The sequence below is a fragment of the Miniopterus schreibersii genome, assembly GCF_964146895.1.
Source record: "Miniopterus schreibersii genome assembly, chromosome: 7".
NCBI lineage: Eukaryota > Metazoa > Chordata > Mammalia > Chiroptera > Miniopteridae > Miniopterus > Miniopterus schreibersii.
In genome coordinates, this window is record NC_138108.1 from 50,598,730 (window position 1) to 51,638,211 (window position 1,039,482).

Consider the following 1,039,482-nt stretch of genomic DNA (forward strand, 5'->3'; position numbering starts at 1 on the left):
GCAAATATTATCAAACTGAGGAGTTAGGGCTTCAGCATACGAATTGGGAAGAGGAGCGCACAATTCAGTCTATAGCAAACAGTGTTACTCAAAAAAATTAGTTTGGTCTTGGCCAATAGGCAGCTGAGAAAAGCAAATCCTCCAAGATCCCACCACTTTACCTTTTTTTTTAAAGCTCTCTTTGCTTTCTCCTTTGTATGTTTTAATCACTAATGTCAAAGTCCTGTTAGGAAAGGTCTCATGAACATCAAGTGTTTCTCATTTTCTGCTGGTTATTTGAAAGACTACAGTTAAAAGGACTACAATCCAGTCAGGGTTTTCCTACTTACTAGTTTTAGGAGTAACTTTTGCTAGATTAAGGAGTATCATAGAGCAAATTACTTTGCCTTCCTGGATGCGTTTTCTCAGCGATAAAATGGGATAACAGGATAACAGCCTTAAAGTGGGATAACCCAGCTGTTTTGCTGGACTGGGGGATCCAAGGAATGGAAGAGGGAGGTTATTTTTAAAAGAATGGAAGAACCTTGGGGTACTCTGCAGTGAGGAGGGCGGAGACCCGGTGCGCTGCACCCCGGGCATCGCCAGTTGTCCGCATTCCAGAGGAGGGGGGTCCAGCGCGTTCCTCAAGAGCCCGAGTTCACAGAGCAGCTTGGTTTACTGCAAGCTGCCTGCTGCCAGACCCGCAGTGTTTACCAGAAACCAGGTGGTTTGCAAACCCAGATGTCAGACTTCCTGTCCCAGAGATCCTCAACTCTTCCCCCCTCAACGCTGGAGCGAGAGGAGCGTGCACAGGACAGCCTCACGCCTCCCCTCTCCCCACCCCAAAGGCAGGAATTTCTGGGATGGGCAGAGAGTTTACCGCTCCTCCTCCTCGTTTTCCAAGCCCGAGGGGGTAGGGCGGTGAAAACGTCCGCGGCTTTCCAGTCGCCCAGCCCGGAGCCCGCGGTGTCTGCGCACTGGGGCGCCTGAGTGAGTCTCGGGGCGCAGCGGCAGCGAGACCCTCGCGCGCGGCAGAGCGCCAAGGGCGCCGCAGGGCCGGGCGCCGGGGCTGTGGCGCTGGCCGAGGCGGGAGAAACACCGGGGCCCGGTGAGCCCAGTGGTTAGCGATGCTGCTGCTGCTGTTGCTGCTGTTGCTGGGAGCGCCGCTGGGTTGTGCCGAGGATGCAGAGGCGGCTCTCACCCCCGAAGGGGTCCCCGAGTGGCAGAGTGAGTGTCCCCAGGGCCGGAGGGACCAGATGGGGACGTCGGGGCTGGGGTGGTCAAGGGAGTGCAGAAAGGGCGCAGCTGGGGCGGGCGTGTGGGGGGGGGAGGGACGGCTAGGGCGGCGGAGTTTTCCTGGTGGCCGCATCTCTGCAGTCCTGGGAAAGCCCTGCACCCCCTCCCTCGGCCCCCCCATCCCCCAGGCTTGTGCCGCGGGCGCGAGGAAGGGCGGGGCCCGGGCTTGCGGGCAACTCCCCTCAGCTCCCACGGCCAGGCACAGGGGTGGGAGACGGTCCACCACGTGAGCTACAGGGTTGTTTATTTGGGAGGAGCGTCTCTCGGATAAACGCCCGCAAAAGACGTTCCATCCCGTCCCCTCCCACGGTAAGTGCCCTGCGGGTGCGCGGCCACCTGTGGAGTGGCTCCCAGCCGGCCTCCCCTCTCCGCCCTTTCAGGGGAAGAAAACTTAACCTTCTCTATGTACGCCTCTCCGACCGGCCGGGGAGAGGCGCTGCTCTGGCCCTGATCGGCTGCGTGGACTGGAGCAAGTTACCACTCTGCTCCTTAGTCTCGCGCGTTAAGGAAAACGGGGTCTGTGACATCCGCGGGACGCTGGGGGTTAAATGAGCCCCTTGGTGAGGCGCGGGCACCTCAGGGAGCCGGAGCCGCCCCCACCCACCCGCAACACGTGTGCGCGCGGACCAGTTCACCAAACGTTTGCTGAGCACCTACTATGCATAAGATTCGGAAAGGGATGTGCAGAGGCCCGCGAGGCCGTCCTGCCGGGGCCCACGCTAGCGAACAACTGCCTCGGAGTTGGGTGGCCTCGGAGGCGCAGGCGACAACGTCCCCGAGTGGAAGGTCGGAGCGAGGCGGGGCAGGGCCGGCTCAGTCCGCGGGAGGAGCCCGCAGGCTCCCTCCATCTGCCTTTCGGGATAAGTTTGGGGAGGGGTCAAACAAGGTGTCATCAATGTCTGCGTTCATTTTTCTCCCTCTCAACATATTGTGTGTACATTTTTGAGGTGTCTTTTCTGGACTGTATTCTCTAGCACTCCCAGGAGGCTTTATCAGGAACAGGTTGGCAATTCTTATTCTAAAGTGGCCAAAGGTCAGGGGCCTCTTACCTCCTCGGTCAGTTCAGTAAAAATGCTACGTGGATGCACATCTGACCCGCCGTGTGATCCGTCTCCACTAAGCGCTTCCTGGGCAGCGCCAATTCCTTTTAAAATGGGGGCTTAGCTTGAGCACTCGGTGTCCAGAATAGGGCAGCAGCCGGCCCAGGACCGACGCTGGAGCCGGGCCACACTGGGAGGAGTGCTGCTGATCTTCTGTCCAGGGTTCACACTCATGGGTTAATCCCTTCTACATGCAGCAGACCCAAATCCTGGCCTGAGATGGTTTCTAATCAGTGCCTTCTCTTTAGTACTCAAGGGCACTCTGAAGCCAGAACCACCTGCGACCTCCTGTATGCTCCAGGTGACAGTGTGCATATGACATAGTTGGCACAGGGGTTCTTCAGAAATGAAAATGCTGCTACTGATGTTCTAAAGAACGCAGAGATCATGTGGCATTGAGTGTACCAGTCCTCAAAAGGCTCCCTTCCTTGACTCCAATCGCCCACATCGATGAAATTTTAAGTATAATCTAGACAGGTTTGAAATCAAGTTTCTCCTGTCTATACAAAGATGGAAAAAACAAAATCTTAGCAATGGAAGGGAACTGACACATTGTCTACTCTAGGCACCCATTTTTCAGATGTGAAAGCTGAGGTATAGCTGTCTTTGGGGGTGTCTCGGTTATCATTGTGTTCAATGTACCATACTGACTTGCTTTTAACCATGCTGGCATCCACAGAGTAACCAGGAAAACATGTACCTATTTCAGTTTCATATCCACTAATACATGATATGTAATAATGCAAGACAGATTATACACATAGTATTTTTTTATCGGAATTGTTTGATATGTATTATTGATTGTTCTGATATGTATTATAAATATCCCAGCCTTGGGAGGTAGATAATTGATGGTATTGTGCTGACTTTTCAATCATTTATCAATAATTTTGTAGTCAAAAATCAGTAGATGCAGTGTCATGTAGCAGTTAAATTCATGGGCTCTGGGAACCAGACTGCTTGTGTTCAAATCCTGGCTCTACCGTTTACCCGCTGTGTGACCTTGGACAAGTTACTTAACCTCTCAGTTTCCTCATATATAAAAATGAACCTAATAATAATAATACTTAAGTGTTGTTCTTTTGTTTCAGTATCAACATAGCACCCTCTTCCTATGGCCAGTCCAGACCATTTTGGCAGGTTGACAGCCTATAACCATTATTTACTACCCTGTGCACAGCACCATACTTGGCATGTCTGCAGTCTGTCTTCCTGCCTCTAATTGGTTATACCAAGGGACCCCATTGTGGTTCTGGAACCAGAGCATTTCTTCTAACTAGTGCTGACACTGGATATTAGTTACTCAAGTACCCCAGATCCTGGGAGGGCAGTAGAGAGAATGAAGAAGGAAGTGTAGCAACCTGGGGAAAGGTGGGCATAGTCTCTGTGGAGGTTGCTAAAGGAAATGAATTGGGGGGGGGGGTAAGTAAAAGGATTTTGATGCTGTATTGATGGCTGAAATTATATATGTGAAATGGCCCGAACCAACATAGGAGAGTTTCCTCTATGGCACTCAGCTTCCCAGAGGCCTCCTGAGTGGAGGGAGCCCATGGCTGAATCAGTTGTTGGGGATGGTCAAGTAGGCTCCTTCGGAATGACTGTTAACCAAGGGAAGGGAAGTGCTGATGAGCCTGAGGTCCAAGGGCTTGACCATGGAGTCCTATCTAGAGAGAAGAGTGTGAACTGGGTGGAGAGGGTAGGGGTGTCTCAACATCTTGTGCCAACAGGAAGAGAGGCAAGGAGCTGGATGCCTCCGTTGTTCATTCACTGCCTGTCAGGCACTATGTGCTTCATTTCCCTTTCTTGGTTTTGGTTCACTGGAAAGCAATCACTGAGACATATATTTATTTTGATGCAAGTAATTTATTCTAGAAGGCACAGTGAAGGAATGAGGAAATGAGACAGGGAAGAGACAGAAAACAGCCATTACAAGCAACTGGGGTTCAATTTCACAAAGGTCCTTCTGAGGGACCCAGTGAGGAGCAGGAAGCACAGACATTCATCTACCACTCCACCCATCACTCCTGGGGCACTAATCTCCTGGCCCTCTGGTCTACACAGAACTCTGTCAGGCAGGGAGACACAGAAGTCAGTGGGAGTAGATAAGAACTGTACCAGGTGAGTGACCTCCAGGTTCAGCAGTGAGTGTAGGGAGCCAGCAGAATCTTCCACTCACCTGCAGACTGAGGAGACAAAAATATGAGCAGGATAAGATACTGTTCCTAAGAGACTGAGAGTCCAGAGACAAATTCAGAAACACAAAATTTCAAAACAGTAGAGTAGGTGTTTTGATAATAAGGAATGATGTAAGTGCTAAAGAGAAGCAGAGGAGGGACTGGCCTGAGGGGCTGGGGACTCAGAATAAGTGAATAGTTGTCACATGCAAAAGAGGAGCTAGAACATGCCCAGGAAAGCATAGAGTATGTGCAAAGGTACAGAATCACATGTTGGGCAACAGTAGTTCAACGGGCTGAAAGTTCTTGTCTGGGCTCTTTTGGATGGAAGAAAGTGGGCCCTGAAGGTCACTCGGGCAGGGTCTGGATGTAAGGGTACCGGGATCTCAAGGGGACCCAAGGACAGGTTCTCTGGTGCAACCAGACCTTCTCAGAACCAAGAACAAGCCACTGACATGAAGCAAAGACTTTCTTTCCCTCTCTCTGGCTGCTTTGTGGTCCCTGTTTAGTTCTGTTTTATGGACTGGTTTCTTCTGCTTCAATTTGCAGGACCTTTCATGTGTAGTTCCCACAGCATCCTTGGAAGAGTTTCTTAATTTCCTAGGTAAGGAATCTGGCCACACTGGTAACAGCAAACTGGCCAGTCCCTATGCTCTGCCCTTGAATCAGAGGCCTTCCCATGGCTAGTAGGCCATGGTAGGGGTGTGAGATGCACACAGGGATGCTTCCCCACCAGCTCCTGTGGATGAGTAGACCCTCAAAATAGGGTCATAGCAGGACAAGAAGCTGTGACGTGTCTATACGTGGAAGCATGCAAGAGATGAGGAATGAAGAGGTTGGTTGGAGGCACTATGCTTGGGGGGGGAGGGGGATCTGATTGGGTGACTGGATACTGCTGAGAAGGGTCTTGTGAGTTTGGACAAAGGAGAACCAGATCACATTTTTAAGTTTAGGAATGCCATGGGCAGTCTGGGACATGAAAAGGGTAAGTTGAAGGGTAGCAAAGAAGCCACATGGAAAGTTAAAGCAATTGCTCATGAAGAAAGACTCTGATGACCCAAGCTAAAAGTCAGTTCCAGTAGGAATATTGAGAAGCAGAAAGTTTGGATTCAGAAATATGGGGTAAAGAGGAAGAAAATAAAAAATAATAGACGGTGAAAGTTAAAAGATGGGAGAAATGGCACAATCAGAGGGGTAGATTATGCAATGGAAATAAGGAGCTTTGGAAGTCAATCCAGTAGTGATCAGATGCAAGGTTTGGTTGTAGGGGTGATCACTAACGTGGAGAGCAGGTGCAAGAAGGTCCTTGGAGCAGAGGAGGTTGAGGAACCAAGCATCCAAAGCAATACAGACATACATGTCTGAACAAAGTTTCATCAACAAATTTCCTTAGTTAATGTGATGTGCTACTACTTTTCTACTCTCTTCCATTCTATTTTGTTTTGTAATGCTGGCCGTTAAATTGATCTCATGACCCATTAAATGGGCCACAACCTGCAGCTGAGAAAACACTGAGACAGAGTGTGGGATCATCTGTGCGCAAGTTAAAGGCTCTTGAGTGGGAAGGACAATGGAGAATCTGTCGGTGTCACATAGTGAATGTGAGGAAGAGGTTCAGGGTGGGGCAACCCAGCGTTGAGGAGGTTAAGATAGGCTGCCACCTGGGAGAGGTTTCTGAAGGAGGGTGATGAGAGCCACCACCTGAAGGCAGCAGTGGGGAGAAGTCGTGACCTTGAGATCTTCCCCATAGCTTCCATTCCTAATACAAAGGTAACAAGGCCCCTCTCGACTGCTCCTAACAGTATCTAATGTTTGGGGAGTGGTTAATACTTGCCCCTTTACATACATTAATACATAGAATCTTCACCAAAGTCAGGTAGGTACTATGAATGCACATCCTTCTTTTACAGATCTAGAAGGGACAAGCAACTAGTCTACAAGAACTTGTAGAGTAGGGATTCGAACCAGCCACTTAAGCACTAATGCAAAGAACCCCTCCATAGTCTTGTGACTCCATTAAATAGTTCATTCTGTATCCTGCTGTTTGATGGCAGCGTGTGATTTGATTTTGTAGCAAGAGGAAGGCAAGCCTCTTACTCTCTACAACTCCTCCTTTTCCAAACCAGTACTTCCCACAGGTAGGAGTGAATATTTCATAAAGCAGAAATGCGCAAAGCTAGTGATTGTTTTACATATATATTTTCTAGGTAATTCCTAAACTCTGGAGACTTGGAATTTAATTGAAAGCATATCAGATACTGGTCTAATTGCCCTTCCTGGCCGTAAATCACTCCAATCATATGACTCTGTTTCTCCCATCTCTATTGGTCATCTCTCAGAATCTTTTCTACTTCGTACAGTTCTTATCTCAGCTTCTCTGACAGGCTCCTTTCCTCTGAGCTTTGAGTCAGCATGGACTTCTAGTTTCCCTAGCTCTTTTTACTCTTTCTCACTAAGCTCCTAGTCTCTTTTCCTATTGTTGGTTGGTGCAGTAACTGATACCACACAATGGGGATTCCAAGCCAATGACTGGAAAGGTTGAGCCACACAGAGAGCTCAGTTGTCCCCTCAGGTCCCTTTTCTTGACCTAACAACTTACTTATTTATATCAGGTTTTCTGAAGAAATGATTCCTTTGTTTTGCCTCTTTTGAACTCAGTCTTATGTGATGAATCTTCATATGATTTATCAAAGTAATGTACTTGAGCATTTACAGACCTTTGCTCCCATTTTCTTTTAGAAATTATCCTTAGAAGGCTTTGAGGACATTTTCCAATACAAACCTAGGAACATAAATTATATTCTTTAATTGATCAAAGGGAAAATAAATATTACAGTTCCTAAAAGAAACAAAACAACACCTTATAAACACTTGGAGAAGAATTTTTCATAAAGTCACTCAATAAAAATGGAGGAATATTATTAGAATTTCTATAAATTGGGTTCTAATGAAACAGAGCTAAACAAAACACCAAGAGGTTTCTGCATTCATGTGTGGCCACATGACTTTGTAATTTGTGATGCTTTCCAGACTGTAGTTCCAAACAAATATGCTAATAAAAAATGTTTATTGTTTCTGGGTTTTGGTATTCTGCTCTTGAGAACTTTCTTTTTTTTTCTTTTCTTTTTTTAAATTTATTTTGTATTAGTTTCAGGTGTACAACATAGTGGTTAGACAATCATAGACTTTACAAAGTGATCCCCCCAATATTTCAAGTACCCACCTAGCACCGTACATAGTTATTACAACACTATTGACTATATTCCCTGTGCTGTACTTCACATCCTCATGACTATTCAGTAACTACCTATTTAAACTTCTTAATCCCTTCACCCTTTTCACCCAGTCCCCCAAACCCCCTCCCCTCTGGCAGCCATCAGTCCAATCTCTGTATCTGTGAGTCTGAGAACTTTCCTTTTCAAATATGAAAATATAAACAGGAAATTCTAAGTGATTATCTAACTATAATTGTTGTCTTATTTTGCTGCTATTTTGCATTATCCATATTCAAAGTTAAGATTTGCTTTTCTCTTAGCATTTATAAAGTGGCCATAGGGACTGAGGTAATCATTATCAGGATCCGATGAGGCCAGCACTAATTTTAAACCCACTATGCAGATGGGGAAAACAAGGCAGATGTTCTTTACCTCCAAGCAGCTCTACCCTAAAAGAAATGCTCTGCAGTTTTCCACAGACTTTTCCCTACTGTGTTAGCCTTGTACAAATAAGAACAGGGCAGGCTTTATGGGCATGTGACCCGGGCAGTCTCATAGAGACCCATGCTCACAAGGACCTCAAACTTGGGGTTTAATCCTCTGTGGTTTGGGGTCTTGGCATTCTTAAACATTTTTATCTTTGAATTTGTGTCTTGTGCATGAAGTCCCATGGGACAGTGGAGCACGAGCCAGGGGCTAAAAGCTTTACCTCAAGCTCAGTCCCATCTCTTGTCACCTCCCCACTTCCCCTGGATGGGTTTTCAGCCTCCTTCTTCAGACTCCTGTCCTCCACCCCTGTGGCAACCAGGTTGCATTAGGGTTGGGGACTGGAGGCCCAGGTCTGGGAGAGGATGACCAGTGGCATCTAAGAGCAGAGCAAAGCAGCGGCTGTACCCGCTGGGCTGACAGCACCTCTGTAGGTTCACCGGGGGATCTGAGTGGGAACCTATTGCCTGTTCCCAATCCAGGCACTGAATGTGCTCCCAGCTCTTTCTGGCATGGAAGTTGCAGTCACTCACAGGCCATGGGAAGTGGAGATTGACTCAACCTCCCTGCCCCAGCCAGGGCCCTGAATTTTCATTTTACTCTGGGCCCTGCAAATTAGGTAGCCAGCCTGAGTAAGAAGCATGGGGACAGTTATGGGCTGAATTGTGTACTCCTCAAAATTTCTATGTTCAAGTCCTAATTCCTCAGTACCTCATAATGAGACATTATCTGGAGATAGGGTCTTCACAGATGTACTCAAGTTACAAGAAGGTGATTAGGGTGGGTTCTAATTTGATAAGATGGCTGTTCTCATAAGAAGGGGAAATTGGATCTAGAAACACGCATAGAGGGGAGATGATCTAAAGAAACACAGGGAGAAGGTAGCCGTCTGTAAACCAGGGAGGGAGGCCTGGAACAGACCCTTCCCTCATAGGCCCCAACGCTGCCAGCACCTTGAGTTTTGACTTGTAGCCTCCAAACCTATGAGACAGTCGTTCTGTTGTTTAAGCCAGTTAGTGAGTGGTGCTTTGTTATGGCAGCCGTGCAAACGGACACAGGGGCTGACGATATTTTTACCATTAAAAGATTGTTTTGTTTTCATTTCAATTTCTATCTCCCACTTAAGGAAATGTATTTTTTTCTTAAATGGGTATATTCTCAAGGCAGTTAAAACGGGTAGTTCTTGTAAACACTTTGCTTTCAGTGACTTCACATCTTTCCCAGGGTTGGTTCGCTGGTGGCGGAGTTCTTTTCTGTGTTTGTTTTGCTGACCAGGACTATGGGTCATATTCCCCCAGGGTTTCAAGGCGCCAGCGTTTGCGAGGGCAGTGTGGCAGGGTTCTGTCTCACGGTGTCTTGCCGTAGCTTGCTCTTTACAACGAACCAGGCTCCCTGGCTACTGAAACGGTGTACTTTCAACATAGCCACTGTCAATAATGATTTTTACGCCAGCAATGTCTGTTAGATACTTTAGAGTTAAATAAAAGCAAAAGGATGGAGAAATAAAGAAAAAGCTAAAAGGAAGAAACACGTTTTCAACTCAGCTTAAAATTTCACTGGTAAGATACAGAGCTATAGCAAAGGACTTCTAAAGAGGTAAGATTTTCTGCAAGGGTCTCTTGCTAAATGAGGTGGACAGAGACAGAGGGACAGGGGAGGGAAGGAGAATGGCGGGGAGGACAGTCGGAAAGGGTTAATCCACTTCACACAGGGGTTGGTAAGAGGCAATTTGAATCCTGGTGGAGCTGATTAAGTTGGGTTTCATTCCCCCCCCCCCTTCCGTGAGCAAGAGTATTGTATGCCTCATGGAACTCGAAGGGACAATTTGGGGAGATTAGAGAGAAAGGGGAAAAGAGCACATAAAGAGATTTAGCAAGAGGGGTCCACGGCCTGTGGAGCTGGTGATTATCCAGGTTCAGAAGCTGCAGGGGAATAAAGAAGGCTCAATGTCAAGGACAATGCTCGGGCAGGGAAAGAGAAGGAAGTTCTGAGGCAGGGCGAGGAGATATTTTAAAAGGTGCTGAACTTTTTAGTTGATTAATGGAAGGCAATTCATAGGAAGCCACAGGCTTTGTTAGGAGCTGTCAGACTGTTAAGAGACAAACACCAAATCTCAGACTATCTGGGGTAAATGCCGATGTTCATTCAGAGAGGACAGGAAGGGCAGGCACACTTTTCACTTTGTTCTTTCAAGTACGATATATGTGCTGCAAGCATCAGAAATGCCTTGCTTATTGGTTTGGAAAGTCACGTTAAGAATCCAGATTTTCTGCATCGTTCAGCCATGAATGGGAATTGATTCAGCCAATTACAACATCCCTTCCTGCTACCGGGTAATCTAAGGAACACGATCAGATCTGAAGCCATTCTTCACCGGAGGGCACAGACCCAAATTTGTGTAGCTGAGAAAGGTCAGTCCACCTCAAGAGAGAAGCTGCTCACCTTTAGATTGGTTACAGATTGGACCCCTTCCATTCTGAAACTGAAATACTGTCAGGACAGCAAGGCACTGGGCAGACTCGAGACATGATAACGGGGCGCAAAGTGCATGAGCCCTGCACCAGCTGTGTGAGGGGATGGAGTAGAAGAGGCTTATTTAAACCCAGGGGAATGTGTAGGAGATTGAAATTGGATTGCAGTTGGCGAGCTGTGGCTTCCTAATAGCTTGTCTTAAACATTGTACTTGGTGTGAACCGTGCATTTGAACTTTCCCTTCCAGTTCCCTTAACATGGAGCAGCAAAGAGGCTGACTTTAGGTGGGTATTGGATTAGGTGCCACTGTCATAGTGTAACTTGTAGAAGAAAGCCTTTTGCTTGCCTAAAATCCACCATAAAAGAAGAGTATGTCTTTAGGAATTGTTGTTTTGTTTGTTTCAAGTGTTTTTTGGTTAAATGTACAGAAACCTCATCAAGGCTTAATACTTCATAGCTTATTTACTTAACACTTCAAACTTTCAGCCAGTTCCAAAAGAGCTGTTTAAAGCAGAGGACACCAAAAGGAGACAGGGGTGATCAGAAGGGATGCTGAGAGTGAAGTGGGGGGACCTCAAGAGAAACCTCCCCCAGGTGCCCGTTGGCACTGTTTAAATAGATGGATCAGGCTATAACAGTAGCCGCAGGCTTTAGATTCCAACCTCGTCGTATCCTAGGGATTGGCAGGCATCTGGCAGCCAATCGAATCTCTGAAGCCAGAAAACAAGTCATTGCAACTACTTTTTCCAGAATCCTCACATTCCACTGATCACTGAGTCCTGTCCTTTCTTCCCCCTCTGAATTCTCTCTCTAATGGCCGGAGTCTAACCACTCCCTCCCTTCCTTTCTCATCACCTCCAGCTGAGTTGATACTTTTCTCTCCCTTGCTGGATCATAGCAATAGTCCTCAGACTGTTCTCCAGTTCCACTCATGGACTGACCCATCACGCCTGCATGCAAACTCCTCTGGGACAAAAGCTTGGAATTTGCCTTTACCCCTATATTCTCTGCTCCTAAAACAAGGTGAGGCACACAGTAGGCGCTCAATAAATGTTTTCATTGAATGATTCACCACCCCAATTTGTCTTCCACACCACAGCCTCAGTCATGCCTTTTCTTGTTACAAAATTTGTCTTTCATCTGCAGAGTAACATACTAATTTCTGAATAAAATTCAAGTTATTTGTAAAATTACCCCAGACCATCTCTTTCTAACTGCATAATTCTATGACTACCAAAGTCTGTATATAGCTAGGTTCTCGACACCCTACAGCTGATTCTTTTTGTCACCTCTGAACTTTGGTGGCATTTGTTCTGTCCAGAATGCCCCCTTACCTGACTCGTCACCCTTTCATCCATAGACCCCTTCTTCTATCCTGAACTCTCTTTCTGTAGTGAAGACAGGCATCATGCTAGTCTAGTTCACCAATGTACTTCCATGTGTGACAAATATTAGGTTCCTAATAAATAATATTTGTTGAATGAAAATGTGTGTGTATGTGTGTGTGAGAGAGAGAGAGAGAGAAAGAAAGAGAAAGAGAGATTTTGATTTATTTGATCTTCTTAGTCAAACAGACCCTTCCTTCTACCCCTGGCTTCTACCTCATTGCACTTACACCTGTTACATCAAAATATACTTTAGTAGTAAGTTATAGTTCTTTCTGTACATTTCATGAAATCCCAGGGAGAACATCAGCTCCCTGAGGGCAAACACTATGACATATATGCTCTTTTATCTGCAAGGTTCCTAACACATGCCATATTAGGCATTCAATAAATGTTTACTTGAAATTACAAATCTCTTACTTTAAATTGCAATAACCTACAGCAGTTCATTGTCTTCTTTCTGGGTTATAAATGAATGTGTGTAAGTAAAGCTAGACATAGACCAATATGGTCCTCACTGAGTATACAGCTATAAAACTTCTATGACAAAATGAATTTGGAAAAAAGATGTAAAGGAATGATTCAATTAAATGAGCTTTACAGTCCCATCCAGTTCTGAAGTTCATGGTTCTGCATTTATGGGTAAATTCAATCTTCTCTGCCATGTCCATATTCCTTCCAACACTGTTTTGCTGTTTCTTCCCTGGAAAATGGTCAAGTGTCAAGTGCGTGTGTGCACACACACACACACCCCCACTCAGAAGAGTCTAATGACGCTGATAAGTTGTGTCCACCTCCCACATGACATCTCTTGAGAATCCGGTCAAATGCCTTAAATTTTGGTCTATTTTCTTTTCCCTTTTTATAAATCACTTGTTTTTAAGTGTTTCTTTTAATTATCATGTTTTCTTTGGGAAAGATAGAACTCTCTTTCTTATCATAAACTAAAAGAATTCTCATCATTCCAGAACAAATAGATACAGTTTTTCTGTTTGTTTGTTTATTTTCATTTTTTTTAAGAGGATTCACCCGAGCTATAGTCTACACATCTAGAATTATGTTTGGTAAAAGGAGAAGAAATTGGATTTTTTTTTTTGGCATTTTATATTTTTATTTTTCGATTACAGTTTACTTTCAGTATTGTTTTGCATTGGTTTCAGGTGTACAACATAACATAGTGGTTAGATAATCATACAAATAAACACAGCTTTAAGAGACAAATAGATATTATGACAAATAATTTTTCTATCTATCTCTAGCACTCTACCCAGTGCCTATCACATAGCCAGCACCCAGTAAATGCTTGTTGAGTGAATGAATGAATGAGTGAATGAATGAATGAATATTCTACATGCAGTCATGAAAGGACAACCCTAAACTTAAGTTCAACACTTGATCAAGGAATCATTCTCCTCCCACTCCTTAGAAAAGTACATGTTATCCTGTGGGGCTCAAAGGTGAGTGTAAAATTCTCTTTTCCCAAAAAAGATCTGAGAAGTAGAGAACAGAACCACTGTCTTCCATGGTTTTTATTTAGGAAAAGGATGAAATTTAGTTTATAAGTTTCTTCTAGTAATTCAACCCTTTTCTCCTCCTACTTATAATTATGAAGGGAAGAATAATAACATTTAATGCAGAGAGATTTAGTAGTCCTGGCAGTACTTCATTAATCACTTAATCAGTGTTCAAGCAGAACTGATGTCCTTGACATATACAATCAATCTTGGTTCCTCCCACATTTGATTTTCATACTTTTTGAAATGTGGCTACAGACACTAACTACAGTGGCTTATTTTCACATTATGTTTTTGTTACAACCAATATATGCATATAATAATCAGAATATTGATACCTATGTTGGGTCTCCTCATAGTCCATTTGAAAACTATTGTTTTCTCTTCACTGAATTTACGGAGAGTAATGCTGCTAGGACCAGATTCTATTATAGCTTAATGGGAAAGTGAGCTTGGGTCATTTTTTTAGCCTTGTATGGCATAGTATTCTTTTGGAGATGACAGGGTTATTATTATTGGTTAAGTCAGAGCCACTTGTTTTGATACATTCTGAAGAACTTTTCCAGCTACATTCTGAAGGCAGCTGGGCATGGAAGGTAATAGCAGTTCAAAACTGAGTAACATGGGGTTAAGTTTGTCTAACATCTTCTGCTTTGGAAACGTATTGTTATGATCACTGGAGTGACTACAGAAGTCCTGATTCTACCACTCCTTTTCTCTTAACACTTCGTAATTTGGATGTTTAAAAACATCATGCACCTCAAATTTTAGTGATATTTAATTTCCATGTCCACTTCCTCACAGACCATCCATACACTGCTTGTTGACATCACGTATTTCTCTCTTTCTTACAAAAGAGCTGCAATATAGACTTTACAAATAGATAGTGTAAAAGATGAACAAAGATTTAATTCATACATATTGGACATATATTTGAACAAACACGACAATAATTTTGTTATCTGTGTGTTTGAAGAATATTGCTTTCACCATGAAAGGTGATATCATGGTATTCAAGGTTTGTTTAAAACTAATAAGTCAGCACCCAGTGTGTGCTGCAGAAGCTAAAGTAAAAATGAGCTTTTGTTCTAATGATGGAAGAAGAGAAGTCTTTGGAGGATGCTCTGGTTAGCACTCTACAGACAGAGAATCAGGAAGCCGGAGGGGTCATGATAACAATAAGAACAACTCGCATTTACTGAAGTCTTCCCACACCAAGGCAGTGTATGGTGTGCTTTGCGTGGATTATTTAATGGAATACTCTCCTTTTCTTTTTAATTAAATTTATTGGGGTGACATTGGTTAATAAAATTATATAGGTTTCATGTGTGCAATTCTATGATACATCACCTGTATATTGCATTGTGTGCCACCATCCAAAGTCAAATCTTCTTCCATCACCACATATTTAACCCTTTACCCTCATTACTCCCCCAGCCCCTTATATCCCACATATGAGTGAAATCATATGGTTCTTGACTTTTTCTGCCTGACTTACTTCGCTTAGCATGGTGTTCTCAAGATCTACCCATGTTGTTGCAAATGGCAGTGTTTCATCCTTTCTTTTGGCTGAGTAGTGTTCCATTGTGTACATGTATCGCCTCTTCTTCATTCAGCCCGCTATTGAAGGACACCGGGGTTGTTTCCATGTCTTGACCTCCGTGAACAATGCCACATTGAACATAGGGGTGCATATATCTTTGTGAATAAGTGTTTTCAAAATTTTGGGGTAGAGACCCAGAAGAGGATTTTTGGGGTCACATGGAAACTCTATTCTTTTTTTTATTTAATACTCACCCAAGGATATGTTTATTGATTTTTAGAGAGAGAGAGAAAACATTGATGTGAGAGAGAAACATTGATTGGTTTCGTCCCTTATGTGCCCCAACCAGGGATTGAACCTGCAACCATTTTGGTGCACGGGACCGCGCTCCAACCAACTGAGCCACCGGGCCTGGTGGTAACTCTATTATTTTTAATTTTTTTAGGAAACCCCATATTGTTTCCCATAGTGGCTGTACCAATTTACATTGCCACCAGCAGTGAATGAGGCTTCCTTTGTCTCGTTAATAATAGCCATTCTAGCAGGTGGCATGTCATTGTAGTTTTGATTTGCATTTCCCTAATAGCTAGTGAAGTTGAACATCTTTTCATATATCTATTGGCTATTTGTATGTCTTCATGGGAGAAGTGTCTGTTCAGATCCTCTGCCCATTCTTTTATTTGGATTGTTTGTTTGGTGTTGAGTTGTATGTGTTCTTTATATTTTTTTTTATATTAACCCCTTGTTGGAGCTGTTGTTTGCAAATATCTTCTCCCATTCAATTGGTTGCTTTTATGTTTTGTTGATGAATTTTTTTTTCACTGTGCAGAAGATTTTCAGTTCGATGTAGTCCCATTCATTATTTTTGCCTTTACTTCCCTCACCTTTGGGGTCAAATTAATAAAATCCTCTCTAAGACCAAGGTCCATAAGTTTAGTACCTATGTTTTCTTCTATGTAATTTATTGTTTCAGGTCTTATATTCAGGTCTTTGATCCATTTTGAGTTAATTTTTGTATATGGGGTCAAACAATAGTCTATTTTTATTCTTTTGCATGTAGCTTTAATGGAATACTCTTAACATACTTATGAGACCAGTGTCATACATATTTCCAGTTCATAGGAGAAAGGCGAGGCTCACAGAGATCAAGAAATCTGTCCAAAGTTACAACACTAGTCTGTGGCAGGTCTGACTGATTCCAGAGTTCTTAACAACTAACAAAGTAGTCTAGCCACCTATCTTAAGTACATAAAGCTCAGAGGGCTAAAGTTCAGCCAGTTAGTTGCAGGGCTGGGTATATTTGAACATATATATTAGATAGAAGATAAACTACAGAACAATTTATGGTAAAATAATTATCCTATAGTAAAAAGTAAATGGAACTCTGGGCAAGCTAGAAAGTAATTAGTAGATTACAACAGAAATTAAGGTGAACAATCTATCCAGTCATGAAAAGGTGAAAAGGAGAGCTGCAGAGAAGGTTAATTATCAGAATCCACATCACACTGGCATGAGGTGGATTTGAACTTGAGTGACTATTACTAATAACCATACAGACGTGGGCTTCATTAGGAAAACAAATTTCCTGATCTAAATGAAATCTCCTTAAACCATTCATTCTCTCCCCTGGACTGCACTACACACTCCCTCCTCTTTTGCTCTGATGTCTGTGATCAAAGCAATTTTCTGACAACTAATTCAACTCCTCAAATAAATGTTTATAAGTAAGGTTATCAATTATTAAACGAAGTATAACTTTCACTTATACATTAACAATCTTTTTTTAACAATGTGTTAAGTGATTTTGGTTATTGTAAATCACCTTCTCTCAGCCTCAGTAACTTTGGAAAAACCAAAAGAACTTTAACCAAAAGAAGCATAATTCCTATGCACTGATATGTAATTTTGGTTATTGTAAGTCACCTCTCAGCCTCAGTAACTTTGGAAAAACCAAAAGAACTTTTACCAAGAGAAGCATAATTCCTATGCACTGATATGTGAGGAAGCTCATTCTGTACTGTTCCAAATCGCTAGAGAGCCTCTGCCTGTCCCTGCTATCCCAGAGCTACATGGCACGACTTGCCTTAAACTGCAGCTATTTTAAGGGAACCTGATCATGTCCCTTCAGATGAAGATTGGACAGGAAGTAAAATATAAGAGAATAACCTAGTTAATGGGAAAACAAAAGAGCTCTTGGACCTGACCAGACATTCTGGGCTGAGTAACCTCAGCAACCAGGGCCTAAGCAGCACCTGCCAGCATGTTTAATCAATGTGCTCAGGACCTTCCATGCTTAGCCTAAAAAAGTTAGATGTGATTTCCACCTTCAGGAGGATGAGTTCATAATTGTATAATAGGTGTTTTCCAGGCCAGTGACTTGAGGTGGAGTCGGGTTGCAGGCAGGTAACTAGAATGTATTCCCTGGGTGGGCCCAGCCAGCTTTTCCCCAGGGAACTCGCCCAAAACCCTCCTTCTGCTCCAGCAAGCGGAAGCTCAAGGCTGTATCACAGAATGCTCACTTTCTCCACATCTCCGTGTGGCCTGTGAGCTTTTGCTGCCAGTGTAGTGCTCTTACACCTCTCACATATCTAGGTGTGCAGCCTCAACTGGTGTCCTGGCATCTATCTGCTCCTGCTGGTCCCACCCAACAAGGCTGCTCCTGCAAAGAAGCCATCCCCATATCAGAGGTCCCCACTGTTCGACTCCTAATGGATCAAGCACAGAAAGCAAACACAGAGAAGCATTTATTTCTCACCAGCATGGCATCTTGTATCAAGACACAAAGCAGTACTTCATGTCTGTTCTTTGGATTTTTAGCAGAAATTTCATGGTAGAAATTTCTGTTTCGGTGGCTCTTGATTCAGCTGCCATGTTCCTAGCATTCAGGCACTTGTCTGGAGAAAACCAGTGTCACCATACCTTTAGGCACCCAGTGTCCCTCTCCTCTATCCCTGAGTGTTATTCTCAATATTTGCTCTCTATCATGTTGTGGAGAGCTCCTTCTCTATCAGTAACATTTTTGAGTGGACTGACAGGTAGCCTTCATTACTGTAGGGCCATGGAGTTCTTAGATCAGAGGTCTCCTATGAGCTCCAATGAGCCCATTTATGCTTCCCAAGAAACTCCTGTTTTGAGCAAATAAACTTTCTTGGTGGACCCCACCCATCAACTCCAAATCTAGTCAAATGGCTGCCAATTGTGACATTTCACAACTTACACATCTACACTGTGCTCCTCATGACACTAGATAATTATATATGAAAGTCCCATACCATTATCTTCTGTTTTGCTGTTTCAGACAAAGGAATATTCATCATCCAAAGTGAGAGCCTCAAGAAATGCATTCAAGCAGGCAAATCTGCCCTGACCCTGGAGAACTGCAAACCACCAAACAAGTACATGATGTGGAAATGGGTTTCCAACCACCACCTCTTTAACATAGGTGGCAGCGGTTGCCTGGGCCTGAATTTATCTGATCCAGAGCAGCCGCTGAGCATCCATGAGTGTGATTCCACCCAGGTTTCCTTGAGGTGGCGCTGTAACAGGAAGACGATCACCGGCCCGCTGCAGTACATGGTGCAGGTGAAGCACGACACGCTGGTGGCCTCCGGGAAATACCTTCACAAGTGGATTTCCTACATGTCAGGTGGCGGAGGCATTTGTGAATATCTGCACCAAGGTAAAAAATAAATAAATAAATAAAAATTTAAACCAAAGTATACTCATGAAATGTATTTAGACCCTCACGTGTACTTAGACTTCTGCTAAATACTTTTCAGTAGCTTACTCGCTTAATGTAAAAGGGTGACCAGAGTCTTGTAATGGGCTTTCTAAATTCTCCTAAAGAAGCAGAATTTCTCAGAAGTTAAAGGCATCAGAGGAGAAAACACTGACCTTTGGGAATCAATGGAAACAGGAGACAGTACAAGGGTACAAGAGGAAAAGAGAATATGAAGGTGAAAGAGAAAGATCTTTGAAGTTAAAGGCTTGGCAGGATGAATATAAGAACATCTCCTGCCACCATTTCTCGTATTGTAGAGGCTCAGTCCCGGGATGGACTGTGTCTGCGGCCACCTCGATGCCTCCAGTGCCTTGCTGGCCTCTGTGTGAGGTCACCGTACAAGGCATTTAAAACAGACTGTTGTCAGGGGTCGTTTGGTGTGTGCCAAGGAATGGAAAAGAGTGGTGTGTGGTTTTTTTTGAAGGGGCTTTCATTTTTCACAGTTCTATAAGATTTGGCATTTTTAAACAGAAAAAAACACACACAATAAAAGAAAGAAAGCAGCATAGTTAAATTCTGACACCCCAAACCTGTTCCTCACGTTTTGTTTGGTAGTGCTCTTCACTCATTCACCCGTCCATTCATCACCTATCACACACTTATTTTCTCAGGCACAGTGCCAGGCATTTGCTTCACAAAGGCCAAGACAGCTGTGGCCCCTGCCCTCAGGGTGTTCAGTAGAATTATGCCTTAATAAGAACATGCCTATCTAAAAACTCTGTACCAGTCCTAGGAAGCAGAGCAAGGAACTCCAAAGATCCAACGCAAGACTTTCTCCTGTACCTGCAACAAATAAGTAAAGAGATGGAGCTAAAAGCAAGCTATTTTCAGGACTCACTACAGTGAAACAAGTGCTGCAACCCAGCTCTCCAAATAATTACAATTCCGAGGAAGAGCATGACATTTTGCTTTATATTAACATTTTAGCCATATGCCCACACAACGCATGCAGGGGAATAGTGAGTGGAAGGCAAGGACTGAAACAAGAGGATGTGTCCTGAAATACCAGTAGTTCCTAAACAGCCTTAGTCTCTAGGGCTGATGGTGCTGGGTGAGTTCAGTCCAGCCCCTGCCAGTTGTGGGAATGGGGTGGGTATCTCCACAGACAGCCCTTTCCCTCCAGGGCCTAGTGACTCGAGGGTGGCCCTGATCCTCCTCACCACAGAAAGCCCCGGGTGAGTCATGAAGAGTTGTTGTTTCTTGCTTAAGGCCAAGGATGACGGATCACAGAAATACTCTGAAAAAGCAGCCAGCAGGCCACCTTGGCACTGTCGTGTCTCTGTCTCCAAGACGACTGTAGAGGCCTCCCAGCTCTTCCTCCCTCTTTGCCCCCCTCCCTGTGTGGGTCCCGTTTGCCACCCTGCACCCCAGTGAGTCTTTAAAAATGGAAACCTGATCATGTGATTTTCTCATTCAAAACTCACTAGTGACTTTCCATCATGGTCAGAGAAAAGGCCACAGTCCATAACGTGGCAGAGAGGGCCTCTGTGAGCTGACCCTCTGTACTTCCCTGACTCCACCTCCCATCGCTCCTGCGTGCTCCTCTGCATTCATCCCACACATCTTGTTGCAAGTTCTTCATATTTGCTGTTCCCTCTGCCAGATGACCCTTTTCCAAATATTTGTACCCTTGCTTCTCCCAGTTCCTATTCAGAGAGGACTTCACTAACCACTGGGTCCAAAATAGTGCCCCTTCTCTCTCTCTCTCTCTTTCTCTCTCTCTCTCTCTCTCTTTCACACACACACACACACACACACACACACACACACACACACACACACATTCTGTCTTCCTACCCTATTTTGTTTTTCATCATGGTACTTATCACCACCTGAAATGATGTGTTTCCTTGTGTATTTGTTTTCTTTTTGTCTCTCCCCACTAGAACAGATGCTCCATTTGAAAGGGAACTTTTACCACTTTGTTCACTGTTATATCCCCAGTGCTCAGCTCATTAAATGCTCAATAAATGTTTGTTGGATGAATAAATTAATGAAGGCCCATGAAGCTCTTGAGGCTCAGATGCTGATCAGTGACATAGGTGATATTTTAAAGTAAAATCCTCATTAAATTTTCCTTCCCATCCTTTCACAAATGTGTATGCACTGTAGCAGTGCACCATCATGAATAAACAAGGAGATAAATATATACAAACACCATTTGTGAGCACGTCCTCTGAACCCAGCACTAGCCTTGCACATTTACATTCACGAGACAGTGGGGTCCTGAGGTTCTCTGTGGTATAGCAAGAGCTTTGCCCACTCTAGGTTCTCAGTCATTAAAAAAATGCATTCTCCGTGTGACAGTTTCCAAAGATCAAGCTGGCATAATATTAATTTGACTTTGTCTTTTCCTCTCCTAGACTTGTATACCCTCAAAGGGAACGCCCACGGGACACCATGCATGTTTCCCTTCCAGTTTAACCACCAGTGGCATCACGAATGCACCCGGGAAGGGCGGGAAGACAACCTACTGTGGTGCGCCACGACTAGCCGATACGAAAGAGACGAGAAGTGGGGATTTTGCCCAGATCCCAGTAAGAATGAATCTTCTCTTCCCCCTATGTCATGAATGAATCAAGGACAATTGGGAAGTTATCTGTACCTAAAGAAAAGCACTGGGATGGATATATTGAAGTCTGAATAAGCACTCTGATTCCAGTTATCCAAACTTGATTTTGTGTTTGTTTTTGCCTTGAAAGGACAATTCTAATGTGTATTCCTTTTTTTCCTTATATTCAAAAGATGTTAATTAGCCATTCTTCAGTAAGCTTAGTCTACACGGGTGCTTTAACCAGAATCAAATGATCATACTCTGTGATCTCATTAATCCCAGCTCCCGGCAACATACTTAAAAACTCAGTTATCCCTTCAATCCACTTTCTCTTATGAGTTGCCTTGATTTCTCCAAGTTCAGACTCCCTGTCATGCCGTTGTCACATCCAGGCATCAGCTGGGTCCTTGACGATCTTTCTACAATGGCAGACAATGAGTTCTCAGTCTTGATTCCCTTTTCTTATTACTCGATTCCTAGGTATTTAAACCTCAAAATATTTTCCTTTCTTAACCTGCCTTTCAAGGTCCAGTGACAACTGCAATATCCTAACTATTTTTTCAGTTAGTACTTTGCTACTTTATTTTATTTACATAAAATGTTTACAATGGTTCCTAAACATTGGGGAATATTTATATATACCTTCCACTCTCTATACTCAATTTCCTTCACCTTGGTTCCTGTGAGTGAGAGAATATAGCTTTTATAACCTCATCTTCTATGCCTACCTTCCGCTCCACATAAGTAATAAAATACAGCAAATAAATTTGAAACAAAAGCAAATTGAAGAGATTAACTCCAAATAATCTTCTGACTGATAAGTTACCTGTAGATTGTTTTCTAATTTAGGAGCCACTATGGCTTAGTGAATATGAATGAGCAGAGGCTTTGAAATCAGATAGACCACTATTGGAGTCCTTCCTCCCAATGATGAGATCTTAAGGCTCATTTTTCTGCCATAAAATGGAGAGAATAGCAGTATGATTAAGGTAATTGAGAGGAACCAATTAATTAGATGATGCATTTAAGGCACCTATAGTACCTGGCACATGATAAGCATATCATCATCATCATCATCATCATCATCATCATCATCAGCTCTAACTTACTCTTTCAGCATGCACTTGTGAATCAATGATCCTGCCTCTTTATTGTCTGTCAGGGGCACTAAGCTAGGTAGGCACAGTGGTGAATACCAAGAATGTTAACACTTAAGACTCTCCCTTCAAAGAACTTGGCATCTAGATGGAATACAGGACAGACAGAATTTGCTCTGTGCTAGAAAATGCAGTCTATATTTGATAAGATGCTCTAGAATCACCTGGGGGGGGGGAGTTAAAAATGCACATCCTACTCCCCTCCCAGAGACACAGTGGGACCGGTGTGTGGGACCCAAGCATTGGCATTGTTGACAAGTGCCCAAGGTGATCCTGCTGCAGATAATTCTTCATCAGACAATTCCTAATATGGAGGGAATTCTATGCAACATACAGCAATATACAGGAATGGTATTAAGACACTAAACAACCAATATGGTATGGGCTATTGACCAGAGTGGAGACCTTAATGTGGCAGTTAGGAGTCCCATACTCCCACTGCTGGTATTAACCCCTTAGCTGCCAAATTGTCAGGAAAATGTGGAGGGAGTGCAAAGGAGACTAAGGCAGCAAAGGGCACTCAAGGAGCCCAGGACAGTAGCTCACCAACCAGCATGAAAGTATTTTTTATTGAAAGTACTGCCAGATCATCAGCCTTCTCTATCTGAATCTGAATGCATGTATGTAGGTATTTGTGCATGCAATCCCTACACTCCTTGGATCCTTTCATTAGATGTCATATTATTTGCATTAGCTTCTCTTTCCATTTCCATCTCTAATAAATGTCCTTATTGAAAATAAATAAACCAATACCAAAAAATTAACATGTATTTCACATGACCAATTTTTTTTTAAGCTACAATATTCTCCTTGAGGTTCTGCAAAGATCACTGTCACCATCCTTTGTCCCTTTTAGCCAATTATGGTTTCCCTGGTGGAAGCCTGGGTTTAGTGGTGCTCTGGGCTTCTCACTCTCAAGACTATCTATTTGTTAGCTTTCTACAGCTCAAAAGCTTCCTCTGCTTTACAGCCTGCTGGATTCCAGCTTTCCTGACCTTTACCACAACCAACAGAGAGCATGTTTATTTGTACAGTGCTAAATTATAGTACCAGTTTTCTTCCTTTCTTGTTACTTTTGGTTCCTGTGCAGGGTTTGGTTTCTGACATAATATTTCTGACCAACATAACTCAAAATGATGTGTCAGAGACTGAAATTTAAGTGAGCTGATATGTATTTCAACAAGTAGATAAGGCAGAGAGGAGTGAGTAGAATAAAGATTTGTACTTGTATATCTCATCTTTCTTACATGGATTTTTTTTTTAGTATCTCAATGTAAAATGATGCTGTCTTTTTTAAGAAGTTGATTGAAAGTGAACAAAGTTTAACTTTAGCATTAATGAACACATACACAAACACACTAGCAGTGAAGGATGCCATAAATCATCAGTCACTGTAGATCTTTAGGACAAGAATGGCATATAGGAATCTGAGTTTGTTTCAAGGCAACTCTGAGCCATGCTAGGTCCCTCTTGGTTGCATATCATACACAGCTGGAGAGTCAAGCACATTTAGTTTGAGATATTTTTAGGATGTCAATCTCAGGAATTATCTGATTGCGCTTGAACTTGGCTATGTATGAAGGCTGGTGTGGGGAGGGCAGCTTTCCCCCGTGAGGCCTGCCAGGTAAAGCCTTTGTAATTGCTTATGGTCAGGCTTAAAAATTTACATATAGGTTTTTAACCAGGAGTTGGACCCCTCACTGGTAAGGATAGACTTGGAGGAGAAAGTGGGGTGTTAATTAGGACCCCAGCTTTTTTATATGCATAGATAAGTTAATTGCAGAATACAGATTTGGAAGAAGAAACCAAGCATTCAGGTTGGGACATATCATATGTGAATCAAGCATGTGAAAATGTGGACTAGACAGTTAGACATAAAGGTCTCTATATAGTTGAAAGTTATAGAAAAGGGATTTATGAGAATGGGTTAAATAGTCTAGAGTGTGTGTAAAATAAAAAGGAAGGGAACTCAAGGCCAAGTCTTAAGACCTCAACATTTAGTTTGAGTAGAACCAGCAAAGGAGATGGAGACGGGGTAGCCATAGAGATAAAGGGTGGCCAGGCATGTGAAGTCAAGAAAATAGGGTATATTGGCAAGGAGAAGGAGGGTGCTCAACTTGCTAAATGCTGCTGAAGGGCCTGACTTGACAAGGTCTAAAAGTAAGTGTTTGTTGTATTTGGCAATATGGAAGTCATTGGTGGTCTTAACAAGATACCCATCAGTTGCCAGATTGAGTGGGTTAAAGAGTAAATGGAAAAATAGAAGGGGAGGGAACACACTTCCCAATTCATTTTATGAGGCCACTATTACCCTGATACCAAAACCAAAGACATTACATGGAAAGAAAGCTACAGACCAATATTTCTTATGAATATAGATCCAAAAATCCTCAACAAAGTACTAGCAAACAAAACTCAGCAACATATAGAAAGAATTGTTGTACACCATGACCAAGAGGAATTTATCCTAAGACTGCAAGATTGGTTTAAAATCTGAAATCAGTTAATGCAATACCCAGATCAATAAGATAAAGGACAAAAACAACATGATCATCTACTGATACAGAAAACATTTGACAAAATTTCACATCCCTTCATGAAAAAAAAAAAGAAGGAAAAAACACAGGAACAGAAGGAAAAAAACTAGGAACACAAGGGAATGTCCTTAACTGATAAAGAAAATCTATTAAAAAATAACAACACCCACAACCAACATACTTAATGATAAAAAACTGAATGCTTTCCCCCTAAGATCAGGAACAAGACAATACACCTGGGACAATGGCAAAGCTATGTCCTTCAGGAAGAAAAATAAGACACATTAACAGACCAGGAGGAGTGGCTGCAAGTCAGTCATAATCCATGATAAAATCCAGTACTGACAGAAATGTACCTAGTTCATTAAAAAAAGAAATATACTTTGGGAGGGGGAAAATCACCTATTTATAACATCATGCAAAAGATTTGGGTAATTTTTCACCAAATAATAGGAGATTCAAAGATATTTACAACCCAGTTGCTTCCCTCAAGGAGTTCATAATTTAGCAACAGAAGGGAGCATATAATTACAACCAAAGGTGCCAAGAAATATAACATTATTTTAGCCCTTATATTAGAATTTTTCAAGATAATTAAATGTACGTGAGACGCCAGCCTTTGATCTTCCATTTTCAGTGGCTTGGGAAGAGAGATTATATATGAATAGTAAAAGAACTAATAGGTGCACAGACCTCAGGCCAACATGGAAACCCGTGCCAAGTGGATTCCCAGGGAGCAGTCTCTGAGACAAAGATGAACCTGCAGGAGTTTTCTTGGGGGAGAGTGGGGTGCTCTCAGGAGCAATACACGTGGAAAGGAAGGGAAAGAGAGCAAGATTGGCAGGACTGGAATGCAGGCCACTAACCCTCTGAGGTGTTCTCAAGCTGGATTTGCCCCCTGTTGGGAAGACAGGGGCCTTATTGCCCTGCACTGATCAATCATGGTTTGCCGGCTGCCTTTGGGAAGGGAGACTGACATGGGGCAAAATGTCTCGTCAGCCAAGGCAATCCTTGAAGAAGGCTTAACATTGAGAAGTATCTCCTGGCAGCTGAGGAAATAAGGCCTTCAATCCTGAAGGGAGATCAGTATAGCATATTGCAGCACCCTGGCCCAGGGAGGCATTTCCATTCCACTTGTTACCGTACAAACTTCCAGAAAGAATCCTGGAGTGACTGGCATGCGGCCCACCTAGGGAAACAGAGAGAGGACTTGTGTCTGCCTGCACAGAAGTACAAATTCTTATATTTTAGTTAAAACCAAATTTCAATGACAAATGTACTTGTTAGGAGAATATGGGCACCTGTTTCAAACATTGGACTGGACGTTTCCTTTTGATCAACCTTAACAATTAGCACAGATAATCCAAAACCAAGGGAAATCGAAGAAAACTGGGCTATGTAATTTGCAGTACAGATAGGATCACCAGCAAGCCTCTCACTTAACTGTTGAAGGTATAGAATTCAGTCAGTTTCCTGCGAAAAGCTGTGTCTACGTAGCTCCATCTATGTCTTGCTGAAAGGACAAGACCAAATCTTGGCAAAAATGGGAATGAGGTCAATTGAAGTGTTCTCCAGACCTTTTCTAATCATGATATGGCTGTGGCTTGGAGGCTTACAATTAGGACTTATTGTCGAATCTTTCCCCAGAGCAGGAGATGTCTCAGTCCTATCCCCAGGACTTCTGACATCCTCTCCCTACAATTCCCCTTCTTACATCTTACTCCACTTCTAGTGTGGAAGGCTATTCAGAACCTGCCTTCCTGGGAAGTGCTTTGAATGTTTCCTTTTAAGCTGGTGTTTCCCAGTGTTTGCTTCATGGACCATCTGCCTGAAAATCAGGAATGTGTTTAATGCAAATTCCTGAATCCCACTCCAGACCTCCTAATTCAGAATCTCTGAGACCTAAGACAAGGAATCTACAATTTTTTTTACAAGCTGGTAAATGATTGTTAGGCACATTCTCATTGTAAATACCCCCCTGCTCCTCCCTCATGGCCTCAGCTGTCACCCAGGATGAACTCATGTCTGATATCGCTGAGTGTGCTGTCCATCTTGGGGATGGCCTAGTATTTTAACTGAAGATAATCTCTAAGGATTCAGTCTCAGAGGGGAAATCTCAGCCACCAGGGCAAGATGGTGCCTGAAAATGTCCTTCCTTTCTCTTCCCTTTCCTCAGATTTATTTGGTGATAGCCTTGTTTGCTACCCTCCTACAATCTTGCATCTGTCTATAAATACATGTATCAGTCAGGAAACTACAGACAACCTTGGATTTATATGTGGTTTAATAACATCTGGTTAACTAATGCAGTTCTGGGGAAAGCATGTTACAAACAGACATGAAAACAAACTGTCCACATTTGAAAGGATACCTAACGAAGTATTATGGGAAAAGGAAAACAAATAAAAAAGAATTCATTATCAAATGCATTTGAAGTATCCCGAGTTACAGTTAAACTGTTTCTTTACCACAGAACTTCTCAGAGCCTTTAAGATGTTAATGTACATTATAAATTTCTCACAGGAGTCATTATGTCCCGGATTTTCCTGGGGAGTTCTTGAAGTTGTATTATTCTGTGGATCACAGTTGGGGAAAGGCTGTTCTAGATTTTAGCAGGTTGCCATCCATCACTTACTCTCATGCTGTGGCATGGGTCACATTTTCTACATTGTAAAATTCTTTGGCTGAGTTTGATTTCAGGTAATTATCTTAGCTGCTTAGTTCACCTTGGGTTTTGACTGAAACTTTTAGCAAAAGCTTCCATATTAGGCCTTCATTTTCAATAAACTTCAGATTTCAGATCCACATTTCATACTTTATTAAATTTACTTTTAAACATACTATGCAATCGTTGGTCAATGTTTTACAAGTAGATTTTGCTTCCCTTCCTTTTAGCTGAAAGAACTTTATTGAACCAAATTCAGTTTTCCTGTTCTCAATGTTTATTTGAAAACTGTGTTCTCTATAAAGTCACATTTCAACTGTATCCCTTTAACTTCCTCTACCATTTTGATTTTGGTGGGGAAAGCCTTTTGAAACACTTGTGTCTACCTCAAATAAACCTTTAAATTCATACAGTTTTCAGTATAAAGTTCTAAATGACTGCTTTTTAAAGAATCAGATGTTATTTTCATAAATCCTTCATTTCTCTTTCCTTCTCTTGAAAATGGCTTCTATTATTTTCCCAGAAAGTATCAGAGCTTCTTTGTTGATAATTTCTAGAATTTTCTTTAAATCTTGAAAGAGTTTAACCATAAAGTACCAATAGGATAACACTGCCAAGTTCATCCTAGAGACCTAATCAAGAATCAAGAAGGCACTGAAGTTTTAGAGACTGCAATTTGGAATCATTCCATTCAAATTCCTCTTAGATTATATTGCTGTATAAGATTACAGTTAACGTTTTGATGGCTTTTGTTTCCAGCATCTGCAGAGGTGGGTTGCGATGCAGTCTGGGAGAAGGATCTCAATTCACACATTTGCTACCAATTCAACCTGCTTTCTTCTCTCTCCTGGAGTGAGGCACATTCATCATGCCAGATGCAAGGAGGTGCTTTACTAAGTATTGCAGATGAGACTGAAGAAAGTTTCATAAGGAGTAAGTATGGGGACATTGATTGATACAATTAAAATGACTCTTAACAATTACGTCCACATATGCAAAGGTATATTCTGGAGGGAAAAAACTTCCTTGGAAAATATTTTTCTTTATTAATATGGTCCAAACTCACACTCAGAATTTTGACCTGAGCCCCAGGCCATTCCATTTGGCACCCAGTGTTTCTTATTTTCTCCCCCTTGGAGAAGAGAAGCTAAGGCCCCAGCAAGTTTGCAGCTCAAGCAAGTGAATCTGGGAGACTTTGAAACTTAGGTACAAATTCCTGCTCTGCTAGAGACCTTAGCCATTGAGTTCCCATTAATAAATAATCAAGTCATTCATTAAGTAAAATCTTTACTATCACTCACTGTGTGCAGGTACGTAGTAGGCCTTCTGGTGGATTCCAAAGAACTTAAAATTAAGTTGGAAAAGCAAAAGCACACACATGGTAACTAACAGTATAAGAATAATGTAAGATGTCAAAAGAGTTGTGATAATGGGCTGGGTCTTGTGTTTCACCTATCACCTAAACTATCTCTTACTTCTTCTTTAAAGATTAAATGTTTGTGTGTGTGTACATACAACTTTAAAAAAAAAAATTGGAAACATCTGAAAGCATCACAAAATTAGTCACTTTCATTAAAAGTTTTGACACTTCTTTCAAATTTTATTGCATATGTAGTACATGTTTATTCTAGAATAATTTTAAATTTTCATGTATACAGAAAGAAAAACAAGTCTTCCATAATTCCACAATCCAGATAGAACCATGTTTTGCAGCTAAAACACAAATGCATGCGTACATACATAGAATTTCTCGAAAATGGTATTGAATAAAAATACGCAGCAGTTTCACAGTGGTTAGGAGCCGGGACAAGAGAGCTACCTGCCTGGGTTTGAATCCCACCTCTACCACTTACTACCACTTACTACCCAAGCAAGTGACTTAATCTCTCTGTGCCTCAACTTCCTCTCCCTATCAAATGGAAATAATAATCATGCTTACCTCTTGGCAGTGTGGATTACATGTTATAATGCATGTGAAGTCTTAGAAAAGTGCCTGATACACAAAACAAACATTCACTGTGTTAACCATTTAACAACCATGCATGCAGTTTGGTAAAAACACTTATTTATCTTCATATAATGAATATCTGTCCTTGCCTACAAATACAGGTATATATAGTAGGAATAGATAGATACAATTATTTATTTTGTTTTATTTAATTTGTTGGTATTATAAACCACACCTGCACATACCTTTGTACATAGATCTCCAATTGTTTTTCTATAAGTTTGTAGTAGATTCACTGAGTGGAAGTAGAAACACATTTTAAGGTTTTTGAAAGTCATTAATATCTTCCAGAAAGACTGTAACAAATGCATGAACGGTGCATGCCTGCTCCTTTCCCCACAGACATTCCAAAGTGGAAAATTATCATATTGAAACTGATTTGAGTGAATCATATTTCAGAAAAACACTCATTTCCAAAGCTATTGTTAGCCTGTAATGATTTTTATAGAAAATTCTGTGCACCACTTAAGAATTACAATTTTTATCTATCTTTACTGTTGGTATTTCTAATAATAAGGTTTGGACTTACTCTTCAAACTTAAATAACAATTAAAAAATAAGATATGTCAGAGATTTTTATTGAAATACCACAGTTCTTTAGTTAGAATGGGTATTGTTTAGGAAAACAGAAGTCTGTTCATAAATAAGAAAGCCTCCTCTGATCAAGGTACTTTTTTTATAAGACTAGGCTAATCACCGATGAACATTAACTATGGTATAAGGAATTATCTAAGTTGTCACAAATGCCAAGAAATATCCAAAGGAATTTAAATTTGAGTTTTAAGTAAAATAGACTGTTTGGGTACCTTTGAACACAGATTATAAATTGCACAATGATTTTTTTATGTGTATTAAAACAATTTCACAGAGGGTATTCAAAGTTAAGTCTAAGATAAGAATTACTAATATTTAAATATTTTAAGTAGATTATTTAAAAATATCACTTGGCACTTACCCCCATAGGAAATGTGAAAATTTTTCTATCTTGTCGATCCATTTTCCATTCCTCCTCTTGCCACCAGGATATGATCTAATCAAATGATGCCGCTGAAAAGTTTAATCAACATTAGGAAGAGGCTCTATGTTAATGCCACAGGAATTTGGAAGATCAGAGTACATGACTGTTATGCTGTTTCTGTTTAGTGATTTCTGGGCTCTCAAAATTATAAAGCACCTTTCCTCTTTCCTTATTGTGTTACATTCTTCCAGTTGTTCACTATGGTATTGAAATGTCCAAGCACAGAGGATGCTGCAGCCTTGTTAAGTGAATTCGCTGACCTCTGTAACCTGAGTGACCATACAATGGATCATCCAAGCAGACTCTTTTGAGAGTAAAAGCAGCTGTGATTCATCATTATTCTGGAACTACCAACATAACATAAACCATGAGTCTTCCAGGCAAACTGGGACATATAGTCACCTTATTTATAACTCTTATCTGCCAGGGTCTCAGTCTCAGGCAAAATAAATTGGGTTCCAAAGCAGATGAACCATGAGAGAGCAAGGCTCTCTTCTTTAGATGAAAAGATTAAATGGGTAAAGAAGATCAAATATATGATGATGGATGGAAACTAGACTTTTGGTGATGAGCATTCAGTAACATAGACAGATATCAAATTATAATGTTGTACACCTAAAATTTATATGCTGCATCAACCAATGTTACCTAAATAACAAATAAATAAATAAGATTAAATGGCAATATTTGAAAGTGTCACAAAATTAGCCACTTTCACTGGAAGTTGTTGACACTCTTTTCCCCCCAAATTTTATAGTACAAGCAGCACATGTTTATTCTAGAATAATATTTTAAATTCAGGTCCACAAAAAGAAAAAAACAAGAAAGATTTCCCTTAATTCTTCAATTTTGATATTCCTGTTCTTCTGCACAAGCATGTCAATGCACGTGTTTGCACATAGCATTTATAACCAAAATGGCATTGAATTAAAACATGAGGAGCTGTGGCGCAGCGGTTGGGAGTAGGAGCCACAGAGCCAGCCCGACAGAAAAACTTCTCAGCCCAAGCTGAAGAATCATTCGCGTCGTGCATGGCCCTTACGGTCCAACCTGCTATGGCTCCCTCTGGGTCCCCTGGTCACTTGGATCCAGACTCCTCAGCTGGAGTCCTGTGTCTCCAGGCTGAAGTCACCAGTCCCATGTGGCGAGAGTGGCCCTGGACACTGCGTCCTCCACCTTCTAGAACCCTGAGAGCACAGTGCACACAAACGAGCTGGTCTCACAGCCTCGCGCTCCTGGATGGATGAACAGCCCTTGAGAGGCAGCCCTGAGACGCTTACCCGCTTCACAGCTGCTGTCAGCGAGCCTTAGGGGACTGCCAGCTTCCCCAAGATAGGAGAGGCTGGCTTCTTTACTCTGAAGCACCAGGTAGGGGCTCGCAGCACTTAAACCCTTTTCTGTCATTGACAGGAGTTAATTTATGACTCCGTGCTCCAGGCATAGAAAAACAAGAAAGAAGTGTAACATTGATTTTTTTTTTTTTACACTCTAATTTCTCTTCATCTCAGAGCACTTAAGCAGTGAGGCCGTGGAGGTGTGGATGGGCCTGAACCAGCTGGATGAAAATGCTGGCTGGCAGTGGTCTGACAGAGCGCCGCTCAGCTACCTGAACTGGAGCCCAGGTACCCGCAGCATCCTGTTTCCCCTCAACAGGGGCATCGTCCCGCAGCCTAAAACAGCAGCATTTCCCGTGTAGAGACAAGGCATATTATTTTGAAAGTGTTTTTCAAAAAATGTTAAGCCTGACTTAATGACTGTAAAGCTTTTTCCAGACTAAAAAAAAAAAAAAAATGGAGGCCAAGAAAGTAAGCTGTGTATTTTGCCAAGGTTTTGAGAGGATCTTGGTCAGAGCCAAGATTCTAGTCAGCTGTTTTAAAAATAGCCACAGATAGCAAAATATTTCTCTACTTCAAAACAATAAAGCCAGCTGTTGCCAACTTTGGGAAATCATTTCATTGTCATGCCTGGATTTCAACTGCAAAATCATAAATATAATAAAACATCTTAAAGGATTTACTGTATATGCCAAAGAGAAGGGTTGTCTCCTTGATGTTAAAGCTACATTTTAATATATATTAAACAAACTGCTTTTGCTTCTAACATTAAATACACACACACTGTATTTTCAGACATAACATTTGAGCCATTTGTTGAATATCACTGTGGAACATTTAATTCATTTATGCCAAATGCCTGGAGAAGTCGGGACTGTGAGGTCACCTTACCTTATGTATGTAAAAAATACCTAAACCACACTGATCAAGGAGTAGTTGGTAAGTGTTTTCATTTTAAGTTGTTTTTATGAGTTGCTTATGTGTCCTTTCAGTATATTCAAAGTCCTCCGTTTTTGCTAATAATTCATAATTTAAACTTAGCTAAGGCTAGTTTTGTATTTGTAGTAATAAAAATGTAACAAGATAATATCTGTTATTCCAAAAGCACCATGAATTTAACAAATGCATTTAGGTTGTTAACAAACTAAAGCAAAGTAACCTAACCATATGAAAATATTTTCTTCCTCTCTTTTTAAAAAAATTTGCATTCTTAGTCATTCTGTATTAGAAAAACAAAAGATGCTTCCTTTTCTATTCTAGTTTTGAGTTTTATTGATAGTTGCCCTAGAAATTAAATATAAATTAGAAAACAGTTTTACAGAATTCTTTACTTCATTGATTTCCTATCACACTTATATCTCTTAATAGTAAGACATCCTCCTCTTGGAATAGCATACAAAACTTTTAGGCGTGACTTAAATACTACCTAATTACAATCTAGTACCTGGAAACCCAATTATTTCTGTTTTTAAGGTCTATTACCTCTTTTTAGTTTCTGTGGGAATTAACTTCTTAACTAAAAAAAACAGAGATTAAACATAACCATCATTAAAAGAATCACTACCAGCATAATCAGAAACAACTCTAGGTTTAAAATAGTAAGCTGAGTTATCATTTTAAAATATTATTCCTTACAACCAGGCTTTAACTTTTTTATTTTCCTTTAAGTAGCTAAAACCTATGGCTATCCTAGATTCCACAATGTAGAATATGGGGGCTGGGGGCAGAAGAAGCATGGTGCCCTTTTTTTTTTTTTTAGAGATTTCTTTCATTGTTTCAATAATGTGTTGAAATTACTGTAATTGCTCTTACCCTCCCCCTCTCCCTGTCATTTTCCTTTCTCCATTTTTTCCTTCTTTATTTGGTCTTTCTTACACCATCTTGCACTCCCTTTTTTTCCTTCTGTTTTATTTACTCCCCCGGATGTACTACTAACTGAGCCAGAGACCAGACGTGAGGGCAGTTAAGCTAAGTTTGTTTGGATTAGTTGCTGTTGCTTCACGTTCGACAAATCCCTTTGATGATCTAGTCCAGTGTTTCAAACTAGGTTTACAGGATTCCCAGGTTCTTTGCTTGACTCCACCTTTGCTTCAATCAGAGAAGCTCCTGTTTTATCTTTTTATCTTTAGAGTGAAGTTTAAGGTCCTATTTTTAAAAAGGGTTCTGTGACTCATTTTTTAGGTTGAAAACCACTTGGGTAGATGCTATCTAAATGTTCTACATTCTTCAGCTGTGATGCTAATTGCTGTCAGAGCCCTAAAAGCAATTTTAAAAGAATGTCTTGTTTCCCAAATAGCAGTGGAATTATAACTAATTAAATTAGCGCTTAAGGGAGGCACTCAGTTGTGGTTAATAAAATAAAGTAAAAATGCTATCACCAGGTTGGGGGTAAGCTCCTGGAAGAAGAAAGCCAAAACTTGCCATGCACACCACTGCCTTCCCCCCCAACCTCAAAGAATCATGACAGTTTTCCTTTAAATCTCACCCAGAGTTCATATGAATCCAGAGGACACCACAGGCACTCAGCCTGGCCCTCAAGATGAAATCTATTTGTCACCTCTACTCTAGAGGAAATGTCCAGAATTTCAGACTCTTTTCAGCTGAGGATAAATATCTACCCCCACCCACATACTGTACATGAAATATCATTTAAATTGTGGTTCACAGTACTCCTTTTTCAGTGTGAAAACATTTTAGAAATGGAGAACCTTAACTGGTTAATTTTTATCTAGCTTTGACTCTCAGTTTTAGCTACATGACCTTTACCAAGTCTCCTTACCTCTTTGTGCCTTGGATATCTCATCTGGAAAAATGAAATATGGGATCTCATCTGAGATTCATTAGATCCTAGATCTAGATCTGGGTCATAGATTGTATCCTTCTCAACTCTGAAGATCTAGAATCCTATAATTTGTGTTATTGTTTCATATGTTTTCTGTTTTTCAAAAATTTAAAGCAATCATATTTTGATGACTATATTTATTTTTATATTAAGATTAATATTTATATCAAGAGTAATGAGTAATGTTTTTTAAATGTGGGAAATGACATTGGTGTTTTTTGTTGTTGTTGGTTTAAAAAGAAAAAGATACTTGGAAATATTATCCTACCCAGTGTGAGCCTGGCTGGAATCCCCACAATCAGAATTGCTATAAACTTCAGAAAGAAGGAAGGACCTGGAATGAGGCTTTGCATTATTGCCAGTCTGATAACAGTACATTAATAGACATAACTTCGTTAGCAGAGGTGGAATTTTTTATAACCCTCCTTGGAAATGGTGAGTGCCAAATGTCTTTGATTTAATGCAATATAATGTAGTAACAGTCTTTATTAGCAGAGTAGAAAACGAAATTAAGCTATTTAAAAGTGATTATTTATGGCACATATATCTAAAGTTTCTAAATAATACCCAGGAGTGCAAATTTATTGAATTTTTACAAAATATATGCTCAGAAACTCTGTAACAGCTCACATATGCCAGATGTATTAGATGTTTTTATATTTTTTTAAAGGGGCAAATGTCATTTCCTGAAACTTCTAACAGAAAAACCTAAACCTTTAATTTAGTTACATGGCTACTAGATAGCAGTAATGTACTGTGGTTATATAATTTAAGCAATAAAGGGGATTGCTTAGACAAATAATTGTATTTAAATAACTTTAGCCAGTGCAAATAGATCATTTATTTGGTGCAGTGGTTTTCAAACTTTGTGACATGTTCAGGAGTTCCAAGTTTCTAGGCCTCCACCCAGCTTTAGTGCATCAGAGCAGGTACGCCTCTACCTATGTTATATATATAATATAGAATTCTGCCAGGAAATACTGAAATCACTGGCTTAGAGTAAATTTTTAAAATGAAAAAAATCTCCAGACTCTATTATGATGACCTTCTCAAGTTAGGTTTTAGTTTAGAATGAAAACAAAATCTGTCTCTGTCATCTCTCCTCACCCTTCCCATTTGGGATTAAAAGAACCCAGTGGCTGCCTCTGTTTCAATAGGGCACTTGGACATCTCTCAGCCACTTGGGGTCTTTGCACCCTACCTGGCTGTCTAACTTTATTTATATTTCAGGCAACCCTATTGTTCCCATGCTTTTAAGAGTTTCTGTTCCTTTTTCCTTTGGCAAAAAAAAAAGGGGGGGGGGGAGGGAATGTATCATGAAGCTAGACTCTCATTAAAAGTTATTTTGTGTGTGGGCCCTTTTCCTAGTCCAATAGACATTCCTGTTTTTCCTTTATTTAGGCAGAAACAAAACAGACATTTCAGATCTACTTTCCACCCAGCATCAAGGACCAGAGTCCCGCAACCTGCCCTGCGTTTAAGCACTTTCCGAGCCTTGGCCTTAGCTCCCCCTCCTCCTCACCTATGAGGCCTATATCTGCAGGTCAGATGGTACAGTGTAGGAGGAAAGGTGTAAGTAGGTATTTCTGCCAAGGCTTAAAGCAGGTTTCATCACATGAAGAAATCACTTGTAAAGTGGTATATTTTGGAAATAGCCCCAGTGCAATATCTCCTTTGGGTAACATAGAATTCCTGTAAGTAACTTATATTTATCTCTTACAGAAAATGCATCAGAAACATGGATTGGTTTGAGCAGCAATAAAACTCCAGTTTCCTTTGAGTGGTCTAATGGCTCCTCAGTCACCTTTACTAATTGGCATACACTTGAACCCCAAATTTTTCCAAATAGAAGCCAGTTATGTGTCTCAGCAGAGAAATCTGTAAGTTTGTTTGTTTGTTCAATGCTCCCTTTGCTAGATTTGTATTGAGGGCCACCTGCACCAGGCCTCGGGCTGTGGCAGAGACCGAGACAGGCACACCTGCTCCTCGTGGGGCTTCCCTGCTAGGCAGTAAACATGCACCCACAGGAAAAAACAGGGTGATTATCGTTGTCATGATAGCTCTGAGGAGATAGTGACATGATGGTTGGGGCAGCTACTTCAGACAGAACTGTCAGGGAAGGGTCTCTGAAGAGGTGACATTTAAGCTGGGATTTAAAGAACAAAAAACATCTTGAAGAGCAGGGAGAATAGCATTCCAGACAGGGTGCAGTTTGTAGAAAAGCCCAAAGGCAAGCTAAGGCTCGACATGTCTGATAACCAAAAAGACCAGTGTGGTGAAGAAGGGGTGAATGGTGAGGGCGTGGCACGAGGAATGCAAAAATGTGAGGTTTATGAGTCCAGTATAGGAGCCACTCTGAAGCTTCAAGGAGATGAAGTAACTGTGGCTGCTACACAGAGAGCAGGGTGGAGAGGGAGAAGGTGGGAAGCAGAGAAGCCAGCTTGGAGGCGACTCCAGCGGTTGAATTAGTGTAGCGAGTATAGAGACAAGCAGACAGATCCGCAGACTCTGGAAGACAGGAGCTATTGCTAAATGAGATGTGGGCGTGAGAGAGGTAAGCCTTTAGCTTGAGCAACCACCATCTTGGCGGAGGTGCCCTTGTCTAAGATGACGAAGATAAGAGACAGACTGAGATGTTGAGAGATTATTCTGGAAAGCGATGGCTTTTAAGCTCCATTATCTTCTTAACATGAAAGGTTTTCCACACTGTGTGCAACCTCTGAAAATTGTGAATCAATGGAAAATCCTGCTCCTTTCCTCCCAGTGGCCTTAACATCACACTTATCCCAATTCTCTAGTTTCTCGTTTATCTAAAACATCTGACTATACAGAATTAGTTTAATCCCAAGCCATTTGAAGGGTTTATTATATGTTTAAAATAGACTTACTCTCTTTGATCAGCTGGCTGAACTTGCTGGCTGGGTTTTAGGTTATTGGGATTGGGTGGGTGTCCTCACTCTTTGAAACACCAGGATACCAGATCAAGTTCCTCCAAAAAGCAATTTATTCATGTTCCTTAAATAGCTTGACAAAGGGATGGTGCCAGCCAAACATGGGAAGTTTCTCAGCGTGTGTTTTTATTGTTTTGTCTTTTAAGGCTGTCACGGAGCTGTGCGGTTACAGTCGTAGAGGAGAGGCAGTGTCGGGGAGTCACATGACCTCTCGAAATGTTTGTCCTGGGTCTAACTCTGCTCCAAGTCACCACGATTTATTCTATAATATTTGATGCTTTGTTGGTTCATTAGTTTTGATATAACAGAGATGACCTTCATTTTCTACTGACATTCTCCTGTTTTATTTGACAAACATGGGCACTGCACTTAGCATGTTCACAGAACAGGGGCCAACATTTGGACAGAGAAATTATTTTTAAGAGAGTAAGGATAGGTGCTAATATCACTGAGTGTGGCAAGTCAGTGCTGCTGTCGGTGTGATATTTTGTGGTCCCCTTTTTGTGAGCTCAGTAGCTCCTCAAATAGTAGATGAGTAAAAAGCAACATTTATTCCCTTGAAGTAGAACTCAATGTGAATATAATTATTATAATTAACAAGTCACCTAAGCATGGTTGAAGCCTAAATTTGGATATGAGAACCTAGAAAGCTATTTACCCATCCATCCATCCATCCATCCATCCATCCATCTATCCGATAGTTATTAAACAACTACTGTGTACCTTACACTAACCTGTAACTGAAGACTCCACAGGGGAGGCTACAGAGCTGCTCTTGCAGGTGACAGGGTCAGCCTCCTACACAGTATGTCCCTTAGGGTCCTGGAAGGGCTCCTTATTCCCCTAAAACTCTGCCTGCCTGAGATACTGCCTAAAATGTGAATTGTGTGGTTTTAGCCTATCAATCTGAGTTGTGTTAAAATAAAAAATTATTTGGAAAGGAAGATAAAGTCTCAATCTGTTAGCAGTTGTATTTCCCACTTAGAAGCGGGTAGAGAGGAAGTAGCACGCTCACCAGGGCAGCAGAATGGCTCCAAACACGTGGCTGGCCTCCAGACCAACAGCACCAGCATCACCGGAAAATCTGTTAGAAATGTAAATGCTCAGGTCCCACCTGACTTAATGAATGAGACACATGGGGCCCAGTCATCTGTGTTTTAGTAACCCCTCCAGGCAACTGTGGTACACTCTAAAAATTGAGAATTACTGCTCCAACCCATCTTTTTAAAAAGAAAAATTGAGAACAGCTTGATGTAAAGCTAGCTGAGCCAGGTACTAAATCCTAGCTCCCAATTTTTACTGCCTACAGGTCCTTATGCAAGGTATTAAACCTAATCTTTTACATGGGAGTAATAATGCATACCTCACAGGAACGCTGAGATAATATATGAAAGTCACTCGACATTAAGCCTGGCACGCGTCTAGAAATATTTGTTGCTGCTCCCCTCCTGCCCACTAATCTAGGGTTGCATGTTGTGCAATTGTTTACGTGCTGGAGAGAGAGTGGGGCCTCCCACTCAGGTACAGAGAGAAACAACTCTTCCTAATGACGACATGAGGTCCTAACACATTAGTGCATCCTGAAACACTTATTATTAGTCATATTTTTATTCAAAGTAATTGGTGTTGCTTATCAGCATCAGTAATGGGATGTATTCATTCATCTGGTGATGTTTTCCCCTTAGGAGGGACACTGGAAGGTGAAAAACTGTGGAGAAGCACTTCCTTACGTCTGCGAGAAGCCAGGCCATGTCCTTTCCCACGCTGGGTCAGGCTGTCAGGAGGTGAGTGCCTTTACCCTCGTGATTTAGGGGCAGGCACTTCATAACTAGAAAAATTTATTCACCATCGATTTAAAGTGAACCTCTCCCCCCTCTCTCCTGCCTTTGCTGCCTCTTCCCTTTCTTTCCCCTCCCTCCCTTCCTTCTGTCCTTCCCTCCTCCGTTTTTTTCTGAGTGTGGGCTACTTTTAACAAACCAAACAGTCATCAGCTAGAGTCACCTGAAGGATTAACAGCTCTGCGAGGACTTTCTTGCCACCCTCTTCAACATAAGACTACTTTTGAGATAAAATAAAAGTAAATGTGAAAGCAAATGCCTTCCTTTAAGTCAGAAAGCGAACTGCTGCATCCAAACGCCTGCTTGCCGGTTCACTTTCCTTAAACTTAAATATTTGACTAGATACAATCATGCAGAGAAGTACCGTTCAAAATATATTTATTATTTGGTAAAGAGATAATAAAAAAGTAATGCTTTAAGTAATAAAGCTTTTTCAGTACTTTAAGTAATAAAAAAAAACACTTAATACTTTAGGTTTAAAATACATTTAATATCCTGCAGTAAAATTACCAAAAAAATCTACCTATCAGTATCCTCAACACATGCCTTCTCTCTCTCTCTCTCTCTCTCTCTCTCTCTCTCTCTCCCTCTCCCTCCCTCCCTCTCTCTCTCTCTCTCTCTCTCTCTCTCTCTCTCACACACACACACACACACACACACACAAAAGAATTTGGATTTAAATATTGCAGATTTTTAGATTGTATGAATATCAAAATTTTCCCAAACTGGGCTTTTATGCAATCCTGCTTGAATTATTTTTCCTTCTAATTCAATTATTTATGTACCAATTAAACAATAATCCATCTCTCCAGAAACTACATTTTATTTATTAATCAGTGCATAAACATATGAATCTTCATACTCTAGCTGCACAATACACATGCCATAGCTGACATGTTGCTGAACATTTTATTCCATGATTATAATTCCTGAATTAGTGATAACTGATCACTAATCTAATCTCTATCTAAACAGAAAAATTTTTTTTTAATTTTTCTCACTGTGTCTTTCAAGGCAACTCAACATGCTTTGTGTTGAAAGGGTGATTAGCTTCTTACACAGCAGGAACAGAGCTGATGTTCTCTTTGAACTTTGCAGACTGCTTCCCCTTGCTGGCCAGCACCACCAGTATTTAAAGATTCTCAGTTCAGACCCAAGTCTCAACTTTATGGCAAAATTCCCATTAATTTCTTTATGCATCATCAGTCTATGGGTATGGTTTCAAAAGGTTCCTTTCTTTTAGCCAGTTGCTTCAATGTAATTCTCTAATCAGTCTGCACATACAAAATTAATGTATAAAATAAATCTTGATCATTTCAAAGCAAAGGAAAAAAATTATTTTTTCCTCTGAGTCACTTTTTTGGGGATTGCACAATACGAGCAATTATTTCAGCACTGTCATCATCACCATTTCATTTAAAATGAAATGGCACCTCATGTACAAAGGACATTCATGGATACAATCAATTCTTCCCGCTTTCCTTACGTGCACAAAAGCTTATAGTAAAGAGTCTTTGTTTCCCTGGTTATTGCTGTGCCACTTTTTTTGAACCTGTTCAGTTCTTGGATTTTTTGTTTTGCTAAGCAGCCTGTGATCTAAAAACTACTAATGAAGAAAGAATACTTTGTCAGAAAGGTCAAATTGTCAGGCTTCCTCCACCTGTCCCTGCAAATACAAAAGCAGCCTAAGCTCCCTGCCCTGCTTGGCATGACCCACGGGGGGCTCGGGCTGGAGCTGTCAGTGACACACAGGTAAGGTTGGTGGGCTGGCTGGAGGTGGAACTCCTGTAATTCACACCTCATTGAACAATATGTTTTGAACTAAAATAGCTGATTTCTAAAAAAAAGGTTGTACTTAATTTACTGCAAGACCGAGAATATAGCAGAAATCCTTTTATAGCTGATCAAATTCTGGCAAGCATTTTCATGGCACAGAATTAAGTGTATTTTAAAACTGGTGAATATGTGAAAATAGATAGAAGTGATGTGATTTTATAATGTTGAAGGAAAAAGAACTAAAATAACTCAGTTGAAATATGGAAGACTGCCTGGCCAGTCCTGGCTCAGCGGTTGAGCATCGACCTGGGATCCAGGCAATTGAGGTTCAATTCCTGGTCGGGGCACATGCCCAGGTTGCGGGCTCGATCAGTGACTCTCTCATCATTGGTGTTTCTATCTCTCTCTCTCCCTCTCCTTTCCTCTCTTTGAAATCAATAAAGATATATTAAAAAAAAAAAAAGAAATATGGAAGACTAATGATACCATATGATTTTCAAGAATAGAGCACCCTTCATTGCTTGTAGGACTGAGCCGCAAAACACACGTTTGTCATTTTTGTCTGGGTGCCAACACTTGCTTTCTTTCTTTAAAAGGCTAGCCAATTGATTTAGGAATAATCTTTACTAAATATATATCTATATCCATATCCATATAGATAGATAGAAGACAGAAGATAGATTATATAGATAGATTGATAGATAGATGATAGATGATAGATAGGTGATAGATGATAGATGATGATAGATAGATGATAGATATAGATAGATAGATAGATAGATAGATGATAGATAGATAGATAGATAGATAGATAGATAGATAGATAGATAGATAGATAGATATAGACAGATAGATGATAGATGATAGATAGATAGATAGATAGATAGATAGATAGATAGATAGATAGATAGATAGATAGATAGATAGATGATAGATAGATGATAGATAGATAGATAGATAGATAGATAGATAGATAGATAGATAGATAGAAGATAGATAGATTCTGGCCAATCTCTATTTGGATGCATTATGATCCAGCCAAGACCATCCTAGGTTGCACCAGAATTGGGTTCCAGGTCAGCTTTTCCATGAGTCTGTGACTTTACCCAGGTCCCTAACCTCAGTGATCTCAGTGGGATAGCATGAAATAGCAGTATAGTATGAAAGAAAGTTGGAAAAATACACACTGTGATCTAGACACATGTGTCTTCTTTGCTCATACTGAGTCCCTGTCTCTATTCTGAGTTCCCTGCCTGCGTTGTCTCCTTTGATTCTCACCACAGCCCCACGGATACTATGATTACCAAGTTTTACAGAGGAGAACACTAAGACATGGAGAGATCAAATAAGGTCTCGTGAGGGTGGAGCCAGGGTTCAAACCCATGCATTTTGTCTTTAAAGGCAATACTCTTAACTTCTACCAGCCTGCAGGAACAATTTGTATGAACTTCTATATGCAAGAACATGCCCCCTCCCCCCCCCCAGCGCGCGTATGAGTGTGGGTGTGTGGGTGTGTAAGAGAGAGAGATCTTGAGAAAGTGTTTCTTTATTTTCACTTGCTTTTAAGGTTTTAGGTTTTAAGTTAATTAAAACTTTTAAGTTTTAAAATTAAATAAATGTAGAAGTGGCTGTAGCTAATAGCATTACCAGATAGAATAAATACAAAGATGTCAAGAAAAAATTCAAGTTTTGAGTTTTGAGTGGGTCAGTGAGGAAAGTAAGGTAAGTAGTAAATGATAACATACCAAAAGATCTTTTTCTATTTAACTAAATCAGACTATGTCTTTAATTTTCTTTTTTCTCTTTTAAGGGATGGGAGAGACATGGTGGGTTCTGTTACAAAATCGACACAGTCCTTCGAAACTTTGACCACGCCTCCAGTGGCTATTACTGTCCTCCTTCACTTGTGACCATTACAAACAGGTAAAATAGAAACTTTCTTTCAGAAACAGGACTGTGCTTTGACATGAGGGCTCTTGAAATGATAAAATCTAGCCATACTCAATAACTCATCAATATCTAAAGTGTACTATACATTAGAATATTAAGTTATTTAAATTATCAATTGAGATGAATTTAAATCATGCAATGTTATTCCTAAATTGATTTTTGAGTAACAAATAGTAAAATTTAAGGTGACCTTTACTTCCCAAAGAGATTTACTAATTATCTAGCTTTGCCAATGTATTCTGTTGCATTTAGATTTTATCTTCTAAGTCTCTGTAAGAGAAAAGAAATGTACAATTTAGCATTAAATTTTTAAAATTTAATGTGTGTGAGTCACATTGTGCTTTTTTTTAGAACAAAAGTAAGTGTAACTAAGCTGTGGAGGTTTCAAATATTTAAATGCTTGCCTATTGCATCTTAGGTCTATGTGTGTTTAGAGTTAGACCTCTCAGTGCACAGGTGTCTTCTGGATGCTAACAGTGAAACTGTGCCCTTTTGACACTCCATACAATTCACAGCATGCTACCAATGTGTAGTGGAGGACCAATGCCCCAAAGGCAGAAGTGACCTCAATGTCACTATCATATCAGGAAGACAGTGAGGGCTGTGAGACTGGCTCCTCCCTGCTGAAGACAGAAGCCTTCCGCGGTTCCATGGTGCAACTATATGGCAAAGCAAATCACTTGCTTTTTTACCGAGGCCATTGCCTTTGAAAACATCCACGAATACTTGGAAACAGGACAACTGGTGCTGCGGTTTCATCTAGTGACCCTTCACATGTAGGTCCAACCTGCAGGAGAGACTCCTGTGTGCTTCCTCTGTTCCCCTCACATAGAGGTCAATATTCAAAGCCACAGGTATTTCCTTCCTCTTTACCTGCCAGATTTCTTACCTTCTTTCCCAGTCTCTTCTCCATAAAATGACAGAAATTCACACATGTATGTGAACACAGGCACACCCCGAAAAAATGGACAGCATTTGGCAAAATAAATTGCCCTGTGAAACATTTTATGCTCAGGAGACCCTTCCTTCAGAGTATAGCTCTACCTTTGAAGTAGCTAGTGTTGTTTTTAGTTCTGCCTTTCTCCTTCCCAGAATAGCTGCTAGGTGGGGAAAAGCCTTTATCCTCAATTTTTAATTTTCTCAAAGGTTTCAAGAGTAACTCAGGTTGGAAGTCTTCCAGTCAGTGAGTCAACATAGGACTTCATTCAGGGGCCTGACCAATGAAACTATGTTCTTTTGTTAAGTATTTTTTAATTAATTATGTTTTCACTGAAGAAAATAAGTCTAATTGTTTTACCTTTTTAATGTCTTAGTCTTTCTGTGTGTGTGTGATGTTCATTGAGTGCCTGTCACATACCTCGCACTGTGTTAATTACTTTTCATGTGTTATCTGACTTTGTAAAAATTCAATACTCAAGAGTTCATTAGAAAATTATTTATTGAATACCTAATTTGAGAGAGGCACCATATTGGCATGCTGTACAAAAGAAATAAAAGCCATGGTGTAATCGTCTGGTGCTACTTACAGGCCAGCGGCTAAAGAGATAGAAAATAGATGCATAAAACAAGTAAAGAAGGTAGAATAACAATAAATGGGTAAACTCAAAGTGACATTACAGATAACCCACAATGTCAAAGTGACCAAAGGTAAGGCAGAAATCTGTTAGAGTCCAAATGCTTCCTTTTCTAAACACCTTTGGGGACCTCATGCAAATGATAGAAATTATTGAGGAAAAAACACTGTTTTATTTCCCCTAGAACTAGATGCAAGAGTATACTGTGAATATTTAAACATTTTTCTTTCATTAACTATATTCAGCAGCCAATACTAATGTGGGGTCCAACTCTAAAGCAGAACTATGGCACAGATAAGTTTGTTTTTGTCCCAGCCTCGACTTCCTGGGCCCACCCAGGTGACCTTGTGCTGGTGCTCAGTCACCAGCCAAGCCCCCACCGCGCCACACATTGGCCCCAGTGAGGCATCTGTCCCAGACAGGTAACATACATGTGCACCGCTCTGCCAACATGTCTACATCCAAAGCAGCGACTTCAACATGAGGCATGCAGGGTGAGGGAAGGAAGGGCCTCATATTCCTGGTCTTTATTCACTCAGACCCCAAGAGGTAAGAAATAAAGACCTGCACTGTACTGCTCTTCGAGCGACAGTACACGTTTGAATATTTTTCAACAGCATCTTTTGTCTGAGAAGGTTGGGCAGTAGATGGAAAGTCCCCAGATCCAGGAGTGTCCACTGGCAGCCCTGGTAATCATCCTCTTCCATTACTGATTTCCCTTTGAGTTAAGGCACTCCTGTCACTCACCAGTACCCAAGCTTGTAGTTGCTAATTGATTTTCCACTCTTCTGCACAAGTGAGCGACAGGTTTGATAGACACAATTAGAGCCACCTGCTACAAATTACTTATTTTTTTTTGTTATCTGGTAACTGCTCCTGGTCTAGAACTTTTAACACTTTGTGGAATAAGAGGGGAAAAAAAACAGACCCTATTGCTGAGTAACAGCATTTTATTTGCTTGCTGTTACCAAATCTTTATAAGCCTGGCCACTTGCAGACAGAGCATGAATGCAGAGCTTGAGTTCCAAAGTTACCATGGACCATTGACTAAATGCATGTATATCTAAATCTTGAATCAATCGGTCACGGAATATTTGCTACGAAATAATCCAAATGCCATTCAATTTTGTGTGAATTTTGCCAAAAGTGAGAAATCCTGCAATATCTCATTTTCTTCTAGGTTTAAATGTGCATTATTTTCAAGCATATTGACAGCTCTGCTATTTTTCTACAACCACCATATCTCTCAAACATGTTTGCAGTTAACTTTTTTTTATTGTGGTAAAATATACCTACCATAAAATTTATAATTTTAACAATTTATAAGTGCCCAGTTCAGTGGCATTAAGTACTTTCACATTATTGTGCACCCATCACCACCTTCCATCTCCGGAAAATTTTTATCTTCCCAAACTGAAATTCTGTACCCATTAAACAGTAACTCCCTGTTCCCACTTGCCCCCAGCCCCTGGCTACCACCATCCTACTTTCTGTTTCTATGAGGTTGACCACTCTAGTTACCTCATAAGTGGAATCATCCAGTAGTTGTCCTTTCGTGCCTGGCTTATTGCATTTGGCCTAGTGTCCTGTAGGTCAACCCATTTTGTAGCATGTGCAGAATTTCCTTCCTTTTCAAGGCTGAATAATATTCTATAGTATGTATATATCACATTTGGTGTATCCATTCATCCATCAATAGACACAGGATGCTTCCACCTTTTGGCTATTGTGGATAATGTTGCTATAAATATGAATGTACAAATACCTTTGAATCTCTGCTTTCAATTCTTTGGGGTAATGTACCCAGAAATTGAATTTGGAATCATATGATAAATCTATTTTTAATTTTTTTAAGAACAGCTATACTTGTTTTCAGCTGCACTATTTTACATTCCCACCAGCAGTGCACAAGGGTTCCAGTTCCTTCACATCCTGGCCACACTTCTTTTCTGTTTTTGTTTTTGTGTTGGGGTGTGTGTGTGTGTGTGTGTGTGTGTGTGTGTGTATGATAGACATCATAATGGGCGTGAAATGGTATCTCATTGTGACTTTGATTTGCACTCATGTCATAATTAGTGATATTGAGCAACTTTTATGTGCTTATTGGCATCTGTATATCTTCTTTAGAGAAATGTCTATTCAAGTCCTTTGCCCATTTTTTAACTGGAGTGTTTGTTCTCTGTTACTGAGTTGTAGGATTTCTTTAAATATTCTGGATAGTAATTTCTCATCAGATACATAATTTGCAAATATTTTTCCTATTCTGTGGGTTGCCTTTTCACTCTGTTGATAGAGTCCTTAGATGTGCAAAAGTTTTTAATTTTGATTAAGTCCCATTTATCTATTTCTTATATGTTGCCTCGGCATTTGGTGTCATATCCAAAAAAATCATTGCCAAATGCAGCGTCATGACATTTTTTTCTATGTTTTTTTCTAAGAGTTTTATAGTTTTAGCTCTTAAATTTAGGGCTTTGATTCACTTGGAATTAATTTTTGTAAATGGTGTAAGGTAAGAGTCCAACTCCATTCTTTCTCAAGTGGAAATCCAGTTTCCCCTGCATCCTTGCTGCAAATACTGCCCTTCCCACTGCTGTCTCGGCACCCTTGTCAAAAATCACTCGACCATACATATGACGGTTTATTTGTGGGTTCTGTATTCTGCTTCATTGGTCTATATGTCTTTATGCGAGTACAACACCATTTTAATTACTGTACTTTTTAGTAAATTTTGAAATCAGGAAGTATGAGACCTCCAACTTGATTCTTTTTTATCTTTGTTTTTGCTATTTCAGGATCCCCTGAAATTCTACTTCTGCAAAAAGAAAAAATCATTGGGATCTTGATAGAGATTACATTCAATGTGTAGATTGCTTTGGGGAGTATGGCCATTTTAAGAACGGGTCTTCCAATTAATGAACATGGGGTGACTTTCCATTTATTTGTGTCTTCATTAATTTCCTTTAGCAGTATTTTGTAGTTTTCAATGTATAAGTCTTCCACCTCTTAGTTAAGATTGTTCCCAAGTTTTTTATTCTTTTCGATGCTATTATAAATAGATTTGTTTTTGTAGTTTTCTTTTCAGATTGTTTAATGCAACTGATTTCTGTGTGTTGACTTTGTGTCCTGCAACTTTACGGAATTTATTAGTTCTAACTGGGTTTTTTGGTACAAGGCAGTTAATGTTCTTTTTAAAAAGTATTTTAATTACTCTTTTTAAACTTATACAATAAAAACGTTCTCACTGATACAAATTCAAGCAAACCAGAAGAATGTAGACTGAAAAGAGAAAGTGCACCCTCACCTCCACTGTTCTCCCCCCAACCAACCCCACTCCGCACCCCAAAGGAAACTGCCATTAACACTTTGGTGTTTGCTCTTCCAGGTTTAGTTCTGTGTATTTCCTAAGTCTGTATTTCCCTTATAGCCTTTTGTAAGAAACAATATTCAAAAACTTTACATTTCTAGTTCTTGAGGAATGCCACCAGAAACTTCTTGCAATAATGATCATGATGCGTTTCTCCCATTTTAAAACTATTGGTAGTCTATTTCTATTTTTTATTTAAAAGAAAGAGAAAGAAATTTGTCATTTTATATTAGTTCAGCAACAGAGTAATTTACTTTAAAATGGCATTAAAAATGTTAACATTTGTGTTACTGGGAAAAATCCAATTGCAATTACTCAGTTCAAAACGGAGTCCCTTCTAACCAGATCATTATATATAAAAACTAACACTGTGGTGTTTTGTTTTTTTATTTTAATTGAAATAGCTCTCTAGTGAAGTTACTTCCAATGTATTACTTTTTCAGTCTCTTTTTTCAGGTAATACAAACACAATCACAGTATTGTTTTCTGCTAAGTACTGTGTTGTTCCCAGACAAGAAACATCCCCCCCCCCCAACTATATATGTCACTGGCTAAACTGATGAAAAAATATAATATTCAATTAGAGGTTTAAGTATAAAATACCTCCTTTTGAAGTATATGCGCTTTTTTTATTTTTAGAAAGCGAGGAAGGAAGAGGGAAAGAGAAATAGAAACATCAGTGCTGAGAGAGAAATATCAACAGTCGGCTGCCTCCTGCACGCCCCCTACTGGGGATCTAGCCTGCAACCTGGGCATGTGCCCTGACCAGGAATCAAACCATGACCTCTTGGTTCCTGGGTCGACACTCAACCACTGAGCCACTCTGGCCAGGCTGAAGTATATACTTTTGAAATGCGAAATGTTTATTTTGAAATAAAAATATTTGTCAATGTATGCCCAACACATGTACTGCTATCTTCAAATTGCATTTTTAAATTAAAATTTAATGTTTAGCACCATGAGCAACAATTTCCTGTCAAGCTGATGGAAGTTCAAGATATATTTTTCTTGTGTACACTAAAAACGCACATTTGACTTCTTAACTTTTTAAAGAATCTGATTGGAAAAATTAATTTCTTTCTGATTCTAACAATTATCATTTGTGGGTATTTTTTGTTAAGATTAACAAAAAATGTTTACTGAATTCCTTCGAGATAACATTTTATCTTGCTTTAAGTAATAATATTAAACCATGTACATATGGTTATTTTTTGTTCCTTAAATCATAACATTTGAATTAAACAACCTCAGTGAAAACAAACAAAAAGGCCAGATGTCATAAAGCTCTGGAGTGTTCGCAAATGAGGAATTCTAAACACAAGGCCAGGAAAGACTTTAAAAGGTTGTCTGCTCTATTACTGTAAAGCCAGAGGTTTTGCAATCCTTTTAGTGTTTGAAACCAAATAGAGTGGTAAAGAATATAAAGTGTTCTCTTGGTTTTTTTTAATCAGATGGAAAATAGACATTCAAGAGATTGCCTGCTCTTATCCAGAGTTAATTTCTTAAGAGTATATGGTTTAGAAGAAAGATATATTTGCTGAATTTCTTTATTAACAATGCCATCTTCTTTCTAAACTGGACTGAGAAAACTAGCATCCTGTTTTGATTCGAAGGTTTTAAGATTTAATGTATGAGTATTCTATGCACCTACTTAACAAATATACTTGCCAGTTAAAAAGCGGAAGGTTTCTATTGTTTTAAGCAATGATAAATGGAGATAAAGTAGCAAATCAGGGTGGACTAAATAAACCTAAAATCAACAAAGGACAAAAGCAAAATGTCATGAATAATGATACTAAAGTCCAAGTTCACAGACAACGTTATTCACTCTCCATTATCCGACTGATGCCACAGTACAAAGTAATGGGAGAGCCAGCAACGCCCTTTGGGGTTCTAGAACCAGCCCAGTGAGTGGTGGTCCCGGTCATAGCCGCATGGTGCAGGGCCTTGCTGGCCTCGCGCAGCAGTCTCAGGCTCTGGGCATGTTAACAATGCAACTCTGCCTCAGGGGGGGAAGGTTATGAGAGCATGAACCAATGAAGTATAAGGAAAATTACAACAGCATCTAGACAATATTTAGCTTTATCTACCTTCCTTTTGAAGCACATTTACATAAGGTTCTGCCACTGCAATCTGGCTAAGAAGAACTTTTCTAATTTCAAATGTGAGCTAGTCAGATTATTAACAGAGGTACCTGCAGACGATTATAAAGCAGGATGAAAATCCATATGCTCCGCCAAGATGAGTGTCATGGATGCCTAAGACCTCTAACTGCCACTCGTGGTGTTCATAGGCAGTTTAAGAGTTCACTCCTTTGTGTTTGTTTCCCTTTCTCCCCTGTTTCCTCTATTCTTGAATGACCCCATTGCTTTTGCTTCCCTTTGCAAGTTAAGGATGCATGGTCATAAAAATCCAAAATCGAATGAAAAAGTCTAATTTGCTTTCTTGTTAGGTTTCCTGGGTAATTTCATAAGGCCTTTCCTTTCCCACTGACTCAGCAAGCCTGGCCCAAAATCACCTCTGTTTGAAATGTTTCTTCAAAACTTTATATGTACTGAAAATAAATTTTACAAGATAAGTCTCCAACTTAGCTTAACATTTCAATGCTAGTTAAATTTTAATACTCACATTTTTCTTTTAGGAGTCATGGGAAAGTTTATGTACAAGTTTTCTAGATTCTGCTTCTGATGTATTTGTGTTGGGAAGGGAGCATTTCCACCAATCAGTAAACTCTAACTCATTCAGCTGTTTGGAGAAAATATTACTGGCTGTACTTCTTTGGGTTTATTCCTAGGATTTTAAATTTATCTTCAGTGAATTTGCACATCTGAACACATTTGAATAAGCCAAGAACTCATGTGCCTGTGCATAAACTGATGTAGGAGACATGAAATTGCTTCTCCAATCTCTGTTTTGTTCTCACCAGGCAAGTGTGCAGGGTGGGCACATGTGAACTCTGTTGGCAGATGCTCATTCGGAAAAGCACAATATCCTTCCTTCTCCCCTCTGCCAACCCCTCATCTCATGCACATTATGAGGTGGTATGTGCTGTGTGCCCTGATTGGAAAATAGGGCACATTGTGCCAAAAAGTGTATTATTGCTGGCTTTGTAGACTTCACCACCTACACTTTGAAACTGGAGCTAAACTCTATGCCATGAAAGAATTAGGTCCTGTCTGTAAGAGTCAAATTCTCCACACTTGTATGTTTCTGGGGAATTGCACTGACATTTCGCATTTATTAATAAATAAAATTAATAAGTGTTCAGGGTCTTTGGGTATTTTTCTACTCTGTGTTCTAAAGAATTCATGAGAAAGGTTTATCCTGGTGCCATTCTGTGCACCTTATTATGTTTTAATGACAGTTTTTATTGCCCGGAAACTTACTATAACCATTTCCTTTTTCCCTTTTTAAGGTTTGAACAGGCCTTTATTACCAGTTTGATCAGTAGTGTGGTAAAAACGAAGGACAGTTATTTTTGGATAGCTCTCCAAGACCAGAATGACACAGGAGAATATACCTGGAAGACAGTGGGGCAGAAGTCTGAGCCGGTGCAGTACACACACTGGAATGCACACCAGCCCCGTGAGTAGAGGGAACCGTGACACCACCATTCCCTCCTCTTTTCTTTGCTCCAAATTCCTACCCCTTGGCCCACCTCCTTTGGTCCTTCCTTAATGTTTTCTTAATGTATAAGTAAGCTAAAATAATTACCACAGGTTCTCAGGGGCTGACAGATGGCTGGTTGTTTTTAAAACGACCACACAGGTTATTTGACATGTGCAAGGTGTAATTCATTGCGCAGGGCCTCACATGCCTTTATTAGCAGAAGCCCAATTTCTCCCTTTTAAATTCTTTCCAAGAATCCCAGGGGATTACTCAGTCAAGACTAGTTCCTGATACTTCACAGTGAATGAGCACAGTAAATGGGCACATGTGGGCACATTTCATCAGTGCACAGTCACTGCCATGTGACTTGCTGAGGAATGTTGGCCTAGTACTTAGGTAACATTCTTCTTAGTCTGTCTCTTCTATGGGCTTTTGTGGTATCTTAGCAAGATTCCAGAGTTACAGCTCTACTAGTTCACCCTTTGTACTCAGCTCTGGATCCCAAAGCATGAAACTGTGCCAGGATAGCCAGTTCCAGAGAAGCTAACGGCTTTAGCCACAACCTGCACTCGAACCAGCCCCTGTGGAGCAAGCCTTAAGCCGTTGTATTAAGCTTAAGTCACCAACCTAGGCTCAACACCCCTTTACCTCAGCGTGAATTCCCATTTGAATGACTTGGTCCCTCTGTTACCTATGGATCTCCATCAGGGCTATTCCAATAGATAATAGGCCATAGGTTGCCTCTAAATTTGTATCTGGAGTAAATGGGTTAGGGGCCTCAGGCTCTTCCCCGAGGAAACAAAATATCATTGTAACATAATAATAACTATCATGCACCAAATATTGATCAAAGGGCTAAATAAACAAATTAAAAGACAGATTATCAGAACAAGACACAACTATATGTTGTCTACAAGAAACCCACTTTAAATATAAAGAGACATGTAGATTGAAAGTAAAAGGATCAAGAAATACTAACATTAATCAAAAGACGCAGAAACAGCTGTATTAATTTCATGCAGAACAGACTTCAGAGCAAGGAAAGTTTTCAGTGATAAAAGGGACATCACATAATGATAAAAGAGTCGGTACTCTAAGACACAACAATCCTTAATGTGTATCCACCTAACAACAAAGTGACAAAATACAAGAAGGAAAACTGATAGAACTGCAAGGAGTAGATAATCTACTATTGTAGTCGGAGACTTTAACACTCCTCTACGAGAAATGGACAGACCCAGCAGGCAGAAAATCACTAAGGACAAAGTTGAACCCAACAGCACCATCAATCAACTAGACGTAATTGACATCTATAGATTATGTCATCCAGCAACAGCAGATTACACATCCTCCTCAAGCTCACATGGAACATTCACCAAGACAGACCACATTCTGGGCCATAAAACACATCTTCCCAAATATAAAAGAATAGAAATCATATACGCTCTGCTCTCAGACCACAGTGGAATTAAACTAGAAATCAATAACAGAAAGATAGCCAGAAAATCACAACGTACTTGGAGATTAAACAATACACTTCTAAATAACACATGGGTCAAAAAACAAATCTCACAAGAAATTTTAACATATTTTAAGCTAAGTGAAAATACAATTTATCAAAATTTGTGAAATGCAGAAAAAACAGTGTTTAGAAAGAAGTTTTTAGCATTGAATGCATACATTAGAAAAGAAATACCTAAAAGCAATAATCTAAACTTTCACTTTAGGAAACTAGAAAAAGAAGAGCCAATTAAATGCAAAGTAAGCAGAAAAAAAAAATAAGAAGAATTAGAGCTTAAATCAATGAAATTGAAATTTAAAAAATCAATAAAACCAAAAGCTGATTCTTTGAAAATATTAATGAAATTGATAAGCCTCTACTCAGCCTCCCTAAGTAAAAGGAGAGAAGAGACAAATATTATAAATGAAAGAGGGGACATCAGTATGGATTCCATGGATATTTAAAAGATAATAAAGAGCCCTGGCCAAGCATGGCTCAATGGGTCTCCGGTTTGATTCCTGGTAAAGGGAGGCAACCAATCAATGTGTCTCTTTCACATCAGTGTTTCTCTCTCTTTCCACTCTCTCTAAAAATCAATGGAAAAATATCCTCTGGTGAGGATTAACAAAAAAAGATATATATATAAAATAAAGAAATATTACATACAACTCAGACCTTATACCCTTTACAAAAATTAACTCAAAATGGATCATAGACCTAAATATAAAATGTAAAGCTATAATACTCCCAGAGGAAATCATAATAAAAAATCTAGAAGACTTTGGGTATGAAAAGGACATGAAATTCACAATCCACAAAATAAATAATTGATGAACTGGACTTCATTAAAACCAGAAACTTCTGCTCTAAGAAAAACAGTATCAAGAGAATGAGAAGACAAGCCACAGACTGGGAGAAAATATTTGCCAAAACCACATCTGATAAAAGACTGTTATCCAAAATATACAAAGAACTCTTAAAACTCAGCAAGAACATAAAGAACCCAACTTAAAAATGGACAAAGGCCTAAAACAAAGAAGATATATAGATAGCAAGTAAGCATATGAAAATGTGTTTAGCATCATATGTCATTAGGAAATTGCAAATCAAAACAACAATGAGATACCACTATACACCTATTAGAATGACCAAAATCCAAAACACTGACACCACCACATGCTTATGAGGCTGTGTAACAACAGGAAGACCTCACACATCGCTGGTAGGAATGCAAAATGGCAGAGCCACTTTCGAAGACAGTTTGTCAGTTTCTTCCAGAACTAAACATTCTCTTATTATATAATCCAGCAATCACACTCCTTGGTATTTACCCAAATGAACTGGAAACTCGTTCACACAAAAACCCATACATGGACTTTTATAAAGGTTTTACTCATAGTTGCCAAAACTGGTAAGCAATCAAGAAATCCTTCAGTAAGTGAGTGGATAAATGAACTGTAGCACATCCAGACAATGGCATGTTATTCAGCGCTGAAAAAGAAATGAGCTCTCGAGCCGTGAAAAGACATGAAGGAAAATTAAATGCATACTGCTAAGTGAAAGAAGCCAGTCTGAAAAGGCTGCACACTGTATGATTTCAACCATATCACATCCTGGAAAAGGCAAAACTATGAGGACAGTAAAGAGATGAGCGGCTGTCGGGTTAGTGGGGAGGGACAGGTGAGTAGGCAGAGCACAGAGGATTTTCCAGATACTACAATGGTGGCTATATGTCTTTATACATTTGTCCAAACCTGTAGAATGTTCAACACCAAGAGTGAACCTTAATTTAAACCGTGGACTTTGGGTGATAATGATGTGTCAACACAGGCTTATAGATTTTAACAGAGGAACCGTTGTGGTATGGGATGCCAACCGTGGGGGAGGTTTTGTATATGTGGGGGCGGGGCTTATAAATAAAGTCTGCACTTGCCACGCAATTTTCCTGTGAACCTAAAATGCTCTAAAATATATAGTTTGTTGTTGTTTTATAAAACTACTTTTTAAAGATGTATGCCAGATGATGAAGTTAAGACAAAATTTTTTTGTATGTATAAGCAGCACTTTAGAAAATTTATATAGTAACTGGTGACTTTGCATAGCTCTAAACAAGAAACATCCCAGTTCACTTAATACACAACCTTTCATTCTACAGATCTATGAATACTATTAAAATGCAGAGAATAGTAAAGTCCCATGTCACAGTTTTACTGGAAAAAAAAAAGCTCAGGTATCATTTCTAATATACTTTAGAATTTGGTTAAGAATGTCTATACCTGTCAAAATAAATTAATACATTTTGAGTAGACAAAAGTCTTGGTTTTTAATGTTACCTTCCTTGGGGCATATTTGGATGTCTAAAAGCCGGAATTGAAGCAGAGCTCCTTGTCATTCATAAGTTTCTGCTGTAATTTGAGTGGCATTACTCTCTTTCTCTTTTCCCTGAAGCAAAAATAATACCATGATGTTCGGTGTGGCGGCTCATGCTGACTGACATTGAGTAAATTGTCTCTGACTAAGATGAAAATGTAAATCCTTTTGGGGAGAAAATAGCAATGTAAGAGCCCCTGTGTTTCCTTTTTCTTTTAAATTACTGCTTGCAGAAACATCATCCTAAATCACTATTTTTTCCTGCCTGTCACACACGCACACACACACACACACACACACACACTCAAATTACTTAGCTTAGTTCCCATGTCAAAATCTTAATCCAGCCCAGACTGACTATGTCAATTGACCCCTGAATAGGAAGCCTGCGGTTTTTTAATAAACTCAGCCAAAACTCTCTCCTATGCCAGATTATCAAAATAGTCAATCTGTAGTGGAATCATAGTCCTGCCATTTGTTTCAATGTTGTCTTATGTTCTCCAAATAGTATAATGAACTACCGTACACCCATCACCAGATGTCATCAATTATCAACTCATGGTCCATTTTGTTTCATTTATACCCCCACTTTCCATGTTGTTTCATGGCAAATCTCAGGCATTATAGTGTTTTATTCATAAATATTTTTGTATTATCTTTAAAAGATAAGGACTTCTTTTTAAAAAACCTGAATATAATACAATTATCATACCTAAAAGTAATTAACTATAATTCATAACAAATCTTCAGTTAGTGCTCAAAGTTCAAAATGACTCGTAAATATTATATAATGTAATTTGTTTGAACTGAGATCCCAAAAAGTTTCATGCATTGCAATTGGTTGGTAAATCTCCTAAAACCTGTTTTAATCTCTAGGTTTCCCTCTTCCTTGGCCCTGCCTTTTACTTTTTTATTTGTTGATGCAAGAGGGTTGTTTGTCCCGTAGAGTATCCTACAGTCTGGACTTTTTGGTTGTATCTCCATATCTTGTTTAATGTGCTACTCTACCTCTTTATTTTCCATAAAATTAGCATTTTTATTTTTAAAAGTTAGAATCAGAGGTTTAATCCAATTCAGATTTTCTTATCTTTTTTAGAAAAACCATTTTATAGGTGGCTGTGTGTTCTATCTCCGGGTTCATAACATCCAACTTTCTCACTTTTTGTAATGTTAGCAGTCATTAATGATCAATGCCTAGACCCATTGATTCATGAAGGGTTTTTTCATTCATAGCTGGGGGGTAGTGTATATTTTTATAAAAGTGTAGTTTCTTTCAATCAACTTTTTGTTCCTTTGTGACACAGTTTTCATAGGAAAAACTGAATAAATACTTAATTCTTTCCCTTTACTAGTTTTTTAAATGGTTATTTGTTTATAAGCATCCTACAACAGTGACCAGTTTTTTTAGCATTACTGTGAAGTAAGGGTCTTAAACATATTTGATATATTTTAATCCACTACTATTATTATCTTTTTTTAATGAAAATGAAAATCTCAAGCACTACCTCCCAAGTCCTATTATAATACTAATAATAGCTTCCTTGCTATATGGTATTACAAGATGTATATTTCGGCTCTGGACCTAGAAACATCCATTTCATCAAGGAACCCTGGTTCATCTGAATGGGAAATAGTATTATTTCAATATCACAATCCACCCATAGAAGTGCTCATTGCTTGTTGGTTTGTATTGTTTCTGTGAACATAGCTGGAAAGCGTGTATGTGTGCACGCATGTGTGTGTGTATGAAGAAATACTTCTCAAGTTCAAACTGATACTTTCCATTTGAATTCAGGACTACACGGTTTTTGCCTAACCTATTTTATGCCTGTATTTCTTTTCTTTCATGCCAAAATCCCCTGTTCTCAAAACACTAGAAAGTTCTGATGCTTTTATTAAAACAAACAACAACAACAAAGAAACTCTATGGAACTTGGTATTTTGAGAGAAATAACTATTCAGGTGATATAGGAAAAACAGTTTTGATCCCTGTTAACTAGTGTCACTGATTAAAGGGAAAATGGCAAGTAGGGCCTTTCTCACTTAGGAGGACACTAACACATAGAAACTAAAATACATTTTGTACCTTAGACTAGAGATTCAATATAAATGGAGGCTGCTCAATGGTGAAAGAAAACAGATGAGCCCGTACTAGCTCGGACATTCAAAAAAGCTTTTCCAAGTTATATTAGAGTTTCATAGAGGTCTGCACAGTGAAAAAGAAACACTTTGAAATGACTGTCTTGCATCCATCCCAAACCCAGCCTCTGTGACAAAAGTTTTGTGTTTCTAGATCTAGATACCACTGCAGAACAGACATCTTTCACTCACTTGGGATAACTCCAGTGCACATTTATCCCACCTGTCCCAAGTCAGTGGAAATCTGCCAGTGACAAGGAAAATGGGGTCCCAGTAAAGCAAGTCCGATGTGTTTTCTTGGGAGTGTCCTGCTCAGAGCGAGGAGAAGTAAGAAGCCTGTCCAGCCAGTGGACAGACGGGTCCGCCCACCGTAGGCTCATCAGAGTTCTGAAAGGGCCACCACACAAACGCGGGCAAACAATCTGAGCACCCTTTGGTGCTTCATATAATCCTAGGAGTAACTGTCATACAAGGTAAAGATGTGATCATAGATCTTCAAGGGAATGCTGTAGCCATGCAAAGGAGAGAACACCACCAGGGAATGAGAGGGAGCTCCATGGAAATGGAGGCAAATTATTTGAGGGCAAGATTCCATCATTCATTCAATCAACTGTATTGAATGGCCGCCTACTCTGTACCTTAACATTGTCTCATAGTAGATTCAGATAAATCTGCTTTCAAATTCTAGATCAAGTCTTCACTATGTGGACTTAGGCAAGTCGCTAAGCCTCTGTGCCTCTGTTTTTCCATTTGCAAACTGCAAATACTAATCTCTGCCCCAAATAGTTTTGAAGTTCAACAGGGAACGGACCATATAAAACGCATAGCACAGTATCAGGTGGATAGACAGAACTCCAGGAACGCTCACCGTCCCTGCCCCAATAGCTTCACTTTTCTCCATGGAGAAGGCCCAGCTACGGTTCCCTCCTGGCCCTGAGGCCACAAGTAGATCTCGTTTGTTTTCAGGTATTTGGCCAGAGAGGAGGAAGGTGGAGGCTTTCCCAGCTCAGTTCGTCTTATATGGTTAGATAGCTTAGCCAAATGGAAGAGGCTAGACTAGTGAATTGGAATTTCTTAATTGACTGAAAGTTTTCCCATTCGTGTTTGAGGAAAGAGCTGGGGGGGGGGGATAAAGGGAGGGTGAGACAGGTAAGGAGAATCAGTTTAAATGTGAGCTTCACGGCTGTGGTAGAGGATGGTAGTGTTTCTTCTCCAATGGGAAAAGAGTTATCGAATTTGAGAACCATTTCTCTGGGAGAAACACCACCTCTGCTCTTTCCCACACCCTACCCTTATCAGTTGGCTTTGCAAGCACCCCCACAATATATGATTATAAATTCCGTTTATATCTCCCTTAGCCCAGTCTCCCTTTATTATACCACTTTACTGCTTCTTTGGGGCTGAGATTCTAAAATTTGGGTCAAATGTTCCATTAAGTTAACCACTTTAGGAGAGCAATAACACTCCTGCAGCACTTCTCATCTTCACAGCAGTTCCCACACATCTTCTTTTCCACTAATGAAGATGAGTTGAATATCTATAGTATCCAAAACCAAAGCTATTTAATCATTGTCTGGTGTGGAAAAGTGAGGCAAAAATGCAAGACCAACAAAAAAGTACATTACATTTTAAACTTGCTGATTCAAGCTTTATAAAAATTCTTTGAACCTGCAGGCAGAATTCATGCCACAAAATCCCAGCTTTTGTAATAAAAACAGCCAAAATAAGAATAGAAGCAACATCTTAAGGGTGGTTGTAGCCCTTTATATCTTTCCGGGTGCCTTTTAATACATCATTTCGTTTGATTTTCATCCAAACCCATGAGAAGAAAAGGGATTATTATGCCCATATTTTAGATAAGCTTTTTGTGGTGAATATAACCTGTTCAAGTTTTGAGATACTAAATGTTTGTGCTGGGACTAGAACCCCAGACCTCCAGCTCCAAGTCAAAGGCTGCTGGGAAAGGAAGGGGGAGGAACCAGGTGGGAGGGCACGGTTTCCTTCCTCTGCCACTAGAGCAGCCCTATTAGTAGACGACATGTGGATTTCCACAGTTCAGTTTCATTAGAATTTCATCACACAGAGCATGCAGCATCTTCTCTGTTGTTCATGACCCTGCTAGACTGTGGGCTGCATTTCAACAGGACTGCAAAGCTCCATACGTGGGAGGCTGTGGTTGCAATGCTGTATTCTCTCCTTGTCGGGCCCCCAGCCCTCCACCTTTAACACTAAATAGCTGTTCTGGTCAATGGAACTGACTAATGGGCTTTCTATGGACCAACTGTCTCTCGCCTGGCTTTTCTTCTCTGTGAGTCACACTAATTATGTTTCCTTGTTTACAACAAGGCATTTTCACCTTTGCATGTCTCTTTGATGTATCAGTGCACATGCACAGACACACACACACACACACACACACACACACAGGACTGTGAGCTTCTTGCGGATGGGGACTGTATCGTCACTGCGCTACCCAGTGTGCACCCAGGGTTGTTAAAGGCATGAGCAGTCATTGTTCAGCTCCTTTATTCTTTCTCTGTTTTACATTCTTCCATTCCTTTAGGAGAGGTTCTTTGTACAGATTATCTGTCTTTTTTCTTCCCTCACTCTTCATTTTCTCTTTCTTTAGTCTTTCTGTCAGGATAAAACAACCAAACCATGGCTGACAAGGATAATGCCAGTTTCCCTGTATCTAAAAAAAATTAAAACCATTACTTCCGAAGGGAAATTAAGCAAGACAAATATCTAGTACCAAATGACTACATTTTTAAAAGCGCCTTGAGGTCCAGAATTATCACAAGTCTTCAGATCCTTCATCTATAATCACTTGCTTTTTTAGAAGCACCCCTTGAAAACTCTTTTCTCTTTCCCATCCTTCAAAGCTCAGCTCAGACTTTACTTCCTGCAGATCCTTTACTGATACCCCGAGGCAGACTCCATCATCCTTCTGAAGTCTCCCCCAGAAATCTGAGCACACACGGTTCCTATAGCACTTCACACATTATGTTGACTGCAATTAAGCGTCTATGAGTCTGTGCCTCACACTAAATTAAGAGTTGGGTTTTGTTTGTTTTGTGCTGTGTTGTCCTTCTGTCTCTAACAGCTCATATACAGCCTAGCCTGGTTATGTAGATGTAGATGCACCATTTCCTTGTTGTTGAATGTTGATTTAATTAATTAAATGATTACTCTGGATTCAAGAAAAAAGCTCATTCTTTCTCAGTTTTTATTCTGTTTTTGGAATGGGATTATTTTCTACTATGCACTGAAATTTGAAGTGTGCTTTTCAGCTGTCTTATGAGTTGTGTAGATTTGATGACAGACTTGAGGCTCTTACCTTAGAAATTGTTTCTAGGGAAAAAAGTTTTATTTTTCACTATGTTCAAAAAGAATAAAATGGAGTTTGTCCATAACTAGAAGGTCTTCCCCTTTTCCCGAAGTCTGTCCCTACTCCTGCCACCAGAGTTTCACCCCATTTTAGAATTCATCTCATTCTCTCCACTCTATCATGGTTTACAGTTTGGTTTTCTGTTGTGTGCCTTGCAAGTACCTCGAGTCCATCACACATATATTTTTTCCTGCTTCTCAGAGGATACACACTATGTGCTTTTCGTTGTTGATTTTTTCACAATGGAATCTCAAAGTGCAGCATACATACATACTCAAAAATGGTGAGTTAAACTTTTTTCTGCACAGTTAAAAAGCTCAACAATTCAAAGAAGAGGGATGTTGGTGTTTAATGAGATATGGGAGATATTTCAGTTTCAAGTTGGAACAGCTTCTACTTTTTCATCATTTGCGAACTGAGCTCAAAATGTCCAAATTTCAAGCTTCACAGTCTCTCTTCTCTTCTCTCACTTTTCCATCTTCTATTCTTTTCTCCAGAGAGGATGAGAAATGAGATAATTATGCCAATAAAGCATCCTTTTTCACCTTTACTGTTCTTGTCTGGGTGCTTCATTTTAAGATGTCAGTTATTCTACACTCTAAAGAGGTCTTCCAAGCACAAAATGTTCTAGTCGACTGATGTTAAAAGTGTTGTTTTCTGCTTTTAGGCTACAGTGGTGGCTGTGTTGTCATGGGAGGGAGGAGGAGTCCACCTGGCCGCTGGGAAGTGAAGGACTGTACACACTTTAAAGCAATGTCGCTGTGCAAGCAACCAGTGGAAAACTGGGAGAAAACTGAACATGAAGAGGGATGGCCCTTTCACCCCTGCTATTTGGACTGGGAGTCAGAACCGGGCCTGGCCAGCTGCTTCAAGGTGATGCCAAGTTTACATGGGCATTCTCAATTGGACCAACATTATTTCAGTTTTGTCCATGCATCCCAAATTCTTTATTCCAGAACAGTGCCTGCACACAGAGGTGTTTAATTAATGTTTGTTAACTGTCTCTATCATTTCAGTTATACTTCAAAATAATTTTTAAGTAAAAAGAATGACATATCCCTGATGACACTGAAGTCTTTCTCATGAGTATAGATATTGGGGTCCCACTCAGTATTGTTCTGGGTATGAAAATGATGTAATTCCATATCATGTGTGAACAAATGAATAAAGTCCTTGTTATGGAATACTGTCCTACCATTCGGCTGCTAAGGATAGCCTTTGCAGCTTGCCAGACACCTGAAGATCAAACAGTTTAATACATATGGTTGATGTGTGTGTGTGTGTGTGTGTGTGTGTGTGTGTGTGTGTGTGTGTAAACAAATGCCTTTTTGCAAAGCAGCTTTCTATCTTAGATTTAAATCAGTACCTACAATCTTCTTGTCAGAAATAAGTATTTTTGAAATATAATTTTTTTGTTTGATGGTTTTGCCTTTGGTTCATTTTACAAATAAAGGTTTCCAAAATCATGGGAGAAGGTTCTTCTCTGGTATGTGGGCACCTGCAAAGCAGAATGGACATGACTTCTATCTCTAGAGATGTTGCATATCTATGGATGGTGTGAAAGGCCTGTGAATGCACTCAATTTAAATATCCATGTGTATAACCCTACATTCAATTCATGGAATAATCGGCCCAGAAGTGACCTCACAGAGCAATAAATTATACCTTAGAAATTAGTAATCTGAGGCTAGCGAGACAAAGTGATTTACCCAAGGTCACAACTATTTATTGACAGAGTTGGAATAAATCCCTGATCTTGGGACTCCTAGTCCAGGGTATTTTTCTACTATATATCACCCTAATATGTCAACAAATGTATGGAGTGTCTGATGGGCATGGTGGTAGGATTTATTAATTTAAAGTGATTTGAGAAAAGGTTCCCAAAGGAGTCGAGTTTTGACATATAATTTAAAAGATGGAAAGGCTGTGCTATGGTCCACAGGGCTGGGAAACCTATTCCTTCTGGTCTCAGCAAATCAGAGCCTGGTGAAGGCTGGCAAGAGAGGCTCAGGCTTAGTGTTGGGCAGTTAGAAATGAGGAGACTGCAGAGGCACCGGATCCAGAGCTCTGGGTCTTGGGTCCCTCATCCTTGATCTTAAATACAGTCAAAAGCAGATCCTCCATTTGACTGACTGCTGCTTGCTACTGTGAGGACTGCTGCAAAGCAGTACAGCTAAGAAAAAGCAGAGAATTTAGGCACAGCTAAGACTCAAAGACCCTAGAAATATACCTGCCCTAGGTCTCAGGTCTCATTTTTCATTTCTTGCCATGGGTTAGCCAGATTCAAGTCCATTCAGCCATTTCTAATTTGTCAGAAGGCAATCTGGTGGGACAGAAATTCATGGATTCTGGAAGCAAGGAGTATTGGGTCTAATCCTGGCTCTGCCCGTTTGTAGCTATGTGACCTGAAATTTGTAACCTGTCTTAGTCTGACTCTCCTCATCTCTTGAAAAACATTTATTAAGGGACAAGTCACAGGAACTTTAGGAGAAAAAAAAGAATCCTCAAGGAGCTCATTGATAAAACAGTTTATTATATCCTCATAAAGTTGTTATGAGAATAAAATGAGATAATAGTTTTATGTTAAACACTGTAAGTTCAATAAGTGTTATTTCTCCTACTGGGTCAATCTTTTAATAAAAAATAATGACAACAATTATATTACTATTATTTTCTTGTCCAGAATCAAACAGCCTTACTTTATCTGTGACAGTGCCAACTTTTTCTTTCTCTTACTATACAGGTATTTCATAGTGAAAAAGTATTGATGAAAAGAACATGGAGAGAAGCTGAAGCATTTTGTGAAGAATTTGGAGCTCATCTTGCAAGCTTTGCTCATATTGAGGAAGAGAATTTTGTGAATGAGCTTTTACATTCAAAATTTAATCGGTAAATACTTGTTAATTTTGGAAAACTACAGTGAAATATTCTGTCTCCCAGTAATGGCTACTTAGGGATGAGTATCCCTAATATTTGTTTAAAATCTCAAGTATTTGTTTTAAGCCTAAAACCCACTAGCCACTCATTGTGAAAGAAAAATATATACATATATTTTATATTTATATTGCACCAAGTTCTCATTCCACAAAGCGAAGAACAAAGTGACATTGTTTTGATATTTGAAATCCTTTTTGTGTATCTAAAATCAGAATTTTAGAGCCTTTCTGCCAAACCCAGAAATTATCTAGCCCAGTGGTTTTCAAAGTGCTGACTAAGGAGCAGGAAGAGGCCAAGTAGGCAGAGCTCCTGGTTCCTTGCTCACTGACTCATCAGAGCAGCTCCAACCAGCTCCACTTCTAGTTATTTTGTATATAATCAAAGTCCATGTAAGATTCTGTTTGAAAAAATCAAAGTCCCACTGGTTATAAAAAATTCTAATCCAATCCCCTTATTTTACTTTTGGGGAAACGTGTTCACTTATCTGTGCAAATTTACAGAATCTTGAATTCCATAAAATTATAAAATCAATTAAATTTAAATTGGATCTTGAGCTACCTTCCACCCACACGGGGAATTCCTTCTACTCCATTCCTGTGGCCATCCACTGGGTGATTCCTTTCAGTTTCAGAGTGTTCCTTACTTGGGAGAAAGAAAACCCATTCCATTGTTAAAGGCTGGTTTCTTTCTTTTCTTTTTTTTAATTAAATTTATTGGGTGACATTGGTTAATAAAATTCTGTAGGTTTCAGGTATGTAATTCTAACTATATATCATCTGTATATTGTATTGTGTGTCACCACCCCACACCAAGCCTCCTTTCATCACCATTTATTCCCAACCCTGCCCCATCCCCCTGCAAAGGCTAATTTCAAAGATCAACTTACTAGTAAGCCAGAGCAATACAGATCAAGTCTAATCTATTTTCAAATATTTGAAGACAGTCACCATGTCCTCTTATAGCAAGTCTTCCCAGCCCTTGGCCTCTTTCTCTAGAAGGCTCTTGTAGGTCAGCATACATTTTGGGTATATCTTCTAAGAAAGGGGCACTATTATATGCACAGCAGACTAGAGAGTCCCATATGCATGACAGACAAAATCCTGCCTTCGAGGATGTTATGGACTAAGGCGGGGTGGTGTCACACCTTCACGGCTCCATACATTTATTTAACAAAAACAAATGTAACACCAGCTACTCTGCTCTAAGCTCTGGAAACCTGGAGTTTCTATGAAACACTTGCCTGAAACTCAGAGAAAATCTAGAACTGTTTTTTGAGGAAAATCCTAGCCTTTCTCATAAGTTTCCTTTGGGACAATCCCATAAGACAGTGATTTTCAACTGTGGCACACTGGTGTGCCACAAAAATTTTAAAACATGCAATACCTGACCATTTAGTCAGGGGCATTGATCTCTTTTCCCTTAGATTATCAAATAAAAAAATGACAACAGAGAACACAATAATAGCCTTCTAGTGTGAATGAATGAAAAGTATACCTATTTTTTGTCAGATCAGCAAAAAAGATAGTATACTTTTTGGTACACTGCAGAATTTTAGTAATTAGTTTCTGTGTTCCATGAGATGAAAAAGGTTGAAAACGCTGCCATAGGAAGGTTAATATGTTACGTCTATCAAAAATATTCATCTCCAAAATCTACAAAAATGACCTTAAAAGAGGGAGTCTGACACCATCTCCTCGATGTGTGTCTTATAGAGTACTCTGTGGGGGAAAAAAGCAGCTCTTGGTCAAATATGTTTGCAAAGCAATGTACAATCTTGGAAATTTGCCATATACGTTAGTATTATAAAGGCTTCTAGACGGAAGCACTTCCTCTGACCACAAAACTCTTTTTTTGAGAACACTTATCAATATCCCATAGAATTCCTAGTCTCTGCAGGAAACGCTGAACGGAGACAAGGATTCCCAAACCTGCTGATAAACACTCTCTTGGGACAACTTTTAGCACAGATCCCTTTGGCCTCACACCAGAGCTGCTGAGTCAGATTCTCTGAGGTTGGAGAAAAGTTCAAGAAGCTTCCTGGTTAACTGTATTGTTAGCCAGAGGTAGGGCCACAGATCCAAAGGACATGAGATAGTCTCCATTGTTCTAAGTTGTAACTTGGCTTCATGACTTTAGCCACTTGCAAAATACACGTGCATATTTACACACAGTGAAACAACCACATGCAAGCTGCTTCCATGTTTGCTGTACGATCAAATACTATTTCTATTTACATAACTTTTCACACTTGGAATTTCTAGGTGAATTTAGTGTCAAGTATCTATCAAGTTATTGATTTTTCAGCTCCTAATCACAAAAGCTATATAATGTATGTTTTACTTTTGCCCTGAGTGCCAGGGAGTTCAGCCAAACCTGATGCTTAGTTATAGCAAATAAACCAGTTCCCATAGTTAGCATATGTCCTTCTCCTTCCCATGGCTCTGCTTTTCTAGTTCTGTTTTATTGTTACATTTTATATGACATTATTAGAAATTGAACAATTTTAGGAAATTGATGGAGAGAAGATAAATACCAGTTCTTCCAGAAGCCAGCATATAGCAGGAAAACTGTAGATCACTGACTTCAGTGAGGAAAGGAATAAAGTTCTCCACACAGGGAGAGGAGCGTGGATTTCCAGCCAGGACACAGATTAGCGTGACCGGCGTAACTGTGAGGCAGCCCCAGTATTGTCACCTTTCCACAGCCTTCAATGTAAGACATAATCATGGCAGTGACCAGCCGAGCTCCGGTGCTCTGCGGTTTCCCAAGTCACATTTTACTTTCTTTGTGTCGTTCAGGCAGAGGAGCCACAGTATCTGAGAACGAGGCGCCCCAGAAGAGGCTCACGTGTCTGCATATTGCAAAGAAAGCACCTGCGTGACCTCTGAATTTATAAATCTTTAATTCTCCAGAACTGTTCTGGGAACAGGACCTTAGTGAGATGGCTCGTTGTACAATCAGGCTTTACTGCTCGGTTGATTGAGTCCTCTGAGGCGTGACCTCTGTCCTCTGCCTTACAGGAGGGACGATGGTTCTCTGTGCGGCTTCTCGCCAAGTCCAAGGCGGTGGTGACGGCTGGAGCCCACCTACCGTGCCTGAGACGGATCCACTGTGCAAACACTCATGGCAGGATCTGAGCAAAACCCCCAGACCTGCCGTGTGCCTTTTATTAAATGGGGGGTGGTGGTGATTAATCTTCAGAGAATCCCTGAGTATGTGACAAAACAACCACAAACCAAAGCATTGTAAAGAAGTATAAACAGTAAAGCACAGGGAAGGGAAGTCCAAGATCTCTTACCAACTTGCTCTCGTGTGTTCGGTCCTGATTGAAGGGTGTTGCCATTCCTGACACACATGAGAAAACCATGTTCTCAGCGGGGGCTGACCTCTCCCCCTGCTGCACACCATAGAAACCAAGAGAAGCGGGAAGCGAGGCCGACCCTCCTCTAGTTCCCTGCAGACCTCAGGCTTTGCACGCAGGAGATGGTCAACCCATGTTTGTTTAACCTGATCAACCCCGCCGGTAGCATGGGCTGTTTCCTGAACACGTAAATACTTAACTTGAGCTTTTTTCATAATGTGAATTCAGTGGGGAAGGTCAAGCTTTTGTTTCTTCTCTTCACAGGACAGAAGAAAGGCAGTTCTGGATCGGATTTAATAAAAGAAACCCCCTGAACTCTGGCTCTTGGGAGTGGTCTGATGGAACTCCCGTAAGTCTTTCCAAACCAGAGAGAAGGAAATGAATTCGAAACGGGTGGCCCTGGAGCCACTTGGTAAACCAGCCAAATGAACCTGGAAATAATGGCCCCATTTCCCATGACTCAGACCCAAACCAGAAACTACACCAGGCCTTGGTGCCAGTCCTCCTTTACCCCACCCTCCCTCTCCTGCCCAGCACCTTATTGTGGGAGGGTGGGACTCTCGTCCATGTCATAACAAAAAGAACCAGTTTCCATTTATCTCACTCTATAAGGATGGAAATGCCAGTCCTAAAAACACCTCCTCCTTCTCAGCCAGAGCAAGTTGTTTGGAAGGAAAAAGAAAGACTTGTTTTTCTTTCAGCCTCACACTTGTAAACACCTGTGTGAAGGAACAAGGGAACGCACCACTGCATATCTCTTCAGGTGCAATGAGGAATTCTCACATTTTTCTCAAGATAGGGAAGAAAACAGAAGCAGTATCCCAGATTGAAATGGGATCCACTCGCGGGCACAGGCAGAATCATGTTGTTCGGCTGCACCTGTGAAATGGGGAGACTAGAACAGCCCGCAGTGAGCATTTACTGCAGCCCCTGTTGATTGAGCTCGAATTCTGTTCTAAGTTCTGAGCTGAGTACACTGCTGTATGCTCCCATTCCATCCTTACAATAATTCGATGCAGTGAGTACTAAAATATTAAATAGTTTGCCTACAATAGGAGAACCAGGACTGGTACACAGATTGTCTGCCTCCAAAGCCACAAGATTATAATGTCTCTTAGTTGGCAAAATACCAGTAGCTAAACTTTGAAACAGTAAAGATCAATAGAGAAATGCAAACTCTGGGCCCTCAACATAGATAGCATTCAAATTTGTGTAAACGAAGAGATTAGTGGAAAACCTATATGCTTATAGTGAGAAGACAATAATAAGGGCATGCTAGTTAAAAAAAATAAAGTTTCCACCCATGCATTGCTTCTTTGAAAAGGGCATCAGGACTAGAGAGTGGGAAGAGACCTTAAAGATCACTCAGCCCCACCCATCTATTTTGCTGATGCAGAAACAAAGGCCCGGAAAGCAGACGGGGCATAATAGGGTGGGCCTGCCCCCGCATGGCATAGTTAACGTCAATATGACACTTAAAAATGGCTTGTGGTACATGGAGATCGAGAACGCTCCCTTTCACATTAGTACAACAAACTCGTTAGTAATAGGAGAGGAATAGACAGCTTGGTTCAGAATAAAGGAGATAAAGCCATGAAGCGGGGCACCGAGTTCCTCCCCACTCTCCACTAGATAAAATGAATATTCAAACTCTCACTGTTCTCTGAGTGGGCGCTTACATGTATTGAAGTTAGATGAATTGTTGCATGACTGTGTACATGTTTGAAGAGGAGTACAAATTATTTCAAAACATCCTATTTTTCCCCAAATTTTTACGCTAATTTTACTTGTGGTCCATCCACTCTTCCATCAGATAACCATTAAATCACTGAGAAAGTTGAATCTTTATTGAATGCCCCTGTTGTGTGATAATTCATGGAAAGTGTTGGATAGTTTCCTGATTAAAGCTAGTGGTGACTTAGAATTTAGCGATTAGAAACTAAAAGCTCAGTGTCTGTACAGAAGAATCTACATCAAAGGCGAGACCCAAGTCTGACAGGCCCCTGAGCCCCTAAGAAGTTTACTGAGGATCCCAGGGCTCACTAGCCTAATCCTGCCAGTGAGGAAACGGTGCGGGTTCAGAAGGAAGCGTGCATCTGCTTTGCTCCTCTGGAGAAAGGGGTAGCATGCCTCTTCTTAAGAAAAAAGCATCTTTAAGAAAAAATGCTAAAATGTGATTCTCTTGTTCTTCGCGAATGGAGAACAACCTTTAACTAGAATCATAGCCAACCTTCCCGAAGCTTCCTCCAGAAACCTATCACGGTTTATTTACAAGGATGCCTGTTAAGATCTTTTGAAACTTTTTGTGGGGGAATCGTCATTAAGGAATAATGAACTTCATCTGCTGCAGGTTATCTCTTCATTTTTAGACAATACTTATTTTGGAGATGATAAAAGAAATTGCGCGGTATATAAAGCAAATAAAATCCTGCTGCCCTCGCACTGTGGTTCCAAGCGTGAATGGATATGCAAAATCCCAAGAGGTAAAAATATTAATAAGATCTTTACTAAATGTTTGCTCTCTAGTAATCTATAGCATTTTCCCATATGAAGAGTTACAGGGATCTAAAGTGCAAGCACCTTGGGTCACAACCAGTAACCTTCCTGATGAACCAAACTACTATTTTAGCAAAGAATGCATCCTAGGGGAATGAATAAAGGTGATGCTAGTGCAGTGCCCTAAGTTAATTAAAAGGAAATGAGGATATCTGACTATATTGTATGGTATTTTGCGAGTACAATGTGGAAGAAATGTCATGGTGACATTACAAATAAACAAAATTACTTGTCGAATGAGTAAGTGAAAGCACCAAGCAGAGTGTGTGACACAATAGGCCCTCAACAAGTGTTTACATGCTTCCTTCTTTAATCAGAGCCTCTTCCTCAAGTAGGACAACTAACCATATTTCAAACACCACAAAATACTTGTTTTTTATTTTTTATTTTTATATATATCTTTATTGATTTCAGAGAGAGGAAGGGAGAGGAAGAGAGAGAGATAGAAACATCAATGATGAGAGAGTCATTGATCAGCTGCCTCCTGCAGGCCCGCCACTGGGGATCCAGCCCGCAACCCGGGCATGGGCCCTGACCGGGAATCGAGCCCCAATCGCCTGGATCCTAGGTCGATGCTCAACTGCTGAGCCATGCTGGCCAGGCAAAATATTTGGTTTTTAAATGGTCTTTTAAAAGGCAAAGTACAAAATATTGTGTTTAGAGCTGAAGTAATTCAGAGATAGCACATCTGTGAAGAAAGTTTACTAAAAGTGGTTTGCCTTCACTTTGCAGATGTGAGACCCAAGATTCCACCCTGGTACCAGTACGGTAAGAACTATCCTGGCAGTTCTTGAACTTCTAATTATATGCTAGTATATACCATTACTGTATAATTATAGTTCTCCAGTTGAGCCTCTTTTCTGATTTCAATCTAGAACTAATTTGTTGAAATTAACAAATAATTAATAAATAATCAAATTGATAAATGTCATTAAATTAGATTAAAGATCAGTATCATAGCTTAACTCCATTTTTGTGACACAATTTTGAAATATGCATCTACCCCAGACCTTTGAATACAAATGGAGGTTTCTTATATGAGACAGGCAAAAGAAAATGAACAAGTTATATATTTATTTGTGTATGTTTAAATATACTTATTTATATACACACACACAAATTTTTTTTAATGCTGAGTGACCAAATTATGAATTTGGGATCCATCATAGTCTATCTTATTTAAATCTGCACTATACTGGTCAGTACTTTTTGCATTATTTGCGTTGTTTATTTTTCTTTCAGATGCACCGTGGCTCTTCTATCAGGATACAGAGTACCTTTTTCATACCCATGCCTCAGAATGGTCCACCTTTGAGTTTGTCTGTGGCTGGCTGCGTGGTGATCTCCTCACCATTCATTCTGCACATGAGCAAGAATTCATCCTCAGCAAAATAAGAGCGGTATTTGACTACAATTAACCATGAGAACTTTAGAGCTAGCTCCTTCTTCTGTCCTTGGGGGATTTTTTTAAAATTTGACTTCTTACATTTATTTAAGTTTCATTAAAAGCCATAGATTTTTGAGAATTGGTTTTTTTCTGTTATAGGGATTAAGAGAAAATAATGGAAACACAAGTTTACTATGTTGGTCAATCATTTCATTTCTTTCATTCTTTACTAGCAACAATGGTGAATAAGTTGACTTTTATTGCTTTTAGAAGGTTCATTCATCAAACATTCAACACATATTTATTCAGTGTCTACTCTTCTAGGGACTGAGGCTCTATCAGTGATTAAAATAGACCAAAACTCCTGCCCTCTTGGAGATTACAGTCTAGCCTGGGAAGAAAGACCATAATCAATACAACTAAATAGAATGACATAGTGTTATAGAAAAAGATGAGTGGATAAGTGGCATGGAGGAAAATAAAGCACAAACGAGGGACAAGGAGTCTCTGGGGGATGCGTGGCTGTTTTAAAGTTACAAGAGTGCAATATTTTTACTTACAAGAATACGATATTTTTAAATCTGTAAAGATTCAGTATACAGAAAATGGTAAGGAACAGTTTTCATTTCAACTTAAGATAGAAAAAGACTAAACTTACTCTTTGAGGAGCTGGCTAGTTAGAAATAAGCATGTAGAACCTGGTAAGTAATGAAATAGACTGCCAGGGAGTAGAGTACATTTTCACTGCACTTCTTTAACAAGCATTTATTGAGCATTAGGTATGTGTCAGACACTGTGATATTTGTCAAAGACACAAAAATGTGAAGGACACAAAAGTGAGATAGAGCATTTAAAAAAAAAAAAAGCTGGAGATCATACAATGTAGTAAGTAAATAAGGAGCAGTATGTACAAATCACCAGGGGGCTCTAAGGGCCGAAAACCTCACTCCCAATTTTCCCTAGGAAATCCTTGAAAGTAAAAGAAGGCCTTGTTTCTTTTTCTATAATTTAACATTATTTCATGATCTCCAGGAATCCTTTCTCATTCGATCATCCTTTCATGTTTGTAAATTGACTTTTAAAATGAAGCATTCTTCACCTGTAAGAGAAATGTCCTTCTCTCAGCTCATGGAGCTTTCCCATTTCTGCCACCCTGTTTGATGCCAATATAGCCTGTGAGGTGCAGGCAGGTCAGGACTACTACTGAGTTTTGACGGAAAACCGAGAAACAGTGTTAAGTGACAACCCCACCATCCCATAGAGACTCAGTGGCAGACCACCCCCAAAGCCAGATGTTCCCTTCTCCTGGCTGGTTTTGTGAGCTATTTTACCACCCTTCCACTCTTACAAATGGAACACTCAAGACAGACCATAATGTTAAGTATCAACAAATTACATATCATGATGTCAGAAAATACGTTTATTTTTGGCAAGTGGTCTTCCCATATGATGCTATCTAGAATGGCTGTTTGTAACAAAACATAACTGATATTATGAAATTCATAGTCATATCACATTTTTAATATTCTTTTACATATAAAGAATATTAATGTCTTCTATTGTTGTGGTTTTTACACCTGTGCTAAAATTTAAAACAGCTATTTTTTGCATTGGATTTTTTTATCTGGTTATCTTCTGGCTTGTCCTATGAAGTTCTGTTCCCTATCGCAACAGGTTATAGTATGCCCTGTGGAGGACACCGTGCTATAATTGAGGTGGTACTAAATATGCCACTTAAGATGCAATAGTTATAATTTCTCTTTAAAGATCCTTAATTAGGGCAGTGAACAACCGGGCCTTGATTTCCACTGTTGTTGCACATGAGACCTCTTTAGATTGAATGAAATTGTTGTGCTTCTCCCACCGAGTTCACAGCCAGTCCCAGTGGAGTCATTCCAAAGTCTGACAATGGGAATCTAAATTCAGCATGTAAGCACACGTCCATGAAACAACACCTCAGGGAGACAAAATTATAGTTACTCCATCTTGCATTGTTCTCAAATCGCTGATATGGCAGACAGCCACACTGTTTAAGGAGTAAGAATACCTGTTTATAAATTAGAATGTTAGAGAGCGATGAGGTTTTGTTTTATAATGACATGAAATTCATATGAAATATATTTATCTCGACATGTATTCTCAAGTCTTTACAGAAGAAATGGAAGTGCACATTTAAATATATGCCTTCAAAATAAGTTTTTAGCATAAAAAATTGAGTTACATTTTACACACACAGCACACAAACAGTAAAGTATGTTGATTTAGACGTCTAAGAGAAATCCTTACTGCCTCTTCTGCTTTTATAGTTGTGGAGGGAACTTCAATTTCCTGGTCATAAGTCCAGGATTACACCTGTTCTAACGTGTTTGTGTGCTTGTGTGCACGTGTGTGTGTGCGTTTAGATTTTATACTTTATTGTACTGAGATCTGTATGATAAATAACAGTGCAAAATTAATAAAACATATAAAGGATGATTTTTTACTTGTCAAACACTGGAAATTCTGTAGTATTCTTTCGTCCTATATCGTGTCTCGCTATTTGATTAGAGAGTGGAGGGTGCTAATACTCAGCTTAAAAGCTCACCAGACTAACCCCTAAAGTTCAGAATCTTTCTACTGTTGATGTCTTTGTGCCTTAAATTGAGTGACGTATACAATGAGCTTCTATGAATCACAGAGAAGATAAACCACTAATTTCTTAGTCAGAAAAAGGAATCCACATCACATTTTACTTTACCATATTACTTTTTAAATCCCTATTCTGAGAGAAAATTTACTTTTAAATACATAGGAAAAGTTGCAATTAAGATACTGCGTGTTGTATGAAATTAAAATTATTTTCGATATTTGATTCCAATTTCCTTTGTAATGAGGAGGGAATATCTTAGAATAATGAAGTTCCGGGTTTTCTCAAGACGCTAGTAGGCCTTAGTGTACTCTTCTTTAGATAATTGGGTAAAATACTGAAGAATAGAAAGCTATTAACAGCAACCCCATTAATCTTAATAATGAAAAAGGAAAACAAGTAAAATATGTGCTGACATTTTCTTTTTTCTTTTTTTTAATAGCTATCAAAGTTTGGTGTAAATTGGTGGATTGGACTTCAAGAAGAAAGAGCCAATGGTGAATTTCGGTATGGGCTTAGATTAATTAGCATTTAATATTGTTTGACAGGCTTTATTTGCAGAAGGACTGGACTAGATCTTAGTGATCAATTTGTCGAGTAGCCTTCAAACATTATCTTCAGCTTATGAATTTTCATTTCCCTAACCCAAGACATAAGTATTTTTATTCATTTAAGACAACATTATGCCTTCAGCCCTGGCCAGGTGGCTCAGCTGGTGCACCAAAAGGTTGTGGGTTCAATTCCCAGTCAGGACACATACCCAGGTTGCAGGTTCAATCCCCAGTCAGGGCGCATATGAGAGGCAACCAATGTTTCTCTCTCACATTGATGTTTCCTTCTCTGTATCCCCCTTCTTCTCTCTTAAAATCAATAAAAACACATCCTCAAGTGAGGATTAATATATATATAATTATGCCTTCAATCCATACCCCAGTACTCCAGTGTTGAAGACTGAACATGCAGAATGAGAGAAGACCTTAAAATTTTTAATTGTCCTACAGCTGGAGAGATGGAGCCCCAGTAATATACCAGAACTGGGACAAAGGAAGAGAAGGATCTATGAATAATCAGAGCCAGAGATGTGGCTTCATTTCATCCATAACAGGTTATTTTATTCAACCATTTTTGGGTTTATAATACAAATTGATAATTTTCAGGAGGCTTGAAATCTCCTTTTAATTGCATCAACTCGGTGAGAACGTTTTGTTTGGTTATTTTGCTTTTGAATTGAATGTGTCAATTTCATCCGTCTTAAGGCTTAAGAATGGCCATTTCTAGTTTATTCCGTGAATTCATGTTCTTGAAATTAATTTACATCCAGATAAGTCCTTCCTCATGAACTAAAAACAGCATCAAAAATGGGTCCTTTGAAACTGGTCAAAAATTTGTCTGCCAAAATACTATTCTCTATGAAATTTGGGTATGAGCCCATTTTTTATCTTTTCCTAGTAACCAGATCTTTAACCTCTGAAAAATTTACTTTTAACTTCCTATTTAAGAAAAAATGTTATTGAATTCCATGTTTTTTAAAAAAATACCTGGCATTAATTGCTGCTTGCCTTATAACACCAACTGTTTGCCAGTGGGATGTAGGAGTACATGTATGTTGAAGACCATTGTTTTTTTAAATTCTACTCATCAGTACAATGTTATTTGGGTTGGTTGTTATATCCACCCCACTCTTTCTATCCAATAAAAAGTAATGATGTTCCCAGCTCTAACAAATTCATAAGAAACCTGTGCCCCAAGTCAGGAGCAGGATAAACATGGAAAGCGATCCTTGATGCAAGGGCATCTTCAGAGAAAGTCAGGAAATGAAAAACCATGTGGTTAATCAGCTCGCTTTTGCCAGCAGGTGTCACAACAGCCTACAGAAAGGCTGTTTTGTGATTCTGGAGGAATGGCAGCTAATCTGCATTAAAAATAGCATTCCAGCCCCTCCTTCAAAATGCCAACATCTTTTTGGCTTATATTCTCAGACTAGAAAACTGAATCTGCCCTTGAAGTTTACATGCATCCTTGTTGTGTTCTGGAATTATAACTTGAATGCTAATGAAATACATTCTATAATCTTCCCTGAAAATATAGCTCTTCTAAATTCAAAAACATCTTCCAGTAGGCTAAGGACTTCGGGATATATTTCCTGCGGGTATGTCTACATGTGTACCTGTTCTGTTTAAGGGTCAGTGGTTAAGAAGTGCTCCTTTCTCAGAAGTTCATGAGTTATTTTTCTAAATTATTATATTTTCAAGCAAATTATAAAATAAAAATGATCATCTATTGTTTTAAAATCTTTTTTCTCTCTTTACATGGAAGTTGAATAATTTAAAACAAAAACATTACTCTACAAAATATTCTTTTCCTAACCAAGAATTTAATCAGTTCTATGATTTCAAATGGAGTATTTGTTTAGGTATTTTTTGCATTCGCATTATTGAGTTAGAATTACTTATTTTGCACCTTGCCCAGTTGCTTTTGTGACTAGAGAACTCTATCATCATAGTTAAATTTAGTTCAATTTCTAGATTTTAAAAACAACTTTTGATAAACCGTGGCAGTCATAACAATAGTGATCAATAGAGAATGCCTACAAACAATGCCACCATTGTTTCTGATCATTTCTAACCCATTCTCCTCTCCAGGACTCTGGGCTAGTGAAGAGTGTTCAGTTTCTATGCCCAGCATCTGTAAGCGAAAGAAGATTTGGCTCATAGAGAAAGAGAAAGATACACCAAAACAGCATGGAAAGTGTCCCAAAGGATGGCTCTATTTCAACTATAAGGTAAACTTGTTTTCAAAAAGCTGCCTTTGTTTCTCTTTTGTGGATGTCAATTCTAGAAAGTAATAAAAAATGGGTGTGGCTTTGAAAAATCTGATTTGTTCACTGGACCTGGAAATTTTTTGTCACAACTTTCAAGAGATATGAGAAATTTTCAATTTAGGGACAACCTTCTTGGAATAAGAAGTGTCTGGGAGAAACAGCCTTGACAACACCCTTCGCCTGTGTATTCAGTTTTATAAATCCGGTCATTTATTTTGCTCTATGCCTACGTGATGCTTGCATGTGTGTGCCTGTGTGCAAGCGTATCTAGGTCCTGCTCTCAATGAGTTGTCAGCTCCAGAGGGGCCAGACTCCACCGTGTGTTTCTTGTGTCTTCTCTGCCTGGACGCTTCCCCGAATAGAGCTCTGCCTGCCTCATGAATTGACCAACTAATAACATAGCTCAGTCAATGTGGTCTTGGGTCTCAGAAAGCGGGTGCTTCCATGCAGAATTGAATTTTTTTTAATTGCTAATAGGGATATTGTAAACCAGATTTATTATTTCTGATACAGCCTCTAATTAAGGCTGAGACTTCCTCTCCACTCCTTCCATTTTATAATAAAATAACTTTATAGGCCTTAGGTGAATGTAATTAAAATACGTCCCAAATTATAAATGTTTGCTCTTTGCTCATCGACAGCCAATCGTTAATCTGTATGTTTGGTTGCATCAGCAGGGCATTCTCTCCTTTGTGATCTTCCTCTCATTGATAATTTGTGAAATGGGGCCATTTGGATTTTAGACACACTTATTGAGCACTCATTGCAGATTTGGCACTGATTTTTTTAATTGGGGTAAAATTCATGTAATATAGAACTTACCCTCTTCACCATTTTTAAGTGCATATTGCAGTGGTGTAAAATATATTCACGTTCTTGTGCAGTGAATCAATCTGCAGACCATTTTCATCTTGTAAAACTAAAACTAAACACATCAAACAACAGCCCCTCATTCTCCCTCCCCCAGCCCCTGGCAACCACCATTCTATTTTCTGTGTCTATTAGTTTGGTTACTTCAGATATTGCATGTGACTGGAGTCTTATAGTATTTGTCCTTTGATGACTGGCTTATTTCACTTAGCGTATGTCCTCCAGAGTCCTCCGTATTGCAGCACGTGTCCAGTTTCCTTTCTTTTTAAGATTGAGTAATGTTCCCATATATATATTCCCACATTTTGTTCCCGCTCATCTATCAATGGACATTTGGGTTTCTTCCACCTCGTGGCTGTTTTTGCTGGATGATTTCATCTATATTTCCTACTTTGTTGAATTTTTTAAATACACTAAATTGTTAGCCCATCTTACATAGGAGAAAACTGAGGTTAACAAAACTGTGTGGTTTTTCTGAAATTTCACAGTGAATAAGTGTCAGGCTGAGAATAACCTCAGGCTTTCTGAGTCTGGTGGTCGTGTCCATTCCCTACAGCTGCCACTTCATATAAGAACTTAGGAATTGCCACATCAGCTTAGTCCCGTGACATAATCAGTCCAGTGACACTGAGATTTCTAAAATAATATAGTAGCTCTCTAAAACTTTATATAGTATTGAGAGACACACTATTTTAATATTTATACTTTCTGTCTGCTTCCTATTTTCTCAAGTATAAAATCCTTCTACTAGTTTTAAATTATTTACACACTTCAATATGAGAAACTTATAAGTAATATTCAATAGGACACTGAATATTATTAAGTCTTTTATTTAAAAAAGCATTAAAAGTAGGGGAAGCAGCATGTGCTAAGGTCCTGTGGTGAGAATGTGACATAGTTAAGAAACTGAAGAAAGCATAGAGACCTAGAATATGAGAGGTAAGACGAAAGAAGTAGGCAAGAGTTATATTCTCTTAGAGTTTCTGGTTTTTATCCTAAGAGCAAAGGAAAGCCCTTCAAGGGTTTTAACTAAAGAGAGACTGAATTTTGAGAAGACTCACTAAAGCTGCAGTGCCAATGTAGAGTGGAAGAGGGCAGGTTGAGAATGGTAAGAGCAGTTAAGAAGCTATTGCAATAGTCCAGGCAAGAAGATTATTAGTAGCTTAAGCCAAGATGATGGTGAAAGAGAATGTGGGGCAGTGGGAATGGTGGGGACTCTGAGAAATGGGATTTCCAAGTGGTAGGATTGAAGGGGTGATGGAATGGGAGAGTGAGGAGGACTCCAGGTTTTGGTTTGTATAAATGCAGCACTGACTGCACCATTCACTCTCAGGAAGAACGCTGGGAAAGGACAAGGTTTGGGGGATAGAGCATGGATTCTATTTTCAGATTTTAAGTTGGAAATGACTTTGAAGCAAAAAAAGAATTTAATGTTCAAAACTTGTTTGGAATACAGGAGGATATCCTTAATTCACAGTCATAATCAGAGATGCATTAAACTTGATCACATTTTGTAAATTAGTAAGTAAATAAACAATTTAAAATTAAGGATGCTGTGCTTCATCTTACTGCTCTGTTTTAATTATTAATAAAACCATTTTGAAGTGTGTTAGTAAATGTTATATTTTTAGAAACAATGAAGTCCTGGTAATGGGAGGTACACTGCCACAGTCAAGCTGGTAAATCTTGACTAAAGCAAATATTAGGGGGAGAGATGGAAAAAGAGGGAAGCGTGTGTGTGTGTTTTCTTCAGAGATTTATTAAGCTGAATGAACCGATGAGGCTCATTGGTATTTATGAATGGTTCATTAGTGTGACTATCTGAACACAAGGTGAATTCACATTAACTGATAAGACTTCCTAATAATTAGTATGTGCCACTCTTTGGAATTTGTAATTAGAGGAACGAGGGAAAATGAAGGAAATAGATAAAAGGGTAGTTGTTGTAAAATTAAAATCTTTTACAGCCAATTCTATTTCTTTGTGAAGCAAACAAGGTAAAGGGGACCAGAATTGAAAATGTACTTCCTCTCTTAGTTGGTAACTCAACTTCAGGCTAGATCAGGGTTTCTAGTTTTTATGCTAAGAACAGTGGAAAATCACTGAAGGGTTTAAACTAAAGAGTGGCATGATCAGAACTGAGTTCTGAAAAGAATTACCTAGGTGCTATTGACATTTGGGGCTGGAGAAGTCTATGTTCTGGGGGACTGACCCGTGCATTGTAGAATGTTTAGCAGCATTCCTGGTCTCAACTCACTAGATGCCAATAGCAATTCCCCCACCTCCAGATGAGACACCGAAAACGTCTCCACACATTATCAAAATATCCCCTGAGGGGCAAAATGGCCCCATTTGAGAACCACTGGACTAAATCTAGAATATCTGACAATATCACTTGACAACCATTTCAAAGTCTATTGGGCTTTATCTCACTCCATACATGTTTATTGGTGACTGTTGTTGTGATGCTCAAAGAGGGACAACACTGCGTCTCTACGCTTTTTAAGGAATTTGTGATGGGGAGGGGAAGAATAGGGGACAGACAAATTTAGAGATTAAGGAAGGATGGGGAAGGATGCCATTCCAGAGGAGGGTGGAGAAAGAAGATCTCTCAAGGGTAGGCTTCCACACTAGCCTAGAATTAATCTTGTAGCTGGGGTTTTCTCAATGGCAAGATTTTGAGAGCTGACCTATTGATGACCAGAGTTGTTTATGTTCATTGATGAGAGAATATTCCTATGGAGTATCCTTTGCAAAAAGTCTTTCCTGACTTCTCTGGAACTTAGCCTGATCTGTTATAGTCTCTCTCTCTCTCCCTCTCTCTCTCTCCCTCTCTCCTCTGATTCCATCTGGCCCTACTAACATGTTTAAATTTTACTGAGCTTTGGGAGTGGGGGGCTTTTCTTCAACTCTGCCTGTCCTGCCTGTTAGTTGCTGTTCCATTTCTCTTCCCATAATGAGTAACCCCTGCTATGCCACAGACATGATTCTCTCATGAGTAACACTCAACTCTCACTGCCAAATCCCAAGGAACACAGCTTTCCTTTTGTGTTCCATTTGGCAGTGTTGACCACCCTCCCCTTGGTGTCTTCTTCCTAGGTTTCCTTGGTCCTGCCCTAGCTTTCCTTCCCACTGGACTCATGGTTTCTTTTCTGGCTCTTCCTCATGGCCTTGCTGACCACACGGCTGATCCCAAGTTCTTAGTGAATTTAAATACCCGATGTGGTTTTGACGCCCTCTCTCACTTCAAGTGAGGAAGTGTATTTGCAATTGAAACTGAACTAAACAGTTATTAGTTAGATTTAGGTTAAATCTGCAATCAGACTGGTTTCTTTTTAGAAGAAATGCTATTTTTCATTGAGCAGAAGACACCATTCTGATATCCTGCAGGACAAAACACATCCTAGGCATTTACTCACCCTGAAAGCTGGGCCTCCTGGTTTTCCTGTCACACTTTGGAACAGCGCAAAGGAAAAAAGAAGAGACATTTCTGAGCAAAAAAATTTATAAAGAGTTTTCAAGGCTGATCCTCAGTGACTTTGGGAGAGTTTTAATTCATTATAAAAATACAAAAGTGAACTGGTTTGTGGGGGGTTTTTTTGTCATTTTTTATAGTGCCTTTTGGTGAAAATCCCCAAAGACCCGAGTGATTGGAAGAACTGGATGTCTGCTCAAGATTTCTGTTTTGAAGAAGAGGGGACACTAGTCACCATTGAAAGTGAGGTGGAGCAAGGTAGTCATTGTCCATCAGGCAAAAATAATCATTTTATTCAAATATTTATTAAAGTATTTCCCCAAAATATTAACATTTCCAAATCAATATTTTCATGAATTTTCAGTTTTACCTGTAAGGCTGATATCATGACACCGTAAAGGTTTAGTACACTGTGTTGCTTATAAACTGTTGGTTTTTTGAGCCTTTTGTCTCACCAGTAGTAGTGGAAAGAATAAAAAATATCTGATCTGTGTTTCAAAATGGCTAAGACAATCTGAGGTAAAGTCTTTTATAATTGCATGGCATAATTTTTAGACCCCTTTAGATTCACCTGTACACTTTTATTAGATATTTAAGCATTATATACTTTAGTTTAAACATAGCAAATAAATCCTCTTTTGTTAGGAAAGGCAGTGAATGAACCCTGGAAATTGTTTTGTTCATGATATGATGAAATCCCAGGCTTAGCCAGCTAATGTCTGTCAGTTTAAACTGAAACAAAAGTGAAAGAGACCGCATCACCTTAATAAGGACAGAGTAACAAGTTCCAACCGTTGATTGGTAATTAAGTTTTGCTGTCATTTAAATAAAATCATAGCTATAAACAGAATTGGCTGATTACCCAAATGGTTTATATCGTGTTGAATTTTATAATGTATTCTTATTTTTCAGCTTTCATTACTATGAATCTTTTTGGGCAGACCACTGACGTGTGGATAGGGTTACGAAATGATGATAATGAAAAATGGTTAAATGGAAACCCTGTGGCATATTCTAACTGGTCTCCATTTGATGTAACAAATGTAAGTTTTAAGATTTACTTTTTAGAAATTGGCAAGAGGTTCTACTCAAGACTTGTTTACTAAAGTTTTTTTGTACGTCCTATATTTTATAGGCATAAATTTTCATTAGTCAGTTATTAGTATATTAATTTTTAATAATATAATTTTATATAATTTCCACATGTTCCATAAATATAATTACTTTACTCATCACAAGAATTACTTATGTTTTAGGTTACAAAATGAAGTGTGAATAGGTTTATTAAATACAAACAAAAGAATAATGGTGTTTGAATTTTTTAAATTATGTTTTTAATAAAAATGTCAGTGTTATAATAATATTATATGTTACCTTTAAAAAAAAATCTATTCTTTTAAAGATTCCAAGTCAAAACGCCACTGAAGTTCAAAAACACATTCCTCTCTGTGCCTTGCTATCAAGTAATCCAAATTTTCATTTCACTGGAAAATGGTATTTTGAAGACTGTGGAAAAGAAGGTTATGGGTTTGTTTGTGAGAAAATTCAAGGTAAGTAATGCTTGCTTTTTTATTCCTTTCGTTTCCATAGCCCACTCTTCCCTTCCTTTTTGTTTTACATGCTGTATAACTGACAGTTTCATAGCTAACAGTGCCAGGCACTGATGATTTGAGCTTTACACGCATATGGTCCTGTAATTTCCGCTACCGCAGGATTATGCCCTCTGGTGGGGTTCTAAGCACTGCAGAGACCACATAGTGATGGCCACGTTTATGAATCCATTTGGGCATATTAAAAGGTTTTATTGCTTTGTTCTGGGATTATGTGTCTGTTCGGGCAATAAAAAAGACATTGTGAAATGCTGGAAAAGAGTCAAGGAAATAAACCAACTTGATACTTGCCCTTTCCTGAAACACTAAAAATGGTTTCTGTGGCTAAACGTAGCATACAGCAGGTTTCCAGGTCTAATGGGAAGAACACCCAGTGAATCCTGGTGTGAAGCCCCAAAACCATGCTGCTGCAAGCAGCCGATGGGGTCGATGAGCAGTGGGAATGCCCTGAAAGAGGCCTTGAGTAGTAAAAATAAAAACAGCAATAGCTCATAGCTCATGCTTTCACTGAGTGCTAGGCTTCCCTGTACCAAGCCACCCTAGGAGGCCAGGGTTTGTGTCTGGAGCCGCGTGGATCTCTGCGCAACCTGGTCTACATGCTTACTTGTAATGTGAATTGTAGCTCTTACTGTTGCATGCATGTGAACCCTTAATGATGCTAAGAATCAACCCATCCTCAGAAAAGCAGTTCCAGGGAGCCCTGTTTCCTAGTTCACAAGTATCACTTAATCCCAATAGTGGTTTGGAACCAAAAGAAAATACCAGATCAGTTATAGCAAGAGTATTCTAAGAAGAACAGAATCTTATAGGGAAAGAAATAATATCAATATGCCATGTGTTTGCATACTTGTGACGTTCCTGGCGCTGCGCCCTGGCTTTATAAGCATTATGCCGTAAATCCTCACGACAAAGCTAGGAAGCAGGAAAAAGTCTCCCCGTTTTACAAATGAGGAACTTGAGGATTAGAAAAAATAAATGACGCACTCAAGTTAAATGCAATGATTTTATTCTACGACCTTGATGTTGATCTCTTCTTGAGCTGTACTCCTGACCACTTTCTCTCTCTGGTATCTTTGGGACTAACAGCGTATATGTTCTTTTGGAGACAGTATAGAGAAGTGGTGGTTGGGAGCATGGGCACGGAGGTCATGCCACTCCTGGGTCCCTAATCCACCTCTGTGAGTAAACTGTGGTTTCTTATCTTCTCTGAACCTTGATTTCTGCATCTGTAAAAGGCAATCACTATCTCACAGACTCTGTATATACAGTGCTTAGCAAGTTCCCAACATATGTCTAGCGAATGATAATTTATACTATTCAACTACAGAAATTCTTGTAGTTTACAATGATCACTCAAACTTTGCTTCTCCTCTTTATGTGCCATATAAATGCATTTATATTGGGCATATAGCCTAAAGTCTCTAATCGGCATCAAAGAATAAAATGTTTGATTCAAAAGAGCAACAAGGGCAAAGTCAACACCCCCAATTTGGAACTTGGTTTCCAATGGTTCTTTCTTTTTCACAGAAATGAGAGGCAAAATCATATTGCTCAGGGTCACTTATGTTTTGAAGCTTGATGGAATCAACTACATAAGGAGAAATTTATATATGTGAAAATACAGATGTATAACTTAAGAGGGGAACAGTTAAATTGGTATTTGGGTCACATATACAAAGAATTTTAGTTACTCTTACTTTACTAATTGTTAACATGTTTAAATAGCTATTTGGTATAATATAATAGCTATTTGGTTTTATATAAATAACCTTACACTTTGTACATAGACTGGCAAACAGACTTCTAGCAAAAAAATAAACAGATGATAAGTGTGGCCCGTCACAATTTACTTGGTAAATAGATTAATCTCACTTTGTATTTACAACATGTATTGAGGTAACATTTTCAGGTAAAAGTCAAATTCACACTTTTCATTTTTATTTGGGAGAGAGTGACAAGAGGAGGAAAGGGGAGCAAGAAGCAGCATTTATTGAGTGCCTACTATATCCCAGGTACCATAGTAAGAACCCTTTGTAGAGATCTCATTGAATTCTACCCACATCCCTCTAAGGAAGGCCTGCTAACCTTATAGATCATAAATGTGAGGTTTTGAGAGATTAGCTAATTACCCAAGCTTTCTTAGCCATTTAGGGTCTGGACTAGAGTAGAGTCACAGGTCTTCTGACCTATCCACACCTCACTATGCTCCTTTTCAAGCCCAAATGTAATAAACCAGGATACAGAAAGAAATCCCAGCCACTTTGGATCAGACACTTAAGAAACCCTTACCTTGTTTTCAAAGTTTAAGCTTTCAAAGTTTAGCCTATGCAAGTGCATAATATAATACAGAATAAAAAGGCAAGCGCACATATTAAAGAGGAAACATCTGTATGTAAAACACGGACTGGGTTTTTACATGATCACAGCTGCTCATGAACAAGAAAGCACCAATAGTCACATGTGGGAAAACCTTGCCTTTTATTTTCTAAATCTCAACTCTGACAAGTGACCTTAATAGTAACTGTTTATAAGAACTGTGTGTATTTCTAAGTGTTTATTAATTTTTAAACTTCTTTATAGAATGTATACATGTAAACATTAAACATGATAGTAACTATCATACTGTCTCAGAAGTTTAATAAAGTGTTGTATTTGAGAATGCTCACTTGTAAACTATGTCTGCAGCACAGTATGACTACATGACATGTCAACGATCTCTTATAAGTATTAAGTTCTGCCAGAGCAGCGTGTGCTAGGCCGAGGATAGCTAGCAGAATGAAGCCTACCTAAGAGGCCACAGGAATTCCACCAGCGTGGTCAGTTTGACAAAGGAAGGTCAAAATGGGAAACCTAGAAATGTTTAATATGTATTTGTATTTTTTAAAGAAACCCATTCATTAAATTTCTTAAGGGTTTTAATTCTTTAGCACCCCCTACACTTTCAGGTAGTGTCCTCATTTTAAAGCAGTCAGTTCTGGGAACAAAGCGCTGATGTTAACAGTATGAATCACCAAGACAGGTTTCCATGCTAAGCTTTGCCTCCCGCTTGCTCATCTAGATGCTACAAATGATTTTTTTTTGTTGTTCTTGTTCTAGATACTTCTGGACATGGTGTAAATATATCTGATATGTATCCAATCCCCAATACCTTAGACTATGGAAACAGAACTTACAAAATAATTAGTGCAAACATGACTTGGTACACAGCGATAAAAACCTGCCTGATGCATGGGGCAGAGCTGGTCAGCGTCGCGGATCAGTTCCACCAGTCCTTCCTCACCGTCATCCTCAGCCGGCTGGGACATGCCCACTGGATCGGACTGTTCACTGCAGATGTAGGTGTCCGCAAATCTCTTGGCCAAGCCTCGCCTCATTAAGTTTCACATCTACTTCCTCAGTAAGGTAGCCACTGAAATTAACACAGAAAAAAAATTCCCAAAAATAATAGTAAATGTAACATTTAGGTAATTGGTTTATATGGTAACTACCAACCAACCTTACGAGCAGCCTATGACCACAAAATAAAGGTGTGTAGCTTTTTAGAATAAACCTTCACTTGCTTAACTCCTGGAAACTGATGCCATTCAAAGGTTCTTTGAAACTTCCTGAGAAATTTTCGGATACTTCCTCATGTACTGGAACACATCCTAAACCCAAGCACTTTCATTTGGGTCATTTGTTACATTTAAGAAATCCCCAAGAAAAACCAATCATGCTTCTTACCTAGAAATTTGGTTATGAGTTCAGTACCCTGACATTTAGCATGTAGGTTATTTTTCTCCTAGGGATGTAGTTTGGAGAATAAGACTTTTTTTTAGTTTTCTTTTTTCTTTAATAAAAATATCACACAATCAAATGAGTGAGGAGTCAATCATTTCTATCCTGACCTCTAGTGCTACTCTCCAGAGTCAATCACTGTTAACAGTTTCTTGTGTGTCATTTAGAAATTTTCTGTATAGGCACATATCTATAAATGTAATGAGAAATATATTGTTTTTTAAATACAAATGAGAGCTTAGTATATATGCTGTCTTTAAACTTGCTCTTTTATTTAATATACCCTGTACAGCTTTCAATGCCAGCACATAAAAGTCTAACACATGTAAGAATATACCTCAATTTATTAAACAATTCTCCTAAGAATGGATATTTGGGTTTTTCCCAGTTTTCACAATTACTAACAACACACAACAAATATCCTTGTGCAAGTAGGAGTGAAGTTACACTTTAAATTTTAACATGTAGTGCCATATTGCCCTCCAAAAGCTTGCACCAGTTCACATGCCAACAACAGTGAATGATAACATATAGTTTTTTCACATCTTTGCCAACACTAGATGTCAAAATTTTAATCCTTGCCAGTGGGATAGGTGAAAGGCTGGTATTTCATTGTTGTTTATTGTATTTTCGTGTTACCGAATGTTTTAACTTATGTAGTCAATTTTTATTTTATGGCTTCTGGATTTTCTATCAGACTTGGAAAGATTTTTCTCCACACTAAGAGTATAAAATATTTAGTCAATTTTTCTTTAGCACTCTTATGTGTTCAATTTTATGTTTGAATCTTTGATCAATCTGAAATTTATTTTGGTGTAAAGAACAAGGTATTGATCCAACTTCACTCTGATCTCTTGCTGGCAAATTATGGCGGCAGGGAGCCAAGGATTCCCCAAAACTGAAAAAGATACCTCTTGTGACATGTTCCTTTTGGTCAGGCTCTATTCACAAGCTGTCCTAAACCCCCTGAAATAGAAATCTAAGATGTGGAAATATAAATCTATGTGGGGAGTGGGGGGTGGTCAGACAGCATTGGGTGATGCCACCAGTGGTCTTGGCAAGGAAATGACGGCTCAATTTGCCTCCACAGAATGGTCTCAACTTTGACTGGTCAGATGGCACCAAATCCTCCTTCACTTTTTGGAAAGATGATGAGTCGCCCTTGCTGGGTGACTGTGTTTTTGCTGACACCAATGGGCGCTGGAGTAGCACAGCCTGCGAGACATTTCTTCAAGGAGCCATTTGTCGTGTACCTACCGGTAGGTTCAATTCTATTCAACTCAAAAATTATGTGCCCTGCACCTACTGTATTCAAGGCACTGTGCTAAGCAGGAGCTATGGGGAAGAGCAGTGAGGAGCATCTGCCCTCAAGAAGCTTCTGGTCTGCTAGGTGATGTACAGACAACTAACTATTATACAAGGCAGGGCTGCCAAACAATATGAGAGGTAGCAAGAGTAGTGGAGGTTAGCAAGAACAAGAACACATCATATCCACTTGGAGAAATGTAGGAAGACTTCTTGGAGGACTTGACTGTAGAGATTGTCCTTGGAGAATGGGTGGGATGTAAGAGGGGCGATGGTGGGACCTGGAGAGGCATTCTGAGCAGAAAAGGTTGGGCGAACACATGGGAGGAAGAAAGGACTGGGCATGTATAAGGCTAATCTGGTGTTGAGATTTTCCTGCATCGGAGGTTATGGCTAAGGGAGAGGTGGGAAATCAGGTTAGAAATGTGAGTTAGGGGCGTGGACGACCTTAAATGCCAGACTGGGGGTTTGTTGTTTAAGTCAAGGACGAGTAAGATTCCAGTCATAATAACAATAATGGTAATAACATTTATACCTACATCACATATATATTCAAATGTTAAAATTATAATAACATCTCATTACAAGTAAAGTTCACCTGGTTAGGCCATGTGAACTTTATTTTAAAGGTGAAATAAATTCAGAGCATTAAATAGCTTCTTGAAGATCTCATAGATGTCCATCAACAGCCCCAGGGATAGAAGCCAACTTTCCTTGCTTTCTGATGTGATGTTTAGCCTGTTCCCTGATTGCTGTGGTGTACATAGAGTTCCTTAACACTAGTTGGTCTCTTTTAGAATCTCCCATTTAAATAAAGTGCATTTAATTTTTACATTCTGGATACTTAAGTCAAATAGCATGTACATTATGCAGCTTCAGATCAAAATAATTTGGGATAAAAATATAAGCGATAGCCATATACTTTGGAAAAGCCAGTTCTGCTCCTAAGATACCATAAAAGTTAGCCTTCCTTTTCAACACCACTGCGTTTATTGGGTGCTTAGGAAGCATCAGATACTAGCTCACTTAAACTTCTCAAGTTGTAAGAAAGATGTTGTTAGCTCTCTTTTGTAGGTAAAGAAACCAAAGTGTGGGGAGGTGTGTGGCCCATAGCCACACACCTAGGATCTTAGCATGGATGTGTCTGGTTCTCATGCTTGCCCTCTGAAGCAAAGTCTACCCCAAATCTCCCTGTTATTTTATGTTATTATATATGTTATTGAATGCATTATTTTCTCTAATAGGTTGATTAGCAGGTAAGGGTTTGCTAAATCTGTAATATTCAGCACTGCATGTAACACATGCTGTACATTTGGAATTGTCTTTTGCCAGCTTCGTTCAGCCGCCAGTATTTCTAAGAATCAGATCCCTCAATATGATACTGACTATAAATATGAAAGTCAGCCACCTCACCCAAGCAGCACCACACTAAGCCTCTGACGCTATGCATTAATATGCCCTGTTATGTGTAGGTAAAGATTATTTCTGCCAGAAATGCTATAAACCAGTCCTAGTTTTGTAATCATTTATATTAAACCCACTTTTCAGAGTATTACCGTGAAAATCTTGTTACACATATTTATCTTGGTCTTTCACAGAATGTAATGCAATGTTTATCTCAACTCAGTCACCACACTGAAATCATAACTGATTTTTGTTTGTAGAAACAAAACCATTTGGACACCAAGAGCTTTGCTCTGAAACATCTATTCCCTGGATAAAATTCAAAAATAATTGCTACAGTTTTTCTACAGTCCTAGACAGTAAAAGTTTTGAGGCTGCTCATGAATTTTGCAAAAAGGAAGGTAATTCTTTTGTGATGGTAAAATGCTTTCAATGTTCTCCTTTTTAAAAAAATTTATTTTTATTGTTGAGAGTACTACAGATGTCCCGCATTTTCCTCGCATTGTCCCCCTCCACCCAGCTCCCACTGTACCCCAGGCCTTTACCGCACCATTGTCTGTATCCATGGGCTATGTCAATGTGTTTCTTCTTGATATTTTTTTAGTAAACGATCTAATTTTTTGTCTGATTATTTAGTGATTTTTAGCAGCAATTTTAAAAAGTGAAAAAATAAATACTATTGAATTTGCTTATTTGGGGGATGGTTAATACATGAAACTAAATGTCCATTATAAAACTTTAAAATGTAAGGTGATGTCTCAGAATACTGTGCTTTCCCCCCAAAATGTTCTTTTTGAATGCATCTGAATTATAAACTTTTTATGTTCCCTAAAATTAATATTCTGTGCTTTCACTTCTGTAGTACAAGCTTGTATCTCTTAATAAATGTGGTTTTACTTTAACATTCTTAATCAAAAATCGCTTACACACAACAGAAATTTTTTACTTTTCAAAGCCTGAACTTTACAAATTATGGTCTGGGAGACATTTTTTAAATTGTATTTACATGTGAACACAAATACTTGTTCATTTGCTGTTTGTCTCTTTTATAGGATCTAATCTTTTAACAATCAAGGACCAGGCTGAAAATGCCTTTCTCCTGGAAGAGCTCTTTGTGTTTGCTTCTTCTGTCCCGATGGTTTGGCTGAATGCTCAGTTTGACGGTGACGGTAAGTGATTTGAGCAGAAAAGAGGAGAGGGCGTAAGTAAATACACTGTGGCCCAGGTTATGAAAATGGCCTGTACAAACCAGAGGACTCTCTTTGGATCCATTTGCTGTGAAAAATAGCGTGAGCCTTAAAGCTATTTCTTCCAAAGACAACATTGCCAACCTGTTTCTCTATACCCTCTTTTCATGTGAAATAACCCCAGCATACCCCAAAGGAAAACAAACAAACAAGTTTACCGACGTGAAGAAGCTTGACTGGAACTTTATGTTCACTGACTCCGTCACAGACACCAAAACCATATGCACCTGAAAAAAACCCAGGTCTCTAAATGTTAAAAAAAAAGTGCAATAGAGTTATGGGCATGTTGCAGTGATGAATTATGCTATTAGAATTATTTGCTACTCGTAACAACCAGACTTTGTATTCAAACGAGAGCATGGTATTTTTTCCCTTATTTGTTTATTTTTTAAAATATTTTTATTGATTTCTAGAGAGAGAAGAAGGGAGAGGGGGAGAGAGAAACATCGACAGGCTGACTCCTGCACTCCCTCCACCAGGAATTGAACCAGCAAGCTTCTGGTCGCACGGGACAGTGCCCAACCAGCTGAGCTATACTGGCCAGGGCTCTTTCCTTTACTTAAATGATGGTTATAAAAATGCTTGTGAAGAAAATTCTTTGAATTGGCATGGGCAGCTTGTTACCGTGGTGTGCTGAAATAGCCGGAGGGTCTGACCTGGCAAGGAGGAGTATTTCAAACACTGATATTGTTTAGAATTTCTAGCACACGGTGATAAAAAGCCGACTGACTTTTAGTTTTGAAATCCTTTTCAGACAGTGCGCCCCGTTATTGCCTACACGTGGAGGGACTCTCAGATGGTCCCCAGCCCCTGCTACACCACTGACTTGTTAGTTAAAGAAATTCACTGTAAATTCTTTTAGAAAGTGAGCTATTTTGTAATGATATAGATGTTAAGATTTCAAAGGATTTTTCTCTGTGTTGATTAGTTTATTAAATGATTTCTTTAAGTTGCTTATAATGATAAAAACTATTTCAAAATTCAAACTTACATTAACAAACATGATACCCTCAGTGAACTAAAATGAGACTAAATTAAAATAGAGTTGTTCACAAGGCAACTTTACCAATACCTACCTTTTGAAGTCGAGTTCTTTGTAACTGTACTTACTGAGGCAAAATCATCAGATAAGAGTCTCATTAAATTTAGGGGCTGCTTTTTATAGTTCACTCCAATCTTAGTATGTCTGATAACCATACACATAATCTGTAAGTCAGCAATTTTTCCACAGATAAAACCATGAAGTGGTTTGATGGGACTCCCACAGACCTGTCAAACTGGGGCATTCGGAAGCCAGAGACGGACCCCCCCGGATCCCATCTGTGTGTTGCCCTGAAGATCCCCGAAGGAGTCTGGCAGCTATCCCCGTGTCAAGAAAAAAAAGGGTTTATATGTAAAATGGAAGCAGGTGGGTCAAGTCATAGGGTGATTCTTCATTCTGATTCCACCCTGACTAATGTTAACCCACCTCTTTAGTGTTGAAAGCCTTTAAAATCCAAGTATTCTGATAGATTCTAACATTATCATCTTGTTCTACATCAGATAAGTCATAGACCGTTTCAGCTCCTCCTTTTTTCTGCTATGAGGAAAAAATCATTATAAATCAACTCAAAGACTATGACTGTCTTGTGTCACCCCAGCTGTTAATCTCATGGGTAAAAAAGCAGTTTACTTCAAGCAAATAGAGCTAGAAATGTAAACCAACAGCTCTCATTCTGACAACTGCTACCCAGAATTTTAAGGTTCATCTTTGAGCCCAAGAAATATAACCAAGGCTTTAGGTATCCTCGTGGATAAGTAGATGTGATTCTCTGTCACCAACTATAACATTATAAAAGTCGTATTTTAACTTTATCTTGAACTACATAGTCTGTAGTGATAAAAAGATAATCTTAGAAATCTAAGCCAGAAAGCTCTAGTCTGCTGCAAACAGTAGCAGAGATTTCTAAGATAGGGCATTAATAAGGATCATATACAGTGGGAAGGGGTTTATAATAATCACAACAGTTTCCAGGCGCCAGTAATACAAGGACGGAGGGCTGTTGTGGCCTGGGTGGCTGGAGAAGACGTCACAGAGATGAGAAGAGATGAAATCACAGAGAAGAGAAGAGAGGAGGGGAGGGTATTGGACAAATGACCAAAGGCAGCAACTGGGAATGAGCTCAGACTGGAGCGGAGGGCTCACATTAGGTGGTGATGGGAATAAGTGGACAGTAATGTAGGATCTACGGGGAGCTGAGCTTCGTGGTAAAGGAGACAGGGACCCCCTGTGTGCTCCGTGGACACCTGCATTCATCCGGGTGTAAAGAGAGGCAGTTGTAATTTGAGCAATGGGACTAGGAACAAAAAGGGAGGTGACGTGGGAAAAAGCATCATCAGGCCCTGGAGACTGGCTGTATCCTGGGAATGAAGAGGAAAACACTCTTTCTTTTAACAGCCTTTCTTAGTGTATCTTCACACACACACTAATACATGTTTTCAACTGTATTGTGCAAAATTATACAATACTATTTTTAACTTGCAAAAACAAGGTGTGTGTTTTAAACATGTGATTTTGCTCTTGGTAACAATGTTGACCTTTCTTTTAAATCCACAAGAGTGAATGGGCATAAGTAGTGTACCAAGCACTTCCTCTACTCACAAGTCCTTTACTAATCTTTTTCTGGATCACTCTCTACATCTTCTCTAGATCTCAAAAGTAACAGAGTTCAAATTTTGAGATAAAGTCTACTTGAAAGAGATACATTTTCACAGTAGAAAACCCTCAAACAGGAACCCTTTAACTTTTTGAATGGAGGAGCTATTATTCATTTCTCAAGGTGCCTGAATCACAAATACGACAATATGTTGATTTTTAAGTCCTTGCATAAAGGCAGGGAGGTTATCATTGCTGGACAAACTCCATAGCAGGTCCCAGCAAAACTGAGCTCCCTGCCTGCAAGGACTATATTTTACTCACATTTTTATTGCAGCACAGTGCTGAGACTAGGTGGGAATTCCTTGACTTAAAAAAGGAAGTGTATGTGTGTATAAGCACTAATAATAATGATTGCTGTAAATCAGGGGTCAGCAGACATTTCCTGTAAAGGGCCAGATATAACTATTTTTGGCTCTGGGGGCTATACGGCCTCTGTCCTGGTGCTATTGTAGCATGAAAGCAGCCATGCCCAATGCAGAAACCACAGTGTGGCCGAGTCCCAGTGAAACATTATTTGTAAAAACAGAAGCCCAGCTTTAGTCCATGGGCCATAGTTTGCTGAGTCCTGCTCTAAGTAATGATATCACTTTGCTGAATTAAAAGAAAAACACCCTCTCATTTTTTTTTTTTTTGTACTTGATTTTAGATATTCACATGATAAAGGAACATCTAGGAAAAGGTATGTTTGGAGCAGCAGAGGACATTTTTATTTTTTTTAGAGATAACAGACTAGAAAGCAACTATGCGACGGTGTCTATCGTACTGCCTTGTCAATAAAGTTTTCCTCTTTTTCATCTCCTTTCAGGACCAAGTCACAGCATTGTGCCACTTGCAGTGGCGCTGACCCTGGTCACAGCTCTGGCCATTGCCACACTTTCCTGCTGCGTATACAAGCACAGCAGCGGGGCCTTCCGGAGGCTGGTGGGGTTTCGGAATCCTTACTATCCTACAACCAACTTCAGTGCAGTACATTTGGAGGAAAACATTCTCATTTCTGATTTTGAGAAGAATGACCAATAGTAATAGTCAGAATGGCGCAGCCACGAGGAGAGCAAAGACTTCAAGGGGCGCCTCCCCTGTATCACCTTTACAGACCAGGTTCCATTGTAATGGGAATTGCGTCACTATTTTAACTTAAAGTGATCACTGGTTTTGAATTATAACCAAATTAGATGGGTGTTGGTTTGTTCATTTCCCCAACTGTGATCTAGTCTTAAAAGGGGGAGATGACACAGTGGTTATTATTCTGAAAACAAGAGCTATTAAAAGAAACTCCCTATTGAAAACTCTCTAATCAATGTGAACAATAGTTTTTGCATTACTATGTTTCTGCCAAAATTTGGGGGGATTTTAAAACTAAACTATTTAGACATTTATCGACTCTCATTCCATGAAAAGAGAGGAAGTAACACAAAATTTAAAACCCTACACCTCTATATGATAGGAAAGGAAAAGTCTTCTGAAAGGTTTCTTGTTTGTTTCAAATGCAATCTTTTTAAACTCAGTTTTAATAGCAGAGTTTGGAAAATACTGATTTCTAAGCTTAAAAGTCACAGGTTCTGGGCTCTAAACTGATGTTTAAGGTGACTCATATTTATTAGTTCTGGCTTCCCAAACTAAAGGGGAAGAAAAGTTACTTTTCTTTAAATAGTAAAATCTTGGTTAGCAGCATCGTCTCATAAGCAACCACACAACGTGGCCCAAAACCTTCAATTATTAAATGATGACTAAGTTCGATAGTTAAAAATATCTTAGAGATATGCTTAAAGCAATTTATTGAGCTCTTAATACTGTTAAAACCCATGAGTTTTATTAAAAACTAAAGATAAAAAAATAACATATAACACTCCTAACCACCAAAAAATATAGAATGTAACTTGAATTTAAAGGGGGAAAACTGAAGATCTGAATTACAGTCCCATTGGAAGCAGCCTCGAGAATATGTTGAGACGCACTAAATGAATTACTCCCCAGTAGTACTCGAGATACCTTTGCTACACAAATCAGCTTGTTTGGGATGTTCTGTTTAGTGAACTGCAGTTCTGGGAAACAATCTCCATTTGTGTTGGACTAGTATATGCAGTTGGTAAATAATCATGAAAAGCACGATCCTGTGCATAAATTTAAAATCACTGATTTTATCTTCATTAATTTCTTATAGAGAAAAATGACTCCATCATCAATATTTAAAGGTTTGCTCATTACATAAATGTTTATTGAGTTCCTACTGAGAACGAAGTGCCATTCCAGAAACTGGAGGCACTGGGGTGAGCAAGTCAGTGAGACCTTTGTTGTCATGGCCCCTCTTTTCTAATGAAGGAAAACTGACAGTAAACCAGTAGAGAAATGTAGGAACAGAAAATGTCAGGTGGTTATGAAAATTAAGTAAGGTCCTGTGAGAGAGAAAATCTGGGGAGGTCTCAGGGCCTCTGTAGAGTGCGCGTTTCAGTTATTACAAACAACTGCCTCAAAACTGGTGGCCTCTGGTCACAAGGTGGATTCTGGGAGAAGGTATGAATGCATTTCTTGGTGGAAAACCATCATTATTAGAAATACAATGTGAGAGCATGCCCTAGAATGAAGTCCCCATGGCTTGAAACAGTTAATACAGCTGTCCAAAGCAGCTCTCTGCCACTGTGTGTGTGTGGTTTACTGGAACAATCAGCTTCCATAATTGTTTTTAAGTTTGGGGGCTTTATTTTTAAAAGATATTATATTATGTGACAATTGTATATTTATGAATCAAAAGGATGATTGGCTTGAAGTAACCAGATGGTATAAAGGTCCAATTTAACAATGTGTCAAGTGAAATTAAAATTCTTTTCTTTTCAGTGACTTGGTAAAAAAACAAAACAACAACAACAAAATCCGCTAATCAATTATCCTTCTAGCCAAGGTATGTTGAAGTGGAATAGTCATTTTCATAACAATTTGACCAAGTATGTCATTTGTAATGTGGTTCTGCAGAAAGAAACTGTGCTGCTTGTCAGTGCTCTGTACTTCGACGTTTAGAATTGAGCCACATCCCCAGAGACTCTGTCCCCATGGACAGATCATGCAGTTCCTCACATTACTGAAAGCTCAGAAAGTACTGAAATACTCTGTTTTACTCATATGTGCACTTTAAAAAATATTTTTCCATATCTATTTTTAATCTGAACTTGATTTTATAGCTACAGCATGAAAAAATATATCAGAGTCACAAACTCATTCATGCATAATTAATGTGCCCCCCTCCAAAAAAAATCATGACTCTGAGTCATGGAAAATCTTGGATTTTTCTCGTTAAACCCAATGGCTCTTCCAACTCCAACAGTATTCTTGCAGTTTAAGTGTTTTTTCTATTGAACGGTCCACTCCCTATCAAGCGTGGATTAGATGGTCTCTTCTGGATAAACGTTCAGTCTTTTGGAGTTTCCTTTCCCTCCTCAAAACGATGGTTGGATATATGAGAACTTGTTGCGCCCTTGTGATACTGAGGGGAGAAGGAGATAACTGACTGTGGGTATGTGTTACCTGGTGTCCATTGAAGGTAGTTGTCTGGCCCTACTCCTGGAAATTCTGCTGGTATCTGCTATGAAGTCTGTAGGTGGTGCAACCTGGAGTCTGTTCTCTTTGATTTGGCCCCATCCTTGCTCTCCCTGCACCACCTAATCCCCAGAGAATTGGCTGTGAGTTCCATTCAATTCCCTGCCTGGCCACTGCAGTTCTTGGCTACAAGGCCACTTCACCCCTGCAGTAGTGAGACCCTACCCAGCACCATCCCCTACTCTGTTGGTCAGGGAAGGCTACATGCTGTAGAAAAAAAATCCCAAAATCTTGGTGGTTTAACCCAGCAAAGATTCATTTCTCATCCACATCAACATGGGCTTGCAGGAGGATTGGTTCTATCAGTCATTTGTAGGTCCCAGTTCTTCCCTATAGTCAGGCCTCCATCTCCTAAAACCTTGGAGTCCTCCAGTGGGTCTCCTGCTTCTAAAGAAGTTAATTTGAGATCCATGTTTGATTAATTACATAACTTCCATTGGCTATTGAAATATTCTCTAAGTTAAGACTTCAGACTGAGGATACATATCCTGAAGGTGCATAAAGATTTCCAAGGAACACAGGGGCACGATATTTTTAAGGAGCTGTTTACAGAATCTTTAACCTTCATAGATAGTCTTTCTTAGGATTGATTTAAATGAGAACACCCCTGAGGTCATGGTGTCATACTAATTCTTATTTCCTAGCTCTCTTTGCACAAACACTTGTCTCTACCTTTAAAAAAAAAAAGACATGACTTTCACTCTAAATCTTACTGTCATCCTTTATCTGGTAAAAAGCCTCCAAAGAAAAAATTTCAAAGTAATGATGTCAGCAAAGCTTCTTATAATAAAGGAATTATAAACCCAGTGCACAGCCTCCTGTCTTTCCCTGTGTTCACACATTTTTCTGTTAGAGATGAATTAGAAATCCCATGTTGGGATATTCTAAATTAATATGTATTGTATAGTGGAACAGCAGGGGTGATAACCACTTTGTTGAAGACTTTATTTCATCCAGCCCCTGGAGAAGAAATCTGGTGAAAGCAAAGAGAGTGTAGATAGTGATAAGAACCTAATGTCTTAACTTCATCCTGGTAAAAAGCTCATGGCAAAGTTCTTAGATTTATATATCTTAGATTTCTAAGTGAGGGTGAGTACTAGCATACTTATTGAATTGAAAAATATAATTAGACTTTTTCTGAACACTGTCTTATTTGGTTCATGAGTTTGACACTGAGGATTGGCCTTACCAATTAAATTCTATGATGAATATTTTTCATTAATTGAAAAAACTAAATTGGCAACTCTAGTGTTCTGATTAAAGCACTTATTAAGATAAAAACATTTTAATAGAAAAATAGTATTGACAGAAGTATAATGAAATTAACAATATTTCATTTTCCCCAACCTTACCTTGTATATCAGGTAAAATAAAGTGTCTATAAATGAAAGAGTAGCAGACATAATTAATAGTCATTTGAAAAGTATTAGTAAAGCCTTTTAATTTTATTTCTAGGAAATTGACAAAGTAAATCATTCTAATGACTGGGTAGCAAATTCTTTTGCAAATTGAGTGTTTCCAGTTCCTTAAGCAAAACTCAAGGAGAACATAATCAAATTGTCAGTTGATAGATGATGAAAATAATTTTTAAGGTGGTTTTTGATACATATGAGAAAATAATTCAAATAATAGATTTATATAGCTATAACAAATTTCCTTTCATTCCCATCTATTTATTTACATGAACGAAGTTTCTGTATTAGTCAGGATAGGTTAGGGTATGCTGTGGAAGCAAACAAATCCTCTAGTGTCAGTGGTTCAAAACAAAACTCAGAAGTTAATTTCTTGGTCATGCAAAGCCTGCTACGGGTCCATTGGCTCCCCAGGGCAGCTCACTTACAAGCAGTAACTCATAGATCTAGGTTGCATGTTATGCAGTGATGCTATTGCAGGGAAAAGGAGTGGAGAACTCTTAAATCCCTAGGTCCTGAAGCAATAGATGGCACTTCCACTCACATACCATTGGCCAGAACTAGTCACATAGTCCACCCTAACTAAGGAAGACTGGAAGGTCTCCCAGTGTACTCAGAAAGAGAAGGGTAACTGAAGATGGTGAACACCAGCAATTTCAACCTGAGTTTCTCAACACATATGACTACCAAAAAAAATCCATGTTGAGTACTGACTTATTCTAAAAATTTTAAATTAATCTTAATTTATCTATGACACATCTGTTTCATTAATATGTGCGTTACCTATAACACGATAGTTTGATATATACTATTTAAAGCTTGTAATATGTTTATGTTGTTCTGATCAATTGCGTACTAATGATAATTGAAATGGCAACTCAATATGGAAAAAAATGTATAACAGGCTATGTTCACAGGGAAAATTTTTTAATAATTTTAATTTATATGCATACTTTTTACTGCAGGCAAATATGGCAAAGTTATGAATAAAATATTTTCAAGAGTAAAAATATATTAGGAAAAATTCTGTCAGGAGATTGGACTAGAAATAAAAGACTAAGAAGGAAAAGAAAGTAAAATATCTGAATGCTAAAGAGTTGTGTGTGTGTTTTTCTATTTTTAAATAAATTAAGATAAAATAAAATTTGTTGTTGGTATCTCCAATCAAAGGAACTAGGGCTCCTTGGAAAAGTGGCTGATTCCAGGTTTGGGGCAGGAAAAATACAAGATGAAAATGGAATGTCCTGTGGTGCCAGGAAATAAGAAAGTGCTCACAGAAAGATGAGGCCATGTCCAAAAGACACAGGAATCAAACTGAGAGAGCTCTCAATAGCCAAAGGTGGAACAATTTGAGCAAAAAAAATGATTGTATTGGATTATAAACCATAGAATAAGTGTAAATTCATATTGATATAAATAAGTAAATTGGGAGAAGCAATAGTTCTTGACAAAAGAATTCCAAGTAATAAATGTAGAAGTAATAAGAGAAACAAAAAGCACCTTTAGGTATACACAACAGTAATGTTGCAGGCAAGATCCATCAGTAGGTGCTAAAATTAGTGGGTGAACAAGGAGAAATAGGACATTTGCATAGCCTTGAAGTAACTGTACAGGTAAAAAACCTCTCTAATCAAGTGATCAAGGTTAACATAAGCAGTAAACAGCCATATCAGCCTCCCGTACCCCTAGTTGGATGCCCTGAGATGAGCACATGACATCTTTGGTATCCTCCCCAATAATGCATAATCTCGATTTAATCATCAAAAACGTCAGACAAATTCAAATTGAGGAACATTCTACAAAATACTCAACTATTCCAAGTGTCCAGGTCATGAAAGATAAGGAAAGAGTGAGGAAATGTCACAGATAGGGAAATAGGGAGACATGGCAACTAGATGCAAGGTAGACCCTGGACTGGATCCTGAGATAGAAAGGACATTATGGAAAATTGGGAATTACAGTAAAGTTTGTAGTTTAGTTAGTAGTATTATACCAGTGTTAATTTCTTAGTTTTGATGATTGTTCTATGGTTATGTGAAATGTGCCATGAGAGGAAGCGGGGTGAATGAATGGTGTACAAGAATTCTCTGTACTATATCGGTAACTTTTCTGTAAACTTAAAATCATTTCAAAATAAAAAAGTTTAAAATCTGCTATATGATATTAGAGTCCATTGGATATATTAAAAGAGAGACATGACACTTTTATTTTAAAATGTCATATTTATAATATGCAGAAAATTGCATATTCATTATAACAAATTTCAGATGTCAGTTTAGAAATGTGTGAAGGGATATACATTTTTTCAAAATTTTTTTAGGAAGTATGCAAGCAGAAATGTGTGAGGACCACTGCTCTATGACATTCTTTCTCTCTTGTCATAAGTGAGAAATAAGCAAAATCCAGCTTTTCTCCACTCTGCCTATCAGCCCAACCGCTGAAGGATTTAGGCCAACATGTGTCTTGCTGTCGGCCACATTTACTCTAACTCTCCACTCTGTTTCCTCCACACTCTTCTTCCATCTCACCTCTCTGTCTTGTCAGCACTTCTAATTCTCTTATTCCTGTTTATCCACTACAGTCTTGTGGCTTAGTCTTCATGGCAGACAGGGTAGAGAGAAAAAAACAAACCTCAGATTCCTCTTTGTCCTTAGGGAACAAAAATTGGGAGATATTTCAAAAACGTTACAGCCATCATAATTCCCATTGCTACCATTAAGAAATTTTTACTGTAGTGATTATTATGATTTGTGGTTGGAATCTCTATTCCCTCTTCCTCCACACCTCAAAACAATGATTTAGAGCAGGAATTGGCAGGGCCAAATCCAGCCTGTGGCCTGTCTTAGTAAATAGCTACTGAAACACAGCCCCCCTCATTCATTTCCTCATTGTATATGACAGCTTCCAGGCTGCCACTGCAGAGCCGAGTGGCTGGGACACAGGCTGAAGGCCTACAAGGCCTATGGTACCTCACCTGACCTTTTTTAGAGAGTAAAAACCTAAATGGGAAGTCTAACAAACTACAACATGTCATAACAAATATATATATATATGTGTGTGTGTGTGTGTGTATATGACCCACACTTTCAGTGTATTGATCAGCAATTCTGATCAGAAAGCATTTATTGAGAGCCTACTATGGCCTAGAGAGGGGCTGGAACTATGAAGAAAACCCCATCTTCAATGGGGTGTGTGTGAGAAATATGTAAATAAGTGCAATACAGTGTGATACAAATAATAACAGAAGGAACAGAATCAGAAAAAAAGGGGTACTGATTAATTCTGTCAGAAAAAGAGGCTTAATAGGGAGGGCAATGGCTATTAAATAGCGGGAAATTTTAGATAAACTGCTTTCTTTGATATCTTTTTGAGTTAGAAAGAAAATTTTTAGTTTTGGGCTAACAACAAAGAAAAGATGGAACAAAGTTATGTACAGCTAACTTTTGTATCGTCAGAAAAAAGGTGATCATAAGAATGGCATACATTATTACCTTAATACTGTGGCTAAACCCATTTAAAGCCAACTTGTTTATAGCGATTCCTAGTTATTACTGTGAGTGGGTTGGAAGAGGCAAGTCAATGTGCACTGCTGGTCACAGCCATGGCATTCGAATATTAACTTCCGTAACAATTTCAGTCTAAAATCTGTATTATAGCATATGTTATAGGAGCAAAATAATTAACATATACATTGGCTCTCTTATAATTCTTAGGCTTACTCTCAGAGAAATGACAGGTTTTATAATTGAACATTAGAAATAAAAATTTTTAAGTTATATTCATTTTAGAAATAATGATTTAGCCGTTTATGGTTCTCTAGAGCCTGATGAAACTTTTGGTATCTTGGACTATTTACAAGAATTTACAGCATTTAGAATTTTATCTCTGATGTTTACAATTTGATATAAAATAACTGAAAATTAAATTTGTTCCTTCTTTATGTTCTAAAATTTGAAGTGCAATAGTGTATGCAGTTTAAAAAATTCAGCTATAATATTCAGGCTTAGATAAAAGGTAAACATTTTAAGTATACTTATAAAATGTGAAACGTTTTATTTCTTAAGTCAATTCCATTATTATTATTACATTTTAAATTTTTTAGAGAAAAATTAACAAGTGTGCCTAAACCTGAAATGCTGGATAAAAAAGTGAAAATCCGCATGTGTTTATAACGCCTAAGGAAGAACTCTAATTGCAGGAAAAAAAATCTATAACTAAAACCACAAAGTGAGTCCTATGTATACCAGTGACCTTCTTTACTCAGAGTTAATTAACACAAGCACTTGCTTCTTGCAGAGCACTTCGCTGTAATTTAGAACAAATTAAGGGAAAAATTATTCAAGTGCTGTTTTCTTCACACCATGAAGTGAGCATGATGGGCCAAAGTTAACTCATTTAAAATATTGTCATCCATTTCTTGTAATTATGAGTAGCAATACCATTTTTTTTTTTTTTGCAAAAAAAAAGACATCCTGATGTATGCTATTTTCAATTTGTTTCCTGTGCTTCTATTTAATAATGGAAATTGATTTTTAAAACTAATATAAAATGCCCTTTTCACTTTTCCCATTAAGTCTTTCATTTACATTAAACTCAAGCACAGCATATTTCCTGGGTATTTTTCAAATAAAAATATTTTGAATTTAATATGGCAAATTATTAAAGGTCTCCCCCAACTCAGAAATTGTGACTTTATTATTGTTTCCATGTGGTGGTTTGGGAATTAACTTGAGCTTCTTCAGCATCAAGTTAGGAGGTCACGTCCCCAGGAGGTTATTTAAACTTTACTCTTTCCCTTCTTAGACGGTAGAACTTGGTAGGAGCTGGAAACCCAACTCAAAGATGTAGGAATCATCAGCTGTCTTGGCCCTATAGGCTTTGGGGAGAGGGGGGACCCAGAGCCACAAGGCAGAACCGGGGAAACACTTAGAGGAACAGGGAGAGGTGAGCACTCAACAGGAAGTGTTCACCTCAGTTGTCACCAAGGACTCTGGAGTTCCTGATGCAAAATGTGGTTCTGTGGAGACTGGTGAGAAACCTGTTCCAGGCTGAGCATGCCTGAACAAACGCAGTGCTCACCCAGGCCATCGGCCACTGCAGTCCCCAACAAGGGCTCCTCCGGTCAGACAAGAAATGTTTTACTCCCATTTCCTCCAGATGACACCTAAAGGTGCGCAGGAAAACCAGTGTCTCTGCACACTGCCCAGCAGGGGGCGATCCGAAGGAAGGATCAGAAGGCTTGGTGACGCTCCTACTCACTGTAGAAACTGCCTGTAGCTTACACGGCAACTTACACCCCCAGAGAGATTAGTGAGGAAAGAGATATATGGAGAAAGGCCTCTTTTGTTTATATACTGCTTTAGGAGATCATCAGTAACTGCATGTTAATAAGTAAATTTAACGTTACACTTTAATAATAAACTGGTTTTGTTTTAAAAATGTAGCTCCATGGGTGGTAGCCATTATCATATTGTGTATTTTTATTATCCTTACGCATACCCTTTGAAGCACACCGATCTTACTTACTCAGTCGGGACCTCTAGTCAAGGAACCAAAATTATCAATTCAAGTGAGAAATCATAAAAAGTGATAGATGTATACTTAGCTTAAACATTTTATTTTCTATTAGAACACATAAATACACATTTATCCACAAATTTTTTGGTGTAGGGACTGTGTCATTCATTTAATATTGCTTTCTATTGTTCTCATGCATAAAGTATACCCATAAGGTTTTGTTCACAGTCATCAGTTTCAGTGTCTTTAGAGGAATGAAAATTTAAAGGTAGCTGTGGACCAATCTGGCTGCAAAACCCTAAAATTTTAATAATTTTCCCCAATATTTATAATTGTCTTGTTCAACAATAGAATTTTTAGCTATGCACCTTTATCAATTCTTTGCAAAGCTTTAAGTTTTCATAAAGAATTCTCTTTCATACTCATATTTTTAATATAATTTAAATGATAAAATTACAATAGCTAGTACAATTGACATAAATGGATTTGGGGACCAACGTAATCAACTCACATTAAGCATATGAACGAAGTGAAGGAGCAGCAGCCCTGCCCTCGCATATTTCACAGAGGGCTTGGCTGATCAGCAGAGCAGCGAAATCTCAAGCTTCTTCAGCTGTTAGTGTTTAAGGCTTACTCCAAACTTGAAGGGAAAATCTCCCCCAGAACTTAACTCTAAAATCCACACAGATTGGATCTGAGAGTAAATAAGCAAGTCATCAACAACAGAGAAAATAGCTCCCCAGGAGACTGTAACTTGATTAACCATGTCTAAGAAAAGAAAGCAAGAAGGTGCTGAGGAAGGGGATGGTGAGGGGATCTGTCCCCAGTAGAAGCAGGCTCAGAGACAGACATCCTCAGCAATTTTGGTGGGAAGGAGGACTTGGATATTGGGCAGCCAATATTTCCACTTCAGATAGCAAAGCTTCTAGAAATATGACCAAAGAATTATAGGGTTCCAAGGACATCCCTGGGTGACATGGGTGCCTTATTAGACCATCTTTCCTTGTGCTATCAAACAGAATTTCCTTTGTTCCATTTCTATACTCACCAAAAATCTCTAGTTAGGATTTGGGTTCTCAGTGTAGGTCTGCTAGTGTTGAAAGAATGTCTGATCTCCCAGCCTTTGTGTACATTAGGCTCCTAGGAGAGGGATCGCATATGACAAAGGAAATGGCTTGTGATTGCAGTTAAATTTCCCATGCAGCTTGAGAGAAGGTGCTGCTTGTGTAAGTGCTCTTAAATTTCTAAATGTAAATTAATACATCGGCATTGTGACTGCTACCTCAGTCTCCTGTGTGATTTGGGTGGGGCAGTAGGGACTCCAGGACATTGTTAGGAGGTGCCCAGGTGGGAGTAATCTCATTGGAAAGGGGCTCTAGACCCAAAGAGCCTCTCCTGGAGCAGGGACTAAAGAACAAGTGCATGGTGCTTAAATAGCAGAACAACCGTAAATGGGCATTATAGTCTCTATCCTCAGCTTCTGTGGGTTTTAATTAAGGTGAGGCAAGGCATGGCATCCCCTGGTCCCAAACAAGAGTGAGTTTCTGTAGCTTAAAACCAAGAACCAGGTCCTGGGACACAATTGTGATCTTCAAGGTCCAACCCATATCTACTTAGCCTCCATTCCCTGTGAAGACAACTAGACCTCTTCTACCACTCTTATTCTGTTTATTTAAAGGCAGTATTTGAGGAATCACACATCGATTTCATGCATCCTGTTTTCCAGATGACAAAAGCTATTCTAGGAAACATTATTTGATTTGACCAATGATACATGGTTCATTTGTGGCAAAGCTGGAATCAGAACCTAATTTTGTGATGCCCAGGTCTGAGCTCTTGTCAGTAGTCTATGGTGCCTGTGGTGCAACTGACCCCAGAGAACTGCAAGACAGGTGGAGGCTCAGAGGGATGGGGAGTGTGGCAGACCAGGGACAATGAAAGAGGCCATAGAATTGGAGAAGGGCAAATAGGCTTCTCAGCTAACTCAGACACCTGGGAATGTGAGAACATAGTTGCAGTTCTGTTTTGGAATCCAAACAGATGTTGGAGCAGGGAAGGAGCCCCAAGGAGAGAGCTCTGAAAGTGGGAGCTGAAGGAAGGAGGTGCAAGAGGAGGAGGCTGGAACCCCAGGAAAGCTATACAGAATATCAGATAAATAAAAGTAAAATTACCTATTGGCTTTTATATATATGTATGTATATATATTATTGATTTCAGAGAGAGAAAAGGAGAGAAAAAAAAAAAATCAAGGAGGAGAGAGCCACTGATGAGCTGCCTTCTGCACGACCCCTGCTGGGGATCGAGCCCCAGTCGGAATCCAACTGCAACCTCCTGGTTCATAGATCGACACTCAACCACTGAGCCATGCCAGCCAGGCTTGGCTTTTTTTTTTTTTATGGAGCTTGTGAATGGCAAAATTTCCTCCTGCAGTCCTGGCCAGTAGCAGGAATTGGGTTGTTTCTTTTTGGTCTGTGTTCCTAGAGACCGATGCATTCCTGCTAAAAGCTAGTGAGTTGTATTCCAACCTGATAAAAGATATAAAACAAACAGCTCTGAAAAATTACATAACCCCGGAAGGAAAGAAGAGAGCACTTTAAAAGAGCCTTTTTTATTAGTAATGGCCAGAGAGCAGAAAAATGGGAACCGGAAAATCATTGAGTTTGGATCCTCACTGGTCGCTGCGGGGTCAGTGGTGTCTGTTTTGCTTGTCACCCCCGCTTCCAGCCTCGGGCGCGTGCTGGATACCCCTCCAAACCCACGCTCCCCCGCCTTCGCCCTGCTCCGTGCCTCAGACTGTATCACTTGGACTCCCTTCCTCTCCAGCTCCGGTTGGGTCCAGACTCCGAAAGGAGACTCAAAAGTGAGATACAAAAAAGAAAGGTTGGGGATTTTAACCTTCTTGGCTCCCTCCTTGCCTTGCTGCCCACTTTCTTCCACTGAGACCACAGCCCCTGTCACCTGCCCCTGTCCCACTGCTACAGCGTCTTCCAGATCCAGGAGCAGCAACCCTGCTTGGCTCTTCGGGCCCGAGGTGGCTCCGGCTGCCTGCTGCACGCGCCCCTGGGTGCCCCACTGTGCCTTGTTGCTTCCCTTAGCATTCCCACATCTTTATAAATAGTTTCTCCATTAAACTCTCTTCAATTGCTACTTCTCACGAGCCGTCCACTTCCTGGAGGCCCCTGCTGAAGCAGCAGCTTCCAAACATGGGCCATGCTTTTGGTGTCAGAATGGCTCGCTCCTCAGCAGTCTTTATCATCCAGCTTTCAATTCCATTCTTGTGTGGAGTTTTTCCAAAACGACAACAGAAAATTCCAACTGAACACTTGTTCAGCCCTACTAGACTCTAAAGGCAAGTGTAGTAACCATTCCCAAGTAAGCCCTTCTTGGGCTTAAATAAGAGTGGACACTGTCAAGGGAAAAAAGGTTATTATAAGCCCAAATGTTAAATTATACTTTCATGACTGAACACAACTGTAATCCATATTATTATTTTAAATTACTCTATAAAATGCAGTCATTTATTGCCTTTCCAAAACATGGTGATAATATATTACCAAATTCTCGAAGGTCTTTTATTAAAGCTCCTGAATTTGATTCATAATGTATGATGTAGCTTATCCTTGAGGAAGATCTACTAAAAGGTCTACTTAGTCAGAAAGCCAGTGATATAAAATCTCCCTCTAATCAGCCACCAGAAAGCTTCCGCTTCAGTGCTTTGTTGATACTGGTGTCAGCAGGACATTAAGAGCTTGAAGCTTTTTATGTTTGATCAAATACCAACATTATGCTGAAGCCGAAGTATTAATTCATAGAGTGAAGCTTCCAAAAATCTCTACAACTCTCCTTCATCCTTCCTCCCCGCCACCAAAGAGGTCACATCAAATCAGGGGGTTTGGGGACAAAAAAGAGGTGGACATTTTGTGAACATTCAACATGCACAAAACCACTCTATAACCTAAGGGAGAGACAAGCACTAAAATATACTTTTCTTAAAATGCCAGTAATATCTAAGAAAGGGGAAGGTAACTGGTGCAGGGAAGTAAGACACAGTTATTATTCTCATCCTATAATGAGAAACAGTGTCACAAAGGGTCGGGAATTTGCCCCCAACTTTTCAGCTAGTGTTTGGGGAAGCTGGGATCATTGTCAATCAGATCATAATATCTGCCAGATTCACACACACATATACACACACACAAAACACTCAAGGGAGTGAATTGAATTTTAAGTGCTTCTTATAAACCTACAGCAAAGTGTCAACAATAAAAACAATGTTCTCAGAAGATTATTTACACAAAAGAGCTTAAGATGTATTTACACTGGTGTCTACGTAGTTGCTGTAAATGCTAGTCTCTATACCTTTGCATGGTTCTCCCCGGAATGTAGAATTATTGCAGCCACAGCAATGTGGACACTGTGCAACCTGTAGGATGCCTACCATCACTATAACTCTTTTAAAACACGGCATATCCTAACAGATAATTTGATATTTTTTTTTACAAACTGATTAGGAAAATAAGAGTTGACACCATTATTTCTAGCATGAGAGGAGCTGGGAAAATTAACTGCTGACATGAAGGTACACATATGCACTGAGGAAAAGGGGAGAGGTACAACAGTGGGCTTTTGGTTTGTTTGAAAATCACATATCAGGGAGTTGAAGAAACAGAAGTTGTCCATATCTTATTGCCCAAGTCCTTATAGCCATAAGTGTATTGGACAATGCTGGACACCACAGGAGTAATATATACATCAGATCAGCTAGGAAATGGAATTTACCAGGACATTATAACAAAAAATAATTTTAAATGAAATATAGGACCTAATTAAATTGTCCACATTAAGGTCCTAGGGCAAATTTTTCCAGTGATCAAAAAGGCACAGAGGAAGAGAAGGAGGCCTTCCTGACTGAGTTTGGCTACAGAAACAAGAAAGCCAATTGGTTTAAAATATTCTGTGAAACACAGGACATAGATTGGTCTTATAAGTTCTTCCCAAAGCCATGGCTGATGTTTTTATTTTGTTTTCTTTTTACCACCTCAACCCCTCAAGTCAAAGAAAATGTTTTTCTAAATTGATGGTTTTCCTTGTCAATAGTTGCAGGGCTTGAAATTTGGTGACTAAAACATTCGGCCATAAATAGCTTCTCTCGGTTTAAAGATTCCAGCACTAAGTTCATTTTTATGAAGCTTTGGAGACTATTTTAGTTGATATTTGACATATATTTTGGCCACCTATCATCTCTGAACAAGCTCACTTCCCAGCTTCCTTTGCAGCTCAGGAGCAGGCATGTGACTTAGGCTCCGCCGCTAAGAAAACACAGTGAGACTTTAATTCAGAAGCAAATACCAGTGTAGTAGACTGAATAATTGCCCCAAAAACATCAGGCTTTAATACCTGGAACCTGTGATTGTTACTTTATATGGTTAAGACTTTGCAGGTGTGATTAAATTAAGGCTTTTGAGTCAGGGAGATTAACCTGCATTGTCCTGGTGGGTCCTATAGGAAATCACATGTATCCTTTTAAGAGGTGGGCAGAGGCAGGCTCGACACACACAAGGAGAAGGCAATGTGATGAAAGGGCAGAGAGGGATCTGAGGATGCCGGCCTTAAAAATAGGAGTTATGCAGCCACAAGCCAAGTAATGCCAGAGCCACCAGAAGCTGGAAGAAGCAAGGAACGAATTCTCCTTTAAAGCCTCAAGAAAGAACATAGCTATGCCAACGCCTTCTTGAATCCCACCCAATGATACTGATTTTGAACTTCTGGCCTCCAGCATTGTGAGAGAATAAATTTCTTTCGTTTTAAGTCACTCAGTTTGTGGTAATTTGTTTCATACTGGAAACTAACACAAACATGAAAAAGGAAGCCAGAATCAAACATGAAAAAGGAAGCACATTGTGGCAAGGGTGGTGGCAGACACATACAGCTTTCAGAAGCAGTAGTGGCCCAAGTCCTAGGACTTCAAGTGCATGGTGAGCTGCAGAGTCAATGCCCCGAGGGTGTGGCTATGGAGTCCTCTATATAATAATATATGCATTGCTTTTGCTGTGCACTCTCTGACCCTCTCGACAATTCTATGTGCTGCCTAATATACTTTTCATAAATGACTTTTCTGCCTGAGCTAGAGTGGGTTCTGTTTTTTATATTTAAGAACCCTAGCTGTAAACAATAATAGCTATTATCTTAACAAAATTAGCATTATCTTAAACAGGTTGGGCCACCCTAACCTACAGCAGATCCCCTTCTTCCCATATATTTATCCATATGAAATCCAATTAAACTATAAAGAGAGGATAGCCAGGGTATGGAAAAGAAAAGGAGGTACCCAGCCAGTGTGGCTAAGTGGTTGAGCGTAGACCCATGGATCAATCCCTGGTCAGAGCACATGCCCAGGTTGCAGGCTGGATCCCCAGTGGGGGGCATGCAGGAGGTAGCCGATCAATCTCTATCTAATCTATGTTTCTATATCTCTCTCCATCTCCCTTCCTCTCATTCTAAAATCAATAAAAACATATTTTTTTAAAAAGAAAAGAAGCTGATACCAGAAGCATATTCAATTCCATTAAAATAAATCCATCAAGTCACTGCATTTAACCAAAATAGCAATGAGCCAAGTTCAATCCCATTTTTGAGGAGACAAAATGGGTACTTTAAAGATTGTAGAATATTGTAAATGAATAATATAAAATTCCTGCCCTGGAATCTTGCCCTATGGTTTAGTGAAAGAACATGCTTTTCTCTAGGGCCTTGCTACTTCAAGTATGGCCCAGGGACCTTCAGCATCAACAAAGAACTTGTTAGAAATGTAGAATCCTACCTGGCCGGGCGTGGCTCAGCGGCTGAGCATTGACCTAGGATTCAGGCATTCGGGGTTCGATTCCCGGTCAGGGCACATGCCCGGGTTGCAGGCTCGATCCCCAGTTGGGGGCGTGCAGGAGGCGGCGGATCAATGACTCTCTCACCATTGATGTTTCTATCTCTCTCTCTCCTCCTCCTTTCCTCTCTGAAATCAGTATACATTTTTTCTTAAAAAATGTAGAATCCCAGAGACTTACCAAAATTGCATTCTAACAAGATGCCCACGTGATTCATATGCATATTAAAAGTTAAGAAGCACTTTAAGAGGGGAGCAGGAGGAGGACCTCATAGAGGAGACAGCATTTGATCTGGCACTTGAGTTGAGCTGCAGAGAAAGACACACCATGAAAACACCCTAAGCAAAGCTTGAGGGTGGGAGAGTATGGAACAAGATCACATTCTAAAGTGTTAAGAAAAGATATGCCACATATAGAATAAATAAGGGAAAAGTAGGCTAGGATCAGGTTGTGGATTGCTGGAGAGTCAGGCTCTCGACTTTTTACTTTCGCCAGGAGAAACTGAAGGATTTAAAGAGGCAAGGGAGAGGGTGATATGACCAGAGCTGTGTTTTAGGAACTTTAGTCTGACTATATGTGTCAGGTTGATTCAGGGGGACAACTAGAGGTAAGAGGTCAGTAAGGAGCCTATGACAATTGTTCAAGTAACAACAAGATAATGACAGTATGAAGGAAAGAAAGGACATGAGAGGTACTGGTCAGGAAAAAATAAAAATAACTTGGTACTGTTTGGGGCTGTGAGAGACGGCATAGACAAAAATCCAGATCAGGGTGTTCAGCAAGAAAGAGAGCAACTGGAGGAGATGAAACGCTGCTGAGTTTGAGTTCTAGTCTTGTTGATTTTGATGTATCAGAAGGGCATGCAGGGGTGTGCATTTGGAAACATGAAATTAGATTACAGCTCAGGAGGGAGGTGAAACCTGGAAAAAGCTTTGGGAGAAATTGGCATAAAGGTAATAACTGAAACCTGGCAAACAGATGAGCTTGCCAGTGGAAAAAGTGTGGATGGTGAAAAAGGCAAGGCAAGAGCCGTGAGTAGTAACTTCGCTTGGGGGGTGGAAGGGGGAAGAAAAGAAAATGTAACAGCTGGAGATCTTGGGAGCGAACCATAGAACCTGACTGGCTCACCTGCGCAGAAAAGGAATTTACTCAGAGGACATGGGCCCTCTCACAGTGAGCGCCGAGGGAGAGCCAGGCTCAGGCAGCAAGAAGGAACCCAGTGTGCCGGCAGCTAGGAGCCGCGACAAGCTCACGCAGGCCACAGGGGTTGGTGAGCAAGCCGCCGCCGCAGCGCGGTCTGCCGGGCGCCCAGCCCTCGCCTGGGGCAGGAGGTGCGCGCAACTTCCACCCGCAGAAATCCTTCCCGACCCGTCGGGCAGGGGCCTCTGATTGGCGGGGCGCGGGCCACGTGTCAGCAGGCCGGCAGCCGGAGGAGGGTGGGGAGGGGGAGGGGGAGGGGGAGGGGGAAGGGGAGGGGGAGGGGGAAGGGGAGGGGGAGGGGGAAGCTGTCAGCAGGTCTGCAGCGAGAGGGGGGAGGAGAGGGGAGGGGAGGGTGTCAGCAAGCCCGCAGCGGGAGGGGAGAGGGGAGGGGAGGGGAGGGGAGGGGAGGGGAGGGGAGGGGAGGGGAGGGGAGGGGAGGGGAGGGGAGGGGAGGGGAGGGGAGGGGAGGGGAGGAAGTACAGCCCTCACAACCCACCCACCCCCACCCCCCCGTGGGTTGTGCCGGCCTCCCCAGCCCTGCCCCCGCGACTTTCCCTAACAGACAGGGATCCGGGTGAAGCAGCCAAAAACGCACAGAAGGGACAGGGAGGGCACGCAGCCGAGGAATCGCGTGCAGTTTCATCAAGGAGAGGGGAGGGGGGAGAAGGGGCTGGATGACTGGCACACGGTCGCCGGTGGCAAACAACGGGGAGGCCAAAGAGGATGTGGGCAGAGATTTCTGGATCAGGCCACAGCAGCCACCTGGTACCTTTAACAGGAAATGAAACAGACTTCAAGAAAAAGGAGAGTGGGAGTGAGGTGACAGCAAGGAGGCTGTGAACTATTCTTTTTTAAAAGTTTTTAAAAAGATAGGATAGCCATAAAAGGGTGTTTTTGAACAGGTGACGTTTGAGCATATTTCAGGCCACTGGGACTCTGGAAAGAGGGTGGTTGAAAATTCAGAAGAAAAGGAATGAGTGACATAAGATCCTAGAGGCTGTGGGGAGGGGTTGGGATCAAAGGCCGGAGGTGGCCGAGGGAGGGGGGTGGGAGAGAGGATGGCAATGGGGACAAGCAAGTCTTGGAACTTTAGTTCAATGTAACTAATATTTGTGACATCTGCCATGAGCAAGCTCTGTGCGGGGAACTGTGGGATATAGAAACATTTGTAAGGCAAGCGTGTCCTCAAGGAGCTGATGAGCTAGCCACATTAAATGGCCTCTAATGTTCATTCGACCTTAACTATGCTATAACTTCAATATTTTTAACTGCAAGTATTCATAGAAACAAGTTAGAATAAGTCAAGCATACAAATTGCTCTGGGGATTCGGGACAGGTAGCAGACACTTCCAAGCTGGGAAGGCTTCAAGGGCGAAGCTGCATCTTAAAGGACGAGTACAGGTAGTGGGGACAAGAGCTTCTAGGGAGAAAACAAGCGGTACACACTGTAGCGCACGCGCACACACACACACACACACACACACACACAAAACATTAGAGTAGACATCTATCGATTATGAGGCTTCCCAGCATCTGAATTTCTTGTTTGAGGTCCCCCCCTCATAATTATGAGGCAGAGCTGTCACTCTAAAAGCTGAAAGGTCGGACCCTCGTTTTCCCTGCTGCCTTTCCGTCTAGGGTGGAGGGGCGGAGATTAGACTCATCAGTTAGGCACACCCGCCCCGGAGGTCAGCAGTGGCAGTCAGGGTCTCTCGCATGATTTCATCTGTGTCCCATCTACTGCCTTAGGTTCATTCTCGGAGCCTGGTTTGCCAGCCCTCCTAGCAATTCCATAAGCTGTCTAAAATCCTTTCAATAAATTTCTTTTTAAGTTAGCTATATTTTCTTTATATTGCTTGCAACTAAGAATCCTGACAAACAGATATGATGATCCTGACCAATTCTGATGTGATCATGGAAAAGCTCATAACCCCACATAAATGAATAATTGGGGGGATATATTAGCCAAGGTTATGCAGAAAAACAGAAAGCTCTCTAAGCAACTCAGTAAATGGATTTAATACAGAAAATTAGAGGATTACTCAGTCTCTGGAAAGTCCTAGGGAGCAAAGGCCAGCGAAGCCACTGTTGGAATTCAATAGATGGTACAAACCACTACTGAGCATTTCTGCCCTCGGTAGCTCCAAAGTAGGCGATTCTCAGGAGGAGGCCTGGGAATCTTGGCACGTCTGCCCAGATGTCAGCCATCTGCCAATGCTCGTGTACTTGCCCATAGCTGCAGCTGGAGGATTCTAAACTGAAACTCCGTTGGCAAAGGCATCTGAGAAATGTAATTTTCAAATTTCCAGTCCTGCCATAAAGGACAGCATTTAGAAGGACGGCCATGGTGAGGGTGGACGATAACTGTTCCCACCCTGAAGGCTCAAATGCCTGGGTCCAGCTCTCTTCTCTCCTTCAGCATTCTCACTCTCCTACTCCCCCTACATCTGCCAAACCAATGACCTCATTGAGACTTCCAGCACTTTGATACCTCAGTTTTCTCCAGTTTATCAGCTCCCTTCACCTCTCTTATTATAACTCCCTTGACACCGTGTCTTGCAACCATTGCCTCTCTATACAGTGTAAAATCCCAGCTCATTGTGCCACTCCAGCTGTCTGGTTCTTATGTCCAAGCTGGCAGACTTCATTAGGGGGAAAAATCCTACCCCATGCCGATTGGTGTCATAGTAGTTTATAGCCTCTGGCAGGCGCTAAGTGAGCTACAGCTTTCATTCCCCATAGCTACTGGTTAAAGCTTAATAACACTCCTATCAAGTCTGATGACTACTCATTTCCCCCTCACTCCACACACACTCTAAGTGACGGCCTTGCCTCATACTCTAGAGAGAAAATAAATAACATGGACTTTGACGTCCCCGTGTCTTCTCCCTTCTCCCCACATAAAACCTTCATATTTCTCTGTTTCCAGATCTTACCACTGTCTTCCCCTTAGTGGAGGAGGCAACCTTCTCCTGCTCAAGGCTGAACCTCCCTCCTATGTGCTAGACTTTTAGAGACTTTGTAAACAGTTGTAATCTCTTGCCTAATTGTCTCAAATTCTCTTTTTCCTGCCTCATTCCTTTCACCATATAAAAACACTCAATTCTTACTCATCTTTGAAAAAAAAAAAAAAAAGCCCTTGTTTAACCCTACACTTGGCCATTTCCCTTCCTGTCTGCTCTTGTCCTCTTGTCCATAGGCAAGCTACCTGGCTACCTGGAAGAGGAGTTGTCTGCGCTCAGTCTCAGTCTCCACTAACTAACCTTACACTAGGAGACTTCACTGCACATTATGTAGGAGTTCAGCTTTTGAGATGGTCAACATAGGTTTACATTTTGCTGAAACCACTTACTGTGACCTAGTGTAGGTCACTTAGATTCTGCAAGTCTCTGATTATCTTACATCAGAGATAATCATAACTTCTTCTCAGGGTTGTATCAAAGTGCTTAATTAGCACTGTGTCGGGCATGTAGTGAGTGTGCATTGAAGATAATCTGTTATTGCTTACTCCATGAACCTCCACTATCTGGCTGCCCCTCTTCCACTGTAGACACTGCCCCCACCAAGTCCTCTGATGACTTGAGTTGTTAAAGGTAGTTAATGTTTTTCCATTTTTTTAAAGATACTATTTAATTTCTTCAAGGTATTCCACACTGTTGAGCCCTCTTGATTTAAACCCAGTCTCCAAAGTGGGCCACACAAGGTGATTCACTTGGGTGGGGCAATAAGTACATTGCAACTTTTATTGATTGTAAAATGCACCATTATTTTATGTATCACTAAGAAAGAAAAACACTGCCAATTCTTGTCCTTTACAAGTTTAGCTAATATTTATTACAAGAACTCTTTTAGATTTAAACTTATAAGTAAGATTATTTAAACTTACAAATAATGACAGTATGATTCATTGTGACTAAGTTCATATATATGTGGATATGATATCATTTCAGCTCCTAGGTGTATAGTCATTAAAATGAGGAAATATGCATCTTATGCTAAGTAAAATATATTTACTTTATATCTAAAACTCTAATAAATTATTTTCTTATAGTTACTATATGGATTAAAATACTATATGTACATAATTCATAAATAAGTATACATATATGGGGATTGTTCAAAAAGTATTGCTTGGATACACAATTTAATAGGTTTGGGGGCCACTGATTTAAATCATTTCCCTATAAGTAATAGTCTCTCATGGTTTTCTTCTACCTTTTCTTCTTTTTTAAAAATTTTTTTTAATTTTTTATTTTTCTGAGCTGGAGATGTGATTTGGGGAGTCATTGCTTTATTGATAATTCAGCTGAGAGACAACCCACCATGGCAGGGGTGAACTTGCTCAGGGAAAGGATGAGAAGGAAAAGGGCCTTCAGCTGAACCTTCCAGAATCTCTGCCATTTAATCACCTGGTAGGTAGGATAACCGGGCCAGGGAGAGTGGCAATAGGCCAGCAGCGAGGAGAAGCCCCAGGGGAGGGTGGAGTCGCTGTGTCAAATGCCACTGAGACTAGGTGAGAATCAACACCCAAGGGATGGTGTCACGTGGGGTTCACACTGGTAACTTTTGAGAGGCATTTCAGGGGAGGCATGAGAACTGAAGCTGGATCAGAGTGGGTGGAGGCATGTGGGAGGTGAGGAAGTGGTGGCAGAGGGAAGGGGTAAAGGAAGACGGACTGTAGCCGAGTGCACAGGAGAGGGTGAGGGAAGCCCAGGGCCTTTTCTAGATCTGAAGCTGAATCACACAGAGATGAGCGGGAGACATGGGCCTGTGGAGACGCTGTGGCTACCTTTTCTCCTTGACTTCTTTCTGCCTCCTCTCTCTTCTTCCTCTCTCCTTTCTTCCCCATGTTTTCTCTAGAATTCTTCATTATTTAGATACTCCTATCACTTTATCTACTCCCTTTACACTGATGACCCTCAAATCTGTCTCCAACATAAATTCCTCCTGATTCCTGACTTACTGGATTAGTGAATTTCTCCACATTCATACCACAGATACCTCAAATTCATCAAATCTATAACCGATTTTGTCTTCTCCTTAAGTCTTCCCCTTCCTCCTCTCTCCCTTTTCATAGCAAATGGTAGCATCATTTGCCTGTAGCCCACTTCAGAAGCCTGGAACTTATTCTTTCCACTCTCACTTTCCACTTCCAGATATCATACCTTTCAAATAGCTCCAGAATATGTCACCTGCTCTCCTTCTCCACTGTTACTGTTCTAATTTAGGCCCTGGCTGCAACAGATAATACATTACATTCAAGGCCAAGAGCTCCATCTACAATGTGAAATTAAAATGAAAAAAATAATTTGCATCATTAGTTTATCATGCTAGAGTTACTGAGATCATCAAAATGGTCCAAAACAAAGACATCTGCCGTTAGAGGGTATATATGCCAGGACTCAACACAATATTGTTTTAAGCTGATAATTACCTGGGATGCTGAATTGATTTTTTTATCCCCTAATTTGGTGTCTAGTGACTTAAGTATCTGGCTGTTAGAGAAAATCCCATTACTATTTGGCAAACAATTCCAGACTGGATTGATTAGCCATGAAATGAATGCAAGTGATTTGCACAGTTTAAATATGCACTTAATAGTTTAAATATGAGATGACATTGACAGCTTTGCAAATAGAGCAATTCACTAACATCTAGCAATATAATCTTTATATATTACCATAACCATTCCATTTTTTTCCTTTATACCTCCAGAATTTCCCATTTCATTTTTATCTTGACTATATTCCTAAACTCTTTATTCTGACACCTTTCAGGGATGAAGGACTATGGCAAATACAAGTTAAGCTACAATGACCATTGCAGCTGTATTGCTGACTCCATTCTTCTATTCCAATATCTGCAAGTTAAATGGAGACAAGAAGTTTGGTTGAAAAGTCCAAAACCCGCCCAACTGGGCGTGGCTCTGTGGTTGAGCGTCCACCCAGGATCCATGTGCTCACAGGTTCGATTCCCAGTCAGGGCACATGCCCAGGTTGCAGGCTCGATCCCCGGCAGGGGGCACACAGGAAGCGGCCGATCAATGACTTTCTCTCATCATTGATGTTTCTATCTCTCTCCTTCTCCCTTCCTCTCTCTCTAAAAAATCAATAGAATCATGTTAAAAAGAAAAAGTATAAAACCCAAGACCACAAAATACAATTCGAAAAGAAACATAGCCCTAGCAGGTGTGGCTCAGTTGGTTGGATGTCATCCTGTGCACTGAAAGGTTGCTGGTTTGATTCTGGGTCAGGGCACATGCCCAGGTTAGGGGCTCAGTTCCCAGTGGGGGGCGTGCAGGAGGCAGCCGATCAATGTTTCACTCTCACATCGATGTTTCCCTCTCTCTCGTCCTCTCTCTTCCTCTCTCTCTCAAAAAAGAAAAGAAAGAAAAAAGAAGAGAAATGCAAAGAACCTCAATTGTACATGGATTGAGAGTTATTAAAATGAGAAGTTTTTTTAGGATAATTTGGAGGGCCTAATTACACTATAAATAACAATTATATCTCTAACTCTTTCAATTGCAGCATATTATAGTCTATATCCCTATATAATCTCCCTTATTTCTTACCTACTCTCTGTTCCCATTGTTACTCTCCTAGTTAACAATCTCTTATCTCTTGTCTGGACTTTCCTAACAGCTCTCACAGTGTAACAACTTTAAATGTACCCATAGCTGCCAAAGTCATCTTGTCATCTTCCTAAACTATAAATCTGATTGTATCTTTTTGTTTTTGTTGTTTTTGGTTGAATTCTTTCAATGGCCTGCGGTGCACAGAGGGTAAAGCCCAAGTTCCTAAGTGTTGCACACAGAACCTTTTTTGACATGGCTCCCCCTTACCCTCCAGCGTCACCTTTGGTAGCTTCTGCACAGACAGACCTTGCTCCACACTTGGGTATCCAAATGCGCTGTACCGGGCTATGTCTTTAGGACACTATGCACACAAGTCCCACTACTAGAAGGCCCTTCGCCCCATTCCCATAAAGCAACCTCTCTCAGCCTCCAGAGTCAAATGTTACCCAGTGGCCTCCTGCTCTGGAAAATCTCCTATTCCCTATCCAAGCAAAATTAGCCACTCCCTCTTTTAAGCCAGGACCCTGGCTTTAACATGTCTCTATTGTTGCACTGAATCCTACCAAATTGTAAATACTCCTTCACATGTCTCATTTTCCACTAAGCTCAGAGCCACTTGAAGAGAGGGACCATATCTTGTCCATTTTTAAATCTCTAATACTGACTTTAGTACCTAACAATAATAATAATAAATACCAGTTACTCTACAATAGAACAACTCTAAATGCTTTCAGGTGCTAATCTAACTGCTTCCCTCATTTAACTCTCACAATACCTTTATAAAGTGGGTAATATTATTAGCCCCATTTTATAGAGAAGAAAAATAAGGCACAAAGTAGGTGCTCAGTAGATGTTAGTTAATGAATATTGTTGGTTTTTAAAAATATAATATAGTCTTATCACCATAACTCCTAAGGGCTCCCAGATACTGTTTCAACTGGAGGGTGAGGCCTTGGTGCGGGTCAGGTGTATGCAATGGCATAGGTACAGCTACAGGGTATTTGGTTTGGGAAGACCTAGGCTATCTGCCAATCAGAACTCAACTCCACATAGCCTGGGTTTCCAGGTTAATTGCTTTGTGTTGTGGTATGTTAGTTATCACGTGCTACACTGGCTTTGTAAATCATTTCCTCCTTCCCTGATCTCATTTATACCTAACCATTACCTACATGAACGGTTAGTACTAGTATTACTTGAATGTTTCCTGAAAATGTCAGATACAGAGATAAAGTTGCCAGGCCGGGGAAGAAAAAAATGTCCAGTGAGCAGTTCTTGTTCTAATTTAATATTTATCTGGTTTAAGTCCTGTCTCCAGCAAGTCTCACTGCTAAGACAGATTCAAGAGTTAGCCTAGATTGTGAGAAATAGTTGTTCTGTGGAAGTATAGTTTTGTAATTCTTTAGCTACATCATTGCACATGAACACATACACTTAGATTGTTAAGTGATATGGGTTATTTCCAGAAAACATTTTCATTTTAACAACTCTAATATGCTGAGCTCAAATGCATAATAAATGGGAGAACTGGGGGCTGGGTGGAGACAAGGGGATGAGGTATGTATAGTCCAAGGACTGGTGTCAAATCACACAGTTTATAGCAAATACCTACTGCCCACCAAGAAGTTGGCCCTGAGATAGAGCAGAGTTACAAACAACACCTTCAGTTTCTGGACTAATTCATTAGAGACACCCACAACTCCCAAGCAATACAGTCAGCCTCCCAAGAAGAATCCACTGCTCACCTGACATAGATGGGTGGGGGGAAAAGAAAAGAGAAGGAAGCAGAATAATAAAGTAAGGGGACCCAAGGATTTGAATATCTGGTTCTTTTTGGAGGAGGAAGGTCATGCCTATTATACTAACTTTATATGTAAAGCATTCTGTCAATATTTAAGGTATTCTGTCATTACAAAGGCAGTAATAGAAAAGTGAAAGACCCTTTCCCTAGGGGAATGAGAAAGTACAGCTGAGTGAAACCAGGGCACATGCCCACACACGAACAGTATGACTTCTGTACAACTCTGCTTCTGTTCTTTTCAGTTCTCTCAGTATCTCTTGCTCCTGGATCCTCCTGCCTCTTAAATTCTTGCTGACTCTCTGTGTATGTCAGACCCAGATCCCTAAGAGAGAAGATCTCATTGTTCCATGAATCACAGTCATCCCTGTAGAACCCATGACGGTTTCCTGATGGCTGTGCTATGTTAGTGGACTTCAGTCCTGAGGGCTTGCTCTCCCAGCAGCCAGCGCCCACATCGCTTTGTCAGAGGGCTGCACTCAGGCTGCATGAGGCCAGCTTTTTCTGCATGTATGGAGAACAGTCACTGCCTGGGAATTTATATGCCCCCAGGTCAGCCCTTAGCCGATGGCTGACAAATACGGGAGCATAAATACCCCAGCTCCCTCACCCCTGTTGGGATTGTCTGTGATGTGGCCTACTTGTCTGCAAACCTCTCTACAGAATTGTGCTGCGTTACCTCTGCAGTGCTTTGTTTGACATCCCAAACTTGATGTCTTGCTTTCCTTCCCTGCCGCATGTCCCCACTACTCTAGTTTTTTTTCTGGGACTACTTCTTATTTCAAAAGTCCTGTGGCAGCCAAACTCTAGATTGTATTTGCATATTGTTTTCACCAGGGCACTTTCACACAAATCACCTAGGGCCTATTTTGGGGGAACCCATCTCAGAAAAGGCCATTTCAGATTCTGTTATGCCACATGGCGACTGGCAGTCTTTGAGACAGGAGCCCATCCTAGGTCTAGTCAGGTGTGATCAGGGTTGCAGGGTCATGTGGAACAGAGCAGCAGCATCTGGGCAGACCCTTTATCAGGGGCTCTGACCATGAGCCATGGTAGCTGCTCTGCCTGAGAAGCAGAAGCCCAGCGCCAGAGAGCTCCCCTGAGACTGTACTCACATTCATAGCTGCTAGGCATAGAGACAGCAACATCATAACAAGTGAAGGCAACAACTGCAAACTATATATGCTATATCCAAGAAGCTAAGGTGCTCTCTGTGCCCTGTGTGAAAATTATGGTGTCATTTGCAATTATTAAAGCAACACCTTAAAATATGGAAGACAAAGATGTAAGAAAAAAAAAAGAGAGCACATATTAATAGGGAAAACACACCTGCAGATATGTATGTACACACACACACAGAGACTCCAGAAATCAACCCTTCTCACTCAGTGCTAAGTGAGGTTGAACCACGTTTAAGAACCTTAACAGTATCTCCTTAGGTTTTCCATTAACTCAATCACAGAGGAAGTCTGACCACCCATGGGGCAGAAAGATTAAAGCTATTTACAAGGTAGCAAGGGTACATTTTTATTTATGGCCGCATTATGTTTTTAACTTTTGAATTGTTAGGTACCTTTTACTCTGTAAATTGCACACAGTGACCTGGTAGGTGATTTACAGATTAAATTATTTTACTGTAAGAATAATAAAACACTAAAAAAATCCTTTAAACTCAATAACTACTTACCTTAACTCACACACAGATGTCAAAATATAATAGTAACGTTATACCAAAAAGCCATACAATGAATGAAATCACAAAACATACAAGGAACCTTTGAAGGAATTGAGAAGAGAAAGGTCCATAACTATTCTACCCAATTTTGTTTGTGATTATTTCATGTAGCACAGTGGTCCAAACTCTACCCACAAAAGAGGGTGGGGGGAGCAGTGTCCTTTATGCAAAAAGTGTGGGCTTAAATTTTTATTACTGAATTATCATCCATTGTTCCTTTCTTTGCAGTAAAAGGAATTGTGCTAGAAAGTAGGGAATAAAGATCACTAGACTTGGTGCCTGCTCCTGAGGGGATATTGAGCATGCACAGAATTATGATGCAAAGAAAATCCTGTTGAGAATTCTCATTCCAGCTGATGGAATCAGGGTTGGCTTCAAGGAAGAGGTCTATTTGAACTGGACTTCAGCTAGAATGAGAATGTTTGACAGGGTTTTCTTTGCATTATAGTTATGCATTGCTATCTATTCTTTTTCCAAATGAGGAAACTGATCCTCAAATTAAGAGTCTTGCCTAAGAACACAGCTAGCAAATGGTGGGGTGAAGACTCAAACCCAAATGACTGATTTCAAAACCCATGATGGAAATGAGGGTCAACCTATCAGCAATGAGTACTCCTAGTACCCAGCTGTGGTCTCTGAATACTATTTCCTATGAAAAGGAAGCAACGATCTTTAGAGAAATGGTTGATTCCAGATCTGGGACAGGATCTATACAGGTCGGGGCAGAAACATTGAATCATTCCAGATCACAAGGAAACAAATGGAAGACGCCTATGGCCGTGTCTCCCCTGACGAAAGTGAAACAGCAATAAATATAATAACTGCAAGGAATTGAAACACATCAAATATTTCTAAATGGGCATTTAAAAAAATCTCATTGGTCATCTTTATCTATCAGGGAACCTGATAAATAAAGGGAATGAATCAAGCATTTTCCTGCCCTTTCTAAGTGATCTGTAGTTGTGGGTGACCAAATAGTTAATAAGGGAAAAGTGTCTCTCTACAGAAGCATCCAGCTGGTAAATGAAGGAAAAAATGATAGAATTAGAGTAGCTCTATTTTCTCATTCTTAGTGAACTAAAGGATCCGTGTAATGATCATCAATGGCTGATAATATCATCAAACAACAAGAAAAAAATGAAATATGTGCCTCCTGATGGAAAAGCACAGCATATATGAAATAGTTCTGTCAAGAACAAATTGAATCTGAGTCTCATAAAGTCTCCACTAATTTATAAGAAACATAAGGGATATGGAATTGCTACACAATGATGCAAAATCCAGACTGGGGGAAATTCTACAAATGAGCCAACTTTTTCTCAGACAACTACAAGGGAAAGAGAATAAAAAGACAGGGTGTCTAGAGATTAAAAGATACTTAAGAGACATGTCAACCAGTGTCAATGTAAAAACCTTACTTGAATTCTGAGTGAAACACCACAAAACCAAAACAAGAACATCTATAAGATAATTGGGGAAATGGACACACCAATTAGAAACATAACAGTATTAAGGAAATACTATAAATGTTTTCAGGTGAGATAACGTACAGGGGAGGGCAAAAGCAGGTTTACAGTTATTCATATGGAAAATAATACAATAATTAATAAATAATAATACAAGAATAAACTGTGTTTTGTGTATGCACAACTGTAAACCTACGTTTCCCCACCACTGTACTGTGGTCAGTCTTTCATGAGATCCTATCTTTTAGAGATGCATACTGACATACTTACAAATGAAATATTTGACACCTGAGATTTGAATTAAAATAATCTGTGAGGAGTAGAGAGTGGGTTGGAGTAAAGGTGAAACAAAACTGGTCATATGTTGATAACAGTTAAAGGAGAGTGATGGGAACAGCAAGTTCATTACACTATTGTCTCTACTTTGGGTGCAGTTTCTGTAATCTATAGTAAAAAGTTAAAAATAAAAACAAAATGTTTAAAACATACTCAGAGTCTCTATTCCTGTGATTCATGGAGAGGGAGAGATGAAAACTACTAGAGAGGAAGGAGTATCAATGAGAGCAGTTATGTTAAGAAAAGGGGGCCTGTTTTTCCTCCAACACTGAGAAAAAGATAAATTTACAGAGAGAAAAACAGAGACGCAGTGAACACACATCAGGTGGCCTCCAGCCAGTCAGCAAAGAGGCACCTTCCTCTCCCTGGAGGAAGCCCCTGGGGAGAGGCAACTGGGACTTGAAGAGGAAAAGGTCTGGACTGTGGAGATACTACTAGTCAGTTGACAAAAGGCAAATAAATAGTGAAATAGGTAAATACAGTATGTCATAGTGGTATACCTCTCAGTAGTAAAAATTTCTTCATAGGATTCTCACTGTCACACTTTGTAAATGTTTCTAAAACTCAGTAAGCCAGCATTCTCATCTTTATTCTTAACTAACAGGTTAGGTGGTCCTGAACTTTGGCCCTGCGTTACAAGTCAGCTTTGATATAGGGTTATGTCACACTCTAATTTCCAAAGCTGGAAAAACTTCTCTATCTTCTGCTAACGTTGGGAAAATAATTGTTCTAGAGTGTAAACCTGATCAGTTTCCCTGAGGAGCAAGGACTCCTGGGCTTTGGTTATTTATCATTCGAACTGTTGTTTTCTTGGAACAGATTTTGGCGATGGATTTAGTTAATCTGAAAAAAGAGCCTCTGACGACATGAGTCAAAAGCCAAACACATCACTCCAGGTCCTGCCTCTTTGCCAAAACATGGTGAACATGTGTTCCTGCTCAAGTAAAAAAACTTACACCTTTATCACATTTCCCACCTCCAGAAAGTCACCCGTATCACTATTATTTCCTTATTCCCTAAATATGCACTTTTGATGAAAATGTTTCCTAGAGAGTTCCCACCATACTTGAGAAATTGAACTCCTTCCAAAAGTACCTTATTGACCTTTGCAACACACTCCTACCCACTACACAACTCTTACCAACACCGGCATCCTCTTGACCTGTGACCCACCCTGGCATCATCCCTCATGCCCAGATTTCACCACTGCTCCCAGTCAGAAACAGGTAGCTAACCCTGAGGTGCGCCTGTTGATGCTTCTGTACTCTTCTCATGAATCTCAAGGGTCTACATCTAACCCTTCTAATGTGTCTCATAGCCACAGTGGTCACTCTGAGCCTCGTTTGCCTTGTCTGTAAAGCGAGGAAGCAGATAATGGATCCAGTTACAGAGTGCATTCCTCCAGCTCTGTAATTCCACAGTTCCTTGGCAACTGTACATGAGATTAAGTTGAGTTAGTGAATAAATCTACCCCGTGGCTCCTTGTCCAGTCTCTTGGGTCAATGTTCTATAGACATGCTGGCGGAACATTTCCTTGTCTGAGAATTCTACAGTTTAAAAGCTGTGGAGAAAGTTCTGTTTAACAAGATGAGCCGCTTAATTTGGGGGAGGGTTGTTGTTATTTAGGTGGATGAATTACAACCTTATATTTGCCTTTGGGGGTCTATGTTCATGACTATAGTCCTCATTAGTTATGACCAGGAATAAATGCAGATCTTTATTATCACAGTGTAGTGGGAATTGTTTAAAATTTATTCTTAGACCAAGCCCTTGCCTGGGCCTCCTGGGTAATTGTTACTACACCTGGGCCATCTGTGGGCATCATCAAAATGGCAGTTTAAATGCACCCCACACTGGCTCTTCTTATACCACAACTCCCCATGAGTTGAATATAATTCCATTTATAGTTTTTTTTGTTCATAGCTTACTCAATTTTGAATGCTATCTCAGGTACAATTTTTTTGGTATGTTGAATCAATATCATCAAGGTCCAGTAAAGAGAACAAAACCCATGCTAGATAATTCAACAGAAAAAATTTAACATAGGGAAATAGCAAGTTACAGAGGCGTTGTAAGAGCTAAAAATAAGTGCTAATGAGGCTACCCAAAATGTAACAACTACAAGAAGCTACTACTTCCCAGGGGGCTTGAGGGACAGAGAAGAGATGGTATTATCTGAATAGCAGCCAGAACTACCCTGTGGGGGCTAGAACCTTGGGAAAGGAACCATTCAGAAGGAGCTGGAAACTTGGCAGGAATTGTATGGTGGGAACTGAACCACAAAGGGTGAAGCTTCCAGGTAGGAGCTGGAACCACAGAAGAGACACAGCCACTGCTTGACATACTCCCAAAGCAGAGAAGAGAGAAACACTTTGGGTTCTCCCCTTCCCAAACTTCCATCTCCTGCAAGGAATTTCCATTGGCTGAACCTAACCAGAAGGTAGTAGGTGAGGGAGCCTGGGAAATGCAGAGTAGCTCCTTGGGATTCAAAGCAAAGAAGGGCAGGGAATGGATCTAAGAGAAAAGAGGCAAATAACCTGTACAAGAATTGGAAAAGGAAATAAAAATAAACATTGAGAAGTATGGTCAACCTCATTAGTGATCAGGGAAATGCAATTTGAAACCAAAATGAGATACCATTTTACCCCGCACCAAAATTTTAAAATGCCAAATGTTGATGAAAATGTTCAGCAGTGTGAATGCTTGTCTACACCACTAGGAATGCAAACTGGAACGCACATTGGTGTTGTCTAGTAATGTTGATGCTAAACATACCTGATGCTCCAGGAACTCCAACATTTCTAAGAACATACCCTCAGGAACATTTAGCAGTGTGCACCAGGAGACGTGAACAAAAATGGTCACAGAGGCATTGCTGAGGACAGCAACCACCCAGCTGGAACCTACCCAAATGTCCACCAACAAGAGAATGAATAAAGTGTGCTTTATTCTTATAACGGAATATCACGTAAAAATGAACGAACTATAGGAACACACACCAACACAAATGGATGTCATAGGCATGATCTGGAGCTAAAAAGGTAAGTGGCAAAAAACAACAAGTTGAAATGATTCTATTTCCGTAAAATTCAAAAATATGCAAATTATATGTACTGTGTAAGGAATGAATCATATATGGGAAAACTGTAAAGAAAAGAATGATAGCCCACCCCGTGTGGCACAGTGGTTGAGCGTCAACCCATGTACCAAGAGATTGCTGATTCAATTCCCAGTCAGGGCACATGCCCAGGTGGTGGGCTCAATCCCCACTAGGGGGCATGCAGGGGGCAGCCGATCCATGTTTCTCTCTCATCGATGTTTCTATCTCTTTCTCCCTCTCCCTTCCTCTCTCTCTCAAAAAAAAAAAAAATATATATATATTTTTTAAAAAGAATGATAAGAAATTCAGAGGAGTGCTTCCTTCTGTGTAGGGACCACTGTGTAAGGTACATATGATCAGGAAGAGTCTTACAGGCATAGCTACTCTGTTTTAGATATATTTTATAATTAAAAACATGACTTTAGAGGTCCTAAAAACTCATTTTCCTTCTCCCTAATTGTAACCGAGAAAAAAAATAATAGTTAACACTCTCACACATTCATGCAAATTCCATAAATTAGGTTTCCATCTTGGTATCTTCACTTATGGCTATTGACCTTGGCCAAGTTATATTTCCTGTTTGTCTTGTCTGTATTTGTAAAATGAGGATAATAGTAGTACCTTCATAACATGATTGTTAGATAGGAGAGCACATGGGAAATGCTCAGCACAGTGGCCAGGCACCCAGTGGGTGGCCGATATCTGTTATTTTGCTCACACCATTGCCACAGCTTGGAGTTTCTTCCCCATCACTTCTATCTACTGAATGTTATTCATTCAAGGATTTGAGAAAATCAAAGGTGCCATGTTCCAAAAAGTGTTTAGAAAGGTTCATTTGCCTGAGAGGATAACAACTGTGTGCAGTGAGGTCAGTTGAGAAACTATTGCAATATAATGTAAGCAGGAACTTATATGTCCTAGCTAGGCTAAGGCAGGGGCTCTTAGAATTCATAAAGTAACATTTATTGAGAGCTTACTCTGGGGCAGGCCTGGCACTCAGTGCTCACCACATGCTAATAAAGATGAGGCTGATGCCTTCAAGGAGCTTCAGGCTGGGCAGGATCAGAAAGGCAAGCAGCGATAGATGCAAAGGAATCAGAGTGGTAGCAGGGTCTCTTACTCAGAACTTTCCACTGCCCATTCCCTAGAGAATCAAGTCAAAGTCTTTACATCATATTTAAGGCACTTCAAAAAACAGGCACAACTCACCTTTCTGCTTAGAGCCCCACCACAACTACTTTCAACACCCACACACACATGTTCCCCACAGAGCAGCCACAATGAACTTAATTAACTGTCTTCCAACAGAGCATTACATCTTCCCACCAGCTGTGCCTGGCCAAACTCCTACCCATTCTTCAAGGCCCAACTGAGAAGTTTCCTTCCTTGAAGCCTGTCCAGCCTCCCCCTCCATTCAGCCCTGAGTTACTGCGTGTGTGCCTCAGTCTTCCCCAGTACTCAGCAAGCTGAGACAGGGATGTGGTCTTTTTTAACTTATCCTGGGAGGGGCCCAGCTCCTGTGATGGCAAGAGCTCAATGTTGCTACCTAACTGAAAGGTGGGAGCCTGGAGGGAGAACAGAGCCAAGGTAGGTTTGGAGCCATCAGCAAAGCCTTGGCAGCTGGAATCAGGAAAGACAACCTTGACATTCACCTCTTGGTGGAAGAATTCACTTTTGCCGGGTAGGGATGGAAGCCATCCTGAGAACATACCAGGTGCTCAGTAAACATGGGGTTTAAAAATATAGACCGTCATTTCCAGGCAACTCAAGTCCCCTTATTCATAATCATAACAGGGAGAGGATGACTCTTACTCTCACAGTTGCCTGTTTTGGACGCAGACTTCCACACTTCTAATGGATTATCATTAGTTATTATCAAAAAAATTTTTTTAAAGAGCTTACTTGCAAAGATCAAATAGTTATAAAGTCTAAATCATCCTTGGAAGTGTTGTAAGGTCACTCGAATAGCCTTTGCTTTTAATTCTTTAACGACTGCGGGTCAACTGTAGCGTGAATTACCCACCTTACCTTTGTTTGCTCTATCAAAATACGCAAAACGTTGCCAAGGACGGCTGAATTATGTGACCTGACCACAGCTGCGTCAAGACGCATGCACATTTCCTCCTCGAGAGAACCGGAGGATGCGGTGACTTTCCAGCCCGTCCGTGGCTGGAGCGTCGGCGCAGAACAAGGTCCTAAATTCACAGCACCCACCCAGCCGGGTGGCGTCTCCCGGGCTTGACCCATAAGAGGCGGGCCCGGGACCCCCAGCGCGCGGGGCTCTGCGGGGCTCAGCTTCCCGCCTCCCCGGGGTGCGGCCCGCAGCAGGTGGGCAGAGCTCCCCGCGCGTCACCTTCCCGCCCCGCCCGCCCCGCCGGGCCAGGGAACCCAAGACCCGGTGATCTGATTGGCTGAGGGCAGCGGGGCGGGGGCGGGGCGCCCCGAGCCTAGGGGCCAGGGCGCGGGTGGGGCGAGGTTGGGCGCACCCGAAGGGCCGGTGCCACCTGCGCCGCGGGACCCACAGGGCGGGCTCAGGATGGGGACCCGCCGGGACGCCGCTCGCCTGGCGGCCGGGCTCCTCGTGCTGCTCCTCCAGGGCTTCGCGCGGGCGGAGCCCTTCGGCCACGCAGGTAACCGGGGTCGCGCGCCCGCGCCGCCTGGGGGCCTGGACGCGGCGGGTCGGCCGCCTTCCGTCGGTTCGGGCTCGGGCTGAGTTCCAGGGTCACGTCCTCTCTGTGTTGCCCGGGGGTTTGGAGCCGGACAAGTGAGCCGGAGAGGTCTGGGGACAAGGGGCTCCGCTGCCCTCGGTGGAGGCGGGTGGGGGTGGGGGTCCAGGGGGTGGCGGGGTGGGGCGCGGAGGCAGGGCCTTTCCGAGGCCGAGGGCCAGGACCCCAGGGTGGGGGCGCGCCGAGTCCTCTCTGGGCCCTCCCCGCCCTGCCCCCTCCCCGTCCCCTCTCCCCAGCTTGCCTCTCAGTACGCCCCGCGCCCCGTCCCGCCGGCCTCGCCCCTCCTTCCCCCTGGGTCACTTTTGCAACTTAGTGTCCAGAGGCGCTTTCCACCGACAGCACGCGGGACGAGTAACGATGCCCCGACTTCGCTGTGCCCGCGGATGCTCGTGAATGAAGTCGGGTTAAGCCCGTCTTCTGAAGTGAGCCTGATCATGACTGTTACGGTGTCTGGAGCACCGGCCCTTTTTTTCTAACTGGTTTATCACCTGCAAACGATCGCCTCGGTCGTGATCGCGTGGGAGGCAGGCCGTGGGAGAGCAGGTCGCCCCCCTGCGATTTCCTGCCCGTCACCGCGGAAGCGGGACCGGGAACCGCCGCCCTGGGCTGATGCTCTGGGTGGTGCCAGCCTCGCCGCCCCCCGGGCAGCGCCGGGAGATCGCTTTTACTTTCTCTTTTTGCCTTGGCAAAGTTGCGTCTTGAAGACTTTCTTTCTTGGCACTGTGGGCAACGTGCAGTCAGTAGGCAGCCCTCGCCCGCCGCTCGTTATCTTTGCTGCAGGAGGAAGTGGAATGGTCTAGGGGGTTTTTGAAAAACTTCACATGGCTTGTGGCTCCGGTTTTCTTTGGAGTGACAGACACTAAGTTACTCTCTGAGTTAGACTTTTTTCAGTGTTGGGAAGCGGTTTCTCAGAGTGTCAGCGGCGTCACCCTGTCATGACCTTGCTCTGAGTCACACTTCTCCAATCTTTTTTGACCCTCTGTATTGGAAACTACCTAATTCCTTTATTGCTGCGAGAATTCCACTCTGTCTGCCCCACACTCCAGGGAGAAAATGTTTACTGCAGCAACTAACCTATAGTCGAACACACTAACCTTTCGATCACTACACTCTTGGTTTCCATCTGCATCTATGGTAGCCTTATCTGTTTTGTCTCCCGCCCAGAATTCAAGATTTGCTGAATTTTTGCAATCTCTACAATCCCTCGCCTTTCTCATCAACCCAAAGCAAACAGCAAAGGGTTAACTCCATTCTCCCTGCACTAGGTCCTCATATTTGATTTCCTGCAGCCTTTCTCCCTCATAGCAGCTGCTCTGGTTGGCATTCTCACAACCTCTGACCAAATCTGTGGTCCTATTAAAGAAAGCACTGGACACCCTCGCCGCTGGTTAGAGCATGGGCCACAGACTGAAGGGTCCCAGGTTTGATTCCGGTCAAGGGCATGTACCATAGTTGCAGGCTCGATTTGGGGCACACACAGGAGGCAACCAATCTGTGTGTCTCTCTTACATCGATATTTCTCTCTCTCTCCCTCTCTCTCTATCTCTCTTCCTCCCACTCTCTCTGAAAAAGCAAAGGAAAAAATATCCTCAGGTGAGAATTAAAAATTAAAAAAAAGAAAAGAAAACACTGGAATTTTTGAAACCCCAGCCATCTGGGTAGCTTGTTTGGCAGTTTTTCAGCTTCATGATGCTGGTAATGGCATGCATCTCATCACATGTACGCGGCTAGGTTTGTGCAGGTGGTCTTGGTTGCTCAGATGCTGGAGGAGTACCTCTGTGTTCTTGGGGAAATGCCAGGTGCCTAGTTTGCTTTTTTGCCTCATTGGAGAGCTAACAACTTGAAGTAAACCAATCCTTCAGGAACTCACCAGCCCACACCACTCGATCTGAACTCCATGACTTTCTGACCTAATAGACTGTCATGGACCCAACAGTCACTTCAGCACCTGTTTTTGAGCGGGCAAACCCAGACTTACTGTCTCCTGCTGCACCTGTACAGTCTGCACACATGGTAGTGACTCCACAAAACGCTCAACAGTGTGGGCTGTGGAAGTTCCCCTGAAATTAAAAGTGCTGCAGTCTTCACCCTTCTGGCCCTCCCAGGTATCTCCCTCTTCATGTGTCTGTGGTTAAAAAATGATGTCCAGCTTCTCTTTGGAATGTTCAAAGCTCTTTGGTTTAGGACTTGTAAGAAATTACTTAATGATCAGACAATAAGAGATAATTTTCCTTAGGTGGATGTGGAAATACTAAAAATTCATTGTCAATTTATGATGTTACTTAGCCATTTTCTCTCAAACATCACTAGAATGTTTATGTAAAATGAAGCATACAAAAAGGGTTATGAGGGGGGATGAGGCTTCTTCTATCAACCTCTACCTTTTAGACTTGTCCCAATATTATATTTGGAAATAAACATTAAAATTCCATTTAGGACCAGTGTAAAATTGTTAAGTGAACAAGATGCAATATTAAGCTATTAATAAAGGATCTTTTTTATAAATTGCTGTAGCTAGAAACAGAGGTGTTGCAATTAGGTAAGAAGCTTGGCAACTCCTCTTTAACATAGCGACTCCATGCTACTGTCATCTGTCTTGTGGTCTTTCAGGCTTCCCACAAGCTTATCGAGTCCCAGGATCTCAGAAGTAAAACATAGTAAATGGAAAAGGGTACATATTTTTTCTCTTCCAAAGAGTATTTATAAAGCAGCAGTATCACCCAAGTGCACATGCTCAAAACAAATGCAATTAGAACGACCTAAAATGCTGCTAACATGAATATGACATAGTAAAGTTGTGGACATCTGTTCAAGAACAATATGCAGTGTGCACCCCTATGCTCATTGCAGCTTTATTTACTATAGTCAAGATTTGGAAGCTGCCCTAGTGCCCATCAGTAGATGAGTGGATAAAAAAGCTGTGGTACATTTACACATGGAATACTACTCAGCCATAAAAAAGAAGTAAACCTTACCTTTTGCAACACCATGGATGGACCTGGAGAGTATTATGCTAAGTGAAATAAGTAAGTCAGAGAAAGACAAGTACCATATGATTTCACTAATATGTGGGATCTAATGAACAAAATAAACAAACAAAATAGAAACAGACTCATAGATACAGAAAATAGACTGACAGCTGTCAGAGGGGAGAGGAGTTGGAAGCTAGGTGGAAAAGGTGAAAGGGTTAAGCAAAAAAAACCACCTCATTAACACAGATAATAAATAATACAGTGATTACAAGAGGTAAAGAGGGTTGGGGGAGGCAGAAGGGGGTAAAGGGTGGATAAATGGTGATGGAAGGAGACTTGACTTTGGATGCTGATCACACAATACAACATACAGATGATGTGCTATAGAACTGTACACTTGAAATCTAAATAATTTTATTAACCAGTGTCACCCCAATAAATTCAATAAAAAATTTTTTAAAAGGAGCAATATGCAGTGAACTTAGCAAAAACCAACAAAACCTGCAAGACTAGGAAAACTGTTATCCTCTGGAAGCATATGATGTTAGAATTGTAAGTGGCTTAGATATCTTATGCTCCACCACTTTCATCTTAAGTTTGGAGATATGAAGACCCTGGGGAGATTAAGTGACTTCCCTGAGGTCTCCCAGCTAACTGGTAGCAGAGATAAGTCTTTAATCTAGGATCCCTAATTCCTTATTCCACTGCCACTATACTAAGAGCCATAGCTAATCCTTTGGATTCTGCAAAGGCAACCTGAAAAATCTAGATCTCCAAACCGCAAAGGTAGGCAAAGTTGCTGCTTGCCCAGTTCACCTGTTTAGGGTTAAGGGGCACAGAGCTGAGTGGCCAGGAAAGAGAGGAGTAAGGCTACAGCAGAGAGGAAGTTTGCAGCAAGGGTGGCAGCCACCCATTTTCTGTAGGAGCCGACTTCTTTTTTCCTGCAGAAATCCCTGGTACCTAGGAACACAAGGTTTATTTTGGAGAGGTGAGAGAAAATAGTTTGAGAAAGAGGTACGTCCCAGGGCTGAGCAGCTGTTGGATATATGGGAGAACATTAGAGAAAATGTGAGCAATAATCTTCTATGATAGTACTTTTGTTGTTGTTGTTGACTATCTTCCCAAACTGCTTCCACAAAGTAGTCAGTGGCAGAGTGATGTCAAGGGAGAAAGAGTGAGGGAGGGAAGCTGCTATGCCAAACACAGATCACTGCCACCCTATGTGATGTTTTAAAGTACAGATTTGAAAGCAGAAATAACAAAGTTTTAAGGGATTTTGTTCCTGTCGTTTCTCTTGTCACTGCTTTTGCTACTGCTATTTAAAACAAGAAGTTTTGTCCAAAGTTCAAACTGGAGTTGGAGTTAATTTTATAGTTGTTATTTACATAGTTAAATTTCCCCTCAAGTCGTTGGTATGAAAATTTTTAACTCTGAAAGCCTGTGAGTTATTATTATTATTAGAGAAGGTGTTTAGTGTTAGTCAAACCAGTGACTGTGAAACTGCCATAAAAATGAAAGTGCCTTTTGGGAACTAAAATTGTACAGGTCCTTCTGCTGAATACTTTGGTTCATTGATCATGATTATTTAAGTTTGTCTGAAATGTTTCAGCTTTACTTTCATCAACATGAAGTGCTTGCTTATAACTTCAAAATTTTTTCTATGTAAAATCACTGACTAAATTGTTCAGTTGTAGTTTGTTGTAACAGATGTGAATCTTGCCCAACAGACAGCTATGCAAGCAACAACACATTACTTTATTTTCATAATATCACATTAAATTTTATTCTGAGGTCCCATTACACAGGTTAACAGAACTTCAGTTTCAGTCATTACTGACATCCTCCCCAGCTCATGCAAAACTTTCAGGGAAACATTCAGGGAGGTTCCTCCTTTTAGCCTTCACTGGTTACTTCTGAGTTTTCTGTTCTTACTTACTGGGTCTTGAATCCTGTGGCTCAGGTGATTGCTGGAGCTTAGAGTTGGGCTCCCTGGGTGATCCACACAGTAAGCCTCCTACCTTCAGCCCCTGCCCAGGGGTTTCCCTTCACCTTCCTGGAGGTGCTACAGTGGAGTTGGCCACAGATTCCCCCCTGCACTCAGAACCCAGACCTTCACTTCCTCTCAACCCTCAGACGTCTCCCCGTCTTCTCTGAGACACGTCTATGTCAGGTAATTACCCTGCCATAGTAAAGTGTGAGCAAGACAGAACTGTGATCCTGAATAGACTCCGGGTGTTTTTCATTAACTACAGACCACCAGTCTAAAGGAGATGAAAACAAAGGAATTTCTTTATCTTGTTAAACAAAGGGGGAGAACCGTTTCATGGAATAGCAATAACAAATATTCGTACTATTCTAAGTGTTTTGCGTGTATGAGCTCATCTTATCCTCACATCTACTGTATAAAGTACTGTTTTACAAAGGAAGAAACTGAGGTACAGCAGTTAAGTAACTTGCCCGGATCATATGGCTAGCAAGTAGCCGAGGCAGACTGTAAACCCAAGCCAACGGGCTCCAGAGCCCAGGCTCATGCCCCACTGTGCTGCCTCGCTGGCCGCTGCTGGCCTCTGACCTTGTGGTACATTACAGTTTACACAGCGTGGGGGGTAGGAACAGTCCCACAGTGCTCACCCTGTTCCCAGCTGGCAGGGGCCAAGGCATATTAGCCACATAATTCAGAATCCTGAAGTGCCTTCTTTGACTGTCTTGACTCAGGTAACGATCCATTCACCATCGTCAATGAAAACACAGGCCAGTGCATCAAGCCAGTGAACGACTGGATAGTAGCCATGGATTGTGACAAAACCGAGGGCCTGTTGTGGAAGTGGGTGTCAAAGCATAAGCTCTTTCATTTGCAATCCCAGAAGTGCCTTGGCCTCAATATCACCAAACCCACGGATTCCTTGAGAATGTTCAGATGTGACGCCAGTGTCATTCTGTGGTGGAAATGCGATCAGCACTCCCTGTACGGAGCTGCCCAATCCAAGCTGGCTCTGAAGGATGGACACGCCATAGCAAGTACAAATTCATCTGACAGCTGGAGGAAAGGAGGCTCCGGGGAAAGCCTCTGCGACCAGCCTTACCATGGTAAGTACTGGAGAGGGACTTTGACTCATTTGCTGCTGTGTTTGTTAAATGTGACATTAAACATTCACAACTGACCACAGAGCTGTACACAGGCAAGGGCAGTGAGCTAGGCTTCAGTTCCAGGCACTGGGCAGTCACTCTGAACTCTCCCCGGGGGGTCGGTGCTGGGAAAGGTACAGGCCTTGTGAGGTCACACAGCCATTCTGTGGCACCCTGGAATTGAAAATATCCCTGATGACTGAGCACATGTTTACAAACTTTTTATGATTACATCCTGAACTCCAATGTAAAGAAAAAGTTAGGGTGATGGGAAACCCATCGTACAGGATAAAAGTCAAATGATGTAGTTAAGTCGAACCTATTCTAAGTTACAGAAGAAAAAGAAAGAAAAAGGAAATCTATTTTTTCTTATCTGCAGATTTTGATGTAATGGAAAAGTTTAAGAGCCTCATGTGGGTTCCTGTACTTATTTTATTTTTGCTGTGGCTCTTACACTTTGATAGTAGACTTTTTCTCAGTTGCTTCCAAAAATGAGTACATGATCCTTGCCCTTGGGGAGTTGATTGTGAATTTTGTTCTGAGTCTAGAGACTGGAAGATAAGGAATTTCCAAGTTTAAAGAGAACGAGTAGGTTTCTTTTTAAAACCTAAATGTAAATAGCTCTCACGCAAGCAAATCTTTTTTCAGTATGTTGCTCTAAAATTACATCAGATGTTGATATATATATATATATATATATATATATATATATATATATTTTAATTATCTTATGTCTTAACTAGTATCTGACCTTTGCTCTTCTATGTGAACTTACACAGCTTTACAGAGATGTTTTTTTCTCTTCTTTTGAAGCTCATTTAAGCACATACAATTTGGCCTCCACACGAGGTTCTGTCCTGAGGGAACCCCTTTCTATTTTCTAGTGCAGATGCAGCTGCCTCTGAGATGTCTGGTTCTACTGTTATGGGGACATATGAGAGAATTTAGGGTTTTCTTTTCTTCAGTCCTCAACCCTAGAGTAGTTGAACAGGCCTGTTTCTGCTAGCCAGCTTCCTCTGTACCTTAGAAAGCAACTGCTTTCTGGATGCCACTTGATGGCAAGTTTAAATGTTGTGCTGTAAAGCCTTTCTCCAACTTGGCTGCTGAGAGAAAACAGGGAACCAAACAAAATGGCTTTTGAACTGGATTTGATTTGTTCCATTGTATTTGCTCAAGGATCAGAAAGCATCATTTTCTTGGCAGGGCTCTTTCTGTCTCTTGCCCCTAATTCTTTCTAGGGATATATTTGTAACTGTAAGTTACTTCAGCCCCCAAAATGTCTAACAGGTTTTCTTCATAATCCTATGTGTTTTATTTCATGCATTTATAATATTCTGAGAGGGGGGCCCGCTGCCAAAGTGATTGGTGTCCCCAAAAAGGTTAAGAACGCATCTAGGTCACCACCCCAGAGAGAGTCAAACAGGCATAAAGTGTTTCTTGACCTTACCAAATATAGTATTTGGAACACTGATGAATCTCAGAGGGGAGGGGGCAAGAAGAAATTAACCAAAGAACTTATACTCATATATGCATAACAGATGGACATGACAATAGTGCAGTGAAGGTTGGTGTGGGGCAGGGTGGAGGGGGTCAAAGCAAGGGAAAAAGGAGGGACATCTGTAATACTTTCAACAATAAAAATAAATTTTTTGAAAAAGAAATAAGAAATTTAGAAATTTCTAAATGTAGTTCTGACTTGTCAACACATACCTCAGGATTTAATTTGCGCAGAGGTCAGGACCAAATCTGCCTCCTCTTTTTCCATTCCTCTCCTGGTGAGCGGTTCCTTCCAAGTCGCATATGTCAGAAATCTGTAAGTCTCCCTAGAGTTGTCCTCATTTCCTCTCCCACCATTCAAATTTAATCCAATATTAAGTCCTTGCAATTTTACTCTTTTAAATTTATGTAGTCCCTCATTGTTCTCAGGTTGGAAACTGCTGTCTTAAGTCAGGGACTTTCTCTAGGACTGCTCTCTCAGACTCCTCATATTGGTTCCTGTCCCTCTTCTTATCTAACTTTATAGAGGAAAGAAAGATAAGATACCTAAATTGCAACAAAGTGAAGTCCAAAGTTACCAAGCTTGTTACAGCAAAGCTGCAGCTCAAAACCAAGATCTTGTTCCCCAAATATAGCTGCTTTATTTCTCCCTTGGCTTTTGCTGTATAAATTATTTTACTTCTAATATAAGAACATTTGTCACTGTGTCCTTGGTTGCCTCTCTTGCCAACCCCCATCCTGTGTGAGTCATGTCCATCAGAGAAAACTTTATTTTTTAAAAATTTATCTTTATTGATGAAAGTATTACAAATGTCTCCTTTTTCCCCCTATTGAGCCCCTCTACCCTGCCCCCAACCCCTCCCCAAGCCTTCATCGAATTATTGTCTGTGTCCATGGGTTATGCATATGTGCATATCAGTTCTTTGGTTAATCTTTTTTTTTTTTTTTAATATATCTTTATTGATTTCAGAGAAAGGAAAGGAGAGGGAAAGAGAGACAGAAACATCAATGATGAGAGAGTCATTGATCAAGCCCACAACCGGGCATGTGCCCAGACCAGGAATCGAACCCCAATCGCCTGGATCCTAAGTCAATGCTCAACCGCTGAGCCACGCTTGGCCGGGCTCTTTGGTTAATCTTTTCCCGCCCCCAACCCTCTTCCCTCTGAAATATATCAGTCTGCTGCATGCTTCAATGTCTCTGGGGAAAAAACTTTAGTTATATACATTTTATGAATAAACTGCTTTGGCTACCATCCAGATATGCGTTTACGTCATTAAGATATCATGGCCTTGCTAGCACTCTTCAAATGGTGAACTATGCAGAGGAAATGGGCTGTTATTGGAGCCGCGGTTGTAGAGCTCTCTGAATTTCGAGCAGCTCTTAAAAGCCTGTCAACTTCTTTTAACCATTGAAGATATTTTGTCTAACAGTAGCAAAAATTTTTATATTAGTTTTCCATGTAAGTGCCTCATCTTTTTAAAGACTGCTATCCCCATAAATCCACATTTGCAGAGAAGATTCTTCCCAGAAAGGCCTGTTTCTCTAAAGAAACCCATGGGATTTAAGAGGTCCAGAAGCAGCGAAGAAATGTGTGAGAATAAAACTCTTGGTGAATAGTTAGCGTAACTTAGCTGCTGCTGTTGTGGTGGTTATATGCTTGTTCTGCAGAACATATTGTGAGTAGGAGAGCTTTTTAATGGGACCCCAGCTTTGAGCTATGAAACATAACTTGAAACCTGAGAAGGCAGCCATAGCTGTCACAAGTTGTCCTTATATGTCAGGGACTCTAATCAAAGAGCCTGTTCCTGTCATTTACAACTGAGTGACTGACTGATTCGTTTAACTACTCTGCAAATGGGAATTTCACAAACAGGTGTAATACTGACTTCAGGGGCTTATGGTAAAAAGCAAGTGAAGGAAATGTGTGTGAAAGCACTTTGTATGAGAAACACAGCATTTAGAAAAATAACCTGATGTTTCTATAAGTAATAGTCACTGTGCACAGGGACTCTCCTGTTAAGTGTTGTAATACGGGAAGAGAAAGTGGTCATGAGATCTTGGGAGTTTGGGTATGGTTAAAAACAAAACTTGGGTAATAAGCAGGATCCTTATAAAATATAAGGACAAATTACTCTCTTTAACAGAAATACCCTGTTCATAACCATTTATATGTCAGAGGAAAACAAAACCAATGTTCCTTAAAAGATTTTTTGCAAATAAAAACATTTAAATTATTCTTACCTTTTGCTGTATTGCTGCTTAATATTAAGTTAAGTCTTACTGCTACCAGATGTGGTTGGTCCCACAACAGGTATGATTTGGACCTGCAGATAGTGTGTGGGTTCTTGACTTTGTGCAAGAAAGATTTCACAACACAAGTCCAGGTGTTTTTGAGAGTATGTTTATTAAAGCTGGAGATAGTGAAACAAAAGAAGGTCTTAAGGTAGAAGAAGCAACAGAAGAGAGAAAGTCAGAAAAAGGGGACCTTCAACACAGGTTCACAGGTTAAGCCCAGGATGAGCTGCCACTGCCCACTGCTCCCCTGGTTGCAAGTCTAGTGGGGACCCTTAGAGTTTAGGAGAAAAACAGCAGAGATACAAGGCATGGGTGTGCTCTAGTGAGAGCATGCCATGAGCAGAATATGTTTATTAAAGCTGGGGACAGTGAAACAAAAGAAGGGCTTAAGGTAGAAGAAGCAATCGGAGAGAGAGAAAAAGGGGACCTTGCAGACAGGTTCAGGAAGTCAGTCCGGGATGAGCTGTTGCTGCCCATTGCTCCCCTGGTTGCGAGTCTTGTGGGAACCAATAGAGTTTGAGAGAGAGAGAGCAGACATACAAGGTATGGGTGTGCTCTAGCAAGAGAGCACGCCAGAGGGTCCTTTGTCTTGAGGCTTCTTATCTTTCTTTAGCTGGTGGAAATCCTAGGGGAGGTCTCAGGAGAGGGTCCTAACAGAATATTTATTAGCTTTTCAGCTGTGTCTTTCAATATGTTGATTCATCAAAAAGTGTGTATATAGGGGTCAGGGTTATATTCTGGTTAGTTTTCTTTTTAAAGAACATTATTGAGAGGGACCAGGACCGAGGCCAGTCTGCCCCTGCATGGTCTGGAATGTATAAACTATTTGCTCCTAAGTGTCCTTGGTTAGGGAAGATAAAACCTTGTTGATTCAATAGCTGTCTGTAAATTGCTCAAATTGTTTGGCCTTGCTTAATTATTCTGTCTCAGTTTATTCCACTTGTCAAGGAATTTCCCTAGCTTCTTACTATCCTTCCACATCACACTGCCGTTAAGTGAACATTTGAGAATAATAAAGGATGTGGAATCAAATACTATCTTAAGTACACTTTTATGCAAACATATGAGACATTCTGAGGGACCCTACTAGCCTGTAAAGGGTGATTGAATCTGGTTCCTATGCTTTACCTAGCCATAATTTAATCTGGTAATGAGCATAGTTTTAAACAAATTACAGATGTGGAAAAAAGTGACCAAAATAGTTATAGGGTTAGCTGTTCTATAAAAACACCTTTCCAAGAGATGTTATTAACATATGTATTGAGCACTTCTTCTAGTATTTCTAGGAATATTTGAAGTTAAAATAATTTTTCGGTTCCTCTCCATGCATGTACCAGGGGAAATTACTAAAAGGGAAAATGCTAGTTCTGCTGCTTCCCTGGTCACCAGCTGGTCCTATGACTGCCCAGTTGAAGCTGTTTTTTCTTTCATAACCTGAATTACCAGGTCCTGCCCCTCTCCAAAAACCCACTCTGAGATCCAGCAGCTCTTCTTCCCACTTCCTTGAAACCCATAGGCTCAATTCTACCACCAGTCTGTGAAGAACAGGGCTGTTTGTCCATCTTTCAAACTCTACAGTAGTTTCCAAAGTCCACACCCACCTTCAGTGATTCCAAGGTATTTTACTGGCCCCACTAAAGAAAAGAAGATAAAGTGTATGTTTAAGTGGCAGGGCACCGCTTCTGGTGAAATACTCTGCTAATCACAGTAGTTAGTTGATCCTCACTTGATCAAGCCATGGTCTTTTAGCTCACCATCGTATCACAATTAATATAAGTTTTGCATGGCTTATCTCATTAAATCCTCATGGACAAACCTATGAGCTAGGTACTATTATTCCTAATTTGCAAATGCAGAAACTGAAGCTCATAGAGGTTGGAGAGCTTGCCCACACCCACACAGTTGGTCAGTGGGGGAGCCAGCATTCAAGTCCAGACCTGAGCAGTCAGCATTTGTGCTCTGAATTTCTACACCACACAGCCTACACAAATACAGTATTCTCATAAGTGAAAACAACCATCTTTCTTTCAGAGCAGTTTTGGAAATTAGTTAGCTGAAGCAGATTATCTGCTTGTTAACTCTTCTTTCCTCTGCTTCCCCCTCAACCCACAGAGATATATACCAGAGATGGAAACTCCTACGGGAGACCTTGTGAATTTCCATTCTTATATGATGGGACCTGGCATCATGAGTGCATCCATGATGGAGATGACAATGGGCCGTGGTGTGCAACCACCTTAAGTTATGATTATGATCAAAAGTGGGGTATCTGCTTAAACCCAGGTATGTATGGGCTAGTAAACGTTGTATATAGAAAGAAAAGGCACATTTCCAAGAGGCAAAAGGGAGAAGGAAGAGTCCAAGATAATTCAGAAATGACTGCAACAGATATTATCCTAGGTAAGGAGTATATATTTGAGGGAAAAGGGAGAATTAATGTGTAGCCATGAACGTCCTTTCAGAAGTAGGCCAGGAAGAGAACAAAGATAGGATGGCGTCACAGATCACACATGATGAGGGGGTGGTCTTCAGCACAAACACCGCTGGGAGAGAAAGTGGAAGAGGCACGGGCTGTGGGGAAATTGCTGCTGACCTTTAGCAGAGCAGTCTGGAAGACTAGCGGTCATAGAAGCTGGGCTATAATGGACTGAAGCGTGAACAGAAGGGGGGTAAGCCTCCCAAGTTTTATGGAAAAGGAAAAGAGAGGGGAGGGGTAGTTCAGAGGGAGATAGGTTGAAGAAACAATTTTAGGATGGTGGACGCTTAAGTGTGTTTATGGCCTGAAGCAAAGAGGGGGGTGTGTCAAAAGAGACATATCCCTGACTCTCTCAAAATTGGTGAATGGTTCCCTCTGCCATTCCTATATATTGATCAGAGCATTTTTTCTAATTGCTTCTTACTTGAAGCAAACAATTCAGGATGTGCAAAAGAACTGACTGTTCCTTAGAGAGAGAGAAAGACCAAAGTAGGAGTTGCATCATTATCAGGTATACAATAGATTTTCTTGCCAATCAGGTAAAAGTAACAGGGGATCATGGTACCGGACATGTGGTAAGTACTCAAGAAATATTTTTAATGGGCAATAGGTTGGAAGAATCTGTAGTAAAGGAAAAGGGAACAGCTCCAGACCTAAGTAATAATACTTAATACTTATAGGGCCCTGCAAGTGTCAGTTACTAGTCTAAGCACTCAACCTGTATTAACTCCTGCAATCCTCACACAACTCCATTTTACAGGTGAGCAAACTGAGGCACAGGGGAGTTAAATTACTTGCCTAAGGTCACACAGCTAATAAGTTTCAGAACTAAGATTTAAAGCCAGGAAATGCAGCCCTGAAGTCCTTGTCCTAAATAGTTATACTATCCTGCCTTATTCAGCAGCCAACCTAGTGATATAGCAAAGTTGATCCCTCCGTGAGGGAAGCTGAGCTTCAAAATGCAGTTCTTGACAAAATGCAGAGTCCTGTGTTCCAACAAATAAAGAACTGCGGTTATACTGAGCCACTGGTTCTCAAACTGTAGGATGCAACAGAATCACTTGGAGAGTTTGTTAGAACACTCTGGGGCCCTGCTTCAGAAATTATAATTCTGTAGATTTAGAGTAGGGCCCAAGAATTTGCAGTTTAATGAGTTCCCAGATAATGCTAATGATGGTGGTCTGGAACCACACTTTGATAATCACTCTTCTAGGTAGAGGCACAGGCTTTTAAACACCTGGAACCCATTGAAAAGTAAAAAGCCAGTACTTGCTTCAGCTCTAATAGATAAGCAGAGTTCGGTCAACCAGGCACCAATTTCATTTAAATGTCACAATAGTTTGGATCGGAAATATTAGATGTGACTGGGAGTTTAGAGGTTATCCAGTGCAAACCCTCACGTCTCAGGTGTGGAGCAACAAACCCAATTGATAAAGTGACCTGTCAGGGTCAAACCCCATTTGTGTAGAGCCTGGTGGAGATCCCAGGCTTCCTGACCCTTATTCCCCGATATATTTAGCCAACTCTGCCTCACTGCCTTGATTGGCATGTGTCTCAATACCTTTAGTCTCCACTGCATGGCTGGGGGATGGATTTTTAATGCATTCATATGTCTCCCAGAGTTATTTTTATGGAAGAAGCAAGACTGTGAGCTTTTAAAACCCAAGAACTGCTAATCCATGAGATTTCATTTTATAGTAATAAACACACTGCTAGTCCACTGGAGCTTCTGGATTTATAAGCATTGGGCCTCAGTGGTAATAAGGAACCTTTAGGCAGTGTACGTACAAATCCACCTATTTTGTTTTCACCACATGTCACAGTAACCTCTGTTGCTATTTAGGCCATTCATGTGGCTGAGGGAGCAGTGTTAGTCATTCAGACAATCAGTAGACCAGATGGAGAGACTGGAGCTCTGATGACAACTCTGCTGCAAACATGTCTAGACCTTTGTTCCCATATGTGAAAGGAGGACATTAGCCACAATGATATCTAAGGGCCCTTCCAGCTTGGGAGAGCCAGGATGGTGGCGGACTGAGTGGAAGCTGCACTGGCACTCTCCCGGGGCCAATCTGGATTTACAACTAAAACATAGAAAAACCATCCTGAAAACCAGCTTGAAAGGCCATGTGATATGTGACTGATTATGGAAGGCCCTTTGGAAACCTCGAGTGAAGCCTGGGACACACCTGATGTAGCCTACATTGGGTTTTCCCTCTTGTAGAGAGCACATGGAAGTCTCTGAGTATATTTTTGAATGAGCTGTATCAAGACCTAGATGCCTTGTCCAGGAAATAGCTCGAAGGTTTTTTCTGAAATGATACATGCTTTTAAAATATTTGTTAAAGAAAATAATACGTACATTATACAGTGAACATATATGTATGTACATATATGCATATAATAATTTTGTAATATTAATTATATATCATATATTGAATTATCTATTCAAATATTAAGAAGAAACTTGGACTGAGTTTCCCAAATCATGTAGTCACCTAGGCTCTAAATCTTGAGCATTTAAACAGTATGTCAGCACACAGACATACACATGCAATGGTTTCACTGCAGACACTTCACATGACCTTGTTTTCCATTAACTCAGAGGTTCAACATTGAGCACAGTTGAAGTCTCCTACCCTTAGTGAGAGGGCAGGCATGGGCTAAACTATGGCATTGTAATTGATAGGGCATAAAGGGCGGGTGGGCAATAGGAGAGTGGAAGCTTTAATCAGCCTGAGTCATTGGGTGCCCTAGAACTTCAAATACTTCATGTAACCAAAGAATAAAATTGTGGTCTAGTTGAGCAATAAGCTCCCATGTAAGCTTATCCTAAGAGCACGCAAATTGAATTGCAGTGTTTATAAGCATTGTGTGCAATAGAAAACATTATGCCCTTACTTTAGCATCCCTAACGTATCTTTTGATCAACAGAAAATGGCTGTGAAGGTAACTGGGAAAAGAATGAGCAGACTGGAAGTTGCTACCAATTTAATACTCAGACAGCTCTTTCTTGGAAAGAAGCTTATGTTTCATGTCAGAATCAAGGAGCTGACTTACTGAGCATCAACAGTGTTGCTGAATTAACTTATCTTAAAGGTAGGTTTAACCTGCACATGGTAGAATAAACTGCCGAAATTTTAAAGGTGCTATGTGTCTTCCTCTATGTTCTTATCCAGGTGTGTTGTTCTGTGTATACATTTCTCTATCTTCTCTTGGGATTTAAACTTCAGCACTGAAACCCACATGCAAAAATGTGCTGAATATAATCCTATTCCATCCATTGAACCTGCATCTTGTGATGGAGTCTAAAAATAAGTTAATGTTCAGAAAATGGGGTGAGGTTACAAGATTAAACTGCTACCCTAAGCCTAAGTGAAAGGACCTTTAAAAAGGCAAACATTAAACTCTTTGAACATTGAGAAGTGGGAACTGGAGGAAGGTAAAGAAGACAGCTGAGTCATACTAGATGCCTCAGTAAAAAGTCTCACGTGAGAGTAAACAAGTGCAGTCCTCCGGGGCAGGGAGAGTTTTAGGAAACCTGAAAGTGGATTTAATGATGTGGACACATGGAGTGGGTAGGGTTTTGTTTTGTTTGTGGGATGGTGATGCTAATTTTTAAATTTTTAATTATGAAAAACATTGTATAGACAAGATTAGAAAATAAGCTAATAGAGACCTGAGCAACCACCACCGTGACAAAAACACACTAACATTTTGTCATACTGCTTACATGGATTGATTCACTTTCTCTCTCCCTCGTTACCCTCTCTCTCCCTGCTTCCCTCCCTTTAAAGAATAAAATGTTGGCTGAGTTCAAGCCCCACTCCCACTTCTCAAAATAACCATCCCTGGAGTGCTCTTATAACATACATATGTATAAACCCTATATCTGTTTTCATTATACTATTGTTCTATGTTTTAAAGTAATGCAAATCCTATCTCATTTGTTACCTGCTGCTGTACAGTGTTACACTGTATGAATAAACCACAGTTTATATCTTCTCCTACCAAAAAACAGGTTGTTTTCAGCTTTTGCTATTACAAACACTTCTTCAAGGAACATCCTTATATGTGCCCTGTCAAGCAGACATGTATGATTTTCTCTAGAGTAGAAATTGCTGACACATGGAGTGCACATCTCTCCACCTCAAATTAAATTTCCAAATTGCTTTCCAAAATGATTGTATTACTTTACACCTCCACTAGTGCTTGATGTTAACAGACTTATTAATTGGCTGTTTTGATGAATGTGAAATGGTATTTCATTTTTGATTTACATTCCCCTGATAGTTAATGTGGTTTTGCATCTCGTGTTTACTAAGCATTGAGGTTTTCCCCTTGTAATTTGCCAGTTCATTTCCTTTGCTTATTTTCTATTGACTTGTTGACCTTTTTCTTATTGATTTGTTATAGTTCTTTATATATTCTGGATACTAATCTTTTGTTGTAGGATTACAAATATCCTTTTCTAGTCTTTGGCCTTTCATTTTATTTTTGTTGCCTCATCATAAAAAAATGTCAGTTTTAATTTGATTAAACTTACCAATCTTTTCTTTAATGTTTTGTACTTATTTATATTATTTAGCAAAGCCTTCCTTAGCCCTCAAATGATAAAGATATCCTCTCATGTTTTCTTCTAAAAGTTTATACTTTTGTTTTTCACATTTACATTTTTAATCCATGTGTAATGTAGTTTGTAGAGCTAGGAATCTAATTTGTCTTTCCCCACATGCATGGTCAAGTTTACCAAACACTATTTATTTTACATTTTTCCCTCTGATTTGTTATGCCACCTCTAAAAATATAAAACCTATCATACGTGGGTTGTTTCTAGGCTCTCAATTCTATTCCTTTGGTTCATTTATCTGTCTCTGTATCTGTTGTACACTGTTTAAGTTAGTCCTGCCTCACAGAGTAAAACTTATTTTTCTAGGTGAGAAAATTCTCTCTTATTCATTTTTTTCTTGATGGCAAAGATAGGGGTAAGTGGAGTCTCAAATTGGTCAACTTCTTGCTTGGACTATATATAGAAAGAAGTTCAGCTCCATATTGTCCAGGTCATATGAGAAATTCTTGCCCTTTATAATTTATCCATTTTCCATTAACATCCAGCTGGCAGAAGACACACAAAGACCATTCCTGTTTGCTAGCCCAGTCACAATGTTAAAATCCTGGGATTATAGTGAATAAGTCACCAATAGAGATCACAAATAGGACAGTGTAATGAGACAAGGTAGGAGCCTGACAGCTTCCAAAGGTCATCTTGCTCTGTCATAAATGTGTCCTTGCCATGTACAGATAAGCAATAAGATAATTTAGAAGGAGCAATAGGATTATTTAGACTTCCTGCTGGGGGGGGGGGAGATACCTGAAAAGACTTCAGTGGAGGGAGGGCATTGAACTTGGGATGGATGAGAAGGATTGACCCTCCATGGTATCCTCGGTTAGCAATGAGTGAAAGGACTTCTGAATGTCAGGGTGTGGGCGCGTCTGGAGTACCATAAATATGTCGTAGTTTCTAGGACTCCGTTAGGAATGCTGGAAAATTAATTGCTTTTACTAATGGGAAGAAATTTATACTATATTAAATCCTCAAGGTCTTTGTATCCTAGTGTTGGCAGCCCTTGCTTGTGCTAACAGGTCAAAGAAAAGGGTGAATCCAAAATTCCCTCAAATACCCACCTTCTTCCTTAGCAGAGTTTCCTCACCAACTATTTCCTTGAGAAAAGTGAGGCAAACTCTTATTTCTCCTCACGCTCATACTGACAAATTTATCTCTATCTGCACTGTCAGTTGTCCAGCTTGTTCAAGGTTAGCTCCTTCCTCATAGCTCTTTGCTGCCACACCAGCTGTTACTTCTCTCTCTTATATTTTCATCTACTCTCTGATTCTTCCCCGAAAGGCTATAAACTTGCTTAAACTTCTACCTGCAGCCCTGTCTCTTTCTTTCACAGCCAAGCGTCTGGAAAGCACAGTGTATCTTTGCAATTCACTCTTAACCTCACTTTTGCTCCTTGGTGGAGCGATAATTGGACCTTGGCCCTACCACCCTCTTTCCAGACCCCTGTCCATTCCTTGAGCATTGGTGTTTCTGTTATTGCTCTTGGCTCCTTTTGTCTTTGCTGTTGCTATTTCTGCTCTACCCAGGGGAACTCTTCCATTCCCTGGGTGTCAGTTCCAGTGGAATTACCTGTTTTAGGCATTGAGCTCTTAAGTCTGCCGTAAGACAAAAATTGTGTATGGTCAGAATTACCCTCTTTTAAAAAGCCCTTCATGTATGGACATGGTTTTATATATGCAAATCACATAGATAGATGATAGATAGATGATAGATGATAGATAGATGATGATAGATGATAGATAGATAGATAGATAGATAGATAGATAGATAGATAGATAGATAGATAGAAAAATGTGGTTATGGTTTTCTCTGTACAAATCACATAGATATATGTCTATATAAAAAGTAAAGTATGGATACGGTTTTCTACATGCAAATCACAAAGATATATCTGATATATGTAATGGAACAAAATGATATATATCAGATATATCTGTGTCATTTGCATGTAGAAAACATATCCATACTTTAAGAACCATTCGTGTGTATATAATTTAATGTACATATAAATTATATAAAATGTAACTATATTTTAATGTATATATACAGATGATTATATATAATACAAAAATACATCACATATAATTCCCTGGGAGGAATTAAGAAATATTATTAAGTGTTTATTGCCGAGAATATTTTAACAAATTTTTAGATGTTCCAACCTGTGAGCTCTTCCTGTTGGTCGACGTCATCCCTGTCTTCCATAGACCATTTCATCAGTTGCTCTCTCTCCTACCTGCCCTGAGCATCTTCATATTTTTCCTTCATGATGTTGGTGAAGCCTTACCAGGTTCTTGAATAATTCTGTTGACTTCCTTGACAGCATTGTGAAAATCCTTACAAGAATTCACAGTTATTTACATGTTTTTCGAACACACATGGACCCATCCAAGCATGATTGGATCCATTGCTTATGAGCATATGCATATTGTGTGGCTTTTCTGCAATTAGCCTCACTATTTAAATTATTCATGCTTCTCTGTCTTTCTCTTTTTTGCATCTTGTTGTCAAATAATAAATTAGAATAACACCTCTTCACTGTTGTGTGTGTGTGTGTTTGTGTGTGTGTGTGTGTGTGTGTGTGTGTGTGTGTCTCCCATTCTGTATCTTCAGTTTAAATGTCTCCTTTGGACTCTAGATGGATATTCCATTGCCTACCAAACAGCTCCTGTACATATTTCTGAAACAGGACTGGTAACACTTTACCATTTGGGGGATCCACATCTGTTTCTATTAGATTCAAATCTTCATAAATGCAGGACTATCATTTTGGTTTTTGTATCTTCAGTACCTGCCAAATAATATGTGCTTAATGATTTTAAACTGTCAGTCTGGAATACAATCAGATCTTCAGAATCTAGATCTGCATTGGAAACTACTTTTTATATATAATTGCCTTCTTTTTAAATTTATTTTCAATTACAATTGACATACAATATTATATCAGTTTCAATTGTACAACGTAGTTATTAGACATTACAAAGTGATCACCCCGATAAGTCTAGCAGCCATCTGACACCATACATAGTTACTACAAAACTATTGACTGTATTTCCTACATTGTATTTTATATCCCCCGGCTATATAACTGCTTTCTGACAAGAGGGTTTAAAGTAGTGAAACAGCTATTCTGAGAAGAGTCTGTTCTTACCTTAGAAGAAAGGGAATTGCACACGCTAATGGGAAAGCAGAATTGAATTAACTGGTCACCCAGGGCTTCTCAGTCTGAAGTTTTGTCGTCTCTCAACCTCACTTGTCTTTATGAGATAGATTGCCTCCTAGATAGTCTGACTTAGATAATAACTTGGGTAATTTTGTCACCTGTTAAAATTATGAAATTGTTACAGAAAAAGAAGGCATTGCAAGAATTTTCTGGATTGGCTTAAATCAGTTGTACTCTTCCAGAGGCTGGGAATGGTCCGACCACAAGCCATTAAACTTTCTCAACTGGGACCCAGGTAACTGCTCTCTCCTCTACCTATTATGCATAGAGCAAAAACCTCAAAATAACTAACTAAATAAATAAATAAACAAACAAACAGAGATTCCCACTCACTGAAATCTTATAAAAATTTCAAGTCCTGACAATTCTTATAATTGCTACCTCTCAAAAGAATTTTTTTCCTAAGGCCTTCTTAGGCTTAGTCATCACAGCCGTTATGCCATTAGAGCAAAGTTGATACCATTATAGCCACGTTGAACCATAACATGGGTAACTGAGCATTTGTCTCTAACCTTTAGAGCAACCTATATCTTTAAGTAAGAGCAGAATGAGCCCCATCACATGGCCCAGGAGCCATTCTGTGTCCCTTAGGGGACTTGATATGTCCATGACTAACCCACTTGTATTTCATCTGCAGCGTCACTCTAATATGGAAATATTCCCTCATTTTAAAACTCTTGGGGTCTCCCGCTGTAGAACCCAATTACTGACAACATAATGGTTATATTTTAGTACACAAATAAATACCTTAAAGAAAAGTTTATAGTAAATAAAACCTTAGCTAGCCAAAAGATATTTCCCCCAAAAGGAAGGTTTAGATACCTTTTTAAGAAATAAAATCATAAGCTTCTGACAAATGTAGAACCTAAAAGCTAACGCTTAACTTCAGCACAAAAGTATTCTGCACACGTATAAGAGAAATGAATTAAATACAATAAAATACCAATAAGTCATTTTAATTCAAGAAATTTTATTAGTAGTAATTCAAGACCTTAAAGGCAATACAGAATCATAAGTTAGGATATTTATTATATAGAGTAGCAGATTAAGAGCTACTGACCACAGGATATGACATTAAAGTTGATTGGGACAGAGGTTTGGTTTTTGGTTTTTGTTTTTAAATTAACTACAGTATATCAGAGTCTTTCTATATTTTAGGCGAAAGACATATTTAGGCACATGATTGTTCATTGAGGCTTATACATTTCAACTTAGTAGAAGGTTTTAACTATTTCATGAATTCCCATAAAAGCAGAAAATTGAAAATACAAACCATCCCTCTAGTCTTCTCCTTTTAACTGTTTGAAAATTTTGTTATTTAAGAGATGCCCAGTGCACCTGTGATAGGTGGGTCAAGCTGTGCGAGCATGGATGCCATATCTGGTCTGTGGCAGAGGTTTTCCTGTGAAGCTAAACTGCCCTACGTCTGCAGAAAATCATTAAACAACACAGTGGAGTTAACAGGTATATTCCCACTTCCTTGGACAAATAGGTCTTAAAATTACAGTTTTGTGAAGTCAAGTCAATCCGTTTCGGGTATCTATTTCCACCATTCTTTTATCTGGTACTGCCAATGCTGAAAAGCATTGACTTTGACCCTGTGGTTAGATATTATCAGCTATGGATATATGAATAAAGCTTTGGTTTGGTGTATCTTCATAGGAAGAAAGAGGCATTCTAGGGAAGAAATACATTTCTGTTCGCATGTGGCTCTTTTTTCTCTGGACAATGGTTCTCAAAGTGTGGTCCCCAGACACAGAGTATCAGCATCACCTGTACTTGCTGGAAATGCAGATTCTCAGGACCTACCCCAGATTTCCTGAATCAGAAACTCTTAGGGTGGGACCCAGCAATCTGTGTTTTATGAAGCTTTCCTGATGCTGCTGCTGCACACTTGGGTCTTACCTATTATTTATTATCTACCTCTGTGAAAAGTCGAAAATGACAGACACAGAACACTCCTGGGCTTTCCCACCTCCTGCTCCACAACACCCACCTCTCCTCTAGCCTTCACCAGGCTGGTTCTTTAGGTCTTAGTGTCAATAAACTGGGTAGGAAAGGAGAGGTGCAGAAGACAAAACGGGTACAAGGAGGGGTTTTTTTAGGGACTTTGTAAGTAAGTGGGACCCCGGGTGTTTGAATTTTTTGAGGGGCAGGGAAGTTTGAGGAGTCCTTGACAGAATGGAGAAGAGGAGTGCCCTTTCTGCCTCCCACGGTGCCTACCGTACCCCTGGTGTTTGATTAAATCCGGAATAAGAAAAACTAATACTCAAAACTGGGAGGAAAAACAGAGATTTTAAAACGTCATGCTTTAAGCGATGTTGGGGGAAAGGAATAAAGCATACATTTTCTTATCCACATAGATGCATAAAGCTATCTTTTTAAGATTAAAAATAAGGGAGATGTTTTAAATATAGGGGGATGTTTTAAAGTAATAGGGGAAAATGAACATTTATCATCCAAGTTGATTCACACCAAAGTTAGTTTCTATAACAAAGGGCATAATAGAAAAGACAGCACAAATTAAAATAAACCAGGGGGGCTAATGATAGATCAAATAAGTATCCTGTAGTAGTAATTATTAGCTAAATCGTGATGTTTTCACATGATTGAATAATATGCATTTATTCAAATAACTCTGCCAGCAGGAAAATGAAAAGAGCAGAACCAAATGATATGCCTACTTATCATTTTAATCTTGCAAAAATATGAATTCATAGAGACAAAGACAGGAATAGGGAAAATGATTGTTTTAAGTTCAATTATGGGTGACTTTTCCCCTCTGCTTCTTTATCGTAATTGTAAAATACAGTGATAACAAGCACTGTTTCAGAACCGTGTGGGTAATTGAGTTATCTTGCAAGTGTGGGAAGCTAGCTGAACCTGAATTTTATCTTTGGTAAAAAACAAACTGTCCACATTTTTAAGATGCTGTGTTTCATACAACAAACATTCCAAACAGTTCTGCGTCCGTGAAGTCTGCGTAACCGAGCTACTTTCTAGTTCTGCCGAGAGAGGTAGAAGTATTCTGTATGGCTTTAGGCCCCACTCGTTTTCTCTAATCTTTTTGACCATCATTTGGATGAGTTTCCTCCTGGTCACAATGAAGACTCACTCACTCCGTGAGGGCTAGAGGCTGAGCAGAGGGGAGGAGGGAGGAGGTCCAGGCTCTGCCCTTCCCCGCTGCCGCCCTTCCTTGGTGTGGAGTGTCTACATTTCTGACTCTCTTCCTTAACTCCCTGCCTGTCCTTCTGAACAAAAGGAGCATTGATTTGAACAGTGAGCATTAAGGCACAGCCCCTGCTATGCTGACTGTACATGAAAAGGAGGCTCGACCTCATCATCTCTCAGAGGGTGAGACTAGAGGGGAACCTAACAAATGCCAAGCCGAGGAAGAGATTTGTGAGCAACTGGCTTACCCCACACCTCTCCTCTGCCTACGAGGACTAAGTCTGAGCCCAGCCACGGAGCACATTTGCATGGCATCCAAGTCTAATCATTATCTGAACCCCTGCAGTCACTCTTATGTTGCTATGTAGACATTGGGCACCCCATCAATTCATGTCACTGTACTCTCTGACATCACATCCCTCCGTTCTTCAGAAGCTTTATGATTCAAGAAAGAAGAATTTGTAATGTTATTGATTCAAAATAGACCTATCTTTACTGGAATATAAATAGCTGCTTTTCTCCCAGATGTTTGGACGTATTCAGATACCCGCTGTGATGCAGACTGGCTGCCAAATAATGGGTTTTGCTATCTGCTGGTAAATGAAAGGGATTCCTGGGATTCAGCACATATGAAATGCAGAGCCCTCAGCAGTGACCTCATCAGCATTCATTCTTTAGCAGATGTGGAAGTGGTTGTGACAAAACTCCATAATGGGGGTAAGTTTTTAAAATATCCTACTTGAGAGCTTTAAAACATTTTAAAGTATTCCTATTTTCAGACTCTTCGTGGGAGTGAAAAGCTTACAGTTTGATCCTTGTAGCTCAGCACTGTCCCATAGAATGTTCTGCGATGATGAAACTGTTCTGTAATCAGCGCTGTCCAGTATAGTAGCCTCCAGCCACTTGTGGCTTTGGAGCACTTGAAATGCAGCTAGAGCAACTGAGGAACTGAATTTTTACTTTTATTTGATCTTAATTAATTTACAAATTTAAATAGCCACATTGGTAGCTAATTGATTGAATAATGTATCTCTTCTCATAAGCTAAATTCTATTTAAGTTCTCCAAACACCTAAGTGATAATTATTTCACTTTTGTAATTATTTGAAAACTAAAGACTGAAGAACAAAAATATACTACACTGCCAGAATTATAACCTTCTCCTAGGATTCACTAATAATATCTAAGAGTAGGTACCTATTCTGTTGTCAGCATGGTGTCAATTGTTTTACCAGGGTGGTGATGGACAGTATTCTTATACTAGTTGGAATATCCAGGAGTGTATTTATATAATTTTATTATTCCCCATAAAGCAAGGATTATCTAACTCAGATATCAGGAACAGCCAGCCTATCGGTCATATAGTATAGCTGCTCCACCTGTGTGCTCTACTTGCATGAGTGACCTGAAAAGCCTTCATCACTCAGCCTGCCTAACATGTCAACATTTTAACAGGTTATTAAGAATACCAAAGGGGTGGTTACCAGAGGAACAGGGTGGGGGGAATGGGTAAAAAGAGGAAGGAAAATATAGTCAATAATATTGTGGTAAGTTTACACAGTGAAAGGTGATTACTAGAACTAGCGGGGAGAACACATTGTAAGGTATAAAAATGTCAAATCGCTGCATTACACCTGAAACTAATATAACCAATATAAGGTGGTATAGCAACTATACTTAAATTAAAAATAAGTAAATAAAAAAGAATACCATCTTCTGAATTAAATCTTTAAAAGAAAAAATAAAGAATACTGTCAAGGTTCTTAAAACCCCGTATTAGAATGTAAAAATCAGTAGCAATGTACACATTGAAGTATGTAATTGAGTAAAACCAAACTTGTAAAACATTTTTTTTTTAGATGCCAAAGAAGAAACATGGACAGGTCTTAAGAACATAAATACACCAGCTTTATTTCAATGGTCAGATAGTACTGAAGTTACTCTAACATATTGGGATGAGAATGAGCCAAATGTTCCCCACAATAAGACTCCCAACTGTGTTTCCTATCTAGGAAAGGTAGGCAACCTTCTGGGGTTTATTTATAGTCTAATAATAATATCTGGTGGGGATGTTTGTGTTTAAGCTGGAAAATAAAAGGTAAGAGCCTTGTAGATTGTCTTTCCAGTAGCTACTGAAAAAAGGTAAATACAATAATGACGAAGCAATTCACTTTATGCTTGAGAGTATCTGCTCTGGTGTGAAACAGAGCAAGAGGATCCCTTTAGAACTCAGATTCTTGTGCCAGGTTGGTTCTAATAAGATGCTTTCTCTCAGGACCCTCAGTGTGATATTTAACATGTCGCCATCTGAAAAGTCTCATCTTCTGAATTTACATTCAGATTAATCCTACTTTAAGAAATAAAAAAGCCCTGGCTGGTGTGATTCAGTTGCTTGGAGCATCTTCCTGTACACCAACAGGTGACAGGTTTGATTTCTGGTCAGGGCACATACCCGGGTTGTGGGCTCGATCCCAGGGTTGGGGTGTGTACAGAAGGCAACTGATTGATGTTACTCTCTCTTATGTTGATGTTTCTCTCCCCTCTCTCTTTCTCTTTCTCCCTTCCTCTCTCTAAAATCAATTTTAAAAAATTTTTTTAAAGAAATAAAAAAATATATTAAAATTTAGGTCTATCTTGTTCAGAGACCATCTCACTCCTGTAAAATGCTTAAACATTTCTTGAACATGCTCTAGTTCAGAGTTCAAAATAAGTTGTATCTTGAGCAGAAAGGACATGTATACCTCTATATTTTGTTTGTATCACTTTCCTGTGGATTCCTAATTATTTAGGATTGTGTTGCCTAAGCTTCTAGAGAGACTTCAGTGGAAGCAATAGTGGTATGTGTATTTAGAAGTGTTTCAAGGGTAAAGGTGTAGTTAGAAACTTGTCAAAGATTAATTTAGAGGGTTGTCACATTTGATGTTCTATTTTAAAAGGATATCTAAGATGTCCTTAGAACAGTGTCAAAGGTAAAAATGACTTTCCATAGGCAAGAGTGAACCGATAGTGTACCTAGGCAGCATTCCAATGTCCAACTAGAACACTCTGTTTTCAGAAACCTTATCACAATTCACTTATTAAAATTTAATTGGAAGAAAACAGGATGGGTTAGTCAATTAAGCAAAATAAATATTAACTATATTTGAAAGAGAGAACTTTGAAGTCGAAGCTGAAGTAGCACTGGAAGAAACTTTTGATTCTAGAATTCTTGGAGAGTAGCTATTCTAACCATAATCATCTTAAACATGAGGAAACAGGAAGGTTAGTTGACATGCCCAAAAGTTTTCAACCTGTGGATCAACTTTGGCCATGTCTAGGAAGACGATTAGAACACAGGCAACTGTTTGTGGGCTGAGTTCTTCTCTCTTCAACTTCTATTGACAGTTTTATTTTTGCTTTTATAAGAAAATGAAAATCATCCCACTTGTGACCTTGAGAAGATTCTGAAATAATATGGGCTGGTTGACTAGCATTTTCTAGGAGTGTGTTCTCAGATTTCATCATTCATTTATATTCTCTCCCTATCTCTTTCTACCCCTTGCCCTCAGTTTCATGAAAAGAAGCTATCTTGACTTAAAATAAGTTAGAGTTCAATTCTAAATATATGGCAAATACTATCTCTTGTGAGAAAATGTTTTCCTATTTTTTAAAAGCTAGGTCAATGGAAAGTCCAATCATGCGAAGAGAAACTTAAATATGTGTGTAAGAAAAAGGGAGAAAAAGTGAGTGATGCAAGAGCTGATAAGATGTGTCCTCCAGATGAGGTATGTAAAACTTATGCATAAATTTTTCTAAGCAGTATTACACCTTCTTGGTAAGGGATGGTAATTGAGACTTTAACCAGTCAGACTTGGAAACTAGAAGAATTACTAGCTTCTATTCATTTTCATTAGAGCAAGCCAGAGTGCAGTGAATCATAGCATATCAGTGTTCCTACAGAAGAAAAAAGAGTTACTTATTCATGAATTTCTATAAAAATGTATATGGTTACTATCCTCAATGCTGATAGCTTTACTTCCTTTATTTACATTATTCCTATTAAAAAATGATTCAACCAACAACATTATCCTTTTATGATGAACTAGGAACTAAGGGTAAAGAGAACTGACATGCCTTCTGCCTGACACAGGCTCAGACTTGAGGTTATCTATGAAATTCTACCCCACCCTCATCATGGGTATGAATTCACTGCCCACATCCTTAGTTTCCATATGTTGGGAGATATTAGCCAAACCTTGCTTGTCAGAGGAGGGCTACATCAAGTCTGGAAGACAGTGTGACTGTATTTCTCTGATTTAGGGTTGGAAGAGACATGGAGAAACCTGTTACAAGATTTACAAGGATGAGGTCCCTTTTGGAACCAACTGCAATCTGACTATAACTAGCAGGTGCGACCATCAGTAAACATGTGCTAGTGAACTTTTAACTCTGGGTTCCTTTGCTAAGTAATCGTCCTAAGGAAAAGGTGCATCTTCGCCTGGCCGGTGTAGCTCAGTGGTTGAGCATTGACCTATGATCAGGAGATCAAGGTTCGATTCCCTGTCAGAGCACATGCCTGGGTTGCAGGCTCCATCCCCAGTAGGGGGCGTGCAGAAGGCAGCCAATCAATAACTTTCATCACTGATGTTTCTATCTCTCTTCCTCTCCCTTCCTTTCTCTGAAATCAATAAAAATATATTTTTTTTAAAAAGGAAGAAAAAGGTGCATCTTCCATTTATATAGTAATTCACCCATTATAAAAACACCTGCTAATTTGACTCTTGTTTTGTAGATTTGAGCAAGAATACCTGAATGATATGATTAAAAGGTACACTAAATCTGCAGAAAAATACTTCTGGACTGGCCTGAGAGATGTAGATTCAAATGGAGAGTATAGCTGGGCAAGTGTTGGTGGAGAAAAGCGGTCTGTAACCTTTTCCAACTGGAATTTTCTTGAGCCAGGTGAGTGTCTTAGTGATCTGTGAAATGAAGCATCCCTCCCAAATATGTTCTTTACTTCCCATTAAAATGTGAGGGAAATTACCATCTTCAAGACTAGAATCTAACTATGGGACCATAAATAGAAGCGTGGACTCTATCTTCCCTATTAAATCCTTGGGAGTAATAATCCAATAAAAGAAGCTAGAAAACTCAGCTCTCAGAAGCCACCATCTAAAGACATAGAGCTGGAACCCTCAGTGTCAGTTGTGTTTTTTTTCTCTTTTCCATGTTAGTCTCAAGCATAATCTAGAAGCGTTATTGTGAAGCACTTTATATTTTCATCTCTCTGCTTCTTAACTTCTTTCTCTAAAATTGAATGGGTTTGCTTCTATTAACCTCAATGAGTGGAAATTAAGGAGGCAATATATTGTAGGTATTATTTATTCTGAAACTAGCCTAAAGCACTGACTGTAATTAGCCTTAGAATCAGAACTTTTGAGCCCAAAGGACCTCAGAAGTCCCTTCTGTTTTCAGAGTTGAGAAAACACAGGCTTTAAAAGGTAATTTACTTGACAAAGGTGATCTGGTTATTGAATTGCTGAAATCCAGCTCTCCTGGTTTCTAATCCAATGCTTTGTAGAGGATTTTGACTTTGTGTAAAAACAGCAATTATTAAGGGGTCAACTTTTTTCCCTTTCAATTATTTATATTTTCTTGTGTTTGTACAATCTGGTTATGAAGACCAACTTTCACAACAGAAATTAAAACATGCGCGTGTATAAACACAATATTTGAAATAGAGAATGCCCACAACATTTGTAACACATAGTCCTCATTATAAATGTGAGTGATGTTGATAACAAAGCCATCTTTTTACCTCTATAAGACGGAGAATACAGATGTTAATCCTGATTAAATGTCATCTTAAATTAAAATGTTCTAATATGTAAAACACATGTGGTTTCTTTTATAGATATTCAGGCATCTTAGAATCAATGTCGATTCTTCATAGATAAGCCCCAGTCGTGGGAGAGGTGCTCAGGAAGTAACTACAATGTCTGTGCTCTCAGTCCTATAGGCAGAAAGCCCGGCATTAAGCTTTTTTCTTACCATTATTACTCCCAGCCTCAGCCAGCTTGGTCTATCATGGGCAAGCCATGGGTAGGAGGCAGAACCGGAGAAGAACAGCCCTTTCGTCCAGGGTGACACAGCACTTTTCCCCCAGGTCCTTGTTCCTCTCGCTGTCCGTGTGTAAGTGTGAGATGTGGGCCACACAGCTTCTCCGTTTGGTGGAATAAATTTGTCTTCATTACTTCCAATGTATGCTCTTGTCTTCTGCCCGCTTCAGGCAGCGCGGTGTCACGGAAAAGGGAGCCTGGCGCTATGCCAGACAAACCCGAGTCTGAGTCTTGACTCCACCACTCCCTGACTGTGCTTGTGGGAAAATCACTTATTCTTATCTGGAAAATGGATCTGACCATAGAAACTACCTTTTAATATTTTATGAATAAATAAAATTCTGGCTGCCGTAAAATAAATAGTAAACATATATATACCTCCTCTACCTTTATTGTACTAGCCTTCCTTTGGATCTGAATCCAGAAGAGTTTTGTTTTGAGGTTTACTATGTTGCTTAAAAACTGCTCAAAAGCCCTGGCTGGTTTGGCTCAGTGGTTAGAGCGTCGGCCTGCAGACTGAAGGGCCTCAGGTTCGATTACCGGCCAAGGGCACGTACCTCTGTTGCAGGCTCGGTCCCCAGCCCTGGTTGGAGCATGTGTGGGGAGCAACAAATCGATGTGCCTCTCTCACATCAATGTTTCTCTCTCTCTCTCTCTCTCTCTCCTTCTACTCTCTCTTGAAAAGCAATGGAAAAAAATATCCTTGGGTGAGAATTAAAAAAAAAACACCTGTTCAAAGTAGTTCAAAGTTAGTATGAACCACTTAGGCCATGCTGAGCAGCTCTACACACACACCACCTGGATTCTAGTCCTGGGTCAACCACTTAGTAACAGGTGACCTTGGGCAAGTCCTTAATCCTCACCGTACCTTGGTGTGACAACGGAATCCACTCTATAGGTTTTTGTGAGGATTCAATTCATTTAATCCTCTTAGAATAGTTAGCAAACACTTCTCTGTCTTACTGTTGTCATCACGTCGTCATTGTTATTGTAAATGACACATTTCTTTCCTATTCTCTCTCCCCACCTTGGCTCAGATAAAGAGTAAGGACACTGGAAAATGTTTGGACTTTAATTTTAAAACGTAATTTTTAATGAAATGTTCCCATTCAACCCCAGCTTCTCCAGGCAGGTGCGTGGCTATGACTAGTGGAGAGTCTCTTGGGAAATGGGAGGTAAAAGACTGCAGAAGCTTCAGAGCACTTTCAATTTGCAAGAAAACCAGTGGGCCTGTGGAGCCTGAAGAAGCAGTTCCCAAGCCTGAAGACCCCTGTTCCGAAGGCTGGGAGAGTTTCCCCTCAAGTCTTTCTTGTTATAAGGTAATGTAACATTCTCACTCAATCCCTCAATAAGATAATTCATCTACAATCCAAGTCCATGTCCTTGTACAAATTATGCTTCTCCTGAGACATATATGTAACCTACCCAAGTATTTGAGAGCACAGCATCCTTGTCAGGGAGGGCATCACTGCATCTCTGGCGTCAGACATCTCTTCCCACATAAACTCATGCCCTACCCAAAAGAGTGGGCCAGAATCCAACCTGGCTCTTCCCTAGGGTTCTTTTGTTCTGGGAATTTGGGGAGCTTCATGCCATGCTGAAACTTTGCTTATGATTCCCGATTCCCTCTAATTCTTGTTATCAAATGAAGAGTTCTGTCACTCTTTACAATGCAAAAGAAATTATTTTAGGATCTGTGTCAGTTAACTGCTTCCACAAAGAATTCATTACATACCACCCCCAAATTCAGGGGCTATGACAACAAACATTTAGTCTCATGTTCACAGACCCCCAGGTCTGATAGGGTTCACACACCCAAAGTATACTTCACACACCCGGAGGCCGTGGCAAGAATATATAATTACATCACAGGGAACTGATTGTGTCATCTGCTCTTCTTTTGCAATGACTGTCGTTCTTTTGGTATAAAATTAGTCATCACAAACCAAAGAAATGGTCTAAAGTCGAAAGTTTTGTTGCCACCTTCTGTCAAAATTCACACATCAGTGCAGCCTGCCCTTTGATTCTTCATTAGAAAATAGTTCTGCACTTGTGCAGATCTCGGTGTGTTATGTTCAGAATTATATTGTTAGCACATTTCTTTGCAGAAGTCTCCCAGCCCATTCACATGTATCCTTTACAGCCTTATCTGCTAGCTCAATTGATCTCTCCAGGGCCTAGGAATGCAGGAGAACATAGTATCTTATTGGAACAGTTTCCCAGCCTGACTGAGGAAGGTCATCGCTCTGACAACAGTGGCTGGCACCTGTGTTGGCCTTTAGTGACACTTGCAGCAGGGCCTGTCTGTGACACAGTATATGCACATTTACCTACATCTTCATTGCACCATTAAGAATCCATTACCTACAGCCCACACATTTGACTGTAATTGATTTTTAAATTATGAATATTTTATGATTATACCAGAAAACAATTTAACATTATATTTTGTTAAGATATTTCCTGTAGAAAGAATTGTAAGAAAGAGGAACTGGGAAGAAGCTGAGAGATTCTGCCAAGCACTTGGAGGACACCTTCTTAGCTTCCATCATGTGAATGAAATAAAGGAATTCCTTCACTTTTTAACAGACCAGTTCAGGTAATTCTTTTAGAAGGAGATCTTCTATGCTAAATTGAATGTCCTCTAGGTATTCATAATTGACATGTTTTATTATCTAAAAGGGTCATTCAGTGCTTAGCAGTCATTGGACATCAAGTATTTTTTTGTGTAAGACACTATGAGGGATTCAAAGATGAGGGAGACCGAGGCCCCACCCTTTGCACAGCATAATAAAGTTTAACTGTGGGGATAAAAGAATTAATAGTGGAAAATCTAGCACATAGGTAAGGAGGGGCCATGGGAATTCAGAGGAGGGAGAAAGTGTTTCTGGGAGGATTTCGTAATTGGGAAAAATGTTATGAAGAAGGATGTTCTTGGAAAATAAGATAATGTTTTGAAAGGTAAAATAGGAGAAGGAGCCGGGGAAAATAATGTAAGCAAAGGTACGGAGACCAGAATGTACAGGGGGGAAAATCTGATAATTATATATATTACATATTAACATATTTAATTAATATATTTAACATACAAATTATAATTAAATTAAGAATAGAAGCACCCTGACACGTGTGGCTCAGTTAGTTGGAGCATCATCTCATGCACCGAAAGGTTGCCAGTTCGATTCTCAGCACAAATACCTAGGTTGCAGCTTCAGTCCTTGGCTGAGGCAGGTATGGAAGGCAACTGATCGATGTTTCTCTCTCCTCCTCTCTCTCAAACTAAAAATAGCTAAACCAATAGCCATTTTATACTTAATGAATAAACATTAAATGCATTTCCATGAAAGTCAGAAAAAGGTAAAGATCCCTATTATTATCACTATTGTTGATCTTTGAAATTATCTCCTGTGCATTAAGATTTTTTTCATATTTTTTTATTGAATTTATTGAGGTGACATTGATTAATAAAATTATGTAAGTTTCAGATATACAATTCTCCAGTACATAATCTGTGTATTGTATTGTGTTCACCTCCTTCCATCACCATTTATCCCTCGTTTACCTTCTTCTACCTGTCCCCAGCCCCTGTGCACTAAGATTTTTTTTTTTTAAATATATCTTTATTGATTTCAGAGAGAGGAAAGGAGAGGGAGAGGGAGAGATGGAAACATCAATGATGAGAGAGTCACTGATCGGCTGCCTCCCGCACGCCCCCGACTGGGGATCGAGCCGGCAACCCGGGCATGTGCCCGGACCGGGAATCGAACCCTGATCGCCTGGATCCTAGGTCGACGCTCAACCTCTGAGCCACGCCCAGCTGGGCTGTGCAGTAAGATTTAAAAAAATAATATTATAACATGTAAATATTTATAATATATTAAGCAGTTGAAAAAGCAAATTATAAAACAGTTAAATATACTATTTACATTAAAAAGTAGACTGCAAAAATGCATCAGAAAAGATAATCGTTACCTCTGGGAGATAAGATTTTGAGTGATTTTCTAAATGTGTGAATATTTTCCATACAAACCTTCTAGATGTGTATTAGCATACCCACAATTGTATTTTTCTCATTAAAGAAAGTAAAGTTTCACTACTGTGTGCTGGGAACCTGATGGAAAATAAAATACCTGTGTTCCATAAGTATTTATTTATTAAGCATCTGCTATAGAATGTCAGGTATTTTAGAGTTTATTGTCTAGCATTAGATATTAATATACAGCCCTGGCTGGGTAGCTCAGTGGGTGAGAGTGTCAACCCACACCAAGGTTGTGGGTTTGATTCCCAGTCAAGGCACATGAAAGAATCAACCAATGAATGCATAAATAAGTGGAACAACAAACTAATATTTCTCTCTCCCTTCCTCTCTTTCTCTAAAATCAATAAAAATAAAAATAAAGAAATGGGTATGCAAAATTTTATTGCAGAGCAGCCCTTCAGCTCATTTGGATATACTAACTCTTAGGTTCTTTTTGAGGTGAGTCTTTCTTAGCTACTCCCTACAACCTTGAGGAGTAGATTATAGTGAATGCAAAACTCAGACCAAATCTTCCCACACATAAAGACATTTATTAAACAAACCTTCACTGAAGGAGGCACAAAATGTTTCATACAACCTGTCTGGTAAGCTTGACAATATCCCAGCAGTCTGTCTTTCTAGGTGTTCCAACCACCATCTTGAGTGGAAGGTTCATTTGAGGTAAATGTGACAACATTCCATAGGTAGGACTCTGTTCCCATTATTGTCAGAATCATGTAGTCCCAATCACCTGACCCAGAGACAGGACGTGGGGCCATTTGGAGCTCAAGCCCCAGGTCCACTTCTGATGGTGCAGGCTATGGGCCTCACCAGATTCTAATGCCCTTTCATGAAGGGTAAGAGTCTCTAAATACTTTAGCCATCCCTCATATCTTGAATAACTTCAGTTTCACCAATGGGAATCCATTTCTAATATTATGTTGATTAACAAGCTTCTAATTTCACTAATGTAAACCCATTTCTGACATTCACTCTGCTAATTACCAAAGCGTCAGCTATGGCTTTAGATGACAGATGTCCTTGTGGTTACTGCCTCTGGCAATGGCCTTTCTAACACCCTGTTGATCCTCTCTGAAGTAAGAGTTTCAAGCAGGGTAACTTTTGGGCCCCCAGATCACAAGCTTAACACACACAATGTCATGCTGTCTTGGCTAGAGTATTTTTAAGTAAAATACTGACCTAAACTGGACTTTGAATAGCACCAACCAAGAGGTTAAGAACCTTTAACTGAAAACAGGAAGCCATGGATAAGTACAAGGAGGTTGTAGATATTTGTGGTAATCAGTTGATGGGAAATAGAGTGTCATATATGATATAAATGATCCATAAGAGCTTCTATATACAAAATAGATTACATTAGAAGACAAAACTAAACTCTGAGAGGTAATTAAGGAATCTTTCTTGGTTTGTTTCTTAGTTTCTGATCACACTTGCTGAGGTTCCCCCCACCCCAATTTAAAAAGTAATGCAAGTTCATTATGTAAAATTTATGAAATAATAAAAAATGATAATGAAGAAAATAAAAATCACCGTAAATCCTAGCTCCAAGTTATAAACAGTTAACATTTAGTGTGACACAGAATGTACAATGTTTAATTTTTTTCTGATCACAAAAGTGATGTATATTGAATTTAGAAAACAGAAAAGCACACACACAAAAAAACACATCACCATAATCCTTTCACTCTTAGGGACTATATTTTATTATCCTCTTATCCCAGCAGCTAACACAATGCCATATTAAGCAGACTGGGTTGTCTGCTTATGTACTCCATTAATAAAGAGATCCTTTGCCCACCCTATACGTGGCACACAGTGCAATATACAGATCTTATAACATAGAAACCCACACCTGAAACCTATATGATCATGTCACCCCAATAAATTTAGTTTTTTTAAAAAGAAAGAAAGACAGCGTATTCTAAAAGCAATATTGTGACCATGGCTTGAAGGGAAGGAAGGAAGCAAACCTATTTATATCAGAAAAATGATTCTAAAGCTTACTCCTTGAACACCTTAACTTTTTATTGCAGGAAATGACCTTTCTCAGCAAGATGTCCATTGCCCAAATTGTGTATTGCATGCCAAGGAGTTAAATCAGATTACTGCTGTACTTCTCACAATCTACATTCCACATCTCTATTTGTATTTCAATGAAAAGGATTCATGGTGTACCAAGGCATTAAGGCTTTAAGATCATTGTAACTCCTAATGACAGCCCTCCAGGGAAAGCCATTGTAGAGCAAAAATAGTCATAGGATTAGAGAAGAAAAGCCTTGTTTGCAGTGCCATTGCTGCTGTGTGCACTACCTCCCTCGATGTGGCATGAATGGATTTAGATATAAATCTAGGGTTTTGCAGACTAAGTCCCCTCATCAAATAGTATTTATTGGAGGTTATGGCTGAGATACTGTTTTCCTTAGAACCAGATGTAGCAGGAAATTTGACTGAGAGTGGGAATTTTAACACAAATACATATATTAACCTTTTATGCAATGCCTTCTTAACCTAACAGCCTTAAACCATATACTTAGTGCTTGGGTTAGAAGAAATTTATAGAGAGATAAAATTTCAGTTGATTTGATTTCCTAGCTATGATCAATTTTTTTCTCAAATTTTCTAAAATTCACATTACAAGTGTGCAATCATTAATGTGATTTCCAATTTCTTCTCTTTATCTGCCTACAGATAAATCAGGTCAAACCAGAAATAAGCTATAATTGAAGAAATATTTTCCACCTCTTACCACACAGAAAGAAAACACAAGTAGCTACTATTTTCTGTATTTATAACACATGAATGTATCTCTTGAAATGGAAGCTGAAAACTATAAATGTCTAGGTTGAAATGAAGTTCAATCTCAGAAAGTAGTGATTACTAGAAATTTTGGACAATAGGGTAAACTCAGCTCTCTAGGAAACTGTTCTTGAGATATAGCAGAGGAGGCAGAAATGGGCCTGAAAGCAGAGGTTTCTAAGGGAAAAAGGTGGAACCAAGAGAAAACTTGGTAGGTAGGATGGGGACAGATCTCTAAAGAGTCTTTGACAAATGGTCTAATCATCTTTGTGGTTGTACTGTTGATTGTTGAAAGAAGATAAACTACTTAATGATTATTTTAGGGCAACACAAAATTCCCTCAAACTTAACCTCCTTTTTATTTTAGCCACCTAATTTTAATTATATTGTATACGGCAATTATCTTGACCCTGTGGTTTAGATATCCAATAATCGGGAAGTATGATAAACTTGGAAGCCTGTAAGAAAGCTCTGTTAGCTGCAGACACAAACTGTAAATTCTTCTTACAGCCTCTAAATTCAAACTGGACTTAATTATCTGCACTGGAATTATTTTAAGTGTGCAAATTGATGATCTTGCTGTATGGAACAATACAATATAACAATCAAAACTGAAAGGGAGCAGTCCTTGTATTCCACTGCAGGAAATTGAAAAGTTTCAAACTGAAGAGATGAAAAGGTGCTTTTTGATATTAAAATACAATGGAATGTAGAGTAAAGAAATAAAAGCAATTATTTTATTAAAAAGTAAGGAATTAAATTAAAACTAAGTTTAGCATTTGATTTACTAGCAAATTTTTTCAAAATATGTTTATTGATTTCAGAGAGAGGAAGGGAGAAGGAAAGGGAGAGAGATAGAAACATCAATGATGAGAGAGTCATTGATTGGCTGGCTCTTGCACTCTCCTTACTGGGGATCGAGCCCACAACCCGGACATGTGCCCTGACTAGGAGTTGAACCGTGACCTCCTGGTTCATAGATCAATGGTCAACCACAGAGCCATGCCATCCAGGCATTAGCAAATTTTTAAAATGCAGACTTCTTGCATTTCCCAGTGGTCTTGTAGCTGTACCTTTCATATTCTACTGAGCTTGAGAGTGAAGATTAATTTTAGATTTTAGTCCTACCCCTTCTCTAATATGTGTTATATTTATATACATATAATACTTATATATACATATATATTGTTATGCAATATATATGCACTCACATGTACTGATCATATATACCATACGTAATCAGAAGGTTAAATTACATAGAAACAAACAAGCATCACCAAAATAAAAAATTGTATGGAAAATGGCCTACTTATTAAGGCCTAGAAAGTGTAATACATTTTACAGGATATTTTCAAGTTGGGTTAGAGGTGGAGAACATTTTTGTATGGTTTATCACTTTTATTTATTTATATTGGCAATATCTCTGTGTAGAGCATAAATTTTACTGAGGGGAAGGGATCACTTATTATGTGTGTCCTTGCCTCTATGTGTCATGTATCTTCTTCCTTGGAGTACCTTTCCTTTCTCTTCTCAGCCAGTCTGAATACTGGCACATGGTAAACACTCAGATCATGGCCTGAAAGAAACATTAGCCATTCTTCGAAGACTGTCTTTTGTCCTACCAACCTCACAAATTGTTTTCTGACTTCCTGCAGTCAACAATGACCTCTACTTTCACTGAACTTTGGTAGTGTTTAAAATGTATGCAAATTTCATATGATTTGCTCTCTTTCAAAAATGCTCTTATATGTTCTTTGTCTATATATATCTTGTCCCTCTGACTAGTTTATATGCCACTTGAGAGTAGGTATTAGGTCTTGTACTTCTCTGTATCATCATTGCACCTTGCTCAGTACCTTGTACATAAAAGTATATTAGTTATGTTAAATAGAATCACTTCAGTGATTGCCTAATTATATTGCTGTGCTGTAGCCCATGGAGTTTGGCATTGAGAAAATACTTGTTTATTTTCAATTTAATGGGCATGAGAATTAAAACAGTTTTTTATATCTTGTTTAATAAAAATTTAGCCAAATGGCTTGTTCTGCATTTTAAAGGGACGATATTTGGCAGTGCTATAGACAGGTGCTTTAAAGAAATGCCGTTGTCATATTTAACTGTATCCGACAGCATTGTCTAATATTGAAGCTCTGCAGTAAAAGTTTTAGAATAATCATGTACTTTTTTTCCTCTTAAGTTCAAAGCAGAATAGTTTCTGCCTTTCATGTGAAGGAAATAGCTTAAAATTTAGTTTTAAAAACGATGATACTTTTCCATAGCTACCCCATGTGTAGGGCTTGGTTTCATTTCAGAAGACTTCTTTATATAGCTTGAAACTGTGCTTTTCAGTTAGGGCTTCTGAATAAACTTACATGTCCTAAGCATTTTAGACATGTGAACGCTAAATATTTTTGCCAAAGGCTGTGCTTGATTTTTTTAAACACTTCCTTTTTACACAGTGGCGAGCGTTGGCTGTGGATAGGTTTGAATAAAAGGAGCCCTGATTTACAAGGATCCTGGCAGTGGAGTGATCGCACACCAGTAAGTTTAAACTTTCTTGTTTGGGGTAATATTGAAAGAGTATTTGTTTCAATAACAAGTAAGTTGATTATTAAATAATGCACCCACATACCATACAACCATTAAATTAATTTTGTAGATATATCTTTATTGAAATGGAAATAGATTCACAAATGTGAAGTATGGATAAAACAAGCTACTAACCTCATTTTTATTTAAAAAAATAAAATACGGCCATAGCCAGTTTGGTTCAGTAGTTCAAGTGTCGGTCCACAGACTGAAGAGTCCTGGGTTCAATTCCAGCCAAAGGCACCTACCTCAGTTCCAGGCTCGATTGCTGACCCCAGTCAGCACTTGAGCAGGAGGTGACCAATTGATGTTTCTCTCTCTCTCTCCCCACCCCCCACTCTCTCTGAAAAGCAATGGAAAAAATATCCTCAGGTGAGGATTAAAAATAAAATGAATAAATAAATAAATAAATTAATTAATTAAATAAATATGTTCAGGCTTTCTCTACATAATCCAAAATATAAAAATATAGCAATATAAATGCAGTGGTCATCTTTGGTTACTACAACTGATACCTTTCTTTTTCTTTGTAATTTTTTTCTTTTATCATAATAGGAAGTTTTACTTTTATTCTCCAAGAATATAGAAGTTATGTAAAAAAAGAAAGCACCTTTATTGAGGGAAATAATTTGTTTGGGGGAACCCTAAAAAGTCCTTAAGTATTATATCAAATGTTTACATTATCTTAAAGAGAGGTTTTAGGTAACCCTTATAGGAGCAGATACTTCTCAAATATTAAATATTCACTCCACATCACCATTGTGTGAATTCATTGTGTATTCTTTCTAAATATGAAATTGCTTGACTTTCATTTTCAAATTTTGGAGCATATCTGAGAATATTTCATCAAATAACTAGCATTTCAACACATGCAAAAAAAAAAGTATTTTGCAAGTTCCCGATTCTGTGACTCCAACTGTGAGCTTAATATACCATTAACCTCCACTTCCAAAACTGTTATCTTCCTTTGTTTGGAAACTGATGGCATTATGACATTTTCTAAGTCCTCTCATGATTTAGCATCCTCATACAAAAAAGGAAATGAAAGAATTTTCCTCCCATAGCATAGGAACACACTTGAGTTATTAAAGGTGCCTAAATTGCATCTAAATTGCAAATATTTATACATCAGTCTTAAATTCTCAAGCCTGTCTTGTCTTTGAAGGTGTCTACTTTTATCATGGAAAATGAGTTCCAGCAGGATTACGACGTCAGAGACTGTGCCGCTGTCAAGGTCAGTACGATGCTGGGAAATCTGCATGTTTTAACAATAAATCTGGTATCGTGTGCAGCCAGGTGCAGATCCATGGGGTGCCTTTTGTGTGTCGAGCATGGTATTAGGTGTGATGGGAGGTAAGAAATATACCCATGGCCCAGCCCTCAAGAAACCTAACTTATACTTAATTTGAGACAATAAAATCCATATTCAAGAAAGACAGCTCTTATTGCTATGCAGTAATAATAAGCTCCAAATGAGTGGGCTAAAGAGGGCTAATGAAACTCAAATAGAGGAAACTATTCCTGTTGCGTATTTCCAGAAAGAGGTGGGACTTGAATTGGGCCGTTAAAGAGGGATAGGGTTTGGTCAGGTAGGGCAGGGTAAAGCTTTCTAATGGGAAATGGTATGAGGAAGTGGCATAAGTAAGGTCGTAGTGGGAGAGGCCAAGGCAGCGAGGGGAACAGAATGCAGATCAAGAAGTCTTCGTTGGTGTTGTTTGGTGTTGAAAACAAAGTTGGGAAATAGGATTGCTGCCTGGGTAAGGAGTTTGTGCATGTTGGGGGGGGGGGGGCAACAGTATTTTTCAAGGTTTTTGATATGAACTAAAGAGGGTGTGAGAAGATTCATCTTGAGACAGATTTCAAGATGCAACAGATAGGACCAAAAGACATAAAAAATCAGTTAGGCATCTTTCTTTGCAGAATTGATTCATTTATTCATTCCATAAGTAATATAAGCAATCTGTGATGCTCTGGGGATACAGTTATGACAAGGTATAAAATAGTCATTGTTTCCACAGAACTTACAGTCTAGTTGGAGATAAACACAAGCAAACAAGCAATTACAAGGGTTCTAGCAGGCAAAATATAAGTTTTATGGGAGAATAAAGATGATGATGCAGCTGTTAACACTTGACTCATGAGCCTGGCACAGTGTTAAGCATGTCACATATATTATTTCACTTAATACTTAAGCAACCTTATGACATAGGTACTGTTATTGTATTCATCTTACAAGGAAGAAATTTGAACTCTGAGTAACTTACGTGGTTACAAAACTAAAAGTTAAATCCACATGTCTGGGTCCACTATGCTAAGTCCACTATGACGAGGCATTTATAGAAACAATCAGAAGGGGCATTGGTTTGTGGAGAAAATAGTGCGTTTTAGTTTGGATATTTTGGATCTAAGGTAGCAGTAAGAAATATCCTATAGTAAGTAGAAATCAAGAGACTGGAATTGGAGTGAAAATGTATATAAAATGAAAGCTCAAAGGGTCAAGAAGTAGATGTGGGGGAATCACCAACACAAAGATGAGGGGAAAAGAGACATCTAGATATCTTTGCTAAGTAAGCTCAAGAAAGAGAGTCAAGAAGGCACTTGACCAGAAATGTTACAGGAGGATTGAGACAAAGAACTGAGAAGGCCATTGGAAGCACTATTTTCAAGGTAACTGTTCTAGCAAAAAAAAACTGTATAGTATATGCCATTTTTATAGAATTCCCAATTTAACACATGAAAAAGTGAAAACTTCAGAGAAGCTTGTGAAGTTTCCAGAACACTGATGCAATAGAATATGTTCTGTGTGAGTCCCCATGTATGAAAAGATTGAAAAATCTACCAAAAAACTAAATAAAAGAGACAGTGATGCTGCTTACATCAGGAATAAGGCCAGCCAGAACAGTATTGTAGAAGGAGAATCTTAAGTCACTTGCCACTGTACCCATGAGAATCTTGGCTATAAGAGAAAATAGTCCAAAAGTGATGGATGCTACTCCCAGGCTTTGCCCTCCCCTTTCCTTTCTTCCTTGTTTGCTGGCTGGAATTTGTAGAGCGTCATCTTGGATCATGTGGAGAAGAACATCATCCTACAAAAGCAGAGCAACACCAAAGAAGGAGCCTGGGCCCCTAATGCCAGATTTTTATGTCACTGTTCACAGATCTGCTTTAATATAGCCTGGTGTTTGGAAACCACTGAACCAAATGTTCTTTTCTAGCTTGATCTATCCCAAATTTAATGGTACAATGGTACAAGATTCTACAATTTCATATCAACAAAAACAGAAATAACCAATAATTTCATTTTAGATATAAACATGATATTATAATATACCCCTTTATCAGCCTCTTGCTTAGGCTGTTACTGTTTGAACACTGGATTCATTCATGTGTTCATTCATTAAACGAATATTCTGTGTGCTAGAGCTAAAATAGAGTTAAAAACAGTTTAGTATTTTATAAGGGTTGCATCGACTTCAAAATAACATGCAATGCTCTTCCTCTTTCAGGTCATGCAGAGGTCATGGCGAAGAGGCTGGCATTTCTATAATGACAGAGAATTTCTTTATTTAAGGCCTTTTGCTTGTGATGCAAAACTTGAATGGGTGTGTCAGATTCCAAAAGGTAAGTGGTAGTTATTCCTTTTCACTGTTTTTTCATGTGGACCTTATGAATGCTGAGCCAAAAGAGAGCATTTTAGTCTATAATTATAATTTTAAAAAGCCTTTGAAGATGCAACTAATATATTAAGCTCCATCCTGCCTTACTACTAACCCTCATAGAAGACTGGATTGTTAAAATTTGTTAGTACCTTCCTCTTTTATCATGAAAGAATTTGTATGGAAGATAAAATTTAAGGCTAACTTAGGGTGATTAGATCTTGGAATGAAAGATTATTTTAAGTAAAAGAAGCAATGTGGCAGAGGGGATCATTTTTATTTTGATGCAAAATGAAGATAAGTGTCAGAAGAATGAAGTACGAATCAGGAAATCAAATTTTGGTGCTTCCCTGAAAAATTTGGAAACAGTTTTCAGTGAACTCAAAAGCTGCTAATAGTTTATGTGATTCAAGTTCAGGGAACAGCTTGACTAGTAGAGCCTTTGGTGACAAAAGGGAGAAAGGAGAATAAATAGCTATCCTTTTATTTAGCTTTTTTACTAGGAAAAATGTCAAGGACTATTAAGGAAAATCTCAAGAAGATTTTAACTCCCAAATTATTTTAAGCAGATACTACATATATGAAATTCTTAGTGGTAAATGTATAGAAAGTTCTAAAATGAATTTCTGAATTGAATAGAAACAAATTATACCAAAGGTATACCTTCCTACAAGTTCTCAAAGAACCCAAAGATTACAGCATTGGACCGCCTATGAGAAGATTGTTCTTCTTCCTTAAGAAAAGGCCACCATACTGTCTTTAAGAGAGATGAAGAAGTGACTTTTGGTACAGTAACTATAAAGTCTTTCACAAAGGCAAACTGGCCGTCCAATAATAAGAGGGGAAGGGTGTGTGTGTGTGTGTGTGTGTGTGTGTGTGTGTGTGTTGATGGGGTTTTTCCAAAGGAGACATTTTACCTGACTTATTCCTGATTATTGATTAAACCTGAAAGACAGACAAAGGAAAACCAGTTTGGATACCCTTTAAAGAAGTAGAAGAGTAACTAATATATATAATTAATTTGACTAATGTCTCTTGTTTGAATCATTGGTGGTGATGCTCCCATTACTCTGGCAGCTTGCTAACATGCCACAGAGTGTCACTGCTTCCTCCAAAGTGTGCCTTCACGGCTAGCCGCAACCCTGCCTCCTGCTTGAGTGATGGCGCAAACCCTAGAGTTTACACCAGGGCAACCTTAGAAATGACAAACCAATAACCACAGGAAAAATTTACAAAGAGCACATGTTTTTTTCTTTTCTTCTTTATTATATACATATATTTTTTTATCTTAAACAAAACAGAAGGGAATTAACTAACTTAGCAAGCATACATCATTTAACCAAATAAATAAAGCTTCTAAATGATTGCACCCCTGTTGTCCCCATGCAGAAACAAAATTAAAAACTAAAGAACTTCCTGTCTCAGCCCATTCCCAATCATTTGAAGCAATCAATGATTGCTTGATCCAAGGTTTAAATGTTAACTCCCATTTGACAGTTTCTAAATTTCTAAGTTGCAATGTGTCACATTCCCTTGTTTGGGTATTTTCTTGGTTATTAGAGCAATCAAAGTTTGCTCAGCTAGATACTTCTGTATTAATCTGTATTTTCTGGTTTTCTTAAAGCAGCTCACCTCTTTAGTAGCCTAAATCACCAGACCTTTTCTCTAGCTCTTGCCTTTTTTATTGCATGTTCAGCCACTTCTAATAAGTCCCCTCTTCTCTAAAAAAAGGTATTTGACAACCTAAAAACATTTTTTTGTTTGTTTTTTATTGAATTCATTCGGGTGACATTGGTTAATAAAATTATATAGGTTTCAAGTGTACAATTCTATAATACATCATCTGTATATTGTATTGTGTTCACCACCCAAAGTCAAGTTTCCTTCCATCACCATTTATCCCCCATTTACCCTCTTCTACCTTCCCCCGCCCCACCCTTCACTCTTGTAATCACCATAGTGTTGTCTGTGGACAACCAAAAACTCTTAAATACCCATAACCAATGTAGAGATATATATAGACATAGATATAGGTAGACATAGACATAGACATAGACATAGACATAGACATAGACATAGACATAGACATAGACATAGACATAGACATAGACATAGACATAGATATATACTTCTTATATCCTCACCTAAGGATATGTTTTTATTGATTTAAGAGAGAGAGGAAGAGCGAGGTAGAGAGAAAAAAACATCAATGTGAGAGAGAAACATCAATTGGTTGCCTCCTGTATGTACCCCGACTGGGATCGAACCGGCAACCTGGGTATGTGCCCTGATCAGGAACTGAACCCACGATCTTATGGTGTATTGTATGACACTCCAACCAATGGAGCCACGCCAGCCAGGGCTACATGTGCTCTTTAAATATTCTTTTTTTAATTGAGAAAACAATATCAAAAATAAGAGTCATAGAAAAGTTTTTAGGAAAATTACCTGTAATGCCACTACCCAAATATTTTTTATACCTTGTAATGCCACTACCCAAATATTTTTTATACCTTGTAAACATATACATATTTTTAATCTTTTGTAAAAAAAAAAAAAAATACCTTGCATTCTGCTTTTCTCACTAACTTAAGAAATTTAAAGTTTAGACATAGCATCCCCCAACATATGATTACAAATGAGAAACTATGTATATTTTAAACTGGTTAGCAGCATTGTTCATAAAAATAATTAAAATAAATAAAATAAATCATCCAACATGCAAAAAAGTAACTCCAAGAGAAAAACCGAAGACGCCGGATATATAGGCAACCTTTTGTATTAGGCCTTGATACAACAGCAATATTAGGAACAGCTGTTTTACCCTGTAATTTCTAAGATTCATAAAATTATATCTTTGACTGGAAACCAGTGCGACCTATGCACAGAATGGAAAGAGAAGAAAGCGAGCCCCCATCCTGGGAAGAACTGCTCTGTGCCTGGAACTGTGGGGTGCTTCCACGGGGTGGGCCCCCTGGTCTTCACACAGACTTTGTGAGTTAGGTGGTCGAGCCTCACTTTCCATAGGGTAGAACTTTGAGGCACAGGGAGTTGAACAACTGGTCCACAGTCCTCAGCGCAGGGTCTGGGGGCATTTGGGCATCAGCCCTTCCAACTTCAATATTTCCTCTGTTTCCATCCAGGAAGCTTGGGTGATTCTTATTCTTTTCCTCCCAGTTTTGTCTTTCACCTTCTTGAAAGGTTCAGTACTGGATCATTGTACATTGTTTCCAAGGATATCCTAGGAAACAATAAACTCTACCCACCCAGGTTTACAGAACAATTACTCAAATTTCATTAGAAGAATTGGGTTCCTGAATAACCTTGCCCTACAATGATGATTATCTTGGTTCATATTTCTATTTCTTAGTGCTTCTATGTGATGTATACAGTATATTCATTTACTTATTTGTGCTCTCTAATTATTAGCTATGTTTATCCATCTGGTCTTCCTTTGTGACCTCCATGGTATAAGGTAGAGAACTACTAGCAATACTTTATTAATGTTTAACGGATCTGGTTTTTCATTGCTGCTAAAACAGCTTTAGCATAGGCCCCACAGAATTCAAATTTAAGTGATCATAACATGAAAGGAAATGGTTTGGTCAGAAATGGACAAACCTCAGCAATACTACAGGTCCTCTTGAAGTAGATTAAAGGCCCTTACTTATAGTATGCAATGATCTGTAATTGGGCACTAAACTTAAGCCACCTGCTTTCTTCCTTATGCAGGTCGCACTCCGAAAACACCAGACTGGTACAATCCAGGTGAGTTAAGAAAACTGAAATTTAGCCAAAGCTGCTTTTACTTTTTGAACAATGCATTTAGTTTATTTAAACCCAGACCTAAGTGCCAGTTTCTTCTCTATCACATCTTCAACTGAGACAAACTATCTCCAGGCAGGGAGGGTGACTGGCTGGGGTGAGATGAGGCTATGAGGGTGGATTTGACTTTCTCTGTGACTCTGGGTGGCAGAGTCACTCACTGGCTCAGGAGTCTTTGGTTCCTTTCAGGAAGCACTGCCCTGGCCAGAGAGACCCAGAAATCTAAATGGATTATAATTTATGAAAGTTTTAAACATTAATCCATGCTTAGCGGGTACAGTTTGGTTTACACAGCCCTAACTCTGATATTCCTCTTTAGAGCGTGCCGGAATTCATGGGCCTCCAGTTGTAATAGACGGGAGTGAATATTGGTTTGTTGCTGATCCTCGCTTAAACTATGAAGAAGCTGTCCTGTATTGTGCCAGCAATCACAGCTCCCTGGCTACCTTAACATCTTTTGTAGGATTAAAAGCCATCAGAAACAAAATAGCAAATGTAATTCAAAATAATGTATTTTTAAATATTTTTATTTTCATATTTATTCCATTAAAAATTTTTCAAAAATCTTGCCAAAATCTACAAGAGATAAATGCTCCTCTCAAGTAAAATTTGCCTAACAACATTCAAATTTATCGTTTTTGTTAGAAATGTTAAATATGGTTGCTTAATGTTTTAAAATATTCAAGATTAATTATAAATATCAATTTATAAAATGAGCATCAATAGATAATATAAATTTTTCTAGTTCCTTATCACATTTTTTTACTAAAAGTTAACTTTATAGTTAACTAGAGTTTCTGTTTCTACTAATGATGAACTTTGCAAAATAGCTTTTTGGAGGAAAAATACTTTGTACATCTTTAAATTTATAATTAGTTGCAATAGGACACTATATGTCCAATTAATGGATGCCCATAATTACAGCAACCATATTTTCTGTATGCAAAATAGGGCCTGTGAATATTCAGAGAATTTTCAAACTACCCTTTTGGTGAAAAGACCTAGTTTGTGTAATTAGATAGCAAAGTAATGGAATGTCTGGAAATCTTAGTATTTTGTGGTTATGGTGGGACAGGGTTAAATCAAAACTCTCCTAGAAAACTCAGCCTATGTAAGGATGGGTGTTTGGTTTGTTTTTCAGATAACTGATGAGGAACAGAAGTGGTGGCTGAGAGCTACTGAGCAGCCAATGATAGATCATCGCCCTGTACAGTATGTCGTAATCATTGATGCAGCCTTACAAAGTGATTTAAAAGAAGCAGTCCCAATATCCTTTTCACTAAATGGATTACTCTTTATAATTAGTTTTGAACATTAATCTATAAACTGCCTAGACTAGAAACCAAGTCCTTTTGCATATTAGTATCAAGAATAAAATGGTATAAAATAATGGCATAACATTAATTTTAGAATTAAAAAACTTACAGTAAACACCAGAATGGAACATGTAACTATCTCCTGAGTTGTCATCTCTCTCATTTTCTTTCAGCTCACGACATCCATGGCATCACTTTCCTATAACATTTGGACAGGAATGTTTATACATATCTGCCAAGACTTGGCTTAGCGGTAACACTAATTCCAAATTCTTTATTGTTGATTATTTAATATGTGAAATTCAAGTTCAATTACTAGTTTAATTTTGTTTTCCCTTTGATTATGTGTTTGGTAGTTTCATCTTAGTCTGATTTATTGCAAATGACAATAGCTCATATTACAAATGCAAATAAAGGTGCTTTTTCACTGTGAATATTTTCACTTCCTTTTTCCTAAAGTAATTACTTAGAAATAAATTTACCACTTTCATAACTAATAAGCATATAGACAAGTTTGCAAAGGGAAACAGGCAGCAGTTCTAAAATAGAGTTTAGGTCCCATTCCCCTTCATTAGCCTTCTTCAGCTCTGTTCCTGCCATCGGGAACTGTGGTAACTGGTCGTTACACCATATGTGCGCATTTTTATAGACAATATTGGTATGCTGTAACCTACTGATTTGAGTAGTAGTAGAAGACATAAATGGCTAGAGAAGAAAAGGAATATATTTTAACCATTTGGGAATTAATTTAAAGAGGCTTTTTAATTATTGGATTGCTTTTAAAGTGCTCTGAATGGAAAATCTCACCACAGTAATCCTGCTTTTCATTTCTCAGACTTACGTAAACCAGCAGACTGTAGTACCAAGTTGCCCTTCATCTGTGAAAAATATAATGTATCTTCATTGGAGAAATATAGTCCAGATTCTGCAGCTAAAATACAATGCTCTGGGGATTGGATTGCTTTTCAGAATAAGGTATAAAGATAATTGCTACATTGTGCTAACGATGATTGCTTTCATGACGGTTGTATGACCTGTGACAGAATGGCAGCCCATCAAATAACTTCATTAAGACAGCCTCTGCATGTTTCAGCCTCTCACCTGATCCTCTACATTGGCAGAAACTAAGTTAACTCTCCAATTAGTCATACCTACGGGTCTTTCAAAATAGTGTGTTCCTATTCTGCTGCTGCTAACACTTAAATTGCCGAAGTTGATGCATCAGCGGATAATAACACACTGAAGTCAAGACTGTCTCTATGGCATGTTGGAAACTGACACAATTTCTAGCTGATAAATTTTCCCCCTTGAAAATATCCAACCAGCATCTACCAATCAAATTAGACCAGCATTTCCCAAACTACTTTTTGGGAACTATACATATGCTAACCAAATGTTAATCACTGACCTTGCCTCCAAAGTGCAGTGTATGATTAAATAGGCTTGGGAAATGCTGCATTCTATACTTACTTCTTTGAGATGCACAATCCATATTAGTATGTGTATCTCTTAGGGGATGTATTTGGCTGCTAAAAAGAGAGATCGGTACAGTATGTTAAAACTGTACCAATGTTGAATTCTTCAAAACCAGGCTCCCTTTGTCTTTCTCCTCTGCCATCCTTAACATAAGGGTTCCAAGCTCAGGCTCAGTGTGTTTTCTCTAGAGTCTTCTAGAAGCCAGTCAATGACTTATATCCCCTTGGCCACTTCATTCTGTATGAAAGCTGAAATAAATGCATTTTGTAGAATTTTTTAAGTAACACAATTTAGAACATACTACTCCACAATAACATAATCATAACATCAAAAAGAAAACAGAAGAGATGTGTCTGACAGCTGAAAACATCTGTAGTAAAGAATATTAGAGGTATATTTTGATTTTTTAAAATTAGGACAGTCTTTTTTCCCCCGTGGTACTGGGACTAAATTTACACAGTTGATGTAAATTGAATTAAAATATTCTTCCAAGGGACAGGGAGATGATTTCTTCTTTAAATGTATTTTTTTATATAAGGGGGTGATGATTAAGAATACAGACTTTGAAATCAGATATAACAGAGTCCAAATGCTGACCATACCATTTTATGGCTATTTTTCGTAAGGGTAAAGTTGCTGAACATACCTGTGCCTCAGTTTCCCCAGTTCCAAGAATTAAATGAGATAACACTATGCAAACTGTTTAGCACAGAAGAAGCACTCAATAAATGGGAAATATAAAAAAATTAGTTTGAAGACTGCTCTTCAGTTGTTTTAATTGAAAGTGCAGATCTGAACTTTTATGGGACTACTTTATAAATTTCTGAATCTCACAGACCAAAAACTAGCAACCTTCTAAAAGATGAGGCATTTATTTCCTATGTGAGCGTTCCCATGTCTGAAATCTTATGCTTCATATATGTTGTTTGTTTGCAGTGTTTTCTAAAGATTAAACAACCCAAGTCTCTCACATTTTCCGAAGCAAGCAATACTTGTCACACCTACGGCGGCACCCTTCCTACGGTGTTGAGCCAAAGAGAACAAGGTACAGAATTGTTTGGGAAACATATTTTATTCTGATCTGGGGGCCAAGTTAGCTTTGGGAGGCTGAAGGGAATCAACATATTTTTAAAATCTTATTAAACTATTTTTTTAGAGTAGGTGAAAGACTATCTTGGTAGATAAGCAAGAGGTATTCATTGACATTTTTAGTATGTTTTTAATTTGAGCAAGTCAAATGCTTTTTTTAAAAAAAAATCTCTTTTTGACAGATTTCATTACAGCCTTGCTTCCGGAAATGGAAGATGCTCTGTGGATCGGTCTGCGCTGGACAGCCTATGAGAGGATAACTAAGTGGATAGATAACAGAGAGCTGACGTACAGTAACTTTCACCCATTCTTGGTCGGCCGGAGGCTCACAATACCAAGAGATGTAAGTTTTTTGGAATTGGTAACCTATGTAGCTCTATGAAATTCTTGAGTCTTCCATAAATTATTGGATTAAGAACAAGCGCCTCTTATTTGATTCCATTTATATGAAATGCCCAGAATAGGCAAATCTATAAGGACGGAAAGTAGGTTAGAGGTTGCCAGAGGCTGAAGAGGGTGGAAGGACTGGAGGCGATGGTAAAAGGGAATGGGGTTTCTTTGGGGGGAGGTGAAATGTTCTAAAATTGATTGGGGGCTAATGGTTGCACAACCCTCTGGATATACCAAAACCTATGGAATTTATGCTTTAAATGTGTGAATTATATCGTATATGAGTTGTACCTCAATAAGGCTGTCACAGAAGAACAGGAGCTTCCCTAGCCTTTGTGTGTGTGCTCTGGGTTTTCATAATAGGGTCAGAGCCACAGCCCTTATTTCACGATGGTGTAAAACCATCAAGTAGTGAGTTGCAAACAGAAGCAATTATAAATGCTTTACTTAACATTTTGACATTCGGAGCTGTCAGCCTCAGTCTCCTGAGGCAAAAAGTACAAAATTGGTGATTAGTGATCATTTTTCCCTAAGAGCTAAATGTAAAGAGACTACAAAAGGAAATTAGAGATTATATTAACAATAGTTACACTATACCATGAGATTGCTGCCCACGGCTTCTGTCTTCCCTGTGTTGGATACAAACCACCTTTTGCACAAAGGGCAAAGATTAAGAAATTAATTTTAAAATCGAATTCCAAAAATGCATCCTAGACAATAATCACCTGATGTTCCTGATGCAATATAACTTTGCTCAAGGTTGATGGTCTTGGCAAGGGGACCTCTGAATCATATGTAATTAGGTAAAAAGTAAATATCAAAATAATCCTTAGTTATTATAGAAAATTTTGCAGTTATAGAAAAGTAAACACAATAAAGAAAAATATCAAGTGTGAGTCTTCTTATTCTTTGCCAATTTATCTATCAAAACCTTCATGTATTTCTTACTGATTTTATGACTATGTAAATATTAAATGTGCTGTCCCTGTTTTTCTTGTGTTTATTGCAAATATTTCCCTACGTCTTTTTCTTTATGTCTGAATACCAAAAATATTACAGAAATGAGTTTTGATTTTTTATGTGTGTGTATGTTCAAATCTGTTTATTTCCTTTTTCCTCCATTGCTTGTTGGTCAGAAAGTTCATCATGTTAATGGTAGTTAAATGTTTGCCTGTATTTTTGTTTGTTTTTATAGGTCACCTTTTTTTCTGACAGCATGACATATCCATGGTATATGGTCTGTGTTGTCAATGCCTATTTAATCCGTCTCCCTAATTCTAGCTAATTATCTAGCATCATTTATTGCATTTATTTCCATTTGTTAAAAGCAATATAGGATGCCTCCTTTATCATATATGAATTGTGTGTATATATAAGATATACTCTTATATAGCTATCACATTGAGCTAAATACTTTAATTTTGCCATATTTTTAAAAATCTAATAGGAGTAGTTATCTTTTATTATATGCCTTTAAGATATTTTAGCTATTCTTGCCCATTCTTCCAGACAAACTGGAATTATTTACTCAATTTCCAATCAAAACAATTAAATAAAAAATTCTAATGAGAATCTGATAACATTTTAGGGAGAATTCACATCTTTCTATTACTCTTCTAAATCAAGAATATGGTATAATATAGCTCTCCATTTATTCAAGTCTCCCTTTAGATTTCTCAGTGAAGTTTTTATAGCAGTTGTCTTTCTTACTGCCATTAAGATGGCAGCTTTTACTTGATTTTTTTACTGATATGTAGGAAAGCTACTGTTTTGGGATTTTTTATATATTTATGTCATAGGTATCCATCTTACTAAAAGCTCTTTTTACTTCTCAGAGTTTTTCACTAGATTTTCTTATGTTTCCTAATGAGACGATCATAATTTGCAAATAACAGTTCATGCTTCACTACATATGGTAGAACCACTAGAACCAGGGTAAATACCAGGAGTACAAAACACCATCCTAGACTTGATCTACACTTCAGTGGGCCTGTCTGCAGCCTTTCATTGTTATACTATGTATATGATGTTGTCTCTTTGTTTAAGATATATCATTGTATAACTAGCTTTTTTAGAATTTTTATTCAGGAATAAATACTGGATTTTCTAAAACTTGTTTCCAGCATCTTTTGAAATTGTAATATAGCTTTTCGCATTCAGCCTATTGGCAGGTGGTATAATACATTAATAGATGTTCTAGTAAACCATCTTTATCTTCTCATAAAAATCTAGTTGCTCAGAGTGGAATATTATTTTACTATTCTACTAAACTGGATTTGTTTGAATTTTATTTGGGAATATTTTCACCTCTGTTCATAGAGTTAATTTTTTTATGCCATCGTGTCAGATTTTTTTTTTTTTTTAATCATCTGAGCTTCATAAGATAAACTCAGTAGCTTTCTGCCTTTGTGTTTTAAAATTAAAACTCAGTTTGGGAAATCCTCTTTCCCTGAAAGTTTGAAGGAACTACCCACAAAACCATGTGATGTTAGAACCCTTTTCAGAGAGCATTCTTGCTGGGTCTTCACACTTAGTTTCATGACTGCTTGTATCTATTTGCCTTTTTGTTTAGATTTTTGAGGAAGATTCCAGCTACCATTGTGCCCTGATGCTCAACCACCGAAAGTCACCTTTAACTGGAACGTGGAATTTCACCTCCTGCAGTGAACACCACCCTCTGTCTCTCTGTCAGAAATACTCAGGTACAGATTATTATCTAGCTAAATATGGTGCTTTATGATGTTAGATATGTACCATACTTTTTTATAAAAATCTTATAAATGAATTAATATTAGTTTGTAATCATATAGCTTTCTGAAAATTTCGACATGACTAAATTCATATTAGCTCAATGAGTCAGATAATCTCAAATGAAATGTGATTTTTTTCAAGTATTATTGCCATACTTAGTTAAATATCAAAATTAAGTATCAGGTAGAATTTGTTAATAAGAATTATCTAATGATGATAAGTTATGGTTGAACTTTATTCTGCTTCCTACTCTGACATTTTTCAGACTTTACTTTCTGTCATGGGAAAAGGAGGAGAAAAACTTAATATTTTTAATTTAGTTCAGTATAAACATTTGCAGTTAAATTTAGCATTTAAAAAAAGATGTGAAGCATTTATAAATAAATCACTATGATTTCCTATAATCCAAATAAAACTAAAATGTATACTTAAAAATAGGAATCATCCATACTTTCAAAAAGATATTTTTAAGAGGAATTAGATTATTTTCATTAGTCACAGTAAGTTGGGGTTTTTTTGTTTTATTTTTGTTTTGTTTTTTTAATGTATCTTTATTGATTTCAGAGAGAGGAAGGAGGAGGGAGAGGGAGATGGAAACATCAATGATGAGAAAGTTGTTGGTCAGCTGCCTCCTTCACGCCCCCTGCTGGGGTGGAGCCCTCAACCTGGGCATGTGCCCTGACCAGGAATCGAACCCCGATCACCTGGATCCTAGGTGGATGCTCAACCACTGAGCCACACTCGGCTGGGCACACAATAAGTTTTTAATCATTTTTTTTAATGATTTTTTTTTTAATTCTGTTACGTAGTGAGAATCTCAATTAGATAATCTACGTACTTCTGAAGAACTTTTTGCTAAACTAATCTTTGCTCATTTGTAACGGCCCTATTCAGAAAAGCACCACAAAGCAATAATTTAAATAATTTAAATTATTTAAAAATAATTTAAATATATTATGGGTAGTTTCATACATTTCTTCATGGGAACTCTCCCAGGTGAACAGTTGGTAATGGAACTCTTCTTGTTGAAGCAGTTCACACAAACTAGGTATTTGACACCAACCTGCAGTGGAAATCTTTTCATAAGCTACTTTTATTTATAGATTTTCTCCTTCCTAAATCAGATCAACTAACACAGAATTTTCTTCAGATTTTAGAAAACAAATGTTGGGGCTCATACATTTTACTTAAGGTACACAGGAAGACATGCCTAATTCTCCCACCCAAAATGTAACATAAAGGAATAGATAAGTAATATCTAAAGTACAGTATTATGGGAGGGAGGGGTTAAATATCCTATGACTATCAGAGTGGGTAGGGGTTTTTTGTTGTTGTTGTTGTTTCTTAATTTATCTTTATTATTGAAAGTACTACAGATATTCCCCCTTTTTTTCCCCATTGATCCCCTCCACCCCGCATCTGCTCCCACCTAGGCCTTTACACACTGTTGTCTCTGTCCAGGGGTTATGCATATATGCATGTAAGTTCTTTGATTAATCTCTCCCCACCCACTCCCCAACCCCTCTTCCCACTGAGATTCATCAGTCTATTCCATGCTTCTATGTCTCTGGATCTGTTTTGTTCCTCAGTCTATTTTGTTTATTAGATTCCACATATGAGTGAGATCATGTAAAACAGAATCAGGAAAAATCAGAAAACCTAAATAGGCTAATAACAACTGATGAAATTGAAGCAGTAATTTAAAAAAAAGCTCCCAACAAACAAAAGCCCTGGTCTGGACTGCTTCATAGGGGAGCTTTCTAATTCTTTAAGTTGTAAGGTTAGTTTACTAACAATTTTTCCAGCTTTTTGAGGTAGGCCTGCAGTGCTATGAACTTCCCTCTTAGGACTACTTTTGCTGTATCCCATAGATTTTGGGTTGTTGTGTGTTCATTTTCATTTGTTTCCAGGAAGTTTTTTATTTCTTTCTTGATCTTATTGGTAACCCATTCATTGTTTAATAACCTGTTATTTAGACACCATGTGTTTGAATGTTTTTGAGTGTTTTTACTACAGTTGATTTCTAATTTCAGGCCCTTGTGATCTGAGATGCTTGATATGATTTCAATCTTCTTGAACTTGTAGAGACTGGTTTTGTGTCCTAATGTGATCTTTGAGCATAACCCATGTGCACTTGAGAGAAATGTATATTCTGCAGCTTTGGGGTGAAATGTTCTGTAACTGTCAATTAATTCCATCTGATCTAGTGAGCCACTTAGTCACTGTTTCTGTGTTGACTTTTTGTCTAGAAGATTTATCCAGTGAAGTCAGTGGGGTGTTAGTCCACGACTATGACTGTATTGCTATTGATCTCTCCCTGAAAGTCCTTAAGGTTATTATTGATAGTTCCTTATTTATTGCCATTTTAACTCTTTATGCCTATGTTTCTCTCTATATTTCTTATTATTATTACAGCAGTCCCTTTAACATTTCTTGCAATGATTCTATTTCTACTTCTAATTATAGCAGTCCCTTTAACATTTCCTGCAATGCTGATTTAGTGGTGATAAACTCCTTTAGCCTTTTTTGTCTGGGAAGCTCTTTATTTCACCATGTATTTTGAATGATAGCCTTGCTGGATAGAGTAGTATTGGTTCCAGATCTTTGTTTTGCATTACTTTAAATACTTCATGCCATTCCCTTCTGGCCTGTACAGTTTCTGATGAAAAGTCAGCTGACAGCCCTATGGGAACTCCTTTATAAGTAACAGATTTCTTTTCTCTTATTGTCTTTAATATTCTCTCTTTGTCTTGAATTTTTGGCATTTTAAATTATTATGTGCCTGGGCATGGGCCTATTTGGATTCTTCAGCACAGGAATCCAGAGAGGTGCCCTCTGAGCTCTATCTCCAGAGCCCACAACCCTAGATTCTCCTCACACTGCTTTATTCCACTCTGCTCTTCCCCTGCAGGAGCCCAAGGTGAGTGGCTGCACACGAAACTTTGTGCATTGGCTCTTTAAGAGGATACCTGCATTTCCAGCTGTCTCTCTCTGGCAGACAGAAACCTGGCTGCTTTTCACAGCCAGATGTTATGTGGGCACCTTTCTCAGTTCTGGTGCTCTTGGCTGGGAAGCCCAGCCTAGGGTTTAGGCCCCAGAGTCCTCAGTGGGAACCTTCCACAGCAGAGATATCCCTCTAGACCTTCAGCTGCCGCCTGTGGGAGCCCAGCCAGCCCTCTCGTGCCTCTGCACTTCCTACCAGTCTCTTTGTGGTCTCCATTTTTCTTCCTTCGTTATGAGGGTGCTCTCCAGCTCGTCTTCAGTTGCAGTTGATTATTCAGGATGGTTTTTCTATATTTTAGTTGTAATTCCAGTTTGGTCCTGGGAGAGTGTCATTGTAGCTTCCACTCAGTCCGCCATCATCTTTAATCTCTGAGTGGGTGGTTTTTGTGTTTTGTTTTTTCTTTTCAATACAGATATTAATGGCACACCAACAAAGAATACTTCAGAAACTGTAAAGTACCTAAATAATCTGTACAAAATAATCCTAAAGACTCTGACGTGGTCTGATGCCCTAAGGGAATGCCAGAAAGATAACATGCGCCTGGTGAGCATCACAGACCCGTACCAGCAGGCGTTCCTGACTGTGCAGGCGGTCCTGTACAACTCTTCCCTGTGGATTGGACTTTCCAGTCAAGATGTAAGTTTTCAGTCCCAACTGCCAGGATTGGGTGGTGGAATGTGACATTTTTTATTGTGCACAGCGTCTCTCATATCAAACTAAAACAAAAAACAAAAAAAACCCAGAAATCATAAAACCTCACTCCAGTGAATGAATTTCATGAAGTATGTAATTTTTGTGGCAGTCATCTTTCCACAGTTGGAAGATCTGGTGCTTTACTGTTTAGATTAAAAAAAAGTGCTAGCCTGGCTGGCATGGCTCAGCAGTTGAGCATAGACCTGTGTCCAGGAGATCGCTATTCAATTCCCGGTCAGGGCACATGCCCCAGTTGTGGGCTCAATCCCCAGAAGGGGGTGTGCAGGAGGCAGCTGGTTAATGACTCTCTCTCATCATTGATGTTTCTATTTCCTTCTCTCCTTCTTCTCTCTGAAATCAATAAAGACTTTTTTTTTAAAAAAAGTAAAAGAAAAAGTTCTAGTAGACATATGTAGCTGATCACTTCTTTTATTTATTCCAACCAAAGACTGAGCTGGAATCAGGAGCTGCCATGTCTCCTCAGCCAACAAAGAGAAGAAAGGAAGGGAAGGGTTAAAAAATCAAATGAGGTTGGGTGTGTAGAAGGACTATGGATGGGGTTGAAGACGCCTTCCTATCCCTTTCAGAATCAGCAGAGTGAAAATCAGCCACTCTAAGAGGTGATTAGAATAGTGTTTCCCACATCTCAAGCCCTGATCCTGGGTAGATGTCTTGGGTACTTCTCATTCATTTCATGGCTCAGCAAGGAATGCTAGTCTCCTATCAATTCCCAACACTAAATCACATACAGGTAGCACAAATGGGAATATTTATGGTACTGAAGCTTTTGCTTATAATTAGTAGTGATTTTAAAAATAAAGCCGTAGTATTCCTCTCAGTATGACAGGCCATTTTGCCTCTTTTCTAGCCCTTCTACGCAATACTTTGATATTCTGCCCACTGAGATGTATTGAAGGGTAAGATACAGGGCTGGGGTATAAGGCTGCATACATTAGGCAGATGACAGAGGGTGCCATTTACAAAGACTGTGATGTGAACTTCGCCCCCTGCATCTGCACAGTGCACAACTGGTGAAGCCCTAGTTAGGTAAATGTCACCTAGACCAGTATTCCTAATTCACTCTCAGAGAGAGGGTAATTGGCAGAGCAGGAGGGAGAGGGAGTCCATTTCCTTATGAAGCAACCCTAAGCTATGTACACCTTAGGGTAACCCTCAGCATACCAAGATGATTTTAGGGCTGCATGGAGAAAATGTGATCGAAGACAATTCAGCCCTAGCACTAACCCAGAGCTGAGCTGGAGAACAGACTCAGAAGTAGCCATCATCTTTGACAAACTTTGGACTCATTACCACCAGCAGTTTCCAGAATCTCAATTAAAAGAAGCAATACATAGAAATTGCTTGAAAACTAGTTTCTCCAAGACTGGATTTTTTTTTTTTTAATATATCTTTATTGATTTCAGAGAGAGGAAGAGAGAGGGAGAGAGAGAGAAACATCAATGAAGAGAGAGTTGTCATTAATCGGCTACCCCCGACTGGGGATCGAGCCCGCAACCCAGGCATGTGCCCTGACTGGGAATCGGAAGGCGATCTCCTGGATTCCACGTCAATGCTCAACCGCCGAGCCACGCCCCACTGGGCAAGACTGGATATTTTTTAATGTAGCCCCAAGTCAAGCCATATCATTGGCTCGAACTGCTTCCCTGACCCTCACAGCACCAAGTTTTTCATAACAGTGCGTTTATTTACTTTCTCTTTGATGTTTATTATCATGGGAAACCCATTACTGTGTCTCTTGTGAGGGTAGTAATAAGTTATTATATTTTCTAGTTTTAATCACCTTAAGCCTTTTGAAACAAAAGCATACTGTCACTGTAGAAAATCTGTAAAGTTATAGTAAGTTAAAAGAAAATATTAAAATCAGCTGTAATCCCAATACCCTGTGATATGTATGATTTAATCATTGGGTATATATCCTTCAAGTTGTTTTTCTATGTACACATATTTATTTGTAAGATAATTGGAATCATACTGTTTTGTAGCTTTTTTCCCCATGTAATGATTTGGGTCTTGTTTTTTATCCTGTTTTTCAATCGTTAGTTATGTTTCTCTTTTTTCCTGTTACTCTTTATTTTAACAAATTCTATGTAGCTGTTTAGTAAGTATCTTCATAAGCTGCCTTAAGTCTTTGGGACATTGACAGGGTATAAATAAATAAAACTTTACATTGACAGCAATGTGAAGGTATTGGAAGATTTTAAACATGGTAACAACAGTATCAGATTTTTAGTTAAGAAAAATTATACTGGAGAGAAGGTTGGGAAAGAAGCGAGTAATCTAGAGATAGGAGACCTGTTAGTGTTTCTTGTAGAAATTCATGCAGAAAATGATGTTGGCCTGAACTAAGGCATGTTTACAGTGTCTGCAGTGCAGCAGCTCTGGGGTACATAAAGTCCAGCGTGTGACTGTGGCAGTAGGTCACTCAAGTACATAGAAGTAAAAGCATATAGAAGTAGGGAATGTCAAGAAAGCTTGGGAACTGGGTGAATCCCCATGTTTAGGGATGTCCATGTGAACATAGACAGCCCTAAATCAGTGGGAGGGCCAGGGGATGGAGCAGGACCTGGGGCATCTCCTTCGTGAATGTCAGGGAAGAGCAAGTGGGCCAGATCCGCAGTGAATGTCAGAGAGAGGCAAGGAATCTGAGAGTCTGCCGTGGTAAGAGGGCCATACCTCAAAGGAAATGACTAAAGGAGGTAAAAATACCTACTAGCCCATTCTCGTAGCCCTATGGGATTTGAGAATGGAAAAACAAACAGCCGTCCCTGTGGGTGCTGGAAGGAAATTATTCTCTTGGAAAAAACAGATTTTAAATAACATCACGAATTTAGTAAACATATATGTATAGTCTTAACAAAGAGATTTAGTATTCAGTAAAGAGATGGAGGGTGTGGGATGATTAATCTATGAGGAATACAAGTTCCAGAGGCCCAGGGACTGGGTTAGCTGGGGGTGCAGCAAAGGGGCCGAATCCAGGGTAATATGGAGGGCAGGCGGCATTGCATGGCCAGAGAGCCACATTTGAAACCATGTGGCCTGGGGCTTAACTGCACACAAGTTACAACTGGAACTCTGGTGGAGAACAGCCCAGAATGAAGCACTGGTGGTGCTGAGGCCTGACCATGCTTGCTGTTTATGGTTCTCTAAGGAGACTGTGTGTGGCCTTTGCCCAATATTCCAAATGAGCCAGTGATACGAAATTACCTTGGGCCTCAGGAAAACTTAGCTCCATGAGCCACCGTGTAAGGCCTGGGGCTCTGGCAGGACTATGGGGAAACTCAGACAGAACTGTACTCCACACTCCATCTCCCAGACTCCTGTCCCTCCTCTGAAAGCCTCCCTCAAGATAGGTGGCTGGTCAGGCCCTTGTCAGGATGTAACGACAGACGTTCACAGACTTTGAGTGCACAATAGAATGTAGTAATAAGGAAGCATGTCCCCAAACACAAGTGTGGAAACAATGGTGTGACATCCACATGGTCACATGGGGTTAGGAGGAAGGGAACTGACATTTATGTAGCTTTCTCTGTGTGTACCAGCTGGCCACTGAGTTATGAGTTTTACACGAGTTATGCCATTAATTCCAGCCATGAGATTCAGTGTCACATCCATTTAGTAGCTGAGGGGTTGGAAATTTGGCAAGGTAAACTCACAGTCAAGAACTCATAAGTGACCGAACCAGAATTAAAAACCAGGTGTGCTGAGCTCCGAAGCCCATATTCTGTCCATGACCACATGCTGTGTCTAAGTCTATCGGTGCTTACAGGGGTCCTCACTCCACTGTAGCTTGCTGACTTCCAACAACCAACCATGGCAATAATGTGTGAGGCAACATAGTGTAATAATTCAGACCCTGGACACCAGGGCAGCTTATATTCTACATGACCTTATGCACGCTACTTGCCTTCAGCTTCCTCATCTGTGAAATGGGTATGATAGTACCTATCTCATATGGTTGTTATGAGGATTAAATAAGTTAATATGTGTCAAGCACTTAGAACAGTCCCGGGCAGATAATAAGTGCTATGTCAGTGTGCGTTAAATATAAGGGAAAATTAAGTCGTTAGATTGACCATGAGGGCCAAAGTAATACAAAAGGGATCACATGAAGTAGTGCTACTTGCAATGTATTTCTTTTCCCTGCAGGATGAACTCAACTTTATTTGGTCAGATGGGAAACATCTTCAGTTTAGTCGCTGGGCTGAAAATAATGAGCAACTGGAGGACTGCGTGTTTTTAGACACTGATGGATTCTGGAGAACGTCCGATTGCGATGCTAACCAACCGGGTGCCATTTGCTACTACCCAGGAAGTATGCCAAATTCAAATATTTTATTTCTTAAATTACTGTCAGTCTTGTGAGTAGTGAAATTTGAGGGGAGTGGTTTTGTGAAATCTAGTTTTGAAATCATAAGGAAATTACAGTCATGTTCTTTTAAGAACAAATTTTGTTGTGAATATTTGCATTCAAGAGTTATTATATATTAAATAGTTTGTCATTAATTTGTTAATTTTGACTGTTTTATCTTTATCAGCTGGCAATGGTAATTGACCTTTTAGTTTTAAGTCCTCATTAGTCTCATTTTGCATATATTTTCTGTTTATATTCTTACAGAAAATCTTCTTTTTGTGGGAATTCTTTTATAATTCTTAGAATCCACTAACATTTTTCTGTTAAGATTCATTTGGTTGTAAGTAACAGCAACCAGCTCAAGCTAGCTTAAACCAAGAAAGAATTTTCGATCCTCAGAAATGGGGCTAGAGCTAAGCCTCATGAGGAATGGGAATCAGAAACTGATAGTCTTCTGTCTGTCCTTCCTGCTTCTCTCTGTGGGCCTGCGCTCCTCTCTTTACATACTTTCTGCTTCTCCCTGCACGTGACACATGGCGGCTCTGTGGCTCCCACCTATACCCATCACTGGAGGAGAACCGACTGTCTCTGATCCCACTTTTCAGTTTCTTAGAGAGAATCTGAAGGACTCAGCTAAGTCAGGTATGCAGTCTCCAGCTCACTCAGAGGAAAGTGGTTTTACAACAGTCAGGGGCCCACATGTGTGGGTTTGGGTAAGAAGAAGACACGACTTCACAGATGGAGGGGCTGGCTGTGAGCTGGGGGAGACACTGGATGGTCTCTACTGCACAGTAAAGCAGTTCAGTGGGCTTTGAGTGGAGCATGTCTATACTCGCACCTTCTTGAATATATGGCCTTTTCGCAAAATGAAAAAATGGGGGGAAGAGCCATAATCAGGTTTTCTAGATGTCAGATTTTAAACTATTTCTGTTTGCTTTGGTTAAAGCAATAACTTACTTGGTACATCACATATTTCATTAAAACGTTCCTTTAAGATTAGAGATGATATCAGTAACGAGACACTTGAAGATGAACTCTCAAAGTTATAGTAGGTGCTAGGTGCCTTTTATTATGTTTGTATAGTTTTTCTGAGTACAGAAATTGCATTTAACCCAATAGCACCTCATTTTTTACATCCTTGCACTCACTCCACAGCAGGGGAAAGAAAATTACTGTGTTAAATAACTCCTTTCCTGAAGAAAGCCAGTTAAGAGGTCACACTATATTGAGTATAAACAGAACAAGCATCACCAGGTTATCATTTCTTGGCTTCCTGAATATTTCCTACTAATGAAGTCTAATTACCATAAACAGGATTTAACATTTATATCTCAGATTAGTATTCATACCTTTTCTTTTTTCCTAGATGAGACTGAAAGAGAAGCCAAACCAGCCTACAGTGTCCGATGTCCATCTCCTGTCTTAAATACTCCATGGATACCCTTTCAGAATTATTGCTACAATTTCATGATAGCAAAGAATAGATATATGGCAGTAACACATGATGATATTCATTCTAGATGCCAAAAACTGAGTAAGTATATTAAATGCCATTATATATTGCATTATGCTCATATTTTTAAATCTCACCTGAGTGTGTTATAAATATTTCTACTTAGCACTAGTAACAAGATCTCAAAAATATTCATCTAATTTCCACATTATCAACAAGTATTAAAACTTGTGTTTATTTAAAATGGAAGGTATAGGAGCTACCTCTTTCTTTACCCATTCATCAGAGAACTAGTCTGTCTTTACAGCTGTAAACAAAACGGGTTCTTACTTAACAAGGGAAAGGAGTGACACTAGGTAGCAGAGAACTAGATGTTAAATCAAGCTAAGCTGTGGGCAAAATGAAAATAAGTTAATTTAAATGGCCAAAAGCTTAGATAAGCCACAAAGAAGCAGCTCTGCTTTTTAAAAAATATATGTATTTCCCACTTTGAAGACTCTTCAGATATTTCCTATGAGATTCACTGAGGACTTGGAACTTCTGAACAGTGGACCTTTGAATTTTGTGGAAAGTTCCCATGGGAAATATCAAGCCATTATCCCCCAAAGAGTGCTCTGTAGAATGCTAGTCATGAGAGATGCTCTAAAAAAGGATCCTTAGAAAAAGAACAAGATTTAAAAACACTATATACCATCACTTCCTGTTAAGTGATGATCGAAAGTTCTTTTGCATATACTGTAAGAAGTGTTGGCATGGCCCAGCTCGGCGTGGCTCAGCGGTTGAGCGTCGACCTAGGATCCAGGCGATCGGGGTTCGATTCCCAGTCAGGGCACATGCCCGGGTTGCGGGCTGCAGCCGATCAATGAGTCTCTCATCATTGATGTTTCCATCTCTCTCTCTCCCTCTCCTTTCCTCTCTCTGAAATCAATAAAGATATATTAAAATAATAATAATAATAATACAATGTTGGCATGAATGAACTAGTTGATTTGTTTAACCAATATTTGCAAAGTTTTTATCCATGTTGCTGTTTTCTGAGGAACTCGTATTAATTCTCCAAGGAACACACTGTGGGAACTATCAAACTTTTTTACCCTAATAAAACAGTGGTCACTAAGACAAAAGAAGATCTGTCTTAGAGCCCATCCAAGAGGTTTTATTTATTATAGTCTGACAATGTATCATTAATATAGGTGGATTTGTACCAACTCAAAATAAGCTTTAAGGAGAAAAAGTGAGGCAAATCAGTGTTAAATTCTCTACTCAACTACTAGCTTGTCACTAGTCTGTAAGACCTAATTTAACCTCAACATGTTAAAAACTTCTTAACCTATTCCTTTTAGTACAATGAGCCAGTTTTAATAGGCATGTCTTTCTTATTTTCTGCTATTATTTAAATTTGGGAGTATATTAAACTAGAAAATAGTATTTTCTAAATCAAAATACAGTGTTCTAGATAAATAAGTGTTAAAATTATTGACTATTTTTTATTTCACAGATCCAAAATCACATATTCTGAGTATTCGTGATGAAAAAGAGAACAACTTTGTCCAAGAGCAACTTCTGCACTTTCATTATATGGCGTCGTGGGTCATGTTAGGTATAATTTATGAAAGTAAGTTGTAAATCTGCTGATTTTCTCTTTATATTCATGCTTTTTTATAAACTACTTGTTTATCAAGCTATAAAAGTATAGTTCTTCAAAGCATATGTTTATCAATATACATTATAATTATGTACTTAGCATAACATGTAAATACAAAGACAGTTTTTGTGTCTCTGCTCTGCTATTAAAATGTCTTTTCCACCAAGCTTAGACTTAAATGGTGGGAAATAGTTTTCTTTCTCTACTCTCTCTCCTAGCAGTTCAGGACTAACTAAATACGATCACACTCCCATATAAATCTCCAATACTTACTTTGTATCTGTACTGTGTATGTGGAATGAGTGAGAACAGAATTACACTTCTACTCATGTTGCACTTTCCTAATGTATACATTAGGAAAATCAGACATAGTCTGACAATGGGATAGAATATTTGAAATTGGGACTAAATACCACAAATCCAAGATATAATCTCTATACATTTTTTTAAACACAGATTCTGATAATAAGGCAAATAAGATCAATTTAGATAGAGATATCCTGAAAATCATAGAAGTCTGGAATTAGAGAAAATGAAAATCACTTTGTGGGCATAAAGCATTAAAAGTATGCATTTTCCCCAAGAACAGGGCTTAATAAGGGGCACAGGACAATGACAGCCAGAGGTAGGACAGGAAAAGAAGCAGAATTACTCAAATCTGGCCTTCTCTTTGTTCTCTAACTTGCCTTTCTCAGAGCTGCAAAGGCTTTTCTTAAATGTTTGTAGCTTGCAAATGAGTAAAAATTAAACTATCAAGCAATAGGTAAGACTTAGGTTGCCAGTAGAAGGTGAGTTCATCACAGTAGGACTTAGTTGCCCAAGTTTTTATTCCAGTGACACTTGAATACCCTTAAATTTAGAAATTACCAAAAAAAAGGAAACTAGGTGGAAAGTTCTCAGGCTTTACCTGAAAGTGACTGAGGAAACAGTGGTCTCATATGGAGCAGTGGAGACCACACCCAGGATATAGTTAGAGATTCCAGTGGTACCTCTGATGACATTCTTAATTATATTATCACAAACAACTGAAAATATATTCTGTATTCTGAAAAGCACTTTCAGATCCTTAGACTTTCTTTTAATCATCCTGAATTTTTAAATAAAATGTCTGAGTAACAAATTTCCTATTAAAATAGACATATGAGCAACATACAGAAAGATGTTTCAAGCAAATTTGGTTTAAATCTAATTCTTTCTGGCTTGATTTATATCCGTAAGTCTTTTTATCACTTTCATATACTTAAATAATATTTAACTGTATATACCACCTATACAAAGAATTTCATTTTTTTAAAGTTCTTACTTTTCAAAATTAAGGCCATGAATAGAAATTACTAGGAGAAGCCACGTGTCAACTGAAAGATACTTCAAGTCAAGTAAAAAAGTGACCCTTTGTATAGCAACCTCAGAAATACACCTTTGCCCATTATATTAGCCAGAAAATGGTAACTTGAACGTTTGGGGAGCAGGAAAGGAGGACTGGGAGACATGAGGTGGTACAAAGCTGCAAGAAAGAACCAAATTATACATACAGCACTTCTAGTGTTACATTGCTGCAGGCAGGTGTTTAGGATAATGCTTTGGGGGATGGCGATCAGTGAAAGGCACAGATAGCCAGGACGACAAGGGTTATGTGTGGGTAAGAATGACATCACTCTTCACACCAATTCATTAATTTTTAAAATATATTTTATTGACTTCAGAGAGAGAAAGGGAGAGGGAGAGAGAGATAGAAACATCGATGATGAGTCATTGATCGGCTGCCTCCTGCACCCCCCTGCTGGGGATGGAGCCCCAACCCGGGCATGTGCCCTGACTGGGAATCAAACCTCAACCTCCTGGATCCTAGGTCGATGCTCAAACTCTGCGCCAGGCGGGCCAGGCCCAATTCATAATTTTAATAGGCCTAGCAGTTTGTTTTTCCAAAAACTTTATTGAGATACAGTCAGACCCATACAATTTAGCCACGTAAGGTGTGTAATTTTTTCTTTTATCATGTGTGCATATCTAAGAAGACTGTGCCTACCCCAGGGACATGAAAAGGTACCCCTATGTTTTCTTCTAAGAGTTTTATAGTTTTAGCTCTTACATTTAGAGCTATGATCTATTTTGAGTTAATTTTGCATATGGTGAAAGGAAAGGGTCCAGCTTCAGTTTTGTTTTGTTTTTTAAATCCTCACCTGAGGATATTTTTTCCATTGCTTTCCAGCAGAGTAGAAGGGGGAGAGAGAGAGAGAGAAATATCCTTGTGAGAGAGACACATCAATTGGTTGCCTCCCACACTCGCCCCGACCAGGGCCAGGGGTGGAGCCTGCTCGGACCGGGGACCCTTCAGTCTGCAGGCTGACACTCTAACTGCTAAGCCAAACTGGCTAGGGCTTTTTTCTTTTCTTTTTTTTTTTTTTTGGTGTGTAGATACCCTGTTCTCCCAGGAACTATTCTTTCACCATTGAATTGTCTTGGCACCCTTGTCAAAAATCATTTGCTATAAATGTGCACAACTGTATATGGTTTAGGTCCAGGGAAGAGATTTCTATCACTAGTTTTATAATATTTTTTTTTACAAAATAGTTACAGTCATTTTCATTGCAATTAAACATATATGTAGGAGAAATGAATATTTGATGAAAGATAAAATGTAAAGTTATTGCAGGATGGTGGAATTATAAGTAAAATTTGACTTTCATGTTTATAATTTGTGCTTTCAAAATTGAAAATAAGCATGATTTACTGTTATAATTATTTTAGAAGGATACATATAATCATACAACCTTTTAGGAAGTGGAGAAAGAAGAGAGAAAAGTTGAAATTTAAATATTAACCTCATAACTGTAATTCAAGTATTGATTTAATCTCTAAGCATAGAAAATGTTTCTTCTCTAGATAATTCTCTCCTGTGGTCTGATAAGACAATGCTGTCCTACACGCACTGGAGAGCAGGGAGGCCAGCGGTGAAGAACGGCCAGTTTTTTGCTGGCTTGAGCACTGATGGCTTCTGGGATATTCAGACCTTTAACGCTATTGAAGAAATACTTTCTTTTCATCAGCACAGCATTCTTGCTTGTAAAATTGAAATGGGTAAGTATGCTAATGTAAAGTTTCCACTCCAGGGAAAGAGAATATATTCTCCGCTATGAGAGGTGCTATAAGAGGTCACAGAGGAAGGAAAAGACAATGTCCCTGGCATTGTAGTCTTGACCTCAACAACTAAAATGTAGTCAGGGAGACAGCATTAAATTCTTTATCATTGTTTTATGTAGATTAGTCTTAGTTTATTCGGTATGGCTTAAATTTATCCGAAAGTAAAAATAGATCAACGAAAGCAAGGAATCCATGGAGCAGGTAAAGCTTGGCTGCGCCTTGAAGGATGAATACAGTTTTTCTGAATAAGAAAGTGTGTTTAGGTAGAGTTTTGACATTCCAGGCTGAAAATGAATGTCTCTCAACCTTGCCTAATTCCTTTTAAAAAATCTATTTTTAAATGCATGTCAGTTTTAAATTTTTCACAGCTTAAAAACTGTTATTTTACTGCCACTCTGCTGTAAGGGCTGTGCTGACGTGGAGCCCAGCAGGGACACATTCAGGCCGGTCTTCTTCACAGAGCTGCAGGAGAACTTCCCGAAGCACTGTTTCCATCAACACTCTCCAGAAATTTTTTGTTATCAATTACTTTGAGTCCATGTAAACTTTTGAGGCTTTCTAGAATTCACTGTCTATTCTAAAATTCTAGGCTCTCTTCCAGCCCCCACTTTCCCCCCATTCTTGGCCCAGTGAAGACTTTTTCTGCCTGGCTGATCTCTCTCTCTTTTTATCCCATCACATTTATCCCCTCTATTCCTTCTTCCACCTCACCCACCCCCTCTCCACCCCCAAAGGCTGAGCTCTTAATTGTCCCATGTACAGTGTCTTCCCATCCTCATTTTTCCTGCCAAGAAGTCTTTCAAGAAGTCTTACTATTTTTTTATATATTTAATAAACTTTTCATTTTAAAATAGTTTTAGATTTACAGAAAAGTTGCAAAGATAGTAGAGTTCCCATAAATTACCATAACCAGTTTTCCCTATTGTTGACATCTTACATTAGTATGGTACATTTGTCACAACTAATAAACCAATATTGATAAATTATTATTAACTAAATCCACACCTTATTCATATGTTCTTAGTTTTTGCTTGATGTCATTTTTCTGTTTGGGATTTCATTCAAGATACCATGTCACATTTATGGTGACATGGCTGTGACAATTTCTCAGCCTTTTCTTGCTTTTGGTGACCTTGACAGCTTTGAGGAGCACTGGTCATGTGTCATGTAGAATGTCCCTCATTGTTTTCTCGTGATTAATTTGGGGTTATGGGTTTGGAGTTTAGGGGAAAACCATAGTAGTGTCATTCTCATCACATCATATAAAGGGTATGATATCAACATGATTATCACTATTGATTTTAACCTCGGTCACCAGGCTCTAGGTAATACTTGTCAGATTTTCCCACTGCTAAGTTACTCTTTCCCCCTTTTCCATACCACACTCTTTGTAAGGAAGTCACTACTCAGTCCACACTTAGATAGTGGGCACTTACCTCTGCCTTCCTGAAGGGGGCAGTATCTACATCACTATTTGGAATTCTCCCCATTTAAAAACATATTCCATCATTGAATTAGTCAGTCAAAGACAGATACCATATGATTTCACTGGTATATGTGGAATCTAGACAACAATATAAACAAAAACAGACTCATAGATACAGAGAACAGACTGATGGTTGCCAGAGGGGAGCTGGGTGAAAAAGGTAAAGGGATTAAGAATAGTCACAGGGATGTAAAGTACAGCGTAGGGAATATAGTCAATAATATTGTAATGACTATGTATAGTGCCAGGTGGGTACTTGAAATATTGGGGGGATCACTTTGTAAACTATATGACCACTGTGCTATGCACCTAAAACTAATTCAAAATAATATTGAATGTAAACTGTAATTGGAAAAAATATTGTTCAGTCATTTATCAACACCAGAATGGGCTCATGGTTAGTTATTTCATACTTGGAATATAATCCTTTATACTATATTATTTAATATTTTGCTCAAATTGTTCCAGCTCTCGCCATTGGGAGCTCTTTCACTTGGCTTCTGTGTCCCTTTGAAATATCCTCATCATTGTGGTTTTGTTATTATTATTAGTTTGTTTGTTTTCAGCTTACTTTCTGGTTACCTTATTTCTTTTTAGTCCTAAGTTCACCTACCCTACCCTCTGGAGACCTAATTTTTCAAGCAAGGTGCTGACTGCCTTAATTCAGAGGACTCTCTCTTTCTCAGTCAGTTACACATATTCTAGTGGGGAATTGTTTCGCCCTCATTGCAGGTATTGCTGTTCTATCCACAAGAAATAGGTGAACTCCTTAAGTGAAAGACAATGTTTATGCCTTTTTCTTAATCAACCAGACTACTGTAGTATTTAGGAGCCTGTTAAATGTGCTGTGGCAGTAAGAAAAACGAATTATGTATTTGACCTCCCTTCGTAATAACAAACACAGCTTTATTTAATTTTTGAAGTGATTATATGACCGGTCTTACCCCAAATATGTATTTCAAACAATTCAAATTTAATCACAAACACTTTTCATTTAAATATTATAGTTGACTACAAGGAAGAATATAATACTACTCTGCCTCAGTTCATTCCCTATGAAGATGGCATTTACAGTGTTATTCAAAAAACAGTGACATGGTATGAAGCAATAAACATATGTTCTCAGAGTGGAGGTCACTTGGCAAGTGTTCATAACCAAAATGGCCAGCTCTTCCTAGAAGATATTGCAAAGCGTGATGGATTTCCACTGTGGGTGGGGCTATCAAGTCACGATGTGAGTATTCTTGTTTTCCAGAAATTTTCCAAATGTGTTAGTGGCTTGGAAATGTGAACATAAAATATCAATTCAAAGTATAACATCAGATTAAGTTCTGGGACTCAATTTGCATGGCATAGTACTTTCTTACCTTTTCACAGCAGAGAACAAATAGAAAATTATATTTGTCGAGTGCACTGCAGCACACAGCTGGGACCGGCACTGCCCTAACACTGCCAGGGCCCAGCAGATGGGTAGCTCAGCAAGGCCTCTGTGGTCTGTTTGGGGGAGACCAGTTGGAAAGCTGGTGAAAAAGAAACAGCACAGAATCAGAAAAGCCCGAGCTTCAGTACTAGTGGCAGATCTTCCATTTACATGCTGAGTGATCATGGGCACATTACTTGACATTTAGAAGCTTATTTCCTCATCTGTAATATTTTGGAGTGATAATATTTTCCTTAATCTACGATTATAGTGAAGATTAACACAAAACGGTGCCAAGTGGAATTCTTAACATTAGGACTTGTAAATGTATATTTTCTTCCCACTTCTCCACCCCCCCCCCCGAAATTAGCACTATTTGAGAGTAATCCTCTCCTGGTAAACACGTCCTTTGTGCCACTATTTGAGTCCCATTAATTAGTATAGTCAGGTACTTATAATAATAATGTCTAGTATACAAAAAGTAGACATCTATTGAGATTAGAATTGAAGGCCTAATTTAAATAATCTCTAGAACAATGTAGAGAAAATGAAATAAAGAACGGCAAATTAAGATTATAGAATCAAGGAAAAATCAAAAGTAATCTTCACGGATGAGTTTCTTGGGAAGTATTTTCCTCTTCTAGCTCCCTGCACATTGCTGGCTTCTGTAATATGGGGTGGGGGGAATGTAACCAGAGACACAAACCATAAAACTCTATAACATAAAAAACAGTATTTAGAATAATATCAATGTGGAATTGTAAACCTCTAACTGTGACAAGTGGAAGCCATTTGCATGTCATTTAATTTCAAGTGTTATATAAACTCATCCTTAAACAGAATAAATCTAGAGACAGAGTGTAGTAAATCTGTAGTAATTCTAGATTTAAAATCCTACTTAAATTGTGCCAGAGCAAATGTCAAATCACTGCATCAACAGTAAATCCCTGATTTTACAAACAGGTCCATACCTGCAACACTTGCGAGCAAATAATTAACGCTCCATTCCAACACTTCTTAAAGTATATATGTTTTTGCTTATGATCTTTTTTGAAGTCACTCATCTAGATTCAGGTTGTCTCTCTAATTCTTAAAACAGGGAACAGAATCGAATTTCGAGTGGTCTGATGGCAGTGCGTTTGACTACGTCCCATGGGAAGATAAGCAGTCTTCTGGAAATTGTGTTCTCTTGGATCCAAAAGGAATTTGGAAACATGAAAAATGCAAGTCTCATACGGATGGCGCTATTTGCTATAAACCTACAAAATGTAAGACGTGATTTCAAATAACTGTATATTTACTAAAATATTATGTTTGTTTTATGCATTTGATTAAGTAAAAAGGAATTTTTATAGATTTTAAGTAAGGTTTATTCACAAGTCCTCCAAAAATAATTCTGATACTTTGTGAAGAGAAATAAACACATGATACCCATTCAAGGAATTTGTTCTCAAAGATATTCAGTTGTTCTATGACTAGGTAAGTTTTAACTCTAGAATTTGTGGATTTGCAGCATTTTCAAAGGCTGAGATGCTTCTTTTAAACAAGTGTTCCAGAGCATGTAAATGTGGGAAATGTCTCAATGGTCTACCGTATTGATGGCTATGAGAGTTTCTATAGTAAAGACGTCTGTTGCACTTTATGTAACTAAGCATTTTCCAAACATATATGATCCTTAAAATCTGAGGAAAGAGCCCCTTCCATCAGGGGCTGGAATTGGGGTCACTTCTGGTGGGCAGAGCGTGAACCTTGGGGAAGAGCACAAGCACCCAGACCACCCAGGAGCTGCAGAGGCATGCTGGGCAGGCCAGGGCCTGGTGCAGCTGGTGGTCTCTGAAGCTTCTGGTTCTCAGTGCTGGCCCTTGCAGGGGAAAAAAAAAGCAAGATTTGGAAGTAAAACTCCATGAATAGCAATAAAGAAAGAAAATATATGCAGCCTAAGACAGCCCAGGTGCAGACTGGACTAGAAATAAGTAGACTTTGAAGATAAGGTATCTCCATATGTTCCTAGTATAAGAAGAATTTATTTATTTATTTTTAATATATCTTTATTGATTTTAGAGAGAGGAAAGGAGAGGGAGAGAGAGAGATGGAAACATCAATGATGAGAGAGTCATGGATCGGCTGCCTCCTGCACGCCCCCTGCTGGGGATCAAGACAGCAACCTGGGCATGTGCCCTGACTGGGAATCGAACCTCAATCTTCTGGATTATTGGTCGATGCTCAACCGCTGAGCCATGCCGGCCAGACAAGAAGAATTTATTTTCAAAGCCAAGCCATTCAGAAAGGTCCAACAGTCCTAGCCATGCACTGGTGGCCAGTGTTCAGTATGTTTTTCATCCAATGAAGCAACACACATCATTGCTTGTGCAACAGTGGAGTCATTAGCAGTACAGTTTTGAGAAAGCAACTATTTCACAAGGTGGTAAAAGGAGGAACTTGCTAGTAACTTCTCCCTCCATCAGCAGTGTTCATGTAGAGCTGTCACAAGTCCTACAGGCTTCACAGATGCATTTGGCGAGGAACTTTTATCATCAGTCACTAGGAAACTTGCCTGGGAATTATCAACTGTCAAACTGAAGGAAGACTTAGAGCTCAAAGCAAGGGCATTAATGGAAAGAATGGAGGCAAAAGCCAGTCAAATAACTAGAGTTCAAAGAAGATCAGGCCCAGCTGGAGAAACAGAAGACAGTGAAGCTGAGAAGGAATTAAGAGCCGTCAGAACATCTCTCCATGAAGGAGGAAACGGCAGCAGCCTTCCTTCCGGAATCACAGGGGCCACAAATAAGAAGAACTGTACCCAGATGAGACATGGGGAAAGGCAGGAGGCGCCTTCCATTGCTGAAGGGCGTGCCCACCACACAGTGCGTCCAGAGGGATGGCTCAGGCCGAGACGACTGACCGTCCCGGGCCAGGGCTCTGACTCCGATCGTCTCTGCCTCACAAGTAGCTTGTGGACAGTTTACTTTCCAGTTCCCATACTCTCTTCTGTGGAAATTAATAACAAGTGTTAAGAGGCACAGGCTTTGTTACCCAGGCTTCCTGTGGTATACAGCACAGTTAAAATTAAACATGTTAAATGGAAACCAGGGAGATATTTTAAAACTAAGAAGCCACACCTCCTCTTTTTTGGTTTGAGACAAATTTTTCTTTGCTGATATATGGCCTTTTGTAAACACATTACCAGATTTTCACTTGTGGTTGTGATTTTTATGGCAAGGTAAAACTGGGTTTATATTATCAAAATAAAAAGGAATCCAAAGAAAGGAAGAATTTTAATTATTATTTCAAAGTAGTTACAGGCCTGCCTAGCCTGTCTTTGCTCCTTTCCTATTCTGTCTTTCTAATTGTTTTTAATTTAGTCTAAATCCATTTTAGAGAGCAAGTACTTTATCATCTAAGTTTTTAAAATAGTATTCCAAAAAGCTAATTAGAATGTATACTCAAAAGTCAGTCATTTTTTTCTGTGCATTTTTACAACTGTCTCACATTTCTATAGCTCAGGAGGTATCCTCTCCTACATACTCACCGAGGTGCCCAGCAGTGAAAGAGAACGGATCCCAGTGGATCCAGTACAGGGACCACTGTTACGCATATGACCAGGCATTGCGCAATTTCTCAGAAGCCAAACAATTTTGTTCGGAACTTGGTGAGTTAAAATTCGTTGATTTTCTTTGACTCTATAATTGAATCATTGGAATTTTTTAAAGAAATAATTTGAAATGATGATTATATTTTTGAAAATATTTTTAAAGCACTTGCTATTTATAATAGCATTATAATCTAATTGCCCAGTGGTGGGAGGGGTTAAGTATTTTATGATATATGACCCCAATGGAATATTGGAATAACCATTAAAAATGATCAACCTAAGAATAAGTACATGGAAAATAAACATAAGTGGGAGGAAGTAGAATGGAAAATGGCTAAGTGAATTGTTATGTGAAAATACTGACAAATGAAATGGTGTTAAGTATAGCTAGATATGCTTAAGTGGAGGGGATAAGAGGTAAATTTTGTATAAAGTTGGTTAAGTAATAAATACAAAATTGTAGATTTTTCCATGACTTAGTTATTAATAAATAAGCTTATCTGACCAGGGTAACTAAAAACATGGGCTGATCATCCATTCTGTAGTAACAGTGACTCGCATCAGCTGAACACCATAAGGAACAGGACTTTTCATCTTCAGATATAACTATTTTAGAAAGAACAGCAATGATTGACTCTCTCCCATGATAAATTTAGCCAGTAGTCAAACTGTGAAATGACTTCTAGAGGACCTGTATCCTTGGGTAGCAATTCAGCTAGGCAGATGGCATTTATCTCATTTATTTTGCTAGCTGTTGTAGAAACATTGGACAGATTTAAAATCTCCTTATTACTGCTTAACTACATGATAGGAACTGTTCTGCATTATACATATGTAACACAGATACACACACACACATGTATAGCAGATACATAGGTAGGTAGACACACACACACACACACACACACACACACACACACACACCCTGATGGGAACTATTGGGAGCTATTAGGTTCTGAAAGTCAGAAGTCACCTCAAGAAGAAAATTGAAAGGTTTACTCTCATTGAAGTGTGAAGGTTAAACACTTAAGCCTTGGAGGCAGACAGGTCTGGGTTTAAATCTCAGCTCTCTTACTTACTAGCTGAGTGATAGTGTAGAAGTTACATAATTGTTTCTCTTTTCTCACCTGAAAAGAGAATAAAATTATAGTTGACCCTTAAACAAGGAGTGGGTTAGGGACACTGACCCCCATGCAGTGGAAAATCTATGTATAACTTTTGACTCCCTCAAAATTTACAGTCGTTTCTCAGTATCCACCAGGAATTGGTTTTAGGACCATACTCCCACCCCACGCAGATACCAAAATCCACAGATCCTCAAGTCCCTTATATAAAATGGCTTAGATCAATGCATACAGTTGGCCTGCACCAGCAGATTCCCATCTTCGGATGGAAAGTACTGCTTTTTATCCAAGATTGGTTGAATCTGAAGATGCAAAACCCAGAGTTACGGAGGGCTGACTGTATTTTATTGGGAAAAAAAAATTGTAAGTGGACCCTCGTAGTTCAAACCCATTGTTGAAGGGTTAACTGTAGTACTTGCTTCAAAGTTTGGGTAAAGATTGGGTTGTTGTAATAATGAATGAAATGAGATAATATGTTTACAAATGTAGAACAGTGCCCTGCAAGTAGTGAGCATTTAAAACTATTCTTATTATTAGAAAGATTGAGATTTACTTTCTAATTCTATAATTGACTGCCTAAACCTAACCAACTTACTTCCTCTCCTTGAGCCTCAGTTTCCTCATCTGTAAGACAGTGATAATACCTTCCTCTATAGGATTATGTGATATTAAACAAGGTAACATATAAAGTTCCTGCACACTGTGGGATCTATAACAGAGTAAAGGCTTTCCTTTGCCCCTCTTTAAATATGCCCCACCACAAAAGTTCAAGTGTGGATAGGCTTGTCACTGTTGAAGAATATTCAACACCATTTAAAACTGATTTCCAAGTCTAGTTATTATTTTGTTTCCATCCCTTGCCTGATGCTGATGATAGCACTGTGTTCTCTATGGGTCTGGGGTGACCTATCAAACTTCAAGAATACTCATTCTTTCAATTCTATACTATATTTAGAAACTTACAATGGGCATGACCAAATGCACGTATGTATAAAATAATATTAAAAGGAAGGCTAATGCTCCCCAATATCCCAAACCTATTTGCTTTCATTTTCATTTTAACAGAAGCAAATATGTGCAGAAATTGTTGTTGAAGAGAGTGCTGAAAATCTATAGGGAAACATATCTTTCTACTATCACACACTTCACTTTTTATGATGAACTGTTCATACACATGTCTCACTGGTTAGCCAGTTCCAAGATCAAAAAAGGTTGCCAGGTAAACATTGTGAAAAAAAATAATAATAATATTTCTTTATACAGTTTCAATCTAGAAATATTTTTAACTTTTTTAGGAAGCTATTAATGCTATGCTTTTGAACATCTGACCCATATCAGGTTTTAAAAACATTCTTTGCAAAGTTTGAATTCCTCAGTGATCTTGATCATGATAGTTTCTGTGTTTTTTTCAAATGGCTGGTTGATAATAAACCACTAACCTAAACTAATTAGTTTGGGGGTTGTTTTCCTTCAACAGCTCATTCTGCAACTCTTGTTACTGTGGAAGATGACAATGAGAATAAATTTGTGAGCAGACTGATGAGGGAAAATAATAATATTACCATGAGAGTTTGGCTTGGATTATCTCAACATCCGACTGGTAAGAGACATCTTTGTGTGTGCAGTATGCAAAGAGAGTTCTAACTTGTCCTAAATACCAGCTCAGCCTTGCTAAAGAATGTCCAGTGGTATCTAATTCAAATGCTTCTTATTGATGAATAAACTTGGTCTGCTGGCTGTTTTCGAGGCTTATAAATTCCTAATGAATAAGTGAATGACTTATTAGTAATGATGGAAAACACTAATGAAATAGAAAATCAGTTGAAACCAACTGGAATTGTTAGAGGTTTAAGATACATGGACCAACAGGATATATTTTCCTTCTAAGCAATTATCTGTCACCCCCGTCCCCCTGCAAGGATCCTATCACTTACCTCCCCTAGAGTTCTCAGGTCTATCACTCCAAGGTTTTCCAGCTTATAACTCTGTAATTCAGAAAGTTCTTTTCTTGTTGTTTCCTTCCCTCTTGGAACATTTTTACCACAGAGCAAAATTAAATCTTCATAGTGATTTTTTTTTTCAAACTAGCTTAGTAAAATTGCAAAGCATTGATTCAGAAGGCTCTGTGGGAGAATACGTCAATAAGAAATAACAGATACAGAGTTTGAGTGAACTTGAAATCGAGAAAGAATGAATTCAATAAAATAATAGGAAATCTGTTTCACATTTTATGCAAAGTGTAATTCTAAATATTCAAAATAAATGTGAATCCCAAAATGTTAAGTACTTCTCAGAAAGAAACTTTGTTTGGGGCAGTGTGCAGTGGATGTTTTATTGAGTTGTACACTTGAAACCTGTATGATTTTATAAACCAATGTCATACCAATAAATTCAATTAAAAACTCATTCATTAATTAATTAAAAAATAAAAACTCAAGCTCTTTGTTGTATTTACTGCGAGGATGAAGATCATTCTCAGCAATCAGACTGTTGACATCCCAGAAAATGTCAAAAGGGACCCACAGTGATTGTGAAGGGCCCCAGAAGCACCCTGCAGAGGGACTTCAGTCACATCAGTGCAGAACTCAGTCTCCCTGGGAATAAAAAGAAGGGGCTCTGGGTTGGCAAATGGTGGGGAAGTAGAAAAGAACTGGCCACCATTCGCACTATCTCAGTCATGTACAGAACATGATCAAAGCTGTTACACTGGGCCTCCGTTACAGATGAGGTCTGTGTACACTCACTTCCCCATCAACGCCATTATTCAGGAGATCAGTTCTCTTGTTGAAATCAATAAATTTCTTGGGCAAAAAATAACCTACAGGGGTCAGATGAGGTCAGGCATTGCTTGTTCAGTATCTCAAGCCCAGAAAGATGAATTGATTCTTGAAGGAAATGACAGTGAATTTGTATCAAATTCAGCTGCTTTGATTCAGCAAGCCACAACAGTTAAAAACACGGATATCATAAAAATTTTGGATGGTATCTGTTTCTGAAAAAAGAAGAGCTCAGCAGGCTGATGAATAAAATCTAAGTTGTCCAGCTATAGAAACAGCAAGATGCCGAATGATTCCTCAGACTTATTTGGGGTATTTTAAAGATGCAATAAAAGCCATGTATTGATTTGGGGGGGAAATTAATAAAAATTTTAAAAATTAAAATTTTAAAAACAAAGAAAATGGTCAAAGTTGACCATCTAAATGAATTGTAAGTTGTGTTTATACTATCGCCACAAGGTGGCGTTACCTCAGCTGGAAAATAAAGATAGAGTCATGGTGGGAAGACCGTCCTTGGGGCTAGAGAGGAAGGGAGATAAAGGTCTTTAGAAATCTCTCTCTCACACAATAAATGTGCAAGAATTCTACCCTTTAATCAAACACTACCTTCTATATCAGTGTTGTCTAATAGAACTTTCTACATATCTGCGCTGTCCAATACAGTAGTCACTAGCCACATATAGCTATTGAGCACTTAAAATGTGACAAGTGCAACTGATGGACTGATTTTTAAATTTTTTCACTTTTAATGAATTTCATTTTAAATAGTGGCATAACACTGTATGAGCCACAAAGCATTTTTACCTTGGTAAATGAATGACAATAAACATAGTTGTATTTATTTCTTTAGATAAATCTTGGAACTGGATAGATGGATCAAAATTGAAATTTGTCAAATGGGCAAATAAACGTAAAAGTGATGGTGAAAAATGTAGCATTTTGTTAGCCTCAAATGAAACTTGGATAAAAGTTGAATGTTCACATGGCTATGGAAGAGTGGTCTGCAAAGTTCCTCTGGGTAAGTATGTAACCTGTCCTTAAGAAACATTTTTGCAGAACAGGCTAGGAAATAAATGAACAATTTTGTATTTGGTCCTAAAGTATTTAGTCCTTAAAACTATATATATATATATATATAAATTTTAAGTCATGGAGATTCTTTCCCTCAGAAAAAAATAGATTACAAGAGACAATAAATGCACCAGATGCCCAGAACTTCCAGAAGAAATGACTTAAAGTCTAAATGTTGTACAATTCTTTCCTGAGAAAACTGGAAGCTGCCAGCGTATTAGACAGGTCATTTCTTTGAATATGTTTTTAACATATTTTATTCTATGGTTTAAATATGTAAAAGCTCAGAGGTTTAATTCCGCAGTGTGCCTTCTTTCTCCCCATTCCCTTAAAACTCAACAATATTGCAAAACTTGCTTAATTAATTAAAATTACCTCGGTATCTGTAGGAAATCACAGTTTGAACTTATCTTTCATCATGAGTTGATATATAATATAGCCATAAAAATCTTAACTTCATTTCTAGCGAAAGAACTCTAAATTTTTTCCCAGCAACACTTTTAAAGATCTAGCATAAAAGCGCCCATCAGCATCTATGTAATCGTTCACCGATCCAGGGAATATCCCGAGTCTACTCAATGTGCTGGGGTGCACCTGCGAACACGACAAAGGAGATGCATACCTTTTCCTCCTCCACAACCTGGTAGAGGAAGACAGATGATAGGTAACCAAGCAGGTCCATATTTAGAAGAGAGGAAAATATCAAATAGTTCTGAATTCTATGTGATCGAGACCAGGGGGATGGGTACTCTCGGTTGGGCTATCGGGGAAGACGTCTAAGAGCAGCTGAGGCCTGACTTTGAAGCTGAGACCTGAAAGACCAGCCAGCAACCATCAGGGGCAGAGGCTCGCCAGGCAGAGATTCCGTTTGTAGCAGAGAGCCTAAGGCAGAACAACCTTGGTGATGCTCAGGGAGGAGCTCGAGGGCAGGCTGCTCCCCGAGGCTCAGGGCTCCGGAAACAAGGGTCTGGAGTTCAGGTCTGTCCTGAATGGAATGGAAAACGACTGGAATGTTTTGGGGGGGAGGGGGAGGGGGGACAGGATTAGGGTGATGTAAACCAAGAGTTCTAATTTGGCCATTTTCAACTATCCATAGGGAGATGAGATATCCATATGGAATGTAGAGTATATTGTTGGACACATGAGGGGGAAGGGAGGTCAGCACAGAGATGATAGTAATGTCATGGGACAGAACATGTCCATCTCAGCAGCATGCGGAGAAGGGGCCGGGGACAGCATTTGAGTGGCTAGGAACTATGAGGTCATCCTAAAGGCTTACATCATTTTAAAGCAAATAATACTTTATTTCGCTCTAGGTGAGTCAGACACAAAAATGTACAGCTTTTAGCAATTTGCTGTCAAAGTAAGGTACTATACTGGGAGTGATACTCTCAAAAGAGTGGTGAGAAGGGAGCGTGAGAATAATGATAGTGCTTTAATTTCTTTGGAAGAAAATTACTGCACCCATGCAGAGGATTTGAATGAAGAGGAAAACAGTTAAATTTGGGGAGGGAAAGCACTTAAGTGTTTGACGGTGATTTTGAATTCTGTGTTCATGCTATGAAACAATCAGGCACTCACCGTATCTAATTTGTGCAGGTTTACTTATGTGACACGCAGCCGAATGCATAAAACAATAGTAACCGCTTTCGCACCCCCTCCTGCACTGTGACCCCTGTCCCCTCCAGGCCCTGATTACCGAGGAATAGCCGTCGCGCTCTCTGTGCTGTGCGTCGTGGCTCTCATCGGCGGGCTGATCTGGGTCCTCTTCCAGAGGAACCGTTCGTCCTGGGCCGGCTTCTCTTCGGTTCGATATGAACAAGGCGTGAATGAAGATGAGATTATGCTCCCTTCTTTCCATGACTAAATCCTTCTAAAAGTTTGCTAATTTGCACTAAGGTGTTAGGGAAAATGAGCCATTTTAAATGTTTTCAGTGTCAGTATTTACTCTGTTCCAAAGTACAAGTCTCAAGTACTTTTTCAGTTTAGTTGCTATTCTGGTATCTACATTTAATTACTCAGAAATGCCATGCTTATAACTCTACTTGATAGAATGGAAAGGAACTGAAGCTAAAACTGAAACTAAAGTCCAAATTGTTCATAGGGCAATAATTTTAATGTGCATTTATTCTAGTTACCAACCACATTGTCCATGACATTGTTAATGACATTTTAACACAATGTCTCAGAAAATTTAAATTGGCATATTACTAGGTCACACATATCCCTTTTAAATTTTATGAACATCTGGCCAAATGCAAAATTAGTACCTCAAGGTGAAAACAGAACTGTAAGTAATATCCACATTGTCTTAAAATGTCATTTGTAGCATTTGAGGGAAATTATTAAACAAGAGGCATACTTATTTTTTACACAGCAAAATAGTACCCCCTGACAAGATGTTTCTTATACTATGCCAAATATATTTTATACCAGAATTATTTAAATGTGAAAGTTTTGTTCTGTTCATACTTATTCATAAAACAGTGGCTTTTAAAGAAGATTTAGTACTTAATATTTTTCTAAAGTGTGAGAACATTGTTGCTAGATGGATTAGATACCCTGTAGCGATGTGGTTTTTTGGTTGTTTTTTATTTTTATTTTTTTTTAACGGGAATCAGAGTTTTGAAAATTTTACAATTTATATACTTTACAGGGCATGCCAACTTTTGACTAACAGATTTTTATTACTTTATTGACTTTTTTACGTGAGCTAAAGATAAGTGGTCTGTGAAGGAAATTGTATATCTTATATTTGTAAAAATGCAAATTATACAATGAAACTCTAAACTTTGTGATTACTACTAAAATATTTAAAATTATAAATGATTAAGGAAACACTGTTTTGTGGTTATAGCTTTACATTTTACCACCTAGAATATATTCTTAATGATAACTTCCACTGGACCTGGTAAATGTTTTATTCAGTGTTTAACTTATATTTGTACTTTAGAATATTTTTGTATAAAATCCATAAATTTATTTTAAGATTTAGAGTTTTTATACTATGATAAAGTTGTAAATAATTATCTAAGACAGTTTTAGTATAATCTAAAACTGTAGTATAATTGTTCTTAAATATTTTTTATTAAATTTGTTGGACTAGTTCTCTTGCCCAATTATCTGTACAGTTTTAGTCATTAAGCCTTTCTTCAAAGAACTAAACCAACTTGATGTGAAAAATTCAGCCATATAGAGTAGTGATGTGCAACAAAGTTGTCTTATTTTTTAAGTAAAAGCGTTGTTGATCCTTGTTTGGAAAAAAATATCTCTGGATGGGGCTTTCCTATGTTAGGTATACAGTGAGACAAGAAATAAAGAGACCGGCTGTTGTAAAGCAAGGCCTCCCAGAGACTCTGTGTGCATTTTTTAAAGAATAAATATAATCATTCGTACATTTCTGAATGTTTGATTTTAGTCTCTTTTTCAGATTTCATCTGAATCGTCCTGTCTTTTAACTGTCGGATGAGCAGAAATTCCATTGATGATCCAGGAGCTTCTCATTCTTTGTGCTCCCCGTAGGAGATCCTGCCCAGTGCCTCCCACCCCAAGGCGTTTGTCAGCCACGTTAAGTCAGTAGTTCAGAGATCTAGTTCCACGTTCATATTCCCAACTCCCAGTGGACAGTCCACGTGACAGTCCTCCTCAGCATGGCCACACCTGCCCATCTGGTGGTCCCCTCCTGCTTCCTCTGTTCAGAGGTCCCAGGAGCATGGAAGGCAGCCTTCTCCAGCCTTCCCTAGCTAATCCAGTGCCCACAAGCGGTCTGACAAAATTAATCTCCCAATGCCAGGCACCTAAAAGAAGTAAGCAAATAGACCTAAGCATCGGGTGTAGGAGACGAATTCAGAAGTGATACCAGTGATGGCCCTCTTGCATCGCCCCTCACGTCTCCCCACCCCACACAGCGCGTTCCCCTCCCGGACCCCGGGGCGGGACACTTGCACTCTGGGAATTCTCCCCTGCGTGTGACCCCCAATCCTGACCCCACAGGGGGGTTACGCTAGGGAAAGTCGGAGATTCAGGTTCCTTTATCTTAGGTCCCTTCAGTCCTAAAACCTTCTTGGAGAAATGAAGATCTAATTGTTATAAGTTCACCTCTTTTATCTTGCTTAAGACAAATTTTAACTAGATCTCAAAGACATTTTTTTTCTACGAGACCTCATGATCTGAACAAAGTTTATCTAATTCCCTGTATATTCTATATTAAAACAGTCTCCCAATATCTACAGCTCGACAAATTTACTGCACATGTATTTCTCTTTTTTCCAAACTAAACCACAAGCAGAATGTTAGAAACGTTTTTCCTATTTCCCCAACCAGTTTTCTCCTTATATTCTCTCTGCATTAATATGAAGACACCATACCCCTGTCTACCAAGCGAGAAGCGCAGGAGCCACCCTCAAGCCCTCTCCCTCTCCCTCTCCCTCCGATCATCCTGCTGGTTCTACTCAGACTTCCCACAGCGGCCGTCTCCATCGGTAACTGTCTTAGTTCGGGCCTCTGTCATTTTTTCCCCCCCTGGACTATCTGCACCAGCCTCGATGCTGGTCCTCCTGGACAGCCGTTCCTCTTCATCCCATTTTCCCCACCCGGGTCCCAGGGGAGGTGAAGTGCACAGAGGAGGACTCTTCCTCCGATTTTGCTCTAAAGTTATCTAGGCCTTGCTATCTCAGGCCAAAGGGTAGCTCAGCAATGCCCAGCCCAGGGACCCTCCCCAGGGACCTCGCACGGACTGACGACCCATCCTGAGAAGTCCTAAGGTTTTGGTTCCTTGGCCAAACACCCCTTTAATACAATGTAAGATCAAGTCAATATTGCTCTAATTGCTAAACCAAGAGAGGAAACGGATAAAACTGACTCTAAGAATTATGAAAACGTTGGCGAGCTTAGCCAATGGAAATGCAGCAGAGTGGCAAGGCCAGAACCCAGATGGGACTGAGCTAAAAAGTGAAGGGAAATCAGGATATGGGGACCGTGAAGTCTTGAGAAGTATGATGGGGACAGGAAGGAGAGGGATCGGGCCACAGCTAGAGGGAGCAGGAGGGTGAGTTTTCTTTCCAAAGGAGAGGGGAAAGGAGTTTACAACTTTAGAAGCTGAAGGGAACAAACAAAACAAAAACAGTGAGCAGAGAAAAGGTGCAGGGGAGAGAGCAGGAGTCACTAATGCAGGAAGGTCTTGGAGACGATGGGACGAGAGGGACAGTTCTAAGCCCACAGGAAGCGGAGCTAGGTTTGGGTGGGAGGGAGGAAGAATGCCTGCCTCTCTGAGGTCCCCACAGGAAGGCTGCGTGAAAGAGGGGGGAGAGCAGGTGAGTATTGGAAAATGTTTGTCTACACCTGAGAAAGGTGAGTAGCAAGTGGGGTCTCAGCCTGAGGAGAGCAATAAAAAATTGAAATACCCAATAAGGGGAATGGGAGAGGACAGTGGCCAAGACAAAATAGAAGGGCTGTAGAAAAGGCATGCAGGGCCCAGGTGCAATTAAAGGCCATATATTTGTAGTGACAACTATCAGGAGAAATGATAGATTACCTGTGCTCAGTTACTTCAGTCAAGTTGAGAAAAAGAGATGTGAAGAAGAGAATTCATCGTCAAAAAATTAAAAATAGAACTACCATATGATCCAGCAATCCCACTTCTGGAGCCAAAAGAAATGGAAATAAGATCTCCAAGAGTCAACCACACTCCTGAGTTCATTGCAGGATTATTTATAACAGCCAAGATATGGAAACAACCTGTGTCCTGTGTCTGTTAAGGGATGAACAGATAAAGAAGATGTGGTACATATATACAACTGAATATTATTCAGCCACTAGAAAGTAGGAAACTCTGCCATTTGTGACAACATAGGTGAACCAAGGGCATTGTGCTAAGTGAGATAATTCAGACAGAGGAAGACAAACACCACATGATCTCACTTATACGCGGAATCTAAAAGAGCTGAACTCAGAAACAGAGTAGAGTGGTGGTTACCAGTGGCTGGGGGTGGAGGAAATGGAGAGATGTTGGACAAAGGATACAAACTTCCAGTGATAAGATGAATACGTTCTGGGGATTTAATATACAGTCTGGTGATTATAGCTAACAATACTTCACTATGTGCTTGAAAGTTGCTAAGAGAGAAAATCTTAAATGTTTTCACCACAAAAAGAAATAGTAATTATGTGACAGGATAGAAGTGTTAGCTAACGGTCCCAGTCATTTTATGATAGATAAGTGTATCAAATAAACATGTTGTACATCTTAAACTTACACAATGGTATGCCAATTATACCTCAATAGAGCTGGAAAAACAATTTTCTTTTTAAAAAGAAAAAGAAAGAAGAGACCCCAGGTTCAGAATTGACAAGGTAGATCTCACAGAGAAATAGGAGAGGGCATGGTATCCAAGCCGGGTGGAGAAGAGAGAAATAAATGCCTGGGGAAAATGAAGTTAAGGGACTGGAATCTGGAATGTGGTCAAAGAAGAGAGAAGCTGGAGAGAAAGAAACAGAAAAGTAAAAGGTATGTGGTGTGGTTGGAAAGTAGGACATCATATTGAGAGATTTTCATAAAATACCACATTATTCCATGCAGTAGCAGTAAGTAGACTATTTGGTCATGTTAGCCTAAAAAATGAAGTCTGCACCATGGCTAACAGTGGAAAAAATACCTTTTTTCAGTTCAAGTGAGTTAGAAACAAAATACTGTTGAAATGGGTTATTTGCTTAAAGTAAATTGATTTATTAGGATGCCAATTCTTTGTAAACCTAGCCATTATTTGAAAATTAATGCAAAGTAATCCACATAGATAAAAGTATACTTTGGTGCCTACGGTGGGGGAGGAAGAGAATTTTTCGTCACACAATCACATAGAACTGTTCATTTTACTTGTGTACTTAGCAAGACAGAAGAATCCAGAATAGGATGTTTGAATATATAAACATAGTGTAACTTTGGAAAGATTCACTTCAGATATGGATCTAGTATATAAACCCCTTATAGATAGCCTGAGAGGAAGAATGAAAATAAATAAATTGAGCAAGATCTTGATACTTTGGCAAAGGGGCTGAACCTGACGTGGGTGGGAGAGTTCAGCAGAAGGTGTGGGCTCTGGTTCATTTTTGGCATTCCCTGTGTGCCCATGGCTCAATCATGTCCCTTCTTTGGGCCTCAGTTTCTTTATCAGTAAATGAAAATGGTCCCTATCATTTCTGACACTCTATGACTCACCTTACAGACCCCACTGGTCAGACTTCCTTCGTGTAATCACTCCATTTCAGACTGGACTGCACAGGCATAGAAAGGGTTAGACTTGATTTTTTTAGAATATACTTTAACTTTTTATAAAATCAGTGGGGTTTTTTGTTGTTGTTGTTTTTAATATATCTTTATTGATTTCAGGAAGAGGAAGGGACAGAGAGAGAGAGAGAGAAACGTCAGTGATGAGAGAGTCATTGATCGGCTGCCTCCTGCACGCCCCCACTGGGGATCGAGCCCACAACCCGGGCATGTGCCCTGACGGGAATCGAACCAAGATCTCCTGGATCATAGATCAGTGCTCAAACGCTGAGCCACACCAGCTGGGCAGTTTTTGGTTTATAAAAATTTTGAGCAGGAAATGTAGCGAGATCCTATATACTTCCTTACCTCTCCCCTCTTTTCCTCTGTTATTAGCATCCTGCACTGGTATACTACCATTTGATTGATGGTTAAAATTGATGACCCAATATTGATACAGTATTAACGAAAATCCACAGATTACATTAGGGTTCATCTTTGTGTTGCACAGCCAATGGGTTTTGACAAATGCGTAATGATATGCATCAACCATCACAGTATCATACAGAATAGTGTTCCTGCCCTAGACATCCTCTGTGTCCACCCTTCCTGTCCTGCTCTCCCATCCCCAACCCCACCAACCCCTGACAACCACTGATCTTTTTACTGTTGCCATAGTTTGGCCTTGTTCCAAAATATCATATAGTTGGAATCATACAGTATGTAGCCTTTTAAGAGTGGCCTCTTTCACTTAGCAATACATATTTAAGGTTCCTCCATGTCTTTTCATGACCTAGTAGCTTATTCCTTTTAAGCACTGAACAGTTACGTTGTATGGATGTACCACAGTTTCTTTATTCATTCACTTGCTGAAGGGCCTCTCGGTTGCTTTCTAGTTTGGCAATTATGAATAAAGCTGCTATAAATTTCTTTGTGTAGGCTTTTGTGTATATGTAAGTTTTCAACCTGTTTATGTAAATACTAAGGAGCACAATTGCTGGATCCACGGTAAGAGTATATTTAGTTTTGTAAGAAGCTGCAAAACTGTCTTCCAAAGCTGCTGTACTACTTTGCATTCCCACCAGCAAAGAATGGGAGCTCCTCTCGCTCCACATCTTCACGCCATTTCGTGTTGTCAGAGTTCCAGATTTTGGTCATTGTAATAGGTGTGTAGCGGTATCTCATTTTTGTTTTAATTCGCAACTCTCTGGTGATATAGGATGTTGAGTGTCTTTTCAGATGCTTATTTATGTCTGTACATCTTCTTCTGTGAGGTGACTGTTCATATCATTTGTACATTTTTAATCAAGTTGTACTTTTATTGTTGAGTTCAGACTCAATTTTGGAGGACTCTTTTGCTAATGACATGAGGCTCCGTCAGTGTGGCCTCGGCTTGTGCATTGTGCTGTCTAGTTCCAGAGTCCCTCACCATTCAAGTTATAGTTGAGTGGTTTATACAGACATCATAGCAAGCATAGTTTTATTGTTGTTGTTGGTGGTGGTGGTTGGTTTTGACTTAAACAACAGAAAGTTATTGTCCTGTGGTTCTGGAAGCTAGAAGTTCAAGATAAGGTGTCCGCAGGGTTGGTTTCTTCCAAGGACTGTGCAAACCAAGTTTAAAGAACTTTAATCCAGACTCTGGTGGCACAGAAAAGTTATCTGAGGGACATAGTCCACTGGGAGGAGCCTTTGAAAGGTTTCGGGGCATTAGATCCTAAAGAGAAACTTGGCAGACACCACCTAAACCAAGTGATCAAAGTTAACAGCAGTGATGTGAGACATTAACATCCAGTCCCTCCTGGGCCGGGCACTCCGATGGTACCCTTACCCAAAAGAAAACAACCTGAATCCCATCCTTCCAATCTCCCTCGAGAGGGAACATCAGGCAAACCAGACCTGACAGATATTCTACAAAACATCTGGCCAGTACTCTGCATACTTGTGGACATCGTGACACACAAAGAATAAAGAGGAGGACTCTCAGTCACTGAGCAGCTCGGACTCTTCTCGTTCAAACCTTGCTCAGCTTCCTCTCCAACCATGTCTGACAAACCCGATGTGGCTGAGATTAAGAAATTTGATACAGAAACGCTATGGAGTTTCCTCAAAAAATTTAAAAATGGAACTGCCATTTGTCCCAGTGATCCCACTTCTAGGAATATATCCTAAGAAACCCAAAACACCAACCAGAAAGAACTTATGCACCCCTGTGTTCATAGCAGCGCAATTTACAATAGCTAAGATCTGGAAACAGCCCAAGTGCCCATCAGTAGCTGAGTGGATAAAAAAGCCGTGGGACATTCACACCATGGAATACTATGCAGCTGTAAAAAGGAGGGATCTCTTATCCTTTGGGACAGCAAGGACTTACCTGGAGAGGATTATGCTAAGTGAAATGAGCCAGTCAGAGAAAGACAAGTACCACATGATCTCACTCATATGTGGAATCTAATGAACAAAATAAACTGATGAACAAGATGGATCCAGAGACATAGAAGCATGGAGCAGTCGGATGGATTTCAGAGGGAAGAGGGGTGGGGAGTGGGGTGGGGGGAGAGTAATCAAGAACTTGGGTGCCTATATACATGACCTATGGACACAGACAATAGCGTGGAGAACGCCTGGGGAGGGGCGGGGGTGGATGCGGGGGGAGGGGATCCATGGGGGGGAGAGGACATCTGCAATACTTTCAACAATAATAAATAAATAAAGAAGACAGAAACAAGAGAAAAATCCACTGCCTTCCAAAGAAACGGCTGCGCAGGAGAAGCAAGCAGGTGAGTGGTGATGAGGCGCCGCCGATGCGCGCCGCGGCAGCCACGAGCGTCGCCCCCTGGTTTCCCTTCTTTCAGCTGTGTAAGTGTGTAAGGTGCAAAGCGGCTGTGTGCCTTTTCCCGCCCGGGAGCTGAAGGCAGGGCCTCCCGACCCCGCCCGGCTGCTGGCGGGGAAGGCGGGGCTGGCTTGCTGCTGGTGCTGGGAAGGGAGGGAGCTGGGGGGGACGGCAGCGAGATCCAGAGTAAACTGAGCTGGTCCAAGGTGTCCTCAGGCTGCAAAATGCAGCTTAATCAGAGTGCCATTTTTTAAAGTGATTTTAAGTATTGGAAAGCACAATGTTTTAAGTATGCAAATAAAATGTTTTGACCCCGGGGGGGGGGGTAACAGAGGAACTGTTCCACATTAAAGGAGACCAAGGGAGCGTGACATTTCAGTGCCGTGTATGATCCTGGACTGGATTTGAGAGCAGAAGAAGAACATTAGAGGGACGACTGGCGGAATTCGGCCTGCGCTCCTCCCTGGCTTGGCGCGCGGCACTGGAATTACAGACGATGCTAATACTTAGGGAAGTGGCTGCAGGGTGACGGAGATTTTTCGTACGACTTCTGCCACATTTTTGAGCAGACGGGGAGCTCGCGGCCGGTTGGGCGGCCCGGCCCCCGCCTCCGGGGCGCGGGGTGGGAGGGGCCGGGCGGCGCAGCCCCGCGCAGTTCCCCCGCACGCCGCCGGGCGCCGCACCCGCAGCCATGCCCGGGGCCGCGCTGCCCGCCGTCCTGCTGCCGCTGCTGGGCCTCGCCGCCGCCGCCGCCGCAGGTACACTCACCCCCGCCGCGCCCCCTCCTCGGCCCGCGCGCCCCGAGACTCTCCACCCCCTGCACCCCCCGTCCGCGGGCTGCACCCCGACTGGGCCGCCCTCCCTCCCCGCGCGCCCACCCCGCGCGCCCACGTGGGGCCCTGCCGTCGGGTCGTCCCCCATCCCCTCCGGGCTCGGTGGGTTCCCGGAGAGCGCGCGGGGCCAGGGGGCCGCCGAGCTTCCCAGAGACCCTCTCCCCAGCATGAGGTCCGAGCCTCCACGCAGACCCCGCCCAGAGGTAGGGGGCCCCCAGGGGGCTCACTGACCGGGGAGCAGAGGGACGCTGAGCGCCCCTCGGGCTGCCCGGAGCAGCGGGGGCTGTGCGGAGACCGCCCCGGCGCGGCGCGGGCGCGGGGGGGGGAAGCTGGCCCACTTTTGCTCCGCGTTGTTTGTCCAGTTGGTTCGCATTCAAGTTGCTGAAATAGGAAGACTGTTCCGCCAAATAGCCTTTGGATCGAAGTGGGACGTGAACAGGCTAAGCTTGGATTTTACTTAAATCATGTGATTTAAAAATCTTTAGTCTGGTCTGCTGTTGTACAAGGGACATCTGAAAAATGACACACGATCCGTCAGCCGTTTCCCAAATGACCCCTGAGGAGAACAGACAATGCTGTTGAAGATGTGGGTTTTTTTAAAAAAACACAGAAAAAACAAAATTTCCTGTACGAGCATGTCAAAAATGCGGATGGGCTGAACTCTGGGGAAAGACTACCATCCCAAAGCACTATTGAATGAACAATTCCAGGAATTAAAGAGCAAAATAAACAAGAGCTAAGTGAATACTTGTGTTGGTTTGGATAAAATGATTATGCAAGAGTTTGATGTTTTTTCCTGCCCTGAATTTCATTGACATTTTGTAAGTTCTTGCTGGAAGCCTGCTGACAGGCAGGAATATTTTAAAGAACCCCGTGATGAAGGCAGCTCAGCAGAGTCAGCAGCTCAGAACCTGCTTGCAAACCCAAACTCCTTGCCTGAAACTTTCGCCCACCGGCATTTATGACCAGTTATGTCATCTGATGCCCGTGGAGGAGCAGAAGCAAGACGTGCCAGTCTTCATACTGCTCAGACCGAGCACATTAGTTTTGTCTAAGACAAGGCTGGAGTGGAGATTGTGGAAGATGCGACTGCTTTGCCCTCTCTGTGCATGCCCTCGTCGCGTTTGCCAGGGACATCTAAATGCCCCTTTAACCCATCCTCTGGGTGGCCGGGCCTTCATTCTTCAGGCTAGTCAAAAAATACTTTTCTTGTCAAAGTTTTAAAAAAATCAACTTCTAGATTTGGATATCTCTTTGAGAAAAGCTGTTTTGATCAGCAATAGAGGACAAGATATTTTAAGAAAGTTTTCTTTTTTATAAGCCCAATATGGTTAAATAGGCTTTTCTTTCTTTTTCTTTTTTAATTTTTATTGAATTTATTGGGGTGACATTGGTTCATAAAATTATATAGATTTCAAGTGTACAGTTCTATAATACACCATCTGATTATTGTATTGTGTGTTCACCACCCAAAATCAATAAATAGGCTTTTCAAGAGCTTAAGAAAAAGTTCTTGTTGAATAAATTAATGCTATTAATTAATCCGCTTCCCTCAGTCAGGAGGCTTTAACGATTTAGAAAGAGCATGAGCTTTGGAGTTAGGTACAAACTGTGTGGCCTTGATTAAGTTACCCAACTCACTTCACTTTAGTAAAATGGAGATAATACTCACAGGGCTAACTGAGCATTAAGTGAAAACCCTCTGTCTAGTACCCGGTACAGGCATGGAAAATCTTGGTTTCCTTCCTTTGTTCTCTTCATACAAAATGAAGGGTAATTGCAACTAGAAAACATCATGAGTGCCACTTTATGTGGATGTGTGTTGGATATTTGTGGTTCTGAAACACATTCACATGTTGATGATACAGGGCTAACGCCTATATATGTTTTTCATCATAATACTTCACAAACCTCCCATCCAGACAAGATCAGGAATCATATTCGGCTTAGAACTAAGTCAAGAATGAGCTTTTCAGGGCTTTCACAGATTTAGGTGAATGGCAAGATCTTAACAGAAAAGTTCCTGTGGCATTGTTGCGTAAAGTATGAATTTAATGTGAAAATGGAAATCATTGTTATTGTTCTGGTATTTTTGGAGTTTATTATATGATCTTATGTTCTCAGTTATTGGTTATAATTTTGAAAATGACAATGAACAGAACATTCGTTAAATTCCTGAGTAAGATTCTATGGTATCCCTTTAAAGAAGTTCTGTAATGGTGCTTTCTGCACATAGTAGGTAGTCAGTATATGTTTACTGGGTCAGTGATTTCCCTCGGGTGGCGTAAGATGAGTGAATATAAGCATGTTCAGAGTAAACCCTCATTCTGTTCTTACCACATGGGTCAGAATCTAGGTCACTAAGTTTCTTTTGTTGTTGTTAATTATTTGTGGAAGCAGTCCTCTTTGTATTTCTTAATTACTTAAAATTAAATTCATTGAGGTAGCATTGGTTAATAACATTATATAAATTTCAGGTGTATAACATCGTAATTTGATGTCTGTACACTCTATTGCGTGCTCACCACCTAAAGTCTAGTTTCCTTCCATTACCAGATATTTGCCCTCATTTACCCAATTTGCCTTCCCCCCATCCCTTACCCTTCTGGTAATCACCATTCTGTGGTCTGTGTCTGTGAATCTGTTCTTTTGTTGTTGTTAGTTTGGTTTTGGTTTTGGGGGTTTTTGCTGTTACTTTTTTGTTTTATGTTCCACGTATGAGGGAAATCATATGGTGCTTTTCCTTCACCGTCGGACTTGGTTCACTTAGCATGATACCCTCAAGATCCATCCGTGTTGTCGCAAATGGCAGTATTTCATCTTTTTTATGGCTGAGTAGTATTCCATTGTATATATATACCACATCTTCTTGGTTCATTCATCTATCAGTGGACACTTAGGTTGTTTCCACATCTTGGTTATTGTAAATAATGCTGCAAAGAACTCATACAGCTCAATAACAACAAAAACAATTAGATTAAAAAGTGGGGAGAAGATCTGAAGAGACATTTTTCCAGACCTATAGATGGCTCACAGGCCTATGAAAAGAGGTTCAGCATCACTAGTTAATAGGGAGATGCAAATCAAAACCACAAATCAAAAGCCATTCTTACCTGTTTGGTGGTTATCAAAAAGACAAAAATAACACCTGTTGGTGTAGATGTGGAGAAAAGGGAACCCTGTTGCACTGCTGGTGGGGATGGAAACTGGTGCAGCCACTATGGAAAAGAGTATGGAGTTTCCTTTAAAAATTAAGAATAGAACTACCATACGGTCCAGCAACTTCTCTTCTGGGTATTTATGAAACACCCAAAATATGAAAACACTGGTTTGTAAAGATGTAGGTTACTAATTTTGGATTGCCATAGTGCGCAAGCCCTAGGTGAGGCACCCTTGCCTCCTGATGTAACCTCTTCCCATCCTTCCTGCCGTTGTGTATCCACACTGACTCCTGGGGCTCGGGGCACCTGCTGGTTCTTCCACCCAGACCACCCTCCCCTTTCCCAGGCTTTGGCGTGTCGGCCCTCACCCACATCATTCCGATCTCTCTTCATATGTCACCTCCTCAGGTCTTCCCTGAACACCCCACATTCTCTGTCACATCCCCACGTTTATTTTCTTCAAAACACTTACTACTACCTGAACGCATCTTTATTCATTTTTCTTGCTTGTCACTCCCCTTACCAGGAGGAGGCACCATAATAGCAGAGACTGGACTACCTTGTGGAGTTTTTTTGTTTTGTTTTGTTTTGATTTGTGTCTCTGTACTTTATTCCACTTTATAATAAAAGAACAAAATGTTTTTAGATAAATGATTTTAAAAGTAGGGGGGATGATGGGACTGTAATTTCTTTCAAATTATTTTACTCTGCTATGAACTCATCGTTGAATTCAAAGCATTAAATCATCTTAATCTATTTTTTTAAAATATATCTTTATTGATTTCAGAGTAAGGAAGGGAGAGGAAGAGAGAAAGAGAGAAACATCGATGATGAGAGAGGCATTGATGGGCTGCCTCCTGCACGCCCCCCACTGGGGATGGAGCCCGCAACCCAGGTGTGTGCCCTGACCAGGGATCGAAGGACGATCTCCTGGATCCTGGGTTGATGCTCAACTGCTGAGCCACACCAGCCCAGCTCATCTTAATCTATTGATGTGACTTTTTCTGACCCTGTGGATGGCACAGTTATGTTTCATAGGAAATTATTTCACTATAGTTTTTATAAATTTTTAAATGTTAATAAATGTTTATTTTTCTTCCAATGAAAAAGTGAAATTGCAATTAGGTATTATTTCAGGATTTCTTTCATTCTTGAGAAGCTTTTAAAAAATGTGCTCATGTTTATAACATATTTTACAAGTGTTATTGACAATTTTTATAATACATATCAAGTATTTCATTCCTTTTGTGGGTCATTTTAAATTTCGAGGGTAAACCTTGCGACTGACTCTCTAAGAAAATGGACCAGTGATGCCCTATGAAACAGGTGCAGAGTAACACTGACTGATACCCCCATTCTATGAATAAATATCATGACAGCTCTTCTGAGAAGGCTCATGAGGGGCCACGGTGGATGTGGACATCTTGGAAGCTGGGTAGGGAGGGTGATGTGGAGAGGAGATGGAGTGTCAGAGCAGCTAGATTTCCTCGAGATTCAAGGAGTCCTTGCGTCCCAGCACTCTGGGCTCTGGATTAGTCAGGGACTTCGAACAGCCACTCCCTCGTCCGTACATAAATAAATGTGATAATTGGCTCCTGTTCTTCCTCTGGCACCACCACAGTTGCTCTTGTTGGAAGGTAAGTGGCTGCAGCTCATATCTTAATGGGACAGGCACAAAGGTCTTATTATTGACAAAGGAAAAAAGTTACAATCTTTGTCTCTCCTTTGTTAACATTCAGAACAAGTATGTCCCAGGGATCACTTCCTCTTATTCTGTGTGGTTGTTTAAAAAAAGAAATAATAAGAGAACAGAGAGTCCTGTGACACTGGCCAGTAATGCAAAATACTTCTGTGAAAGATTTTATTCTTTCAGTACAAGGTAATTTTAGGCAGAGGAACTATATGGAAACTTTTGGAGTTATGTTAAGTACAAGCTTTTAAAATTTTCATCAGGCTCCTAAATTTCTGTACTAATTAAATCAATAGAGTTATAAAATCCATAAAGACTTTTTTAGGTGCATTATGATGGTGATGATGTTTGTTTTTTGGTTAATCCTCACTCAAGGATATTTATTTTCCATTGATTTTTAGAGAAAGTGGAAGGAAGGGGGATAGAAAGAGAGAGAAACACATAAATGTGAGATAGAATTGTTTGCCTCACATACACATCCCAAGGAGCCAGGGATCCAACCTGCAGCCAAGGTATGTGCCCTTGACTGGGAATCGAACCCACAACCCTTCAGTTCACCAATGCTGAGCCAAACCTGCCTGGGCTAAGTGTATTATTAACAGCAATCTATCTTTTAGGGAGTGCTGCAAAGAAGTAAGAGTAACAGAAAGCACTTTGCAGAGAGCTTTGTGGACATGGTATTTTTTTTCTTTAGCAAACTACTATATATTTGTTGAAATATATTTTATAGAAAATATTTACAGAACCTGTAATTGAAAACTTATGGCCATATTTTGGGGAGGCAGGATTATAGCAAGGATAGTGAGCACTGAGAAGTCTTCGTTTAGCCTTCCTCTCACGAAGTGTACGAACCTCACGGCTTTCCTCTCAGGAGGCATCCAGCCTCTACTCGAACATTGTTCTCCACGTAAAACTGCATCTCTCGAGTAGCGCCTAAGGCCTGCTCCCGGCAGACGCTCGGACCCGCGGCACGGCCGAGGGGCTCAGGGCTGAACCAGCTGACTGGAGTGCCCGCCGAGGCTGAAATGAGCCCAAGGAGAGGGAAGTGGAAAGGTTTGAGGAAGTGAATCAACAGTTTTTATATCTTTCTGCCTTTAGCTTTTTCTCCTTTTTTTGGCCTTATCATGTATTGCTTATTTAATTGTTCAACAATGATCTTTGATTCGCTATAATTACCATTATCGTCATTGTCATCATATCCACTCCCGTCTCAGAGGGAACCTTTGCTGTTCCCTCTCTCTGACCTAGGTGTCCACATGGCTTTTTTCCTTCAGCTCACTCAGGTCATTTTTTCTGTGTCATCTTTATTATGAGACCTTTCTTAGCCACCTAGGACTGTAACCCTAACCCTCTCCCACACTAAGGATCTTGCTTCTCTGTTTTAACTTTTCTCCTTAGTGTTTATCAGTGTCTGTGGTTGCTCGCCTCCAAGATGCCCAAGTGATTCTCACCTCCTAGTATTCAGACTCGATGTAGCTCACCCCCACGCTGATAAGGGCTGACCTGTATGACCAACAGGATGTTGTGGAAATAACGGAGTGTGAGTCCCAAAGCTGGATCATAAGACATTGCACTTTTACCTTGTTCTATTCGAATCACTTGACCCTTGGGCAGCCCAGTGGAGAAGTCATGTGGTGAGGAACTGAGGCTTCCTGCCCACAGCCAGCACCAGCTCACCATCGGCATGAGTGAGCCTTCTTGGAGGCTGATCCTCCAGCCCCAGCTCCCTTTTCAGGTGGCTGTGGCCCTGGCCAACATCTGGACTGCAACTTAACGAGACACCCTAAGCCAGAACCACCCAGCTAAGCAGCTGCTTCCGAATTCCTGACTCAGAGAAACTGTGTGAAATAATAAAGGTTTTTTGTTGATTTAAGCAGCTAATTTGCTACCTAGCAATAGATTGCTAATATACCATTTAAATATAAAAAACCTCCTCCTGCCTGGGTAGCTCTGTTGGTTAGAGCGTCATCCTGATATATACCAAGTTTGCAGGTTCAATCCCCTGTCAGGGCAGATACAAGAATCAACCAATGAATGCATAAAAGTGGAACAACAAATCAGTGTCTCTGTCTCCCCCTCACCCCTTCCTCTATCTCAAATCAATAAAATAAATTTTTTATAAGTTTAATTTCTGTTTTAAAAATGGGAAAAAAAAAACACTTTCTAACATATTATTTTGCTTACTTACTCTTTGTGTATCTGCCTCAACTAGAATATGAGTTCCAGGAGAGCAGGAATTTTCTCCTTTTTGTTCACTGTGGAATCCGTAGCCCCTACAGCAATTTTTTCACAACACCCCTGAGATAGGTACTGCTAGCATCCCCATTTTACAAATAAGGAACTTAGGGAACAGGAAGTTTACATTACATAGCCAAGATCATGTAGTCAGAACCAGACTTTTCTCCACAGCCTAATATGCTTAGTCAGAGCCCTGCACTGTCCACTTCTCTGCATGCTATCTCGGGTTACATACAAGACACTGTGATAGTTATTATTGGGGGAAAAGTTAAATTTAAGAGATGGTCTCTTGTCATGCAGTTAACAGTCCAATTGGGAAAATAGGATAAATATCAGATAACAGGTATACAGAGCAGGATTTGATCAGTGCTGTTTGAGTGTGTGTAGGTCACCAAAAGGTAACATAACTTACCCTTTTTAAAAAATATGTTTTTAATTAATTTTAGAGATAGAGGAAGAGAGAGAAGCATTGATTTGTTGTTCCACTTATTTATGCACTCATTGGTTGATTCCAGTATGTGCCCTGACTGTCAAACCCACAACCTTGGCACATTGGGACGATGCTCTAACCAAGTGAGCTACCCGGCCAGGGCACATAAACTCTTTTTCAAGAAGGGCTACCTATGGTTCTTAGGCATAGGTTCTCATGGTTTGTGTCATATGCTCACCACCCTAACCACAACTAACCGAAATAGGGAGAATTTCCTAAATCCAAAGCTGACTGCTCTCGGCTGGGCAGCAGCCCAAAGCAGGGACCTGGTATGAGAACCCTAGGAGGCCCATTTGAGTGCTGGGACAGAAGCTTCAGCTTTATCATTACCCTGTGTGTCTTCACAATTGATCTCTGTCATGAGGGGTAACCTGAGCAGGTCTGTAAACCTTGTAACAGAGAGGGCCTCTCACACATAGTCTAGTGCAAAGTCCTGTGGAAGTTCCGAGGAGTCAGAGGCTACAGGAAGGGGAGGGTTGGGCACTTCATGAAGAATTGACACATGAGCTGCCACTGAAATAGGACTGTACTTTAATCAGTACATGCTTTACATCACAGCTCATTATAATTTACAAAGCATAAAACTACAAATGTACAAAAGTAATTTGTAAAATTTATCTCACTTGGTGTCAAATATTTTTTGTGCACTTAATAGTCATGCTTTATTCCATTTAAACGGTATTTTTAAATTTATTTATTTTTAAAATATTTTATTTCTTTTGACATTTTAAAATATTCTTATTTATTACCAATAGAAATACTACGTGTAGCTTTGACTAGAAGTAGTGCAAGAGAGCATTTCTCAGTCCATGGTTCAGGAACTTCCAGTGATTTATAAAGGCGTTTCAATGTCATTAAATGTTTCCATTTCAGTGTTGTTGTTTTTTGTGGGTTTTTTTTTTTTTTTAATTCCATAAGGCTAAAGAAAATATAACAAAAGGAACCAGGGAGAAATAGAAGAAGAATAAATATCAAAGTTTGCAATTCAGAATATCTGCCCTGTGACTTTTGACTTGAGTTTCATTCTGGAAATGACCGTTTTCTCTATTATGTTTTCATACAGAAAACATTACCTGGTGGGAGAAGGGGGAGGAGGGAGAGACCTGCCTAATTTACTCAGTCAACAAGTATTTGATTCCTTACTAGGTGCTTGTCATTGTGCTGGATTTTTTTTTTACTTTTTACTTTTTTTACATGGCAAACTCATTTATCCTGAGAGTTGCAGCTCCAATATTGCCTCCTTTCTGAACTGTCCTTTACTCTGTCGGTTATTTGTTCTTTCTTCAATAGTTTTATAGCATTTTGCCTATCATACATTTGTAATAATATATGTCATGCTTACACGTCTGACTCTCCCCGTCAGACTGAACACTAAGTGTGGGACTCGTTCCTCCTTGTAGCCCTTTCTGACCCCTTAGCTCTACCCGTTCCAGCTGGCGCAGAGGAGTTCCTCAGCAAATGCTAGTTGGGTGGGTGCTGGCTAGATGGACAGTTACCGACAGCTTCTTCAGAAGTATGAAACTGGGAACTCTGCTCCCGACTGTGAAGGAGTGGGAGGCTAGTGCTGCCACTAAGGACAACTAGAAACCTAGATAAAATCCCATAAGAATTATATTTGCAGCTCTAAGGCTGTTTGTTGAGGTGAGCCCACTACTGTGTGTTACTTTTCTCTGCGGGAGAATTGCCAACATTTAAAGCAGCTAAAAGTAGAGCAGAGTTTTGGGCAGCCTCATGGTGTCTAAGGGGACAAAATTTTGAGTTTTAACTTGCCAAAGACCCAGGCTTTCAGCTGAGACCCATGGATACTGGGCCTCCAACTAGAAACTACCCAAATATTCATCAACAGAAGAATGAATAAGTTCATACAATACTGTATAGCAATGGGAAAGAACCACCTAGGACAACACCCTACAACACGAATGAATCTCTTAAAAGTAATGTTTATCATAGAAGCCAGACACAAAAGAGTACATACTGCATGCTTTATTAATGTTCTATTTCTTTATCTCGGTGATATATTATATGGGTATGTCCAGTTTATGAAAATTCACCAAGCTGTATATTTATGACTTATACACTGTATGGTGTATTTCAATAAAAGTTTACTTTTTAAAAAGTATATCAATAAGAGTATTAGAATTGGCAGCATGTTCAATTCATTTATATTATAGGATATAAGAAACTTACGCTTCTAGAAATAAAAGATGAATACCCTGGAAAGAGAGTGTATGAGTTGCTGAAAAGATGATAAATTTAAGCTATTTAAGGATGAAGAAGAGAGGATTCATTCATTCTGTAAAATATTTTAAATTCTTATGATAGTCCAAGAGCTTTATGAGGTGTTGGTGATCCAAAGTTTAATAAGTCCCTATTGTCAGAAGGGTCACTGTCTAGTGGGAAAGGGTAACATTCTTTTTCATTTTATTTTATTATTTTTAAATTGACTTTTAGAGAGAGGAAGGAGCGAGAGAGAGAGAGAGAGGAACATCTACGTGAGAGAGAAACATCGGTAAGTTCCCTCCCGTATGAGCCCTGATGGAATCAAACCCGCCACCTTTCGGTGCACAGGACAGAGCTCCCACTGAGCCCCACCAGCCAGGGTGGAAGGGTACCATTCTTAGACATAACAATGAAAGCTCTGTTTTGAGCGCCTTCCTTGAATTAGGCACCATGCTGTGCAGTTTTGTAGCTTCCTACCTAAAGTTGACAACAGCAATCCAATGAGGTGTTGTTTTTTTCCTTGAGGACACACAGGAAATAAGTTGGCCAAGGTCTCACCACCAAGATTAAAACCTTAATCTATCCAACTTCAAAGCCCTGTACTTTACCCAGCCATTGGACAGTGTTTTAGAAGAGCAAAAACTGTGTGATGAGATTGTAGGTGGAAGTCAACATAAATTCCAGTGGTGATGTCTTGGAGAAGGTGGGGTACAGGGTTGGCCTGGGCCTCAAAGGATGAGCAGACAGAGAATAACGTTCGATGGTCTGGAAGTGGCTTTGGAGAAATAAGTTTTTGTTCTGAGGAAGGGCCAGACTTTTGAAGAAGGCAGCAGAGATGTGCAGCGAAAGTGAGACGGCTGAGTGGTGTTTCTCAGGAAGGGGCTAGCTGCTCCTCATACCACCTTTCAGCCGAGGGCCTTGTTTTCAAGCCGTCCCGGAACCCTCCTCCTGTAAAGGTGTCTGGTCTCTCCAGTTCCTGAATCTTTCTGGGTTTCCTTGCTTTCTCAATGTCGGGATCATAGTGTACACATAATTTTATAGCCAGAGTTTGGGGTGGTTGTTTTTTTTTACTTAATATTTTATTAAGAGCATTTTCCTAAAGGAAAGTGCTTGTTGCTAAAACATACCTAATCAACTACCTTCAGCCCACCATCATGGGAAAGGTCTAGATTCCCACGAGTTCAAGCTAACGTGGTCATGTGTATAATGCAAGTATTTCCAAAACAGCAGGAAAGAAAGAACCTGTACATAGAATACACTGTGCCTTGGAACACCTGCCCTCATGCTAACGCACCTTGCGTGGTTTAACTACTAAGTGAAGCAAGCAGGAGGCAGCCAGGGAAAAACTCAGGTCTCGTACATCGGCATGATTTTAAGTAGCCCACTGTACTAAGTAGGCTGTTTAGCCAGCTGCTATGACAGTGACCTGAATTAACAGTGGATTCAACCAAATATAAGTTTATTTTCTTTCTTGTTACCACCTGAGTGTGATGTGCTGGTTCCGCCTTGGATCCTTCGCCTTGTTGCTCTGTAATGCCTGGGCCGCCTCCAGTGTTTACGGATTAGAGATGGCTAACTGTATTCTAGCGTGGGAAAGGGGAAATGTGGTCCAGGGAGCACACTTCTTCCTTTCAAAGATGTATTTTACACATTTCACTTCTGCTCACACCTCATCATCCAGAAGTTACTAGAAGACTGGGAAATAATCTAGCTTGGGGGTCATGTACTCTGTGCTATATGAGAAGCTGAGGTCTAGTACTGGGGACAACTCATGGTTCCTGCCGTATTTTGAGCTTAGTAAAATCAAAGTTATTGAATTTAGACTAGCATCGCTGAGTGTTAAGTTCTGATCGTTGTAGTGGGGCATTCTTCGACTTGTGTTAAAATTATAATACATACAGAACTTAAAACTATGTAAAATCTTAGTGGTTTTCCCTATATAGACCCGAAAGAATATGAAGATTAATGCCTTATACTCCTTTATTCACTGGAATTCAGTAAATTTCTCCTATCCTTTGTCCATTCTGGCCAGTGAAACCAAGCTCTTACAGGCCTACTTTTACTTCTAATGCTGATAAAGAAATTCTAGAACCAAGGCTTAACAATGTACACCTTTATAATGAACAACAACAGGAGAGACCAAGATAGAAACGAAGGAGATGCACTCTACTCACAGCAGTAGAGGAGAGACGGTTCTGTTTCCTAGAACCATTCTAAGAATCTGCTTTGATGAGGTGCTAAATTAAGAACATTCAGAAGAACATCAATCTCGTTTTCCGGTGCAATGTGAAAACTTGTCTGAACATTCATGACCTAGCAACTTGTTTTCTTCTCTGTTCTTGGAAGCATAATTTTAACAAAAAGATTTTATACAACTAAGACTTTTGGAATTGTTACTGCATGCTACAAAGATAACCTTAAGAAGAGCTTGTAATTCTGATTGTCTTCCTGGATAGTTTGTTGCCTTGGCAATAATACTATAATTTACTTCTGAATTCTTAAGCAACCCAAAGACTTAGAACTTTGCTCTGAGAATCATTTGCTCAGTTCACTTTTCCCACATGTGCAATGGAGAAAAATAAATTACTATCACATCACACTCTTATTATCGTCAATTTCTTATTTTAACAAAGACTGGAAGCCTTTTTGCTAAATTAACGAGGGCAATTGCCTTTTTTTCTGTGAAAACCTGATATCTATTATCCTTTAGGAATTCTTGAAATTGTTATTTTCAAGTTATTTGACTGTGTTTCTCTTTTTCCACATAGACTGTCCTTCATCCACCTGGATTCAGTTCCAAGACAGTTGTTACATTTTTCTTCAAGAAACCATCAAAGTAGAAAGCATAGAGGATGTCAGGAATCAGTGCACTGACCATGGTAAGGAGTTTGTTCTTTTTTCGTTTCTTTCTTTCAGAAATCAGTAGTGTTCACTAATTTCTTTTAAAATAATGCTTTTGTTGTATCTCACTTTGACCTGGGTCTTTACAATAATTTTATTCGAAAATCCACAAGCCACAGGCGGTGGGATTGGGTGGAAGACAGTTGTTACACAATGCTGTCCCAGCAGAGTGACAGAACCTTAACGATAGCAGTGTCTAGTTAACGTGCCTGCTCTGTGCCAGGCACTGTACTTAAGCACATCGTATATTTTAACTGGCTTCAGTTATTATAACAAACCTATTAAGTAGTTTATTATTAACCTCCTTTTATTAAGAAGAAATTTAGTTCAGTTATTTGTTCAAGGTCACACAGGTCATAACTGGCAGAGCCCGGATTCAAACCAGGGTCCATCTGACTTTAGGACCAGAGTTCTCAATCACTGTCATTCTGCCCTGAAAGTGCTGTTTCAGGCATGTGTGTGGCAGAAGTCAGGTGACATGGGCCATGAAGTAAGACTGTGGTAAAGAAGTGTACATTAAAGAAAAATGAGAATAAGGCTGTTTGCTAGACGATATGCTCAGTGTTCTCTGGGAAATACATTTGTATCTTCAACATTGTGAAATATTGCAAAAACAAGTTATTTTTAAAAAGGTGTGCTTGGATGCTCTTCAGATATTTGACTGTCTAGCCCAAAGTGCATCCTGTTGTTAAGCCTCTAGTTGTGATCGTCATCAACTCAAAATTAAGCTTTGATGGGAACTTCCAGTTGAGATGGTGCTGTAAGTAATGCGGTACTAGAATCCCCACGACCACATCAAAATTACAGCTGAACTACTGAACAACCATCATTCAAAACCCCCTCAAATCTGGCTGAACAGAAATTCTACTACTAGGGAATTAAAGAAGCAGCCATATCAAGACTGGTAGAAGGGGTGGAGACGCAGAATGGGGCTGGTCGAACACCCACATGTGGTAGATAAAAATCAGGAGGCTTATCTTAACTGCAGAGGGCCCCCCTGAGAAGCGAAGGGATTTGGGGGGCTGGGTGAAAAAGGTGAAGGGATTAAGAAGTACAAATTGGTTGTTACAGAACAGTCATGGGGATGTAAAGTACAGCATAGGGAATAAAGTCAATATTCTAATAACTATGTATGGTGTCAGATGGGTACCAGATTTATTGAGATGATCACTTAGTAAGTTATACAATGTCTAATCACTGGGTTGTATACCTAAAACTGGTATTTTATGTTATCTGTAATTGAAAAATAATGATTTAAAAAAACTATGATGATGTGAATTAGCATCTTTTTCAACTGATATGTCTATGATGGTGAGATGAGAGTTAATGATTCTTTAAAGGTGCTTTTTATTATTGTTTGAGATACAAAGATCTGTTGATCATTTCATTAAATTTTGACTTAGGCATGTTCATCACTCCAGCATTTAGAAATGCACTTTACCTAAAAAATACAATTTCTGACAACCTACCAGTATAACATTTTGGAAGACTATCAAATTGTATTAGGGATACTTTAATTAAAATCATATATACAAAACAAGTGACTTGTTACCTTTTGGGCTGCAGAGAGCTATATTTAGAAATATTCCCTGTGCTTTGTTCTGATTTACTTGGTGTTACCTCTCTTTATTCTTGATACTATCATTCATTTAGGAAAATAATTGTGAGGGGCTAAAATTTTTCTTATTTTGCAACATTTACCCTAAATTTATATATCATCATTATAATCAAAAAATTTAACATTTTCAATCTTTCCTTTTTGTGATTTAGGAGCTATGTCACTAACCATAAAAAGAATTAAAGACCCAAATTACATCTCAGCAGGTAGTGTCATTGGTAATGCATTGTCAAAAAAAAATTTGCTTGTGCACGTGTATTCTTCAGGGTCTTAACGCTGTCATGTGTTAAAGAAAATGAACGTGTGACTTATTTGCCTGACATAGTAATTTCAGTGTATACGACATTTAATTAGATTATGATGTTAAAAATCATTCCACTGGCTGCCGCAAGGTCAGAGAGAAGGAAGGAGAACTCCTCTCTGGACACTTACGCCTAGAGTGTAACGCAGTAAAATAAAGTCTCTCCCTTGAGGGTTTTTCTAGTCTGGCATCTTGTTCACATTTCAATATACAAGTAAGTACTAGGGAAAAACAGATTAAAAGTCTATATGACATTTAACAGGCAGGAGGTGACAGCAAAGCTGGAACTGGTAAGAAAACCACAGAGTTTTAAAAAATGGAGATACGACTCAGAGAATCTTGCTGAATCTTGACTTCGGATTAATTAAAATATTACTTTAATGTTCAGTCTTATTTTTCTTTTCTCTTCAAAGTACTTTCTTAATTATACAACTAATGCACGATCACTGTAGAAAACTTAGAAAAACACATATGCAAATATTTTAAAAAGAACCCAAAATCACCCTAAGGAAATGTAATGACTATTAACATTTTAGTTAAGTATCCTTCTAGACTCCCTGCCCCCAAGTAAATATATTTTAATAAATGTTTGCTTTAAAATATATATATATTTTATATATATGTAAAGGGATATTAGGCAAACTGTTCTGTAATCCGCATTTTCTCTTATGTCTTTCCATGGCAGAAATATAGAATATAATTTCCTAATAACTGTACATTTTCCCACTGTATAGATATACCATAATTTAATTAATCCTCAAATATTGGTTAATGATTTCGAGTCTTTCAGCGACATAGGCAACATGTGGTGAATATTAGTGAGTGTGCCTCTTTGATTTCAGCAGAGCTAATGATTACCTTAGCATAATTGTTAGGGATCGCCAGGTCAGAGAATATGTACTTTTTAAGGGCTTTTGATACATCTTGTCAAATTGTCTCCAAAAAGGTTGTACTAATTTTTACTCCGACTAACCGCTTAGGAGTTCGTTTTTCTACACCCAAGGCCAACACTGTTTATTCTGAAAGTCTGCTTATTTTAATTTTCATTTCTTTACCAGTAAGATTGCATTTTCCGCATATTTCCGGTTATATTTCCTTTTGTGGGGGTGAATTGCCTTTTGCAGTTTGAGGTAAATTTTTTCTTTTATTAAGGTGTTTGCCTTTTTATTTTTTATTTATAATAGAGCTTTCGTCTGCCCAGTTTAAGAGTTTCTTCAACAGTATGGTATGTTCTGGGGGGAGATTTTTGGCCCTATAGTTCTTTCCCTTTGTAGTTAAATTTCTTGGTTCTCTTTTATCAGATGTGAAAGTAATAACATACATATTTTTACCATCAGGACATAATAGCTCTTTCTCTTCCCCATTTAACTGTTAACTTATTACAAAAAATGTTATCGATTTTAGAGAGATGTCAAGTATAATAGTATAGCTATTATTTAAGCCTCCTATAATTCTGTGTAGTCTCTTGTATCAGCAGCAGTAGCATCACTTGGGAACTTGTTCCGAATATAAATACTCAGGCCCCACCTCACTTCCACTGACTCGGGAACTCTGGGTTAAGGCCCAGCGCAGTGGTTTAGCAAGGTCTCCAGGTGATTCTGGTGCACACTGAAGCTGACCTAAGAGTGCAGGTCGTTCTGTTGGGCTTCACAGATGTTGGGTTTCTAACAAATTGAAGGCAAGACCCTCCATGACTCGCTGTATTGAAATACTTGCTTTATTGTGGTGATTTGGAACCCAACCTGCAAGAGGTCCATGGTATGCCTGTGTTCTGAGGCTTTCTGGAGCCTTTGTCATCAGGATGATTTTGGAAGAATGTAATTCAGTAGTAGAAAGGACTTCCTCTTCGTGTACTTGAATTCGTTGTACTTTTATAATTTCTGGGGCTGGAAGGTCACTTTTCTTCGGAACCTGGTGTTACATTCCTCATTTAGCTGAGTACAGCTGCAAGGATGTTACTTGTTACTTCTGTCTCTAACAAGGAGGGGTTTGATGTCCCCTCCCCACCAGGTTTCATTGCTACAAGCTTTGATGTCATCATTCATTGTTTTATCTTGCAAAAACATAAAATATCACGAGAGAAACAAACTCCACTAGTGCTTTCTCGTATGTATTAGCCAATTAAGACAGCGGAATTATTTTTTTCATTTATAAGAGAATCTCTGGGTTAAGAAACAACGCTAGGAAGCAGGTGGGTGGAGGGGGAGACTGACCAAGGAATTTATATGCATATATGCACAACCCAAGGACACAGACAGTGGTGTGGAGAGGGACTGGGGAGGGGGGTGGGACGGGGTGGAATGGGTCATTGGGGAGAAAAAGGGACATCTGTAATATTTTGAACAAAAAAAATGTCACACAATAAAAGGTTAAATATCTTGGGAAAGTGAAGTTCTGCTAATATTTATAGGGTGCCATGTAGCTTATGGATTGTAAGAATAAAAATTTTAATGTATGTGAAACAAAAGTATACGTGGCTGCTGTGCCTTACTCCTGAACCAGGCGAGAGTCCCAGGAAAGTCTGTTAACTACCCGCGGAGAATGAGGACCTCCTTTGTCATTAACCAGGAGTTAGTTCTAAGGATGACCTGAAGGAAAGATGGAAATAGGCTTTGGGCAGCAGGAGCAAGGCGGCCAGTTAAGTGAAGTGGGTCAGCGACGCTGCTTGTTACTTGACCTTGACTACATCTTGGGACTGTTCCGGCGAGTTGCCCCCTTACTCTGCAGTTCTCCGGAGTGTGGTCAGAGCTACCACTCTCTACACTTGTGAAATGAGGGCAGGTGGGTCTACGATTGCTGGAAAAAGTGGATAGTGGGGAAAAGGTGAGAGATGCATGAAGTGTGTTTTACTGCTCAAGCCTCATGATGTTTGTTTTCCTATAAATGAGATAACCAACTGTAAGTGAAAGAGTATAAAATGATTCTGTTCAATTTACATCACATTTTACTTTTCCCAAGAGTGATTGTACTCTCTTCAGATGTGCATATTTTCAAGCTAAATTTTAAAAAGTAAAAGTATAATATATGTATTTTAAGAATATATAATTGTATATACTTCATGGGATTTTCATTGTTTCTGGGAAGATGCTGACCTTTTTTCTTCCTAAAATAATTTCAGGAGCAGACATGATAAGCATACACAATGAAGAAGAAAATGCTTTTATCCTGGATACCCTGAAAAAGCAATGGAAAAGCCCGGATGATATCCTACTAGGCATGTTTTTTGACACAGATGGTAAGTGATGTTTATCTTTAGAGAGATTTTTTCTTTTTCCTTAACATTAGTAAAATGTATTACTTTCTTTTAGATTCAATTCTCTAGTTCAAATTGATGTTTCCTCTGGTGTCCAGGTACTGAAGTTTCAGTATGCACCCGACTTGTACCACAGCTTTTCCCTGAGCAGCTCAATGTGTTTCACATGTGAAATTAAGTCAATTCTTCTGTCTGGATTAAAATGTGGTTCTAGGTTCAGTAATTTTGTAATATGGTAGGGTTATAAAAATCAGTTATCAGTGTTAAATGATTAATAGGATACAGATGGACAGCTATCAAGGTTATATCACTGTATTTACTGTCACTGCAGAAAATAGAAAATACACGTATAGTTATTTTCAAAATATTAACTACTAAGGTTACTATTAATTTAACTATTTTCTTGGCTATTTCCCATAAAAAATGTTATATTTGTATATATGAGATCTTCGGAACATTCTTGAACCAATGCCTTTGATTTACGTGTACACAGAATATGTTCCTCTTCTAATTTAAATCCTACAACCAAATGTTTACACTAGACATACCTTAGGAATTTCCAACCCTTAATCCTAGACCATTTGGCTTTTATTCTGATAATGGTGAAAATGTTCTTAACTGACAGATCAGAGTTTCAAGTGGTTCGATAAGTCAAATATGACATTTCACAAGTGGACAGACGATGATGATGAAGAGGACCTAGTTGACACCTGTGCCTTTTTGCACACCACGACCGGGGAATGGAAAAAAGGAAATTGTGAAGTTTCTTCTGTACACGGAACCCTCTGTAAAGCAGCTAGTAAGTATAATTGAGACCTTTTTCCAATCTAAGACGGGTAGAAAAGTAGGGCTGGTTTTAAGTAATTTTGAGGTAAGTATGCCTCAAGAGGGAAGTAAGACTTCAGCATATACACACACTTTGAATAATTATAAAGGCAGTATTTATTAAAATACATTTCATTTTCAAAATTGAGCTATCAGCTGTTAAAGTGTGAATACATTTTTGGGGGACACCCTGTATTAGGATGGTTTGTTCTCTAGTCTCTTGGAAGTCAAATATTCTCTTAACATTTCAGAGGTAGGGCCGGATCAGGTGAACCACACATACCTTTATTCTTTCTGCTTGCTTTAGAGCTTGCAAGAGGTCAAAATTCTTTCTGTTGTTCAGAGGATTTATCATCACCCCTTTGCATGTGATCTGATTGAACAGTGGAAGTGGTGAATGATCATGTCTGATTCCAGATGCCTAAGGATTCCAGGATTCTAATGTTTACAAAGAATTTGATTCTGTACAAGAACTAGTATCTTTTCTTTCAGCAAAGAAAAATTGTGTTGTAGTTTATAATTTATTCTGGATTAAAATATGTTTTCTTCTGACCCATCAAAATATTTTCTAGTGAACAAAATTATTCTGACCCACAACAGTAAAAAAAAATTTTTTAATCCTCACCCGTGGATATGTTTTTTATTGATTTTAGAGAGAGGAAAGGGGGAGAAAAACATTGATTGGCTGCCTCCCACATGCACCCCGACTGGGAATTAAACCTCCAAGCTGGGTATGTGCCCTGGCCGGGAATCAAACCCGTGACCCTTTGGTGCATAGAACGGCACTCCAAACGACTGAGCCACACCAGCCAGGGCCTGACCCACAACATTTTGGTATTATTAAACATTGTACAAAGTTTGTTCTAAGTTTTCGAAAGAATTGTTTTCTCATTAAAAACACAACATGTCAAAATACAATTTTGGAGTTCCTTGAAACATGACACAGTCATTTTCTCTTTGCACCTTTTAGTATTACCCCCTTCTACTTGAACTGTAAACCAAAACTATACACCTGTCTTGGATTATTTCCTTTGTTTACAACTGAAAATTAGCTTTTTATTACTTGCTTCAGCAGAGTTCTTGACTACAATCAATTTTATAGTGATCATATAAAATTTGTCCTAGTTTTGTAATAGCATTCAACTTCCATTATTTACTGGATTTTTAAAAAATTGGCTCATTTACTGTACCGCAGGGAATCATTATATAAAACCAAATTTTTAATTAAACTGTAACTTTGAAACATCAGCTATCATGAGTAAATCCATACTGAGGTAAGGTCACAATTGTGTACTCTAATTTTACTGTTTGTTTTCTCCAGACTCTCCAACAAAAATCCTCATTTCCCTAACTTGCTCATAGTCTTCCGAGTTTCCTTTTTTTTCCACCAAACAAGCTAATGCATTTTGTCAAGCCTCTACATCTTTTTTTAAAAACCTAAGTTCAGAACAGATAGCACAGACAATACCAAGTAATAGAAATATGGATACTATTAAGCTAGTCAAGGGTTCATTTTTAACTGCTTTGAAAGTGTTTAAAGGCAATGTTAAAGCTTAAATTTTAATTTTTATTTTCTTTTGTATTTTAGTTCCATATGAAAAGAAATATTTATCAGGTAAGTAATGGTCTTTTGCTAAAAAATTTTCCAATTCTAGCATGTTAAAATACTACTTAAAGACCCCCTTTAAAAAATTACTTAACATTATATAAAATGGAACTACTTTTATACAAAGGTAGAATGGTCTCTTAACTTAGTAATAAGATTTGACATTTTAAATATGATTAACTGCACGTTGTATATGAAATGAACATTTTCTAGAACACCAAATTGCATTCTCATTGAACTCCACTATCTGTTTTTGTGGGAAATGATTGCATCTTTTGTTCAAAAAACTTTCACCTCAATTTTAATTACAACTCATAGAGCATCTGTCTTAAGTGCTTACTAAATGCATTTTTTAAAAGTTACAGATAATGTAAGTATTTAACATGTTTCAAAAGCAAAACTATACAAGGCAAACACTGAAAAATCTGTGTCCCATCTTTTCCCCATCCTACGTTTACCTTTACCAGGCACCACTTCCATCTCTTCAACTGCCTAGTGTCTTTTTTGCCATTAAGCAAATTGAGTATTTGACTTATTTTGCCCCTTTTATTCACTAATATATTTTAGATCTCTCTGCATACCGTTACCTATAGATTGAACTTCCTTTACAACTGCACACTTCCACTGAATGGATATACAGTTATTTAACCAGCTCCAGACTATTGGGTTTTTCCAGACATTTTCTGTTATAAAGAATGAATCCAATTGCAGAAGTAATTTTCACCTTAAACAAATATGCTTATCTGAATTACCTGAAGTATACCTAAATTGAAAGCGAACATATGTTGATATTGATAAACCATTTTGCATTTCCAAAGGCAATGTGCCTGTTATGAAACTTGGATTTTTGCCAATTGGGTAAGATAGTGGTTTTTGTTTGTTAAATATATCATTGATTTCAGAGAGGAAGGGAGAGGGAGAGGAACATCAGTGAGGAGAGTCCGGCTGCTTCCTGCACACCCCCCACTGGGATTGAGCCCGCCACCTGGGCGTGTGCCCGCCTGGGAACCGAACCACCATCTCCCGGTCCTAGGTTGATGCTCAACCGCTGAGCCACGCACGGCCAGGCTTAACCCCTATGCTATCACCATATATTATAGTTGCTTTTCTTGAACGTCACATAAATATAACCCTAGTGGTCTCACTCAGGAACTTTTATTCATCCATGTAATGCATTTATATTGTACTTTTTCTATTATTGCATAGTATTTATAAATATACCAGCTTTGTTGATTCTATTTGTTATTGATGTTTGGATCATTTCTAGTTTAGCACCAATATGACAGAGCTGCCTATGAAATTTCTCATATTTCTTTCGGCCTATAGTCTCATTTTCCTTGAGTGGAATTGAGTAGAATGGAGACAAAGTGGGAGACAGATTTATGTGTTTGCCTTGTATAGTTTTGCTTCTGAACCATGTAAATATATTACTGTAGCTTACAAAAAAATGCACTTAGTAAATCCTTAAGACAGATGCTTCATGAATTGTAACTGAGGTGAAATTTCTTTAAACAAGATTGCAGTCATTTCCCACAAAAACAGATAATGAAGTTCAATGAAAAAATACCATTTGGTGTTTAAAAACATTTCAGAGTGGAACTGCAGGGTCGTAGGGTAGCTAATATGCTTAGCTCTATCAGAAACCACTGAGTAATTTTTCAAAGTGGTGAACCACATTACATTCCTACTGCCAGTGTATGCAAGTTCCACTTGCTCCTCCATTCCGGGATAGTATTGTCAACCTACTTAATTTTTGCCATTCCAGTGGGTAATTATTGTAAATTTTTCATATCCCTGATGAAGAATGATGCTGAGCACCTTTACACTTATCAGCCATTTGGATATCTTTTGTGAAATGTCTGTTCAAGTCTTTTGCCCTTATTTTTGTTGGGTTCACTTTCTTGTTGGTTTTTTCTTATAATTTCTTATAAATTCATGTGTATCATGAATATTTTGTTTGGGGCTTTGCCATGATGTAACTATGATGAAAGAGGTACTCCTCTTAAGAGTTCATATGTATTTTTCTTCTATAGGAGCAATGTATAACATTTAAAAAATTCAAGCAGAGCACAACTTCACACCCGTTAGGTTGGCTATCTGAAAAACAGAAAAGAACAAGTTTTGACAAGGATGTGAAGAAAATAGAAACCTTGTGCCCTATTGGTGGTAGTGTAAAATTGCAGCCACTGTGGAAAAAATATGGTAGCTCAAAAAATCAAAAATTACCTTATGATCCAGCAATTCCATTTGAGTATATACCCAAAAGTGAAAGGGGGCATAAAAAAAATATTTGGACACCCATGTTTATAGCAGTATTACTTACAGTAGCCAAAAGGTGGAACCAACTCAAGTGTCCATCAACAGATGGATGAGCAAAATGCGGTATATATATCACTACTGTGGAACATTATTCAACCATAAAAAGGCAATTCTGACACATGCAAAACATGCATGAACCTGGAGGACATTAAGCCAAGTAAAATAAGCTAGTTACAAAAGGACAAACATCGTATGATTCCAATTATGAGTTACTTGAAGTCCACCTCATAGAGCATGAGTGGGGAACGTCCAGCCCGCAGGCTGTATACAGCCCGTGAAATCATTTGGTCTGGCCCTTCCAAGGCAACTGCAGGCAGGACTCGAAATTCAATGAATCTAGGAGCTTTTTTCATGGCTAATTTTTGATAATTTTGTATGGCCCGCAAATGATGCTATAAATACCCAAAAGGCCCTTGGCAGAAAAAAGGTTCCCCACCCATCATAGAGACAGAAGGTAGAATGGTTGCCAGGGCCTTAGGGTAAGGGGGTAGTGGGGAGTTACTGTTCAATACATAGTTTTAGGTTTGCAAAAGTTCTATGGATGAATGGTGGTAACAGCACAATGTGAATGTAGGAATGCTACTGAACTATAAAGTTGGTTATTCAAGATGGTAAATTTTGTTGTGCATTTTACCATAACTTAAAAAATTAAATAAAGAAAAGCAGTGTGAGCATGTTACTTAGAAGCACAGAAGAGCAGTAACAGGAGTGGTTGCCTTTGAGGAACAAATTAAGGGTGAGGAATAGTGGGGCAAGAGCACCATTTTTAATTGCATACCTTGTAGAACCATGAATTTTAAGCTTTGTACCTGTATACTTAGGATAAAAAAGATATATGCAAATAGAAACATGAGTAGAAAATATCAGGTAGGTCTATGATGGGTCTCAAAATCACTTCAGGAAGTTAAAAGATCTGGCAATGTTTGGTCTTTAGACTCCAGTAATGTTTGAATTCATTAAAAAAATATATCCCATGAATGTGTGACTGTGTGAGGATTTCTTGTATTAGACATTGAAGACAGAGCAGTGAACACACACAGACTCTGCTCTAAGCTTCTATTAGTGAGGTTAAATATATGTAAGTATACGGTATGTCAGATGGTGACATGTACTATAGAAAAAAAGATGTGAAGGGAGAAAGGGAGGTTTTTGGTTTTTTCTTCTAAATAGGGTTGCCAATGGTTTTTTGAGCAGAACGAAGACCTAAAGGAAATGAAACGATGTTTGGAAGTCTGTCATAAAGGGATTGTTTAGTCTGCAACTTTGAGTAACAACAGTACAAGCTGAAGCAACCAGGAGGCAGTTGAGTGGCACTCTTAGCAAACAGGAAGTTCCCTTTCATACAAGTGCAGGCTACAAGACCTCCTGGGAAAGAATGCTGTCAAGAGAAAGTGGCTGCACTTGGTGTAGGAAGCACACAGGAAAGGGGAAGTTAGCCAAAGCTGAATTCAGTAATGGCTTATTGAAGGTGATGGAGGAGTTAAATCTTGAACAAGCAGGTAATATTAAGCAGGAAAGAGAGGAAAGGTTACCCAAGATGGATCAGCATAAACCAAGGTGAATGGACTGAATTTTTGTTCTGCCACTTACTAAAAGGACTTGGGCGAGTCATTTAAATCCTGTACCTGTTTCTTGTGTACAAAGGAGTTAAAAATCTGGGGTTTGTATGTACACAGTAGGTACTCAAATTGGCCTGTAATTATCAGAGTCCAACAAATTCATATTTTTAAAAGGTGGATTATGTAGTTTGGGCCTCAATCAGTGTTAGAACTAGGGTATGATGGTGACAAGAAGAGGAATGTCAGACATGATTAGTAAAGTCTAGGATAATTCCTATCCTGAATGATTGTACGGTGGCTACTGGTGTCATCATTTAAGAGAATTCGAGGTAGAAACAGACTTGGGAGAGGCATCAGTTACACACAATACTTACCTGTATTTACACAAAACACTCAAATGACTTAGATCAACCTGGAAGAATTTTGAGTCCACAATTAGTAAGTTTGAAAAATGTAGAGCATGTCAGGGAATCTAAGGAGAACCTGTCAAGACTGAGTGGCTAACAGTACAGCTGCAGTAGACACAAGAATCGCATAATGTACATGTGTTTCTGCATTTAGTAAGAGAGATTAGAGACATTTGGTAGAGAAGTCGTATTGTTTGGGTTTGAGAAATGTGGAGAGCTTGTTTTAATGTTTGTTATAGCTTTCCTAAACTTCCTTTTATTAGGCTAAGGGAGTCATCTTCCTAGCTAAAAGCTGTTTTTAATTAGTTTTAAAAATCAGTTTTAGATAATAGCAATTATTTAGTCAGTAAAGTGGACAATGAATTTTTCCTATATTAGTAGATAACAGATTTTCTAACGTAGAACTATCCTCTATTCCAGACAGAAAACCTTACATAGTTTTAAGACACCACTTAGTAGTTGCCTCAAGACTAGCCTTCCTCCACATCTCAATAGTACTGAAGCTAGCCAAACAAAGGCCCTGGAGCAGCTTGGCCACAGATTACTTGCAGAATGTAAAAACAAAAGGAGCATAGATACTATGCGCCCCCCCTCCCCCCCCCATGTAGGATGCTGGCTGGTGAGTTCTTAGGATACTAGATATTACAATTTTTTCACTTAAATGTCTCTAAAGAATCCTGTCAATATTTTTTAAAGTATCAATGGCTTTCCGTCACCTTAACATAACTCTTGGCCAGATTTTTCTTGCTAAGCTTTACATTTCCAAATGTCACTTTAATAAGCACCAACTGAAAGGAACACTATGAGAATATTTAAGTAATCTCAATGCAAAAATATATCTGTAAAGAAAACACAATTCCGGGATTTCTCTTCATATACTTTTACTAAGAAATACAAATACCTTCCTCCAAGCACTGTGCTCCTCCCGACTCCTAACTAAAGTAATTCCGCTTGATTTAGTCATCTGAATTCCCCTGGGTTTTGAATAGCCAGAACTGTAAGGTTGTTTGTACATACTTCAGGAATACAAAAATAGTTATTTGAATAAATTATTCAAGACAAAAAGGAATTTGGGGATCTTAGAGTGGAGAATTGCAAAATATACTTGGAAAATTTTAAGTATGGCAATTGTTCAAGATAAAAAACATAAATCTTGATAGCAATAAATGTGTAATTTTTCTGTGAAATTTTCAAAATAGCCAGATATTTACATGATGAAACTATATTAGTGCCCCCCAAATACAATACTAGCAATTTATGTACCCTGATTTCCCATATTTTTTGTCTCTTCCATTTCAGATAACCACATTTTAATATCAGCTTTGGTCATTGCTAGCACAGTAATTTTGGCAGCTTTGGGAGCAATCGTTTGGTTCCTGTACAAAAGAAATTTGCATTCTGGTTTCACCACAGTTTTTTCAACGGCACCCCAATCACCTTATAACGATGACTGTGTTTTGGTAGTTGCAGAAGAAAACGAACATGCTGTTCAATTTGACTGAAACTTTGGAAATCTCGGATTAGGACATCGAATACATTGAAAGTGATTCATTGGCAATGAGTGTTTATGGTATATATCCTTATTTCAGTAACATTCCTCATCTCATATGAAAAAGGAATGATCTTAGATGTTAGTGGTTTTAACACCTCTCCACCAACTGTTAACTTTTCACTTGAAGGAAAGCTTAACGCCCAAGCAGAAAAAAATAAAAACCCACTTTACTTGTCTTACCTGCTCTATCTTCCCTCCCCTTCCATTTAGTTGAAACATCTGAGTTTACAGTTGGAAAAAAATTATACCTACCAAGTTTCACCAATCACATCTTGCTCTTAAATTAATAAATATAATACAGGGAATAAACCTGACTTTATACTATGTTTAGATATATTAGTGCATGCTGGTTACTATAGCAGATAATTCCTGTCACTTAGCATTTAATATTAAAAAAGTATAAAATACAAAATTGTACAATGGAATTAAATGGGTTTTTTACCATTTAATTTTTTAAATAAAAAATTCTGTGGGTTAAAGCAGAAGACACTTAATTTTCATACCAAGTTCTATTGAAAGTATAAATGTTTCCAATTCAAAGCATCCCCCAAAACCCATAGAATAGAAACTGAAGCCAGCATCCTTCAATTTAGTATTTTTTGCTTTAAATAAGGTAATGAATGTAAAATTAAAAGGTAAAAGTTAAGCAAATATTTTAGAAACATTTATATTTTTCTATGAAATGGAATTTGAAACTTTAATAAAATTCTTGCCTATACGGTTTGAAGTCTACTTTGAGCACCAGTTTAAAAGGAAACATTTCAACTATAAAATAAAAATCAATCAGTATACACTTTATTTCAAGCCAAGGTTTTACATTAAGACCAACAAACTAAGTGTGGGTAAACTGTCAACTCACATCTGAGAAATTACATGGTTTCTACTTAGGTTCTGAAAAAGAAGTTCGTTGCCATGGCCTAAGACTTTATTTAACCTAAAACCACCTGAAGGTGTTTTTAAGTGTATCCTAAGGGTGCTGACAAAAAAAACATACTGTTCTGGAACTATACACAACTCATGACCACAGTGTAGATCTATTCATGCTGAATAGGTAAAGTTCTTCTGTTTCCAAAGTTAGTAAAAAATAGTAAACCACCAAATAAATGCTCAGATTAACAATAACAGTTAAAAACGACCAGGATCCAAACAGGTTTTTATTTACGAAGAAGTGACAACACTAAAAAACATATTGAAAACCAGTGTTTTAAACTTTGAATGTGGGATTTAAAAATATTCCATTAACTTGAGATTGCAATTTTTTTTCTTTTTTTCTTTTTTTTTACCAAATAGCATTTGACTGGCAATTCTGGTATAATTTATAGCTGTAATATTCCTAAAGGAATACCTACATACTATGGCCTATCAAATATAGTCGGCATTTTTCAAATCAATACAAAAATCTATCCATCATTTATACATTTTAAATTTATATACTTTTTTTAAAAATTAGATTTTATCACTGAATTTAGAATTTAAAGTAAATTTGGACACCTAATATAATGCTCTTCATAACTTACTCCCCATTCTTTTTTTTTTTTAAACACCGGAAGCAAATGATTATGAAAATGAGACTGCAACTTAAGGCATTTTAAAAGGAAAAATAATTAGGTGCCATTTGGCATTTTATTTTGAAAGCATAGTTTTGTCTCACTTTTTTTTCACTAGCAAAAGACTAAAACACGAACCATTTTCATAAATATGACTACAATAATCAACAAAAAAAGGGTTGTAGGCATTGTTCAGATATTTAAAAGAATGTAACACTTTCCCACTCACCTAAAAGAAAAATATTTTTGATTACCAGTTTATAAACATCAGTGTCACTGGCCATGTTAAAAGGTCCAGCAAGCAGAATTTTAATTCAGCAACACTCGAGAGTGAATATATATACACATGCATACATGTGTGTATATATATTCATTTTATATATAGATTGTATTTACTAGGCATTTCCCCACAAAATTAACTCATACTTAATTGCCAGTTTTAATAAACACTTGTTAACAGATCATCCATTATATGAAGTTAGGCAATATCAAATGTTCTGTTATGGTCTCCATCTTCTTCAGAATCATCCTCTGAAGCTGTTGAAAGAAGAGAGGATGATCAAGAATGATTTTAAGGGGGATGAGGATGGAAGTGAAAATACGAAGCCAGAACAGCAATGATGTGCAAAATACAATCCCCATGTAGGACACTGCCTGGTCAAGAGGACAAGTTATGACAGGGTCAGGGGTGGTTCGACTGGGTAATGCCATTCCACAACGCCCCCACCCCAAATCTTTTAATGTTAATTTTTATAGAATCAAAAATGAGGTTCAAGAACATCTTCTAAAACGTTTCTGAGATCAGTTTGTGTTCATAGAGCCAATTTCAATAGAGAAAAAGTGAACTTAAAGCAAGCACTCATACACACCTGAGTGGAATCTGGCATATTACCCCCTTCATGTTTTGATGTATACAGTGAGAATGGAAAAAAATATACATATAGTAATAGGTTATGGGTGTTCTTGCAAATCACACCAAAGCTCTGTCTATACAATGCCAAGAAAAAGCTCTATTTAGTTATTTAAAATAGCTTTATATAGACACAGACTAAATTAAATTGGATTCAGTAAAAAGGTTTTGTTGAGATTATTCCTATGACTCCACATTGTTATAAACTTATCACTTTTGTAACATTTTTTACCTTAATTTATTTTAGAGTCATTACTGGCTCAAGAGTTTAATATAGAGCACCTTGAAATGTCTTTAGGAAGAACATAAGTATTCTGTAAACTGCTCTGCATGTCAAGGAAAGTGGAAGTTAAAATAAACATTGAACTAGCATTTCCCCTATTATCAAGGCAGAAAGGTTAAATGTATACTCTTCTTGTGTTAATATTGGACAATTTAAGAGCACCCAGCAAATGGAATCAACAAGAAAACTATGCTACATGTACAGAGGAAGCTTTACTAGTTGATCTTGCAGAAAACTTAAATTCATTTAGTAAATGATATCAAGCATAAGGCTTATGAGTAAATCCAAGGGTTAAGTTTTATGCTATATCATGGAGCAGTATCAAACTAAATAGCTTTGCAAAGAACTTATGGTCCACAGAAGAAAATTCGGTCAGAACCCATGTTCAAAACAGGTTAATACACTGGTATTAACTTGGTAATTAACTTGTAGTACCTACAACATCTTTCATTCTCAGCTGAGTTTGGATATATTTCACCTCCAGCTTTTTCCTTTCTCTCACATGTTGGGAGTAGACACTGACATGTTTAGGAAACTAAATTATAAAAGAAAATGTTTAAAAAAAAAAGAATCTGGGGAAAATGCACACTGAAAAAAATTACTATACTCATATCTGACAAAGTATAAATTATAATTTACCAAAAAAAGGATCTGAACTAAGATGGTATAAAGGAAAAAAAAGATTAACACCAAATGAATTCCCATTTTACATACCATTTGACTCTTTTATTATATAATTTTTACACATACTAAATGCAGCATCTGGTTGTACTTCACTACTTTTAAAACTTAAAAATTGTACAGAATTAGTGACAAAAATCCACATTTTAGCGTAATCAAGGAATTAAAAGGTTCTAATGAGGACTAAGTCCTTTTCAAACCTTGTTTCAAAGGATGGTGACATTCGCTGAAGATGAAAATGTTATGCACACTACAGACAACACTTTCAAATACTTTAAAGATGATAAAGAAGGTAATCAATTGGGGAATACATATTTTAAAACACTTCAAAGAGTGTATTCAAATTTAATCATGGGGAGCCACTTGCTTTGGGTGAAAAAGTACTAAACGGTAATTTTGGAGTCCCAGGAACTATTCCAGAGCCACCAATATGTGTGCGCACCTGGTATGAAGCACCATGGAGGTTGTAGGACTTGAGGGTTAAGTTGTACAGATGCCTGTAAAGATTTGGGCAATAAATGCCTTCATATAGGAGCCCAGGCAGAAGTCCTAACGCTGGAACGTGATCTTAAAAGACTGGATCTGGCTGCCTATTAAAGGTCCATGAGGACCTGGAAAAGGAGCAAAAAGAACCACCAAATGAAAAAAGAAACCAATCCACCACTATGGCTTCTGTTATGGACTCAGAATTAAGGCTCTTTTAACCCCTATTTTCCAAGAATTATACATAAGCCCAGGAAAAACTTTATCATCTAACAAAGCTGAATAATAAGTAAAATTTCATCCACACACACAAAAATCTAACAGATTAAAAAGTGTGGTTTGATTAGTAGCCAAACATGTCTTTTTGAGTGTGAAATTAAAGTGATCAAGAACAAAATTTTATTTAAAATAAAATATACTAATGGTTAAAAGTAGATCCTTCTGTACCTTAAAATTAATACTATTTTTTTTAATGTTTTTAAAAAACTGATGTCAGTTGCCCAGCCGATCTTTCCCAAATCAATGGTATTATTAAGCCTATAAATGAAGCTCTAATTTGACAGTATATACTTAGGTTTTGCTCTGTGGGTTTAATTTGCAAAAGTAAATTCAACGAGTCTGGGGAGGGGAAATTCCACCTACTTTCGAGATCTTCCATATGTGCCTGAAGAGTTCTTGCAAGGTTAATAAACTAGAAACAATGCAGAAAAAAATACAGTAGTTGAAATGTTGCAAATGGATCTAAAGAGAGAATCAGTATAGGAGTTTCATTTCTACTTAAAAAGTCAAACACCATTTTAAGCCTTTAAATAGGGGTTTTTCCACCCACATCAAAAATTACAAAACTTAAGGATATTGTTTTAATTTTTTTATAAATTATTAGTCATGTAGAAATCATGTAGAAATTGGGATCAAATGCAGTATTTTTATCAAATAACATTTCGCTTGCATAAATATAACAACAATTATGAAGAAAAATAACTAAAAGCTTTAGAATTTGGACTCAAATGAATTCAATTTTAGTGGTCAGTTTAAAAAACTAAAACAAGAATCAATATTTTCCTGCCTAAATTTGATAGTTCTAGAAGTACTACATTTAATTCTGTGGTGTTTTTTTTTTTAATCATACAAATGACTTGTACTTTAAGATTAATTTGACTACAACTTTTACAAAGGCATGAATTCAACATACCTTACTACATGCTTTATATAGTTTATTCATTCTTAAGAGAGAAGCCACTTTATAGCATTAACTAAATTTAGGTACTATGGTTTCTAAGTACTCAGAAGTCAAGAGATCTTTGTTCAAATTCTAAATGGTCTTAAGACAGTTCATTCTCTTTTCCTCAATGATGATAATCTGTCAATTGGCTCAAAGGTATAATAATGTCCACATGATAGTTACAGAAAAATGTTTTACCAATTAAGAAGTAAAATATACAATGAATTTTGATAATTTGAAAAATACTATAAATATTTATAAAAAAAAGTTTGAAGGATATGAACACATTTAAAGATATGAAGTGTTCAGACTATTACAGTAATGAGATATAGCAGCCCTAGCCTCTGCTACACAAAATGGGCAAGGCAGCAGCATACAAATCTCCTCTGGTACACTGAGGTAAACCATATCATTTATGACTGCCTAACAAAAAACAGCTAGCTTAAGTGTTAAATTAAGGTAATAGTGCACAGAGCAAACACCAAACAGTCCATATCTTAGTTTGTATTATGGATACACTTAAAAATTTGTACACTGGTAAGCTTTTACATGACAGTAACATATAAATTGAAGTTAATTTCCCATACTCTCTTGGTTTTTGGAGTTCAATTTCAGGTTTCTAAGTTATATTACTAAGTTCCCTGCCACTCCCCCCAAGCTTTTTTCCCTTGGTGTTTCCAATTCTGTTTTTCACTGAAATATATTCCAATTACCTTTAAGAGGTAGAAAATTACTTCTCTAAAATACCTTTATGAGAAAATTAGGCTGCTTGATATAGAAGACAGCAATTTATATTAAGTCTACAATATACTTTTAAGACACATTTTAATACAAGAGCTCCTCAAAGGAAACAGAATGAGCATATAAAACAATCTGCTTTCCAAAGTAAACACCTGGTGCATCACGCCCTCCCTTCTCCCCCACTCCAATACTACTTACTCGGACTCGTGTGCTTGGTTCACTTGTATTTCCCATCATATCAGAAAAGCTTTGTTCGCACAAGTGCAGTAACACAACTAGGTAGAGACCAGAGCTGATAAACTCATATTCAGCCTTAAATAGAGAAGCAAACGAGAAAAATATGGAGAACAAAAAATTAGTACACTGGAGATTGATAGTCATAGCACAGTGATAGAAGGAATATACTCATGTCTAACTCCTAGTAAGAGATACGGTGCCATCTATTAAAAGAGGAAATAAAAGGCCACCCTTTATAGCTTCATAAATTTTTACTAATGCCAAATAATAAGTTTAAATAGGTGTGTGAATATTCTCTTTAGTCTCATATAGTCTTCCTTTATGTAATGGTTTACATAAAAGTGGGACTTTAAAATCATTTGATGGGAGAATGAATGCTCTGGTTTTCTGTAAAGCTCGTAAGAGATTTCACTGCACAAATGACTATAAATGTTTACTTAAAAATTACCATTTCATCTATAGCTAACTCAATAAAATATATAACTAAAACCTATTCCGATAGATCAAATGTTTCTTATGTGAGAGACTTAATTTAAAGGCAACAGTAATTTAAAAAATAAACTAAAAAAGGAAATAGAGTAACTGTTCATCAAATAATTCTTTGATTCCAACTGTTCTATTGTTTTGAAAAGACTACAAATCAAATAGTACTTTTAAAATCTAAACCATCCTGTAGTTTTTATATAGCAAACTATCTACAAGCTAAGAACTATACGTTCTTAGTACCAATTTCAGCAAGTTATCAGATTCTGGAGTATTTAAAAAATTTAAAATTGATTAAAAGTTTGTTGCCCAGCCGGCGTGGCTCAGCGGTTGAGCATCGACCTGGGATCCAGGCGGTCAGGGTTCGATCCCGGTCAGGGCACATGCCTGGGTTGTGGGCTCAATCAATGACTCTCTCATCATTGATGTTTCTATCTCTCTCTCTCCCTTTCCTTTCCTCTCTCTGGAATCAATAAAGATATTTAAAAAAAAAAAAGTTTCTTTATTTCCCTTAATTACTTTTATTTTTAACTTAAAAAGAAACTGTATATCCTTACAGTTAAAAAAATGTAATGGTTATCACCTTGAAAAAGATGAAGCCGCTAGATAATGAAATACTGAACTGTATTAAACTAATCACTTAAAATGGGGGTAATTGTCAGGCCACTAGAATCCATGAGGAACAAAGAAGTTAAAGCCAGGAAGCTTAATCAAACTGTCTTTTTTTTTTTTTTTACGATGACTCTACTTAATATTTCCTAACTCTTCTAGAGTATTTAAGATATGGACATTAAAATCCTTAGAGAAGAGTAATAACATTCCTGTTTGAATTGAAAAGCCAACAACACCTTTAAGAGACACAATGGAGTGCCTAGAGAAGGAAGAATGGCAGGAGAAAATCATCCTTTGAAACTGACTCATTTTGAGAATTAAACAATATTTCTTTTCATTATTCCATCTTTCCATACTCTTTCCCCCATTCTTTAAAGTACCAATGCTCAGTTGTCAAGAGAGATTCCTTGGGGATTTAAGAAAATTCCTTGCTTAAATGGTATTCTTTTTGGACAACTGACTCAAGAGAATAGCACAATGATTACTATTGGAGTAGCACCTGTACTACATGAACTGCCTGTTTCATTCACTAGATCAGTGATTTTTAACCTGGATCTAAACAATCAGCTTCAAGAAATCTGGGAATCCCTTAACTTATATACAGGTTTTGTGCCTTTGTATATTTTGCAAGAACTGTTCACGGTTTTAATCAGATTTTCAAGGGGCATCATTTATTCCCACATTTAAAAGTAATAAATGTCCACATCAGACCATATACTGCATTATTCCATTTATATGATATATTCAGAACAGATAACTTCATAGAGACAGAACTCAGACTGGTAGTTTCCAGAGTATATAGGGAGGAGGGTAATGGGAAGAAACTGCTTAATGGGTATGAGGATTTTCAGAGAAATGAAAATGTGTTGGAACTAGACAGAGGTGGTGGTTGCACAACATCGCAAATGTACTGATACCACTGAAATGTTCACTTTAAATTGTTTTTATGTTATCTGAACTTCATGTCAATAAAAAAGGGGGGTACATTACCCCTTCATTTAAAAAGTGTTTTTTAAGGACTCGCATTCTCTCACCATCAAATATCTCTTTTTATAACAAATATGCTAAGCTCACTTGGATAACATGACTCTAGGATCATCCTAGTTAATATCCTTTAACATCTTTTCTCCACTCCCACCCCCCCAATTTTCCTTTAAGAAGTGAACTTTTCATTCTATATAATTTAAGCATCTCAATATTTTTTTAAAAATTTAAAACTTTCAAGAAACAAAAGTCAGTGATGAAAATTATTGGGAAACAAGAGTTATCAATACATACCAAAATATCAGAGAAATGAGAAGAAAACGTGAAAAATTTATTATGATCAGAGAAACCCTGGCATTATTCATTATATAAGTAACAGCTAGACTGTAATGATATAAATACTAAAGAGGAAAAACCACACAATGTGAACGTGGAATAAAAGATTTCATAAAATAACTTGTTCAAAAAGCTGGAGGCAGAAATGGCAAAGGTGGAGGGAACAAGGATAGTAAGAACATGTGGTCAGATATGCACATAAAAATTATTCCTAACCTAAAAAATAGGAAGAAAATCCAGGGCTTGGTGTTTTCATCATGTTCCGGCAATCATAGGCATTCGTAACTGAGACATCTCTGAGGAGCTATGGTTGGCATGCCTATTTTGAAACCACTTTCCTAAGCCTTTATTTTATAAATAATAAATGATGTATCTTATCTAAATAAATTTAAAACCTGTGACTTGGTTATTTGCCTTTCAGTTACAAAGAGTTATGAAAAAGATAATAATTATAAAATTATAATACCTAATGCAGTAACAGAGAATTATGTTAAAATTATTACTTTTTTATTATTTTAATGCCGGTTTTCTGACCATGTTTTAATCTTTTCTTCAAGAGTTGTCCTTTAAGCATAGAATAGACACTTACCAAATTAGGCAAAATATACTAACTTGTTCATTTGCATGAGCTCTATGTAGTTCATGAATATCAAAATCCTCCAGGTTAAGCTGCAACTTCTCTTTACAGAGTTCACAGGTGGTTACAGCCTCTAATGAAGAACCTGATAAAAATAATTACAAGTGAAGCTTAGTTTTGCTATGTCTCCACAAAACATTATTCCTTATAAGTGTTAAGCTTTGGATAAAGAAAACTGAAAGGAAGGGAAGGAAGGAGGTAGATTGGATTACTGCCATAAACCAGTAATGTCTCTTAAAATAGCAATCATAGTATGCATGTCAGGTCATAGTCTATGGTATTTAAGCCTCCACCCATTATTTGGAAATCTGTTGTTTTTTTCCTCCCAGATATTCATACCTTACTGATCCTGGGAAGCTGATAATGGAATGTCATCTGTACTTCCTACTTCCTCCTTAAGTAGGTTGGCAAGATGGCATTAAAACAATCTTTAATAACATAGTATCTCAAACAACTAGTTGCCAGTATCTTTGATTTGACAATATATACCTAAGACTATATTCCTGGTTAAAGGAATGTGCTGTCCCTAGGCTAGGAGGAAAAAAAGAAATCCACTTTGTCCATATCAAAACAGCTCCTTTCTGCCATAAAAGGAATGAAGTCCTGATACATGCCACAACATATATGAATCTTGAAAACATTATGCTAACCAAAATAAGGTAGGTACAAAAAGGACAAATACCTCGTTATTCCATTTATATGAAATACGTAGTATATGCAAATTTGGGGGGGAGCATTACTGCATAATGGACAGAGGTTTTGTCTGGGGTGATAAAAAAGTTTTGCAAACGGATAATGTTGATGGTCGCACAACATTCTGGATGTACACAATGTAAATGAACTGTACACTTAATGACAGGTAAAAGAGCAAATTTTATATTATATATATTTTACCAGAAATTTTTTTAAAAAGTTCCCCTTCTGTCTCATATGCATTTAACATTTGGTTATTCCTTAGCTTCTGGTTTCTATTAAGCAGGTAGCAGTCTTGTCTAATTAAACATAAAGCCATTTTCCCCCACTGTATTTACTTTAAGATAGGGCTTTAAATTTAAAAACTGTTCTAAAAATTAAAAGAAGTCACATGAGATTCAATTCAACTAACATCTGCTAAGTGCTTGTTATGTGCCAAGCAAATGTTACAGGTTTTGGAGATTCAGAGAGAAAAGAGTAAGTAGTAACCCCTGTCTTCAAAGAGCTCATTAAACTTAGAATGTAGTGCTATTTAATAACAACAATTCTTTAAATAATAAAATTTGGCATAAAGTCCAAGACAGTAGTAATAACTTACACACATTCTCTAGAAAATGGCTAAAAGGAAAATGAATGCTATTCTGATGTAATATGTTGTCTACATGGTCTCAAAATCTGCTTCAGTCAAATTATGTAAGATAGTCACTATAATTGTACCACGGAACTAAAATCAGGTTAAGTTCACAATATCACCTGATGGAGAACATAATATGGATCTCAGAGATCATTCAATACAAATTACTTTACATCTTAGGGCTTCATTTCTCTCTTCTATGGAATAAGTAACTTAAAGAAGTTCAAAAGACCATACTCAACTAGGAGGAACCCATTTATCCCTACATTCTTTTTTTTCTTTTTTTAAATATATCTTTATTGATTTTAGAGAGAGGAAGGGAGAGGGAGGGAGGGAGAGAGAGAAACATCAATGATCAGAGTCACTGACCGACTGCCTCCTGCAACGTCCCCAACTGGGGATTGAGCCTGCAGCCTGGGCATGTGCCCTGACCGGGAATCGAACTGTGATCTCCTGGATTCTAGGTCGATGCTCAACTGCTGAGCCACGCCCGGCCAAACATTCTTAATCCATTCTTTTACCATTATTTCCCACCTCATTCCAGGAAGCCCTGACTACATTTGCCTAAACTTCATTTATTCATCTCTGTACATACTGTAGAGTTTGTCGATATATGGCAACTGCTTAATACATGTTTATATCACTCTACCAGAATGAATATTCTATCATATGGGGTCTTTATGATAACTATGAGAGAGGCTTGAGAAAATTTATCAGAAGAGTTCAGTTCTTGAGATCCTTACATTCCTCTGGTCATTTCTTAAAAGTATTTATCTTAGAAAGTACTTATTATAACCTTATAAAACCCATTTGAGTACTTACCCTGTGCCCAGTACTGTGAGGAACTATTTATAAACATCATTTCATTTGACCTTCAAAATAATCCTATGAGGTAAGTATAACTCACTTTTAGTCATGATGGAACTATAGACCCACCCCAGACCTACTACTTACATTCAGGAGTGGATCTGAGGCTTCTGTATTTTATAAAACTTCAATGGGTAATTTTGTTCAGTAGCCAGGGTTGAGAACCAATATTAAGAAACAAGATGCTATAGTTAAGTGTTGGAGCCATTATTCCAATCTAGGCTTATCTAACTACAAAAAACCAATGTTCTTTAACAGTACACTGTACTGTATATGTTTTCCTACGTAACACACTAACAATCCAAGTGCAATTATATCAGAGGTGAGTCAAACTGTTCTTCATCTTGGTAATAGCTAACATTTCTGGGCCCTCAACTAAGTGCCAAGAATCATTGCTGAGCACTCATTTAATCTTAGTAACACTCCAGGGCAGTGACTAATAAAGCCTGTAAGGCTGTCATAAAACTACATAGCCAAGAAGGGGCTATAGGTGAAATGGCCCATCCCACAGCTTTGGGATCAAGCTAGCTTAAAAGAAAAAAATAACTCCCCTACTCCAAGGAGACCTTTGCTACCTGGCTGCAGGAAAAAAGTTTTCCAGTAGTTTCATAATCTCCAGCTTGAACAGGTTACCTGAATCCTCCAACAAATTACAATTAAAGCCATCATACCTCAAAACCTATTTGCATATGTCTCCAAGGTATCACCATCAGACCTTCAATAGCACACAATTATGTACATTTATTAATCTGACCCCATTTCCCATCTTTCTCACCCTACTAGTCACTTCACTATGTCCTCAGGTATTCATGGTCTAAATAAGTAAATTCTTCTAATAACTAATCTCTTTTTGAATAATCTCGTCAACTCTATGCCTGAATCACTGTGCTCCAACCCCCAGACTGATACATATTCCTCTGCAGCTTTCCCTCCCCCCTCACACAGTTCCTTGTATCTCAAAACCAGGAAGCGGGAAAAGAGGCCCCCCACACCTATTGCTGTTTTGAAACTCCAAGTCCCTTCTCATTCATTAACGACTTGTAACAAATGGCTCTCTCTCATCTTTACCAACTTATTCCTGGCTATTTCAACATCCACACAGACTATTCATTTCTGACTCTGACTTCAGCATCCTTGCTTCCAATATTACCCTTCCCCACCACGATGTCATACTCTACGGTCATACCTTTGACTGTGTCTTAACAGTTTACTGCACTACCCCCTAAACCAATATTTTAAGCATCCTCTCCGGTGTACCTACAATTTCTCATCATTCTAACTCACCTACTCTAGCAATTATCTTCAATGTCAATGAGACTCAAAAGACTGACCCTACCACTTTCTCACTATCCACTTTTTGATGTACTTATTCCCTCCTCATTTTAATTACCATGAACACAATTATGTCCTTACAAATACCCATGACCCCCTTCATATTTGTCTAGTAAAGACCCCAAACCCACTCTGGCCTGTGTGGCTCAGTTGGTTAGGCATCGTCCCAAGCACCAAAAAGGTCGCCAGTTCTTCCTGGTTAGGGCACATGCCCAGGTTGTTGGCTTGATCCCCAGTATGGGAGAGTGCAGGAGGCAGCCAATCGATGTTTCTCTCTCCCATCAATGTTTCTCTCTTTCTCCCTCTCCCTGCCTCTCTCTCTAGAAACAATGAAAACATATTTTAAAAGAGATCCCAACCCCAAATCTGTGGCTGCATCTAAGCATCTAAAAACTACTCCTAAAAAATGTACATGTATCTCACGTGTGAATCATATTTATAGCCACTGATTTTTATGAAACTGATACTTCCTGAAAACATCTTAGGATATTTTCCCCACACATCAAAATCTCTTAAACTGTCCCTTCATCAGCTAAAGACCTTACCTCCCTTAACTAAAAAAACAGAAGCAATTATATAGGAACCCAAGCATCTTCTCACCAAAGCAGCTGATCAATACCCCTATCCATACAAGCCTTCTTGTGATAAAGTACCTTCTTTACTATTAAAGGCCAACTACTCGACAAGTGCTCTGGATCCCACCTTTCCCTTTCTCTCTCCTCAGTCCAATCCAATCATGCTTATGACCTCACCACTCCACAGAGACAAGCTACGATGGACATTTATGCTACCAAATCCAACTGTCATTTCTTTATTCTTATCTCTTTGTAGTATATTTGACAGGGCTGATTATACCCTCATTAAAACTCTTTTTTTGGCATCCACAACACTCCATTTTCTTAGTTTTCTTCTTACTATTTCCAAAACAGAACTCTTGATTTCCTGACTCAAGTTTATTCCATTCCCAGTCTTCTTTATTTCACTAAATGACCCTACCATTTACTCAGCTGCTCATGGCAAAAATATGGGCCTCCCTAATTGTCCCTTCTCCTTCACTCCACCACACCCAATCCACTGGAAAGTCTTATAGACGCTACCCCCAAAACATAACAAAAAGCCCACCCATTTCTACCACCTCCATTACCACCTCTTATAGGACAGATTTCTGGTTGGTTACCATAATAGATCACTACTAGTTGGCTTCCCTGCTTATACTCTTGTCCCCCTAAAATCCACTCTCCACAAAGCAGCCAAAATAGAAATAAGATAATTTCACTCCCTTGCCCTTCAGTGGCTTCCCCTCATACTGAGATAAAAATCTAACTTCAGACATTAGCTTTGAAAGTCTTGAGTGCACTAGCCCCTGCTAATCTCTCTTATTTCAATTGTATCACCCCTCTCCTTGCCCTCTAATTATACTCCAGACACACCAAGCAAGCTTCATTCAGTTCTAAATCATTGCCAGCTTCAAGTCTTTGCATTAGTCATTTCCTCTGCTGGAATGCTCTTGCCCTCATTCTGGATTAGCTAGCTCCTCTTTATTCAGTTTAAATGTCCTCACCTCAAGGCATTCCTTTAACACCCAATATTACCACCACAAGAGGAAGTGCCTTCTCTGTACTGTTTATCACTCTATAGCTCACATCTAGAACTGTGCCTGGTTTCACAACAGGCACTTAATAAACAAATGCTTCTTGTTTCTACAGTAACCTTATTATTACTGCACAACATTAGACAACAGCATAAGAAACAATAAATCTTTTTCAAGAACACATAGCTGGTAAATAATAAGTACTTTTCTTTGATCCAAAGGGATCTTACATGATATAATGGTTACCCAACAGTAACACATTATAGTTGTATTATACCTATGAAGTAAATTGTCTATTGAGTAAATGAAATATAAAAAACACTACTATAAAGTTAAGATACAAGACTAATGCTCTTGAACGTTTTTGCTTCAAAAATTGATCAAGACACTTTTGGTAAGTATAAATTTAACAATAAGTTGTAATGATTTTTTAATCAAAATACATGCATGCATCTCTTGGAAAATTTGTGAAAACAAAATATACAAAATGGTAAAAGCTTACCAGAGTTAATTTTCGCCTGTAACCACTTCTTCATACACTCTTGGTGGACATACTGCAAACTTCCTGTGCACTTGCATGGCTCTATTAGCAAGTTAGACGATGATGCAGCTGCCATCTGACAAATTCTACATAAGTCACCTTCTTCTTCTTCAGAGTCCTCTAAAAGGAGGCTGGAAAAGAAGGCACATTTCCTAAACAGAGCTATCAAAACTGATCCTGGTTGATCATTTCCAGTTATACATAATCCCAAACAATATCTTTTTTTGTTATTTCTACTTACTCTGTCTCTGGTTAGGGGGAAAAAACCAACAACAATAATAAACTACTACTACCTACCATGAAAAACCATAAACAATTAAAATTAAAAGTATAATAAATATTTTAAAGTTAAATAAAATAAGCTATCCTATTACTTACCTTCAAATGACTTAAGTAATTTTGTCTTTGGTACTACAGTTTTAAGTTACATATTTTTCACAATCACAAGTATCCCTGAGAGATTTTAATTTCTGCAATATCATAGACTACTTCAATCCCACCCAATCCCCATCTCCCAAAAAACTTTTAAAACAACTTGAATGACTTAAACAAATATCGACTAGTGACTTCTCATTTACATGCTGTGAGAGCAATATATATGTTCAAACTGATAAGCTTTTTGTATTAAATCACAGTAAAAAACAAAAGATTTTAAAATTCTCCATTTCCCCCATCTCCAGCAATGTTATTAAATCATCTTGATTTATAAAAGAGTAGGCTTTTAAGTGTGAAGCAGTTTCCATTAACCTATGTACTCAATAGGTCAACATGTAGAATAACAGCTATATAAGAAATTAATTTTTTGTTAAAATCCCTATTGGCTTAGCATGAAAGAGGTATTCAGTATATTGGTTACACTGAATGCTAAATGTTACTGAAATAAAATCTGGATTATATGGGTCCCCAATAAATTTAGCAATAGATGTGTGGAGAGAGGAATAGGTATACAGCTGTTAGGTAACGTCCATGCCCTGGCTTGAAGTATGACCTCAACCATAAATCTGTTTTACCTTTAGATTTAACTTTCTACAGTTTACTGTTTCTGTTATTCCTAACTTGGGAGATTCAATTTTTTACATTATTATAGTACTCCTCCCCTTATCTGCGGGGGATACATTCCAAGATCCCCAGTAAATGCTTCAAACCACAGATAGTACCAAACCCTATATTTATTATGTTTTTCCTATACATACATATCTATGATAGTTTAATTTATAAATTAAGCACAATAAGAGATTAACAACTAAAATAAAGTTTATGAATTATTTACTTCTGGAATTTTCCATTTAATATTTTTGGAACATAGTTGACTACAGGTAACTAAAACCATGAAAAGCGAACTGCATGTAAGAGGGAACTACTCTAATTTAAATGTACAGTATCTTAAAATCCTTGTGAGCAAAAAATATAATAAAGGAATACACACACACAAACTCTTGGAAAACCACCAACAAATGCCTCTTTTTAAAATAGACAGGGTGGTGCTGGCTTAATTTGTTTCTGTCTGGAAACCACTAACTGTAATGCTTTGCCCGCTGCTTACACCACTGTACTCAAATTAACCTAACTTGAGCACAGGAAATAGTTGTAATAGTTATAACTATATTACTCAGTAGACAGCTTGCAATCAGAGAAAGTTGCTACAATAATGTTAAAATTAATACTATCAGGGCGGAGAGTAAATCTTTCTCCAAGCAAGGAAAAACCAGAAATTTCAAAAGCAGGAAGAGAACAGTAACATGGAACAATTTGTCCTATATAAGGAAAAATGGGAATATCATAGCCCAGTGCCCAACATCTCAGAAAGCGTGTGAAGATCCCTTTATCCTCAGAATTAGATTTGAATGTATTTCTTCTTAAAAGTACCAAAAAAAATCTAAAATGAGATTGAACCTCAGTCTCCTGGATCCTAGGTCGATGCTCAACCACTGAGCCACACCAGCTGGCAGGAACAAATTTTAGATATCAATGTTATAAAAAGCCTAAAAATGATAGTACAGCTATGCTCCCCCCAAATTCCATTACATCAGGCCTTTATGAACAAGCAAAAACAAAACACTCTACAACCTCAGATTTACATTAGTCTATTCTTCCTACAAGTATATTTTACATGTACTAACCTATCCCATTTTCTCATTAAGTTACTAAATGGAAAAACTAAGTAACTATACTAAGATGACAAAATAATCAAGTTGGTTCTAAAATCTCTGATCTTTCATCTTTTCACTTTTACCTGAGATTTTTAAGCCAACTTCAACTATAAAAAGTGTTTCATTTGTATAGAGGTTTTTAGAAGTCTGAAATTTGCCCAGCCAGTGTTGCTCAGTGGTTGAACCTTGACCTAGGAACCAAGAGGTCATGGTTTGATTTCCAGTCAGGGTACGTGGCCAGGTCTCGGGCTCAATCCCCAGTAAGGGGCATGCAGGACGCAGCTGATCAATGATATTTCTCTCACTGATGTTTGTATCTCTCTCTCCCTTCCTCTCTCTCTAAAAATGGATAAAAATGTATCTTTTTAAAAAGCCTGAAATTTAAGCTGGTCTATCAAATAGTCACAATATATAAAGAATATTCAGTATATACTTGGGACTTCCAAAAACAAAAATGTGTACAAATAATTTTACGTTCAAAAGATGTGAGGTGAGAATTACAAATAAATAGTACATAAATCATCATCTCAATAATCCATAACCACTTGGGCCTCCTTAGGAATCCAATTTCCCACTAGTTTACCAAGGCAAGAGATTAAGATTTTTATCTCTGTGTGAATCTGTATCCAAAGCTTTTTAAAAATAATCTTTAGATTATCTCTTAATGTAGTAGACACCCTACCTGTCTACCTCCATTATTAATTCTCATCCGTTTTACCTCTAAGTAAAAGGAAACATCAATGCTAACGTCTTACTGTAAATTTCAAGGGAACAAATTTTACTTTATTTTAATATATCTTTATTGATTTCAGAGAGAGGAAGGGAGAGGGGGAGAGAGAGAGGGAAACATTAATGATGAGTCATCATTGATCAGCTGCCTCGTGCACACCCAACTGGGGATCGAGCCCTCAACCCGGGCATGTGCCCTGACCAGGAATCGAACCTCAATCTCCTGGATCCTAGGTTGATGCTCAACTGCTGAGCCACACTTGGCCAGCGGGAACAAATTCTAGATATCAATGTTATAAGAACCCTGAAATTTTAAAAATACTTTTTTTTCTAATCTGCTCTTGCTTTATGGGCTTAAGACAGGTATTCAAATTTACCTCTCTTTTATTTTCTGTAGTTTTTCTGGGTCTCTTGAAGGTGCACTTTTAGTTTTATCACTTTTTCCATCAGATGAACTCCAACCTGAAGGAATAATATCTACAGTGATCATGACATTATCGGTCAAATTATTTCCAAGTGTTGGGGGGACTGCAAATCGAAATAAGGAACCAGGAAGGATCCCTGTCATTCCTGTGTTTCTTCCACTGTGAACAGATTCTGATGTGGAGCCACCTATAGCAGCACTGCTTGATGCTGCAGGTGCTTGTGATCTGTTGGCAGCAGCCCCAAGGGGATCACTTTGTGCTTCCAGGTGAACTACTTCATTTGATTCTCTTCTAAAAATACGGTGAGATCGAGATGGTATATCAGGAGTGGGTATCCTTGAAGATTCATCTCGTCCTTCTCGCCTCCTTCTAGAGAACAAAGGTGTGCATCTATTTCTAAGTGAGGAAGATAACCATGGTCCTGTATTTCTACCTTCAGATTCTTGGATAAAATTTTCTGAATCTTGTTCAGAGCTATGATTTTGGCTAAGAGATGACAAACCCCATCTTCGCCTAAGAAATCGAAATCCCTGAGAAGCTTCCGATGCCCTATTATCAGGATCAGAAGCTGATGCTGCATTACGAGACTGTGAAGCTGTCGAGGTTCTTGGAGAAACGTAAGAATTTTCAGAACTCAATGATCTTGTATTTAAGGACTCCTGACTAGACCTTCGCGAAAAAAAAGTAGATGACATACTAGAAGCTATACGTGACAGCAATCTCCTGGTCGTACGTCTACCTTCATTGTCAGAAGATTCTTGAAATGATCTTTGAGATGAACCAACCCTATCTGAATTGCTTATGGTTGAGGTTTCACCTCTATTTGAAATATAAGAAAATCCAGGCTGTGTATTGCTTTGGGGAGACTCCAATTCTCTTGGAGAAAAATTTGATCTTAAAGAATTTCTACTAGAGTCCCTAGAACACGGCATGATCTGACGTTCAGAAGGCATTTGGTGGTTTGTGGATGATGTATTCAATTGGAAAGTGCTCATTGAGTTCTCTTTTGGTCTTGCTCCCTGTGAATATGAAGAAGGAACTCTGTCTTGAACATCTGTTTTTGAAAGAAAGAAAAAATAACCAATTACATGAAATAATTTGACTATTACTAAAATTTGCATTTATTAACGACTGATTACTGTCAAAATGAAACACTGGTTTCAAACTGAATACTGCTACATTATAACTACACAGCTTAACTATTATTATAGGGGAAAAAACATAAATGTGCTTCTCTTTCTATACCTTTGGTGAAACCCAGCACTTCTGTATAAACTAAACATTACAAACTAAAAAGAAATGACAGCTTATGAGAGGCAAACATCAATCTACCAACTTGATGAAGGTAAAACTGTTGAATCTGTTGATCAGAAATCGATGTGGTAGAATATCTAACATTTAAACAAATAAGGAATTTTAAATGTGCCAAATAATTCAATGTAAATGACTCTTATAAAAATAAAAGCAAAATAATCCTAGGGAGACAGTGTTTGGCACATTTTTCTTACTGTGAAGTACAAAGGTTATGGCAAACTCTGCTAACAGCTAAAAGTTTCTCCAATTTTTTTCCCCCTTCAAAGTAACAGCAGTGGTTCTTATCCCTGGTTACTCATCTAATAAACCTTTGCTTTTTAATACTGTCTGGGAGCTATGAGTCAGAACAAAGTCCTGAAATCTAAAATTTTAAAAGTACACCACTGGTGGTTCTAAACTTCAAAGGGAAGAGAAATACTATGTCATTCCTTTATAAAGAATACTTCTCCATACACCTAGTTTAAAAGCTAGATTACTACTGTGTTAATACATGCAGCCTCATGAAAGGATAAACTATTAGGGGCTAAATCTATTCTACCCTGTACTTTTATACTCCCAAATCTAGAAGCTATTGATACTATCCACTAATGGCCATCCATTAAAAGCCAAGCAAACAAAAAGATACTTTCATTTGTCTTAAATAAACCAAAGACTTGCCCCAATACGATTATTTAAAGTAAATTAAACTTTAAAAACAAATTTATCTTCTATGTAAATCAAACTCCACTTTTGCCTGCTATATTTGTCTACTTTAATTAGCACTTTTTATTTTCAGTTACTTAGTACTATTGTTCTAATGGTATTTATGTTTGAAAAGCTTAAGCTTATGTGCACTGACAAACAGTGTGGGTATTTCAACTAAATGAAAACAAAGGCACATTCATGTTATATTAAGGTAATTCTAAACTGTCTTAAAATGGTGATATCAAGCTCTAGTTGGCTCAAAATTTAAATATAATTAGTTACACATTACACTACATAAGACAAATTATACTGGAATATACAAGAATTATTTAGTATACTCCATGACATATACATTCTTAAAAGGAAAGAGCAAGTAAAAAATTTACTGGCAGACAGAATCTGGACAGTCATGTACATTTATTTTAAATTGTTTTCATTTTTAAAAGCAAAACAACAAATAAAGTATACTAGGAAACATTAAACTACCTTGAACATAAGATTCACTTCATTTATTCTTTCGTACTGTAATTTTAGTAATATAAAGAGGAAAATATAACATTATTAGATAAGTTATATATAACAATACAGTTTATACATACATGATGAAGTTGTGAAATCACCACTTCGGTGACTATAATCCATAAGATTACTAATGGAGGAATCTGCTCTCCTCTCTAAATCTCTCCTCTCTCTCATTAATTCATTTCCAAATGATCCAAGTACCACTGATGAAGATCTGGGAACTTGACTATGCCTCCAAGAAGAATCTTAAAATAATCAAAGAAGTTTTAATTCAGAGAAAGCTTTTAAGGTTTCTGATGACAAAAAATCTTTCATATTACACAGGGAGGCTGGATTTATTACAGAAATCCTTATAGTTACACAGTTGTAATCAGAAAAAAAATTTAGCAAAACATAAAATTATTCACTAAAAGAACTCATCACTTATAAAATTATTTCCTACTAAAACACATTCTTCTCTAACACTAAACTCTATTCCTATCCATGATACCAATGTCTCAATGGTTCTCTAGCAGATCATACAATATAGACATGATGTAAAATGATTACAGAACAAAAATGCAAAAGCTTGCCAAAGAATGCAGAATTTCATGAGACATAATGAAAGTGATGAAACAGCCAAAATCACAATCAAAGTCATCTTGTAACATAAGGCTATGTAATATTTATCAGAACTATCACTGCCACCACACCTGGTTCATTCCTATTCAAGAAGTAATGCATGAATGCAATTATAATCTAAATTTTGTTAGATATGATTTCATTTAAAAATAAATTAAAAATTAAGTCTCGCCTGGCCGGGCGTGGCTCAGCAGTTAAGCATCGACCTAGGATCCAGGCGATCAGGGTTTGATTCCCGGTCAGGGCACATGCCCGGGTTGCGGGCTGCGGCCGATCAATGACTCTCTCATCATTGATGTTTCTAGCTCTCTCTCTCCCTCTCCTTCCCTCTCTCTGAAATCAATAAAGATATATTAAAAAAAAAAAATTAAGTCTCAAAACCTTTCCCCTTTACTATTTACCTTGAAATTTTGGTTCTTCCTCGCCTAGTCCCAATAGCCTTAATAATTCCTCTTCATTAAGGAAAACGGCCCAGAGTATTTAATGCTACGCCTTCACAGAGCAGAGGAGAACAAAAATATCTGCACAGTGGTGTTTGTCTACAAAGTTAAGGTCTGCTCTTACCCACCACACTATTTTTAATATCCTTCAGATGGGTAGTGTCTTTCCCAATGGCGGTCCTGCCTATTAAAATAAAAAGGAATCGCTTACACTAATTCAATTGATAATACATATGCACTTCAAGAATTTTATCTCCTATTGTGTCATCACCAATTCTGTCTCAAAACTATTTCAAGCATTGGACAGTGTTTCATTTGAAGAGGAGTAAAGTGGGGAGGGAGCCTCCTGCCCTCTCAACAAAAGATCTTTTCAACTTAGGCAACAAATATGTCTGTCAGTACAAAATACCAAGCATAAAGCTTTATGGATAAGCCATCTAAATCCCAGAATGATTAAGTGACTTATTCAATGCCATACATCTAATTAGAGGGCTAAGATCATGGCTTTTTAATTCCTAGTATAAAACTCCTAGTAGAATACCACCAACTATTTTTTAAATAATTTTTATATTTTCTGAAAATAAATATATACCACAATGTTTCTCATTTACAAAAGATATGCTTTGAAAATATTTAAAGCCTACTTTAGAAAAATAGGCTTTCCTAGTAACAAAAAATTTACCTCCTATAACATGTCACTTTTACCAATTTGATCACCATACATTTTCAGCTATTCTAATTAAAATCTGTTAATATCCTGTTTGTGTAAAACATTTGTACCAAATTTAGAACAAAAATTCAAAATGAAGAGTTAATTTCAATTCTAGCACTAACTTAAGGTAAGATGTTGGAAACTCCACTACATTTCTGACCCCACTGTCTTACATGTGCTCTATTTGCTTAATATATTATGTCTTGGGAAAAGGGCTTTAGTCCAAAATACATATAGTGTAACTCTTACATAAATTTAATTCTTACCTGATACTGCATTTAAACCATGTCCAACATTTCTCCCAGCTGAGGTAGATGTACAGTTTGTACAGGAAAGTTTAGGTCTTTTTGAATCATGATCCCGTTGCTGGTTTTGTGATCTTGAGCGTGCGCCCTGAGTTACCTCAGATTCACTATACCATGTAGACTGAAATGGAGATGCAGATGCTGATGCAGATGTAGACTGTTAAGTTTAAAAAAAAAAAAATTTTTTTAAAGAAACAACAAAATGCTTGCATTCAATATTAAACTTAATAAATCTGAATTAGATTAATTCTTCTACGTAACAACTGGCAAGGAAATACTTAAGAGCAAAACTTTATCCACTTTGCTTTCCTGTTGTAATATTTCAACTTTCTGAGGAACCTGTTTCCTGTTCATAGAGGTGAATGGAATGCCACGACAGACATTAATATATACATTTATTGTGAACATTCTACTATGAAAATAAGATTTTTCAAGTAATAAAAAAATGTATCCTGAATCTACTGCTCACTGTTAGGAATACAGTCATACAATGGAATCTCTTCATCAGTGAAGCAAGAAATAGGTTAAAAAAAAAAAAAAAAAAAAAAAGCACATATTTTAAAACTCTTAGCTCAAGGTTTTCTCTATTAACATAAACATAAGAGCACAAAATAAAACAACCCTAAACACAAAAGTCATTCACAATGTACAAACTATTTTACTTCTTCCTAATTCCTTAATTGGTTAGGCAGTATATCCAGTATAATGCCTAAAAAGAGAAAAGATTAGCTTGTCTCCTTAAAATATAGGTTTAAATAACATAATATTCCAACCACAATTACAGAAATTGTCCTTTTATTTTACAAGTTTTCCTTCATTGTAAAGTTGAGAAAGACACACAGTCTAAGGAAGTACAATTGGCATACAATCCTAAATTCCTTGGAGACACGTAAGACTAAAATAAAAGTGAGTTCTAAGGAAAAGAAAGGAAAAAACATTTTATAATAATTTTAACATGTACGTGGCAAATAGTTCATTTTATTAAAGAATCTTAAAAAAGAAAAACAATGTTCTTTTAAGTGTTACAGTTTGAGCCATAAATTCAGTCTGTTAATCTAACATTCACATGATAAACATAAGACCCCAAATAATGTGCACCATCAAAGAGTTCTAGAGTACAGATAACAAACAATAAATAATTATAATATAAATAAGGCTACAATAGGAGGTATGTTGAAAGTTTTACAGAAAAGAGAAAGCCTAACTATGCCTGAGGGAAAGCAGGAGAGACCAAGAAAACCCAAAACCTAAGTCCACACAGAAACTTGCACATAAATGTTAATAGCAACATTATTCCTAATAGTTAAAAGGTGGAAACCACCTGCATGTCCATCAGTGGATGAATGGATAAAAATGCACAATTATCCATACAAATATTATTCATCCATAAAAGGAATGAAGTACTGATGATATATACTACAACACAGAATAACCCTAAAAACATGCTAAGTAAAAGAATCTAGTCACAAAAGACCTTATAGCCTGTTTTCCACTCATGTATATGAAACTCAAAACAAGAAAGTAGATTAAAGGTTGCTTACTGCTGAGGTGTAGTGATAGCTAAAGGATCTGGGTTATTTTTTTTCCTGAGGTGATAAAAAGGTTCTAAAACTGACTGTGGTGATGGTTTGCACAAGTCTGTAAGTATACAAAAACCACTGAATTGTACACTTTAAATGGGCAAATCATATGGTATGCGACATAACTTGTTAAAGATGTTCTTTTAAAGAAAGAACTTTAACAAGTGCTACAAATACAAACCAATGTTACCCACTAAACAGTGCTTAGTCCTGAAAAATTATATCATTTACAATAATGGAACAGAGTCCAGAATAAAATGCTCATCCTTGACTCCTCACTTCTATCAATCAATGCCTTGACTATGATGACTAAGTCCTGCTTTAAATTCTCCAGACCAAAATTACTTTAGCCACACGTAAACACCCAGAACTTTGATTTCTTCTGTTTTAAATGTTCATGTGCTGGAGAGTATCCATTACCACACTAAGGTGGAAGTCTTACCTAGTTTCTATTAAGAGTAAGATTCTAGTTCTCAATTTTCTTAAAAAAGACATTAGCTGATTTTTAAGAATTTATATCTCAACCCCCCTTTCCCCAAGGTTTGATATCCCTGGATCACAACAGACTACCAGAAAGTTAGTATTTAGTACCAGAAAGTTAATATTTAGATCACTCTGCTGCTGCTTTACAAAACTGCTTTCATTAAACTGTACACTTTTGTATCATGTCCTTTGCTTTCACTGAGGTTTACCAAGAAACAGTTTCACTAAACTAGGTATATACACTTATAGGATAAATACTACATGGAGACAGTCCACTATATCCCTTTCAGACCAGAGTGTCAAGTGTTGCTTCCTTTGAGAAATTATTTCTTTTCCTTATGAACAAAAGACCTTATAAAGCTGGTCCTGTTTCCCTGTGATCTTCCTGGAGCCCAAACCAAGAGTCCATGTTTAACTTTAAAACACTGCAGGGCTTATGAAGCCTATCGATGTGATAACCTTGACCCACTCAGTATTTGATCTGTGTTTTTCCTGATTCCATTTTTAAAAATTATTTTCATTTACTTATCTGTGTACACATGTATTTATTTCCATGGGAGGTAGTCTTGTAGTAGATAAGGACACACACATAAAAAGTTAAACACTACTAGTTCTTTTAATTCTTTAGAAAACATAACTATTCAAATATGCCATGGTATTGAGTTCTGCAATAGTTGATCTACAAACTAGAAAAGATGTCAACAACTGAAAAAAGTACCTAGAACCTCATAAAAAGCCTACTACTTTATTATTTCACATTGAAAGTAATCACTCTCAACAAAGCAAAACGAGAAAATAAAATGGAATTAGTTGCTTAAATTACAGAAAATACAGAAAAGTAACAAACAATTCCACATTCACAGAATACTCCCAAATGTTTTACTTTCAACAGTTTCATAGGAAATAATATTTTCTTAATCCTCACCTAAGAATATTTTTTCCATTGCTTTTTCAGAGAGAGTGGGAGGGAGGGAGTGCGAGGAGGGGAGAGAGAAAGAGAAACATCAATTTGAGAGAAACACATTGATTGGTTGCTTCCTGCTTGTGCTCTGACCTGGGCCAGAGATTGAGCCCGAAACCATGGTAGTACCCTTGTCCAGAATTGAACCTGGGGCCCGGCCTTTCAGTCCATGGGATGAACCTCTAACTACTGAGCCAAACTGGCTAGGGCAGAAATAAATTTCCTATTTAAAATATCTAAAATTCTACTTACTGTTACCAAAGAAATGAGATGATCATAGTTTTCAACCATTCAAATTGTAACAAAAATTCAAACATGGACTAACAGAAATATCAGCAAGATTAACAACAGAGGCAACCCAGCTTACAAATGGCTAAGAAACAAAAGATATTTAGCAAATCAATTGTTCGGAACTTAGAACCTCGATTTCCCCAAAGAAGAAACAATGCTATCCAGAAGTCTTACAGATTCTTAAGCTCAGGCACATTATTTACTAATCATGTGATTTTCTGAGGAAAATCACTCTTCTTTCCAGACTTCAGATCCTTATTTTATGAAATGACACAGGTATGTGTCCTATTTAAGTAAAATTCAAAGTGGAAAATGTTTATAAAATGTCAAGCACTATATAAATATAAGGTGCTTCCGTATTATTTAATCTATAACTCAAATTATAATTTAAAAATGTAAACAACCTGACTAAATATGGAAAATGAAAGATATAAAGTAACTTGCCCAGGTTCACATAGCTATTAGTGGAGCAATACTCCAGTCGAGGCTATATATAGTCTGGTTTCAGAGTCTTGTTGTTCCTAAGAAGCTGTATGAAAACTCAGACAAACACAAGAAAACATATTTCTATAAATAGAGGGGGGGGGAAATACTTCTGTGCTCTTAATAAGTCACATCATTTAATCCACAACATTTCCATAGGATACAAAAGATGTGTACCTCTGACAAACATACACTTGTCTACCAACAAAATTAAAAAAACAACACACACAATATCAATTAACATTGAAAATGAGAACAAGTAAACAGTTCATGTAAAGTTTATGAGCGTGTATGTAGATATGGACATTTTAGAGAATTATTTTTTACTTCAGTCTTTCTCTGAATATTTTACAAAATGCTTATTACTGTGCTGAAATATTTTTATATAACTGCTACACACTACATCACGGGATATATAAATACTTAGACAGAAATTTTCACTAAAGGATTCTCTTAAGATTTAGTTATGTAAAAACCCAGACTTTAGCAAATCACACGTGATTTAATTAGGTGTTCAGCCAATAATGCAATAAATTTAAATTTAAAACACAAGATAAATTGCTCTAAACTTAAACCATGCCATCTGAGATTTATAGCTTTATACTACAACTACTGTGCTATAATCCTAATAAACCTTTCCAAAAACCAAAGTGCTGCAGTCTTAAGGAAAATTAGCTATTAAGAGTAGCATGTGTAGCTTTATGTAAATTATGAATCAGTGCAGTCATTACAAACCATAAAAAAACCCAAAAGTCGTCTAAAAGCAAAATATTTAGATGTCATATTGCAAAAAAACAAAACAAAAACCACTTAACAACAATAATTATTCCACTGCTGCCTTGTATACTCACAGAGAAAAGTCAGATAAATGAATGTAACATTAAAAAAAAGATGCAATTTTTGGTTCTTTGACAAAGTCACCCACACTGATTAACTTAAATTCATACTTAGAGTAATACCTATTTTTTAAGTAAAAAGGTTTCCAAGTCTTTGGAAAGTATGATCATTTTATATAAGATCACAATCCCTCATTCATAATTCTAAAGTCCAAGAAGTTTGAAAAACATAAGTTTTTGCTACTTGCTATGAACAATCATTCATTTTGCTGCAGACATAGTAAGTTTTGATGCCTCAAATTCAGCTGAGCGTTTTCTAAACATACTCTGTTACCTAAAATCTAAAAGACAAACATGGCCCCAAGGATTTTGAAAAAGAGACTGTACATATATTCCAAATTAAGATGTTACCTGATATTCAGAATCCAGTCTAAACGAAGAGTCTCTCGAGTGATAGGTATCATTTAAACTACTTCCTCTGCTTCCAGACATCATCCTAGCACTTAAAGAGCTGGGGGATTGAACAGAAATTCTTCTTGGAATCCTTGAAGGTTTAGACTCCATTCTTAAGGTTTCCTGTGAAAAGCAAATTTTGATTAATTGCCTTTGGGAAAACATGCAGCTCAAATAAAAAATTACCCATGCAAATTATCATGTATCTACCATGATAAAATATAAAACTATCATCACCCTTCTTCTACAAGGCAGAAGTCTAAAGTGTATCAAGGTTCCCTACTGTCCATAAAACGAAGCACACATAGTAAAAGTGAGATGAGGAACTAAGGTTTGTTGTTTCCAGAGCCTCGGCTCTTTTCCTTACTAAATTTTGTCTCCATAAAAAAATTCCTACACGAAGTTGCCCTTGATTTTCTTGCTATTCCTATCTATTATTGGTGTTCAATATTCATACCATGAACATTAGCTATATTGTACTATTTGTACACTCCTTAACACAATATGCTCTCACAGGCCTTTGTATGTGCCTGAAAAATCTACACATTCCCCATTTGATTACTGGTCATGGTCTAAAAATGAGCACTTTTCTTTTTGTGCCCCTACTTTATACATAGTTTTATGTATCATACTACCTTATGCTACAGTAATTTGTTTTCCTATATATCTCCCCTTCTCAAAGTGAAAATCATTTCTAGGATTTCTTCATTAGACATTCCTCTCAACCTATGCCAAGAGACACCATAGCTACACCTAACTTTTAACTATATATAAATGAAAGCATACAATATGTACTCTTTTATGTCTGGTTTTATTTGCTCAACATTGTATTTGTGAGATTCATTCGTGTTGTTTCATGCAGTTTTAAGTTCACTCCAATTGGTTTATATAATATTCCACTGTATCAATACACAGAATTTATTTGGCCATTCTACTGTGGATGGACACTGGATTGTTTCCAGTTTTAAGCTATTACAATAATGCTGTTATCAAGAGAACTTTTATAACTTAAAACACACACACGTTTAAGTTTCATAGGGAAAAGATTTACAATGAGGCCCCTGGTTAACTGAGATGCCACCAGTCTTGAGAGTAGAAGTAAAATGAGGACAAAAGCAGCAAATAAAAAGAAATCACAATAATCTCTTCAACTTCTCCCAGTTACCAACTTTCAAGGTCAAAAATCATTCCTTTATTATTCTGGAAGTGGAAACAGAAGCACTTCACTTACCTGATGTGCAACTTAGATAAGGTATATTTGCTTTACTAAAATATTCAAATTTAGCCCAGCCAGTATGGCTCACTGGTTGAGAGTCAACCCATGAACCAGAAGGTCACAGTTCAATTCTGGTCAGGGCACATGCCCGGGTTACAGGCTTGATCCCCAGTAGGGGTCATGAATGATTCTCTCTCCTCATCGATGTTTCTATCGCTCTCTCCCTCTCCCTCCCCCTCTCTGAAATTAATAAAAACAAAACAAAATTCAAATTTAAACATTTAAGTTAAAAACACCTCATTCATTTTCAGCATGTAACCTCATTATCAACTAATTCTTGGATCACTCACATCTTTCTACTTGAAAAATTACTACAAAAGAATTTCCTTTTTCAATAATATTAGTCTAAAAACATGGTATCAGGAATGAAAGAGGATAAAGAGGGCAAACAAAACATATGCTCTATATATTGCAGTAGGAGACATACAACAAATATAAAAAAGATACAACACAAGCTCAATAGCAATTAAAATTATTCACTAAGAATAACTAATGAGAAACCAAAGTAAAAGTTACACTATGAGATATGATTAAATCAAAAAAAGTTTATCAGAAAAAAGGTCAGTTAAAAATACTAGTTAAACATGACAGGTTATCCTTATGCACCTCTTTTAGCCCCTCTTTCCAAAATCCCTCTAAAATGACAGTAAATTAATTCAAAGCTTTAACCATGAAAACAACAAGAATGGGTCCACTGCAAGCAAGAGATTTTGACGTATACTTGGAAAATCCAAAGTAGGAGTAGAATAATTCAGCAGAGAGAATGAAACTATACCCTATGTATTTAAAAAGAGGTGGAACTAGAAAGAATCAAGACTTGGAGGTAAAAAGTACCATAAAAAGGGTTGAAAAATGAACTGCTAAATTAAAATCTGTAGTTGAAGCAGTAACCCCAAGTTCTTCCTCTAGCTTCATTCATCCAAAAATATATTTTCTCTCTGGAAACAAAGATCTCACAAGCAATAGTTTTCCCTAAGTATGTGGGAGTTAAGTATAAGGAATAAAAGAAAATATACATACTCATTTTGTTGACACCCAAAGACTCTTTCCCGGATTTGTTTCTACAAGGCTGTTGGAAGACAGAGATTTTGGAATGCTCCCAATTACATACAAAGCCAGCTAGCCACTGATGATCCTACCCCACAACAAAGTCACAAAGAGTTTCTAATCAGCTTTTTTAGTGCTTCCCTCTAATACGCAAACATCAAGGATCACTAGGCATCCAAGGAAGGCCTCCAATATGAAAGACCAAAGTACGAAACAACAAAAATTCAGAAAAATTTTGAGGAAAGGAGCTAATTACTATCCTCAAAGGGACAGACATTCATTCATAAAACAACAACAGAATGCTTGAGAAAGCAATCAGAGTAAAATGAGCTTGTGGATATTCAAAATGTGGTACACTTTTTAAAAAGTGTGATACAGTGAAATAATCAACGTTAAGACTAGGAGTAAACTGAGTAAACATCCCTGAAGTAGAAAATGTAAATTGAAAATAGGAGAACTGTCGAGGGGAGTTATATTAAACTATAACATGGTTATAGAAAGAGAGAAGAAAATGAAGAAAAAGTTATCAAAGAAATAAAAGAACCTTACTAGAATTAAAGAATACAAATCTTCACAATGAAAAGACTCGAGTACTCAGCAGATTAAAGGAGACCAACACTAAGCACAATTTATCATCTTGAAATTTCAGAACACCAGAAATAAAAGAAAGTTACCAGAGTGAAAAAGCAGGTCACATACAAAAGAAAAGTAATTAAGATACCTTCCTAATTGCGACTTTAAAAACTTTTAATACAATGAAGCAATAACTGTAATACTGAGAAAAATGTTTAGCCTTGAATTCCAATTTGACAACCAAATGAGAGATGGAGAACAGGACACATTTTGAGACATGGGAGATCTTTAAAAAAAAATCAGTCACAAACAGAACAAAAACCAAAGGAAGCTAAAAGAAGAGCATGTCCTAGGAAAATAGGAATGTAAGGAATTAAGAACCAGACATAATGCCCAGGAAAGTTTATAAAGGTATGAAGAAAGCATAGGGAGCAACTTGCTGAGATTGGAGAAGGACCACAGATAATGGAAGCAAAGTTCTAATAAGAAGAAAAAAGCATCAAATAGAAACCATTCTGGCAAAGATGATACAATTAGAAAAATGCTGAACAAATGGCAAGTTAATAAATTAATTTTCTAACTTGAGAAAACAGCTATTGTTCAAGAAAGGAGGTATGGTGTTTGGGTGAACTCTTAATATTTAGTTATGATTATATAAATAGTCTACTGATTTTGCTACATACACGCTGTGGGACGAAGGTGGGTAGGGGAAATAAAGACAGTGGTGAATAAGGATAACACATACAATACTGAAAAATCATCAACAGTATAAATACATCATTTAGAAATATGGAAGTAAATCCTAGAAGAGCTAAAAAGTTGAGGGTTGCTGCCTTTGGAAAGTGGGACTGGGAAAGAGGTTAAGGGTTGGGCAAAGAACTACTGTTTTCCTTTTAAGTAGGATGACCATATTTCCTGGTTTGCCTAGAACAGTCCCAGTTTATGGCCAGAAAAGTCCTAATTTGTGCTCATTACCTCAGGACAATTATTAATAGTACTTGAGCTGTCTCTTAAAAGTGGCCTCGTTTGGATGACACGATCACTTCAGCTTTTTATAAGCTATATACGTATGTCCGCACAATTTATTTTTTTTTTATTAAAAAAAGGTATATTATAAATTGGACTTTTAAAGAAAGCACACATTAGTAGAAAGAGTATTAAATGGTTAAACACTGACATGCAAAAAGCTCATAAATGATTTAACAAGTAGCAGATTTGTAATTTTATCAAGAAGTCTATGAAAATACTGAACAAGGAACTATATTTATGACCTGAGGATTTTAAATGGGTAGACGAAATGCTTTTTAAGAGATACAGGCCTATAGATGATTATTCAATAACAATAATGCTTCTTAATCATACCTCTCATAGTTTACTTTGACTATTATTTATAACCAATACTTACTTGCATACTTGTAGAATGAAACTAACCTAATAGGAACTCTGCTTAAAACAAACCTCTTGAGAGAAGACAAAGAGGCAGAGTCCTCTGAGAGATATAATTTATACTGTATGAAACTATTTTTGGCAACTCCTCTACATAAACTGATTTCAAAAATGTAGGTGTTACCAGAGAACTTATATAATATGATTGCATAAGTTGTAGGTCAAAAGCACAAAATATAGCAAAAAATTCAAAACGCACAGTCCTTGAAAAACTTGTACCAGACCACTTACAAGGTACTATGAGGCATCTTTTTTAGTTCTTTCTTGTTTCAACAGATATTTTTTTAGATGGTTAGTATGTGCTAGACACATTAAAATTAATACTAAACAAGGGGATGAGGTGAGGGGACAACATTGAACACACTGGGATAGTGATTGTCAAGAAGTTATAGTCTAGTAGAGAAAAAACAAGCTATACAAATAACCACATAACTTAGTTATAAGTGCTATAAAGGAAAAGGTATAAGCAAAAATAACACAACAGCAGGAAAAAGGTACTTGAAGCTTAACACTTTTAACCAAGACTTAAAAGAGTACAGCACAAAAAAAGTTCATATATACAACCTTTCCTCAATGGTCAATATAATGGTATCTTAGTTTCCTTCTGTTACTATACAATGCTTGTTTTCTAAATTTCTTTAGATTTGACTTCACAGTTGGACAATCAAGCTCCCTGGATAGTGATAAGACAAAAACCACACCAGGGCTGACCCATGTAGACAATACAAGATATGTGCCTGTCTGCCCTGTCTTGCTACTCAATTTGCATTCAGCAGCCACCACTGCTATGAAATTCCTGTAACACGATTTGTACTCTTTGAGACTTACTGAAGTCCTACTGGAATTATATGCTCAAGTTCCTTATCAAATCAATGACTAAGGTGAGGCACTGACAGCATCAAGAGGCCACATTTTCCATTCTCCAGAACTTGCTTTGAATGCAGAAAGATGAGACACAAAGCCACAACTATCTTATGATCAATATTTGAGACTGTTACTTTATAGAACTTTTCAGCTTAGGAAATAAAGTATTTTGGGTAAAGCTGACATATATATATTTTAATCCTCACCAGAGGATATTTTTTCCATTGATTTTTACAGGAGGAGGGGGGGAAGAGGGGAGGGGGGAAGGGCCAGAGGGAGGGAGGGGGAGAGAAACATCAAATCTCAACCAAGGTACATGCCTCTGACTGAGAATCAAACCCGAGACCACCTTTCAGTACACAGGACAACACTCTAACCACTCAAACAGGCCAGGGATAAACCTGATACTTAACTGCTAGTTTTTTACTTCAATGTTAAGTGAGCCCTCACTCTGAGGAATTTTAATAGAGATTCAAAAGCAACTGCAGTGGAAAACAAGTATTCATATCAACTCCACAATTTATGTACTCTGTCCATCTCATAAACCTATGGCTTGTTAGCTACTAAAAATTTTGACTCCCTGTTTTGTAGATAATTTCATTCTGCGGGGCTTCCTAAGAAATTCTCTGAAGAGCTCCTTAAAGCAAGTTCATGTTTTTGGTGACCTGCTGAACACTATAAAGGATCTTTAGACCAAAAGAAAGGTTTTCCTACCTATAAACAGCACAATTCAAATCTATTCTGTGGATAAAATCTTACCTTAAACTTTCTTAGTCTAGGTAAAAAGCCTAAAGGAATTCTATGTCATTACCTGACATGTAAAACTTGGTAACTGGTTCTCTGCCTGATACTATCTGCAAGTTACCAAGATCTCACAATAACATGTTAAATACAATTGAAAAACTCTCCCACAACTTATACTAGAATACAGACAAATTTAAATTAATTTTTACAACAAGGCTTCACTTGGATTATCAGGCCTACTCTGGGTAAATTAACAAAGTTTGTCTCCAATACAACTGCTAGGCTTTGTTTAAAGCATGGGTGGGGAACCTTTTTTCTGCCAAGGGACATTTGGATATTTATAACATCATTTGCTGCCATACAAAATTATCACCTTAAAAATTAATCCGCTATATTTGGTAAAACATTTAATAAACTCACCCCTAATGTGATGGCTGCAGTTGTCTTGGCGGGGCCAGACCAAATATGGCCCGAGGGCTGGACAGCCCCCAGCCTGGGTTTAAAGGGAACTCAACTTCCCCTACTTAATTTCCAACTACCACCTGAAAAAAAACCCTAGTTCAGCTCAATTTTTGAGTTAGTTACTGAGTATCTTCAATATACCAGACAGGGTGCTAAACTCTAGAAATGTAGTATCAAAGCTTATCTCCTGAACTCATATTTCAGAGATAAGAGAAGTGAATGGAATTAAATAAATATATAAATAACTACAAGAGAATTAACAGCAGATACACATATACACAAAATGCTACAGAAGAGAATATTCCCCCCAAACAATGAAAAATGTTAGATAAAATATAAAGAACATCCTCTAAAAGCAATGAAAGGTGGGCAAGATAAGGAATTACTAGGTCAATGAAGGAAAAATGGGAAATCCAAAAGTTATGGAAGTACAAAAGTCACTTCTGCCCTTAGGGTATTTATAAATTCCAGAAAATCTAAGTTTTGTCACTCTCATGGAAGGAAATCAAAGCCCAGTACATGCACAAGATCCATAATCTAATAAGCCACGCACCTCATCATAGTCAGCTGAACTCCGAAAGTACCCAACAGGTTAAAAGTTAAAGCAAAGGTAAACCAGTTCTTGTGCAGATTCGCAGCTAAGATTATTTCCTGGATGGTAAATACAAGTTCAAACCTTGAATTTGGTTTAAGGTGGTCCCAACCTAGTAAGCAACCAAGAACCAGACAGAAGCAAACACAAATCCTCCTAGAGGAATGTGCCTTCATGCTAGGCTTCAGATTATTTCTACAACCTTTCAAGTATAATGAACAGGGTATAACTAAGCATACAATGAAATAAGGCACCAAAACACAATATACAAGACACAATATACTTGAGACACAATATACAAGAGAAAAAAATATCAAATCGAGTAGTATTTCAGGTAGATTATATAAAACTAAAAGGTGTCCCCAAAAAATGTATACACACTTGGAATGATTATCAAGTCAGTGTTTATTAACATACAGTTCATTTTCAACATTTAAAAGAATCTACAGAAATGAACTATTTTTTTTGGGTCAATTCCTGTTTTCAAACTGATGACCATTCTAGTCCAGGCACTGCTGAGAAAGCAAAGCAATGGAATCTCAAACATCAAGAATCATTTTGTTCACTATTTGTGCACCCTCAAAGTTCATCGACTATGGCCATTTTTGTACTATAAACTTTATCTTTTATGTATCCCTATAAAAAAAGTCTACTGGCACTTTAGGATAAATTTTCTTTGTTCAAAGCTTAGTCTGGCTTCATTCATTATTTCAAATCAGGTAAACCTGAACAAGAGTGAAAATTAAGTGAGTTATCTGTTGAAGTGTATATACACTTTTTGGGGGCACCCTACATATATTATGTACAAAGTTTAAATAAAATATGTGCAGTAAAGGGGACAATGCAAAAAGCTCACGTGAAGTCCTATCTGGGTAGCTCAGTTGGTTGGAGCACCATCCCTTACACCAAAAGGTTGCGGGTTCGATTCCTTGTTGTAACGCATATGAGAAGCAACCATCCATGTTTCTCTCTCATATTAATGTTTTTCTCTCCCTTCCTCTCCCCTCCCCTCTCTCTAAAATCAATAAAAACATATCCTTGGGTGAGGGGGGAAAAAAGCACACGTGGAAAAAAGACTAAATTTTTAGAACTAAAAAAAAAAATACAATAAACATAATTAAATATAAATGATACCACGAGGATAAGACATCCCCAAAATGGAGGACATTCTGTAAGATAATTGGCCTGGACTCTTCAAAAAGTCAGCATCACAAAGAAAAAACTATGAAAGTACTATACTCTTAGTTTGAGATTAAAGAAACAAAACCCAATGTAATGCATGAACCTTGGCTGGATCCTGTTTCATAAAACAACAGAAAGTTTGAATGTAGACTGAATTTTAGTAGTGTCACGATGCCTGGAACTTAGTATAAAATAATTCAAAATAACATTACATATTTTAGAAAGTATTATGTGTATGATTACATATAACCTATATAGATACAGAGCAACTATGGGAAATTATTAACTACTGGATGTAGGTGGGGTTATACAAATATTAATTTTACTATTCTTCCAACTGTTCTCTACTTGAATATTTTCAAGCAAAATAAATCAAAATTGGGGGAGAAGTGTTCCATCTCTGCTTAGTATTTAGACTGCCACAAGAAAACATCATTCCTACTGTAACATAATAAGGGTAAGCCAGATAACCTATTAAATCACTTTTCTTTTTTTAAAAAAATATATCTTTATTGATTTCAGAGAGAGGAAAGGAGAGGGAGAGAGAGAGATAGAAACATCAATGATGAGAGAGTCATTGATTGGCCACCTCCTGCACACCCCCAACTGGGGATCGAGCCCACAACCCGAGCATGTGCCCTGACCGGGAATCGAACCCTGATCGCCAGGATCCTAGGTCGACGCTCAACCGCTGAGCCACGCCCGGCCGGGCTAAATAACTTTTCTTGAGTCCATCAGAACTGAGGTTGCAAGGCAACCAGATGAATTGAACTACAAAGAATGGTAAGCCCCTCTGACAAGAAATGGGACAAAGGTGGCCACCATAAAAGCTGCTAAAAAAGTCAAATTTTAACAAATTCTTAAATTCCTGAAGGCAAACAGTTGCTAGTGTGACAGTTTAGAAACTCTGGAAGCCTCAACATAAGGCATTTTTTCCACAGGTCTCCACGATTGCACTTAAAGAATGAGGACAGATAAGAAACCTGAAGTCTCACTTTCTGTAGTATGGCCACATTGGGCCTGCCTATGTTTAAGAGTAGAACCTGAAGAAGCTCATCCATGCTCCAGACCCTGGGTGAATACAAGGTGGGGTAATCTGTTGCTAGGAAGGGGGTAGGAAAGCCACTTTCTGCAAGGACTCTGTACTAATACAAGGCAGCTATCTTTCAAACTTGAAGAGCTATGAAACCTGCCTGCCCAAGACTTTCCACCAATACAAGGCAGAAATCAGCTGGAAGGGACAGTGGCAGGGGTATGTCTGCACTCTAGATTCTAGGAAGCAGGGAGAAGGGCAGAAATTTGGGGACAGCCCCACCTCTGAGAATAAAGGTACACAGAGCCTGCCTAAAACTGGAGGATGCACAGAACTAAGAACACCTCCATTCACCATGAGCTTTGCTCCAAATAAGAAGCAACAGCAGTCTATTGCTGAAGGCCTTAGAACAGTCTGACCCCACTAAGATGCAGATGTGCAGGGCCTGCAGGAAGCTGAGGATAGTGTAAGAATACTAAAAGAAATATTCCAGCACTGTGGCCTCATATTAAGCATCACAGAGTGGCAGTCCACTATTGGAGTAGTTTGAAGGTAGGTAAAGCAATAATGAAGCTCAAACCCAGCTCAACTAGACTAAACCAACTCAACCCACCACACTAACAGTCTGACAGAAGTAGAGTATGTCTATATGCAAGCATAAATAATAAACAGTCTGTACTCAAATACCATGTATCCTCTCATCACTCTACAGATTGTTGTGTCCCATTTCTACAGTAACAGTCTTGTTCAGGATCTGTCAAGAATCACCTAGTCATAAACCAAATAACCAGAGTAACAAAAGGGCCCTTGTCCTATCCATTTTAACAAATATTATGGCCCATACCTAAGACTTTTCCTTTATTTTAAATGCATGTATTAATAAAGGTAATTTTTCCAAAACAGGAAACTGAGGCTAGGCAAGATAAATTAAGCACTGCCCAAAATTTAGCACATAAGCCAATTTCTAACTATTTGTAGAAATATGACAGTTATGAGTGCAAGCTTTGAAGTCTGCCTTTACTTGGTGTTGACTCTAGATTTAATCTCTATAATGCTTAATTTCTTCACCCACAAAAGGGGAATGATAATAGTATCAACTTCACAGGTGTATTATGAACTCTGCTGGAACACAGTATGTATTCAGCAAACACTAGCTATTATTAAGCAATACCACCGGTGTTAAAAATGATTTTGATATAAACAGCTTAGTAGACATTCTGTTGGCTTTTTCATTATTTGAGTTTTGTTTTTAACACATAGTAAAAAAAAAAAAAAAAAGACTTTTAAAGTCATTTTTAAATGACTTTTAAAAGCACATCAGATTTATGTACAGGAAGATAATCACTAAAAAGGAAAGAAACTTACAGGCCTTACTTATATAAGTACATGCATAAAAATTTGGAAAGAAATATAAACATGCTACTGTGTCTCTGGGTGGGTTTTGTTTTCTCCTTTATACTTAGTTTTTCAAAATTTCTTTAATGTGCTTGGTCTTACTTTGATAAATAAGGGACAGTTATTTGGAAATTAAAAGACATGGGTTTTTTTTACAACTTATATTACAAAATCTATAAAGAACTCCTAAGTAAAATTCTGTTTCTAAATTGCTATACCACTAGTTTATACTCCTTAGTGTCTATATACCACAAAGGAAGTACAAAATATTAATAAACAATAAACTACTATTCTAGTAAATACTTAGAGGAAGATAAGATTACAATCACTTCACTAAATGAAGTTTAGATTATCTGAGTATGCCTTGATATTTTTTTTACTATGAAAAAATTTCATACACAGAAGTAGAGACAATAATGAACCTCCATGTACCAATCAATAGTCTTCAACAATTAACCTATCTTATTTTTATCATCCTCTCTTTTAAAGCAATCCCAATCATGATATCATTAAGGATGTCGGGTCTCAAGATGTTGCAAGCAACTTGTGGTAAATTACAAATCCCTACCATCTGAGTATACATACCCCTTTTATTGTGATGTTGCTGGTCTGCCCAGAAAGATGTGAAATCTTAATTCCTCACCCCTTGAATGGGGGCTAGTCTTGTGAGATTTAACTAAAAAATATGTGCAGTGTTAAGTGACATTATTTGATTTGCCAAGCTGTAAGAAGTCTTACAGCTTCCACTTTCCCACTCTCAGATTGCTGTCTTGAAACCCCCATATCTTAAAAGACCACATGGAGCAAAGCCTAAATATTAAGCAACACCAACTGCCAGTCATGTGAGTGATGCCATCTTGGACCTTCCAGCCTGAGAAATCCTCCAGCTGAAGGATGAACATGAATGAACCTAGGCAAAACCAGTATACCAACAGGCACAAAGAAGTGTAAAAAAATAGTCAATAGTAGCTTTAATCCATTAGATTTTGAAGTGGTTTGCTATGTAGCAATAAAGCTTCAAAACTTCACTTTCCTACAATTTTCATATCAGTTTCTAGAAAAACCTGGTTCTACTTCAGGGTGTAACTTAGAATTTGTCTTAAATATCCAAGTGAGTTGCAATTGCTGAATCACCAAAAGCACATTACTATACAATAAATACATGTCATGAAGGCCAGAGTTATCACAAAAATAACAATGTATTCTAATTGCCAATTGCCTTCCAGAACTACAAACATAGTTACAATTCCATTATTTACCTCTACTTGGTACATTCTTTTGTTTTAAAAAATATCCTTCTGGGGGGAAAATTTTTCCCAAGAAATTCTAGTGTTTTATTGATCCTAGTGAACGAACATTGAGATATGGAAGCTAACTAAAGGTGGTCATGTGAGGAAAGCAAACTTTTTGGGTCTTTAAAAAAATTTTAGTTAAATATTTAAGACACAAAGACAGGCCATCTTTAAAAAAAATAACTAGAAGTTTAATATCTCCATGAGAAAATATGTCTATGATGTCTACACTACAGTGCTTTGAAATAATCGTTCTCCTTTAGGGGTATTTAAAATCCTTAAGTCTCAAGTTTCAACCTTCATTCAGTAAGTGGGAACCATTTTAAGGTTTTTTTCTGGAAAGTGAGAAATACATTACATTCAAGTTCAATGATCATAATTGAAAGATGAGAACTAGCTTTTAAGATTAAAAATTTGCCCCTTTTTAAAGCTGTTGACAAAAGTGGGTGTACATACACCAGTAGGTGATTTGAAAACCAGGTGTTCAACTTATCTAGTCTAACCGGTAGAGCCACACAGAGAGCAAGAAAAACCAGCTTTTACCACGAGTTCAGATCATAGTCGAAAAGTTAAAAATTAAGGTCAATAAAAATTAAACTTCAGCCAAATAACTCTCAAATTAAAATTTATGCCCCCACTTCTGAGTTCATTTTAAGATTAGCAACTGTATTAAAGATAGATTTTCTTGTAAAATAATGATTTGAGAGAAGGTAAATTTTTTCACTGTAATAGAATTCTGAGTTAGTGAACTCAAGCAGGTCTTAGTCATTTCTTACTCAAAATCTTACTCATTTTCAATTGTAATCATCTTAATGTGTTCAGTTGTTGATTCTGTTATTTACATTTGTTAGTTCTTAAGCTTAATTTGTTGGTTAAAAATGAGGTTTGATGCAAGCCTGTGCATTTCCCACTGTTTATTACTGACACTGGCACTTAATTATCTGTATTAACGGAAGTATGTATCAGCAAAGATAACCTAAAAATCATTTTTATTTGGTTTAGGGATGTAATAGCTCTCTCCAAGAGCAAAGAGCACTAACTTTGTAAAACAATACAGAAGATCTTCTATGTCTTGCTCTAACTTTCCATTCAATTTGTTTCAGCTACAGGGAACAAACTGTCCATTCCTAAAACCAAGATACCATGACTTTGCAGTTTCCTTATCAAACTCTTATATCATCATCCTTCACTTCTGTTAAAGCAATACTTCCTGTAAAATCTTCCCCAGATTAAACGACCCCTCCTCTGTGCTCCCAAGGTACTACTAAGTACTACACTAAGATAATAGCAGTTGTTTATATATTAGTCTAATGACTACATTGTGAGTTGCAGAGGGTAGATGCAGTGCCAAGTCCATTCTTGAAATGTGAAGCCCTAATCTAGAAGCCAAGATATACAACAAATAACAAATTATCAAAAAATGTTTTACATTATTTGGTAATTTTGCACTATTACTTTTTTATTTTCTTAAAATATAGTAATAATTTAGGAAAAATTATTTTCCTAAAATATAATAGTAAAATGTGGGTAACTCTTGAACACATACCAGATGAAGAGTTTTGTGAAGCAGAGACAGGGAGGATTAAAAATTGGCTGCATGATAATTTTTTACATCCAAGTTGACTGTATGAGAACTTCAAGTAAAATACATGTGCTTGTCTATATAGGGGCATCTTTGTGCTTTATCTAGGAAAACAGATAATTTTTCTTGCTAATGTGGCAGAAAGATGAATCACTCATACTTAAATAAATAGGAATTTTAAATTTTAATCAAAATATGCAAGAGTTTGGCAAAAACCCAAGACTATGAATACCCCAAATGCTTACATCTGTGATATAATTTAGGGCAAAATAAGAGGTGTAAAAAGTTCTTATCTAAATACATATGTAGTAGAGAACGTATATAAATATATGTTGTCTGAAGCTGTCAGCAATCTGTGGGGGACACTACAGGCAGAGTAGAATTTCAAAGAATTTGTGAATATAAACAATTGGATTTCAGGTACCAATTCAAATTGTTTGTATCCGTTAAAAATCCACTCTGCAAGTATTAGGTAGGTCCCCCAGTACTGTTGACTGCTACACACTGCCTCATCTAATTTAACACACACCTCAAGTCTAGGAATTAACTGCTATGTTTCTAAGGAAATATGAAGAGGTTAAATAATTTAAGGCAAAATCAAGACTCAAACTCAGATCTTCCGACTTTAAAGTCTCATACACCACTGATGTTTCACAAAATGCTGTAGAGCTGTAAATAAAATACTGACCCCCTCTTATGGAAATAAACCTACACTGTGTGTCTGCCTTAACAAACAGTACACTGTTTTGATTTTTAATCAGAAATTCACCTTTAACCTTACCTCTTAGAGATATACAGAAAACGGATGGATGGGAGTAAGGGGAGATTTAAAATGATAATAATAACCTAGAAAGTCCTACAAAAATGAAAAAAAAAAAAATCTTACTATACTCAACTTCACGGGGCACGTTTACTTTTAAAATTGCCAAACGACACTAGTCGTGACGAATTTATTACCAAGACAGATTTCCCGTATATATATTTACATCTGTACGTAGGAAAAAAATTTTAATAGTACTTTTTGGTCTGTGTGTGTACACGTTCGTAAGTCTTCACTACGCAGTTTTATCAAAATGAGGGAGTGTTCTGTGGCTTCCATATTTTTACTTCTTGCGCCATTAGGTCCGTTTTTTATACCTATTTCAATCTGAAATACACATAATTTACCACAATACAAAAGGAACTCCCCAAGTATCACGATACTCAAGAACGGGAACAATCACTGAGCAAATCTTCACCACATCCGAGGGGCTGGGAAGGCCCCTTCAGTTCGAGGCTGGGTTGGCAGAGCCCCAACCCTCCGGCTTTAAACATCCTGTGAATACCTCTCTCGTGACCCTTCCGGCCCGTAGGGCTCGGGAGGACCCTCCTTACCCCAGTCGAAAAGGCCACCGCCAAAGGCCAAAGAAGGGCTCCAGCCCCTTGCCCTCAGCCACCACGCGTCTAAAAGACGTACAATTTGCTCCCGTCCACCCGTCATAAACTCCACCACCCGACTGAAGGACACCGGCAGAGGAGGCCGGCAACCGGCATCCCTCCGTACCCGCAGTGCCGAACCAAGCTCCTCCGTCCCATCCTGCTTAGGAGGAAGCGGCCTCCGCGGCCTCGGGCCTGCACTTCGTTCCCTCCCCTCCCCCACCCGCGGCCTTGACCAGAACCACCTCCTGCAGTGGAAGCCCCAGTTCCGCAGCTTCTTACCTCTGCTGCGGAGCAGGCACTGACCAGGGCGCGTCCCGCTCACTGCGACTACACCGCCGCCTTCCTCCTCGGAGCTTTAGGACTCTGAGGCTGAGCAGTCGGCAGCGAAGCACAATGGCGCCCGCCCCTCTCCCAGACCCGGCGCAGAACCGGCTGCCACCGTTAAATGCCCCTCCCTTCTCCTCCTCCTCCTAGTTCGCGGACTTCGCCGGCTTCTCGCGAGAGTGGCGAGGCTGCGGGAATCTGAGAGCTCTCGGCGGACTCGACGTACCCCACCGCCGGGTGGTGCTCTGACTGCGGCAACCGTTGAAGGGCTGCCCCGGAAGAGGCGGCGAGGCGCCACCGGTAAGCGGCTGCGGCTGGTCGTCTGGTGGGCTGGCGGCTGGGCCAGCGAATGTGCCGGCGTCAGGAGCCTGGCGCTGGAGGCCTGGCCCTGGTTGGCCGCCTTCGCCTAGGTGGCGAAGGGGCTCTGATCCAGCCCTGCCGCTCCCTGGCACCCGAGCCCCGGCTGCAGGCTGTTACCCCTCCCGCAAACCTGCAGGGCCCTACTGCTCGAAACACTGTCCGGCTTTTTTTTTTCTTTTCTTTCTTGCTTTTTTTTTCTTTTTCTTGTTTTTTTAATTTTTGTGGGGTTTTTTTGCGCTTGGTAAGTGGCGCAGGGAATGTTTCGCTGTGACTTGAACCAAACACTGCCTTTTCCGACCTCTCCTCCCACTCCCTGCCCTCCCCGCTTGATGCCCGCGAGCCCTCCGCTTTCGGGATGGCCCATCCGACCTTGTGTTGTGGTTTTGTGCCCTCCCCCGCCCCGGTAATTCAGTTTTGGTGGTGGTGTCCTTTTACAATCATGCCTTTAAATAGTGGTACTAATGCTTGGCAGTGTAGCAACAGATTTTACAGTAAAAATTGCATCCACTTAGAAAGAGGAAGGAAAACTGTGAGACAAATGGTCTGGTGAAATTATTTTTTAATGGTCTGATGAAATTAGACGAAACTTTCAAAACACGAAATAGTAAACTATGATGTAAATAAATACGAATACATAAAAGGGAGTAGGTTAGAGGAAAAGCCACAATTTATGTGGACTTGATAATATCATGTGGATTTAGGTGCTGTTTTGTGGATTTTGAAGAATGTATCAAACATACACATTCTTTGCCAGTAAATATATTGAAACTTGCATATATACTGACAGCACTTGATTTTTAAAGTGACCTGTTTTATTAGGTTGTTTTAAGCAATTCATTGAATTCAATTCCAGTAAATGAAGTATGAGGTTTATATGTATTTGTCCTTTGATCTGAAGGGAATGCACTATTGCTATCCCCATTTTTCACTGTCTTGGAGATTAGGAGACTGTCCATTCTTCATTATTGTAAATTGTAAAATACTATAAATGTTAAAGATTTAAAGTTGGATTATTATTATTTAAAGTTGACACATAAGTGCCAGTCTAACATTTTGGAATGTGACTTGAAGATTAAGCATCTGGTATAAAATAAACACAGATTACTTTTGAGGAAATCAGTTTGCCCTTTTTAGAAAACTGATTTCCCCCCCAGCCTGTTTGAGTATACTTGTAGCATTGTGGTTATGAATATACACACCCTGAAGCACCAGACTGCATGGGCTCAAATCCCAGCTTCTGCTTCTTACTTTACTATCTTTGTTATCTTTCTTGAGCAATTCCTTAACCTTGCTAAGCCTAGGTTTCCTGTAAAATGGTATTAATAACAATATACCCCACAGGGTTGTCAAAGGGTTAAGTAAGATAATGCATCAGTTCCTGAAACAGTAAGCATTCCACAATTGTTAGCTCTTACATTCCATGTCCAAACTACCACTAATTCTGTCTTTCTGGGGCTTAATATTACATAGGTCCCTTAAACTTCTTCTCCAGTGTATTCTACACTAAGAGGAATGACTGCGTCATTTTCCTGAGCTATGACAGTCAGACCTGCTAGCAGTAACTTCTCTACAGAAACCCCAGACCTGGCAAGGATGATTCAGATGTTGGCAGATTATGGTTTCATCCCCACCCAGCACTGATGTTATCAGCAGAGGTGAGTGTGGCACCAGTTTTCTAAGCTACACAGACCTTCCAGACTCTAGTTTCCTACTGATATTAGTAAATAAGTAAAAACTACTGATAGGTATATATTTATTCTTTAACAATAGTTATTGTTTTTTAATGCACTTTTTCTGATTTGAATTTCCATCATCTCCAACAAATAATTGAGATTTAAAGACAATTTTATAGGAATTGTGGATACAAATAAGCACTATAGTGACTATATTTTCTGACCTAAAAATCAGGACAAAATGATTTGACAGGCACAATGTTTGAAATCAGAATTGTTTTGACCAACTTAGATTCCATGATTACATTTTTTACATAGAATTCCCCCAGTAAACACAAAATAAACCATCGAAGTCTGTGAGTGCTTTCACCCTACAATGGCAGAGTTGAATAGTGATGACAGAGACAATATGGCCCAAAAAGCCTAAAATATTTATTACTTGTTTTTTTTACATAAGTTTTGCTGACCACTGGAGTAAACTGTAAAACCAGATTGAACTGACCCAGTGTTCCTTCAATACAGTCAAGCTAAACTCAAACACACAACTTCAGAATCATAATAATCCATGGCCACTTCAGACTACGTTTTATGACAGTGCAAGCAGAAGAGCATCCAAATACTGATATAAAGTCTGGGTATTTCCTTTGGCAAGTTTGATTGCGCTTTTATCTTAAATATTTTTCATGTCCTCATATGTGTACAATTTTATAACAATGTATGTTGATTACATCATACATAATAGCTATTTCAGTATAGTCCTTTTCTTTCACTTTTTCTTTTTGGCTTTATCCCCCATTTTCCCCCTTTTCTTTTCCTTTTTCATTTGGCTTTCCCATCTCTATTTACTACTTTGCTTTACTTTTTCAGCATTCTTGAAAAATTAGTGAGCATCCTTTGCATTTTTTTCTGTGTGGTGGTACATTCTTAAAAGAATACAGTGGTACCTCGGTTTTCGAATGTAATCCGTTCCGGAAGACTGAGTTCTGAAACGTTTGAAAATCGAGAGATCAACAACCCATAGCTAGGCCTCAGGATCTTGCACTCAGCGGAAGCTGTGTGGCATGTTCGACTTCTGAGGCATGTTAGAAAACCGAAGCATTTACTTCCATGTTTACGGCATTCATAAACCCAAATGTTCATCAACAGAGACATTCAAAAACCGAGGTACCACTTGAGTTCTATCACACACACAGAGAAATACTCATGTATAAATTATTTTTTTGCTAGTTATAAAACCATCAAATTTCAATATGCATATTCATATTTTTTCAATCAAAATTACCTCTTCTTTAAATAACTATTTAATTGATTTATCTTTTCTTTTCAGTTTGTAATGGATATTACCTCCTGTTTTCACAGATTTTCAACTCTCATTTGTCTGTCGATGTGCCGTTTAATATCTTTTGCCATAGGTACATTCATATAGTAAAATGTGTCTATGATTTCTTTCATAACTTTTGGATTTCTAGCTTAGCTTAAAAAGTCTTACCTATCCCTGGATTGTATCATGTAGATTTTTTAGAATTCAAATTAATTTTTTTAAATATGTTTTTTTGATTTTAGAGAGAGAGGAAGGGAGAGGGAGAGAGAAAAACATTGATCCATTTAATCGGCTGCCTCCTGGATCCACCCCCCCACGTGGATCAAGCCCAAAACCTGGGCATGTGCCCTATCAGGAATTAAACCAGTGACCTTTCAGTGCATGGGACAATGCTCTATCAGCTGAGCCACATTGGCCAGGGCTCAAATTAATTTTTCTATATGGAGTATGATAATAGAATCCAATTTGTTTTCTTCTCAATGCATACTCAGTTGTGACAGTAACATTTCTTAAATAATTTATTATTTGCAATTAGAAAAGCTACCTTTGTCATTGAATTTTCAAATTTATACTGCATTTATTTCTGGATTTTTTTATTTTGAAAACTAAACTATTCAGAACTATAAACTATATAGAAAACTAAATATTATTTTAATAATATTTTTAATCTTATTTGTGTATTATTAATACTGTTCTGCATTTCTGTCATCTACCTATTCAATTATAGGAATGTTAACAATTTCCTCCAGGATCACCAAACACTTTATTGGCTTTGCATTATACACTGCATGTTACATTACCAGCCTGCCTAGGATTTAGCTTAATTTCTTGTTTCCCCCACTATTTTTGTTTTCCTTTCTCCAAAGTTTGCTACAGTCATTGAATATACTTCAGTTATTTAAAAACACATCAATACTTTATATATCATAACAATTTAAACAAAACTATACACATACACACATACATACTACTTAGTTGTTTTTTAAAAAAATGTCTTTATTGATTTTAGAGAGAGAGGAAGGGAGAGGAAGAGAGAGAAAAACATCAATTTGGGAGAGAAACATCGATTGACTGCCTCCTGCATGCCCCCTACTGGGGATCGAGCCCACAACCCAGGCATGCGCCCTGACCAGGAATCGAACTGGTGACCCTTTGGTGCATGGGACGAAGCTCTACCGACTGTGCCACACCGGCCAGGGATTTTTTGTTGTTGTTGTTAATCCTCACTGGAGGATATTTTTTCCATTGATTTTTAGAGAGAGTGAAAGGGAGGGGGAGAGAGATAGAGAAATATTGATGTGAGAGAGACACATCATCGGCTGCCTCCCACATGCACCCCATCTGGGGCAAGGGATTGAACCTGCAACCCACGTATGTGCTCTTGACCAGGAATTCAACTCACGACCCTTTGGTGCTCCAGATGATGTTCTCAACATTGGGACACACCGGCCAGGGCCTTAGTTTCTTAAATAACCATGTTTGCTATCCTAAGGCCCAGTGTAAGTTTTTCACCATGGAACCTTAGCCACTCTTGACAAGTTGACCATTTCTACAATGGACATTATAAATAGCAATCCTGCATTTTCCCTATTGTGTCATCATAAATAACATGAGAGTGGTGACATGCTTTAAATATTTCATTTATATTTAACGTTTATAATTCTTAGCGTTAGCAGAGCACATAAACATGTTGTTGCTGGTTGTTGATTTTGTTGTGGTTTGAATATTTGTCTCTTCCAAGCTAAGAACTGCACCTTAAAAAATTATATTTTAATTCAGTTTTTACAGTATAGTAATTCAGTACTTTTGTTTGTTTGATTGTATACAGTTAATTATGCCTAAATTTGTGGGAAGGCTTTTCTGAGAAAAGTGATTATTTCATTGTATTCAAGTCCATTTCTTAAGGCATTTTTTAATCATATGAACTTTATCTCAAATAGTAACTTGAGTTGAAAGTTTTGAGTATGTTTAGATATTAGGATCCTAGGATATGAATGAAAATATGATACATAGTTTTAATGAATATTTGTTTTCCTCATGTCTTTCAACAGTTTTATAAATATATTGATATGACTGTTTTGTGTTAGACTTCCTTGGGTTGCTAACCAAATGTTTTCCTGATACATCGGTTGTGCTATTACTCATAGTAAAACAGATAACTAGAGTACTCCTAAAATACAATTATTTTTGTAAAATTGTATATCAGGATTTTAATAAACCTTATAGTATTTTTAAATCTGAATAAATATGACAATCAAATTATAGCATTAAAAAGTTAATTTGGTAGATGAAAATTTGTATCTAAAACATTTGGGTAAAGGGTGGATGCTGAGTGAAGGGGATCAATTGGGGGGTGGGGGGGACATCTGTAATACTTTCAACAATAAAGATAAATTTTTAAAAAGAATAAAATATAATATTTGGGTAAAGAATTTAAAGTTAAAATTTAATAATTCTGCTTGATAATGTCCAGAAATAAAAACTGTTGGTCATGTAGTCTTACCTATACTTGGAAAAAAAGCCACATAGAAACTATTAGTATTCCCTATATTGAAAGAAAAATGTATGGAAAGAACTATAAACTACAACACTTTGCTTCCAAATCAATCAAAATGAAAAAAGAAAACAAAACCCCAACCAAAAAAACAAAAATAAATCAACAAAATCAGAGAAAAGCAACTCTTAGACATTGAATAAACATTTCTTCATCCTATTGAGAAGACTTGTTTTGTTGCTGGCAGAACCACATGTGGAATTTTTTGCTTTGTTCACAGCAAAATTGGCACAGACTATCTTTGCAATATTCCTATTTTATGCAGTAAAATAATGTGTAGTGGAAAAGAAATGAACAAAAATTAATATAAAGTAGATGAATAAGAACAATACTTTTAAGAAGAATAGAATGTAAAATTCATTTTTAAAATAGACACAACTATTAAAAATTACATTGTAATTTTTAAAGTAGTAGGAAGAGAACCTTTCCCTTTTTGCCTGAAGTTTTAAAAAATACTTTGAATTTGGCTTACCATCAATTCAAACAGATGAATGAGTAAATTACCTTTATTTATGAAAAAGTAAATGATACAGGTCCTCAGTCCTTAAGAAAGTAAATGATACAGGTCCTCAGACCATATATTCTTGTCAAAAATCCAGTTTCTGGTTTTACATGTAAGTCGTTTGGAAGCCTCCACTCCACCCTAACAGCAAATGAAAAGCTGAATAGACTGAAAAATCAATAACTCTTCTTGGAGCCATAAGAGAGGGGAGGATACAAGGCAAATTACTACCCCCAAGAATGGAGACAGGCAAATACAGGGAGTTGCCGCTTACAGGAGCAGAGACTTAAGAGCAGAAACCAACACAGGAAACAGTGCCTGGGGAGGAAAACCTGGAGTATAATTGATGAATTGCTGGAGCCTCAGTGTGGACAACTCAGAGTTAAAAACTATAGGGAGACCCAGTCATAAGGAGACCACACAATATTGTGAGATTCACCTCCAGGAGCGCCTCCATTTTCCCACAGTACATATTAGAGAAAAGTCCCATTGGACTTCTGCAAAAGGAGGGGAAAAGGAACCATTTTGAAATACATCCAAGCCCTCAGGGGAAACTAGTTAACCAGAACCTAACTTGTTGAGGTTTTTTCAGAGCCTGGGGAAGAGAAGTACCCTAGTATTTCTACTAGGGTAACTCTAGTAGCTCTAGCCTTCCATATAGAAGAAGGGACATAGCCACCTCCATCCAACTCTAGCCATTTTGTTCCTAAGCAGATAGAAAATCACTGAAAACCTCTTGTAATGATCATAGTCCAGAGGCTTTGGCTCACTGAGAGGCCTAATCATAGGACTATAACCACCCCATATCCCACCTTCACCTCATCACTATATTACTAAAAGCCTCTTTATAGCAGTTCCTTTTACCCAGTATATTGTATCCATTTTGGGACATAAAACAATCCTTAACAGGTTTAAAATAATAGAAATCATACAATGTCTGCTCTCAGACCATACTAGAATTAAAATTGGAATCAATCATAGAAAGATAGCTGGAAAGTCCTCAAATACATGGAGATTGAACAACACACTTCTAAATAACATATGGGTTGAAGTAGAAATCTCAAAAGAAATTTAGAAATTTTTTAAAAATATATATTTTTATTAATTTTAGAGAGCGGTGGAAAGGGAGAGAGAGAGAGAAAGAAACACAGATGTGAGGGTAAAGCATCAATCTCCTGCCTCCCCTCCCCCCCCCCCAGATAGAGCTTGCAACCAGGGCATATGCCCAGACCAGGAATTGAACTAGCGACCTCTTGGTGCACGGGCCAACACTCAATCAACCAAGCCACACCAGCCAGGGCAGAAATACAGAAATTTTTTTGAGCTTAATGAAAGTAAAAACACAACTTAGCAAAATGTATGAGATATATAGCAAAAGCAGTGATTAGAGAGACATGTATAGTGTTAAATACATATGTTAGGAAATAAGAAAGATAAAGAATCAGTATGTTTCCACCTTAGGAAACTAGAAAAAGAACAAATCCAAAGTAAGTAGAAGAAAAGAAATAATATGAATCAAGACAAATCAATGAAATTTTAAAAGCAAGAAAAATCAATAGAGGAAATCAACAAAACCAAAAGTTGGTTATTTGAAAAGATCAATAAAATGGTTAAGTGTCTAGCCAAGGTAAGTAAGAAAAAAGAGAACAAATTATTAATATCAGAAATGAGAGGACGTACTACATAGTTCACGGAAATTAAAAGGATAATAAAGGAATACTATGAACAACTCTATACCCATATACTTGATAACCTAGATGAAATAGACCAATTCCTTTATAAACAATCTGTCAAAACACACACAAATAAATAGGTGATGTTAATAGGCCTGTATCTATTAAATAAATTGAATCAATAATTTATAAACTTCCAAAACAGAAAGCATGAGGCCCACCTCATTTAAGGAAGAAATTATACGAACTCTCTACAATCTCTTTTGGAGGAGAGAAGCAGAGGGAATACTTCTTATTTTGTGAGGCCAGCATTACCCTAATACCAAGACCAGACAAAGATATTATAAGAAAATAAAACTAAAGACCAATATCTCTTATGAACATAGCTGCAAAAATCCTCAACAAAATATTAGCAGATCAAATCCACAAAGGTATCGAAGTAATTATATATCATGACCAAGTGGGATTTATCTCAGGTGTAATAAGCCTGTTTCAACATTAAAAAATTAATGTATTCCATTATATTAACACACTAAAAAAGAAAAACTACATCATATCAATAGATGTGGGGGAAACATTTGACAATCCAACATACATTCATGAGAAAAACTCTCAGCTAACTAGGAAACCAGGGGAATATTCTCAACTTGATAAAGACTCTACAAAAAACCTACAGCTAATGTGATACTTAATGATGAGAAACTTGAAGCTTTCATATCAGTTACAAGGCAAGGATGTCTCCTCTCACCAGTCCTTTTCAACAGTGTCATGGAACTTCTTGCTAATGCAATAAGGCAATAAAAAGATACACAGAATGGTTCACAATGCATATGTATATCAGATCACCATGATGTACTGAAAAAGGAATTCAAAGCAAATGGCAAGATAACTTCTGACAGCAGCATAAAAATTGTGAAAGTGAAGAAGGAATAATCTACACTCACTAACGCTTGAAATGCTTCATTTTCAAGGTGAAGATGTATGAACACATATTATGGAAGTTTGAAAACGATCTCACATCATGGGGGGAAAGAATTCCTGTCTTGTTGATAGACTGACAATGCCAATAAATTGAAGTATGATTTTGAAAAAAAAAAGATGCTCAGTGTCAGTCATTGGGGAAATGCAAATAAAAAATACAATGAGATGCTATTTCACCCACAATAGGATGGCTGTTCAAAAGACGATGGCCCTGGTCCAGTGTGGCTCAGTTGGTTGGAACATCATCCCATACACCAAAAGGTGGCAGGTTTGACTCCCTGTCAGGGCACATGCCCAGGTTGCAGATTCAATCCCCAGTTGGGGTGCCTGTGGCATGCACGTGCAGGAGGCAACCAATGGATGTTTCTCACATTGATGTTTCTCTCAATCTCTCTTTCTCATTCCCTGCCCCTTCCTGACTCTGAAATCAATAAAAGACAAAAAACGATGGATGAGAACAAGTGTTGGTGAAGATGTGGAAAATTAGAACCCTCATACATTGCTAGTGGGAATCTAATATAATTCACCTGCTTTGGAAAATAATTTGGTAGTTCTTCAGAAAGTTAGATATTTGTCATCATATGACTCAGCAATTTCATTCTTAGGTATATACCAAAAAGAATTGAAAACAGCCCTGGCCAGTGTGGCTCAGTTAGTTGGGCATTATCCTGTGTACCAACGGGTTTCTGGTTCAATTCCCAGTCAGGGCACATGCCCCAGTTTGGGGCTCAATCCCTGATAGGGGGGTAGGGGGTGCAGGAGGTAGCCAATGGATGTTATACATCAATGTTTTCCTCTCCCTTCCTCTCTCTAAAACTCAATTTTTTTTTTAAACATTGAAAACAATGTCACACAAAAACGTGTACATGAATGTTCATAGTATCATTATTCATAATAGCCAAAATATGGAAATAACCTAAATGTGTACCAATGCATGAATGTGTAAATGTACTATATCCATTCAATGGACTATTATTCAGCCATAAAAAGTAGTCAAATTCTGCTACATACAACAACATGTATGAACCTTGAAAACATCATGCTAAGTTAAAGAAGCTGGACACAAAAGGTCACATATTATATGATTCCATTTACATTAAATATGCAGAATAAACAAATCCACAGATCTAGAAAATAGATTAGTGGTCACCAGGGACTGAGGAAAGCAGGAATTGGGTGTGACAGCTAATGGGTACAGGGTTTCTTTTTGGAGTGATGAAAGTGTTCTGTAATTAGCTTATGATGATGGTTGCATAAACTTGTGAATATACTAAAAACCACTGAATTGTACATTTTATTAGTTTTCTAGGACTGCCATAGCAAATACCATAGACTGGGTGACTGGAACAATAGCATTTCTGTCCTGGCCAGATAGCTTAGTTTGTTGGAGTATCATCCCGATATGCCAAGGTTGCAAGTTCGATCTCTGGTCAAGGCACATGCAAGCATCAACCAATGAATGCATAAAAAATAAGTGGAATAATAAATCAATGTTTCTGTCTCTGTCTCACTCTCCTTTTCTCTCTCATCAATCAAATAATTTTTTTTTTTAAATAGCATTTCTTTCACACAGTTCTAGAGGCTAGAAGTCTGAGATCAAGGTGTTGGCTGGGTTGATTTCATTCTAAAGCCTGTATTCTTGAGGCTTTAGGTTGCCATGTTCTCCCTGTGTTTTTTCATAGTTGCCCTTTGGTTTGTGTGTTGTCTATTTATGCTCTTCTTGATAAGGACAACAGTAATAATCAGGGCCCATCCAAATGTCTTCATTTTACCTTAATTCTTTTTAAAAAAAATGTTTTTATTGATTTTGAGAGAGAGAAACATCAATGTGAGAGAGAAACATCAATGTGAGAGAGAAACATAGATTGACTGCCTCCCACATGCACCTTGACCAGAGATGGAGCCCACAACCTGAGCATGTGCCCTGACCGGGAATTGAACTGGTGTCCTTTCAGTGCACAATGCACGCTTAACCAACTGAGCCACACCAGCCAGGGCACCTTAATTACTTCTTTATAGGCCTTGTCTCTCAATACAGTGACATTCTGTGGAACTGGGGGTCAGAACTTCAGCATATGAACTTGAGAGAGGGATACAGTTCAGTCCATAAACTGTAAAAAGGTGAATTGGATAGTATTTGAATTATATCTCAATTTATGAAAATCATGTAAGACCCTACTTTGCAAATTTCTCTGCAAAAACATTGAAAAACTAAGTGAAAAAGATATTTCTGAGGCAAATTTAGTTTATCAAAATTAACTACATTTGAGATAGTCCATTTCTGTACAAGAAATAGAGAAACAATATTAAGAAACTATAAAAAAGCACCAGATAGTCTGAACACTTTATAAAATTGTTTCAGAGCATTGAAAATGGGTAACATCATCGCCCAGCCGGGCGTGGCTCAGCGGTTGAGCATCGGCCTACGATCCAGGAGATCGGGGTTTGATTCCTGGTCAGGGCACATGCCCAAGTTGCGGGCTGCAGCCGATCAATGACTCTCTCATCACTGATGTTTCTATCTCTCTCTCCCTCTCACTTCCTCTCTGAAATCAATAAAGATATATTTCAAAAAAAAAAGAAAATGGGTAACATCAATTCCTAAAGGCAGTACAAAAAAGAAATTACATACAAATATCAATTATACTGATGCAAAGTACTAAGCAAATATTAACTAACAAATTCCAATGCCATATTATTAAGAAAATAATGCACTATGACCACGTGGGATTTATTTTAAGAACACACTATTTGGCAACCCATTAACATATATCATATTAGTGAATATAAGGAGACAAATCATATATTGATGCTGAAATGACCTTCAGCAAAATTCAATACCTAATAAAAAATTTAACAAACTATTAACAGATACATGTTTTTAACATCATGTTACCTAATGGGAAACACTAGGGACATTTTCACTACTACTATAAGGAGCAAGGCTAGGATACCCAGGAACTCCACTACTATTCAACATTTGATTGAAATATGTGGCAATCCAATAAAACAAGAGAAATTAGTAGAGGTATAACAATTAGAAAATAAAAAAAAATTATTTCTATTTGCAGATGACAGTAGTATACCTGGAAAACTCTAGAACAGGGATCAGCAAAGTAGCCAGGAGCCAAATCTGGTCACATTATTTTGTTTGTGTATTTTCTGTAGCTACTTTTGCCCTACAAAGGGAGAGTTGGATAGTTGTGATAGAAATGGTTTGTCCCACAAAACTGAAAATATTCTATCTGACATTTTACAGAAAATGTTTGTGGATTCCTGCCCTAGAAAATCAATACTAAAACTAACTTAGGAAATAAAATAGTTCAGTAGTAACTGGTAGGCTATACATTTTAGCATTCAGATCTCAATACCCTTTACATATACAAACATTTACCAGTTGGAGGATATAATGGTAAGGCAAACCCCAATAACAACAAAGAAGATAAAATACTTAGGAGTAAATGTAACAAGAAGTATACAAAAACTATTTAAGAAAAACTTTGAAAACTTCTGAAATACAAAACTAGATTTGAACCAGTGAAAAGACAGTTCTCCCTTAATTTATGATTTTAGCATAATAAAATCTCAATAAAAATACACACATGCTTTTTAATAGAACTAGACAAGTTGATACAGACTTCATTTGGAAATGCAAATATGTAAGAATGGCTAGGAATTGTTTCATACAGAAATTATTAATGTATCCTAAAACTAATGCATGAAGAGTTGATGACAAAAAAATGTTTTTGCATCCTCAAAATACCTACCCAGAACATACTCATCACTAATGGAAGAAATCAGCAATTTTACAGTGGACCCACTACCTTATCAAGCTGCCAAAGTTAATGTTATTAGTAACGGGACAAATGAACATCATGCATCCTGATAGGAGCACTGAAGAGCTTACCATCACTTCTGTGGTATTCCTTCACAAATATATAACCAAAATTTACGCATGAAGAAACATGAGTCAAACCCAAATTGAGGGACATTTTGCAAAATAAATGGCCTATATGCTTTACAAATGTCAAGGTCAAAATCACAAAGAAAAATTTGCTCCACATCAAAGAGGACTAAAGAGAATGGACAATTAAATGCAATGTATGACCCTGGGATGGATCATGGGCCAAGACAGAAACAATTATTTTATTTTTATTTTTTTATTTTATTCTATTTTTGTTATAAAGGACATTAGTGGAACAATTTTCATAATGTGAGGATTTCTAGATTGTACTGTATTAATGGTAATTTATTTTGATAAACATACTTTTTAAGGGCATATATTAAAATATTTAAGAGTAAAGGGGAATGATGTATGTAGCTTGTTTTCAAATTCAGAAAAGATCTGAAGAGATTCCAAGATGGTGGTGGATTAAGTGGAAGCTATGCTGAAACTCTCCCAGGACCAAACTAGAATTACAAGTAAAATATAGAAAAACCATCCTGAATAATCAACTGACGACTAGCTGAAGAGAACCCTAATAACAAAGGACGAAAATTGGAGACCACATAGAGACTGGTAGGAAGTGCAGAGGTGCAAGAGGGCTGGCCAGGCTCCCACAGACAGCAGCTGAAGGTCTGGAGGAATATCTTAGCTGTGGGAGGTTCCCACTGAGAACTCTGGGGCCTAAACCCCACACTGCATTCCCCAGCCCAGAGCATCAGAACTGAGAAAGGTGCCCATATTACATCGGGTTGAGAAAAACAGCGGGGGTTTCTGTCTGCCAGGGAGAGACGGGTGGAAATGTAGGCACTCTCTTAAAGGGCCAACACACAAAATTTCGTGTCCAACCACTCACCGTGGGCCCAAGCAAAGGGGGAGAGCAGAATGGACTACTTCTGTATGACGAGAATCTAGTGTTGGGGGCTTTGAGGATAGAGCTTGGATTCCTGTGCTGAGCCATTTCCCCAAACTGCAGAGGACATCTTTTTCAGGCAGACCTTTACCATCCAGACAGCTTTTGCCTGTGGGGGAAGCAGTTGCCTCACCCTGTTGGAAAACCTCTTGCCGCAAGCTGTGGAGTTTACACCTTGTTGTGGTCTACACCTGAGGCTCATTAAGAGACTGCAGGCAAAGGTGGATCTGTGGTTGCTTTGAGTCTTTTCCTGATCTGTTTCTGGACACAGGCTAGGAAAAGCAGACCTTGGTGTTTATCTTGGTCCTTTCCAAATGCACCCAGCCCCAGCAAAGGGAGCCACAACTGTGGGTCACTGAAAGCTCCAAACGGTACTCAAGGCCAGTCACAGACAGCATCTAACATTGGCATGCACCAGAGACCATCCAAAAGACTGGGAGTCCTAGAAGATCTACCTAATATATAGAAACAAACTCAAACAGGCAGCCAAAATTGGGAGACAATAAAAAACAAGCCCGAAATGAAAGAATAAGAGAATACTCCAGAAGAAGAGCTAAATGAAATGGAGATAAGCAATCTATCAGATATAGAGTTCAGAATGCTGATCATAAGGATGCTCAACAGCATGAGAAAAGATATGGAAACTATACAGGAAATTAAGAATGACATAGTGGAAATAAAAAATACTTTGGAAGGAATAAACAGCAGATTACAGGAAGCTGAGGATCGGATCAGTCAATTAGAAGATGGTAGGGGAAAAATCAGGGAACTAAAAACAAAAAACTAAAAACAGGAGGTCAGCCCTAGCGGGTTTTGCTCAATGGTTAGAGCATTGGCCCACATACTGAAGGGTCCTGGGTTCAGTTCCAGTCAAGGGCACGTACAAAAGTAAACAAGGGAACAGTAGAAAGTAAACAGAAGAAGAAAGTAAACAGTAACCTGTTTGAATAAATAATAGCAGAAAATTCCCTAACCTGGTCAAGGAAAATGTCACACAAGTTCAGGAGGCACAGAGTGCCAAGCAAGAAGGACCCAAAGATGCCGACACCCAGACACATCATAATTAAAATGCCAGAAATTCATGACAAAGAGAGAATTTTAACAGGTAGCAAGAGAAAAGCAATCTGTTACGTACAAAGGAGTTCCCATAAGGCTCTCAGCTAATTCTTTACCAGGAATTCTATAGGCCAGAAGGGAATGGCATGAAGTAGTCAAGGTAATGAAAACCATGGATCTGAAACCAAGACTATCCAGCAAGGCTATCATTCAAAAAGATGGTGAAATAAAGAGCTTCCCAGACCAAAAAAAAAAAAAAGGATAAAGGAGTTTATCATCACCAAGCCAGCATTGCAAGAGATGTAGAGGGACTGCAGTAATAAGAAGTAGAATGCTTGGTAGAGTTTGCCTGTAAAGCTGTCAGGCTAGGGCTTTTGTTTGCTGGAAGTTTTTTTATTGCTGCTTTGATTTCATCAGTTCTTGTTGGCCAATTCAGGTTTTCTGGTTCGTCCTGATTTAGTTTTACATGATCTCACTCATATGTGGAATCTAATGAACAAAATGAACTGACAAGCAAAAAATCCAGAGACACAGAAGCATGGAAAAGACTGACAGATCTTAGAGAGGGAAGGCAGGGGTGGGTGGGGAGAGATTAATCAAAAAAGGTATATGCATATATGCATAACCCATGGACACAGATAATAATGTGGTGAAGGCCTGGGTGAGGGGGGTTTTGGATGGAGAGGATCAATAGGGGGAAAAAGAGGGACATCTGTAATACTTTCAACAATAAAGATAAATTTTAAAAAAGGAAATGATGCAAGTTGAAATGAGGGAGGGAGGGAGGGAGGGAGGGAGGGAGGGAGGGAGGGAGGGAGGGAGGGAGGGAGGGAGGGAGGGAGGATGAAAAAGAGACTAATAAAGCAAATATGGTAAATTGTTAAGTTTTGGGACTCTGAGTGAAGTGTGTGTGGACATTCTTTATACTCACCCAATTTTAGTTTCCTTGGATGTTGTCTATTTAAATTACTGTGGTATATTTTTCAAAACTAAGATACCAACATTGGTACATTATTATTACCTAAACCTCAGACTTTATTCAGATTTCACCCATTTTCTGTGAATGTTCCTCTAAAGTACAGGCTTTAATTGAATTTTACTAATTTTTTCCTTAATGTCCATTTTCTGCTCCAAGATCCAAACCAGAGGGTACCCGATCATATTTGTATTCATAATCTCTCTCCAATCTCCTGTGGTCTGTGATAGTTTCTCAGTATTTCCTTACTTTTCATGACTTTGACAGTTTTTGAGGAGTACTGGTGAAATATTTCTAGGATGACCCTCAATTTTGATTTGTTTTATATATTTCTCATGATTAGACTGTGGTAATGGGTTTTTTGGAAATAATACTACAGAGGTGAAGTACTTTCTCATCACATTATATCAGGGAGTAGATGCTATCAACAGGATTATCTCTGAGGATGCCAAACTCGGTATCTTGTTGAAGGTGGTATCTGTCAAGTTTGTTCTCTTTAAAGTTCCAGTCTTTCCCACTCTATTTGGAAGGGAGTCACTAAGTTCAGCCCCCACTCAAAGGCATGATGGGAGGGGCAGGTTAAAGGTTAAGCTTTACCTTCTGGGTGGGATAGTTTCTACATACCTTATTTGGATTCCTCTGGAGGTAAGATTTGTCCCATCTCCCCCCTTTATTTATATATCGTCTATTAATATTTATATGGACTCATTGTACATTTATTTTATTCTTTGGGTTATAATCTAATAAATTTTTTATTTTGTCACTCAAATAATTCCAAGTTTGACCAATGGGAGACTCCTGTGGCCTTTTGACATGTCTCCATCTTTTTGCTTTCTGAGCACTTTCTTTCTTTCCAGTACTATAGTTCCTTGCTTTCTGCCTTGTCTGTATTTTTTCTGCCCTAGCCCTACAATAGATTATTTTTCCACAGCCCTTACTCCTTTTGGACAATGATATTTAGAAACCAGGATTTTGTCACTGAGTGGTTTGTACTGTATAATTTTTCTGTAAGTCTAAAATCATCTTTTTTCACATAAAAGTTCTTAGTTTATTAATCCTCTCATGAAAAATCTCCACAATCACCAAAGATAAAGTCACTGAAGAATCTTTACTCCTCCTTTTTACCAGCACCAACATTGACCTTTGCAGTCCCCCTGACCTCCTTCATCCTGTTCTTGCATTCCTTTCTCTGTTTTCTTGAGGTCGTCTTCTTCATATAGAGGCCATGTCTTGTAAGTCTGTGTTTGGGTTCATTTTTCTTTGCGTAATCCAAGGAATCATAAATCATGCCAAAACCACTTGTCTTGCCTCCACCAAAATGGGTTCTGAATCCAAATACAAAGATGACATCTGGTGTAGTCTTATACATTTTAGCCAGTTTTTCCCAAATTTCTGCCTTGGGTACTGTTGCCTTCCCAGAGTGAAGGACATTAATGAACATTTGTTTCCACTGAAGTAGTCTATTTGTCATGAACTTCCTGGACCAGATAGTTATGTGTCATTCATGATGAAGGTTGATCTTCAAGCTGCCAGAGAGAAAAAGAGCAAGTCTGAAATAATTTTAAAATAAAAAGTTAAAAGTTGTAAGATACATATCCTATTTGTTCTTCTTAAGTGTTCTACCTTAGTTAAACTATTATGTCAGTTACCAAATGTTACATTTTTTAATTCACAGATGCTTTTTTTTTTTAATTATGTTTGTTTTACTTCCAATCTGGAAATTATTAATAAAATTATACTATAACCTCAGAACATTTTTGTATATTTTATTTGCATCTTTTAAATAGAGTGGAAGCACTTTGTCATATTTTCCTCTTGTGAAAAGCATAGAGGTCTATGATTAAATTCATAAAACTTTATATAACAAAACTAATAAGTAAGCAGTCCAGTTCAACAAGCTTACATAAAAGGGCATAGCATGAGCAAAAAGGAAGCAGATCTTGACATTACTCACAACTCTTTCAAGCAATGATACCTCCACCCTCAAATGCCACTTTAGTGAATAAGTCCGACATGGACAGCTTGGCCTGTTTGACAGGAAATTCTGTATATGACAATGTAGCAATTCTTAGGGACGGTTTTAAAAATACCTCTTTGATCTGTGACCTCTAAGAAGGTTACTACTACAGATTATTCTATTATATAGTTTAGAAAATCATTCTAGAAAGTAAATTATTTTTTCTAGAATAAAAGAATGAATTAGGAAAGTGTGCAAATTAAATATAGCTATGCTTCAACTCTTAGTGACACTATGAGTATTAACAAATAATGTAAAAAGAAATAAAATAGTTACAATGTAACAAAGATATAATTTATATGGTCTAATTTCATACAGAAAAAGGATATGTATACCTGTTTATACATGCACAGAAATTTTCTAGATCATTGTGAGTTTGCTGGTTGATACCAATTGGTGTGTTATGAAATCAGTTGAGTAAGTCACAATGAGCATTTTTTCAAGTTAAATAGAAAATGTCAGTGTTTGGCATATAATAATGTAATTACTATTACTGAAACATTTATTTCAGATATTTATGTGTGTGAGTGAGTGATTTCTGGGTTGTAAAATACATTTCTTATCTTGAGTATGGGTCAAATTTGAAAAATGCTGTTCTAAAATTATAGACCAAAAACACTTAAGAGTAGACCTTGGGGAGTAGAAGAGGGATTGTTGCTGGAGTTTTATGAGAAAAGATCTGGAAACTAACTTCTTTATCTGGAAACTGTTTCATACTTTTTTATAAACAGTACATAGAAACAAGCTAAAATCACGTAAAGTGGTGATCTAACTTGCAGCTTCCAAAGTACAGTTCTGTCAGGTCTTCTCTACCATGATGTCCCAATCTCCTCATTTTTCTGTGGAAGCTTCTGGAGCCTAACATCAGCTCCCTTCTTCTTCCTTCACTACATAAGCCTTATTCCTCAGAGTTGGCTAACTGTGCTATTGGGGTGCTATGTAATATGAACCATATTAATTTTCTAACTTCCTTCATGCCCCCATAAAATCTGAATTCTGAAATATTTTTATCCCAATATTTAATATAAAAAGTTGTAATCTTTTTATTATTATTGTCTGGCCTCTGATAGTGTTGGTGAAATGCCTGCTCTCAGTCTTAATTTTCATTTTCTTAAGTAATCTGTTTATTATTTCTGATTTAAGATTTTATCGTTAATATCCCACATTTTCATCATGATGTATCTAGGTGTGACTGTTTATTCTACTTACGCATTATCAATCTGTGGATTTAAATATCTCCTTAATTCTGGGAATTTTTCAGCTATTATCTATTCAATATTGCTTCTCCATTATTTACTAATTTCTAGAATTATTAGATATATGTAGGAGCCTATAAAACTATGTGGACTCTTAAATGTGCTTTTCTATTTTTATTTCTATGTCTTTCTCTATTGATAACTTATCCTATCATTTTGGTAAACAGTGTTGTCTAACCCAAAACTATCTCTTCCACTTTTTTTTTTTTTTGGTAGTTTTGAATCTAGAGAAAATAGTATTTCTTTTTCATTGGGTCATATCGTACATACTTCAATTTGCTTTTCTCGTTGTCTTCTTTTTTTAATTGATTTTAGAGATAGGAATGGGGAGAGAGGGAGGGAGAAGGGAGGGTGAGAGAGAAACATTGATTGGTTACCTCCAGTACACACCCTGACCAGAGATCAAACTTGAAACCTGGTCAAGGAATTGAACTTGCCACCTTTTGGTGTACAGGACAATGCTCCAACCAACTGAACAACACTGGCCAGGGCTCTTCCACTTTCTCTTTATGAGCCCTTTTTCCTTGTTTATGCAGTGGGTAACTATGTGCTTCAGAAAGGACATAAGGAATACAGGCACATTGGAACACAATTTGGCAGTTTCTTAGAAAGTTAAATATATACTACCATGCAACCTAGCTATCCTAGTTCTATTTTTTTACCCAAGAGAAATCAAGTGAAAACTATATTCACACACACAAAAAAAGAAAACTGTACATCAGTCCTGGCCAGTGTGGCTCAGTTGGTTTGGCATCATGGCGTGCACCAAAAGGTTGCTGGTTCAATTCCCCGTAGGGGGAGTGAAAGAGGCAGCCAATCAATGTTCAGCTCTCACATCGATGTTTCTTTCTCTCCCTCTCCCTTCCTCTCTCTAAAAATCAATTTAAAAATATTTTAAAATGACAACAACAATGAAGCTGTACCTTAATGTTTATAGCAGTGGTAGACTATATAATAGGAAGGTAGACTGAATACTGTCCCCCACCCAAGATTCCCACATCCTAGTTCCTAAAACCTAAAAATGTTACTGTATATGGCAAAAGGGACTTGCAGATGAGATTAAGTTAAAGATTTTGAGATCGGGCAATTTTTATGGATTATATGGGTGATCCCTAAATTAATCACAAGAATTTTTATAAGAGGGAAACAGGAGGGTTAAGAGAGAAGAGGGTGGCAATGAGACAGCAAACCAGAGATTGGAGTATTATGGTCAGGAACCAGAGAATACTGGCAGTCTTTAGAAACTAGAAGAAGCAAGAAACAGATTCCTCTTTGAAGCCCCAGAAGGAAACAGACCTGTTAATACCTTGATTTTAGCCCATACAACTCTTTTAAAGCTTCTGACATGCAGAACTATAAGTTTGTGTTTTTAAGGCACCAAGTTGTCCTGTCTTGGCTATTGTGAGTAATGCTACAATGAACCAACTGAGCTGCCTGGCCAGGGCTGCATCCTATAGGTTTTGATATGGTTCCATTATTGCTTGTTTCAAGATATTTCTTTCTTTTTTTGAAAAAAAAAGTATAAATTTACAAAATGTGTATATTCTGTCATGAAAACTCAACACCAACATTATACACTTAGAAAAAAATGCAAACAGAATATATTACAAATTTATGTAAGCAATAAACTTAGTTCACACCATGCAGTGAAAAGTACATTCATCAAGATACCCAAGCTTTTATAGGTTCTAAACTGAAGGTCTTTTTTTTCCTGCAGAATCCTTAAAACCTGTGGCACTTTAAATTTGCTAGCTTTTCTCTGAGAGGTAAATTATACACAACAGTGATGAAAAAGATTAACAGACCATTTGTCTATTATGAATCATTCCAGCCTTGTTCAACTAGGTCTGAAACTCTTCTCATATTCTCGTTCGTTTTCCTGATAAAGTTGTGCTGCCTGGCTATTGGCTGGACTGTTTGGATTGGGTTCATCCAGTGGAGACTGAACTGATGTTAAAATAGAAGATACATCATATGTTGTACTCCATTGATTCTAAAGTATATCTAAACATATGCTAACATCAGCATACACATTTGGATGAAACATTTTGGATAAAAAACTAACGGTAGTTTATTTGGATATTCTTCAGAGAATTCTTTTACTAGTTTAACAGTACCAACTTCGAAGTGTGTCTTCTGGTCCAAATATAACTGCATTCCACTGCATGGTGTTTGCAGATGGTGTGCCATTGGCACCCGCAGGTGGGTTCTCTCTCAATCGCTTGAAACCCCGCAGTAGCCTCCTCCGGGAGACGGGTTGATACGCTCCACAGCTGCCCCAAAGTCAGTCTGAATGAAAAGAGTCACGCGCTGGGCCTCCCCCCACTCCCCTAGCCCCCCACCCCCACCCCTCTAGCCCCCCATCCCCCCATCGTCTTCTCGTGGTGACCAATTCACTGCGGGCCCTTCCACTGAGGCTGCACAAACACCCCTGCTCTGTTTTAAGATATTTCATGATTTGCCTTTTGATTTCTTCTTTGACCCATTGGTTATTCAAGAACATATTATTTTACCTTTACATATTTGTGAATTTTTTAGCTTTCTTTCCATTATTGATTTCTAGTTTCCTACCGTTGTGGCCCAGTGTGGCTCAGTTGTTTGGAGCATTTTCCCCTACGTTGAAAGGTGGCCGGTTGGATTCCCGGTCAGATGATTGGGCTTCCTCCCAGGCACCAAAAGGTTGCTGGCTCAGTTCCTGGTCAGGGCACATTGGGGGGTGTGTGTGTGCGTGTCACGCTCTATCCCTGGTAGGGGGCATGCAGGAGGCAGCAGATCAGTCTGTCTCTTTTGGGATGTTCCTCTCTCTCCCTCTCTCTTCCTCTCTATAAATCAATAAAAATATATGTATATATATTGTCAAGTAAACTACATTTGAAAAGAAACCTATATTGATAGAAAGTGGATCAGTGGTTGTCAGGGTCTAGGGACTGTGGGAATATGTGACAACAATGGTATAGTACAGGGGATTTTGGGGGTGGTAGTAGAAGTGTTCTGTATCCTGATTGTGGTGGAAGCAAAATGAATCTGTAGGTGTGTTAAAATGTATGTAACTATTGTCAAGAAAGTCAGTTTAATATTATATTTTAAACAAATGTTATTTAAAAATGTAAAATAGGATTTTGAGTTAACTTCAGGTTGTAAACCTGATATGATATGAAGTGAAAGTAAAATTCTGAGGATTAAAATAAAAGATCTAAGAAATTCTCTATGTATACAAAAAAAAAAAAAAGCCACCCTACTGCATAACAGTTTGGCAGTTGGGTTAGTATTTTGTGTTTTATTAACTTGGTTTGTATTTTGTAATGAAAAGGGTATAAAACGTCTGCGGTATTGATACCTTTCTATCACTGCTTGAGTGAACTCATGCAAGTCATTTAATTGCTCAGGTCATCAGCTTCATTTTCTATAGAACGAGAGGTTTGAATCCTGTGCTTTTCAAACTGAAATACTCTTTATAAGCATTTTACTCCAGAAGTGTGTTTGACTTAATATATAGCATTAAGTAAAATAGATGCTCTAGGAAAATGCTCCATGTTTTTTGTGTGTGTTTTTCTTCTGTTGGCTTCACATAGTTCCTGATATAACATTACATTCTCTAGTTGGAATAGCATGAAACTAGATAATCGAATAATAATGCTAGATAATCGAATAATCTCTCTCTTAGCTATAAAGTTTTAGATTGTTTTAATTTTGCCAGATAACCCTTTTGAGTTTTTCTATTTTAAGTATTCATTTTTTAGTACTATGCAGAACAGAAATTTTAGACCACTAGGTGGGGGTGTAAACAATACAGCATTTGTTGTTCCTCTTGTACTTGGAAGTAACTTGATACAGCCTTAAGCATAATTCCCATGAAGGAGGGGAGAAAACGAAGAACAAATTCACAAAAGTACTTGTTTTTGTCGTTGTAAATATTGTGGTAATCTAAATGTGGTAAAAATTAAGCTTCTGATTTAAGAATGAGGTCATCTGTGCTCAAATAGCATATTTTGACACAATTCATTTGAATGACTCTGTTGTCACAATATGTGATATTCATTGTTTTATGGGTTTATTTTGTCCTGATATATGTTTAACGATAGATGTAAAATTGGAAATAATATTTAACAACAAAAAGTGAAATAAAAATGAACAGTGAAGATACATTGTAATTTCTGTTGGGTTTTTTCCATCCTATTTTTGATACTGTGAAAAAGAGTGATCATTTGCCTCTTTTTTAAAGATATATTTTATGTTAATTTTGTGGTTTCTTAGTAATTTTTAGACTTCTACATATAATTAGCAAAAACATAACTACACAGAAAATTAAGAATATCTTTAAGGAATTGCTTTATTACAAAATACCGTTGTGCTGTGTTGCAAAGTCTTTGAAAGAGTACTTAAAATTAGGGAAGGAGTTTTATTTTTCTTATCTCTAAAATGAGGGGAGCTGTATATATTCAGGAGTTAAAATTGTCTTTTCATTTCTTGAGAACTTTCTTATCTCATATTTTATGTTTTAGTACTTTTCAGGCAAATGCACATGGTTGTTGATAATTATATGAGCTTTTGGTTCTATACATCATATCACTATTGAAGATTTCCTTGCAGCACAGTGAAGGACTTCTATCCAATAAGGACTGACACCCATTTTCTTTCGGGAATCTGTCTTGGGTTTTTAGTTGTTCAGTGCTTCATCCTCATTTTGACTCAGCTAAAATTAAAAGGCTTTACCACATTTATTATAGTTTAAATGATTTATCTAGCATAATTGGGATGAATTATAGATTATTACATATCTGAAATTCTTAGGTAAAATCTAGCTCAGAAATGGAGATCTGAGGCTATCAGATATTTTGTATTTACATCTTAGTTAACTAAATGTAACAATTTTCAACTGAGTAACCCTTCTTGTTAAGTGAATGACCACTTTTGTAAGACTGTGTTTAAAATATATGTAGCATGAAATTTATCATTCTGACCATTTTATAAAATTGGGGTAATATATCTATAACATAAATTTTATAATTTTCACCATTTTTAAGTTTCAGTGGTATTAATTACATTCACACTGTTGGGCAATCATCTGCAGTTTCCAAAATTATCACCACAAACAGAGACTCTGTTACCATTAAGCAGTAACTTCCCACTCCCCCAGCCACTGGTAACCTCTAATCTACTTTCTGTCTCTATGGATTTGCCTTGAATGACTCGATTTTAATGGTTGTGTATTTTTAATTTTTCCATTTGGATGAAAAACATTTAAGGTCTACTATTGTCACTTAGAAGAAATAAAACACTGAACAAGACTGTGTACATATATACACAAATAGCTACAAAGTGTCTCAAAGAAACAAGTCACTAGTATCAGTAAGTTTACTAAACATATTTTCATTCTTCATGTTTCCTAAGTATTTGCAGGAAGAAGAAAGCTTACAATTCTTTTGTATGATGTATCTTAGAACAAAAATCAATGAATATACATACATCCATAATCAAGGTCCTCATTTTATTTGCACCCTGATGACAATGTAATAAAATTGTGTAATGGAAAATAGAGGTATATTAATTAGAAGGAAAAAAGATTTTAAAACTTGTTTCATTTAAAATGTTTGATTTGTTTAACAGTTTCAGGCCATACACAAGACACATTCTTTTAAAAATATCAACAGAAGCAGCAAATAAGTATTATAAAACTATTTTTACTGGTCTTAAAGACTGCCTCTCAGAAAATGCAATTTTTAAAGAAAGGGCTTTGCTCTGTAAGCCAAACATAGGCACTGGGGTTTTTTGAACAAGAGTAAATAGAGAATTTCAAAAACTGGTTGTCAACCGTTAACTGTCCACACCCAGAATTTTCTGAAGAGGAAATTTAGGCATGATTCAATAATAAAAAATAAAAAAAAATGCAGCAAAAAATATCTAGGCATAAACTTAATACAAAATGCCTAAAACCGTGAGATAAAATATAAAACCCCCAGAAAGATTTCGAAGACAACATGGACCAATAGAAAGGCATATTATTTTTTTTTGGATATAAACCTTATCATCAAAAAGTCAATTATTCTTAACTTATAAATTGAAATTTAAACCTCAATACAGGTACCCTTTGGGTGTTTTGTTTGTTGATAGCAAGAAAAAGTAGATTATAAAGTTTATTAGGCAACACTAAAAAAGCAAGAAAAACCATGAATGTTCTGAAAAAGAAGAGCAATGAGGGGAGGCTAACATTTCCAGATATTAAAATACATAATACACCTACTATAATTAAAATAGTAGTTCCAGCCCACTAGAACACAATTTTAAAAATCCATAATTAGACCCAAGCATATTTGTAAAAACAGCATTTAAAGTCAATGGGGAGCCCGGCAGCTTGGCTTAGTGGTTGAGCATCAACCTAGGATCCAGGAGACTGAGGTTCAATTTCCAGTCAGGACACATGCCCGGGTTTCAGGCTTGATCCCCAGTAGGACTCTTATTGATGTTTCTATCTCTCCCTCTCCCTTCCTCTCTCTAAAATCAATAAAAACATTTTTTTAAAAAATCAATGGGGAAAGAAAGACTTTTAAACAACTGTTTTTGGGATAAACTAGACAGACATATCGGGAAAGCTATAAATGAAATGTTTCTCACACCATCAACCAGAATAAGTTCCAAATTGAACTGTAAAAATGGAAATGTATGAAATGAAACCATGTAGGTACTAGAAAAAACATGGAAGAATTCCTGTACTATTAGTAGTGGGGAAATCTTTTTAACCATGTTAATAAAATAAACTTGATAAAATTGACTGTAGAAAAAGTTAACTTTTTAGTTTTTAAATAGTAAGTATTTGATTTTTTAAAAGTAAAAAGTTCAACTTATGGAAGAATTTTCTCTTCTATACCTTTTACCTCAGCTCATAACTGTTAGCATTTTCCACATTTGCTTTATTTCTCTCTCTATACACACATATATTATGACTGTTATCATTATTATTATTATTTATTTTGCTGGACTATTTAAGAATATTTGCAGGCATCATGATCTTTTACCTTTATTTCAATGTTTATCTTGTAAAAACAAGGATATTCTCATATATTTCTACAGTACAGTTATGAAAGTCAGGAAATTCATTATTGACATAATACTACTATATAACAATTTGCAGCCCTCTTTAAATATTTGTCACTTTTGTCCCAGTTTTTTTTATAACAATTATTTTTCTCATGTATAGTCATACATTCCATTAATTGTAATATTTTGTTAGTCTTTTAAAATATGGACTACTTCTTCAGACTTTCTTTGTCTTTAGTGAAAGCAACATTTTCTAAGTGTATAATCCAGTTCTATAGAATTTCTTTAAAATTGGATTTGTCTTGTTTTCTCATTAAATTTGGGTTATGCATTTTTTCATAGCTTTATTGAAATATATTTCAAACTTTATAAAATTGACTCAATATTTACAGCTTGGTGGTATTTAGTATATTTAGTATATCACTACTATCTAATTTCAGAAGTTTTCAAACCCAAAAATGAAATTACCAGTCGTCCCAATTCCTGCTTCTTTCCTCACCTCCACCATTCCAGTGTTAGGCAATTATTGATTTCTGTCTCCAGGGATTTGCCTGTTCTAGACATTGCATGTAAATGGGATCAGAAGTATTTGGGTTTTTAAAAAAACAGTTTGATTTTTTTAGAAAGAGGAAGGAGGAAAAAGAGAGAGAGAGAAGAGAAACATCAATGTGAGAGTGAAACATCAATGGGCTGCCTCTTGCATGCCAACTACCAGCAACCGGAGCATGTGCTCTGACCAGGAATCAAACCGGCAATCTTTTTGTGCATGGGTTGATGGCCAACCAACTGAGCCACACTGGCCAGGCAGTATATATTGTTTGTTTGTATGTTTGTTTGTTTGTTTTTACTGGTTTTTTTTGCTTAATGTTTTCAAAGTTCATCCTTGTTGAAACATGTATTGGTATGTCATTATTCTTTATTCCCAAATAATATCCCATTGTATGGATAATACCACATTTTGTTTAACAATTCATCAGTTGATGAACAAGTTGTTTCCATGTCTTGGCTATTGTGATTAGTGTTTCTGTAAACATTCATGCACAAGATTTTGTGTGAGCATATGTTTTTAATTCTTCGGGGTATATACCCAGGAGTGGAAATTCTGGGTCACATGGTAACTTTATGTTTAGCATTTTGATGAACTGCCAAACTGGTTTTTAAAGCAGCTCTACCATTTTACCTTCTCACCAGCAATGTATGAGGGTTCCCATTTTTCCACATCTTCACCAAAACTTATTTGTCTATCATTTTTATTTTAGCTATCCTAGTGGGTGTGAAGTGGTATCTTACTGGTTTTGATTTGGATTTCTCTAATAACTTATGATACTAAGCATCTTTTCATGTGCTTATTGGTTATTTGTATATGTTCTTTGGAGAAATGTCTATTTAGATTCTTTGCCTATTTTTAATTTTTTGTTTCAATAGTTATTTCTTTATATATTCTGGACAAAAGTCCCTTGTTAGATAAATGATTTACAAATATTTTATTCCATTTTGTAAGTTGTCTTTTCATTTTCTTGTTTGTTTCCTTTGAAACAAAAGTTTTTTATTTTAATGAGGTTTAATTAATTTATTTTTTTCTTTAATTGCTTGTGCTTTTTGGTGTTGTATCTAAGAGGATTTACTCTTATGTTTTCTTTTAGGAGTTTTATAGTTTCAGCTATTATATTTAGGTCTATGATCCATTTTGAGTTAATTTTTATGTATGTGTGAGGTAGAGGTCCAACAAATTCTTTTGCATGTGGATATCCAGTTTTTTCAGTACCATTTCTTCTTTTCCCATTGAATTCTCTTGGTACTTTTGTCAAAAATCAATTTACCGTAGATGACAGTTTATTTTCAGTCTCTCAATTCCTTTGCATTGATCTGTATGTCTTTCCTTAGGCCGGTACCACACTGCCTTGATTACTGTTGCTTTGTTGTAAGTTTCAAATTTGGAAGTGTTAGTCCCCCAACCTTGTTCTTTTTTAACCGAATGGTTTTGGTTTTCTCAGGTCCCTTGTGGGTTCCATATGGATACTAGAATCAGCTTTCTGGGTGAGCAGTTCAAATTTGAATGGGGATTGTGCTAAATCTATCAATTTGTGGACCTTTGCCATTTTATTAATGTTAAACATTTGAAGCCATGAGCATGGGATATCTTGCTATTTACTTAGAGCTGCTTTAATTTCTTTCCATGATAATTTGTTGTTTCAAGTATACAAGTTTCACACTTCTTTTGTTAAATTTGTTTTTTGGTATCTCATATTTCCATTACAAGATATTTTATGCTTGTCTTGTACATTTTCTTTCCCAGCCTTAAAATGAACAATTTCTCCAAGGAGCCCTGGGTGCTCAGTGTGATCTAAAATACTCATTTTAGAAAGGAAACTAAAGTCATCTGAGTTTAAATATCTTGTGTGTTGGCTTTCTGTAAATACTATTGTCCACTGAAATGGGCCAGAATTCTTTGGAGAAAACTGCTTTCATGTTTGCAGTCAGGAAAAATTATAGTGCTCTGGAATGTATTATTGTGAGAAAGCAAGAATACTTTCCAAGATGTCTGAGAGTACTAACAAAGATGCCAACTTCAATCACCTTTTATTGGCTAAATTTTGATAAGTCAAACATGAAAAAGAAGACCATGATTATAATAACTGGAACCAGTTGAATTTGTAAAAAGCCCTAAGTTCATGGTGATGTTCAAAATGAACAAATTGTGCTCAGTAAAGTCATACCTTATATATGAATGGGAATCTATGATTTCCAATTGCAAAACAATACAAAAGCAAATACCTCATAGTTATTGGCTAAATGATAACTCACTAAGGATCAAGGAATGGATTGGGGAGAAATGGATTTGTGATTGTAGTCCTTAGACTGTGTTTAATGTAATAACTTCCCAAATGCAAATGTGGTTGCAGGTATATTGAGGGAAGCTTCAAGGAAGTCTAGGGCCTGGCTTTAAACAAAACTTGGGATTTGACCTGTAACTCATCTTCCTCCCAATAAACTCTCAGAAATGTGCTAGGTGTATGCTGTATACTTATACCAGGTTAGCTAACAAAACCTCCCCGGAATCTTAAGTAGTAGGAGGAGTCAGAAAGCTTTTAACACTCCCCTTCCTCCAGACAAATAAAGTAGGTGCTTCTTATCCATGGAAAACCTTCACTCAGGTATCACTGGCACCTGTATATTTCCACGAGGATTCTAGGGACACAGGATGCTGTACAGGATGCAGTGTTATCTAATTTCTCTCTTTTATATTTTAATGAAAACCATACAATTCTATTTAACGTGTTTATCTTTCCCAATTGAAAGGATTATAAGAAAGGAAAAGTAGACAGTAATGACAGTGATTGAAGATTGTTTATGTAGAATGCTATCCCTTGGAACTAATGATTAGAAGGTTACAATTTGTGTATTTAACTAGTAGGGTAGCATAAATTAGTTAAATTATAACCCTTAAGTGTATTCACATTTATTATACCATTTCATTTTATTTTTGAAGTGTATACCGTAAATCTTGATTTTTTTTTTATTATGAGCAGTCTTGTATTTTTAAGCAAAATTACTAATTTTTTTTTGCCACTAGAGAACTATTCTTATATATAAAAGTATAGAACGTTTACTTATATGGAAAATGAAATAGTAATGCTGACTATACCATGATAACAATATATACAAAAAGGAAAAAACAGACAAAAAGGGTTCCCGATGAACATGAGTTGAAGAACTTCCAGTTCATTCTAAAGTCTGACAGCATGGCTATATCCCTGGGCAGCTACCAAGAGAACCATTGTAAGAGCAGTTTAACAATATTATAAATATTAGGATCAGTCATTTTATAAAAGAACTTACTCATATGATTACAAACTGTATATCCATGAGAAGTGGCCATTAGCAGGGAAAATACATGCAGAAAGGCAATTAGCATAAGCATTTCTGGTCTTTGATCTCAGTGACTTAAGTATATCAAATTATTTACTAAGAATATGTGAACACTTTGTTTCTACTACTTTGACCAATATCTTGAGTATCCCTGAGAAAAAGAGTTCATGTTCACTGAATCGGTAGGCCTCTGATAACTTCAGAAAGGCTGGACAATTCTCTTTTGTTTAATTGGTGAAATCACCCCTTAAATTGTAACTGTCCTATCTGATCTGTTCTCTACCTTTAAAAATCGAAACTTTTACTTTTGAACTTATTTAGAAATATTATATTATTAACTTTAAAAACAATTTGACATAGCACCTTCTAGAAGGAGGCTAGTTTTTAATATCTTGTGTAGTTAGTTACTATTTTCTCTCTTAATGTGTATCTCTCCTTCATGCATACTTTTACTTGGAATGGTCCTCTGAGAAAATTAATGTTGTTGAGGAACTCTGATGTCTCAATTGAACTATAAAACATAAACTTGTAAATCAGTAGTTCTGGCCATTCCAGTATTGAGAGCTTATGTGTGAAGAAAGTAGGTAGTAAGGGAAGGCCAGAATTAGAGGACTGATATATTGGATATAACAGGAAATTAAGGGATGAAGCATGTTGAAGTGAGGTTTACCATGAGGGTTATTCTAGGAAAACTGTGCCTAGAGACATTATAATATGAAACCTTAAAATAAAGAGAAAATCATTAACGCAGACAGGAGAAAAGTAATGCTTTACATACAAAAGGACAACGATTCAAATGCCAGCAGACTTTTCATCAGAAACCACAGCAGCCAGATTTTAAAGCTAAAACAATAAATCAGCTCAAAATTCTGTGTCCAGTGAAAATGTTCTTCATAAATGATGCCAAAATTAAGGCAATTTTATAAATGGAAAACTGAGACATTTGTCTCCATCAGAACTGTACTAAAAAGAAATGGTGATGATAGTTCTTCAAAGGGAAAAGACATAATATTAACAGAAAAATTGGGTCTTCAGGAGCAACTGAAGAGCATAAGAAATCATCTGGATAAAAATTAGAAAGTGTTTTTATCCTCTTAAGTTCTTTAAAAGGACATATGGATGCTTAAGTAAAATTATAACATTGTCCTTTGAGGTTTTCAATGTATGTAGATATAATACATAAATATATAATAAAATAAATGTATAAAACTACTAGGAAATATATAAAACTATAACAAAGTATGATGTGTATGTGGGGGTGATTAAAGGGATCTATATACTTGTGAGGTGTTTATATTTTACATGGAAAGGTATTCTGGTTGAATTCTGAAAAATTAAGAGATGTATATTATGTTCCTTGCAGAAATCACTAAAAAATAAAATGCAAAGAGATATAGCTTAAAACACAATAGAAATATTAAAATGGGATATTAATAATTATTTAAATTATACTTTTAAAAGACACAAAAGAAGGAACAGCAGCAACACAACAGCAGGGAGAAAAAAAGCAGAAAAAAAAAATAAATGGTTGAATGAAATCCAGTGATGATAATTATATTAAATGTTAAAAGTCTAAACACTGTAATTAAAAGGCAGAGATTATCTGAGTGGATAAAAGGGAAGACCAAACTATACACTGCTTACAAGAGGTACCCTTTATATATAAAGACACACAGATATGTTGAAAGTAAATGAATGGACAAAACTATACCAAACAGTAAGTATAAAAACCAAGTTATAGCTATATTAATATCAAAAATATAACATTCAAGATAGAGAGTATTATCAGAGATAAACAAGAATATGCCATAATGATTAAAGGACATTTCAGGAAGACATAATTAGAAATGGTTATATATTTAACAGCAACTTTAAAATACAAAATTTGAGAGAAGCAACAATTAAGAGAATTCAAGGAAGAAATAGATGTTTCCATGATGATAGATTTTAACAACCCCTTCTCAGTAATAGAACACCTAGAAAAAAAAGATATAGATTTAAACAACACTATGAATTACCTTAATGTAATGAATATTTGTAGAACACTACATCCCCCAAAATTGCAACACATATTTTTATGTGTGCATGGTATGTTCCCAAATATAGATCATATGATGGAAAATAAAGCAAATCCACAAATTTAAAAGGAATAAAATTATACAAAATATATTCTCTTAACCCCCCAAATTAAAATAAACTCAGTAACAATAAGATAGGAAAATGCCAAATATTTTGAAATTTGACAAGCTACTTTTAAACAAATAATAGGGCAAAAAATAAATCACTAGGAAAATTAGAAAATACTTTAAAGTGAATAATAGTAAAAATACAGCATATCAAAATTTGGGGCAAACAGATGAAGCAGTGCTTACAAGGAAACACAGATTTAATTCATTAAATTGGAGAGTAAGAAAGTTCTAAAATCAGTGACCTAAGATTCCACGCTAAGAAGGTAGAAAAAGAAGAGAGAAGTAAACCCAAAGTAAGTCGAGATAGGAAAGAATAAAGATAAAAGAAATTAACCACAGAAACACAGAACAAAAAAGAAAAAATTGACAAAATCAAAAGCTGATTTTTAAAAAAGAAACAAAATTGATACATCCCTATGTAGATAATCAGAAGAAAACAAATAAAAACTACCAATATAAAGAATGAAAAGGGATTTTCACTATGAATCATATGGACATAAAAGGGTAGTAAGAGAATATTTTCGACTTAATGTATCAAATCCAGCAATTTATGTAAGATGGATGCATTTCTTTAGAAATTAGCTTACCGAAATTGATACAAGAGAAACAGAAAATCTTGTAAATCTTTTTTTAAATGTTTTTATTGATTTTTAGGGAGAGGGAGAAAGAAATGTTGATGTGAGAGAAACATAGATCAGCTGCCTCCTGCAACCCCTCTACCAGAGATCAAACCCACAACCCAGGCTGGGAATCCAACCAGCAACCTTTGGGTGCATGGGATGATGCTCCAACTGAGCTGCACTGGGCAGGGTGGCAAAGCAATTTTTAAAATGATAAAGTAGGAGGTCTTACTCTAAATGATTACAAGACTTTGGATAAAGTTACTGTAATCAAGATAAATTATTTGTGGAATAATAGGGCTAAGATCAAAGGAACTGAATTGAGTCTTAAATAAACCTAAACATGCAAAATTAACTATTTTCAGTAAGGGCATCAAGGTAGTTCAGTGAGGAAATGGAGAATGTTTTCAATAAATTATGTTGCTACAACTGCCTATTTACATGGGAGAAAATTATTAGATCATACTTCACAATATATGGAAAAATTAATTTGAACCATAGACTTAAATGTAAACTTAACACTATAAAATTTTTGAGATAAACATAGGAGAAAACTATTTGCTAACTTGGGAGTGGAAAAATGATTCTTAATAAGACTCAAAAAACATGACCCATAAGAGAAAATATAATAAATTACTTTTAAAACATCAAACTGTAAAAATTTTGCTCTTTGAAAACACCATTAAGAAAATGAAAACACAATCCAGGATATAAAAAGTACTCTTACAACTCTTTAATAAGAAGACAAATAATCTATGTTTATTTTTATTTATTTATTTATTTATTCATTTATTTTTAAATATATCCTTATTCACCTCAGAGAGAGGAAGGGAGAGTGAGAGATAGAGACATCAATGATGAGAGAGTCATTGATCAGCTGCTTCCTTCACGGCCCTGACTGGGGATAGAACTACAATCTCCTGGATCCTAGGTCGAGGCTCAACTGCTAAGCCACACCCAGCTGGGCCCAATAATCTATTTTTAAAATGGGTAAAAGTTTTACACTGGCACATTTCAAAAAAGATGTATGACTATGTAAATCAGTACATGAAAATATGCTCAACATCATTTGTCAACATGGAAATGCAAATAAATCAAAATGAGACCCCTTTTACACTCATTAATCTTGTTAAGGTTAAAAAGATGTCAATACTAAATTTTGCTTAGGATTTGCAAAACTAGAACTCTCAAATACTGCTGGTGGATATGTAAAATGGTACAGCCACTTTTATTTTTTATTTTTGTTAATCCTCACCCAAGGATGTTTTTTTCCATTGATTTTTAGAGTGGAAGGGAGGGAGGGAAGTGGAGAGAGAGAGAGAGAGAGAGAGAGAGAGAGAGAGAGAGAGAGAGAGAGACATCGTTGTGTCTCACATTGATTAGTTGCCTCTGGCACGGGCCCTGATTGGGGCCAGGGATTGAACTTGCAATCTAGGTACATGCCCTTGACCAGGAATCGAACCCATCACCCTGGCCAGGGCAGTATAGTTTTGAAAATGGTTTAACAGCCTCAGTGGTTAGTGTTAGCCCGTGGACTAAAAGGTCTCATGTTCAATTCCCAGTCAAGGGCAGGTTCCCCATCCCAGGGAGTGCGCAGGAGGCAACCAATTGATATGTCTCTTTTACATTGATGTTTCTCTCTCTCTCTCTCTCTCTCTCTCTCTCTCTCTCTCTCTCTCTCTCTCTCTCTCTCTGTCTCTCCCCCACACACACACACTTACTTCTCCCTCCCTTCCACTCTCTCTAGAAATTGATGGAGAAAATGTCCTGGAGTGAGGATTAAAAAAAATACATGAAATAAAAGAAAATGGAATACTTAGCCTTAAACTTAAATGCTGATGTGTTCTTGCCTAACAATCTTAAAAGCAAGACCTGAAAGGATCAAACTGTTTCCAAGTAACTTAATTGCATGCCAGGGAAAACACACACACACACAAAACCTCAAGAATATTTATGGTAATACAAAAATGTCTAGCACCTAATAAAGGAAAATTTACAATTTATTACACCCAATAGAAAATTACTAGGCATGCAACAAAGCAAGAAAATATGACCAATAATGAGGAAATAAATCAGTTAATTGTAACTGATTCATGATTAACACAGATGGTAGAATTAGATAAGGATATAAAAAGTTATGTGTATTTCATTTATAAAACAAAGCTAGAGGAAAGATTGAACATGAAAATGATAAATCTTCCTTAGAAAAGTGGAAGATATAGAAATGACCTCAAATGAATTTCTAGTGCTGATAACTTTAATATCTCATTAGAAAAACACACTGGATGGGATTACTAGCAGATTATATATTGCAGAAGAAAAGATTAATGAACATGAAGACACATTTAGAAAGTTTCAAATGAATCACAAAGGAAAAATGAATTTTTAAAAACAAATAGCACAACATAAGCTGTGGGACAACATAAGGCAGGTAGCCTAAAATATTTGTAATTGGACTTCTCTAAAGGGAGAGATGGCAGGAAGAAATATTTGAAGAAACAATGGCTGAAATTTTCCTGAATTTGATGAAAGCTATAAACCCCAAAGTTCAAGAAGCTCAATGAAACCCAAAACCAAGTGACATGAAGAAAACTACAAGATAGGTCATCATGAAGTTGTTCAAAACCAGTGATAAAGAGAAAGTCTTGAAAGCAGTTTGAGAAAAAGAGATACAGCCCTGGCTGGGTAGCTCCACTGATTGGAGCATCGTCCCGATATGCCAAGGTTGCCCAAGCCAGGGCACATACAAGAGTCAACCAATGGGTGCATAAATAAGTGAAACAACAAATTGAGGTTTCTTTCTCTGTGTTTCTTTCTCTCCCTCTTTCCCCCTTCCTCTCTCTATAAAATCAACAAATAAAATTTTATAAAAAAGAATAGTTATTCTTAAAAAAAGTTACATGATCTACAGAGCAAAAAATACAAGAATTTCAGCAGATTTATCATAAGAAACAATGTAAGCAAGAAGACCATAGACAGCCATCTTTAAAATCCTTAGAGAGAAAAAAACTATAAACATAGAATTCTGTACCCAGCAAAAATCTTTAAAATATGAAATTGAAGTCTTTTGTAGGTGTACAAAACCTGGAAGACAAGTGTTTGTTTTTATTTTTAATAAAGGTGCAAAGTTAATTTAATGGAAAAAGGATAGTCTTTTTAATCGAGCTGGAAAGATTGAAAATCCATATGCCAAAATAAATTTTAATCCACATTTTGCATTATATGTAAAAAAATAACTCAAAAATGGATTACAGACCTATGTGTAAAACCTCAACTATAAAATATATAGAAGAAAACATATGAAAAGAAGAAAATTTTCATGATTTTCCACAATGATTTTCAAACGCTGAATCTATAAAACTAAAAATTGACAAATCAGTTTCCATCAATATGAAAAATAAACTCTGCTCTCCAAAATATACTCTTAAGGTAATGAAAAGACCAACCACAGTCTGGGATAAAATATTTGCAAATCACAGCTGATAAATAGATTTGTTTCCAGAATGTGTAAAGAACTCAAAACTCAGTAATAATAACACTTACAACCCAATAAAAAAAAAAGGGGGGGGGCAAATAATTTTAACAAATACTTCACCAAAGAAGATATAAGGATGGAAAATAGCATATGAAAATATAACACCATCATTAGTCATAGGGAAATTCAAATTATCAGACACCACTATATATCTGTTAGAATGACTAATATTGAAAATATATACACCAAATTTTGGCTAGAATGTAGAAGATCTGGAGTATTCATTTACTGCTGGTGGGAATATCAAGTGGTATAGTCACTTTGGAAAATAGTTTAGCAGTTTCTTTAAAAATTAAATATATACCTTCTATATTATCTAGCCATTCCCTTCCACGGTATACACTCAAAAGAAGTTTTTAAAAAAGTGGTAACATACCTCCACATAAAATTTTGTGCATGAGCATTTTAAACAGCATTATTTATAATAGCCAAAAAGCAGCCATTACAATCCAAATATCAACGCATAAATAAAATCTGGTATATGTACAATGGAATATAACTTAGCAATAAAAGGGAATGAACAATTGATACATGTAACAAAATGGATGAATGTCAAAATAACTACACTGAATGGAAGAAATTAGACAAAAGAGAAAACACACACACACACACACACACACACACACAGAATGCTTTAGGTTTTTTTATCAAACTTGTGTTTGTAGCCCTACCTGCAGCCAACCTATAGTTGCAATTGTTGAAGAATGCAGTTTTGAGATAGTCACTGATATTTTTGTTTAAGTAAATGAATAAGATGAAAATGAAATGACAAGTTTTTCACCATTGATCTGAGTGACTTCTTGCTAATTTGTTAATGGCTTTCAAAAATTGGAAGATTTTTCTTCCCCCATTTTTGTGCTATTTCTATTTGCATTAACATTTTTTCCATCACTTTCTTAAGTCTAGACTGTCAACAAAACATTAAGTTATGCCTTGATGCGTAGTATTTGCAAATTTCCAATATGTAAACATTCCCACTGTGGTCTTTCAAGCTACCATTATGACATCACTGATCACAGTGTTGGGAAGAAACGGGAGTCGCACACTACTGTATAGTTTTGTTTGCAATACTACAGTTGGACATAACTTCAAGCACATAGATGATAGTAAAGCATAATAAAATGTATGATGAGTTTTGCATATTTATTTGTTTTTACTATAATTTATTTAAATTTGAAAATATTTATGGTAATGACTGTGTTTAACAACCGGCTTATAAAATTCCTGAAAATTTAACTTTTGACTTTCAGGAACTTGTATGACCTGGATTCGGCACATTGTTTTCCATGGGGTGGGGCTGTGTATAATCTAATCATCCTTATAAGACTGACTTGGATGAGCAACAGTCTGTTAATTGAGTTAACTCAATCAACTTAATTATATTCATCATTATTGCCCCTCGTTTTCATGGAGGATTGCTATGCAAAAGACCATAAAAATGGTTATATATTTGCTATACAATTGCTTCAAAAACTTTGATATGTTACTGTAATGTTTTAAGTTCGTCTTAATGAATTGGTACCTTTCTTATTTACTAGATAAGGAGAATGGTATCATATTCCTTTGTTTTGTTGTCTGCCTTGAAACTCACAGGGAAATTGTATGTTTGATCACAGTAACTGTTAGTACAGACCAGTAACATTTTTAAAATTATTTTTTAAAAAATGAAATCTTAAGTTAAAATTTTAATATGTGTGTATATATATGCATGTGTACATATATACTACATATAATACACACATACATATATATATAGATACAAAAACAATTTCAAATTAGGTACCCTAAAATACACTTGATAGGAAATGTTGAATAAATTCTTAATTTGTTTCCTTTATTTACCAATTTTCAAAATAATAAGATTGTTTCCTAGTATCCCTCAGAGGTGATCAGTGAATTTTTTGTAAGTCTTATTATGAACTCATATATTAAGATATATTTATTATGTTTCAAGCCATTGTAGTTATTCATCTTTGACCAGTGGGAGCCACTTCAAGTTGACCTCTTCAAATTGGTTCTCAAGACTTTTAACATGATCCCAATAATCTTTGATAGTTTTCATGCTTAATGGTATGATAGGGTATTTTAGGCTTATTTTGGACATTTCCTATCCTAAACCTGGACTCAACCTTTGCTTTAAGGAATTCTTTTCAGAGGCAAATGGTGTTTAGAGACCATAATCTGGGTACACAGGTGTCTGCTTCTTGCTACTGCAATGGTCCCTTTTAAAAAATTTTTTTAGGAATTTACAGTAGGTTAAATTAAGAAATGTATTTTTAAATATAAAATATGTAATAAGTTCATTTTATTATACCCAGTTCCAATTCAGGATCACAGTGTTCTTATGTAACTCATTGATTTTATATCTGTTTCTTTTTTGTCCCATAACAAACATTAATTTCCAAAAACATGACTTTTTTTGTTTGTTTTTTCTCAGACTATGCATGCAACAAAATTACAACCCCAATTAATAGCAAAAAAATTTGGTTAGTGATAATTTCAGTTACTGTTTTTTTGTTGCTGCTTTAAATTTCTTTTTCTTTGTGTATATATACTATGAGGGATATACTGTTGAAATTAGTGTTTGTGTATTCTTTTTAAAAATTGTGTTAAATGTCACTTGGAATATTCTTCTTTGTATGGTTATGCCACCAACTCCATATGTAATTCAATTCATTTATTTTATTTAGCTTTCATTTTGATGGCATTGATTTTTATATTAAATTTGTTTTATAATTATGTAAATTATTTTATATGGTTCCAAAATCACATCTACAAACGAGTTTCCTGAGAAATCTTCCTACTATTGTATCTTTACTACCGTGCTCCCTTCCTCCTCACAGGTAATGGGTGGTTTTTTTTAAAGATTTTTTTATTGATTTTTAGAGAGGGAGGAGAGAGGAACATTAATGTGAAAGCTACACATTGATCAGCTGCCTTCTACACACTCCCCACCTCCCGGGATAGAGCCCACAACCCTGGCTTGTGCCCTGACCAGGAATTGAACTGGCAACCCTTAGGTGCACGGGACCACACCCAACCAACTGAGCCAAACCAGCCAGGGCTTTTTTTTTAAGGTTGTGATTTTTCCTTTGATTTAAAAAATTAGGTAAGTATGTAGATGAGTAATAGCATACTATTGATGTTTTTCTCCACCTTTTTAAAATTAACAGTCTATACTGACTTGACTGTGAAATACTTTATACTACTTACATTCTTCATTCCTTGTTAATAATTGCATAATACTCCACTGTGTATGTGTACTATAATTAATTCAACCATTTTCCTATAAAGGATACTTGGAATATTTCCAGACTTTTCTATGACAAACAACAATTCAGTGAATAACTTTTTATATACCTATTTTATATATTTTTTAGTGTTGGTCAGATTGTTGGAAGTGAGCTTTGCTAGTTGAAAAATGAATGCATGCGTAACTTTACTACATACTGTCAAATTCTCTCTTGTTGGGGTTTTCCATTTTTCACTCCAACAAGCGATATTTGAGAGTGTCACTTTTTCCCACAAGTGCCTCAATCACAGGCTGTGTTGTGAAACTTTTGGATTTTTGCCAATTTGTTCGGTGAGAAATAGTATCTCAGTGACTCTTAATTTGCATTTCTCTTATGAGCAAGATTGAGAATGTTTGTATTTAAAAAGCATTTGCATTTCTTTTTCTGTAAAATATCCGTTCATCTTTCTTGCCGTTTTCCTATCACGGTGTTTGTTTTATTCATTTTTAGATACTCTTTATGTATAGGGTTATTCCACTGTCTCCTATATAAGTTACAAATATTTTTTCACAGTTTCTCATTTGACTTCATATTTTGCTTGTGGTATGTTTTATAACCGTATTACACTACTGGCCATACAACAGCCTTTTATTTTCATGTATTGAGATTTACCAATATTTCACTTTATTGCATCTAGTTTTGATCACTGCTAGAAAAATTTTCCCTACTCTCCAATTATAGAGAAATTGACCCATAATTTCTCCTAATACTTGTGTTATTCAAATTTTTATATTTAAATATCTGGTCTTTTTGAAATTTATTCTTGGAACAGATTAAAATTAATCTTTTTCTTTATGACTACCCAGTTATACCACCACTTATTAAAAAGTCCATCTCTTCCTCACTTCTTGAAATTTAGCTTTTATTTATGTTAAATTTCCATATGCTCGTGGATCAGTTTCTCAGTCTACTGGTCTTTTTTTCACATGCCAATGCCAACTGTTAAATTATAAAGAATTTAGAGCATATTTTAATACCTGACATGACACACACCCACCATTCCCAATGCTCTTCTTTTTCAGGGTTTTCAGGCCTTTTCTTGTTTTTAAATTCCAAATGAATTTTATAATGAGTTTGTGCTTAGAATAGTGTTCTTAATCAGGAGTGTTTATCAAAGCACTGTCAGAGTTTTTTAAAAAAAATAGATTAACTAGGTCCCACCCCAGACCTAGTGAATCTCTGGATATTGGGCCTGGGTATGTTCTGCCTGGCTGGGTGTGGCTCAGCGGTTGAGCGTCGACCTAGGATCCAGGTGATCGGGGTACATACAATTCCCGGTCAGGGAACATGCCCGGGTTGCGGCCTGATCCCCAGTTGGGGGCGTGCAGGAGGCAGCCGATCAATGACTCTCTCATCATTGATGTTTCTATCTCTCTCTCCCTCTCCTTTCCTCTCTCTGAAATCAATAAAGATATATTAAAAAAGAAAAGAAAAGAAAAAGAAAAAGTTCTTTTAGTTGATTCTGAGATTCTGATACTCCCATCAAAATGACCTGTAAAGTTCTAATTCCAGACTACTTCAGGATTTGTTTTCCCGTATGTATTCTGGAGCTTATTTAATGACTCTAGTATTTACCCAATTCCCTAAGTCAGAAATCTCGGTATTCTTCCTTCAGTTCTTCCTCCCCCTTTTCTGTTTTCAGTTGATTGCCAAATCCACATTTTACCTAAAAAATATTTGTCTTTAAATTTCCAATGCCACTGTCTATTACCATCTTTCTCAGGGACTGTTAAGCAATCTCTTCACACTACAGTCTATCGTCTGCACTGGCTTCACAGTTATTGTTCCCTAAAAACAAGGTCGATCATGTCACTCCTTTGCTGACCTTAGTTGGCTCTCAGGATGAATCCAACCACTTCACCGTCAGCGGTACATCGAGCCTTTCACTCTCAGGTCCAGCCTCTGGCCTCCTTTTCCTCCTTCTTCCCTAGTACTCCACACCTTACACTGAATATTACTGTTACACCGAATTTTTCACAAGTGGATGGATACCAGACCTAGGAGCACTTTGTATTTTAAACTTAGGTTTTCTTTCACTTAGAAGCCAGCCCCTCCTCCTTCTGCCCGGTAAGCTCTAAGTACTTGAGATGCTGTTCAAAAGGCATCTCTTTGATAAAGCTTTTTTTTAGACTGTGTCAGAATTAGTTGCCCCAACCTCTGTATTCTAGCAAAACTTTATCATTTGTATCTTTATAACATGATTTATGTGAGTCTCTAATCTCCCAGGAATTCACACTTTCAACATCAACCAGAATGTGAGCTTTTCATGTTTTCCAGCCCCTAGCAGAGTGCATAGGATATAGCAAGCACTCAAATGTTTGTTCAGTGAATAAAAACAAATAAAGCTTCATTAGACTGTACTGATGAAACCAAAATAAAACAGGACAGTGGCCAGCTTGTTCTACTATTTAGAACTCTCGTTCTTTGGTTTTTTTGGAGTCAGACTTCCTAGACTTTGTTCTCTGTACATGGCAATTCCTTACTCTTTGAAGATTCATGTGCAATACCTATAGTAGTAAATGAGGTATCTATCTTTATATCTCCTTATTTATGAAGTTCTGTCTTGGTTCTAAAATAGCTGCTGCTTTAAAAGAAGAAAGTGCAACAACTGAGTCTATAGTGGTGGCATAATTAGTCTATGGGATAGGTATATATCATATATAGAAATAAACCAGTAATATTGGAAAAGATCTGTTTGATCATTTAATTCTTTACAATTCTGTACATGATGAAGTACTAATTTAGATGATGACCTTAGGCAGAAGACTAAATGCTATGGGAGCCAAGTTGTTTTATAACGATAGAAATTATTTTCTTTTTTCCCCCCTCAACTCTATGACTATGTTGTAATCTCTGAGATGATCAAATGTGATAACATGAAAAAGGGGAAGGTATCCTACTAAAATATAATTAAGTACAACTTCTTAGTAAGAGGGTATTAAATATTGGAGTAATCCAGTTTTAAATTTCTAGTGTACCATTATTTTTAAAAGTCGGTTTTAAAAGTATAGATTAAATTAGAAAATTATTTGAATCAACAATTCCAAATTATTTTAGATAGATTTTAGTATAAAATTGAAGCTTTTATTTTATTGAAACATAGAAATTCATCTTGTGAATTTTAGATGGCAATCTGCGTGACTTTTTCACTTACCAATTATTTTATTAATTGATTTACATTTAACTGCATTTCATCTTTGAGAATGTTGCAAAAATATTTTCCAAACTATATAAATAGCCCTTGATGATGATAAAAATATATTTTAAAAATATTTTAAAGACACTAAAATCAAGTTATTCATCATCACCACTTTTATCTTTAATACCATCATTTGGAAATCACTCTTATTTTAAGTTACCTCGTCATTTAACCAAGGAAAAGACAAGTTTGTTTTGTATGTGGCTTCAACTTGAAAATTTATATATACTCTTTTAAAAAATTTTTGAACTGTGGTCTAAAATTAACCAGGAGAATGGTAGGAATTTTTAAAATATAAGTTTTTATATAAGTTAATCACTTTCATTACATGTGTACCCTTTTTTTGTTTGTTAGGCATATATCTAAACTTTAATAAGTGAATTTTATTATGTCAAATATTTTCCCCACAGGTTTCTTCTTTAGAAACAATGCAATGTAAGTTAAATATCCTCCTGAAACCTACTGTTTGGAAAACCAATGTGCCATCTTTAAATCCAATATTATTTCAAAATATTATTCTAACCAAAAATTGAACCATGCTTTGCAGTGTATCTTAAAAAATATTTAAGTAAAGGATATATCCTTAGTGAAAGAGGGCAAAGGGAGTATAAATGGCGGAGGAGAGACTTGACTTTGGGTGGCGAGTGCACAATGCAGCATGCAGATGATGTGTTATATAGTTGTACACTTGAAACCTGTATGATTTTATTAACCAATGTGACCCCAATAGATTCAATTAAAAAAATATATCCTTAGTTATTCAAGTGTGCCATTTAACTTATTTCAAGAAAAATGTTTTAGAGGAATTTATTATGAAAATTGAGAATTGAATGTAGCCCCTTTTTATCCTTTCAAAAGTGAATGTTTTTAACAGTTATGCTAGTGGGATTACACAAACTGTCAGGAATGGATCGTTGAAATGTTATAATACTTCACTCATATATAGAAATATCAGCGAACGGCCTTGTTTACTTCCAGTTGTTTTAAAATTCTATTTGAGCAATGACCTCTATTATATAAACATGCATGAACTTTTTTGCACGTTAGTTTGGATGGAATATCTAAATGCTAGCATTTACACTTATATTTTAATCTATATTTTTCTTCTGAAACATTAGTAAATTTTGAAATTGTAGAACTGTTGACCCAGTCATACATGTACAGAGCTTGGCCTCTGAGTTAATTAAATATGAGTTAATAATATATTAAAGGAAATTATTGTCCTTATTACAGTTATTAGGTAGTTACTCAAATTATAGCTTCAAAGGAATGCAGAGCATGGAAAACTCAGGATTAAATTATGCATTTGAACCTTAGGCCAGCTTTTACTGTACAGACAGTTTTCTGCTAAGAGAGAAATTGTATGTCATTGAAATTAAATGCTTTTCTGGGATGGAAGGTTCCAGTTTTTAATGAAATTACTGAGTGTGGTGTAGTGAAATGATTAAAATCTGTATTCCGGGAATGTGGCAGGGAAAAAAATCAATAAGTGCTAGCACAGCTTTGCTGCTCAATGTGAATCCTGAGAATGAAATAAACTACTACAAAAATAATAATTAAAAACATATCAGCACATTAATTTATTTAGCATCAGTCTCCTGAGACATCATCTTTACTAATTTTTAGCATATATTTTACTATGTAATGAGCAGCCTTCTTTTCAGATATCCCTATTAGACAGGCAGTATTTTCGCCCTTCCCCCAGTGCTTCAGCATTGCAATCATTGTACTTGCACTTATTATGTTACAAATGACCGAGGTAAGGCTGACATTCTCAGTGCATGCAAAAAGACCTAGTCTGCCAAGCTTTCTTTTTTTTCCCCCTAATGAAGCAGCTTTGTGAAATCTCCCCATGTGTTAATACTAATGAAGATCCTCCAGCACAATTAAACTCACAGCCAGTGGCTAAAGAGGAAACATAAAACAATAGCATCTTTTAAGATACATTTGTCCACATACATATGTACAAATATATATGGTCAAATTATTCTTCTAAAGCTTGCCTTTCCCTTGCTCTTCATCCTGAAAATTAAATTATGCCGTTTTTAATTATATGAACTTTGAGACTTTGTGTTGTGGGGGGAAAAACACTACCTCAATGAAAAATTTAAAAATTATGTATTTTTTCGGGTAATAAAGCATTACCAAGGTAAAGACTTCTTTTAAAATCATTTTTAGTAAGCTATAGTGTGTGTGCCGAAGAAGGGAATGTGCTGTACTTTACCTTTAGTTTAACTTTACTGTTTTCAGGATGTTGGAATTGGTAAAAATAGGTAAAAAACAAAGTTGGAAGAGATTCTGGGGGTAGACAAACAGCATACCTCGTGTGTAGTTTAAAGATGGAGCGATGGGCTACCATTCTTACTTTGCTTGATATTTTTACAAGTTTTCAATTTCTACAATTAGCTATCCCCCCCAACCTCTCAGAAATTGGGGGAAGGGGACTACTACTGGGATTATCTTTTACAGTATTAATTTACAAATTTAAGACGGTTTACTATTTTCAAGTGTTTTATTTAAATTTTAACTCCGTGCATAAACATTACAGCCAGTTTAACTTGCCCGTGTTAGGATAGTAGCGTTTAATCCAGGAACAGCCTTGCGTCCTTCCTTTTATTTTCTTTTGATTTCCAAACATCCACGAATTCTTGGCATATTTAGTTGGCTTGTGGACTTCGACCGAATTCTGAGTTTACGGACAAAAAAGTTTAGGTGGAAATGGTTAATCTATGCTCCCTATTCTCCAGTTTACGTTTTTGAAAAATTCCGTTTTCGATCTCAGTTTCTGTCCTCTCTACTTTTAAAAGCAAAGCAAAACAAAACATTTAAGTTTCCTAACTTTTTCCTGGGACCAGGAACGGTGCAAACTTAAAGCTACAGTATTCTTGGGAGGAAGAAGCAACCCCCTCCCTCCCTTGGCTCCTTTAGGAGCTGATAGGTCATTTATTATTGGAAGTGAAATGGTATAAACAATTCTCTCTCTTTTTTCCCTTGTTAACAGCAACTTTCATTGTTAGAGAGAGGAGAGAGAGAGAAGCCTTGTTGGTTGACGTCACTTGGTTCATGAAGCCTTCGCCTAGAAGTGAAGCTGCTGAACAAACCTTGAGAAGAATCATCTCCTGCTTCAATCTGCTGCTGGATAGGAACTAATCAGAGGGAGAGAGGCGGAAGACGGAGCAGGAGGCGTCCAGGCTTTCCCGATCACAAATCTCACCTCCACTCCAACTCTAGACTTTTCTTGCAAAAATAATAATAGGAATAAGGAGGTGTTGGGCTTTCCAAAAACAAAAATCTTAACCTTCAGCCATCTGGGGAAGACAAAAATCCCACCCACCGCAACTCTCAGTTCGAAAGTAAAGGTGAGTTACAAATCCTCGGGTGTGAAGGGTGCGGGTGAAACGAGAATTCCGAGTGTTCTAGGGCTGGTGGGAACCGAGGAGGAGAAGCTGCGCTCCGGCGAGCTGAAGACTCCGGAGTTGCTACCGCGGCGCCCGCCCGCCCTGCTCGCCCGCCGCGGCTGTTTACTCTCGCCGGTCGGTGTGTCTCTTTGTTGTGCTGGCTGCGAGGCTGGGGTGGTGGTTGGGGTCCCGAGTGGAGTTTGGGGGAGCGGGACGCGGAGCCGCGCGGCCCGGGGTGGGAGGTGGGGGGTGCGGTCTCGGGAGAACGTAAACTTTATTCCTAGCTGCGGGTGCGGGACTTCGGCCGAGCAGGGCCGCGGGGCCGCGCTCCCGGCGGGGCCGCCGCGGCCGCGAGCCCGCCTCCTTTGTGCCGGCCGCCCGGCTCGGCCTCCGGCTCGGCCTCCCTTTCTTCCTCAGGCTCCCGGCGCTCGGGTCGCCGCCAACAGTTTCGCCTCGTAAAAAAATCTCTGGCACTGTTGAGATCGCTGTTCCGAACCGGGAATATCCGCTGCTGCCCCCTCCTCGTCGGGGTAGTTGCGAGATTACCCCCCCACCCCCACCCCCACCCCGTCCGCCTACTGCTGCCCTTTTTTGCCTCCGCCCCCTCTTTCCTCCAGGACTGATTAGCTGCGCTGCCACCCCCCAATTCGGGCCTCCTTTGCTCTTTCGCGGGGTAGCCTGGAGCTGTGGAGTTTGGAGGAGAGGAGCTGGGGTGGGGGCAGGTGGGACGGGGGAGCTACCTGGGAAGAGGTGCTTGTCGGTACACACAAGGGTGGAGGAGCGGGGCCGCTCCTGCAGCAATGTCTGTCTCGGAGCAGCTCTTCCCGGGAACCACCGCCGGCTCGCAACTCTTCTTCGCTCTTTCAATCCCTGGTCTCTCCCCCTCCCCCCTTTCCTTTCGCGGCTCCTCTCCCCTTAAAGTAGTTCCACGAACCCCAGAATTGGGACGTGGGGGAGGAAGGTAGTGTGTTTCGGAGAGTCAGAGCTGGCTCTGCTGTTTGGGCGGTTTTCTCCTCTTTTCTCGCTCCGTGTATTTATCTTTTGTGTGTTGCTTCCTTATAAAGGGAGAAGCAGCTGCAGTCCTTGGCCGAGTTGTTGAAATTTATCCCTTTGTGTATATTACAATATCCTCCATTTTTTTCCCTCTGCCCTCTAAACAACAAGCGTTTCGCCATCTTGGGCAATTTTTATTCCCAAGTCTCTCTCTTTATTTTTGAGGAAGGGAAAGAAGCCTTAGAAAGGCAAAAAGTGTGTCTGGATAAGACTCAAAGTTTAGGGAATGTTCAGGGGGCTCAGTGACGTCATGTAAACTTTATCGAGTATTTGTCTGTCCCAAGAGTTAAATTTTTCTCTTAAAATTTTCCCTGCTTTAAAGGACCGTGTAACTTACTGGTTAACGATAAGTTATACTGTTTATTTTTGTGTTCTGTTTTCAAAATGAACTCTCAATGTCTACACATTTTATGCTTTGGTAACAGGTGGAAAATTATGTGGAAAAAAAAAAATGGAATAAACTTTTATAGTGCCTTGGTCTTCACCTAGCTCTTGTCTACGTGCTTTTTATTCTTTGAGTGTTTCAAGTAGTATTTTTAATCATCGTATTCCTTTTTTTGTTTACTTGGTTTTTCTTTTATCAGCTTGGTTAATATTTAGGTATACTTAGATTACCTAGATCCCCTTTTATAATTAAATATTCCATTTTATACATACGTGTTTACATTTTGAAAATATGTAACTATTGAAAATACTTGGAGATAGTGGATACTTTTAAAATTTAGTAGCAGATACTAAGTCAAACGACCGGCGAAAACGTGGCTAGTATTTAAAAGGCAGAATTGATTTAAAAATATATTTTATAACCTCAAGCCATAAGCTTTGTCAGCCATTATGAAAAGATAAACAATAAAAACTAGTGTTTAAATTTCTTGTCTAAAACAGTTTTTCACCTCACAAAAGTTCAGTTGGTCACATGATCAAACTTAATGATACACTGACTGGTATATAAATAAGAGGCACTGTAAATTGAATGGGAAAGTGCAATTCTGTCTCCTGTAGTCATTTGCAGTCAGCATATTTACTTCTAACAGGGACATGAAACTGTCTGTATTTAATTTGCATTCTCTTTGTCTTCTGGGTTGGGGAAAAGCATTGACTACAATTAACAAAAAATAATAGAAACAATTCTGAATACACTGAAAAGGTTTCTCTAAGGCATGAAAACTTGTTGTATGTGGTAGGTTTTTATCTCTGTAGCAGTCTTGTTTGGTGTTATCTGCTATGCTTTTTATCTAGGAATTTGCTTTATGTAAAATGCTATATAGAAAGCTTGACCGAATTGAATGTCTGCCATTTATGTGAATTGTAGGTAGGTAAAAAATGTTTAAATAGTTAAAAGCACATAGAACAGATGGTTCTAAATTATACATGCAACAAAGGACTAGAAGATTTGGCAGATTACAAATGGCAAGCAACAGAGGATAAGCAGTTTAAGAAAATGGTAGTTAAGTATATTTGATGTCTCACACCTATTGTAAACACTGTACACATTGTCACTGTGCTGCATAATCAATAATTTGTACCACATTGAGGCACTTATAAGTTTCAGATAGAAAAAAGTAAGATTTACAAATGTTTGAAATGAATGGTTGAATGTAGAATTATTTTAAGCCTCTGATGACAAGTTGTGTTTTTTTTTTAGGAAATCAAATTGTATGCTTTTAAAATAGGAAGTTATTTATGAGAACTTAATGCTATTGCATTCATATAATGCTTTGGAGAGAAGTAGATCCATATTTTGAAATCCAGAGAATAGTGTCTTCACTGTTCTCATATGTTAAACTAGTGTTGAAGTATAACACATTTACTCTTTCAAACACTACTGAAAAATATTTTTAGACTACTCAGCCTTGGAAATGCATTTATTAGATTTACTGTTGACATAATTTATTAAATACTTATTAAATGAAGGGTATATTTTAGTATTTTTGAGTTTTGTGCATAACATAATGATTTTTACTTGGTGAATATAGTTTACTCTCAGTTTTAAAAATGTAGTTTTTTAATGTAGTTTTTGCCTTTCTAGAAGAATCTGAATAATTATAGTTACTATTTTCAAAAGATATGGGATAATATAAAGTATTCAACTTGGCAGAAATTTGTTTTTATTTTTATAAGCCATTTATTTAAAATGCATATAAGATGCTTATATGCATAACTATGGACACAGACATTGGTTTGGGGAAAGCCTGGGGTGGGGTGGATGCAGGGTGGAGGGGATCAATGGAAAAAAGGGGACATCTGTAATACTTTCAACAATAAAGATAAATTAAAAAAAAAATGCATATAAGACTGTAATGGAAACCTTGGAATTTTAGTGTGTTGTCCTTTCTCCTATTTCTTTGTTTGCATGTTTATTAGAACTGTACTGTAAAGGAGCAGATGTTTTGCCAAACATCCTGATGTGTTGCTTTTTCTTATGGGAGTGCATAACTGTTCCTTCTGATGCATCAACTTGACAGCTGGTTGATTTCATGGAGCTGCTAAGAAGCCATTAGTGGTGTCATTGAATTGAAACAGAACAGTCACTCCCAGCTTGAACTGCAATTGTTAATGTCTTTGTTGCTACTTTTGTGTTACTATACAAGATGTAGGATATTACAGTTGCATGAAAGTTCATGTTTTCTGTCTTATCTCCTTGAATTAGTGAAAGTATTTGTTAGAACTTGATTACTTTTAGGTTTAAAGATTTCTTAAAGAAAGATTTTAAGTTGTAGTTTCTGAGTTGTTTTTTACCTAGTCCTAGCTAGAACTACCAAAAGAAGATACGATTTGTCACAAACTGAGTAATGTGGTGATTTTGACTCCCATATAAAATTGTATCATCAAGGTTTAATGATATTTAATATACTTGATATCCTGAGGTATTAATTAAATTACCTAGTTAGGTAATTTAAGAATTTTTTTAAATTATAAAGTTAAATATTTCATACCATGAGGTTTTAAAAATATTGTGCTTTATTTAATAAATATTTACTAATTTGATTAAATATTTGTTTAAACTTTTGTTGCAGAAGATAATCAGAAAAGAAATATTGAGGAAACACAGCTTTGTGTTTAAATTTCTTTTTAAGATGATGAAGATATTATTAAAGAATCATCAATTATTTTAAAAATTGAAATCATATTTATTGCACTAATAACTTTTATTGATAGTTTCAACTGTCAAACTGTGGTACTAAAATGTGTCAGATCATTCCATTGGTGCTTACGTGTGTTCTACTTTTTCTGATTATTTGCTCCCTTTCTTCTTGGTGGGAGAAGAGATAATGAAAGAGGAAAGAGGAAGAACAATGATAATCCCAATAGAAAAGACACATTTAAAAAAAAAAAAAATCTGTAAGAAAACTTTAGGATGATAAGTTTAAGGATGTAATGTAGTTTACCATTCTGGTAAGAGATTTTTCTAGTTCTGATATTTATTGATTTTTAATTTTTAAATCTTTATGCATTTAAACAATTTTCCAAAGAGCAAAAAATTTATAATATTTCAAATAAAATAGTTTGCCTTTAAAATACTTAAAATGTGAAATTGTTGATTAGAATATGTAATTTGCTGAGTTAAATCCCATTAAAAGGACTTTTACTATACAATATAAATAAAATTTGAACACTTATAATACACTGTTGAGTGATTCCAGGATTCTAACTTCCTAAAATCGTAAGTTTATAGATCATACATTACTGAGACTAAAGCTAAGATTTATATGCTTTCTCCACCCTTTATGTAATAGCCATACAGTTTCTTAAAAAGAAAATCATTACTTTAGCCTATGATAAAATTTTTAAGAAATACATTTACTCATAACACATTTGTGTCAAGGCAGATAGTCATATAAACTAAATTGTGGTCAACTGAGTTGTATATTAAATGAAAACTTTTTAAAAAAAAAATGCTTAGCTTACTTTTAGAGATAATATGTAGTCTTAATTGTAATGCAAATAAGTATCCCATAATTTTAGTAGAAATTTTTTTCCTCATTGAGTTTCTTAAAGGAGGGCAGTTCTAATCACAAGAGTCATAACAAGTTTAAACTTTAATTCATAAGTATTTAATTCATATTAACTTTGACTTTTTGGGCAATGAATATATTTAATTAATTTACAGTCACATATGGAGTTATAAAATATTGACAACATCCTTGCTGAAGGAAAAATTAAATGAATTTACATGACTTTTAAATCAGTTTTGACTGTTGTGTGATTTGTGGTAAGTCAATACAGTTTGAGATATAAAACTTTTAATAGTCCTGATTTTGTAAGTTTAAACATTGAGTTTTTAAAATGAATAGGCTTTTATAAGAATATGAGGTGAAAATGCAGTTTTATCTCACATATTTAAAAATTTACTGCAGAAGATAGGGTGTTTTCAATTTGTTTTTTAAAATAAACACTTTTAAAATAGTTGTTTTTATAACATGGAATTTGGCTTGTACTTAGGTTTTCGAATGCCTTTCATTCAAAATAAAAATTGTGTTGGTGATGATACTAATATTGAAGGAAATATATAGACAAGAACCTTCACTAATTTTGTGTGATCACATGTATGCATGTGTGTATAAGGAAAAAGGAGCATTTGGTTTGACAATAGTTATTGCATTGGTACTTAAGCTATGTGTAGACATAATTGTGTGTTTTTCGTCTGTTTTCTCCTCTTAACACTTTTCCACAAGCATGCACTCATTAATCAAAGACGGTGCACTCCTGCTGAGGGCAGAGAGGTTCATCAAATTGGCAGTCAGTTTGGTGTAAAGAACGGTGTACTGAAGCTCTTAACTCACTGGGACATAAATAAATCTAAGGTCTTTGTATGCAAACCCTGGAGGTTAATACTGTATAATTCAATGTCCTGTCTTTGTTTTTATGATTGATGTTTTTAAATGTTTCAAGCTTGATGCAAGTCTTCTAGTAGGTCAGGTCTGACAATCTGATTGGCTGAAGTAAGAAAGCATTAGGTTGTCAGGACTTTGAGTATGCTGCAGAGATTTTGATTTTTCCCCCCCTACAAGATCATTGTCATATTGCCTGAGCTGTTATAGGAATGTACCAATGATTGACATCCCCTGCTGTGATAATGGACCCAGTGCATGAAATGCCAATAGTTTGGTCCTATTTGTTCCGAAGCTTACTGCTATTTGTATCCTTAACAGAGCTAACATGTAGAACAAGCAAAACTACTGGGATTTCTCTGTAGAAATAGTGCTGGGATTTGGCTTTAACATGAATTGGTTGCATATTCATAATTTAAGAACAGCTGGTTACAGCAAGCACATAGTCATTTGCAAGCTATTATAAACCATTCCACTCACACATGGAGTCTGTGCTTGGTGGATTTTTTTTTTTTTATTGATCTACCTGCATTTAAAATCTGGTCACTGCTGCCACAGAAGCTCTTCATTTTAGCTGTGTTTGCAACATAGAACAGCTTCAATTTTAAATATTTAATTTAAACTAAATGCTGAATAAAATGAAGAAGCTCTGAAGGAATGAAGTGTAAAAGGTCGATAATATATTACTCATCATGTATCTCATCTTGGCCAAAACCAAATAAACCTAGATTATACAACCATTGTAAGTTTTGGAAAATATGTTTTATGATTTTGTCCTTAGATAATAACTGAGTTATCTTTGATTAGAAAATATTGTCAATTATATTTTACTAGTTATGTATAGTTTTAGGAAACAACACAAGCAATAGATTGATTAATCTGTAAAACAATTTTATCTAATATGCAGAAAAGTGACTACTTCTAGCTTATGAGTACTGTAAGGCAAAATAGGAAGGAAAATCAACAAGACATTTTAATTGGATTAGAATAATGCTAAACCTAAAACTAGAAAGATAGCTCTAATTTTTTAGAAGGAATCTAATGAGAAGTCTCTTCAGATTTTTGGGTCATTTCTGGAATATTAAGCACAGCTGTGCTCTTACAGTATTTAAATGATAATGTGTAAACTAGTCCATCTATGATAGTTTCCTGCGTGTTGTGCTGCATAGTAGAGATCAAAAGGAGAGAGAAAAAAACCTCTATATCCCAGGCTGTCAGTGAGAAGAGTGGGAGCAGAAAAAGTTAAATGTGATTTCACATATCCTTGTAGGAATCACAGGGAGCTCTAGCTCTGCCTTGATTTGTGTATGTTAAAATAAGTGGATACCTGAGTGATTTACAATGATGCTGATTATGCTGAGCTTTCCACACAAAATAGCATTAGGTGGACGTGCATGCATGTGTTTGTCCCCACGCTGGATGATGGAGTAGCTTTCAGCACTTCAAGGTTGAGTACCAGGCCTAAGAGTACATTTCACTCTTTCTTGGCTTCACAAATGGCTGGATATGTTAGTAATATAACAGAATATATGGCCAAATTTAATCTAGCTGATAGTAGGCTGTACTTTTTTTCTAAATAGTAAATTCAAAGGTTATTAAAGGACGATGCTTACATTTGAGTTTTGAGTTGTGTCGGATAATAACTTTGTATATACAGTTAACGTGCCGCTATTGGAGGTTAAATTAGTCATTTTGTGAACTACTCTATGCCCTTTCCCCCTCTCCCTTTGATTGTTGTCCCTTCAGCTGTTTCCCTGCGCTTTAGCATCTCCTCACAGAATAAGCTGTGGAAATAAAAGGAAGTAAAATTCAAATCTACATTCATTTTATTTCCCACTTCTTGATAAATCAGAGGGAGAGAAGACCTTGTATTTTCTCCAAAATGAAGGTTTGGGATTTTGTTTCAGATTATTTTATTTAGATTAAAGAGAAATATGAGGTAATGGACTCAATTTTAAAAATTCTGATAACCCAACGAAACAGTAGACAGTTTAGCCATTACTTGAAAAATGAATTGACTCACGACAACCACAGGAGAATCACAGGTATTGGATACACTCGTTCTTCCAGTACTAATAACGGGAAGGAGGGGCAGCTACCTTCATTCATCACGTTAATACTGAGTGCTGCCTTGAAGCACACTCGTGGAGAGCTGTGGATAAAGGTTTGTGAAAGCTCAGAGCAGGGCCGAGGTGACCACGGTTTGGAATCATTAGGAAAGACTTTGGTTTCAGCAGCATTGAGCTAGGCCGAGGAGAATGAGTCAACTGAGTGTTCCGAGATCAGGAGAAGAGCCGACAGAGGACACCCTGGGTCCCCTGCAGGACAAGTAATTTAAAGCTAGGTTGAATGGACACTGGGAGTGCTTGTGGTTCTGCAGCCTTTCTGAGGTCACCCCGTTCCACACTTCTCCTAGAAGGGAAAGAAATGTTATGGAATCCTTTCTTTCTTTCTCGAGAGTTTCAAAATGGGCTGCTTGGCTTTCTCTGGAGAAGGTGGGTTAATCAGCTTCAGATCATTCATTTCAATGATAGGCTTGTTGTTTGTGAAGGCCGGGTTAAAATAGACAAAACTGCCCTTTCTGGTCAGTTACTCAAAGTACTGTGTTTCATGTGGGATTAACCAGAACCACTCCCTTCGTTCTTTTCCTGAGCTTTTATAAATTAGGTTTTTCCTTGAAACCTAATGCATGGTCATACCTGCTAACAACATTGAGCAGGGAGAATATCACCTCTCTTTCCCTCTTCTCAATTTCCAAGGGGATTTGATGACTGACTCAAAAAACTTTTTTTTTGTTCCTTTGGATGAATGAAGAAGACAGACAATAACTTTTAATTATGTTAGTCCTGAATTTCACTAATAATAGAAATCCCACTAAAAATAGAGAGTATGAAACGGAGAGATTCAAAAAAAATTCAAACACAGATGTGCAAGGCCTTAATTTTCAGTGGTTAGACTTTTCCTAACTTTATTATTGCTGCACTAAGATAATTAAATTGGTTTTATTTTCCTTATTTACAGTATTGTGACGAACATTTACTTACAAGAGATATTCAGAAAGAAACCTTAAACTTTTACCTTACTCATTTTACACGATCACTTTTTGGTATCTTGTTTGATAATGAGTTGAGGTAAATGAAAGGTGGAAATGAGTGGAAATAGAAGGCTATCTTGTGCCTGAGTTTACATAGAAGCCATACTTACATCTTTTCCGGTTTCTGTGATGACATGGTGGTTGAAACACACTTTTGCACTTCCTTGAAGAAAGATTATTGTTAATATAAACCATTATGGTGACATAAGAAGCAGAAAAAGCCCATCTTGAGGATCTGAAACAAATCAGGGATCAGCCTGTAAATCTCAGGATGATGTGTTTCGCCTTTTATGGGTGGTTAGTGTAGCATACTGAAAGCAATAGGGTCTGTGAGGCGACAGTAACTGACAGAGGTTGTAGGTTAAATCTCTTATTTTATTTATTTATTTATTTATTTATTTATTTATTTATTTATTTATTTATTTATTTTAAAATATATCTTTATTGATTTCAGAGAGAGGAAAGGAGAGGGAGAGAGAGAGAGAGAAATATCAACGATGAGAGTCATTGGCAGGCTGCCTCCTGCACGCCCCCGACTGGGGATCGAGCCCGCAACCCGGGCATGTGCCCTGACCGGGAATCGAACCCTGATGGCCTGGATCCTAGGTCGGCGCTCAACCACTGAGCCACGCCCGGCTGGGCCAAATCTCTTATTTTAAAAGGGGCTAGTGCAGAGCTAATGGGAGTGTTGTTAGGAGGTGGGTAGAAATAACAAAAAAGGTAAACAGTTTTAAGGAAGGCTTTTAAATGAGGTTAAATACAATGGAGCATTGTTATATAATTGAGTATCAAGATTTTCTCCATTGCTCTGGCAAGTGTGGCTCAGTTGATTGGAGCACCGTCCAGGGCATTGGAAGTTCATGGGTTCGATTCCCGGTCAGGGCATGTACCTAAGGTTGGGGGTTTGATTCCCGGTGGGGGAATGTACCAGAGGCAACCTATTGATGTACCTCTCTCTCACATTGATATTTCTCTCTCTCCCCCCCACACACTTCCTCCCTCTCTCCCTTCCTCCTCCTCTCCCTCTCTAAAATCAATAATAATAATAATAATAAAAATTTTCTCCACTGTGGTCTTAAGTATCTTAACATTGAATTCCTTTGCATTTTCATTAATATTTTCTTCAAGTTTCTTGAGAAAATAACTCTTAGCTATAATGATAACCTTGGGGATTTGAAGTCGGAAGTTAAAGGGTTAGGGAGGGCTGTGTAAACAGTAAACAGTTGGTTCAGGAAGAGAGCATGTAGTAACTTTGGCAGCTTAGGTAAAAGCTCTCCTTCCCCTTCCCTCTCCAGAAAGTCTGTTCATAGGTGTACTTGCCAAAACTCATAAAAGGAAAGAATTTGTTTAAAGAATGTGTAAGTGCTTTTGGACTATGTGTGAAATGGGAGGGTAGGAGCAAGGCAAGCTCAGAAAGAAAAAAAAAGCTAAATCGAATGTGACCAGAATTTCCCGGTTTTGTTTGTTGTTTGCTTGTTTTTAATGAAGTATGCTATAACATATAGTACCTTGAATTTGACCTTTTTCATCTTAATGTGAGACACCTTTTGAACTAGGTCATTTTTTACAACTCATTGGAAAGATTTTATTCTTAGTAGGTAGCATTTGATATGTTGCAGCTGAAATCCAGAGGTACCAACTAAATTAATTACATGTATCTGGCATGTTTGCTTCTGTATTTGTAATCTCAGCACTTCACAAGTGAGCTAAAAATAATCCTTTAGTTACCCATGGAAACAAATAAAAAGCACTTATTAGTTTCTCGTGTTTAGTACTGTTGTAATGTGCTAATAGTCTTATATTAGGCAGTAGTGTTTAGTTAAATAAATTGATCATTAAATTGAGAACAAGAATCAGGTCAGCATCTAAATAACTGGAAACAGTTCAGGGCGCCCAGAATAAAATGCATGGCCTTGTAATATGCTCAAGGAGTTCATAATTTACTTAGAAAGGGCGTACATAGAATGAAGTCTCTTCTTTTGTGAGTTTAACTTATGGAAGTTCAATTATTTATGTTAGGAAAATAACTGAGTGTGGGGAAGGAAGAACAATTTTAGTAGCCATCATTTGCTTAGTGAACTTCTGGTCTAGGTGGGTTATGTGAGTCAGGTGCTTTCTATTCCTTGGTAGCTCTCGCAGTGTGAGCATCTTACACTAAGTGTGGCTGTTAGGTCTTAATATAAATTTTTTGTGTGTGTATCACAGCTTTTAATTGCAAGCCAGCTATGGGTACCTGGAGCTCAATAAATTATATCTGCTTTAATGGTGGTAGTCAGACTGGCTGTGTTGGACTTACTGAGAAACAATATATTCATCTCCAGTGTGGTCTATGTCAAAGATAATACTTACTATATTTTAATACAACCTACTGACTACATGTTACCAACACTTCCCATCTCCCAATAATATGGTTTTTTACTGTATGTGAAGGTAGCATGGTTCAGGATAGTTCATATGCTTAAAGATTGCTATTGATATCCCCAAATGTAAAGAAAAAAAAGGTTTGGAATTAAAGGGGTTCAAGAAGTTGGTGAAATTTCAGTTGGGCTTTAAAGGAAGTTGTAGATACTTTATCTTAGAACTGCAACCTGAACAAAGAAACAGATGGAGGGAAACCTACCTAAAATGTGTTTGAAAATAATGAGATAAAGTTAGGGGGATTTGGGTTAGCTAATCAATTTTTAAGCAGAGGTGTGACATGATTAAAAAGTTGTTTCAGAAAGATAGAGTTGGAAGAAATCTGTTAAATGGTAAGACCAGTGTTTATTGCAGAAATTTGTGCCATGTGTTAATGACTAGACTAGTTCCAATGTGAATGGGAAGAAGGATAAGTATGTGGTACATAATAATTTAAAGGAATGAGGTAGAGCTACTTTGGGGAGGTAGGAGATTACCTGATATTCAAATCTATTTCACATGACTATAACAATAATTTGAGGTAGTTGAACACTTATTTTCTCCTTTTAAGGTGATGCAAGCAAGAATTAGAGAGATTGGCTGTGGCTTACCACTTGCCAGTAGTTAGATATTCTTTCTAATACATCATACAGTCTCATGATGAGTTGAGCTTAAGACAGACTCTCTGTTTTTTAAAACCCTTCTACATGCCTCCTGGTAAATCAAATTATATATAGATGAATAATCATCAAATTATATATAGATGAATAATCCTAATATTTTGTATTTGTGTTTATTGATCTGTATGTGTTTATACCACTGCCAAACATCAGTTTCTGAAAACCACTGGGAGACAGGAGGCAGCATGTTCTAAACATATTACAGATGTGCCGTACCTGAATATAGAATTTCATCACTCCATGATTTTGTACCCAATGTACCCTGTATGCAATTCTCATTTCTTCTCTTTTTGCTTATTTTCTAACACCCTTGTAAAGAGTTACTTTTGCGAAATCTTCCCAACCCTCTACCTCACCACAGGGTTATCAGGTTCTTCTCTGTGTCCCAGTAGAATGCTAATAGTGGAACTCATGGTTGTGGGTATAGATAGATTGATTGATTCCTACTTTTATAAATATGCTTCAGTGAACATTTTTATGCATAATGCTTTTATTCGCTGTTGTTTGACATTATTTCATGGGGTAAATTCCCAGAAATGCAATTACTGGGTCAAGGGCTTGGGATACTTTAAGGCTCTTAATATATGTATTATGAACTTGACTTTTGAAAGAATTGTATGAGTTTATATCTCACTGGCAATACATAACTGCACCTATTTTACCATGCCTTCATTGCATGGGGTATATTCATCATTTTTAGTTCTCACCAGTTCCATTGCAAAAAATTGTACCTTATTTAATCTATATTTCTGTGCCTAATTAGAGGGATCATTTTTTCAGTATCTTAACCTGTTGTAGTTCTCTCTGGTCATTTGTCTTTGACATTTGCCTGTTATTGCACTGAAATCTTAGTATATATCTGCTACTTATAAATTCTTCTAAGTATTGATTATATTATGCTTTTATTGCATTTACTGTAATTATTTTGCATTTTAATACTGTTTTTTATTAAGAGAAACATGAAAATTAACTTCTCAGTTATTTAGATTTTAAAAAACATTTTTTGACGTGATTTTATTCTTTTTTGCTAGTAAAACTGTTCTTTAATGCCTTTTTGCTAGTAAAATTATTCTTTAATGCCTTTTCGCTAGTAAAATTATTCCTTAACGCCCAACTTCTATCAACATTTGTTATCTATATCACATTTCTATTTTTATATTATAAAATCTTTATTATATGGAATGTTGAACTAGATAACTAATGGCCAACTTTTTAAAGTATTGTCAATTCGTTGTTTTATTTGTACCTCTTGTAACATAAAATACTTAGATATTGATAGTTTTTAATATTTGAGGTAAACAATATGGTGAATTGGGCAACATGAAATAAAGATCGAATATGTTTTCTCCTAGTACTTTTACTCTGAATCCCTTGAGATCTGTGTTATGGGTGTACTTGTGGTCCTATGTTTGAGGGTCAGCCTTTGATTTTAGCAGTTCCCCTGCTTCAGGGAGAGCTTGGCGTGCCTGCAGATATGTTTGTGTGTGGGCGGGGAGTGGTGGTGGTGGTGGTGGAGAAATGGCAACCCTGTAATACTATGGATTATGAGTTCTGTATGGTGAGTCAGTGCTTACTTATGTCTGCTTAGTCACATTTGATCATCACCTGCAAAGCTGGCTCCTTTTCAACCCTAATGATAGGTTGAAGGAAATTAAAATAATGAGGCCAAAGGTAGCCCTTGATGTTTTTTTGCTATGTGAACATGTGTCCCAAGTTCTGTGATCCCCACTTCTAAGCCTTCCATGTCCCTAAACTTTAATTCTGCAAGTCATGGGCTGGGACATAACAGAATATTCTCATTTATTTCCTAAAATCTGCATCTTTTAGCCTTGGCCAGTGTGGCTAATGGTTAGAGCATCAGCCTGCACACAGAAGGGCTCAGGTTCGATTCCCAGTCAAGGGTACATACGTGGGCTGCTGGTTCGCTCCCCACCCCTGGTCAGGGCATGTGTGGGGGGCAGCCAGTCGATGTGTCTCTCTCACATCAATGTTTCTCTCTCTACCCCCCTCTTCCCTCCCTCTGGCTTCTATTTTTTCTGAAAAAGCAATGGAAAAAATATCCTCAGGGGAGGATTAACAAAAAAGTAAAATAAAAATCTGCACCTTTTAGTACCTTGGGGTATATGTTTACAGAATCAGTCTTGTTATAATATTGTTCTTTTCCCTGGCTTCATTGATGGTGGCATTTCTCTCTCTAGTTTTGGTTCTTTTTGGTGGATTTTTGGGAGTGATGATGGGGATAGATGCTATCTTATTCAGATTTTAAGGCTTTTTTCACATATCGTTCAGAAGACGATGTACCATTTTATATTTCTGCCAATGGACTTTGACAACGGTTTTTCTTAACTGTTCTTCTTTTTTTTTTTTAATCCTCACCCGAGGATATTTTTTCCATTTCTTTTCAGAGAGAGTGGAAGGGAGAGAGAAAGAGAAAAAAAACATAAATGTGAGAGAGGCACATCGATTAGTTGCCTCCTGCTCGCACCCTGACTGGGGCCCAGGATTGAGCCTGCAACTAGGTGCCTGCCCTTGGTGGGAACTGAGCCTAGGTCCCTTCAGTCCAGGGGCTGACGCTCTAACCACTGAGCCAGACTGGCTGGGGCTTAACTGTATTCTTAATGGGAATAATTTTAATTTGTTTATTTTCATTTTCTTATTTATTGATTTTAGAGAAAGAGAGGAAGGGAGAAAGAGGAACATCAATTTGTTGTTCCACTTATTTATGCATTTATTGGTGGTTTCTTGTATGTGTCCTGACTCGGGATGGAACCTGCAACCTTGGTGTATCGGGACGGCACTCTTAACTGACAGAGCTACCCGGCCAAGGCCTTAATTTGTATATTTTTAATTGCTGCAGATAACCATATGTTCCTAAGTTTATTGGGGAATTATATTTATGTTTGAATTGTTTAGAAGAAATGATTTTGGTAAGATTTTTGGAGGGTTGTGATCATAACAATCTTAAAGATTTTTCACGATCCTCACAAAAGGCTGGTCTCATTGTGAGGTAGGGCTGATTATTTTCATAGATGCAGCAAGAGTGGTAACCTCACAGGGCTCCTTGAGTTTGTTTTTGCATGCCTGTAACCTATAGACAATTGTATAACTACTGAGCCTACACGATTAACTGTCACTGTAACTTTTCATAAGAATCTCAGCTAGGCCGTTTTTTTTTTTAAAAAAAATATATCTTTATTGATTTCAGAGAGAGGAAGGGAGAGGGAGAGGGAGAGATAGAAACATCAATGATGAGAGAGGCGTCATTGATTGGCTGCCTCCTGCACGCCCCCCACTGGGGATCGAGCCCGCAACCCGGGCATGTGCCCTGACCGGGAATCGAACCTCGATCTCCTGGATCCTAGGTCAATGCTCAATGGCTGAGCCACGCCCAGCCGGGCTCAGCTAGGACATTTAAAAGCTACTGTTACTTGTTTTTCTTAGGCTATGAAAGCAAACCCAGGACACTATCAGATTTTACCTGTAGTAGTATCTTTAAAAATCCCTCAAATTTCTTAAGATTCCCGGCCTTCCAGGAAGTGATCTTCCTTATCACTGGTCAGGCTGAGCCCCTGTAAGCCAGGGACCAGGCCAGTTTTCCTGGTAGGGCTTTGTAGGCGTTGGATCTATAAGTAAAGTCTACATTAGTTCCTTACAAGTACCTTGTTATACCTGTTTAAATGGGCATTGTTCTTAAATGTGACACTCCAGGTAAAACTTGTTGCTCAGTAGGTTTGTCCAATTATATCCTGATGAAAAGGAGGGTGAACTATTATTGAATCTATGCAAGTATTTCTATTGCTGTGAAAGGAGATTATCTAAAGAGTGTCTGAATTCTGAAAGTTAATTCAAGTTAGGTAGTATTTAAATGCTTCATTTTGGTTTACAGAAGCAGAGTTTACTAAATTGTTGTGGTTATAGATAGCTTAAGAAGAAAGAAAATAAAACATTAAAACAATATCAACAATATTCCAATCAAATAAACTTTCTGTGGTCAGTTCATTCAGTACTATGTAGTTTTTGTTGTTTCTCTGGAGATTGGGTTAGCTGTCCACTGTTATCAAGATGTTTGCTTATAAACTAAAAAGAGTCCTGGAAATCTTGACTTAAAGATGGTCGAGAGTTGTTTGAGGGATATCACCTTAGGAGCTTGTACTGATATTCTAATCTTCGGAGTTAATAGTTTGAAGCACCTGGTACATTCCTTTCCCCAGACTTGCATGAAATTCTCTTTTGTTGAAGACACAAGCTCTGGCCTGTAGCTTGTGGCAGAGCTTTCAAGAAAACATCAGAGTAAAATAAAGGCTGTATGTGGAAAACAGAGACTCAATGGCTGTGGTGAATTTGTTACTGGAATTCATAATATCAGGATGGAAGAGTGTAAAATTCCCCATTGGAGCATAGTATCTATTTCATGAAAATGTTGATCATTATTTCCTGAGGGTAAAAACATCATGGACAGTAAGGACACTGACACATCTCTATGGACCTTCTCACAAAACAACATTTTTGAAATATTTATTAATAAAACTTTACCTATACAAAACTTTAACCTAGGAAAGATTTTCGTGGTTTGGCAACTTTTCTGATGTACTCTTACAATAGTAAGATATTAAACAAACCTAAATCTTTCTAGCAGCTGTAATCTAGCAGAAGTAACAAATCTTTTTGGTTTTCTTGAGGCACACTGGGAAATTGCAAAGATAGCTTTAGTGTAAAATATTGTAAAAAGTTTTAATTTTTTTAATATTTAGGATATGATTAGGAGGATGCAAAATTGAGAGTTGTTAGACATTTGTGGCTTGATTGAAATAGAATCATGGGAAGGGGTGATAAATGGTGATGGAAGGAAACTAGACTTGGGGTGATGAACACACTGCAATATACAGATGATATATTATAGAATTATACATCTCAAACTTATATAATTTTATTAACCAATGTCACCCCAATAAGTTCAATTTAAACATAAAAATTCAAATAAAAAAATAAAATAGAATCAGGGATCCCTGAGAAACAATACGGTTACCTATTTAGTCAAAGTAACAATGAAAGTAAACATAGAAGATAATAGTTTTGCTGTGTTAAAGAACAAAAATGTAGTTAATTTGAAGATCTAATTGGCGCTATTGAGTAAGTCAGGAATCTGGCAACATCCCATCTAGCAAGTAGAGAGGTGCTCTGAGAGGCTATACAAGTTGAAGGCTTTTATAGGCAGAAACTGGACAGGATAAGAAAGTTATCAGCAAAAGAAAAAGGGTTGTTTCAGAGAAGGTTATCTTCCCTTAGTGCAAGGTAGTGGTCTTATCCTGCAGATAGTCTCAGCTTCCTTTGGGGAGGACGGGGAGGACCCATGTGACAGATTATCTTATTGGTACTGACCAGAAAATTCCAGACTGATTAAATTAAGTTCCTGGAGAATTACTGGGCAGTTAGGTCGGTTATACAACCTAGGTTCAGTATTATGGGTGTTAGTATCATGGACATTAGCACAAGTGACTCCATTTTGGGCCTGTGGTTTTCTCATGAACAGCTGGTTCATAAGTGAGAGAAACCTATATTCCTTTTTTCTTTAGATTATTAAGGATATAATAAAGTTAGCATAAAGCACAGAAAATTATTCTGGTAGGACACAGCATTTCTACTATTAAGGCACATTATGTAGAAGGTATAGAATAGACTTTCATAGAAGATGAAGGTATTAATCAGTACCCCAAGGAAGCAAGCCCATCAACATTGAATGAAATTGCTAAAATTGAAAGTGTTTCATAGCTTCTTTTTAGAATTGGCTATTATAAATCAAAACATACAATATTTACTTTCCAAGTTAGGGTCTTCTTTATTAGTCTTTCATATTCCCGAACAAATGGGTACTTTACATGAGGTCAGTGGTTCTCTAAGGGGACCTATGAGGTCAAAAGTATTTTCATAACACTAGTAAGATGTTATTTGTGTTAATATACAGTGCATTCATCATTGCTGTCTTCAAATGGGTTAATGTTTAAAATAATAGCTAAGTTTTAATTTCCAATGTAGTAAATATCAATAGCTATAATCCACGTAAAATAAAGGATCCTTGGAGTTATTTAGGTCTCAAGAGTAGAAAGGGGTCAAGGGACCAAAAAGCCCTACAATCCCACCTTTAGGACAAAACCCTTTAAAAAAATGCGTATACTAAGTTGTACTTCTGTCACGATTCTTCCTAATGTATTCTCAACTACTCATATTGATTGTAACTTAGCCAAACTGATTGCTGTTTCAGAGAGAGTTGTTTGGGGCGGATAATGGGAGAACTGTCTGCCATACCACCAACATTTTAGCAGACTAGCAGAGCTCATAAGCACACATAACACAACTTTTTACAGCCACATATATTCTTTTTATACCTTAAAGTGGCAAAAATTAACACTTTCATTAACATTACCCTGGGCTACAGCTTGTTAATATTAAAATAAAAAGCAAAGGTATATAAGCTTAAAACTATGCTTAGTAATTAATGTTTCAGTATTTTATCTTAAAAATTGTCTATGTATCTAATAATCATTATTTAATTAACTCACTTTAATATCAGTCCAAAGTATAAGTTACCTAAAGATCTTGAAAATTATCTTCAGCCCAGCTGGCTTTGCTCAGTGGTTGAGTGTTGACCTATGAACCAGGAGGTCAGGGAACATGTCTGGGTTGGGGGCTTGATCCCCAGTGGGGTTGTGCAGGAGGCAGCCAATCAGTGACTCTCTCTCATCACTGATGTTTCTATCTCTCCCTCTTCCTCTTCCTTGCTCTCTCTGAAATCAATAAAAACATATTTTTTTAAAAACAGAATATTAGCTTCAAACTCTCTACTACAAAACATAGTGTTGAAATAAAAACTTGCCAGAGCAATCATTTAGTTTAGTTGAACATAGGAACTTATATTTTTCAAAATTGTAAACGTTGTATGGGATTAATGTTAGCTTGTTTGATTAAAGCCATTACTTTTTAAAAACCAAATATAGTAAATTAGTCTAATTTACCAAAGATTTGCTTTAATTATACAAACTTGAGTTTTTAAAAGGTCTTGACTTTGTTTTTATGAGGTTTTTTTGGTTTGTTTTCTAATGAACATTTAAAATATTACATATTACAAGTTTAATTGATTTTTGGGGAATTTCAGTTTAACGACAATGAAAGGCCTGGAAATGGATGGTGGTGATGGCTGCCTAACATTGTGAATGTACTTAATACCACTGAAATGTACACTTTACAATGGTTAAAAGGGTAAATGTTATGTCATATATTTTACTACCAAAAAAAATATATTTTACTACCAAAAAAAATAGTAAAAAATGAAAGGCACAGGTAACTTGGGAAGATGTCATAGATAAGACATCAGTAATGTTTTTTGGTGTTGTTTTTTGTTTAAAGATTTTTCATTGATTTTTAGAGGGAGAGGAAGGGAGAGGGAGGGGCACATCTTTGTGAGAGCCAATCATCTGTTGGCTGCCTCCTGCACAGCATCCCCTACTGGGTATTGAACCCGAAACCTGGGCGTGTGCACTGACCAGGAATTGAACTGGCAACCTTTTGGTGCACAGGACAATGCCCAAACCACTGAGCAACACCGGCCAGGGCAGTAATTGTTTTTGCCTTTGCTAAATTCTTCCACAATTTTTCCTCTTATGAACTTTCTTATGAAGAGGAGTAAGATTTGGATGCATAGAATTAAATAGAGGTACATTCCAGATTGTCTGTAGACAGAGATAGTGTTACAGGAGGAATGAATGGGCCAGGTTTCCCAGACATGAGTGGGAATGAGGTTCTTAGAATGAATTTTCTAAGATTAGCACAGGAGGATGGGATATGGAAAAAGATTTTATTGGCGTGGAGTTACATTTCCCCCAAGCCAGTCCTGAAAAAGGGGCAACTGGGAGTTCAGTAAAGCCAGAAGGAAGGCCAGTGTCCAGAGTTTCTGTTCCATGTTGCAGCCGGATGTAGTTCAATATTCAAGTTAATTAAAGTGCATTAGTCCATGTGTGGAGTCCAGCATGGCTGTGTACCATGTGGGCCCTGCCACAGGAGAGCCAGGAACCCAGAGTGCCAGAGAGAAGAGCGCAGGAGAGCTTCCGTTGTTTGGAACTTGAAATAGTCAGGTTTTGGGCGCTTGCAGTGGCCACACTTATTCTGGCCACTGACTTGCTTTCAGGTGTGATCGACGGGCAGAGAGGCACCTTCCCCGTCACTCTGACCGTGTTGGGCATGCATGAACTGCCTCTGTCCACTTCCTCCCCCATTGATCAGCGGGGAACAGGCCTGGAGAATGTTAAATGCAGCTTTTGGCAAAGCTGTATAAATGGCATGCCTATATTATCAGGTCTCCCCTTTCACTCCTTTCCTGTTAAATAATAACTGGGTTATTACAACGGCATCAATAGGATGCAAAAATTTGGCCAAGGTTTGCATGTTTACTTGAAAATTGTGGTAGATGGGATTAAAATGTAGATTTTGGACATATTCTTTGTTTTCTGATGTTTACAAGTTAGCACATCATATGTTTTATAAATGAACATTTATTTTCATTATTTCAGTTGTCACATGGAGGTGGAAGCTTAAATTTTTCTGTTTCCCTTAGCAGTAGAGTAAGCCCTTTGGTATGCGTTTTGTCCACACTTCATTACATTTTAATGCTTTACTTTGTCATTAAGTATTTGCTCTAGGCAAGGAACTCTTAATTAAGAGTTGGGGTGTGAGGAAATAAAAGGTGAGTAAGATACTTTATCGATTATCTAGTTCCGTTTAGCAAAATACCTTAAAGTTTAGCAGTTTGAAACAACCAGTAGTTACTATTTCAGTTTCTGTAGGTCTGAGATTGACTTAGGTGGTTTTAACTCACCTTTCATGAGGTGTCTGTCAAACTTCTAGTTGGGACAGCACTCATGTCAATACTCAACTAGGACTGGAGGATGCGCTGCCCAGCTCACGTGGTTATTGGCAGTCCTTAGTTTCTTTCTTTTTTTTTTTAAACATATCTTTATTGATTTCAGAGAGAGGAAAGGAGGGGGAGAGAAAGAGGTAGAAACATCAATGATGAGAGAGTCATTGATTGACTACCTAGCCCGCAACCCAGGCATGTGCCCTGACCGGGAATCGAACCCTGATCGCCTGGATCCTAGGTCGATGCTCAACCGCTGAGCCATGCCCGGCCCAGCAGTCCTTAGTTTCTTGTTGGATATTGGCAGGGGGTCTCAGATCTTTGTCACATGGTCATTTACATAATGCTGCTTCTGATTTGGTAGCTTGCTTCCCCCAGAGACAGTGATGTGAGACAGAGACTGTGTAGACTTTTTGGAGTGACACTGTTGTGAGAGAAAGAAGAAAATTTTGAACATAAAGCAACATGGAAAAGAATAAATAACTTAAAGGATCTAATAAAGTCATGATTTTGTATACTCATAAACTTAAGATGACTCCAGAAATACTTAAACATCTACTGAAGAAATTTCCATTCCATACATGTTATTATATACTATGTGATACACACACACACACATATCCATATATGTAAAAGTTATCAGTATTAACAAAAGGTTTATATTTATTTTTAAATGTAGCTGCTTTGCTTGACTTAAAAGGTCATATTAGAATCATTATTTCAAAGAAAATCTAAATGAAGTCCTAATTAGCATCACAAAATATGCTATCATAGTTAAAAGCCTTAATTCTAATACTGTGATTTTTGCATCAGAAAGTGAATCTGGGCACTTGGTGATTTTAGGTTTTTGTTTTGTTTTGGATTTTGGCCACCCTTAGTGAGACTGGAATGAAATTTTCGGAAAAGTTATAAGTAAAATGAAATACTTCTCCATGAAAATAATCAAGGGAAAAATATAGTACTGGCATGCTTTTCTCTTTGAATATCTTTAAGATTGTATGAATTGTGATTCCTTTCTTTCTACATTTTAGATTATTTTATTAAAATTAAATTACTGTATATGCCATTCAGTATTTGACTCTCCCCACTTAACTCTTACCTTAAAGTATATGTTTCTGCTTCCTGATTCTACCTGTTTTACCATAGAAACAGAGTGGACCAAGAAGCTGGCAAGATAGCCAGCAACTGAAATTAATGAGCATTCTCTTTACCTGTAGTTAGTTTTGTGTCCCATTACAACTCCTGTTTTAATAGAAACAAGAAATCAACTTAAGGCCTTTTTTCTAGTGGGGGTAACCCTGGAATTTAACAGTCATTTGCTTCAGACTTGTTCATTTGCCTAGAAAGCTATTGGGAAAGAGGTTTTCTGATAGGTTGGAAACGAGTTTTACATTGCTGTAAATGGTTAGACTACTATACATTTCATACTCATATATCTTTAAATTACATAGGAATTAAAATAATACATATTTTTTGGGGAATGAGATTTGATATTATTTGATGTAAGCCTAATGTGGTCAAAATATTTTCACATTAAGTAAACCCTGAAAAATAGATGAAGATCTTAAACTCTGAGAAGAAAACATTAAACATATTAGTAAATGTAATCAGACTGTTACTTGTTGATCATGTTAAAAACTGATATTTTAAATAATTAAATTTTAAAATGTAAAATGTTATTTTTATAGAATGCTTCTTTGCATTTTTTATTTTTCTCTTGAAATGTATATTAATCTGATAATGTTGTTGACCTTAAACAAGTAAGACAGCCAGATATTTGTCCCCAAAATTGGGTTTATCTGGGAACAACAAAGAATTGCAATTTGGGACATGTGCTTTAGTGGTGAACTTCGCACAAGGCCAGAGATCAAAGGAGAGGAAGCTTTTTTATGGACTAGGAAGGGGCTGTTGTAAAGGAAGAGGCCCTTGGAGGAAACTGAAAGTTCCATGTATAGTGACTTCTAATTAGCTAGTTATGGCAGCCTCCTATTGGCTCAGCTGTTACTGGGCAAGGAGGAATCTTTTCTTCCTCCTAGGAGGTAGTAATATAATATCGCTTCCTCTTGGAGATGGAAGGTACTTCTTTTTCTACTGAGTGTGTGTTGAGTGACCACGCATATTAGAGTTCTCTTAGCCTCCCAACTCTATTTTAAATGAGGCTTCTGTTTATTAATTTTTACTTTATGAATATATGAACTATTAGAGATTGCTAGAAGTTTGCTTCCTTCAGTTTTTTTCCCTTTAAAAATTTTAATTCCTATGTTATGTCTGTTCCCTAAAAGGCATTATTTTTGTTTGTTTTTGAAGGACTTTTAGTTTCCTTTTGAGTAGTTGATTAACAATAGTTGCTTCTTTTGATGGGTGTCTTCTTTTAGTATTGTCTTTAAATCTGGTTTACTCTAAGGTCTTGGAAATTCTTTCTACACTGCATGACATTTAGGTTCCAGTCTTCTATAATAATGGCCTATGAACTATTTTGACTCTGCTTCCCTATGGGTAAAAATGTTTTGGAGCAAAGATCATCAATATATGTATATTTGTTATGAATTATATAAGTGTACTTATATTCTAGTATATTATGTAGGATATATAATATACCAATAAATATAAATGAAAATAAGATGAGATAAAGATGATATAAATAGTTATCTTAAAATATTTTGCTAGTGATGAAGGCTTTATATTATTAGCCAATTTTTTAAAGTGCATTGGATACATAAGGTGATGGTTGTTAACAATAGTGGATATCTATATTCCAAATAATTCATTATTAAATATATTTTTGGCTGAGATCATACTTGTTTTCTCCTCATAATGTGGCTGATAAGTAGCAGCAGAAGCATCAGCTTTGGCATTTTTGTGTTGTTTTTTGTGATTCTATTACTAGTATGTTCTTAGTGTGTTTGGACTGCTATAATAGAATACCATAGACTGGGTGGTTTATAAACAGCAGAAATTTATTCTCAGAGTTCTGGAGGCTGGGAAGTCTACCATCAAGGCGCTGGCAGATTCTGAGTCTGGTGAGAGCGTGCTTCTTGGTTCATAGCCGTAGCCGTAGCCGTAGCCGTAGCCTTTTCTGTTTCCTCACAAGGTGGAGGGAGCCAGGGAGCTCTCTGGGGCCTCTTTTATAAGGGCACTAAACCCATTCATGAGGGCTCTTCTCTCATGATCTAATCACCTCCCCAAAACCCTCCCTCCTAATACTATCACATTGGGGGTTAGGGTTTCACCATAAATTTGGGGAAGACACAAATATTCAAATCACAACAAATTCAATCCATGGTTTTTTGGAAGGAATCTTTTAAAGCCACCCTTATTGTGTGAAAGTTGGTTTAAAATAGTTAATATAATTTGTAAATCCAGTTTATCATAGACCTGTGCAGTCTTATTCTGGACAAGATATTGACTAAATGAGTAAGGATACCACTGTTAGCTGTTCTACAGCGTGGAATTAACTCTTCCCACAGGATAGCTTGGGTACCATATGTGATGCATAACTGCCTAACATCCAATTCCATAGGTGGTGCCAGTTTTAATCTGCATATTAAATATTACTGTTAGTAAACAAAATTTTTTTATTTTCCCCCCAATAAAAACAGAACTCTCTATTCTTTCTTTCTACAGGTAAATGGATTGCATAGTATTTTGCTTATGTATATCTCCCTAAGGTAGAGTGTCTAAATATATTGAATCTGTACCTCATATTTGAAGAAATGATTTCACATTAAATTTTTAATTTTATATATATATTTTAATTTTTAGTTTTAGTTTTAGAGATCCACAGCAACTATTCTCTATGGAGTAGGTGACTTATTTGCCAGTAAAGTTGAACAGAGTCACAAAAGTAAGCAGGATTTCTCATCTCCGGAGAATTGTTCACCTAGGGGGCATTTTTAAATAGGTAGGATGCTTTGATTCGTCACTGTCTGAAGGGAGCTACTGACGCTGAGAAGGTAGAGACAGCAATGCTAACCATCTGCAAGGTTTGGAGCAGTCTCACCCCAGTGAAGAATTGTCCCATTTTAGATATTAGTAGCACTGTGAAACACTGGGCTAAAGTCATATTTTGTAGTTATTGTTTGCTAAGATGACTCACAATGTCTAGATATATCTAGTATTTTTTATGCTATAGATTAAAATTAAATCTTATTTAAATATGTTTGTAAAATAACAAGGTATGGCTATAAAAGACATTTTCCTTTCATTGGCAATTTTTTCTTCTCATGCTATACTGAATGCGACTCATTGCAGCATTGCACAACTACTATTGGTAATTTGGCGAAGTGCTGACACTATAGAGATGAATAACACAGTCACTTGTCTCCCTGTTCACAGGCTAGTAGGGGAAAACAGTCATGCAAATCATCACAATAGAGTATGATAAGTACATCAGAAGAATTAGATTTAATGTAAAGAGGTAGGTCTGTGAGGAGTAAGGTTTTAGGGAGAAAGTCACCGTATTGTCAAATTCTTTGAGGGCAAGGACTGCATCTTTTCATCCAAAAGTTACATATTTATATAGCACTAGACCTTAAACTTGGTAATATAGTCATAGTCAATAACTATTAGTGGTTAAACAAATGGATATCTTAGCAAATTTTTAAAGAATGAGCTGAAGTATGTCCAGGTGGGCGAAACAGGAAAGGACAGGCAGGCTTAAGGTACCCAGGTATTGCAGGAAGTGCTAGCAAATGTTGGAAGACGAAGCTTAGACAAGCAATGAAGAGACTTGCAGGTGATGGGACATCATTAGAGTTGTGGTTTCTTTTTATTAAATTTTTAGAAAGAGGGAGAGACACAATTAGAGTTAGATTTAGGTTTTAGAACAGGTATCTCTGTTAGCATTGTGGAAAATGTGTTTGAGGGAGAAGAGATGTTATTATTTCTTAGCAGTGAACTTCACGTGTGTAAGACCTTGTAGGATAAAAATGTTAACTGAAAAGCTAAATTCTAGCTTTTATATATTATTTATATAATTTAGTTTTAGAGTTTCTAATACCAGTTTTAAAATATTTTATATTGAATTCTTTTAATTTTTCAATACATTTTTAGTTATTCTTTATATTAAGTTTTCTGATGATCAAAATGACCATCATTTTGACCTTCTTTTATACCAGTGGTGTTTGGATACAGAAGAGGGAGAATAATTAGTAAATCTTGCTCAATTTTTTTTTTTTTTTAGTAAGAAATTTATGAGCCAAAAGTTGATAAATTTGTTCAACTGAAAATTAGATAACATTTTTAATGGAGGTACATCAAAAGCTTACTGGTAATTTGCAAGAAAAATTCTGACTTTTATGTAGAATTAGGTCATTTGATTACTTCTACTCAGCAGATTTGTATTTATAGCTTTGTCCCTTCCATGTACACACACACACAAAACAAAAAAAACAAAGCTATTTGGGTCTCAAAATGAAAGATTACTTTCGAGGATTAAATAATAATAATAACTTTTAGTTTTGAGATTCTCTCAAATCATTTTTTGCTGTGCCACATGTAAACTTCTAATCATAATCACTGCAAACTCTAGATCTTCAATAAAGTAACAATTATATAACAATCAGTTTTCAGATTTATTGTGATATTTTAATGTTAAGGCTGAAATAGTGAAGTAAATAATTATATTAGTGTCAAAACAATAATCTGCATCTTTACCACACAAATGACTTATTAATATATTTAAATTCTAAGTATTAAATCTGCCTTACTCATACTTAAAGTTCCTGAGTAAGCAATGTCAAGTGACTTTTGATAAAAATATGGAATAAGTAGGCATGTGAAGAAAAAATCATTTATACCACTAAATGTTGAAAAGATTATTTTTAAGCAAGCATTCAGGCAGCAAACAGGTCACAGCTGAAAAACCTTGTGATAAGATAGAGAACTGGAAGAGTTGAAAGCAGTTGGGCTGGCGCCATTTAGCGTAGGAACAAAGTTCCAGTCATTTAATGAGGGCTTCACTGAATTATAGCTGTAAAACTAACACATTGCAAATATCTTGTTGATTATCTAGTTAGATGATTCTGAGTATCAGAAAAAAAGACTCTTATTTAAGGAGGAAGGGCAAATATGGTAACCATTTTATTTAGAATATTTCTAATATGGATACTTACATTTTATTTATTTTTTTAAATATATCTTTACTGATTTCAGAGAGAGGAAGGGAGAGGGATAGAGAGATAGAAACATCAATGATGAGAGAATCATTGATTGGCTGCCTTCCGCACACTCCTGACTGGGGATCGATCCTGCAACCTGGGCATGTGCCCTAACAGGAATCAACCGTGATCGCCTGGATCCTAGGTCGATGCTCAACCGCTGAGCCACGCCTGGCCGGGTGATACTTATATTTAAAAAAATGGCTTGTAACCATCCTTTGCATAACTTACAGGAACAAAAACTTATTAAGAACAAATAATAAAAAAAAAAGAACAAATAAGACTTAGGCATGCAAATCAAATATTGGGAACAAAAATATAAGGGCCTACTGGAAAGAGAAAGAAATAATTGTCATTAAGATTTTCCCTTTGTAGGACTTCTTTGTTCCATGTGTCTAATATTACACACACCAAGTCATCATCTTTGTGAGATATCTCAAAGAAATCTGGTCTGAGCTAGTTTTGGGAGGTCAGCCCTGATATAGTCAGTCACCTTTCCACTCCCCCAAGCCTCAATCTGAGGTTTTATTAGATGGATAATAACCACTTCTGTTTTTCTATAATCCCTTCAGATTAGTCAAATATCTCCCTCCTGCATCACCATTTTTCCCTTCCTTGGATTATTACCATCGACATACTAGGGGGGGAAAATCCTCTTGACCTTTTCATTCCTCTTATTGCCCTCACTCTCTGCTTTCACTTGGCAGAACTGTATTTGCTACCTGTAATGCTCTCCTACCGTTCTTTCTTGATTGGGCTTCATATCATCTCTGCTGAACCTGTTCTTACCAGTGTCCCTGGTGACCTTTGTGAATTTAATCAGTTCTCAGTTCTCATCTTTCTTGACAAAACTTATAACTTTATTTGCCTTGAAACATTTTTTTTTCCTTTCAGAATTTCATATTTTGTTTTTCCTTCTAGTTTTCTATTTTCCCTGGTTTCTCTTCATCTCTCCACACATGTCCCAGGCCTCAGTCCTTCGGCAACTTCTGTTCTTTCACTATAATTACTCTCTCGGTGAAATAATTCAACTCTCTAGACTAAGATAGCATCTAAATGGTAATGACCCCCGAATTTGCTTATTCCTTTCTAAGGGGATTTTTTTTAAATTGAGATATAATTCACATATAGCGTTATATTAGTTTGAGGTATATTCGATATTTGTATATATCGTGGAAAGACCACCACAATAAATGTGGTTAACATCTCTCACCATACATAGTTACTATTTTTTTTTCTTGTGATGAGAATTTTTTTAAAGATTTTACTCCCGTAGCAACTTTCAAATATACAATATAATATTATTAACTGTAGTTACCATGCTGTTCATTCCATAACAGTGGGTACTTTTGATATCATTCCTTTATTGACAGATATTTAATTTGTCTCTAATTATGAGAAACAGGGTTATACAAAGTTAAACATTTTCTTTTCTGCTGTACAGTGCATTATGATTCTCTAAAAAGGGTAGGTAAATGCTGTACAGAATTTCCCAAACTTATTTCAGCAATAGAATTTTTTTTTCAGAGCACGTAATTGTTTCAAAAAGCATGTTATATCGCCCGGCCAGCATGGCTCAGGGGTTGAGCATTGACCTATGATCCGGGAGATTTTGGTTCGATTCCCAGTCAGGGCACATGCCCGGATTGCAGGCTCGATCCCTAGTCGGAGGCGTGCAGGAGGCAGCTGATCAGTGACTCTCTCATCGTTAAAGTTTCCATCTCTCCCCCTCTCCCTTCCTCTCTCTGAAATCAATAAAAACATATATATATATATTTTTTTTTTTTACAAAAAAGCATGTTATGTCTCTGATACTTTATTAAATGTATTTGGAGCTCTTGTCACTCATTTTATGAGGGAACTGAGACTGAGTAAATGAAAAATTGGAACCATACACTCATTTACTTGACCCTTGTTTCATGTTGCTCTTGTTGCTTTGAATTTATTCTTTATTTAGTATTTTCCTGATTTCAAATAGGAAAGTTAAGCACTAGAATTTTTTATAAGGGAGAAATAGTTTTCATGTATTGATACTAGGAAATATAACATTTGTATGTTTTTAGGTTTTTTTCTTATATCAACATATGACAAGTTAAAACAGTTTAGGTTTCAGTCAGCTTAAGTCACTTAAGTCCTCTGATGTAAGTGAATTAGTTCCTTTTTCATGTTGAATAATTTTTTCAATTACTTTAAGAATCATTTGAGAAAGGGACTCTTAGACATAGAGAACTGGTGGTTGCTGGGGGAGGGGGGAGTTAGGGGACTAGGTGAAAGGTGAAGGGACTAAGAAGCACAAATTGGTTGTTACAAATAGTCATGGGGGAAGTATGTAAAGCATATGAAATATAGTCAATAATATTGCGATAACTATGGTGCCGTTGGGGTACTGGAAATATTGAGAGGTACACTATGTAAAGTATATGATAGTCTAACCGCTAATTTGTATACCTGAAACCAATAAAAAATAAAATTGAAAGAAAAAAAAGTCATTGGAAAAGCCATATTAAGAATGTGACTAGTACATTTCTTAGCTATTTCTTTTGTCTTTCTCTTCCTCATTCAGGTTCCTATTTCTATATCTTGTAGTGTGTAGGAAGACTCTAGTCAATCTAGATTAATTCTAGATATGTTTTAAAATAGAGATATTGTTGAATCTTGTCACCATAATTGGTCTTACTTTTGCTTTTCCCTGAGCTGTCAGGTTCATCTGTTCTTAGGATACATTTGAAGTATGTTTTCCCTCCACACAGTGTTTGCTTGGATTGGTAGTTTTATGCAGTGAAAATAATCATTGGAGGAGGAATTCGTATTCCTCTTTAGTTCTGTAATTGTTTTTAGAATTTATTTAAATGAAAGTTTTTTTCAGTTTTTATCATAAAGATAATGTATCATATAGAAAGTTTAAGCAATGCAGAAAGAGTTATATGAGAGAGTGAAATCACTCAAATTCTACTATCTGGAGGTAACCACTTAAATGTTGTAGTACCATTGAACTTTCTCTTTCTTCTCTGTAAATATACACATTTATAAATACATGGTCATACTCTGTTTTGAATTGAATTTTCTTGTATTTTCCATTTTTATTTTATTCTCTCTTGAACATTTAAAATGTGTTTTCTGTGACACTTTCTTTAGGCTATATGGTGATCAGTCTTTTCATTTCACAGTGAATAAGTACTTGTATAATGAACAAGAATGTGGGTATTCTTCCTGAGTCCAGCACCCTTCTGAAATTCAATGCTAAATTTATAAATGCAGGTGATAAGTCAAATAGTATGGCATCAAATCAAAAACATAGATTTTTAGAATCTGAACTTAGATGCTATTTAAAGTTCTCATATAACAGCACAGTTTAGAAATGATAAAATGGTAGAAATGTGTCAATTTGTTAAGATTAACTTGGCAATAATGATAATAGCTTCATAGCTGAATGAAGCCTCTGAGAGCTCTGTTGGTTTAGGCGGCCTTCAAAAAGGAGGAAGGTGTTTTATAATTTCTAGAAATATGCCGGTTCAGAACATTTTTTATAAAGATCAGTGCCGCTAGTTCAGGTACTTGAAATAATCATAGTCTAGAGTAAAACATATTAAAATCAAGTCAGATGGTTTTCTGTAGTTTACTTATTCTCAAGATTCAAGAATAGATGGGTGACAAAGTCTCTAAACCACATTCTGGTGATCACTCATGGTTAGTTTTGTCACTTCGTTGCCTAGTCATGCATACTATTAATTGAATTTTTAAAACTAAACAAAATCGTGAAATGCTCACAGCACATCATGGAAGTTGATTATCCATGTGCAGATTATCCTGAAATAAGAAAATAAAGCCATAGGAAAACCCAGTCATCCCTTGCTTAGTCCTTCTATAGTCACGCTCCGAACTTTTTCTTTAATTTGGTTTTAGGAGAGGTTCATATTTAGCACAGTGATTTAGAATCTTTTTAACTAAATTCAAAGTCGTACACCCTGGCTGGTGTGGCTCACTCGGTTGAGTGTCCTCACTTGCGTTGGATTCCAGGTCAGGTCACATGCCCAGCTTGTGGGTTTGGTCTGTGGTCGGGGTGCGTTTGGGAGGCAACCGATCCATGTTTCTCTCTCATCAATGTTTCTGTCTTTCAAATCAATAAAAAAAAAGTTATACATTGATAGTAATTACTAACAGTTGGACTATATGGAAAACCCCAAAGAACAAGTATAATGTCCAATATCATTAGCAGACAGGTAAAGAAAATCAAACAATTGTTTTTTTAGTTCACCATCAATCCATAGGCATACAGGACTTGCTGATGTCTTGAGATAGCTGTCTGCCCTTCATGGTCAGGGCTTCCCGTCCTGGAGGAGTCTTTGGTGTCCATTGTAGGTGGAGGCCAGAGTCAGAGAGGTTGGAGAGTGTCTTTTATTTGATATCCTTTTCAATAAACAAAATCTCCATGTGGCAGTCCATGATCTTTAAAGTCTGTTTCCTGGGAGCTCACTGTCAAAGGAAGTGGTTACCTATTTGGCATTTTCTTAAAGTGACTTTACCAAACCTTGGCAATAGTGTAAGATGTCTTCATTCAATAATGTCAGCTCATAACTTCATTCAATTTAAGTTCATCTTAAATGCACTATGATACGTGAGTAAAAACTGAAAAAGGTATTTCCCAGAGAGCTGAAAGAACCTTGCTGCCCTCTTGGGTTTTCCCTAAACCTGATTACTCATTTAATTTACACCCATTGTTTACCCATACAATATACCTTAGTTTTTCACCACTTATTCTACAATGCTTCCCATGCAATCTAACATTAAAAAAGAACAAGCCTGCCTGGCCAGTGTGGCTCAGTTGGTTGGGCATCGTCCCATGCACCAGGAGGTTGCCCATTTGATTCCCGGTCAGGGCACATGCCTGCACTGGGGGCTCATTCCCCAGTAGGGGTGGTGCAGGAGGCAGCCAATGGATGTGTCTCCCTCATCCATGTATCCTTCTCCCTCCCTTTCCCTTCCTCTCTTTGAAATCAATAAAAACATATTTTTTAAAAAAGAACAAGCCTGATTAGTTTAAATTTTTTCTTTTTTAAGGAGAGGAAACATATCTTTTTGAGGTGTTCCAGGGGCCCTTCTGGAATACCATAAAGTTATTCCTAGTAGTTTTAATTATGTATATTAAGATTTTTATCCCTAAAACCCTCAATAGCTAATGAAAACTAGGGAGTCAAATGTATTAATACATTTATAACCTCTAGAAACATATTTCATAGATATCAAATTCAGTTATTAACTTGTACTTTTTATTTTGAAAGGCTTTTTTATTTTGTAATATAATTTTTACAAATATTTTCAAAAAAATATAAGATAAATTTGTAATCACTTTCCTGGTGGGAAAAATTAATGTATGTGTTTTTGCTTCCTTCGTTTACAATTTAATCACCAAACTGTTTTTAAAGTTTTTATTTTTTTCCATCACCATTTATCCCCCTTTATACCCTCTTCCACCTCTACCACCACCACCCCTGGCAATCACCACACTGTTGTCCATGTCAGTCAGTTCTTTGTCTTTATTTTTCTTTTTTGCTTAATCTTCCCCGCCCCCCCCCCCCCCCCATGCTCTCAAAGATTGAGGAATGATTAACACCCATTTGAAAGAATAGGCGATTACTATAAAGCTTAGACTCCAAAGATCAGAGAGATGAAATATAGGTTCTAGTTCTGTTACTTAAGTGTAGGGCCATTACAAAAAAGTGAATTTTTGTTTTTTAATAAATTCTAACTATTTTCAATAAAGCCTAAAGTTATCCAATAATTTTGAAGTTTAGATATTGGAAGACTTAAGAGGGTTTAAATAGGTCCCCTTTACACTGTGTCAGTTAATTAATAAAATCAAAGCATTTTCCATTGAAATATCAGTATTTAGAATTTATTGCACTTTAATAACTGTATCCTTGAAAAGAGATATGTCTTCTAGAATACAGGTAACTTCAAAAGTTGCTACTACAAATAAAATATTCTTTTGCGTAAATTTATATTATCATTTCAGAGATTTGTCTTTATTATGCAGTTGTCCAAATCAGAATCTTAATTTGAACTTGAAACCTCATGTATAACCTACCCAACCCTATTTTTTCTCTTCCCTTTCTTCACTGAAGAGGGATTTATGTTGATTGCTCCTATGAAAGTGTTGTACATTTTTTGTATCAGACATGTATATGATATGTAGTTTTCTTTGGCATATTTTAAAACCCTCTATAGCATTATACTGTCTGTTTCATTTTCCAACCTCCTTTTTTTTTTTTTTTTACTAATCTTTGTTTTTCAGATGTATCAGTGTTTATTCATGTAACATAAGTCATTCAGTCTGATTACTAAATAGCATTTCATTGAGTGTAACAATTAATTTATCTGTTCTAATAATAGATATGTAGGGTATTTATAATTTTTCACTATAAGTGTCACAAGGAATATTCTTGTACTTGTTTTTTTATGCATAACTGTGGGAGTTACTGAAGGGCATGTATCTACAACTGAATTGGCACCTTGAAATGATTAGCATTGAACAGTGCTCTCTCTGATGGTGGTACAATTAACATTTCACAGATCATAGGTCTGTGCTGTGACTTGGGACAGCTCTCACCTCATGGCTGTCGGCAGACCACACCTGCCCGACCTTCAGGGTGTCCCCTCCAGTGTTCTCAAGTGAATCCCCAAACTCCTGCCATCCACACCCCCCGAGGGGGTGTCTGGGAGTCTGGGGGCCATTGCTGCCTGCTGTAAGTCCCTGGTTTTTCTGAACCATATCATCATGCAAGGGGTAGATGCAAGTTTCCATTTCTTTTGATTCTGAATGAATTTGATATTATCACACTTAAAAATTTTACCAGTCTGACTGGTTATTAAATGATAGCTGATTGCTATTTTTATTTCTTGATTGTTTGGCTGAAATCTTAGTCATCTAAATTTCCTTTGTGAATTGTCTGTTCATATTCTTGGCCCCTGTTTCAAAATTAGGTTGTGTCTTTTTATTCTACATATATGCTACACAGTTATGTGTATTGAAGATGACTTCTTGGTGCCTTTTCTTTTCACTTTGATTAAAGTGTGTTTGTTGTATTGAAGTTGAAAAGTTGTTAATTCATTAGTTTTTTACTTTGTGATTAGGCTTTAAAAAAACTCCTTACTGTTGTATTGTTACAGTGAGTAACCCAAAACTCATAGGCTTATAACAACAATAATTTGATTACATCTCATGCTGTCCAGAATTCAAATGGTATAGCAGGGTTGCGTTTTCTCTGCTCCACATGCTGTAGATGCTCTGGGCTGGGATAATCTGGAGGTATCTTTGCTGTGTTGAAGTTAATGCTGGCTGTTGACTGGGACTTCAGTTTGGCTGCCGGCCTGAAATCCTACACACTTATTCATTATTAAATACAAGTGGTAACAACAAACATTTAGTTTTTTTCTTGACTCTGTTGGGAATGTTTCTTTATTTTAATGAATATTTGTGACTGTTAATCTGTTGTCATGTTAAAGACCTTTCCTACTGTTCCACTGAGTTGCATAAGAGTTTTTAATCATAACTTAGAGTTAGAATTTATTGAATGTTTTTTGCATTTTTGAGAAGATGTTATATAATTCATTGATGACTGTTAACTAACATTAATAACTTTTTAGAAACAGACCCGTTCTTGCACTCTATATAAAACCTGCTTAATCATGATTTGTTAATAGTATTTTACTGTATTGCTGGATTTTACTTACCAGTTTATTTAGGATTTTGCAACTGAAATTGGTTTGGTTTTGCTTTCAAAATTAAACTAGCTCCATAAAATGTCTTCTTGTATTTGTCTGTCTTTTTCAAAATAAATAAATAATAAATATTTAATCCAAAAGAAGGTAAGAAAAGAAGAAAAAGGGACAAAAAATATAGGACTAATAGAAAACGACTAGCAGGGTGATAGATTTAAATCCAGTCATATCAATAATTATATTAAATATGCCAATTTAGTGGAAAAAAATTGCCAAATTGGATAAAAATGTAAGACCCTACTATATGCTGTTGAAGAGAAACTCATTTTAAATATAAAAACTAGCCCTGGCTAGTGTGGCTCAGTTGGTTGGCGCATCATCCCATCCTGTACCTCAAAAGGTTATGGGTTCATTTCCCGGGTAGGGCACATACTCAGGTTTCAGGTTCATTCCGGGTTGGGGTGTGTACAGAGGCAACCCATCGATGTTTGTCTTTCACATCGATGTTTCTCTCTTCCTTTCTCTCTCTCCTCTCTCTCTCTCTAAAGAAATCAATAAGAAATATATCCTTGGGTGAGGATTAAAAAATTTATAAAGACATAGGTAAGTTAAAAGTAAAATGGTATAAATGATATACTCTGCAAATACTAATCAAAAGAAATTGGATTAATTATATTAATTTCAAGCAAAGTAATATCAAAGTAAGGAATTTTATTTGGGATGAGAGAAATTAATAAGGGGTTGCTTTCATCAGGAATTATCAAGATATAAAAATCTTTAAATTGCATGCACCTATAAAGTAATGAAATAAAGTGAACAGCTATATCTCTAATAAAATTGAAATCATATTAAATGGGAAATTTCCTGGAAAAACATAATGTTGTTTCAGGATTTTTAGAAGTCTGAGTAAATCAATAGGCAGTAAATAAACAGTATCAATATTAAAATTATCATCCCCCAAAATAAGAAAAAATAAACCAATCTTTAAGGAACAGATGATCATATTTTATATAAAATTTCTCACTTTGAAGCTATTACTTCATTGTGTTTTGGTTTCTATTGCTGAGGAATTGTCTGTCATTATTCCTTATGAGATAATGACATCTTTTATGACATCCTTTTTATCCTTAATGTTCTGCAATTTTATCTTGATGTGTCTAAATGTGGATATATTTTTCTTATCCTTCTTGGGACACAAAATATACTTTCAATCTGAGAAACTGATTCCTTCCTTAATTCTAACAAACACTGGTTAACCCTTCAAATATTGCTTCTTTATCACATCCTCCATTTCTTTTTTATGGCCCTCCTGTTTGTTATATGTTGGAGCCTCTCAGTATCTACTGTGTGTCTCTTAACTGTTTTTTAAAAAACAGGTTTATTGAGATATAGGTTGCATACCATAAAATTCACCCTTTTAAATAAGTATGTAATTCATTTGTTTTTAATTTATTCACAGAGTTGTGTAATCATCACTACTATATAAGAACATCACTCCATGAAAAATCTCATATAACCCAGAAGTCACTCCCTATTTCCTACTCCCCCAGACCCTAGTAACCAGTAATTTACTTTCTTTATGAATTTTTCAATTCTGGACATTTCATATAAAGGGAGTCTTTCTTTTGTTTTTTAATCCTCACCCAAGGACATTTTCTCCGTCGATTTCTAGAGAGTGGATGGGAGGGAGGGAGGAGAGAGAAAGAGAGAGACATCGATGTAGGAGAGACACATCTATTGGTTGCCTCCCACACATAGTGAACCTGCAACTGAGGTACATGCCCTTGACCTGGAATCGGAATCCATGACCTTTCTATCCACCACTGGTGCTCCAACCACTGAGTAAAACCGGCCAGGGCAAAAGGAGACTTTCTTAAAATACCAACAGCATATTTCACAGACCTAGAACAAACATTTTGAAAATTTATGTGGAACCAAAAAAGACCCCGAATAGCTGCAGCCATCTTGAGAAAAAAGAACAGAGTGGGAGGGATCACATTACCAGACTTCAAACTGTATTACAAAGCCACTGTAATCAAAACAGCCTGGTATTGGTAGAACAACAGGCATATAGATCAATGGAACAGAACAGAGACCCCAGAAATAGACCCACGCCATTATGGTCAGTTAATATTTGACAAAGGAGGCAAGAGTATCCAATGGAGTAAAGACAGTCTCTTCATTAAGTGGTGCTGGGAAAATTGGACAGATACATGCAAAAGAAAGAAACTAGACCGCCAACTTTTACCATACACAAAAAGGAGACTTTCAAGGATGTGGTCTTTGTGACTGGCTTCTTTCACGTAACAATATTTTCTAGGTTCATTTATGTCATAGCATGTGATCAGTACTTGCATTTCGTTACCATAGAATCTTTTATTATGGGAATATACCACAATTTGTTTTTCGATTTATCAGTGATGGACTTTGAATACTTATGAATATTAAACAGTTATAAATAATGCTGCCAATGAACATTCTGTGCATATGTAGATTTTTATGTGGATATATGTTTTCAGTTCTCTTGGTTATATACCTAGGAATGGAATTGCTGGATTATGATAACTCTGTTTAAGTTATTGAGAAACTGCCAAATATTTACCAAGTTGCTGCAACATTTTGTAATCCCACCAACAATCTTTGAAGGTTTTTCACCAACACTTCTTATTTTCTGTTTTTTTTTTTCATTTTAGTCATTAAAGTGGGTATGAAGTAGTATCTCATTGTGGTTTTGATTTGCAGTTCTCCGATGGTGTCAACATCTAATGATGTTCAGCGTGTTTTCATGTGCTTATTGATCATTTACATTTCTTCTTTGGATAAATATTTCTTAAAATCTTTTGCTCATTTAAAAATTGCCATTTGTTTTTAATTACTGAGTTTTAAAGAGTTTTAAATATATATTTTGGATACAGTTCCCATATTAGGTATCTGATTTGCAAATATGTTCTCCCATTCTGGTGCTTATCTTCTCACTTTCTTGATAGTGTCCTTTGAAGCACAAAAGTTTTACATTTAGATAAAGTTCAGTTTATCTGTTTTCCTTTGACTTCTTGTGCTTGGGCTTTGATTTATTTTGCTTTTGATGTCATATATAAGAAACTATTGCATAATTCAAGGTCACTTATATTTTCTTCTGAAAGTTTTATAATTTTAGCTTTTATGTTTGGGTCATTGATCCATTTTGAGTTAATTTTTATGTATGGTGTGAGGTAGGGGTTCAGCTTTATTCTTTTGCATGTGGCTATTCAGTTGTCCCAGTGCTTTTTGTTGAAAAGACATTCTATCCCCACTGAATTGTTTTGGCAGTCTTGTCAAATATTAATTGACCATAAAAGATTTATTTTTTGATTCTCAATTCCTTTTCATTGATCTAAATATCTAGTACTAAGCCAATACTACCCTGCTTTGATTGCTGTAGCTTTGAAGTAAATTTTGAAAGTAGGAATTGTGAGCCCTCTAACTTGATTTTTCTTTTACAAGATTTTTTTTTTGGCAGTTTTGGGTCCCTTATTACCAGATTTCTTGCAATAGGTTCTCCTTACCTCTGTGTGGTCTTGTTATCCGTTCATGATTTTTTATCTGAAATTAGTTTCTTGAAGATCACTCAAAATATTCTTTGGCCAAATTCAGTATTCTCCTTTCCTATTCTGTATTCCTTTTTTTTTTTTTCTTCTGTTTTCTCGTAAGTTTTTTTACCCCTCTTCTAATTTCCAGTTGTTTACCTGACATTTTTTTCTCACAGTATTTCTTTTTCTCTTCCAGCTAGGTAATGAGTACCTATCATGTCTTAAGTACTCTGTTAATCTCTGGACAATAAAATTCTAATTAAAAATAATCCTTATTCTAAAGTTGTTTATGATAAATAATATGAGATAGGTAAGTTTATGCTAAATTCTGTCTTTCATAAAGGAGACCAGATTTTTGTTTTTGATTTGATTTTGATAATACACTTGTTTTAAGTTTTGGTAAACTTGAAAGTAATACTAAGTTTCAAAGAGTGCTTAAGGTAAAATAATTATAAAAGATAAAAGGAAGCATTGCCTATATATAGAAAATTTGAATATAAAAGAATAGCAAGAAAGTAAAAACAGAAGCTAAAAAGTGATAAAAGAATGATTGACTATACATGGTAATAAATAAAATCATGTATTTTTTAGAAGTTCACTTTTCACTTATTAATTTTTCCAGAATAAAGGTATTGAGGTTTCTTTTTCAGTACTCAATAGAACTCAGTAAAATGTTATACTTACTATTATAATTTATTATAAAGGATACAGATGAACAGCCTGGTGAAGAGGTACATAAAGTAAGGTCCAGAATGTCCTGACTGTAGGAGCCTTTGTTTCCAGAGTCAGTGTACACTACTCTTACAGCGTGAGGATCCATCTGTTCACTAACTCAGAGGCTCCCTGACCCTATTGTTTAGGGTTTTTATGGACGTTTCCTTATGTAGACATGACTGGTTAAATCATTGTCCATTGATGTTGGACTTAATCTCAATCCCTTCTTCTCTCTCTGGGGTAGAACTCAAAGTTCTAACCCTCTAATTGAGTAGTTGATTTTTCTGATGACCAGCCCCTATTCTGAAGCTGTTTACACACCCCTTCCCCTTGAGTAATCTCACCATCATTCAAAGACAGTAAAATTAAATTCTAGAGCTTTTTGGAACACTGTTCCAGGAACCAGGGACAGAGACCAAATATTTAATTTTTATTATATCACAAGCATCTACTATATCTTAGACATAACCATTGCTTTTATGGAACTTGGAATCTAGTGAAAGGAGACAAATTAATAAAAAATATCCTAACAATATGAGATAAATTATTTAGAAATAGAGATATTCACACCATCTTTAAGATTACCTCACTTATCCAGGCTGCAAGGAGTGCTGAGAGCTGGAATTGGGGTTGGAGGGCAGATGACAGATTAGAAAGTTCCTTTTTGCCTGACAAAAGGAAAGAAGGTTGAGAAAGGGTAAGAAATGTCCTGGTGCTATAAATGACAGGAAAAGGTGTAGTCACTCTCAGTTCAGGGTGACATATAGGGAAGATTTCCATAGATGTTCCTGACTTAGGATGGTTTGACTTAGTGATTTAAAAAAAATTTTTTTTTTTAACTTTTTACAGTGGTGTGAGAGCTATATGCATTCAGTACAAACTATACTTCAAATTTTGAATTTGAATTTTTTTTTTCCTGGCCTAGCAATATGAGAAACAATACTTTTTTTTTTTTTAAGTTTGTCTTGATCGATTTCTGAGAGAGGAAGGGAGAGGGAGAGAGAGAGAGAAACATCAATGATGAGAAGCATCAATGATGATCCGCTGCCTCCTGCATGCCCCCCACTGGGGATGTAGCCTGCAACCCGGTCATGTGTCCTGACCGGGAATCGAACCTCGATCTCCTGGATCACGGGTTGATGCTCAAACACTGAGCCACGCAGGCTTTGGCAGGAAACAATACTCTTGATGCTGGGCAGTTGCAGCCAACCGCAGCTTCTAGTCATCCACAGGATCACAGGGATAATCATAAGGTATACAACTTAGTCTAACAGATGTATTTTAAAAACCTACTGTGTGTCAGAAACTACACAGGTTTTTTATTTTGTCATGAAACATTTTCTGTATCTTAATTCATTGACCTAGCTTCTTTGGATTAAAGTAGACTACAGCAGAAAAAAATATTCGACAGTGTATTCATTGTGTTAGACAATTTTGCCCAACTGTAGGCTAAAGTAAGTGTTCTGAACACAGGTAAGGCATGCTAGGCTAAGCTATGAGGTTTGCTAGGTTAGATGTATTAAATGCATTTTTGATTTAGGATATCTTCAATTTACAGTGGGTTTATTGAGACATACTCCCACATAAGTTGAGGAGCATCCGTACTATTCTACTTTTTTTTTTTTTTTTTAATCTCTTGCCCTTTTCTACACAGTGAAATCCCCCAAAAATAACTAGAGTGAAATTGTCTTTCCATAGTCAAATGGATTTCTAAGTAAGAACATTTTAAGTTTGAAATTTTAAACCAAAGATCAGAATCTTTTATTTTCCACTTACTGGCATTGCACCTAAGGGGAAGCTGAGGCACAGATAAGATATACAACTTAGTTTAACAGCTGTGTATTGAAAACTTAATGTGTGCTGTGTATCAGAAACTCCACAAGCTCATTATTATACCATGAAAAGTTTCTGTATCTTGGTGCTTTGACTTAGCTTCTTTGGATTAAGGTAGACCACCACAACAAATCTCCCAGAATTAATTGGTGAAAATGATGAAATTTCTACTTATAGAGATTTTCTAATATGAAAATAAAGCAATTAAAAAAGTAAAATCATTTTTAAATTTTGAATCAAAAACATTTTATCATGAGAATTTTAAATATATTTTATTATATATTTTTGTTTTTAAAAATCCTAAATCTACCAACTTTTAAATATAGCAAACATTATATTCACATTTTTATAGAATTTCTGCTTAATATTAGAAAACTTGCTGAAGTGAGTAATTACAGAAGTACAGATTAAATCTATATAGATTTTTATGGAAACTTCTTTGCTTATATTGTTTAGGTATATGATAGGAAAAGGAAGAACACAGTCTGAACATTTTGCAGTATGTTGGTTATTTGGATTGCTTCAAAAACATTGTTTCATTCTGAATAACTCACTTCACAATGTTTTTAGAAACTGAGGGCAGCTGTTTTTTTGCAATATTCCAATTTTTATGCTTGTTTAACTCACTGGCAGTTTGAGAACAAGAACCTATTTTTTATTTAAATGATTTTTGTGTTTAAAATAAGGCTGGGTGGCATTAATATGTAATGCTTATGTATCATTGATAATATCACAAATATATGTTGAAATTATAAATCAAGACATAATTAGTTAGGAACAGAAGGCATATATTGTTATTGGTAAATGCTGCCTGTTCATCATTAGGTAGAACAGAGATCATGCCAAGTAATGTTAGGGGGCAGGTCATGGAAACCCTCATATAAGGAAAAAAATAGTAATGGTATAATAAAACTCATTTATTATAACAGTAATGAATTAAAGTTATATTGAATAAAACTTAGATATTCAGGTGATTAAGCTAAGCAACTTTTCATGATTTTCTCTCTTCTCCCAGCAAATTCAGTGTTATCTTTGTTTCAAATTCTAGCTCTTAAGAATCACAACCAGGAAACTGAGAAGTGTTCTTTTCACATCATTTTTACCATAAATTTCATCTGCTGATTGAATCTGATTAACTAGCTTGATAATCAGTACTTCTATTCCTAGAACTTTAAAGAAAAATGTTGCCTGTTCAGACAGAGTAATCCAGGCATTGGCATATCATTGGCCACTGCTGAAAGAATCAAACTGGCATTGCCTTTAAAGCTCCAAATAGAAGAGCTTTTAGTTTTTTTAACGCTGTTCATTCTGTATGAAGAACTCAGTAAACATGCAAATATTATATACTTTTATTTTCTTAAGGTTTAATCCATTTATTTTGTTAGTCTCTTTTGCAGTGCTGCGAGCTGTTTTAAATATCTACCTCTTTTTCTGATTACTTGACAACTGCCAGTTTTTGCTGAATGTTAAAACAGTATGCCTCTTTATAGATATCAACTGTTCTTTTACTAGGCAATACATCTCATGGTGAGGAGGAAGAGATTTCAAAGACAGTGCAAGGATTTAGTATTGCTATTAGTATACAACAGAATGGAGATGTGTTTTCTGCCTCAGAGTAGTTTTGATCTGCCATCTTCATTTGCACAAATTATAATCTATTCTATTTTGTCACTCTTATTCTGAAAACTGGTAACGAAACATCACAACAAAACAATAAATAACCCAATTAAAGAATGGGCAGAGATTTGAATATTTCTCCAAAGAAGATATTCAAATGGCAATAAATACATGAAAATCTGCTCAACATCATATAGCCATAAGGAAATGCAAATCAAAACTACAGTGAGATAGTATTTCATATCTACTAGGATAAGTATAAAAAAACAAAACAATGGAAAATAACAGTGTTGGCAAGAATGTGAAAAATTGGATATTTTGTGGGAATGTAATTTGAAGCCACTTTGAAAAAGTTTGGACTTAAACATAGAGCCCCATATGACCCAAAACTTCTGTCTTCTATTCCTAGTATGTATCTGAGAGAACTGAAAATTTATGTCCACACATAAACCACAGCCAAATGGTATAAACAAGTGAAATGTCTATTAATTGATGAATGGATAAATAAAATGTGCATACAACTGAATATTATTCAGACAAAAAAAAAAGAAGTATTGATACATGCTATGATATGGATGAATTTTGAAAACATTAAGTTGAAGAAAGCACACACAAAAGGTCACATATTATATGATTCCATTTGTATGAAATGTCCAGAATAGACAAATTCAGAGAGACAAAAAGTAGATTAGTGGTTGCCAGGGGCTGGAAGGAAGAGTGGGGAGGACAATGGATGATGACTGCTTAATTGCTATGGTGTTTCTTGTTAGAGTGATGAAAATGTTCTGGAATTAGATAGTGGTGTGGTGGTTGCACAGCATTGTGAATATACTAAAACCACTGAATTGTATACTTTAATATGGTGAATTTTATGGGAGGTTTACCTCAATTAAAAAAAATTATAGTACTTTTTAAAAAAAATATGTTTTTATTGATTTTAGAGAGAGGAGGGGAGAAGGAGATAGAAGCATCAATGATGAATCATTGATCGGCTGCCTCCTGCACACTCCCCTACTGGGAATCGAGCCCAAAACCCGGGCTTGTGCCCTGACTGGGAATTGAACCGTGACCTCCTGGTTCATGGATCAATGCTCAACCACTGAGCCAATCCGGCTGGGCAGATTTTTTAAATTATAATATCGTGGGGAGTAATATCTAAAACACATAGAATACTGCTTTGGATATTTCATATCTTATCCTTGAATTAAAGTTATGTGTGACATACTCTAACCATATTATTCTAGCAACTGAAATGCTCTTAAGTACTACACCATTGACCAGTCTCTGAGGGAGATTAAATAAATAGTTCTTCAAAACTCATTATTTTGTTTATTGCTGGAATATTTTTGACCATTCAATAGGATGACTTTCCTCAGGTCTCAGTAACAAATAGATCAGTGCTTCCATTAAGAAAATGATTTATTATCACCTTATGAATACTGTCAATATTATAAACAAACGAAAGCTGCAAACAACAGTCATTTCTTGGCTGTCAGGAAACTCGAAGCTATATATTTGGTCCCCCGGTAACAGACTACAGGGCCTTGTGGCATGCATTTTTTAAATGAACTTTATTCTTGGTTGATATTATTTTCCTCACTCTCAATTTCTTACTGTTTTGTATATTATGTACCTTAGTATATTACCTTATATCGTATTTTAGAACAGGACAGAGTATAAGGATATACAGGGGCTAAAGTATCTTATAATTTAAAAAGCTTAAAATGCATATGTGCTCGAGTAACTTATATAAATTAATTTACACTAATGTCTAATTAGCCAGTTGTCTTTATGACTTTCAAATTCTTTTTTAACTAACTTAACTTTTTTAAGGAGGCAAGGGAACATGATGGAAAGTAATAAGCAGAGAGAAGGGAACTCTGGAAATGATGAAGATTTGTGTAAATGATTGGTATGTGAGTTGCTTTCTGTTTTGAGTAGAGTGATGAGTTATAGAAGAGTGGGGTTCTGGAAATCCAGAAGTGAAAATGAGTCAATACAGAGGAGGGAAATGGGGAAGTTCAGTAGAGATGTTTTGTAAAATTGCTGGCTTTACTCTTTGTCTAATGTTGATCCTATTTAAGCCCCACTGTGCATAGTGAATTAAAAGCTGTTTATGGCATTTTTACATTGTGCAGCTGTAGCTTAGAAGGACATTGCCGTCACGTCGTAAAATACGTCAACATTGTTTTGCATACTATTTTAACATGGCAGCCTCTATTTAAAAATAATATTGTTTCTAAATGACTTTTAATTTAATTATCTACATGTGGCATTTCCACCTCTGATTTTCAATATAGTTTTCATATAATCCTTAAATTAGTTACATCTCTTATATTTATTATCTTTGCATTTCTAGCAGCAAGGTTGGATTTATGCACTTATTAGATGCTTAGTAATAATTGATTTTGCTTCTGTTATTTTCCCCATAATTTTTTTCCTTTTCTAGATCATCTTATCAGCATAGAAACATGCTGTACAATTCCCTATTTTAATACAAAAACCTTGCAAGGCCCCACATTCCCCTCCAGTTACAGTACCATTTCTCTACAATCCTTTATAGCGAAACGCCTTCACAGAGTTGTTCATATATACGGCTTCTATATCCTCATTGCACTTCCTTTTGTTTACTTATCCTATTCATGCTTTTGTCTTTAGCACTCCACTAACAATATTCTTGTCTTGGGCACCAGTGGAATTTATCTTGATAAATCCAATGGTCATTTTTCAGCCCTAAGGTTAAGTGTTTTCCCAGCAGCAACTGTCAGAGTTGATCATGTCATCTTTCCTGAAACTTTTCACTTGGGTACTTAACTGCCCAAACCAAATTCTTGACTTCTTAATACAATCACTACCCCTACCACCAAGCCTTTTCCTTCTGCAGTGTCTCCGTCTCAGTCTTTAGCAGCATTAGTCACCCAATTGATCTGTCCAAAATCTTGTCGTCATCCTTAACTATGATGCTTTTTTCTCTTATGTAGTCCATCAGCAACCAAATAGCCATCCACTTGTTATCACCAGCATGGTTACCATGACAGTAATCCCTCATTTCCACCTGAATTACTAGAGTTGTTTTCTAAACTGATTTCTGTATTCTGTTTTGTTTCCTCGTTCCCTATTCCCAAGATTATTCTGCGTACAGTGATGAGAGTGTCCTTTTTAATCAGATCACATCACTGCCTTAGAAAAAGCATCACATTGCTTTCAATAGTTTGGAATAACATCCGAACTATTACTGTTACTTTCCAGGCCCTTCATGATCTGTGCCTATTAGCTCTTCTGTCTTCTAACTTACTGTGCAATAGCCCTGTGCATTCCTGTCATTTTTTAAAACACTAAGCCTTTCCACCTCAGGGCATTGGCACTTGCCTTTATTCTCTGTGCCTGAAGTGTTCCTTCTTACTTCATTCTTGGTCTCAGGACAACAGTCTTCTCTGGGAGGCCTTTGTTGCCATCATTCCATCTCTTTACCCTTCTTTGTAGTGCTTAACACTATGAAAAAGAGTAACATTTTTTACTTTTTTATGTTTTTTTAGGCCTCTACTATTTCTGCATAATTTCTGTGAAACAGAGACTGTCCTTTTTACCACCGTACTTCCAGATCTAGCATGGTGCCTGCCACATAGAAGACACTTCATAGTTAATGAATGAACAAATGAATTGTTTGATTTGATTAATGTTTTATGAGTGAATTAATGAATGAGAAAAATTTAATGTTGGTTTGTGATTTATATTCTGATTTTCACACTTGTTAATTTTTTTTATTATCGTGATAAGATATACATAATATTAAATTTGATATTTTAACCATTTTAAAGTATACAGTTAAATGGCATTAAGTACATTCACATTGTTGTGCAACCATCACCACCATCTATCTCCAGAACATTTTTCATCTTCTAAAATTGAAACTGTACCCATTAAACAATAATTCCTCATTTCCCCCGCCCTAGCCCCTGGCAATCACTGTTTTACTTTCTGTCTTATGAATTTGACTACTCAAAGGTCCCCCATATAACTACCTCATATCATAATGTACGAATCATATTGTATTTGTCCTCTTGAGCCTTGCTATCTTAGTTCATTTGGCTGCTATAACAAAATATCACAGACTAGGTGGCTTATAAACAACAGAACTTTATTTCTCACAGTTCTGGAGGCTGGGAAGTCCAAGGTCAAGGAGTTGACAAATTTGTTGTGTGGATAGAGCCCGCTTTCTGGTTCATAGGTGGCTGCCTTTTTGCCATAACCTCGCATGATGGAAAGGGCAAGAAGCTCTCTGGGATCTCTTTTATAAAGGCACTAATCCCATTCAAGAGGGCTCTGCCCTCATTACCTACTCATCCCCAAAGGCCCTCCCTCCAAATATCATCACATTGGGGATTAGATTTCAACATATGAATTATGGGGCGCGAGGACACAGTCTATAGCACATATTTATTTCACTTAGCATAGTATCCTTAAGATTCATCCATGTTGCTTTAAATGTTTTTTAAGTGCCATTTTTTCATCAGGTACATAACATTTAATTGTATCTGTGCCTTGCACCCGTCTTTCATCTGTGCACCTTAAAAATTTTTATAAGCATAGTTAACTAAACTTCACAACATCCCTGTGAAATAGATAATTATGGTATGGTGAACTGAAGTACTAAGAGATTATTGCCTAAGGTACATAATGAATATATGCCAACATTCTGAATGAGGACCAGGGTTATGTAGTCCCTTGTTGAAAGTATTAGACTAGATTTCTTCTTTATAATGAAATAATTCTAAGAATTCTAAGAAAAACAAAATAGCAATAGTAATATTTAATATCCCTAAATTTTCATAACAAAGTTCTTTTAATAGAAAATAGTAAAATATATATTATCTGAAACCTAATATTTGATGGCAACTTTAGTTATTGGATCTAACTAAATATTTTTTTCACTGTGTATTGTTAGATTGCGTAATTGCCTCACCAGTCTTCGGCTAATAGCCATAGTCTGAAGTTTGGATTGGAATAGTTTCATTTCAGTCTTTTAGCTATGGTACATGAAACCTTTATAAAACTATGAGCTTATGTTTCTTCTGATTGCTGGCTTACTCAAGTGAGGTGGTTTTTTTTTTAAAAAGACAGTTTCGTAAGAGGCAAATTATCGATTGATGTGGCATTTGTTGACAGCACTAAGATGGACTCTAATTTTGATTAAAAACAAAAATTTCCTCTTAATTTATATTCAGATATGTTTTAACTTAGTTAATAATAATTCCTAAATGCTGCAATTTAGGTTGAATTCCTTAAAGATTTTATAGTTGGAGATGTTATATGCAGCTCAAACAGCATATAATTTTTCTCAAATGGAGCTCTTTATTATATTACCTCACCCAAAAGATTAGTTCATTTTTGGATATTGTGTATACATTAACCTCAAGATTGCTTCAACACAGGTTGATTGTGCTACCACCTTCTTCCTCTACTGTATGCCCATTTATGGCTCTAAAGCAGAAATCTATGAACTTAGTAAAGATTTTGAGAAGTGCTAATTTGTGTAGAAAGAATCGGGTGATAAAGTTTGGAAAAACCCACAGCTTATAGATACTTAAATTATTAAAACAATTCACCAATTCTGATAGCCATTTGTGCTTTGTTTGCATGGTTTTTATTATCAGCGGAATATGAAGTTAACCATCTGAATTCTAGCTAAATTTGATGTTATAAGGCTTATGTTATTTGTCTTAAATTTTTGTGAGTTTACCTATGGGAACTATCTCTTGTAGAGAAGTTTCAATCACCCAGAACAATAAGGACAAGTGGTGCAAATGAAGAATATAATACACTTTGAGGGTATGGCATTTTTTTGCAGTAAGGATAGTGAAATTTTGTAAGAAATGTGAAACCATTGACAATACAAGAAGTGCTTTTTAAATGCCATCTGTTTATATTTGGTTTTACCTGAAGTAGTACTACTGACAATGAATTGTTTGAAGAGAGTAGTAGTGTGGTGAGGGTGACAGAAAGTTAGGATCCTGGTAAATCATCTCTTTGAGGTTTTAAAAGATTGTTCTTTCTTTTTTTGCTTTTGGTTTTGTTTAGTACTTACGGCAAGCACTCTTATGGGAAGCCTCACTTTGTTTCATTTTGTGATATGACAAATTAGTGATTTTAAAATGAGAAACTATCATTTGCTTTATTTCTAGACTTCTTTGGGGAGGCTGTCGAGTCATCAGTTTCTAATTTACTGAGTATCTCTGGTGTAGATAATGGGCTTCTGATTATTAATTCTAACAGCAGGTATTGAATTAATCAACAGCAGGGAGTATTGAATTAGAAGTCTACTTAACCTACAGAAAGCCTGGTGAGGTCTCCAAAGCTAAATAGTGCCAGTGTATAGAACCTTGGCATTGATAATCTTTCTTTTGTTGATCAAAAAATTACAGTCAGAATAAAAATTGAAGGCTTTGAATTGGTAAATCTATAAAACTCTCTTTCTTCCAGTTCTGTAAGTATATGAGCACTTTATTTCAGAAGTAAGTTGTCCATTTTTTAGGGTTAAAGGCTCTAACCTTTTTTATTAATTTCAGTGTAGTTAGCATGGGTTAATGTGGCAGGGATCATTGCTACTACTGCCTTCACAGCCCCTGTGAACATTAAGGAAAGAAGCACATGTGATATTTTACCACATACCCTAGTTGGTTCTACAGTTTAACCTGAGGAAACATTCAATGAATATGATGCACCAAAAATACTGCTTGGAATTGCAACCCATACCTATTCAAGCTGTCTATTTTACTTTCTTTTTTACCTTGGATATCTCCCTCCGTGAAATCAGAAAACAACTTTTAACCTGGATAACAACATAGTCCATGTCTGTCACTTTAAAGCTTTGTTGCATGTAGATTAAGTATCTAAATTGATTGGTGCTTGACAAAACTGCTTAACAAAGCTTCTATTAATGTTATATAATGTCTTTTATTTGTATGCCCACTTTAGACTATGATGGCAGTCTTCTTTCATATGTACCATGTTACATTCTTAGTTAAAACTTGCTGTTAAAGCTTGCTCATGTTTTTTCCTTATAATAAGAAAAGAAAATAATGGATAGCTAAAGAGGTTACCAAGGATCAGGACTGTTAAAATTATTAATAAAGTAAAATTGTTTTCCTATGTTTCTTGAGGTTTTAGTCATAAGAGTACATGAATAAATGAAGGTTTATAAACCACTTCTACCCACCTGAACAAAGTAAAACAATTGAAAAATTTAAATACCAGGCAGTATTGATGCAACCTAAAGAGGTATAAAACTGAATTCTCCAAAATCCAACACTATTTTCTCTTATAAGCACTATGATGCATTAAGGATTCAATGATAATATAAACTTTTCCCCCCACCAAACATAAACATGAAAGTTATGTGAGGATAAAATGATTTCTCTCCAAATTTGGAGCAGTTTTTCTGAAATGAACATATCCTACCCAACACAGTTGAGGTGTTTTTTCCCATTTCTAAAAAAGAGAGGAAATAATATTTCAAATATTTAGTAGGATCATTTACAGTTCAATCCTTTTCTGGTTTCAGAAATGCCTAATTGCACTGTCTAACATGGTAGCCACTAGCTACATGTGACTATTTAAATTTAAGTTAAAGTAACTAAAATTAATATTTAAAAGTCAGTTCCTTAGTCACACTAACCATATTACAAGTGCTCAGAAGCCACATTTGGCTATGGGCTGGGTATCAGACAGCACAGATACTGAACATTTACTTCTGTCATTGCGGAAGGTTTCATCGCGCAGCACTGGAGAGTGTATTACACTAGTTGCAGGTCACTTGTTCACCAGTTTTCCCAGTACTTTCCTATTATTTACAAGTATTCTCCTACCTCCCGAAGAAGTATGGCTTATCAAAGCCTGTGCCTTTTCCTACCGAATTTCCCCAAGTAATAATAATAATAAAATAATGGTCAGGATTTGAAATAAGTAGATGATGATACAAGCATGTTTAGATTTTTATAAAGCCTTAAAAGTATGTGCCAAATTATGCATAGTTTTGGTACTTTCAAAAGAGACTGGTAGACACTGACTTTCCATTGTACAGTCCAAGATTGCAACACTGAAGCAGCCGTTGAGTAGCATCTGATTTATGAGATTATTTTTCATATGTAAAGTTTAGAAATAACTTGAATTGTACAACCACACCTTGGAAAAAGCATAGAACACAGAGAAAACATGAAACTGATATATGAATGAATGATTCACTATTTTAGTGTCTATTATTTTAAATGAATTTTAGAGGTGATCAGCATATCTTTCTATGTTCAGATTGAATAAAGTGAGAAAAAGCAGGTAGGTTTATTTTTCTGTTCATTTGTATTTTTTGAATCTTTTTCAATAAGCTAGATAGGGATAAATATCCTTACTTTGTATATATTGCAACTTACGTGGTGTTGTCAAGTGTAGGTTGTGATTTTTCTTTAAGATTTTTTATTGATTTTTAGAGAGAGAGGAAGGGGGAAGGAGAGAGAAACGGATTGGCCGAACCCGCAGCCCGGCATGTGCCCTGACCAGGCATCGAACCAGCGGCCTTTTGGGATATGGGATGACACCCAGCCAACTGAGCCACACTGGCCAGGGTGAAGGTTAAGATTTGCGTGCTAAAATTGATTACATGAGGAAAGACCTCTTCTTTTTTGTGTCAGAGGAGGAAGAAACATAAAGATAGTTATATGCTAATTACTGGAAGAATACTCATGTAATTGTATATCATGACTTAAGATTATTTCCCCCCACAGTTTAACATTGGCCATGTCTTCTGAGACTAAATATAGTTGAGATTTTCTCTGTGCATATTTACTAAAATGGTGACTTGTAGAGAAATAGCACGTAAGGAATATATTAGTTGAATTATATTTTCATAAAATGTAGTATTGCTTTTTGTTTGTGTAATTGGAATATATTCCCTAGTTTCAAGATGGTTTTAAAGAATTACCTTTTCCTTGTAAAAGCCACTTAAGGCTTTTATGAGAAGCCTTAAGATTTGTCTGCTTTTAACTTCTAGTGTGATTTTAATTTCATGTACTTTTTTTTCCTCCTGCATTTGCAAGTACCCAACAAGCCATCTGCAAAAATTGCTACCATGATGATGGACTGCCTTTACCAGTTTTTTATACTATAAGCTTTAAATAAAGTATGTATTTTTAAATTTTAGATTGTCTTAATTATCTTGTTTTTCCCCCCAAATAAAATATAAAATGGAACATTTACTTTTATCTGTTTATTCAGTTGCAGTTGTTTTATTTCATTACAAATGTTTGAATGTAATTATTTAAAAAAATTAACACCTATTTGAATTACAGAATTTTAGAGAAAGTATAATTGCTTCTTTCACAAAACTTTCTGTATTAACGCTTTACCATCACAGACTTTTTGTGTGTTGATTAAAATTGAGAGCATAATGCTAGGAAGTAGTTCCTTGAAGGCAGGTCTTTGGATATAGAGAGTTATGTGTTTTATCTATGTAGCCTTCTGATCTGATTTGATACAGTGGTGGGGGAAGGGATGGGTAATTTAGAGAAAGTTTCCAGGCTTATCTTCTCTGACCCCTCCGCACATCATTTAAAGCCAGCACGTTCTTCTCCATACAAATCTTTCCTGTTTTGCCTTCAGTCAGTATATTTTCTGTTTCTCTATTTCTTGGACTTAAACAAAACACCCCCACACTTCTCTTGCTTCCCATGAGCCTTATTTATGGATATCCCCCAATTCCTGCTCGATAAGTATTTCCCCCCTGCTCCATTCCCTTGTGAATTCATCCACATTCTTAGCCTGAATTGTACTTTTTTTAATGACTGATTTACAAATCTTGAACTATTCTAAACTGCAATTTCTGCCTGTTGTTGGGAAACATCTCCATTTGAGTAACCTATAGTAACCTTTGTGGTAATCTTTCATTCTCTGCTGTCCTTGTTCCTATACTTAATTTAGCATCAAGTCCTCTTGTTCTCCATTTAAGCTGTATCTTGCGTTTCCCATTCCCTCTGCATTAGCTCGTCTTCACTATCCAAATCCTCATCTCACACCTGTAATTCACCCACTTTTATAACACCCCCACCTTGCTTTAAAAAATGACTTATTTTAATGTATAAGTTGTTATGGCATATTTTCCTTAATAATAACTGTCAGAAGTTTTACTTAACTTCTCTTTGGGCATAGTGCTAGATGCAGGAGGAAATCACTAAGTAATTATTTACTCTTTCAGTCGCTATTTACTGCATAGTTTACTGGGTTCTAAGTACTATACTAGTGCTCCAGTTATCTTCTCTTATGGAGCTTGCAGCTGAAAATATTCTCTGGTGGTACAGGAAGGCTTCTCATGGGTAGGTACTGTGGATTTTATCCTAAGTGATGGGTAAGCCATTGAACAGTTTTGGATTAGAGAGTGATGTGAGCTGATATATTTGTCACAGAGTTAAGAATAGAAGAAGGGAAACCATAATGGAATATAGGAGAGCAATATCTTGAGTTATTGAGGTAACAAGCAGTAATAAGTGCTTTTGAGTTCAGGACAGAGTGAGGGAAACTCATTGGCAGGATGGATTGCATGGAAGGTGTGTGATATAAAAAAGGAACCAAGGAAAACTCAGTTCTTTGTGCTTGGACAAGTCACGTATCCATTCTCTCTATCATCTATTTTCCCTGAGTATATAATAAGAAATATCTCTTTCTGCTTATTTGAAGGAATTGTTATGAGCATCTGATGAAATAATACATGACAGCTCATTGTGAATCCTAAAACATTGTAATATTGTATTACTTTTTAACACTAAACAGTTTAAAACTTACCTTAAATCGTGTCTTGTTCATTAAGAAGTTTCTAAAAGCTTAGGTTTTACAGGGATAAGAACTATAAATCATATATAGCTTGGGAAGTACTTTCACTTTTAACTTCCCTTGGGTTTATAGTGTATAGTTTCTTTCCCATTATATTTTCAATTTTTAAAAGTTTTGTCACTATTCATAAGGATTCCAGGAGGCAGTTTTTCCTATTAATTTATAATAAGTAGATCACATTCCGGCCACAAACTGAACTGCTAATTTAATAATAGAGGAAAAAGTATAAACAATAGCTGTCCTTTATTTGGAGTATATTTAAGACACTGTAATTCTCTTCTTGTAAATATTTGAAAACAAATAAAACTAACCCAAATGCCCTATTGTTCATTTACAAACACTTTGAATAATTATAAAGGCAGTGTTTATTTATTTATTTTATTTATTTTTAAAAATATGTCTATTGATTTCAGAGAGAGGAAGGGAGAGGGAGAGGGAGAGACAGAAACATCAGTGATGAGAGTCATTGCTCGGCTGCCTCCTGCACGCCCCCTGCTGGGGATCAAGCCCCCAACCAGGGCACGTGACCTGACTGGGAATGGAAGCGAGATCCTAGGTCGATGCTCAACTACTGAGCCATGCTGGCCGGGTGGCAGTGTTTATTAAAATACATTTTATTTTAGAAACTGAGCTATCAGCTGTTAAAGTGTGTATATAGTTTTTTTGGGACACCCTGTATATTATATTATGCTAACCCTGGGTGTTGCTGATTATAAGCAAAACATAATTTACCATAATCCAATAAATAATGGCCTATAAACTTCAAGTGTTTTATGTTTATTTGTATTGTGCTAATTGTACTTTTCCTCACAACTTTATATTCGTTTAAATATGACTTATGGCATAAAGAAAGACAGATTCTAAACAAACTTCTTAGTTTATGAAATTACTGACTCAAGTATGATGCAGCTGAATTCTGTTTCTGCTTTTCTATTGCAGATTTCTCAACAGTGATGTCACAAGATTGACTACATTGATCACAGTAAGACCAAAATGATAATTAAGCTTTTAATGATGTTTTGTTTTCTCTGAAAATGAGAATTGAGTTAGAAAATATTTATAATTTTAAATTATGATTATTTTTTTCAATAGCCAGTTGAATGTTTGCAGTTTAAATGAATCACAACTCACACTTCTAGTTATTAAATACTTTAAAAATATTGTTTTAAATGATTTAAAAACATTTAAAATGAAAATTACTTTTAATTTATAACTGAAATTATATTAACATATTTTAGTGTGAATCATAATCTGAACATCATTTTTTTTAGTTTTTGCTTTTCCTAAAATATGGCAAAACATTTACGGTGATTTCACACTAGGAAAAAAGTATAAAAATAAGGTTAATTGTTACTGTAATCACTTATTAAGGCAAGACTGAAAACAGCCTTGAAAGGATTCTTTGGATTCTTACTTAATCATTGACACTTAAATGATTTATAAAGAGTCCTCCAAATATGGAGAGTTGGTGAAAAAGGATAGTTCTCTTAAGTAACTAATACTTTTCTCTTAAATTTTAAAGTGTTCATTTCTACTCTGTATAAGGAAATGTGTTAAAGAAAAACTTTAAGGCTTTGATCTACCTTATTATAAAATTCTAACTAGTAAATTCTCAATTACAGTAATGAAGTTTTATAGCATTTTTGAGAAATCCTTTTAAATAGCAGAGACATAAATTTTGAGTAAATTATTTACTCAATAAATCTGCTTCTTTAATCATGTTTTAGTTGTTCATTAAGTACAGCAGCAGTAATTATTCAGAAATGTAAATTTATATATAGATAATTTTTGTATGTATGTTTTAACATTTTTTGGAAAACCAGTTCATTTGCTAAGTTTAACATTTTTTAGAGGCCAAAGAGAAATTTTATTGTATTTTTGAAAGCTTTTTCGTCATCATTGAGTCTATAGATGTTTATGGCATGCTCATTTTCCTAAGGGAGCATTTTAGCTATTTCTTATTTGTAGCTCTTTGCTTGTTTGTTTTTTCTTAATCAGTGCTTATTGCCCTAACTGATAGTTTACAACAAAATATTAATGTGTTTATGTAGCCTCATTTTGTTTAGCATCTAGTGCTTTTACAATCAAGGATGAAAAAAGTGTGTGTTGTTGTTTTTTAAATTAAAAAATGCTGACTCTCACAGTCCAGTTTTAGGGTAATTGTTACAGAGTAATTGCAGCTGTTCTAAATTCAAGAATTTCAGAAAGAGAGGTGGTCATTTGAGAGGTTCGTAAGTGACTGAGAATTGAAACTCTTACTTTGTAATAATGTCAGGGTCATGAGGCTTTCTTCATTCTCCTGAGTGAAGAAGAGAGGGTGGATGTCCACACTGACTTAAGTTGAGGGTGCTATTGAGAGAGTATTTCAAGTGTTGACCATGGGGCTGGAATAAAGTGAGGTCAGGGAAAGCCTTAAGTATTCAGACAAAATGAGAAGGTTAAGGGACTAGTCAGAGGTAGAGAAACTGATGGAATGAGATGATAAAGTAAGGGCTAAAAGAGTAGAATGGTGTGGTTAAGAGAGGGGGATACTATAGATTGTTTCAGTGCTGAAGCTATAGTGACTGCATTTTTTATAATGTACGTCATATATTTTTTTCTCTCAGAAATTTTCAGAACTCAAGAGAGTTTCTGTTTTCCCCCTCCTATGTTACAATCCACTGAAATGTCAAAATATTTTAAATGATCTTCCTTCTTCCTGGCTATCATTAATTCCATTGAATTCTATATATGATCCTCAGTTTAATCTTATTAAAGCATTTAAATTGGTGAACACTTTTTATTTTTCTCCTTGAAGATGTTTAGTGACTTCATTTTCTACATGATCAAATACAGACTATCTAACTTGGTATTCAAAATCCCTAGTCAGTTTAGCTGTAGCAGTAATTTCCAGTCCAAATATCCTACTATCAAGAAAAAGAATCCTAAACTGTATCCAATGTGGACTACATATTCCACCTTGAATATACATTTTGGCTCCATACTTGCATTCATGTCATTCCCTTTTTCTAGAATATTATTTTTTCTTTTTAGGTTTTTATTTCTTCTGATGAAATCAGACCTCCTCTCTAAATGCCCTGTCCACATGTAATCATCTCTCTGAGGCCTTCCCTAATCATCCTAATTTAAAGTGATTCTCTCTCCCTAGTAGTTTGGTAATGCTTAATTTTTATTATTCCTATGTTATTGATAACATGTATGCTCTTGTATTTTGCATATTTTAATAATATTTTCCAATTGTACTTAGCAAATGAGTATTAAGCAAATGTTTTCTAATAATCATAAATATCCCAGAAAGAGCTAAATTAATTAGTATCTTTAGTTTTCTTATATTAAAATTGAAATAAGAATATTAATACTTGAAGATCCAAAATTGAACCATTGGGAAACAGGGTGGATAGGAAAACAGGGTGGGTATGTTTTAGAACCAAAGAGAGTTCAAATATTGGTGCCACTGATCACTAAGTATGTGATCTTCAGTCAGCCTCTTTGTGCCTCAGTATCTTCACCTGTAAAATGATGTATTATGTATATTTAAAAGGATTGACTGTATAAGTTTCAGCAAGGAGGTTGATTAGATCTATTCATTTAATGAGCTTTTATTTGGAGGAACAGAGTCCCAGACCTCACTAGAATGCGAATATCTTAAAAGGCCAGAATGAACTTTAGAATAGTTGAGGCTGTGCTATAGTTCCCTTATATAACAGGTGAGAGAACCAAGGTCCAGGGAATTTGAAAGGAAATAATATGCTTAATGGTAAAGAACTTGAATTGGGGTCAGAAAAACCTTTTAAGTTTGTGCACTGATATTTATATAACTGTTGTGATCTTGAGTAAATTACATAGTCTAAGACCCTGTCTTCTCCTTTCTAAAAAGAGATAATATTTATATCTCAGGAGTGTTGTGAATATTAGATGAAATAATGCTTATAAAGCACAGCACAGAGGTTGGTACATACTAAATTCTTTGACCCTTCATCATAATCATCATCATCATAGTGTGAGATCTTGGCCTAAACCTGGTTTTGCATTATCCCATTATAAACATTTTTACTGTTCTGTTTTGTTATCACCTCTTACTTGATTAAAAATCTCTGAACACCTCTGTCAATCCATCTTTAATCTATGATGGCATTTTAATTATTTTTAAAAGACATTTTATACTTTGATTTAGAACAAAAAAGTGGAAGTGAAAATAAACTCTACCACATATTATCTACTCAACAACAAAAATATTAGAAGCATAATCTGTTATGATCTTAAGAAGCTGTACTTGACAGAGTGTCCTGGCAAAGGAATCTTAAATTATCTTTAAAAACACAGGTTCTGGGTGAATATTGCTTTAAAGCCATGGCTAATTCAGTCATGAAATAAATTGCATGGGGGGAAAAAATCTCTAAACAGCACTTTATAGGAAGTATAAAGTAATAAATTTCTTTCTTCTTAAATCTCCTCAAATCCTGCCTTCCCCGAGAGTATTCATGCAATTTCACTTACATGCAGTTTTGTTTATATGTAATTTTATTAACACAGTATCTATATTTTATTTTTATTTATTTTTAAAAAATATATCTTTATTGATGTCAGAGAGAGGAAAGGAGAGGGAGAGAGAGAGATAGAAACATCAATGTGAGAGAATCATTGATCAAGCCCAGAACCCGGGCATGTGCCCTGACCGGGAATCGAACCCCGATCGCCTGGATCCTAGGTTGACACTCAACTGCTGAGCCACGCCCGGCCAGGCTATATTTTATTTTTAAATATTCTTATTTAATATTTTACTATACATGTAATAATCTGTTACTAAGCAACTTTTAAAATAACTAAAGTGTTTTTCCCCATTTTTATTAAAATTCCTTTTTTCCTTTTGGTAATTTTATTATGAATATTACTTAAGTTTTATAGCGATTAATCTCTACCAATTTGAAATATTGAACTTAAAACTTGAAATTTAGAAGGAATTACTATTTAATTTTGCAACGTGTACGCTAGTGGAAATATTAGTGTTATATAGTAACTTTAAAATGTCAGTTAGGTACCTACAACAGATAAGATATAATCAAGCGTGGCAATGACTGATTATTGTCCCCTACTGCCAATTTTCCTCCATTTACTAATATTTTCTTCAGCATATCATTACCTGGAATAAAAATATCATTTCCCAGCTTCCCTTGCAGCTAGATGTGGTCATGTGACTAAGTTTTGGCCTGAGATACCTAACCAGAAGTACTGTGTTCAACTTGCAGAAAGTATACTTAATGGAAAGGGGTATACTCCCTCTTTTCTCCCACTTTCTCCTTGCTGGCTGAAATGTGGACATGATAATTGGACAGTGAGTGGAAATCACAAACTATGAATGGGCAAGGCTAAGATTGAAAGCCCCTAATAATTTTAGGATATCACTCTGCCCACACTGGCCTGTCTACATCTGTACTTCGTTTTTAAAATGTTTATTTAGTGATTTTAGAGACAGAGGGAGGAAGGGGGGAGGAAGGAGAGAGATTTGTTATTTCACCTATTTATTAATTCATTGGTTGCTTCTTGTATGTTCCCTGACCGACTGGAGATTGAACCCACAACCTTGGAATATTGGGACGACACTCCAACCAACTGAGCTACCTGGCCAGGGCAACATCTGGACTTCTTTAATGTGACAGAGATAAACTTCTGTCTTGTAAGCCACTGAGTCTTGGGCTTTCTATCACTCATGGCCAAAATGCATCCTGATACACCAAGATAATTTAACAAAGACAGTTTATGTCATTGTTAAAATGTTTTTTGTTTCCATTTTATTTTAGTTTAGTTTATTTTTTGAGTTTTCTGTTACCTTTGATGGCTTGAATTTTAGGAGAAGAATAGAAAAGGGAATGATTCACTCTTATCTATGAGAGGAGATTAGGGGAACCTTTATAGAGGAGACATCTGGGCTATATTTTTGAATATAGAAGAGAATGAATTAGAAGAGAATTCAGAAAGAGGAAATAGGCATATACATCAGAAAGAACATATGTTCAAGGATGTAAATATTTTAGTCCAATATTATTGAAATGTAAAATTTGAGAAAGTAAATGAGCCAGAGGGTCAGATGTTATAGGAACTTATGAACCAAGAAGTTTAGTAAGTTCTAGGTACCTAGAAAGTTTAGTAAGTTCTTTGAAATTAAACATTTTGTTATTATTTATGTTTTTTAATTAAATATTTAAAAATATTTTTATACAAGTGTTGAGTAAGGAAGAACAAAACTAATATTTATTCACTGCTTTTTAGGATGTTTAGTGCTTCCTGTTTGAGCCTTTAACAATTTTAGAAGTCATATTATTGTATTTTACAGATGACTAAACTGAGACTCAGAAAGGTCAAGTGTCTTCCCAGTGTTAGTTAAGTCATTATTTGGAAAGTACAAAAATCAACCATTTTCAGAATAAGTCTGCTATTATCTGACCTCTATTTTTCTACTTTTTTAATACCAAAAGTAGTTATAGTCAAATTTAAAAATATATTCAGGAAATATAATAACAGTGATCAAGCCAGAAATATAGGCATACCTTGGAGATGTTGCGGTCTGCTTCCAAACCACTTAAATAAAGTGAGTCCTGTGAGATTTTTAGTTTCCCAGTGCATAGAAAAGTTAATTTTACATTATACTGTATACTGTTAAGTGTGCAATAGCGTTATGTCTAAAAAAACCAATGAACATACCTTCATTAAAAATACTTTATTGGCCCGGCTGGGCGTGGCTCAGCGGTTGAGCGTTGACCTAGGATCCAGGCGATCAGGGTTCGATTCCCGGTCAGGGCACATGCCCGGATTTTGGGCTGCAGCCAATCAATGACTCTCTTGTCGTTGATGTTTCTGTCTTTCTCTTTCCCTCTCCTTTCCTCTCTCTGAAATCAATAAAGATATATTTAAAAAAAAAAATTAAAAAAAAAATACTTTATTGCCCTGGCTGGTTGCTCAGTGGTTAGAGCATCGACCTGCAGACCGAAGGGTCTCTGGTTCAATTCTTGGTCAAGGGCACATACCTGGGTTGTGGGTTAATTCCCCACCTGGGGTGGGTGCAGGGGGCAGCCAGTTGACATGTCCCTCTCACATCGATGTTTCTCTCTCTCCCACCTCCTCCTTCCCTTCCACTGTCTCTAAAAAAAAATCAATGGAGAAAATATCATTGGGTGAACAAACAAACAAATACTTTATTGCTAAAAAAGGCTAACCATTATCTGAGCCTTCATCAGGAAATCATAATTTTTTTCTGGTGGAGAGTCTTGACTTGGTTACATTAAAGATCACTAATCACAGGTCACCATAAACAAATATGATAATAATAGAAAAGTTTGAAATATTGCAAGAATTACCAGAATGTGACACAGAAACATGAGGTGAGCAAATGATCTTGGAAAAATGGTTCTGATAGACTTGCTCAGCACAGGGTTGCCACAAACCTTCAATTTGTAAATATGTAGTAGCTGCAAAACTCAATAAAATGAGGTAAAAGTCTACATAGGAACTTTCAACTACTACATCTAAAATATTACATTAAAGAAATTTTAATACAGTCAATTTATAAACTATGTCTTAAACATTTTGTTTTCTAGAGTCCGAATTGTGAACAGTGTCTTCCAAATTAGCATGTGGCAGTTATTTAAGTTACTTCATACAGATCAATTTTCCATTGCTATTCCTAAGTGTATATTTGCATAAAGAAACTTCTACTCACCCCTACTGCATCTCCCCCAAAAGCTGTACTATGTTAACACTAATGGAGCTAAAAACATGCATGGTGTTCTCTGTAGGAGTGACTGCAGATATAAATGACACCATGCTGCAGAGATCCAACTAAACTTTAAGTAAGTGAAAGTGTGCAATTTTACATACCCATTAGGTTTAAAGATTAGTTTTTACCTGAAACTTCTAAATGAGCAGCTATTTAATAAATCCACCTGAAAAAGAAAAAAAGATAGTAACCTTAACATAGCCTAGAAGTAATTATAGAAGCATGAGAGAATATAAAAGAAAAATTAGTTTTCTAACTTGGTGTGTTTTTTTTTGTTTTGAATTTATTTTAGAGAGAGTAAGGGAGAGAGAAAGAGAGAGAAGCACTGATTTGTTGTTTCACTTATTTATGCATTCATTGGTTGATTCTTGCATGTGTCCTGACTGGGGATTGAACCTGCAACCTTAGCATATCGGATCAGTGCTCTAAACAACTGAGCTATCTGGCTGGCCAAGGCTGGTATTTTGTGTTTTTTTTTTTTTTAAAATTGTGATCAGCAAGGATTCTAACACCTAGACTAAGTAAATATTTTGTGAATTAAAGTGACTTGAAATTTAACCTTGTTAGACATCATTCTATTCCTCTCACACTTTCTATAAAACACCAGTGCGCACTTCTGTAAGATGTACCTTGCAGAGATGTTAGTCAAGTAGCAGATAAGATACAAGTATGTTCGCAGAAACTGTTTAGAGATGAGGAGCGGGGTATTATAGACTGAGTTATGGGATTACAATACTTGACTCATTCTTTTTCTGTACATACACCAAGGAAAACTAGGGAGGAGAAAAGATTTTGATAAAAATGGAAAAAATCTTATTGTATAGCATCAAAAGGATACCTAAGTTAGCATGTCATAGGTCCTAAAAACTCTAATACAAATATTCCTGATGCTGTCCTTATCTGAATGCATTAAAAAACATTATATCAATAGGGACATTTCCATCATAATATAAGACAGTACATGTAAACTTTTCCACGTCCCAAGTATGCCATTTATTTTGTGAATATCACATCTGATGATTGCAGTTTTATTCTGATTTTCTTTCCTCTCATAAAAAAACTCTTCAGTATTTGTTGATAAAATTCATGATTCCCCCCCTTTATTGCCCTTATCACTGAATATTCCTATGTCTTTCTAAATTCTGGTTGTTTTATAGTTTCAGTGTCAGTCTTATGGAAAGGAAATTTTAGAAAATGTACACGCTTGACACTAAACTCAAATGTCACAGCTCTCCTCAAATGCTACCTCCCCCATAAAAGCTCTGGATCCCCTTTGCAGTTGGAATTAATCTTCCCATCATTTCTGCTTTTCTAGCATCTGTTGTTTTTATTATAGCATTGTTCCTCAACATTTGAGTCTTTGGACCTGAGTATGTAGATACATTTTCTGTGGGGAGACAGTTTGCTATAAGAATTTACAAATTTTTATGTTAATATAAAAGAAATTAATGTCAGCATATTCTTGTATCATCTGGGATGCTTATAACCAATTACTATCATGTACTTTCAGGGCTATGATTGTGTTTAATTATGTTAGTCTAATGAGTAAAGAACAAAACTAGACTTGATACGTACAAATGCTTCATTTGTACCAAGTGAAGGCCAGATGACATCAGAGTGAACTAAATGAAAGCTTTATAGTAGTTTGAGTAGAAGGAAATGGTGGGAATATTAAATTGCTCAGGGAATACGGGAGTGTAAGATAGACATGCCAACTCAAATAGAATTGGAGACTAATGGGAAGTAGCATCAGTACCATATTCACGTTGAATATGATTTCATTTTAGCAAAAACATCATGTGATAGTTTGAAATCTGAGTTTTGTGGCTTTTATGTCCATATTTTGTAAATTTGTTTTTAGTACTGTGTGTAAATTAGATCTGAAGCCATGAGAAGAGTTTATTCTGCTCCATAGTTTTACTTCTCTTGTTGTTAATCCTTACCTGAGGATATCTTTTCCATTGCTTTTTCAGAGAGTGGGAGGGAGGGGGAGAGAAAAAAAACATCGATATGAAACTCATTAGGACTTTATATATTTTCCACCTGTGGGTCTCTTATATTTCTTTTTTTTTTGCTATTTTTTCTTTTTTATTAAATTTATTGGGGTGACACTGGTTAATAAAATTATATAGGTTTCAGGTGCACGGTTCTATAATACATCATCTGTGTATTGTACTGTGTCTTTACCACCCCAAGTCAAGTCTCCTTCCATCACCATTTGTCCCGCTTACACCCTCTTCCACCTCCCCCATGCTCCTCAGAAATACACTTATAGAACCCTTATCTGCCTTATAGGATGAGTTGTGTGTTTTGCTGTTTCACCTATTAGTTTGTGAAGTCCTTACCATCTAGTAAAAGCATAGATTATATTTTATTCATTCTTGTAATCCCCTTAGGTTCTGGTAAATCTCTTGTACCCAGTAGTGGCACAGAAGATATTTATGCAATAAAATGGCCTGTGCTGGTGTGCCTCTTAGTGTATTGATAATCTGTCAGATTGAACTAGAATGGATAAATATATAAAAAACATATAGGGACTATACATTTAACAATTTTAAATTCATGCAAGTTAGCAAATCCTCTTTTAAAATGAAATTCCTCTAGGATTTTGATTATTTTAAAGTGTTTAATGAATTACCTTAATTTGATAATCAAAGGATATATAAGGTGACAAGGGGAGAATGAAAGATTTCATGGCAGGTTAGAACTGAATGTGGAGATGTAGCCAGAGTGCCTCAGGGAATAAGACCACTAGTGACCCACTGCAAAAAAATGTAGTTTTATATAGTTATGGCAGCTTTAGAGTGCTGGTTTCCCAAGTAGAGACACAAGAGAAGAAGGGAAGGGAAAATGGATTTGGAAAGATACTAAAGATACCATCTCCTACCTTTGGGATATTGCCTACAGCCACAGTGCCTAGGGAGCATTCTCTTAGCTTAGATGGAAGTAAAACTGGCATAAATTTAAATCTAGAAGAATAGAGCAAGTAAATTTTCTAATTCTGTTGTGGCATATTTTTGTATGATGTTGCCATTACATAGTCAGCTGTCTTGATGTCTTCCGGTTTTCTACTTAAATTGAATTACCTATTTGTAAATATCAAAGCCATTCAAAATTAGCCATGTCTTATCTACATAACTTCATTTCCCTGTACTTTCCAACATGGAGATTATTTTTAGTTATAGTACTCCTTTAGCCAACATTGGTACCTGCCTATGCTACAGGCACTAAATTCAGCATGTCTAAACTTGAACTCATTGCCTTCCAATTTCCTAGAAACCTTACTCTCTTTATTTTTTTCCTGTATTGGTTAGTGAAATCAACATCTTTGGAGCAATGTCTGTTCATATTCTTTGACCATTTTTTATGTGGGTTGTCTTTATATTGTTGAATTGTAAGAGTTTTTTATATATTCTGTATACTAGACCTGACCAAATGTATGATTTGCAAATATTTTCTCCCATTCTGTAGATTACTTTCTGAATAATATTCTTTAATGTGCCCCAAATTTTAATTCTTTGAAATCCAATTTTTAATTTTTTTTTTTTTTAGTTGCTTGTGCTTTTGGTCTCATATCTGAGAATCAATTGCCAAATCCAAGTTCATGAAGATTTACTACTATGTTTCTTCTAAGAGTTTTATGATTTTACTTATGTTTAGGTCATTGATCCTTTTAAAATTAATTTTTATATATGATGTGAGGTAGAGTCCAGCTTCATTCTTTTGCACATATTAAATTTTCCCAGCATAATTTTTGAAGAGACACTTTCTCTCTCTCATTGAATGGTCTTGGCACCCTTGTCAAAAATCAGTTGGCCATAGATGTATGGGTTTAACTTCTGTACACTCAGTTCAGTGACATCGGTCTATCTGATTGCCTTTACACCAGTGCCACATTGTTTTGATTGCTGTGTTTTGAAATTGGGAGGTATAAGTCCCCCAACTGGGTTTTTCTTTTTCAGTATTATTGTAAATGGAATTGTTAATTTCCTTTTTTGGATTGTTCAGTGTTGGTGTATAGAAACAGCTGATTTTATATGTGTGCTAATCTTGTACTGTCAACCTAACAAATACGCTGGTTATGTTTTATACTTTTTGTTTTAATTCAGGAAAGGGATCATTGCATCTAGTTTGGTTTTTCATATAAAAAGAATTATCATTACAGTTTCTTTTCTTTACATTGGTTTTCAAAATAATAAAGATTTCTTGATATGCTATATAAGAACTTTGACCAGATGAATGTAACTGAAGGATTTGGTAAAGATCTTGGTGAAGATTTGGTGAAGATCATTTTATGTCTTCATTAGCTTTCGATTTCCTGTCAATTCACCTGTTTCTATTCTTTAGCAAATTAAATACTATAAAAAAGCAACAAAACCATCATGGGATTTGTGCTTGCATTCTGTTGTGTCATATAGCTATTGAGTATCATGAGCACTATCTGATTGTCACTCACTACCACAAATGATATATTTTTGTGCTTAGCCTATTCTTTGTGCTTATTGAGAAATTTTATTTTATTTAATATTAAAAGTAGATTTTTAAACATGTTATCTCATTTAAAAATACAAACACGGGAGGAGAAACAAGATGGCGGTGTAGGTAACCGCTGCACCCGCCGCCTCCCGCAACCACATCAAAATTACAACTTAAATCAGAACCACCAGCACTCAGAGCCTCCTGAGATCTGTCTGAACGGAAGCCCCACAACCAGGGAGCTGAAGGAGCATCCAGAGTGGGAGGAGGGGCGGAGACGCGGGTGGGGTGGGGCTGGATCTGGAGACGCGGCCGTGGGCCCACACCTGGTGCTGCGGGTTAAACCCGGGAGGGAATCTTGGCGGTGGGGGTTTCCCGGAGGAGTGAGGGGGTTTCAGCCCCACAGCAGGCCCCGAGCTCAGGGCTCCAGGCCGGGAAGAGACGTCCCCACAACTCCGGGCTATGAAACCAGGGGGACTGTGGCTGAGGAACTTGGAGGCTGCGGGAGTCCCAGGCTTTCCTCTTAAAGTGCCCTAAATGGACTCATTTAGACTCTCTCGCTCTGAGCCCAGCGCCGGGCAGCAGCCTGAAAGGACCTGGGACACTAGGGGAGGAACTAACCTGTCTGAAATCCGGGCGAGAGGTGGAGGGGCGGCTTCCTCCCGGGCAGAAGGGCTGGCAGAGGCCACTGCTCCAGTGGTGAGTCCTCCCCGCACACAGCCCGCAGGCAGGCGCCATATTTGAATCGCCAGCACCTGACTCACACCTTTGGCCCCGCCCCGTGATTCCCAGAGGCCCCGCCCCTCCCCACCTGCAAGCTCATCCAGGCCACTTCCAGTGGCCTCTCCAGCCTTATGCTTAGGACTTTCCTAAAATCTCTCAAACAAGCAGCTGGACACCGCCAAGCCCAGCACAAGTAGCAGCCAACTATGGTTTTCTGTGTAGCTCATGCTGGCTGGCCCTGGGCAAGGCACTGGCAAAGGCTGACTTTGCACCTCCCGGGAGGCCCCAGAGACAGTGCACCTGGTGCTCAGACTCGACCACACTGGATTACAACCCTACCACATCCACAAGTGACACTCAAGGGGTGCACTTGGTGAACACCAAAGCCCCACTGAAGTAAATCCTGCTCCATAGGGGTGTCTCCAGCACAGAAGCTCTTTGGCTGTAGTTGCAGCTGGTCCTCACAGCCGATTGGCCTGGGTGTCAGTTCCTCCCAGTGATGCCAACAGCAGCCAAGGCTCAACTACAACAGGACAGTGCACACAGCCCACACAGGGGAGCACCTAGAAGGCCCAGCTCAGGTGACTGGGGAGGCTGAGCCACTGGACCCTACAGGACACCTACTACACAAAGCCACTCTACAAATTCTAGGAGACATAGCAGCTCTACCTAATACACAGAAACAAACACCTTAAATGTAGAGGCAAAGAAACATGTCACAAACGAAGAACAGAAGAAATCTCCAGAAAAGGAACTAAATGAAATAGAACCAAGCAAGTCACTAGATACAGAGTTCAGAATTATGGTTATAAGGATGCTCAAGGATATTAGTAAGACTATTATAAAAACAAGTGAGACCATTGATGACATAATAAAGTACCAATTTGAGATGAAGGCTACAAATAACTGAAATGAAGAATAATTTACAGAGAATCAACAGTAGAGTAGAGGATGCTGAGAATCAAATCAGCAATTTGGAACATGAAGAAACAAAAACCCAACCAGAAGAGCAAAAGGAAAAAAGAATTCAGAAATATGAAGATAGGGTAAGGAGTCTCTGGGACAACTTCAAGCGACCCAACATTCATATTATTCGGGTGCAAGAAGAAAGAGAGCAAGAAATTGAACATCCGTTTGAAAAAATAGTGACAGGAAACCCCTACCTGGGAAAAGAAGTAGACTTATAAGTCCAGAAGCACAGAGAGTCCTAAACAAGAGGAACCCAAAGAGGCCCACACCAAGACACATCATACACATCATAATTAAATTGGCAAAGGTTAAAGACAAAGAGAGCATCTTAAAAGCAGCAAGAGAAAAGCAGTGTAGTTACCTACAAGGGAGCACCCATCCGACTGTCAGCTGATTTCTCAACAGAAACTTTGCAGGGCCAGAAGGGAGTGGCAAGAAATATTCAAAGTGATGAAAAGTAAGGACCTACAACCAAGATTGCTCTACCCAGCAAAGGTATCATTAGGAATTGAAGGTCAGATAAAGAGCTTCACAGATAAGAGAAAGCTAAAGGAGTTCATCACCACCAGACCGGCACTACAGGAAATGTTGAAGGGTCTTCTTTAAGAAGAAGCTAATGAACAAAAGAATCTGACGAACCAAATAGATCCAGAGACATTGACACATGCAACAGACGATCATATTTCAGAGGGAAGAGTGAAGGGGGATGTAGGATGGAAAGAGATTAACCAAAGAAGTTATATGCATATATGCATAACCCGTGGACACAGACAATAACAGGGCGAAGGTCTGTGGAGGGGGTGGGAGTGAAGTGGAGGGTTCAATTGGGAAAAAAATGGGACACCTGTAATACTTTCAACAATAAAGATAAATTTAAATAAATAAGTAAGTAAAAATGCAAACATTTTAAAGCATTTTATGAAACTCCTTGAGAAGTTTCAACCGTATTGTATTCAGTTGTAAGCTCTTTGTGGAGATAGCTGTCTTATTCACATATGTCTGTTCACAGTGCTGGAAATTAAACCCTTGATCTTGTCTCCAATAAGTATTTGTTCAATTGAGTAGGTTTTTAATGTTTTTGTGTATTTGCTGCTCATGTGTTCAGCAAATATGTGTGTGCGTGTGTGTGTGTGTAATTTTTCCCCATAGTGTAAATCAGTTACTTTGTATTAATTGTTCTTTCTAAAGCACCACTTAAAGAGGGATTAATATATGAGGACTTGGGGACCAAAGCAATGATCAAATCACTATAGCAGCAATAACTCATTTATACCTTTGCCACTCAGATATGGTCAGCATTGGCTAAAGAATCCACTGGACAATTACAGATCATTTCTTAATGTGGATTTCACTTGGTGAGATGGAAAGAAAAATGATTGATTTTGTTTTAGTTAAGTGGTAATAATGAAAAGATAATAGCCTACATATTCCTACAGCTTCTCAGAGTCCTGTCAACAATGACTTGGGAGACAAACCATGCATGGAACATCTAGAAAACAAGAAAAGAGAATATTCATATCTTCGAAGAGAGCTGGGCTTACCATTATCTGAATTTGTACTTGCATTTTCATAGGTGACACTATTTCTAATCCATTTTCGTTGTCTTATTTGAAGTAATTAATCATTTTTACATACTGATTATTGGACTTATTAGGCAAAATAAGAAAGTTTACCATTAGTCACCTTAGTCTTCAAATAAAATAAAGGTGTGTTTTAATAAGTCATCTTGGAGCCCTGGCTGGTGTGGCTCAGTTGGTTGGGTGTTGTCCCATGCACAGAAAGGTTGCCTGTTTGATTCCCGGTCAGGGCACAATGCCAGGGTTGTGGACTTGACCCCCAGTAAGGGCGTGCAGGAGGCAGCTGATAGATGTTTCCCTTTCACATGGATGTTTTGCTCTCACAATGATGTTTTTTGCTCTCTCTCTCCCTCTCCTATCCTCTCTCAAAATAAGTGAAAAATCTTTTAAAATAAGTTATCTCAGAGATCAAAAGTCCACAGTTGCATAGAAATATTTTTTTCAAAGAATAAAAATTTACCGCACTGTAACGTGCAGCACTTAACAATTTAATTATAACTTTGAGTATAATGTTAATATTAAGTACTTAAAAAATTAAGAGTAATAAGCCCCGTTGTACTGTTTTAATTATGTATTATAAGCATACTTAATGGAAGAAATGAAGAAAATTACTAGACGTTGACTTTCCTGTTTTGTATGTTTATTAAATTTAACTAATTTCCTGAAAAAAATTAAGTTATTACTTAATTTTAAAATTATTTTTGGAGTACAAGTTATTTCAGAATATGGTTTAAATTATAATTTAATGTTTAGAAAAAAATTGTTTTATTTTATTTGTTTGATACATCCCTCTAGAAACACACTTTATAAATTCTCCATATATTTTGAATCATAACATCAGAATAAAAATGAGATTTAAAAAAAATTATGAATAATCATGTGCAAAAATAACTATGAAATATAAACAAAATTTTAATTTGATTATAGGCTCTCACTAAAAAGTGCCTTGTCTTTTTAGATATTTTTCATGAGTGCATTTATTTCTTCTACAGGAGGCCAAGAATCTCGTTTTAAATCTTTTTTGTACTTCCCTTAATGTTTTGCGTGTAATAGGCCTTAATTCATTATTTTGTAGAGGATTACTTTCAAATAAAAGTAATATTTTAAATAAGATATTTCTGTTTTAATAAATATTAATGACGAAGGATTATACTGTTTTTATTTAAAAGGGATTGGAGAAGAGTTTTTGAATGTTCGCAATCTATTTCCAAGGCTTTACTAAACAAAATAGGAAATAACAAAATAGAATTGAAAAATTGTCTGGGTTTCTTATTGCTAGGTAAATGGGTTTCACTTGTTTACAATGTTAAGAACACTGATTCAAATACAAAACTAGAACTTTTATCAACGTTTCTTCACTGCTTTAATGTCTTCCATTTTTAAGGAAATAAAATGTTTTATATGCAATAATTTTATAGCAGATTGTATTGAGTAGATGTACGATTAGTTCTGTTGTCTTAGTCACTAAGCCATTATTGAAAACTAGCTAGTACAGTCTTTTCAGGTTTTAAAGTTTTACAAATATATCTGATTTAAAGCATGTAAGTAAAGCAACAAGAATTATAGCAAATATATACATTTTAAAATTCCTTTACAGCTCAGCATGAATAAAAATGGTACATTAGAGGGCAGCTTAAATACCTATCAGGTGAATAAAGCATGGGCTTCATGCATATAGTCAGGGATATATGTATCATCTGCTTTAGATGTATTACAGAGGTGATGTCAAGGTGAAAGCAGGCTTGCAGAATGGTTGGAAATCATTGATATTCTGACTTGGAGGCTGTAAATGGCTCAGTGGCAGATGGAGTCTTTGTCAAGGAAGAAAAATGGCAGCTTTGGAGCATCATAGATGTTTTGCTAGCAGCTCAGCACACAGGCTGTGTGACCTTCTAGTACTCAGGACTCTTTCTTATGCTCTAATAAATTGAGCTTTTATTCGCCTAAAGTAGATAAACAGTGCTTATCATATTTCAGTACAAATTGAGGTGTTTCATTAAAGAGAAACATAAATATGTTTTATTACCTGGTTTTTAAACAAGTAAGCTTTTAAGGGAACATGCATTTCTTGGTATCAGAAATATTTCTCAGTTTGCGAGAGTAAAAACAATAGAGTTTAATTAAAATATCTTCATAGAATCACATATCATTAAAGCTAGACAGTGTTAAACATTCTAGACAAGCCCACTCATTTTACAGATGAAGAGGCCGAGTCTCAGAGACTATGATTTAACCAAGGTCACTAAAATAGTTCATGAAAAACACTACCAGGTGACTCTAGATTATTACTTGTTATACATATAAAATATCTTTAGTTATGAAGGTAAAGGAGACTATTCTCTTCGAATAAAACTTAGAATACCACAGAATACACCTGCTTATTCATGACAGCTGCATAATGATAGTACATAATTTTAGAGACTTTTATTTACTATTCAACTTCACATATTTTTATTGAAAAAAATTCAAGGTTTTCATTTTAGTCTGCTATCATTACACTGCTGTATACAAAAATATTTGTTGAATGGAGAGTTTATACCTGGGTTGCAAATATATATATGAATGAGCTGTGTTCTGATTTCTTAATAAGAATATAATTAAACAATATATTTTGTTTAAATCAGGACCAGTTCAAGTATATATCTTGTGCTGACTTATTTCAGTATTTTAAAAAGCTTTCTTTTAGAAATACTGCATTTTGTATTTAAATATTTAAAGGTTTTGTAGGCTTTATACTGAGATGTTTTGAAAAATTCTTACATATATCAGTGAGAACGTTTTCCATTTATTAGAGGAGTATGTGTCTCCAGGAGTATGTTCACTTGGACAGCTGACTTGCATTGAAGAGTAATAAGTCATGGCTAAAAGTAAAAGTGGAAGCAGTACACACCTAAAACCTGCTAAAGTGTTTGACAATTGCTCAAGTTATGCAATGGAAGTACTATATATCATAGAGGAAAACAACCCTTTGCTCTAGATAGTCAAGGTTGCTGTAATTTTGCAAGCCAGTGTCTAAAGCAGTGCAATTAAAGAGATATTTAACAACAGTTATATAAAATGATGTCTGTGCATTTTTTTAAGATAAAATTATAAAACAATTTTACAGTTGCTTTGGATTAGGGGATAAAAGTGGTTAGACTTTTTGGTAGAATGTGGGCATGAAAAATATTAACCACAATATCATAAAAGAGAATACTGTATCTGTGAATGGATATGTTAACTTGTAGCTGTTTCACCTATTATCTACTTTAATATGAAGCAAATACACTCAGATAAAATGATGATTACTAAATTATTCAACAACTAATTATTGGGTGCCTAGTACGTGCAAATGCTGAGGATAAGGCAGTTCACAAAACAGACTCTGGACTCATGGGGCTTACAGCCTGTGAGTGAAAGAGATAATAGTTAACAAATTAATATTCAGTATGTTGGATGGCAACCAACACTATGAAGAAAGATAAGACAAATTCGGGATCACGAGTGCCAGGGTTGTGGAGTTAGTGTTTGTTATATTGTGGTCAGCGAAGGCTTCTTAAATAACATGACAGTTTAACAGAGATCTTAAGAAAGTGAGGGAAGGAGTCATGCATTTCTGGGTGAGGACCATTCCAAAGAAAACAGTAAATGCCAAGACACTGAGGGAGATCGTGCTTGGTATATTCCAGGAACAATAATGAAACACATGGCTGGGGCGGCCTGAGTGATGCAGGACAGTAATAGATGAAGCCACAAAGATTTCACATAAACCTATATTTAAGATTTAAGCCTTCTTATTTTTAAGAGTAGATTGAAAAAAATTATGCTCCAAGCTTAACCAAAGCCCATACTGTGGCTAAACCAGCATTCCCTGGAGTAGTTTCGGTGGAGCCTTGGTTGTAGAGTATTGCATGAAAAAAAGGGTTCCATGGTCAAATAAGTTTGAAAAACATAGGGTTAAATTAAACAAAGTTAAACAGGTTTGGTTTGGTTTAACAGCTGTTTCTGTGCCTTTTTTAATGTGCTGAAGTGTTTTGTGAATCCCCGACTTACGTGATTCTTCAGTGAGCATCGTATGGAACTAGTGTTTTCATGCTTTGTTAAATGCCACGTTATACAGTCCTGCAGGTTCACTATAAGTTAACAAGAGGATTTTCCAAGATTGCTGTTTCATAACTTCTCTACTCTCCTTAAGCCAACACCTCTCCCTGCCTTTTTCCACTAAAGACTACCTTTTGTCCTAAATATTTCTCAAATCCATTATTTGTTCTTTATTCATAATGCCTAAATCTTTATGTACATTTGAATTATGACTCACCTGGGCTGTTACTATGTACCCTCTTAACTGGAGCTCTGCCCTAGTCTTGCTGTGTCTAAATTCATCATCCTTTTAGTCACAATTTAATTGACACCATAAACTTAACTATGTTATTCACCTACTTAAAAACCTTTACTAGCTTCCCATCACTACAAAATAAAACTTAATCTCATTTGCAGGTCAAATGAAATCTTCCTCAATCTGTCTCCTGCCTACATTTAGAATTTTGCATAAATCACCCTTACTGAGTGCTTTCCAATGTTGAAGCCATTTATACTTCTTTAAAGCAGACAGTGGGTGTATAGTCCTTTTGCCTTTGTTTATTTAATACTATTATCTCTCTCTGTCACAGCTATCCACCCCCCTGTGAGTAGCCTAATTTCTCCATTCCTAAAGGTTTAGAACAGATGTAATTTTCTCCAACACTCTCAGGCTCTTCGTGGGTAGTCAGGTACACTGATGTGTAATTCTGCCAAAGCACTTAAAACAGTTAAATAAAAATATATATTTGTATTTACTCTCTACATCCAATAGCTTGTACCTATTTTAAGTGCTTCATACTTTAAGTGGATACCCACTAAATGATGAAATCAGGGGTTAGGAATGGAGGAAAGGAGTTTGGTATGACTAAAGGAGTAGCAGAGAGAGATCTTTGTAGTTACATAAATCTACACAGGTGATAAAATGACTTAGAACTATACATACACTTTATGTTTTTTAAAAACAATTTAATTATTTAATTAAATAATTTAATTTTATCTTTATTGTTGAAAGTATTACAAATGTCCCCTTTCCCCCCCATTGATCCCCTTCACCCTGTACCCTTCCCCCAGGCCTTCACTCCACTATTGTCTGTGTCCATGGGTTATGCATACACGCATATAAATTCTTATGTTAATCTCTCCACACCCACCCACCCACCCCCACCTTCTCCCTGAGATTCGTCAGTCTTTTCCATGCTTCTGTGTCTCTGGATCTGTTTTGTTCATTGGTTTATTTTGTTCATTAGATTCCACATATGAGTAAGATCATGTGACACTTGTCTTTCTCTGACTGGCTTATTTCACTTAGCATAATACTTTCCAGGTTCCACCATGCTGTCTCAAAGGATAAGGGATCCTTCATTTTTATAGCTGCATAGTATTCCATGGTATAAATGTCCGAGAAGATGCTTGACATCATTTCAGTCTTCTTGAACTTGTAGAGACTTGTTTTGTGTCCTAACATGTGGTCTATCTTTGAGAATGTCCTGTGTGGACTTGAGGAGAATGCCTATTCTGCAGCTTTGGAGTGGAATGTTCTGTAAATGTCAATTATACCCATTTGAGCCAGTGTTTCATTTAGAGTTACTGTTTCCTTGTTGATTTTTTTGTCTGGAAGATCTATCTAGTATGGGGTGTTAAAGTTCCCTACTATGACTGTATTGCTGTTGATCTCTCCTTTTAAGTCCTCCAGAAGTTTTGTTTTTTTTTCCAGCCTGTGTGTCCTTTGTTCTGAGGTGGGTCTCCTGTAGACAGCATATATTTGGGTCTTGTTTTTTTATCCATTCAGCTACCCTATGTTTTTTGATTGGGACATTTAATCCATTTATATATAAGGTTATTATTGATAGGGACTCATCTATTGCCATTTTATTTCTTTATGCCTATGTTTCTCATTCTCTCTATTTCAACTTCTTAGCAGCCCCTTTAACATTTCTTGCAGTGCTGGTTTGGTGGTGATGAATTCCTTTAGCCTTTGTTTTTGTCTGGAAAGCTCTTTATTTCACCATCTATTTGAATGGTAGCCTTGCTGGATAGAGTATTCTTGGTTTCAGATCCTTGTTTTGCATTACCTTGAATTCTTCATGCCATTCCTTTCTGGCCTGTACAATTTCTGATGAGAAATCAGCTGACAGCCTTATGGGAGCTCCTTTGTAAGTAACAGCTTTTCTCTTGCTGTCTTTACAATTCTTTGTCTTGAGTTTTTGGCATTTTAATTATGATGTGTCTGGGAGTGGGCCTCTGGATTCTTCTTGCTTGGAACTCTCTGTGCCTCCTGGACTTGTATGACTTTTTCCTTAGCCAGGTTAGGGAAGTTTTCTGCCATTCTTTCTTCAAACAGGTTTTCTAGCCCTTGCTTACTTTTGACCTCTCCCGGTACTCCTATAATGTGAATATTGTTACATTTCATGTTGTCTCACAGCTCCCTTAGACTGTCCTTCTGTTTTTTAATTGTTTTTTCTTTTTGGACTCCTGATTGAGTGATTTTTTTCCACCCTGTCTTCTAATTCGCCGATCCAATCCTTAGCTTTCCCTAATCTGCTGTTCATTCCTTCCATTTTTTTTTTTTTATTTCTACTATGTCATTCTTAATTTCCTTCATAGATTCTATATCTTTCTTCATTCTTTTGAGCATCTTTATGATCAATATCCTGAACTCTATACCTGATAGATTGCTTATCTCCATTTAATTTAGCTCTTCTTCTGGAGAATTCTTTTGTTCTTTCATTTGGGGCTTGTCTTTTTGTCTCCCCATTTTGGCTGCCTTTTTAAATTTGTTTTTATATATTAGGTAGATCTGCTAGGACTCCCAGTCTTTTGGATGGTCTCTGGTGCAGCCGATGTCAGATGCTGTTTGTGACTGGCCTTGAGTACCCTGTTTGAAGTTTTCCACACTCTTGCTTCTGGTTTCCTCTGCTGGGGCTGGGTGTATTTGGACAGGACCAAGATGTGCACCAGGTCTGTTTTTCCAATCTCTGGGTCCAGAAGCAAATTAATCAAAGCACCCAGAGGCTGTTATTCAGTCTCTTAATGAGCCTCAGGCTGTAGAAACCCACAGGGTGGGGTGGATGATTATTATCAGTCTCTTAAGGAGCCTCAGGCTATAGAAACTCCACAGGTTTGGGCCAGAGGTTTTGCAGCAGGGTGAGGCAATTGCTCCCCCCCCCCCCCAGGCAAAAGCTTCCTGGGTAAATATCTGCCTGAGAAAGATGTGCTCTGCATTATGGGGGATTGACTCAGCACCAGGGTACAGATGGGTACTCTCAGAGATCTATTCCTCCAGCCAGCCCCCAGGATTCTCCTCACACTGCTCTAGTCCACTCTGCCTCCACCAGAGCCCAAGGTGAGTGACTGCACACAAAACTTTGTGTGTTGGCCCTTTAAGAGGGTGCCTGCATTTCCAGCTCTCTCTTCCTGACAGACAGAAACCCTGCTGCTTTTCACAGCCAGATGTTATGTGGGGATCTTTCTCAGTTCTGGTGCTCTGGGCTGGGGAGCCCAGCTTGGGGTTTAGACCCCAGAGTTCTCAATGGGAGCCCCCATAACTGAGATATCCCGCTGGACCTTCAGCTGCTGCCCGTGGGATCCTGGCCAGCCCTCTTGTGCCTCCGCACTTCCTACCATTCTCTGTGTGGTCTCCACTTTTCGTCTTTGGTTGTGAGGGTGCCCCCCAGCTAGCCTTCAGTTGCAGTTGATTATTTAGGATGGTTTTTCTGTATTTTAGTTATAATTCCAGTTTGGTCCTGAGAGAGTGTCAGTGTAGCTTCCACTTAATCCACCGCCATCTTGGATCCCTATATACATATACTTTGTAGTTTGTTTCCTGATTTTTATATTGCACTATAGTTATGTAAGATGTAAACACTGGTGGAAAGTGGGTGATGAATACATGGGACCTCACTGTACTATTTTTCAACTTTATTTAAATATATAGTCATTTCAAATTAAAAAGTTTAAAATTTTGTTTTTTCCTTCTATCTCCAAGACATGGAAACAATGTGTGTCCACTGATGGATGAATGGGTAAAGAAAATGTGGTGTGTGTATGTATGTATGTATATATGTGTTTATATTCACAGTGGAATATTATTCAGCCATAAAAAGGAAATCCTGCCATTTGCAACAACATGGATGGACCTTGAAGACATTACTAAGTGAAATAAGTCAGACAGAGAAAGGCAAAAACCATAATATATCACTCATACATGGAATCTTTAAAAAAACAAAATTCAATTCATAAATCAAAGAACAGATTGGTGGTTTTCATAAGCTAGGGTAGTGGGGGATGGGCAAAATGGAGTAAGGTAGTCAAAAGGCATAAACTTCCAGTTATAAAATAAGTAAGTCCTGGTAAAAACAAACAAAAATCTTTTTTACCTCCTCACTAACCCTTCCATGCCTTTTGATTTTTATTCTCTTCTGTCTTCTCCAGAGACTTGTTTCATTGATCATTCATCAAACATATACATCTCCTTCCTTGATTTACTTAGGATTGTCCTATTTTATAAACAAAATGATAACTAGAAGTAAATGAACAAACAAAACCTTTACTTCCCTCAAGTGGTCGTGTTTGTATATTAAAGATATATATATCTATGTTAACAATGTGTAGCTCTTATTTATTCGTTGTAACTGCTGTATACAGTTATATATATTTCATTACATAAACATTCTACAATATTTTAATTTATTCATTTTCCCGTATTTCACTATACAAATAGTGCTGCAGTTTACATATCTGTGTATGACACGTTATGTACCTGTTTGAGAACTTTTCTGGGTTACATATCTAAAAGTGGAATTGCTGCAACATAGACTACATACAGCTTCAATTTTACTATGTATTGCTTAATTTCTTTCCACAATGCCAGTTTACACCACCAGTGCATAGGACATTTCTTGCTCTACATTTTTGCCAACCTTTGGGATTTTCTTAATTTTTGCCTTACCATTCCCTTTATATTGAACCTACTGTGAATCCCAACAGGTTTTACGTTTACAATAAAAATTTTTATTTCTTGCTCTACTCTGACCAGCCACGAAGTAAACAATTTTTTGAATTATCTTTAATATTTGTACTTATCTCCATATTTCTGGCTCTGCCACCTTAGTTCAACCCCTTAGTTCTTGCCTAAACTGCTGCAACAGACCGAATACTGCATTATCCTTATTGGAAGTCTCTTTCTGCTCCAACTTATTTTATTTAAAACTGCTAGATCAATATTTCTAATGCAAGCAGTTTACCGTTGTTTGCCATGTTAAATGAAAACACTTAATATTTTATTCAAGGTTGTCTCAATAAGGTCCTGATCCTTATTTTAGCCATATCTCCTATGATTCTCTACATATGCCCTACATACTAGCCAGGCTAAATTACATTCATTTATTTATTAGTTCATTCAAATAGTAGATAGTTAATGATCTTACTATGTGCTACAGATATATTAACACTTAAGTTTTATAGGTTTTATAGTTTTGTAGTTTTATAGCTAGTGATATAAAATGAACAACTCCTGATTCCTGGGGAGCTTGCAAGCTACCTCAAACTATTTTCTGAATATACCCAATGCTTTTCATTCTCTGGGCCTCAGCATATATTTTCCCTCCACTTGGGATGCCTTTTTTCCTGGTTCCTCTGCTTAGCCACCTTTGCCTTTCAAAATCCAACACACTTTTCAAGACTCATCTAAGATGTCGCTTTTCTGTGAAGCCTCTCTGACATCCTCAGTTAATATTTCTCCCATAGTACAATATTTACAGTTGACCCTTAACAACGCAGGGGTTAGGGGCATGTATAAATTTTGACTCCTTGAAAACTTAACTACTAATAGCCTACTGTTAACTGAAAGCCTTACAGATAACCTAAACAGTGGATGAACACACATTTTGAATGTATATGTACTATATAGTGTATTCTTACAATAAAGTAAGCTAGTGAAAAGAAAATGTTAATAAGAAAATCACAAGGAAAATACATTTACAGTAGTGTTTATTGGAAAAAATCCATGTGTAAGGACACCCTCTCAGTTCAAAACTGTTCAAGGGTCAACTGTATATTGCTTTTATGGCACTTATGTTCTGTGTATTGTCTTATCCTTCCAAGGTGATAAGTAGAATACTTTATCAGTTCATCTGTATTGCCCTTGTTGCACATAACATAATGCCTTGTGTATGGTATGCATACTATTAACTAAAATAATTTAATTAAAGGTAACAATAAGATCCAGCTTCACCAGTTAGACCTATTTGGGGAAAGATCAATTTGAATTAAAAAAAGATGCTTAATTAAATAATTTTATGTAGTGTTCTTTAAAACGCTATAGGATAAATTAAACTAAATTAAACAGTAGGTTTCTCAGTAGTAGTCTTTAGGACTTGCTCTGATGAATAGTAAACTTTATTTGTGATTAGCATAACAGTTGTTTAGTTTGTTTTTAGACTTTTAAGAAGTTCCCTTAAGTCAGAGTCTTTCAAACTGTACTCTGATGAATCATATGAATTGTTTCTGTTGAGATGAGTTGGTTATTGCTGGGTGCCTCCCCTCCCCCAAAGAATAGCCCTTCACTTATTTTTTTACTGTACTGGGCTTTTCCACATGATTTCATTTAAGAAAGAACCCTTTTGCTAATATGATTTGAAAGAATTGTTAAGAGAGTGTAAATACTTAAATTTTATCCATTTATTGAAATATTTGCCAAGATCTTACAAAAAGATATTATTCCTTCCCCTTTATTCCTTTTATTACCACAAATTTAAAATCAGTATCCTTATGAATATTAGACTTCAAATAATTAAGCAAATGGTAGGTAATTGGCTTTGAGTAGGACAAATAAATTGTGCTCTGAATATTCTGCATTTTGATATGGATTTCTGAGCACTTAGAATATCAGAAGTTACTGGAATTGGTATGGGAATTGTTAGGTAGGCTGAGGAATTTTCTCGATCGTGGCTTCTTAAAATTTAATGTGCATAAGATTCTGATTCAGTAGGTCTGGGTTGGGGCTTGAGATTCTTTGTATCTGACAAACAAATGTTGCTGGTCTGTGGACCACAGTTTGAGTAGCAAGAAGCTAGATGACTTTCCAAAGCCTATCACCACATTTTAGTATTACATTGTTTGCCCTAGAGAAAGTAGGTTTTCAGTGTTGCCACAGACATTTGTTTAGACTGTTTCTCTACAGTCTGATTTATATTTTGCCATTTTAATAGAAATTTCTGGGTGCTTTTTTTAAAGGAAATACTCTGTGTGTGGATTCATTAATCATTGGTCTGTGATTATCTTTCAAGATTTTAAAAAATAGTCTTGAGAACTATTAGACTGTCAGCGGCAACTTTCAGAGAGTTTAAGCTTAATAAGAAATTTCTACTGGGTTTACCTTCCCAACAGAATTTTACAGCTGATTGACTTTTGTTATTTTATAGGATATTGTTTGAGGTTAGATATTAAAGTATTATAAAAATAAAAATGGGGACCAATTTTTTTGGGCTAATGCTGTTTTAGTTGGTATAAGTACTGCTTTTTTTAAAAAGCTGTTATTATCATGATTTAGTAGCAATTATATACAACAGCAGGTTAGGCTCTTAATGTTATGTGTAGCACACGTGAATTGAAAGCTATTTTGTGTAAACAACCAACCAATAGGGCAGAAAGTGACTTAGTTAAATAGCTTATACTCAAAAATTTAAATCATTTCTGAGGGACATTAATACTTTTCCTTAAGGTATATAGTATCAAATACTTTCATAGTCTGGGCTTTTATAGAAAATTGTAATAACTAAATCATAAATCTTTAAGAAAATTCTCAGAATTCCTCATTTTTGGTAATGGAAACTGGTAATTAACTTTGTAGACCAGGACAACAGAGCATTTTTAGGGGGGAAATTATGATTTTTATCTAAAAATATTAGAATAATCTTCATGTTGATATTTATATCAACCCTACATTATTTTACTTGTCAGTAGTAGAAATTGGTGGAGGAATTATATTATTACTAAAGTATATTATTTTCTTATTACATATTAGTAAGCACTAACTGCTATAAAAGTTTTCATATGGAATTTATATCAAATGTTGATAAAAGTTTGTTTTGGACCTGATCCAAAAATTTTTATAGAAATAAACTTTCTTTGTTTCTTCTGGTAGCATCCATTGATATCCCTCCTGCCCCACAGGTGCATTTATAGTGCTTATAGAAGCAGAACAGTTGGAATTTACATTACAAATAACTGTGATGAGATCATGTGGTACTTGTCTTTCTCTGACTGGCTTATTTCACTTAGCATAATACTCTCCAGTTCCATCAATGTTGCCCCAAAGGGTAAGAGATCCTTCTTCTTTACAGCTGCGTAGTATTCCATGGTATAAATGTGCCACAGCTTTTTTATCCACTCAGCTACTGATGGGCACTTGGGCTGTTTCCAGATCTTAGCTGTTGTAACTTGTGCTGCTATGAACACAGGGGTGCATAAGTTCTTTCTGACTGGTGTTTTGGGTTTCTTAGGATATATTCCTAGAAGTGGGATCACTGGGTCAAATGGCAGGTCAAGTTTTAATTTTTTGAGGAAACTCCATACTGTTTTCCATGGTGGCTGCACCAGTCTGCATTCCCACCAGCAGTGTACTAGGATTCCCTTTTCTCCACATCTTCTCTAGCACTTGTTGTTTGTTGATGGCAGCCATTCTGACAGGTGTGAAGTGATACCTCATTGTGGTTTTAATTTGCATCTCTCTGATGATTAGTGACTTTGAGCATTTTTTTCATAAGTCTCTTGGCCATCTGTATGTCCTCTTTGGAGAAGTGCCTATTTAGGTCCTTTGCCCATTTTTTAAATTGGACTGTTTGTACCACATGATCTCACTCATATGTGGAATGTAATAAACAAAATAAACTGATGAACAAAATAGATCCAGAGACATAGAAGCATGGAACAGACTGAGGGATCTCAGAGGGAAAGCAGGGGTTGGGGGAGTGGATAGGGAGAGATTAATCAAAGAACTTACATGCTTATAAGCATCACCTATGGACACAGACATTGGTATGGGGAAGGCCTGGGTGGGGTCGAGGGGATCAATGGATGAAAAAAGGGGACATCTGTAATACTTTCAACAACAAAGATAAAAAAAAATTAAATGTGATGAATAAAAAGTAGCACACTATAATATTATAGTCTTGATTTTGTTTTACCAAAGTTCCAAAATCTAAGGGACAATAATACTGACAAGGTCAAGAAAAAATGAAAGAAACAACAAACGATGCAAAAAGAAAATGACACTGAGGTCTTGGTTTAATACATATGTATTCCAAGCCGATGGTTGATTTCATTAGCACATCTCATTGTTATGCAATGTCTGTTCTTCTGCAGCAAAATGAATATTGTATTCTCACAGGCTCTATGTGTATCTATTATGTTGAAATAAATGAAAAAATGTATATTTGTACCTGTCTTTGGTTTACTCTTTTCAGTTTATCTTTTAGGAAAAGAAAGAAAATTGAATTATATATTTTTCTTTTGTTGTTAAATTTGTCCAAAAGCTTTTCAATTTATATAAGTGGTATGTTTCCTAGTTTTGTTCCCTGAAGTAAACAATGATAAGGTGGCTAACAGTGTAACCATTTAAATCATCCTATAACTTTTAAAATAAACAAAAATATAATGTTGAATTAATTTAAGCTGATATTAATGAGTTTCTTAAGCATATACTTTCTAACATTTTTCTTTTCTTTTCTTTTTATTATTATTTTTAATCCTCACCTGAAGATATTTTTCCATTGTTTTTCAGAAAGAGTGGAAGGGAAGGAGAGAGAGAGGGTGAAATATCAACGCGCGAGAGAGACATCGATTGGTTGCCTCCTGCTCGCACCCCAACTGGGGTGGAGCCGGCAACCAAGGTGTGGCCCTTGGTCAGAATGAACCCAGGACCCTTCAGTCCTGGGGACGACGCTCTAACCACGGAGCCAAACCGGCTAGGTCTCTAACATATATTTTTAAATGTTAGGAGTGGTTTTTCTTATTGGAAGAAAAATATTGAGCAAGTGTATTATGCCAAATGTAAATACCATTACCTTTTGCAATAGCAAAAATTGAATGTTAAGATTACTATACATAGATTTGAATGTTTGTAAAGTAGGAAATTCAGCAATAACAGGTTTCAGTGGCTACCCTTTGGAAGAGTTTATTTAATAAGAGTAGATGGCATGATTCTTTGGGCTATGTATATGAGTTCAAATATGGATCAAACCATTGTCATTAATTTTATCATTTTGAGTCTGGGCAATAATTTGGGAGTATTCTTAAAAGTTTTCCTCATAACTAAAGTTCTTTTGACAAACTTGAAAATAGAAAAGCTGAAAGTTTTATTACCATGGGTTGATTATATACCACTTAGAAAATTGGCCTCTGGCTCACCTGATGCAGTCCTAGTAAATATCTTGGTCATGTTGGAAAAACACGAGCTGTTATGAATTGGTACAGCAGTTTATTAATGCGTCATATCAGGTTAATTTGTATTTTGAGTGTTTGCATTCTCTTCTTCACAGTTTGTAATAGGAAACAAGGAACTTTAAAATCTAGTAGGGAGATCTCTAAAAGAATTAGACTGTACTATAGAGCTAAATCAGGTAAAGAAGTTATAATGGGTCCAGATATCAGCTCTGAGAATGGAGGAACATCCAGAAAGTGATGAGATTTAAACTGACAATGAAGTGGGGGAGCAAGGAAAAATAGCATAAACATAATTTGGGAGGTGGGAGAATATAATCTGGCATCCTTGGGAGTCAAAGAAGAGACTGACCCAACTGTAATAGAAGATATGATTTGCCTCTACCTGCTTACCTCACATGAAAATCAAATTGTAGCATTGTTAATTTTAGTAGTAGTTAGTTGAGATACTACCATTGTGGACCTTGATTTTTCTTGTACAGTATAATAAAATGGGTGATAGGAAATTACCTATATATTAATATTGCTGTGTATTTCCCCCCACCAGTAACATAATAAATAAGTAAATGCTGTAAAAGTATGTGAAGATTCATGCTCTGAAATGAATCTAAATTGATGCAGACTGAATGGGGAATATAGAAACTCTAAGTCAGATTTCTCTACTTAGAAATACCAAACTGAGGAGGAATAAAAATCATCATAGATTAGGCTCCCAGGCTATTGAATTGAGCAGTATCATAGAAAGTCACCAATGAAGAAGAGAGGGACTGTTTTAAGTTTAAAAAAGAGGTCCTTTTCACGTATCTGCACCTACCCACCAGTGTCCTTTCCTTCATCCCATCTGGAACCACAGTTACCGCTTACATGCCCTTTTTACTAACTCATCCAGCAGTAGAACCTGAATTTAAAAAATGAAATATGAATTTGGTATATGAAAATGGACTGTGAATTTAACAAGATCCTGGAGATTATTATTTTTTTGTTTAAAGATCCATATTAGACAAATTGCATAATCCTTCCTAGCAAAATGGTTTATTTTCTGGGTAACCTTACATTGTTATGACTCTGGCTTGCATTGAGGAAATGTTAAAAGAAACTTGCATGTCACATTTGTTACTGAATTTTTGTAAAGATGCTATTGAGAAAGTTATTGTATTGTTCAGTGTTGTTTTATTGAAAAGTATACAAGAAATTTCTCTCAATTCTGAGTGCTAGGAAGAGCTTACTTGTTTGTAAAATACATCCACTGAGAGTGAGTATTTTCTGATTTGATTTTGTTTTCCACTTTATTGCTAGGAAGCTCCAAGCTGAACCACCTACATCTTATAATTGTGCAAGGCCTTATGATAGATGTTTCTTTGTTCCAGCTTTATCTTGTGTTTCATCTTTCTTGTTTTCTGTTATTTTCCTTTTATTCATATTAATTTATATTTTGAGAGCATTCTGTTGTATTTCTCATATTTCTGTAAGTCACCCTAAAATTATTTTGGAATAACCACGTAAAGCCCATTTATTGCCCACAGAAGGCAAGCAAATAAAAGTCAGAGACTTTCTTCCTTCTGTGTACCTTCCTCTGCCTCCCTCTTCGTTTTGTACAAATTTGGTTTTTTTATTGATTTGCGAGACAGGGAGAAACATCAATTTGTTGTTCCGCTTATTTATGCATTCATCGGTTGCTTCTTGAACCTACAACCGTGGCATATAAGGACAACGCTCTAACCAACTGAGCTACCCGGCCAGGTTTATTGTAGGGATTTCTTAATCTCCTCTATGAGTTCTTAGACTTGCTGGGGGGCAGGGGAATCCTTTCTGAAGTTTTTGCCTTTACAGAGTTACCAAGTGTAGTTTGTGCTGAGTGTGGCCTACATAAGAGTGCCTGACTGAGAACAAGTGGGGCTGAAATACATCCTAGAGGAGAAAAAAGTGCCTTTTTCTCGTATGTCAGCTCAGTAAGTTTTCCCCTCCTAACTCATAGGGTACCATATATATCACCCTGGTTTTTTCCCTGCTCTTTGAATTGTAAATTTATATATATATCTATTTATTGATTGCAGAGAGAGAGGAAGGGAGAGGGAGAGAGAGAAGCATCAGTGATGAGAGAGAGTCATTGATCGGCTGCCTCCTGCACCCCCCCGACTGGGGATCGAGTCTGCAACCGGGGCTTGTGCCCTGACCAGGAACTGAACCTCGATCTCCTGGATCCTAGGTTCATGTGCAAATGCTGAGCCACACCGGCCAGGCTGAATTGTAAATTTTGAATACCAAACTTGCTGACTCTTGATAAGAGCTACCTTAAATGAAACAAAATTTCAAATTTATTTTCTTTACGTCTGTATTTTTATTTTATTGTTCTCTAAATTTGACCCATTATGGGAAAGTAAGATAATCAGGGATAACTGAAATAATTTTCTAATTTAATATTTTGTTTTGTTTTGGTATTTGAATTACATAGTCAAAACTACCTATTTCATAGGAATTAGATCTTAAATTTTCTATAAAGGAACTAAAGGATTATGTTTTGCATTCCAGGTAACTATAGATATTTGAATTATTTAATTTGATAAATTCAGCTGGAAGTAACTCCTTAGTCATAGTTTTCTGAAAATTTGCTATTCCATGTGTCATCTTAGCACAGGTGGTGATTAGTGACTTACATTAATGTTGTTCCCTACTGAATACATACCCCTTTCAAATGACACATAAATATTTGTAATGAGACCTGTTCTGAGATTCTGCACTCTTGGCAGTTATCTACTTGGGTCTTCTTTTTGTTTTTTATTTTATCGTCACTTCGTTTTGTTTTCTATTTAAGTATATTAGAATTTTATTTTGCAAACAGGAAACACAAGCCTGCAGTAGTGTAATTTAATTTCTTGATATGGTTATATTGTTGTAAAAGGGCTGCTAAGAGCTCTCTGCATTAAAATCAAAGTGTGCATGTTTATAATAGGACACAGATGCATGGCTTTAGTATGTAAAACATTTTTAGGATAAATGCAATTTTGTAGATTAAAAAAAAATCTCCTAAATATTTTTAAAGTTGTGACAAAGAAACTTCGTTTTCAAACTAACAATATATGTAGTTTTAAAAAATGCTCACAGGTAAATATTTTGTTTCATTTTTTTGTTTTTTAAATATGAATTTAAAATGGTAACGGAAATAGCTTTAAGTTATGTAATCTTTTTTATTCATATAATTAAAAAAATTTTTTCAAAGACTGCCACGTAAGTTATAAAGTCGTATTATTTTGCAGGAGCTTGTCCTAATAAGAATAGGCTTATGCTTTGACTAAAAATTTAATTTGCTCTTTAATTAACTCAGAGACTTCTTTTATCTATTTTCCTGAAGCAGTTAAAAGACTTTCCCTGATATTTAGTAGGTGTTTGGTTTTTAAGTAGTTACTCTTAGGTTGGTTTTTTTTTTTTTTTTTAAACCTTGTTAGCATTGCCTTGATTTTACAGTTTAGTTGCTAGAAGTAATTTTTAAAACCTGCTTATTAAACAAATTTTTTCATGCATTCCTTATTGTAAACTGGGTACCTCTGCATGTCAGGACTAAACCCTCCTTAAAAAAAAGAAGACAGAACTCTTGATTGTGTGTTTCGACGTTAATAAAATTAAGAAGGAAATCTTGAGACGCCTCCCTCACCTGGCTCAGTTCTGTCACGTGAGCTCTCACGGTTACTGGTGATCTGAGTGCTCCACCTGCCTTGCAGTTTGTTTACCAGGAAATCAAGATGTGTAAACTGCAGGAAGTACTATTTGACCCTCTCCGACAGTATCTCATTACAATAATTGCTAATCTCTGAATAAGACAGCCATGTTTTGTGAGTAACAGAGAGAGAGGTTGTGCTAGGTAGATTTTAGGTGTTTCATCAAATAAAGCATTGTAAATGCTTCCTTGAATTATGCTTTCATGAGAGCTTTAGATAAAAGACATATGGTGACCTCTGGGGTCAGCAGAGCTAGGGCACAATAGTAGGTATTCTTCCATGCCTTTTAACTGAGCATTTTCTCGGCTTGTTGTTTTGGAGCGCTGTCACTGCTCTGAATCGAAAGGATAATGGCTACTTCCTGATTAAACCCTCTCCACAGTAAGCTCTGAATGTTAGCCTGTGTGTCTTTTTCTCCTGTAAATGCAATTATAGTCTTTGGTGTTTCCGTTTTATCATTGCCTTTTCACAGATATGTCTGTTATAAATATATCCTGAAGTTGAAGTTTACAATTAGAGTAGAAACTACTGTTTTAAGTTTTGGGGGATTTTTTTTTTTTTTTTTAAATGAAGAAGTATTTCTGTTTGGTATCAGATCCAACCATCTCATGTACTTATTGTAGATTTTGGTTAAAGAAATTAGCTTTTTAAAAAGACAATGAAATGATCAATTATATTAAGCTTTCACTTTCTTGGGACTCTAAGCAAAATCTTAAAAATAACTTAAGTAGTAAATCAAATTTATTTATTCAGGGAATATTTGGATAAGATAATTGTAATTTTTATTTAATGAATTTCCTAAATGGATTTTTATATGTTGTCATAATTGTTGATAATTGTTTTGATTATTAAATTATTGTTCTTAAATTAGTTCAGAAATCCTTATGATGTAAAAACAATATTAAGTACTCAGAATATAAGCAGGAAATAATGAGCTTCTTAGTTTTAATCCTAAAGCTGGCAGTCACTCCATCTGTGGTCTTGGGACAATCATTTAAACTGCTTAGCTAAGTTTTCTTGTCTGCTGTCTATATGCATGCTAAGTAAAATACGTATATTTGTTTATTTCTTTATGATAGTACAAACTATAAAACATGAGTTTTCAGAAATACTTTCTAAAATGAAGAACTGCCTCTGTAGATTGGGAAAACATTTAGGAGTCACAGTAGACAGGGAAATAACAGAAAAATTATTTCTATTATAAAATAATAGAAAATAAGGTTAAAAATAAATATCATATAACTGGCCTTTTACTTTGAACAGAACTGTTAGTTATGCTCACTAATTAATATATCATTACCAAAGATTATGCCTATTGTTGGATACTCGACTGAAGTGAGAGGTAGGAAGCTAGATACTTAAATTATTTAACTTGTTCTCAAAAGCCTTATTCCTGGAAATGAGATTATTCAGAGTAGAGGGAAGAATGTTTATACCTATTTTAGGCATATAACTATAGTTCGTCTAAGTAGTAAGATGTTTAATTTTTAAGCTCTAGTATTAGGTGTCCTGATCATGTTAAAGGAAACAGGAAATTATTAAACATTGAAGGCTATTATGGAATGGTTAGAGAACCAAACATCCAGAAGTATTTAAAAATATTCTGGGATAATGTAAATAGATTCTTATTTTTGTTGAGTGTTAAGATACTTGTTTTTTTTTTTTTTGCAAATGCTTATTAATCAGTTATTTTAGGTAACTCATTAACTTTTAATGAAAATTATTGGCACATTCTAAGGAGATTCTAAAGATTGATTAGTGAATATTCAGCTTAGTTACTGAAGTAGGACTTATAGTAGTTCCTCTATTTAGTGTGTAATAACAAATAATAGATGTCATTTAATGCCTGATATGTATGAAAACAGCTAATTCTCTTGTTGGAGAGACAAACTTTTACCTTTACCCTCTTTAGAGTTCTTTTTAGATGGCCTGGAAATTAAATTGACATAAGACAGATCAACAGGAGAAAGGCATACAAATTTATTTAATACAAGTTTTGTGTGACATGGGAGTGTGTATAAGGAATGAATACCCAAGGAAATGGTGAAACCTACTTGTTTTTTATTCGGTTGAACAGAGAGACTAAACTATGAGGGGAGGCTAAAGGAAGACAGGATTTAACAAGGTCTTTTTGTGCGGAACTCTCCTGGTTTCAACTTTCTGTCCTTGGTGATTAGAACGTTACTTTCCTTTTGGTATAGGGAGTACAGCTTAAATATAGGAATTTCATTTCCTGCTTTTAAGAAGAAGAAGAAGAAGGAAGGTCAGAGCATTTTCAGTCAGTGCCAGAGCCAGACCAATTCTAACAGAATCTAGAATCCACAACTCAGGCTTCAGTGTCCTGCTTTAAGCATCATGTTTATATTCTGGAGATGATAAAGATGCTTACATCTTTGACTTTGACAGTGTTCTTTTTCTTTTTATCAATTTCTCAAATGTTATAGAGTGCTTACTAAGTGTCAGGCACTGTAAGGAAGTACTGGTTGGTGGAAAGGAAAATCTCTTGTTTCAAGAAACTTACACTTTAGTGGAAGAAGCAGAAAATTAACAAGACTATTACCATACAGTTTGTTAACTGATATAATAGGAGTAAGCACAGGATGCTAAAAGAGACACAAAGAAGTATCTAATGTATCTTATTTACATATTTAATTTGTGCTTATTGAGTCCTGTTCTAGGTACATGGGATATATCAGTAAAGAAACTCAAAGGTCTCTGCTCTTATGGATCATAATGGGGTGGAGATAAACAATAAGCATAATAAATAAGTAAAGTATATAGTTTGTTAGAAGGTGACTAGTGTTATGGAGGAAAGAAAAAGCAGAACAGGATAAGAGGCTGTGGTGGTGGTGGGTTGCAAGAACAAGCAAGTTAGCTACGTATTTATCTTTGGGAAGAGCCTTTCAAGCAGAGGGCTTGAGACAAGAAGCATACCTAGTGTGTTTAGAGTTATGAACAGAGGCCAGTGTGATTGGAGCAGAGTTTGGGAGGAGGGGGAGAGTAGGAGGAGGTAGTGACAGAGGTAATGGGTAGGAGGAACGTAGAGGAACCATTGCAGGCCTTTCAGTAAATTTGGCTTGTATTTTTAAAGTATCACTCCAGTTGCAATGTTGAGAATACAGTTGATCCTTGAACAATGTAGGGGTTAGGGGCACCGACCCCTTGCGTAATCAGAAATTCATGTAAAACACTAACTACCCCAAAACTTAACTAGTAATAACCTGTTTGCCGGCAGGCTTACCAATAACATAAACAATTGATTAGCACATAGTTTGTATATTATATATATTATATACTGTATTTACAGTAAAATAAGCCAGAGAAAAGACTATTTTAAGAAAACCACAAGGAAAAGGAAATACTTTTACAGTACTATATGTATTTATTGAAAAAAATCTGCATATAAGTGGACCGTAGTTCAAACCCACATTGTTCAAGGGTCAACTGTAGATTATAATGAGGCTTTGACCATTGGTAAGAAGGCTCTTAGACTAAGCTAAGTAATTGAAGGCGGTAGCTTAGAGAAGGGTGATAGCATGTTATAAGGTACAATCAAAAACTTTTTCTGGTGGATTGGATGTGGGATATGAGACAGAGAAGACGAGATGACTCCAAGGTTTTTGCTGAGCAACTAGAAGGATATTTCCATCAGCTGTGAGATAGGGAAGGTCTTTAGATGAAGCCGGTTTGGGATGAGAATTGGGGATCAGGAGTTTTGTTTTGAATAAGGTAGATTTTTAAGTGTCTCTTAGATATGCATGTAGAGGTTTTGAGAAGGCGTCCAGAGGAGATGCCATCTGTGTTGAGGCTGAAGAATGAATTGGACTTATCCAGTCAAAGAGGTGGTTTACGATGAGATTTGGAGAACATTCTTTATACACTTAAATGAATCTTGGCATTTTTTTGCTTTACGTATTTATGAACTCCAGAGTAACATCTGAAAAGTAATAAAATTTAAAAAGTAATAAAATTGTTTACCTCAAAGAACAAATTATTTTGAGTAGTTAAGTTTGCGTAGTATTTCAGTGGATGCTGTATTCATGAAGTGTACTGGGTGCTTTTACATACGCTGATTCTCAGTGTGGTGCTGTAAGGTAAATATCCCATTTTACATTTGGAGAAACTGAGTCTGAGGGAGATAAAAATTGCTTAAGGTCATTGATATATTAGGTGATGGGTTTGGATTCAAATTTAGGTTTTTAGATTCTGTTGCCCGTGCTCCTTATTTTAAAAATGTCTGACATTTTTAGCTTTGTAAAACTTTCAGCTTTTGTTTAAGGCCTCAAGAAGTTGTCGTTTTGAACATTAGTCTGTACTGTAACCTACTGATAGCCTTGTGACGTGAGGTTTGTAGATTCTTGATCATGGAGTCAAGCCTTGGTTCTCGGATTCCTGTACCACTTTCAGCGCGGTCACCTATCACAGACACTCCCCCGTTCCCAGTGTAGTGCTTAATCCGTGCTTGGGCAGCTACGGCTGCTGTCATCACCTTCATCCCTCTGCTAATATGCTCTGACCCTGGGAGTCACAGCCCAAACTTTTTGGAATCATGCCAGTTATAAAACCTCAGAGATTAAGGACATGAGGGTTTAATGAAGAATGCGTTTTAACTCATGTACATACTTTGTCTGATGGAAACCATTTTTGTTTGCTTCCTTTATCAGCTGTTTTCTAGGGAAGCGAATTTGATAAATAGTTGTGTTTCTGGCTGGAAAAGCAGTACTTATCCTCTGAGATGCCAGTGGGTATTTTCACTTTGGAAAAAAAGACATAGGTCATTCTACGTAGGTCATTCTACTTCGGGAGGGAATAGAAATATAGGTGTTCATTGAAACAGACTTAGGTAATGATGCCATATTCCAAAAACTTAAAACTTTTACCTTTAGGTTAAAGTATAAGTAGTTATTTCTTAAATTTCATGTGAGTTAATACTGTTTACGTTTATGATATGTTTTTAAAGACTCCCTTAAGAGCAAGTTATTCAAACTTTGTGCGGGAAAGAAATATTTTAGCAAACACATGTTACACAATTTAAAAAGAACTAATTTTGTAAAAGAACAACCTGCTGTGGATTAAAATAGTCGATTAGCCTAAAAGGTTGTTTTAAGCATATGTTAATGACATGGTAAGAAATTTACGTGCCCTTTATATTTCTGTTCTAGAAATATATGACTGTATTTCAAATGTGCTGTTTTATTTATTTCTCAAGATTTTAGACTATTTTTTTAAAGAAACAAATATACATATGTATGTATATATATATATATAGTCTTTCCTATTCCTTTCTCTAAAGTCTTCTATTTTCGTTACACCTCAAATACATATGTAGAATTTATTTTAAGATCACTGTAATCATTAAATAAGCTTAAAAATTTTTTTCAATTACATTTTACCTTCAGTATTATTTTGTATTGGCCTCAGGTGTACAGCATAGTGATCTGACAATCATATACTTTATAAAGTGGTCCCCCCTGATATTTCCAGTACCCACCTGGCACCATATATAGTTAATGCAACATTATTGACTATATTCCCTATGCTGTAGTTTATCTCCTTGGGACTCCTCTGTAACTTCCAATATGTACTTCTTAATTCCTTCACCTCTCTTACCCAGTCCCCCAAACCACTTAAATGAGCTTTTTAAGTAAACAGAAATTCTGGTTGTCCCCCAAACACCCTTTTTTATTGTAAATTATCTGTGTAATTTCGTATTTTAGTTGTGTTCAGGATTTAGAAGTATATATCCTGAACATTTCTCCTGAAGCATAAAAAATAGCCATACAGTAGTCCCCCCCCTTGCCCTCAGTTTCACTTTTCAATTTCTGTTACCCATGGGTAACCGCAGTCTGAAAATATTAAATGGAAAATTCTAGAAATGAACAGTTTTAAATTGTGTGCCATTGTGAATTGTGTGTTAAAATCTGTTGCCACTCTGTTCAGGACTTGAATCATCCCTGTGTCCAGCATGTCCTTGCTCTATATGCCACTCACCTGTTAATCACTTTGTAACCATCTCGGTTCTCAGATCGACTGTCACAGTGCTTGTGTTCATCTCCTAGTGCTCAAAGAACCCTTATGTTACTTAATAATGGCCCAAAGCCCAAGAGCGGTGATGCTGGCAATTCCAATAGGCCAAGGAGAAGACGTAAAGTGCTTCCTTTAAGTGGAAAGGTGAAAGTTCTTGACTTAATGAGGAAAGAAATCATATGCTAAGGTTGCTAAGATCTATAGTAAGAACGAATCTTCTATCTGAAATTGTGAAGAAGGAAGAAGAAATTTGTGCTATTTTGCTGTGAGAAAAACCATGTTCACCTAACTTTTATTACAGTATATTGTTATAGTTGCCCTATTTTATACTTAGTTATTGTTAATCTCTTACTGGACCTAATTTACAAACTTTACCATAGCTATGTATGTATAAGAAAAACAATATATATATAGGGTTTGGTACTATACACACTTTCAGGCATCCACAGGGGTCTTGGACTGTATCCCCCATGGATACTATGGTATGTTAAGTGTTAGTGTATTTCTCTCCTATTTTGTTTTATTTTTTTATTTTGACAGTGTCTTGTCTTTGATTGAACTGAGGAAAAAGAAAAATGGCTGGCCAATCAAAATTTCCTGTTAGAAATATTTTATTATTACATATTTTTAATAATTGTACTGAGCTAATTATATTATATCGTGATTAATTGGAGTGTCTGGGAAATTAGTATTCTCATTATTTTCCCCCAGAATGCTTTCTCTTAACATTTGTATAGAAACTTTTACTTAATGTAGTTGTGCAAGTATAAAATTGAATTTAGTTTAATGATTTGAAGATAGTAGAAGGCTAGGTCCTGATTTGACAATTTGAGTTACTGCTAATCTTGTTTGGTAAACAAAATACAAATATTAAATATGGGTCTTGCTTTGATAATTTGAGCAACTAATCTAGCTTTGTAAACAAAGCATAATCAAATATTAATTGTAACAGTAACTTAAAAACACCCGAGATGTCAAAAGGAGGCTAAATTAATTGCTAAGTGAAAGACATAACAAGTCAGACACATGGGTTGGTGATTAGAGAAGGGCCACTAAAATGATCAGGAAAGGCTCCTTTAAGGAAAAGGAGCCTGAGCCTCAAGCATTGAGGAAAGGCTTCAACCATTAATTGATCTATATAAGATCTTTATTAACATGAAGTTAACATACCATACAATCCGCCCATTTGAAGTGTAAAATCCAATGGATTTTAGTATATTACATTATTAAGTTTTTTGGGGTTGTTTTAAATGTCTTCAGTTTCAAATTTTTTTTTAATGTTTTTATTGATTTTTTTTTTAGACAGAAAGGAAGGGAGAGGAAGAGAGAGAAACTTCAATGATGAGAGAGTCATTGATCGGCTGCCTCCTGCATGCCCCCGACTGGGGATCGAGCCCGCAACCCGGGCAAGTGCCCCGACCAGGAATCAAACCGTGATCTCCTGGATCCTAGGTTGATGCTCAACCACTGAGCCACACTGGCTGGCCATTATTAAGTTTTTTAAATTGTGGAAATAACGTATCATAAAAGTTGCGATTTTATCAATTTTTAAGTGTACAATTCATTGTCTTTAATTACATTTACAGTGTTGAGCAACCATCATCACTATTTCCAAAATTTTTCATCACCCCAAACAAAAACTCTGTAACTGTTAAGCACTAGCTATTCATTTCCTTTGCCTCCCAGACTCTGGTAAACTTGAATCTACATACTTTTTATCCCCAAGAATTTGCCTCATCTAGATATTTCCTGTAAGTGAAATCATATAGTAGTTGTCCTTAGTGTCAGGTTTATTTCATTTAGTATAATGTTTGCTTTCAAGGTTCATCCATGTTATAGCATGTATTAGAACTTCACTACTCTTTAGGGCTCAGAAACCTAAATAAGTTGTACAAATTGCACATATCTATTTATTTGTTGATGGACATTTAGATGTACAAATATTTGTTCAAGTCTCAGCTTGCAATTCTTTTGAGTATGTGTGTGCCTTGGAATGGAATTGCTAGGTCATGTGGTAATTTTATGTTTAACTTTTTTAAGAACTGTCAAACTTCTCCATAGTGACTGCATCAAGCATTACTTTTTTTCTATTATAGTTTAGAGTATGTAAAAGATTAGATTAAATGAACACTGGCTTCAGCATATACCATATACTTTTCTTAAAAGGAAAAAATGAAAGGAAACAGAAAGCCATGTGTTATGCATGAGAACATGTGTATGTCTAAAGAGCCACCTCTTTTTTAAAAAAATATTGATTTCAGAGAGAGGAAGGGAGAGGGAAAGAGAGAGATAGAAACATCAATGATGAGAGAATCATTGATCTGCTGCCTCCTGCAGGCCCCTGACTGGGGATTGAGCCCGCAACCCAGGCATGTGCCCTGACCGGGAATCGAACCTTGATCTCCTGGGTCCTAGGTCGATCCTCAGCCGCTGAGCCATGCCCGGCCGGGCTAAAGAGCCACCTCTTAAAGTAAATTTTAGTAAAATAATTAAGCCCTCTGGTTGTACATGGTCATCAAATTTCTATTTCTCACTCTCTAGGAATTTGTTTTAAAATGATAAGTATGGATGTTTCCACAAGTAATTAGTGTAACTTAGTATATTTCTGCCCAATTTTAAAATACTAATTTTTAGTTTCCCTTTTGAATTATAAAGTAAAATCACTCTTAATTATATCTAACTTGAAAAATATTCTCAATATATGCTGTTTGTCATTTTATATTAATTTATTTTACTTCATATATGTTAACATTTTATACTTTATAAGTCTGAGAGAAGACTAGCGGCATTTTACTTGAGATTTTTAAGATGACTTTTAAAAGTGTAAGTTCTGGAATTCAGTGTGAGTTAGGGGAACAATGTTTCCTTTATTTTCATAGATCAGTGAAGGGACCACTAAGCCAAAAGGCAGCCTTATTTCATTGGCTTGATAAAGTCATATGTCCCAGGAAGTGGGTAGCAATACTGGAATAGGGAAATGTTTTGACCTAATTGCAAATTTCTGTAGGAGGGATATATAATATCACAAGCACACAAACTAATGAATTATACTGTAGATTCAGTATGGAAATAGTAATAGCAAATATTATAGGTCATCCTGAGAAGAATATTGTTCAGGAATCAGGAAAGTAATTTCTGGAAATAAAAAGGAAGACGACTAATCAGAAACTTCCTTTAAATTTCTCATCAAAGGGTATGTATACATGAGAGTACTTGATGCATAGGGAGTTTGAAATAGCCAGCAATTTTAAGAAATTGACAGAGGATATTTCATGAAACCATCTTGTTCTCTTTGTTCAAGCCTCTGAGGCAAGTTGCCTTAATATTGATTTGAACCTAGTGAGTCTTTCCACACCTGAGTAGGAACTGAGAACGAGATATGGGGTTTCTAAGTCATCAACAAAGGTTAGACTTGGGAAAAACTTTGGGGAAATAGGTTTTCACTTGGTTAAAAGCAAAACAAAAATTTAAAAAAATGCAACAATAATCACTTGAACACAGGATTATGATAGACTTAAATACTTTGAATAATCTACTGAAAAATTAAAATATTTGAAGTGTTTTTATGTGGTATTGCTGAGCTGATAAGAAAGTAAAAATTTAAAGAGATAAAAAACTAAGTGAAATAGAAAATTTAAAGAGGGAGATCAGCAGACAATGTTAAAATGTTTAGTACTCAAAGTGATCTGCAGATTCAGTGCAATCCCTATCAATGTCAAATGGCATTTTTTTACAGAGAGAAAGAACAATTATAAAATTTATATGGAACCACAAAAGATCACAAATAGTCGAATCAGTTTTTAGAAAGAAGAACAAGGCCCAAGGCATCAAACTTTCTGATTTCAAAATTTTCAAGCTACAGTAATCAAAACAGTATAGTGCTGGCATAAAGACAGACTTACAGACCAATGAAACAGAATGGAGAACCTAGAAATAAATCCATGTATATGCAGTCAGCTGATCTTCAGAAAGGGTGCCAAGAATATACACAATAAGAAAAGACTATGCTGTTCAACAAGCGGTGTTGAGAAAACTGCGTGTCCACATGCAAAACAATGAAGTTGGACCCTTATTTTACACCATACACAAAAATCACTCAAAATGAATTAAAGATTTCTGTGTAAGACCAGAAACTGTAAAACTCCTGGAAGAAAACTTAGGGGAAAAGCTTCACGACCTTGGTCTTGACAGTGATATCATGGATAGGACACCAAAAGCACAGGCAACAAAAAACAGATGTACATGAGCAAGGTTACATCTGCACCGCGAAGGAAGCGGTCAGTAGAATGAAAAGGCAGCCTGTGGAATGAGAGAAAGTGTTTGCAATATTTTACACAGGGTTAATTTCCAAAATACGTATATGAGAAACTTCTACAATTCAATAGTAAAAAAACTAGTAACCTGATTTAAAAAGTGGGATAAGGATTTTAACAGACGTTATTCCAAAGAAGACATACAAACAGCTAATAAGTATCTGAAAAAATGCTCAATGTTGCTAATCATCAGAGAAATGCAAGTCAATGCACAACGAGATATCACCTCACACCTTCCAGGATGGCTCTCATCAAAAAACAAAAGACAACAAGTGTTGGCTAGGGTGTGGAGAAATTGGAAACCTTGCACACCGTGGAAATGTAAAATGGTGCAGCCACTGTAGAAAATAGCATAGAGGTTACTCAAGAATTACCATATGATCCAGAAATTGCACTTCTGGGTAATTATTCAGGAGAATTCAGATCAGGGTCTTGAAGACATATTACCTCTCCCATGTTCATTGCAGCACTATTCACAGTAGCCAGGATGTGAAAACAACCTAAATGTCCATCAACAGATGTGTGAGAAAGAAATGTGGTTATATGAATGCAATGGAATACTATTCAGCATTAAAAAAAGAAGGAAATTCTGCAATATGGGTGACAACGTGGGTGAACCTTGAACACATTATGCTAAGTGAAATAGGCCAGTCACAAAAAAGACAAATATTGAATGATTCCACTTATATAAGTTATCTACAATAGTCAAACTTTCCCCAAATTAAATTATTCCCTGATACATAACCAGACACATATAGAACCAAAGAGTGGAATGATGATTGCCAGGGAAGGGGGGAGAGGGATAAATGAGTTACAATCAGTGGGCATAAAGCTTCCGTTAAGCAAGATGAATAAGCTCGAGAGAGAGCTGCTGTGCAACATTGTACCTGTGGGTGACAATAGCGTGTGGTATGCTTAAAAATGGAAGAAGGTACATTTCACGTTGTGTTCTTACGACAATAAAATTAATTTTTTTAGAAAAATAAAATTTAAAGAGGGTAAAACAATACCAAAGTCAATGTTCATTTCAAGATACCTGCTGAACCTTGGTGATTGTATTATTTCTTTATTAGGCTGTTTAATAGTAGAAATCAAATATATCTTGCTGTTATTTGTATTTCAAAATATCTCTACTTATAGTTAGAAACAATATGATCCCTTTCAAACCTCAATTTTTCAAACTTAAGTTTCTTCTTTTTAAAAGTATTTGTACCTTTCATGTAACTAAGTCTTATCTCCTCTGTCCCTTCTCAGTTTTCGTCTTTTAAGTATTCTTTTATCATTTAATTTAGAAGATTAGTTGTCACGTGGTGGGAAGCTTCAAATGAATCCTGGATCTAATTTGATTCCTAGTATCTTAGTGCACTGATTAAAAACCACATCTAATTTCCCCAAATTAAATTAATCCCTGATACATAACCAGACACATGTTCAAATAGACTTAATGCTTTTGAACGTTCTGGAGCTAGTATACAGGGGCAGGCAAAAGTAGGTTTACAGCTGTGAGTCCATGAAAGTTTTTTCTTTTATTATTATTTATTATTGTATTATTTATTTGTATTATTTGTCATCTTATTATTATTAGTGTTATTATTTTGTATCCTTACTTGTTATTTATCTTGTTAGGTAATGATGGCTGGTAATTTAACCTACTTTTCCCCACCCCTATATGTGAAATTCAAATGAAAACTTTTTAGAGATACTACTGTTGTTTTTCTGGGAAGAATATATTTCCAAGTTTTAGTTTTCACCCAGTACTTAGAATTAATTAGTGTTCTTTTTAGATATTAATTTTGTCATTTGCCTGGTTAATTTCTTTATTGCCATGTCTTGATAGGATCTATTCTAGAGTATGGTTCTTCCACACAGTTTACATATAACAACAACAAAAAACCCACAACAAAAGAGAAAAAAAACTGTCTATATAGATTTATAGGTTAATGTTCTAATTTGTGGAATCCTCCCCTTTACTGGTTGATGTAATGTTTCCATTTGCTTTGAAAGCTTTTCCAAGTCCACTAAGAAGATAGGGTTAGTGTTAGGTCTCTGTGTGTGTCTGACATTCTCCACATCTCCCGCATCTGTCGTCATTCTAGAATGATGCAGACCAACATTGTTGCCAGTAACCCTGTTAGACTGAATGGAATGGTGTTCAAGGTATGTTGGTGGCTACTATGCAAACACTGGCCTTTATTAGTCTTAACACCAAATGTGGATGGATTGACAGCCAGGGGTGTCTTTGTTTCCCTGTCGCTCTTCCCAGGTCATCTGTTTATCTTTCTTCTTTCTTCCAAGATTGTCCAGAGTTCCTTTGCCTCCTTTCTCTCTTGTAGTAATTTAATGCCTGGATTTTATTTTTGAGTCAGCTAGTCATCTGTTGCCTAATAAACTTTTTCTAGAGTTCTTAAAATATTTCTCCAGATTTTGTACTTCTTTAATATATGAGGCTACATTTTAGAAGGAAACCTCAGGTGTTTGTGTTTATTTTTTTGTCCACATCGCCTCTGCTGCCACCAGCTTTTCTTTGATGACCATCTAGCATCTTTCAGAAGGCCCTGTTTTCTTATCACTGCAAACTGTATTTGGGGGCCCCATGAATCTATAATTTCATTACCTAGTTTAGATATCTCATTAGGGGTACCACTATTTTTCTGTTGGCTTATCCTGCAAAGTATTATACCTGATGTTGAACAGGAGGCATGTATGTGAGTGATGGATTATTTATCAGTCCTATTTAATAATGCCAACTTTCGGACTCTTACCTCTTTGGATATTTTATCTTAGATTATTTCACTTATCTTTTCCCTTTTTCTTACTCACACCCTAGGACACAACGTACTGGGGGTGGAAATGGACTTAGTACTTTCAATTATTCATCTCTAAACCCCAAAAGAAATTTTTAGAATGTCACAAATTGTGAAGAGGAGAGCACACAGGTGGTAATGATGATTTCCTTGCTGGCCGGGTATTTTAATAGATATACAGTTTCTGAAAGACAGGCCCTCTCTCTAAGCTGTAGCCTGAGTATTTACAGTATCCTTCCTCAAAGTTTGGGGTGTTTTCTGAACCAGGCCTACCTGGTTCTTTGTGGAATGACTGCCCAAGTACCAGTAGATATTCTTCCACCCACTACGCAGCTAATGGAAGTCTACATCATCTCTCTCTGGAAGCTTTTCTAAAATCCTTATTGCCTAGGAAGGATAGGTTTGTTCTAATCTGTTTATTTCAGTAATCATTCCTTAAACATGATATTGAAACTGAACTTTTTAGATATTCAGTTATCCTGGTGTAATATGGCAACTCAACTCTTATGAACAGCTGGGACAGTAGTTTTCATTGCTAGGTCCAGTTTTCCTCCCATCATCCTGGATCCCTATGTGTGTGGGTGAGATGGAGCTTCAAGAAGTGATAGTCCATGGTAAGGGTTACCTGGTAAGGGTTTCATGGGTGGCTGGAGAGCCTTACCTATTCATATGTAATCTCATGTCCTCATAGAAACTTTTTTGGAGGAGTGGCAGCCCTGTTTCCCCTACTTCTTTTCAGTATGCCTAATGCATATGTAAACCTCGGTTTGTGTCGACTTATCACCCAGCCCTTATAAGAGTTCTTTGGGAAAAGGAATAAAACTGTTGGAAAGGAGAGATCCTTGGTTCAGATTTATATGTCCTCGTTAATAGTAACTGTTTGAAAACCTAGTAGGTGAAGGTACTATGCTGGAATTCTCTTCTACTGTGAAGTAAGTCATACACTCCTTCTTTGTTCCACTAAATTCTTTTTTTTTTTTTAAACAGCAAAAAATACTTTATTTTTAAATTTTTTTAAATAATATTTTATTTTTTAAAAATGTATTGGGGTGACAGTGGTTAATATGAACATATAGGTTTCAGGTGTGGGTTTCTATGTTACAAGATCTGTATATTGCTCTGTGTGCCTACCACCCAAAGTCATATCTTCTCCCTTCACCATATATTAAGACCCTCTTCACCCCCCACCCCTTCCCCTCTGTCAACCACCACACGGCTGTTTGTGTCCATGAGTTTAGTTTTATATCCCACATATGAGTGAAATCATATGGTTCCTAGCTTTTTCTGTCTGACTTATTTTACATACCATAATATTCTCAAGGTCCACCCATGTTGTTGCAAATGGCAGTGTTTCATCCTGTCTCATGGCTGAGCAGTGCTCCATTGTACATGCACCACATCTTCTGTACCCCATACTCTATTGCAGGACACGTGTTTCCATATCTTGGCCACCATGAATAATGCTACATTGAACATAGGGGTGCTTATATTTTTGTGAATATATGTTTTCAAGTTTTTCGGGTATATACCCAAAAAAGGAATTGCTAGGTCGTATGGTAGCTCTATTCTTAATTTTTTGAGGAATTGCCAGACTGCTTTCCATAGTGGTTGAATCGGTCTATATTCCCACCAGCAGTGAATGAGGGTTCCCTTTTCTCCACAACCTCTCCAACACTTGTTATTGCTTGTCTTCTTGATACTAGCCACTCTAGCAGGTGTGAGGTGGTATCTCATTGTAGTTTTGATTTGCATTTCTCTGACTGCTAGTGAGGTTGAACATCTTTTCATATCTCTATTGGCTGTTCGTATGTCTTCTTGGGAGAGGTCACTAAATTCTAAATTAAGATTTTTATTGGCCATATTTTCTCTAAGTGGATGAGTCTCTCCATTTGTAGTGGGCTTATTTTATCTGAGGATATTGTGTAAGTCATATTCATAATGTTACTCCTGTCTATCAAGACATAAAATAAATTGATTCTGTTTGTAAGTCAGGTTGTATTTACTAAGGCAGATTTTGAAATATAATTGCTCTCTGCACCTTTGTTTAAAATATAACCCATATATATGGATCGAACAGCATAACCAAATAAATCCATGTGAAATGTTGTTAGAGGAATGTTCTGGACCTCTGCTTTTATATGTTTGTATATAATATTTCATGTTTATGTAAGAATTATCTTGCTGTATAAGTTAAGTGGCATCTCATTTAGATATATGTCTTGAGAGAGATGTTCAATATGAAATTCATAAACCAAGTGTGACTCAACTGATCCCAGGGTATTGCTATGTTTTAAGTACAATAAAATTAGCTAACACAAATGAACTAGTAGACTAGTAGTCTTTACCTGTAATGAATTTGAGAAGCTTGGTATAAATATGGAAAAGAGTTTATGGCACAAATAGATAACTTAAATGGCAAGTTAAATCTTTAGGTTTCAACAGTTTGTTAAAATGAGAAGAGGGCTTAGCGTCAACAGAAGAATCTGTATTGTGTGCTTTATAAGTCAGGCTTACTACTGCATGATAGGATAAATGTACTAATCAAGAGTGATGCTTTTGCTTTAATTATCAAGTTTATAGTATATTTAGAAAAAGTTGAAGCAAAGTAGAGACATTGGTTTATTTTATTTGGTTTACTTGACTAATTTGTAGAAACTTTTTCAAGAGGTTTTCTGATTTACTTTCTCAGGTCAATGATTTTTTGGAATTAAAGAATTCCTCAAATTGTTAATCCTCTTGGATGGCCATTCATTCATTCATTCATTCATTCAATAAATATTCATTGAGCACATTTTTTGTGCCAGGACTGTTTTAGGTTTCTGAAGATACTGTAGTGAACAAAATAGATATATTAATCAACAGTTTTGTGGGAAAGTTAGACAATAAATAAGAAAAATAAATATATAGTAATTTAGATGATCTAAGGGAGAAATGGTGTTGGTGATGTGGTGATGATTTTTAAATAATGCAGGCAGGAAGGGCCTCATGGAGAAGGCAACGTGATATGAGAGTGGAGCATTCTGAACTAAACTTGTGATTGACACGTGCATGTGCCTCTTACAGATTCTTAATACTTGTCTTTGAATTTGGAGTGATAGATTAAAGGAAATGTGTAGATCTCATTGGCCAACATTTTTCCACTTCAGAAATTGAAAATTGATAAGCAGTTCAAGTTCCATATAAATTTTTATGATTATCATGCATTTTCATTCAAAGCCTTTTATTAAGATCTTGTAGTCTAGGTTATAAACCTCTAAAGATGACAAGCAATAGTCCCTGCTTCTTAAGGATCTCACAGTGTGATAGAAAGCCAGGTATGAAAATAGAAACTTGCTACGTAGCATACTATTTTATGTGCTTTAATTAAGGATATACAAGAACAACAAGAAAGGAGTACCTAAGACCTTGTCAGTGAGTCAGAATGGTTCCCCAGAGTAGGTAATGCATGAGGTGAGACCTCGAACATGCCTAGGAATTTGGCAGGGTATAAGAGAAGGCCATTGAGGGAGATTGAACATCACGTACTAAATACTTGGCATGAATGCAGGGGAGACCATAGTATGCTGAGGAATGGCTAGCAGTTTGGGAAGAGAGTGAGACCAGTGAGGAAGTCAGAGGCCTCAGTTAGAAGAGGTTTCTATGCCAAATGAGGACCTGGGGTTTTGCTATACCTGTGATGTAGAGATTCTGAGAGATTTAAGTAGGGGAGTGGCAGGGACAGACTTTTATATTAAAAGGATTACCATTTTAGAAAAGTAGGATTACTGTGGCTGTGTGAGGAGGACTGGAGGAAAAGAGAAGCAGAGAGACCCCTTAGAAGGCTGTTGCTGTATTTCCAGTAAGAACTAATGTAGGATTATGCTAAGATGACGGTACAAATAGAGAAAAGATATTTAGAAAGCAGAACCAGCAGAAGAGAGTGAATAGTTGGTGTGGTTTAGAATCTCAGGCTTATTTATCTCTGTTAAATCCCTCTATTATAATTAGAATGGAGCTGTGGAACAAGTCTGCTAAGTACTTAGGAATTTATAATGTTCGATAAACCTGTTCGTTCCCAAACTGAATTAATACAGCTTTAGCAAGTTTAACGTGTGTGTGTGTGCGCGTGTGAGTGTGTGCCTGAGAGCGTTTAAGTGACACGTGAAAGACCACACTAGGGACACTCTACATTTAGTCTTGGATGTGGAGGCTAGAATTGAGGATACTGACTTCAGAATTTCAATTGAGAATGGATTAAATCAAATAACATTTTATCAACACAAGATCCAAATATTCTTTTTTTGTTGTTTACATATGACAGCTTTATAAACATAGAATTCACATACCATACAATTCGCCCACTTAAAGTATACAATTCAGTGTTTAGTATATTCACAGAATTGTGCAACCATTATCTCTGTCAGTTAAATACAGCGGTGCCTCGGTTTCCGAATGTCACCCGTTTGGGAGACCCTTCGAGCTCTGAAACGCTGGAAAACCGAGGGGTCCACAGCCCACAGCTGGGCCTCGGGGTCTCGCCCTCAGCGGGAGCCGCGGGGCGTGTTTGACAACCGAAGCATTTCCTTGCGGGTTTGTGGCGTTAGTAAACCGAAATGTTCCTCAACGGAGACGTTTGAAAGCCAAGGCACCACTGTATTTCCCTAATCCCCCTCAAATCCCCAGTACCCATTAACAGTACCCATTTTTCTCCTACCTTTCCACAGCCAAAGGCAACCACTAATCTTTCTGTCTCTATAGATTTGCCTTTTCTGGACATTTACTATAAATGAATTATGCAGTATGTGGTCATTTGTGACAGACTTCTCCATTTAGCATAATGTTTTCAAGGTTCTTCAGTGTTGGAGCATGAATCAATGCTTCATTTCTTTTTATTGACAAGTAATATTTCATTGTATGGATATACCACATTTTATTTATCAGCTGAGAGTCATTTGGATTATTTTCACATCTGTGTACAAGTTTTTGAGAGGACATATGTTTTCATTTCTCCTTACTCAGGAAAAGATTTGCTAGGTCATATAGTAATACTATGTCTAGCCTTTGAGGGATCCAAATATTCTTAACTTAGGAATATTTGAAGTGGAATATTTAGATGGGCATTTAAAGTACAGACAGTTTTATAGTTCGAATAGGTATATATGGCTCTATCTTTAGACTACATGTATTTTAGTAATCAGTAAGCTATTTATAGAGAATATTAAAATTTTCTTTATTATCTCAATACTCATTTTTAGAATGATTTTATTATTGAGTTGATACATACTTTGTTTTACTTTATAGAAATACTTTAAAAACTGGCTCACAGTTATGTCACTGTATTTAACTATTAATTGTTTTCATGTATTTAGCCCAGATCATGTTAAGACACATTTGGGAGTGTGCTTAGGGATTTGTATTATGAGGGTAGGCAGTTAAATTCTCTCTAAGCAGTGTTATGGAGGGCCTTGAATCTGCCAAGTAAAAATTAGGAGTATTATATTAATATTTGAGCCTGTCAGTACAGTAAGACATGTACAGATTATATGCAATTCAGAAAATAATAAGTCAGGAGGAAAGTGGAAGAGGCATATTTGAAAGGATGTGAGTAAATAATTTGACTAATTTTATAGTGAAGAGAATGGTAGAGAGCATTATTGTAACTTTGGGAATTTTTGGAGATTGTGGATGTAATAAAGGAGAAGACTTGGTTTCTAAATTACTAAAAAAGGAAGTTATAGTCTGAACAAAATTAATTTTTTGAGTAATGGAAGTTATAAAATTATGTTAACATCTCAGGAAAAAACAGTTTTACTATTTTGGTTATCTAAAAACTAAACTGAAACTGTCACTGTTAATCTAAAACAAAGCTTTCAATTATCCTACTATCTACAGTTAAACTAATGGTAACACTCTTTGAAAGGCAGGTTGACAGGGGATATTCTAATGTATTTCTTGAACATCTTATTGAGGTTTACCTGTGAAAGCAGTATGCTTCGAAGTGAAAAGGCTATTGACATTTTTAACTTACCTTTGCTCACATTAACTTATGAAAGAAACTGTGTTGACTTTCAATGAGCTGTTTTCCCACTCTTGTATATTTAATTTGAAGAAATTAAAGAGATTTTCTTCTGAATTCTGGCCAACCACGTAAAGACAAAACACCTAGCATGAAGTGTGCTATGCACTCTTTTTACAATGGCTTTTTGAAGTAAGTGTAATTAATCCTATTTTACTCATTTAGAAACTAAGACTCAATAGACATACTGGCTATATGCTGAATGATACAGTGAACTCATAAACACAGAGCAGTAAAAAGTCAATGTGATTAGCAGCTTTCTGGGTAGAAGCTAAAGTGCTTTTATGGTTCAAAGATGGGAAGTTGTGGCCTAATATTAGACAGATACAGTTTTATTGATGAAGTGACTCTTGGGCCTATATTTGGTTGTTAAAAGGGAAAAACAGAATATGGCTCAGTGGTGTAAATAGCACAAACAAAGAGGAGAAGAAAAAAGATTAAACATGACATTTGTTAGGAAGTTTACTGCCATTCTCTTTCAGTGCAGGAAACAGTAACCCACTAAAACTCAATTAAAGGGATAGATATTTGAAAGGCTTGCAAGAAGTCTCAGGGAATATAAAAAATTGAAAAGGCACGTCTAAGGAAGAGAACCTGAGATTGGCCACACTCTCATCTTCTCCTGCTCAGAACCTCTCAGCTTCTCTGTACATTTGCTCTTCCAACATTTTTTTCCAGCCCACTTTTTTCAGCTTTGATATTCTTAGGACCACAGCCTTTATGACCTCCCACTTAGCAACAAGTTCCCCTTAGTTTCTATTAGTTAAAATGTCTATGTCAGAATTTGCTTAGATCATAGTATCTTTTAGAGGCAGCAGATACATGTGCTAGATTGCTGGCCAGCCATTGTGTCCTGGGTCATTCCTGGCTCAGACAGCTTTGACCGCGGCAGTAGGATCATGTGGCCCACTGTTGAGGGTCAAGGATTGCCTCGGTAGCAGGAAGTCCTGTCTGGCAAATTAGATGGTCTATGAGGAAGCTTGAGTCAGCACAGTGGGCTTGACTATCTCCTGGATGGGGGTGAAGGGTGGAATTTTACTTTCATGAAAACTGTCACCATTTAAAAATTACTTCAAAACAAGGATCGGTTTTCTTTCTGGTACTCTAGTCTCTCAGTGATGCTGTTTCTCTCCAAAATCTCTCCCTCCCCACTCCTCTTATCCCCCTAGCTCTTTTTCCCACTATTTCTTCTATCATCTGGCCCTAACGATGGGGGGAGTTGGGGGGGAAAAGTCTTCAGTTTTCTTAAAATTAAGAGAAAACAACAATAACAAGACCGGTTTGAAACTTAGACATTATATATGGTATGTGAGGAGGTGGATTTAAAAAAATATTTCTCCTGTGTTTTAAAAGTATTTTCTGAATTTAGTAGAGAGAGCACATACATTTCTACTTACTAGAAAAATAAAATTCTGTAGTAATTTAAATTTGGGTTAACTTATGATGAGAATTATACAAAATGAAAAATGTTGAGAACATTTTTAAATGAAAATTATTAGATGAACTTTTATAAGGCAAAGGCTGTGACTTATTTATCTTTATAATCTAACAACTAAGCCATTATATAATTTTGTAGTAGATGATCAATAATAGTTGTTACTAAATTAGTAATAGACCAGCTATTTCAATACAGGAGGCAGAGAGAGAATAAGTACTTCATATATAATAAGTATTTTTCTTGATACCATCAGAATTCTCAAATTTCTCATTGTCTAACTTCAGTATTAATTTTTTTAAAAATGGTTCTTCGTTGATTGAATTTTATGTATAGTTTTGGACACTCATCTGTGGTTCTCCTACTTTACTGCAATAGGAGATACTACTATTTGGAGTCTATAGATATTAAAATTTTAAGTGTAGTTCAGTCATAAATGTAGTCATTAGAAAATAACTAAAATTATATAATTTTGAGTATTATAAAACAATTATAACTGTGTACTTAGAATTTGAATCGAAGGTGGCAATTTATTTTCAGCATTTCACTTTTTTACATGAAATGTTTTTATATTTTTCTGAGTATGAGAAAATGTGTAACTTTTAATATAGATATTCCTAATCATTAAAAAAGTAAAGAATAATTGAGATATCCTCCCATTGCATATATAACTATTTCCTACTTCTCTGCTCATCTACATATATGGCCCCCCAAAGGCCACCCCAATTCCTGGATATATACCAACCTCCAATACCTTATACCACCATGTCACTTAGCTCAACGTCTTGCAAGCAAGCATCTGCTTAGCTCAGCTTTGATCAGGTTTCCATCATTGCTCCAACCTACTAGACTATAAACCCTTGAGGCAGACTGCTTAACCTAATTGACTTACTCGTTATATCCCAAACACCTAGCGTGCTTCATGATTTAATAAATGACTTCTGAAAGGCTGAACATGTGATGTTTCCATAAATGGTATAATTGGTGTCATTTGTAGCATGTGGCGAAAGAACTTTGATCTATCCTTATTTAGCTGAGCATGCAGAGGAGAAGACTCTGGCATTAGATGGCATAACAAGTGACCAGCTATTATGTCCCAGACTTCTTACGCAGACTGGAAAGTTAACAGCATAACTCTGAGCCCTAGAGGATTCCTGAGAATTTTGTACAGCCACTCTCACTTTAATGAACTATAGGCAAATAGCATGGATTTTACTACGGTACCGGTATACACACATTAGAAATCTTTCTTTTTCAAATAATTTATTTAACTGTTAGTGATACTTGCACATGGCAAATCATTCAAGTGGTGGAAGATATATAGTGAAAAAGAATTTCCCTCTCCTAGATTTCAATTCTCCACTTTATGTAGAAGTAAACACAGTTATCAGTTTCGTATATACTTTTCCAGAAATATTCTGAGCATACAGACATAAGATTATGTCTCCTTTTTTTCTTTATTACACATAAGATCTTGCTATTTTACTCTCTCACTTTACTTTTTTAACAGACTACCTAGTACACACCTACCTCATTCTTTTAAGAAAGGTACCACAATTTAACAGTTTCTTACTGATGTAATATTTTGTTTTTAAAAGTCTTTTGCAATTAATATGTTTCATAAGTATCCTTTCCATATATCTTTACCCATAGGTATAAATATATTTCTTGGGTAAATTGAAGACTTTTGAACAGGAGAGTGATACTATTAGGAAGACAAACCTAGCGTTACAGTGACCAGGACAAAAATATTTTCTGCGTGGTATTCACAAGCGCTTACCCTCATTTTGCTCCTTAAGAAGTGCCTTGCTTTCCCTGTTAGGGAAGCTCTGCCTTTTCCCCGTTGAAAGGGAGATTTTACCCTAGTTCAGCAGATGCAGTTCCTGGCATCCTCTCTTGAATGGGGGATCTTACAGAGTAAGTGTCACCCTGCTTTCTGTTATTCATTGGCCTTAGTTACGATCCAGAAGTGTCTCAGAAATTTCGTTGTGTGGTCTTTCTGCTGGTTCTTTGGGACCCCTTGCGTTTGTAGGTGGAGGGATCAATTAACCAGACGTTGTCTCTCTATTTATCCTTCTGATCGTTGTATCCTTATTAGAAAAATCTAATTCTAGTCAATATTTAAATCTGTAGGTTCTACCTATGCTTTAGTTGATTCATACATGTTAAATCCTGCTCAAATCTTCCTTTAATATTCTTTTATACCTTTTCTTACATCTTTAGGATAACCTTTTCCTCACAGATAGCTCATTGCAGGAGAATACTTAATGTTTTGGATGGAAAAGAATTCTCCCTGAATAGATATTTACTGAGCAGTATGAAATCAGTGCTTTACTCTTGGATAATTTTCTCATCATAAAGTCTCTTGAGGTATAAATGCGACGACAGTAAATCTTTAAAAGATTTAACAGAAATCTGTAATTCAGTATGATACACATTTAGAGGTAGAACTAAGGCAGTGGAAAGGAGGAAAAGGAAAAGATAGAATCAAATTGTTAAATATTTTAATGTAATGTGAAGTGTTTTGTTAATCACCAGCTTGATAAAACTAAGTTACTTGAAGGCCAGTTTAATTCAACTCTATCGTTTTTCAGAGAAGGAAACTAGTATTTAGAGGTGTCTAAGCCTTGCTCCAGATCACAGGCTGCAACAGAGCACCTGATTTTTGGGGGGGGGGCGACATAATTTTTTGATTGCTTACAGAGGTGGTTAAAATTTATCAAGCAGCGCCCTGGCCAGCTTGCTGAGTGGTTAGAACGTCAGCCCGCAGACTGAAGGGTCCTCCGAGGCTTGATTCCGGCCAAGGGCCCGCGCCTCAGCCCTGGGGCTCGATCCTGGCCCCCGGGCGCATGCGGGAGGCAGCCGGGCAGTGTGTCGCTCTCACATCAGTGTTTCTCTCTCTCTCCCTCCCTCCCTCTCTCTCTCCCTCCCTCCCTCCCTCCCTCTCTCTCTCTCTCTCTCTCTCAAAAGCAACGGGAAAATATCCTCACGTGAGGATAAAAGAAATTATCAAGCACCAAAGGAAATCGATCAATTTTACATGTTCAGATTTTAAACCACAATGTACTATATTACTGACTTGAAATAACTATTTCTGAAAATGTATGCAAATATAAATTATATAAAAAGAATCATTTCCCTTCAATCATACTAATTTGGAGAAGAATTTTGTTGTTTAATAAGCTATTTCTGCCTCATCATCTCCTATTTCTCAAAATCTGTTAACAGAATAACTTTGGTTGTTGCTTGGTTTTTTGGTTTTGTTTTGCTTAATACCTCGAAGTATTATTTGTCCAAGTGTTCAGTTGCCTGGAAATTATCTAAAGAAATAGTTGCATAAAGGCCTTTGTCAGGACTTTTAAGAAGTAATGGACTTGTAAATCTCTGTTGTTAGTGGTCGTGTTAAACCAAAAGAAGCGGTGTTGTGACTGATATTCTTCCTAATCATTGTTTTTCACTTGAGGTTTCATTGTAAGGAAAAGTAAGGGTCCACCAGCTCTTCTTGTGTGCTTTGAACTCTCACGGGGAACTGTTGGTGTTATTAACAAAGATAAAGACACTCTTTAAGAAAACTTCCAGGAGAAATATCTTAGCCTGTTTTTATGCTTACTTTCTGAATTTTCCCTCTATTCTATAGCTATATTTTCAATAGTGAAGGAATCATGCAACTGAAGCACAGGACAGCTGACCACGTTTCTATTTCTTAGCCAACACGCCTTGCCCTTCTTTATCTGCACCTGTTCAGGTTTACATTTAGCAGATGTCAGTCTTCATAAACCCTGATTACACAAAAAAGAACATTTGATATGCATGAATTCGAACAGTATTATTATTAACAACTGATCATTGAATCTTTTTGGAGTATAGAAAATTATCTGGCAGGGAAGCAGTTGTTTGTGGTAATTGTGATTTTTGTCTGTTATAGGTAGATATCATCTTAGTAAAATGCAGTAAATTGATGTTACACAGCGTGAGTGAGCATTACAATAGGTATTAACTGTATATCATACATTATCAGATTTAAACAATTAGGACAAAGTATAAAAATAATAGATTGTAGAGGAATGCTGACATAAAAGATAGGTTGAATACAATTTTCTCGTTATATTGCAGTGATACTAAATCAGCTTGAATCATTTTATTATAATAATTATATAGAGTTACTACTTATCAAAGTTTTGGTTAACTGAATTCCAAGTAATGCAGTTTTTGATACTTTAAATCAGAATTTTGTCAACCTTAGCACTACTAACATTCTGGGCCAGGTGTTTTGGGGCGGGGGTCCTGTGCATTTTTAGCTTAGCAGCATCCCTGGACCCTTATCTGCACAGTGCCAGTAGTACCCTGTCCATTGTAGCAATCAAAAATGTCACCAGACATTGCCAAATGTTTCCTAGTGGAAAGTCACCCCTGGTTGCCAACTACGGCTTTAGAACATGGGAAAGATCTATGATGAATTAAATCACTTATAATCCCCCTTCATCATCTTCTGAATGTTTTTTTCTTGTTCACATTAGCCGATTTATTTTCTAGTGTAGTGCTGTATGTTAATTTTTAGTTGTAGTAATCTTTATCCTATCCAGTTGACTTTGCAAATAAATTATTCTGAAGTTATACATTAGAAAAATATACTCTCATAAATAGCCTAAACTAAAAGATGTACCTACTAGTTGATATTCTTCCATAGATGAGTGTGTGGTCAGAGGGGAGTCATATTATTATATTTTGTTCCTTTTGATCTTGTGGTATATGGGCTGTTTTTGGCCAGAAAGACTCAGTTAGTTAGTGGTGATTTGCAACCTAGAAGAAAGTGATATTTCATCTAGGTATTTCATTAACACATAGCCTCAGAATGAGAGGCTATCACAAGAGTGCAAGTATCAGATCCGGATGCTCTGGCCATAACAGAAATCTGGGAATTAATGGTTTTTGGATACCTGAACTGTTTTTATTTTAATGAACACAGTTTGATTAAATAATCTGAATAAGTGGGTTTTACTAATTTTTATGTAGTATGCTTCAATAATGAATAACTCATTTGATCATAGAGTAATTGTTTTTTCAACTGAAAATGAATGTATTGGTTTTATTTATATTTGTGTTCCAGCTTATTTTGAAAGTTTCGCAGTAAAACATGCTACCATTGGTACTTATACAGTTGTAAGGCATTTATTTTTAACACAAAATTTATCTGGGTAAAAAATATGATAACATGCCAAACATATACATAATCTATAAATAGATCCAACTTTGAAATATTTACTTGAAGTGAATAATCTAAAAATACCTTAAGGTTTCTTTTACTGCCACACATGCTCATGGCTCATTATACACACAGACCAGACGTTCACTTATTAAAACCAATAGCTGACAGTTAATTGAGTGCTAGGTACTCAGCACTTTACCTGCATTATCTCCTTTAACCCTTTCAACTACATCTTCATAGTACTCATGAAGAAATGGAAAGTTCTCTGAAGTTACATAATTTATACAAGATCATAGCTAATAAGCTCCAGACATGGCTTTGGAACCCAAATAACACATATTTTCAAACGCAATCTGTATCTTCATTGCTTTCACGTTTAGGTTTACACTCTTCCACCCCAATACATATGTATTTTTTGAGTGTTTACTGTGTGTGAGACTTTGTGTTTTTGGATTTTTTTACTTTTTATTTTGAAATAATTTAAATTTAATAAAACAGTTACAAAACAAATACAGAGCATACATACATATTTTTACCCAGCTTCCCCTAATTTTAATAATTTATATAATTGTGGTACATTTATCAAAGTTATAAAAATCAGAAAATTAACATTGGTACAGTACTATTACCCAAACTGTAGATAGACCTTCCGTGAATTCCCTTAGTTTTTCCATTAATATCCTTTTTCTGTTCCCAAATCCAAGCTAGGATCCCACATCACATTCAGTTGTTTTATCTCCTTAAACCTTCAACCCGTTGTAGTTCTGCAGTCTTTATTTTTCTCTCAAGATCTTGACATTCCATGAGTACTAGTCAGTTTTCTCAATTTGGATTTGTTGGGTATTTTCTCCTGCTTTGACTGAGGTTCTGTGTGATTGGAAAGAATGCCACAGACGGGATATGCCCTTCTGAGAGCGTCAGAGGACACATGATGTTAACTTGTTGGATTACAGGTTATATAGTTTCTGCACTGTGAAGTTCTCTTTTGCCCTTTTTAATTAGTAAATATTTTAGATATGATACTTTGATTCTATGCAAATATCTTGTTTCTCCTCATACTTTTAGCTACTGCTTTTAGCATCCCTTGGTGCATATGTATTTTAAAACTTCTTACAATATGGTAAACCAGTGATTGTTCTGTGGCTCTTTCGCAATTAGATTGACTAGGGTTCCTTCCAGTGCTATGCTTGTGCTTTATTTAGCAGGGCACAATAGTAAATGAAATGTGAATTCAATAATATTTAGCTCAAAAAGAAAAATTTGAAAGGCAAATCCTTGTTAATTTAAGCATAAACAATCTTCATTCCAGAGTAACAAAGGCTAGAGTAGATTTGTTGGTGGTTTTTTTTTAATGGAAAGGATATGTATAAGGTGAACATGGAGTAACTGACCAAATTTGGGGTTACTAGCAGTAAGAAATGGCTATTAAAACATGAAAAAAAATTTAAAACTTAGAGCCAGTTTTAAAAAGAGAACTTCACATACAAGGAGACTACTCAGCCACCTAAGAGATTATATGACTAAAATATATATAAGATCAAAATAGTTGGAATAAAATAATATATGAATAACATATATAGTAGAACTTCTAAGGAAAATGGTTGCATATGAATTTTTTTTAAAAAAGCTAAGACCCTTCCCACTTAAATGAACAAAATGAACCAAGAATAAAAGAGAAAATTACACTTTTACTGAAACTAAAAGAGGCCCCCATTCCTTATACTACTAGTTCTAGTTCCACTTTTTCTTATTGTCAGGTTTAAATTTTATTTTATTTTTAAACACTGTTATAATAAAGACCTTACTGGTACTTTATTTCTACAGAATAGATCCTCAAAAGATTGCAAGATCCAAATGTATGTATATTTTTAATAAATATTTCTAGGAAAAGTAATCTTCAATGAGCAATACGTAGAGACTGTTCATTTTGCCTTCTGGATTTTCCTTACTTTTGTCTTGAATCAAGTTATATCAACAGAAAGAAATATACCTAGAGTTTATAACTTGCCTATAAAAAAGTAGTGACTATTATTTTTTAGCTCTTATATGCCAAGTACTCAGCTAAAATGCTTATCTATATTACATTACCAAGTTACTTTTGCTGTGCAATGCAAAGGCAATTTTAAAAAACCACAGTTTATTATTTTTAAATAATATATTTAAATAACAAATTTTTGAATTTTTGGACAATGAGGTTACCAGCTATAAATTTTTAAAAAGTCTTTTTATGTAAAATCCATCTCGATAAAGAATCCACATTGTTTTAATGTTTGGTGAAATGGGACGTTGGTGAAAATAGTTCTTAAAGACTTCACCTACAAAGCTCATTAGTTAGTGTTTGATGACCCAAAACCTGCCCTTTAGCATTAGTTCCATATAACCATCAGTACTGACTGTGCCTTTCCATGATGAATGCTGATAAGCAGTAAGAAAAGTTCTGTAAGATTAAGCCCACACTCATTACAGCAGTGCCATCACCTATGGAGAGGATTGATAGCAGTGCCAGAGTATGAAGTTTTTAAATTGTATATGACTGGGAAACTCATTGAAATGGTCTTACTAATGATGCTATTCTTCAGCCTGAGATTATCTTTACCATATGTATTTATCTTATGAGAAAAATCATGTAAATATCATATGGATTCAATCAATATTTAAACATCAACCCTGCATTATTTTAATTGGTCAATATTTAAAAATGAAATCAAATTATTTTTCTTAGAAAATATATAGTAATTATGTGAATTGGCTACAGAATTCCCTACAGAAATCTTTTTATGGTTAGATTATTTAAATGATGAAAGTTTACTTGTGGTTGATTATAAGTTTATAGGTGAACAGTATCTTTTTTTGTTTCTTCCCATAAATTGTGTACTCCTTAAACTTAAAGCAACTGTGAACTTCACGATTGCCTTGCTTAATTGCGGGATCAGTGTATGCAGAGAGTATTAAAATGATCGTAACCTAATCCAGATTAAAAAACATTTTATTGAGGTATAATTGACAATGTAACATTATATGAGGTGCACAATATGATGATTCAATATTTGTATATATTGAGAAATAATCATCACATCAAGCCCAGTTAACATCTATTACCACACATACCTATAATTTATTTCCTTGTAATGAGAACTTTTAAGATCTTCTTTCTTAGCAACTTTCAAATATATAGTACAGTAATATTAACAATAGTCACAGTGCAGTGCTATACATTACATCCCCATCACTTAATCTAAATTATAACTGGAAATTTGTACCTTTGACCCTCTTCACCCATTTCTATTCTGGATTTTTTTTATATCACCATAAACTATTACAATAAAACCAATGTAAAAGTGTACCCAAAATAGCTAAGCAAATTAATAAAGATGCTTAGAAGTGGGTCAGTCATTATAAACCAGTGATATGAAGGCCATTTTGAGACCATAGTTCACACCTGACTCTAGTAAAAACTATAATGTAATTTGTCTTTTGGGGGGAGGGGCTCACTGTATTGGGGGTTACCAGGTCAGGTTCTTGGATTCTTAAGACCAACAAGCATATTTCTATCTGGATTTAAAACCGCAGGGTTACAGTCCATTCAGATGCGGTGGTATTTTCTTGTTTTATTGAGCCAATATGGGTATTACACTGTGAGTGAATAGGTAACGAGGTGATATAGGAAGGATAAGAAGCTGATATGTTACTTTTCCTAAGGTGGTAGCAACACCTCTTTGTGTAGAATTGCTATATTCACAGCACTATTAATTTTTTTATATAAAGAAACTGCAAGTCTATTAGAAGAGGATTTGGTGTTCTTAACATTAAAATTATTTCATAAATTGGTATTTTTAAATTATATTTGTTTTATTTGTTCCACATTTTATCTTTCTGAAGAACATGTGTTCTAAACTTACTTCATATCTTTAAAAACTATGCCTAAGTGTTTGACTTATTTTAAGTATGTTTAACTGTTTCGAATAATTCCAGTAGTATTGAGAATTAACACTTTTCTTCCTCTCAAAGATATGGAGTCTGGAGAACGGTTACCATCCTCAACAGCCTCCTCTACTGTACCAACTTCATCTTCTATACCTTCTGTGGCTTCATCGGTTTCAAAAGGCGGCCTTTCCACTGGAGCTGCTTCGCTTAGCTCTGCAGTCAACCCATGTGGTGAGTATCCTTATTAACTCAATTTTAGAATGCCATTCGTGTACTGATTTGGTTCCCAGTGTTTTATTCAACTCTGAATACATTGTTGTCAATGCCTCCATTGACCTGTTGAACAATGGTGAGGTTAAACACCTAGTCTTGCTTTTTCTGAATTCTATCAGGCTCTCCGGTCGCACTGGTTATTCCATGTGTTACATGCTTATGGGAAGCTCTCTTTGTGAGTTTCATATTAATGTCACCATTTCAATAAATAAATTAGTACATGCAAAGTCTTTCTAAAACAATAGGCCTATGAGGGGAGTGAAGAAATACAAAGGAGGCCTTGGTGATAAGAGTAGGTACCAGTGCTGTGAACACTTTGCCCTAAATTTGCTTCCAGTATTTGACATGACCTTTACCAAACTCCAACTATCTCAGTTCACAGGCATACACTAAAGGCAGGTCATTCACTTGAAGGAAAGTATTTTAGAAGTTTTAAGTATGGCAAGTTTCTCTTAAACATGAACAAAGTTTATATTGCTTAAAAAAAGAGCTTTATTTCAGAAGTGAAAATATCCCTAATTTTCATTAATTATGTAGGAATTGTTTTTAATTAGCATCCAAAATCATTTATTGCCCAAGCACAGGTTTGATAGAATACATCCTTTAAAATATATATATATATTAGAGAGGAAGGGAGAGAAAGAGAGAGAGAAATAGCAGTGTGGAGAAACATCAATTGGTTGCCTCCCATATGCACCCCTACTGGGGATGGAACCCACAACCTGGATATGTGCCCTGACCAGGAATCGAACCAGTGACCTCTCAGTACATGGGACAACACTCAACCAACAGAGCCACCCTGCCATGGCAATACAGCCTTTTTTTAAAAACACCTGAACTTGATTAATTCATTCCTTTATCAATAGGAAGGTTTTTAATCTTAAATATTTTTAATTTTATAGATTATTTCATATCTTTATAAGCAGTAGAACTAAATGGTTATTCACTTTTTCAAGATTAGATTTGTAATTTTGGGTAAGTAAAATGCATAAATATGGAATGTTTGCTAACCCTAGCAATTTGCCAAATATATATTTGTTTAATTATTTTGATCTAATCAATGGAACAATAACAAGAAGGATGTCATTTTGTCATTGTTTTACCAGAGTAATTTTCTAAAATACTCGTAGGTGATTACAAAATAACGAAAATAAAATAGCATTACATTAAAATAAATAAATGAAATCTCTGTTCTCCTGCACCCTGTACAATCTTGGTTAACATTTAACAACTTCATCCACACTTCCCTTATATATAAAATGATAGCTATATATATAAATGATGAGTGCCTTTGATGATGTGTGTTCAAAAAAAGGTGATGCCACAGTTGGCATTTAACTCAAGTTACTTTGTCTAAATGATTGGACGGTTGTACTTTTGTAATTTTTCTTTTCTGCTTCTTATAACTATTCTTCTGAATTAGTCTTTCATATGTTTCTATAGAAATGTCCTTTTTTATGTTGAAGGCTTCAATAGTATGTTTGAATACAGAGCCTTGAGTTTTCTGGACACTTTGCTGTCGCCTATTTCTCACTTAGTTTTTGAATGAGTGACACTTGAGTTGCTTGTGATTCTGATTAGTCAAATTAGGGCACTATTTTTCCGTTAGTGATAGTTGGGAATTGCGGAAGAGAGAGGGTAGCTAAGTTGCTGAGTAACATTAGAACTTTCCTTGTCTAGAAAGGAATAAATTTTTATCATTTATTTGCCAATTTAAAAGGTTACAGAGTTTTTATGTTGGTTCTTTCATTGAATGACATATAGTTTTTATTTCTATATTCAGAAATATATCACTCTAAATACCAAGAAATATATACCTTGAATACTGAGATCACAAGGTTGTTCACTCTCTAGGAAAATGACTTTTAGTGTATAACTTTCATAGTATTGTAGATTATGTTTAAAGTCAAGCCTGATCTTAACTTCCAGCACATAATTTACTTAAGAGAATTTTTAAAAAAAGAGAATGCTTAGTTGTCCTGCAAACTCAGTTTATCACATTTTCCTGTCTTGTTTGATAAAATACTTTGGGCCTGTTCATTATCTGATAATTCTCTCCACTTTAAAATAAAATCATAGAGTGATAATAGACTTGGCCTCTTTATCTTAAACAATTTGAATATCTTCAATTTTTTTTTGCCTGATATATAGAGACAACAAACAGAATTTTCATCTTTAAAATGTCAAAACTTCAACAGTTTTTTAATGGTCCCTTGGAAGACATTCTGTTTTTTTAAACAGTAATTTTAATTGACCATTTTCTGTCATCTTCATTAATGATATGTCTATAGGAATTCCACTGAGTTACAAAGGATGTCATTCAAACCAGCTTTCAAACTTTGAATGATTAATTTCTTTTGAATCAATACCTTGTTAGGATTTGAGATTATACCTACCTACAAGTTATCCCGTTACTATTATGGATATGACAGAAGACATGAGTCTCCTGGGTCAGAGATTTTATTATTTATGGCACAGCAAATAGCATGAGCATCATGTTGGCATTGGTTTCCCATTCCTCCCAAATCCCTCAGCGGTGACACAGAGCAGCCCACTTGGATCTTATACATGCTATGGGTTTGTGTCACAGCTTAGGAATACTGAGCCTGAGGAATCCACTGCTTTTATTGTAAATGAAAAAAAACCCTTTTTCTGGAGGATGTTACCTCATCCTTCAAGGTTGACCACTGCAAATGCAGTCCTGAGAAATGGCTTGGTTGAAGAGTAGTCAAGGCCTTGCATTCTTGGCATACCCACCAATAATAACATGTAGGGACCTTGAAGAACTGCCTTTCACAAAACACCTTTCATTTTTATTACAGTAACTTGGATAAAAAATAACCCTGCAATAAAGATTAATTAATCTTCTCTGGTTGGTGTGGCTCAGTTGGTTGGGTGTTGTCCCATGGATGCTGGCTCGATTCCCGGTCAGGGCACATAACCAGATTGTGGGTTCCATCCCCAGTAGGAGGCATGTAGGAGGCAGCTGATCACAGCCCATTGACTTTTTGTTCTCACATCCATGTTTCCCTCCCTCCCTCTCCCTTCCTCTCTCTCTAAAAATCAGTGAAAATATTGAAAAAAAGATTAATTAATCTAAGGCCATCTGCATATATGTGTTTTGTTAGTCTTATCAAAATATAAGAAATACAATATTTCTTTTCTCTTTAAAGTATGATTAAAAAGCAACTTCCCTACTTCTAAAAAATAATTTGGGACAGCTTTCAATAAATGTATTAGTATAGTAAACAAAACAGTTAACTACATATTGAAAAATAGGCTCTAAAAAGGTGTTAGCTAAAGAAAGCCACCAATATTGAACAAAAAAACTTAACAAACTAGCTGCTAAGAAGAAAAGGAGAACATAAGGGGATACATGGCTTACATACTAGTGCTAGTAAGCATATCAGTTCCTCAGGAAAAAGTGAACTTTTTTCCCCTGGCCCTGAGTGGTATAGGGAATATGCTTCCAGAACCTTTGTGTGAAAGGGCAAGTGATGCACAATATCTTACTTGCCAGTTTCACAGACATTCAGACTGTTGCACATATTGGCTCTGGGTGAAAGCCGAGGTAGTGGTATTTAAGTCTAGCTGCATAATTAAACTTTACAGAGTGGATTTGCTTAAGAATTGCGGTCATTTGACCTAATACAAAGATAGAAGTTGGGAAATTGCAGTTGTAGTTAAGCTATGCCATAGACCAGTGGTTTTCAATCCATTTTTTTAAAGGTAGATTCCTTCAAACAAAAGCTTATAAAATTGCCGAATATATGAAACAGGTACATTGTTTGAAACTTCTCTAGTTAAAGCTGGAGTATCCTTGCTTTTCTTCTTAAAGAGATTGATTTACATACGTATCTTATAATTGCAAGATACCTCTACACAAGTTGATCAGTGAGGCCACAACTCAGGGTATGTGTCAGTTACGATAGTGGTTAACTATGAATAGGAAAATATAAACACACCAGCCCATAGATAGGCGGTGCTGTGTGGGTTATGCCATCACATACCTGAACTCCTAATTCTAAATTCCTTCTTTGAAGTGGGGACTTTGATGCTCATGTGCGTATCTCATGGCTGTAACAGGGCTGATTCACCTACGGCACTGTTTTCCAGCAAGGAAGTGGGGGAAGGGGGATGCAGCAGCAAAAGTGGCCAGCTTACTTTGACCCCTTTTAAAGAACTTTCTCAGAAACACCATCCAGAGTTTCCCACTTACATCTCTTTTGTCAGAACTGTGCTTCAGGAGAGGCCAGGAAAAATACTTTTTCTGTGAACACATTGCTGTTCTGAATAAAATAGAAGTTATTAGAGGAAAAAGAAGAAATGGAGAGGTAATATCTGCTATGGCTAAGTGGAACAGAGGGACAGAGGACAGGTCTACCTGGGGAGTAGGCTAAGGTTATGTCATGTATAACTTCTTATGCCATGCGTAGGAATTTAGGCAGAATAATGCGTTGATTAAGAGCAAGTACTTTTCATTGTAAAGCCCTGAAATTTGAGTCTTGGCTTGTTCACTTATTAGCCATGTGAATTTGGGTAAATTACCCCTTTCTGAGCTTCGGTTGCCTCATCTATAAAACAGATGTAACAACACCCATTTTGCAGCATTATAAGAATAAATGAGATAATGCCTCACATATAGTAGGTGCCTAGTAAGTTATAAGCATTATTTTTATTTGTATGTCATCCAAGTGCAGGGATTTATATGATCACAGCACTTTGAAATTTATAGCTCTAGCACCACATAGTGCACCAGTTTGCAATGGGAATGGGACTAGAGACAAACAAGACTTTTAGGGGGGTACTTATACTTAGCTGGGTGAGAAATGATGAGGGCCCAGACTAAGGAGTTATTGGAGGTGGAGAAAGAAACAAGACTCCAGAAATATTTAGTGAGTAGATTCTTATGGAATATAATGACTGAATTTGGGTAAGGCGGTGTTGAGAGGGAGATTGAAGCCATGGCATGGGCTTGGACAGCTGGGTGAGGAGTGATGTAATGAGAAATGTGGAGGAAAAAAATAACTTTTAAAGGTTAAAAGGCTCATTTATCTTTTTGCTTGTTGCATTTGAATGGAATATGCATCCATTTTTATATCCACACTATTGGTGATGGATATTTGAATTGTTTCCAACTTTTGCCATTTACAAACAATGTTACAACCACCATTATACATGGGCCCTAATGCATATAAGCATACTTTTCTGAAGATGTCTTCAACTTTACCAGTAGTACTAGTTTATTTTTCCACTGGCTATGTATCACAATTTTGATCCCTATCATCCATGCTAACACTTGTCATTGTCAGACTTTTTGATTTTTGTCAATAATGAATATGAAGTAGTGTTTCATTAAGGTGCCTTTTTATAAGTTTGGATTTCCTTTGTTGAGGTGTGTGTTTAGGGCTTTGGTGCATATATGTATTGGGTTGTATGTATTTTTCTTAGTGGATTTATGAGTTCTTTTTATATTTTCGATGCTGATCTATTTTCAGTTACGTTTGTGGGTAATATCTTTCCTCAGTCTTTGGTGTCTTTTTTTTATTCTACATTGTCTTCTGATGACTAGAACTTCCAATTTTAGCGTAGTCAGATTTATCAATTTTTAAAGTTATGGTTATGCTTTTTGCCTTAAGAAATCCTCCTTTACCTCTAAGGTTATGCATATTATTTTTAAGCTTTCACTTACCTCTCATTTAGTATTACCTTGAAAAGTATATGGTTATCAGGTATCAGGCCAGTTGTGACACCATGAATTATCCTCTTGGTTTGGGACCTATCAGGCAGTTCAACTAGAAATAACATAAATTAGTAAAGATGTTTTAGCAGAAAGTGATTTAATACAGGGAATTAGGCACTTAGAAAATTATTGAGGAGCTGGCCCCTGGCCCCCATGAATGATTTCAGAGCATTACTGTTGAATTGGTCTGCTTAGTGAAACTGCCTCTGGTTCGATCAGGATGCCACTGTTCCAACTGATGGCTCCATGGATCGTACCACTTCAGCTGTAATCCAGTGATCAATAGCCACTGACATAACTCGCTCCAGGGCTGTTCTGTGCTGCCTGCTTGATCTGTACCACCTAAAAGGATACTTCATGTACTACCAGTCTGCCAGCTTAACTTAGTTTTTCTTTCCAAATGCATCTGATTGGCGGAATCTAAATTATATACGGAATCCTGGCTGCAAGAAGAACTGGTAAATGTAGTTTTTAACTGTCCAGCTTCTACATCACTGGAAGGTACACTAAAAGAAGGGTGGAACAAATGTTAAGTGAGTCAGTTATCTACCCTTTGAGCTCAACTGGTGATAGCCCCCCACCATATCTCCCCACTTGTGTATTGTAATAAACTTCTGATACATATATATGAGCTTTATTTCAATTTTAACAGTTCTTTTCTTCAGAAAAATAGTATTACATTAGTGCATCTAATAGTTCATATATATTTACTATATATATCATTTGATAACCATTCTATGTAGCAATATAAATTAAACCAAATAGAATAAATGCTTAACTCAAGACAATAGAGCTCTTATTTGTCACAGACAATAGCAAATCTCTATTGTTTCCTTTTTAAAGACTTTTCAAGGACTTCATTCTTTCTATATAGTATCACTAATTTTTCTCCATTTACTGGATCATATCCATCAGTATAAAACCATGTTCTTAGTATCTTCCATTCTAAAACACAATACAATACCTTTTTTCACCTCAAATGCTCTCTAGCTTTTGCCCTATTTTCTGCCTTGTTTTATAGCCAAACTTCTCAAAAGATATAGTTGCATATGCTTTCCCCTTTCTCGTCTTTCATGTATATTCTAACCCACACCAAAGTCACGCCTGTCCTCATCTCACTTAACCTTTTGGCAGATTGACGTCCTTGCAAACCTTTTTTGAAAAATGTTTATATAGAATTGGCTTATTTCTTCCCTAAATGTGTGGTAGACTCCCCCAGGAAGTCATCTGGGCTTCAAAGGTGTGTTTTTAATTGTTGTTGTTGTAAGATATTAAACCATGAGTCCATCTTTTTAAATATAAATTTTAAACTATTCAGGTTATCTTTTTCTTCTTGAGTTAGCCTTGGCAGTTGATGTCTTTCAAGGAATTTATCCGTTTTCTCTAAGTCATTGAATAAACGGACATAAAGTTGTTACAAATAGTACCTTTTCCTTTGAACGTCTGCAGGATTAGTAGTGATGTCTTCTCTTCCATTGTTGATATTAATAATTTGTGCCTTTTTTCTTTTTTTCCTTGTGACTAGAGATTTATCAGTTGTATTGATCTTTTTGGCAAATTGGCTTCTGGTTTCATTGATTTTTCTCAATTTTCTGTTTCATTGATATTGGCCCTTTATTATTTCCTTCTGTTTTTCTGTGGGTGTGATTTCTTCTTTTTTCCTAATTTCTTAAAGGGAAAGCTTAGGTAATTTATTTAAGACCTTTCTCTTTTTCTCATATATCCATTTAATGCTAAAAATTTCCCTTCTAAATACTGTTATGTCTGTATACCACAATTTTTGATATGTGTTCATTTCATTATCATTCTAGTGAAAATATTATTTTCCTTTGTGAATTCTTTGATGGGTTGTTTAGAAGTCAGTAATTTAGCATTTAAATTTTTTTATTGATGCCCATTTTAGTTACATTGTGGTCAAAAACATACTGATGATAATCTATACTCTGTTTTCGCTTCTCACTGCAGCTTTTTTAGGCTGGCCTCCTGTGGGTCTCCTTTGTGCCTGTGAAAATTGTTGGGTCAGCCAAGAACTTAGGCAGGGATGAGTCTCCTTCCCTCTGTGGTTTCCTTGCTGCTAAGATTACCCTCTAATTTCCAGCTGCCCTGCCAGCTTTGACTCTGCACTCTGACACTTCAGGCTTTCTGCTGTCTAAGCCAATCATGGTGAAGGAATTCATTCATTTAAGAAATACATCAAACTCAGCAGATCTGCTGTCTGTAGCCTTCTCTTTCAAGAGCGGATTTCCCTATGTTCCCTGCTGGCTATTTGCCATGCCCCTGGAGTCCTTCCCCATTCATGCACGGTGTGCTTATAGCTAGCCATTTGGGTGGGTTAAGCTCTGAATTTGGGTCTCATTCTTTTTGTGATTTTTGTGATTTGCTCACTGCCAGGATTTCCCCTTTAAATTTTCTGATGTTTCCTCAGTCCTGGATTCTGACCTCTGGCACCTCTAGTTGATAAGCCTGCTTTTTCTTCTTCCACCGTTTTCTGTGGTTATAGTTGTGAGATGTAGGCAGCATTATCAGACCAAAACACTACAAAGTCATAGTTTTTACCCCTTCTCATTACCATTTTTCCAGATTAAACTTTCCCCTGGCTTTTCTCTACTTTTGGAGGTCTTCCCGTATCTTTAGTTTTGTTGTTTTAAATTCAGTTTTTATCATTACCTCTGTGAGTGATTCATGCAACCACTTACCTACTACCTCACCATTATCCGAAGTTGTCCCCCCAAAACAAAGAACTTTCTTTAAAAATTTTTCATCTAGGACTCCATGGGCGGCATGTGACCCAATCTGGCCAATCCAAACATTTTATTTCCCAGACAATAGTGATTGGTTAAGGAATGGGCACATGATGCAAATCAGACTATTCAAAGACAAAGAGATTCCATTCTGGAATTTTTATTGGAACTGGTAAGGAAGGGGATACCCTTTATTCCCACAATCCTGGGAGAAATGGCCTATCTGAGGATGAAGAGCCAAAGGAAGAAAGAGAAATTTGGTTCTGGTAAACTTTCAATCAGTCTTTTCCAAAAGCTTTTGCATTATGTGAGCCAATACAGTCACCTTCTGCTAATTTTGAATTGGGTGTTTTTTACTTTTCAACCTGATATACCCTCCATGATCTAATCACTGTCTACTTCACATTTATGTGGTACTGTTCTCACTCTCTTCTATTATCTTTTAGCCTCCCTGACCTTTCACTTCTTTAGATACAGATATTCTTTCCCAACTAAGGATCTCAAACATGCTCTCCTCTGCAAGGTCTTCCTAAGCTGATTCTTTCTTATGCTTCATCTCAGATTAAATGTCCCAGACATTTAGAGAAGTCTCCTTTGTTCATAGTGTCCAAGTCATTGTTCCACTGTTACCTGTTTTTGCACCTAATCGTTTCATTCATAGTACTCTTCACAATTTATAATTAGCATCTGGTGGTGGTTTGCATATTTGTCTATTCCTCCACATTTAAATGGCAGGAGCCATATCTGTTTCATTTTATCATTATATCTCCAGCAAGTGCCTGGCACAGAACTATATGCTCAAGAAACAATTGAAGAAAGGAAAGGAAGGAGAGATGAAATTGCAGGACTAGGACTTGAAAATTTGATGATAAATTAACTCTAATTTTTCTAGGTTATAATATGCTTTGCTCTGGTACTACTAAATGACAACTTCCTGTTTGGATTAAAGGCCGTTGGAATCAGTCCCAGGGATGTGCCTCTTCTGCTATTAATGAGTAGTGAATTGATTCATTCATCAGATATTTATTGTGTATCTATTATGTATGAGACACTCTTTTAGGTATTTGGAATCTATTACTTAGTCCTGTATATGACAGCACTGGTTTATAATATTGAAATATTAACTAACTTGTTTTATACATTGTGGTGTAAAAAACAGTCATTTAAATTATGGTCAAACCATGTGTCCCTTGAGGTCAAGGATTATACCTTATTCATCTTCATATGCCAATTACTAAACATAGCACCTGAAACGTAATAGGTATGTTCATGAAATGTCTGAATTACTGAACCTGGTGAATAAATAATGATAATTATGGAAGATTTTTACATGGAATTAGTATCTGTGTTTTTTTAAAAGGTGGTAGAAAAACAGTATTAAAATTACATATAATGTTTCAGAGCCTTTTAATAAGAAAGATTTTTTTTTATCATTGACTATAGATTCTTGCTGTAAAGGCAAAATATAGTAAAAATTGTGAGATGTATTATGAAATTATTTCCCTTCTGTGTTACAGCTCTATCCCTATATAGCAGAGAAAGTCTCTAATGTGTATTTTTCATAATGATGGTATCACTATAATTGTTATGTGTCCTCATCTTAGAGACAAAAGTGAATCTTTTCTCACCAATAAGGAATAAGCCCTGTAGGTTCCATTGTCTCTTGGGTACTTTCTATGCTTTAACTGTCTTCACCATGAATTTTATAAGAAAGAATAATAAAATAGAGTAAGGTAGCCTCTTCATAATGTTGTCAGCCATAGATATAATTCTGTGACCAGGACTATACTTTTTTTTTTTCCATTTGAACCTATGGTGAATAAACATTTTATTCAAATTTCCTATTCAGTTCCTTCTAGATATCTCTCTTTTAAGTGTTAAAAAAAGAACATTTTTGTTATCAAATTGTGTGTGACTAGTTCTTAATTATTGTTGCAACAGTGACAACTTCATTTAGATATTGCTCATATTTTCTCTCCACGAGTCTCCAAGGCTTAGCTCATTTACTTCTTCACAATACAATTAACGTTTTAACTAGACACCTAAGGGTGTTGCTTGCTACCAATTTTATAGAAGAATTTCTCTGAGTTTCTGACCCTTTATAATTTCAGTCTGTTATGAATTTTTATATTTTGTGTAGCTTTGACTTTACTCTTCAGTTTTTTTTTTGTATTAAATCACTGCTCTCTCTATATAGCAAATATAATTTTAGAATTATTAATTTTGTAAAATATAAATGACAAATGATTCTAAAATCCCCAAACTAAAATGTTCAGTTTAACTTCCTTATCAAGAAACTGATATAGAAGGAAATGTAACTGATCACACAGGAATTTATATGCAGTCACATGTCAAACTAAATACTGGTTATAGGCCTTTTTTTTCTTTTTAGAGACTCTAGCTGGATTTTTTGAGAATTTGCTGAACACACACACACTTGAGGCATATCACTGGTCTTAAAGATAATGACATTTGAGTAACCCTTTTTCCCAGTGGCATTCCCTGTTTTGTTCTAACTCAACTTCAATACAATCTTGAACTCTGATTACACAGAAGTATCAAATTCACAAATTTTCTGTTTATGCTTTGATGAACAAAAACAAAGATTGACTGAGTTAGAAAAGATACCCAAGTTTGTGTCCTTTTCTTGTCCTCCCCTCCGACGGTTTCTTTGTGGGCCTTCATCATAAAGACACTTGGAGAATCTTTCCTGTGAGGTCTGGATTGCTTTGTTATACTGGAACCTTAACCCTAAATCATAACTTTTTATCTTATAGGCTGATACGAGACATACTTGTGACTTGATGCAATTTATTTAAATCTTACTGCATCAATAAAAATATAGTGTTATTTCAGTAAAGAATATAGTCTCTCAGGGAACATTGCACCCTTTTGATGGCTTCCTCTTGGTTTTGAGGGAATCAAAAAAGCAAAGAGGAGAGGTATCTTTAATAACTAAAAGATAAAAAGTATTTATTTTTAACTTACATTTTTAAATTTACTTCAAACATATTGTGTTAAAACTAATTAAATGCAACTCCTGATATAAACAGGAGATAGTAAGAGCCTATTCTTATTTTAACACAGAGTACAATACCTTTCACACAGTAAATTCTTAAAATAGCCTGTGGGATTTGATATTGTTTTCATAGTATCAAGCCAGGGAGAGTTAATTATTTCCTGCAAGTAAAAGGAAGGTTTCCAAGTATTAACAGATTTCCTGCCAAATCTCTACAAAGTATGAAAAACAGGTCGTGTGTTTGATTGTATAACTCTCCAACCTGGGATTATAAACTTACTACTAGATTCTCTTTAGGGTAAGAGTGGAGATTGAAAAGTCTCACATTTGAATCGAGTGTGATATTTCTATCACAAAGTTTAAAAAATGATTTTTTTATTGATAGACACCCTTGGATACATATAGAAATAATCTTAGGAAGTTTATTCATTAAATCTTTGTGATGTATTATACTTTGCTTTATCAGGCTAGAATATAATCCCTTTTTGGTATCAGCTCTCTTCACTTAAGAGGTATTGGATAGAGAACGGGCTTCACTTCTGGCACATGGAAACTGGACACTCTTCGCCTAGTTGTATAATTTGAGTAATGACTTGGTGACAGATTCTGAACTTATTTCTTTGGTTTTGAACCTTATGTTAATAAGGTGTTTTTATTTTCCTTATGAGTGAAAAAATTTAATAATATATTAATGTGCATTTATTAACAGAAAATTCACTCATTTCTGCAGGTCAAACTACTATAACTAATAAAAATTATTTACTTAAAACATAATTTCTCAAATTCAAAGTAAATAAGATTATACCATTCATTTTAATTATATTTGCTGGAGTACTGTCATGTTGTAGAACATCTTATTCTGTAGGGTTTGAAGAGTAGAAATGCAAAAGAAAAAATGTAAGATGAAAATTTAATAAATAAGAAATTATAAAATTTTATCTATTTTATGAATGCTGAAATCAGATAACTCTCATCTGTTTTTATAGTACAACTTTAAGTGTGTTCTTTTCCCTCCCAGGACATTTATTCAGAGCAGCTGGGGATCAACCGTTTAACCTGTCCACAGTGTCGAGTGCCTTCCCAATGGTCAGCCACCCAGTCTTTGGTCTACATTCAGCCAGCTCAGGGCATTCAGAATTTGGTGGTTTGGGGACACTTGGTACACCCACAGCCTTAGCCGCACATCCCCAACTAGCATCTTTTCCAGGTAAACATCTGTTACAAACAGTGTTCAAGGAAAGGAGGAAAGCTTGAAAATGTTCAAGCTGTAATTTGTTTATTAAATTGAACAAAAGAATAGTCTAGTGCCTGGTATATTAAAACTCTTGTACAAGAATTTGGTTAATCCTGTTTATCATGCGCAAAGAAACCCACACTGAGTGTTCTAGGTGGCAGCGCAGTTCTTTAGTTATTCAAGTATTTAGCTAGAGAAATAAGCATCTGCACCAAAAGTGAATAATTAGACCAAGTTTTCCTCCTGCTTTTTATTGACGTATGATATATATGCAGAAAGGTGTACGTATTGTAAGGGTAGAGTTTGATGGGGTTTTTTACAGCTTTTATTTTTTTTTAAATAACTTTGGAAAACTAACGTCTAGTTCTTATAATAAATATCTCTGTACTTTTATTTTGAGTTCTCACTTCTCTGCACTTTGTCAGAAAGATAAGCTTGGCTCTTAGATTCCATATTTTTTTAATAATCAATCAAACAACTCTAGATTTGCAACACATACATAGCAGAAAGACCAGAATTACCGCAGATTTTACAGATTGAGAGAATTCAGGAGTTCAGTAAGACACCAATTAAAGTTTAACTTACACAAACATGCTATAATTTGTCTTGTTATATTACTTTGAAAGACTAAACTTTAAGTGTTTCCAGTGAGTAATTTCACTTTAATAAATTTTAGTAAGGGATGTTTAAAAATTAGAGCTTAAATGTAGACACAAACAAACCTGAATTTAAATCTGGCTTTGCTGCATTTTAGTTGTGTGACCTTGAACAAGTAACTTGACCTCTCAACCACAGTTGCCTCACCTGAGAAATGAGGATAACAATAGTAGTACCTGTGAAGATTCAAGGAGATAAGCCATGTTTAGTGCTGAATGCAGCATTTTCACACACAATCAGTGCGTAATTGTAACTATTATTACTGTTATTTTCTCTTGCCCACTTTATGGTAAAGAACTGTGAAGTGCTTTTTATACATATGCATACAGAATGGAAAAGTTGACTATATTACAAGTACTGGTTTTGAATCATATTATTCCTTTATTTCAGTTTCTAGAGGAGAGGGGGTGGTGGGGAGGGGTAGTGTGAATACAAAGGTAAAATAGAGTCTTAAAATGAGTCTTAATATTGGTTTTAAAAATACTAATAGAAATTTAATTCAGTCAGTTTCTAGAATAATTTAGCAAGATGAGCATTCAATAGATATTTTCTGAAATATAGGATTGCTGAATAAAAATCAAAATAGGTGCTAATATAGTTACTAGTATCTTAAATTTTTTGTTTCATGGTTTATTATATTACTGCCTTTGAGCATTTCTAAACAACAGTGTAATTACTGTATTATTAAAATCCAATACCTTCTGCACTGGAATGGTGGTTAACAAGTATAAAGAATTATTTATCTGCATTTCAACAATATTGATACTTCCACTGTATAGAAAAAAAATTAGTTCCCCAATCTACATAAACTTTTCACTCACTCATATATTGTACATAATTCTTTGAGCATTTACGGTGTTCTGTGCACTAGGCCAGGCACTGAGAAATACACTAATATATGTTATGTTGTTTATAGTTTTTAGGAGATGGATTAACAAACAGTTACAAGATAGTCTTTAGTGATAAAAGTATGACTGTAGAAGAATACTATTTTGCCAAATGATCAGAGTGTGTGCCTAGTTATAAAGGACTTATTTAAGTTGTAGGTTTGGTATAATATCAAATTTAAATTCTCAATAGTTGGCTTTATTCAAAAGGTTAATCAAAATGCCAAATTTTTGAAATCACATAATAAATAAATGAAGACACACAGGGAAGAAATTGCTAGGAATTTTAAATGATTAATAATTTATTTTTAAATTTTTTGGACATGTGAATTATTCTACATTCCAAATGATTTAATCAACAGATGCAGCATTTAATGGTCACTGGTATAATAAAATTATTTTTATTTAATATTGAAATTGTATTTCATGGTAATTTCTTTAAAACTATACCATGTTTGATTATTGTATTTTTATATTATATTACCATGAATTTTGTGAAGTGTCTGGCTCTATCAAGTATGAAATTTTAAAATTCTCTATCTTCTAGGTTCAAAATGAAATTTAGTATGGCCTCTGAAATATTAGAATTGTTCAGTTGAATATGATTAATGTTGCTCTATGCTGTTATCTTCTTTTTTAAAAAAATATTCATTTAAAAATATATATATGCTTTTTAATTGATTTTGGAGAGCGGGAGAGAGAGATAGAAACATCGATGCCTCCTGCACGCCCCCTACTGGGGACTGAGCCCACAACCGTGGCATGTGCCCCTACTGGGACTCAAACTGGCGACCTCTTGGTGCATGAGAGGATGCTCAACCACTGAGCCACACCGCCAGGGCTGCCACATCCTTTGAATACATTTAGAAATTCATCATGTGCTGGACTATGTAATCCTTATTTTGTCCCTATCATGCTATAAACAAGGTAGTTTGTGAGTGACTAAATTTTTTAATTTTCTTCAGTTTGGAAGATAAATAAGCCCTCACTTAACAAAAATTATAGTACTTCCTATGAAATATTAGACATTTGTAAAGTTTGTAGTTAGAAACCCTATCTTTTTTATCTTTTTATTTGATTGACCTTCTATACTTGTTTTTGTTTGTTTGTTTTTTACTTGTGGGGTCAGCTAATTTATCACACACTTTCCCCAGTTGTTTTTTCTCACCCCTGTTGTGCACTATTGACATTCTAAAGTACATTTTTGTGTTTTTTTCTGAGTTTATGTCTAAAATATTTCAATCCTACTACGCTTTGATTGCCTTACCAATTTGCTGGTTGTTTACAAAGTCTATACATTCAACTGTAATGCTTTAATTATAGACTCTGTATTAAATAATATAAATATCTTTGGAAAACCTCTGTCCCTTTTTTGTCAGCTATGTGGAACCTAGTTTTCAAACCTATAAATAACAATAGATTCCAACTGTGCTGATATAAGCTCAAAATGCACAGTTTTCCTCCCTATCTAAATACACTTCTTTCATCTAAGCAGTGGATAAATGATTAATGCTTCTGTGTAGGTATTCTCGGTTGAGTTCCCGTCATTCAGGCACTGCTGAATATACATGGGTGTCATTTCACTAGCAGCGCCTTCCTGCCGTGCAGAAGAATAGCTTTTGCAGTTTTCTGCTTATACTGGTTTTTTAGACCTTTCAGAATGGCAGCCACCATGAACATGTCACTTTAAAAAAAAAAAAAAGCGAGTTTTGCCATTAGATAATAAAGGTGTGTATCACTTTACATCCTTTTTAATGGAGAGTGATATTTCTAGAAAAGCTTTAAAGACCATGTAATATAGTATATCGAAAATATTGAAATTTTCCCAGGCTATATTATTGGGAGCTTTCCCCCTCTAATTTCCTTATGGTTGTTACAGTCAATGAAAAAATATTGCATATATCTTGGAAGATTAGCCTCAAAGGTTATAACTAATATGGTAATCTAGCAGGTTAGTCTGTTGGAAAAGATTGTTTCTGAGATTTTAGAAAGGGCAACACCAGGCTTTCCTTTGGATTATTTTCAGATCTTTTCTTAATCCTCACTCTTCCTTCAAAAATGTATTCTATAAAATTTGGCTTCTCTCCTTTTCTAAAAGTTTTAGCTGAAAGCCACAGTTTGAACATCTAAATTGCACTTGGTGATTTTCTATATTTAGTCATTTCGCAGTGATAAAGCAATCACTGTTATTTGTAATTTATGAGAGGAGGTACGACCAAAGTTTAAGCTTTTTTCATTAATTTGAAGGGGTGAATCTTTATAAATCTTTCATATTTTAATGTGATTTACTTGTTTTGAAATCTTCTTTGAGCCCTTTTCATTCTTAGTCCCCCCAAAAAAGAAATGAAAAACAAAGGCTTACTGATTTGCTGTCTTTATGTTTTTATTTGAGTGTAGAACGTTTTCTTTCATAAACGCATTTGAAGTATAATAGATTACAGTATTCTTTGTATTGTTATTTAAACAGCCTGATTTTTCAGAGCCAGATCTATATTTTATGTAATATGAGGAAATTTTTATCACTGATTGTAGATGGTAACCTTAAATTCTAAGGCATTAAAATAGATTGGTATAGTCTTACATATATTGTTTCTTTCCTATTTTAGAAAATTATGGTATAAGTCATCAGAGTCAAATAAATCTTTAATATTCCAAGTTTTCCATTTTATTTTTATAATTATAGACGGCCCTTGTCCTTTATAAACTTGAACTCAGGAGGCTGCTGAGTGAAGGTTCTTGGATGCCACCTTAATGAGAGGAATGACGAGAGTATAACTTCTAATTAGCAACCTTGCAATTAGAAAGATGGTCAGAACTGTGGAATTCAGCAATTGTGTTCCAAGTTGTAACGTGAACTTTTTTTCCCAGGAATAAAATATAAAAAGCTTTGCTACTTTAACTAAAAAGTTAATTCAGATATTTCTGCTTGTTTGTTTGGTGTTTGGTTTTGAGGTGCAGAATGGTGGCGAACAGCAGATGTTCACACTCGTACGGGGGCAGCCTTCTTTCCACCGTTGCTGGGAATCCCACCACTGTTTGCTCCTCCAGCCCAGAATCATGATTCTTCTTCATTCCATTCAAGGACTTCAGGAAAAAGTAATCGAAACGGTCCTGAAAAAGGTACCATATTAACTTCAACCAAGTATTAAAAAGCCCCTATTTCAAACCTATTATCAGTAGAGTTCAAGTTTAATAACATTTATATAGCATTGTGCTAGACACTTCCACACTGTCTTGCTTAATTCTTATAATAACTCTTCGAGATTGGAAGTATTCCCATTTGCAACCAATGTTAAATACCATTTAGTATTTTTTTGCAACCAAGGTTAAATAAGTTAGACAAGGAAATATTGCTTACAGATTCATGTAGCACAGTCAGGATTTGAACCCAGGCCTTCTAACTCCAGAGGCTGCCGCTTTTTCCTCTGTATCTCACTAGCTTTTTTATTAATATTTTACTTATTCTGTAATTAAGATTAAGTTTATTAAAACTAATGTCCTAGTATTCCTCTTTTCTTTTAAATGATCATTAATATTTCTCCTGTTAATGGTTGTTAGACTATCATTTGCAAATTCTAATAGCATTTTAGATGGTTTATTATTATCTTTCTTTTCGCTTGAGGTAGTATTTGGGGGAGTTTAATCCAAAAGGATGAGTATTTGCATTTAATTACCCTTCTAAACGTTTTAAAAAATTGAAGTGAAAATCACATAAATGTAAAATGCACCATTTTAAAGCGAATAATTCAGTGGCACTTTATGTGTTCACGTTGTTGTGCGGCCATCACCTTCATGTAGCTTCAAAACATTTTCACCACCCCAAAAGGGTTGATGTGTTGTGAATATCTCATGGATCGAATCATACAATTTGGGACCTTTTGTGTCTGGTTTCTTTCACTTTGCATTATGTTTTTGAGAATCATCACATTGTAGAATAGTATATCATTACTTCATTCTTTTATGTGGTTGAATAAATTCTATTGTATAAACATCTTGATTTTTGTTTCAAGGTGTAAATGGGTCAATAAATGGAAACAGTACATCTTCCGTATCTGGTATCAACACATCTGTACTGTCCACTACTGCTTCTAGCTCCGTGGGACAAACTAAAAGTATAAGCTCAGGTGGAGGAAATCGGAAATGTAATCAGGATCAAAACAAAAACCAGCCTTTGGATGCTAGAGCTGACAAAATCAAGGATAAGGTAAGTTATTCTTTGAAGGACAAATGTATATCAGACCTATGTGTAGCATTCTAAAGGTCAAACCACATGAATCTATGGAATAATTTTTTGTGAATTACCAAGTTCTGTTTTTACCAAGTGGGTGTTTATTTTTATGGTGTGGTACTAATATTATGTATCTTAAAAATTAAAACTGTCAGCACCAATAAATATTACAAATAGTAATAATAGCTAAGATTTATTGAGAACATACCAGCTCTGCACTAATTGCTTTACATGTAATATCCATTTCAATCCTCCCTGTACCCCTAATGAGGTAGGTACTGTTATTAAAATGGGGAAACAGAGCCCTAAAACAGTTAGGCAGTTAGTGCTCAGGATTTGAAGTCAGGCAGGTTAACTCCAGAGCCCATGCTTTTGGAAACCTAAAACAAAAAAACTTTTCATTATGAAAGTTTTCAAATATACAGTGTAGGCAGAACAAGCATAGTAATCTTGTATACCCTTTATTCAGGCTCAGTAGTTATTGGCGCGTGGACAACTTCATTTTGTTATATCCCCAACTGTACAGGTCATCAATTTAATGCCTCTCAGTTCTAAATTCACCCTTTTCCTTTTTTGCCAGTTGGCACTACGTTAGGTCTTGGAGAAACACTGGAATGGAAGGGGTTTCTGTTCCTGGTTCGTGTTTTCTTCTCGCCTCATGCTGTGGCTGCCAGTTGTGTGTAGGAGACTCAGTAATGCACATGATGTAGTGAGTTTCATGGCATCCCAGCTTATTACAGTAGTTCCCCCCTTGTCCGCCTGTGGTTTCACTTTCTGTGGTTTCATTTACTTGTGGTCAACAGCCATCTGAAAATATTAAATGGAAAATCCCAGGAATAAACCATTCATAAGCTTTAAATTGCGTGCTGTTCTGAGTAGTATGATAAAATCTTGCACCGTCTCACTGCATCCCACCTGGGATGTGAATTATTCCCTTGCTCAGCGTATCCAGGCTGCGTACACTACCTGCCTGTTGGTCACCAGCTATCTGTCTTGGTTATCAAATCGACTGTCATGGTGTCGCAGTGCTTGTGTTCAAGTAGCCCTTGTTTTACCTAATAATGGTCCCAGAGTGCAAGAGTAGAGATGGTGGCAATTCAGATGTGCCAAAGAGAAGTTGCAAAGTGCTTCCTTTAAGTGGAAAGCTGAAAGTTCTTGACAAAGAAATGAAAAAAAAAAAATCATCCTGAGGTTGCTAAGATCCACAGTAAAATGAATCGTTCATTCTTGAAATTGTGAAGAAGGAAAAAGAAATTTGTGGTAGTTTTGCTATTGCACCTTAAACTGCAAAAGTTACGGCCACAGTGTGTGATAAGTGCTTAGCTAAGATGGAAAAGACATTAAATTAGTGGGTGGAAGACCTGAACAGAAAACATGTTTTAGACAGCAATGTGTTGTCCCAGATATTGAGCCTATATGGAGACTTCAGCAAGGGATCCTGAAATGAGTGACACCAAGCCATTTATTGTAAGTAAGGGATGGTTTGGACTGAAAAATATAAAAATTACTGGAGAGAGGGAGGGAGAGACACCACATTCACATTTTATAATTCTACTTTATTATTAGTTATTGTTGTTAATCTCTTACTGTGCCTAACTTATAAATTAAACTTCATCATATGTATGTAGGTATAGGAAAAAACATACTACATATAGGGTTCAGTACCATCTGCACTTTTAGTCATGCACTGGGGAACGGAACACATCCCCTGTGGATAAGGGGGGACCACTGTAGTAAGTTTTGCTGGAATGCCACTAGGTGGCTTTCTAACTGATTTTACTGGTGCCCCAGCTAGCAGGTTCCCAGCAAGTTTTTCTGACATTCTGACCTTGACCGGTGATACCTCAGTGAGCTTCTCTGCCATCCAGTGGGCAACAGCCACATCGTCTCCAACAAAGTTTAAAGCTAAGTCTTAGGTAATGAGGGGTTGGAAAAGAGAGGCCCTCCTCCAAGTTTATCTTAGTGTGCCTCAGCCCACAGGAAGTGGCTATTCCATTCACTTTTTTATCCCAGTATATTTTTAATTGTTGTTTTTCTACTGATTTGAGAGAGAGAGAGAGAGAGAAACATTGATTTGCTGTTATATTTATTCATGTGTTCATTGGTTGCTTCTTTTATGTGCCCTGACCAGGGATCAAACCTGCAATCTTGATATTTCAGGATGACCCTCTAACCAACTGAGCTACCTGACTAGGGCTTATTCCAGTATTCTTTAGAGGTTTCTTTTTTCCCCTCTTAGTAGTTCATCTTCTGTTACTAGTTAATTTTTTATGATAAAATTTCTCTATTCAAGTTGCTAATGTGGCTCTGCCTCCTGACTAGACCCCATTTGTTGTAGAAGCCATATGAGGATTAGGGTGGGTATGAAGATCACATGTGGTAAATCCACCTCAATATTTTTGTCACTCTAAATAAGCCTTTGGATTTCCTCTTCCACATCATGCCAGAGAATGTGACATTTCAGCTTTGTTAAATGTAGGTCATCACTGAGTCTTGGTTTCATTCATTCAACCAATTAAGCTGAGGTATCTCCACCTACATGAACTAACACATTATGTCCAGAATTTTCAGTAAGTGCACTTTTGTCAGTGAATTTGGTCTCATTTGTAATTTCTTCTTGATTGAGAAATCTTGGTTTATTCTCAGTTAAATCCTTAGCATCAACTGCAAGCTTTCTGGGAACAAAGGTAATAAATAGAGCAATGTCTTCTCATCTACATTTTATGAAAACCACTTTTAGGGAATGGTTTTCTGGGAAAAGAGCATCAAAAGTTTGTGACCCTGCACAGATCTCTTTCTCTACCATCTCAGCTATAATATCAAGGGGGCTGGGAAGCTTCTGACACAAGAGCAAGATATCGCTAGCCACTGACTACAGGTAGCATTTATCTGAACTTTAAATCTGAAAAACATGCCTCATAAGCTCTAATTTTTAATCCTAAGGAACTATTTTATCAAATTTTCCTTGCCCTTCAAGACAGCACAAGCTCCATATTTTTTCTAGGATCAACAGAACAAATAAAAATTTGTTTTTTCCTTTTATCAAGCATATTTCATAGAAATGCTTCCTCTAAATATTTCAGTTTCCTTCTCAACAGAAGAAAAATGTTTTCCAGAATACAGGAAGGCATTTGAGGATCTGGGGGAAGGTCATCTGATAAAGCCAAGAAAAGCCCCATGGTACCCAATCACAAAAACTGAACAAGACTGTTCCTAGGCTCCAAGACAAACATTCCCTTTCCCCTGTAACAAATATGATAAAAGATTCTTGGTTATTTCCTTCCAAGGACTCAGGTTTCAGGGTTACACTCTCTACTTGTTTCTCTTTTTTTCCCTCTTGTTCCCTGCTTTTATTTTATTTTTTATTTCAAATCATTTTTTATTTTTCAATTACAGTTGACATACAATATTATATTAGTTTCAGGTATATACCCCAGTGATTAGACATTATATGACTAAGTGATCATCCTGATAAATTTCATATCCATCTGATACCATACATAGTTTTAGGATATTATTGACTATATTCCCCATGCTGTACTTTACATCCCCATGACTGTTCTGTAACAACCAATTTGTACTTCTCAATCCTTTGGCTTTTTTCAGCCATCCCCCCAAATCCTCTCCCATCTCACAAATGTCAAAATTTTCTCTGTATCTATGAGTCTGTTTCTGTTCTGCTTATTTGTTTTGTTTTTTAGATTCAATTTTTGTAGATATGTATTTATTGCCATTTTATTGTTCATGTTTTTTGTCTTTTTTTAAAAAAATTTTTCTTCTTGAAGAACCTTTACTATTTCATGTAGTACAGGTTTAGTGGTGATAAACACCTTTAGCTTTTTCTTGTCTGATTCTAAATGATAGCTTTTCTGGGTAGTATAGTAATCATGGTTGTACAAGTCCTTACTTTTTATTGGTTTGAATATTTCTTGCCATTCAAACTTATGGCCTGCAGAGTTTCTGTTGAGAAATCAGCTGACAGTCTTATGGGACCTCTTTTGTAGGTAACTAACTGCTTTTCTCTTTCTGCTTTTAAGATTTTTCTGTTTGTGTTTAACCTTTTGCATTTTAATTATGATGTGTCTTGGTGTGGGCCTTTTTGGGTTGATCTTTTTTGGGACTCTCTGCACTTCCTGGACTTGTATGTCTATTTCCTTCACCAGGTTAGGGATGTTTTTTGTCATTTTTTCCAATAGTTTTTCAGTTTCATTCTCTCTTCTCCTACTGGTACCCCCATGATGCAAATGTTGGCACACTTGAAGTTGTCCCCTTTTGTTGTTCTGACTGGGTGTTTTTTGCTTCCTTATATTCCAAATCCCTGATTTGATTCTTGATTTCATCTACTCCTCTGTTGATTTCCCATAAATTCTTCTTCATTTCAGTTAGTGTATCCTTCATTTCTAACTTGTTCTTTTTTATGGTTTCCATGTCCTTTTTTTATGCTCTTTAAGTTCCCTCTAAGTTCATCTGCTCTTCTGCTAAGTTTGTTGAGCATCCTTATAATCAGTGTTTTGAACTCTGCATCTAGGAGATTGCTTGTCTCCACTTTGTTTAGTTCTTTTATTCTGTTGTTTTATTCTGTTGTTTCATTTGGGACATGTTTCTTTATCTCCTCATTTTGGCAGCCTCCCTGTGTTTGTTTCTAGGTATTAGGTAGTGCTGCCATGTCTCCCAGGCTTGGTAGAGTGGCCTAATGTGGTAGGTGTCCTGTAGGTTCCCGTGGTGCAGCCTCTCCAGTCACCTGAGCTGGGCACTCCAGGTGCATGTGCATGTGCCCCACTCCCAATGTGGGCCTTGTACACTCTTCTGTTGTAGTTGAGCCTTTATTGCTGTTGGCACATCAGTGGGAGGGATTTACCCCCAGGCTGATCAGCTGCAAAGACTGGCTGCAATCACTGTGGAGAATCAGCTGTGCAGGGGCCCACCCCACAGAGCAGGACTTACTTCAGTGGGGCTTTGGTACCTGCTGAGTCCACCCCTTGAGTGTTGTTCATTGTGGAGGTGGTTGGGTGGTGTTCCTATGTGGTCTAAAGCTGTTCACTGGGTGTGCTGGCTCTTGGACCTCTCAGGAGGTACAGACCAAGGTGACCTGCCACCTGTCTTCTGCTGGGACCACCCAGCATAAGCTACAAAGTGATCTGCAGATGGCTGCTACTTGTGCTGGGGGTTGAGGCACCTAGGAGAGGCCAAGCTGCAAACCAAGGCCAGCTGCCACTAGTGCTGGTACTGGGGCCACTTAGTAAGTGGTATGGGGCATGCTTAGGCCAAATGCTGCTTGTTTGAAAGATTTTAGTAAAGTCTGAAGCATGAGCCAAGATAAGCCATTCCTGTGGAAAAGACACTGGAAACAGCTTGGGTGGGACCAAATGTTAGTTGAGGTGGGATCTCAGGGAATCATCAGGGTGGGTCGAACAATGATAGTTAGATTAATGGAGACTAAGAAATGGTGCCTGCCTACCTGCAGGGTCTGGGGCGGGGTTGGGGGTGGGGGAGTGTATTTTGTCAAAGGAAAAATGGCCTCTGCCAGCACTTCTGTCTGGCAGAAGGCTGCTGTCGTAGCCCTGGAACTCAGGTGGAGTGAGTCTGAGTAAGTTCATGCATGGGCTCCTTAGGAGGAATGCCTGGGACTCTTGCAGCCTCTGTCTTATTGAGCCAAACTTCCCACTGGTTTTTACAGTGATAAGTTACGGGAACTTCTCTTTCTGGCACTGGAATCCTGGGACAGAGGGTCTGGTGTGGGGCTGGGACCCCTCGCTCCTCAGTGGGGACCTCTGTAGCTGAGATATCTGTCCTTATTTTTATGTGCCACACGTAGGTGTAGGATCATCCTGTTCCTCATCTCCACTCCTCCTACCAGTCTCGATGCGGCTTCTTTATGTCTTTAGTTGTAGGACTTTTGTTCAGCTAGATTTCAGGCGTTTCTGAATGATGGTGATTCTATATTTTAGTTGTAATTTTGGTGTGGTTGTGGGAGGATTTGAGTATCACTTTTACCTACACCACCATCTTGAGTGGAAGTTCTCTACCTGTTGCTCTTCAAGTGTTCTTTACTCTCCTCCCTTATCATGTGTTTCAAGGGCATTTCAATCATGTGAGCTCCAAGGGCCGATCTGTGCTGCTGCTAGCTTCTTTGCATGCCAGGCACTAGCTGAAACACTACCTATTCCTTACTCCCATAGTATTTTGAAACAAATCCCACACCTCATGCCCTAAATATATTTCCATTTATATTTCTACAAGTTGAACATCCATATTTTTAAAACTTACACTATCCTACCTCTTAGAAGTAGTGCTAAAATCTAGTAAAATCTAAAATCTTCAGTACCTCCACTATGTACAGGGCATTGAGCAAGACTTTGGAGGCATGGATATGAAAAGTCCCTGTCCTTAGTTCTTATAAGGACTCTACATTGACATTCCTAAACAAGATCAGTGTTGTTAAAGAAAAAAGTGTTCCCAGTAATAGGTACTAAAAACTTTGAGAGGCACTTCTCTAATGATATAAAGGGACAGATTCGGAGGTAGCATAGGAATAACACTAGAGAGACCTGGGCTATCAAGTGAGGAATACTAGAACTTAGAATTTCCGAAAAAGAGCCCGTTTGGATAATACATGGTTTGGCATGAGTTTATGGTAGTAGGTTGTTCAAGGAAAATGGAGATGAAGGGCATTGGCACTAAAGAAGATCCTATTCTCTTTTACCCAGTAATATTCAATTTTAAAAGCTTTCTAAAAATATATTGCTGCATTAGCCCTCTGTGTTGTTTGAAAAAATGTTCTTCAGCTAATTTTGATAATCCTTTCTGGAGGTATGGTTACATAGCTTTGTACTGCTCATTAGAAATCCTTAAGTCCAATTCCCTCATTTAGTCTGCATGTTTATTTAGAATAAAGATATTTTAAATTAAACAAAGTAAGTCACAAACTAAAATCTATGTTTGTAATACAGCCTGTTGAGAAAAAAATAAATTCAAGGTTGAATAAGTTCCACTCCTGCTGCCATAAAAATGATTGATACCACAGCAGCCAAAACAGTCTTTTTAAAACATAAGTGGTTTTATGACTTTAAAACATATGTGATCACTCCCTCCAATAGTTTCCTATCCCACTTAGAATTAATCCCTCCATGGCCTTAGCCTACAAGACCCTGTATCATAAGACCCCTGCCAGTCTGTCCTGCCATATTTTCTATGTCCCTGCATCCCTGTGCCACAGCTAATCTAGTTGGCTTCCCCAGTCTGTGAACACAACAAACTCATTTCCTTTGCTGTTTCCTGTCTTGAATGTCCTTCTCTTGTTCTTTATTTAGGTCTCAGCTCAGAAAGGTCTTACCTGATAACTGCATCTAAATCTTGACCCCACCCCACTCCCAACACATACTGTCTATCCAGTTATCCTGTTTTAATCATGGTATTTATCTCTAAAAACCCTTATTTATATTGTTTGTTGATTCTCTGCACCCAGATCCCACTAGGGCAGAGTTGCTGTCTCTTTGTGACACCCCTTTGTCCCCAGAGACTAAAGCATGCCTGGTACATAATATCCTTGAATAGGTATTTGTTTTTTATTAGAAGAAATAACTATACAGTAAAATGAAAGTTCAAGGAGAGGGTTCTGCAATGCTTTTCCAGATTGAATGGGGCAGAGGTGGATTAATAAGCTCTTCTTTGATCATTGTTTGATAAACCTAAGAAGACTCATTTTTAAAATGTTTAAACGGCATATCAGAGACATACTACCTAATTATGTGTGAACAGAAATGAAGTACCTACATACACACACTAATAGCAATTAAGGAGATGAAATTGGTGATGTTGACACTCATTTTCTTTTTTCTAATATCTGGATGTGTCTGTTCACATTTCCCCTCCTTTTTAAATGGGGTCTAAATTTGTTGCCTTATAAAAGCACAGACTCTTTGCACGTGGTCAGAGTATGCTATGCAAAACCACCTGCATCAGAATCACGTTATGGGCTTGTTAATGCAGATCCCTGTGTGCTGTTTGGAAATTGTACCCAGGAATCTGCTGCTTGCAACAAGTTTTGCAAGTGAATATTACATACCACAAAGCTTCAGGATCTACACCTCTAGACCCCACTCTTGAGGAGTGCAGGCCCCATTTCTCGTGCCATCTTCAAAAAAACCCTACAAAGACTACTTAGGCATTGGAATAGGAGTTTATTTCTCCCTGCTAAGTCACTGTAGCTCCCTTATTTCTTTCCTTTTGTAGCTAGCCCTTGTTGAAACCAAAAGTGATAACTTCATTTTAGATTCCTATGATGTTTATAGTCTTGCTATAGGTGCTTAGAAATACAACAGATTTTGGTTGTAAGAAAGGAGGTGTTTCTCCAACAAATGTTAGGCTTAATATTACTATATTACTATTGTTTCCCTTTCACCTCTACTTTGGTTCCTTGTCACTGTTACTGTAAGAGAAGATAGCTCAGGGAATGATGGTAAATATTAGTTGGCTTATTGAAGGTGTGTATGTCGAGGAAGCATTACCGTTGCTAGTTTGGAGTAGTTAAAACAGTACCATTGAAAGTGGAATAAAACAGCAGGGGTGACTCCCTTCACTTATATGCATTTTATTCAATTTAAATCAAATTTCAGAAGGTACAAAGGAGACAGTATAGATTTGCAATCTGTGACTATGGCTTAAATTTGGCTTCCTAGTAAAGAAGTATATGATTGTCTCTCATTCCCCAAGCCCCGTAGTCATGAAGGGCCCTATCTGTTAAGACCATAGCTTTCGTGATTTATTGCTTTTGTAATTTATTACTTTTCTATGTTTTATTCTTTATTTTATCTATCAGCAAACAGTATTGAAATGTTCTAAAGTAACTTTGGATTGTACTCAATCTTAATGCTCTATCATTTCAATATTTCTCCTTTTCAGTCTTTCTATTGGCAGAATTTTAACTTTTCTATTGTTATATAGCTTTTTAATTATAATTCATCTCAAGATTTTTTTCTTTTTATCCACTACTATTGTCTATTCTTTAAACCCCCAACTTTCCTTTTATGCGACCTAATGTCCCTTTCTTCCAGCTTTGGATTTCCTTTTTCCTGTAGAATCTTAAATGTTCCAAAAATTAATCTCTTTATCATATTTTTCATTTTTGATGTGAAGTATAAAAAATTAAATTTTTGAGCTTAATTAAAGCAGCCTGTATGTCCTTTTCTACCTATCTTCTCTTCCCTATAGCACTTATTACTATATGGAATTACTTGCTTTTATATTAATCATCTGTCTACTCTACCACTACCACCACCACCACTAGAATGCAACTTTCTTGAAGACAAGGACTCTATCTTAGGCATCATTGTAGTCCAGCACCTAGAAAAGTGTATTTGGCATGTTATATGTACATATTTGGCTACTGATTCACTATGTGCATAAAGAAAGAAGACTAAAGCTAAATATAGAACTTCCATATATGTAACCCTTATAATTGGAATTATTATTTTATAAATTACTCTTTGTGTTTTGAATATACTGTATTGAGGTTTCCAGTCAGAGCTTGTATATTTTATTGGAAAAGTCTTGTCACATAAGTAAATTTGATTAGTTTGTTGAATAATTACCCTTCTAACATGTGACTTTTCCCTGTTTCCTAAAGTGATGTTTTGAGATTGAAAATATCATTGGAAAATTAAAAGAGCATTCCTCTTACTGAAAGTTGAATTTTTTTCAAAAAATAGTGTCTTACTAAAAATCTTGTCTTTACCCAGAAACCAAGGAAGAAAGCTATGGAAAGTTCTAGCAACAGTGACAGTGATTCCGGCACATCATCGGACACCTCAAGTGAAGGCATTAGTAGTAGTGATTCAGATGATCTAGAGGAAGATGAAGAAGATCAAAGTATTGAAGAAAGTGAAGATGATGATTCTGACTCAGAGAGTGAAGCACAACATACAAGTAACAACCAGGTACAAAGATTTCCCTTGGCAGTATCCACACACTGTGCATATTAAGGGATTAACTTGTTTATCCTGACTTTCAAAGTCTGTGAAGTTTAAACTTAAACTGGCCTTTAGTTTTTACTTTTTTAAAAAATTGATTTGAGAGAGAGAGAAAGAGAGAGACATGGATTTGTAGTTCCACCCATTCATTTATCCATTGGTTGATTCTTGTATGTGCCCTGCCTGGGGGTCAAATCCACAACCTTGGCTTATCAGGAGGATGCTCTCTCTAACCAAATGAGCTACCTGCCAGGGCAAGTTCTCATTTTTGCAAAACACAGAATGGGAGACAGAGAAATATTTTTAAAAGGACATTTACTGTATTTCTTATGAGCTATATATGTCTATCATAAATTACTAGGAATACTTCTTAAAGTTCCTTTTTTTTCTGCTTGGTGTTCCTTGTTGTAATAAATGTAAAGCTGTTGCCTTTTAACTTTTATTTACAGGTGCTATTACATGGTATTTCAGACCCAAAAGCAGATGGACAGAAAGCAACTGAAAAAGCCCAGGAAAAAAGAATACACCAGCCATTACCTCTTGTGTCTGAATCCCAGACTCACTCATCATTCCAATCCCAGCAGAAGCAGCCTCAGGTTTTGTCACAGCAGCTTCCATTTATTTTCCCAAGCTCTCAGGCAAAGGAGGAATCTGTGACCAAACACACAAGTGTAATACAGTCTACGGGATTGGTGTCCAATGTGAAACCTTTGTCTTTGGTAAATCAAGCCAAAAAGGAAACTTACATGAAACTCATAGTTCCTTCTCCTGATGTACTTAAAGCAGGGAATAAAAATACCTCTGAAGAATCTAGTCTTTTGACCAGTGAATTGCGATCTAAACGGGTGAGTTAAAAATTATTTATAGAAGAATTTTATTATTAAAAAAGAGTTTTTATATGAAGGTTTAAATTAAATTCTACTCTTATTTTTATACTTCGTTTTAGTCACCAGGAATCAAATATGCACATCAGCAAACTAAGTTTCTCTGATTTTATATTTACATGTACATCTGCTTAATATATTTTTGGCAACACAATCATGTCATTTTCCCCCTGGTTTAATTATTTAACCAGGAGAGAAATATGTTTGAATAAGACATACTTCACACTCACTTTTGTATAAAATTCAATGTCCTTTTTTTCTAATATCAATGTATTTTTTAAAGAAATGAATTCTTGAGTAATTTACCTCTAGAGTTCTATAATCTATCAATTTTAAGTGTAAAAATCCTTTATAAAGACTTTCCATTCTTAGTGAATTATATGAAATACAAAATATTTTTAGTAATTTTTGTTTACACAAACACCAGAACCACCTATCAGAGAAATTTTTTCAACTTGATTTTCTTGCTATTGATTTTATATTACTATATAGTCTACATCCATATGTCCAGTAGAATTCCAGTAATTAAATGATCATTTCTTTTTATTTTAGAACCAGCCCAGAATAGAGAAAAAAAAAAGTATTATGTTTGAACACAGTATCCTGTCTTTTGGTTACAAAAATTATCATTAACCACCCTAAATATTAGCTAACACTCCTAGAGCACTTACTGTTTGCCAGCCATTGTTTTAAGTGCTGAACGTGCATTTACTCATTGGATACTAACATTGAGACACAAAACTTAACTCTCCCAGTGTCACACTGCTAATTAGTGATAAAGCTAGAATTTAAACCTAGGCGTATGGTACTAGAGTTCTTTTTCTTAACCACTATGATTTTTTGCCTTTCTTTAAAAAGTCACAATGTTATAGTTCATTGACTCTTATTTTACTGTGAAGACTTTAAGAACAGGGTCAAAGAAAAATGACTTGAACAAATCAGGCTTTTTGGGGAATCTAAATGAGTAGTTTTCAAGTGTAAGTATACATTAGAATCACCTGGGAAATTTTAAAAAGGAAATACCACCCCAGAACAATTAAATCAGGATCTCTTGTGTTGAGACTAAGGTATTGCATGACTAAAATGCTTCCCTGGTGATTCAAGTGTGCAGCCAGATTTGAGTACCACCGATCTAAAGGGAATGGCCAATGACATAATATCATGCATGTGATCATTTGTAATGTACCCTTCAATCATAACAAGGTATTATTATTGGCATTACATTATTGACTCTCCAGGAATATATTAAGCAAATTAAAAATTACATTTTTGGGGTTATGTTAATTTTCATTAGTGTATATTTCACTTAAGATGAATAAATTTACCGAGTGACATCAAGAAGTATTTGCATTATGAAAGGTTGCTTAATTTTTTCAAAGAGCTCTTATTTAAAGAATTTATATGACTGCCTATTAGAAAGTCACTTATTAAATATTTGCTTAATAAATGTAGTGAAGCTAGGCCTTTTGCACATACGATTTTATGTAATCCTTGTAAAACTGTGTGAGATAAAGAAATTAAGGTTCAGAGAGGTTAAGCCACTTGCAAACATCACATAGCAATTTAAGAGCAGAAGTGTTTTAAACCAAGGTCATCATTTTGATCTCAAAACCCATGATTTAGATGAAATAAATTTGGTGTTTCTGAAATAATGGTAAGTTAATGGGAAATCTTTTATGTGAGTGGGTATTCACATTAGATTCAATTCTAAGTGACTTTATCTACTTGTTATTGGTACCTAGTGTTGTCTTAAAAGGTATTTTATAAATACCTCTCTTATATCAGCTATTTTTATTTATATGTAATCTAATATAAATAATTTTGCTTTATTTCTTATGATACTCTCAATTATTTCATGATATCTACTATGTATCTGCCTCCCTCACTAGTCTATGTTTTTCTTGATTGTTTATTTAATCATTGGGTCCTTCTATACTCTTATCCTGGAGACATTTAATTCAAATCAGTATACATTAATTGGATCTATAGACCAGGAGTGAATTTTGTTTATCAAGTTTTGCCTAGAGGATTTTTTTGTGGTCTTCAGAGGCTCAGGTAGAGGCTAGGGAGCAAGAGCTTGGACATAGAAGAGAGCTTCAAACCTGTCTCTTCCTATGCTCCTGTTGTTCAAGTGGATATCTTAAAGCAGCAAGACTTGCTACTATACAGGTCCCAGTTTTCTCCCCTGCTTTTTATTTTCCACCCCTCAGATAAAAAATGACAATATGTTTGCTGTAAAAGAGTAACTGATATTAGTCTTAGCTATAAAATACAGATATCTGGTTATTTTTTTTAATTTTCAGATGTCAATATGTGGGAAGAGATTTTTCAGAACTATAGAGTGAAGATCAATTTCAGAAAATTAAAATATAAAACTAAAGGGAAAGTTTTTGTTTTTATGACTGCTTTGATTCTGTGTATTTAGAGGGAAGATTTATTACCTATAAAAAAAGGTACAAAATGATTATGTGACATAATTGTCCTCTAGGAAATGAAAATACACTAAGTTTTTCTGCTGATAATTTAAGTCAGTATATGTAAATATGTAGTTTAAATACATTTTATATATATATATACTTATCCAATATACTATAATATGCAATATTTATGTCATATAAATATTAACTAAAATTAAGTGTATTAAAGTATTTTAATATTAAGAACTTTGCTATAAAATTATTTTTAAAAGGTAAATGCAACTATTTGCTATAATTTTCCATATTTTATTCACTGATTAAATATTGATTAAGCACTTTCTTTTTGTGGGGCATTGACTTAGGTATGAATATTATGTGACAGTCTTTGTTTACAAAGAATTATCTTAATAATTTAATTTTCTAACTAATACTATGAAGATGTTAATAAACTAAAGAAGTTTATTAGGAATTGCATGCTGCTAATTAGTCCTGGTGCTTTAAAATATTTAATAAGTCATTTTATATGACATTCCATCTGCCTTTATTCTTGTGAAATGCCCACCACAAATCTTTGCTGCCTTGATTGTTAAGAGCCTGCGTCCAATGCTGACAGCATTGCTGATTTTCATTTTAAGGGAACCATTTTCATTACAGAATTTTACCTTCTGTATCTATAACTTAAAATGTTTTAATCATTTCTATTTCAGTTCATTTTTGCATATCATTTCAATTTATTTTAATAAAATCCATATTATTTTATTCTGTTCAAGAAAATTTCGATTGCCAAATAGTTTTTTTGTTTCTTTTTTACAGATGTAAATTTTAAGACTTAATGGCTTATAAATTAACTTTTCCCAAGGATAATTTTTCTAAACTTTTGTTGTACTCTTTCCAACGCTGGTTTGCTGAAGGCGCTCTGAAGCCGTTCCCACAGAATGCTTAGCCAGCATTTCCATCAGCTTCGTGTCATGTAGACTGTAGGCTGTACAGGATAGAATATAGGAGGTAAAGGTGCTCAAAGAGTAGAGGCATATGTGCTTCTGGCTGTTACAAACATGGAAAACTTCTTGTTTGGATTTTGAAGAATGAGCAGCATTTCATCAGCTTAAAATTTATAAAAGGAGGACGTTTCATGCAGAGAAAATAGTTATAACAGAATGTGGGGGTAGTGAAGGAATGACACTTATAGGGCATGACAGGTTAGAGTAGAGGAATGTTAGTGCCTACTTGAAAAGTAATCTGATTATCAAAGTTAAGTATTTAGGCTTTATAAAGTTGGCAATGGTGGAGGAGGCACTAAAGCTTTTGACTGAGGAGCTAATATATAATATTAGACATATTAAGACTTAATTGGCATTGGTGTATAGCATATATTGAGTTGGGCGGGAAGAAATAATGGTATGGCTTAAATTTGAGCAGTGTTTTAATGAAAGAATCCAAAGACATAGTAATATGGCTGACTTGGAGAAAAGTAAAGATGATTTTAGAGTTTCAAGCTTGGATTATTGAGAAAATGGGAGCAATAGTAAAGAGAGGACAGTCAAGAAACGTATCTGATGAGGGAAAGACTAACTGAATTTAAATATATTATGTCTGGCTGAGGTTCAGCAATCAGCTGGTCATCAGGGCCACTACTTTTATAGTACTCGTAATCATGATTTAAATTTCTGTATAAGCAGTTGTCAGATACTGAAGGCAAATAAAAGTAACCTTTGTTCTTATAGTACACGGTTGACTTGCTCTTTTAACTTATGTTTCAACAGGAACAATATAAACAGACATTTCCAGCACAGTTAAAGAAACCAGAGTCCTCTAAGAGCCTGAAGAAGGTTATTGCAGCTTTGTCAAATCCAAAAGGAACCTCTAGTTCACCAGCACATCCAAAACAAACACTAGAAAACAACCACCCTAATCCTTTCTTGACAAATGCACTTTTAGGTAATCACCAACCAAACGGAGTTATTCAAAGTGTCATTCAAGAAGCTCCTCTAGCACTTACTACCAAAACTAAAATGCAGAGTAAGATTAATGAAAACATTGCTACTGCAAGTACCCCCTTTTCCTCACCTGTAAATCTGAGTACAGGTGGGAGAAGGACCCCTGGCAGTCAAACAGCTGTAATGCCCTCCGCCTCTCCCATACTCCATGGTCAAGGGAAAGAGAAAGCAGTTAGCAATAGCGCAAACCCAGTCAAAACACAACAGCACTCTCACCCTGCAAAATCGCTAGTGGAACAGTTTAGAGGAACAGATTCAGACATTCCCAGTAGTAAAGACTCTGAAGATTCAAATGAAGATGAAGAGGAAGATGATGAGGAAGAAGATGAGGAAGATGATGAAGATGATGAATCTGATGACAGCCAATCAGGTTATTTTCTATTTTACAATTTAAAGTATTTCAGTAAATGCTACATGTGCCAAAGCATCTTAAAGAGGCTCTTAAGTCACTTATAGTTATGTCATTCACTGTTTCACACAGCTATGTGTGTTTCTGTAGTGAGCTGGTAAAATACAGGAGCAACTGAAATTGGAAATCTGAAGTAAAATTCTCAGCTTTCTTATTCATTTAACAAATAATACTTTAAAGTGAATATAAATGATGCATGAATTTCATGAAGTTGCTAAATTTTTCACTTAATTCAGGGCCACTCATTTGTCCCTTTTTGCATCTCCTCTCCTACTTGTTAAAACATGTCACAGTCATTCAGAAAGTACCAAAAACCTAATCCCCATGAATGTCTGTTAGCAACACAGAATTTATTTTACTAACATATAGAGTACTTTCTGATTTTATTTTGATTCACTTTCTGGTGGTTTGTTGTTGTTGTTGTTGCTGTTGTTAGCTTCCTTTTATTTTTCTTTCCCTTTCCTTCCTGTTCCACAGAAAATTGAAAATATAAGAGAGCTTAAATTTTAAATACAAAGATGAAATACATATTATCAAAGCTTTTGGATTTGTTACTGGTCACCCACAAATCCAATTGTAAATTTTCTAGCCTCCAATATGAATAGGAAAATATAATCAGTTAAGCAAATTAAAGTGTCTATAAGGTAAAAACAACCTACTTGCTCAGGGTAAAAACAACTTCTCCTGTAATATTTCTTCCTGGTGTTCCCATAAGCACAGCTTTGCATAAAAGATAATGAATGTCAATGTTAACATCTTTCAAAGACAGCTTTTATAATGAACTTTAATGTAGACAGATAATACTGCATAAAACACAGTTGCAGAAAAGCTGTTCTGGAAACCATTAAGATACAGTACAGATACAGCCCTATGTTTATCAAGTTTAATCCAGGAATAGGCTTTGTATATCTGTAGGAGTGGATGCATTTATAGGACTACATTGCTAGAACAAACTTTAATTATTAAATCATTAAATTATCCCACACGGTTGTTTCAGTAATCCTAGTCTCATGAAGCCTGAGAAGCCTGATGGAGTCTTACACCTACATAGAATAACTGCTGCCAAAAAGCCAAGAATCTCCTGCAGAAGATTGCTTTCTGTTATCTCAAAGTCCAGATGAAAGGGTGATGGTAGCCCCAACCTTCCCATCCTCATAGTGAACTATAGTTCTTAAGCTATTGGGATCTATTAATTTAAATAATTAATTTGATTCCCTCTGCACTTTAGTTTCTCCGTTAAATTAAAAGTAATTTAAAGCCACTAAGCAGAGCTCAGAATGTGAATAGTGTCATATGAGAGGAACAGTTTTATGAGTAAAGTTTTGAGTAAAATGGATACTTTTAATGAAGAATTTTGAGGATTTATAGCCTGCATACATTGTACTCAGATAGCTTGCAAGATAGTCATTTTTACGTTTACGCTCCAGGAAGATTGCTCATTCGAGTTCTCATTCACAGATGCCGGTTCCCGAACTATTCCATTTAGGTACAAACTGCAAATTGTTGGTGATTATCTAGTTATAATATACAAATGCTTCTTTTACTTCCCAGAATCAGATAGTAATTCAGAATCAGATACAGAAGGATCAGAAGAAGATGATGATGATGATAAAGACCAAGATGAATCAGATAGTGATACTGAAGGAGAGAAAACTTCAATGAAACTGAATAAAACAGCTTCCTCTGTCAAAAGCCCTTCCACCAGTCTCACAGCTCACTCAACACCTCGTAACCTCCACATAGCAAAAGCCCCAGGCTCTGCTCCTGCTGCCTTATGTTCTGAATCCCAGTCACCTGCTTTTCTTGGCACACCTTCTTCCACACTTACTTCAAGTCCACACTCTGGTACCTACACTTTATTTTTATTATTGTAAAGTAGAAGGCAAACCATAGCAAGAATTCTTACTTATGCAGTGTTCTGAGGATGATCTCATTGGAATCAGGTGTTGCAGCTAGGCTTAGGCTGGCTAAGAAAGGTCAGCGTGTGTTTTCAGAGGCTATGACCCATTTCCATTTTTATTCTGTGCTCGCAGTTTTAGAACCTGCTTAATGACAGCTCTTGATTTTGAATACTTTCCTGCTTCTGTGTTTAGTTTATGCTTCTAGAATTTAGTATTTGATTGACAGCGGACTTTTTTGTACTTTATAATAATGAGCTCACTTGGTTACTTATGATACAGTTGCATCTCTGCCCAACACATAGCCAGTCGTTTGCATTAGTGAGTAGCATTATTACCCCATTAACACACCATGTCTTTATTTTTCTATTTGACCTTTTATAAACTTCTAGAGGTCTTCATTAAAAGGTTTTACATTAATATTCCAAAACTATTCTCTATTCTCATTTCAATGGCTAGGAAAATACAGAGGCGTATAGTGAAATACTGTATTGTTTTACCTATTTCACTTTTTCCTTGGAAATTTCTAGTTTTGCTTTCATTTGCCACAAGCCAGTATGATATCCAGCTAATGAAAATGTATGTATTTGTATTTGTGAAACTTGACTGTCATCTATGAAAAAATTTACATGTAATCCTAATCTGGTTTTTTGGACTTTAATTAAAAGATCTAGTAGTGTTTTTGACTATGGATTTATATGAACATAAACATTATGTATTTTTTCCTGCTATATTATTTTTAAATATATGAGCCAGCGGTTGAAATTTTTCAGCATCTTAAAATTCATTTTCAAAGAAAACAACTCTATACTTTTCTGAAACTTCTATTTCCCTCCTACTACTTTAGCCATTTTTAAATAACAAAATGAGAGAAAAGCTATGTCTTCTTACCTTGCCTGTATTCTCTTTGGAGAGAAAGACTAGTTTTTGTCATGCCGACCAAAGGAAGAAAAAGAAACCCTCTACTTTATACAGTGTGTTTTGTTGAACTATCTAAAAATAATGTACAAGTTGCAGAACAACACTAATAATCCAAGTCATTAAGATATTTAAAGAGAAGCTTCAAAACTATCAAAAAATTGTCATCTGTGTAAACCAGTCTTTTATGTTAACTGGCTAAATTTTCTTGAAGGCACTTCCAAAAGAAGAAGAGTAACAGATGAGCGTGAACTGCGTATTCCGCTGGAATATGGGTATGGAAAACGAGATTTCCCTTCTGCTTTTCCCACACGTATTTATGCATGTTTGATTCCTCGTTCTCTGCTATTAATAAAGTGAATGTACCGCATAGTAATTATTAGAGCAGAAGAGTTAGAATGAAGGGCAGAGAAGACGATATATCAGACCACTGAAATGAGGGCTCACTGCTGTTGGGGTGTGGGGAGCTGGGGTGGGCATGCATCCGGGTGGGAGTGTGACCCAGAGAAGCTGGAGCAAATGGCTTGGCAAAGGGCGGGGGCGCAGTTAAGAGTGTCAGAGATTTTGTGAAGATGGAATTAAAGGACAGGGAAAATCATTGTGGGCAAGACTGAGGGACTTGACCAGAGTTTGGCTACAGTGGTTGACTGGCACTGGGAAGCTTCACACTGGAAGTACGGGAATCTCCAAGAGCAGGGAGCCAGGTTTGCTGTGCTCTCACTTAAAGCTTTTTAGATGTAAAGAGTCAGTACACACATGTTATTGAATATGTCTCAAAGTAATTCCAGTTATGATTTGTAAAAAATTTAATGGAGTTTAATATTTATAACTTGAGTCTTTGATTAATTTTAATTGAATTGCTTAGCTAAAAATTGAAATAATTTTAATAGTAAATGCATCTGAGTTGTATAATCAGGGGGGTTAATATTTGTGTTCTTTGCATTTTTCATGTTTTCTAAAGAGCATGTATTCTTTAAAAACGTGGGTTTTTTTAGTTTTTAGAAGTTTTTTAAAAATTAAGTATGTTATAATTCTCATTTCTGTTATGCGTAGCTGGCAGAGAGAGACAAGAATAAGAAACTTTGGAGGGCGCCTTCAAGGAGAAGTAGCATATTATGCTCCATGTGGAAAGAAACTTAGGCAGTACCCTGAAGTAATAAAGGTACATACTTTTCACCAAATAACATATATTTGGTGCCTATTATGCATGCTTATGGAAAAAAAAAGTACACTCCTTTCTCAGATAAGTTCCTTGATGCAAAATGTTCTCTGTATGGGACTATTGTACTTAACCTAGATTGAACTCCTATAAATCCATAGCCCCTTGATAGAATATGCAAAGCATTAGTGTCCTGAAGATAGCTATACATCAAAGCTGGGTTGTCATTATTAAAACCTGAAGTGGAAAAATATGTGATTTTTTCAGTATCTCAGCAGAAATGGAATAATGGATATCTCAAGGGACAATTTCAGCTTCAGTGCAAAAATAAGAGTGGGTGACTTCTATGAAGCCAGAGATGGACCGCAGGTATCCACTTTTTAAAAAGTACAGTCTTTGAACCAAAAAAGTAGTACCATAACCTAAATGAGTTAAATTTCACTACACTCTGTTAGTTGATTGATATAGCTATACATATACCTTTGTGGTAAACACTCACGGAGTCCTTAATTTACTGTTTCAGTAACAAGGAGCTTTGACATAATAGATGTCTTTTTCAAATTTTTAAGTAAGCCTTTTCCTGTTTGTTAATTCTGTCAATAATTTTACAGTTTATACAGGTATAAAAGTATCTGCATGTTGATGTGAAATATAGGAAAGCACTAGTTCCCTGAAAGGTAAACAGTTTTTAAAAAATCAATTTGAATAGGAAAAACATGTTATAAGTCAGACCAAAAGAGAACAAATATGTCTTAGTTTCTTGGAAGGATCTTATTATTTGATTATGACATGCTACGTGACCCATTTTCACAAGTTTGGTCATTTTGTGGGGGAAGGGGTTCAGATTTGCTTAATATTAGGTAAGTAAAATTTCTGCTTTTTGCAGAAATTGCATTTCTAAATTAATTTTACACAGTTCTGAAAAGATCACCACAGCTTCCTTTGAGCTTGAGGGTTAAGTATACAACTTTATTAATCACAACAAAGAACCTACCACGAAGAGACCTCATTTCCTTTATTTTCCCTTTAATGTTTTGCCTTTGTTTCTTACTTGGATTCAGCTGCATATACTTAGGATTCCCTTTAACTGTATCAGCTCCATTGAAAGAAGTCCTGGTTAAGGAGTGAGAAGACCTAAATTCTTGTTAATCCATGAAATGGTTTTGTGATTTCAAGCAGCAACAAATAGTGCCCCCTTTTCCCCTGTTTCTTTATCTGCAAAATAGAGACAAAAATAATTTTACTTCTGCTTCATAGGATTATGTGAGGTTAAAATGAGATCATACACATGAAAATGTTTCAAAAGGTTAAAATGCTCAGCCATCTGAAGTTGATATTTTCTTTCCTGGTTGAACCTCTCTTCCTTTTGTCCCATTATAGCGCACAGAAAGAATTTTTTTCTGGCAATTAATATTTTATATTGTGGATAGGAAGGCTTTTCCATTCTACCTTACCCTCTAGTTTTATAGTTATAGAAAATAGAAAAGACATTCCTCATTCTGCAAGAGGTGTATTTTGAGAGCTCAAAAAAGCAGGACATAACTAGAACTCGAGGTTTCTAACAGCTCTTTTGCGTCCGTTGTATAACCTATTTTTCATTGTTCAGTAGTTTTGAAGGAACAAGTTATGTCCAAATCTAGTTGTCTCTTTGCTGGTAATTTTAAAATGCCAAACTGTATTTATCTGAAGTTTATCTTCTTTATGGAAATATATTCTATATTTTTCTATTTTTTTAAATTAAAATTTAAAAAATTTTAAATTTCAGACTAACTCTGTCATCAGACCAATTCTCAGAATTTTAGAACCACAGTGGTATTTTATACACTCCCTATCTACTGAATCAGTTTTTTAGTCACAAAGCATATTAGAAGGCAGTAATAATTTTACTTACACATTCTTTACATTTTTAATCTTTTGCTTTGTGTTATCAAATCCTTACTTGTTTATGCCAAAGATCGCTTCATGTTTTTCAGATCAATAGATTTTTGTTCCGAGAGCAAAGCTAATTGCTGTTCAATACATAACGGATTTTTAGTTTTGTATCAGTGATAATTAGACTTAATCTCTAAAGCCTCATTAGGCAGAGCAGACTGTTCTTTGACATCCATTCACTTTTTATTAAGCATAATCAGTGTTTTCAAATGCATATTGTCTTGCTGAGAGATCAATTCCAATCAAGGAAATATGATGAATTACTAAATCCAGAATATGTTAAGCTGCCAACATTTCAGCAGACTGCAGAGGGAAAATAATAGCAGTTTTGAGAGCACTTCTCTCAGTTAAAAAAAAATTAGCTGGAACCCTAGCCGGGAAGTTCAGTTGGTCAGAGTATCGCCCTGACACGCTAAGGTTTCGGGGTTGATCCCCGTCGGGGCACATGCAGGGATCAGCCAGTGAATGCATAAGCAAGTGGAACAACAAATCCATGTTTCTCTCTTTCTCTCTCTCTCTCTCCCTCCCTTCTTCTCTCTCTCTAAAGTCAATCAATCAATAAAATTTTTTTAAAAAGTTGGATTCATTTTAGGATACTTTTAGAGAACAACAATAAAGGTAAGTAATCCAAAAAATGTAAGTTGATTAGGGGTGCATACTGTTGTAGAGCCATACATATTTCTATATGTGGTATGATCAATCTATATAAGCATATAGTTAATTAGAAATGTATGTAAATATACAGTATTCTATGAAAATGAACAAGAATTGTATATTTTTGTTAGAGTAGCTATGATATAATTTTGATTGGCCTACATTTTGTAGAAGATTTAAAACATAGTTTGGGACAAAGACAATATTACCACGCAGTGATGATCTGTATCTGTTTACAGTATGTTGGCCTTAATACAAATTCTATAAATGGTACAATGGCTGTGTACAGGGTGGGGCGACCGTAAGTTTATAGTTGGATAGTGAGTATGTGAAACACAGTTTTTTCTTGAATTATTTATTATTATTATTTTTTTTATATGAACAGCTGTAAACTTACTTTTGCCACACCCTATATATATTGAAAACTGAAACTATGCATATTGAAAGACTGGAAGAAACTGCCTCAAAAGTTTAATGGTGATTGTAATGGCTGGTGGTAAAATGGATCTTTTTTCCCCTTATGTTCTTACATGTTTCATACTTTCTAAAATTTGCTGTGAAAAACAGTTTTTTATTTAAAAAAAATAAATGCTTATATCCCTTATAATCCAATAAAGGCTAATCTTTCAGTTTTCCAAATTCATGGAGATTGTAAACAATGATTTTAAATGCTACTGCTACAGTTTTCCAAGCTTCCTATATATTTTTGGGGTGTTTGATAGCAAATGAAATGCTGTATTTGGAGATTCATTAGTATTCTTAATCAGTCTTCTTACAAAACATTTGCATTGGAAAATATAATTTGTCCATCATATTTTTTTTCTTTTAAAACATACCAAAAAACCCCACCAATATTAGTCCTATAAGTTCTAATTTTTTTAAGGCATTTAAAAAAATTGCAACAGTGATATTTCAGAACTCTGTATCTTACCATTGAATTTTAGCAGATGATAATTTCTGCTAGATGATAATATCTGCATTAGGGAACCATGGTTACTTTGTATAAGTTAATCATTTTTGACTCAATATATTTATGAGTTTAAGAGAGTAATTATACATATATTAACAGCAAAAATTTGTTGAAAATATGGACTTAGTGTGTATTACAGTAATATTAGAGGTGTAGATATGAGAGGTCATATTTATTGAAATCTAAGTAAAGTTATCATTAACTAAAGGATAACAATCTAATGATTACATTTAAAAATAATTTAAAAAAGAAAACCCCTTAATTCAAGTAAATAGATATGGATGACCTAATAAATGGGGGTGTGACCTTAATCTAGTTATTATTACTTTTATTTATTTCAGTCTACAAATGTGGTAAGAGATTTGTAGAATCAGCTCCTTGCCACTATCTACTTAGACAGCAAACACTTCCTACCAGCTTCTGTAGAAACCAAGATTTTGGGACTGGTAGACTTCATGGAACAAAATGAACTATAACTATACTCTTCGTAAGTCCATGCTATTCTGGCCAGCTACCTGCTAACGAAATTCTGTTAATTATTTTAGCCACTGAAAGGGTGTAAGATCAGTCTGTTTCTTACAGATTTCTCCATCACATTATAATGAACTTGTTGAACCTAGTTTTCATCTTTGTTTTCATTTTATTTTGTTTTTGAGTGTCAGAATAATGGAAAGTAAGGTTGAGCTAGACATATTTTGGTAAATATAAGGTTGTTTTTAATTACATAAATATGATACTTAGGTAAAAAGGTAAAAGGTATTTACACTTTTATTATGAATAAAATATGAAGGCTTCAAAATAAATTGTTAGTGACAAAGGTTATCTTGAAATATATGATAATCTACTAAAAAGGCATTTTTTTGTAAATTGTGGAGAAGAAAACATTTAAGCATAAATATAACAATTATGTTCATTTTTTTCAACCAGGAAGTTCACAAGCATAGAGTAGTGAATATCTAATGTGTTCAGGCTAAAAAGCAAGGAAAGGGAAGGTGCAAAGAAAGAAGTTAAAAGTGACTAAGAAAATGTTGCTTTTTCTATTCAAGAAGTATTTTTTTATAAAAGGTATTTCTTTTTAATGGCATAAGGCCATGAGAATAGAAAAATGTCTATAAGTCTTACTGAAAGAGCCCCTTTTCTTAGCTACTTAATCAATATTTGTGGCAAATACTTAATGTGTCAGACATTCTTTTTTTCCAAAATAAATTTTTCCTAAAGGCATTTTCCATAAAGAAAATTGTAAATGCACTTCACTACAGAATAAACTTGAAAGCCTGGCTTTGAGGAGAAATTAGTCTTCACACAGAAACTGAAGAGTACAAAAGAAAGAGAAATTCTGATCACTGGCTTAGAGGAGCTCGTTGCTTGGGGAAGTAAAACACTAAGCACAATGCCGTCCAGCTAAAACTAGGGTTTTATTAATGAGGAATAAAGGAAGACTTCACAATACAGCAGGCAACACATGATTTTTGGCAAAATTGTAATGCTGGTAATTACTTCATTAAGTAAAGTACAAAAGATTGGAAGTCAGCAACCAGGGTTCTAATTCAACTCTGCTGTTAACTGTCACACCTAATGCAACATAGCCGTGGGCACACAGGGGCTCTGACAACATGAGAGATCACTACCAGGGATCTAAAAATCTGGAGATTCATGTCACTAATCTACCAGGTAGGATTTTTGATGGCTAGGCACAGGCCTGTGCTAGGAGGCCAAATGTATGAATCCAAGTCTGGAGCTAAGGAGGTATTTTTTAAAGTCATGACTCTTAGAAGGTAACCTACTGTGAGTAACCGGAAAGCATAGTCAGCAATGTGGAAATAATTTCCCCACTGTTTTTAATAGTTGACACCCATCTCTCAGCATAGATGACTGTTCTTACTGTTTCACTTCTTTAAAGTGCTATTCAGTGCATGATATTAATAAACTATCTGATTAGAGTATATTAAGAATACCTAATGCTGTCAAGTTTATGGTGTATAAAACTCTCACTACTTGTCTTAGGCACGGTAAAGTAGCTAAAAATGGACATAATGCTAAACTGTGAAATAGATGTAAGGAAATCCCAACAAAATTTTTATTTTTCTCAGGATATTAACTTTAATGTTTTTCTTAAAATATGAAATGTCAGGTTCTGTCAAAAATACCTGATGCCCTTGCTTTGTTTGTGCCCCAAGATTTTTCTTGGATTCCTAGCAGGGTAATTCTGTATCCTGTATTACTTTGAAAAACTGAAGCCTACTTTTCTAGGTCTTAATTCCCTCCTCGGTGATTTGAAGCGTAGATATTAGAAGAGGTCTTTAAGATCACTTTCCTTTTAGGTATAACATTATAAAAGTTTTTTAAAATAAACTAATTATTAGGAAGTAAAGGATTCTTAAAGTATACTTTCAAAGAAAAGAGTAGTGAAAAATACTTACGTCGTTCCCTTGTGTCATGGTTAAAGTTACTGAATATTAATTAGCCAAAAACGATTTTGTAAAAATGATCAGTTCACTGAGTGACTAACAGACCTAAAATTGTCAGACCAGATACCTTATCCCAGATTTAAAACATTCACCAGAGCTGTTTTACTGGGATATATATGGGTCCCAACCCAGAAAGCTATGAGTAAAGTTCATCCATTCACTTATGTAACATTGAGCATATGAGAAGCACTAGGCATCTCAAATGTTAACATGAGAAACTGATGCTTAGAGCCCCAGAACTACAAATCCAAGGGAAATTGCTGCAGCAAAGCCTTGGTGATACAAATACTTAAAAAATAAAAATCGTCAGTAACTTAGCAAATAGATCATTCAGTAAACTGGCTTTTGGTGGACTTCATTTACCTACGTAGTGCTTTATCCCCAAAATAAATTCACCAACAAGTATATAAAATCTAATAAAATGGGAGCAACAAAAGAAAAAGACAAGCTAGGATATAAAATTGAAGCAGGAATGAGATTTGAGAATACGTATCGTTAAGATCTAAGATGTTGTTTGTAAACCACAAATTCACTTTAGCTTTTGGTGAAATGTAAGAAACCCAATTATTTAGACAATTCAGTGTCCGTAAGATAAGGTGAAAACAGGCCAATTGCTCATGAGTTGTTCAGTCATACTTTGGAGTATCAGTTATGAAGAATAATAGAAATGTTGAAATAGAAAGTTTTATTTAAATTTCATAATATCGCATCTCTTAGATTTTCTGAATACAGAAAACATTTACAAATTAATTCATTTAAAATAAACATTTTCTTTAAAGCTTTATTTACTTTTTAAAGCATAAAAGACTAAGAGTAGTAAATGTATTTGCCAGTTCTCTCAAGGATTTCTCCGTCTTGGATCTTGTTCGGGAAGGAAACCTTGCTGTCATATTCTTTTCCCGTGTTAGTTGCTTAGAGACTACTCCAGACCCTTGGCCTCCCTTCAGGCTTTCCTCCTCCACACCCTGGCAGTGGTCTCTCTGTGAAGACTGATGCATCCGCCTTCCCCTCTAACTCTAGTTCCCAGGCCCTAGTCCAGACCACCATTACTGTGAAAGTGGGCAGTTGAGACAGCTTTCTGTTCCAGCCCCTAAACTTCTCCTCAGGCTCATTATGACTCAGGTGTGACCCTTGAATCGCCTGCTTTAGAGTAGCTTGAGCCTAAGGTCCTAGCTAAAAATGTCAGTCCTTTTGGGGAGAGGACTCGCTCTAGTTTACTTTTAGAAAATGTTATGCCTTATACTGAGTAGGTGCTTCAACAAATGCTTAAGTAGTGGAAACTACTTTTATAATATATTAGTCTTATAGTGTACTTTTATAATGCATTACTGTGTGCAGTATATAGTATACTTATATAATTATTTACCTTAATTATTTTTAATCTTCTGAAATAAAACATAAACCCTTTTTTCCTTCTCTCTCTTTGTAGTATTTATAGAAGTGAGTGTGTTTTGCTAAATATTTAAATTAGTAACTCTTGAAAGCAGAATTATAATGGTATAATAGATTTAATCTGTCACTCTCTCCAGAGTGTTGATCGATTTCTCTTTATCCGTATCTTTTAAATCTTAGTCAAGAAAGATCATTTTCAGGGATTGTTTGCTATCTTATTCTTAGAAATTAAGGAAAAAATTAACTTTTTATGCATAATTTTTGACTGACAGAATGCTTATAGCAAATAAATCAAGTGATATAAATTGTATTTGCTTTTTTCAGGGAAAGTTTATTGAGAAAAATACCTTTTTTTATATACCCACAATTATTTTGACTACGCAGTGAATTAAAGCTGTAATATAACTTCTGATTTTTTTAACAATCCATTTCTCATTTTCTAAAATCTGGGAGTCAGAAGACATTACTGTAGCCCAATATATGCAATAATACCCTTAGAAAATGTTTACTTCATAAAAGCCAAGGGCAAAATGTAAATGACAATGTTACTGTATTTCTCTAGTAAGTTTTGGGCCCCAAATATTCGACTCCTTTTTCTTTTAACACAGGCATGTTTTCCTTGATGAATAAAAGCATAACTAAAAATTGTAACTGGATAAAAAAAGATAAATAGATTAAATCCTTTAAATCTTGGCTAAAAGTTGATTTTATTATTAATAAGATACTTTAAAAATGAGTGCAGATTCCTTGACAGACTCTCCTACTCCAAGTGCCACAGATGTTACTTTTATATTTTTCAATTTATGTGATGCATGCTGCCTTGGTGCCTAAGAGCATAATAGAAAAATGAAAACCTAAATTAATCAAAAGCTTCCCATACTGGTGAACATCAAATTGTTTTGATGGCTTCCTTAGGGGTTTATGGCCTAAAAGTACAGTTAGTACAACTATTGTTCCTCTTGACTTCATTTGAAATTTCAGCAAAAAACTCTTATTTGCCTCAGAATTAGTTTTAAAAATTATTTTTGACATGAGAATTACTGAAAAGAATTAGTATAGTGCTATTTTTACCGTGTGGATATGGACTGAATGCCTGCATGTTTTTTTCTGACACAGTTCCATCTTGATGTGATCTCGGCCGTGCTTGCATGGCTGAATGTCATGGTCAGTCACTTAGCAAGTGTAAGAACATGTTTGTAGCATCAGTGAGGTGCACATAGTGGCTAAGGGCACAGGTTTTAGAGTGAGATGGTCTTGGGTTTGAATCACAGTTATGTTCCTTATTGCCTCTGTTCCTCAGGAAATTATTTAACCTCACTGGGCCTGAATTCCCTCAGGTGCACTGTTGGAACAACCCAAACCACTGCAGTAGGTAGAGCTGTTGTGAAGATTCAAGTATGTTACGTATTCACGATGCCTGAAATAAAGGCGCCCTGCCTGGAATGTGGGATGTAGCTGTCCTCGGTTATGGTAGCCAGGAATATTATTTGTATTTTTAGTACCCATTGAATGAGATATTCATTGACTCTTTGCCCCAGGTTAGGAATCCAAGAACTTTTTATTGATTTTAGTTGTAGAATTACCCACAGTGGTTCAAGCTAAATTTTGAGTTTTAGATTCTTTTAAGAAAAATGTATAGTTATAAAATTTCTTTAAACTTCACACGAAATGAATTATCTCTTTGGGGAAAAAAATACAAGTAAGAAATAGAATAATAAAACAGTTTCTTCAGAAGGATTATTTTTAAAGGATGGCTTTTTTATATATGAGTACATTACTTTGGACATAATACTATAAGTAGGGTAACATGACATTGTATTTGTTTTGATTGACCTATGGAGGGTAATGAGAACCAGTCACAGATTGTATCTGTGCACCGAGCGGGATTATTCCTGTAGTACACTAGCACTGCTATTGTATGTGTTTCTGTCAGGAAACTTAACTCTCAAATAGACACAAAAGTAGACAGAATAATATACACCATGTACCCATCATCAGCTTTAGAAATTGTCACATGGCTGGTATTGTTTTACGTATACCCTCATCTTCTCTTCCATAATTTATTGAAGCAAATCTTACATGTCTTATTTCATCTATAAATATTTCAATTTCTTTCTCTAAAAGTTAAGGACTCTTGTTTTCTACAAGAGAACCACAGTACCATTATCACACTTTAAAGTTTCTTAATATCCTCAATTGTCAGCCCCTATTCACATTTTCACTTGTCCCATGGTTGTTAAAATTTTCTGACCACTTTGTCTGTTTGAATCAGTATCTAGATAAGGTCCACACTTATCTTTGGGATTGTTTAATACATAATGTAAGGTTCCTTACAGTCTATTTACTTCTAGAAATTTGTCTAAGAAATGGGTAATTTGTAGAATTTCCTATAGATTGGATTTTGCTGTGTAATTTAACATACATTTCTCACCCTATTTTCCTATGAAATTACAGTAATTAAATCTAGAGACTTAATCAAATCCAGTTTTGACTTTTTCTAAGGCAAGACTAATTGAGAGGGGTAAGGGAGTGAACCTCCATCCAGAAGCTAATGTCTCTCTCATTGTCTCTCTTTTTGATGATTGGCAGCCGTGCAAGTTCAAAGCTTAGATTAATTCATCAGATAATGCAAAATGCTGATATTTTAACTATTATATTTCTTCTTGATTTATTAGCTATAATGTTTCTCTAAAGAGAAACTTTCACCTATTGTTGAAACAGCCTAATGTTTGGCTGTACTGATAACTCATGAGAACAATCCATAGGGTGTTATCACACAACTACTATTTTCAATTATCTGCCAACATTATGGTCATTATAGTTCAGAAATGGTGATTAAGGTACATATCTCTATTTATATGTTTATAGATGTAGATATAATTCTCTATGTATTTAAAGTTGAAGTCATTAAAGTAAGAATACAAAAGATATGCCAAAGGTCATAAACAAATATAGACATAAATTTAATTTAAAAAATAAAATTCTTAATGTTTGTCCCTGCTTTATAAATTTCAAAAGGTCTGTAAATTTACCTAGAGTTTTCTGACATCGTAATCATTTGTGCTTATTTTGTAACATATTATTTCTCTAAAATGTTGATTAAAAGGGAATGCAGTGGTGTCTTTTGAAAGAAGAGGATGTCATTCCTCGCATCAGAGCAATGGAAGGCCGTAGAGGAAGACCCCCAAATCCAGACAGACAGCGGGCAAGAGAGGAATCCAGGATGCGACGCCGGAAGGGTCGGCCTCCAAATGTTGGCAGTGCGGAATTTCTAGATAACACAGATGCCAAATTGCTAAGAAAGCTGCAAGCTCAAGGTAAAAAGCACAATGTATTTGACACTGCAATAGTCATACTAAAAAGTATATTATGTTTTTGATCTATGAATGACTGGCACTGCTCTCAATTTCTAAAATGTAGATATTTATGTTAAAATTAAAATGAGAAAATAAGGAGTCCCACTGGTAACTGGAGTTCTTTGATTAGGTAAGCTCCTTTCATGAGCCACACTCATAACCTCATCCTGCCCTTTGTGTTTAGAGTTACAAAGGTGGGTGATCAGCTTTTAAGGCTCACACAGAAAGGGAATTAACCAGCACTTGGCACACACCTGCAGGTTGTGCCAACCTTCTGGAGATTCTCATTTTAACAGCTCCCAATTCCTTGAGGAGGTAGTACAAGGGAATAACTCCAAAATATGTCGATCTGTGAAGTGAATTTTCAGTCAGAGAACTCCAATTACTGGTAAGTAACCTTAGTCTTTTATTTGGGTGCATCTGTAGTTTGGAAATATTACATACATTGTCAAAGAGCTGAAGTGATTCAGGTGTTATCCAATCTAATCATATTCATTACCGATGAATATAATCTATAGGTGTGTTTTTTCCATGTCCGTGAGTCTTTCTCTTTTTTTTCTTTTTGGCTCAATCCCTCCACTCTCCTCTCTGCCCCCAACCCAGCTGTCAGCCTGCTCTCTATCTATGAGTATGTCTCTATTTTGCTTGTTAGTTCAGTTCATTAAATTCCACATGAGTGAAATCATATGGTGCTTTTCTTTCTCTGGCTGGCTTATTTCACTTAGCATAATGGTTTCCAGGTCCATCCATGCTGTTGCAAAGTGTAAAATTTTCTTCCTTTTTACAGCTAAGTAGTATTCCACTGTGTTAAATGTACCATAGCTATATTATCCACTCATCTACTGATGGGCACTTGGGCTGTTTTCCAAATCTTGGCTGTTGTAAATAATGCTGCAGTGAACATAGGGGTACATATATTCTTTTGAATCAGTGTTTTGGGTTTCTTTGCATAAATTCCCAGAATTGGAACCACTGGGTCATAAGGCAGTTCCATTTAAAAATTTTTGAGGTAATTCCATGCTGCTTTGCACAGTGGCTGCACCAATCTGCATTCCCACCAACAGTGCCCAAGCAACAGTGATCTTGAGGAAGAAGAACAAAGTTGGAGGCATCACGCTACATGATAACAGACTACACTACAAGGCCATAGTGATCAAACAGCATGGTACAGGCATAAAAACAGACATGTAGATCAGTGGAGCAGAATAGAGAGCCCAGAAATAAATCCATGCCTTTATAGTCAATTAATATTTGACAAAGGGGGCAAAAACATACAATGGGCTAAATTAGTCTATTCAATAAATGGTGTTGGAAAAATATATGGGTTTCTTAAAACTTCATTTGCTACATAGTTAAAACAATGTCTGTGTAAAGTGGTATTTTCTGAAATGATTTTATAAGTGGTATTATGATAGACCACTTTTAATAGTTATAAGTATTCCAGCCAAGTTTGCTAGCAGAGAAAACATGACATTACATGTTTTCTGTATCAGTTACCTGTTGCCACAGTGCTGGAAACAACCAACCACAGAACCTCAGCGGGTGTACCCCACTAAGCATTAATTGTACAGATGGAATCAGCTGGAGGAAAGTTAGGCAGCGCTGCTGGTCTTGCCTGTTCTTGTTCACAGTGGGCAGTCAACTGGCTCCATGTGTCTCAACCCCCAGAAGCCTAGCCCCAAATTTTCCTCGTAGTAAAGGCCAAGGCACAAGAATAAAAGTAGAAAGAGTACAAGTACACTTTTCAAACTTCTCTTGCATCACAACTGCTAACATCCTATTGGCCAAAAGATGCTCACATGATTGAGCTCAGAATCAAGGGACAAGAAAATATATTCCTCTTCTTGATGAGAGGAGCTGCAGAGTCACATTGCAAATGACATGGATAGGAGGAATGAAGAACTGGGATCATTAATTATGTCCATCTATTCCAGTCATACATTTGTCCCTTAGAAATTATGAGAACTAAGTTGTCCTTTACTCTGTACTCTTTTTTTTGGAGATTTAGTCTCTCTCCTTCATAAATGAAAATTTCCCTGGATTCAGAAACTTTACCATTTATATAGCTGATTGAAGTATTGTTTGGGATGGCTTTATATTTGTGTTATTTTGGGTTCTTTTTTTTTTTTAGACATTTTGTTGTTTTTAAGACTGTAGCTAAATCACTTTTTTGCACATTAGTAACTACTTTCCTGGCACATGGCGATTACATGAAATGTGAAAAAAATGTGCTTAGATTTTCTCTTTGATGAGAATTAAGAGAAGCATCATTTTGGGGTAGTTTCATGTATAGGATCATATTTGATGAAATAGATTGGCAGTGTCTAGGGGAAATGAACATGACATTTTCTGCCACACCATTCTCCTATTTGGTATCTAACCTTAGGCAGTTTTCTTAAAAATTATGTTCTTCATGATGATACCAGTTTCACAGAGTTTGTAGGTTGTTTTTAGATTGGCAGTCATGTAAAGTTGTTAATTATATTCTTTGAAATTTTGTATTTTTCAGAAATAGCCAGGCAAGCAGCACAAATAAAGCTTTTGAGAAAACTCCAAAAGCAGGAACAGGCTCGGGTTGCCAAAGAAGCTAAAAAACAGCAAGGTGGGTGATTTAAATGATAACATAAACTTGAAGTGTAAGTATTGGGGGGGTTCATAAAAGGCTTCTCCTCTTCATTCCTTTTCTGATAATATCTGTGCTTTGGTTTTTCATCATAGCAATAATGGCTGCTGAGGAGAAGCGAAAGCAAAAGGAACAGATAAAGATTATGAAACAACAGGTAAGTTTACACATTGGAACTGATTTTTAAAACCCAGGTGTTATTTTGGGGATCTGTCTGTATATGTAATACATTATTTTCACTTCAATTTCTAAAATAACTGTATTTCACATTAATGTTATGCATCTTATTTAGAAAGTTTTAATTTTCCATTAGTTGAAATTCACCTCATTTTTAAATCAAGTCTCCTACTTTCAAGTTGTCTAAGAAATGATTAGAAAACATAAATTTGCATAAGTAGTTTTAACATCCTGATAGAGTTTGAATGTACGTTGACATCTTGAACAACTATGAAACTTTTTAAATTAATGTATTAATAATGAAGGATAGTGCTTAAATGTTCAATTATTATTATTTTTGGTTAATCCTCACCTGAGGGTATTTTTTAGAGAGAGTGGAAGGGAGGGAGGGGACAGAGAGAGAGGGAGAGAAACATCGATGTGAGAGAGACACATCAATTGATTGCCTCCTGAATGCACCCCAGTAGGGGCCAGAGATCAAACCTGCAACTCAGGCACGTGCCCTTAACCAGGAATCGACCCTGTTACCTTTAATGTGTGGGTTGATGCTCCAATCATTGAGCCACTCTGGCCAGGGCTTAAATGTTCAAATTTTAATAAGAAAAACTTGTTCTAAAATAATGTAAAGTACTAGTAAAAAATTAAATTCAAGTTATATAGCATAAGATTTGCCCCATTGCTTTTGAATGCTGAGTTAAAAATTAAATTATAAATTACTACTGCAAAAAAATGAAGAAAGCATTATTTCATCATATCTAGCATTCTGTTGTATATCCACAATGTCCTTTTCTTATGTGGTTTTCAGAATTAAGTATCAGTAGATGAAGGAATTTTTAAATTCATATAGGAAAAGCATTACATGGTAAGATATTCAACTTCATTTAAGATGGGAATATGTGAACTACTCTCCCATCTCCCACATAGTCATGTAACCACTAAGGCAGAAAGGAACTTTGGGGAAACTAATATTCCTTAAAAAATTTTAAACAGCAAGTAGTTATTTCTGAGTATGAAATGAAGTGAGTTGTGTTATAAATAGCTGCTAAAGAAATGTCTTGTGTTGGATCTGATGTGCTTATCTCTAAGTTTCCTTCTATTATTGACTAAAATAGTCTGATTAGAGAGAGTTGATATAGAATTGGGATTCCAAATTTAGAGTTTGTAGTCAGGCGGCCTAGAGTTGAATATGGGCTTTGCTACTTAAGAATTTTGTGAGCTTAGATGAAGTACTTAACCTCTAAGTCTATCTCCTCCATTGTGAGAGAAAATAACTGCATTATCTAAAGATCAAATGATATAATGAGTGTAAAGTGCCTACCACAGTGCCTGGCACAAAGCAAACGCTCACTTTTTAAAAGATAGATATAAAACACCAAACTATATGGTACATTCTTGTACTGTAATTTAGTCAGTTGTAAACTTGAATCCCTTCCTTAGTTTGTTAATTGTTTCTGCCAAAGATACTATAAGTTTTGACTTAAAACTATGTAGCCTAATGAATGCCTTTATTAAAATATAAATATTTACTGCATATTACACATATATGTAAAAATAAGTTCATATCTCATTTAGAGTGAAATACTGTTGTTTGTTACATTTTTTATAGCTTATCCTATTTCCTAATGGCTAGAGACCCATCAAATCCCATCAGGACTTTAAATTGAGCTTTGTAATCCTAAAGTCTTGAAATGGTTACAGCCTATGTATGCATCATTTTTGCTTTCATCAAAAAAGCATTGACGTTCCAAGTTTCCAGAAACATTAATACAAATGAGCTAATTTTAGATAGGCATCAAGATATTTATCTGAGGCCAGTTTCAGAACACCATCTGACTCCTTATTGCCAACAAAGTAAATCAAAGTATAGCATAGGCTTACTTACACAGTCAGTTACATATTGCCTATTTTAAAGTCGGCATTAGATCTAGAGTAAATTAATGGCATGTGCTGGGTTATTTTTTTCTACCCATTAGGCCAAAAGTATCACCAGACAGTCCTTGAGGCAATTTTGTGGAAGCTTGCAGAAGCAGTATTAGGAAGCAGAAGGGGCAAAGGCATTGGAATCTGACCATGGCTCTGTACTTATTTGAGTTTAGGGAGAATATTTACTCTCTAGGAACTTCCATTTATTCTTAGGTAAAAAGAATATAATTTCAACTCCTATGTTGTTGTTTTTATGATCAATAAGATATTTTATGTAAAGTGCCCAGTTCAGTGGTTGGGCACTCAATTATTATAGTATAATAATTTATGAAAATAATGCTTCTCCCTGCTAATGATAATAACAGCAACACCAAATATATGTACATATATATAAATCACTAGGACAGCTAAGGTAAAGCTCTAGACTGAGTGTACTCACCCCAAGATTCTATACCTATCTCTGTATATAAGAGACCAATGAATGACTTTCCTGTCATGAGAACACATCACCTTTATAACCTAATGATTGACAAAAACAATTAAATCAAGTGTATGCTTTACTTAGGTCTCAAGTTCTAGTCTAAATAAGTACTTCAGCCCAGCCGGCATGGCTCAGTGGTTGAACATCAGCCTATGAACCGGGGGGTCACAGTTCGATTCCTGGTCAGGGCACATGCCCAGGTTGCAGGCCCGATCCCCAATAGGGGGCATGCAGGAGGCAGCTGATCTGTGTTTCTCCCATCAATGTATCTATCCCTCTCTCCTTCTTCCTTCCTCTCTCTAAAATCAATAAAAACATATTTTAAAAAAAATACTTCAGATACTGATCAAGTACAACCTTGTCTCCAATTTGGAAATGAAACAAAAAATACATGGGTTTTTATTTTTGGCAAGCTATAATTAATATTCAAAACCAAGATAGGATCCCCAACAGCAAAATCATAGAATGTGATCAGTCTTGTAATATCAGAACAGCAATTCCAGAAGTTTCATCATCCTGTTGTAGACCCCTATAGAGAATCAATAGCATCAGTGTGCAGAAAGGAAATGTTTAAAAACATAATAGCTTCAGAAGGTAAACCAGCATCTGAAAATTGGAGCAGTATAAAATATGTTGGCTTGGGAAATCCTAGGACAAATGCAATTTGCAAGTAGGAAAATTTGGGTTTTTAATAAAACTATATTCTCATCAGTGCCAATTTGGGGTCTTCAAAGGAGTTTATGAACATGAAATTGTTCACAATGTACTTATAGCATATGAGATCCATTTTTTAATTCAAAATGTAAAGTTCTTCTGAAAATTTCAGTAATCACTAAATTCTAAACCAATAACTAATACATAAAGTTTAGATACTGTGACTACCAATTATTTCATATAAAATTGTAATTAGTCCATTTTTAAATAATGTTACAGATTACTTTTGCATTTGGCTTATTGTAATCATTAAAGGCAATGTTATCATGGTATTCACCGTGTGAAATAAGAGATTATACTATGGAAATGGTAAAGCATTTTAATTATGACACTGAGAAAGAGCAAGCAACTCTCCTTATTTCGCACAAGAGTAGTTATTTGCTCTAGATCATGCGATGAATGACAGTAACAGAACTAGCTTTGGTTTTCTGATTCCTGATACACTGCTTTTTCTATCATTGTGTCCTGTATTTATTTCAAAATAAGCATTATTTATAATTGCAAATATTTTTAAAGATATGAATGAGTTTAATCAACTTGGTTTACCTGGTTTCTATATACTTATTTAGCACTTGTATTTTATAAATTATTTTGAGAAATTTTATAGTATTGCATTAATTTGACATGAACATATATATAATGTTAAAGTAAATAATTAAATGCTATACCCTCCTTGGTAACCTTTGGTAATTCTGTACTTTATCTTAAATTGTTTTATCCCACTTAAATACTTTTCACTTAGATATTTAGTTTACTTTATTATATTTAATTATTATAATTTTTCCTACAGGAAAAAATTAAGAGAATACAACAAATCAGAATGGAAAAAGAACTTCGAGCCCAGCAAATTCTAGAGGTAGAATTCTTAAATTTGATATAATTCCAATAATATAGTCATATAGTTTAAAGTCTGCAAAAAAAATTTACATAAAAGTTCTCTTACTCATATAAATTATGTCCATCAGAAATTCTCTTTAAATATAATGTATGTAGTAAGACCTTATCTGAACCTTATTTAGCAAGCTCATTTTACCCTAGCAGTGAAAACCAAGGAAATGAGACAAAAGAGAAAACAGAAAAGTGGAAAACCTCTGGACAGCCAGTATGGTTGTCATAAAGATCATGTGTGAAAACTCATGTCCTTTACTTTTAGAAAAGTCTTCAGGACTTATAGCCGGATATTTTCTTTTAATTTAGAAATAAAACATTACAAAAGTAAAAGTAAATTTTAAATGTTTAACCAGCTTAGTTCTCTGGTTTCTAATATACCCTCTTCCCAACAAGCTGCCAGGGCTAGAGGACATATTTGGCATCAGCAAAAACCACAGCCAAAAGACAGAAGGGAAAACACAGAAAAACTCCATCCAGCATGTCTAGGAATGTAAAGCCTAGCAACAGTCTATAATCTTTTCGTTGAATAGCCAGCAATTTTCAACAACTTGCTAGTCGAAAGGCATTACTCTATCAAACTGTGTGTGTAATAACTGATGCTTACAATAATTGCCCCAAGTCGTCAAGAAAAAGCCAAATTTTTAGTGTACTTTGTCTAAGAATGCATGTTTCAAAAGTGTTTCCATCCAAAATAGTGAAGATAAACTTTTAATGTTAAAGTTATTAATTATCACCTCTCACCTATTCAGGAAATGATTGCTATATAGAACCATTTATTCCCTAGAGCTGAAGTTTTCCATGTTACAGGTTTTTTTCTTCTAGAAATATATACATATTTCTTTTCTCATTTCAAATTAATTTAAACCCCTCCAATAGAAAATGTTCCTATCTTAAAGTAAATTGAGAATAACTACTAGATAGTTTTGAAGCTACTAGATGACTTGATTGTGAAACTCGGATTTTGATAGCATGTTCTTGATATTCAAAGTGTGCTTCATGAAAGATTATGTTTTCTTTCTATTGTTTTTATAAAAACAAAAACGCCTTGAATTTAACCACAATACACAACTAGGAAAAATCAAATTTACTCTGTTTCATTTAAATATTACTGAGTAATGGCTTTCTTTATCTCATACTCAAGTATTAAAAAAAATCTCAAATAAAGTGGACATGCAGATTTTTTAATGTTACCGATTTATTCTTTAAATAACCCTTATTTATCAGTTAAAATTTATCCTATTTTCTAAATATCTATTGTGATCCTGTTTTACTTTTAAAAATCAGAAAAAATAAGTGACATAGAATAATTTTTTCTGTGATTAAATTTTAAAGTAACATAACACTCCATTATTTCATACTTTTAACAAAGAAGATAAGAAAAGCTGACGTACTCTTACAAATGTAGAATTTTTTGTATATCTTAATGTTTACGTATTAGAAGTAAAAGTAGCACGTGAAATAGAATGTTGTTGACCGTGGGAACTCTGTTATGTCTACATACATGTTGCACATTGTTTTGTACCTTGTAAGGCATGTAGTTCCGTTTTCAAGCCTGAGATTATGTTGATGTTGTGGTGCTGTTGCATGACTTTGAGACCTGTTTTGCATGCACAGGCGAAAAAGAAAAAGAAGGAAGAAGCGGCAAATGCCAAGTTATTGGAGGCTGAGAAACGAATAAAGGTTAGTTTAGATGAGAATCAGAGTTTTTGTTTCTCAAAAATAAAAATGATATGATGTTATACCAGTATCAGTTATATGAAAAAAAAAATAGCTGTTCTCAAAATGACTAAAAAGATGTTTAGCAGAGATACAACCTGTGTATAATATGTGCTTTTAGTGTATGTATAGTGTATGTTTTTATATTTTTACTTCATTATACAGGTTTTATGTGATGCTTTGAGCCCTTTAAATAGCAGACATCAAGTCAGAAATGCAAACTTGCATAATACCTGTATATAGTTTTGCTGGTTAAGAATGATCCTCCCCAAAGCTATTTTGTGTCATTTATGTTTATGTTTCAAATTGTGTCCCAAATCTGATTCTCTCCTTAGAGTATAACTTTCTCTTTGTTACTGTCCTGTTTTAACTATTAAAAAGTGAAAAGGCTACAGAGACAAAAACCTAACTTTTATCAGCTGTTATTTACCAATAATGAAATTAGCCATTGTTAATTATTGTAACTTCAGATGTTGTTTTGGGATGTTTTGGTTTTGATTTTCTGGCATGAAGTGTAAGAGTCTTGGACACCTGTACCATACACACTCCACTCCTTGCCTTCTAATTTTTCAGTAATTGAATACTGAAATATAGGATAGCTGAGTGATCCCATGGCTCTGGTAACAGCCACCACAATGTATCTTATAAAGCCAGGGACCTATTTGGTACCTTTTCCACATAGGCTCTACTTTCCTACTTTTTAATTTAGATTTCTATCCCCTTTCATGGCTGTCTTTAATATTAATTTTATCCATATCTTACCTTTATAAAAATATTTAAGTTGGTGACATTCATAGAATTGTTTGTATTAAGTCCCATCTCCTTGAGATGGTGCCTTGAATCATATAAGTCTCTTGTCACTCTGATTTATATAGAGTATATGGAAATGATATAGCTGCTGTTAATTATAGGGTATATTTGGGAATTTACATTCAGAGCTGAGAGAGTTCTATTCAGCTAGATTTTAGGGTTGCGCCATAATGTATTAAAATAAAAAAATACATGTGCCAGTGTATCCCATATGCTCTGACCATCCACCTAGTCAGTTCAGTGAATGTGCCATTGAAGCGTGCTCTTAGGTCACTGAATTTTAAGTTGAAATGACTACTGAATAAAGATCCTTGCTACTGTCATACCGTTTTTATGTATTAGGTAGAAGCACGTGAAATTACCATTTTATAATTTAAAAATTATTGAATATTTGCAGTTTTATGTGTTTCAACTTAATGGAAGACTATAGAATCTCAGAAAAGGAATTTTTAATACTTGTAGCCTGTTCTAATCTTCCCTCAAAATCATATATTAAAAGTTTCTTATCTTTAAGGAAAAAGAAATGAGAAGACAACAAGCTGTTCTTCTGAAGCATCAGGTCTGTATACATACAGTTATATAATTGTTGAAATGTACATTTTATAATTTTTCTTAAATCTATTTTGGAAAAAAAAAAAATCTTCAAAATATTTCCTTAAGTATTTCCAATATAATTCCTGCTTAAGTTTTTCTTTCATCTTACAGTTTATTGCCTTGCTTTGGTATTGGTGTCTTTTGGGGGGTTAAAATTGGTTTCGTGACTCTGTGATTTCTGTTTCATAATGTTGTGCCAACTCTTTCTACCAGGAGTTGGAGAGGCATAGACTAGATATGGTATGGGTATGTTTATTTTTGTACATCTAACACCGCATTGTGATTTGGTTGTGATATATGGTTGTCATAGCAATGCATAAAGTGTAGCACTGGCTGCTGTCATATTACATACTGCTGCATGGCTTTACAGCACAGTGCATTGCATACATCTGCTTGCCTGTCTATAAACAAGTGTGATACATCTCCAAGATTTTTAATTGAATTGTACAGCCTTCTATAAGGCTGCTGTCTAAAAATTTACATTACTGATGTCATAGTGAAAGTTAGATCACTATACCATTTGAGACAATTGTGACCCATATTCTCCCATCATTCTAGACACAAAACTGCCATTGAATACAATGGGAATTTTGAGTTAGGTTGATGAGAGAATATGAAATATATTCTTGTTTTACAGACAAATTTTAGAATTAATTTTAGGAATGCCCCTTTAGGGGAACCACATTTATTTAAATACAAAATTGATTAAATATTATAACTGTGATTTTTATTTTTATTTTAAAGAAAATGAGATTATCAAAGTAAGCTAGTGCTTACCTTATTTTTATATACTGTGCCTTTTAGATGCCACTTACTAGCCCATGGTGCAGCTTTTGTGGCTTTAAATAGTGCATCAAGTGGCAGACATCAGTAAATAGGACTATCCCATTTCATTGGTGTTGGTGTATGAACCACAACTAGTTTAAATTGGTATAAAAGCTTTTAAAAAAACTTTAATTTGTTGGTGGCTCATTGGATTTACAAAATGATAGCGTACTTGAAATAAAAATAATTCTAAAATCATGAAGTTAAAGTGATTATAAATCACTTTCTGCCTGACCTAAAAATTTAAGAACAACACAACCTGCAGTGTAATTGGCTATAGTACATATTTGTGGTTTTTCTAATAGCAGATGTAAGGTAACTGGCCTGTTCCAGCCAACCATTATGCTTTTTGTTCTGCCAGCTTTTGAAGGAGCATCACAACTGACCATAAGTAAATCTTGTATGCTTCTGTTTACACTGTCTCCATGTTCATTGCTTTACCTTTTTGCTTTCGATTGTTCTTGTATTTGCTTTCTAAACCTGAACTAAAACATGCACAGACTGGCCATTCTTGTCTTATATTTAGTATTTACTGTGACTTGTCTATAAATGCTAAACATGCTATACTGAGTTGTTTTTTTTTTTCTGTTTTGTTTTTTCCATTTGAAAAGTCAAACTATGAATGTTAACAGTGGTTGAGTTATTTTCCTAATTTTATCTGGCCTAATAGGAACGAGAGAGAAGGAGACAACATATGATGCTTATGAAAGCTATGGAAGCTCGTAAGAAAGCAGAAGTAAGTATATATTTCTAGAAAAATATTACCTTGTCATAAATTAATATTTTTTCCTAAAGCAGTGGCTCTTCTAAATATAAATCTTTCAGAGTATGGGTTTGCCATGATTTACTGGCTTTCATAAGCAAACCAAAGGGATAGTAACCAAGTGTTAGAACATAAAAGAATGCAAGGAGGATTCCAGTGTATGTGTTAATTTTTTGGACTGAGATTTTAATTATCTTTGTTTAATGTAGAGAATGGCATTTGTTCAGACAAATGTAGCTATTTATTACTGTAATCAGAGTTTCACAAAATTATTACAGCATGCCTAGATAAGTTCTGTGTGTCCCAATTCAAACACTAGTCAGTCCAACTATGAACTTCTGCTCTGTAAATTACTGTTAATGTCCTACATGTAAAATTAGACCTAATGCCCAGCCGGGCGTGGCTCAGTGGTTGAGCGTTGACCTAGGATCCAGGCGATCCGGGTTTGATTCCCGGTCAGGGCACATGCCCGGTTGCGGGCTTGATCAATGACTCTCTCATCATTGATGTTTCTATCTCTTTCTCTCTCCCTCTCCTTTCCTCTCTCTGAAATCAATAAAGATATATTAAAAAAAATAAGATAAAATTAGACCTAAGTGCTTTCTTTAAAATAGACTTTTAACAGATAATTCAGAATAAGAAAATTATTGAAATAAGTCAAAATGAAATTATTTGGAATTTAATAGAAATCAGTTAAAGGTTAACATAGATGTTACAAAGGAATACATTCTGCACTGAAACAGTTGTCCATTATAACTAGAGTTCTGGAGTTTGAGAATCTCAGATTCCCATCTTTGCTCTGAACCAACTTGCTTTACTCTTCAGGCTATTTCTTTTTTAAAATTAAGATGAGGATAGCTATTTCCTAGCATTGTACGATTATCCAGTGATATAAATATTTAGCAAGTTAGCATTCATGAAGGGCTTCTGGTCAAGATGGTGGCAGAGTTAAATGCGGTGCTCGCATCCTCCCACAACTGCATCAAAATTGTAACTAAACTACAGAACAATTCATTCAGAACTGCCTGAAATCTGGCCGGATGGAATTCCTACAACTAAAGATAAAAAAAAGAAGCCACATCGAGACTTGTAGGAGGGGTGGAGACGCTGAACAGCCTGGTTCAACACCCACATATGGTGAATAAAAATCGGGAGGGGATCTCAGCTGCGGAGGTCCCCCCTGAGAAGCAAGGGGTCTCAGCACCCCCAACCCCCCAACGCCACATCAGGCTCCCCAGCCCAGGGTTATAGTGCTGGGAAGAGAAGTCCCCATAACTTCTGGCTGTAAAAACGGATTTTGGCTGAATGAGACGGAGGGCTGCTGGAGTCCCAGGCGTTCCTCTTATAGGGCCGGCACACAGACTTCCTCAGACTCACTCCATCTCAGTTCCAGGGCTGGGACAGCACATGAAAGGCTCCAGGTACTTACAGGAGGAACTGAACTGTCTGGCATCAGGGCATCTCTGCCCGTCCTACCAGTCTCCATGTGGCTTCTTCTTCTTCTTCTTTTTTTTTTTTTTAATATATCTTTATTGATTTCAGAGAGAGGAAAGGAGAGGGAGAGAGAGAGAGAGATAGAAACATCAATGATGAGAGAGTCATTGATCGAGCCCACAACCCGGGCATGTGCCCTGACCAGGAATCGAATCCGGATCGCCTGGATCCTAGGTCGATGCTCAACCACTGAACCATGCCCGGCGGGGCATGGCTTCTTCTTTAATTCCCTAGTTGTAAGACTTCCATTCAGCCAGGTTTCAGGCAGTTCTGAATGATGATTGTTCTATTCTTTTTTTTTAATTTATTTTTTATTGTTGAAAATATTACAGGCATCCCCATTGCCCCCTCCACTCTGCTCCTGCCCCCTCCCTAGGCCGTCACTGCAGTATTGTCTGTCCATGGGTTATGCATATATGCATATAAGTTCCTTGGTTAAACTCTTCTCACACCACCCCCTTCCCACTGAAACTTGCCAGTCTGTTGCATGCTGGAAGTCTTCCTAAGCCTTTTCTTGACAAATTAAGTTGCCATGCTTGATCTTACATCTAATTTCTAACATATCATATATTTTGTTGATATGTCAAATATTAGGATTTCACAATGGAACTCTCTGATTTTGCAAGATCAGTTCACAAAAGACCTTTGACCTATCAGAGATAAGACTTATTAAACCTACAGTAATATAAAAGGAATATTAAAACATATTTTACACAATTAATATTGGTTAAATTTTGGAGCAGTAACCTAAGACTGCCTACAAATGACTGTAAATAGTATGCTTCCTACTAATTTTGTTTAAGCTTTCATTCCCCTACACCCCCAGCCCCTAGTTTTCTAGATGCAAAAATTCTTGAAATAAATGGGATTCTTGTATTATGAGTCATTTATAATAAGCACCTTTTTCATCATCTTAATCATAGTAATGTAATTTTCTGTACCAAAATATTACTAATGTCTTAGTTAAGAGGTTATTTAAATTTTATTTCAAAGTTGAAACACCCTTTGATAGCAAATGTATTAAATTTAGAATATTCTAAACCTCCCTAAATACATAGGGTAAACATTTTTGAATCAGTGTTTTTACTCACATAAAAATATTATTTGGGACTCTGAAAGCATAAATGAAAATATTTCTGGAAGTCTATAGCATAATAACAAATGTATGAAGTTTAAAACCCAAACAATGAATGTGGTAGAATGACCAGTTATTGTAAAATTTTACAACTTATCAGATTGCAAAACAGGCCATTTCTAAGAGACCGTGTTGCAAAGATGCCTATGTCTTTTGCATTTTATGATTCTACTGGGTCTCTTAGGTGTTTGTTCTGGGCATAATTAGGAGAATACATTTCTTTTGACAGCAACTTGTACTCAAAATTTCAAAGACATAAACATAATTTAAGAGACACAGGTTTACTTCAGGGTCCAGGAAGAATAAAAGTGTAAATAAGATTAATAATAAAAGCCATTTATAGAAGACAAATATAAAGAATAAAAATGATATTATTTTATGGTCACATATTGAGTATGAGTAGATCAGGGCAAGTTTTTTAAAGGAGCCTATTTTTACATTTAAAATATTATTAATATTATGCAAATTAAGTTTAAACAAATGAAAATGTTACAAATCACATGATTGAAGAAATGCTTATATTTTACATTTTATATTATACATTATTTTATTTATATTATAATTTGTAGGTATAAAATAATATTTAAAAAGAATACCTATCAATTATCACATTTTCTTAAAATACACCAAAGTATTACACAAAAGTCTCTACTTACTTTTGATTAAATATCTTTAAATACTTTGTAGTTACTGTTATACAAATGTCTCCTAAAGTCAAAATTGTCTATAATTCTTGAGTAAGATAATTAAACATTTTAATTTATCTAAATTAAATTATTAAAAATTCTTTCAAAAACCCACTTTCTTATATGCCATATAACTTTCTATTGTATAGTTCATATAAAATATTTTTACATTTGTTTTTAAATACAATTATACAAGTACAAGTACAATATACAGTATGTCATATAAATACACTTACTCTGTTTTCAACTGAAAAGCATGTTTGCTTAAATAAAACTGTACTTTATGTTTTTATTTTTCACTGAGTAATGACTAGTATAAATATAGGATTATAAAACATTCTCTTGACTTGAATCATTGTGGAGGGGGATGTTACACATTTTTTCTGCTTTCAAGTTGTTTATTAGATGACTTCTAACACCTGAACTACTCTTTTATTTTATGATTTTGTCTCCTAAAGTGCTGACACACTCATTCTGTGATAGATGCATGTTTAACAACCTTTTGTAGATTATTGATCCTTGGGGAGACATACAGAAGACTCTGTTACAATTACTATGGTTGTTTATTCAGTTAATATGAATAGCGATTATAAATGTGTGACTGGTACAGTTTTAAGTTTTTATAAAGGAAATAGATTTTGAGCTACTCTGTCACGTCGCTAAACAAACCTAAGTTTCTGGTGATTTGTGATAATAAAAGCAGGTGTATTTTATATTACTTGAATTATACTTGGAAATAAGCCTGTTTTATTTATGAGGCTAAAGACTGTTTGTTCTCACATAATGTTATGAAACTATTTATAAACTATTATAACTAATGACATTTAAAATTGATATAATAGTAACACAATTATTTTTTGAGTTTTAAAAAAAATTTTTAATTTCATTTTGAAGATTTTTCTTTTTTTAAGTCCTCCATGCCTATTGATTTTAACAGAGGGGAAGAGCGAGAGAGAGAGAGAAAGTGAGAGGGGGAGAGGAGAGAATGAGAGAGAAACATCAACCGGTTGCCTTCTGGCACGCACCCCAGCGGGGGCCAACCCGAAACCTTTGGTGTACAAGATGACACTCCAACCAGCTGAGCAACACTGCCCGGGCCAAGATAATTTACATGTCTAAATAGTCTTACTAATTATAGATTTATATAAAGGAAAACTATAGAAATTAGATTTCTAACTTAGAGAAACAATAAAATTTGGAATTATTTTTAGTGAAGAATATATTGAGTTGAACTAGAACAAGATGGCAGCGTAGGTAACCACTGTACCCGCCGCCTCCCACAACGACATCAAATTTACAACTAAAATACAGACCAACCATCAGGCAGAGCCTCCTGAGATCTACCTGAACAAAAGCCCCACAACCAGGGAACTGAAGGAGGGGCGGGGACGCGGGCGGATCGGGGCTGAATCCTGGAGACTCGGCTGCAGGCCCACACCCGGTGCCACAGTTTAAACCCGGGAGGGAATCTCGGTGGTGGAGCTTTTCCAGAGAGGTGAGGGGTCCCAGCCCCACAGCAGGCCCCAGCCCAGGGCTGGGGAGGAGGTGTGTGAGAGGTGGAGGGGGTCAGTTGGAGAGAAAACTGGGACACCTGTAGTACATTCAACAATAAAGATAAATGAAAAAATATATATAGATATCTATATCTATCTATCTGTATTGAGTTAATACTTAAGTCAGATCAGTGTAATGTACACAAAGAAATATAAAAGTGGTATTTGTATTACCTTCTTTGATGGATATGGGAAAGTTTCTTAGAATAATTTCCAATGTTACAGGAGATCTTTATTTAACAACGTGCATACAATTTATTTTTATAACCTCATAATTCTTTAAACATTACTTATAACATGCATTTTGTTTATTCTCTTTTTCTCTTTTTCATGATATAATAATTAAATGTCTAAATGTATTAAGCTTTAGAATCAAGGGTTACACATTGGCCAATTCAGAATTTTTAGTTGGCCCTGCCTAAGTATCATACCGCCTTAACTTTACAGTCAAGTTTGTTCTTTTAATGCTTAATAACAGAAAAATATACAGATGGGGCTATTAGGAAGTAATAGGAGGCAGAATATGAAACCAAAATATACCCTTGACGGTTACAGTAGTTACATTTCATGCATGTTAAGTAATATGAGGAAATGGACAAGTACATATAGGAATGGTTTGCTAATATTCACTGAGGTGCAAGTTTACATAAAAGATTTGGTGAAAGTTTAGATTTTCAGTAAGAACATATGTCTAGTTACTGCTTAAATATTTATACTGTAAAGTTTTCTCTATCTGATATGATAAAAAATATCTTTAATATTCTTCTTTCCCACAGTATAATATTCTTTTCCACAGTATCTAATTTAATGCTGTACACACAATTGTAGTTTTAAAAGTTTAAAAAATACTTATTGGTGACAGATCTGTAGGTACCAATTAAGAGAGGAACACAATTTCAATTGAGAATAACTGGTAAAATCATCTAGTCCTGTTCACATGTCTGTAGTTATCAGAACATAACAACTTCTTAATAACTCAGTTTTACTTACAGGATTCTCTCAAACGTTCTGATAAAAGATTATTTATGACATGTTATATTGTGTTTTAAAATAACAATTCCTTGAAAGTTAAACTTAAAAAACAACACCTAGAGTAAAATAAAAAGATTTAATTTTTTCTTTATTTTTCTCATCACCATTTATCCCCCATACCCTTTTTCACCTCCTCCTCCTCCTCCCTGCAATCACCACAATGTCCATGTCTAACCTATCTTTCTCCTTTTTTTCTTTTTTGTTCAATTTATTATAAAGAGAATTATATGCAGAAAACATAATGATGTACTCATTCTTTAATAATTTTGTTTATCCTCAGTTTGTTTGCTTAGCACTTTTAGCTGTCACTTTCATTTTAACTCATTCAACTAAAATTTTATCACCCAATATATACTTGGCTCTAATCAAGGCACTGGCAGTACAGTGGTGGACAAGGTAGACAAAATCCCTCTCCTCATAGATCTTACTTTGTGGGTGGAAGTAGGCCATAAACAAATATAAAATAAATAAGATGTTGAAATGGAGTTCCAGAGGTGGAGCATAAGAAAAGGCAAAATTAGTTGTTCTGGGAAGGCCTCTTTGACAAGTTAACATTTAATCTATCAATGGACAACAAGTAAGAACCACAAAAACCTTTTGTTTAGGAATAATAAAAAGACAAAAATGACTGGAATGTAGCACATAAGGGACAAATTATATGAGGTAAAGTTGGAGTGGTAGACAGAAATCAGAGCAGATGGGACTAGAATGTTGTGAGGAATTTGGACTTTATTATAATTGCAATGAGAAGCCACTGGATAGTGTTAAGATGTAATCTGGTTTACTTTCTGAAAAGTCAACTCTGGCTGTTCTGTGGAGAATGCACAGGAGTGCTGAGGAAAGCAAAAATGAAAGCAGGGAGCCAGCTTCTTTAGGTTATTATGCTTGAAGTTTTTTCTTTATGTACATATTTACTTTTTATTGTTTCATATTTTGGTATAGTTGCCTTGATATTCCTTTTCTAATACTTTTGCCTGATGTGGCAGCCCCATCAAGAACTTGTATTGCTCCAATATAGATGGGTTAATTTTTGTTTAATTCCTTTTCACTTTATCTGATACTTTTTTTTATACTTCTAAGTACTTCAGATTCAAGGGTGTATATTCTGTATGCTCTTCGCGTGTGTGTGTGTGTGTGTGTGTGTGTGTGTGTGTCCCCGAGGACAAAGGTAGCTAGGAGAGGGAGAGCTGTACCTGGTTTCTCTTATCCCTTTCCAAGTTTTATTGTAAACACTGTACCTGATTCACCCCGTCTAGTCGGGAGGGGCGGGGCGCACCTGGGGTGCCCAGCTCCATTGAAGGGGAGGCTGGGCCACTGGACCCAACAGGACATCTACTGCATTAGGCCACTGTACCAGGCCCCGGAGATGTAGCAGCTCTGCTTAATGCACTTAATACATAGAAACAAGCACAGAGAGGCTGCCAGAATGAGGAGACAAAGAAACATGTCCCCAATGAAAGACCAGAACAAAATAGAAAAGAACAAGCAGAATGGAGGCACGCAAACTACCAGCTGCGAAGTTCAAAACACTGGTTATAAGGATGCTCAGCGAGCTTAGGGGAAGAGGAGATGAACTTAGAACTTCAACACCGTAAAAAAAAAGGACAGGGGAACCATAAAAAAGAACCATTCAGAAATGAAGGCTATGGCTACACTAACTGAAACAAAGAGTAATTTACAGGGAATCAGCAGTAGAGTAGATAAAGCCAAGAATAAAATTCTTAAATATCAATTTCCTAAATATCACCTGAATATTATTACATGTGTAGAACTCTACTTTGGATACAAAGTTTGTGTATAATTGAAAATAGAAGACATCCATATGTTTGTCCACAGAATGAAATGTGTAAGGTAGAGAAAAAATTGGCTATTGAATATGTATAATGACGTACTAGTACAAATGTTAACCTATATTAATGTAGCATTTGTAGAATTAATCAGCAAGTTAATAAATGATTTAAAAATTTTATGGTGAGGCACACAGAATAGGCCTATTAGAGATATATGATAACTATTATATTTGGGAATAAGAACAATAGTTAGACTAATTGGAGAGGAAGTTTGAACTGATACAGCCTTGAGAGTCAGAGAAAAAGACAAATCATTAAACACTTTTTTGAGGTGTCTGGCAAATTGTATTGCTGGGAATTAAGTAGGTCCGTAAAGGAGCGGGTGAATAAATTTGTTCCTTCAACAACTAGAATTTCACACTAAAGTGGAGAGGTCAGCTTTAAACAAATAATTGCCACACATACAGTAAATACTGTAATGTTTTGTGGAAGCTCAAGAAAGAGATGTTAAAATGCTTGAAGTAGTTGTGGGAAAAACAAAAGAACAAACTTCATTTCTGTGAAAAGGAACAGGAGCTATGCAGAGTGGATGACATACCTCAAAGTACAGTGTTGTAACTAACAGGACCTTTAGGGGAGGGGGGGGACGGTGCAAAGAGGGGGCCAGTTTTAACCTTGACTTCACACCTGCCTTGGCTTTGTTGCTTCTGCCTCTCTGCCTGTGGCCTCCTCCCCCTCCCCCTCCTCCCCCTTCTCTCCCTCCCCCTCCTCTTCTCCCCTTCCTTCTCCTTCATCACCGTCTGCCCCATCCAAGCAGTGCCTCAACCTGGATCCGCTGTCTTCTCAACACAGGTGTATCAGAGCGTGTATGACTGGAGTGCGGGAAATGCCCTGAGAATCATGAGATTCAAGGCTAGAGCTGTGTGGGGCTAGGTTGTGACTGCTGTGTATGCCCTTTGAAATAGGCCTTGGCTGTGGAAGGAACTCTAGAAGCTCTGGTTCTTTTCGAGGGTCATCTTTTACCAGAACCACAGGGTTTATGTTAGTCCTATAAAATTTATTAAAATTCACTCAATTTCGAGACTCCATGTTTCTTTGAAGTATCTCTAATAGTAGACAAGAATGGATGCTTTTCTTTATTTTACTTTTTAAAAAATGTACTTATTGATTTTTAGAGAGAGAGAAGAAGGGAGAGGGAGAGAGTAAGAGAAACATTGATGTGAAAGTGGAATATCAGTTGGTTGTCTCCTGCATGCCATCTACCGGGGATGAAGCCGGCAACCCCGACATGTGCCCTGACTGGGAAGCAAACCAGCAACCTTTTGCTGCACTGAATGATGCCCAACCGAGCCACACCAGCCAGGGCTGGATGCTTGTCTTTAAGTAATAAATGCCCTACAGATTTCTAAGATTTCTTAGAAATCTCCATTTTATCCTAAAATCTGATGTCACTTTTACATTCTACTTCATATCATAGCCACACTTTTTTAATTGGATAAAATATTGTATATCATTAGGTAAAAATAATATGCAAGAACATAAGCCATACTTATCTCATGGAATTAAATGCATTCTAACTCCTTGTCTATGTATCATTGAAGTCTGAAGTACTGCCAGATTGCCAACAATGTGAAGTTAGCACAGTGAAAAGAGCATTAGTGTCACATGGGCCCTTACTCCTTTTTGAAAAGAAATGGTAGCCATTTTCAGCAGTTTCTTGTGAATAACAGAGTATTCTCATTTATGTTTATAATTACTATTATGAACATAATTAAGAATTACGGGTTAGTCCTGTATAGTAGAAAACTGTACACCAGCTACTTTAAAGCCTATGAGACATTTCATAAGACTGATGAGTTTAATTCATTATTCTGGTGAGTGACTAAAAAGTTCTTCTCTTCTTTCAAAAAGTTCTTAGAGCAACATTTCATGTGTTTAAAAACTGAAAATCTAATTCTGGGAAAAAATTGTTCTGCCAATGATAATTTGATGTGAAAATCTATATTTACTGTATTGTGGGAATATCACGTTAATTGTGTGTATCTTATGTCATTAGACCCTCGGAAACTGCTCCTAGTTTATAATTGCTAAGATTAAGTGTAGAACTATTTTGTTGTCAATAATCTCATAGTTTAGCTTCCTTATCATTTTCCTCCCACGTGTCTGCACAAATGAAACCCAGAAACTCAGAGGCAGTATAAAGACAAACATTTCACCCTGAGCCTAGTGTGTGAAAAGGCTCCCATTACCTGGCCTCTGACTCTGTACCGTAATATTCCACAACTGCTCGATCTGCAGCCGATGCTGCAGTCTTGAAACTCAGCAGTTTTTCAGACACACTGCGCTGCCTCAGCTCTCAACTCCCTGAATACCCTTCTCCAGGCTTCTCTGCGCCCCCCCCCTTGGCACGGCTCCCCCAGCAGCTAGTGTGCCGCCTTCAGTGCTCATTGACACGGAGATAGGGACAAAGATGGGGACAAATTGTGAATATAGTACAGGAAGCAATGGAAACGTTAAAAAAATTTAAATATTAAAAACAGTAAAAATGTTAACATTATAAGGAAGAACAATAAGAATGAAAAAGAAATTGGTGATAGGGATGAGGTCCCGCTTAATTAAGATTTAGATATGCAAGATGGGGATAGTGACCTTTCTGATTGGAGTGCACCCATAAAAGGAGGCAAGGGAACAAGAGATGTTCATCAGGAATAGCAAATAGTTTCATTAAACCGACATAGAATATAAAACTGGGTGATAATTTGGAAAAGAAGAGAGTAGTGAATTCCAAAGAAAGGAGTTGGACTTTATTTTGATAAACATAAAGAAAATAGAAAGATTTTTAATCAAGAAAAGACCTTACTGGCTTTAGGAAAGTAAGCCCATCATTAATATGTGAGATGTGTGAGGTAGGTTAGAATTGCCTGATGATTCTACTGTTATTTCTCCCCTAAATAATTGTATTTGAGGTATGACAATAAAGTAATGACACTGATATTATTATATTAAGTCTCTTGACTTTTCCCCAAAGAATGTCATTCCTACAACAGGGGGAAAGGACTATTATTTCTATATTGTTGCTATTACCCAAAATATTTTTTGAAATCTTTTGGATTTGCCTTCAGAACCCATTTTGCATTCTCTTAGTGTGTTGTTTATAGTGGTAAATAACATTTTTATTTCATCACAGGTGCTATCTTAAGACTAGCTAGTTCACTTTGAAAGAACTGCTTTTGCAAATTCACACATGTTGCCCCCCCTTTCCTGCTGTAAATCCCCCTTGCTTCCTGGAGCTACAAAAAAATTGTGTTAATACTAGTTAACTTTATGCTAGAGCTTTTTAATTGCCCATGTATATTTTATATGTCTGTGTATAGTCATAAGTATTTTATTTTCATATTATATCCTGGGAAAGGATTGAATAATTTTGCATAATGGAATAATCTGTGTTGAATCTAATATTTATATTTTGTATTTATAAGATTGTATCATAAGATTGTATCATAAGATTATTTTGAGATTCAATGGGTGAATACACTGAAAAGCAATGTCATTGTTTCTGTGTAATCCCAAGTCTATTCCTAAATCTCCTAAGAAGATTCTGTTCATGGAAATAATAACACTTTGATCACTTTTTAAATTTTAACTGGAAGTTTTCAAACACAATGATTAAAGAGAATTTCTGGACATGCTTTTTGTTTTTGTTTTTAAGGAAAAAGAACGGTTGAAGCAAGAAAAACGTGATGAGAAAAGATTAAATAAAGAGCGTAAACTAGAGCAACGAAGATTAGAATTAGAAATTGCAAAGGAACTAAAGAAACCTAATGAAGACATGTGCTTAGCAGATCAAAAGGTAATTTATTATGTAAGCCATTTTATTAATAAATTCAATTTTTCCTGTGTTCTTACCTGATTCCTTTGCCAGAGCTGCCATTATGAAAGCCTTTTGTTTTTAACTAGAGCAGTGGATTTCCAAGTGTAAGTCAACCTACCTTTCCTGGATGGTCACCAGTTAACCTCTCTAGAGCTTTTGTGCTGATAATGACAGTTCTTAATATATAAGTGGAGTACTGTAAACCTTTTCAAGAAATCAAATTAGAAATATTGCAGAAATCTAAAAAGATGGGTTATAAAAGTTGATAGGATTTCTGTTTCATTTGGTCATGGAGGCATTTAGGTACAGAAAGATCTAACTCCCCCCTACACCCCACAGATACTTAATTTAGGATTTATAATGTATAATCTCCTTCAATGCTTTAGTAATGGTAGCTAACTTTTACTGAGTATGTTTACTACATGCTGAGCACCATACTAAGTTCCTTGTATGAATTCTCATCAAAAACTTATGGAGCTGGCATTTATGCCCATTTACAAATGAGAAAAGTGTGATACAAAGAGGTTAAGGAACTTGCCCAAGTTTACACAGCTAATGAATGGTAACTTGGATTCAAGCCCCAGTGTGTTAAACTCCAGAGTCCATACTGTTTATCATCTTTAAAGCCAAGAAATGCATGCAACCAAAGTACCTCATATGTGTCTTCTCTTCCATCGTGTTTCATAAACTCGTAATGTTGCGAAGTGCATAAAGGTAGAAACTTAGAAAGAGCAAAATAATCTTGGTTACTGGCATGATTTTACACACTTAAAAGTAGAAATCAATTATGTTTGTCTACAGATAATAAGGTGGTATTTCTAGATAATTATATCAGCACTGCATATCATCTCTATAATACTGTCTCAGTAATATATTATTATATTTGATCAATATCATCTGTATTTACTAGTATGCCATATTTATCTGATATACAAATAATGATTGTCTCTTGATTTATGTAAGCTCTTTTTTAAAATGCTTAAAGCAAACTTTTAATACTCTACTGTGGATTTAATTATATTAATATTCTATTTATTTACTTAGAATAAATGCTTTTAAATAAAAATGAAAGTATACCTATTAATTTTAGTCAGTTAGATGCATTAAATTTCCTAAGCACAGAGTGACTATATAGATAGATTAGTTAACACATTTAAATAAGCTCAGAGTGAGCAATTTTTTTGATCCTAAGTGAGCTTTATTTTCTTGCATCTTTTATTTTTATGTAGATTCATATGCACTATATCAAATATATAAGTCCATTTTAAACTGTTAGCTTTGTTATATAAATTTTAAGAACCATATGGATATGTGTATGTCTGATATAATTTACAATAAAAGAAATCTCAGAATTAAATGGTTTTTAATTGGAATAAAAGAGTTGTGTAGTATCAGCTAGATCTGTGCTTTCACACAATATTAGTAGACAAAGTTTTTGGTTAGTTAATTTAAGTAAGTGCAGGGCAGAGGAACATTTTTGAACAAGGACCAATTTAGATAAAAAGAAACAAGTCACATTTTTTTCTAATCAAAATTTAAAGTACTGTATTGAATCCCATTCATGGATAAAAATGTTTTTAATTTAGATTGCCTATTTATTTTTTAAATGTCCATGAGAATTGATACTATAAGTTAGTCATTAAAATGTTAATATGTGAGCATATTTGAGAAGTAGCAGAAGAGGCAGGTTTCTAATCTTAGTACTGAAATTCAGTACAGTATTAATATTTCACTACATACAGGAAACCTAAAGACTTAATTGCAGTATAAAGCAATTATTGAGAGGGTCATCGGTTCTGGTCCTGTGGACCTAGTAATTTATTAGCTTTCATTAGCCAAAGATGGTACCAGTCTTTCCAACCATACAGCCCGCATATGCACACTGTTCATTTGAGCTACCCAAAAAGTGTGACTTATAAATCATTAGAAGAAATCAGTGCATGTGCTCTACTGAGTATGTCCTTGGTACCTTTGAAATATTTATTTTTTTAATATATATATTAAATATATTGAAGTGACATTGGTTAATAAAATTATATAGGTTCCAGGGGTACAATTCTGTAATACATCATCTGTACATGGCATGTTTACCACCCCAAGTCTTCTTCTATCATCATTTATCCCCCCTTTCCCTCTCCTACCTTTCCACCCCCCTTTCCCTCTGGTAATCACCATGCTGTTGCCTGTGTATATGGAAATATTTATTTCTTAATGTTATCTAAATTTTGATTCAGCTATATAACCCATGCTTTATCAATATGTAAGTTAATTAAAATTAGTGTTCTCTTTTGCAGATCTAAGTTTATATTGTGTTCAACCAAAATTTATTGATGGTTACTTGAATTCTACATCCTATGCTTAGTACCCTGGGGTTGCAGAAATGCACCCAGGGAACTTACAATCCAGAGGGAAAAATTACTGGTACAATACAAGAGAAAGAAAGATAGCAACTTAAGAAGATATCAGATCGTGGCTTTTAAAATTTATTTCATTGTACTTTATTTTCAGCCTTTGCCAGAGTTGCCTCGTATTCCAGGACTTGTTCTCTCTGGAAGTACATTTTCAGACTGTCTCATGGTGGTGCAGTTCTTACGAAACTTTGGTAAAGTTTTGGGCTTTGATGTGAATATTGACGTTCCAAACCTGAGTGTTCTTCAAGAGGGATTGCTAAATATAGGGGACAGCATGGGTGAAGTGCAAGACTTGCTTGTGAGGCTCCTCTCAGCTGCTGTATGTGATCCAGGTCTAATTACGGGATACAAGGTAAAAATAAAACAAAATACAAAAGTTTTTTAAAATTTGTACTATCAGTGTATTGATAGCTGGCTGTAACATATTAACAGAAGATTGTATAGACTGTTCCAGTTTTTTCTATGTAACGTTAAATAGAGATTTGCTTCAGGTTACAATTGGTACAAACCTAGACAAACCTGCTTCATAAAGCCTCAGGCATGGAGCTCATTCCCAAATTATTTTTTTTACCTCTAACTTATCACAAAAAACAAAATGATTTAAGGAAATACCAAGTGATATTCAGCAAAACAGAATTCATAATTCATAAAACAGAACTTCTGTGTGCCTTCTGAAGTTATACTGTGTTCTCTCTAAATCACTGAGTAACTGAGACTAAGCAAGGCTCCTAGAGAGCAGCATGTTAAGGCTCTACTGCTCAGTGGATGATACTCAGTTAAGTTCAAAGTTATCTTCATTCCAATTAAGGTACATATTTCAGTCAGCTTTGCTATAGGTAATATTGTAGAGAGAGAAGCTTCCAGGTGCACCTGTTACATTTTCCTTCATCTCCCTATCACTCAGTCTGCCAGGCATAAAACCCATGATGCCACAGAGCCAGACAACACAGTAATAGTGCTTTTCAACCTCCTATCCCCTCCTCTCTCTAATGTCTACATAAAGCCTGAAAACCTTGGGACAGTTTCTGTAGTCAAAGACGGTATGGTAGAAAATTTCTACCCATGAGTTTATATACCTGACTTTTAACCAAGAGTCTGAAGGAGGAATAGAAATATTATAAGTATTTGAATTGTCTATCATCTCACCTGTTTTATCTCCACTTTATCATATGAATAAAGCTGTTGTCAGTAATATCTAGATTATATAATACCAACATTTAAGAATTATATTGTTTTATATTATGAATGGTTGTGACCAATACTGATAAAAATGCCAAAATTTTATAGGCCAAAACAGCTCTTGGAGAACATTTGCTGAATGTTGGTGTGAATCGAGACAATGTTTCCGAGATTTTGCAGATTTTTATGGAATCCCACTGTGGACAGACTGAGCTTACTGAAAGCCTGAAGACCAAAGCTTTTCAGGCTCACACTCCAGCACAGAAAGCCTCAGTCCTGGCTTTCCTGATCAATGAGCTGGCATGCAGCAAGAGTGTGGTGAGGTAAGCGTATGTCCAGACTCTTCTGCTCATTCTTTTCTGTTTTGAATTTGTCGTTTCACAAAGCAAGGTAGATTGCTTACAGAAAATTTCAGTTATAGTCTAGCACAAAGAAAAAAATAAAATTACACTTAATCTCCCCATTCAGAGATGACTAATAATAAATTTTAATGTATTTCTATTGAAAAGAAAATTTGGATCAGACTGTATATAATATTTATAACCTGTTTTATTGATTTAATACTTTTTAATTTATATAGTGAAATGTAAAAATATTTTTTCTTGCTGTGGTCCCAGCATCCAGTACTGTTGGAAGAATCCAGGATTTTAATTTTCTTCACATCTTGTGATGATAGATGACAACCTGATTTTCTTTAGGATCCATTCATAGAATTATCTAGCTACTTATTTTATTATGTTATAATGCAACCTTAATATTTTTAGTTTATTGATGTATTAATTTGTACTTAAAAAAAATACTTAATTTCATTTAAGAGTCAAAGTCAGTCAGTCCCCCAGTCTAGTATTTCAGGATTTGGTGAAAAAGTCCATGTACATTTTGTTCTTGCTGTTAATTATTTTACAGATTTTAATCATGTTACTTCTAGTTCTTTACCTTTTTTACAAAAAGAATCAATCCAAATATTTCAGAGCCATGCATTTTTATTGTTAGCAGACATTTTAAGTTTTCTGTACATCTCTTAACTATGCTACTGTGTTCTTATAATTTTAGCTTGTTTTTGTTATTCATGGAAATCATCATTTGTACTTACCAAAAACCGCATCAGTTTGCTTACCATACTAGTGTATTGCATAATGGATTAATTTATGTTTTCTAATCAATTTTTGCATTGGCAGTGAAATTGACAAGAACATTGATTATATGTCAAACTTGAGGAGAGATAAATGGGTGGTAGAAGGTAAACTTCGCAAGTAAGTCCTTTTTTATTAAAATTAATATGCTGCTTTCCCTTTGTACAAGTTCCCCAGTAAAACATACAAGATACAAAGATAGAATTTAAACTTTATTTTGCCTAAGAACTAGAAAAGGTAGAGTTTAAAATTAAGATGAGATATGAAATTAATAAAACTTAGGACCAGAATTTACAATGAACAAAAGATATGAGATTTATTGAGCTCAGATACGTCAGATTTAGAAGAAAGGCCATTTGTCTTTTTTCTTTCAAAGAATTCAAGCAATCACATTTTCTAAGATTGTTGTTGCTATCAGGTTACTTTTGTCATAAATAGAATCTGTTTGGAACTACCACCCTTTTATTTAATTGCTTTCTAATTAAAGTTTGCTTTTACAGAGAGTCTAATGTATCCAAATATATTCAGCTTTAAAACTTAATTAGCTTTCTTCCAGGAAATATGCTGAAATTATTCCACTTCTATGTAAAGAGGGTAGTTCTTTGTGGTAATTTGAATTGAAATTTATTCCGTCAGATAGTATGGGACCAGGAATTACCACTTGGCCACTGCTAGACTCAGTCCTTTCAGCTTTCTAGCATTCTTTTTTTTCCCTCTTAATGTGTCCTAATTCCGAAGATGCCTAGAATTGTTCCTGAAAGTTAATATAGTCTGTAATTTCTGGAAACATATTTATTTCTTTAATTCTAATTTTTATTGTCACTGGTTTATTGCTTACTGTGAGAGAAGCACCATTAGGCTTTTTTGCTGAAAACTCACCTATGCTCCTTAGAAAGTATAGAAAGGCGCCTTTCCTTTCATATCACCTTTTTATATTTAAAGGCTCAGAATCATTCATGCGAAGAAAACAGGCAAAAGGGACAGTGCCGGCGGCGTTGACCTTGGAGAAGAGCAGCACCCGCTGGGGACGCCCACCCCGGGCCGCAAGCGACGGCGGAAGGGGGGCGACAGCGACGACGAGGACGACGAGGACGACGACAGCGACGACCAGGCGGAGGACGACGAGGACGACGAGGACGACAAGGAGGACAAGAAGGGGAAGAAAGCCGAGGCCTGCGAGGAGGAGGTAATGGCGGCGGGGGGCCGCCGGTGTTTTACTGAGACCACGTGACCCTGAAAAACAGCACCGAGGCGGGGGGGGGGGCCGCGGGTTTGCGTCTTCATTGCCTTCAGACGCTCACCCCCCTCGGCTCCGTCAGCTGGAAACGATCCGGTAACGGCCTTAGGGTCCCCGTGACGGGCCAGCTACGGAGCAGGGCGCCCCCAGCGGCGGGCGCGCCGGCAGAGGGAGCCGCGTCTTCTTCGCAGCGACCTCGGAGCTCTCGCGAGACGCGCGCCGGCCCCTGACTCCAGGTTCTCCCTTCCGTCCACGACGCACGGCCTCGCGTCCGCACCCTGCTGCCGTCTTCCTAGCGTGGCCGGGGTTTGCGGAGCCGCTGTGTTTCTCGAACACCAGTTTGTTAGGCGTTGCCTGGCTGTAGACACTTTTGATCAAAGATGCATAAGGCGCTCGAAGGCCCCCCTCAGTTTACAGTCTCACTGGGGAAGGTTTGCAACGAGGAGCCGTAACGCGCTGCGTGTTCACCGCTTTGGCGTGGTGTGTGCAGTGCGCCGGGCAGGTCAAAGGAAGGGCGCCGAACCTTTCCGAGGAGTAAGTTCTCAGGGCTTTCGGTGCCGGCTGGCCGGCGCTGCGAGCCGGGCCGCGTGTTGCCGCGGGAGGGAGGCAGGAGACCGGCGTGAGCAAGGGCGCCGAGGCCGGAGACCGCCGTGTCCAGCGAGGACTTGCAGGCGCTCCAGCTGCGAACCAGGGTTTCATACTTCGTTGGCGATAGGAAGCGGTCAAAGGGTTTTAAGTAAGGGGACGACATGGTCAGCTGGACTTTTAAGTGGCTCACTGTGTAGCTCCGTGGAAGACAGGAATCGGTCTGGGAGGGCAAGACGGGAGACGGGAGGCTGGTCAGGAGACACTGCAGTGGCTGAGGTAGTTGTGAGGGGCCGACACTCGGCGGCGGCCGTTGAGATGAAGGGAGGGGAAAGGACTCGGTGAGCATTTGGGAGGAGGAGCGCGCAGGGCTTGAGATGGACTGTGTAGGCTGGCGGGGAGGCGGGGTGGTTCCCAGCTGTCTGGCGTGGGGGCGATGGCTGCCTCTACCCGAGGCAGAGATAGCAGGAGGAGCGGAGGGAATAGATGACGGGGGTGCGGGGAGGACGGGTCACTGAAGACAGGAAGTGATGGTGGCTTTATTTTCACATGTTGCGTTTGAGGTGCCTGTGCAGGAGTTCAACATGTAGTTGGATTTCAGAATCTGGAAACTGAAGAAGAATTCAGTCTTGAAAATATAGATGTGGAAGTTATTAGCACACAGACACTAGTTTAAAATCACGAGGTGGATAAGTTTGCACAAGGGAATTGCTTCAGTGAATAGAGCAGTGGACTGAGGTTGGAACCCTAGGAACATCACTATTTAAGAAGAGCCCAGAACACTTACTGTTGCAAATGAAACAGTCAGACAGGTGGGAGATTTCTGTAGGGGGCCAGGGGTCTCCCAAGTCCACTTCTAGAGTTACTGATTCACTACAAGGGCAAACAGAGCTCAGCATGTGGTCATGCTATGGCTGTGAATCATCATAGCAATGGGAAACAGAGCAAAACCAGCAGAGAGAAAAGGCATATGAGTCGAAGTTCAGAGGAAACCAGGGCTAAGCTTCCATGAGTCTTTTTCCGGTGAAATCGCACAGCAGTTCTCCTAGCTGTGACTTGTGATACATTTGAAATGTTGTGTACTGGTGCAGCTCATTAGGCTCGGTGCTCAGAGCTTTTGCTGAGGACTGGTCACAAAGGCACCCTTTGTATACAGCATGTGCCAAAATTCCAGGCTCCCAGAAGAAAAGCATTGTTAGCACAGTTTAGGTCCAGCGTGCCAGTTTTATTAGTTAGGGTCAGGGAACCCTCAAATCCAAGTTCCCAGACACCAGCCAAGTGCCAACCTTGTAAGCAGGCCTTTCAAAAGGCAGTAGTCAGGCCTGCAGTGTTAACTGTTTTCTATACATATAGTAATAACAAAAATCAAGAAAATTGAACTTTTCAAAAATGAGGGAGCAATAAACAAGCATTAAGGCAGCAGGAGTCTCTTGAGGTGAGGACTGAAAATTTTCAGTGGATTTGGCAATCTAGAGGCCAGCACAGTTTCATTAGAGGCGTGAGAGCGGAAACCAGGCTGTGATTGACTGAGAGCAATAGAAAGTGAGAAAGTGAAGATGACTGTTTCAGGCCTTGCGCCTCAGAGGAAAGGGTAGGTCCTAGAGGGGGACAAAGACCAAGGATTTTTCAGATGTGGAGGACTTGAGATGAATTTTATTGGAAGGGAGAGTCAATAACATGAGAGAGGGGGGTTGAAGATTAAAGAGATGAAGAGAATAATTAATGGTATAAGGTCCTTAAAGATGCTGGAAGGTATTCAGTCATGGCGAAGGGGCTAGCTTTGAACACTAGGCTAAAGGGAAGAAGGCAAGGCTATAGAGGCAGGCATATCTGTGTGTGTCTGAGGGAAGCTACCATAAGCCATGGAAATGCACATGTGTAAAAAGAGAGATAAAAGTTGAAGTTCACCTTCTACCCTAAAAGAATTCTAGAAATATTGATAGGGCTATACAGAATGGTACTAAAAAAACAATGTACAGCCAACTATTCCTTCTGCCCCCAATGCCAGGAGTATTCAGCTAAGGAAATCTGGAAACAACTCTTGTCCTTTCTTGCGTCAACTCAGTAGTGCTAGAGAAATAAAGAAAGAAGACCTAGAGGGATAACTTTATTGATGGAATATGTGAAAATATCTAATCAAGACCAGTGATAGGTTACTGAATCAAATTTTTTACTGAATCCGGATAATAACGTAGAGGTACTTATAAGATCATGTACTACTCAGTTCTCTTAAGTAAAAATAGCATAAATGTAAACTGTTCATAAATCCCTCCCCAATGTTATATTTTAAACCAGAATGACAAAAAAATCACTTTACTGAGCTTTATACACACTGAAAAGGAGACTACAATGAGATTCCTTGCAGAAATTATTTCATAATTGTACTTTTGAAACCACTTGATCATATAATTTTATGCTGTGGCAAATATAGTGAAGTATATATAATTTGGGTATTAGAATTGTAATTACCCAAACAAAAGATACCATTTATAACCAATCTGCTTCATTTGGCAAGTGGAGCTATTTCCATAGCAGGAATTAAGCATTTCTGATCAATATTAATCAGCTTTTCACAGAATTGGCATCCTTTTTCAGCACTTAATATTACAAATTGTTTTAAAGTGTTGACTCATAAATTCACAAACCTCTACTGAGATTTCAGTGTATTTTACTGGGTAGTTATCTCACTAAATTAGAATTTATTTACAGATATTACCTATTTCACCTGGAGGGAGATAAAAACTATTAAAAATTGTTATTAATGATTTAAAAATTATTAATTTTCCTTAGACCAGATACGTCATTTAATGTAGTATTTTGGTTTTTTTTAATGTGTTGAATTATAGAGTTAGATTATAGGATTTCATTGATGAATATGCTAGCAAATGTATATGTTGTTATTAATGTGAGAACACAGTTTAAAAACTTTTAAAAATAACAAATATTTTAGGATCTAAGAAGCAAAATTAGCATTTCCTTTAAATGAATTGAGAGTTAATCTTTATAAAGAAGAACTGGTAGCCCCTTATTTATGTCCTAATAAAATAAAATATTAACTGTTTAATCAACTTGATTAATAAGATAGGCACATTACTCCTTCAAAAATATGTTTGTCCTTTTGATTAAAGTATGGGTACAGTGTCTGTTGTTATACTTCTTAAAAAACTAATTGCAGTTCATCTCCCCATTGAGAGTCATGTGATCCCTTTCAATCAAAAGATACTGCCCTTGACTAATTCATAGCCCTTTGTCTCAAAGATAGAATCTCTCTTCTCCTCACTCTTTATTCCTTCAACACATGGATTCTTTCCCTTATACTTAGATTTGTGTGGAAACCTATGTGAGCTTTAACCTTGCGAGTTAGCATGTAAGAATTTATGTACACAATTAATTCTGACATATAGGGGTATGTAATGGCCTTCACTTTGGGTTGGGAAACTATGGAGACCACGGCTTGAATGGATTCTGTGTTCTTAGTTTTGTTGTTGCTTTTCTCTCTGGTCTTTCAAATTCCTCCATGTCTCTTAAAACTGTAAGAACTATTAGCTAAAACTTCATTAGATAAAACTTTAATAGACATTTAGTTTCTTTTGCATCATAGGAAGAGGCTTAGAAATGGCAGTTAGTTAATTTGGCTGATACATAGCAACTTTGATGTCTTATTTCAAATATTTGTAGATCATTTAGATATGAAAATAGATATCTATCTGAGATTCAGGATTCAAGGGTCATTGAGCCTGTTTTCTTTTCAGGTTTCATTTAATCTCCAATAGAAATCATGTCCCTGTTAGCACAAATAATATGCCTAAATGCCTTTGTAACATGGTCCCCTAAATTTGGATAAGGAATGGATAAATGAGAGATAATGGTAATACTATTGAGGTTTTCCTTTCATTTCCTTTTATTGGGGAGAGAATTATACTGATGTAGAAATATCTGTTCATGATTAGTTGGTGGCAAGTGTGGCTTTTGAGAAATGCTTATAGAAAATAAACATTAAAAACAAGTTCTTATTTTTTTAAACCTAGGATGTACCTGCATCTTCTCATTAAAGTACAATCTTGAGAAAGAATACTTACCCATGATACACCAGCAACTCTGCTCGTTGATTTCAGATCTGTTCTTATTTAGTTTTCACAAAAATCCCATGTTACAGATAATGTTATCACCAATTTACAGTTAAGGAAACAGTCTTAGAAGAGTTAAGTAATTTGCCCATGAAATAGTGCAGCTAAAATCCAAAGGTGCACCTATACCTTCTATTACTTCATGCTTTTCCTCTAAAACATATAATTTGGGGGTAGTTTTCTTATATTCATTGTCTAGAATGAAAAATTTCATTTAATCACATGTACACATTTATTAAATCAGTACTACATATCGTAGGGGTTATTTTTCTTTTAAAAGCTCAATGTGTTCAAAATATAACTTAACCTTCTTTGCTCTAAAAGTGACTCAGTTTATGGTACCAATATTTTTGCAGCCTCCCAGATTTAAACCCTTAACATCATAATTTACTCCTTCCTTCATCTCCCTCACCCCTCTCTGCTTCATATCCATTAGTTGCCAGGACTTAATAGTTCTAACTATTTAATATTTCTTATATCTATTTGCTTTTTAAATTTTCTTTTTCCCTAGTAAGGCCCACATCCTCCTTCCCTCTTTAATCATGGCAGCAGTCTAACTAGATTTGGCAATTCTAGTCCTTTCCCTGCTCCAGGCCATCTTACATCTATTACCATATTATCTTTGTAAAGCATAGTTCTGATGTTTAACCTTCCTCAAAGGATCATATCAGTGTTCATTGCCAAGCATTTACAGCACTAGACAGGTCACTCCTGAACTCCTCTTTGCCTTATCTCCCACCTTACCTTTTCATCTACCTTTCATGTCAGGATATGTCAGACTTTTTCTAGTATGCTCTGCCCTCTTTTGTCTGATTAATCAATTCCTAACCATTCTTCAGTAGCTAATTAAAACACAACTTCTTCCACGTACCCTCTCTCGGTATAGATTCCCAGTAGAAGTCATCTCACCCTCCCTTGAACTCTATGATTCTTAATCTCTACCTCTCTGAGGTCCTTATAGCATCCTAATGTTGTGTGGTTTTTACTTTTAGTGGAACGTTTTATGTGTCTCCCTACCATATTATTAGTTTATGGAAAGCAGTATCTTACTCATTTCCATAGGGCCTGTCCTAGTGCTTTGCATATAGGAGGCTTTCATTAAATATTTTTTGATCAATTGAATAAATACATCTTAAAAACAGGTAAATGATACTGTATTTTGTTATGTATAGGATGAAGGTGACCAAGCAGCAAGTGTTGAAGAGCTAGAAAAACAGATTGAAAAACTGAGTAAAGTAAGCACTTTCAGATTACAATTTTTATCTTTTTTGCAGCATTTTAAAAATCTGCCTTGACAGAGATTAGTTTTCCGGCTGCTAACAAGCTTTTTATAAGTAATTAAAATGTGGAGCTCTAGAAACATTCTCAGTTAAACCTTAAAAGTTTAATGCCAAGGTTAAAAGCCTGCTTCTTTAAGACGTGGTGCTAAACTTAATCCCGCCCTGTATTATTCAGCTCATCATTTAAATATGAAATCTTATCTCTTGGAATTGATAACTTTAAAAGTTAAGTCATATTTTATGGTAATAGTTTCATCATCTTATGTTTTATTTTACAATAATACATTTGAATTTTACTTGAATTGAATTTATAAAATATTTATGTACTTCTCATTAAAACTTGAATTTCAGTAACATTAATGAAGTTTTGGATGAACTTCTTGTTAAAAAATGAGTTTTTTAAAGTATTATGAGGTACCTGTATATTATACCAGTATTAGCTTCATCACAAATTTATCTCAAAATTTTGTCATATGTTGCCTAGCTTTCAACATGAGTATAAAAATAGGCAAATACAGATATGGTCAATTACATAGACGAGTATTAGTTGTTATACTCTGTAATCAATAGAATTGGTCAGTTTGCTTTGGCTCAATAAAATACCTGATAACATTGCTTATTATCAAGTATAAGACATGCTCCATAAGATACCTGATAAAATAAAACTTAACCTTTTTTAATCCATGGCATCAAAAATATTCCAATTATCTTCAAGATAATTTCGATCTTTATAAATGTTACTGAAATTGAAGCCAGATTTGTAATACTTAGTTCGTTTGCTATCTTTTCCCAGTAGTGAAATTTATCTGCTCTAAAGGCATGATAAGTGTAAAGTTGCATATATTAATTTTTGAAGTACTTAACACCCATGACTTAACTGTATGCATCATTTTTTAACAGCAACAGAGTCAGTACAGAAGGAAGCTCTTTGACGCTTCTCACTCTTTACGTTCGATGATGTTTGGCCAGGATCGTTACAGACGTCGGTACTGGATTCTTCCCCAGTGTGGGGGGATTTTTGTAGAAGGCATGGAGAGTGGTGAAGGTAGGAACTGTTATAAAATAAGAAATCAAGATAATATAAGAAATCCTTACTTTTTCAATATATTTTGTGCTTCCAATTTGTTTTATGGATAAACATCGTAAAACTGATTCACATTCCTTTTGAACTCATAATGTCCCTCTTATTCACAAATATTCCTTCTCTGTTTATGATTTGTCTTCTTCTGCTCTTTCTGACACCATACATAAACTATTCTTTTTCTTATTTAGTGGACAGAGATCTTCACCTGTATTATCCTTTAGAGTTTTTGCTCCATTTCTCTTCTTTCCCATTGTCAAATTTTTAACTTGTGGTTTATTCTTTTCTTTTTTTTTTTAATCCTCATTAGAGGATATTGTTTCCATTGCTTTTTAGAGAGAGTGGAAGGGGGAGAGAGAGAGGGAGAGAGAAGCATTGATGTGAGAGAGACATATCAATTGGTTGCCTCCCGCACATGCCCCGACTGGGGCCAGGGATCCAGCCTGCAGCCAAGGTACGTGCCCTTGGCCAGAATCAAACCCGGGACCCTTCAGTCCAAGGGCTGACGCTCTGTCCACTGAAGCAGACTGGCTAGGGCAGTGGTTTATTTTTTAACCTATGCAACAAGCATCCATCTGACAGTATCTCTGGAGGTATTTTGCCCAAATCTAAGACTCTCTTTTTTTGAAGGGGTTCCATTCTTTTATTAGTTGAGGCTTGATTGAATATAGTTTGATCATTATTAGCTAATATTTGTTGAGTATCTGCTGAATACATGAAGATGTTGGAGGTCTGATAAAGTATGATCAGAGATGAAAAGTGGATGGCTATTGCCTGACAGGCATACTCAGCAGCTGAGCATCGACCTAGGATCCAGGAGATAGCGGTTCGATTCCTGGTGGGGCACATGCCCGGGTTGTGGGCTCAATCCCCAGTTGGGGGCTTGCTGGAGGCAGCCGATCAGTGACTCTCTCATCATTGATGTTTCTCTCTCTCTCTTCCCTCTCCCTTCCTCTCTCTGAAATCAATAAAGATATATTTAAGGAAAAGAAAAGGAAAAAAAATGTGGATGGCTATTGGTGCTTCACACAGATCATCTGGGAATTCTTTTAACAGTTTGGTTGCTGTGCCTATCTCACATCTGATACAGGCTCAGTAAGCTTATGACTCACTTTTATAACTTTCCACCTGTGCCCTGCCTGGGGATTGAACCTGCAGCCCAGGTATGTGCCCTGACCAGGAAGCAAACCTGCAACCCTTCAGTGTACGGGATGATGCTCCAGCCAACTGAGCCACACCAGCTAGGGCTAAACTTCCTTTTTTGAGTTTTCTGTTACCACACATTTAAAGTCCAAAGATACAGATAAAAGATCATTTATCATTTAAAGCATTGTTTATATTAATGAATAACTGGGGCCTACTTACAGGCATCAATAGAAGGTTGATTATATAAATTAATGATATGTTCTATTGAATACTCTGTAGCCATTAACATTTATAGCATAGTTATATATTTATTGACACATCAGGATCTTTAACAGAGTATTATTAGGTAAAACATGTAGATTAGAATGTCATGTATATATAATAGGATTTCCTTTTTAAAATTTGTAGGTTTAAGTGTGTATATGTGTACACAGAGAAATTCTGGAAGGATTTATACAAAAATGTTAATAGTAATTTTTGCTATGTATTAGAGCTTTTAATATTTTTTATATTTTAATTTTTTGTAATGATTAATTATAAAATTACATTAATGTTCCAATGTTCAAAAAATCTAGTCTATAAAAAAGGAAAAAATGGAGAGTATTAAGTATCTTAAAAAGTTTCTTAAAATGCGTATGCATAGCCCTAGCTAATTTTGTCCAGTGGTTAGAGCATCAGCCTGTGGATTGAAGGTCCCAAGCCAAGGGCACATACTTCAGCTCAATCCCAGGCCCTGGTCAGGGCGCATGCTGGAGTCAACCAATTAATGTGTCCATCACATCAATGTCTCTCTCTCTCTTTTTCTCTCTTCCTCCGTTCCACTCTCTCTGAAAAGCAATGGAAAAAATATCCTCAGGTGAGAAAAAAAAAAAGTAAGAATATAACTTGAAAAATTGTACTAAAATATAATTATAGTATTGTTTGATCTGGAATAACTGATCTTCATAAGACTTTTCAATTTTTGTAGGACTAGAAGAAATCGCAAAGGAAAGAGAAAAACTAAAAAAGGCAGAAATTATTCAGATTAAAGAAGAAATATTTGAGACTTCTGAGGATACTTTAAATTGTTCAAATCCAGATCATTTGGAACAAAAGCAAGATCCTAAAGAAAAAGACAACACAAATCTATTTCTTCAGAAACCTGGCTCTTTTTCAAAATTAAGCAAGCTTTTAGAAGTAGCCAAGATGCCTCCTGAGTCAGATGTAATGACCCCCAAACCAAATAGTAGTGCAAATGGGTGCACATTGTCTTATCAAAACAGTGGAAAACACTCAGTGGGTAGCATTCAGTCAACAGCAGCACAAAGTAACGTGGAAAAGACAGACTCTAATAATCTGTTCAGTACTGGTTCAGGCGGTCCAGGGAAGTTCTACAGTCCTCTCCCCAATGACCAGTTGTTAAAAACACTGACTGAAAAGAATAGACAGTGGTTTAGCCTTTTGCCCAGAACACCTTGTGATGACACTTCGCTTACCCATGCCGATATGCCAGCTGCTTCTGCAGCAACTCCTCAGTCACAGCCACCATCTAAGTCACCTTCGCCTGCCCCAGCTCCTCTTCTTGGATCCTCTTCTGCCCAGAATCCCGTTGGCCTAAATCCATTTGCTTTATCACCTCTCCAGGTTAGTACTGCTAAATGTAGCTCATTTTCATGTTGCTTTATTTGGTCTTTGACCTCATTAAGATTTTCACTCAAGAGGAATCAGTTGAATATTTGTAATATTATCCCTGCAACACAGACTGAAAACTGAAGAGAGTCAGAATTGGTACCACCAAACTTCATCAGAATTACTGATTTCTAGTCTAAGTCTAAGACAAAGGCTTTTTAATTACTTTTTAACTTATTACCGTTATAGTATATCTAAAAGGAAATTACTTTGCAGAACTAGTAAGAACATGGAATTTAACATTGCTGCTATTATATTTAGTTTTCCTGTAATTGTGATAAGTGAAAGAATAGGTGTGTTTTTTCAGAATTAAAAAAAAAATTCAGATTCTAAATTCATTTTTTTCGAACTTCTTAGATTGTTCTACTTTTAAATTGTTTTTTTTTTGCAGATGAAAAGTGGAGTATCTATGATGGGACTCCAGTTTTGTGGGTGGCCCACTGGCATGCTTACTTCCAATAGTCCATTTACATCACCTATACCTAGCCTGGGATCAGGGTTGGCATTATCTGAAGGAAATGGTAATTCATTCTTGACTCCCAATGTTGCTTCAAGTAAAAGTGAATCGCCAGTGCCACAGAATGAAAAAGTCTCTTCAACTCAACCTGCAGCTGTTGAAGTAGCAAAACCAGTAGATTTTCCTAGCCCAAAACCTATTCCAGAAGGTAGGTACATTGAGATGGTAGGTACATTGACTTCATGTCATTGTTATAGATGTCTATAACTGAATCTTTCTTTGATGATTTTATACATAGTTATAAAATCTTTTCATTTGCATTGTACCATTAATTCGTATTCAAAATATTTGTAAAAGATCTGTATATTTATCTTGACTTAGAAATGCAGTTTGGTTGGTGGAGAATTATTGACCCAGAAGACCTGAAAGCTTTGCTCAAAGTGCTGCATCTCAGAGGAATAAGGGAAAAGGCATTACAAAAACAAATTCAGAAACACTTGGATTATATTACTCAAGCCTGCATCAAAAATAAGGATGGTATGTACCTAAAAGAGATTTCTGCAATCTTGCTTAATTATGAGAATTAATTTTTTTATCTTTAAGACATAATTTTGTATGTTTTGACTCTTAATTTATTACTAATAGGCATTTTTTTTCTATTTTGCTCAAACAAACAGTAGCTATTTACATTTATTAAATTGGTATTACTTTCTTGTGATTTTTTATAACCTGCAGGCATACTGTTTTGTCCTTAGAAAAGTATTCCTACTTTGAAGGGTGAGCTGCGTGCATATGCTCAAGTAACATTTGTGTGTATTGAGTTACATGTACCTACCTGTTCACTCTGGAATTTTAGTCACATTCTGGAAGAACTCGTAGAGGGGTAAAGTAGATTTTAAAATTCATTTCTTTTCAAATGTAGTTGCTATTATTGAATTAAATGAAAATGAAGAAAACCAGGTAACTCGAGATATTGTGGAGAACTGGTCAGTGGAAGAACAAGCACTGGAAATGGACTTGAGTGTTCTTCAGCAGGTAGAAGATCTAGAAAGGAGAGTTGCATCAGCAAGTTTGCAAGTGAAGGTAAAATTGACTTGGAATAAAATCTGTCTTTAGGATAATGGAAGGTAACTAATATTTATTACATGCCCTATATGTGCCAGTTACTGTGCTACACGTTTTCACTTTATCTCATTTAATTCTCAAAACAATCCTGAATAAATGTTCCCCATCTGACAGGTAAGGAACAAGGCTCAGAGTAAGTAACCTGCCAGTGGTCATGCAGAAAGTGACTAAACGTGGATTCAAACTAAGTCTGTCTGACTCCAAAGCCCATGTTCTTTTTACTAGATCTTGCTGCCTCCTTTATGGTATTCAGAAATATCGTTTCCAGTACACAGTTCTTAACCACAAGTGGAATGTCACAGTTTATCCAGTGATAAATGTCATGCTCTATCAGCTCCTACTATAGTGTTGCATATAGGACCAGGAACCTCCTTGTGTACAAGCTATATTATGTGTAAGTTTCACTTACGTAATTTAAAATTGGATTATATAGCTATATCCAAATGTGTGTTATATTACGATACACACACACCCTACATATATATGTAAAGTTTTAATTAATTTACTCATCTGATGAGCATTACCAAGTCACAAAGCAGTGATCAGAACTAGCTTCCAATGGACGGGCAACAGGAAACTACCTTTGTGCAAGAATTTTTAGTTTTCTAGAGAGAAGTGTAAAAGTCTTTCCTGTCAATTGATAATGTGGGGATGTCTCTGAGAATAAATGGATGGATGATGAATGAGGGTGAGGCAGACACCTGAAAAAGTTTAGAAAATGTAGTAACCATGTAATTGGATTTGATATATTTTCAAATAAATATATCAAATAAACATTTGATATATTTATTCAGAATGAGAGACATATGTCACAAAACTATTTTATCCAGTGATTAAAATTTTGCTGCATAATTAATGCTGGCAGTTGGAAACATTTGAATATCTACAAAGAAACGTCATTTTCCAGAACAATAAAATATCCCTTTTTTGACACAAATGTAATTACGAACTTTGGGAAGCAAAAATCTATCACTTGCTGAAACTGTTTTGCTAGCAAACTATATGTATCTTCCTCCTGGTACTAGAATACAATATACAAATGCCTCGTTTATCTGGCACCTTCCACAAACGAACTCTTCCTCGCAAGTTAATTTTCTGGAGAAATAAAAATTATTCCATTTAGTGCCATAATTTTTTAACATGTTTCTTGGATGGCTTGTGTTATGCATTACACAGCTTTCTTAAATTGAGAATGTATGAAGACCAGTTAACAGATAATGATTCCCTCAGGAAATGCAAACAGGTTTTGTCCCTGTATGAAATGATCCTAGTGTGCTTTGCTTTCTAAACTACTTCATCTGCTTTCTATTTTCTGCCTTTGTCCTCTCATGGTTAGTTGTTGCTATGTGCTAGTTTTCATTTTATTGGTTCTACCAAACCTATTTTCCTGCACCATCTTCTCATCTAACTGTCCAGTTCTTGGTTGGGGGAACATATCATCTAGCTCTTTGGGCCTGAAACATTTTTCTGGAGATATCCTCAGTTTTTGGTGCATTGACCTTATCACATTACTGGCTGCTTAGATGCTTTGGGGCTGTGTTCTCAGTAGCTAAGATAAGTAGAGTTTGTTTTTTAAGTGGGGTGTTTTAACATCCTGTTAATAAGGCATTGCTAAATTATTCTGTACTATTCTAAGAAATTAATTCTATTAGTCTTGAGTCTGAAAACATAAGTGATGAAAATAACCACAAAACATTCTTTTAACACCTATAAAGATTTAATCAGTTTTCCTTTTTTAAAAGGAAAATAGAGTTATATGTTTAGCCTGGAACTAGCTATTGTGAAGACACATTAAGCAGGTGGAACATTCATTTTTATTTTTAATAGAAATTATTTTGCTAATAATATGGAAACTTTCTTTATATTGTAGGAAAATCTGCAAGTCTCTAGTTTTAGTTCTGTTGCTGAGAGTACATAGAAAGCCTAATTACTCTTCCAGCTCCTCAAAAGACAAATCCAGTGTCTCTTTTAAAGTTTCTCTTTCAAAAGCTAATTAATTCTTTCAACCATGAGTCCTGTGAAATGGTTTCCAGGTCCATGGTTCTCTTCTGAATAAACACCAGTGTCAATACCCTTCTTAAAATGTTATACCCTTGATTGTACATAGAGATGTCTGAATGCAATCATGGGACTTTTACTTTCCTTAATCCAGCAATATACTTCTGTGAATGCTGTTTGAATTCTCTACCCCTTTTGCATCCATGTCATACCATTGCTTTACTGAGAATGCAGTTAAAAAATAATCCCTGGGCCTCTTTCAGAGTGCTTTTAGGTGAGTTCTGTCACGTGGTATTTCTGTGATTAGTTGCTTAAATCAAAGCTTAAAATTTATATTTGCATTGTTTTATTTTTATTAATTTCATTTCAACACATGAAACTTTTTTTATCTTAGCCCTTTCATAAAGAACTAAGTTAATTTCATAAGGAACTAACTTCCTTCTAAACTTTAAGTCATCTGCAGATTTACTAGCAGTCAACCAAGTTATTGATAAGTATATTGCCAAATATAGAGCCTTTCGATATTGGCAGTCACCTTTTCTGAGGTGACGAGCTTTATCAATCACCATTCTTTGGATACAGTTTTAACCACATTGACTTCTCTAACTCTAATCTAGTCTTCATTATTTTTGTCTTATCAGTTGCCTTGTAGAAATCAAGATATACTGTGTTTACAGGATTCCTTACCTTGACTTAGCTATTTAGTATTTCTTTCAGAATATGGGAATGAGGCTCATTTGACATGACTTGTACCTAATGCATTTATGTGTAGTATTCATAATTCCATCCTTACGTTCTAAATGTTCTACTGAGTTAAAGAGAAAGAATTCATCCCAATAAAAAGATAAATAATTATCTCAAATTTTGTAATAAAAATGATAGTGTTCATTCTGGTTTTCCGCTAATATGCATTTAGTAAGAACCTATTTCACATCAGACAGTGGACACCATAGAATTTTAAGAATGACATGGTTTCTACCCTCAGGAACTTGCCATATAATGGAGAGATAAGACATGTATACATCTCTGCAGAATCTGGTAACTGACTGCAGAGAAGTACAGAATGAGGAATGAATTTAGAAAAAGAACACACGATTTTTGGGGGGAGATGGGGAGATCAGGCAGATTTCACGCAGAAGCCGAGATGGAGCCTGAGAACATGAGCAAGCTTCGGAAAGTCAGAGAGCAGGGAATGCCATCCTAGAAAGAGTGACCAGCGTGAGCAGAGCACCAGGGCCAGCAAGCTCAGGACAAGTCTGGAGTGTTAGACATGGAATTTGACTGCAGTTAGGACGCATGAATGGCAACATGAAAGAAAAAGGTAGATGTAGGTACTGAATGTGATAGTAAAAATTTGGATTTTGTTAAACAGAGGGAATCCTTGAAGGATTTTGAGCTAGAGAATCAATATAAACAAGCTGAGTTATAATATTCATTTATTCAATATATATGCCTATTATTTGCCTTCGCTGAGTTTTAGATAAAATGAGTAAAAGCAGACATGGTCCCTGCCCACATGGAATTTAGAGGTAGACAGATGTTAAATAATCACAGTAGTATAAAATTGTGACTATTGCAAGGCCATGGGGTATTACATGGTCCCATGAGAAGCCTGTATTGGGAGATGTACCCGCTGAAGGAGCTCAGGGCAGGATTCCCTGAGGATGTCAATATTGACATGAGAGCTGCAGGAGGAGTGGAGCTCACTAGGTGAGGAGGAACAGGGACAAGCTACACAGACGAGCATAACAGCTCATGCAAAGCTCCTGCGGCCGCAGGGAAAATGGTGAGTACCAGGACCCGGAGGGGAGAGTGGTGGAAGGAATGAAAGTAGAAAGGTAGAGCAAAGTTCAGAGACCACCTTTTCTGTTCTCTAAAGTTGTGTCTTCTTTTTCTTATAACTGCTTATTTTAATTTTCTGTTCTTGTTTCTACCTACCACCATTAGGAAAGACAAGGCAAAAACTCTTAGTAAAGATCCTTGGGATCTGCTGGTGTTTGCCGCTGTATTTTAAGCAAAGGTAATTCACCCACCAGGCATTTTAAGAGAAAACCATAATAACATTGTTCTCTCGATACATAGGGTTGGATGTGTCCAGAGCCTGCATCAGAAAGGGAGGACTTGGTATATTTTGAACATAAGTCATTCTCTAAATTGTGCAAGGAGCATGATGGAGAATTTACTGGCGAAGAAGAAAGCAGTGCACATGCGCTGGAACGGAAGCGTGACAACCCCCTAGATATAGCTGTAACCAGGCTGGCTGATTTGGAGCGGAACATTGAAAGAAGGTATCTGAAGAGCCCCTTAAGTACCACCATTCAGATCAAAGTGGATAATGTGGGCACAGTTACTGTCCCTGCTCCTGCACCATCCATTAGTGGTGATGGTGACGGGTAGGTTATTGAGATTAACTTGAAAAATTATTGTGCTTCTTTGCTAATTGGAGCCTATTTTCTATTGCCTGTTATCTATGTATCTTCTTGTATGTCTGTGATCCATATGGATCATGCTGTTTGATCCATATGGATCATGCTACTTGCATGGTGCTTTGTAAAAACATTTTTTTTGTTTTTTTTGTTATGTGCGTTGATAATCCTGCGAAGTGATCTTACATTTACCTGGTTGTGACTAAGCTTTGAGGCACGTAGCCACAGTCTGTGCACTACATCAAGTTTAGTTGCTTAAACCTTATACTTACTGGCTGTTTCATGTTTTTGTCATTGCTTGGCTTTCAGTGTGATGATTGTTTCACATTCAGTAACCATAAATGTGGACATGACCTACTTAATTTTTCTATATTTCAATGCAGAATTGAAGAGGATATTGCTCCAGGGCTCAGGGTATGGAGAAGGGCACTGTCAGAAGCTCGCAGTGCTGCACAGGTAGCTCTGTGCATTCAGCAGTTACAGAAATCAATAGCATGGGAAAAATCAATTATGAAAGTTGTAAGTGTTTTTATTTAAGAAATATTATAACTAATTTACTTTGTCCTGTTTTTTCCAACCTTCAGATCTTTCTTAATTATACATTTCTTATTGTCAAAATAATGTGTGCTGTACTTGAGAGTTGGCTTATTCTTACACTGTATAATTTGACACTTTCTTCCTTATTTTGAGCTTTCTGAAGGAATCTACCAAATGTGTTCTTTTATTATTAACTTTTTAATGTTGATTCGCCTTCTGTTGAATATTGTTTATAACTCTGGTTGAAGTTGGTTGTCTATATTCTGTCAACATAGTAGTTGTTAATCTAAATATTTGAAGGCCCTTTCGCTTCTGTAAACATTCCTGTTGGTAACAATACCTGCATTCCTAAAATGTCTTTATATTTCTATCAATTTTCATTTTTTTAATCCTAAGAAATACTCAGAGAAGTAAATACAATATAAGCAGAGAAGTCATCCTTCATGCACTTATATCATGTATTTGGCCTCTGACGTAGATGACTTAAAGAGCAGATCTTTCTTATTCTTTAATAACTGAAACTGTTTTCGTGGTCTTTGTTCAAACCCAGTTAGTTACTATCATGTAGTGGCCTCTACTTTGTACCAGGCACCAAATGCCATGTATTCGAAATAAAAGCTGTGTTTCATATATTTTCCAGAGAGATATCTATTTTAAATCATCTACATGTCCCTTTTGCCTCCTACATATCATATATAGAAATATCTATTATAATGTAGACTTTTACTAATTACTTTAACATCTGCTTTTGAATTACAGGTTCACTTTAAAGCTCAAATATATGAGATTTGAGTTCATGAATGACTAAGGATTTACTTAAAATACTCATTCCCCAAAGAAAAAATCCTTAAATAATTTAGCATTCTTTTCTTCATTTTTACCCCTATGCTTAGACTACACTACTCAAGGTCTTGTTCATTCTATACGAATAAATATGGTTCCTTCTGTGGTTTTCCATTTCTTCCAGAAATGTCCATGGAATAATGAATCTGTAGTTTTCACAATATTCTCAAATTTAGGTCTTTCCCAACCCAAATTATAATTTACCATAAATTTTAAGGCATCGTTCAGTTCATCTGGTAGCATTTTTACTAGGTAACAATTTTTCTTCTAAAAATTAGTATTAAAACCAGTTTGAAAGTCACCACTCAAATATATTTGGTGAAATTTAGGCTATAATGAATCAGAAATATTGAATTCTTACATCAAAATGAAATTCATACAGTTATTTTTCTAATCTATACCAAAATAGTCATCATGATGTGGTCAGTTTTGTTATAACCTATACAAAGAAACCCAAAACTTGTACCAAAATCTGCCTTTATATTAGTATCTTTACTTTCTGCTATTGAAAGCTTTATTTCAGTTTTTGCAAATTCATAAACCTTTACCATATTAACATACATTTGTCATTATTTAACCCCATTTCAAATAATCTTCATTTCTTTTTTTAAATGCTTAACAATACATTATTTGCTATGAAACTACCTTAAAATGAAGGCAGAATTTCATATTCAAAGATTAATGAGCACTTTGTAACCTTTAATTAGAAATGTAGCAGTACCTATAATAATTTTCATAATAAGTCATAACAAATGTTAAAGTTCTCAGTATCTTTAGAAATACCTTCTTTGCCAGAGACACAGCTTATCAGGACAGAAGACGCTGTTGTAATTTGTCTCCAGATAATTCTGCCCACAGTGTGCTTTATGTTACTGTTAATGTTAAACAATAGGCAACATCTGTATTTTACTCTAGGAGCAAAGGAGTTAAAACCAAATACTAATACACTTGTTCTAACATACTGTGAGCTATTACAGTGATTTTTCGTAGTGCTAGGAGCTCGATATCTGTTATCCTTTCTTAATGAGTGTCAGAAAAAAAAATTACTTTTAAATCATAAATGTGAGATGCAAGACACTTTCTAGTATTTTTAGTTATCTATTGTAGAAGATAATGAGAATTTACTTAATGTTCATTAATCTGATTTTTAAATTTTATTGCTATAGGGATTTAAATATAACCTTCCGAATGTTATTTCACAATGAATATTTTTACAATAAAAGTCTTTAAAATGTAACTCAAATTTGGAAAAATAACACCTTCTTTAGGTATTGGGTGTGATATTAGGTTAAGTCATAAAACAAATACTGTTGGAACATTAAACTCTGCTCCTTTTGCTCTTAGTACACATGCCAATTTTAGTATTATATATATAACACATACAGGGTGTCCCAAAAAAATTGTGTACACACTTTAACAGCTGATAGCTCAACTAATAATTATTCAAAGTGTGTATACATTTTTTGGGACACACTATATTTGATATTTGTTAAGTTGAATAGTGTATATCTGCCATTTTGATAAGATTCTTAAGCTGTCATTGGTGTATATATTGAGTTATATAAGACTATTGTAGTCTTTCCCAAATTGGTTAATTGTATTGAGAATAAAAAATGAAGTTTGAACAGTTAATTACTTTGTTTTTAAGAGTATACAAATACATAATTGTAAATCAGTATAAATGATTTAAAGTATATGTTTTCATTTTAGTATATTGGTTGCAGGATATTTTCTGCTATGACTGGGGATATAAACTAAATGTCAAAATACAGTGTTAGTACTTACATTTTTTAAAAGCCATCTTGAAAGTTTTTGTCTAACTTTCCTTCTTTTCCTCTGTGAAACTTGTTATACAAAATATGTATGCATGGGGAAAATTCTTCTTTTTATATATTTTAAAGTTCTTAATGGTATTAGAAACTTTTTAACAGAGAAGAAATAATTTTATTTTCAGCTTTAGAAAATAAGTCATACATCTTAAATTCTTTAATTTAATTTATTGTATAATTTTGTTTCCCTTAGAAATCCTTTTGTAGGATCCATTTTCTACACTTTGACACATTTGATTTGGGTTGATTTCCAAAGTTTCCTAGTTTGGACACATTTTTAATCAACCATAAAATATAGATGGATAATTTAGTCAAAATATAGGGACGCATTTTTGTTATTATACATATTATATATAATTCTGATACTAATGCTAACCTAACTTTGATCTTAAAAATTAACTCTTATTTCTTTCTCAGGATATCATGAGGATACTAAGATAAGCAAAAGATGAAATATTAAAAAATTAAAACACCATGTATTAAAGCTCTTCATTGCTTTATGTGCTCTGATGTCATGTTAATTATTTCATATGTTAATGTGTACATGCTTCTGAAGTGTGTGCAGGCACTCGACCTCTAGCTTTGTTCTTTGCAGTGTACCTGAAATGTGCATTTGCCCCAACTGAACTGCTCACCCCGTCATGTGGTCCATATCTGTGTAATGAGAGATACATAGATGTGTATGGCTACTCTGTATCTGTTAGCAAGCGGAATGTTCATTACTAATATAAACTAGGAATGACGGTTTGTTTAATATCCAGATAAGTATTACTCATAGCACAGTGTTGATTTTAAGCGATTTTCCATGTATTATAGTACTGCCAAATCTGTCGAAAGGGAGATAATGAAGAGCTGCTCCTCCTTTGTGACGGCTGTGACAAAGGCTGTCACACCTACTGCCATCGACCCAAGATTACAACTATACCAGATGGGGATTGGTTTTGTCCAGCTTGCATTGCTAAGGTAAGACTGATTAAACTAAACCTTTTTTTAATTGAGGTAACATTGGTTAATAACATTTTATACATTTCGGGTGTATAACATTTTAATTTGGTATCTGTGTGCACTATAGCATGCTAACCACCAAAAGTCTAGTTTCCATCTGTCATCATATATTTGTCTGCCTCCCTCTGGTAACCACCAATATATTGTCTGTATCTATGAGTTTATTTATGTTAATTGCAGTGTTTTATGAGAATTTTTTGAGATATAATTCATATACCATAAAATTCACCTTCCTAAAGTGTACAGTTCAGTGGTTTTGAAAAATATATTCACAGAGTTGTACAACCATCACCTTTGTTTAATTCCAGAACATTTTCATGACCCCTAAAAAGTATCCTTGTACCCATTAACACTCACGCCCATTCATCAGTTGATAGGCATTTGGGTGGTTTCCATATTTTGGCTGTTATGAATAATGCTGCTATGAACATTCATATACAAATTTTTGTATGAATACATGTTTTAACCTCTCTTAGGTAAATACCTGGGAGTAGAACTGCTCAGTCATATGCCTTTTAAGTCACTTTCCAATCACATTTAAATTAGAAACCATTGAATTCTCATTCCAATTGATTAGAGAGAAGCAATATGACAAAATAGGAAAAAATGGGGTTTAGGGTTATAAAGAGTAAGAAGTATGAAAGGGCCAGCATGTGTGGAGGGCCAGACCCTGCTAGGTGTTCCCTACCTCAGTCACTCTTCCTTGTTTAGTCTCTTGACCTAACCATTACCTGTAATTACTGCCTCTTCATAAACTCAGTTCTAAGCATGCATCTGCCTCCTTTCCAGTCCATTCTCTCTAACACCCCAAGAATTCTTTGATTTTACCTGAACCTTCAATTCATTTATCTTAAGACCTTTTCACCGTCCGTTTCCCACTTCCCGTCCTCTCTTGTCTCCTAACTGGCTTACAGTGTGTCACTATGCCATTATCATAATCCCTGCATCTATCTGTGGCTCCCTTGCCTCTCTTTCACTTGTAAAAGAAGCATTCTATAATTCAGCACTCTGACTTCTCCAGCACTGTGCCTTTCAGTCTGAGTATGGCTGGGGAAAAACACACCAGCCCTTTCAGCTGAAGGCATTAAGAGGACCTTTAATGGAGCTCCATAATTCACTTCCAGCTCTGTCTCCATTCTCATTCTCATTTGATAACCGAACTCCAATTTCACTTGAAAATGGAAGCCACCAGAAGAAAATAGCACAAGGATCCACCACCACACCTACCATCCTTCCTGTATCTGGGCTCACGTGCTCTGCCTCCTCTCCTGTTGCCATGAGCTGTTAGTGCCCCAGATAAGCCAGTTCCCCAACGTGTGCCTCAGATCCCATCCCCTCTCACTTCCTTAGGAGTAGCTCCAGCAGTTCTCTCTTCTCTTCCATCATCAATTTCTCTTTCTCCACTGGGTTCTTGCCATCAGCCTACTAATATGCTACTGTTTCTCCCATCTTAAGAAAACTAAGCAAAAACCCTTGTCTGGCCTCACTTCGTCCTTGGTCCACTTCCTCCATTTCTTTCCTTTGTTGTTGTTTTTTTCCCCTATGTTCCCCTTTCCTTATTGGTTGACCCTCGGTAGAACACTGTTTTGTTTTGTTTTGTTTTGTTTTCAAATTTTATTGATTTATTTTTAGAGCGGGGGGGGAGAGAGAGAGAGGAGAGAGAGAAAGAGAAACATCAATGTCAGAAAGAAACATCAATTGGCTGCCTCCTGGACGAGTCCAACCAGGAATCAAACCCACCACCTTTTGGTGAATGGGGTGATTCTCCAGCCAACTGAGTCACACCGGCCAGGGCTCTCCTTCCCTTTACAGTAAAACTCTTAGGAAGTTTTCTGTCCTGGTTCTCTCCCATTCCTCTCCTTCAATTCAGTCTTGAACTCCCTTCAGTCAGATTTTCACCTCCACAGCTTCTCCAAAATTGCTGTTATCATGGCACAAATAACATCCACATTGCTCAACCCCGTGGTCAGCGCGTAGGCCTCACCAAGCCTACCAGGTACAGCTGACAGAGTGGGACTCTGTTTTCACGTGGCTTGCAGGAACCCTACTCACCTGGTTTTCTTCTTGCCTTTGCCCCTTTTCAGTCTCTTTTGCTGGTTTTCTCACCTCCCTGATCTGTCAGCATTAGAGCACTTTCTTAGCTTCAGGATTATCATCTGTAAAATGGGACACTATCCGCTTTGTGGGAATTTGTGAGGGTCAGATACAGTCATGGGTGAGAAAGTTTTAATAACTTTAAAATTCTGTGACACATTTATATTAGACTATATTTTACCAAATAGCAAAGGGTCCCACATAGCCTCATTTTCACTAATAATGGCTTTTTTATGTCTCATTACTTGATCATTTTTGTTATATATAGTTAAATGTAACTCAGTAATTAATTATCTTCACTGGTTGTACATAAACTGTCTTTGAGTTTCATAACTGTTGAGTTATAGAGTTTCTCTAATACTTTATGAATTATTAACAAGTCAGTGTTTTAAGTGTTGGAGATCTCTAATAGGCCGTAGTAGGTTTTATTTTCAGTAAATTTGCTTAAATTGGAATTTTGGCTATCACTGAAGGAGTAGACCAGGAGACATAAATCCTATGATCTCATCCTATTTCTTCTATGTAAATGCAGCTTTCTAAGCCTCTGCTTTTTTTGTTTTTTTAAATGTAGTGAATTAGATGTTATGTTTTTTACAACAATAAAAAAATATTAGAAACATTTGATTTTGATACAAGGATTTTTTAAATTAAGGTTTAAAAATATTTTTCCAGTAATTCGTTGTTACTTACAAATATTTGTACTATACTCTCAAATGGCTATATCTGCGTGCATCACTGTGATTAAGTATTGTTACTCAGTGTGTATCTGTGTATGCATGCCAGTATGTATACAGACACTTTATTTTACCATTATATAATCACAAAACTACAGAATCAAATAGATGTGCTTGAACATATACATATTGATATACTCTCATAAACTCACACACAAGTTTCTAATTGCAGTGCCTACAAAAGCCAGGCAAATAACACAGAAGAGTTGGGATTATGGCAAACAGGAAAGTCATGCCCTCATTTAAATGAGACAGTCACCACTCAACTCCAGCCAATTGTTGTCATATAGACATGTGGGCCAGTGTTTTAGGACCCACCAGTATTTCAGGATTAGGGATTTTTATCCATGTCTGCCCAAATGTTAAATCTTGGCAACAAATTCAGAATTTCTATAAGCGTTACATGAGCCAAACAACAACACATAGGCTGTGGGCTGTTTACAGCCTGTAAGCCACCAGTTCACAACTTCTGATATATAAACAAACATATCAGAAATGTGCTCTTGTTTTTGTAATTTGATAGATTCTGCTTAAGGCATACTGAAGTTCCTTTTTGAATTTTGGCTCTTAACCAGCTAGAGAGAAGAGGTAACAAGGGGTCATCTCTGTCCAAGAACAAAGTAATCAGATAACAGTAATAGTATAAAAGTTTACCTTGGAAAGTATGTGTATGTGCACAGTCTGTTGCAATAAGCTGATAAACATCTTTTATTAAAGAAATACACAGAGACTTCAATGTCTTTTTAAAACATCAAAAAAGTCTTTTAATTCTGTGGTTTAAATTTTATGGGGGTTTTTTCTGTGAGTATTGATTTCTTAGGAAATGATCCCAAGTAATATTTTAGTTCAAATAGGAACTAGAAGTTTTGGCTCATAACTCACGAAATTTTGTTGTTTTGAAGTAACATAATTATTCAGTCTAACTTAATTTAATCTTCATTAAGTGGACTTTTCTCATTATATTACGTATTTTCTTTTTTATGATTTCAGAGTGCTAAAAGCTCAGTGTTACATGAAAACTCAAAATAATCAGATTTTAGTGAATAAAAATTAATAAATTAGTTGGAGAAGAGACTTAGTAAAACATTTTAATTAGTAAAAAGGTGTAGTGATTCTTTGATATGGTATTGGGAAGGTGTTAGATTTATGGTTTGTGTTATTATTTTAGTTACTTAAAATATCTCAACTATACTTTTAGACCATCAATAGAGAACCATATATTGTTTTAAATTTTATTTTTCAATTACAGTTTGCATTCAGCACTATTTTGTATTAGTTTCAGGTGTACAGCATAGTGGTTAGACAATTATATACCTTACAAAGTGTTCCCTAGAACCAAATATTTTTAATTGCTTGATTAAGAGAAATTTTAAAAAATATATTGCTAGAAGAGATCATAAAATTCTCAAAGAAATTGATATGAAATACTCCAAAGGAATATTTCTGGCCAAATTTATTGCAAGAATACAACCAACTTTAAATTATTGCTAGATTAAATATTGACTCTGCAGTCTAAGATTTGTTAACAGTCTGGGTAATAGAGGAGGGGAAATAATTTTTTTAAAGACGGTAAACACTATTCTGGAAAATCAAAACAAAAATCATTACCAGTGGCTTTGCATATCACTCTTCTCTGATCTAGTATATTTATTACAATATTCAACTCAAAATTCTGTCTTGTTTCCCTATTTCTAAACTGGGATAAAAAAAAAAAAAAAGCCTGGCCAGGCTTGGCTCAGTGGTTGAGCGTCAACCTAGGATTCAGGCGATCGGGGTTCGACTCCCGGCCAGGGCACATGCCCGGGTTGCGGGCTCAATCAACGACTCTCTCATCATTGATGTTTCTATCTCTCTCTCTCTCCCTCTCCTGTCCTCTCGCTGAAATCAATAAAGATATATTTTAAAAAATAATAATAAAAAAATAAACTGGGTTGGGGGGGTTTGTTACATCAATGTGCTGCCAGCAATTGTGGTTAGATTGCATAAGGCCACATTGAGATTTTTTTTTCCATGTAGCTTGAGAGCTTGAATGACCTTATCCACTGTGTTGCTTATCTTATTTTATAGATGAGAAAAACAGGGCCTCATACATGTATTTGTACAAAGTCCCATAGCTAGTTACTGATAGAGTCACAGCTAGAATTTACGTGCTTTGATTCCAAATATAATCTCTTTTATACTATTTCCTTGTTGATTTCCTCAAAATAGACATCTTTTCTTTTTCTTCCTTAGCCTTCTCCACTTCTTGGTTCACGCATGGGAAACACACTTTGTGGAATTCTCTTCTTATAGCAAATGTTTTTTCATCCAGAAAAAAAAGTCAGTTTCCAGTAGATTTGACCTTGCACAGAACTTTTTCTCTGTTTGATGCTTCATGAGCTGTTGTTTATGTCTTGGCCTAGCTTTTTAATTGCTTCTTCAACTTTCTTATTAACAAGCTCTGTATTTTTATTTCTATTCCTCTTTATTCTTAATTACATTGTGCTCTAAAAGATAGTTCTTTTGTTTCTTTAAACTCATTGAGTTAGTGATCAGACTAAAGGAATGCTGCTGCTAAGCTCTCTAGTCAAGCTGGATTATCATGGTCAGTATCTTCAAGTTTTAATACTTCTTAAGCTAGATTTTTCATGCTTTATTGGGGTTTAGCCTTATATTATGAAAACAAATTCACAGATCTCTTTTGAAAATAATAAAATTATTAACTTTCTACATCTTTATTATACCTCATTTACTTTTTTTCCTTAATTCAAGGCAAGCGGTCAAACTCTAAAATTCAAAAAACTTCATGTCAAAGGAAAAAAGACTAATGATTCAAAGAAAGGAAAGAAAGGACCTTTGACAGGGGACACTGAAGACGAAGACTCTGCATCTACAAGTAGTTCACTGAAAAGAGGAAACAAAGACCTGAAAAAGAGGAAAATGGAGGAAAACACTTCCATTAACGTATCAAAACAAGAAAGCTTTGCTTCTGTTAAGAAACCTAAACGAGAGGACTCCAAGGACCTAGCTCTTTGCAGGTATTACTTCAGTTTTTATGTACTATATATTCATGACATCCCATTTTATTTCTTTAGAAACCTTGTACCACATTAAAGGTCACCTTTTGACAATTTGTGTAGATAGGAAAATGTAAAATCTATAGTATAAGTAAGTGTATTCTTTCACCTTTTCAAATTAATTTACATTGTTTTTCTTGAAAGGTTATGAAAGCTAAATTTTTAATAAAAATAGATCATTCTAAAGCATAGATATTGATTTCAAACATTATTGTCTTTAGTATGATCCTCACCGAAATGGAAACTCATGAGGATGCATGGCCTTTTCTACTTCCTGTAAACTTGAAACTTGTTCCTGGTTATAAGAAAGTTATTAAGAAGCCTATGGATTTTTCCACAATTAGAGAAAAACTAAGTAGTGGACAGTAAGTAAACCATTTCAGTTCAATATATATCGAATGCTTGATATGTGCTAGACAACTTTCTACTGAACCAAAAATATATTAACTTACAGCAAAGACAGAAGCCCTGACTTTGGACAGGGTGTGTGTGTGTGTGTGTGTGTGTGTGTGTGTGTGTGTGTGTTTAGGGTGGTATGGGATGGACGACAAGTTCATCAAAATTATTTAAACACTTTAAAAGGAGTGTGATAAAGCTGCTTTTGACATTGGAAGGGCACCACACTCAGCCTGGGAGGTAAAGAAAAGTATCGAGCAAGCCTCCCAAAGCAAGTGAGTAGCATGGAAGCTGGAGCTGCTGTTGTGCATCCGCTGAGCACTGACGTCTCATGTGGATTTAATGAAAATTGATCCTGTAATATGTTCAGATTATTACAGTGTAGAGATAAAAGATCATTGGAAACTTTAAATATTAAAAACGTAATTATGAGTTGTTGGAGAATACTAAAAATGTGTTTTAAGTGTGAAAGAAAACTATGACGTGCTCCTCTCTGCCATGTTCTCTTTGTGATCCTATCCAAAGTGTGACTTCCTGGCCACCGTTCATGATCTTTGTTAGACCACCTCAGACTCCTGCCGGAGAGCAGCAACTGTTAACGGAATCTAACAGGTTCTCAACGCTGGCCCATCGTGGAGCCACAAGAATGAGGCTGTTCCTTTAACGGAACAAGCCCACACCCAGGCAGCCACATGCGAATGGCCAGCGGCAGTGGAGCTGTTTCCCTCTCCCTCCTCCACTGCTCCCTTTATCCCCACATCACAGTTTAGCTTAATGTAGCTCCTGCCCATCACTTCAGGCAGTCACAGAAAATATGGAGGAAGAAGGAACTGTACATTGAAAGAATAACTATAAAATACAGTGAACTTACATGATCATTATAGTTGTTACTCTCGTTACTATACAGTGTATCACTTGGTTCTTCCTGGCACTCTTTTGGTGAAAATCACTGTGCTCCACAATTTACATCCAATTTGGAGGAGTTGAATAGAACTTAACTCGTAACGATGAGTGTCCCTCTCATATCAAATGACTTAGTAGATTGACCAAATGACTGACTTATTTTTTTGAAGGCTGAAAAGTCAGTCCTTCAAAGAATTGTTTGTTTGTTTGTTTGTTTGTTTGTTTGTTTTTAAATGACAGAAGGGACCTGCCCAAACTGAGAAAACATTTATAATCATTAATACTCTTGGTTCTAATGTGAACCAGGCAGCAAAAGCTGCTGTCTAGATGTGGACTAGTTCTTTTGCTTTTTCTGTCTCTCCGTATAATCACATGTTTAGGGGGTAGCACGATGGATGTTATAATCAACACTGTCAGGACAAGACTCACACAGGGAGCCTTGACCATGTTTAAATTAACTCACGACTTTAACTTCCACGATTCTCTAATTCCTGAGAGGACGAACCTCAGCCCCCAAGGCCCCAAGCCAAACATGCTTACCCATTAAGACAGAATTACCAGAAGAGTTGCATAATCGAAGTTCCCTTTTGAGAATGATCAGGCGGCGAGAGAAACAGTTCTCATAGTCCTGTTTGTGGGGCCTGCGGTGTGGGAGGCAAGATTCAGTGGATTCAGTCTCCTCTAACTTAAATTGCTCAGTTAAACCCAAACTAATGAGTTGGAACCAAAACCCACAAACAGTGTTTCAAATTTTTAAACTAGACATGTCTAGAATAGAGGGTTCAGGGAAGTGCCTCCTTTAATGAAATCTTTCTGGGTTTCATCCGTGCGCCTCCTAGAAAAGAAGGGCACAGAGTGGGGGTTGCACTTATTTCACCCAGAACCTCAGCCAGAATTCTCTCCTGGATCCCTGTCTCCCTAGCAGTAACCATCAGCCTTTCCTTAGAGTAAGGAACAGCCTACACAGATAAGCATTTCTCAGAGTGACTTTAAAATATTTTATGAGGATTATTCCCACACGTTACATGATTCCAGTTATGGGAAATGTCCAGAGCAGATGGGTGATTGCCAGGGGGGATGGCGAGAGACTGCTTAATGGGTCAGGGGTTTCTGTTGTGGTAATCACAGCGTTTTGGAACTGGATAGAAGAGGTGATAGGGGGAGTGATAGAGGTGTTGTCAGTGTACTAAATGCCACTGAATTGTCTACCTTTTTTTATTGTTGACACTATTACAGATGCCCCCCATTTTCACTCCCCTTTGAGCTGTGTACCTTAAAGTGGTTAATTTTATGTTTTGTGAATTTCACCTCAGTAAAAAAATAATAATTCCCAGAAGAACAGGAAATGGATACGATTATATAAAGCCTGAATTAACTCTGTGAGCTTATTACAGATAAAGACATTTTATTTATTTTATTATTGCACATAATAAAAGTAGGAGAGAGTGGAAACTGCACATGGCGTTTCATCAAAGAAAATTCCACTGTTGTCGGGTTGCTCAGAGCGTCAGCATGTGCTTCGCAGGTGTTTCTAATGGGAAAGTTATTTTAGTGCCCAGCTTATCCTAAGTTTGAATTCATTTAATCTTGAATTTCCAAAAGCCCTCTTTCGAAATGTACTGGTTTGGCTTGAAACAAACCACTCCTTTCTTACCAATAAGGGCAGGCAGTTCATTCACTCCTGTGCTCTCCTCCTCGTGTTCTTGGGGGGAGGCGCGCTGTCCCGCAGGGGAAGCACTGAGCCGCAGTGCTGCTCACTGACCTCCGGTTCCTCATAGTGTTGTCCCGGGTGGAGGGGTGGCACATGCTTTTTTGCTTGTTTTGGCTCATCATACTCCAATGCTTGAGCAAGAGTATATTTGAAGAGAGAAGAAGAGAAATGGAAAGGGGAAGATTTAGCACAGAGCAGCATGTCCTGGGATGTATGTAGAGGCCACAGGGCAAGTATGATGTTGATAGTGCGTGGGAAGCACCTGTATTATTTCCAGTGAAACGAAATACTTTTGAATGGGAACAGTAGGGGTACTACAAGTGATACAGTTGGTCAGAGGACTTAATAAACTAAGCAAGTGGGGTGAGAGTGTAACAGAGGATTAATTGTGACACAGTTCAGACAGGAAATTGGATGTGGGACAACGGAAGGAAGGTGAAGTTTATCTCCAGAGAAATGTGTTTTCCCATTTCACCCGTCTTTAAATCCACATGCAATTAAATGTTCCATGTATGAGAGGGTATAATGTTTTCTTTAGCTTTAAATGCAGTTATCCTAATCTTTTTCCTTTCAGTTTTCCTTTCTGTTTTAGCTTTTATTCCCTCTTCATTTGGTTACAAAACAAAGCCACCCTACAAAAGCAACCTCTAACTCATGTGTTTTCTTTCAGGTATCCGAACCCTGAATCCTTTGCTCTAGATGTCAGGCTTGTTTTTGACAACTGTGAAACATTTAATGAAGATGATTCTGATATAGGCAGAGCTGGCCACAGTATGAGGAAGTATTTTGAAAAAAAGTGGACAGATACTTCCAAAGTGAGCTGAAGTTATAATCTCTCTCTTTTTTTTTCCCTTTTAAACAAGGACAAATGAGACCAGCAATGTGAACTGTATTTACATAAATGTGCAAGGCACATACATAATGACTTTTTTTCCTTAAAATAAGTATCACAAAAAAAAAAAAAAAGTATCAGAAGAATGATACCATTTTTAAAGGCTTCACTCCTACAACGACCAAGGCCCTTGGTTTTTGGTTTGTGTGATTTATCAGCTAATTTAGGTAGAACAGGGAAGCACACCCAAAGAATTTTGAAAGGAAAGGGTGTTATAGTGCAATAGCAATTAAAATATATCAAATCGCACTGAATATTCAACACCAGAGCTCTAACGTGGGAAATGGTTCTCCTTTCCCTCTCAATAAATATCTATTTTTCATTTTTTTACTTTGTAGTTTATTTTTTAGTGAATGTATTTAATTTTATGAATTATTTATGATTAAACCACATCCAGAATCTTCGTTTTCTGTGAAAAGGAAGAACTAGAAAATTGCTTTAAATCTTGAAAATACAACAAGGAATGTTTTAAAATATAAAACAAAGCCAAGTTAAACTGTTTACACTGATGTGCTATAGAAGCACCAAAAATAAACTTTACTGTAGAGTTACAAGTACATTTATATATATATATATATGTTGCTGCATCACTTGTGTAGTTAAATTGTATTTCAAGACAGTGAAGAAAAGTTGACATGTATATACTGTTCATTATTGTTTATATTAAGTCTTGCTTTAAATATGTATTATGTGTATATATTGTTTGCAGACATTATTGTTTATGCCTTAGAAGGACTGTAGCATTTTATTTTAGTCTGAAGGTGATTACAGCTCTACAGCTTGTACAGTAATTATCCTCTACCAACACTGTGGCGTCTCCTTGATCTTGGTAGTGCCTGCCTTTGAAACAGGGTGTAGGGGATATTAGTTTTCCATTTTTCTATTTTGTTATATAATTTTAAGCCACCAGGGCCTAAATTAAAGTATAATCATTTGTATCCATGTGAAATAAAATTGTGACAATTTCCTACACACACAGTATTTTTTCATAGAAACATTTCCCTCCCATTTGCCTTGCCTCAGAAATAAATTTAAAAGACATTTGTAACCACTGTGTTTTATCTACTGTGTGTTGTGGTGGCCTGTTGGAGGCAAATAGATCAGACTTTTTTTTGTACCTATGTAAGAGTACTTGAAGTTTTATTTAAAATAAAATGTTGTGGAAAAGGTAGCATTCTTTTTTTAGGAGTGTTACTTTTCACTACTATGTGTGGCACGGATACAATAAAAGACTTTTACAAACTAGTTTTTAGTTTTTCTTAATGAATCTGAAAATAGTCTTTTAAAAAAAAATTAAATTTGATTTTTGCAGAATCATAAGGAAGGAGCGGCAGAGTGTGGTTCAAAGAACATTGGGCTGGTGGAAGGTGGGGTGGTTTTATGTCACGTGATAGAACTTTCCATGAGTCTCTGAACCTCTCTGGACCACGTTTTTTATTGTTTTTTTGTGTGTGTTTTATTTTTACACACAATATGAAAATACATTTTAAGGTGTTGTTCTGATAAGAAAAATGTCTCTATTGGTAGACATATAACCCCGTGGTCAATAAGACATTTTGATCCTATAAATTAGTCTAATAAGTCATGGGATATGAAGTGCAGCATTCATGAAAAGTGTCAGGATGCCTCGCTGGGCTCTGAGGAGTCACTGGTGAACACGACAGGCTCAGGCCCTGCCTTGGGGAGCTTGTTGCCTAGTGCAGAAGTGGCCCTTAGATACTGTTCTTAGTAAATGGCTTTTAATGGTGAAGGGAGAATAGAAAATTTTTGAAGAAAATGTTCCTAACTTGAAAATGCTTCAAAGCCGCAGAGTATTTCCCCAAATCCCTAGACTGTTTGTGAAGACTTATATAAAAATCAGCTGTTATTATGTAAATATGTCAGTTTCTGTTAACCAAATGTTGTGGTGATGCCTTAAGGGGCTGGTGCTTAATCAGAAAATACCATGTGGAGCCGGGAACAAGGTGGTGCTATGAATAAAGACTGTGGTTTTGTGTTTATAGAACCGCCAGGTGCTCCATGGGGAGTCTTCTTCAGGAGGGCTTTTTGCCTTAGGGATGGTATATGCTTATGTTAATTTATATTAGATGGTATATAAGTGGTTTATTTGATAATAACGTCTGGTGTCTAAGGGGCTCGTAATAAATAAAATGCACACACAAAAGAACAATTTTTCAAGAGTGATAATTTTCTTTTAAAAATAAGATATCCCTGGGTAAAGCCAACTACTGTATTGTGAGGACACTGTAGCAGCCCTCAGGGACAGCCTATTCCTAGCACCAACTCACCAGCAATGTGACTGTGGCATCCTAGAAGTGGACCCTTCAACCCAAGTTAAACATTCAGATGACTGGAGCCCCCACCAACATCTTGACTGCAGCTTCACAAGAGACCCTAAGCCAAGAGACCCGGCTAAGCCACTCCTGAATTCTTGGCCCATAGAAACTATGAAATAATAAATGTTTATTATTGTTTTAAGCCACTCAGTTTTGAGTGATTTGTTGCTGTGGTAAGAGTTTTTCTAGGCTCTGTATGTAAGGAGAATCGGCGCTCTCCAGGTGGCCGCTCCTCACTCCTCCCAGCAGTGGAGGGGGATTCTTTTCCCACCTCCCAACCAATGTTCAATATTTATTTGGATTATTTTTCACTAATAATTTATTACAGATTTCGAATTTGAATACTGTGTTTTGAAAAATATCAAGCAGTTTCTCTAATCATATTAGCAGCTTCAACTTTGATTTGCCGTTTTGAAGTTTTTGTTTTATTTAGATATTGTATCTAACCCTGTCTGCTTTCCAGTGACATGATATCTGGGAAAAGAGGCTGAATCACCTGAGAGATGCCAGGTGAGCACAGAGTCCACACAATAAGAAAGGTTTTCTTAGGCATGTTTTATCCAGGTATCGGTGGGTCGGGGGAACCAGCCCTTCTCTACAACACCACAAAGCACAACGGAGTCTCTGTACCTGACAACTTCTGGACGTCTCACCTGCTGGACAAGGCGTATATACAGCACATTTTGCCCCTCGGCCTCTCCTTTTGCTCTGCCTGTTTAAAATTACATGTAGCCATCTGATTGGAATTCTGGATATTTTCCGAGTTCGTCATGAGACCAATGTCTGTGGACATGCTCTTGCGTATGCATAGAGATTCTTGTCCATTACGTATGGATGTAATTGGCTTTCTTTTCCTTTCCAAATGTCTGTGAGCAGCTAGAACTCATACTCTCCCATTACTAAGGGTATGGCTATTATGGGCTGTATATCTCCCATTCTCACTCGATATAGTCCCTCAAGAGATTGTGTCTTACACATTTTTAAACACCTAGCATCTAGAATAATGTCTGACATATTAAAGGTACCCAGTAAAACTTTGCCAATAAGGCCTTCCAGTCGGAGGATATTCAAGAGGATGAGCCACACTCTGAAAGCAATGCTAAAACTGGGGTTCTAAATATATGTTAGGTTACAGCTATGCTGTTTGATTGCCCAAAATGAGTTTTCAAAAGAACAGTTCTTATTATGTGTATATTTGGACTATAATTCATAAATATGCAGTCATATTACTTTATAATGATATCTTGATGCTTAGTAATGTCCTGATAGGTCTTTTTTGGGACATGTTGAAGAGGCTTATGTTGATAATAAAGGGCCTGACTAACAGGTCCCAGGTAAATTCAATAGGTGAAAAGAATGGCTCATGTAATACAAAGTGGAATTTCTTTGTAACTCCAGATTGCTTCCCTCTGATCTTTAACTGGGACCTCAGTCCCTTTCAAGAGGGACTCTAACTTTGATCTCATTTCCTTTCAAAGGGGACAACATCTACCATATGGTAAAGTCAGTAATCCCATCAAATCAGAGACTTCCAGCTTTCCATCTTCCTGAGCACATGGTAAAACTGTATTTCTATACTCTTGGTGGTTGAGTGTGGCCATTTGACATCTAGTTCTAGCCAAAGAGATCTCAGTGCAAGTATGTGTCTCTTGCTCGCCAAGCATTTAACTTCTTTTCCCTTTGGCAGAGCCACTGGTAATGTTCAAAATTACTCAGAATTATGATGAACAGAATTCCCTACAAGTTCACAATGGACATACAGCATAAGCAAGAAGTAACTCACTCTTGCTTTAAGCCATTGAGATATTGAGATTCATTGTAACTATACTATATCCCAGCCTATCCTGATGCTAACAGGCTGGCTATCAAACCATCGGATTAGAAAGGGAAGAAAGTAGGCCTCGTAAGGCTTAACAGCCCACTTCTGCATCCCATCACCTAAGAAGGGGTCCTAGGAAAGAACTAGAATGCACAGTAGAGGAAAGTGTGGTAAAAGATTAAGGGGATCTTGGGAAAGCAAGTAGGTTGAACTGGAGTACTCTGTCCTGGTCAGAAAAGACTGCTCATATATATCACCCTAGGTTCAAAGGGGAAACACTGCTTTGGAGGAATATAATAAAAAGCACAGAGACACCAAGGAAACTGGAGGGGCTGGAGGGCCTTCTGACCCAGTGAAACTTTGGGATGCTGTGAATTTGTGTGGACGATGCCTTATGCTATTTGGAGACTCAAATTGTAATCCACCCAAAGAAGCATGATAAGAGTGGTAGGTTTTATTAATGCAGAGAATTACCGGGCTTCAGCTAAAACAGTGCTTAGAGGGATATTTATAGTTGTAAATACCTATGCAGAAAAGATTGCAAATCCATAACCTAGACTTCGAACAGAAAAAGAAGAGCAAACTAAACCTGAAGGAGGCAGAAGGAAAGAAATAATGATTAGAGCAGATATTAATGCAACAATACAAAAAGAATAGAGAAGGTCAATTAAACCAAAAATTGATTCTTTGAAAGATCAGCAAAATTGACAGAGCTTCCCCTAAACTGGCTGAGAAAAGGAAGACACATATTACTAACGTCCGGAAGGAGGGGACCTTGCTGCTGACCTTCCAGAAATAAAAAGGATCGTAAGTGAACACTGTGCACAAGTGAATGCCAGCAAGTTAGATAACCTGGGTGACAATGGACAAATTCCTGGAAAACACAAACGACTGCGATTGACTCAAGAAAAATGAGAAAATCTGAATAGACCTATAACAAGCAAAGTGACTGAATTTAAAAAAAAAAAAAAATTCCCCACAAATATAAGCCCAGCCACAAATGGCGCCACCACTCAATTCTACCAGACATTTAAAGAACTAGTGCCAATTCTTAACACTTCCTGTCATTTTATGAGGCCAGTATTACCCTAATACTTAAATCAAGTATATCACAAGAAAAGGAAACTAGAGACTAATAACATATGGATATAGATGTAAAAATCCTCAACAAGATACTGGCAAACCAAATCCAGAAATACAGAATAAGAATCGTATGCCGTCGCCAAGTGGGATTTATCCCAGGAATGCAAGCTTGGTTTAACATTAAAAATCAGTATAATATGCTGTATCCATAGAATGACAAAGGCAACATGATCATCTAAATAGATGCAGAAGGAGCATTTATTCTCTAAACCAAACCAAGCTATTTATGTTTAAAATATATGTTGATTTCAGAGGAAGGGAGTGGGAGAGAGAGAGAAACAAGTGATGAGAGAGTCATTGATCAGCTGCCTCCTGCACACCCCCAACTGGGAACTGAGCCCGCAACCCGGGCAAAGGCCCTGACTGGGAATCGAACCACGATCTCCTGGATCCTAGGTCAGTGCGCAACCCTGAGCCACGCCCGGCCAGGCAAAACCAAACACTTTTAAATGAAAAAATACTTAAATAGGACAGAAAGAACTTCAACCAGGTAAAGGACATTTACAAAACACCTACAGCTCACATCAGATTTAATGGTGAAAAAGTCAATGCTTCCCCCTCACATTAGGAATAAAAAGGGATGTCCACTCACACAGCTGGTCAACATTGTACTGGACAGGCTATCCAGGGCAATTAGGCGAGAAAAAGAAAAGGCATTTAGACTGGAAAGAAAGATGTAAAACTAGTTCTATTCGCAGATGACATGATCTTATATATAGAAAACCCTAAGGAATCCATAAAAAAAGGTATGTCTAAGTAACAAGTTCAGCCAGGTTGCATGATACAAGAGCAATATACAAAAATCAGTTGTTTTTCTGTATACTGGGAATGAAAAAATCTGAAAATAAAATTAATAAAATAATTCCATTTATAATTGCATCAGAAGAATAAAATACTTGGAAATAAATTTAATAAAAGTGCAAATGTGAGCCCTTAAAGCCTAAAACACTGGAAATTAAAAAAACACACAAAACAAAACAAAAAAACCTAATTAAGTGGAAAGACATACCAAGTTTATGGATTGGAAAACAATATTATTAAGATGATAATCCTCAAATTGGTGTACAAATTCAACACAATGCCTACCAAAATTCCAGATGGCTTTTTGGCAGAAATTGACAAGCTATTCTTAAAATGTATGTAAAAATTCAAGAGACCAAAAATAACCAAAACAATCAGAACACTTACAATTGGCAATTTCAAATGCACTGAAAGCGGCATTAATCAAGACAGCATGGTGTTGGTATAAGTAGACTCGTATAATCAATGAAAGTTGAGAGTCCAGGAATAAACCTTGTTTTATATCCAGTTGATTCTGACAAGGATGCCAAGACAATTCAAAGGGGAAACAGTCGTTTCAACAAATGATGCTGGAATAACTGGATACCCACATGCAAAAGAATGAAGTTGGACCTCTCCTTTACAGCACATACAAAAGTTAACTCAGTGGATCACAGACCTAAATGTAAAAGCAAAAACTATAAAATTCAAAAGAATGCATAGGAACACTTTGTAAAGTACATGATTGTCTAACTGCTCTGGTGTACGCCTGAAACCAATACAAAATAAGATTGAATGTAAACTGTAATTGAAAAATAAAATTTTAAAAAAGTCAAAATAAAAATGAATATATTTGAAAAACAAAATGTATAGGAGTAAATAGACAAAAACTCATATATTATACCAAAAGCACAAGTGACAAAAAACAAAATAGATAAATTGAACTTCATCTAAATTAAAAGTTTGTGCTGCAAATTATACCTTCAAGACAGTGGAAAGAGGACAAAAATGTTCTAAAATTAGATTACGGTGATAACTGCACATCTCCATAAATATACTAAAAACCATTGAATTGTATACTTAAAAGGAATGAATTGTATGGCTTATAAATATCTCAGTTAAGCTGTTTAAAAACAAAAGATTCATCGGCTCACTGTTGAGTTTCAAGGTGATACAATTATTGTAGATATGGACACAGATGTTGCCTGTTTCCTAAGGGAATATTCCTGAGAAATTAGGAAGTCACAGGAAAGATGAGTCATATTAAATATGCTCCAGGCAGAACAAAGTGTCTGGGCCTAGTACATATTGATCTGATAGAAAACTATGGCTTGGGTATAATTACTCTAAACAGATAAAGGTGAGCAAGATTGTTTAAACAGTGAACGCTCTTGTCAGTCCTAGAAACATTTTCATATTTGTCACCATGGAAAACTCCACAGGACAAGTCAGAAAAACAGATGGCTGGGTAGTTTTCTTTGGACAAGAGAATTTCATGTAACTTAAATTCCTTTTAATTTTTATAACTTTGGATTTTAATTTTCAAGGAAATTTAACCTTTGGTCTTTAATTTCACCCTGCAAATCTCATAATGGGAAACTGTTTATATTCATTATACATTGGTCATTTTGTTGTTGCGGTATCTTTTTAAAAAAAATATATGTTTTTATTGATTTTAGAGAGGAAGGGAGGGGGGAGAGAGAGAGAAACCGATGTGAGGGAGAAACAGCAATCAGTTGCCTCTTGTATGGACTATTGTTAAGTGAATTTGATTTGACAATGTCATATTTTCTTCTTATGTAATCAAAAACCATAAATCTGAAACCAAAAATGTGGGGTTTGTTTTCAAAAATGCATTTTTAATATCTTAAATTTTCTAGAAGAGCATTAATAATAAGATAGTGGAAAATAAAGGAAAATAATTCGAGAGCAGAAATAAAAATATGGGAAGTTGAAATTTAAAAATCTATAAACAAGAAAAATAGGTCTTGTATCAAAGAGGAAGAAAAGGGCATAATTGGAATGTATCAAGAAATACCAAGTGTCAGGTGTGTCCACATTTATTTTTAGTATTCTTATTTCCAGCCACATGTACCTTTTCTCCCATCGGGCAGTTCTCACTGTGCCCAGCATGCTCCCTCCACATCCTCTGCTGGGCAGCCTCTAGGTCTTTCCTTTATATACTCTGTGGGGCAAAAGTAGATTTACAGTTGTTTGTATGGAAAATAATACAATAATTAATAAATAATAATAGAAGAATAAATTCTGTTTCACATACAACTGAAACCTACTCTGGCCCTACCCTGTATGTGGAACACCAACTCAAAGAACTCTGCTCAACTCTCATTACTTGATAATGGAGAGATGGCCAGTGAGAGGGTGTGAAGTTTATTTAATGCAAAAGATAAGGAGAATTCAGAGAATGTTCCATAATGTAGAAGATAACACAGCACCTTCACAGAGTTACAGTGTCTCAGATCCTCCAAGTTCTCCACAGTGGCGCTGTGGATGGTACCAGGTGTGGAGAGGAAATGATTGCATCAGCCTGAGGATCCCTGCACCATTCTCATGGATTATTTTTAAAAACTGTTTTTGAAGTATAATATACACACACACAAATGCACATATCATATGTGTTGAGCTTGATACATTTTTTGAAACAGCACACAAGGGAGTTACTACATCTTGTACTCTACCCAACTGTTCTGAAAACTCTGGCCTTGGTTTTGCCTGCAAAGGAAAACAACCCAAACACATCCCTGAGTATTTACTGTGAAAACTGGGTATTCCCCAAGCTCATCATCCCTCAGCGGGCCCACTCTTAAGCTTGTTTAAGACCCATCCTTACACCCCACCTTCTCTAATTACTCCAGCGCCTCTCTGTCCTTTGAGCCCTGGGTTACTTTCAACCATACATTTTAGTAAAAAGTGACTCACGAATTGCTTCACACCTACCTCTTCTGTCCCCATTGCAATTGTAGTTTGAGAGCTGGTATTGCTTACTACTTAATTGAGCAGTTAGTTTTCTTTAAATATGTCACTTAAAATTGCTTTCTATATTCCTCAAGTAGCATTATTAGAAGGAACAGAACCAGACATTAATGATAAAATAGGATTAATTACTGGCCACAGTTACATAATTAAAGAATGCATAAAATATCCCAATCTTTAATATTCCATTTCAAAGTTCCAACTATTTTGACACTGTCCGCTGAGATAACCAGTTGACTCATGTGATCAAAGATCTTTATAAAGTCTTACAATGTTTCTCTAGTATAAAGGCAACATTTTAATTAACACCTCCCAGACTGCAAACGCGTAGACCGGGGGGTAGCTCTAATAGGGCTCCCCTTTTGGAAGCCGCCTTCCTCTGCAGACAGCAAAGCCGACCGCATTGGCCTGAAGGTCTCCATGCTAAACTGCTTGCAGGGTTTTCTGTGCAGGCAGGGGTTTCTTTAACATTTTACTTAAAGAATATAACAGATTGTATTCATCAAATTAGTGAAGATAAAAACTGTTACTCGGGTCTGTCAAGAACGCGGACGGGCACACAACCATACGCTGCTGGAAGCGCGGACCAACCTCTCTGAGAAGCCACGCGGCAGCATTTATGAAGAATCTTTAAGCCCTTACGCCAGTCATTTTATTTCTACTTAACCATTTTCTTAGTAAATGTTCATGAGTGTGGAGCACTGCGGCGAGGAAGGAGATTCATAAATTTTGAGCTGAAATAGCCGGACATACGATAGTGTCTCCTTTAAAGCATATTTTAGTCCCTCGCTAGACCTTGGGGGGAAAAAAAATGCAACTAAAGGTTCTTCCCACTCTGGACTCGGGGGATTCCAGGAGCCGGGGTTTAGAGGCCTCCCTCCGGGGCGGAGAGCGCGGGGAGCGCGCATGCGCCGCGGCGGCCCGTCCCCGGGGGCGGGGCCTGTTCCCTTCCGTCAGGTCCGAGGGGCGCCCGCCCCGCCCGCCCCACCTGCGCCGACCGCGCCCTCGTCTCACCTGCGGGTCACGTGGCCCGCGCCCGCGGAGCGCCGGCGCGCAGAGCCCCTGGGCCCGGGGGGCTTCCAGGTGAAAGGGGCCGCGGCAGCTGGGGGAGCGCGACCCGGTTAACTCCACGCTCGCGGCGTCTGGATCTAAGCGCGCGACGGGAACGCGCCGGGGCCGTTACGGGGGGGAGGCTCGGTTGTGCGGCCTCGGCCCGCAGCCGGGCGGGGCCGCTCCTCGCGCCCGGGAACGCGGGGCGAGCTCCGGGCCCCAGGGCCGCCCGCCGCGTGGGCCGCTCGGTCCTCTGAGGCCCGGCCGCCGCGCAGAGGTGGGCACAGGCTTGGTCCCCGCGCGCGCGGGAAGTAGACCGCGGGCTTTATTTGGGGGGAGTCTTGGCATTTTTCGCGTTTGCTTTGGGTTGGATGGGGATGCGGGTGTTGACACAAGCGAGCTGACTCGGTTCGCCCCGGGGCTGAGCGTCTGGGGTGACCGCCTTGGCCTCCGCGGGCGCCCGCGCCCCGAGGCTCGAGCGTGCGCCTCGGAAGGCGCTGTCGGGCCGACCGGGCCCCCGCCCCGCGGCTGTGCGGCCGGGGCTGCGGCGGGAGCTGCGCGTCACGGGCGCGTGGAAGCCGGAGTTTGCTGGAAAATTACCTCCGTGCACCTGCACGGTTGGATTCGGGAGCTTTCCAGAAGCCATCACCTGCGCTTGTTTTCAGTGCAATAATACTCGGATTTTACGCGTGTGGTTTTTGTTGTTTTTTAGTTTTTTGTGTGTTTTAGGCTTTATTGGAGTTCATGTTTGAAAAAAGAGGCTGAACTTTTGAGCTAAGATGAAAATGGTTAAAAGATGCCATCTTTTTGTAGAGATTTCTGTAAATAAGATTAGAACGAGAGATTATAAATTTTACAACCCAAGGTTATGCTTGTCCCTTCAGGGCTAATGGTTGATTACCCTATTCTACACTATTTTTCCACTGTCATATATATATATATATATATATATATATATATATATATATATATATATATTTGGTTAAATATTGGTAGCTTTATTTTACATTTTTTCATTTTGCATTATGTTCACATAATGCTTAAAGGCTAGAACTCAGTTGGGTTTGGAAAAGAATAAATATTCAACAAATATTTATTTGAACATGGTATGTGCCTGAACACTGTTTCACATGCTGTGGATACAGAAATGAGCCAGATGGAGATCTCTGCACCTTTAGAGCATACATCCTAATGGGGAGAGAGACAAGTTACATCAGATGGTGGTAATTGCTACACTGAGGACTGATGTCTTAGGCTAGAGAGTGGCTGCTTTAGACTGGGAACCCTCAAGAGGGACAGTGAAATTGAGATTTAAATGAGAAATAGGATCCCAAAAGGCAAGGGGAGAGAATTTCAACATAAGAAAACCACTTTATGAAGATTGAAGATCTGGAATCTGTTTGACCAGGGAGACTGGAAAGAAGTGAGGGAGAGGGAACGTGGCAGGCAAGAGCCAGGTCATACAGGGTTTTTGAAGCCCTGGTGAGCAGTTTGGATTTTATTCTGAATTTGTCAGTTTCATTCTCTTGGTTTCCTGGATTCATTAATTCAGTTCTTCATCTCATTTTATTCATTATCACACAAGATGACAAACCATGACATTATAGTTTACTACGCCGCCACTTAAATTTTGAAGGAAACTTTTTGTTTTTATGAGTGAACCCTACCGTTCTGCATCTTAAAGGCAGAGCAGTAGCCTTGGCTCCATCCTGTGGAAAGAGCAGCTGAGACAGTTTGTTAAAATACTGAAAATCTTTTTGAGTTGAGATGAGCAGATCTGGAATGAGGCAGTGAGGAGAAGTAATGAGTTAGGGGAAAATCTTCAAAGGTGAAAGGAATTCCTGAGGTTTTAAGATAGTCAATGTCTAATCAGTTTCAAGTTAGTTGACAGAGTTACTTGAAGTTCTTTTTTAGGAGTTAAGGAACTTAATTGGTATGGCGATGGTGACTGTGATCATCAGAGGTTATAGTCTTATAAATGTTTTGGTTTTTTTTTCCGCCAAATTACCCTTATCCCTGGTATAATAGATTGTCCTTTAAAAATACAAATGTAGGAGGTTTCATTGAACAAATTCTTAAACCTATTCTGGCCCTTGTATATGGATTAGAGTTGCATTTGTTTGCTTTCTAGGGTGAAGTAACTGTTATCTATTTAAAAATTGCAGGATATTTTACTTCAAATAAAGAACATGGTGAAACTGATCCACACGTTAGCCGATCATGGTGATGATGTCAACTGCTGTGCCTTCTCCTCTTCTCTCTTGGCTACTTGCTCCTTGGACAAAACAGTTCGCCTGTACTCCCTAAGTGACTTTACTGAACTGCCACACTCTCCGTTGAAGGGTCACACCTATGCCGTCCACTGCTGCTGCTTCTCCCCTTCAGGACATATTTTGGCTTCATGTTCAACAGATGGTACCACCGTCCTATGGAACACTCACAATGGACAGACATTGGCAGTGATGGAACAGCCCAGCGGGAGCCCTGTGAGGGTTTGCCGGTTCTCCCCAGACTCCACGTGCTTGGTATCAGGGGCAGCTGATGGAACTGTTGTTTTGTGGAATGCGCAGTCATACAGGTTACATAGGTATGAACATTTAAACCCTTTCTGTTTTCAATCCTTTTAACAGGCCTACCAAAAAAAAAGAATATTTTGATGACTTTTAAGAATCAGGTAATTTTCAGACATCACAAGGAAAAATATTTTGACCTGCTTTCTGTAAGTCATAAGAACAGATGTTAAGTGTGATTCTTGTAGCAGGTTGGCTTGGCGCTGAGAGTTTTAAACTTTCAATCTTTGTTTTGTAAAATAAGGGTTAACCTTGTTAGACTTTTATGGACTTTTACTGTGAGACTTAGGGAAAGAAAACAGTCTTTTGAATAAGATTAGTAATTTTAGGTTTTAATAGTGTAGCTCATTGGCTCAGGTGTTCTTAATAAAGTAACAGTAGGTAAGTCTCACTTAAGAGACACAACTTCTTCCTGATGAGGATTCTTGCAGGGTGAATGACCAAGCCCAGAAGAAAGAACCTTGTGATTAGAGTGGTATTATGTTATCATTTATTAAAAACAAAGCACACAAAAAAGCCCCCAAAAACTCAACACCTGAAAAACTCCTGTTGGCTAAAAATACATCAGTTAAGTTACATGAGTAATGTTCTGTTACAATAGACCAACGTTAAAACTATGTACTTAGGTTGTGGTGAAATGTTTATAACACATAATTTACCATTGTTAAGTGTACAGTTCACTGACATTAACGACATTAAAAAATCATAAACATGTAAATGTTACCAATTAAAATAGCCTAATGTACCTTCCCCTCTCTGTACCCCTCAACGTCATTCGAGCACAAATGCCAGCTGGTAGACAAATGTTGCTCATTTAGGTTTAGATCTTTGGGTTGAAGAAGGTGATGTGTTTCAAGTGGTGTTAATAAGCTGTTTGAAGAGAAAGCACAGAAAGAATGGAATGTCCTTAAGTTACCTTCTATGAATAACCTACAGCTGTCAGCGGAGAAATCTTTGAATTCTGCCTCTGTAGCATTAGTTCCTTAATGTTTGTGATTAATGATGTAAAATGGTACACTGCTGTAGATTTAAACACTGGATGGGACACGGCACCATTTGCCATTTTTTTACTGGTTTATTTTCCCTGAGAAGATGATATCGTTAGCTCAGTAGCACAGCACTTCTTGATTGTCTGTCCCAAAATAATTTTAGCTTGTCCACAGCATTTTCTTTTCACAAAGAATTTGTATTTGAAGATGAGGTGAAAGGCCTTTTGCTTCTGGGTGATTTTAATACAAAAGTTGAAAGTACCTTTGACCCCAATAGCATGTTATTCAATAAAAATTGTTTCATCTTTTAAAAAGTGATTATAGTTGATATTGTTGGTTGCCATTGCTTTTGTTAAGTTTTGTAGATTTGAATGTGTTCATACTGATAGGCTCTGTGGGAAAATAATATGAAGATACATGAACTTTGGTTTGCATCCCCATAGTTCAGGCTTGAACATGCTAGTTAAGATAATGTTGAAATCCTCTTATTTTTAGAAAGCAGGTTTCAGTTTATAGTGTAAAAATGATATCTTATTTCTATAGGCATCTGTAGCCCTTTCTTCCTAGTTCTGTGAAAGCCATTTATCAAGCTCTGTTAGAAATTGTGCTACAAAGTAAAAGATCCTCTGAAATGAAAACCTCCTTTTCTTGCTTTCATTCCAGATGTGGTTGTGTCAAGGATGGCTCCTTGGTGGCCTGTGCATTTTCTCCCGACGGGAACCTCTTTGTCACTGGCTCCTCCTGTGGTGATCTAACAGTGTGGGATGATAAAATGAGGTGTCTGCATAGTGAAAAAGCACATGACCTTGGAATTACCTGCTGCGATTTTTCTTCACAGCCAGTTTCTGGTTAGTTATTTTATTCTTTTAAGCATTAGTGAATCCTGTTTGTAATTTGTGTATGACTCTTGGTTCTTTTATTCATTTTTATCTCATCAAACAAGGAGCCCTGTTAATTTATTCCTTTTAAGGAATAATCCTTCGCCTTTATGTTTTCTAATCACATTGAAATTACAAACAAATATATGAAAATCGGGTTCTTTAGTATATGTATATTTTTTGGTATTAGGTCTTTGAAATCTGATGTGTATATTTTTTCACATCTCAATTTGGACTAGCCTCATTTCAGCTGTTCTGTAGCCACATGTGGTCAGGCACTACCTTTCTGTACAGCACAGGTCCAAACAGTAGCAGGATGGTGTTGGCGCTCCCCTATTTCAGATCCACCATGGCTCATTAAAATAATGTTAAAGCGAGCCCTGGCAGGTGTGGTTTGGTTAGAGTGTCATCCTGTACACCAAGGAGTGGCAGGTTCAGTTCTAGGTCAGGGCACATATCTAGGTTGCAGGTTCGATCCCCAGTCAGTGGGCATGCAAGAGGCAATCAATCTATTTCTCTCTCCCCCCCCCTTTCTGTCTTTCTCCCTCTTCCCCCTTCTCTCTAAAATCAACTAAAAAATAATGTTAAAGTAAGATAAACTATCAAATCCAATAATACAAACCCTGTAAGTACCTTACATGTTCTGTTTCCCTGCCTCATCTCAAATCCCACTTGGCCTCATGCATTCTCTTGCCACACTGGCCTTATTTCATTCCTTCAGTGTTTCTAAGATTTTTCTCTGTGGACCGTTCACCTGGTTAACTCTTAACCATCCTTTAGATTTCAGCGGAAAATAAGTCCCTTTAGATGAGCCTCCCTTGCTCTTATCTCCTGAACTCAGTCTAAAGCATTTTGATAGCCTTTTATTTCCATACTTTTTCTTTCACAGTAGTCTCACAACTTTTACTTATATGTTTATTTATATAGATTATGCTTGATGGTGTTTTTCCTAGACTGAAAGCTCTGTGAGGACAGGGCCTGGGTGTGTTTCCTAGAGCCTGGTTCATAGTAAGCCTTGAGAGGAAGACTGATGAGTAAGAATCTTTTTAATGATTTGCTGAAATTTTGTTTTTCAATGTTTTAACATGTAGCAAATTAATACAGATGTCCTTTTCATGAACCCATTCTTGTATTAAACTCCCTACCTAGTTTAATTATGATTTATTTTGTTAATATGCTGTTTTATGCTGTTTTAGTCTAAGACCATCTTGTAACAGACAAGAACCATTTGTTCCACTCTGTGGCACCTGCTCCAGATTTTATATGCTCCCAATAAGTCTTTGATGAATTATAGAAATGTAGGGAGATTTAGGTTTCCTTGTTGAGTCTAAATGATCTGAAATAGATTTTCAGTTCAAATACCATTATTATGTTAATATTAGAGTAAAACTAAGGGCATCCTTGTTCTGTCTTTAGAGGGATTGGCAGCAGGTGGGGCCTGGAAAGGTTCATTAAACCAGGCACAGAATTCTAGGTGAGATTCTAAAATAATTGTAATACCTACATACTTAGCCTGCCTTTAGAGTATATGTCCAAGTATATTTCTCAGTGTAATTCCAATCTGTGCCTCTTCAGTTTCTTTAGTTCAACTTATGTTGAGATATTAACCCTGTGTAAATTTCCTGAAACAGATTGATTGATATGTGCTTTAAAAGGGATTGTTATAGGAATTTGTGGGAACTACTGTGTTTTCTTAAGACACAGTGCGTAATTTTAATTTGTTATTGTTAAATTGGTATTTGTTAATATCAGTAAATACTTATGATATATTGACTGTTCTGTCTTTGCGATATTTTGCTCAAATAAGGAAAAATAATCTTGTTTGTGCCTGAGGATAAATCAGTTCTCTACAGTTGTTTTTTTAAGCAACTGTTGTATACCTATAAAACTTCTATAGTTTACAAAAAAGCCCAATTTTTTTAATTTGGAGAATTTAAAAGTTTTTAAACATCAGTCCAAATATGTCTTACCTTTTAGAGAGGCTGTTGCATAGGTATTCCTACTTAGAAATAAAGCAGGCAACTAGAAAAGGAAGTTATAGTGAGAATAGCACTAGACTAGGAGGAAGGACATTTGATAACATCTAATTTGTATACAGGCATACCTCGGAGATACTGTGGTGTCAGTCCAGACCAGCACAATAAAGCAAGTATGGCAATAATGTGAGTTGCAGTATTGTTGTAAAAAACACATCTGTGAAGTGCAGTACAAAGAGGAATGCCTGTAAATGGAGATTGGATGTTAGCTTGTTTTTCTTTTCTTTTTTAAATTAAATTTATTTGGGTGACATTGGTTAATAAGATCATATAGGTTTCAAGAATACATTTCTATGATACATGATCTGTATATTGCATTGTGTGCCCAACACCCAAAGTCATATCCTATCTCTCTCTCTCTCTCTTTCTCTCTGTCTCTGTCTCCAGTTTTTAAATGATAAAGAAAACTTGGATTAGGTTATTATTACAATTTAAATATCTTCCTGAAGAAAAGTATATTTCTAAATATTATATTTATCTACTGAACATAGGCATGTTTTAAGATCCATAATTTTCCATTGTCCTAGCTGAATTCTCACTACTTAAAGTTCAGAATTAACCTCAAAGGATCTATTTCGTCAAACAATGAAAAAACTTTTCCTGAGTCTAGCCATTTATTGAGTCAAATGTTTTGCCTTAAAAAGGCTTAATGATAATCAGGAATTGTTTATATTCATCAGTATCTTTCTCAGAAGGGATGCCTTTTGGCTGAACCTGTGCTATTAAAAACCAAAATGCTGTTGAAATGTGGAAGTCCCATCAAGTTAGAAAAACTTTCAATGAGAAGGAAGTTAATTTGTCATGTTAATGAAGTGTATGTGCTGTCAACAAGACAGAGTCCATAGAAAAAATTTTATTTTATATACTCAGGTATATAAAATATTTTATTTAAGTGCCATGTACTGAATATTTACAAAACCAGAGTGCAATCTTAAGATGGATACTAAGTTTCTTAATTGGGTCTTACTGCATGTGAGTGATGAAACTTTGTTTGATGAAACTGATCTGTGGTATTAGGTGAGCTCATAAAATTGAGTTGATATCAATATTTACATTATCCACAAGTATTTATTTACTTATTTTTAATCCTCACTCAAGGATATTTTTTTCCATTTACATTTTTTTAGAGTGGAGGCAGGGAGGAGGGGAGAGGGAGAAACATCGATGTGAGAGAGACACATCGATTGGTTGCCTCCCACATGAGCCCTGACCCGGGCTGGGGATCGAGCCTGCAATCGAGGTACATGCCCTTGACTGGGAATTGAACCTGTAACCCCTTCAGTCCATGAGCTGACGCTCCACTGAGCCAAACCAGCCAGAGCTTATCCACCAGTATTTAGGAACTTATCTGGTGGGTATATAGTAATACCTGAAATTATCCAAGTAAGCATAAAAAACTAGTGGGGGTTATTTGGAGACACCAAATCTAATTGATTACATTCCCTAATTTGTGTAATATTTGCCACCAAATCAAATGGACTGAATTGATATTATTTTGGATTTATATAATTCCAGCCTTTGTTATGATTAAATCAAATGTGAAAAAAATCTCATTATTATTTCATATAAGTATAGTCTAAGCTTTTAAGAAATGGCTGAATCCTTAAGTTGGGAATAAATATTTAACATTCATATCATAACCGACATTTTTTCTATCAGTGCTAACCTCATGGACTCTAAAATTGGTTTGGAGGATGCCTGAGGCTTAGTGACTCAGTACTGGCCCTTGCAGCCTTCTATTATATATATATATATATATATATATATATTTTTTTTTAATATATCTTTATTGATTTCAGAGAGAGGAGAGGAGGGGGGGAGAGAGAGATAGAAACATCAGTGATGAGAGAGTCATTGATTGAGCCCGCAACCCGGGCATGTACCCTGACCGGGACTCAAACCCGATCGCCTGGATCCTAGGTCAACGCTCAACTGCTGAGCCATGCCCGGCCGGGCGCCTTCTGTTATATTCTTAGTGGAAGCTAAATAAAAAGATATTTAGTTGTAACAACTTTAGGAGCTAAAGTTATAATCTTTTGAAGAACCTTGTTTAAAAGAAATTCTTCAACTGACATTTCATTATATGGTATAAGGTAATTAATATTGCTTGCATGGTTCATATGAATAGAATTAACATCTCAGTATAAGAAAATTTTTTGGTTTAAATGTTTTATCAATTCTTAGGTATTTATTTTTAACAAATTTACCTTTTTAGATGGAGAGCAAGGTCTTCAGTGCTTTCGATTAGCATCATGTGGTCAGGATTGCCAGATCAAAATTTGGGTCGTTTCTTTCAGCCATATCTTAGGTATGTATTCAATGAGTAGCTCTCTAAAATTATTTGTGATCCAGATAAAATTTCTATTGTAATTAATATGTTTACCTAAAGTACTCTGGATACCTAAGAGTGATTATTAAAATGTTTTAAGAACTTTTAGTCAGTAATACATACAAATGATTTAAAAATTTTTTGCTCACTGCTGGTTGTGAGCTCACCACCAGCACACACAGAGGTAACTACATTTTGCACTTTATCTGTTTTCAAGTCTTTTGGTGGTTTTCATAGAGTCTACAAATACTGTTTATACTAGCATATTTTATATTTATTCACTGTAGTTATAGTTTATTTTTTGGGGAGGGGATCTTTTCCTCATGCATCATACTATTCCTTCAGTCAAGAAACTGAAGTCGTTCAGTTTTGGAATACAGTCTTTCTTTATGTTATTTCTTTAATAATTTCGTCTCTACTTCCTCTCTTTGTATCACTCCCATTAATTGTGTTGGTCCTTCTGATTCTTTGTCCCCCCCCCCCCCCACACACACATTTATCTTTCTATCTTTTTTTCTACTTTATGGAAAAATTTCCTCAGTTTTATCTTTTAACTTTCTTTTGAATTTTTTTCATCTCATCAATCACATTTTCAGTTTCTAAAAGCTCATCTTCTCTGTTTCTTTGTCATAGTCTCCTTTTATTTTATGAATGCAAGATCCTTGAAAAAAACTCAGGATACCAATGAGAGACTTTTTTTGTTTTTAAGTTTCCTTTTCCCCCCTGATCATCTTTGTTTGCTCTTGGGCCATTTTTTTGGTTTACCCTGATCTTTTCCTTTCATGTAGCTACCTAAAGAAAATGTCTGGTGATCTTGTATTCTATTGACATTTAAGAATTAGACAATGATAAGATGTTTAGAAGGTCTGTGCACATGGTGATTTGTTGTTGCTGGCTTCCCTTTAGTTAAGGAGGCGGGCTGTTGGCCCTTACTGGGAAGAGCTGGGGGCTTAGAGAATTTGGGTTTTCTTAGCTCTGGACCTGCCATGCATCTCCCCTGGCAGTTATTTTCCTTAGAAATGTTTGCCGGGGGGAGCATCTGATTGTGGAGCAACATGCTGTGGTGGGTCAGGGAGGGATTGGAGGAAGATACTGAGTGTTTCATAAACTTTTAGGTACTTTTTCTAGGTCTGTATTTGTGTCATTCAGGCTTTCCTTTTTCCCGGATGTTGATAGTCCCAAGTCTTTTGGGGTTTCCTAAGGCAGATTAATTTCTCTTGGCATTCTGGGCTGTTACTCCTCTAAACTACCTCATCAATTAATTTGCTTTTAATTTCTGATTTGCTGATGCCTCCTTCCTGTTCTCTTCATTGATGTGAATTTATATCTTTATTAATTCATTTATTACCATTTTAATGGAAATTCTGAAATACAGGGTCAATTGGCCATCTGCTTCAGATGCCTAAAAATATTTTATTATCTATTAAGTTTCAGTTATATCACAGACTACATTTTGTTGTTCATAATTATTATCAAAGGTAAACAAAGAGGTACAGTAGTTAAAGTGGTAAGGACAGATTTTAACCAGTAATATACTATTGCAATAGGAAAAAGTCCAGCATGAACTGAACTCTACTTCAGATAATACAGAGGTGACAGCTTTTTAAAGGAAGAATGATGGAATGAGGTGGCTAAGTGGGTGGTCTGTAGAGTCAAGGAAGTGAAAAATTACAGAAAGCAGGAAGAGGTGAAATTGTTCCATGTGAAACTCATCTGGGTTTGCTAATTGAAGCTTGTGAAAGGTAAGCTCCTACCTCCCCACTGAGCCTGGGAGTCAGGAGCCCTATTTTCAGGTGTTGGCTGAAACCCATAGTAAAATTTTTTTGACAGCCTTGAGTTTTCTCAGGCAGGCACTTTAAGGGGGCTAGGGTCATCCTGGGGATGCAACCTTGAGCCCTTAGAAACTGTGTTCATGTCTCTATAGGCCAAGATCAAGGACTAGTCGAGAAGAGGGCACATAAGAGCCTGGCAGAGTTGTCAAGGAGAGAATCTTTGTCATTATACTAGTGTGTAGAGAAGGGCCTATTACCAGGAAATAGATGCATTTCTTTATGTGGAAATTTAGTTAATTCGTTGCACATTAGGTTACACTTAGTAATTCTTCTAATGTATTTAGTTACTTGCTGATGTGGATAGAGTTCCTTTACTTCTTTCGTCTGTCCTACCTCTTCCTTCTGTTCCTACCTATCAAAGTAAAATTCTTATAAGAAACCATGAATAGCCCTGGCCGGGTAGCTCAGTTGGTTATGGTATCATCCCAATACACCAAGGTTGTGGGTTCCATCTCGGTTCAGGGCACATACTGGAAGCAACCAATGAATGCATGAATAAGTGGGACAGCAAGGTTTTTTTCTTTGTCTCTGTCTCCTTTCCCCTCTCCCTCTCTTCCTCCTGCCCTCCCCCTTCTTCCCTTCCTCTTTCCTTCCCTTCTCTCTCAAATCAATTTTGAAAAAAAAAGAAGCCATGAATATCACTTGTGTAGATGTTCTAAACACTATATATATGTATTTGTTGTTGTTAACCCTCACCAGAGGATATTTTTTCCATTGATTTTTAGAAAGGGAGGGAGGGAGGGAGGGAGGGGGAAGAGAGAGAGAAACATCAGTGTGAGAGAGACACATTAATTGGTTGCCTCATCCACCCACCCTGGTTGGGTCCAGGGATCAAACCTGCAACCCAGCCACGTGCCCTTGATCAGGAATCAAACCCGAGACCCTTTGGTGCAAGGGCTGATGCTCTGACCACTGAGCAACACCAGCCAGGGTAAAACAATATATTTTTAATAAAATTGTTCAAAAGTAAAGCTTTTCATACATTGTCTGGAAAATGTCTTTCCACTGATTCTTTAAAAAACAACAATTTACAGACGTGCAGTTAAAGCCTTTTAATAAAGCATTTGTCATGACTTGTAACTAATTTTAGTTGCTTATATGTAGGGGGGAAGTAGCTAGACATATGGATCTTATATTTGAGAATAGAACCTTTTCTTATGGTCATATTGCAAGTTTTGTGGTCTTCATTTGATTGGCAGCTTAACATTTTTGCTCTGATCGATATGCCTACTTGTTGATCTATATGTTCCACATAGTGAGTGCTTTTAATGCCCACATCGGTTCTCCTGGATAAAAATATATATATTTTTTCTATTTTGAATAGAAATTAAATATATATTTAATAGTAAAGAAGAAAACCTATTTGTTGTTGACACTTGCTCTAATGACCTTTGAGTTTAGGTAAATGCTTGCCATCCTTATGAGCCATTAACACTTCAAAAAAGTTTTTATTAGGTCTGAGGAAATTATAGATTTCACTTAGTTCCTTGTCCCCTCACACCAATTTTCTTTTTCTTTTTTAAAAATCTTTATTGATTTCAGAGAGAGAGAGGGAGAGGGGGAGAGATAGAGAGAGAGAGAGAGAAACAATTGATGAGTGAGTCATTGATCTGCCTTCTGCAAGACCCCCACTGGGGATTGAGCCCACGACCCAGGCACGTGCCCTGACTGGGAATCGAACCATGATCTCCTGCATCATAGGTTGATGCTCAACCCCTGAGCACACCTGGCCGGGCCAATTTTCTTTTTAATAATTATTTGTGTAGGTTGTCATTACAATATATTGAATTCCCTTGGTTTACCTTTAAAATAGTTGTGATATTTCTTTTCAAGTGTTTATAGAAAGCATAAAAGGATTTTAGTGTTATCATACTTGGCATGCATATTATAAGATATATTGGAATCATAGGATGTATAAATTACCATTTTTCATTTATGAAATGAGAAAATACTTAACATCAGATTTTAAAAGCTACAGGTATCTCATTCTTTTTAGACATTTGGGCAATTGGTATATGTATATTAATTAAAATATATAACATTTTAAAATTAAATACCAAGATTGTAATATACTTCAAATTTTTATATATTTTAAACATTTGATAATTATAGCAACCCTCTGTCTAGTGTTTGCTGAGTACACAATTTTCTTTACGCATTTCTGAACTTTTGAAACCACTTAATCATACTGCATTCCAATACCTGAGTTTCTTGACGATTTTTTGCATTTGTGTCCTTTAAGCACTCGAAGATTAATTGAATAAATAAGTGTAATAGTTTTTTGACTTAAGAATGAATCCTAAGCAAGGCCAGCTTGCTAATTTTTCTCCCCTTATTATTTGCAGGCTTTGAATTAAAATATAAAAGTGCACTGAGTGGGCACAGCGCTCCTGTTCTGGCTTGTGCTTTTTCTCACAATGGGCAGATGTTAGTCTCAGGGTAAGCTATTTAGTTTTAATTTCTTTAAACAATTTTGATATGAAATAGAACAGACATATAGAAAAGTGCGTAAAACATAAGAGAATTGCTTGATAAATTACTGTGATACAAACCTGTAACCACTAGTCAGGTCAAGAAGTAGAACATTGCTGGTTCTGCTCCAGAAGTCCTCCTCTTCCGAGTGTCTCTTTCCAGTGACAGCACCTCAGGTCTAAGCAGCATTGCTTTTTTCTTTTAAACTGATTTAAAACAAATCATATAATGTGAATTATTTTATATCTGGCTTCTTTTACTCAACATGATGTTTGTGACATTCATATTTTTGCATATAGCCGTAGTTTATTAGTTTTCATTGCTGTGTAATATTCCATTGCATGTATGTACTGTAATTTATTCATGTTAATGTTGATGAGCATATGGACTATTTCCAGCTTGGGAGCATTACAATAATAATTTTATGAATATATCTGTATCTCCTGTTGCACATGTTTTCATGTGTTTCTGTGGGATAAATACATAGGAATGGAATTGATGGGTCATAGAATCATTGTATTTTCAACTTTGGCAGGTAACACCGAGTTGTTTTCCAAGTGCTGAATACTCCTATAGCAGTGTTATTTCCTGTCCTAGCCTATACTTGGTATTGTGGATCTTTTTAATTTTAGCTATTCTGATGGATGTGAAGTGTTATCTTACCATGGCTTTAATTTGCATTTTCCTGAAACAATGAGGTTAGAATCTTTTCAGAATTTTATTGGCCACATATATTTCCCCTTTTATGAAGTGCCTGTTCAAGTCTCTTGCCCATTGTTCTTCTGGATTATCTTTTTCTGACTGATTTGTTGTTAAATATGTTTTCTTCTTTCTATATTTCTGTATATGAGCCATTTATTGGTTATACATGTTGCAAATATTTTTTCCTACCTTATGGATTTGCCTTTTTACAGTTTATAATTTCAGTAGTTCCTTTTCTAATTTTTTAAAAGATTTTTAAAACTTGATTTTTAGAAAGAAAGGAAGGGGGAGAGAGAGAGAGAAACATCAATGTGAGAGTGAAACATTGATCGGCTGCCTCCTGCACACCCCGCCGTACCGGAAATTGAACCCTCAACCCAGGCATTTGCCCTGACTGGGAATCGAACTGGAAACCTTTCAGTGCACAGGGTGATGTCCAACCAGCTGAGCCACCTCGGCCAGGGCAGTGGTTTGTTTATATTTTAAGGTCATGAAGATATTTTCCTGTATTGTCTCCTAAAACTTTCTTTGTTGTTTCTTCCTCAAATTTGATTTGTAGGATGTGTGATAGGAATTCAGTTTCATTTCCTTCCATATGGGTGTAGGGTTATCCAGCACTGTATATTGAAAAACCTACTTTGATATGCTACCTTGTCAGAAATCATTGATCACACGTGTGTGGGTCTGTTTCTCAGCCTGCTATTCTATTTTTCTGTTTACCCACCCTTACTCTCCTACCATTCTATTTTCTAAGGCTTTATATTTCAGTTGTTCCTAGCTTCTATATAAATTGACACTTAAGTATAAATTTTATAATTAGCTTGTCAAATTGCCTCCAATTCCCCCCTCTGCACACACCTGTTTAGATTTTGATTGGGATTATATTGTGTCTGATAAATGTGGGGAGAATTGATATTTTTATGATATTGAGTCTTCTAATAGATGAAGATGGACTATTTCTCCATTTATTTGTCTTGATTTCTTTTAATAATTGTCTTCTATACAGAGGTTCCTCATCTTTTATTAGATTTATTTCTAGGTACCTAATTTTTTGTTGCTGTTATAAAAGATGTGGCTAATATAGATGAATCTATATGGAAAGAAATGGGTTTATCTATAAAAATAATAATTTTGGATTTTTTATGTACAAAATCACATCATCTGTTAATGATGGTTTTTGTCTCTTCTAATCCTTATACCTTGAATATCTTCTATGCCTTCCTGATCTGGCTAACACTACCAAGATAATGGAAATAGTGATAAAAGCCATTGTCTGATTCCTCATTGCAAAAAGAAAGCTTTCATTATTAAGCATGGTCACTGTACGTTTTTGGGATATAAGCTTTATTAGCTTTTCCGTTCCTTCTGGTTTGTAAGGATAATTTTTGTTATGAATAGGTATTCTATCTTATCAAATGATTTTTCTACATCTTTTGAAATGATTATATTTTTCTCTTTTGTTGTATTAGTGTGGTAAATTATACCAATTTTTCAAATGTTAAGCCAACCTTGCTTTGTTATAATAAACCTAAGTTAGGACATTATTTTTGTGTATTGCCATAGGGAAGGAAGTCAGTTTTATTCTGTTCCTTTAGTTGTAATTTTATTTTCCTGCTACCTACTCACAAAATTTTGTTTTTGTCTGTGGTTTTCTACATCTAGATACTTTGATGTATCTAGATACTTTGATACTTTCAAATCTAGACACTTTAATGTATCTAGATTTTTTATTTCTCTCCTTTGATTCTGGCACTTCAATTACATGCAAATTATACTTTCTTACTGTAAACTTTGTCTCTTATTCTCTCTTCTATATTTTTCATTCTTATATTTCTTGTGCTTTATTCTGAATAGTTTCCCTTTACTGATTCTCTCTTCATCTAATGTGCTATGAAACTGATCAGTTGACAAGTCCTTAATTTTGGCTATTTTATTTTTTGGTTCTAGAATTTCTATTTGGCTATTTTTTTTCAAGTTCACTGTATCATTTTTTTTAATTTCTGTTCTCTCTTGAAAATTTTAACCTTGACTTTTATTTTTTCAAAGCTCTATAGTGCTTAAAACAAATGGCTTGGGACACAGTAGCATGATTTAATTACTTTATATTCTCTGTTTGAATACTTTGTATGTTTTCTCCTTCCTGCCATTGAATTTTCTAAAATGTTCCTGTCTGATCTCACAGGCCATAACATTCAGATCCACATTCATGGCTCTTCATAGCAACTTTGGCTCCATCCAAGATATCCAGGCACCTAACTTCCACTTAAAATGTTCCAGACTAAACTAAGACTGATAGTTCTTTTCCCCATATACCCCAGTCCTTGCCAAATAATTAGTTGTCATTATTTAATTTAATTTATTTTTTTAAAGTATATATTGATTTCAGAGAGAGGAAGGGAGATAGAGAGATAGAAATATCAATAATGAGAGAGTCATTGACCGGCTGCCTCCTGCACGGCCCCCCGCTGGGGACCAAGCCCGCAACTCGGGCATGTGCCCTGACCGGGAATCGAACCAAGATCCCCTGGATCCTAGGTCAATGCTCAACCGCTGAGCCTTGCTGGCTGGGCAGTTGTCATTATTTTAGAAGACTCTTTTATCTCAAAAGATGAAAATAGTTTATTAACAGAAAGCATTTATATTCTCCTTTGCTCTAGAATTGAAGTCATTGGAAAGTTTAAGTAAAGTTGAATTTTCTCCTATTGTATTGGGAGGACATATCATGCATTTCACCCTTAAGTAGAGAGGTTAATTGACAAGATGATTATATGAAATTCAGCAAGTATTTATGCCTGTCTTACTGTGCCCAGATCTCTGCCACTTGCAGTAGGGCATGTAAAAGGATGTGTAAGACAATGTTTGTGCTCTTGAAGATTATTTATTTATTTATTTATTTATTTATTTATTTATTTATGTGAACTGGATAAATCTTTTAGTATCTCCATGTGTGTCCAGCCAAGGAAACCCAGCACTTGGGCAATCTGCAATTCTTTTTTTTAGATTTAATTTTGTAATTCTTATTTTTTTTAATTAAATTTATTGGTGTGACATTGGGTAATAAGATTATATAGGTTTCAAGTGCACAGTACAATGATATATGATCTGTATATAGCATTGTGTGCTCAGCATTCAAAGTCGGATCATCTTCAGTCACCATATATTTAGCCCCCTTTACTCTTTACTCCCCCCACCCCCTTCCCTCTGGTAACCACCACACTGTTGTCTGTGTCTCTGAGTTTCAGTTTTATATCCCACATAAGAGTGAAATCATATGGTTCTTAGCTTTTTCTGACTCATTTCGCTTAGCATGGTATTGTCAAGGTCCTCCTTTTCTCCACACCCTTGCCAACACTTGTTTATTGATTTATTAATGATAGCCATTCCGAAAGGTGATATCTCATGGTGGTTTTAATTTGCATTTCTCTTATGACTAGTGATGGTGAGCATCTTTTCATATGTCTCTTGGCCATCTGTCCATATGTCCTCTTTGGAGAAATGTCTGTTTAGGTCCTCTGCCCATTTTTTAATTGGATTGTTTGTTTGTTGGTGTTTTATGAATTTCTTACATATTTTCGCTATTGACCACTTATTGAATGTATTATTGGCGAATATCTTCTCCCATTCAGTAGGTTGTCTTTTCATCTTGCTGATGGTTTCCTTTGTTGTGCAAAACCTTTTTAGTTTGATTGTATCCCCATTTGTTTAATTTTCTTTTGTTTCCGTTGCCTGAGGCGAAATATCCAAAAAATATATTACTAAGAGTGATGTCAAAGAATTTACTCCCTGTGTTTTCTTCTAGGAGTTTTATGGTGTCAGGTCTTACATTCCAGTCTTTAAAAATTTGAGTTTACTCTTGTATTTGGTATAAGAAAATGACCCAGTTTTATTCTTTTGCATGTATCTCTCCAGTTTTCCCAACACTATTTATTAAAGCCTGTCTTTACCCCATTGTATATTCTTGTCTCCTTTGTCATAGATTAATTTACCATATGGACATGGGTGTATATCTGGATTCTCTCTCTGTTCTACTGATCTCTGTGTTTGTTTTTATACCAGTACCATGCTGATTACTATAGTTTCGTAACATAGTTTCATATTAGGTAGCATGATAACCTCCAACTTTGTTCTTGTTTTTCAAGATTGCTTTGGCTATTTGGGGTCTTTTGTGGTTCCATATAAATTTTAGGATTATTTGTTCTAGTTCTCTGAAAGATGACATTGATGTTTTTATAGGGATTGCATTGAATCTGTAGATCACTTTGGGTAGTATGGACATTTGAGGATGTTAATTCTTCCTGTCCACAAGCATGGTATTTCTCCAGTCTTATTGTTTGCTATCCCCATATGTAAACTCTTGCTTGTCGCCCTCATTTCTGTTTTCCCAATACAGTGCTTATAAGATTACTAATGATGATCCAGCTTCTCAAGTGATAAATCATTAGGATGAATTAATTTTAATTGTACTAGTGTTAGTCTCAGAAATTGGTATTTCCTTTTAGTTTTCTTTTCTAGGATGCTCAGAAATAATGAAATTTTCCCTAAGAATTTTAGATATTCCAGTAATATCAATAATAATACCTTGTACATTGAGGGGCTTAATACTAAATAAGGATGTCTATAAATTATGTCTAGTATATACATACTCAAGTAATGTTAGGTGTGAGTATGATTTCTTAGTTTTTTGGCCAAAATTTAGCATTTAACTATGTTTTTTACCTCTAGAATGCATTTGTGTGATTCCCATTTTCTTGTATTTTATATTTGAACATTCAAAGTATAATTTTTACTTTGAATATATGACAAAGATTCTGCAGTCAAGATGCATAGTCAACACTGAATAGCCTACTAAGCAAGGAATTGTAAGTCTTATTGAAAGGAATTTTTTATTATTATTTTATCTTTATTGATTTCAGAGAGAGGAAAGGAAAGGGAGAGAGAGGGAGAGAGATAGAAACATCAATGATGAGAGAGTCATTGACTGGCCGCCTTCTGCACGCCCCCGACTGGGGATCGAGCCCGCAACCCGGGCATGTGCCCTGACGGGGAATCGAACCTCGATCGCCTGGATTCTAGGTCGATGCTCAACCGCTGAGCCACGCCCGGCCGGGCTGAAAGGAATTTTAAGACTTCCATAGGTATGACTTCTGTGGTTAGACTATCATCAGCTACCTTTTAATATAAGTACAAACGGCGAAAATATCATATAGAAGCATATTTATCTGTTGTTTTTAATTATGTACTTTGTGTAGTATTACACTTTTTTTGTATGATGATTTTTTTCTACTACTAGACTAACCCCTGATGGTTGTTTTTAATTTTTATACCATTAACCGAAACCATGTAGAGTTTCTATCAAGTTTAGAATTATAATTTTCAAAAATGAGTCCCAATCAAGACATATACATTGATTCATAATTAAGGCACAGCCATATCACTGATAAAGAACATTTTGTTTCAGATAAAGAATATCCGAAACAAAAACCAAGTAGCAAGTAAAAGCTTTTCCTTGTACTGGTTTTTCCCTTTGAGTTACTAACTTGATATGGAATTGCGTCTTATTTATACATGACAAATACTTATTCTCTGTAAGGCTAAGAGTATAAATAACATATGCTACTGCTTAATAAAGTGGATAATTTTCTGATAAATTTCATATATGGCATGAACTGTTTTGAATAAAAGTTTATACATATGAATAAAGAGTACATTCTAAATGTTTGTATATCAATATTTCAGCTTTTTCTAAAGTTATTGAAATGATTTTAAAATACTAATAAATGCTATACTTTGTTTTTATAGAACTTTTCGCTTTTTTTTTCTTTTAAAGATCTGTGGATAAGTCTGTCATAGTGTATGACATTGTAAGTATTTCAAAATCTTGCATGTGTGATCTGTGTAAAGTATGTTTATTAAGCTATTGAACTTCAAGTTAGGGAAGATGAAAAAAAAAGTACACCCTTTTTTCTGTTTAGGTTGCCCAAGAATATAATATAAACATTTTCATAAATGCTAAAATAATTATGCAAGTAAGGTATTGGTTCTGGGATGAGTCTTTAAATATTTCAGTTATGATTTTAAGATGGACTGATGTTTAATCTGATCAAAGAAAATACTGATTTAAAGAGTGCCGATATCCAAAAGATCATTTATATAAATTATTCTTAAAATTTTATACCAGGTTTTCATAACAACAAAGAATGAATGTTTATCCCAGGTATGTGAGGGTATAGCCCACAGTGGCCAACCACTGTTAGAGTCCTGGCTAGATTTAGAGACCAGTGCAAGGAAGAGTAGGTTACAATGGTTTTGGAAAAATGGGAGTTTTTGGTAAAACCATGTGAATAAAGACCAGGTTGCATGAATATGAAGAAAAATGAACATTTTACATATAGTGAAGATGTAGTTAATGAAAATACTATCCAAGAGAAGTCAGTGTTGAGGAAAGACTTACAGTGATCGAGTTCAGGCTGTAGCTGTGCCAGCAAATGAAATGGAGATGCAGATAATCAAAGCGAGTGGGTCAAGCAAGGAATCTAAAGTAGGCCTCCATGTAGAAGTTCAGACCATTGAGTCTGGAAGGAAATGAGAAAGAAAACTCAGATCAGGAGAAGTGGGTCCTTAATATTTCTGATGAAATTGTCATGAGATTTTTAAATTTAGAAAAAGAATTCGTTCTCCATAAAATATGTATATGAGTCTGTTACATTCATCTTGATGCTGGACGGCCAGCAAAGTGGGCTCAGAATCTAAGTGACTAATTTCTACTCATGGTCCTACAGTGGGTACAAGTCAAATGCTATAGCAAAAATACAAATTCTTTCCTGTAATAGATGTTTAGGTTACTATTAATAAGTTCAAAAAAATTGGCAAAAGACAAGAGTACATTATACTAAAAATTTATATAGGAAAGCGGCCAATAGACAATAGTGCTGATAATTAAGAAAGAGTGAAATAAGTACCTGATAATATAATTAGGTATAGATGCTATTCTTTATTCATGGGGTAAAGTTTCAGCCTATATTAGTGACTAATAATATTAAAATACAGAGTATATAAACCATTTATGTCAAACAAGTTTTTATTAGTAACTTTTGCCTGAGTAAATGCAAAGCTGTTTTTTGTTTTTTTGTTTTTTTCAGAATACTGAGAATATACTTCACACGTTGACTCAGCATACCAGGTCTGAACTTAACCTTACTTTGTATTAATATAATTTAAAAATTAGCCTGAGGATACATAATAGTTGTTTTTATTAACTAGGTATGTCACAACCTGTGCCTTTGCACCCCATATCCTTTTACTTGCTACTGGTTCAATGGACAAAAGAGTGAACATCTGGCAGTTTGACCTGGAAACACTTTGCCAAGGTTAGTAAGGACATCATATGTAACCCAGTACAACCTTGTTCACCATTAAAATCAGAAATTGAGTATTTTCCTGGCAAATTATTAACATTGCTTTCTTCAGTATAAAGTATACATCCATATTTAATATAATTTAAAACTAATTTTAGAGAAGACAGTGTTAAAGTCATTGACCTAATTTAAAACTGTCGATAAATACTTTGGATGCACATTCATGTATATCATATTTCCCATAGTTTTGTAAGCTATTTATTTATCCTCCATACTCATTTTTCAGATAAATATAGCCTGTGAACAAAATAGAAATTATAGTTTTGTTTTGTTGGTTTTACTTTTGGCATCATCAAGCAATGCTAACATAATTTAAGAGTTTTTATTTTTTATTTTTATCACTGCCAGAAGTAACCAAATAGTGGTGCTGATATGCAGATGATAGAGCCAATAGAATTCTTTTCCTCATAAGAATTTTATATAATAAAGAAGCATTGTTTTTATTTAGTAAAAAAGTAGTATTTAATGTATTAAATAATGCTTTAAATACACATGCTATTTGATTTTCTGAAAATTTTAAAGGGATGTTAAAGTAGTAAAATACAGAGTTAAGGATATTTTATTTACTTTTTAATTTATAAAGGAAACAGTTTTTTTCTTTTGTTTGTTGTTATTTCACTTGCCTTATTTCACTTGCCTGTTTGTGGGGGTTTTTGTTTGTTTTTAAAGCAAGGAGCACAGAAGATCAACTGAGGCAGTTTACTGAAGATTGGTCCGAAGATGATGTCTCAACGTGGCTTTGTGCACAAGATTTAAAAGACCTCGTTGGTATTTTCAAAATGAATAACATTGATGGGAGAGAATTGTTGAATCTTACAAAAGAAAGTCTGGCTGATGATTTGAAAATTGGTAAGACTAGTGAAAGGTTATGTCTTTGTATATAGGACAATATATTTTTATCAGACTATGGCAGTGATTTTCAGCCTTTTTCATCTCATGGCACTCATAAACTAATTATTAAAACTCTGCGGCACACCAAAAAGTGTACTTTTTGCTGATCTGACAAAAAAAAAATAGGTATAATTTTGATTCATTCACAATGGACAGCTATTATTGTGTTAGCTGTTGTCATTTTTTTTTTTTTTATATCACAGTCTAAGGGAAAAGAGGTCAGTGCTCCTGACTGTTCATGCATTGCATGTTCTAAATTTTTGCAACACACGAGTTGAAAATCGCTGGATTATGGAAAAGAAATGTTTAGGTAACTTAAGCCACCATGTAACTGTTATTTTAGGGGGTGCTGTGTGAAAAGGTGAAGGAATTAAGCAAAAACAAGCAAACAAACAAAAACGTCATAGTCAAATAGACAACACTATGGTGATGGAAGGAGACTTGACTTGGGGTGGTGAACACACAGTGCAATATACAGAAGATGAATTATAGAATTGTTCCCCTGAAACCTATATAATTTTATTAACCAATGTCACCCCAATCAATAAATTCAATTTAAAAAATTAATTTAAAAAAACATTTTAAAATTTGAAATATAATTACATATGACAAAATTCATCCTTTTATAAGTGTATAATTCAGTGATTTTTAGTATATTTATGGAACTGTACAACTACCACCACTATCTAATTTCAAACATTTTCCTCACTTCAAAAAGAAATGCCATGCTTATTAGCAGTCACTCCTTATTCCCTTTCTCTCTAGTTCCTGGCAACCACTAATCTACTTTCTGTCTCTAAGGATTTGCTTATTCTTGACATTTCATACAAATGGAATCATACAGTATATGGCCTTTTGTGTCTGGCATCTTTTACTTAGAAGGTTTTCAAGGTTTATCCATGTTATTGCATATGTTAGTACTTCATTTTTTTTCATGACTGAATAATATTTCATTGTATAAATTTATCACTTTTTGCTTATCCATTCTTCAGTTGATTAAATTTAGATTGTTTCAGCTTATTATGAATGATGCTGCTAGGAAATTCATGTACAAGTTGAGTGGGCATCTGTTTGTAATTTTCTTGGATGTATAATTAGGAATGGAATTGGTAGGTCAGATGGTAACTCTATGCTTACTTCTGAGGGACTGTCAGACAATTTTCCAAAGCAGCTGTGCTATTTTACATTCTCACTCCATATCCTCAACACTTGTTTGCTTTTTGAAATCATAGCCATCCTAGTGGTTTCTCACTGTGGTTTTGATATGTATTTTCCTGATGATTAGTGTGCTTGTTGGCCATCTGTATGTCTTCTTTGGAGAATTGTTATTGAGTTGTTTGTATATATTGGGTACTAGACTCTTATCAGATATATGATTTGTAAATATTTTCTCCCTTTACTACACAAAAGTTTTAAATTTTGATTAAGTCCTGTTTATCTGTTTTTTCTTTTGATGCATGTGCTGTAGGTTTAATATCTAAGAAACCATTGCCTAATCCCAAGTCTCAAAGATTTACACCTATGTTTTCTTCTATGATTTTTAAAGATTTAGCTGTTAGATTTAGGTGTGTGATCAATTTTGACTTTATGTTTATGAATAATATAAAGTAGGAGTCCAGTTTCATTCTTTTAGATGTGGGTATCTAATTTTCCCAGCCCCATTTGTTGAAAAGACTGTTCTTTCCCCCTTTGAATTATCTTGGTGCCCTTTTGAATATCAGTTGACCATAAATGTGAGGGTTTATTTCTGGACTCTTAATTCTGTTTCATTGATCTATTTATCTGTTCTAATAGTGCCACACTGTCTTAATTACTGTAGATTTGTAGTTAAGTTTTGAAATTGAAAAGTGTGTGTTCCATCTTTGTTTTTGTTTTTGTTCTGTTTTCAAGATTGGATCTGCTTCTCTGGATTCTTTGCATTTCCATATGAATTTTATGCAAAGTTTTGATTTCTGTAAAAAAGCCACCTGGTATTAACAGGGATTATATAGAATTTGTAGGTCAATTTGAGGATTATTGTCATTTTAACAATATTAAATTTTCCAATCCATAAGCACAGGATATTTTTCTGATTTTTCAGGTCTTTTTAAAATGTCTTTCAACAACTTCTTTTTTTTTTTCCAATCCTCACCTGAGGATATTTTTTTCATTGCTTTTCAGAGAGAGTGGAAGAAAGAGAGGGAGAGATAGAAACATCCATGTGAGAGACACATCAATTGGTTGCCTCCCACACCTCCCCTGACCACGGGGGCCAGGGATTGAGCCTACAATCGAGGTACATGCCCTTGGCCAGAATCAAACCTGTGACCCTTTAGTCCACGGGCTGATGCCGTAACCACTGCTCAGCTAGACTGGCTAGGGCTCAACAATTTTTTGTAATTTTTAGTGTTCAGGTCATTTTTTCTTAAGTGTAAAATTAAGTAGTTTTTAGTATATACACTACTACCTAATTTCAGAACATTTTTGACCCTCCAAAGGAGCCCCAGCCTCTTTTTAGCCTCTGGCAACCACTAATCTATTTTTTTTCCTCTATGAATTTGCCTTTTTTTGACATTTTTTGTAGGTGGAACCATACAATAAATATGTGGCCTTTTGTTATCTGGCTTCTTTATTTAACTTACCTAATTGTTTCAGGGTTCATTCATGTTTTTGTGTGTGTAAGTATTCATTTTTATGGCTGAATTGTATGGCTATGGCTATACCACATTTTGTTTATTCATTCATCACTTGATGGACATTTAGGTTGCTTCCACTTTTGCTGTTATCAATGATGCTGCTATGAACATATATGTCTAAGTTTTTGTGTGAATATGTTTTCATTTATCTTGGGTATAATTAGGAATAGAATAAATCTACATTTAACATTTTGACGAACTGCCAAACTCTCTTCCAAAGCAGCTGTACCATTTTTCATTTCCACCAGCATTGTGCGAGGATCCCAGTTTCTTCATCTTCATCAACACCCGTTATTACCTGTCTTCCTGAGTACAGCCATCCTAGTAGATGTGAAGTGGTATTTCTTTGTAGTTTTGATTTGCATTTATCTAATGACATGCAACATCTTTTCAAGTGCTTCTTGGCCATTTGTATATCTTTCTGGGAGAAATGTCTGTCTGGAGCCTTTGTCCTTTTTAAGTTGGTTTATTTGTCTTTTTATTGTTGATTTTGTAAGAGTTGTTTATTCTGGATACTAGATCCTTATCAAAAACAGTTTGAAGTCTTAGCGTCGTGATCTAATAAATATAATAACCAGACACTGTTACCAATATGCTATAGTAAAATCTTAATTGACCAGAAAACTTAGGAAATAGGATATCCATAGCGAGATTTGTTGTCAATGAAGAGCCAAATAACAGTGTTTGTTATAGAAGACAATTCGAAAGTATAGTATTATACTTGCCTTACATAGTAAAGAACCTATTTAAATCTCTTGGAGGCTTATGGCCTTTTAAGAAGTTAACAGAATGCCGATTTTGTGAAAATACTTAGGGTTCGGTGGTTTTGTACCCAGGCCCTACTGTGAAAGTTATTTTTATATCTTTAATAACATATTTGCTTTATAATTTGTTCTTTCTTCCTGAAAGTAGGTAATACAGTGTAGTTTTTCTGTATGTTCTTGGTGAATTTAATGTCTGCATTAGTTGATTTCTCATTACTGTCTCACAATAATTCTTAATAATACCTTTCACGCAGAAACACTTGACAAGGTAAAAAATGATTTCAGATTTCAACAAACAATGTCTGGAAACACAAGAGAATCATAGTAAAAATAATGAATAGTGATGGAATTCTATTCTGATAGCCAGATAAGTAAAGATTAAGAAATTCTTACAGGATTCAATGACATGAAATAGTTTTTGAAGGATGAGTGTCAGGTTTAGTAGTTACAATCATTTTAAAGTGTGAAATAAGTTTTGAAAGTATCAGGCCCAAGCCAAAATAGAAATACAATTTAAGTAAGTTCTTTTGTGGCCTAAGAGCTGAATTAGGAAAATCATCATGAATGGAAACAAAAATGTTGCACATTCTCTAGTAAACAAGGAATCTGCTTTGTGTTTGTGTTTTAAGATTTGGAAACTCAACAAATTAAACACAATGAATTAGTAAATAGACTGGGACATTTATTTTTTTATATTTGAATAAAGTATTTTAATGTTTTTGTAAAATTTTAAAGGATTAAGAGACTGACTTTAATCTTCTGTAAGTGCTACTTTAAGCCATGGTGAATTTCTTTGTTTTGAATTTTGAGAAAAGCAGATTTTTCTTCAAAACACTAAATTGGAGTAATAGAGAATTGAAATTGGCTCTAGAAAAAAAGTGTGTGATGAGGCAAACTGATGAGTATATGATAATAAATTAATTTGCCTTTTGTACTACAACTGTTAAAGCAGTTCCTATGTCAATATGAATATGAATTCACTTAACATTCATCATATGGAGGAAGTTGATTAATTGTGCATTAAAGTATATTAATTGTACATTAAAGTTGATTAATTATGCATTAAAGTATATTAGAATGTTAGAGACCAGAATAGTATATCTATTATGTTTGACACTTAAAAAAGTTATTTTTAAGGAATCAAGCAGTCTGTCAAATATTTTTTCACTGAGCCTTTTATAGATATACACTTAAGAAACTTTCTATAGACTTGAATATCTGCTTTAACCTAGGATAGTAGTCATTTTCTAGGATTGTGTTAATGAAAACTAAGGGTACAATTGACATACAGTTTTAGGTAGGAAATAACTTCTTCTATGTAGTACTACATTTGCGTAAGGAATGTCCAGAGATTACAGATACAAAAGATCCTTGACATTGAGAGAGAGATGTCTTAAGACATTTCCGAGTTCATGAATTTGTAAACTCAACTATAGCATTTAATCTCTCATTCAAAAGGCATAAACTCTGAAAACTGAAGTGCAAGAAAGTCCCTAAGATGTGATGCTAGGCAAGCAGTAAGTGTACTTACTAGCCACATCACTTTCATCTGCACTGTGGCTTCCGCTTATATCTGGGCCTCAGGACTATTGCAAAATGCAATGAAATAATATAGAAACTTGGATGCCAAGGAACTATGGTATAACTTGTCAGTCCTTACACTTAATATTGAAATAATTATTAATCATAGATTCCTAATTGAAAAGAATTCCCTTTACTTTCTGCTCTTGTTTCCAAGAAACCATAAAAGCACATGAGATTTTTATTTTCTAATTTAAAATTAAATGATATCAAATGCTTTTTTAAACTTTATTACATCCACTGTCTTAACATCATCAGATTTTTAAAGTTTCAAATTTCAATTCCTAGTAATGCAGTATTCCTGATACAGATTTTTACTTGTTGCCTCACTGCCTATGTTGTTAAGTCATAGAACATTTACCGTTTTTTTCTTTATATATGATTAAGGTGAAACAGTCTCTTCAAATCTAGTTATTGTGGGCTGTCTTGCTACTGGAGTGGGCTCAGCTGCTGCTGTTAAATTGGCATCCGCACCCTCCAGCGAGTATGTGTTGAGCATTCTGGGGTTTCCTTTCCTCAGGCCCATCAGATATCTTGTTGTTTCCTTTCACACAGATGTCAACCTCACGTCTTCTGGAGGATGGTGGTTTGTCGTCATCTACTTACACTATTGTGGGGTTCATGAGGATACCTTGCTACCATGTTTTGTTGGAAATGTCTGTGGGATTTGATTTTGCTCTCTAGTTTTCTGTTTTTATGTGGGGATTCAGAGGAATTAAACTAAAAAGCTATACCGTTCCCACCACCATCTCCTCTAAATCCTTTCTAAAATCCCTACTGTACATGTAGCCATGTTTTTTTTTTCTTTCTGATTATAGATTTTAGGTTTACTTATTTTCTCTTAATCAGAAGTTTGTTTGTTTTTTAGTTAATTTTTAAAAACTCCAAAGTAGTTAAAAATTTTTTTCTGAGAACTGCACTTTTGGTTGTGTTATTGTTCCCTCAGGGGAGGGTGTGTGAAGAGGTGATTCAATAACCAGCCTGCTGGGCTGGGTGTTGCTACTTTATCAGTGATCTTATAGGACAAATTTGGGGAGAATGAAGGGGACAAGTAGAGAGGTCTCTTTTCCCCTTTATGGATACAGATATGTGCTGTTAGCTTGTATCTCCCATCCCCCACTTTGGAACCCAGTTACCTCTGTTTCCTTGCACGTTTTCAAAGTTGTATTTTCTATTTTTGATGGTTGTGTCCGGACTCCGTCAATTCTTAATTGTGGAGCATTTCTAGGGGTGGGTAAGTGTCAGGGATGAGGGTATAGGAGCTGCTGGCCTTTTAACTTGTCATCTTATTAAGAACTAGATGCCTTTTCAGGGCTGTGGTATATGCAGGCATACCTCATCTTATTGTGCTTCGTTTTGTTGCACTTTGCTTTATTGCGCTTCATAGACGTTGCGTTTTTTACTAATTAAAGGCAAGACCCTCTGCTGGCAAAAAGATTATGCCCTGGTCAGGAACTGGACCTTCAGTGTCTCAGAGGCATGCCTGTATAGTCAGATATCGCCCATCTTAGCTGGTAAGGGTCCTTTCTTTCTGAGCAATTGAGTTTAACAACACTTCCAACCCCCAGTCACAAAAAGGAATGTTCTTTTCTGGTTAAGTTCTGTGCATTTGATTTGGTAACTGCTTCCCTTTTTAAACAGGACATTAAAATTGGACAAGGATAACACACAATTTTACTTTTTATTTGGAACGTTTTGAAATAGGCTTTCTATATTCTCTATTATAAATATTAGCAAATGGATAATATTTTTGACAGAATGGGAAATGTATTTGTTTTTCAGAATATTAAATGCTTTTATATCCTTCTCTTATTAGATGTTGTATAATTATCCCTTTAAATGAGAGGACTACTGTCTAATTATAAACATGTTGTGGTGCTTTTAAAAAATTGTTTAAGAGATCCTCAGTTTGGTTCAGTGAATTACATAGGAAAGAAGTCTCAGGAAAGCCGTGAGCAGTTCCTAAGAGGCAGGCAGCTGCTAGGTTGACTTGTCGCACTTCCTTAGATATAGTCAAGGAGTCCAAATAAACATAAGCAGCTTATGGCACAGTAGGCAGCATGAGCTTCATGTTCAAATCTATTCCCCTTTCCCCCTAAGCCTTGTGGGGCCAGTGTGTGTTGATGTCACAGCTGAGGAACCTTAAGCCCCCACCGGCCCACCCCTGCCAACCTTGTAAGGGGATTGCTAGCAAACCAGCCCAAGAGGAAGACATTATCTTTTTACTTAACCTGGAAACACATCTGCCCTCTAACTAGAAGGCAGACACTTTCTTTAGCTTCCAAGGATGTTTTGCAAACATCCTTGAAAAGGTGTCTGCAGTCGTTTCAGAGGTGTGTATAAACATCAACAGAAAGAAAGCTGATGCGGCTTTTCATAGGAACTATTGGGCATTCTGAAATGGAATTCTTTTCTTCTACCCAAGGCACCCCAAACACCTCCCACCTAAAGTAGAACTGTCATCTTGTTATAAACATTTAACTAAACTTCCTGAAATTAAGAATTTTTAAAACTTAAGATAAAAGTAAAAATACAAACGAATGAAACTTAAGTGTATAGTCTTAGATGAACTTTATTTGATTGATTCATATGAGAATCAGCAAATAATATATCCAATTTCATAAAGTTTCAAAACAGAAGGTGGAATTTTTTATTGGGGTGGCATTGGTTAATAAAATTATATAGGTTTTAGATGTATAATTGTACATTACATCATCTTTATATTGTATTGTGTGTTTACCACCCCAAGTCAAGTCTCTATCCATCACTGTTTATCTGCCTTTACCCTCTTCTACCTCCTCCTACTCTTCCCTCTGGTAATCACCATACTGTTGCTTACATTACTATGATGAAAATCTTTAAAAATGAGATTAACCGGAGATTAAAGATGGTAGTGGATTGAGTGGATGCTACACTGACACTCTCCCGGGACCAAACTGGAATTACAAGTAAATTACAGAAAAACAGTCTTGAATAATCAGCTGCAACTGAAGATGAGGTGGAGAGCACCCTCATAACCGAGGAGGAAAATGGAGACCACATAGAGACTGGTAGGAAGTGCGGAGGCACAAGAGGGCTGGCTGGGCTTCCACAGGCAGCAGCTGAAGGTCCAGTGGGATATATCAGCTGTGGGGGGTTCCCATTGAGGACTCTGGGGCCTAAACCCCAGGCTGGGCTTCCCAGCCAAGAGCACCAGAACTGAGAAAGGTGCCCACATAACATCTGACTATGAAAAGCAGCTAGGTTTCTATCTGCCAGCAAGAGATGGCTGGGGATGCAGGCATCCTCTTAAAGAGCCAATTCACAAAACTTTATGTGCAGTCACTCACCTTGGGCTCCAGCAGAGGGAGGGCAGAGTGGACTGGAGCTGTGTGAGGAGAATCTAGGGTTGTGGGCTCTGGAGATAGAGCTCAGAGGGCACCCCTCTGGATTCCTGTGCTAAGTCATTCCCCCATACTGCAGAGGCAGACATTTACCTTCTGTGAAACTTTTATCTGAGGGGGAAGCAATTGCCCCACCCTGCTGGAAAACCTACCCCCACTGTGTGGATTTTTCTAGAGCCTGAGGCTCATTAAGTGAATCAGATTAATCAGCCTGCAGGCAGAGGCAGACTTCAGAGTGCTTTGAGTCTTTGCCTGATCTGCCTCTGGACCTGGGCCTTGGAAATGCAGACTTTGGTGTGCATCTTGGCCCTATCCAAATGCACTCAGCCTCAACAGAGGAGACCTCAAGCCTTGGGTTGTTGATAGCTCCAAACAGGGTACTCAAGGCCAGTCACAGCATCTGACATGGGCCTGTACCAGAGACCTTCCAAAAAGACTGAGAGTCCTAGCTGGTCTACCTAATATATAGAAACAAACCTAAATAGGCAGCCAAAATGGGGAGACAAAAAAGCTTCAAATGAAAGAACAAAAGAATTCTCTAGGAGAACTAAATGAAATGGAGATAAGCAATCTATCAGATACAGAGTTTAGAATACTGATTGTAACGATGCTCAACAGCATGAAAAAAAAAATGAAAACTATGCAAAATGACCAGAAATGGAGAATGACATAACAGAAATAAAGAATACATTGGAAGGAATAAACAGCAGATTAGAGGTAGCTGAGGATCAGATCAGCAAATTAGGGTAGAAAAAAATCAGAGATCCAAAAAGAGAAAACAAAAAACAGGAGGACAGTCGAAGGGAGCTGTGGGACAACATAAAATGTAAAAATATTCGTGTCGTAGGAGTGCCAGAAGACGTTGAAAGTAAGCAAGGGTTAGAGAATCTGTTTGAATAAATAATGGCAGAAAACTTCCCTAACATGGTGAAGGGAAAAGTCACACAAGCTTAGGAGGCACAGAGAGTCCCCAGCAAGAAGAATCCAAAGAGGCCCATGCCCAGACACATCATAGTTAAAATGTCAAAAATTCAAGACAGAATATTAAAGACAGCAAGAGAAAAGCAATCTGTTCCCTACAAAGGAGCTCCCATAAGGCTGTCAGCTGACTTCTCATCAGAAACTCTACAGCCCAGAAGGGAATGGCATGAATTATTCGAGGTAATGCAAAACAAGGATCTGAAACCAAGACTACTCTATCCAGCAAGGCTATCATTCAAAATAAATGGTGAAATAAAGAGCTTTCCAGACAAAAACAAAGGCTAAAGGGATTTATTACCACCAAACCAGCATTGCAAGAAATGTTAAAGGGACGGCTGTAATAAGTTGAAGTAGAGAAAATGAGAAACATAGGCATAAAGAAATGGCAATAGATAAGTCCCTATCAATAACTTTAAATGTAAATGGATTAAATGTTCCAATAAAAATACATAGGGTGGCTGAGTGGGTAAGTAATCATGACCCAAATATATGATGTCTACAAGAGATCCACCTCAGAACAAAAGACTCACACAGGATGGGAGTGAAGGGATGGAAAAAAAATTATCCATGCAAATAGAAATGGGGAAAAAAAAGCTGAGGCAGCAGTACTCATATCAGACAAAATAGATTTCAAAATGAAGACCATAACAAGAGACAAGAAAGGTCACCACATAACACTAAAGGGATCAATCCAACAAGAGGATATAACCCTGATATACATGTATGCACCCAATATAGGAGCACCTAAGTTTATAAAAAAAAAAAATAACTTCTGGAGGACTTTAAGGAAGATCCACAGCAATACAATCATAGTTGGGACTTTAACACCCCACTATTTTCACTGGATAGGTCTTCTAGACAAAAAATCCAAAGGAAACAGTGACCCTAAATGACATACTAGATCAGATGGATTTAACTGACATTTACAGAACATTCCACCCCAAAGCTGCAGAATATACATTCTTCTCAAGTGCACATGGGACATTGTCAAAGATAGACCACATGATGTTAGGACACAAAACAAGTCTACAAGTTCAAGAAGATTGAAATTATATCAAGCATCCTCTCAGACCACAGTGGCATGAAATTAGAAATCAACTATAATAAAAACACTAAAAAACATTCAAACACATAGCATGTTATTAAGCAATGAATGGGTTACCAAAGAAAGAAGAAAAATAAAAAATGTTCTGGAAATAAATGAAAATGAACACACAACAACCCCAAATCTATGGGACACAATGAAAGCAGTCCTGAGAGAAGTTCATAGCACTACAGGCCTACCTCAAAAAATAAAAACTTCTAATAGAATCTCTAATCCTACAACTTAAAGAATTAGAAAGAGAACAAGAAAAGCCCAGGTAAGTAGAAGGAAATAATAAAGATCAGAGCAGAAATAAATGATAAGACTAAAAAGAACAATGCAAAAGATCGATGAAACCAAGAGCTTGTTCTTTGAAAAGATAAACAAGATTGATGAACCTTTTGCCAGACTCATCAAGAAACAGGACCCAAAAGAACAAAATCAGAAATGAAAGAGGAGAAGTAACAACTGACCCAACAGAAGTACAAAGGATTTTAGAAAATACTATGAACAACTATACACCACCAGGACATCCTGGATGAAATGGACAAATAACTAGAAAAATGCAACCTTCCAAAACTCAATCAGGAAGTCAGAAAACCTGAATAGGCCGATAATTGCTGATGAAGTTGAAGCAGTAATCAAAGGGCTCCCAGCACACACAAGCCCTGGCCTGGACAGCTTCACAGGGGAGTTTTACCACACATTCAAAGAAGAACTAACACCTGTCTTCTTCAAACTATTCCAAAAAAGCCAAGAGAAATGAACACTTCCAAGCTCTTTTTACGAGGCCAGCATTAGCCTAATTGTAAAACCAGATAAAGACACTACAAAGAAAATTACAGGCCAATATCCCTAATGATCATAGATGCTAAAATCCTCAACAAAATATTAAGTCAGATCCAGCAGTATATTAAAAAGATCATACACCATGACCAAGTGGGATTTATTCCAGGGATGCAAGGCTGGTACAGTATTCACAAGTCAATAAATATGATACATCACATAAATTAAAAGACAAAAATTATATGATCATATCTATAGATACAGAAAAATCCACCCAGTTTTGATAAAAACTCTCAGCACAGTGGGAATAGAGGGATCATACCTCAACATAATAAAGGCCATATATGACAAACCTACAGCCAACATCATACTCAATGGGCAAAAACTAAAAGCATTTCCCCTAAGAACTAGAATAAGACAGGGGTGTCCACTTTCACTACTCTTATTCAAAAATAGTACTGGAAGTCTTAGCCACAGTGATCAGGCAAGAAGAAAACATGAAAGGTATCCAAATTGGAAAGGAGGAAGTAAAACTGTCATTATTTGCAGATGACATGATATTGTACATAGAAAATCCTAAAGACTCCACCAAAAAACTGCTAGATTTAATAAATGAATTCAGCAATGTAGCAGGATACAAAATTAACACCCAGAAATCGATGGCATTTTTATACACCAATAATGTACTCAGAGAAACTGAAAAAACAATCCCATTTACCATTGCAACAAAAAAATTAAGATACTTAGGAATAAACTTAACCAAGGAGGTAAAAGACCTATACTCAGAAAACTACAAGACATTGCAAAAAGAGATAGAGGAAGATATAACAAGTGGAAGAATATACCCTGTTCATGGATTGGAAGAACCAACATCATTAAAATGGCCATACTACCCAAAGCAATCTAAATTCAATGCAATCACTATTAAAATAGCAACAGTGTATTTCACAGATCTAGAATGAACACTTCGAAAATTTACATGGAACCCAAAAAGACCCCAAATAGCCATGGCAATCTTGAGAAAGAACAACAAAATTGGTGGGATCACAATACAAGTTGGTGAGATCACAGATACCAAGTTATACTACAAAGGCACTGTAATCAAAACAGCCTGGTACTGGTGCAAGAACAGACATATAGATCAGTAGAACAAAACATAGAACCCAGAAATTGACCCTCAAGCCATTACACTCAATATTTGAATAAGGTGGTAAGAACATAGAATGGAGTAAAGACAGTTTCTTCAATAAATGGTGTTAGGAAAATTGGATCAGTACATGCAAAAAAATGAAACTATACCACCAACTTACACCATACACAAAAATAAACTCAAAATGGATAAAAGACAAATGTAAGACATGAAACCATAAAAATCCTAGAAGAAAAATCCTAGGGAGCAAAATCTCAGACATCTCTTATAGCAATATGTTTGCCGATACATCTCCTAAGGCAAGAGAAACAAAGGAGAGAATAAACAAATGGGACTGCATCAAAATAAAAAGCTGCTGCACAGCAAAAGAAACCAACAAAATAAAAAGGGGCCCCTCTGTATGGGAGAACATATTTACCAATGACACATCTGATAAAGGGTTAATATCCAAAATATATAAGGAACTCATACAACTTAACAAAAGGAAGACAATTCAATTTAAAAATGGGCAAAGGACCTAAATAGACACTTCTCCAAAGAGGACATACAGATGACCAAGAGACATGATAAAATATTAAAAGTCACTAATCATCAGAAAGATACAAGTTAAAACCACAAAGAGGTATCACTTCACATCTGTCAGAATGGCTGCCATCAACAAATCAATAAATAAGCGCTGGTGAGGATGTGGAGAAAAAGGAACCCTAGTACACTGCTGGTTAGAATGCAGACTGGTGTAGCCATTTAGGAAAATAGTATGGAGTTTCCTCAAAAAATTAAAAATTGACTTGTCATTTGACCCAGTGATTCCACTTCTAGGAATATATCCTAAGAAACCCGAAACACTGATCAAAAAGAACTTATGCACCCCTCTGTTCATAGCAGCACAAGTTACAATAGCTAAGATCTGGGAACAGCCCAAGTGCCCATCAGTAGATGAGTGGATAAAAAAGCTGTGGGACATTTACACCATGGAATACTATGCAGCTGTAGAAAAGAAGGATCTCTCAACCTTTGGGACATCATGGATGGAACTGGAGAGTATTCTGCTAAGCAAAGTAAGCCAGTCAGAGAAAGACGAATATCACATGATCTCGCTCGTATGGGGAATATAATAAAATAAACTGATGAACAAAAAATATCCAGAGACATAAAAGCATGGAACAGACAGGGATCTCAGGGAAGGCGGGGGTGGGGAGAGATTAATCAAGGAACTTATAGGTTTATATGCATAACCTATGGCCACAGACATTGGTATGGGGAAGGCCTGGGGGTGGGGTGGATGCCAGGTGGAGGGGGATCAATGGGGGAAGAGAGGGGATTTCTGTAATACTTTCAACAAAATTTTAAAAATTTTTAAATGAGATTAACCAAAGAATTTATATGCAGATATGCATAACCCATGGACACAAGTAGTGTGGTGAAGGCCTGGGGCGGGGAGTGGGTGCTCAGTAGAAGGGGTCAATGGGGAAAAAAAATGGGTCATCTGTAATACTTTCAATAATAAAGATAAATTTTTAAAATTATTTTTGGGCATTTTTTTTGTTGTCTAGCCGGTAATGAGCCTTTTCTGAATTTGTGTCATATAGTAGTGTTCAGCAATCTAAAATTCTTGAGGAACTCTCCGAATCTAAGATTGTTTAGAATAAACAGTCTATTAGTTGCCGATTTATATTAACCACACACTATTCTATACTACAAAAATTCATGCAAGGTTTTATAAAGAAAACAGTTCAATGTGGTAAATAGTATATCTGAAGATTTTTGCTTGTAGTAGATAAAATCTTACTCTATGTGCTAAAGATTTGCATCAAGGTTATCAGTAGTTCTCCAGTCCTAACAGAGTAATTTCTTTTTAGAATCTTTAGGGCTCCGTAGTAAAGTTCTGAGGAAAATCGAAGAGCTCAAGACAAAGCAGAAAACCCTTTCTTCTGAAATTCCTGATGAATTCATATGTCCAATCACTAGGGAGCTTATGCAAGATCCTGTCATCGCATCAGGTATGTGTGATGTTCTTCTAAGGTTTCAGGGCATACTGTGTTTGTTCTAAGCAAATAAATAATGTAGACACTCACAGAAGTTTGTTTAAATGTGGAAAAATTTCAAAATTCCTCTTTTATTTCTTGTGAGTAGTTTTTTAAGTTTTTATTTTTTATTGTTGACAGTATTACAGATGCCCCCCGATTTCCCCCCGTGGCCCTCTTCCTCCCAGCCTTTGTACCACCACAGGCCTTTACCATACTATTGTCTGTGTACATTGGCTGTGCATATATATGTGTATAAGTTCTTTGGTTAATCTCTTCCCATCTTCCCCCTCTCCATGTATCCATGCCTCTGGACCTGTTTTGTTTGTCAGTTTATTATGTTCATTAGATTCCACATATAAGTGAGATCATGTGATATTTGTCTTTCTCTGACTGGCTTATTTGACTCAGCATAATATTCTCCAGGTCCACTTACGCTATTGCAAAGGGTAAGAAATCCTTCTCTTTTACAGCTGCATAGTATTCCATTGTGTAAATGTACCAGTGTTTTTATCCACTCATCTACTGATGGGCACTTGGGCTGTTTCCAGATCTTAGTTATTGTGAATAATGTTGCTATGAACATAGGGGTGCATATATTCTTTCTGATTGATATTTCAGGATTCCTAGGATATATTCCCAGAAATGGGATCTCTGGGCGAAATGGCAGGTCAATTTTTAATTTTTTGAAGAATCTCCATACCATTTTCCATAGTGGCTGCACCAGTCTGCATTCCCTCCTGCAGTGTGCTAAGGTTCCCCGTTCTCCACACCCTCACCAGTGCTTGCTTGATTTGTTGATGGTAGCCTTTCTGGCAGGTGTGAGGCGATACCTCATTGTAGTTTTAATTTGCATCTCTCTGATGACTAGTGACGCTGAGCATTTTTTCATGTCGGCCATAAACTCATTAGATTTGAGATGAACTATTGTACATTTTATTCCTTCATGCATAAAATTGGATGGAGTACACTTGGATAAGATGTGAGATAAATGGACTGAGTTTTATAAGCATTAGATTCATGAAATGCATAGTTACTAGAATGTAAAGTAAAAAATATTGGGTTTTTAGGATAGACTATCCAGAGCACTTATGTTTAAGAATGTGAAGATGATAAAGTTGCATGATTCCATATTAATTTCTAATCTTTGTCAATAAACACACACATACTTGACATAGTTGTAATCAGTGAATCCATATTACACTGTTTTTAAATTTTTGTGTAAAACATTATATACGTATTGCTAAATATTAACTTAGTCTACATAATTTTCAGTTTTAATAACTTTATCCCATTGTGGCTCTATGCTACATTTTGTTTGACTCTTCTACTATTTGGTCTGTATGAGTTTGCTAATCTTTATATTGTAAATAGTGCTGCACGTCTTGGTACTCTCCTTTCTTTCTGCTGTACCGTTACTTAGGGTTATTTTCATGACATGTGTGCCCATGTCAGAATTAACCAATGAAAGAATACTTTATGAACATGAAAAAGAACAGTCTTGATAGTTTTTGTTAAATCTGTTATTAGATTGTTTCTATAAAAGAAATTTTCAATGCTTCTAGCAATATATTTAAGTGTATCTGTTTTTCCAGTTTTGTGATCACTCAATTTTATAACTCTATTTTGGCTAGTTTAATGGTTGTTTGGAATTGTATTCCTTATATTGCTAGGGAGGCAATAAATTTTTCTTTTCCTAGTATCTTTACCTCATCAAAGGACATCAAAGGACACTTAAATTGTTTCTATGACTTGGCTTTTGAATGCTGCAGTGAACATAGGGGTACATATATCTTTTATGCATAAGTGTTTTCAATTTTGGGGGATCGATACCTAGAAGAGGGATTGCTGGCTCATATGGTAGTTGTACTCTTAATTTTTTCAGGAGCCTCCATTCTGTTTTCCATGGAGGCTGCACCAACTTACATTCCCTCCATTAGTGAACAAGGGTTCTTTTTTCTCCACATCCTCTCCAACACTTGTTATTTGTATTATTGATAATAGCCATTCTAACAGGAGTTAGATGGTATATCATTGTGGTTTAGTTTGCTAGTGAGGTTGAGCATCTTTTCATACATCTCTTGGCCATCTGTATGTCTTCTTCGGAAAAGTGCCTGTTTCGGTTCTCTGCCCATTTTTTAATTGGATTATTTGGTTTTTTGTTGTTGAGTTGTATGAGTTCTTTCTATATTTTGGAAGTATGGTTTGCAAATATATTTAGAGCACCTGAGAAAAGAAGAGGGGGAAAGGCTCATGCATGCTCAAGAGAGTGACCATGCACTGGGTCATTTGTCTTAATGGTTTTTATCTGTTTTCCAAAGGCAGGGATTTTAGGGGAGGTCTCAGGGGAGGATCTCAAGAGAATATTCATCAGCTTTCCAGGGGTGTCCTTTCAGAGTTGTGGTCTCTACTGATTGGTTGGCCCTAGGGTATGGGGTCATTCATTAGTCATTGCATCTGGTCCTGATTTCAGCTATGGTTTCACTTTGTCTTGGCCTGAAACTGAAGCACAACTGAGGCCTGGATGTTATCTCTAGTTTGACCAAAACTCTATCCCCGGTCAACAGATCCAAGACTTTGTTCCTAAGATTATTTGAGGCTGATCAGGACCTCAGTGGCCTGGGGGCTTAATGCTTAAGGGAGTGGTTGTGTTAGGGCTTGTATTGGAATCATATATGGCTATTCTCTGGCCCCCTTGTTCCTCCTCTAAAGGTGTCTAAATTGCGTGAAGAGCAACATGAAATGTCACAGGGTCTAAACTGCATGAGTAGTGACATGCTAGGGGTGGAAAGGTCACCCTGGGGGTAAAGTCCTAGCCTATAATACTTGTTTTCCCAGTTTTTCCCACTGTTAGGCACCCTGGACTTTCCTCCTGATGACATTGCGTACCTGGCCTCTTGTTCCTGCTCTGCTCATGCCTGTCTAACTGCCTATTCTATCAGAATCATGCCATCTGTAAATAGTGCCAGTTTCACTTTTTTATTCCCAATATAGATGCCCTTTATGTCTTTCTCTTACCTAATTGCTCAGACTAGGACTTTCAGTACTATATTGAATAACATTGGTGGGAGTGGCCATCCTTGTCTTGTTCCTAATCTTAGAGGAAAAGCTTTCAGTTTTTCACCATTGAGTGATAATTGCTGAGGGTTTATCATATATGGCTTTTATTAGGTTGAGGCACTTTTCTTCTGTGCCCATTTTATTGAGTGCCTTAAGCATACATGGGTGTTATATCTTGTCAAACGTTTTTTCTGCATCTATTGATATATGATTTTTATCTTTTATGTTAGTGTGGTTTATGACATTAATCGATTTGCATATATTGAACCATTCTTGCATCTCTGGAACAAACCCCAGTTGATTGTATTGTCTTTTTTTTAATCCTCACCTGAGAATATGCTTATTGATTTTAGGGAGACATTAATGAGAGATAAACATGGATAGGTTGCCCCCCCCGGCGTGCCCCGACTGGGGATTGAACCTGCAACCCGGGTGTGTGCCCTGACTGGGGATCAAACTCACAACCTTTTGGTGTGTTGAGTTGATGCTCCAACCAACTGAGCCACCCGGCCAGGGCATTTGTATTATCTTTTTAATGTATTGTCGCATTCAGTTTGCTAAGTCTTTTTGTTTTTTTAAGGATTTTTGCATCTATGTTCATCAGAGGTATCTGTAATTTGTGTGTGTGTGTGCGTATGTTGACCTTGCCTGATTTTGGTATCAGGGTAATGTTGGCCTCATAAATTGAGTTAAGAAATATTCCCTCTTAAATTTTTTGGAAGAGTTTGAGAAGGATACATATTAAGTCTTCAAATGTTCAGTAGAATTCATCAGTGAAGCCAACTGGTCCTGAACTTTTGTTTTTGATTGCTGTTTCAATTTCCTAACTGTTGATCAGTCTTTTAGGTTTTCTAATTCTTCACGGTTCAGTCTAGGAAGGTTATATATTTCTAAAAGTTTGTTTATTCCAGATTATCAAATTTAGTGGCATATGACCTTTCATAGTATTATTGCATAATCCTTTTTATTTCTGTGGTGTCCATTGTAACTCCTTTTTCATTTCTGATTTTGAGTCTTTTCTCTTTTTTCCTTGGTGAGTCTAGTCAGAGGTTTGTCAAATTTGGTTTTTCAAAGAACCAGCTCTTTGTTTCATTAATTTTTTTCTATTGTCTTTTCGTTCTCATTTTGTTTAATTCTGCTCTAATTTTTATTATTTCCTTGTTTCTACCAACTTTGGGATTTGTTCTTTTCTAGTTTTTAAAGGTGAAATGTTAGGTTTTTGAGATTCTTCTTGTTTCTTGAGATAGGCCTATAATTCAATAAACTTCCCTCTTAGTACCATTTTTGCTGCATCCCCCAAATTTTGACATGTTGTATTGCCATATTAGTTTCTGTATTTTTTTATATTTTTTCTTTGATACAATAGTTGTTCAGTAGCATGCTGTTTAATCTGCATATATTTGTGGTTTTTCTAGCTTTCTTATAGTTAATTTCCAATTTCATAATGTTGTAGTTAGAAAATACGCTTGTATATTACAGTCTTCTTAAATTTATTGAGACTAGTTTTGTGCCTCAACACATGGTCTGTCCTTGAGAATGTTCCATATGAATGTAAGAAAAAATGTATATTCTGTCATTTTGGGATGTGAAGCTCTGTAAATATCAATTATGTTTATTTGGTCTAATGTGTCATTTTAGGCTATTTCCTTGTTAACTTTCTGTTTGGTTGATCTCATTACTGTCAGTGGGATATTTATATCTGCTACTATCATTTTATTTTTGTCAGTTTCTCCCTTTAGCTCTGTTAGTAATTGTTTTATATATTTTGATGTTCCCAGGTTAGGTGCATATATTGATAAATGTTATGTCTTTTTAATTAATTGTCCCCTTTATCATTATAAAATGTCCATCTTTGTCACTTTTTACCTCTTTTATCTTGAAATCTATTTTGTCTGATAAAAGTAGGGCTATACCCGCTTTTCTCTGGATGCCATTTGTTTGGAGTATCATCTTCCACCCCTTCACTTTGGGTCTATGTTCGTCTTGTAGCTGAGATGGGTTTCCAGAAGGCAGTATATAGTTGGGTCCTGTTTTTTAATTCAACCCTCTACTCTGTGCCTTTTGAGTCCATTTACATTCAGGCTTGATTTTTACAGCCATTTTACCTTTCGTTTTCTGGTGGTTCTATATCTCCGTTGTTTCTTCTCCCTGAGTTTCTGTGTGCTATTTTTGTTTGGTGGTGGTCTGTGATATTTTCCCTGTTTCTTTTTTAATATATATTAACATGTTTTAGTTCTACATTTTAATTTTTTGGTTCCCATGAGGTTTATGCAAAAAACCAAAAAATTTCATACATACAATAGTCCTTTTTTTTTCTGAATGCATCTTCATTTGCCTGTGCAAGTTCAGTCCTTGTCCCTCACCCCTTTTTTGTTTTCATTGTCACAAATTGTCCCTTTTTATGCTGTGCATTCATTTCCAAATTGCAGAAGCTATAGTCTTTTGTAAAAAATTGTTTTTACTCCCTTTAACCTTTATGCTATAATTATTTAATACTCTGTTTTGAAATAGGGTTGCAATTTCCTGCTTCTGTCTGTCATCTTACAGTTTTGTGTCTTTTTATCATCTTGTTTCATGTGGAAGGGCTCCTTTCAACATTTCTTGTAATGCAGGTCTTGTGGTGGTAAATTTCCTCAGCTTTTGTTTGTCTGGAAAGCTTTTATTTCTACTTCATATCTAAAGAATATCTTTGCTGGATATATTATTCTTGGCTAGTGATTTCTCTCTTTCAATATTTTGAATATTTGACTCCACTCTCCTAGATTATAAGGTTTCTGCTGAAAAATCCGATGATAATGTTATGGGATTTTCTCTGTAGGTTATAGTCTTTTTTCCCCCTGGCCACCTTGGAATTCTTTGTCATTAATTTTTGACAGTTTTAATATGTCTTAAATAAGGTCTTTTGCATTGAGATAATTGATGTTCTGTTAGCCTTTTGGATTTGAGGGTGCAGCTCATTCCATAGGTTTGGGAAATTCTCAATATTCGAATAGGCTCTCTGTTCCCTGCTCCCTTTCTTTTTCTTCTGGCATACCCATTATTCTTATATTGCTCTTTCTAATGGAGGCAGATAATTCTGTAGACTTTTTATTTTTTTAAAAACTTTGAATTCTCTCTCTTCTTTCATGAGTCATTTCTAGATTTCTATCTTGAAGATCACTAATTTTTCCATCTGGTCTGCTCTGTTTCCTAAGTTCTCGAATTCATTTTTAAAAATTTAATAGACTTTATTGATTTCAGAAAGAGGAAGGGAGAGGAAGAGAGATAGAAACATCAATGATGAGAGAAGGCATTGATCGGCTGCATCCTGCACGCCCCCACCTGGGGATCGAGCCTGCAACCCGGCATGTGCCCTGACTGGGAATTGAACCTCGATCTCCTGGATCCTAGGTCAATGCTCAACCACTGAGCCACACCTTCCAGGCTTGAATTCATTCTTCATGTCAGTTACTGAGGTCTTCAGCGACAAAATTTCTGTTTGGTTCTTTTTTATAGTTTCAGTGTCTTTGTTTAAAGTACTCCTTTTATTTGTTGATTTTATTCCTGAGATCATAGAACTGCCTTTCTGAGTTTTCTTGTATCTCATTGAGTGTTTTCAGAACTGCAGTCTAGAGTACTCTGTCATTTAAATCACAGTCGTCCATGTCTTTGAGTTTGTTTTTTGGAGACTTTTCATTTTCTTTCTGACCTATCTTGTTTCCTTGGTTATTCATGGTAGCTGATGGGTTATTTGGCCATTGAAAATGTCCCATATTCCTGAGGAGATAGATGTCCCTCTGTGACTGGGTCATCTCAGTCTCAGGACACCACACCCATGGTGAGATGTGGTGGGCAATGTGCCTCTAGGCCTGTGAGTTCCCAGCACTGTTTTTTTGTAACCAGAAGCTGCCAGCCTCATTGTACTATCTGAGGTGTCCTGGCTGCCTCTACTAGGTTCCATGTGATGGGCTGGGGGAAGGCGGGTTCATGTGTCTGAGACTTTGTTTTTTCCACTGGTTTTAGCCTCATTGTGTACTCAGGCTGGAATGCTTTCTCCCTTCCTCACCTCCCTGTTCTTTATTACACCAAATAAGGATTTCCAGTACAATGTTGAAAAGAAGGTGAGAACAGACATTCTTACTTTAGCCTGTTCTTAAGGGAAGCAGTCAATCTTTCACCACTAAGATGTTAGCTCCCTCTATCAAGTTAAAGATGTTCCCTTCTATCCCAAGTTGCTGAGAATTTAAAAAATGCTTATCCATTGAAATAATGTTTTTCTCCTTTAGCTTATAATATGATAGATAACTGTATTAGTTTTCTGTTGATGCACTAACAAATCACCACAAAATTAGTGGCTTAGAACAAAATGTCTGTAGGTCAGAAGTTCAGTATGATCTCACAGGCTAAAAGCAAGGTGTTGGCAGGTTCTGTTCCTTTCTGGAGGCTCAAGGGGAGAATCCATTTCCTGCTTATTTAGGTTGTTGGTAGAATTCAATTAGTTGTGATTGTATAACTAAGGCCCTTGTTTTTGTGTGTGTGTTTTTGCTGGCTGTAAGCTGAGGGCTGTTCCCAACCATGGTAGACAAAATGATGGCTTCCCAGAGATGTCCATGCCCTAATCTTCAGAGCCTGTGAATATTACCTTATATGGCAAAAAGGGCTTTGCAGATGTGATTAAATTAAGGACCTATAGATGGGGAGATTCTTCTATATTATCTGGGTATACCCATGTAATCACAAGGATCCTTATAAGTTAAAGTGGGAGGTAGGAGAGTCAAGGTCACAGGAGATGTGACAACAGAGCAAAGATTGGAGTGATGCAGCACTGTGAGCCTCTAGAAGCTAATAAAATAAAGGCAAGCAAACACATTCTCCCCTAGAGCCTTCAGAAGGAATGCCACCCTGCTGACACCTCGATTTTCACCAGTGAAACTGATTTCATAGTTATGATCTGCAGATCATAAGATAATATATCATGCTATTTTAAGTCACTAAGTTTGGGTTAATTTGATATAGAAGCAGTAGGAAACTTATGCACTGGCTTCTAGAGTCTGTCACATTCCTTGTCTTGTGGCCTTTCTCCATCTTTCAAACTCAGAAATGGTGGGTTGCATCTCTTTGACCTACTTTCTTATCTTCCTCTTATGCTTTTAACACCTTGCTGACTAGTCATGAGTACACACACGTTTCCACGTCCAAACGTTGCTGATCGGTCACGAGATAACTCTTGTCTGCACTTATATTAAGTAATTTTGAACACCTTGCTGATTGGTCATGGAAAAGTAGCTGGCTATGCGGTATGGTTTTGATTTGCATTTCCCTAATGATTAGGATGTTGAGCATATGATCATGTGCTATTGGCCATTTTTGTATAACTTCTTTGGAGAAATATCTTTTGAAGTCCTTTGCCCATTTTTGTCTGGTTTGAGTTATAGGTCTTCATATGTTCTGGATATCAATCCCTTATCAGATGCATGATTTGTAAATATATCTCCCTTTCCATGGGTTACCTTTTCACTCTGTTATAACTTTTGTTATAAAAAAGATTTTAATTTTGAAGTTATTTTCATTGCCTGTACTTTTGGCGTCATATTCAAGAAATCACCAAATCCAGTGTTATGAAGCATTACCCCCATTTTGTCTTTTAAGAGTTTGTTTTAATTCTTAAATTTAGGTCTTTGATCCATTTTGAGTTAATTTTTGTATATGGTATAAGGTAAGGGTCCAACTTCATTCTTTTGTATGTGCATATCCAGTTTTCCACATGTGTTGAAGAGTGTTCTTTCCTTGTTGAAAACATTAGACTATATATGTGAGGGTTTATTTCTGGACTCTATTCTGCTGGTCTACATGTCTACCTTTATGGCAGTACCACACTGTTTTGATTACTCTGAATTTGTAATAACTTTGGAAATCAGGAAATGTGAGTTTTCCAGCTTTGTTGTGGCTATTCAGGATCCTTTGCAAATCCATATGAATTTTACAATGGATATTTCTGCAAAAAAGTCATTGGGATTTTGATAGGGATAGCATTGACTCTGTAATGCTTTGGGTAGCATGGGAATTTTAATTGTTAAGTCTTCCAGTCCATAAACATGGGATATCTTTACTTTTATTTGTTCCTTTATTTACTTATAGAAATGGAATTTTCTTAATTCCCTTCATAAATTTATTAGTGTATAGAACCACAAGTGATTTTTGTATGTTTATTTTGTACCCTGCAACTTTGCTAAATTTGTTAGAACTGTTTTGTTGTGTGGAACCTTTAGGGTTTGTATGCTGGATTTGATGTAATATTTGCATCTGTGTTCATAAGGGATATTGGCTGTAGTTTTCTTGTAGTGTTTGATAGGACTTCTCAGTGAAGTCATCATGATGTGGAGTTTTCTTTGTTAAGAGAATTTTTAACCATGGACTTTTATTAATTCATATCTAGCTTTTAATAGGTTAGTTCATCAAATTAGATTTGTGAATGTTCTCTTAGAGGTCTGCATTTTTTATCAACTTAAAATATTCTTGTTGGCATCATTTAATGTATTTTGTTGTGAATTTCGACTCATTCGTTTTAAGCTTGGCTCTTTTTATTTGTAAGTATGCAACTTGAATTTTCATACAACAATCTTTCACCAAGGGTAATCAATATCCTGACTTTTAACATTATAAAACATTTTTTTATAATCTTTTGGGTCTAACTTCTTTTATTAAGCATGTTTGTGTGATTTGTCCCTGTTGTTGCACAAAGCAGTAATTTGTCAGTTCTTATGTGTGAATATATTACAATTTATTTATTCATTCTACTGCTGATGGTCACTGTTGTCCTGAACCTTTATTTATATTTTTTGGTGAACATATAGTGGATATACATAGTTATTCAGAGTGGTTGAATCCATTTACACTTTCACCAGCATTATAAGAATTCTAGTTGCTCCAAAGCCTTATATTTAGTGTGTCTCAACTTTTGTGGTGCCACCAATTTATTTTTATTGAAGCAATTATAGATTTACATGCACATCTAACAGAGAGATACACTTTGCCCAGTTTCACGTGTATGTATTAAGCTCCACACAATTTTGTCCTTTTGGGGGTTTGAGCATCAATCACCAGTCAAGACAGAACAGTTCCAAACCACAAGGACCTCTTCTGTTGACTTTTTTTCTCTTCCGTTTCTGAAATTTCGTCATGTCAAAGTATTATATGAATGGAATCATACAGTAAGTAACTGTTTGGGACAAACTTTTTTCGCTTAGCATAATCCTGGAAGAGTCTTTCTAGCCTTCCTGTGTTACTTTTAGAGGTGTTCCCTGTGGGAAACAAATTGAATGAGTTAATTTAAAAAGGCCTCAATTTTAAAAGAATTGAACTGATTTCTTTATATTGTGATTGATACACTTGGGATAATTCCTCCCGGCATGTTTCCAATTTTTCTTCTCTCTTCTCCTGAACTGATCGTGTGTCCTTATTTTGGTATTTTTCCCCTCGTGTTTTGAAGGGGTGCACTTTATTAAATTAACTGCCTCAAAAATCTGCAAGACCTGTTTCTGCCTATATATTTCAGCACTCTTGCAGTATTTGTATTCATTCATCCTTTTAAATTATGAAATTCAGCATGTGCTTGGTGAAAAATTATACAGAAATTACATATATATAATTTGAAGTGGGGGAGACCCTTCTGTATTCTGGTTTATCCTTCCAGATATTTGTTTATCCATTTATAATTTGTCCTATAACATATGGGATATGACACACTTTTGAAAAATTGCTCTTATTGTTGTATCGGATAATATTCAGAAGTACATATACTTCATTCTCAACTACTGGGATGGTATTTCATGGTATAAATGTGCCATAAATTAACTCTTAACTCTGTTGATAGAGTTCTCCAAGTAATTCTGTAGAAAAACTCTTCATAGCATATGCAGGTACACTTATTTAAATATCACTGTTGGTAGTGCCTATCAGTATTAAGAATTTATCCATCTTTTAGTTTTAATTATGCTCACCTTTCATTATTTTAAAAAATTGGCTTGTCCAATTTTTGCCCATTTAGACTTCCAGATAAATTTTAGAGTCATTTTGTTATGCTACAAAAGGAAATCTTGACATTTTAATTAATTCAAGGGTGGAGTGAGGAACAGAAACGACAACTACTAGTGAGGCATTTCATCTATTTTTGTCTTTTATTCAAGTCTGTTCTGAACATTTAAATATGTTAAATCTTTTTAGAAAAATCAGTTTTCACCATTTCAAAACTGTAAAAACCTAATTAACCCTATCTTACAAGGTCATTTTCTCAGACCTACCTTCCAGCCATCTATTCTGATTGCCTTGATGCTATTTAGCATGTAGATTAAGGGCACTGACTCTGGCCAAACTGCTTGGGTTACACAGCCCAACTTTGTCATTCTTTGTTTGTTGTGACCTTGAAAAGTTCACGCCATGCATCGTTTCTTCATAAGGTGGTTGTGCAGATTAATGAGTTTATATAGGTAACTGTATGAGTATTAAATATTTCTTTCATAGTATACTGTTCATTATTTTAGAAATACTCACAGGTTGTATCTATTTTCTGACATTTGTGGGATCCTAATCCTGCATGTTGTCTCTGTGTGCTTTTCTTCAGTGGAGTATTACTTGTGGAATTCTAGCAGCTCTAGAGAGGCGCAGGGCTTGCTTTGTCCACTTCCCAGGACCACACATGGGCTTTTTTCTTGAATAGAGATATTTTTCACTTGAACTAGGATGAAGCCTTTTGAACCTGGAAGCTTCAAATCTATGTAAAAAGATGCTTCTTCTAGTCACCCTATGTATAACGTAAGAAATTTTGGGTTCACTTAATCTTCCAGGAATGGAAGTCTAAGGAATGAAAATATCTTCTAAATAATAGCTAACCTTATTTTACCAGAATCCATTCATCTGAGCATATTAAACTGATTTTTGAAATAAAACTGTGAATGGAGCTTACTAAATATTGCCCTAGAACTATCTGGTACCGATCTTGGTTTATAGCAAGACTCAGATGCTACTGTGTGGATGGAAAATTTAAAAGGTAGTGAAAACAAGCAAACCTAGTTAATACTGAATGTAATGAAAATATATAGTGTACAAAATTGCCAGTTTTTCCCATGGTGACAAGTTTGATTGCAAATAAGCTAACTCTAGTTGCAGTAAACTTCGAGTATCCATTGTTTTTAGTTATTATAATGTGTCACTGCTCTTTCATTTATATGCGAAAGGCTCTGTGGGGGCAGTGGTCTTTGCATCTCTGATAAACCCTCTTGCTGCTTTGGGATGCACTTCGGTAGAATTATTTCCAACCTTACAATATAACTAGCAATGTAGATCTACTCAGAACTCCTGCTTTCTGTTTATCGAATGCTTTAGGGAATATATTTGCCACCAGGAGAAAACTGATTATTTCAAAGAATCACTATTTTATAATACCATGGAAAGCTGATATTAAACTTTAAAGTGAACTAGGGCTAATGTAACTGTCTTTCCTGTAGTATGTAACCTGTACTTTCATAGAGTGAATGAGTTGACATTTATTCGCTGCTACCTGACAACTCGGAAGCAGGCAAGGAAAAGTTATTCACTTACAGGTGACAAAATACTATGTGATGATAATATGCTCTCACCATGAAATTGAGAGAATGTGAAAAATTTAATAAGCCTAAGTAAAAGGCTATTTGAAATTTAGTTGCTGAGGGAGAGAAAAAGACTACTAGCTACTTTGAATAGTACTTATAGTAAAAAACCAATGTAACTAATAATATTCTTGGTGTCTTCATTCATAACCATATTAGTGTAAACATAACTAGTAGATCAAAAACACAAACTTCCTTAAGCATTGAAATAGATGAAACCAGCTCCTACTATAATGTTATTATCAAATGCACTGGTAAATAATTTGTCTTAACTCATTCCTAGAGTGACAAGAGTTGATATTAGCTTACAAAGCTCAAGCTAAAACAAGGATTCGGAAAGGTGAGAAATAAAGACAGGCAAAATAAAACAACTAAAGAAGGGGTTACATACTTGTAGAATGAAGACATCCCCCAAATTTAAAAAGGAACAGGATGCTATATAGTACTGAAGACCACGATTCTCAGTGAGGATAACCATCACTAGCTATGCAGTCCCAAACTCAAACTACAGATGATGTGAGGAGAAAGCGTAATTATGGATAGACTTGATTATACCTCTCTGTCCAAAGTAGAAAATACACCTATTTGAACACATAGGGGACATTCATAATCATATTAAAGCACCAAAAACCACCATGAAAAATAACACAATAACAAGAGATTAATAATAAACCTGTGCCCTGCTATTATCTGATTTATCTAGCCTAGTGGCAAGTGAATTAGCTCTCATTGAACTCACACTATTTCACAGTAATATTGACACACACATCATTTATCAGTAATAGGCCAGTGTGATTGTATTCTATAGAATTGAGGTTCATTATGCTCAGCTTTTTATAAAATTAAGTCCAGCAAGTCCTTGTTGCTGATTGGTTTTATGTTGTTTTGCTTAAGGACACAGAACCTATTTTACTATAGGCATTAAAGTTCTGACACCATCTCATCAACATTATAACTAAAGGATGTTAAACAGAACTACATTACTCGAGGATTTGCTGTATATTTTCCTAATTAAACCGGTTTTACAACTCAACAGTAAGACAAGTAACCCAATTAAAAGTAGGCAAGAGATTTGAATAGACTTTTCTCCAGAGAGGTATACTAGTGGCCAGTAAGCGTTAGAAAAGATGAAATGAAAATCAAAACCACAGTGAGATACCACTTTATGCTAGGATGACTAGAATAAAGAAGATAGAAAATAACGTGTTGTTTAGTATGTGCTAAAATATTGCTGGTGAGAAGGTAAAATGGTGCTGTTGCACACAGTTTGGCAGTTCCTCAAAAAGTTAGACAGTTACCATGTGATCCAGAAATTGTATTCCTAGCTGTATATCCAAGAGAATTGAAAATATGTTGCTATAATAGCTTGTACATGAATGTTCATAGTAGCCTTATTGGTAATAGCCAAAAACTGGAAATAACCCAAATGTCCCATCACTGGATGAATAAATAAAATGTGGTATATCCATTTAATGGAATATTAGTCAGCCATAAAAAGGAACAAATACTTACAGATGTAACATGGATGAACCTTAAAAACATTATTATGCTAAGTGAAAGATGCCAGAAACCATAGACCACATATTGTATGATTCTGTTTATAGGAAATGTCCAGAACAGGCAAATCCACAGAGACAAAATAGATTAGTCATTGCCAAGGGAGTGACTACTAATGGGTGCAGGGTTTATTTACGGAGTGATGAAAATGTTCCAAAATTAGATAGTGGTGATGGTTATACTAAGAACCACTGAATTGCATACTCAGAGTGGTGGATTTTATAGTATGCGAATTACATCTTAAACAAAAGCAAAAGGCAGTTGAGTATCTGCAGGAAGCATCTACCATCTCTAGGACTCAGGGAACAAAAGGAAGTTGAGGTTATCAGAGGCTCACATGGGTCTCTCAGACCCAGGCCTCTAAGAAAGGGGAGCTACCCAACTGGTGCTAGTTTCTCTAAAGGGGGAAAGAAGACAAATTTGGGCAGTACTGACAAGCAAGGAAATAAATCTGGAGAGTGTAACCAACTACTCCTGCCAGGTTGAAGGGCCATTGCCAGCTACAACGCTGAGAGGAGCCAGCTGGCAAAAAAGAAATGTGAGTTTGTAGCTGAGAGGCAGTAGGTTAATAGGGTTAATCAGCAAGTTAAATCAAAGAGGAATAAATACCCTTGATACGTGTAAACACAAAGCAGTTAAAGGGTTTAACAGAGGACTTAATTTACAAAGACAAAAGCAAAACTTACCAGACATAACAAAACTATAAAACATCCCTGTAAAGTATACTTAAAACAAATGGAAAGCATAACTCGGTGATAGGAAAGACTCTGAGGTTTCTCCCTGGAGATTCACAAGGTGATTATTAGGTTCCATTGGAAAGAGCACAACACATAACCTAGGGAAGGAAAAGAATGAGGAGAACTGTCACTAGCACGACCAGTACCAGATGTGGGAACATGCTGTAAATAAAGCCTCTAAATAACACTGTGCAATCGGCACGTGAATAGACCAATGGAAAATAATTTTTTAAAATGCAGAAATTGATCCAAGGGCATTTGGAAATTTAGTGAATGACGTAAATGGCATTTTAAAACGGTGGGGAAAATAATTTAAACAAGTGGCGTTCTTACCGCTCAGCAGCCGTACGGAGGACAAGCTGGCTTCATCTTCTGTACTGAGCATCTCGGGTCAATTCCAGATGGCTCAGAGGCCCACGCAAAAGTGTGGGCAAAGTCCTCGATAGCCTGGACATGGGGACGCTTTCTAACCTGGACGCAAAATCCACAAGCAGCCTAGCGGTTGAGTATGGACCTGTGATCCAGGAGATCACAGTTCCATTCCTAGTCAGGGCACATGCCCGGGTTGTGATGTTTTCTTGTTCTTTCCCTCAAATCAATAAAAAAAGATGAAGTGTTAATATTTCACAGATTTAAAGAAGAATTAATACTAACTAGTCCTTTGCAAACCTTTTCATAAAACAGAAAGAAGGGGTCTTATCCAAACCCATTTTACATGGGTTTTGTTATCTGGGTCATGCTGGCAGACAAGGACACGACAAGAAAAAAAGTTACAGGCCAACATCCCTGATAAACATAGATGGAAAAATTCTCAAAATATTGGCAAAGCAAATTGAGTGCATTAAAAGGATCATACGCCATGATCTAGCAGGGTTTATTTCAGGGATGTAAGCATGTTTCAACACTCATGAATCGGTGTGATACACATTACCACAAATGAAAAGGCAACCTACCGAGTGGGAGAAAATATTTGCAAATAACATATCTGATAAGGGTTAATATCCAAAATACATAAAGAACTCATACCACACAATAGCAAAAAACAAACTTACAAACAATCCCATTAAAAAATGGACAGAGGATCTGAATCGACTTTTCAAAGACATACAGATGGCCAACAGGTGCATACAAAGGTGTTCAACATCACTAATCAGGGAAATGTAAATCAAAACCACAATGAGCTATCACTTCACACCTGTCAGAAATGGCTGTTATCAAAAAGAAAAGAGGTAAGTGGTGGTGAGGTTGTGGAGAAAAGAGAACCCTTGTACATTGTTGGTGGTAAGGTAAACTGGTGCAACCACTATGAGAAATAGTATGGCTGTTCCTCAAAGAATTAAAAATAGAATTACCATATGATTCAGAAGTTCTACCTCTGGGTATTTATTTGAAGGAAATAAAGTCACTAACTTGAAAAGACATCTGCACCCCTGACATTGTAACATTATAATAGCCAAGGCATGTAAACAACCTAAGTGTCTATGAATGGTTAAAAAAAATGTAACACATCATGAAAAAGGAGATCCTGACATTTGTTATCATGGATGGACCTTGAGGGCATTTTGCTAAGTAAAGTAAGTCAGAGAAAGACAAGAACCATATAATCTCATTTATATGTAGAATCTAAAACAAAACACCAAACTCATAAAACAGATTAGTGGTTGCTAGAGGTGGGGGTGGAGTGGGTGGGGGAGTGGGTGAAGATAGTCAAAAGGTACAAACTTCCAGTTATAAAATCAGTATGTCCTGGAGATGTAATATACAGCATGTTTACTATAGTTAATAACACTGTATTATACATTAGAAAGTTGCTGAGAATGGGTCTTAAAAGTTTCTCATGACAAGAAAAAAAATTTGCAACTGTGTGTGATGATGGATGTTTACTAGGCCTGTTGTGATCATTTTGCAATATATATAAAATCATGTTGTATACCTGAAACTAATGTTATGTGTCAGTTATATCTCAATTTAAAAAGTAAATCTTCCTAAATTAAGGGCAACCTAACAGAAAAATGGGCCAAATATAGTAATCGGTTCATAGAACTATGAAAAGCAAATGGTTCTTAAACATATGAAAAATGTTCTATTTCCCACAGAATAAAATAAATTGAAACTACCTGATACACTATACCGCTGCACAAGAGAGATTGGTAAAAATCCAGTTTGACAACTTATTCTCTTGATGAAAATTCCCTTTCCCCAAAGCTTCACCATTATTAGTAGGAAAAGAATAAAGGTAGAATTCCTATGGAAGTATTGGCCTATGTAGCAAAATTATACATGTTGACCCTTTGATGGAGCAGTTCTATTTCTGGAATTTCCCCCAAAATGATAAGAATGTTCATTGCAGCACTATTTGTAAAAGGCAAAGATTCGAAACAACCCAGATGTCCATCAATACATCCGTAGAGTAGGGAAGAAATAACAAGGTACAGTTAAGTAAAAAAAACAACCAGGGAGGAAACAAGATGGCAGCCGAGGTAGCAGCTGCACCTGCTGCGTCCCACAATCACATCAGAATTACAACTAAAATACAGAACCACCATCACTCAGAGCCTCCTGAAATCCGGCTGCACAGAAGCCCTACAATAGGGAGCTGAAGGAGCAACGAGACTGGTAGGAGGGGCGGAGACAGTCCCAGACCCAGTTGCCACAGGAGGGAATCTCTGCTGCGGAGGTTTCCCGGAGGAGGGAGGGGTCCCAGCCCCACATCAGGCTCCCAGTCCAGGGCTCCAGGGCTGGGAAGAGAAGTCCCCACACCTTCGGGCTGTGAAACCAGTGGGGACTGTGGCTGAGGGTCGCACAGGCTGCAGGAGTCCCAGGCAGCTCCTCCTAAGGGGCCCCCACACGGACTCAGATGTGCTCCCTCTGAGCCCCAACACCGGGCAGCAGTTTGAAAGGAACTTGGGACACTTGGGGAGGAACTAACCTGCCTGAAATCCGGGTGAGAGGTGGTTGTCAGACTCCGCCACGCTGGATTACAACCCTTCCACGTCCACGAGTGACACACTCAAGGGGCGCACTTCGTGAACACCAAAGCTCCACTGAAGTAAATCCTGCTCCATAGGGGTGTCTCCAGCACAGCAGCTCTTTGGCTGTAGTTGCTCACAGCCGATTGGCCTGGGGGTCAATTTCTCCCAGTGACGCCAATAGCAACCGAGGCTGAACTATAACAGGACAGAGCACACAGCCCACACAGGGGAGCATCTAGAAGGCCCAGCTCAGGTGACTGGGGAGGCTGAGCCACTGGACCCTACAGGACACCTACTACACAAAGCCACTCTACAAATTCCATAGCAGCTCTACCTAATACATAGAAACAAACACCTGGAAGCAGCCAAAATGTGGAGGCAAAGAAACATGTCACAAGGGAAAGAAAAGAAATCTCCAGGAAAGGAACTAAATGAAATAGAACCGAGCAAGTTACTAGATACAGAGTTCAGAATTATGGTTATAAGGATGCTCAAGCATATTAGAGTATTACGAAAACAACTGAGACCATCGATGACATAATAAAGGACCAATTTGAAATGAAGGCTACAGGAACTGAAATGAAGAATAATTTACAGGGAACCAACAGTAGAGTAGAGGACGCTGAGAATCAAATCAGCAATTTGGAACATGAGGAAACAAAAAACACCCACCAGAATAGCAAAAAGAAAAAAGAATCCAGAAATATGAAGATAGTATGAGGAGCCTCTGGGACAACTTCAGGCGGCCCAACATTCATATTATTGGGGTGCCAGGAGGAGAAGAGAGCAAGAAATTGAAAACCTATTTGAAAAAAAACAATTACAGAAAACTTCCCCTACCTGGGGAAAGAAATAGACTTATAAGTCCAGGAAGCACAGAGAGTCCCAAACAAGAGGAATCCAAAGAGGCCCACAGCAAGACACATCATAATTAAAATGCCAAAGGTTAAAGACAAAGACTTTTACAAGCAGCAAGAGAAAAGCAGTTACCTACAAGGGAGCACCCATACGACTGTCAACTGATTTCTCAACAGAAACTTTGCAGGCCAGAAGGGAGTGGCAAGAAATATTCAAAGTGGTGAAAAACATGGAACTACAACCAAGACTGCTCTACCCAGCAAAGGTATCATTAGGAATTGAAGGTCAGATAGCGAGCTTCTCACACAAGGAAAAGATAAAGGAGTTCATCACCACCAGACCAGCACTACATGAAATGTTGAAGGGTCTTCTTTAAGAAGAAGCTAATGAACAAGAGAATCTGATGAACTAAATAGATCCAGAGACACTGACGCATGCAACAGATGGTCATATTTCAGAGGGAAGAGGGAAGGGGGGTGGAGGGTGGGAGGAGATTAACCAAAGTAGTTATATGCATATATGCATAACCCGTGGACACATAACAGGGTGAAGGCCTGGGGAGGGGTGGGAGCGAGGTGGAAGGGGTCAGTTGGGGGGGAAATGGGACACCAGTAATACTCTCAACAATAAAGTTAAAAAAATAAAAACCAAACCAGGTACATAGTAGTACACAGCATGTTAGCTTTTATGTACGATTGCGTATGTACTGTGTGTACACACACATTTGCTTATATTTTCAAAAAGGATAAATGAAAAACTAATGTCCGTGGTCACCCATAGGGGAAGAGAGGGTACGTGGGTTGGACAGATAGAATAGACTCTGAATATACCTCATTTCATAGTTTTCACTTTGAAACCACTTAAGCGCACAGAGTTAGAGGCATGGAAACCGATCTTCAAAAACTGGGAGGAGAGGAGGAAACGGGAGGCACGTTGGCCAAACTGTCACGCTGGCAGTGGAACCAAACAAGTTTCCTCCACATGATTTTCAGCTTTGCAAGTACACAACTCTAGTGGATCTCTTCTGCTAGTAATAAATAGGCATTGTCTGGGACAGTTGTACGCATTGTAGATTAAAGTGAAGAGGTTAATGTGTATATGTAATAAGGAACTAACATTTTCAGTTTAAGAGGAAAGAGCTACCAGTATAAAAGGGTTAGCAAAACTCCAATCTTTACATGTGCAAAAGGCAAAGAAATTTGCAAGCACATGGTATTAAAATTTTTAGCCAGTAAGTATTTTTTATTTTTGCATCACAATTACCTTTACTTTCAAGTCCTTAGCGGGACTTGGCATTTGTTCTAATGTATCTTCGGTACCCCTCTACCTGGTTCCTCTTCTTTCCTTTCTGATACATCTGAAATTTTGACAGGGTTTTCAGTTGTAGTGTCGAAAAAGAATCAGTAAAATATGGACACTGTTCAAAGCAACTTATGCAATCTTAATGTATCTTAAGTGGTAGAATTTAGGGTACTGTTGCAGAAGTATTTTGACAGTAATACCACTTAAATCACAATAAAGACCTTGAAAATGGAGTTTTTGTACCCAACTCATTTTAGTAATCCTAACTTCCTTTTTCTGCATTGCAAGTAATTTGTGTATTTTTTTTTTTTTCAGATGGCTATTCGTATGAAAAGGAAGCAATGGAAAATTGGATAAGCAAAAATAAGCGAACAAGTCCCATGACAAATCTTACTCTTCCTTCAGTGGTACTTACACCAAATAGGACTCTGAAAATGGCCATCAATCGATGGCTAGAGACTCATCAAAAATAAAATTTGTATTATTTTGTATTATTTACATTTTATCATTGATCTCATTTGAATGATTTAAAGGTAAATACTATTGGAACATTAAAAGCAAAATGGAAGGAGAAGGTAAACTTCTTAAATTTAGTTACCTATAAAAATAATTAGTATCTATATTTCATTCTAACCTCTTTATTTTTACAAAAGCCTTTTTTTACCAGTGAAAAAACAATCTTAACCTCTAGAGAAATGAAGTTTTACTGACTTTAAACTGCAACGTTCAATTTTATTAGATATAGGTCATATCCCATTCCAATCAAAGATTGGAATAATCTAGAATATAACATATTTAAATCATAGTTAATAGTCATTCATTTGATAACACTTTGGAATCCTTTTCTAAAGATAATTTGTAGCAAAATAATTGTAGTTTGTTTATGACTAAATAATGAGCAATTCTGTTGGATTCTAGATTTTCAAGGTGGTAATTTTCTCCATTGTCCAAAACCACTGTACAAGTTCAGTGTAATAAATTATCATGAATATCAAGTTAACTTTGCTGAAATATATAAAGTGGCAGATTAGCCTTTTTTTTTTGGATGTAGAATTCTTGAAGTTCCCACATAATATTCCAAGCTAGGGGGACTATACACAATAGAATATTTAATACAACACTGAGTGTCCACTTAGAAGAAAACTTCAAGTTCAGGAAGTTGTGGTTGCATTGCCTTTACATACCTGTCAGAAGTCGTTCACCAGAATGGAAGCCCTTAGCGGGAACACTTGTTAGAATCAAACTGAAGGGCAGGCAGGGACCCAGAATCTGTGTGTTTACCCCCAAAACCCTTGCTGTAATTGTTCAAAAATTTGAAAACTTTGAAATCAAAGGGGAAAAGTGGTGTAATTACCTTATATATTTAGTCAGTCTTTTCCTATGTTTTTTAAACTTAAAGCTAATAAGCCCTGTGTTCACAGAAAGGTGGGAAGCCTAGCTACCACCGCAATCTCCAAATGCCTTTTCTAATTGCTTTGTACAATTTCTGTCATCCTAATATGTATTGTTGGATTTTACTTCGTGTCATAGCTAGGTTTCACAGTCTATGATTATAGAAGTGTTTTGTTTTTTTCTTATAAGGACAAAAAGGTTCTAAAAGGTGTTTTGCTATTGTACTCTCTAGAGAAAGGATGCTAATGTAATTCAACTTTAATTGATAGAGCCCACCATTGGACCTGGTATCTTTTGTTTTGATAAAGTGATAGACTTATTTTCCAAAGGAGGCTATTTGGTTTTACATAAAAATTTCTAAAAATCATCATTTACAGAAAAATAAAAGGTTGGTTATTTTTTAACTGTTAGAGGTGATTGTCTTTTCTACATTTCACCAGGACAGTTTCCTGTTAAACTGGCTACAGACTAAGATGGCAATAATTTACCAAATGAAGTACTTACAAATAAACCAAAGCCAAACAGCTCCCCCTCCCCACAGACACACAAACAAAAAACTAAACCAAATCCGAAACTGCCCACAGGAAGGGACACCACACAAACCCTCTGCTGCACTCTCCAGGCCCCTCCATCTGCTCAGGACCACAGGGAGCGGCAGACACCTGCTCCTTGGGACTGGCCAGTAGCCTCCCCAGGAGACTTGACTTCTTGGCACGACTGAACCAAGAATCTTATCTTTCCTAAGAATATATCAAAATCATAATGTGTATGTAATAAATTCCACTAGTGGTCACACTAGCAGCTTCATAGGAAAAGTCACCCAACAACAATTATCTTATTAGCCAGAAACACTTTGCCCTCCCACCCAGGTGGTTTTTAACCTTTAGTTTAAATATATACCTGTAAAGAAGGACTTAAAATACTACCCTTAGCCTTGTTAGTAATAACAGTAACCACACAATAGCCTGCAGTAGTACAGAGAATGCTTAGGCTTAAGATCCAAGTCAGGATTTTATTACAGTACAACACAGTTTAATGTTCACTCTCATTCAAACTACTTTGAAGCTGAAATATGTAGGTATAAAGACAAATATACACTTTTAACAGAAAAATACAAATGTGAAGAACAAACTTTCATACTGATAGTGTTCCTTGTGTTGCCAAAATGTTTGAGAGTTAAAGAAAGCTATCCTGTTGCCAGTAAAAACATACACCAAAAACAGATGAGAAAATTATAGAATGCTCTCTGTGCTTTCTCCCCTATTTGAGGCAAAAAGACAAACTTTGACCCTTGAATGTTTTGGGATTTCTAGAAGTTGTCACTCTTGTTTAAAAATTATTACTAAATGAAAAAATATTCATTTGGTAGTATTACTATAAAATCAGGCTTTTCACTATTTTCTTTAGGGTAAGATCACCCAGAATTAAAGCAAGGCAGATAGCTGTCATCAAGGCATTCTCTACTTAGTCATGGTTTCATTTAATACAAAACAAATTCTATTAATAGTCTTTATTCCGTGTGGAAAAGTACAGTAGTTGTGCAGAAACAAAACTACATAACAAAAGAGTAAAACTCACAAATATTAAAGAGAACAATAAATAAGCCATAGTAGTTAAAGCAGAACTCATGAAAAGCCTATAAAAAAATGACAAAGTCGTACAAAATACAACAGGAACAAATGTTGAAGAATCACACCAGATTTCTATTCGTACAAAACCACAATGACGCTCACAGGAACTTCATTACAACAAGTTAATTTTAAAACATTCTGTAAATATAGAGGTTCCTTTTCCCCAATTCTAGAAAATAGATTTCACATCCCAACATATAAAACACACTCCCACCTCTCTCTCAAACTAGCATTTCAACATCCTTCAATAGCACACCATTTTCATATAAAAATACCTTTAAGCCAAGGTTCATTCCTGTACCTTATCTTTACAAATGAATAATACATCAGTCTGAACTTAAGTAGCACCTCAAAGGTGTTCATATAAAGGAAATAAAGTGCCGTTACTGGTACACTGTTAACATGCCATAATATTATAGTGTTCAGTGCAATAACCAGCATGGATGACGTTTACAAAGAACATGCAAATATATGACTTTTCTTTTAAGGTTAACTACTTGAAATAGTTATATTTACAAGTCTGAATACACTTGGCTATTTAATATGTACAACATGTGACTATAAAGTAATGATTGTATAATAAAACAAAAGCAACTAATGAACTAGACCTTAGGAATCCAAATTAAATATTGTCCTTCAAGGACCTTGGAAGGCTTGTTCCAGGAGTGCTACGACTGTTAAAAGCAGTTGGGGAACCAATTGAAAGCTAATTTACGTGTCACCGGGAATGCTATATATTCTTAGTATTCTAGCCCAAATCCAACTTGACCACCAATCATGATTCCAAATGGCTTACACTGTTTCCAAATATTGAAACACCTTGAAATGGGAATATAGCTCCATAAAAGGTGCTACAGAAATACGATTAATGAGAACCATAACACTGAAAGTAAGTGCTTCATCTTCTTCAGGGAACTGCTATGAAGGGAACAAGACTTGGCTGTTGTCATACTTTCCTTAAAAAAATAATCAGCTCTATAACATTTATAGTCACACATACTCATCTAGAAATCACTGGGGTCTTAATTATATATATGTGTGTGTGTGTGTATAAATAAATTGGAATTTGACTCAATGGAACTGTAACTTGAAAATTCTATCTTTTCCAGAACACATCACCTGGCTGTTTAGTCAAGAGTTAAACCTATCACTAGACATTTATGTGATTTTACCACATAGCAAAGGACTAAACATTTATATTCTCTAAGAAATATGATTTTTTATCACATAGCTAAGGCTAGGAGAAAAGTGATAAAAACCAAGCAATTTCACAGGAGAAAAGCACGAGTTAATGTCTTCTTGGCTGTCTTAAAATTTTTAATGTAACAGGCATAACTAATTGTAGTTTTCAATTCTGGTTAGCATTCTTATTTATGGTGACTTCTGGTATTTATCAAGGAAACGGTATTCTGTATTTTAAATAAATATGATCCACCCCCAAGGAAAAAAAGAAAAAATACATGGCTAAAAAGTAATTTTCCTCATAAAAAAACATTTAATTAGCAAGAGCCAACACATTGTTTTTCAAATTCTACCAGCGGGTCTCTCCTCGGCTCACACATTGGACTCTATGAATGATCGCTTTGGTTTTGCTGAAGGAAGGTGACTCCTGTGGGCTTCGTTACTGATGTGAGGCTGCTGTTTAGAGAGGCTTTCCTGATACAGATGAGAGACAGTCTTGGTAATCCTGGTATCTTGACAGTGGGCTGGCATTTGGCACTTCCTTTCTTCTAGCTCCTTCACCTGCGCCCCATTGTGCACACCGCCCCCCAGGGTAGACACGGAGCAGGTTTTGGCTTGGCTGTTATATCCTGCTGCTTGTTTGAGAGAGGGCTTCTCCGAGTTCGAGGACTGCAGGCCAGCTGCAGAAGCTGCGTTTGTCAGGAGCCCCTCCGGCACCGCGGTGTGCCAGGTGCGGCCGGGAGGATTGCTCTGCTGCTGAAACCTCGCAGTCTTATCCATGATGCCCATGAACGGGGTATTGCGCGGCCTGTGCTCGGCTGTGCCGCTCTGACCCTGGCTAACGGCCTTGTCTTTGACTCGAGCATCTGGTCCCTGGCCCTTGAAGCCATCTGAAAAACTGCTGTTTGAAGTCAAACTACTGGTTGAACTGGACATCTTTATGCTGCTGGAGGGAGAACCAGAAGAGCCCGAGCTGGTGAGGGAAGCTGGGTGTCGCATGTCACTGCAGCTCGCGGGCCCACCTTGGTTTAGAGGGGCCACATCCACGGCCATGGAGGCGTGAGACAGAAGCCGCTCTGCACTTTTGATCTTGCTTGGTAGAGGGTATGCGGTGCCACTCTCACTGTGCTGCGGCTGGACGCTGTGGCCCGGGCCCAGCCGCTCTCCAAAGCGGCCGGAACCCGCCCCCCCAGAGAAGGTGCCTGCTCTCTCCGGATGCTGGTTTCTGCTGCCAGCGGGAGCTACAGTGATCCTACCCGGCATAGGGCTCGGGGGAGGATTCGGAGACGAGACCTGCAGTTTTGTGCCACCGTTCCTCATGCCAGCCTGTCCGGAACCCAGATGTTGGCTGGTCTTCACGATCTGGGCCTGCTTGGTGGGCTGCATAATCAACCCCGGCTGCATTACGGGCTCCCTCGGGGGCTGGGGGGCTCCTGGCCTGCTCTGTGGAGAGACTGGCCTTATTTTGGACTGCAACCCTTCTTGAAGGCTCCGGATATACGGGGAGGGGACAGGTGGCTGGGGCCTGGGAGTCAGGGAAATGGATTCTTCCTGTGGAGAAGTTTCCTCTTCTTCCGCCTCCTCCAGATGCAACTGGTCATCCAGTCCAGGGGTTGGGGCTTCCTCCTCATTATCCGAGTCATTGGCGGGGGCCGGGGGCGGGCACTGCTGTTTCTGCTGCTGGCTCCTCTGGAGCTGCTTGCATTCCTCTTCTACGCGGGCCAGGAGCCTCCTGATCTCCTGGTTGGTGGGACAGAGTTTCACCGCCTCTCGCAGGTCAGCCAGAGCGGCCGCAAACTGCCTGCATGTGGAGAGAGAAGATAAAATCACAAGCCACGTAAACACACGCTCTGAATGCAACGGTTCATGAAACGGCTCTGCTGACAGGAAAGAGAAGGGAGCCGAGTGAGGGTTGAACACTCACTGGTGGACAGGACCCATGTAACTAGCTCAGCGTTACTCAGCTACGTGGGACTGCTGACTTCCAACCCAGATCTGTGCGACTCGAGCGCCCTGTGTCTCTAATAAAGACCACTGGGCTGGGAATGAGAACAGACATAAATTGGGGGGTGTCAGAACCCTCGTAAAGTGATCTTCACCCTCCCCTTTCACCATGCCCACCTCTAACTCAAAAGTCCTATATGACTCCTCCCTTTTCCCCACCACCTCCACTTAATGTCTCTAGTTGGCAGCTTCACTGATAGTATGACTAATCTAGGAAATTCATGTTGCAGTAAGTGTCAGCTGGGTTGGAGGGGAGGAACAGTTATTCAGTTGTCAAGAGAAATAAACGTCTAGCCATTGCTAGTAACATCCACAACCGGGCCTCTTGGAAGTTACCAGTTTAATATTAAAAGGAATGAGAGGCACCTGAGGGCTGCTTATGAGTCAGAAGCCCCAGAGTCAGCCAGCAGCTCTGATACGACAGAGGCACAAGGTGGCTTCTCTAGTCACACATCTAACCCCAGACAGTACCTGCTGTTTCTCTTCGCTCTTGCCCTGGCATAAAAGGCTTCATAGGACTTTGGTTTCAGCTCGAGAGCCTTGGAAGCAAATTCTTCTGCCATGCCAAAGTCCTGGTGTCAATATTTAAATACATGAGTCAAAAGAAGCATTGAAACACGATTACAGGCAACTTTTTAACAGGAGTTTTGCTCTAAAGGTTAACAGAGAATTGGGACATAACTGGAGAGAGATGAAAGGCAAGGCAAGTTTGTTTTTCTGTTTAGTTTTAAAGTTAGGAGATAAAGTATATTAATATTCTTAAGAACCCAGCAGAGAAGCAGAAACAGATGATTCTGGAGAGAGGAGAATAGTGGTAGAAGCAGTGCACCAGAAGGCTGGAGCAGATGGGACCCAGCACCCACGGGAGGGTCAGCCTCCGAGGGGGGCACAGCCACGTCATCCACACTAACAGGACCGAAGGCAGAACACACGGGCACAGAAGCAGGCAGGCCAATAGATTTGGTGGTGGCAGGATGAAGTTTAAGAAAAGAAAGGTCGGAGAGAGAAGTACTGAAACAAATCTACTAGTTGTTAGTTACAAATTAACTGAGTTAGCTGCTACTTATTACAAATTAAAGTTACTGGCACAACTTCTAAGCAAACATAATAAGCCCCAGGCAGACTGTAACACATCTGAGTTGAACTTTACCATGTCCTTTCCTTTTGAATCTGGGGATGGGCCCTTCATGACACTCCTGGCACCATACAGTTGGGGAGGGGGAGGGGAGGAGCAGTTTGCACTGAAGCAGAGGAAACTATAACCAAGTGCCCTCTCTCAGCATCTTGAGAGGTGGGTCGTGAGAGCGATCAAATGTCCGTCATTCAAGAGAAGCAGCTTCCCATATGCCAGGTTCCCAGAAATGTGCACACGAATCAGAGAGAGGGTCCCCTGATTTGGTCTGTGGGAGGGCTGGCCTTCACCACTGTGAGAACAGTCTGTTGCTAAAGGATTGGAATGAGGGGCACAGCTTACGTTTGTTTTTCTTCGGCAGCGAGACAGATTGAGATAGAGGGAAACTCTTAGTTCATTGAACGGTCTCATGTCCTCTCCGAATCCTTCTCGAGGGAACTTCCTTAAGGCATACTGGTACCTCTGGGCTGCCTCTTTCATCTTCCCTTTCTAGGATCCAAAAATCACAGACATTTATCCTGTACCCGAAGCTCCAAGATGAATAAAGACCCCACACCCTAAAGCTCCTAGAGAGGTTCTTCTCCCAAACCCTGATGGCACTGGAAGGATCCTGACACGCGGCCTCACCGGCTGCCAGGCTCTGCATACTTCCCAAGGTGAGACAGAAGCCCGATTTACAGGACAGCGTCTGCAAATTGCCAAATTGGTAACTAACCATCTTAACATATCACATTACCTTCCGTTATATATTTTTGAAAACCTTTTCATGAATGCTTTTTAAAAATATATATCTTTATTATTTCAGAGAGAGGAAGGGAGACAGAGAGGGAGAGATAGAAACATCAATGATGAGAGAGTCATTGACCGACTGCCTCCTGCGCGCCCCCGACTGGGGATCGAGCTCGCAACCAGGGCATGTGCCCTGATTGGGAATCGAACTGTGATCTCCTGCATCCTAGGTCAATGCTTAACTGCTGAGCCATGCCCGGCCAGACAAATGCTCTCTCATTTTGTATCTTTTTTTATTTCAATAGTATATTTTGAAATTTATATCTCATAGAGATATTTTAATTCTAAGTGTAATAGAAATCAGATGAAAACATAATGCAGTTCCTAAGGCAAATAGTGTCTTGTGGATAAACCCAGAGCTTGCTGTAGAATAACAATTTTTTCAAGAGGAACGAAAGCATGGGCTTTAAAAATCAGAACGCGTTGTTTTCAAGGCTAAAGAAATCCACATAATATGCTCAGTCAGTTCCGCTGCACAGCAGGTAGGAAGCCTGCTGAAAATGGCTTGGTGTTTCTAACATAATTGCCCACCAAACTTCACATTAAAACCACTTCAAAGCTGCAACAATGCACACTCTGAACTCAATTTCAAACTGATTCCAAGACAGGAACCCCACTGGGCCATGCTACATGCCTATTTATTTATTATTATTTTTAAAACGGAAAAACTAAAACATTGAAAGTGCAGCAGCCTCACGGTAAAAAGGATTGAAATGGTCATAATCTAGGTTTTTGTTTTTAGGATCTTTTAATTCTGTCTAATCAGAGACAAGGAAAGAACAGTCATCTATGTAAATGACCTAAGCATCTATCTAACCCCGGGGTTGGCAAAATACAGCTTGCGGGCCATACGGGGCCTGCCACCGATTTTTACAAACACAGTTTGACTGGGACACAGCCACACTAATCTGTTTACGTATTATCTGCGGCTGGCTCTGTGCCACACAGCATCCAACCTGGGCAGTGACACAGCCCATGGATCAGAGCCTTAAATATTTACTATCCGGCCCTTTCTAGTAAAAGTTTACTTTTGATCTAAACTGATGTCTTAGTTTAGAAAATTTAAACTCACATTTAAATCATATTTCCATTTCTAAAGGAAAATGGAATACAGTCTCCTGAGTATTATAAATTACTTAATATTTTAAGTAAAAACACCTCTAGAAACAGTTTCACATTCTAGAACCTTATAGACAGTAAAACAAGAAAGGCTCAGGAGACATAATGATCCCTTTCTTCTGAAAATGTCTCCAGAATGTTCCTTTCCCGTGTCTCGTGACTCCGGGCACTAAGGCGTCTCCTGTAGGACATGTCAATTAAATCAGAAGCAACTCTGCCTTCGCACCAAGGCTTCAGGCCGTAAGACACAGTTACAGCCCTAGGGATTCATTCACACATAATGGTTCTCAGACACAGCGAGAGGTGCTCTCTGTCTGGAAGATTCTGCCATCAGGATATTAAAGCCTGGGCACGAGGCCAGGTTGGCCTCTCTCGGAACATGGATTCCGTGCACAGCACAGTCACATCCATTACACACCAAATAACGCTCGCAGAAAAGGGCAGACCCACTTACTTTGTACATCACGTTTCCTTCCTCCATCAATTTCTGTAAAAGTATAATCAAAATATCAGGTTTGGAAGTAGCCATCGCCCAAGCAGCATTTCCTGCAAAATAAACACGCATTGAGAGTGAGCGGCCCTTCCGCGGCCCTGGAGGAAAGGAGCTCAGTACTTCTGTGGCCCCAGCACAGCTGAGATGGCACACAGCGGGGACCCAGCCGCAGGGGACCAATGCTTGTCCTGCAGGCCTCCAGGAGCGGGTTTCCCTGCTCATCTCTCTGGCACTGAACTAAGCACTTGGGAGGGGAACTGTGCCTGCACCAACTGTTGTTATTCTGGTGGAAAAAGTATGGGGGAACTAATGCAGCAGAGCAGCCATTACCCATCCCTCCCTCCCTATGGGCATCTGGGGTGAAATCAATTAAACAAGGCTTCAGAGTAGGCTCCTGTTTCCCCGTGCCCGTGCCCGCTGGCCGTGAAGGTGTGTCCTAGCAGCCCGTGCGCCCCGCGGCGCCTTGGCCTTAGCTCTCCCGCCGGCTGCCCACCACTCGTGCTCTCGGCCCTCCCCGCTCACGGCTACGGCCAACTTCCCTCGGCCCACAGCCTGGCCACAAACTTCTCTCCGACCCCTTCTGAACACATGCAGTGGGTGATGCTCACGAGCACCGGCTCGGACATCAGACTGCTCGGGTCCAAGCCATGGCTCTGCCGCTTCAGTGACCCCGGGAAGCCGCGCGCCTCCTCTGGGCGTTGGCTTCCTCCCTGACATGACGGTGGCATCGCCGCCTACTTACAGGGGGTGACTATTGAGAAAGTTAAAACATGAAACTGCCTGGAAAAGCTCCCGACGCTGTGAACTGCTTACTAATATCAGCTCATAGCATCATCTTCATCACAGTCGCCTCCCCAGAACCACTGTGGCCCGAGTCCCATCCCACCGAACCAGCACGGCGCTGTTCTGGCTGCCGCTTCCCCACGTGTTCCGAATGGCGGGTCACCTTCCAGCCAGCCACACGGAAGGGGCTTTCCCCACTCAGGTCGCTCCACCCCCAACGTTAACTAACCCCAACCCTGTCCCCAGTAAGTCACAAATGCCCTCGCGGAAGCTGCGCTGGGGTTGCCATTACCCCGCCCAGCTGACTGCACTTACTCTACACAGCGGCCCTCAAACCTGGCTCTCGTTACAACCACCTGCTCTGCTCGCCCGCCCGCCCCCAGAGTGCACGGACCTGCTCCCCGGCCGACCCCCGGGCACCCCTAACACCCTGCCACCGAGACTCACCTTCCATGTTGGCCTCTGCTTCCTGCCTTCACTGGCAAGGATATGAGCTACGTAAACATTTAGGCGACTGTGATTAAATGAGCCTTAGAGAAGGGGGGAAAAATCTCCAATCACCTGACATCTTAACCTGGGAGCAGGAAAATATTTAAGAGGTCCCTAACATGCTCTAAAATCTGAAGCTACCCTCCCGCTCACTGCTGAACTCAGGTGTTTACTGACCTAATTTGGCTCCTTTTCTCAGCAGCGTAACCACTACAGATGTGTTTCGACAACCGATGGCTCTGTCCAAGGGCCGCATCCCGCTGTGGTCCACATGCTCAATCACAGCTCCCTTGTCAACCAGGTACAGCACCTGCAGGGGGACAGGGCATGAGGAGAGGCTCCTGGCAGGGGCGCAGTCGCCAGTCCACCTACAGCACTCTAATGTGGGAGCTTTTCTTGATCTTCGGTGACTATGGCCAGTAGGGATCCTAGAATGGAAATGAAGTTGGCAGAGAACAGAGAAGCCGCAAGCCGTGCCTAACACCCGCTGTCACAGTGAACGTGGTGTCAGCCGTGAGACTCCAGGGGAGGGGCATGTTGTGTACACACGCTCGTATACTGCAGACAGGTGAAGGCACGTGTCATCGTCTGTCTCACCTCATGTCCCGGCCACAGAGACGGGACACAGTCACCTTTCATCCCCAGTCACTCAGGAGGCGCACCATGCGGCAGCTCCAGCACGCTGGCAGGCCACAGGCATGGGCACCTACGCGACACTCAGACCCACACGGGCCGGGCACAGCAAGCTGGACAGACGAGCAGCTTGGGATCCGACGGACCCGATTATAACTCACTTCAAGGCTTAGGGATGAGACCTGAATATTGGGGCTGTAAAGATGGCAAGTTGGAGACCCTGCTACAACTGGTTTAATGTGATAAAACAGCTGTCACTTGGACTAAACAGGAGAAACCACTCTGGCCACTCAAATTGCTCCCCTTACTGAATAAGACTGAAGCCAGTTTAGATTTTCAAGGGGATCTGATAGACACATCCTATCAGTCCGCCTGCTGTTCAAAGCGACACTAGAGGGATAAATATCTAGAATATTAAAGATTCTTCACGTCAACGACAAAACCCCAAATAACCCAATTTAAAAATAGGCAAAGGAGCTCTGGCTGACATGGGTCAGTGGTTAGAGCATCGGCCTGTGCACCAAAGGGCGCCAGGTTGGATCCCTGGCCCCATAGGGGTGCCTGTGGGAGGCAACCAGTCCATGTATCTCTCTCACCTAGATGTTTCTCTCTCTCTCTTCTCCCCCACCCCCCTTCCACTCTGAAAATCAATGGAAAAAAATCCTCAGGTGAGGATTAACAAAAATAAATAAAAAATAGGCAAAGGACCTGAATAGGTGTTTTGCCAAAGGTGATATACAAATGGCCGGAATGCATATAAAAAGATGTTCAACATCACTAATCATCAGGGAAACACAAATCAAAACCACGAGATTCAGCCGCACACTGTTAGCATGGCTACTATAAAAAAACATACATAAATAAAACAGAAAATAGTGTTGGTGAGGACATGGAGAAATAGGAACGCTGTGCTCTGTTGGAGGGAATGGAAAATGGAACAGCCACTCTGGACACAGTATGGAGGTTCTTCAAAAAATTAATGATAGAATTACCATAGGATCCAGCAACCCCACTTCTGGGTCTATACCCCAGAGAATATGGGTAGATCTCAAAGAATTTGCAGGATCTTAAAGAGATACTTGCACACCTATGTTCATAACAGCCCCATTCACAGTACCAAGAGGTGGAGGAAACCTGTGTCCATAGATGGATGAATGGATACAGGGAATGTAGAAAATATGCACAATGGGCTATTTATTCAGCCTTAGAAAGGAAGAAAATCCTGACACATGCTACAACATGGATAAACCTTGAAGACACTATGCTAAGTGAGATAAGCCAGGCAGAATAGGACACACAGTGTATGATTCCACTATGTGAGGTGCCGAGAGCAGTCAAATTCGGAGAGACAGAAGCGGGCTGGTGGTTTCCAGGGGCTGTGGGGAGGAGTGAGATGTTTAATGGGCGAGTTTCAGTTTTACAAGATGAGACAGTCTAGACATCGGTGGCACAACAGGGTGCGTGTAGTTCACACACGGATCTCCTCCCTCAGAAATGGCTCAGGAGGCACATCTTGTGTTATTCATCAGAATTTTTAAAAAGGTACTAGAATGCTACACGCCTTCACTTTTCCCTAATGTTGATAAGCTACAGGATTTATTAGGTAGTAAAAGCTGAAAAATAAAAGCATAGATATGTGAGGTTCAGTTAAATAGCGGTGTCTGAAATCGATATTAAGTATAGTTTACAATGCTCAGGAAATGGAGACCATTTTTAACTCTAATATCACTGCCTTTTAAAAGCATCAGGGCTCAGATGTGTAGGGCAATGATGGCTTTTGCTCCAAGGTCCACAGCTTCTAGCATAAAACCTGTTTCTCTAGGTAATCTTTAGACATATTAAATATTCAAAAGTGATAACTCTAAAGGGGCTGAATATCCCTCCAGGGCCTGCTGGGTACCAGAGATGAGAACCCTGACAAAGACACAGTTTCTACCCTGAAAAACATTTTGAATTTCTTTGTTTATTAAGGTTTTATCCCCTCATACCTCAATTAGACTTAGATATTGGTTAAAAAATAAAAATAAAGCATTCTAGACACTGCCATATCGCTTTAAAAACAAAAAAGAATTATTTGATGAGTAATTTCTCATATACATAGAAGTGATTTTTAAATGATCTATATAGGAATTCTATTTATATGGATTGCTATAAAGAAAAACTACATATACATGTGTGTGTGTTTTACATAGTTTGTAATCATGTATTTTTAAGCTTTTAAGAGTCTATTCAAATCTTTACTACAGTTCTGGAATAGACTGCGTGTCACAGAATTAAAGAAGAAGAAAAATACCTGTCTCGCTGGTGTGGCTCAGTGGTTGAGCATCAACCTATGAGTCGGGAGATCATGGTCCGATTCCTGGTCAGGGCACATGCCCAGGTTGCGGGCTCGATCCCCAGGAGGGGGCACGCAGGAGGCAGCTTATCAGTGACTCATCACTGATGGGTTTCTATCCCTCTCTCAAGTAAAAAAAAAATTAAAAATAAAAGCCTTACCACACACACACAACACAATGACCGCACTCAGGCACAGCCGCACACACACTCTGGAGGTGGTTCAGGTCCTGGCTTCTCTGTGGCACGGGCCCGCATGCGGGCAGGTGGAGGAGGGTGGCCACCTGCGGTACCTACGGTCTCTGCGTCGCCGTAGAAGGCCGCCAGGTCCAGGGGAGTCCGGCCGTTCTTATCCATCTGGTCTATTTCGGCTCCTTCCTCAACCAGGAACTGGACCACTGCCCTGTGACCTTTCAGACAAGCCCAGCTTAATGCTGACAAACCCTCTTTGTCCAGAGAAGAAAGGGCAGCACCTGGAAAAAAAAAACACCCCAATCTTAGGGCGTGAATTCCACAAGCCAAGCCAGATACAGCCAAACGTTTCACACGTGCAAACACCCGGCCCAAACACGAGCAAGCAGGTGCTGTGACACTGGAAGCGGCCTCGGCGACCTGCTCATCACTGTTAAAGCTGTAATAGGTACAGGGGCTTCATCACCTATTCTCTCCCCTTGTGTCAGTTAGGAAATCTCCACAACAAAAAAACCTAAACTTTGAATCAGAAAGTGCTGAATGAGTGTGTCAAAGCTCTTTCTTTTGTCCCTCCAAAAGAACCCCGTGCGGAGCAGACAGTGAGCTACCTTTTGAAAGGAGGAATTCCACAGTGCTCAGGTGCCCTTCACAGGCAGCCACCATGAGGGGTGTCCGGCCCTGCTTGTCACTTAGGTTCACGTCACAGCCGTGGTCTAAGAGCAACCTCACGATCTGAAATAAACACACCAAGTTATAGCCTCCCTGCTGCATTCTACACCATGCTCTCCACACCCAGGCAGGATTTCCCACCTTTAGAAGTAGTGAAAGGACTATCTTCTTTAAAAAAACCTCAAGGTTGTGTAATCTGTGTGGCCTATAACAATTTTCTATTGTATTCCTTTTAAAATCTTCTTCCAGATGTGTACTTCTTAAAACATGCCCAAACCAGGCAGGCACAGGAATCTGGGTGCCAATCACAATCAAGTAATGACCAGACAGCCACAGCGGGGCATATGGGATAACTGAGCAGAGCTAACGGGGGCAAGTCATGGTCACGGAGCCTCACGCTAGCGCTGAAGTGACACTCCTCTAGTAAAGGGGGCAGGGGAGGTGAGGTACAGGGGAACATTCACCCACCCCACCCCACCCCACCCGACCCAATGCGCTGTTCTAAAACTCAGAGCTTGGTGGATGGCTTGATGTTCACAGTGGGCAATTTTCAGCAGAGCTTCCTGGAGGAGATTCTCAGCTCAGGACCATGCCTTTAAACAGTACACGTGATAAGGTTGGGGAGCAGAGACAAGGAACCAGAGAGGTGTCTCATACAATTACCATCCCAGAGGAAATGGCTTTAGACAGGGGTATCCAGTGTCTCCCTGCATGATATTCACTATATCGCTGCAAGAGAAGGGGGCATATTCCCACTGCTTTCTTGTTCCTGATACAGTAACAAATGCTTTCCAAACTTCCCCGTGACATAGGAAACAGACCGGGAGAGAGGATTAGCCAGAGCATCATGTAGGTAACAGGTCATGCATGGAAAATCAACCTCTGGAAAATGAAAGTAGAAGACCAAAATCTTGGTGGGGAGCAATCACAGCTCCTACCAACAGAGCTAGCAGGAATCGGGAGAACCCAATACCATGAAGTAAAGTTGGGTCTACAAAATTCTCACTAAAATGAACATGGTAAGATCCATTTACTTGTTTGTTGCCTGTGTGAGATCCGGTACCAGGCATGAATGGGGTAGGTTTATGGCCACTGTTTACAAAAGGAAGGAATAAATGGCTAGTCCACTGCTCTCAAGGATCCCACGTTCCCGTGAAATAAAGACAACAAGCCATTTGCAGTAGCAGAAACCAGCCTGAATTGCAGGGCTGGGCCACAGGGAATGTGCCTTTTTCCAAAGAGTGCAGCAGAACTACTTCTCTTCCAGCAGCATTGGACAAATGGGTGACTCAATCATACCAATAACAGATGTCACAGCAAGTCTTCTGTTGTCATATGGGGGCCACCCACTCCATGTCCCCTCCCCAGGCAAGGGGAAGCCACTATGGGTCTCTGACCTGGGTACCAGCCTTGCTCCTGGTCACCAGCCTACCTGGCTGACTGTGCTAGCCTGTCAAATGCACACCTTTATTATCAAATAGTACAGACGACACCAGCAAAAGCAAGAGCACTGGAAAAACAGGGCTCGGGGAGCTGCCTGTGGGTCCAGGGGAGATGGGCTATAGTGAGCTCTGTCCCCATTCATTGTTTGTGAAGCATTCAGGGGCCCACTGCATACCTGCCAATGCCCTTGGCGTGCTGCACAGAACAGCGGTGGGACCCCTCTCCTGTTCGTCCGGGACACAGCAGCTCCACACTCCAGCAGCAGCTCACAGACCTCCAGCTTCCCTCGTCCCGCGGCAGCAGTCAGGGCTAAAGTACAGTCACAGGGAGGACAGTCTGTTAGGATGTGGTGGCTATTGACACTCCTGCCATGGAGAGAAAGGGGTCTACATATCAGTGCTCCTGGCCCCCAAATCTGGGTGAGCTCTGACCAATAAAACAGCAGAAATGACCGTGCATCAGCGCCTGGGGCCCAGGTCCCAAGAGGTAGGCCACTTCTGCTTCCTTGGAGCACTCATGCTTGGGACCCAGAGGCCGAGCTGTGAGGAAGCCCAAGTGCCCTGTGTGAGACCCACGGGGAGAAGAACTGAGGCCAGTATATGGCTGGCAGTCCCAGGGGAGCTCTCAGCAGACAGCTGACCATGTGCACACCATCCTGGAAACAAATCTCAGGCTAAGTCTACCTACACCAGCTGAGGCAGGTGAGCAGGGATGAGCCACCCTCCTACCAAGCCAGGCCCAGCCCAGCCTTCAGATTCAGGAGTCACTATGTTTTTGCTTTATTTTTTACAGCAAGAAATAATCAGGACATAGTGTAACACAAACAGAAATCAGTATTACTGTCCAGTCTGGCCTCTCACCCTAAAGTCATAAATTTCATTCAATAAGAACTAATAATTATTGAGGGGGCAAAGAGTGTATCCTATCATTCCTGCCTTTAAGGAGCTTGGAATCTCTGTAACAAGCCAAGATTGGAGATTAGAAATGTCAAGAAAGGGAAGTCAGATTACAGAGGACCCCGAGTGCTCGGGCGAGGAGTCCAGGGTGATCCTGGAGGTAGTGAGCTGCCAGCTGCCAGCTGGTAGCGGGGGTGCTGTGGGAGGTCAGCCAAGGGTAAATATGGCATGAATGAAAAGAGCACAGAGCAAAGGTTCAGCAACACCCTCATGTCAGTGACTGTGCCTCCCACCCCAAGGCATGATTCTTAATGGGAAGGGTGTTAAAGAGAGGGGCTTAGTTACAAGGGGGCCTCTGCTATGTCATGTGAATCACTGTCTAGAGGAAAGAGCAGCAGGTTCCGGGGACAATGCCAGGCCAGATGACAAGATTTCAGTGGAAAAGGGGACAGGAAGGGGCTGAGGGTGAAGGGTAGAGACACCTTGGGAGGGACCTCTATGATGTAGAGGAGGAAGGAGAGGGAAGAGTGTGATGCTGTCTCTTAAGCTGCTTGCCTGGGACACTGCTTCCAGATACAGCCTCATGCTTACAAATTCCAGCTTTCAGAAAAGATCAAGGTCCTACATATCAGTACGACATCTCAGTGTGAAAATGGGGAAGACACAGGAATAGGGCCCTCACAAGGGTGAAGTCGGAATCCCAGTGAACTTGCTATGGAAAGTGCCCCACCTTATTAGTAATCCGAGTAATTGGGAAATGGATGTGGGACAATGGGAACGCTCAGATGCCACTGGTGGGAGTGAGGACTGGGCCACCTGCTGACACTACTGAGTAAAGCTGAAGATGCACATACGTAACCCTGCAACCCTGAGCCTTGCAGAAACGTGCCTGGTGGTGGGTGCCCTTGGAGTCCACTGAGAGGCATGTGCAATGGGCTCACACCAGCCCCAAACTGGAAGCAGAGCAGAGAGCCATCAACAGTAGGATGCACCAATAAGTTGTGGAATGGTCAAACAAGAGAGGGTCACATAGCAATGACAAACTGAACATCGATTCTGAGGAAAACACAACAGTATAGACACAGGGTGACTGTTCACACGTAGTGCAGACACTGGGCACGGCTTACAGAGTCTTGGAAGAGGCCCAGGCATGGGCCCTGGCTCCATGTGAGTCCCTGGGTCTGCGTCTTGCTCTCCTGGCACCTATAACCAGGGCAGCCAAGTACTCAGGAAAGCAGCTTTCCACACACATGGCTCAGCCCTGCTGTCCTTCTCAGAAGCCCTTTCAGAGCAGACAGATTTACCTGCTCCAACTGCCCATCAGCCCGGCCACGGTTGAACCCCTAGGAGCCACACACACAACAGGATAAAAACCTGACATCTGGGCCTGATCTGTGACAGAGCAGCTCCTCTAAGGAACAAAGACGTCTCTACGGAGCGTCTCTGAGGGTCACAGGGCAAGGGCTGGTGACTCTACCTCTTCACATGTCACAGAGAGGCACCCACATCTGCCCCACAGATCACCTGAGCTCTGTTTCCATCCCAGGGGCCTCCACACTGGGGAGGTGAGGAGGTGATGGGGCTGGGGAGAGAGTGAGCACACCAGGCAGCCCTACATTTGGGGGTCCTAAGGGTGTAAAGGTCAGGCCGAGGAAGATGGGGGAAAGCATCTGTCTATTCTAAGAATTCCTTATGACTATGGAAGAGTCACTTTCAACAGCTGCCATCGGTAATGACTGATTTTCTCCCGACAGTGCAACCAGAATGAGACAGACATGAAGTATAAGCCACTGGTGCTCTTGACTGTGGGGCCATTCCTATCTGTGTACAAACAGGCTCGTTGTCCTGATTTTACATCTAAAGTTGAAAAGAAATGATAAACAAATGCCATTTACAGAACAGAATTTATATCAGTTTTATATACTGGTGCCCTGGGGTGGAGGTGGGAGGTTTCCATATCCAAAATGTTTGAAAATCAGTGGTAAAAGTGATCCTGTCTGCACTATGAGAGTCTGCATTAGAGGCTCCTGGCCCCGCTGCCCAGGGCATGCCCATCACAGTTGGTCCCTGCCCCGAGGTTAATGATTCCTAAACCACTGGGGCACTTTTATATACGTAATTTGGATGGATCTGAACATGGCCCCTGTGAGTGGCTTGTGGAATGGAAGATCCAAGCACTGAGCCACACCGCCTGGACCTGTTGCTCTTTTGCAACCTTCCTCCAGTTGGGAAAGGCCTCCTCTTGCCTCTCCTCCACCTGTACTGAGCATGACAAGCAACACACAAATGAACCAACATACATGCTACAGGCAGGGACATGGCCGGCATGTAAGCAGGAACCACGGGAAGGAATAAACTCAGGGCTTCCGTGAGATGAGGTCTGCAGCAGCTGATCCACCATAACATTCCATTCTCTTTTATTTGGTAAACAAGTTTCATCCGCATTATAAATGGGTCCTTTAAATCAGGATGTCTGCTGCAGCTGCTACTGAATTTCTGCAGTAACAGCACATCAGAGTGACAGCCCAGCTCTAAAAATAGAGCTCAGTGCTTTAAGGAGGCGCCAGAGAAGACAGAAGCTGGAGCTGCTGATGAGTGGACGAGAGCGCCCCCCAGGCCTGGCCACGGGGCTGGATTCCCTTCTCTTCCTCCGTGGCCTGACTCCTGTGCCTCTTAAGGTGATGAAGCACCGGCTGTAAGAGACTCAGAGCTTTCTCAGGCCTGTGCAGACCACATACTGCACACAAATTCTTAATGAGGCTCTCATTTTCCAATGACGCCAATAAATAGGACATGTGTGCTGTCCTTTTTCCACCAAGATTGAATATTTTTGGCTGCATCCCTCAGGACCCCCACGGCTGGGCTGTATCTCAGTGTCAGCAGCCACAGGGGTGTAGAGATACCATATTCGGAAATAAGTGAGACTGAAGACTAGTCAACACATGCTTACCCAAACAAAATCAAGGCAAAGCTCTGCTCAGGAATTCCAACTATTCTGCTTAAAAGGCTGACCTCTGAGCTGGCCACCAGACTCCAAAAAGGGTCACTGCACTCAGCCTGGTCAGGAAATAGGAGAGAGGACCAGGAAGGAGGACAGTCTGCCCTGGCCGTGGGCCAGGCCTTGTCTGCTGGCCAGTGAAACCCAAAGATGGAGAAAATCAAACTGAACACACGGCACTTTTTAGGACTCAAATTGGGCACAGTTTCTTTCACTTGCAAAATCCTTAACAGGATGGCACTATTGTAGTTAAATTTTCATGAAAGCACGTATCTTTTTCTGATGATTCTGAGAGGGATTTTACCGCAGCAATTCTGTTCCCTCTGTCTTCAGAGCATGAGTGATTTGTCACGGCAGAAACTCGAAGAAAACCCAACTGACACGCAACCATGTGAAGTTATTGAAAACATCAGTGAGATACGGGTCTTTGTAAAACGGATCATTTCCAGGAATCTTTTACCTATTATTACATATTAAAGATCTCCAGGCAAAGATTGGACTTACAAAAATTCAACTATCACCTTGCCAGGAACACAGGCATTCCATACACAGGGCTGTTTGTAACATCTGATGGCAGCTCTGTCACTCCAACACACAGGGATGTGCTACCACCTGTGAACCCTCTCCCCTATAGTCCCGTCTCCAATCTGGAGACTCTGAGAGGGCGACTGGTCAGTGCCCACAGAGGCAGTTCCCGGATTCCAGAGAGCAACCTTTTCATACAATACACCTGCCAAGGCTGGAGCTGAGCACGTTAGCCCCAACTGTGTGCACCTGAAGGGCACGTCCTGCTGCTGCGATGGCTGAGGGCAGGACGGGCGTGGACTGGCTCAGCTTTTATACTTGTTTTTATTTGTGCAATTTATTTACTAATATACTGGCTTTTCCCATCACTTATAAAAATTAGTGGAAAACAGGAAAAAAATGAAAGTGCCAATATTAGTAAGCAGCAGGGTTCTCACAGATGTCATCTAGCTGCCACCAAGATGGAAACCATTGGATGTGACAAAGGCAGTGATGTCTGAACCTCAGTTGAAGGCTCGCCGGACAAACCCCGCTCCAGTGTGAAGGAGAACAAAAGTAAAAAGTGCTCATGAAACGCTGAAAAATTGTCAGCTATTTTATCTGACAGGTACAAGGTAATTAGAGATTTCATGATTTTTTAAAAAAACACAATTTGGGAATGGCAGCCTCTCCCCCTCGACTTTCTAACAACTGTCTTTTGAAGTTGTGACAGCAGAGGGTGACCAGGGTCTGTGTCTGGCTTTGCTGCTACTTGTGTCTAGGCTGAGCTGTCACACGGGATGGGGGGGGACCTGAGAGAGGCCCCAAAGTCCTGACTGAATGAAGGTAGGTCCCCCACTTCTGCCACCAAAAAGCCAGGCAACACCCCCTCCTCCACCCTCTAGGAACAGGGCTGAGATTTATAAAAAGCGAATCCTACAGCCTCACTTTGCCAGGCATTTCCTTCCATCGCTGAGGGAGGGAGGGCTTCTGTCAGATAGAACAAACTTCCCTAGAGCTATAAATTCCTCAGCTCCACAAAGACCCCGCAGTCATTTGATCTAACCCTCAACAATGTGAAGCACACAATGAAACACAATGCAGACTGCTCTTCCTGAAAAATGCCCTGGCCTTGGGAGACAACCCGAGAAGCCTGGGCACCCCCAGCCTAGCTCCATGGAGCCCGGGCCGGAGGGGCACGGCCACGGCCACTCTGGGCCTCTAGGACAGGAAGCCGGCACGCCCGCATGCTCCCCAAGGCCCGCAGCCCTCGTCTGGAACACCTTCCTTATTGTCCTGACCCTTCCTGGCTCTCCTCCGGCAGAAGTCTCCCAGGAGGGCCCGCAGGGGCAGCCGGAAGGCCAGGCTGGGGTCGAGGAGAGGGAGGCTGGGTTACAAAGCAAAAGGCAGCAACCAAGCAGCACACAGAAAACATGCTGCCTCCCCCACCGACTGCATCAGCCCATTTCCCACTGAGCTCCCTGGGGGAGGTGAAAAGAAGGCAGGGGTCAAATCTGAGGAACCAGGACACTCCTGACATGTTCCCAGTTCAAGTGTAAAACCACACTGTCAGTCTCCGCGTGTGGGTTAAGGATTACACATGAGCCACAAATATCCAAGGAATTCTTTAAAGGAATAAAACGTGCAATTGCCACTAAACAGGACTTCGCGTGTGACCAAAATTATTTTCTAGTCTCCATATTTGTACAGTAACTGCAGAGTAACTAAGGCTCTAGCACTTAAACATTTCAATACTATATCAAGACCAAACGCATAGCTTAAATAACTACCATGTGACAATGATAATTAATTAATATTAACGATCACCTTATCACAACCCTGGCAGTATAGTACATCTGCTGAACACTAACAACTGCTGAGCTCTGGGCAAAATACTTGGGTGAATTCTCATTTCGCCTCAACAAGGATCCTTTGAATTAGATGATTAGATCCATTTTATTGAGGTGAAGGAAGCGAGCCACAAGAATCACATCATGTGCTCCAAATCAGTGTCAGTCAGGAATTAAACCCAAGCAGCTGAACAGGGAGCCATCCTATCAAAATAGGAAGATCCAGGCACATGGCCATGCTATCAAAATAGGAAGATCCAGGCACATTTTAACAATAGACTATGACACTGTAATGTGCTTCCTGTGTGATGCTTCATGGAATTAACTCATGAATTCATTTAATACACAGCTAACTTCTGCAGGGCAAGTACCACTCATCAGGTTTAACTGATGATGAAAATAATGCCCAGAGATGTTAAACGACTTGCCTAAGGTCACACAGCTCGTGGGAGGCAGGGACAGGATTGGAAAAGTTCTTAACTCCTACGCTGTTGCCTCCGGACACTGCCTCTAAAACTGTCCAACTAATCATATAACCCATAAATGTGGTTTTAGATCAAGAGTGCAAGAAAACACTTTTCTTCGCTGAAGAACTATTAAGCTTTCTCCCACGGACAATGAGGATAGCCCACAATGACCGTGTTCCCTCTAACCCTGGACACTGGCCTCCCAACGCCAAAACCGTAGCGAAGCCCCGTGAACATTCAGGCCCGATGGCAGGCATGTGTGGCTGCTCCGCGTGTCCTATTCCTGACTTTACTTTCCCCTATTCTTATATGTACCATTTCAAATAAGCCTCTTCAAATCCTTTGAGGAATCGTGTGTGCTATAAATAATGTAAATTCAATTTAAAAACAATTTCCTAAAATGTGGATGACATAAATCACATTTCATACAGACTTTGTTCTAAAAATCTCTCAGAAGATCGAAGCTCTGAGCAGCTGTCACTTCCGAAGGGTGCTGAGAGCGCTCACATGTTTGATAGATCCTCTTACACACCAAGTTATTTAAAGCACGTGTAATGTGCTGCTCTCCCCTCTCCTTAAAGGGCTGAGCATGTGTGCTGAGGAGCAGTGATGAGCAGGTCACCGCGCGGGGTGCCCCCGTGAAAAGGGGGCGTTTTCACATAACCACTTTATAAAAGCTCACATCCGGTCTCCAAAAAGCAAAAGCAAGCAAGAAAAAATCCAAATATCGTTTCAATAAGAATTTGAAAGAGTTGCTTATGGTTCTTCTGTGGCATGCGGATGAGCCATCTGCAGTCCCAGGAGTGACTGACTGGCAGACCACGCAACAGCGCGCGCAGGCAGGGGGGCGCTAAGCTACCGCGATGGAGATGAGTACAAGTTTTTATGTTGAAAGCAGGAGTTTGTTTTTTAAAGATGAGTACGAAGGAACCACTCACCAGAATGGTGACTCTATGTACAGAAACAGCAACATGGTAAAGGTGTGAACAGAGGTCTCGTAAGGTCCAGTCATTTGCACCTGAGACACACTCAGTTTAAACACAACACGCCCCACTCCTTGCCCCTCTCCTGCCTGCAGGGCAGGGACACGCAGGTCAACGGGTTTCTGCTGTCCTCCCAGCAGACAGGAGTGGTCTCCAGAACACACCTAGATCAGGGGTCAGCCAGAGCAGGAAGGGCACAGGGTGTGGACAAACCCAGCGCGCTTAGTGCTCACCCCCAAGTCACCTCTACTGTTAGGTTGACCCCCATGCCCCTCACCCTTTTTCCAGAGCCTGGGCTCCCCTTCCCCCAGTGTCCCATCTTACCCCACTTTGTCCTTCCTCTTACAGGACTCTGAGTTATCCCACCCCACCCCCTTCCTCTCAGGGTCCTGAACTACCCCTCTCCCAAACTCTCCGGGTTCGTGTTACTGTAACATTTCCCTACCCTTCCAAAGTCCTGGGTTATCCCTCTCAGGTTAACCATCTAGGATCCTGGATTCCCCCACCCTATCTTGCTCGGGCTGTCACCTCCCTCACACCCTCTGGGGTCCTAGGTTATCCCTCCTTTCAATTTTTACACCAAGGAAAATCAAGAACCTCTACCTCTGTTTGGACTGACAGAAACCTGGATTCCCACTAATCTTTCTGTGCTTTCCTAAAACAAACCCGAGCAGAGGAAGGAATGCCTTGACAAGTATTTTCCAACAACAGTGTGGATGAGATGCTCAGGAATTCCAAAAAACCAAATACCAAGTCACTCAGCTTTTCTCCACAAGATACATTCAGCAAATTCCGTAACACAAATTCTCCACATGCCCCAGCAAGCAGTGGACAAACGCTTTTCCTTCCAGTCTTTCCTCTGAATCTCAGCTCTGGATGTGCATACATACGTGAACGCCAAATTCCTCTCTCCAAAAAAAAGTTAGGTAAAGTTCAAATGAGCCAAGGGTCATCTCTAACCCAGCCACAGGGCATCCTGTCCCCTGGGGGCATGCACTGCGCTCTGGGGCAGCCTCCGTGATAAACTCAGTCATCACGGCAGCCGAGGCCACCTGCCATTCAGAACTGAAGGGCACCTCTCCTCCAGGGGTACAGGCTGAGCCACAGAGTGGAAATTAAAACAGTTCTGTGGAGAAAAGAGTGAAACTCGTAAAACATCAAGGAGGAAATACAACTATATTTCATGGCCCAGTAAGGAAACAGGTGTGAGGACCCTCTCCCCAAGGTCTGGCCTGGAGGGGGCCCCACCCCAGCTGCTAGGCCTCAGACTCAAGTTCCAGGGGTGGCCAGGGCGTGGCCAGAATTCTGTCTAGAATTAGAAATAGTGAACTGTGATAAGCATACATGCTGAACTGAACTGCTTCAAAGGGCTACAAAAATGGAGGGCTATGCAGCTAAGCAATATGTTCAATTTACAGAGGTCAAAATACAGCCCTTCGTAGAAGTAAGGGCAAATAAGGTGTTTTTAACAGCTTTGGCAATAAAAAAATCCCATAGTATTTACAATGACTAAACTTCTTTGGAAAGTATTTGCCAACTAAAGTATTTTACCAACTAAAACAGCATGGACAGCATAAAGGGACACTTCACATGAAGTATTTCAGCCATCCATCTAATTACGTCTGCTGGAGCATCCCCTTTCAGAAGTGAGGAGAGGGCCAATGGGCAGGGGCCAATGCGAGCAGGGGGCCAATGGGCAGGGCAGCAATCTATCCCTGTGTGAAGCCTGGGACTCCAGGTCTGTTCGTAGACCAGAGATAAAGCAGTGAGAAGGATTTCCAAGGGACACATGTGGGAACACAGGCCATCCTGGGGATGCAGTCAGGCTGGTGGTGCAGGGAGGGAGATGTTATGAACTCAAAGCTAGGTGGGGCTGCCATAGGCCATCTGGTCCTGTGCCTACACTGTGTCTGGTTGCTAATACCTGTGTTCCCAAAGATGCAATCCAGCACCCAACGACACGGTGTGCGTGACATCGGTGACTAGGACAAGTTTCTAAGCCAGTCTGGGATCCAGCAGGACATGACCTGCACTCAGACAGACACAAAGAAACCAGAAGACTGGGTCCTTATGAGGAGCAGGTATGGGGCTCCTTACCCCTCCCCCTCAAACAACAAGAGTTCTCCCAAATTATTCTGCAAAGTGAATGTCGCCTACCCTAAAAATTATATGGCTTTGTTTTCTATGCACCCACTTGTCCACTGAGTTAACACCTATGTGACAAGCAGCAGATGAGGCTGGTGGCTACCAGGCTGGACAGCACAGGTAGACAACACCTCCACCATCCCAGAAAATTCTACTGAACACTTGACTGGACACAGTTGCCATCCACACAGGTAAGTGCAGGAGACATGGCAATTTCTCCCCTCCTGAAGCCCACAATTTGGGGAAAACAGCCTTTTATCAAATAAGCAACAATAAAACAATGAAATTTGTAAGTGACAAGTGCTGTGAAGGGAACTGCTAAGTGATCTACAGGAGTAAGAGTAGGGAAGGCTTTGCTTACAAGACAGGCATTATTTGCACATAAACTGGCAAATGCTGAAATAAAAGGGCCTCTGTACCTTTGCGAAGAGCTAGAAGTTCTGACCAGACACACAGACAGCAGACTCACAGTCGTGAGAGTTGCCTGGAGTTTGGAAACACAGTTCTTTCTTACAATTCACAACAGCATGAGGTCACCAGGTAAGCATCTAGCTTCTGATCATTTCAGGCTGGGCTAATTCACATCAAACACTGACATGGAAATAGCAGCTCTGTTTGGTCAGGACTTCATTGGAGCCAGACTTACTTGTCATGGCTGTGGAATGCCTGAGACAGAGATCACACAAGCATCTGATGGGCTCTTGTCATGTTCCAGGCTGCCCAGAAACCAGGAGACTGAGACCGTCTGACCAAGTCCGTGAATGTCCCGGAGCAAAGGGCCTAGGTAGCTGCAGGGCAGAGCTGCTATGCGGGAGACCCACCTGCAAGGCCAGTCCTCAGCAGCTCTGTCAGGCTTGCATAAAGTTATACAAGGGTTCGCAAATAACAAACTGCAGTATTCATACAGAGCCTCCAGTTCTGTCACCTTCCCACACTCCAGATAGAGTCACACTCAGGATGCTACACTCGAGCTGTGGCTGGAGACAGATAAGCCCCATTCTAGAGTGTCTGAGACACAAATCACCACTGACCACACCCAGGAACGAGGGCGAAACAGAACCAGTAAGTGAAACAATGGCTTTCACTTCCAAGGGTCCCCAGGAACGAGAAGCAGTGCACAGAGCAGCGCAGCCCGTTGGGGCTGGGGAGCCGCAGGAGCTGCCTGGTGAGAATGAGCACTGTGAGCTGGCCACCGCTCTCGCTCGCCCTCTCCAGGGGGCATGCGGGCCCGGGGAACATGGACCCTCTGTGGCCGAATCCCAAGCACGTACCTCATGATCTGGGCAATACCCCAAATTTGCAGATGCTCTCTCATTTAAAATGTCCTCTGCAAGATTTCAAAGTACAACTGTTTTTTGATGACCACAGACATGGAAATTAGGAGGATTTGGAGTAGCAGATAATGGTAGTCATTTTTGAAGGAACACAGGAAAAATGGTGGTCATTTTTGAAGGAACACCAGATAGGAAATGCAGAGAAGGCAAGATTGATTTTATTGACATGCAGTCCACAAAGAGCCCCCCGAGGGCCCCTCTAAACCTAAGAAATAGTGCTTAACTTTTTCTTGGTGTAATAAAAAAAAATTCCTTCAAACTCTTAGCTGATGAAATTTACCCTTGAAGCCTGCTGAGGAAGGGTGTGAACTACTTCCCAGGCTGCAAAGTGGTCTGCAGGGTGTGCTTCCGAAGGGTGGAGCTGAACTGTGATTCACTTTTTCAGTAAGACTGAATCAGCCTAGCAGATTCGCAAGGGGGCAAGGGGATCCTGACATTCAGGATGGGTCATCAAGAGACACAACAGACCACTCACTCACACAGGGTCCTCACATGCAGCCCTTCTCTGGATTTTTCTTCCAGAAAGAAAAGTCATCTTCAGTATTAAAGGCTGGAGATTCCCCTGTAAGCTCAGTGTGCGCTGTTAACTACCACTAGCACTAGCCTCCATCGCCACCATGAGCACCTCTCATTAGGGGTCACCACAAGCTGGACACTGCAAACAGCTTTCACAGTGGTTCTCTATTTGTCCTGAAGTCATGAGTCACCTCACACAACTTGGGATGCTTGTTAACACCTTGCTGACCAGCTATTTCAAACCAGAACTCGCCGGTGCGGCTGGCTACTTTTCCGTTGTGACCTGTCAGCAAGGTGTTTAAAATTACTTAAATTAATGTAAGTGCAGACAAGGAGTTATCTTGTGACCAGTCAGCAATGTTTGGACACAGAAACACGTGTATACTAGTGACTGGAGAAACGAGTAGACCTACTGAATCAGGATTCCAGGGGATTTTTTTTTTTTTTTTTTTAACATATCTTTATTGATTTCAGAGAGAAGAAGGGAGAGGGAGAGAGAGAGAAACATCAGTGATGAGAGTCATTGATAGGTTGCCTCCTGCACTCCCCGACTGGGGATTGAGCTCGAAACTCGGGCATGTGCCCTGACCAGGAATTGAACCCCAATCGCCTGGATCCTAGGTTGACGCTCAACTGCTGAGCCACGCCTTGCTGGGCAAGGGATCGTAATATTAGGTACACTGGGACATGATTCCTTATCTTCACCACAATCCTGAAGAGTAGATAATGTTTACCTCATTTGATCAGGAGGCAGAGTAACTTGTCCAAACCTGCTACACCAGGCAAAGGAAAGGAGGGATTGGACCCTCTGGCTGAGCACAGAACAAGGTCACGCACTATCCTACTCTAATGCCCACAAAACAACATGAACATGGACGGAAACTTTTATTAATCTATGGAGCAGCCTATACCATTTAAATGCGTGCGGGAAAGACACCATAAAGAGTTAAGGGCAATATTTAAATCCACACACATTTAGCCCCAAGCATAATCCAACCCTGTTTGGGGTCCTGTAGTCTCCCTGGAGCCAGAGGCCAGGCCACCTCTTCCTGAGGCACCACAGCAGGCAGTGAAGTCACGCAGGGTGGCAGCCCCCAAGGGAGAGCATCAGAGGCCCTGCAGTGCAGGCCTGCAGCTCACCCCCACCCCCAAACTCTGAGGCTTTTAAGTCTGAGTCAGCTGATAAACACTACACACTACCATTTGGCTGGTTAGGAAATAATTCAAAGGCATTTAGCAATAAATCTGCACAAGAGAAATGGGAGCCATGCACACTATGTCCACATACAGCACACAGACTGGGCACACATTTTAAACACCCTTGGTTACATCAAGTCAACAACAACTCATAACTCACAGTCCTACATTTCTAATACCAATTCAGTCCAATGGAAAACTTCAAAGCAGCATTATCCATATTAACCCAACAGGTAAGCAAATCAGATCTTCATTAAGTTCCACTCACCATGGGCTTCCTTCCCATGCCACAGTTCAACACACATACCCCCCCCCCCCCGCCCCATGGAAATGGACTTGGTAGCCTGTATTCAGTATTTAAGCAGGCCCCCGAGGCCCGAGTGCTGCTCTCATTCCACAGGAAAGGCCACAGCCTTTCTTGCAGAACACCTTTGATTCACCTGGACCCGGGCTGGAAGCTCCTGCCCTGCTCCCAGGAGACCAGGTTGGTGAGGATGCGGGAACACCTTGTTCAGGTCTTTCTGGCTGACATTCGTCAGGTGTAGCATTTCTAGCTGACATTCATCAGATTAACAGGAACTGCTGGTCTAATTCCAAATGATTCCAATTTTATATGCTTCTAGCAAAGCTTTACTACTCATCTGGGAAGTTTTAAAAGCGAGAAGCTTTGAATGATAAAGTAACAAGAGGACAATACGCATCCCGAGTCATCCTTTCAGACAATTAGGCCAAAACGGGGGCAGAAACATCAGGCTGGCCCAGACTGGAAGCAGTGCAGCCATAATTACCCGTTTCTCCCCACAGCGTGTCGGTGCCATTGACGTCTATTTCATGTTCCTTTTCCAGTCCCAGCAAGCACTCGACCACCTGTCAGAAGTGGAAAGGTGATTCAGTGAGTTCTCGCAGCCATATGTGCTTATTATACCCCATGTATCAAAGGAGAGAGTCTGTTGTTTTTTAACCATGATTATCTCATGCTGCACAAGGAGAGAAAATATAATGAAAACCGTTTTCAAGCATAATTCATATGCTATTCACACTTTCACTTTGAGAAGAATAAAAAAAAAACAAACCTGCAGTGAATTTCAGCAACATTGTTCAGGATTACCAGGTACTCAGAATTTTAATGAATTCCAACATGACCCAAATATGCCAGCCTAATCAACGAAGGACACAGGATATCACACAAAGTGCAGCTTCTGCATAAATCCCGCGAAGATGGTGAATCCATTTTCACAAGGAAAGAAAACAAGGCAGTGTACATCTTTTCAATAGAATTAGTACTGCCCAAATGATTTTTATGTTGACAACGTTATTACTTTTTTCTGTACGGCCACCTCCCCATCAAAGAGCAGGCTGGGTCACAGGTGTGGAGGCAGAATGCTGGCTCGTGGGGAATCGGAAGGATCTGAGCCCCAAACAGGAGCAGTGTTCACCTTGTGCAAAGCAGCAGCAGGAGAGGACGGCAGAGCCATTTTCCTGTCTCCCAGGCTGTACCCATTGCAGTAGGCTGAACAATAGCCTCCAAATATGTCCACATCTTTGTCCCAAAAACATGGGAATGTTACCTTATATGGCAAGGGGGAATGTGCAGATGTGATTATAAATCTTGAAATGGGACGATGACCCTGAATTACCCAGGTGCATATCTCATATAAACCTGACATAATCACAGCTGTCCTCTAAGAGGGACAGGAAAAACATGTCAGAGGAAGGAGGAGATGGGACAGAAGCATAGGTTAAAGTGATGCACTTTGAAGACAGAGGAAGGGGCCACAAGCTAAGGAATACAGGTGGCTTCCAGAAACTAGAGAAAAGCTAAACACCATTCCCCTCTAGGGCCTCCAGAATGAACACTGGCTTCCTGACACCTTACCTTTAGCCTTCTGACCTCCAGGTCCATAAGAAAACAGGTGTGTGCTGTTTTAAGCCACTCAAGTCTGTGGTCACTTGTTACAGCAGCCTTAGCAAGCACATACACCCTTCGAGTTTCTTGGTGAATGAATCCTGCCCCTTCCCATGAAACTGTTACTGGCTGGGCTGAGGTTGCTTTTGCACAGCATTCCTCCTAGCCAGCTTTAAAACAAGTTGAGTTTATCATAAACCCATTATATACAACATTAAACATACTTTTATGAAAGTTTTTTTTTTTTAACATGAGTGTTTTTTCCCCAAACTAAAACATGTAAGTTGACTGGCATTGTTTCATATTTTTGTAAATCTCTCATATCTCTCTTAAGAGAGCTGCATCCTCTTATATGTTTCTGCATTCAACTTGATGCAATATATTCTGTTGAAGTATTGTATATGTGTATTTTTTAAAAATATGTTTTCATCGATTTCAGAGAGAAGGGAGAGGGAGAGAGAGCTACAAACATCAGTGATGAGAGAAAGTCACTGACTGGCTGCTTCCTGCACACCTTCTACTGGGGATTGAGCCCACAACCCAGGCATGTGCCCTGACCAGGAATCGAACCATAATCTCCTGGTTCATGGGTCAATGCTAAACCACTGAACCACGCCAGCTGGGCTGTATATGTGTATTTTTAACACATGTGCGTGCACATAGGTATGTCTGCCCTTGTGTTTTAAATGCCAAAAGTTATCCAGCTAGCCAGCTTTGTACCCAAATTTACCTTAAATCATTGTGGGGAAGATTCTTACCAAATACAGGAAACTGATTGCTTGAGGATCATACAGAGTGAGAAATACACAGAAGGGAGCTGGTAAAATATTATCAAATCCACAGACACACTAGTCAGGAGATGACAATTAAACCTTCAAACCAGGGAATACCAACGTCTACCAAAAAGAAGTGCTCTACTGATCTACTGCGGAGTTTTCCTTCAGTGCAGGAACTACGAATGGCAGGCATTTTTACAGGCTGGGGAGCATTCGGGTTCTATTTTTTAAAGCCTTCAAATACTCAAGGATGATTTTAGAATTAGGATTCCATGTGATTATTTTTAAAAGATCACAAGGACAGAAGAATGAACCAAAGTTCAGGGAAAAAGTAAGGCAGCAGGGTAAGAGGATAACAGTAGAAGAGGGAGGGAAGAGAGAAACAGACAAGGTAGCCCTGGTCGCATGTCTCAGTTGGTTGGAGCACCATCCCATAACCAAAAGGAGGTGGTTTCGATTCCTGGTCAGGGCACCATAACCAGGTTTCAGGGTGGGGGTGCAGGAGACAACTGATGACTGTTTCTCTCTTACATCAATGATTCTGTTTCTCTCTCCCTCTTTCTTCTCTCTAAGATCAATTTTTAAAAAAGAAATAGAGAAGGAAGAGCAGAAAATGAACATTATGAATATTACGAGGGCTCCATGTGAGGGAAGCCTGCCACCATCACGTGAGCACCCTTGCACACTTGACACTATAGGCTCTGGGCTTTCACTTCTGGGAAGGGTGTTATGCCAACACCCTTGACCACGGTGACACGTGGTCAAACCAACTGCTGTTTCTTGAAATCCTCATTTTTCTTCATTTCTTCCATGTGTTACATGCTAGCAACTCAGAAGAAGGTGACTGGCACAAGTACCCACCCTGCTGGACCACGAATCCAGTTTCCCAAGAAGGAACCACAGAGCCCCACTCACCGAGCTGTGGCCCATGCTGGCAGCCGCTGTCAATGCCTGCTGCAGGGCCTGGCTCTTTTTCAGCGTGCCTGGCTGGGGAGGACCTGCTGACCACTCGCAGGACAGCAGGTACTGCAGAATGTCACTGTGGCCCCTCAGTGCGCTGTGGACCAGTGCACACTGGCCTTTCTTATCCAAGTGGTCCAGCTGAAAGGCAGGAGAAGGAAAGGTCACCATTTATCATCACCTTTGCTCTGAGAATGTGGGTCCAACACAAATGCTACATGCAAACAGTATCCCACTGCATATGTACATGGGGTTCATGCTCCAATGTGTCTTTCTGGAGAACACAGAATCTTGTTGGAATTACTTCGACGTAATGAATATGCTGTGCCAGGTCTCAGGTTCCCTTTGTAGAACCAGCTACCACAGGACACCCTCCTCACTCCCTGACTCTCCAGCAAACAACTGGGAACTCCAAGTTCTCTGGGGAGCATGTGCGAGGACACAGACCAAAACCACAGCCAAAGCCCTGTGCTTACCAACTCCAGTCCCTTGAGTGGAACATTCTGAATCTGCTATGACAGGCGACATTCTGGGGAGCAGAGCAGTTCTGTAGTCACTAAGTGAGGTGAACCAGCCAAAGGGAGGGATCTGGAAAACTCAGCTCTGAACAAGTAAGGGCAGGAAGGGACTCCTGAGTGGTATCTGATTGGGGTAGGAGGCTGTGTGCAGGCAGGTGACCTGGGACATGTCCACATGTCAAGCATGGCTACAGAGCCGGGAAGGCCAGCTGAGTGCGGCGTACTTCCTAAAGGTCCACAGGCAGCAGGTCATTCCCTGTCTAAACTCGGGAACACTGGGCTGGGAGAGGAGCATAGGGTCCAGCCTCTTCTTGCTTGCAAAATTCCGGGGATGCTCTATATACCTACCCAGAGGCTTTGCAAGAGCCACCTATGTGACCCTTACTGCCATCCTACAGGTCTTTCAGCTGGGATAGGAGGGGCCTGCTGGTCTGCCGATAAAACTAAGTCGCCCTCTGGATGTGGAAGTGGAGGCGTGCTGAGTACATTAATGCGCCCACTGGGAATGTTTAACAGCAACATTTCTCTTCTTCCACAAGCTAAATTAAAGTTCATTCATCCCAAATGTTGTGTTTTTGAGAGAAATACCAAAAAGAGCTCCCACAGTTACTATAAGCCTGATGTCTTTTTGTTGAACCTCAAATATCCTAATTAATAAAGACAAACATCAGTGATTTATTTCTATTGTTATTCAAAAGCACATGCCCCTGCCCCCCTCCTCCAATGAAATGCTTATAGTAAACCTAGAGTTTGCTGTGCACTTGGCACTGTTCTTATTTAATTAACATTGATAGCCCTGGAGTAACTTATTAATAATGTTAACATATGGATTTATTTAATGCTTTCACAACAGCCCTGTGGTAGACACTGTTGCTATGCTCATGTTACAGATGGGAAGCCTGAGGCACATGCAGCCTCAACAACTTGCCCAACATCCTAACTGGCAGCTGGAGAAATGAGGACTCTGGGCTGTCTACCTCCTGGATCCATGTGCCCAAACACATGGCTTCTAAGACCCACAGAACTCATGTTATTGTTTAAAAAAAGGCATGAAAAGAAACGGGATAAGGAGAGGGGGAAAAAATCAAACATTTAAATCTTTCCAACCAATCAGTGCTGTTAAATTCTGTGATAAGTTCTAGATGAACATTTGCAGGCTTTTGCAAGGATGGCCTTATTCATACTGCTGGTGGCCAGGGATTTCCCTGGTACTTTCCTGCCCTTACTAAGCAGAGTAAGAGCTTAGAAGCAAAATACAGGGCCCCCACTCTCCAAGGCTGAGAACTTGAGCACCCACTCAGGTGGTATCACACAGCAGTGCCTGAGCTCATCCCTTCTGTTTACGTAGCAATTTCTGTTCATTGCAATTCAACAAAGTAGAGATAAACAGCAGACTGGCCCAGGCGATAATTCTAATAATGATATAAAGGCATTTCCTACCCACTGGGGAAGGCTGCTGCTTACCCTTGCCCCCTTCTTGACCAGCAGACACACCAGCTTCATGTGGCCAGCAGCGGCCGCGTAGCAGAGGGCGGTCATGCCGTTCTCTGACATTCCGTCCAGGCAGGCACCGAACTCCAGCAGCAGAGTGACCACTTCCTCATGGCCAAGGTGAGACTGCACGCACAGGATCGGGGCGTTATTTAACACTTCTGTCCTGTAGTTCACATTGGCCCCTCCCAAAATCAGGAGCCGGCTCACCTGTTGGATAAGGTGCCCCAAAAAGATTAATTTCTCACATAAATGTCATGACATTTACATAAACTTTTGTGGAGGTGGGCAGTATCCTTATTTTAATCCAGTGGTTCTCAAACTTGAGTGTGCAGCAGTGTTACCTTGGAATGGAAAATGGTGCAGCAGCTATGGAAAATGGTGTGGAAGTTCCCCAAGATCCAGGAGTCCCACTTCCAGGTATATACCCAAAGGAAAGGAAATCAGGGTCTCAAAGAGGTACCTGCACTGTCATGTTCACCGCAGATTACTCACAACAGCCAAGAGATGGAAGCAGATTGAATGTCCTTCGATGGTTGAATGGACAAACAAAATATGGTACAGTATATGCATGTGCACACAATGGAGTATTACTCAGCCTTTAAAAGGAAGGAATTTCTGCCACATGCTACAACATGGATGAACCTTATGGACATTATGCTAAGTGAGATAAGCCAGTCACAAAAAGATAAATCCTGTAAGATTCCACTTATATGAGGTACCGATAGTAGTCAGATTCATAGAGACAGAAAGTAGAATGGTGGTTGCCAAGGGCTAGGGGGACAATGAAATGAGAGTTATTTAATGAGTACAGAGATTTAGTTTTACATGATGAAAAAATTTTGGAGACCTATAGTGCAATAATGTGAGTATCCTTAACACTACTGAATTCTACACTTAAAAAGAGTTAAGATAAAATAGAGACCACAGGGATGATAACCAGGAGGGAGGGGTGGGGTATGGGTAAAAAAGAAGGGGGATCTAGTCAATAATACTGTCATAAGCTTGCACGGTGACAGGTGACTACTAGAATTGGTGGGGTGATCACACTGTACGGTATAAAAATGTCATATCACTGTACTGTACACCTGAAACCAATGTAACTAATATACACCATCTATATGTAAGTCAAAATATTTAAAAATAAAAATACAGTTAAGATAGCAAATTTTATGTTGTGCGTGTGTTTTTAACCAAAATTAAAAAGAGTTTTAAGGCACATTCACAGGCCCCACCTCCTGAATTTCTGATTCAGCAGACCTGGGGTCGAGCCTGAGAATGTGCCTTTGTAACGAGTTCCCGGCTTATACTGATTCTGTTGGTTTGAGGTCCACACTTTGAAAAAATCACTGCTTACTCTAAATAAAAACAAAATTCATTTTTCCAGCACTGAAATAATCATCACAGGATTAAATAATTAACAGTGAGATAACAAGGCCAAAAGTAAATGCAAACATTGTCTTTTCTTTACAAGGAAGTGTAGAAAAAGCAGAACACATGAAAATGCGTGTGCCCCTGGGATCATCAGCAGCACGAGACTCCTAAAAAATGATCTTTGTCTAATTACTATACTCCCACCACCCATTAAACTGCTTGGACACAGTTATGAGGGGAAGTCTATCTATGGATTTTAAAAGAAAATCACGGAATAACGTATGCGCATTGTAGCTCTATTAACATCTTCTGCGTACCTCCAGATCATTGAGAAAATGACAGCCCTTTAACACTTATTAAAATGCCCACTGCATTTCTTCCAATAGTTCCCTTCAACGGTCTGGGCCAGCATCAATCACTCCCCTGACAGACGCTGGCAGGCCTCCAGGCTGCCCACGAGGTGTGAAAACCACAGAGACTGTGTCGTTCATTTGACTAGAGTCACAAGAGATCATTAAGAGATACAGAAAGATGATAAGTCATATAAAATTCAAGTTATCTCAATGATATGTGTCCACAAGAGTAGCTGACAGAATTTTTACAAACTGATAGAAATTAATATCACTAGGTGGTAAGACCACAACTTGGAATCGTGTGCAGCATACAGATAGGTTAGAACTCAAAGTGTAAACTCTGAAGAGTCCTGGTTGCTGCTGAAGCTTAACCCCCATGTGATCCAGCCATTCAGTTCCCTCTCTGATCTTCTCCCCCAGTACCTTCCCCTTTACTTCCCCACACTGGGCCCAATGCTTGTCCTGCAACAGTGTCAAGCTGGCCCTGTCCTCCTGGCCTTTACCCTTACAGTTCCCTCTGCTGGGAATGCCCTCTCCATAGATGCAGGTGACAAAGGATCGAGTCCTACAGGTCTCTGTTTCAATGCTAGGACACCAGAGAAAAGTCCCCACCCTACAAAGAATACTCCCACCATTCTACCCATGTGCACACACTCGTCCACACACACAACCACCCCCCATGCACACCTCAACCCCAGGCACTGTCCATCCTGTCCTCACACCCTATTTTCTGGCTCAGCCCACTGCACTAGGTGCTGGCTTTAAGATTCCAAAGTTCACAGAGAAGAGTGGCAAACAGAGGCCCTCCATGACAAGATGGCCTATGTCAGATCCCCTCCTAGGACATCACTGACATTTAAGGAAGGAGAGATCGCATACAAGTGCTAAGGATACCCCATGAAGCAGCACCCGCCCCGTCACTTACACCCATCAGAGGGGACCATCTTTTAGCCCCACTCAGCTCAGCACCACCTCAGCCTCCAGCCTCCCACTGCCAGCCAGCACTTGTGGATGGAAAGGCAGAGAATGCACAGAAGAGAGATCAGAAAAGGTGTCCCTGTGCAAACCCTGACATTTAACATGCATCCTAACCCCTGTCAGCCTGCTCCACAAATCTAAGTGGGTTTGCTCTTAAAAGTAGCGCCAAGATTCACAAGTATTTAAAATTGTAAGTGCTAAACAAAAGGGTTTTTTAGAAAATGATTCCCCCTTGAGCAACTATCATTAGTATGGAAAGAATAGGATAATGCTGGTGAAATGTTTGGGGATTTTATAAAGGCCAAGGAAACAGATTCTTACCAAGAGAAATACAGGAGAACCCTGGCACCTTTTTGAAGCACACATCACATCACTGAGGTACACCCGACTCTGGTCACCATAAACAGGCAGAAACAGTTCATAGATTCCTCGGGTGACTCTGACAGCCAGTTACCCTCTCCCCTCTCTCGCCAATCGCAACCCCTCTTGAGATTCATAAGCCCCAGAGAAAAAGATGATGGGGTAAATAGTCTGATTTCACAATCAGCCCTTTACTCAATTTCCTGTGTGATTTTCAGAAAATTACTCAACCTTTGTGTGCTTCGGGTGCCTCCCGAGAAAACAGCCAGTAGACCACCCCATTCTACCCAACAGGTACTCTTTGCTAACAATGTCAGGAAGGTATACTTTCAGTACTGTCTTGCTGATACCTTACAAGACATTACCTGGATGGTACACGCTTAGGGGCAAAGCTTTCCTAAAGATGTTTGTCATCAATTCACACTTCATCTGCTTCTGGGGGGAAAATTTCCTTTGATGATGCAATGCAATGGGTATTTTTACTGCTTAACCCCCAATCAGTCTGTGGATCTTTCCCTAACACATGGTTTTCACCCTGCTACAAGCACACTGAAACCACCTGGGAACCTGAAGGTCTCCAATGCATTCGTCCACCCGTGGAGATTCTGCCACGGCTGGGGCTCCGAGCTCCCCACTGATTCTGGTTGGCAGCCAGGGCTGTAAACATGAGAGATGATATATACACCTGTGGAGTGTGGGCTTGCTCTTAGCCAGGTGCCCTTCTAGCTGTGTGATTGGGGGCAAGCTACTAACTGCTCTTAGCCTCATCTGAGAAATGGAGATAAAAACAGTTTCACTTCACTGGGTTATTGTGAAGATTAAAAATGAATGCGACATACACAAAGACACACATAAAGCATGTAGCACAGTCTTCAGCATCCTGTAAGTGCTAAGTCTTAACTGCTATCATTACAATCACCTTTCACAGAACCTTTAGAAGGGACTAGAGCCCAGGTCCCTGACCACTGGAAGGCACAGGAGGGCGCTCTGCCCCAGGCACGTGGCCACCCAGAAGTCTTGCCTCCCTAGGTTGTTCACCAGCCCAGAACAGCAAGAACTCATGTTTATATTTGAGAGGAGACATGAGTCACTTGGACCCATCAAAAACTCATGGTAGGCAGCTCCTCCTCACCACCAGCCACAGACTTATCCAGAAGTTCTCAGGTGCCTACAAGCAGAGTCTTGGTCTACAGAAAGGAGACAAAGTGCTAATAAAAATAATTTACCTGCCCACGCAATAAATGCCCAGTATTTTTCCAAGAGCTTCAACATCTCAATGAGTTTTCCCATCACTATAAGACAGGCTCTTTTGTTACCTCCATTTTATAGGTGATGGGATAAAGCCCAGATTATCTCTGGGCACAAAGCTAATTATCGCCATCGAGCAGTCCAGTGGTATGAGCAGCAGCTTGAGCTAAGATTACTCTGCATTCAAGGAAGGGGTTTAAATGGTTCATCCTCTACATTTCTCCCCAACTACATGACAATTTTCTAACCATCGCCACCACAGGTCTCCTTGGATAACAGTTGGAAATGGCAATATTATCTATAAACTTCTGGATTTAAGGAATGCAAGAAAATAGAAAAGGGGCTGGGGGAAGACAAAGCACTGTGATCATGAGACACAGGAGAGGCACTGGCCAGCGCAGTCGGCAGGTGCAAGTCTGTTTCCACAATAGGATAGTGGAGGTTCATGGCCACACGACCAGTTTACACTGTGTGCTGCCTGTCGTGCGGAATACGACTGGATCTTCTCAGTCAAGGGACATAAGGCAAAGTTCAGGCCTAACTCTGTCTCCTCTCCTCCCTGCCTTCAGCTGAGAGAAGAATCACAACCTGAATTCTCCATGGTCATAGCCTTGGGAAGCCCCTGGCTGGCAGCCAGTCCAATGTGAGTAAGACAGCCAGCTGGATGGGAGCCTGGAGGCCCTGGTGGCAAAGACCCCAGTGGGCCGGCCAAGGTCTCGGCTGGCACGATGCTGGCCTGGTAACGGGAGATTCCATTGTTAGAAGTCGACTACTGGCATGCCATTAAAATTAAAATTCATCTACCAAGCAATCATTCGGGAGCGAAGTCACTTTAATTTACCAAAGTGGCAAACTGCAATTATTGCTCAAAATGACATCCATTCCTGTGTGACAACATTTAATACTCTAAAAAAAGTTCCTTAATTGCATGCATAATTTTAAATTACTGTAATTTGTTCAAGATTCTGTGAAAACCCTTTCATTTTTTTCTTGAAAGATAAAAGGAAACAGAAGGATAATAAGGATAATAGAAAGACTCAAAATTCTATAAGCAAGTTGTAGAATTTCGGGGATAGTGTAGACATAGGTGACACTGGAGTTCTCTAAAACAAAGTATAGATGAATGACTCTTAAAAGAGCAAGCATGTTAAAGAGGAAAGTTTATAATCCCGGGGGGGTCAAGTTCGTTATATTGTTATGCTGTACCTTTAATGTACTCTCTTAAAAATTAATATTCAACAGAGTACGACGTTTCCCATTTAATTTTCTCTGTATTGAAAGAACTTCTGTGCCCACAATTGATTAAAATAGTAAAAACAGATATTGCCATTTTTATTCTTATTTCTTCCTTCCTTACTATCATTATAGAATTCTCTTAATTATGGACAAGCCAAAAAGTATACTTTTAGCTGAGATGAAAGATGAAACAATGTTGTTATTAGACTAAACTCAACCCTTTTCCATAAAATCTAAGTAAAACAAAATTCTTAATACAAATTTTATTACGTGAAGTCTAAACTCAGCTGTATTCTCCACCTTTCTTTTACAGTAACTCCATCTAAAAGGAAGAGCTTCCTTTGATCAGTAGAAGCAGCTTGAAGCTAACCCTCTGTAACTATAAAAACAGCTTCCCTGTCTATCTGCCCCATAAGCTTGTATGTGGGGTTCAGCTGAGACACAGGCATGCAAACCTCAGGTGCGGACAGAGGTGTAAACACACAAAGGGGCAGGGCAGAGCACAGGGTCCCGTGAGCGGTCCCTCCAGGGGTTCTCTATTCCCAGGAGCCTGGCTGAGGGCCTGTCAGGATGAAACCCAATGAGCCCCCTGCCCGTCAAATCTAGAACCCTAACAGGGCGAGTCCATCGGGATGAGGCAGCACTTTATCTCTACAAAGACCCTGTCTGCATCCAACTGGAGGTGGTGGTCTTTCTCTCACCAACACCAGGGCCCCGGACTGGGCAGCAGGGCTCCCAAGTCAGAGCACCGCTAGGTCCTTCTAATACTCAGGCTTCTCCATCGTTACACTCTCCCCTCTATATATCAGGAAGTGGGGACCTAATGTACAGCACAGTGATTATAATTAATAATACTGTATTGTAGATTTGAAAGTTGCCAAGGGGGCAGATCTTAAAAGCTGTCACAAGAAAAAAAATGTATAATTCTATGGTGATGGATGTTAACTACACTTATGGTGATCATTTTGCAATATATACAAATACTGAACTGTTAGGTTGTACACCTGAAATATGATGCTAGATGTCAGTTATATCTTAATTTAAAAAAAAGAAAAAAGAAAGAAATACTCCAGGAAGGCAGAGAAGGGAAAAGAGGGGTAGAGCTATCCCCCTGCCAGACATGGGAAGCGCTCTGCAAGTCCAAGCCCCCAGACACACATCCAAGGTGCAGGTGCTGGGGGTGCAGTGTGCAGACAGAAGGCGAGAAGAGGTAAAGTCTCTTGGGAGTGTCCCCGGGGAGTGTTTCCCACAGCACTACCTCTGGGGCACGTGGCCGGCCCCCTTCCCAGGTGTGTTTGATGAACCCAAAGTAAAAAGTGGGAGACATGCTCGGGAACTTACAGGGCTCTGTTTGTCCTTTGCTGCATGACCACATCGGGTCACCCTCATGCTAAGATGGGAACAGGTATGGCTGTTTCATGGAGGTGGCTCACAGGGAGCACCCAGCTCCCTGGGAACAGCCTCAGAGCCTGTGCAGGCAACCAGGCATGTTAGGACTTGCGGCCGAAAGGCCTGGAGTCTAGCAGACATGTTAAGTGGGTGAGAAATCGAAAATGCGAAAACATTTATGATCTCATTTTACTTTGCGTTGGAAAAGATGCCTGCAAGCCGCTATCATATAAAGCAGTGATTCCCATACTTTGTGGGAGTGAACCCTTCTCTGTTGATTTAACCAGATACTTGGCCTCTGTGTGCTTTAGATTCTTAGACTGTGTTAAATGAGGGGGGCGGGGAATCTACCCTAAAAACCTCAGAATATGGTGACATGACAGCCAATGATCAAGACTGAAGAGGCTACTGGCTCAGCAGTGGCCCAACTCTGATACACTTTCCATGGTCGTAAACACATGTACACGAAACCTTCAGCAGCAGTTTTCCTCTGTGTCCTCACCGCTTTGTATCCCTCATCGATGTGTAATTTCCTCTGAACCATAAAGAGATAGTCCAGATTAGAAACTCAGGACACTTTAAAAATCAATTTTCCCCGGAACTCTCCCTCTGACCTTTGGTTTCCTTTGTGAATTGCTTCCATATCACATCGGCTCTGAAACAGGCTCTGAAACAGTCACCACGTGCTCACAGAGCAGCCCCAGCCACCCACGTCTTCCTGCCCGAGGGAAAGCTAAAGTGTAGGAGAGAGATGGTAACAGAGCCTTCACCTCTGTGTGATTTACTTCAGGGAAAGAACGCCTCTGGCTGCCACCCAGCACAGGGGGAGGGAGGGCAGGGCTGTTGGGGAAATGGCAGCTGGCACGGGGGCTGGGGACCCTGCTTCCCCGCGCAGAGGGGAGGCTCGCTCACCTTCACGTTGGGTGTGTAGAGATTCCTGAGAGAGGCGAGGGCGGCAGACAGCCCCTCAGTGCTGTACCCGATCCACAGGGCTTGCAGATGGCTTGAGGAGATTCCGGTCTTCTTACTGAGGCCCTGGAAGCAATCAGAGACAAACCGGCCTCAGCATCTCCTTTCCCACCCCCAGTGCTGGGCTGAAAGTGGGTATGCCCCAGAGGGTGCGGATACAAGCTGACATGGTGAGAGCTGTGACAAAGAATGTCCGAGCCTGTGAGCCTTCACTCCTGAAAACCAAAGGGCAAGGAACTAGCTGCCTTTGCCACTTGAACTGTAGGCCTGGGTAAAGAGATGGAAGATGCGAAGGAAGTTTCTTCTTTTATAGAAGTTCTCCAGTCAAAGGAAGAATAAATGATAAAATATCACCATTCTGTAACCCACAATGAATGAATGAGTCCAGGCAGAGACCTGCAGTGGCTGATGGCATCACACCAGAGAAGCAACCACAGATGCTGTGCCTCCTGATGCAGCAAACCCCATACAGAGTTATACGGAGTTTAAACTCCAAGTACAGCTAGGAAGCAATCATGACACCCTGCGGGGGCGGGGGGAATCAAACCTGAATCTGATTAAGCTTCTAGATACAAGTACCAAATGATAGAAATACAGAAGATCGTGAACTACATCATGAGAAATAAGATCAGAAAATCCAGGTGGTGCAAAACTAGAAGTCAAGTTTGAACTTGAATCTAAATTTGGTAAAATAAACTGACTACAAAAACAAACAAATAGAGGTTAAGTAACTCATGTTCTTTGACAACTAAATAACAGGGAAACAAAAGGGATTGAATGAAATGAAAACTTCAGGTGGAAAGAAACTTAAAAGGGACTTAAAGGGGGAGAAAGCAAAACATGACCCTAGCATTGAGATACACACTTGAGGGACTGTAAGTCAGAATGTTCAAGGAGAAGGCAGGGGGCTGTGTTGGAATGGGGCTCATGGAGGGCTCTGAGAGGCCTGATAAAGCTGTCGACAATCTTCAAAACCAAAAACTCAAAAAACAATGACAACGACAATGAGACCCGTCCTCATGGTGGTGTGTCTCACCTTGAAAATGTGTGCCTTCAGGATGTGGTGCCCAAGCTCCATGGTCTGCTGCCGGTTCAGCTTGCCCTCTTGTCGAGAGAACATGAATGCCAGGAGAGCGTGCCCATTCCTAGGGTCAGAAACATGAAGACTTGTGACAAAAGACCCTATTCCACTGCACCATGGCCCTCGGGTAAGAAGATCACCAGACAAACCCCGAAACCCTGGCACTTCAGCACCACCACACAAAACAGTGGGACACTGCCTCTTTACAAAAGGTGGCCAAAGCTGTTTGTTCAAGTCATTTTAAGGGCTTCCTCTGGATTCCCCTGTCTCTGTAGAGTGATCCAGGGGAAAGCCCTGTGACATCCACTCTGTCCCTCATCCATCACTCTATCATCACCTTATAATTGGAAACTCCATGAAACCAAGAGTCTTGTCTGAGTCACAGGTACAGTCACCATATCTAGCAAATGCCCAACACTTAGTAAGTACTCAAATGTGTACTTCTTGGATAGACAGATGGATGAATGCACAAATGGACAGATAGAGCAGCGCCACCACAGGACCCTCAGGATAATCACCTCTGGGGATAAACCTGGGTGGGCCAAAGGGCAAGGCCTCATAACAGGAAGGAAAGAAAAATTGGATCATGCATAGCAACAGCTCATGATCAGAAACACTTAGAATTCTAGGCTTGGCTGGAACAGCTTTCTTGGGGAAAGAAAGTTAAGATGTATGAGGGGACTTGCTATGTCTGGGCACATGGTGGACATTCAACTGGTCCCACCAATGCATCCCTGACTAACCGTTTCATGGAGAAGCCATGTTACCCATTTCCCCTCCCCCGCCATGTCTGTAGGACTCCATGTCTCCTGTGGACTCTATGCCTTTGTCTGAGCCAGTTTCTTTGGAAAAGATGCTAATGGCTGCTTACTCCAACAACAGTGACTTCTGCACATGTGAATTATTTTCATTTCTATCAACCTGAAAACTGTGAAGTGCTGAATTTTGGGGGGAAAACAGGTATTTGTGGAGGAAAAAATACACATTATGAAAAACACTACATTCTCCTAAATGTGTTCTCTGATAGCTGCTAATGTAGATGATTAAAAACTTTCAACAGTGTCCATCCAGATGCATCCTGTTTCCAAATAGGTTATAAACCATGTTAGAGATGAGGAAATAAAGGCAGGAAGAGACTAACAGATTGCTTTTTATATTATAGCGGAAGGCATGACTTTTAAGGCTGCATGTGCTATGAAGAGATTCAGTGAAAACACAGAGGCGGCGAGTCGCCCCTTACTTACCATCCCCTTCCTCTTGCATTTCCAATTTCTCCTTCTGTATGGATTCTGTTTCCCCCACACTGTCTAGATGTTTCCAACAACGCCCCAATCTCCCGTTACGTTCAAAACAAAAACCCTTCCCACACTCATAAACAATTCCAAACCTTTCCACCCTTCCACTCTCCACCCCAGGATGTTGGCCATCCCCCGTTTTACTCCTCACAGCCCAATGGAAGGAGTCCCTAAGGATCCAGGACCCATCTCCTGAACTGAAAAGCCAACAGCTTCCTGTCAAACCTCATCTTCCTTCACCTCCAACCTCCTTCCCTGAAATCCGCAATGCCCCAGCAGTCCAGCGCTCCCTTTCCTCTAAGTACAGCCCTCACCAAGTCCTACCACCGTATCTCCATCAGTGATGCCAAACTCTAGCTCCAACTTCTCCTCCAACCTGCAGATCCCACTTGCCATTGGAACCTGCCTAGCTGGGGTTCCACAGACCCCACAAGCTGAAAGTGCTGAAAACAAAAGCTAGCTCCTGCTCTGTAAATCCCATCCCACACCTTCTGCCCTTCTTTCCTTTCTGAGAGCAAGGCCACTCCTGGTTTCTGAGGCTTAACATCTTGATATAGCACCTTCTTCTCCTCGACTCTGCCCACAAGGCGAAGCCATGCTTGTCTATCTCACGCCAGCAAGGCCCATCTCCACCCCACCATATCCTAAAGCCAAGTTCAACAAGTCCCTACTCCTGGCTGCCACAGTGGTTCCCATGCACCACACTGTCCACATAGATGATCTGCCCTCCAGAACCTTCACAGGTTCTTCAGCGATAGCTGATAAAAGGCCGCGCTCCCCAGACACATCCTTTATGTCAGCTCTTCCCACTCCTGTGTTCATGACAAGAGCTCCCGTCAAACAAGGTTTGTTCTTGCTAGAACACAGCCTGCTTTTCTGATGCAATGCCTCACGCAGCTCCTCCCGTCTGCAACAGCCTTGTTCCACCTACTGAAATCCTACCCATTCATTCCTAAAGTCAATGATGTGGGGAAAAGTAGATGGGGACTGTCCTAAATTAAGAGTTCTGTGCAACCCTAATGAATCAAAGGATCTGGGACATGATCACCAAAGGCTCCGAGAGACATTAAGATGTTAAGTGCCTCCTGATGGGAGTACTCACTACCACCTATTAAACGTCTTTGCAAAAGAAAAAAATTTTTTAATAAAATAAAATCTGATCGAGCCTCCAGATTTAACTATCAATTTATAGAACATAAAGGTGACAAATACATTAAAAACTACCATGAGAACACAACCAGCAAAATTCATATTACAGGAAACTAACAGGACAAACTACCCAGCTATTCTTTTTAAACAAATAAAATGCAAAGAAAAAAGAAAAAGGTGGGAATCTACAGATTAAGCAAAACAATAAAATACCTCTTATGGACCTCTTCTGGATCCAGATTCATACATACTAAAAAAACAGAAGTGGAGAAATCTGAGCACAGCTAAGTGTGTGATGAGACTGGTAAATTAGTATTAATGTTTTAGGTTGCTGTAATGGTATTGCAGTTAAGTATGAAAATCGCCTCTTTTTTGAGGCTTATAATCAATTATTTCAGGAAAGTATCATGATGTCTAATTTCTTTCAACAAAAAATAACAGATGGAGCAAATATTGCAAAATCTGAGTCGTGTTTAAGCCTAGGTGATGTGAATGAAGGCTCTGAGCAACTTTACTTTTTAAGCTGATAATTCTGCTCCTGGGTTCAATTAAAACCACGAAGGACAGAAGGGAGGGAGGAAGAAGGGGAGAAGCAGACGCTCTCAAGGACCTCTCTCTGTAACAGCCATCGTTACACAATGAGCTGATGCTTTTCCTCCTCTTACAGATAAGAGGATAAGGCTTGGAGAGTTCAAATAATTTGTGCGCAGGAATTACAAAGGTACTAATGGAAACAGGATTTTAATCCAGACCTCCCTCAAACTCCACTGCGTTCCTGAAGAGCACCAAGATATTCACAATAGATTTTTTTACGTTTATAACGAACCAAGAAACAATGTAAAAAAACCCTCCAATGAGGGTATCATTTGCCTCCTGGGAGTTTTGCACGGCCACGCAAAATGACATTTTACTAAGATATCCAGCTTTATAAAATGTCCATGATGTATTGAGCAAAACAAGCAGAATGGGAATTTTAATAAAGAAAAAAAAATTTGGAAAATGTTTAAAATGCACGGAAAGGGGCAGAAATAAAAGCAAAATGTCATTGCCTCTGGGCGTTGGACTCTTTTCTTTTTTTTCCTCTATAATTGGGGAAAATTACACTAACTGGGGTAGGAAGAGAAATGCTACCCATCCTTCAAGGCCCAACTCAAATGCTACCACGTATGTGGAACACTTTCCAGAAACGGTCTCCTCCAGGGGAAGGTACTCCTCTCTTTCCCGAAGGCCCAGGTGCAGTGCAGCTCCCTCCTGGCTCCCTTCACTGCCTGCTCACCTGCCCTCCTGCGTGGGGAGCCCTGGAGAACTGGGCCCCTGTCCCAGGAATCTCCGTATCTGCCATACGGCCCTGCATGTAGTGGGTCCGCAGAAACTTTTGCTGAACTAAATTCAGTAGCTTCCTTCCAACATCATTCTACATACTGTCTGTCTGCTGAATGAAGTTCAACAACAGGGGTCTTGGGTAAATGCCGACTTTCACAATTCTTAAGCCACAACTCCTCTGCATCCCAGGTGCATCTCTTGCCCCAGCCTAGTCCTGGCCCTGCTCCTGGTAAGTTCCCACACCCGCTTACGGGAACGCATCAGCACTAGCCATCCACTACCACGAGTGACAACCGTCAGTCACCCCTCTCAGCTCTGCCCTACGCTGCATAACCTCAGTGCCACCTACCACCCACAAAGGAGTGAAGCTTAACTGAGACTACATACAGTCCAACTACTTCTGCCTCAAACCTCGGTAACAAATCTACACCTGTCGTTGAAGTCTTTCTCAACTTGTTCTATTTTTTTATCCACACTCAAGGATATGTTTATTGATTTTAGAGAGAGGAAGGGGGAGAGGGAAAGGTAGAGGGTAAGGGAAAGGTGGGGGGAGGGGGAGAGAGGGGGGAGGGCGAAGGGGGAGGGGAACACTGATGTGAGAAACAATGATCTGTTGCCTCTAGTATGTCACCCGACCAGGGATCAAATCTGCAACCTAGGTATGTACCCTGACCAGGAACTGAATCCATCCGCAACCTTTTGGTGTATGACACGACACTCAAACCAACTGAGCCACCCAAGCAGGGCTCTACTTGTTTTTATGTCTCTACAAACTCAACGACAGCCTATCTTTTCCTAGAAAATAATCTGACTTTTCCTAGAAAATCACCTGACCTGACTAAATATGTCACGACATAGGATTTACCTAGTTATTATGGTCTGACTCAATAATCTAGAAGTTAGAGTTTATCCCCCCAAACTCAAGTTCAAAGGGTCAATTCTTAGCCCTGTGTCACCCAAGAAAACAACACTATCACAGCATGAAACAGCAGCTAGACCTAGTAGGTCAACATTGTCAACATTCGTGGGGAGGAAGGTGGTATGTTAGGTACAAGTTCTTACTCATTTCTGGACCCCAGCATCTGATCAAATGCTCAGCCCAGCCCAGCCCAGCCCGAAGGGGACAGTTTTGCAGCTTGCCAAACCTGTTGCAGGAGTCGGGAGCAATTCTGACAGAGGAGCAGAAGCCCTTCAAGACAGTGATGATACAGGCCAGGAGCAGGCAGAGGCGGTGGGCATGAACACATCCTAACCTGAACGCACCTGCACCTTCGAATTCCTGACCACGCCCTGACCAGCACTAGGCCACAGAGCCGCAGGTTCACCACCCCTCCTACCCTGGGCAGTAAGGAGATCTGCATGCTGGCCCCATTCTCAGCAAGTCCTCAGTGGAACCCTCGACGCCATAGATGGAGCTGCCCCACCATCCCGTATGGGGCACCTGAGACCTGAACCACAATCCTCCCGACCCCAAGTCCCCATCTGTTACACCAAGCTAAACCACAAGTACAAAAGGAGGGGGCCAGATGTGGTCGCTGTGCTCCCCGAGGGGCAGGCAGCCACATCCGAACCCTGGGACAAGCTACATGGCAGGTAGGGAGGGGTGCTGAGGTCCAGGACAGTCCACAGACCCCGAGCTGGGAGCAGCTTCTAGGGAAGTTCCCCGTTTCCTGGAGCTGACATCCCTCTCCCACCATACGGGTGACTTGGGTGACAACAGGCGGGGTCTAGAAGATGGATGGCAAAGAAATTGCACAAGGCATCGCCTAGCTTCTCTCTCACCCGAATGTGCTGAGGAGTCCTAAAATTCCAGCAATTAAAGGGAGGACTCTTTTCGTTAGTAACAGAGAGAATTTTCCATTGCCCTTCCTGAGTTTTTCATTCTGTGCTGCCTTTCTATTAAAGAAAAGACACGTGATTCCTGTTTGAAAGTCCTTCCCCAAGTGCGCATCAGAGTCCCCGCAAAGGGCTGACAGAAGCGTTCTGTCGTACCTGGGCTCACACAGGAAGGCCGTGTTTTCGCCGTCTGCTCTCCAAACAAGCCACTCCCTGAAGGATGGGTGGCAGAACATGCGGGTTTTGTCTCGCCTCTTAATGAGGAAGCAAGAGAGGGCGTCCATCCTCTGCTGAAAGTCCTCCCAGCCCTGCTCCCCCTGTATGTGGCCGGCATTAATAGCCTGGAAGATCTGCTCGTCCGTCATGGGGTGCAGGGATGCGAGGGCCACGTTCAAAATCGGAAGCGCCCTCTCGAAGGCGGACTGGGTCATGAACTTCATGTTGCACTGCAGCAGGTAGAGCTCAGACAAAGACACGGGCACCACCTTGTAGCTGGCACTTTTGATGACCAAGTGTCCCCTCTGGAAGAGGTCTAAGGTGAGCTTGAGGTACAGGTACGAGCCCAGGCTCCGCAGTACCAGGTGGCTGCTCACTTTCCCGATGAGGGCGGCGTCGGCCTTGCCATTCAGGGAGATGTTGCTGAGGATGTCCTGGCTGCTCTGGACCCGGTGCTGGACGTAGGCATGCAGGTCACTGTGAATGTCCTTGTTGTCAGGAAAGTCATCTAAGGAAAGCTTGACAAACGGCAGCGCACTTACAATTTCCTGCAAAAAAAAAAAACAACAAAAAAAACCCAGTGTCACTCCACAGAGTTTTCTTTTTTTGTGTCAGCTGCATTTCAAACCAGATTCACTAGTTTTCTTTCAAGGAGGATTTTCATGGATTACAGGGACTCATTATTTTGTATTAAAACGTGTAATAGGATAAGTTGAAGATAAAAAGCTTATGTGAAAGAAATCCTGATGTGAGATTGAATCAGTAAAGGCTTTTCCAAGGCCCTGATCGGAGGCTCAGAGCCCAGCGAGATGCAAGAGCCCCAGCAATGAGGCCACCCATCAGGACCCGCCAGGGGGCCGCGAGGCCCTGAGGGGACCCGATACCCATCATCCTTAACATAACAGGGACAAACACAGCCACCACTGTGCTTCTAAGAACACGGCTGACGCTGAGATAAGAGGCATCCCTCTCCGTGCAGATGCCAGGGCTGCGTGACTAAACCGGGAACCTGAGACTGCCTCCTTGGCTGTGCCAGTGACAGCCTGCGTCACAAAGTGCCCTGCTCGAGGACAGCCACTGTCACTTTCTCAAGTTGCTGGCTTTCAGTAAACTTTTAAATTGAAGCAATACATACTGAAGTGTACAAATCATAATTGCACAGTGTTATTTTCACAAAGTCAGATACACCTGGTAACCAGCAGCTGGCCACAGAGCATCGGCTCCCTGGAAGCCCCACGTCCCCGCCCATCTCTCCCCATCCCTGAGGTAAGTGCATCCCGACACTTCACAGCAGAGATGAGTTGGGTGGTGTGTGTTTTTTTAACTTCCCAGTATCATTTCTGAAGCATTTAAGTACATGTCCTCATCGAATGTAGTGACTACAGGAGGCACAATTACTCCCATGCCACGTAGGTGCTACTGACCCTCTGAAAACATACACGGCTAGTGCACAAACCACCGGGCTCCCGCCCCCGAGCGCCGCTAACTGCTCGAGTCTGCTTACTGGGCAGAACACGACTGAAAAGGGTACAAATCGAATTCCCATTAAAAAAACACATCAAGTTCAACGGAGGTCTAATGCCACTTTTAATGAGAAAAGAACTGCAATGCTGTTTTAAAATAAATTTCATCATAAAAGGGCAAAAATCTAATGTCTTTACTGAAAATAAACAAGGTAGAAGGAAGGAGTCAATGGTGGTTGAGATACAATTGTAGGGTTCAAATGAGGGGAAGCGTGAGGGAGAGAGTTTTTAAAAATATCCTTCATCTCACTGCAGACGTTACCTTGTGTTTAAGTTTTCTGAAAAAACAGGTCTTCTTTCAGAATAGGTCTTAAAAATGCCCCTCTTCATCCCTCCCTTTTTCCTTCACACAGAACAAAAACAAACCAACAGAAGTCCTACCGTATATCCATGCGAATAACTACTAGGAGGAACAACGCCGACTTCTGACAGAGCTGTTTGCCGGCACCTCAAGCAGCTAGCTCCCCAAGAAGCAGAAGCGCAGCTCCATGCTAATGCAAATCTTACCTGACATCCTGATACATGCGCCTTGGGGGGTAAAAAGGTCACAGTTTCACCCCTTTGGGGCTCTATGCACTAGTATTTCAAAGTCTTAATATAGTTTTCAAACCCGCAGCTAAATCGTTTACAACAGTTCAGACTGTTAGTGTTAATCACCGTAAAATTTGAGTACAAGGACTTGGAAAGAGATTCGAAATTTTTTTACCTGAAAATTTGCTCTTACAGTCACAATCAACTTCAACCAGGCAGGAAACTTAGAGATGATTTTGGTAATAAATGAAGAAAGCGTATCTCCATAATCCGGTTTATGAAACTCAGCTTCATTTAAGCCATCTATCAAAATAATGTATTCTTCTTCAGGAATTTTCTGCTCTGAAGGACAAAGTATTTTTTAATTAAGAAATTATACATTTCTATATGATGGCACCACCCAGTATAACTTAATGCACAGTTCAAAGTGTGAGGAAAAACTAAAAAGGTTTATATATGGCAGAAGAATTGTTTTACACGGAAGCATATTTTCTATTAAATTTATAAAGAAAACTGGAGCACCGAGCCAAAAAGAAACCACCACTTTTCACAGTTCTCAGAAACACACTACATTACACACATGTAGCAGAATTTCACCCATGTATACGATAGTTAGCTCTTCATAAACTACTGTCTCCGGGTGAGCACAGTGAAGGCGACACAGAGAGGAAATCCGGAAAAGACCCCAGGGCCCCCTCCCCCACCAACAGAACACCCTCAGTGGATTTCTGGGAAGCAAAATTGACCCCTAACGGGCAAAGCATCTGGCCCAAGGCACATAGCTAGCCGGGTGTGAGAGCTCTGCTTTATAAACTCCCAGAACAGGCTCTCTCCTACAAACCTAATCTAGTTTTCTATTTATCAGCACCAACTTTCTGCCCAGGGAACTGAGGAGAAATGATAACATCTGTTTCAATTCCGTCTCTCTAGCACCTTTTGAAAGAAATGCTATGAAAGCAGATAAACTAGCTCAGAAGGTGAGGAGAGCTGGCTGGTGTGGCTCAGTGGTTGAGCATCAACCTATGAACCAGGAGGTCACAGTTCAATTCCTGGTCAGGGCACTTGCCCCGTGTTTTGGGCTCAATCTCCAATTGGGGATGCGCAGGAGGCAGCCGATCAATGACTCTCTCATCATTGATGTTTCTCTCTCTCTCTTTCTTTCCCTTCCTCTCTCTGAAATCAATAAACATTTTTTAAAAAAGGTAAGAAGGAAAGATATTCAAGGGCAACAAACTCAGACTTCCAGAAATGGCTTCAGAGTCAACTCAACCGAGCAGAGGCCCTGAACAAAACATGCTGGCAATTTCCCTGAACAATCGATGTATCCCCTGCTATGTGGGAGTATAAAATATGCAGGCGACAGTTTCTAGAGTGTAAGTCATCTAAATCACCTAGTTACAAATTAGCTACTTTGGAAATGTGCGACTGGGGAGTTCATTCTTATTAGAGATGTTTCATTTAAAAAACTGCACCATTTGGGAGGGACCTGGGGGAGATGGTCATGAGGAAGGGGAGGAGAGATGCAGATTCACCCACAACGTCTCCCTGCGCCCACCTCACTCCCACCCCTGGGGCCAAGCTGACCCCCTCCTGAGGACCGCCCTGGGGACTCTGAGCTACTAATGAGGGGGCTCTGGGTGGCTGCTGGGTGGTACCGTTTCTCAGGATGGTGAGCGGTTCCAGCACTCCCCTCTTGAAGGCAGCCACGGGGTCCTGCACACAGGATCTGAGGCTCAACATGCTCTGCAGCTGGGGCTCCTTTATCAGCAGGTCTCTGTAGGCGGCCAGCTGATGGGACCTGCAGAGCAGAGCCGCGATGCTGTGCACGAACTCGGGCACCAGGCATGTGTAGGTGTTGTCGGCCTGGCAGTAGTGGTAGGCCACCACCTGGGGGGAAAGCAGACCGTCAGCGTCACTTCACCCTCTTTGCACAGCTCCTTCCACGCTCTCCCACGGGGATGAAATTCTATTGTCCACAAGGTAACAAAATATGCTGCTTGTATTTCCCAAGACTGAGACACATTTAGCTTAACTGATTCAGTTATTCCTTTATTCATTCATGTGGTTTTCCAAGAGCTAGGCAGACTTTTAACTGCAGCCAAAATTGCGACGTGTTTGGCACTAAGATCAGCACAAGTCGGTGGTTATGAAAGCCAGGCTGGAAAGCCACGGCTGCTTCGTCCCCATGACAGGAGGACCAGGTTCAAGTCCTCAGCCCCCTCTCCATACCCAAATCGCAAGTGACACCGCAGAGAAGTTCAACAGTGACAAAATCAGAAATCACCCAATTTCTGCCTGTCCCATGAAAGGACAAAGAAAAGGAGGGAGGGTCCTGCCCAAGCACTGAGATGGCGAGTGGTCCCTTTGTTGGGACAGATGGGAAGTGGCAACAGGTTATTTGTTAGAGACCCCAAGTATGTGCCAGATGCGAACTGCCTTGGGAGTGAGAGGGACACTGCAGATAAATGGAAAACTTGATACTTTGCCCAATGAGGATGAACTAAGGAATATCGTACAAGGTAAGGAAGGTGAAAAAGGTCAGAACACATTTGTGTAAAGTGCTTTATGTTTTTCAGAAGCATCTGCATCCGCGCTGTCCACACAACTCTACACCCCTGGCATACGTGGGAACCAGTAGCTTCAATTCACAGCTGAGGGCGAGAGACACACGGCTAAAGGCCTTGCTGGGGTGACACAGATTAGCAAGGAAAGATCTGTGACTAGGTAACAGGTCTGAAGACTCTTAAAAAGCAAGTGGCAAGAGTAGATGTGGCCAATTTGGAACCTCCATGTGACTTTTGTTTCAGTTAAATTTATCATTAACACTCAGAGGAAAGATGACTGCTCTTCCACTCTTCCCTGGACAGATTTAGCAGTAATCCACGAGGACCCAAGAGCTTGTACAAAGCGCCAATGAAATAGCCGGACCACAGTCTATCCAGCATGAAGTCTGGCCACCCAACAGTGCCTCATGACATCAATTCGGAGCCAAACAGCTTTTCTTTTCTTTTTTTAACAAAGTGACCATTGTAGGATGTAAATATAGTCTTATAATGTTTTTGTTTCAGTTGTGTGTGTGCTCATGTGTGTGAGTACCAGGTCGTCTCTAGTGTAAGATGTATTTCTTACTGAGGGTCACAAAGTGGAGTGGAAAATCACAGCAGCCGGGTGGCCTTGTGGTCTGTACTCCACCCTCACTCCAGACCCCTGTTCCTGAGCAGAGGGCTGGTCAGGGCATGAGGAACGTAGAAGTGAGGAGCAGGGATCTGGAGCAGAGCAGCACTCGTTTCAGTCCCTTGGACCTACCTCCCGGGCTAGGGGTTTCCTCACTAGATGTCCCTCATCACTGCCCTTCCCTGGTGGTTCTCCTGCTCCACCCCTGCTCCACCGTCTCACACCAGGGAGACCCAAGTGGCTTGCCAGGAGTGAGATGTAACAGATTTAACACAGGAGGGTGGCTTATGAACCTGCGATGGAAGCTGGGCAGATGGAAAATTTCAGGAGGATCTTGACAACCATGAATGTAGGAAGGAAAGGTCAGCCAAGTCTCTTTTACGACATCACAAGAAATCTCTGACAGAAAGACGGAAACCAAGGGCCGCAGGCAGCAGAGTGTAGGCAGAGGTGGCCCGGGGGTCGCATTACAGGCTCCCAGTCTCCTGCTCTCGTTCCAACTGTAAGGGTGGATTTGTGGCAAGTGCAGGAATACCTCCTGCTGACTGAGGAATGTTCAGTCCATTATTTAAGATGAATACAAGTCCACTGCCAGTGTCTTAAGATATTTCTTTTCATTGATACCTTTCATTTGATAGCCTCCATCAGAATTTTATCAACAGCTACACTTTTGCATTAAGCAACTGCTGTCTGTATTTTAAGATCCCTTTTACAATTCATTTTTCAGAAGCCAAACTCTCTCTCTGGAAGTTCTCATAGACCAGGAGCACATTACCTTGGAGGCGAGGTATTTCACTGCATCCTCTCTTGGTCTCTGGTTTTCAGGAACATCAGACCCTGACCCAGTGGGTGTTTTAGCCGTGTTGGTACCACCTGGAGAAGTACTTGGCGAAAGCAACGGAGTGAATGGAAGATCTGGGGAGGAATCGGAAGCTGCAGAGACAAGAGACCAATTCCATTGTTTACAACATCAGAATAGGGGAATGTATGGTGGGATATTGAATGTATTTCTTGATTAGAGACAGAGAGCATTTTAATAGGTAATGAGTGAGCAAAGATGCAAATGAGAGCCCCTCTTAGCCCCATCTCCCATCAACCCAGTTGCCCTCCCTGGAGAACTGCTGTTTCTCATTTCCTTTATTAAATTATTTCTGGTTTAAAAAAAAAAAAAAAAAATCTTGCATGGCTCACTTGTTCCTGGTTCACTATGTTAGAGACTTTCTTTTAATGTGTTTATTGCACATAAAATAAGCCATAAGCAGTTCATCCCGTTTCTAAGTTGGTTTTTATATTCTTGTAAAGCCAGTCTAGAAGACCAAGGCTGCAGAGCACAGGTACAAAAGAATTCTGCATAGACTCCTGGCTTGTTCTGCCAGGAGCCTACCCCCTCCTTTGGTTTTAGGACCAAAACTTCCCCAGGGCACTTGATCAGGTCTCACCACCCCATCTCTGCTCCTATAAAGAAGGAGAGAGGCTCTGCAGCTGGGAGGACACCAGAGGCTGTCCTCACCCCGGGCCATTGCTACACAGGCTCTATGATAGATGGACACCCACACGGTTCTCCAACATCTGATCGCAAACCTGATACGGCAGCTGGAACGACTTGAGGAAAATCTGGAATTTATGTCTATCCAAACAGCAATTTCCTCCATCTATCTGATATTAATATAATAAGCTAGACAAGTAGTTAAACAGGGACATACTTTTATGTGACGAGCTGGGGCTGTTGGAAGCAATCTGCCTCATGCGGCTTCCGTGGCAGCTCAGTGCCACCAACTTAGAAATGATTGCGGTCTTCCCAAAGCCCACGTTTCCAACCACCACCGCTCCTCTGTTTTCTGTCAGTTCTGTGTTCCTCAAGTTTTCTTCGATCTGGTGGAAGAGCCAATCCCTTCCCACAAACACAGAGTCTGTTGTTATGCTTGGTACTTCAAACAACAGGGGCTTCAACAAAATGTCTTGTGGCTTGTAGGGAGCAAATCGTGCTTAGGAAAAGAAAAAAGATCACTATTTTAGAAGAATGTCATAATTTTATACACTAAAAAAACCCTCACTTTATATCACTGCATGTATGTTAAACTTATTATAGCTTATAGTTTTACCCCAAAGGCGATCTGTGTTTCCAAGCTGATCCTATGAATACTCCTGTGGTACCTCATTTTTCATACACAGTTGGTACCACAAAATATCCTATTAAAATGACTTTCCAGTCCTTTTATGCCTCTAAATTACTCTCATGACTCAAGGCAGACACAGAGAATTAGAGAAAGTGATTCTAAGGGCCAAACCGTCTCACCAGTTTATCTCAAAACAGCATTTAAGACACATTTCTTCTACGAGTGCACGAGTAAAATGAAAATGCGTTTTCCCTAGAGCTAGGGCTTCACCTCTCACCGGGGTGTCACGGTGCTTTGCCCCTGTCGGCGAGGCTCACAACTGTGCATTTTGAGGCGGCCAATACCGCCCAAAAAACTAAAACATAGTTGATAATTCTTTGTTGATGACAAAATTGAGGGAGTGTTAAAGTACTTCTCATTTTAAAATATCATGTCACAGAGTTATTTTTCAACTCCAGGAGGAAGTTAAACACATATTTTAAGAAGTCTAAAATTGTTAAGGATGGCCCCCTAGCACACCTTCCAGACAAACTTAACACTTCCGCCCTTCACATCATGTTTCAAAACAGTTGGTTAAGTGTTGGTGACCATGGCCTTCCCATGTTTCGTGAGCGAGCTCAGCACCCCCAGGACAGCGGATGGAGGACAAGTACCTTTCACTTCCTGCGCCCGGCCGCCGGCCGTGCTGTGCCAGGGCAACCTGATCGACGTCCGAAGGGGAGCATTTCTCTGCCCGTCTAAGTAACTCAGGTCTTCCAATTTGGTTGAGCTCGTCGCTGTAACACGAAACGGAAGTTGAGTCTCCTCAAAGTTGAACGTCATACCCAGACTGCTATAGCTATACATTATTGAGCAATTCCATTCAGGCGTCCAACAAAATTTACTTCAAGGTGATTTTGGTTTTGTTCACCCACCCAGTTTATTTTTCCAGCAATGTTGTTAACCAAAAAGTGGTAAAAACCCAAGCGCTCCTCAGTCTTGAACGAGAATCATGTTGATATGGTTGCTAAAAGTCTCTGTGATTTCTGGAAAGAGACAAACTTCACCATACATTTTTATGAAGATGTTTGACAATCGAGCTCAGTGACGCCGCAAAGCTCCAGTCCTTACTGCAAACGTGCAGCGCGGCGCTCGGGCGCTCTCCGCTGCCGCTAGAATCGCAGCCCGTTAACTCAGTGAGCGGACTGTACGTTCAATTCCGCAGTGCTCACCACACTGGCGGTCAGCTCTTGGCAGTCAAAGTAGGCTTTTATTGGAAAGAAACATATTCCTAACTTCAAATTTATACATATATGTATATACACACACACACACACACAACATGTTATATAATATTACATATGTATATACTTTCAAAAATTCTAAATCACATTTCCCTCTGATCAAATCAGTAAGATTCATTGCACAGGTACATTTTTAAAAAGGAATTAAGGTCTATTCTAACAGAGACACAGTTGGATTATAAAAATAACTAATGCAAGATAATTTCACTCATTCTCAGCCAATCTTAGAAGCAAATGTACAGTGTGTTTTTGTCTTTTTAAAAAATCTCCTCTTATGACCACATACACCCTAGGTCACAGTAAGAGAAATCTAAATAAAATTAAACCTAATTTGGTTTGTGGGTTAAGTGGCCCCCTATAAAGCACTGCCGCTCTTAGATACATGGTAATAAAACACAGATGTTATCTGAGGGCATATGAGGAGGGAGAGGGAGTTACATTCCAAGGGCTCAGGCTTCTAAGGACTGGAGAAACCATTAGTGGGACCAAGCTTCAAGGGACAGAAGTCAAGTTGGGCCACGTGTCTGCTGTAAACCCTCTGGCTCTGGCACAACATCCAGCCGTCGCCCGGCACCACCTGCCCGATCTGGGCCCTTCCAGTTTCCCTCCTGAGGCCTCAGTCCTTTCCTTCCTCACTGTTAGCACCATCCTCTCCTTCACCTGAAACGCACCAGTGGCTTTGTGGCCTGGCTCTGTGACAGTGCGGCCCCCGTGTGCGCTGCTCACCTTCCCAGTCCGGGGAGAAACTCCTGACATCTTGATTTTACAAGAGCAGACACTTGCGCTCCTGCACCCTCGGTACGTATCCACACCGTTTACACACTATGAGCGCATTCACGTTTGTACTTCACGCAGTCCTTCCTGTTAGAAAGATTCCGCTAACTCTTTATGCAGGACCCTCAAATGGGCCTAAGTGATGGGAATCCAATGGCAGCCTCTAGCTTCTCTCCAGGCCCTTCACAACCAGGCTGTGTGGGCCACCAGGACCACACCCCTCACCCTAGCTTCCTACAGTACAGCTTCGAACATATTTTTAGGCTCCTGCCTGGGACCTGAGCCTCTCCAAATGGCCCTCTCCCCGGCATGCCTTGCCATGAGGGCCCCCACAGGTCCCAGGTTGAGGTCGAAGGGATAACCAAGAGTGTAACCCATGAGCCAGTGCACAAATGAGAAGAGCCATTACAAAGGTCTGGCCTGTTGCCTCAGCTCTGTAGAAAGCAAAGATGCTGGGAGCCTTGCAAGGGCTCCCCATTTCCTTTCTTCCTCTGACCCCTTAAAACATGACATTTGGTTTATAATTTTGTGACAACTGAAAGGATTAAGAATATGAGACTATAAAGGGCTAAATTATTCCCAAGAAAGGATTGCAAAAGCAGCCCTTGTTTGACACAGATGCAGGAGTTGAAGTTTCAAATGCATTTTCAGATTTCCAGTCGCCACAACTTCAGCTCCAAAGTACATGACAAGTGGCCTCCGCAACTCCACAGCTCTGTCTGACTCTTTAGACACAATTAAGCTGCATTAAAATGGACCACCACTCAGCAGGGCTGCAAGCCACCAGCTGCCGGCTGGCTACCTCAGCTTTCCTAAAGTGTTGTCAAAGCCAGAGAGAGAGAGACCGGCCAGTAGGAGCAGGGAAGCTTCAGCTGCCTAGTTGTACGTCCAGGTGTCTCAGCCTCGCAGAGCTGGTGCATGGACCCCTATCTGCCTTCTCACACACGTCTACAGTAGATCCTGGACATTACCAGTACAAGAATCGGACTCACTCCTGTTATTTAACACTAACTGCTTTCAAAATCCTAAACAGTATTCAGGGACAAGAAAAATCAGAGGTAAAGCAGTAACTTCATGCTGCAATAAAACTACTGCTAATATCTCTACAATTAAATTAATTACACACTATGGCACACACATTGTGCCCAACATCTGGGTGAGAAGTAGATTGGAATATGCTGCAGGAAAGGGATTTTTTTAGGGGTAGGGGAGAGATAAGGTGGGGTGGAGTAGGAGAAGCAGAGGAAGACTCCTCTAAGCTGAGCAAAGAGAAACATCTGTTGAAACATCATGAACTAACCTATCAAAGGTAAGTGCCATTAAGTCCAAGCAATTACCAGTTAGAGTTTTAAGAAAATTGGCTGGTAATTATGTTTGTTTGTTTCCTTGAAAACTAAACAGTGTTCTGTGATCCACTTAGGAAGTATTTCAAAAGGGAAAAAAAATGTAGTCAAAAATAGTGGTCTAATTACCCAACTTCTAAATGATCTAAGACAACATCTTAAAGGCTTCTCACTCTGCCTTATTAATAGAGGAACAAGGTGTCCATGTGATACATTTTGATGTGATACATAGTAATAACCTGTCTGCAGGACTCTAAACCAATTCCACTCTAACAAATCCTTTACAAAGAAAATCTCTGTGTACTGAAACAATCTCCAAAGTAGCCAACTTATTTTTATAATCTTTGATATCAAAATTTAACTGTACTAGATGGTTAACAGTGAACAGACCACCACAGTTCTTTGTATCAGGCTCAGTGACAATAAGAGCTGGCAACCTTAGGAAGCTATTTCCACACCCTCACTTCCCAGGGGGACCGGGTCCCTTGAGGCCGGCATCACTCCTCCTTCATGCCAGTCCTTACTCTACACACATCAAACAAATCATTTGATGTTTCCTAGCAAATGGGAATTTATGTGTGTTTACATGGATCTCACAGGCAAATACTTCCTCGAGATTGCAGTCTATGGTCCCTTACATATCACTGTCACTCTTGAGTGTTGCCTACTGCCCTGTTGCATATAGAACAGACAACCTGAATCTTTTATTCTTTTCTGCAATACCTGAGAAATCTTGCCCTTCTCTCTTAACTGAGGTTCAGCTCTAAGGGTAGGAGGGTGGGCAATGAAAAATCTACCAGACGCCCAGCTTGTCAACAGATACTATGCTGTAAGGCACTTGCCCATTTCCTTTAAAAACATGCTTTCAGTTTATAAAATGTACAACGCAGAAGAAATGGGCAAACCCATTAGGCCAGGCAGTTACTGCTCAAACCGAGAGTGTAAATCCCTCCCATTCCACAGGAGGTCTTTCCAGTGCACACGCAGAAGCTAATGAATGAACACAGCAACAATCAGACAGCTCTGCTCTGTAATCACTGCCGACTCCTGGAAAAGCTCAGCTCACACCCACTGTCACTTCACAAGGCGGGAGACCACATAAAAGAACATCAAGCAGAACACGTCACCCCAAATGGGTGCTTTTAACACTGTTGAATTAATTTATTAATGTATTTCTTAATTTTAAAATAGCTTCATGAAACTGAATACAAGTTTGCTATTTTGTTGACGTCAATAAAACTATCAAGTTCTGGGACAATACGAATGAAGCACTCATCATAACTAGGTATATCTGGTCTAAAATGCCTTGGGTGCCACATATTATGCCGTAGGTAGTGGGAGGACACAAAAGCTTTTGGAAGCTCCATCACTCAAATATGCATAAAGCTCTCTGACCCTTCTCTCTGGCAGACATGCCAAGCCCCTCTTCAGGAACAAGGCCATTTTATTTCCTTTGAAAGCAAATTAGAGTTGTCTCAGAACTTTTCCATTAGGGCAATTTATTTATCAGCTGTTTCATAGTTCTATTGGAAAACAAAACAAAACAAAAAAACACCCAATAACCACCAGAGTGACCTGCCACATCTGGAAGGAGCCGTATAAATCACAGAAAAATCCTTTGATGTAGGAGGAGAGAACCTGGGTCCATGCATTAGCAGAGGAGAAATTTTAAGTGTTGTGTTGGTAACAAAGAATGACCAACACAAGTTCCTCTTTTAAGTTCAACCCAAGGGCACTGAGTTTAGAAACTGGGGACCTGAAAGCAGGCATGTCAGCTCAGATGCAGAGTTCATTTCCCTGCCCACCCCCAAACTACTCTCCTTACTTGACAACCACCCACTGACCAGTCAGGTAGCAACAGTCACCACTCCTGTATCCCGTCCTTAGCTCCAGCTGCCCCATCATGCCTGTTTTCATTTCCTCAACTGAGAGCTCTCACTTCTGCTGCTTATGTTTTAAGCTGTGAGATCCCTTACAACAGAATTATACAGAAATTGACCTCCCTATCTGTGTGACGGGCCTCAAAGATAAAAACTAAGTTTGAAAGTTGGATTAGTAATTCTTTGAGCTGATATTAACAAACTCACTCTGAAGTGGGATTCCTGCTAACCAAGATGTAATACAAAGTCATACACTTAGGCAGGCTTAAAATAACAAAAACAAGGACAGAGTTTTTGGTACATTCTTCCCTCATAGACAAAGAGCCATAGAGTCTAAATATTAGACTTAAAGAATTCCAGAACAGTAGGATCACTGAGAGACCATTCAGTGCAGCCTTACCATGTTTACACATGGATAAACTGAGGTCTAGGAAAGGTAAGCGTCTGACCCACGATCACAAAGCCGGCTTGTGTCTGGATTAGACTCCCAAGTGAACAGAGTGAACATGGGCACCTCAGACCCAGTAAGATGGCCCTTCCAAGGAGAAGGGTGGCCTTACCTGCAACTGAGTTGGGCCGTGGCATTATTAGCGAGCTGGAGCTCTGAGAATAAGGGACCGGACCATCTCCAACTGGGGCTTCAGCTTTGGGCAGCACGCTCTCTGCTGACCCAGCAGGCTCCTCTTCTGCCACGGGGGAGCAATTATCTGCCCTGCGATCATGAAGCACTCCCTTCTGTACCCCTAACCTTAGGCTTCCATCCTTACTCCATTCCAAACTGGAGCCACTCCGGTCATCATTTTCGGATGAACTTGTAATTGTGGCTGAAATGAGAGACCAAAAGACTTTGAAGGAGGCCAGGCATAGCAGGGGCTTTTGAGAGTTAACACACACACACTGCCCTCCCCATGATCAAGGGAAAGTTTTCCGGTCCACACAGATTTTTATCGAAGTCTGTTTCATACAATGTATTTTGGTAAATTAGAAGAATGTTGCTTATCAGGGGAAATAAACTGCTAAATTATTCTGCAGGGGAGGAGAAAGAACTCTGATAAGAAGATAATGAAAAAGCCATCTAAAAGTATCTGGAGTTAATGGCGTATCTGTATAATTTGGAGATGGTGCTGACTCTTTTTAACACAGACGAACTGCTCACAAAAGAATTTGTATCTCGTTAAATTCCTTTGAACCTTTAAATATTTTTTCCAAATTAACATTTGTGTATGGGGAAGGGGCAGGGCAGCACTATGGTTCATGCAGAAAAGATGCAGGAGAAAAATCTATAAAAACAAAAATACAATTATAGAGTCAAGCAGAGAATTTGGTCTTCAGCATTCAACTTTGTTAACATCTGTTCAAGACTATCCCTAGAGGCTGACTGGACTTTACCCCTTTAGTGCCGCAGAAAGGAAAGCCTCTACGTCAACAGCGCAGGGAAAACACAAGCAAGGGGCGGGACACGTGGCTGCAGGATTAAAATTTAACCTCTAAGAAAGAAAACCGTAACAGAAAATGTCTAAGCAGAAGAGGAGGAAAATGCTGACGAAAAGCAGCAGCACAGGGTGGGGCACAAAGTAGGTTTACAGCTGTGAGTACAGGAAACGCAGAGTTTATTCTTACACTATTTATTAATTATTGTATTACTTTTCACACGAACAACTGTAAACCTACTTTTGTCCCACCCTGTACTCACCCTAGGTAGCTTCTATAAACAGCCACTTCCATCTTAAAGGCACTGAGTCACACGTGACCCCCTTGCAGCCTCGGTTCACCAAGGACACTGGTTTGTGTCCTTGAGAACAAGGACCTTGTCCTCTGATCCCTGTGTGTCCTGTTTGGATCCACTGTAGACTTAAATGGGAGTGCACGGGTCAGAGTGCATTCAGAGCCCAGCCACCAGGACTAAGCTGTTTCATCAACATACCAGGAGGACACATACACTCTTATCAGCAGGCTGGTGAATTAGCTCCAACAGAGTCTGTTATCTAGGATCAAAGGGTCCAAGGGGGTTTTGCTTATTTTTACAACGCTCTTCAAGGGTTAGAAGTCAAGACAAAACAATTTCCTCCCTGTGACTGCAGGGCATTCTGCCCCAATTCTAAAACTGTCTTTGCTTCTGCAGCTCCGGTCTGGACTTACTATCCACGGCTTGTATTTCTCTTTGAAAATCCCTCCTACACTCTGAAGCCTCCCTCTCGAGAGTATCTACCACCAGGATCTCTTTTCTGAACATCACAGTGCCTGGGACATACTAAGTGCTCAATAAATGTTTGCTTATTCAATGAGTGAGCAAATGAACAAGCTTCTATTCCAGTTGTGGTCAGAGACATTCCATGTAATCTCATTGTTGTTGGTTCAGGATTGTTGTTGGTATTATGTCTCTACACAAAGTGTAAATTTATTTGTGACAGGCCCGTCATACCTTTTGGGTATCTGTCATTACTCCCAGCATTTCCAAGTATTCTATCAGGAGTATTAATACTCATCTCCCCATCTGTTTGGAATCAATCACAGCCTTCACTTTGTGTGTGTGTGTGTGTGTGTTCTAATAGACCATTTATATGAGCATAAGTATAGCAAGTAAGGCTCTTTCTATCCTAAAAATGCTGGTGGCAACAGCAGCAGCTAACATTTACTGAAAGTTTCTGTATGCCAGGGACTGTACTAAATGCTTCACAGGAATACTCTAATTATTAATGAGATTATTGTTTACTAATGGTAATTATTACTTATAACCTTGTTAATAAGTTGGGTATAGTGTTACAAACCTTCATTTATAAAAGTCCAGTGTTTGGGACTCAGATGCTTTTCCCCACAGACACGTTATAATTAGTTAGGTTCCCAGGCTGTGCCAGTATCTACGTTACAGACGAGTGGGGGCGATTTGTTCGGTTTTATAGTTGTGTCTGTTTTATTTCGGGGCATATGTCCTTAAGGTGAAAAATAAAGCCGAAGTGATGTTTTTCCTCTTTTGTTCCCCCTAAGTGTCACAGAACTTCAGAATCAAACCCCCAAGGATCTGAGTCCTAACTCAGGCCTCAAGCAGCGGGAACACGGACGAGGGACTTCCCTACTCCTGTTGCAAGCGACAGCACCAGGAGTGGGGCCCAGGGGGCAGCTGAGAGCAGGGCTAACCTAACCTGGCCAGGGCTCCTGAACTGAAGGAACAGGGTGAAGGTCCAGTTCTCAGTTGTACAGCCACAGTGCTCAGGCCCTGACGAGTGGCCACACCCAGGTCTGGCAGTGAGCAGGAGAGGGGGTGGGGAGGAAGGCCCAGCTACAGACACAGTGGCTGAGGCAGGAAGTCCCAGATGGGGTGGCCACTTCAAAAGCAGCATATGATAAGTTTATGATATGTTTGTAAGTAGGAGCCTCTCCATCGCCCTCATGAAACTCTCCTAAGAGATACATTCCACTGTCGATACTCACCAGGGCCCTGAAGCCAGCAGCTCTGAAGCCACAAGCCCTCCCACAAAGATGCCCCACTAAGATTGCCCCACTTCACAAGATTCCTCCTCGCTAGGATGCAATACCAGGTCCACCTGCATGGCTTGAAGCCCAGGCAATGTACTTGCATCTCGGCTCAGGCACAATTAAGCCCTGAAGCAGATCCAATGGGGCAGATAAAGGCCCAGCCTGTCCAGTGCCCCTGCATGACCTAAGGAGGACACCAGGTAGGGCAGCTCCACAGTCTCCAGTGAAGGAAAGCTGGTTCTGACAACAAATGACAGGCTACGAAAAATACCTGGGTTTCTTCCTGGCTAACAGAAATCCAAACTCCTACTTAAGTTAACCCAGTCACCTTCAAGTTCATACACACACCATTTTAACTATGATGATTTTTTTAAATTTAAAAATGCTCTAAAAAATAAGTGCCATTTGACTTTTCCTGGAGACTGGGTAATCTTTAAAGTTCCCTAACAACTAAAAAATTCTAACATCTTATTCCTTCAGCCAGTATAGATGTCAGCTTTCGTCAATTAGGACTTGCTATCATTGCCCTGGCCAGTGTGGCTCAGTTGGCTGGAGTGTCATCCCATGCACCAAAAGGTCCCTCATTTAATTCCTGCTCAGGGCATACACCCAAGTTGTGGGTTCAGTCCCCCGTGGGGGAGGCAACCAATCAATGTCTCTCACATCAACGTTTCTCTCAAATCAATAAAAACATTAAAAAAAAAAAAAAAAAAAGGCTTATCACTCACACTGGGTTTCACTCTTCCAACATGCAAGATTCTATAAATGAGTGACTTATCAGGCCCGTTGTTAGCAAGCTCTGAGGTTACATGGTGCTCACAATGTAGTATTAATTTAGGTTTGGTACTGCTCACCGATTCATATGTATTACTTAAGATTCTCTGTAGTTTGAAAATTCCTTTTAACCATGAAGAGTGTGTTATTTTCCTCTGCAGCAATAGCACATTTAACCAGACCTGCTATACTAGTGCAGAGAGCTATACTATTTCCAAAAAAAAAATTTTCAGAATATATTAGGACACATACATTACTACAACCATGAGAAGAGGTAGATGGGCTTAGGACTATCAACCCCACCTTATAGATACTTTCTCGGGAGGAACGGATCTCGATCTCTCTCTCCCTCTCTCTCTCTCACACACACACACACACACACAGTTATGTCCCATACCAGTTCTTTGCACATGTAGTGTTTTAAAACTCCCTTTGCCATGTACAGTGTTCAGCATGTAAAACTTGTTCTGTAATTATTTGTGGCTAAGAAATATTTTGCAGTTCCTGAGTCTGCCTTGTTAAGAACAGTTGCCCCTGGGCAGAGGGCTAGTGGACAGGGGCTAGTCATGGGCTCACAACAGCAGGGAGGGAGACGCCGGCTAGGAGGTGGGGGAAGCAGAGAGAGATACATGCAGTCATCAAATGGTTTGCTATTATATAAGCCTCTGCAACAAAACTATATTCCTTCTCCTTCTCAATTTTCCTTCACCTCTACCTTTGCCTTTTGAAAATTCTTTCTATGTTGAATGTACACTTAAAACAGAATCAAGGAAAATAATCAGTTTCAGTCCTGGGCCCAACAAGTACTTTGATGGGATATAAATCAAGTTATAGGTTTAAAAGAACATTAAGAAGAAAATTAAACTGACCACACCACCAGTCTACGATTATTTAGGAACTAAGGGTTATTAATATCGAAAGTATACCACATAGATAGAGCAGAATTTTCTGAGCTGCGGAAAAGACAAGAGGTTAAAAATGCAAGGGGCTTGGGTTCAAACCTTGGCTTCTCTTCTGAGGGCCCAGGGGGTGGGTAGCTCCTGAGGGTATGTCTCTCTGGGCCCAGTGCGAAGAACAGGTACATTTCTTGTCTTTATCTTACAGACATCATTTTATGTATTTGGTTGGTTTCTCTCTGTATATTGGCTAGTGGGAAACCTAAAAGTGAAACATTCTTCCCACGTATAAGCACAGTGAATAAAATCTTATGAGCCTGACTCCTGACTTCATCTTTTCTCTCTTATTTCCTTTCCCCAACTCATACCTTCACTAAGAAAGAAAAAATATATATTGTTTTACCAAATGTCTACTTATGAGCATTTCAAATCCACTGGGGAGAGATTAAGTAAAAATAAATGAGTATCCTTAGGAAATAACAAGTGGCTAAGTGAATATTATAATAGTGTTTACTATGTATGGGCTCTGCCCTAAACCCTTGTTATATCTCAACTCACTGAATACTCACAAGAGCCCCATGGGCAGGAAAGCCCCATAACGCCCGCGGCTAGCTGTGCTCCAGGGTGGCACTTTACATTGTTCTGATCATGCCACGCTATTAGCAGAAAATCTTGAGACTGCACCCCAAATACATGTACTTATAAATTATGTACATGTACTATTCCAATTGATCATAGTGTACACCACGCACAAAAAGATACGTTTTCAAAGGATGAAAAATAAAAAAGGAAGTTGAAATTTTCTCCAAGTCGGCCAGAACCGTCTTGCACTCTCCACTGTCAAAGCCGGGGCTCTATGAAGAGAACCCTCTGTCCTTCCCTGGATTGTGCAGAAACTCAGACACAAGAGCCTCTGTGAAGGGCCTCATGTATCATCAGTACTCAAGGATGTTTTCCTCCCCATACAACTGAAGAAAAATAAAGTAGCGCTAAAAACAAACATTTTTAAACTTCTATATTCAGCTTAATGGTTGATAAGAAGAGTTTAAAAGTTAAAACACTGGACCAGTGAATTAAAGATCAAACAAGAAAGAAAACATAATGGTTGCTTATGAAAGTGAGAGAAGGGAAGATGTAAATTAAAAAGGAAAATGGAACTACTGCCGTCACCACCTCCTTTCACGTGACCGAATCAAGTTCACTGACAACTTTCGAAAGGGAAAGCAAAGAAAGAAAGCTCAAGTGGGAAAAGCTCAGAGAGGCAAGTCAGGGAAGCGGCCTGTGAATACCCTGGTCCTCTGGACCTCACCTGAGTTTTGCTCCTTTCCTTTGCACTCACACAACTCCTGGTTCAGGCTGCCACGCCGTATTCTGGATTTCCCCGAGAGACAAAGGGAAAGATGGCATGGATGCAATCAGCCCACAGGAAACCTTCTGACCAGAAATGCCTGACTGTGCTTCTCCCTCTGCCCCACCCGCACACTGACAACCAGGCAGGGAACAGGGTCTGAGGCTCACCTGCGGTGACTGCTCATGAAATCTCCCCCAGCAGAGCAAGGAAAGGGCTCCAGCAAAGGCACGCAAGCTAACTCGCCCTTCCCTGGAATGCCACAGGGAGGGTGGCCTGAGTTACCTAGGCTCCGGGGGACTCTCTGGCTTCTCCTTCTGCAACTCTTCATGGGCAACAGCTCGGCCCTTCTGGCCAGCCCTGTGTAACGCGCTGCAGAGCCCTCCTCCCCTTCTGGCCTTGCACAGAGGCCCTGGGCTTTGGCTTGTGACACACAGATCTGTACCAAATCTCCAGCTCATGTCTCCCTGTGTTGCGCAAGGCGTGCTCTGCTATGACATGCAGCAAGGCCAGGGACCTGAGCCATGCATTCACAGTAGCATTCTTCAGGCTTTTGATTGTGGAAACACCTGAAGGATCAGCTGGGGCAGGGCGGTGGGGGAGGGGAGGACAGGCCTGCCTCACTCAGACACACTGCCCTCATTCAGTCTGACACAGCAGGTAAGTCTCCAGAGAAAAGCCTCTGGATTAAAACATGACTCTTCCTAGCGATAGCACAGAACGCAGTGTTTAAAGCTTCACAGAATCTGTACACCGAAGGCATAGACAATGGAATCTCCCAGAAAAGAGCACAAGGCACTATTAGTGGTTGGTATTATTAGGCACTGACAACATACATCTTCCATCAGAGGTGTCAACCACTGTCATGTTTTAAACCCTTTTCAGCACTGACAACTTGCCTAGACCCTCCATAGGACAACAGACCATTCTTTGTCCCACAGGTGGACAAGTTTTGACATAGATATTATGCCTTATCTTTTTTGTTCCTTGTTCCAGTACTGGACAAACTGGCTCTTGGTACACAGTAGGTGCCAATAAATACCTGCTCCACTGACAGAGAAACCAGTCTGAATAAAAGCACAGCGTTTTGGGGACTCGAATCATTACCAAGGATTTCTTTCCCACATTAAATATAGTAAAAAATTATATATGTAAAGGCAAATTTTCCTCCACGTAAAAGATTAAAACAAAAAGAAAGTGTCTATAATTAAGGACGATTTTTTAAATTGCAGGCAATGTAGCAAAATGAATATTAACACAGATTTGAAACACTAAACAGCCATTACCAAATCAATTCCGAAGCATTTCCATTTAGTAGCAAGCAGGGCAATACAGGTGGCAACAAAGCAGCATTAGCATAAAATCGAAAGGGCAGGATTTACAAGGTAAAAATGAAAATACAGCCCAGCCCACATGGCTCAGCGGATGAGCATCGAACTAGGATCCAGGAGACTGCGGTTCGATTCCCAGTCAGGGCACATGCCCGGGTTGCGGGCTCGATCCCCAGTGGGGAGCGTACAGGAGGCAGCTGATCCGTGACTCTCTCCATCACTGATGTTTCTCTCTCTCTTCCCCTCTCCCTTCCTCTCTCTGAAATCAATAAAAATATATATTTTTTAAAAAATAAAAATACAGTACAATTAATTCCTCTTTGTATGCCTCCCCGATCATCTCTTCTGGGACACAAAGTCCAGGAAATATAAGATCTAAAACTACCTCTGGAATCACTTTCATTTTGCAAGCGCAGGAGGGCATAGAAGAGATACAAGGAAGATAAAAGCCAGCCCAAGATAACTTTTTTAAAAAATATCCTAAGAAACTGGGCAGAAAGATAAATATTATCACACTCTGGTAAGCATCAGCAGGATACTGATTCAAGTGCCTGTCCACTACTGCACTGTGAGTCACTTCTGCAGGAGAAACGTTTCTGTGACGGTATTCCCCTGCCTAAATTTATACTTGCCTCCCAGCTTCAAAGTCAGAAGGACGAAAGCAAATGCAAGCTCCCTCCCCTCAAGAAAGGGGAAAGGCAGCAGGAAGAACTCAAGTTCTGGCTTTACCCTTTTCAAATTCTGGGCCCTTAATTATCCTGAAAGCTACCTGGCCTGGTGGAAGGTGGTGGCTCAGATATCGGGGAGCCCAGCAGGTGAATAACATACCTGCTCTGTGCAGGGAACATGCCTCATGGGGGAGACAGGGCCAGTCACTCAGAATCGCCTCCCCTCCCTTCCTGGAGTTGTCAACACCAGCTCTCAAAAGGAAACACATCCAACATACCACAGAAGTGATTTGGAGATTATAAATCTCAGCAGGTACACTCAGGTAGAAGAAGAAAATGGAAGGGATGACTGACTTAACTACCTCCTTTCTCAGCCAGAATTTTTCTAATTGCTACCTGGAAGTCCTTGTCCTGGCCACATGTATTGATGGATAGGAAAGATTTATGATTTTTAAAAATCTTGATATGGAAAGCTGGATGGGTATTGTTTGTTTCTCTCATCTAATATCCATTCTCCTTCTTCCTTAAATAGAGAAAAGCCCATTTCCTTGAAATAAATACACATACACATAAAATACTGATCAAGATATGGACATAAACAAATATTAAACAATATGTTTAAGTCAAAAAGTGCTTCAAAAGCCACTGTTTTCAGTGATGCTTTTTTAAAAAACAGGTTGTTCCCTGGCCAGGTAGCTCAGGTGGTTAGAGCGTCATCCTAATACACCAAGGTTGTGGGTTTGATCTCATCAGGGTACATACAAGAATCAACCAATGAGTGCATAAATAAGTGAAATAACAAATGGATGTTTCTCTCTCTAATCAATAAATTTAAAAAAAATCAGATTGGGTTTCACAGATTCTGAAGAAAACACTTTTTCAAAGCTGGGATTAATATGGTTTCTAGTTTCCATGTGTAACAGCTGGAAGCAAGTTATACCAAGGGAGTATCACTGAGAAAAAATGTTTTCTCAGGCATGGAGGAAACACCTTTAAAAGCCACTTCTTCATAAAGTTTTTTCCTTTTCAAAGCAAGTAATTGAGAAACCAGTTTATGATGATTGGGTACAGCTGGGTTTCACATTTAGGTTTTCACATGGCCAATTTGAAAAATCAGACACTAACTTCTAAGTCATGCCAATGATTTCAATACATAAAGAGTAAGGAAATTTTACTTTTTTTAAAAAAAAAGATATTCATAGGGAATTCAGTTAATCCCATCCAGCTTAGGCAGTATTTCTACATGACAGAATTATTATATTTCTAAAGACATTTATGTTGGCAGAACTCGGGCCTCCTGAAATAGGATCAAGTGGACTCCCCTCTGTATAACACAATCAAGTGGGAACAGGGGGTGGGGAGGGTTCTGCTAGGCTCTGGCCACCACAGACAAAGACTGGAAGGAGTCCAATAAATTCTTCTAATGGTTTTTAGCCAGCCTTTTCTCCTACTAAGCAGTTCCTAAAAAGAAAATTCTCTTCCCCTGCAATATGTCAAAACCAGTGGAAACAGAACACAGGCTGGGCACCCCGTGGCTGCCCCGAGGAGGCTGTCTGGGCATGTGGGAACAAGCTTCCCTCCGGCACTGCTGGGCAAAAATACTTAGATCAAATATAATCAGCATGATGGAAATCAGCTTAAACAGAAAGGGAGGCCCGGGAATGTTTAGGGATGGGTTGACACTGTTTGAAATTTCCCCTAAACGTCCTAAATAAATTGTGTTGATACTGTACCTGGTACTCTGGTTTGAGCCCTATGGTATGGGAGCCTGCAGTTCCCGCAAAGCTTGCAATGCCACGCAGCTGTGTGCGCTTCGTACCAGCCCACCCCTTGAAAACCTTTGCCACTCCGACCTGAGCTCTATGGATTGACAAATCTTAAACACCTTAAAATGGAAAATTAACTGGAAAGCCACTTCCTCCCTTCTCCAGGCCCTAGGTAAGTTGGAACATGGATCCGAACCAGCCTATTTTACCAGCAGCTGCCAGGCCTACCAGAACAGGAAGCCAAGGTATCTCACTTTCCATCTCTGCCCACTAGGATCGCTGTGTTCCTGAATATTTCATTCTGTTAACACTGAAGAGGCCCCAAGGTTGCCAGTCCCAGGTTACACCTTAGAAAAACAAACACTGTTCTTCAGGGAGGAAGAGCACACACGCCACCCCAGCAATCACAGAACCACAGCTGAGTGACAAATCCCGCTTTCTGAAGAGCAGCGGAGCCCGCACACCCTGCGCTGACTCAGGAGGAAGCTCCTTCCCTCCTCGTCCCCACCACTCCGGCCTCTTCAAAGAGCTGTGGCTTCAGTCCGTCTGGAGAGGAAATACTTGCTCTTTTTTCCTCTCCTCCCTACCACACCTTCCATGTGTCCCTTGGCAACAGACTGTAACTCTGCAGGTCATGAAAAGAGAGAGAACAGAGGAGCGTTGTCACCAGCACAGTGCTTCCCTCCCAGCCCCCTACGGTCCTTGCCGCCTGCAGGACGTCAGCTAGAGCAGCGAGAAGCACCATCTCCAGTCTGGGTCCTTCCGTAAAGAGGGACCTGCCCCTACTTAATTCCTCCCACTTGTCTGCTGAGTTGAGGGAACATGTTGACTTGAGCCAAAAAGTGAAGGACAGCTTCAATGACATAAAATGTGTCATTTAACATTAAGGAAAAGAGAGCTTAAAATACAGATGACATTAAAAGATCTGACAGTGCCAGCTTGGATGGGAATCCTGCGTAGCTTCTTTACAAACCAACGAAGCGTTCCCCCCCTCAATTCAACTTGATAGCAGCAACAGCTCTCTTTAATTTCTCATTCCCGACACCTAGCTAGGAGCCCAAAGGAGAGCTGGGATAATATACATGAGACCCCTCTCCATGTGGAGACAAAAGTAAATAATAAAAGAAAGAAAAGTAAATTGGGGGAAAATACTGAGGTGCTATGGAGAGCATATAATAAGGGGACTAACCAGTCTGGGATTGAGTGGAACTGTATTAAACCAAGCACTAATTAAGAGCCTCAGTATTCTTGCAGCTCAGTCTTTCATAGACAATACAGAAAACCAAACCAGCAACTTTTCTTTCCTCTCATTAGAACACTTTAAATGGCAGCCCTGTATCTCAGTGAGAGGGAGAAAAAGAGGCAGAGAGAGAGAGAAGAAAGAAAGAAAGCCATTTTTTGTTACTGAAAAAGTTTCTAACTGTCAAACTAAGAAACTGGCTTGATTCTAGTAAGAAGCATGGTAATGCCAATGCCAGAACATACAATGAAAAGGAAAGGCTGTCCAAAAAAAACCCTGCAGCAGTGGCTAACTCCTTGAATGAAAATAAACTCCATGGAGGAGAGGGGAATTTCAGAAGAGCTAAGAACAGAGTAAAGGAAGTCATCTGGCTATCATAGTATTAATACCAGAGATCTAGCAATCATGAGCAACTTCGAGAGAGAGGGGGCATGAGAACAGAAGTAACACTGGGAAAAATCAGCTGGACTAGACTAAACAGCAGGTGGGGAAGCAGTGAGATGAGAATGGGGAATTCCCAAAGTAAGCTCACATGAAGCTGACTGAGAAGAATTTTAATTTGCTAAAAAACACCTCAACTCACCATTTATATGAAATGTCCAGAATCAGCTAATCTAGAGAGACAGAAAGTAGACTGAGCAGGGCTGGAGGTGAAGGGGGAAATGGGCTCTGACTTCTAATGGGCACAGGATGTCTTTCTAGGGTGATGAAAATGTTCTGAAGTCAGACTGTGGTGATGGTTATATAACTGAATATACCGAAAACCACTCAATGGCTTAAATGGGCGAATACTATGGTATGTGAATTATATCTCAATAAAGCGATCAATGAAACAAAAACCCACTGAAGAGCCTAATCCAAGTGAAAACTGAGGGAAGAGGTTGCCTTCCTTATGCTGAGGGGTCCATACAAAGCCACAGTGAGGGCAACATCAGGCTGCCCATATCCAGTCCCAGGAATCTCACAGACAGTCTGGGGCAATCTCCAAAATATAAACAGGGTGAACAAACAGAGTGTGAAAAGCTCTACTTGAAAGAGATTGCAGGTCATGGAAGAAAATAAGGAGCCCAAATGTCATCCCATTTGATTACATATTAATAGGGAAGTGGGGTTCAGTCCATAATAAAATATCCTCCAAAGACATGTGCAGAACTCGGCAAAAGGGAAGGAGCTGAACTGTTCGGTATACCACTGATGTTAAACAGCAGCACGATCTTAGAGCAGAGGACCTGAACAATCGTCCAGTGCTCCTGCACATCTGTTATCTGAAGGGCACCAAGCCGGAGACCCGAGACACACAGATGCCCAAGCCCGCATGCAGAAACTTAAATGCAGTCTGTCTGGGATGGGAGGTAAAAACAAGCCTCTGAAATTCCTTGGAGGATGCTAATTTGCACCCAGGACTAAAAATGAATAAACTAATCAGAATGCTTAGTTTTAGAGCAGAAAGAGATGCAAAGAGTTCAATTAAACCTTGGCTCAAGTCACACAGCTGAGTGGCCTGAGTCAGCACTAGAATCCTGTCTATGACCCCTCAGGACAACCACATCTACTGTGTAGGTGTGTGTGGGGGGGAGGGACATTCTTAGAAAATTCTGGCCTCCAAACTGGTCAGATCCCATTATAAGAAAGTAGAGAACAAACGCCTGGAAATACTTGGGGACATAAGAGACCCTGAGATTGGGCTCGGAAGACTTCGCAATATGCATTGATTTCACTGCCCCCCTGTGTCCTGGTGGGACTCAATCCTCACCAAATGAAATTCACTGGTGAGGAGGGCAGATTTTTGTAACTTCACAGGCCAGATGTGATTGGGAAAATTTTTTACCAAATGTGCCTAGCGTTATAAAAAGAAACACCAAGGAACGTAAAAGCCGATGCTTCATTCTGTGGGCTGTGCACGGAGCTGTCTGCAGGAAACAGGGCGGGCCCTGGCAGACCGACCTTCACCGACCGTGCTAAACCCTCTTAAGAGGAGCCTGGTGAATGAACGCTCTGGCTGACGTGCGCTGAGCCATTACATTACCGAGCAGTGTGCTTCTTACCTATAATTCCACTGTCCTTGCTTTCCAGGGTGGAACTAGGGCTGCTAATGGTCTCACAGGGACTTTTGTTGGCTGCCGTCTTGCTGACACAGCTATTCAAGGTTGAGCAGGGGCTATCGGTGCTAGGAGATGCGGTGCTGCTTGTTAGTGTGGAGCAAGGACTGATGCCTTGGCTCAGGGCTGTGCACTGTAAGACGAATGGAAGGCGGAGTTAGCAGGGCTCACACAGGACACTTCTACACACTCTTTTGTTTTTGACGCTAAAACAATGAAACTAAAAACGGGGACATGGAAAACAGTTTTTAAAAATCTCCGGAGCTTAATATCTATATGGTCTCCCAAATGTTAAAAGAGAAACATCCTTGCTCTGTTCCCCTCCCTTGTGATTTTCCTTTTTTATGGCAAGGGCACTCTCAGAAATAATTTAGTGGGAATGCACATTTGTAAAACAGAAATAGCAAACAGGCAGACTTCCTCTCATTTCAAGTCCGCAGAAGACAAATGGGTCCTTTGACCTCTGTACGGAAAATCTGGGAAGTCTGTTTTTGTCGTGTTTCACGAGCGCCACAACCTGATTCAATTCCTGAAGATTTACGGGCTCTGGGAGCAGGGGAAGGAGACTGGTGGTCACTGTGATCTCAATCGAGGCATGACGCCCATGCAGAGACCCTGCCGGGGGCAGAAGCTTGAGCCCCTCATTGCTATTCAAACGGACACGTCTCCTCTCCGAAGTGGCAGGCTGCTGTGCCCCGGGATGGGTAGTGTTCTCTGGTAGATGAACCATTTGGTCTCATCTCATTTTGTCTCTGCCTCATCTCCTATAAATCTTTTCCTCACCCCACTGACCCTCCAAAATCCCAAGTGCTAAAAAAAAAAAAAAAAAAAAGCACAGGAAAGCATGTACCAAAGCAGCCAGATGAGAAGAATGATGCTATAAAGATAAAAGCAGCGTCATTACAAAGGAATTCTCTCAGCCACTTTAATTCATTTAGCCCCTCTTCTCCAGGTGGTGCCTAGAAGGTTAATGTGGACATTTTCTTAAGTTCTGCACCCTCCTGCATCTCCCCACCTCCCCCCACTGCAAAAACCCACAAGAGATTGCAATAAATTTCAATACACAACAGCGCAAACTCATTTGACTGAGCAATGACTTCCCCTCTCCAGGAGGGGGAAAAGACGGCTATCCCCCCATTCATCCTCTGAGCAGGTATGGGATGCAGGGCCCTCCTCCAGCATTACCATGGTTTCATTTTTTTCTTCAATGGTTATGTGTGTGGCACTTGGGATCCCTTCTCCCAGTAAAAATCCCAGCCTTGTCAACAGTTCTTGAGCTGCCGGCGAACAGCTCGGTTCATTATCGGCCTTTGCTTCTGGAACAAAGAAAGAAAACAATAAAGATGCCGTCTGGGGAGTTTCAGTATCACATCTGGAGGAGCTGGCACCACAGCTGCCTGTCTGGTGCTTTTGTGTATTTTTATAAAATGCACAAAGTTCGACACTCTTGCCTGTCCTCTAGCAATACATGCTCACTAAGAGGCTGTGACAGGTTAGGAAACAGTGAAAGAGAAACTCCGCGTGGAAAGGGCGAAATATTTGACCTGAATCAGAAGAATCCAGTGTCCTTATCTGAAAGTGACTCTCCGTTCCATGTCATGTGAAAACCGGGTACGTCAGACACCAAAAGTGGAAAAAAGCATACCCTTTATCTTCCTCTTTAAGAGCAGTGTGGCCAGCGTCCACAGGAGGTTGAAATAAAGGAAAACTCACAAGGGACTCTGACAGAGGCCCAGGCTGCTCAGATGCTGGGGTAAAACTGAACTGCAAGTTCTCATTAAACAAGGTGGGGGCAGGACTACTTCAGTGGAAACTTGCTCTGCCTAACCCTAAACCTACAGCAGTGACAGACATCTAGAATTCCAATTCAAGGGTCAACCACCAGAAGCCTAAGTTGAAACAAAAATTTTAAATCCCAGTGAAATGTGTCCCAAGAGACAGGATCCCGTAATACATTCTGCTGGCCATACAAATGTATAAAAATCCGGCTGTGTTCTCAACATACTCCACAGTCACGCTAGAAGCACCTTTTTTTACCTGAAGGTCGCAGGGCATGCTCGGAAGACTTTCCTTTCTGATCTCCCTAAGGCTGGTCATCTTGCTTTTTGCACTTAAGAAATTTTTATTGTTGGATTTGATTTAAATGTTGAGCTGTAGGTTAACCTTGTATCCAAAAGCCTAAGGGTATGTACTTAATTATAGTTGACAAAATTATATTTGCATTATCCTATCACCTCTCTAACATTTTAAAATCAGTATCCATTGGGGAATGAAATAATGTCCAAACTGTGTTTACCCAAGTTAGAACTTAAGAACAATATGCAACCAGTAATATAGTCCCTCCTCTGTTTTCTTCATATTTGTTAAATTGTCTAGGTACCTAGAGCCCTACATTCATGACCCAATTTTCCCTAGATGTGGAAATCTGCAGATAACGGGTAATAATAGGTCTTAGAAAAATACAATGAAGAAAGAAGAAAAAAGAAGCAAGGTTACCTTTGAGCTACAATCTCGGCACCAAAGTTCAATGCTAACTGCCTTTTGTAAGGAACCACAAAAATAAAAATAACAGAGCTGAAGACCACCTGTATTATCCTCACTCACTGGTCAGCTTTGCTAAGGGGTGCTCCTCCCAGGACAGGACAGCAGCTACAAGGGAAACTAGGTGGCTATATCTTCAAGGGAGGAAAAGCACCCCACCCCTTGCCTACTCTCAAAGGCTTCCAATGTTTGGGGTGGGAGGAGAGCTGTTTACCAACTTGGGTACTTTTTAGTTGCTCTAGAAAACTAAGGGTAAAATAACCAAGGCTTGACTGCCTGGGTTAAGAGAACCCCGGAACATTTGAGTTAAACTCATAACACAAAGGGGCAGTGGCCACAAACCAACAGGGCTAAGGGAGCCACCCCAGGGGCAGTCAGTCACACCCTCAGCCACTCTGCAGAGGCCCCTTCCCACCAGACATCTCAACCACATTCTGATTCTCAAGGTACACAGGCATTTGGGTGAGGAAGGCAGGAACCAAACCAAATCAGCACAACCCAGGCACACCCAAGGGCTGAACCACTTCGGAACAGGATCAGTCCCACCCTCCCTTGCCCCAAGGCTCAGGCAGGGCAGCTCCTTTATCTTAGGTGGCAGCTGGACCAGAGGGAGAAAACAGGATGCCGATGAAAAGGGGAAGAAGTGGGTGAAGGGGCAGAACTCAACAGTTCTCTGCTCCACACCCCCCTTTCCTTTCGAAACAATCTCTATACTGCTACCCAATTGTGACTGTGCCCCAGAATGTCTAGCTTCTAGTTCAACCTGAAACACTCTGGGGAAAGAGCCAGAAACTACTCCCAGTTGGCAGCTGCTGTGGAGGCAGGGAGAGCAGCTGCACAGGCTTGGCCACCACAAAATTCACCCTGAGAACAAACAGCCTGTGGCTCACTTGGGGCTCGCTCCCAGACCCTGCACCCTGTGTAGGTGCTGCAGGGAGTAGGGGTGCCCCTGGCCGAGTCACTGCTGCCTCCACACTGCATCTGCACACAGACTGTCGAAGACAACTAATCATCCAAACCTCCCCCTCCAGACAAGCTGGGGAGCAGTGGGGATTGCAGGCTTAATATCTGAATTGACAAGACACCCAAATGCATGACTAACTTGTTCTCTAAACTGTTCAGCCTGGCCTTTGCTTCTACCTAAGTTCCAAAACCCTACTGAGGATTGAAATGAGTGAACAGACATTATCTCGGTTTTTGCTACTGCAATTTTTTTCTTCCAAAAGCTTCCCAACTATCTTTTCATATTAGGCTCTCATCCAAGTGACCTCCCCCACTCAGAAGTCCTCTTCAGTCTGAATTCCTTATTTCACATCTTGCCATCTGCAGCTTTCCTTCCCTAACTAACGCACAGAGCCTTCTGCCGCTGAACTTTCATTCTGGCAGGACACCTGGGTGAAGTGTGACAGGGCCATTTGGGAAGAGATGAGTTGCCTGGGAACCCACACTGATGCGCTTGACAGTGAAAGGGAAATGCATTTCTACTTCCATAGCTGATCACCAAATACTGAGATTTGAACAGTCGGAGAGGATTTTTTTAGGTCAATTCTTACTCCAAAATGATCTCCCAGACCAAAATCCACTGGGACACTTTGGGAGAAGATAAAGAATCCTTGAATATCATACCATTGTGGAATATCATGTGTAGAAAGGTAAAGGGCATTTCTTTGATCATTTCCTGTCTGTCCCTTTTTAGCTATTCACACCTGTTGGACCAAGTTTGGGGCAGGAACACTCAGGTGTGTAGTCCGTAAACTGGCTCCCCATTATCGCCAATGTAGCTTCAAACCTATTTGTGACCTTAATAGTCATCCCCTTGCCTGCCCTTCCCTACAGTCTCAGAGGAAGGTCTTTTCCATGCCAAAGCTATTCTGGACCCCTTACAGTGCTAATCTCTTTAATTTCCTCACCAGGGAGGTAGCCAAAACCTACTTCTTACATGTTGTAAGGCTCAAAAAAACAGGAGAAATATCTTATAAACCAAACACCTTTGAGATAAGAAGCTCTATCAAAGTTGGTCATCCATCTTCCCAATTTTAACACCAAGAGCCTATTTTTTCACTACTGTTTCATTCTCTGGTTTCATGGATTCATACACTACATTCAATGTGCTTATATTTCTATTACCTAAAAAATAGTTCTCTGCTTATAATTTTCCATTCTTAAATAACTACTTCTGAACTCACTATTCCCTCAGAATAACAAATTCCCTTCTTTTTTTCTGATTATCAAACTATTCCAACTTGGTCCACACTCACTGATTTTGTTATAAATCACAAGCCAAGCAAGGATGACGGGCAGGTACAGAGGGTCACCAAGGCAGAAAATCCTGGGTGCCTAGCAAAGGACAATTGTGGGGTAGGACCTCATGCCCAAGGGTGATCTTTCCTCCCCTAGCATATCGCTGGTCATGCAGTTTGGACCCCCTGACCTTTCCTCCCTAGAGATAACATCTACACCCAGTGGTATTTCAGCAGCAGGCCCAGAAAAGCAGCAAAACCAGACAAGCAATGCCAAGGCTGACCTCAAGACCAGGTGCATCGGATAATGACCCGCTGCCCTGGCACTGACCAATCAGTGGAGACCTAGACCCTGAAAGGACACACCCGGAAAGCTGAATATTATAATGAGACCTTGCCCTGGGACCTCCCCTAAAATCCTCACCCTTAAAATCCTTAGGATAGAGCACTCAATGGCTCTCCCTCTTGGGAGCATGCCCACGCCTTTCCCTTTCCCACCCCAAGCGTGTTACCATTAACTTCCTTACTCCCAAGCTCCAAGGGCCCTTCCTTTACCTTTATAACTTGTTTCCTAAGCCCGCTTCTTCTAGGCATTATTTTTTCTACCTCTGTTATTTAACAAATAAATGTTCTCTTATAGTTTGAGTCTTGGCTCTGAATTCTTTCCTAACCAGAACTCAAGCACCGAGGTCCAATCTGACCCCATGGGTCCCACACCTGGTGCTGTTCCCACCACATACAACCCTTTCATTTCCCATCTAATCATTCCCTCTTCCTAAAGCCAGACTGTTAGAACCATGAAGGTCCCTGGAGATTACCAAAGATCATCCCATCTAAAGAAGACTTTTCTCCCTTTACATTCTCCTCAAATTCTACAGAGTACTTGGGCGTTGTAGACCGTGTAAGTGGCAATGTAAATGGCATTGTAGCCACTTACTAGCTATGGGACCTTTTTTTATAAAAATTGATTCCAGAGAGAGGAAAGGGGGCTTGCAATGCAAACAATCACACAAGAGCTTCTCCTGGGGACAACCATCCTCGCCCAGCATGCAGCAGAAGTCCTTTCTACAGACTTCCCATTTCATCAGCCCAGGATATTAAAAAGATGAGTACCCAAGGGTCAAGATTTAATAACATTCATTATTTTTAGTCTTCCATCAAGGACACTCTTCAGTGACTTTTTCTGATGCAAATGAGTAGTGATGGAAAACACCATGTGTGGCCCTAAAATAGCAGTTGCCCCTACCTTGGAGTGTACTAAAGCATCAGAAGTTTTACCAATGATTCTTTTATACCATTCGTGCAAATCTCAATGCAAGAGAAATGGGAATACCTTCTTAGGGTTATGAAGATCTGATCTCACGGACCTCTGCAGGGGTCTCAGGGACACCTAGCAAGTCAACAGCCTATACATACTTTGAGAACCTCTGCCTTAAATGTCCAATTGTATTAAATTCTCCCTTTTCTTAAAAATAAATGAATAAGTCATAGTCTCACGCACTCCACACCCTACTAACTTAACTGATCCTTTCACCTTTCCTTACTCTCTCAACTCCTTGGGATAAAAAAGGGTCATTCCCCACCAATTCCACTTCCTCATCACCTACCTGCAACTCAAACTCATTCCCCTTCACAACTCTCCTCAAACTTTTCTTAGAAGAGCCCACTTCTTTTGTTATTTCTATATATTTTGACCTTGCAAATACTATCCTGCAAGGGGCAAGTGGCAGCTATCATAAAAGATACACAGAGGGAAAATCCATGGTCGTAGGATACCGGGTGGTCTCGGGGGTTCTTCCCCTACCCCTTCGCTGGTGCTTCTTCTACCTTATTCATAGCTCGATAATAAAATACCAAAGTTTCTCAGTCCTCGTTTCTCAATGACCTCGTCCTTAGTCTAACATACTTGGCCTCCTCTAAATAAGTGGTTGCCCCCGTTGACATCCTGAGTTCTTTCTTGAGCACCAGTTTGATTTTCCAACTGGTCATTGGACACTTTTGCCTAAATGTTCCACCAGCACCTCAAACTTAACAAGCCTGAAACTCAACTCAACTCAAACCAAAATGCCTCCACTGCCTTCTAAATGTGCTCTCGAAGCCTTGAAGGCATCGTCTTAGTCTCTAACAGCTCCAGGTCCCTGCAACTTCTCAGGAGTCTCCCCATTTATCACCTCTTCTTTCCTGATCCTGTTCTAACTTGAGATATTATTCTCTCACTGAACTACTGACATCATTTTCCAGCCTTTCTCTGATCCTAGTCTTTTTGCCTCAGTCCATCCTATGGCAGGTAAATCTTAAGGCATAGGTCCAATGAAGTCTTTCCTGGCTGAGCGCTCCCATGTGCACCCGACTCATCACACAGCTTGAATGAGTCAACACTACTCCCCTTGTATTACAGTCACTCTGTATATGGGCCTTTAATCTGCAACCAGACTCTAAGCCTCTGTGAAGAAAAGACCTATGCTTGATAACCCATCTCAAATAGGATCCAACATAGAGCTTTTTACAGCGTAGGAATGTAATTAATACTTAATTCAAGGAAATAGGGAATGGATACTCTACCTCTAGTCTCTCTTTACCACACACATACCAGGTGTGTCCCCTTTCTATACTTTCATTTAATAAAATTTTATTCAACCATTCATCAAACACTGTATAACCATTCTAAGAAGCTAAAAACTAAATAGCAGAAGCTAGGTTACCTCTTGGAAAAAAAAGAGTAAGATCAGCAGAAAGTAGTTATGTTTTATTTGTTAGCCTGAACAGTGGGTAGACAGATGTCATTCTTTTTTATACCGTTCTCATTCTCTACATCTTTCTGAACGCCTGTATTAGTAACCACAAAATAAGGCATCGATATTTACTTAAACATAGATCTAAAAAAGACCCACACCTCCCAATAAGAGAGTTTGGCATTTAATCATTCTGCTACTTCATATGTATCAGTTTTACTTGCTAAGCAGACTGCCAGAAAAAATGTTTAATCATATTTTGAGATTGATCTTCATCGAGCAATGACTCACAAGACTAAAACTTTCTCACCCCTCCCCATCAAAGCTTGCTCAAGTAGCTAAGGACAGATTGAAGCAAAACTAAATGGATTAGGTTGCCCTTAATTCAAAAAAAACACAGCTGTGAATCCTATTATAACTTAATAATCCGCTCTAATTTATCTGGTTTTTTTATTTGCCCTTAAGGCAGAGGTATTGTTTTGGGGGTAAATGACATTTCCTCCTTACACAATATGTTGCTTTATGATAGAAAACTTATTTGTGAAGAACTTATTCTATGTGACAAAGCTTATTAGGACCATTTGACAGGAAAAGGGGGGTTGTATTTTGTTTCAGGACCTCATTAAGTCACTCTTTCTTGCCAGAGTAGAAAATGCTGTTTTTAAAAATATTTTAAAGCACCGAATAAAGTAAAATGCCTTTCCCTAAAGACATATCCAGGGGCATGTAAACTTTAACAGTTTTTTTGCATGCATTAATGTTCATCTGGCCGGGCTGGTATGGCTCACAGTGGTTGAGCATCAACCTATGATCCAGGAGATCACAGTTCGATTCCCAGTCAGGGCACATGCCTGGGTTGTGGGCTCGATTCCCTGGGATCATGCAGGAGGGAGCCGATCAATGACACTCTCATCATTGATGTTTTTATCTTTCTCTTGCTCTCCTTTCCTAGCTCTGAAATCAATAAAATATATGTATATTTTTAAAATGTTCACCTGCCTATATAAATCACTTCCCAGATGGCTAAAATATGCAAATTACACATAACTATAATTACTTATAAATTAATAAATTCAAAGTGCTCATTAGTTTTATTTTACTTTGATTTAAATTTTAAACAGAGAGCTAAGAATCAAGAATTTATGAAGCTCCATGACCATAGAGCAAGGCAGCTAGTCTGGGGAGGGTATTACAAACACTTAGGAATAACTTGATATTTCATGAGTCTATGTGAAATTTCAAAAGCACTGCATTAGGAGCTGTTTTCACAGAGTTTGTTAGTCTGGTGAAGACTGAAATGCTTTCATTGATAGCACCCAGAAAAACATCTTAGAGATTTAAAAAAATGCCCAAAGGAAATATGGAAAGCATAAGCCCAAATTTTAAATTAAAACTTAAGTGATGAATGAAACCCTAGAAGTGAATCTGTACATGCCTGGGTTAAAACTACAACTCAATTAGCTTTAATTCACTCCATCCTCTCCTTTAGGTTCAATGACCTGGACATAAAATTTGCACTTTAATGCGGCAAACTTAATTAACTCCACTGAAATTTAAAGGATTCCATGGAAACAACAAAACACAGCGTCCTTGACTATTTGTCAACCTGAATTCTGTTAGGCAACCACCTCATCATCATCCAACAGATAACTCTGCTTGGGCTTCCACCAACATCATGGCTATTCACTATCCACACATGACCATGTGCCCACTAACATGAACATCATCCCTTTTCCAGACACCTAAGTAAAGAAAAAATGTACCCCGTTTCTTAATTCTAGGTGAAACTTCTGGAAACTTCCTGTCCTTATTCATAGCCCAGGTACATCATAATTTCAGGTCCCATAGAGACTGATGATGCCGAATCCAAGAGCTCAGGTTTCAGGAGTGAGTGCACATGCAAACTACAGGCAACTCCAGCAATATCAATCACTACACTTGAATTCAGCTCAGCCGGTGGCCAAGCATAAGAATGCCTCCTCACCCCAAGAAAGACAGCCAAGTCTGCCTTGAGCAAGAGGAGGAAAGTTGACAGTGGAAGCTGCTATTTATTACCTCTTTACTTTGCCCAATAAAACTCCTAAATTTCTCCCCCATTCTCACTCATAAGTCATAAACTCTCAACAGGACCTCAACAATACTCTCCATCAGAGAGGAAGAGGTTATATAATGGAGTCTAGCCAGCCAAAATGCCAGGAACACAACCTCCTAGGATTACAAAGCCTTTAGGGGTGTGAGTGAGAGCAAGAGGTGACGGGCTTATTCTGAAATGGGCAGATTACTGATATTCACTTAAAGGAAAAGGGTTTTATTTTTCCATTCAACACTGGGAACATAAAAGAGAATAGATCAACATGTAAACACTCTGCACATGTGAATTCACAGTTAAGAGGGTCCTCATGTAAGTAGAATGGTCATCCTAACCAGATACCACTATGGACTCTCCCCTCTTCACCACTGCACACCCTGCCCATCTTTAGCACAAATCCTAGTGTGAACATCTTACCTAAACCTAATGACTGGGTGCCTGGACAGAGGGAAAGGGTGAAATTTCTCATGCCAATACACACACACCACCACCTCTTCCCCGTCCCACATGCCCAACTCCTGGCCCCATCTCATTCACCACCCATTCCAAATTCTTCTCAATTTTTATTTCCTGCCAATCCCTCCTCTCTCAGCTCATTTTTAGCTTTATTTTCACCACCACCACCCCCCCTCCATTTTCCTACCATGTTTCTGCATACTCCCCACCACGGGAAATACAGATACACAGAATGCACACCTGGTGGTTGGAACATAAAGGAGTTGTACTCCCACACCCCACAACTCAGGAGAGCAGGGTGCCAGGTATTTCAAAGTGCAAATATGGATGCATTTTCCTAAGTTCTCTTTTAGTATTACTACATTAGCTTGTGTCCACATTGAGGGTAAAACAGGTTTCCCTATGGAGGCCAGGGTTCCTAGCCACATGTTTCTTTAGGAAAATAGGATGCAAATTCAAAACACAAATTAAAGACCATAGAGCTGTAAGTTAGGGGATCTCCACCCCGAGAAAGGAACAAATAGGTAAATTCTTGAATTGATTTTTAAAAAATTAAGATTAATACATCTATGAAATGCTGTAAGTTTGTAATGTCTGTTACACATATTTCCAGATATAGGAAAAAAACCAAAACATAAAATGTCTTCTTGAAAAAGTTTCAGTCAACTTGGGTTGTTTTTTTGCCCCACTTCTATATTCCCCTAAAGAAAAATGTTTGATGTTAAAAAATAAGAAGCTTTTAAAAGCTACCAAGTGGTTTTAAGTAAGCTAGTTATTATAAGCTTCGTGCAGCTCAAGTTTCAGCTTTCCAGCAAAAGCCTGTTGTTGAATATTCTAAAATGATGGAGTACTAAAAACCAAAACACAACAAAACAAAGTCTTGGAAGCAGTTTTGTAGGCTGCTTTTTCATATCCCCCCCATGCCGGAAAGGTCAAAATTGAGAGGAAATAAGAGTCAACCCTTAAACAATGCATATGCACATGCACCCACCCAACTATTCCTATACTATGTACATAATTCCAAGAATTTACATTAATTGAACAGATCTCTGTAACTGCCTGAGGGGAAAACAACCTGCCAAACACATTCAGTTTAGCAAAGCATTCCTGCAAGAGACACTCAAGTTTCACTCAGAAATGAAGTGCCATTACGTACAATCTTTAGGGGGGAAATCATTGAAAACAGATTCTTACCATTCTCATTAAGCTCTGTTGGCTTGGGCACTTCTCTGAACGGGATTATAACTGCGTCGCCAGGCACTCTGGGGCTTTCCACATACTTGGGTTTCCTGACGGGACCTGCAGTGGGAAAGATCTGAGTGTGGCTAATTTTTTCCAGATGCAAACAAAGCTCCAGCATGTAGAGTGTGTGTCCTCAGCAAGACCCAAACATGCATAAAGGAAGAGCCGGCCCTCTCCCGTCCCTTGAACACACATACACAGTCATTTCGGTACAGGCACGGGAATGTCCAGTCGGGGCTGCCAGAGAAGAAGTGAGTAAGCTCAGTTTCGAGAATGTAAACTTTGACAAAAACCAAGCTGCTCTTCTGCAGTGAAGTCCCCACAGCTGTCCTCGGTGTGTGTCAAGTAAGTGATTTTGACGTGTTCCAACCTGGGTGGCTCGTGGAGAAGGGTTTTATCTTTGGAATTTTTCTCTAACTGGGACAAAGACGATTGGGTTGCTTGGTCTCTCCGAAGTCAGGAGGCAAGGACTGCACACAGCCAGCCTGTGATATCAGCAGGCTCTGAGCAGCCTCAGAGGCAGGCATTTTATCAGGCTGTGACGCATGGCAACTGTGCGGGGCAGAGATGACTGCTTTCTTGGCAGCAGCCAGTCTGGCATGGGATTCAGGGATACAAGAGAGCCTCAGAGTCAAATCTCTCACTTCTCCCCCCACCTCAATTGATGAGAAAGTCTGAAATTCTTAGTAAGACTGAATGGAACCTTCACACGTTGCTAGTGCAATGCACAGCAGCCACTTTGGCAGTTCCTCAAAAAGGTTAAACAAAGACTTTATCAGTTGGCTCAGCAATTCCACTTCTACGTAGATATGCGTTCACACAAAAATCTGTGCATGAACACTCTTGGCAGCGTTATTCACCGCAGCCAAATGCCCATCGACTGATGACAACATGTGATACGTGCACGCAATGGAATATGATTGGGCAATAAAAAGGAAGGGAGTGCCGATTCGTGCGTGCTATAACATGGATGAAACCTGAAAACTTCTGCTAACTCAAAGAAGCCAGTCCCCAAAGACCACATATTATATGATTACATTCATATGGAATGTCCGGAATAGACAAATTTATAGAAACAAAGTGGAAATGGTTGCCAGGGGCTGGGAGATATGCAGGCTTGTGGGGTGACAGGTTAGGGGTCTGGGACTTCTTTCTGGGGTGATAAAAATGTTCTAAAATTAGACTGGTGATGGCTGCACAACCTTTTGAATATGCTAAAAATTTCTGCTGTGTACACTTTAAATGAGTGAATTGCATGCTATGAGAATTATATCTAAATAAATCTGCTTACCAAAAAAAAAAAAAAAAAAGATTCCCTATTCTGTCTGTTCCTTTCAAACATATTACATTTTGGTCCAAAATCACCCACTGGACTCTCATTATCTTTGGTTGCCTGCTACTGAAAATGTGCTTTTAACAAGGCCACAGTCAGGAAACATTTCGCACCGTGAGAGAGAGGGTGGTGGGGAGAGGGCAGACAGGGGCCACAGCTCTCTCGCCGCTCAGTCCTGAGCCACAGCCCTGACCCTCTGGGGGCCTCAGCTCCATCACCAGACATGGAACGGGTAAGTCGGGCTAATTTTGAGCATCCTCCTGTATCAAACATCTTACACATCTGAGAAATTCTATTCAGCATGAGGTTTATGGTGAGAGATGCTGCCATCTAAAGGTTTACTGCAAAAGCATCTCTACTACCATAAAAATAATCCAATTCCCAGCCAGCCATAATACACTACATCTTAAAATAAACTATGTTATCAAAGAAGCGCACGGTACTTGAAAAATAGGGATATTATTTCCAACTTTAGACAGCCTGGTTTTTGAAACCATTTTCTGTTCCGGGATCCGATCTGAGATTCCACTGCCTTTAGTCACCCTGTCTCCTTACTCTCCTCTTCCTGGCAATTCCTCCGTCTCTCCATGTTTCTCATGACCTTGACAATTTTGAAGCCTACTGATTGATATTTTGTAGTATTTCCCTCAATTTGGACTTGTCTGATATTTTCTTATGATTAGGCTGGGGTTATAGATTTTTGGAAGAACACCACGGAGATGACATGTCCCCCTCATCACATCTTATTGTAATATCTCATGATTTCAATATGACTCTTACTGGTGATATAACCCTGACCACTTAGGGGCATCTGTGAGGTCTCTCCACTAGGAGGTTTCCAATTTTCCTTTTCCATCCTCTGTTCCTTAGAAGTGAGTCACTAAGCTTAGGCCACACTCAAAGGAGAGGGGAATTAAGGTCCACCTCCAGGAGGAAATAGTGTCAAGGAATTTTCGGACATTTGTTAAGAGCACCACAGTGACTAGTAAGTATTTGGGGGAGGGACTTTGAGACTCTGAAAATGTCCTATTTCCCTTTAAAGGTTTGCCCACTAATTTTAGCACTGATCCTCCAGTGCTGCCTGCAGCGTTTATTACTGGAGTGTTCCAATGGCGATTTTGTACTTTTCTCATTTCTTCACATGTGTTACTTGGAATTCTTTTCTAAGGAATATCTGTCCATGTCAGAAAGGGGAATTTTTTAAAGGTTAAAAATAGTATGGTTATGGGGGGAAGAAGGAGAATATGTTCACAATATAAGTGGAAGATGTAGACTATACAACAGAATACAAAGTATAGTTCAGATTTTATTTAAGACATACACATATCCATATAGAAACATGCATGGAGGGAAAGACGGGGGAGAGAAGAAACTAAGATGATTGTGTGGAGAGGCCAGAAACTAGGAAGGGCAGGTGGAAGTGGAACCAGGACAAATATGAGAATCTTCATGTTTGGTTGGGGACCTTCTCCCTATGGTAAGAGAGATCACAAATGTTATTTCTCTCTGGTCATCTGCTCTTTTCCATTTAAAGGACTTAAGGAAGATAATGCACTGTATTATTATTGCCCAATTATTTGAATTGCCCCAATCAGCAACCACGGCACAGCACAAGAGTTACCTGTTTCTGCTCACCTTAACTCTTCAGGGTATAGTAACAGCAGATCTAAAAAGATCTATTTCCTGGCTCCGATCTACCTACCCCATATGTCCTACAAAAATATTCTCTAATAGTTAAGTGCTTTCTTAAAATGTGGGTTTTATCACATGGATGTACAATGGTCATTATGAATGGTTGGAACACCGAACCTCAATGTCACACAGAGGCTTCAGAAAGCATCCATGCCCACCCATTTAATTGCATGAACTGTATTCTGTTCAGAGGCCAACCACCAACTGTAAGAATTACTCAACACTGAGGAGTGAGGGTAATGAGAGCAGAGCCTCTAGGCTGATCACAGTGAACAGTGATGCTGGATACAAAAGGAGACCTAGATTATATTAAAGTAAATAAAACGTCCATTCAGTGGTTACACAAGGCTAAGCACTTACAAACAATAATTCATTCAATCCTAGTAACTTTGGGAAAAAAGCACTGTTTCCCCCATTTTTAGCTCAAGAAACTGACTGAGGCTCCAATCAGTTAAACAACTTGCTCATGGCCCACACATAGCAAAGCAGGAATGCAAAGTTTTGTAGTCTGTGTAGGTGTGAAGTCCATGTATTAAACCACCCTTAGCACTTAGGAAATCCAGATTAAACATGCATTTACATAAAAGGCCAGGGCAGAGAAACCTCCCACCATCCAATCATCCATGGGCCTTGGCCAAATAGTCAGCGAATCTTTTATTCACATTTACTTGTCTCTGATCCCGCCTAACTCTTACTAGGAGTTGAAATATTATGAGGTGAATATAAACAACCACTCTCCAACATGGTCCTTTTATTTAAATTGATTTTCACAAAAAGCTGAACTTCGAACGCTATAAAACAGAATAAATTTATAAACACAGAGGTTTTAGTCTTCCCCCTCTCTATTGCTCATTAGAGAATTTGTGTGCACTTTCCGTTAAACATAGCAGATGAACGCTTGTCTGCCTTAACTCCCTTTCCAAACACCATTCAAGCTGCAGTAAAGAGATTTGAGAGAGTAGAACAATGGGGACAGGAGACAACCACAGGCAAGAAACCAAACTTCTGAAAGTTGGAAAAAAAGGTGCCAAGGAGCAGTGGATGCAGCCTAGTAGAAAAGGTGAGTGCAGGGGAGCAGGATGGGAGGACTCAGTCAGAGACCAGAGACACCTCTGAAGGCAGGGGCATGGGTGGGGTCAAACACAGGACCATGGGTTGAAAATATATTTAAGACTCCCTCACCCTGAACCAGGAGCGTGCCCTCTCTCACCCTGGAGACTCAGTTTTTCTCTGGAAAGGCTGAATGCCAAGACCACGGAGACTCAAGAGCTGAACTCTTGAGTGCAATGCTAAATAACTGGGATTAATAAAAAATTCTGGATGCAGATTTGTGGGTCCCAGATGGATGCATCCTCCCTCTTAGTTGTAAGAACACTGATAGCAAGCTTGCCCGCCATGGCAGGAAACTAGAGGATTCCTCTCTGGGGAAGCTCAACAACAGAAAAGACCTATAAATAATCCAGTTGGGGACATGCCCCCAAATAAATGGCAAGTCCTATCCTGGCCAGGTAGCTCAGTTGGTTAGAGCACTGTCTAGATACATCAAGGTTTCGGGGTTGATCCCTGGACAGGGCACATACAAGAATCAACCAATGAATCAACAAGGAAACATCAACCTTAAATGACACACTATATCAGATGAATTGATATTAACAGAACATTTCACCCCAAAGCTGAAGAATGTACTTTCTTCTCAAGTGCACATGGAACATTTTCAAAGATAGACCACATGTTAGGACACAAAGCAAGTCTATCCAAGTTCAAGAAGATTGAAATATCAAGCATCTTCTTGGATCACAACAGCATGAAGCTAGAAATCAACTACAATAAGAAGCCTCAAAAACATCCAAACACATGGAGGCTAAATAGTATGTTATTAAACAATGAATGTGTTAGCAATGAGATCAAGGAAGAAATCAAACACTTCCTGGAACCAAGTGAAAATGAACACAGAACAAGATAAAATCTATGGGACACAGGGAAAAAAGTCCTGAGAGGGAAGTTCATAGCATTACAGGCCTACCTCAAAAAACAAGAAAAAGCTCAAACAAATAACCTAACCCTACAACTAAAAGAATTCTGAAGAGAAAAACAAGAAAAGCCCAGAGGAAGTAGAAGGAAGGAAATAATAAAGATCAGAGCAGAAATAAATGACATAAAGACTAAAAAAAAAAAAATGCAAAAGATTAATGAAACCAAGAGCTGGTTCTCCTAAAAGATAAATAAGATTGATGAACCTTTAGCCAGACTCATCAAGAAACAAAGAGAGAGGACCCAAATAAATAAAATCAGAAACAAAAGAGGTGAAGTAAAAACTGACACCATGGGAATACAAAGGATTGTAAGAAAATATTATGAGCATCTGTATGACAACAAATTGGACAACTTGGAAAAAATGGAAAAATTCCTGGAAACATACAATCTTTCAAAACTCAGTCAGGAGGAATCAGAAAACCTGAATAGGCCAATAAAAACAATGAAATTGAAGAAGTAATTAAAAAAAAAAACCTCTCAGCAAACAGAAGTCCTGGACTGGATTGATTTGCAGGTGAGTTTTACCAAACATTCAAAGAAGAACTAATACCTATCCTCCTCAAACTATTCTAAAAAATTTAGTAAGAGAGTTGACTTCCAAGCTCCTTTCACGAAGCCAGCATTATCCTAATTCTAAAATCAGATAAAGACACTACAAAGAAAGAAAATTATAGGCCAATATCCCTGATGAACACAGATGCTAAAATGCTCAACAAAGTATTAGCAAATTGGATCCAGCAATACATTAAAAAGATCATACACCATGATCAAATGGGAATTATTCCAGGATGCAAGGCTGGAAACAGCCCAAGTGCCCATCAGTAGATGAATGGATTAAAAAGCTGAGGTACCTTTACACAATGGAATACTACACAGCTGTAAGAAGGATCTCTTATCCTTTGAGACAGCATGGATGGACCTGGAGATTATTATGCTAAGCAAAATAAACCAATCAGAGAAAGACAAATATCACATGAACTCACCTATATGTGGAATCTAATGAACAAAATAGACTGATGAACAAATAGGTCCAGAGACATGGAAGCATGGAACAGACTGACAGATCTCAGAGGGAAGGCGGGGGATAGGGGGAGGCAGAGATTAACCAAAGAATTTATATGCATATATGCACTGCCCATGGACACAGACAATAGTGTAGTGAAGGCCTGGGGTGGGGTGGGGTGGGGTGGGAGCCAGGTGGAGGGGGGCAAAGGACAGAAAATGGGGGACATCTGTAATACTCTCAACAATAAAAAGAAATAATAATAAAAAGAATCAACCAATGAATGAACAGTAACTCGATGTTTCTCTCTTTAGAATCAACAAATTAAACAATTAAACAAGAAAAAGAAATGGCAGGTCCCTGAACAATCACTTTACCCAAGGCCTGAGCTCAATACATACCCACCCCTTTCAACCAGCATTTTATCACCTCACACTTGCAAACTAGGATCAACAGACAGTCCAGGAAAGATCCTACCCTGACGGGTTTAAAGAGGAACTCTGAGGAATCAGAAAATAAGAGGAATGTTCTCCACAATGAGAAGAGCTACTGCATCCACTCCACAAGGAGCTACTATAACAAGGGATATTCGGGATCCCCAAGGTGGTCAGCTGAGTAGACTGGCCGCAAAATGAGGACAACTGGAAGCCACACCTGTTAGGAGCCACTGAAATCACGAGGCACAGATCTTACACTTCAACTGTCATCTATTAAACCACAATGACAATTACTTCTATGCCACTGAAATGAAAAACTCCCCCTAAATGAAGTGGCCACATTCCTCGTGAAATGCTCAACAGAGATCAAAACTGGAAAACCCATCTCCACAACAACCCCTTACTCAGGGGAGACGGATGCTCAGCACCTTTCTACACACAGCTTTGTTTAAAATGAAATGCTTAACATTCCCTAGCATAAGCTACCTTAAAGTAAAATAATTTCCCCCTTTACATAAACCAGGTGCTATGAGTTTAATCTCTCCAAGTTAACCGGAATGCAATACTACATAATAATTACCCAGAAAGCATGGTATTCTGGCTACTAGCTGATACAGGACATGAGACTCTTAAAAGAAAAAATAAACTGGCTCATCTAGAAGCTAACCACATTTCTCTGTCGCACTGTCTCACCTCCCAGTCACTTCTGGGCACCTGACAGAGGGTGGGGTCTCTAAGGAAGACCCCCTTCCCCCATCAGGGTCTAAGCAGGGTCTAAGGCTGTGGCTGAAGTGCCAACTTGCCCACTTAACAAGGTTTGAGGTAAACGGGGATCGTTCTTGATCATAAATTAAACCCGCCTCATCGCACCTCTGGATCCCTTTCCTCATCCCAATTCCCTCATTCCCTTCCCCCCCCACACCCCCCCTTTACTATGTGATACTGCAGAAGGAGGCTCTCAAAGTTAAAGGGCTTGTGAGATGGAGAGAAACACAAAATGTGCTTTAAAAGGTTAAACAGGTACCCATTTATGCAGCTTGCATGCCAAGAGCTCCTGCCAGCTCCTTCCATTGTACAGAAGGGCCTGTGTCAGTCTGGGAGGGGAGCAGCCATCAGCCCTTAATCACTTCATTCCAGGGTCTGGGAGGCACAGCATTCTCCCCATTCAGTCTCCAGCCTTTGTGTAAATCTCCAAACATACTTTTCCCAGCGGCCAGCTTTCCGACTCTTTTTGACATTTTAATCACACAGCTGCCTATTTTGCTGCTTAGAAACTGCCATATAAGGATTTTTTTTTTTTTTTTAAGGAATAGCAGAAATAAACCAAACTGGGCTTTATCTCTGAGAGTGAAAGAGAGAAGGGCAGGGGTTACTTTCATTCCTGAGTGTTTCAGTTAAAAATAATTATATATACATGAAAGCAATATTTGGGATGAGAACACCTGAGGCTATTTATTGCATTTAAAACAGATCTTACATTTTCCACGACATCTGGAGACTGTGAAAAGTGATACTTTGTGGTATCAATCATCTTAGAGGTTGTTTTTTTTTTTAGCATCTTGAACTTTCACAGTAAAAGTTCCTGTCAATTTTATCTGGTCTAGGTTTTCATTTCACATTGGGAAATGTTTACAACAAGAAGAGAAAAATAAAAAAGAGAGGAGTAAGAGGACTTGGGGGGGGGGGGGGGCTTTACCATCAAAGGAAATGTCATTAAATAGCCATTTCCAAATGGTAAACTTCAGCCAACCATCAGATCACAGCTTTGGATTTTTAAAGAGCACGATACCTAGGATTCCAAAGTTGGACCCCTCTCCCTCCTATACCCCATAAAGAAAGTATTAGGTGGGGGTTGGGAGGCGGCATTGAATTTGGGACTGACAAGGGGGGAAAGTTGACTTAAGAGGAGCACTCTGCAACAGAGATCTGGGCTGAGGACACCCTGTGGCTGTGTCCTTGCTGAGTCGAAGCACGGGAGTGAACCAGCGGGGCTGCCCACAACCCTGCATATACATACGAGGGGTGAGGGCCTCTTGAGAGGTCTCACTTTGAGGGAAGGAGCCGGATGATGGACTGACGCAGTCAAAATATCTCACCTCAAGGGGAGGACAATTTCAAGCACAACGTGTGGTCCACCATTTGGATTTCTCCTGTGAGGAACAGGCTGTAAATAAAAACCTAAAATGCTGCTGGAGATGGCTCTACTCCAGGGAGTGACAAACAGCAGCACAAGGCTCCCCAACCCACACACCAGGCCCTGGGAGCTGATGCGGGCAGGGCACGGCTCCAGGAGAGGAATGCACCAGCCGCCCTCGGCATGAGCATGTGACACAACCTCCGGGGACTTCCAGAAACTTCCAGAAACACTTTAACAAGGGCCTGAAGCCTTGTGTAAGGAGAAGGGCACAAGTTAGTGCAATCTGAGTTATCACTACTAATGTGACCTCATCCATACCCAAAGACAGGTGAGGTCTGGGGAAATTCAGATGATAATTCTAGGGAAGGAAAAAAAACAACAAAAACACAGAGGCGGTGAGTGGAAAAAAACTGGTCATCGGATGTAAACATCATTACCATTAGGTGCTTAAATCTAATGGGAAAACGGTGTATGAAAATGCAGCCATACTCCTTCCAATAGGCATCATCAAGAGAGATGGTGACAAAGATTTTCAAGTCTGTAGTTTGCATGTTTGCAGCACTATGAGTATAATAAACTCCTAGTTCGACAAAATAATCCGTCATGTTTCCACTTCCTTCCAGTGCAGTTTGATCCGACATACTATTACTACACTGTATGCAACTGTTATATGTAGTAAAGCTCAGAAATTCATTAATTCAATTTACTCAAGTATTTGTTGTAAGTCCACTGCGTGCCAGGCACAGGGTGGGAACAAGGGTGAGATCCTGAGGATCTCAGTTGAGGGGACAAGAGTCTTTTTTTTTTTTTTTAATGTTTTTATTGATTTTTTAGAGAGAGCAAGAGGAAGGGAAAAAAGAGAAACATTGATGTGCAAGTGCAACATCAATGGGCTGCCTCCTGCACAGCCCCTACAGGGAATCAAACCAGCAACCTTTCCATGCATGGGACAATGCCCAACCACTGAGCCACACTGGCCGGGGGGAGGGGATGGGACAAGAATCTTTATTACCTCATCTGAATTTTATTTCAAACCACTTCAACATAAACAGTGTGATATAAATGTATGTCAGTTAGCTTTACTCTATCACCTAAAGGCAATTCGTTGTCTTAATCTGGAATACAGACTCCAAGAGTAATTAACTAGCTTTTAATCAAAAGGCCACACTCAAAAGATGCCACCCAAGGCAGTCAGCGTCAGCAAGTCATCCTTATCACCGGCCAACACCAAGGATCTCTTAACTGGCACACTCGGGGTTAGGAGGGGATTTTCACACTGGCTAAATTTCCAACTTTGTTAGTTGGTATAATGGTTGTCTGAAATTTTCAGTGGTGATGTTTACGATACTTGCAGTAAGAGGACTGACTAGGAATAACACAGAAGCACCCCGGCCCTTGTATGACCACGACCCAGGTATGAAGAGCTACCAGGCCCTCATAAAGATACCCTGGATTCGATAAGTAAACAGTCCCAGGCCTCGAATGCAAAACAGCAGGAAGACCAGAATGCCATCTGTGGTGGGCAAAACTCTAACGATGTCACTCCCAGATGCCCATCTCCTGGCTACTGAACCGAACACAGTCTGGGTACTGCTGTGAAGGGGCTCTGAATGGACTAGTAAGGTTGCTAATCGGCTGGCCTTCAGTTACAGAGATTACCCTGGATGACTGGGTGGCCCAAAGTAATCACACGAACCCTTAGAAGCAGAAAGAGGAAGACTGAAGGTCAGTGTTCATCTCATGAGCATGTGACACACACCCTGGGGGCTTCCAGAAACTTCCAGAAACACTTTTACAAAGGTCTTGTGTAAGGAGAGGAAGGTAGCAGGTCAGTGTTAATCCGATTTATTACTACTAAGGTGACCTCATCCATAACCAAAGAGTATGAGATGAGGCAGAAGGGGGGCAAGTGGTCAGGGAGACTCAGAGCGTGAGGAAGGACTCAGCCCTGCTGGACTGGACAGACCGCTAGCTTGAAAGGTGGAGGAAGGTGGCCACACGAACAGGATGCAGCCAGTGTATAGAAGTTGAGAACAATCCCCAGCCCAGAGCCAGCAAGGAAATGGGGACCTCAATCCTACAGCCGCATGGCACTGAATTCTGCCAACCTGAATGAGCCTCCACAAAGGAAAACAGCCCTGCGCCAGCTTCAGCTCAGCCTGTGAAACCCAGAGCAAAGACACAGCTATGCCATGCTATGCCTGGGCTTCTCGCCTCAGAACTGTGGGATAGATTTGTGTTAAGCTGTTACATTTGTAGTAATTTCTTAGGGCAACAACAGGAAACTAATACACTGTCTATGAAATGCTGTCATACTGGCCACAGGTGAACACTGAATGCAAGGAGCTGTTAGGGCGTTGACTACTCTAAAGAAACAGCTGGAACCTTACTAGACATACAGAACTAGTTATATGGCTGTGTCACGCCAACCTGGCAATAAATCTACGTATGGGCAGAATTCAGTCTGAGCGTTGTTTTCATTCATACCCGAGTGAGTTTATAGGGAAGAAATCTCTAGCCCTCACCTCCTCTAACTCTGGTAGTAATTCTAATTTACCATAAAGAATTTAATACCTGAAGTTGTTTTCATTACACTGGTAAGAATCATTAACCAAACTGTGACAAATAAATGACCACAAACCTTGGTTTTAAGATGTCTCTGGAAGTAAGATCATCCCTGATATGGAAATTTCAGAGTTTCTCTGAGGAACACCAGGGAAGGGGTCCTCCTGTTTTTCACACTAGCAGGAAGTCAGCCCTATGCTGCATGACTAAGTTAACTAACCCCAAAAAGAGGAGGGCAGGGTCCTTGAGAACTTTCTTTCCCTGTGGGTTCAGCCCAGTTGTGCTCAAAGTGTGGTCTCTAGACCAGCAGCAACAGCATCTGCTGAGATCTCGTCAGAAATGCAAATTCCCAGCCAAGTCCCGGGCACTGAGTATTCAGGTGCACGCTCGGGTCAGCCTGTCTGGTGCAGAGATACCAGCCCCAGCCCATTCTCTGAAGCAGCTCATGATCAAGTATGGAGATCAGACGGGAACAGCCATGCAGGGCCGTGTTACGGGCCTCATGACTTGGGAAGGGCAGCAGCAGGGAAGAGGCAGGACCCATGCTGGGCTGGGGTTGAGGTGGGGGTGACATGCTCCCGGGAGGCATACGCAGAGGTGGGGAGAGAGTGTCCCTCTTTCCATCCCACACGGAAGGAGAGCAGAGTGAGGAAGAGAAGCATGCCTCTTGTTGGCTTCCTCACAGTGCACAGCACAGTGCTGTGTACTCGGCAGGCACACAGGTATTTATTAATTTTGACAAGAAAAAGTTTCCTTCTGCTTTTTAAATGAATTTAACTTACTTGCTATAAACTAATAACTTCTAAGGAATTTCCTGATTTGGGAATATTTTTCAAATATTCATGCAGTACAGTAGACTATGGAATTCTGATCTAACCTCATTCCTTCTTTCTGTCAAGGGTAGGAGACCTGGGAGGAAGGGAAGGGGTGGGAGGAAAAGCATGGGTCCCAGAGGTTCCCACCTATTGGCGGGTGCTCCAGGAGTCCTCCCTAACCATCCCGGAGAGGGCAGGAGAAGAGCAGTCCTGTGTCTCACTCTTCAGCTTTCTCCCCATTCTCCACAGTGGCCAGGCCAAGACTTCTCCATCTTCCTCACACAAACCTCTGCTCCACACACACGCACACCCCACGCCTGCCCTACACGGGAACCCGCAGCTCCTACATCCCAGAGATAATGGCCATCAAAAAGAAACGCTGAGATGTGCCTCAGCTCCATCCTCACACTCACTTGCAGTGACACTCCTCCTGTCACATCCACGAAGGCTAACTCCACCTGTGCTCATGTGTCAAGATCAAGGACAAGAAAAATACGAGATGCAGGATCCAACAGTTTTTATAGAGAAATATCTATAAAAATTGTTGTTGGAATAGAAGAATGTACCCATTTAATTAGACTAGGTCAAAAGATTAGCCATGTGTGTCGGTTACAACCTGACTAGATTGCATTGAGACCATTAAGGGGGCCCGCTTTAGATACCGAGCTACCACTGTATACCCAGCAGAATGGCTAGGATTTAGGAAAAAATATTTGATAATTAGAAACTGCCGGGGAGAGTGCAGATCAACAGGAACTCTCCTACATTGCTGCTGGGAATGCAAAATCGCACAACCACTTTGAAAAACTGACAGTTTCACATAAAATGAAACAACATATGACCAAGCAATTCCACAACTGGATATTGACCCAAGAGAAATGAAATTGTACATTTACCCAAAAACCTGCATGCACATATTTATAGCAATTTTATTCACAATCACCAAAAACTGGAAGCTACTCAAATATCCTTTAACTGGTGAATGGATAAACTACGGTATATCCGTGCCATGGAATAAAGTAAAGAGGTACTGATGCCTACAACATGACGCATTTCAAATGTATTATTCTTACTGAAAGAAGTCAGACTGAAAAGGCTGCACACTGTATGATTTACATGACATTCTGGAAAAGGCAAACCATAGGCCTGGACAACAGATCCGTGCTTTCCTGGGGACAGGAGCTGACCGCAAAGAAGCAGGATGAGGGAACTGTTCTGTACTTAACTGTGGTGGTGGTTATACAACTCTATGCATCTGTCAAAGCTCATAGATCTGTAAACCAAAAAGGATTTTATTGTATGTAAATAAAAATTATCGAAAAATTTTTTAAAAAGGGGGGCATCTAACTTAGGGTGTCCATCTGTGCAGGGGAGCATCACTCTAGCTGTATGAACCCTCTATCCTGGGAAAATGTCTCTGACCCATGAGAGGCAGAAATAGCTAGAGGCCAGGCCCACCTCTACCATCCCCACCCACCTTGGTAAGAGAGCCCTAATTTTTAACTGGTCACTATTTTTAAAAGTACCCAACACTTAGGAGCATTTGAGATTTTGAGCCCCAGCATGTTGTCAGTTTGGCCCAAGTAAACTCTTACAAAAATGTTTTAAGAAGTACCCAACACTTAGAAAGAGACAAAAAAAGATTACAAGGTGTCCCTTCAGTGGGTGCTGGGGTGGTTTAGGTGAAGTGGACTCTCCAGGCAGGTATCATTCCATAGGTGTGCAGACTTAACTGACTTTCTATCAACAGGACTGTTTTATAGCTCTGCAAACTGCAAAAAACTGATAGCCATGCAAATGATTCCTGTCCAATGCAAATGAACTTTGTCTGGCAGAGAATATAAATCTTTGCAAACCAAATTCTCATTTAAACATGTCTTAACATCTTGCCCATTCCCTCCTTAATTAATGAGCTAAATAAAATGGTTGACATATGACCTTCTATTTGCATGTCATATTTCGGCCTTTTTGAGAAATTATACTTCAGCAGCACAGCACATTAAGTGAATAAAAGACTGGTTTTCCAGCCTCTGTGGCAGCTAGGTAAATGCAGCCACCGAGAGGAAAGTGGGAGTCAGGAACGCATTTGGAGGGGAGCTGACCCAGCTGGGAGAGGTCCCTTTCTGCTCTTCTCTCTTCCCTCCTCTTGTGGAAAGCCATGTGGACGTGCTAGCTGGGGCTCTAACCACCACACTGGACCACAAGGCGACCTTGTAGTAGGAGGGTAGAGCAGGCTAACAATGGCTCACAAAGATAAGTCCACGATCAAACCCCTGGAACCTGCAGCTGCTACTTTATTTAGAAAAACGGCCTATGTGGATGTGATGAAGGATTTTGAGATAAAAGCATCACCCTATTATCCAGGTGGGCCTGAAGTGCCATTGCAAGGAACTTTATAACCGAAAAGCAGAGGGAGATGAGATCATCACACAGAGGGCAGGGTCACGTGAAGAAAGACAGAATGGAGGCAGCCACAAACCAAGGGAACCCCCAAGAGCTAGAAGAGGCAAGGAACACATTCTCCCCGGAGCCTCCAGAGGGAGTGCAGCTCTGCTGACACCTGGATGTCCAACTTCTGGTTTCCAGAAAGGTGAGAGAAGACACTTCTGTTGTTTTACGCCACCCAGTATGTGCTGGGTTGCATAGCAGCCCTGGGAGCAGCAAGATGGGCCTGGCTCCCTGATGACACCTTGAAGTCCATCTATCCCAATTTTCATCTTGTTTAAGCTATTATGGATTGTTTTTTTACTTGAAGCCAAACAATCCCCATACAGTAACACACTACTGGGGTCATGAATTACTGGCCCTGACTTCGCCTCACCTGAGCTGGTATAGAATACTGGTGGTCTTGCAACCTCAGCAAGACTGATAATTAAATGAAGAGTTGCGGAAATAAGTCAAACCCCAAATACTGATATAACAGTGCTATATTTAGGAGTAAGTTTGCACCAATGGGCATAATCAAGGAATATATCCAGTAGAGAATTTTTAGCATTTTAAAAACGTAACATAATATTGGACTGATTAGCTTTGATTCCTATTTGAACTATGTAATTTTTAGCTTCAAGTGAAATTCATTTTAAATGTTTAATTTTAATTAAACTATAAACATAAGATTTGCAAACTGAATTTAAAGGCTTATGGAAAGTCGTGTTTTAAATTTTTAATTATAATATGTTGAGCAGTAATTTGAGTCTTATCAGTACACAAAATGCCGCTGCTCTCAGACATCAAAATGCTCATTTTAACAACAGTGGCTCCACTGTATAAAGTCAGTCTCTCGCTTCCAAAATACTCACAGGAGCTCAAGACTTTCTCATTCTAGAAAGAGAGACAGAGGGAGAGAGAGGGAGAGAGAGAAAGAGAAAAGAAACGGAAGGCCCAGCCAGCATGGCTCAGTAGTTGAGCATCAACCTATGATCCAGGAGATGGTTCGATTCCTGGTCAGGGCACATGCCCAGGTTGCAGGCTTGATTTCCAGTAGGGGGCGTGCAGGAGACAGCTGATCAATGACTCTCTCATCATTGATGTTTCTATCTTTCTCTCTCTGAAATCAATAAAGACATATTTTTTTAAAAGAAAGAAAAGGAAGGAAGCAAGGGAAAAATAATCTCAAATCTACCAAGTCTACAGCCTATCCCCCTCCCCAGTTTCTGGTCCCCCAGCTGAATTCTAGAAACTTCCATGTCATCTGACTCACTGTCATGGCTGTATATTTGCTGCTCTGTGTTCCTGGCGCCTGTCCAGAGGAGGTGCTCGGCTCTGAGACACCATCTCTGAGGTCAGGAGCAGCAGCAATCCTTCCGAGCACTGTCAGAGGGCTGGAGTGTCAGGCCACACACAAGACGCCTCTACCAATCCCAGAGTCTCCTCAGCTGAGACTAAAAGTAAGGGCACAGCAGAGGTTATGCTTGTGAGCTTGAGGCAAACACCCTTCTCTAATCTCTTCAGTGAGGAGGTCACACTTAAAAGCACGTGGTTTCCATTATCTGAAATACCTCTTGAAAATATCAGGAACCTATGAGAGCAGCAGCAAAGTGATATTTTGGAGCTCAGCCATTATCTCTTTCAAGTATGAACAGGACAAACTGTACTCACAGATGACATAGGTAACCCATGACATCACTGACAAGGAGCCAGGTGAAGAGCCACAGGCAGAGGATTCTCCTGCCACATAACCTCCCCCTGCAGAGACCCAGACAGTCACAACCCTCTCAGCTGCAATGTTTAACTTTCTTCAGTGAACTGAGTTCAGGACACAACAGAGAGAAGCGTTTCCACATAACTGAGTTCCAGTCCAGCTTCTTTTAGAATTATTCTTACCTGCCAAAGAAACTACAATTTCACCTCACCTCACACGCAAAAGCTGATCAAAACAAACATTAAGTTTAGAACTCCTCATTAACACAGATCGATTACAACAAAAAGAGTGGCTGCGTCCTGATTTTTTAAACGAACTCTTAACAGGCTGTCATCACACTAGTCTCCAGTTTAGTCACCCAGGTCAACCACCAACTTACCCGCCTCTCCCGTTCTGAAGACTTCTCCTGTGGATGTAAACATTCCAGAAGGCCGAGAGCTGCTAATCTCCCCACTCCCCCACCCCCACATCATGGCGGGCATAAGCGGGCTCCCAGGCTGCTTTCCACAAAAGCTTAAACATCTTAGGCCCGAGTGCAAAAACATCTTCAAACATTTGAGCAAAGAAGAATGAAACTATTAAATTAAGTCCCCAACCTGCCTATAGCCAAAGAAAAATGCTCCAGAAGATCGGGATTTCAATCTGGTGCACTCTTACACTCAGCTATTGAACAATTTTGAATAATCAGGGGGGAAAAAAGTTTACCTTAAGATACATGTTAAAAGTTAGCAGTTAATATGCACAAAGAAAAAAACTGAATTTTAACTTTAAAGTGTTCCTTTTTTATGTGAACCTGGGCATGCATACATGCAAAGTCAGAGGTAGCTTCTCTTTTCTTTAGGAACTTGCAATGTTTTTTTCCTTAAAGTACTTTTTTACTAGACAGCACACAGGTCAGGAAAGTCATGGAATTCCACAGAAACGGTTCCTAGAACACGCTGATCCCTCAACATTGACCACACGGTGGCACTGCTTCAATGCTAATTACAGACTAAACCCTTAAGTGTGTTTCTTTACCATCAAGACAACAGCGCTTGCACCCTTAGGAGTTAGGACTGTGAAGTCCAGAAATGCTTTTTCTCTAAGGTTTTCGGTAACACGCATATGGTGAACAGTGCATATGGGGGAATTAAACGGCTGAGGCAGCAACTCTCTGCCTCAATTTTAGGCTGGACCTAACAGAATTCCAACATACTTGCCCCTTGCAAAGGCTGATCAGCCTCACAGCCAACAAGGCAACATGGGGGGCAGAAGGACCTGGGGACCTCTGGGCTCCTTGCCTCACAGTGCAACACTGCAATTCATCTACCCATGAATCTATACTCATATATAAATAAGTAAATGAGGAAGAAGAGACGAACCTCCCATGCAGAAAACTTCTAAATAATTTATGTAGATATTCCACTCTCAAGGAGGGGAGCGTAACTCCCACCCTTCATGTTGGGCTGTGCACAGGGACTTCCCTCCAAAGAGCTCACTATGGAGAGGGACTTAAGGAAAAAGAGTAATTTTACTCTGGAGGAACCTGGCAGCCACTACCTCAGTCAGGTGACCTAAGTTATTATAAACTGTGATAAGTCACATTTCTAGCATGTACCATCAATAGGACGTGATGAGAAGGGCCCTTTATGCCTGTGGTCTTCCTCCCCCCAAACCCGTAGCTCCAGTCTAATCTTGAGAAAAACAGACAAATCCCAGCAGAGTGGCATCCTACAAAACACCTGAACAGTATGCCTCAGAACTGCCAAGGTCCTCAAAACCAAGGGAAGTCTGAGAAACTGTCTGGGCCAAGAGGCGCCTAAGGAGACAACACAGGTAAACGTAACCTGGTCTCTTGAATAAGATCCTGGCTATTAGGTGGAAACTAAAGAAACACGAGGGAAATACAGACTTTAGCTAATACTGTATCAGTATTAGTCCATTAGTTGTGCCAAAGTGTCATACGAATATACCAGTTAATAACGGGAAACTAGGTATGTGGTTTATGGGAACTCTGAACTATCTCTGGAGCTTTTCTATAAAACTAAAACTATTCTAAAATAAAAAGTTTACTTAAAAAATTCATTCAAGGCTCAAATGATAATTAAGAGATACCTTCACATATAGAAGATTCCTTTTATCTTCTGTATTATGGGATTTAGGCTGTGCTCCTGACAGTGCCTTGACATTCATCACAGAGGAAGGAGGTCGTTACGAGCTGAACTGTGTTCCCCCAAATTCAGATGTTGAAGCCCTAACTCCCAGTATCTCAGAAAGTGATTGTATTTGAAAATGAGGCCCTTAAAGTGGTGAATAAGTTAAAAAGAGGCCATTGGGGTGGACCCTAATTCAGTCTGAGTGGTGGCCTTAAAAGAGGAAATATTTTCCCCTTTAGTTTATTATTTTTCCATCACCATTTATCTGCCTTTATACCTTCTTCCACTTCCTCCCACTCTGCAGTCACAACACTGTTGTCTTTCTTTTTCCTAAAAGAGGAAATTTGTACAGACGTCTAGACACAAGGGATGAAAGACCCTGTGACGACACAGTGAGAAGATGGTCATCTGCAAGCCAAGGAGACAGGCCTTAGGAGAAACCAACTCTGCCAAATTTCTGTCCAGCCACTGGTCTGTGGTACTTGGTCATGGCAGCCCGAGCTAATACAAGGGTGAAGCAAAAAACACAGCTTCCCTGAAGGTCACGGGAACAACGGCAGGAACGCAGAGCTCGCTGGCTTCTCTGCCATCTGTACCTTCTGAGAGGATCTGACCTAAGGCTGCTGTTCCGGGTGGCAATGGAGTAGAGTGGAAATGACTGGGGCTTTGGAATCGGGCAGGCTATCAGGCAGACTGAAGTTCAAATCCCAGTTAGTCACTAACTAGCTGTGTAACTTTTAGGCAAGTCATCTAAATTCTTGGGTTTCTCCATCAACTCTAAGTGGGGCAGGCACCTATACCTCAGGGTTCAAAATGTTTCTAGAAGTGTCTAGCATACAGTAAGCACTGAATAAATACTAAGTTTCCACTCCCCGTTTCCTTTCCTCTACGTCAGGTTGGCCGGTGATAGACTAGGGGCCAAATCTGTCCCACTGCATGGTTTTATAAATAAGGTATAAGCAGAACACAGCCACGACCACTCATTTATGTGCTGTCCACGGCTGATCTGCACGACAATGGCAGTTACAACACAGAGCACTTCGCCTTCAAAGCCTCAAATACGTACTACCTGGCGTGTGACAAGAAACTTTGTTGACTCTAAGGTCATCAATTACCATATTTTCTAAAGCTAACACACACTTTCCATTGCTTATCCGACTTGACCTTCACAGCATCTGGCACACATGCCGTGCCCTGAAACACCGCCTCCTTGCTTGAGCCAGTGACCTGTGGAACATCTAAGATTCAAGGTATTCAAAGTCAAACTCCCTGTCCCTACCTGACCAACCTGTTTCTGTATTCCACACTGTAGTCAATCACACCAGCACCTACACCTGCGACGGGACAGGAACATCTCTACCTGGGAATCCCAGAACTGGGGCTGCACTACTCCTGTCAGAGCCTTAGGGTCATCACCTAAAATATGAGAATAATGACCACCTTGGAGTCACCTGGCAACAACTACACGCATAACCATTTCTGGAATCTGGAGCCATCTAGAAAACCAAGCTGGAGCCCTTAGCAAGCTCCTCAACTGGGAACAAAGAGTGACGGGTGCGAGGAGATGTGGATCCCTCGGCTGTCTGGTCAGCTGGACAGTCTAGGGCAGTGCCCCAGGGAACAGTCCACTTATCCCAACTGCTGGACCAGTACCTTCCTGTGTGTGCTATTATCTGAGGGCTAGCAAGGCCTGGCCCTGAGCCATTTCCTTCCCCAATTTTCACATACAAACAGGTCACCACAACCTATAAGTTTTTTTTCCTAAAACTTTCTCAAACTGATCTCCACCTCCCTCCATTCTCCTTTGTCACTGTGGAGGTTTAAGCCACTTTACTTCATTTGAATCATTACAGGAGAATCCCAACCAGTCTCCTCAGCTCCAAGATGGCCTGTATGAAAAAAACAGTTACTACTGTCTGAAAATTCAGATCTAGTTATTTCATCTCTCTACCTAAAAAATGGGTCACCTGGCCAGGCATGGCTCAGCGGTTGAGCATCAACTTAGGATCCGGGAGATCGCAGTTCAATTTCCAGTCAGGGCACATGCCTGGGTTGCAGGCTCGGTCACCAGTTGGCGGTGTGCAGGAGGCAGCTGATCAATGACGACTCTCATCATTGATGTTTCTCTCTCTCTCTCCCTTCCTCTCTGAAATCAATAAAGATATATTTAAAATAAAAAATTTTAAATTAAAAAAAAAAAAAGGTCCACCACCACCACTGCCAGAAGAATAAACCCTTGCTGGCTCCCACTGCATTTCCAACCTTGTCTCCGATGCCACCTGCCCCACCTGCCTTGTGAGCTCCAGCCACTGTGGGCCACTCACTCATGAATTCCTGCATGTCCTCCAGATTTCGTGTGGGGCTGTCCCTTCCCTATGGGACAATTTTCTCACCCACCCCACCCCAACTCAACCCCTGGAAGTGCCTGTTTGCCATGAAACCCCTAACTCAACTTTCAAGAACCGCCTCCAATTATCACATATACCCGGAACCTTATCAGCTCCCCCAAAGAGAGGCTTGTTCTTTCTCTGTGATGCCACAACTTTGTACACACCTCAGTGTCTTAACTGTCATTATCTGTCTCACTAAATGGAGAGGTCCCCAAAGCTTAGGGCCAAGTATTTATTTACCTTTATATCTACCTCATCTCTAGCCCAGTGTCCAAACATGCAGCTGATGCTCAAAAAACCTGTATAAAACAAATGTTTTATGATGAAAGGGATCCTGGAAAAATCTCTTGCCAACTTAGTTGCCAACAAGTCCAGGAGAGCTGGGGGGAGAAAGAGCACAGGAGAACACTAGTCCATAAAAAGGGACTGTTTTTAAAGGCCAAAGGGCATACAAACTAAGGATTTCCACTTTGAAAGGAAGATACAGGGAAAGTAAACCACAAAAATAACAAGGGGAGTCAAAATGCAAATAAAAATGTGATTTTCTTAAGCAGTCTTCTAGGATGTTTCTCATTTGAGGGAAAACATGTTAGACTCAACAGTCTTTATTTTTTCCCTCTGGGTATCATGACAAGATCTACTTGCAACACAGTGAGAATAAGTTAAGGTGCCTCAGGTATCAAACTACAGTAAGATTTTTCCTGCCTTAAAAGGACCTATAATTCCTCATTTGCTCATTAAAACACCACAAACACAAGAAAAATAGTGAAGGCTAACGCTGAGTCATATTCAGTTCCTCAGAAACTGTTGAGTGTGTACGTCCTGACCTGGCCGGCTGACCTCATTTCCTCCTGACTTGAGAGAGTTCAGGTGGCCGCTCTGGGGCGTCTTTCTCAGCCAGACAGATTCAACCCTCACCACAGGACAACACATAGGTGCTGGTGGGTTTCCCTGCCCTCACCCCCACGATCTTTGGTGATAGTTTGCTTCCTGGTGAACTGCTTCTCACACTCCTCCAAAACTCAGTTACTTGTGTTTGTCACTGGCTGACCTTTATCACTTTCAATAAGAGGTATAATAGAACCAAGAATAAATAAATAAGACATCTGGCTGGAGCAGCACACACTATGGGAAATGAACACCAATGAGACAGTGAGCAAGACGCTTCCACAGAAGCTGTGAATGGGTCAGCAAGTCCACAAAACTATGCCCAGAACTTACAAACACAAATCCAAATAGTAACGATTTAGCATGAACAGTTTCCTCAACATTTACTAACCCAGATCCAAGTATCAACAATCAGACTTCAAGGTGCCTGCACTGAGGCAGTGGTGCCAGCCCTCTTCACATCTGAGAAACGGACTGAAGTCGAAGAGGAGGAAGGAAGCCTTCCCCTTCGCGACAGCAGGGACGGGCCTGGACAGTAAGGACTACGCCAAGCGAAACAGGCCAGTCAGAGAAAGACGGGTACCATGAGCGAAACACAGCAACCAACACAACAGAGACAGACTCACAGATACAGAGACTGGGCTGACGGCTGTCAGAGGGGAGGGGGCTGGGTGCAAAAGGTGAAGGGGTTAAGCAAAAAAGAAAAGAAAAAGACACCGCTCCCAGGCACAGACAACCGCGGTGATTACCAGGGGGAAGGAGGGCAGGGAATGGGGGAGAGGGGAAAGGGGGAGCAAGTGATGGAAGGAGACGCGACTCGGGGTGGTGAGCACGCAATACAATATACAGATGTGTTACAGAACTGTACACCTGAAACCTTTATAATTTTATTAACCAATGTCACCCCAGTAAATTCAATAACAAAAAAGAGAGAGAGGCTGACAAAGCGGGGAGAGGCGCAAATCACCTGACCTCACAGGTCGGGGAGCCAGGGCATTTCTCGAGTGTGTTTCAGGAGTCAGGCACTTTGTGAACCTTCCCTCTATCCTCTCAAAGACCTAAATGGTAGATCATTTATTCTCACTCCCAGATGAGGAAGGCAAGAATCAGAGAGGTTGTCGAATAGCTTCCAAGGACACAGGGCTATTGAGAACAAGGACTGGGGAACTGAACCCAGGTCTGTGTATCTATGACACTACATAGTTGGGCAGAATTTCTCCTTTTAGAAAGCAGAGAGGGAAGAGAGTTCAAGCTTATCTAATACAGATAAGATCTGCTTAAACCTCACAACTTCTAAAAATAAAAATAAAAAATCCCACTCAGAATCTTTTCTATATATATACATATATGTATACACACAAATTTTAATGCATATTTATGAGTGTATCTATACATCATTCAAATCTTAGAATACACACATCTGGCTCTAAATAGGAACTATATAACTGAAAAAAGTAAATTATTTTGTAAAAGTGAACACTTTTTAATAAAGGCTATCTCTATTGAATTTTTGCTGAAGAGCTTGAAATCCACAACCATTTTTTGATTGACACAAGAGCCTGTAAGCCTCAGTCTAGTATCTCCAATTTCCATATCAAATATTTCCAAATCAAGTATTAACACTAGACTCTAGGATGTGTTCAGCTGGCATATATTTCCTTTTGATTACTGAAGGCCCTCAACATCGAGGCCTTGTGAAACATCAAAATGCCCAAGACAGAAGTGTCAATAATACATCTGCACTCTCAAATGACACTTCTGTCCAGTGTTACGTGGAGTTACAGCCTGGGCACAATCACTTTACCTGTATTCAACTTGCACTTGCTTTACAAGATGGGACAATTCTGGAGGATGAGAGACACACGTCTCCTGCTCCCTCAGCCAGTCTCAACCCCCACTTGCCTCTCACATAATGGGATTCTGGTGTCTCAGGTATGTATTTCTGGTACAATGCAACCTAAGCACAAGCAATCTCCATCTGGTGCTAGTCCAAATAAACAGCAATCTGTGTTCATGGCAGAAGAAAAACAGCCGTGCCATCCGGAGACAGTGTGTCTGCATGTGGCATTTATAGGCAATGGAAGGGATATTCAAGGGTAACCTGACAAAGGTTTCTGCCTTGCCTGTAGACTTTATCCCTTACCTGGGGAAGGCACAACTCTCATTGTGCTCTCTCACACATAGCTTCAGACAAGAAGTAACTGCTCAGCTTCCACTGGAGTGTTGCTCTCATTGCCTGGTGAGCAAATCTGGACCATTTTGGGGCACATACTCTCTCTCCATCAGCTTCATGAGTCCCTGTCTCTCATTTCCACAGAGAGCTCATGGGGGTTTCACAAATTATTGAGGCAGGGCACCACCGGGTTTCCTACTTTTTTGCTTCACCTGAATTTCTTATTTCTGCTGAGAAATATCACTTAACTTTTTGCACTTGTATCACTGATTCTAAGAACTGGCTTCCCTCACAGGGCAATTTTACAGACATAAAATTTTAATCACATATCACGTGCAAACGAAAAAAAGATGAGTAACACAAGTAGCTGGTGGCAGAGCTGGAATGAGAGCCCAGACGTCAGTCATGGCATTACTGCTGTTCTCGTGTCCTGTTCACTGGGAACAAAGTCTGCTGCACATCAAGGAGACACATGCTTGCCAGAAAATACACAGATCTGAGGGTGAGATCCCACTGGGGGGCACCTGGCTCAGGATGGAGACTGCAGGAATCCATTCCCGGCCACCGAGACAGGTGAAGGAAGCTGAAGATGGGCTCTGAGGCAGACGGTTACCCTGAAAGAGCTTCCCCCCCCCCCCCCCCGCCGCCACAGGAGAACCGGTGGATCACGCCCCGCACTTAACAGTCTACATTTCATTTAAATCTCTTACCCTGTAAGAGAAGCACTGTTATCCCCCTATCTCCCAAATGAGGGAACACCTATTAGAATGGCCCAAATCCAGAACACTGACAACCCCAAACACTGGTGAGGGTATGGAGCATCGGTAACTCTCACCCGTGGCCAGTGGGAATGCAAAATGGCACAGCCACTTCGGAAGACAGCCTGGCGGTTTCTTTAACAAACTAAACACACTCTTGCAAACAATCCAGCAACCGTACTCCTTGGTACCAAACACGTATGTCCACACAAACACCTGCACCAGGTGTTGATTGCAGCTTTGCTCAAAACTGCCAAAACCTGGAAGCAACCAAGACGTCCCTTTGGTAGGTCAACAAATAAAAATACTGTGGTACTTCAGACAATTGGAATATTATCCAGTGCTAAAAAGAAATGAGCTAACAAGCCACGAAAACACACAGAGGAATTTTTAATGCCTATTACTAAGTGAAAGAAACCCATATGAAAAGAATGTATATTGTATAATTCCAATCAGGCAACATTCTGGAAAAGGCAAAACTGTGGCAATAGTGAACAGATCAGTGGTTGCCAGGGGTCCGAGGTGGGGTGGAGAGAGGGATAAACGGGGGAAGCACAGAGGGTTTGGGGGCAGTGAAAATATTCACTGTGTGATACCGTAATGATGCACACATGCCACTATGCATTTGTTCAGACTCACAGAATGTCCAACATAAACAGTGAACCCTAAGGTAAACTATGGGGGGCCTTTCGCCAGGCCCTACATGAAGGTTTTCCCAGAGGATCCCATTTTCCCTTCTGTAAAGCACCTTAGTTCTTACTGGCCTCTCTCCTAGATCGCCATCCGGTGCTCACTTTACTTTTCCTCTCCAGGCTCTGCACACCCTGCCCCTCCATCTGGAACATAGCCAGCCACTCCTGCTGACACACACACACAGACTTGTTTCACAACAAATGTGAGGGTTCAAGCTGGAACGGCAATCTTCCCTCTGCCTTTTCCCGCTTTACACTAACGTTCATTAATGCTGGATACAGATGCAATAACTTCTATGGGTTTTCTGCTTCTCTGTGAGTCAGACATGATCAAAAAGAAGATTGCCACCATCACTGCCTCTGCCCCCATCAATTTTCTTGAGATAAAAACGCTCATTTCTAAGCATGGGGTTGGGTTGGCTCCAGCTGCCATCTGACACCACCACAGGTGCAGCTGACACTGCTATAAAGTGTGACGGGATAAAACCTCCAGTCATCATTAACCTCTGGTGGCGGGAAGCATGCAGCAAACATGCCAAAGCCTGAGAAAACGGGAAAGTGACAGGAGCACAGAAAAGCAGGGCTGAGAAGGATGCTGGCAAACCCAACTTAAAACATACTCCCCTTTTGCTCACTGCCCCATGAGAGCAAAGCCCTGAGAGAGAGGTAAGACCTTAACTGAGTATCAGTTCTCTCTAGATAAGGGGAAGATGTGTTCCTAGCTTTATAAATGCAACAGAGGTTTACATTTAAATTGCTGTGTCCGTTAGTATTTCAACCTATCACAAGGAGCTGATGAATGTAGACTACTAAAATTTTATGCCCCCTCATAAGGGTAACTGAAAGAAGTGATCAGATCCTGTGTTCCAGGCTCCATGCTGAAACAAGACAAGACCCAAAGACAAGAAGCTCACAGAATGTCAGGGCAGAGGAGGAGGGCACACAGTGCTCCAGAGATCTGGAGTAATAAGTGATTTCTCACAGAGGGGAAAGGAGAGACAAAGGACAGCTGGATGAAGCAGAGATGCCAGCCACACCTGAGGCCAACTCGGACGAGGAGAGCTCTGGCCTCTACTGCGTAACTTGTATCTAGAATATAATAAGAATTCTTGTTTTAATAATAAAACTATAATGAGACAGTTCACATGCACAAGAATGTGATATAATAAAAAAGATAGACCACAATAAACAATAGAGTGTGGAGATCTTGGAAACCTCATACTCTGCTGGTGGGAATACAGAATGGTACAGAATTTTAAAAGGTTAAATGCAAAGTTACCATATGATCCCACTACGAGGTACTACCCAAGAAAAAATGAATAGATACATCCACACAAAAACGATGCATACACAAACGTTCACAGCAGCATTGTTCATAACAGACAAAAGTGGAAACAACCCATATGTCCATAAACTGAAGAATGGATTTTTAAAGTGTGGTATGTACATAGAATAAAATATTTGGTAACAAAGTGGAATGAAGTAGTGACACATGCTACAATGTGGATGAACCTAGAAGACGTTGTTACCTGCAAGAAGCTGGTCACAAAAGACCACATAGTGTATGATTCTCTTTATATGAAATGCCCAGAATAGGCTAACTTTATAGACAGAAAGCAGATTAGTGGTTGCTTAAGGCTGAGAAAATAGGGAATGGAGGGATGGCGGAGGGGATTTGGGGGGGCATAGGAAGGAACGTGTTGTATTAATGAACTTTTTAAGGGAGATAAAAATACTCTAAAATTAGATTGTGACAACCCTGTAAAAATGTCTAAAAAGCCCCACTGAACTGTAAACTTTAAATTAATGAATTATATGGTATGTAAAATATCTTAAGCTGTTTTTAAAAAATGCAACAGGATAAATCACAATGGAAAAATATTTAAATTGAGAAAACAAAAACCTTCTGTGAGTCATAAAACACTATAAACCTAATTAAGTGGAAAATGAACTGGGAAAAAATTTTAATAACCTACATGACTGATAGCCTTAAAACAAACAACAGGAAAGCTGTGATAATTCAGTAAGAAACACATATTGCCCCAGGAGAACAAAGGACAACTATTACAAAAAATTCCTCAAAGAAAAAAGTACAAATGACCAGTAAGTATATAAAAATTCATTTTTGACATTAATAAGTTTTCACCCAGTAATTCCACTTTTAGAGTCTATTCCAGTGATTTTCAATCTGTGTGCCACAAGAATTTTTAAAACATGCAATACCTGACTATTTAGTCAGGGGCACTGACCACCTTTCCCTTAGACTGTCAAAAAAAAAAAAAAAATGACAACAGCCAATACAGTAGTTGTCTGGTGTGAATGAATCAAAATTATACCTTTTTTTGGTTAGATCAGCAAAAAATATATTTTTTGGTGTGCTGCAGAATTATAGTAATTCATTTGTGTGCCATGAAATGAGAAAGGTTGAAAATTGCTGGTCTATTCAATGAAAATATGAGAGATGCCTTTAAATTAATATTTAAGAATGTTCCTTCTGTTGTTCTTTATTTAGTGGAAAACTAGGGACCTCTTACTTGTCCAATGCTTGGGCAAATAGGCAAGCATTATGTTTATGTATTACAGAAACAAGGCAGGAAAGGCATTCAATCAAGTGTCAAAAGTAGTTATTTTCTGGGGGTACACGGGGAACCAAGATTTACTGTATCTTTATTTTGTACATTTCTGTAATATATTTTCTTCCTCAAGTATCATTTCTAAAGTTTAGAAAAGATAGATAACAAATACCTATGTATTTACCTTTGGATATGAGATAATCACATTAACAGTGGTTCTTACATTTTGCTACATGTTAGCATCACCTGGGAAGCTTTTAAAAAATCCCAATGCACAGGCCATACCTCATATGCATTAAATCAGAATCTCTGAGAGTACGACTCAGGCATCAGTATTCTTTAAAACTCTTGGGTGGTTATAAGGAACCGCCAAATTGTATATAGGTGAAGCAGCACTAGGGGCAGGGAAATAAATGGCACGCAAAGGCCCTCAGGTTCTCAGTGGAGCGAATGCATGCACACGGTTCTAGGTGTAAACGCAGAACAAAGTGTGTGTGTCCTGGCCATGGCTGCACATGGCAGTAAGCACAGGCAGGGCTACCTACTCCTTGGAGGAGGCTACCCCATAACAAGTCTCCAGGAGAAAACAAATAATGTTGGTCCTATTCATCACAGCAAGAGGAACTGTCCTCGCTGCAGGTCAGATCCCTGACTGCAGCCCTGACCACTCAAAGGTGAAAGCAGTGCCCAGAACTGGCTGCATCTCCTGTGTTATTCTCCACCTCCCTGAGAAGGAGCATCACAGACACACACGTGCACAACCTTAAGCCTATGACCTCCCCAGGTACATGCAGCCAGGACACAAAGCCGCGCCATTAACAACATGTATGTGAACAATGGACACACCAATGCAGACTGGCATAGGAGAATGTGCTGGAGACGGGGGGGCCTGGGCTTAGGAAAAGCTCCACCAATAACTTGCACATTGGGGCAAGTTCTGTAAAGATCTTCGGTTCTGTATCTGCAAGTAGGCCTGGCTGGATGTGCTGTAGAGGCCTTGCCAGCTCTAACGTGTCTCTGATCCTCCATAATTCTCACCACAAAACACAGACTGCGGGGTTGTAGCTAAAACTGGAAGCCAGCTGAGTATTGTCCTGACCAAGAACTTGATCTGACTCAGCTGTGACAATTCCCCTGACTATCATGGAAAGAAAGAAAATGGAAATTGTCTGAGAAGTGTAGACAAAAGAGAAGGAAGATTCCAGAGTGACTTCTCAGTCTCCTCTTCCTAATTCGCAGGAGTCCACAACTCGGCCTGACAAGCACCTACCAGCTCCATCCATTTAAGACTGTTCCCTGAAGAGGTTTACTTCCAAAAGCAGCCTCTCAGAGAATGCCAGAGGACATACAAAATCAATACAGCTTTTCTGGAAAGTGACTGGACACTATGTATCAAGAATCTTTAAAAATGCAGTCCACTTAGTTCAATAATTCCACTTCTGGGAACCTGCCACTCTTGAGATACTAGCTGTGGATTAAAAATGACTGGACAGAAATATTCACAGCGGGTGTTCTGGGGCTGGTTGCACAGCAATGTGAATGTACTTAACACTGCTGAACTGTACATTAAAATTAGTTAAAAATCAATTATGGAAAACTGAAACAATGGACATTAAATATCAAGTACTTCAAGCAAACTGGAAATTACTCATGATGTATTAAATGAAAAACGGCAAAGCACATGTGGTCTCAGGTTTAGGTGGAATTGATTTTAAAAAAAACACACTAGAAAAATCAGAACTCTAAGAGTAGTTCTGTATGCTGGGACTTCCAATTTTCTACAAGAAACACGTGTGGTGAGGGAGGGCGGGGCCTGGCAGACATTAACTCATGGTTCAAAAATCAAAGGGCAGAATGGCTTCCACTTTACAGCCTGTCAGCTTTGAGGTTTTTCCCTTAAAGACACAGACAGCCAGAGGGGTTTTCAAAACTGCTACATCAGCTCTGTTAAAGGAGACAGACCTGGAGCAAGCAGCAGCAAAGATGCAAACAGCCGGCAGGAACCCAGTCACCCCATGCAAGCAAGGATGAGAAAAGCTGTATCACCACTTGTCACCATCTGCTGTCCCAGCCCTCACAGTATTTTAAAAGGTTGCTTCTCATTGGTGCAGTACCTTTTGTTTGTTTCATAATGGGCCTAAAGTGACCTGGGAAATGTAATTCCAAATATAAAGTAACTAATGATATTACTAATAAACAAACCACAGGAAATGGGCTTTGCTCTTCTCGGGAAGACAAAAGGATGTATTACAAATATTAATGAATTCTTAATCCAAAAAGGCCTGCACTAGCCACAGAATCACTTTAATGGACATTGGTCCTTGTTTTTATTACCAGAAAACGTATTTTCCATCTAGAAAAAACAGATTTGAAATGCTCAGAAAAACTGCATCTTTTTCAATTAGCAGTAAAAAATAAACAAATGGAACAAGGTTAGTAGGAAAGTAAATAAAAATAATAATGAGCAATGTAAGTAGAATGTTCTTCAGAAAATCACATAAAACGCAGTCACAGTACTGCAAGGTTAATGAAATTGTCCCAGAGTTCCCATGGCCCAGGAGCTAACGACCAACTGTACCAGTACACAAGCCTTCATTAATACAGGTTGTGTGAGTGCCTATTACAGGGGTTCATAGTATTTGACCTCTGCTAGAATAATAGTTTTGGTCCTTGACAGTTTCTTGATTAGCATCAATTAGTGAAGAGTTTCTATCCAAACAAGTAAAACAGGTTTGGTGGTGTTTTTTTAAAGCACCTTCTTAAAAGAGAGAGAAAGGGGTCTTGTCTTAAAAATGAGAACAAAAGTCATCAAGGTAATTTCAGAGCTGGGTCTGAAAGATGACAAGATCCCACTGGGGTTGGGGAGTGGAAGGGGAGGGATCCATACCTATGGGCGCTGCACACACAGCACAATGTATTTACTGTATCGTTAACAACAGTGCTACTTTTTAAAATACATGGCTATTTTTAAACCCAGTGCACGTTCACAACCATATGTCAGCTATTTTTGCAGGTAGAACATTAGGGCTCTGGATAGTTTTCCGACAATATGGCTTAGACAGAAATCTGTGCATGTTAGACACCGTGGGGAAAATGCTGTTTATTTGTCTGATGTATTCTGAGTCACTGCCATTTTTAAGCAAGCTTCTCTGCCCTTAACTTTCCTTTTTGAATTAAAATTATGAAGATAATAAAGCCGAAGTACCACAGTGAGACACTAATTTGTTGCACAGATTTGGGCATGACACAAGCACTGCTCCGCTAAGAGAAGAACCTGCTCAGTGTATTTAATTAATTAGCACTTGTGCCAAAAGCATCTAATATGGAGAATATTTTCTTCACTCCATTAAAAGGTTGAATGTTGCAGAACTTCTTCCTTCTATTCATAAGGCCTTGCAAAGATGTTAGCAGAAGTCAATATTGTTCTTATGGAGAAAAACTCTGGGATAGTTTCTCAAAACCAAAGATAAGTAATTTGGTCAGGACACAGGAGCAAGGCCTTGTCAGGGACTTCCCTGCGGGCATGCCTGCAGCTCTAGAGACCCTTCTGGATGGCCGTACTTCCCAGGCTTGCCACGCCACTCACTGCTACCTAACATCCCACTAAAATGCCACTACATAACCAAGTAAATAAACTGTAACTATGTGAGGTGATGGTTGTATTAACTAACCTTACTGTAATCATTTTCACACACACACACACACACACACACGCGCGCGCGCGCGCGATGTCTCCAAAAAAATGTATATACACACTTGAACAGCTGATAACTCAATTTTCACTCCTGTTCAGGTTTAACTGATTTGAAATAATGGGTGAAGCCAGACTAAGCTTTTAACAAAGAAAATTTATCCTAAAGCGCCACTAGACTTTTGGGGAGGATATATAAAAGAAAGTTTACGGCACAAAACTGGCAACAGTCAATGAACTGAGAGTGCACAAATATCGAACAAAATGATTCTTGATGTTTGTGATTCCACTGCTTCGTGCTATCAGCAGTGCCTGGACCAGAACAGCCATCAGTTTGAAAACAGGCATTGACAAAAAAATTATTCATTTCTGTAGATTCTTTTAAATTTTGAAAATAAACTGTTGATAAACACTGACTTTATAATCATTCAAAGTGTGTATACATTTGGCGGGGGGGGACACCCTGAAAACTGTCCTAACAATCAAATCTCTGCACGTGGCTTACCCTCCACTGAGGTCCCTCAAGAGCCCAGAAGGGTTCGGATTCTGTTATCTATTTTATATGGACGAGGGGTGCTTAGAAAAAGACACTGTGCCCATCCTCAAGCCTCAGACATGGGAAGCACATAAACACTCCATTTCAAGGAAAAGGGACAAGCGATGTGGCTGGTAAAAGGAAAAGTAAATGCTGTGCACAACTTATAGAAGGGGAGCAGCCGGCAAGGAAGGCAGCGTGGAAACTATGATTTGAAAGAAGAGAAGAAATCTGACAGGGATACAAGGAGAGGGGGAGAACAAGTAGTAGGAAGAAAGGACATTCCAGGAATTTCCCCAAATACTGACAAACAGGTCAAATTCCTTGGCACAGGAAATCACTTCATACCAAAAAGGTCTCTAAGTTCCAGCTAATGACTGGATTGTAAACAATGTTGTCCAAAATAAGAAAGTTCTAGAACAATAAAATATTTTGGAAACTCACCAATTCATAGAACCATTTCTACCGAGTCAAAGCCCTAAGAGTTGCCCTCTTAATTTTACATCCCCACAAACCACAAATATCCACTATAAATGATTCAGAAATAACACATGACATAAAAAAATACAAATATCTACAAAACCAGAAAACAAATACCAATTTTACAGCCCCAGGGCACATTTTAGACTAATTCCAAACATGTTACGTATAAATGAGAACAATCTGCACTGGCCTTATAATCAATAAGACCCCAAATTATCCCACCCTCAGTAAACAAACACTCAGCAAATCTAAAAGATCAAAGGACTTTTATGACTCCAGGAATCAGAATTTAGGAAAGGCTTTCCTCACATCTGATTCATAACCTCTCCAAGCTAAGCTATGTCAGGTTTTTATTGGTAATGTTAAGGATAAAAAGTTGGTAAGCATGAGGAAAGCGAAAAATGCTTTAACCACGTAATCCATAAGTCCCTTTCCCCCTTGACACTCTACAAGTCTGATTTTTCAGAAACAATTAAATTTTATAGCTGTTCAAATGCTGGATGATGTAATTAAGGAAAACACATTGGTATGTAACACTTGGTAGTAATAATTGTTATCAGATTACACTTGCCAAAATCCAAAACCTTTAAATGCACCACAATGTGTTTAGGTTAAAGTATTCCCAATTCATGAGCAAAAAAACCAACAAAACTGATGGTTAACGTTCATTTGATAACAAGATCTTAAATCTTGGCTAAAGTCTAGCCTGAGTCATCAATATATACTTTATATACAGGGTGAATTAAAGAAATGAATCTATTCAAATCATAATTTTAAAAAAGATTTCCTTCTTCCAGAAGTTACTGTAACAAAGAAAAAATCTGCTCCCAGATTTCTGATAAGCACAAGTTTTGCTTACTTTCAATACGTGTATTACATATATAAGCAAGACCACTGGTCTGGGTGCTGTTCTGTTGCTTGTTTACCTGGGGATTTCTTGTTTGATCTTGACTGCATTGAGTGAGACTGTCGAGGCAGCAGAGGTGATGAAGGCAGCGACATGGAGACACCTTTGGCCAAGCTCACCCTGTAGGTGTCCTCTGCCATAGGAAGACTGCTCACAGAAAAGTCACCACCAAGGCCAGGGGGCAGGACTGGAGGGGAAGTCTCTGGACTAAAGTCACCTCCTGGAGTGGAGAAAGAAAATCTTAGGTTAGACCACCCATTACAGGTAGAAGCAAATTTAATCCCCAAGAACTACACTCTTACAATGTAATTCCCATATATCATATATGTGTGTGCTGAACATTTTTAATAACTTTTTTTCCCTCTACCACTCTGTGACTTTTTATTCCGTGAGGGAAAATTCAAGTTTCACTACTCCAGCATCAATAAACTGCCTCGTACCTTTTCTGCACTGTACCAACTGGTCTGGTTTCATTCGTAACAATGCGTCCAGAAAGCCACTTATCTGAGATTAAATCAAGATCAAATATGAATGACCCACAAGTAGCTTTGATTTCAGCCTAAAGTCAGAGAGGGGGTTACTGGTCTTACACAGGTATCAGTAAAACAGATTCAAACACCAAGATCCATTCCACAACTCTCTGGCATCCCCCGACTTCTTAAAAAAAAAAAAAAAGTCTAAGGGAGGGTTTAGCCTGCATTCTCTCCAGCCCCATACATGTCTTCTCTCATCTGATCCATGTCACACTCCCCATGGCACAGGGTAGAACCTTCTATAACTCACCCAGGCCAAACCCTTAGTCCTGAGACTAGAACCATGGCTCACTTACACAGGTTCTCCTCGGTATTCAGTCCCTACGTGAACTGAAGGACAAGCAAGCTTACTATTATGAAATTAAACTTTCTAGAGTAAGCAGATCCAAAGAAAAAAACAAGATGCAACTACAGTGAAGGGAGTGTACACAGAAGAGAACATGTAGGCTAGGACCAGCCTCACTGAAAAACCACCCCCACCACCCCCGCCAGCCAATCCAACCCGAAAGCACTCAGATCACAGGTGCCCCTCCTGCTGTCCCTCTCCACCCATCGCCGCCTCCCCTCTCCCCACTGTAGCTGAGGAAGTGCAGGCAGAGGAGGGTAAGTTATCCTGAAGATTAAAAACATCTTCGAACTTCAAATAATATACAGCAGCACTGGAAAGCTTTAGACAATTTTCCATGAACATACGAGTCTGACAAATGCTATCCGAGTGGTCCTCACCATGCCTTCCAGACTCTGAAAAATCATGGCCTGGGTTTGAATCGAAGCGGTCTAGCCAGGCAGGAACTCAATTTCTTCAGATTTCTGTGCACAAGGCTCAAAGAGGATGCGACCCAAACCATCCAGTTCAAATTGCATCCTTGTGCTTGTTTTTCATGGGAGGAGGTATGGAGAAGTAGGGGATGGTGTTTAAAATAGGATCTCCTTACCTCCTAAGTCCACATGAGTGGTCCTCCTACAACAAACCTCACCCACCCTGCCTCCCGAGTCTGCACTGTAAGATACCACCACTTTCAATTCCCAGGACCCAGGAGCTAGTCTTATACCACCATAGTCAAACCTGTAATCTTTTAAAAAACCCCTCCTGAGGTCCTGACGCAGGGCATGCCATTTCCCAGCTGCCTCCCTTTCAACTGTCTGGCAATGAAATGGGCCCTAAGGCAGAGCTGGCGGTGCACTGTAAGGCCTACTCCCACTGGGGCCAAATGCCACTACACCAAGGAGACTTGTGAAAGTAGAAGGGGCAGTTGTTCTTTCTGGGCCCATATCTGACTCTCATATGACCAGTCCCTACTGGCACCTTGGTGTCATCTTAGGAATGCAAACAGGCGCTGTGCCTGCAAGAATGGTGCCTGGTCGCCTGATTCCTGGATGTTTAGCAAGAAACACTAGGAGAGAGACGAGAACTTGGAAAGCACTAAGGCCACAGCCCACAACCCCAGGATGTGGGGTGGGACCTTGAAGAGGTGACACTGGTTTTCCATGTGGTTTGAAGAGAGCCACCTAGCTCTGCAGCTGCCCTTATGATCCCTCAGCCACCACCCTGGGCAGTCAAATGGCTGAGGGTGGCCTGATAGGAGCAGGTACTGAGAAGAGGCACTGTCTTTCCTACTTACACATATACGAAAAAACAAGAGCCCGGATTTCAAGTCCCTGAATTTAGATGGAGACACGAAATTAGGGAGAAATGCACCTCTTGTGACAATACCAGAAATAAAAAGTTGACAATACCAGAAATAAAAAGCTCACAACTAAGAAAGGGTTTATTTTCTTAAATACTTAATATTCTCTAATGTGATACAAGAGAAACTGGGGATTCAAGGGTAAAGGAGAATTAGAGATTCCTAATTAGAAAATCTGCCCATAAACTTTGTTTATATCAAGCAACACAAATATTTTCTCTAACTGCAAGTCTGGTGGGGGAGAGTTTCCAAAGCATGCTGTGACCGTGAGGACCTTCGGCCTTTGAGCAGCTGTGCTCCAGAACTTTGATTTCATGTGGTCGGCAATAAAAACAGGGCTTAGAGGTGGGGTTTGGGAAGGAAGGGTTTCTATTTCAAGTTTGACATCACACTATAAGATCAGTCCCAAACATGTTGTTCTGTTGGTTGGTTTGCAGACACAATTAAAGATCCTAACTTCCAGCTTCCTTTTATTAGGAAGGGACAGAAGTTTTATGTATGAACAGGTGGCACAAAGCACACGGGGTAATCCAGTGGCTGAGAAACTAAAGACAGAAGCTGTCAAGTCTGGTGCTTTAATTGCACGAGGTCAAAGGGGTTCAGGTGGAAGTCAGTCCAAGAGTATCACTAGGATGCAGACAATGCCAGGGGCAGAGAGCGAAAATCTCTCAGGGGCAGCCATGAGAACTATACAATATTGGTCTAGGAAACATCACACCAGAGATTCTCCGGTTGATTTAACATTCCTCAGCAGATGCTTACAGAGGTTTAGGAGGCATTAAAAACATTTCACTGCATTGACCAGCAGGGCTGGCATGTTTTTTTGAGCCTTGAACAGATGCTTTTCTTTTAACTATGATCTGTAGTATCCCCACCTCAATAAAAGGATGGGAAGCACACTTCCTGTTGCTGCAGCAAACAGGCCCAGGCCAGGTAGGGCGATGCATCCTCTCCAGGGTAGGAAAACCATGATATCAACCATGATTGATTTACCAGGCCTCCTCCTGTTCCACCAGCAGGTGTTTCCCGTGGAACAGTTACACACCACAGACACTTACATGCAGCCCGCCATGCCTGTAATCCCAGACAGCATCTGGTCCAGTCACATTGTTCCATAGGCAGGAAGCTGGAGCATGGTGGTTAACCATGAGAAGAAGGTTAGAACTTCCCCAAAGTCTCCCCAGCTGGCCAGCTCAGACTAGAACATACTCACTACTCTACACGATTAAGAACTTTACTTTGGAAAAAAGGAGGTCCCCCAAACTGACATGCTTTTTTATTAAATGGATTAAATCCATAAGGGGTCAGCACATTTTTTGCTATACAGGCCACAAAGAGTCTCTGTCATTTATACACACACACACACACACCCCTTTTCTTATTTTAAAATCACCAATTCTCTGAGTTCCAAAAATAAAAGACTAGAAAGGGCACGGGGCATAAGGTTCTTCCTGTTTGTAACAAATGTAAGTAAATACATATACACAAACATACACACAAAAAGAACTGCAAATCGAAGTCACAGTTGGCAAAGATAATGGAATTATCAAAGGGGATAAAGCCATCCAATTAGGTGTTTTAAATTGGCAGAAATGGCTTTTGATAATAGTTCTTTTTTTTCACTATTACAGACTGTGAAAAGGGATTTAAATGCACAATGAAAGGAAATGCGAATCTGGCAGATAATGCATGTTTAAAAGGTGGCTATGCAGAATGCGATGTCCAACATTACAGATTAAAGTACATGGAGTGCAGGATTAGAGAAGGCTTTTAAAAATGGGGGCAATGGAGCCAGGAAGATGAAAGCAAAAGCACATTTCAGAAAGACCCGAGAAAGGCAAGGGTGAGCTCAGACATTCAGGTAAATAGGTCTGCAGATGCAGGAAATAAGATTTCCATTTATTGTGCAGTTGAAGTGGCTGGGTGGAGGAGGGGGAAAACGGGAGCTCAGAATAGAAAGAGAAAAGATGTTCTGTTTATCCAGTTCCAGAAAACGGGGGCTTGGGCGATACACTTAACTAGGGCATTAAATGTGTTAGGCGTCTTTTATGCGGTCCCTGTCTGGGAGTCCACTAATGTTTCTTAAACATATTTTCCAACATGAGGTTTTATAACCATATAACATATATATTTACAGAAACCTAGAAAATTGGAAAAGATTTCCTCCCACAAGATCCAATATCATTTTTGGAGACTTCAGAAGGCAGTCTCTGAAACTGAAAGCACTTTAAACCATTTTACATCTTATAGGATCTCCCCAGTATCCAGCCAGACTGATTGTCAACGTGCATTTTCAAAAAAGAAAGATGAATGTATCCCAGAAAGCAATTTTCCAAAACATTATTCACACAGTCGTGACTAATTCCCAAACAATACCACTAAAAGGCAACAAAGCAGCAAACCCCCAGAATACAGAAAAACCTGGTCAATAGGACATGTTTAGCCTTTTGTCTTCAAAACTCTACCAAGCTTGGGTTCTAAATAGAAATCAGTAAATACTACCTTCACAATTTATTCTTAATACTCAATGGTTATAGAACCAAATGTACTTTATCCTGAAGCAGTTGATGAGTAAACAAACTGGCTTTTCTTCTCTGGTTGTCGAAATTTTCCCCTGAAGGCATGTCATCATCATGCAGAGTTGCTGAGTTTTGAGAATTTTTGACTGCAGAAAAACTCCCACTCCCAAGCCCCAGAGGGGTACACTTAAAAATAAAAAATATGCTTTTTTGAAAGATGCCCTATGTGTTAGGACAGGGTTTCAGGCTTTTCATGTCTATGACCTCATATCCTCACAACCACCCCCATGAAGTACTTGCTAATATTATGCCCCCTCCTTCAGTAAGGAAACTGAGGCACAGAAAGCATTGAATATCTTGAGGAAGGTAACTGGCGAATGGCAGAGCTGAATTTGAACCCAGGCTGTCCCATCCAGAGTCCCTTCTCCCAGTAACACTCCCCTGAGAAAAGGCGACTGGCATAGGCCTTTCACCATTACGTCATTCTGTATATTTAATAGGAAAAACCAAAAATAGTGTATGTAGGTCTACATGCAGTACTGGGCCACGGTGGGAAGAACCTGTTCCCTCGTCTATTTTCACTTTTCCTGCTGGCTGGTTAATTAGCTCCACAGCGCTGGGAGGCGCCCAGGCCCAGTGATCATTAATTTTCTTTCAGTCACACCTTATGCTGTTACCATACAAGCAAAGTGGATCCGAGATAGAAGTTTAGTCATCAAGCACCCTACTTTCTTCTCATTTCACTTTGTACTGTATGTAATTCATTAACTCTTGCAGTCTTTGGGGCCCGCCACCTTTGCCCTGGGTGAAAGCCATTCCCAGCACAGAACAGAGAGTCCAGCCACTCGCCTGGCCCTGGTGAAGGCAGTACGGAGGCAGCTGTGGGAAGCCGCCTGGCAGGGTTCATCTTCAATGGACGCGGGATTCACTGTTCTACGTTTTCTTGTCGGGGTCCTCGATACTCGGGTCCCATCAGAGCCACTACACTCAGATTCTGAGATCTGCCAGGCCTGCTGCTACTGCACAGGACGAGTTCCCAGGCTGGCACAGAAGGCAGCCCGAGCCCTTCCCGGGGAGGCTGTCCTCACTGGTCTGGTCATTAAAGCTCACAAGGGGATTCTTAAGTGCAGCCGGGACTGAGAACCACGGAGTCAAGATGACTATCAACAAGATGTGTGCTCCCATTACAAGACAAAGAGGTGGGAGAGATGGAAAAGAAAAGGAACTTGACGGAATACATCTTGAATGATTGTCAGATGATTAAAATAAAAGCTATATATAGATGTATATACAGTGTGTATCTGTATGCATGCACATGCACACACACTGCGTTTATATGTAAATATACATAAACATTCGCACGTTCATATGCATGCAGGGTCTCTAGAAGGACACACAGGAACCAGTAGCAGTGACTGCCTCTGGAAACGGAAACTGACCAGTTGGGAGGGTGAATGAAGGTATGGGCTTTTATATGGTTTACATCTTTTCTATGCGCAGACATTTCCTACCAATACTTTAAATTTACATTCCCTGGGATTGAGCCAACTGTAGATGTGAAGGTCTTAAGTCTAATGGGCCACCTGCTATGGCCTAACTTGGCAACTAAGTGAAGTGAGGTTCTATTCCACACAGACTGATCTGATGAGATCTATTCTCTTTCAATGAAAAGGCAACACCTTCCCACAAATAACCTCAAAACAATAAATGGTGAGAGACTGACAAAACTTAGATTAGTGAAAAGAATGGGAATATCTTCTTGAAAACTCAAAGGAGACTGAGAAAAAAAACTCAGTAGACTGCTTAGCACCCTCAGTAGAATATAGGATAACATGGCCTCTATACCTTTCCTATGGTGTTTCCTTTTTGATTACCTGATCTAGAGGTCAGACTAAGATTAAAAAGAAGGAAAGGCAATAGCTATGGGTAGGGGATGGAAGGGGTTAATGGGGGAAAAAGGAGACATCAGTAATATTTTCAACAATAAAGATAAATTTTTAAAAAAAAGAAAAGGCAATGGCGAAACTAGGACCCACATTTCAGGCATAAAGTAGAATACTGCAGGAAGTCCACCTGGTGATAAGCTTGAGGAGGTCTCCCCAGGATGCAGAGAAGAGGTCACATTTTTTCAGGATGTGAGAAAAGATTATAAATATGAAAAACAAAGTGTTTCTGAGAAGAAATAAAGAGATGTTAATTTTAAAAACTCAAAAGAAAAACAATCTCTTTTTGAATTGAGTTTTGCAGATTTAAAAGGACTCACCATGCTCTAGGCTGTTTCTCTGAAGGGAGGCCCACACCTGGACTCATCCTAACAAAACTTGAAGTTGATAATTCAAGAAAAAATCATCACAAGCATCCAAGTAACTATATAATTTTAAAAAAATTAATGGGATACAAAAACCACAGAGATTTCCAAAGGAATCAGAACTTGGAACCCAGCTAACTGCCTTCAGACTTCTTGTAGTAGTTCCTAGGGCTGCTGTAACAAAGTACCAGGTGTCTGAAACAGAAATGTATTCTCACATTTCTGAAAGCTATAAATCAAAAATCAAGTTGTTGGGCAGGGTTCATGCTCTCTCTGAAGGCTCTAGGGAAGAACCTGGCCCAGGACTTTATCTTAGTTTCTGGTGATCCAATCTCTGCCTCCATAATCACGGGGAATTCTCTGTGTACGTGTCTCTTCTCTTCTAAGGATACCAGTGGTAATGGATTAGGGCTCACCGTAACCCAATATGAGCTCATCTTAACTTGATTACATCTACAAAGACCCTACTTCCAAATAACGTCACTTTTACAGGTACTGAGGGTTGGGCCCTCAAAGTTATCTTTTTGAAGGACACATTTCCACCCACAATACCTCTTCTCCAACACCAAATGCCAAAAGTAGAAAAAAAAAAAAAAAATCTATGAAACTTGAGGGAGCAAACAGCATAATCAAACCATATAAAACCGAAGTTTTTTATTAACCACGGTATCAACCAAAAAACATTCTCAGATACTCAAAGGCTCAGAAAATGCATGCCCTATTTAATCCTTCTTGAGAAAAATGTTACTTAAGAATCAAATTTAATAACTCAACAGTGGGGACATAATTTTTTTTTAAAAGCAGTAAACTATAACCCAAGCCCAGTCTTCAAATGCTTCACTCAGCTGTTCCCCTTCTGCTTCCACTCCCTTCTCATGCAGGAAATGTGCTTTTCGAACAATATCCTTCACCCCCCAGTGCAGAAAGAATATCTTACTTTATCTGGTGACCTCTTAAAACAATAGCGCCCGGTGCCAGCACTTGCTAACAATGGCTAATATTTTTCACATAATTGTGACACTGAGCAGAGAAATCTCTCTTCACCCTCCACCTCCCCCCAAACAGAGTAACGCACCACAATGACCATTTTCATTGCCAAGGAACTGAAATTAAAAAAAAAAAAAAGAAAAATGTGAGTTTACCATATGGTCAACATTTTTTAAAAATCTTTATTGTTGAAAGTATTACAGATGTCCCCTTTTTCCCTCCACTGATCCCCTGCTCCCGGCTGGTCAACACTTTTTAAAACACGTGGAACAAACCTTTAAGGCAGCATACACAGTTTTGCATAGGCCTTATAAAGACTGAAAATATGCACCACAGAAAGTGAGAAGGAATAAAACGTAGGTGGTGGTGATTCCTAAGAGGCTGGAAGCACTGATGGGTCTTTTTCCCCTTTCTTTTACATTTTAAGGTTGACTTATGTTCTGACATTTTTATAATGAGAATGTCTCATAAAACACTTTATTTTCCATTAAAGATTTATTTGAAACATAAATTTGTATCTATTTCCTTTTACTTCCAGAGGTTTTCCAGCAAGCACCCCCTCCCCCAGATACCTATCAAGTTCCTGCTCTCTGAGCCCCTTTCCCCAGGAAGAAGGGTGTCCTTTTTGATACCCAGGCACCTCTAACTATGCCTATTGGTTTTACTCAAGCCACCTGGCTCAGATTTGCCCTTGTCCATCTAGCCCAAACTGTCTGTCGTCATCTCTCTTCAGGTCTCACTGATGTTGGATGGTCTTTCTCGTCGATTGTTCTCACAGTGAAGTTCTGGACTGGCTTCCTCCTACAGTCACCATGTGGTCCAAGAGCCAGGGCCTTACTATATGTACTTCAAAGTAATTAAAAGGACCCCCACAGCCCTGGCTCTGTCTACACTGACTTCTCTGCCTTTCACGTCTAATCTCCAACCAATTAATTTTTCTCTTAACATTAAACTTTACCCCCAAACCACCTCAATATACCCTTTTAATTTATAACAACATAGAAAACTCTACTTTTTCCACATAATTTTCTTGGGGGTGGGGGCGGGGGAGGGGTGACATGAGGAATGCTGAGGGTAGGACCACCATGCCGCACATCTCACCTCTAGGTGAATGGCGCCCAGAAACGGTGCAACGAGGCAGCCCTGGGGACTGCAACTACACACTGGATGTCCAGCTCCTAAAGCCATTCTCCATCTCAGTTACACATCCAGCCCCACCACAAGTGCTGGAAAATATTCACCCTGAACTTCACATTAAGTGAGTACCCAAGTAACACATAGGATTTATATATGTAATGCTCATTGAATGTATCTGCCCTAATAATGAGGATGATTCAGCCAGAAGTTATTAAGACCTTACTTTGGGTACCAGACACCTTGCTAAGCACTTTAGATACATTAGCTCACTTACATCCTATTCTATTTGAAGTAAATGCTGCCATTGCCCTCTTGGTACAGATGAGGAAACGATGGCTTGCAGGGGTAAACTGTCTAGACTCCCAGCCTATAAGTGAAAAATCCAGATCTGAACCCAAGCAGTCTGAGCCACAGTCAGAATTCTTAAGCATGAAATCACACTGGGTCTGCCTCCCCACACCATGCGGATCCCCTAACCAGGGTGCGGACCAAGCATGGAGTGCTGTTCGGTGGTTAAGAAATCCTATCACCCACCGATGACTTAGCAAGTCATGTTTCTCTGAGTGATACTCATCAGGAACATTCTGTCATATTGGACATGCTGACATTTTGGGGGTGGAAAAATAAGTTGAGGGAAAGGCTTGTAGAACAATACCGTAACCAGCAAACCACCTCCTCACTAACTACTCAAATCCACACTGGTAGTCCTGTCAGCAAAGTTGGCTGCCAACAGGCCTTATTTTTGTGTGTGTGTGTGTGTGTGTGTGTGTGTGTGTGTGTGAGAGAGAGAGAGAGAGAGGGGGAGAGAGGGAGAGAGAGAGAGAGAGAGAGAGAGAGAGAGAGAGAGAGAGAGAGAGAGAGAGAGAGAGAGAACACAAAAGGGAGCTGCTACCATTTATCTTATTTCAACTCCTTACAAGGAAAATGGAATCTATAAACATTTGGGGGAAAATGCCTCCAAGTTTCTAGGCAGCATTTAAAGTTTCTTCCCCACAAAAACACATTAAAAACGCAATACCACCAACTCAGTGCACATTCCAGAAAGCAGCAGCCTAAGTCAGTTGTGTCCCTGTGGCTATTTCACAGGCTCCTTTTCAGGGCTGTGCTGTGGAGGCAGGGAGTGGGGAAGGAATGAGGTGACTACATGTTCTTCCTCGGTCGTTTTACTTGCTATACTCCTCCCCCATCGCCACCACCAAAAACCAAATAAATAAAAGCATTGCTCAGTTTTTGAAACGGCAGCCTCAATGACACATATGGTAAAAATACCTTAGCAACAAAGTCAATATTGTCTCACCACGGCTAACCACATTCACATTCCACTCTAATCACGATTTCTCAACTATAAAGCGGAATGCGAGCTACTCGCTTCATTCATTCTTGGAATTTCACTCTGGGAAAATTGCCCCGACATTTTCCATGCACTTGCATGTAAAGTAAACGTTAGAATTATATTCAGTAGATATTAGTTTTTGGGTATCTAACTTGCAAGTGTGCGAATAAGCAAATGTCAGTGAGGATTCGGCATAAACACAAGAACCAAGTAAAACAGGGTGACAAACTACTTTGATCAAGTCCTGTCCCGTTACTGCTATAATGGAATCCTTTCACTATCTGCTTATACATCTGTATTTTAAATTCATCTTTACAGGGCTGCCAAGGATAACGGGGGAGCTCTTTCTGCTAAGAGTTTTCAAAGTCACACACGCATCCATCTGCCATGGCTGGCTGGGGCTGGCCCTGCACACACACGGGAACAAAAGGCACTCCAGTGGCTCTCAAACCTGGCTACCCATTCAAACACCACTTTAAACCAACACAGAAGCTTGGGCCCCACTGCTGGTGATTCAGGAAGTCTGATGGGAATCTGAGTCACAGTGGCTCCAGTGAAGCGGCCAGGATTAGGAATCACCCAGGCAACTACTAGAGCCAGTGCTTGTAAAGCCGGGGCGAATAGCAGGTCACCTGGGCACACCTGTTATGCACACACACCTCTGTGCAGAACTCTGGTAAGAGGGCCTCGCACTCAGGTCTCATTTCTCCCTCCTTCCCTCCCTCCCCTAGTAAGCACGTGCCCTCCCAGACTGTTTGCAGCAACTGTCCCATAGCTCTCCGCTAAGACCAGGCTGTCCCCACAGCCTCTCCTCCATCTGCTGCAGATGGAATGGCCAGGGTCATGCGTGCCACACAGACAAGGAAACGAACAAAACAAAGCTAAGAGGCCACCGCTTACTAAAGCCTGAAAAGGAGGGTCAAGGGGTGGAAAAGCAAAGAAGCCAAAATGGTGTAGAAATTACCATAAGTTATAGTAACAGCAAACATTTATAAAATGTTTATTATAATCCAGGCACTGTTCTAAGTACTTTAACTCACTGAATCCTCAGGACGACCAGCAATCCTAGGAAGTATAAACTGTTAGTATCCCCATTTTACAGGTGCAAAAATGGAAACAGTGAGTTAAGCAACTTGACCTAGGAATTGAACCTAAGCAACCCGGTTGCTATACTGCCTGGTACACAGGCTTTGGAGACAGACAAACTGGATTCAAATCCTGCCTCTGCCACTTGGTAATGATGTAGTCTTAAGCCAGTTCTTTACCCCCTACTAATATGCTACTGACGGTGTGAGGTAACTGTTTATAAGTATTTAACACAATCTCATACACAGTAAACACTCCAAGAACAACTTTTACCGGTACTGCCATATTTTCTCCCAGGGGGTTCACTTCCTGGTGAATCCAACTTTTAACTATCAAAAACTCATGACAGAAGTTTAAATGTTTGTATATTTTATTTCCTTGATTAATGGGCATTTCCCAACACCATGCATACCATGTGGTAAAAGCAAAACAAATAAAACAAATTCCCCACATCGTCAACATCATCATGCCTAAAGTTCAAGAAAAAAAAGCACACCTTCATTTCATCTGACCCTGTATGATTACTAACTGACACAGACAGAGATTATCACCTTCATTTTATAGGCCAGCAAACTGGCTCAGAAAAAGGAAACAACTTGTTCAAAGAGAACTAGCAGGTATATTCAAACTGAACTCTTACTAAGCTTTCTGAAGGCAAACCAGCAGAGTGCTTATTCATGTTTAAGATGCTGTTCCCATAAACCAGAAGGGATTTGAGGTTACTATTTGGGAGGTCCAATAACCATGGTAACAATTTCATGGATGGAGGGAGAAAAACTCCAGATTTTCGAATCTTCAGAATCTTAGAGCTAAGGATGCCAAGCTCTAAGAGGTGTAATCAGATTAGCAGCACAGAACCTCTCACACAAAGCAGGGACAGAAAGCTGAGCCCTGAAGTAATGATCGGTAACCTCTCATTCCGCTCTCAACATTGAACTTACAGAATTAAAACAAAATCCTTCACTTAATCCTATCAAAACGGAGGATAACTTCGATGAATCTTTTTAGGTTTTATGGCTCCAAGTTAAACATGACAAGCTTGACTTGCTTGGAACTCTAGCTAGTAAATGATCAATGGTTAACCTTACCAAAATATTAGAACAGCTACCAAACCCGACAGAAAAACAGGCTAAATGGACAGGCGGGACAGAGAAAGAAATTCAAATCTTTATTTTTGACAAATACTTATACATCAAACACTACCTGCCAAGCATGGAATTAAGCACTTGATAAATATTAACTCATTTGATCCTCATAAGTGACCCATGAGTAATTTGCTCAAGTTGACACAGCTGGTAAGCTGTGGAGCCCAGCTACAGATCCAGGCAGCATGGTTTCAAATGACCAACAAACATAAAAATGCGTCTGAATTCATTCTATAGAACTGCATAATTAAAACAATAAGATGCAGTTTTCCCCTATTATACTGGCAACGATGAAACAGTTTGATTATAACCATGGTAAACATGAGAATCAACAAGCATTCTCATATACAGAAGGTGGAACTGTAAATTTAATGCTACCTTTTTGAAGGGCAATTTGACAAAATCTAGGAAATTATAAATGAACAAACTTGTTAACCAACAGTGTTTTTCCTTCAACTATTCTCATGAGAGCCAAGGCAGTGACGCACAGTATTGATTGCTATAATGATGATAACAAAAAAGATAAAATCATCAACAGGGGAATAATAAAATAAGTTACAAAAGATATGAGCAATATAATATGGAGCAACTGCTTAAAAACCTACATATTAGTATGTGCTAACATGAAAAAAGTCTAAAACTACATTCAATCAGCACAGTAATTTATAAAATAAAACACATTGTAAGGTCTGTGTGAGTTTTCTTAAGGACCTATACATGTATGTATATGAGTGCATGTGTACATATAAAGGGTGGGGTAAAAGTATCCACTTTTGAATACAATAAATAATAATATAAGAATAAACTATTTCATGTACTCAAAACTGTAAACCTACTTTTGCCCCACCCTGAAAGATCAAATAAGGAATCATTAACATTAATTGCCTTTGAGGAATGAAAAGGGAGCAGAGAAGAAATGAGGATGGTGTCTTTCCCCTTAATACCATTGTATAGCTCTTTTTAATTTAACTATTACACACATGGTGTTTCAGTGGCTCTACAAAAAAAAAAAAAAAAAAAAAAAAATTGGGACAGCTTTATAATAGTCTCAAGGACAACAAACAAAAATGGACTTTAAGATACAGAAAAAGAAATAGAGATATTACTCAAAGTGACTAAGTCTAGATTAAGACCTTGTAAGAATTTCAGAAATACTTCTTCTAGTGAAGGAAAAAGCACTTCTAGTGCAAAAAACCCCAAAAACATCAAAATAAATACCCCTGGAGAGAGAAATTATAAAGGAAATCTGTCTTCTAGTTCAAGGGTATGTTTTCCTTTATATTTACACAGTGTTAGAGATAAAAATAAGGAAGCAGCCAGAGACATAGTAGAAACTGAATTAGTCTGGAATCAAAAACTACACTTTGATCCCATCTTTACTTTAGTTATACGACCTTAGGCAGGGGCTCAATGCCTCTTTTCCAAATATTCCTCAAAAAATGAAGATACTGAACTCAACTTCTAAGATCCTTGTAAATCTAAAACCTTTTATTACTTTATCTTAGTTTGAAATGACCCCTACCCATAATAATATAAGAATATAAGCCACAGACAAATTTTACACTTAAAAATACAGTAATTAAGGCCCTGGCCAGTATCAGTGGTTGAGCGTTGACCATGAACCAAGAGATCACTGGTTAGATTTCAGATCAGGGCACATCGATTAGAGCCAGGTTTCTGGCTCCATCCCCAGTAGGGGGCATGCAGGATGCCCCCATAAAGTCAATAGAAACATTTAAAAAAAATTTTTTTTTTTTTAAGATTCTCTCTTAAGAAAACAACAGTAATTAGATATTTAACTGTCTGGAACAACCCCTGCCTGCAGTCAGGAACTCACTAGGAGTCAGGCTTCCAGCACATCCAGGTAGCAGGAAGCACTTAGACGTCCTGATTGTGCAGAGAGGAAGGATGGTGTCAAGTACTGGAAAACCAGAAGATTTGTGTGAGTTGGTTTTATGCTTTTATTCTGGTTTCTCTATAAAATAAATGTCGAAATATAAGCAGGCAGACTAAAAGATCTCAACCCTCAGCACAAACACAAAATTTCAACAATGCAAGACACACTTCCACCTACTTAACACAGTTTCACTATGAACAACTTCGACGAAAATTCCCCTATGTGTGACTTTCTAAAGAAACCCCACTACCACATACCACGGACAACACTAGGGAAAGGGAAGAACCAGACTGGAGAGCTTCATACATTCCCAACAACAAAAACATGTACAGGACATAAGATAATCATTGGAGAGAGAACATAAATGGGCACTTCATATTTAAAGAAAAGACATCTATCAATCTCAAAGAAATGTGAATTAAAAACAAATATATAGGTTTTAACCTATAAAATTGGCAAATATTACAATCCACAAGTACCCAACACTAGCAGGAGTCATACAACAGGCACACTCACACATTGCTTACACAGGTGGCCACCAATACAATCCTAGGAAACAATCTTGCAGGAGGAATGACGAGCTTCTGAAAAGTTCATTTCCTTTCACTATTAATTCCTTGCCTAGAAACAGTCTACTAAAATAATCAGAGATTTGTGCAAAGATACTTATTTTCCAGAGTTTTGGTTTTTCTTAATGAATGAGAAAAACATGGAAACCATTAAAATGCACCCAAACAAAATCATGGTATATTGGAACAATAAAGTATTAGGTAGTTTTCAAAGATTAATGACATTAAAAAGAATAAAGCAAAAGATAAAAGAGTATCTTGGGGCTTTGGGTGTTTTATTTTTATGTTTTTTTACTCCTATCAGTATTTTCCAAATTTTCTCCAATAAGCACATACCATATTGGGCATTGATTCAAAGATTCATATTATTCTCACTTTAGCTTTTCCCAAACCAAAATGTATGTAATAGTTGACAGCACATGAAAATTGTTATCAGCCAGGCAGCAGTTACAATGGGGTGGTCACTGACGTTGCAAAGCTGGGTTATGACATCTGGTGGAGTAACCAGACAACTGTAACCCCTTTCAGGTTTCAGTCAACAAACCACTTAAGGTCCATTGTGGAAAGAATAAGAACACTGAGTTTTATCTGAAAGCCTTCCATTAAAGCCTCCTTTTGAAATCATGAAAGCATGGCATCAAACTCGCAGAATGGAAGTCTACAGCTTGGAATAGAGTCCAGGAGAAAATAGTAAAGACCTCAAAAAACACTGCAGCATCAGTGCTTTTTAGCAGCATTGATGATGCAGTGCAGGGGGAAATGGATACTGACAACTAGGATAAAAAAAATGATTTAGAAGAATCAGGCTCTGACTATAAATTTAAAATATCTCAACTTATTTCATTTACATTTTCCTTCTATTTTATGAAAAAATTGAGATATGTAAGAATAACTAAAAAAGGAAATCTTCAATAGTAGAAAAAACATTTTAAGTAATAAAGTATTATGCCAGTTTAATTGACAGCAGTTATTTCTTCCTTAGTAGTACATAAAATAATGGTGTATTTTATAATCAATGAAATAAGGTATTACATTTATAACCAGAATAATAAAGATAAGTGCTATGGGCCAAATTGTGTCCCCCCACCAAATTCCTATGTTGAAGCCATATCCCTCAATGTGATGGCATTAAGAGGTGGGGACTTTAGGAGAGAATTAGGTTTAAATAGGGTCACGAAGGTGAGATTAGTGTCCTTATAAAAAGAAACACCAGAGAGGTTGCTCTCTCTCTTGCCATGTAAGGACACAAGGAGAAGGAAGCTTTCTGCAAGCCTGAAAAAACCTTCATCAGAACCCAAAGGGGACATCTGTAATACTTTCAACAATAAAGATAAACAAAATAAATAAAAGAATCCAACCACGCTGATGCCCCGATTTCAAATGTCCAGGCTCCACACTGAGAAAATCATCCTGTTGTTTAAGGCGCTCAGTCTATGGCACTTTTTATGGCAGCATGAACTAAAACAAGAAACTGTATCATCAAGTATCAAAATATTTTCAATATCTGGTACCTGAAAAGAAGTTTTCTACATAACTCTAAAGTTACTTAGAAAATCTGCTTAGGGTTGGGATGGGAACAAACCAACCCTTACAAAAACACAAAGAATTAACATATAAACTTTAAAATTTTGAGAACTGAAATGAAAGTGCAATCCTCAGCATGTCAACAGTGTTTAGAGGTGGCTCTTTTCCATCCTCAACCTGGAGTTCGCATCCAGGCTCTCTGCCTCTGCTGCCAGCCAGTCCATGGTCTATAAAAACTCCAGACAGGTGCCCAAACCATTGCAGCCACCTACAGGCAAAAGCTGCCTGGCTGGCAAAGGCTGCTAAGAAAGATGCCCTCTGCAGTATCGGGAATGACTCAGCACAGGAATCCAGATGGCCATCCTCCAAGCTCCATCACCAGAGCCTGAAACCCCCTATTCTTCTTACAATGCTCTCGTCCACTCTGCCTCCCTCTGTCGGAGCCTCAGGTGAGCGGCTGCGCATAAAACTTTGTGCGTTGGCCCTTTAAGAGGATGCCTGCATTTCCAGCCGTCTCTCCCTGATCAACAGAAACCCTGCTGCTTTTCACAGCCAGATGTTATGTGGGTACCTTTCTCAGTTCTGGTGCTCTGAGCTGGGGAGCCCCGCCAGGGGTTTAGGCCCCAGAACCCTCAGTGGGAACCCCCACAGCTGAGATCTCCCTCTGGACCTCCAGCTGCTGCCTGTGGGGGCCAGCCAGCCCCTCCTGTGCCTGCACCTCTGCACTTCCTACCAGTCTCTGTGTGGTCTCTACTTTTCATCATTGGTTATGAGGGTGCCCCCCAGCTAGTCTTCCGTTGATTATTCAGGATGGTTTTTCTCTATTTTAGTTGTAATTCCAGTTTGGTCCTGGGAGAGTGTCAGTGTAACTTCCACTCAATCGGCCAACATTTTGGAATCTCCCAGATCCCACTTTCTAACGCCATGATTTCGGATGTGAAGACGGGTCTCTCAATTTGATGCTTTACATCAGGGTTAGGGCTGCCCAACTTGTTACCCCTGATGGCCATCCTGCTGGACAAGGGCAAGGTCAAGGCCCTTACCGATGACCCTTAGGAGTAGTAAATTGAAATCCTCCTCCTTGGAGAAAAGAAGTCAATCTAGGTATAAATCTCTGGTAGACCACCTCCCCTCTCAAGAACGATATTTGCCAGTGGATTCTATGAAATCAATTTTCTTACATTTCTGTAGAATAGAAATAAAACTTTGGAATTCCCCTTCTAGAAAATAAAAATAGGTCACATGAAAATTCAAATAGGAAGTTTTTTATGGGAATTAAGAAGCTACACAAGACAGAGCTTTTGAAAACTAGGTCTATACAAAATAGGATCATATTGTGTGTGTGTGTGTGTGTGTGTGTGTGTGTGTGTGTGTGTGTGTGTGTGTTTTACAGAAAAGCATCTTTAATGAAAAAAATTTGTAAAATGAAATGAGATTTGACTAAAAGATGAACTCTGAATTCCTTATGTATATTTTTTCCCTGTTAAGTTTCCTATGGCATTTACACATAAACATACACAACGATATCCAAGTAAGTAAGTGCTGTTTGAGAGTTTTGCCACATCCTTTATGATGATTTGGATAGGCTGTGACTTGCCTGAGGTCTTACTGGCCATAAAAAGCGGAAGATCCAGGGCAAGCCTTGATTTCACCTTCTTCTCGGTCCAGAGCTTTCTCTAATTATGTCCCTCACAGGAAACAGGCAGCTCAGGAAGGACCAGTTTGTTCCATTCTGTGTAGGTGTCTGACACAGGATAAATGCTACGCATTTATTCCCTCCTTTCTCTCTTTCATCCTTTAGATTTCCCTCAAACCTGTGGAGAAGCTACAAAGAGGAGGAGGGACAGGGGCTTCCACATATAAAGACCTTCATTAACTAAAAATGTGTTGAAATGAAACATCTCAGAAACTTTATAAACTGTACTTAGAAATCTATTTTTTGTTGTTAATCTTCACCCAAAGATTTTTTTTCCATTGATTTTTCAGAGAGAATGGAATGGAGAGGGAGAGACAGAGAGGGAAACATCGATGTGAGAGGGAAACATCGATTGGCTGCCTCCCACGTGGGTTCTGACCAACCGGGGCTGGGAATCGAGCCTGCAACCGAGGGACGTGCCCTTGACTGGGAATCGAACCCGAGACCCTTCAGTCTGCAGGCTGATGCTCTAACCACTGAGTCAGACTGGCTAGGGCAGAAATCTATTCTTAAAGCTGCTCTCTGACTCCTGAAATCTCTTGAGCGAGGAAAAAATCCCTTTCAGTTTAACTTCATAAAGAAAAAGTGTAAAACACAAGTACTTAATATAGGTTAAAAGGTAAATTAAGTGGTTTTCAAAGTATAAGCCTCCCTACAACAAACAATTCAGAGATTTCCCACTTCTGTTAGGAGGGAAAGGGTACTGGGAGCAGAAGAGCCTTTAGTATGCCAAGTTGATGGCAGAATCAGTATGTGGAGGTGGGAAGTCATGGAAAGAAGCTTCTAGAACATCACTCTTTTGCCTGAGATAACTGCTGCTTTCTCTTCAACAGGGAAGGAACAAGAAGTTTTAGAAGGGTTTTGTTTGTTCTTTAAGAAACCAAGTGGTTTTCTCAAGAAAGCCAAACTGTACTGAATATCTAGCAGACGCCAGATGTCAACGGAGACAATGTTACAAACATGTTCTCTTACTTAACCCAACAGCAGCCTGGAAGGTAGTTTGGCTAAATTAAGAAATTTGACTAGATTCAAATAAACTGGGAGGTTATCAAACTGGGATATGAATCTGTACCTTCTAATGCTAAAAGCTGTGCTTTTATTTTTAAGACTTTGTGACATAGATGAGGGACAACAAAGAGAAAAGCTGATAAAGGGACCAGCATTCCTGCTCCAACTAAAATCCAGCCAGGTTCCATTCTATGTTTAAAGCATATCCTAATATTTTACAGAATTTGTTTAAATGCCCCAGTAAAGAGCAATACGTTAGCTTTACATTGAATTACTTCTGCTCGTTCTGTTGCTTGGGAAACATTTTGGGGGTCAGTTAACAATAAGATACCAAATACCCAGAGCTCAGCAAGACAGCCCCTGCACTGAATTCCTAAATAATAGTCCACAACCACAGAAAATGGGCACTGCATCACAGAATAATCAAAAGCAGCTTCATATTTTCCAGATAAAACAAAGCATCGCTTGTGTTGAGGCATTTTTAGAAGGTACCACCGAAAACCAGACTGCAGCCTGGAATGGCTTAAAATACCACATTTAACAATCACATCAATGGCTTTTAAACTTTAGAGGCAAATAGCTTCCTTTTACTACAAATTCAAAGCGAAGGATTAGATGCAAAGCTAACAGATTAATTCAGTACACACTCAAGCTTAGAAACTATCCAATGCCTTAATTAACACCATTACAAGTGTATTTAGCCAACCAGCTGTGTTTTAACAACAAAAAGGTGAAGGTCAATTTAAAAATAAATAAATAAATTGCTTCAAACTAAGCCCCCCTGCTGAAAAGAAAACACAGATAATTAAACTGAAAGGAAAAGACTAATAAACAATTATTTTGGTATATTAAGCAACCTTTCCTTAATCAGTGTATGTTTTAATTGAGGCAGGACCACAATTAAAATTTCACTAAACTTTGCTCTTCTGCCTCAACTTGAAGCTACTTCCACACCAATATTGAGTAACTAGGAGAGTTGGATAGGGCAAAGGACTGTGGATTCTAGCCTGGCAGAGGGCAGGAGAAAGGCTGCACAGAGCAGGGGAGGGACCAACCCTCTCTAGGAGGGAAAGAGGCCTTGACTGTCTAATGCTTCCAAAATGATGCCACCATCTCCAGGGTTAAAACAAAAACAAAAACACTATCAACCGTGAGCTTAGATTATAGCATAGATGTTAGATAAAATTACATTTCATTTCTTGGACACTAGTTAAGCCATTTATTTACTCGCTACATGGAAGCAGTAGCTACTAGAATGAACTGTACTAGGTCTGTGCTTCAGTAGTTTTTGATGTATAGGGGACCTGCCCAGTGTCTGTAACTGAAGAATCCTCTGCAATGCACATCTTGGTGGGAGTCCACCTTGCCCTATAGAAGCTAAGAAGTCAAAATACACACTTGTCCAGCCTCTCTTGCAGCTAGAACCCAGGCATGGGAACCAGGCTCAGCCATTCAGATGTGCTTGTCCCACACGTTCAATTATTCCTTGGCTATTCTTAAACATATTCTTTTTCAGCCAATTTTTAAATCAAATGGCTATGCTATGTTAAGAAAAATGACAGGATTTTGGGAGCAGTGAAAATCTTCTGTGCGATGCTATGATAGCAGGTAGATACCATTATACATTTGTCCAAACCAACAAAATGCACCACACCAAGAGTGAACCATAATGTAAACTATGGACTGGGGCAATAATGATGTATCAGTGTAGGTTCATCAGCTGCAACAAATGTGCTACTCTGATGGGGAAATACTGCTAATGGTGTAGGTTTGCATAAGTGGAATCAGGGAGTATACAGAGAAACTCTGCAACTCCCTTCTAAACATTGCTGTGCACCTACAACTGCTCTAAGAAAATAAAGCCTTCAAGAAAATAGTTTGGATATCATTAGGGATTAAATGGAATGTATAGACAATTTTGTAATATCTAGTGGTTTTAAAAAAAACAGAACAACCTGCCCATTCAGGGATATGGTATTTCCATTTATTCAGGTCTTTAAGTCCTTCAGTCATGTTTTAGTATTTTCTTCTTCAATATAAGGCTTGTACATTTCTTCTTAAGTTGATATTTAAATTTGTTTCTATTATAAAATGGGACTATTTTTCCTATTCATTTTCTAAACAGTGCTTTTGTACAGAAAAGATTAATTTCCTACGTTACTCTTATATTCACTCTAAACTCATACTAGGTCCAGATTTGATATCAGAATACACCCACCCAATCTTAGAGTACAGTAATTACTTCATTTTAATATTTAAATAAGTTTAATAATAGTAACATGAAAGTTTTCTGATAGTAAAGGTCACTAGAACTAAAGAGACAAGTGGTAGGTTATAGGCCTCTCAGGAGAGCTTCAAAATAAAGATAACACCTTATTTCCTTGTTTTAGATCAAGGTCCTAACATAAGAGCATAGAGTGAAAAAAATAGATGCCCTCGTCTGGTGCTCCCCACTTTATGGTTTAATATTGATTTTTGTTCCCTTAGGCCTAACTCAAGGTCAAGAGAAAGGCAGTGCTCATGTGCCCTGATGGAATGGTGGAGACAAGGTAAATTTACTTTCCCAAAACACGTATTGAAGTTTTTAATATTGCATTCTCCGATGTGACTCTATAGCCTCCAGAAAACACTTTTTGCTCAGCTATAAGCACTTCCTAGGTAAAAGAAACAATCATAAAGACTTTTGCTATTTTTAGAGCTCACACATTTAAACTATTGAAGTTTAATATCTCACTGTACATATTTCAAAAATCTTTATATAAATATAACTTGGATTTCATTCCCTGGTAACATTTTATCAATAGTTTAAAGTAGATACATGTGATATCTTCTTTTGGGGATAGGCATTGAGGATATAACAACTTTTCAATACTTCTGAATAATATTTTCATTTGAAGAATACTAAATTTAACTCGGTGATCATTTTCCAAAGTCTTAAAATAGGTTCAACATAAAAGTCTAGTTCAAGGTTGTCTGTAAGAACAATCTACAAAGGATAGGAAAAGTGTAACTCAGTATTTTAGACATAAATATTTCCTAAATTTCTATGATTGTAAGTTCAAGTACATAAAAATAAATTTTCCTTTGTGTTTGCAACAAAGATTGGTTTTAATTGGAAACAGTAGAGCAAAATTTTTCCATATTGCAGAAGATATTATTACCCAAGTTTCAGAGCCGTCTCAGTCGATTAGCCGGCTTCAATTTACAGAGGAACTTAGCTCTGATTTACTTATATAATGAGAGTTGGCACAGAGTTGAGCATATGAATGGTCAAATTCCAAGTATTTTTCCCCCAATCATCTGTGACATAACTTTACGATTTAAAATTCCATCTGCTTTGTTCCCCAACTAATATAACCAGGTTCTAGTTAAGAGGAAAAAGGCACATACCATACAGATGTTTTATGAGAAATGTTCCCATTGCTTTTTCAAGTTGGTTTGCATTAGTGAAAAGCCATAGTGTGGGACTTATTATGAAGAAATGATTCAGAAAAAATAAAAGTAAAAATAAAAAAAAACAAAAAAGCAAACAACAGTAGTTGCTCTTAAAGACCCAAAGGGGAATTAAACCCAAAATCACACGCTCTACAACTAAAAAAGTTTCAAATGTAAACTGTTCACTGTCTGGCCCATCTGAAAGGCAGGTTGCTGACTATCATTCATGTACTGTCATTTCACATGAGTTGGGGCTGTTGTGAAAGATTCCATTACTAAGGGGGGAGTTTGGGCTTGGAGACCCTGGATGCTGGTTGGCAGCTCTAGCCAGAGAGCTCAGGCTCTAACTTTATGCTGAAAATTACAAAGGTTACTAAAGAAGCAAACAAAGCTCCTAGGATGAGTTTCAGATGAGCCAAAACAAAACAATTGTTTTTAACTGCTTTCAGAGAAATAAAGAAAAGGATGCTTTGGCCGTGACCCAACAGGGGGTGAATGTCCCTCAGGATAGAAATTATCTAAACTGAAATTTCTCCATAGTGACAATTCTAACAATTATTCAGAGGTAGGGGTTGATTTTCTAAGGTTAAGAGCTAGCTAGCTATGGTCTCCTGTTTCTCTCATTAAAAACTGGTTTCTTTTTGAACCTGCTTACTCAGGCATTAAGGAGAAGCTTCTAATGGGATCTGAACAGCAACTTTACAACAAAGACTACTTTCAAGGTAAGTTTGCCATTTTGCAAGTTTGGTTTAAGGGATAACAGAAAATTTGTCTAGGTTCCATTATCAAAAAAGTTTTTAAATCCATTTTGTCTGTAAATGTAAAAACAACAGATATGGACAATATTATCACAAGGTATTACAAAATACTTGTAATTACAGAGTTAACTATAATTCTGTGATGTTTTGGTAACAATCGAATTTATATTTTAAGAGAAATTAGAACTGAAATGTCACTCACTGTATAATAACTCGCAAAACCAGCCATTCTCCAACTCTGGATTAACATGAATTTAGAGTGAAATGGCACATTTCAGGAAAATTAATCCATGCTAGCAGAATTTTATTGTGCAATACAAGTAGACAATATGTAGTTTTTCTAGCAAGAAAAAGAGGGTGTAACACTGAGTGGTCACCAAACTGACCTTAGAAAAGAGTTCATCACATGGCCTGGAATGAAGTCACAATGACCACAAATGTACCAGACTCTACACATAGAAATGAAATCCAAGCCAAATTAAGTAGATTTCACCACAATGAAAACTAGCATTGAGCGGGCTACACCTGTTAAGGGGATAATATGATACTCAAAAGATGAGGACCAGTCAGCCAGCAGTTGGTCAAACATATAAAATGTAATCCCATGTGGGAAAAGGGAAACACTTCCTAGAAACCAAATTCCTGGACACACCTGCTATCCCACAATGTCTCTAACACGAACTCTGGGTCTGAATGACCTTTTAAATTATGAACAAGTCTTCTAGGGAAGGATTCTGTTCATAACTGAAATTCAGTTTTCACAGTCACTTCTCATAAAAAAGCTAGAAATGTATTTCGTTTCTCACAGCTCCACCATGCTGTCCGTTCTCACACACATCACTTCTCTGACCGGTTCCCAAGGCAGCGACATCTGCCCAGCCTGGACTGGGGTCCGGCTGCCGTGCCCACCACGCTTGCCCACCCAGCTCATTCCTGTATACATACCTGGCTCCTTCTTGCCTCCCTTGCCTCCCTCTCGGCTCTTCTTCAGCACAGCCTTTAACATCTTCACCACTCCTTTGCTTCTAAGGAGAAAAGGGAGGGAGGAAGGGGAATTAATGGTAGTAAGTTAGAATATAACCTGCCTATTGACACAAGCGGTAACTTGAGTTCAAACAAACCGATCCTTTAGGATAATATAAAGGTACCTTAAGTTTTACACATTAATTTTCTACGAATAAAAGATGGGGAACTAAATGCTAAAGACAAGGAGTATTTTATAACTTTTAATGAAGTGATCAGAAGTTCACTGTCTTACTATAAAAGTTTTTAAAAACCCACAACAGTGCATTCTCAGCATTCCACATCTAATTAAGGCTATGAGGGTAGATCTGGGCACATTACTGTACGGTGTGTCTGGCATAGGAATTTGGGTCCTCCCCACACCAGTTCATCAAAAGAACACATTAAAACAGAGAATCAAAAAGACAATGGTTAAGAAGGAAGCTATGTGGTCAAAGGCATGTTTTACAGGTGCTACTGATTATATAACCACAAGGAAAACATTTTTGGAAGGCTATCAGAAGGAAACATCCTTATAAGCATTTGCAAAATAAATACAGTGGGAACACATTTTAAAACTGGTGTCAGGGGATGCGATCAAACAGCACACACCAGCATGGGTTTTTACTGCAAACAGTTATGACTCTTTTGGGGGGTGGGGAGGAGAGCAGAACAGGCCACTGGCATTAGAGCTGAATCCTTTCAATAAACCAGCTGTAGTTTTAAACAGGGTTGTACTGAGCATGTAAAAACAGCACAATAGCCCAGGCCTAAGATGAAACGTGAAACCAACCCGACAGCAAGAGACAGACAAAAGGACCATTATTTCATCATTTTGGCAGGCTCCTTCAGCTCTCTCTTCCCTCCGTGAACCGAGAGGAGATGGCTGGACAGCTCGAAACAGTAACAGACCTGAGTGGGTTGTGTTACCCGTCACACCATCACCAATGCACTAAGGAAAGGGAGGGAGCAGGCAAGCAGGTTGCTCCTGAGAGAAAAAGAATGAAGAGGAAAGGAGAGAGCAGGGAAGGGAAGGAGAAACTCCTACACAGAGGGCTCCCCAACCTGCCTAGTTCACTTGAATACTTAGAGGGGCCTCCGTGAAACACCTCACACGACCTCTCACCCCAGAGCAAGCACAGGTTCTGCGGGGATCGCTGAAAGGCCTGGAGAGTCCCAGTGTGCTGCCATTCACAGAATCCCACAACGTAAGGACACAGGGTGACCTTCCTTATCATTTGGGTCTGGGCCTATATTTATCTTTCCAAGCCCTTTGTTTTCCTGATGAAGACACAGAGACCCCAGGAGACTGACTTGCCCAGGGGCAGGCAGCTAATTAACACGGGGCCAGAATCCAAACTGCAGACTCCCAGAGAGCGAGGGTCCTCCTCCTGCCGATGGACCTCACTCTCTTCTCAGAGCAATGAAAGCTTTGGACAACAGCAATCAAAAAAATTCAACAACAAACTTCAGAAATACTAGGAGGATACTGTCTTATGCAGAATTTGGAGACAGCTATACTGAAGTGTACTGGGGTTAAATCATCTTCCCAACAAGTGTTTATCCATAAAAGGGGCATCGCTTGGAGCCTGATTCTTTTTAAAAATGCTACTTTGAATGAACCCTGTGAAAAAGATTTGGGTTTCACCTAAAGAGCCAGCACTGAACCTGAAAGAAGGCCGCAGTGTGCTTCTACAGGGGAGCTGTGGAAACGCAAATTTCTCCTGACAGTCATGCTTAAAAGAAACAGTGCAAAATGTTGTGGTATAAAGAACAGTAGGCAAAATTAAATAAATAAATAGATGCCTAGTAAGCACAGACATTTTCTTCTCCAAACTAATCAATCAGCCTTCAGGGTTTGTCATTTAGCAAAGACTATATACTTTGAAAAGGAAACAAAGAAAAATATCGAAGAGCTCGTCCAAGGTCCCTTTTGAACTCTTTCAGATTAATCCTGATTAATCACCCAGTTGGCACCAATCCACAGCCCATCTATCGTGCCAATTGTAATAAACATCCTGCAGGGCAAGGACTAACACACTGACTAGGGCATCTTATCCCAGACACCCTGTGTGCCTATTTTGAGGGAGCTCAGCTGTTTTTAGGATGCTCACATCTTCCACGTCAGTGGTCTTGAGTAAAGTAAAAGAAGCTATTAGATATTTGCTGTAATTTTTTTTTTTTTTTCAGTTCTTGCTTCCCTCCATGAATAGCAAGCCAAGGGAAAGAGCTTAAATTTCTATTCAAAAGGTATTCAAACCGTGACCTGGAGAAATTAAATAGTTATAACTGAGTGCAAAAGTAAGGAGCCCCTACACACACACACACACACACACACACACACACACACACACACACAGAGAAAGGAAAAAAACAGGACTGCTCCCAGTAAATTAAATTCTGAAATTAACATAGATCAGAGTGGAGCTACGCAAAGTCACCGAGAGTGCCAATGATCCATGGCCCAAAATACATAACTGGAACTTGATTTTATTGGCATACCTAAAGACTGTGCCCATCTGAAGGGGGTGGGAGGCCATAAAGAGCAGTTAACTATAGTAATAGGCTGGAAGGGCCAACACTGGCAGTATATAGTCCAGAGAAGCCTATCTGACACACCTGACAGTATCTATGCACTTATAAACACACACCCCACACCCAATTCTAGAAAGGGACCCATAAGGCTTTCGGAGCCCAGTGCTATTAAACATTAGTATCACGTAACTCCTTTCCCTTGTTCTAATTCTGCTCTGAGAAGAGCCTCATAATTTGGCTCCTTTCTCAGCCAAACAACAGTGGGCAGTGTGCTGGTGTAGTCAACCCCACACAACCGTCTGGCTTGTTGACAGATATTCAGGGAATAAATTAATAAGTGGATGTTCTGGCTTTAAACAAAAGCTCTCATGAGCTCTGTTAAAGAGAGTCACTTTGCCAAGTACCATCTATTGGAGAATACTGAGTTTCTGACCCCAGTTTGAATACCAAAAGGAAGCCAGTGGTAAATTCTTGAATGTAAATGCCACCAGGAAGCAGTCTTGTGAAGCTAGCCTGCGGGCTCTCCCTGAATGACACCTTCTGCATCATTACACACACATCCCTTCCCACACCAAGCTACTGTCATTTTTCCCCTAAAAAGGGTGAAACACTGTCCTGCCACAGAAGTCAGCCAAATAGAAATGATACAAACCAGCCTTCCAGACACAGTAATTCACACCCAGCTGATTAAATGACAAGCCCAACACACTGAAAAGGAATGGCAGAAGCTATCGAGTTGCTACTTGAGGACAACACATGTGGTCAGGAAGTACTTTATAGACAAGCATTTATGGGATAAAACATAAGAAATCGTGTCCTTTTTCACTTTAAATATATCATAGACCAAAATGCACAGGTTCAACTCAGATAAATACTGGCCAAATAGAATCCCTCAATTTCTCCCCATAAAACCTTAGCCTTTATGACAGCAAGTAGTATCAGTATATGGTTGAATTTGAATACTTAAAAATCTTTGAAAAAATAGAGAACTTCAAGCTGTCATTTCCTTAAATTGTATACTTTTAAGAGAGGAATGACCAGCCTCTAGCTTACAACAACTGAAATTAACTAATAGAGAATTCTCTATAATATTTATTTAAAATAAAGTAAAATAAAATGTGAGTATATGCGATTACCCTTTGAAGACCAATGATCTGAAGTCACCTGAATTTCCTTATTTTTCTACTAGCATACAACATCTAAGTTTTCCAAATGCCATAGAGTCTTCCTTTTAAAATCCCCAGAAATTAAATCAACAATCAAGCTTACTTTCACTTCTTGGATTTCTCCTTTAACACATAAAGTCTTTGGGGATAGGCACAATATCCGCGTGTTACGTGTTAGAATTCTACACTGTGATTATAAACGTATATAAAATATAACAAAAATCATCCTAGATAAAACAGTGGAATGAATTCAAGACAAGACAAAAATCTCTTCTACTGGCGATCACAATGGCAGTTATCATAACCATGAGCACCTTGTCTTAAATCTCAGACTAACAAAAGCATTAATAATTTTCCTCTTCTGGCTGCCATCCTGCCTGTTTATACAACTTCAAGTTGAATCTGTGAGCTGAGGGCAGGGACTATGTTATTCTTTAACAGATGCAAACAGAAGTCAGAGCACAGACTTCTCACCCACTCTGTTCTCAATATTTGTTGACAGATTTAATTAAGCTGCAGTGAACAAAGATGAGTGATTTCTTCCAAATAAAGCAATTAACCAACACTCTTATCACTGTTTATAAGTTACAAAGAACATTCCTATATATTCTCATTCACAAGGAATGCAAGAAACTCAGTTAAATCCATGTGGCATCAGGCAATGGGATACGAGGGAGGGACTTGCTGCATTTTGTAATATGCCTTCATGTCCACACCTGAATTAACCTTAAATTACTTATGTCAAAGTAATAGTAAGATCTTCTCAATTTATCCTGAACACCTGCTTTGTGCACACTCCAACTGAAGGAGTTTCTCCCATCAAACCATCTATCCGGCCTCAGAACAGAGCTGTCTCTGAAGGTGCCTCTTTTGTTTTGCCAAAATCAATGAAAGCCAGAGTAGCAATATTTACAAGTAAAAACACTAGGAACTAAGATGTGCATAATTTTTAAGAAATGTTTATTTCAGAGAAGGGAAAGACATAAAAAAATTCTCAATTCTAAGGGCTCAAATTTTTTCTCAACATACTAAGGTATGAGACTCATCTAAATACTCTTGTCTTCTGTATCTACCTTCAGAACTTTTCTTTGCATTAGCAACCTTTAGTGGTTATCAAAAGAAAGGAGATGGGTGGTGGCAGTGGGGGCTGAAGCAGCCTACAAGATAAATAATACAGAATAGAGCAAAGAAGAGAAAACAAAGACGTGGAGGTCACATTGGGGTTGGGGGAGGCTGCCAGAGGGAGCATTGGCTTTTGGGTGGAAATTCACGGGAAACTGCATTATAGAAGCTTCCTGAAAGCAAGAGCCATATCTCAACATTCTTTTAGAGATCCCATGAGGCTGGGAAAAAACAACCTTTGATGAATACTTGGCATTCCAGGAGGTTTCTCTCACATTTTTTTTTTTCTATGGTAGAAAAAGCCTAGGAATCAACAGACCTAGTCCTATAGCCCTGGTCTTAGCATTGTGACTGGGAACCAGTCACTGAATCTCTCTGGGATTCAGATGCTTTGTTCAGAAAAGCTGTGGGAAAGTCCAGTGGACTATTGATCCAGCAACCAGAAAGTGATCATAATAAGTAAAGAATCGGCCTTTGGTTTTGCTTAACCTTGCACAGCTGGGAAATAGGCCCAACCATTTGGTCTTTACGCAAGCTCATTCTAAAAATTGTACCTCTCATTCCACTGTTCTTTTCTTTATAGTTAGGTTTGCCTTAGGCAAAATGACTTCAAATGTGAGTATGAGTTACTAAAAGCATAGTCAATCGACAGTCACAAGTGATGTAAATTTAACCGTGGTCTGGGTAGGAAGTTTGAACTCAAATGTGTATGTTCTGATGTACAAAATTAAGTGGAAACTTCCTAGTAGGTTAAAACCACTTTTAACCTGTATTTAAAATATTCTGTAGGACGATACACAAATTCTTTCAGGGCAAGTGTCTTTAAAAAATCTGACTCCTGCCCTGGCCAGGTGGCTCAGCTGGTTGGAGCATCACCCTGTACACCAAAAGGTTGTGGGTTCAATCCTCTGTCAAAGTGCAAATGGGAGACAATAGATCGATGTTTCTCATATCGGTGTTTCTCTCTTTCTCCCTTCCTCTCTCTAAAAATCAATATATCCTCCGGTGAGGATTAAAAAAGAAAATCTGACTCACCTAAGATAGTGTTTCAAGTTGCTGGAAAATGACTACTCTATATCCAAGTTTGTTTAGAGAAGTTCTCATTTTGAATGCTACTTGGCAAAAAGGAAATTTCACTTTTGGAGGAAAATATGAAGAATATACTCCCCTCCGGATACAAGACATTTTTATATATTGTGAAGGGACTTGGCAGTCCAACCTCCAATACTATCATCTCCATAAAGCCTTCACAGGCCACGGTGGTCAAAAGGTATCTTTAATACCACATCGCACTTTGTACTGATACATGGTTATCAATTAAAATTACAGTGAGCCCGGCCAGGCGTGGCTCAGCGGTTGAGCATTGACCTGGGATCCAGGAGATGGAGGTTCAGTTCCCGGTCAGGGCAAATGCCTGGGTTGCAGGCTCAATCCCCAGTGGGGAGCGTGCAGGAGGCAGCTGATCAACAATGACTCTCATCATTGATGTTTCTATCTCTCTCTCTCTTCCTCTCTCTTCCTCTCTGAAATCAAGATATATTAAAAAATAATTAAAAAATAAATAATATAAAATCACAGTCAAAAATGCTTAACTCTACAATCCCCATGGTACCTACCAATGCACCTTATAAGGTACAACAAACCCACACACAAGAAAAACTCTTTAAATGAATGAGTAGCAGGGTTATTACGGAAGGAAAATCAAAACCAATGGCAATTCTCTCCTACAGTGGGTTGGACTAATAGTTTAGAAATTCTTCTGGTACCAAGTACTAGTTTTCAAGTTTATGGTCAAAATTATGTGGTTTATACATGAAGAACAGCACAAGGAATCAAAGCTGAACAGTAAGAGAATGAGACCTTTAAGGGGTATGACAGCCAGAAAGAACACGTATGGTGTCTCAAAGAGATCAAAGAGCAAACATAGTCGGAGTAAGTGGATGAAAAAGTCTGGTTCTTTCAAAAGAACTTAAAAATTTTGGATGTGGAATAATTCCAGACAATGACAAAGTCCACACGATGGCTAATACCATGGCTTAGTCAAGTAGAATGTCCTCGGGTGAGGGTTGCTGGAAGCAGAAGTCAAGAAACTTGATTCTTGGTTAAGGGTCATTGTGATGCTAATGCAGCAGGCAGGGTTTGAGATATCAACTGCTATCCTAATAACTAGTGTTTACTAAGTGTTTACTACATGTCAGGTAAGATGAAGATATATATATATATGCATACATATATGTATAAAATTCCATTTTATCCTCAAAAACATCATCTATGAAATAGTTACTCTTTTCTTTTTATAAATAAGGAAACAAAAGCTTAGAGAGATTAACAACTTTCCCAAGGTCACACAATGTAAAGGCTGAGCTCGGACTTGAACCCAGGGCTAACTTGAAAGCTCAGGTACTGAGCAGCTGCCCCCAAAGTCCTCGAGGAACCTGGGGGAGGGCAGACAGAAAGACGACCACGAGAGCACAGAGTACCAGCCTCAAAGACAAAGTGGCTTTTGCATGGGGGTGATAGTATAGTTGTTATGGACCCAGCTGAGGAAAGCTGAGAGAAAGCCAACATCAACTCTGGGCCCCAGGGGTCATAAGGCCAAAAGCTCATGGAGAAACACCTAGGGTTTGAAGATGAACCACAGTCTTTGACTGTGGTCCCATCCTCTCCCACACAGCTCTGGAGGGCGTGATCTGGGTCACAGGGTACTCCCCGGTGTAAGGTTTACAGCAACTGGAGACTCAAGTCCCAACCCTCATTATGGCTTTTAGCTCCATAAAAACCGCACTTGATTATATGCTCTTCTTTTTTCCCTTCTCCTTCCTGTTAAGTTTTCCTCTTGTATCATACAACACAGCTATGATCTCTAACTTATACTGACCATCTTCTTGCTGTGTAATAATTACAAATCCCTAAATAAAGAGAGGAGGAGCTTTATGTAAACAAAATGACTTTGGGCAAGTGATTTTGCCTTCCACAGACTCCTCTAACAAGAATACTGCTCCCTTTCCTGCTTGACTGGACAATTTCAGGTCTCCTCCCCCTGTAGGTGTTATAATTTTAAGGAAGAAACTTTATTTCCTGTTCATAAGACCACAGTAATCACAGGAGCAGGTAAACCATCACCACCGTTGAAAAAAGCGCCTCTGGGAGGAGTCTGTGGCATGGGTGACAGGCCTTCAGTCTGCAAGGAGAAGAGATCTTGAAGACATGTCAAAAAGTCCATTTTTCAAAAAGTGTTAAAAGGCACTCAATCAATCAATGCCAGCTGAATGAAGTCTGGTATTATAAATCTAAAGAAATTAAATTTTTAAAATTGCATTGCATCTGGCCTCAAAGTGAAAAAGGTCAGACAACTTAAAAATGCCTGGTGAAAGGGAGCTCTTCACGACAGAGATCTTGCTTATGTAGCTGACAGGTGGATCTTTCACTGAAATGCCCAGAACACAAGACATCAAAACCCTTCCTCCACTTGTCAGTGACTTGCTCTGATGCTCTGAACAGGTTATAACCTCCCTAACTTCATTAGGATGGGAGTTCTCAATACTCATGTAGTTTGTTTTTGTTTTGTTTTTTTAACTCCCCAGGCGATTCTAGTGTGTGGCCAGCTTCACTTCACTTACTAACTGTATTCCAGGCCCTACTCTACGCGTGTGTGTGCACACGTGTGTTCATTTCATCCTCACATCCACCCTCTGCAGAGAGTACTATAAATATCTCCATTCTACAAAGGCACAGAGAGGCTAGTGACATGCCCAGGGTCATACAGCTCACAGGGGCAAAGCTGGGGTGCCCATGTAGGCAGTCTGGCTCCAGAGCTTGACTATGCAATCCCTATTCTGTGCCTCCTTTTATGGATAAAAATGAAAGAGACTAGCTCCCAGGGGCCTGGTGAGGTGGTCATACAGACAAAACTTCCATGTAGAAAAAAAAAATCATCTTTGGATGGACACACACATACACACACCACCCCTGGAAAAGTATCCCATGCCTCAAATCTATACTTAAAAAGAGAATTTACCTCTAGGGAGAGACACCTGCTGTTCAGTTCCTTAAGTTCTCCTATGCATCCAACTTATCAGAGTTATTTCAAACTACATTGTTGTCACTGTGTGACCTGGAGGCACCATGCAACAAAATAATTCTAAATGAGCAAGCTCTCCCTGATCTCAAGGGGGAGAAGACTGGGAATTGGGCCATATTGCCAATGGGAAAGGTAATTTGGGGCAGAGAGCTCTGTCTCACATGAGCAATGCTTCCCCTAATCCTACCACTTGCCTGGAAGCTAGGAACTAGGTTATTCAAGCGGAACTCAAAAAACCACCCTAATTCTTACTGAATGAATTGCATGAAGCTTGTTAAAAGGTGATGGGATTGGGCAAGGAGTGGCCTGGTACCCAAACTTTCTTTCTCTAGGCAGTTTTACACAGTCCAATAGATGTAATAAAGTTTTAACCTGGGACATCAAGTTCTACAAGTAAATTAGGGTATGCCTGCAGTGAAGAGCTGAATCAAATCCATACAAGCCACACAGCATCATCTCTTCCCATAGCTAAAGCAAATAACACATGCATCACTGTGCTTTTATCCGAAATTTTTAAGGGAAACAATTCTTGGCCATACACATTTGGCTGCAGTAAGTAGTCTTAAAGGGAGCTGCCATGGGTCTGTGAGAAAGGTTGCATGGGAATGGGCAATGGTTTTCTCTTTTAATTTACTGTAATAGCCCCCAAATGGGGAATACCAGAGCTCTAGATAAAAGTCAAAGACAAGTCATGCCAGGAAACAAAAGCTAAATACGTTAAGATGTATATATTTTTAATGTTAACAAACCCAGTCTCAAAGCCAGATGAAAAAGATACTAGGGTGCCACCCAAGGCAAGAGTTTGCAACCTTTTAAGTGCTATGCACTGCTTCAGCAATCTAGACTCTCTAATTAGAATGCTTAGAGATGACTTTGACATTGAAATTACAAATTATATTAAAACACAGATATCAAAATACTATTTTAAAAAGCCTGTGATAATAGTAATGTATGCTTCTAAGTGTATATAATACAAGGCATAGCTGCAGGTCTAACAGCTACTGCAGTTTTCTAAGCAGTGATAGGCATTAATGATAGTTTAAACTACCTCCCACACTGTGATACAAAAATCTCATTTTTATGTGCCTAAGCCACAGGTGCTACCGATAGACATGGTTTGTTGTCCACTTTCATGGTTGAAGGAAAGGCCACGTTTTGGTTAGAGGTTAGTGAAAATGAAGATGTAAAAATTTTCCACCCATTCAAGTTCACAGAACCCCTGAAATCCATCCAATGACCCCAAGGGTGAGGGACCCTGACCCAGAGAATCAGAGTTAGGTCCACTGGAACGATTACTCATACCTGCCAAGAGCTCTGCTAATAGCTCAGGTGCTTCTAGAGAAACAGTAGCTCAGTTTTATCCCCATCACAAAACCACTGAAATTCAGAACATTAAGCAGTAATTTACTGATTGGCAAACATTAGCAGGATTGGGTATTCCACATATGCACCACTCCCAGCAGCAGTCCAACGTCAAGTCCCATGATTAGTTTTCAGAGTAGCCTGTAAAAGTTCCACTTAACCAGAAAGTCGATCACCACCAAATTACAAACTCACCCTCAATAATGAGCCTGGCATTGAAGGAGAAAGACCTGTGGAAATTCACAGTGACAATACACAAAAACAGGAAAGCCAGTTTAAATGTTTGGGACAGGTATATTTTGTATTGGTTTTGTTGCTTTCTTGGATGCTCTCCTTACCTTTTTAAAAAGCATTTAAGATCCAAAAATTAATCGGATCAGACTTTCCTAGTGACGGGGATGACCAAGGTTTGGTCTCTCCCTCCCCCACTGCCCCTCCTACAGTCAGGCCATTTCCCAGCTGCGTGCCCTAAATCCAGGGATGCCCTGATTTATAAATATAATTCAGAGTCCAAAATACATGAACTTACATTGGGCCACTGCCAATTTCTCATGGATCCTGGGTAACTGAGATGGGTTTTGTTTTCATGGTTAGGACCTACAACAACAGCTGCAAGAGCATAAGACCTTTTCTAGACTCATAAAATTACCGAAGTCTGGCTCACTGTTTCAGCTGTGGCAGCAGCCAAGCTTTCCCCAAAGACGCAAGCCTTGTGTGGTTCTAGAAGAGCTGGGGTGGGAGCTCTGTACTAACCTGAAGGCATTCAAACCCGGCCCAACAGCAAAAAGCACTTCAGCTAAATTTTGAATTATTAATTCCTATGCATTCGGGTTACAAATGTTATTTTTAGGAGTCCCATAGAATTTTAATCAAACCTATGACGTTCAAGCTTTACACCAGAAGTTATGTGGCAGGCCATGTACAAACATCAGATGTTCGTTCTGTAAAACCCAGTGAAAGGTTCAATTAAAGTCCTTAGTAAGTCTGCAGTGAAACCTTTGATCATGGATTCTGTCACCACTTCTCTTAACACACACAGACAGGATGAAACATGGCTCAACCTAAGGAACAACACTGGTATTGTAAAGTGGCACAGAAACCTCACGTGCACGTACAGATGCACACAGGTCACTTTTCTTCCAGGTTGGGGGTGGGGGTGTTGGGGTGTTGAGTTTCAGAAGCTACAGTCTCCAAACTGAGAAGGTTCCTTGTACATGTATATGTAGCACAGTTACAAAGTAATTTCCTAAATATGAGTGTGTGGTCCAAATGCCTCCCTTTAAGGGAAAACAGCCCAATTAAAACCTGGTGGAAAACAGGAACACATGTTTCTTGAATGTCTTTGAATCAGAGACAGTGGATGTGAAACTGTTCTCGATAATAATGAAGATGTTGCACAGATGTACTGTTTTATGGTCTCAGCGTAACATCTTTCTGGTACAACAAAATATGTGAGTCTGCAACAAAGCTGGATATAAAATAATTTTTTAAAGATCTGGTCCTTGTTTTTATGCACTCAAACTTCCCAGGCCAAGTCCCTTCTGCCTTCTCACAAACCTAATAAAGCCCATATTTCAATATACTGATAATTCATTGAAAACCACAGACATTTCATCTCCAACTCAGTTATATTATGACTTCTGAAAATTACCTCCTCTTAATACTGTAAATCCACTACAAATGGAAGACCCAAGTTTACTTCACAAGTCCAACGAACCACCCTGAAAATAGCAGGAGAGCTAGAGATCAATGACCCTGTGGCAGGCACTGCTAAGTTTCTCACTGTGAAGTAGCTTGTTCAGTCTTCACAATAAGAAGGGGGTAGGAACTATAACTGTCCTCACTGACAGAGATAAAGAAATTGAGACTTCAAGAAACTCAGCAGCCTGCCCCAGGCTACCCTGACCCCCTTGACCCCCACACTCCGCCTCCTCCCCTGGAGGACACGCCAGAACCCTGTCCTTGGCACACTAAGCCTTGGCTACCAAGATGCAATGATGTACAAGACCAGCTTCAACTGCACAAGCATGGGGACTAAGGACAGCATTATGACAAATTCCAGCGTTACTGTGATCAACGTTATTGGAATCTAGGTCGACGCTGAACCTCTGAGCCACACTGGGCCGGGCTCCCCACACACTCTTAAACATTGCTTATCCTTCTGAAAGAGAAACTGGATGCCATCATCTCAAATACCCAATTCCAAACCAATCAGTCTTGGCTCTCTTTTCTATCATTTTCCTTGGAAAAATGATCTTAAAACCACATTTTCAACTGCCAGCTCTATGATCTGTTTCCCCATTGTTTTACCTGTGCTACAGTGACAGTGCTTATTCCCAGCTTGCTGGCATCGACCATAGCAACAAAAACTCAGCATGTCCAAAACGAAGCTCATCTTCCTCTTCCTCCAACCTCTAAAACCCACTCACCAGCCTGTGTTCCAGGTTCCTGCTGACAGGCACTACCCCCTTTAGTCCACCAGCCAGACTTGTGGCCTCTGTCCTTGTCTGATAAACGTCAAGAGTTACTAAGTCTCACCAAATCCATCTCCTCTTCACTCCCTCCCACCATCCTGGGGAGGCTTCACTATCCTACAGGACTGCTCCAAAAGCCCGCAGCCTGATTTCTCTAACTTCAGCTCAGTTAAAGAGCATCGGAATCACCCGTCGGGCTTATTAAACAGACTGCTGGGCCCCATCTCAAGTCTCTGATTTTCAGGTGTGGGATGAAACAGGCTTTGCATTTCTAGCAAGTCCCAGCTGATGATGATGCTGCTCCTCGGGGTCCATACCCTAAAAACCACTGCTTCAGACACTCCCCAGTCCCTTTCCATCTCACAGGAGTTCTTCCTGAATTGTGTCTTCACAGATGGGCTTAATAAGCCTTTTTAAATCTGAAGATTTAGGCCTGTGATAACAAAATTTGAACAGTAAAAGCTGCTACTCAAAGGCCTACCATCTTCAGGTACATTATCTCTGTCACTTTGCCGTTAAAACAACCCTGTAAAATACACAGTAATACCCCATATTTATAGAGCAATTTTGTAAAAAAGAAAAAAACTTAGAAAGGTTAAATGATTTCTAAATTCCACAATGAAAAATTGGTTTTATATATTCATTAAAGGGGACCCTCTCCTCAGGCAAACTGTTACCAAAATATGATGGGAAAGGGAGAACTATGAAGAAAAACAAACAGCATTTTCTTCTCAGGATGGGGCAAAAGGAGACAATGAGGAAACAAAATACAAAATACTCTGGGCCACCATTTAGGGTTCCTTTTGGGACAGCGCAAAATGTGTCCAAATCCACTCTCCCAAGATCAATTTAACAGAATAAAGAAAACTTCCGTAGACTGCTTTAGCTGCCCTGACTATGCCTAAATATGAACTATCTGGGTTTTGTAGATTATATCTTTATCTGTTCTAAAACAGTTATGCTCAGAAATGATAAAAATTAGATCTACATATGTCATCCTTATTAACAAGAACTTTATCTGAAAGAGCCTTTTCTGCCTTTATTACTGGGAGCACATGGACGATTCAACCAGCATGATCATATACATCCAGAAGAGTTTATACTTTCACATGCTGTCATTTACTAACAAAAAAAGAGAGGCTCCTCTGAGCTGGCCAATTATTGACTTCTACAACAAAAAAGAGCTTCTCAAAAACCTTCCAGAATTTTAAAGAACTTTCCCTTATGCCATCCCTTCTGATTCTCATAAAAACCTCTCTGAGGACACACAGCATGATCCCATCGGCCTAATCTCAGGTAGCCCAGCTAATGCTCAGCTAATAAAACCAGGGATTGAACCTGGATGAAGACATGGACCATGGTTTTGCCATTAAGAGTCTTGTCACTGGGCACCCCTACTATGTGAGAAAAAATATGTAGCCTGAAACACAAATATGAATGAGACCCGGTTCCTGCCCTCAACAAAGTCAACCCACTCACCAGAAGTCTAAAACAGCGCTGTGGCGTCATGGAAACAGAGCACGGCAGTTCCAGATGGCGAAGACTTTGGAGTCAGGCAGATGCACCCCATAGGTCTCAAATCCCCAAATCCTAACTCCACTCACTGTGCTTTACATGCCCTTTGATCCTGGGCTATAACTTAATCTCTATGAATCTCAGATTCCCCATTTCTAACAGAGATGACATACCACAGAATAGCAAAAATTAGAGATAAACAAGTGACAGGCACCTAGGACTACACCTAGCATGAAATGAAATGTATGTTACATAAATAGTTGATATTGTCTCATGTTATTAGATCTGCTGATATAGGCCCAAGTACAACTTTTAAAGCCCATAATAATGTCAGTGGAATGGCCTTTTCCTCTCTTATTTGGGACATTAAAATGATAGGACTGAATTGCCAATTAAAATATGGGGCTGACCGAGGGAGGGTGACGGATGAATCACTGCTGGCTTGAACCGTGCCAATGACCAAAGTGGGAAAGCAGACAGAAGCATGGGGGTGAGGGGACTGGGGTGGGGTGGGGGAGCAGGAAGCAGGCAATAATTAGGAGAGAAATGAATTCAGTTTGGATATTACAAGTTAAAAGTACATATGAGTCATCGAAGTAGAAATGCCTAAAGACTGTTTGAAATGAGGGCCATTAACATGTGGGTGGTAGCTGAAGTCATGGGAGCTCTGAGGTCCCCCAAAGAGGCTGAATAGACTCAAGAAAACCACCAAGGATGAAAACCCAGGAAAAGGCTACATTTAAGGGCAGACACAGCAGGACCTAGGAAGAAATGAAAGAAGGAAAATAAGGGCAGTGTAAAGGGTATAAAGGAACCCAGAGGAGGAAGCTGCAAACGAGGAGTGCTACAGAAGAGTCATGTCAAGAGCCCTATCAGAGGCCATCTGTGACCTTCAAAATAGCAGTTTCCATGACCTTGAGGCCATGGAAACCAGGTAAGTCTTCTGTAAGGTCCCCCCTCAACGGTAAAATTCTGCGATTTCAATATAGAAACTCCCCATGTTCCATTAGACCCATCATATTATTAAAATCTCACCTAAAAACCAGTTGCAAGGTTTTCTTTCTTAGGAAGGGAATTTGCAAAGCAGACAGTTAAAAACCACAAGAACTACTCAAAATGACCTTTCCTGGTAAGCTCCTATCTACTTCAAGTCAGTCCCAGGGAAAGACAAAAGAAGAATTGGCAAATTTGCTGCCACCCAGAAACTAGAGAAGGAAAAATATATATGTAACTTACTAAATAAACTTCCTGCCCAACAACTCTCTCAGGGCAATACACTTAAATTGCTATTTCAGTGTTACTTTCAGAAATGTATTACCAGGGGTCGGAAGGCTTTGGTTTCAATATGCAAATCTGTGCATAGTCTGGTAAAACTCCATGTGAGCAGATTCCCACCTGGATTTCTAAATAAGCCTACGCTCTTGTTAAATATAGTAAATTGTTCTTCAATGTCCTTGTATACTTACAACCGTAGAAAGTGTTGTCACAGGCAATTTTAAAGTTATAAAATGGCTCTGCGATGCAAATTATGGCACAACAAGGGACTGTTTGGGTTGGCAGTATAAACTGGCTAAACTAGTTAGGAGAGTTCAAAAATAATTCCCCCCAAACATCTGCTCAGGCTAAGAAAGAGGTTTTTGTTTTTATGTCTACTCCACATACAAATATTTTTCAAGTAGTTACACAGCATCACCTTTTGAAGAGCTTTAAAAAAAAAACAACCATACCCAGCAAGGACTCCCTCCCCATCCTGAAACCCTAACTTGGCACACCTGGGCATGTCTCAGTGTCCTCATTTCTAAAGCTTCATGGGAGATTCAGGTGTGTACTCCCCCTACCACGTTCCTGTTGAGAAGCTTTGCCTTCGGAAGGACCCCCAAAGTTTTGGGGAGCAATGTGGCTGCTCCGTTCTTCACGGATGAGCAAGGCAAAGCAGGAGGGGTGAATGCAGAATAGCAAGCCTCGGACAGATGGCAGAGTGCACCTGCATGTCACATGGGCGTTTCAAGAATTCAGAGGCTTGGAAGCAGCTTTAACCTTGACCCCCATCTTCTATGGAGGAGCATTTCCAACATGCACACAGAAAAACCAGTGCAGTTTTCGGCGCCCCCAGTCAACAATTTGCTCAGGACCTCAGATTCCTGCTCCATTGCCTCAACTGTGAGCAGCTGAGCACACATGAGAACAGTCCTCCAAGCTGCGCTCACTTAAGATGGGACTGGAGATTGTTCTCAGCCAATCCCTCTCTTCTTAGAGGAAGGAGGAAATATTTGAGTCCTGCTACATGCCACACGTGAAGACAGGGAATGCAAATAAAGGATGAATGCAACCAAAATCACCCACCAGGAACCTCCAGCCTGACTAAACTGAAGTAGGTACTTTTGTTTCATAACTTAAAAGTAGGACTGACTGCAGTACAAGAAAACGACAGTACAGGAGAAGTTCAGCAACGTCCCTGAAGTCCCTAAAGCCACACAAAGAGAATATCCTCCCTGAAATCTGGGGGAGGGGAGCACAGCTCAAAATAAGTTACAAGACAGCCTGCAAAACAGGTGGGAGACAGAACCTAAGCCAGCTGCAGCCGGTGTGACCCTATAAAGCCAACCCAGGAAGGGTAGCGAGGTAAGGTGGGTTGTGAATGTTCCCTTGTTTGCGTCCTGGTAGCTAAGGAGGCGTTTGTAATTAAACTTCACAAAGCTCTTCACAGGGAGTGTGGAATAGGAGAATGACAATGATAAAAAATGGACATTCAGTCCGATAGTATTAAAAACCTGAACAGCTTTTATCAGTTTGCTTCTATGCATACAAACTGTCAGCCAAGATACTAAACCATTCAGTCAACATACATTAAACGTTTTCAGTGGGAAAGTACTATGCCAGACACTAGAAAAAGACCAAAAAACCCTGAAGTGGGCACAAATAATTAAATTAGAAAAGTTTTCAAAGGATGAACTGAAGCACCCATATTATTAAGAGTGCTTTAACTTAGACACCGATTTTTAAAATTATCCTTAAATTTGTATGAATAAAAACCCGATTTACCTTCAAAGCCCTCAACATTTTTCAGAAAACAGTATATCTTGGAAAAGCTGGTCTGCAGTACAGTTCCCCCTCACCTCAGAGGTCTCACTCACCTCGCCTCACCCCAGGCTCCGCTTGCTCGCAACAGGGAGGAGCTGTCTCACTCGGGGGCACCGGCCAAGTTCCTCCGAACAAGCCGACCACAGAAAGCTGGAAGGAAAATGGGAAAAAAGAAAACCTGTCAGGCACACTCACACGGTGAGGCACGCAGCACAGAGTTTACAAAACCAGTTACAAACTCCTAAAAGTCCCCACGAAGCCACGATGGAGAGGAAGGAGACATCAGCATATACATCTTCTTAACCGAGGGAAAAGCAGGGCGACTCTGTTCAAGGTGACCAGGGGCCTTTACTGAAAGCCCCTCGTCTGGAGCAAGGCACTGAAGTGTCCCCCTTACCTCCTGCACTACCTCAGGTTTTCTCTTTATGTGATGCTAATGGGGTTAAAGCCCAGGACACAATGAAATGTTTCACAGGTTTAAGATAAGGAGCCAAGAACCTCTCTAAGACACTCGGTGTTCTGAAGTTCTGCAGAAGACCTCCTTCCCACATTTCCTGCCTCACTCCCCACAGGCCCCAGCTAGTCTCTACACTCACCATTTCCAAACACAGCGCCCAATTTCACGCTTTAGCTCTCCCTGTCCCCTCATCCTGAAACACCTCTCCCCCACTCTGGAAATCACCCTCCTCCAGGCACAGCTCAGGTGTCACCTGCGTGGCCCCGCCCCCCACCCCTCGCCAGTCCTTCCTCTGCACTTAGCCCACCTTGCTGGTACCTGTGTCCCAGCATTTGCTTCCTTCTGCCCTGACCTCCCCCTCCTACCAGTTTCTCAAGGGCTGGTCTCACCTGCTGTCCCCTACACCGTCGCCCTGCTCTGATCACGTGTAGAAAGGCAGCTGCTCAATCGTGTGTGTTGACTAAAGGATTCCAGCAAGAGGTTTCCCATGACTGACTCAGAGTCTTTCCCTGGGAAATATACTGTTACACCAGTCCTGGAAAACGTTCCTTTTCAAGGGAGCTATCCATGCTCAAACACAGAAAACCCGGCTCTCACCCAAGTCAATTCCCTCCTCGCAGCAACCCAGCCGGGCTTCACTGCCAAAGGACAAAACCGTGGGTAGTCACATTTGGGCCAACCAAGCCACCTTGGCAGGGCACCTGAGTACTAATAGGCTGGTGCATGCAAAGGCTGGCTGGAGGCCTCGTCTCCCTTTTAAGTCTGTTTAATGAGGAGCTCGAGACAACACGTTCCCCTTACCCACCAGGATTTCAAAGATGAGAACGGGAGCTCGGGCGCTTTTCTCTGGGAGGAAACCAGGGGACGCAGGGGACAGGCTCTGTCCTCCCCCCAGTTCAGAGACAGCGCAGCTCTCACTAGAAACCTCCACGGACCAGGTGGGCACCCCGGGTCAAGTGCGTAGTTTCCTCCGAGAGGCCTCACCTCCCGTTCGGCGACGGCCCACGAGGCTGCGGAGCGCCCGGCCCGGCCCGGCCCGGCCCCGCCAGCTCGCTGACCTCGCTGGAGGCTTTAAGCATTCGCTGCGGGACAGCACCACCTGCTGAAGGGCAGCTCAAATACCTGCGGCGGCCTCCTATTATTCGCTCATAAAAAGGATCACCTGCCACTTTACTGAGGACTCTGGCAGCCAGGGAGGGAACCCATCCATCTCGCAGCTGCTGCCAGCACGTGGGCCAAGCTCCTTTCATTAAAGCGCACCTCAGCAGAAAAGGCAGGCTCCTCGTTTGTCCCAGCACAACAGACAGACACGTATGAAAGAGTCTCCATCGCAGCCGCAACATGCCCACTGCCAGACAGACCCTCCGCCCAGGGGACCCACGGCCGTGTGTGCCCTTCAAAGGAGATGCCACAGGTCACACTCACACATACTTTCTCTCTGGCCTCTTCTCCACCTACAGCAACCCACGTGTCACACTACTCTGCAGAGGACGGGGGGGTGAGTCCTCTCTGAGTTTAAGACCACAAAGGCATCACTGTAAATTACAGAGCTGCAGAGGTCCCGAGGGGAGGTGGCTCCCCGCGAGAAGGACAGTCCCTGCAGCCTGTTTTTGTGGTGATGAGATCACAGAGCTTGGATTCTGTGTTTGGTCCTACATGGGTTTTAAGGGCCATATTCAGTAATTACAGAAAGGAAAAAGGGAGGTCAGCGAGACCAGAGGAACTCTGGGTGGTGTTTGAGAAGTTACTTATAACTACAGTTAGATCACTCACTGACCAGGCTCAGAAGAGAAGCTGTGCCTTGAGTTTTCATAGTTTTTGTCCTTCAGAATCTAGTTTTTAAATTAGCAAAAAAATGGAACTTTTTACTTTTTTGGTTTTGACATTCCTCCGTTCAAAGGCCTTTTCAATGCACAATGCAAAATGTAGGCCCAAGAAAGTCTCGGAAAAGAAGCATTATACCACAAGGTGTCTCAGGTAAAATGCAAAAGATGACAAAATGCACTTGCTGAAGGGTTTTTATGGAGCCTAAACCCAAGAGTTTAAAGACTGAGTGAAGACCTTCAATTGCTTTTTATTTTCAGATCTAATTTCCAATTGGCTCAAAAAAAAAAAAAAGCCTTAAAATGCTTTTGAGAAGAATTATTAGGGTTTACCTCCTGATCATCACTCTTTATCAAGGGTGAACAGAGAGTCTTCCAAGTTGTTTATCCAATAGAAGTAAGTATTCACAAAAATTTTTTTTCTCTTAAGTATCCTCCTAAAACTCTAACATTGAGCCTCCTCAGACCACAAACAAAGACTGTGTGTTCATAGTCCGAAGCATGTGACCATCGATTACATGTGACAGTCAAGTCCTCCGGATGTACAGGGCCCTGCAGCACTGATACTGAGCCTCCAGAAAGTGAGGCTCAAAGAGGTCAGACGGCGTGAAGAAGCCACTCAGTCACAACCTGCTGTGTCTCCAAGCTCGTGAGGAGGCTCCAGTCACCCTCAATTGTGTGGACAGAGTGGAAAGCAATACCCCAGAAATCCTAGAGCAAATAAAAGCTCTAGTTTTTGTTTTGTTTCATGTTGAATGCTGGTGCTTGTAGAAAACAGGCTTAAATAAAGAAGGAAGATAGTAAGGAGAACTCTGGGGATACAGCTCATGCTTGAGACATGAGTAGCAAAAGGCATTATTTAAAACTACCTATTTCTATTTCCAATCTTGAGGCTTCCATTTTCCTCGAGACAGGTGTACTGCTAGTACCTGTCCTATTATATCTATCAACTACCTCAGGTGTTTCTTCCATCCTAATCACCCATCAGACTCTCCTGGGGAGCTTTAAAAATTCTGATGCCCAGAGGAATTAAAACAGAATCTCTGGGAATGGGGCCCCAATTTTGGTACTTTGTAAAGCTGACTCGCTAATTCTGATGTATAGCCAGGGCTGTGAACCACTACCCCTGACCTATTCCAAGGGTATGTTCTTTTATCTTGGGTGGGAGGGAGAACAAATACAAATGGACTGGGGAAAGAGCTGGAGGCAACTGAAGTGAGCAACAACCTGCCAGTGAGGATCACTGGGGTAGGTGCAAAGTGTGGCCTGGAGGTGCCCCCAACCCCTGAGGGAAAAGACAGGAGTGGGGTAGACTGGCTTGTTCGTTACCTAAGGAAGCCCTGGCTGGCCCCTATCATTCAGTTGGCAAGAGGTTTCAAACCTCATCTGTAAAGAACATTCCTTTGTCAAGTGTTTACTATGTGAGAAGTGATACAATATGATGGCTTTCACATGTGAAGAAACTACTAAACTATTTACCACTATGATTTCGCTTGGTTCTTCTAATAACAGCACTAACAGGTGTTTTTCTTTTACTGACAATCCATATTTTCTTGCTCACTAAATCTGACAAAGCATACACTCACTATAGAATTTCTGCCCAGAGTTACAATGCCCAAAGCACAGAGTTTTCCTAGGTATAAAACCAGCTGAACCCGAACCTGATTTCAATTAGCATCGTGATGTTCTCAGATGTGACAATGACTGGGTAAGAGAACCTGCGTGCCTGGTTGAAGGGCGAGGACTGCAGGAACACTGTTTCCAGCTGAGGCGCTAATTCCGCTTTCCCTTCCACGTTCCATAATTCCTAGATTTACCTGCTCTCTACTTGTTCTGTAATAGAGTGACAAAAATCAGGCTGTCCACCTTGGATGCCTCCTTCCAATGTCTGTCTCTCATGGGGGAATTAATCAGCTTTGCCTTACTCATCCTTTGCCACCTGTACCAGGGTGATCTGGGCCATTCCTGGGCACCACCCCAAACTAAATAAAGGAATCGTCATAGCTGGAGTAGAGCCCAAGAGTCTGCATTTTAACCAATCACACAGACACAACAAACAGTCTGTGGACCAGTCACAAACCCTCATCAATTCTGCCTTTGAAATGGGCTTATCTGATGTCCTGCTAAAACTGCATAACTGGGGTTTCATCAACTCACCCTCCGCGTCAGTCTCCCAATGTACCTAGTTCTGTCCAATGTGTACTGGATTGAATGACCACTTACTCAAATACCACTTGGATCGCACACTGCTGGCTCCATGTTCCTGACTCAAGTCATGCTTCTGTGAACTCACATCCGATGCAAAAAATTTCTCTACCACTTTCAACTGAGGGTTTCAGGTCTGTTAGTTCTCTCTCCCAACTGAACGTGAAGCTTCGTGAAGGCAGGGTCCCAACCACCCCTCTACATCTTCCAGAGGGCTCAGTACATCTTAGGTTTTAAGAAGAGTGGTTGACAGACCCTGCCTCAGTCCCAGCTTTTTTTTCATTCACCTTCTTCTCATTTTCCCTGAGAACACTTTCATTCTTTCCTTTCCACTCTAAATTTGGCAAGGGTGGGAGAGATTTGCATACCAGTGGGAAAAGGGGGGAAGACAGAAGTCATAAGCTAGCAACCTCAACTGTCCAGAGAACAGCTAGGAACCAAGATTTAGTCTTTCCAGCTGCCAAAATCTGCGACTAAATGCATGCACAATTCAGAAGAGAACTTCCCAAGCTCTCCAAGCTCCATCCAACAGCTCTTTCCCAGGCTCTCCCCAGAGCTATTCTACTCCTTCTTTAGATACAATTCTAGCAGGAGAAATATTTGGTTTCCCAGGGCACCATAAATTAAGAGGGTGGAGAGGGAGTGCTAGATCAAGGCACAATGACAGCCCTGAGAAGCTATGACTGACAGGAGACAATTTATAAATCCAAAACCATAGATTACAGGCTGTTAGAGTTTAAATAGCCTTTCAATCCCCCAAAGTGTCCAAGGACACCAAAACAAAGCATTTTGAAACAGTGCAATTAGGGGCTCTGAGATTACCCCAGGCACAAAGAAAGGTTATTTCACTTTCAGTGGGTCTCTAGCCACTGTATCCAGGGGGAGAAGATGCCCACAAGGCCAGCCTCAGTCCGTAAGACCCAAGTGTTCACAAAAAAGGAGGGACACCGTATCCAACTGCAATGCACTATCTCTGTGTGGTCTCAACTAGCCCTGAACCACAGGGACAGACTTTCAAAGGCAGGCACACAACCCTCAACATTGCCATTCTGATCAGGAACCTTCCACCTCGCTATTCCCAACCTCACCACACACTTCTCACTTCTCATCTACCTTTTCTTGTGGTATTTGTGAAGAGATCTCCTCACCAGATTAGAAACTTCTTTGAGCAGAGAGACTGCAGCTTTGTATGGACACCATGCCCCCAGCGCCATACCTCACAGCTGATGCCTGTTGTCCCTTGGCCAGTTCAGTCTGTCCAGAAGCCGTAAGGCCAGATGATTTTAAAGAGGGAAGCATTTAAATGAGGGAGGAATTTAAATGTGTGTTTTATTTTTATTTTTTAATTATTTTTTAATCCTCACCTGAGGATATTTTTTCCCCATTGCTTTACAGAGAGAGAGAATGGAAGGGGGGGAGAGAGAGAAAAACATTGACATGAGAGAGACACATCATTTGGTTGCCCCTCTGCACATGCCCTGATCGAGCCTGCAGCCGAGGCACATACCCCTGGCCAGAATCGAACCTGGGACCCTTCAGTCCACCAGCCAACGCTCTATCCACTGAGCCAAACCAGTCAGGGCTAAATGAGTGTATTTTTTAAAATAGCCCACGCGTTTCTATAACCTCTAAAGGTATTGTTTTTCCTGCTTTCTAATGGAGTTAAAAAAATAGGTTTAAACAAACAACAAGTGTTGGCAAGAATGTAGAGAATCCTCATGTACTGTTTGTGGGAATGCAGACTGGTGCAGCCACTGTGGAAGGCAGTATGGAGTTACCTCAAAAAATTAAAAATAGAACTGCCTTATGACCCAGCAGTTCCACTTCTGAGAATATACCTGAAGAAACCTGTGACACTAATTCGAAAGAATATGTGCACCCTTTGTTCACTGAAGCATTATTTACAATAGCCAAGACTGGAAGCAGCCCAAGTGTCCATCTATGGATAAGAAAGCTGTGGTACATTTACACAAAGGAATACTACTCAGCCGTAAAAAACAAGGAAATATTACCCTTTGTGGCAGCATGAATGGGCCCGGAGAGTATTACGCTAAGTGAAGTGAGCCAGTCAGAGAAAGACAAGCACCATATGATTTCACTTATATGTGGAAACTAATGAACAAAATAAACTAAACAACAAAATAGACACAGAATCATGGATACAGAGAACAGATTGACAGCTGTCACGGGGGGGGGGGGTATGGGGGCTGGGGGGAAAAAACCTCATAGACCGGCAACACTATGGTGAATGGCAGAGGAAAAGGGGGGTGGGAAATAAGGAGTAAAGGGGGACAAACGCTGATGGAAGGAGACTGAGTTGGGACGGTGAACACACAATATAATGTATAGATGATGTATTATAGAATTGCACCCCTAAAAACTATGTAATTTTATTAACCAATGTCACCCCAATAAATTGAATAAAGAAATTTTTTTAAATAGGTTTAGCCCTGGCCGAGTAGCTCAGTTGGTTAGAGCATCTTCCCGATACACCAGGGTTGCTGGTTCCATCCCTGGTCAGGGCACATACAAGAATCATCCAACAAATGCATAAATAAGTGGACCAACAAATCGATGTTTCTCTCTCTCCCTCTTCCTCTCTCTAAAAATCAATCAATAAATAAAATAATAAAAGAGAAAGCCACCTCTAAAAAACAGGTTTAAATGTTAGATTCTGTGATTAACAGGGCAAGCTTCAGTTTATCATGGAACCTAATCTCTATGGGTCATAGAACCAAGGAATAAATTCTGCACCATTGCATGTGCCTTTCTGAACCTCAAAGGTTAGGGTGAGTTTTTCCTTGATCTCTACAGCAACCTAACCTTAAACAGCTTCAATCATTCATCTATTCAGAAATGATACTGGGTAACTTCATATTTATGTCTTGATAAGAAATAGGACTCAAAAGTACTGATTTGCTTTGAGTTTAGTAAAGACGGTACTTTAACAAATTTTACTCATAGTTCTATAATATAAGGTTATGATTTATACTTGGAATTTTTTATCTAAACTGAGTTAAAAATTAAATCTATTTCCAGATTCCCAAAAGTAACTCTCAGTCTTGTTTTAAGCTCACTGGTAAATATGCCACTTACACTCTAAGATCTGGTCATTTACAAACAGGGTACAGTGACTCACTAGGGTGCTGAAACTTCTCTATGGTTAGGTCTAGGCTGCCCAGGACTGCCTGGCCTGGTGTTTCCAGCTTCCACAGCCCTTCCTCCCCACAGCTGAAGCCTCTTGACCCCCGCCCCCACCTTCCCCTCACTGGCTCAATCCAGTGGGAATTTCTAGAATAGAGATTTAAACAGCTCGGGCCAAGTTGCTCTTGCTGCTTAACAGGCCCTGACCCTGTGTCTAGTAACTTGATTTCTTTCTCCTGCATTCCACAGGCCTAGCTCACCCTCTCACTCAGTTATGATAACCATGCCTGAGTCCATCTCTTGATAACCTGCAAGTCCCGCAGGGCTGAGATGCTGCCTTATCTTGGCAATCCTCCAGGGGTCTGGAGGTCTACCCTGCACTCACATGGGTGCCCATGTCAGGCCACTCCGATGCCCTGGGCCACCCAAGAGCCCCATGTGCCAGTCCACTAGCACTAAAGACACCTGCTCTTTCCTCCTGGCACACTGGACTTCCTCCTCCCAGCTACAAATACCAAGTCTGCTGCCCCTAGCATATGTCTCCCACCCCTGGGCGGGGAGTTCCTGGCCCAAATTGGGCCTCACTAGGAAATGACTCAGATCACAAGAAGTCAAGGGTCCCTTGGCCAGAACACAAATAAGTCACAAGATCTGGATCCTACCCTATCAAAAATTTAAAGCCCAGCAACAAAACATCAACAAAGCAAGAGAAAATAGGATATTATCTTGTCCCTGAGAACAACACCCTCATATTAACAGGGCATGATGAAGCCACAGCACCCTCATTCTCTAGTTCTAAGGTAACACCTGAAGACTGCCAGAGAAATGACTGCAACTGTGTCTTCCCTGGGTAGAGGGGAATCAGAGGGCTTCTCATAAACCATTTCAAAGCTAACACCCATGACTACTGAAATTATAAGTAAGAAAATAACCAGATAAATACTTCTCTGCTAGGAAACCAAGTCATCTTCTAAAACCCTCTTAACAAAGCTAAATGTATATGTATATTTTTATCAATATCCTTTAAAAAAAAATCAGACATTACAAACTAGCTGACTAAACTGTCAGCCACTTCAAAACAACATGCAAAACAGCAACCTTCATTTTATGGTCAAAGCTTATTTTTGTAATAGCCATCATTTTCCATAGAATTCTAGCATTTTCTGCTTTCTACCACTATTCTGTAGAAAGACTTTTCCCCCTTGGCTTTATATCTTTGCTTTTTGATCTTAACGATCCTGAAAATTCCAACTTTGCAATTTTTTTCAGTCCTGGGAAGGAAAAACACAGTCATTTAAAAACCAAAAGCAGTGTCAACACTTCCTCAATGACACAGCTGCTATGAGTGACCAATGAACAAAAGTTTGTTTTGCTTTTTTCTTTCTTTCTTTTTTTTTTCTGGAAAATGATGACTTCTCTTTAAAATAATTCTCCAAGTTACTGAACACATGGTCAACAACAGTAAGGCATTAGTAGAGCAGAAAGCACTACCTAGGATCAATGACTCCAGACAGAAGACCCACTCTGTATGCTATACATGAAACACGAGTTCCATATTATAAGCCTAAAAAAAACCCAACCAAACAAAAAGTAGGCATGTGATTCAGCAATCCCACTCACTTCTGGGTATTTATCCAAAGGAACTGAAATCAGGGTCCCCAAGAGATATTAGCACTCCCATGTTCATTGTAGCACTATTCACAGTAGCCAGATGTAGAAGCAACCTAAATGTCCATTGGCAGATAAATGGGTAAAGCATATGTCGTACACAAATACAATGGATTATTATTCAGACTTTAAAGGAAATCCTGTCACATGCTACAACATGGATGAATCTTGAGGACATTCTGCTAAGTGAAACAAGCCAGTCACAGAAGGTCAAATACTAGATGATTCCGACTCAAATGAGGTATGGAAGATACTCAAACTCATAGAAGCAGAAAGCAGAATGGTGGATGCCAGGGCTGAGGGGAGGGGTAAATGTTCAATGGCTATAAAGTGAAGCAAAATACAGAAGTTCTAGAGATCTGCTGTACAACATTGTGCTTAGAGTTAACAATACTGTACTCTTAAAAATTTTGTTAAAGAGTAGATCTCATGTCATATGTTTCTTTTACCATGACAAAAAAAAAAAAAAAAGAGGAGGAAACAGGCCCAGGATTTTAGATTATGCTGGTTTCCAAGCTCCCAGTCCTTCTACTGCTTCATATTGCCTACATGCCAGAGAAATATAAACAGCACAGCACAGATCAGCACATGATTAAGGGCTAGAGTACAGGGTAGGAGGAATGATGAAGGGACAAGAAACTACAGAAGGCTCAAGCAGTTGAGGAAGCACCAAGAGGAAGGCCACCTAGGACGCCCTGCATGACCAAGCTGAGCCTGTACAGACTGCAACAAGCCTGGTGTCTGAGTCCAGACATAAGCCAAGGAGGCATGCTAGGAAGTAGCTCTCGAAGCCTGCAGGGGTAGTATGTAGAAAAAATTCCACACTTCCAACTCATGAACTAACACTGACAGCTAAAAACAAGCAAAATCAAAGGAACCGGTCAGCATACCCTAAGCCATTTATAGCCTAGCCTTCAGAGTTTGAATGTTTTCCAAATCCCAGGAAAGGCCTTGCTATAGGACAAATAAGTAATATAAAAAGTTGTGGGGCACAGCTCTTCATCAGGGCCAGTCTGACTTAAAATAATCAGGAATAAAACCAGAGAAATTGTGTAACATTTCTAAAGAAAGGAATAAAAATATTAGACTAATGCTCCATTTACCCCCTAACATTCCTGAAAAATTAGGAATGCTAAATAAATGAATCTTTTAGATAATGAAACTTTAAGCATAAAACCTGTGTTAATAGGGGACATATGTGCCCGGGTCAGTGTTGCTCAGTGGTTAGTGTCAGCCCACACACTGAAGGGTCTCGGGTTCGATTCCGAATCAAGGGCACATTCCTGGGTCAAAGGTTCAACCCCCCCCACCCCTGATCAGGGCAGTATGGGAGGCAAACAATTGATGTCTCTCTCCCTCCCTTCCTCCCTCCCATTCTTTCAAAAATCATTGGAAAAAATATCCTCAGGTGAGGATTAACAACAACAACAACAAAGATGGGGAATATCTGCATACAGACTAGTATTACATAGATATAAGGGAACTATCCTCATTTTGCTGTGTGATAATGGCATGGGGGGGAAGGCATCTTTCCTTATCATTTAGAGATGCATACTGAACTCCTTAGAACTGAAGAAAAACAATGCAGGGTTAGTAAAACAAGACTGGCAAAACGTTAGTATTTGTGAAGCTAGAAGATTGATATATAGCAATTCATTATGTGCCTCACTCACTACTTGCATGTTTTTGACAGTTTCTATAATGACTTTTAAAAGCCCCAGGTTACCCATTTGGAATAAAATTGTCCCAAACATTTACTGCCCAAATTCCAGTTCTCTGATTAGCATACACAGTTATCTCTCTACCTGGAATGTCCTTTACTCCACCCAGACAACTCCTATTCACTCCCCAACACCCTGCCAGCTTTCTTCCGTTCACTCCAGAGCAGAGTTCTCGGTCTCCTCTGGGCTCCCACCATATCACATTCTTCTCTATTATGTACCCCATATTACATGATCGTATATTTGTATATGAAACCATGTGCTCCCCCTATTCAGTAAGAAATATGCCCAAGGCCAATACACAGTATGGACCAGATAAATGTTTGGACATTAAACAAGACGTAGCCTGGAATGATCATTAAAACCCGGTCATGGTCCTGCCAAGGGATCTTAGGAAGGCTGGTCAGGCTGCACAGCATGAGCTCTTCCCAAGCCGATGTCCTTGTACTGTCAAGCCTACCGACTTCTACAGCCTGCGTCCACTTCTCATTTCCAGAATGTCATTTCTTAGGGACAGAAACCCCAACAGACATCAAAGTTCACACTTCAAATGGCCTCCAGATAAAAGAAGAGACCCTGGGCACACACTAAGGAGAAAGCTGCATATAAGACACATAAAAGAACTATTCTGGATGGAGGGCGTTTCTGCTTTCCAAACCGCAACTGTGTTCGGGATAACAAAATTGCCGGGTGATGATAATTGTGCCTGTGCAATATCTCCATCTCCCTCCTGAGTAACAGACTGCTAAGAGCACCAACTGGGAAAGCGTGCCATTCTGGCCACTCTCCTGACAAGCAGTGTCACCTCAAGGGAGTCACATCACTTCCCCTCCACTGGCCTTCAAGTCTTCAATGATCAAAGGAGGAGAACCTCCTAAAGGCTGTTGTAAACAAGTAAAATAACATATCTCCAGGGCTGTCAAACCAATTTTTAAGGAGAAGAATTCTTTTCTTGTACAATTTCGAATGATAAAAAGATACTGATGTCTCTATTAATTTCTCTAGGAAAAAATTTCAGCTGTCTTCAGTTTTTAATTTTTTACATGGGAGTTTATAAGGCCCCTCTCTAGTGCTCCAAATTTTGACTTGATGGCCTGTAGCACACACCCTAGCCCTTCATTACACCTCACTCTACTGTTTCTCCTCCTCTTGCATGTGGACATTACGGTGAAGTAGAAAAGACAGGGACTCTGAACTCACAATAATCTGGAGTCTTGGGCTGGCTTGCCAATATTTTTCCTACACTTTTTTTATTTATTTTTACTTTTGAGTGTGTGTGAGACATTAAATTTGAAAAATAAAACATAAATTTGGCAATTCCTTCTGTTTTAATTTCAGATGTATTCTGTTCAATTTAAATAAAATTAAATTTTCTATTTTATTTTAAACATCTGCAGTAAATTTCTAGATGGTAAAATTACTTTTCCATGTGTTTTTTTAAAATTTTGTACCAGAAGCATAGATTAGTTTTGACATTAGGAAAATAACTTTTAAAAAGAAAAGCCTTAATAATTTTCAATTGAATGAAAAAAGGTCCACACCCTGCCCTCCAGCTTCATCAGACACGGATTTGAACCACTGACACCAAAGTGTAGGCAAAGGGTCAAATACTAGATGAATGTGATGACTACCATATCACTCAATATGTAAATGACCTGTTTTAAGTTAAACATGCTCCTAAAACTCTCACTGACAGTATCAGCTGTGAGATGATCAGATCATTTTGTTTAGGGTCCTGCACTAATGAGTAAGAACTTGAGTTTCTTTTCTTAGACTCTCTTAACTCCAGACTCCAGGCATCTCACGAAGTACAGCAGACGGTCCAAAACCACATCTGTACTAGCAAACCATTTCAAGTACCCTGGTGGTAATGATCCACAGACGCTGTATATATGAGTGATAACACATTATTACACATTAACCTAACAAGCCCTGTTTTCCCACAGATGATGGAAAGCTAAAAGTAGAAGCACTATGGTGTCTAGAAAAAGACTTAGACCAGAGGAGGCCAGTAAAAAGGAGACACTGGCTACACCACACAACAGATGTTATGTCTATATCACTCAACAGATGTGCCTAAAGGATTCTGGTTGTACCATAAAACAGACACATGATCTTGGACTAATCCCTTAAATTTGTTAGCCCTGACCAGCTTCAGATGCAAAGACAGCAAGTTAGATGTGTTCAAGCCCTTCTTATTCTAAAATTCAATCTAAATCCACATATTCTTAATTGATTGACTATGAATTAAATAAGGTGTGTAAAATCCTTAAATAGTGGCTAGCATGCCATAAGCATATCATAAATGCTGGCAGCCGTTATTAAAATAAGGAGGTTCAGTTCTCTGTGTGTTATACACAGCATACATTTGCATTTCTTTGGTGGGATTTTCGAAAGGCAAAAAACACATACACTTTAAAGTCCTATTTTAATCAGCATTGTTAAATCAAAGGAGCCCAAAATGAAACAATAAATTACGAAGCTCTACATGAAAGGATATAAGCCTCACAAAACCGACTGGCTTTGTTTTGTTTTAAATTAGACTCTCAGTGAACTCTTGGCAGCAGGCGGGAAGAAAGCAGGAGTGCTGGAAAGACTGGCTGGCTCAGCACGCTCAGCACATGGTTACTGGAAACTGCTGTGTGGAAGTTGCAGCAGAGATCAGTAAGACCCTGCCTCCGGGTCCAAACAATGGCAAGTGATGAGTGTCCCTGGGCTACAAACTGCGGAGTGGCCTGGATAAGTGAAAGGTTATCCTGAAACCTCCAGAGCAAAGGTCTCAAGCTAGTGGCTATGGGTTTGATTTTTGTTCATAATTGAGTTAGGTTGCCCACACGTGGAACTCGACAGATCATCCATAAATAAAGACCTCTAACTTCTCTTGGAAACGTGGACGTGCCCCCAGTATTGAGCCCGCATTCCCACTCAGCAACAACCTGCACTAGTTGAGTGGCACCTTTTCCACCAATGCTCCCTCATTTAACCCCGACCCTGGGGCTGGGGCTGGGCTGCCATTTGCCATGAGCCCACCCCCTCACTGGCTGGGGTCCGGTTTCCTTTGCCCACTCCTCCTGCGTGTAATCAAGGAGCTGCCTAGTGGCTCAGGCTCTGGAGCAGAGACCACTGAGCTGGAATCTCTGCTCTGCCACATACTAGCCATGTTATTATCTTCAGCAAGTAATTCACCTCTCAGTTTCCCATCTGCAAAACTGGGGTATTAATAGCATTTACCTCATCGGGCTGGTGTGAGGGGAAATGTGTTGTTAACTGCAAAGTGCTTAGAGCTGTGCCTGATACAAAGCAACTGCTCTATAAATATTAGATGTTACCTCTTTCTGGTCCCTGAGGGCATATGCGTTTGGAACTTCTGTCCTAGAGCTTTAATGCTCTAAAGTTACATACTAAAATATTTTATGATCAAAAAGAAAATGGCATATGGCAAAAGCTACTCAGATACAACTTAATTACTAGGCCCACTGGACACAAAGGACAAATATATGATTTCACTTGCATGAGGTACCTAGAAGAGGCAAAGGCAGAGAGACTATAGAAAAGAGGTTAGAGGGCGGAGGAAGAAGAGAAAAGAGAGTTAGTGTTTCATGGTGCGGAGTCTCCTTGGGGATGAAGACGTTCTGGAGATGGATGGATGGTGGTGATGACTATGCAATAATTTAAATATACTTAATGCCACTGAATTAGTCACTTAAAAATGGTTAAAATGAACATTTTTATGTATATTTTATTTTTTCTAATGTTTGTGTGCATGATATGCCTGTCATTGCTCTTTTTAAATAAAATTTATTGGGGTGACATTGGTTAATAACATATAAGTTTTGAGTACATTTGTGTAATACGGTATCTGTATTTGTTGTATTTTAGCACCATTTTTTTTTAAATGAAGTACTAGAGCCAACACAATTTGGTCTTCTGCTACTTGCTAGATTAAGTTGTTAATGATTGCAAAGACCCCAGATGCACTATAAGCTCATGTTCTCAAAAGCCAAATATGCACTGCATTTCCCGTAATAGTTTAGGAAGAACAGTGTTAACTATTTTAACAGCTGTGCAGCACAACAGTAGGCTTTCTCCTCAATCTGGAGGGCTCGTGGGAACGCATCTGCAGCAAATATGGTACGAGGCCGGTGGGATAGACTTTTATACCTGCCTACACCAGTCGGGCTATTCTTCCTTCACTATAAAATGCTCCACAGACACCTCATCCTCTCTTTTCTCTCAGCAAATATATAAAACGGGAGGCTTCCTGCCAAGCACTATGTCACTGGCTACCTGTGAACTGTGGGATGCTCGGCAACCATGACAAGAGGTTTTGATCTACACACCTGTTGAAAAATAGCATTCGAAACACACACACCCGGAGCCCTGCCAGGCACGAAAGAATGTCCCAAACCATTTCAATGACAGTCTTATTTTTAAATTTCTACATACTGCTACTTTCTATGGTATCTGTCCTCTATTAAAAAAAAAAAAAGTATGTAAAATATAAGCAAATTTAAAAGGATTTTGAAAACTGCGTTTAACCTGAGAAAAACACTGCCCCCCAAAGGTATATCCGGTAGGTATTTGTAGTCTTCCAACTCAGAGCCACTGCAAATATTTCTTTCCAAACATTTACAGGACCCTCCCCTGCAAGTTTATAATCTTGAGTCAAACTGCACCTAGCCCTCTCTAAGAAGAAACTGCACTACACTTGGAAATTTCTTAAATAAACTGATGACTTTAGGGCACAAATGTTTGGCAAGAAAGATCCCTTTAAATATTACCGAAAACTCAAAATTCAACACAGAGTAATATGTTGTTTTATCCATTAAATATTACCTTCTGAGGACCAACTCACACTTAGAGCGAGAGAACTACCTGGTACCTTGATTTCCACTGTTGCCAGATAATTAAGAGACCGACTACCCAGGTGGCTGTATGTCCTATATTTAAACCCTCACAAACACTGGTGATCATTTTCCCCTGCTAGGACAAAAAAAAAGTACTCCAAAAAGGCTAACAGGGAAAAGATCATAGGCAAAGTGCACAGTTTATACCTCTTTAAAACCAATGTGTACATCAAATGACAAGTTATTTTTATATTCCAGGGATCAAAGGGGGAGAAGATAAAAGTTTTTAAAACTCACTGAAAAAACAGCCTCAAGCAAAACTATCTCCATCTGAGAAATGGCTTCAGTCTACCAGCCAGCATGGCAGGGACCTGGGGCGGAGTTGCTCTTTCTGTTCTGTGAGTAGAAAGCTTGGTCTTTCCTGTCAAAGCTGCATATGAACCAAACAACCAATATTAAACAGGGCTGGGAAAGTTGCTGAATTACAAGACAAGAAGACAGTGTGACCCCAAGATCTGCTGCTGTTATAAGCTGAATTGTGTTCCCCCCACCCCCAAAATTCATGTTGAAATCCTAACTCCCAGTACCTCAGAATGGGATTTTATTTGGAGATAAGGCCTTTAAATGGAGTATTCAAGTTAAAATTAGGTCATAGGGTGGGGCCTAACACAATATGACTGATGTCCTTATAAAACGGGGAAATTTGAACTCAGAGGCAGACATGGACGAGGGAAGATGATGTGAAGAGACAGAGAAAAAAGATAGTCATCTACAAGCCAAAAAGGGAGGCCTAGAACACACCCTTCCCTTCCAGCCCTCAGAAGGAGCCAGCTCTGTCAACACTCGATCTGGGACTTCCAGCCTCCGGAACCGTGAAGCAATACACTTCTGTTGTTTAAGCCACCCAGTCTGTGGTACTGTGTCACGGCCGCCTTAGCAGGCTAAAGCAGCTACTTACCAGCCGTGTGGCCTCAGACTCGACACAACCCAGTCCTGCGGGGCCGCTCCTACAGAGTAGATAGGAGACAACACCCAAACCTCTAAAGGCTATGGAGCCTGTCAGCGTGGTTTCAGGCACAGCGGGTTACAGAAGGAATCTAAAACCCTCTCCAGCCTCTCCTGCAAAAACCTTACCACCTAGCTGGCACAGAGAATATAGAATGCATTGCAAATTGACCGCACTGCTATAAATCAGGGCCAAGGAGGTGTTTTATTTTAAATCAGATTATTTCCTTATCATTCAACAAGCAAAATAGCAGAGCCAAATTTTAAGATAGGACTTTTTCCCAGGATAAACAGCAAGTACATCATTAACACTCTTGCGTTCAGTGAAGTTCAGGTACATCAGGATGTGTGATCCTCTATGTCTCACCCCCTTGGGACACAATTTTACTGCCCCAATATGACGTAACTGCCCCGCTTTGTCCACCAAATAGGATACCATTAGCCTTCAATAATGTCAGCCTGTTTCATCTCCCTAAATACATAATTGATTTTCAGCATTTTATGCTCCAGTTACCATCCCAAAGCAGACTGGGACAAGTTCACATTTCAAGTGCCCCTTCCTTGAAAGTATAAAAGCAATGATCGGAACAAGTAACAATCTGTCTTCAACTTTTTTTTGGAGGAGTCATTTGTTTACCACCTTTTCCAGTTTCTCTGCCACTCACATATATACCCCTCATGTATGAGAAAAGACACAGAACCTAATCAGCCTGGCTGGGAACAGTGCCACGTATATGATGAGAAATGGCCAAAGAGAAGAAGGAACCGTCTTTCTTTAGAACCTGAAAGAATAGCTTCTTACATTCCCAATAGAAACAGATTTAGGACCAATGTCAAACAAAAAATTAAAAGCTTAAATTTCCCTAAAAAAAAAAGTAGAGCTATATATTTAGGTCATTTTATTTTTAACCACAGCCTTCTAAATGACCTGAATATCCCAACATCCACTCTAAATGACAAGTTTTGCAATTCCTATGAATAATTTAGTTGGGAAAATTTGTTTTACTTATTGAATAAAAATGTTACTTCTGAAAATGACAAGCCAGTTGCCCAGAATAATTTTCAGTCTGAATAGCTTCCATTACTCTTAGCAAAAAAATGGCATGTGAGGGGACAGAACAACTTTAAAACTGGGTCTCCTGCAGGGCAGAGAATTCAACAGCCAGATGGAAAAGGGGCAATTTTTGTTTACCTGAAATTTTCCATCTATTCACCATCTCTCAAAAAAAAAAAACACAACAAAAAAAAACTAGACGTACGGAGGTATTTTAAAGTTCCAAAGCATGTGTTTGAATTCAATTTCTGAAAGACACTGCTATTAGCACAATCAAATGCAGTGACTTTCTTAGGACATGGAGTGAGTAATCTATGCCAGAGTATTTTACTTTGACTTCCACTAAAATGGAAACAACAACCACATCAGCCTCAGCAACAACAATATGGTTAGTGGCTTTTTCTGTTTTGTTTTTAAATCCAACCTCACTCTTACAAAACCAGTATCTCAAATAGAAGAAAATCAATGTATCCAAAATGTTGTTGGCCTTGGGAAACAAAACAGCATTTATTATTGGTGGGGAGCAAAGGGGAGGGGGGATGGATCTGCCTGTTTCCTGTTTCCTTTTATTTGGAGAGCATGCCTCTCTGGTTTAGCATCTGCGTCTCTCTGGGTCCCTCACTCCTTCCTAGAAGTCCTTGCAGCTTGGGAACCGAAACTGGGGTGAGGGGCCCAGCTATTCTCCACTTTTTGGGTGCCAACCTAGCCTCTGGATGCATACATTTCTGTCTTCTTAAATATTCCGGCTATATGGGCGCAGGCCTCCATGTCCAGCGCTCCCTGTGAGCAGCCCAGCAAGCCTGACTACTGTGGAATTCAGTATTAGGAAGGAAGCCCATTGTTGACCATATTTAAGTCATATTCTCCAATATTAGTTCTGTCACTAAAAAAAGTACAGTTTGAATTCCTGATGTCTTCTTTCTCCTGTCTCTATCAGAACTAGTTCAGAACTCAGACTTGCAGGAAAACCTGGGGTGTCATTTACTAGCCCTCCTCAAATCCCAATAATTCAAAAAAATGAGTTTTTCCTCTTTGAGGGGTAGAATTTGATATCTTGGTATCTTTAAAAGTTTATTTTACTTCTAAGTAACTTCTCAGAAAATAGAACAATTCTAATACCCAAAACACTGACTTTCTTCCATTTCATTCAAAACACAGAAGATCACTGCTACTATTACTATGACCACTTCCCATCATATTCCAGCTCAGCTACTCACTAGCGGCAGCTGAGTGAACCTGTCCGTTATTCACCCTCATCTGTAAAATGGAAATAGTGAAACCCCTACCACATGCGTACGATTTACAGTGAATGAAATATGGATTAACTATTGCACGTAATGTACCTGGAACACACACATAGGTCGTGTAGCATAATGTCACCTCCCACCTTCACCTCTTCCAAGTGGACATTGGAACCAGAAGGGCTCTGGGAGATTATTCCAATAAACCTTTCTTCTGCCTTTAGATGAGGAAATTCAGATCCAACGTGAGCCAGGGATCTCAATTTTTGAGTGAAAAAAGAAAAAAATTTTTAAAGCTTTCATTCACTTCTACTAACACATAGTTCCAATTGTTTCTTTCCCATATCCTTGAAATAGAACTGACAGATTATAATCTGAATGCTAGGAGCCACGTGTACCAACAATGGGGAGGACTCGCAAGGTTTACAGGCATGCCTGCCACAGGCCAGGCCCTCCACTACCGCTCCCACGGCTTCTCATTCAAAGGGTAAAGAAGGGCACGTTGCATTCATTCCCCTAATGAGTCATGTTTCTGAAGTCAGCATAACTTTTCCTTGAGTCACTCTTAGTGAGGTCACTTTTCTTAAGGTCTCACAGCAACCCCAAATCCTTACTTTATCAGTTTCTAATTCTGTCTCTGTCACATCTAAGTATTTGCCAGCTATCACAAGCCACAAACTCATCAACTAGTTATTTATGAGAGTGAATAAGCCTCTTTTATATAGAATTAAGGACAAGAATATTTACTACTGGTATTCTCTGAATGATACTATAACTATCACTTATGAAAACTTATCCTATCTTTTAAGAAAGTTCCTAATGGAATGAAAGGTACCCATAAAGGTCCATATTTCTACTGGTTCTTTACTATCTGGCCACCTATTTTCAGAGGAGGCTTTTCCTCTCTTATTGTGAAATGCTCTGCTGAATATATTGCAATAGCACTTAAGTATTTTATTTATGGATAATCAATAAAATGCCATCACTGTTGAGATGCTGTCAAAATCCACTTTCCGTTCAGTACTAAGTACACAATTCTGCATTATCTCAAATGAAGTGTTGCCCGAATCTATCATTTATTTCTCCAGCCTGCTTTTAGTTCCTCCAGAAACAATTATTTGAATTATTCTAAATCTGTCTGGAATTCCCAATTTATCTGAGTAGTTAAACCCAGTCCCAGAGATCAACAGAAAACTGCAGGTGATCAATCTACCCCAACCATCACCCCAAATCCATTCATATTCATCCCTACTCGTTGGTCGGAGGTGGGCATCGATGCTGCCAGGCTGGCGAATTCTACTTTGGAGAGCTGCTACAGGACTCTCCCCAGGTACACAAACAGTGGTTTATTAACTTGATAGTCTCCCTTCAAATGATCTTTTAAATCCAGAAGCAGGTAAAGTATTTGACAATCTTAGAAAATGTTAATTTATGGGGAAACTACGACTAATTTACCACCAAATATTCCACAATAATGACAGTAGGTGCCCCACTACAGGCTCCCTGTTCCTGCCTCTCCGGAGACTTCGGCAGCCTCTTACCCTAACCTCTCCTGAGGACTGTGATCAGAGTCTCCTCCTCGCTGCCCTTTCATCCACCCACAGCTTTTGCCAAGGTCAAGTCCAATGATTTCACCTTATTTCCATTTTCTCACTTCCAAACGATTAACTTGACTTCCTTGCCACTCCATTCAGGTCTATTCCTTTCAAATAGCTGGAATACTTCTAAAATTTAAAAGCAATTTTGCATACTTTGCATAAGAACTATATTTTTTCCTCCAGCATGTCCAGCATAATCAGTTATGAGGAAGCGTTTAGACCATTCTAACAGGGACACTTTATTCTGTAGGAGTGTGACCACCTCCCCAACATTTTCAAGCAGATGGCCAGGGAGAGCTTTCTAGTTTATACCCCAAAACATCCTACACTCAATCTGCCTGATGGTTTACCTCTCTGTCAATTTCTCATCCACATATCAGTCCAAAATTCTAGCAAACCCTCCCTCAAAAAATGCCATGTGCTTTCCCTTCTAGATTACTTTCAGTCTTTCTAAACCAGATAAAAAGAGGGTACAAGATGATCTGATGGATATAGAAAGAAAATATTAGAATGTCTAATCGTGTTTACTTGTCTCATTCTTTTATTTCTATTTTTGTGTATAAATGCAAATAGTTTATTAGTAAATAATTTGTGATTATAATTCATAAATATATATACGCTGTAGGTATGAGCAAAAAGTATTTTATTGCTAAGATTGCTGCCAAAAATATTTAGACTACTGGGCTAAACAATAACACCTTATAATACATAATTTTGGTGCTCTATGGACAGCTCTTACTAAAATGTTTAATTCTAGTTGTTTGGCTAGTAAAATATTTTGTATTCATGTAGTGTTCATATGGTAACATAATATTTTTATTACTACAATCAGACCTCACTCTTGGCTTTCCTATTAGAGCTCTGAATTATATTTTCTCATTCAGGTCTATTCGTAAAGACAGTCTTCATAGTTTAAAAAAATGTTTTAGCCCTGGCTGGCATGCTCAGTGATTAAAGCGTCAGCCTGCGCACCAGCGTGTCACAGGTTCGATTCCTGGTCAAGGGCACGTGCCTGGGCTGCAGGTTCAATCTCCAGCCCCAGTTGAGGCACATGTGGGAGGCAACCAATTGATGTGTCTCTCACATATGGATGTTTCTCTCTCTCTCCCCACACCCACTCCCTTCTACTCTCTCTGAAAATCAATGGAAAAATATCCTCACTCCTCCAGTGAAGATTTTAAAAAAAAAAATGTTTTAGTCTTTACTTCAAAATTAAAACCAAGTAAACAAACATCCTTTTAAAAATAAATAATGCTTAAGAAAAATTTTCAAACAAATATCACACTTACAAGGTACAGGCACTATTCTAAGTTGTTTCCCATTTAGTCTTTATAACATCATAATTATAAAATTATATAATACTAATTTTAATAAAATTAATTATTGAATTCGTATTTTTAATCGATGGAGAACTTTACTTTGTGAAACTCAAGACAACTTTAAAGCCGCAGTAAACAGTGTTTTCAAGAAAAGGTTCTGAGGATGTTATGCTCTGTGCCTTCCACTTTATCTACCCACTGCCAAGAAATCCCAGTCATTAATGGTGTGGCCTTGGGCAGGCCATTTAACCTCTCTGTGCCTCAGAATCCTTATCTGCATTCAGTTCATTCACTGAGTACCTACTCTGTGCCAGGCCGTTCTCGGCTGGGGGATACAGCAGTGAACAAAAGACAAGATCCTGTTCTCAAGGAGCCTATGAGATAATACCAGGAAGGCACTTGGCCCAGAAGATAACCACTCATTATGATGTCAGCCATTATTATTTTCCCAAACTAAGGGCTACCTTAGTGATCATTATCTGAGTCCTAGTTTCATTTTAAGGGAAATCCCACTTGCCTTATTCTACCTAGCCCCCAAATGTTTCTTAGTTGGAGAAAAAGGGCAGAGAAGGGGACAGAAATGATTCATCAGACTTGGTGCCAGTAAGCGTATTAACTCTCTACCTTTCCTTGAAAATTACAGTTGTAAAGCTCAGTAGATCCAGCCAGCTACTGGGGGTAAAACATATTAGGGCCAGGGACCAGGTTTTGCAGATTACTTTTGATGGAGAGCATCCTGCTGCACTGGATCCTCTCAGGACTGGGTTTGTGATGCTGCTGCTGAAGGTACATTTACTCCTGGAGGTTGCGGCTGAGGTGCTGCTGTGCATCTGACAGCTGCAACATTTAACTGCAGAGCAACCGAATCCCTAATGATGCCGGCTCCCAGGCTGCCCTTCCAGGACCTGCTATGAGAACATCTCTTTATTTATTCAAAATTATTATATAACTGCAATCACAGGCCATGCTCTCCACGGTCACCACCGTGACACAGAAAGCATTGCTCCAGCAGCCTGCCTTTCAGTACTGAATCTAAAACCACCCTCAGGAGAATGAAAGAATTCTGCTGGGTCCAAAGTAAACACGTGAAGTAAAATGATAACAGGAACTCTCAAGAGAGCACTTCCCTCATAAACAGCTTAGATCACTTCACAAACACCTCACCAAATTCAAATATCTGAGCAGGCCAGCATCTCCAGCCAGGGGTCACACATGCATGCCATTGGCCACCACTGAAGACAGGATACACCTCAGGAGTTTCAGGTTACAACCTCAAAAACTTCAGGAGGAGCCAGGTCAAATCTACTTCTGAATATATGTATTTTATGCCATTCTGCTAAAAAGAAAGAAAATCTGCGGCAAAATGTTTACAGTTTGCTGATGGGCTACGAAGCCAGGGAGTTGGCCATGGTCTGACCTCACCCTTGGAATTTGCTGTCAGCACTGAAAAAAGTCAATCCCCCGCACCACTGCCACCATCTCCTCCCCATATTCATGCCCCTAAATTCAGTGTCAGGTTTCTGATTTCAGACTTAATGGGCAGCAGGAAGGACAGAAGTTGAGGAGGAAGTTGAGAAAGGAGGTACAGGCTGAGCCCCATCTCTGCACTGTCCACACCTTTAGCCCCTCCTCCCACTGTGAGTCTCAATCTGGGAAGAATCTTCTACCAACAAGACTGTCTGAAGAGGAAGACACCCTCCCCCCCCCGCAAATACTGGGCCCTAAGCTTCTCTGGAGCCCCCAACCTTCTTCTGAGACCAGGTCAGTGTTACCTGGACTTCCCACCAGTTCCCTCACAACTTAGGCCCAGTCCAGACACGGGAGGACCATCCCTGCATCCAACCTCCCATCCCTGCAGTCCTGCTGCTCCCTCTCCCCCTACCCTCCTCTCCTCATCCAGCATTTTCCCTCTTACAGTCCTCCCTCTACCAACAACCCCCTCCCTCTCCCTTTCCCTCTCCACCACAGCCTCTGGAACCTTCTTTCCACTGTCAAATTCCCTAGGGGTTACTCCGAAAGGCTTTGGAGTCAGAGGGATGTGGTAGTGCCCAGTCTCCACCAATTTTCTGGATGCCTCACCTTGGGCCAGTTGACTAATCTCTTCAAACCTGAGATGCCTTATCTGTCTGACAGAGTTTAAATGAAAAATACACATAAAGCATTTAGCAAAATCCTTAGCATACATTCATATATTTAATAAGTGCCAATTTTGTACCAGAAAAATGTTCCATAAGTGGTAGCAATTACCATTTTCTCCCTCCATCACTTTTAATTTTTTATTGTGATAAAATATGCACATTAAATTGATCACTTTAGCAAGTGTGCACCTCCATGGCATTAAGTACATTCACACTGCTGTGCAGCCATCACCACCATCCATCTCTAGAACTTTCTTAGCTTCCTAAACTGAAACTGTATCCATTAAACACTCATTTGCCAGCACTCTCGCCCCTTGTGACAAGGCCTCTCTCCACTGAAGGGTGCTGGCTGAGCCCATTTTTCCAACCTCATATGAAACTCACCCTCCTTTGAGGTTCTCACAATTCTCACTGTTACCTACCTATTTTGGGTAACTTCTGCTGTTCACTGGGAAAAAAAGAGGGTGAGGGACTTCGTTCTCAATTTTCTCTTCAGACAGAGGTCAGCTCCTAAAGACACAAGAGCACAGGGGTGAGGGAGGGGGTGCACAGAGGGGCCTGGACACCCCAGATTAGAATCCCATTATTTATTAACTGTGTGACCTTGAGCAATTAATTACTTAAGCTCTCTGGATGTTAAGTTTCCTCACCTATAAGCGGCGATAGTAACAGCACCCATTCACAGAGCTGCTGTTGAATTAACAGTTCGAAGCACTGGGAGCAGAGCCCAGCACACAGCGCTGTGACTCCAGTTCCTATCATCTCACTGCTCCTGAGCCTCTAATCCTTGGCTCCTGACTCCAGGCAGCCATTCCCAGGGCCACACCTTAGAGTCAGAGGGCACAATTCAATGCTCTTGCTTGACGACCAACCGTAATCTCCTATTTTTGTAGTGTTCACAGCCCCCTCACTCCCTGGAGTGGGTCAGCTTTTTCATTCCCTAGCAGGACTCTGCCACTGATGATCTAATTCACTCCCCTGCCACACCCTCCATGCTCTGCAACCCTCTTGTCTCACTTGTTAGAATCAATACCACAACTTGGCTTCTCCACACCTGAATCCCAGACCCAAAGTTCCCAGAGAAGTCGCTCTACTCACAGAGAAATGCCACTACATTTGAATGTCTCCCCTCACTCCCCCTCCTCTGATTCCTTTAACTTCTGCAAACCTCACTTTCCCACTTCCTCTGATTGTGTCTTTCCCTGAGAACAGAGGCTACATGATCCACTGTGAATCCTCAGGGCCTGGGACATGGGCGGAGGGGTAATAACTATTGAACAAATTAAAGGGTGAGCATGATTTATTAAATGTTTTATTAAAAACATGACCAACTGCCCAGCCAGGCATGGCTCAGCGGTTGAGCATCGACCTAGGTAGGATCCAGGACATGGCGGTTCAATTCCCGGTCAGGCCACATGCCCAGGTTGCGGGCTCGATCCCCAGTGGGGGGCATATAAGAGGCAGCCGATCAATGACAACCCTCTCATTGAAGTTTCTATCTCTCTCTCCCTCTCCCTTAAATCAATAAAGATATATATTTTTAAAATAGTAAAAATAAATTAAAAACATGACCTATTAAGATTCATAATCAGCCACTCACACATGATGCCATACATTTTCTTCCTCTGATCCAGACTAAGAAACATCCCTCCCCCTGCCTTCCCAGAACAAATATTCCTTTGATGAAAGAAAAAACCAGAAACAAAACACTACTTCCTCCTTAACCAAAACAGAAAACCTAAAATAGCTGTTTATGAAAAATATCCAGCTGACACTGGCTTAGATAGGAATAAGTGCTGTTGTCCAAGCTGAAGAGGAGAAAGGGAAGTTTACTTTGGAAGGCTACCTGGGGAGGCAGCGATACTCAAATCCTACATAAGAAAACTGCCCATTATAATAAATCTCAGGTCTATTTATAAGGCAAGGGAGAGGAAGCGGGTCACGCTGGTGGAAATTTCCTTCCTTTGTTTAGTTTTATTTCAGGTATGGCTTCCATACGAATTTCTCGAAACTAACTTACGAGTTATTTTACGGAGAGTCATTTCGAAGGGCCCCAGGGAGCTGCAGATGGTACCTCGGGGGCCCATCTGTTTAAGGATGAAAGCTTGGCGTACACCATTACATCACTCTGGCCTTCCTCAGCAACTTCCTATCCGACAAAATCTAGATGTTTGCTCTGTCAACAAGATATTTGTGTTTGTCCCCAGCCTCCGGCTTTGGTTCCTGATTAGTTTTAAAATCATTATGCACCCTAGCTGAATAGGACTACTGTTAGCAGCTGTAAAGTCCTCTTCTGGGCAAATCCCCAAGTCTGTGGCCTTCAGGGAGTGATTTCTGTCCTTTCCGTATAATTACACTCTCCTGATTGATGAGCTGATCAGCTCTCCGACCCCCATCCAGAGCTAAAGCCTCTCTCTTCCTGCTCTATTTATTTTCCCAGAGGACCAGAGGGGAGGGAAGAATGGTGTGGGGAGGAAGGCTTGGGCTCTGCCCAAATACATGCTCAGGCGCTATACCTGACAGAACGAGCACTCAGCACTGTCCCAGGCCAGACCCGCCATCCCTTCCAGCCGTCTTGAAAACTGCCCACGTTGGTTAATGCCAATGCAGGTATTGGAAACACGTGGCAGGGAAACAGTTGTTATCTGCTGGACGCTCCCAGGCCCCACAATGGTCCAATGCCCCCAAGCGCAGACTCACTCCAGTCAAGCATGGTCCCCTCATCACACACACCCGTGATCACCTCTGAAAGTGCCTACGTAACCTACATATCCTCTCCAACTTTTCAGCCTCCTCTGCGCTCAGCAGGGCACAGTGACAGACACTGTCAACTCAGCACCAGAGTTGTAGGTGAGGGACCACAACCTTGGCAGAAGTTCCATTTGAAAAAGTTCCACTTTTGGTTTTGGTTTTAGTTTTTAGGGGGAAGGGAATTATGTGTACTGATGTTGGCAACTTACCTGGAAATACTTTTTAAAGTATGAGGAGAGCTAGGTAGGTATGTGATAAAGCAGAGATCACAAAATCTGAACTGTAGACTCTAGGTTGTGGGCATGTGGGCGTTCACTGTTCATTGCTTTCAACTTTACATGGGAATGTCTTCATAATTAAATGTTGGAGGAAAATGTTTTTAGTGTCTTCTAAACAAATTAACTGAATTCCATACTTCATTTGGGTGTCACCAGTTTTTTCCGTTCCAGGATCCATATTCTGGATCCTCATGTCTCCTTAGCCTCCTCTGGTCTGTTTTTCATGACCTTCACAATTTTGAAGAATGCTGGTCAGATACCGTTTTTTGTCCCTCAGTTGGAATCTGAATGATGTTTTTCATGGGTTTGGGTGGGGAAACCACAGATACAAAGTGCCCTTCTCATCACATTATAGTAAGGGTACATGCTAACATGACTTTTTAAATAAGGTTTTGTTTGTCAGGTTTCTCCACTGTAAATTTCCTTCACCCCTTTCCATACTCTGTCCTTTAGAAGTGAGCCACCAAGTTCAGCCCATACTCAAGGTGGGGAAATTAAGCCCCAGCTCCTGAAGGGGTGAGTGCTACATAAATTATTGGGAGATGGCTCTCCATAAGGAAGACAGCTCTCCTCCCCATATAAATTTATGTAGATTTATTTCACACTTTGGGTTATAATGCAGGACTACACTGTTTATTCTGTTGCTTAAATCACTCCAGCTTCGGCTATTAGGAGCTCACTGAGGTTGGCTCCTATGTCCTTTTGACATGCCCACATCCTTTGTTTTTTGAGCATTTCCTTATATTCTGGCAAAACAAGATGCTCTGGACCTATAATTATCCATTTCTCCAAGGAGCCCTGGTTACTTTTATTGGAGAATAGTATTTAGAAACCAAGATCTGGGTATGTTGTTGCTTCTGAGTGTCACTGCTTCCAAGCCCTCTGACCGCCCCCCAACACACACACCTCCCTCTCCGGCTTTTTGTTTTTAATTTGTATACAGTTCTGCATAAAGTTCTTTTTCTTTCCTAGCTTTATTGGGGTATAATTGACAAAATTGTAAGATATTTATAGTGCACAATGTGATGTTTTGATAATATACATACATTGTGAAAGGATCCTCCGAGTTAATTAACAAATCCATCTCATTTCTTCCCTTTTTTTGGTGAGAACATTTAAATTTTGCTCTCTTAGCACCTTTAAGTCATACAATACAGTGTTATGAACTACAGTCACCATGTTATACATTAGATCCTCAGACCTTATTCATCTTATAATAAAGTTATACCAAACTCTCTATTTCCCCCACCCTTTTTCTACTCTGTTTCTATGACTTTTTTTTTTTTTAATGATTCCACATATAAATGATACCAGGCAGTATTTGTCTTTTCTGTCTGGCTTATTTCACTTAGCATAATGCCCTCTAGGTTTATCCATGTTGTCACAAAGGACAGTATTTCCTTCTTTTTTAAGGCTAAATATTATTCCATACCAAATATTATATATACCCCATTTCCTCTATTCATTCATCTGCTGATGGACACATAGGCTGCCTGCTTAAGTTCTCTAGTGCCAATTTTATCTAAATAGCCTCTTTAAATGCCTGACACTGCTTTCTAATGGTATACATGTACCCCACAACACCGACATTTCCAGACCACGGTGATTGTACAGATACTAACAAAATGAACAGATTCTACAAAACTGTTTTTAAAAACTGCTATGTTAAGTTGACTTTAACACAGTTTAATTGCTGGAGGTCTTTCACTATAACTGTAGAAAGTGAGTGTTCATTGCAGCGCTATTTAAAATTCGATAATAAGTAGTTAAAAATTATGTTACACAGATAGGCTGGAATATGAAATATATGCAATCATTAGAAATCATTTATAAAATACATACAATGAGTTAATATGCACCATAGGTGTATGTATGTAAAAACAGCAAACTATAGCTCTGGCCAGTGTAGCTCAATGGTTCAAGGGTTCAATTCCAGATCAAGGGCATGTACCTAGGTTGCAGGTTCTATCCCTGGCATGTAGGAGGCAACTAATCGATCTATGTATCTCTCTCACATCGATGTTTCTCTCTCTCTCCCTCCCTTCCACTCTCTTTGAAAAGCAATGGAGGCCCTGGTCAGGTGGCTCAGTGGGTTAGAGCATCGTCCCAGTACACTAAGGTTGCGGGTTCGATCCCTGGTCAGGGCACATACAAGAATCAACCAATGGTGTATAAATAAATGGAACAACAAATCAATGTTTCTCCCTCTCTCTCCCTTTCTCTATCTAAAATCAATAAAAATTAAAAATAAAAAAAAGAAAGGAAAAAAAGAAAAGCAATGGAAAAAATATCCTCTTGTGAGGATTAACAACAAAAGAAAACAGCAAACTACACAATAAAAAAAAGTACAGCATATCACTGAACATATGTAATATACATGAATGTCTATGAAAAGAAAGCATTGAAGGAAGGACACATGCTCAAAAAATTATTTTTTAAGTTCCTTTTTGTCTTATTTTTTTAATTAAAATTAAAGGAGAGAAGACTGTTGTGTGTGTGGGTAATTTTACCAAGGATTCTTCTAAGACAGAAGGTGTTGGACCAGACAAAGGAAGAAACAGAATCAGTGGCTGTGTACCAAGCTCTGCATCACATCCAGGTAGGAGATTCAAAGAAATGTGAGCAAAAAGTATGGCTGGTGGATGCCCTTGAGTCAGCTATAACCCGAAACTAACTATAACCTGAGACTAACATATAAAGGATGAAGACAGCTGTTTCTGTGCTAGTATGTTTACCACAGACAGAAGAGTACAAAAGGGAAATTGAGAGCTATCTGGGAAGTACCCTGAGAAATGTAGGGCATGGATGGAGCCTTAAAGAACGGGAAAGATTTAAATTGGGGCCAGTGTCAATGGAGACGGGTATTAATAAGTCCGCCCATTCACCTGGAAGTCTTCTCATTATCCCATTCTATAAAAACCCAAGGAAGATCTTAAGCAATGACAGCCCCAGGGTCAGCTTCAATAGAAAGTGTCCCACCCCCTGGCAATTGGCCCTCTGGCAAAGTGCACAGCATAAGTGGGGGGAGGATTACCTAATAGGATCTGGTTAGCCTCTAGCAGATTTGATAACACTCAAACGGCTGATAACAGGAGCTTAACTCTGGGTTTTCAAAGATTAACATTTTACATTGGAATTTACACTCCATTCCTACCCAAAAAAAAAAAAAAGTGCTTTTTAAAAGAGAGTAACAGAAATAAACACAAGGTAATCATCCATTACACTGAAAAAGTTCAATGGCAACAATGACCAACTCTCGGCTTCTCATAACTTTCAATGCACAACACTGTGCCCACAGCCAGCCACCTCCAGAACAAATCCCACTCAGATGTAAATGCAGAGAGAGCTATAGGACAACTTATACAAACACTGTGCAACACACCCAGGGAATCTCATCCCAACAGTAAGAGCTTAGGAGGAAGTAGTATTTGCTGAACATTTAACTATACAAGGCAACAAGTGTTTTACACACATTATCTTAGTCTTCACAACCATCAAGGCAAGGAAGGATTAGCCCCATAAATGGCCGCTCAATTCCAAACTAGCAAAACTTAAATTCACACTCGGCTTTGTCCAGCTCTAAGCCTGTCTTCTTTCCACTTAGAGTGGTGTCATATATGTCAACAAACTCAAAAGCAGACTTAAACTTGTACCTTTAGTATCACTTCTAAAAAAAATCTAATCATTTTTTCTCAAAAATAGTTATTTTACAATATAATTGATATATGGTGCCAAGAATTCAATTAAAAAATCTTAAAGCATATTCTCAAGCCACAGTGCAATAGTTAACCACTTGTGACTTAGTAAAATAATATTACAAAGCCCACAAATAAATCAACTTAATTATAATCTGTAAGGTTTTTTTTTTAATTATTGTAAATCTAAAATATTCAAAACAACTTTCTGGCTATATGAAGACCTCAAATGGAGACATGAACATCGAGGTTGATTTTTTCATTCTCAGTGAGGACTAATCTCGTTTGTACTCTACAACGTATTACCCTCTTCCTCTCTGTACCCTTCTCCTCCCCTTCCACTCACTCTCCTCTCCCCCCAAAAAGAGGTTCTCCTTCTACCATTAATTACAAAACAACAATTCTATTCTGTGGTCTATAAACCATGAAATAAAAAAGGTTAGGACCACTGATAGTTTAATCTCCATTGTCCTGCAATAGAAATCCCCTGAAAAGCTAAAACTAGATATATGGCAAGTACACCACAGTTACTTTGTCCAAACCACCTCAAGAGTTTTTCATATGAAAATGATTTAACTTCTTCAGCACTCTTTAGATGATTTAGAGTGATACTGTAAATCCACACTGTAGATGTTTGCAGTATCAATGCCAAACCTTAGCATATTCATTTACAGAGGAAGCATTCAAATGCTACTTGCTATAGAGTAAAAGCAATTCAGGATAAAACACAGTATCTTCTACTTGGGGGGGGAACAGAAGAGAACTTTAGTAATTAACTTTTACAAAATTTAAGAAGAAAGTTTAAGGGTTGAAATTTGGATGTGGGAAGGAAGGAAATACCTATATTTTTATTTTTTAAGAATGGAGGAAAAAGTTTAGGGTTTTTAAAATATGGATTATGAAAGTAATATGTAAATAATGAAAAAAATAGTATACAAGTAGTTTTTTAAATAGGAAAAACTGTCCAATCCTACCACCCAAAGAGTTTTCAGATATTTTTCCTATTTACACAAATACATTTAAAGGGGCCTAGCAGAAAACCTGCACATGGTAGACTCTTAAATGGATCAAAAAATTACTTAACACATGCTTTGAGGGGGGAAAAGGCATAAATGTGATTATAGCAAGCATACTATACTGTAACCTGCTGTCATTTTTCAACAGCAGTAATTAGAAGACATTTTTCCACATCACTACACTCCGCTCCCTCTCACCTTATACGAAGTTCCTTATTATTCCATTGTACGGGAGACAAACTTTTCCCCTAAGCTCCTTTTGAGGTAAGCATTTGGTTTCCCCACTTTGTTATTAAGCAATACTGCAATGAATATCCATGTAGATAACTTTATGTGTTTGTATAATTATTACCTTAACATAAATGTCTAGAACGGGAATTTCTGGGTCAATGAGTTGGCATGTTTTAAATTAGCACATTGACGGGGTGCCCTCCCTAACAGTTGTCCCCATTTACCCTCCCACCACTGTGAGGGTGCTCATCTACTCATCGTTCTTACCAACATTCGTGTTATTCTTTCCCATCAAACCATCAGGAAAAAAAGTAATATTCAGTGAGCCCCTATCATGTGCTAGGTGCCATCTTAAAACTCATGTATATTATGACAGTCCTGTGGAGGTAGGTAGGTGCTCACATACACTTGAGACCTGTTTAACTGATGGGAAACTAATACCCAGAGATGTTAAGTAATATCCCCGAGGCCATACAACTTGCCAAAGATGCTGCTGGGGCTTGAACCCAGTTCATTTACTTATCACTAGATTTTATCTATACATCACAGCAATTAAATTTCATGAGGTCAAAATCCTGTTCACTCACTCTTTCCCCAGCAAAACCTACTGAAAAGTGTGATTTCAAGAAGAGAGGAAGAAGCCCTGGCTGGGGGGCTCAGCGGGAGCATCGTCCTGTACAGCAAAAGGTTGTGGGTTTGATTCCTAGTAAGCGTATAAAGCTAGGGTGCGGGTTCCATCCCCAGTTGGAGTGCCTATAAGAAGCAACCGATCAATGTTTCTCTCTCTCTCTCTCCCTTTCTCCCCCCCCTCCCTTTCCCCCTCTCTCTCTCCTTCCCCTCTCTCTAAAAATCGATAAAAACATATCCTCGGGTAAGGATTAAGAAAAAGAAGAGGAGGAAACCTACTGGGTTAGAGTTAGGAGAACTGAATTTGGGGTTGAGTTCAGCCCCTTACAAGTAGCTGCTGTGTGACTTTGGGAAGACTGTTAAACCTAAATCTCTTTCCTTGGCTGAAAACAGCCAATATCTACCATCTCTCCGGTAAGGTCCAAAAGGAGCATCCGCTCCTTCAAAATTACTCACTGAGCCATTTCCCTGTGCCCTGTACTGTGGTGACCAAGAGGCCATCCTGCCCCAAGGGTCTGGGAAGAGATAAACATCAACCCAGAAAATCAAACAGCTATGATGGAGAGGCCTGAGTGTGAGTGCTTCACAGGGGCCAATGGCAAAGGAATCGTGGTGTTCTGCAAAATAGCAGCTATTCAGAAAGATAAGGAGAACCACCACACAACACTATGGCAAATGCATGAGAGCACACTAAACAGAAAAGCCTATGAGTAAATGTGTATTTTAGTTACAGTCTTATTTTTTACAAAGAATGGAAGGGAATGAGATCATAGATGTTGTATCAAAAAATTATATCATTTTACCTCCTTTCCCAAACTGTACAGTGCATCATTTAACATTTATAATTCCTAAAATATTTTAATTGCTATGAGAGCACAGATGGAAGTGATTAATTCTGACTGAAATAATGTATGTGAAAGTGGGAACCTCAAAAACCCCCCATGAATGGTATTATTGTCAGAGCATGAAATAATCCAGCATTCTGCATAATAGCATTGCGGTGCAGTTGCACAAGTTATTTTTACACCCTGCTCCTTGGTTTCCAGCTCACCTGATAATGCACGACATTAGTCATTTCTTTCCAGTATTTTCTTTTTTTAAAAGAAATATGTGCATGTGAAAAGTGGCCAAACAGTACAAAAGGGTCTGCAGTAAAATCCAAGACTATCATCTATTTCAGACCTCCACCTCCCTCCCAAAGACAATCGCCCTAAGTAGTTTCTTATATATGCTTCCAAAGATACTCTATGCATAGATGTATTTTTCATTTAATTAAATTCTTGGAAGTTTCTCCTTAAGATCACATATAAACCGCTCCTTTAACATCTGCAGAGCACTTTATTGTATGGACGCACCATTTATTTAATCAGACTGTGCACAATAAAAATGTCTGACAATGCTATTAAACACTATTTATATAATTATTTTTCCTTACATTTTGATTTTCCAACCTAGCCAGGCACTAGGAACCTTCAAAGACACCAGGCTCTCTGGGCTCACTTCCCAGTACTCCCTGCTTCCAGCCAAACCCAGGCTGAGCCTAGTTCTCCGAAATACTCCATCCATTGCTCATGCTGTTGCTTTGGCTGCAACCCATCCCACCTTCCTTTGCCTGGCTAATTCTTACTCAATCCTTCAAGAGTGAGTTTAGGTATAACCTCCTTCTGGAAGAAGATGTCCCAACCCTCAGGGCAGAGGAAATGCCCCCTCGGGACTTACCTTCCTCATCGTGAATTTGTATGTCAGCCCAGATTTCAAGTTCCTCCAGGGCTGAAACCACATTTTACTATCTTTGTGAGGGCCAGAGTTAGGTACAAAGTCTGACACACTAAATATATTTAACACTCATTGAATCAAACTGAAATGAATAAGGAAACTTCTGAACACCTATTAGGTGCCAAGCCCTACTCTGGATGTACTTTACAAACATTATTTCTCACTGAATACAATGATCCCCATTTTACAAATGAAGAAACTGAGGCCCTAAAGTTAAGAAACTTGTCCAAGGACATAGAGAGGGCTGAAATCTGAAACTAAGTCTACTTTACTCCAAAATCACTGTTCTTTCCATTGTGCTGTTGGCTTACATGGTTTTTTTCTAAATTGTTTATTGATTGATTTTAGGGAGAGAGAGAGAAGCACTGACTTGCTGTTCCACTTATCCGTGCATTCATGGCTGATTCTTGTATGTGCCCTGACTGGGGATCAAACCCTCAACCTTGGCGTATTGGGACAATGCTGTAACCAACTGAGCTACCCGGCCAGGAGCTCCAAGGCTTACATGCTTTCATGCTGAAAGTGAAGAGGTCACATACACAGACCCGAAGGGCAAGGCACCTTCATAATTATTTTGGATAATCTAAGGGCACTGTAGTCCCCCAAAATACTCAGTAACAAACAATCTAGAATGTAGGACTAAAATGGCAGAAAAAAAAAAGCAAATCTTTTCTATAGCATCCACAGATATGCACTTAGCATACCCAGGCAGAGTCTTTCACGAGCCGTTCCAAACCAAAACAACAAGCAGCCTTAGGCATCTGCAATATTCCTTCTTAGTTCCACCAGCCCGCTCTCCCTGCTGGCACCGTCAGTTGCATCCACCTTTCCCTCCCCACCTCCCAACTCACAGCCCCGTCGGTCCCCATACCACTCGCTAACACTGGCCTTTGGGCCGGTACCCTTAAAAGATTTCAAATTTGACCAATTCTGCACAGACTCAGCCACCCAGGAATGCCTATCAGTGGGAGCAGGGTGGGACAAAAAGAATGCACTGCAGGAGCAGGTGCCAGTGTCCTGTTAACTGGCTATGCAAGCTGGGGCTGGGTATAGACCCCCTCTGAAAACTGGGGGTAGTAAGAATGCCTGCTTTCTCTCAAGGCCTTTAAGAGAATGAAATTAGATAATTTAAGAGAAGGAACTAGTGCAGAGACTGGCACCACGTTGAGGGGTTTTTTCTTCAGCGACTAAACCAACCAACCGGAGAGCAAGACAGCCTCCTCCTGTCCCCTCCACCAGGACAGGCAGCTAGGAAGCCCTGTGATCAACATAGAAGTAGAAACTGCATTTAGCAAAGGTGGGAAAACAAGAGGAAGCTGCTCTGCTCCTCCCTCCCACACATGAGAAAAAAGGAACTAATCAGCAGCAAGCAGTTAATGAACCCAAACCTTGTTCATTAGGGGAGAAAAAGAAGCAAAAATTATCCCAAGGGAAACCATGTACCAACAAAAAAGACACAAAGACTGAAAACAAAAACCAGAAAAAAACCACTTTCCTATTATCAGCCTCCTAATTCTCGAGGGAAGGTAGAATAAGGCAGGCGATGGTTGGTTATAAAGAAAAGCACTGCCCAGTCGGGCCTAAACGCACCGCCAGCTGGAGTAAGGAGGCACTTGGGTGGCTGAATGAGGTGCCCTTCCAAGCTCACCCTCCCTCCCAAGATGAGGGGACATGGCTGGGTGCAGGTCTACATGTTTTGATTTTACGTCACTCAATTCCCAACCAACCTTCAAAAGTATCCGCCTTCCAAAGTCACAGAAAACAAGCTCGGGGAGGCTGGGTTACCAGCCCAGGTGACACTGACTAAGGGGCTAAGTTGGGACCTGAGCCCGGTTTGTCTGGCTTGAAAGCCTCCACTCACCCAAAAATGGTACCACTTGCAAGGTGAGGGGTAGGCAGAATGGGTGAAGCAGGTCAAATGGTACAAACTTCCAGTTTAAAATAAGTAAGTCCTGTCCTAGCCAGTTTGGCCCAGTGGTTAGTGTCAGCCTGCGGACTGAAGGGTCCAGGCTTCCATTCCGGTCAAGGGCAGGTACCTCGGTTGCAGGCTCAATCCCTGGCCCTGGTTGTGTGAGTGGGACGCAACCAATCAATGTGTCTCTCTCACATCAATGTTTCTCTCTCTGTCTCTCCCCCTCCCTTCCATTCTTAAAAAAAAAAAAAAAAAACTCAACAGAAAAAAATAGTGTCAGGTGAGGATTAACCAAAAAACAAACAAAAAATAAATCCTGAGGATATAATGTACAGCATGGTGACTATTGCTAACAATACTGTACAGTATACTTGAGAATTGCTAAGAGAGTATATCTTAAAAATTCTCATCATAAGGAAAAAGCATTTATAACTATAGGTGGTGATGGATGTTAAATAGACCATTGTGGTAATCATTTGGCAATATATACAAATATCGAATCATTATGTTGTACATCTGACACTAATATAATATTACATGTCAGTTATATCTCAATTTTTAAAAACACACGATTGATTGACTGAGAGGAAGAGGAGAAGGGCCTTAGACCAGAGTCTGAACTAATAACAAGTATATAATCTAATAACTGGTTGGTTGATGGGGTTTAAAACCTAGATTTCAAAGAGTCGAGTACTTTTCAGTGACTTACTTTCCAGTTTTATTGAGATATTATTGACATATAACATATGTAAGTTTAAGGCATATGTGATTTGATAACACAAATCACAAAATTATTACAATTAGATTACTTAACACCACCACCCCATCACATAATTACCGTATATGTGAGATAACATTTAAGATCTACTGTCTTAACAACTTACAAATATATAATATAGCTTTGCTAAATATAATCACCATGCTATCCCCATTCAGTGGCCTTCAACTGTGACAACCTAGGCCATTCCCAGGCAAACCAAGAATCCCAGGGTATTACTCCTCACTCTACACATCCCAGGTTCCCTCCTTCAACCTCTTTTTCATAAGCAAGAAAAACACTCAGAATTTAATTTCACTAGAAATCTCTTGCCAAAGGTCCACTTAAAAGGGAAAAACAAACCTAATTTTTAGGGCTTGGTGCTTTTGAGTATTAATCCAAATAACTAAAAAGCATCCTTGGCAGAATTAAATATTAATGTACCTAAGTTCCTAAAAACAAGCAATTTCCCTAGATGTTGCTTTTTACCAGAGATCAACATCATATTGTTTAAGGAGCCATCAAAACCTCCCTGAAAGAAGTGAAATTAAACATTCTCCAAAGTATGATCCTGCTACAACCTGCCTACAGAAGTTCTATCCCAAGCCTACCCAGAGGACTCCAAGGAGTTTCTACAGGGAGGTTGGGATGCCACTCCAAGAACCAAATTTCCAACTGTCTACTGGGCATTTCCAACTGGCTTTCCCAGAGGGGCCCCAAACCCTGCCTCTCCCCTCCTGAGAAAGTTCTCAGTTACTTGTCATTCACTGTTCACACATTTGCTGCCCCACCTGGAAACAGCCTTGTTTTCCACCTTCAGTCAGCTGCCAAGGACAAGAAGCCTTGACTTTACATCATCCATAGGTTCTGTGACTTGAAGTGAAACGACGGGTAAGGAAATCAATTTTACCACAGGCTAATTGATAGAAACAAGAGGTAAGTTGCCACGGCACCTCACAGCATCACATCAACATTATAATGAAATGACCTTGAACAAGACGATGTTATTCAAGGACCTGATGTATGTATTCCTTTTCTGTTTGAGAAGAAGCTTCCACTCCACCTCCAAAAAAATCATCGCCCATGCTCAGCCTTCTTTGCATTTTCATTCCCTCTGTTGTAAAAGCACGGTGTCCTAAAAGCACAGGACTGTCGACCTGAGTTCCAATCTCGACTGAGCCAGGTAACTGAGCCAGTTTCCTTCTCTGCAAAATGAGGATGACGGCACTCTAGGAAACGGTTTTTTGCTTAGATTACATGAGCTAATGCTCCCAAATGAACAATAAAAGGTATTCAACTAACAGGAGTTCTCTTCCTCCCACCAACTCCAGCTCAAACATCATCTCTCACCTGACCTACTTCAAAAGCCTCATAACAGAGAGCCCTGCCACCCATCTGTCCCCACACCCGTCTCTCCTCCACACCACTGCTGCCAAAGCTTTTCTCCAACACACAGCTCTGATTACATCATCTCTCTGCTTTAAAACCTCTGACAGCTATCGCTTACTTTACAGGATCAAATCCATACTTCTTGGCCTGGCATGCAGGGCCTTTTGCAATCTGGCTCTCTCCTCCCTGCCACTGTACCCAAATGCCAAGCACCATCTGTTCTGGTAACAACACCCCAAACATGAGTTGTATTTTCATGCCTCCGGCCTCTGCTCACGGTGCTTCCTTCATGGAAAGTCCCTTGCCCTCTCCCCACCTGGCATCCTTCACCTCCTCCCTGAAGCCCTCCCCAGCCACCCCTCCTCCTCCTCTTCCTCTTCCCACTCCTCTCCTTCCCTGCTGCACTCGTCTAACATGTGTCCTACGCATGCACTTGTCTCCTCACACTGAGGCACAGGGCTGGGCATCACACTCAGAAGGGCACAGTGACAGCCCTCAGGAAATATTTGTTAGAAAAATGAAAGACTTCCACCACCCTTTGACAAATGAAAACAGTTTCTAATTTGTCAAACAGTTAACACCTTTGTGGTAACTTTTTACTTCCAAAACTCATAAGGATATTATATTTGTTGAGCAAGCTAAGGCTGCTCTTAATGAAGGAAGCAAAAAAAAAAAGCCCCATGAAGGTGAAATGCCTTTAAAACTTCCCATCGGCTTAGAAGGCAATCACTATCCCTCTAGAAATGGCATCTCCTCACTTATTCCATGATGCTCTTTGATTCCTCCTGGCTTGACTTTTGGTATGTGGAGCTGGACAGTTTAAACAGTCCCTCTTGCTTAAACAAAACGTTTCCAAAAGGAAGGGATAAAACGGTTGCTTAACGTGCAGGAAAGGTATAAGAAGCTCGCCGGCGGCTGGACTTGCATGTCCTCAGGGCTTCAAGTTCATCCTCAGAGAACAGGTACTGCATGGGCAGGGAGCCCTGTCAGCCCTTGTCTCCCTGAGACCTTTTTCTTGCATAAGCCACTAACAGTGCCAAATGCCCCAACACACGAGACAGCTGACAGAGGGGACATCTCTTAGTTTACCCATAAATGCCAAGAAGGCAAGGCCCATGTCTATTTAAACAGCCTCCAAACTGCTCCTTGACTTCTGTTCAAAACTTAGGGTTCATGAATTCTCTCTTTAGGTGAGTCTTTAATAGGGCACAAGGATGGTAAGGAGAGTTCTCCCCTCCTCCCCGCTGTGAGGAGGTGAGCCCTTTGGGAAGCACTGGCCCCTCTCCCCTAGGGAAGCCTGCACTCCCGGTTGGCGAGAGCCCTCTTCATAAACACAGGGTATGACTTGAGTGTGGTGCTACAGACGTAGTCCATCTAAAGAGAACAAAGTGCAATATTCCAAACCACACTCAAACAAAACTCTACTGAAGTCAACAGAGTGTCTCATGTTCTCACAGTCTTATTAAATAAGTGGATTTTGAAAATGCCGATTTTCATTAAAACCAGATAGTTTGTTAACAATATCCTTATGCCAATAATAAAATACCCTTTTTTTCTTTGGTTCCTTTTGCTCTATAAATTACCATTTAAAACTGTCCCACGTGCTTGTTCAAACCATTTCATATAAACATCTAACTGCTTTAATATAAGCGACCAACTAACTATACAGATTATCTTGAAATCAAGGTCTTTTCTGGACTTCTGTAACAAGTACCTTAAAATTAGCAGTTTCGACAACACTCAGAACAAACAAAAACTTCCATTCAACTACTGATCCAAAAAGCTTTATTTTAAAATACGGTTAAGAGGCAAAAAAAGAAGAGGACCTATTTTAGGCACTTATGAGCCAAGGCTGGTGCTAAGTGTTTCATATAGGTTTTCACCTTTAGTCTTAGCATGAATCTTATGAAATAGGAATTACTACCCCATTTTACAGACAAAGAAACAGAGGTCAAGTAAACTGCCCAGAGCTACACATGAAACCACAGTTCATCGGGCTTCAAAGATCATGCTTTTTCACTATACCATAGATATTTGTATTTTTTAAAGGGAAGGAGAAAAAAGGAGTGTATGTGTATATTTTTAGTGTCTTGCTATAGTTATAAAGTACCTACCTGTTCTGTCCAAGGCACTTTATTATCCAAAAGAGGCAAATTTTAATGTATAAAACAGTATTCTTGCCCACTAAGGGATTAAATATAAGAATGTGCTGGGAACTGCCTATGATAGCTACCATCTATCACACAAAGCTACTTTATACATACTATGCTATTCTTCATTAAGACTCACAAAATTCCTTTAATTTTTCCCAGACATACAACAAGCACTTGGAAACATATCAAGGGGAAAAAACTTAAACAGCAAATTAAGTTAGCAAAGTCAGCTATGATAAGAACTTTTATTTACATACCTGAGTTTCTAAGACCAATGTACATATGAAAATTATCACCCCAAGTCACTTTGTAAGTTATACAAATGTCTGATCACTATGCTATACACCTGAAACTAATGTAACATTATACATATGTCAGCTATAATTGAAAAATTTTAAAAACTGTTTTCAAAAAGAGAAAGTATCACCCTGAGGGTGTACTTAGATTTATGGCTGTATTTCAAATTAGCATAAGCATTTATCAAAAAAGCATTCTGTTAAAACTTATCAAATAGAAGTAGATTTAATGCATATTCCTAAATTAATGTGCTTAGAAATAAATCTTTATGGAATAGTGTTTTACCATTACAATTCAGATTCCCTGTCATTCTGAATCAAATTTAACCACCAAAAATGCTTTAACACCCAGGCCATTTTACCCAAGAGGCACATGGTTTCTAGTCTTAAAAATATACTGAAAACTTATATCCATTTAACCAGGCCAACTATTCAGAATACCACCATGTTCCAACCACAGCTGGAATAAATTAAACTTGCACCTCTTTGATATACTAATAAAATTAACTTCCAACATACTCTAAGCCTTTACTTCTCTGTATTTAAAAAAAGGGCTACTTATGCATTGCTAAATTCGTGCTTATTCCCAAGTCACAGGAGAAAAAGGCATAGTTGAGGACCTATTCTTGTAAAAAATATTTTACATGAATCTAAATGTCTTTAGCTCTAACCTCTAGTTTATAAGAAATACAGGAGACAAAGGACAAGGTAAACAATACCACAGGAAACACTTTTAGAATATGGGACAGCCTACCAGTCTCTTCTAAATGCCAGGAGGGAGAAGGAGGGGGTGGTAAGATAGTAGTCTTCTACATTTAAAAAGACTAAAGTGACAAAAAAATAAATAAATAACACACAGGGTACAATATGTGAACCTTGACTGAATCCTGGTTCCAAAAATCAAAGTGGTGACAAATGACATCTGGGGGGGCTAATGAGATGACACTAAGAAATTATTGTGAATTTTATTAAAAGTGACAATGGGTGGTGATTTATTTATTTATTTATTTATTTATTTATTTATTTATTTATATTTTGCTTAAGTCCTTAGTTACAAATGCATATGGAAAGTTTGTCAGGTGAAAATATATGATGTCTGGGGTTTCCATTAAAATATTTCAGCAAATTAAACAACCCAACACTGTTCTCTGGCCAAAAGATGCTTTGTAAAAATGTTTCTACAGCACAATGCATTTGAGAAATACTAAATACTCTGTTCCCCTTCAAGGAGACTCAGAATGAACATTAGAAGTAAAGTTGCTCAAAATTCCTGCAGTTAAAAACAAAAATACCTGTTTTACTTTGGTTAGCCCAGGTATTCCCAGTTATTTGAACACAGAATCTTTTTTCCCTATATAACATCTATTAATTTCTTGAAAATCAGTTTCCTATGGAATCCACTTCGGGAATTACACTTTGAGGTAAGGTCTTCTAAATCATGTGCATGCTTCAAGACCTTCAAGTAAAAAAAATTCACTACTGCATCTATTTACAATTTAGGTGCCACTCACTTTTTCTGTCTTTTGCATCTATAAATCAGTTGATGTTTACTTGGTAAGTTAACATGTTTTAATTTTAATTCAGACTCCTTCTACAATATTAAATTACCACCATAAAATTTCCCTCAAATGCAGTTAAATCTTACTTATTTTAATCCATTTCCTTGGAAATCTATAATGGAATAGATTTCAAGTTTATACAAGTTGTCAAACCACACCTAGTTTTCACTTTCAAAAGTACCTTGAGATTGTCACAGGAGCCTATGACGCCTCAAAATAAGTTACTGGCTTCACAATAACAAAACACAACAAAAAAATCTAAAATCAAAACTCTTAAGACAGCGTTTCAGGTGATACTTAAGGGTTTCCAGTAATTTACCTCAAAGTCCCCCCGATTTCCATCTTTATACACCAGAAGTGGCCCCATTGTTACAAAAACACCCAGCTTACCACAAATTCTACTTACTTCATGGCTAAAAGTTTCACAGCAAGATTTCAACTAATAATCTGGTTGTGTGTGTGTGTTTAGAAAAACTGTATCCTGTTCCATTTAAGAGCCTCAACACTTTAAAACTTTGGAAATACTCCTAAAAGAGAACAAAAATGGCTAACAAAGAAATCTGAGCTAGAAGTCACTGCTACAAGGAAACAAATCTGATGTCTCCCTTGCATCTGGGAGGCAATTTACAACATTCAAAACCCTTTCATATACATTCTGTCATTTGACCCTCAAAACCCTGGAGAGATGTCTGTTTTCCATCATGATAACATATATTTAACATGGCTCAACTTGAAAGCCAACAACTTGTCAACCCTCAATTATCCTCACCATGGAGAGACTATCGGCATAAATAATTCGATTCAGCTGAGCGATGTAGAGTCCGACAGGGACGCCCCTGCCTCCCGACAGGGGCATCAAGCCAGACCCCACCACGGGCCTGCCTCCCCTGGTTTTGACTGGTGGTACCTGCAGATAGCTGACTGTCCACAGGCATTTAGATCTTCATACATCTCATCCTCCAGGACTTTCTGTTCACTCCACAAGGAGAGAAGAGTCTGCTTTGGATCCACTGGACCTGCCTGGATTGTCCAGTGATGTTTCTGCACCATCATCCCAGGGCATTTCCCATTTTCAGCCGTGTCAGTGATGCCACGTGAAAGAAGGACAATGCGTAACTACAAGCAACACGTGTGCGGGCCGAGGAAACAGACTTGGGATAAACACGACCCAGGTTTGGATCCTGCATCCTCTTGTCTTGGCCACGTGCGCTCCCTGCCTCAGATCCCTCGTATGTGAAGCTCTCTACCTCCTACGGCTGTGGAGGGCTGGAGATGGACCTCCACACAGTATCTGGCATGAGCTCTGTTTAATTAATAACTGTGAGTTCCCTGCCTCCATTTTTCAGAGAAGGGAAAACAAGCAATTAAAAAAATACGACCAAGGCAAGACAGGCCCCTACCATCAAGAAGCTTACAACCCATAGGCAAAGCAAACAGGAACAACTTAATAATAAAAGGCAAAACAAGAAAAATCTCGTAAAGAATGTACAAGCAGTATCCTAGGGGGATTAAATAGCAGGAACCATTTAAATGCGAAAGGGGGAAATTACAGAAAAATGTTAATGAGAAAGCAATATTTATTTGAGCAAAGCCTTGAAGGACAATGAAAATTTCAGTGGTGGGGGAGGGGAAACCAGCCTCCTCAAAGGCAAAATTGACACACAGTATGTGACAGTAATAGAATGGGCAGGAGCTCAGCGGCATTTGCAGACACAGAGAGGACAACTGGGTCTGGAAAAGAAAGTTACAACCCAGATGATGGAGAATCGGGAGCTGTGAATATAAGGGGAAGAGCCACAGCTCTTACTCATCCTTACATCAGCTATGCTTTCAGCTGCAAGCAACAAAAATAAGTGCTTATAAGAGACGTAAACTACGGTCTCAAAACTTTTTTGATCATGCAGCCCTAACAGTAAAAAAATTAAACATGTACCCTCAATATGTTTTAAGTTGTATATACTGTAATTTATACCTAATTAAAAGACTAGAGTTATGAAGTTCATGTACATGCTAATGTAGTAAGTACATAAAACAAATAAAAACTTTTTAAAGAATGAGAATTATTCAAACAGTAGTCTTGAATTTTATTTGTATTAATACAAATCCACATTCTTGTGCCAACTTCTGATTAAATTTGATTAAGTCATTTCCTAATCTCCTGATAAGATATTTTCTTGTTCCTGTATACTTACATCATTATCATTACACTTTCTCTGCAAGAACCTTTTTAAGCCACTTGCCCATTTTGTGGAAGTCAGTTTAATTAATACAAGGTAATATAATCCATAAATCCATTTATATGGATAGAGTTCACCACAGGCCAGAATACGAATGAGGGTACATCATCAATTTCACCAGGTTGTACAATGCCCACTCTTCCCTCAGGCAACCTCAGATAATCTCAGTGACAGGAGGCTTTCATATATACCAACTAGTGTCAACCACCTATTAAATATTAATAAAGCTTAATTCTTTTCTAGATTAGTTTTTAACATTTTCTTCCCTACTGAATCATCTAGCACACTCCACTTTGGACAGTGCTGTCTCCAAGAATAAAAAAAATTTTCTCACAAAAGAAGTTTTGAGTCACAGTGGTTCTAGGGTTGGTTAATTCAGTAGCTAAAAACGTCACTGTGGTCTTAGGCACCTTCCATCCTTGTACTCTTTGAGTCTCAGAATGTCAACCTGTTCTATTTTGCTGACAACCTTAGGTTCCTGATATGGTGGGACCTAATAGGTGTCACATCCCTACTCATTAACCAGTCACTGGCAACAAGTATGGTATTACTCAAGTTGACTTGGCTTAATCAAAATGCACCTCTTGGGGCAGGGGATACAGCCAACGTACCCTGAAGTATATGGCCAATGGAAAACTAATCAAAAGCAGGATTATGTTACCAAGTAATGTGGTAAATTATTACAGCAATGGCCCCTGCAATGAATCATGTAACCACCAGAGCATGAGTGAGCCTAGGCACAGGCAGAAGAACCATCCAGCTGAGCCCCACTCCAATTTCTGACCTCGCACAAATGAACGGTTGTTGGTTTAAGCCACAAGAAGAAAGGGGGACCAAGATGGGAATGCTGTGGTTTGGGCAACAAACCAACCTTGCCATTGCACTCTATGTATGTAGGACAATGGGGGAAGAAAAAACTATACCGTTTCATTTCCTCGGATGTTTGTTTTTAAATTCAAACATTTAGTTCAGAGTCAGCAAGCACTCAAAAAACGTTAATAATTGATGTTACTAATCCCAAGTAATTTAGAATAAAGTATGGCAGAGAGACAGGCGTATAATGGGTTATATGGGAATGATGACAACCCCTGAGTTCTTAGCAATAATTCAGTACACAAGCTCCTGTATATGCAGCAATTCAAACTCCCACAGAATGTGGAACAGTCTACTCTCAAGACCATGGGATGTCCATCACAGGAGCATTATAAATGCTCACACCCTTTGGCATATTGATATGTTGTTATGACCAGCAATACCACTTTTGGAAACATGTCTTGCATTAGACAGCTAGCTCTTTTTGTTTACCCAGATTCCTCCCTCTTCCACTAACAATAGGCCCCTTCTTTGTGGGACACTTTGTCTCCCCACCATCCCATCTTGTGGGTCAGTGGGGACTGCCAACCATAACTCTCCTTTGGCTGGCATCAGGCCAGTCAGGTTCTCTCCAGGGTTTTCCCAAGTTGACACTAAGAGCAAACAGTTTCTTGATGTGAGGTTAGGAAGCTACCAGCAGCCAGGTACCTGTATGTGCTGGGTGCTATGCTGGGCCCTGTGATTTAATGAGTAAATCACAGGCCATAAGAGACATTTCTTTCCAACATACTTAAATGTCAAAAAGGACTGGTTAAATAAATTATGGTAATATACATAATAAGTTTACTACACAGCCATTTAAACAGTGCTAAAGAAGAACATACTGATATGACAGGGGGGAAAAGCACATTACATAAGCTTCTATTGTGCTCTAAACTACACAAATCATTATATGCACCCTTGTATGTCAAATCGTTCTCATATTTCTTCAGAAGCACGCAAAATATAGGATCCTGTTTTTGCATGACTCTATACGCATGAAAAGGTCATAGCCCAGTGTTTCTTAGAGACTGCCCCACCCGCCACCCCGACTCACAGAGGTAATAATCACTGTTCATGATAGACAAGCAACCCTAGGCATGCTGGGGTGGGGCAGGGAAGGTGGTGAGTCACTGTGGCTCTGGGCTATATGGGTGAACATCCTGGGTTCACATCTATATATACAACTGTGGCTGGAAGACTTTTACTAAAATTCACCCATGGTAGTAGCAAAATCTGTGCTAAAATCCAGGGACTATGCCATCTCTCTGTAAGACTTTTCTTGTCCTTGACATTCTCACCTATGGGCCTCTTCTGTCCAGAATATTCTCCTTGATCACACACACCTGCAGGAGCCCCTAAAGGCAGCATCTACCCCAGAAGGGCAACCTTCAGCTGTGACACAAACCAACCAGAACCTTTCACTCTCCACAACATAACCTTCCTTATCAAAAGTCCTCCCGTCATTCAAAATCCATTCTCCTGATAATAACAACCAGAAGCCTATCTTTGGCTTTGCTGCTCTCCTCCCCTTCTGATACAAGGATTACGAAGTCTCCCAGCTTCATTAGCAAACCCTGTTTCATAACACTCTCTTTCCTCGCACACATGGAAAGAAATGGCAGCCTTTACAGTCAGTACTGATGGATACATCCCCTTTTTGCGGTTGAAACACCACTGCTTAATATTTAGAAAAGACATTCTCCTTAGAATAAGTTTAAAAAGCTGAAGATGGATGGTCCGCTCAGACATAAAAGAGCTTATAGTTCAGCACATAATTTTATTTTAGAACCCTTTAAAGAACATCCATAGCAGCTTCCAGATGAGTGTCAAGTTGCACTCAGTGTTCTTAAGTAGGCAAGCAGGACAAACACTTAGAGCCACAGTGAAAATGGGTCACCTGCAACCCACTACTTCTTTACCATTAAGTCAACAGTACTATAACGGAGGAACTTATTTAGAACAGAAAGTGCTGCAAAACTAGATTTATCCAGACATTAGTAAAAGAGCTCAAGAAGGATGACACCAAGAAAGAGACATTCATCCGGACTTTGTAAATTAAGCTGAGAGATACCAAGATGAAAGACAAATGACATGTTCATTTCTTATTTTTAAAGAGATGTACAGATTTTAGAAGTGATTTCCTTAAGAATGCTGTCTGGGTTACTAGTCCGGATAATAAATCACACTATACCCCGAAGCCTACTTAATAAAACAGAAGTTAAGAATAAACAAATGATTAGTTTGAGGTATGTGAATTTCTGAACTCTCTTCAGGGAGAAAGTTTTATTACCATTAGGGAACTATTTTTAATCTCTAACATCAAAGCATAGATGTTAACACTGGGGTTCTGAAACCAGAATAACCCATAAATGAAATACTGTGAGAAACTGCCACATATTAATATTAGTCTGTTTGTCAGGTTTTAGCCAATTCACAGGTGATTCCATGAATAAAGAGAGGAATGGGAGAGGAACAGGGAGAATCAGAAGACCTAAGTTCAAGTTCAACTCCACTGCTTACAGGTAATATTGAGCAAACTAATCTAACTTGCCCTGCCTCAGCTTACTTAACTGAGAGTTCAGGGATAAAATAAGTAAGTTAAGCCCTTTATAAACTCCAAAGCACTGTTCTAGTATTACAGCACTGATTCCAGAATGCTTGCATTTCTCAGACTCTCGGAGAATCACAGAACTTTAGGGCTGAAAGGTGACTGCATTTTAGGGATGATAATGATGAAAAAAAGCAAGGCCCAGAAAAGTGTAAGAGTCTTGTACAGCCCTGGCCGGTGTGACTCAGTTGGTTGGAGTGTCATCAGGACACTGAAAGGTCATGGGTTCAACTCCCAGTCAGGGCACATATCCAGGTTGTAGGTTCAATCCCCAGTCAGGGTACATATGGAGACAACTGATCAATGTTTCTCTCTCTAGAAATCAATAAAAACATATCCTCAGGTGAGGATTAAAAAAAAGTCTCGTACAGAAAACACTTTTGTAAACTGGTATGGGGGATGTGGGGAGGGGCTAGTTTTCCACCACTGAAATACGAATTTAGACAGTTCAAGACAAAACTATCCTAGGACTAAAATTCCTCCCCAGATATAGTATAGATGGTAAACACACACACACACACACACAGTCCCCACCTTATGATGGTTGGCCTTATAATTTTTTTGACTTTATGATGGTGTGAAAGTGATATACATAATAAATGAGATATTCAGTACTTTATTATTAAACAGGCTGTTAGATGGTTTTATCCAACTGTAGGCTAATGTAAGTATTCTGAGAACATTTAAGGTAGGATAGGCTAAGCTATGATATTCATGTTCAGTAGGTTAGGAGTATTAAATATATTTTTGACTTGTGATATTTTCAGCTTATGATGGACTTATCAGGACATAACCCTATCATAAGTCAAGGAGCACCTATTTATCTGTATAAATCCTCTGTTTATTTTGCTTTTGTAAACTTCACTCCTGTAACTTAAAAGTTAAACTAAACGTTTCATCAGAAAGATAAAAATAAAGCCAGTTCCCTGGCTATGAGACTCAAAGCCTACTTTCAATCCAACCCAGACAAAACCTTAACAATTGGGTTAGAAATGTCTAATGGAAATATCAACATAATATTAACCTCCAGCTATGCTGGCAGGCATCATTATAATATGGATTACAGTTCTATCAGCCCAGGTATACTGGTTTTAATGTTCCAGGGGAGATCAAGAATTAATCAGCAACTTAAAGGGGATGTTGCCTAAAAATGGACAATTTAATGGAGAAAATTCCATTGTTTTTAAAACTGTGCTCTCAATCACCCAGTATAAAAAACCCAGTATGGCACCAAAGAAATTGTGTGTGGTTAAAGAGACAAAATGTTCTTTTTTTCTACAAGCTGTTATGGGAAGCAGAAAAAGGCTGACTATGAATCAGTTATGTTTTAGTTCCACGGTGGACATAAATTATGATAATTTGGACATTCTGGTGGTTAAACCAAGAAAGCAGGAAAACCATAGTTTCCAAGTCCCTGCAAAACTTAAGTTTGTGGCAACTCAACTGAAAGACAGGGCCATGAAAAGTGACCTTAAACTTATTTCTGGACTTTCCTGACTCCACTAAAATCGATGACACTATTTCCCATCCCTTATTGTCAAATCACAACAGTCCGGAAGCCTGGACTGAGTTCACTTGGCAGGTAACAGGAGCAGCCCTAGGAGGAAGTCCTGAAGGATGTCAGATACCATATTTCCTTTTCTCCCACATACTTTACATCTTAACATGGCCAGGATATATTTACCATGCGTTCTGACTGACACAAACTTTGCAGAAGCTGTCAGACTCTAGGGAAGGTCCCCTGTGAGATCCATAAGTAGCTTAGATGAGTAAAACATTCAGACTACTACTATAATGAGCAGATCTCAGTGGCTCGTAAATTCTTTCATTCCCAGCAATCAAGAAGCAGCTGTTAAAATCCAGGAATCTTCCTAGTAGCAGACCTGAAATACCTCCAAGCTAGCCAGGGAAGCTTCACTTGCCCCCCCCCCCCCCCCCACTGCAGGAGTGCCAGCCTGGCAGCAATAAAGATGACCCAGGAAGGGAAGAAGAGAGAGAGAGTGTAGCCGATGTGGTGAAAGCAGAGATGCAGACTCCCTTCATTTCCTCTACAGAGAAATAGCAACTCTCAGTACCAACTAATCAGGTTTCTCCTTTCCTCTCCCATCCCCACCCCCCTCCAAACACATTAGAAACTTCTGCAGCCCGCTGGTGTGGTATTTCCAGAGTTAGTGACCTCAGCGGTCCTAAGCCCTTTCCTCAGATTCTGAACCAGGCACTTCCGTCCTGTGGCCGAGCCCGAGGCCCATCCCCCGGGAGGCCTCGGCTGCCCTTTACCTAGCAATCCGCCCCGACGGCGCTGCGACTCGGGTCAAGTTCAAGATGAAGGTGCCCTCCTCACCTCCCCGAGCGCACTCCGACAGGGAACAGCACTGCCTAGGTGAGTCCCAGCAGCCCCGCACGGGGAGCTGGGGCTGCCAAGAGGGAGCAGGAGGCGAAGGCTGTGTCTGAACCCCGCAACCTCCGACCCCCTGGCCGCGGCGCCGCGTGTCTACCTGGCCACCGCCGCATTTCCTCCCGGAGCCTTATACAATAAGTCAAGTAAGTTTCGAGAACGCCGGTCCAGAGACGCTTCTATCCGCAAACACAGCACACAATGCCTGGGGCTTCCTTCCTCGCCCGCCGCTCCGGAAAGCTGCTGCGCCAACGTGGGGAGCCCCGCACACCCCTAGTATTGTGGGCTGCACCCCAAAGTTCTTCAGGAAGAAGGTGCGCCCTGACATAGGTACCCCTAAAGTGACCACTTTCCACTCTCCAAAGAACAGGGGTATTCACAATCTTGATACAATTCTCATCTTTCTCAGCTCCCCCTCAATGTTTAATACTACCTAGCTCACCCCCCCCCCCCCAAAAAAAATAAAAAGAATGTGGATATGTTAATTGCGGTGTTCTGGGAAGCGAAGCAATAGACTTTCAGCCCAGACTGGGGCATGACGACACCACCACCCTCCGGCTTAAGTTTACCCAGCAACTTCGCGACCCGCGCTCCCCTACACTCCGGGGGCACCCAGGACCCCGGGGTGCCAGGCGCGCCTCTCCCCGCCTCCTCTGCCCCAGGAACCAGGCGCAGCCCAGGCCTCTGCCCAGCCCGAGGGCTACAGAGGGGACGAGAAAGGGGTCGAGGAGGCCGGGTAGGGATGGCCCGAAACCCGAGCGTGCCGCCGCGCGTCTCCGGTGCCCCCACACCCTAGCTCCGCCGGGGGTCAGTTCGGTCCGGTGCGGAGGGGATGGCGAGGGGAAGGTGCAGCCTCTCCAGAGCCGCCGGCACCAAGGCCCGGGGTGCACAACATGTCCGTGCCTATCCCCGGAAAGCTCCCGGGAGTGCCCAGAGAAGGGGGGGCAGGCTCCAGAAACTTTCCCACACGCCTTCCCACTCTCCCCATCACCGTCTCTTCCTCCCCGGGACCCTCTCCTCCCGCCTGCACCGCACAGCTGCCCTGCCCGGGGCGCTAGGAGGCCCGCGGCGGCGGCCGGGCAGCCCCAGTTACCTGCCGGGAAAGTTTCCAGCTCCTCGGCGCGATTCCCCACCCCCAGGGCCGGGCCTCGGGGCGCGGTCAGATCGCAACTCCTCCGGCGACTCTCCTCCGGCTTCCGAGGCTGCCGCTGCTCCCGCAGCTGCCACAGCGAAGGCAGCGATCCCGCCCGTCCCCCGCCTCGCACGGCCCACACCCGGGCCTCATTGGCAGCCCGAATCCCCGCCCTTGCGCGTGTTCCCGAAGGCACCTTCCTCTCGCGCGCCCGCCCGGGCCGCGCCTCCCGCGCCCCTCCCCGCCCCGGGCTGCGGCGGCCCCCGGACCCGCGGCGAGGCCGCGCGCGAACTTTCCGCCGGGCGCGGGCCCGGGCGCGGGCGCGGGCGCGGGCGCGGGCGCAGCGCCTCCCCGCCCCCCTTCTCCCTGCTGGGTCCCTAGCTTTCCCAAGGTGGGGGCTAGTCCCTCGGGGCTGAGCCTGGACCCCTCCGCGACTGGATCAAGAGGAGTGATAGTCTTTTTTTTTCAATCTCTTTAAAATCAGTGAAGTGACACGGCCTTCCCTCCTTGCTGATTTTTTAAAACAACCGAGGAGGACATATGGGAGCAATTAACCAGGCTGAAGTTTTCGTGAATGCTTTAGGGTGACTTGTGTGGCTGTCCTTAATTTTCCCTGCCTTTCTCTCTCTGCCTCTCTTCCTCTCTCCATCTCTCCCTCCTTTCCTCCTTCCTCCCCCCCTTTTTTTCTGGGGGCTAGAATGACCTAAAGGAGATGGAAGGTGGAAAGGGGCATCTCTCCTGCTGTGTCTTTTTCTTTCCCGAAAACGAATTAGTGGTGTTCAGGGAGGGGAGGCTGCCTGGGGGCCCCGGGGCCCCCGCGTCTGCAGCCTCCTCTGACCGCTCCAGGCTCCCCGGGGCTGTCTCTGTGCGTCCACCGAGGGCCGACGACGCGCTTCTCGGGGCGGGAGGAGGAGCCAGGGGGCGGGAGGAACACAAAGATGCTATTATTGTTTCGGATGGTAGCAGTAAATGAAATTCCCGAGTTTCCAAAATGTTTTGTTACTCCCCAGCGCAGCGGGAGTTGGGATAGGGCCTACGGGTTCAGGAGTCCTGGGTTCAACCGCAGCCGTTTAGAAGGTTGGCCCGGGGTTCGGGGGGGAGGGGTAGCCCACTCATACCCCAAACCCTTTAGACCGGCCTGGTCAACCAGGCCTGGGCTGCCTTGTGCGGCCTGTGGGAACTGTGCACGGGTCACCCCAATGGTGTGTCTGGAGCAGGGAATACAGAAGTTGCTGTAAATGTATTTATTGGCAACCTTTAACCTCGCTGTGGCAAACCTGCCTTTAAAGACGACTGTTTTAAACAAGTTCCCCCATAAAAACTTCAACCTCACGCAGAGCTTCCCAGTATAACGGTATCTGGGGTGGGGAGTGTCCATATTTAAAGTTCTTATGAAAAGGGAAAGAAAGCGAAATGCCACGCAATCGCTCTGCATAAATAAGAGATGACTGAAATTTGCTGGATTTGTCATGCGTTGTTTCAAAGGCCTGATTATTACTGGGCTGATATTTGAGCAGCAAGCATTACCAGCAGCCTCGAAGTGTTCCCGCAGCAAAGCAGAATATGAATATTTAAAATAAAATATAAACTTATTAAACCAGAAAAGCTGTTGACTTAATCCTTCACTCTGAAATGTCTCATTGCTGAAAAACATGGTCATGAGTTTTATTTAATTTCTTTTGAAATGAAATGCATAAAAACTGCCAATCTTTCAACAACAGATGAAAAAGCCAGACAGCAACCTTAATGATAAAAGAACTACACAAACAACAACAAAAAACTCCACTGTGTTTAATCTGAAATATTAAGATATAAAAGAAACAATCCTAGAGAAATAAACGGGTGCAATTCCCTACCTCAGACCTCTTTACAATGGGAGAAATATATAGTGGATGAAATTTATCATTTGTATCATGTTCTGTGTTTGGCTCTTCTAAGCTGTATTCTCCAAGTTTTTGATGAAATTGCTTCATTAAATTGGGCTTTGAAGACAATGAAATTCATCTCCCCCCCCCCTTATCCTCAGAGCTCCCTAAATAGCAAGTTGAAAAACACATCAAGTAATTATGTTAATTACCGGCATCATCTTTAGATTAGTTGAAAAAAATTTTGTCTTTATAGTTTCTGGAGTCACAATCACTAAAGAAGTAACTTCATCACTGCCTAGTTAGGAGTGGTTAGCATTCAAAACAGGCATACAGCTAGCAATCTGAAATTTGTACACAGAAGGGCCCTGTCTCCCCTTCTTCCTGTACTGCTTATATAATCCAAACTACATATGTTATTGTGCACAATCTGATCTCCAGCTTTAGGCGGCTAACATTACATACAGCATGTCATACGAAGAATATCAAAACTTCCGAAGCTGTGAGTGGAAATGGTACATTTTAATAGAAGACAAGGCCAAAAACAGACAGGAATAAAAATTTATGGGTAAGGGGAAAAAGGAAGATACGTAAGATCAAGTCTGTAAGAAAATATTTGAACATTTTCTAAGCACCTAAATACAGGGTTGGGCAAAAGTAGGCTTACGATTGTCCATATGGAAAATAATACAATGATTAAAAAAATAGCAATACAAGAATAAACTGTTTTGCATACTCACAACTATAAACCTACTTTTGCCCCACCCTGTGAAAGTATTAGCCGAGCACAAGTTCAAATGCTTTTTAAAATTCTGCTTTTCCCTTAAAAAATATAAGATGCTTTTAGTTAGTTATTAGGTGATGGTTTGTTTGTATTTTTAGGGGAGGGGAGAGCAAGAATCACCTCTTGCTTTTCTTAGGGTATTTCTGCTCATCCCATTCAGTTTTAAAAGCTCACTCGTTACATTTCTGTTGATTCCAGCCGAAAAAAAATTAAAAGAGAAATAGAGAGCACATAATACTACATGTTGGACACATTCACCAAACATACACACAATATACTGGATTCCATTTTTAAATCTTTTGCCAACAATGTACCATTTCTCAGCACAGGGAAAGGAAACAACAAATAATAAACTGGTTATTTTACCTTACAATTTACTGCCCAGGGCAATAGGCTCAGGAAGGCGTGAGAAAAGAATGTGGCTTGTGAGTGTTAAAATGCTTTTTTCCTTGCTCAGATTCTTAAGTACTTCTATTTTAAATCAAGCCTAAGTTAGGATCATTGCCAGTGTTTATTATGGTTTGTGTAGTATAGAATACATAGTGAGAGTTGAGATGTTTAAAACAGTATAGTAACTAAAAAAACTGAGACTGGACTAAAAAGTAATCAAGGCAAGGTAGGAAATCCAGACTCAAAATAATTCAGCCCACAAATACTTTTCACCTACTTTAGAGTATCTTTTCATGTTTACGGCATTCATTCCGCTTTGGCCCATTCCATCTTCCTTTCCCTTTTTACATTTTGGGGAGGAAAATAAGTTTTAAAGACATGGGGAATAATGAATGAAATGGGTTATAGTTAGAAACCAGTTGGGAAAAGCAATGAAATTACATACCGCTAACCAGTTCCTGCATGTGCAACGATCCGTAGTCACACATGTACACCGATGCCATGGTCAGAAGTGGACTAATGGCAGACATTCCTCCAGGGATATTGAAAGCCACAGTCGTGTACATATAAACCCCTCTGCAAATCTAGCATATGGCCTGCCAATATTGTAGAAACTCATCCAATAGGGGCTAGGCAGTGAATTATTTAAACTGATAAGGAATCTATTGAGGGAAGCAGGTAGGGAGATAGATTCAGGGGTTTACATTTCCTTATAAGGATGTAGGAGTAACTAAAATCCTCAGAGAATCTGGTTTAATATGGGATGCCATCTGACTAGCATTTTAAATACATAAGAAGCTATGTTTCCCCCTCCCTGTTACCTGGAAGCACTTTGGTTGAAATAAGAACCTCAAAGCCTGGTTGGAGCAGTCCGGAATGCCACATTTGCCGAATGTGAAAGGAAGAGGGCCTTAAAGATGACTTAGTAGTAGGTAATAACTCCAATTACGCTCTCAGAGGCTCATCTGAGGGTAAATTGGCAGTTCTTGTTCAAAGAGTAGCAGTCAGGAGCCATTTATAGTTATATTTTTCTCTTGTATTAGCCTTTAAGCAGGAACATTGTAGTATATAAACAATGCAGGTGTATCTCATTTTATGCAAATCAACATACAAAAACAATTACACAATATACTGATTTAAAGGAAATGTTTTCTTTAAAAAAATTCTTGCTGAGGTTCTTTGCAATTGCCACTACAATCTTATTTACATTTTAAAAAATATTTTTACTGAGTTTAGAGAAAGAGGAAGGGAGAGAGAGAAACACTGATATGAGAAACATTGATTGGCTGCTCCACTAAGGATCGAGCCCACAGCCCGGGCATGTGCCCTGACAGGGAATCGAACCGAGGACCTCTTGGTTCATAGGTCAACACTCAACCACTGAGCCACACCGGCCAGGCCTTATTTACATTTTTAATTACTAACCATCCTTTCAATTCTGTGAAATGGTACTGATAAACATGAATGAGCTTGAACCCATATAAATATTTTCTGTAAAATCAAGCACTAATCAAAACTTTTGCAGCTGCATATTTATTTGAAGAAAAATATGGAACTACAACCAAGATTGCTCTACCCTGCAAAGCTATCATTTAGAATTGAAGGTCAGATAAAGAGCTTCACAAATAAGAAAAAGCTAAAGTTCATCACCACCAGACCAGCACTACAGGAAAAGTTTAAAGGTCTTGGATTAGGTTGTCTGATCATTAAGAAGAAGCTAATGAACAAAAGAATCTGACCAACTAAATAGATACAGAGACACTGACACATGCAACAGATGATCATATTTCAGAGGAAAGAGGGAAGGGGGGGTGGAGGGTGGGAAGAGATTAACCAAAGAAGTTATATGCATACATATATAACCCATGGACACAGTCAATAACGGGGTGAAGGCATGGGGAGGGGGTGGGAGCGAAGTGGAGGGGGTCAATTGGTGGGGGGGAAATGGGACACCTAAAAAACAAAAAAACAAAAAAACAGCACCTACCAAATGTTTTGGTATATGAGGGTGGGGGGCATAAATATGGAGAGCCTAGCCAAATGAAAACTTTGGTTTTGTTTAAAAATCAGTTTGTTGTTTCCCCTTTAATGATCAGACAACCTAATCCAAAAACATTTGAGGAATATTAATATCACTGATGATGATGATGATAATCCATTTCCTAGAAGGGAGAGAGGCTTCCCCACTAAAGCCAAAAACAGAATAGACAGAAGGAACTTTCAAGCCAAAATGTGAGTAAAGCAGGATTCCTGCATGTAGAAAACTACAGTTTAAAACTAGTCTTGGATTTTTAATACAATAATTAGAAGTTCTATCTAAGTGTATTAAAGACCTGAACATTTTAGATTTGGGGCACAAATGTTTAAATATAAACTTTTGCTCTTTCATGTATGTTATGTCAAAATGTTTCAATGGCTTTAAACAGGAGTCATTTCTGCCTTAGAGAAAATAGGGCACTGTGCAATTATCGGGAGAAATTAAACTACTGGGCTTCATTAGAGAAGTCACCCCTTACCTAGAGCATTTGCTCTGAAAACCAGCTACTTGGTAAAGATTGATTTGACTACCTAGTGAGCTGTAGCTAAAGCCCTGTTACATTTCAGTGAATTCAAAGCTCTTCCTAAGCCTCCTTTTGCTTTTACAGCTAATCTATTGCCTCTCACTCTTCAAGGTTTTCAGTGCCTTTGAAAAGGCCACCTGAAGGGAAAGAGATTACAGATACAATTACAATAGAAACAGGTTAAAACAAGACGCCAGGAACCCAAAATAAGACAGCAATCACGGGGGAGGGGGGGTTTAAAATTAGATGGTGTTCTCTTAGGCTCTAGTTCTCCACACCCTCATCCTACCCCTAAGAGCCAACCAGAATGTTAGTGGTCTAAATATTGGCAGAATTGATATATGCAATAGAAAAAAATGGTCCTAATATTTATCTGGGAAGCTACATTAACTTATTCAGATTCGGATGGCATTCAGAAAAACTGAATCACTCATACATTGCTAGTGGAAACATAAAACGATACAACCACTCTGGAAAATGGTTGGGCAGTTTAAAAAACAAAACAAAAGATGCAACTTCCGTATGACCCAGCAAGTGCACTCCTGGACATTGATCCCAGAGGAATGAAGACTCGCGTTCACATAGAAAGCTATACACAAATATTTATAGCTGCTTTATTGGTAATAGCCAAAAAGTGGAAACAGCCCAGACGTCCTTCAATAGATGGATGGTCAAACAAACTGCAGTAAGTCATGTCATGGAATACCAGTCAGCAAAAGGAATGAAAAACGGAATGAACTGTTGTCGACTATTGTTGCATATAACTTGGTAGAATCTCCAGGGAATTATGCTGCATGAAAAAAAGCCAATCCTGAAAGGTTACATACTCTAGAATATATTTACATACTATTCCTGAAATGACAACATTATAGAAATGGAGGACAGGTTAGCGGTTGCCAGGGCTCAGGGACGGTGTGCGTATTGCGGGGAGGGAGTGTGGTTATAGAAGGACAACAGAAGAGATCCTTATAGCGACAGAAATGTTCTTTCCTGACAGTGTCAATGTCAATATCCTTGTGGTGGTGTACTCAAGTTTTGCAAGATACCACCATTCGCCGTAAACTAGGTAGAGAGTATAAGAGAGCTATGTATTATTTCTTACAACTGCATGTGTTATTAACAATGATTTCAAAACAAAAAGTTTAATATTTATAAAAATCAGATGGCAAAAAATACTCAGGAACCTGAAAACTAAAATAATAAAAGATAAAATTGCCATTTTTTTTAAAAAAGGTCCTGTGTATGTATCATCACGTAGAATGACAAATGAAGCAAAAGCAAAGACTGTCTCCAGATGTTAAACATAACATCCAGAGGCCCCTGAGGAGAGTGTTCTGAACACTAAGTGATGCTGATAACCAAATGGCAGAGTGGCTTAAAAGCTGGTCGTAGTGAGTCTGACAGCATTTTCTGCTAGAATGTGAACGCCATAAGGACAGGGGACATATTGCATGATTGAATGAATACAAATCGTGCAGTTTTTCCTAGTTACCTATTGCTATGTACCAAACCACCCCAAACTCAGTGTCTGTATATAAAAATGATCTAAGGTTTGCCTGGGCTCAGCTAGGCAGTTCTCACTCAGGATCCCCCTTACAGGTGCAGTCAGAATGTGGCTCTAGTGGGGTCTGGTACCTGGACTGGGGAGACCCAGAAAAGCTGGGGCTCCCTAGGCATCTCTCTGTCTCCATGTGGTTTCTCCACATGGTGGCTCCAGCACAGCCAAAACCTGTCACATGACACCTGAGGGTTCCCAAAGTGAGTTTCCAAAAGCAACGGCAGAAGCTGCATGGCTTTATCTAGCCTAGACTCAGAAGTCACACAGCAACCTTTAATGCTCTTGTTGAGAGTTTCTTTGTTGTGATAAAAAGACCCTGGGCTTTAGAGGCAGACAGACCTGCATTCATAGCCCAGTTCTCCCCTTCTTAGCTATGAGCCCTGGACAAAGTGATTTAACCTCTTTACAACCCAAGGTGAAACTGTTATCTTAATAACTGGCATCGGAATTTCCCTGTAGAAGGTCTTCACTGGGAAAACATCCACTGGGTCAGGAGGAGAGACCTTTGGTCCTGAGTATGAGTGAGGGGGGCAAGGCATGCCAGACACGTGCCAGGCTGTGAGTGTGGCAAGGAGAGGAATCTGTGTTTGCTCCTGAGGAGAGGGGGAAGAGGAAACTGTAAATAGCAATGTGTATGAAGGACTGCCTCTACCCCAGAAATTCCCTGCAATGGGGTGGCTAAAAGATATTTTAAGAATGAAGGCATGCCTTTTATTAAAGTTTTTGTGGTAATGTGTTGCTTCTGTGTGTCATTCTGTGCTATTCTCTCTCCCTCTGCAGTTGACATGAATTGTACTTTTAATGACAATGACTCTTAACTACTTTTCAATACAATGGCATACAGTAGATAATAAGTGGTAACAGGTATTATAGTTATTAATCAAAAAGCCAAATTTACATATCTTAATAAAAATGACTTATTTATTATTACTTGATATACTGGTTAACTAAAATCGAAGAAAACTTAAAGAGGTGGCCAATAACAGAGTGTCATATTGGCTCATGTAAGTGGCGAGGCCACAGGTAGAGCAAGCTTCACAGTTGGAAGGTCCAGCAACTCAGCAACATCACCAAAGATCCATTTTCTTTCCACCCTCTGCTCGGCTGTGCACAGCATGACTTTCATCCTTCACCTTAATGCTGATTCCCCTTGACAATGATCCATGGCTGCCAACAGCAAATGGGCCGTGTGCTTTCTTGTTTACATCCAGCAATAGAGAATATACGCATTCCTGTCCCAACATTCTAAGCAAGAGTCCTGACACCTTGATTGGACCACCTGAGGTCCAATGTCCGCTTCTAAATCAATGACAGTGGACAGGGGATGCGAATGTGCTGATTGGCCTAAGTCAATCATGGCCTGTCTCTGGTGCTAGGAGGGAAGGTGGTTAGTTTGCCTTGATATATGTGGGCTACATGAGGAAAGGGTACACTCCCAAAGGAATATGTAGTCAGGGAGAAGCAAACCAATAAATATTCACCACAATTGGCAAATAAGAGTTACAAACAAAAGTCTTCCAAATTTGAAAAATTTGAGGGAGAAATAATCAAGGGGATCTCTGGTGATTTTTACCACAATGAGAGAAAAACAACAACACAGGTTGGAAATCACAGATATAATAAGAAGCAAAATAAAGGGAAGAGAACAGGATAATAGATTGAAAATGAAATAAGAGGGACTGGGAGGAACAACGCAGATAGGCAAAGATAAATTTATTGCAAGAGTTCTGGCTCAATAAGAAACTAATGGGTTTTTTCCCTTTGAACATAAATGACACAGAGGCCTAATTATAAGGCTTATTAGTGTCATCAGCAAAATGGAAAAGAACAGAACAAGAGCAACTTGTAATAAATCTCACCTAAAAAGAGGTGGGAACAAATTCTAAGTAAGAAATGGATACAAGTAAAGAAGTATCTGAAACCCAATGATCTAATGTCAATATTTATGTGATTCTTTTCCCATTTAATGTATCAATGTTTTGAGTACTACAAATGAAATAAAGAAAAAAATAATGTTTAAAAATACATATTGAAATTATCTGATATATGTATTAGTTTTCCATGACTGCTTCCACAAATTGCCACAAACTGCTGGCTTATAACAACAAAAATTTATTTCCTCACAGTTTTGGAGGCCAGAAGTCCAAGACCAAGGTGTCAGCAGGGCGATGTTCTCTGCTCCCTCCAAAGGCTCAGAGCAACAATCCTTTCTTACCTCTTCCAGCTTCTGATGGCTCCAAGCACTTCTTGGCTGGTGACTGCAGAATTCCTGATTCCAGCTCCACTGTCACACGACCTTCTCCCCTGTGTCTGCATCTTCCCCTCTCTGTCTCAAATACCTCTCCCTCTATGCCTTTCCCTTAGAAGGACACTTGTTGTTGGATTTAGGGCCCCTACCCAGATAATCAATCTGAGATGGTCTAATCCACAAACCCTTAATTTAATTACATCTACAGCAACCCTTTTTCTAAATAAGGTGACATTCACAATTCCCAAGTATTTGGACTTGGACATATCTTGGGGGGGGGGGCACCACTCAACCCACTACAATATTTGTTGAAACAGAAAAATAAGCTAACAAAATTGATAAAGATTTTAAGTCTAGATCTAAATTTACAAATCAATTATATTTGCTAATAAAAATGTTTATGGTTCTATTTTTATTTTTTCGGTTTAATACAAGAAATTTGATGTATTGAAATAATGTACATAAATGTAGTACTTTAGAGATTTTTATCATTACCCTTAAAAGACATGCAATTAAGTGAGAAGTAGATGAAATGTTTACAGTTCAAGAAAATCCATTTCCACTAGTAATTTTTAAAAATGCAAAATAGACTTTGGGGAGACATTATACACACATTATCCGAATAAACTATATATTAAATTGTAAGACCCAGCTTAGAAGTCAGAGTGTAGTCAGGAAAATAGAAACCAAGCTAGGCACTTCAAAGAGAGAGTATTTAATACAGGAAACGATATTGTTGGGAGAGCGGAAAGGTCAAAAAGGGAAAGGTAGATACCCTGAGATTAGTAGGACAGAAAGCAAGCAGCCGAGGGAACATGAAGGGGGAGGAAACAGTAAAATAGGACAGGACTGCCCTTCTTATTGTGTCACTGGGAGTGCTAAACAGGATGCTGGGGACACGGGAAGAGGGCACCCAGAAAGGAAGTCATTCTTAGAGATACTGCCAGGAAACAGAAAGGAAGGAAACTATGACTTCTCCCATCTTTCCTTCGAATGCCTTCGAGTTTTCTGCTGGCACCTTCTATTGCCAGAACCTAACAGGAAGCAGCTAGAAATGAAGCCTGGGCAAGGTGGTGTGCAGGCTGTGGGCCCCAGCCAGCCTTTCGAAGCAGATAATAGAAGGGTTGATGTGGGGCTAAGAGACCACAGGTAAAGAAGCAGCACATCCAGTGATGCAGATCGTTCTACATGGTTGAGGACACTGTAAGTTGGAACACCAAGATAAGTAACTCTTCATACCCATTGGTTAAATAATGCCACTTCGGGGAACATGACGGAAAGAAATAACCTAAAGGCAAAAAAGAAGTAAAGAATGTATTCAAAGATGTTGGAAGTGGCATCACGTATAATAGCAAAACCATGAAAACAGCCCATGTGTTCAAAAATAGGGAGATGATTAAGCAAACCATGGGAGATTGATGTAATAAAATACTCAAAAAATTTAAAAGTATATACATATCTACTTCAAATAAGTATGAAAATGTTCATATGAAATAAACTTATGTGAAAAGTGTAGAACCCAGAATGTCTACTACAACAATTACAATTGCGTAAAAATGTATGAAAGTATATGAACAAAAATCGGACAGACTTGGAGTGACGTAACTAGTTTAGAACTTAGCACTTTTTAGGCTTCTTTTCTTCTATAAATTTGCTTAAGTTCTTAATTAAAAATGAAAAGTAAATGAGTCTTTAATTTTATTTTTAGATTCCAAACCAACTAAAAATTATGTTTCATGTTAAGCTGCTTTGAAGAAAAAAACCAACACACATACACACACACACACACACACACACACACACACACACACACTGAACCCTCTAGCCATTCCCACCATAGCACTTTTTACAACTCTGGCATTAATCACTGCCATGGCCCGAGGCCAGTGTCCCATTGGTCTAGAGATTTTATTTTACAACCTGAGAACACTGGCTGGCTCCCAGAGCCTCTGCTCTCCTGCCCTACGCGCAGCCTTTCTTGTTGCTATACTTCATGTATTTTACTCTAGGCCAGGAGCTATTAAAGTTAACTACAGTAATGAATAAAGATATCAGGGTTAATACCAAAAACCCCACAAACACACTACAGAATTTTAACGGTTATTTGAATTTTTGTAAATATTTGTTGTTTCAAAACAATTTGTTCTTTCCCTGAGCCTGAAGTGCCTTATACCTTTTGTTCCTGAAACAAAACTCCCTAAACCCAGAGGGCAGAAAGGCCACGGCTTCGATTCACCCCTCCCCCAGCCCATGTTGCTTCCCCAAATCATGGCATGCCAAGTTTTTTGGACTTGTGAACTCTGCCTCATTAGCGGGCTCATACAGATGCTTGTCACAGCTGCCTCAGGACCATTCGGAGTCTGAGAGTCTGTGGTCACAGCAGGGAAAGTGTGAGAGCATAACCGCTCCCGCAGGGACCTGCTGGCGGGCTGCCGAGACCTTAGCCATGCCCTAGGCGGGCCCTCTCCGTGACGATGAAGCAGTCGGAGGACTTGCAGGAGAACCACGCTCCCAACTCCATCAGCTTTCCATTTCTGCCTTTTGGAGAATCATCTTCCAAAGCTTCGTATTCCAGTTTCGCCACCTACCATGTGTGTAACCTTAGGTTTCCTAATGTATAAAACAGGGAAATAACTGCAACTGCTTCGTAGTTCTGTTGCAAAGAACTGGGATAATACTCTTTAAGCTTATTCGAGGATGTCATTAGTTGTCTACCCAAGATCCATTCTTTCTTTCTTTTTCATTAACAGAAACACAATTTTATTTGGGGTGGCAATGTGCCCAGCTAAAATACTCCTTCCACAGACTCCATTACAACTATGGTCACCATATGATTTTTCGCTATAAGGAGGGGCTTCTAGGACAGTGACAGGTTCTAATAAAAATAAAATAAAATATAAAATAAAATAAAATAGTAAAGTAAAATAAAATAAAATAAAATAAAATAAAATAAAATAGAGCATACAGAGCCAGCCAGGATGAGTATCTTGCCCTTTGCCCTTCTTTTTTCATTCTGCATACAATGGGGGATATTTGGAAGAAAAACAGCCATCTTGCAGCTAAGAACAAAAGCTACATGCTTAGGATGGTGGATCAGGAAACTAGGAGGCACCTGGGTCCTTGATGACTCTCTCAAGCGCGGTGCCAGGAGGAGACTACCTGCCTCCGGACTTCTTGTTGCATGAGAAAGATTCACTCCATTTGGCTAAGCCTGTGGTCAGGGCTCTGGTGTATGCAGCTGAATAAATCCTGACCTAAGCTCTCAGCGCCCTGCCTGCCCATAGTAATACCTTAATAGAAGTTACCTTTTGCTCTTCTACAAAGCAGCATGATGATGAATCAGACGTCATTGCACGGAGCACCGAGGAGGTTCCCACTGTTCTGAAGTCTAGTTATGGAAAATAACGCAGACAGGTCTCCGTTACCAACTAAGGCTGGTAAACATGCTCATTATCAGGGACACCGGCTGTAACAACGTTTTTAAAAATAGAATTTGATATTCTATTGTAATTTTGTTATTGTTGCTGCTGCTACGTTATATTCAACTAGCTCTCTAAGGAGATGATTTTATTGATAAATCTAGGAAATTTTTCAGAAGGAAGGGAATTAAACTTTGACTAAGTTTAATTTTTTTCCAAAATCAAATTTTATTTGGTGGACAGAAATGTTCATTTCCAAGAGATCCTTTCTTTATTTTTATTTATGAATATAATAGATTAGTTTCTTTGGAACTCAAGAATATCTTAAGGCTTCCTAAGTAAGAATGGGGACTGGGAGGCAGGGAGAATAGAATGCTGTTGATTCGCACAGGAGTTAAGGTGAAGTACTTAAAAGCCCTAGGAGATGTCTCAAGGCTTTCCCAAGGGTTAGTGTGTGACACTGTGAATGGCTTGCCCTCACATCTATTTCCCGAGGTCCCCTACTTGGATTGAAACATGGATCCATCCCCAACACCAGAAAAACTTTGACCTGGAAATCTAACTTTACTATATGAACAAATATCAGAAAACCTATCTGACGCCTCCACAGTCCACTGATTAAATTGTGTTCCCCTTCTCTCCGTCTTCATACTTTGTTTTTCAAGGAGAGGAAAGCAGCAGGTTAGGTTGGGTTAGGCTGCAGTAATAATAAATCAAGTCTCAGTGGCTGAAAAATATAAAAAATTGTTTCTTACTCATTCTGTTCACCCTTCATGGGTCAGCGGGGACTCTCTCCTCAGTGTAGCCATTGACTTCAAGCTGAGAGGGCAGCCGCCATCCTGAATGTGGCCAGTTGCCTTGTCAAACAGAAGGGCCTTGCACTGGCCATTTCAAATATGTGCCATGTTTGCTCACAGTTCTTTAGCTAGAGCCAGTCCCACAGCCCCACCCAACCCAAAGTGGGCCATGAAGTGCAATCCTACCATGTGCCGGGAAGGGGAGCTCCAGAAAGAGTTGGCAAATCACACTAATGACATTAGAAAAACAGCATTACCGAGGGCCTGTTATATACCGGCTGTGTGTAACATCACATTATCTAATTCTCATAATGAATTTTGATACTGCTTAACTTTAATTTTCAGACAAGAAATCGAAGATTTAGGTAGGTCAAGTAATTTGTCCAAGAATCCCATCTAATATACAGGTTTTATTTTAGCTTCACCTGATTCCCAAACCCATGCTTTTTCCATTATTTCCCTCAGCCTCCAGTATAACAGGTTCAGCTGCTCAAAAACTCACAACCTTGGGGGGTGAGGCGGAATAGGGGGACGAAAGTGAAGAAAGGGGTTTATTGTTACAAAATACTTCTCTCCACAAGGCCAGATGGTCCATACTTCCTTGGCCTCGTTAGTCTAATGAGGTGACCAAGTGAACTAACCTAACCAAGGATCTGAAACAGAACCCCGCAAAAGCAGGAACAAAAATGATTAAAACGTGATTGTGGAGAAGGAGACACTGGGGATGCCAAGTGGGTCAGACAGCCAGTGCCATCAAGTTGAGAGGCAGCAATGTGCTATTTCTGTTCCTCAAAACCTTCAAGTGATCACTTCAGAATGTCTCCTATTACCTGGGCTGATGCCCAGTCCAGTGGCTTCAAAGAGCTCTTTGCTATTACGTAATTCTCACCTTCAATCCCTAAAGAGTGTTTGAAATTTTGCAAAGTTCACTAAAAGCATTATGTAGATACTTTTTATTACTGCTCTGGATGTACTAATTCCGAGAGGGGTTCACATGTTTTGAAGTGAAGTGCGCCCTCAAGCATGCCAGAGAGGCTGCTTCTACCTGGATGTCCCCGGCAGGGGATGGCCGCTTCCAGGAGGGGTGGAATGGAATGTCAGCCAGGAGAGGCTGATCCTTTACGCTTTTAAAATAGTTTTACACTGTGACTCATTTCCACGACAAAGTTAACAGTAAGACCTTACGTATGCAACCAGAGTTGAGGATGTTGATTGATACAGCTAGATTTTGATTTTTCTAAGTACACTCTTAAAAAATATATAAATCTGGAGAAATAGACTTCCTTCTCTTATGAAGCCTGCCTAAAATGGCTTGTGATACAATGTTACATGTAAAAGGCAGTCTATATGTTTTCACAACACCGTCAACTCCAGAACCGCTAGGCACTTGTATTGCACTAGCTTCAGTATGCCAACCTGATGTGCTTAGGAGGGCGCATGGCCCACCTCTCCTCTGATTAGGTCTATTTCAGAAATACTCGTGTTCGAGTTATAGATTACAGATGATTTCTCAATTTTTCTTTAGCATTAGTTTTTTGATAAAATATCTTTTAAACTTGAAGAGCATTTACAATATGAGGTCAAGTACTTCATATTTCCATAAATTTTTTAAAAATGGAAATCACTGTGAAGATCAGAGACTCAACTAGTACTCTTAAAATAATCAGTAAGGCATGGAAATCAAAACTCAATTTTAAGAGAAATGTCCTAGACTTGAAGGTCAACCCTTCCTTATAACGGCTAAAATTCAAGTCACCTGAATAAATAGAGACGCAAAGGAAAGGGCAGTCTGAACTCTGCAACCTCTCACATTTAAAAGAAGAAAGAGAAGAGGTAATACCAACTGACCCTTTGTGTTTTACGGGGTTTGCATCTCTAGGAAGGTTAAGATGACAGCCCATTCTAAACACATGTTCATTTACATTAGCAGCCTTTCTATGGGTGACTTAAGTGCATATTTGAAACATTCCAGCAGAGAAAGAAAGGGGAAAAAAAGACATCAAAGGACCAGATAAATCCACACAAGCATGGGAATTTCAGAGCCAGTTTATTTGGGCTTTATCTCACTCTTAGTTGCCCTCCACAATCCAAATGAGACATAAAGCAGTCAGTACCCTAAAGACCCGCTTTCCACAGTCAAAACAGTATAGATCCTGACTCTCTTTGGGGAATGTTACAGTGGATGCATTGACTGTATTAGCAAAGGGGTCCAAGGGAAGGGGTTGGGACGGCTGCTTCCCTCACATAATTTAAGTGAGTCAAATAGGTGTCAAATTCCTGTCTGAACACAATTAAGCCTAGATACTAAAAATGCACAGGAACAGGTTGAGAGCAGATTTTATACTCCTTGGGTGGTTAGCTGGAATGGCCATGACTGGAATGCCCTGAACTCCCCAAGTTGGGTTGATGATGTAATTCAAGTTGAACAATTACTTTAACTTTTCAGACAGTCAGTCTAGGTCTAGATTTCTGTGTCTTAGCCTAACATTCTCTTTTTAATGACTTTCCCTTCTTCTCTTACACTCCTTCCCTTGATGGTATCATTCGTATAGAAAATTGCAGATGTGTAGTTTATGTAGCAGGCAAGATTAATATTCACTTTTAAAAAAATCTGGTACATGGATAAAATCCATGTAACAGCACATTCAATACTCACACAAAGAACCCTGGGGCCCTTAGCTTTAGTAAGAGCTAAAGAATGTTTTTAAGTGGAGAGGAAGAAACGATGAGGATATTTGCTACAGGATGCAGACGTCCGTCCCCTGGTGCCATGAGCTCAACAGGAATTAAATGTGACTATGAACAGGGGAGGTCATGAAGTCAATGGTATTTTTTTTAGAAGTCCTTACTCTGCAAACCGGACAGATTCGTTGGGCAGAAGAGAAGAAATGATGTGAGCAACAGACAGAGGCTGAAGTTCTAATGGGTGCATCTCAGAGGAAGGCTGTGGAGGTGATGGGAAAGCAGCAGATGTTAAATACCTAGCTTCTTAACTGTGTCTTGACGAGTGGCAACACCATTAATCAATACTGCACGCTTAAGTACTGGTTCTCTAAGGGGGAAAAATCAGAAAAGGGCTCTTTGTCCTTTGTTAACACAAACATAAACATTTGTACAACAGAGAGAAATGCCCTTCTGTGGTTTTTCTCCTTTGCAAGTCAGGGATGACTGGGTAATATTCAGTCAGAAAAACAATAATGATAATGATTGATGACTGGTAATGTCTCATGTTTTATGTCACTAGGAGCAGGTATTTTATATGTTTTGGGCCTGTTTCTCTACATATGCAGTCACAACTACCAATCATTGAAAGAGTTTCTTACTTGGTTTTTAAATATATACCGTTCTTTCTAGGTCCAGCAAATGATGAACTAGTACTTTTCCTTAAAGCTTCCTTTTTCATTTTAACTTAAATTTTTTTTTGTTTAAAAATTACAAATGCTAATTATAAAATATAAACAATGAAGTGGAATATAATTTTTTTAAAGTAAAATGTCCTTCTCTCCCCTTCTCCTATTCATACCCATGCTAGTTACCTGTTGCTGCAGAACAAATTACCTCCCACATTTATAGTCTTAGAACAATAAACATGCATTATCTCACACGGTTTCTGTGGGTCAGGAATCCAGAGTGGCTTAGCCAGTGGTCCTTGGCCCAGAGTCTCCCATAGGTGGCAGTTGTGGTGCCAGCAGGACTGTAGCATCTGAAGGCTTGATTGGGGCTGAAAGATCTACTGTCAAGGAAACTCACTCACACACCGGACAAGCCAGTGCTGGTTGTTGGCAGGAGGCCTCAGTTCTTTGCCCCATGGACCTCACTGCAGCACTGTTTTCACAAGATGGAAGCCAGCTTTGCCCAGGGCACGTGGTCCGACAGACAAAGCAAGGAGGTCAAATGTCTTTTATAATCTAATCTTGGATATGTTCCTCTCTCTCTCTCCCCCCCTTTCTCTCTCTCTCCCCCCTTTCTCTCTCTCTCTCTCTCTCTCTCTCTCTCTCTCTCTCTCTCTCTCTCTCTCTCTCTCACACACACACACACACACACACACAATCTAGCCCACACTCAAGGGAAGGGAAATTGTAACCTACCTTTGGAGGGAGGAGTGCTGAAATACTATGAAAAATGCTTAAAAACCACAACAGTGCTCCTATTCTTTAGAGGTAACTACTATAATGTATTGGTATATAACTTTCTAGACCTTTTTCTATGCACATACTAATATATATATAATGTACATATGTATTTATATATTGTTACATGTTTTATATACATTTATAGTTGTTTTATAAAACTCTTAGAAAATGTAAATTTTTATTCATTAAATAACTTAAGGACATAATTTCTCCTCATAATACATACCTTTTGCTTTTTAATTGCTGCATAGCATTTCCTTAGAACTTATGATTTATTTAGTCATTTCCCTAAAGATGTACATTTTGGTTGTCTACAGTCTTTTGTTACTATGAATAATGTTGCAATGAACATCCCAGTATATAAAACCTTACCTGCTTGTCTAAGTATTTCTGTATGATACATTCTTATAAATGGAATTGCTGTATCAAAACATTTCTGCTTTTACTGTTTTCATAGTTACTAGATAATTTCCCTCTAAAAGTGTAACAACATTCGTTTAGTCATTAATTGGTTAGAGTAGGCTAAGCTGCAGTAGTAAAGAGAGAGAGAAGGTTTCAATGGCTTAAAGATAAGTTTATTTCTCTCTTCTGCAACAGTTCAAAGCAGATTTCCCTAGGGTATGGGAGGTGTTTGCTCACACAGCTTTTACCTACACAGTCCTTCAAGGATCCAGGTTTGCAGTGTCTCTACCATTTTTATGATGTCCCAAGGTGACTCTGGTTACCACTCCCACCATTCTAAGCAATGGAGAGGAGGAAAGAGCATGAAGGGACGAGCCTGTGAGTTTTTATTGGCCAGGCCTGGAAATGGCATTCATTGCTTCCACTCACTTTTCATTGACGAAAACTGCAAAGGATGCTGGGAAACGTGGTAAAGTCGGGCAACTATATGTCCAACGAGCTTTTTCTGCCACCGGGATTTAAAAATATTTAAAATTGGTACGTCCTGATATCAAATAATCAAAATACATGCTAATTGTAAACAACTGGAAGAGCCAAGCAATACATACTTGCTATACTGCTATGAAAAAATTTAAATCAAAATCCCAATATTTTCACGGTCTCAAAAGCAGATTTTTGCTTTGCAACTTAAGTTGTTTTTAGCTTATCCAAAAGAGTAAATTTTGAAAAGGAAGATAATGACAATGTTATACTAGATATCAAAATATATATGAAGTTATAATTAAAACAATAAAGTACATAGGAATAAATCAATGAGACATTATCATAAAAAACAGAAATCCTGCCAAACTCTCAAATGTATTAACCATCATTTTCCCTGGAGACTGCCGTCTCCAAGCCCATCACTGTCTTGCTTCAATGTGGAGAGCCTGCTTTCCAGGCTTCCTGTACTGCCTAAGGTTTCCCTTTGTGGCTTTCCTATTCTTCTCTTTTTAAAAAATATGCTTTTATTGATTATAAAGAGAGAGGAAAGGAGAGGGAGAGGGAAAGAGAGAAATACTGATGTGAGGGAGAAACATTGATTGGTTACCACGTACATGCAGCCCGACTGGGGTTCTAACCCACAACCTGGTATGTGCCCTGATAGGGAATCAGCTGGTGGCCTTTCAGTGAATGAGACAGTGCTCAACCTGCTGAGCCACACTGCCCAGGGCGAGCCTATTTTTTGTGTTTTATGCTATCTTTTTTCTTGGTTTACTCAGTCATTTTGCTAGAGCCCAACCTTTAGCGGCTTCCTGAGAAAGGGCACCTGGAAGGTAAATCTTTTGAGGACTTTGCTTACTAAAGATTTTTATTTCTCCTTCACGCTAGATCGACAGTTTAGTTGGGTATTAATCATTGAACATTTTTTCCCCCTCAAAACTGTCTTCTGGCATCTAGTATTGCTGTTAAGAAGTTTAGTGCCATTCTTCTACCCATTTCTTTATGTATCAACTGTTTTTTTCTTTCTTGAAGCTTTTGGACTCTCCTCTTTGCTCCTGGTGTTCTGAGGCTATGTGAAGTTATGCCATGGCTTTTTGTATGTTTGTCTCATTTGTTTCACTAAGCACTCAGTGGGACCTTTCCCTCTGAAAAGTCACACCACCTAGTTGTTGGGACTTTCCTTCTATTGTTTCTCTAATAATTTCTTCCCTCCATTATTTTCTGTTTGGTTTTTAATTTTTTAATCTCTCTATGCTGTTAATCAGATAATAAACTTCTGGGATCCATTATCTCCCTTCCTTATTTTCTCTCTACCACTTTTGCATCAATAGTCGCCATCAGATAAGAGATAAGAGTCATTGTTGGTAGGCTCAGTCTTCCTTGATCAATATCTTTATGGCCTGGTCATCTGCTCAAATTTAAAAGGGAGAGAGAAAGAGACAGAGACACACACAGAGAGAGAGAGAGAGAGAGAGAGAGAGAGAGGGAGGGAGGGAGGGAGGGAGAGAACTGAACTGCAGGCTAAGCCCACTCAGCAGCAGGAGTGTGGCTTCACTGTCATCATGGGAACTTCCTGCCCTGAGATCTTTGCTGTCAGTGCTCCTGCCAATGCCATCTAGATGACTCACCTATTTATATGAGACATGTGTCTCCTGTTCACAGTGGCCTTACTCTTACGCATGCTCTCTGTTTATTGATGATTCTGACTGCCTTAGGGGGTGTGTCTACAACTTTCTCTTCCTTGGTGTCTTTTGGCCTTTCCTGTTATAATGACAGCTTCCTTGTATTTTTCACACAACGTCCCCAAGATAATTTAATCACCTACCTAATCACTATCATGCCTGTTTGGGCAGATAGGTTTCTCCAAGCCACTCCATATATATCTCTGGTCTATAACACACTTGCCCTTGAGTCAGATAACCACTTCTGACAAAATCAGCTGTGGACTAGGTGATGGGTTAGGAGACCATCCAGTAAACCTGTCTCAGGAACTACCCAAAGGTACTTTTCTGCCAAAAGGCTGTGGGTATGGCAAGTATTCAGAGGTATGAGTAGCCCTTTACAGTGTCTTTAGGTAAGACACTCAAACCTTAGGAGCCTCAATGCCCTCTATAAAAAGTGGAAATAATTAGATATCTTCTATCTATTTCATAAGATTGTTAGGAAAATGAAGTAAGCATTGTAAATTATAAAGCATTCCACAATGGAAAACAACTAGCACGATCCCTGGCATATAATAATAGATGCTCCCTCCACAGTGGTGTCACAGGATGTGTAAGGGGCCCAGGATCAAAATGAACTATCCAGGCCCACTGCTGAGAACCACAGCACTAAACACCACACATTCTCAGTCCAGGGCCCTGCCAGGAACGGGGGCTGCCAGCAGGGCCTCCTGACAGTCCTGTGAGAAGAGCCATCGATTCTACAGTCACTCTTGCCGGGGAGAAGTGTGGGGAGGGGCTTTTGTGGGGGCTGCGGAGTTCTTGAGGAGAGACTATTTCTTCTTCTCGCCAACCTGGGCAGAGGAACAAAAGTTCTTCTTCCTGAAGCACAGGGAGGGGAGCCCCACGTGCGTGTGCGCACGTGTGCCTGCGTGTGGGCATGTGCGTGTAACCACCTCCACTCCTGCTCCACTGAGTCAGGGACATACGAGAGTCTCTGCTGTGAAGCTGCCAGTGCTGGAACTACCAGAGATCCTGCTGACACCCCTTATGGGGGAAGGGGAGGGAGAGGGATGCTGGGGCTGAGAAACAACAGATGGTCTTTTTTTTTAAAAAGTTTCCCTAAAGTTAAATTTTTTAATTAAAAGGACTAATTTTTTTCTTTATAAAAATTCCCTTTTATGGTAAAACATAGCACACAGGTAGAAAAAACATAAAATGTGAAGCTTAACGAGTGTTCAAGGCAATCTCTGTGTAACTACCACTAAGGTCAATAAATAAAACATTGCCAACACCCCAACAGTCTCCAGTCTCCACCTGGTGATTCTTTACATCAGAATGCCCTCCTTCCCCCCAGAGTTAACCACACCAGACCCTGATAATAATCACATTCTTACTCTTGTTTTAAGAAAAATTTTTATCCAAGCATATATCCCAAAGCACTATACTTTAGCATCACTTGTTCGGGGACTTTATCTATATGGAATCGCACAGAATGAATATACTGAAATTTGTTTGTCTATCCCACTGTTAATGGACGTTAGGTTTGTTTACAGCTCAGGGCTACTATTAACATGCCACCATGTACGTAATTCCTGGTGTGTGTGCACACATTTCTTTAGGGTGCATACCTAGGGGTGGAATTGTTGGGTGATAGAATATGTGACTCCTCAACTTGACTACAGAATGGTTTCCAAGTGGATTCCCAATGCACATCCCCACCAGCAGTTTAGGAGGGTTCTCATTGCTCCACGTCTAAAACTATGTCTTCATTTGGAGACCATGTATTCTGAATGAAAAAGGTCTTTAAAAGAAAAAGTGCCTGGCCAGGCATGGCTCAGCAGTTGAGCATAGACCTAGGATTCAGGAGATCACGGTTCAATTACCAGTCAGTGCACATGCCTGGGTTGTGGGTTCGATCCCCGGTCAAGGGTGTGCAGGAGGCAGCCGATCAACGATGACTCTTATTGATGTTTCTATCTCTCTCTCTCCTTCTCCTTTCCTCTCTCTGAAATCAATAAAGATATATTTTTTAAAAAGTGAAAGAAATAATGCTATTAGAATTAACAATTGCTTTTTTGGTTGGCTGTAGTGTCGTCCTGTGCACCAAAAGGTTGTGGGTTCGATTCCCGGTCAGGACAGGAATCCCCGTGTTTAGGCCCACATACAAAAGAAGCAACTTACCAACACCACCTTGCTAACCAAGGAACCTTTAGCTTCAGTCAAACCTTCAAGTAATTTCAGTCCTCCAGCCTCTAGGTTTTCCTTCTAAGACCCCAAAAATCATAAAGCATAGACAAACCATCCCCCTGTGTCCTGTCTGAATTCCTGGCCCAGAGACACCATAAGATAATACATGATTGCTATTGTTTTCAGCCACCAAGTTTTGGCATTATTTGTTATAGAGCAGGAAATAACTAAAATAATATAATATGACCACCTGGAAAGTATCCTTGCCAAAAATTTGAATCTGATAATGCCTCTATATTTAACTGCAGGTTTAGAAGTAGAGGTGACAGAGGAACATGTTAAACAAGTGCACCACAGGGATGCAATTAGCAAAATCCAGAATACAGACAATTCTATAACAATTTCTTCAACTAGTAAATTAGGGGTGGGGGAAGATAAAGCAAGGAACCTATAGATTAAAATGTACGGTAGAGTGTATTATTCCCAGTATTTCCTGCCCTCTCCTGTGGGAAAATTATACTTTCATTTCCCCACTGACATCAGCTTTAGCCATGTGATTTGCTTTGACCAATGATATGTGAGCAGATGTGATGGTTGCTACTTCTGAGCAGAAGTTTTAAAAGTCATTGTATGTCTCAACCATTCCTTAATTCCATCTGTCAGGAAGTGGGTGTCTCCCAAATAGGGACTGTTTCTTCAGTCCATGGCCAGGAGTGAGGAGGCTGTGGAGCTGACTCACAATGGAAATTCACATGAGCAGGAAATAAACCCCAGTTGTTGTAAGCCACTGTGATTTTTGAGTGTCTGCTACTACAGCATAACCTAGTGTAATCTGATTCATGCAAGAAATGTTTCAATCAAATACAACAGATGAATCACGTTAGGATCCCAATTTATGAAACTATTGTAGAAATCTGAATACAGACTGGATATTTAGTAATAATTAAGGACTGTTCTTTATTTTTAGTGTGTTGGTGGTATGGTAGTTATGTTTAAAACAAACAAACAAAAAGAATTTAAACATTTTAGATACATAGCCCCTGGGGAAGGGAGATTAGGTAAGGATATAAATATGAGTTGATAACTGTTGAGTTGGGTGGTGAATATATGTCAGTTTATTATACTATACTTTCTACTTTTGTTTAGGTTTGAAAATTTCCATAATAAAAAATTTAACAAAACAGTTTGTTGACATGAGTCCCAGAGTTGTTTCTGACTCCCACAGGGGTACAGAAAATATGGGAGCTGGGAGAGAGGGGCTGATCCATTAAATTTAGTAAGTCTGAATACACGAAAGAGGTGTTTGGATCAGCCCTTAAAAAGAATGCACCAAAACTGATCATTCAAAGTGAGAAAGATATTTCCTCTGGAGTATTACGTCAGGTCAGAGCAGTATCAGGGAGAGATTCAGAGCACTGGAGAGGTGGGTGTAGGGAGCCCTAGAGGTGTCAGCCTTCACGTCAAGTGTGAAAAGGGAGCTGTGTGGCTTAGGTGGGGTCATGATCCCTTCTCTGCCTACTGGCTAAAATCAAGTGTGTTATCATCTTACTGGTTTAGCATCTGTTGTATTCTCCATTTGTGTACTGGGCATTGAATTAATGTCTGGAATTAGGAGATGGATTTGGAGCTTGCTCTACCTACTCCCTGCCTCAGTCTGGGAGAGCTTTACTTCCAGGAATGGTGAATTCCTTTGAGTTAATGACAGATTGTTTTCTATTGTTCCCCTTGTCTCCTCTAAAGTGCTCTAATTCGCTCTTCATGAGGCTCCAGACTGCATTTCCACCATTTGCTCTGCAAGGACAGAATTCCCTGTCAGTGGAATGGACAAAGCAGCTCAGTTAGAGCCGTCTTGCCAATCCCACACCCAGCAGGGTGTTGGACAAGTGGACCACTCGAGTAGGGGGAGGCCTGGGCTGAGGCAGAGAAGAGCTGAGCCTGAGCCAGACTCCATGTCAGAAGACTGTGTGCCAGGATACGTGGCCCCGGGACACGGGCAGCTATGGAGGGGAAGGAAACTGTCTTGGTGTGAGAGAGGCAGCAGCAGCCTTGGTGGCTGCACCCACTATCCCCTGTCTATAGGGGTCAAGTAAGGAGATCCTGTCTCTCATTCCGTCTTCCAAGCCCAGGGCGGTCCTCTCTGGGCAACAGGGAGAAGATGGACATACGAGAGTAGACACATATGGACGTCAAAGTTTAGGGTTGGCCCCGGCCAGCGTGGCTCAGTTGGTTGGGCAGCGTCCCATGCACTGAAAGGGTGCTGGTTCAATTTCTGGTCAGGGCACATGCCCGGGTGGCAGGCTCCATCCCTGGCAGGGGGTGTGCAGGAGGCAGCCAATTGATGTTTCACTATCGCATTGACTTTTCTCTCTCTCCCTCGCCTTTCCTCTCTCTCTCAAATCGATAAAAAATCTTGAAAAAAGTGTAGTGTTGTTTTGTTTTTGAAATTGAAATTTAAAAACAAGGCTGAGCCCAGTCGGCGTGGCTCAGGGGTTGAGCATTCATGTAGGATCCAGGAGATCGCAGTTCGATTCCCGGTCAGGGCACAGGCCCGGGTTGCGGGCTCGATCCCCAGCAGGGGCCGTGCAGGAGGCAGCCCGTCAATGACGACTCTCTCATCATTGATGTTTCTCCCTCTCTTTCTCCCTCTCCCTTCCTCTCTCTGAAATCAATAAAGATATATTTTAAAAAATAAAAATAAAAAAAATAAAAACAGGACTGAGCTTTATTGAAAAGTTATGGAAGTGGATGGAAACATCATTAAGATATTAAGGGAGCCCTCTGCCAAGGGATTTCACTCTCTGAGGCTGGGAGCAGTTAAACAGTTTCATGCTTATATCCCAGTTAACTGCTGCACCTCAATAACCATAGGACTCCTTCTTTCCCCTAACAGTGCAACAAAAAACCAAAAAACTTCAGTTCAGGTTTTTAGTGATACACCAAACTAGACAAAGCCTGTCTTTGGCACTTGCCCTTCGTCATCTTTCCTTCCTTCTGCCTTCCCTCCCGTAGCCTGCTGTCCTCTGCGCAATTAACTGGAGTCTCACTTGTGTACCATCAAGGGCACTAAAAATAAGTATCTATATTTTATTTTAATATTTTGCCTACTGTGACCTACTTTTAGCTCAATTTCAAAAACAAAGGGCTGAAGTGTGTTCTAAATAAACACACCAGTGAACTCTGTTCTACCGTTTTGGCTGCACGGCTGTTATACTATAAACCAAAGTTGTTCTCTACAGACAGCAGAAGTTAAAAAGATCTGTGTAAATACATTGACATTTAAGTTCCAAAATTCCACTTGCTTCATCAAAAGTCTATTTCTTTGAGGACTGTTTCTCACTGGTAATCCTGATATTAAAGAGCTCAGGTCAGGGTTGCCTCTGAAGTGCCGGAGTCACATGTAGAATCACTTCCAACCCACCCACATGTCTGAAATCACCTTTTATGGCGACTATAAAATCAAGAGCTTCCTTGCAAAGGAAGCATTTTATCAGTTGGTGTTATTTTAATTATTCACTTTTTATGAGGAATCTATGAATATCTTCACAAACTAGAGTGGGAAGGTTGTCACTTAAACACAAACAAATTACGGACTGAGGATTTCACCAACCTTGGGTGATTATTGTCATAATTTAAATACTTCAACTTAAATAGCAAGATATATGTGTGTGCTTTTAAAGTTAGCTTTAATATTCACCCTAGGAGTTGTTAATACACTTTGAAGTACTCTAATGGGAAGTACACACTCCAGGGGGGAGTTTATGAGCATTGAAGGGTCCTAATCAGGACCTTGGATGTAGAGTCTGAGCCTCCTACAGCTTTGTCAACTATCTGTTTCTGCAGCTACGTGAGAGGATTTGTTTTTTTTAGCGTAAGAGATGCTAGAAATAACTTTTTATTGGTGAAACGTGTGCTTTTTGAGGAATGCGTACCACACAGACATCTCACCCTTAAACAAATGGGGCACAAGTTTTGGGTGAGCCCTGAACAGTGGTCTAGGCCTGAGTCCTGCACCCACCATGTACTGCAGGATTCTGTGACCTGGTTCAGTGAGAAGAGTGGCTGAAAATCACGGTGTCTAGCTCACCTGAACATTTCAGGAACCATTCTAGTTGGGAGCCTGGAACTCATGGAGTTTGCAGAGATGATATGCCTGACACATGCCTATTTGCTAATCAATGTTTGCACTTAAAAGGCCCAGGCTCTAAGGACACAAATGAGCAGAGGCCCAAGACACTGACAATTGAGAACTATCAAACTGGCTTTTAAGCCCCTTAACATTTGGTTGACAAATAGTTACGATCAGATGTATTAAATGAAAAAAAATGGAGGGCCGAATTGAAATAGAAAAAAAATCTACATATAATGACACTCAAGGAAGATTCATAGTGAAATGTGTTTTTGTCTGTGTAATAATGGGATCAAAAATTAGATAGGGCTTGCTGGGTGTCAGGCACTGTTCTAAGCGCTCTCCCCCCCCCCCCATTTAACACTTGCCACAATTTTATGAAGAGATGTTATTATCATATATTACTAACCCCATTTACTGATGAGGAAACTGGGGCACAAAGTGTGACTTGTCCTAGATCACACAGATCGAGTAAGTAGGGAAGCAGTGCCTTGAACTCAGGCAGCCTGACTTCAGATGCTGTCACAGACACCAGCGTCTCCTTTCTCTGCAATAGCAGTCCGTATGTGACCAGAAGCCACAGGACTTTATAGAGTTAAAGAAAACTGAACGTGCTATAAGAGCCCAGGGGAAAACTAAGGAATCTTGAGGTTTTCCTTGGCTTGAGAAAAGCCCCTTACCAGAAAGAGATTTTTCTGCCAGGCATCGTTTGGGCAGCAGGTCTTCTGTGATGAATTAAAAATAAAGACCTGTCACTTGGTTGATGGTGTGTATAACAGTTTTCCTAGACGCAACAAAGCTGCCAGGCATTAGAAGACTTGAAAGAGAACTCAGGCAGCAGCCAAGCTGCCTCTCTCTTTTCCACATTTGACTCCCTTCCTCTTATATCTCCCCGTATCTTCCAATACTGGAACAATTGTTCACACGTGTGAGGTGGCTGATCTAAGCCACAGCAAAACATTCCTTCATGAAACTGTATTTTTCTCTGTTCCTTTCAGTACCTCAGCTGGGGCAAGAGTGGGACAATCTGATTACTAGCACAGTTACTTGGTGAACTCTTTACCTGCTGCTATAAATATGATCTTGTATCTTTTGTTGGCAAGTTCCTCTCTGGGCATGGTTCTCAGAGGGCACAGAAACCACCAAGCCACCGCCAACATTCTGTGGATGTCCTTTACCCATTTTGTTTCCTCACTTTCGTTCCTGCAACATAATTTTACCCACGTATTGTATAAGCCAGTGCTTAGAGGTCCCCCCAGGGCCCTTTTCCATTTCCCTATAACCCAGGCAACATGGCACACAACTCCAGCAGTCCTTTCTCAATGTCGTTGGGTGTATGCTCAGTATGCTGGCAAGCCATTCACTCAACCACATCACATGGAATTGCTGGAAACCGACTTTGAGTGCAACAGACTAAGAAAATGACTCCAGGGGCTGCCAGATCACCAAACTTTACCAGGTTCTAGGATTTTTTCAGTTCTTGTAACTGTTACTTGGCAAATCGCCAATTCTTTTTTTAAAAAAAATCTACAATGTGTGCATATATCAAATTGCTTCTATGTGAAAATATAATAATTCATTAATGTATTCACCAAACTTGAGTTGAGTACTAGGAACAGGAATTGAACCCAATGTTGGAAGTTCAAGAATAAGACCCTGCTGACTTGCTGGAGCTGTTTTGGCTGCAGGTGGTAGGAATGCAACTTAAACAAAAAAGAAATGGATTGACTCACGCAACTGAAAAGTCTGATGTAAATTTCAGGAATGGCTGGATCATGTGGGCTCAAATTATTTCATCAAGATTCCCTTTTCTCTTTTCTCTTCTGCTCATTTTTGCCTCTCTTTGTATGCTGGCCTCATTTTCTCTTACTAAAGATAGCTTCCTCCAATATGACCTGGAAAATGGCTGTAAGAAGCTGCAGCTTAGATCATTCTCAGAGCTCAAAATAGCAGAGGAATAGAGACCCTCTCTCCCTCAGAATCCATATATCAAAAACCAAGGAAGATTCTAATTGGCCCTAGTTGATCACATGTTCCTTTGACTGACCACTCTGGCCATGGGTATGGAGTATTCGGATTGGTGAGTTCTAGGTAATGCATATCCCCTGAGGTGAAGAAGGTGTTTTACCCTAGTTAAGCAACATAAAATGTGTTCCCCACACAAAGAAAGGGGCAATGGATAGACAAAAAACCAGATATTCACTGTGGTTGCCAGCCTCAAAGATGACCCCAAATGGACATAACTTCTGGTATTCACATCTTTGCATAATCTGCTCTTACACTATATCATGGCTGGCCTGTGTGACCAGTAGAATCCTACAGAAGTGACGGTGTGGGCGCTGTGAGGCTAGGTCATAAAAGACATTGCAGCCTTCATCTTGCTCTCTCTTGAATTACCTGTGCCGAAGGAAGCCAGCCACCACATTGTGAGGATGCTCAAGCAGACCTATGAAGCGTCCACCTGAAGAGGAACTGAGGCCTTCTGCCAACAGCTGGTACTAACTTGCTAGCCACTTTAGTGTGTCATGTTAGAAGTGAACTTTCCAGTCCCAATCAACCCTTTGGGTGACTGCAACCCTGACCTACACCTTGACTGCAACTTCATGAGAGACTCGAGCCTAAACTACCCAGCTAAGCTGCTTTTATTATTATTATTTTAAAATATATCTTTACTGATTTCAGAGAGAGGAAAGAAGAGGGAGAGAGAGAGATAGAAACATCAATAATGAGAGAGTCATTGATCAGCGGCCTCCTGCAGGCCCCTGCAGGGGATCGAGCCCACAGCCCGGGCACGCGCCCTGACAGGGAATCAAATCCCTATCGCCTGGATCCTAGGTCAACGCTCAACTGCTGAGCCACACCCGGCCGGGGTTAGCTGCTTTTAAATTCCTGAACTAAAGAAGCTGTGAAATAACAAGTTTATTTTTTTTAAGCCAATAAATTTTGGGTTAATTTATTACTCAGGAATAGATAACTAATACATCCCCTACACTTGCTCTCAAGTAGCTCATTGCCCAGCCTAAAGAAAAAAACATTTAAACAACTAACTCTAATTTGTGAGTTGGGAAGGAGCACGGAAAAGATAGAAGAGAAGCCTCTATGACATTGAATAGAGGAGGCTACTTTTGAGCTGGGCTTCAAGAATGAATGTGAGGAGGACTGAAAATCCAGGCCAATGAACAGCACAAAGGCTCTGAGACTTGAAAGTGAGCCCTGTGTTTTCGGAAATGCAGATAGGAAAGTGTGGTCATAGTTAAGGCAGTGATTCATCAGCATCCCCAGGAGAGTTTAAAAATACATAAACACAGATACTCAGACTCCATTCCTAAGATTCTGATGATTAGGAAATATTAGTTTAAGTTTCATGGGTTGTTTCTGGTTTTCAGGTGATTGGTTAGCTGATTGCAATGGAGGGAAGTGTCTGCAACAGTGTTTCTTAGCAGTGCCTTTGGACTACATGCTACAGAAATCAGGAAACATAGGCTCTCAAGTGGAAGCCAATCCTAATGCAATAGAATCTTTGTGAGAGGACAGAGTGGACCCCAGGCATCTGAATTTTAATAAGCATGTTAGGGAATTTTTATGCATATTCACCTGCAAGTTTGAGAGATGGGTGAATTGTGGAAAAACCAGGGAAGAATTGTTTTGTGGAAATAAGGAGAGTCTCAAGAGGGAATTGTGAATTCAAAATTAGATATACATTTAAACTGTGATGATGTAAAGATTTATGTAAGTTTAAAAAATAAACAAACAAAAAAATGCAAAACAGAACTAGCAGGGGGGAAAAAAACTAGCAGAAAATAGTCCAAAATGTTCTTGGTTGTATTATGACAGTAGCATTGTAGTTGATGGTTTTCATTTTTTCGTAGTGTAGGTACCTTACTTCTATAATTTAAACAGCGCTTTTCAGAAAGTTTAAGGAGCTGTGTCAATGCTGTGGAGAAGTCAAATTGGATGAGGGTTGAAAGAGGTCATTGGCTTGGCAAGTGGGAGGCCACGGGAGACCTTTGGATGAGGGGGTGGAAGCCAGATTACAATGGTTGGATTCAATGATGGGGAGGAAGTGGAGGGAGCCACTATAGACCACTAGTTCAAGGAGTTTGGCAGCAAAGGCAAAATTTAAAATAAAATTGTTCTTTTTTTTAAACTGATTATAAAAGTAATACTTGTTCATTATATAAAAATTGGGTAATAGAGAACAAAATAGTATCACCCATAATCCTGCCAGCCAATGCCAACCACACTAATGGTTTGGTATGTTTGTTGAATGAACATTTCTCCTTTAAAACAGTAGAAAGAATCGGTCAAAATCATTCATATTATTCTCAGTTGAGGAAAACAAGGCTCAGAAAGTGATTTCCCTGAGGCACTCAAACAGTCCATACACAGTGTTTGGTTTCCATAGTTCTTTGCCGTTTCCACAGCACTTTGACTTGCATCTCCTGGTTGCTCTGCCCACAGCAGTCTAGCTCTTCCCTTGTGCTCTATTGTGTCCTGAACAGATTTCATCTGCAGCAGCTCTGACATTTCAATGCACCTGTGGATTTACATACTGAAACCACCCATTAGGCCTGTACTCTTTGAAGGTAGGGCCTGGGTCCCATTCACTATGGTATTCCCAGCTTCTAAGCAGCATTTTCCACAGAATCACTACACAACCCCTGTTTGTGGAATGATGGGTAATGGGTCATGTTTTCATATAGTAACTGATGCAGTATCCATTCCCAGTACTGCCAACTGCTTAGTCATATCTCCTTCATTCCAGCAGCAGGTAGGGGGTTCTGTGCACAGACTGTCTCATGATAAGAACAACACAGTAGAACCAGAGTCAAATTCTTGGCTTTTGACTTTCAAAAGCTCAGGTGGGATATGAACAACAGATTGAGAAGACTGGCTGAAAATCTATTCTATCCTTATTCTAACTATGGTCTAACTGGGAGGAGAAAGGATAGTTGAAGAAAAGAAAACAAACGAGGCACTGGTGTGTGTTCCTGAGACAGGAGCCTAGGGGCTACCTCCCACCCTGCTGATCCCCATTGCAGAGCAGAGCTTGTGGAGTTGATACAACACCAGAATTCCCCCTGTGGCAGTGTGGCACAGAAGAGTAGGGAAGAAATGGCCCCGTGGAAAAGCTAGACCAGAACCCTGTCCAACAGAAATATAATTTGAACCACATATGTAATTTTCCATGTTCTAGTAAGTAGCCACATTAAAGAAAATAAAAAAGAAACAGGTAAAATAAACTTTGTGAAAATATTTTACTTAACCCAGTATATGCAAATATTAACATTTCAACATATAATCAATAAAAACATTACTAATGAGATATTTTGCATTCTTTGTACTGTCTTTGAAACCTTGTAGATACAGCACATCTTGATTTGGACGAGCCATATTTTAATTAAATGTTCGGTAGCCACCTATGGCTGGAGGCACATCAGACAGCACAGGTCTAGACAGTCAGGCCTAAAACAGACTCATGAAATGCCTAACCCCACTTCTGAGGTAAATAGAAAAAAATTAGGGGTAAAATATCATGCTCATAGCAGCCTTATTCATAGTAGTAAAAAAGTGGAAACAACCCAAATATCCATCACCTGATGAAGGAATAAATAAAAATATGGCATATTTAAACAATGACATCCAGTGTTGACTCAATGCCACAACATGGGTGAACCTTGAAAATATTATGCTAAATGAAAGAAACCAGTCACAAAGGCCATACTGTATGATTCCACTTACATGAAATGTCTAGAACAGGCAGATGTATAACAAAGATGGAAAATAGATTAGTGATTGCCTAGGGCTGGGCATGTCGGGGGGAGTGGGGTCAACAGCTAACCGGTTCAAGGTTCTTTTGAGTGATGAAAATGTTTTAAAATTAATTGTGGTGATGGCTGCACATACCTGTGAATGCACTAAAAAACATTGACTAGTACACTTTAAATAGGTAAATTGTATAGTGTGTGAATTATACCTCAATAAAGATGTTTTTTAGAAAGAGTAAAAAAAGTCATGCCCTGTAATTTTGTTTAAAACGATTAAGGAAAAAAAGAAGCAAATATGGAAAAGTTAATATTGTTAAATCTAGGTGATGGGTATATGGGGTCGTTATACTATTCTCTCTACCTCTTTGTATATTGAAAATTTAAATTAAAAAAGCAGGGTGGTGGTTCTAGTTTAACATGTATGCCCGTATGCATAAGTTTGAGATGGTGTTCCTTGCCCTTAATAACTGCAAACGAAAGTGGAGGGAGAGAGCACCCTCTTCTCTTTGGGGGGCGCGTGTAATATAGGGGACTGTAGTAGACATTAGTTCATTTCCTCTGCTCCTGATAAGCTCTCTGGGAAGCAGTCAGGTGATAACTGGAGGTCTGGGCTGTGGGGGCCACTGATGGAAAGACCCATCCTGGCTCCTACTCAGCTAACGGGAGCCCTGCACGTGGCAGGGCAGAGTCATGAGGGGAAGGTGCCAAGAAGGGCAATGGAGGAAGGGAAGAGAAGACTTCAGAGTTGTGTCTGTGGGGGGTTAGAACAGGCCATGCCAAGATGTGCCTCAGTGGTACACAGATTACTCTGAGCTAAAGGCAATTTTAACTTCAGGCTCAAGTGAAACTTCTGCCCCTCCCTTGAACAACCTAGAAGAACTTGAATCAGGGGCCTTGCCCATAATAAGATAATCAGAGATGACCTTTCTGACTTATCTGCTAGGGCAGGACACACTTCTGTTTACCAAACGTCTATTCTTCTTATCATCCTGCGAAGACCCTTTGAAACCCAACGCGCGTCACCTCATCCCTAGCTCAGGATGTCTGATACACCTCGACCTCGCTTTCTGTCTCTGAGCCTCTCCTGCATGCGGGGTCTCCGACTCTCTCGTGTATGCGTAATTCCCACACATATGTATGTATTACATTTGGTTATTTCTCCGGCTAATTTGACTCATGTCTATTTGATTATCAGAGCAGCCAGGAGAACCTTGAGGGCAGAGGAAAGTTTGTTCCTCCCTCACATGTCTAACTGTGAAACATTTTTATTTATAAAAATCAAATCCCAGAAAACAGAAGGATTATGGCATAATTTGCTTTATTGAAATATTTCTGACTTATAAAAACAAATTAAATTATTTTCAATAAGTAATACAAGCAAATACATATAATAATAAAAGCACTTACTATGTTCACTGTTCTGTTTCCTTATAATTAACTTACTTAATCCTCATTATAATCCTCATTTTAAAGCTGAGAACATTGAAGGTTGAAAACCCACACAAATACTACAGGACAGACCAGTTTCCAGGGTCATGCTCTTCACTGCTACACTTGACCACCCTCTGTGAAAAGACAAAAAAGGGCTGTTCCCCTCCCCAGAAGCCACCACAGTTACCAGCTTCTTGGGGCTCCTTCCAGAAAACAGATAATTCAAGGAAACTTTTCTTTTGTGGGCTCACTCAAGACCATTTTTCAATCAGCAGTTTGGAGAATGAATTAAGATGCTCCTCCCCATCCACGTGACTAGTTCTGACCCATAAACTGTGAAGTCCCCGAGGCGCCTGCAGGGAGGCACAGCCTGTTACATTGCCACCTGTAAACCCACAGACCCACAAACAAGGGGCCTCTGATTTACTGGGCTTCTTCCCGCTGGTCCACGGAGCAGTTAATCTTCTGCCCCGGGGCAGAGTTTGACAGCTCCCAAAGGTCCCGTGAAACAGTCTTTTCAAAGTGAAGTTGTCAATCAAATAAACTTGAAACAGACTTGGTCTGGATCCAGGTACAGACTGCCCCCCACCCCCCATATCCCTCCAGGCAGCAGTTGGCTACGCTTCACTTCCTGGGTTTTTTGAATCCTCTGGTGCAGACTACGTTTTCCCTTCAATAAAACAGTGATTTAAAACCTTCATTCTTCCTGTTTCAGAACTGTGCCAGGGCATAATCATTCTGTTTCACAGCACAGGACACAAACCCGACTGGGCTACAACCACCCAACGGTGTGTGAGCACGCAGACACCCCACTAGACCTATCCATTTGCTTTCTGAAAAGTCTCTTATCCAATTAGAACTGATTTTTCATTTCTCCTTTGTTTCCTCACTTGAAATTTTCTTTTGATTCTAAGCATTCCGTTTTCCCTTAGACATTCAGATTATTTCTTTTACATGGACCTTCCAAGGAGGAACAAGATGTGAGATAAACATAGGAAATTTAGTTAAGAGTTTGCATAAGGAGCAATTAGACCCCTTGAACTTCTATCCCACCCCCTGAAGTGCAGTGATTACACGCCCTCAGCCCCAGCAGGAAATGGGAGGGCTGGTCCATGGGGGAAGTATGCCAAAGACTCTGGACTCAAGGACGGTGACAAGCACAACTGAAGGTGGGACTGAGGGAGAGGAATCCCAGGCCTTCCCCATCCTCAGCCCCCAGAATGCAGGCAGGAAGGCTTATTATATCCCTCACTCAGCAGACTGGACAATTCCTTGGAGAAATTCCAAGAAAAAAGACCTATTGACATTTAGGGTTGTCCAGTAAACCGTCCCTGTTCCAGTTGATGACCCCACAGTGAAACTCACCAGTCAACAGCCCTGTTCATGTACTTAGAGTTCCAATCAGCCTTCGAGCACCTTCTTTTTCATAGGAATGGGCAGACTTTTGAGGAAGCTTCTGACGTGAAAAAATAGCAAGAAAACAAACAGAAAAAACAGGACTCAGAAGAATCAAAGACAGTGCCTGGAGCAGAAGAAAACTTTGAACAAACTATGAATATCCTCAGAAAGGCAAGTGATGACATTGCATCCACGAAATAAAAGCAGGATGCTGGGGCAGTGGAATAACCAAAGGACAAGAGATTTAGAAATTAAAATATGTTGATTTAAGTAAAAAAAAAATTCAATAGAAGGGTTGAAAAATAAAGTTGAAGTATCCCTCAAAAGTGAAACCACAAAGCTAGAAAAAGAGAGAAAAGATACAATTAGGACAGTTCAAGAGGTTCAATATCTGATTAATAGAAATTTCAGAGAGTAGACAAAAGAGAGAGGCAGAATTTGTCAAATACACTGTATTAGTCCGGGTTCTCCAGAGAAACAGAACCAACAGGAGATGTACATATTGTGAAAAGAACAAAGGAAACCTAAATAAAAAATGGAGTTGGGGAGCCATGAAGGGCGGGCTCTTACACGTATCACTCACAGCGGCTTGCAGACCCCAGCAGGAAGAAAGCGATTTCCTTCTGACCCAGCAGCAACAAGCTGCCCACTGCTTACAGCCAATAAAAAACCCGAGACAGCCCTTCCCAATTTCCTCCTAAAGCCTCATAAAAGCTGACCTTCCCTTTGTCTCCTCAGACTTTCCTATGGTTCGCCATAGTTGCTGGTCCTGAACTGCAATTCCTCTGTTATTACCTCAAATAAACTCATTTTGGCTACCTAAAGACCTTGTTATTTCATTTTCAAAGTCAATACGTAAATACCATAAATGCAGCCACTTTAAAATGGAGTCAGAGCGGACATCCCAGGGGACCTGCCTTGCATGTCTAATTCCTCAAACCTATGGAATGTTAAAAATGGGCAAAATAACCATTGGACTGGGCCTAACACAGCATTGTATTCCAAGCAACTGTTTGTTATGACTACCAGGCTGAAAATTAAAGACATTCTTTAGAATTAGCATCACCATGTTAGCTTGTCTGCACCTACAGAAATTCCTTCTTTAGCTTATTAACACTCATAGAAATTCCTTCCTTCTGTTCATGTAATTATTTCCCATCTCTTTTTCATAAATACCCCTTGCCTTTACCTCCTCTGCATACAATTTGGGTTTCTGCCTGAATCAGTGCTTCCAGAATAGCTATTCTTTTGGATTTTAAATAAACACTTGTTGCCTCTCATTTTGAACTTTTATTTTAATATATATTCCCTCACTAAATTTATTAATTTAAATTTATAAACATATAAATTTATTACAAGGAATTGGCTCACATGGTTATGGAGGACAAGCTATCAGCAAACTGGAACATCGAGAGGGCCAATAGTGTAAGTGCCAGCTCAAATCCAAGTTTAAAGGCAGGACAGGACTGGTGTCCTAGATGGAAGACAGGCAGAGAGTGAATTCTCTCTCTCAGCCTTTTTGTTCTAGTCAGACCTTCGATGGATGGAATGAGGACCACCCACGTTGGGGATAGCAATTTGCTTTACTCAGCCTACTGACTCAATACGGGATGTTAAATTCATCTAAAAACAACCCCCCCCCCGAATGTTTGACCAAATATCTGGGTACCCTGTGGCCCTGTCAAACTGACACATAAAAGTAACCACCTCAGATACAATATAGAAAAATATCCCAGAATAAAGAATGGGAAGGGTCCCCATGAGAACAAGAAATAAGAGTGACCCGTATCAAGGCACATCACTGTAAAATTCCCATTAGGGACAAAAAGAATCTAAAATCTTCCAGAGAGAAAAGGAGAGGTTACAAGGAAATAGAATGTCATTGGGCTCCCATCTCAACGCGAGGAGCTAAACGCAAACGGAGCAATCAGTGCCTTCAAAAATCAGAGACAATCTTTCTAACCCAGTTCTTTGCTCAACCAAACTATTAAATATGGGAGTAGCAAAAAAACATGTTGATATTTTCCAAAAGGAAAAAATCTCAAAAACTTTCTTTCTTTGTATCTTTATTTCAGGAAGCTTCTGAAACATGTGTGCCATCCCTCATCCCCCCCAAAAGGAAAAAACTGTGAAAGAGGGAGATCTGAACACGAAAACGAAGGGAAGAGGCAAGTTGAATCATTAGAGTGATGGTGAAGAAATGTCCTGGGATGACAAAAAGTAGCAATTCTGGAGATCAACCCCCCAGTCCAGACAGAAACAGAAGACTGGAAGGATCCAACAGAGATGTCTCCATTTAGAAACAATTAAACGAGTAAACAAGCAACACTCAACTCCAGCAAAACAAACAAACAAAATGTATAAAAAGGAATGTAAGCAACTATTGCTTACTTGTGAGCAATATTTGCATTATTATATTATAAAAATGGAATATTATTTAATACAAAATTGTGATTAAAATACACAGGAAGGGGAAAGTGTGTGTGTAGGGGTAGAGAAAAGGCATTGGTCTTTATCTTGCATAGTAGGAAGTGAGTAGATGATGTCTAGTTTTGTTTACTCAATATAAGGAAGCATAAAATTATTACTAAAAATAAGAAGTTAAATATAAGGGAAGAAAGAGCTAACTGGAATTGAAGTTGCCTCTGCCTTGAGAGAATCTAATCCCGGGGTCGAGTGTTGTTGTTTTCAATGTTGTTTATTTGTTTGTAATGATAAATTTTGTAGTATTAGTTGACTTTTCAAACCATATCTGGGTATTTTTAGATTGCCACAAGTATTTTTATGACCAAAAGAAATTATGCATAAGGTGATAGAAAACACATTTCTGTTAAAGTTTTTTTTTAATTTTTCTGGAAGAAGGTTGGGTCTAAACAAACAAGATATCTTGATGTTAATTACCTATTAGTTATTAATCACTATTTTTCCTTAATTCAAATACTTAATTTTAATGGCTAAATACACTATGGCATATAACTTATTATATTATTTAGAAAGCATTTCTATCAGAGTAAAATATTTTCTAATATTGGGGAGAAAAAAATCTTTTCCTTTTACCCTCCTAGGTTCTTGGTTGGAGCAGTATAACTAAAGATATATTAGGAAAAGAAAAATCTACAAATGTATTTAATATAAGTTTTATGTGAGCCTTCAGGAGAAAGTGAACATTCCAAGAAATAGTTAAACCTGGGTGTTTTTATACTAGGTTTGATGAAGAGTCGTAAGTAATGGGAAAATATCATTGGACAAAAGTGTATAAGCTAAGGGTAGTAAATGGGGGAAAACTTAGCAAGACCTGCTTGAATGGATTCCTCTTAGTATCTCCCCGTCTTTGAAGACAAGAATGCTCCTTTTCTCTGGGTATAAGGAGAGCACTTCTCACCTGAGGGTCTTATAACTTGCTTCAGGAAGAAGGGAAGGTCAGAGAGTCCTTTCTGCAGCTGCTGTTTCTCAAATTCCTTCAGCTTAAAATATTCAGTATGCTGAGATGCCATAATTTGAAGTAGTATGTTCTGAACCTTGTCATGATCATAAATTAAATGTACTAACTCATTTTGAAATATTGTTGCTAAGAATCTTTGTATAGAATCAGATGATTCTGTAATTTTATTTTACTCTCTTACGTGAATTTTCTGTCACATTCTCTTAACAACCATCAAAGGAAACAACTCTAATACTTTAAAAGTGATTAAATTTAGACATATCCTTTAGAGAAATTTAGATATATCCTTTATATAATTACTTCCTCCTAATCAGCACAGAAGTATTAATATCCAGTGTCTATATCTTGGCTTGAATTTGTTTAAAATGTCTTCACATAAGTAATGTTCTTAAACATGCATTGTGTAGAAAACAACCTAGAGGAATTTATAACAAAAGCTAACAGTGAATACCTGGGAAGTGAATTGGGGGAACGTTTTACAGCCTTTGTGTGTTATTTTTATAATCAGAATATATTTGTGCATATGTATATATATGTGTGTATGTATATGTGTAAAATAAAATGTGAAGTTTTATTGTGTGTAATAAAATGTGTAGTAAAATGTGTGTAAAATAAAACACAGTAGTTTTGGGTCTCTGATGGGCCTGCTTCTTTCTATCCTTCCTGCCACCACCGTGGTCCTGGAGGTCAGGAGAGATATCTGACCAGAACCATTGTAATAGCTGCAAACTGGTTTTTACTCTTGCTCAATCCAGTCTTTTTACCCCATAGCAACCAGAGTGCCCTTTTCAAAACAGAAGTGTGACCAGGTCTCCTTCCTATTTATTATTATAATTCTTTAAAAGTCAGGTTTGTTGAGATATAATTTACGTATAGTAAAATTCATTCCTTTATGTTATACAATTCCATGAATTTTAACAAATACACACTGTGTTAACCTCCACCACAATCAAGATATAGAATAGTTCCATTACCCCCCAAAATTTACTTGAGCCACTTTGTAGACAACCTTTCTCCACCTACAGCCCCTGGCCATTGATCTGTTTTCTGTCTCTATGGTATTACCTTTTCCACAAGGTCACATAAATGAAATTATACATTTATGCAACCTTCTGAGTCTGGTTTCTTTCATTTAGCAGAATGCATTGGAAGATTATTCATGTTGTTGCATGTTTCAGTAGTTCATTCCTTTTACCGCTAAGTAGTTATTCCACAATATAACTGTTTATCTATCCACTAGTTGGTAGATATTTTTGTTGATTCTAGTTTTTGGTCACTACCATTAAATTACTATAAGTATTTGTGTATGAGTTTGTTGGAATTTTATTTGGAGGGGGCAGCTGCAAAATATATGTATCCATTTCTCTTGGTTCAATATGTAGGAGTGGGGTTGCTGGGCAGTATGGAAAATGTATGTTAAACATTGTAGGAAACGGATGCTGTGTCTTTCAAAGTGGCTGTACCATTCTGAATCCATTACTCCACATCCTCTTCAGCACCTGATATTACCAGACTTTTTTCCCCCCTCACACTATTATAGTTAATTTTACTTGTTCAAGGGCTCATATTGCAAGCATTACTCCATGCCATGCATGAGCTTTGATCCTGGGAGGCCAGATTCACGTATTTAGGATGATAAAAGCAAACTGATCCATGCACATGGATGGAAACTAAAGGCTCATGGTTAATAAAACTGTAGTTTAAAAATCTCTACAGCCTAGAACCCTGAAGTCACAGGTCTTTGAGGTCCTTCCGGATGTTCCACAGGGTATCTGCGCTTTTCTTGAACTGAGCAACCTCACATCCTTCAGTTCCTGGTTGATGACACTGGTTAATCCTGAGCATTCAGGATACACAGAAGGCTCAGGAAGACTTTGTTCTCAGAGTCATACATCTCCTTCACCATCGTTGACACTGGATGAATCCTGGATAAATTTTTAAACATGGATTCAATGAGATCAGCCACACTTAATCCAAAGCCCAGCTGGTGTATCCTTTCAGCTTGATGACTTCATAGGCACTTTCAACCACCATCTTATGCGCTTCCTTCCAGTTTTCACTATCATTGTCCATCCCATTTCTGGATTCAGTTCCTGGAGAGGAACGCCTGCCGCATTCACTCCACTCCACACGGCCACACTCGAGTCTCCATGTTCTCCCAAAATCCATCCAAGGCAGCCGCTGGGATGAATGCCAAGTTTTTCAGCCATAAAATAGCAAAATCTAGCAGAACCCAGATTATATCCGCTTCCAATCACACGGCGCTTGGGTAATCCACTTAGTTTCCAGGTAACATATGTGAGAATATCCACTGGGTTAGAAACCACAATTATGATGCAATCAGGGCTGCACTTGACGATCTGGGGAATAACGAACTTGAAGACACGGACATTCCTCTGCACCAGGTTGAGACGACCCTCTCCTTGCTGGCGAACTCCTGCAGTTACCACCACAATCTTAGAATTGGCGGTCACGGAATAATCTTTATCTGCCACAATTTTAGGCGTCTGAAGAAATAAGCTCCCGTGCTGCAGATCCATCATTTCTCCTTTGAGTTTATCTTCCAAAACAAAGGCAAGCTCATTAGCCAGAGACTTGCCCAGAATGTTGACGGCACAGGCCATGCCAACTTGTCCAACACCTATGGCAATGGTCTTATTGTTTGGGACAGTTGCCTCTTCTTTTGCAACTGGTGTAATCAGTTTTTTTCTTAAGAGCTGCCATTGTGAACAGGAGAGACATGGTTCTCAAAGTTGCAGTAACAGTTGTGCCAGGAAGACAATGTCAGCTGCATGTGTCTGCTCGGGTGCAGGTGTAAATGTGCATTTCTGAAGTGACTAATGATGTTGAGCATATTTTCACTGTGCTTAGTTACTATCCATATCTTTCCTTTGGTGATGTATCCAAAGTTGTTACCCATTTTAAAAAATTGGGTTGTTTTATTATTGAGTTATATTATTATTTTAAATAAAAAATTCTGACTAGATAATACATTCACATGGTTGAAAAAATTATTTTATAAATGGATTCATTGAGATGTACCCATCTCTGTCCCCTGCTTGTGCTGCCCGAGAGAACAATCTCATTAATTTAGGTTTCCTTCCATAGTTTCTTTCTGTAAATACAAATATAAACTCCCATCTCCTTTCCATCCTTACACCAGAAATAACACACTTTGTACACTGCTCAGCACCAGTATATCCTGGAGAATATCCTCAGACTTAGTATTTTTTTACAGTTACATATGATTCTATTGTGGGAATGAGGCTTATTTAACCAGTCCCCTACTGATGGACGGTTGAATTGTTTCCAATTATTTCTTTACAAACAATATTACAATGAATAACCTTATACGCAGGTGTATGTGTGTAGTTACAGCTGTAGGATACATTACAGAAGTGGTTTTTCACATTCCTTCTTTTAAAGCATGACCTTTCTTAACTGCTATGCAAATTTCCTCTCTTCATTTCAGCTCAGCTCAAGGGCCTTGTGTAAACCCTATTTGTAAAAAGAGAGTTGGGGTGTGTGTGTGTGTGAATGGGGTCAGTGTGGGAGGTACAGATCGGGAGCCCCTCATAATTCAGGTTCTACCTGCCAAGAAAGGTATAGGAAGAGGGCAGCTTTGCCCTGTTCCAAACCTTCCCATTTCGGTTTCTCTCCATTTATTTTATAGAGGGTATTTCCTGCCTATATCTGTGTCTTTTGCTTCTGATCTCTGCCTAAAAAGAGGCTTCTTTTTCTAAGTTTTTCTTTTGATCGTGGTTCACCCTCAGTGAATTTGCTCAAGCGAAGAGCAAAATCTTGGGAGGAGATTAGCAAGGAGCAGGATCACATTTAGCTTTATCAAATGAGGAGCTTCTGAATTGGATCCTTCACTGCTCACTCCAGGGGGGATTTAGGATGTAGTAATATAATCTCTTTGATATCTAACAATCTCATTGATTGTCTCAGTCATTTACTATGTGTTAAAGAACTACGTGGACTTTAAATGCCCATAATTCTTTTAAAACCTATTCATATGCTAAAAACAGAAGTTGGAGGCAAAACACTATTCGGATAACCAGACTGCCTTTGGATTAGTCCCATTTTACTTTTAGTATTCAAGAGCCCTTTTAATTTCTGCTTTCCTACATGCACACGGGTATTGTGGTAACTGGTGAGCTGGTGGTTTATTGGGGAGAGGTGATGGTGTAAGTGGAGTCAGGGAGCTTCGCCCGGGCATGTGCCACGAGCTCACCTCTCCTGCACGAGTTATTTTCAGAGTGAAATGCTGCAAACAGAGACCATAATATTTCTCTTCTCACATTGTTTATGTCAAGAGACATGGGGACTATCAGGAAGATTCACAGGCTTAAAGTGTAAACCCTGCAAGTCTCCTTTGTTTGAGTTAATGAAAATGTGACTTTGGAGTCTCCTTTTCCCTGTTTCACCTCTGCCCTGAGAAAATGGCAGGGCCTGAGATTTATGGGAATCCTGACCTCGGGGGCCAAAAAGTGCATAAGACTGGAGGAGGTGGGTAGCAAGGAGGCTGGCCCTGCCTGACAGGGTGCATTTCCCAGCAGAGAAAAAAGAATGTTACCTGCAGCTCTGGTTTCCACAGCACTGTTTTTAAACACTTAAGAGATTTGTTACTCCTCCTGAAATAGCCTAAGGCATGTGGAAGACACAAGAATTCATTTAAGCAACTTCCCTTTCCTTTCCAAGTCTTTAGGCTGATAACCTATGATTTTATTTGGGGGGGGGGGGAATAAAAATCTTGAAGCACTTAGAGAGTCCCTGCTCTTAATATTGTAGACACAAACTGCACATGCATAGTCCAAAGTTTTAGGGGAAAACGACCACTTTCCCATTGAAATTTATTGTGAAAAAATTTTATTTCAAAAGATCAATTTTTCCCAATTCTGCTAAGTGAACAGGGACAAGGCTGAAGGCTGAAAGAAGCCTTAGAGTAAATCATAAAAGCTCCAGATTAAAAAATATTTCTTAAATGGTCTCATTGAGAAATTTTTCAAATGAGAGTCACACTTGAATGAATGAATGCTGTATCAAATTATCCAGAGACAAAGAAGAGAAGCCATTTCACCAGAACAAATGCAGCCTGCTTTGTTTAGAGGACAAATCATTCCTGCAGCCAGTTTGGAAAATGTCACTTTTAAGTCAATGAGAGTTGTGTTCAAATACGAGGGGGATGCAAGACCCTATTATATTCACTAGGATGTGATGTTTTGCCTCTGAATGGTTTCTACAGTGCATGAAAATTCCTCTTTTGTTGGGCGGATGTGTGTGTCTTTTTAATGTCTTAAACTGTTTTCAGGTTTTACAAAGTACTTCAGTTGTCCCACTGAAAGGGCAGACATGACCACACTGGAGCACCAACTGTCCAGCTACAGGAGTTCTGACTTTTGGGATCAGTCTTTTGAACTCTTAACCTGGTAAAAATAGATTCACCGGCTAACATGTGGAAGTTAGGAATCCAGGGCTTGCAGTTGCCAACCCAACCACTTTCTCTGTCTTTCCCTGATGCCACCCCTGGAGCTCTAGTTGATTTGAGCAGCGATGGTGTCCAGTGGAATAGGAAGTTCAGAGGTGAGATGAGCAAAACTGACAGGGAAGTCAATCCATTGCCCAGAATCGACCAGTTTGGCTGGCAACTGTGGGATGATGTATAGGTTGGCCAAAGCAGGTTGGCCCTCTTGGTTCATTTTGACAAACTATGAGTCCCCCAATACTAGTGGTAAACACATGAAGTCAATTCGTTTTTGTTGCTGACATTAAAAGAAATTTGGGGGGTAGACGTTACTAACAGAGATTACGTGCTAAGCAATAGTCCAGTCCCATCAAACTCTTCTGGTAGATATAATAAAACACTTAAAATGACTGGTGATGTTTTTTTAAGAAAATCTTTTCGAAGTATGATTTTTTTTTTTTTTTAAAAAAGACAAGTTCCTCCATGGAGCTAGGAGGACCTAGACCAGCGGGCTGACAATGTCAAGCCATCGTTGCTCAATGGCAAAGCAGGGCCCAGGGAGGCACCAGCTAGGGGAGAAGGCAGACACTCACTTTGATTATGTAAACTTCTATCCAGAAATAAACAAAAGAAAACACCTTATGCACAATCTTGGAGCAGAAACTCAAAGTTCTGGAATGATCCATGTGAAATATCTCCTTCAGAAAAGAAAGGAAGTCTTACAGGGGTGCTAATTGTATACATGGTTGACAAAAGTCAAACTGTCCACTTAATTACATGGCTTTCCATCCTGGTTTTCTGGCAGAGACAAAACTTCAGATCTAGCAGCAGTGAGCAGGTTGTGGTCAGGAGCCTACCTCCAGGAAGAATCAGAAAATGTACTCCATATTGCTGCTTCTCAAATCGCCTCAAGGTAAAAAATAAATGGCACAAATATCAGTGCCAAGTTTTTTGTTACAAGTCTTATGATGATATCATTAGTAATTATAAAAAGAATATTGAAAGTAATAATAACAATAAACATATACTACATTTTACTATGTGCCAGGCACCTGGCTAAGAACGTTTTATCTTGAAGCAGTTGCCACAGGGTTGATATTATTGGCCTCATTTTACAGGCGAGGACACTGAGGTAAAGAAAAGTATCAAGCTGTTTGTTTTGCTTGGTAGAGACAGTATTTGAGTCCAGGCAGTGTAACTCCAGGGCCTCAATGTTTAACCTTTAATAAGAGCTGACACTTAATGGAGCACACACACTCACTCTGTGCCAGGCAGGTACTGTTCTAACTATGTTATTACCATCATTTTACAGATAAAGAAACAGAGGTAGAAACCCTTCCCCAAGGCCACACTTCTGTTACAGATGGAGGTGAGATTTAAACCCAGTCACTCTGACCCTGGATTCTGAGCACTTAATGTCTAAGGTTGAAATATAAATATTTCCCTTGGGAATTTGTAAAGGTATTTTCAAAAAATGGGACCTGAATCGTTTTGCCTAAATTGGCCGTTCTAATGACGCGGTCGGTTATCGCGGGGTAGGTGTTCTCAGACTGCTGCAAGGAACTGGATGGTTGGGCTTTTTTGCTGGTTTATACTGCCCTCGAGTGGTTAGCAGGAAATGTTGATGCTATGGCTGTTGGATGACAGAATGTCGTCCCTTAAGAGGCCAACTTTTCAACAGACAGGTAAGTCATGAACCTGTATTAGTAGTATTGTACTTTTAGTATCTTTTGCCTGAAAAATACATGGAGACAAAGAGCTACCATGAATTTAGTACCTCTTTTATGTGAATGTATTTTTATTAATCTCAAAAGTATACAGATACATCAGAAACAAGATGATATACATGTACTATATTTTTCTAATGTTTATATATATATGTATCCTCTTGTTTCCAATGTATAGGTATATGCGTATGTATATATACACACACATACATACATATGTGCATGTGACTTATTTATAATTTATTTATGTCTTAGCTATAAGCAGTGCTTGGAGTACAGTGATGGGTTTGAGAGCCCTCACAACAGATTTCCCTTCTAGGCTCCTTGGCTAGAACTTCAATAAATACCCACACTTAAACCAGTCACAGGCCAGGGGAACTGAAGTAACACAAAATCTTAGGTTAATCAGCATATTTTCCTGAATCGGGCCCTCTTTCCTGAGAGGCGGAGACCTAAAGAAAATTGGTGTCTGTTTCCAAGGAAGAGTCCTGCTGCTGGAGTACCAGCAGCCTCCCCTAAGTCTCTCTTGTTCCCCAGTCTCCATCCCTGGCTGAAGTCAGGAGGTGGTGACTACAGATCGGAGGGCAATGGGAACAACCTCTCTTGTGCAGGCAGTAAGGGCTTTGTTGTCTAAAGGGAATTTAAAAACAATAATAGAACCAACTAAAAAGTGGCCTGCTTTTTATTACCACCATCAGCCCGAAATTTTAAGCAATGATATTGACAAAATAATTCTCCATGAAAAATTTTTATCTGGTCTAAATTCTAAACAACTACTTTTTGGTTTCTGCTAAGGTAAGTAATATATATGCCTCCAATTAACACTATTTTATTTTTTATCCTTTCGTAAGCATTGCGTTCGGTGTCATGGAAGTTAATTTGGAGAACTTCCAGTTATACAGTTGGCCTACGACACACACAGACTCAGCTACAAGCATTTGCTTCAGGAGTAGGTTCCACGACAAACCGAAATGATTGGACCTCAACTTGGGAACAGCTGAATCACATACTCTTGAGACTAAAGTGTAGATCTATAATAATCAGTAACAGTGATTATAAAAACAAACAGAATTCCAGAACTTTAATTCCACCATGCTCTGTGACCACACAAACGTACTCGCAGACGGCCGGAACCAACCTAGGACAATGCGCAGCGAAATGCTAAGCTTTGGAACTGTTCCCTAGAAATGGGGGGGATGCCATGAACTCTGCAAAACCAACGCGTGAGGAAATGCACGTTTTAAAGACGACTGTCATGAGAAGCCACAGAAGATGCTGGTCTTACACAGCTAGGAGAAATCCGAAGGACGATGCTTGAACGCCTCAATCATGCTCACCAGGAACTGAGTCCTCAAGCTAAGGTAAAGGAACAAATACATCCAATGTCTATTGTCATTCAGCCACTTTCTCTGATTTTTGCAAAAGAAAAATTTAGGGAACTTTTTAACCAAATAAAGTAGAAATGTGTGATGCATTTTTGGTGAAGAAAATATAGGGAATTTTTTTTTTTTTTTAACTGCAGAGACATTTGAAAAGTGCTATAATTCATCCCGAAGAAACAAAAACCTGAACAGTATTCTGAGCTCTGGGATTTACTGTGAAATGGGATATTTATGAATCTCTGGCAATCTCATTCTTATGTAAGTTTTTCCTCAACTATTCGTGTATATATTGTTTCTGTTGGAAGATTTTCAAAATTAAAGTAAAGTGTACTTTGCTTAATATGGGTGAAGACAGCTATGTTCTCTGTTAAAGAAGGTTGATTTTGACAGTCATTGACAAATGTGCAGAAGTGAAGGCTTGAAAACAGAAACTATAATGCCATTCATTACTGCAACACACTAAATGTAGGTACAAGGTTTTGCCCTTTTCAAAAATATCAGTGTTTTTAAAAGTATCAATCCATTACATGTTTCCTTTTGTGTCCTGCAATATTTATTTTACATTTTTATTAAATCTTTTTACTGACTTAATTATATTGATAACTACTGATTCCCTGTAGAGATCACTACCTTGATGAAGCATCTCAGAAGAGGGTGGTCAGAGGTGGGATATTTATGAGCTTTCTGGGGTCTGGTTTAAGGTGGGTCTTTCAATGATTGGGATTGGACAAAGTTCATGATATAATAGTTTAGGGTTGGTTAATACAGTGAAGGTAGGATTTTGGAGTCTTCAAAAAGTAAACAATTATCTGATAAACACAGTTGAGCTAACTATTGCTTTGAGAAGGAGCTATTTATCCACTGTTATGGAATGAGTGTTTGTGTCCCCCCATATTCATATATTAAAGTCCTAATCCCCAAGGTGATGGTATTTGGAGGCAGGGTCTTCAGGAGGTAATTTGTTTTAATGAGGTCATGAGAGTGGAGCCCTCATGAATGAGATTAGTGTCCTTATAAGAGGAGGAATATGGACCAGAGTTACCTCTTTCTCCTTGTGCAGGCACTGAGGGAAGGTCATGTAAGGATGGGGTGAGAAGGCGGCTGTCTACAAGCCAGGAAGAGGGCCCTCATCAAGAACCTAATCTGTTGGCACCTTTATTTTGGACTTCTCAGACTCCAGAACTGAGAAAATGAATATCTGTTGTTTCAGCCACCCAGTCTATAGTATTTTGTTATAGCAGCCCGAGCTATGACATTTGCTAAGGGCAAATTGAAAGTCTATTGTTTGGATAAATCAATTTTTCAGGAAATTCAACTTTACCTTCCTGATCAAGAATTTTCTTGAAGAGTAAAATCATGTAACTGCAGACAGTAATCTGTATGGCTGTAGACAATTTCATTTCTCAATATTTGCAAAGTTCAATGAAATAGAATTAATAAAATTAATGCCTGCATTTGTTCTCTGGCTATCATCATTACGCATTTCATTTCATGATTATTTCTGAAAATAATTTTGTTGTATAGAGGAGGGGTATTAAAAATTATTTATTCTGGTTGCCAATTATGCAAGAGAGTCCTGTTAGAAGGATCATATAAAAAGGAGGCTACGGTGGTGTGGGGTGTGGGCAGTAGGGTCCTGGTTTCATACCCACAAAAGGAAATGAGGTTCAGCAAGTAATCTCAGAGGAGTTATTCATCATGCAGCTTTTTTAGTGTGCTAAAAATATTAAATTGTGAAGCCACACTCATAGCAGCATTGTTCACAATAGTCAAAAGGTCCATTGACATATGAATGGATAAGCAAAATGTGGTATATCCATGCAATGGAATATTATTCAGCCTTAAAAAGGAAGAAAATTCTGTCACATGCTGCAACATGGATAAACCCTGAGGAAATTATGCTGAGTGAAACAAGTCAGTAACAAAAAGACAAATACTGTATGATTTCACTTCTATGAGGTACCTAGAGTAGTCAGATTTATAGAGAGAGAAAGCAGAAGGATGGATGCCAGAGGCTAGGGGAAGAGAGAGTAGTGGGAATTGTTGTTTCATGAGTATAGGATTTCAGTTTTGCGAGATGAAAAGAATTCTAGAGATTTGTTGTATGTTAATGTGAATGTATGTGACACCATTGAGCTCTACATTTAAAAATGGTTAAGATGGTAAATTTTATGTTATGGATATTTTAGCACAATTTTTAAAACATTTTTTACATGGAAACATTAATAATTCACCACAATTTGCATAACCCTATTTTGCCATAGTTTCTTTAAAAAGGAGGGGCACCACTGCAGCTAACCTCAAAGCATCTCCGTATGAGTAAGAAAAGGCACCTTTTCTTCAGATACCTTGCTGCCACAGGCTAGGAAATTATTCCAATGCATGTACAACTCCACAGTGACCTTGGCATGAAGGGGGCCTCCTAGAGTTGTGTAATGTGCTACCTGCCCTGACGTTCACAGTCCCTGACAGAGACTTCACCTCTGTGAGGCACTACGAGTAGTCCAGGTGTGAGTGGTGGCTTTTTAAAGCTTCAGGAGATGGGGGAACACAGACATCTGTGATATGGAGAGTCTGGACTATTCCAGTTGCAGTGGTTGAAATGATGCTGCGTCCCAGCAAGTAAGTCAAAGTGAAGTCTCCCAGGTGCTGAGCCGGCAGCTAGGAGGTAGCTTTGGGTCAGCAGGGTGGGAGGGGATGTGCCAGGACAGGAGGGCACTGTCACCAGGTGGCCCTATCCACAGACAGACAGAGAGGCACTACACGGAACCCTGAAGAGGCCTCTGCATAGAAGTAATTTCCCAATGATTTGGGACTGCCTAGAATCCCATCGACGTTCTTTATGACTCAGAGATTAACAGAACTACAAACAACCTTAGCTATCACCGTGTGCAAATCTCTCATTTCTCAGGTGAGCCTAGAATGTTAAATGACTCCCCCATGGTCACGCACTAACAGTTGGTGTTTGGCTGTGCTCTCTCTGGGCACCTGGAGGAGAAGAGGGTTCTCAAGGGGGAAAGGGCATCAGAAAAGGGCAGACTGGAGATTCCAGAGACCTGGGTGCCTCACTTCACAGTCTTATAATTCCCTTCTCCTAGAACCCCTAAGCTCCAGGAAGGGTGAGTGGGGAGAGAAAAGGGAGAAGCACGAAAATATTGATAATACTGAGACGCACATTAAAACTTAAGAAGGAACTATAGGTAGTGCATTAGACTTTTTTATTAACTTATTCACTAAATTTATTGAACATCAACTTATGACAGGAATTGTGCACTTGAGGACCTTACCATCTAGTGGAGGAGAGAAATATGTAAACAGATAAATGATAAGAAAACCTGAACTATGTAGTATTAGAAGTATGAATCCAGTGCTAAGGGGACCCTGAGGAGGAAACAACGATCTTCCCACCAAGGCCTTTGGGAAAGCTGTCCAGAGGAAGGGATATTGGAGTGGGTCTTGAAGGGTGAATAGGAGTTTGGCTGGTGGGAAGGATATGAGGGAGGGTCCTAGGAATTCTGGGTGGAAGGAATAGCCTGTGCCCTGGGGCAGAGTCTAGAGCTGGCTGCAGGTAGAATAGCTTTAGGAATGGCAGGAGGGTCACAGGAGCTCTCTGTGGTTAGTAGAGCGTGGGAGGTGGTCTGGGCCAAGCTAAGGAGTTGGCATTTTCTCCTGTGGCCTCCAGAGTCAACAAAGGCTGCTGTGCAGAGTGACGGGATTCCTTGCTGAAGAGGACAGGGCCGGCTCAGTGGAAGACGAACAGTGGGCGCGAGGGGAGCGGGGAGGCCAGGGAGGAGGCTGTCGCGATGCCCTGGCTGTGCCATGTCCCTGAACTTGCCAGGACAAGTCCGCAGGGTGGGTGGAGAGAGCTCGGCCTCCAGCCCGCTGCAGCCATCTGTCCCTTCACACGCAGGCTGTGCCTCCCCCCTCCCGAGCCCACAGAGCCGACACTGACGCGGCGGGAAGACCTAGGAAAAGGGAGGCCTGTGCGAGTGCCCCCCGAACTCCCACCTGCGGTCGGGTGCGGAAATACGATGTGGCCGCGGCTTCCACGCACAGGACGCGTCCCTAGCAGAAAGGAGGTAAACAAGGAACGTGTGTCCCTCCCGTCCGGGGAGATAAACTGCGTCTCATTCCGACAAAAGCCGAGAAGCCGGCCAGCTGGGTGCAGCAGAGAAGGCGCCGGGGCAGGAGTGAAGGCTTTAATCCGAAAGCGGCGGGCACCAGAGAACATGGCACAGTGAGCCCTAGGCTGTCACCAGCTTCTGCAGGAACAGGCAGGGGCCAGGGAGTCCCTGAGCCCCGAGGCGGAGATGGCCTCTTGGGCCCTCGCCTGTGGGCTCAGGTAGCATCAGTCTTACCCGCTGAGGACACTCTCTAGCTGAGGATTTGAGAAGAGTTCCTCGTTTGATAGCCCTCAGCTCTGCATAGTGCCAAATTCAGCAAATAACGCTTACATGGCATCACACTGAAGTGATTGACCTACTGAGACTCTACTTATAACTGTGTGCACCTGAATATACCCCCGTGGCTTGCAGCAACATTAAAAAAAAGCTGCATATTATTTCCTGGCCAGGTTAGTACTGGGAGAGGGGGGAACAAAATGGGTGTTGGGGGCTGGAACCAGGAGCAGAGCGAGAGCTGAGCTGAGGAGGGCCTTGGAGCCCTTTCTGGAAACCCAGGAAAGGTGTTTACCCTTTGGTTGCCTGACGGAGAAAACGGAGTGTCTCAGGGGAAAGGTGGTGGGGTGGTGGCTGTGGCAGTGGGGGCCGCTTGAGGAACTTGTACACCTGGATGGAAGTTTCTCAATATTTTATTAATATTTTAAATAACTCCTATGGCCAGCTGGTCATGAGAGTGAGAGGTGGGGGTGTGAATGTCACAGAAGGACTTGCCAAGACACGTTTGCTCATGGCATAACAGATTGCTTTGGAGTCTGGGGTTGGGGAAAAGAGGAAATAATAATACTGTAATAATAATTGTTTCCAAGCTCTTCACACTTATGTAACTCATTTAATTCTCACAACAATTCCAGATACATTTGTTATCCCTATTTTGCAAATGAGGAAATCAAAGAGTACCCTGGATCATAAACTTAATAAAATGAAAACAACAGATACAATATAAAAAGTGTCCTACTTCTCAAAGGAGTTTAAGAAAAAATAGACACCTATCACAACCTGCTCTCATGGTCCAACCTGCAGCTCACACACAAACCTTGTTTTGTGACTGATGGATCTGAAGGCAGGAGGTTACAGTAGAATAAGTGAGAAAGTGTTTGAAAAATTTTACAATAAAGTCGGTGAGAACTGAACAACAGTTCCCTGTCCCGTGTTAATTAATGCTGAGATAGAGCAGAAATAAGTCAGTTGCTTGCTCCAGGAAACTCTTACTCCCGAAAGAAGAGTATGAACCAACTATACAGCTGTCCAGTCAATAAAAACAACTTGCTCATCAAGACCCCCCCTCAATACCCTCACCTCACTGAGCTCACGAATGCAAAGCTGTTGTATCATAAACTCTGCTTAATTCCAACCAATTCCTCATCTTACAAGATCTGTTAAAAAAGTACTCAGTCCAGGTCCTAAAATCCTGAAAATATCCTGTCCTATAAGATGGTGTTTATCAACAGGTTTTTCAGGTGGTCTCTGAGGAGGTGACAGCTGACATTAGCATGTAGTTAATGACACAGCTCTGATAATATTGTGACTTTATCATTTAGACTACCAGGTCTTAGAGCCGTCTTATGAGTGTAAAACTCATTCACTTGGATCCTTCCTGCTGCACTGTGTTCCTAAACTAAAACCAGATATTTCAAAACTGGAGGCCCAGGAGCTCTGCTTCCCTGTGATAGACCATGGTCATTACAATGACTGGCTCAGGGAACTCCCACCGCCCACCCCCCACAGCCTGTTGGGTCCTGCCTTCTGCCCAAGTAGCCATGAAGTATGTCATGACACCCTTCCAGCCTGGCCATACAGACTGGACCTAAAATAGAGTTCTGACAAATGAAAACACTACGTTTAAGAGTGTTCATAGCTACATTATTTAAAATAGCCAAGTACACGCACACAAACACCATGGAATATCATTCAGCCATAAAAACAAAGGAAATCCTATTATTTGCGACAACATGGATGGAACTTGAGGACATTAGGTGAAATAGGTTAAACAGAAAAAGACAAATACTGTATGATATCACTTACACATGGAATTAAAAACCAAACCAAATCAAAACCACCCAGACTCACAGAAAAGAGATCAGATTTGTGGGGCCTAGAGGCAGGCAGTGGGGGTGAAGGAATTGGACGAAGGTGGTCAAAAGGTATAAACTTCTAGTTATAAGATAAATAAGTTCTGGGAATGTAATGTGCAACAAGAAGACTATAGTTAACACCGCTCTATGTTATGTTTGAAAGTTGTTGAGAGTGGATCCTAAGAGTTCTCATTATAAGGAGAAATACATTTTCCCTTTTTCTTGTATCTATATGAGATGATGGGTGTTAACTAAACTTATTGTCAATTATATCTCAATAAAGCTGGAAAGAAATAGGGTTCTGACAAAGTCAACTTTATATGTCACCAGTAGGGAAAGCAGAGGCTCCTGAGGTGGCTGGATATGAGCATCGGCCTATGCATCAAAGGGTCTCGGGTTTGAAGGGTCTCGGGTTCAATTCCCGGTCAAGGGCATGAGTCTGGGTCGCAGGCTCGATCCCCAGCGCCGGTCAGGGTGAGCGCGGGAGGCAACCAATGGATGTGTCTCTCTCATGTCGATGTTTCTCTCTGTTTCTCTCCCTCCCTCCCTCCCTCCTTTCCACTCTCTCTGAAAAGCAATGGAAAAAAATATCCTTGGGTGAGTATTAACAAAAATAAATAAAAAGAGAGAGATATCAAACCAATATGGATACAACAGAATGCTAACTAACTCTCCAAACCTTATTTCCCCGGGAGTGAGCTAAGAGAAGTAAAGACAGAGGCAGCAGACGTCTTTCAGAGAGAATCTGAGTCGTAAGAGTGCAGAATCGCTAGGAAATCACAGATGCGCCATTCTGATGGGCCCACAAAAGGCTGGTGTTTTGGACATCTGCAAGGCGTGTTCCAGTTCTCCACAAGTCCTGTGGTGTTGCTGATGAGAGGATTTGTTGTAACAATGATGAAATAAGTAACATTCCTTTATTTTTTGCTAATGTACAATTTAACACAATATCCATGGATCTTAAATGGATTTTGAAAATCGTATTTACCCATGTAACCACCACCTAAAACTTGATAGAACATTTTCATGACCCCAGAAAATCCTCTGGTGCTCCTTTCTAGTCAGTCCTTCTTGCACCCAAAGCGCTATAGCTTAATGTGTCTGTTCTGGTGCTTCATAGAAAATGTGCTTTTGGGGGTCTAGCTTCTTTTGATCAACGTAATAGTTTAGAGAGTCATCCATGTTGCTGCAAGTATCAAGTTGGTTTCTTTTCATGGCTAAGTAGTATTCCACTGGCAAGGTGTGCTGGAATTAAATTTTTCTCCTGTTGATGGGCATTTGAATTGTTTCCACTTTGGGGCTACTAAGAATACCGCTGCTACAAGCATTCATGTTCAAGTCTTTTGGGGGATATATGTGAGAATTTTCTTGGATAAATACCAAGGGGTGTAATTTCTAGGTCATCAGGTTGAATATGCTTTAATGTATGAGAAACTGCAGGCTTTTGCCCGAAGTGACTACCCTTTTACACTCCTATCAGCCATGCACAAGAGTTCTAGCTGTTCCACACCGCGGCCAACATCCAGTGCTCAGTCTTTTTTATTTCAGCCATTCTGTTGGGTGTGAAATGGTATCTCATTATAGCTTTAATATGCATTTCTCTGAGATTAATGGCGTTGAGCATCTTTTTTTGGGCACTAATATCCATTTGTATATTTTTTTGTAAAGTATCTTTTCAAGTTTTTGCCCATTTAAAAAAAATTGAGTGGTTCATCTATTTATTATTGGTATGTAAGAGTTCTTTCTGTTTTCTAGATATGGATACTTTTCCAGCTAAATATGCTGTACATGTTTTTTTCTAGTCTGTGGCCTGCTGATTCATTTTCTTAATGGTGAATTTTAAGAAGAAGAAAAAAACCCACATTGTTTTGAGTACCAGACACTTTTTTAAGGGCTTTAGAAGCATTATTTCATTTAATCTCAAAATTTTTAGAAGTTAGATATTAATCTTCCCATTTTACAGATGAGAAAATGAAGGCCGAGAGAAGTTAAATAATTTACACACCAACTTAGGGATGGGAGAGCCAACGCTGAATCAGCCTGACTCCAGAGCCCGAGGTTTTAGCTGTATACCAGACTTTGGGTTTTTACATTTCTGTGTTAATCATAAACCCCCATCATTGAAGGCCGGACACGTGACCCTTTTTTCCTGACAGCCCCAAAGAGCCCCACGCAGGCAGCAGTGAACTCCGCCCCTGGGCACTGTAGACCTGCGGCCGTAAACATGCCATCTGAGCTTTAACCGCTTTGATGGAGGACAGCTGCGGGGCACGAGTTCTCACCACGACTCGCAGGGTGCCTGACGCCATCCTCCGCTGCTCTGAAGGCAAGAAGTCCACTGTGCGCGTATAGAATTATTGACGCCATAAAATGCTTTGAAGTGAGGTTACGGAGATCAGTGAAGAGAGGTTTCCTTCTGGGGAGCTGTTCAGATTTCAGACTTGCTTTACTCGTTTCTTAATTCTCCCCCATTAATTATGTATAATAAGCACATCACCTTCTTGGATAGGGCCCTCTGAACAGCGCTGACCAGTCTCTACTACTGTGGCTGCTACTGCCGGGTAGTTGTATCACCACCGCGAAATATTTATACTTTTTATTCTCTTAAGAATCTCTTGTATCCAGCAAAACATCATCATCTGAGCTTGCATAACACACTTCTTTGCCACAGTTCGATCATTTCTAAAGGCTTGATTGTAGCCATATTTGGATGTGCATAGTGACGACCAGGAGTACCAGGCGTGATGGAGTGTCACAGCGGATGGAAGAGAGGGCAAAGGCCATGAAACCTCAGGGGACAAGGGGCTGGGCAAACCTGGCTGCTCAGGGCAGAACAGAACTCTGTAACGAAGGGAGCCACAGGGCTTTTCTGAAATGATAGGTAAAGAGAGAAATGGTGGGTAGGAGGCCCTGCCCAGCGGGAGGTCTGCAAAAGAAGGGGCCCCTTCACCCGAGGAAGCTGTTTAATGTGCAGCTGACAAAGGGTGAGGGAGGTCCTGGAAATGTTTACGGGAGTGCTCCCTCCAGGATTTCCCCTCCCACCGCCAGCCCCCTGAGCTCTAGGCTCTGGGCTCCTAATGAGCAAGGTAGAGACTGGATAGTGTTTGCCTCACTTGAAGTGATTCAGTGTTTATTTTGGCTTGACTGTGGTCTCAAAGTAATCACTTCACAAAGACTCACGAAGCCTTGCACTATTTCCTCAAATTCACGTTCCTTTTCACCCACTCTTAAATACCAAGATTGCGAACCATTAAAGTCTACTCTTTCTAGCCATCTGGTCTTCTGCTGGCATTAAAATTCAATAAAACACCCCTTTTTTTCTGGTATGGGGTGAACATCAAAGCAATTTTATGTGTAATTGATCACGTTCTAGTTCAAGAGAGACTAATTGAATGGTACAGCATAGTTACTGGCTGTGTGACTTTGGGTAAATTATTTAATCTTTCTTAGATTTCCTGGGGGTGATAATAATACCTACCTTGTATATTCCCTATGGACATTAAATGAAATGATAAATGTATAAAAACCTACCCAGCACATAACTGCACTCACTGAATGTTAGCGTCCCTTCCTTTTCTTTGTAGGCTTCACTTACTTCATCTGTGAAATGGGACTTGCTTTATCCTGGCCTCATAAGGACCAAAGGGAAAAACCGTGCAGGTACTTTGTGACCTGTGAAGTGCTACCTGTGGTAGTTGTTACTGTGAAACAGGTCTTTACATCTTCATCATATTTGAGAAAGTCACTCCTGTGAGTTCCAGATATTGCTTAACGTCAAAAAGGACACAGATGAGAAGTTATCGATGGGTCCCTAAGCCTCCTCTTGGAAGGAACTGGGATATAAAGCAGTGGGGTTAAGAGCTTCAAGAATTAGAAAGGACAAGAAAAGAGTTTTAATGGGAGGGGGGAAAAAATCCTTCCTAAACACTCTTCCAGACAAAAGTACTATCTTCAAATTTCAGCTTCAAAAGGTATTAGATTATAAAAATGAATTGTATGTACTTTACAAAGTTGTAGAAACTCAGAGACCCAGAGGTTCTCCACCATTAAGAATTCGGCTCTAAATTGTTTGTTTTGAAATTATTTTCTTAATTCCTGACCACAATTAGATGTTAAAATGGAAGTTTCAAATAGGTACCAAGATTCCATAGAAGTCACAATGCAAAAGGAGGTTCCAGTCACCATATACTTAAAGAAAAAGCAGTTCCCTGAATCTTCACCCCTGGCCCCAAGGGAGGGGAGTCCTGGTTGGGACAGGGGTGCTGCCAGAGAACCAGGGATTGAGGGATTGAGGGGGTGTTGCCTTGAGAATAGAATGTATTCTGTACTTTTGGAGAGTTGTACCAGATATTACCAAAAGGGAAACTCTGGGAAAAAACCACAGAAGTCTCCCAAAAGGAAAACTCAGTTGTCATCAAGCCATCAGCAAGAGACTTGGAAATGTCTCTGACCCTTTCTCCCGGGGCCTGCCCCACTCAGCGAGCAAGCTGGGGCCCTGAGTGGAATGGCGGAGAGTTGACCGCAGTGCCCTCCTGTATTGCAGAATTCCCCAGCAGCTCGAAATCCACCAGAGTTCTGGTTTTTGCATTGAATCAGGCATCCCAATTACTGATAGTCTCTACTGTGTGTGTGACCTAAAAGGACCATAAAACAATTACTCCCTGAAGGCCTGAGAGTGGACAGAGAAGTCAGGGCCTGCCCTAGCTGTCCCTCCCTTGGGATCATTAGGAAATGTGTGGGAGGGTTTCGATTGTCACAGTGATTAGTGGGGAGGGTGATACTAGCATTTAGAGAGCAAGGGCCTGGGATGCAAAATGTCCTAAAAATTGTCCTGTTTGAGATTCTAACAGTGCCCCCTTTGGGATGTGGCAAGGACAGGATCACTCCTTCTCTCAACAAAGTTTTACAGGACAGTAGAAGGCAAACATAAAAGTATATTTTGATTATATCATAACCCATGCTCATTCACCATATTGTTTCATGTGGGTTAAAATGATTTTGTGGGTTCTTCGCAGTGGCTGATAGCTCCTCTCCATGGCTGTTCAACTATGTCCTGGCTGCTGGGAAGAATTAAAATAGGAGCAGGCCATGGAGGGAGTTAGGGATCAAGCAGAAGGTGCCCTGACAGGGGTGTTGCAGACCCACTGTGGTGACGGGAGACCAAGATTAGCCCCGGGTTTGAGGAAACATGGCCAGTCCTGTGTGGGAGGCTGACCACGTCCTCAAACCTGAAACCTGTGACTATACCACTTTACAATGCAAAAGGCACTTTGCCGATGTGATTCATTTAACATCTTGAGATGCAAAAATTAACCAGGATTATTGGGCCAATGCATTCACGAGGTTCCTTATAAAAGGGAGGCAACCGGGTCCAAGTCAGAAAGAGGAGATGGGATGACAGAAGTGGAAAAGTTGGAGTGAGGTGTGTGTTTTCAGGATGGGGGGTTCAGGTGACCTCTAGAAGCTAAAAGAGGCAAGAAAACGGATTCCCCTCTAGAGCCTCTGGAGAAAAGCACAGGCCTGCAGACACCTTGATTTCGGTCACGAGACCCATTTCAGATGACCGATCTCCAGGAGTGTGAGATAGCTGATCTGAGTGTGTGTGTTTTTTAAAGCCACTACATTTTGTGGTAACTTGATACAAAAGCAATAGAAAAATAATGTACCTGGTTGAAAGTATAATACAAACCTGTCTAGTCAGGAGACCCTAGTGGTTCTCAGAGTTTTTCCTGAAGAGCCTCTGTGCCACCACACACCCTTCCCGCCAGTTTTGGAGACTGGGAGGTAGGGAAAGCAGGCCTGGCAGTCTCTCCTACCAGACCTGGGCGTCGCAGTCAGCACACTGCTGTGTGATATAGATGTACGCACATCACAAGAGTCCAAAGAGAATATAAAGGATTTCTGTATCGCCTGTGGCTTCCCTCCCTAAATCTCCCCCATCTCTACAGGGATAACTGAGCACTTACTCTCTTGCATCAAGGATGTCAAACTGCTTGCTTCCATTTGCACAAGGACTTCCCTCACCCTACAAATTCCTAGACTAGACCCTGTGCAGCCTCAGATCTTGCAGAAGTCTCCAATAGCAAAGTAAAATAAAAATTAGAGAACATAAGTGGACCTTGTTGGGAAAACAAAAAGAACCTCCTTCACTGGACAGACCTGAGCATTTAAAGTGGCAGCAGTGACTTCACCATGTCCCACAGCGTCTCACTAGTGTGCAGAAATGCATCCCACCACAACCAGCGTCACTTCTCCCTCTTTCTTCAGGCTGCAGATAAATACTTAGCTGCAAACTTTAATTAAGCCAGACTTTTGGTTTATTTGACCAGAAAGCTTAATATCAGATACTTAAATCATTAAAGAGAAAAGACAGGCCAATGTGTTGTAAAAACAAAAGATTAACTAGGAGTCAACTCGGATTCCCTTATAGCCTGTTTTCTACTATCTCAGTAGGAAAAATGTGAATTCACTCAGAATTGCGTACTATGGCACCAAGTCTGGATTTACTGAGAAGGTCTGCTTTCTCTCAGGAATACTTAGTCTGGCACAGGGAAAATGAAAACAAGTTAAAAAAAATCATTCCTGGGAAGGAATTTTCTCTGGAGACTTAAAGAAAAGAGGCATTTATGTTGAATGAAAAGTTTTCTCTGTGACCTCATTTTGGATGTCAAATAAAAATGCACAGAACAGGTTACCCTGGTAGCTTAGGCCCATCTTCAACTGCTTAAAAACAAAATTTAAAAAAGGATAATATGTTTCCTTTCATCATCTGAAAAACTGGGAAGAAGTTTCTAGGTGTGTTTCACAGGAAACAAAGTAAGGAGCACAGTACAGAGTTAATATCGTGCACTGACCCTAATTTTAGCTAAAATCTGACAAACATGAGAAAATAATCAATGCTATTAATCAGTGCGTCATCGGGTTAGTATTCCGTGTAAACATATGACTCAATATAACATGCCTATGGGGCTCATTAGATGAAGGTCCAGCTGTGGAAATGTGTGGCTAACCGGTTACATTTGGTAACCTGAGGTCTACTGTGCTCTGGACAGAACCTTCTGAAGCCCTGGGAGGGGGGGTGTTTCATTGCTCTCCACGGTGCCCCGTTGGCTTGCAGGCCAGGCTTCTTAGCTCACCTTCTCCATCTGCTCTGAGGCCTGTGGGAAATTCTAGTACCATCCAGGCCTCTTGGGAGTCAGTGAGGCTTATCAAAGGAGAGGGAGCTGGGCCCTCTTTCTGTCTGGATTTGCCCTACTGAGGTTGCTACTCGAATGCTGGCAAGGGGCTTGGAAGATGCGGCCTCCTCCCAGGCATTCAGGAGGAAAGCAGGTCATAAGTGCCCCAACCGGTACCTCCTTACCTCACCCACCAAGTGGCCAAGCTCTCTTTCCTACATCTTGCAGAATTCCTTCTCCTATGGGCCTGAGAGAGCCAGGTGCCTGCTCTAAATATCTAAGAGGAAGTTTTTAGAATACAAAAAACCCCTTTCTCTCTCAAGAACCTGGCTTTTGGCACTGAAAGCTTGAATTTCAAAACTATTATTTTAAAAAGGTATGTTTTGAGCAATACAGCTGAGTAATGAATGTATTTGATTGTTGCTCTGAAATGTATCTTACCTCTCTTTGAAACAAGTATAAGTGAGTTGAAAGGTGTTGGGCTAAAGAGATTAGCTAAAGAACATGTACGTATAACCGGTGGACACGGACGATAGTGTGATGAAGGCCAACGGAGGGGGAGGCAGGGGGTGAGTGGAGGTGAGCAAAGGGGGGGAAAGGAGGGACACCTGCAATTATGTCAACAATAGAAAACATTAAAATTTTTTAATTAAAAAAAAAAGGTGTTGGGCTGTAAAAATAGGAGAATAAAAAAATACCTAGGGTAATACTAGAAAAAACCCCCCCCGTATTACTCCCCCCCCCACTAGCTAAGCTATGGGCTGTTAGGTTTTGTTTTGGCCTGGACAGCATTTGAAACACTTAATTATTGCCAGTATTTTCAATGGGATGATTTCATCTAAAAAGCTGCACTTTTGCCTTCTCTGGGAGTCATGGTGACACTGGGCTGTGGTAGTCACCAGGAGCCACGCTAGATAACCCTGCCTGCCCCAATTTGCTGAAGCCCCCCTGGCCTGCATCTCACAACTGCCTCATGGCCCAGCTTCTGAGGGCATTTGTAACCTCTATCCTTGATAGCATTTTTCAGATAACCTCAATGTCCTTCCTCGTCATACCTCTTATAAGTTATTCTAGATTTTTGTACCTTCTTGAAATTCCCCAACACCCATTCCCCACACTCTCACCAGGTGACCTATTTTACTGAGAAAGCTGAGGCCAAAATTACTTGTCCAACCTATAAAGTTTTCTACCTCTGTACAGATCTTGCCTCCACCCTGAGAGGATGAACAAGTTTGGTTAAAGCAACCTCTTCAATTATGCAGTTTTAAAACAATGCTTTTTGTAATTGTAGAAATGATATACACTCATAACCATTTAACCAAAGTTAAAAATAAAAGTAATTCTTTCCACAAACCCACAGTGATACCACTCCCCAAAAGTAAATGCTGTTAAATTACCTTTAACTAATTGGCAGATATCCTTCTGGTTTGCACACATGCACACACACTCATACACAGAGACAAGCACATACATACCTAAACATATATGAATACCCATAATTTTATTGTATTTTTCCCAAACTGTGGTTGTATATTGTTGTACAGTTTGTTTCTTCTGTTTCACAGTGATTGTGAATAGTCATTAGAAGTAGATCTACATCTATATATATTGTTCCATTGTTTGAGAATGTCATACCTATCAAACCTTTTCAAAAATTACAAAAGTAGAGTATGCTTACTAAAAATAACCCAAATTATATAGACGTATACTCCCCCACTCCCATTCTCCAAGATAACTATTATTAACAGTTTACTGTGAATCTTTATGAACGTTTAAGAAAGTCAGACACACTGAAGTAAAATTCACATACAAATGCATATAGTGGGGAACCAATACTACAACTGAGATATATAACATTTCTATTGCCATGAAACCCTTCCTTTGTGCTCTTTTAAAGTGACCTTTTCCCTGACCCCCAGCCCTGGCAACCTGTTTTCTGTTCCTATACTTTTGCTTTTTCCAGGGCGTCTAATAAATGGAATCACACAGTATGCAGCCTAGCTTCTTTCACTTAGTATAATGCCTCTGAGAGTCATCCACAGTGATGTGTGTATTATTGAATTCTTATTTTGTCTAGTTTGTAGAAATAGCTTTTGTTTCCAAGAATGGGATCATGCTATACCTGGAATTTAGCTATATATTTTGTTGTTTACTTAAACATTATAAACCTACTTTATATAATTTATTATATATAGATCTGATTCTTTCTTTTTCTTTTTAACTGATTTCAGAGAGAGGAAGGGAGAGGGAGAGAGAGATAGAAACATCAAGGATGAGAGAGAATCATTGATCTGCTGCCTCCTGCACCTCCCCCATTAGGGACTGAGCCTGAAACCTGGGCATACACCCTGACTGGGAATCAAACAGTGACCTCCAGGTTCATGGGTCGACGCTCAACCACTGAGCCACACAGGCCCGTTAATTCTTTTTAATAGCGTCCCACTATTCCATTATATACTTGCTACATAAGGTAATTAACTGTTCTTCTCTTAATGGACATTCAGGTCATGTCCAATTTCACCATTCCAGGCAAGTATAAAAGTATGACTCAGTAAAATAGACATTTATAATTTCTAGTGTATGTGTAGAGGTATTTCTATAAGAAAAATTCTTATAAGTGGAATTGCTGAGTCAAAAGTCAGGTACATTAAAAATGTTGATAGATACTTCCAAATTGCTCTCTAAAACTTTGTATATATTTAAATTCTACCAACCATGTTTGAGAGTGTCTTTTTCTTCATAATCTTACCAACAGATATCAATCTTTCTAATTTTTGTTGCACTTGTAGGTAAAATAACGATATCTCATTGCATATCTCTTATCCCTAATGATACTGATCATTAAAAGTGTTTTCATTATCAGTTATTTGATTTTTGTTTCCTATGAAATGTCCGATTTTAAAGATTTTGTCCATTTTTCTGCTGGGTTGCTGTTTAAAAATAAATTTGAAGTGATTCTTTATATATTAGGTAGACTTGAATGGCTGTTGTTTGTTTCAGTCTTTACTTGTTTATGGACTGTTCAGAAGCTGTATGTGTTGTTATCAGTTCTGTAACACCTTCTTTTTTGATGTCTGGAAACATATTATGTATAGAATAATCTTTCCACTCCAAGATTTAAAAGCTTTTTCAACTCCAGAGATTAACTAATCCTTTGCTGATAGACATGTAAGTTGTTTCAAATTTCCCCTATTGTAAGCAACACTGCCTTGAACACTCTCGTATGTATCTATTTGCATTTGAAGAATCGTGTACATTTTTTTCTCTCTTATGTGAGCATTTTTAAAGATTTTTTTTGGTAAGATTTCCCCCCCAATTTTTTAATTAAATGAAATTTAAAATTTCCCATCACCCCTTTCCCCCTAAGCCCTCTACCACCTCCACCATCCCCCACCCCCACAATGGCCATGCTCTTGTCCATGCCCCTGAGTTCCCCCTCCCTCCCTCCCTCCCTCCCTCCCTCCCTCCCTCCCTCTCTCTCTCTCTTTTCCCTTCTCTTTTTTGCTCAGTTCCTCCACTCCCAGCTGTCTGCCTGCGCTCTATCTATGAGCCTGTCTCTATTTTGCTTGGTAGCTCAGTTTGTTCATTTAATTCCACATATGAGTGAGGTAAGATTTTTTTTTTTTATAAGATAAATTCCTAGAAGCTGGACCAAAGGATAGGACTATTTCAAATTTTGTTTATCTTTGCTCCTGGAATTCACATCCGCCGGCCTATCTGGGAACCTTCTTCTATGAGGTATTCCCTCTCCTGCATAAATCTTTAGCCGCTCCCCTCTGTGGGCTCTTTCTCAACAGCCTACAAGTGCACCAGAGACTCACACCTTCTTAGAAACAAAGCAGAATTGAACAAAATAACTTCCCTTGTGCTGCATTTTTTCCAAGTTGCCATTACATCTCTTTTCTTCTCTACTTAACCAGCTTGTTGAAAGGGGGGTCCACCCGTCCTCTGCCCAGTACTGCTATCCACTGCCATGTGTTTTCTACCCCTCTACTACACTGATGCTGCCGTGGAAATGGTGCCCAGGACCTCCAGATGGTTTACCCGACTTCGTCTGTTGACCACTCCTTCCTCCCTGTGACTGTCTACGCTCCAGCCTGTGACACCAGCTCTTTCCTGGTTCTCCCCTTCATCTCCTTTGGGCTCCTTCTTCCACCGCTTACTCCCTTAACTGTGGTGTTCCCGGTGTTCTGCTCTTGATCTAATGCTCTTCTCACCATACACGTGCACCCCCTTGATTGTATTTACTCTAACGTCATGCAAACAACAACATAGTAGGCTGAATAATGGCCCCCAAATATATTCGGGTTCTAATCTTTGGGACCTGTGAGTGCTACCTTATTTGACAAAAGGGACTTTGCAGATGTGCTTAAATTAAGGCTCTTGAGATGGGGAGATTATTCTGGATCATCTGTGTGAATCCAATGTAATCACAAGTGTTCAAAAGGAGGCAAGATTCTACAATGCTGGCTTTGAAGATGAAGGGTGAGCCATGAACCAAGGAATATAGGGGACCTCTAGAAGCAGGAAAAGGTAAGGAAAGGCTCTCCCCTAGAGCCTCTAGAGGAAAGCAGTCCTGCTGCCACCTTGATTTTTAGCTCAGTGAGATGGATTTCAGAGGTCTGAGATCCAGAACCGTAAGAGAATAAATTTGTGTGTGTTCTTAAGGCACTTTTGGGGAGTCATTTGTTACAGCAGCCTCGGGAAACTAACACAATGCCAAGTCTATATCTCTAATACCAGAACTCTCCTCTGATCATCAGAGTCACAGCTGCATCTGCCTGCTAGCCTCAAATTCAACATGACCCAACCAGAACTCATCATTGCCTCCCTCCTTCTCTGTTTCCCTGTATCATTTAGTGGAACCACCATCCCTGAGTCACACAAGTTAGAACTCCAAGGTCTTCCTGATCTTCTCCCTCCCACAGCCAATGATTATCAAACCTTGCACTGTTTGCTGCCCAAACTTTTAAAATTTGCTTCCTTCTTCCATCCCTATGGCTCTCTGCCTATGGACTGATCTCTTTCTCAAATTCATCTGCCACATCAAAGCCAAGACGAGCCTTCTTAAAGGCAAACCTGTCCAAGCGCCTTCCTTCAACAACTGCCTAGGGTCAAGTCCCAGCTCCTCGGCAGGCCATGCACAGATCACCCTTCCAGCTACAACTTCTGTTGTTTACCGTTTAGTGTCTTGAACTCTAACGACACTGAGCCGTTTGCCATTTCCCCACCTATGTCTTCGGGAAACTTCATGGCCTTCACCTCTGCTGCCCCCATCCTTCTATCTCTGATTAGCTTTTACTCATCTTTACAATTTAGATCGTTTGCTCTCACGGGGCAGGGGTAGGTGTCCTTTCGAGCTCCTGTAGTGTGTATAGTGCCCGTGCATAGAGCATAACAATTTTCACATGAAAGAGACATTACGGTCATGCACTGCATAGTGACATTCCAGCCCATCACGGGCCTCATGGGTGATGGTGGTCCTGTAGGTTGTAATGGAGCTGAGAATTCCTACTGCCGAGCTACACTGTAGCCGGCATAACCTTGCAAGGTACACAGCTCCTTTGTTTGTGGTGACACTGGGGTCACCAAGCCTGCGCTGCCCATTGTAGAAAAGCACAGCAAATACAAGTATGTACAATACATAATACTTGATAATGGTAATAAGCAACTATGTTACTGGCTTATGTATTTACTACATTATACATTTTATCATTATTTTTGAGTGTATTTTTTCTACTTAAAAAAAGTTTGCTGTCAAACAGTATCCCCTGTTACGCTGGCAGCAGCCTCCTACATCCCCTCTTTACCGTGTCTCTTGATTGCATGGTTTTCTCTTGCGCTTGACTTAATCTCATGTTGTGTTATATATTTAGTGTAGTCTAAGTGTACAGTGTTTGTAAAATCTATAGTAGTGTACAATAGTGCCCCAGGCCAGCGATTTTCAAGCTTTTTCATCTCATAGCACACATAAACTAATTACTAAAATTCTGCGGCACACCAAAAAATATATTTTTTGCCCATCTGAAAAAAATGGGTATAATTTTGATTCAATCACGCTGGACGGCTACTGCTGTGTTGGCTGTTGTCATTTTTTAAATTTGACAACCTAAGAGAAAAGAGGTCAGTGTCCCTGACTAAAATAGTAAGATTGTGCATGTTTTAAACATTTTTGTTCAAAATCACCGCCCTAGTCCTTCACATTTACTCACCACTCACTCACTGACTCACCAAGAGTAATTTCTAGTCCTACAGGCTCCATTCATGGTAAGTGCTCTGCACAGCTGTACCATTTTTATCTTTTATGCCACATTTTTATTGTACACTCAGTACAATAAGTGATTAGATATGTTTAGATACATAAATGATTAGATGTGTTTATATTTTCAATGATTAGATATGTTTAGATACACAAATACTCACCGTTGTGTTACTTTTGCCCACAGTGTTAATACAGTAACATGCTGCACAGGCTTGCAGCCTAGGAGCAACAGGCTAACCATACAACCTAGGTGTGCAGTAGGCCACACATCTAGGTTTGTGTAAGTGCGCTCTATAATGTTCACACAATGACAAAATTGCCTAACGACGCATTTCTCAGAACACGCCCCTGTTGTTGAGAGGCCCATGACTGTACAGTACTTGTGAGCGTCCTGAGGCCAGGACCAATTTCTTATCCAGCTTTTAAAGCTCAGTGGTTTGCACAAGGCCAAGTAAATGTCTGTTGAACTGAACTGAATGGCATTGCAGGCAGAAAAGAACAACGTATTTCATTTGGTCATAATATTTAAAAAATTTAGGAGCTTTCTTTTATACACTTCATCTTCCCTGACGGTTCTGCGCTACAGCCATGTATAGTAAAGAGCAGAAACACAAAGCAAATATAGTCTGAAAACTCCCGGAGTGAGGCACTTAAAAAAGGAACAGTGGAAATGTCAGTAAGCTCTGGTCAGTCATCTTAGTGTTCTTTCAAGAAAATGTTATGTACAATTATTTGAGGTTTTATTGCTCCTTGATGTTCAAAGCTGGTCAGAATATTTAAGAAAGTGTCTAGGCATTTTGAATTTGACTTTTGACATCCTTAGAAGTTGTCTTTTCTAGTTATTTGTAAAATGTAAATTCAAAGCACATTTAATTTCACCCCCAGTCAAGTAGTAGGGTTGGGTGCACATTTTGTATCACTAAAGGAAGCATCTATTGTACCCATTTCTTTACAAACAGAGAGAGCATCTTAAAGTGATATCAGAATGGAGAGATCTATATGATATATTGCTGTGTGACCACAGTAAAGCACAGAATGGTGTGTGCAGCAGACCCCACTTAGCGTGAGGAAGGGGAAATAATTTAGACTCATATCTGCATAACCACTGAAAAGGTACATTAGAAACCATACATATGGCTACCTGCAGGGTGTGAGAGGCAACTGAATGGATGGGGATGGGCAGAGTGATATTTCTCAGGATCTACCTTTTTATAGTGTTCAGATTTTTTAATCATATAAATATATAATCTATTTTAAATAATTATGAAAAAATAAAGTAGTATCAGATTTGGGCCAGTAATATTCTGGATGTGATGTGTTAACGTTTGAGAAGCAACAGTATATTCTTAGTCTCTGGCCTATAGATGTTTTTATTTTTAACCCTTCATTTAGAAATGATTTCAAAATTTAAAAAGCCTTATAAAAATAAAAATAGCACAAAGAAGATATGTGTGCACGTTATCAGAGTAATCTATTGTTAACATTTTATCCTATATGAACTCACCTTATTTATCATCCATCTCTATCTATCTATCTATCTATCTATCTATCTATCTATCTATCTATCATCTATCTATCTATCTATCTATCTATCTATCTATCTATCTATCTATCATCTATCATCATCTATCTATCCTCTATCATCTCTTTGGCACTAATTTTGTATCTGAACCATCGGAGGTTCATGACCCATTACCTCTAGATATTTCAATATATAGTTCCTAAGAATATAACTATAGTACAGTATCAAGTTCATGAATTTATGGTGATATGATATGAACTAGAAAGTCTTCTTGTGGAAATGAATGTTCCCTAAACATAAGACCCATCTTAACTTTTATATTGTACAGAATGGCCATTGGACAATCTACCGTTACAAGTGAGGAAAGCAAGTCAGTGTGTCCCAGTGGGGCTCATCAAAAACTCCAAATAGTGTTCATCAGTCAGTTTTGGAAGATATTTTCCTCTTTCCTTTGGCACAAATCAAGCCATTCATTTCTAATTGCCTGCAGCTTTCCCGAAGTCCTACATAAACCAGTAGTACATGCTCCCATTATAGTTCAGTAATGGACTTGGAAGAAGGAAGATTCTTCAATGACATTTTGTCTAAAGTAATTTAAGAAATATAAATGGCACCTTGTTTCACATCCATTTGTTTGCTCCCATCTGCAGCAGTGGTACATGTGGTCAGGTCACAGACCTCTGTCTTTTGTTCCTGACTCCAAGCTGAGCTTGCTCCTGTTGGAGAAAGCGGAGAAATAGGGATGTGGGGTAAGCCTGAGATGCCTAAGGGAAGGAAGGGGGCTGGCCTTGCACCCCACACCCCTCACCATGGCTTTGTCAAAGACCTAGAGCCTCACACAGCTACTTCAACTTACTTAGAGGTATTATTTTAAAGCCCAAGATCTAGGCAATTTTATTGTATTTTATATTTCATAAGCATTCTACAACCACCTTAATGCCAGATGCCATGTTTTGGGTAAGTGACATTAAAGAATGGTTCTGTCATTAATACAATCCTCATGAAGACTCTAATGGTGGTAAAGAGGTGACCTTCCTGAGTGTGACATGTCCACGCAGGCTGGGGATATGTGACCGGGTTTGGGGGCAGGTTCTTCCCTCCTATTCCCCTCATTTTTCTCACTACCTGTGCTCTCCCCAGTGGCTACCTATGGGACATGCCCTTCCCAAGCTCGGCCACTGTGGCTGAGGGATGTGTTGTGCTGTAATTTACCAACCCTCTGTGGATGGAAATATGGATTTTTCTTAAAAATTATTTTGCCCATGAGTATTTATACAACACCTTGATGAAAAAATATATATGGTCCAGCAACGTCACTTCTAGAAATTTATTCTATAGAAATCATTGGGCAAGTGGACAAAGATATATAGTTCTGTGGAATAAATGTCTTGAAATGGGATTGCAGGATCAAAAAGTATGCCTCTTTTTATGACTTTTGATATATCCTGCTAAGTTATCCCCCATTGGGCACCAAGTTCCAATCCCACTAGCAGGGTCTGAGGATGTGGTGTCCTGTTCTTAGGAACCACCTGGCTCCCAGAGGCTTGCAGTTAAAAGTCCTGGCCATCTGGGCTTGCTTGTGTCTGTGCAGCACACGGACTTCATCCTTCAGTAAGTGATGTGATCTGACTAAGTGTTTCCTCTTTCTTCCGATGGGAATGGTAACAATGCCCTTCTCACAGGGCTGCTGCGGAAGTAAATGAGATACCGCATGTGAAATGCCTATGTGACGCTTGCCACTCGTTGCTGCTTCTAGCCCCAGTCCACGCCCCCCAATAGCTTTTCAGCTGCCCTGCCCAGTCCCAGGCTGGGAGCAGAGCCAGGCCCCAGTATTGAGGGCGGCGAGACTGGTCACGGGGCCTCAGCTTTGGCTGGTGAGGGAGCTCTAACATAAAACACTGCCAGCCCATCTTACCTTCCTTATGTGCTTCATGACACATGACTGATGGTTCAAAACTAATTTTTCTCTTTTTTTTGGTAACAACTTTTTTGAGATAGTTTACATATTATTCAATTTACCTATTTCAGTGTATAATTCAATCATTTTTAGTATTTTTAAGAGTTGTATAATTAATCATAAACACAATCAATTTTAGGACATCTTCATTACTCTGAAAAGAAACCCCATATAATTTAGCTGCCACCCCCAAGACTCTCCATTCCACCCCAGCCCTAGGCAACTTCTAATCTACTTTCTGTGTCCCGATTTGCCTATTCTGGACATTTTATATAAATGGAATTATACAATATGTGGTCCTTTGTGACCAGCTTCTTTCACTTAACATAATCTTTTCAAGATTCATCCATGTTGTAGCCCCTTATCCATGGGGGTTACGTTCCAAGACCCTATACATTCTGTTTTTTCCTGTAATACAAAGCTATGATAAAGTATAATTTATCAATTAGGCACAGTAAGAGATTAACAATAACTCACAATAAAATAGAACAATTATAATAATATACTGTCATAAAAGTTATGTGAATATTGCATTATTAAGTAAAATAAAGTTTACTTGAACATAAGCACTGTGATACCATGGCAGTGGACCTGGTAACTGAGAGGGCTACTAAGTGACTAATGGACGGGGAGTGTGTACAGTGTGGATTTGCTAGAGAAATAGATGCTTCATGTCCTGGGCTGGGTGGAGCCAGATAGTGAGAGATTTTGTGTTACTCAGAACAGTGTGCAATTTAAAACTTATGGTATATTTCTGGAATTTTCTATTTAATATTTTTGGACCACAGTTGACCACAGGTAACTGAAACCATGAAAAGTGGAACTGCAGATAACGGGGGCTACTGTACTTCATTTGCTGAATAATATCTTGGCATTCAAGATGTTCAAGACTAGGGAAAGATTTCCACGTCAAATGAAAAGCATAACCAAAGGCCCTGGGACATGAGTGCTTTGGATTTTAACCTCTTTGAACAACCCACTCAGCATCTGTAAAATGGGTTGTTATAGATATTAGAGATGACATATAATGAAGACCGGTGACACACAGTAAATTCTCAATAAATGACAGCTACTATGCTATGCTTTCCAAACCTTGAAGGAAAAATCCTTACAGTCCTACTCTCTTTATTTTTCTATGCCATCCACATTATTGGACTTTCCTGTTTTGTTTTTAATAATCTTATATTTTATTTCATCAGTCCTGGCATAAACCTTCAGTAACTTCCAGAGTGATACCACCTGCAGAAACTAAAGCTGAGCTCAGCTTGAAGTAAGCATTCCCTTTTCATCTTTACTCCCAGCTGGAGTCTCCTTGTTGTAACTTCTTCCCCTGCTCCCTGAATCCTCCCCCCCCAAGCTCTACTCGTACACCCCTCAGGCCATCAGGAACTTCGAACTGTTGTTAGACCCAAGGTGAAAAATGACAGCTTGTATAAAACGGTGGTCATGGGCCAAATCCAGCCCGCAGCCTGCAACTGTTTGGTCTGCACTATGCACAGTAAAAAAATAAAAAGTGGAACCAATATATAAAAACCAGGAGATTTCACACAAAACTATATTTCAGATTGCTTTTGAAAAAAAAAATCAGATGATGTGCCAATATTGGGCCTCCGTTCTTGCATGATAAAAATAGATGGATATATATATTCTACCCCGGTGTCTCCCTTTGATGAGTTTCAGGGTTACAGTGAAGGGAGGCACAGCAAAGACAATTTCACTTTATTTTTTTACAGTTCCTTACGTCAAGACATCATCCATCCTCTCCCACTTCCACTCCGGTTGTCGTTTGTCCCTGCTAAGCCCCTGGCGTGTTCTGTGATGTCACACCATTCCAACTTTTTGTTTCTTTCTTGAGTATTCTGTTACGTTGCGTCCTACTCCTTGCTTATATAGCTCCCAGCACTACCCTCTTTCCTTTAAAAAATATTATCACAAGCTCCTTTCTCACTGCACAGATCTCTTCACCTCTGTCTCAAGTGTCTGCCTTTGAATACAGCGGTGTGCTCAGCTCCTAAAAGCCCGGTGGAACGAAGCGGCACGTCTGCCAGCCTGGGAGGCTCCCTCGCTTCAAAACCCGGCTCACTTTGAACCCCGTCACCCAGGCTGTCTGCTGTCAGATCACTCGTTTCTCCATCAGCCCACGGCCAAGCTCATTGCTCAATCTTTCCTTGCACTTGATACGTTCGGTTAAACCCTCCCATTGTCTCTAGGCTCTCTTTTCATGCCCTGTTCTGCCCATTTTAATCTTTCAACAATCCTCTCTCTTCTTGCAGACCTTAGATTTCTGACAGGAGTGTCTTTGTTCTCCTGTGACCTTTTTCTGCTCTCCCCGCCTCTCCCTCTGTTTCATCTGTCCTTTGATTTTGCTGTTCCTGCCCCAGTGTGTTCACCTTGGCTTTCTGTCTGTGCTCTTCCTTAAGTGCTTCTGTGGCAATATCTATTTTATTACTGAAAGTCTTTGGCCTTGTTTCTTTGGAAAGCTGTCTTTATGGCATTTTTAAAAAATGTTTCATTATGCTAAAAATTTTAGGGAGCACAACATGGGTTCTTCATTTCTTTACCTAATTCCCTATGTTTTAAGAAATTAATTTCAATCTCTACCACTGCATGAATAGAAATGAGAAAACCTTTCACTTTACTTTTTATGACCTCCAGCATTTTTGCTTCTGATGTTCTCAATCCTACTGTATTCAAGCTGCTGGCCTCGGCAGCTGAATGAACCTCTCTCTCTAACCTAATGATTCATAAACTTTAATAACTGGTAGCACCTTCAGAAACAAAAAAACCCTCACTCTTCTGGATCCAAACTGTTGACCTGAATTATTTCACGTATAATAAAGTGCTGTTTTAATATAGATATGGTCTTGTTTAATTTGGGCAGTTTCTTGACTTAGCAAGCCTGGGATGACTCGATTGTCTCACATTGTTGGGTTTTTTTTCCAAACAATCTTGTAACATTTTTTTTATGAGGAACATTCGTATGTTGAGTCCTCCTGTTTTCTTTTCTCACAGATCTCTGATAATTTTAGTAGCAATATGATTGGCATCTATGGGGTTGAAAACACCAGTGCAAACTTGGGCCTGAGGTCCTGTGGCAAGCCTGTTCATAAGATATGCATACAGGTCAGTCAAAATATGCCTTTGCAATTGTTTATGTTGATTTGGAAAGCCCTTATCAAAAACATGCACATCTCTGTTGCCACATCTTACATCTGATAACAAATACTTCACTGCAGAGGTCACCTTTTGTTTATCCACTGCCCTCACTCCTTCCCCAAGATGCACTTGACATCTCCCCCAGCCTCATGCCTTTTGCTGTCCACAGGGGAGACATCCTCCTAGCATTTTCCTTGTTTAACTTTCATTTTTCTTTTGAGTTCATATCTATAAATTGTACCTTTTCTCCCAATCTGGTTCACTTCCATGATTTTTCAACCTTCCATATTGTGTCTTTTAAACAAAAATCTGAAAATTTGAACTTGAATGGTTCTTCCCCTACTAAGGAATCTGATTAGTCCCAAATCAGTCCTTTCACACACAGATTTCTCTCTTTAAATTCAGCTCTCTCTCTTAAGTAAAAACTAAATCCAGATCCTCTCTTTTCAGAGATTTCTAAGATCTAGTTCCCGCCTGTGTTCTCATGGGGTAACAACAGAGACAGTTCTAGATTTGGGTTAAAAGGTTCCCAAAGAAGTTCCTCCATTTAACAAGCTATAAAACCTTGGGAACCTCTTAACTTCTCTGAGGCTCATTTTTCTCGTCTGTAAAGTAGGATAATAATCATCTACCATCTCGCGTGATTCTTGTGAAGATTTTGTGGAATACTGTTTGCAAAATCACGTTCACAATTCTATATGTATTACGTCTGTAGCCGAAGCTCCGCTCACCCTGATTTTGTGTCTGTGTTTTTCTTTCAGTCCTTCAACATTGTCTTTGAAAGTTCTCTTTTTCTTTTGGCTCCTCATTTTTCTTGGTTTGGGTTCTCTGTCCCTTTGCTCTTTTTAATTAATTAATCAATTAATCATTCATCCATTCTATCATATTTGGGTGAAAATGTTGACATCCTGACAGCTGAAGCCTGACTTGTTGGAGGCAGGGAGATAATTCTGGGGTAAGGTGACTCCCTGAGGATGCGGTTTTCTAGGAGTCGAGACAACCCAAGAAGTACTAATTGTTGATTTGGAATTGAACAGGTATTAGGAGGAAGAGGAGAGGAGAAAAGTGAGGAAAGGGAGAGTGGGAGGGGGAAAGCATCCAGCAAGATGGTGTGAGGAATGGGGGACTACCAGGGATGCACTGAGCAGTGAACGAAATCCTCGGGGGGGAGGGAGTGGGAAGCAGTGGAATAAGAATATACGTGTAAAACTCTATTGCAGGTTGTCTGGTTACTGTGATGTAAACACTCAACTGAAATCTTTGGAGTAGGCTTTTGGGGAAATCCTGGAAAAGGGCTGAGTCCTAACTCCAGATCAGGATGGTGGGACACAGGTACAGCAATTAATGAACAAATTTATTGGAAATCAGGGGTGACCATGATAATGTAACCCTCCTGGAGATCCACAGACATTGTGGGGAGGCCTGTGAACACCCACAAAGGGGAGGATCGGGGTTTGATCATATCTGACCTATTCGAAGGGAATGGTGACTCCAGCTGACACCTAGACATTCATATTAAAACACAATCCGTGTACCAAATGCCAGGCCTATCCTCCTTGGATTAGGTTTCATCTGAAGAGTGCCGTCACAGGGGGAACCTGATAAATGTTTGATGAATAAACCAATTTTAGTTTTTCCTGCCATTAATGCATCTTCTTTCGTTCCTACCTTACCCCACTTTTTCTCCGAGTGACCTCAGAACTAGCTATTTTTAAGTATTCTCTGCATCCTTTTGTCTCAGGAAGAACTTATTTTCCCCAGTTTTCTCCCTGTACCCCTTGTTTTCTCCCACCAACTTCATGTTTACCTTTTTCTTTCCTTCAACCTGAAGGCCATCATCACTGTCTACCTCCCCTGCTTTCTCAAATTTCCCAGCAGTCATTTCCGTGGGCGTTACTGGCTCAGCTCTGTGTGTGTGTGTTGTTTTGTTTTGTTTTTGGTTTCTGGCTCTAGTGGCTGGCGTAGCAATGCTGGTCTCCCTTTTACGGTGAAAGATTCTTGGATGGTTTACATAAATACTCCCTTTTGCTCTCCAATATTTATAAAATTTAGTTTGCAGAGAGAGAGACAGACAAAGACAGAGAGAGTGTGCACATGAGTGTTTACCTCTTGCTCACATACTGAAGTGCTTCTGTGATGTTTGGGGTTTGCTCTAAAATAATCCAGGAGAGAGGAAAAAGAGCAAGTGGGGGACTGGATGCCACAGATAAAACGAAATCGGCCACATTCTTGAGGTTCTGTGTTGAGCACCTGAAGTTTCAGTATAATATTCACTTTACTTTTGTGGATGTTTTTAACTTTCCATAAAAAGCTTAATTAAAATCTGTTTATTAAAGATCTGCATGTGGGTTATTGATCTCCACAGGCGACACATTTTTTTCTAGTCTCTAGATGACCCTCTTCCTCAGCATATTTCCCACCCCTCACCAAGTCATTTCTGAACTTTCTTTTCTTAATGACTTGTTGGCATGCCATTACTCTTTGGTCTAAGAGCTCCCGGTAGGCAGGAAAACAGTGTCTTCCTCATCTTTGTGTCCCAGTGCCTAGCACAGAGTCTCTTGAACTGAAATGAAATGAGCTAAAGAAGAGGATCTGCCAGCGAATCCAGAGCCATGCCCTTACTGACACCCCCTCTCCCAATGCCATGGCTTTTCTGAACACATTGTAGGTGGCTTCTCAACTGAGTTGGAGCCACAGCATATCCATGCAGGGCTTATTCCTCAGGAGAGAGAGGGAACCCCTTCTGTTTTCTACACCTGTGGTTACATCACCAGGAAGTTCTCTTATTGGCCTATTCCTTTTTCTTCTGATATATTCTCCAAGATAATTCCAATTTCCTTTCATATATGAAGTTCACATCCAACTTCTTACTTTCTATGGTGATTTAAATGGCTAAAATTGTGGACCTAAATTAGTGCTGGGGTCCTCACTGCACAGGCTCCCATCAAGCAGCCTCTCTTCCCCTATAATACGTCTTCCATCTCTGGACAGTGAGAATGATGATTTCTTCTCTTCTTACTTGCTTTGGGTGGTTGGCCTTGTCTTAGTCTCAGGAAAGTCGGATGTAGCAGTGCTGCCATCTTTGCTTCCCATTTCCCTTATCTCCCGCCCCAGGTTCCTTCCTGCTTCTGTCTAGTCAAATCTTTAGCTTTCCCTTGCATTTTCTATTCTAGACTCAGCTTATACTATCTCTTATCATTCTACTATAGTTCTGGCAGCTTTTAGAACAGTCATCCTGGTACCACCTTGCTCTCACTACTTTTAAAATGGCTTATTGAAAATCTCGTTGTCCATTTTGTCTTCTCAGCATGCCACTGGGAAGGCTGAACTGGCCAAATGTTGTTATGCTTCTTTGACAAGGATCAGAAAGGCAGAGTGGCTTGCTTAAGGTCGACAACGTAGTAAGAGTCAGAAGTAGAAGCCCAGCCTCCTAATCTCAGTTCAGTGGTCCAGCTAGCATTTACCATCAGGCTTATCCTTTGCTACTGTACCCTGGGAAGTGGTGCTGGACTTTGAACTTCTGTGCATTTATTTACCTTGCAACACTTACTGTTGTGGAATATTCCTGACAATAGTCCCAGACGATTGAGAACTGAGCTAAGCCAAAGTGGGGGTGGTTAGGACTAACTCTTACTGATTCACGCTGGCACTGACTGAGGCTTGATATTGTCTCAAACAACTCTCTTACTCCTGAAAAAGAGCCAAACAACACAGGGGAGGAGGGGGGATGCATCATTATGACCACTTGGCCTTAGCCAAGTGCCTTTGGAGTTCCAGGAATCAGAGACAGGCTTGGCACCAGGTCATACTCCAACGGTTGTCAACCTGTAAAGTGATAGACTAGAGTGCTGATCCCATCCTTGGGTAAAGAGAAGTGCTGAATGGTGGGATAACAGTATTAATTAGAGATTCAGAATGGTGGAATAGTGAGTGACAGCTAACCTCTGTGGTAAAAGAATGTACCTAACCATTCCCTGTGGATGCTCTTGGTTATTTGCATGTGAGTGTATGAAGGGGTGTGTGTGTGTGTGTGTGTGTGTGTGTGTGTGTGTGTGGGCAGGATAGGAGAGCTAGAGCAGGTTTAGCTATGGGAACACTTTCCCTCTCATTCCCACCTCCAGTTAAAGTCAACTTCTACACTCCAACCACAATACCCTGCAACACTGTAATCCCTTCAGTTCTAGAGCATGAACCTTTGGGAGGCCCTGAGCAAATCTCCTACTGAAACTGTTGTTTGACTTCCCATCCTTGATTGCTTTACAGAAGAGAATAGGTTTGTAATAAATCTAATTTTTTCATTTTCCATCACTAAACCTTCAAAACAAATTATGTGTTTATGTGTGAAACTGGAAAAGACATTTCACCTCAAGTGAAAATTTGAGCATCTTAAGACAAAACACTGAGAAGAATAACTCCTCATGTTTACATAGAATATTGGCCTTTGCAAAGCTCAGTGTACTCCTCTTCAAACTTTGCCTTCAAGAACTCACTGTGGGTGGAACAACTCAGGGTCAGCATCAAGGATAAGAGAGCTTGTCCGAGGAGGTAGAGCGGTAGAGTCAAGTCTTCTGGATTCTCCATGTAGTCAACAGAATTACTGATGTGAATATCAATGAGATCTTGCCCTAAGCCATGAGGCCCCAGGATACATTGGATTTACAGTTTTGGATGCTTTATTATCGAACGTCCAAAGAGAAGATACAAAAGCTGCTTTATTTACCAAGCAAGTGCACTAAGCCTAAGGAAAGTTTTGGTCCTTTTGCTAAGGTGTCAGATGTTTGAGGCAGTTGGGCAGATGGCTGTTTTAGGTCCCAGCTTAGCATTTCCGAGGCTGTTGGATAATGTACATCTTTTTCATTGGCGTGACCTTCTCCAGAGTGGGTCTGGGTTTTTCATGTGCCATGTGCACTACTGCTGGAAATTTATGGCTGAGCTAAATGTGAGAAGGAAAGAAAAAGTAATCGTATTGGATCTTTTGGGCTATGAAGTTTTAAAGTAGAATAAAGCAATACAGTTGGTCAGGGAAATTTCACAATTTTGTTTACTTCTTTGATAATATCTCTTTTTCCCATACCATTTCCAGCTTTGGGCCCATGGTGTGTTAACCTAGGATTTCCCTCATTCATTTATCTCTAATTTGTAAAATTATAAAATATATTATATTAAAATAATCTACATAATGTATATGTACATCCATATCTATGTCTTGAAGTGACATTTTTAAAGGTAGACACAGTTCATTATTTCTGCATCAGTCGTCTAATATTAGCAATTATTTTGGCACCAGTATGCAAATATGGATCACTATATTCTAAGAAGGCTATGGGAACATTTGAGAAAGTCCTGAGGGGGAAGAAACTCTCAGTTGTCAAAAGATCAGAAATTAGAGAACCTCTGAAAGATGTTAGGAAGAGTTAGGGCTGTTTATTAGGTTGAAACATGTGAAATTGCTATTTTAATAGGTATAAAATTGTGTAACATTGGCCATTTCATATGGTTCAGTCTAAACAGTCTGATGAAGAGAAGGCTGAGGAATGACTTCCTAGCTTCAAGCACCAAAAGTTCTCATTAGTCATCTCCACAGAAGACATGTATGAGGAAACAGGCTTAAATAGATTTAAATGAACACAGACAGTTACTATTTGACAATAAGAGCGCTTTCATACAGAACCAGAAGACCTTAAGAAATTTACATCAAGGATGGTTTAAAATCAAATGGATGCTCAATGCTACAAGGACATCAGACATAATTTTCGTAGGAAGAGAATTTGGACCCAGAGACATTTTGGGTCAATTCCAGTTCTTGGTTTTCAAGCCATTGATACAAATATAGGGGTATCGAAGGATACCTTCTTTAGCAAGCAAGGATGGGATAGCTCAGCTCACTAGGAATTTAACTGAATCACTATTGAACATAGATGCCCTTGCCTTGACACTCAAATTAAATAAAAGGGGAGATAAATTGTTCATGACCCCAAGCATTACATTGTTTATGGTTTGTTTGGGCTCTGCTAAGTCAGGAAAACATAGGTGCCTTATATCTCTTCTCAAATGTCCCTGAGCCCTAGGCATACAGCCTTCCCTTTCATGTGAAACTTGACACTAGAAAGTCCTTTCTTCTTGGCCTTAAAAAATTAAACACACTGGAAGAACATAACCTGAAGTGTTAACAATGGTTATCTCTGAGGGAAAGAATTATGGGCAATTCCTAGTCTTTTTCTTTATTTTGCCTATCAGTATTTTTCTAAAATTGTTCTTTTACAATGTGCAAGTATAAGTTATATAATAATTAAACCCAAGGATAGTCTATGTTGGCATTCTAGCAGAAAGGAAGAAAAATCTTAAAAAAAAGAACTGAAGACTTTTTTTTTGTCAGCTCAGTTATCATCAGGCTACATGACATGCATTTTATAGCATGGTAAAGGCAGAGTGTTTTGTTTTGTTTTTCTTTTAACATTAGAAGCAGAAGGAAACCTAAGAGGTCACTGACTTTAGTAGTTTTCTCCCAGACTGGATGCCTTTAGTGTCAACTAAAACAGATGGGTTATTTCATGTTAGCTCTAAAATCACATTCAAGAGACTACAGGTAGGAAGAACAACCTGGCAAGTTACTTCAAGTCGAATGTAAATGTAAGGTAAGGGGGTGGGGGGAGAAAGGAAATGAACAAGTAATTATGACATAACAGAAACCTAGGCAATTAGCCAAGGTGAGATGGAGCAAGACGACAAGTTGAGACTGAAGAGAGGAAGCCACGATGCTGACTGTTGTTCTTACGGCGTGAGCGTGTTGATAGGTAGAGGTGGGAAAGCAGAGCAGAAAGGAGAGAGTGTTGGAACACACTTATTGCTTAATGTGGCACTAATTCATCTCCAGGGTTATTTCCACAATTTAGGGCCTGCATTTTTTGATCATTTAAAAAATTGTGGTAAATACACCTAACATAAAATTTACCACTTCAACCATTTTTAAGTGTATAATTTAGAGACATTAAATACATTTACATTGTTGTGCAAACTTCCCTACCATCCATCTCCGGAAATTTTCATTATACCAAACTGAAACTGTGTACCCCTGGAACAATAAATCCTCATTTGCTCCTTCCCCAGCGGCTCCCAACCACCATTTTCTGCAGTGACTGCACCACTTTCCATTCTCACCAGTAATGCACAAGAGTTAGGGGTTACATTTTAACCAAGGTGTTTAACTGAGATTCTAAAAGCTCTACTCAACTGCTTCTCAGAAGGGAAATGCCACAGATGTGAATGAACAGGAGGCTGCCTCTGGGGCTCATTGGCCATTTATATCTGGTTGGGGAAAGTTTAGGGAAAAGAATATCAACAAGATTGAGAAGAAAGTGGAAATTAATTTGAGCAAAGATAATAAATAGCCTTAGAAACACTGCCCATAATTATTAAATTACAAATCTACAGGTTGGGGGGTGGGGCAGGAACAGGGTTTTCTAGCACCTATTGTACAGGGTGGGGCAAAAGTAGGTTTACAATTGTTCACATGGAAAATAATCCAATAATTAATAAGTAACAATACAAGAATTAACTCTGCGTTTTGAGTACTCACAACTGTAAACCTACTTTTGCCACACCCTGGTATATACAACAAGAGTCAAGTTGACTTTCTCCCTCCATCAGGAACATCCTAATGTAGAAGGACTTGGGGGAGTGTGGGTACAGAGTCTATAAGGAATCTTCCATTAGAATTGAAACTGTAAATAAAACAGTCAGCCCCTCAATGTCCTAATTCTGTGTTGTAGATTTTATATCAGTGCAGATGGGAAGATTTTATTTTCAAGTCTGAACTAGAAATACGTAGGAATAGCTTCACAGAATACAATCTACAGCCCATTGTGCTTTCAGTCTGGCGCCTTAACTTTGGGGAAGCTTGGGATTCTTCATCATTCATCTTTGTAAAATGATAGGGTTTGTAGAAAGAAAGATGTTTCTTGTCTGATTCATTAGGGTAAGAAAATCTAGGGTAACTCTGCAAGAGAGAGAACTCAAGGCAGGCATATGTGTGAGGGCTCTGTCCCACCGTGTCTCTGTCACATAAGGGCCAACACATTGAACTTGAAAAGCAGATCAGTAGAAACTCCCACATTGAGAATTTACCTGCATCTTGGGTAGCTGTGACCTCAGAACCTATATTTTTGGTTTCAGAGAAAAAGCAAAAGAAGCATGTTAAAAGTCTTTACAACTGGAGCTGTGAAAGAAATTCTAGATGCGGGAAAATCAACGGCAGGTTTTGCTTTAGACACTGAAGTTAGGTGGTATTGTAGATGGGCAGCTCTTCCATTCATCTTTCCAGGGTGTTAACTTCCAACTTGGCACTTAGATTTCCACACCCCGTTAAGTAAAGTGCTTAAAAACAAAACATTCGGCTTGAGTCAGTGAAATTCAAGGCTACTCCTACGGTGATCTTCATCCACAGGACCAGAGAAACCTTTTTAGATTTGCAGATGCCTTTGATAGTTCCCTCTCCCCCAGGATCCTGTTGCACATCCATCTCACTAACTTTGGCACTGGTGACGCACCTGGCAACTTGAAAAGTGGCCCCAACTTTAACTGGGCTTCAACATTCCACCCTCCTCCACATAGTAACCCAACTCTGTTCTAATGTTTTAACTGGATACTTTCATGTTGAGAAGCTTCACAACTAATGCCAAATTTAACTTCCATAACTATCCAGAGAAGTAATATCCTTGGCAGTACCATTCTCTCTCAACCCTGCCTTAAAAAATTAAGTAAATGAGGAATCATAAATCTCAGAGGAGATACGGTACGTGACTTCTAAAAGGTTAAACAATCTCTAAGGAGTAGATGGAATTAGGTCTAAGCCAGGTCTTCCGGATTTTTAGCCTAGAGAGCTTTCAGGCTTACATAACTCCTTTTCTGCTAGGAATACATGTCATGTGGTCTGTCACTGGGAAACAGGAATTCTCTTATTATTTAGGGCTGGAGAGGTGGGGAGGGAAGGGGAAAGGCAGTGGGGACAGAGGTCTGTGTGCAGGGAGGAGTGGGGAGATAGTGGGAGGGGAAATTTTAGGCTGCTTCCCACTTAGATGTGTACAGTCCAACATTTTGGGGATTATTTTTCAATGTCCCCAATCTTAAACCCTAGGTTGGGTATCCTAAGATAAACAGCATATGGATAGAAATTTCCCACCACAATTGTTATAATCCTAGACTCTAAATTCTTAAATTGGTATGAGAATTAGCATGGATTCTTGGAACTAGACAGAATTCTAGCCGAGGGTATGAATTAATGTTAATAAGTGCAGAGGATAGGACCCTCATTTCTGCTACTGTATTTCTTTTGGCCAATTGCATATTGTTAGGTCTTTGTGACAATATATTTTGTGGAGGGAATCATTGTAATACAGGTGAAAATTTACCAGCAGATGCAAATAGCTATATTTCTATATCCTTTATGTCTTTTAATTTTTTGGAATGAGATGTATAATTTATACACATTTATTTTTTTAAATTAAGGTATAATTTTTCTACAGTAAAATATATCCCTTACAGTTTTACAAGTATATATAGTCTGTGACCACCACTACACTCAAAATATAGAACCATTCCATCACCCCTCCCCACCTCAAAAATCACTCCCTCCTGTCTCATTGTAATCAACCCCTCCACTCACCCCCAACTCCTGACAACCACTGATTGCAACAGATCTATTTTTCAAAAGGCATTGGTCCTTTTACCCAAGATTAACCTTTATTATGAAATCCTATTGCATGTCAGTTTGAATTATGGATTCAGGGAGGATTTTTCTTAGCTGTAAGGAAATATGTGGATCCCCCTAACTTCCATATTCAAGATAGTCACTATGGTAATCTTGGGACTTGATTTTCTGGCCTTTTATCTTTTGCCCAGGAATTCAAATAGTGCCCTGTTAGGATATCTGCCTGGGACTAGAAGCTGACACTTACTGAGTGCTAACTGTGTCTGACTGTGCTAAGGACTTTGCACATGTTTTATAACTTCCTTTTATTCTCACAATATCACTTTGATGTGGGTACTATTAATCACATTCCCATTTACAGATGAGGAAACAGAGGTACAGAAAAGTGAAGAGACCTGCCCAAGGACACTAGTGACTGGCTAGCTAGTGACTGGCAGAGCCAGCATAAGACCCAGGCATCTGATGTCTGATGCAAGAGACTGTTTTAGCCAGCAATCTATGTAGTCTTAGCCACTTTCCCACTTCAGTAAACACTGAACTAAGTGTTAAAGTTTTACTTTTTCTTTTAAGAAATATTTTTATTGATTTTTCAAGAGAGAGGAAGGGAAAGGGAGAGAGAGAAACATCAATGGGAGAGTGAAGCATCGATTGGCAACTTCCTGCATGCCCCTTACTGGGGATCTTGCAACCTGGGCATGTGCCCTGACTGGGAAACGATCTGGCATCCTTTCTGGGCATGGGACGATGCCCAGCCAATGAGCCACACCAGCCAGGGAAAAGCTTTTCTTTTTAAATGTATAGTTGCTGTTAAAAATATTTCTAACAACACACTATCTCACTGTTGTCTTATTATTCCAAATACAGCTTATTATTACTTTTGTTATTTGAGTCTTCTTTTTATCTTTGAAATAAAGAATTAATATTTTTAACTGAAAATGAAAGAACTTCTCTATGTCATAGACATACGGACGTAGGTCTATAAAAAAACAACATAAACCCTTGTATCATACCTAACACACAGCATAATAAACCTTTATTGATCACAATCCTTAAACATTTTATTTTGGGTTAACATATATTTTAGAGGAATGTGCCATCTAGTTTCACTTACAACTGTGGCATTCTCTCGACCCTGAGGAAGAGGCATTTAGTGGGCAGGAGCAAGAGAATGTGAGATGCAGGAGCGGGAAGCTTGTGTTGCCCTGGCAGGGCCTCGTCCATCCCTGTCCCTCCTGTAAAGCCAGCAAGGCAAAGAGGCACTTAAGACCTCACCTCGAATCTATTTGACGGGAGAACCAGGCCCCACCTGAGAAGGCTCTGTAGCTACACTCTGTAATCAAGATCCTGTCTTGTACTCTGCCTTGTAACCTCCCATGGACCACAGACATACCCTTTTATTTCACTTCCATGACGCCAGTGCTACTCGCCAGAGCAGAGCGCAAACAGGCAACTCCGTGCCTGGCGCTGTTCCAAGAGTTTACCGTCTATGAACTCGTTTATTCCACACAACAAAACTCTCAGGCGTATTCTCTTTCTTTTCTCCATTTTACAAATGAGAAATCAGAGGCACAGGATAAGTACCTTGTTCAGGGTCATAGAGAGAGTAAGTGGAAGGGCCGGTGCCAGATGGGGACTCAGAGGCCTAGCCGCACAGTTTCTGCTCTAATCTTTTTCAGATCCCTAATTCTGGCAGTAACGGCAAGTCTTCCTTCTATAAAGGATGCCCGGTCCTGTCCCTTCAATAAATGTGGGAGCAGCTGAAAGAGTGGCTCTTCGTTGCCTTAAATGCAAAGTATCTGCCCCCTAGAAATAAAATCAGGACTCTCACTCAGCTCACCTATGTAACTGAAAAACAAACTCTTGAATACGAAACCAAACCATTGTCTTTCTGATAAGTTTTCTTAGTTTCTTGAGCTACTCAGAAGAAATCCCAGATATAGAAATAAAAATAGCAGTGGTCAACCACCTTTGTAAACAAACTTCACTGGATAAAGCCAGCCAGTGCCCAGCCTTCCTCCCGCCCTAAACTGCAGTCCTCCACCACCCGCACTCACCTCAGATCAAATTCTGCCTTATGGGGGTGGTGGGGAGAAAGGTCAGAACTGCGGAATTCCCAATACACAGGCTGCCTTTTTATGAAAACGTGCCAATGTCGCCGAGAAATATTTGGGATGGCAAGTAAAATTCTGCCAGTTTGGTTTATTTTCTAACTTTAGTTCTTGCTTTGTTTTCTGTATTATTTTTGAGGTGATTTATAAAATGGACACTAGGAATTTGGGAGAAACAGCTTTTCTCACCAAGACCTCTTTGTGTTCCTCGGACTGAAGGCAGATTCTTTCACAAGGACATCAAACCTCTGAGCTGGGGAAACCTCAGTGGTCACCGACTTGCTCACCCATGCAACCTGAGGGTTGGGTCAGTACTGTCTGGGAGCATCCCACGATACATCTCACCCACCGCTCACCTTCTCCAGTGTGTCATTCAGGGCATCCATCGTCTGTATTTTGGCAACATTCACAGTGGCACTGCAAAGGTGAAAGGAAACTTCATGTAGGACCTGAAAACTTTCCCCCTGAGAGGGTAAATGATTTATACAGAGGGCGGTCTACTTGGCCTTTAAGGTTTACTCTGCTTGACTACATCTAGAAGACAAAAAATCCTGCCTCTGTGTGCCCACGTGGTAACACACGCTTTGTAGGCCAACTTATTATTACTCTTGTGTTTAAAGTCTTCGCTGAAGTATAGTACATTTGCAGAGAAGTGCTCAGTTATCAGCACATAGCTTGGTGAATATTCACATACTTAAAACACTCGTCTAACCTGCTGCCCCTAAGGATAACCACTGCCCTGATGTATAGCCCTGTAGATTCATTTTGACGGGTTTTGAACTTCATAACGTGAGTGATATAGCATGCACTCTATTGTGTCTGGCTGCTTTTCTGAGGCCAAGTTATTTTGTAGGAGGGTTTCAATCAGGGCCAAGCCTGCAGTACAATTTCTTGAAGGAAGCTCTGTGCTTGGCATATTTTCTTTTTCTGGATGGTTTGTGTTGGTTGGTACAAGTTATTAGGAAACAGACATAGATTGATGATGCCTAGAAACTTATTTTCCAGGGTATATTTTTCAAAAGCTATTCTCCAAGAAAATGTAAGGGGAGATGTGTGTCTATGAAGACGAGGCACTCATATCCCACGCGCCCATTTACCAAGCAGATGTGAGCAGCAGAGGTGAATTGATGGTGGAGCTAATGAAGCTGCAGCTCCACTGCCGCTCACTGCACAGGAAGGGCCCTAGCCATTTCATATTGGTAATTTGTTATTATTTTTATTTAAAATGGCACCTAAATTGTATAAGCTTTAAGTCCTACCTACTTATATCTATCCCTGGTAAATAGGGAGAGAAAGAGACAGAGAGAGAGGTTTCTTGCTGTTTAAGCTCTGTAGTAGTCCAATTCCCATCTTTTAACAACTATTAGAAAAAAATTGAGTGTTGTTTTTTAAGAGGGTTCCAATCACCTCTTTATTACTCTCTAGGCAACTCCTCTTCCTACATTGTTCAGCTGAGGTTGGAATTAATAGTAAGTCCCCTTTTTCTGAGCTGCAGAGAAATGTGACTTGTCTACTGGTTGCCAACTAGACTGTCATTTCCAAGCTATGACTCTAGTTCTGAAACCCTGGCCCAGGCATGTTAAGTGTCACAATAAACAGGGCTTATGCTTAAGTCAGGTCTTAGTAACAGAATTGCTTTCCAAAGTAACCATCTTGCAAGTCCACCACAGCCCATCATCGCTCACAGAGTGCTTCCTCTGTTCTAGGAGCTGTCCTCAGGCCGGGTCACTACAGAAATAATATGTGACCCCCACTCTTGAGGACTCTCAGCTTTGCCTTCCTTACGTGATGGTTATTTTCTTGTATCAGGAGAAACAAAATCTCACTGCTAAAGGGACTAATGAGTATTTTATTTTAATGTAGAAAATATCTTCAAACAATTTCCTTCACAGAAATCAGAAAGAAAACTAAAAATGATCTAAAAATATTTTAAATGAAAGAGCCAGAGAAAATCCATAGTCTCCCTCCCTCCGAATTCTCCTTCTGATACTGTTGCTATTTTAACTCTTAAGGAGGTACCTTGAGCATCCTTTAATCACTCCTTCAAATGCTCCTCAACTCATCTGTGGAAACCATATTGAGAGAGTCTCTGAAATGCCCCCCATTACACTGCTTAGAGGAGCCAGTTCTGCATATTTATTTCTTTTGGAACATACTCATTTTCCTTAACTAAGGCCCAGAGTGATTGGGCCATTTGCGTGCCTGACCCAGCCCACAGCTTTTTGCTTAGCTCTGGGAACAGTGCAGCATGTCAAGGTTACGGTGGAAGGAGCAGGGAGAAACCAGCCCCAGTATCTATAAGCCTTCCTGCTATGTCAAATATAGCAGCCATTAATAGTTTCTAAATAATTTAGTGATGAATTTAAAACAACTAAAAAGCATTTATTTTTAATTTAAGAGATTTGCTTCAGCATAAAGCATATGAGAATAGGGCAGCCAAGGGACAATATTTTAAAGGCTAACGTGAAAATAGAATAAAGGGATGTGCATCAGGTTTGAATGCCTTTAGGATTGTGTCATTTAAGTACAAGACAGCTGGGCTGGACTCAGCAGGCGGGAGGGTGGGTGGGGTTGGTGATGGAGGCCCAGAAAGAGTCCTCCAGAAGGCAGCCACCTTTCCCCCGAGTGTGCCTTTCACCTCCAGTCTGCATCACCACTGATCTTGACCCCCACCCCGCCGCACCTTGGCAGCTGCCTCTAACCCTGCTTAGCAAAAGCCTTGGGGGCCTTGGTTTGTCCTGAAACACTGGGGAGCCTCTGACTTCTACAAGAAGAGTCGCTGAAAACTGGAGGCGATGCAGGAGAAGAAATCAGGCAGTCTCCTACCTTGTTTTCTCAGATCCTGTTCTTTTGGTGTGTCTCTCCAAGATGCCAATTTCTTGTTTTTTGGAAATTCGCATCCCTCCAGCTTTTACTATAAACAAATAAACATTGACATGGGAGTCATGGTCAGAACAGCAAGAGAGGGCGTGCTTTGTTATTCCAGGTATAAATTTAGATTTGAAAAAATTTAGAACCTATTTTTTTAAAGATTCAAACTTTTATCTAAAACAATGCAATAAAAGAAGTTACTTTGAAACCACATAAGCTAAGAAAAAATATATTCTGTGCAAACAAGGTGGGGAGGGGAAGAAGCGCTGAGGTCTGCTTGTTTATGTTCAGGGAGGGGAACCGAGCTTTAAAAGGCAGCAGGTTACAGCTTCCATTTGGGGAGATGAGTAACAACGTACTCCCTTAGGCATTTCACTGCAAAACATTTTTTCTTGTTATCAAACCAATTACACTTTTCATGATAGCAACTGACAATTACAGTGTGATCCTCCTATTTTCCCACAAGATTAAAGTTTGTGCACCGCTTGCATTTTTTTTGCAGCCAAAGCTTTCAAAAGCCAGATTCTGAGAATGAGCCAAAAGTCAGGGCAATAGTGATAACAGGCATTTAATTCAACAGAGATGCTTCTGATCCCACCGGATACCCACTTTTCATCTCAGACCTCGAACCTCTCTCGGATGTTGGCCAAGCTCAGATATTGTAATGAGTAATTAAAATAGATTAATAATCATGCCATTCAATAGATCAATTAGTGTTAATTAGGCTACAGATGACCTAACAGCAATTCAAGTGTTTAACAATGTCAGATGAAACCAACTTTTGTAAAGGAACAACCCATTTCAGATTGCAAGTCAAAGTAAATACTATTTTTCTGTTCCCAGGAAATTTGCACATCTAAAATCTGACAAGCTCAAATGAGAAAAAGCTAAATGGACACTGATTTCTTTGAACCTGTTCATTCTTTTTTATGGGAATGTCAAATGGACAGTTTTCTAAAATTAGCTCCAATAAAGTGAAAAATAAGGAAAACTGATTGTTTCTCCATGCCTTTGTGAGTTGACTTAGTCATTACTCTTTTAAAATTATTATTTAATTTATTGCTTTGATTATAATACATGCATAAAGCACAAAATTCAAAAAGCATGAAAAGGTCTGCAGTCTGTTTCCTACCATTAATTCCCAGCCCCCTGGTTCATCTCCCTAGATGTCATAAGTACCCCATGTATTCATCCACAGATATTCTATATGTCTACCTACATGTTATTATTTTTTAAATAGTAGCATAAGATATACAGTGTTCTGCATCTTGTCTGTTTATATTTTTCATTCAATCATATGTTTTGGAATAAATTCTCTTTCAATACACATATAAGAATGTGCTTTTCTTTTTAACATCTTTAAAATGTCATTATATAAACATTCTGTGTTTACTTAACCAATTCCCAAATATTAAGACATTTCAGATATTTCTAACCCATTGCTATTATAAACCATACTGCAATGAATATCCTTTCATATATATATAATTTTGCACAAGTGCAAATAAATCCATGGGCTAAATTTCTACAAGTGATCTTGTTAGTTCTCAAGAGTATACATTTGGAATTTTGTTAAATCTTGCAAAATTGCCCTTCACAGAGTTTGCGCCAGTTTTTCAATCTCACCAGCAATGATGACAGTTGTCTCCCCATGTCCCTTGCAGCCATGTAAGCTAGAAAACATTTGGTTTTGTCAATCAATAAATCTTTAAAAAAATGGTAGCCCACTGTTTTATTTGCATTTCTTATATTTTATTAAAGGTTGAACTTGTTTCTGTGTTTTAGGAGCCATTTATATATTTTTTATGAACTATTCAAATTTTTTCCTATTTTTTTATTGATTCATAGGAGCTGTTTATCTCTGAGATGTATCACAAATATAAAATATTTTACCAGTTACTGCCTTTTTTGTTAATGATGTTTTTGCCAATGAGACATTTCCTTTTTTTGTTAGCCTTTTGTGGGTTTTGTATTACTAAGGAATTCCCCATTAGGATATTTTATAAATATTATTCCATATTTTCTTCTAGAACTTTTATGGTTTCATTTTGCATAATCAATCTTTGATTGTATGTTTAAATCCTTGACTTTCTAGAATGTATTTTATGTAATTCATGTGGCAGCATAATAGATTTTTAAAATTAGATTATCCCAATATTTTAAAAATCCATCTTTTATCTATTAATTTGAAATGCCATCTTTATCATATACTAAGTTCTCATATATGTATATGTGTACTACATGTGTGTATACATGTGCATATATATTTCTTCTATTCTGTTCCATTAACCTCTCTATTTATATGCCATTACAACTCTATTTAAATTATTGCAGTATTATAATATATTTTACTATCTGACAGAGTTAGTCCTTCTTTGTTAAATTTTCTTTGCAGAATTTTACTAGCTATTCTTATTTATTCTTCCATATAGACTTTAGAATCAGTATGTTAATTTCCTATACAAAATCCTGTTGGTATTAAAGATCTTGCTTTAAATTTATAGATATTTTTAAAAGAAAAACTTTGTATCTTTATATTCCTGGTAGCTCTCTGTTCAAGAACAGGATATGCTTTCCCATTATTTATGTCTTCTTTTGAGTCCCTCAGTAACTTGTTCACATAATCTCACACATTTATTATTAGATTTTATCCCTAAGCATTTTATCTTTGTTGTTGCTGTTGCTATTGTAAATGAGGTCTAGACTTCCATTATAACTCTAACAGATTGTCCTTATATCACTATTATTGATTTTATATCCCAATCTCATTAAATTTTCTCATTGTTTATAATAGTTTTAAATTGATTCTTAGGTTTTCCAGGTTTAAAAACTGATTATTGTTGATGGACATTTTTGTCATCCTAATTTTTAAAGATTGCTTTTAGTGTTTTCCTATTAAGCATAATGTATACTTAGGAGAAGTGTATTTTCATAAATATACTGTTTCATCAAGTTAAGGAAGTATCCTTCTAGTACTGTTTCATTGCACTTAAAATTACAAACACATATTTAATTTTATCAAATGCCTTTTTAGCATAAACAGACATAAGATTTTTCTGCTTATTATGGTTAATTATATTAATAAATGTCTTATATGAAACCATCCTTGTATTCATGGAATAAACTCTACTCGGTCATTTTGAATCACCAACCTGTTTCTTTTATTGATCATAAAAGCCGCTCACTAGAATTTTGTAATATTAGATGCAGTCTAGGGGGAAAAATGCTATTCTCATATTTGGTTTCCTTTAAATTCATATATATATATATATACACAGATATATACATATACACACACACACACACACACGCACATATGAAAAAAGGCATATGAAGTACTCAGCAGCAGAAACGAAATTATGTGGAAACACCTGCACGGCCACAGGGTACAGAGGTGAAATAAGCCAATGCCTGGCTGTTGCAGGAAGACGGAGGAGTGCGTGCCCCTGTTTGAGGGGTGGCACTGTTCACACAACCATTGTCTCCTCTATCAGGAGGAATCAAGTAGCTCTGGAGCCGTGCCTTCAATATCCCTCCCACAGCATTTTTCATTCTTATGACAGGGGCTTTTAAAATAGTTTATGGTAATTATTTTCTTTTTACTGCTCCTTTTGTCTTCCCTGTTGCTATTGTTTCTATACATTTTCTTCCATCTGGGCTGATTTTATTCCCAAGAATAGAAGCAAGTTGTTATCGTTAAATAAACAACAGTTAAAAATGAGAAGACCTTTGGAATACTGAGCTTTGTGGCGCTCATTTGAAAGCACCTTGGCAAACCAGAGGCTGTCCAGACGCACGCGAGCAGAGTGGAGGAGGGAGCGCACTACCTGAGGATTAGGGAATCGGGGAAGATCACGTCTGAAGAAGCCAAGGCTGGGGAGTTCAGGGGTCTGTCTTCAGAGATCTGAGGGGCTATCATGTGGGAGGAGGAAAGGTTTGTTGGTGAGGAAATGTTATATAGGGGCTGAAGAATTTGTAGTTATTATTATTTCTATTTATTTTATTTTTCCAGAGAAGAGATTGAAGACCAAAGAATGGAAATTCCAGAAAGGCAGGGTCTGGCTACACTTAATAGGGTGCTATTGGAAATGAGGTAGGCTGCCCAGGACATTCGCATGTCCTTTGCCCCTCAGCGTGCCAAAGCGAAGAAGTCTACCTGCTGTGAATATCTTAGGAGGATTTTGGCGAATTTGGTAGCAGTTTAACTAGATGATCTTTATTATGAAGTCCTTACTATGATTCTAACTCTCCCATCTACTTACAAAAGAAAAACCATCACTTCCCTCCCTTCCGGAAGAATATAAGGCACTTAACTGAGAAACAGATACCAACAGGAAATTTTAAAAATGCAAACATGGGAATGAGTCCTTCATTCTTAAGAACAATAAAAGAGTGACATTTGAGGGGAAATTAAAAATCCTCCCAGAGGATTCCTATTTCTATGCAGGAGTCTTTGAATCCTCTTTGGTGTAGGGCCGTGGGCTTTAAATGAGTGATTCAGGGAGCGTAGTGAACCACAGCTTGGATCTCCAGAGCACAGTTCTTGTACCAAACGTGTTCGGGTAGGTACTCTCACTTGGTCAGCCGTGAAGCAGCAGATAATATTCCCCTACTATAATGGATACACTGAGGTATGCGCAGGTGAAGGCTCTCACGACACTGAGGTGGCCCAACCAGATGGAGCCAGTTTGTGAGAGGGTCATCTTCAAAGCTCTGCCGGGAGCACTGCTGACGCTGGTCTCCTGGGATCTAGAAAAACCACTGTAAATCAACATTTACAACCCAACACCACCTGGTTCTTGCCCATTTTGCTTATACCAGACAGGTCTGACTCATGGGACCTCTTCAAAGTCTCACTGTAACTAAATTAGTTCATTTACATTTGCAACATTTACATAATTCTGTTTGGGACTATACTGCCTTTTCAACCTTTGTAGAAGAACAAACTGGAATTGGGTGAAGTGAAATATGAACTGATTTAAGATTTTAAAGGGCCTCTGAATACAAATACATAAGGTAAAACTTTAGGTCCTTTCAATGAGCAAAATGAACTAGAGATAGAACATGGAAAAGAGGGACAGACTCTTGAATACTTTCATTAGAAAATCAAAATTTATGTGGGGAAAATGAAACTTTGTTTTCCTATCTCTGAGTAAAAGTTATCCTCCTGTGGCTTCTTTTACAGTTTATACCTTCAAAAATAGACCCTTGAGTTTAAAATGCTAAATAATAATTTTCCAGTTAAGATTTCCCAGACATTTTGCACAGTTTTTCATGGAGGGTAGTCAAGATAAAGAAAGAAAAGCCTGCCAGAAAAATTAAGTTTTTTCTTCACTAATCGGTGGAGAATGTATGTGAAAAAGCTGAACAACACACAGCTTTGTGCAAGCTCTGCCTCGTGACTTAGGACTTTTATGTGAAGATTTTAATTCAAAGATTAGATATTTGCAAAATGCTTCCTTTGAGCTTACATTTGATTTTTCAGCAAATTATAAGCTGCCAATTGGGACCTAAAAGACCCTCATTGGAAGAAGGATGGGAGCAAGGAGAGAGGGTGTTAGAGCGGAGCACTTCGGCAAGGAGTCCACTTCATTTCAAGTCTGAGCCCCACTGCCCTCCAGGTGTGTAGCTTTGGACACGTCCCCGACCTTGCTGACTTTCGGTGTGCTCCGCTGTGGAACAGGATGATGCTATGTCCTCAGCCTGCAGGGGTGTTGCCGTGTCTAGAGGGTTCCGTGCAGTGCCGGGAGCACAGGCAGTGTTGAGCGAATTCGGTTGTTCTTGCAGTCATCAAACGCCGTCCCAGTGACGCTCGGGGTAGTGGGTCTCCCAACCTCTCTCTCAAACACACAGATCAAACCTCCTAAGTTGACTCGAGCAGATTGAAGTTAAGAGAATTAAGCCTTTGTGTGTTTTTTGTTGTTTTTTTAAATAACGCTGGCCCTTATGCAGCTATAGTCTACCTCCATTACCTGCATTAGTTTCACACTTGGGGATCTACTCCCCAAACCTGGTTCTCTCTTTCATGGGCCAGAAAACGGATTCTCTCTGGGGGTTCAGTGGTGGTCCCTCTGATGGCTCTGATTCATTTGACTTAAACCACATTAAAAAGTGCAGGGAGTATATAGAAAAACTCATGAACTCCTGCTCTTTCTAGTTCCTTACGTATGTACTTGGCTTCCTTGATCACCTACGCACACAGTTTTGGCTGTGATGAGGCTCTTACAAAACTGAGGGTGAGGCAAATTTAAAAGCAGAAAATGCAAAGCTAAGCATACTAGAGCCCCGGCCAGCTCATGTTTAATGTAGTCTTGTGTCACAGCGTAAATTTATAACCATGGCTAACAGAGGTGCAATATATTATATTAATATACATGGAAGAAAAACTGCAAAGCACTATATTAATATACATGGAAGAAAAACTGCAAAGCACTCGATGTGTAGGTGGGAAAGTTACCACTGGCTGACTTTAGAGTGGTTTCATTTTTAACTGTGATGGGGCAGGCACATGTATATTTTCCATACAGGGTCCTTCTCTTCTGCCTATTGCAATAGTGCCTCATGCAGAAGCCCTCAGACATCTGAGGCCTTGCTATTGGGGAGGGTAATTTCTTCTGACAGCTTATGTGTTTTATGAGGCCTGCATTTTATGGGGATTAACATTCATGTTCTGGGTACCCCACATAGGTTATTGCCTTTCATCATCATAACAACCTGACAATATACATGTTAGTTATTACCCCCCATTTTAGAGATGAGAAAACTGATGCTCAGAGATGTGGGTTTAAACCCACGTCTGTCTGATTCCAAAGGCCATGTCAAATCTATCCCATCACACCATGTCTCTTTCCCACTTTCAGGGATCTGTACATTGCTTATAAAAATCTCAGGTGAAGATTTAATGGAATTCTGGTGGTGAGTTATTATTGTTCCATAAATAAAACCTTTGCACCATAGCAAACTGGTTCAGACTTAAAATAGGTAGCGAGGCAAGATGAAGGATGAGGCTTCTTTGTTTCCTTGATCTCAGTGGGGAGGCAAAAGTCTGCCTTCATCTCCATTCTAATTACCCCAAACCTCTTATCTGTAGTGTCACAGTTCATAATAATTAATTGTCATGCCAGAGGCATTGTGACATGCTTGATGGATTCATGGTGTGCTATGTACACAGAGTAATTAGCAATCATTAGTGGTGGGGACAGAAAGTTCTTGGTGGTTTCATTTGAACGTTCATTTGGTTAAGTTTATCTTCGTGTTCTTTGTGCGTAAATGTAATTTAGTAAATCAGGTTTTAGCTTAACTGTTTTATGAAAGATTGAAGTGGAGTGGTGAGAAGAGAATGGTGTTCTTTTTGTGTGTGTCATTTTCTGTGTAATGACTTCTCTTCTAATAATTTGCATATATAGTTCCTGACCATTAGGTAGCATCATTAACTTTAAATATAGATAATGTTAAATACTGCTAAATCCAATTATAAATATAAAGTGCCAGGAGTCTGCCACAGGAGAACAGGGCATGGAGCCCAGAACTGGAAACTCAAAATCAGTAGTGAAAATTCTGACTCTTTTCAGCTAGGCTGCTCAACAGAAAACCACAGAACCTCTGTGTCAGTTTTTCAAGCTTGGCAAAGGTTATATCTGCCATCATCCTCTGCAGTGAAGATGACTGAAATAACCTTGGTGTAGAGGTGCCCAATTACACCAATAAATACATTTTGTAAATGGAGAAAGGCAAGAACAAAGTGGTCAAGCTTTTAAGCTCTTTCTTAAAGGGAAAAAAGAAGGCAGGCAGTTGAAAGAACATAAAACTGGCTAAACATAGGCCTACACACCTCAGTCAGTCTAGATGAACATATGGTTAAGTACAATAAAACTAATTTCTATATTCCAGAGAGTTGATATAAATAGCATGCATTTAATGTGTGTGTGTGTGTGTGTGAGAGAGAGAGAGAGAGAGAGAGAGAGAGAGAGAGAGAGAGAGAGAGAGAGAGAGACCTTAGAAAAACAACTTGATAGCTGCGGTTTCCAGTCTGCCAGCCCCAGTGCTTGGGTCCTCACTGGAAAGTGCTCCTCAGCCTGTTGGCAGGCAAACTACATCACTGATACCACTGCCCAACCCAACAGCCTGAGGAGGAAGAGAGAATGGTGGCTGTTCTTGGTGTGGAAGCTGGTTTGCCTGGCTATGAAATCAGAAGATGTACAGGTATCTTGGGGAAAGTGACTCTTAGAGCTGGAACCTCGAGAGAGGAGGTTTCCATGGCAGTAAACCATCTTCCCAGGTGTGGATGTGTCACTCCTGACCCACAGCCAGGGAGGAAAGGACCAACCTCCCTACCTATCTCTTTCCACAGCACCCAAACCCTTGCCCTCCCTTATATAATCAGGTTTTAATTCAGCTGGGACTTGACAAATCCCCAGGTAGTTTTATGCACAAGCCTAGAAAGATCAAAGACATAGGAGGAAATCAGGCCGTATGAAGTTAAAGTAGCAATGGGAGGTTGAGGACCTCTGCTCTGTGGGGCGCCTCTGTCGAAGGCACAGATGGCAGGAGGAGCAGCAGCAGTGAGGCCCTCGCTCCCTACCGGACAGAGGGCAGGTGGGCCGCCTACCTGCAGGAGGATGCCCCCTTTCCAGAGGGGAGGGCAGGACTTGCACTTCATTTGCCATCGCGAGTGCCAGTGCTGGTGCTGGTGCTCTGGAGGCCGTGCCAGCTGTGGCTGTCCCACTGCACCCTGGCTTTATACAGGCTGGGGGCGGGGCCCCTTAAGGGCATTGCTGAGCAGCAACAGGGCTTGTCACCGAGCTGTCTGGTAACCTGCATCTCCTTGGCAAGTTTTCTCTTGGAAGAAAACTTTCTTCCTATTCCCATCATCTGAGAAGGTGGAATAGATGGCTAAGGGAGCTCTTATCTTCTTTCACAAAAGGAAGAAGAGGGGATGAAGCTCAGTGGAAAACTTTTTCTCTCCAACGGTTCACCCAGCAAGGATATAATGGAGAATCTTCAATGTGACAGGCTGTTTGTCATATGCTGGCATGGCGAGGAGGGAAGGACGCAATCTCTGCATCAAGACATCCGTAGTCTTTTTAAAGACACAATTATAAAACAAAGTGCTATGCTTTTGTCCCAGTCTTTGCAATTATAAGCATCGATACTAAGAAAATAATTGGAGATGTAAACAAAGATTTCTGCACAGGGATGGTAATCATATATTTCTTATTTTAGTATTCATTGGAATCAACATAAACATCCCCAAATAGAGATATTTAAATAAAATATAGCCATGAGAGTACTATGTACACATTTACAAATCGTGCTTTAAAATAATATGTAATGATGTGAAAAATATTCATAATGAGATAGTGAAAAAGCAGGCTAGAGAACAATAGGTGGCAATTTTGTTAAAAAGAAAAACTACAAATTTAAGCTTAAGCATTGTTGTATCTCCTGTGCTGATAAAAATGTGGCATATGGCAGGTACTTAGAAATATCTCTTTGTTCTTCAATACAATTAAAAACTTCTGCGCTGAAAAAAACATTGGCCCAAAAATGAAGACCAGCTGCAAACTGGGAGAAAATATTTATAGAACACACTTCTGATAAATACTAGCATCAAGACTGTATAAAGAATTCTTACAACTCAATAACAACCCAACTTAAAAATAAGCAAAGTATTTTTTAAAACTCCACAAAGTAGAGATATTGGCAACAAATAAGCACATAAAAAGATGCTCTGGCCCAACCAGTGTGGCTCAGTGGTTGAGCATCAACCTATGAACCAGGAGGTCATGGTTTGATTCCCGGTCAGGGTACATGCCAGAGTTTCGGGCTCAATCCCCAGTAAGAGGTGTGCAGAAGGCAGCCGACCAATGACTCTCATCACTGATGTTTCTATCTCTGTCTCCCTCTCCCTGAAATCAATAAAAACATAAAAAAAAAAGATGTGGAGAAACAAGATGGCGGCGTAGGTAACAGCTGCACCCACCGCCTCCCGCAACCACATCAAAATTACAACTAAAACACAGAACCACCAGCACTCAGAGCCTCCTGAGATCTGGCTGCACAGAAGCCCCACAACCAGGGAGCTGAAGGAGCATCGAGACCGGGAGGAGGGGCGGAGACGCGGGCGGATCGGGGCTGAATCGAAGATGTGGCCGAGGGCCCACACCCGGTGCCGCGGTTGAAACCCGGAAGGGAATCTCGGCGGTGGAGGTTTCCCGGAGGAGGGAGGGGTCCCAGCCCCACAGCAGGGCCCCGCCCAGGGCTCCAGGCCGGGAAGAGACGTCCCCACAACTCCGGGCTGTGAAACCAGCGGGGACTGTCGCTGAGGGTCCCTGAGGCTGCGGGAGCCCCAGGCTTTCCTCCTAAAGGGCCCGGCACCGACTCACTCAGACGCTCCCTCTGAGCCCAGCGCCGGGCAGCAGGAAAGGACCTGGGACACTTGGGGAGGAACTAACCTGCCTGAGATCCGGGCAAGAGGTGGAGGGGCGGCTTCCTCCCAGGCAGAAGAGCTGGCAGAGGCCGTTGCTCCTTTGTCGAGTCCTCCCCGCACACAGCCCGCAGGCAGGCGCCATAGTTGAATCACTGGCACCTGGCTCACGCCTTTGGCCCCGCCCCGTGATTCCCGGAGGCCCCGCCCCTCCCCACCTGCAGCTCATCCAGGCCATTTCCAGGGGCTTTTCTGTGCAAGTGGCCTCTCGAGCCTCATGCTTAGGACTTTCCTAAAATCTCTCAAACAAGCAGCAGTGTGCCCTATAGAGCTTGATAAGCAGCCCCAGGCCTGGCACTAGCGGCAGCCTGCATTGGCTCATAGCTTGGCCTCTCCTGGGCACCTCCAAGCCCAGACCAAGTAGCAGCCAACTATGGTTTGCTGTGTAGCTCATGCTGGGTGGCCCTGGGCAAGGCACTGGCACAGGCTGACTTTGCACCTCCCGGGAGGCCCCAGAGACAGTGCACCTGGTGGTCAGACTCGACCACACTGGATTACGACCCTACCACATCCATGAGTGACACACTCAAGGGGCGCACTTGGTGAACACCAAAGCCCCACTGAAGTAAATCCTGCTCCATAAGAGTGTCTCCAGCACAGCAGCTCTTTGGCTGTAGTTGCAGCTGGTCCTCACAGCCAATTGGCCTGGGGGTCAATTCCTCCCAGTGATGCTAACAGCAGCCAAGGCTCAACTACACAGGACAGTGCACACAGCCCACACAGGGGAGCACCTAGAAGGCCCAGCTCAGGTGACTGGGGAGGCTGAGCCACTGGACCCTACAGGACACCTACTCCACAAAGCCACTCTACAAATTCCAGAAGACATAGCAGCTCTACCTAATACATAGAAACAAACACCTGGAAGCAGCCAAAATGTGGAGGCAAAGAAACATGTCACAAAGGAAAGGACAGAAGAACTCTCTAGAAGAAGAACTAAATGAAATAGATCCAAGCAAGCTAACAGATACAGAGTTCAGAATTTTGGTTATAAGGATGTTTAAGCAGACTGTTAGGGAAATAACTGAGAAAATCAATAACATAATCAAGTACCAATTTGAAATGAAGGCTACAGGAACTGAAATGAAGAATAATTTACAGGGAATCAACAGTAGAGCAGAGGACTCTGAGAATCAAATCAGCAATTTGGAACATAAGGAAACAAAAAACACCCAACCAGAAGAGCAAAAAGAAAAAAAGAATCCAGAAATATGAAAATAGTATAAGGAGCCTCTGGGACAACTTCAAGAGGCCCAATATTCGTATTATTGGGGTTCCAGAAGAGGCAGGAAGAGACCAAGGAATTGAAAACCTATTTGAAAAAATAATTACAGAAAACTTCCCCTACCTGGGGAAAGAAATTGACTTACAAGTCCAGGAAGCACAGAGGGTCCCAAACAAGAGGAACCCAGAGAGGCCCACAGCAAGACACATCATAATTAAAATGCCCAAGGTTAAAGACAAAGAGAGAGTCTTAAAAGCAGCAAGAGAAAAGCAGTTAGTTACCTACAAGGGGGCACCCATACGACTGTCAGCTGATTTCTCAAAAGAAACTTTGCAGGCCAGAAGGGAGTGGCAAGAAATATTCAAAGTGGTGAAAAACATGGAACTAGAACCAAGATTGCTCTACCCAGCAAAGCTATCATTTAGAATTGAAGGTTAAATAAAGAGCTTCACAGATAAGAAAAAGCTAAAGGAGTTCATCACCACCAGACCAGCACTACATGAAATGTTGAAGGGTCTTCTTTAAGAAGAAGCTAATGAACAAAAGAATCTGATGAACTAAATAGATCCAGAGACACTGACGCATTCAACAGACGATCATATTTCCGAGGGAAGGGGGAAGTGGGGTGGAGAGTGGGAAGAGGTTAACCAAAGAAGTTATATGCATATATGCATAACCCATGGACACAGTCAATAGCAGGCTGAAGGCCTGGGAAGGGGGTGGGAGCAAAGTGGAGGGGAATTATTTGGGGTAAAGTGGGATACCTGTAATACTCTCAACCATAAAGATAAATTTAAAAAAAAAAGATGCTCTGCATCATTCATCAATTGGAAAATGCAAATTAAAAACACACTGAAATACACTGCATATATATTAGAATGGTGAAGATATGGAGCCACAAGAACTCCCACACATGGCTGGTGGGAATGTAAATTGGTAAAGCCATTCTGAAAGTCAGTTTGTCAGTTTCTTATAAAATTAAACATACACTTACTATCTGACTAACCGTCCAATTCCTCGGAATTTTCCCAAGAGAAATGAAAACATATGCAAACATAAAAACCTATATACACATGTTTATAACACATCTATTCATAATTGCCAAGAGTTAAAAACAACACCAAACAAGTGTAGAATGAATAAATAGATTGTACATCTATACAACAGAATAGTAATCAGCAATAAAAAGGAATGAACAGATACATACAATGACATGGGTGAATCTCAAAAACATTATACTAAATGAAAATGCGACTAAAAAAGCTACTTACTGAATAACTCCATTTTTATGACATTCTTGGAAAGTCAAAACTATGGGAACAGAAATCAGGTCAGTGATTGCCAAAGGAGGGGATGGGGAGACTGGTTTGATCACAAAGAAGCAGGAGGGGACTTTTGGGGGCTGATAGAAATGTTCTGTACCTTGATTGTTGTGGTGATTACATTCATCATACATCATACATCATACATCATACATACATCATATAAAAATGGTGAGTTCTACTGTGCCTCAGTATACACCTCATATTATACCTCACTACACAATAAAAATATCTATTTGCTAAATTAATGGATGCAAATACTCTAGAATGTTAAGGGTGCCTGTCTATGGGTGGGAATATTACCTGTTGATTTTTATTTCTTTTCTCATTTTTTCTGTATTGCTTTTTAAATCAGTAAAAATCAAGAAGACACCAAAAGCAAAGTCAACAAAAGCAAAAATAAACCAGTGGGGCTACATCAAACTAAAAAGCTATTGCACAACAAAGGACACCATTAACAAAATGAAAAGGAAGCCTAATGAATGGGAGAAAATATTTGCAAATCATGTATCTGATAAATAATTAATATCCAACATATATAAGGAACTCATATAACTCAGCCCAAAACAAACAAAGTGATTATAAAAAATGGGCAGGGATCTGAATAGACATTTTCCCAAAGAAGACATACAGGTGATCAACAAGTGCATGCATGAAGAGGTGTTCAATATCACTAATAATCAGGTAAATGCAAATCAAAATTACAATGAGATATCACCTTATACCTGTTAGAAAGGCTATTATAAAAAAGACAGGAAATACCCTTCTCTCTCCCAAGCTCTAAGGGCCCCTTCTTTTGCCTCTGTAACTTGTATCTTGAGTCCATTTCTTATACCGCTCACTTCTTCTACCTCTGTGACTTTCTAAATAAACTTTCTCTTATAGTTAAAAAAAAAAAAAAAAAAAAAAGACAAGAAATAACTGGTATTGGAGAGAATGTGGAGAAAAGTAAACCCTTGTGCACTACTGGAGGAAATGTAAATTGATATAGCCATTATGGAAAACAGTATGGAGGTGCCTCAAATATTTAACAAAAAACAACTACCATGTGATCCAGCAATACCACTTCTGGGTATTTACCCAAAGGAAGCAAAAACACTAATGGGAAAAGATATATGCATCCCCATGTTCACTGCAGCCAAGATATGGAAGCAACCTAAGTATCCATTTAATAAATGAATGGATGAAGACATTGTGGCATATATGCACAATGGGATATTCTTTAGCCATAAAAAAGAAAGAAATCATGCCATTTATGACAACATAGATGGCCCTTGAGGACATTATGCTAAGTGAAGTCCGATAGAGAAAGACAAATACCATATAATCTCATTTATATGTGGAATGTACAAAAAACACTTCATAGATACAGAGAACAGATAGGCGGTTGCCATAGGCAGGGGTGGAAAGTGGGCAAAATGGGTGAAGGTGGTCAAAAACTACAAGCTTCTAGTTATAAAATAAATAAGCCATGGGGGTGTAATATCCAGCATGGTAACTCTAGTTAATAATACTGTATTGTATATTTGAAAGTTTGTAAAAGAGTAGATCTTAAAAGTTCTCATAACAAGAAAAGAATGTTAAATTGTGCGTGGTGATGGATATGAACTAGACTTAGTGTGCTGACCATTTCACAATATGTGCAAATATGAAATCATTATACCGTACACCAGAAACTAATGTGATGTTATATGTCAATTATATCTCAAATAAAAAGAAAAATAAAACTTTTTTGTGGGGGGGAAATGTGTTAAAGTGTTCTGGCCAAGCTCCGTAGATCCTATGGGAGCAAAGAGAAGAAATCATTCATATCATCTGGCAAATATTGGCCTTCTCTTACAGAGCCCTGGGCTAGAAGTTGGGGTTTAGAGGTGGCAAGACCCCATTCCTGCTTTCTCACAGTCTCATAGGGGATGTTGAAGATGACAAGAGAAGGCTGATTCCTTCTATGGTTAACAAGGTGTATAAAAATGGTGTTCGACAAAAATTTCTGAGATGGCAAAACGTTCTGTAGCAGCTCTGCTCAACATGGTAGCCAGAAGCCACATGTGATTTGAGCACTTGCGATGTGGCTGATGCAACTGAGAGACTAAATTTTTATTATAATTAACTTAAATATAATAGCTATGTGTGGTTTGTGGCTGTTGTATTGGATGGCACCTGTCTGTAGCATAAAACCTAGACATGTGATTGTTTGTTGCCCAGACCTCATTGATTACCCTCTATATCTGCCTATTGCAAAAGTCAAGGAGCACATAAAAGGCAACCACTCCTTAGGAAAAATATTAAGGGTACAAATAATAATTAATAAAAATATTAAGGGTACAAGGCATCCCTTCTCTTTTCTACTCCTCCCAACCCTACATATTTAACATGAGCTTCATAAACTAATACATAGCATGTTAGCTTTTGGCTTTCTATTTACTTCAAAATGGAAAATATCTACAAGTTAATAACAGAACTGTAAATAGGGGTATAATAAAAGAGTGGCATAACTTACAAAGAGACAAACAACCTATTTAAGTGTAGAAATGTGAGTGTACGAGTGGGGAAAGGGAAGAGAGACCTATGTGTTTTTTCTTCTGTGGCCACCTCCCCACTCTGCCGCCATCTCTGCTTCCACAGGAGCCAGAGCCTCGACCCTGACTTCTTTGGGGCATGTTTACCACCACAAGGCAGCCCCCATGGGGTGTGGGTGGGGGTCATCCATTGTCCTGTCTTATGTTAGTCATTAAAAGCCCAGGTCTGCTGTGCACACTGCTAGGTGAGTGGAGCCTGGGTTATTTGTTTTAAGGATGTACTATAGCCTCCATCAGGATGAAAGTCTCAACCAAGGAAGGCAACATGTTATTACCCTTTAAGTGGGCTTATAAACCTCATTTTAAGAGAGTCGTTTGTCTAGTTAACTGCAGTGGGAGAGTAGTTCATGTGAGGACCAAAGTATCTGGAATTGTGCTGAGTAATGCTAAAAGCCTAGTAAACCGGCTTCTCACGATACTGAGGTTGCCAGATAGCTTTTTGTTTTTTAAATGAAAGGACAATATAACATGAAAGACATTAATAATATTTCAGTCATACAACGCTTTCACCAGCGTAGTTTCTTCTTTTAGTGTGTAGGAGCCATTACCTTCTTCACGCACTCATAGTTTTGCAGCGTGTATCTCATTTTTATATTTTAGTTTTCTCTTAACATTAATTACATACTACATCTAAAGCCCAGTTCTGAAAGCATGAGAAATCTGTGCTAGATCGGCAAGCAAACCAACCAGGAGGAAGGCTTTTATGTGATGGGGTGGTCTGGGGAAAATGTCCTTCAAGGGGCCCTGCCCGTTTTGTAAGATTTGTCTGAGCTTCCAGTGCCTGCCTGGCTTTACCAGCTTCCTTTGTCTGTTTATAAGATATAGTGTGCCTTCTTCTCCCCTCTTTCTTCAAAATACTAAAATGTTCCTTTCTTCCAGGGACATCTGAAGTTCCTGGTATTCTTTAGCAGCAAACTTGTGTTGTCTTCTCTCTCTGTGTTGCACCCAAAACAAACGATCCATCAGTAATGCAGAGATGTATGTAGGGATCTTTCCTCTGACTTATCACAAGGCACATACCTGTGCAGGTGGGGGATTTCCCCAGAAACAAAACAAATCTCAACTTTGTGTGCAGGATGACACATGGGTGTCATTTTGAAGTTAGTCAGTCTTGCTAACAATGTAAACAGTGAACAGTATGTTTCTCTTGCCCTGGGTCTTGAAGTTTTAGTGGTGGGTGTTAGAGCAAAAAGGCGAATTGTTTTCATTAGAAGATAATAGTCACTTGTTTATAGAAGTACGCTTGAGAAGATTAATTTCTGCAATCCCCTATCTTCCCTACCTCCTATAAAGTAGAAACTTATTCATCCCATTTTACAGGTGGGAAAAGGCCATAAAAGGAGATAGAGAGGCAAATGAGCTGTTAAACATTATAAAATGGCAGAGAAGTGATTGGCAGCTACTATTGATCTATTGTTGGACCAGTCTTTAGCATCTGAGGAGTCATGCTGGAAATCTATACAACACACCAATGAGAAAACAGCATTCTCTCCAAGCAGCAGGTGCTAATGTTATATGTCACAGGGCTTACTGCCCCTTCCATGCGGTAGAAAGTTTCAGGAGGCTGGCCTGTGTTGGCTCAGTGGTTGAGCACTGATTTATGGACTGGGCAGTCACGGTTCAATTCCTGGTCAGGGCACATGCCCGGGTTGAGGGCTGGATCCCCAGCAGGTGGCATGCAGAGGCAGCCAACTGATGATTCTCTCTCATCATTGATGTTTCTCTCTCTCTCTCCCCCTTCCTCTCTATAAAAACATATTAAAAAGAAAAGTTTCAGGTACCAGAGACTCTGAAAGGAGTTCCAACTGTAGCCAGACTGAGGCATGGGAAGATGACATGAAAGGTTGCCAGCCACCAGCCTTTTATGGGCCAGTGTTTGTATTTGCGCCGATCCTAATTTGCTGGTTTGGGTAAGAGATTGGTAGTATCGCTCTGGTCACCCCTTCATGGAGAGGCAGCAAGGCTACATGCTGGGGTCCCGGGAACGCTTTGGGGGATCCATGCGAACCAGCTAAACCAAGCACACCCCTGCCCCAGTAGTGAAGTCTGAGGGGACCGCAGCACCCATGGTTCTTGGGCACACTGGCATTTGGAAATGAAAGCAGAACCCACTCTAAACCTTGGCTTAGGCTCCTACAGTCAACACAGGTGGCCAGGCTCTCGTGGGCTCCAGAGGCGTTGGAGACACCCAGGGGACACCGCAGAGGGACTCCTGGCTTGGTGTCCAAGGTTAGGCACAGTGGGGCCCTGAACCACCTCCAGGGACGGGCTGTGGGGGTGACCCCCCCTGGTCAGCATGTGCTTCTTTGTCAGCAGAGGTGAAATTCTGTCCCCAAACTCATTGGGATGGTCCCTGCAGTTGACTAAGACTCGAATCTCCAGCAGTAGGATGGTTTAGTTGGACTCCCTTCTGAGAAGGAAACTTAAGACAGGGCTTTGTCAATAAAGAAATACACAATGGTATTATATAATTTCATCATAACAAGTGCTATTTTTTTATATTGATTTTAGAGAGGAAGGGAGAGAGATAGATAAAAACATGGATGAGTGAGAGAGACATCGATCAGTTGCCTCCTGCACACCCTCTACTGGGGATCGAGCCCGCAAGCCCGGCATGTGCCCTGACTGGGAATCAAACCAGTGACCTCTTGGTTTATGGGTTGACACTCAACCACAGAGCCACACCAGCCGGGCAAGATTGTTATTGTTTTAAGATATTACTACAATATCTCTTGGCAAATTAAGTCTTTCCTTAATATCATTAAATATTTAGTATTCAAATTTGCCTAATTTTCTCATAATTTTTTTATGGTTTATTCACATCAGAATCTAAACCAGTGTACACAGTGCATTTGGTTACCATGTCTGCTAAGTCTTTTTAAAAATCCGTAGGCTCCCTTCCCTTATTTTTCCCTTGCAATTGTTTATTGTAGAAGCTGGGTCTGTAGTCCTATAGAACTTGTCACATCCTGGATTTGCTTGGATTTGATATATTGCTATTTGCTCCCCCCCCCCCCCGCCCCCAGTCTTTGTATTTCCTGCAAACTGGTGTTTAGATTCAGAGGCTTGATCTGATTCAGGTTGGATTTATTTATCTTTGGCAAGTATACATCAGGGGTGTTAATGTGCACATCCTGCTCAATCATGTCAAGAGGCACATAAAGTCTGTTGTCTCTCTCTCTGTGATGTTGAGGTTGATCTGTCAGCTTAGATACAGATCAAGAATGCTATTAGACACAGAAAACAAAACTTATCTCTCTGTAGAACATGAAGTGCCAAAAGAGAAACCCACAACTTCATTTTGGGAGGAAAGAATACTCAGTGTGGGAAGCTGACTTTCCTATTTAATACAGGGAAAAGCTCAGAGCAAAACTCATCTTTTGGTTCAAGTTCCCTTAAGTCCCCAGTTCAGGTATTCGTGGGACATACATGCTGGTTTACAGTGTTGAAATGCGTTTGAAATTCTGTCATTTTTCTACCTTCTTTTCCTTTCATTTAACTTGGAATAAAAATTTCTTCATCTTGCTTATTATAACTCCCTTTAAAAACACTTCCTCCAGCTGCCTATAGAATGTTAGTGAAGGTTTAGGGGGCTTGGAAAGTTCCCATTGCTCGTCTGTCTTCCAGCCTCTGAACTTTCACTCTCCCCTTCTCTCTACACTCCCTGCTCTGGTCAACCGCACCCACCCACCCTCAGCTTCCCTGGCCTCACGTCTATGCCAGGCTCCTACAATCATCTTACTCTCCCCATTCACAATGCTTCGTGGGGCTGATGAATAAAATTTCATACTATCTCAGATTTGAATCAATCCACAGGTCCTCAAACAGTACTTGTTTTTTAAAGGAAATCAAGATTCCTAGTTTGTGCTTTTGAAACTGAATTTCTTCAAAGAAAAGTAGCTCCCATGGGTTCTCAACGGAAAATGACTCCCCCCAAAGCCTTTCTGCGTTAACTGCAATGTTGCTGGTGCTTACACATGTAGGTGAAGTGAGCATCAACTTCATGGTCATCTTGGGTAAGAGATAATTCTGTTATTCAAATAAAGAAATAGAAATAGCACTGGCCGGTGTAGTTCAGTGCTTAGAGCGTTGTCCCTTGCACCGAAGGGTCACGGGTTCACTTCCCCGTCAATGGCACATACCTGGATTGCAGGTTCGATCCCCTGCCCTAGTCATCGTGTGCGGGAGGCAACCAATTGATGGGTCTCTCTCACTTCTATGTTTCTCTCTTCCCCCCTTTCCTCCTCTGCCCTCTTCCCTTCCCTCCCATCCACTCTCTCTAAAAATCAATGGAAAAAAATAGCCTCGGGTAAGGATTAAAAAAAAAAAAGAAAAGAAATAGAAATACAACTCTGAATAATCTTATTTTCTGAATGGTTTTAAAATTCTCTCAAACCTATTAGTTAACCCTATTTTAACCATAAAAATTACTTTTCTAAATATATGATAATCCTGTTACAAAACACGGAAGCAATAAACTAATGAAATTATAAGCAAAGTCTCTTCTTTGAAAGGTTTCTACAGATGCCCCTGCTTTGGGCCTTCCCTCTCCTGTCTTCGAGTAAAAGATGTGTGCTTGTGTGGGTGAAGGAGTGGATGGTTGGCTTGGAAAAGAGGCCCAGGTGCTCTGTTCTCTCTTGGATATTGTACTGTGGGTGTATGTGGTGAGGGATGTGTTTTAGAAATTGGAAAATTAATGAAAATCTAAAGACACCAACAGGCCTTGTAGAATTTGATTTCAACTGTTGCTGAAAAGTTCTGAGAGAACACCCTCTTTCCAAAATAATCTGCTCTTTAATAGGACTGGTTGGAAGTTTTAAAAAAATAAGACACATGTATACACAGAAATTTTTATAGTATATTATCAATAGATTTAGTGGATTACATTACCCAAGAATCTGGTTTCTGAATAAAAAAACCTTTTCATGGTAGATAATATTAAAACAATTCTTCTTTCCTGTATGACCACAACTCAATAAGATTAAAAAAAATAGTCCCTTCTTTTTATTTGCTTTGTGTCCTTTGAAATCCCATATCTGCTTGCAGGTGTGGGAAATAGAAATTCGTTCGTGGATTTTAGGATGCAGAACAGCTAGGACAAGACCCTCGACTCTTGACTCTGGGTCTCTTGGGCCTCTCACCACATCAGCATTTTAACCTTTGCATGTGCTTGTAGGGAGGGAGATGAGCATTAGGAGAGTGGAATCTGTTTGTTATTCAGGTCACACTGCATGTGGTTGGCACAAAAAACCACGTTATTGATGCTGAGAATACCAGGCAGCACAGTAACGAGGGGTGTGGTACCAATGACAGTCAGCAAGAAAGCTGGCTGCTCCAAGGTCTAGAATTCTGCTTCAAAAACGGAGGGCCACCCATCCAGGTCACCAAAAAATCTTACTGATGCCCCCTGGAAGTCAAAATGACAAAAACTGTGACAAAGAGTCATTTTAAGGGCTCTCCTCTGCAACCAGTGTGTAGTCCATGAAAACAGAAGAGACAAGAAAAGAATCTCCAGCCTGCGAACTGCAGAAAAGGTCAGAAAATAGCTATGGTATCAGGCAAAAAAATAGAAATGTAAAAAAATGAAGCAGGAGAGAGGAGAAACTGAAAAAACCCCACAAAACTATACAAAGATTACCTTGTATAAAATTAAAGGTGGGTGGTGGAATCTAGGTGTCAAGCAGGTAGAGGAACTGGCCCCTACCTAAATGCCAGCAGAGAATGCTCCAGAAAAGCAGCAATATACACTGTGCTGAAGCCCACTCAGCGTAGAAGTGGAAATGACAATAAGGCTGTGTGTGCGCCTGTACTTTCCAAGCCAGGGCATCATCATACTTCTTGTTGGGGAGTAAACAGTAGAGCTTCTAGATCTCAAAACAGTATTTCTTTTATAAATAAGAAACTGGTTTTTTTCTTGCACAACTGAAATGCATTCCAGTTCTTTTCTTGACAGGCCAGGCCCTGATTCATTTGGAGAGAAAACCAGTTCCATTCTAAGCACTCCTGTCATTATTTTCTATCCAATGGACTCCATGTTTGAAAGATTTTGTCAGCCAACATGCGTTGGATTAGGAAGTCATATTTCTACTTTTCTTCCTCAGATATATAGACCAAAGCTTTGTAATGGGCATTTTCTCACGGATGGTAAAATTCCAGCAAACAGTCTGTGTCTGAGCTAGACTGGGAGGCAGAATTGCAATTTGGTCCTCGGAGGGCCCAAATGAACTCAGAGTCTATTTGGGCAGTTTTGTTAAAATTGAATTTGAATATTTTTAGGTGGGATGAGTGCTCTCTAGTCTTCCCAGGGCTATACCATTCCCTATGGTGCTACTTCTGCTTCATGCATTTAAATGGATGGCCTGGTCCCTGCAGGGTCCTCCAGGAAGAGTATGTCATTTCCCCTCACTGAAAATGGTCCTGGGTCCTCAGTGCCAGTCTTTACAGTCCCTGAGCAGTGTAAAGATCCCAGAATGGCAACCATAATTGTTCCTACAAGGTAATCTATGTGGCTTCTTGAAGATGTGATCATGTCCTAAGGCATCTTAATCACTTCTTTGAAGAATGGGCTGTTTTTATCAATTGTGCACCCATTTGGACACAATGTCCTTATGGCTAACTACCACTCAGGCAACTTAGAAATGCTCTTATTACAGGTCTTTTGTTCTCTGTTTGCTTATTTGGTTCTTCTTTTCATCTTCCTTTGATCTTTAGAGGGCAATTGAGGAAAGAGCCAGCTCTGCCAGACAGGAAATAAAACTAACTTTTAACAACATATAGTAATATCCTTCCCTGCTAGTGTCTTAGGTTTTAAAAAAGAAAAAAAGGAAATTTGATCTGAATATTAGAGAAAAAAATAATTTTTAAACTTTATCTAAAAAAGTCACACCTATTTAATGCTGTGATTACGATGGTACGATTAATGAAAATCTGTAAAAAAACTTTGATAAAAGCGAGTTCCTATGTTATAATCTTAATTGCTTTTTAAATAATAGAACTTGTTTACTTATTACTCTGGTTTAAAAATATATACCCCAGCTCAGCCAGCATGGCTCAGTGGTTGAGCATCGACTTATGATCCAGGAGATCACAATTCAGTTCCCTATCAGGGTGCATGCCTGGGTTTCAGGCTTGATCCCCAGCAGGGGGGGTGCAGGAGGCGGTCGATCAATGACTTTCATTGATGTTTCTGTGTCTCTCTCTCTCCCTTCCCTTCTTTGAAATCAATAAAAAATATATTAAAATATACATATATGTATGTGTGTGTGTGTGTGTGTGTGTGTGTGTGTGTATATATATACACATACATATATATATACATACACACACCCCAGGTTAGCGGAAATGCTGCCTTGCTGCCTGTATTCAAAATGAGGCAGAATAATATTAATTTTATATAAGGCATTTATCAAAGAGGAAGGAAAATAGCAAGTACAGTAGTAATGTTAACATAAGAAACATTCAAACCTGTGAAGAATTTTTTGTGAGTTTATTTGAGCCAAACTATCGACAATTGCCGGGAAGCCAAAACCTCAACAGATTGAGGTAATGCTCTGGAGAATGACAGTTTTGCACTTTGTTTTATACATTACAGTCAAAAGAGGAGACACAAGTGGGTTACATGAAATTCATTGGTGATAGATTAGAGAGGTGGGAGAAAGCAAAGAGGGGAAACCTCTGGGATTGGATAAAAAGTAAAATGATAGACATACACTTCTTTTACTTAGCTGGGTGCAGGATAGTTAACAGTCAACAACTCAGTAACAAGGAGGGGATTTGTGATGTCCGCAGATCTGTGCTTTGAGGGGTCCGGGAAAAGGAAAATTACTTTGACATTCCAAAAATATGTTATCTTAGATGCAAAAAGACAATCTACAGGCTAAGGTGAAAATTAACCTTTGTTAGGGAAGATACCAGCTTAGGACATGACTACCCACCATAAACTGCTTCTTAGTTAAAAATTTTAATTTCAGACCATCCTTTGTGGTTACTTTAGGTCTCTGAGTTTGCAAGGCCACCATGCAGGCCTTCCCTGAGCTTGTCAGGTTAGCATGTGGCCCTTTTTCGTCCACAGTAATAATATGGAAGGAGAATCATAGAATCTCAGGATAAGAAGAGCCCTTTTAAGTCAATTAGGTCACCTGACTCATTTAAGTTTATTCTGGATTACAGTATCATTTCTGCAATACCTCCAAAATTCTATTCCATAAGTTCATTCAACAATAAAAACACCGTACTGTTTTAAAAACATGACTAAGAGTTCAAAGATTCAACCAAAAGAAAAGCTGGCCCTCTTTCTCCTTAACTGTAAATCTGAGCACAATAATTTAAGAGGGAGGATGTCTCATGGGCTTTGACATCTGAAGGATCTGGATTTGAATACTGTCTTCACCACTTATTAGCTGTAGGAGTTGGGAGGTAGTTTGCTATGAGTCTCTCACATTTCTGCATTTGTGAAAGTTTTTGTATCTTTTCTAGGATGTCTGCATAATGAACAGTCTTAGAAGATACAGTGTCTCCCTCCAGGGCACTTGGGAGATTTGTTTACTGTCCAAGATAATAAAAATAATGTCTCTTCCGGGGGCAAATTTGGACAAGTTTACTAACAGTTTCCTTTATAAGACTGGGAGTTTCCTAAGCTTGGGGTTTCTCAACTGTGAGCCACACCTACTGTGTGGGCACCACACTTGGGCTTCTCCCCATTGCCTTTGTAGGACTTGGGGGACAAAGGAAACTAGAGTGACCAAATATCCTGGTTTGTTTGGGACATTTAACGCTAAAATGAAAACTGTCCTGGGCAAACTGAGATGGTTGATTGCTCTAACTATCAGGTAGTTGATGTCTACATGAAGCTCATGCTCTCTGCCGTGCCAGGAAAATAAAGTCCTTGGTCTCTGACCCAGGAATTTCATGTTTTCTGTCAGCATGCATGAAACAGTGGCAATCTGACTCATCAGCTAGCAAGCAGGATAGAATCTCAGGCCCTTCATAGTTCTTGACAGTGGGATGTTTGGCAAGTACTTCTCTGAGACTCAGTTTTCTTAACTGTAAAATGAAGATAATAACATCTGCCTCAACGAGCTGTGAGAACAAAGGAAACGGTGCAGGTAAAGCCTGAGCACCCAGCCCAGGACAAAATAGGCCCTTAACAGATATTGACAGTTGCCTCTTTATTAGTGTATTTCCTAGTAGATAAACTTGTTCTAATCCCATCATTTCATTGGTTAGCTTGTGTGTATGGTCTGAGTGTGTGTGTCTTCCTCTCAGTGATTTCACACAATAGAACACAGTAGATTTTAAAACGTTCAATTATTTTTGATTATTTTTATTACCGAGATCAGATTGGTTTATGGTTGAGTTTATTTTTTTATTTTATTGATTTTTAGAGAGGGAGAGAGAGATAGAGACGTCGATGAGAGAGAAGCATTGGTCGGCTGCCTCCTGCACGCCCCCTACTGGGGACTGAGCCCGCAACCCGGGCATGTGCCCTGATTGGGAATCGAACCATCACCAGCTTGGTGCATGGGACCATGCTCAACCAACTGAACCACACTGGCCAGGCCATGGTTGAGTTTAGTTACTGATGAAATGTCCCTGACTTGGATGATTCAGTGGCCCTATACAGTTATTGCACTTTTTGTGAAGCTCTTTTTAATCTGGTAAAACCACATCCAACGTTATTTAAAAAGTGACCTTTGCTCTCTTCCCTTAAAGATCTCCAGGAGACAAAAAAATTAAAATTTCAGGGAACCCTCTTCAGTAATTATTTGTTTGGCATCACATGGAAGCATTTCACCTGTCATATAACATAAGGTAAATGTCACATACAAACCCATCAATCTCAGCTGCTATGGCAAACAAAGCTGAAAATAACATTTCCATTAGCATTTGTATTTCCAAAGATTTCATAGATTTTTGTGTGTGAATATGTGTTATATTTATGGTCCTTTCTTCTATAAGTCAGAGATGGTTTTCTTTAGAAGAGAAAGATCCCCAGGTTTCCTTTGACTTGAATGATTCAGAATGCCAAACATCTGGGCAGTCTTTTGCTCATTTGGAGATGTGGATAATGCTCATATTTTGTGTGGTAGGGGAATGTAGCATTCCTTTCATGGGTTACAAGGAAGGCATATTTAAGCTGAGTGTGGTTTTCAGATGATTTGAAACTGTCTAAGAAAATGGATCCATTTGAGACACTATGATTATACCTCAGTTATCTGGTTCATTTATGTGTGGGTAAGACAAGAATGACAAACAGAAACGAAAACCCAGTCAGTGCCTCTGCCTCTACTCAGATGTGATCAAGAGTGGATAGAGTTCATGCATTATTCTATTTTTGTCTGAAACACTGATTTCCATTTCACTTGCAGGCTCGAAGCAGTTTTGTTGTTTTGCAAATGTATTATGTGACTCAGTAAATTCACTCCAAGGCCATCAGGTCTTATCTTTTCTGAACTGGCAACTGCCTTGGTATTTGCTTTGGATCAAAGATGAGATTTATGGCTTGATATTTATCTGTAGGAAATGGAAAACATTCAGAAATATTTCCTAATGGAGCTGATTAAGTTCTTGATGTGATGTAACCATACAGACACGAGGAATCCCTTTCTGGCCAGAGCTGAAAATCCTTCAATAGCCTCAAATGTTCTGTTGGTTTCTGTCCATAGCAAGAAAAAGAGACCCAGCAACCGTATTAGACCATTAATATAAACATTTTAATTTTTTTAATTGTATTTATTTTTATGGAGGTAAAATTGACATATCATAAACACATTTTTATTTTTAAAGATCTTTTTGTTCCTGTTTTTCTTCAGCTCACTTGCTTTGATTGGAGTCAGGAACTCCTTTCTCCATCTCCAAATGGCTCAAGCCTCTTGGCCTTCAATGTGCTTTTCTTAATCCGAAAGCCTTGTCTTTAGACCTTGCCCCCTTCATTCTATAGGGCCAGAGCCCTACACTTTTGTCTTATTCCTGCGATGTCTGCTAGCAGCTTTCTCCACAGCCTTGAGGCAGCAGCCCCAGGACTCTGATCAGGCTTCCGTGTGCCCCCACCTTCCTCCAGAGGCGGCCTCCATCCCTGCCCCATAGGTCTGCAGTTCTACAACACTTCCTCAGGCTCAGCTATGTGGTTTCCGACAACTTTGGGCGAGTGTGGCTTCTGTTGAATCCTGACCTCCTGGTCCAGGTCACACTCAGAGGCTTTGCATGCTGCTGCAGCCCTGCTGTTTGTCTCTGTATTAATTTGCTAAGGCTGCCATAACAAAGGACCACAAACTTGGTGGCTTAAGTAACAGAAATTTATTGTCTCATGATTCAGGAGGCAGGAAGTCCAAAGTCAAGATGTCAGCAGGGCTATGTTCTCTCTTTCTCTGAAAATGGGAGAGAATGACCTGCTCCAGACTGTTCTCCTAGGTTCTTGGTGGCCTCAGACATTCTTGGCTTGTAGATGACTGTCTTTTCCCTGGGTCTTCACAATGGCTTTCCTCTGTGTGCGTCTGTCTCTGTGTCCAAATTTCCTCTTTTTATGAGGATACAGTCATATTGAATTAGATTCTACCCTAATGACCGTATATTTACTTGATTTTTGGTAAAGACCCTATTTTCAAAAATGGACACATTCACAGGTACTGGGGGTTAAATCTTCTACATCTTTTGGGGGGACATGATTCAACCCATTACAATCCCATTGCTTTTATATTTCTATACTCTGCTTTTAGCGCAGTATCAGAAAGGCCAATCAAGAAGCAGATCTGAGGCTCAGGCCATGGGATGAGCCTAAGCACCTGGATCAGAGGTAGTGAGTACTCAAGTCCAACCAGGACCCTCACCAAGCCATGCACCCTGGGGTGTGCCTTCTTTTGCTACAATGCACAGCCATGTTCCCCTGAAGGTTTCAGCCACTCAAAAGGGAGTGTCTTTTTAAACTTGTACGAGTTGTTCTACAAGCTAGCTGAAGTCCCATGAGGTCAACTTCTGATTTTTTCATGGATATTAGCTATACTGAACACAGATTTCCCCCCCTAATTTAGTCATTTTGTATTCATGTTCGTGTATAAACTATAGTTTATTTTGCTGTTAAAAATGGGCTTAGTCTTTCTTTTAGTAGAAGTAGCCTCACTGTCATCATTTTCATAGCCAGTCCAAAATTTATTTTCTGTAAAAGTTCAAAGTTCAGGTCAAGGAAGCACAACAAACCTATACTATGTGTCAGATGAATTAAAATCCAGATAGGCCATTTAGCCTGGCATCCTGCCTCCCCTTCCAGTCTGGTTTCACAACTACCCCACAAGCTCAGTATTTTCTCACAGAATCCAGCTGTGGAACAAAAATTGAGATCTGGACTGCTTATGATTTGACAAATTTTAAATATAGTTCTCTAGTGGTTTGTAATTAAAAGAAAATTCCACCTACCATGGTGAGAACCTTCCTCACCAGAAGTGTAATTGAGCGCTGAACACGTCTGAATCACCTTCAGATCCTGTCATTGTTCATTAAATTCATTGGACCATAGTAGCCCAGGCTCAGCTTTCTAATTCTGGAGCTTGGCAAGCATGGCAGTATCCAGTTGTTCATTGGGAATGGGAATGCCAGCTTCAAAGAGACAAACCTGAATAGCATCTGCCTTTCCATTTATTGCTGACTCTATGTTTTGTCTTCCCATAGATTCACCTGCCTGGACATCTTTGCCAAACCAGTAGGGTAAATTTGAATGGGACCAGAGACCATGTTTCCTGGCCCATGAGCTCTCCAGAAAGCTCAAAGGCACAGGATTCTGAGATAACGACCTGCTGATTTAACAAGGTCAGTGGCTAATCTGTAAATCCCAGGTTGTGCACTGTCCTGAAGAGCTGGACAATGTCTGTAAAAAATTGCTCAATATGAGCCATAGAAAACCCAAGGTATATAAATGTGGGGATAGATTTAGGAGTAGACTAATAATTTTTTGTCAGTATGTACTGCTTTTCTAAATCAATTCTTAGCGCATTCTTCTCATATGTTTAGATCAAACAGAGGGTTTTTATTTATTTATTTTTTTAAAAGTCTTTATTGATTTCAGAGAGAAGAAGGAAAAAGGAGAGAGAGATGGAAACATCAATAATGAGAGAGTCATTGATCGGCTGCCTCCTGCACACCCTCCACTGGAGGTCGAGCCCACAACCCAGGCACATGCCCTGACTGGGAATCGAACCGCGATCTCCTGGATCATAGGTTGATGCTCAACTGCTGAGTCATGCCGGCCAGGCTAAACAGAATATTTTTATATTATCTATCTCTTAAAAAAAAATATATATATATATATATTTTTTTTAGAGAGAGAGGAAGGGAGAGGGAGAGAAACATCGATGTGAGAGCGAAACATTGATAGCCTGCCTCCAGCACGCCTCCTACTGGGGATCAAGCCTGCAACCTGGGCATGTTCCCTGACCAGGAATAGAACTGGCAAGTTTTCAGTGCATGAGACGATGTTCAGCCAACCGAGCCACACCGGCCATGGCTATCTTTCTCTTCTTTATCTATAATGATGGTTTACAGCCTCACAAAAGAGCCTGTTTTATGATCATTAGCTGTTTGTTTATACAAATATTGGAAGAGTATTCCCAGATGGTGAAATCAGAGACCGCGGAGCTCCAGTGCAGATGGTAAAAGAGGTTTCAGGAGGCAGATCCAAGATGTCTGTGTAGGTGGATGCTGAGCTCACCCTCTCCCAAGGACATATCAAATGTACACCTATATTTAGAGCAGTTCCTTCTGAGAGACAACTGAGAGCCAATTGAACAGCTTCTGCACAACAAGTGAGAGAGAAACCACATAGGAAAGTTGGGGAACCATGAGAGTTCTCTGGGTGCTCAGGGAACAATTCAGGACTGGAGGAACAGGTGAGTGCCATTGTTTACATCTTCCCTGCACTTGGATGGCGCCATCCAAGTTCTCTGGCTGATCTGTAGGGTCACTGCAGCACATCCCCAGCCACCCCTCCTGGAGCTAAATCCATCAGGAACAGGAGGGTGACCTAGTGTGCATACAAGGGGCCCCTCTACCCTGAGATTGACCCAGTGGGTACAGCAGGGTGCTGCTTTGTACACCTCCTGGGTTGTGTGTGCATGCAGAGTTGCCCTACCTGGAGAGAATGCAGAGCTAACAAAATGCTGCAGTACCTGCCCACTGCCCAGAGGAAGTGTGAGATAGTGGAACATTACTGTGCTCATGTGGGGCTGCCTTTCCAGGGGAGAGTGTGGAGCTAACAAAATGCTGTGGTACCTGCATGCAGGACTGCCCTGTCCAGTAAAAGTGTAGAGACAGTGGGACACTGCTGCACATGCATATGGGACTTCCCTGCCAAAAGAAAGTGTGGAGTTGGCAAAAGTTTGTGGTACCTACATGCAGAGTCCTGTGCAGAGTGAATGGGGCATTGTAGGGCATTGCTGTGCACTTGCATCAAGGCTGCCCTAATTGTAGAGGGTACAGAACTAGCAAAGTGAGTCTGTGAGTGCACATATGTCTGCCCCACCCCAAAGAAAAGGTGAAGCTAGTAAGGCATTGAGGCACAAGCATGCCAAGCAGCCCTGGCAATGGACAATTAGGGCAATAGGGCATGTCAAGTGCACACCAAGCAGCCCTACCCAGACCTTGCTCTGACAACAGACAATTAAAGCACAGAGCACGCCAAATGCATACAGCAAGCAGCTCCTTCCATACCAGGAAGCCCCATATGGATCAGAAAGGCAAGGAAGCTCAGATAAGGCTGCTCCACCTGGAACACACTCCTTCAGGCCAGGAGATATACCAGGCATTGCACACGCACACACTGACTACAACCAGTCTGCTAAAACTACCTCACACAATCTACACAGAGACCATTTATTCAAGACTGCGAGAGATAGCTATTCCACCTAACTCACAGGAACAAACAAAATGGAGAGACAGAAGAATATGCCCCGGCTGAAAGAACAAGGAAAACCTCAAAGAAAAACCCTAATGAAATGGACATAAGTAATTTGCCTGATAAAGAATTCAAAGAAAAAATTATAGAGATGCTTAACAAACTTGAGAGTAGAATAGAGAAACTCAGAGAGTGCTTCAGCAAAGACATAAAAACTGTAATAAGGAATGAATCAGAGATGAAGAATGTAACAACTGAACTAAAGAAGGAATCGACAGCAGATTAGTTAATACAGAATGGATTACTGACCTGGAAGGCGGAACAGTAGAAATCACCCAATCAGAACAGCAAAATTAAAAAAAAAATTGTTTTAAATGAGGATAGTATGAGATCTCTGGGATAACATTAAGCATGCTAACATTTGCATTGTAGGGATTCCAGAATGTGGAGAGAGAAAGAAAGGGGCAAAAGGAATATTTGAAGAAATAAGGGCTAAAAGCTTTCCCAATCTGGAGAATAAAATAGACATCCAGGTTCAGGAAGCACAGAGAATTCCAAACAAGATGAACCCGAAGAGACCCACATCAAGACACACCGTAACTAAAATAGCAAATGTTAGGGATGAAGAGGCTATCTTGAAGGCAGCATGAATGAAACAAGTCACATACAAGGGAAACCTCATAAGCCTAGCAGCTGATTTCTCAGAAGCAACTTTACAGGCTAGAGGGGGAGTAGCAGGAAATATTTAAAGTGCTGAAAGAAAGAAACCTACAACCTAGAATTTATCTGGCAAGGTTCTAATTCAGAATTGAAGGAAAGATAAAGACTTTCCTAGATAAACTAAAGGAGTTCACAACCACTAAACTGCCTTTACAAGAAATGTTAAAGGATCTTCTTATACAGAAAATGCCATAATCAGAAATAAGAAAATACAGGAAATAAAAAAAAACTTCACTGGTAAAGGCAAATATACAATTAAACACAGTGAATCATCCACTTAAAAAGCTAATATGAAGATTAAAAAGCAAAAGTAGTAAAGTTAAATACATTAGAACCACAATAAATCATCAGAGAACAAAAAGATATAAAACACTTGATGTCAAAAAGCATAAAGTGTGGAGGGGCAGAATGGGTAAAAAAACACAAGACCCATCTATATGCTGCCTACAAGAGACTCAATTTAGATCAAGAGACACACACAGACAGAAAGTGAAGGGATACAAATAGAAATGAAAAGAGCCCTGGCCAGATGGCTCAATTGGTTGGAGCATTGTCCTGTACACCAAAAGGTTGCAGGTTTGATTCCCAGTCAGGCCACATACCTCCAATTAAAAAATGGGCAGAGAAAATGAAGAGACATTTTTCTAAAGAAGATATAATAACAACCAACAGGCATAGGAAAAGATGCTCAAGTTCACTAATAATCAGAGGAACGCAGATCAGAACCATGATGAGATATCACCTCACACCTGTCGGAATGGATATTATCAAAAAGTTGAGGCTGTGGAGAGAAAGGAAGCCTTGTGCACTGCTGGGAGGACTGCGAAACTGGTGCAGCCGTTAGGGAAAACAGTATAGAGATACTCAAAAAACTAAACCTAGATCTACCATACGACCCAGCAATTCCACGTCTGGGTATTTATCTGATGAAAAAGAAAACACTAATTCAAAAGGATATATGCACCCTTATGTTTATTGTAGTATTATTCGCAATAGCCAAGATATGGAAGCAACCTAGGTGTCCACTATAGGTGAATGGATAATACACAGACACATATACACGAATATTACACAGCAATAAAAAAGAATGAAATCTTGCCATTTGTGACAATATAGGTGGACCTAGAGGGCATTATGCTAAATGAAATAAGTCAGAGAGAGAAAGACGAATACAGTATTGTTTCACTTATAGGTGGAATCTAAAAACAAACAAACAAAGCAAAAACAACTCATAAAAACAGAGACCAAAGGACTGGTTGCCAGAGGAGGAGGGTGGGGGATGGTTAAAAAAGGTCAAGGGGAATACAGTCCATAATATTGTGATAAGTTTGCGCAGTTACAGATGATTACTAACATTAGGTGGGTGGTCACCTGGTAAGGTATAAAAATGTCAAATCACTATATTGTACACTTTGAAAAAAGAGAGAAATTAGGCTCCACAGAAGCACAGAAAAAGTGAACATTTAAGAGATGTGTAAAATGCTCTGGGGAAGGGGTAACCCCAGAGTCCATTTGTAGCTTTTCTGGAGCATAAAGAAGTCCCAGTGCTGGCTGCAGCAGGTCAGGTCCTGGGCTGTAGTGTTGCCAGGCAGGGGCAGGGGAGGGGGAGGCACCTTACTCAAGGCTTAAGAGCACAGCAGGAGCTCCCACCACCAGAGCACACCTGCACTGTGATTTTGGATATCACCCGAATGCCTAGCTCCCGAGCATGGTTCTCCAGCTTTCCTGGCAATTTTAGATGAGCACCCCCAATTCTTTTGATGAATCCTCTTTGTGTTTCAATAAGCCAGAGTTAGTTTTTGTCATTTGTAGCTTAGGAACCCTAACTGATCTGGGCTCTCTGGTGGAGAAGCCAGAACTTATATCCAGACTGTTGGACCACAGAGCCCACACTCTTAAGCACTACAGGCACTGCCTCTCCTCCAGGCCAGTCACTGTGCTAGAACCAGACTGCAAGTGCCTCACTCAGGGCCACCATATAGATTATTGGCAAAACTGGACATTTTTGAGAGTAAAAAGGGCTTCTATTTAAAATTGCGTCAGGATTGTCCTGGGAAAATGGAATGGTCTTCGTCTTACACTTGGTTGTATTTTCAATTTCCCAAGATCAGGTAAGTAATCAAGTCTATTCTGCTAAACATCCACTTAGGTATTTGTTTGGTTTTGCCAGCAAATATTAAAATCCAAGCAGAAGTATTTTCCTAGGAGAATAAAGTCTACCTGCATTTAAGCGCATATGCAAAACCCTTGAGATCACGCTCACCAAGAAGAGTAAATTTAAGAAAAAAGTAAAGCAAAAGGGAAGCACTGAATTCTTTTCAATGAGCCCATAAAATTAACAAACTATGAAATAAACTGGTAACTGAGGATGTACCTGAGGTAAGGTTAGTGGTTCCACAGAAATCCATAGGGCAGAAGCATACAGAGACATTATATTCTCTTAGCTGCTGGTAGACTTTCCCTTGAGAAGGGCATGATATTTGGAAGAAATACATGTGATTAGCTGTGAGAGAAGGTGAGGCCCCAAGGGGCAAAGTCAGGCAACCAGAGAGAAACCAGAGAGGGTTTGTGTCCATTGACAGGCCTTTGTTTGGTTAATCTCCTTGGAGAATTTAAGCCTGTAGAGATGGGCTATGCAAAAATGGGCTCAAAGCTGGCACAGAGCTCAAATGCTCTGCACAGAAAAAGCAACAGGGAGTGGGGGGTGGGGGGAAGAGGGAGAACCAGAGGGGCTCGGAGCCCTACGGGAAAGCCTGGAGAGAAACTGCTCTGATAACAATGCTCTTGGGGGCAAGGCCAGAGAGGGCCTTTAGAAGAGAACTGTCTAAGTTGCTGCTTGAGCTGACCTTTCTCTGTGACTCTCCAAGTGCCTGGAGCAATGGGTTTCTGTAATCAGTGAAGGGTGTGGGTTCCGCCTCCAAGTTGACATGGGAACAAGATGTAATTAATCCACTTGGATGAAGGGATCGCTGACCATTTGTTTGTGTGTGTGTGTTTTACATAAAAATGTGCCTATTTTGCATTGTAGCAGAGAGCCAGGAGAGGTGAGGGAGTAGGAGACCATGACTCTGGAAGAGCTGAAACTGATGAAATGAGGAGCAATGAAGGGGAAGGCAAAAAGGGTTAGAATTCTAGAGGGAGTTTGGGCAGGAGCTCTGTCAAGATTCTAGGTCAAGTACAGACAGGGAGTGACAAAGGGTGGTGAGGAAAGAAGCAAGTAAAACAGATATCCCTGCATCACTCAGGGCACAGATAGTCCTAGAGAAACTAGGCCCAGCTAAGCAAACAACTTGGGACACCTGGGGACAAATCTCAGCGATGTTGTTGATTACCCTACTGAACTTTGGTGAGGCCATAGGCGATTGTCTTCTATCTGCTTTTGTTTTTCTTTCTCCAATTATGCCAAGTAGATTAGCCAGGTGGATGTGTGAAGTGGAAAAGGGCAAGCTTGTGACTGCTCTTCTATTCCTATTTCTTCCTCTATTCACTTTCAACTTCTGTCCAACTTCCAGGGCAGTGTGTCGCAGTATTTTTGAGACTAAAGATTATTTAATGTCAAAAATCTCCGGAAAAACTGCAATAGCAGTTGTTTCTACTAATTAAAAAATACTTATTGTTAAAAATATTGCTAATGCAATAACATTTTAATTGTATAGCTATCTTATTAATTGTAACAGTATATAAGTACAATTGAAAAAAAAAGTAACATTTGTTACTATCTGTTATTACAATCCTAATATTTGTTAGGATTGGATCTATCTGTAACAGAGGTCTGGAAAAACAGTGGCTTAAACAATATAGAAGTTTATTTTGCTACCACATACAAGTCTGGTGTGGGGGATCCTCGGTCATTGGCAACGTAGGCTATTCACAGGTTTTGACGTCACAGTCACTAGAGTGTGGCTCTTGACATCATGTCCCAATATAGAATTCCACTTAACATTTTCACAACCCAAGAAGTAGGGTGAAAGAAGGCAGACAAGAAAAGACAAAGGGCACAGTCTGAGTTGTCTTTTAAGGAAATTTTTGGAAATTTCCATGTAGTTGTTGTTCCTTTTACATCCCATTGGCCAGAACTTCGTGACATGGCCACATCTAGCTGTAAAGAAGGCTGGGGAATGGAGTCTTTGTTCCTGGCTGTCACATGCTCAGATAAACTGTGGACACCCTGGAAGGGTGAATGTACATTGGGGTAATTAGCACTTTCTGCTCCAACAGATGTGTGTGGTTTGCCCACAGTCGAATAGCAAGTTAGTGCAGAGTTAGGACTAGATGGAAGTCAGTTCTCCCAGGTCTCCTGTTATTGTTGTCTGGTGTCATTTTTATTCCAGCTCCTTGTCTTGTCCACTGAACAGCATACATATCCTATCACGGGTGGATGCCTCTCTGGTGACTTATTAGGCTTTCTTGAATTGCCATTTCCCTTTGTCCGTGACATTCTGGCAATGCAGGTCATGCTGTGTGTGAGTCCTCTTGCTACACTTAATGCCACATGGCAGAATATTCTCAAGTCACGACAGATGAGGCATTCGGAGCTTAGGATGACCTCTTGGGCACCTAAGAAAGTGTAGAGAAAACAAGAAGGCAGGCCAGAATTGTTTTCGGCTCATGGAGGAATTCACGAGATAATCATGAGAAGCTGCATTTGGCAGAGACTGAGATGAGACACTTGGGGGTATGTAAGTGGGTGAAATATGTGAAAATAAAGGAACTCAGTGCCTGCGAGGTCTCTTGTGTAATATGCTTTCAGAAGGTGGAAAAAGTATTTATGATTACTATGTGGTTGCTGTACATAGCTCAAGACTAAAGATGGGAACCGTACCATTTAAACGGGGCATAAAAACGATGGCTTCCAATTTCCTTTTCCTTTATGCGTGACTGTGAACTTGCCGGTACAACTGGGGCCTCAACATTTAAACAAAACTGACACTCACTGTACTTAACACTACCTTTGAAATCCAAAAAGGGCAATTTTAAACTAATAACTTCTTACCTGTTTTACAAGGCCAGGTCCTCATTTTATTTTATTTTTTTTCAGGTCCTCATTTTAAATCACACGAAAGAGGATTTGCATAGAATATTGCCTGATATTCTTTATTTCTCTGAGAATTATTAATAGATACTCAGTTTTACTCTGTCCACCTTTCTGCGGGAACGAGAAGCGTGGGGCCAACTCTGAACTCTGGCGAGCAATTTCATTGTCTGGTTTACTGCTTCCAGCGTGGCGAGGCAAGGGACTCAGTCGGGGTTTAGTCAGGGAAGCAGGACTGCTGGAAGGATGGCATATGACAGAGGAAGGAATTCATTATACAACTGTGGGGGAAGCTGGGGAAGCAGAGGCCTGAAAGGAGGAATTGGGGGAATCAGAGAAAAGTCATTAATCTGCCCCGCAAAGAGCTGGCACGGCGGGCAGTGTGGAGCTTGCAGGGGAATCTAGCTGGGAATCCAAATATATCCAGTTGCCAGAGAGGGACCATGAAGGAGAGCTAGTGAAGGTGGGATTTCTGCATGACTGTTGCTTCTGAAGGTCTGCAGACAAGCATTTGGTGGAGGGCCCTGGCGTGCTCTTGGTCAGTACTGCGGGCAGTTGGGAAGAGCTGGACATAAAGCAGGAGAGAGCAGGGAGAAGCTGGAGCTGGTCTGCCCCTCTGCCTGTCGCCTTTGGAGAACAGTGACTTCTGCTTTATTCCTACCTTCCAAACCTTATTCAAATTTGCCTTTTGGGCAACTCTGTCTCAGAACCATAAGGGGGTAGGAGGAAGCATAGTTTCAGCTAAACCAAGTCCTCACAGTACACATCCCCACAGTAAAATGCCCCAGAAGGCTAAATCATAGTTTGTGCATTTCAAGAAAAATTCCTGAAATTCTAATATTAAACTAAACTCAAATATCAATGAGTCCCCATTCCACCTGGTTCACATATTTACAATTATAAAAATGAGAAAGTCACAGAAAGTCACAGTTACAAAATAGCATACAGTATTTACATTTCATAAGTGTGGAACCACTATAAAAATTTGCCCTTAAAATTCCCATTATAGATGTGATTTTGTTTTCCAGTAGCTACCGGGGACATGTCCAGGAGAATCAGTTGAAATACTGAATGCTTTCCTGGGTTTGATAGAGTATCAAGAACAGAGGGCTGTGGACCACAAAGTCTCCCACACCATTTAAAAAAGCAATTTATCCCAGGTATAATCCCCCTAGTAGCTTCACACTTGGTGCTTATTAAGGCTCATTACAGATTATTTCCCTTAGCTCCATTAAGCTCTAATCCCAGCTGCTTTCTGGCACATTAACAAGATGGCAGACCCACCAAAGGAAAGCTGGTCACAGATTTCATGTTATGTACAAAATAATTTGGCCAGTGAATTGGGTGGACTGGAAAACTAGAGCAGGATGGATGCCACTCCACTCAGAAGACTGCAAGGGGCTGTGGCATCTCAAGTGTGGACAGCCTTGCTCTCTTCACAGGGTAGATGCTCAGAGAAGCATTAGGTTGGGAGCTTCCAAAGAGCCCTCTTTAGTCCTGGGAATTCACATAATACCGGAGAGGATATTGAAGCATTTCAGCCTCGACACTCTCTCTGTTCTCTCTCAGGTGAAGGCTAGTTTGGGAGGCACCAAAAGGAGGTGGCCCTTTTTCACAGGCTTCCATTAGCTCTTCTCAGGGCTGGCCCAGGGCCAAACGTGGAGGAGCACACTCCCTCCCTCTCTGGCGCCTCTCCTTCCACTCTCTTTTGCATTTTAGATATCTCCTCCCCCATGCTAGGTGTCCTCATTAAGCCCTTGTTGCTGGTTGCCCAAGCTTACTCAAAGTGGTTCACTCCTTAGGCCAGCTTTGACTGGACAATGCTTTACGCTTCAGATGTTCAATTTTTTCTGCCCCCCCCAAAAATGTGCCATTCCAGTGTCCCTCTGAGACCTTCCCTAGCTAATATCACAATACTGTAAATGGCTCCAGAAATAGTCATCAAGAGTCTCTTTAGTGCCAGCAGTTGGGTGTGTCTGACTTTCCAGATTTCCCTGCATATTCCAAATTGGGTAATATGATGGGAAGATAATTTGGGCAAGCTTTTGCCAGTTTCCACTGGCCACCTACTCCGCCTACACGTAGGGTAAATCAAAGACGTAAATATCTGTTTGGTTAATTATAAATGTGATTGATGGCTACTGATTGCTCAGACTCAAGCTCCAAAATGTTTTGCATCTATTAGGTCCTTAATAAATGCTTGTTGGCTGAAGGGATCTTTGAATGGTTCGTGCAAGGGTTGTACTCTCTTAAATTACAGGCCCAGGTGGGGCACCAAATATTCTAGGAAAAAGTGACAAAAAGGAGCAATTATAGATGGCGAGGCTGGTACGTGGTCAGGGGCAGAACTCACAGCAAGGACACAGATGAGACTCTAGGCAGGTCTGTCAGCACACCTGAGCTTGCCCCAAGGCTTGGTAAAAAAGGGTTCCCATTTCTCCACCTCCTCCCTGGATTTTTTAAGTTTCCCTTTAAGTGCAGGCATTTGAACTGTGCTATCTGTATGGTAACATGGGGGTGTCCCACGTAACATGGCTCATCTTGTTTTTCATGCAGTGCCCCCTCTTTTCTTGGTGACACCTGCGAATGGCGGCTGGAAACAACTCAGCCCTGCTCCCAGAGAAAGGAGCATCTTCACTCATGGTCAGAATTTCTCCCCTCCCTTTAGAAAGATGTTATTTTCCACTCCACCGCAGGCTGTGTTTGCAGCTGGCCTTGGATCTAGACAATATGAACTACTCATAAAGCCCCTCTGATACCTGAACCTGGCCCAGAAATTTGCTGATTTTAAACAAATATGTACACAAAAATGAAGTCATAAAAACATGGGAGATGAGGGCACCATAGGGTGGCAGTGGTGGGGGTAATAGGACTTGCCCTTTGGAGGTGATGGGGAGGCAGGTGGGCGGAGAGCAAGCTTCTCAGGCTCCCTGCCTAACAGTCTGCCCCTCCTAAGGCAGGTGGGCTCCTTGCTGAGCTGTTGGCAATGGAACTACCTTTTCTGTTTGGTCTGCCTATCTCTGATGTTGGCATTTTCAGTTTCCTGATATTAAAAAGCATAAAAAATGTAACAGAGAGGATATTGTTTTCCAAATTAACTTTTATGTCTTTCTAATTTTACTTAATTTCTTAATTAAGTTCCCCAAATGGGACTTCTTTATCTCTGCCCTTATGAAGTGTTTTCTGAGCTAGTTAGTCCTAATTCTTCTGATTTTTCTAAAGGAGGCTCTCAGGATTTATGCTCGTGATGGCCTTACCCCAGGCTGGCAGAGAGGGTACCTCGGCCAGTCGGGACCCCAGTTCTCACTAAGGGAAAAAAGCCCAGAACATGTACCACTGGCCTTCAGGACAGGGACAAGCCAGTTTGAGACTTGACCATTGCCCTGGTTATGAATCTCACACTAACTTCGATTGTGTGTGATAAACTTGGGTTGGCCTGGGCAGTGTCAAGTTCCCCAGGAGCTTGTAGTAGGTAATCCAGTGCTTGGTCTTGTTTCACAAGAGTCTTTGCAGCCAGTGACTCTCATATTTACCGCTGTGGTAACTCCCTTCTCCTACATACACACTCTCCAGGCAAGTTCTTACCTGACCCACGAGGGAGAGATTATAGAAAGAGGGGGAAGGGAGGGAGACTGAAAGGAGGGACTCCAGAGACAGAGGCCGCCTTCGGGTTTAGTCAGTCATCAGAAACTTGCACTAACTTGGTTAAGAGCATCTACCTGACACCACGATGTTCAGGGAGGCATGTTCACACACAGGCCTCGGAAATCTATTAAATATGGGGCTGTCCTTCTATGATTGATCAACATGGTCTATGCTTTCTGAAGAAAGTTTTATTTGAAAATTATCAAGTTTTTTTTTTTTTTTTTAAATAAACCAAACTATATGAAAGAGCAAAAAGTAAAAGTTCCCCATTCCCCCTTCTACATCCCAGCTTCCCAGGGTTGGGTGTGATCCTTTCTGTTACAGTCTAACAAGAGAAAAATTCTGAGATGTCCTCAATTAAATTACAGTAGGCTGGAGGGTGGGAAAGACAAGGGAAGTTAGTCAGATAGCAGCATGGCTGAAACCAACAGACAGCTCACGTTCCTGAATGCATGCTGAAAGTCGGAATCCACTTCCAGGCAGCTATTTCAGCTGGTTATCGAGAAAGAGGAGCCGATCGCCAGACACCACCACATCCTGCGGACTCATGAGCATTTCAGACTGTTGCCTACAACCAAGCCAGAAGCATCAAGTATTTCTTCCTGACCAACTAGTCACCTATCCCAGAACTTTCCCTGCTTCACCTTTTCCTGACCCCTTCATCTACAGGGTGTTCCCAAAAATATATACACACTTTAACAGCTGATAGCTCAATTTTGAAAATGAAATGTATTTTAATAAACACTGCCTTTATAATTATTCAAAGTGTGTGTCTACATTTTTTGGGACACCCTATATTTAGCCAATAAAAATTCTTTCAAAACAACTTACATCTTTCTTCTCCAAACTCATGGTACTGAAGAGCCCCATCCACCCCAGGAAGGCAGACTTTCCTCTCATCTGGCCCCACTGCTGGCGATTTAGACTAGAAGTCCCAGGACCTGCTCCTTTTTCTGGTGAGCATATGTCTCAATAAACCCTTTCTTTTAGGACAACTTTGGTTTCAAAGATTTTTGCTTAACACTAACACACACATAATTACATATACTTTAAAAATCCTCACATAGGCCATATGATAACACTGCTATACACTATGCTTCTGTCACCTATAGTAGAAATACCTTTGTATGTTAATTTTTATTTTTTTTTTTTAAGAAAAAGGTATAATGAGAAAAGTAATCAGCTTTCTGATAGGTTCATGAACTTAGCTAAACCAGAGCATTTAGCTGAGAATCAGTGGTACAACTGGCCCTGGGAGGTTGGCTCCCTGGCCAGGGCTGCCTGCCCCTCTGCTTATGTGTATGCCCACCACAAGGACCATGGCATCTTATCAGGTGCCCGTGGAGGAGCAGGCAGGGACTCCTGGCAAGGGAGAGTGAGCCCATGGCCAGTTTGGCAGGAAAATGAAAAGACCGGAAGGCCTCCTGGCTCTGTGTTTATCCAGGGGTTGGCAGAAGTGCTTCCAGTGTTGCCTGGTTCAGTGGATGCTAATGCTGTTTCTCCCTCTACAGAGTCCAGCATCAGCTGCCAGCCAGAGCCTCCACAAGCTTGTAGTGTGTTTGTGGCCCAGGCATGCCAAGGGGTCAGACTGCTGGAGTCTTGGCTGTTTTATACCCACCTGTGGTGTGAAGATATTCTGCCCCTGTTGCTTTGGGGCTGTGAGGATGTGGGGGAAATGAGGGAGTGTTGACGTTTTCTGTCAGGGGTGGGGGACCTTTTTTCTGCCAAGGGCCATTTGGAAATTTATAACATCATTTTCGGGCCATACAAAATTATCAACTTAAAAATTAGCTATGGAAAAAGCTCCTAGATTTACTGAATTTCAAGTCCCGCCTGCTGTTGCTTTGGCAGGGCCAGAGAAAATGATTTCGCAGGCTGGACGTTCCCTAGCCCTGTTCTATGTAATTATTAGAAAGGAACTGGAGTATGGCACGTGCCTTTGAAGAATCATAATTGGGACAATTTCTGGCATTTCAAAAATTAATTCTCTCGACTAACACTCTCTCTGAGTGCATCTCTGTGATTGTGACTTGCAGGCCCTCCTTTCTTTTGCTCAGCCTCTTTCCTGAGCTCTGCTGTCTGCTGGGCCTACTGCCTTCCAGTGCACCCTGGGTTCCCAGGCCGTTCATCCCTAAGGTGCTCAAAGTAAGGCCAACATCTTTACCTGAAAACCTGCACCTATTTCTGATTTCTACCCGTCTGGCCACCTTAGAGAGAAACTGCTAAATCATCCTTGGTCCTTTCCTTCCTTTCCTCTCTTATTGTTCAATACGTCCTATTGATTCTAGCTCCAAAATGTATTTCAAAATTTCTCCCTTTCTTCTAGTTCCACTGCTACTACTTCCATTGAGACTGTCATTGTCTCTCAAGTCAATAAATATCTTTAAATACAACCATGTACCAGAGACATTTCTGTCACCCGTGGGTTCAAGTTCACTGATCCCACTGAACCTCGGGAGGGATCTTACTAAATTACAAGTCTGCTCATAATTCTTCCCAGCTCAAAACCCCTCATTATCTCCTTGCGGCCCAAAAGATTCAAGTCAATTCCTTGGCTGGACAAGCTCTTCTGTATCTTCTCCCTCTCACCTCTCCCCACCCCCTCATCCAGACCTTCCTTGGCCACAGACCTTGTGTTTCATGGATCCTTATTTTTGCACATGCTAATTCCTCAGCTTGGAACACCATTCCCCATATCAAACTCCTGGAAAATCCCTATTTTTTAGGATTCTGCTCAAATGCTACCTAATTTGTCAATCCTTGAATGGAGTTCGTAGCTCCATGAGAGTACTTAGCATCTTTATTGCTTGATTTGCTCACATCTTTGACTCTCCACTACCCCCAGCTCCCAGACTGTCAGCAACTTGAAGGCAGGGGCTGTGCCTTCTTCACAGTGCCCCTGGCCCTCAGCTTGGTGCCTGGTACATGATACTAAAATACGTGGGTACTAGATTGATCAAACTCTGGACTGAATATAGCCTTATAGCAAACAGGGTTTGTGAGAAGAACTATACTAATACCTGAAAATATTGGCTGCATGTGTCTGAAACCCATCTCTAACTAGCACAAGCACAGACTGGCTTAGAGAACTGGTAGATCCAAGGGTACAGCTGGATTTGGGGGGCTCAAACCATGCTGTCACGTTTCTCTTTCCATTGCTCATCTCTGGTTTTCTTTGGTTAGCCTCATTTTTTTTCCTGCTGGAACCTGTCCTTACAGTTTATGATCTATAAGAGAGAGACCTTCTCTCTCTCAGCATCTGTATATCAAACCTCAAGGGAGTTTGCTTGGACCTGTTTGGTCACATTCTTTCACAGGTCACAGGGGGGCAGGGAGATGGGGTGGCATGATTGGCTAGGCCTGGGTCATGGGTCTACCCCGCAGACAGGTGGCTGTTGTGGATGACTAGCCCTGTGGGAACTACATGGGATAGACCAGTCCTCTGACAGAAAGAGCAGCGCTGGACAGACAAAAGTATCGAAGTCTACTCCAGTTACATGTTTTTGTAAAAAAAAAAAAAAGCCGAGGTTAATTTTAGTGTATCAAGAGCATCTAGTTTAAGGCAGTAGGTATTCCTAAACAGTGCTTCTCCAGCTACAGCGTGCGCATGAATGAGCCCTTTCAGATGTAGGCTTCCATTCAGTAGGTCGGAGGTGGAACCTGGGATTCTGCATTTCTTATAAGCTTATATTCTCTGTTTGGACTGCCATCAAATACCATGGACTGAGTGACTTAAACAACAGAAATTTACTGTCCCAGAGTTCTGGAGGCTGGATGTCCAAGGTCAAGGATGGTGAGAGCTCTCTTTGCTTGCAGACAGCTGCCTTCTCACTGTGTCCTCAATGGCCTTTCCTCTGTGCAGTGAAGAGAGAGCGAGGGAGCCCTGGTATCTCTTCCTATCATTTTCTTTTTACTCCTTACCCGAGGACATGCCTATTGATTTTAAAGAGAGGTGAAAAAGAGGGGGGAAGAGAGAGAGAGAGACATTGATTGGTTGCCTCCCAAATGTGCCCCAATTGGAGATTGAACCGGCAACCTAGGTATGTGCCCTGGCTGGGAATCAAACCCACGACCCCCTGGTGCACAGGATGATGCTCCAACCAACTGAGCCACGTCGTCCAGGTCTCTCTTCCTCCTCTTGTGAGGACACCTGTCCTATTAAATTAGGGTCCTGCTCTTACGACCTCATTTAACCTTAATTATCTCCTTAACGACTTTATCTCCAAATACAATCACATTGGGGGTTAGGACTTCAACATGTGAACTTTGGCAGGGACAGGATTCCCTCCATGAAGCTCAAAGCTGACTCTGTCACGGTCACACACTTGCCTCAGCAATGCTGAGGACGTCAGTCTGAGGAGACCAAGAGCTGCAAGGCAGCAAGAACCAGTGCAGCGAAAAGCCCACTCCCTGGGGATTCAGAAGGACCAAGCACTGTGTGGCCAATTCCCTTAAATTCTCTGGGTTTTGCTGTCTGTGTAGGACTCCAGTAAATACTGAGATAAAACATGTCTCTAATTTGGTGATTAGCAGTTGTTCAGTTATTTTCAAATTGGTCTGGAAGTTTTATTTTATAAGAGCCTTTCTTCAATTTTGAGCTAGTGTGATTGTAGAATGTTCTCTAAGCACCTCTATAGCTCCAGCCCCACCAGGGGGAAGTCTGCTGAAGGAACTGCTACCCTGGAAAAATGGCTGGTGCCCCCGCGGATTCTCAGTCTCAGTTTGCTGGGCTTTGTAATTATCATGATACTTCAAGGGCAGCAAAAGGAGTGGGGGCCGAAGAGGGAAGGCAAAGCCATCACATTGCCTCAGGGCACCACCTACCCTGCTCCATACATTGTTCCAGACCTGTTATGGTCTGAATTGTGTCCCCTGAAAAATTATGTGTCAAAACCCTAACCCACAGTGCCTCAGAATGTGGCTGTAATTGAAGACAAGATCTTTAAAGGTTAAGATGAAAGTGATTGAGATAAAAAGTGATTAAGTTAAAATGAAGCTGTTGGAATGAACTCTAATCTGATAGGACCACTGTCTTTGCAAGGAGAGGAAGAGACCCGGGGAGGCACCTGCACAGAGGAAAGAATGTGAGGACACAGCGAGAAGGTGGCCCTCGGTCTGCGAGCCCAGAGACCTCGGAGAAACCAACCTGCTGGCACCTTGACCTTGGGCTTCTGGTCTCCAGAACTGTGAGAAAATAAACTCCTGTTTGCTGAAGCCACTGAGTCTGGGGTATTTTATTAAGGCAGCCTGGGCAGACTAACATAAGACCTAAACAGCCAGATTTCATTATATTTAGTCAGTATTAATTTGTCACTCAGATTTTAATTCACTCCACGAATCTGCACTAGTGCTCTCCTGGCGCTGAGGCTAAACTCGTATAATGAGACACAGTCCTAGCCCTCACCTGGTGGTGGAGACGGACTCATAAAGGGCCAGAGCAGCGCAGAAGGGTCTGAAGGTGAGAGAGGATGGCAGTCAGGGGAACTGAGAGTCTGGTGGCCCAGTGCTGCTGGGTGGTCAAGGAAGGGTGGTGGGAATGACTAATGAGGAGCCCAGGAGGGAGGTCATCAGAGCCAGATCACGTCAGGCCTTGGAGACCAAGTTGAACAGTGATGGCTTGTAGGCAGAGTGTAGAAGAATTGCAGGGGAGATTAAAGGGTTGAAGATACATTGAGGGGCAGCGGCAGTGATCTGGGGAGGCCCAGGGAGCCTGGACAGAGAGTAAGGCACATACTTAATTGCCACTCCCTCTAGGTGCCCACTGCCGTCACTGCAGGGAGCGGGGCTCTTTAAAACAGGGTGGACTTGCATCCCGGTCGTTAGGGTGGCACGAGAGGCCCGCTGCACTGAGCTGGGCTTTCTCTTCCCTCTGTCATGTGCCTGATAAGAGCAGGTTCTGGGCAGTTTTTTCTACATGTGTCCTACCCGTAAACACACACATGCACGTTAACACATACACACCGAAAGCTGCTTGAGCAAACCTGTCGTTACTAAAACCCTGCTTGGTTGGTTGGACGCAAACCTCATTGAGCAGATCTAGCTCGACCAGTCGTACAGAGAGAAAACTATGGACGCTAGACACCGCAGCATTCCCAGCTCCCTAAGCAGGTGGAAGCCTACCTGCCACCTAGATGTCTCCCTCCAGCCCATGCCCTTGGACGCCCCGCCCCAGGGCCCTCCTAGCCACCCCTCCTACTACTGCTTTCCTTCAGCTCATCACGTCCCCCCTTGCCTGCTGTCTCCAACCTTGTTGAGAACAGACCTAAGCCAATTTGTCAAGGCACAATTTTTTAATCATTTTTTTTTTTTAGACACCAGTGGCAATTGGTTTGTGGGATGGAAGTTCTAGCTACTGCCCCACAACCTCCCTTCTGGGTTGTAATGCATGGGTTTTTAAGCTGGGATCTGTGAAATACGTCTTTATTTTCACTAGCTTCCACTGGAAACTTAGCATGTCCTTCAATCGTGAACAAAGGCAACAAACCACCATAGTATTAGCAACTCCCGTGACTTTTTCAGCAGAAGTCATGGATGTTTTCATATCACATTACACTTGTTGCAGCTATCTCAGAATATTGTTTATATAGAATATCATTTATCACTACAGAGTGATTATTAGAATGACCACTAGATTATGCTATTTCACAATCTGTTAAGAAGCAGCGCCTGGGGTCCCTGGCACTATAAAGCTAAGAACATTGGCCTGGAGTGTATATTAAAGGTTTGAGAAGGTTCCCCAGCAAAGATGACTCCAGCCCTGCCTTATGGAGTAGAAATCTAGAGCTTTGACCGTTCATCTGTTCAAGCGGTGGTTAGAGACAGACCTGGAACTGGCAGTTTCTGAGAAAATCTTAGTTCTGGACTCAGGTAATGCCTGGTCTGCTCTTTGTAGTCCTGGAAACACCCCCTGATTGGGCTAACTCCTGCCCTCACTTGGTCAGTTGTCTAAATATTTGGAATTGCCTGTGACAGGACACACAGACTTAATAAAAATATATCTATGACCTATTTGCCATCTAATTATCTACTCCTTGGAAGAATCATCTCCAACCCTAACTCCTACAGACCACCACCCAGCACACGAGCCTGCTTCCAGCAGTCCAGACACATTGCACACTATTGTGATGCTTTCCTCTCATACAAGCTGCTCTCTCCGACTCAAATGCCCTCCTCCAGGCCATCTGTCAAGATCCTGCTGTCCTCCTGTTCCCAGTAACCTATTGGCTCAAGCTTTACTTTTAAAAAATGTATTGAGGTGAAATTCACATAGCATAAAGTAACTATTATAAAGTAAACAATTTCAAGGTATCTACTACAGTCACATGCTATGTAACCATCATCTCTATCTAGTTCCAAAATACTTCCATCATTTCAAAATAGAACCTCACGTTCGTTTAGCACTCAGTCCCCATTAAACACTCTCCCCAGCCCCTGGTAACCACCCATATGCATTCTGTCTCTATGGATTTGCTCATACTGGATATTTCATATAAATGTAATCATACAATATGTAGCCTTTTGTTTCTAGTTTCTTTCACTAACCATAATATTTTCTAAGTTCATCAAAGTTGCAGTATGTATCAATACTTCAGTCTCTTTGATGGCTGAATAGATATACCACAGTTTATCTATTTATCTGTTGATGAACAGTTGTGCTGTTCCCACCTTTTGGCTATTGTGAACAGTGCTGCTATGAACACGTGTGTACAAATATTTGAGTACTGGTTTTCAGTTTTCTCAGATATGTACCTAGGAGTGTATTTGTTGTGTCATATGATAATTCTGTGTTCAACTTTTTGAGTAACTGCCAAACTGTTTTCCATAACAGCTGAACCATTTTATACTCAAACCATCGGATCACAAGTGTTCCAGAATCTCCATATCCTTACTAACACTTATTATTTAAAGCTTTACTTTTTGGGGGGTGGCAGTGGACGTAGTTTTTCAATTTATTTTGTGATTATTAAGAGAAATGTAGTTTAATCCTTTCATCCAAATTTGTCAATCAAGCATAGAAAACATGTAAGGTACAGTGATTTTGGTAAGTGGAAAGTCTGATTTAATTAGTTTAACTACTTTAAAAGGTTTTAATACTGTCTTTTCAGTTATTTCACTTACTACAATTTATGCTGAAGCTTTACTTTTTAAGCCTTTCAATTACTCTCTCCCTTCTGTGTCCACCCCAGATTCTCCACACCCATACTAATCCATCCCTGCAGCACTGTTCTTATCACACCATATTGTAATTCTATATTTTAACTATGCATTCACTTGTTTCTCTCCATTGTTAGACTTGGCAGGTTGGGGTTGCTTGTGGGCAGAGATCCTGTGGGTGCCCACAGAGCAGTGCTGTCCACATAAGAGGGCAAATGTGTGAAGAGGGCTCTTGGGCTCCTCCTTGTGGTGAGTAGGAATAAGCCTATATTCTCTGTCACCTTCCCTGGTCCTAGCACCACCATCACACCCTTTAATTGACTTCACAGGGATGAAACGGAAGACAAACGAGACACCAGATGGGCAAGCATGCTGAGCTCTTTGGGGAAGAGAGGCTGTGTAAATCCAAGTCTTGCTTTCATTGGAGAAACAAAGCAAATGCCTCCAAATTGTCCTCACTTTATCATTTATACCTGCACAAGTCAGTTGGGAGTATAGAAAGGACATTTGGGAGCATCTGAATGAGTCATCAGGCAAAATGTGAGTCTGCTGGGGAGACGGATTCTGGTGTGCAACTCTCTGGACTAGTGATGAGGTGAATATGTGCCCCTGTGTGCCTTAGCCTTTTGCTTTCCATTTGTTGTCTCTCACTATAAAATTGAAGCAGCATATTAATTCTTCCTCCTGCTGCCACATCAGAGCATTTATCCACTTCCCATTGACCAAAAGGTGCCACAAAGGTGCTAGGCCCTGGGAAGGCAAAGATAAATAACACCTCACCCTGGTCTCAACGTGTGATGCACATTTAAAAGCCACATACCTGGATTATTTTGGAGGAGAGAAATCTCAATGGAAAGAAGTAAAAAATTTGTTTCCAGGCCCACATGAAAGATATTGGAAGAGCAGTTGTATGTGCTTTATTTCAGTTTTATTTGGTCAGTCGGGTCCCATCCTCGGGCGAAAGCTAGCTATCTGTCAGATGTGTCAGCAGTGTTAGGGCTGTTATAACACTGGTTTTCCTGGTACCAGCAGATTAGGTCAGAGAAAGGGATCTATGAGCTTTCCTCAATTGAAATTATTTTGCCATAAAAACACACACAATAAAAATGGGCTTTCTGTAGGAGAGTGGCACATAGGCTATGAGAAAAGTGTGGGGTTTGCAATTAAAGACCTGGGTTTGAGCCCTGGATCCGCAACTTATTTGTCACGTTCCAACAGAAAAGTCTCCGAACCTCGGTTTGCTCATCCCAGTCTGTCTCCCCCGATCCTCCTTGGGAAACTTAACTAAACCTGGAGGAATTTCAGCAGCTTATTACATGTTTTTAAGATTATAGGCTTTTTCTTGAGCCCAAAGGTCACGTTCTTCATTTCTGAGTTGGCATGGACCATTATCAAGGGATCGTATTGCTACTACTCCGTGAATATTGGCATTCAGGCCAGCTTGGTGGTCGTTTCTGAAAACCTTAAGCCAAAGGGGTATACTCTAGCCAAGTTTATGCCTGTGTAACCAGCTAGGGTTCCCCTCCTCCACAGAGATCTGGTTAAACCTGGATAACCATGGTCCACCCCCTTCCCACGACACCTGCGAGTTCCTGGGGCTCACTGCCTGTACTTCTCTAGGTCACCCCACTCCTGTGCTCACCGGCCACTTTCACTTTTGCACCAACTCTGACGATCCCCTCGCATGTTGGTGGGCAGTCAGGACTCATCTGAAGGCTCGCGGGGGGCTGTGGTGGGCAGGCACTGGGAGAACTCATACCCCGAGGAAGGAACTGGCCTCCCTTATCTGGCTCTCTCACTTTTTCATTCATCCTTTTAATTTTCTCTTCTTCAGGCTACAGTAAAAAACAACTTTTCCTCCCGGTCCAGCCAGAACCATAGAATATTTCCCCGTCAGAAACAGCCTTCCCTTCCCAGGAGGAATTCTGGCAAGCAGATTTCTTCTAGCTCAGCACCCTCGCTTCAGGAACCCATCCAAGCCCATCTAAGCCGTAGGGGCCTTGGTGCTGGGAGGTCAGTGCCAAGGCAGCTTCGATAAAAACTGCCAAGATCTGTGAACAGCTCGGATGTCCATTTTAACACCCAAGACCTGTATTTTGTATTTTTAAATAAAATTCTAAAGCAAGTGGCTTTCCATCATGAAAGTTTATTGAGTAAGCGTTTATTGTTTAAGGCACCCTGTCTTTCTGTCTCCCACACTCCGGGCTGGTTTTCTCAGAAATGACCATGTGGCTGGGACTTCCCGCAGATGACCACTAGAGGGCACATGACATCCAGCCCACGGGCCCCTCGCGCTCAATTTCTGGCGTTTTGCTGCAGAAAGGACACTTTTTGCCTGTTTGTTTGTTTTCCCTGGGAAGCAGGGGGCAAGCACTTGAAATTCCCTGGATGCAGCTAAGGCATTTTCTACTGCATTCATCTGTGAAATGCTGGCTGCAAGAAGCAGGCATTCTGGCGGGTGGAGAAAAGACTGTTCTCTGTTCCTGTCACTCATTCCCCCCAAGGGGAGGAGGAAAGGGCTGCAGAAAGCTGAACGAATGAGTTTTGCTGTTTCTAAGATTACTAGGAGAATACACTTGTAGGCTACACGGGTCTACGCAGGCCTCATGGTAGCGTGGAAATAATGTGTTTTGGGATTAGACGTGTGGGATGCATTTCCCACACCCAGCCTTCCTGCCAAGACCGCAAACTAGCGTGGGCGGCTGGCAACCCTGGAGAAACTGCAATCTCAATGTGCTGGGAGGCAGGAGAGGAGTCAGGGAGGCCAAGTGACAGGGGAGTGTCCCTTGGAAAGCCCCTTGGGCCTGGCTCTCAGAGGAGGGGTGCCGTGTCCTACTCTAGAAGGCGAAATAGAGATAGTGATGGGATTGAGAAGTTACAGGAGTAAATCAACACGAGTATGGTCAAAAGTTAGGAGTGACCAGGATACGATCAAAATTAGAATGTTTAACTCCTAGGTGGTGAAAATTCAATGGTAAGTGGAAATGGAAAAGAAAATAGGGATTTTAAAAATCCTGCACTGTAAGTGAAAAGTCTCAACTAAGATGCTGTACTAAGGCCTCATAAAACAGTAAGTATTTCCCAGCTGTAGCACTTATTAACTCTGTGACTTTGGGCAGGATGCATAATTTCTTTGAGCTTCCGTTTCCTCATCTCTAACATGGGTGAAACTAGCATGAGGTGTGCTGTGGAGATTCAGTAGTGTGATGCACACAGAAGAGCCCTCTCCTCCTGGCTCTTGGTGGATAGTCAGCTTTCTAGTGTTCTGCTCTCCTTCTCCCCTTTGGCATGTTTAGCTTATAAACACTTATTCGCTCAAGAATCTTCACTGAGTGCCTACATCAGTGAGGCTGCTTTCAGCGGCAATCAACAGAAAGCCTCACCTAAATGGCAAGAAACAATAAGGAAAAGGTATTATCTCATTATAAGAAGTTCATAGTTAGGGCAGTTCTAGGGCTGGTTAATGTAGGGGGTCAGCAAAACTACCAAGGACTCTGATTCCTCCCACTCTTTGGCCCTGCCATCCTTGGCAAGTTCACAGTGTCTTGGTGCCTCTCCCCGTGGCGGCAGACGGGCCCCTCCACCCGCCTCCGGGCAGGCCTGCGCTCTTTCCTCTCACACAACTTTTAGAATTTTCCTGGAACTATTTCCAAGAGACCCTCCCAGCAGACCCTCCCTCATGGACCAGAAGTGGGTCACACTGCCCATCCCCAAATCAGTTCCTGGCAAGATAACTAGGTTTCCATGTTTATAACATGAAAATCATGATTCGCCCTAAGATGTCCTTTAGTCTTCTAGAGTGGTTGATATTGAACAAAATCAGGTTCAATTAGGTGAAGAAATGCTATTGGTAGGCAATGAAAAGTGTTTTCCAGGCACTGTAGCTGGTGTTAGGCACATGGTAGTTAATAAGTTAGATGCTATTCCTAGGGAGCTTGTAGGGGAGGTTACACTCAAGTAAACTGTCATTAACAATAATTAACAATATAGTGTGTGAATGCTATGCAGGGAGAACTGTAGGGCGGAAACCCGTAATTGGTGGTGAGGGAAGACTTCCTGGAGGAGGTGCTCTTGGACAGACCTAAGGGATACAAAGTGGGAGTTTCCAAATGAGGGACAGTAGAAGTAGAAGGAGGGCATGCATGAAGCCCTGAGAACAAGAGTGATGGTGACATAGTCAGGTAACTGAAAAGTTCACCAGAGGTAGGGAGACTGGGATACAGGAGGGTTGGTGATCAGCAGGGACTGTTCATGAAGGCCTTGGAAACGATGTGGGGGGAGTTGAAGTTCTAGTATGACAGCAAATGCATTTGGTATATTTAAAGCAATGTTCTTTAAAATGTGGATGTGAAATCAACCCAGTGGTCTATAACCAGCATGTAAAAGTAAAATAATAATAGTAAATTTTTAAATGAAAATTACTATATTCAAAGCACTGTTCTGAGAGTTTTGTATTCTCTATTAACATATTGATCCTCAGAGGTTGGTACTACCATTTTGCAGATGAAGAAACTGAAGCACTAGCCCAAGGTCACTGTTATGGGTTGAATTTTGTCCCCTCAAAAAAGATATATTGAAGTGCTAACCCTCTGCACCTCAGAATGCATCTTTATTTGAAAGTAGGATTGTTGCAGATGTCATTAGTTAAGGCTGGAGTAGAGTGGGCCCCTAATCCAATATGACTGGTGTGCTATAAAAAGATGGCCATCTGAAGACAGGGACACAGAGAGAACACCATGCCAGATGGAGGCAGAGATTAGAGCGATGTATCCCTAAGCCAAGGAAGACCAAGGATTGCTGGCTGCCACCAGAAACTAGGGGAGAGGCATGGAACAGATTCTTCCTCACAACCCTCAGCAGAACCTACTTTGCCAAAACCTTGAGTTTGGACTTCTAGTCTCCAGAACTGTAAGAGAATAAATTTCTGTTGTTTTAAGTGACCCAGTTTGTGGTGCTTTGTTATAGCAACCAGAGCAAACAAATACAGTCACACAGCTAGTAAGTGGGGAACTGAGATTGAAACCCAGAGCCTGGCTCCACAGTCACACCCTCAACCACTGTACTTCCCTTAGAAGAAAAGAGAATGCAGGGTAAGTAGTTGAGGAGATGATTTTACTTATATTTATGCATGTAGGTGTGTGTATGTGTGCTGGGTCTTAATGTAAGATGCGTTTCACTGAAGTTTGAAAGCCACTACTCGAAGGGGTTTGATTAGAGTAATGAGATCAGTTTGCATTTTAGAAGGAAAAAAGAATCATGTCAAGATTTCAGGAGTGGAAGTCAAGAAGGGTAAACTCTCTTTTATGAACAAGTTCAAAGGCCTCACCCCTTGGCAGGAGGTGGTGATAGGATTTCTGTTAGGTAGATAGTGGCGGGCAGGAGTGTCACCTAACAGTGTGCAGGACCGGGGGTAATTACATGGCGCACTATGAACACCTGTGCGGCTGTTGGTGGCGGTCCTAGGACTGGACTAGAGACGTTCATTGAGGAAGAAGTCTAGGTAGAGGGGGAGAGGCTCTCCCAGTCACCCTGCCCAAGAAAGAGCTTCAAAAATACTTTCTACAGATCCTTAAAGATAACATGTCGATATCTGGGTATAAAGTCTACAATGAACAGGCACCAAAGGCAGCGAGACTGCGAGACTCAGGCATTAGAATGAGGCTTCTCCAGAAGTTTAGCCCCCCACCAGAAAGTGGCTCCATGAGAACACGGGCTTCGCCTCCGACTCTCACTGCGGATCCTCCACGCTAGAATAAATACCCAGCAGGTGCTTAACGAATATTAGTTAAGTGAACATTAAAGGAAATATAGTGAGGAACACAAGTGAAGGTTAGTCACACGGCGATCATTTTTAATGTCCTTGCTCCCCCTCCCACCCCCCTCCCCAGTGCAGCACCCAGCCCCTCCCCACTGGCCTCTGGCTACACATCTCCTCCACTGTCCCTTCCACTTTTGACACCACAATTCCCTGTCTGCCTCTCCTGCTCAGCACATGACCAGAAAACAAGAATGCTGGTGGCAGGGCGTGTGGCCCCTGCTGAATCCTATCCCTCCCGACAATGAGCCGAACACTATTAACAACTGCAAGTGAGCTGCAGAGGGGCCTGCGACATCTGTGAATGCCCTGAGCCCCGCTGCACCGCAAGGGACTGCAGCAGTGAGCACAAATCCTCCTCTGCCAAGACCGCAGTGCTGTCTCGGGGTGCCCGGCAGAATTCAACGTGGCCTAGACTGACGGGGAGCCCAAAAGGGATTTATGACCCAATCTAAAGAAATGGAAATTTTGTCTTCATTCAAACCATTCCCCTGCCACCATCATTTTTTTCTAGGTGTCAGGATTAATTCAGCCTTTTGCATTAGGAAGTTAACTCAATCCCAGGCAGCCCCCTGCCTAGCTGGACTCTGAGCAACCAGATCTCATGGTTTCTTGGTAGGATCTCCGATGGGGACTGTGGCTCACAGATGTATCATAATGAACCAGCTGTCACCTGGGCTTTGTTCTGGGGGAGATTGTTTCTGCCTATTTAGGGTGACCAATTCTCCCAGTTTGCTGGAATTTGCCTAGATTTAGCACTTTAGAAAGCAAAATCCAGACTGCCTGCATTTGCACCCTAACATGGGCATTTAACTACAAGTTATTCAACCTCTCTGTGCCTCAGTTTTCTCATCTATCAAAGTAAAAATTAGAAGAGAAAATATATATAATAGTCTTTCAACTGTAACTAGCTGGAGTAAGAGCTCAGAAAATGCGAGTATTATTATTGTCACCCCTCCCTCTGCAGAAATGGGTTCTTCCATTTTCTGGAGCCAGCAGGGCTTCCTTGGCAATGGGCGGGGTGGTGGGCTGGGGGGAGTCCCACAGCTGTCTACAGGTGAACACGACTAGGAGCCAGTTCCAGGGGGGAGATAGGACCTCTCCTCCCTCTTCCTTTTAACCTCTTCTGTTAAATACAACACAAACACAGAAAATAGCATAAAACAAACATATAGCTTCATGGATTACTACATGGTAAAATCTCTTATAATCAGTAGCTTTGTGGGGAGGCAGAATCTTGCCAGCCATCTGAGGAGCCCTCCACTGCTCTGCCCAAACTCTACCCGCAGCCCTTTCCCCTGCTAGGAGCATCCTAATATTTACTGTATCAAGAAATAAACCTTTTTTTTTTCTGTAGGGGGAAACAAAAGGCATTGTGTGCTGTCCAAAACAGAAGGACCTGGGTTTCCTCTTATTAATTGGGGGGGTAAAAAAACAACGAAGCATGGTTTCTAAAAAAAAGGGTTAAAGTAGAAATTTTCAAATTTTACCTTCCTTTTTCTGACTATGCATCACATCCCCTGGAAGGGGCATCTAGATCTCAGTGTATGCTGCTTAAAGAAAATAGACAACAGTCACAGTCCATTAAAATCTCATCTGCTTCCTAGGAAATGAAAAAGTCATTGCTGGCCGAGTCAGGGGGTCTCAGGCTCAGGTGGAGGAAGAGATCACCTACAGGTTCTCCGGGTACAACCCTGCAGCTTGCAAAGGGCAGAGTCACCCCCTTGTTTCCCTACCGGGGCAGTGTTGTTACATTAAACCACACTGCTCCCCAGTCGTTAGTGTAAAGCATGCCTAATGCTCTTATGAACGGTGCTCAAAAGAACACAGGGCTCAGATGTGTGGCTCTGGTATTAATTTCTAGATTTAGGATGGGAGAGGCTGGGTGGGTGTGGAAGAGGTCACTGGGACTTAGGGCTTAGTCAGACGTGGAGGGAACATGCTTCCCAGGGGAATGGGGTGTGGAAGGGAAACAGGGCTTAATGGAGGAAATTATTCACTGGTGGGACAGGCAGTTAGAAACGAAGACCAGGAAGCACAATTGGCAATGTGGCTTGGAGATCTGTTTGGATTAGTTTCACCTTCATAGAATGGAAAACACAAATAAAAGCTGTTTAAATACAACAAAGGCTAATTTATTTATGCTGTCCATAGTGGGTGTGTTGATTCCATGATTGGTAAGAATTTCTATCTTCCTGCCTTGTCATCCTTTAGAAAGTGATGTCCATTCTCAAGGACCTCATGGTCTAAAATGGCTGCTGAAACTCCAGCCATCACCTCTAAATTTTAGCCAGGAGGAATCAGGAAAAGGTCAACACGGTTTGTCTTGCAGCAGAGTAGACTTTTAAGTAGTATTCCCAGAAGCCACACCCAACAACTTCTGCTTACATCTCATTGAATGTGCCAGGCTGAAAGGGAGGCTGGGAAACATGGTCTTGACTTCCTGGAATAAAAGAGTCTTCTGGAAAGGTAGATAGAGAAAATGACTTAGAAGATGAGGCAACTAGCAATCTTTTCTAAATATGATGAGGTAGCCCTGCCGGGTGTGGCTCAGCAATTGAGCATCAACCTAGGATCCAGGAGATTGCTGTCCGATGCCTGGTCAGGGCGTATGCCAGGGTTGCGGGTTCGATCCCCAGTCAAGGGTGTGCAGGAGGCAGCCGATCAATAATGACTCTGTCATCACTGATGTTTCTATCTCTCTCTCCCCTCTCCTTTCCTCTCTCTGAAATCAATAAAGACATATTTAAATAGATAAATAAGTTAAATAAATATGATGAGGCCGTAAATCCTCGTGGTTTAGCATGGAACCTCTAAATTACTTGGTTTAATATGTGGGCTCTCTCACCTTACTAGCTGTGTGATCAACAAGGCACCTAACATTTCTAAGACATGGTTTCCTCACCTTTAAAATCAAGAAAGTAATCAAACCTCTCCCAAAGATTTTCTTTTGTGTGCGTGAGTCAGATGAAAAACATTGCTCTAGACTGCTCAGGACAGTACTTGGAGCACAGAAAGCACTCCAAAGTGGCAGCTAATACGATGACTGATTTAAGAGGCCACAAAAGCAACATTTTGACAACCTTTATGTTTACATAAGATAAACCCCATTCAAATAAACATGTCATACAAAAAGCATGATTGAGGTGTCTCCAAGCCTGTGTTGATGGCTCCTTTTAAGTGTGATTCCCATAGGGCTAAATGATTGGCAGTCTGAATTCCCATGCGAAGGCATTTGGCCAGTCTGAGGGACTCCCCTGTGAACCTGAAGGTATGTAGGTTTTCCCTGATCCCATTGCTGTCCACCTGGTAGAAGGAAGGGCAGATGCTGCACTGACCACACTCAAAGGAACCAGACTACCACGGAAAACTATGCAGCTGGACCGCCTGCCTCCAGACTCATTCCACACTCACTCTAGGAGTAAGCCCCTTCCTGTCCTGTTCTCCTTCTCTGGACTTCAGACATTCTGCTTTGATCTTCAGCTCCCTTCACCTCTCTGGAAAGCTCTTGTTTCTACCTTCTGGTAGTTCTGTTCTCTCCTTGGGCCTTGGGACACTATTCCATTATCAAACATGAGTGAGAAACATTCTATATTCTAGCCTCCTTGTGGGAAGTCACAGTGCGCATAACATAATACATACAACATAAAGGCTCTAAGAAGTCCTGCAAAGAAATGTCAACACTATTTAACTCAACACTTCCCACTTATCGACTAAAAGACCTTGGCCTGGAGGTCAGCTTTAGGGGCCTGTGTCCTGCACTTGTTACATTTGCTATAATTCCCAGGCAAATGTGCTTTTCTCTGATGTCCAGTTTTCTTGTTCTTGGGGACCTCCTACTGAGTCTCTCTTTTCAGCTAAGGAAATATCTCAGGTTTGAGGCCCACTTTCAGATCTGAGATGATCACCGTTTTTTGGAAACCAATAAGTGATGCATCCCTTCCCAATGCCACTTACTCACTCTCCCTACATCTTTATATTCTCTGGGATGAGAAATGAGATCATGTCTATGAAGAGTGCTTTATAAACCATTAAATGCTTTGTAAATGCTAGCTGTTACTATTAGGATGACTCACTCCAGTGCTCTGATCCCCTTCTCCCTGGGAAGAGGCATTTTCAGAATTGCAGTTTCACAATATAAAAATAACTGAAAACGACACATACAGTGATAGCCATTTCTACAAGAGGGTTCTTCTTGTTAGTGCGGTAAAAAGGGGACTGTAAAGTACACAACCAGTTCCCTACAGAATGGGGGAAGAAAGAAATGTAGACATCACCCCTCCGAATCTTCAGGTCCTAGACACAAGAAAGCATCCCACCAACACATCCAGACACTCAGAGCTGCCTTTTGCCTGTCCGGCCCCAAATTTCCCAGGTCAAATTCTTTAGTTACCCAGAGACCCTGCAGTGGCAAGAAACCTGAAATCATCAGATTTCACAGTGACAGCCTTCACAGGATCCTTGTAAAACAGGGCCAGGAAATCCCAGCCAAGTGCTTGATCCGCCTGAGCCCCCAAACAATGGACCCTGCTTTGTTTGTTTTGAGAGTCCTGAGCTGGGGCTCCTCCTTTCCTCAGTACCCCGGCCGCAGCCGCGGCTTTCAGAGAGGCACGCCCGCCAGAGAGCACAACCAGGCTTGGCAGGGGCTCAAGGGCAAGGTTTATGTTCATTCTGCTGACTTCTTTCCCAGCTCTACTCCAGAGTAAACAGAGAAGAAACCCAGGCCTCTAAAACCTAAGTAAATCAGCCACAACTAAAAATATTTGGCTAAGCCAGACACAAAGGGGCAAAAAATGTATGATTCTACCACCCAGAATAAGCAAATTCAGAGAAAGAAAGTAGAACAGAGGTTACCAGGGGCTGGGGGGAGGGAGGAATGGGGAGTTACTTTTAATAGGTATGGAGTTTTTTGTTGAGAATTTTTAAAAAGCTCTGGATTGGATAGTGGCGGTGTTTGCACAGCTCTGTGCATATACTTTATGCCCCTGAACTGTACACTTACAAATGGATAAAATTGTGCCTGCCTGGCATGGCTCAGTGGTTGCGCTGACCCATGAACAAAGAGGTCACAGTTCAATTCCTGGTCAGGGCACATGCCCGGGTTGCGGGCTTGATCCCCAGTAAGGGGGGGCGGTGTAGGAGGCACAGTGTTTCACTCTCATTGATGTTTCTATTTCTCTATCCCTCTCCTTTCCTCTCTCTAAAATCAATTAAAAACATATTTAAAAAATGGATAAAATTGCAAATTTTATATATATATGTTTTACCACAATAAAACAAAACAAACAGCAATGACCCAGATAAAATGTTTGATATCGGTTCCCCTCACATGGTATGCATGCCTGGGGACGTCCACCTGTGTCGTGTGGCACAGATGTGATCACAGGAGGAAGATGCTCGGGGTCTTCAGGTCTGGACGTTGCGCTCCACGCAGGGAACCCAGCCAGAGCGCAGCTCAGAGTACCTCATGGTGCCGGAGAGAGCTCCTGTAGGTTTGGGACCTAAGAAGGAAGTATCATCTTATTTTTTCAAAGCATCTTTCTTAAGTCTTAAGAGCCTGAAAAGCTCTTTTCCTTTGACAGAGAAGGGCTAGGAAGTGTCAAAAAGACTTTTTGGTTGGGCAGGCCTCCCTCGGGCTGAGGGATCCATGACAAAAGGCTTTGGGGTCACAGACAAGCAATTCTGAAGAGGCAGAAACAGAGTGGAGTCTACTCAGCAAAGACAAATTTTTTGAAGTCTTTTGTTTGATGTGCAAAAATGAGAGAGAAAAAGAATGAGACCGTAGCTTGGTGGCTGGAACTGAGGCTGCATTTAAGAGAGTGGCCCCCAGGTGGCACACACACCATAATAAATACCCCGAGAAGAGGAGATTCATCAGCAAATTGAGCTTCAAGGCTCATTCAGAAGCTGGGGAGCCTTTATAAATAAGCACCCCACCTCAGCTGAAATGCAACCCCCAACCCGAACCTTCTGGATCCAATTTAAAGATGGCAGAGCTTTGATCATTTTGATGACAAAAGGAGGGAAGACATCTCATCTACCTGAGGATCATGGAACTGTCAGGAGAGAGCAGTAACACGTGCCCATGGAAATACTCAGCTCTGAGAAGACCATGATTACGCCTGAGAAAGTGTCAGCGGTGGTGTTTGGTTTCCTGACTACAATGGTAGAAGGGATGATTCTCTCAGCTGTCAAGCAAGAACTTATTTAGCCTGCTCAGCTCCTGGAGTGGGTTTTTCCCTCCCCTTTTTCAAACCTGTATCACCTCAGCAAGCACCCAAGTGAGTAGGAGACGAGGATGGGGGCTACCGACTTGGAAGGTAGGGCAAGGAGTCAGGAAGATGAGGAGGGAGCCATCCTTATTTACACAAACTATGAACAGGCACACATGCAAACTCAGGCAGGCACAGACCTGATGATGACCTGGGCAATGAAGCAATCCATTGCTGCAGAGAATCCAGTGAGCGGTACTGGCCCTCAGTGCCGGGGGTTAATTCCATTTTCCTCCATTGTACCACATAGCTGCAAGGAGTCAGTTATTTCACCTTTGCTGAACAACGCCATTCATGACTTTGTGCAAACTGCGATCACTTGGTCAATCAGTCATATGCATTTACGGAGGGCCCTCCAAGGCCCCACACCTGACTCAAGGCTATGGCAAGAACGGAGAAAGCAGAAACTTCTGTACCAGCCTTCAGGAAGCTCTAGTCTAGGGCTGCATTATCCATTATGGTAGCCACTAGTCACGCATGGCTATTTAAATTAAAATTCAAAGTAATTAAAATTTAAAATTTCACTCCTAAGTCATGCTAGCCACATTTCAATTGCTCACTAGTTGCATGTGGCCAGTAACCACCATACTGGACAGCACAAAAGACATGTCTGTCATTGCAAAGAGTTCTATGGGACAGGACTGTGGCATTCTGGACACCTATGGGAACAAAGGTGGGAATTAATTGGGAGCAAATTAATGGGAGGAAATAAAGGCTCAGACATGTGTGTCTCTCAGTCAGTGAATGGTCTTACGATGAACTACTCCAGAGTTTAGAAGCATCAAGAGGATGGTCTTAACACTAATACACTAACTGTTTGAGTTTGGGGAGTGCTGGTAGGGTGGTGATTTAGTTATCTGAATAGAATTTCAACTAATTTAGAAGCATGCTCTCTAATCTGTAGCCCCAGGTATGTGAGTGATTCACTTCTGGTTTCCCTTTGTCTGTGGTGTTCTTCCCTACCTGTCACCTTGAGAAATTCTGAGATTTTACTTGTGCCAGGTGCTGGGCTAAGTGCTTTCACTCATCTCATTTAATCCTCACAGTCTTCTGTGAAATGAGTACAATTATTGGAATTGCTGCCTACCCAAGCACCATCATCCATCCCTCTCTCCCCTTTCCTCCAGACCCCAGCCTTCCCAGTAAGCAGATGCCACTCCCAGCTCCAGCTCCAACAGTGGGCCTACTTGATCCCAGAGGAATCATTTGCCATCGATAGGCTGGGGAACACAGCTCACAGTCAATCAGGGTATGTATGGCATTCTCATTGCCACAGCGATTAGTTTAGAAATAGCATGTGGCTTCTTTGGGCCAATAGGAAATAAGAGGAAGTTAGCTAAGGGCTTCTGGAAAAATAATAAGCCTTCTCTTAAAAAATAGTTACCGGGGAGAGTCTCTCTCTTTCTCCTGATCTTGTGTGTGCAGATAAGGCCTGGAACTGCAGTAGCCATTTCTCCTCTGCCCAGCATGTGACAGAGCAGATGGCCTGATATAGAGAAAGTGAGCAGCCCAGGCTGAGCTGCTGCTGGTCCTCTAGTCCTCAGTGATATCAACCCCTGGATTGTTTGAGTATTAAGAGTCAGACTTTCCATGATTTACAGTCCAAGAACCTCAATTGATAATCTGCAGATAATGAAACTCAGGCTAAGAGAAATTTAGTAATTTGCCCAGTCAGCTAGCTAGTAGAAGGCAGAGCCAGGACACAGATATAGACAGAGGTTCTTGACTCCCAAACACATGCTGTCTTGTTTTCATCTTACTGTTTCTTCTCTACGTGAACCATGTCTGTATTTCAAAGGACCTGGGGGAGAAACTGACGGGATCCAAGAAATAACATCTTTAGGGCCATAAGAATAATATTTTACCTGGATATTACCTGACCATGCTCTTATGGCCTGGTTTCTGCAGGCACACACAAACCACATGCAGACTTTAAACACTTATCGGCAGCTATACTTGGTGGTCCTTTCTATTTATTGTTCTTTCTGTTTGGGATCTTGTGTTTTTTTCAAATGGGTTGGAAGCTTCTAGATAGAACTGCTGAAGTCCATGCCTTTTAGCAGCTGAATTAAATTAAGTATCTTGGCTCCTCCTGAGGGCTTGGCAAAGTGAGCGCCAAGGCAGCCAGGCCTCATTTAACCCTTTGCTTTTGTTTATGAGCATATGTGGCACTTCCTGGTGAACCAGCAGGTGACTCAGCTTCCTTCAATGTTGGGAAGCTGTGGTTATTGCCATAGAGACCTTTTTCAAAATTTTTGGATTCATTCAACACCTGGAGCGGGGGTGGGGGTGGGGTGGGGGAAGTGGGGGTGGGAGGTTTGCTGTGATTCCCTCCTGTTGATGATCTCCTTGTCACTCTTATGGTGTCTCTTTGCTCCCTCCTCCAATGGTGCACTTGACCTTACCATTTAATGAAGGTCATCCTCCCTGTAAATATCACGTTAAACATATTGGGAATGGATCAACTGAGAGGTTTCCTAGCAGAAAGGTCACAGCTGAAAGGCATCATTTTTCCCTGCTCCTCTGGGCAGTGCCTCTGAAGGAGAGGCCTCGGGGGAGGCAGAGGCGCCCACTCATAAACATGCACTGAAACATATGGGGATAGCATCCACACACTCCTGCTGTTGCACTAAACAGGGGCACTAGCTTAAACAATGCTGCCATCCAGAACTTGTAACTGGGCTCTGGCAGAAGGGGCAGTTCACATGCAGAGCCACCAACCTAAACAAATTGCTTCTTTTGAGGATTAGGCCTAATGGTAGTGTTGTTAGACACCTAAAGCTGCAAGGAGCTTTCCTCTTTCATCCGCACTCTCCTCTGGGTTTGCTATCTTGGAAACAGTTTCTGATTAGTAAAGAACCACATAAAAGACCAGGGGTCACCGACCATGATAGGCCACTGGGATGGTTCAGGACAGGATGAATCATCCCCAATGCCCTGAGGTGAAGTGGAGTCCTGGTGTCCTCTGCTTCCTCTCCTGGCATCTCCTCTGTCTCCAGCCCCATGTATCTGGTCCCATCCCTATTTTCAGCCAAGACTCCTACTTTCAGCACAGATCCTGCCCTGCAGGTGGCTGAGCTTTGGAATGACAAACCTCATTCCAAAGACGTGCAAGGAGAGAACAGTTTGGTCCTGAGGAGGAGCAGAGTAGGTGACTCCAAAATATGCCCATTTAGTATGTGGATTATTTTGAGCTGAAGACAATCAAGGCCTGGAAGACTCAGGAAGTGTGTTTTACCTTCCCCTTAACTGCCTAAAAAATTTGGATAAAGTGTCTGGTCCAGGAAAAAAAACTACCACCAGAAATAACTACAAAGAGTATGGGCCAGATATGTTAAGTTGGGGAGAGCTCAGACGTCCTCTCTGAGTCTCCTTGTCTCTGCATGCCACACCAAACATTTACCAAACAGCTGCTCTTCCCATCTTCCTGTGAACTATCTTCCTTCCCTTTGAAGCCTCAGATTCCTAACCCCTTCTCCTTAGCTGGGACGGCATATAAGCCTCAATTGCCTGACTGTCTTTGAACCTCTCATGTCTATATGAGGCTCTTGTACATAAGCAACTAAATTTGTTTTTCCCTTATTACTCTGTCTTATGTCAATTTAATTAATATACCTTCCAAGAGAACCTAGAAGGGGAGAGGAAAAGTTTTTCCATCCCCTATACTCCCCAGTGATGTAGAGATCTGATGTGTGGCTCCATGGAAGTCAGGCGTGGGTGAGGTCCCAGGCTTCGGAAGCATTCAGGTTGAATGAGGCACCTGATAGGATGGGAGCAATAGTAGACAGGGAGGAGGAAGTGAGGGAGTGTCTGTAAGCCCCGGCCTCTGAGTTAGAAAGACCTGGGCTTAAAACCTGGCACAGCCACTTATTTCACATGTGACTTGGGCAAGTTACTGAACTTCTCGGGTCCTCAGTTTCCCCATCCTCAAAAAGGTGTTGTTTAGGATGATCTGAAGGAATGCAGGTATCCATAGAGACATAAAGTAGATGGGGTTGCCAGGGGCTGGGGGAATGGGGAATGATTGCTAAAGGGTATCAGGTTTCTTTTTAGGGTAATAAAAATATTCTGGAGTTGGATTATGGTGATGGTCAAACAAACTTGTGAATATACTAAAAAACACTGAATTACATACTTTGAAAGGGTGAATTTTAAGGTATGCGAATTACCTAAAAAAAAAAAAAAGTGGAATAAAAGGAATACATATAAAACAGCACAGTGTCCAGTCTGAAATTCTACTGTCAATAGATGGTAGTGAAAGTCACTATTATTCCAATTACAGTAGTAACTGACAGGATCCACTCTTAAGCCCTTTTGCAGGGAATAAGAATGAAGAGCAGGCATTTTCCCAGGGAGTCCATTTAATTTGCAGACTTATGGGGAAAGGTAATTATTTAACTTGTAAATAATTAAAACATTATTCTTATATTAAGCAAATAAATATGGAGAATGCAAAATCTGCATGAGGCAGAAAGACCTATGACTTTAAATAACTTCCTAGCTTGAGAAGGACCCTGGGGTACGTATTTACACTTGTCTGCCATTAGGGCTATTTCTTTGAAGAATTTTGGGTGGAGCCTGCCAAGTGGGGATTTTGCATTAATTGCTGAGAATCTGAGGCTCTGGACCCCGAGCACTGTGACATCCATCCCCAACAGTCTCAGCAGGTACTCCTCAGACCATGCATTTTGGTGGGGTTGGTCTGCAGACCGTGTTGGCCACCCTCTAACAAAACTGCTGGCTTCTTCCTCAGCTCAGACTACGAAGGACCGAATTGAGAGGACTTGCATGGAGAGACTAACACACCCAAAGGTCTCCAACTCGGGGCAACACCAACTCAGAGATCCAGGAGTTAGGTGCTCAGGAGAACATGGTCTACTTCAAGCACTGGGTTTCTCTACACCCAACCTCCACAGGTGAAAGGTTAGAGTGTGGGAGGGAGTCTGCCGGCCACAGAGACTTTCAGGCCTGCAGGCCTCCCTGTGACTGCTGGATCAATGCTATTGGATTGTCGTTTTCATTTGCTCTTCACAAATACCCTAAGTACCTGTCCTACCCCCTAGTAGAGATTCCACCCACCCTGTAAAAACGCCCCCAGTGGCCTCACTATATTTCTCACTATAAAGCAGCTCTGATATGTATGAGATGGAGAACTTAAAAGAGGAATTGTGTTGGATCTAAAGTGATGAGATTCCAACTTAAAAAGTGATGCTTTAAGTATTGATAAATAAATGAAAGGCAGATTGTGAGTCTGGTTCTAAACCATGTGATCATGTACTCTTTCTACTTAAGAGTTTATTGATCTTCTGGGATTGAGATTGAGCCCTGTCTCCCTGCCAGAAAGAATTCCTAAAAGGCGACTGTGATTACTGGGGGAGATCTGAGTGGGGTCCTGCCTGTTCCCTCTGGCACTGAATGATCATTCGCAATGCTGTCTGGCTTGTGGTTTTGTCAGTGGGAAATTCACTGCACCAGCATTCACTGGGAAACAATTCAGAACAAAGCCCGACTGGACTTTATCCTCAGGAATTTAGTCACTGCAGCTCTAAAGTTCCTATGATAAGATGGGCACAGTTCCAGAACTCGTCTGTAGGATGGGTCAGAGCCTGATACCGCGTGTGTGAAGGGAGAGAATGCTCGGCTGGCTGCACGTAGACTCTCACTGTAGAAGTTGTCCTGAGACCTGGGGCCTCTCCTTGAGCCTCCATTTGATACGGGGCTTTAGAAAGGTTGTCTTCTATCTTTCGGTCACCTCCTCTTCCTCAGTAAATTCAGGTGTGTTTGCATCTGAGGGCCAGTCCCCATGCAGATTAGCAGCTAAAGTGGAAGAGTAAAATGAGCTCTGGCTTCATCCAGCCCAGGACACGCTCTTCCTGGGAATTCTGTCCCTGAACTTTGGATTCCTTGCTTAGTCTATCGAGTCCACCCATTTCCACGTCAGGTCCTTCTTGCCCTGTTTCCCAGGAAGTTTCTATTTTCCCACCTCCACTCTGCAGCACCCCACAGGCCGGCTGCCTTCTCACCAAGCCCCCCACGGCCACCCAAGGGAGCTGCTGTGTTCCCACCTGCTCAGCCTCTGCCCCCACCCTCTGCAGCCCACTCTTGCAACTCTGCTTTCTACCCCCTCTGCTCCCAGCTGTCCTCGGCTCCACCCACACGCCTTTGGGCTTTGATTCCAGCAGAACCACTCCGTGTCTCCTCTCACCCACTCAGTGTGGCAGAGCAGTGACTCCTAACAATGCGTTCAGCCCACTTTCCTCCCTATGGTCTGCAGGGCAGGGATCTCGAGAGAGGACACGCAGGAAGAGAGGCTAGATGGCTGAACTGCTCAGAGACAATGCCAGGAGGCAGGCTCTGTTTGATTTTTCCTCTGTGGCTCCAGAGCCTGGCACGGAGAAGGGCCCCCTGAAGGTAGACACCTGGCTGAGGGGACAGACGTGAGGGAGCCATAGAGCCTTAGAACCATGTCAGCCACCCTGGATACAACCCGAAGCTGGTGGACCGAGGCATGCTCTCTGGAGCTTGGTTCTGGTTTCCCTTTCCTGATATTGGAACTTGTGTCTGGGGAAAGCAGAAGCTCGAGTTCCTCCAGCCCTTTAGGTGTCCACACTCCCTCTGCTTCACCAGCCTCACCTGTCCTGAACACTGTGATGGTGCTTTTTTGTCACCCAATCGCTTATCTATGATATTAGTCACAAACACCTTGACCTTGAGTGCCCAGACTGTGACAACCTAACCATTCTATTAGGAGTCTGTGCCTTTGTTATCACTTCCCTCTGGATCCGATGGGTCTCTGAATGTTGACCTGACAGAACTGCAGAGCCACCCGGGGCCCCATCCTCATATCCAGCCTGTGGAGAGCTCCAGAGGCAGAGCAGCTGGGTTCACGCTCCAGCTCCCCTGCTTACTTGCCATGTGCTCTCAGACAAGTGACTCAAACTCTCTGTGCCTCAGTTATCTATCAAGTGGGATTTTAGTGCCTATCCAAGAAAGTTGCAATGGGGATTAATAAGTTAACAGCATGATGTATTTAGAACAGTAGTCAGAAAGTGCCAGCTGTATTGTTCACAGTAGAGGGAGCATTATGGCTACATGTGTCCCAGTACAGCTGCAGAGAAAGCCCACCACAGACCACCTTCTAGAGCAGGGATGGTCACCCTTTGCTTGGAGCCAGCTAAGCCAAGGATGAAATGTGATCTTCCCCATGAATAAACACATGGCTTGCTTCCTGCTGAACTATAGCCAGCTGTTCCCCAAAACATCCACCCTGTCCCTGTCCCCATCAGGACTGAGAGTGGCTTCCCATTAGGAGAGTCGAGTCCCTCTGGCTTTCGGGTGGCTGCCACTTGCCAGCCTCCTCTGAGGTCCTGGTTGGGGGCTCCCTGGCTCCCTGACCATGAGGTGCACTTGATGAACTCCAGAGGTTGCCTTTGTTCCCCAAGTGGCAAGAACTTGGCTGTCTTAGAGACAAACTATGTGGAGATTTTTGTCTAGTGATTCTTGATGTCCAGTGATGTCTTTCCAGTGAAGGACAGAATGAAGACAGTGCGAGAGTGCCTGTTCAGCTCTGCAGCAGGTGACACCTGCTGATCTTTAGCTGAAACCCGCTAGCTGATGGATCTTTGTTGAGTGAGACTGTCTTCCTTGTCAACCGAGGTCCTCTCTCAAGTGTCTATGAAATTTGAGGCTTTGGAGTCCGGGGTAGGAAAACGTGTAACAATCCTGTCCCAGACTCTCTGAACTCAGATCTCCGTGGGTGGGAGCCCAACCCCCCTTCCTGATTCTGAGGCGCCTCCCTGCTGGAAGGCAATGAATTTGTGGGAATCACCTGGCCCTTGGGAGTCTGCAGCCAGATGGTCATTTAGTACAGTTGAACCTTTAACAAGTAGGGGCACTAACTGCTCATGTACTCTAAAATCTACCTATAACCTAAGTTGGCTCTCTGCAGACATGGATTCCAAGCTGCCAGTTGATCCTTAAACAATGTGGGTTTAAACTGCAGGTCAATTGAACTAAGTGGGTCGATTGAAAAAATCCATGTATAACCCGCCCAGTTAGCAGGTTCTGCCCAACAAAAGCTGGCATTTTCTGCCCCAATTCTAGTTTTCTGAGAACTGTCTGAGGCAGTCAATACTTAGATCCAGATGAAAACTGTGTTCCCACCTTTACTAGCTGAATTTGGACTCCATGCTGCAAAGCTTCCCAGCCCCCCCGTCTGCAGGACCATATGTTCAGATGGGTGCCACCACCCACGTGGAGGGGTCTTTGATTGTCTGCCTTAAGGTATGCTCTGGTCCGAACGGCAGACAGGCTGGAGCTGGGAAGGGATCTACTGACCTGGCTGGGAGGCAGAGTTGGAGCCAAAGCAGGTCATTAACCGAGGCCCAGGGGAGGTTCCTGGTGGGCTGTTTAATATGTTGCCATGGATGAACGGAGACAGCTCCACGGGTCCCAGCCCGAAGAGCCTGGGGGCTTGGCAGAGGAGCCCGCCACCTTGCCAGCAGGCGGCTCACTGGATGCTGTGTAACAGCCTCGGGCATATGCGTGAACAGGAGGCTGAGGTGTTTCCCTGCAGGCTCCTTCCTGAGAACAGCCAACCGTGCAATCAGCAGGCAGGGGCTGGAAAGACCTTAGGCCTAGGAGGTAGGTGGGCAGGGGATTCACACAGTTAGAGCCCAGCTTCAGAACGAAGCTCTTACTGGGGCAGGGCTGGCCGGCGGCTGTGAGGAATGCCCAACAAAGCTCTCCGCAGGGGACTTCATGGGAGAGGAGCCTGTGAGGGCTCAGGGCCACACATCTGTCACTCTTTAAAATATGGAATTTCATAATATCATATGCTATTGGTGGGGCAAATGGACAACAAGGATTAAACAGCTGTGAGGTGCCTTGTTACTTCACCAGACAAATCCGAGGCCTGTACTACTAATCCCAGACCCTGTCAGCCGTGTCAGCTGACAAGGGTGGACACTCACTGGTTTCTAAGACTGGAGAACATCTGTCGCCATTGTTCGACTTGTCTCCTCTAGACTTGCTGCAGAAAAGGCCTGTAACAGTTATCTGCACAAACACGCCAAGTGCTGTGAAGAAAAGCCGGGTACATATGCAGGGTGGACACAAGCAGCAGGTTGCTTTGCTTTCAGGCTACTCTGACCCCACCCAACCAGGGCATATGTCTGGTGTCAGCGAGGCTGCTGTCTTTCCCAGAAAAGGGCCTTTGAGGCAGTGGAAGGAGAGTACCCAACATAACACTGTGGTCAAGAGACCTCGAGCTGAGCCCTTCTCTGACTTCGCTCGAATTTCTTGGCTAAGTCACTCTCCTTTTTCTCCCCTCAGCTTATCTTGTCTTCTGGGCGATGTGGGAGCAGAGCTACTTTGGTGTTCTGTGAGGTTAACTAGACAATGCCAAAGAAGTGTACTGGCTGCCACTGGCTAAAAAGCCCATAGAAAGTTCTGGCTTCAGCCTTGGCTTCCTTTAGGGCCCTAAGGATGCCACTAGGTTCTGCCCCCTTGGTCTTGCTTCCCCTAGCTTGACCCTGCTCCCTGATATGTCTGGCACTTTGGTCCCAACTTCACACTATTACATTTAGGGCAGCAGAGAAAATTCTGCACCTGAGCGTGGCTCAGCATCCTGGTAGAGTCCTGAGGTTCACTCCATCTAGACCAGGTCAAGTCACCTGCCCACTCCTGAACCAACCAACGTGACCAGTACACTGAACGCACAGATCCACCTCCCTCACTTTCTTGTCACTCAACAAGTGTTTATTGAGCACCTATTATGTGCTAGGCACTATTATATTTTCTGGGTACATTGCAGGGACAAGATAGGTCAGACCCCACCCCCCCATTGGGGCTTACTTATTAGTAGATGAAACAGAAAACAAACAAGTATATTGTATAAAGTGATACAAAATTAGGAAATGATGAGAACTATTAAAAAAGAAAACAAGAAAGCAGATTAAGAAGGTAGAGAGAGTGGTGTGGGGTAGGGTGAAGTGCTCATTAGGAAAGGGCTCTCTTAGAAGGTGATACATGAGTAGAGAGCTGAATAAAATGAGATAGAGGTTGGGTGAAGATATGGGTATAGAATATTCTGGGCAGAGGGAGCAAATGCAAAGGCTCTGAGTCAGAATAAGCCAGGCTTATTAAGGAAGAGCCACAAAGGCCAGTGTGACCACAGCAGCAGGGACTGGGCAGAGAGCGATGGGAAAGGAGGAGAGAAGGGGCACAGCCAGGTGATGCTGAGCTCTGCAGGCTGAGGGGAGGCAGAATTTTATTCACAGTGGTGAAAAGTCTGGAGACTTTTCAAAAGGGAAGAGATACAATATGAGTTATGTTTGAAAAAGATCTCTGCATACAAATGGCCAACAGGCACATGAAAAGGTGCTCAACACCACTACTCACCAGGGAGATGCCAGTCAGAACCATGATGAGATAAGCACTTCACACCTGTCAGAATGGCTGTTATCAGCAAGGCAAGAAATAAGTGCTGGCGAGGACGTGGAGAAGAGGGAATCTTCGTACAATGTTAGTGGAAATGTAAACTGGTGTAGCCACTATGGAAAACAGTATGGAGTTTCCTCAAAAAATTAAAAATTGAACTACCGTATGATCCAGCAATCCCACTCCTGGGTATTTATCCGACGAAAATGAAATCACTATCTTGAAGGGATATCTGCACCCCATGTTCCCTGCAGCATCATTCACAACAGCCAAGACATGGAAACAACCTACAGGTCCATCAACAGATCAATGAGTGAAGGAAATGTGGTAAATGCATACAATGAAATATTATTCAGCCATGAGAAATAAGGATATCCTGTTATTTATGACAATAGAACTGGACCTTTAAGGCATTATGGTAAATGAGATAAGTCAGACAGAGAAAGACAAATGCTGGTATGATATTACCTATATGTGGAATCTAAAAAACTGAACTTGTAAGAACAGGGAATGGAATGATGAGTGCCAGGGTGGGTGGCAGAGATGCTGGTTAGGGTACAAATTTACCACAGTTGATGAGTAAGTTCTGGACATCTAATGCACAACATAGTGGTTATGGTCAATATTACTGAATTATAAACTCAAAGTTGCTAAGACACTAGATATAACTGTTCCCAATGCAAAAATAAATGACAGATATGTGGCATGATTAAGGTGTTAGCTAATGCTACTGTACTAACATATTGCAATGTATAAATGTATCAAAACAACATGCTGTACACCTTAAACTTACACAATGGTAGATGTCAATTAAATCTCAATAAAAAAAGACACATCTAAAACAGGTAACAACAAAAGATCACTTTGTTGTGTGGCGAGGGCTGGGGAGAAGCAGGGACAGACAACAGGGGCTGAGGCAAGGGGGGGGTGGCAGAGCTGGTGAGAAGAGGCTGGACTCAGGATATACAGGGTGTCCCCCAAAATACATACACACTTTAACAGCTGATAGCTCAATTTTGAAAATGAAATGTATTTTAATAAACAATGCCTTTATAATTATTCAAAGTACGTGTATACATTTTGGGGGGGATACCTTATATTTTAGGTATGGTTCCATCTCTGGAAGCAGAACCTTGTGACCTTCCCAAATGGAAACTAGGGGCTTTTGTCAGCAGTGGTGGTGACAGACAGAGGTGGACAAAAAGCAGGAACTTTCCCTCACTTTCACCATTTGTAGTTTCACACTTTTTATTTCGGAGCTTTCTTTTCACCATCAGTAGCCTTTTCTGGGGTTGGTGACTCTATCTCCAATCTCATTTCCTTCCTCTAATGCCTAGAATTGCTGTAAGGGAGCTTAGAGACGATGCGATCCCACCCCAATCTCTTTACAGATGAGAATCCTGAGACTTGGAAAAATTCGGGGATCCTGCAAAGTCCCCCAGCTAATTAGAGCTGGAACAGGCCGCAGCTCTCCTCATTCCCAGTGCTGGTTTCCTTCACGGAACAAAGGCTCAATTTAGGGTGCTGCCAAGGACTTGGGGGGTGATGGAAGAGGGTTTAACCCTCTTACAGTCTCCATCAGCATCCCCCAAATAGCAGGTGTGCTCGATAGACACCCCACTGCCACCTCACTGCCCCCTCCAACGCCCCCACACAGATCCTGGAGCTGCCAGGCCACTATGCTCAGTCACCAGCTTTTTGTTAGCAACTCTGATGAGTCAAGAGTACACGCCATAAAAGGCAGGCACACAGATGGGAAACACCAGGGTAGTGCCTTATTTTTACTTTAATTTTAGAGGAAACTTCATCTGAAGCTCAGGCTCTCTGTTCCTGCTGGGAGAGCTGCCAGTGGACAGTTCACTGCTCCGGAGCCAGAGGGACGCAGGATGGCTTTTGAGGCAGGGCGGCAGTTCTGCGACTATAAAGCGAGATGCACTTGGCAGCTCTGCAGGGTGGACAGCGGGAGGGACAGCCTGAAATCCTCCCCCACACGCTCAGAGTGAGCTGGCCAGCCTCCCCGGGAGAGGAGGGGCTGGGACACTTTGCTCTTGCACTCAGAGCCCAGCACCATGCCTGGCACTCAGAAGGGATGGATATATACTAGGTGAGAGCAGGGCCAGAGCAGCTGTGCCCCAGGATATGCACTCACTGGGCAATGGCATGTGTCCTCTGGTAGGTCCCCTGGGTGACTGGGGGTGCAGATGTCTCGAGGGCAGAGATGGTTAAGCAATCTGTGACTCCTGCCAAGAGCACTGCTGTGCAGAGCCCCTGCTTTCTCTCTCTTCTTCTGTGTGGTTTTAATTTTCTTCTAAGAAAAATAATCCAGCTCTTCTTTAATCAGCAACCGCTATGGTCAGGAGAATCCGTCACAGAGCCGATGGGAGTGGTTAGTGGGTTTAATCATGAGAATGGCCAGGCTGTCCTCTCGGAGGAGGGCAGGGAAGCGATGTCTTGGATGGCTCTCCTTCCTCGCCAGCTGGCTGCTGGCTCTGTGTCTGCGCGGTGCTGAGGGGACAGGCAGGCAGCATAAATAATCAGTAATGAGATCCGTGCAAGCACAGGGAATCTTGATGGAAGCTCATTCGAGATGATACAGCAAGAAGAGCAGTACCTCTGGCGTGAGGCAGAGGAGTAGAGAGAGGAACCTGAGGAGTGGGAGGGGAGGCCCGGACTACAAAGCTGGCCTTCCTGGGCTGATCAAAGACATTCTTCCTTGTAGGCCAGCTGCTGCCAGCCAGCAAAACAAAAACAAATGCTGCGGGAGCAAGGAGCAGGGTGCTCACGGTGGAGGTGCGGCAGGGGAGGGGAGCCAGGAGAGGCGGAGGAGGGGGAGAAGCTGCTGTGGTTTTATTTGGGGGAGCCGGTGAATGAGGGAAGCCTGGAGTCCTGACTCTCTAGCTCTGACTTTAGCAAAGTAGGGATGGGGTCCCACAAACACATGCCCATTTCCTGCTCTGACCTTAAACAGAGGCGTGGGGCTGCCCCTGTGGGTTGGCACAGGCAACAGGCTTCAGGATAATGCTGTGCATGCAGCTGGCAACTGGGAGAGCGCTTTTGCCATAAAGGGGGGACATGCATGGGTAAGTCACTGAGAGGGCCCACCCAGGAGGCCAGCTGGAAGGGGCACTTTCTCCCCGGTCATTCTGCTATGATAACCCAGCCCCTCTGAGGCACTCAGCCACCTGCCTACTCTCCCTTCCCAGCCAGCAACAACCTGGCTCCGGGCCCTCCCCCAGCACCTCAGCCCTCACCCCAGCACCGTGTGCAGCCTTACAGCTACCAGGGACATCCTCCAGCACTTCTTTTGTGTATGTTCCTATGTTTTCACTTTAAAGTTTTCCTTTCTTCTTCTCTAGGTGGCAAACACAACCAGGTGAAGGGTTGGCTCGCATCTCCTCTTTTTCCCCACCTGTCCCCGGCACCCAGGGAAAACACAGTTTGAAGCAACACACCTCCTGCTCTCCGAGCCCCATGTGTTCTACAAGAGGCCGCCCATCTTGCCTTCTTACACACAGACTGCACACACATGCAGGGAGCAGGCGAGTTTTTCTAACTGTGCTGTATTTGGCATGCTCCTTTACTCAAAATTTCAGCTCTGTATGTGTGTCTGAGAGTGTGTGTGTCTGTGTGTGTGTCGGTCAACTTTTGCCCTTAAAAACAAATCACCTCTAATATCTCTGCTTGCATCACTGTGAAGCCCAATAGGCCCCATATTAAACTCTTACTCTAAAAGATGTTAAGCCCTCCAAAGACTTTTTGGAGAGCAGACTAAATGTCTAGAGGTAATGGGACCCCAGACTTAGAGCATGAAGGGCATCTCTCCTGAAGGAAATCAGTTGCTATCATTTTGGTTCCATGTGTGCAGCCGAAAAACACCAATTGTCTTCTTTGGTAACCACTCACATCAGAGGTACTTCTGTGGCTATCCCCTCGCAGATCAATTCAATTACAGGCACGAATGCCCACAGAGGGGCGGGGTGCAAACTGGGGGCCTTGGATTTCAGAAAAGTCCAAACTGCTTTGAAATCCAAATACAGCTAACCCTCAATTATCCACGCTGAGGAAAGGGAGCGTGGATAATCCTGAACAGCAGATGATTAAAAAATCATTTCTTTTGGCTTTTGGAAGATACCATATGCTATTTGCAACAGAGCAGCAAAATTTCCTCTCTAGTTGTGTTTTGCTCAGATTAATATTGCAGTGAATTGCATTTTTCCTCATGCACAAGCGGATAGCACGGGGGCTGAGGCAGAGAGTCTGTGCAGAAGCGAGCTGAGTGGCAGGGAAGCCGCACGAAAGGAAGGAGGGATGTGGCCTCAAGTTCTGCCGGCAAGTCAAAGGCTCTGGTCTCCTCTCTTCTAACTTGAAAAGAGAGTAGGATGTAGGAGGAGTAGAAAGAGAAAGAGTCAAAGAAAAGGAAACAAATTTAAAAACTCTAAATGGAGAGACCAGATACAAGCCTCACCAGGTACCAGGTGCTTCTGGAGCATCGCCTCGCTCCCATCACGCTTTTGGGCATATAGTTTATGATCCTGTGACACGAACCACCCCCTTAGAACACCAGAGCTACTCTCTGTTTATGAAACGTGACGAGTGCTCCCCACCTCCTTGCCTTTTCTTATCTGTACCCCCTGCCTGCAATACCCTATCTTCTCCTGTTCTACCCCAATTTCATGCACCTTTCAAGACCCAGCACATTCCCCACCTTTCCAGGAAGCTTTTCCCATCATAACCCTGAAGGCAACCTTCTTCCTCCCTTCCCCTCACCCTCTGAACGCCCGTAGCAGAGCCTCCTCTCTCCTGACCTATTAGGGCTGTAAGCACCGTGAGGACAGGGCAAGGGGCTGTGTCAGACCCTCGGGTGTTCCCTTGAACGTCTGGGTGCGCAGTGTTTTTGGTACGTGGAAGGGACCCCCTACCTGGAGACTGCAGCAAGGGGTGAAGACACTAAACCCTTGAGTGGTGTTGGGCTCTCCTGGGGGACCTGGGGGAAGTTTCCCAGGACTCCCCCACAGATGCGGCTTCGGTAGGTTGGGTGATCTCAGAGTTAGTCATTTTCTACAGGTGCTCAGGTGATTCTGACCACTGAGAAGTCGGTTGTAAACACACATATCGCCAAAGCTCACACGCTGAAAAACGTCCATACTGTGTTCCGTTCACACAGGTGAAGATGGATGGTGAAAAACAGACACTGAGAAACACTGGGTTTATTACCGTTACCTCTCATACTTCCTAATGCAGACCTCCACATTTTCTTAAGTACAAAAAAACCCACAAAGAGTGGAGGCTGAAATTGGACAGAGGTTTGCAACAGATTCTTCATATTTCCTTGAGCTGAAGCTGTGCCTTTTTGCACTTTTTAGCATCTCTGACACTGGGGTGCAGCTCATAATCGATGGTGCATTACAATCGGCTTTAGGGTGCAGTAGCAATGACTGTTTCCTACCTCTTTATTCAGCCAATGAATTATGTGCATGGCGGGCCTACATGTGTTGAGCTTCACTGCCACTTAAGTGACTTCAAAAAGATTATACTCTAATTTAGTATTGAAATGAAAAATTGTTGTGTGCATAGAAGAGCATGAAAACAGCAGCAGGGCATAAATTTGATATTTGCAAGACAAGCACTTACTTATATAACAATACTTCCACATTTTCTTGCAAATAAGCCACCAATCGAACCAACTGTTTTATAGCTTTGCTATTCAGGCTGTGGTACCGGGGCGGTGGTGTTGGCCTCACCTGGGGGCATGTGAGAACGGCAGAGTCTCAGGCTGTAGCCCAGACTGATTTATAGCTGCTTTTTAGCAACACCCCAGGGTGATTTGTATGAACATGAAAGTTTGAGAAGCTTAACTTTGCAGGACTTAAGAAGGGAAGATATCCACCAGAAGTTAAAGCTGAGTTAGGTTTAGTTACTGAGGTATACACAAAAGGATTGTTCATCACACAAAGGCGAAAAAAAGCTTCCAAAGAGATGTCAGTGACATAGAAGAAAATATGGGAGATAATAAGAGTGCATCACCAATTCACTCGAAAGCCCAGAGGGCATTACTGTGTGGAATAACTGGGCATCAATGACTGAAAAAAGATTCAGGAGGGTTAGACTGAATACGAATAAGCTTTGCGGATCCTCTTCAACTTCTTTCACTGTTTTCCTTTTTAGATGTGTATAAGAGAGATCCGTGGTACTGAGAGATGTTCAAGTTAATCTAAAGGGGCCCTTTCAACAAGGAAAAAAATTATATGAGGAAAGAAAGCACTGAGTCACAGTTTAATTAGGAACATTCTTTTCCCTTAATGACACATAAAATGATGGTATATCTTACAACCGAAGGCAGCTCAGATTTGATGAAATATAAAAGTCCCACACACTTCACCACAATTGGCTTTTCTATTAGAGTTTAAATTTCAATCATCATCGTTTCACTCGGATGAGTCCTCACATCAAGATATTTTACATAAAAAACAAAGTTTTGAGTTTTTTGATTCTGCTTTTTAAGTTTTACATTATTTTTAGGTCCAACAATTCCATGCCATTAATCCCCTACTAAGAAAAAACCAAAAAACACAGCTTGTCTGCTCTATCCACTATATTTTAGAAAGTTAAATAACAATGAAGAAAATATCAGGCGAGAGATGGAAATGAGGCAGAGAGACATTGATCCAAACTGATTCTAACAGCTATTGTATCCCTTTTCCTATTTCAAACAACAGTAATAAAAAACAATATTAAAAAAACAACTATTAGCTGCTTTTACAGTGTCGTATTTAATCCTGAGAAACCTGTCAAGTAGGTATTATTATCCTCTCTCCACAAGTGAAGAGAGTGAGGTCAGAGAAATAAAATAACTCGAGAAGGACAGGCTGGCCAGTAGTGGGACCAGCATTCGAAGGAGGCGTCCACGAGGTCCCACTGAGCCAGCCTCGAGTGCACTGCAGCCCCGCAGCCCGGGACAAACTGTCTGAAAATCATTCCTCGGTGTTAGGAATAACCCATACACTGTCGTCCATGGACACCAGGGCAGTTATCTGAGTCGGTGTCTGACAGTGCCTTCTGTTTAACAGCACCTTAGGGTGGATGCCACAGCCCCTTGTTTTGGGGCATGAGACCAGCTGCCACCAGTTCTTGACCGTATAGATTTTAGTCCCGCGTAAAATGCCCCATTTCTTGCAAAGTTTCTTGGAGCTCCCTTTTTTTTTTTTTTAAATTGAGTTCAGCTCACTTCACTCAGCTATCATTTAAGAGCCTACTGTGTGACTGACCCCATGCCTGACCCAGAACCCATCTCATTGCTAACCTTTGACCCTGCCTGAGGGCCTCACCACAACAGCCTTCTCCCTGAGATTCTCACTCAAAAACGCTATTCTGAAAGCAATCCCTCTTACTTTACATTAGTGGTTCTTCATCTTGGCTGACATTAAAATCATCTGGGGAGCATTAAAAACCCTCCAGAGCTCAGGCTGCACTTCCTGCCAATTAAATCAGAATCTCTAGAGGTGGGACCCAGGATCAGTGCTTTTTAAGCTTTGCAGGTGATCCCAATATTCACCCAAGTGAGTGGGGCAGTGAGTCACGTCACTTATCTTCTTTAGCTGCCCCTGAGCTCTGTTACTACCCTTTCCAATTAAGTTCTTCACGTTCAGTTGAAAGCCCTTTAATAATCCTCCTTCAGCTACATAGCCACTTTTCAAAATTAACTTTGTTTTTATTACAAAAAATAACATGTTTATTGTACAAGCTTTAGTTTTCAAAATACAGCCAAACAAAAAGAATGAAATACAAATCACTAGCAATTTCACTCCAAAGCAATAACTACTGCTAACCTGCTCTTGTAGATACAGCCAGTGGCCTTTCCTTCGATGTAGTTTGTGCATGTGTGTGTATTTTATTGTACACACAGGTTTGTAGCCTGCTCTGCTCATTGGAACATCTTTCCACTTGAACTTGAACTCTTGCCTTTTCCCTCTCTGTCCTGACCTCCATAACTCTAATAGGTCAATCTTTCTTGGGCTTCTCAACCTGGCCCTCTGCAGTGAATTCTGAAACCTCCTTTTCTCCTCATGGGTGATTCAGCTCAGAAGCAGTAAACAAGCTTCCCCAGGAGTCACTGTCTTTCCAAATGGCTCTACCATCTGGCTTCCCAACTGCTCACGCCAGATGCACCTGAGGTCATCCTAGATTCCTTGGACAACTCACACCTCATTTCTCACTAATTATCAAAGAACATCCATTGTGCCTCTTAATATTTTTTGAATCTGTACACATCTCTCCATCCCAACTTCCTTCCCATCGAGTCATCTTTCCATGGCCTCCTAACTGGTCTCTTTATCCCAATTGCTTCTCTCTAGTTCACACCCCACACCGTCTGGGTGACTTTATAGTCATTCTCATTGCCTTTAAGGTAAAGTCAATAGTCCTTATTAAGGCTTTCAAAACCTAGGCGACCCAGCACCTGTTTAAGTCATGTCTCCTGCGCCCTCCTTCCACAACCCAGCACACACCTGGTCCACAGCGCTTCAGGAACTCTGAGCTGCTGCCCTCCTCAGCCCCTAAAGCAGGCCTCTCATTCCTTCTTCTGGTGGATGCCTGCTCATCTTGCCCATCTCACATGGTTTCTCACTTCCCTGGAGAGGTCTCCTCTGACTCCCTCCATCTGGATTAGACACCCTCTTGGCGCTCCCCTAATGTCCCGTACCTGCCCTATTAAAGCACCTGTCTCACTGGTCTGCAGCCATCTCTCTGGTTGTCTGTATTCCCCTCCAGATTGCTCATCCTTATGACCCGGCGTCTAGCAACAAATACTTAAAACGTTTGTTGAATGAATGATGAATGACTGAACCCCTTCACAGCACATCATGTCATCAACTTTTCTGGATTGTGACCTCAGTTGCTACTAGAACGTTAGTGGGGGCTCAGTGATGCTTTTCTCCACGCTACAAGAGCACCCCGTGTAAAGGGGATGGCTTTTTCATGTCCTAGAGACCAGTCTGCCAATCTCCCTCTGCTTCACAGCCTTCTCTGCTTCTTTTTCTACTCTTCCTGGCTTCCTCCTGCTCTGCAAACTTCAAGTCAAATTAGCCCAGTTTTGTATGAGCTTAGTTTTATTTTTCACGGTGGAAGCTCCCCATCTCCTCATTAGTAAGAGGAACCACTATAACCCCAAGCTTTGTAGCTTTTCAAATAGAATCATGTAATGAATATCTGGTGTTAGCTTGCTGTTGATTCCAACATCTCCAACACGTCAGTGGTGGGGGAAAAAAAGAGTTGGCAAAAGTAGACACAAGATTGTGTGGTTTCCAATCTTTCTCTCAAGAAGTTTGGGTTCCTTCTTTACGATGTCATGAAGGTGAATTAAATCTGAATTCACTGACTCTGAATTAGCTACATGACACTATCTGGTGATGGATGAGGTTTTATAGAGTATTAGGAATATATTATATGGGGAGCTTTTTAAAGTAAAAGAATACAAAATTGTAAGTTTAGCCAGAGTCATTCTACCTCTTGTCAAACTGCATCACGTTGCTGCAGCCCTGTAGGGGCAGAAGGCCCTTTCTCGGGCCCCACCTGCTGGCCTTGAAGCCGGCAGAGGCCTTGTACCTGGATTCCCTGTCTGCCTCACTTCTTTAAAGACTTCTTGATCAGTCTGTGCCTGTTTGTGACCAGTTTTGCCTCCCGACCCTCTTGTGTGGATCACCCTCACCTAACTGGGCCCCTGACTCGGGCCCACAAGCTCCCACCTGTCCAGAAGGGAGGCTCAGATCCTGCTTTGAGGAGAGTCCTGGTATGACTCCAGTTTTGAACCTTGTCATCCAGATTGTCATCTGCAAGCAGGAATAATAATGTACTGGGGTCACAAAATTTAAAAGTCCAGTTCCAGCTGTGTGCCTTGGAGGACACCCTTGCTCCAGGTTCCTAATTTATAAAGCTAAGAGTTGGACTTCACACTTTTGAAGGTCCTTTGCAGCTCGACAGTCTGCAGATTCTAAGTCAAGTTGTAATAAAAAGGAAGGAAATTTGCTTTTATTTTGGTTACTGATGTCATAGATAACGAATGATAGCCAGTCCACATGGGTCCTGTTGCTAGGCCTGCAGCCCTTTTTATTTTAAAGGAGGATTTTGATGAACAGAGAGACAGTATGCTGCCCTGAGGGCTGGGCATGAGCCCTGCTGCCAGCATGCACTGGCTGTTCACATTTGCACAAGGCCTGTGACAAACAGAGGTGCTTGGCAGTGAACCAAGGAGGTGCTGAGTGAGTGTGGTGGGGAGCAGATTTGCCACACTGTGCTCTCAGACGGGCTGGAGAGGCCAGTTATGGGGACTCAGGGCAGGAACTGGACATACCAAGTAGGAGCAGATAGGTTGGCACTGAGGGTAGGAGGTTCATTAGGGAAAAACTCACTGAGACCTTGGGGCAAAACCATGGGGCGTTTTTATAGGGCTCTAGCCCCTCACCTGTCATGGAAGAGACAAGGTTAGTATGCAATGGTACTCAATGGTACCTGCCTGGGTGTCAGGTGTGCCTAGACTGTGGCTCATGGAAGGTAATGCCATCCCACTGCCCACCCACAGCTAGGCCTTCGGAGGCTTGGGAAGCTCGGTCGTGTCCACAACGGTTTCCCTTGGGGCACCCCAGGCTTGGTGACCTCCAGAGTCAATGTTAGGCTATTGTTAGGTCAGCTGTGTTTGCTAAAGTGACTTGTTATTGCTTCACAACTTGTACAATCACAGGCCTGTTCCACAACTAGATTCAAAGCTCTGAAAGGGGTTCTTGTGCAGGAAAACTCCCCAGAAGTCCTAGGGCAGGGGGTGGGGTCACCTCCTGCTTTTCCCAGTCTGGATACCAGCCCTGTGGCTGCAGCTGGCACTGGGGGTGAGGCTGGGCCTGCCAAAGTCCCTGAGTCAGCTGAACAACACAGTCCTTGAAGCCCATCGAGGAATTATCAGGCTTCCCTGCCCTCTGCTTTGCTGAGGGTTAATAATGGACTTGCTGGGAAGGCAGAGGGCAGAGCTGGAAGAGTCCAGATGCTGCAAACCCAGGAGCTTTTCTGTACAGAAAGCTCCTTCCTAACCAGGTCAACTCAGGGGCTGCACCCTTGCCTCAGGCCCTCCCAGCGAGGGGAAGAAGGAGCCAGGTGGGGCAGACCCTGCTCTCAGCACCTGGTCAGGGCTGGGAATCTTAGTATTGGGTTATGTGGGCATTTTTGTGCCAAATACCACACACAACATTATTCTTATCCTCCTAACAACTGAACCCATGGGGTAGATGCTTTCTGTAGCCGTGCCCCCATTTAGAGATGAGGGAACAGGTGAAGAGAGGCTGTGTCCAAGGCCACATGGCCAGTAAGTACAGGGCCAGGATGTGAACCCAGATCTGTCCAACTTGAACTAGATCCCTTCACCTCAACAGGACTCAGAGGATGGAAATGCTATGTAATTATGAGCAGATTACTTCACCTTTCTGAGCTAAGATGCCTCATCTGTAAATGCAGGGTTGATATACCCCCCTCCTAGGCCTCCTAGGGCTGAGGTGGGGATTAGATGAGATTAAGTATAAAGAGAGCCCGGCTCTGTGCTCAGCACACAGTAGGATCTAAACTTGGCATTTTCCTTCCTTCAGATCTGGGGTGCTCCAAGGTGGGCGTGAGGAGGGCTGTGGTCACCTCCTGCTTCCCTTTCAGCCCCAGAGCACGTGACAGCGGGAGTGCCTGAGTACCTGCCAGGGCAGCCATAGAGGACCTGTGAGTCTGGACGATGACCTTGGCCCAGGCTGCATCCAGCCACACTTCCTTGACAAGCAATCCATCTTGAACTGCCCCTCCGCCTGGGTTGGGACAGCACCTCCAACACCAGGAATCTAGACAGCTGTGCCTCCCCTGCCCAAGATGCCCGTCATTCCCCTGGGCCTGCTCTCTGTGTGGCCAGGCTCCCAGCCCTTGACCCTCCCCCATTCTGGCCCCATTCCATAGAATTTTGACAAACAGTGTGAAAGGCTGAAAAATGGCCCGAAAAGACATCCACACCCTAATCCCTGGATGTTATAAATGTTCTTTTTTACGGCAAAGAAAGACTTTACAGATGTGATTAAGTTAAGGATCTGAAGGTGAGAAGATTATCTGGGTGGGCCCTAAATATAATCAGAGTCCTTATTTAGAGGGGAGAGGTAGAGGGAGGTTTCACACAGAGAAGAGGAGCAGGTGAAGGTAAGGACTGAGGTGATGTAGGTGAGAGTGCTGGCAGCTGCCAGAAGACCCAAGGGGCAGGTTCTGCCCTGGAGCCTCTGGAAAGTGTGGCCCTGCCGGCGCCTTGATGGCAACCCAGTAATACTGAGTTTCAACTTCTGGCCTCCAAATGTGTGAAGGAATAAATATCTGGGTTTTTAGCTTCTTGAAATTGTGTTAAAATATACACAGTATAAAATTTATTATCTTAACCACTCTTAAGTGTACAGTTCTATGGCATTAAGTACATTCACACTGTTGTGCAGACATCACCCCCATCCATCTCCAGACTTTTTCATCATTCCAAACGGAAACTCTGTACCCAGTAAACACTAACTTCCGCACCCCACTTCCCACGGCCCCCACCATACAACCTTCTACTTTCTGCCTCTATGAAATTTACTACTATAAGTACTTCATATAAGTGAAATCATACTATATTTATTTTTGTGTGTCTGGTTGACTTCACTTAGTATAATGTCTTCAAGTTTCACCCGTGCCATAGCATGCATCATTTCCTTCCTTTTTAAGGCTGAATAATACTCCATTTTATGTATAAATTTTTTTTAAATTGATTTCTGAGAGAGGGAGGGAGAGGGAGAGAGAGAAACATCAATGATGAGAGTCATTGTTTGGCTGCCTCCTGCACGCCTCCCTACTGGGGATCGAGCCCGAAACCCAGGCATGTGCCCTGACCAGGAATTGAACCATGACCTCCTGGTTCATAGGTCGATGCTCAGCCACTAAACCACACCGGCTGGGCTGTATATACCACATTTTGTTTATCCATTCATTCATCAAGGAACACTTGGATTGTTCCCACCTTTTGATTATTGTGAATACTGCTGCAAATTTCTGTTATTTTAAGCCACCAAGTTTGCAGTAATTTGTAAGAGAAGCCACAGGAAACTAATGCAGGTGGTGATTTGATCCTTGGGGTCCCCACTTTCCTCTCTACAGGTCAAACAGAAAAGCAGTGTTTTTCACGGTGTGGTTTTGCATCAGAATCACCTGAGGGAGGGGTGGAGGTGGGACACTTTTTAAACATGCAGGTTCCTGGGTTTTACCTCAGATCTTTAGTATCAGACTCGAATAGGATAGGACCAGGGAAACTGTATTTTTAACATGTCACCAAAAGATTTTCACATACACTAAAATTTGAGAACTTCTAGCCTAATGGGTTACTTCTTCCAAATAAAACATTGATTACATGTGTCTTCTGGATCTAATCCTTTCACCTGAAGAAATGGCCTTTTGGTGGGGGTGTCAGGCATGGAGGTGAGACACAGCTCTCTGAGCTTTCAACTCACACGGCAGACAGTGGACAGAGGACAGAAAGCACCTGTTTAGAAAGCTGAGTGCAACTTTTCTTTGTTGGTCTAGGAGGAAGAACTGTTCTTCGTGGGAGCACTGCAGTTTTGTTCGGGAAACAACTACAGGAGCCTCCCTAGGACTGAGAAAGGAGGCCCTTGGGCCTGCGCCGGATGAGCAAGGATAAAACAAAAGGCCAAACAGCTCTTGGAAATAAGAAGGCACGTTGAAGTTTTGTTGGCACACAGGAGGAAAAAGAGATGAAAGGCTAGAAGACCAGACCTGCAAGGAGATGGCTCGGTGGTCCAGAAGGAGGTATGAGGAAAGCACGGGCCATGGCAATGTGGCACAGGCTGGAGCACAGGGGAGACAGCTGGAGAGAAAGCCCTGCTGGTCAGTAGAGGCAACCAAAATTAGAAACAGTGACGTCTGTCTGACAGTGAATTAATTTACTTTCTGCCTTGTGCTGTAATTACCCCCTTTAGCCACAAAATCTTCAGTAAAATCTGTTATATGAGGCTGTGAATGAAGAACTTAGCAGGAAAGGAGGAAGAGAGGTTCTGAGCCACGCCAGGACATCTTAGGAAAGGAGAGAGCCCGGCCGGGCGTGGCTCAGGGGTTGACCATCAACCTTTGCACCAGGAGGTGGAGCGGGGACTTTCCTAATCCATTGTATTTGGTAATGGCGAAAGTTTCTCTGATAGAAGTGTGTGTGTGTGTAACAGAGGTTTCATCAAATTATTGAAAGGCTAATAAAAGATGTTCGAGAGGTGGATATTAATTTAAAAAAACCAACCAACTTCTCTTTCTGATATTTTCTCTTCTTTCTCCTAAGCCAAATGCTCAAGTATGTGGAATTTAAATAATTGTTTCCAAGTCTAATCAGTTTTGGAACAGAGAGACTTAGAGGTTTATAGACTCCCTTGGTCGTCAGTGATTGCTGATTAATGACGCCGGCGTCTGTAATTATACTGCTGTCAAGGGGCTGAGTGTCCTCAATAAATCCAGGCTCATCTGCCTTCCCAAGACACCAGAAGAAGAGTATCTTGATTTATCCCCCAATTGGCACATGTTCTCTTTACTGTACCTTAGAGAACACTCGACTACTTAATGGTTGGAGAGGTCATTTTCATCTTGCTGGTATTGAGCAACCTAGAATTTGTGTCCTTGCCCATGACTGTGAGGACGTAAGTTGGACATTTCTTCTTATTGCCTTTTTGACTCATTTTTTCCTGCCTAACTAACCTCTTTCATTCAAAAATATGGATGTGGTAAATTGTAAAAATGGTGATAATGCTTCACTTCTCTCTGAATCCATGTCCTTTAAAATGAGATTTTTTTTTTCTCATTAAGAGATGGAATGATGGAGTCTATCTTGTTATCCTTTGAATCTGAGCTGGCCTTGGGACTTGCTTTGGCCAATACAATGTGGCAGAAGTGACAATGGGCCAGTTTCAAGTCTGGTCTTTCATCTCCTACTCTGAGAACCCTGCCCACCACCATGTGAACAGGCCCGGGTTGAGCTGCTGCTTGATGAGAGCCACCCTGCCCCAGACTCCTCCGCCCTCAGGTCAGAGCCTACATGACTTGCAGCCCATATCACCAGCTGTGCCTGACTTAAACAGCCTAATTCCTGAATCATAAGCTAAATAATAATTGTTTTAAGTTTGGTTTGCTATGGGGAATTATTACAACAATAAATAACCAATACTCTGGGTACCTACTATATATTACCACTGTTCTGAAGTTGGGAGCCACAGAGAATGAGAGATATAGAGAAGAATGAGACATACTTCGTACCTGTAAGAAGCTCACAGTCTATCAGGGCAGATAGGTTGACAAACATATAATTGCAATAGGAAGTGACAAGGGGACAACTTTTTATTGAGCATCATCTACATGCCAGGCAAAATGATAGACATTTTATCTACATTATCACCTCATTTGGTCTTGCTGCAAGTCTATGAGGCTGACACCATTAGCCCATTTTAGAGATGAGGATAGTGAGACTTATGGAAATTAAGTCAGGTCCTGACACCAAAGCCCAAGCCTTTCCTGCCAGCTCTGATGCCACTTTACAATACATATAAGTCTTAAAGAATCAGAGGAAGGGGCAGCTGGCACTCAAGGGCAGGAGGGAAAGCCTCAGTGGGGCCTGATGGAGGAAACTGGAGACTGAGATCACAGGCCACCAAATCAGCCAAGAGATGAGTAGCCATGATGGTAAGGTAGAGAAGCCAGATAGCATGCATTCGTGCCAGGGACCTGCTGGGGAGCCTGGAAAGGTCTTTAGCTCATTTTGCAGGGCGGTTGAAGAAGGCTGGACATAACTCAGAGAGGCAGGAGTGCATGGGGATGGGGGATTTTGTTTGCTCTCTGCATCAAGAAGTAGGTCTGCATTTCTCTGCTGCAGAGTGTTCAACTCCAGACAATGCCTGGTTGGAAATTTCTGCATGGAATGGACTTTTAAAAAACACACATTAGCCCAGCCATCTTGGCTCAGTGGATGAGCATCGACCTGTGATCCAGGAGATCGAAATTCGATTCCCAGTCAAGGCACCTGCCTAGATTGTGGGCTCGATCCTCAGCAGGGGGTGTGCAGGAAGGAGCCGATCAATGACTCTCTCATCACTGTTTCTCTCTCTCTCTCCCTCTCCCTTCCTCTCTCTGAAATCAATAAAAAACATTTAAAAATAAATAAATAAATAACCCACATTATTTGTCATCAAAAGTACAACTAAACTATCTAACAACCATCATTCAGAACTGCCTGAAATCTAGCAGAACATGAGTCCTACAACTAAGGATATAAAGAAGAAGCTACATTGAAACTGGTAGGAGGGGTGGAGACACAGACTGGGCTGGTCCTACACCCACCTGTGGCAGATAAAAATCAGGAGGGATATTTCGGTTGTGGAGGTCCTTCCTGAGAAGCCAGGTATCCCAACCCCATACCAGGCCCTCCAGCCCAGGGTTCCAGTGCCAGAAATAGACTCATAGATACAAAGAATAAACTGATGGTTGCCAGATTGGAGGGAGTTTGGGGGGGCTGGATGAAAAATGTGAAGGGATTGAGAAGTACAAATTGGTAGTTGCAGATTAGTCACAGGGTTGAAAAGTATGGCATAGGGAATATAGTCAATAATATTCTAATAACTATATATGTGTCATATGGATGCAAGATTTATCAGGATGATCACTTAGTAAGTTATATAATGTCTAATTACTAGGTTGTACACCTGAAACGAATATAATATTGTATGTCAACTGTAACTGAAAAATAAAAAATAATTAGAAATGTCCAAAGCCCTCATATAATGCTAGTTGAGTCTTCTCTGGGATAATATTTCTGGAGGGCAGTTTGGCAATATTTCAAATATTAAAATGTGCATACCCTTTGGCCAAACAATTCTAATTCTGGAATAGTATATTATTATCTCTAATTATGTAATATTATATATTTGTATATTAATATATATAAAAATATTATATAATTAGAGATAATTATATAATTATCTGGCTGGGCTAATGTATGTATATTATACACAGAAACACTGTACAAGGTAAAGTTAATTAGCAGGGACCTGGTTAAATAACTTGTATTTCCATACATTGGGTTCTCTTGCATCTGTTTAAAAACAAAGACAAAAACAAAAACGGTCTTCTGGCCCTAGCCAGTTTGGCTCAGTGGTCAGAGAGTCGGCCCGAGGACCAAAGGGTCTTGGGTTTGATTCTGGCCAAGGGCACATACCTCGGTTGCAGGCTCAATCCCTGGCCCCAGTCAGAGCAACAGCGGGAGGCAACAAATCTATGTGTCTCTCTCACATCGATGTTTCTATTTCTCTCTGTCTCTCTCTCCCCCTTCCACTCTCTCTGAAAAACAATGGAAAAAATGTTGAGGATTAAAAAAACACACCCCAAAAAACAGCCTTTTGTGAGTTGCTGTAGAACATAAGTGAAAAAAAAGCAAATGGCTGGACCACTTAATATATGTAATGTGTAAAATATAATGTCATTCATGCTTTTCAATAAAATTTTAAAAAAACTATAAAAAAAGAAAGCATTTAATAAATGCTTGCTCAATAAATGAGTGAACGACATGCAAATGCAAAAAAACCACCACATTATTAGTAAGAAATTCAGTTTTTCCCTCTGTCACTTTTTCTGCAATGCCCTTTTCAGATGCTTGTTTTTAACTGGCTTGTCCACTTTTCCTTTAGAGGACTCCTTCAGCTAAAGGGATTGCACACCATGATATCACACGGTGTGATGTACGAGTTGCGGCTGGCTCCTAAACTTCTCTTTGCTCTACCCAGCATTTCCTTCTCTCTGTAAAATGCACAGAGGGGCACGGAGCAGACATAAAGTAGGTCCTGCCGTTTGCCTGGGCTGACACCTTGCAGGCAGCACTCAGGTCTGCTATATTCACGTTCCCTTATTCTAAGTGGAGGTCTGCTGTTGTAAAACAGCGAGCATGTACCGAACACCATGTACCAGGCATTGCTGTGTTCATATGTGTTAACTCATAGTAACATATATACTATTAATGTCCTAGTTTTACAGATGAGGGAAAAAGCAGGAGAGGACAGCTGTGTTCATGCCCAGAGCCGGGAAGGAACAGGGAATGGAGCTGAACCAGATCATGTGGTTCTGGAGCTCATGGTGTTAAACTCTCTGCTCCAACTGTGTAGAAATGAAATCCCAGGGGCAAGGACCTCGGGGTAGTGGGAGAGGTCTTGTGTTTTTACTTTATACAGGTCTGTAATTGTTATGGTGAATATGTAGTAATAAAAATGCAAATCTGGAGATAAAGAGGGAAATAAAAATACCCCAAAATATTTTTTAAAAATCATGGACTATTAATGCTAAATGTGACTTTAGAGATAATCTAGACCGAGGAAGAAGTTGTCTTGAAGGAGAAGCAAGTGCCCCAGGCCACAGAGTCAGGCGGTGACGATGGAGTCTGGAGGAGAACCTGCTGTCTGTCTGTCTGTGCTCTTTCCTCAGCTCCACCTGCAGGACCGTACATACGCCAGGGCCCCCTGAGCTGCGGGGTTTGAAGCAGGTTTGCTGTGCCCCTTCAGCTGACTTTTTATATCCCTCCCTCCCCCTCACCACCTTGGGGACTGCCTCAACTGTCTGGGGCTCTCATGCTGGCCCCAGACTGACCACAGTGGCTTTTCCAGGCCCCTCTTGGGCCTACCATTTGAGCATGCTCCATGTTTTTCTCACCTCCCTCCCAATTAAATCTGCTTTGTGTCCCTGTCTGATCCCTGAGGCCTATTTGGTCCAGCTAGAAAAACTAATCCAACCTGAAGAGTAAACAACAGACACTATTTTTTCCTCTTACAGGTGATAGCTGGATTTTAACAGCAGCCAACAATGACTTAAGGCAAAGGAAGCCTGTAGCCACTGCAGCAGCCGGGTCTGATCAGTGGGGGAACTAGTTGAGAATTTAATACCTTAGTTAATGTCCTTAGTAGCAAGAAGAATTGCTAAGTAGGAAGGAGGAACTCACTGCAGGCAACAGTAAATTCATTCCCTGGCAAGGCCAGTGAGAGGTGATGGCACCCACAGAACCCCTTGTTCTCGCTCTCATCTCTTCCCTCGCTAAAGAATTGCCCTCCTTTGTGGCCATTTGTAGAGAAAAGGGCGACCGCGACATCATCACGGAGGCTTCAGCCAGGAGCTCTTTTCTGGGACACATATTTAGTTTGCACAGCATCACCCAGTGCGTCACTTTATTAGGTGATTTTGTCCTTATGTTGAACCTTTTTCAAAATAAGAGTGTGGTTGGTCACTGCCTCCTACTGGTTCCCTGAAGGCAACGTGGCAGGCAAGACACTATTGGGTTGGTCTGGGGGCGGGGGACATGCCACTCGGATGCTATGTTTACTGGGAACATTTCTTCTCAGTCAAAATGCTTTCTGAAGTCCTGGCCGTTTCCTCTTTCCAGTCACACCCGGGCTGTGGTGGCTGAAGGGGAAATGAGGGTCAGGGAGCAATTCTGATCTTTATCCTGTATTTGGGATTCTAGCTTCCCTTCCCTTCCCTCCCCAGAGGTTTTGTTCTGGAAAACAGCACTTGTTTTCCATGGAACAAAGGTTTCTGGAAAGTAGGAAGGCCATCCTGGCAGCGCCCTGTGTGGGGAAATGAGAAGGGAGTGAGGTTCCAGAAGCTCCGAGGATGTGCTTCTGGAAGGGGGGCCTGGCTGGGATTCAGGGTACCCGGAGGGCAGGCCTAGGCGGCCAGACCACACCTGTGCCGGGCAGGACAGGGCTCCATCAGCACTTGCAGAGACCCAGTAATTACGAAGGGCCTTTGCAGCCCAAAGGCTATCGGTCTAGATCTGGCTCTTCTAGGAACATACCTTTATTTGTATGGGTCTCTCTTTGTCACTTGCAACATGGGGATAGTAATACTTTCCCCTCTTACCTTATAGAGGTTGTGTATAGATAAAAACAAGTGAAAGAAAGTAAAAGCACAGAGGTTACTAGAGTTGGGAAAAGGTAAAGGATTGCTGTCTCCTCCCCCTACTGTGTACGCTCCATCAAGACAAGACAGAATGTCCACCCTTCCAGAGACCTGAGAAGAGAGTTCACACAGTAAGATGCTAGTCCCCTCCCTTGTAGAGCCTGTGTCCTGGGATAACTCCCCCGGATTACGGGTGTGGCTCAATATTTCCAAAGTGGACACTGTTACAGGATATTATTAGATGTTCTGGGAAAACATGTTTCATGGCTCAAGTTAATTTGGGAATCACTGGATTAAAATATTAATCACATTCTTTATTGCAGATATTCGCAGAGCCTTTACTATGCTAATTGCATTGCCAGTCCCAAAGGGAGGGACATAAAATGCTGCCTTTACCAGATGGTTTTGATCACAGGGGGATATTCTTTTCATGGCACAATGTTCATGTGTCCCAGAACAGGGTGAGATATGCCGATACTCACTCTTATGCCTTTGGCTATACAAAATATCTATAGTTCATTGACTTTTGACTAACAGAGATTATGCTGTTCTTGATATTAGCTTCATTTAAAAAATCCACTGCTAAAAACAATACTCTCCATCTCCTACTTCTGGGAAGATGGAGTGGACCTACCTTTCCTTATTTTTCCTGCTATTGCCCGTTGTCAAAATATTCTACAGAAATAAAGGAGGAATCAGGAGAGCCTGAGATGTAGAAAAACTAAGAGAGTTTGTTGCAAGCAGACCTCTCCTCAAAAAATGGCTAAGGAAAGTTCTCTAAACAGAAAGAAAATGAAAAACAAAGGAACTCTGGAATATCAGGAAGGAAGGAAGAACATGGTAAGTAAAAATATTGGTAACTACAATAGACTTTATGTCACCTCTTGAGTTTTCTAAATTATTTTTGATGTTTGAAGAAAAAATTACAACACTAAATGTATGTAGAGGAAATATCTAAGGCAGTGATATTATAAACAGAGAAAGATAAAGAGCTATAAAGAGAAGTAAGGTTTCTATATTCACTCAGACTGGTAAAATGACAATACCATTAGACTGTAAAAACTTACATAATATAATGTTATGCCTAGAGCAACTAAAAAGCTATACAAAGAGACACACTAAAAAATTCTAGATAGATCTAAATGGAATTCTACAAAATGTTCAAGTAATCCACTGCAAAGCAGGCAAAAGAAAAATTAAAAAGAGAAAAGAAATGTTAAAAAGAGAAAAATTAAAAAGAGAAAAGAAATGGCAGACTTAAGCCTTAACATATTAATAATTACTTTAATGTAAGTGGTTTAAAAACACCAATTAAAAGACAGAGATTGGCAGAGTGGATTAAAAGACATACCGTTTATAAGAAACTCACTTCTAATATAATGATAAAGGCAGGTAAAAAGTAAAAGGACAGAACCGCTTCACATCCATTAGTACAGTTATTATTTAAAAAATAAAGCAGGAAATAACAAATGTTGGTAATGATGTGGAGAAATTAAAACTCTGGTGCATTGCTGATAGGAATGTAAAAATGTGCAGCCACAATGGAAAACAGGATGGCCGTTCCTTGAAAAATTTAACATAGAGTTAATTACTATATAATCCAGCAATTCCACTTCTAGGTATATATCTAAAAGAAACAAAGTAGATACTTGAATAGATATTTGTACATCTATGTTGATAGCAGCATTATTCACAATAGCCAAAAGGTGAGAGCAGTCCAAGTGTCCACTGATGAATGAATGTATAAACAAAACATAGTTTATACACACAATTGAATATTATTCAGTCTTAAAAACGAAGGAAATTTTGACACATGCTAAGACAATGGATGAACCATAATGAAGACATTATGCTCAGTGAAACAAGCCAATCACAGAAAGACATATAGCTGTGTGATTCCACTTATATGAGGTAGCTCAGTAGACACATTCATAGAGGCAGAAAGTAGAACGGTGGTTTCCAGGGGCTGGCAGGGAGACACAAATAGAGAGTTATGATTTAATGGGTTTGGAGTTTCAGTTTGGGAACACGAAAAAGTTCTGGTGATGAAGACTGGTGAAGGTTGCACAACAGTGTGAAAGCTCTTAGTGCCACTGAACTGTACTCTTAAAAACGGTTAAAATGGTGAAAAACATAAAAAAAGAGATATCATTTATGTAAATATTAATCAAAGGAAAGCAGGACTGGCTAAAGTAATTTTAGGTAAAGTACATGTCAGAGCAAAGAAAATCACCAGAGAGAGAGTGGGACATTGTATCATGATAAAAGGATCAATTCACTAATAATATAGCAATACTCAATGTTTATCCACCAAACAACACAGCTGCAAATAATGTGAAGCAAAAACAAATGGAATAGAAGGAGAAATAGACGAGTCCACAGTTATAGCTCAACACCCCTCTTTCAGCATTTGATATAAACAACACCCCTGCCATATCTGAGTCTGGTCCTGATACTTGCTCTCTTAAAATTGTGTTTTTTTTGTCTTTTAGTTTGCCTTGGAATGCCAGACATGATGTACTGGGTAAAAGGAAGTAAGGAAAATAGGCCTTCAGGGTTGTCGTGGTAAGGTATAAAGGGAACAGAAGTATTCTACAATCCTATTAGGAGACCTCAGTCTTTTAGTGATCCTGGGCCCCTGGGCTGCGGTCTTCACAGGTGCTTCTCAGTTTTCCCCCCACCTTAGGTGGGACAGGAAGTCGGGGGAGGTGGGGTTGAGTATTTACCTTCCCCCAATCTGGTTAGGCTCTGTTTAAAACCCCAATAGGTAAGGCTCTTGTACAAAGGTTCAAAGGGCGGGCCTTGTTAGGAACAGAATGCTCTGGCTTATTTAAAAATGACTATCTTTCCCCTCCTCCTGCAGGAAGTACAAGGAGATCTTCACTGTGAGAAGCTGGTAGGGCTCTGGGGATAGAACTCACAAAAGTGTGAGGCCCCCAAACCTCAAGAGTGGGGCGCCCTGGAGTTTTTGACTCAGAGTTGAGATTGATGAATTATTGAGCCTCTACCAATTTGTCAATTACATTTTAGGTTTTCCTCCCCCAGTACTGGTTCCCACAGACGATTCTGCTCTGGTGGCAGCAGTTTGCTCTCTTCCCTCCGTTCTCGGCAGATCTATGAAGGGTTGTCACCTTTCAGTCTGTTCAGCTTTTTCTGATTGTTAGGATGGAGTGATGATGTCCAAGCTTCTTACATGCTGGACCAGAAACTGGAAGTCTAAAGGGTTGTTTAATATAAAGTAATACGAAGCGTCTTCAACTTCCAATTTTACAAGTCACATGGTAAACAAGCTACTTTTATTTTCCTATTGGACAAGCTGATCTCAGGGGATATGGGGAGAAAACACCAGGAAAACAGGACTCTATCCTGTGCAAGGTCTCTATCAAGAAGACTATTTTCTGTGAGCTTCAAGGAAAACATCCACACAAGGGAGCCAAATAAACATTGGTTGTGCCATCTTGAAGCAAAACATGCCCAGGAATGTTTGGATTCAATGAATCCTTCCTGAGATGTGGTTTCAATGGTGCCCTAATTTAGTTTTCTCAAGAACATAAACTTACAGAAAATTTAAGTTGCCTGAAGAGTGTGTAGGAAACCACTCCAGATATGCTGTGCTCCAAATGGTGTAGAGGTTAGGAGGGAGGGCCACAGATAAGCCCACATACACAGAATTCCTTTTTCAAAGGTTCAATAATATCCCATGGTATGAATATGCCACATTTTGTTTATCCATTCATCCACCAATGGACATTTGGGTTGTTCCCACCACTTGGCTATTGTGAATAGCGTTCCTATGAACATGAGTGTGAAAATAATCTCTTCAGGACCTTGCTTTCAATTCTCTTGGGTATATACTCAGAAGTGGGATTGCTGGACCCTCTGGTAATTCTATCTTTAATTTTTTTGAGAAACCTCCATACTGTTTTTCCACAGCAGCTACACCATTTTACAATCCCACAATCAGTGCGCAAGGGTTCCAATTTCTCCCACCCTTACCGACATTTATTATTTTCTGTTGTTTTTTTTCACAGTAGCCATCCTAATGGGTGTGAGTTGATATTGCGTTGTGATTTTGATGATCTCATTGCATCTCTCTGATGTTTGGTGACGTTGAGCATCTTTCATATGCTTGCTGGCCGTTTGTATATTTCTCTCTTTGGAGAAATGTCTATTCGAGTCCTCTGTCCATTTTCTAATTGGGTTATTGGATTTTTGTTGTTGTCTTTTCAACTTCTGATGTGTGTTTACCGCAGTGGTAAATAAGGAGCAGTGTATTCACAACAGCTGTATATGGTAACTGAGGAACTTTTACAGTATTAATTCATGTTACTTTAAATTTATATATACGATAGTCTAGAGGTAAGATGCATGAAGCATGAAAATGACTATTTTGGTAACAAGATGGGCATGTATCCTGGTGTTGTGAACAATTTCACTTTTATCAAAATAGGTAAGAAGATTTAATCGAATTTCAAAACTTAAATTAATGTCAATTTTATTTAACTTATTCTTAGATTTAAAATTTTATATTCATGAATTAGAATTTATATTTTGCTTTTAATCATTTGAATATCTTAGATAAAATGGTATTTTTGAAACATAAAAATTTTGTTTTTTATTTTTACATGTGCTTTAGTTTATATTTTGATAAAAATATATTCCTGCACTTTAAATACAGTGCACTTTAAATATAATTACATTTCATTAAAAATTTTAATATCAATGAAACACAAATTATGTAAAAATATTAACCATAACTGCATCATTTTTCATTTGGCTAAAAAGAATGTAAGGTATTATATGAAAGAATTATTTATAATAAGAAATAATGTTTATATATTTATTACTTATCCAAATCATCTGGCCCCCAGATATGTGCAATAATATTTAAATTCAGTCAGATTTGACATTTTGAAAACTTTTAGTCATATGAAAACCAAACTTTAAGGCATGTTTTAAATTTTTTGTTTTTATCAAGAAATACTTGTCAAGATAAATATATGAAACATTATATAAGTTTATTAGAAAATTTATATCTTTTATATGTGAAGATATCTATATAGTATGCAGGCTTCAATTTATATTTCTCTACTCTGCAAATGTTAAAGGTGGGCCTGCATTTTTGTGCCTCTAATCATATTAGAAGGTGAATTACAGTGCAAAATAATGGCTGGCACTTACTGAGTGCTAATTGTAGGCCAGGCATTGTGCTATGTACTTACACGCACAATTTCAGCCAATCCCAAAATAACCCATTTTATAGATGACAAAACTAAGACTCAGATGGGTCATGTGCTTTGTTCAAGGTCACCCTGCTAGTTAGTTAGTGGGTGGCCTGGGACTATGTCCTATCCATCCAACTTCAAAACCAAAACTTTTCTTGAGTCTCATAAACACAGGTTCTTACAAAAGGAAGAGGGTTGTTGCTACTGCCATGGTACAAAGTAGGATCCTCAGGGTTTCATTTTGTCTCATTTTGGCCCAAGACAGAAAAGTTGTTAGCTGTGTCTGATTGTTCACCTGGGGATGCTATGGAACAAGGATCCAACCAGGTCCTTCTCATCTAGACCCATCTGTCACCTGGTTTTAGGAGATTGGCCCAAGGGAGGGCCTCTTGCAGGGGGCAGCACATCATCTTTGTGCTCAGATCTACCAGAACTGATATTTTCCTTTTCCCTCTGTTCCCTTTGTATCTGGGCTTCAAACCTCCCCAGGGCCAAGATGAAACACTGTTTCATCTTCCACGTGTGAAAAACGAATAAAAGACAGCTCTTCTTGGCTCACTCACATCATGGGCCCACTCAAACCCTGCAGGAGAACAGGGCATGGATTACAGATAAAGCTTAAATCCATTTTTGCAGGAATTAGGCAGCTTGCAAATGAAGGCGATATCTGTGTTTGGAAAATGGCTACCTTGGGGCCCTTATGGCTTTAATGCAATTCTATACGTCACAGCTCTTTAAATACTGCTGAGTCAAGAACATGCAAAGGGACCCCCTACTCCACTGGGCTCCAGTAACCACGGTGAGAAGTGGTGGGAGGGGAGAGAAGCAAGCCTCTGCCGCACTGGGCAGTACTGGTTGATGGCTGGAGCTGACCTCTAGTAGCCCTACCCCCAGAAAATCCGGGCTCCCTGACAGGTAGATCTCCCTGGTCACGGATGTGTTAATCCCAGGAGCAGGAGATGCATCCATCCCTCCGCCCCTCTCGGGTGTGTGCAGAGTAAGAGGGAACTGGACTGGCCATCTGAGGCAGCAGTTCTTCAGCCGTGGCATGGGGACTCCTGGATCCTAGCAACACTTTCAGTGGGTCCCCAAGGTCAAAACTATTATCATCACAATAGCAATATGTAATTTTCTCTTTTCATTCTTATTATCTCATCAGTGTAGAGTTATAAAGACCACATGATGTTGTGTCAGAACAGACGGCATGTAGAAGCAGATTTGAGAATACAGCTCTCTTCTAGTAAGCCAGACATTAAGAGATTTGTAAAAATGTAAAACAATGCCATGGTTCTTACTGATTTTTTTGTTGTTTTTGGTTTGTTTTGGAAAATGACAGTTATTTTTCCTAAAATGTGTAATTAGCATGTAATGGGTTTATTTTTTAATGAATTATTAAAATATTTTTTAAATTTCTGGGTTTCAATTTTAATTTCATAAATAGCAATAGCTATAACCCACATAAACAAAAGTTCTCTGGGGTTCTCATTACTATTTAAGAATATAAGGGAGTCCTGAGACCAAAAAGTTTGAGAACTACTGAAGATACTGAGGGAACACAGCACCCCCACATTACTTAGCATCAGCATCTCTGGGCCACATTATACACCTGCTCTCTACCTCTACAGAATAAGCAAATGAGTCCAGGTTTTAACTAGGCCATCTTGAATTTAGGGAGACCTTACAGTCTAAGAAGATATATTTTAATTATAAAAGTATAGACTGAAAGGAAAAAAGAACCTTCATCTATGAGTGAGGAAAAACAGCTTTGATCTACTGTCATATTAAACAAATGAGTTCCGCTGAACACTGTTTCAAAAAGAAGCGTCCCTCCCACTCCATCCCAGAAAGGGTTCTTGGGCCAAACAAGCTTGAGAAATACTGGACTTCTGCATCCAGTATTTACTGCAGGTCTCGGAGCCTTCGACATGAGCATTAAAGGTTTTGTGAACCTCTACGAAAGGCACACTCCGCTGCATTTTCCAGACTTACCTTGAAACTCTTCTTAGGGACAATGTGTAGAGCGAACCTTCCAAGGAACATGGGAAACTGCTTTACTCCTGCTTTACTCAAGAGGAAGCGGTCCCCTGAGTGCTGAGAGCTTAGTATCCTGAACCCCACCTGCTGACACCAGCGAGGAAAGCTAGGGCTGGTTCCATCAGCTCCGAGGTGTGCAGCTGAGGGTTTGGTTGGGGGTGGTGCGGGCTGGGGAGCACTCAGTCCAACCAGGGCGAATAACTTGGCAGGGGCGGAAGAGAGGTGATTTGGAAGCCCAGGGCAGGCCTAGGGAGTGAGGGGGGTGGGACGGGGGAAGAAGCAGAAATGGAGGTTTTCCAAAGCTAGGGGAGAACATGGGATACTGGGGACAGGAGAGCAGAGCCCCCTAGAGGGGGCACAGGGGTGCAGTGAGGGAGGAGAGCCCAGCGAACGTCCTACCTGCCTTAAGCCCCAGAGGACAGAAGGCTGGTGGAATTTCCACCTTGGCCCAGGAACAAAGGGACCTGCATGCTGGCACCCCAGAGCACCGAGGCTGCTGCGAGGCGCTCTTGCCCCTCCTGCCCCGCCCTCCGGCCCCAGCAGGGGGCCAGTTGCTAATCTGAGGTGAGAGCTTGCTACTCCTTTGGGGAGGTGGCCCTGCAGGCTGACACAGCCCGTCACTGGGGTGAGTTTCTTGGCCTCCCTCACTGGGCTTCCTCATCTGTAAGGTGCAGCGATACCTTCCACACCACCTCCCAGGGAAATAACCCGCGTGAAAGGCTTTGCCCCGGGCCCCAGGCACAAATGCTGTGGCTGTCATGGCTCCTGCCCCTTTCACCCCGGCGGACGCCCTCCACTCACGCTGTCTCTAGCCTCCCTTCGGCCTGTGACCGGGGTGGGCAGCGAGCTCAGAGCTGCAGGGGGTCGGAATGTCTTCAACTCCACGGGCGAGGAGAGAGGAGGGGAGGCGTGGGAAAGCCGCCTCCCCCGCAGGGTCCCCCGGGGCTTTGTTCCAGGTCAGTGGGCGGGACCCCGCTGCGCGTCTGTGGGCTCCGGCCCTGAACACAGGCCCCCTTCTCATCCATGCCCGAGGAGGGCGCCTGCCCATCCCCGGGAGACTGGCCTTGGTCCCTGCGCACAGGGGGCGCGCACAGGCGGGGCGCGCACAGGCCGGGCGCGCTGGCACAGGCTCCCCGGGAGGGCAGAGCCTGGAGGCGATGCGCACCGGAGGGTATGTGTCAAACCGCCCGCATCAGCATGGGACCTACAGCTTGAACCTGAGCAAAAGCGGGCTTCTCTAGCGACCTGGATGAACTGAACTCACCTAACCAGGGCCTCGGGGCCCCAGAGCTCAGAGCCCGCCTGAGGAAAGGCCAGCAGCTCTGGCTTTCACAGGGGGCAGCTGAGCTTGTACCTCCTGTTTCCTAGTCTCATCAGGGGGCCCCTCCTCTGCCCTCCAAAGAAGACTGAGGAGTAAAGAGTGCAGAGCGCAGAGAAAAAGATTTCTTTCTGCATTTTCCAGAAAGTCCTTAGTTCCCTCTTTATAGATTTGCAGGGCTGTGAGTGAGCCATTCATTATTTGGGGGGAATGGTCTTTCCCCACAAAACCTAAGGCAAGGGGCAGGGCCCTTCTCTCCTTTGAAGCTTGCAGCCCTGTCCCAGGCTGCCCTGCCCTGCCCCGCCTGCCGCCCAGGCCCACAGCCCCTCCTGGCTGAACTGGTGGCAGTGGGCTGGCCCCAGTTGGGAAGGTGCTCTCGTGGGTTCATTTGATTCTGTGAGGTCTTTTGTCGCAGGTCTGCTAGGACTCAGCATCATTTTCAAGCAGGACACTTGAGAGTTTTCTTCTTTAAAAAATCGACTTTGATTTAAGCCAAAAAGGTATTTTCCTAGATATCTTTGCTAAGGCAAACATTAAAACTAGTTTGGGTTGGGAGAAACAAGATGGCGCGTATGTAACAGCTGCACCCGCCGCCTCCCGCAACCACATCAAAATTACAACTAAAATACAGAACCACCATCACTCAGAGCCTCCTGAAATCTGGCTGAACAGGAGCCCCACAACCAGGGCTCTGAGGAAGCACCAGAGTGGTAGGAGGGGGGGAGACGCGGGCGGATGGGGGCTGAATCGGAGACGCGGCCGCGGCCCACACCCGGTGCCGCGCTTGAAACCTGGGAGAGAATCTCCGGGGCAGAGGTTTCCCGGAGGAGGGAGGGGTCCCAGCCCCACAGCAGGCCCTCAACCCAGGGCTCCAGGCCAGGAAGAGACGTCCCCACAACTCCAGGCTGTGAAACCAGGGTGACTGTCACTGAGGGTCCCTGAGGCTGCGGGAGCCCCAGCAGCTCCTCTAAAGGGCCCGGCACGGACTCACTCAGACGCTCCCTCTGAGCCCAGCGCCGGGCAGCAGCCTGAAAGGACCTGGGACACTCGGGGAGGAACTAACCTGCCTGAGATCCGGGCGAGAGGCGGAGGGGCAGCTTCCTCCAGGCAGAAGAGCTGGCAGAGGCCATTGCTCCTTGGTGAGTCCTCCCTGCACAGCCGGCAGGCAGGCGCCATATTTGAATCGCCAGCACCTGACTCACACCTTTGGCCCCGCCCCGTGATTCCCGGGGGCCCCGCCCCTCCCCACCTGTGGCTCATCCAGGCCATTTCCAGGGGCTTTTCTGTGCAAGTGGCCTCTCGAGCCTCATGCTTAGGACTTTCCTAAAAGCAACAGCGTGCCCCATACAGCTTGATAAGTGGCCCCAGGCCTGGCACTAGCGGCAGCCTGCATTGGCTCATAGCTTGGCCTCTCCTGGACAACGCAAAACCCAGCACAAGTAGCAGCCAACTACGGTTTGCTGTGTAGCTCATGCTGGGTGGCTCTGGGCAAAGCACAGGCACAGGCTGACTTTGCACCTCCCCGGAGGCCCCAGACACAGTGCACCTGGTGGTTAGACTCGACCATGCTGGATTACAACCCTACCACATCCACGAGTGACACTCAAGGGGCGCACTTGGTGAACACCAAAGCTCCACTGAAGTAGATCTTGATCCATAAGGGTGTCTCCAGCACAGCAGCTCTTTGGCTGTAGTTGCAGCTGGTCCTCACAGCTGATTGGCCTGGGGGTCAGTTCCTCCCAGGGACGCCAAGAGCAACCAAGGCTCAACTACAACAGGACAGTGCACACAGCCCACACAGGGGAGCACCTAGAAGGCCCAGCTCAGGTGACTGGGGAGGCTGAGCCACTGGACCCTACAGGACACCTACTATACAAAGCCACTCTACAAATTCCAGAAGACATGGCAGCTCTACCTAATACATAGAAACAAACACCAGGAAGCAGCCAAAATGTGGAGGCAAAGAAACATGTCACAAAGGAAAGAACAGAAGAGATCTCTAAAGGGGAACTAAATGAAATAGATCCAAGTAAGCTAACAGATAGAGAGTTCAGAATAATGGTTATAAGGATGTTTAAGCAGACCGTTAGGGAAATAACTGAGGAAATCGATAACATAATCAAGTACCAATTTGAAATGAAGGCTACACGAACTGAAATGAAGAATAATTTACAAGGAGTCAACAGTAGAGTAGAGGACACTGAGAATCAAATCAGCAATTTGGAACATGAGGAAACAAAAAACACCCAACCAGAAGAGCAAAAAGAAAAAAGAATCCAGAAATATGAAGATAGTGTAAGCAGCCTCTGGGACAACTTCAAGAGGCCCAACATTCGTATTATTGGGGTGAAAGAAGAAGAAAGAGAGCAAGAAATTGAACATCTGTTTGAAAAAATAGTGACAGAAAACCTCTACCTGGGAAAAGAAGTAGACTTACAAGTCCAGAAGCACAGAGAGTCCTAAACAAGAGGAACCCAAAGAGGCCCACAGCAAGAAGCATCATAATTAAAATTTCAAACGTTAAAGACAAAGAGAGAATCTTAAAAGCAGCAAGAGAAAAGCAGTTAGTTACCTACAAGGGGGCACCCATACGACTGTCAGCTGACTTCTCAACAGAAACCTTGCAGGCCAGAAGGGAGTGGCAAGAAATATTCAAAGTGATGAAAAACATGGAACTACAACCAAGATTGGTCTACCTGGCAAAGCTATCATTTAGAATTGAAGGTCAGATAAAGAGCATCTCAGACAAGGAAAAGCTAAAGGAGTTCATCACCACCAGACCAGCACTACAGGAAAAGTTGAAGGGTCTTCTTTTAGAAGAAGCTAATGAACAAAAGAATCTGATGAACCAAATAAATCCAGAGACATTGACGCATGCAACAGGTGATCATATTTCAGAGGGAAGGGGGGGGTGGAGGGTAGGAAGGGATTAACCAAAGAAGTTATATGCATAACCCATGGACACAGTTAATAACGGGGTGAAGGCCTGGGAAGGGGGTGGGAGGGAAGTGGAGGGGATCAATTGGGGGGGGAAATGGGATACCTGTAATACTCTCAACAATAAAGATAAATTTAAAAAGTAAAAAAACAAAACAAAACTAGTTTGCATTCTTGGAGCCTAATTTCGTGGGGAGCCGGTAGGAAGCTAGAGGGAGATACCTGGCTGGGCCGAGGGGCTGTTGCATGGGTTTACCTTGGCATAAACACAGATTGTGTGAAGGCCGGAGGTGCCTGCTGTTTGGCGCTCTTAGGGAGACCAAGAGCTAACGGGGGCTCTGGAATCCAACAGATCCTGGTTACAGTCTCTGATTGATGTGACCTTGGGCCACTTAACTCTCCATTTCTGGGGACAGTTTTCTGTGCTCTTGTACACTGAGTTAGGACGGCTGTGAAAATTCAATGGGGTAATGTGGGTAAAGCAATTAGCACAGTCCTTGACACCTAATATCATAGTAAACACTGAGCAGAGGGTTAGTATGAGGTTTGCCCTCACCTAAAACGAGCCAGAGAAACTTACTGCTGCTCCCTTCCTGCCTCTCCTTCTTGACCTCCTTTCTGTACTTGGGTTGAATTGGTTTTCTCCTTAGCTCCCTGCCATTCTCATTTATTTCCTGGTGCCTTTGCTTAGAATTAACCTGCAGTAAATTAAACTGAAGCTGAGTCCTTCTCGCTGTAAGAGGCTTTCCTTGACAGCTGAACCCAGACTTGATGGCTGCTGCCTGCTCCGACGAGATCAGATGGGCTGCAAGTTCTTGGAGTGATGGCAGCTTCATCAGTTTCCAGGATTCCCCAGTGCCTACGCTTCTGTAGGGGATGCTCCACAGATCCACAGTGAACTGAAGTAACTCTCCCTTGGGTGGCTGAGGGACACTGCTGCTACTGTGACTTCACCAGGCTTGCCAATCAGGAGCAGTCCTTGGCCGCAAAGTGGCTAGCATTACTTTTGTTTTTAGTTGTAGAAACTTCGCTAAAATAATCTTACATGAACATGTGATGTAGAAAGCTGTTCATGGCGGGCTGTTCTTGGTGCAGTGGGATAAGGAGCCCAGAGTCCCTCCCCTTGACTCCTGAGGAGCATTTGTGGACTCCTGTGGCTCTACCCCTGGAGATTGGAAGCCACCGGGAGGGTGGGGTTCTGACCACACATTACTGATGGTATCTGGCTACCCAAGGTTAACCTCTTAGCTATGAAATGGAGTAGTACATTAAACCTGATCTGCTGGGCAGTCCAGCCCCTGGGACAACCTGAGCTTGAGAAATTCCATCTAGCTCTGGTTATCTTTCATAGGGAGTGATGGGTATTGTGGCTTATGCCCAAGCACGGAATTAATACAACACAACTCTCTGGCTTGGAGCCTATATTAACAGAAACCCAAGTAATGAAATTGTAGGGATCATCTCATAGCATCATCTGTATCCTGGGAAGAGACCAATAGTGCCTTCCCCTTATTCATCCCATTTGCCTTATGAACAGAACCTCCACATGAGCAGGGGGGTCAATGGGCCCTGATAAAAAACTACTTTTCCAAGGAGATATATGGGTGAGGATTCCAGGAAACTCTTAAGAGGCTGATTCATTTGGCAGATTCCACTTCCCCAACTCTTTTCTCCTTGTTGAGGAATGAGGATTAGTCTGGAGCTCCAGCAGCCAGCTGGGAAAACATGGAGATGAGGGCCATGCCCAGAGATTAGGATGGAGCCTCGGTGCATGAGGACATTGCAGAACCACCAAACTAGCATTGGTCTGTCCTTCTCTGTTCATTTCAAATTGTGTGTGTGTGTGTGTGTGTGTGTGTGTGTGTGAGAGAGAGAGAGAGAGAGAGAGAGAGAGAGAGAGAGAGAGATCTCTATAACTTGTCTTGTTGAAGCTACAACACTGGGCAACTTTATCAGCCAAATATAATTCCTCAGTGACAACACATCACTACTAGAACCCAGTGATGTGGCCTTGGAGGATAATATCAGTAGCTCCAGGTAGTGTTGCACCAGCTTTTCTACAATTTAGATGTTATATGGTGACTGGCTTGATGAGTTTCAATATCACCTCACCTTTCCTCTGATACCTTTTCTCCATAGAAGTGTTATAAAAATAGTGATTAAATAGTAGGATACATGCAACAAAAATGAAAAAAGAGGCACCTAATTATTTGCACACTGAACAAACACACCATTATCTTTGACCACAATTTGGAGACAAGAAGGAGAGTTCTGGTCATTGAGACCGTCCATGATTGTAGTGATGTTGGTGGACAAGTAAATATTTAAATTATATAGCTATAGAATGTGCTTCCTGGTTTGTCCCTACGAAATATAGGCTTAGATGCATTTTTCGTAGCACAACCATTTTTGTAAATGCTGCACCCCCCTTCTGTGATGGTAGTTTCTGACCTGGAGCCCATTTGGATTGAATCCCGCCTTTGGTCCCCAGGAAGCCTGACACACCTCACTGTAGTCATTCTCATACCTGGGAAGGAAAGAGAGTTCCCTAAGATTGGGCTGGGATGGCCCCTGACTCTGAAGAATCGTGAAGAAAGATCCTAGGGGGTATTTTCCTCCCTGATGTCATTTTGTTAGATTAGCACTCAGTGGATGGCAGCTCATCAGGACACTGGCACCAAATATGTTACATTTCATCACCAGCAAATAAAGGCAAAGTTCAGGGGTGTTGCCTTTGGGGAGTAAATGAACAGTTATAGGGATTTCTGAAGGAAGAATTGGATATTTTCCCACTTGATCTCAGAATTACACCTTTGACCCAGCACTAGTTGTGTCTAATTTTATATTACGAGACAATGCCTTGGTCAGCTCTGTAATCACGGGGATGTGAATGGAGGGTGAAATAGCCCATTGCATCAGGAAGTCTTTATCAAAATTCCCCCAACCATTGGATGGGGCTTTAATAATGAAAGTGCTAGTTATGGGCCATGCAAACGATTATAACAGCACAAAATGCTTTTTAGTGATTTCAAGTTAGAATTAGGCAACAGCAATAGACACAAACAGCCACTTAGGGGACATGCCAGCTGCTTCCAGCGAAGCTACTGATATAAAAACAGGGAAGGGCACTAAAACAGATAAAATTCAAGCAATCATTTGTTTGCTAATAATTTCCTTTTTCGTATCTGCAGCCTTGAAGGACTGTCCTAAATAAGTGGATTCATAAAGACAGTGAGTCAAGCCATCACGTGAGTAACAGCAAACTGCTATCACAGGGTGAGTAAGCCTGGAGACAAAAGTCAAGATCTTCAAGGGGAGGCAGAATTAGTAAGTACCGGCTGAGAAGTGCTATTCTCTATGGGTGGCAGCTCAGGGCTGCACACGGTCTCTGAGGCTCAGGCTAGCCTCTGGCCCAGGCCAGCAAAGGGCAGCTGTCCGTCATGGTGGAAACTGCTCTATGAAATTCCAGCATGGTTTGCAGCCTTTGCTCTCTCCTCCAACTCCCTTCCCAGCTGCACAGTAATTAAGACTGTTCACTTCCTCTCCTGCAAGGATTTCCTTGACCTACAGCAAAGTCTGTAGTCAAAGTCTGCCCTGCATTTGTAGAGTTAAAAAATCTCTGCCTAGCTGTCTGCTTTCACTGACCATTTTTCTACTCACCCTCTCTGGCTGAATGGGCTCTTCATCCACACTCCTTCCCTGCAGCCAGGTGGGGAGGTGTTTATTTGCACATCTCTTTGGGTCATTAGGTAAAAGGAGCGACACACTCCTCTCACTTGGCAACATGTTCAAACATGAACCCGAGGTTTTACTTCTCAACTTACTTTCTTGTCAACACACATGTAAATTGCTCAGGGACATTCCCATACAGTGCTTTTCAAATATATATTTTCTAAGATTCTGTTTAAATTTAACTTTGGTAAGCTGTCAGCTTTTAAATAGATGTGTATATATAACTATGAAGAATTTTGTGCTAAAATCTTTGTGAGAAGCCACTCTAAGTGAATGTTTTGTAAGGTCTGAAATATATAAATTGGATTTGTTTTCAACTCAGGGGAGCCTAGTAATCATAGCTTTGATTTTAGGTCATAAAACTAGGTCTCAAACAATGTCACTGCCAATTATTTTTTAGTGACTTTTGAAGTAAATGTTAATAATTTTTTATTGAAGTTTTACATAGTATGGTGAAATGCACCAATCTTATGTGTACACTTTGATAAGTTTTGATAAATGTATACATCTGTGTAAGAGCCACCCCAGTCAAGATATACCATCATCTCAAAAAGTTCTCTGGTCAATACCCAGCCCCACAGGCAACAGTGGTTCTGATTTCTGTCGCCATCATGAGTTTTGCCTGTTCTTGAATCAGCCAGTACATACACTCTTTTGGGTCTGTTTTCTTTTGAGCAACATGTTTTTGATCTGTGTTATGTGATAACATGTTTTTATCCATGCTCTTGTATTTATGGCTCATTCTTTTTTATTGCTGACTAGTATTACATGAACATACCACGACTTGTTTATCTGTTCTTCTGTTGAAGATCTGGGTTTCCAGTTTTTGGCTATTATGAATAAATGCTGTTATAAACAATCAAAAAATCTAGTATTGAAAAGCAATGGCCAAGTTTACAAGTTTTTCCCTATAATTCCTGTGATCGTGGGAGTAAAACCACTATCCAGGGGATTTAGATGTGTTCCTTGAGAGGTACTGCTGAGGCCCCTGAACGAGAGGGTCGCCTAGGGGCAGATCTTGTTTGAATGGGCCTAGTTTCATAGACATGGCTTACACTCTTCTATTAAGGGGAGTTCTCAGCTCAACCTAATCATCACACATATCAAAATTATCTGGACCCATTTCCCAAAATGAGGTTCATGTAACACCAGTGCTGGTAGACAAGACGAATTCTGGTGTGGCATGGCCATAAATGTTCATTTTTTTCATTAACTTGTATTTATTTGATGGTTTTTCCTTTAGAGTAGTGATAGAGGATCATCTGGCAAATTGAGGACAATGATGAAAAATTTTCAGGAAATAATATTTCAGTTGGAACTCAAATGACTGAATTTTAAAAACCCTGGCATGCCTGGCCAGGTGTGGCTCAGCGGTTGAGCATCGACCTAGGATCCAGGAGATCATGGTTTGATTCTGGGCCAGGGCACATGCCCGGGTTGTGGGCCTGATCCTCAGCAGGGGGCGTGCAGGAGGCAGCCGATCAATGACTTTCTCATCATTGATGTTTCTCTCTCTCTCCCTCTCCCTTCCTCTCTCTGAAATCAATAAAGATATATTTAAAAAAATTAAAAAATAAAAACCCTGGCATTGCAGTTCAGACTCTAGTGCTACCTAACCCTGCCTCAGCCATTTACTCACCGTGCTATGATTAACAAGGTACTCTCCAAGTTTGCTTCAGGATCTGTCAAATGGTCTGTCAGCTCAGACTTCATACACTGCGCGAGGATTAAGTGATAACGTATGCGATACTTTAGCACATAGGGAGTGCTTGATAAACTATTGGCATTTTACTACAGGAGTCTGCAATCACGTGGACAACCAAACATTGACAGGGAATTGATTAAACACCCATGGGCTTCAAAGGACACAACTTCAAAAAGGTATGCATGGGCAAAAGATATATACTCTGGCCAGAAAAAATACTTCACCGCTGACATTCCAAGATTAAGATCTCAATTATAACACTCCAAATCTCTTTCACTCTCTTTCAGGCAAATTCCACAGCCCAAACCCCAATCACTAAGTTTCCAGGTCACGGGGCAGAAAGGTAGCCAGGGAATGGTGTGCAGGCCAAGCTGTTCTACCTTGACTGAGCATTGCCGTCACCCAGGGAGCTTATCAAGAATACTGAGGCCCGGACTTACCTCCTGTGGCTTTGACTGTCAGGGTGGGGCCCTCCCAGTTGTGACAGCTGCCCAGGTGATTATAACGGGCGGTCAGGGTAAAGACACACTGGTTTAGCTCACCAACATTGGCTCAATTCAACCCTGACCACCAGGATGAGGTGGAAGCCTTTTCATTCCTGGCTGAGTAGAATCACAGAGCTCTTCCTAGAGACTGAATTCTGCAAGCTACTTGGTTATATTAGAGTAGAATAAAAAGTCAACTTCCCTTTAGCAGAGCTTGTTTATTCCAATACTTTGGAGGGAAGAGTGGGCTGGTTTTTGATCAATGGCAGTTTTGTGTCTTTCAGGCCCCTCCTGCAGTTTCTTTTCTTTGGTCACCAGGGGGAGCCCTCGAGAGCATTTCATTTCCTCCTTCCTCATCCACAGGCCTCCTGACCCCATCAGGTCTGACTGCAGGTCCAGGCTACTTCTTTGCAACCCAAATTTGGACCAGTGTTTGAAATGCTGCCTGTCAGAGTGCGGGGCCTGGGTCCACTAAGCTACCCCAAAGACTAATGAGGTCACTAAAAGCAAGTCAGTTATTGTCAATCAGCTCAGGCCAGCTGCAGCTTCCCTTGTATCCCTGACTCGACTGAGGGCCTTGAACCCATCTGCAAAATACCAGGTTTAGGGAAGTCAGTGATTCACACGGATACCAGACATCTCACAAGTCCTGATGCCAGTTCCTGGGGGAAATCTGGCAGCCTCTGCTGTCTAGAGGACTGCTTTCTGAGCTCTGTCAGGGCGTGTGGGACCAGGGGCAGCTGGGCAGTCTGGCGGTGGGAACTGGCTCAGGTGTCTTTTCAGAAAGCCTGCACACCAGAAAGGCCCCCAGCTTCAGACTTTAGGAAACTTCTTGCTTTAGACTGGATTTCCATTTCACTTTGGTTCCTGATCTTGGGCTGTAGTCCACTCAGCAAGAAAGCACTCTTTTTTTGGGTCTCTTTCCATATACTCAAATATAAGTGAGCACATATGATTTGCATCATGTTTGAAGGATATACTGAGATAAGTCAAAACCTCTGGATTTGACTTGCCATATGGGTTGTTTTCCAAGGAAGATCCAGGGTGGAAACTGCAAGACTTGGGAAGGCCTGACTTTGGGCTTCCTAGGGCTGGTTGTCTCCACAGGTGGAAAAAACAAGTAACGCTTCTTGGGTGCCATCGAGGCTGCTGCCTATGATGTATGTGGGGCCTCCCCACCCTGCCTCTAACCCAGGAATTATGTCTTATGGAATTACTCAGAAAAGTAATTATTGAGAATTTCTTTACATTTACCACTACATTGGTGGCCCCAACCAGTAAGTGCCCAACCATTGTTTTTATGTAGTTATTGGCTCTTCAAAACTATACCAAAAAGTCTATCATTTTAGTTAGGGCCAGACTGCCAGATTTAAGTGAAAAGTTGTGTTAAATACACACAGCAGCCTGAAAAAACAAAACAAAACAAAACCCCCAAA

General features: G+C 39.4%; 7 protein-coding genes and 3 pseudogenes across 55 annotated transcripts; 4 read left to right on the top strand and 6 right to left on the bottom strand.

Annotated features, from left to right (window-relative positions):
- The first annotated feature begins 759 nt into the window (after nt 1-759).
- PLA2R1 (phospholipase A2 receptor 1) lies at nt 760-94,880 on the top strand. Of its 2 annotated transcripts, XM_081141811.1 has the most exons (30): nt 760-1,206; nt 18,463-18,843; nt 21,309-21,482; nt 28,618-28,791; nt 32,393-32,506; nt 33,014-33,157; nt 35,301-35,495; nt 36,783-36,940; nt 39,697-39,795; nt 43,436-43,548; nt 51,929-52,098; nt 62,188-62,393; nt 64,264-64,409; nt 68,083-68,167; nt 70,169-70,301; nt 71,107-71,142; nt 71,617-71,774; nt 74,830-74,894; nt 75,389-75,492; nt 77,030-77,169; nt 81,694-81,811; nt 82,466-82,596; nt 82,956-83,103; nt 86,260-86,498; nt 88,031-88,199; nt 89,910-90,050; nt 90,702-90,818; nt 92,128-92,304; nt 94,241-94,273; nt 94,400-94,880. In XM_081141811.1, exons 1-30 carry the CDS (start codon nt 1,107-1,109, stop codon nt 94,612-94,614), a joined length of 4,383 nt encoding a protein of 1,460 aa, XP_080997937.1. In that variant the 5' UTR covers nt 760-1,106; the 3' UTR covers nt 94,615-94,880. The 2 variants fall into 2 exon arrangements, with proteins under 2 accessions (XP_080997937.1, XP_080997938.1); XM_081141812.1 differs by lacking the exon at nt 94,241-94,273.
- Nucleotides 94,881-129,634: 34,754 nt separating this feature from the next.
- LOC308559240 (CD302 antigen) lies at nt 129,635-249,003 on the top strand. 2 transcript variants are annotated; one of them, XM_081141736.1, is made up of 39 exons: nt 129,635-129,825; nt 135,609-135,980; nt 141,927-142,097; nt 145,225-145,389; nt 150,262-150,372; nt 151,461-151,601; nt 153,834-154,025; nt 155,167-155,324; nt 156,961-157,071; nt 157,607-157,695; nt 158,079-158,248; nt 160,525-160,724; nt 161,862-162,004; nt 168,700-168,781; nt 169,995-170,063; nt 172,336-172,450; nt 176,218-176,253; nt 176,630-176,805; nt 177,452-177,522; nt 177,800-177,879; nt 178,462-178,601; nt 180,039-180,147; nt 180,374-180,534; nt 183,154-183,283; nt 186,749-186,972; nt 191,197-191,362; nt 192,768-192,935; nt 194,353-194,469; nt 197,383-197,577; nt 200,134-200,360; nt 201,646-201,814; nt 204,046-204,195; nt 206,740-206,862; nt 208,890-209,057; nt 232,602-232,712; nt 237,772-237,888; nt 238,532-238,705; nt 240,320-240,346; nt 245,922-246,353. In XM_081141736.1, the coding sequence occupies exons 1-39, from the start codon at nt 129,732-129,734 to the stop codon at nt 246,122-246,124; spliced, it is 5,625 nt and encodes a 1,874-aa protein (XP_080997862.1). In that variant the 5' UTR covers nt 129,635-129,731; the 3' UTR covers nt 246,125-246,353. The 2 variants fall into 2 exon arrangements, with proteins under 2 accessions (XP_080997862.1, XP_080997861.1); XM_081141735.1 differs by lacking the exons at nt 129,635-129,825; nt 135,609-135,980; nt 141,927-142,097; ... (29 more) ...; nt 206,740-206,862; nt 208,890-209,057 and adding an exon at nt 219,827-219,959 and having other exon boundaries at nt 245,922-249,003.
- MARCHF7 (membrane associated ring-CH-type finger 7) lies at nt 247,311-289,370 on the bottom strand. Of its 2 annotated transcripts, XM_081141737.1 has the most exons (10): nt 289,164-289,370; nt 273,936-274,100; nt 268,852-269,047; nt 266,890-267,057; nt 264,245-265,346; nt 260,950-261,119; nt 255,306-255,415; nt 252,240-252,353; nt 250,721-250,769; nt 247,311-248,258 (listed from the first exon to the last, which is right to left on the bottom strand). In XM_081141737.1, the coding sequence occupies exons 2-10, from the start codon at nt 274,086-274,088 to the stop codon at nt 248,200-248,202; spliced, it is 2,121 nt and encodes a 706-aa protein (XP_080997863.1). In that variant the 5' UTR covers nt 274,089-274,100; nt 289,164-289,370; the 3' UTR covers nt 247,311-248,199. The 2 variants fall into 2 exon arrangements, with proteins under 2 accessions (XP_080997863.1, XP_080997864.1); XM_081141738.1 differs by lacking the exon at nt 266,890-267,057.
- A 13-nt stretch (nt 289,371-289,383) lies between these two features.
- Nucleotides 289,384-563,112, top strand: BAZ2B (bromodomain adjacent to zinc finger domain 2B). Of its 30 annotated transcripts, XM_081141723.1 has the most exons (40): nt 289,393-289,508; nt 291,039-291,223; nt 335,176-335,533; nt 389,955-389,997; nt 452,592-452,738; nt 465,302-465,490; nt 470,014-470,181; nt 471,072-471,265; nt 481,027-481,224; nt 481,707-482,102; nt 486,322-486,925; nt 488,516-488,809; nt 489,995-490,055; nt 490,834-490,942; nt 491,207-491,308; nt 501,462-501,672; nt 504,221-504,313; nt 504,430-504,491; nt 508,420-508,485; nt 510,135-510,200; nt 511,561-511,605; nt 511,854-511,880; nt 513,136-513,201; nt 524,628-524,768; nt 527,298-527,552; nt 528,488-528,702; nt 529,558-529,632; nt 530,455-530,698; nt 536,634-536,696; nt 537,642-537,786; nt 539,936-540,591; nt 541,028-541,301; nt 541,475-541,630; nt 542,016-542,176; nt 546,299-546,609; nt 547,026-547,161; nt 550,668-550,814; nt 556,436-556,701; nt 556,962-557,105; nt 560,421-561,887. In XM_081141723.1, the coding sequence occupies exons 5-40, from the start codon at nt 452,594-452,596 to the stop codon at nt 560,572-560,574; spliced, it is 6,639 nt and encodes a 2,212-aa protein (XP_080997849.1). In that variant the 5' UTR covers nt 289,393-289,508; nt 291,039-291,223; nt 335,176-335,533; nt 389,955-389,997; nt 452,592-452,593; the 3' UTR covers nt 560,575-561,887. The 30 variants fall into 30 exon arrangements, with proteins under 30 accessions (XP_080997845.1, XP_080997850.1, XP_080997849.1 ...); XM_081141719.1 differs by lacking the exons at nt 465,302-465,490; nt 488,516-488,809 and adding an exon at nt 561,955-563,112 and having other exon boundaries at nt 289,384-289,508; nt 470,020-470,181; nt 560,421-560,565; XM_081141712.1 differs by lacking the exons at nt 289,393-289,508; nt 291,039-291,223 and adding an exon at nt 561,955-563,112 and having other exon boundaries at nt 335,268-335,533; nt 470,020-470,181; nt 560,421-560,565.
- Nucleotides 306,269-306,666, bottom strand: LOC308559450 (small ribosomal subunit protein eS24 pseudogene; annotated as a pseudogene). Its single transcript has one exon. The product of its transcript is annotated as a small ribosomal subunit protein eS24 pseudogene (transcript).
- Nucleotides 310,249-427,229, bottom strand: LOC308559411 (ubiquitin-conjugating enzyme E2 B pseudogene; annotated as a pseudogene). The gene is made up of 2 exons: nt 427,060-427,229; nt 310,249-310,722 (listed from the first exon to the last, which is right to left on the bottom strand). The product of its transcript is annotated as a ubiquitin-conjugating enzyme E2 B pseudogene (transcript).
- Nucleotides 563,113-570,625: 7,513 nt separating the features above from the next.
- WDSUB1 (WD repeat, sterile alpha motif and U-box domain containing 1) lies at nt 570,626-629,208 on the top strand. Of its 5 annotated transcripts, none has more exons than XM_081141741.1 (11): nt 570,626-570,794; nt 572,927-573,348; nt 574,984-575,168; nt 577,297-577,360; nt 579,450-579,542; nt 590,397-590,430; nt 591,709-591,749; nt 591,830-591,936; nt 592,654-592,833; nt 607,139-607,279; nt 627,728-629,208. In XM_081141741.1, exons 2-11 carry the CDS (start codon nt 572,951-572,953, stop codon nt 627,883-627,885), a joined length of 1,401 nt encoding a protein of 466 aa, XP_080997867.1. In that variant the 5' UTR covers nt 570,626-570,794; nt 572,927-572,950; the 3' UTR covers nt 627,886-629,208. The 5 variants fall into 5 exon arrangements, with proteins under 5 accessions (XP_080997867.1, XP_080997865.1, XP_080997869.1 ...); XM_081141739.1 differs by lacking the exon at nt 577,297-577,360 and adding an exon at nt 583,741-583,834; XM_081141740.1 differs by lacking the exons at nt 570,626-570,794; nt 577,297-577,360 and adding exons at nt 571,014-571,038; nt 583,741-583,834.
- Nucleotides 629,209-629,778: 570 nt separating this feature from the next.
- Nucleotides 629,779-841,929, bottom strand: TANC1 (tetratricopeptide repeat, ankyrin repeat and coiled-coil containing 1). 9 transcript variants are annotated; one of them, XM_081141746.1, is made up of 28 exons: nt 841,758-841,929; nt 814,552-814,639; nt 789,963-790,059; nt 772,517-772,596; nt 747,968-748,168; nt 714,519-714,623; nt 704,452-704,579; nt 703,213-703,399; nt 690,231-690,494; nt 685,044-685,166; nt 683,977-684,258; nt 683,049-683,206; nt 680,755-680,986; nt 679,275-679,441; nt 676,986-677,593; nt 671,182-671,290; nt 670,089-670,211; nt 662,212-662,448; nt 660,185-660,370; nt 657,376-657,454; nt 643,873-644,006; nt 642,194-642,317; nt 641,691-641,866; nt 638,604-638,736; nt 637,116-637,207; nt 635,096-635,242; nt 634,093-634,193; nt 629,779-633,418 (listed from the first exon to the last, which is right to left on the bottom strand). In XM_081141746.1, the coding sequence occupies exons 4-28, from the start codon at nt 772,575-772,577 to the stop codon at nt 631,990-631,992; spliced, it is 5,586 nt and encodes a 1,861-aa protein (XP_080997872.1). In that variant the 5' UTR covers nt 772,578-772,596; nt 789,963-790,059; nt 814,552-814,639; nt 841,758-841,929; the 3' UTR covers nt 629,779-631,989. The 9 variants fall into 9 exon arrangements, with proteins under 9 accessions (XP_080997872.1, XP_080997873.1, XP_080997870.1 ...); XM_081141747.1 differs by having other exon boundaries at nt 683,049-683,188; nt 704,452-704,582; XM_081141744.1 differs by having other exon boundaries at nt 704,452-704,582.
- A 40,254-nt stretch (nt 841,930-882,183) lies between these two features.
- On the bottom strand, nt 882,184-883,096 carry LOC308559894 (L-lactate dehydrogenase B chain pseudogene; annotated as a pseudogene). Its single transcript has one exon. The product of its transcript is annotated as an L-lactate dehydrogenase B chain pseudogene (transcript).
- A 36,934-nt stretch (nt 883,097-920,030) lies between these two features.
- On the bottom strand, nt 920,031-938,732 carry DAPL1 (death associated protein like 1). 2 transcript variants are annotated; one of them, XM_081142701.1, is made up of 5 exons: nt 938,647-938,732; nt 929,994-930,081; nt 927,524-927,584; nt 923,478-923,507; nt 920,031-920,286 (listed from the first exon to the last, which is right to left on the bottom strand). In XM_081142701.1, exons 1-5 carry the CDS (start codon nt 938,702-938,704, stop codon nt 920,170-920,172), a joined length of 354 nt encoding a protein of 117 aa, XP_080998827.1. In that variant the 5' UTR covers nt 938,705-938,732; the 3' UTR covers nt 920,031-920,169. The 2 variants fall into 2 exon arrangements, with proteins under 2 accessions (XP_080998827.1, XP_080998828.1); XM_081142702.1 differs by lacking the exon at nt 923,478-923,507.
- Between the last annotated feature and the right edge of the window lie 100,750 nt (nt 938,733-1,039,482).

Excerpts from the sequence above, each read along its gene's own strand:
- MARCHF7 (XM_081141737.1), bottom strand. The coding sequence starts at position 274,088 with ATGGAGTCTAAACCTTCAAGGATTCCAAGAAGAATTTCTGTTCAATCC. Across the intron at positions 261,120-264,244 it reads CTACAGAAAATAAAAGAGAG|CCTCCTTTTAGAGGACTCTG; the intron begins GTAAATTTGAAT and ends CTTCTTTTCCAG. Across the intron at positions 250,770-252,239 it reads AACCAAGCACACGAGTCCGA|TTTATTAACCTTGCAAGAAC; the intron begins GTAAGTAGTATT and ends CATTGTTTCTAG.
- PLA2R1 (XM_081141811.1), top strand. The coding sequence starts at position 1,107 with ATGCTGCTGCTGCTGTTGCTGCTGTTGCTGGGAGCGCCGCTGGGTTGT. Across the intron at positions 82,597-82,955 it reads CTCCATTTGATGTAACAAAT|ATTCCAAGTCAAAACGCCAC; the intron begins GTAAGTTTTAAG and ends ATTCTTTTAAAG. Across the intron at positions 90,819-92,127 it reads TGCTCAGTTTGACGGTGACG|ATAAAACCATGAAGTGGTTT; the intron begins GTAAGTGATTTG and ends ATTTTTCCACAG.
- DAPL1 (XM_081142701.1), bottom strand. The coding sequence starts at position 938,704 with ATGGCAAATGAAGTGCAAGTCCTGCCCTCCCCTCTGGAAAGGGGGCAT. Across the intron at positions 930,082-938,646 it reads AAGGGGGCATCCTCCTGCAG|TAAAAGCTGGAGGGATGCGA; the intron begins GTAGGCGGCCCA and ends ATTTGTTTATAG. Across the intron at positions 920,287-923,477 it reads CACAGCTACCCAAGATGCAG|CTCAGCCATAAATTTCCAGC; the intron begins GTAAATTCTCAA and ends TCTCACATTTAG.
- WDSUB1 (XM_081141739.1), top strand. The coding sequence starts at position 572,951 with ATGGTGAAACTGATCCACACGTTAGCCGATCATGGTGATGATGTCAAC. Across the intron at positions 573,349-574,983 it reads CAGTCATACAGGTTACATAG|ATGTGGTTGTGTCAAGGATG; the intron begins GTATGAACATTT and ends CTTTCATTCCAG. Across the intron at positions 583,835-590,396 it reads GGGCAGATGTTAGTCTCAGG|ATCTGTGGATAAGTCTGTCA; the intron begins GTAAGCTATTTA and ends TTTCTTTTAAAG.
- TANC1 (XM_081141744.1), bottom strand. The coding sequence starts at position 772,577 with ATGTTAAAGGCTGTGCTGAAGAAGAGCCGAGAGGGAGGCAAGGGAGGC. Across the intron at positions 748,169-772,516 it reads GGGAGGCAAGAAGGAGCCAG|GAGGTGACTTTAGTCCAGAG; the intron begins GTATGTATACAG and ends TCTCCACTCCAG. Across the intron at positions 685,167-690,230 it reads ACGGCCCAACTCAGTTGCAG|CGACGAGCTCAACCAAATTG; the intron begins GTAAGGCCACCC and ends TTCGTGTTACAG.
- BAZ2B (XM_081141701.1), top strand. The coding sequence starts at position 452,594 with ATGGAGTCTGGAGAACGGTTACCATCCTCAACAGCCTCCTCTACTGTA. Across the intron at positions 470,182-471,071 it reads TCGAAACGGTCCTGAAAAAG|GTGTAAATGGGTCAATAAAT; the intron begins GTACCATATTAA and ends TTTTGTTTCAAG. Across the intron at positions 508,486-510,134 it reads GAGCCCAGCAAATTCTAGAG|GCGAAAAAGAAAAAGAAGGA; the intron begins GTAGAATTCTTA and ends TTGCATGCACAG.
- LOC308559240 (XM_081141736.1), top strand. The coding sequence starts at position 129,732 with ATGGGGACCCGCCGGGACGCCGCTCGCCTGGCGGCCGGGCTCCTCGTG. Across the intron at positions 177,880-178,461 it reads TGCCAAGACTTGGCTTAGCG|ACTTACGTAAACCAGCAGAC; the intron begins GTAACACTAATT and ends TTCATTTCTCAG. Across the intron at positions 238,706-240,319 it reads AACCCTCTGTAAAGCAGCTA|TTCCATATGAAAAGAAATAT; the intron begins GTAAGTATAATT and ends TTTGTATTTTAG.